Here is a 1,153,433-nt window from a genome sequence, read left to right as displayed (position 1 = left end):
CGTGAATCATTTAGCTTCTGTCTTTGGCTCTCCCCTTCCTACCAGGCTTTATGTCCCTTGTCTGTTAAGACCAAAGCCACTTTAGTTCACAGTATGCTGAGTTTTCTAATACATCAGGGTCTCAAAAGCTTCTGAGACTTGTAACTGAAGTTTTACGTGCGAAGTTACAATAGAAAGCTGTAACCCAGGCATTCAAATAGCGAATTTTAAAAATGTTCCTGGATGTATCCAGGATTGAGGATAAATTCTGAGATGGGAGCCTTTGAAGCATACACCAGGACAGAGGTAAGCAGGCCGAGGTTTGGAAGAAAGCTTGTTAAATTCTGTGGTCGACGTGGTCGCTACTGGCACTATCTCGGGTAGCTGGGTTGGCAGCCTGAACACAATTCCCGCTGGAGGTAGGAAGATGCAACATCCCCCATTTCCCAAAGATGAGGGATGAGGAACGCTTCCCGCTGAAGCCACGCCAAGGGTAAAAATTGGAGGAGAAGAATCACCCCCGGGGAGAGGAGAGGAATCTCTGTTGGTGCTGCTGACTATGATGAGGACAACAGTTGTGCAGAACTGGCTGACAGGGATATGGAAATGTTGGTAAATATAACAGTGATTCTCAACAGCTCATATTGTGTGTGAGTGTTGGAGTTGTCACTTTTGTATGTTGTATAGCTACATTTTCCAAGATTGACTGAAATTATCTAAAGCATGAAAATACATTCTTTTGTAGACTGAATTGGATAAGGAGTTTTTACATCATGCTCTACAACTAACTGGAAGATGCAATGGTCTTAGTCTTAGGAAAAAAAAAAATCTAACTGTGGATGTATTCAAGGAGTTTCTAAGACGGCTGTGTCATAATACTGTTCAAAACAATAGTCTGACTAAGATCTCTGGTGAGAACTGATTTTAACATCAAACTCTTGGAGCTGCAATATTAAGTCACACTCTAGTGAAGCAGTTGCCATGGAGTGGCCAAAACATAATCCACTGACTCTGATGGGCAACAAAATACAGAAAACATCTACTTTGTTTTGCAAATACTCGTGAGTCACTGTTTCATACACAGCAGCCAAATTTCTTTCCTCAGGAGGTAGAATAAATTATTAGTTAATTGTGACAAACGAGCAGACCATCAGACTCACTGGTATAATGAATCAGTCTGCAGAGAAATTCTGCTTTGAGTCACAGAACAGCACGCTGTTATCCTGAATTATAAAAGTCTGTTTAAATAAGTTAACTGGTTACTGCATTCGTGTCTACTCTAAGACCTGCCATTAATATTGTGCAACGCATTCCAGAAAATACCATCTCTCTGCAAAATTTAGTGTTTTGTTGAACCTTTGCTTTCACATGCATACACTGGTTCTTTTCTTCCTGGGGGATTCCTAATAGGTATGCTATCTCATAGCAGATTTTGCTACAAAATGGAGATTAATACATTCAAGCCATGTAAGCAAGACATTTTAGGTCCATCAGCAGCTCCTTAACAAAAAAAAAAAAAATAATTTTACATCATTGTTTGTAGGAATTTGGCATGTTGTACTCCGAAAAGAAACTAAGGGAGTTTATAGATCCTGCACCGATCTTGCCACCAGGGTAAGCCTCTTGAACCACACAGCACACATTATGCGCACAGGTCAGGCTATCAGTTAGTTGTATAAAAAAAGTTTGCTCAAGACTCTTAACATTTCAGAAGGGTATTTGGGGGGGGGGGGGGGGGGCGGGCGGGGAGGGGAAGCTCTTAAATAAATAAAATGCATTCACCTGCACAAACCCATTTTTTTCCAAAAGATACAAGATTTTGCCTTCTTAAGAGGTCATTCCCTTATTTGCTTCTAAGTTCTGTACTGGGGCAAAATACTTCTTTTCCATAACTGCCATACCAAAAAAAATTGCTTTTCCACAGCTTGGGTGGGATTCCTGCTCTCTAGTCTCCTGCTTGTACCTTCACCATTTTCTCCTCCCTTCCTTCATCAGCTCAGTTGTTCGTCCTGGAAAGGATGTCTGTGGTTTCTACCCCGGGCAAGTAGGACGGGTCCACAAGGCACACGCATCCAGAGGAGCTCCAGGGTAAGCTTGTGCGTCAAAGTAAACCCATTAGACCTGTGGAACGAGCCTTGCTCTTTTATGCCTACTGCAGGCCATGTTGCAACCATTTCTAATGATGTTTTATGACTTTGGCCTAAAAGAGGAACAAGACAATCCAGGCAGAGTAAACCAAAACTACATCCAAGAGTTTTTGGCCTTACCAGGAGTGCTGCATGACCTGAAATTATTATGTATATCAAAATCTAGAATGAAAATTGTTTTAAAAATATGCTGGTCTTTTTTCCTCCCTATGAAAATTTACTGTACTGCACATCAACTTCAAAACATGTTTAATTTAAAAAAAAATTAAAATGTCGTAGGCTATTTCTGTTGGAAAGTCAAAGCTTTAAAAATTCTAGTAATATTAAATTAATACAGTTAGTTGCTCAACTGCAAGAGGCACAACCTTTATCGTGCTAATTACAAGTCAGATGGAGCCAATCGAACAATACTGAATTATTAAGGTCTTACTGTACATTCTCAGGCTGTTAATATCTATTAGATTACAGCTGCATTATACTGAGTGCTCATTTCAGCAGGAGATTAGAAAGTACATTTATAATGCTGGCTACCCTTTGGGTGGATCATGGTATTTACATACCATATGTCAGCATGAGATTACAGAATGATTTATGCTTTTTGCCCAGACCTTTCAGTAAACTGCAACTGGCTCCAGTACACTATGGAGCTGAAACTCCATTCCAATCTGACTTCGACAATTCAGCTCTCAGGAAGTACGTGCATTTCCAAAAAATAATGGAAAAGACCACCAGCGACTGGTACATTCAAACTTCATACAAAGCAGCATTTGACTTGTCGTATCTCAACACAAGTAAGTAATCCATGCTAGTTTTCCTGCCGAGATAGGCATAGAAGATGAACTGGGAAGGCTGGCTCTGCTGTCAAACAAACTAGTCCTAAATTGCACTGATAAAAAAGTGAAAAGTCATCTTATTTTTCCCAAAAAAGAGCTGCTACCTGTCCCCCAAAGCCACACAATCTCTCCACTACCAACACTCAGGTATCCCAGCTCCCTCTGTAATATGCAGAAGGCAACCAATGAACAAGAACAAGGCAAACTCTCTGTACTTGTGCAAATTGTTATCTAAAAATAGTTACTCAAACACACTGTGGATGATGCCAGTAGTGTGTATCAAAAGAGCTAAAGAGTAAGCACCTCAATGTATGCACAAATTGATTCATCACTGAAAAAAAAAAAAAAAAAAACAACATAGTGTAAGAAAATACATTGCTTTAATACACTTGATTTAATAGTTCCAAAGTGGCAGTGAGGAACATTAGGATTTAACTCAACATCACCCGTTTGAAGTTAAATTGAAGGTATTTGAATGCCTATTTATTGCAAGGTATTTTAAAGATGACAGGTCAAATGAGTTTTAACACTCAGACCAACAAAAAATGGTGTAAAATTTTAAGTCTCTGCCAATAATGCATCATCTATGTACATACGCACAGCAGTCTGCCTTAAGCAGGTAAAGCTGTCGTACATTACAAGAATTCTGCTTGACTACTATACTACTAGGTTTATTACATTTCACAGAGACTAGGGTCAGTATGGGTGGGAGGAAACTCACCAGATTGAGTTGTCCCTTATCTTCATTCCCAACGACTCTGCCTTTTACTTTTTCTAAACCAGCCAAACCTTTGTTTCATTAAGGGAGCTGGCTGTGGCAGCAAAAGGAAACTATAATGTCCTATTAGAAAGTAGATTTCCAGGATGATGATAGACGAAAGCAGCTGTCATGCATTACATCACCGTTATCTGCCTGCCACTTTATCTGAAGGTTTTGTCCATTAGCTACATGCCAAAACCCAATTACACATGGAATACAAATGGAAAGGCTAAGCAGCTGAAGTATCCCTCACTTCCCCTCCTATTAGTTAGTAAAGGAGACTCACTAAACCGTAGGGCTATTAAATGCTGCAGCACAGCACAAGCCTAGGAGAATCAACCTCATAAATATTTCAGTGGCAGCAAGAATGGCATGAGATCAAAATACCTTGTCTGTCATCAGCCTTGTCAGGTCTAACAGGTAACCGTGCCTCCTGTAAACATCCCATTAGCGGGAAGGGACACTCGGAGAAGAATCAATTTCAATTACTAGCCTATGCTGCCATCCTCTCTTGCATGCTAGCAACAGAGGAGACTTCACAGAAGAAGGGAGTATACAGGAACGGCCTGATAAATACATGCTTGTCATTGAAGTACAAAGGTTTTTCCTTTTATTTACAGCTTACTACTAGTCTGTGACAGACAACCAGAAGCCTTTTGCCAATGAGTGTGGCAATTCCTTTGAGGCCAAAGGGCTCGTCACTAATGAAGGGGGGGAGAAAGCAGAACAGTGAATTTTGGCGAGAGAAAAAACTACAAGTGCCCCTGCTAAACACACTGCTCGTGGTACAGTATTAGGCGGCTGTTCTCTTCTTCCTCCTTGGCTCCATGGTTGTACGTACCATGGTTTCAAGAGCAGAGCATACAGCACTTGAAACAATCTCCATAACTTTTAACATTTGTTTCCACAACATTCAGGTTGGCGATAACACATCCCAGCCTATTTCCCCATATGGACAAATGAGTAGCATTGATGGATGGGAGAATTTGGCAGAATATAACCATCCTATAACCATTCTTTAACACCAGGAAAGTGTTTGTGTACCAGTCCAAGAATTTGCTCTAGCAAAGCCTACACGAAACTGGCACTCAGGGACAACATAATAAGCTTTACAGATGCTAAGTTTAACCACCAGAAATTTAAAGAGAAAAATTCTTTGTTCCAGGTTACGAGAGTAAACATACACCAACAGATCCTGGACCACGTATTATCTGGACGAGTACTGGTAGGAGGATGTTTTCAACTTTCCAGGCCTGCACTTGAGTGGAACAATCAAAGAAACTGAATCAGCTGAACTTAAAAGAAAGCAAAAGAACATAAATCACTCTTGCATCCAAGACAATTCTGGTTTGTTTCTTTAACTGCACAAATACTTTCTATCATTTTAGGCTACAGCTATATTGCTTAGAAATCCCGCTGCATCTGGGAATATGAATTCCTCAACTGAAAAACAAAGGTAGTTTGTACCGTGGAAGAACTGAAACAGGCCTGTTTCCATTGAAACTTGAAGGTCTCTCCTTGGCAGGAGTGAAGCACAACTACATATAAGCCCCCATTTATTCACGCACTGTAGAAGGAAAGCATGCCCTCATTTACTTATTTACTCACTCCTTGACCCAGCGAGGCCCCCAGTCCTTGGCTGCCAGTTTCACTGACAGCACAAATCCCGTTGGTGCCTCCTACAGCTACAAAAAGACAAGAATACATAGTAATTATTACCTATTGTTCACATTGCAAGCAAGGTCAATTCCCTCCATCGCCTAGAAAATAGCAACATTGTTTTTTTCCTTCTAAATGAAGATTGAAATTTATGTTTCACAGAGTTATATCCCTCCTTCTCTTCAGCAGGGAATTAGGAAGAGTTTTATACTTCAAGATGGCCCTTAGCTAGGGAGGGATGGTATGGTTCTCTCCCAGACCATGAAGCTGACAACAAAACTAGACCCTCATCCCCTCAGCAAAAAACCGAGTATTAAGTTTTTTGGTTTTTAATGCTGAGGAGAATGATCTTTACACACAATGCTGATACAAAGGTCTCTCAACGTATTTGCCATTTTTCCAGCATTCTGTGGTATCCTCCTCTTTCCACATGTTGCACAAGAAAAGTACCCACCTCCCTAACTGCTGTCACATGTAAACAATGCAGTAGAAAATGCTCCTTAAATATCAGTAGTTTTATTCTTCAGCCCTCCTGTTCCCTTATGATAAGCAATTTTATGTCAATTGAGAACATAAACATTGTGCTGAACACCTCATCAGCAGCATCAATGCAAGGAATCTATTCCATTTCAGGCAACATCTGGTTACCTAAGACATAATCTCAAAGGCTTCATATCTTTTGTTTTGTATTAAAAGTTTCTTATATTCACCTGTATTGCTGAAATATACTAAACTAAATCTAGAACTACTGCTCCACCCCAGTACAAACTTTTTTTTTTTAGGAAACAAAGTAAGTTTTATTTGAAGTGAGAAGGAAGCACATGAATACCATAGTATAGTGTGTAAAAACAAAGTCATTCTCAAAAAATCTGTAAAGGGAATATGTAATTATTGGGTTGTTGCCAAAAGAAATCAAGATTCTTTGGAATATATAATAATGGTTACAAATTAAAAGAATTCTAGGACACTTCCCAACACTAATAAGCCAAAATATCTTAGATGTCATGAGGTGAACACTTGCTATTTTCCCTACATCTAAAGCAAATACGTTGAATACTTAAATGTTATTTCTAAAGCATCTTCAATTTATAATTACAAAAGTGTCTGTTCTTTGCCAGTTCTCCAGAGAAAGATCTTTTATTGGCTATGTAGAAAGGAATTTAAAAGGGCATCAAAATGTTAGACTTCTTAGCAAATATAACCTCATTTAATTAGAGAAAAGGTTTGAGAACTGTTTCTTGGAAGTAGAGAAGTGCACGGTTTTTAAAATACCAGAAAAAAAATGAGTAACATTATCAAACGTTTAACTCAAAAATCAGAACAGTTCTTTAATAATCGCAAATGAACTTTTTACAATATCAATTTTCTAACTTTCTGGGCACACTTCCTGGTAACACTTGAGTGTCCTCTGTGAGTTACAAAGAGTAAGTTTTCTGTGTTACATGGCTAAAAAACCTGGACATTCTTAACGACTTGGCATCACATCTTTTTTTAAAAAACAGATCACACAATAATTTAGACAGCATTTATAGCATTATAAAATCAGAATCCCCCCTCTTTAATCACTCACAAGAGCAGCCATTAAGAATACAACAGCTTTAGGAATACAAATAATGAGGATGTAAAACTATCTGTGCAAAACTGCATTATTTTTACTGTCTAAAATTTCAGGGAAGTAACACCGCCAAAAGCAGAGAGAGGATAACAAGGACAAACAGTCATGAAAGTAATGCTACCTTAGATTTTCAAACAGGAATTACGTTATGAAGTAAATATTAGGTAAAGAAGAAAAAAAAAAAATCTGATGGCACCTTGAACGACAAATGACAAGTGTCTTGGAAACTGCAGTTGAACAAGAACTGATACAGGTTCATGTTAAGTCTCTTTCAGGAGTAGCAATTGATTCGGGGGTATCAACTCTAGCATTTCTTTCCATGCAAAAATCTATCTTTCCAACATCTTTGCTTTGCGGGCTACTAATGCATTTAAGAATGAGCAGTCTTTTGAGGAGTGTGCTTTCTTCCATGCATCTGAAATCTTTAAAACAGCTGGATCATTGATTCCCTGGATTTCCCTACTCCGATCCATTTAACTGCAGGAGAGAAAAGCAAACTTTTAATAAAATACAAAGCAAGATCAGATTGTATCTCAAGGTAAGATACAAACTTATCTTTTTAAGTGCTTAAGATCTTAAGTACCATAATCTGAAGAAAAACACAGCATATACTACTAGTACATTAAGAAACAATAACTATGTCTATTGTTCTCAAAGTAAGAATGCACTGGTAACTGAGAAAAGCAGGAACAGTCTTGAAGCTGCCATAATAAATAAATTGGTTTTCTAGATCATAGGAAAAAAACATACAAAGAAACTGTCAGAAAAGTAAAGATTTGCATCATCTCTTAAGTCCCAGCTTTAGATGGAACCACAGGATCAGCTTTATCAGGGAGCATAAGAGAAATTTGTTAGTTTAGGACCTCTTAGTGTCACATCTTTAATCACATTAATATACCACTAGTCCCAATGACTTTATAATGGCAGCAGAACTAAAGCCCTATTATAACCAATCTGAAAAACACTTTAGCAAGTTATAAAAATCTCAGTTGAACAAGAACTAAAGTATAAGCCAAAGAAAGAATGCATATTAAAACTTTTGAAAATTTTCAATTCAATAGCTATATAGATAGATAAAAAGAAGTAAACCAATAATTACAAATATCACCAGGTATATGAGAATAAGCACTGCTGCAAACTAGTTTTTAATATTTCAATATTTTGAATGTTCATTAAGGTAAAGAAAAAGAAACAAAACAAACCAAAACAACAACAAGAAAATCTGTTTTACTTACCAGGAACACCCAACTCCATTTCTATAAAGCGAACATAATTTTGTGCATTTACAGGCAGCTCATCAAAAGTCCTTGCATTTGATATGTCCGTATCCCATCCTGGGAGTGTCTCATACTGAACCTCTACTTTATTTAAGACTTCCTGGTTGGCTGAGAAGCAAACAGGAACAAAAACATTATGTCTACCAAGATTATGCATTCTCTATCTCTAAAAGCATAATTGCAAAACTTTTTATTCTTTTCTTATACAAAGAGGTTTACTCATAAGATAATATACCAGCACTGAAGGTGCTGAAGTGTCCTCTTTTGTTAATATAAGAAGAGGAAAAAAAAAAAAAAATCCAGTAACTATCACGACTTACACTTTAGGACTCAGTCACATGCATATATTTTGCTTAAACCACAATCTTTTCAGTTCAGAAAACAGTTGTTCAGGAAAAGTAATTCCCCAAAATGTTGATTTTTTTTTTTTCCTGAACAAATACCAAGATCCAACTCCCCCTTCATAAGGGAATTTGGTGATGTGAAAACAAAATTAGGCATCAGCTTGTAAGTATCAAGCAGTTAAAACATATTTTAAAATGGCACAGGAGTGTACTTTTTATTAAACATAGTTATAAGATGTAGTTTATACATAATATACTTTTGATGCCTGCAGACCCTTTGCCCCAAAACTCTCTAATGAACTTGTCAACCAGTGTGGAGTCCCACATGATGTATGAACAGCAACTGCTCCAATTACTTCTTCAAATAGAAGCGATGAGTATATTCCATTTTGTCCTTCATTTAGTAACTTGGTACAATGTTGTCCATTAACTCTGAACCCTGTGATGATTTCAAGTACTGGAAAAGATGCTAAGCACACTGTTCCAGAATTGAATCATTCCAGTAACTATCTGAACATTAGTCTTCAAATGACACTGGGCAGCAAAACAAAAGCCTTAAGCCTGAAAACGGTGAAAATACATTGACAAAAAAATACACTGGAAGGTGTCAGGCATTCTTGCAGTCCTGAAAAAGAAGGGTTCTGCCAAAGGCACTGTAACTAATGTTACGTAGGCTCCATGTCTCAGATCAAGTCACTCCTGCAAAGATAGCTAGTCAACCTGGGAAAGGGGTTTAGGTACAAGAGGCGCAGTAGAGATGTAAATACAAACCCATAGCTAATCCCCTCCAGCATGTGTGTAGCCAACAAATTCAGGCTCAGCATATTGAATAATTTGTCCTGGTGCAGGTCAATTGTAGCAATGTTGTAAGGACAGCCTTCATGAACCAAGCATTCTGAGTAAGGGTGAAAGAAGACTATGCTCTACTGACTTTAAAGCCTACAACAGTGAGGAAATGGACTATTTTTGGACTGAGGTGTTCACAGGTTAAGGCAAACGATCCTGAATCAATACTTGTTGTAATCAGGACAAACAGACAGGCGCATTAAGGATGTTGGGTTGCAGAGGCCAAGGATAAGCACTTTCTTTAATGTCATCAGCATGACAGTAGATAACTTGGGGTGTTGACTATTGTCCAGGTGATCTGTAAAATAGCATAGCTATGTTCAAAGTGCAAAACCACAAACTAATCTCTGGGCATTGCAGATGGTCTAGAATAAGATGCTAGCCTCCCTCGTTCTGAAGAGAGAAAGTGACTGAACACCTAATCTTGGAAGTCCACAGGCATTTTTACTTTGAAGGCTCTCTGATGAGGCTAGCTGGGAGAAAGCTGAAAGCACTTAGAACTGAATGGTCTAATCCTGTCTACAATCTTCCATTACTCTGTGTTACTTCCCCAAAAGAGAAGAAAAAGAAGGGATACATTTCCTGATGCTTCACATGAGTCTCTCATTTCACTCCAGCAGGTTTAATAAAAGATGATGTGTGACAAAGATACGCCATAAACTGAACTCAGTGTAGTAACAGATGTAGTCACCATCTAGATTTCTCTCAGCTCTTCCCTTAGGGGATTTATCTTTTAGGCTTTCTGGAATATTCCTTATTAACAGCTGAATTAGATAACAGAGAGAGCAGATATAACAATATCTGGTAGTCTGGCACTAAAATTTGGAGAGGGAATGATGTAATGTTACTTCCAACTCAAAAAGAATAGCTGAGATTTGGGATCTTGGCACCATTGTAAGAGAAAGATCCTCCAGCAATTTCCAGAAACTGAACATAAAACAGTCATATAGGTCAGACCAAAGGTGCATCTAGTGCAGTGCACTAGCTCTTTAACCTACAGTAGATGCCCAGGGATAGAACACAAGAGGAAAAAAAAAAAAAGCAAGCATGAAGTAAAGCTTCTCCAATTTCCTAAGGATCTGTGTTTTCAAAGTCTCCTGAGCTAGAGGTTGTGTCAGTCTGTGCTGAGATCAACTGACGCCTGAACTTGGACAGGAGACACTAGCAGGACTAGATCATGGCTTTCACATTCCTTTTAAACTGATCAGCTCACAGCTAGCAGGGACTTCTATCCTTCTTTAATAAACTCCTATGATTGAACAGAAATGGAGATACTGGCCAGCTCCATAGCAAAAGACTACAGCCTCAATGATACCAACTGAAGTCAGCTGTAAATTTGTAAGACATTTTCAGTTCTTTCTTAACAGAAGATTATGAAATGTCCACAGAAATCTAAGCTAAAAAAACCTGAGTGAGACTCGTATGGTTCTCTGATCCAGCTGGAAAAAGCAACAATATATGAAATATGGCATGTTTTTCCTGAGATGGTGGGCACTGTGTGTGCTTCTAATTTAGAGACAGTCATTTCACAAGAAGGGTAAATCACTAACATCTCCAAGAGAGTAGGAGGATGGGGAGGGGAGAGAGAAAGAAATACCCTGCCAGCGAGAGATTCCCAGACTAGATGTCTTCTAAATTAAATTCAAAATGCCAAAGTGGCAAGTTTAAAAAAAAATAAATAAATTATACAAGTGTGCAGCATGCAGAGATGTTGACATCAGGAATAATCTAATTGTCCACAAAACACAAAGTGGGAAGAAAGTTACCTTTTGTTTTTTATACCAGGGGCAGGGCTAATAAGTAACCTGCAGCATATGTGCTGAAAATGCTGCCAAATGTTGAGGAGTATAGCAAAGAGAGGCGTAGAACACAGAGGCACTGTGAGAGACAGCATCTTCCAGCTTACCAGAAGTTCAGCTCAAACTCCTTCCTGACACTTAAGGAAGACAGCATGTCAATAGCAAAGTCAACAGTTTCTACTACGTTTCTACCAGAATTCTTAATTGTTCATACAGTAAATAAAAATAGGCAGGTGAGCCACATTGTGCTGCCACGAACAAAGGTCAGCTACCTGTTATCTGGGCATATACAGGGAACAAAATCCACCCTCAGGAGTTGTAACAAGATTTTGGTCCCATCTGAGACACAATAAATGGGGGAGGGGAAGGGGAAGTAATCACTGAAGTCTTAGTACTGTAAAACATGGCCACCTGTTTATGTCAACTTTAACAATGGACTGCCAGAGAAGGTCCTCCTGGCTTGAGCACAAGACAGTCCAAATAGTCCCCAGGTTAGATCTCAGTAAATGTTTCATCTGTAGCCCTGACTAGCTCTCAATTCTCCATTACGTTCAAAGGCCACCTAAAGTACACACAAATTTCCTTAATATTTTGATAACCGTATCACAGAATCACAGAATCACAGAATTGTCAGAGTTGGAAGGGACGTCTAGAGATCATCTAGTCCAACTCCCCTGCTAAAGCAGGATTGCCTAGAGCACATTACTCAGGACTGCATCCAGGCGGGTCTTGAAAATCTCCAGAGAAGGGGACTCCACAACCTCCCTGGGCAGCCTGTGCCAGTGCTCTGTCACCCTCACCGTAAAGAACTGTTTCCGTGTATTTGAACGGAACTTCCTGTGTTCTAACTTGTGCCTATTGCCCCTCGTCCTGTCACTTGGAACCAATGAAAAGAGCCTGGCTCCATCCTCCTTCAACCCACCCTTTAGATACTTGTATGCCAGGGAATCAGGGAATACTTGAGTCTTAAAAAGGGAAAAGCATTCCCTGGTTTAGTGCAAGATGATTACTAAATTTCCTGAATAGAAGTGCATGCCATGTCATTCAGTATGCACTCAGATTGTAACTGTCACTTTGTTTGAAGACACTGGAGGGCAAATCAATTAGAGGTCCATCAGGTACATGGAGAAACAGAAGATTTTTTTATTAATTCCCTATGAACTTCCCCAACAGATATGTGCTATTTTCAAGGACTACTGGCAGATCATCACTTATTCCTTTATATATAATTACATCATCATACTACATAAATCCAGCTGTGAGTTGTATCTGGTTACTACAGTTGATCTCCTCACCCACCAAAAGTTCTCTGCTGATGATATCATATGAAAAATTGTAACCTGTGACCAGCCTCAAACCCTGAGGTAGCAATTAAAATGGAAACAAGCATCTATGCGCACATTAGAAACTCAGAAAGCCCAGTGTTTAGTACTGGTTAATGTTCTTCCTTTTTCTGGAGTACCTCTACTATGGCAAACTGAAAAACATGCATTATCCATGAAAACAATGTTTTGTGATATCTGAATACGGACATAATTTTCAGGTAAAAATGATCACTAAAGTGACCACTGTCCTCCTCAGGAGCTATAGTTTCTGTCAGGCTAAGCTGATGTATGTTGGTCCTGCATTAGAAAATAGTCTAACTTTCACCTGAATTAATTGCTCATTTCCTCCCTCACTCTTTTCGCGCTTTTCCAATGCGTAGACGTGTCAGATTTTTTGGCTGCTCTGTGAACCATTAAAAGGAACTGAACTGTTAGAAAAATAACACAAGGAGAGAAAAACCTGGCTTTTCAACTAGATCAGTTCTCCCATGTGGTTCACTGCATGCTTAAATGAAGACCTGTCCTGCTAGAAGAGGGGATGAATACAATAGTGGGAATAAGACACTGGGTTTAGAGCGTGAAATGAGCGTCCAATTTAGCTTGAAGATAATGCAGGCTGTATTAAAGGAAAAGGATAAAACAGTAACAACATTTACATTTAAGAAGCTTTGTATAGCACTTTGCTTCTTTCTAGTAGACAAATAACAGTATTTGGTACAGGAGTCCTTAGGGTGCATGTACAGGTGTCGTACAGGGTGTCTCTGGTGCATCTGCGAAGAAATTAATGGCTTGATGCTGAAGTAACACATTCCTGTTATAAATTTTACTTAAATGTGTTTGACTTTTACTTGTACCAGATTACATTTCACCAAAATCTAAAATTGTTAAACAAGCAGACTTACCAGGAAAATGAGGTATGATTTCACCGTCTAGTTTATATGCAACACCAATTTTGATTTCTGGAAATACATCCAAGATATCCAATTTGGTAAGTGCCAATCTGTAAAGAAATATTGCTGTGGTTAAACAAGTTCAACAACTCTCAACACTAATCCCATTGTAAAAATACCAAAAGAAAAACTGATTCCTGCACATTGCAATCAATTGTCTTTCCTTAGAAAAATAGTTCCTACGGCACTAATCTATTTATCTGGTGTGACTTAAAAAAAAAAAAAAAAGACAAAAACTTAAACCGTTTTTTTGTTGTGTCCTTAGATCTAGCACTATAAGAAAATGGCAAAATGCAAAGAACAGGTATTCTCCAACTAAAGTGACTAGTCTATAGCTTTAAGTGTGAGAATTTTAATCGGTGAGGATGCTGCCAAGATACTTTATGACCATTCATTTGAGAGGGCTTCATAGCATGATACCTGTTGCTGTCTGTTCCTGTCCTACAGTGCAGGCAGCAAACTAATCAAACACTGGCTCTGTAAATACCTGGCTGTTTTAAATAAAAAACACAAAGGACAAGAAAAACAGGAAAATTTAAGTAAAGCATGTATTACAGTTTGATCTACTAGAAATTTTATGCCAGTTTTGTTTCAGACACCTATTTTTCATTTTAATTAAAATCCCAAAGTCATATCCAAATTTTCTACATTTACACATACTGCTGAAGATACTGATGGTTTCCCGTCTGTCTTATTTTGAAAACAAACTAACAAAACCCCCCAGAAACTATATCCGGTTTTAAGGCCTTTGTAATGCATTTGATTTGGCTTGGGTTTGGTGGGATGGCAGGAGTTAGGGTAATTTGAAGAATCAAGTACTAAGATACATAAGTGCTTCTTGGATCATTTTAAATGAGAAATAACAATATACTACAAGTAAAGGAAAGAAATTTACAGGTATGAAAATGTCCAACATAAAAACATTTAATGCTAGGAAAAATGAGGGACAGTTCATTTATAAAATATCAAAAAAATCAACAAGTCAATATTTACAGTCCAAATGTTACTAACTAGTATATGTACAATTTGCAGTAACCTGTAGCATTTCATGATTTTATGTCAAGTTGCCAGCAAAGCTGTCAAAGTAACTCACGCTGTAAATCCATTAATCATATAGGCGTATCGGAGTAACACAAGGTCCAGCCAGCCACATCTTCTCTTTCTACCAGTGGTAACACCAAACTCTTTACCTCTTGTTTGTAGCAATTCTCCGATTTCCTAACAAAGAGTAATAGTATTACATGGGCCTTTTTTTTTTTTTTTTTTTTTTTTTTTAAATTTGCAATACTTGATGCAGGTGTATACTTAACAACACTTTACAATAGTGTAAATTACCATAAAAGTTCTTGCCCCAAAGTTGTCCAAAGTTATCCATTGGGATGAAAACAGAAATACAAAATGCTATTTTTAATTCAAGAGAGTGCTATTTCAGCAAATCTCTCAAAATCTGTTCCCGCTCTCGCCTTCTATTCCATAGGAAGGTCTGAGAAACTATCAGATTTGTCAGTTCTGTAAGCTCAGTCAAGAATCTGAAGAATGAGACATCCAAACACACTGTCTCTACTTGCATTCAACCAGTAACACTGTTTTAACATAAGACAGACACACCAAGTTATGTCACCCAGTTACAAGTCACATCTAGGGCTGATAATACTCACATTATCTTGTTCTGTAGGAAAGGCACCAATTCCAACTCTCGTTGTATATGCTTTCACAACTCCGTACACCTCCCCAACATTCTGTGGTGGCATACCCAGACCTGTACACACACCTCCAACTGTGCAGTTTGATGAAGTCACAAAAGGGTATGTGCCTATTAAAAAAAAATTGATTTAAAAAAACTTATTAAAACATTAGTTTTAAACTATTAAAAAAAAATAATAAATGTAACCTGGTGAGGAATAGTACTTGCATTGCACTTACCTAGGTTTTACAACACTAAAAACCAAAACAAAACATACAATAAATGTATTTTGCAATCAAGAACGTATTTAATGAGCTCTTAGCTTTGTATGTACGTTTTCTGATCCTTCTTTAGTGAAAAAGGTAGAAATCTTACCACTTCAACTAGTACAGAGGCAAAAGTTGACTATGTAACAACTCTGAACGATCACACAAGTCAAAAATTAGAATAAGACACTGGAAATCCACGCCTTGCTATCTTATACAAAATATACTCACGAATAGAACAATGGGAAAATTTGAAGGGACACTATTAAGAAAATGGTATTAAAAGGTTATAAAATACAGGTTTACCAGTATTCATTTGGGGAGAAAAAAATAAAATACAAGCTCTAGAAACTGGTCAGCACATTATAATGGTAAGAAATTGCAAAGAAATGTAGAATTCTGGAAAAAACAATTTTGCTTACACAATCAAATGGCAAAAAATATTTTACAATTAAAGAAAACAAAAAAGAGAAAGATTCCTGGAATATAGTCTAGTTCATTAATGCCAAGGTTGTCTCTAGTTAAATATTCAGGCCTCATTTAAAAAGCTGCCTGGACAGCAAAGACAAAAAGAGTTAGAAGTTAAACATCTCAAAATCCTTAGGTTTAAACTTTTTTCTTTTATTTATTTTTTTTAAGTAATGGAACAGGAAACAGAGCATACCAGTCCTTAGTTGATTTGAATTGTGAATAAGTGCTTCAGCCACACAGTAACTATATATAAGCGAGAGACTTCTACCTCATGCTTTATTTTTCTTTTGGTATAAGAGTCAGAGATGGGTAAGAGAGGCATAGCCAAGACAAATGGAACTGAAAGCAATACAGACAACTTTAAAAAGTCTAAATCCCTCAGAGACTGTTCAGTGAGGTTTTGCAGACTGGCTTCTGGTATCTCTGTCTTCTGCTTAACTCAAATCTCTCAAGAGAAAGACAGAGGTTTACAAGTGATATGCAACAGCAGTTTGTGAGCAGTAATTAGTCTTCATCTTTCTTAGGACACAGTAGTTGAGCTTGTCTTTACTGACAGGTAAATATAGCTAGTGGATATCACAAACAGAGTCAATGAGATCATTCTTACTCATTTTCAGCTTCCAGCCTGGTACACCGACATGGGTTTATCCTCACTCAGTGTTGAAAAACACTGAAGACCACATATCTCCACTCCTACACCCCCACCCCCAGACACACACACACACGAGCTTCACTACATGCTCCAGAAAAGTGGGGTGGACAGTAAGGCTGGGGATTTACCATCTCCACTGCCAGTAGACGCACATTTGTAAAACTCACTTTGGTAATCAAGACTTCTGTGCACCAAGGCACAGAAAATAGCCTCATTCCAAATAGTCAATAATCAAATTTGGCATTGTCAAAACTTTTGACTTAGGACTTGTCTATCATTAAGTGTCCAATCCACTAGTGGAATATACCTAAGGAGAGCAGATATTCTCTCTGGGTGTGGGTCTCACAGAACAGGCAGGAAAAAAAATCTAAGTGACCCAAACAACTCTGTACGTATTATAGACATACCTGATGAGTTTTCAGAATATTTGCATTTCCTTATACGAAATCTAAAATCCTCATTACTTACAAAAAACAACCCCCCTAGAGTTTTCCATAAATATCTCAGTTTTGCATCAAATATTTCCCTGTGACAAGCATATATGAAGACTTCTTTCCTCTTTTTTTTTTGACTTGTTAAAAAAAGAAGTTTCTTCCAATATTCAGATTATCATGGAAAAACTTGGTGCTTACACTTATAGTGACTAGTCTTAGACATATCCTTCTCTTAAAGGAAGACTTTCAAACTCTGTATGTTTGAAAATGCCCAGTATCAGAACTCCTATCAGTTGAAAGCAGAGTGCATGCCAATTTTGTATTTGTTTGACAGCAGTTCTTAAAGGCTTCAATTTCAGACTTAAACATCTTTCCAACAACAAAATGATGCAGTTACAAGGCTAGTGAGACTGAAGAAAAACATGACAAAATGCAGGAGCCAATCGTACAGGCTGCTTATGCCTATACAGAGGTATAATAACTTATCTGTCCTTACAATATAATGATAACAAACATAATAAACTTGTGTAAAAAATCTGCTTCTATCAACAAGCTTCTCATTTTATTAGAAAAATTACAGTGTTTTAAGAAAAACTGCACCATTTATAATTTCAAATTGGTTGGGATAATCTTTTCACTCTTGCCTCATTGACAATCCAGAGCCACAACATCTTTCCATACATCATGAAACAGTGGAAAACTAAGTGTTATATAAAGGGTTTAAAAAAAATATGCAAGTTGATTCTTCAAAAGTTAACAAGTATTTTCCATATACACTTAGCCTCTCAAAACTCTAATTTTTTGATTCTGAAGTGTTTTCCATAGATGTATGAAATAATTCAGTTATATATGAAATTTATAGACACTGCAGTAATAGCTACACTCTAAGAAAAGTCACCTGATCTTTACTGTCACTCAAATAATTAATCTAAAGCTTTTTGAAAGAATTTAATTAAAAACTTATATCCCCCTCTAATTATTTGCTAGCAATAGAGAGTACTTTTTTCCAAAATACAAAACACTTATGCCATAAGAACAGCCAGGCACGAAAGAGTTTATATTTAGTGTTCTCCTTTCATAACATAAGTATATAGCAATGTGTGTCTCAAAAAGGTTATACCTACCAAAATCTATGTCCAGCAGTGCTGCATTCGCACCTTCTACTAAGATCTTCTTTGGTGGTCCGTGTAAAGCTTCATACATGAAATAAACACCATCCTTTACCATTGGTTTTATTTTTTCCATGCATCCCTGAATAATACAAAAGACTATTGTATAGCATAATTTCATTATGATAAAGCCAGCCAGAGTACAAGTGCTATTTCTCCCTCGTAAAAATGCTCTTATTCCTTTCGAAAAGGAAAAGCAAACATAAAGAAATGCCAAGTATACCATAATGTGTGAACAGGGGAAGGAAGAACATTACACTCAGATTTACAGATTTACAAAATAAACATGTATGCTCTTCCTATGAGGAAAGAAAGAAAAAAGGAAAAAAAAGGAAAAAAAATGAGAAATGAGAAAAAAAAAATCCAAACTTTTGAAACGCTTTAGAAATATTCAAGCTTGAGTATAATCACAATACTTTACTGTGTTTGGTATTTAATTTCCCACTGTTTAAAGTTTCTCCCCCAAAACCAGCATGTGGGGAGTTCCACTTCTGGCCATCTGAAGCTAACAAATGCACACAATTGTAAAGCAGCATTAATTTGTGATATATATAGGTAAGTTTGTAAGTAAAAATAGAAAGTTATTTAGTGGAATTAAGGGTCAAGTGCCTGAATGCCACTGAGTAGCTAGATGTAAGAAGCCAGTAATGTTCTGATTAACACTTGGTACACAGCATTTTTCCCCATTAGAACACATGGAAGTTCTCATTCTAATTATTCACTTCACATGAAATATAGCACTTTGTATTTCAGAATTTAATCAAGTGCATTAGCTAAAACAAAAATTAAGTGCAAGTAATTTTCCTCAAGCTACAAATACATGTTTCCACCCTAACGATGAGTTTCAGATATTCTGTAACCCTAATGTGTATTGAGTAAATTATAAAGCATTATAAAACACTCAACTGTAGCTGATTTTTAGGTCTACATATTTATAAAAATACTACAACTCAACATGTGTAATAGATATTATTAAAAGTAAGACAAACAGAAGTGCTAAGAACTCCCATATACTCCATTCTAGTGCTGGTGAACTGGATTCAGTGGCAACTGAAGGAGGATGATTTCTTTGGCCTGATTTTCTGAAAAAAATAAACATGTAACTGTGCACCCCCTCCCCTGTTCCACACAAACTTCAATGGTTTTAAACAATTTGCCAAATTTGGTTGAAGTTTTCTAAGGGGTAAAAAAAATAAAATAAATTCATACAGTTAAGTTTCTATAAAATGCATGAACAAAAAGGCTGGGTAAGGGTAAGACACCTGACTTTTTTTTTTTTTTTTTTTTTTTTTTTCAAATAAGAACTTGGGAACTTGGCACACCACAAAAATCGTACTATTAGGCATAAGAGAATTAATACTAGTGAGAAATCTCACAACTGTCCCAATTGCAGGGAAAGCATCAAATCAGAATTCACAATTAACCACAAGACTAGTCTGCCGGCAATCAGGCTTCATTAGTTCTGCTGCTATCAACTTATATTTCTCTATGTTGTTAGACAGTATTTTTGATTTACATATCAGTAACTACACACAGTGATTTTATCATTTAACTGACCGAAGCAGGCTTACCTTGAGCTTTTTCAGTTCCCCTTCAATATCTATCTCTAAGGTAGGATATATCGCTTTGTACTGATTGGCTAACACTTTGAACCTGGAAGGCAAAAATGCTTCACTAAGGTTTTTGTTTGTTTTCCTCCTCACACCCCCACCAACCTTAGGTTTTACTGGCTACATATCTGCATTTATTTGGTGATTAAACAATTTCAAACAATAGTATATTTGAATAATTATAAATAGATAATTTAATAACGTTTCTTCATATTTTAAAGTAAGTTTTAATTTAAAAAGTAACAGCAACCAGATGTAATTGCTTACACAGGGTACTACCCAGAAGCTGAAAACCATGCTTACAACTGTGCATTAAAATACAGGAATTACCTCTCAGAAAATTCATCAAAGTCAGAAACAAGATCGCACATTCTGAGTCCACTTCGAGCTGCTTTTGAAGAATATACTGGACCAATTCCTTTTTTGGTAGTTCCCAAACTTTGAAAAGATAATAACAGGAGTTATTATTGATATAAAACTAAGGTGTTTTTTCTTAGAGCAAATACATCCTTAGCATAAAATTAAATGCTCTTAACCGTGAGCATTTAGAATCTTGTTTTAAGCATTTAAAACACGAGATGCTTTTAGTATGCAACTTAGTTTCAGAATATCACTGTTTATAGAATAAACATTAATCTACATACTTCTGGTTTTAAACCAGTAACTACGCATAGTTTAGTGAACTCATATATTTATTTGTACATAATTCCCAACTTTTATACTTAGGGAACTGAGTGCCAAGATGACATCCTCTACTACTATGAACTGAAACTAACTAACCACCTTCCTAAAAAAGTGTCCTGAAGGCTTGAAGAAAATCCTGCATAAAGCAACAGCACAAACAGTACAGATTTCAAGTTTGTATATAACAAATACTTCATTTAATTCTAAATGCCTCAGTAGGAGCCAGGAAAATAGAAAACACTGCAGAGTATCTAAGAGTGACAACGACGCTCAAAATGCTGTAAGTTAGAAAGGGTTTCAGTGCAGCCAATTCTGAAAACCGGAATTCTTTTTCTTACCCTTACCTGCCTACTCTGCCTGAAAAGCCTTTTCCAGCTTAAGTTGGTGATATCGTAAGATAGAACTTGCTTGCACTGTACTGTCAGAGAAGTACAGCTAGTTCAGGAAGTGTCTTCTGCCAGAGTCTTGCTAAATAGCTATCAAAATGTAGCCAAACTGCACTCATCATAAGCAGATTATCAAACGTCTTCCCCATCGGTCTCAAAAGACTAAGTAACTTTTTAAGAAGTGAACAGGTTGTGCAGCATTTTCAGAAGCGTGCTGTACACTGCTTAGTTTTGCACTTAGCTTTAATTGCTTTGTGTTTGGTTTTTTCCCCCCCCCTGAGCAGACACACTAAGTCTTATCTTCTTCAATTATAAATTCTGTATATGCAGAGTGGCCCAGATTTCTTCAAACAGCCTTGAAGGTGCCGTACCATAACTCAGTTCAAGAGGGACTCCATTTCAAGTAGAAGGTACAGGTCATATCTAAACTTTAGGTTAAAGGCTACAAATTGATATTTGAGTGAACCAAAATACAGTTCATAATCAGTACATATTCATTTTAGTTAGGTCATTAGTAGTTTGGAGTAGAGTCAAAACAATAATCTTGGAAAAACACAAATCCTTCCAATTAGACTCAATACCAAGTAACCTCAGGGAGTGATACGTTTGCCTCCAGTCCAAAAAGAAAGAAATTCCAATCAATTTTGCATCACACAGTTTCATTTAACAAGACCAGGACATTGTGGCTTAAATAACTGACTCTAGCCTCCACTCAAATTCATAATTCTCCACAGACATTTTTTTAAGGAGGAGTTGGTTTCCCATTTATTTTGTTTCATTAAGACATGCCAATTCATAAAGAGTTAAGCTGTCAGAAGAGCATATTTATAGAAGTTAAAACAATTGTATAAGCATGATATACTATATTAGATTACCTTTTCTATAACCTTTCTGCAAGGGAAGCTACATGAGCCTTACTTGTGACTGTTTTTGAGCTACATTTGAACAGATAAAAGCATTCAGTTAAAATAAAAAATAATCTTACTATTTATAATGATCAACTTTGAAATTAGACACAAAAGAATTTTAATACCAAATATGCTATGCAGTCAAACCTACAGTTAGACATGGCAACAGGCTATTTTAATTCCCCACCCTGTCCCCAACAAACAGGAGACAGTATTTTGGCAATCAGTTGATGATAGCCTATTCTTAGCTAGCCTTTAGTAATTCTTCGCCACCACAGTCACTTAGCCTTAAAATTTAGGAGGAAATAGACACATTAGTACTTTCAATCTATCAGCAGTTTTAACAAGCTTGAAAACTGGATGATTGTTGCAGAATTTCAAGAACCCTAAAGAAAGAACAAATACAGTTCTTCACCTTTGAATGTAACTTTTTTTCCCCTGGGTTTCTTTAAAACAAAATAATTGGAGAAAAGTGATTATATCTTCATCGGGCTTCCCCTTACAATCTTCAACACTAACTAATAAAGTGATTCCTTCTCACAAGTAGCTGAGTGACCGACAGTGTTTTTAATTGCAAATATTGTCACATAGCAATTTTAGCTTGCACTCCATAAACATTCAAGAATAGCTGATATACACACTGACTCATTAAAAAATATATGTATATTCTTCCATACATATGTATATGTATGTTCTTCCTGTCTACTTTTTAATTCCTAAAGTAACAGGTAACAAACCAGCTGGTACAGCACAGTGGAGTGTGAAAATGACCTAGTGTAAGAACAATTGTCAAGTTATCACTCAATAGCAAGCTGTGTGAAGCAAGGTATGCCCATATCAGACACTCTTGTAAAGGTTATTGTCATGGATGATAACTTTCACAGATCTTAGTAAGGAAGACTTAATTACTTTTCGCCCACATAGACAAACTGGTATCTCAGAAGAGATTACTTTCCAGCTGTAGGCATGTCACAGTTAATTCTGCCAATTTTTCCCCACCCCCAAGAACCAGCAAGCTGCTTGTTAATCACAAGTTAGAAACATAGCAGCTAGTTTCCAAAAGTTTCAAAAGCTTCAGAAAATCAGTAGCAACATGTAGTAGACAATGTGAACATCTACATGCACTTCTGACAATGAAGCATGGTGAGATACCAAATTAGTCATATCAGAACTTTCAGTTATTTGGAGATGACAGAGGGGTCCTTCAATCTTCATAAACAGAAATATGTTTTTGCAGAAACAAATACCTCCAGTAAACAATTTAAACATTAAGAAGCAGGAACCCTTTTTATAAAGCAAATTAGCAACTAGAAACTTTTTCATAAGGCAAAATATCAAGATACAACCCTTTTATTAAGAATAGAATCTTTTGCTAGCCACTGGAAGACAAAAGTGTAAGAAATGATCCCTGCATATTCCACATTGAAGAGTTACAAGGATAATTAATGCTTTTTTAAACCCGATGACAAACTGTAACAGAAATCCAAAGTATTAAGTCATATGTATGTAGTAAATCATCCTATGTTTGACAAAATAAAACCACCTACTTCTTTCCTGCTTGTTCTTGCCTCTGTTGTTCTTGGATGCCATCAGCAGCTTGGTGGAAATCAAATACTAAGAAAATAAAAATAACTTAAGTAGAAAATTTGTGTGAAACAAATTACCATATCAGTAAGAATTTCTTCAAACTAACTCTTCCCCTGTTTATCAATGTGGAAAACAAAAATATACACACTGAAGAGAAGCAAATAAAATGACAAGAGTTTTTTGACCTTTTTTACAAGTTAATATTTTTCAAAGGGAAGAGTTCTGAGGTTTTTCGGAGACTTTTTTTTTTAAGGGTTTATTTTGTAGAATACTTGCAGACTGTGTATACACCTCCCACAAAATAATTAAGTCATTTCAGCTTTGTAGTGGCCCAAAAGAATGTACGGACAATAAACAAAGAAAACAGGCAGGTGAAAAAATTCCGGAAAACAAGTTCTAGTAAAAAAAAACATCATACTGCTGAAATTCAAGGTGGGAACTTTAAATAAACATTCTCATTCATTCTAAAGTTTTCTTATTTTTTATTTTTATATTTTAGACAACATACATTAAAATACATTGGGAATTACAAAAGCTCCCACCAATGTGTTATGTAAACAGAAGTAATCTTTCACAAGCCCTAATTTTTTTTTAAAGCATTACATATCATTAACGATAAAGATTATGCAAAGTATTCCTTGCACCAATTCTTTGTCTACCAGAAAAAGAAAACAAAACAAAAAAAGTATCTGACAAGATTTATGCCAAATACAGTTTGCAGGTTAACAGAAGCCATCTTATTTTTAAGTACTATCTCCCAAACTTAACTACTAATCTACACATTACACAGGAAAGACTGAAAACTTGCAAGAAACAGATTCATTTAATAAGTACACTAGACTCTCTAGAACGAGCGGTTTTCCTTGTTTGCCTTACCAATTTATTTTTGTGTTTATTTCCACACATCCCCATAATTTAAAGGATTAGATTATCCCCAGCACCTTGAACCTATTTTTGGTTTATCTTTTGTTACAGACTAATAATTCACAGATCATCAATACCCATTTTAGAGAAGGCATGTTTATCATGGCAACAGATCTCCAGACTGTCATCAAAACTTTCTAAACAGAAGCTGTGAATGTTCATTTACCTTAAGAGGTTGAATGATTATGAGTGACAGTCAATAAGTGGTCCTTTTTACTCAGGACCTGCTTAGCTATGAAAACTTCACAGTATTGCCACTGCAGTATAATCATCGCAGAACAGTTTTTCTAATAATCTAGTCATTTCCAAGTAATTCACCTACAGTGATTCTAATCTCAGAACGGATTTTAGTAACTTAGAAACAGTTTCTCAACTATTTCAAACTCAGTAGTTACTCCAAAGTAAAAATGTATTTATTCTTAAATATGTTCACTCACTAAGCTATTCCAGATCAGTTAAAAAAAAAAAAAAACACCACAAAAACAACAACAATTAACCAAACCAAACCAAACAAACCAACCAACCAACCCACCCCCACACCAAGCCAAAAAACAAAACCAAAAGCAAAACCTTTTTTCTGGTGTTATAAGCTTTTATCAGATAAAGACCTAAAAGGTTTGCATCATCAGAAGATGACTACCAGAACAGCAATAAACCTATTTCCTAATACATGCAGTTATGCAATTATTATGTTACAATATCTAAAAATCTACTTTAAAGGATGAATTTGTGTAGTAAAGATGTTCTAGGAGTGATACAGGAAAAGCCTCTGAAGCTCTGTGTTGGTGGTTTCGACTCTATTTTACTCCAGGCTCTGAACTGCAGAGTTGTCTGGAACACAGGCTGGAATCAACACCCGACTGATGAGCTCCCTGCAAGGAGGGCAGCAGCCATTGTCTCCATCCTTATAGAGTCCTTCCCATGAAGTCTCCTTTCCGAAGTACGTGGCAATTTACTTGGTAGGGAGCCCATTAGTTTGGGAGTCATGCCCAGTCACATGATTTCCCAGCAAAAAGGTTGCTACAAGTAACACTCCTTTTACACCAAAGGAGGAAATGAGTCCTTTAGTCAATTAACTTCTGAACTGCTTTTTGACTGCTTTGCACCTCTACTCTTTGGCTTGGAAAGTGAACCTGCTTTCCTGACTAGGTCATGCTTATGGAATAGGATTAAACAGTTGCTAAAATATAAACCTGGGAGGGTCCTGAGTGGTGAATTAGGTTGGGGGTTTTTTTTAGGATCTTTAATAAACAAAAGCAGCATATGGAGACTTAATCCAAAGAAAAGTACATACCTATATAAAGAGATGGCTAAAAATTGTTATGCTTTTACTGCCATGGAAAGGTCAGAGAAAACAAAGACTTAGAAAAAAGAAGAAATAAAAAAAAACCAAAAACAACCAAACCACAAACAGAAACTTACCAATATGAGCCCTGTCAGAAATGATTAGTCTTTTTTCCCAGCCTTCTAGCCCTTAAAAGACAAAATTAAATAGTTCCAATTACATTTTGTATAGAATTTTTGCCTTCTGATATGAAAAGTATTTATCCTTTATACGTTTAGTCAATTTATTTAAAGATTGAGCAATCACGTTGCAGAGAAAAAAAAAAGTAAATTTCAATAATTAGTACTTGGCATCAGCCTATAAAGCTGAGAAAGTCAGGTTTATTCTGATCAAGAACTCTAGCTATTCTACTAGTTAGTCAATTTCAACAATCAATTAGCAGCTTTTTGGTTTTTAATAATCTAGACAATTGATTTACCTCACTTATAGCAGACTGCTGCCAAGCATGGCCATAGACATAACAGAAAGTATCCAAAAACTGAGTTGAATCAAGAAGTGATATCCACAGCATTTGTTTATATTAACACGTATCATAGAATCATAGAATCAGTGAGGTTGGAAGGGACCTTTAAGATCATCAAGTCCAACCATTAACCTACCCTGATAAAAACACCACCACTCCTAAACCATGTCCCTAAGCACCTCATCTACCCTTTTCTTAAACACCTCCAGGGATGGTGAATCCACCACCTCTCTGGGCAGCCTATTCCAATGTTTAATAACCCTTTCAGTGAAAAAATGCTTCCTAATATCCAATCTAAACCTGCCCTGACATAACTTGAACCCATTTCCTCTTGTCCTATCACTTGTTGCCAGGGAGAAGAGGTCAGCTCCCATCTCTCTAAAACCTCCTTTCAGGTAGTTGTAGAGGGTGATAAGGTCTCCCCTCAGCCTCCTCTTCTCCAGGCTAAACAACCCCAGATCCCTCAGTCGTTCCTCATAAGGTTTGTCCTCCAGACCCTTCACCAGCTTTGTAGCCCTTCTCTGGACACGCTCCAACACCTCAATGTCCTTCTTGTAGTGAGGGGCCCAAAACTGAACACAGTACTCGAGGTGAGGCCTCACCAGTGCCGAGTACAGGGGGATGATTACTTCCCTAGTCCGGCTCACCACACTATTCCTGATGCAGGCCAGGATGGTGTTGGCCTTCTTGGCTGCCTGGGCACACTGCTGGCTCATGCTCAGCCGGCTGTCCACCAACACCCCCAGGTCCTTTTCTGTACTGTCATCAAACAGTACACTAAAATTCTAAGAGGTAAACCGACTACAAATAGGTAACACTTTAACAAGCTGTTTCACTTCTTAATTTCACTGCTTTAAGGAAAGAAAAATGTCTATAGACAATTCATATTTAGAATATGTTCTCTTCTAAAACTGTCCAGAGATTCCTTTTGTCTGTTTTCCCATGAGGGCCCTGGTACTTTTAGCGAGACTCCTGTGAGAAACTAGCAGCTAAACAGAGTTTTGGAAAAACACAGTAAACGTAACGTCTACAGAGGCATTCTCTACCTAAATCTTTTGAGGAGGGCCCCGCAAACTATTTTAAGAGTAGTAATTTAAAATTTTCTCACCTTTTCCTTTCTTTAAGTTTTTTTCAGCTTCTTCAAAGAGTCCTGGCAAATGAATTACAACGCCATTTCCTGAAATAAACCATTACACAAAATTAATTGTGTTGAGCATGGAAAAAATATTCCAAGCAATTCAGACACTTCATGTTTTGTAGGCGGAGTATTTTATTTAAGTTTTTAAACTTTCAAAACTTTGCAATTTTTATTCTTAGGAATCTATCCATAAAAGACCGATTTGCACCTAAAGTATGCGTTTCTAACTACATACATTGAATCTTTTAAACAAACTCAACAAACTTTCATTTTACATCAGGACAAACAGTAACAGCATCGTGGGACAGTCTGGAATGCAACTTCCTCTTCCTCATATCTAAAATTAACTTCCCTCTTTGTACTTCAGTTTAATAACCCTATTGTTTTTTAAAAGCTTAGCACATTTCTATCATCATTATAAACACTAGCATCCCCTTCAGGCACTATTCTGCTGTAAACAGAAATAGAATATCCAGTATATAGAGTTGGGGTTGTTGACAAACTAGCAAAAACAGAGGAAAAACCTCTATCAAAAGCAAACTTGCTTTCCTACATCTGTCACATTGATCAGAAAAAGACTACTAGCTCACACAATTAACCAGTATCACTGAGTGCCCAAAAAGGAGCATTTCCATATAGCAAAACTGAACCATCTTAAGGTTGTACCAAACTCAGTAGAGCACTAGATCCAAAGCTATCAGCTAGCTAAAGAATGAAGGGACCTGCCATTTGAAACTATTTGCACAATGCCTAATTTCCCATAGATTACAGCATTCCATAGTCCTTATCAATAGTAATAATCTATTATAATGCTCCAATCATTTTGCCCTTGCCTCTGTTGTTTTTTTTGTTGTTTTTTTTTTTTTTTTTAACCTATAAGCCCTTCCAGTGGAATCCTATGCCAGATTTTTTTTTTTTTTTCCAAAAGAGATTTTAAACACAAGGCAAACTTTCCAGGTCTCAGCTGGGACAGAGTTAATTTGCTTCCTAGTAGCTGCTGTGATTTGGATTTAGTATGAAAATAACGTTGATAACACATTGCTCTAGTTGTTGCTAAGTAGTACTTATATTAAGTCAAGGACTTTTTCAGCTTTCCATAGAAGCTGAGAGGGAGCACAGGCAGGACAAGTTGGCCAAAGGAATATTCCATACCATAGATGTCATGCTCAGTATACAAAAGGGGGTTGGCCCGGGAGGGCAGGAATCCACAATCACTGCTCAGGATGGGCTGGACAATCTATCATCGGGTGATAAGCAATTGTTCTGCATCACTGGTTTTGTATATTCTTTTACCATTATTATTATTATTTTCTCTTCCGTTACTGTTCTATTAAACTGTCTTTATCTCAACCCACGAGGTTTAGGAGTTTTTTTTCCCTTTTTCTCCCTCGTCTCCCCATCCCACTGACAGAGTGGGTGGGTGTGCTGTGTGTGTGAGTGAATAGCTGCACGGTCCTAGTTGCTGGCTGGGATTACACCACAAAAACCATGACATAAACCTAAAAGATGCTAGAAGAACAAACTTCAGATTTCAGACAAGGCCAAAAAATAGCAGATACAGACAAGAGAATTTGTAAAAAGTTCTCTCCTGCCTACTGTACTTTTAAAGGCTGGGGTCTTTCCTACTTCACCCTGATTCTACTAAACAAAACATGGCAAATGAGAATCCCTTTTTTACTGTTTTCAAGCAATAATCTTTTAAAGAAACACAATACAGTAATACATCTGAAGAGAATAAAAGTAGTATAATCTGCCACAGCCCTCAAAACTAGAAGCAGTTAATATCCCAACCTCACCTTCATCAGAGGGAATCTATTTCCATGCCCATTGGCTTGATTTCTGTAAAAGTATTAGGCAGGGCAAGTTGATCCAAAACTATCCCACTATCAAATCACAACATAACAGCTGAAAAGAGGCAATTAACGACCAATTCCTACCAAGTAAAGAGTTAATGCTGACTGCGAGTATATAGTCACTACAAGCTGGATCCGAGAATCCAGCAAGTACTGTTTATGAATCAAGTAACTAGTGACAGAGGCTCTTCAGTTGCTTTGCTGTTTAGCAAACTGTCAATGACTGCTTACTCTTGGCACGTGTACCAAGCTAAGAGGCAAGACTACAGGCTCAAAACAATGAGATGTGCAGGAAGAAGTGACAGGAAGAGCATGGCAATACAGTCCTGATTTGGAGAAGTACACTGTGTAAGGGACAGGAGTTCTGGATATCAAAAAAGCAGGATGGAAGTGTTGATAGGTCAAAAGGTACTGGTAGTTACTTAGCAGGGCTGAAGATGAAAACAGAGAGGAAGAATTCTGAGAATAAAAGAAATAATTGGTAAAGAAAATGAGAGGGAATAGGAGAATGAAGACACGCTGAGCAGCTAGCTGTTTGCATTGATAGGACAGATAAGAACAAAGATAACCATCCAAGACAGTAAAAGAAACCTCCATAAACCAAAATCCACAATTGAGTTAAGACAATATTAACAAGATAGTAGAGCAGTTCAGGCCTATGAGAATTTGAGGAAGAAAAATCCTGATCTGTATGTTCTCAGATATATTTCGTTATTTTAATGTCAGAAGTCTGTAACTACAGTATTGTCTATTTTTTAGAGATGTCCCACTTACCAATGAATGCAGTGACTTTTGGATTGATGATCCCACTTGGTAGAAGATGAAAGTCATACTCCACAGAATCCACAACAACTGTGTGCCCTGCATTATTGCCTCCCTGGGGGAGGGGGGAAAAACAACAGAAAAAAGTGTTAATAGTTTTTGAAACTAAAGACAAAAGAACACACAGTATAGAGATGGAATAAACTGATTCCAGCTCCAATTCTGCAACTTTCACCTGTTACTGACAAAGAATATTTCTGCGACTTCCCAGGAAATCAGCTGAACTTGTTTTGTCAAACTCAACAATTTCAACATCAGTATTATCTGTCATACAGACTTTGGACAGTATTTTGGTTCATCAAAAGTACAAGATCTTGGAATAAGACTAAAATGCTTCTAAAAATTCTTGGACAGAAGCATAAATATTCTAGAACATGCAAACATTTCTAAAAGCCATCATCAGTTTTACTAGGCTCCTGTTACAGTAATGAAGAGTAAGTATTAAAAGTAGAACTGCAACCTTAGCAAAGAAAAAAATATCACCAGTTAAACTGAGTATATAAAACCATATAGTTATTGGGAAAGATAAGTCTCTTTTGAATGTTTTTCTATGAATACTGACCAGCAAAGTTAACTTGTTCTTTCTATACATCCTCAGTGATAAGAGAGGTCTGTAATAGTACAAGTCATTTATATCTGAAACGTGTTGTTAAGGAGCGAGCCTAGAGGCAACTAAGAACACTGTGGTTTCGCAAGTTACAGGAAGCTATTTACATCAAACCAACACCTAACATTTCTAGCTTTTTCCATCACCACAAAGACAGCATTAAGAGATTTGTTAAACTGTGAAATATGTCTAAAATACGAAAAGAAGCCTGTGACCAAGTCTTAAAGAAGGTCAAGATAGGCTTATGAAACTAAAAAGATTACAAAACAGTTACCAAATATCCCCAGTTCTTGTTTGTTGTACTTTTGAAAATAAGCTTACACTCTCTTGTAACTGAGTCATTTGTGCAAGAAAAGGTTACATACAAAATGGTTCTGTTTGTCATAACTACAGGAACATCCTTTAGAGACACCTTGCACCAGAAATAAACAAACTGCTTCATAGAAGGAAAGCCTTAAAGGAAAGACTTTTAATCTAAGCCCTCTTGCAGCTCAAGACAAATTGAAGAAAGGCATTATAGAAAAAGAAGAAAAAAAGAAACTATGAAGTATTAATCTACGGAATTATAAATCTGAAATATTTCAGAATAAGATATCACAGAAGGTCTTTTCTAAGCAATGGACTCAACAGCTACTCACTACTTATACAACATTTACAAAGCATGAATGCAATACATAAAGCCATATATCTGGCATTGCAAATAAAGAATATTCTCAGATATCAAACGTTTGTGCCAGTATATAAACACACATGCCACAGGTAAAAGCCTAATCTCCATGAAGTTAGCAATGAAAATTCTCATAATTTCAGCATTATTTATTTGAGGACTTACAGCCATTCCACCTCCTTTGGAAACAGAGAGAAGACTTACAAACCTTCACCCAACAAATTAAATGTCTGAATTTAAGAAAAGTTTAAATGATTTAGTAATATAATGTAGAGTTTTTCCATGTGGTAAACAGTCCCTTGAAGAAGTTGTAGAGATTTCTGGATGCAGATAGTATTCACTGAGAATGATCTGACTTTATCACAGAAGGCCAAATTTTTGATTCACAACATGTGAAACATTGAATGCATAAATAAAACAAGCTTTTCAAGTTTATTCTTTTAAGAAAATAATAAATGTTCAGTGACAACCTTCCTCCTCCTCCTCCTATCCTTTCTACTTAACAGTAGCTGTTGATACCATCTCTACAGTTGTATCTTGGATTTAAAAAGATGTTAACTAGCTACATTTAAAACTTTTTGAAATGCAATGCTGATACTCTTGAGGTACTGCAAGTTACTCCAAAACTAGATAATATTCTAAGAACTATTAAGTTATATACATACATAAAATATACAAGCTTTTTTTTAGTAAGAAGAGACGTTGGTTTTCTTCTCGGTGTTTGAGAACCTAAGCAAAACTCTCCTTGAGGAAAAAAAGAACAGTTATGTACTAAAGTAGCACTTACATTCAAGTATATCTGCTGAAAGTGGTAGTTATCTTCTTCCTCATCAGATTCCTTCAAATTATTCCTTTCTATTAGATCTACTGGTTAATATCGGTCTAGGCAAATTTAACATGAGCACTGCAGTGATTTAAATGAAAATTCAATAAATAGGTCCACGTACAACACTGAGGTAGTAGTAATTTACAAATGGGAAGATGAGTCCAAACTCTTCCACTGCAGCATAAATAAACTGGACTAACCCATAAGCAATATGAAGATTAGCAAATGACTGTTCACTTGAAATCCCCTACTAACTGGATGATTTTATTTCATGTTTTGCTTCTCAATTTATTTTTTTTAAAAAAGCGCTTTTCTAGCATCATGAATGTCAAATAAAGAGAAAGAAAGATTTGTGATTGTAGAAATTAGATCATGATTAACAATAAATTCTTACTCTCTTAAAGTTTGCCAAGGTAGTGGTGTCATTCAGACGTGATAACTTAAAGTTCAGTGGTCACGTCTGCTTGAGTAAGGCGTACAGCACACAGAATGAAGCTCTGTTAGTCATGGAACATAGCTGTTGGGGTTTGGTGGTGCCAAGATTTCTCCCTTGCACTCTCAAGTGATACCAAGGTGTGCTGGTTCTGCGCTCACTGAAAAATACCCCATGGCCGATAGAATAAAAATGACACGTTACCTTTTAAACCTTGAACTACACATACAGCACAGCTCATACTTCATCTGGAAACAAGCTAGTTATATATACTTCTGTATGTTTACTGTGAGCAGTTATATTTTAAGGGATTTTGCTAGAGACTTGAGTAGAAAACTTGACATTATGTGTATGAATCACCATTTGAACACACTCTTAGGCCATACTGTCTGAAATTAGTGAAAAAGAAATTGGTTCTTTTTTACCTCAAGCCAGGACACATACTAATACCTCAAGGTTTCCAAATGCTTATTCTCAGATTAGACTCAAATCTGAATCTTAGAATTTAGTTGTTTGTAATATTATGATGCCTATGACATGAAAACATTCAATCCCAAAAGTGCTATTGATAGCAGCTGTCTGGTAGAACATTCAGTCAGTCCCCATCCTGCTTTGGATGTCATTCTGTCAAAACGTGTCATCTTGAAAAATATTTTTAATTTCAAACCATATTTTAGGAGAGCATTAAAACAACAGCATTTCATTATTTCAGTTTTCAAAATTCTGCTGTTGATTTACAGGTAAGCTACCCTAACTGCAGAAGTTCAAGTGTATAGTTACACAGTTAGGAATTATAGTATATTAAAAGAATGGTTCACACTGTACACTTACAGTGAACTAACAATAAAGTGTACACATGTTGTGTGCTCAGACATTGCACAACACAGGTTTGGTAAACAATTCTTATTACAAAAACCTGAACTCAGAGTTCCAGTGGTGGTTGGGTGGAGGGGTGGGTTGTTGTCAGGTTATGGGGTTTGGGTTTGGTTTGTTTTTTGTTTTGTGTTTGGTTTTTTTTTTTTTTCCTCCTCCAGAAACTTATGATAATACTAACATCATTGTAATATAGGCAAGTATCGAGTCTGGGCATCATTCGAGCTATAAACTGATGAAGTCACTCCTGGCTTCAGTGCTTTCCATCTGGATTTCTCGCTCCTCCTCCCTCATCACACTAAACCAAATGGGACCAGTTATGCCATTCAAGCTAACACTCCTTTGATTCAAATGTTTAAACATTATTAATGGAGAACTAACTGTGGAATTTATTTTCACTATTAGTTAAACAAAGTTCATGCTCAAATGATCTTCAATACATTGTCTAAAGCTTTGGCCAGAGGGAAATTAAGATATACAAGTCATTTCTTGAGGCTGGCAATATTCCCTAGTTAACTAAATATAGTAATCAGTCTACCATATCTTGAGTAAACTTCTAGGTACCCAAACTACAGGAGTTATCTCCCAGCCATGTGAAAACCGAAATGCCTACCTTGGGCCAACACAGAGAGAGAGGCGAAGTGCGTGGCAAGACCAAAAGATGCTCTTGCTTAGTCTGGAATACACTACGTGCATGTAGAAGTGGCTCCTTTTCCCTTTCTCCCTGCACAATGGCAAGATTTCCTTCAGCTGAGCCAAGAAGCGTGCCATGGCCAGAACATCCACTCTTTAGGGCAAGGCAACTCTGGATTCAGCTACACATAGATGAATTGCACAGAAAGACTGGGAGGAGTGGGGGACAGAACTGGGAGCAGAACTGGGGATATTTGGTAACTATTTTGTAATCTTCTTAGAAATTCCACTTGTTTCTTTAAGTGCTTCCTAAAAACATGTTGTGAATTTTTTTTCTTTTTTCACTGCTTTTTTCACCGGAGATTACAGTATCAGATACAGTACTGTAAATCCTCAGATCATCTGCCACATCAGCAGAAGCTAAACTTTGAATCTAAATAAGATTGTTCTCTTAAAAGTCATTTAAGAACCTTTTCCCGAAGCCTCATGTCTCTGTCAGTTTAAATAGCTATCAAGAAAAATACCATAATTTTAAAAATAATTAAAAATTCATAACACACTAAACATTAATAATTGAAAATTAATTCTGATTTTTATCCTACTAACAACTGTGTATATTTGTTTTCTTAAACATACAATTACTTCAGAGGAGAGAAATTGGGTTTTTTTGCATACTTAAGTGTACCTGCACACATCCTTCAAGTTTGGATACATACAGAAGAAGAATCCTTACACACCATGAGCTTCTCATTTCAACACAAACAATCTAGAATATCCCAACATTATTTTAAGTCTTTTAATTCTGGAAGTCATGCCAAAAAGTATCTGCTAGTTACCTGAAAATTTTTTAAGTATAGCATAATCCCTGAAATGTACTGAGGACACAGTCAGACAACAAACACAACAGAAAAACAAGTGTTTATTGCCCAAAAGGATGTGTCACCTAGCATTCAAATACTGAGAACTGGAAGTACACTGTTGGAAATTATTAGAAAAAAATCAGTTCTTGTTAATATTACCCCAGAGACTAAGCACTTTGTAAGTTTAATATGCATAATGCTTAACTTCTGCTTATTTAACACTGAAATCTCTCTAGATTAGGTTATTACTAGGCTACTTAGGTAAGACTATAAACAGCCTTCTTCCTTAAGTTTTAATAAAGCTCACTTAGAAGAGAGAGTACTATTAAAAAAAAAAAAAAAAGAAAGAGAGAAAAAAAAGCGAAAACGTTTCTTTTTAGGTTTTCATCACATTAGAAAACAGCCTCTGGACTTGGGCTCATTACACCACAGAAAACTGAGTTATAGGAAGAAATAGGCTCATACATTGTGAAAGAACAGCACATAAAACAGATTCTTCATCAAACAACAAAGCAGCCACTCAAAACAAAGACCAATAAGAGCCAGTAACTACACAGGCTTACTACTCCTGAAGTCCCAAGCATACTTTGCTTCGATCTAGCACCGTTTATCTGTCCATCTCTGTCAAGGCACAGCATTGCAGTTTTAGCATACTCTAAGGTTTCCAAAATTGGATTTTCAGAAGTCAGCAATCTTCTAAGAACTGTATTTTGAGGTAGATTTAAAAAGGTTAAAAGCATTCAGTTTGTTTGTCCTTTCTCATTTCCTTGCGCTACTTGTTCTCCTCATATCTTTCAACACAGTATTTGGAACAGTTCTCTCTCCTCGCCCTAAGGATTCTTTGGTGACCGAGGGATCAGACCTTTCAGCAGCCCATAGCTTCACCAAATTACAATGTTAAATTGTGTCTCTAATTGAATTTCCTCAACTTTTCAATTGTCAGGAGCAGGAACTTTGTAATACAAAGTAATACAAATACAATATTGTCCTTCCCTAACTTTTGACTTTTCCTTGTGGTCAATACCTAGGCCCACTGGTTTTACTCAAGACTTTGAAACAACACACCAAAGTTAGGTTGGTTGGTTTCATGGCTGGACCCAGTCTCCGGTTTTCAGATTACCAGTCGCTGCGTACAGTGCTGCCAGCAAAGCTGAAGGAGTAACTGCCACCAGGTGACACTCAACATTTGTGCTGATAACAGGGGAAAACAAGCTTGCTCAAAGTGCAGGGAGAACCAAACACCCGTCTTTTTTTCCCAATAACATCGGTTCAAACAATTCATGGAATTATGAGGTTGGGCATCTCAGAAATAGATGTTTTAATCACAGCCTTGATGCAAAAAGAAACAAACCAAACCAAAACAAAAAAAACCACCACCTCAACCATAAAAGTTTCCTAGTACTCTTTAGAGTTGTTGGTTGGTTTGTGAGGGGTTTGGTTGGTTATTGTTTTGTTGTGTTGGCACTTTTTAAAATTCTGCACATATCCAGCTCAAAAGGGTGCCATTTGGATTGGAGTGAAAAAATGTATTTCCATGTATTTGGAGACACGGTGTGAAAGTCACCGTGAACAACAAGCATGTACCTACGCATTTCAGTATATGCATTTAGTTTAGGGACTTTTTGTAAGATGCTCTGATGGATGAACAATTTCGAATCCTATTAAGACACAGTAGCCCTTTTTCTCCTTTCATGATCCTGACACTATTAAATTATACTATTATTTTAGAGTATTTTAATGTATTAACTGGAAGACAAAGTAAGATCAGGCACAAGAGCATTACTCAATCTGTAATATTTTAAGCAAAATCTGTTGTTGTAACTAAATGCTTAAGCTTTTCAAAAGGGCATTATTCCAATTTCACTGGTGTGGTACGCTTAAATCACTTCCTTGAAAAAGTACACGATCCCTGACCACTAGCTGGTAATCCTGAAATATCCAAGCTATTCAACATCTAGGACAGTTAAGTATATGGGACTCTGACAGAAAGGTGCATACTAATAGACAAATTATCACACAAGTACTGTTAGAACGCCAGCAATCCTGGTAAAAAAAACACCCTTATTTACCCACTTTCTAGAAGCCTCTTTCCAAAAAAACATTCCCTAGGAAATACCACTTTTGAAAGGTTCCTTTCACAGTAGTAAGCTGCTCAGGGATATAATTACTTTTTTTAAAGCAAACAAACAAACAAAAAAATAGGGTTTTCTCTTCAGCTTGCTAAAGAAGATCAAGTAGCTTAAAAATCCTTCTGAGTGTAAGCACCACACCCAAGAATCTGCATCCATATATTCAATTTAGATAGGTTAGTCAGTACTACACACAAAACAAGATACTATTCTAAAACATACCTATCCTGGCAAATGTGAAGAGAATCAGTTACATGGACACAGTGGGGGAATAAGATAGCAAAGGCAACTGCAACTATTGCACATCTGGGGGCCGCTTGATAACATTCTTAGGAAACACCCTTTTTGCAATAGTTTTGAGTGCCTGAAAATACTAATTTGGAAGGAAAAAAGTCATTATCTGCTAGTTTCCACTAAAATGTCAACATGCTTGAAGTTTCAATAAATCAAACAAGTGACTCCTGCTAGCCAAAAAACACTATCAAAGCACTGGAAGGCAATACTTACCCCAAACAATACACTCATGCACACAACACAAACACACCAATTACCACAATACTGTACCACGGTCCAGATAGTATCACTGGAAAAAATATTGAAGATTAATCAATAATATCGAAGAGGGCTACATTTTAAAAATATTGACTGAACAGTATTTCTGATATCTATAGTAATTTTAAGGTAAATCATTTCAGCACTTCCCCTATCTATGTAAAATGGCTCATTTTCAGTTGCATTCCATAGCTTTTAAATATCTTAACTGCCAGCTAAAGTATTTTGGGCAAAGAACTGAATAGAACTAAACAACAATATTAATGCAAGCACCTGACTACAGTTTTATGATTTTTTTTTCCTTTATAGCTCTGAAGACTGAAAACAATTTTTAGAAGCATATCTTATAGAAAGGTGTATTCTGGAGTCAAACCGGTCAACTCAGAATAATGAATAATAAACTCAAAGCAAGACAAATCCCACTTTGAACTTTCCAGTAGCACAAGAGTTCTTTAGCTTGTTACATTTTGTCCATGCAGAACATCTTCCAAATCATGTACAAAGCATGGACAAGGAGCGTTCATAATAAAATTTAACATCAGTGTTTCTTCTGGCATCGAGTTGGTGTAGTAGTCAAAAGCCCCAAGGGAACATTCATGCATTGAGCTGATTCACTGGGCAAACAAGAACCAATCTTTTTTGGACTTACAGCAGAGCCTTGATAATTTAATGAAGTTAATTTGACAAAATAGTAATGACTTAGACCTGCCTTCAGAAAGTCTAATTGATGACTACTTCACCAGCCTTTATGCATCATGACCTTTATTGTCAGGATTAAAGAGAGATGCTCTTTTTAGACAAAAAGATTATTTTCTTGCTGAATTAAAATAATGCAAGAAAGTTTATCAGGTAAGACTTCAGGTTTACAGTGCTCAACCAGCCACTACCAAAACTCAGCTAGCAGAACAATGAAGTTGAAATAACCATCACCTTGGATTTTGTTTTGAGTTTTGCTAAATATGAAGGTACAACTAGAATGTTTCCTAAGAAGTCATTTATTCAAGAATAACTTATTTGACTTTCCATAAATATACTTCAACAATATTGATGTTTACCAAGGGCATAAAAAATTTAAATTAAAAAAAAAAAAAAAAGTCCCAAACATCAAACTGGGAGGTACAAGCTCCACTATGGTTTACATGCAATGCCTGCTAACTTAAGAGCTCATCTGAAGCTAAGGGAAGCCAATGATTGTGGAAGCATGGAACCTCATTTTCCAAAAAGACACTGAAAATGATATAAAGCCCAATACCCAAATGCATATAGACAAAGCCTGAATCAGAATTTTTTTCCTCTGGTGAGTTTGCTCAGAAAAGCTCAATGCTCCTGGGTTTGCAGCCAGGACTTGACCAGTTGTGCTTCCACTTTAAGGGAGAAGGATTTGCAGTTCTTCTATTTTCCTGGCACATGGGACTTTTCCACAAAAAATGTACACACTTGTATCCATCATTCACTGAAAGACCCTCGCTCTTTATCTTAAATTCATTGTAGCTTCAAACTTTGGGGTTTTCCCCTCCTTTTTTTCTTTTTTTTTTTTAAAAAAGTGCAAACAGTCTAATAGGAAACATTAATGTACCAACTTGGAGCAAGCAAAAACAAACAGGAAAGCAGAGTTGCTTGTTCATAAACTGAAAGCAAAAATACTACTTCTCTTTAAAAAAAAAAAAAAAAAAACAAACACCACCAAACACAACAGTAAGACGTTCTCTGCTTTTTAAAATCTTTGTGTAGAGCACAAAGAGCAAGAGTAAATGTGTGCCATGTGTGCTAGCCAAGGAAGTGTATGCTTAAGTATGAGGCATGCGTATATACATAAATAGAACATGCAAGTAAGAAATCACTGCAGGAACACACAAAAAATACAAAGCATTTGAAACTAAGATGGAGGAACAACAGCATATCTTTCTCAATTTTAGATCAATGGAAGTTCAAAATATGCATTTTATTTTCAGATCATATCTTCATTAGTCAAGGACAGACTAGATGTTAGTACAATAACCAGAACAGTTAAATCCATTTTGAGCATAGCAATACCAGTTTAGAACCCTGATGCCTCACCTACAGCAGTACTCATAACTGCTAAGACCAGTCTACATTACTGGAACTTTACCTAACAGTGGAGGTGCATAGGGAAAAAAAAAAAAAAAATCTATTAGAAAAACAGACTGAAATTACTATTAAAAGCACTCTGTCAATGGCGCTCTATACAGACACTAAATAAAAAAGTATTTAAAGCAGCTCTGGAATACTGACATATGCATTTAAGAGAACTATCTACCCAAAAAGTCTACAATGACAATCACTGCCTTTTCTTATGACACGATCATGCCAAGTTGTCTATCTCAAAAATATGATGCCTCAGGGTAGAGCAAAGACGTCTTTCAAGTTACCTCCTCTAGAATAGAAATTAGTTGTCTAGTTTAAAAAGATGTTATCTCATGCTACATTAAGGAAGAAGCCATACTCTCCTTTCAACTCTCCCCATCAGATGTGTGTGTGCATAATTTTTTCTACAGTTTACTTTTATTGCTACCACATTCCAGCATTCTCGTTTAGCTCAGGGCAACCACTGTTGTTTCTGAGCTAGCTATACAAGTGACTGCCAAGTTGGGCAAGAAGCAAGTCAATGTTGCTTTGGCATCATATGGTTGTAAACATTTTCATTTAACTCTTAGATGAAAAGTCAAAAGTATATCAAGAAAGCTGGATACTACCATTATTTACAAGAAATGTAAGAAAGGCTTCTTCTTGCGACAATCAGATTCTGGGAATGCTGAACACACCTTTAAAAAGTTGATCAGTCTAGCAAAGAGACCCCTATGATGCACCCTAACTAGACATAGCTTTGTAATTACTAGGCTATTTGTTCCTCATTTCAATAGATACTGCCAAAAATCTATTTTCAACTTCAGATTGCAAACCATCCCCCTTTAAAAAAAAAAAATAATCAAGGTTTTGATAACTAATTCATTTGCTCACATCCCAGATTTTGTGATTAATTTCTTGCTCTCTGCCCCCTCCGCCCCCAACGAAATAGCAGCTAACAAACACTACTGTGTAACCTACTCCTGCGTTTCAGTATAAACAACATCCAGCCACTAGCCATTTTCCTCCTTGACAATCCATTCATGTTTATAAGATCTAAACCTAGTTCTAGGAGCCATCATGTTAGGCACTCAATAAAAGTTTCTAAAACCTTGGCTAGACTTCTGAAATTTTTGTGTAGTACACAAAAAAAAAAAAAGTGTAGTACAAGAATTGTTGCATCAGAACAAGATCAAGAGTGTGGTTTAAGGCAGAATATGAGAGAATAAGCACATTATGTTTACACATTCACCTGTTTTCTCCTAACAAATAAACCAAAACATTAATTTTACTTAAGTCTATTAATCTCAAAAAACTCCATACGTTTATCTACACTGATCGAACTTGCTCTAAGGAACTGCTATTGAAAGACAGTATTCAGAAAGACTCTTTAGAGCTGGTTTTGGCTTAGTTTCACCTGATCTGCAAAACCTCATCCTGTTGCAATTCCTACATATGTTAGGTAGGGAACAGGATTCATTACCCAAGTCCAGAATAAAGACCAACCTATCCCCAACAGATAAAAGAGATCAAGGGAGGCAGGCAGACAAGGAACAAGCAAAATGTTGAAAGCACAGATTGGTCCAGCACTACACTGTTTCAGTGCATAAAACCCCACCGTTTGCCACATCTCACAAGAATATTTAAGAAAGAATATGAAAAACAAAAAGTGACTTTGGGAATATTTACTGAGAACACCTTCCAAATGTGTGAGGTAGTACAATAAAAATTAAAAATATATTTGAAATCTTAATAAGCTGCTATAGAGTACTGCCTCTTAACCAACCAACCACAGTAAGCTTTTGTAGTAACAGTAAGATTGAAAGAATAAGAAACCAGTAGATCAAGGTGTAATTTGCTCTTTAGTGCTATTAAGATCTCCTTTGTTCATGGTACAAAGTTTATGAACTGGAAAATCAGATTTCAACTGTTCTGTTTGAAATAATTTAGACACTGTGTGATTGTTTACAATAACAAGAGATCACCTGACAGTGATGCTCTAAAGCAGGTCTGTAAAGATTATGACTCATTGATGGGGCAGGCCAAAGAACTCATTTTACTGACCCCTCTTTCCTCACCAGAGCACATGATTGGCATGCTGCCAACCACTACAAGGTCCAAAAGTGCACCCAAAAAAGAAATAAAATAAAATAAAAAAAGACCTCTAGCTAGACATCACATATCAAATGCCTGAGCAGCTAAAAGAGCACCAATAGCTATAGCTACTGATTCTGCTGTTCCTAATTCTGCATGGCCTGCAAAGGCTCTAGACTAAAACACCTCTTCAAATGAGAATATTTACAAAAAGAAAAAAAGTGGGCTTGGTGAATAGAAGATAAGAAAATCCCTGTTTAAAAAAATAAATAAAGTGGCTATATACAGACTAGTGATACGGAGGTGTTAGGCAGCATTGGTCTGAGGCATTCAGTCGGCAGTTATCAGCTGATCAACTGTAGCTGCTTAACCCCAAGAACCTGCACACTGAAAACTTCTCTAGTAATTGTTGCACTGTAATTGTCACATATCAAGTGATGTGCGGTGGCGCCACTATACACACTCTTGTTTGGGGGGAGGAAGAGGAAAAGGGAGTACGAAGAATCCGCACATTGCAATTACCATGCATTAGCAGTTCAGGAGTAGGACTCGTGTAACCCCACAGCAAGCAGAGCAGTAATGGTAAGTCGCGGGCAGACCATACTGAAATCAGTTGAGAAGATCGGGTAAGAAGCTGTGATTCTGTTTTAAAGTAGTAACAAGATGTGCAATAGAACTGAGGGAGCAGGAAAATGGGATTCTTTAGCATAGGGAGCATGGCTTGAATATGATCTGAGGACTTAGAAATCTTATTCACCTGTGTGAATTATATACTCTGAATGAATCAGCTACCTCCAATAGCAAGAACAGGAAGTGACCAAAAATTTCCTGCTGAAATGTGTAAATGAGAACAGAATCATGCAGTGCAGACATTACATTTTTTTGCTGTATGCATACACTGGTAGGTTGGGTGGAGGGGGTGGTGTTCATGTAAGAGACATATTGTATTTCGGTACTATACTTGCTTTGATAAAATGGTTATCTAAAATAATTTGCTTGCATTAATTTGCCATTCCCATATCCACTAACAAATGAAACTCTGGTAATTAAATTCCCTAATTTGGTTTCATTCTACAATTATAGGAAGTCCCTTAATCAGAACAAGAATGTTTTCCTTTTACTTTCCATTACCTGTGAAATTTACAAAAACACAATGTATACTTTTAAATGGCAACAAGGCTAGCTGCTTACCAAGACAAAACTGTGTCAATCAAAAAACACAAAAGCACAGTCTTTCTGGGAACTACTCCTGAATCTCAAACCAGTTCTTGCTTTATTTTACTGTCTGGACTATGATTTATGTGATAGCAGGTAAACAGACTTCGCTCTGTAAGCCACGAAGTGCAGATACAGGTTTAAGTGCAAGTCTCACCAATAAATGTGTTTTATCAAAAGTATCATTTTACCAGATACCTCCTTGAGGTAAATTAAGGTGAATTCAAATTTAACAGTGGAAAAACAAATACATACTTTGCCTGTCATGTAGACATGTTTGTATTAACTGCATCTGAACCCTCTATGCTAGCAGTGCCCTCATGAAACCATCATAGCTACCAGTGCAGCTGCATTAGCAACTACATACATGCAGCTCCTGGATGTATTTTAATCTTAGTTTGGTCTCTTCAAACAGTTGTTTTTGAAACCATAATACTATTTTTGATAAATGTGAATTTGTCTTCTGAAAAGAAAATCCCATACTCTTGCACTGAACACAAGAGTCCTTTCAACAACCTCTAAACCTAAGATAAAATAATTTGGAGGGTGGTATTTAGAAGAAATAGAGCCATAATACATCTTACTTACTGCCACACTTATTTGGCTGATTGTACCTAAGCAAGCGCCTCATTCCAGATGCCATAGTCAGCTGGTTGAACAAGTGACTGAAGTCATTAGCACACCTGCTATGTAGGAGACAAGAAGGTATGGCCATAGATTTCAGAGTACAACTTCTTGGAAAGCCTTTACAGGCATTGTAAAAGTGATAGTCAGTTCTCGGTTCTGGGACAGGACCATTTTTATGCTCTGCATCTGCACAGAACCAGGGACAGTGACATAAAAGCCACACTGGAGCTCCCAGTTTCACTGAAAAATATAACACAAGTTTCCAAGACATCTTAGACCTGCTACAACTTCCCAAGTCCTCCAAGAAAACAGTTGTACTAATAAATTTTTCACAAGAACACGCTAGAAATATTTGATCTCATCCACAGGCACTCTAGCAACTCTGTGGCATGATGAATAGAAAGAACCATCCTACAATGAAGAAGAGTATAATGGCGAAACAAGAATCAGAATCTTCTGTTACAGAAAGCTGATATCAACAAGGGGCAAGACTAAGAGTGTTACAGTCTTTCTTTCTGGACTTGTACTACTATGAAAAGCACAAGAATCATATTCTAATTTATCAGCAGTAACAAAAATATCTAGAATATGCTCACACACATAGCAAGATGATTTAATAGCTCAGTATCACTGAAAGACAATATTCCTATTTTCCCCTCTTGTTCTGAGAAACTGTTCTTTGTGCTTACCCTGTCCTGGGGTCCTCTTTTCATCAAGGTCCCCTGAGCCAATTAAGTTTTATTTACCAAAGCAATAGAAAGTAAATCCAACAAAAAATAGTTTCCTACCATTTCGGTAAGTTAAATCAACTTAAGAGAAGTGTTGAAGTGCCAGAGCCAGTGCATGGGAGGAGACCCAGACAGCACAGCCATGAACAGGAAAGGGAAGGAAGAAAAACCCCTTCCTTCAGCACGAGCAACAAGCTGTTAGAAATGGCAGAACTGACCATGAAATTCAAGCCTCAGACAGTGGCATAATTTTTCCCTTTTTTTGATCCTTTACCCAGATGCTTCAAAAGTAGTAACAAATACATTAAAACACACGCACACAAAAATTCACTGTCTGTCCCTCTCTCTCCACCAAAACTTCTAGCATTAAACATACACGCTCACCTAGACGCCCTTCAAGTTTCAAGAACAAAGTTGTAAAGGACAAAGTGAGTCACTGTGTTCTATAACCCACAAAGCCAGGCAACCATGCCATCATCAGATTTTATGATTTAAAAAAAAAAAAAAAAACAACGAGATACATGGGAAAAAGTAATTCATTTGCAAAAACAGTTATTTAAGAATGCGTTTTACTTCAAAATCAGTCTCTGAAGTTTAGGTTTTTGATTTGTCAGCTTTGCAACTAACTTGGTTTTGAAAGCACCAGTTTTATGTGCGGTTCTCATTAGATAATACAATGCTTCAGTGTTTGCACTCTTTGGGAAATGGTACGCTCTTCCAAAATCTATTTATTTTAGAGCAAATTTAATTTGTGCATTCAACAAAAGCATACAGATAATGACACTTACATGAAGTCTGCGCTTGCTGCAGGCATTTTACACTGCTGTATCTTTCAACTTCAAGAAAAAAAGAGTACATAGCTGTAGTTCACTATGTTGTACTCTACAGAATTACTACAATTGAAATGTTAAGGAAAACATCTCCCCTGTGTTGTTTTAACGTAGACGTGTAAGAGTACTGTGCTTGCAGGCTAGAGCCACTTCTTTTTTCTTTCTTTTGCTGGAATCAGGCCTCCGTACAGAGAATAAAAAATTTTAAAAAAGAAAAAAAAAAAGAGAGAACTCAACAGAGAAAGGTGGGATTTCATTGACACAACAACGATCTTGAAGCAAGGGCAAGCGAGTCCTTTAAAAGCTAGTTTTATCTGAAGACCACCGAGTAGTTGCGGACTCCATGCGCACCCTCACGTGCATCCTGTAAGCAACGGCTGGTTCCGTGCCGGGGCCCAGCATGGCCCCTCCGGGGGGGGGGGGGGTACGGCAAGCACGCTCACCGGCGGTGCGGCTTAGGCCACGCCGCCACCGGGGAGGGCTTCCCGGCCCCGCAGCGCCCGCTCCCACCAGCGATGCTGCGGGAACCGCCGAGCGCGGCCCCTTCCCGGCGCCCCCCAGACAAAGAGTGCGGCGGCGGCGGCGGCGGGCCTGAGGGGGGGAAACGCGACCCCGGGCGCATTCCTCTTCCTCCTCCCGGCGCCGGGACGGGGACAAAGGAGGAGCGGGAGAGCTGCAGAGCCCGGCGGCGGGTCTCTCGCCGGGGCTTCGGCCCCGCCGAGGAAGGCTTCGCTGCCCCGCAGCCCGCCCTGCGCGGCGGGAGCCCCGCCGCCTCACCGGGGCGCCGGCCCCTGCGCTGAGGCGGGCGCCCCGGGGAAGAAGGGGGGCGAGAACAAGTGGCCGCGCGGAGCTGGGCGGCGGCGGGGCCGCCCGCTTCAAGGTGACACCCGCGGCCTCCCCCGCGCCCCGGCCGCCTCCTCACCTGGCACCTGCAGACGATGTCGGCGTCCTGCGCCAGCAGGTCCACCACCTTGCCTTTGCCCTCGTCGCCCCACTGGGCCCCCAGCACGACGGTCACCTTGTTGCCGGGGAGGCGGGCGGCGCACTCGCCGTTGGGGATGGCGGGCGCCGGGGCGCCATGCTCCGCCATGGCTCGCGCTGCCCGCTCCGGCTCCGCTCCAGGCACATGCGGCAGCGCGCGGCAGCTCCGCTCCGCTCCCCCCGCCTCCTCCTCCTCCTCCTCCTCCTCCTCCTCCCGGGCGGGCGGGCGGTAGTGCCGCTGCCGCCTCCAGGTGCCGCCGCCTACCGGCCCCACCAGCGCGGCCTCCCCCGCCGCTCCCCGCCAGGCAGACCCCTGCCCTCAGGCGGACCCGAACCCCGCCCCGCTCCCCCGCCGAAAACCGGAGCCGCTCCCAGCGGACTTTTTTTTTCTTCCTCGCCCTTGCGCCGCTCTCCCGCGCCCCGCAGCGCGGACTACATTACCCAGCGCGCCGCGCGGCCTCCCCCGCGCAGGGCGCCGCGCGGAGCCGGGCGCGGTGCATGCTGGGGCGCGCAGTCCTCGGGGACCGCACCTGTGGCCGGACGGGTTCCGTGTGGGTTGCCCCATGCGCCCTCGCGGCGGCGCGAGGCTGTGTCGGTTGAGGAGGGAGGAAGGGGACGCTGTGAAGGAGTGGCTTCGGCGCCCCGCCGGGTGCTGCCTGCCCTGGGGTGGCTGGACGGCGGTTGCGCCTTGTGGAGGTGGAAAGAGGGGAAGAGGCGCTGAAGGGAGCTGGCGGGGGGAAGGGGTTGCCTTTGTGCGTCGGGTCTGGCCTGGGCTCGGGAAACGCTCAATCTGCGGCCTAGGGTTTGGTGGCCACGGGTCCTGTGTCCCTTCCCCACAGGTGGTTCTGTGGGGCGCAGCAGCCCGCGGCCTGGCGCGCTACAGGTGTCCCCGCACCGCTCCTGAGGCAGAGCGGGTGCCTCTGGTCCCTGCCAGCCCGTGTGGCTGCCCCTTTTCCCCCCATGTTGCATCTGTCACGGATGTCCAACTTGCAGACGTGCGCTTGCAGGGTATCACAGCTTTGCCTGCGTGGTTAGCGTTGCTGGCTTAATGATGGGAATATAAATTCGCCTTTGTAGAACCAGGGGCTAAATGTAAGAGGCCATTTTCTGCAGACACACCGGAACATGGCCCCGAGCTTAATCATGAGGAAAAAAAAATAATGGAAAAAACCCATAGCAGAGTAATGCCTTCATCATGCATACTTGAGGGTTTAGAAGTGGAACTGATGTCTCAGTGGCTGTTTTCATTCTTTCCTGCTTCACAGAATCAACACGCCTGGGGGAAGATTTTTTTTCTGTAAAGTAGCTATTAAAAAGACATAAATCTGAATGATGTAATTATTGCTAAAACAGCTATTTAAAAAACTGAGTCACTGAGCAGTCACAATTTGCAGCTGTCTGGCATGTTGTAGAGTTTGATTTTAGTTGCTTCTTCGCTCCTTCAGGTTTACTCTAACCAAGAATTTGAGGATCTATAAAAGCCACTGGTGGCAAGTTTATCTGTGTCTTGTAAAGCTAGGAAGTTATATAACAGAAAATTAAATACGAAGTTGACAGAGAACATTTTTTAAAGAACAACTGAAAATACCTAAATCCTGAATGTCAGTACAAAGAGATGCTATGACAAAGTAGTCAGTTGAGTACAAAGTTGTTGAGCAATTGCAAATGATACCATGCAATTCTGCATATACACTTCAAAGAGCAAATAGTTCCTTAAACATTCAATATAGTCCATAGCATTAATATTTTTGTTTGCTTCTTCTAAAAAATACATAGTCATGATTTCTGTATCTCAGAAAGCACACAAGCGCAGAGCTTGTGGGAAGTCACTAAAAGCCACAAGGAGCTTCTGAAGTCAATTTCTCCAGTCTTGCTGACAGAATGGCAAACTGCTTTAGTGCACTCACTTCTGAGGCCATAGATCATCTCATGACTTCCCAAACAATGGTCTAGATTAATGTTTCAGAATGCGATTTTCCAGTATAGCTGAATCATATTAACACCTCACCATTGCCAATACAAATATTCCCTTGAATCTCAAAATAAATTTGAGCCTGTCATGGTAGTGTCCTAGCAATGTGATATTAGTGTAATACCACTTTTCAAAGATGTCTCAGGCACACAATTCCATTGTTCTGCTATTTTTACTTGGTATAGAAGAGTTTTGAGATTCATGTTGTGGTATGTTTTCTTGGTAGGTATAGAACCAGTGACGAAAACTATGAACTCTTCACTTCCAGAAAACCTGTAAGTATTTAATGAAGATCAAGCTAATCTATACTGATTGGTACTGCAATGTTTAGAATTTTTATTTAATGTATGGTATTACGGGCCTGTCATTCCTCCATTCCCTTTTCTTTGCAAACTAAATGGAGGCTTTCATTCTAATTCCATAAAAGATATTAAATACTCTTTATTCACATGATTCACTAGCTGTATTTATAGTTCTAAAACATGGTGACTCTTGACCAAAGTACAAACACAACTGGTGTCTAATGCCCCTTGTCAAAAGCCGGCATCCCCCTGTACTCGGCACTGGTGAGGCCTCACCTCGAGTACTGTGTTCAGTTTTGGGCCCCTCACTACAAGAAGGACATTGAGGTGTTGGAGCGTGTCCAGAGAAGGGCTACAAAGCTGGTGAAGGGTCTGGAGGACAAACCTTATGAGGAACGACTGAGGGATCTGGGGTTGTTTAGCCTGGAGAAGAGGAGGCTGAGGGGAGACCTTATCACCCTCTACAACTACCTGAAAGGAGGTTTTAGAGAGATGGGAGCTGACCTCTTCTCCCTGGTGACAAGTGATAGGACAAGAGGAAACGGGTTCAAGTTATGTCAGGGCAGGTTTAGATTGGATATTAGGAAGCATTTTTTCACTGAAAGGGTTATTAAACATTGGAATAGGCTGCCCAGAGAGGTGGTGGATTCACCATCCCTGGAGGTGTTTAAGAAAAGGGTAGATGAGGTGCTTAGGGACATGGTTTAGAAGTGGTGGTGTTTTTATCAGGGTAGGTTAACGGTTGGACTTGATGATCTTAAAGGTCCCTTCCAACCTCACTAATTCTATGATTCTATGATTCTATGATTTGCTGTAGTGTAAGTAAGAGCTTAGAATAAAACTGTGCAGAAACTCCCAATTGCATTTATTTTGGTTCGTTTACTATAAGCAAGAAAACCAGCAAGAGCATGCTGTGTTACAGTATTTGTTTTTTCCTCTAAAATGTAAGGACTATATTAACTTTTTTTGCTATTTGGGCAAGCCAAATCTGCTCTGTGAGAGGTCATGGGCATTTAGAGGTGGCATGAAGTGGCAAGAGTTTATGTTCAAGGAATGAAGGATTGTGACTGCCTTTTCTGGCATTAGCAAGCTGGTATATGGGATTGACTCTAAAACTGACACAGGCCAACTGAGCTATTAGCTGATACTCAGCATGGCCAATGGGTCATAGAGTGCTATTTCTTTCTCCATATTAATACTTCTTAAGTGTGTTGAAGGACTACTGAACGATTATACTTTTCTGACACTGTTTTTCCTTACTGTAAGCAATTTCTGAGTTTCAGGAAAAGTATAGATTGAAGAAATAGCCCTTGACAATGAAAATGTCAGGGCACATGGTCCATGGTACGAGTTTTCTGTTAAAATTGGATCTGCCTGTGACAATGATGTAATATATAGATATTTTACACTGAGGTCTTACCTACAGTAGAACAGTGGTTGCAGAAAAGTGGTCTGTAGGCCATGGTTAGCTAATCTGCAGGTGTCCTACAGAACTGTGTTAAACAACAAAATATTGAAATTTGTCACATTGATGTTATTAAAACATTCGCTAAAAGGTAAGTTAATTTTATTTCCTGATGGTTTACAGCATCTTCAGAGCATTTTCCTGTTTTAATGTGATGTTAAGATGTACAGTGGCTCACAAAAAATTGTGGGTGTTGATAGTGCCATAGTCTAAAAAAGTTAAGAATCACTGTGCCAGACACAGTTGGCATCTGTAACACTTCAAACTCTCCAGAATGCTGTCAGCTTAGCTTAGTAGGAAGAGAAATCATTATACAGTTAGGACATACATAATTTTATTTCAACAGTGTGCTAATGTAATTGATCCCTGGTTGTTGCTTGTTATTACTCATTTTAAATTAGTTTTTCCAGTTAAAATGTCCCTTAATTATTTTTGTTGCATTTATTAATCTTTTTATCATGTTAAAAATGAGATTAAGAACATTAGAAAGTAATATTTGTGTATGTTGTCACAACTGATACATTTGCACACACTAGCAAGTGTTTTCAACTCTTTGGTTAGATGTATCTAGAATACGAAGAATCTTCATTTATTGAGTGGGAATTTCCTGATGTATGTACTGCAGAAGATAAAAGGTAAGAATTTTAAAAATCATAAACATCACCATAATTGGACACTTTTGAATTCAGTGAGAGAATAGTTAAGGTAATATAGGATAGTTTTGTAATTCCATTGGTAGTTTACAAAAGTGCGTTTTTTACATGCAAGTGTAAATAAGGTAGCAGCTGACAAGACTGGAGAGACGCAGGAAAATAAAATACCATCATTAAAGAGTTGTAGAGCTAAATCCTTTGCTTGGAAATGAGATTTGGAAATTATGATTTGCAAAGACAACTATTTTATATAATAATAATTTTTTTTAAAGTAAAAAAAAAAATTAAGAGAGTTCTTCAGATCTGCATATGCCATTGTTCCCTAAAAGAACGTCAATGAATTGCTGTCTTTACAGAGCAGAAATGAAACGGAGTTTTCTGTATGTATGAAATTGTAATTTAAATATTTACCTATAAATTGTTAGATATAAAAATGGACATATATGATGCAAGTTAACTTTTATTACAGTGTTTCCTCCAAAATTTGATTGCTTATTGTGATCTGAGCAGCAGCTTACCCTGCAAGGCAGGTGTAAATAAATTGCCTGTTCCTGAGTGTTATAACATGTTAAACGTTTGTAAAGACACTATGTCTTGGCCTTTGACAGCATCAGCCATTAAAAGTTTAATAGGATGCACGTGTGATAGATAATTTGGGGGATTATTTTTTTGCAGGACTTTATAGATTTATATATTTTGCACAATATGTCTCTCAGTCAGGGAGAATGAAGAACTGTGTAAGGGAAACAAAAAAACACAACGAATGTATGAATCCTTTTTGTTGTTTTTATTAATTAAAACAGGATGCCAAATACTGCACAATATTCAACTAAGAAAGATCTCAGATTGGTTGAAAGCTTTTCCTTTTTCCTAGGTCTGTTTTTTGGTTAGAATAGTTCCCTTATCTGGGTCATTGCAAAAGTATCAGCTCAAGGGAGGAGAGTACAGTAGCACCAAAGTACATCAACTTTATCTGTATGAAAACAGCACCCGTAGTTCACCATCTCTTGAAAGTGCCAAAAGGGCTGTGGGTGAGAGCTAACGCATCAACTAAGATTGTATTTGGTTGTTATAAAGGTTAGAATAAAGATTGTTGGCTGTGTTATATCTGCTAACCTGTAACCCATAATACTTGAGCCCTGATTAAATCCTTCACTTATTTTGCTCTTATCTGATGTTTTGGGACAAGATGGATGAGAATAAACTTGTGAATGGGGTGAAGTGTGACCTCAAAGGCAGGCGATCAGGATGTGCAGGCGTCTAGAATGACCCATACCGCATTCTTGGAGAGCTTGGCGACTGGGAAACGTGCCTGGCCAGTTGGCTGTCATTAGGGGGCTTGTTTATACAGCTGTTGAGAGCCAGTCATCTTGTAGTTCCCCAAAGTGTCACTCTGATACTGTACAGTAGCTAGGTTGTCTCGCATACACGTAAGAAAAACTTGAGCCAAAAGCTTAATGAATATTTTACATGCTTTTAGGCTCAAGTTTCTCTCACATTCTTCTTTCTTTCTTTTTTTTTTTCTCCTTTTAAATTTGGTGCAAGGTGTTTATAAATAATGCTCTAAACCTCTAATCATCCAATCTTAGAGACATAGATTGTCACTGTCGTGCTGAACTGCTAGTGTTCTCTCTTTAATAGAAATGTGGAGGGTTTCTCTTGCACAAATTTTTGAAGAGGACCCTGAAATCCTAAATTTTCAAGATTTAATATAAGTAGATTCTCAGATGCATATGTCTGATGTTAAATAGTGTTAAAAGTTTGTGTTATGTGTGGTGTTTATTTTTTAAACAATTGTAGTTCAACAACAACACTGAACTGTTTGCTGGGACTTACAGAGTAAAACCAAAAGTAAAGACTGTGGTAAGATGTAAAAATAAATTGTGAGAAAATTAATTGTGGTCTGATCATTGTGTACTCAGAGATGGTTTGGATGCAGATGTCTCAAATAGCATCCATAGTCTGTTGTGAAGTGGAACTCCAGAACTGAATATGCTATTTACAAAATAACCTCTCTTTATCTCTAAAGGTTGTGAAGGAAAACTTGCAAGTAAGAACAGAATTTAACTAGTATAGTGATGGTTTGTTTGCTTGCAAGATGAATCAATGAATTCTGAGATTTCTAATAGCCTCTTTTATTTTATTGAAATATTAAATATTTTACACTTATCCCTTTAAAATCTGATTACTCTGCTTGCTCTACAGACCTGCCTGCATCATCTATCTTCGCTGGGGATAAAAATCAGCTGCTTATCACATAGCTGCAAAAACCCTCAGCTTTCTCACAGTAGTTTTTGTAATGACCATTGAGTGTTCTTATACCAAATTCTGTAGTATGATTAAAGCTAAAAAAGTATGGGACAATGTTAGCAGATTTTAATCTTACACTAAATGTGAGATAAGAAACCATTGTGCAGACATTATTCATTTTCCTATTAGGTTCATCAGAACTCTTGATTCTTAAATGGGTTTGTAGTAATTGTATTTCCTGCCTGTTACACTGGAATGGTACAGATTATGTGGCTATTGTCATAGATTTCTGCATATTTACCACAAAAAAAATGAGATTTGACTAATTAGGATTTTTTCAGTATTTTGTAAAGAATGTAATTGGTCTTTTGGGAGGTTGGATCTGAAGACGCTCAAGCTGAATCCTTATGATCAGTGACTAGAAGGAACTATATTATCTTTTAAAGGGATTAAAGAAGTTTGCAATATGATGTTGAATTCCTGTTCATTAGATAAGACTGTTACAAAGAAGTGAATAGTATTGGGTCTGTGTCCCCATGTACACATCTATTTAAGGTGGCACAGAAACAAAGGTAAACTGCATAAATGCAGTTAATTCTATTTGGAAAGGATCTAATATACAGGCATTAAAAAAAAAAGATCATGTAAGAACCTCTCAGTTTTATATTTTCTCTCACTACATGGAACTGCTACAATTTCTTTCATGAACATCAAAACTAATTGTTGCCTATCTGTTCATGTTCTCTCTCTCCTTCCCCTATGACCCGTTCCCAGTGGAAAACCTTATTTCCCTCTCATTTATATTTCACCTCACCCTTTCTATGTAAATAATCCTAAATCCTACCCATGTGTTCAAGCTCTCTTCTTGCCTTTGATATTTCTATGTCCTCTTGAGCCATTCCAGAAGAGCTTCAGTTGTTCAAGTTTTCAACTACTGATTGAACAAGAGGTAACAAGTGCTGTGTTAAGTCCTAACCTACATATGGGATTATTGACCAAAGCTTTAGGACCTCGAGTTTCCAAGCATGCTTGTGTGGTTGTAAATAGTCTCACTGAATTAAATTGGACTATTCATAAATCAAAGGGGCTCTTGCTTGTGTGAATAATAAAGCATTATATAGATGTATATATCTGTAGAAGGTGAAAAGAGGAGCTTTTGTACTTAGTACAGGTCTAAAAATGAAGGATGTTGACATGTGGATTCAGATGTAGCAGGGAATAAAAACATAGTCAGCCGTTGCCCAAGGTAAATCAGTGTTGCAAGACAGAATTGCAGAAGGCAGCTCATGAGCAATAGATTCCAAAGAAAAGAGACGGACTTGGGAGGACATATGTCTAACAGGTCTGAAGGTTATTGAAGAACCTCCTATCTACTGTAGAACACAGGGGAATTTTCACTGCAGGGGCCAGAAAGAAGTATGTGTTTCTTGAGAGGAATCAATTGTAGAAATAAAAATGTCTTGAATGCTGTTGCAGGATTCCAAAGAATGCTCATGAAAAGGGAGAAAAATCAGGCAGAGACTTTGTTCTTTTGTCTATGTATGTGTATTTATCCTGCTTACTAAAGTAATGATTTTTAAACCTTAGAACATAAGCATGTCTTCCTGGACACTCTAACGTCTCTGAAGAAGACTATGTCAGAGTGAACTTGCAGCTAAAAAACATCCGCTCAAACAAATAGGAATTAAAAATAATTGAACAGAATGTGCCACTTGTGTGGAGGGAGATAGCATGCTCTTTATGTTTGCTCGACAAGCCAAGAAAAAATGAGTAGTGGAGTGTAAGAGAATGTATTTTAACGTAGTAAGACCAGACAGAGACCCTGTTGGTTGTCAATCTAGGAAGCCCTACCAGAGTTACGATCACCTTATACTTGGAACCACTAGGAAAAAGCAAAGAAAAAGCCTGATGGTCATGAGACTACTGAAAAAGTTCTGTAGATTTCCTGAATAAAACCAGTAGTTTTACTACTGAAAACAGTAACTTGTATTCTTCTCCTATCATCCATGGAGTTTGCCAGTATTTGTCTCTATTTATTTATTTAGGTGGAAAAAGTCTATGCTAGTCAGGGATATTTTTAATGGCATACTTTTGCTTACAAAATATGTATACAAAGCGCTGTTTCTCTTAGCGTAATAGAAATAAATAGAAGTAGCTTTCTTTTTCACAGTTTTTGAAGCCCTCTGATAACTCTTGTGTAATGCAAAGCATCATGTGCTTGCCCTCAAAGCCATGTAACTGTTCTGTTTATTTGCATAATAGGGTAGTAAACTCCTTACTTGGATTTTTTTCTCTCAACCACAGGATAAACTTTCCTGTATGTTTTCTGTTTTGATTAGTGTTAATATTGCCTGAGAATGTCTTCCGACATTTCCCAGATATTACTGCAGAAATGAGCACTTAATTGCTTTTTTTGTTTTGTTTTGCTGGAAGGAATGCACTGAGTACAGTTACCAAACTTAAGCAAAACATGACTGACAAGAAGCCAAAGACAGCCTTAATAGCAGCAATCTTTCTCATCCTAGAAGAACCATAGATCAGACTTTTTTCTTCTACTTCAGTCACACTAGTTAGAACTACTTGTGTCTTTGCTTGAGAACTGCAAATTTCGTTTTGTAGTCATATTGATTTTTTTCAGGAAATTTGAAGATAATCAGTAGATTTTTAACATTTTACTTGAGTAGTGATTAAAACATGCTTCTGTATTATAAACTCTGATCCTTGTCTACTGCTTCTTTTTTCTGCTTAAACTGATGGATGAATTCTTGACCTCTTTTGAAGGCACTGCATGTTTTCACATTGACTTCATCCAGGATGTTTAATGGGGTTTGATTTAATGCAATCCTAATTCTATTGTATTTCTGACATCCAAGATACAGCAGTTTCCCTGCCTTTCCCTCGCCCTTGGACCTTACCCATTCCAGCTGCAGCAAGAGTACAGAAGACTTGGAGGCCCTAATTTTAATACCAGCAGCACTTTGCTCCCTATCATGTCATTACAGAGAGGGACATGTCTCACTTCTTGGAGAGGGAAGTCTTCTCCTCATACAGGGCACAACACAGGGTCTCCATTGTGTACTCTGATACAGCAGGTATACTTCCTTGCAAACTGATCTTTTTAATCTGATCACTTTAAGTGAGGTGAACTATTCAGAATCATAGAATGGTTTAGGTTGGAAAGGTCCTTGAAGATCATCAAGTTCCAACCCCCCTGCCATAGGCAGGGACACCTCTCACTAGACCAGGTTGCCCAAGGCCACGTCCAGCCTGTCCTTGAACACCTCCAGGGATGCGGCCTCAACAACCTCTCTGGGCAACCTGTTCCAGTGCCTTACCACCCTTAAAGTGAAAAACTTCTTCCTAATGTTTAATCTGAACCTGCCCTCTTCCAGTTTAAAGCCATTCCCCCTCGTCCTATCGCTACATGCCCTAGTAAAAAATCCTTCCCCAGCTCTCCTGTAGGCCCCCTTTAGGTACTGGAAGGCCGCAATAAGATCTCCCCAGACCCTTCTCTTCTCCAGGCTGAACAGCCCCAACTCTTTCAGCCTCTCCTCATAGGAGAGGTGCTCTAGCCCTCAGATCATCCTTGTGGGTCTCCTCTGGACACGCTCCAGCAGGTCTGTGTCCTTCTTATGTTGGGGACTCCAGAGCTGGATGCAGTACTCCAGGTGGGGTCTCACGAGAGTGGAGTAGAGGGGCAGAATCACCTCCTTTGACCTGCTGGCCACACTTCTTTTGATGCAGCCCAGGATATGGTTGGCCTTCTGGGCTGCGATCGCACACTGCTGGTTCATGTTGAGCTTCTCGTCAATCAGCACCCCCAGGTCCTTCTCCTCAGGGCTGCTCTCCAGCCATTCCCCACTGAGCCTGTATTTGTGCTTGGGATTGCCCCGACCCAGATGTAGGCCCTTGCACTTGGCCTTGTTGAACTGCATGAGGTTGTCTTGGGCCCACCTCTCCAGGCTGTCCAGGTCCCTCTGGATGGCATCCCTCCCCTCCAGCGTGTCTACCTCGCCAAACAGCTTGGTATCGTCAGTAAACTTGCTGAGGGTGCACTCGACCCCACTGTCCATGTCGCCGACAAAGTCGTTGAACAGTACAGGCCCCAGTAGATGTGCTTTCTTTGAATAGTACATATTTTTGGTAAGAGAGAAGCTACGTTATAAAAAAGCCTATGAAAGATGCTTACAGTATGTGTTTAAATGAGAAATATCAGCAAATATAGATCTCTTTAAATATTAAAATATATATGTAGTGGAACAACCAAAGCCAATATGTTAAAAACATTATTTTAGACGCTGTATACCCATCTCATACAAGCAAATCAATTTAAATAATGTAAAATAGTTTTATTCAATATCAAGCTTTTTAATGATAATTTCAAGTAATATGTAATTTATTGCTCTCGTAGAACAGATCCACTCTACATAAGTGAAAACCAGGTAAATTTAAGTTTTAATGTGTTCTTTGGCCTTATATCTTAACCTAGCTCTTCTAAATTTTTTTTTCCTCATTTTTATGAAATACAGTTTTCACATAAATTCAAACTGATTGATGGCAGACTTTGGCAGACCAACCTATTATTTGAACCGCCCACCGCAGGTGAGGACCAAATACGAGACCACCTAAGGAACGTGAAGGTGCACAAGGCCATGGGGCCTGATGAGATACATCCGGAGGTCCTGAGGGAACTGGCAGATGAAGTTGCTAAGCCACTATCCATCATATTTGAGAAGTCATGGCAGTCTGATGAGGTTCCTGCTGACTGGGAAAGGGGAAACATAACCCGTACTTTCAAAAAGGAAAAGAAGGAAGACCCAGGGAACTACAGGCTGGTCAGTCTCATCTCTGTGCCTGGCAAGATCACAGAGCAGATCCTCCTGGAAACTTGGCTAAGACACGTGGAAAAAAAGGAGGTGATTGGTAGCAGCCAGAATGGCTTCAGCAAGAGCAAGTAATGCCTGACAAATTTGGTGGCCTTCTACAAGGGGGTTGCAGCGGTAGTGGACAAGGGAAGCCCAACCGATGTCATCTACCTGGACTTGTGCAAAGCGTTTGACCGTCTTGCACGATATCCTGGTCTCTAAATTGGAGAGACATGGATTTGACAAATGGATCACTTGGTGGATAAAGAACTGGCTGGACGGTCACACTCAAAGAGTTGTGGTCAACAGCTCGATGTCCAAGTGAAGACCAGTTACCAGTGGTGTTCCTCAGGACTCGATACTGGGACCCATACTGTTCAGCATCTTTGTTGGTGACATGGACAGTGGGATTGAGTGCACCCTCAGCAAGTTTGCCGATTATACCAAGCTGTGTGGCGTGGTAGACATGCTGGAGGGGAGGGATGCCAGAGGGACCTGGACAGCCTGGAGAGGTGGGCCCATGCCAACCTCATGCAGTTCAACAAGGCCAAGTACAAGGTCCTACATCTGGGTCAGGGCAATCCCAAGCACAAATACAAGCTCGGTGGGGAATGGCTGGAGAACAGCCCTGAGGAGAAGGACCTGGGGATGCTGATTGATGAGAAGCTCAATGTGATCTGGCAATGCACAGTTGCAGCCCAGAAAGCCAACCGTATCCTGGGCTGCATCAAAAGAAGTGTGGCCAGCAGATTCTATGATTCTATGATATGATTCATGTCTTTGAATTTATGTATTTGATTGAGATTTTAACATGTGTTACATCAGTGAATCTCATTAAATAGTCCATTGGTACAGTAAATTAATAAAGTCTTGTTTATAAAATTCCTCATCTAATATCATTTGCCAAGTTTAATATGAAGAGATGGTAACACAAATTATTTCCTACCTCACCCCCTCTTTGACTGTGAGAGAGATTGTGATCATGTGTGGAAATATGAAAACTTTAAATAATTAAAGAAGTGTCCTTGCTAACAAACTGAATTCAGGGAGCTGCTGCATAAGTAGTTTGTAGTCTGCTAAAAATGACTGAACTTCGCAGCTGTGGAAGCAATCTTATATTCTCCCTGAGCATGTTCTTCTACCCAGCTACCTCTGAGCAAGCAGCTGTATGATTACTCAGCTTGCCCTATTCTCAGGACAGATTGCAAGACTTGGCATTTTGATTTGAGTAGACGAACAGGAAACTGCGGGATGCAAACCGTAGGATGTAAACTTGCAGCATGTCAGCTGTTTTATGAGAAGTGCCTCTGTGCACATCCTTGCTCTGCTATGCTTTGTGGTAAAGGTGGTGGGTCTGCCTCACTGAAGGATTGTTCCCCTTGCATGTACCATGAGATGGGAATACCAGGTGTGTGTCTTCTTCCTGACTGAAAGAACAGTGTGTCAGCTATGTGCCAGTCATGGAAGCATACATGATGCATATTTAAGTAACAGCTTTGTAACATTTCCTTGACAAGAAGCAAGTTCTGTTTTGTTTTAACAGTGCAACCCCCCTTCCTTTGCTGCAGCAGAACAGGCTGTATATAGCTTCATAGGGCGCAAGAATGGAGAGAGACTGAGGAAGGGCATCTGAGGGAAGCATGACGGCATCAGAGGACAAAAAATTCTTCTGCAGAAGTTCCTACTCTTTCCCCCTTTATTTCTGAGAAAGGAGGCGTTGCTTCCGTCAGTTGCTGTTGCCTGTTCACATCAAAAAGAAACAAAGAGTACAAGATTAGCTTGCAGCATGTGTGTTGCCTAAGTTAATATTGTTACGTTATCTTACATGTTGTCACAAGAAGAAATTCTATTGCAGTGATAGAATATTAGTGTTTGTTAAAAAACATCAACTTGTGTTTCTTTTTTACTTTTTAGAATTTTGTGAATACATGATCCTTAAAGTGCAGATGCTTCCAAACTGAATCACACCGCAATTATTCCATCACAAGTATGTTGAAATGATGCCACTTAAGAAAAAAGTTAAAATGCATGTCTTGTGAAAATTTGCCAGTTGAAAGTGGAAATGTCTTATTGAAAAATACTGCTTGCATACATCTTTACTTATTTCCTTTTACTGTGTTAGGAAAAATAAATTTGCAAGGTTTTCTCTCCTGTTAATACTGCAGCAGTAACACATGTGTAATGAGTGAGATGAAATCTATTGTCTATTTCATAGCGACAGAATAATTAGCAAGTTTTAGTGATGCAGTCAAATTTTAGTCTTTGTGAAAACTATATTCAGAAATTGTAACTGGCAGTAACGTGTGATAGTTAAACAGAAGTCTTTCTTCAGATTTCGTCATGCACCTCCACAGCAAACTGTTGGGAAAGGGTTTAAGCAAAAGCCATGTGGAAGTAATGATATGTGATAAACAGGGATGTCAATTTACCAGTTTAATTTAGACCTAAAACGTGGCAACCTGTTGTACAAGCTGATCTGTAAAGATAGATCTCTGGACTGACTGGAGATTCATCCCACATGTAGGGATTAATATGTACAATAAATTTTGTTAGGAGTGGGGTTTGTATTTGAACAAATGGCAGAAAGTAATTAGTCTTCGGTACAGTACCTGACACGAGGTATGCAGGCATGGTACCACAATTTATTTTAATTTTTTTAATTGTTATTTTAAGTTGCCATCATTCTATCTTTTAATTTTTTAACATTTGTTACTATCTTCAAGATTAAAATGAAACAGAAGAAAAAGGTAGCAATGTTAATTGTATTGTGAAGGCATTTTTGTTGTTAGATAACTAGATGTTAGGAAAGTTTTTGTTTCTGTAGCTGCTATGGATAGAATGCAGAGAAAACAACTTGAATCTGAGTGTTGTGTGTTCTGAAATGAATGGATTGAGTAAATATGATTTTAATGGTATGTCATTGTTTGAAAATTTATTTCATAATATCAAAGCTTGTTCAAACTTTAGAATTTCAAAAGAGAAATGTAGTCATAAAACAGCCTTACGCTAGCTGGACAAAAATATAATTAATAATAACCTTTATTTTACTTAAACAGAGTTCTCAGATACTCGGCAGGCTGTTTTGGAATTTGAAACAGGAACCTGTTGTTCATACCTGCTTGAAAAAAGAAAAGCACTGTTCTCAGGAGCATCCAAAATTAGGGTATGGTATTTGATTATTTTTTTTTAGTGGAATGCTATTTAAAATTGTTACACTTGCAACTCTACAAACAGCTGTTGATGAGTAGGGCCATGATGAGAGCTGTTGCTGACAGGCTCATGTCTGGGCCTGTTTTTTTCTGCTTTGAGATAATTCTGTGCTTCAGTAATAATTTTGTCATTTTCCGTTTTATTTGAAGAGAGCTTTTAACCTGCAGGTTTAGCTGCCCTTTGTTTCATTCACCATAGTACTTAAACTTATGTAGGCTTTTCTCCCAGTCCTAAAAAACTCACTGCTTGTAATTATTCTACTTCACACGTATAGAAGCTCGTGGAGTAGAAAGCAAGACTGGACTCAAAAACCACTTAACATTTTTACTGTAATGAGTAGTCTTTGTCTTAATTGCCAAGTTGCAGGTATCAGCTTGAAGTTAAACATATCTCCCCATTCTGACATGCCTTTCCTGGAAGTTCAGAACATGCGTGAGGTATTTTATCAAACACCTCATCCTCATTTAGAAAATATCTTGGACAGATACTATTCTTCAGCCTTCTCTAGACTTCTAAGTGGGGATTGCACGTTTTTACTTCATGTGCTGATATTGCAGGCACAACTTCAAAAAAGAAATAAGGTAGCTCAGGAAGGGTATCATTTAGGTACAATTAAACTGCTTCCAGTGTCTCTGCTAGCTTGTTTAGAATAAAGTTCAGGTATTTGTGCAAAACCAGGGGAATTCTTCACTTGTTGCTGAAGAATTCAGCATTTTCTGTGAATCAACAATTAACTATACCCTTGATGAGCAGTAGCAGGGCAATGGCTGTAGTAATATGGTTCTAAACATATGTGATAAAATAATACCCAAAGAATTAATCCTTCTTTTAATGCTTGCTTGCATTACAGTCATAATTTGACTGGGGGTTTGCATATTCCACATAGGAAATAGAATAGCAAGGAGATGGTTGGAAGGTGAGGGAAAAGCAAAAGATATCCCAGAACCTCCTCATACTAGAGCATCCACCACCAGGGGATGTTCATAGGAGCTTTTTACTTAGGAACATCATATAGGATTCCAAAGGATGAATTCGTTTCTTTCTTTTCACAAGTCAGTTTTCTTAGAAATAAATAAAGGGATTGCAGTAAGATTTTGGTGAGTCTGGACAGTCACAAAAAGGCAGTTCATGAATCCAGACAAACCTGACATTTGAAGAGCTTCCTGAGGCAGTGCCATCCCCTTCAATTCCTATTTTTTCTGTGCTGGAGCCCCTGATGAAATTCTTCTGCACTGTTATTTCTAGTATTTTGGACCAATAAATTTTAGAACTAATATGAGGACTCATACTGTCAGTTGATCTTCTTTTATCACTGCTTGCTGCATTTGAGGGCAATTACTTCTTTTCCTTTCCAGAACTATGTAGTATTCACCGTATTTTGCAGTGTGCCGTGAAAACACAACAGGTCAGCAGTGACAAAAATTCAGTTTTTATTTGATTGTGAGTTCATGAGAAAATAAAACCAACCAGTAAAGAACAGTGATGTGAACATACCAGGAGTTATGTGTAACAAAGGTATTTGTCACAAGTTTTGTGATCAGTAAAATTTTATCCTATGTAGGCCTTCAGTGAAGCTAACCCAAATATATCAGAGCTCAATTTTGTCATGGGGTAGTGAGAATGACTCTGAGTTTACATTTTACAAGGGGCTCTCAACTGCTGATGTTTCCTGCAGCGTATTTGCCATCTGTCCTTTACCCATTTTACACACTCTCTTAATGCCAACTATAAGAAGTTCACTACTATTTTGTGACTTTACCTTCTTTTTTAAAGAGTTTACTATCAGCATGTCATTAGTGCTATGTATTACACTGCAAGAAATGAGTATGACTTTTAATGGAGTAGTTGGTATTGTTTATGTAGGTTTGGTTTGCTCTCCGTCATTATCTATTGTACCTTCCTATTTTATCACTAGATGGCAACATAGCAACACTCCATATCAAAAGTTGCTCGAACCAGAGATGGGCTTTTTCTATTGCATTTTTCACAGCAGAGCTTAAATAATTCACCCTACCCCCCGAAATGGGAACATACACATTGTTTCTTAATGGTGTGAGTTCTGGTATTGCTTTTCTTTTGATCTTATTAACTGCTGCTTTTTTAGACAACTGAAGTGCAGAATAATCAAGTAAGAGGAAATAAAATTGCTTTATAAATTAACAGTCTTTTTTCTTCCAAATAAGGAAGAGAGTCTATTGATTCATCTGAATCATCTCATGTATGCTTGGTTATTTTGCAGAAACATCTTTTATTGAAGCCAGGGGCACTTGTGTTCACACCTACAAGAACAGAATTTGCACCATTTTTGCTTTTCCAAATATTTCATTTACTGAGATAAGTCAGGAAGTTAATACATCTGTAGATAGAAAACCACTGAAGTAAGTTTGGGGTGCAACAACTTGTATCCAATAATCATATGCAAGACTCTCTTTAGCATCCCTCTTGAGAGCACTGAGCCCACAGACTAATTCAAATTGTAGTCAGACTGGACAGGATGATTATCAGTAGGCAAGGTATGAAAACTGAAATTTCAAACTCAGTTCCTCCGGAGATATATTTTCCAGTGAAATAAGAGAAATAATTTAAGTACTTTGGCAGCATGGACATCTACTGAGGTTTATCTTGGATATAATGAAACATTTAATAAAATAGGAGATACAGCAAACTTAGTTAAGTTCTTAAATTCTCCAAACACTGATTCTTGATCTATAGAGGCTGTTAGTTATGACACAATCCCATCTGAAATTACACTGTTGCTGATCTGCAGTGGCTGCAGCTCCTTCAGACTTTTATTCTGGCAGTTTATAATGAAGACAGACAATTTTGGGGCTTAAGAAGTTTTTACCTACCTGTTCCTTGTAGTTCTGTTATGAGGATGATATACATAAATGCAGCATTTTCATCTGGGCTGCTGTGGAATGATGTTTACTACACCTACAAAAGCAACACAGATAATGGATATTTTCAAGTATCTGGATCAAAACTTTCTCTATCAGAATTGTCTCATGGAAGTACTATTCACCAAATTATTCTTGGTTAAGTATATTTTAAGTAGTTATTATGTATTTTTTTGTAATTAAGTGATAAAGTAAAAGTAATTTTAAGTAAGAGATCAGTGAAGCTATCTTTTTGTAAATGACAGTAGTAGAATGATATTTATTCATTTCATTGGTCTGTCAGGACTGAAAATTATTATTTTCAGAGGGACAGACATACCAAGAAGAAAGTTAACAAACTGCTGTTCTTCAGGTATTGTTAACCTGCATCCCTATCAGTATGATTCTAACCTGCACTCCCTATTCAGTATGATTCTAATAAGAAAACTCCGGCTTTCAGCCTTAGCATTTGTTACGGGAAGATAACTTGATTTTTTTTTCCAATTCTGTTTGACTAGAAGTTTAATGGCATGATTGCCCTGATTTTTCTCAAGAGCAGGTGACTGAACTAGCATAACAACTTTTTCAGGACATCAAAGAGATTATTTTGCAACTTTCTGACTTTTTAAAGCACTCACTTTCAGATTCTAATCACAGCATCATACTGAAAATGCCTGGAATTCCCAAGTAGAACACAACTGTTACTAAGAAAAGTCCTTTTATTCATTATTCCAACCTCAGAAAACCCGATCAAGCCTTATCCTAAGGTAGTTGCTCATCTTTAGTTGGCTATTAAAGGATAATTCAACTGAGCAGGTGCTATTCACTCTACATACAATGGTATGTCTTTTTGACTACTTGAGTCACCTCGTAACTGTACAAAAGTCCAATCTGAGTTCATCTCTATGAAGTTCAGTGGAGTAGTGCTGGACACCACCACAGCCATGACCTACAAAATTGTTCATGAAACTTGAGAGATCTTATTTTACAGTTTTGAGCTGTCATTCCAATCAAAAACTCTTCTGAGAATGCAGGATCATGTGGAAAAGCCCTCTTGGGCAAAATTCGCCAGCTCCAAAGGCCATGATAACTATTGATTGGGACCAGACTTGCAAGATGAACCTATCAGGCTTATTGGACGCTCTGTCTTACCTACTGATGCATCTTATGTAACACAGAGGATGGATCCTAACAAGGTAGCCTGGTGATGGCTTGAGAGCTGAGCTTATCATTGCAAATACAGCAGCAGCTGAGACACTACTTACAAAGAACAAGAAGTAGCTGGGCAGAGCATGGCAGAACATCCAGCCCAACTATTGCACAGTGCAGCTGGCCAGACCAGGGGTACTGGCAAGAAGATTTCCAAAGAGGACTTTATAATTATTTCTGCCAAAAATAATAACCTCAAGATACCCTAGAAAAGGCATACTGACAGTGCCATGAGAGGAGGCCAAGTGGTAGTACTGAAGCCATTTTCTTGGTGGCCTTTTTTAAAGAGAAGTCAGGCTTGTGAAGGCTCACAGAAGACTATACATTAGTACCATTTACATACCAACTCAGCAAGGAGAAGCATGAGAAGGAAACGTGTTAATCAATCTTCCAGCGCCCTTTGTTGAGAGAGAGTTTCTGCCTTGTAGTCACTGCAACTTCCCTAGCCTAACTAGAGCTGATCCACAAAAGTCTTGTGTTACTACCTCTGGCAAAGGCAAGAGACAGCTCCGTCCAAATGGGAGGACAGGCTGAGCCTCTGGCCTATTTTTCTGGGGGACTCTGGGATGTTTAAGATAGAAGTGCACTTTAATATACTGTAGCTATAAACAGCTCTGCATGACTCAAAATCAGGTCCAGCAACATATCCTACATGAGATGATGATGGAGCTCAAATGCAAAACCAAAGTGTACAGGAGATGGAAGCAGGGACAAGCTACCAAGGCCATGCAGGGAAAGAACTGTGAAAACCTAAGCATGGCTGGAATTAAAACTAGCAAGGGATATGAAGGGTAACAAGAGAGGCTTCTGTAGGTGCATCAACAGCATAAGGAATTAAAAGGAAAAGGTGGGCCCACTGCTGGATCGGGCTGGAGATTTACTGTCTAATGATAAAGAGAAGGCTGAAGTATTCAGTGCATTCCTTCCTCAGTCTTTATTGACAAATTCTGTTTTCAGTCTTACCACACATTTGAGTTAGTCTATATTCACCATCCCTTTCAGATTATACTAGATGAAGAGAGGCACATCTAGCTTTCAGAAGGGAGTAGACCATAGCATGAAAAACACTACCCAATAGAGGGCCTGGAAAATGCATATGCATCTGTGCTAGAAACACAGTTAACGAAAATAAATACACCATTAGTGGATTTGAGTAGTGCTTCAGCAACGTGGTTAGGGATAAGAAGATAAAAGATAAATGAGGCTGTATTCAAGCATGAATTGAAATAATAATAATGGATTGTCACTATTATTTTCTGCTACATTTTCTATTTTGCTCGCTCATTCATTGGCTTCACCAGAGGTGTTCCTAAAGGAAAAGATAATCTGATAGATAGCCTCAGCAGAGTTTTGGAGTACTCAGGGAGAGGCATGGCAAACATCTGATTCTTGTGCAGAATTAATACTAGAAACTGTTGCCTCCAGGGTAAAAAATGGAGCAGTATTGTCTCAGGAGGTTGACTGACAGAAATGCAGTCTTCAATACCTGCGTCAGAGAAGGCTTACTCAACTTCACAGCTCTGATGTTCATTCAAAGTTGGGTTAAGAGCTTCCGTCTGTCATAACAGCCTGTTCTCCAATAGGAGTTACATTTGCTGCTTATGACTTTGGTAAACTGGACATTTGAGCTTATGGTGATATGGTTTGCCCATTCACCACTGTGTAAAGGTGGTCACTTCAACCAGGGTAAAAAAAGTAAAAATCAAGACACTCTTTTTTTGTGTGGAGTGGTCTGGAACTCCTTCAAAATTTTAATCATATGTGAATTTTATTAGAGTGAGGAAATTAATTAATCTGTTCTGTGTCCTAAACCCCCTCTAGTTTCAGAGCTGAGTTGGACAGCAGACAGATCTTATTCAGAATAGGACCAAATTACTTAGACAAACTCCTTTTTCATTCTTTCTGTAGCCAGAGGAATGAAAAGCACAATTTCAAAGCCTGTTCAGCTGATTCAAGACCATCTACAAAATTAAGTGAAAGTGCTTTCAGAGATCGAGGTATACTAATCAGAACTGAAAAATGTCAGACATCCACAAGCAGCTACCTGGAGTTCCGCCTACAATGCTGTCGTGGTTTGGCCTCAGCCAGCAACAGAGAACCACGCAGCCGCTCGCACGACTCCCACAGCCGTGGGAAAAATCAGCAGAAAAGGGCAAAACTCGTGGGTTGAAATATTATAATTTAGCAGAACAGACAAAGGGAAAAAGAAAGAAAAGAAAGAAAGAAAAACAATAACACCGGTAAAGGAATACAAGAACGCGATTACAGTACCGCCGCGAAGCGCACCGACCGGACCCGCACCGCCGCGACCCGCCCCCGAGTGGCGACTGACTCCCCCGCCCCGGCTAGCTCCTTTTATAGCGGGGCATGGGTCACGTGGTATGGAATACGTGCCTCCCCTGCCGGCTCCTTGGAAATTAACCCCATCCTTGCCGGAACCAGGACATTATCCACCCCTTATTCCATACCATCTATGTCATGCCCAGATCTTTCAGTTCCCATAGTCTATGAGCCATCCCTTAAAAAATGTCCATTAAGCTCACGTAGTCCATGACGGTAGGCTCCAGCAGTGAGAACAGTCTCTCAGGGCACATAAGATGATGTGTAGTGCTGAACTGGTGGGTGCTGTATTTGAAGCTTGTGACTGGGGAATGCAATACAGTCCATGCCCACGGTCCACAGGTTGAAGATGTCGATCTCAAGGAAAATTGCTGGGCGCCAGATACTGAGATCAGTTTTTATTACATCATAAAATTATTCATTGGCTATTCTCACCCAAAATCAAATCCCCATAAGGTACACATCGGACCTCCCCATCCTCTCGCATCACCCACCAAGTGCACCCGGGTCCTTGTGCAAAAGCAATCCCACGGATGGGTTTGCCTTTGCCTGAGGCAGGGCTAACCCAGACTGTCTTCCCTAACATATTCTTCATATGCACTACAGGGACTTTATCCCCTTCTACTGTTCGTGGAAGTTTTGATTGGGCAGGGCCAGCTCGATTGGCAGATCCCCTAGTGTTAACTAACCAGGTGGCTTTTGCTAAATGAGTATCCCAATGTTTGAAGGTCCCACCCCCCATGGCTCTCAGGGTAGTCTTTAGCAGTCCATTATATCGTTCTATCTTACCCGAGGCTGGTGCGTGATAAGGAATGTGATATACCCACTCAATGCCATGCTCTTTGGCCCAGGTGTCTATGAGGCTGTTTCGGAAGTGAGTCCCGTTGTCCGACTCAATTCTTTCTGGGGTGCCATGTCGCCATAGGATTTGCTTTTCAAGGCCCAGGATAGTGTTACGGGCGGTGGCATGGGGCACAGGGTATGTTTCCAGCCATCCAGTGGTTGCTTCCACCATTGTGAGCACGTGGCGCTTGCCTTGGCGAGTTTGTGGGAGTGTGATATAATCAATCTGCCAGGCCTCCCCATATTTATATTTTAGCCATCGTCCTCCGTACCAAAGAGGCTTTAACCGCTTGGCTTGCTTAATGGCAGCACACGTTTCACATTCGTGGATAACCTGTGCAATAGTGTCCATGGTCAAGTCCACCCCTCGGTCACGAGCCCATCTATATGTTGCATCTCTTCCTTGATGGCCTGAGGCATCGTGGGCCCACCGAGCTATGAATAGTTCACCCTTACGTTGCCAGTCCAGATCCACCTCAGCCACTTCAATTTTAGCAGCCTGATCTACCTGCTGGTTGTTTTGATGTTCCTCAGTGGCCCGATTCTTGGGGATGTGGGCATCTACATGACGTACTTTCACAACCAGATTCTCAATCCGGGCAGCTATATCTTGCCACAGTTCAGCAGCCCAGATGGGCTTACCTCTGCGCTGCCAGTTGTTCTGCTTCCACTGCTGTAACCACCCCCACAGAGCATTTGCCACCATCCATGAATCAGTATAGAGGTAAAGTACCGGCCATTTCTCTCGCTCAGCAATGTCCAAAGCCAGCTGGATGGCTTTTACCTCTGCAAACTGACTCGACTCACCTTGTCCTTCGGTGGCTTCTGCAACTCGTCGTGTCGGACTCCACACAGCAGCCTTCCACTTTCGATGCTTTCCCACAATTCGGCAGGACCCATCAGTGAACAGGGCATGTTTCTTCTCATTTTCTGGCAGTTCATTATACGGTGGGGCCTCTTCTGCACGCGTCACCTCTTCCTCTGGTGATATTCCGAAATCTTTGCCTTCTGGCCAGTCCATGATCACTTCCAGTATGCCTGGACGACTGGGGTTTCCCATTCGAGTTCGCTGGGTGATCAGTGCAATCCACTTACTCCACGTAGCATCAGTTGCATGATGTGTGGCAGGGACCCTTTCTTTGAACATCCAGCCCAGCACTGGCAGTCGAGGTGCTAAGAGGAGCTGTGCTTCAGTGCCAACCACCTCCGAAGCAGCTCGAACCCCCTCGTATGCTGCCAATATCTCCTTTTCTGTTGGGGTATAGCGGGCTTCGGATCCTCTGTATCCCCGACTCCAGAACCCCAGGGGTCGACCTCGAGTCTCCCCTGGTGCTTTTTGCCAGAGGCTCCAGGTAGGGCCATTCTCCCCGGCTGCAGTGTAGAGCACATTTTTAACGTCTTGTCCTGCCCTGACTGGCCCCAGCGCTACTGCATGAACTATTTCCTGCTTAATTTGTTCGAAAGCTTGTCGTTGCTCAGGACCCCACTTAAAATCATTCTTTTTCCGCGTCACTTGATATAGAGGGCTCACAATCAGACTGTAATTTGGAATACGCATCCTCCAAAAACCCACAACACCTAAGAAAGCTTGTGTTTCCTTTTTACTAGTCGGTGGGGACATAGCTGCTATTTTGTTGATCACATCCATTGGGATCTGACGGCGTCCATCTTGCCACTTTATTCCTAAAAATTGGATCTCCTGTGCAGGTCCCTTAACCTTACTCCGTTTTATGGCAAAGCCAGCTTTCAGAAGGATTTGAACTATTTTATTCCCTTTCTCAAAAACTTCTTCTGCTGTGTCGCCCCATACAATGATGTCATCAATGTACTGCAAATGTTCTGGAGCTTCACCCTGTTCCAGTGTGGTCTGGATTAGTCCATGACAAATGGTGGGGCTGTGTTTCCACCCCTGGGGCAGTCGATTCCAGGTGTACTGGATGCCCTTCCATTCTGTCTGGGGAACTGTCTGCTGGAAACAGGAGCTGCACTTTTTCTGGAGGGATCCCCTTTTGTGTTTGTTCTTCCTTGCAGCTCACGTACCCGTGTCCGTAGTGCTGAGGTAGGTTGTCCATCCCACCTCCTCATGTCCTCTCCGTGGTCACGCAGGTAAAACCACAGGGTGCCTCGTTGTGTGTACCCCCTGTACTCTTCCTCTTGAGTAGGGAAACGCCTGCTCCTAATAGCTGAGATGCTGGCCTGTACAGGTGGGGAGTAGGACATACTCTCTTCAAGTTGCTGGACCTTCTGGGACAGTTTCTCCACAGCTGAAACGAGGGGGGAAGATAGGCTTTCTTCATATTGACGGAGTCGTCCAGCCACCTCATCCACCGTTGGTCCCTCTTCACCTCTCCATTCCATCACTGCCAAGGAGTTGGCATATGATGATGGTGCGCTCCGTACAAACTTCCGCCATATGGGCCTTGTGCACTGGACTTCATCAGGATCTGTGGGTAACTGCGCATTATCTGGGTCAAAGTAAATCATCTCTCGTACAGCTAATTCCCTTAGGTACTGGATACCTTTTTCCATGGTGGTCCACTTGCTTGGACGACATACAACATCTTCACTGAAAGGATACCTTTCCCTTACACCTGCCAGGAGTCGTCTCCAGAGGCTGAGGGCTTGTGTCTTTTTCCCAATTGCCTTGTCAATGCCTGCCTCCCTAGACAAGGATCCCAGCTGCTTAGCTTCCCTGCCCTCTAATTCCAAGCTACTGGCCCCGTTATCCCAGCATCGGAGCAGCCAGGTGACAATGTGCTCACCAGGAAGTCGACTGAAATCTTTTCGCATATCTCGCAGCTCACTCAGGGATAGGGATCGGGTTATTACCTCTGGTTCTGTCTCTTCCTCCTGTTCCTTTGATGGCCCTGGTTCATCATCATCCTTTACTATGCGAACTGATTTCTTGGTGTATTTCTTCTTCTGTATAGGAGCAACTGATACTGGCACAGGTTGGTTGTCCGGTTCAGCTGCAGTGCCTGCCACTGGGGTTTGAGTGGCTGCATTGCCTGTCACCAGGGTTTGAGTAGCCACAGTACCTGCCACTGGAGTTAGAGTAGCCTCATTGTCTGCCACCGGAGTTGGAGTAGGCATAGTGCCTGCCACTGGAGTTGGAGTAGGCTCCTTGTCTGCCACCGGGGTTGGAGTAGCCTCCTTGTCTGCTGGTCTGGCTTTCCCCTGAGGGTCCTGCATAGTACTGAGCAGTGTTTGGTAGATACTGGCCAGGGCCCAACACAGTGCCATAAGTTGTGCCTCTCTGGAATAGCCACAGCATTTTCCTTTGAAATATTCTATTACTTTATCAGGGTCCTGTAGTTGTTCAAGGGTGAAGTCCCAAACCATTGGAGGTGAAAAGTTCTCTAGATATCTGCCCATGTTCTCCCACATCCCATGCCACCCCTGACTATCTGGCCTTGGGACAGATTTCTGAGTGGTAGTCTTAAACAGCTGTTTTACCCTAAAAAAGACTTGAAAAACATTCAGGAGACATAGCAATAGGAACACGCTGGTTTGAGCATCCCAAGGATATTCAAAATTCTCAAGAGGTGTTACACCTGGCCCAAAGGAGAAAAAGGAGGCAAAAGAGCTGGGGAAAGTATCTCCCCCTGTTTCTCCCATAGATTGGGTGTGATTATTGATAACTTCTGAGAGACGGGAACCAAGGTATGGACAGGACAGCAATACTACATAGAAACCCCAACAAAGCCACTTGAATAGTGATGTTACCATATCATAAGCTGATATTGCACAGGACAGCAAAATTATAGTCCTGATCCCTCTCCCTGAGATAACAAACAGCATCACAGGGAGTACATACAGCATATAAGAATTTACATAACACAGCCATGTAAACAAACGAAGCAACATTGTAACCGGCTACTATTTAACTAATAGGAGAAATACATATAAGAAATCCGTTTTAACAAGCTCTGGTCAGATCTGTTGTTATTACAACCCTTCGAGCCCCACGTTGGGCGCCAAAAAAGGACTGTCGTGGTTTGGCCTCAGCCAGCAACAGAGAACCACGCAGCCGCTCGCACGACTCCCACAGCCGTGGGAAAAATCAGCAGAAAAGGGCAAAACTCGTGGGTTGAAATATTATAATTTAGCAGAACAGACAAAGGGAAAAAGAAAGAAAAGAAAGAAAGAAAAACAATAACACCGGTAAAGGAATACAAGAACGCGATTACAGTACCGCCGCGAAGCGCACCGACCGGACCCGCACCGCCGCGACCCGCCCCCGAGTGGCGACTGACTCCCCCGCCCCGGCTAGCTCCTTTTATAGCGGGGCATGGGTCACGTGGTATGGAATACGTGCCTCCCCTGCCGGCTCCTTGGAAATTAACCCCATCCTTGCCGGAACCAGGACAAATGCCATAGTAAAAGCATCTATGAATGTGTTTCTTAGAGCAATCTTTTTCTTAACATACGCTAACTCCATATTAGCTCTGCATGTGAAGGGGATGCCTGTTATCTCCATTAGTATAGTTGTTTGTGTATACTGTCACAGAAAAATTAAAGGGCGACTTACCATTAATCAAAGTTCTTTGAGATGTGTATGCCATATGCCTATTCATCTTCTGTCTTTGGAAGAGGTCCTCGTAGAACTGTTTACATCTAGAATTATGGGGTCAAGGGGACTACAGAATACATTGTGTGGTGTCCTTTATGTCCCTATGTGCAAAAAGATGGGCAGAGAAGAACCTAATGAGGTTCAACAAAAGCAAGTGCAAGGTCCTGCACCAGGGGAGGAAGAATGCTAGGCACCAGTATAGGTTAGGGGCGGACCTGCTGGGAAGTAGCTCAGAGGAGAAGGATCTGGGGGTTGTGGTAGACAGTAAATTATCCATGGCCCAGCAATGCGCCCTTGTTGCCAAAAAGGCCAATGGAATCCTGGGCTGCATAGGGAAGAGTGTGGCCAGTAGGTCGAGGGAGGTCATTCTCCCCCTCTACTCTGCACTGGTGAGGCCACAACTGGAATACTGTGTCCAGTTTGGGGCTCCCCAGTTCAAGAGGGACAGGGAACTGCTGGAGCGAGTCCAGCGAAGGGCAACTAAGATGATTAAGGGCTTGGAGCATCTCCCTTATGAGGAAAGGCTGAGAGAGCTGGGACTCTTTAGCCTGGAGAAGAGAAGGCTGAGGGGAGACCTTATTATGGTGTACAAGTATCTAAAGGGTGGGTTGAAGGAGGAAGGAGCCAGGCTCTTTTCAATGGTTCCAAGTGACAGGACGAGGGGTAATGGGCACAAGTTAGAACATAGGAAGTTCCGTTCAAATACACAGAAAAACTTCTTTACAGTGAGGGTGACAGAGCACTGGCACAGGCTGCCCAGGGAGGTTGTGGAGTCCCCTTCTCTGGAGATTTTCAAGACGCGCCTGGATGCAGTCCTGAGTAATGTGCTCTAGGCAATCCTGCTTTAGCAGGGGAGTTGGACTAGATGATCTCTAGAGGTCCCTTCCAACTCTGAAAATTCTGTGATTCTGTGATTCTGTGAAGAGCATGCTTCATGAATACTGCTCAAACTGTATGGCTTCAAGTACTAACAGCACATGCATCCATATTGGCAGTGTGTCTATGGGGAGTTTATCTTCAAAAACTCCAGCAGTGCTGAGTAACTCCCTTTTTTCTCAGAAACATTCCTGTACCTGAAATGTATATAATAACCACCAGGCATTTCATTATTACATACAACATTGTGCAGTATGGTGAGTATTTTAGAGTAGCTGATCATTTGGCAAACTAGTTTGTTCAGTCATTGTTTTATTAAAGACAATGGTATCCCACTTCCTCATATGAGATCATACATGGTAACGCTACCAGAGTCAGAAGACTGAAATTTATACAGTCAGTAAAAGCAAATTAAGGAGTTTGCCTTCCTTCTTCAAAATGTGCTTCTTGTATCTATACAAAGACCCATATTTGACCCCATGGCATCTGGATTCTGCAGCAAAAGGATTCCAGCTGACAAAGGAACTGTGGGGTTTTCTTTTTTTTTTTTTTTTTTTTAAGTGGGAAGTGAGATTGAGAGGGCAAAAGATATGGTTGTCAGCCAGTAGTCATAGCTTGTCAGAAGATTTCTTTTTAACTTTGGGTTGTATATGAATGAAGTACATGTAGATACCATATGAGAAAGATAACAACTACAAGAAAAATGAATTTGAAATAAATACAGCCATAATCTGTTGTAAATTTAAATTAAGCAAATGTGTGTTCTTTCTGCTTTTCTTCCTACAGACTACTTTGGGAATGTATTGATAAAAATGAAAAATAACATCTTATTTGCTGCAAGAACTGGCTTGAGATAATTAGTAAAGCTTCCTGTGTGGATAAGTGGAAAGAAATCGTGGACCTTTACTTGAATCCATCTGCTAATGTACACGTTACTAATTGATGGTTCTAGAATATACTGCCAGACTTATCCCTTGGAAACTGAAATATTTAGCTCTACATTTAGCTCTGAAGATTCTTGCTCAATTGTAGCTTTTCAACCCAGCATGGATTTGAATGTCTGCAATCTGGACATGGGAGATGAAGTGACATTTTGGTCTCTGAAAGCTTTTGAGGAGGAGGTTGTAAGTACATCTGTGGAAGTCTACAGGCCAGACCTACTAAAACTAGAAAAAAAACAGTGGTTATGAAGTTACTCATGGAATCTGTGTTAGAAATGAAGTAAGGTTGGTGGGTTTTTAAAGTTTCTTTCAAATATATAAGCTTCTTTCCACTATATTTTGCTATATATTTTCATTTTCTGCTGTATTTGGGCAATATTTGGAACAGTCCTTATGTGTACGTAGAAAGAGCAAAGAAAGGCTTCTTGCCACATGCATTCACTGCTATTGAGACTTTGCAGCAGAGTATATGCTCACATAGGTCCATGCAGATTAATTTTCTACTGATGTAGCTATTATTTGTGTTTCCTTAAAACTATAAATTAAAATACCATATTAACTAAGTTCAGCACTGTAAATTTGTATATTAACTGCACAATTCTACAATATTAAGGAGGCAGATTTCTTAATAAACATGAACAATAAGTCACATAAACTGGAAATCGTCTACCTGAATTTAGGCATATGGAGCACACTTAAATATCTCTTAAGTGTTTGTCAGCATTTCATCTTGTTTATCTGCCCCCTTCCATTCTGCTGCTGCAATGTTTCATTTGGATGCTTAAGGATCCATACCTATCTAAAGTGTCTCTCTTGTGCTTGAACAACCTGCTAATTTAGATGCCTACACCATAATCATAGCATGTTGTGAAGCAACTGCTATTTTGTAGAAGTCCTGTCGCTCTCTGCAAGCTGACCCTTTTCTAAATATCTCAGAAACAAGGTTCCATTATCAAGCCCATAAATGAGGCCCAACCAATAGTATAAAAACACTGACCTAAGCATGACTTTTTTGGCAAGGCTTAGGACAGGTCCTGGACTAAAGAGCTAGGAAATGCCAAAAGTAGATAGTGTAGAGGACAGGTCATATGGCACACGCCTTGTCCTCCTCCTAGATGCAGCATTGTAGTTTTCACTGATGAGACACAGTGCGTAGAGTGTTTCCAGCTCTATGTCAATGCCATGAACATCTTTACAACCTTCCTTGAGACAAATTAATTTCCAGTCATGTCACAGACATCACTGTTTTCCTCTAATGTACGTGCGAATGCCTGGTCATGGAGTGCAGAGCGTGTTCTTACTGTGTGTGGGAATGTTGTTGAAGGAAATTTCTTGTGCTGGTCTTAGATAGCTCTCCTTCCCTTCGTTGCGCTTATGAAGATGAGCGAGTTGAGGATTTAGGTAGTTATATAATTCTGCTGTCCACTGACCCTGGCTTCTTGCTCTTCCTTTTCTTTCCTTCATCTTCCACCCTTTCCAGCTCTCACCCTTTGTCAGGGAATTCTAACCCTCCTCTCTGTGTTTCTTCCCCACGAGAGGCTGAGAATGGGGAACTGACCACAGTGACTGAGTGCTAGAGTGTTTGAAATAGTGACTGTTTAGAAAAAAAAAATGATTAATTTTTTCTTCTCAAGCTGACTGTACAATGGGATTGGCATATGGTCAGGTCCCCTTAAAGACACTAACTTGTTTCACTACAGCAGTGTCTGCACTAGAATCTAGTCATTTGTCTTCTGTGACATGGGGATCTTCAAAAGAAAGCAGAATGTGTGATTCCAAAAAGAAATTACGCCAAATCATGGAGGGTATCTGTCTGAAGCAAGGGAAAGACACAAGATAGGAATGAGGATGCTGAATTGTGCAGTCCTTGCAAGCACATTGCAAGCGTGACAGTGCTTTTATTTTCAGATTGTTCAGGAAGGAGCTGCATTGCTTCGGATGAGAGTAGACCTCGAGTGCCTTTTCCAAAGGAATCTGAAGAGTGTAAAAATACTGAGAGCACAGGATGTCTTTTGTGCTAGGGCAATTTGTCTCAACTAAATGAAGGCTCCCAGTTTATGGGATGTATCGACCTATAGTTCAAATATCTAATTTAGGGTAGATAAATCCCAGATACACTGTTTGGGCAACATAGAACCACAAGAGTAGAGAAAAGATTCAGCCTTTCACTTAACATAGGCACTGTGCAGGACCCATACAAAATAAGTTCCAGAAGGAGAATTGGACATTTTTTCAGATTCACCAGATGCCATGAAGATATCCTTTATCTCACTAGAAGCATCACTGTGGTTTAATTTTTTGTATTAATTATTGCTATTCTTTATTCTCTTTTAGACAGTTACATTTTACCATCAAACTGATATACTTTAGAATCCAATTATATAAACACATTGGGGGTATCAGAAAATCTATACAGTAGATGTTAAGTTGATAGTGTAGTTTTGATAAGTAGGAATTAGAAGCTTCATCAGTGCTACACTAACTGCCCTGACAGTTGTTGCATAAATTAAATAATATAGTTAATATTGCTAATGGGAAAATACTGCTTGTTGCTGTAATACTTCAAGAAGGGCCATATGCAGCCCACAAGGGACATGAGTTACATTAGGGAAAGCAAACAAAATATTTATAAAATATAAAATAGATAATCCAGTTACAAGGGGTTCATAAGGGTTCTATTGACCGAAAAGCCATGCACATTTTACCTAATACATAGATTTATTGCAAAATTTCTTTTCCCTCTTTGTGTTCCAGCTGACAGGCTTTTCAGCATTTATATATTCCTGGGTGAAAACACAGCTGTTGAACAAACCTACATCCCAAGATTATATTCACTAATGGGGATCTGGGGTTGGAGATCAATCCTAACTCTCTTATCCTCACTTTTGTTTTATATCTGCACACAGGTTTATTCAAATCTTTTCTCCACCTCTAATAGTGTTATTGATAGTCAGGTGACTCAGGAGACAGTTCTCACCTTCTTTCATACTATTAACCACCTTTTTTCAGAAATGCAAATTTCCCTTTGACAAGCAAGATCTGTTGTCTTTTGTATATGACTGAATTAATAATTAATTGATAGCCAGCTGAAGGCTAAAAAATGTCTTCTCTCACTTGGGAAGCCTTTTTGCAAATATCATTGTAGAGCCTTTCCAGACTCTAAGCCTTACATTCCACATACAAACTAAGAGCTCTTATTCCTAGAAAGATATACAAGAGATTACTGAGTGTGGCACATGACTGAACCACCTCATTCTTTGAAGGAGATGACTTCAGCTACTGTTAAAATAAGCACCTCAAGATGCAGCCTTAGTACAGTGCTCTGGCAAAGAACCGAATGGGATTTTTATATGTATGAGAAAGAGCATATGCATAAGAACTAAGAAGATCAATTTGCTTTGGTGCGTAGTGTTGATAAAGCTGAGACTAATATATTTGTGTCCAGTTCTAATACCTCTGTTCAAAAGGAATGTAAAAGTACTAAGAAGGCTTTAGGATCACAAAAATGATCTTGTAAGCGAATGAAAAGTTTTACAATGTGATGCCTAAGAAATCAATTTGTTTCGTGTTTGATAAAATAAAGTGGCCATTGTCCTCTACATTTTTGTAATGCTTCCAACTCTGCACAAGAAAACGAATGTAATTTAATGTCAGGCTTAAGGGTTCCATCAGGTATGCTGTAGGAATTAGAAAGTTATGATTTTCCCAGTACACAATAGCCAAATTACTCTCTGTGACGTGAAGGTGCACTTGTTTTCACTCTCCTTTGAAGCATCAGAGTTTGAGCACAGATGAATATGGTATCAGATAGACTAAACCACTGCACTAATATAGTTGGGAGAGTGTTATTCCATAGATGCATGGATGGTTGGACCTTATTCTTATGTTTAAAATTAATTACAATTCCTGATATTTCAGAGGCTTCAAACCTTCATATGTCAGAAAGCAGTCACCTAAGAACTGAAATGCTTTAGCTAACTAAATTTACTGTGCTTTATTTAGGAGAATCCGAATGTAATTATAATGTCCTGAGATACTCAGAAAGCAAAAGCAGATGCCTAATAGTCCTGTCTACTGTGATTTGTACACTTACTATCAGCTATCCTTTATTTGTTCTCATAATTACAGTCATTATATTTTAGAAGTTATTTTGCCAGTCTCATGTGTCCCTTTAAATCGGTCTGACAATTGGTAATGCTCTCAGATTCTGTATTGTGTTTTGTTTTTAATAGCTTCTTTTGTTTTCCATCCAAGACAAGATTTTTACATTTTCCGTTAGGTGAAGTATCCCATGAAAGATCTTGCCAAATGATCCATGAAGAAGGCTAAACATGCCAAATGGCCATTCTTCTTTGACTTCATCTTTGAATCAGCAGTACTGCAACCTGTGTTAAAATCACTGGCATTGGAGCTCTTATGCCAGGACTTATTCCTTTTTTTTTTTTTTTTTTCATCCAAATACTCATTCATTTACCAGGAATCATCAGACATTGGTAATGTCTCCTTCGTTTTGTTGAGGAAGCCCACCATTGCTTTAGGATACCAGATGATTTTAAAACCTTCTTCAACAATTAGCACAGACTTTATACTTCAGTGAGATGTCCTGTAGTTTTCTGGATTCTTCTACCAACCATCACCCACGAGGATCTCACTGCCAATGAATGAAACAATCTCAAATCTACCACTGGCAGGGCCCTACATCTTGTACCCCCATCTCCAAAGATACCAAGTCTTGGCAGACAATGCCACATTTCTCTTTACCTACAATGGTAATCACCTATGCCATTGATAGTAACAGTCATGCATAAGACAGCAAACAGGACTGGATGCCCAGGATTGGCACACATATTCCTCTGCCTCCTTCTAACTCAGATTAGCAAATTTATCAAGCCTACTCAATGAACAGCAATTACTTGTGTTTTTTTTAAATAATTCTGCTTGTGTTTTGCTCAAGCACCCCCATGCAGTCAGATCGGGTTGCTTTCAGGAGTCACTTCCCTAGTAGTCACTTTTGTGATGTGAATCCATCTTTGAGTCCTTCATTTAAGGATGTTTGATTATTTCTGACTTCCTCCTCCCTGCTCCCTCCCCCCAGTATGCTGTTCAGTTTCTCTTTCCATATCAGCTCATACCTGTAATGGTGGGAGGATCCTCAAAATGTGTGGATCTGCCATTCCACCCTTTTTTTCCTCCACCCAAGTCAATCAAAATGGATGGCTTCTTGGCAAGTTATAGAATTCATGCCACTGATTTTAGCCCAGGATTCAAGAACAAAGGTCTTTACATTAATATACTGAAGTATAGAGTCATAAAGACCCCTATGAACATCTGATGATATAATCACAGTGCTTTCCATCACAGCACAAAGTAGCCTGATTATTCTTTTGTAAGAAATGGTTGATCTTCAAAAGTTTTGAATCAAGCTCCAATTCCACTCTAATATTCTTCTTCAAGGAGTGCTAAAAATGCTAGTGAACAAACCTTGCCATTTCAGAATCACAGATCACAATCAATACAATCAGCTCTCTTCAGTACTGTTTGCAAGGGCCAATGATTTTCTGAAACAGATTTCTTTATGGAAAACTACAACAGGAGCAACCAGCTAAGTATCCTGTTTTAGGGCTGCATGAGTCAACAGTCTCTGACTGAGAGATTTCAGCTTCAGTGCTACAGTAGGTTGTCTTATGCTTTTCATCTTACCTCAATACAAGTCAGAGTTCTGCAAAAAGTGACTTCAGATAGAATGTCTGTAATTCTGCTTATTTCCGTCTTCCTAATTCCAGATTCTACTGCACCTGTTAATGGGATCAATAATAAGCCCAAATCTCCCTCAAGAGTGATCAGCCTCCCACCCAAACTCGACTTTTCTGCATTTCACAACATGGTTGTCTGCAAACTAAAAAGAAATCTTTCATCTGTTCACATTTTCTAGGCTGTCTTCACGATCTCACCTTAATTGGACTTGTGTTTATCTATAAAGACCTATTTCACAGCAAGCATTAATCCATCCTCCCAAAGCAAAATTTATTCTGTCATTCCAAGAGAACTAGTCCTGAAACTAACATTGAAAAATGTAGTCTGTCCTTGGATAGCTGCTGTGTTATTAAAAAAGTAACCAGGAGGTCTAATAATGTCAAACTTGTTTCTCTGGAGTCAAGAAGATCACCAACTGCCAGGACTAACTCTCATAGGCCCTCAGGCATCCACCTGCAACACCACAACTATACCTGTATTAGTACAGTGGGAATAAAATGGGACACTGACATTGTAGGTGATTTGATAATAAAATAAGAAATAATAAGTAATAATAATAGGTGCTTCTTGTCTCCAAATGAAATTACCTTGATATTGCTGCATTTCCTTTCTTTGGTGTTACTGATTTCAAAATAAATTCTAACACAAATTCTTGTTTTGGGTGGGGGATTCTTTTGTAGATAATTAACCAGTAGTTCACAGTTTCACCCATTGTGCTGTTAATTGAAGAGTGTAAAGAAACTGGGGGCTGTAATTTTTCTGTTATCTAAATTTTTATATGCTAGTTCTGGGTAATGCTGATAGCAACAGTTGGCTAGAAATCTTTAGAAACTAGTGTTGGTTTTAAGTTGATTTTTAATAACATAAAGAAGTTTAAACTATGTAGTAGAAAGAAAGACTTGCTGCTTATGTTTTAAAGTCATGGAGAAGAGAAGCAGGTTGAAATCTTTCTGTCTAAACAACTGACGCTATGTTATATCAAGATAAATAAAAATAAGAGGTTTAATGACTGTTGATTTTTCATTTCATTAGGAAGTTTCATTGGAACCCAACGATGAGGAGCAGGTAAGAGTTATAGGCTTCGTTCTAGTTGAGCTGTGTATGAAAGAGAAACAGAGTGCGACATTCAATATCTGAATAAAATGTCTCCTTTTATAGATAGCCTACTATGGTTGGGACAAATACAGCTGCCTAATGGAACTTCATTATGAAGGGTAATTCCAACCTGTGATTTCCTTGTAAGTAAACTGCTGATAAGTTGTGAGGCATGAGGAAGACTTCTACCAAGGTCGGGTAGGGACGTGAAGCTGCAGAAAGCATCCAAGTGGAATGGCAAGAGTAATGTTATCAAATCTTTATGTTCCTTTTCGCACGTGGTACAGGATGCTTTGGTTCCAGTGGGTATTGCTGCACCACATCAGTACTGTAATTGCAAGATGCCTTAAGACACCTTAGAGTAAAACGTCTTGTCAGCATGCTTCCTACCTGTCTTACCCTCCGCAGCAGCAGCAGCTCTGTGTGCTCACTGATCCATGCACAGTCCTGAATACAAAGGCTGTTTGTGTGCCTGTGCTGTTTCATTGAGATGTCACATTCCACATCTTTTACAGGTATGATGGCGATTCATATGGTAGAAATGTTGAAGCAAATTTGATATTATGGGAGATGAAAGGCAGAACTATGGGTACGCTTCATTCATGAAAGAAGTAAGCCATCTACTGAGAATGTAATTTAAGTGTTACATTTAAATTATGCATAATGTTCTACACACAAAGTATGACTGTTCTTACACATGTTGGTACCTTTTAAGTCTGAATGGATGTATATCACTGGATAACATTTTAACATTTCATATATTAGACTTAACATCATAGACTATTCAGTTACGCATGTGGGAGGTATCGAAACAATACAGTAAACGGAAGAAAAATGTGCCAAATAGGATATGGTTTGGGACATGAAACTTCAAAAATCACTTTGAAATTTCAGGCTGCTTTCTGTCCAAAGAGAAAAAAAAATGATACGCGCTAATCCACATGGTCATCAAAATTAATTCTGCCCGATCTATTTATAACTAAAATTAGTACATTGCTTCCTTTTTCAGTAGGATGACAGGATATTTAAACCAACTCCTCATCCACATATAGTGTCACAGGAACTGTGGTAGCCTCCTCTGACAGCTCAATTTATGAAAGAACTTTTTGACGCACTTCCATGTATACATACATAGCTATGCTGGAGGTTTGGACATGATCCTACTTACTCATTTGCAACCATGACAAACACAATTATCTCTTAAAGATAAGTAAATCAAATGTACTGAAGCATGATGCCACCTTCTCATGTACCACTTTCAAATGATACACATTTTAAATTCACATTTTTAATCTTTTTTTTTTCTTTAATTTGTATTTTTAACAGGCAGGTTGTCTGTACAAAGCACAGCCTTGGCCCATGATGCTTAAACAATGTAAAAACTCTACATTGGATAAAATATGAGGACCACAGGTATGAAAATGTACGTTTAGAAATAGCTGGTGATAGTTTGCATAAGATCTATTGTTATCTTACTTCACATTCTTGCACTATTAATATCCTTAGAAGAGGGGGGCATGGTGAAGCATTGACAGGGTGGAATGCAGCTCATATGACAATATTGCATTGGTCTAACCATAAAATGATCTAAAAGGATAATTTTGTGCTGAAATTACATTATCAGCATTGTTAGTTATTATACTGCAAGAAAGTTAAAGTTATCACTTAATACTCAATAAAGCATTCTTTGTGGTCAACAATAGGAATAATTGCAACTCTTGTGATAGAGAGGAGAGGAACACAAAGAGTGCTAGACAGGAAGCCAGAGGGGGATTACAGAATGGGAAAAAAGTTCCTCAGATGCAAACACACAGCAGGAAGCTGTCAGAAGAGTGGGTTCAAGCCAGTGGACGTAAAATAAGCAACAAAACTTGTGTTCATCCTTCCTAAAAAACAAAGGCAAAGAATAAGTTATTTCTTGTGCACAAGGCTGGAGTATCTGACTTGAAATTTCTGCAAAATCTTGTCTTTGCTGTGATATTCAGAGAGACAGAAACTTCTCTGAAATCCTCTCCACATCAAAGCCTGAGACAGTTTTGTTACCAATGCCAGTTTGGAAAGGATTCCATTTGGATATCCTATTTATTAATAGTTTCCTTGGCATTTAGGTTAACTTCATAGCGTTTATTTCCCATCTAAACAAAATTGTTTCACAGACACCCCCCCCCAAATTTTGGCTTTTGCTCAAAGGGGCAATAATGCCATTACAATTCAGTAAGCATTTTTAGTAGTCTGTCTGTGGTCTTGATACTAGAAACGCAGCCATGGTTAAATTTCATCATCAGAGTTACATCTGTCTGTTTAAAATAATTCTACCATTAGAATATACTTCTAAGAAAAATAATGCTGCTTTTATGCATTGATTAATATTTAAGAAGACTGAAGTATTTGTACCCTTCTCGTTGCTAGAATCTAATCACAAATAAAACTCTGGGTAAATTTAAATATCTTTGTAAAATAGCTTCGAACCATAGACCAGCCCAGTTTGGAAGGAACCTCGAAACATCATCTGGTCCAACCTTTTGTGGGAAAGGGAGCCTAGATGAGATTTATTTAGCACCCTGCCCAGTCACATTTTGAAAACCTCCAGCGATGGGGAGGTTGTTCCAGTGAACGATTGTTTTCACTGTAAAAAAATTCTTCTTTACATCAAGATGAAACCTTTCCTGGTGCAACTCGTAGGCATTGCCCCTTGTCTTCTCCATGTGTCTCCTTGCAAAGAGAGCTCTTTTTGTTCAGTATTGTTCTTTTTGCCTTACTTATCAATAATATTACTCATGTTATGCTATAGGAGAGTCTTGACTTTCAAGTCAGCATGAGATTTGTTCCAAACCATATGGTTAGAAGAGCTGATGCACATGTTTCCCCCAGTTTCCTGCCTTTCATAGGAGATTGTCAAGGTAACGTAGGATGAAGACCAAGGGGTTTTTCTGGCCTTCACCAGTCTAACTTTGCCTCAGCAACTTTGGCTTCAGGATCTTCTGAGACTTTCAGTCCAAAATACCACAACACTTCCATTATTATTATACCAACTATGTTTTTCCACCTAAATCCTTTTCATCTGACTGTTTGGATGTGGATGCTAGCGGGGTTAATATAACCTTGCTCTTACCAGTGAGGTACATTCCTGTAAACAGAAGAAAGGAATCCAGAAGATCTGTTGAGATAGGCAAGTTGAAAAAAAAAAAGGCTTTCAGGTCATTATTCATGAAGATCATATTCTCCATTATGAGCTCTCCCCCAAGCAGAGATTCTTTACTGTCTATTCAAATTGAAGAGTTTTGGTCTCTCTGTTAGCTCTGCTAGAGCTCTGATAGGTCTGACAGCTCATTTCATGCCAGTTTTGTAGCCTTGCACAGTTCGGTTAAAGATTATTCTATGTGAAGATTAATCTGCTTTTCCCACCCTCTTGATAGTAGAATTTTGAAGAAGCAAAGCAGACTCAACTTTCTTGCCAGCAAACCGTTCTATTTATGGCACCTTAATTAAATTTCTGCATCTTTTGATAAAAAAATCCTTTGTGTATGGGACTAGAAGCCTCTTCTAAACCCATCCACTAAAATAACCTCTTCAATCACAATTACCTTGGCCCGTTAGTGCAGGTGAGAGTCGGTTCCTCATGGCTGACCTTTTTTTCTGGTTTTCTATGAAGATAACGTGACTCTTACCCATGCTTGCATGCATCTTTTTTTCCTGAAGTTCACTCTTCCGCAGAAGCAACCCTTCACATCTTATATGTTAGTGTACCTTCTCTAATTACAGTAACAAAACAATTTTCTGCCTAACAAAGTTTATATACATGTACCAATGGCACACATGTAGACATGTACATATAGACAATACATCTTAAGAAACGCTCAGGAAGTAACCTCTTTTTATTTTTGCTGTTTGATCGATCAGATTCCCACTGGCTTTGTCCTATCCTGGACTTTTGTGTCCAGGACTTCAGCCATAATTCTGAAGCATCTTCACGCCCCTTTCAAACTGAGGAAAATATTTTCTATAGATTTTCCGAAATAAATTCTGAGGCATCTTCAAAGTTCTCTGTATATTTTATATTCTGTCTCTTCTGTCTAGTAGTAGCCTTGAGATCTGTGTAATAGAGACTGAATATGATCAACTGAATACAGACTGACTTACAACTAAGATCAGAAAATTCTCTAAGATGATATCTTCAGGAGAAATACAGTAACTGTAAGGATTGCATTTGGTAAATTATTGGCAGTTTCTTAATGGCTCTGTCAAGGGACTGAATTATATAATTTATGTTCATATGGACATTTAATTTATGCTCAATTGAACATTTACATAGCAGAATCTATTAATCATTTTCAGCCACTGCTTGCACATTAAAAAAAAACACCACACCAAATCTGTGTTTGTGTTTAACTAGCTTTTCAAAGCTAGTTCAAAAATAAGTAACCCTTGTATTGTTTGTGTTCAGAATTACAGATCCTGTTTTGTGTTTCATCAGACCAGTACAGATGAAGGACTGCAGGAGCAGTATCAGATTCTAAACAGCACTTCGAACAATTACATTGTTTGGGCTACTAGTCATAGTGCCATTTATGTGTTCAGAGTGAGGATATTAGATCGAAACTACAGGTTACTGTCTTTTTTTTTTAAATGTGATTAAATGTAATAATGTGGGCTGAAAATAGATGAAATGACCACCATTGATATTTTTTAAATATTTTTGCTCAGGATTTCCTTTGGCTTTGGGTGCTACCAATATTTTCACTTCTGCCTAGCTCTAACATAGATATTAGGGTGTCATTTCTTGGAATCCGTGACTTTCCCATTTTTCAGACTAATACACAGCATAAACACTGAGTACGTAATCTGAAAACAAGGAGGCATTTACAAACAAAGACCCATACTATTTGTAAATAAACACAGGTTATCTGAAAATCTTTGAAAATGTCCTATCTTATGTTTTATGAGAACTTACGAGTATTGCTTCTATTCAAGAATATTTGTCTTCCCTTTCCTTCAAATTAACTATTTCATACTTCAACTTTTTTATCCACTCCAATTTTTTTAAAATAAATTTATCTGTATAATATTCAGTGTACTACCCCACACCCCATATATTTTGGGAACATAGATAGACCTGTAAATTCCAATCAGAAGTCAATAAAATAAACTGGTATGTTCACATTTCCTGGTGGCTTACTTCTACTAGCCAGCCCTACACTTGAAACCAGCAAGTTACTCAGCCTGAAAAAAGGTCCTGGCACAGGAGAGAGTTCTGGGTTTTTATCTCCTCTTCCTTCAAATCTGCTTGCTTGAACCACCAGCACCAAGGTCAGATGGAAAACAGCGAGGACTTTAGCCAAGCCTACAACTTATTTGACTAGGTGAAAAGTGTTCAGATACTACTCAGATCCCAAACTGCAGGCCTCAGCCTTGGTACACCAGTGGATACTACCTGCTTCTCATTCCAACTTTTGTGATATTTTATTTTCTGTGTTCCATACGAAAGATACCTGGAGTTGGAAAGCTTTTTAAACCAAATGAACTTATAAGGACCCCAGTACAGTCACCTCTTATTAGGAAAAGGCTTTATTCTTGTTCCCTCATCAAAGGAATTGCCATTAACAGAAAAAGTCAATTGTCATTGAGTGAAAAAGCAAACAATTTAGGTATTCCTATTGGATTCTGAATTGTTACAACCATAAAGATTGAAAGAAATCCCTAATAATTAACAAAATAAATATTGTCATGAGTTACTGTACCAAGTGAATGTACTGAAATCTGAGATATTCTTGACTAATTAAGGCAGGAATCTAAAAAGTAGTTGTATCTTAATCCAATTTCATGTGCATTTCAGGTCAGATACACCTAGAATTACACTCTATTCAGTCATCATGCTTTTCATCTTTCTGGTCATCCTCATCATCAGCTACAAATATACTACTACTAACACACAAACTTTACTCAGCTTTCAACAGAACTTGGGCAAGACTTAAAGACCATTATCTTACTGTCTGTCATACTAACAACAGCCCATAAAACAAATTGTCAAAATATGGTGTCATTTTAGACAGCTGAAATAGTGTTTATTAATGTTTTTATAAGCACTTTTTATCTCTCTATAATATCATTTAATCTATTTAGTTGGAGATATGAAGGACATGCTGTTCCCGCCTTGTCCTGCTGAGAATGGGAGTGATAGAGCGGCTTGCTGGGTGCCTGGCGTTCAGCCAGGGTCAACCCACCACAAACAGACACCTTTCAAGCTGAACTAAGTTAAGCTGCAGTTGTGAGCCTCACACTTGGGTTAGTCTCACCTTCTTAGGGCTTTCGCTGACTTACCTAAGCTATTAGCATATCTTTTCAGTGTGAAATCTGATAGAAAAATGCATGCAAAATTTCCACTCCATCCAAGGGGGTGCAGCCAATTTAGTTCCCACAATGAGCAGCACAGCCCATAGAGGGAATATGTTCCTGAAGACATTTTTTGTACTATATGTTTTACTTCTTGTTTAACAAATGTTAATTCTATCTCTAAAGTACATATTTAGATTATGCGTCCTCTCAAGCATATTCTCCCTTTCAATATATAAATGTAAGGGTTACAATACTTGTTATAATACTTAAGTGTCTCATTTGAATCTATTTTTTAATTCCAGGTGAAGACATTTTTGCACTTCTAGCCAGAATTTTCTTATTGGCAAGTTAAGATACCTTCTAAAGCTTATACTGTTAATGGCAATTGTTCTGTTTGTCCTAAAATAAGTTTAATAAAGCTCCATAGGTAAATAAATGGTTGAACTTCTCAACATCACCTCATTTGATATTTACAGTTTATGAAAATTTTCATAAAGATTACAAAAGCTGGAGAAATCTGGCATTAAGAATACATGGGCATTTTTAATCATTTGTTACTGATTCATTTTGCATGATTCATATCCCATCAATTTCAGTACAGTTTGTACCAAGACAGAAATCAGGAAAAATCAGAAATCAGTTTTGGAATTTCACCTCCAGTGAAAACAGTCTGTTCCTACTGAACATGAAGTTGGTCTTCCCTTAAGAGAGGATGGTCCCATGGGCTGAAGGATTGGTGAGAGCCCACCAGTTCCTTCTGGAGCATTTGCACATCTGTGTTCCACCTCAGCTGCCAATGCAGGAGATGCACAGGAGGTTTGTAGCAACGCCTGTACAGGATGCTCTGCATCTCTCTGCGAATCTAAGGTGCTTTAGTCTTCTCTCAGTTCTCTTCCATGGCTGAAGATCGGTGCTCCTCTAATCTTGACTATTTCTACACCTTTTAAAACTAAACAGACAATGGCATTTTCCATAAAGACAAGAAACCAGACTGCTCTTTAAGCATATTTCTCCCATACAAGGATAGGAAAATGTCATGGTGTAAAGTAAATATGGTATAGATTGGTAGACAATGATTTTGGTTTGTGTTATTCTCTGAGGAGATTTTCTGTGTTCCTATTAAGGGCTTATCGGGAGGCAGAAGTCTCCAGCTTTACAATTTATACTTCTTTTGTGGTAACAGTGCCCACTGCTGATCACTGCCCCTTTACCAAACTGCCAGACTGATCTTAGTGGGTATCGTGGAGTATCCCCATACTGTACTTTCTCACTCTGCAATCTACTCAGATAAACGCAAACTGCTATAAAACTTACCACCTAAGGCATAACTTTCTGCATTATTCACACATGCTTAATATTGCTTCTGAGACCTAGCTAATCAGTCTTTTTACTCAAAAGGAAGATTTTCCTGTCTATCCATGCAGATAACGGCATGAAAAGATAAACTGCATCACTGAGGAAGTCAGAGCTGTAGTATTGTGTTACTATTCTAAGTCTAATATTTAGATACCAAAATTCAATTTTTAAGTCAAATAAATGACACTTTGGGCTTTACTCTTCAGCTTTATTCATATAATTTTATCTCTGTCTCCTGTCGCTACAGGCTAGAAGTTATGTCTTCCTCTCCTTTTTCTTCACAGTGCGTCTTGTAGACAGACTGTGAACAGGAGAGAATTAAGACTCAGTGGTTCACTAGCAGTCATTGCAGCATTTATATTCCCCTCTTCCAGTTAATGCATGCTGATGGCTGGAAATGGAGTCCCTGTCTTTTCAGATAACGTTTTTGACTCCTGCAGCTTTTAAGACAAGATTGTATTTTCCTCAGTATTCCTTGACATAGAAGCAGCTTTTTCCCCCACAAAACTTTGTTTAGTCACTACCAACCTGATTCCTAGCTGCCAAAGGAGCAGTCGAAGAACACGACCCAAAGGAGTAAGACACCCTCTCTACAGGTTTACTCGTTCACCAGCAAAGGCATTACTGCCAACAGCCCTCATACAGGTAAGATGAACGTCAGGTTTACACAACAGCCTCTTAGGCATTTGAATTTCATATTCTGAGAAACAGTAGCCAAACCTCTGGTAAGTTTTCACAGCAGTACTACTTTCCTCTAACCAACCATCACTCCTCAGAGTAGGAAAAAACCTGATGCTTTTTTAACCACCCACACCACTTGTTCTGCAGGCAAAATGGAGCCCGGCAGCCAAGAGGCATTTTACCAGGGAAAGAGGGGCCAAACACCCGCAGCCAGAAATGACAGCAGATGCCAGAATACCCCTGGGGCCTTTCCTGCAGCGCCTTCCTCTCAAGGGCGCATCCACAGCCTGTGGTGAACCATACCACCTTTTTTAACGTGCTATAAAGGGGCAACAGTCGTCTTTATAAAACTGAATCTGCACCTCAGCTTAGCTACTGAGAGAGGGAAAGCATAAAATGGCGGTGCTGCCGGCCCCGGCCCCCAGGCGAGGGGCCGGGGCCTTCGCCTGGGGGGCGGGGCCTGGTCCCCGCAATGAGACCCGACGGGCCTCGGCAGCCCGCACCGGGGCACTCCATCCCACCCACTCACCCACCCAAGACACCTCCCTAGGTCGGAGGTGGAGAAAACACCGCTGGAAGCATCCGGCAGCGGGAGCCACCCCCAAAGGCCGCTGGGCGAGCCGGGAGCCGTAGTCCTCCCCACCGCGCTGCGCGCCGGGAGCTGTAGTCCCCGCCGTCCCGCTCCTCCGCGGAAGATGGGGGGCGGGTTCGAGCGGCTCCATTTTGCGCCCATTGGAGGGGCTGCCAGGCCGTCCCGCGGCCCCGGCGGCGGCGCCAGCGCCAGGCGCTGCCCGCGCCTCTCCCCCGCCCGCGCCCTGCCTCGCCTCCTCCCTTCCCGTCTCTTCCCTTCTTTTCCCTTCTTTTCCCGCCGCCACCGGCACCGCCATCGCCACCGGGGTGGGGCCCGCGCCCGCTCCCCCCCGCCGGCCGCGGGCTGAGCGCGTCGTCCCGGGGGCGAGGCCCCGTCCCTCCGCGGCGGCGGCTCCATGGTGCCCGCCGCCCCCCCCCGCCCCGCAGCAACAGGCAGGACGAGGAGGAAGCGGCCCCCGGGGGTCCCCACCGCCCCGCCGCCGGCCTGAGCAGCGCCGCCGCCGCAGCGGGAGCGACCGAGCGGGCGGGGGGCGCCCGCGGGCCGCCGGCGATGGCGAACCAGCTGGTGATCCTCAACGTCTACGACATGGTGAGCGCCCGGCCCGGCGCCAGGGGCCCGCGGCGGCCCGGCCCGGGGCCGTTGGCGGCAGCGCTGCCCCGCACCCCCACCTGTGGCGGCGGGGGTAGGCGGGGGGTGCCGGCCCCCCTCCGCCGGGAGGGCCGTGGCGGGGGGCGCCCTGGCGGGGGGGTGGAGGGGAACTTTTACTGCCCGGCCCCGCCGGAGTGGGCTCTGTAGGCTCCCGCCTGCGGGTATGGTTGGAACGGGAGAAAGAGCGAACCCGGAGCTTGGGGGGGGGCGGTGGGTGGATGGGGGTGATGGATGATTTGGGGGGTCTGTCAGTTTCTACGGGTCTTTTGTGACCCGCAACCAAAGTTTTGCCATGGCGCCGGGCCGGGCCTGGCAGTGACAGGTCGATCCTGTGGCGGGGGAAACTCTTTCCCCCCCGCTGTGAATGAGCGGCGACATGTGAATTTCCCCGAGCTGCCCCTCCTCATCTTCACCCCCCCTCCTGCTCCTGCTGTTGCCCCCAGGGCTCAGCAGGGGGGAGGCACAGCCTTTACTGCGCCTGGAAACCGTGAAAGAGACCGATTTTCCAGCAGGATAGTAGCCGGGGGTAACCGCTGTCTCTGTGGGGGATACGAGGTTTTTTAGCGCCGTGTCAGTAACGTGGCCTTTTTTCCCCCTCGACCAGGATTTTTGAACAGTTTTGGTATGGCTGCAACTTGGTAGAAATAAAGGAATCGCGCCAGCGTGGTTTGCAGTCCTGTGAGCTCACTCACCTGCCCTCCCTTCTGGGTAATCTTTCCCTGACACCTACAGCAACTGCTGTATTGTCTCATGTTCAGCTGGAAGCTGCTCAAATGCCATGGTAACAAATGAGGTGTAAGTACCTGCATAGAACAGGAGGTGCGGATAAGTAATATTAAGAAAATATTATCCGTTAATGCGTTTCAGTCGCTGGAATTTAGAACAAGTAGTACTAGTTCTCTGACCGTGTTTTGGGTCTATGGACAGAGGGACAGTAAGATTGGCAACTAGCTTCAGGTAACTGTGTTTGCAATACTTGGCTTATTTGGATGGGTTCTCCTACCACCACCATTTTAAAGTGAACTTCTGGTGTTTTAAAAGGGTGAAGCTATACAGCATAGAACCAGTGAATGCTGGCAGACAGACAAGGCAGCTTGTTTGCTTGGGAATACTGAGGCTCAAATGTCAAAATACTTAATAGCAATCAACAGGGAACTGTCTGGCTTGAAATTAAAATTATATATGAGGTTATAGCCTGATTCTTGTCATTATTTTCTTCCACCCTAATATTTCTTACAGAAATCGGTGTCCCCATCAACGGATTAGGTTTGGGTTTTTTTGCCCCTCCCCCCCCCCCCGTCGAAGTTCTGGCTCCAGCAAATATAACCTGTTACTTCTACTTTGATTTTCCTTCATTGTAGAGAATGATGGGAGACTGGAGACAGGAGCAGTTTATTCACTGTGGTTTTTCAGAGAGATGGGGGGAAAAAACATGGGGTCTTGGCTCACCTGGTTGAGCTCATACATAATGCTGATGTGACAAAAAGTCAGTGAGCCTTATTTGTGCTAAACTTAAGGAGGGAGGGATGCTCTGTTGCATGCATATGTATGACTTCTCTGGACTAAGGTTCAAAAATATACATTGGAGAAGTTCTTTTAGCATGAAAAGGGGTGCTTTTACATATATTAACTATGAATATTTGTACAGAGAAAGAAGTAGGACTTCAGTTTCAGGACTCTTACATAAGATAGTATCTTTGAAGTCAAGGCTTGACACACTTCTGACTCACTAAGGTGGAAGACCCAGCATTCTCATGAAGACTTGCTTAGCTGTGCAAAGAGTCGCCTGGGCCCAGTTCACAGGCAGGCTGTGAAAACTGAACAGAATGGACTGTCTCCTGTGTAAGTGCCTGCTTGGAAAGTCATGCCCTGGCCTCTGGGAGAAACTCCATTCTCGCAATGATGATAGCATTGGTGGGGTGTGACTTCAGCATGCCTTTTCTTTTTCTCTTGTGATCATCTGCTCTTTCATTCACATGGTTCTCCTTCATCTCTTACTCCTTAGATTTCTTTGCTGCAACCCACATCCTTCTTTCTTTTTCCTCCAGAGTTGAATTGCTGCAATCAGTTTCACTCCAGCCTAGGAAGGCTCACAGTTGGCAGGAGGGAAGGAGAGAAAAAAAAAAAGCAACAGGAAGGTTGTGCTCATAAAAACTAGTGTCATACTTTTCCTTAGGACATGGTGGGGACTTATGGTTGTCCTGTTGTGATTAGCGGGGCTCTGCCTACATCAAGAAGTAGCATAGCCTTTAAGGCCACCATCTGTGGAAGCAACTTACTCTCCAAAAGAAGGAAGCAAGCATGTTTATTTGCAGATTTTCCATCACACATAGGGGTGACTTTTTGTGCATTGGTCTGCAATTGTGGTATTTGTTGAAGCTGTACATCACCACAAATTATATGTAGTGTAAGCTGAGACCACTAAGCAGGATATTTCTGTATCCTACTTCGGTTCTCTATGTTATTTGACTGTTAGAGAAACAGATCTACTTTAAACTGGAAAGGAAAACTGAGGTTCCTATGGTGTCTGAAAGGCACTGGCAGTGTGCATCCTTCCTCGAACTTTCGCTGAATGATCTCTCAGTCCATTTTAAACTTGGTTGAAGCAGGAGCTTAAACTAATGCCTCGCTTTCATGTTGCATAGCAATTACATTACTGCATGTAGACAGCCTGCTGAAATCAATGATCCTGCCGTGTTTGGGGGCACTAAGAGTGGGGGGGAGAAGGGAAGAGTCTTTCCTAATAGCTGTTCATCAAATTCTGCCAACTGTGTATTGAGGTACTAGCAGGTTTACGTTTTGTGTCACTTGGAGGTGGGTTTGGGGTTGGTTGTTTCTTTTTTTGTTGTTCTTTAAGTCTGGGGTTGGGGTTTTTTGTTTCTCTTTTGGAACAAGATACCACTGTTAGTCACCTGGTTGACAGAATCAACATTGCTATAATTGCAACAGTCGTATGAACAGCTTTATTTTAACCTGAGTGCTAACTGTAGCTTCATTTCCCAGACAGCTGCTTTGGTATGCAGGGGAATACTAGGTGACCTTGCTACTGTTGAAACTCCTTACAGGGCTGAGTCGGTTGGTTTTGGAGCATATACCCTTCCATTGTCCTTAGCGCTTGAAAAAGCGAAAATCTTTGATAAAACCGAAGGGCGAGGAGGGATGCGTGTGTTGCACAAGAAAGTGGACTTTCAAGTACTGGTAACTTTACGGAGGGAGAGAAGCTTAAGGGCATATTTATGTGCTGCAGTTCATGCCTTTGAAAAATCTTTTATGATCATTAAAAGGGTAGGGTGAAGACTTTGATGTATTGTGTTTTGAGAACTGGCGTACTTTATCGTTTCATTTTAACTAACTGCTATTTTTAGGAGTCTTGGTTTTTTGTGCCCAAAGTAGCATCCTATTTTTTCCCATGTCAAGTAAGGCTATAACAATCTAAACTATTAGCATAAATGAAAGCTCTGAAGAAAGTAATGAAGATATTTTTGAAGCACTGGGATTAGTGGTTTTCTTTCATTTCAGTGACATGACTTTATTGTGCATGTAGAAAAATACTTCTCTAATATTTTCAGTCTAACAGTTGCATTAAACACAAATTCTTGTTCTATAAGACTGACTTACTGCAAAAGATTGAGGATATCGGATTGTGCTGCTTCTATACCTTCTACAGTGGCAAAAGTCATATCAAGACTAAATGAAGGGAATCCAGTTTGTGTAATGGAAGCAAGGATGTAGCTTTTGGGATCAGTTGGGGATTTCAGAACTTATGGCATGTTACTGAACCAGTGAGCTATAGAGACATCATTTAATTTACAATCTTTATTTTGTAAGTCGTATGTAATCTTTCCAGTTGTAGCCAAATTCAGCATACTTTAAGTTGCACTTCTCCTGCATTTCTTTCTTCAGTGAGATAAGGCATTTTGTTCAATGAGAAAATGTGACCAACCTTCCAATAGCTGATCCAGACTAAGTAATAATTAGATATAATTACTGTTCCTAGGGGGAAAGTAATTCTGTCGTATTGAAATTCTTTTATCTTCAATTAACCTACCCTGTTCTTACTGGAAATATTAAGTGAAGTGCCAGCTTGCTTTAGGCACTTCTTCCAAAGCTGCTAACGTTTGTTTAATTTGCCACCACTGCTCAGTTTTTGTAGCCTACTGAGCCCCAATGTATTTAGGAGCTACCAGTAAGGAGGAGTGTGTACTTGAATAGCACTGGGCTTGCTGAACACCTTGTTAGAGCATTTTTCCGTCCCATTCAGTTGCTTCTGTACAGATCGATGAGGAGGGTTGGTGACGCGCTTTCCTGTCCTCTCCCTATACCTTCTTACATTAGGTTGTTTCACAGCGTTGTGGGAGGGGAGGAGCATGAATATTTTTTCTACCTAGTAACAAACTAGGCTTTATTACTTCTGCTGCTTATGGGATATCTTGTGTAACTTTTGTTCCATTTTCAGAGCAGTGATAACCTTGCTTGGCATTAGCAGATCCAATGGGTGTGTGATGTGCAGGTTACTTGGAATTCAGAGGCCGGACCCAGAGTTTTCTGGCCAAATGGGTGTCCAGGAGAGGAAAGACCAGAGCACCAGGGACCCTGTCTAGCTCAGTTCTAGATTGGGTTCATTTGGATACACCTTCTTGTTAGGCAAACATACTTTCTTCCTGTGCCGACAAACTGTATGTTATAGTCAGAGCCTTGGGCACATTCAAATATAAACCTAAAACTATTTTGAAGTGGTCAGCTGGTAAAGCATGGGATAGGACTGGTTTCAGAACTGAAACTGGCTTATGTTGAAGTAGCTCTTTCGTTTTCCTGGGGGCTTTGATTTCAATTCAGTGAACAGAATCCATTTTTTTTATGCTTACAGACCCATCAAGTTAGTTGGGTAGCGTGAACATGGTTCTCCTTCCTTCTCCACTTCTTGTGTTCTCCCTGTTCTATGTCTTTCTATACAGAGTAAATCTAACCGGGTATATTTCTGGATGCAGCTTGATCATACAGACTAGCTTTCCTCTCTTCTCAGGGGAGGAAGGAAAGAACTGCTAAGCCCTTTCAATAGACTAAGGTGATGATTTAGCGTAGTCGTCCATACCCCACTAGCTAACATAGCAATGCATTGACAAAGCCAGAAATTAAAGCAAAGTACCCATAAAGTTTAGTCTTAAGCAAAACTTGTGCACAGATCTCGATGAGCCTTAACTGTAAATAAATATAAGGAGCAAAACATGACTGTCTTCAATTCATGTTGACAAAATTTCCCACAACTGGCTTGTCTATAAAACACCAAATCCTCAGCATCTTGTTATCCAGGTGGTCATTTGTATCCTGTGCCTGCTAGCACAATTGTGAATTTTAGGCTGGGAAAATTCTTGTGCTGATCTTTGGTAACTGAATCTGGGGGACCCTTTATTTTAGGTTTGATGATACTTAGAATAAGGATGACTGTAAAAGCCAAATCCATCCATATCTCACGCCTGAAAATTTGTAATTTTTGGCCTGATTTGGCCTTTTTGCCATTTAACTTGTTTAGATTTTCATGAATAGCTTCTCACTTCAAAGTTTAGTGTATAATTTGTATTGTGAGAAAACTACCTTTCAGAAATGCACATTATATGCCATAATGTTTGTGATGGCCCTGTAAATTACGCATTAACTCCATCTAGCACATCTTAACAAAGTGTGACAACTGAAACCTTTTACATTATCATCAGTTGTGCTGTTTTAATAACGACTTCACATCAGAAAGCACTTGCTATGTCAACAGGTTGTGTAAAGAAGATAGCTTCTTTTTCTCCCTGTTTGCTAGATAAATATTAATTTGCTGGGGATACTGCCTCAGTCTGTGTCCTGCCTGCCAGGTCACTTCTTGAAGTCTGCTTTGTAGAAGTTCCCAGCGGTGCCCTTTGGGACCAGATGACCTGGGAGGAAACATTCCACTACTGGAGTAACTGACAAAATGATGTTTTCCTTGTATTTTTGAGAGGTTTTTCTTGCTAGCCAATGTCAGTTTTAAGGACACAACTGAGGCTTTTTATTTTTTTTTTAGCCTTTGTTTGAGGTTCCTTTTTAAATTATGTTTCACTTGAAAATTTTTACTGCTTGGAGACTGATATTTTGAGAGTGGTGATGTAGCCAAGGAAAGACAATAATTTTGAGGTTTTTCCTTTCCAGAACTCTGTGGGTCTTTAAGGTCTTGAAGGTAATAGTTAGCTCCTGATATGCACTCGCTGCTGCTTTTGAAAAAGAGAAAAGAAAGCACTAAGGGAAGATTTTGATCTTTCCTTTTTTCCTCTTTTTTTTTTTTTTTTTTTTTTTTAATCATCGCTTCCTTGTTTCCTTTTGAAATGCAGCTATTGCCCGTTGGCTACAATAGAAGTGATATATCAGAAATAGGTGTTAGACCTATGCAAAAGATTTACACCCGATATATGGAAATACATACATCAGGAGCCTGGAGAGAGCGTAGTCTCTTGTATGGTAACCACCAATTGGGTATTCAAAGACAAAATATACTAAGGTAGCTTCAATCCTTCTTACATATCTCTGAGTGTGTCTCATGCTCATCTGGTCATAAGTAAAAGCGTGGTTATTGCTGTAAATGACAGTTGGTGTGTGTCTATTACAATTGTACATTCTGATGTTATTTTTTAAAAAAAAAAGTGCTCCTGCAAAATTACTGCAGTCAATTACTGCAGTTGATTCTAGAATGTATTCCACTGGAAAACTTTACAACTTGTAACTTGTTGACAAATCGAAAGCTGATCTGGATTTCTCCCAGGTACGGTCTCCTTGGTTGACAAACATTGACATCACTAAAAGACTGGAGTAGAACCTAATGGAATTAATTCACTTTCTTCAGTTGGGGAATTTTAACGGCATGTTCTGTTCCCATAAAATGGGTTGTGCGGTTTCACTTTGTGGTAGGTTTTTATGTTTTTGACGTGGGGTATAAATACATGTCAGTCTGCTATCAGAAGACAGATATGTATTGGAAACTAACTAGACTCTCTTTTGTTTTCTTTTTTCCTTTTAGTATTGGATGAATGAATATACTTCTTCCCTTGGAATTGGAGTGTTCCATTCAGGTATAGAGGTGTATGGCCGAGGTGCGTATGAGAAAAACGTAACTTTGTTCTGGTAATGCTGTTATTTCAAAAACATTTTTCAGGTAGTGAGGGAAGTCTGGCTCCTAAAACCTGTTCATCAGCTTTCTCTTAAAGTTCTCATCTCTTCTGCCTCTGGAAAAAAACGTGGATGTGAATAATCCGGTAGTCCTCTTGCATTCTTGTATAAAGCTATGCAACTATGAAAAAGTGTGCAGTTTCTTCAGCTAGGCATAGAAATCTTCATTTTAGGTTTTGAAATACCTATTGTTAAAACAAATGTATGCTTCATGTAAGCACGGTTGAATCATGTTTCCTGAGTATTCTGCCAGCACTTAATGCGAGGAGTTCATTTTTAACTACAGAAACAATAGCCTGTTGCAAATAGGCACCTAAAAGTGGATGATGCTCAGGAAAAACGGTCTTATTTCTTATTGTTAAAGGGACAGTTTCTTTGAGAGGCATCTCGTGCATACTGTTCACAAAAGGTACACTTGTGATAAATACAGCTACACATTCCAATTTTGCTAAATAGGTTGGACTTTGGGGATGCAGCTTCCTGCTCTGTTCAGGCCACTTTGAATCCCCACTGCTGCCAGAAGGTGTTTCTGAGCACGCCGTAGCGCAGGCTCAGGTCTGAGGTGTTCTTGCCTACAGTATGACGCTCTGAGGTGATGGTGGTGCTAAAAGTAGTCCATTTAAAGAAGAAAAATCTACTTCAGTTCTTTTTTTGGAATGTGTTTGGAGGTGAGGGGAAACGGCGAAAGGTGCGGCGTGCAGTCCAAAGACCAAATTGCGCAGTTACCTTAAACTGTAGATGTTTCAGCTACTATGATGGTCCCATTGTAACTGGGTTTGCAAGTGTTATCAGAGCAACGAATTGACAAAATACAATGCTTATTGTTAAAACTTTTTTTTGATTTCTTTTAATCCAAACCAGAAAGACCTGACTCTGAACAGTGCTGTGCCTGAAACCCACTGCTTGAGCTGTGCCAAATACATGTGCCTCCCTTCCTGTGTGGATTATAACAGCTTTCTCACATAGCAGGTCATACCCCTGCTAGAACAATGACTTGCATTTTTCAAAGTACATCAAACTTTATTTATTAACCTGTTGTAAAAAAGATTATCCACAAAACTGGATGCTAGACTTGGATGATGTGTTAGGAATTTCGAGGAAAGGAAGCATGAAGTCATGCTTAAAGCTTTTTATTGCACTTTGGGTGTGCCACACTGCGTTATCTTACAGACACAGAAGGAAGCTAAAGCACACCGTGATATTTTCATGTACTGTAAGTGCTTGTGCCAGCAGATGCTACGTGCAGACTTCAGATGTGTGCACTGGTTTACTTTCTTGTTATAGTAAAGAACTCGGGACAGTTGAACTCTCGTAAATCAAGAAACTAAAAAAGCCTATTAGGCCACTATGTGCTGCTACACTTGCAGGTGTAGTACGCACTGAATAGAAGCACCATCAGACCTTTGAGGATGCAGTGCTTTGAATCCCTAATCTATAAATATGTAAGTGGACTTTTAAAGACAAGCATGTGTAAAGAGCATTGGTAGGATTTACAATTTAACTTGTAAATCCTCACTTATACAATGAAAACAATATATACTTACTGTGAAGTTATTCAAGTTTAACCTGTACACTGAGGTAGAAAATTTCCTGTCAGCTTTTACTTAGGTTGACTAGTAACTAACAAAACTATTCATTTCCAGCTCCTTGCATTTGTGACACATGTAAATAAGCTGTCTGGTTTCTGGCTTTAGGTCCTTGTGAAGTGATCCTCCAGTCAGTGAGGCCTGTTGTGCTTTTACTGTCATTGTATGCTGTTTCTGTTAAATCTGAGCTTTCTCTTTCAGAATTTGCCTATGGTGGTCATCCATACCCTTTTTCTGGAATATTTGAAATTTCACCAGGAAATGCTTCCGAGTTGGGGGAAACATTTAAATTTAAGTAAGAAAGATACCTATTTTCTTGCTTTTGAGAAGGCATATTAAAAAGACAACTTGTTGCATATCATTTTGAGGGTATATGTGTTCAATGATTCTACAGGATTTCTGACTTTCTGAGAAATTAGTGTGTTTGCTTTACTTAGAAATGAGAGATGGACAGAGGTGATGAGACAGTGAAGTGTCTACAGCAAAGAATTTAGCGTACCATTAAATTCCTTAAATATGTACAAATTATGTGGACTTGTGGCTACCTTTTGCTATTCATACAGTATATACAACGGGGTAGCTTTTTCAAGATAGTGAAATATTTATTCGAAGAAAAAGCTGAAAAATGCTGCCCTTCAAGGTTTCCTCATGTCCCTTTTCCACTTTCTCAGTGTGATTTGCCTTGACCCTTCCCTGCATTACAAGCTCTTATCTCTTCTCAGCTGTCTTTAGAAACAATATCCTTCGGAGAAGAAGGGAAAATAGCATCCAGTGTTTGTCACAGTTAAGTTGCAAATAACAAGTGAGCTATAGGTGGACAATCGGCAAGGAAATAATTTCTCATGATAAAGATGAAAGTGGTGGTGTAAAATGGAACAGGAAGAATCTATGCTATTCTAGGAGGGCAGAAGAATCTCACCACCCGCAGTGGGGTGATTTTTGAGCGTTGTATGAACAGTAATCCACCTATCTCATGGAAGTCTGATCACCTAATTTCTGTTTTTCTTCTAGAGAGGCTGTGGTTCTAGGCAGTACTGACTTTATGGAAGACGACATAGAAAAAATAGTAGAAGAGCTTGGAAAAGAATTCAAAGGAAATGCTTATCACCTAATGCACAAAAACTGCAATCACTTTTCTTCAGCTTTATCTGAGGTAAACAAACATGAAGGTCTATAGAAGGGTGCTTCCCAGGTGGCTACAAAACGTCATCTCCTTCCTGTCCTTTGGAACGTTTGGCCTGATATCCAGCTTCCCATCTCTATTACCTTGGGCAAATGTCAGCATTTTTCAGGTTTTATTTGTGCCGATGTCCAAAGCACAAGGTTTTGCTGCCGAAGATGCTAAATATTGTTGTCATGTATAGTTTGTGTTCAAGCAGGAGTGCGTTCCTAATTGAGAGACCTATTAAATAAAGTATTAACGGGTTTTCAAAAGCATTTCGGATGCTTCAGAGATCACTACTGAAGATAGAACCACGTGTTATTTTTATCAGTATTTCCCCACAGAACCATCCCACTGAAAATAATTTTTAAAGTTATGACCTACTCTTAAAGAATAACAAGGGCGTTGCAGTTTCACAGACAATGTTAATCTTCTGCCTGAGAGGCTTTTGTCAAGTTATTGCTCTGCCAGCACCTGCGCCCTGGTCACGTAGATATCTGCGTGGTTGTGCAAAGTATCTGACTGCAGCGTCAAATGGGCTTCACTTTTTCCCCTCAGCTTTATTTTAACATGATCGGTTTGCCAGTATGATTGAATGCCTGATCGCTCACCTCTGTATCAACACAAAGGAAAGGGTCAGGATGAAGTAAGCCAGGACAGAGAGGAATGGCGTTTGTGATTTTTGTCGGTCATTAGCAATCTGCGCTTGTCAGAATCTACTCTAGTGTTTCATTGAAGCACTCCAGAAAAGGGATGGCTACTTTTTCCATGGTGAACTTCCATAAAATTTAATTTTATTTTTCTTTGAATAGTCAATGGCACACTTATTGTATAGCCTGTGTTTTGTGTAGACTGTTTGATCTTCCAGTGGTACTGGAAAATTTTATTGAGATGATGATTCATGTGCAATGCTGGTACAAGTAAGTAGGGCGAGACACTGACAAAGCTGCAGTTGGTATGAAATCTGGCCTATATGGCCAGGTTTTTGCCGTACTCTTCAGCTGCATGGTCATGTTGTTTCTATTTTATGTCTTGTCCTATTTAGTCTTCAATTCAACTATAAAAACAGGGATATAATTACAAGTTAAATGCTGCTCAGTTACAGCAGAGTAATGCTCCCATTAGCTGGGATTTTCTGCAGATTTGCACTGGAGTAAGTAATACCAGAAGTGAATATGGAGATAGCTAAGTAAAATAGCTCACTCCTTGATAGCGACAATGAAACAATTTAATTACTAATGTACAGTAAAAACAAGCATTTAATGCAGCTTTATATATTTTGAGGAGTTGAAACCAGCTTTGCATTGTATTAGCTTCTCTAATGTTCCAGTGAACCTGAGTGTGCGTGTGCTTGGCCTGGGTGCTGTAAGATAGTGGTGTCTTACGCGAGGTCATCAGAAGCCGTCATGATAAATAGCCTCAGCTATATGCATAACTCCACAGAACTGTAGTATTGACACTGTCGTCTTGACCGCTTGATTTCAGGGTGCTTTTTTTATACTGGTGGGATTTCTCCTGTGATTTCTGTTTCTGAGGATTTAGTGGTGAATAGAAAGCATACCCTTAAGTCATTTCTATGTCTTTTAAAGAAATTATTCAAAAAGAGTGAGGTGGTTAGGCTTTTCAGGACTTACCAAAAAAAAGCATACAACCATGTGTCAAACTTTCACAGTGGGAAAAGTCTCCTTGTGCGACTTGGGGTGCTGCTTTTACTGATGGAGACGGTTGTCTTACTGCAGCTAACTTGACTGCTTTTTGACTGGTGTTTGTGGTATATAAATCATAAGGCTGATGCAGCCTTTGCTTTTGATTTACAGGACTAGTTTTATTACTGCTGAGTCCAGAAGACAATTTAATCCTTTTTTTTTTCCCTTCCCCCCCTAGATTCTGTGTGGAAAAGAGATTCCACGATGGGTGAATCGCCTTGCCTACTTCAGCTCTTGTATACCGTTTCTCCAGAGCTGTCTGCCGAAGGAGTGGCTAACTCCTGCAGCCCTTCAGTCTAGCGTTAGCCAGGAGCTACACGATGAGCTGGAGGAGGCGGAGGATGCAGCAGCATCAGCTTCCTTGGCAAGCTCAGCATCTGGGTCTAGAACTGGTCGCCACACCAAATTATAAGTCCTCCTCCAAAGTAACAAATGGTTTGAAATACTTCAGTTTAATCTCTCCAGCAATTGACTTCCTGACAGAACACGAGAGCTGACCTAGAACGTTGGTTTTATATGCAAAAAAAGCTCTTGCCAACCCCTGTTTCAGCTCAGGATTACTTACGTAGTGAAAAGAATCGCTGGGAGAAAAGGGAAGGATTTTGTGTGAAGCCACCCTTTTCATTTTCACCTGTTTGGTAGACCTGGGTTAACTTAACATCTTGTATAAAGCAGAACTTAAATTATTTGTTTACAGTATTGTGTACTGCTGTTTACAAGTCCTGTAAGGACTCCTGCCACCATGGAAGAAGAGAGAATTTGAGTTTGATTTAACTGTTGGTATAACTCGGAAGCAGTGGTATGATGCCCTGGATGAACTCTCCCCTTTGTTTTCAAGATTTAAGGCAGGCGAATGTTAGATTTCTGAGAAATGCCAGAAACTGCTGAATACTATATGTGTGAACAGGGTACTGTGCACTTAAAGTGGTTGATGTAAACAGGTAGATTCCAGATGTAGGGAGACTGGTTTTAGACATCTAAGATCTGTTACTAGAATTATGACCTCTACATTAATGAAACTGTGGATTTTTGCACATATGAAGGGAAATTTCTATCCCATTACAATGCACATTGATCCCTTTCTTTTTTTTAACTCAGCCATGTAGTTTGCATCTTATCTTCTGTCTGTATTTACAGTCTACTTCAACCATGATTTAGACAGTGAATATCATCTGTTAGAAGCATCAACAAATTTTTCCGCTCTTTGCTTTACTAGATTTCAAACTTTTATATACAAGTTAGTACTTGTATTCTTTTTTTTGTGTGTGTGTCATATAGTTTGGAATAGTGTAATACAAGCCATTTATGGTTGGGGAATGGCCTTGCTTTCTGCTGCTGATTTTGCTTCATTTCGGTTTGTAAACATTCATGTCCTCTTTTTTTTTTTTTTTTTTTAGCTATAAATTACTGCCCAGTTGTGCATATCTGCACAAATTATAGAGAAATCCTAATTTATTTTTCCCACAGTCTCTATCTGTGGCATTAACTTTCTTGTCAGATGTAATGAAGAAAAACCTGAAAATTGCTTATGCACCTGCGTGTTTACACAGCAGAACCCACTAATCTGCACACATAATTATATCTGAAGGTAAGAGATATTATTTTCTAAAACACAGAAGTATGTTTGCTGGTAGATTATAATTAGAGCGAAATTATAATTAGTGATCAGAATATATAATGGAATGCCTTATTCTTGTTCACTTACCAAGAGAATTAATGGTTCTTCCAGTCATTAGTGTAAATTAGTGAGGTTCTATTGTGCACATAAGGATACAGTAGCACAAACATGAGGGAGGTGAGCTCGTGTATTTTATAAGACTTGCTGCCTTAAACTAACAAAAAACATACCATCCGTAAACTGATCAGCTCACAAAGAAGTGTGCATTACTAGAAGTATAAATGATTCTTACAAGCTTTATTTTCAGTCTGTTGCTGCATTTAGTTTTTCCATTAAGTGAAATATTGACTCTACAGTTTCTGCTGTTTAAAAGGAAAAAAAGTCCTCTTGGGAGGAGGCAAGAATGCTTGATGTTATGGATGCTCCTAGCCATGGGTAGTCGGAGCCATTGAACCCTACAGGAAGGTGCAGCAGGCTGTGTCGTAGTAAGAATTCTTATGACGGCCGGCTCCGACTCACGCTGGAAATGAGCGGAAGTTTCTCTGCTACCAGTTGGGTTGAATCCTTTGCCAGACAGTCTTTAAGTTTTCACTCGTCTTCTGTGATGCAGTGTAGGTACAGAGAGAGAGAGAGAGACAGTCGGTTCTGGGGGTAAAAATCAAGTCTGAGACTCTTTCTGGAAAGAGTGGGATAATAGTAGAAGTCTCTTTAACTGTAGTTTGGTACGTGTTTTAATGATCTCTTCTACCAAGCGGGAAACACTTAAGACTGACAAGTCTACCACTAATTACGTTCTCTGGTCTCCAGAAGCTGGACATACTGACTCTTCCTGTTGAGTGCTTTTTCACTTGAATCTCTGAATTTGAGTTCTCCTTTCTTTTGTTCCTGTAGTGAAAATGAACATGGTGGTCTCCAGTCAACTCTCAAGCATTACAGAACTGAATCTCACACTACTTAACAGCTAAGACAACAGACCGCAGACAGGTTATTTTGTCTCTGCTATGCAGCTGGGGTAGTAACGTGACTAAGTCTCTTGGCCAAGGCAGGTCCTTTATTTCAGCTCAGGGTTGAGGCCACTGATCTAGCAATGTACTGTAGCTTTTCCTAGGTTTTAGGAAAAATAAATAGAATGAATTTTCATTGCTACCTAACTTTTATGTACCAAAATCAGCTTTTTAGGCTTCTGATATATCCAGAGCGCTAGGTCACAAATCTCTACACCGTCATTAACACACACAACTACAGCATGTACAATGCAAGAACATGACAGATCACAGCACAGTTTTTATTTAGAAGTAAAACTAAGACTATTTTTTATAAAGCAGACTGGAAAGTTTGTTACAAAAACATTCATTTTATTGGTAGCTGTACAGGTGAAAATACTGTCTTATGCTCCTGGGTTTCTTTTGTTGTTGAGTGAGTTTGTTTGTTTGTTTGTTTTAAAACCATCCATGTGTAAATCTTGTGAGGAAACTGACACCTGAACCCTGAAGGCTGTTGGGTATTGTATCAAAGCAAGCAGTACTGTAACTTCAGTCGCATGCTGTCAACTCAACCTCCACTGGATGCCTCCAAGAAGTCACCCTGCCAGTGGTTACTCTGATTTGTTAGCAATAGAGCAAGTTACCTTTCACCAGCATTACTGCCAAGCAGGGATTACTTTAGTCTACTAATGACCACACTGTGCTAGGATTAGAACACTCCAAAATGCTGTGAGAAAGCTGGACACCTGTGGAGTCTTTTCCATCAAAACGGGTAGAAAAATATCACTACTTCAGGGTTCTGCTCTGTTTACTTTCTCATTCTTGTTTAAGTTTCTGTAAGATAGTACTTTTGATACGTATTATATTCTTTAACTCAAAGTCATTTTATTTAAATGCCATTTTCTGTTCAGCAAGCCAAAAAAATCCAATGTACTGTCAGTGTGCACCAGTAACTTCAGAGTGGCTTGGTAAAAACATAGTTGCATTACTTCTAAAATTTGCAATGCAATTCTGATCACTATTGATACATGATAATTTTCACTGTTGGAAGTTGGTTACAAGCGGAATATTCACTGATGCATTTTTTGTAAACTTGTATTCAAGTTTACTGTACTACATAGTATTTGTATAAAATTCAAAGAATTTTGACTTTTGTTACCTGTACATGGCAACAAGTTGTCTAGCATCTGAAACTTAAATCCATCAGTTTATTAAAAATACTTTTATAAAAAAAAAAAAAAGACAGTTGGCTCTGTGTGTTATTCCTGGGGTACCTACAGCTTGTTTTGTCAGTGCCACCCAAGCTGATCTTTGGTTTTGAAAGAGGTTTTCACAGGACAGTGAAACTATCCAAGAGTTTCCTAGTTAAGCTATAGTCGATATTCTGATGTGGGCGTCAGGAGCTGCAGTTTGGTTTGTCTGAGGCATTATCAAGAGCCACTAGTTTTTAATAGACTACATTCAAAATGTTTTCAGACTTGATGTGCGAACTACAGCTAATGGGGTACTCGAACACCCGGCTGTACTTGGGACATATTTGTAGAATAGGGCACATAGTATCTACAATTTGCTTGAAAGCCCAGAGCTGCAGTCCGCACGTGCACCAGACTAAGCAGCCTCAAGGCGTGTGGGGTCTGCAGTGCCTGCGCCTCGCTGGTTCCTTTGAGCAGAGCAGAAGGACCTGGACTACGGTAAAGTCCCAATGGCAGCACCGGCCGAAGCCACTGCCCCCTGGGCTGTGCCCCCTCCTGCAGCAGCAGTGATGCTGGTGGCATGGCCCAGCGCTGACCCGGACTGGAGAAATTCCCCTGTAGTGGCACCTCTGCTGGAGCTGCCCAGAGCAACCACAGCTTCCTTGTAGCTGGCAAAGCGAGTTCCCCAAATGTCCCCAGCTCAGGCCCACAGCTGGCAGCAGCCCCTGAGGATGGGCTCTGGCGGCGCCCAGCGCTGTTGGCTCTGGGCTTTGCAAAACGCAGATAACCACATGTGTTTTAACAGGAGAGGTTCTTCTCTGCACCTTCAGGGAACTGATAAATTGGAGCACTCACCTGTGGCTGTCAGAGCTGGTGATGCCCTGCCCCTCTCGCCCCACAGCTGGGAAGGGGATGTGTTTTGCCATGCTGCGTGTGCTGAGCCTGGCATCTCTGTGTGCACTGCTAATGAAGATGGGCTAGGACGTGACTTGCTGGAGAAGCTGCCAAGATAGAGATGTGTTCCCTTTTCCAACTGCTGCTGGACCCTAATCACTAGCAAAGATGCAAGAGAGTTTGAGGAACTCGTATCCTATTGAAAGGAAACTTGACAACTTTTACAGAGTTCATCAGTTAAAACTGTGAATTCCAGATAAATCCACTTGTGGCACTTAATGGCCAAGAGTACCTGTCTTCTTGTAGGAAGGTGACCAATAACACAAAAAATATATATTGCATTGTTTGTTAATGGGTGAGCGGCCAAGTTTAACAGAACTGTTAATTGAAGAACATAGAAATGTTTCAAATGAAATTTCTAGAAGTTTATTCAGGCATTCAGGGTTTATGGTGCAAATTTGCCATCAAAACAGCTGCTCATAGGTAAAGCTTTTTTATGGCTAAAGGCACCTTAGTCCTATCACTCCCCCCAAATAAATGTTTTCTTTCACAGTGCTCCGTATAATGCAATGAAAGTGACTATTGGACAGTTCCTGACTTTCTCTGATACCCTTTGGTTTGATTTAAAGCAGATCATAAAAAAACTTGAACAAACTTTGCAGTGTAACAACTTGTCAGGGAAGCCTACGGCACTCCTTTGAGAAAGCAGCTCTACTCCACCAGTAACTCTGATTCCTGCTGGTCTAGAGTAGGAATCCTGTATGTCTCACGTGATCTGGTTCACTAAAATTAGCATCTCTCAAACTAAACCAGGATCTAGCCATAAAGAAATGCAAGATTCCTGCACTGGCACAGTTTTAGCTTGCTTGCGGGATGATAGAGGGCTACATGTATCTCCGGGTCTCCTTAGAGAGGGATGTTACTCACACCAGACCAGTTCTCCATCCCTGTCCATCGCTCAGCAGCAGCCCAGGACAAGCAGAGCTGAGGTAACACCAGTAACACCTCTCCTTCCGTAGGCGGAAGATGGGTGGCCAGCTGTCATACTTTGCTTTGCAAAGCGGTGTGTCAATCCCGCAATCCTCAAAGCAGAAGGTGTGCTGCGCTTGCTGATGACCTCCGGTGCTGTTTCTGGCCTGTGCGGTTGTGTGAAAGGAGAGGGATCACTGGTAGCATCTTCTGAATGAAGCCAGCAAAGCTGAAAGAGAGGGGCTTCGTGTGTGCCCCATGGGCTGTTCAAACTAAGCTCATGGGATTCAACTCCTAAGATTTCCTTTCAGGGAACCTTTTTCTAAAACCTCTTTATCCCCTTTCACCTTTACACAGCCCAAATACTGGACTTCAAGAAGCCACAACTGTGTTTCTGAACCGTTCCTGCTGGGATTCGCCATAGCTTGGGAGGTGGGTTAGGAAGGGGTTCAAGACATCTCACATGAGAAAAGCTTTTCCCGCAGCCATGATGCCGGCCTCATCTTCTGCCCCAGGCGACTGCAGGGCAGCGGGGGGGGGGGGTACACACACCCCTTTTTTGGGATTCAGGTCTGGTCCCAGCATGGCCGATGGTGGCCTATACGGGTCTCCCTTTAGAGTGAGATAAATGATGTGAATCAGATCCCCCATGCCAAACAGGCAATTTTTTATGGCAAAACGTGGCCAGCCTCCACTGCCAGCGTGGGACGGCAGGGAGGAGAAGGTCCTCTGTTCCCAGCGAGTGCCTGCGTGACATGGCAAATGCGGTTTCGGCTGGCTCCCTCACGTTTCCCAGGTCTGAACAGTCATTACTGTTAGCTCAAGCAAAGCCGGGCTTTCCTCCCAGAATAAGAATAATGCCCCATTAAGCCCACCTAATGACAGCACAAATCATGTCGAACAGAAAATGGGCTTGTGTTCCCTACTCGGGCTTCTGAGGCTTGCGGGTTTTGTTCTGCTTTTCCCGTTCCTAATTTGCCTGTGGGAAACGCTGCCTCCCCCCAGCCCTCCCAGCGCAGGCACACAATAGCTGCTTGTTTTTCGCCTGGAAGGAACTGCTGAACCTTTAAATAGCTGGAATTGAGTTTATTTTTCTTCTTGTACTTCAGCTCAGAGCATCCTAAAAGTGAAGATTTCCAAGAGCACTGGAATTTTCCTCCTTTTTTTTTTTTTTTTCTCTTTCCAAAAGATGCTCTGCGTCTTAAATTTCATGCACCAGCCCCACGGTAGAGTCACTAACTAATCCTGTGGTGAAGTGTCAGCTTCCAAAAAATTAATTGACATGCCATTAAGCAAATATGTTCTGAGTAGTGAGGAGTAGCAAGAGCTGATGGCAATGTAGCCGGCTCAAACGCAACTGTAAAGGTCAATTATTTTTTATGTCAGACTTGCAAAGTTTAGTAAAAAACACTGAACGAGAACCAACAGTAGTCGGGGTGACCGGCTGAGCGAAGGCCACTCAGGATGGCTTTTACCCCCACCACTCTGGAGCTGAGGGCAGAGAAATGCCTCAGGAAATTCCCCAGTTTTTGAGGATGCTCTCCCCCCTGCAATTGCTTTCTTTAAGCTGCTTTGCCCTTCCAGGAGCCTTATGGCTTCTGTGCACATTAAGAGGTTTAAAGGAAGGACGGTCTCTGTGGCCCAGACTGCTGCCCCTGCCCCACGGCTCCCCGCACAAAGGCCACACCAGGGCACACACGCAGGGATGCCACCCTCGCCCCGGGCTTCCAGAGAGTATGGGTGAGCGTAGCGTGGGAACCTGCAATGCATCCCTCAGAGAGACAGGCGGCCTCCAGCACCTCTCCAGCTTGCACCGAGCTTCAAAGGTGTAACGGTTGCTGCTAATATTGCTGAGATTGTCTTCAAGTGAGAAAAAAAAAAAGGCTTTTATACTACTGACATAATTATTTATTAATAATATACTAATACTGCAGTATTAAACCAAGTACAAACAGGAATCTGCTCAGAGCTAGACTACGCTCCTTCCCAGTCTGAGCCTGTGCCATAACCTATATGTGGCACATCCAGAGCAATCAGCTCCTCAGAGTCATCTTTTTCTCCCTCATTCTGTCCTCCACAGATGTTCAACTTCCGAAATGGTCTCTGAGGACCTGCCTTTTACCTGCAGACCAGGTAACCCTGTAGGTCACGACGCTCCTCCCTGACTGTGTCATGAGCTAATCTATACTGCCTCTTCCTTATCTTCTGGGGACGCTGACTGAGAAATGTCTTGAAGTAGCAGCAACCCTTCAGAAACTGGCTCTTGTTTCATGTCGACCAGTGGTGGCCTTTGCAGCATATACCTGGTAGCCTGGAAAAGCTCAGTTCTGTCCCTCCTTGCAGACCCCAAGGTGACTTTCTGCCATCTTTCCGAGTCAGCTGTTGCCTTTAAGCCCTGTCTGCAAGTGGTAAAAAAGTGCTGAAGTAGGTTACTTTTCAGCTGATCACCTTCATAAATTTTAATCTTTCAGTTTTATTGGAAAAAAAAAACACCCTAAAAGCATACTTCTAGTGACTGTCAGCTTGATTTTAAGAAGCTAGCCTTTGAGAAACATTAGAAACCCCATGTCCATAGGCAGCTGGAGGGGCCAAAGTACTCCATTAACAGCTTTCCAGTTTTCCAGCTGTGGAAGCCTGTGCTGATGACCTCATCCTTCCATGATGACCTCAGAATAAGGAAACCTTTGCCCTCCCATCTGAGCAGCCCACAGAAGCTCTCTTGGTGTTCCTTTCCCAACAGCAACTTGCTTTTGAACAAGAGCCACAGGGGACAGACTGTCAGCAAGGTTAAATCTCTGCCATTGGGGTGCTGCAGCAGATGCAGAGCGTGTCCTGCGAGGGGACCTGAGCCAGTGCCACACAGCACCAGGCCACTCAGACGAGCAGGACGGGCTGTGGGAGACCCAGCAAGGGATTTCAAGAGCTCCACCTCGGTCCCCCTCTCCCCATAACATCACTTTACTCTCGCTTCAGAAGAAGCCCCTGACGCGATTGTTCTAGTGTTAAATTCAGACCATGAGCTAAAGCTGCTTTTAAATTCAAAACCACATTTTTAAGTAACACACTCCTCCCTGGTGCCTGCAGTGTTTGAAGAAATACAACCAAAAGCTGCAGCTGAGCCTGGGTCAGGGAAGTCTCCCCTCTCTACCCAAATGCACAGACAAAACCTCTAGTTATGGAAAAGCATGATGGGGTTTGTGGCTCCTTAAGAAACACCACCTGCCTTGAGAGGGAGATGGACGTGGGGAGGCTTGAGAAAGCCCCGCCATCGCTCCCCTGGTGCCAGCATCCCACCCACAGGGCCATGTCATGACAGAAACACTGGGCACAAGTGCTCCTGGAGTCTTCTCTTGGAGTTGTTCAGCCTGGAGAAGAGAAGGCTCTGGAGAGGCCTTATAGCAGCCTTCCAGTACCTAAAGGGGGCTACAGGAAAGATGGGGAGGGACTCTATCAGGGAATATAGTGATAGGACAAGGGGCAACAGTTTTAAACTGGAAGAGAGTAGATTTAGATTAGGTATTAGGAAGAAATTTTTCACTCTGGGGGTGGTGAGACACTGGAACAGGTTGCCCAGGGAAGTTGTGGATGCCCCACCCATGGAGATGTTCAAGGCCAGGCTGGAAGGGGCTTTGAGCAACCTGGTCTAGTGGAAGGTGTCCTTGTTCATGGTAGGGAGGTTGGAACTAGATGATCTTTAAGGTCCCTTCCAACCTAAACCATTCTATGAATCTATGATCTCTGTCCTGCCCCACGGAGGTAAGGCCACAGGAGGGAAGGGTCTGTCCTGGCACTGCCCTTATTGCCCAGGCAGCAGGCGGGGGGGAGTGTGTGTGAACACCCCACTCTCTCCCACCTCCCCAGCAGCAGGCATAGGAACTGCCAGCCTTCAGGGGGGCTCTCCTCCATCCCCGCCCTGCGAGAGACTAATAAGCAAGCCTGAAAAATAACCAAGCTGGGCTCTAAAACTCAACCGGGCATGAAATACTGTCCCACCAAATTGCACAGGAAGCCTGGCTCCTGCAACAGTCCCACACAGGGGATGGGGTGGGGTGGGGTGGGGTGGGGTGGGATGGGATGGGATGGGATGGGATGGGATGGGATGGGATGGGATGGGATGGGGTTTGGTGGGATGGGGTGGGGTGGGATGGGGTTCTGTGAGATGGGTAAGGCTCTACTGCAGGTTTTAGTGCCGGGACATGATTAAGGCATTCTGTCAATAACCTGGTTCTCTTGGACAAGCAACAAACACAGCAGTAAGTGGCCTGGCTTGTATTCTTTGTGAGGAAAGTAAGGGCTTTTCTAATGTTTGCATAACGCAACATTCCCCTTCAAACAAGAAGCCAGGGTTCTGCTTGTCTCACCACGATTACACGAGGTTTGGAACAAGAGTAAAGGTGGAAACTGCTTTTTCTGTGGTCAACTGGCTGTGGGGTTGGGACAGCTCAGCCACCATGGGGCTAAAGGACAGACTCGAGTCACTCCTCCCTCCTGTGAGCACAGGGATCGGGCTCAGGAGAGTGCAGGCATGATAAGGCACATTTAGCTCCAGTGGCCAAGCAAAGGAGTCCCCATGGGCAGACAGGCTGAGCCGGTGGGGGTGCCTCAGAGAGGGCCCAGGCACAGAGGCCATCCAAAGTTGTGGCTGCTCATTGCTGGCTGGAAGAGCTAACCTTCAAGGCTAGCGAAGCCAAACAAAACACCCAGAGAAAGAGCATCTCATCAACACCTGGTTGCCAAAAGCTCAAGGAAGTCCATGATCCAATTAAAAAAATATAGCCTGGTGCCAGGCGCTAATTCTCCTGATACAAATCATAGTCTTGATTATGGAAATGCTACAAGTCACCCCGTGGCTGGTCCCAAGCGAGCATCTGCCCGGTGCTGACACATTTTGCGCCGGAGTGCCAGGACACCTCAGGCATCAGCCCCACAAGACAGCAGCCCTCTGCTCCCTCTGCTTGCCGATCTCTTCATGGTCTGTGGCTGGAGAAGAGCACTTTCCAGGCAGGACAATTCAGTAAGTACACAGCACAGGCACACACTGATGCTAACGCTGCTTGTACAGCTTCACTCTTCAAAGCTGACCTCAAAATGCACAACGCTATGTTTGCACCTTGTGCCCTTTAGCCATTTAAAGAGAAGTAGGTAACATAACCTTAAGCACAAATCCTCCCATCTCTGCTGGGGCCTGGGGCTGCCACAGCGGTGGGAACAGGGGTGAAGACACCTCGAGGCCCTTCCTCACTCTGCCCTCCTCACTCAGCTCCCTCTGTAACTGGTCAAAACACATCCATAACCACCATATTTTCTTCCCGATCCCTGATAAAATTGAATTATTTTGATGGGTTTGTGGTACAGTAGATGGTGTTCTTAATTATTTAATAAGTATTTACTGGGGATGAGTAGTTTTATTTAGTGGCACATTACACTTTTATTTACAACATCCTTTTGCCAGCTCTTTTTTGTAAAAATAAAAGACATTGTATCTGTCATTTTGTGCATTTTTACAAGCTAGAGTTTAAATAGTTTAGCTAAACAAACTGGCAACAGAGGCCTGGGTGCCCTGAAATCATGTTTTTTCCTTTTATGTCCTGTCAATGCAACAGCATTTTCCTGAGCATCTTGAGACTCAAACCCAAATTTATGTACGTAATTCCTTATGTCATACATCTTCCCCCATTTACAATGACTAGCGGGACCTGCCCCATGGAGCAGAATCATACTAGCTGACTGCCTTTGACACTGCTTTAACTTCGTGAGGCTTTTCCAAGATTACTCATTCTCAACTGCTCCACAAGCTGTCACCATATCTTGGACAAGGTGCCCAGAGCGGTGGGATGAGGTGGGATGAGGAGGATGGGCGGTAGCCGGGAGAGGTATGGCACTCAGGCTGCTGCCGGTGGAATGAGCTGAAGCCTTTGGGCCTGGGCTTGCCCAACTCATGGCAACCAGCAACAATTTATTGTCATTTAGGCAATTATTCTATCACCCGATGACCCCTCGCCACCCGAGAAGGGGAATCGGGAAAAAACATGGAAACCCTGGAGTTGAAATATTAACAGATTTAATAGAATAAGACTAGATAATTAACATTAATAACACTATAAAACCAATATTGATCCCCATACCAATATAAAATACCCAAGGGTTATAGTCAGCCAATTCTATGAGTAGGAAGCTGTGCACTCCCAGCGATGGACAGCAAATGTCGGACACTGTGAGTGCTATGGCTTCGGGAGGAAGGGAAGGCCTCAGGGGTCCAGCACTGGGGCAAGAAGTTCTCTGGGTCACAGCCATCAAGGAAGAGAGAGAACTCCTCAGCAAACTTTCTAATTTATACTGAATGTGACGTTCAAGGTACGAAACAATCCTGTTGGCCATCTTGGGTCAAGTGCTTGGGTCTCGCTCCTCCTCACCCCTCCACCTGGTGGTGAAAAACACTGAGTCCTTGAAACCCACACACCATAGCTGGCTATACAGGAAATATTTTCACAAATTCGGACACTAGAGTCTTCTAAAAGTGCAGTTTTCCCAAGCATTAGAAGACACTTCAATGAAAAGTAAAAATTAGTCCTGCATTGCTCAAACCAGGACAGGTGCGCATGGGCAAATGGAAGGAAGCCCAGCAGCATGGACCGGGGAAGGACACGCAGGTCAGTGGTCATCTTTCCTGTTCACACTGTGAGCCGTTTCTTGGTTTCCATGGAAACCAGCTGCTGCAGAAATGATGTTATGAAAATGCCTTCCAAGACGAAAGCTAACGGATTTGCTTTGCTCTCACGAGAGCGGAGGGACTCGTCACTGAATTGCCCTGCGTGTGGCGTTAAAAACGGTTCCAGAGAAGTCGCAGGTACCCTCGAGACAACCTGCCGGCAGCAAGCGCTGCGTCCCCTGCCCCATGTCGCTGAGACCCAGCACAGCCACAAACCCCAGGCAGGAGAGAGAAGAAGGAGGAGGAGGAAGGAGCAGGGACTTCCGGGTCCCGTTAGCTCCTTGCAGGTGGGTACAGCGCACGCTGGGACAAAAGGCAGCGCTGTTGCCATCTCCAAGGGCTGAAATCTGTTGTTTGCCCTGCAAAAGCCAAGCCAGGAGAAGCAGCAGCAATGTATGATGGCATGGCGAGATCTCCAAGCGGCTGCAAGGAGAGCAGGCTGCAGCACCTTGCGTGGAAAATGAAAGGCAGCAATGGCGGGTTAGAGACAAGCGTGGTTACTGCGAGGCTGCCTGTCCCTCTTACCCCAATACTGAATGGGGGACACTTTATTTAGTGTCTGCTTTCATACTTGACACGGCCACCGAGTGGTCAAAAATCAGTCCTGTATGAAGACAGAGTTTGGATAGGCCAACTCTTAAGTAAGTTGCTCTCAGAAATACATGTATTATCAAACAAACGAAAGTCGTGCCTCGCAGAGAGGCTCCGTAGCAACAAAGCCAGCCAGTCTTTGATGGAATAACTGGCAGGAAAACATGCAAAACTTAAAAAGCTTAACTCTCCCTACGTATTATTAATTACTCGATCAAGTTTCATTTGGCAAGAGTCCGTGAGAGTATAAAGAGGCATTTAGCCTAACAAGAGAAATGCCAGAGCCCAGGCGGAGGCCTGTGGTTAATGCTCAGAAGCAGTGTGAAGACAAGCTGTGCCCACCACGACAGCAGCAGCTCCCATCTCCTCTGAAAGGTGGCAGAACGGACATGTGGACTGCACCCTGCCCACGTTCAACTCAACGCACTGCTAGCACCTGCAGGTCATCACTTCAGTGGAAGAACAGCCTTCCTCGTGGATAACAATCAGGCAAATCAGAGAAAACATCTGGAAACAGATGTCAGCAGGGTGGAATTAATTTTTAGCATGAGTTCTGATATGCTTCTAGACGTTGCTCCAACATTTTACGAAAATGTAGTCCAGAACACAGAAATGCTGAAGGCAGCCAAATCAAACATCAACTATTTTTGTTCAAGTCCTGCAAATGACAGCTGATCACAGCACTAACAAACAAGTGTTCATTATTGAAAAGTCCCTGTGTTCCTCGGTGCAGTGAAAGCTACGCGATCTTGGAAGCTTCCCATGAATATTTTTCTGCATCTCTGCTGTGAAAACCACTCAAAACGACTATACCGGATTACCCGTGACCCCATTTCTGGAGAGACTCCCACAGCAAGGCTCTACAAAACTTGAGGATGTAAAATTAGAAATCCTGGGAGCAATTTGTGCTCTGCTGCGGAGTGTTTCATCTCATCATGCAGTGTTAAAGCGCTGCTACGCAGGCCTCGGGAATATAAACACTAATTACTGTAGCCATGTAACTCAAGTCATAAAGAACTTTACAGTACAGCTAATAAGCAATTAGACACTAAATTAAGAAGCAGAACGTGAGGGTCTATAGTCCACCAAAGGAGGAACAAAGCCCCTCAGAAGACAGATATGGTATTTTATGGGAGAAACGTGTAGCTCAGAAGTCTAACTGACATTTGAAGATACACAATGTGAACAGACACGTGGTATTGCCAATGACTTGATTTTACATGTATGTTTAGCCTATCAGTAAAGTGATTAACTAGCTGAAAAGAACGTGATGGTCATTCCATACATGAGGACAGCAAAAGAAGAATACATTATACAACATATAAGGCGGTGATTAAATGTGCAGAGAGGGCAGCTGTGGCTTGGGTTCTTCAAACTCAAGCTGACGGACAGTCAGGTCATGACTCAGTTGCCTACACACTGGCACTGGGTCCCTCTCGGTCTGACCACCCAAACATAAGGTACTTTTCCAGCCGATTTAGTACTGTCATGGGAGTAACAAAACTCACACAGACTTGAAAGGAACTTGTTTAGCATGGACAGGATTTGCAGGATTGAGTAAGCTCTCCATCATGTAGCCTTTCCCAGATTTCCTTCTGAATCTTCCTCCCAGGTCACGTCAGAAGAGGCTCAGATGCTCTGTGGAGCCTTGCCAGGGAAGGGAGAGGCTGATGTGAGGGAATCAGCTTTCCAGCCTACTACCTTTCTTCCCGGATGAGCAATTGTCTCAAAGTACTCCACCTCCTCTGAAACCCTCTCACCTACATGGGTGGCGTTCCCTGAGAAAACAGCTCAGTCACTCTCCTGGTGAGCTTGCAAAGCACATGGCTTCATGCTCCAGCTGGTCCAGCCGTGGCTTACCACTTAGGAGCTGCCAGGAAAAACAGCAGCAGGGTGTCGTGTAAATAGTTAGGGCCAGAACAGAGCCAGGACATGGGTCCCATAGTAAATAAAGGTCTTGGACATCAATCAGAGAAGCCAGGTTTTGCATCAAACCGAGGATTAAGGGAGGAAGCTTGGTCAGAAGTTAAGCTGATGTTGAGAAGACGAGGCAGGAGCCTGGACAGAAGAAGAGAGGGACTCAAGGAAACCCCAGAAGAAATGCTCTCTGCCTTGTAAGGACCCACTGAGTAGAGGATAGATTAGTTTTCAAAATCTTTATTCTGTCTTACAATGTAGTTTACAGAGTTGTGTTGTCAGACTTAATTGCTTTTCTATTCTAATAAAACAGCCTTGGACAGCCATGTGAGAAAAAGTGGAGAACAGCAGCGCAAGGTCAGCTCAGCGCGCTGGCTGACTCATCCCAGCACAGACAACACCACCGGCTGCTCGGGGATGCAAGTCCTTACATTCTTCTTTGCTGCCAAAGCCTCTGGTTGCCCCTGAGACAGTCAGTCAAACCCTCAGATCAGGATACGAACGCTCGTGTCTGACTCCCAGATTTTCAGCTGGTCTTTCTCACCTCTGTTCAGCCAAACACATCGACTTTCAAACCAATTTTCAGTCTAGAATTTGCTTGACCCACAGTTGCTATGGGAGGGGAGAAATGCTATGGGAGGTTTCAGAAATGGTTCCCAGTGTTCCTTTCCCATAGCAGCACACAAACCACAGTAAAATCACCCATCAGCCTTGTAAAGACCGTCTTGTGCAACTTGTTAACTGAAAATTGTCTGACACATCGACAAATCTAATTTGATCACACAGCAATAACTGAACTCTACCCCCAATCACAATAGCAGGGCCTTCTGATAGTGGCACTGACCATTTTCTCTGTAGCTTTCTCTGGCAACACCGAGGTGTTCTTTCAGTTCACCGATGCTGCTCTAGCAGTAAGACTTGAGCAGCTTCAGCAAAGTGAGAAGAAACTGGGGCTGGCAGATATGCACCCAGAATTGCTGCAGGCGAGCTGAGCAAACGACACGTATGAAATAGGTGTACCCTGATGAGTGATACAACAATAAAGGCTTTTCTTTTTTAATCTGACTCATGCATTCAATTCCTCTGTCTGAGGGCAACAAGTAAGTGAGAACAACTTCATTTCCAGTAACTGGAAGAATTTTCCCCCAGATGGAACTTCCTTGGTCAGTAACTGCTGGCAAGCAGTTTTGGGGAACTTTTAATACGGTTTTAAAATAGTTTCTGAAGCAGGAAGGGACTTTCAAAAAGGCAGTGAAACGGAGTTTTTCTGAACTGATCAACTAAGCCTGGACTAAGTGTGTTACCCTAACCATGGAAGATCAACGAGATCTGTAGGAGGGCCTCAGCACTACTGGGGTGGAGTGAGAATGGTACGGTGGTACCAAGAACTCTTTGTGGTGTTTGGACACTTTCGCTGACCCACTTCTGTAACTACATGTCTGATCTTTGCCTAGAGCTGCACACTTTCCTAGCATTTGTATTCGTTGGGGGACCTGGAAGGGGGCAGAGAACACGGCCCAAGGGTTGCTGATGGCCTCTCCTGACCCTGGATGAATAGCTGTTTAGAACATTCCCGTGGAAGACAGAGGTGAAGATATCCGCATGCTTCAGTGCTGTTTCCTGCAGGAGGCAAAGTTTCTGCAACTAAAGAGCTCTGCCCGTCAGGACCCTACTGGGGAAGGAGCATGGGGCATGTGTGGTCGTGAAGCTGTCAGTGGAAGGACAGGTGATCTCTCCTGAGAGCTGAAATGAGGCAAAGACAGGGAAAGCTTTTTGATGATGGAGGGGGAGGAGGAAGTTTCTTTACTAAGAAGGTTCCTTCAAGCCCTTCAGGGCAGGAGTCACCAGCTCCACCTCTGACCTCTCTAACCTTTATCAATGTTCCCATCTGCGGCTGTTGCTTGCAGAGCCTTTATCAAGTTTCCCTCCAACCATCCCGTTTCCCACCAACTCCCTTTAAAGGGGCATTTAAACAAACCACACATCAGCTCCTTTCCCTTTCCTGTCAGCTCTTCACAAAGTAGCATAAAACCGGTCTTCCACCACTGCCTTCAAGGCAGAATACACGAGCCATAGCGTATTCCTCCATAGCCCCCTTCTCTCTAACAGGCTAACACGCTCAAGGCTAGTGATGGCAGGTTATCCAGAGCTCTGGAGAAATGTGGGGTGGTTCCTCAGGGCTCTCAAGATGGTTGTCAAATCCCCCAGCCAGGAGGTGAGAAAAGGAAAGTCAAAAAGGACACAGCCAGCCAGTGAGAATGGGATGGTGGGTCACAAGCCAACCGGGGAAGCGTCTTGCTTCCTTGCCAAGGTTGCGCAGGGCACAGCAATCATGGGCAACTCAGAGGCGATCGGGAAGACTGGCACTCTACTTGTTGTCCAGGGTCCACCTTTATAGACATAGCTATATAGACATAGCTCCACTAGCACAAAGATCCCCAGGGATAACCAAAGCTGGAGCAAATACCGGGCTTTGAAGGCGGAGGGGAGACCAACAAAGCAGCCAGCAGCAGCTCCCTGTGAGAGAAGGGAACACAGTTAAAGCTGCTCTTCTGTGGGTTTGAAAACGAAAAGACACCTCACTTCACCTCACTTCTTGGGGCTCCTCCAGCTATGCTGCTCGGACAGCTCAGGTTCCCACCCCACGCAGGCAGCCCCGAGCAGCCTGACTCACAACAGAGGACATCCAAGGGATAGTACCTGTCCTCCAAACCACAGCCTTCCCAGATGTTTGACTTGCTCTGATCAGAAATGTGAGCTGGATGTGAAAGCAGGCTGCACCGACAGGATAATATCTTGGTACTAAAAATTAAATACATGAAATTTAATGTTCCCTTCACACCACTATTTTGCAGAACCATTCATTTGTAATGACAACCTGCAGGTGTACATACGCAAGGAGGATGCTAGAGGCAAAAAGGATTTGTGTGCAGTTTCCATCTAGTCCATACTTCCTACACAGTTTTGGACAAAATGACATCTTGGGATCCTTCCCAGCCCTGATTCCTCCTGAATTTACAGTGCCATTAAATATGGTAACTTCGTTGTTAGTGGAACAGAGGCCCAATAACAATTTCTTATCTTTCTGGACAAGAAAACAGGTTTTATTGTTTTATTTAATGATCCTATTCTTCGCTGATAACATGCTGGTTTAGCACTTGTCAAATGCAGTGTCTGTACTCTGACCTCTTTTTTCCCCCAAAATCATACTAATAACCTCAATACATCTGAGGTTATCAGTAAGCTTTACTGATTTGGGTAGCTTTGTGCTTTGGTGAAATTTCAGCGTGTGTGCTAAAATGGATTCTAGAAACTTTTCAGAAACTGAGCTGTATTAATTAAGAACAAATTAGGTTTAACCAGCATTTATATAAATTCACAGATTCTGGACGGTTTATAGCCAATACACCTATACAAATGAGCTAAAATCAGTCCATACGTCACTCTTCACAACTATAAATTGAAATTGTATATAAGATTAACTGAAAAAGCAGAACTTTTGTGGATAAAAGTAATATAAAAAAATTAGCACTTTTCTCAACTGAAGTCTGCACGATTTTGTTAATTACCTGTCTTAGCTCTGGATCTGAAAAGCCCCATGACAGGTGACAGATTGTTCTCAGCAGACACACCCCTAGTAACTAAGGAGCTGGTTACTGAGGTTTAAATAAAATCAAAATGCCTAAATTCTACCCCTCTGAGCACACAGCAACTCTGCATTTTTTTGGAGAAAGACTTAATAAATGAAATGGTGAGGGTTTGGGGACTGTTCCATGATTTGACTTAAAGTAACAGCGTAATGCCTGAAGTTCTTCTTAGGGATTAGTCTTTTGCCACAACTTGTCTGAGCAGGTAATTATGCCAGTTATAGATAAGATTTTAAAGAGACCTCTACTACATTCCAAATAAATCTGAGGCTTGCCTGTAGTTAGGTTGGGGAGAAAAAAAAAAAAAAAAAAACACAACCAAACCCCAGAACTTTGAACAATAATTTTTTTTTAATATTTATTACATGCATTCGAAAAAAGATGGGGGATTTAAGACAAATGCTGTATTGCAATGATCATCTTGATCAACGAGTTTAAAGTATCCTCGCAGGAGATAAACAAATGTAAAAAGGAAGCCATAAAATACAGGAAGGTATGTATCACTCCCAAGCGCGAGGATGAGGTGGGAATCAGATGGAACCAACACTATTATTCAGAAATTATACTATCATAAGCCCAAGTTAGCACTCTGAATGACCATTCATCAAAATAAGCACTTCTTTCCCTTCCTCACCTTAGAAATGGCCCCTCTCTGGAGCACCAGGTCTGGTGAAGTTTGTTGTTGAAGATTTCCTGCCAACACAGACTTCCCCAGGATGGGAAGAATAACTCACCAGCTACCTCTGGCTGGTTGTAGGCTATTTTAGCTTTAGCAGACCAGAAAAAACTAATCTATTAGACATCAATTATATCCAGCTCTCTAGGAATTTTAAACAGTTTATAAGTAAGGTAATTAAGCACATGTTTAGCTTCTGCTCTTGTTCTGCAGACGTACTGAGAAGGCACAAGCCTGACATGCTGGGAAAAAATAAAACTATCAGCATGGGAAAATGTATGGGAAAATAAAACTACCAGCATAAATAAAGAAACCTTTTCCCCAGGTCAGTAGCCACTGAACAGATGCCCACGCTCAGGAGGTCTGAAATTGAATTTAGGGAGCAGCTAGCTATCCCACTGGTGAGGATGATGGCACTGGGCCCTACACGAAGGGAGACCCCTGAAGGCTTCCCCAGCAGCACCACTGCGCACATTGAAGGGGACAACAAACAGTTCCGTGCAGAGCTGGCACATGAATCTCCCTGGTCCACCCGGGAACAACTCCCCCATCAACCCAGAGAGCTCCAGTTGCCCTACTATTTTCCAAAACCTCGGAGCACAGCTTCTGCCCCCCGTCCAATCCTGCTGGTGCTCTGTAGAGTTAATTCATGGATGTAAGTGACTTCAGCCCAGCACCCGATGCTTTAGGCAGGAAACTAGGATCCTCCAAAATAAAAATACGACAGAAGGTTGCAGCCCTCGGTAGCCAGTCACCAACAGACTGACTCAGCCTTCAGGCCAGGTCACAGTGTGCCATCAGGAAAAGGGAAAAAAATACTGGATCCGTAAACACTAGTAACAAGATATGAAGTATTTTTCATCTCTGATCCTTCTCAGAAAGCAGCAGAAACCACACCAGGTACAGAAATATTTATATGCTAAATTAACACTCTCAGTGTGCAAGACATGAAGTCATTCCTGTCACGAATGAGAAAAACCTTGAATTCTTGCCAGGGAAATCTGGACACCACAGCGGGACACCTAAGGTGCCTGCAAATCTGGAACAACTGTTTGGAAATAACACGTTGACTATGATATTTCAAATCTCAGCCTTGCAGACTAGCTGTTTCTTATGAGATCCTTCTAAAGCCATAAGCTTTCTTTCCTTTGCCCCTTGCCAAAGGTGCGCTATTTTGTACAGGAGACCCTGCCCTAGCATGCTGAAACCAACCCTTGTAGCATGAAGAAAAAATATACCCTGACTTCTCCAAATCTTTCCATGTATTTTGGATGGCGGCTGTCTTAGGAGTATTCTGTCCCTTCCAGCGGAACAAAACACCTTGCATCTGGCAGGGTGTTAGCGGACAGTCGTGTCACCAGACAAGGTGGGGTGGGGATAAATCAGTGAAATACTCTAAGTGGTACTTGATTACAAAATTAAAATCAAAACCCCAAATCCCCTACCCCCCCCCCCAAAAAAAAAAAGAAAAAAAAGAAAAAAAAGAAAAAAGAAAAAAATATAACGAGATCTACCTGATGTACCTTTTTTTTTTTTTCTATTTGATACATGGCATAATTTCTGAACATCCTCTCCAGTTGTCTGATTTGAGTGTCTACTTTGGTATACGCTGCTCCTTGAATGTGACTCCTCTTTCCCTGTATGATGCTAATTATACATCTACTTTAACGGCACACTGCGTGCAAAACACATCGTCAAAGTGGCTCCTGGCACAGCACTCCTCTCCTCCCTTACCCTTCAGTTCAGTGATATCATTACATTACATCACTGTCTGTGTTAAGAATGAACCAGTTGTCCAGACCACAGCGCACTAAAGCTGTGAGAAGGTTCCTTCCTTTCTCTGGGCTTTAGCCTAATCTTGGCAAAAATGCAAGAGCCACAGTGAGTAATGCAAAAAGTTAAATTAGCTAGTGTTGGATACATAGGGAAAGGTGTAGGGCCAGGAGGAGCACACCGTGATACTGCCTCAGAACACCCTTGCAGCCTCCAGCGACTTGTGCTGAGGGAATTCTTACATCTGAGAGGGTGTCTGAGCATTTAATAGCCTTCAACAGATTCTCCCCCCCCCCCCGAATTTTCTAGTTGTATTGTGCTGTTTAAACAGCTTATTTCTAAATACATTTCTTACTGGCGCAAACCTCTTCAGTTTGTTATGAATTCTCAGAAACCACATCCCAAAAGAAACAATTACCATACAAATACCTTATTAGTTCTACTCTCCAGTTTTCCCTCGAGAATTAATAAAGATTAAGCCCGACACATTCATATGACAGACACGGAACACGAGGCTCAGAGTTCATAACAACACCCCTCCACACTGTTTGTGATAGAAACCTCAGGACAGCTACTGTATTTTGAAAAACGAAGATGTGAAATGGAAGGGGAAGTTTTAAAATAAAGTTAGATAAACATGTTAGGAATGAAACAGGCCTAAGTAAAGTAGTTCTGAGGCAAGAGAAGAGCTCCCTTCCACACTCCTGATTCCATAACCCTATGATTACTAGGTCATTATTATTCAGATTTGTTTCAGAAATGGCATGTCTCCTAATGTCTTCAGTTTCAGAAAACAAGTTCTACATCTTACAGACTTGCAACTTAAAAAAAATGGACCAAAAAATGGCAGAAATAAATACCACCATTATCTGCTTGAAGTGGATTACAGTGCCATACAAGAAAGCTTAGTGTCTGTCAGTATTTGCCACTAATACACTTAAGACGTGCTTTATAGACAAAATAGAAGTAATTTACATTATATGAAAAGTGTTGGTTAATTAAGAAAACCTCTGTTCTATTTTTAGTCGGAAGCATCCTTAAGTCCAATTGCCACTAATGAGTCAGGAAATTCTAAATGTAGCTCCATCTCTAACAGTATAGCTGCAATTATAACTGTTATGTTTTATATAAGTCTTCTTTTTTATATAAACCCCTCTTTCTTTTTGAATCAAGTGCCTGAATAAGATAAACAGATTAAAAGATCTGGCAGAAGAAATAAAGCCATTAGAAGCCTGCCCTTATTTCCCTGGCTTTTAGAGGAGTACGTTGAATTAACGTGTTGCAGCTGAAAGGACCATTTGTACCAGCAGTTAGGAATAAGCTAGGCAAAGTCAACCTACAGAAATGATCAGCGAAGCCAACCCAGAATAAAACTGTCTTGCAGTTGAAATTTCATTTGCATTAGCACTAATTCCTGAGGAAGCAAAAAAAAGTATTTTTTTTTTATTCAATTGCACGAGCGTGGCTGCTGACTGCCTTGGCAACAGCAGCCTGCACACACTTGCTGCCTGCCCCATCCCCACAAGGGTGGTTACTCTGACATAACCCACTGTACAGTGTATCTACAGCCATCACCATAACTATTTACCGCCACAAAACTACCAAAATACACCACTCCTACACACTTGCATGCAGTAACATAATGCCCTTCTCCTGAAGGACAAACACCCTCATGGCAACTGAAGACACGAGTGGAATAACCATCCTCTTCCTGACTTCTGGCAATTCCAAGCATCCCTCGCTTTCATGGCTTACAAAATGGCTAGTGGTCACCACAAGCAATTGCTTGACTGCTATTTAAGTAGCTTCAGGGTGACCATGAAGACAGATAAAAAGTCCTGCTGGACATCTTCAAAATTGGTCTCGGGGCGTGCCCCAACTATAAGACCAGGAACCTGATGGCCTGCTACCTACCAAACAACATCTGCAACAGAGCAGCTTCTTGAGGCACTTGATCTAAATCTGCACTGTTCTCAAAGGATCAGCATGCTCCTCCCCTCACAATGGCCAGGAAACAGCTTTTTGCGTAGTGTTAATCTTTCCACTGCATCAGGTGGCAGAACTGGTAGTACAAAGAAAAAGGCAGGATTGCACAGCAAAGAAGAGGAATGCCTGGACCACCTCTGGTGTCAGCAGCACACCTGGGAACACCTTAAGCTACGTGTGGAACTGAAAGGCAAAGCCAAGAGTGGTTTGGTACCAACTGCCAGAGCAGCTCCCACCAGTAACAACTGCTATGGACAGACTGGGAGGAGAGCCTTCACAAACTACCCGGGCAGAGCATGCAACCCTTTGCAAGATGCTGAATTCATCTCACTGAAGGTTTGTTATCTGAAAGGTCTATGGTAGCCATCAACCTAAAGGGGTTATCATCCTTACCGCCTATTAAACATATTTCTTAGGACAGGCTGCCACAGCTTTTTCAGGTGCTTGCTTCTCCACAGGGCTACATAAACATCTTATGGTATAGGAATAACTTACATGACCCAAGAGGTGCTAAAGGTAGGGAATTCCACGTTTGTGTGATGGCTTCCTCCTTCTACGGTATACAGCCCAAATTGTTTCACAAGTGATGAGATCCTTGTATGTAGGTTCAGACCCATCAAGAAGATGCTTTGTGTGATGGAGGAAATAAGCACTACAGAAGTCAGTGAGCCACATTCTTGTCTGCACTGTTGTGACACGAGGGTCTCTTGTCTGCTGCCCCATGTCCTGTACATGGTGGCCTCTTTCCCGCTGCAGGACTGTCAAGTTTTGCCTGGCCTAACCTTTAAACACAAAGGTGAAGGCTGATGGGACAGAACAAAGATTGCTGACAAAGATCAATCCAAACCATTTCCAAGCTGTTAACTTCAGGATGGAGTGGGCAGGCATGCAGCTTCACAGCAAAGGATGCTACACTTTATTGATCAACACTAATAAAAATGACTGCATTAACATAGGAAAAGTTCAAACTGCTGAGAGTGAGTGTCCCTCAGCACACTATGATGGATAAAATTGAGCATGCATAGGCAGCTTCCACCAAAGGTCTCCAGCTCCAGATAACGTCATTAAGGAAAGAAGTATCTTTCTCTATCAGTGACGCCCTCTAAGGTCAGAAAACCAAGGCAGCAATCCCAAACGTATATACAAGGTGCCTGGCTTCCAGAAACAGCGCAGTGTCCCTGTCAATGGAGGAAGGCAGGCGTGTAGGCCAGGGCTCTTGCTCAGCTGCCTTCCCTGTAGGACACACAGGCAGGATACAAGGGAGGATACTCTGGGATGCGCTTCTGCTGGGCCAGCTGTACCAAGGGTTTAACCAATAGTCGGTCCAGCCCTTGTAGCAAATCATGTTGGCAAGGCAGCGGGCATATTTCAGCAGCTCTCACGTTCCCTGTACTATCACCCACATAAACATACCAGTACCACATGCCCGTACAGCCTCATCCTGCTTTATCAACTAACAGGCTAAAACCTGCATTTTAGATACCTAGAACAAGCCATCCGCATTTTTATTTGAATCCAAGATGTGAAAAAAGACATCCTACTTTCAGAGCCTTCAAAACACATCTAGAGAAAAGCAGCAGAAGTATGAGGCCTGCACTTCAAGAGCCCTGCCCTCCTCAAGAGCCAGAGGACATCACCCCGTGTCCCTGAATGCCCTGACGTCTCAGGTCCCTGCGGGCAGGCAGCAGGCTATCCCAAAGCGTTGTGTCAGCGGCATCGCCGCTTTTAAGCAAAGGAGGCTCCAGCTCAAGTGTCTTCACTGATCCCAAGCACTGTCCCGCAGCCCTCTGTGTACTTCCAGCTCCACAAAGGGCACCAATTGTAGAGCAATTTCTAAAACAGATGAAGCACAACTATGAGATGCAGCAGTAAAGCAGATTAATGAGCGAGTGCCAAAGAGCAGGGGAAAAAAAAAAAAACTTGAACATTACATTTATTGCTAATTGATATTTCAGGGTAATTTGTGTGATTTGGATATTTGGAAAAGGAATAAGCGGTATGTAGGGAAAACCACGTGCTTTTCCTTAGCCTATTCTTGACTATCAGACAGAAGATGCCCTATTTGTGTACTCCACTCTCCAGCACCTTAATTCTAAAACCAATTTCCTGTTTCAAAGCAAAAAAAAAAAAAAAAAAAAAAAAAAAATCTTTCCATTCTTCTTCAAAATACGAACTTCTGCAGGCCGGGCCACCTCATCAGCAGTAAAAGTAGTGTCTATTTTTCACCATTTGTGGCCTTGTTAATTTCTTGTCATTTCTTACTAAATTCCTCAACCTTTATCATTGCTTAATAAAATGCAACTACATTTTTTAAACCAACCAAGATAAAAACCTACTAACTTTTTCAAGGACAGATTATGTGAGTAATTTTGATTTTCACCTACTATAGTAAATGTCCTGTTTGCAGCACTACATACATAATATACAATAGCTTTCAATAGCCTAAACTACTCACAATTCAAGCAATGTTTACTGATTTTTTTTAAAAGGATAGTAAATGTATCAAATCAGTGTGTTCCATGAATTTGGAGCATTGCCTGCAAAGTCTACAAAGATGGTAACAGTGATAGATTCGGACTGTTGAGAAGGATTGAGTCTTGTTTCTAACCCATCAGATATTTAAACAGCTTATCCAAATGTACAATAGCACTTTTCAAGTACTGATACATCAAAATTGATTCTGTGTAAACGTGCATCATTTTCAAAATCCTGAAAACATGTAAGTAATGACATAAAACTCAACTTGGCTTAAATTTCAGTATGCGAGAAAGACCATTTTATTTAGCATAGGATTAAAAAGAAAAACAACCACCAAAAATATTTAACAAGGTCTGAAGATCTCATTTCTCCTGGGAAAATAGCATTTCAAGACACACTGTTTTTTTTAAAGGGAAGTGCAATACTACACATCTCTCACCCTTGTTATACTTCATTGCTAAGATGCAAACAGTCCTAAATGGAACCTACCCTGTAATTCACTACTTATCAGGTAGAGACTTGTTTTCTTGCTGCAAAATACACTTTTACAGCATCTTGCAGAACTGTAAAACTCTGTCCTATGTCACTTAGCACTATTTACCTCTTCAGATATTACTACGGGTACAATTATATATCTAAGGCGTCATTTCCAGTCCGTCTACCTGATTTATCACAGGACTTGCACCTACGGAACCCACTAGCGTTTTGCCTAATTTAGCTGTGAATGTCCCACACGAGACCATTTTCAGGGGCACTACTTTTGAAACAATTCTTCCCCCGCCTCCTTCCCCCCTGCCGCCAGGGTACTTATCTCCCAGTTGCACGTCACCTTTTCCTCACCCCATTCCAGCACTCTGGCTCGCTTCCTGCCCACACCGAAAATAACCTCTCCTCAAACCCGCCATGTCACAGACTCGCCTAGGTTGGGAGGGACCTTTAAGATCATCGAGTCCAACCACCACGTCGATGTCGTTCAGGCGACCGGCACCCCGTGAAAGATCCCATAACCTCCTTCCTTCTCCTGCTAGGTGCTACTCACTGAGCGTTAATTACGTCTCCTCCTCCTGCTATTACCCTTTCAGCTTTTAACAGCTCGCCTCAGGCGGGCCGGGGCCTAGGCCGCCAGGCGGCTACACTGCGCCTGGGCCTCTCCCCGAGGACTGACGGCACAGCCACACGGCGGACCCGCGCCACCCTCCCCACGTACAAAGGGCCCGAGGAGGACACGGCCCCCGCCCGTGAGGGCGCCGGAGCCGCCTCTCTCACAACACACAACTGCAAACCCCGGCAGGAGCGAGGAAAGACCGGCCCGCTCTGCCCCGCAGCCGCCGCAGCACCGGGCCCACGCTCGCCACCCCCGCCCCACACCCAGCGGAGGCGCGCGCCTGGAGAAATGGGGGGGCGGAGGTGGGGCCGGGGCGGGCGGAGCGCGAGCGCCGGCGCCGCACTCCCCCTTACGCTCCCCTCCCCCTCCCCCCCGCTGCGTGCGTGCGTGCGTGCGTGCGTGCGCGCGCGCGCGCGCCCCGCTCCGTGACCCATTTCACCGAACAAAGGATTTTGCTGGAATCTCAGCGCTAGACCTAAAATGGCGCCGGCGCGCTCGGCCGCCCCCGCCTCCCCCCCCGTCCCCGCAGGCACCATAGAGACGGGGCGGGGCGCGGCGGGTAGAGCGGCCTCTCCGCCTGCCTTCTCTAGGCGGCCGTAGTCCGGCCTCGCTGGTGTGCGGCGGGGGAGGGGGCGCGGGCCGGGGAAGGCGCTGTCGCATCATGGCGGGCGAGGGCGACTCTGAGCCGAGGAAGGTAATGGAGGACGGAGGGGGTGGCTCTTCCCGCCTCGTAGCTTCCCTCCCACCGGCCCGGCTTGAGGCGGGCGGCTGAGGGAGCCGTGGTCCCGCCTCGCCTCGGCCGGGTGGCGGGGAAGCCCCCGGAGCGGCCGGGTCGGGTCCGTAATCTCCACAGACGCAGGAGGCCGGCGGTGCGCGGAGCCTTTCACGCGTTGTAAGGTTTCACGCCCGTCCCGCTGAGGCGCGGCCGGGTGCCGGGAGGAGGAGGAGGAAGAAGAAGAAGAAAATGAGGATGAAGAGCTGGAGCTGTGCGGCCGCCCCACGCCCACGGAAGCCGAGGGGGAGCCCTGCGCTGGGGCGCGGGAGGGTGTCGCCGAGCAGTGCTGGTTTCGCTCCAGAGGAAATAATGAGGGAACAATCCACGGAAACCGATGGCAGAGCCCAGGCCCTGCGAGGCCCGGGGGGGTGGGGTGGGGGGTTTCGGGTTGTTTTTCCACGGGCCCTTCTACGGGGCTTTGTGGGTGAAACACTGTCGTGACACTTGAGCCTTCGTAACGCCAGTATTTAGCAATGGTTAGAGTCACAACAAGCGATTTCAAGTATAGCAACAGGTGAAATACTATTTTAAAAGGGTGCATCACGCTGCACAGACGTAGCAGGGATACCTTCTCAGCCAACAACAACAACAACAACGTATCGAGTGTCTTCTTCCATACGAGAGTACTTGAAATTACTCATTAGGAGCCTAGACCCAACATAGACCAAATCCTTTTTGTCTTATTTGTACACAGGGATTATGTGGAAACAGCTGATGGCCATCCATAGGGAAGGTAGATAAAATTATTGATGGGGATTTCCATACTTGCATACAAATCCAGCTGTTGTCCTATTGCCGCAGCCAGACGTGTTTCACAATGACTTGTCTCACAGAGTTGTTAGCCCTCCACAGATAGTTGACTGTAGTACTCCACCTTCAAAATCTACTTTGGCCAAGTACAAAAAAAAATTAAACCATTTAAAAATCATCTTTCAAGGTTTTAGGTGGTACAGTTGCGCATGTGGTATTTAATGGTCTAAGGATGTAAACACAGTAGCATGAAGATGAATTCTTACACCATCCCTAACAAAAGAGTTAGTAGCAGAAAGCTGTGCAGATGTTACTGCACGGTGCAGCCACCTTGATGCTGACCCATATCATCTTGAGGCCTTTTTGTATGTAGTTTCCCGCTACTGCTGGAGGTGCCAATGTGCGTTTGCAGGGATGTTTGTCAGGTGGGAAATACAAGATGTATTCAAGTTAGAAGACTTGGGTCATGCAGAAGCCAGCATAGGCATCTCTGAAATGAAAAACGTATTTGTCAGTTCACAGTTGGGTTTATGAATGCCACATGTAATTACCATTTGAAAATTAAATAGAAAACTGGTAGGTTATAGATGTGAGACAGAGTATGAAAAAGTTTGAATAATTTTTACCAGTAGGTTCATTTAAAAACTTGGTTTGCATATAGAAGAATATCTGTGCACAGCACCTGCCTATACATAGGATTAGATTAAAAATTACTGGTTTATAAATGTCTTTATTCAATGCTCAGCATAAGGTTCTCTGTTACATGCATATTCTCTGGTAATTTCACTTTTTTTTTAAGCACATTTGCCTTTTCAGATCTTAAAATTACGTGACATAACTAACTGCATAATTGATTGTAACCTTAGCCATTTGTTCTGGTGTATGTTGGTTTTGAACAGAGGTCCTGGATTCTTGGGGGTTTTCTCCCTTCCTTTTATGGGGAATATAAAGGGAAAAAATAAAATAGTTCTTTTATAAGATTCAATAGGAAGGATGGATCAGAAGTTTTGTACAAAATGGCATTGCCCAAGTCAATAGTTAACTCTTCCAAAACCACTCCTGATACAGTTGCGCATGTTCATTTCTGCTCAGATACAGAGTGTGCATGTTCGCTTTTTGCTCAGTTGGAATCATAGACTTCTACAAAAGTAATTTTTTGAATTTATGGTGTGCGTTTTTTTCTTCCAGTCCTTTAAACTCCTTGGATTTCTTGATGTTCAAAGTGTCCCATGTTCACGAGAATCCGTGCTCTATGGCTCCGTGGGGTCTTTAGTTGTGGGTCTTGGACATTTTTTAGCAACTAGTAAGTACTTATTCCTTCTGGGGTTTATATATTTATTTGCAAGGAAAAATTAATTCCTATTTGCTTTTAGGTTTTATTAATAATGGGAAGTCATCCAAGTTTTTTTCTCTGATTTTTTTGAGGATTTTTGTTTTTCTTCCAGGTAGAGTTAGAAGATCTTGTGACTTTGCAGTCGGTGGCTTTATTTGCACAATGTTAGGATACTGGTATGTAGAACGCTTCTTGAATTTTGACAGACCTATGTTGGCTGCTTTGTACAACATGATCCCCATGTGACCTTTCACACTGTTTTTGAAACTCCATAAAAAACTTGCCTAGCAGAGAGTCCTCTTCCTTCTCCCCCAAATATTTACTTTTTTAAAGGAAAAGTGTTCAATGCCTTTGAATTTGTATGTTAATATTTTTTTAAAAAACTTGCTATTGTTTTCTCGAATCCTGAGAGATCAAACCACCCAGTTACTTCCGTCTTTCCTAATTCTTTCTTTTTTTCCTTCACATATGCCATCCTTTTGTCCTAATTATAAAGGCAGCATGCCAAATGGTCATGAAATTAAGATTCAAATTACAGAAATTAGTGTTTTCCAATGGACTTGTATGTCCAGCTCCTCGGTGGCTGCATAATATTTGCCTTAAAGAAATGACTGTTACCCTAGTATTTTTATTATGCATCATTTCATATTGAATTTTACCAGCATTATTATATGTGGTTTCAACTTTTGAACTGGCTGAATAACTCTGATTTGATACTGTCACTCATATAAAGTAGAGAATTGTGTTTTCTTTTCATCCCCTCCTCTAGGTTTTACTGCAGGTACAATTTGGCGCAACACAGGATCCGGCAAAGAATGCTTAAAGAAGGAATGAGGAACAAAATTTTATTTGAAGGCAGTTCTCTTGATCCAGAAAGAAAACAAACTGGCAATGAAAGAAGCGATTCATAGTCTGCTGCAGAGGAATCCATGGTGTAATACAACTTTGGGAGAAGGTGGTCCAAAAATGGCAGTCTTCCCTGTAAATGTGTGAGGTGCCTAAAAATCATGCTGGTTTTCGTAGCAAATCCAAGTGAATCTGTTAAGTCAGTATACAAGCCCTTCTTTGTTTCGTGTATGCATGTATATGACTGTGTACACAGTTAAGAATGACCTCCTATTAAACATCTGGGAACTGATGTCTTCTATTACAGGGTCGCCGAGTATTAACGACAGGGTTTCAGGACTACTTTAACTTGCATTATAAACAGAATGATATGTTTTAGCAAAGTTGTAATTACATCTCATTTACATACAGGAAAATATTTTTATCAGCTGTTCTCTGAGCAAATGTGTCCTTCAGTGCTACTGTTAATTATGCTGTTTGTAAAACAGGAATATTTAAACAGTAGGTGAAGGCTTTGCTTGTGCAAGGTGGGTGATACCAGTCGCCTTTGTAGGATTTCAGCTGCGGAATAACTTTGCATAATTTATATACATTGTGAAGTTGAAGGATTTCCATTTTTGTTCTGTGTGAAACTAAGAATAAAATCACACTTCAGAAGCAGTCTAATCTATGTAAGTAACTAATCTTTTTACTTGATTAAAAATCTTGCTCTTCTGTTTAAGACATTTCCTTACAATTGGTGGAATAATAATTTACATTATTTGTAAGTAGCAATGGTCAGTAGTTTGTTGGTTTTTGTTTTCTTTTTTAAAGAAAGGCATGTTCGACTTGTATATTTCACTGTACATTTTCAGTTAAATGAAATAACGCTAGATAATTTCAAGGAAACCATCTTATTTGGAAATACAGTGTTAGATCTAATTGCATATTGGTAAAAAGATGAGCGATGGCATAATATTCCCTGCTTGCTTCTGCCTACACCAGTGACACCATGCATTTACTTTTTTCACAAAATGATTTATAGTATATTACACTGTAAGCGCTTTTTGGTCTCAAGGCATTCATTGAGCAAAAATAGTCCTTTCCCCCACCCTACACTTAGTCTGAGAGAGTTTGCAATCTGTTGTTAACTCAAGTAGGTATAGGGAGGTTTGGGAATCCAGATGTAAACAGCAGCATCGCTCTACTTAAATTGGAGATATACATGAGAGCACTAAACAAACATGCTATTCACACTAAGATAATTAAACTTTTACCCTCCCTGGATTAGACTTTTACCTGTACAGTCTGTTTCCTTTTTTCCCTCTGTTCCTCCTCCTTCTTCTGGAGGAAACAAGATAAATTTTATGGAGGACATTCAGTTCAATAATTTTATATAAAAAGTCTCCAGAAAACTTGAGTTAGCACAATGAAACGCTTTCTGTCCTCGCTGCAAAATCTAAACTCAGAAGTTAACTGGTAGCGAACTCTAATTCAGAAGAGAAAGATGTTTCCCCTGGTTCCGTGGTAGGGTGGGAGGGAGGCTCCTTCCCTGTGGATGGGGTGGGAGGTGTTGCCTCATAAAGCCCTTGGAGCAGCAGTGGGAAACTGAGCGAGCCGTGAGCAAGGACTTAGCAAGCTCCTATTTTAATACATGGTTGAGTTCTTTCCTATCTGGCCTAAGAAAGGGAACTGCAACCTAAGTAGGGGGTCTTTTGGCTGCGAGGTCACAGTTCAGCTGGAGAGTGAGGAAACAAAAGCGTGCAGATGAAAATTCACTCTGGCAAAGAGCAGCTGGAGAGAAAGAAGAGTGCTGGTTTGTACTGATAGGAAAGAAGTTAGCAGTGCACAAGTACTGTGACCATGTCGAGAAAAAAAGCAGAAGCATCGTGATACTGTGTAAGTTAAAAAGTCTGGGGAAAACTGCAGCATTAGATCCTCTTCCCTGTTAATTGGTGTTGGTTTAAGCTACTGCATTTAAGGGTATTAGCTCAATAGCAGCTTAACTACAGTATTAGCAATTCCGGCCAATAACTGTGAAATCCAAGATGCGTCTGCATTGCGTAGAGAGCCGATCTAATACTTCTGCCTCACTGTGCAAAATGTAAAAGGAGTGTGCCAGATGTTAACAGAAAAGTGGGGAAAGAGGCAATATGCAGGCAGTCTGGCCGGCACCTCGAGCTTCATTGTCCAGTAAAAGTTGAGGCGGAATTGAGCTAACCAAAAGTCAGAGCTTGTGCTGAATTGGGGGGGGTGGGGGGGGGAAGATAAGGCAAGGAGGCTGTGAGCAGGACTTGGTTGGCATGAAAGGAGAGAGCCTGCAGTAGCAGAGGGAGGAACGCTCATGGTTAAACATGCAGGGGAAAAAAAAGAAAAGTCTGAGGTAATTCCTTGAAGCGCAGCTACAGCTGCTCCCGCGCCAGCTGTGCAGAGTGGATTGAAAGTGACTGATGGGTTACAAACCCCTGTCTGAAGGGCAAGGGACAGGACAAAACCCCAAAATCTCAAAGCTGTTAGTCGTCATAAATTAGGATCCGTTCAGAAGAAAATAAAAATTGTAGTAACTCAATAGAAGCAATTGTAACATTTGAAAGCAATTTCCTACCTGTTTTTTGAATTAGTGAGCCATATCCCTATTAGTGCTGATTTTTTTAATGTGAGTCACTGGTGGGCACACATAGCATGCATCGCTGCTTTATAGTTGGACTTGGTATCTTTATTGCTGCTAACAGCAGGTGTGATGGTTCTTGCTTTATTGAGGTTCAAAACATTCCTCAAAACATACTAGAAAGAAAGAGAAATAGTAATTCTGAAGGTGTTTGGGTTTCTGCCCTCTGACTGAGCCTTAAAAAGGAAAGAATGAAGTATAGCAACTTTAAGCTATAAAGTTGCTCAAATCTTGTTTATTTTACTGACAGTTACATTACTTGGTCACCAAACTGCCAAGCACACTTAGTTTTTATCCCTGAAGTTAGTAAAATCCTCCCTCGAAGCATTCCAAACCACCACCAAAATAAATAGGTGGGTTTATGGCCCCGTTCGCTCCCAGCAGGACTGATACCTCTGGGGAAAAGGCGTTTGCCAGCGCTGGCTCAGGGCTCCGGATGGATGGCGAGCAGGGCGCACATCCTCTGAGCCTTTCCGGAGGGAAAGTCGCTGTCACAGCACCAAGCTGAAACGTGGCAGTCTGAGGTTCGTTGCCAGCTCCGGGTGAGCAGGTCGCCTCTGTTCTGCAGCGTAAACATAATGCTTCGGCCATTGACAACTGCAACAGGCTCAAAACCCAAGAACTTTTTTGAAGTTGACAACAGGGGCCCCATCCCAAACTTGTCATTTACCTCTTTACCCAGCCAGAGGTTTTGGGGAGACGTTGGCTCTGGCTACATTTTGCAGGCTTCCAGGCTACTGCGTGTGTGTCACCGTCCACCCCAAGTCCTCGAGCGCTGCAAAGGAAGGGTCACCTCCTGTCATTAACAAATGAGTCTGGCTTTCGGTAGGGGGGTGGTTAAGGGGAGTTGGGGGGGGGGGGGGGGAAGTACTTCTGTTATTCTGGTGTGAGCAACCCAGGTAACAATGAAGTACTGTGTGAACTCAGCTGTAATGAGCTCCCAAGGGAAAGGTTTTTCCCAGCTTAGCAGGTTGATGCCCACACTGCTCTCATTCCCACATCCAGGCATTTAGCTCAGGGGCTCGGTGGTCACCAGTGGAAGTTGTTTGGTTTGCTCCATTTAAAGTTTGAAACCAATGTGTTGTTATTGCCTTGGAAAACTGATCAAAACAAAGGTTTTGCAGTATGTTCAGACCATCAAGAAGATGATCCTTTGATTTTTATTTTTTTTTTTTTTAAATTGCAGAACCAAGAATTAATTAGATGTCAGAAGCGGAGCTGAGTTTTAGTTAACGGGACTCAAGGCCTTGGAACATATATCCTTCTTACGCTTACAATGAAGATATTACACTGGGCAGCTATGGCTGCTGAACCTTCAAACGGGCGTGGGGGAGCGGGCTGATGAGGAGAAGGTAGAGCCTTGGATGAGACGATTTGAGGAAAACGCAGACTTTTATTCCTGGCCAGCAGCACCCTGACTAAAAGTGTTGGTAGGCCCCCACGTTCCCACACGCTCTCTGTTTTTTCTGAATGGGCTCATAGTTTGCCTGAGAGCCCCCCAGCAGTGGGTCTGCCCTTTCCTGTGGGAACAGGGCACAGCATCCCTCTGTTGGCTTGTTTTAAAGATGAAGAGTAGTTCGTTCTGAGGAGGATGTTTTAACCCTGCCAGCTTCTGTCATCCATCATGAGCAAGACTCTGCGTCAGAGCCCTCAACTTCCCTGACCGTGCCAGGAGCCCACGGGCAGTGCCTGGAACGTACCGTGGGAGCAGACAATGACCACTGCAGGGCTCCTTCTCTTCAGACTGGCCACAGCTCCAAAAATACCCAGCCTGTACATTGTGGGGATGTATTTAACAGAACCGAAGATTCCCCCTGTCTGTCTTCATGCTCTGGAGAGAAGGAAACCCGTGCTTTGCTTATTTGTTAAACTCCATGTTTATTTTGTCAAGTGCTGTTACAGAGAGCAGCAGGTGCTCCCTCTGCCAACGTGGCTTCTCTCCCCACGTTGAGACCACCCAGCCCATTTGTCCATGGCTCCTTCTGAGCAAATTCACAGTTAGGGTGTCCACAGTCCCCACCAACAGAACATTTAGGATATGTTACTTAAGCAGTTAAAGGGAAGCTAACAACCCCTTTCCCTGTCGGGAAACATTCAGGCTCTGGCTGGATAGTAGCAACATCACTGAAGATGAAAAGCCAGCAACTTAATTATCATGGGGCAGATACATTATCACAAACGGCTGTTGCAGGAGTCCTTCATAGAGCGAATACAGAGAAAAAAAAAATCCAAAGGCCTGTTCCTCAAAATAGAGGGGATAATGCTCTGTTCAGCCCCCCCCAAAGAAATCTGGAACTACCAGTGATTATCACGTGCTGTACTTATAACACTTTCATCCAACATTTAAAGCCCTCGAGGGTCACCCTGAGGCAGCATTGGGAGGCCCTGACAGAACTCGTTTGACTTGGTCTTGGTCTCATAGCTCTGATAGTATCCAAGTGGCACGTTCTTCAGTAACTGCCTACTCAAGACTCCCAGATGGATCAAAAATGCTCAGCCCTTTCTTCCTAAACCTCACAAAGTCCCCTTGCACCACCACTGCAGAGGGTTTCTTACCACCACTAACAAGAACAACGGTCCTCTCCATCCCAAAAGCCGGTCACCATTCATTTCTACTCACCATTTTCTTTATCACCATTCACCCTTCTGCTGGGGACACCACACCTCAGTTTGTATGCCTCTGTCACCCACATGTGCACTCTCGGGATCATCTAAGAGAGGCATCTTGAGAGCATCTAAGTGGGTCACAGAGTGACAACCTACCACATGGCCAGCGAGCTGCTCCCTCAGACCTTCAGTCCAAGCAGAGCGAAGGATGCCCCCAGGCACATGCATAGGTGGGCACACACAGCCACTCTGAGAACCACAAGGCTGTGAGACACCACGAACCACAGAGCTGTATGAAATTGCGTACTCCTGGTATGGCACCAAACCTGACAAAATAAAAGCTGAGGAGCTCAGCTACTGGTACATCAGCAACGCCGTCCGTCTACTAGCGACCTACACTGGGATCCACCCTAACTGGAAGGCTTAAGATACAGCCACCATTCAAGGAGGAAGCTGTGCACTCCCTCCCTTCCCCCACCAGCCTTTTGGTTGCTTTCAGCAGTGTAATTTTCACTGGTTTGTTCTGGAGAAGGATACCTATACTTGATACTTGCTGGATAACACACCTTTCAAGTCAGTAAGTAGCTATAAAAGCAAGATCACTCCTGAAAACTTTCCTCTTCTTTTTCTGCACTAGGATCCGCCAAAAGAAACCGTTGGAGTCTCTCATTTCCCTTCTGTGGGTGTTTCCTTAAAGGAAAAAAATAAAAAAGGACTGGCCGGCCGCCAGGCTGTGGAGGCACATAAATATCCCAGGGCTGTGCCAAGGCGGCTGCCGAAGCGGTAGCAGCAGCCCCCTCCCGAGAACAGGGGCAGCCGCTGAGGAGATGTTGGGTTTTTTGGAAGCCTCTCCCGGCCTCCACCTTCTTCTCCACCGCCGAGCAGACTGCAGAGTCTCCTCAGCGCCGAGGAGGGCTGAGCTCAGTGTGCTGCCCTGCAGACCGCAGCACTGGATTGCAGCCGTTCCTGCCACCTCCTCCTTTCCTTCAGAGAGAGAACAACGCTCCCACCGCCGCCACATCCAGGAGCCATCCCATCGGCTTGAGCGCCGGCAGCCGGCGTGGCCCTCGGTGGCCCCCGCGCCATGCTGGAGATACTTCCCTTCTCTTTGTAAAATAAAGGGGGCAGGCAAGTTCGTACAAAAGGCGCGACTGACGGCGTGTCCGAGGTCTGGAAACCAAATGCATTTCGTGACATTTAAGCGTTGCGCTCTCTGATACGTAAGTACTGCAGTAGTTCTGGCTGCGCTACCACAACTGCTTTCTCCCAGGTCTCTCAAACAGGAAGAATACACGTGACATTTAATTTGCACAAGTAATTTGTACCTAATGTTTCTTTTTTGAGGTGCTTGGCTTACTATTGAACAATTTAATAAATTATATTTTAAAATAATTATTATTATTTTCATTATTAGAGTGTAGCTGCTTGCATAACAGAGGCTGGGGAGCAGCTGGCTTAAGAGCCACCCTGCTGAAGAGGACGGGACTTAGAGTGGACGCCAAGTTGAACATGGGCCAAGAGAGTGTTCTCACTGCAAATAAGGAAAACCACAGTCTGGGCTCCATCAGGACGTATGTGGCCAACGGATCAAGGGATGTGCTTATCCCCCCATACGTGACATTGCTGAGACAGCGTGTCTAATACTGCTGTCCAGATTTGGGCCTCTCGGTCAACAAGGATGTCAAGAAAATGTGGAGGGTCCAGTGAAGGGCTCCTAAGGTGTTCAGAGTTCTCAAGCGCACGCCCTCTGGAAAAATGGTGGAAGGAGTTAGACTTAGTCTGAGGAGGAGCAGGCTGTGGGGTTGACATAATACCTGCCTGATTTTATATGGACAGTCACAAAGATGAATCCAAATGCCTCTTGGTAGCTGCAGATGATGGGGCAGGGGCAGTGGCCACAAACCCTAGCTTAGGAGCTTCAGGCCAAGCAGCAGGACAACCTGTTTTACAAGGAGGGCAGCGCAGCACTGGAGTAGGTTGCCCAGAGAGGTCACCCTTGCAGGTTTCCGAGCTTCAGCCAGACAAAGCCCCACCTGACCCAAGTTCTAGTGCCAGCCCTGCTGCAAGCGGGAGGATGGACTGACTCCATCTCCAGGGGGCCTCGCAAACAACATTTCTGCCATTCTGTGACCTGCTGAGACGGAGAATCTGCAAAACCCAAGGCAGGAAAAAAGCCCAGTGAGGTGGCAGTGGACCACCCACACAGTAACCTCCCGTTTTGCTTTCAGGAACTCACTGGTTCCCTGCCATGCCGTGCTCCCAGGCTGGGCTGGAGGCCCCACAGCACCCCAGGGGCTGCGACAGCAGCGGGGAGCACGGAGCAGAGAAGACAAATGGTGCATGATGCAGAGGTGCCGGGCTTCGGGTACGCAGCTCCGCTGCTCGCAACCTGCATGCGACGACGATGCTGTATGTGGACTTGCCTCTGCTACCTCAACTATTTCCGAATCTTGCTTCCCTGCACGGTGTGAGCAAGCCCCAAGTGTCATTTCTTTCAGAAAAAAATTATTACAGTAAATCCCTCCAACGAGGCTTACTCATTTCCTCTCCCCCATCTCTTCCTACCTCCTTACCACAAAGACAAAAGTCCTTTTATAATACAAGGGCTTATCTTATCTCCTTGCTCAACAGCTCCACAGAGCTGAAAGTTCAGCAGAGACTAAAGAAGAGAACCAAGCCTTTCCTGCATTTTCCCACCTTGTAAACAATCACCGGTATTTTAAGCATGCATTTACGTCCAGGGAGATCTTCAATACTATTCTGGGCTCTTATTTTACAACTCTCCTGGGCGTCTGCACCGCTTCACAACTCCATCAGTGCTCCTCACCAGCACAGACCCAAGGGAAACCAGTTTTTGTTGGAACTTGGTGGAAAACCTCCAGAGCAGAGTGGCAAAAGAATTAACACGGGCTGATGCAACACAATCGAGGGCCACACTCAGACCAGAAAACACTTGTATTTTTATGCCCCATTAGTTATCAGAGGTGTCCTTGTAAGCACCCATCTGACCCTAGCTAAGGCAGAATTGATACCAAGAAAAACCAGTACCCTTTCAATCCTTGTGTGCTAAGCAGGAAGCAGATCCCCGCATCCTAATTTAGTGTAAGTTGCATCTGCCCCTGACTACCAAGTGGTAAATTTTTTTCTGAGCATGAAAAAGTTTGAGGGAAAAATCAGCTGAGCTGTCTCACCTATAGTTTCGATTTCAGAAACTGTTTGGACCAAAATTACTCTGCAGATTGGAGATCATCTACTAAACCAGAAAAAAAGAACATAAAACTTGCTCTAAAGTAACACTTGTGTATCAAGTCACCCACAAGTAATTTTTTTTTTTTTCACATTTACCTTTGTTTTTTTCCTCTTTTGATGTTGACAATGCGTTCAGCATTTAGCATCTTTTTTTAAGCTACAGCTGAGTTTACGCAGCAACTGATTCACTGCTGAATCTTCCTGCCACTCCCAGTCCTGGCAGAAAGACAAACTAAGGCAAGAGTCACATCCAGATTAATTACTGGCCAAGCCCCAGGTTCAGCCGATTCCCTGCAAGGTCTGGCTCTAGCGGGTCCTGCTGCACTGGGGGGGGGGGGGGGGGGGGGGGGGGGGGGGGGGGCAGCTCGTGCCTCGGTCACCCAGCAAAGAAGAAAAGCTGCACAATACTAATTGCTATTCTGCTATTAAAATAGAATCCTCCTCGCCACCTGTGACTACACGAGGTGGCTTTGTCTAGGAAGAGGTGACCTGTGCAGGGCAGAGAGAGGGGCTGCTCCGACTGCAGCACGGCCGGTTTGATGACACGCGAGTCACAAAGCTGCTCTTCTCCATTTCCACGTTCCTCTCGGCAGCTTTTTCTGACCTCCTGGAGCTCTCCCCATCCTCCGCAGCGCTTCAGGCGGGGACGGCTCCAGCCATACTTACTCCCACCTTACCAGTGCACAACTAGTGAGCATACGCATGGTATATGCACGATGCTTCGCTAGGGAGAGTCCCGCCTCTGGCGGTTAAACATCCGCAGAAATACTGAAGTACCTGACACCTCTCTGTAACTCAGTTTGGTTTCTTGTGGCTTAGCCTGAGGTTGCACTTTTGGAAAGCACTGGCCTAGTTTTCCAAAAGGTCATGAGCAAGGAAACCTCCTAATCTTAAAAGATGACTTAATCACCTATTTCTATTAAAAACATTGGTCAAGAGCGTAATAAGAGATTAAAAAAAAACAAAAAAACAAAAAAACAAAAAAACCCACAACAAACACCTAGTGGCTTACACCAGGAAGAAATTTTTTATGCAAGTGACACAGACTGCACATGGCATTGCCACAACACTGGTTTAATTCATTCCACTATCAGAAAAATTGAGAATTTCTAAAAATGTCTTAGCCGATCAAGAATTATTCTGCAATAGGCACCGAAAGGAACTTGTGCACAGGTGCCACTGAAGCTGAGCTCCTGCAGGTGAGTACGCCCCCGGGCAGCACAGGAGCAGGGCAGCACACTAGAAGGTCCAGCTCACGACAGCAGAGCTGGGCTTTGGGGATCCCATAAGGTACCCCACAACAAAAGCCAGGCCCCGCTGCCCCACAGGAGTCTGTTTACCAGGGAAGCACCTCCATTCCACCGCATGTACCCTAGCAACTGTTACTAGCAAAGGCAGAGATACAACTGGAGTTATTTTTTGGGTCGTTTTTAAACAGGAACTTCCTCCCGAGGTACCCAGCACAGACCTGCCTTCAGGCTGCAGCTAAGCACAGGCATGGCCCTGTCATGTGGCGCAGGGTGGCTGCAGCCTGCGGTGAGCAGGGATGTAAGCAGCTCCAGCAGACAGCGCTGCAAGGAGAGTACCACCAGCAGCAGCGTTACTGCTACTGCTGCCAAGAGCTGCACACACATCACATGCCACCTTCCTACTGCTACCGAACCCACTCCAAGGCTCTCCAGGGTCACGCTCCATTAGAAAAAAAGCACTCAATTAGAAAAAAGCAAACCCAGTTAGTACTCCGTTAGGGAAAAAAAAAAAAAAACAAAAAACAAAAAACAAAAGACCACCAAACACAAACCCCACACCCATGTTGTATGTCACTAGCATCTGCATCACCGCTGCCAGCAGCGCAGCTGCTGCAATACGGGTACTTTTCCTCATGTAAACAAGTCCTTGTGAGCTGCAAGAAGTTACTCAACATGACAGATGGCTCAGCCCTCTCGCTGTGGTAATGTACAGCTGCACTTTCCTTACTTTTCTGTAGCCATCAGCAAAGTTTTCTACTGCCTTCTTTAAACAAACTGCAAATCTGTTTCAGTATTAGTGATTTTTCCTAGATAACGGTTTTCCTATATGAGCCATTTTCACATGGCAAAATAAATACCTTCTCTAACAAGAACCAGAGCGAAGACAAACTGGGGGAGTGTCTCTCCTTAGTGGGGGTACCCGGGCTGCCTGAACACAGCCCCCGTGCAGGCTGGGCTGTGCGGTGAAAGCAGGGCAGTATTTAGAGGGCTCTATCACATGCCTCAGTGGTGCTTGGGTTGAAGCTTTTTTGAATTCCGTACCTCAGAATATGTTTCGAGGCAGCACATACATAGCCGACCTTATCAAAACAGCTTTTTTCACAGAGGAGTACTTTTAGTTGAAGCACTTCCTCTCATGTGTAGCTTTTTTTTTTTTAAACCACCACATATTGAAGAATTGAAAACAAAACATCCCAGACTTCTGAATTAAAATACAAGCTTTACAACCACATAGTAAGTGTAAGCTCTTATATTTCAGTTGAAGACTATATAATTATATTTATAGAGTACCAAAATAAGCAAAGGATCAGCACTCCATACAAAGTGTTAGTTCTTGTGAGGAGGGTAGAAGGGAGATGGACTTTAATTACACTAAACTTTTTTGCAAGTCTAAAGAAAATTCCATTTCAGCAAAACAGATTTGGGTTTAGATTCCCCATACTTCTAGTTCATTAAATAGTGTTTCTTCAAAGACAATTTTACATTTTTCTCATTCAAAATAAAGGGATGACTTAAAGCAATATTAACAAGGAGGTGGTGCTGTTAATGTTTAATGTCAATATGCAATGTCATCTGCTATAAAGGCTAGAAGAGCAACACAACTTTTATCTTTACTTCTGAAGACTACTAGAAATTGACTAACATTTGAGAAAAGTTTCAAACACGCTACACAGCCTCTAGGCCTAGGCTGCTGCTGGTAAGCCTCTGTGCACTGCCACGAGGAACTCGGCAGGCAAATCCCAACGCCCAGATGCAGGCAGTGACATGTGTTTTCACATGTACACCGCAAGTCCCACTTGCGACGGTTACATCTCTCCCCTGTCCTACGGCATTAAAACGTGAGGAAAGTATTAGCTAACATTGCCACTACAATTTTACAAAAGCATAAATCTGAACAAAATAGCGGCTAAAACAAATTGAAGCTCTCTGTTCAACTCCAGGATTCATTCTCCATGACAACCCTCCTCCTGTCCTGCTCCCTGTCCAGTTTCTTCCCCTGCTCCTTCCCTAACGTCTATTTTACAATAAATAGGTTAAGTGGATATACATGATGCAAACTCAAAAGACTTTTGCCCTATACATATAACCATGTTAAACTGTGAGATTATACACATGATATATCTCTAACAGAGCAACCACCAATTTAGATTTTTAAAGAAACACAAGTATTTCAGCATGTACACAATAATGAGTTTAAAACTGTCCAACATCATCGCTTTCATACATTCTCTTCCTCTTTATAGCCTTAAAGGGATTTTAGACCTTGATGGCAACAATCCCAAAACAAGAGTAAAATGAATTTATTTTATTGCAAACAAACGTCTAGATTTAAATTTCTCCACCCACTTTCTTTAAAGAGAAAAGGAATCAGCAGGCTGAGGAGATACACCCATTTGAGAATTGACATGATTAAAAATTAGATATAAAATGGGTGACTCACAGTTTCATTAGCTTACAAAATGGTGGAGTAACTACTACAAGCACACTAGGTATACAGTATTTTGTGGGGAAAAAGTTATACAGACACACAGCTAACTTCATATAGATCCCATTAGACAACTGGATTTACAACAAGTTTTGTTTAATAAGAAATGGGCAAAGCCAGCTTCTTTTCAGAATCAAAATGCAGAACAAATGGAAAAGAAATTATGGTGTTGTACCTTCACAAGTTTGAGCCTCCACAAATAATGCAACCAAGTTTTACAACTTAAAGAGCTTCTACATACACTCCACCTTCACTATTTAGCCCCAGGTTTCCTCTTTGCCCCCAACATCTCATTGAGTTCCAAATGTTACAAAAAAGTCCTAGTTATTGCCAGAAACTTTCACCTCCCCCTCCTCCCCTCCCCACCCAGAAGCTTCATAGAGAGGATGGAGTGTAATATGGAGCTTTACATGATCTCATGGTATTCATGAGGGCTACTAAGGAGCCTCTGTACGAATCTGGTTGCTAACATTTCGATCGTATTGTGACATGACTCACGACTGTTTCTTAGAAATTGGGGGATGGGGAAAAAGGAGAAAATTCTTTAATAAAAAGACACCAGGTACAAAGCAACGTTTTACTTTTGTTGTGGTAAAAAAAAAGTCACATTTTACAGATAAAATGTAGAACCCTGAAATACTGACACATTCTCTTATCGTGCACAATGCTGAGGTTCTCTTACGAATCACTTTAAAACTGCAATTAAAAATGTACAAAAAAAGAAAAGAAAAAAATCAACCCACAAAGCTTCTAAAAAAGGAACCCGCAGGCACTTCCTCTTGTGGAATGTTTAAAAAGTTAGCCTACTAAAGAAAACAGTCGACTTCTTGTGAAGGTTTTGGAGAAATATGTATCAGTTCATTTATTTGGGTATTCAATAATATCCTTGGTGATAATGCTGACTCCATGGCTTCTGACCCCAGAATTGCTGCAATAAATGGATAAATAGTTAATTTTAACCTGTGATCACACAATGGTTACATTTCTTACAGAAGTGCTTTACCAACATCTAGTTCCCATGGAACTTGAGAAGATTTAACTCCTCTCAAATAGCAGCAAGTTCCTAAACAACTGAAGACAGTTAAGTTCACTTCACAGTAGCTATATGAAGCCAAATACTACATGCCATCGAGACTGATAAGCCATAGCTGATATCTGATACACCAAGACCATCAAAAGCCAGATTAAGTTTTGCACAGAAAACTATTTATAGTGCTATTACCTACCATTAAGAGATTTTGCTATCCAGTTTTGATTACACATTAGATTATTTCAGACAGCATTTTGAAACATTCAAGTTGACAATCAGTGAAAAGGTAAAGTTATTACTACTTACACCCTGCTGCCACTGGTTGTAGCCCTGAGATTGGTTTTTGTAGCCACGATTATTTCCCCTTCCTCTGAAGTTCTGCAAGATGACAACAGTTTTTAACTACTTCATCTATGTGAATTTTTCAGAAGTGTACTAATACTGGTCTTTCTATTACCACCAAAACATCACATACCATATAGAGTATTTCAAATACAAGGTATCAGGACTATGTTAAAAAACAAAACAAAACAAACACCCTGGCTGAAAAACACTAGAATACCAAAAGCCTCCCTCCTCCAGGCAAGAACATCAGAATTAATAAGCCAGCTCAGACTGTTGTTGCCAGTGGTCTGGAAAGCTGGCTAATCCAGTTTTGACTCACCCTACTTCCAGCTGCTAAACTGCACCAGGACAACTAAAAATACAAGAGCTTGCCTATTTTTAGTTAGGAAAGGCTGTAGTTGCTGCAAGGATGTGTTATCTGATCAGACAAAAGGATATGGGTCATACAACTGAAAATAGAAGAGCTACTCCACAAAACTTCAAATAAAAGTTTTGGTACAAAAAAAGAGACATAGATACTACTAGAGAAAATATTGCATTTCCCCTCTTTGTCAGTATTAGACAAACCTGAGCAACGTATACTAGCTTGGGCTCCATCTGCTGGCTCTTCAGTAATCCAAATTATGTTTCCAAATACTTCCACTGATATTCCATCAGTTAAGACCTAGGCTAGCATGTCTTTACTAGTTGTGTTTGATACCAGACACCAAAACGAAGACTCTCCCCAGAGCTATTTCCAGAAAGTTCCCTAAATGCTTGATAAAGATACACCTTAACTGAAAGGCCAAACAACTGTTAGTACTATTTGAAGAAAAAAATATAATCAAACAAAAAGAAAAAAAAAATCAAACACAAATCTTCACACACATGCCCTCGAAACCATCTTTAATGGAACAGAGGCACAGTCTTAGCATGGCACCCCCACATCAGCATCAAAACTTTTCACGCAACATTCAGAGCCCTGGGCACATACACTGAACTAAAAAGCTAGGCCTTTTAGTGTGGGAGTAGTGTAGTACCACAATCAAGTCTGTGGCTATTACTGAGAGCCACCCAACCTTTCAAACATCATCCAAAGTACTGTTGTTCAACTAATAAATCCCCCCCCAAGCATCACCTGGTTGTAGTTTCCCCTGTTGGGCATTCCACCTCTGTTATAGTTTCCTCTGTTTGAGTAGCCACCTCTGCTTGGAAAGACAGGGCCACGAGGATATGGGTAGCCAATTGCACCGCTGCTGCCACCGCCACCTCCGCCACCTCCACCACCTCGCTGAGGCATGTTGCCTCCTCTCCTGTTGTATCCACCACGATTGCCAGGGACTGCAGGGAGAGAGTTACTTCATCAAGTACTTGTTTGGTCTAAAGTTTTTCTTACTTGAAGATTATTGTTCAAAATAATGATGGTACAGAAATAAGATTTCCAAATTCGGTGCAAAGATTAAGTCATCTGGTCATAGTCAAAAATGGTAATACAGTCCCTCAATACAGTCAGGTATACAAGTGAACAACAAACCTAACATAAGAACCTCAAAGTTGTGCCTCAAACCACATGAAGAGTGTAGTCCAGGATTTTGGCAATCTTCACTTTTAAAGTTGGACAATTAATTTTGCACTAATACATTAAACTTACACAAGCTGAATCAAGATTCCCACTACAAAGTAATTGCAATGCAAGTATACAAGCTTGCGCCCCCAGCAGAAAACTCCAAAATTTACAAGCTAACTTCTAGGCTCACCTCCTCCTCTGAAATTGCCCCGCATATTGAATCCTCCACGACCTCTCTGACCCCTATTAAATTGATTTTTATTGCTCTTCTTGTTCTTCTTTGAGCCAGTGTTCTGCTTCTTTTCTGGTGGAAGAGATTTCTTACTTTCTTCTTTATATTGTTCCAAAAGCTTCTGAGCTTCTTCTTTTTGCAACTCTACATAGATTATTTCATCAAAACATTCTGCTACCTCTGGCAGTGTGAAGTTCCCTATAATTGCAAAAACACTGAGTATTCAGCATCTACATTCAGCTACAATCAAAGCCGTAATTTAACCACCTTTCTCCCATTCTTCCTCCCACCCCCTGCATTCCCTCAGCATAGGGACAAAATTACATAATTTGAGCATTTAAGAGATATAACAGTGACAAGGGAAATAAACAGGTCTTCATGGAGTTGCCAGTACTGTTCGAAACCTTGAAAACATTCTGCCTAAATCTTTTCTTTTATAAGCCTCCACTCAGAATACCAGTTTCTGCCAAATACATCACTTATATAGGGCACTTTATGCCAAGACAGCTTTGTGCATCTGCATGAAGCATATCAGCATAACTGAGTAGTGTTAAGGACTGCAGCAGAGGGAACACAATATAGTGTTGTCCTATAAGTTACAATAGTCTTCCAGTTTTGTTTAAGTACAACTGTTTAAGATAAAGTGATTTTTAGACTTCACGTTTACTTAATCCTTTAAACAGATAATCAGCATCCTAAAACACAGTATAGGATTATGTTCCATGCCTTTCATTTTGAGAACTGCATGCTCTGGAAGATCTTTTCCCTCCACCTCTGCCTTCTTTTGTGTTCTTTGCTTGTAGTCTTCATCTTTTGGGCAAACAACAACTGCTTTGCGCTGGAAGCCTGCAAACAGGCACATTTTTCTCCTCTGCGCAGCTGCAGACACATTTGTCTGAAAAAAATGCAGTAACTTACTACACGTAGCTGTCATTGTAAGAGTTAAGGAAGTCAACTTATGGTGTATAGACTTCACCTCTACAAGAGCTTGCAATGAAGTTTACAAATAACTGGACATAAAGATGCTGCATAATGCAAAGTTACGAGCTCATATCCACGTGTTAAAACACTACTCCTCCCACATCCCATAAATTTAGAGAAGTTCAGACAAGCATTTGTAGTAATATCTCAACTTTGTGTCCCCTGAATGAGTAGTAAGCCAGTATGTGAAAACAACTGCTATTACAATGTAACTTTAATCCCATTTAATTACTGTGCTACAGCCTAAAACAAATTTCCTTAACAGTTTTTCACTGTAACTTCTACCTGATCCAAAATGAAATTCCGCTTCTTACGAGCTGCAATCTCAATGAACTTTCCAAGACACTGTGGAGCTCTCTGCAACAGTGTGTTAAGTTTTCCAGTGTCTGCCATCTGCCGCTTAAAACCTGCAACCTACGGAGAGATTTCCCAGAGTTAAAGTAGCCCTGATACACGTGGCTGACATTTTTCTTTGCAAAATACTTTTCATCTCACTTCAACGATTGTTTAATTCAAGGCCACAGCTACAAACTCATAACCAACATTCCCAAAGCCTCCTAAGACATAGAGCTTTATAAAGAAAGAATCTAGGTGAATCAATACAGTCGAATCTAAGGTATACTCATCACATTACTAATTCAAAACTAAATGTTCTATTCCGAGGACAGTGACATAAAGAGAAATAGAAATAATTAAATAGTCAACTGTTGTGGTACTATATATGAAATAGTCAACAAGAAGCTTCAGAATCCTGCTGTGCCACGTTTGAGTAGCAGCTCAGCAAGATAAAAATCTGTAACGGTCACTAACCAGGAGTTGGTTTCTGAGATTTCTTTGATACAAAGGAACCCCATGGTAGGCAAAGACCTTAGATCTACAGCAAGTCTTTAACATAGCAGCAAATAAAAATGTAGTATTATCACTTACCATCATTTTGTCCATAATAGTATTTGTCCCAAGAATGTTGTATTTCCCAGGATTTGCTGCTGCATGTTTGGTAACCCATGTAGTCTTGCCAGCTCCAGGCAAGCCAATCATCATCACCACCTAAGACAACAGGTTCTATACTTGAGATACTAGTTGAAAGATTTTCTTTAACATGCAACTTAGACCACCAAGCCTAATGGAAACTCAGTGGGGGGGGCGTGGAGATGTGAGGGGGGTTAACAGTCACAGGATACCAAGTATTAAAGCTCCTGAACTAAAACATCAGAGTTGTATAACGGTCTGCTTAAACTCCACCACTTCTGTTCACCTATCTCAACAACTTTGATATTATCAGCAAGAAACTTACCTCACAATCTTTCTTTTGCTCGGGTCCCTTTGGTCCTCGGACCCTATCCTCCAGAGGGACCTTCTGGATGAAAGTATACTCTTCAGGTACAGGAAAGTAAGGTTCCTCCTTCTGACCAAAGTTGAACTCAACTGCACAATTATGGCAGAGAACATGTGGGAAGAGTGGCCGCCCATCAAGAACTTCCTTACTTATTTTGAATGCAACACCAAGCTCTTGTCCGTTCTTTGAGTATGAGAGTTCCACTTCATCACCATCAAAATTCTGTTTTTCAAACAAAGCATTAGTTTGGATAAAATTACTCACCTTGTTTTATTAAGTTGCATCAGTCATTTCACTATATTGACTATATTCACTCAACTTCTGTAACACTGTTCTATCATAGAGGAACCACTTAAAAGTTTTCCCTTAAAGTAAGTTACTTGCAATGATCATCTTGTTTAAGATCTGAGTATTTTTTTAAAAGGCCTTAAAAACATTTATCTGTGAATATGAAATCTTAACATCCTGACAGCAGTCACTGTTGATAATACCTGCTATTTCTACCTCCTCCCTATGTTAAACTTGCCTTGCTCCAAGTTTTTCTGTATTTGGTTTACTACTTCTCACGTCAAAGCAGTCTAAAAACTCAAGGACCTTTTTCCTCAAAAGAGAATATATGTGAAAACTTACAGCAAAACATCCAATCACATCATTTTCATCAAACTTCTCACCAAAGTCTTCAGTCTCACAATTGCATGTCTTTATTCCTTTTAGAGAATACCCATAAGAAAATTCTTCTTCACCTGAAGAAATAATTTAATCTTATTGAAAGTAGGCATTTTCATCTGACTTTTTAGAAATACAATCGCTTTACAGGTACTTAAGCTGTTGTTCAGAATGTTTTTATTAATGCCAAAACAAACTATGACCCCCAAATAGCTACAGTGTATTCTCAAGTGAGAGTATTCTTGAATACAAGATGGAACAGCAGTGCTCCCTCTATCCCAGTTCTAAAAGCTTTATGCTGCTGGTTCCAGATTCATGTTGACATAAAGCTGAACTGCCAGATAAAGTATTTTTAAACTCTGAAGACCTGATTATGCACCAGTGTACCTGTAACATAGTCGGAAAGGCTTTCTGAGTTTAGTCTCCAGTAGCACTTACCCCTCCCCATTTTAAAGGGAGTTTAGCAGACATTCAGCCTATGTGATAGCTGAGGATGAAGCTGCAACACACTAACAGGAAGTGTTGAACACAAGGACTCAGGTGGAACTTAACTAGAAAGCTGCTGCTGATGTCAGATCATATCAATTCATATACATTTCCCACAAAGACTGTATCAGCAGCAAGTATTAGTTACATGGGAACTGTATTAGTTACATGGGAACTGATCATAATGGTATTTATATCTCATGAAGCTGAACTTCTTTCTTCCTAGCTACTTTGAAAAATGAGGATTTCCCCCAAGCAAAAAAAAAAAAGAAAAAAGATAATGTAGTTATCCAGTTATCCAGGAAATTTTCGTCCCTGGTTCAACATTATAACACGCCCCACCCTTAAAAAAAAAAGGGGGGGGGGGGGGGCGCAAAAAAAGGGAAAAAACAACCCTCTTCCCATTTATGACACTACATGAAAAGGAGAAATCTTTCATCTTATCAGGCCTTCAAGAATGTTCTCCACAACACATGCCTGACCATTGAAAGAATTAACTCTCAAATCATGTAATCCTTACAGGCCTGAATACGTAACAACTTTATTTAGTCCCAGTAATAAACTTTCTCACACCATGTCCAGTGACCAATTCAAGTTAGGACCACTTTTCAGAACACATAGACTACAATCAGTAAGCTTTTCCCATCTCCTTAAGAAAAAATGACTTAAAACTGCAACCATGTACACAATAAAGAATACAAAAGTAATCAAATGTTTAAGTCTTACCAAGCAACATTCCACTTGTGTTCAGTGACCAGCCAACTCGCACTTCATGTATGTCAATGTCTTTTGTATACAGGTGTTTAACAGGAATCTTTTCTGTAACCTATTTTTAAATTATTCATTAAAAGGTATGTAGTATTTATTAGAAACCAACAAGATGGAAACATAGAGGTAGCACGTTTACTAAGTCTGAGTAATCACCTTCTGCAAAAATAAAACATGCTTAAGTATGTGAAATCACAGGCCAATCACTAAATAGATCACTTTAAATAAATCACTCCTGACTAAGCAATGAAGATGCAGATACCATATACCTTCAAAACACTTAGTCATAGCAGTCCCTCTCAGTAGCCAAAAAGCCTTAATCCTTTTGATATTGTATTAGAATCACAAACAAGATGTATATGTATTTTTAAGAAAAATAATCGCCTTAAAGTTGAGATTAACAGGAAAATACTTTCCCAATAAAATGTGGTAATGGATAAAAATTGCTTTACATAGGCTGGAGAAAATATTACACTCGTTTCTTTCCACAGTAAGCAGACTTCCTTGGCAAGCTGCCAGCTTTCAAACATAACCAGATCCAAAAAAACCCACCTAAATGCACTGGAATTTGTAGGCAACCAGCTATTTTCTAACTGCCTTTACCAACTTCACCAAACTGAAGCGAAAAACTGATCAGTATCCTACCAGTTTCCACAATTATTTGAGTCAGGTGACTGAGGTGAAACTGACTTGAAAGTGAACAGGGCAATAAATACTGACATCAATTTCACTCCATTGGCCTTCCAAAGTTATAGGTACCAACAGAAATCACTCAATGCAAGAGCATGGAGAATGGGATCACTACCCACTCCTCATGATAGTGGTTAGATTTGAAAGTACTAGAGGAAGAGAACAGAGTAAGCATTTATACACACAGGCACATCATATAGAAAGAAGCCTTTAAGATCATAAAGTAAAAAAAAAAAAAAATCAAAAAAAAATCAAAAAATCAAGCTTTGTGCCTCCTCTTATTCTTTTGTTAACAAGTTGGAAAAATCTGCTTATTACAAGGCTGATTGCTCTTTGCCATTCTTACCTTTTAGGAGAACTCTTGCTCAATTCAAGTACCTGCCAAATACATTCACTGCACATGCAAGTCAGAATTATTCAGGTTGGAAGGGACCTCTGGAGGTCATCTAGCCCAAATCCCTGCTTAAGAGCAGGTCAAACTCAAAGACTAAGTAGGAACAGAAAAAAAGGGCTGCTAGGATAATTTATATCCCTTTAAAAAAAAAAAAAACCAACAAGCTTTCTGTAATCTTCAGAAAGTACAAGCAAACTTCTGACTAGCGAGTATCAAAATTTCTCCAGTGTTGATGCATGAGATGCCAAATAAAATTCTTGGTTCAAAACTGAGACCAGAAGTTACATATTCTGGCTTAATACAAGCTGCCTTTTTGTTGCTGTTGTTAAATGGCAGTTCTTATAAAAGAGGAAGCAGTTTTGTAAATTGAGTCATCTTTTATCAAAAAACATTTCACAGGCTCTTAAGAGAAGGCCTTCTGAAAGCTCTCTTCACCTGAATTAGTTTCAATTAAGTACAAAAAAAAACTGGCAAGTATCAACAATATTGTATTTAAGCATGCAGAACAGTCTCCCACAAAACATCAGTTTAACTCACCTTCATCTCAAAGCAGACTTTGCCTTTAGAAACACCATAGGAGGCTCTCCCTCCAGCCCAAAGGAAAGCAAAGCTTTCCATGGTCAGAGAGGAAGCACTAAACCGGTCTCTTGAGATTTTAAAATGCAGGTCACAGTTATCTGTTAACATAAAAATCATTCTGTTTACTCTTATTAAAAAATAAAGTACAGCTGTCCAATTTTATGCATTAAAGGCAATTTCAGCCTTCCAAGGTGATTTTCAAGACAAACTGCCAGCAACTGCTCAGCATCTTTCAAGAAAGCAACCGAACACATGCATAGGTAGAGCTGCAGGCTGAAGCTTAGCCAAAAATCTCAGGAAAAACTAGATAACAATAATAATTTTCAAGGTGCCATCTTCACTTCTGTCACCAAATTCCCTCCATTTTTAACATCTGCTTAAAAACCTGAATTTAACCTCATCTATTTGAACCTTTTTTGTTGGTTAACCAAGATATTTCCATCAATATAGAGCAAAGGAATTTGCATCATGTTATTTGCTATATTTTTTTCTTTGAAGTCTTCTTACCCCTCATGCCCAAACCTAAGGGTAGCCAAGAAGTAAGAAGGAACACAAGTATTTTTAAGTACTGAAAGTAGTACTGTCTTTGGTTAATATAGTCATTTAGCCAGTCCAATTAGATTAAGCCAATTAAAATAAAGTCAGTTAAGTCAAATGCAGATAGGTTAAGCATGCCGAAATATGGCGAGAGTGTACTTCACCCAAGAAACACAATCTCCATTACGAATTCACCTATCACTCTAAGAACTTAAGTGGAACCTTTACTTTACAGACATCTTCAGAGAGCAGCACCATGAAGTTTCAAATTAATTTTCTAGTAGCTTTCAAAAAGACAATGCAAAATGGTAACATGAAGTGCAGGATATAGTGCTTGAATTCCCCAGAGCAAGGAATCCATAGAAGAAGCTCCAAACCTCCTTGACAGTTACAAGAAGGGAGCAAAGTGAGCAAGCAGTGAGTTCTCCTGCACTGGTATAAAATCTACATGCTCCCAAGTACACTAAAATGCAGTCTTCCCTGTATTACTGGTAACTCTCATGCAAGAGATCTTGTTTTGGTTGCATAAAGCCATCCCCAGTTTTAACTACAATATCTGTGATCCAAGTGTTTTCTCATTAGCACTTCTAAGTTTCATTTGTTGTATGAAAACCACACAAAACTACATAGAAGAAACCCACCTGTATAGGTTACTTTTAGAACAACAAATGAGAACAGAATTTGAAATAACAGCTTCCTTGTAAGAAGACACAGGTAATAAAAAGCACTTAAGAGTGCTAAACCTCTTACATGTCTGGATCATTAGGGTCCAGAAAAGACAGTGCCAAGTTGTTACACAATTCAGTCCTAAAGCTGTGTTTCATTCTGATCTCCAAGCAGCCTGCCAACACTTTAAATCACAAAGTTTGTCAAGTAACACAACTTTCTACTGGAAATAATAGCTCCCACTCAGTTATTGGGAAAATCAGCAGCTCTCACAAAGGTGGCTACTCACCAGGTTATCAGACAGAAACTTGAGATTTAGTTACCAAAATGTCAAGGATGGCATATTCAGCAATTTATGTGGCTGTAAACTAATATCTCCTTCAATTTCAAAACATTTATTGGGGAAAAAAAACACCTGGAACTACTAGCAAATATGCCAGATAATGCCAAAATTTAAGCTTTCCTTCCATGGCACTTTAAGAATTCAACAAGTTCGAGCATCATTTAAGTTTTTTAATACTGCACTAAGTCCTTATACTTACCACAAGAATACAAATGTCAAGTTTGCCGCAGTCACAGTACATCGCAATAATAGTAATGTTTATAGTGTGCTTCAAGAAAACCCACTGTTTGAAGGTACATGTCAATTTCTACACCCTTCCAACTAATTCTCTGCCATCCCATTTGCACAAATCATCCCTCCACCCCACAAACTCCCAGGCTGTATGCATGGGTCATTTTTCAGGAGGCTTGACCTGATTTTTTTTGTTAAATTTATCACAAAACATGAAGAAATACTCCACCGGTTGGTATATAAAATAGGGCCTCAGCAAGTTATGCAGAAAGCTCACTTAAACTGTAATACTGTGACCCCTACACTATTGACTCTCAGAAGTGCAAGGCTCATGTGCTACATAATTAGTTCCTCAAGCTGTTTCTAGGGTGTTCTATGCTCACACTACACTTGGCCAGCTTCGTTTCCATACTACGTTAATGTTTTGGTTAAGATTTCTTCAGAAAACTGCATGATATCACTGACTTCACGGGGAAAACCAAGCTTATTCTTGCTAATATAAAGACCCATATATCCTTCTGTTCTTTTGTATACAGAAAATGGATAGAAATATCCTTTCTATTTTTTTTTTGTAAGTTACTTGGTAATGAAAGTCAACAAATGCATTCACTTCACATTTCAGTAAGTGTGGTTTTAAAATTAGAAGCATAACACCACATCTTTCCAGAGTAAAGGAAAGCATGTTTACTCACAAGTATCAAGACAAACCACGGTGTCATCAAAATGTTCATCTTCTTCTTCAACAGGTGGTTGAGGTGACTTGGCCCTGAACAAAAGAAAACCAAATGATAATAAAGCTACGTGTATTTTCACACCTTTAAAATTAGCATTTCTGTATTTTACTTCTCATTCATAAAATGCTGCCCAGCATTTAGTTTATTTACCTGCTGTACTTATTTTCCTCAATGTACTCAAAATATCCACGGCCATGGTCTTCACGTGGTCTCTTCACTCCCCTCTTTTTCTCACCAGGTTTTTGTTCCGTTTTAGCATCTCCTGTAACAGAATTGATGATTTATTTTAATTACACGAAGTAACTCTTTCATCGGGACTAAACTCCTATACGACGGTTCCAACCTTGGAAACTGTAAGAACCAACAGCACAAGAAAAGCAATAATACCCCGAAGAACTTTGTTTTGTACTAAGATAAAAACCCTTTATCTCGAATTTTCTCTGCAGAGTCAAAACTTGTCTGCTAAATCATCCCCCATCCGCGACAGAAGCATCCAGCACGCGACGCAGCAGCTGGTATGAACCTCGATGTTCAAATTCCCCACAGAAGAGCCAGACCGCTGTCAAGCGGTGGGCAGGAAAAAAAAAAAACAAAACAAAACAAAAAAAAAACCCAGAGACAAAAAACCCCTCCCGTGACGCCAGACCCGCACACTCTCCCCCCCCTCTCCCCCGCAAGCAGGACATTCCCGGCCGTTCGCAAGGACACCGAGCGATCCGCACGACTGCGCCTCCTCTCGGCAGGCCGGGCGAGGCGGCCCGGGCGGCAACCCCGCGCGGGGCCGCCCGGCTGCCTGCAGGGAAGGGATTCCGCCTCCTCCCGCCTCCATTCTACCAGGCCTTCCCAACGCCATCCCGTGCGGCGCCCAGGCCGGAAGTGACGTCACGCCGCCGAGCGCTCCTCAGCACAATACAGCGCGCCCCAGCGGCCCCTCCGCCGCCGCCCTCCCCCTTCCCCCTCCCCCCCACCCCCCCCGCCAGCGGCCCATTCCCCGCACCTCCCCCCCCCCCCCGCCCCCCCCTCCCTCCGCCGCCGGCCCCGCGCAACGGCCCCTCACCGGACCTGAGCGCCCCCCCACCCACGCGGTGCGGGGCCCGGCGGGCAGCACGCGGTGGGGGGGGGGGTGGGGGGGTGGACACCCCCCCCCCCCTTCTCCTTCTCCCTCCTCCGCGGAGTAGGCGCCGCCGTCGCGCCCGCTCCCGCGCGCGCCCCGGAAACCGCCCTCCTGGCCGTTGTTCTCCCCCCCTCCCCGCAATGGGGGTTCCCGGAGGGGGTGGCGGTGCTGGAAATTAACGCCTCCTCCCCCCCCTTCCCGCCGCGCACACTCACCCCCAGCGGCCTGAGCCCCGGGGCGGCCGCCGCCGCCGCCACCTTCCGCTTTCTTCTGCTGCTGCTTGGCGGGGCCCGCCGGGCCGGAGGAGGCCGCCGCCGGGGGCCCCCCAGCGCCGCCAGCGCTTTTGCCGGGGGCTTCCTTGGCAGCGCCGCGCGGCTGGAGGAGCGGCGGGGGCTGCTGCTGCTGCTGCTGGGGCTGGGGCTGCGGCGGCTGCTGCTCTCCGTGCCCGTTGGCGTCCCCGGCCGCAGCCTCCTCCTCGTCGGCGAGCTCGTCCTCCCCCTCTTGGAAACCCTGGTCGTCTCCGTTCTCATCCTCCTCCTCCTCCTCTTCCTCCTCCTCGCCGCCCGCCTCCTCTTCCATGGGGCCGCCCCCGGCCCCCGCCCGCTCGCCGTTCTCCTCGCCGAGCTCCATGGCGTCGCCATCGGCGGCCTCCAGCCCTTCCTCGTCGTCGTCCTCCGCGGTGGAGGCCGCGGCCTGGTCGGGGCCTCCCCCTTGGTGGAGCTGCGAGGCGCCCCCGCCGCTCTCGGCCGCCTCCCCCTCCATGCTGCCGTTGCCAGGCTCAACTGCGCTGCTGGCGGGGCCTCCCCCGCCGGCCTCCTCCTGGTCTAGCGCGGCCTGGAGCCGCTCCATGAGCTCGGCCTTGAGGCCCTTGTCGGAGAGGCGCCGCTTTTTCAGCTCCTCCTTCAGCTCCGACACCTTCAGCTTCTTCACGTTCACGGGCGAGCAGCTCATGGCGGCGGCGGCGGCTCGGTCCCTGGGCGGGCGTGCGTGCGGCTCCGAGCTGAGGCGGGCGGGCGTGCGTGCGGCGGCGGCTCTGGGTCGAGGCCCCGGCGGGCGGCGGTGGGCGGGTGGCGCGGCTGGTGCGTGCGGCTGCGGCAGCTGCAGAGCGGACCCGCCTGGCGCCAAATCCTTTCACCGAGCTCGCGAGGGAGACGCGCCTCGCGGGGCCGAGCACGCAGCACTGCCCGCCCCGCCCCCGCGCACGTAGTCCCTCCTCTCTCCCCCCCTCCCCCCACGCCGCTACCGTAACGGCCGCCCGCGCGCGCCCGTACCGTAAATCCCCGCCCGAGCGCAGCGGACCCCGCGCGGACCCGGCCGGCCTCACGCGTGGGGGTACCGGCCGCTCCGCCGGGCCGGCTGTGAGGGGGAGCGCGGCTCGGGCCTGCCGGAACGCCCCGCTCCCCGCCGACAGCTGTGCCCGCGCCATGTTGGGCAGGCGGCAGTAGGAAGCGGCGGCCGCGGGCACCGCCGTTGTCGCCTCACCGAGGCTCCCCTTCGGCAAAATAACCCACTCGGGACCGGGCATCAGTCACCGTGCCACCCGGGCAGGCCTCTCTCCGGCCTTCTGCCGTGGATTGATCCCGAAAAAGGTCCCAGCCCAACTAAACAGCCTCACCCCTCGCCCTGTGTCGAGGCCGCGGCCTGTCAGGCAGGGCAGCTCCTTCCCTCACTGCCGGCTGCGCGTCTGGGGCCTGGTCCCGGTTTATTGCACAAAGGGTTCGAAATGAACATCGCTAGTCAAAATAGTTAGCCTGATACAACCTCGTTAACACAGTTACATAAGGACAAAAGTAGAGTTATATGCCCTTTTTCCTCCCCCCCCCCCCCCCCCCCCCTCCCCCCCCCCCCCTCACGGGCTGCAGCAGTAAGAGGCATGCACGGACCTGATCTTTAACTAGACCAGGCTGGAGCTAACAAAGCCACAAGGCTAACAAAGGTTTTTCAAGTGCATTAACTCTTCACCGGACAAGGAGCGCTAGTCTGGAGCTCAGCACAGAGCCGATCAGCTAACCAAAGCTGCTGAGTTTTCCCTCTTTCTTTCCCCTCTGCACAGCATTACTTTGGGGCTCTCCTCAGACTGTAGTTCAATTTTTCCAATTTGGTCACAAGTTACTTGAAAACAAACAGCAGAGAGGGGTTCATGTTCACACAAAGGCAGCACTAATCTACAAGTCTGCTTCCTTAGGGAGCCTGGATAAAAATTTTCAGTTGCAGAAATAAAAAAAAAAAAAGGCAAGTCAAACAACTAGAAGATCAGGATGAAATTCTACTGAAGAGGTGTGTTTGACATGAAGTTGCTTTGTATTGGCACAGGTCACATGGCCTTGTAACCAGAACAAATTGCATTTACCTGCACCGAGAGGAAGGGAGGAGAGATGAGGAAGTCACTCTGTTTTAACTGCACAAGGAAAGGGCTCTTTTAAGCACATACACACTAGATCTGTCCTCAGTCAGGCTGGATCCATTTGGAGGAAACATGACTCAGTCGGCAAGGTTAGCTCAACCCATCACTACACAACAGCTTGTTGGAACAGAGACAGGCAGAGCTCCCTCATGCAATATGTACAGATGAGAAAAAGGTTGTCAGAACCTTTCCCTTACTAGAAATGCAAGTTAGTAGATTTTATCTCAGTCTAGTAGGTCAGAGTCATCTCAATGGGGGAAGAAAAGGACAAGAGTGCATCAGTGCGAGGGAGAGGTCAGTGTGTGATCAAGCTGCACCAATACAAATCATTACCTTTGTCTATTTCTTCATGAGAGAGCAATCTTAGCTAGTCTGCCAAGGTATTATTGATATATACACTGTTCTGCCAAGGTGGGAACAAAAGTAAAAGTGTTCACCTAGTTAATATTGCAAGATGACTTAGTGAAGCTTACAGACAGCTCTGCATTAATTTAGATGTCATCTGCCTGTCCAACTTCCATGTTTGGTTTTTTTTTTTTTTTTGCGTTTTGAATGTAAAAATTTTAACGAGAAAATACATCATTAAGTCTTCATATCTGAACCTCAGACAGACCCCTATGTTTAGACCTTGATCTGGCACAGGCCTCATCACATGTTGAGCCATGTTTTTGGAAGAGCTTCATCAACTTAATCATCTGATAATCCGTCTCACCACTGTGAACTTTATAAATTGGTAGATTCTTTTAGGCCAGTTTTGGATCCCTAAGCTTTACCTTAAATCAGCACATCTGCACACATTCACAGCACCTCTGTGTTAGAAAATGCCCTCGTTCAGAATCACCCTAAAGCTGCAGTCCTCACATGTAATCCCATTCCTAAACAATGTCATGTCTGCCTACTTCAGTAACATGCTCATACTGCTTTATACTCCTGTTACCATGGAGAAGCAATACAGCTAACAGCATTGAGGCACATCAAGAGATTACTTACTTACCCTAAAGCATTCCAGCCTGTGTATAAAGGCACAAGTACATTGAAGTAAGAATCTCTGCCCCTCACCTCCCCCCCATTGGAAATTTAACACCACAACCTGAGAAGTATTTTTTTTTTTAAGTTGCTAAGGCTATCTCTTTATTAAACCACTTAGAAGGCTGAACTTTTTTTTTATTATTATTTTTAAAAGGAGATTAATTCATACCATAGTAGTAAGGGTACTATCTAAGCATTCAATTACACTACCAAACAAATATTTGCACAGTAGGACTGTGCTTTCAAACTGCAGTATGCTGTTACCCATTATTATAAAAGTGAGAAATTCCAGTTATTTTCAGTTGTTGGGTAATTTAATTGTGGTAAGAACAGCATTTCTTATAAAGCTAAGTACATAAAATACACACATAACTGATATAGACATACTGATATAGACATGTAACCTTAACAACAGCCTCTCAGTTTAAAAAAAAATAAATACATTTTGTGCTGTTTAAGTTAGATACATATTTCTTACACCTTTGCCTCTGAGAAAAACTCTCTAAGACAGCTTCCCTGTTCTCCAAGTCCTACATTTCAGGAGTTTGCCTCTTCCTATTCATACTTTGAAGGGGAAAAAATAAGTTAAAAGGGATATGCTCTCCTCATTGCTGTACACTCTCTTAATTCAGGCAGTAGATCCTTCACCGCAGCTTTTCCTAGATCATGCAGATAGACACCAGCCCTATCATAAAAATGAGTGTTTGGTAATGTGAACTTCTGAAACAAGAAAGTGCTAGAGGAAAGCACTTCAGCTTTAATTTGCAAAGCTGCTACTTGTATGATAATGATGGCCATATGAAAACCAAAACATCATTGCTGATAACCACAAGTAATCCTCCATTAAAATTGCCCTTTCTTTGGTCTCAAAAATACATTAAAAAAATAAAAATCCTCCTTTTCATTTAAATGGAAAGTGACATCTACCCATACATAGCAGATGGAATTCTATGCACTTTATTTATCCATCATATAACGTTTTCCTCCTAACTATTTTACTTTCTAACATAAGAGAATGTTTTTCTCTCCAAACCAGTTTCCCCTCTCAAAAGTAATTTGGGATCCTCCCTTTGGGACTTGGCCCTTCAACAGATCATTTACTCTGGTTTCTCTCACTTTGTTTATGCTCCTTTAGACTTTTAATTAGTTGCTCTCCACACCCCTAATGGTTTTTTTCCATTATTCACCCTTAGTCTTTCCAAATCCCTGTCCTCCTCCTGTTTGCAGAGAGCAGTGACAAAGGGGTGACAAAGGCTTTCAGGAGGGGACTGGATAGTCTCAGGAGTCCCATCCCACCTGGGCTTTGAACCTTTCTGTATGCCTTCGGTGTTGCAGGAGGACCCTGGCATTTATCTTTTCCTAGTTCTGCTCTCTTACAGCCTTGTTTGTCCTGTTCTGGCTGTTCTTCTCAGAACCCTACATCTGACCATCACAATACGCTCCTGGTCCCTTCTGTATGTCCTTAACCCATCTACCCTCAATTAATATTGCCTTCAGAGCTCCACATTCAATACACCATTCCTTTAAAAGAGAATATCATTCTTGAAATACTCTTGAAATGCCTTTTATGATAGCAAGGAGCATGTGGAGCGAGTCTTTTGCTGTTTCCCTTTTCATCTCTCCTCATGAAATCCTCATTAATCATTATTAGAGCCAGTCAGAAATTTTCAGACATTTTTAAACTGCTAATTTGTAACAAGTGAGGTTGCACAAGAAAGGGTCTATTCTGATCATTTCTTAGCCCAAAGAACCCCCTATCTATATATCTCTATAGATAGGCTCTAAGGAGACTCTGCAAGGAACCTGGGAGTTTGAGACATACGCTACACTTGCCCTGTGCTCCTCTCTTTCCCTGACATACACCACTGCTCACTATCAGAGTCAGGATGCTGAGCTAGATTGACCTTGCCTTGTACTATCTCTAATCTCTCCATGATATTTTAATATCAAATGAGGTCTAATTCATCTCAGAAATGAGGCGGTCATTTGCCATAATAAGGCCTATTATTTGCACAGGAACTAGATCCGTTAGGTCCTAAGGATGGTTTCGGACCTAAGGATAGTTACTGCCTGATTACAAGTAGAGCTAACACTGTTCAAGGAACTGAAATTCAGGTTTCTGGCACCAGTTTGTTTAGCCAGTTCCTCCTCAGTAGCATCTTTCTTTTATTACACTTCTGCATAGCATTCCCCTTTCTGACATAGCACTCTTTGGGTCTCCAGTTAGGTTGTCAGTCAAGGGTCAGTACACAAGTCCTTTTTAAGATCCTAATGCTATTTTGCTTTTCCTGTGCCGGATGAAGATGAAGTACTTCAGCAATCTCACCAAGCAGAAGGAAGAGCTGCAAAGCTACACTGGGACACCACAAATCAGCCACAAACCATGTTTGCCACCCTTTAAAGGGTGAGCACCCACTGACCCCATAGTGACAAGAATCCCCCTTTCCCCATTTTCAAGAAGTAGCTTTTCTTGCTTAAAAAAAGCCCAAACCTAGAGTTTCTCAGAAATGGTTACTCAGAGCATGCAAAGACTCACACAGCTTTGAAGCCTGGCTTTGGAAAAAAGGCTGCATCCTCCACCATTAAAACCAGGATTCATTTTGGCTTTATTCAGAGTCATTCAGAAGTTTACTGACCATGCACTTAACAAGCATTACATATGAACTAGTTCATAAGAACATATTCAGTTCTGGGAATTGGACATCTGCCATTTCTTGAGATTTTTCTTGTAACCGGTCACATATACACATTTACTAGATTGGAGCTGTGAACTCAGGAAAATTAAATAGACTAAACCCCTCTAAATAGTGGTCAGTCTGTACAAGAGGAGGTAGCATTCTAAGTCAACTTCCAAAAAATGCCATTTTCCTGCGAGAAGACAATATGAAACAACCATTTCAAGAGAATGTCAATTAATGTCTCTAAGGGACTATTAAGACAATCATGTAGACTTTAAAGTTGAGAGTCAGCTCCAGTGTACCCTCCTGCTCACATACCTGGGGAAACCTATGGTCAATGTATGTAACTAAAACCAACTGATCTTGGAAGATAGATGCAAGAAGTGTGAGTGGCAGGATGATTCACAACTGGCAGCCAACAGACCAGCTACTGCCTAATGCAACTTTTCTGTTCAACCCGACTTTAAAAAAAGACCCAACCCAAAGAAATCCAAACGAAAACCCCAGAGAAACCCAAACAATACCACCCCTCCCCCCCAATGCCCAAATGACCATCTTGGGTTGTCTTTCCCTCCTGTTCTGAGGGCTCTGAACCCTCTATAATACACATAGTACCCTCCTGTCATCATTTTACTCTTCAAGTCTCTTCAATACTCCTTCCTCCTTCCCCTCTTGAGATGCTTTGGTCAAAAGAGGGAAGCAGCCACACACCTTTCGTGGCACCGGAGTGCTGCCAGCTCTTAGGCCATCTCCTTTGTCCCCTCTCCTTAGTTCACACAGAATGGCTTCTATAGATTGGGAAGGCCTTGCTAAACAAACCCACATAAAACCCCTAAAACTTAAAATAATATTGTATGCTAACAAAAGGTACTGCCATGGTCCAACCACGTACTTTAAATCTGTGATGAGCAAAGCTGAGTTAGCAAACTGTTTTTGTATATTCATTAATCCATGTTAACATGCTTTCAAGATGGCCATTTTTGTAATGAGGGCATGCCACACGGCTGAAGCCCAGAGCATTCACAAATATATTTATTCCAGCAATAGGATGCTTATTTTTTTTTCCTTCCTGAAGCTGTTGGCTTATTTAGTTTTAAGTTCTACAGCCTCAGGAGAGCTACATGCAGACAGAGGTAGTACCTCAAATTTCTCTCCAACACTACTTTCTATATAGGAAACATGGCCAGTACATTAACAAGAAAGAAGGAAAAAAAAAATAGCTAGATGCCAGGGAGCTTTCCCTGTCTAGGCACTGCTCTGACAGTCCTACAAAGCTGTTGCTACAAAATCCTGAGGTCTACTAAGGTGGCTCCAGGGGACACCAAAGCATCAGAAAGCAACTTGGAAAGTGCAAAACTGCCTTTCCCCAGAGTCTTGGTCTCAGATCTCATCACTCTTAGCTTTGGAAGCAGCATCCTAAAGTCTAGCTACTTTTCGGTTAGGCCACACAATAAGCACAGGAAAGGAAAGGAAAAGCCCTCCACACAGCTGGTGAGAGGAAGAAAAAGCCTCTTCCTTTCTGCTTTCTCACCTCCCATGACACTGCATAGGCTCAGGAGCTACACAAAACCTAACTGTGCACTGGCAAACCACAGCACAAGCAGTAGTAATGCTTAACTTTAAGACTGTACACAATACCATCTTTAAATCAAGAAAAACAGAAAAGCAGGATAAAGAAATGAGGTCAGAGGTTTGGTTAGCTGTTTGGGTTTTTTTTGTTGTTGTTTTAGGTTTTTTTTTAGAAAACTGCATTTTATCCAGTTAAGTTTAGCTTATTGTAGAATGCTCTCTAGAAAGAAAGCCATTTTGACACAGGCTGCTCTTTCACCCACTCTGCTGGAACAAATCTGCTCAGCTTTTCTTTATTTTCAGGATGAGGAAAACCAGCATCACTTCATATAACAGACTTAGCAGCAACAGAAACTCTTCTGGCAAGACAATAATGTAACTGCTAGCAAATGGCTACAGGCAATTTCCTAGGAAAGCATCCAAAACCTCAAGTAAGCCCCCTGCTAACTCTCTGAGAACAATTACTTGCCAATAAGCATCAGAAGAAAAGCACTGTCACTTAACCTTGCTGTTCCACATCCATGGTCTAAGGAGACTCCCAGGAGCGCACTCTTGCCAGAGGGCAAGCAGCCCTTCCACTAGGTATTTTAAACCACAACCAGGTATCCCATCAGGTCACGCTGTTTTAAAGGAACAGTGCCAGCAAAACCAGGGGTAGGAGGAGGGTTAAAAGTTTTTTAGGGGCTTTTTGCTGTAAGGTAGCTAATCCAAAGGTTAACATGTTCCTAAACTATCCAGCTAAAATTTTCTGATAGCAAAGAAAGCAAACCATCATTTTAAATAACATCCTGCCAACCTGTTTTGTGCAGCACCCTGAATTATCAGTAATGCAATCTAAGGCTCTCTATCCTATAGCTTTTGCTATATCTCAGGACCCCTGTGACTCTACTGAGTTCATTACAGGGTCAGGGCCTCAATGAGATTCTGGATTTTACGACTTCTTTTTCATACAAAAGAATACAGAACTGCCAGGCAGTTTCCCTGTGAGATGAGGCATCTGCACTTGTTCTCCTGCTCCCTCCCACTCCACTTGCCCGCAAAAGAAGAGATTCCCCACCAGCAAAACTTAAAACAAGTAAGAAGTAAGGTGAGCACAGCATGCCCATCATAACAAGGAACTGTTTTAACACTCCTATTATCGTATACAGGACAGTGTTTCTGAAATAAAATAAAAGCTGGTCACTAAGTGATGATAGGGTCCTTGTCTATCATTTACAAACTCAAGAACTTAAAACCAAAAGCATTGTTAAAAAGGAATGAAAAATACGTGCACCCCAAGAACAAATCTCACACATTCAAAACAGAGAAGAATCAGATTGTCCACAATATCTAGAAAGTTATTTTTTTTTATCCCCAGTATATTCCACATGGAAAAGGCCCAGATACTCTAGTTATGGATAGCACTGTGAAATTCTAATATACTGACACACAAAGGGCAATTAAAAGTAAAAAAAACCACAAAACACTTGAAAAAGATGCAATTACGTGAGAAAATAATGTTATAACTGATCAGCTTTAAAGGAAATGAATGCAGACCATTCAGATGGCAAGCCTTTAAATGAATGCTTAAAACCAGCTTTTTTCCTTTATCCTCTATTTCTTCTCTGGAGCTGGTCTCATCACAAAAGCCAACAGTTGGGGTTTTTTTTAACTCCATAGTAACTAACTCTAGCAATCCCTGTCCAAGTTCTTAGGCTTGACAATATGAGAGTTTGTACCTAATGCCATGCTTTAGAAACCAGCAATAAATCAGAAGCAAGCTCTAGGTCCACTGTTTATTTGAAGCACCCTTATTATGAGGAAATATTTCTGCTAATATTTCCTTTTGTTCCTTTGTACTTCTCATTTACTGGTTTATAACTTCCCCTATATTCTCTCCCCCATTTGTATGTATTTCAAATGCTTGAAATCTTTCATCATAATGATGCAGAACTTCACTTTGCTGGAACATTGCAATGTCTGGCTTGAACCTGACCTGTGCTGGCAGCGGATCACAGCTTGCGACAGCCCGCATGAAATGAGTTGAAGATCTCTGACTGCTTCCAAGTGAACAAGGGCTGCTTTGGAGAACGCTACCCCAGATAACCCCCAAACTGACAGCCTGGGAGGGAAGTGAATGAACGTGGGTGCTGAGTCACTTTTCACTTTCATTGCTGTGAACAGGTAATGAATCCACAGGAGCCAATTTGGATACTCAGCAGTGAAAGTTGTATAAGGGTGAAAATACTCCTCCATCGCTCGTGCCTTCCTCCTCCTCCCCGCCTCCTGTGCGAACTGGTACTGGTGTGATGAGGACCGCATTGGAAACTTGCACTTGTGGAGCCAGGGACAGAGCGCTTCCCTTTGCACAACAGCTAACCGAAACCCTTCAGGAGCCAAGGGCTGGTCACTCGTCGCCCACAGCTGGCAGCGCCTTGGGCCCAATCTGCCAGGGAACAAGCACCTGGAGACCACAGATACCTCTGAGCCAAGGTTGGAAAAAGTCTGCAGCTTGATGCAAGGAAGGGAAGAGTTTGGTTGGGACGAGTGTTATGGCCTTACAGGGAGGCTGTGGCTTGCAGGCAGAGGGGAGGCAGGAAGAGCATGAAGCGCAAGAGATGGAGCAGCCCACCCTGCGTGGGCTGAAGCAGAAGGGCTGGTGGAGCGGCAAGGAGCCTGCCTGCCTGCCTGCCTGAACAAGGGTGGGCTGTCAGCAGCCTCATGCTGGGATGCTACAGGGTGCTTTCTTGGGTGGTATCCAGAATGGGTTTGAATAAAGCGAATTTTAAAAAAACATTGAATAAATACCAGCGGTAAACGCTGTGCTCTTCCAGAGTGTGTTCTGGATTCTAAGCAGTTTTGTTGAAATTTGGAGTTTACTTTGCTTCTTTGGTCAAGTTTATTAAACTAATTTATTACTGCTTCTCCTGGAATTGCATCAGAGATTTTATTAATTCTAGAGAATAACAAAAAAGAGAAAACTCCTTAGAGTTAAGAAAAGGAAATTTATGAAACACAGTATTTTAATTAGCAATAAAGTTGCTTGTTACAGGGGACCAAGATCTCTTCAAAACCTAACAGCCTATATTTGAAAATAAAAGCATTTAAAACTGGGTAACTGTATGTTAATTTTCACCTTTCTGCCCTTCAGGTATATTTGGAACCACATTTGTAAGGATAAAGGAGAAGGATTTTATTTCAGTACTTTTAACAGTCTGATGTTTTATCTGAATTGGAAATTGCATCTGATTGCTGTCTTTTTTTTTCTTTTAGTCTTTACTGTGGCTGCATCTGCTGAAACTGGGGGTGTAAGAGAGGGAGAAGTGTGATTTACACTGGCGGAGCTTACTGCTGAACTCAGTGGTGTTACTTGTGTGAGGTAAAGCTAAGCATATATAGATATACCTCATGATTGGGATTGACTATGAGTATATTCCTCAAGACTGGGATTTCTCCTTTAGCCATTTAGATCTGCTGATATTTTGGATCACTAGATCCTCCTCTTTTCATTTTTTTTCAAAACTTAAGGATCCTTTATATAACATTCTGACAAGTACAACTTTTCTATCTGATTATCTGGTTTTTCTTCCATCCTTTTGTTTTCTGATGCTTCTGTTTCAAGCGTTTGACTGTTTTCTCACTTCTGTTCTTCATTTTTATTCTATTTTGAAATCCTCTCATTTAGGTTTCATTCTAATTTTTCTTCTCACAGATCTTTTCTCTTCCCAGTGCATATTATCTGTCTTTCTCAGTAGATAACACATATGCGCTCTCTCTCCAGCTTCCAGATATTAGCACTTTTATTCTTGATTTCCAAGTGACAATATAAGTGATTAATTCCATGCAATTATTTGTGATCACAAAGTTGAGGAAAAAAGAGCTATTACAAGCTAAGTTTTTCTGTGAAACCTTATGCTTAGTATAAAATCAACTCTTACCTGCTGCAATCCATCAGGCTATTGAAGGATGTTGGGAGGATCAACAAAAGAATTTGGTGATGCCTCTCTTAAAAGCAGAAGACATCTTCCCAACATCAACCATTGAGTTGCTACTAATGGCACTGGCTCCTTCATAACCAGCCACACCTTACGCAGATCCAAATGCCAGACCTGGGGCTTTGAATGATCTGCAAATTTATGGAGCTCCCCTCCCACCCCTGCTTTGTAACTCTGATATTACTGAATGTTGTCCCTACTGAGAAAAAGAGATGGGTATTTACTTCTTTCAAAGTCTCAAATCGGAGATTCTCCTCTGTATTTCTCATTTCTCAAATCTAGAGGGAAACCAATAGCTCTAGGCTTTATGCATTCATATTTTATGGCAATGAATATAGGTTGGAAGTGATAAAAACAGAGCTTTGAAAATCAGCTTCTTCCTTCTACTATTGAATCAAAGTAATCCCACAAAGACAGAAGACCTCTTTTAGTCCTTTCTGGGACTGTGTCCTATTTACTGAGGAGGTCTTCAGTCAGTCTGGAAACTGGACTTCTGAAAATATGCTGAAAATTTTGGCTACTAGAGTTGTTTAGGAGAAGAAGAGATTCTCAGACTTCTGAAATTTTAGATCAGAAGAATCGTGTGTATCTCCATGGCTACCAGATCAGTTTGTGAGCATCCTGGCAGATTTCTGGTAGCCATTTTGGAGGGTTTCATAGATAAGCTGCTTAGTGAAAAGACTCTGTAGCCACGCAGGCTTGCTGGTGAGACCAAGGCTGTATATATTTGACCATCAGTCAGAAGGGAGGACATGTATCACCTTGCTATCTGACCTTGTTAAACTTGCCGGTGTCAGGAATAGAGCAGCAAAATGGCCTGTTTAGTGTCTGGGGATCTGGCAACAATGGGCCTATTTACATCTCTCTGAAATCTGGAATCTTAGCATGCAAATGTTTCACTATGGGAAGAGGAGAAGCGGTGGTGCCACTGAAGGGAAGGCTTCAAGGATGTGTCTGCTTCCAGGAGCATCTTTGGGTGTTTACAGAAGCATACAGGACACAAATGAAGAACCTTTTCAAAAGGCTCAGCACTTGGGTATGCTAGCTGCCCTAGGTCCCACATTCTTCCTACATGCCTCCCTTTTTGCTACATGCTCTACATTTTCTGATTCTACATTTTCTTATTTCTACAAATTAACCCCAGTTCACCTCTTTAATACTAAATTTTAGTTCTCTCTTCAATCATGTACCTTCAACGTGTCTTGGATGCTCCACACTGCACCTAAGAGACAGACTACTTGCAAAGGGGATGGGGAAAGAGGTACAAATACTATCTTAAAGATATTCTATACTGACTTAAAGATATCCTAAAATACACAACACTAACACTTAGCCCACATGCAATACATACCTGATACAATACCACTTTTAAGGTAAGGCATTCTGAGCTTTCGGAGGTTTGTTCTTAATCCTGTAAATAACTACAGATGGAAAATCACTTACATGTGTTAGTGTTTGAAAAATGGGGGTTAAAAGACTTATCCAGGGTCACAGCTGAGGTCTGGTAACAGAGAAACAACACTTAATAATTTCACTGGCAGATTCTGTCTGGTTTAGCTACAGTGGTTTAAGATCTTACTGTTCCAGCAGTTGCACTGCTTGAGAAGTGACGAAATGGGATGTATGATCACTCCCTGGGTCACAGCTTTGTTTATCAATTTAAGGTACTAAATATGCTGTGCTGTGTTGAACAGCCAGGGTGAGGTGAAAGGAGGTGGAAGGAGACGTACCGGGGCATCCACACCCATTGCTATCCGATTTTTCTGTTACAGAGGGGGAGATGCCAGCTGGAAGGTAAAGTCACCAAGAGACAACAGTATTGCCTCAAATCACTGCAGCAAGGTTTGGTCTTCAGGCTTCCAGATTTTGCAGTTTAGTTAAAAACTACCCTTCCTCTCGGGCTCTGTGTTTGGTTGAGTTAATCTAAACTGACAGTAACTATAGCTCTCCAGCAATGCTAATAAATACTGCTGCATCATGAAAGTATATATAAAACAGATAAAAGATGTGTTCTGGTTTAATTATATACTTCAATAAGCAATTATAAGACAATAACTCTCTCACACTGTAAGTGATACCACTTTTAGGTTTATTTACATAGCTATCCAATTCCTGATGGTACGTCATAGTGCCAATGACATAGAACTGGGAAGAGGTTACCCATCTAGGATTTACGCATCCTCAGTTTCAGAGGATCTTGTATTTCCACGTCATAAAGTTCAGTTAGCAGCTTAAAATTTAGGCATATATTAGGTTGTCCATTTTCACTGTCCTGCATAATCTTGGCCATAACTTCCTTAAGTGAGCAGGTAATTGATCACAGATTTCCTAGTGCTGAAAATCTCTGCATGTTGCAGTAATGTTACACACTGATCTGTGTATGATTGCTGTGTCTGATAAGCGACTGTCTGATGAGCAACCGTGGCTTAAGCAGTTGTCACTCCATACATTATGCTGTGTAAGTACTTATGTCGCTATTCAGCAAATGAGAACTCATCTCATGGAGAAATAATCCATTAGTACTTTGCTGCCTATTTGTTTTTCCTGGGTCATTTTCCAGGTGGTTTGTAATTTCCCTGGTGTGGTTCATTGCACAACTTCATAAATGCTTAAGCGATACAGCTCTGAATGTCCAACCCTTAGACAATTTAAATGGCTTTATCAGGATATTTAAGTGCCTCTTCCTGTTAAGTCTCCTTTATCTGCATCTGTCTACAGTATGTATTAGAATCAGTTTAGCATGTTGCACTTTTCCCCACTCCTTAGGGCTCTGCATGCGATAACTGCTTGTCGTTCTGTCCCACAAGGCTAATGTCCTTATCATGTCTTCCTTTGCAAACACTCACCTCTACCTTGCAGGTACCAACTAGCCATTTCACTCAAATAGTCCAAATGATGTAACATAATAGAGTTAAATTTGTTTGAAAATGGTGTCCACCGTGCTCTGTTGAAGGGATGCAACTTCTATTTCAGAGTTCAAAAAGGGATCATAAGTCTAAAACCAGTCTTTTTTTAATTATTTTTTCCCAGCTCTGTCAGCTAGCCTAATAAACGATGCTGCTTCTCTATTCAAGCTCTGCTTTTGCTTCCTCGGTGGGCCTCCACGTGAATGGAGCATGACTGAAAGCTAGTTGAGGATGGCGGGCATCTGAGTTGGGAGAAGGCAAACCAGCGACAGACCAAAAGCCCCTTCCACCCATTGGTGGAGGACTGTGCCAAAAGTCTCAGGCTGCTGCTTGGTGGCAGGTCTGTGTTTCCTTAGCCCCAGTCAGTTGTTCTTACGTTGTCCTTTCTGCTGCACTAGCCCAGCTCACAACCTGGCAACCGCAACAACAAAAAAAGAGTATTTTTTAGCTGAATCAGTTTCCTTCACAGATCCTTTCCTTCATGGCCATGCCCTGGGGCATGGCAGAGGTGGTGAGACAAAAGCAGGTGATGGCTCTGCTTGCCCTGGCACAGTGCCACTGAAAACTCAGCCAATCCAAAGTATTTGGTACCTCTCTTAGTTTGAGTTACTGTGTCTAAATGGCTCAGTAGACAAACACTTTCTATTTCTAGGTTTATGACATATCTAAATAGTTACATTGGTAAAATTTACACGTGGAGGAACCGTTTTTCATGGCTTATTTTTCCTGTTCCCTAGAATGAAGAATATAGCAAAATGTCAACTCTTCCTGGTAAAATTGGCTGAACTCCATCTTTGACAGTGTAACAGTCTATTGTGGTATGAATATTTGACATTCATATCCAACATGCAGAGCCTCTGAGCACAGATTAGATTTTCATTAATACATTTATCTATCTTATGGCCACACTGCATCAAAGTCCCCTATCCCTCACAAGGGAATCAAACAGGAATTCAATTTCTTTCTTATTCTAAAGGTAGAGAAAATATTCCTGGGACATGTCTTAGTTCTGTTCCTCTTTTCCCCCCTCTTAAAGTAACAAAGTATATTTTTATTTCAAAGCAACTTTCATTTTACAATACTAAGTCTATATAGGGAAGTTTACAAACCATACTCTGTACAATATCTCTAGTTAGAACACAGTTAACATTATTTAAATATGGAAATTAATTTAATCTCTGCAAAGTTAAAGCTTATATTTAAGTAATAAGAAAATGTCATGAACCTGGAAAAACAAGCTAGCTATGCAATTAGTCCTTTGAATAAAAAAACAGAGATGAATAAGAACTGAGGTGATGCTTATGCAATAACACTAGTCTTAATCCTGTGCCATTTGTGTCAGTGGAGATGAATAAATTGTGAATCAAATTAAGATCAGTCCTACAGACCTTAACCTTATTCCCAGTGAAATTCTGAAGCAGATAGTGGAGTCAGACTTGTAAAGTGAAATCCTGAACATATTAAGTTAATGGGACTTGCTATAGAATATGATTTTCTCCCTTACTTTACTGTCCTACTGTAGATTCAAAAGGATAACGATACATAAATTCTCCAAACATTATCTTCACAAACAGATGGTCTAGAATTTATTTTAATAAATGAAAACTTGCATTCTGAAGAAAACAGAAAAATCTTAAGTGCTTAAATTGATGGGGCTTCTTATACCTAGGTTCATTGTGGTTTTGATTCTAACTAACCTAGTGAGTACAGCAATGTCTTCATGCCCAAACAATCTTGACGGATGATCTAAGAGAAAGTAGTTCTGCTACTCATGTGCTAGGAGGATTTTCCTGAGTTTTAAAAAGTACTATAACATGCCTCATGTAAACTGATTGATATAATAAACCAGATGTGCAACCTTAGTTCTTCCTCTCATCCCAAAGCTAACTACTCCTGTGTTGTGGCTCTGTAAAATGTACTTTTGGCCAATTTACCCACTCTGTGGCCTTTATACCCTTAAATTGCATGTTAAGGTATAACAAACAATGAAATAAGAGCTTTTTTAAAGGCTAGCTTCACAGTATTGGTAACATAAGCATAATTCCAGTGTTCAGCATTCCCATTCAATTGTGATTGTCCAAACGTCACTCTGAAACCTATGATTTTGTGTTTTTCTCATATATCTCTATTTTTACACATCTGCTAGATAACGACATTATTAGAGGGCCTCCCTTAAATATTAAATAACGATCAAAGAGTCTTTCGCTTTTTTGAGAACACCAAAATGAGCCTTCTGGGTCAAATCAAAGGTCCATCTCTTTGAGTATACTTTCATCTAGTGAAGCCTAAAACAGGTGCTCAGTGGAGAACCAGGCAAATGGGTATCTTGAATACTCTCTCTCACAACCTCCTACAAATGGTTTGTGATTCAAGGACTTCCTGAGCCAGGGGCGTTAAAAGAGTATCTCCATGTATTCAGTACCACTCATGGGTTTTTCTTCTTTCCTTCCTAAGCATGTAAATTCATTGGTTTGATAGGATGTTATTTGGGGATTTTTTGGCATGGTATTGAAACATGTGCAAAGAACTTTTTCAAAAGAAACAGAGAAGGGAAGAATGGAGTTTTCATTCATGTTGCCAATGTCACTGCTTTTGTCTCTTGCAAGAACAGTTCCACTGTCGATGTCTTGCCGCTCCAGAAGTCCCTCATTCCTGAATTTCAGGCTGCGGGCTGACACCTTCTAGGGTCCAGAGGAACACAGGTGCCCTGGATAGGGAAACCAAGGTCTTCATTGAAGTAAGCAGGCTTCCTTTAACAGTATGGGGCCTTTGAACTTGGCTCGGTGTTCAGTGGCAAGCCCCTGCTGCCTGTGGAGCACGGGGAGAAGTACTCATGGCAACCTGTGTTGCTAGGCAGATGGATGATTGTGTTTTGTTCCTGCCACCGTGTTCTCAGGGATCCTGGCTTCATTTCTAGATATAATTAATGGTAATAAAGTCTGAGGGTTAAAATATGTGGACCTCTAGGGCCATTTCTGTGCCTGGGTGGGATGGGGAACAACATCCTGGCACTTACATATAAAAGTGAGAGCTTTTTTCTGCTGCAGCTCTTTAGCTGAGCAGCTCTTCTGCTGCAGCTCTTTAGCTGAGTCCCAGAGGCCGAGCACTGTCTGTGACATTGAGGAATATTGCTGAGGGAAAGAAATGCTTCCTTTTTCCTAGTCACTTCCTCAAATGCAGCTCTGTTGAAGCTGGACAGGAACAGCTAAAGATCCATAGGATTGTAGCTGTATATGAGAAGCAAGAGACACTTGCCAGGACAGTTTCAAAGCCATCCCATGGACCAAGAAGGATTTGAGATGCTGCTATTGTAAGCAGCCTTCAAACCTCTTTTTCCTTCTTCCTTCCTTCTGAGTTTTACTTACAGATTCAGCCAACCACTGAGCCTTCTTCCTCTAAAAGAACTTCTCACCCTTCCTCCCTTCCTCCCTATTTCTCCCTCACTTCTAATTGCATCGTCCGACGTCCTGGCTGTGCTGATTCAGATGCCTGTCAGACCCTTTACCGAATTTCTTAATGTGGCAGAAAACTATTCACTTTTTGATGGATTGGTTTTTTACTACTTCAGTGACTCATACCTGTTCTCAATGAATGGCAGAGCCAGCACAAGGTAGAATGAGCATGTGTAGCCAGCGGTAGAGAAGGAAGGGCAAGACTGAAGAAAGAGCTGGATCATCCCCTTTCAGTGTCACTGAACTCCACCTATCTCAAGGAATCATACCCTGACATTTTATTTAAGATATCAGATTTTGGGCTTCTAGATTTATGGATGAAAAATAAAGGAACTCCCTTGTCAATTTATGTGCTTTTTGCTGTTCTGTAGGTTGGAGCAGGAAGACTTTTATTTTTCAAAAAGAAAACAAATTGATGACAGATAAGGTTAATGCGAAAATACCAGCAGCCTGGAAGAGGTCAATGGTAGAGCAAGTAATGGTGGGCATGCCTATTTGTCTGTCTCTACCCATTCTGTTAGGCTTCCCTTCATCTGGTCCAAGTGCAGGATCAAAGCCTGCAGTAACAAAGAGAACAAGCCAGAAGAGAAGCTGTCTTCCCTCCCACACATCAAGGAATGAGGTAGCTGCTCTCAGTTCAATTTACCCAAAATCTGAAGGGAAAGATACAGCATAGGCAAGCAATGATGGGGTCTTTTTCTCATTTTTATCTGGTTGCTGTGTGTTATTTGGGTGAACATATAATGTTTAGATAATACTCTGTTTTGAAGAAACTGTTCCTGAGTCACTCAGATCAGCTGCTGATCCCAGAGGAAGAGTGGAATGAAGATGCCAAATGCACTTGGGTCCTTTGTGTTATACGGGTGAAAAAGGGTACTGTGACACGGAAACACCTCCCAAGTGGTAGGGCTGTACCCATTTAACTACAGAGGAGTTATAGGTAGACTCCTGTCACAGAATTGTAGCTATTCATTTACTTTCTCTGTGAAGGGCAAATTAATTTGCTCCTTTGTGCCTTCAGTTATATGGTCCCCCAGGACCCAGAGGGAATTCTACAGTGAAGGTCTTCAGCAAGTGTTTGGAGTAAAGATGTATCCAAATGCTGCAACCCCAAAGCCATGGGGGGACGCTGCTTTGTAGGATGTTATTATACCTCGTTGAACTGTGTTATCTTTTACATCACTTCTCCCATTTTAGAGCTGTTTTTTATTGCTGAACAAAATTTCTGAACATATGCATGGAAAATATACAAAATGTGTGATAGGACCCTGATAGCTGAGAAGAATGTATGTGATGAAATTAGGTGCAGAGGCAAGGGTACCTTACGTCTATTAGACTTCAGTGGATTCAGGCTTTATATCAACAGTGCTGGTTTCTTCCATATTTTCCCTGAGATATTTTCTGACATTTTTTAAATGAAAAATTGCAAGTTTAAAAGGGTATGTTCTCTTCAGAGGAGCTCTTTAAAGATCTTGCATGCAGCAGCTGATATTTCAAGCTGTTGAATTAGTAGTTCTGGGTTTCCTTTTGTACTTGTCTGTGCCAAAATGCGATTAGTTGTTTCAGCCCACTCATACCCTTGGTTTGAGATGTCTGTGCATTAAGTTAGAAGGGAAACAGTCATGTGGTTCAGGTCCAATATTTGATCTGCATTATAATTGTTCACATTTTTTTTCCAACATAGATTTTTCAAGATATGTTGCCAGGGGATTTTAAAGCAGTGAGTTCTCATTTTGAAGTGCTTTCTCATTCCATATTTTGTTCTGCTCCTGGAGGCAGGCAAGACACCAAAGCCCCGTGTGTCAGGAACTGGGGGAAGAAGGGGTGCTGGCACATGGCTGCAAGCTCTTGAAAGCAAAAGGAAGCTCCAGGCTAGAGCAGATGATGCAAACGAAGCACTTTGATTTACGGTAATTGTCCTGAGTGGAATCTCAACAACATGGGAAGGACAGTGTGAAATACTGTTCGCTGAAATTAACATCCAGGATTTGACCAATACTTTTATATACTCAGAATAATGCTCCCTCTGAGGAGCTCTTTTAGCAGCTCATGAGGGCTGGAGTCAGCTGCTACAACAGGACTTAGACATTGTGGCATACACGTCATAGCTCTTGCGTACTTCACGATTTCCCCCTTCTTGATCTGCTTTTATATGCTGCTTTCATTACCATCCCTCTTGGAGGAAACAAAGACAAGCATGTGTCAAATAGGAAAGGGTGGTGAGGAAAGGTAAGCACAAGCCCTGGTGAAATTGCTGAGAAGATGTCAAAGGCAGTGGCCTCAGCGGAGTTACTGTCTCATCACGTCACATTTGCAGCGACTCACTTCAACTCAAAGGCAACTCAAAACCACAAGAATGTCAACAAATTTGCACAGTAGGCAATATTTGTATCTATTTTAAAGCTGAATGTTGTTCATATTTTGGGTATGGATTTGGCATGAAAATCTGACTAGAACAGGATTTTTTAAAGCTTTTATTAGGCAACTGTGGTAAACACTTTGAATTAGCGTAGCATTTGTAGAAGAGCTGTAAATGTCCTATGATGAATCAGGTGATCTGGAAAACGATGTAAGAAATCTAATGCTGGGCACAATATTCAAGAACATCAAATTCCACATTTGGGGTAGGAGAGGGAAGAGATAAGAAAGCTCTGTCCTTGCCAAAACAATGTATTTTGCACTTTTCTTCAGTTTCAAACACATGACTGATCCACCACCATAGATTTACAGCCAGGAAAGACAACGGTTTTGTGTGTGGAGGGGTTGAGGGAATAAGAAATGGGACCCCTGTAAGACTGAAAGATAAGGGCCTTTCCTTCTGCTGCTGCTGCATCCTCTAACTTTGGTTGCCATGCTCTTCTCATCAAAACTTCTGTTATCGATTTGAGAGGAAACAAATCTGTGCTACTCCTTTATTCAAACATGCAATTTGAAATATTTAGTTACTTTAATAAACTGTTCAAGTCTGTAGGTACCCTTTCAGAGGGATCAGCTTTGTTAGAGAGCATAATCAGCTGTTTTCCCAACAGGGTGAAGATGTATTCTCTTGGGTATCTAGTTTACCCTCTTTACTCTGAGTCACACTCAATAAGAACACTGAAATAAGTGGCCGAAAGGCAAAAAGCAAATGTTAAAATGTTATAAAAAATTAAGTGATTCTTTTAAAGCAAAGAGGCTGTACTTGGGTTCAATGTGTTTTTTGAAATTTCGGGCTTCCATGAATACTGAGCCCATCATAACTGTTTGCTTGAGAGGTGGGGATGAGCCTGTGAGGAGGAGCCATCCACAGGGGCTTTGCAAAAATTTAAGGTCTGACAAGCAAGCACCTGCTGTGGTGAAGACAAGGTTTTAGTTCTAGGAATTTCATAAATATTTATTTTCTATGAATATACGGTTGCATCTTGCCGGAATATTAATATTTATATTTTCTCTACTTTCACAGTTGTTTTAGAGTCAGAAGAACCAGGCTTTGCAAGCGTGTCTGCTAAAACACACAGCTAAATTTAAACCGCACAATTTTATTTAATATCGCTAAGACAGAATATTTTAGCTGTTTCGGCGTGATGGTATTTAGAATAAAATGTTCTTTCACTTTCCAAAGCTCAGCTACACGGAAATCTCTGCAATTGCTGGCAAAAGGCGATTTTTAAGGGAGAGGGAGTAGCGTGAAGCGGCAGGTTTAAGGGGCTCATTGGGGGCCTGGTGGTGGGGTGCAGTGCTCTGCAGCAGCGGTGCCCCCTCGCAGGCCAGACCTGGGGGTCGGTCCCGTTGTCCATCTCTTTAGCACCAATGGGAACAACATCCTTAACCCCAGCGTGGGGTGCTGCGGGGGCCCCAGGGCCTGGGGAGCAGGCCGGAGCAGGGCCTCCGTGTTGGGACCCGCATTTTGGGTCTGATCAGCGTTTTATTTTTGGGGGGTTGTGCTGCGGCCGTGCCCCCCTGTGCGGTGCAGTACTCGAGGCCGGCTGAGCTGTGCCCCCACCAAACCACTTCCCTCATCTTTCACTCGCTCTGTACGTCAGCAGGCCGCCAAGGCCGCAAGCGACGAGCCTTCCAGGGCGGAGGGAAGGTGGCTGTGTCCGTCAGCTCGGCCCGGCCCGCCGGCCAGGCCGTCGGCTGCCGGCCTCGCCGCTCCCGGTGGCGGGGAGCCGCGGCGGGAGAAGAGGGCCCGACCGGGCCCGGCCAGGCCCGCGTCGCCATGGCGACGGGGCGAGGCTGCCGCCATGGCGGAGAAGGAGGGGAGCAGTGAGGGTAAGGCCGGGCCGGGGCCGGGGCCGGGGCCTACCTCCCCGCGCGCTGTGCGGGAGGGCTGGCGGGGCGGAGGGAGAGGAGGGCCGAGCCGGGCCGGGCCGCCGCCGGGCGCCGGGCGAGCGGGGCCCGCCCCGCCGCAGCGTCCGGCGGCGGGAGAGACGGCGGCCGGTGGGGCCTGCCCTTCCTGGGGCTGGTGCCAGGATGGCACGCGGGCACGCACTGAGGAACACAGACGTACGTGTGTGTGTGTGCATGTATGCGTATGTATATGAATGCATGCAGACGCACGTATTTATATACGTATTTGTATAACTACACCCCCTGCCCCGTCCCCATCCCGTTGATGGTGGCCACAGCACTGCCCCTGCCTCAGGCCTGCCCTGCCTCAGGGCTAGGGGCTTCTCCTCAGCACTCCCTGTCATACGGGATGCCACCAGATGCCTGATGCCATGCCACCCGTGGCCAGTGGCACCCGTAGGTGATGGCCACGGGCACTGGCAGCCGTATGGTTGTGTTACCACCATGCAGGATGCAGCTGGAGCTGATGGTGGCGGGGCTGACTGCCTGGTCACGGCGTGGGGTGGCTTCCAGGGCACCCGGGACAGCTGAACTGGCTGCTGGAGCCAGTTGGCCATCACCCCTTGCAGTCATTTCTGGATGCATCAGGCTCTCTCTGCCAGGAAAAAGTAATCTCTGCTGCTGATAGCACCATGGCTTATTTTTAGAGGCAAGTGTGTTCTACTTTAGGGAGTGTTGCCAGAAATCATATTTTACAGGCTAAAGGTAATTCCTCCTGCAAGGATATTCCAGTATCGTTTCAAGGAAAATGTACTTTCTGTAAAACTCAGTGTTGTGACTTCTAAAATCCATCCTTTCCATAAGTAAACTTGTGTGTGTTGTAATAGTTTGAAAATTCTGAACATTGTATTTGAAATAATCTAAATAATGGATTACTTAGTATTATTTAGGAAAAAGCTAATATAGTCGGTAGAAAAGTTCTGTATAAATACTTGCTGTGGATGGTGCTGAATAAGTAATTTGATGTTGGTAGAAGTATTTCTAGCATGCGCTTTGCAGTATAGATATCTTGCAGAAATTAAGAAATAAGACTGATGTAGCTTCAATGACGACTGTTCTAAAAGTATTATTTCTTTTATACTGTTTTTCATTTTTGTTTAGTCTTGTGAAAGCATATTTTTTGCATCTTTCCAGTATGCAAATGAAGCTGAGGCACAGTGCTGGCAGAGGTGGGTAGAGATGATAGGATAACAGCCTAGAAGTCTGCTGAACCATCTGAGAAGAGGGAATCTGGTGTTCTGGCAGGATAACAGTAATATTGGGAAGTTCTGGTTCCATGTATTTTGGGCACCCATATGTACAATACTAAGATTTTGCAACATTTTGTCAAGCCATAGGCAGAAACTCTTGGAGAAGGAAAGTCATGGATTTTTGATTGCTTAGTTAATGGCTTTTAATGCTGTTGTTGTAGGTTCAACGTGAAAATACTTTGTAAGAAGTTTAATTATTGTATTACTGAACACAGATGCCATTGTGTTTTTTTTTTTTTTTTACACTCATGTTTTTTAACATCGTGTAAAACACTATTCCCAATGGAGTATCAGATGTCATTTTCTAGAGGAAAATTGTGCTGTCATCCTAAACAGCCTTGACCCATAAACTCCATTCCTGGCCCTACCAGTCTTCCTGATGGATCATGGAAAGTGACATACTTTGCTTTGGTTTCCAGTCGGTAGAATGAAGACAAACCTGGATCACACAGACAAGACATCAGACTTACCTTCCGTCACTCATGAGATTCATAGCCTGTTATTAGGCAAACCAGGTGCTTATTGCCCTATAAAGGTGTCTCATTATTATAAACACGTTTGAGGTATGCTAACAGTCAGTGTCTCATTAAACTGCAGAAGCAATCCCATAAGAATAAGTCACTTACACCCATTTCAGAGTTGCTGTTAGACTTCTTGCAGATAGCAATTAGAGGGTTAGTTAGGATTCTTCGATTCCGGATTCACACATCAATCATGCCTTCTTCCGACAAGCATTCCACATCTATGCAAACTGCAACTTTTACTTTATTATGTTTCAAACAGAACAATAACATTAGTTGTGTTGTCAAATAATTAGTCTTCGGGGTATTCCTCTCGGTTCTTTGTAGAACTGCAGTTCTACCAGCTTTCATGGTAAAGGTTTCCCTTAGGTCCTATTATTTTCAAGTTTTGTCTTCTTCAAATTTGAAATGCTTGCTTAAATGTTTTACAGGTGTATACAATGTACACAAGGAAAAATGGTGAAGGGCCAAATCCTGCAACCTCTTGTACATCATGTTACTCACATGAGTATTACCCTCTAACTTATGCAATTCTTGTGAATAAAATCTTGTATGTGCATAAGTGTTAATGGGATTCTGCCCATACTATCTGTAGCTACGTGTGTTCTGTATGAATTTGTATCCCTACATTTCTGCTTTCAACATTGTTTAATGTTTTTTCTTCATACCCATCTGATTACACAAGACTGTTTTCTTAATCTCAATTCTCTTCTGTATATTTGCACGTATCTTCCCTCCTATCATTCTGTTTCTTTCCCTTTTTCTGCTACTTAATTCAGTCTGTCTGTTCTTCCATTTGCTCTCAGATACTTTCTTTGTAATTTGGCATAACATGTCAGATTTTTTAAGTTTTAATGTCTCTGATCTCAATACTGATGTTACTAGAACCTGAAAGCAAAATGTCAGACCGGTAGCGCCTGAAGTAGAACTAGACAGAAGACAAGACATATTTTTCTCCAGCTGGGATTTAAGAAATCACATGAAAGTACATAAAGGAGAGAACGCTCAGTGTTCCTATATCATTATGGTAATGTTATGTAATTGATCAGTATTAGAGTTTTTCTAAGACCATATTCTTTGTGCCAGTTAGCGCATATTTAAAATGCAATTAATAAGTCATGAATTTTAATTCAAAAGGAAGTACATTAAATAGTCTGAGCTCCTGTTTCACCCAGTTACACCCATATGAAACTGAATAACTAGTTCTGGATAACAGATGTCCTCCAGAAAGATACCCAATTCTGTTGTGAAGACCTACAGAGATGGAGAATAACCGTTCTGCGATGATGGTTTTCTCTGGTAAATGATTAGTAGTTGTTCTGGGTAGTTTGGGTTACAGCTGCAGTATGTAATCAGGCCTCACAGATCCTCTTCCCCACTTACGAAACAGTCATGTGGAGGTTGTTAGTGGAGATGTGAAAGAGTTTACACCCCGATTTTAGTGCCTTACGTAAATACAGTAACAGTGTGTTCAGTCGTATGTATATACTTGCTCTTTAACTGCCCGGGTTTGCCACCTGGCACATTGGTGAAATCAGAGATTTACTGGAGTTTATATCTGGTAAGAACTAACTACATACCCATTCAGCTACTACCTTCTTGCAAAGAAGCAGAGTTGCTCTTACTTCACTTGCCCTGCAGAATCCTTCTGTGTCTGGAAGTAGGATCTGAACCTTCCCTCTCCATGTCACCTGGCTCTGCCTGGATTCTGTATCGCTAGAGATATTGAAAATGTGCTGTCACTGCTCATTCTGTTTTAATACAGTTGTGAGTCCAAGCTTAGAGAGCCTAGTAGCTGTCACAAGCACCGTGGGCAGTTGTAACCGTTAATTCTGCTTGGAGCATGCTTAATTAACATGAGAGTTTCAAACCTGACACAGAAAAGCACTTAAGCTGTGTACGGCTTTGGGGAATCCCGCGGAATGGGATAATAAGATGCACATGATGCTTAAGCACATGAGTACGTTTAAGGGTCTTGCTATATTGAGGAGTTTAAAATGTATTTTTGAGGGTTTCACAAAAAAGCATTAGCGTTTGAAAGGTACAAAAGCTATGGATTAAACACTCACAATGAAAACTTCAGGCTAATGTAGTTCATCAGACAAATTATCTCTAATTTTAAAAGTGGCAGTGTTATTTATGGAAAAAAATACTAAATTAGTATAAGTTATTAAAAATAAGTAGCTTTCATAGGGCTCAAGCAAGCAATATTTCAGCTCTAGAAGAAAATCTGAATATATGAGATCACTTAGGAACTCAGTGTGCAGTTTTATCACAGTGGAATTTACAGATGAACACTGAATATTTTTATGTCCTCTTGTTGACATTGCTGTGAGAAATTACATGAGGAGAAGGGTTTATAGCTTTTATTAGACTGTAATGCAGTTTAACAAGCACCTTGACATCAATCTGAGTTATGTTTTAATATTTGTACTTATTTGAGAGTGAAACAAAAAATAAATTTTGTCCATCTCCTGTGGACAAACACAAGCTGTAGATCCGATTCTCTTGGCTATGCTCCGGCAGTAAAAGTTGATCTCAAATGGATGTGGAATAGGTAATTGCAGATTGACAGGTTTCTTGTTTCCATGGTGCATAAAATGGCAGAAGTTTTTCAGTTTGGCTCTACTTCTAGCTGACTTATTGAATAAAAAATTGGCTGGTGTGCAGAAAGGCTTTAAACTTATTTGTCTTTTAAACAATGCCAACCAGCAGATACGCAGTGCTGACAGGGAGCTCAAGAACTCCCACAAATTATCTTTCCAACAATAGTTAACATGCTATTAAGAATTTCCATGTCTACATACTAATTATTCTGAGGTCTGTGGTGTTTTTTTTTTTTTTTTTCAATTTAGGGGTACCTTTATTTTGTGTGAACAGATACCGCTTTGTTGCTATTGGCAAGAAAATCTGGCAGGCTAAAGGTTGTGGAAGGGACATGGTCTTTCGGGTAACAGAGGTCTGACAGGAACCTGTTGTGGAACGTGCTCAGCATTTAGCCCCCAGGTGGGAGGTGGCCGTGCAGGCAGGGGTGCTGGTCACACCGCTGCTCTGCCCTGGCCAAATCCTGCCATGGGGTCCAGTTGCCGCTGCTGTGGTTTCTGCCACGGGGGTATGGTGGAGGTGGGGGTCAGAAGTTGAAAACAGCTCCTACACATCCTGCGGGTTATCCTGAGGGGAGAAGTAGCTGTGGCAGCGATGTCCCAGCCCAGCCTGTGTGGAGGTGGGCCTCATGCCTGGCATGGCAGTGACATCGGGAAGGACATGGGGCAGTTGGAGATAGAGCTAGGGGTACTGCAGAAGGTGGCCAGAGCTCCCTGCGCGCAGCTCGCAGGTACCCAGTGCGGGGATAAAAGCCACTGGCATGGTAAGGTGCAGGAGGTTCCAAACCCTACCTCTGGCCCACACGGCTTTTGGGGTTGGATTGTGTGCTACCTGACAGGTCTCAGGAGATATTTTTACAAATGATCTTTAAATGTAAATGTCCATCTTTCAGAAAATACAGACTTCCAGCTTTTTGGAAATATGAAATCCTTACTGTTCAGTGTTACATAGGCACGGGTAGTATGTGAAAGCCCCATGAACATCAGATTGGAAAGGATTTCCTTGAGTCCAGCCTGAGGCTGTATATAACCATAACTTTCAAAAGCTTATCAAGCTCCATCTTAAAAAGATGTTGCTGGTGTAAGGTCAAAGGAGGTTCTTGACCACTACTGCTGATAGCCAGGTTGAAAATTAGACATGAATTCTGAAATTGATCCGTGAACAGCTTGTATTCTTTTTTTTCCTGTTTGCCAACTTTCTCGTTTAGCTTAACATGTCTCAAATGGTTATAGAAATGTCTTATTCCCCATTGATGATAAATGTAAATATCTTAAATTTGTCAGCTGAAATGCTGTTCAAATTCAGAATATTACTCTTAGCAAACGAAAAGAAAATTGGAGCTCGTATTCATTCACGATATGTAAAGAAAGCGATTTAGCACTGTAACTGATACTTTCAAGGCAGCTCCTTAAAAAACAAGCAGCTGCAGCAAACCTCTGTAATCCCTTGCCATTTTGTTTCACTGTAACAGTCTTCCTTTGCTTGGTCAGAGCCCTCATGCCAGAGTAGTGCAGATAGAATTGCAACCAGTCTAGAAACTGTATATTTTTTAACCCATTTGAGACCCTGTCAGGCAAATCGAAGGGCTTGTAATACATTACATAATAACAGCATGTATTAAAAGTCATACTTAACACCCCTCATTCTCCCATTATATTGTAGGCAATTACGGTTCTTTCAGAAGAAGAAAGTTTACAAACTGTTGTGTTCTAGCAGCGCTACTGTGGTGCTGTAGTTAAACTTTATAATGGCTTATGTTTAAAATAAATTAATTCTCAGAGCGCTAATATCCACTTGATTCTGGTCCCTGATGGCTTGAGCACACAGTGCGCAGGGGCAGTTCAGTAGGCATATTCAAGTTATGAGAGGTTTGTTGCTGCCACACATGCACTTAGGTGTACATGCCTGCCCTTGGTGACAGGTTATACAGTGCCTTGTTGGGGCCATCCCACGCCATTGGCAGAGTGAGCGTGTGCATTGCTGCATATTGGTGCAGCCTGGTGTGGTGTGTGTGTGTTGTAGGCTGCGGGTGTCGGAGTTGCCCTTTGTGGCTCTGCCATCTGCTTCTGGGGCCAGCACTGTGAAAAGTCCAGGAAAAAAGGAGGCAAATGCCTTCTGCAACCACACAGCGTAGCAGCATGGGTTGTGTTCTGCCAGTGTCGCCGCCTATGTAAGCTCTTGCTTTTCAGCAGCAGCTGGAGGTATAGCAAGACTCTCAGCATCACCAGGAGAGCTATATATCCTCGCAGGGCAGTTTGCTGTTGGCGATGAAAGAGAATATAAGTATGGGCTAGATATAACTCTTTCATTATATCCCAGGTGTGGCTGAGATGAAAGATAGGGAACAAATTGCAACAGTGGAGATTACTGTTTTTGCCAGCTCTGAGCTGCAACAGGAGTGCTGACTGGTACACCTGCCAAAGTTTGGATTTCAGGGATGTGCAGGACATCCGTAATGGTGATTTATGCTGAGCTTATCTCTGTCTTATGAAAAGGGAGACTGCATGCACCCAGTATTGACATTAAAAAAATGTGTCACAGTTATTTTTTGCAGGCTAACAAGCGCCAAGCACCGGCATGTCTTTCACTTCACTGTAGGAAGGATAACATCATGACTTTCCTCGAGAGAAGTATAAGGTATTAATTGTATTTTTGTAAATCACAGGCATACAGGAGACAGTCCAGATCTATGCGTAGATGGGACTTCCTTGCTTTCTTTGGATGACTGGAGGCATATCTCCATATCCTCTGCCCAGAAGAGAAGAACTTTATATCAAAAGGAAGGGATTTTCCCCCTTTATTCTGCAAGTTAGTGTGACAAAGCATGTTGTTTCACTGCCCTCAGTGTTGGTTGCATGCAATGGCAAGTATTTGGCAGCTTGTCTGTGGACAGCAGCTAGCAGAAGGTGAGCTTTGCTGTCAGAACTGGACCTGTGGAAATGATTAGGGTGAGTGATATTACTCAGAGCTTGCTGCTTTGGCTCATGAAGCTCCGGGCTTCGTGAAGTCAGACTCAGCCACCACTTAGGTAGCTGCAAAACGATGATGTGCTTGGCTGGCTGAAATCTAGGTCATAATAGAAACCTGTTAGGTCCAATTTGGATATGTGTTTCTTCCTGAGAGTCCTTATTGCATGCTGCTTGCAAAGCAATAACCTGCAACAGTTATGAGGCCTGTAGAACTAAAGCAGCATGGCTACAGCCAACTGCTTGGGAAGACAGGCAGGGCCATACCCTGAAAGCGGTAGTTGAACATTTCATGCTGTGTCCTGATTGTTGCTCTAAAAATGTTACAGCTACTCCTGACATAAAATGTTTGTCAACTTGTCGAATGAAAATGCGTGTCGTTATGAACCAGGACTCAATAGCTTTTTCTGTCTTGTAAGGCCACTGTTACTGTCCCATCCCGTTGTCTTGAGGCCCGTCTCATCCAACCCTTCCCTCCAAGAAGTGCAAAAAAGCAAAACAGGTTTGAGGAAAAAAAAAAATGTTTCAACACATGACCAAATATTAGGGGGAGAAAAAGAAACTGGCTTTTCTGTAAGGACTCTGCAACAACAAATGCACAAAAGTGTGGGCAAACAGACTTGTGTGAGAGGTGGGAAGAGAGAAAGCACTATGGTCAGGGTAGGTGCTGTTGTATTTTGAAAGATGCTCAGGAGGACTGCCAAGCATTTCTGCTGTAAGTAACAATGACTCCAGATTCTTTCAAGCTCTAAGAGATTATCCCTACTTTTTTTCTGAGGTTTGGGCATACACAGGGCATACCCTACATGCATTCCTTCTGTTTCCCTGTGCTATATATTCTCTAGAGGATATAGGCAATAAGCTGTATGTTACTGTTCACTGCATGACCCTGCACTATTTAATACGGGGGTGACGGTGGGTTAGGATACAAGGAGTAAAGCACTTTAGAAGGTCAGGTCAGGGCATTAGCTCTCACTATTGAATGTTTCAGAGCTCAAAGGGACTTTGTACTCGGGATGATAAAAATCTCTAAGCTGTAGCTATACGGAAAGGTGAGAGACAGAGCTATGAACTCGCACAGCAAGGTGCTTGTCACTGGACGGTAACTGCAGTACCTCCAACAGCCAGGGGGACAGTGGGAGATGGCAGGAGGAGCTCAGGGCTGTGGCTAGGTGGAGCTGCACGCAATCCTTAGAGCATCAGCAGAACAACAGTAAGTTAGAGCTGGAGGAGGGCTGGGTGCCAAGTATTTGCTTGTGCACTTCCCTGCTACTTACAGGTAGTAATCCTCCTGCACAATATCATCCTGCCTGGTCAAAACAGAGAGCAGAAAACTTGCCTGTGTTGCTGTATATATGGGAATCCAACTTGCATTGCCATTTCCTGGTGGAAGGGCTTCTGCCTACTACCACCAGCGAGGCAGGGGATGATGGCCTCCACTGGACTGTTTTCCTTGACTTTGTAAAAGGAATGCTGTAGCATGGCTTACCAGTTACTCACTAGAAAATGTCAGAATGTCTTGCAATTTTAACCTGAATTACGCCAACTTGTGGTTTTCTTTTCTGACTTTTTTTTTTTTTTTTTTTCCCCTGGGCGTGCTGCTAGGTCCAGAACACTTCATCAGTCAGAGAATCTAGTTCTGTAGCCAAGTCCTGGCCTCAGCCCGCACACCTGCATTTCTAAGGCCTGGACCAGCCCGTCTTGGCTAGGTGCTGTTGTGGGCCACTGCCTGGGCTTGCAGCAGCTTAGGAATCCTTTCCAGAGTCTGTCTTGTCGTAATTGCTTTGACCTGGAACGTGATGCATGCTACAGCCCAGCTGGCCGTTGCACCTCCATTTCTCCTCTTTGGCAGATGCAGACCAAATCACAAATTCATTTTGTGCAGTGAAAGTAGGAAGGACTCCTTCCATACCATCCCACCAAAAAAAATTGAAAAATTGATCACTCATCAAACCTCAGCTAGTGCAGAGGTTTGAGAAAATTGAACTCTAGCTGAGTATAGCTAGGTAGTATTCCTTGATCATTTCCCAGGATTGCAGGCTTCTCTGCTGATGCTTATGGGGACTGGTGCTTCAGTATATATAGATATATATGTAGATATAGCATAACCGCACAGATTGTGTAGAGTAAAAACATCAGGGCATATTTTGTTGAGCCTTTCCGGAGATGCATGAAGTGCTGTCACTGACATGGATTGATATGTACCTGTGTTACATCACCCAGGCTAACTGCCTACAAGGGAATGGAGTTTTCCCTAGCAAACTGTACAATTGTAGCATCCTTCCCCCTTATGTCCCAGGATTGTGTACACTTAGCTTGCCCTCACCAACAAGCTGCTCAGGAATTCTTTGAACAGCAAGGAGGAAGGATTTTCTTGCCTGGAGGGCAGGGAAGAGACTAATCACTCCCTTCCTTCTTCCTGAAAAATAAGTCTTATCTCCTGAAGCTGGGTTTAGACTGCCAAGGACACAGTCACATGTGGCACCTGAAGAGATGCCAAGATTATGATGACAAAAGCACAAAGGTGGGAAAGGAGGCTCAGCAGAGCAAAGGGGTGCTGTCCCGGTGGGAACAGTGCTCCAGGGCAAAGTGAGCAGACTTGGCTGGTGGTGTCAGCCACCTCTGCCCGCGTGCATTTCTGTGTAAGGAGCTCAGCCAGGTAGTAGGAAGGGCAGAGTCATATCCCTTACCACATCCTCAGCATGTGCTTCTGCTTTTTGCTCAATGGCACCAAACTTGCAGTCCAGCTTCCATATGCCTTCCCCACCAGCAAACTCACCCCATGTCCAGCCCTGAAGAACACTTAGTGGAGTTTTACAGACTGTAAGAAGCAGTGTATGACATTAGCAGGATTCCTGTTGGGACCTAGAACCACTCAGCCACTCCTAACATTTAACATTCCCTGTCCCTCTTCCCTTCACTTGCATGTTCTGCTTTCTTATAGATAGTTTCAGTATGTTTAGAGCAAGTTTGGTTTGCATTTTGTATGTAGGAAGTCCTTACACCTTTTATTTCTTTGACAAACAAATTGCAATCCCCCATTCTGGGGACCTCCAGGAAGAATTGAGTGGAACCAGGGAAATTAATGTCTCTGTTCTGGAAGCCTGGGCCCAGGGAGGCTGTCAGGGTCATAGTATGGGAACTGATGCAGCAAATAGTGTTTTATTGGTCCCCTCCAACATATGGACAATTTTGTGTTACAGCAAGCATCTGTCAAGGAATTTTTAGAGGTAGCAAGGGTGTCCCTCATAATTTTCCCTTCTCCATTCCCATAGGCAAATGCATTATCTGCAGCAAGCCCAGGCAGTAGTTGTAGTTCCACTGGGGCTTCCTGCTGACATACTTTGCCATCTGCATCCCTTGGCTTTATGAAATACAGGGCAAGCTCTGGACAGAGCAAGCAAACAGGATCCCAGTAGGGATCTGGGAGTCCGGTTTAATGCAGCAGCTGTTCAGGCTGTTATATCATTATGAATCCGGGCAGATAGGTATGAGTTATCAAGTACTGAGGATGCAGAGTGACCGCTGTGGACTGGTGTGGGGGCTGTTTGCCCAGCACAGACCAGGCAAAATAATGACATCTTGCAAGAGCAATCAGAAGTGACAGCATTAAAATGGGTTTGATGACCTACAAGGATATTTACCACGAGGGAAACAAATATGTTTTCCATCGATGAAGAACCTTATTTGGTCCAGTAGGGAAAGCAGTAGACAATATTGACCATGACTCCAGCACCTCTGGGGAGAGATAACTGTGACAAGAACTTTGTGAATGGTCCCTTTCAAATCAATGACGCTTTAATAGGAACTGTGTTTTGGAGGCTATGTGAACTATGGATTTAAACACCTTTGGATATACTGGGTGATGAAAGGCGTTGACTAATTATGGCTTCTTTTTCAGCTTGACATGGCATTCTCCATGGCCTGTTTTGTTCTATGTTATAGTCAGATTAAGAATTTTGTGAGCAACTAGAAGCTTGACTGCTTATCGAGGCAGCAATAGTTTCTATACTTACTTTGTTTCTCAACAGTTGGATTGGTTTGTTAATTGCCCCATTAGTTTTCTTAGTTTTGGTTCCCACATGTGTTGAAATATCTGAGTCTATGGTAGATTAGAATGCCGTGGCATTTAAAATACCATCTACTGAACAATCAAGCCCTAGGATAATATTCAGGATATCTTGTTTCATCAGGTAAAGTTACTGGCAACTTGTAGCTCCATTAGTTGCCGCCAACTGACTATCACGAACTGGGTATATTTTGCATATTGGTATATTGTTGCATTTTTCAACTTTGAGGTTGAAATGCATAGTTGTTGTATCATTTTTTTAAGGTCTTTAATGAATTTTTCAACTTCTAACTGAAATAACCAAAATATTTTCATTGTGGTTGATCTGAACTCTTTTTTTTTTTTTTTTAATTACTAGCGTAATTCTATAAAATAATTTCATTTCTATAGCCAAAGCTGGAGTCAAGATAGTGCTTAATTTTTCACATCACTTTATTATATATTTTGCCCATGTTACAATTGTCTTATGTAAAGAAGACAAAAAGGAAAAATTGTTTAATATTTTTTTGTCAGAATTTGAAGTAGCTTTTGCAGTTAACTTTGCCACAGCCTTCATCAAACTGACAGCCTGTATTTTATTATCAGACATCAAATTAATTACCTGATTTTTCTAAAACTCTATTTTCTGCCGGTGGTTTTGTTCTCATGGTTATTCATACCACATGCCATGGGGCTGTGCAAAGATTGTTCTGATTGCTCCACTCTAAGAGCTCCATTCTGTGTATCTATTTTTAAATATAGTCCCTTTATTTTTATTTTCTATTAGTTTTCCATAAGGCAGTTACTGTGATGGAAACAACCAGGTAATTTTTCAGCTCTCACATGTACTATCATTAGGAAAAGAGGTATGGCAATTAGACTGAGGTTATGCTCTTAGTCCAAGGTTGCTCACATGCATGATGATGAGTGTAGGGTTTTAGTTTTGTTGATTCACACTGATTATGATGGGTTTTACTTGTTTATCTAGATACCACATGGTTTATGCTATGACAAACATAAACAATAGGGAGCAATGATATAGCTAGTTCTCAACAATTCTGAAAAACATGAAAGAAAAAGCTTTTGCTGTTCTTGAGACTTCATTTTTGCTTCTTTGAGAATGCTTGAAAAGGACCTTTGCAGAAACCAGTTAAGCTTTTCTATACTTGTACAGGAAACAGACTAAAATTCTGATTGCCTAAGTATCATCTGTGATAACATGGGCTGCTTCTCATCCAGGAGAGAAAGCATTATCCCTTTTCTGAGTCTGCAGGTCACAGCTTGGAGTAGGTACCACTGTCAGTGACAAGCTCAGTCTGTTCATTTCTTGAAAACTATCATGTACCAAATTTCATGAAGCTGCATCTTTTACCTTTCATTCAATCTGAATGGCTAAACTCAGGTGACACATTTCCCATTGGTGCCATCAATACTTTGTGTCAACCTGTTTTCTTCAGATTGCAGTTCAGGAATGGGTTTATCCCTTCTCTGGAGGAATCAAGCTGCTTTATAAACCTCTTGTTTTTCTTCAAAATCTGCTTGATTTGTCTTTCCAGAATGAAGACTCTAAAATGACCAGGTATCTTACATAGTTTCATTGTGTATCACAAAACACAAAGAAACAACATTGCATATTCCACAAGCTTACAGCTTAATCATATTGTTCCTTTCTTTTCTGATATCTAATATATTAGTATCATACATGCTATAGCAGGTACATTTCTCTTGCCTCAGTATTTTTAGAGCACGGCATACAATTACTGTTCCAGTATATTAGGCTGACTGTACATTAAGCTTGCTCTGGAATGAAGAAGGTCACTAGACAAAATCTAATGTATGCCTTTTCTTCTGAAGAGCAGAAAGGTCTTGCCAATAAGTCAGATTCAAATGGCCTCAAGATTGTTTTCTCCCTGTGTTTCTTTTCCTGAGTAATTTCCTGAAAATAGAATTAGTTAAATGCTCTAAGGTTTTCTTCTTCGGGGTGGAGCAAGAGTTCTGAATTATTTTTAAGTCAGTTAAACTCCCCACACTTAACATGAAGGCAACACAAACATTTGTGGCAGAATAATTTAGGGAGTTGTGTACTTTGCTTTGGAGTTAGGAAAGAGAAGCAGTAGCATGGGAACACCTTACGCTGGTACCATCACCAAGAATTCATTTTATGACACCACACTGGCTTTCACTTTTTTCTTTTTTCTGGAAACACAATGTCTTGATAAAACTGGTGAGCTTATTTGAGAGTGTTTGAGATTTCACCTCTGCTGGTGATGCTGAGTATTGTGACTGCTTATTAATATCTTGACCTAGGTGATGGTGCAGTTAACACTTGCTTAAAAGCCTGGTTAGATCTCATAAGAGCTAATTGATAAAGAGTTGCGGTCAACAGCTCGATGTCCAAGTGGCGACCAGTGACGAGTGGCATTCCTCAGGGGTTAGTACTGGGACTGGTGCTGTTTAACATCTTTGTTGGCAACATGGACAGTGGGATTGAGTGCACCCTCAGCAAGTTTGCTGACGACACCAAGCTGCATGGAGCGGTCAACACACTGGAGGGAAGGATGCCATCCAGAGGGACCTGGACAGGCTTGAGAGGTGGGCCCATGCGAACCTTATGAAGTTCAACAAGGCTAAGTACACCTGGGTCAGAGCAATCCCAAGCACAAATACAGGCTGGCTGGAGAATGTATTGAGAGCAGCCCTGAGGAGAAGGACTTGGGGGTGTTGATGGATGAGAAGCTCAACATGACCCAGCAATGTGCACTCGCATCCCAGAAAGCCAACCGTCTCCTGGGCTGCATCAGAAGAAGAAGGTCGAACGAGGTGATTCTGCCCCTCTATTCCACTCTCATGAAACCCTACCTGGAGTACTGCATCCAGCTCTGGAGCCCCCAACATAAGAAGGACATGGACCTGTCAGAGCAAGTCCAGAGGAGGGCCACAAACATGATCAGAGGGCTGGAGCACCTCTCCTATGAAAACAGGCTGAGAGAGTTGGGGTTGTTCAGTCTGGGGAAGAGAAGGCTCTGGGGAGACTTGACTATATTTATTAAAATACACCTAGATTAATGTTTATGAAGATTAATGTTCCAGGTGTGTTGAGCAGCAACACTAAGTAATAAAATCAAGTCCATTGGTGCTTCTACAAATCAGCCCTTAATTTTACTCTTTACAGAGCATGAAAAGAGTTTCAGAGCATTGCATTCTGTAAATAGGTTCATCAGGCTGCATTGGGACTTATTTAAATCTTTTCCTGTGAGAAGTAGACAAACGCTGTTCCCCAGCATTTTTGGTGGTTGTTTAATGTCGGCCTACCTGTTCTTTTGATACCTCTTTTTTCTGCACATAGTTTCTCTTCAGTGAAAGGAAGGGTTGGCTTTTTGAACCATCAGAGCAACTGGCCCCAAGGAAGAAAAGAAAGCAAGCTCATACAGTTAAACGAATGGTAGAATCTAGGAAATTGTATCAACTAAAAATCACTTTTTAAAATACTCATTACTCAAGAGTCTGGCAGAGCCACATCTATTTAATTGCTTCTGTTCCCTACAAAGACTGAAGCTGTGGTCTTTGAAGAAGAAATGTCACAACTGAGGCAGGTGTGCTGCTTAAGGGCTGGCTTCAAATGAGCCTCAGAGTGCTGGGGAACAGTCTGGACAATCTGAAGAGGAACAATTCAGTCTGAAAGAACCAGCAGAATTAGTTTGGGACTCCCAGCTCCCTGCCAGTCTTACTTAACTGGCAGTGTCTAGAGCTTTATCTAGTGCATGCTAAACAAACTGGGAAAATAGCGAAGGATAGTACAGGAAAGGAAACTGATAGTGAATACACTTTTCAGTTAATGTATCTGAGGAAAGGATTTTAAGACATTTTGTCTTCTTATTGCTTATGTGGTAGGAAAATAAATGAGAACGAGAAAATGAGAAAAAAAATGACAAGTATCTGAAGCATTTTAGCTGCATAAAAATGGAAATAGTGTATCATCCATATAGGATGCATTTGAAGGGATAAGTAGTTGTAGGTATTGGAATCTTTTTTTGGCACGGTATGTTTCAATACATATTTCTTTAAGCCATTAGAAGTAATAATTTTATCTTTGATATTATGAATTGTTTTTCTAGTTAGTAGAATAAGTGAGTGAAATCTTTTATTTAATCAGAGCATAGGTATTTTGGTCCTAAAAAATGCTAAAAAATTGCTCCACAGGGCAACATGAAATTTTCATTGATCTACTCATGGAGCAGAGTCTCTTTGTACAGAAAGATTTCAGTACGTTAGAGCATCCCATCTGCTGAGTTAACTGTGTGTCTGATCTCTTGATGCCTTCTTGAAGGGATCATTTTAAACCCTTATCTATTACTTAGCCTAGAGCTGGAATTTTTCTCCCTCCCAAAGAGAGATTTAGAGTGAATCATAGAAGTCTTCAGATAACTAGCTGTCATAGTTTCAGCTGGGATAAAGTTGACTGTCTTACTGGCAGCTGGTATAGTGCTGTTTTTTTGGATTTGGGATGAGAATAGTGTTGGTAAAACACTGATGTTTTTGGTTGTTGCTAGGCAGTCAAGACCTTTTCTGCTCCTCATACTGCCCCACCAGGAAGTAGACTGGGAGTGTGCAAGAAGTTGGGAGGGGACACAGCTGGGACAGCTGACCCCAGCTGACCAAAGAGATATTCCATACCATATGACGTCATGCTCTGTATATAAAGGTGGGGGAAGAAGAAGGAAGGGGGGATGTTCAGAGTGATGGCGTTTGTCTTCCCAAGTAACTGTTAGATGTGATGGAGCCCTGCTTTCCTGCAGGTGGCTGAACACCTACCTGCCGATGGGAAGCGGTGAACGAATTCCTTGTTTTGCTTTGCTTGCAGGCTTTTGCTTTACTTATTAAACTGTCTTTATCCCAACCCTTGAGTTTTCTCACTTTTACCCTTTTGATTCTCTCCCCCATTGGCCATGGGGGGAGTGAGCGAGTGACTGTGTGATGCTTAGTTGCGGGCTGGGGTTAAACCACAACACTAGCTCTGCCATCATGAACTATGTTGAACATCTTTGGCTGTGATCCTTAGAGGGACAAGAAGAGATTCAGGCAATAACTTATTAGGTGTTCACTCTTCTTACACAGAGTCTTTGAAAGAACTGCAGTGTATTATATTTTCTTCCATGGATATGGCTCTTAATCACAACTTCCTCTCAGTTCTTGGAAGAAATAGTACCTAATCATCAAGTTCATGTCATTTCAGGATCTTTCTTTGCCAGGCCTCTTGAAACAAGTAAGATTAATGTATACTATTTTCGTGGAAGGCAAAGCTTGAAAAGGCTGGATGGCTACATAGTTCCAGTACTGGAAATGTTTCCTTGCCTTCCCCTGGTTAATTTTTATTTCTACAGAAGGCTCACTTGTCAAGCCAAGAATATACAGCTATAAATATTCCTTCACCATTTCTCTATTGCAAGATGTAGTGTGCAGTGGTGCCTGATCTCAAGAACTAAACTCCAACAGTCTACACTGGAGACTGGATCCAGGACTTTTTGAAGTCACTGAAAAAACTCCCATCAAATTTAGCAGTTTGAGAGTAAGTCTTTAGGGCCTTTTCTGTGAGGAATCAGATCCACTTAGATTTAACAATGCTTTTTGGAAAGAAATTAAATGTGGTTTGTAGTGCTTAAGCACATAAAAGGGAGGGGTGATTGTCAAGCTATGAAAACTCACAGCTTGTCCTTTATTAGGGGACTGAACAGGGCTCTTCTTCCTCAGTGAGCTCCAGTCTCCAATCCATCATACATGTACCTGCCCATGCTGCTATCAGGGGAATAAAGTCAGAGAGAGGCTATATTCCTACCTCTTTTCTCTTTACGTGTCCTCTGGGGGAGTTCATTACCAAACACAGAAAGAAAGCAGTAGGCACCTGTACCTTTATAAGGGGATGCACCCCTCTTCTATATGAGAAAGAACTTCTTTATACTTGGGTCAATACACTACTATATTGAAATGCTTGTAGCCTGTGCTACAGGGTTGACCTTGGGCAGCTGCCAGGCACCCACCCAGCCACTCTCTGCCTTACTCAGCAGCACAAGGGGAGGAAATACGATGAAAAAGCTCATGGATCAAGATAAAAACAGGGAGATCACAAAGCCAATGTGTCTTTTAGTTAGGTTCAGTTCTGATACCCTTTGCCAGAAAACAGACATTTCTGTCATGAGGGCAAGACAGCAAATGACAAAAATGGTTGTAAACTGCAGCCCCAGGGATTCTTGAACTATTGGCATTGTAGGAAACTAGGTATGGATTTGTTATGTCAGTGGAAAAAATGTCCAGTGCTGTAGTGCTGGTCAGAGCTGCTCAAAAACACTTTTAACACCAGATGAACTTAAAGAAGAAAATAAATCTGTTCTGATAAAGAATATTTCTATCATTATGTTGAGAATACAGAAGAGACAGCCATGTTCTGGCTGTCACTCAAATTTTCCCTGTGATGTCTCTGTGGAGGCTGTGGGGCTAGCTCACAAAATGCTGGTTTGCCAGCTGGAGTTTGGGGCTGTACTTAGCCACAGGAACCAAAAGGTCAACCCTATAGCACTTTGCTTCCTATATTCTGTCTTTTGGAGTCAAACTATGACATTAATAAATGGGCTAGCCAGTTCACTCTTTTTTTACCCTGGTTTCCTTGACAGGGAGCTTTTTTTTTTTGAGATGGACCTCTTCCTCTCTTTACGTTTTTCTCTTCAGAATTTATTACCTGGCACTTCCCTTACCCCAAGAATGATATTTCTGGCTTTAGACAAGATATAACTGTGATAACTCGTGGTTCTTCTTTCCCCATTCTTTGAGATTGAGATATAAAAAGCAAATGCAACAAATTGCTCCTTCCCCTTCCCTGAGATCATCTTATTTTCCAAACTGTTACAATAAATTATTTACCATGAGACATATTCACTGTGCACGTACCTCAGCCGTCTCTTTATTCCTGGTTCTCAGCTTTTCATACATTATGGCTAACTTGGTGGACATGAGAGCACTTAGGTTTCCTTGGATGCAGGAACCTGGATGAAGCGACTCAACCTCATCTCACGGCAAGCCTGGGCCAAGCTTCGCCTTGCTCCTTCCACTGGCACCATGATATCCAGGAAGGGCTCAGGGTCATGGTCCAGAAGGAGCTGTGGCACACCCTGAGCGGGGTCCTCACCTGGACAGCTACGTGATCATGCAGCTGAGACACTCCATTACCACCAGACTTGATGTAGCTACAGAGCCATAGCAAGGCCATATTACTAATACAGATGACAGATTCTGCATTTGGAGTCAGTTTTTTTTTTTTCAGAATAACTTCTGCTTTTTCAAAGCACCTTTCCTGTATGCCCGTTTATCAGTTTTAGTGCTTCTGCTGTTGCAATTCTCAAATTGGAAATAAATCAGTTGCAACAGCTCAGTGAATCTTTTCGTTTTCTTTTCTTATGTTTCTTTTTGCAGATGGCGCGGTAGCTGAAATTGAGAAAAAGATTATAGAAGCTTTTGAGGTGTTTGACCATGAATGCAATAAAACTGTGGATGTCAGGTTTGTAAATATCTTCACACAGAAATATTACAGGATCTAGTATAGAGATAAATAACTCCCTAAACCTGCCTCTGCTTTATCAGAAAATGTAGTTGAAACAGTCCTTTTGGCCCTTACTGGACAATTATGTCTTTGCTTGTTTAATAGACATTTTGCATTGTTCGATGTTTGAAGACTGAAACTGGCTTGAGAGGGATGCTGGGACCGGTGGAGTAAAGAGGCAAGAGGAAACTGCAGCTAGACAAGAAGTCTAAGGCTACAATTATCACTAGCAAATCTCTGGTCTGATAGCTCATTTGGCACTACAGGTCCTGGAACCCGTATGGATCCTCTTGCTTTCAGGATAGTCCCAGCACATCAAGGGGTGTCCGGGCCAGTGTGTGTCACAGTTGCCTGCTCTCAGTAGGTGTCTCCAACTGCAATGCATCCTGCACTTCCCTCTTGCTCTGGGGTAATGTGGTAGTTCTCCCAATCCCTAGACTGGGAGAATTTCAGGGTATGTCTCCACACTGGGTACAATTGCTGTTCCCAAAGTGAGCTCTTTGGGAAGAGTGCTCACTTAAATATCTTGGCCCATTCCCGGGGAGGTGCCCGATGCCCGGGGCTGGGGCTGCCCCAGTGCCCCCCAGCTGCTCCTGGCTGGGCAGCAGGACGGGCCCTGGCTGCTGAGTCCTGCCCTGCCACCTACCATGGGGAGCCCCTGCCGCTGCCACCCCCCCAGCTCTTGGGATCCTTTAGCCCTCACTGCACCATGACATACTAGTTGCTTATTTGTTTGTCATTTACACCTGCAGTCCTGGCTACATAGCTGTAAAATTTTCTACACTCCTCGCTCTCTTATATAATGGATATAGAGCTTGAGAAAATGTTACAACAATGAAATGATACAAATAGACTTTTTTTTTAATTTATTCATTCAGACAGTAAGTCATAACATGTGAAAGGGGGCACTCAAAAGTCTATTTAGCATAGTAAATGCACATTTTCACATTAATTTTTATCATGATAAGGTTACTGACAATGAACAACAATTTATTGTCTAATTAATCCTACATTCATATTGCAGGGCTGTATCACAATAATGGTATTATTGATGGCTGATTATCTTGTATCAGAAGGTGGCAGTACAGCACAATTCTTAACCACAATTGTAGATGTATGAATGTTATTGCCTGAAATATCAGATTCCTGTGAAGAATATGGAAAATTACCCTGGCTTGAGAGGCCAGCATCGGTATTGCGTGACTCCTAATGCAAATAAAAATTAGTAAGAAATTGAACATAAGGAAGACGGTATTGTTTCATGCTGCTTACAACACACCCTGAGTCAAGGGGCTTTCATGATTTTGCAAATCTTGTCACTGAAAGTGTTATATGTAGGGTGAAAACTGTGGCCCAAAATTTTATTGTATCTGTGTTACAAAACCTGTATGAACATAAACTCATTTTAACCATCATTTTTGTATGCTAGAAACTACACAGCAGAAACTGCAGCTGCTGAACTAAGTGAGAGGAAGTGGCTGGGAGGAAAATACAATTTCCTATCTGGGTCCTTTAAACTCCATGTTATTACCAAATGTGGCATGACTTTTTTGACCACAGACACTTCAAGGAACATCCTCGTGCTGGCACACACATAGACTGTCAGAAACAGCAGCCAGCAATGCCAGATTTTGCAAGCTCTTTCAGGACCTGGCTTACCTTAGTCACATTGCAGTTTTGCTGAGTGTGAGGTGAGGCAGGAGATGATGGCAACCTTCCCATCTCTGTCAGTCTGTAAGAGCAGAAATAGTGTGGGACAGCAGGGAGGCGTGATTTGGGTTGGGTGTTTCTCTGGGGGAGGCAGAGAATATTTACAAGCATCTTTTAGCTGGAAAAGATGAGGGAGCGCAGGAGTGAGAGCATCAAATACAGTATATCCATACGAGAAATATGGTGCATGGACAAGGATTATGAAAATAGGACTAAATGTCTGACCTCATTGAGGCCGATGGCCAAACTTCCATTCACGTCACAGGGGGCAAGGTTTCACCGAGTCATTTGAGCAGATGGCTTTGTTTCATAACAACTGTATGTGTGGGATTGGGTTTCATTTTGTAACTATTTTTGTGCAGCCAGCCTTATCCTCTCTTTTGTCCATTGTAGTGCTTCTCACATGTTTTCAATCAGAATGGGAGCTCCTTGGGACCTATCCGAGGAGGCCAAAGACTGACCCATCTAATTTTATGTATGCTTGGTGTGCCACATTTGGGGCCTTGCTGTTGTAAGATAATTTTACAAAGGTCATTGCTTCTTCTATCTACCATTTTTATTAGGCAATCTAATTTTTCCACCAAATGTACTGGTGAAGATGAAGAAACCACAGAGGTTTGATTCATGGGAACCACAGCTCTGTGGGTGCTTATTCACATTTGAATTTCTGTGTTGTAGAATTGGACTGAAAATCACAAGCAATATTGATGCTTCTGTTATTTTGTTTTCAATCATACCGTAAGTCTCACTAGTACTCTTTTTTACAGCTTTACGGTACTTTTGTTTCTAGTCTGTGATGTTGTTCATCTTAAACTTTTTTGAGGCATTGCAAGTTCGGTCGGAATTTTATTTAGAGCCTCAGAGAACAACTGCACCAAGTTCAGCAGTAAATGCAAACTATGAGTATAATTTGCAGCAGAAACAGGGTGGTGCTAAGTCCCTGTGTTGGTCTGTTTGACTCTTTCAGAGCTGCCTCCTTCCTGACCTTTTGTAATTGTTCTTTAATGCGGTTAGAGTTTGTATCTTTATAGCATTTAGTGTAAACATATATTTTATTTGTTACCCTTCATCTCAGTAGGTTTTCAAGTGTTGTATTAACTATATAAATGTAGACTTTACTGAAACTAAGCTGAACAATTAGAGGACAGCAGTTTAAAAGTAACCTGCACACAGTACACTGCAACACGGCGGTAAAGAAGAATTTTTGGGGAAAGTCATAAGAACAATTACACTCTTCCAAAAGTCTCCAGGATATTTATTGTATGTGAAAACAGACATTGCTTACCAAGATGTCATTTTAAAAGCCCATGTACATATGCTTGTGCATGCTTGTGTGCTTGTAGGTGCACACTCCTATACACAAGCTCTGAACTGGTATCTGGATTCTCCACAGATGCTTTTCTATTGCAGATTTACTGACAGAGATTTTCTTTCTTCCTTTCAGAGAGATTGGTTCAATTGTCAGGTCACTGGGTTGCTTCCCAACCGAGGCAGAACTACATGAACTGCTTGCAAAGGTAAATGTTTAGATCTTTTGGGTTTTTTTCAGCCTTAAACTTGCATCAGTTTGGCCCTTCTGCCTTGCTGTGTGGGAGACCTAAGCTCTTTTCCCACACGTTGGAAGTGTCACGGAAGTGATTCAGGCAGGCGGGCAGTCTCTCAGGTTGCCCTGAAGCAAGCTGATGAGGTAACAACATCAATCGGTTAAAATGAGGAGTCTTTGACTCTTTTTTACCCCAGAAGGTCACTGTGACACTGTGCCAAGGTGGAGGGACATTTATAGAAAATGGAGTAAAAATTGGTTTTGGCTGATGAAAAAGGATGTCCTAAACCTCAGTTGGATTAGGATATCCAAATCCTAACCATCTCACTCCTCTGGACATGCCATGGGCACACACAGTGGATGATTAAGTACTAAAAATTAGTTCTTAAGCAGGTGTTAAAATTCTGCATCAAATTCCAAAAATACACAGAGGAAAGACCTGCTATTTTTTTCACTGGATCCTGTTATTACTATCTCATAGCCAGACTTTTCAACTTTTTGTCCTTCATGAGGTCTCTCCCAGTTTTGAGACTTCTCAGTGTTGTGGTTAGGCCAAATCCACTACTGGGGACCTGAGGGGCCCCAGATGGGACCAACAGATGCTCCCTTCTACCCCTCTTCAGAGAGAGGCAGAGGAGGAAAAAGAGACATGAGTTTAGAAGAAACAAAACTACTTTAATGAAATATTAATAATAAAATAAATAGAATAATAAAATAAAAAGAAATAATGAAAAATATATACAAAACCGTATCAAGCTCCCGAGATGACAATCTCGGGATTGTCCTCCTCAGACTTTGGCCATTGAAGGAAGAGCCCGTGACCCTTTGATCCCTCAGCTTTTATACTGAGCATGAGGCAGATGGGATTGAATACCCCGTTGGTCACTTTTGGGTCACCTGTCCTGTCCGCTCCTCCCCTCAGGTGGGACCCCACTATGCTTTTCCGCTTCCAACCCTCTAACGGGGCAAATAACAAAATTGGTTCTGTTTTACCTCAAACCAGGACGCTCAGTTATGGGTAAGTAATATTTTCCTGCTTAAGCCTGTAAGTCAGAATTCAGACACAAAACTTCGCAAGACCTAGCGGTCCTCCCATTCTCCCAAGTGATATGCAGGGGTGAGGAACTTCAATCACATTTCTCCACATTTTTTTCCTACACTAATTTTTGTCTCCTTACCTCATGCTTGTAATAGAAAGGATGGTGTGCTGGTGCCTTGGCAGGGTATGGTTTATAAATGGGGCAAAAAGTGGGAAAAAGACTTCACAATTTTTTTTGCAAACTGATACGCTGCCTTAAGGAATGGAAAATGCTGGGGCTGAGTCATGGGGGAAGGATTTTTCTCTTTTTCATGTATAGGTCAGGATACTGGGAATTGATCTTTCTTACTCTCTTCTTTCTGTGCCAAATAAAAATTTGGGCCATTGCAGTAGTAGTATCTCCTCAGTAGGCTTGTCTGGTCTCTTGTAGATCAGAATTGAGTGTGAGAAATTTTGTGCTAAGTCTTGTGAAAATGATGCAGCTGCTTCAGATGAGGAAGTGCAAAGAACCACCAAAGGAGAAAGATCTTTTAACATGATACTGCAATCTGTCTGCTCTGGTTCTGTACTTTTAGTACCAGATTGTCCCAGCTCCCACTGACAAACAAGACAAAATGGAAAGAGAAATTATGGTGCTTAATATAGATGATATTTTTAGTGGCACACAGAGATTTTTGTTTGCAGCAAATGAACAGTGCAACTGACTCAAGATACAGAATTGAGAAAAGGAAAAGGATGCTTTGACCACCCCTCTGCCCCAGTCCGGGGCAACCAGGAGAGTTTAAGGCCTGCCTGCCCCTCCCAAAGAGACTGGACCTTTTTTCTTTTTTTTTCTTCTTTCTTTTTTTTTTTTCAATTTTCAGCATTACTGAAAATTTGAGATAAGTAGTACATAACAAAGTATAATGCAATGCAGCTATGAGGCAAAAGATTCTTACAACAGTGTAACACATGCTATTGTTGATTACAAGGACATTAAGTTAAGGTACAAATACTGCAAGAAGAAAGAATATATTCAAGAGTAATAGTTAACATTAAAGAACACTGAACTGGAAGTTAAATCTCAAAGAAGGTTTCATGGTGCCTGTAAATGAAACCTTGGCATAAATTTAGTACCAGAAGAACACTGTTGTCTTGTAGAACCCTTAATATATTATGTTAATCACAAATATATCTTAATTTCTATAAGACACCATTATCAATGACTATGGTAATACCATTTTATCTTAATCTAGATAAAATAAAAATTGTCTCTGTGGGCCAGTTTGTAACCAAGCTATTTCTTCTGTATTTTTTCCCATTGTAAGCTGTGATTCATTTCTGTTTCTCACGACTTGTGTGTCTCAGTCATGTCATCTTCCTGTTAGCCTTATTGTAGCTAAACTAGCATATGTTGCCCTCAAATTATTCATATCTGCCAAATCAGCATTCATATTATTATTTTATCTCTAAAAATTATCATATACTGTTTCCTGTATTGGCTTATTCTAAATGCTGTCGTTAATATGATATCTTTAGGCCTACTTACAAAGTTAAGATTAAATTATTGTCCTAGAGATGGTGAAAGCTAATCTGAGGGTTACTACAATACCTGGAGTTTGAAATCCCAGGTTCAGTGCACTGCACTGCCACAGATCTCCTGGATAACTTTGGAAGATGGTTTTGTTTCTTTGTGACTCAATTCCCCAAATGTCATGTGGACAATAATAGTATGGCTGTGAGAGTAGAGATACGAAACATAATGTGTGCTACAGTACAGTTGTTATGGGAGCTGTGGATGTACCCAAAGGAAAGAGACAGAGCAAAACTCAGAGTTTGAACAAGCAAATACTGTTATTGTCACAGTCACTGTGAAAAGAGGAGGAATTACAGAAGAAGGAAAATATCAATGGGAAATGAGGTGTAGAACAGGAGTGAGTATGAGGAAGAGTAAGAGGGTACGTATACCTGCAAATCTGAATACTTACTGACTTAGGTGGCGTTAATATATTCAATTTATTCACATATCTATCCAATGTTAGAAATAGGATTAATTTTAACAGTTCAAGATATTGCTGGGCCTGTAGACCACTGAAATGGAAGCTGTTCTTTCCAGGTCGGAGAAAGCTGAGGTTGCTCATCACCTTCCAGGTCTTGGTCCATTGTCAGGAAGAACACTTTTCTTCTGCAGACTGCCCTCTGAAGGCAAAATACAAATAGCACACCAACAAAAAGAGACAAATCTGGATGATATTTGTCAGTAAGGGCTTACACTTTCACAGGTATTTGTTACCTTGAGCTCTGAAGTGGTCATTGCAAGTGAGTTCTTCTGGAATGAAAATTAGGATGACCCTCAACTGTTTGGAAGAGCAGATCATATGTTTTTGGGATCTTAAATGTGGTTTATATAACTTATCGTCTTCATGGATGTTTTGAGTCCTTGCTTTTGGTTGTTCTGCTGAATATGAGACACATCTATCTTTTCCCAATAAATAGCTACCATATTTCTTTTTCTGTCTCTATGGTCTTCTGACCTGTTGAAGCACAGAAGTTCCCTAAAACATTCTGTGTACTTTTACATCTCAATATTTGTGATGCGTGGAACAGTTCAGTATATCGACTAACTGTTATGTCACAGGAAGGAAGTTAAGTTTTGCCAGGTGTTTTGTTATATCTTTTCAATCAATCAATCAGTAAAACAAATGATTCTGTAACGGTAAAAGGTACCATTTGATTTAGCATGAAGCATGCAACAGCTTCATTTCCTTGCTAAAGATCCCTTCCACTAGGCTCACCAAACAGAAAGGAAAAAGTGCTTTTTCAAGCCAATTTCCACTCTAAGTCAGCAAGAGGTGGTGGCTGCCTGCTTTTAGCAACCAAAACCCTACAAGAGCACTGGAAAACAGCATGCAGCAGCAGTTGCAGCTCTCCATTTAAGCAGCTGGATATATCGGGCATCACCCCCAGCTCTTACCCAGCTCCCAAGAGGAAGATTGCTTACTTCATCTTTTCCTGGCTCAGCTAGGAGATTTCAAATCAGTGCGTATTTGAGTCTTCTTTCAATCTCAGCTGTGTCTGTGGAGAGCTTAGCAAAGTGTCGCTGCTGCCATGTGAGACCACAAGGCAGGCATCCAGTTTCAACACAGACAGGAACAGGCTAGCTCCATTAAGAGGGCTCCTTTTGGGAGTAAAACTTGAAATTTTTAGGGAAGGGATGCTAGGGATGATAGGAAGCAGTTGCTCATCTCCTGTGGAACTATACAAATGCAGTGAGAATGCTGCTAGAAGGCCCCAGTGTTTTGGGACTAATCTGTTAATTTATTTGGGAGGCAAAAGGAAGCTTTTCTTTGTGTGGCATTTTATGGGCTGCCTTATGACTGTTTCAGAACTGCCCTGACTCAGTCTGCCTGCCTCTCTGGTCCTTCCCCTGACAGCTCTCTCTGGCTGTGAAACATGTGGAGGCAACAAATTCCATCCTTGAGGTGTACTAGACTGGGGCTATGTCCAAACTAGCACATTAAATATGCCCCGAAACATCCTTGGGTGTTGAAGCCAGCTGGCACAGAGCAGCTCATGTCTGCCCTAGTAAATGTTTTATGCCGAGTGGCTGCACAAAGCAGCCCGCTGGAGAGCAGCCCCTGAGGTCCTAGGCAGGCCTGGTGACTGCTGGCGGGAGCGTTAGGTGGCACAGGCCAAAATCATGCCAGGGAACGTGCTAATGGTTTGCTGTTATGGGTGGTCACATTACACTGCTTGGGAATGTTCCAGGTCCTGCTGGACTTTACTAGTATGAATGTAGTCTGAATGTTTAAACCTCTGCTGAATTATTGTAGGAGATAAGATCAGTTACTAGGCATCCAGTTCATTTGCGTGAATGGGTTTGAAGCACAAGAGGGCAATATTGAGTTGTTGAAAGTGTCTGGAATAGCAGGGCTGCATTTTGCCTGGGATATTATTTCTTCCTCGAATTTCCTTCTGTTTGATCATAAGCATTTCGCTCAGATGTTATGGTGCCATGTGATATTAAAACCCTGATATAAATATTCAAAGTCTAACTGTAATTATAATGCAGGAACCACCCCAATTTTCTGGTTTTCATATTATTTTGCTAATGAGTCATATAACCTGCCATACTTAAGTTTTATTTTTAGGTAGAAGAAGAAGAACCGACCGGATACATTAATCTGGAAAAATTTCTTCCAGTGATGACGAAAGTACTACTCAACAGAAGGTAATGGAAAGTAGATTTTACTGTGTCTGTATTTTATTCCAGATTGACAGGGTTGATTCTGAATAAATATATCTACAGTAATTTTATGTAACTGGAAGGAGTGCAGATTTTTTTTGTTAAACTCAGTTTACATTCGCTTGATAGCTTTTGTTTCAAAATTACTTTATCTACATAAAATTATGTTGTACAGATGATATAAATAATACCAGCTTATAATAATGAATTGTGATAATGTGTAGCTTTTGTATTTTTAATGTGAATCAGAATTCACTTGCTATTCAACATGTTTTGTGCATCTCTGGAATATTTTATATGCAAATTAAGGTCATAACCATTACTTTCTCTGAACATATGAGTTACAGTTAGAGAAGCACAGTCTGTTACAGTGTATTTTTAATAAGTTGTATAAATCAGCTTCATATTCATGTCTCAAAGTGACTGCCAGGTACAGTTGAATGTACACAACTAGCACTTTAAAAGTCTGCCGATCTAAGAGTCTAGAACAAAACTGCATTTCATTATTCAGAGTTACATAGAACTCTTTGTATGTATACAGGAACTTGTGCTATTTTGTTATTTTGCACTAAAAGTGAGATTACTTAAAGGGAATTTATCTTTCTTTTGAAAGATGGTAGCCAAGGGTTTTGGGAGACTCAGCCTTGTCCGATACTGAGAAGTTATTTTGCACACAGAGGGCCTTTGGTAGGAGGGTGTTCTACACAAGAAATAGCTGTAGGGTTTCCCAAAACTGTATCGCAGCATCCAGAGGCAGCGGGGTCCACCTTGGGGCTGTGTTTGAGAGTATTTGTGCCTGTGCCTGGACACAGACCAGCCAGCAGTGTTTGGGTCCCGGTGTGCTGGCGCAGCTGCATTGCCTTCCCAAGTTCCTGCACCTTTGTCTTCTCTGGCCTTCATGGCACATTTCTGGCTTCACAATGATGTTCATTCACCCTTTCACAAAATTATACCTTGCTGCTCTGGCCTCTCTTCTCCTCCCCACCCCTTCTATGCAAACATACACACACACAAAAAAAAAACCCAACCAAACGCACACATTTTCCCCAGGCTAGTGCAGGCTTGTCAAGACCCACTTTATCTTTTGGGGCACTATGTCCATAGTTCACTTATCCAAGGGCATATGAGATTTGGATCACAAAAAACAAGGTCTCTTCTTAGCACATTTGATTTTTAGATAGTAAGAGAGCGAGACGGGTCTGGACGAAACAGTCAAGCAGTTAGAACCTCCCTGGCTTCAACATCTTCTCTTTAGTATTCTTGGAGGTTGGTGGGAGTCTGCTGGTGGTCTCCATTGCTGCACAGGGTTTCCTTTCCAGCTCTTTGGACATGGTTTAGTGGTGAACTTTGCAGTTAAAGGTCTTTTCCAACCTAAGCGATTCTATGATTCTGAAATTAGGCACATGCATGCACATACACATGTGCCCAGTTCTCCTGTCTCTCTGAAACTTAGTGATGGACCTTTTCTTTTATAGCTACCAGCCCCCTTTCTCATCATCAGCTCATTAGACTGTCAAAGTCCCACTAGGTGATCTGTTGCCTAGCTACCAGCATACCTGGACAAAACTTTGTTTTCCTGGTTTGGCCATCTTCTGTTCAGTGCATTGGCTACGTGGAATGATTCAGCTATTATTGATTCCTACTAACCCATTCAGCTAGTCCAGACACGCAGAAGCCATTCATCTGGCTCCTTAGCACAAGGAAAATTAAGCAGGAGTACAATAAAAGGCATAAGAGCTAAAGATATGGAGATTTCCAAAAAGTCAAGCCGGAATTAAATGTTTGGCAGACAAACTTAGTATATACTCACAGAAAATAAGTTTTTCTCTTTCCTTTAGTACTTATATTTTATTCTTTCAGAATAGTAAAGCAGCCTGGCAAACAGTGACTTAACTTTTCTGATTCAATGGTTTCAGCTACCGGCCTATTCCAGAAGATGTTCTTCTACATGCATTTGAGGTCTGTAACTAAATATTCAAGTACCTAATTGCTGGAAAGAAGTTGCTGATTCTTGATTCAATATGGTTACAACCGCAAGCTTTATTCTTTTTCTTTAAAGGCTTTGGATGAGAATAAATGTGGATATATTACTAAAGAGGAGCTGGTCAAATATTTGACTGAAGAAGGTAACATGACTTTTGTAATATCAGTATTTAAGTAAATAAACATTACATGTATATGGCACCTTGAGGTCCTCATTCTGCATGCCAAAACTTGCAGGCGTGGATACATTGTCTCCAAACAATACTGTTGCCATGATGAGTGGCTGCAGACTAGAACGCTTCACTGGTGAATAATGCAGGGAAAGAACATTTATGTGCCTGCTTGCAGACATTATAAGACCGATATTATTATTATTATTATTAAGAGTCATAATTCAATCTTGTGTGGATATTTTATGATTCTGTGCACATCTCTGTGCTTCCTAAGGATGTGATTCTTTTTCTGTCCTCCTGTAAAATCAGTTTAGATTTCCAGATGTTTCAGGTGGTTCCAGTGCTCATTCATTCCTACATTATCTTGATCTTAATTCTAGTGCCGTACGCAAACAAAGAGATTCAAAGACTAGATTTAAGTTGTATATCATGTAATCCTCAATATCCCTTGAAGAGCCTGCTTTTCTTGCATGGCTGACTCATGCCTGCCTCAAATACAAAACGATGTGCAGGCTTTGTGCAAGACCCATCCTCAGATGGGGACCTTGTTGTCAAGGAGCAACGTGGTAGTCCATCAGCAGCTTTGAAGCTCCAAAAGGAGAAAAAATAGAAGCCTTTCATGATGTAAGTACAAGTGAAAGGATAGCCAAATGAGACATAATAATTCTAATGACACATTAGAAGAATTCACTCTGACAAAACCAGTTGTTTTGAAATCCTGGTGGCAGAGAGGAACAGGCTGTTTTGGAGTCTGTGAACGAGAAGGAGATCAGAAGATCCAGGCCCTCTCCTTTCCCATAGACCAGCTCGCTTGGTGTGCAGGACTTACGTTGGCAAAAGTGAAGGAATTGGATCCTTAGTATTGCTCCTTTTCTCCTCTGTGTAAGGACCAAAAGGAGATCCTTGCAAGGGAAAAGGGGTGCAATTTGCCAGCCCTGAAAAGAATATGTATCAAGACAAAGTGTTGTTCTCTGCTGTTTTTCAGGTGAGCCCTTTACTCAGGAAGAAATGGAGGACATGCTCTCCACTGCTCTGGATCCAGAAACAAATGCTGTTCACTACAGAGACTACATTTCGATGATGATAGTAGATGAAAGTTGAGATCTTCCCCTTTAGTGTTTGAGATGCCTTTTGGTAACAGCAGTGTAGCTTGGCAGTTAGTTGAAATATGTATTTTAAAGTATAGCAAAGGTCAGCTTGTGACCTTGTGCTTATAATTAAAATAAAATCTGTGTAGCTATATTTCCTTGAGTTCTGTATACATATTGAAATATATTCACACCTGGAAAAAGAGCTCTTGACAGAAATACTGTGTAAGGTCTGGAAAAGAAATCATGGAATTTGGTTTGAAAAATAACAGGAAAAATAATGTGAACGGAGTCAAGAAATGACTTTACAATTGCTTCTGAAAAACTAACGGAAAACAAGACCTGTGAAAGCGGGTAATAAGTAGGTAAGTGAGTACCTTAAGATGCCTAAAATTGTGAAGGCATGCTACTAAGATAAAGCTTTTATATTTAAATGTAATCCCTGTTTGTGTTTAACTAGTAAGGCACCAGGTAGGTTGCTACTTTTGAAATAATATAGTAGATCAAATAAACTTTCTACGATTTCTAGTTTTTGTCAAATATTTGTGCTTTGCTTACCATAGGCAATTAAACTGGACCAGTTAGTTCTATTTTATGTTACTCGTCCGTCAGCACATGATATTTTGCTTCCATTTTAAACATGCAGGCAACACTCAAACCTTTGCCATAGTCAAATTTACAAACAAAGTAATCCTTGAGAACATTTCTGTTACTATAAGCAATAAACAGTTCCCCTTTCATAACCAGTTTGAAAGTCAGGAGCTAAAACTGTTCAGAACTTAGGATCATAGGACTGGAATTTGATTTTCATAAACTAATGAAGCACCATTTTTGAAAGCTGTTAGTGTAGAATACGTGTCTCAGCTGCCCTTGCTAGAAGACCACCACAGACCTCACTGGTCTTCTCATTTCTAACAATAATTTTCTTGATTGTTGCTGTACTGTTGTCCTTTAACTTGAGTTCGAGCTCTGTCCCCTGGAGTTCTTGCCTTGTACATCATCTTCTAACAAGTGACCAGCAGTTGCCCTCAGCTGAGGTCTCAGCTTGTAGGAGAAGATTCTGTGGTCTGGTCCCCAAGGACATCATCTTGCACTTTGTGCTCCACACCTTCGACCCCATTTCTGTTTTTCTACTCTCTATCAAGTCTGGTTTCCTCCTGTACAGTGTCCCACCACTCCTCTGTTTTAACTGCATATCCTAGCTCTGTGTCATCAACAGACTTCATCAGCTGATGAAATCTGGGGAAGACTGACACACAGAGGCACTGAACACCTTACCCTCTGCCGTGCCATTCTGGTGGCAGAGCTGAAAACAGAGCACAGGGCTCCTCACATCAGGTCTTTTGCTCTACCCATTTCTTTCACTTGAGCTGGAAGCTCAGAGGAGCTGTTTTCTTACACAGCTGCAAGGGAGTCGCTATGCTTCACAAAGAAGAGATTAGCATGATCTAAATGTGGTGATGGAAGCAACCTGAAAGGGACCATTTTTTAATTCTCTTTTAACTTCTCTAACACAAGTTGTCTTTCACTGATATTTTCCTTAACAGTAAGGCAACAAAGAGTTAATGCACATAAACATTTGCCTAGGTCTAAGCTGGGTTTCCATCTGGAAACCACTGTCGCACTGGTCCTAAGACTGCAGTGCACTCTTGTTAATACATTTACTGTGTATTTCATTTCTTGTCAGCAAGAATGAAAAACAAAGGTAATCATTAGTGTTATAATGTGTGAAGATACAGGTTGCTGATGATTAAAGCAAGAACAACAAAGGCCCATTAAGGAAATATATTTTTTATTAGTCTTCTTTAGTCTCTCTTTGGAAGCTGGAATTATTTTCCCTGGCTGAATCCTTCTGCTGTTTGATATACAGTGTGTTGTACTGGATCTCTAACACAGCTGGCATGAATACAAGTTTCATTCATATTCTGCAGTCAGGGAGCCACTGTGAGATTCATCTTGGATGTCAGCAGGAAGATGCCTATTTCAGGAAATCATTTCATAGCTCACAGTGCTCCAGAGAGAGCACAATTTTCTTCTAGTGGTGGTACCCCAGAGGCTGCCTCAGCTACTGCTGTATCAAATCAGGATGCCTGTCTACAACACAGTTACAATTCATAGTGCAGATAGGATCTTAACAGATATATAATTTTTCATCCTACAGTCCTCAAATGCAAGGGAAGAAGGTATTTTGGCAAGTAAAAAGTGGGATTGTGTCTGAATTTATCACACAGCACCTCCTCCAGCGCCATCTTCTTGTACGCGTCCCCAAGAAAGATACGTGCAAATAGGACGGATAAAAGCAAGTTGCAGTCTTCACTTTGGGCATAAGCAACCAAATTCCCTTGTCTAGGAGTTTTCAAATTGGGGGTGAAGGAAGTGTCAAGAACCAATCTCAGACTGTTTAGGATCCTAAAAGCTGAGTGCTCCCTGCCAGCTAGGGCCAGGGAGCAGTGATCTGACCAGCTTGTACAGGAGCTGCCCCGTGGGTCCTCCAGGAAGCGGCCAAGAAGTGCCGCATGCAACTCTTCCATTGCTCTTGTCTTTCATGACTTGCCAGCCCATGCCATACGCATCCAGCTCCCCATGGTGATGGTGGGCTGCATAAAGGGACTTTTCAAAGCTCCCCAGGATGGTCTTTCTGAGCATCTTGCATATCTGTGCTCCCTGGGGAGCTACATGCCTCTCCTTGCTGGCTGTTTTGCCTCTTCCCTCAAGATCAGGAACCAAGATAAGGGAGTGGATCACACTGGGAAGCCTCTGGGGAGGAACCAGCCTAGCACCTGGACTAAATCCACACAGGGCAGCAGAGCCAAGGCTTTGAAGAAGTCAGAGGGTTTTTGACCTAGTTGAAGGAGGGAGAAAGAAGGGAACTCATTACCCAGGCATAAAAAAGAAAACAAAAAGAAAAGCAAAAGAAGAAATCAAAGAAGCAAACCCTGGAAACCATCTACAAGTACAACTGAATCAGCAGGCTGTTTACATCACTGCTGCAAGTTGTAGGCTGGGCAAGACTTCACTTGTTTAAAACTTTAAGTAGGTTCAGCTGCGTCAGGGCAGATCTGGTGTATTGTTGGAGACCTTCTCCTCAGTCTTATTGATACTATGGAGAAATTCTTCCAGCTGCTGAACTTGCATTTGGGAGTCCTGTTGCTCATATTCCAGGTAATACATTGCTTTTCATGTTTCCCTCATCACCTTCGGAGCTGCTTCTTGAAAACGCTTTTCTGTCTGCTAGTGACAGTCCCATACATATTCACACCTGAAGGCTTCAACATTTTCCCATTGCAATGCATACCAGCCTGGTATTTACAGTTCTTTCAGACTCTCCACAGACTGTGGGCAGAAGCAGAAGTTGCAGTGCAAGAGACCTGGACAAGCTGGAGGGAGCTCAGTGGGGACCACCAGGATGGCCAGGGCTGAAGCACTCGCCCTGCAAGGAAAGGCTGGGGAGATGAGCTCAATCAGCCTGGAGAAGGGGAGGCTTTGGGGTGCCTAACAGCAGTCCCCTAGTCACTGTGAGGAGGGTACAGTCAGTAAAGTAGACAACAGGTTTTGAAGAATTCCATTTATTCTATTTTTATTTCTCTTTTCCATCCTATTGCTAGGGAAAAATCATTACTTTTCCTGACAGAATGATTCCTATAACTTTTCCTTCACAAAAATGCCTGACTAACACCTTCTACAAACTTTTGTTCCTATCCCACAAGACATTGATGCCACTACCAGGACAGTTTCCATTAATCACAGCATCCCAGGACCAGAGATCCTCCCCACCTGTTGCCCATTTCACCATCCTATGAATGGGGAATTTATTCTGCCTGCATGGCTGGACTGAAAACGCACTATTGGCTCACTCAACCTACCTGTATCACACAGGAAAGCAAAGGAGCCTAAAACTGTTCAGGACCCTTCTCAGGCAACAAGAAATTGAAATAGTTTTACTACTTTCTCTTGTTGCAGTCTATGTTTTCTCTTGGTTCTCTTATAGCTTGTTTCATTAATCCACTTGCATGACAACCTGCGAGGGTTGAAAACACCAGACAGTTTTGCTCTGCCCCACGCTGCTGATGCCACGCTGCTTACTCTGCCAGCAATTACTAAGACAGTATCGGCTGGTCATACCAGGGTGTCATTTATCACCAAATCTAGACTTGCTGCCACTGAAATCAGCACTGGCAAAACTCTCATTACAGGTAACGGGAAGGACGCAGGCCTTTGCTTTCAGGGGAGGAGGTGGCTGGGGATGCTGGAGTCCAGCCAAGGCTGGGACTGGAACAGGAAACTATGATTTTTTAAGTCCTGTAATATACTGTTATCGTTGTGTAGAAGGGGGAGCGTAGTCTCGACAGTAAGGCACCAGGTTGGCAGTCAGGTTTCGTTCTAGACTTAGTGAGAGGTATTGAGTAAGTCATATGACCTCTCCCTAGATGAACTTTCCATCTATAAAGTCAGGGTAGTTATAAGGAATAGGAGACAGGCAGTATCTGTCTTGCCTACCCAGACTGTCGACTTTTTGTATTACTAACTGTGGTGCTTGCACAGTGTCTGATACTGCAATGTTCTGATCAAAATCAATGCCTACAGACCTCCTTGTCACATAATTAGTAAAGTTCTCAGCCTTCAAGTCTTTTGTTTCAGACTGTATGTTCAGGTCGCAACTTCTAAACAGGTCCGTCTGCAGCAGGTATGTTTGTTTTTCATTGAACACAACTCTGTTTCATAGTGTCTCATGCCATGATAGGTTTGATTGTGAAACTAACTATTGAAACATCTGGTCTTATTATTGGAGGATTTTTTCGGGCACGTCAGTACGAGGCATGGGGACTATGCTGATTTAAAAGCTAAATAAAGATGTAGGTTGAAACAAAGCAGATTCTCCTTTTTAAGCCATTTTGAATCCCTGGGGCTACTAGTTGGCTTAGTATCGTTCTGAAAGCCAAGAAAATGTTATTCATTATGCTCAAAAGATTGATCACGGCATTTATATCCTGAGGCCCAAATCCCGAAGTCCTTATTCAGACAGAACTCCCATTGACTTCAAAGAGAGTTCAGTCTGCAGAAGAGCTTCAGAAATAGTGATGTACTGGCTCACAAGGCCCTGTAAAAACCTTTTAGCCTCTTTAAATGAAGTCTGTGGAAGATCTAACAGAGATGTACAATCAGCATGCAGGTTGTGTCATTGAAATGACCAAAACCATAAAACCATGGGAGCAGGTAGTTAATTCTCATCTACACTAATGCATGGAAGCAAGATTCAACAAGAGTCAGCAGACCGAACTTTTCCATATTGTTCAGAGTACAAAAAGTAAAATCTAGGGATGCTGCTGCATGGAGGCTTAAAATTAACTCTTCCTGCTGTTATCCTGGAAACACTGCAGCCTTAAAAACACACGTGTTGCTTCTGTACTAAAACAATTCCTTTTATCCTGGACTCTAACTACTCCTTTTAGAAGCCCTTTTAGAACAGGCTTTCCTGTTCCAAATACCTGCCTAAATGATAGCATAAAAGGAAACAATAAGATGTTTCATGTAGAGGAAAGCCTTTGAATATTTCCTGCCAAAAGTAGTCTCTTTACTGCCAAGATAACAGCATCTTTCAGTGCAGAATGGGTCCTAAACTTTGTGTTGTGGTATGCTGCCATGTCCTCCCCTAGACACCAGCCCAGTGATCGAAGTAAATAGAGTGGAATTCTCAGGTTTTCTAGAGGTGTGATTTTTGAGCTGGTAATGCAAGAATTTGAAGCTATCTGAGGTCTTCCACATATGCAAGTTGTTTAAGTTTTATGCATTACAGTAGTTTAGGTTTTACAGTGATGGAATACTGAGGATGTAGTACAGTCCAGATGGAAACTAGTTGCGAAGGCTGAAATTTAGCTTCATTTTAACTTACAGTAGCACAGCCAAGAAAAACTCAATAGTTCAACTTTAATGACATCTTTGGTGAAATATCTGTTTATATGGTGAAGTTGCACTCAATGTTTCGGAGACAAAACTAAAAAGACCACCAGTAGCCAGTTTTTATATGATGGTGTTGTTGCCTTGAGAAGCAATGACATTCTTCAGAGCTCCCCCAAACACAGCGGTGCATTTGAATTCAACTCAAATTTGATGGAAAACTGAGAACCTGTCTCTAGTTCTTTGAGCTTCATCAAAGTTGCAGAGGTAGTTTGTTAACCTAAATATGATGTTTTACCATCAGCTGTTGAGATCAGTAGGGGAGAACTTTCTGAAGAAATTGTATGACTAGGAGTGGGATGAAGACCACTCTAAATACAGGGCACTTAACTCAACCCGTTCCTAGAAAGAAAGAAAGAGAAAAAAAGAAGAGCTCTGTTGCACCAGCAGAGCCAGAGTTCGTTGACCTTCAGGATATATTATAAGACATGTCTCTTTGCTCAAGATAGCTATTATTGAGTTTACAGAGACAGGCTTGACTCGGAGGTTCATCTGTTTGAATGTAGTTTCTTTTCATTGGTAGTTTCCTCTGGTGCCTCCTCATCTGGAGGCACAACGCGGTGCTGCTGACATTCACCTTTTTATTACAGTAGCCCTATGAAGCTCAAATCAGGAATAGTGTGTGCTTTAAAAAAACCCAACTATCTAATCTAAGAACATCTATGAAGAAAAGCAGGGGACACACACAAAACCAGCTACATACTCTTTTTATAGTTATTTTATTTAATTACAGTGTTTTACAATTTATATAAACAAGCTATGAGTTTCCTCTGTTGCTCCTTTGCCAAGACAGGTTCTTTTTGATGTCACACCAAAGTACATATGCTGAAAGCATCTGTAAAAATGCACTGGAAACAGAGGTAAATGGAACTGTTGAAAGCACACAAGCACTGGTTTTACACCAATGTGAAGAAAGAGGTTCTTCCTCTTCATTTCCTGTTGGCAATGTGCTGTTGGGCTTTCAAGAAGATGTTCTCACAGAAATCTTCTGGCTCCACGGGGTAGCAATGAGTGGCCATGAAGAAAGGGGGCCTGTGGAAATGTGTCCTTTGGGTTTTCTCGTATACATGACTGAAACTTCTTTTTTTCCATCTTCCAAGCCACAAAGAGATGCAATGTCTTTTGGCAAAGTAGTATAATACAAGATGCACTTGTTGGTCACATCTCTGCTTTCCTCTTCAAGAAAGTACCACCTCTCCAGCATAAAATAGTGAGTTAGTTGGGATAGGGGATCTTTCCAAGGAACTTACTCTTTGAAATAGGTAAATGAACACCAGGGACAGTAGCAGACACTGCAGAACTTAAAAAAAAAAAAAAAAAAAAAAAAAAAAAAGAGTAAGAGATATATCTCTTCATATGGACTTTTATAATTGCCAGGGGCACGTTCTGCCTGGCAGAGATGATTTAGCAATACCCTCTGAGAGGATGAGCTTCAGCAGGCAGACAATAATAATGTTAACTCTTCTTTTGGATGGGATGGCAGAATTTTAACAAGGGATTCCCACAAGCCTCATAAGCTCGCTCTGTAGCGTCCTTATTTCAGAACCTGACCACTTGGTGTTGAGAGGAAAGGACCATTTAAATGTTCTGAGAATGGTCTATACTCACAGACATTAGTCCCTAATTGTGCAATAACATAGCCACTTTGTAAGATGTGCTAGCTAGCCTTTGGTAGCCAAGAACCACTGTTCCCATAGGAGGCAATGTCAGCTGGAAGCATACAGCTATAAAATGCAGAGAAAGACTGTTCTTCTGTTTTCTCAGGATAACACAGAAGCTGAACATCATTGCTCACTCCCTGCCCATTCTCACTAGCAAAGCAAAGGCTTTAGTGATACAGTCACTAGGGGAAATGATGAATGATAAACTGTGGACATTTGGGACAAACATAGAAAAAATGATCTACAAGTAGATGTGTTGAACCCATACCCCTTTTACCTGTGAAGTTCACACCCAAGGTAGCTGATGTCAATCATGCTTTGTACTATTATATGCTTACAAAAAGATGAGCTCAGGGAAAACATTTAAATGCAGAGAACAAATTCTTCATACACAAATCAAGATGGGAAGTAAAGTCCAATTTGGTGACAAGGACTTGCCGAATAGGGTCCCTACAAAATAAGAAGAACCAACACCTGCATTCAAAGACTGAGACACACAGAGAAACAGTGTTTCCCTGGGATAATGAGTCAACTTCAAGAGATCAATAACCATGGAAACCTCAGTAAAAGGAATGCATCCTCAAGGAAATTCAGAAGAGGGAGGAAGAAATGATAACTGGAGAACCCTTCAGAAGCAAAAATACATGTATTCCCCTCTCCAGAGATGCTTGTGGTACAAACAGTTTTTATTTTTAAACAAAATATATTCTCACTGGCATCTATGAGAAACTGGTGCAAAGGTTTTGCAATATCTCTTTTATAGAGTTGTCAAATTTCTGAATTTGTGAAGGCCCTGGTTTTAGAGGCTTATGGTCAAACTCACGCTCAGTTTTCATTTAAACAAGAAATAGGAAATAATCTGCCTTCCTTACTTCTAGCAATAGCTTCAAAAATAATAAAAATAATCTGAAAGCAAGTAGCTCTGGGAGACTATAGCAGGCTTTTCTAACTTGTATTTAGTGTGTTGTACTGTCCTTTGTTGGAAGCCAAATTCTGATTATTGCTATTCAAATATGATTCTTATTTCTATAATCAGTGAGGTCTTTGAGGAGCACCATCAGAAACTACAGGTAAATAATGGTGGGAAAAAGACAAGAGCGTTCTCACACACATAGAAAGCTTGCCTGACCTTTCAAACAGCTGGCTGAGAACCAGATCTGTGCATCAGCTAAGACTGTATCTCAAGGAGCAAGAGAAGAAACAATGCATTCATCACTGCTAAAATTTAACTTTGTAACTTACCTTTTGGCAATGAAAATTCGTAGCAAGGATAATAAAAAAGGCAACAGAGGAACATTCTTCCTCTTTCTCTATTGAAATTACCTGCTGTTTGTCCAGCACTCATGTGCACCCAGCCAAGACCAGCAAATTCGCTTTCCTTTTGTTATGCTATGAACCAGATATAAACCGTAAGGTAAAACTCTTGCACTAAACTGCTGCTCTGCTGATGAAATCTTTAAGCCTTACAATATTTGTTTAAGAGCAACAGATAAAATTCTGTTTGCAGGGCATTTTTTAGATTGTAGGTGGATTAAATACATTTGTTCAGAAGTGGCCGCCTTCAGTCCCTGCTGATCAGGGAGTGTTTCTCTGAATAGCAGCATTTACAGAGCATTGCGGTTCCCCACCTGGGGAGAAGGCCTTGCTCTGACCCCCTTACAGCCCCACTACAGCTGCCACAGCAGACTCCCATTGGTGAAAGCAGTCTCCTGCTTTCATACTGGCCCTGCTGCTCCGCTGACAATAGAAACATCAACTATAGCAAAGACATTACATTAATGACAGGCCAGGTCACACTCCTGTCACTCAGGATTGTAAAAATAAGATACACTCTCCACAGTCATTACTACCTTCACGTTACCAATAACATCATTAATCTACCACAACACTCCATAAGGGGCCAGCTTTACTGTCCATGAAGGGTCCGTCTCACTGAAACGGTACCGTGTTTTTCACCATCCTTCACCCTCATACTGAGGGTATGTACCTCATACAGATGAACAGAGGTACCTCTGGAGATGCCAGGAAGGGGTCTTTAAATTCCCATCTCCCAGGTGTTTGTCAGAGGGTCTCACAATTAACACAATTATATTCAGCAAGCTTCTGCATTCCCACCACAGACACTATTTTCATATAAATCTGAAGTCAGCTGGTTATGTCCCCATATAGTGGCCTACTCAACAATCATGTTGAGAAGAAATTGGCCTCTCTGAAAACTGTGTATAGCTGAGTACATGTAGAGTGTGATTTGTACAAGTAAGTACTTTCTGGCCCATTAATATTTGTGCTGTGGAAGGCAGAATTAGTCTGTTGATGAAGGGACCTGTATATTATGGAATAGAGGAAGAGTACCTAGACCACTTTGGTTGTTGTATCTCTAACAAACATCAGCGTGCCCAAGTGCAAATTACGGGAACCACAAGGTGTTTAGCTTGGAGCCTCATGGGATGTTGTAAAGTCTGTGCCTTGCTAGAGCAGTTTACTGGAGACAAGAGCTGTACCAGAGGCAAACTAGGCGATCATGGTTAACCAGCCCAATTTCATGGTATTGCGTAGATATCTCTCATTCTCTCTCACACCTCTAAAAACTGCAACCCTTAGTACTTCCTTTGAGTTGTCTTTGCCTGTCTTGATTCCTGGAATGTGCCAGACACCTGCTGTTAGGGAACAGTGTTAAACTGCTCTCTCGTCTTCTCCTACCTGTGCTCACACTGGTGCTTCCGAAGGACATCATTATTTCCTGCACTGAACATTCAGGGTGCGAGCTGTGCCTTCTTCAGTGGTACTTGGATGGGTCAAAAGTTCATATGCAAGAGCATACTTTGACTGCCATCTTCCTCCTCCTGGAGAGAATGCCTCATTCTCCAGGGGTTCTGGTGGCGTCAACAGCTTATTTTGGATGCCTGCTAATTACAGAAATCTGTAGATCTGCCACGCACTGCTACATTCACAGATTAGAAATGGATTCCATTTTTGTAGAACAGTCCTCCAATTACTCATTAATTGGGGCTCCACGTTCTACTTTCCTGCATGGTCTGTGCTTGCCAATCTAGTCAATGGGTCAAAGGAAGTTACTTCTTTGTAAGCGGAGCTCATCAAGACAGATTCTTCATATTTATTACCCTTACTGACATCTTCAAGCCCCTAAAAAGAAGTTGAGCCTGAGAAGGAAGAGAGGTAGCCTGGGCCCTTTCTTGCAACAGGTGTGATGTCAAAGTGCACCAGCAAACAAATCTCATTAAGATGCCACATCCTGGCACCAACCACTTGCAGGTATTGTGAATAAGAAAATGCAGACCCTATTTAAAAGCAAGGAACTTCTTACCTGCTTGAAGAAGGCATGCAGAAGAATTTCAGGATTAGTCTTGTACTCCGTGAAAAAAAAAAAAAAAGAGCCTTTGCAGGTGTGATGTATGCAAGTTATCCTCATTTATGAAGACAAGAGCTGTAAGGTTCTTGAGTTTTAAGGATTGCTGTTACCAGTATTCCATGTGGCTAAAGCCTGGAGAGCAATCTTGAATATACAGGATGTTGGGTTTAGTTAGCAAATGAACCTCATTTATGTAATCCATTAAAAACAACTCCTTGGCCTGTATGCTCAAAGGAATGTGAATTGACCATTATTCAAAATTGGATTACAGAACCATTACTAGTAATGCTTGTAATTAAGAGACATGTAAAATAACTACTGTAAGTATCTGTAACGATTTCTTGTTTCACTTGAAGTTTTACTATCTCCTTAGTAAGTCTGAATGCAACTCTACTGCCTAATTAACCCCAGTTTCATTTCATTAGTATGTATAATCAAAAAGAGCAACAGGTGTCTAGGCAGGTAGGTAGGCTTTATAGTAAACAGTTCATTCTTAGGAGGAGACATAGGTGTTTTTCTTTCAACACAGAAAATGGTAAACATAGAGATGCGCAAAGAAACACGCACACCCACCCTTTGCCAGACTCCTGAATGTCCTCAGGACCTTCCCCTGGAGAAGCTTACAAACTTGTAGCCTTCATTTTATTGTGATTATTTGTACATTGTTATTTGCATGGCAATTAGTAATTCTGAACTTGCCATGTGGCCCTAGCTGCCCATTCTTTTCCAGATTGACTTTAGTTATATGTAGCAATTCTTTCTTCCTCCTTTGTCAGTCTCATTCAATAAAGCCTCTTAGACTCACGTGGACCCCCCAGTGATTAGTTAGCATCTGAGCAGCTTCCCAAAACACTTCCTGAAAAGGTTACAACCTTCCTTTTGAAGTCTAATAAAATTTGTTCCAGTCAAGCATGTGAAAGAATGTGAACAACTGAACAAACCTGACATACACGGAAAAAAAGGTAAGTCAGTCGTCTATATTTGTCAGTCAAAGATGTTTGCTTTCCAGGTAATTCTGAGAATCAGCTTCCTGAGGCATCAACCTTTTCAAGTGGGAACGGGGTGGGTGTCTGACAGAACAGGCTGTATCTCCATACAGATTTTCTGACTGCAACTTCGCAGCTGTGTGGCATGTAATGGGAGTTTCAACTTCAGAAATTTTGGCAATACTCTTTCTGATCCCTCTGGGGCTTTCTCCCTACTTTTTAGCCATGAAAATGTCTTCTCTGTGATAAATACATCAACTTGAAGCCCAAATAAGATGAAGATTCTCTGACTGATACAACCTTACACACATTCCTCTCTAGAGGGTGATCCTTACATCAACTCTCATCACCACCCTGAGGCAGAGTGCACCTTTTCCTAGAAAAAAAAAGTCAGAATCACTACGTTCTTCTTTTTCTGTTTTAAAAGGCCTAGCATGCTACAGAAACACTCCATTTCTCTTGAGACCTTCCACTCACCGGTGCTGGTTTGTTTATTTATTTGTATGTAAACAACCTTAAAAGAACATGCCTCCCAGGTTTGCAGTGTCTCCTCCACCTAGCAAAGACACCATCGTCATACAGACGAAAGTGTACATAACACGGGAGTGAACACCAGCCTCCCACTGCCAACAAGAAAGCAGATCTATACAAAATCACCCAAGCCTTCGGGATCCAAAAGGCATCCTCTCTTCAGGCTGCCTCCCCAGCCCCACTCTGTGCCTGTTAGTGACTGATGAAGCCCCGGCTGCTCCCAGCAGTGCGGGATGGTGTCCCATACATGCTTGCAAACAGAGATTTGCCAGCTCCGCGGTGCAGATTCCGGCTCTTTTGGACCAAAGGCCTGTTTCAGTTTGCAGTCTCATTAGAGAAATAACTCATGGCTTCTCAGTAAACATTAAGATTACTAACAAGGCCCCTCACCGAGCAATGTTCATCCCAGAATATTGGCCCATAGTTTCAGACAGGACCAGCCTCAGCTGTCACTGCAGCACATTGCATTTCCAGACTGAATACCTGACTTCTGTCCAAAACTCCAGAATGGCAGTGTGACTCTCCTACCATCAGCTGCTTTCCAGACTCTCACCCTGCCTGTGCTAGGAGATTTGGGCAAAATTAATAACTGTAAATTGATACTATTGAATCATTGCAGATCAGACATCACACAATGAATACAATGGTGAGGCTAGCACTGGTTAAAATGCTCAGTGAGGCTAATTGCATGGGTGAACGTTTCTTTAATATGCACAAGGCTAAACAACCAAATTAAAATGTAGGCAATTATAAATACTCTGAAGCCTTGTCTATGCATAAAGAGATATCCTGATGGCTCTGAAGAGAGGGAAACCTCTGGAAAAGAGTCAGTGAGGATCATTTGGGGCAGACTAAGAGTGCTAACCTCCTCCTCCACCAGCACAGTTGTTTGCACCGTATTCATCTTTCTACGGTGCAGTTATGGCTGTTACATTAAATTGGCTTTGTCAAACTGATGCGGCTTTATGTCTGAACATTGCTACCAGCTTAAAGCTGGCTCTCTCCAGTTCAACTTGTACCTGCTTACATGGGTAAAAGCTAAATGGGTGTAACCAGTAAAAGGAGCTTTAAATCCAAGCGAATAATCATCCAAGAAGGTCACGCTGATTTCATTAAGGCGATTTAAACTTCCATTTATGTTAAATTGGTAAAACTTTCACAAGCAGACAAGCCCTCTCTAAAGAATAGAAGAACCCAGTTCTGCTGAACTTGGTAACACAGAGTAATGCATCCCACTCTGCCAAAGCTTTCCAGCAGTAGGAAGAAGTGCCCATCAATTGCTGCTGGCCCACCTCTGAAACTGTTTGCGTTGTTAGCTGCTAAGGTATGGGATTGTTTTGCCTCTGTCATGGCATTTGACAGGAGAGTTATGGTTCAGAAAAGAGCCACATCATTAAGGCAGCAAGTGGGGACGTGCTGCTGAGCACAGCTGCCCCTTGCTTGTGTTGCTTGCAGGGACAGAGCACAGCTTGAGGGGACAGGGGGAGACTCTCCTCTCCTAAATCTGTGAGTATGCCTGCCCTGAAACCGTGCAGCAATTCTTTACCCAGGCCTGCCTGGGCACACAGACAGGCTGTTGGAGTCATCTCCCCCACGCTGGCTTCTGTGCTCAGTGACAACACTGCTCATTTGTTTAAAGCTGAAGAAGTTCCCGTGCACAGCAAACCATGCTCTGGAGCACCGGCCTTAGTGTCCCTCTGAGGAACAAGTATGCCTTACTTATCCCCTGCTCCGAGCGCTCCAGAGCTGTGCTGCCAAGTCTGAATATCCCTTGACGGACAGACACAAAAACTGCAGTCATCTGGGCCCAGTCATGAATCCTCCTGGACTCCCCTGGTGGGTGATTCGGGTAGTCAGAGCAGGAGAGCATGAATAAACTGGAGGAAAACTCATTTCGGTAGACAGGGAAGGGCAAAGAGAGCGGCTCTATACCTTTCTTGGCCACTGACCTGCATCCACGGGAGGTGCCAGGTCTAGCCATGGTGCTGCCTCCCCAGCTGCCAGCGAGCTGCTGAAGAAAGGGATACAGGGACCAAACTGTGACTTTCAAGGCAATGACAAACTAGAGGCAGGTAACGAAGAGGTATGAGGGAAATGGCAGGCAGATAAGTCAGTCATCAGCCCTCTGCAGTTTCTTTATAAAGAATACAATCAGCATGGAATGATGTACAGCAAAGAGAAAAAGAGACCATTAAAATTTTTGAAAATCTGCATGCTGTAAGGTTCACTTTTAACCCTAAACTTGATGATGAAAGAAATGTATCACACATTTGAAAAGGAGTTGAAAAAGGGTTTCAGATGAAACATGCTCACAGATCTGGAGTGCGTCCCATTACAAAAATCTCAGGAACATGCTGGGATAAGAACTCTGATGCAGCTTATCATGAATGTAATTCTCTGTTGTTTGAGGACTGAGTTGAATTAGTTCACCTCAGGTGAGCTGAGGGGCAGAAAAGAAATGCCCACTGCGTTTTATATAGTGTTTCATTTAAGGCATTTACACTTTCAGGACTGTGACAGACTAGTGCCTGGGATGCCAGCTCTGTTGTTGATCTGTACTGCTATAAATTACTCCTGCAACAAGAAAGCATGCAGCATAAAAATGTGATTATATAATTGCTTCACTATTTGTTTCTCCGCGCTGCCTGTTCACTTTGCCATGTTATCTCCGCTTGCCCCCTTCCACGCCCTCTGCACCGCTTGCCCGTGTCCCCAGCTCCGAGGGTGAGGCAGGCACGCACGCTGGCTTTGCGTTCGCTACCCTCCAGCAGCCACTTCGCCTGTTTTCTGCCACATGCTGGCCTATATTCCTCCTGTTAATGCCGTTATTTGTTAATACCATCTTCGTCCCTCTTCTCTCCAAGGAAGATTACTGAGAATAATTCTTCCAGAAGACACATTTTTCCTCGGCCCCTGAGGTAGTTAGGAGAGTCTTTGAAGAATTTTTGAAACTTTGCCCTCTATTATCTCCAGCTGGTGTCCCTGCGCATGGGTAGGATCACTAGCAGTGTGCCAGAGCCAGGTCCTAGCAGTTCAGAATGCCACGGCCCCCCCAGCATGGCTCCGCTGGCCGAGGCAGCCCGCAGAGACTTTCCTGGGGGGCTTCTGTCGCAACCCCACAGATGCCAGGTGCTGCTGTGGCATTACACTGGATGTGGCTCCACCAAGCCCAGCACAGCAAGCAGTCAATGGCTTTTCCATGTGCCTTCAGAGGCAACCAGTGTTTCTAGACAAGAAGCATCTCGCATCTTTCTCCTTCCGAGCCCGTGACTCTGGCTGTTGTTACTCCAATATTTTCTTGCTCTGTTGCTGTTCTGTGTAAAACCTGCATTGCTTGGACTTGGCGCTCTCGGATTCACAGGTACTCTCACTTTGTTCCATTTTTGAGGCTTGTCTTTAGTTCTGGAGTTGCAATGAATGCTCATTGTGCCTGAGTAACAGAAAATGGGATTCTGTCAAATTTCAGTATTTGAATGTATGAACTTAACTGCAATTGGCTGCAGACTTGTCATTGCAATGCATCCCACTGCATAAAATGACCGTAAACTTCTCTGTGCAACCCTGCTCTGTGAGTATATGTATGTGGATGACACTGCATCCTTTATTACTTATGAAACACATATCAATATTGTACTAATAAGTAGGCATTGATTTTTACTGAGAACATAAACATTTATGAAAGTGGGCAGTGCTGTGTGGCAGAACTATGAAAGCAGTTTCTAGAAAATCTATGAAATATTTTACATTTGAGATACAGAAAAAATTTCCTTTCAAAATAAATCCAAATAGACAGCCCTTCATGGAAAATAGTTTGCTTTTGGTATTGGACAAGCGTGGGATTTAAAGGCAATTGGTTTGCAACAGAATGACACTGTCTGAATTTGAACACAAATGGCTTCCTTTTATATTAGGGAGAGATTCAAAGAGTCTCTCAGTGAAGCAAGGGAAGTACAGGTGAAACACCTGCGCAACAGCCCTGAGACAAAAGGGCTAAGCTAAGCAAATGGGGAGACATACCCCTGTCAGGCTGACAATAAAACGCTGCTGTTGCATGGAGTAGGGAAAATTGTATTTAAAGTGTACTGATGCAGACCTGCTGGTAACAAGAAGAAGCAGAAGCTGCAATGAGGACCACTTAGAGAGTCCCCTGTCCATGTTACACCACCCAGAACTAGGGACTGTAGCAATGCATGAGAAGTATATATTTTCAAGTGTCAGTGGTTTTTTTGTGTGCTAACACACAAGGTAAATCTTGGGACTGATTTAGAAATTGTGCTACAGCAAATACCTCAGAAGCTGGCTTATAGAGCAGAAATGCCCAGTCTTAACTCTCCATGATATCATACTCAACGATTGTCAAGAGCAAGTAGAAAACCACACTCCAGAAGCATAGTATATCCCAGATACTATAGAAGGAGCATTACCTACAACATCAGAAGTACAAATGCAGTCTATACAGCTGATTTCTTCCTGTACTGCATGAACTCCTGAATCCTGCAGAATACTCGGGCTGTGGATGTGTGTGTTTGGGCTGATGTGTGTGCTATACAAAAGGATAATGTGCTCTTAACAAAGCTTTTTGCTGAAACGAGCCTTTGGCAAGGGGATGAGAACAAGAACTGGAAAGGTTTTAGAGAAGAAATATATCAACCTGGAAAAGTTCTGGTGATTTTATTTGTGGTTCTTAATAATTAGCTGTTTCTATCTTTACAATTAATTCTTTGTCACTATTACTACAAATGCCTTCAATTTCTTCCTTGTCCCCCAACAGACTCCAGCTCATTAATATGCAGCTTTAAGCAAGTATCGGAGCTGTCATGCATTTCAAATCTCCCCAAGGAAGCTTTTTAAAATTGTAAGTAAGACCCGATACTGAGACTTATTAGCACCAAACTTGGAAACAAAGCTTCTGTGCAGGCAGTGATGACTCTTCAAGTTACAGTTGCTGTCACCTTTTTTATCCTGAGATTTATTATAAATGTGAATACCTCAAAGGATTTCTTTGATGCAACCAACATTTCCAGCTCTCATAAACTGCTGTTTATTGATAGAACTGGGCTTGTGCCAGCATTTCAGGTTTGAGTGATGAAGCTGAACTTCTAGGTCAGATTTAATTGCACCCATGCTGAGATATACTCAGAAGAAATCCACTGAAAGCAGTAGAATGATAGTACACCACTGCAAACACACTGTAGTATGGTAGAGAAACTGGACGTTTGTATACCAGCTAAAAGACAGGTCACAACAGTCTGTAGAGGTGCAATATGTAGATTGAGATCAAAGTCCATCCTCAGTGCTTTGAGACCAGCTTTTGCTCGAGCCTCTGCCTGATATTTATGCCTGAGTCCAAGGCTTTGGCTCCTGTCCACTTACTTATAAATGCCTGAACAGCCCCATTTTTTCAGCTCTGTCTGGAATTAAGAACAACAATTGGTCTAACTTCTGAACTGCAAGTATAAATGATTTGCCAGGCATAGAGTTAGGGCAGATTCCCATGACTACCAGTTACAATAACAGAAGAAACGTGTGAACTTGAAATCGAGAGGTAGCTGTGGAGCTGCCTGTCACTGGCATGTTGGTGATTCTTCTGACTAATTGTCTTTCCTTAGTGACACGTGGAGCAGGAGGGGTTCTAAGGGTTAAGGTTGTAAGACCTTAGCAACTTTCACACAAGGGAGCCCAAAGAGAGGGAGAAAGGTATACCTTAATGCTTCTCTGAAAAGAACTTGTTAACCCAGAGAAAGGGTTCCTAGTGAAGCCTCTTGTTGGACTGATAGCATAGTGTCCTATACTTGGGCCAGCTCAAAATAACAAGAATTGGAAAGATTTTAGCAGCAAAATACCTCCAACTGGTGAATTTGGAGTATCTCGGTTTCCAAAAATTCTCACAATTCAATAAAGCCTTTCTTGAATGACTCAAAATAGTGACACCTGTTAGGAGGGAGAGCTGATCCAACAGCAACAGAGCCATGACCCAGGCTTGGCCAATAAAGTCATTAAAGACTGCAAATTGCAAGAGGAGTTCTCTCAATGCTACCTTCTTTACAGTTCCCTCAAACCTGAGAGGTGAGAAAATGGAAATTTGCTACCGAGACTCTTCAGGCTCAATTCACCATGTCCTGAGGTCCTAATTTCCTGACTGGAGATACTCTTCCTCCTCACCACTCATTACCCAACTTCTCCACATCAAACCAACCTTAGCCATCAGCTAAAAACTGAGAAAGCCATGGACATCCTCTTCAGGATCCTGCTATGTGGATGGGATGCAGGTTTTTTTCCCCTGGGCTGCTCAATCTGCTCCACTGCTTCTTTGCCAGACATCACCTCAGCCGCCCTGTGGGCAGGCACCTGGCCTGCCAGTGCCTCCCAAAGCCCTGCGTACCAACCCAGTTCGTTTGGGCTACTGCCAGAGCTTTCACCCAGCCGGGCAACAGGCAGGAATGAGAGGAAGAGATGTCAGGCAGGCAGGAGCTGGCCGAGAGCAAGCACCCCACCACAGGCTCAGCTCTCTGGGGGAACACAGCGCAGACTGGCACACAGGTAGGACCTGACACCCCCCCGGGGAGCAGTGGGGCAGAGGAACCGTGCTACCATGCCCTGCTTGGGAGGCAACATCTCCTACCCTAAGAACTCTAGGGGGACTCCAACCCTGGAAAAAGGCACGCTTTGACAGCCCTTTGCATCCGTGCCCGTTGGAGCCCGATCCCCCCGCCCCGGGGACAGCAGGCATTTCTCTGAAGGAGGGACAGCGCTTGTCGCCGCCGGGCCCCGGCACCCAGTTACGGATCCCCTACCCCGGCGGAGCTGACTGCTCTCCCGCTGCACCCGAGCGGGGCCGGGGGAGCGGCGGCCGCCTCTTTCCCCGCACCTCCTCACACCGCCCGGCCGCGCCCGCCCAACCGCCCGGCACCAACGGCCGACGACGACGCGCCGCCGGCAGAGGGTGCCCGTCGCCCGCTCAACGCCGCGAGGCCGCGCGCCCCAGCCCTGCCCGGCCGCGCCCACCACCGCCCCGCAGCGCCGCTCGCCTGCGGGTCACGCGGCCTTACGCTTCCCCCCCCTCCCCAACCCCTCCCGCCCAGGTGGGCTGGTAAACCGGCGGTTTAACGGCCGGCTGCGTCGCTCGCGCCGCGGCCCTGTTGGAAGTTGTCAGCGCGCTGGCCGAGCTGCCGCCCCTCGCCCACAGGATAGCCGCCGTCTCCCCAGAGGTCGGCGCGCCGCTGCGCCCGGGACGGCGCTCACCGACAGCAGATGCGGTTGGGCAGGCGTAACTAGCAGCTTGGTAATTAAAGGTCTGCTTGAAAAAAAAAAACAACAAAACCCCAAAATCCCCAAAGCAAATGTGCCGGTTCGCCAGCAGAATCGCCGAGCCCAGAAAAGGAGAAGTTACACGCCGTGGTGTAAACGGCATGCGGCTGCCTGCAGCCAGCGCCCGGGGGCCGGCGGGGTATTGCCCGCTCTGGGCTGCCGCAGGCTTACATGGCATTTTCCTGCTTTACCTCGTCACCCCCGTCGCGTCTCTCTTAACAGAACAAAACAGGGGATCTCTGCGTGTGGATTTACGTGACACCCACTCCCATGCGGTAGGAGCTCGGGTGCAATCTCCTTTGTTTGCCCGTTTGGTCAGCTTTTTGGAGGCATCTCTGCACACGCACAAGGCACTACTGGTGCAGCCTGGCTACCTTTGGGCAGCATCACTCGTGTCAGCTTTAGATTGAAGCTTTCTTAACCGGATCAGGAATGGCTGCTCCGCTCTAAGGGTGATAACCCAGTCAAGTTAAAAGACAGCAGAGCATCTTATACACCTTTACTACTGGCAGAGTATCTCTGGAAGCAGAAAGACACTGGGAGATTCCTTGCTCGGTGATGCAGTGGGCTGGTTTTGTTTCCTCACGGCTGTTACAGCCCAGGTACGTTAGGGATGCTGGAAGGATGCATTTATATGGAAGTAACAATAGGAGGGTGGAAAGGTGGATGCAAGTCCCCTGTGTGTTCTGCCTTCTCAATTGCATCAACCCACCTGTGTTACGACCCTATCGGGGGAATTGGCATTTAGCTCTCTATCACATCCATTTCTGAGAAAATCAGCAACTTGTTTTGAGGAGGAAGATTTATTAGAAATGATTGTGCTATCTGCAGGATTTGAAATAATAATAATAAAAAAAGGATCTGTAAGCAGATACACATAACCTGCAAAAAAAAAATCGTAATTAGAAGGGAAAGATTAATAGGGACACAAGTCTGTAGAATTTCATTGTTAAAGAGATCAATTTATTATGCCCTTGACTGCAAGTAAAATTAATACACATAAAATTACAAGACGGAAAAGAGATGCCAGTGACTGTCATAAACACAGCTTGCTTTTCTTTCCTAGTTATTTAGGGAGGATTGGGAACAGTTGTGAAATCACGTTCATTAAAGCCCTGAATAGAGGCAACTAACCAATAACTGCGGTGGAAGCAACAAGGTCCCCTCCGTCCGTCCCTCCCCCCTCCCGCCGCCCTTTTCAAGAAGAGAGGGGAAATCACAGACGTCAATCACGAAATACTGCAAAATAAAATGGACCCTCCTGGCAGCCGAGGCACGGCGCAGACACGCGGCGGGGTTCTACCAGCCTGCTCACAGCCACCGGCCCTGCAGCTCCGCCGCTGACCGGGGAGCGCCCAGGGCTCTGCAGCCCGGGTCTTCCTTCGCTTCCCCTCGCGAAACTGTCAGGCACAAATGGGCAGGAGGATATTGGCTGCAAGGGACGCGGAGGCTCCTCCCAGAGCCCGGATCCCGATATTTTTGGAGGATTTCTTTTAACTCAGTTACAAACCTTGGTGGGGAAACAAGTTGCCGCTGTGGCGGAGGCAGAAAGCGCCTCTGCTCGAGCGAGCGCGGCTCCCGCTCCCTTTTTCACCTTCCTAAAGCAACCTTGGATGCTTCGCCTCGCTTGTGGAGGAGAGCTGTGGACGGGGGGAATGCTCCGACTCTGGATGTTGCTGTTTCTGTGAAAAAAAAAAAAACAACAAACCAACAAAAAACCAAACCAACCCAAGGATTGTAAGGGAATGAGAGGGAAGACAATGAGGAAAAACCGACCGGGAGAAAACCCCATCCCCAAGCGTTTTCCTGAGAATTGACGGTGTTTCGGGGCTGAGCGATCCCGTCGGAGGCTTCGCCCGTCGGAGGCAGCAGCCTGTCCGCTGCGCGGGGGGACCGCCCGGCACTGGTTGTTCCCTTCGGATGCGGACTGGGAAACCTGTAGGAAATTCTCCCGCCGCGCTGCGAAGCCACCATGAATTCAGTGGCTGGAAATAAGGAGAGGATTGCCGTCACGGCGCGGAGCAGAAAATATGGGGTAAGTTGTCGGCGGAGGGGCGGCTCGGAGCGGTGACCGCCGCCGCGCCGGGGCTCCCGTGCCCCTGGCCCGCCGGTTACCGGCGCCGCCGGCTATCGCCCCCCCGACCCCGTTCAACTTCCCCTGGGAGGGGCGGGGCGGCGCGGCGCGGCGGCTCTGGGCGCCCCGCGGGGGCGGGCGAGGCGCGGGGGCCGCCGCGGGCGCGGAGCGTCCGAGCGAAACTTGCAGGCGCCGCCGGGCATCCCTGCCTGACCCGCTGCTCCTTCTCCGCTCCAGGTGACCGACCCCTGCTCCCCCACCAAGCCTGCCGCCCCCTTCTCCCCCGAGAGCTGGTACCGGAAGGCGTACGAGGAGTCCCGGGCGGGGAGTCGCCCGGCCCCGGAGGGAGCCGGTTCTGCCCTGGGCTCCTCCGGCACCCCGTCCCCCGGCTCCGGCACCTCTTCGCCGGGCTCCTTCACTGGCTCGCCGGGACCTGCCTCGCCCGGCATCGGCACCAGCTCCCCCGGCTCGCTGGGCGGCTCGCCGGGCTTCGGCACCGGCTCGCCGGGCTCCGGCAGCGGCGGCGGCTCCTCGCCGGGCTCCGACCGCGGTATCTGGTGCGAGCACTGCAACGCCCGCCTGGCGGAGCTGAAGAGGCAGGCGCTGAAGCTCCTCATCCCCGGGCCCGTCAGCAGCAAGGTGAGCGGGGGGCCGGGGCGGAGCGGGGCCATCCGTGTGCTGCCCGGCGCTGTCCGCGCTGCGGGGCCGCAGCCGCCTGGGAGCGGCCCCCCACGGCCGGTGGGGCTGCGGGCCGGCTCCCCGTTGGGACTGCCAGCCACCCGGGCTCCCCTCTGCCGCTGTCACCGCTGAGGGTTTGGGGGTTTATTTGAGTTCGCCCCTTCCTGGTCGTGTTCCCTTTTTCCACCCTCTCCTCCTGCTTCCTGTGGAGCTGCCAGGCTTCGGGGGAGCCTCTGTGACAGTCCTTCAAGCTTGCTCCTTGCCTCCCTCTTTCATTGCATTGGTGGTGGTTTTACGTTGTTATTTCCCATCTACTTGCTCTTGTTCCCAGTGAGGGGCAAGCAAAGGTGGGAATGCCACATGAGAGTCATTGGTCCTTTCTCCTTTTGTTGTCTTTGATCCTTACAGGATGAATTTACAAAATATTCTGAGACTTGGCAGCCAACTTAGTGGTAAGGTGTGTATGGTCTGATGCGCATGGCTTGTACTTCCCTTGCAGGGCCAGGTGTGGCAGAGACCCTCCTGTAGCTCCAGGTTCAGATGAGACATTGAAATGCTGGGTGAGCCCAAAGGTCACCTAGGGAGGCTGTGGCAGACCATGGTATTGAACCTAGCTCCCCATGGTTTCATTAATACAAGGACAACTTGGTGATGTGTTTTTCTTACAGAGAGGCACTAGATTTTTTTTAACTTTTTTTTTTTTTTTTAAATTAGAAATACTTGAAGCTGCTGGACCATGAGTATTAGGTTGAATAATCCTGTGCCTAAAGAGCATGCAAGCATTTCTGAAATCTGGCTGCAGGTTTTAAGGAGCTGCCTGATCATGGATAGAGTTGGATGTCTGCTTTCTGCCTCTGTTGGGGAATCTGGTACCTCTGAAGGCATACTCTGAAATTCCTTGGTTTTGTTTGGCATTGTTTTTTGTTTCCCCTGTTTGTTGTGCGTATAAAGATTAAGGCTAACAGCCCTAAAAGAGTGACCCAGCAGCCTTTGGCTGACCCTGTGCTACCAAAATAGTAAGTGTTGGGCTCTTCCATAGCAACCCTGTGAGCATTGCATTGTGAACGTGTCTACAGCTCCCAGAATGTAATACAATGCAATTTTGTTTGCCCTATTGGGTCCAGGTACTATCAAATGATAATATTTACTCTTCCACTTCAAAGAGTTTTCATTAGTGGTTACAATAAAGAGGTATGGAAAAGAGCCGACTGAGAAGGGGTCCCTGGTATTGCTGTTGTGTTGTACCCTATTATTTATGTAGGTACTGTTTGAGAGGGAGTTGGTGCTCTCGAACGAAAGACTCAAGGGCTGCTTGTTACCTTGTCTCAAGAGCTGACTTAACTGAATTATTCATGAAAAGGGAAAGATGGAACCACCAAGACTAAGAGTCAATTAATACATGGTTGGTTCCCTGGAAAGTGGCCCTGTACCAAATTCTTCACAAATTTCAGGCTGTGTGATTTGACAGTGATTGCCAGCTGTAGGTATAGATGAGAAATTACCGATACATATATGGAAACCATCAGAATAATGGAGATTGGGGGTGGAGGCGAGATAAAATGTAAGCATCAAGGCTTTGTATCCCTCACACAATGTTAAATAAATATTGACAGAATTTGCAGTCATGTAAAGATTTGTACAGGCTTCTCTTATTGTAATAGTGGTAGTTGTTGCCTATCCTAGCCTTCCTTGTGTTACTATTGTTATTTGTTCTGTTCTGTTGTTCATGTAGTTTAGCTGATAGTCTTGTACAGGCTAATCTTTATTCATACCAGTAATAAGCTTTACTTCTCTCTTTTTAGCCCCCTTACCTATGTTCTTTTTTTCTTCTTACATCTCCTTTCTAAACCTTCCAGTTCTGTAGGAGCAATGGTTTTGTAAAAGGCACTATCTAATATGTGCACTTAGGGGGAAGGAAGGAGGCACAAGTAAGGTGGGTCTCTGTGGTCTAAGGTGACCCTCTACCCTATTTGCAGGCTCAATCCTGTTGAGGTACTCCAGCTTTTGGCATACAGTTCCCTTCTGCAGATGGGTGCTAACTGGCAGTGGCTATTAGCAGAAGCAACCCTTTCTCTCATACTTCCTGGCTTATTTACAACTATTAAGAACTTCTGGGCTTGTGACTTCTGCCTTCAGCAGATGCTGCCCAGGACAGTGAGGCTTTGGTCTAGCTGATATAGGATACAAATATCATAGTGCCATTGACTTCTTTGGATCAGGACTGCTGTGCCGGTCTTGCAAGTTCATTGGTGCTGGCTTCCACTGGGTAGCCTGATCAGTGTCTGTTTAGGGGAAAGCAGAACCTCTGAGGGTGAGATGTACAAGGTCTTGCTCTTGTAAGGACGTGGAAACCTGTCACGTGTCTGGGGAGAACTTCAGTTTGGATTGAGACTGGGGTCTACCATGCTGTGTTAATTTAGCTGGCACTTTTCAGGGTCCTGTGAAGTCTGCTCTTGATTGCTGCTATGGGAATAGGTTTTGGGAGGGGCTAGAATTGATTCTGCCACTGACTTCAGTGGGAGAAGGAGCAGATCACATTCCTGATTCTGGGTAATCCCTCAGAACTTGCAAAGCATCGTACAATTCAAGATTGTAGGACACAGCTAATTGGCAGTACGCCTTTATTAGAATAATTAAATGGAGCATATAAAGTGTATCAGTCTTCTAGTCAGCTAGATCTAGCTGATTTGCATGAGGATTTTTGTTGGTGCTGTTGAAGACAGCCTAGAAATTTCATTAGCATTATAAATATAGTCTGTGGCACCTGTTTCACATTTATACTGTATTTAGAAATGCATATAACCCTAGGTATTGTGTATTGCAGAATATAAGGCTATCTGTGTTTTGACACATATCTAGTAGCAGAAACTGGAATCCCCAATAACTTATCTGAATGTCAGCCTACACTGATGTTTTCTACAGTGTGTAATCATGTAAAGGTTTGTGTATATCTGCAAATTGTAATAGTATACTTAATTGCTGCATAAACAGACCAGGCTTTATATGTGAAGCTATGTACTGAAGCCTTTAATTTGATACAGAAAAAGCCAGACTTAACCTAGAGCAAACTGCTTCTGACTAGCTCATTGTTAGTGTTGAGCTTTCAGTTTTAAATAGAAGCATTCTCTCCTAATAATACATCAATAAGACGAAAACTTGAGATTTGGGTGTGGGTTTTCTTTTTTGGTGAGGCACAAAGGTGAGGAATATATAATTATAGTTGTGGTACTTTAATTTACCCACTTAAAATGACAGGTTCCCTGCCAATTACAAAAAGAAATGCTAGAAGCTTGTTGTTTCTTTCCCCTCTTGTGATACAGATGTGACTTAATGATGTACAGCAGTTATCTGCATACAAAAGGTTATGTTTTATGGGAATGAAATCTTATTGTAACTCCCATGCAAAGCACGCCCGTGGGAAATGACTAGCACAAGTGGTTGTTAAAGTTACACGTTGCAGTTTGTAACTGAAAGGATCTTAGAGCCATTGGCCATTGTTTTTTTTTGTTGTTTTTTTTTTTTTTGTTACAGTGTGAAACGTTTGCATGATGATAAGCATTGTCTCAAAAATTATCAATATTAATTTTTTTAGAAAGGTTAAGCTTTTTCTTAGGCTATGTTTTCAGAAGTTTATGACATCACACTCCCTATTTATCAGAATTTGTGTGAAATCTAGTTGCCATGAGTTCAAACCTGTGATATCCTCTGGCTTCAGTGGAACACTAACCTTGCAGGCATCCAACAACAAAAAAAGATCAGTAAGTTTAATTTAAGGGTTGCTATATTTATGTGTATCAAATTACATTATGTGTAAATAATCAATTAAATGCTAATAAAAATAGTCTTAAGCTGGCAATTATAGATTTGTTAGTATGAGATTCCAAAAATCCTGAAAACAGCCTTTATACCAAGAGGTAATTTGGATGTGTAGGCATGAATATTTGCTTGGGCACGTTGTGATTGGGTCAGGAAGTAAGGATGCTATTTTAAATGCTAGAGATGGATAGCACTGATGTTATTAGGTGATTTATATTCTGGACTATCCTCTAGCTAAAAAGTCTGTACTTCAGAGTATAAGAATTGGGTAAATTCTGGTTTAGCACAGTGTGTCTGTGAAGGGGGAAGGAAAGGACTTATATTCAGGGTACCGTTTTGGTTCCATTTTTCACAAATATAGTGACACTTTATCTCATCTTTTGCTTGCATATGGTTGAATTCGCCCTTTTCTATTTCAAAGGTGTTCAGTAGTCACAGACTTGACTAATAATTATTAATAATGAAGAAAGCCCTGAAGCTGATCTAATGAAAAATAGGCTCCCGTTAGCTTGTAGCTACTTTAGAAACATTCCCAGTAGAGACAGGACAGTAATGAACCCTTCCTCAAAGCTTAGCAAGTGACACAATAATGGAATTTCATTTTGGTCCAGACCTTTAATTTGTGAACAAGCACGGCCAGTCTGTATGGTGACTTAATTCACTGTGCAAAAATCTCAGGCACCTAATCATTTCATCCTAACTCATTGTAATGCAGATAGGATTATTGCATTAGAAATGTGATTTTAAATGGCCTGAGGCAGTAATTTGTCAGCATTTGGAAGGATTAACTCCATTAAAGTTTAGGCAACAACAACCATTCTTTTGTGTTGCATCACAGGTCACGATACTAAACATTTAGCATAACTCATCTGTGAATCTTCTTACAATTTTATGTTTCCTGGCAAGTTGGGAAACCACAAGCTACTTCATTTGCCCTGGAATTACAGCTGCTTATGGAGGTCCAGAGGAGACAAATGGATATGCCTTCACCTCTGATGAATTAATGTAAACCCTTTTCTCAGAGCAGCTGGAAGTCTTGCTGCTGCAATCCACAGCGTCAATATGTGAAATAATATAAATATTTCTTTCAAGCCTGAAAATGTTTTCGAAGTAAGGGTGAAGATACTGTATATTAAAGACTGCTTTTTGGGAAGCTGTCAATCTGTTAGCTCTGCAGCTTTCTGCATGGGATCAAAAAGGCTCACCATTATTGAGTGCCCTGGAAATTAGGAACAGGCCTATGATTATATGTAGTGAATTGAGACTATGGTGTTTTTCCTATCAGAAAAGAAAGTACTTTAGGACACCATAGACAGAGCTAGCTGTTGGGGGTGGCGGGGGAAGTATTGACGTTTTATCCAAAGTAAACCTCTAGGGAGGAGCAAAACTTTGATTTTTATTTTTTTTTATTATTTTTTTTTTACCCCAGAGACTTAGCTGTGCATCTGAAAACATTGTGTTCAGGAATACACAGTCAATGCTTAGTCTGTAGCTGGCCTTTTCATGCTGGGCTATTATTAAGTGACAAAGTTCCTTCACGGTGCTTTATACGTGCCATGGACACTGCACTGCTCTCTATCTAAAGACACAAGATGATTTTAGTCTTAGTATTTTCCTAGAAATAAATGTTGCAACATCCTTAGCAACCTTGTATAACAAGCATAGGATTTTGGCTTATAATTTTGGAAGGGGAGGAGGAGGAAGAAAGGTAGTCTGTGCTGAATTCCCCAGAGAGTGTTAGAAAAAATGTCATGCGTTACTAGCATGGGCCATCAGCATGTAATGAGATTCACGCCTGCATCAGCAGATTATTAGAACGTTGTAGTGCTGTGTATGTAGGGTTGAAAGATATTTGCAGTTTTGCCACATCAGCAGCACATAGCCTTTGACATCATATAATTGGGGTGCTTCCAAGCACTGAACTTGCAGCGTCCCACTGCAATAAACTTGGCTGTCATGCTCTACATGATGATGTAGTAGGAACTGCAGCGTTTTGTGACATGTGGTCTGCATGTCAAAAGTGAGAGATGTTCTAAGTTAAATTGCTAACTTAGATCTTAGCAATGCGTCATGCTGTAGCTTGAGAGGCATGTATGTTAATGTGAGGAATACAAGCATGTGGACTTCCCCCTGCCATTGGATAAATAATTCCTAGTCCATATTATTTGTTGCTGAAGCTGCAATTCAAGAGCTATCCCTGATTGATTGCAGAAAAGCAGATCGCGCATTTACTTTGAATTAGGCAAGCTGTACTGTGTAACAGCACCCTGATAAACAAAGTAACATCCCAAGACTGGAAAGTTCTAGAGGCATCTTCCACAGTCTCCCCAATTACTGGACCAAATTTTGGTTGCACTGTGACACTGATGGAAGTCTCAACAACTAAGGTATTGCTCTTCTAGAAAGCAGTGGTAAGTAATAACTGCAAGCGGTCTGCTGCACTCATGCACTGAAACGTTGCTTTTCTTTGGAACCTTCAGCTTGCATGTTTGAAAGATGTGGCAGTATTCATTTAACAGTTTCTGTTAAGATGGGGTGGTCATTGGAGCAAGGTTGTTTTAGATGAATGTACCATGGCTGTATCCTTATTCAGAGGTTAATTGAAATCAAATCCCCAGTGACTACTCTTGCCCAGTTTTATTTTCAATTGCCTTCTGTGCAACCTTCCTACATTAAACCAGGGTTTTAAAAAAAAAAAAAAAAAAAACAAAAACAAAAAAAAAACCAAAACCAAAAAAAAACCCCAAACCATACGTATGAGCATAATTAAGCTGCTAACAACTGCTTAGATCTCTGGTTTTGAAACTTAAGAAGATGTCTGATTATATATTTTGGTACAGTTGTAATATCTTGTAGCATCTACAAGCAGAATATACATTTGTTCATGCTTTTCCCTCCATTCCTCTCTTTAGATGATGTTGCACTATAGCTTAGTAATGCTGTGATGAGAGTGCTTTGAGCTTTCTCCAAGTAAAAGCACAGACCAACAGAAGACACTTAATAGGGCAGGGGAATGTTGACTGGACTGTTCTGAGCTTGGGATGGAGGCTATTCAAAACATCCTGCAAGAAATGTCAATTATTGAAAACTCTTTTCCTTGTATGACATGAAGAGAGAAGAGGCCTGAATCTGAACTTTGTCAGTCTATTGACTTACATGAAATTTGTCCTAGTGACAGGATTCTGACTTAAGTGAGATGAGCAGGATTTCTGCTAGGCCACAGCTGTACCTATCCTATACTTCTAACCAGGGAATACTTGCACGCATTTAGAGCAGCAGTTAGACATACTGCTTGGGCTGAGCAGGGCTAAGACATCCTGGCCCCTTACAGGCTTCCCAAAGTGCCTTTTCTTTCTCCTTTCCATGCAAAGGTCATAAGTTAGCATCTCTGCAGGTCTCCTGTGTGAATATATGGTGGTTGCTCCCTGCCTTAGTTCTTATCAAAATGATAGATAGTTCAAACTCTTTCAATAGCGCTGCTTTCTAAACTCAGATCCTTTTGATTGAAAGGTCAGAGACTGACTAGATGTGCTATTACAACAGCAGAAGCCAGTGATGAGAAAGGTACTGATGAGAGCAGCACAATGCATCCAACCGTAACCTCAGCTGTAACTAGTACAGAATATAGGGATTACTTTTTAATTACTTTACGAATGAGAAAGTAAAGGAAAATATGATACTAGCTGTACAAATGAGTCCATTTTAAGAAATTGGTATGTTCAATTGCAGCTTGGATTTATTGTTGTTGTATCAGAATTAAATTTATTTTATTTGAAATAATACGGTGTAGAAAAGCTACTTACCATTCCAGCATTATTGTGCTGTTTAAAATTTATTTTCATTTTCTACTGTGTTTACTCTTAGTTGTCACCAAGACCTGCTGTTTTGTTCAATCTGTACTATTAAATCATATAGTCTATGGTTTATCTGACACTTCTTGTATATTGATTGCCAAGGAAGTTCTGTTTGAGAGACCTGAGGGAACTGATGGGGTATTAAATTGGACTTGGTTTACAATCCATGATGGAAAGAAAAGACTTCTGCCTCCTCAGAAGGAACTGGATGCTTCTAGAGTCACATAACTAAATCCTGTGTTGGTGTAAGAGTTTCATATTGCATATTTAAACTTGTCATGCCTTCCTTTTGAACAAAGTAGGGCTGTGCCTGCTCACTTTGCACTACAAGTAGGAGAACTTACCACAGGGCCTGCCAGTTATCTGCTTTGTTAGTGGTTGGTCAATGATCTTATTCAATGCATTTGGTGATTCAGGAAAAGTGTCAAATAAAAATTATTTTATTCTATTAAAAAAAGAATACTCCAAGCCACAGTGAGTGTGGCTCTGGAAAACACTTTAAACTTCTTGCTGGTGGTGTGTGTCAGAGGAACTGTTATGCTGGAGATAAGATATCTATATCCTGTGCAATATGGCTGATGTAAAGCATCCATCCACCTCTAGTGTTTGTAGGAAAATCTTAAACTGGGAATACACAATTCTCTTCTCTTTCAAATTACCTTCAAGTGGCACTTGCTTCATATGTATTTGTTTTTTACAATGTGTTTCGACTTGCAGATTTTCTCTGATCTATTAATAATAAGCCTCTAACTTATATTTCACCATGCTCCCTAAATCATAAATACTCTGATGTGATCATTTACTTGCACCTGAGTATTCACAACGGCTTCTCTATTCCATGAGCTTGCATGGGAACAAAATTCTACTTGCATAAATGTTCGGGGCCGGGGGGGGGGAGCAAATGAAAGGAGACTTTGACATCCACCACAGTAAATATTTTCTTTTTATGAAGAAAAAGTGAAAATTCAGTGGTTGGGGGGTTTTCAACTTTATTCAGAACTGTCTGAGCAGACCCGCCTCAGCTGTGGAATTAATTTTTCCCAAGTTGTGTTTCATTCCCTCTTTCTTTCCCACCCTCATAATTAACTGAAGACAAATGAGGATTCAGGAATACAACCCCTCAATTTCTGTGGGCTGCTGTGTGCTTCTGTTGGGAACTGCCCATTCCTTTTATCACAGGCATACTTGAAGATATGAAAAAGGTTCATGCAGTGCTGAAGATGGTCACTCTGGAGTCCTTTGCTAAAAGTGGGGCAGAATCTGGCCTTTGCATGTTTCTGTCCTGGCTCCTGTAAGAGTCACTTTGGCTTTGGTTAGACATAAATTTGTCCAACTCCGACTTGATTATGCTGAAGTTATTCAGGAGAGTGGGCTTCTGCCTTCTAAATGATAGCCTGAATGATTGTGTGCTACTATTTCCATTGGACAGTTTGTTTTCTGTGCCTCTTAGCTAAAAGAACCTCTGACCTGCTAAGTGCCAAATGCTGAAAGAATTAACTGTTTACTCCATTCACCTGATGGACTCCAGCAGAAAGTCTAGTGTGCAATAAGGCGGTCTTGGCTTTAAGCAGGCACTGAACAGCAAGAATAGAAGTCATTACTCTTCATTTCTCTATTAGTTTCACTGCTCATTTAATAGTGCCGGGCAAAGAAAAACATTAATATCCTATTCAGCAGCCAAATGCACCAAACTGGGAGTTGTGACTCGTGTGTTTTCCTCTTTTCTAATGATATCATTAAAATTTAACAAGTCCTCTAAATCATGTTAGTATTCCCTAGGTTAATATTGCTGAAATTGCTGGCAGCATTCCCACAGGAAGAGTTAACAGTGGCTGAGGCTGTGCATTTGTTGCTCCAAGGGAGGTGTTAGGACTGCAGAAGCCCTGGCACCAGAAAGGCACAATGGAGGCTTTGGTGACAGGGGGCATTTGCAATACACATACGTATTCTTTCCTATTCACCTCTCCCTTTTCACTCCCTCCCCCCTTTTCTCTCCCCACTAGTCCTAAAGCTGTCATTTCAGCTCATACTTGTTAGATTTCTAATGGAAATTCTTGACAATAAGCCTGCATACATGTGAACCTAGCAGGAAGGCATACAAGTGTGCTAGTCGGTGCGAGTGTCAGATTTAAGAGATTGTTAGACCGTAGATGGCTTTTACTGGAGGTCGTGAAGGCTAACAAAGTGGGAGATGCAATTAAAATGGTATTTGTTAGAAAGGAATAGCTAGCTGTCTGGGCAGACTGAACATGGGGAAATGATGGGTAGCTGGAAGGCGGTTAATGATGGCTTTGTAAGCAGTTCTGCAGCATGGGTGGTAAACCTAAATGCAGAGCTGCTCTTTTAGCATGCCTAATAAGACTTCCTTTTTTTATTTTTTTCCTGTGTGTCAAATCCATTTTTGAATAATGGATTTGACAAACATTCTGTAGATTTTTGGTTTAGATTTAGAGGTGGGAGAAAGAGGTGGGGTGGGTAAGAGAAGAAACTGGCTTAAGGAGCTTTTCAGTACACTCTCCCATTACCATGAAAACAAGGCTTTGCAAGATTTTGCAGAGTTGTTTTTTGCGAAGTCATTCATTCAGTGTTCCTGCAAAGACGCTGTTTGGTGAGGAATATGAGATGGGACAGGCAGCTCATAGAAATGTCTTCTCATTTTAAATGAATAGTTGGGATCTGGTTCTTGATGAGAGCTCTGATATTAAAAAAGAAATCTTTTCAGAATTGCTTTTGCCATTGCAATCATCTTTAATTGTTAGAGGTATTTGATCATGTCTCTGTTTTATCCTTTTCTTGACTGGTGAACTGTTGGGTATTTGGCTTCAACATCATTGTCAACCAGAGAGAAATGGGTGATGGAAAACCAAATCCTTTACAAGGCTGAGCTCACTGTTGGTGTCCTTTAAGGTTTACAGAAACAGTTAATATGATGGTTGTGTTTTGTTTGGGGGTGTGTGTGTGTGTGTTTTGTGTTTTTTTTTTTTTTTGTTTGTTTGTTTTTTAAAAAGTGCCATCCCTATAACTTTTAATCTCTCTCTCAAAACAGAAACCAGCAAGCAGCCAGAAGAGTAGAAGGCAGTTAAACCAAAGGCAGTATTTTTCATTCTGAAACTCAGTTTTCCGAAGACCAAGGTGCATCCTGGAATCTAAGGATGTGACTAGATTTTTTTTTTTTTTTTTTTCTTGTATCCAACTCATTTGTTTCTTGTTTACTGGTCACAAAGACCTATATGTTCCATGCTGTCAATTTGAGACTTGGTATAAAATAGGGACTCAACCCATTGTGCTAACAGTTTCACCCAAAATAGCAAATGACATACAACATATGGCACCAGCAATAGTTGTGAATTCAGCCTGGCTTTTCCTTTTCCTGAGTCTGTCTCTGAAGGGAAAAAAAAGTTTGATTTCCAGATCAACTTGAATTCTTATAGTATTAAGCTTACTAATTCTGTAGAATCATAGGATGCTGAGGTTGGAAGGGACCTTTAAGATCATCAAGTCCAACCATCAACCTACCCTGACAAAAACCACTTCTAAACCATGTCCCTAAGTACCACATCTACCCTTTTTTAAACACCTCCAGGGATGGTGAATCCACCACCTCCCTGGGCAGCCTATTCCAATGTTTAATAACCCTTTCGGTGAAAAAGTGTTTCCTAATATTCAATCTAAACCTCCCCTGACATAACTTAAACCCATTTCCTCTTGTCCTATCACTTGTCACCAGAGAGAAGAGGTCAGCCCCCACCTCTCTACAACCTCCTTTCAGGTAGTTGTAGAGGGTGATATGGTCTACCCTCAGCCTCCTCTTCTCCAGGCTAAACAACCCCAGTTCCCTCAGTTGTTCCTCATAAGACTTGTCCTCCAGACCTCTCACCAAGGCTTTGTAGCCCTTCTCTGGACATGCTCCAACACCTCAATGTCCTTCTTGTAGTGAGGGGCCAAAACTGAATGCAGTACTCGAGGTTGGGCCTCGCCAGTGCCAAGTACAGGGGGATGATCACTTCCCTAGTCCTGCTCACCACACCATTCCTGGTACAGGCCAGGATGCTGTTGGCTGCCTTGGCCACCGGGGCACACTGCTGGCTCATATTCAGCCAGTTGTCCACCAACACCCCCAGGTCATTTTCTGCTGGGCAGCTTTCAAGCCACTCTGCCCCAATCCTGTAGTGCTGCATGGGGTTGTTGTGACCCAAGTGTAGGACCTGGCACTTGGCCTTGTTGAACCTCATAGCATTGGCCTTGGCCCATCGGTCCAGTCTGTCCAGATCTCTCTGCAGAGCCAACCTACCCTCAAGCAGATCAACACGTCTGCTTAGTTTAGTGTCATCTGCAAACTTACTGAGGGTGTATTCGATCCCTTCATCCAGGTAATTGATAAAGATATTAAAAAGAACCGTCCCCAGCACCGAGCCCTGGGGGCCTGTAGTATTACTATACTGGACACTCTAAGGGTGTGCTATTAAGTAGTAGTACTTGTCCCAAATAATTTAAGAGCAGAATAGAAAAGACTTAAGGTGTGAGAGGAGAGCTAAAGGTGTGTGGGGGTATGCATGAGGACTGAATGCACTGGTACCAATGTCTCCAAATGAAGCACTCTACAGACTGAAGTGCTTTAAACTGCCAGCCTTCTTTGTCAGTCCTAGTTACTTAGTTCTTACTAACTTGGTCTGCCACTGTCTTGCCTGTTTAATATTCCACTTAAGTATAACAAGAGTTGAAACATCAAAGATGCCTGTATCTCCAGGAGTCAGCTCTGCTGATGTGAATGCTTGTGCTAGCTGTTTATAAGCAATGAGTAAACAGGGGTAAAACGAGGAGGGGGAGAAGGGGAAGGAAAACTGTTGTGACTTGTCTTAATTTGCTGTTCTTTTTATCAGCAAAGGAAATAAATTCTGTCCCTTTCCTACTCTAAACACATGCACTTTGGATAATAGGAATCGTTTCAATAAGCGCACACTGCTAAGGCCCAGATAAGAGCTATTTCTGTGCCTGAAATATCAAGGACCAGAATGTGCTATGTGGGAAGCTGGGGTGGAATCATGCTGCTGAGGAAGCAGTGTGTAGTAATGTGCATGGGTGACACTGATAAATGGCTCCTCTAAGCAAGCATCTGCGGCAAATTGTCAGGCTGAGACTTCCCGGCACACCCTAGACCTCTTCATGAATGAAATCTCTGTTGTGCCACCTCCATATGAAATGAGAGGATAGAATTAATTGCTTCAGTGCAGCTTTTATGAGTTTGCTCTCTTTATGTACTTATATGTTTGTGTGTATATATTTCTTTTTCTGCACTGCTTTTTCCAGCAATTGTGGCAGAACTCCCAGTGTCTTCTCATTGATTAGCCATAGAGCTTTTTGAAATAGGGCAAAATGGCTTTCAGGGTAAAGGCCAGGTTTACTTCTGGAACTCTAAAATGAAATGTGTTCCATGTCTTCTGTTTCTTGGGCAGACATATATAATTAAGTTATAAACACGGCTTGGTTTTTGTTGTTTTGTTATGGTTGTTTTAGTAGAGGTTGTGGTGGCTGGGAAAGAAAGGGAAAAGGTGTTGGATTCTTTATTTTAGTTTTTGAAGAATCATGATTACTGTTTTCAAAAGGCAGTGAGACAGTCTACAAATCTATATTGCACTGAAGTAAAGCCTCTCATCTTTTCCACGTTACCACTGGACATCACCTATGCATGAAAAGAGTTGGACTTGCTCTTTGCTTTTCTTCAACATGTTGTTTGTTTGGTGTGTTTTTGTTTGTGGTTGTTTTTTTTGTTTTTTTTTTTTTTTTTTTTACTTCTTTGAGGCAATTTTCTAGAATAACTTGTCACTGAAATTGAAACTCCAGTAACTTAAGCTTTGATGGAAAGATCTCTTGAGATCAGGGTAGAATTTCTGGCCTACCTAGAAAAAGCCCAATGGTAGTCAATGTGTACTCCCAGTACATAAAGATCCAGATAAATTCCCTGCTCTTCTTAATTCCAGCCAACACATCAAACTGCAAGGCTCTGAGGAATGAACTTCTTGGGGTTGAGCTGCAAGGATATAAAATGGTCTGCTGACAGAGCAGCAGATAGGTAACCCTTTGTGTCGTGACAGAAGGATTTACCATGCACACATAACTTAGCTACCAGATTATAACTGGCAACATAAATAAATCTGACAGGGAGTTTGGGTGCAGCTGAGGTGAAGATATGTGTGCTGTCCCACCACCCTGCAGTGGTGTTGATGGCTGTCTGCAACTGCTCCACACTGCTGTTACAGCTCTCTTAAATTGTTGCTTGACTATTGGAACCCTCAGCTTCTTGCTATCTTAGTCTTTGCCCTTAGGCTATTTCTGTCTGCCTTGCTGGATTTTGTAAAAAGCTTTAATATTTGCTTGAGATGTGGGATGGGACCTTCCCCACAGAAGTTTCCATAGGAAAAGACCTTTTTAATTGCTCAGTGGAAGAGGACTGATACTCCTAGGGGTAGAGTCCAGTGGTTTGTAACACTTAGATGCTCATGGAAGTCACAGGACTTCACGCAGTTGCAAATATTCACATCAATGTGCCCATTACTGGACTACATGAGTAGATCTCATCTCAGTAAAATGCCTGCTTCTTCTGTTTTCACAGCTGAGGAGAAGAGACACAGAGCAACTTGGTGAAATAATTAGTTGCATAAAATGGAGTCCAGGTTTCTTATGTGCTTGTGCTCTTGACTAATGGGTTTTTTCCTTTCTTGCTGATGTTGACTATCTCATTCTGCAACAGTTCTTGTGTGCTGGCTTAGCATTGGCCCTCCTGACTCTGTACAGAGAGGAAGGAGGGAGCTGTGGTTTGCATTTCAAAGCTGTTGGCCTTAAAGGGATTGGAATATGGCAGTTGAATATATGGTAACTAATTACCCAGTTATGACAAAAAGTCTTTTAGAAAGACCTTGACTTCTGATTCTTTCATTGGTACCAGAAGTTGGCTGTTAGTTTAACAACAACAACAACAAAAAATTGCTGATGGGGTTGGGTGTCTTTCTGTGATTTTTTTTTTTTTTTTTGAGACACTGTTTATTAATTCTTTCTCTTTTCTCCTACCTTGGACAGTTCATATCTATGAATAATTTAATTGTCCTTGGCTGTCTGCTGATGTGAATGGTACGCTGTTAGGCATTCTGTATTCATGTGGTATTTGCTAATGTTTGTTTTGTATTCTGTCTGCCTCTCTGCCTTTCCAGGGATCAAATGGATGATGCAAGGATTGACAACATATAAATGCTATTAAACTGTATCTGAAAGAACAGAAGGGGGCCTTTGTCACTTCATTAGTGAGAACATTAATTGGAATAGATTGTTCAGTGTTTTTCTTGCAAGTGGAGAAGTAAATGTTTATGTGAAAGCATTTTTCTACTTTTTGAAAAGTTTGTCTTGAGAATGTTTAGATTTTATAAGTAGCAATTTGTATTGGCTTACACGATATCTTAGATGTGTTCCCTCTCTGTTTCCTAACCCTAGATGTTCTTTGTTACTGTCATTATTCACAAGGTTTAAACTGCAGAATTATGTTTTCAGTTAATTCTCTTCCTCTTCCTTGAGGATTACATTGCTTTAACTGTTCTTGTCATGACCCTTGTCAAGCAAAAAAAAAAAAGGGCATCTAAGTCTTTTTCTGTTTCCATCCTTTCTGAGCCAAGCATAAGCACCACTGTTAGTATTCCAAACACTTATTTAAATCCTATCTGTAATCCTCATGAGCCTCAGGTTGAGACCCTGAGAGCAGTAGGCAGAAAGCACACCCGAAGCTGGTATGTCTGCAGTTTTGCCAGGTGAATGGGAAACCAGGCTAATGCTTTACTGCAATTCTATAGAGTGATCTTGGGGATGTTTCCCTTCTGAGAAAGCTTCATCTTTCAGGAAAAAAAACATGCTAAGAACAGGAAATAATATTTTCTATCATGGGTAAATCACTTAATGCCTGCTTTCCTGCAGGCTGTTACAGTAATAGTAACGTTTTAAGGTAACATTGACATTTTTCATCATCCACAATTAAAAAGTGTTTGAGTATATGCTGCTGCTCTAACAGCCTCCACTTTTGTAGATATTTTGACCAAGTTCCTCAAAGCTGTTTATCTTGTGTTTCTTGTGGTGCTTACCAGAGTTCACTACACGTTGCTAGGCTTCATAAATCTGTTGCATAGCCCTGTAGGCAGCAGAGAGGGTCTTTTGAGGTGCTTCTGATGCTGGGTGCACCTAATGCAGGGCAATAAATTTCTATAAAGCTGACCCCATTGTTGCTGGATGGCTGGATTGCAGATACATGCTTGCTTTGCTTGGCCAATGCCTTGTGAGTCCAAGTCCTGTAGCTCTTGTTCCTGGATTTCGGCCAAGTGGCTGTGGGTTCTAAGACTGGGCATCAGGGCTACAATTTCTCTGGAGGCAGGCATGTTTGGAAACACTGTTCTTACTGTGGGCAGTGCTGGATGTGCTACCTCTTTGCCTGTGGAATGGCTTGTTAGGCTGCCTTTAATTTGAACCATCTGTGGCAACCTGCATGCTCTGTTATAATAGTGTTTTTATGTCAGGCCTCCAGCAGCATGCTGTGAGTGAGCTGGAGACCAGCATGGGAATTAATGTAGAAAATCCACTGGAAACATATTGCAGTGCATGTACAATTAACTGGAAAATAATTATGTTCTTCGTAAACTGTACATCCTGCGCTACACTCCATCTTTATTTTTATTCTGGCAACTGTAGTGACTCTGGTGAAATTACAGGGTGTAAAACAAGGGTGAAACGTAATTGTAAGTGCTGTAAGTGTTCCAGTGTGTTAGAGGCCTCCCTTGTGTTGGGTGAAGCGGTCCTGGAGTTTTTGCTTCCTTTCATCGTTGTCTGTTGAAGGATCCTGTCAGACAGTCTGAGGCTTGTTAGAGCACCCTGAACATGGAGTTCTTAATCGGCTACAGCCTTGTGCTTTCTTTATATACTGCTGTTTCTCGTCCTGGAATCAGCAAATGCACTGTACACCTCCTTCCTTTAGAAAACTTATATGCTGTTTTAACCTCTCTACCCCATTTTCTGCTCTCTTTTGATAATTTTCTTTTTCCTAACTAATGACTCACCTGGATAGCATTGCTGCTGGCTCTGTGATTATAGCAATTAACTCTAACCCTAAGGAAATGGCTTGCTGTGTTGCCTGGCAGCCAGGGTCTACAGGAGCTGGTAAAACAGAATGGATCAGACTTTACTTTTCCTTCATTTTAATCTTGTTATTGATTAGCAAAGAAAGCAACTTACTGTGAAGGATCTTCAGGTTGGCTAAGTTATTCCAAAATCTGTTGCCTTGATTTTTCAGAATTGCTGTGAATTCCTTAAAACTTCTAACAAACTACAAAGGCTTTGGTGGGTCTGTAAACAGGGCTTCTTAAGCCTGGCTTAAAGGTATTGAGAACTACAACTGGAATCACTGTCATAACAATTTTTTCTTCTGTGTGTTAGACTTGATTTTTTATAGTGGTGTTTAGCCAAGCTTTAGTATTGTCTTTCATTTGGTGGTAGAGAATCATGAAAATGCAGTTTGAAGTTAGGGCCTTGAGAATACATTGTCTTTAGCAAGCTTACTCACACATTAATACCTAAAAGCAGATGTGTAAGCAAGAATTTTGAACATTGAACAAAATGGGAGCAAGCAGTATGTACATAAGTATCTCAAAGCAGGCCTCACTCTGAGTACCAGGTGTTATCAAAGAGCACCTCTCAACTAACATCAGAGGTGATAATGTGAACAAGCTGTCTGAATTGGAGTGACATGGCACAATTAAATCTTTATAGGACTAACCACAGCCTGCTGAATTGGCTCCGTGAGAGGAAAGGTAGATTTGCCTACAAACAAACACAGGGCTAATAAAGCTACAATTTGTTTTTGTTACCCCCATTGCTCCTTTTAATCGTTCTTTTACCAAATGTCAGCACAGATGGAAAATTCAAACCAAGCTCACTGATCCAATTCTGTAGAATTGGAAAGGTGCATAGTACATCAGTGCAGTTCCCTTTGGCTGGAGTGCTGCCAGGCTTGATGGTAGATGTTTTAGATTGGAAGGGACTCCTGGAAGTTATCTAGTCCAGCCTCCTTTCAAAGCAGGGTGGACTTCAGTGTTAGATCAGCTTGTTCTGGGGCTTGTGCAGTGAAATTATGAGCATCTCCAAGGCCAGAGATTGTACAGCATCTCCGGGCCCCTGTTGCCTTGCTTCTGCAGCCCTATCCTCTCAAGTGCACATTCTTGCCCTCTCTTGTACCAGCACTTAATTTTTTGACCCTGTGGTGAGTCTTTCAGGGAGCTAACCTGACAACAACAACCCCTTTCCCAAACCCTTGGTTCTAGCAAAAAGGGGAGTCAATGCATGAAATGTTACTCAGTAAATCAGATGTTGTTTTACCTATGTTCTCCTTCAGTCTGGAGGGATTTGTGTTTTCTAGAGCCAAATATCTACATGCAGCTGAGTAATTAAGACATTAACTGCTCATCTGACATCAGAATATTTGTAAACACAATGACTACATATAGCCACAGGCAAATTATTTTTTTTTTTTTTCCCCCCACACAGTTTGACTGCATGATGAAAAAAAAAATGTAACTAGAGGGGGGAAAGCCAGCCTTTTCATATAGTGCATTTTAGTTATTACACTTCTGTCAGCATTTCTCATTTTTTGGTAGGTGATAGAAAAATGGGCAGAAGTGTCAATTTAATTAGGAGAATGCCTACTGTTAGAACTGTTCTGAAGGCAGTGAATTTAGTATGGCTATGCAAGTAGATGGATAAGTACAGTATTGACGGTAGTAGCAGTCTAAATAGTGTTTCATGCTCTGCTTATGTGTGGCCATGAGTCACCACTTGCAGTGGCAAATAATGTATTAAATGCCATCTAATTGAAGAAGGTCTATAAGAAGGGGAAGGGTGCTTGAAAATGCATCTTACAGACACATCTGTGTTCCACCTGCACAGACTGAAAAGATGTGATTTAACCCTGCTGAGACTGAGGTGTTTGTGTTGGGCTGTCCTGGTGGCTGTCTCCTTAACAGTTAGTCCAGTGCAGGAGGCTTCTTTTCTGCAGCTCTGCAACATGGAGACCTCCTACCTTGAGCTGCTTTTCCTAAGTGGCAAAGCGCTCTGTCTTTGGGAAGGAGTATGACAACAAGTGCATGGGGCTTTTCTTGGTTCTGTATTTCTGGTGAGCTCAGGTAGTGAGCTGTTATGATCCTCTGAGACATGTGCCTAAAGTGTTCAGTATTCTCCTTTGCTCCTGCCATGCTGTGCCTACGAGCAAAGAGGAATATATACTTAATGAATCAAACATTGTATCTACATTGCAACAGAATGAATTAGTATTTGACTGAGTGCTTGCAATAATAACAGAAATTCAGCACCACTTCTTAATCTGTAGTCACTGAAAGATTCCGCCTTATTCCTTTGGTGTTCAGCAAGGCTGAAACCTAGGAGGGCTGGATTGCTAACTAGAAAGTATCAATGGCTCAGCAATTTACATTCAAAATATGAATGGATATGTATTGTGAAGGACAAGGGCTTTTGGTAAAGCACCATAAGATTTATTTAACTTGTCTGCATTTTACTTATAAGGGGGTTACTGAAAAAACTACTTACTAGCCACAAAATAACACATCATGTTATTACCAGTTTCTCCCTGGGTTATACGTGAGTTTATTGTGGGATACCACTACACTTCTCAAAATTATATCCTGGGCACTTTACTGTGCTTCAAAACTTAATTTTGTTATAGGTCTCCAGTAGCCACGGACCTTAAAGCTGATCTTGTGGTCCTGTAGGCTCTAGATTGTTCTACTGAAGCTCATGGTGTTCCACTGATGCAGGGAGTAGATAAGAAAAGAAATTGGATTTCTGTCTTTTTGTGGCTATTGTGCTGTTAATTCACTTTCTCTTCATTCAGCTGTGGTGGAAAAAAGAATTAATTGCAAGTCCCCTGGCTGTGACTGCTGATCGTACTTTGGGGTATAAAACAAATATAGGGCTGCTTCTGCCTGTTAGAGGTATTTCAACAAGTTCAAGGAATCCAAGGAGTAGAGTAAACAGTGCTCTATTTCTGTTGCATCATCCACTGCCCTTCTGTTAACACTTCTGCACCATATACCCAGTAACTCTCAGTCCCTTTTGGAATTGTACCTGTGTGTGTGCTTTTTAATTCACGTAATTTTGAGCTTGTTCTACCCCTGTCTGTTCCAAGGAGCAAATCCAAAAGCTGATTTATTGCAACTGTCTCTTGGGCTGAAATAGTAACTATGGACTGGCAAGGTAGAAATGAGCCCCAACAACAGCTTTTCCTCTCTGAGTGGAGGTAGATGTGCCTGCAGTGGTGGGAGCACTGATGTAGAGGAATATGGGTGCTAGATACCTGTTTTCTACCTGGACAAATCCTCTAGAGGCTGGTCACCTGGGTTTGCTGGCAGAATTGATTAGAGTCTGAGTTGGCTGCTGTCCTGCACTGTGGGAGCTTGCCAAGCATGAGTGATGGGAAAAGAAAAGGTCAGGCAAGGGGGGGGAACGACCCCAATTCTTTTTTTTTTTTCATTGCCATCAGTTTCTAATATCCTCTGAGATGCCTACTTGTACCACTGAGAATCATACTTAACAGGAACCTTCCCATGTTCAGACAATTTAATTATGCAAAATGCATTAAGACTTTTCTTAATATCTGGACTTAGTTCTAGTAATAAATACACTAGCTCAGTTTTGAAAATGCACTCAAATAATTCATAAGCATTAATGAATTATCCTCCAGCCTTTTGTGTGCTCTGGGGGGTATATGACTAGAGATCAAAGGTATGGAGGAGTGAAATGGTTTATCACAGTCACAGGGACCTGTGTTTTAATGACAAAAAGCAATGTGGCACAGTGAATAGTTGCCAACCTTCTATGTGGAAGCTGGAATTCTTTTTCTTGCAGTAGCATAGAGGAGTTGTATGGCCTTGAACAAACTGTACTACCTACAAGTAATTTTTGCCTTTGTTTCTTTGCCCTGACTCCTTTCTCTTCTCTACCAAGACTGTAGATTCTCACTGGGGAAAAAAGCTGTCTTTGTACACTGCATGGATCGAGGGATCTTGATTTTTTTCTTTTTTTTTTTTTTTTTTTTAGCAGTTGCCTCTAAGGGCTACAAAAATATGAAACATAAAACAATAAATGTAGAAACAGATGTTCTGTGTTAAATTCTTTCAGGTTTTACTTTCTTTAATGTATTTTTGCATTGCTACTTTAGCTCTGTGGATGTCCATAGTGCTCTAGATTGATATAAAGCTTTATATTCTACATATCTGCATACAAAATTACTTTCTCCAGCTTATTGCTGCTATTTTACAAATTAAATGCTCAAACAGCAGTCTTTTCTACTCTCTCTCGCTTACCTTCCTCTTATTTTGGATTACAGAAGAACAAAGCAGATTCTGTTTTACTAGTCCTGCTCTGTTTTTTTCTTTTTTTTTTTTTTTTAAAACACACTGGCAAATTTAAATCAACCTTGACTGTAACTTACTGTTTGACCAGGACTGACTCCATCCTACTGTATCCTTTAAAGAAAGAAGTGTGTGTTAATGTAACAAACACATCTCTCCAAAGGCTCTGTAGTTTTAAGCAGCCTGGTTGCCTGTGTAACACTTGCTGACACTCAGAACTTAGTCTTCTAATTGTAGCAGGGGAAAATACAACCCCTGTCAGAATCGGTGGTGGGTCAATAGAGAACAAAGGCAGTAATCAATCCAAGGCCTAATTAAAGGCAATGGTGCCAGGAAATGATAGGGAATTCAACGGTCTGACACTCAAACTTCCCTAATTGGACTAGTGTTCTTTATAACGGCCCTGTGCCCCACTCCATATTGCCCCAGCTATGATAGCTGTATCTCACTGTGTTTAGTGTTTTGCTTTGCTCTCAAGTTCAAGGCAGAGATGGATAGAGAGGGATCCATTAGCAGTGGTTGCTGTAGCTTTATACTCCTTTGCTTAACTTTTAGTAATTGAGCTTTTAAAAAAAAAAAAATAGTTATAAGCAAGTTGATACTCTCGTAACAAGAGATTGTATGGCTAAAAGGAACACACTGAGGCTGCTGCTGCTGTTCTTGCATTCTTCAACTGAGAGAGCAAATAAGAGAAATAGTACTTTCAGATAGAGAGGATGACTTTGGTTCATTAACAATTTCATTTGAAGTGTTGTGGTTTCTGCTTATTCATGAGATTAAAAGGAATTCCCTCTGAAGAACTTCAGGCCAGAAGCAAGTATTTGTGACCAAGGAAAAAAAAAATTGCTTTCTCCATTTTATAAGTGTGTGATAAAGTATAGCAGTTGCTGCAGGAGTCTGAGAAAAAAATCCTACAAACCAGTTAGGACTTCTCTACAAGTGTAAGTACAATAAATATCTGTTAGCTTGAGCTGTGTAATATGTTCTAGTTAAATGTTATTTAACTAAAGTTCTGTCCTTTCTGCAGGAAAGGATCCTGCAGAGCGTCTTAAGTGCAGACCAGAAATCCTGATGGAGTCTTCAGTAGCTTTGCAGTGAAATGTGTTTTCAGCATCAGACTAATTTGTACTTCTGTGGAAAATTCCACTCCCACGTTTGATATTTTCATATCTATTGGAGGTTTCTGTATGATAGTGAGAATTCTTTCTGAATTTCATGTTGAGAAAAAGCTGTTTGGGAATGAAGTGGAACAAGTGTCTGGAAAAAGAATGGCAAGATCTAGCCCTTTTTATGGACATGAAAATCTACAGCTGGGGACAGGGAGAGGATAAGACTGGGGGTGGTAAATCACACCATGACAAAGAGTTAATGTATAGCTGATAGCACCATGTAGGATTTGATTCTGGACTTTTGTAACGGTATCACTTGTCATTCTCTCCTCAGCTATATAATAAGATGTCATAGTACAAGCTAATCAACCATAAGTAATTTCATGTACTTCAATGGAATGCTGCCCATGTAACATATACCAACATATTTTTAAAGGGCTGGGCCGTAGGCTAGGCTGTAGCATTAGCGTGTACCTGGTAGCAGGGTGGTGAGACAGAAGTCTCCCCATGTGCCAGCTGCCCATCAGTATCAGTGAAACATATGCCCATTCATTTTGCTTAGTAATGTGAATGCCATGTACAGTGGAGACAGAAATGTTTCCCTGTAAACATAACAAGTTGAGATACTTTTGTTTTCAGACCAATTGCAGGAATATAACCACATCTATCTAGTTACTCACTGGCATAGTTAAGTGAGCTACCCCTATGACTCTTATTCCCAGGTATTTTTTAATTGAGAGTTTGTCACTCAGTAAAGGGATTCTTCACTGTGAAGTGGAAAGACCATTATAAAAGAGTATTTAAAATACAGAGAAATTAAAGTTACACTATTAATGTTAATAGCACTTTTTTCATCCTAGAGCCATATAAATGTGTCAAGAAGAATTTAATTTTGTATATAAGTGAAACAGATCTGAGGGAACTAGATAGTCTCTGGACACAAATGAAGCCAGTTTGCTAGTCTTTTTGCCATGTCCGCCACACTTGACTGCAGAATGAGCTCTGTAGATGAAAGGTTATTGAGGGAAGCACTGAATAACTTCTTTTCTTTTTTTTTTTTATTTTTTTTTAATTCTGGTAACAACTGGTGTTGACACTTCTAAACAATTTTATTCTGTTGCTTTAAGATCTACATAGTTTAATTCTTATGTGTACCAACAAATTTGAGCAGAGTTGTTCACTGGTACCTGATGACAATAATGAAAGTTAATCCAAGCTTGAACTTCAAACCATTTGAAGAATAACTAAGAAACACAACTAATGAGTGGGCTTTCTGTATATATTAGAAACAGTGTTTCTTAAACTTTGAAATGTCTCTGCTGCCTATTATAAGAGGTGTGGAAAACTCTCCACAGACTTGCATGTCTCCTAAACCGCCCAGCCTTCCACAAATTATGTACCTTGCAGAGAAGCATTATTAATTCCAGTGGAGTGGCCTGTGGCATAGTCCAAATCTGTTTATAATCTTTCAGCACTCTGACATTGCCTGGACCCCTAACAAGAAGGATCAGAGGCATGCACAGGGGGAGAGATGGACCCACGTTTCAGTGTGATAAGTACTCTGAAAAAAGAACAGCTACTGCTTCCTGATGATTCTCTGCTGGTTTACTCAGTGTAGTGGTAAATGAGTTATATCATTTTTCACAAGTAAAAAAATTTGAATAAACAGGTCTATCCAAGCAGCCAGCACTTAAGAAATGGCATGCGGTCTTTTTTTTGATCTACAGGGTATTCTGGTCAGATCCTTTTCACTGAAGAGTAAAGAATTTGGGAGTGGAGGGTGGGAACCAACCCCAAAATGTAATGAAATCTTAATGTTTTATCTCAGGCTGTCAAAGGCTGGTGCCTCATTGTTTATCTTCTTAGACTGAGTTTATTAGTATCTTTTTGTGTGCTCTAATAGGTTGCCATGTACTGGCACTTAAAAGCATATTCTTGCTGCTAGCAAGATATTTAGGTACAGATCATAGAATGGTTAGAATTGGAGCGACCTTAAAGATCATCTAGTTCCAACCCCCCTGCCATGAGCAGGGACACCTTCCACTAGACCAGGTTGCTCAAAACCCCATCCAACCTGGCCTTGAACACCTCCAGGGATGGGGCATCCCCAACTTTCCTCGGTAACCTGTTCCAGTACATCACCATTCTGAATAAAGAATTTCTGCCTACTGTCTAATCTAAATTTACTCTCTTTCAGTTTAAAACTGTTGCCCCTCATCCTATGTTACACTCCCTGATAAAGAGTCCCTCTCCACCTTTTCTGTAGGCCCCCTTTAGGTACTGGAAGGCTGCTATAAAGTCTCCTCAGAGCAAAAAAGTCATTGAATACCTCAGCCTTGTTCATGTCCTGAGTGACCAAGTCTCTTGTTTCTTTCTAGAGAGGACCCACATTTTCCCTAGTCTTCCTTTTGTCACTGACATACCTATAGCAGCTTTTCTTGTTTCCCTTGATGTCTCTGGCCAGATCTAGCTCTGTCTGGGCTTTAGCTTGCCTAACCTGATCCCTGGCTGCTTGGACTTCTCTATATTCCTCCCAGGCTACCTGTCCTGATTCCACCCTCTGTAGGCTTCCTTGTTCTGTCTGAGATTGCCCAGGAGCTCTGTGTTCATCCATGTAGGCCTCCTGGCATTTTTGCCTGATTTCCTCTTTGTTGGGCTGCATCACTCCTGAGCTTGGAGGAGGTGGTCCTTGAATATTAGCCAGCTTTCTTGGTCCCCTCTGCCCTTCAGGGCTTTATCACAAGGAGATCCCTGAAGAGGGCAAAGTCTGCTCTCCTGAAGTCCAGGCTAGGGAGCTTATTGTGTGCCCTCCTTGCTGCCCTATCTAGGTAGCAGCAAGTTTCTTTGAGCAGAAGGACCAGGTAAATTCAGGGCTCTTCCTAGCTGGCAGGTCAGTAAATACAGCTCTGCTTCTATATGGCAAGATGAGTTTTCTGAGCCTCATTCTGTTTTTCTTTAGTGTACTGCAGATGGATTTGAATCTAGTTGGCTGATGTACTGTATAGAATGCAGCACAAGATACGTGTCTGTTTTAAATGCTCCTAAACTTGGTACAGAGAATAATGCCGACTGGAGGAAAACAGGAGTAGTTTTTTTGTATAGACTGTAGAGGGTTTGTCAGCTGCAAAGGGAGAATTTTCTCTGGCTTTTGAGTGGATAGAGTACTTCTTCAATTGCAACTGAGTTTCTTCAATGCAGTGGTTCGAAGGCATCCATGCTATGGTTAATGCTTGTTATTACTTATAATCTTTACCTGTGAACTAAATCAGAAAGCCTTCTGATGGAGTGATGATTTGTCATCAGCAGTCTGCATCTGAGAGTCATGCACAATATTTGTTTGATAGCTGCTATTGTTTTGTGGTGTTAGGAAGATCTGCTGTTGCAAAGAGACCATATTGCTTTCTGCTGTTGCAAAGAGCTACCAGTTACACTTCGATGTATGTGAAAGGTTTGGGTTATAAATGAATTTTCCATGAGCTAGTGGCTGTTTACTCCCTTTCTGGCACTGAGTGAAAGTCAGCAAGTGAGAAGTTTTTGGTGGCAGAATGTGTCAGGTGAAATAAAACACAGGACCGAGGCCTTTGCATGCTGGGGCTTGACTTCATGTTGGACTTGCATGTTGGAATGAGATTCATACAGGGCTATTAACTTATGCATACCTTATTCTGAAATCTTCTTTTTGAACTGGCATAACTGACAAAATTGATATCTTTTCTTGTGTGTATTCAGATTTCCACTACATGCCTGCTAACCTGTAGCCATTGCTGAGCTTTCAAGCTCATCTGATTCCAATAATATGTTTCTCCTTTCATTTGTGTTTGCCATTAAAAATCAGTATTTGCTGACACCTACCCAACATTCAAAGCTAAAGTTCACTGGTGTGAGCTATGAACACTTGCTGACTGTTAGACACAGTAGGGCATTAATTAAAGGGAAATGACAGACTCCTGAACAATGTTGTTAACATTAAGCTTGGCCTTGAAAAATATATCTAGCGTGTTATGTGAGATTATATCATATTCATAATAGGGCAGGTTAGAGTAGAAAAAATACAGCTCACTGAAATTGTTTGTGAAAGTTTGAACACAATGTCATGTTCTTTCTTACTTCATTAGTACTGGTTGAGTTGTCTCCTACTTTGTTTTACCTTTTCATGCCTCTCGGACTCCATGTTGTCTGTTGTATTTCATTATTTGCATCTCGCGTTAAATGCTAAGTATCTGTGGAAAGCAGGGTTCTGTTATGGTGTGCACTGTGTACACAAAAGAAAGGACAGCTCTCTGGTCTTAAACAACAACAACAACATTTAAACTAAGCAGAAGGTCTGATGGTGTCATTCTGAGTATTTATGCTCTTGCTTGTGACGTGGGAATACTGATTGATCATGTTATGTCAGTAGTTACATCAGTAGTCATCCACCTAGACAGCTTTCTGTTCTGAAAGGTAGGGATTATATTTCTAACACTTCCAAAGGCTGGGTAGCCCCAGAAAAGGGGTTACCAAATGCAGAATACAGTGTCTCCCTATGTTTTTAGAGCATACAAGGCTGGTGGAAGGATTTTTAGGACTGGGGTTATGAGATGAAGATGCAAGTTTCACAGATGTGCCATGTAACTCTATGCATTCTGATGCCTGAGTTTCACTGTCTGAAGTACTACAAGCAAAGGACCCATTGTACAAGGGCCTCAGGAAACTTTAGTGGTTTTATGTTTTCTATAGAAATCTTCAGGTGAAGGGTGTTGTAAAACTTCAATGTGCTGTGGTTAAACAGTATTATCACTCTAACATATCAACACAATTGTGATAGCGTAAATGGATTTGATGATTAAGTCAGCATGAATAATTTGACATGGTAATAAAAAAATAAATTCTAAATTGCAAACTGTAAACACAGCTGCTTATTCTGCTTTTATTGTAGAAGCAAATGAGAGAGAAAATGCCATTATATTAATATAAACTTCCCCTAAGTCCCTGAACTTTCAACAGATAACATTTTCTTTCCCTGCAATATCTTTCCTCAAACATCTCCACTTCTTTTTCTCTTCTTCTAGGCAGCTGTTTTTATGACTGTAGGGAAACTTTATCCTGCAAGGATTGCTCACCACCTGAGTCATTATAACACTGTAGCTTTTAGGATGTTTCTACCCAAAGGCAAAAGGAGGTAACTTTGGTAAATGGCCTATAATTCTAGGTCTTGCATCTTTAACCCTGCCCTGTATTTAGTGCTCTCCTCTGTACACACAGGTGTGGAGAAGCTGTTGGACTGAGAAATCAAAAGTGATGAAACGCGCTCACAGGTTGTTACCCTGCTTTCAGATTTGCTAAAAGTGGCAACACAATCAAACCCTTGTGTTTATATTGTGACAGCCTTTTTCTAGGGATTATTCTTCAGTAAATAGTCAGTGTATATGGCTATAGCTCTGATCCTGCAAGCGATTTAACTGGTAGACTGATTCTATGACATGTTTGCAAAGGTCAGTAATGGTTACTGGGTGAAGGTAAGTGGTTCTCATGCTGTAAGTGTGATTGCCAGCTTAACATGCCAGCAAGTACTTTATCTGGCCTTCCTCTTCCTTGCTGTGATGCCTGGAGCTTACACGATTAGTGCAGTGTGCTTCTCGTAGCAGTTCCACCATTCTTGCTTGCTCTGGGCTAACTGTAATGTATAGGCTTCCCCACGAAGCACTGGGGGGCTGGCCTGTATCCACATATGTATGCCAACTTGATGCCTCATGTTCAGAGGCAGCATAGTGTTTTGGCATTGGTTTTGTTGTTTGGTATGTCAGTAAGGTACATGGTGTATGTGATATTCATATGATGCTAATGCACAAGCCCCCTCTCCAGCTTCTCAGTTTTGTGTGAACCAGTGCATGGCATTTCGGCTAAATTCTGTGGTCATAGGAGCATGACTCTCTTCAGTCTTTTAAAATCCATGGTAGGATGACTTTGTGAGGAAGCCCTTGATTTGTGAATCAGAACAGTTTGTCTAGACTCAGGCACAGCTTGGTTCTTAATTCTCTGTGGTCACTTGGGCAAGAGCAAAATGAGTGCAAAAGGGTGGAAATCATTATTCCATGTTTGGTTTGACACAGCCTGGTCCTCATGAAAATGTGTAATGTGCAACACAGTAGGGACCACCGGATGCTCTCAACTTGAGCTGATTCTGTCATCAATGGTGTCATGTAATTATGTCCGATTTTAACATTCAGACCTACTGGATTTTCTCTGTTTATTTTCTTTCAAATACCTACAAAATAGAACCTTTTTTGTCTGAATTCAGTACTGTGCTGAGTTTAACACCTAGTCTGCTCTTCAAATAATGTCTGGAGAAATTCTTAGGGCTTCAGAATGCTTGGATGAGGACATCAGCATTTAGTCTGGTTGATATAGCTATAAAAGAAGTACTTTGGAGGAGAGCTCACGTGAGCAGGGGATGAATTGCCTTTGTGCTGTTTAAAAGACTATTTCAGACGCAATACGTTATCTGTGTTGAAAACAGCATTAGCACTTTATTGCTGTTATGGTGTGGGCAGTAGCAGAAAGGAATTACGTAGACTGGTAGCAGTGAGCTTTGACTTGACTTGCTGTGAATCACTAAACAGGTGTTGAGTGTGGGACTAGATATTAACACCTTTCAGGACACTAAGCACTTGTAAACTCTGCCTTAAATCCCTATAAAGGTACTTGGCATGGAGAAGGCAGAAGCAATCTGTTATCAGGGTAGGTATGCATTTGAAAAGTGTTCGTTGATTTGAGATGCAATTCCTAATCAGGCCCAACAGTGAGCTAAATTTCCAGTTCAAATGCAACTGTATGTCAGTAATACTGAACAAATGCTGTTTTCTGGATGCTTGCAAGGAGTAGGTGATCAAATTGTACATGCACCTCACTTTCAGTCTTCCACAACCAGTAGAATTGCCACCCAGGAATCCCCTCAGGGGTGGGCTGACCCCAGCTGGAAGGTAATCCCCCAACCACTTGCTCGACTCCTTCCAGTGGGGTAGAATTGAATGGCAAAAGCAAGGGGAAAACCATTGTGGGTTGAGATAAAGACAGTTTATAGAATCATAGAATGGTTTAGGTTGTAAAGAATCTCAAATATCATAGAGTTCCAACCCACCTGCCATAGGCAGGGACACCTCTCACTAGACCAAGTTGCCCAAGGCCACATCCAGCCTGACCTTGAACACCCCCAGGGATGGGGCCTCAACAACCTCTCTGGGCAACCTGTTCCAGTGCCTTACCACCCTCAAAGTGAAAAATTCTTCCTAATGTTTAATCTGAACCTGCCCTCTTCCAGTTTAAAGCCATTCCCCCTCGTCCTATTGCTACATGCCCTAGTAAAAAGTCCTTCCCCAGCTCTCCTGTAGGCCCCCTTTAGGTACTGGAAGGCTGCAATAAGATCTCCCCAGACCCTTCTCTTCTCCAGGCTGAACAGCCCCAATTCTTTCAGCCTCTCCTCATAGGAGAGGCGCTCCAGCCTGCGGATCACCCTTGTGGCTCTCCTCTGGACACGCTCCAGCAGGTCCATGTCCTTATGTTGGGCACTCCAGAGCTGAATGCAGTACTCCAGGTGGGGTCTCACGAGAGTGGAGTAGAGGAGCAGAATCACCTCCTTTGACCTGCTGGCCACACTTCTTTTGATGCAGCCCAGGATATGGTTGGCCTTCTGGGCTGCAGTTGCACACTGCTGGTTCATGTTGAGCTTCTCGTCAATCAGCACCCCCAGGTCCTTCTCCTCAGGACTGCTCTCCTGCTGAGCTTGTATTTGTGCTTGGAATTGCCCCGACCCAGATGTAGTACCTTGCACTTGGCCTTGTTGAACTGCATGAGGTTGTCTTGGGCCCACCTCTCCAGGCTGTCCAGGTCCCTCTGGATGGCATCCCTCCCCTCCAGCATGTCTACCTCACCAAAGAGCTTGGTAACATCGGCAAACTTGCTGAGGGTGTACTTGACCCCACTGTCCATGTTGCCGACAAAGACGTTGAACAGTACAGGTCCCAGTACCGACGCCTGCGGAACGCCACTTGTCACTGGCCTCCACTTGGACATCAAGCCGTTGACCACAACTCTTTGAGTGTGACCGTCCAGCCAGATCTTTATCCACTGAGTGGTCCATTTGTTGAATCCATGCCTCTTCAATTTAGAGACCAGGATATCATGTGGGACAGTGTCAAACGCTTTGCACAAGTCCAAGTAGATGACATCAGTTGGTCTTCCCTTGTCCACTGCTGCTGTAACCCCTTTGTAGAAAGCCATCAAATTTCTCAGGCATGACTTGCCCTTGGTGAAGCCATGTTGGCTGTCACCAATCACCTCCTTGTTTTCTATGTGCCTCAGCAGAGTTTCCAGGAGGATCTTCTCCATGATCTTGCCAGACACAGAGGTGAGACTGACTGGTCTGTAGTTCCCTGGGTCTTCCTTGTTTCCCATTTTGAAAATAGGAGTTATGTTTCCCCTTTTCCAGTTGGCAGGAACCTCGCCAGACTGCCATGACTTCTCAAATATGATGGCTAGTGGCTTAGTGACTTGATCTGCCAGTTCCCTCAGGACCCGCAGATGTATCTCATCAGGTCCCATGGACTTGTGCACCTTCAGATTCCTCAGGTGGTCTCACACTTGATCTTCACCTACATTGGGTGGTTCTCCATTTTCCTAATCCTCGCCTTTGCATTCTGTGTCATGGGCAGTGTGGCTGCAGTCCTTGCCAGTGAAGACTGAGGCAAAAAAGTAATTGAGTACCTCAGCTCTGTCTCTGTCCCGGGTAACCGGTTCTTGCGTTTCCTTCCAGAGAGGGCCCACATTTTCCCTAGTCTTTCTTTTCTTGCTGACATACTTAAAGAAGGATTTTTTGTTTGTCCTAATGTCCCTGGCCAGATTTAGTTCTATGTGGGCTTTAGCTTGTCTAACCCGATCCCTGGCTCTTTGAATGATTCCCCTGTATTCCTCCCAGGTTACCTGCCCCTGTTTCCATTCCCTATAGGCCTCCTTTTTGCTTTTAGTCATGTCCAGGTGCTCCTTGTTCATCCATGCAGGCGTCCTGGCTTTCCTGCCTGCCTTCCTCTTTGTAGGCATGCATCGCTCCTGAGCTTGGAGGAGGTGGTCCTTGAATATTAACCAACTTTCTTTGACCCCTCTTCCCTCCAGTGCTTCATCCCATGGCACCATACCAAGCACATTCTTCAAGAGGCCGAAGTCAGCTCTCCCAAAGTCAAGGGTGGTCAGCCTGCTGCGCACCTTCCTTGCTGCCTTGAGGATCTTGAACTTGACCATTTCATGGTCACTACAGCCCAGGCAACCCTTGAGTTTGACACTGTCTACCAGCCCCTCCTTGTTGGTAAGAACAAGGTCCAGCATAGCTCCTCAACCACTTGGAGAAGGAAGTTGTCCTCAATGCAGTCCAAGAACGTCCTGGATTGCCTATGCCTGGCTGTGTTACCCTTCCAACAGATGTCGGGGTGGTTGAAGTCACCCATGAGAACCAGGGTCTGTGAATGTGATGCTGCCTCTATCTGTCTATAGAGGGTTACATCTACTCGGTCTTCTTGGTCGGGTGACCTGTAGCAGACCCCCACTGTAATGTCCCCTGCTCCTGATTGTCCTTTAATCCTGACCCATAGGCTCTCAGTTGGCTCTTTATCCACCCCTAGACTGAGCTCCATACATTCCAGCTGCTCGTTAACATATAAGGCAACACCATCTCCTCGTTTCCCTTGCCTGTCTCTCCTGAAGAGCCTGTAGCCTTCCATGGCAACACTCCAGTCATAGGAGTCATCCCACCAAGTTTCTGTGATGCCAATGAGATTGTAGCCTTGGAGGCCTGCACACATCTCTAGCTCCTCCTGATTGTTCCCCGTGCTCTGTGCATTTGCATAGAGGCACTTCAGCCATGTCTTCATTAAGGCTGGCTTGGAGCAGTTGTAATTACTTTGCACTGCTCTCCAGGCAGCATTCCTTTGCCATGTATTAACGGTGCCTCCCCATTGGCTCCTATTGGTCCAGGAGCTCCTGGCTTGTCTACATAAGACTTTGAGCATGCTGCAGCGTAGCAAGCACATTTTGGAGCTAATGGCTGCAGGCCCTCATCAGCACCCCATTCCTCTATCCTTGGTACAACATCCCTTGGCTGGTCACAGGCAGACCCAATAATACCCCCTTTACCCTGTCGAATCTAGTTTAAAGACCTGTTAATGAGTCCTGCTAATTTTTGGGTGAAAACCCTTTTCCCTCTTTGAGTGAGCCAACCCCTGTCTGCTGCCAGCAGGCCAGGTGCTGCATAGACCATTCCATTGTTGAAAAACCCAAATTGTGGTGGGTGACACCAGCCATGGAGCCACATATTAACAGGCTGACCCGTCTGTTTAAGTGAAGGGAAAAAAAAAAAAAAGGACTGCCCTCTCACCTCCATCCCTCCAAAAAACGATGCAAAAACCAATCACCAGCAGATGCAGACCAATGCCCAGCCAGTCTCTAAGCAACTTTAGAAAACCTCTCTCCCCAGTTTTACTGCTGGGGATGATGTTATGTGGTCTGGAACATCCCTTTGGTCAGTTGGGGTCAACTGCTTGGGACTGTGTGCCTTCCCTACCTCTTGTCCACCTCCAGCCTGCTCACTGGGACAGCAGAGTGAAAAACAGAGAAAGCCTTGGGGCTGCACAACAGCATCTAAAACATTGGTATGTTATCAACACTATTTTGGTCAGCCATCTAAAAACACATACAGGCTGCTGTGAACAAAACTATATCCATTGCAGCTAAATCCAGTATGGCCTCCCAGTTAAGAGGTTGAAAACTGGATTTCAGAGTGCAGTAACCTAATGATTTAGCTGAAACCTATCTCAGGAAGAAGGAAAAAACTTTAGTAGTTGAGATTGCCAGCCTGTTCAAAGCTGTTAAGAACCTAGTTCTCCCTTTTCTTTTTGTATGACTGTTTGTTTTTGTTTTTTTTTTTTGTTTTTTTTTTTTTTTTTAAGTTAGTAAAACAGGAAATTATGTACCAAATGCCTAAGCAGATGTAGGAGATGGAGAAGAAAGGATGCAAGGCTCTATATGTTGTGGAGTTTGAGGTTTTTTGTGTGTTTTATTTGAAGTTGCTTGTGGGTACAGATTGTAGATACCTGGTGTGCACAGAAAGTAAAGGCAGAAAGCAGATTTCCCATCTCTTTCTCAGCTCCCCTTTCAAATATTAGTTTGTGACATACCCTTTACTACTTCCTTATTTTAAGTCTTGTCATTCAAGTAGCTCCCATCACATTTCTAATCCCCACTGTTGAATGGCAACTGAAGAACTTGGTACAGAATAGGTATCTTGATCTGTCCATCTGCTCAGGTACCACTACTTGTGGAAAAAAATAAAGCATATGAACACCTATATTTGGAAGCACAATTTTATTTTTATCACCAAAACTACGTGAACAGGTAGAAGTAAAAAAAAAAAAAAATAAATTGGTCAAAGTCCCCACTCGGTTAACCTACGTATCCCAAGCTGCTTAAAGCATCTGTTTTGCGTGAAGTTCCAGACCTGCTCTCACTTTAGTCCTAAGTTTGAAAAATGTCTGAAAACCAAAACTGTTACTACCATTCTTCCTGATAAGAGAACTAGCTGGAGTTGCACAGAAAATACCGAGTGTGCCCGTGGGCTTTCTCAACATGCAAATAATCCTAAACTACAGCCTGCCTTTAAAAACATCAAATGCTATTACTGGAGAGCCTATATTCTTTAGAACAAGCAAGAGGGCGTAGGAAAGGAAGAAAAGGGTCAAATTGCCTACAGCAAGTCTTGTGCTTTAGGTAGTGATGGACTGGCAGGTTGTCAAAACACAGACAGATGCGTCTGTAATGTATGAACAACATGGCATCAGAATGAATGAACAGTGTTCTGCTTTTCCAGCCTCCTTCCACCCCCGTCGCGTTATTAGCTGCATTGCATAATTTGTGTGTGTGAAACATTTTATAAAGTCAGTATGGTGCTTGTCAAACTACCTGTCATTATCCCCCTTGTAAAGCAGTTATTCTGTCTGCTCCTGCTTTGGTCTGCTCTCTTCCCCCAGGGAAATACAGCACAGCTGACTTGGATTTCAGTTTCAACTGCTGCCTAAAATTGCCCCTTCCAAAAAGCATTGATTGATTTTTGGTGGGAGTATCATTTGTAGAGCTGAAGATGGATCTATTGATAAGCCAAGACTTAGGTGCTTTTGGACTAGTGAGAGAATGCTGGATGTGTTTTCCTCTTCACTTGAATGAGTCTATTAACTTAATTTAGCACCGACAGGAGAGATGAATCTCTCCCTTGATTTTGTATGTCCCTTTTCATTTTGCTGTTTATTTTTATATATTTAATTTTTTCAATTATCTTACAAAAGTACTGTACATTTTTGTTTAAAAGCATGTATATTTTATGCTTTTGGTCTTCTTATTAGGAAATCCTGTTGAATGTGTTTGGCTTTTTTTTTTTAAAGTATTTAAGCTCATACTTGCAAAGACAAATTTTAATCACTGTTAAAATTCATAAGACCAGATTTCTATCTTGCAAAATTAGCAAGTGACAACTGAGGAAAACTCCCCACACTCTTTCACGTGTCAGGTTCCCTATGTGGATGGAATGGATGGCAAAGGCTGGGAACTTTTACTGCTAATGAAAAAGTTAGATGCAGAAGGTGAGTTTCCAGGTAATGTTACTGAGTGTTCTAGGACCTCACTTGAGGGTGTTCAATTGCAAATATATTTAATGCATCTATTCTCATATAAATTATGCCTACTGTCTAAAAAGTAAAATACTTTTACTTTCTCCTGAAAGTAAAATGCAGCTGTTGAATTCAGGGTGACCAGAACTGCACAGAGATGGGCAGATTGTGTTGTAAAGAATGAAAGATATAGCAAGATACACACACACAAATGTAGGCAAAACTAGGTCCCAATTAAATGTTCATCAAATTTGCCAGGCCTAGTTTACCTTCATCTTTCCACTCGGACAGTTTTCGATGGCCTGCAATGTCTCAGGCACTCGAGAATAGGTCCTGTCAGTGGTGTAGGCAAACCTGTGTGTGTGTCCTCATGTATGTGCAGGAGGTGAAGAAGCAGCCAGCTGCTCTCATTTGAGTTTATGGTTATTTCTGCTGTTGCTATTTCTGCCTAGGTGAGCATAATTCTGTGCAAAAAAAGGGTTGGAAGTATGTTTCAACTGAGGAGATTCTGACATTGCCGTGTATTATAATCACAGAAATGATTGGGCTGTTACTAGCTCTGTGCCTGTAAGATGGATGTATGCCAGCAACAGGCAAGGAGGAGGTAGGATGTGAGGGTGTGCGTAAGGTCAAGGGGAAGGATAGGCTATGGGAATCTTTGGAAAGACGAAGGGACTGATGGGTTTATACTGCAGGTTGCCAGGAAGCGTGAAGTATAGAGCTAGGATATGTGTGGAAAAAACATGGGATGCAGGGTATGGGGGGAGGAGATGGGATGTCCAGGCTCTATAGGGGATTTTCAGCTGCAGGTTTGATCTGCTGGCATCTGCCCAGAGTGCTGTGTGCCAGACTTAGCTCTGGCTCTGTTTGCTATAAGTAAAAATAGGCAAGCACTGGTTGTGGCACAGTCTCCATCAATGAAACAGTTTGATCTTGTTGGGTAACTAGGTGTACCAAGTTGCAGGAGAGCTGATTGTTGCTTATGAGCTGAAGCACTGTCCCTCCAAACATGCTGCTACAGGGACTGAGCAGCTGGGGCTGGTTATTCCTTTGTGCTGCTGCAGAACTAGTGTTTTACTTACCTGTTGCAGAGCAGCTTGTCAAGGTAATTCACAAATGGGTGTGTAGTGTTCAATATCATGAACCAAACCAGAAAATTAAGGTTTAGGTACAGGTGTTCTTGAGAGTAAAACCTGGCTACAATAAACCTCTCAAGTGAAAACAAGGCCTGGAAGATGCTTTTCTAGACCTGCTAAAATCAGTTTATGAAAGTGGCTCATCACTTTGTAAGTGCTGTCCTTCGTCTTTCAAGAATATTTACTGGTCTTCTCTAGCAGCAAGTTTATCTCTGAACTAACATTTCCTTTTGCTAGTGTGAGACATTTCTGTTAGCGTGGTACAGTTCCAATTCTCTCCTATAGACAGGATGATTTTCTTGGCAATCTGTGATACAATTATATGTTGAAGCATGCAGTGAGGGACTATTTTTGGCCAGTGATAAAATGACAACGATTGCACATAATTGCTGAAAACAATTTTGAATTTTATTAATGAGATACTCCAAACAACATCTTGTAGACTATTGTCTCAGTTAACAGCCAATTCTTAAGAGTTAAGTGTTGTGTAATTTGCATTTATTTCCCCTATTTATATTGAAATGACACTTGCTGTCCATAATTACCCATCCTCCAGACATAAGTTGTTGCTTTTTAGTTGCTGTTTCCCTTAAAAGAAGTGGAAATAAACACACAATTTAGAGTTGTATTGATTAGTCTCATCCAGGGTGTAAGTAGAGTTTTTACTATGCAGCTGTTTCCCTATATTTTGGAAGAGTAGCTGCAGGCACCAAAAATAATTCTAATAAAGATAAAAAAAGTGCTAAGGCTGATCACAGGGAAATATTTTTTTTAAATAGCATGAAACAGTGGTGGGGATCTCTCTGGTCCTGATCCAACAAAGAGTTAAATATTGAACTTTCTATATTGTGCTATCATTGGGACTGTTGAGAGTAAAGAAAAATGAGTAAAGAATGTGCAGTAAAGAAAATGAAGGGAACAAATCTTAGCAGAGAGGAATATTCTAAATGGTCATGTTGACTTAGGGTGTGTTTTGCCTCTACTCATGGGAGGGACAAGCAAGTGACAGTGACAACGAGGTAGTTGTGGGAGTTCTTAATCTGGTTGTTTGCATATAAGGTAAAGTCAAGAACATCTAACTGTTACAATCTATCAAGGAATAAAAAATTTAGTTGCATGTCCGGCAATTTTTCCCCAAACTTGTAATGACCTTACTGTTTACTTTCAGGGTGGGGCAGAGGGCTGATTGCTGCTGATGCTTCACGTATCCCAATTTTAGGTGTTAGGGTTCATCAGTACCCCTTATCCCACTTTTATTTATTCTCTTCTATCTTCCATGCAGTGAAGGTATGGATGTACTGTCCTCAGAGTGTCTTGATCCAAAATGATATAAAAAATGCTCCACAGTGATAATGAAATTGGCTCAGCTGAGTGTTCTCCTATCAGCTGGCCCTGCTTTGGGAAGGAGGTTGGATCCAATGATTCCTGAGGTGCCTTTCAATCTGAGGGGTTCTGTGATCCTGTTCTATGATTAATGCATGCTTTACCCTCATGTTCTAGTGATGCTGTATCCATTCTGAGAAACAGGAATTACTCTGCGAGATTATTTGTAATGCTTCCTGTTTCTTGTAGCATTGCTTTAGGGAGTTTATTATAAATTGAAGTCCTAGTAGTCATCTGGGATCAAAACACTAGGAAAAGCAGCTGTCCTCCAGCAGACCAATAGAGGAGGCTTTTATGTGCATCATTTCTTCCCATAAGTATTTCAAAATATTATAGGTGTGAGGAAATACAGTCTATCGCAGAAAAATGGAAGGAAGACAAATATTTCCACTTTGTTTTGGCTTTGTTCACCAATACGCTTTGTTTCAGGATAGAGGAAACACTGAGGTAAACTTACTGTTTTGGGCTAACCCTTGCCCAGTTGTTACAGATTTAACAGAAATGCATTTGGTTAACTTTTATTTCTAGTTTGGTTTTGTGCCCCTTCCCATCAAATTGCTTATCTACTTGTGGAAGTATTACTGCCAGTTTCCTGTAGGTGGTGTTAAGTGTTGTATAATGATGATTTATCTGACTGCAAGGGAGGATGAAAAGAAATTTCATTAAGCAATTAATTTTTCTGTTGTGAAATCCAAATGCTAACAAAACCTATCCAGTGCTAGAGGAACTCCATCCACAGCCTTGATATTACCCTCTACAGGGAAAGAGCATGCAATTAACTTCTGAGTCAGATCTGTCTCAATTACTAAGCCTTCTTCAGATTTCTGTGTCTATTGGTAACTGAAGTTATGTATACTTCTACAAATCATATGTGTCTAAATAGTACCATAAGGAGTAGTTTATGGAATAATCCAACTATTTACATAATCAAATAAGCAATGATATTCAAAGATATTTTTTTTTTTCAGAGGAAATGCTGTAATCTTCTGATTCCCTGACCTCTGCAGGAGGAGGCGATACCTTAGTTGCTGTGGAATTCATAAGCTGGGTAGTATAGGCTGAGGAAAAAGAAATAGAGTGTCTCTCTTGCTTTCTTCAATGAGGTGCAAATAGGATGTGTCACTGTGCAGTTCTGGTGAACAGCTATGTAGACAGTTGAATTTCTTGCTTATATGATGAATTACAAGAATGTTTCCACAGATGCTACCAAGTGCAATTAAATATGGAAGGTATATCTCTCTCCCCCCCTTTCATTCCACTCCATTTGCTGCTGCTAGCTTTGCCTTTGTGCTGACTTACTCAAGAGGAGCACAAATATGGGATTTGTAAATGCATTGCTCAAAATAAAAGCATTCCACATAGTTGTTACATCTTTGAAGCTGATGATAAAAGATTTGTTGTGACTCTTTTTTTGCTAGTGAATGTATGAATAAACTTGTTCATTAATTTATTCTTTGTGATGTCTCCCAACAGTGAGTTTAACAGCTCTTGGCCCTTCTCATCTCCTTTAAACAGGACCTCAAGAGCAAGTAGACCTTGAATGAACAAAAATGTAGCTCTTGCAGGGGGCTGAACTGGTGGAAAGAATAGACTGGAGCACAAAAAGCTTGCAAGTCTGACAATAGGGATCAGTTGATCAAACTTTGAACTCATTAATGTAATCATAGTTACCTTCAGCTTCTCCAGAAGGCTGCAGTAATCATAAAAATAAAGGATTTCTTTCAACTTTACAGGTAGCAACACTGGAAACACCTTAGTTCGTTGGGTCAGCTTTGAAGAAACAATGCTATTAAACAGGCCTGTAATCAAACAGGCCTGCAAATAGTAACCACTGAGTAAGAAATTACAGTCTCTTTCAGGCATAGGGAATATCTAATTAATCTCTGAAGCTATGGGTGGGCTAGAACACACCTGCTCTGATGTCTAGAAGATGACACCTTAGGTGTAAAGGGGCAGGAGAGCAGGGGGATCAATCCTCTATTAAAAAAAAAAAAAACAAAACCAAACCACCCCAAAATCGAAACAAACAAAACCCCAAAACCATAGTATTTCTTCAAGTTTATTGTAGAATTCTCATTCATTTTTCTTTTGTAAAGGTTTGTCTTTGTCAGTTTTTTTAGCAGAGGATTGGATGCAGGTGTTAACATTCACAGCATCTTTCTATCAACCAAGCCTTAGATTATTTTTATTAATAGACATTAAAGGCTATACATAGTCAGCATGCAGTTATAGGTACTTGCAGGGGAAAATGGTCGTCTTGTGTACAAGGGACCTCTTCGATGCACTTACCTTAGTGTGAGGTGTGGGTTGGAGCCTTTCAATCTGTGGACTAGTTTTCACTCGTAAACACACATGTGTATGCTTGCATTTTTTTTTCTTTTCTTTTTTTCCCTCCAGTTCTTTATTGTGAGTATTCTCAGGAGGTCTGCAGGTGCCAAAATGGCTTGTGCCAAACAGGAGTTAAGTAATGTGTAAAACATGAGTCTATGCCTTCTCGTAGAAAACCTTATTTTTCTGTTTCCGAGAATAATACCCTTGGTCATCCACTGTAATGTTTTCTTGTCAAAGCTGAAAGGTATTTTGATATTAAAGATAGAAACATCTTATTTGCAAGACAATTTCAGCTGTATTTGTGGTGGGACGTGAATGTGAGACAAATCAGAAATACGGAGGAATTTAACTCCTTTTGGGCAGGTATGCACTATTTGTTCTGTGGCACACGCCTTACCTTGTTGTGTGTGTAGTGTTTAAAACAGTTCCTTGGGTGTTTGGATTTGTAAGTTAAGCCATTACCAGTGATGGTGTGAATTTGGAGTGAAGTAGGAAAGTGAATAGGGGAATTGGGATTCAGGGCAATATGTTCTCCTTAGTCTTTGTACTGCTTCTCACACACACTTCTGAAAAGCAAGATTTTTTCCTAGATAATCTCATTGTACTGTTTCATTTGGGAGAACAATAGTAAACAAGTATTAGTGTGCTGATATTTCTTTTAATTTTGCAATAGTTACAAGCTCTATAAAGTTTAACAAGGTTGGCACTGCGTAGGAGGTACAGCATCTGAAAACAAAGGAGCAGCCCTGGATAGAAGCCCTGTCAAAATCTGCTATTCCAAAAATGGACTGGTCCCAAGAACTGAAGAAGTTGTAGGATGAGTGATAAGACATCTACTGTGCCATCTGTGGCCTGCTGCTGCAGGTCACTGTATCTGAGCAGTATAAAATAATAGAGTTTAATTTCAAAAGCTTTAATCACATTTTTTTTTGCTGTATAGTCTGTCTTTTTTTCCTTGTTTTATAAATTAAACTATTGACACTTTGTGTGTGGTTTTCCTCAAACTGCAGGTTCTGTGAACACTTGGGATGACTATCATGAAGTAACGTGTCCCTTCCCTAGAACCTTGAATCAGAAGTCTTCAAGAGCCTAAATCTGTAGTGGAATTAACAGTTTGTAAATTGCTTCTCCTCTTACTTATTGAAATAGTGTTACCTATTTGTCTTATGGCCATGAGGTTGCATACAGAGTACACTTTCCTCCTTTCTTCTGCTTTGCTTGCTTCCCCAAGGGATACATGGGACCTTGAAAAAGAGGATTTGATTACATGAGCAAAGGATAATCTGACTGTCAAATGTTGCACCCTCCATAACTGGGAGAGGGGAGATAATGGTTTAAACATACACTTGATTGAAGAGATGTGCAAATCTTGCTTAGGGAGGCAAAACTCTTGTGCTCAGCTACCATTTTACCTGAAAGAAGGTTGATGGGTTTGTCCCTGCTGTTTCACTTCAGGAACAGTAACTGATGTGGTGGATGGAGTAATAGGAGAGAAATCCTTACAAAAGCTGTACAGAAGCTGACATTTAATTCTGGGCTTTTTTGTCTGGTAGCAGTTGGTTTGACAGCTTGCAATCTTGAGCTCCTGGTGTTGCAGCAACCTTCTTTCCAAAACCCATCCTTGTATTCTACCTTGTCTCCTCTAGCCGGTGTTGTGTTTCTTGAGGTACAGGAGTGCTTAGAGTTGCTGCTAATGGCTGAGAAGTGAGATATATCCAGGGTGCTAGCTGTTATCTTGAAATGAAGCTTTGTGGCATCAACTCCGAGTGGTCATTAATCTCTGTGAGGTAAACAATGGTGACCTGGGGCAAAGAGGATTATGTGAATATGAGCTTATGAAGAATGGTTTTGCAAGCGTACTTTTATGTGCCCTTCAGAGCCGTTTTGATGCCAGTTTCAACCACTTCATGACACTTAATGTCTAGATGTCTCTGGAGACTTGAAACCCTTGTGGTTTCAAAAGTATGATGGAACTATTTATGTCTGAGTATTTCTGTTCAGCCTGATAGCAGTTCTCTTAACATGTCTGGGCCTAGACAGTTAATCTGTTTATCAATATGACGATCAATTATTATCAACTTTCTGAAACTTACATACTCAAGCTTTTTATAATAAACTATGATTCGGTACTTAAGTCAGGTTGCTGTTACCGTTGCCTGACAGAATGATCTCTAGACTTGCGTCTATCAAACATTGTGCTTCTCTGAGATAGCAGCTTGAAAAGCAGCATCAAACAAGCAGGATGAGAGTGCTAGAAAGTGTTAGACTTTCTTTTCTAAATACTGCAAGGCTACTGTTCAAGCACTTGTACCCCTTCTTGAATCTGAGGGCTTTCTTTTTCCATTTCCTAGATCAATCACTTTTAGTTGATGAAATGTCTTTATTTGGAAATTGAGAAATGGTGTTGTGTGTTAGCCCTGCCATTTAAGGTTCCTGTAATGCTTCTTGTCCTGGTTCCGGCAGGGATGGGGTTAATTTCCCCAAGGAGCCGGCAGGGGAGGCAGTCATTCCATCCCACGTGCCCCATGCCCAGCTGTAAGAGGCGCTAGCCGGGGAGGGGGGGGCAGTCGCCACTCGGGGGCGGGCTGCGGTGGTGCCGGTCCGGTCGGTGCGCTACGCGGCGGTACTGTAATCGCGTTCTTATACTCCTTTGTCAGTGTTATTGTTTTTCTTTCTTCTTCCCTTTGTCTGTTCTGTTAAATTACACTATTTCAACCCACGAGTTTTGCCTTTTTTTTTTTTTTTTTTTTTGGCCGATTTTTCCCACGGCTATGGGAATCGAGCGAGCGGCTGCGTGGTTCTTTGTTGCTGGCTGAGGCCAAACCACGACACTTCTCCTGGACTGATAAATTCCACAAAATCTGCAAGTGCCCTCAGTCTTTCAGCAGGTCACTGTTAAAAATATTGTGTAATACTGGACCCTGAGCAAACCCTTGTAGTACCATGCTTCATGTTTTCCTAGCTTAATAGTGAATTACCAAGAACAAATGATCAAGGATGCATTTTCAGCCAGCTGTGTGCTTCTTTAGCTGTAGTTTGATATAAAACATACTTCCTCAGTCTACTAATGAAATATCATGTGGTATAGCTCAATTATATTCAGGCAGTGAAGTTGTACGTTCACTGCTTTTTGGCTGTCTTTTAAGTCCTATATTAACTTGACATTATTTGCTCTCTGACTGTTACTCCCTATGTGAGTCTAAGTTAAGTTTTCTTCTTTCATTTCAGCATTTTTATGGATATCAAAGCTATACTGACCATACCTTCTCATTGATTCCTTTCTACAGCTAGTAATTCGGTTTGTCTTCTTCGGATTCCACCTACCCTGTATGAATTCTTAAATACTTTATTCTTTAAGTGTTCTTGGTACATCTTATTAAGTTTTTCTAGCCTAAATATATTCTGTGTGCCTACCTATATTTTATTTTTTTTCTATTTTTTTTGTTATTTTAAAATTCCTAGTTCTTAATTCAGATTAAAAGTGATGTGAAGCCTAAGGTAAAAGTAATTTTGTCTGTGCTGTTCCATCAGGTATTTCTCCACATTCTCTGTTGGTTAACATAGAGTCACGGATCTGTCTATTCTGCATCTTTTCACTTACTTCTAATTATTAATCTAACTTCCTTATTGTCATTTTTTTATTTCCCTTGATAGTTGTGACTCATAGTGTGCCTGTGCCTTAGCCTTTCTGACTTTTGTCTCTCTCTGCTTGTACTAGTCTCTTTATACTCACCCTTATCAATGTATCTTTGTTTGCATTTTTGTACCACTCTTTTTTTTTTTTTTTAACTTTTTAGATCCTGAAAGAGCTCTTGATGAAGCCTTATTGAGCTCCTGTTATATATCTTGACTTTCATCCCCAGAAGAACATTCTGCTGTTGGGCCTTTTAATGGGCCTTACCCTCTTATTGAAAAGAACAGCTTTTCATTTTTTCCCTTCTGAGTTGCTTCCTATGGGATCACAAACTCCCTCGCTTTTTTCTTTTTTTTCCTCTCCCCTTTTCATACTCATTGTTGCAGGATCACTTCAATCTAAAATGCCTTTTATGCTTAGAGTCTGGCAACTAGAGGCATTAGTTGCAAAGGGGGTTATAAATGTGATCACTAATTTTGATATAATTGACAAACAAGGGTGACTAGAGGCTGAGGGAAACTTGAGCCCGGAAGGGCTCATGTTACCCAAAATCAGATTAAATATCTAGAAGGGGAGAAATTCTCATGCATCAGATCACAAACGAACCCCTAAATGAATTGGTATAGAAGAGATGGATGGACCATTACTGTGATCAGATACAGCTATTTCTGTACTTTTCTGATAACCTGAGGGGTGGCAGATTGGTGTATGGTCTGTCAGAAAAAGAGGAGAAAGCAATTGCTTCTTCCACTGTCTGTCAATATGTGTGTATTTTGGGGATGAGGATTAAATAATCATAACCAACAACAGTGTTGCTACTGGCCATGATGGGGCATTATTTTGTTTGGGTATGCAAGATGCATATAGGATCAGATGTCAGTATCTAAATTGTGGTGTCTGTAGAGAGGAATTTCTTTCAAGGCTTGTGGAGTAATTTTAAATCTACCCTTGTAACAATTAATTTGGCTTATAAATTAAATATATACAGCTGTATCTAGAAAATAGGTATGTGTGAGGACAGATAACTAAAGATGCAGTAATTTTTATGTTGCAGCTGGTCTGTGTTTGCCAGCAGGATTGGCTTTGTGCTTATTGTCCATTCTATGATATTCATATCACAGATACCTGTAGGCGCATGACTACTTGGACCACAGAGCAGCTGAGCTTCCTCAACTGATAAAATGTTTGTGTTTGTCAGGAGTATGGCAAATAGGGATGGCAGCTTCAGCCATTGTACCGCCCTGAAATTCTTTACTTTGTCAAATTCTTCTCTGCTTAAAAAAGTACCAACACTCCTTCAGCTGCTTGGTGGTTTGTGTGGGTTTTTTTTTTTTTTTTTTTTTTTTTTAACTTAAAATCATGTTCCCATAGTACCTAAAGTTTTTTTTCTCTATTTTAAATCTGTCACTTTGTATATAATATGTCACAAAATTTGGAAGCTAGGAAATTGCTTTCCACAGGAGCACTTTTTTTGTTTTGGAATTTGATTTCCTTACCAATTAACAAAATGGTTTTCCTATGTTTTTAAGGGCATTGGTGTGGATGAAGGGGCGTTATGCTTTGTAAGCATAGTCTACTGTGAGGCAGACAGACCACCCATTTTCAAAATGTTCCAGAGAACAAAAGATGTTCATACTGACAGATCATATGTTCTATCATTGTAACACCAAACTATTAAGTAAAACTGTCCCTCAAGGCAAAGCGTTTCATTTATTTTCCTTTGAATGAGTAACTTGTTTATTAAGATGAACTAACTGGCTAAATCCAGATTGTACTGCAGGCAAGGAAAATTGATTTATCACAGCTCTTTGGTATTGTATGTTTTATATTCAGAGGAATTACCTTTAGTTTTAAATTAAGGAGAATATTTTGATAGTAGCAGTTGGATGAAGTACCAAGACCTGCTCTAGAATATGCAACATGTTGTTTTTAAACTCTTTCACTTAAGAAGTTGTGGTGGTGACTGAGAGATTTTGATAATGGATGCTTGCAGGAGTGAGGCCATATGAGCAGCATGTGTATACCTGTCTTCATCAAAGCACTTACATTAAGTAAGGACAAAACTTGACATTCTTACACAGACACTGGATCTTCTTTTGGGGAATGAAGAGAGATATGGTTATGCTGAACTTTGCTTATGTACTCTCAGTAGGGGTCATCTGGTCAACATGGACTGCCATTAGAAGACATGATATTACTTTTCTTGGACTGATATTACTTCTTTCACTAAGAGGTCAGAAGAGGTACAGGGGGAACAAGGTGAACTGAAAGAAGGCAAAGAAAGGAATTCTGTGTAAGGCATGGAAGTGTTTGAGAAATTATGTGCTTGTAAGTGATTGTGGAGGTGGGAGGCAAAAAAGTTCTCTGTGTCTGCATTTACATCTATACATGGGATCTCGATCTGGCAGAAGGGACTGAAGCTCAGGGAGGCAGTGGGCACACAAGAACTACTGGTAACAGTTAAAAATCAAAAGAAAGTAAAAACCAAACACCATATGGTCTAACCTTGTGCAGTGCTACTCAGTCATCTCGTGGGGGGACACATGGTGCTGATTAAGCTTAAAACTGCAAATAACGTTATAAATTAGCTGGCTAGTGGTAGGCTGTTTATGATACCTAGCTTTGCAAGATTTTGTTACCTCATCTGAAAAACATCAACTGAGACAATCATGTCTAAAGCTTTCAGGACAGGGTTTAAGGAAAGCAAGTGATAACACTGCTAATGATTTCTCCTCCCCACCCCCAAACCTCCCCAATATTTCCCTTTCTCTCTTTAATTATCCTCCGTTACTCACTTTTACACATACTGTAGCTCTTGGCACACTGGAACTGTTCATGGGTTTTCATTCCATCTGTGGTCTTGGGCTCTGTTCTCTGGAGTCTTCAAGCTTGTTTTGGGCATGGCTTTGACTGAACTATGCCACTGAGATTCGGCAGTAAAACCTTCTCTGACAGGCCATGAAGCTGAGAAAGCCACGGTGATGCTCAGCCTCATTCCCTCCATCTGTGAAAAGCTGAAAAAAGGGTCGAATGAAGTATTACCTGTCTTGTTTTACAGGGATTGCAAGCTACCCAAGGAAGGGGGTAGTCTTTAGCTGAGCACTTGACACGTGTCTCTGACTTTAGGTGATTTCTCTAAAACATAATACAACTGATGATGATAGTTTCTATTCCTTGGTTCTAGTATAGCAACAAGGAATTATCTAGGGAGGGATGAGATTTACAAGTTCCTGTTGCAGACAGCTAATATAGACACCTTAGCTGTGCTGTGTGCTATATGTTGGAGCCTGTTAATTCTGACCTCTATGTGCTCGGTGTCTTGCTATGTAATCCCCTCCGACACCTGAGCAAACAGAGATAAAGCCCAAATCATCTGTCTGACCAGGAATATGTCCACAGCAATTGTGCAGAAATCAGGAACACACTCGTTAGTGAATATTAGTAGGCTACAGCTTAGCTTCCCATTCAAGACATTCCTCTGTAGCCCACATGTATTTTATCTTTCTCATTTGTTCCTTTGAGGGTGGGGACAATAATAATCTACAGAATCTTCTGAATCTATTTTTTTCCCTCTGCCCCTTTTAAAGTCCTATTTCCCCAGTAGATGCAAACACAACTGTGTGGTTTAACTACAAAATAGATTGTAGTCAATTCTGCCATCTGCTGCTGATCTCTTCTGGCTGTTTGCCACCATACTTATGATATGTGGCTGAATCCAAGTCAGTCGAGGACATTAGTAGCATTTGGCCTGTGCTGTAGGTAAAGAAAGGCAAAATGTGGCCTGGCTTTTGATAAAACAATTGTTTTTGTGCTGCTAGAATTACTATTCACGTTCTAAATCAGGATACACAGGCAGGAATTGTATATGTTCCTGTTGTGGCTTTATTAACTATGTCATATAAATCTCTTAATTACTGCTGATTGCAAAAAATGGAAACTGGCCAGTGTTTTGAATCGGAATGTCCTCAATTGCTGGGGAATATAGGCAATAAGAGGGGATTAATTTGTAAGAGAGTTAAACCTTGCCTGTATCCATCTCAGCTCGTATTAAACTTGCTTCTATTACAGTTTGAATACAGCTAAAATTTCAGCAGTGTATTATTTGTGTGCTGATGATTTGGTGAGGGGGCCTTCCAGAAACAGGGGCTCTCAGAGTATTTGTGTGTTTGTAGGAAAAAGTAAAGAACAGAGTGGAACTGTATCCAGCTCTTCATTTGTGTCTGCATTCCTAGTCCTTGCCTTGCCTTGCCTTGGGTCCCCAGTGCTGTTCTGAATGTGTCCCAGCACCAAAACCTACCTCTTGGCCAATCTCTCCCAAACCATTGAACCACGAAAGTGACAAAAATGAGAGGAAACCTACAACGCGCCTGCAGTAGATGACTTGCAGCACATGCTATAAAGTTACAATACTGAAACAATCTCTGAAGATACACCTCCTTCATGTTGTTGTTTTTTTAAGTTTTTATATTGATTTTTCTAATAAAAGGAACTGTTACTGTGGCTGCAGTAGTCAGGATGGAAATGGTCTCAAATAAGCTACGTGATGTCAGTCCTCATTTTTTTAGGACAGACTGATCACTAGAGCAGGGGAAATAGTAACCTGATATATTGCACATCAGGCTGCATTTTAAGGGTTTTGCATCTTCCTCAAGAAGAGTCAGTTGGTTAGAGCAGAAGTTCTAGCTAGGCCATGTTTCTAATGTAGCATTTCTTACATGGTATTTCTAATGCTATATTTTATTCTTTTTCAGCGCCTGAATGCGTATGGAACATAGAGGAGGCAAAGGAATGACCACTGGAGTATTTAATATATATGTATGCTGGCCTGTAGGGTGTGAGAAGGATTTCAAAGAAATGGGGAGTACAGTGATATTTTAATAACAGACTATACCTAATGAACACACTTATTGAGGAATCCATCCATGAGATCTGCTTAGAAAGTCGTATCTTGTAGTCTTGAATTCCCATATCTTGTCTTTCTTGCTGCCATGTGATTCTTTAAAGCATTACTAATAACTGCAGGTAACTCCTGCCGTTGGAGAGTTGAAGCTAAGACTGGAGATGCTCCTTGATGCTTTTTCTGTCTTTTTTTTACACACTGCAGTTTCCCAGCAGAGGCACCTGGAAACTCTATGACAGGCCTGGCCTGGCAGATTTTCTTTCCCTTGGATTCCTCTAAAAGTTGTACTGTGACTTGGCCTCAATTTCTACCAGGCATGCCTTAGGTAAAGCTACCAAAGATTGGGGTAGAAGCATAAGGAAGGCTAGAGAAAGATCTGAGTAGGCATCAGATAATGAAAAAATAATTAGAAATTTTAGCCTCTGGTCATGGAAGTACTTAAGCATGTACTTTATTTTATACACCATGACTAATTGTAAGAAAAGCAGTTGGAACTACAGAGACCCTGATGCAGTGCAAGGGAGAGACATTACACAGCTTCCATCTGTAGTATGATTTTGATTTGTTAAATGGCATCTACTTTGCAAAAAGGTTCTCCACCTTCTTGCATCACACCATGCTGATCCCTTTGTGTTTTAACTGAAATTCAAAGAGGACCTCGAAGTTGAGGTACAAAGAGTGTGGAGCGTTTCTCCCTAACTGTGGCTTTCCAAATACACTTTGTGCTTATTGCTTTCCAGCTCTAGATGCTCTCCCTCTTGCGCCTTCTTGACTGGAGAAGCAGAGTGTTACCTGTTTATTAACAACAGTTCACATTTCCAGTAAAACAACCAGGTATAAGTTGGAAGTTGGGGTGAGGGAAGTGAGGGGAGAGAGTTGAGTGGGTGTGAACTGAAGAGGTTCTAGGGCTTTGCAGTAATTCAAGCTCTGGCTTGGATTACTGCCAGCCCTGGGGGTTACAATGCTTTGGGAGGAGAAGAGGGGTAGGTATACAGATTTATTTACCAGTTAATTCAAGTGGTTTGTAAGCTTTTGAATGGTGAGCAATCAGCCCAGTAGGGGAGCTCTTCCACTGTGTCTTGTGATGCGCACTTGCTATTAAGTGTTTATAACAAAATGAAAGCATGTTGTGTTAAAACACTGTGTACTTAACAAGCAGCATGCCTCTTAGCTAATCCAGCAGACTTTCTGTGTTTGGTTGGAGAAGTATAAGAGGTCAGCATGGCTTTTTTATTTTTTATAATGTTGTTCAAATTCTTGTTGACCTCCATCCTCTTATGAAGTAACCGATAAGTTAAACCCACAAATTCAGCAGCTTTTCTTAAAACCTTAAGTGGTTCATTGGCACAGGCATTGAGAAAGAGGGCATCAGTATCTCCTTATCATGCCTGAATGCCAGCCAGTATGCATAGCTCTTTATTTGAACAAGCTTCTAAACACCGAATAGATTTTTAAAGTGGCTTTTAATTGGAACCTGTGCCTTCTTGTTATTATTTATTTATTTGTGTTTTCAGGTACAAACTTTTACATTTGCCCTATGTTCTTCTGTGTCTATACTCTTGGGTTGTATCAGGACAATTGAGCTTATGAGCTGTCTTATCAAAACCAAGCTTGGGAAAGTATGATCTGGGATGGCAACAGGACACATTAAATGAAGGTATTAAATCTTAGCCAAAGGTGCTTTATCTAAAATTTTAGTTGTACAGTCATGTTAAATGAATGTAAATAAAAGATAATGTTTTTTTTTAAAGTAGTCTGACATGAAACATCTTCCTTTCTTGACAGATGTCTATGACTGTCAGGATAGATGGTGGCAAGATGCGTATTTGGGATACAGGAGAGATGTAGTAGGCTTTATGAAATATTTGAGTGGTGAAGTGAGTAGGTGAGGTGGTATATAATCATACATCCCCAAAGATGGTTGATATATAAAGTTCAGAGACACAGGGTAACAGGAAGAGTTCTTTAACTAAGAACTTAAAAGGTACAGAACTAGATATGATTAAAAAGGTGGAAAATAGTAATTGAATTTTTGCTGGTTTGTTTTGTCCTGCTACAATCTTGTGGGCTCCTTCCTGCTATAAGCAAGCTGTACAAAGGAAAGAATAGTGGTCAGCCCACCACACATCTGTGCTCAGATGGGAAGTTTCAAACTAATTTCCTAGCCTTTCCTTCAGTCGGCTATGGGCAAAAAGCAGTTCTTTAGCTATAAGACTGGTGTTTAAGGACCGGGGAGGGGGAAGGGGTTGAGTTTCTGGGAAAAGGAGAGACCTATTTCTGCAGAGGAGTCTCCCCAGGGCAATCTGGTATTCCAGCTGTGAAGCTGACAGGACTTGCCTGTGTTGTGAGTGAGAAAAGAGGCTGACAGCTCCTGACTTGAGATGGCAGGTTTCTGTTTTGCTGTGGGAACTGGCCAGCAGGTCCTGAAAAAGTCCAAGTCCCTGCCTGGAGGGGTGCCCTCATTTCTGGGACCACGGCTGCAGCAGTATCTGTCACCTGGTGCAGGTAGGAATGGCATTTGACCAAAATCTTTGGAAAGCACTACTCCTGCTTCAGGGAATACTATGTGAAATCTGTTTTGGTTTAGATCAGATATATAAATGGCTTTCTCTTGCAGTCCTTCATTTTGTTCCCTATGCAGCAAATGTTATGTTCCTACTCAATGCTAACAGCTGTTGATAATAGGCAGGTATCAAGCCTTCCACTCGTTCCTATACAATGTGAAGGTATGTTCAAGGCTGTCGCACCAAAGCACCAACCATATGGTAAAATATTTACTTCCTTACAGCTGTGTGTGTTTTTTTTTTTTTTTTTAAGAAGTATCACTTTTACCTTCAGAATCTGTGTTTCCATCATAGTGAATTGAATGTTTCATAGAATTAAAAAAAAAAAAAGCTGTTTCAATACAGCTTTCCAAACAGTAGGCACCAAGCCCATTCCTCCTTCTTTTATCTCTAATACTGAATTACATTCTACAAGTCATTGGTGCCAGTCATGTCTTTGCACTCTTTAGCCTCTGGAGACGTTATTATTAAAAGTCTATTCAGTAGACATGGCAGCAGCTGTTAAAGTATGTTTTTCTTACAGGTAAATGAATGTTTACCTGCAAGAAAGTCAGTCCAGCATTTCTGAGCCAGAAGAGTCTTGGGTGTTAATAGCAAGAGTTGGGAAATATGCACCCAATCTTTGAAATAATTCCAGATCAAGGCTGAACATATTGAATACTGTATGTAAACAACAGTATTTGTGTTGGACCTGGTTCAAAGCTCTCTTTTCTTCTGTTTTAAATGGCTAAAGAATGAACAGGTTAGTGACTAGAGATTAACATTCATTTTACTCATTTCAGGTCTGTCTCACTAGCAGCGGGCCTCTTTCCAGCCTTCACCTGTTTCATGTGGGGCTACCAAACTGCAGGGTCTGCATATGGAGTTTTCAGGGTAGCAAAAGGCAGCGTTCAGCAAATATGATTCTAGGGATTCACTTACAGGAAAATATACTTTAAAATAAACTAAAATACTTTTTCAAAACTTACAGCTGATTTTTTTGCTGTACTGAAGAACTGGCTGCTTAGTTTTTGGCTCTTTTTGTCTCTTGGCTCATTGCTGATTCAAGATATTTTACTACTTACTCAAAGATTTAGTTTCTTTAACAACCTTTGCTAGGGAACTTTGCTGAAAATGTTTTTAAAAATAGAGATAATTGAGAAATTGCTTGCAATTCATTCACCATTTACATGCTGAGGAGTTGAATAGATGGCAGTAGTAGGCCTTGCATGGTCTATATTGACTAGCATGTTATGCTGTGTGCCTTTTCTTGTAGTCTTTCTCCTGCTATGGAATAAATGGTAATGGCATACACTTGGATCCAGTAAACCAGTGAGAAGTGTTATGACCCCAACTTGGGTCATACCAACCCCATGGAGTGTTACAGGCCTGGAGAAGAGTGGCTGGAAAGCTGCCCAGTGGAGAAGGACCTAGGGGTGCTGGTTGATAGCTGGCTGAATATGAGCCAGCAGTATGCCCAGGTGGCCAAGAACGCCAACAGCATCCTGGCCTGTATCAGGAATAGTGTGGTGAGCAGGACTAGGGAAGTGATTGCCCCCTGTGCTCAGTACTGATGAGGCCCCACTTCAAGTACTGTGTTCAGTTTTGGGCCCCTCACTACAGAAAAGACATAGAGGTGCTGGAGTGTGTCCAGAGAAGGGCAACAAAGCTGGCGAAGGGTCTAGATCACAAGTCTTCTGAGGAGTGGCTGAGGGAACTGGGGTTGTTTAGCCTGGAGAAAAGGAGGCTCAGGGGAGACCTTATCACTCTCTACAACTACCTAAAAGGAGGTTGTAGAGAGGTGGGGGTTGACCTCTTCTCACTAGTAACAAGCGATAGGACCAGAGGAAATGGCTCAAGGTACACCAGGGTAGGTTTAGGTTGGATATTAGGAAAAAGTTCTTCACAGAAAGGGTTGTTCAGCATTGGAACAGGCTGCCCAGGGAAGTGGTGGAGTTGCCATCCCTGGAGGTATTTAAAAGACAGGTAGACATGGTGCTCTAGGAACATGGTTTAGTGGTGGTTTGGGCAGTGCTAGGTTGATGGTTGGACTTGATGATCTTAAAGGTCTTTTCCAACTCAGATAATTCTATGATTCAGTGATTCTAAATGTTTTCGTATGTGAGGGGAGACTTCCACATCTGAAGCTGCTAGCAGAACGTGTTCCCATGTTTATCTGCCTTGATCTGAGGTATTTGTGCAGGGCAGATGTGCGACGCAGCCTCCCATTGCTGAGGCTCAGGACCAGCCTGTCCGTAGAATGGAAGCTGTGAAAGTCATGTAGCACTTATGACACACCTATGGATAATGCCATGCAGAGTCAGCATCAAAACTGGGACTAGAACCTGGGGTAATGTGTGAAACCTGCAGTGGTCCCTGAGGTAAAGCTTTTTGCACTGACTTTTGTTTTCCTGTAAATAAAGAATGGAAATAGGACATGGGGTAGGTTACAATGGAATTACTGTGTGCAGTTTAGAGTTCCTTCTCGACTAAACATTGGCTTTACCTGGCCTTTCTACTTCCTAAATCATTCTGGTATTGGCTCCCCCTTCAGAGAAAGATTGCTCTCCTTCAGTCAAACCCCAGAATTACCATAGCACCAGTTCACAGATCTGTTTTAACATTTTTTTTTCCTAAGCTTTTCCTTTCTTGAAGTGAAAAGAAAGAGAAAAACGAACTATGCCAAACAACAAGAGGAAAAAAAAAAAAGCAAACTGCAGTTGTGTTTGGCCCTTTTTCTGAAGCAAACTTGGTGTGCCTTCTGCCTTTAAGAAATCTACATGTCCCGCAGAAGTCTAGGTTATAGATCTTTTTTTTTTTTTTTTTTTTTATCAGCATGATTTACTGTGGTATTGTAACCTGATGGTGCTAAATATAGATCCTAATGATCAGCTGGTTGTTGATTATACAGAACAAGATTTAGTCCCTCCTATGATAGGAACATAATAATTCTGCTTAGCAGTCAATACTTATTTTGATGTGATTTTTTTTTTTTTTAAAAAAACCCCAAAACCAAATAAATAAACAAAACAACAAAAAAAAACAGAACCAAACCAGTCTCTGTCCTTAAGCCATCGTCTATTAGTAGATATATCGCTGAGGAGCATCAGGAGCTAGCTAGTATCCCAAAGACTTGCCTGCTGGCATTTTGAAAAAGCAAACCGCTCTGCAACAGTTATCATACGTCTAGATCCCCTGTTTCTAAAGTGAATAAGATGGTTTGACTTTCATTAGCAGATATAGGGAAAGGTCATAATGGAAGTGATAAAGGGATGGTTTTTAATGGATTTTCTTTTACTGATACAGTTCTATATAGGTTTTTAGAAAGGAGAGAAGAGGAATGCTCTAAGTCAAGTGTAACTACCAGGTTGTAATTTGGTGGGAAATGCCACTGATGGATCTATTTCCTTACACCCGTACTCGATGCTTGGAACAAATCCTAAAGATAAATTTGGCTTCCTGAAGGGAAGTCTAAAGATCTGAGGGCCGATTTACTACAGAGCAGCCATAAAATACTTGAGCTTGTGGGGTTTTAAGTGTACTTGCAGTTGTTCAGAGATATCTACCAGGTGGTGGCAATGTCTTACATGGAAAAGAACTAGCCAATTAAAAATGCCACTTGTGGCAATCCGTAAGATATTCATATTTGTTTAGAAGAGTTAGTGTTCATAACCTTTCAAAGAAGAAATCATGAGAAGAAAGTAAAAGAAAGTATGTTGGAGGTCTGATGTTCCATTTAAGTTGTGTCTGTAAGATTTATGTATGTTTTTTAAAATCAGAGAGCCCAGTGAAGGGTATTATGTTGTTTGCAGAAACACAAATGCCCACTTCCATGGAGCTTTGTTAGATCTGTTTGATAACTAAGTACTGAAAAGTACAAAACTGTACCAACTCTTCTCAACATAACTGCTGGGATGTGAGAAACAGGATAATGAAAAATTGTTTTCAAGTCAGTTATTTGAAACTACATTCTGTTTCTTTCCATAAGGTTCAAGAGTTCAGAGCATTCTTGAGATAAGTGTAATACAAGTAAGATACGTTGTACATAAATGTGCTGTTATGATGCTGTACCAATTATTGTAAGTAACAAGCTGCAGCAGAGAAGAGATAGCATGTAGCATGGGAAACATCATTTAAATATTCAAAGGAAATTTATGAGAAGTTCTGGTCACAAAGTATAAAAGGATGTGTTTCTTCTGTGTGTTTCTTTGAAAATGCTATTAATTTATAGCACTTACTTTTACCTCTTTGGAAGAAGCGGCATCCTATTCCTCATAGAAAGAGAGGAATTTTGATGAAGCATGTTTATACCAAGGGATAAGGAAGGGTCTGCTCTAGGTGAAATGCTAAGTCTGCTCAAGCTTGTTATAATGGATTCAGGAAGGTATTTAGGCATATAAATCTCTGAAAACTGGTGGATCTTGGGTGTCTGTATGCTGGTAGTTTTAATGGGGAATATGTATTAGAGGACCGAGCAGATTAAGTTTTAAACTTACCCTTGTGGCTTGTCCTGTTTTCATTGGAGGTAACCAGCAAGGAGCTGCCAGCACCAGCATGGTGAGATGGGGAGGCATAGGTCCTCTAAAGATAATTTACAAGAAACTGCATTTTGTAGTGGTTTCTTATCACAACGGAAACTATTCTGGATCTTTGCTTTAAACTCTGAGTACCTTCTTTCACTATAGTAAAACCTTTGAGGAGAGGAAATGGAAACCTCCAAACTAGTAATATATTTTCTGCTGAGAAATAAGTTTTCTTATAAGTTGTGATTTAATTGATTTAGCTCCTGGTCCACACAATAGATCATTTGAATACCTTGTGCAGAAGAAAACCGTCCCCTAGGTGAAAGCTCAAGTGGATGAGTTAAGATTCCTTGCTTTTTCTTGTAGAAAGCCTTCTGTTCTTTCAGTTCCATATCTTAATATTAATGGCCCCAGTTGATCCCAAAGTCTTTGGCACGTTAAGTTACTATGTTTTATCTGCTCTGCAGTGATCTTGCACATGTTCTTACCCATCTGTCTTGAGAAGTGCAGATAGGGGATGAGTTAAGCCCAGCAGTGTGAGGTACTCCCATGAAGACAGTACGGGAGAGATGATTTGTGGTCACTTTCAGCCTACCCTTTAGCAGCTTCCCCCCTTCTCCAGTAATTTGTGATAATACAATGTCTTGCGTCTGGGTAAAAATCTGGATACAACAAAATATTAAACCTGGAAAAAAAATTACTTAACTGTTGGTTTCAGGGTCTCTTTTGGAGTTTTCTGATCATATCTGGTAATGTTTGGCAAGATTGGATTAGTGTCATTCCTGCTTTAGTGGTTCAAAGTCTTTGAACTATTTATTGATGTTTTCTTGTCCCAAACAGGAGGTCCACAAGTGGCTGTTTATTGCAGGCAGCCACAGTGTCCCCTGGCTTGTGCTTTCACAGGTTGCTGTGACTTCTACTTCCAAGCTCTGAATCCCTGTTTTGCGTGTACCAGGTCATTTCCATTCTGAGCTTTCATTTGAATCTTAGCATTTCACTCAACATTCGTATGGGCAGGTTGACTTGGCTTCCATTCTGATTTTTGGGAGCGGAGTTCCATAGGAAATAGATTGGGCTGACTAGGATGTGTCTGAAGTCCCCTGATTGGGATAGCAAACCTGAGGGAAGGGACCCTACCGTGAGAATCCAGTCAAAATCATTCTTGGTGCCTGTAGACATGCTCTGTGTACCTGGTTGAAAAAATATTACTAAAACCTCAGCAAAGGATTCTACTGAGTTGTTATTATAATGGCTTTGGTAGATTTAACCTTGACATTTTGTGTCTGAGAATGTAAGGCTAATTTGTAGCATTGAGAGAGACTTCAGTGACCCCTATCTTAACTCAGCTGTCAAAAAGACAAATGTATCCCTTTCCAAAATCTTTCTTATCATTCATCACTTCTGGTTTAGTCTGAGAGCTCAACAACTCACTTTCAGTTGCCTACAAACACACTGCCTGTGTATGATAAGGAGGCATTTGCTAAATCATTTTGGGAAATGAAAGCTGGAGATATAAGTTAATTTTGGTAGCCTTTTGGTTAGTTTTACAATCAAGCGTCTGTTGTTTCCCCCCCCCCTCCCCACCCCCCAAATTACAAGTCACTTAGAATACACTGACTTACTTAAAAAGTTACAATAGTTCTTAACCTGAATGAAATCTATGTCAAACTGAATTAAATTTACTCTTTGGAAATTGCAAGCCCATACCTATTCCTTCAGAGCCGAAGGTCTAGTTATAGATCTAGGAGTAGAAATAATCTGTAAAGTTCCATAGCTGATTGAGTGTCCAGCATTGGTCGTTACAGGCTCTTGTTGGTTAGTTGTTTGTGTCTGAAGTGGGGAAAAATTATTCCATTGTATGTAGCTTTTCCCGCTTCCTGTGTTTCTCCCTTATTGGGAATGAACTGCATTCAAGAATAGTTCTTATTTAGGGGCTGTGTACTGCTTAGGTTTCTCATGGAGCAGAAGCTGGTAAAGGTGGGTTTTTAGTTTTGTTTTGATTTTTTTTGTTTGTTTTTAACAATGAGACATTTTTTAGCACTACGTAGATTTACACTTTTAGATTAATTTCTATGAGAGTATTAGATGTTAGTTTAGATCTCCCTGTGTCTCTGGGCTGCTTCTTAGTCTTCTCACTTTTTAATAGTGTTATATGAAGGTATAGCTCACCTTCCTTGCTTCTCTAGTAAGGAGGCAATCTGGCAGTTGCTTTGTTCTTTGCTGTAGTCTTTGGCTACTTCTGAGCTAACAGGCAGGGAAGTTGGAAGCCACAAAGTTTAAGTATGTGGAGAGTTTTACCACATTAAAACCAGCGCGAGAAGAAAATAAAGTCTTGGAAACTTCGCATGTGAGTATATTTGCTTCTAACTTGAGTGGTGAGAGTGTGGTTTGGGCAAATTACTTGCTATACTCGTGTATTGCTCTTTTGATGCATCGGAACAGAAGCTCAAAAAGACAGTTTAGAAGAAAAGTGAGATTATTCAAGTTTGAAAAGAAAAGTAGTGTCAGGAAAAATGATTCTAAGAGGAAAAAAGTATATCAAAGAATGAAATATTACTGAATTATAGTGCTGTAGTTTTTTATCTACTGCCACAGACTGAATTTCAGTCTTTGTACATATATTTTAGTGCAGCAGTCTTCATATCAATTATGCAGACAGCTTTTCAGTCACCCAAATTGATTTCATTATCATGGGATAACATTTTCAGTTCGTTACACTTGCTCCCAAATATTCCTTTTTAAAGTTCCACTTAGCCTTACAGGTAAACAGCAAACTGTGTGTTTCATGATATGTCTTGCATGCTTCATGCTCTACTGACATCATTGAATCTGCTTGCACAGATAAGTACTTGTCTGTTTAGGAGCTGCTGTAGGTAAGCCCAGAGCATTTGGCATTTCAGACTTCCTCTGATGTACTTATTTGGATGCAAGTATGAAGATTTTAAGTCAATAAACATTCCGGATGTGGTTTAGGGAAAAAAAAAAGTGAGGACTCCTGTACTTAAGTTTGAGAACATTTTAGAAAAAAACATGAACTGCTCTATTTTAGAGGGCATGATGTGTTCTAAGGGACTGTTGGCACAGTGAAGATGCAAAGCTCAAACTCCTGTGTCAGAAGATAGATAGGAGACAATGTCAAAAAAAATGGACAATCAACACAGCTTGCATGGGACAAAACTTCTTCCCTAACTTATCAACTTATTGAACTAATTGATTGTTGTTTAACCAGTTTTGCAGTGTCCTACATTGTAACACGAATGAGAGAACAAATAACGTCAAAAGCTGCTACACTGGTGACATTTCCTTCTCCACAGTTCCAAGCATTGCCTTTGGGTTTGTTTTTATTTTTCATTGTTTTCCTTCATTAGTATTTGTATACATGGACTTGTTCTGTTTATAAACTCTTGAATTTGGAAAATATCCTATGTCATAGTTCAGAGGCCCTTACTTGTAGCTGACAGAAATTTAAGAATAAAGGAGAAATAATTCCTTTAGTTTTGCAATAAGAGCAATATTCTGGGCTATTATTGATGGAGCCTTATCTCAGGAAATTGTTACTGGAAGAAGTTTTAAAGTAGACAAAATCTTTCCACAGCTTGATGTCATGATGACAAGTACAAAAGTCGCCAAGTTTTCAAAAATGAAAAGGCTGACACCATGAATACCTACATCCATAATATGACACTTTAATATTAAAAAATCTCTTTAAAATTTAGCTGTTTATCAGTGTCTCTGTGTGTGAGGAGGAGGGAAGGGGATAGTGTTTAGCTCTTCTGGAAGTTTGATACAGTGCCTCTGAAATGGCTCTTACCACCTTCTGATAGTGTCACCATGTGAGCCTCACACAAGCTCTAACAGATGTTGTTCTCCCCTGCAGCCTCCCTGCTGCTCTTCCAGAGCTTGAGATCTCAGGAAGGGTGAGCAGCCACTGATGGTTCCTCCTTTGGCAAATGTCAGGGCTGAAGGGAATAATTTCCAGGCAATCTTCTTTGTACTGCTTCCCCTGGCCCGCTCTGCTGGGCGGAGAAGAGGAGAGCATGTTCGCCCATCTTGCAAGAAGGGAAAAATGTGCTTCCCAAAACCTTGACAAATAGTCAAGTTCTGCTGGATCAGAGTGACTCTACTGACTTAGTGTGTTTAGGGGACTGTTTCTTCCCCACCCCCCCCTTTTTTTTTCTGTGGGGGTGGGGAGTTAACAATGTGAGTGATTGAATGAATAAAATAGCTTTAAAAATCACAGGACGACTTTGCCAAAGAAGTCTGACAGCAGCTAGAAACACTGATGTACTTTGCTTTACAGTTACATCAGAGGCTGTTCCTTGTTGGTGGCTTGCTCTAGTTTCGTGATTAGGAGGCTATTAACTGCTTGTATAGTGGCTTTTAAGGATTATCTGCTCTCTGGTCAAACTGACATTTAAAATCCAAACCAAACTACACCTCCCCCCCCCCCCCCCCCCCCCCAAACAAAAAAAACCAAACCCACGAACAACACTCTTTCTGTTTCACAAAGAAATGAGTCTGTTACTTTTTAAAATAACGTTTCTGCTTTTTTATTTCTCTTCACTTTCCTAAGTTAAAAGCAATGTAATGATTGTAACCAGGCTTCCTTGAGCAGTGAGGTGATTCATCAATAAGTAGGTGGGCTAAAGAGTCAGAAAGCTACTAGGGGAATGGGCGAGGATCTCAAGAATACCAAGACAAATCTTTGCTTATTAACATGAGGTGAGAGAAAGAGAAATCAGTTTCTGAAGAAGCCGTTCCTTCTTAGGCCCTAAGTTTGGTTTTGCCTCTTACTCCCTGGAGAGGATAATTAACCCGGTCTTAAAAGGACAGAAGTGCCATTAGTGGGTGTTTTCAAGAAAATACTATGTTCTAGTGAAAACCTAGTGGTGGGTTTTTCATATGCATACACATAATCCATTCAAGCTATTCCCTATTCACCTCATCCGATTCTGTTCCCTTCTTCCATTTAGGAAATTCAGTGTTCTCTAAAGCCCAGATAGGGGTTATCAATCATGTTCAATATTAGGTTACTTGCAGAAGAGAGTCATTACCTTTAATGTGTAATAACTGTGCCATGAAGATAATACAATAAAATCCAAGAAATGTAATTTAGAAAGGCTTCCTGCTCAAGCTTAAAAAAAAATATGTTATAATCCCATCCTTAGGGTCACAGAAAATCTTGTTTATTTTATTCCTTCTACTTTGTTTGTGCCTTTTGGGGCTTCTTGCAGAGCAATGCATCATCTGCCTGGGCTGGTTCTCAGTGTGGGTCTGCTGCATTCAGCTATTTCTATAGAAACACCCAAGAATACTTTCTATTGTAGTGTAGCTGCTGTGCTAAGGGCCGCTGCAGCACAGAGAGCAACTACTGTTTTGGGTTGTGATTTTTACCGGTCCTGCTAAAAATCTTATGATTTGATGAATTACAGGGAATAGGACTACACTGTACTTCTGACATGGGCGTGAATGATGCCCAGATGGAGATAGTGGAAACTTGGAAAAATAGGAAAGCTTTTTTTGTTCAAACGTGTCCCCAGGGAAGTGAATGGCTGTATTTTGGAGTGACTTCAGTGGGAGGGTGTCGGAGTGGGATTGTGTCCCGGAGTAACGATGTAGCCTCAATGTGAGTATGGTCGTTCTCCTTTATTAGGTGTTTTAGCAGAGTATATTTAGGCTTGCTAGTAGCAGAGTATATACAGGCTTACAAAAATAGCACACATAAACAACATAGTGAGTATATATCGGCTTACAGAAATAGCATGCATAAACAACATGGTGATTGGTTTAGGCCTCTTGGTTACACGTAGCGCCCTCCAACCTGATTGGTGATGTGCTATGACCATGGACATAGCACACGCTGATTGTTCTCCCATCTGCGGTTTCGCTCCCGGACCAAGTTCCTCTCCCACATTGTTCAAAGGAGACTTCAAGGAAAGCACACGTAGGCCCCTCTGCCTGGCTGAAATCCTGGGTTGCTCATTGGAATCAGATCATGACCTCTCTCCCTCAGGAATTCTTCCGCAATTCCCCCTTCTTCCTTTTGAGCAATCCAGGCTTGATTTACTACCTTTTTCTAATCCTCGTTTAATACAATTTAATGCTAAACAAAGACAGATGCCTGTTATCACAATAACAATTAGAATATGCAAGCCTTCAGTTAATAATCCTAACAACCATTGTGGAAGGGACCCCAAAATACTTGCCAACCACCCATCTAACCAGCCATGCCATTGCTGAATCTTATTTGCGTGATCTTTTAGCCATGCTAACTGCTTGTGAATTGATTCACTGTGGTCAGACGGATTCATGCAACACATCCCTTCAAAATCTTCACATCCGTGTCCTTGTGCTAATAGCAAAAAATCAACGGCAGATCTATTTTGCAAAATCGCATGTTTCAAGCCATTTTCGTCCTCTAATAAGCGTTCTAATATTTTCGTCGTGACATCAGCTTGCTTTTCTGCCCAACAAGCTAATTTCCCTAGCTGATTGAGTGCATTGGCTGCTGCTGCACCTGGTACAGTGACAAAAACACTCTCTCGGTGGCACTTTACAGTGTAACTTTGTTGTCACAATCAGGGGTGAGGCCCCCCACAGCCCGTTTTTTCCTGCTCTGCTGCTTAGTAACATTTTTCCACCAATTTTGACCTGGGGCTAATAGCGTCAATTTTCCAAGGTAACATGGACTGCCAAATACATTCTTCGGGATTCCCTGCCACGCCCAGTCGCCACATATTAGAAACACATTTGGTGTGGCAGTGCCTAGGCAGTGCTGTTATTCCAAATTGGTATAGGGCACGGTGTCTCGGCACCGAGGGCTCCCAGCCCCTGCCTGCTTGTATCATTAGTTCTGCCATAGCTACCCTGATTCTGATAGTCATACGTATTTGAGTGCGGGGTAACATTTGTCCATCCGGACCAGTTTAACTCTTTACCTAAGAGCCTTGAGCCCACAAAGAACATGCAGGTTTGAGTCCAATTTTTGCTTAAGTTGCCAATTCGCATTGATCCTAGCAGATCTAACTCTTGTAGGTCCCATGGTAAGGTCTTATTTAAGCCTTCTATCAGCCTTTTTGTGCACTGACTAGTGGCTGTGGCATTTGTACAGGAGCCTGTACTATAGCTCGCAAACTCTTCCTTGCGGTAACCAGGTACTCCCACCAGGCATGTGTGGAAAGGTTCTGTCGCTGACGTTAGTGACAGACAAAAGGATGTTTGCCCCATCATATTGGCCCATGTGACCCACATGTTTTGTCTGGGATTAATTCTGTGCAGCGCTGTTACTACTGGAACTGTCCCCAGTATGAGAACCATCCCCCACATTCTGGTTTGAGCGCGCATGTTGTCTCTCTAGAGCAGGTTTCATGGCTCGACTTGGCACCCTCACTGGACCAGCACCTATGGAAACACACATATACCCTAAGCCTAAATTGTCGCTTCAGGCCTTTAGGATTTTGATGGAAATTTTCATGGCTCTGTCTGGCATGTTGGAATTTGTTGACTGGAGGTAGGCGCTGTACCGAACTTACTAGACTATCGGCAATTTGATTTCCTGGCCCTAGGCCTAGATTCAGCTGATGACTACATATATGTATAACACAGCAAGGTGCGGTTTGCTGGCTAAGGGTGGATTTTAGCTATATAAACAACTTTCCCAATCTCGGATTTGCTACCTCTCTTATCAGGGCATCTTCTAGTTGTGGAACTACTCTGGCTACATACAGGGAATCTGTCATTACATTTAAAGGTACCGTTAACCATTTAGTTAAGGCCCACACTACTGCAGTGAGCTCCGATGTCTGAAGGGAGTCTTGCGGCTCTCCCTCTAGTATGTGCTGGCACCACTGTCCTTGATCTCGCCAGACACATACTGCATGGCAAAGCCATTTTCCAGCATCTGTGTATGCAGTGAGACCGTTAACTAAGGGTTCACGCTTAACCTTTGTCTGCATCATCCATTGGTTCCGTTTTAGCATTTGCCACATTTTCCCTTTTGACTGCTGCGAGTGCACGTCCTGCATAACCTAATAATGCTTCCTGAATGGGGGTTGAATTCCGCAACCACCATTCTAGGTCTGTATCGTTTACCGGTATACTGATGTCGTTGGGTTCCCGTCTGCTAATCTCTACTATTCTTGTCTTCCTTTTCTGATCAGTTCTCCTACTGCCTCTGGTCTTGTTTGAATGCTATATTTGGGTTGCACTCTTAAGAACACCCATTCTAGGATTTTAAACATGTCTCCTGAAGCTGGTGTTTTGGCAGTGGCACAGGCTTGAATGCTACTAACTCCCGCGGCAGAGGGAGAGATAACTTCCCCCTTCTCCTTTTGCTGCTGACAAATCACTGCAAATGGAGACTCAGCAGTATTACAAATTAATAGCGAGATGTAGTATATATGTAACCTATAATCCATATCTTGATAAAATCAAGATATAATGAATACTATTGTTAAACAAATATTAATCCACGAACAACACACACTATATTATCCAGTGCATGTATGTATAATATACCTCACATTATATAATGTGTATCACATTATATACATTATATCATACATAGATTATAGACCATAGGTTATATGTTATGCTTATTATATGTGCATATCCATGTACGTTTAGCACCTACAACATACACTATATCTGTTATACGTAATACAAAACACTAGACACATAATGTCCATATAATTATATAATATAGATCACACTAACAGATATAGCAAGAAGACAACACCCACAAAAATGCCAGGCATTCCTATGTATAACTTATTATTTTATTTTGTTTCGTTTTGTTCCATCTTCTTAATGCATGCCTCTCTGTGGATGTTCTGCGCCCGCTGCAGTGGCTGGTCAGGCTGGTGGTGCTGCGGATGCTCGCCGGACGCTGCCTGCGCCCCCCGCGCAGATGAGTCCGTGGATGATGGCAGGGGAGGGCACAAAGGAGGAGCCGAAGGTGCAGGTCGGCATTCTTCCCCTCCCTGCTGTGACGGTGGTGGAGGCCACTCCTCTGGGGTCTCCTTGAGGCACTCCTCCTGCATTTTGTTCAGTTGCTGGTCTCAGCTCGGGCGCGACAACTTCCGCTTTTTGTGCGTACTCCACGGCAGGTTCAACTGGACTTCTGTTTTTTGTGGTGGGGGTGGCCGGGTCTGCAAGTTCCCGAACTTCAGCGACGGTTCTAAGTGGTGTTCCTGAGACCCCTCTCACGGCTGGCAGCCCCCAAAAACGTGCCCACATGCCGAGTCTTATTTCGGCGCTCTTTTTCCTACCCTTGGACTGGTCTGGGGCTAGCATCTGTGCTGTGGCACAAGCAACTTCTCTCTCTGCTTTCATGGCTTTCAAAGTTTCCAAGATCATGTGCCACAACTCTCAAACGGCTTTTATCTCTTTCTCTTCTTCCCCGTTTATCATCTTTTCCCACATTGTATCACCCAGGGATTGCCAGCGACCCTGTCTCTGTCCCAGTTTAATCAATAAGATTAGCTGTTTCTGCGACGCTTCCATCCCCTCTTAGAGAGGATACTCGTCAGCAGTGCTGCCACTGCTTCAAGCTCCATGATAGCAGGTGCAGTCTTTCTTTTGTCTGGAAGGCAAGGAGCGACCTTGACTCGTGTCTGCCCTAGACTATGCTACCAGGCAGCACGCTCTTCCAGCCTGCTTCTGCCGCACTTCTATCCCTCTCTTAGAGATTATACTTGTCAGCAGAGCCGCCGCTGCGGTCTTTCTTCTGGAAGGCAAGGAGCGACCTTGATTGGTGTCTGCCTTAGACTATGCTACCAGGCAGCACGCTCTTCCAGCACATTTCCCACTCCCCTCCTCTTGCTGCTTACCGCAGTCTTAGAGAATTCAGTAGCGCTGAAGGGCATCCTTTGCTACCAGATGTCGGAGTGGGATTGCGTCCCGGAGTAACGATGTAGCCTCATTGTGAGTATGGTCGTTCTCCTTTATTAGGTGTTTTAGCAGAATATATATAGGCTTGCTAGTAGCAGAGTATATATCGGCTTACAGAAATAGCATGCATAAACAACATGGTGATTGGTTTAGGCCTCTTGCTTACACGTAGCGCCCTCCAACCTGATTGGTGATGTGCTGTGACCATGGACATAGCACACGCTGATTGTTCTGCCATCTGCGGTTTCACTCCCGGACCAAGTTCCGCTCCCATGTTGTTCAAAGGAGACTTCAAGGACAGCACGTGTAGGCCCCTCCGCCTAGCTAAAATCCTGGGTTGCTCATTGGAATCAGATCATGACCTCTCTCCCTCAGGAATTCCTCCACAGGAGGGAGGGTCAGGGTGTGGAGCTGCTGTCACTGCTTTTGTACCTTTGCCTTTGGCTTTGTTCTCCAGCACTTATACACTAGTGTGCCTGGCTGTCCCCCCAGAAGGGAGCAAGATATTGTCAACTTCAGAAGGTGGAAGAGTAATGAGGAGATAAGTAGCAAAGGAGACTTCTTATAAACCTCTCTATCTTGGGATGGGAAGGGCAGGGTAGCCCAGTCATTTCAATCAGACTTTCGAGAGAGATTCCCAGCTCTGCTCTGTCTGGATTTCTGAGGAATAGTTTATTGCAGTAGTTAAAAAAAAAAAAAAAAAGTGGTGTGTGTGTTTGTGTGTTTTGTTGTGTGTTTTGTTTTGTGTTTATTTCTTTTTTGTTTTTAAAGCAACAGTGGCAATGGGAGTTTCTAGCTCTGTGGCTTTAGACTTTACCAGTGTTTCTGCACTCCTACCGATATGGCTGGTAGGTGTCCCTGAATGACAGGATTATTCCTCTTTTTTTCTCAGCACATTGGAGTAATATTTTGACTCAGCTGCCAGAATTCTCCCTTCGTTTACTTTATTGACAAATGTTTACCTTTTCAAAATGTTTGGTAAACTGTTAATTTTCATTTTATTTCACTATTTCTCCCCCTTCTGGGTACCTCCCCCTAGGCTGTATGCCACTTACTTCCTATAATCCAAATCTGAGCAACAGCAGTTTCTGCTGATTTGATAAATTCAGTTTTCTGTGGGGAAGTTTTCAATAGGATTAGGGCTTCCAGGAGCTATTCTCTCTGGAATTAAAGACAGTAGCCTCAAGTTAACAGGTGTGTCTTTGCTGTGATATGTTTTGATGTTAAGCTTTTAATGGGGATCCAACTCTTTTCTGTTGGAGTATGTTTCCTCTTGCCGTTGTCTCCAATTGTACATACTTTGCAGAGCAAAGCAGCCTTGTTAACTAAAGATGATCTTCTTTGGGCTTATTTCTTTATTCCTTTTAGGTGCATACTTATAAGAAGTGAGCAGCCATGCAAAGTAATAAAATCAGTCAACTGAACTCAAGTCCCTTTAGTTCTAAAGTTATAATTAAGCAGTTAATGGAGTTGATAGTACTGGTCCTCTGTATTATTAGCAGAGGTAATGATCAAAGTCTGAGAGGGAAATCTAAACAAGAACTGGAGCACTACTGGGAAAACTTGGCTGAGGATTTTACTCCAGAGGAGGGCAACAGAAAGCATGACAGCTAACCCACCTTCTGACCCATTCCTACATGAAGGCTTTGGTCAGGTTATGTGGTACCAAGGGGCCTAGGGTTAGGTCCCACTTGGAAGGAGTGGACTGTGGTGGTAAAGTTTCTAACAGTGTTTTGCCGCTTCAGCTCACTTGATATTTGACCCTGAAACTTGATGTTTCAGCAGGCAATATTAGGAATTCTGCTTCTTTAACAGTCTTACATAAGTACAGTGGTACAAGTTTGCAGTTTCACTGAGTATTTCTTTATGTAAATAGTTTGAAAGAAAAAGGGAAGAATTTGGATTCTCTCTATGGGAAATGTCTCTTACCTATTTTTTCAGAGTTTTAGGGGAATCTGTTAAAAATAGAGGCTGGTGAATGTACAGAAATCTCTCCTTTTTCTTGGTTGTATTTTTTCCCACGTGTGCAGCCAAAACTTGGAATGAACTTGCTCTTAATTATTCTCATTATATTGATGTTACATTGTCTACGGACATTGAAACAATTCAGTAAATGTAGTCTCTGCTTAAGTGCAACTTTAATTTGAAAATCACATCCATAGCAGTTCTCAGAAGTCCTATTTGAAATTACTAAGCATGATTGCTCATGCTGGAAATGCTTTGAAAATCAGGCCAGTCAGGTACCAGAAGCTATTTCAAGTGACTCTTCTAGCCAATCTTTGTTACCCAGCATGGGTCAGAATTAGAGTCTCTGCACATCAAATATAGTCAACACACTGATTATTGTGTGGAGTAGGAGTCTTGACAAAGTACTACAGAATAAGTTATAAAAGAAAATCATAGTTGATATACTCTAGAAAAACGAGAGGTAGATTTGTCAAATTATATCTGTTATGAATTAGTGTCTTGGTTTGAATAAATAAGAGAATTTTCTAGAGACTATTATCTGGATGAAACTTGTTGATGCAATGTCATATTTGATCTTTGAAATATCTTTTTCCTAATACTGCACCTATTGCTAGTCAGTGCCAGTTAGATGTTTCTTATTTTTTCTAGCCTTAAAAAAAATTTTCTCTGAAACTCCAAGGGCCAAACTTTGCTTCTCACTGTAATAAAGTAAATGTTGCATAGAAGAGAGTAAATCTGCTGCCTATGTATAGTCCTGTGTTTGGTTATCAGATTTTGCCTAACTGGAAACTGCATCTGAGTAAGAGCACTAATGTTTGGAAAGATGTCACTGTATGGTCAATCCTGACCCAGTACCGGGGAGGGGAGTGTATGTGTGTGTGGATGGACAAATCAAGATAGCTCTATTTTGCAGCAAATTAAACAGGGCAGTGACAAAGTCTGTATTTCCTTTAAAGATGTTCTGAAATTTGTCTTAACTGCTTGTTTACATTCGCTGCTCTTACTTGTCACGAAACTAAGGCACTGTACCCTTAGACACAGATTATTTCAGTTTGCCTGTGTGCAAGTCAGAGAAGAAGATGCAATCCAGTGTATCCTGCAGCTGTTTGGACTGGCATTGATTTAACTGCTGTTTCCATGCCCCATCTTTAAGAGATCTTCTCTTTCATATTAAGTTGTCAGCCAGCTGAGATAGCTCATCTTTTTCAGAATAAGTCTCTGCTGAACTGGTTGGAGATCCCAGTGTTTAGATCAGTGGCTGCTACTCAGGCCCCAAACCAGACAGTTTGAATGGGAAGCAAAAAGCCTTCAATCAAGCCACCGGTTGGTGGGAGGTGGTATGAAAAAGTTTAATCTAAGAGTAAATAATGCAGCCAAGCATGCACTTTTCTGCATCCTGATTTCTAGCTCAGAGCATCTTTCTGTGGAAGTATTCTATGAGCTGTGAGTTCCCAAAGGGGACTGAATGTAATCACAGACAGCAAATGATTATTAGCACTGCAATTTGGGAGTAAATTCTCTCAATTCAGTACTCTTCTTTTGAGAGAATGGTGTTCTAAAGTGAGATACACTGTCAGAATACCCTTGAATTTTAGTGGTAACTGGAGATCTTTGCTCTACTGGCATCCATTTTAGCTCTGACTTTAATTAGGCCTAGGAAAAAAGAAGGATGTTACCAGTTTACATCTTAAATCATTAATAAGAAGAATGAGATTAACTGTGCTTTGTTAAAGAACACCACTGGATGTTTGCCATTTTATGTGTTGTTGGAGAATTTGCTTGCTCTAGTTTGAAAATTAGTTTTCTGTGGTTTTAGTTTTTAAAATTAAAGTAGCTTGTTGCAAAAATTATTTTTAAGAAAAATCTTGTAATAACTTTCCTTATAGGGATATATCTCTTGTTTTCTTCAGGCTGCTGCCTTTCAGCTTAAAATTGCATAGTAATGGATAGTGTGTCTTTTCTTAAGCTTATTTTTTGTGGGATTTTACTTACTGTGTATAAACCCACAGAACAAAACCAAGACTTGTGTAAAACTGGATAGCCCTTGTGTTCATGTATGCGTTTCTGTGAGGTTTTGTGGTTTCCTCTGAAATGGAAACTGGACATAGAAGTGTATGCTCTACTTCTGTAACTTGGCAGCAGGGTGTCAGGCAAGAGAGCTTGTGAAACTGGGAAATAAGATTTTTCTCTGAAGGGAGAGTAGATCTAGGGCTTCCACTCTTTCGTTGTTTTAATAGCATTCTGCTTTTGTTTTGCTTTAAGAAAATGATTCCGTGGTCTGCTTTTACTGTAGCCAGAACTTCAAGCAAGGAGAGATGGAAAACTGGTAAAACGCCCACCTGTCGGGTGCTTAGAAACACAGTTTGTTTGGGTTTGTGATAAAACTAAAATGACACTAAAATCCTAAAAGTACATTTACTCAGACAATGGCTTTTACTTTGGACTCTTAATGGACCTGGAATGGCTTGAGCCAAACTAGTTTAGTTCCATAGTTTAACCTTCTCTCTGCACTTTATGGTTTCTTTTAGCTTTGGGTTTTGTTGTGATAGTTTTGCACAATGCTAGTTAAGATCTGCACTGGGGGTAATGGTAATGGAGGCATCAGTACTGTCAGGCGATGGGGACACAACATAATTTAAGGTGGCCAAGAAATACTAAGTTGAGCTTGTTGCCTGATTTTTATGTTGTTAGATAACTGTGGCTGGAATTCTGTCAAAAATACATACACACACGTAAAGTGGTTCTGCTAAGCTGAGTTTATTATTTTTATGTGGATCTATGTAATGTATTACTTCATTGTCTTAACATCACAGGAGATCTTAAACATATGGAGCATGCTTAGTATGACAGGGTAGCGTTAACGAATTCTTCTTTCCTTTTGGTTTTATTAGATTTAAATTTGCTAGTGGTTCCTGAGCTGTGGCTCATAGCGTACTTGTTAGTGGTTAGAGGGTAGTGGTATAGTTCTGTGGCACTGACTTTCTCCAGTTGCCATTCACAGTAAGAGAAAGCCACACACGTGATGTGCTTGCCTCACATCAATCTGGGGTTCCCATAATCTCTGGTTTGTTAGAAAATTATGGCTTGGAGAGATACACTTTGTGCAATAGGAACTGGTAGGGACTGTGTCTTCAAGATCCTTCCAGTACGCCATCCAGTGAAAGCCTTTTGCAAGCCTTGAATTGCTACGTTTTATGTTTCTTATGATACGAAGTTTAAAAAAAATATTCTTGTGAGTTTTACCACAAGATTTATTTGAGCCGTTAAATGCTGTGATGAAGGTGATCCCTGAAGACTTCAGCACAAGCTTGGTAACAGATGACTTTGTCAGGACAGTATATTAGATCTGTTACAAGCAGATGATATATGACTTGAACAGATCAGGTTTGTCTAGGATTTTTGTTCGCTTGTAGCGGAAATTTTGTTGCACAGTCCTTCACCTGATTATTTAGTAAGGACAGATCCACTGGAAGTATGTGCAACACATCTACTAGTGTGCAACAAACATTAAAGGCTTAGATTTTTCTAATTTAAACCTAGATTTTCATTTAAGCCTGTTGACAGAGGAATTCTTGACTGGGAGACAGAGAAAGGACTTGTCATGCAGCTGATACTGCTTTTTTAGTAAAGCCCTGCTGCTGTCCCATTGGGCTGATTGATCCATTTCTTCCAAAGAATAGGACATGGAATGGGCGTGGGCTTCTTGCTGTTTCTCAGTGGTGGCTGTCTTGTATTTCTCATTGAAGGGAGCTGGGGTATTGGAGTGGTCACTGCTTTGGCTCTTTGTTATATGTAAAAAATATGACAAAAAAGAAAGACATACCAATTTTGTATTCCTCTTAGAAAAGTGTTGTTTTCTTTGTTCGTGTGGCTGGTCCAAGGGAAAACAGCAGGACAGTGTGTTTGAGCCAGGCAAATGGGATTTGTTCTTTGAATTTGTAACAGAAATACTTATAGCTTGAGCAAAACCAATTAAAGTATTTGATTTGCTTATGGATTCATTGGATTTTTTTTCTTACTTGATGAAGCAAAGCTTGGAGCAAACAGATGGAAAGTATCATGGGAACTGGAATGAATACAGCTTTTGGTAGGAACCAAAATGTGATTTGATCTAGCAGCCTTTCTTTTCTATTATTTTCATTTGCAGTATTGCATTCAGGGAACAAAATGAGTCTTCCTGTGGGTTATTCATCACCTGTAATTTTCCATAAGAGTTTCTCAAAGTCTCCTGGAGTAACTGTTTTTGTTTCACATATCAAAGGAAGTGAGATCAAATCCTGTTATGGTGTTCTTTTCCATCAGGTTAGCTGACTTTTCTTGGTTTAGAAAAAACTTATGGGGGGATGGGCAAAAAACAAAAAGAGGTAAGATCCAATCAGCAATTCTTTGCATCTTAAATAGTCAAAATAAAATTGCATCTTACTAAGCTGAAATAAGAAGAGAAAACTTACAGAAGATTAGATATGAAAGACATCCCACAAATATGCCTGTGTAAATGTGTTCCATGTGGACATTGCCATTAGAGGGATCAAGCAAAGAACCTCGCCAGTGCAATAGTGTGTAGGTCCTCACTCTGGCCCTTATATTGTCCATTATAGAAGAAACTCTGTTATTTCTGCAGCCACGTGAGGGAAAACTGCTCATGCACAACCCATCTGGCCCCTGGTTATGTGGGGACTGCTGATTTCCTTCCATGTACAGTCAGAAGTGTCAAGTGATTTTTTTTTTTTTTTTTTTTTTTTAAGCAAAATTTTTGTGGGATACTGCCATTCAGGGTATTTGGGTAAGTATGTTCATAACAAGCTTAGGTTCGAGTCACCTAGCCTGAGTGAGGCAGAGTACCTACCGCCAGACTTTGGAGAAAGTTTGCCCTCTTAGAGCCATTTTCTATAAGGAGATAAAACTTTTCATCTCCTTGAGCAAGTGAGCAACAGAGAGTATTGCTTGGTGGTTCAGACTGTGATATTCTGCATCAAAGTATGATGGTAGGAAACAGCGTCTCTGTTACCTATGCCTTATACGAACACCCAGACTATTGGGGAGTGGCCACAGAAGATGGAGAAGCAAAATACTGTCTTTCATATGCATATTATAAAAAAAAATTAAAACATCTGACTTCAAATTCTGCAGAGAGATTCTCATTTAATTTGATTAGCGGTGGCACAAAGACATTCTCTAGACTAGCAGGCCAGATTTTGGTGTCTGAAATTTTGCAGTGCTGGCAATGGCATTCACTGTGGAACCTGCTGCTCTGTAACTGGAGTTGCAAGTTTTGCTTTTCTGCATTTGTCCTCCAAGTTCATGTCTTGCATGGAAAAGTGTTGGGTAGGCTTTTTGCTGGGTGCCTTACAGATATCAATGATAGAAGCTCACTATCAGGTGGAAGAAGAGATGTCAAAAAAAGGTGTGTATTGTATCAGAAGAAGAATAAGGTGAGAATTTCACTGTTGACTGAACTCTTTGGTCATTGGCATCAGTGTGAATTTTATCACTGTCTTGAATTTGCTGTGTCCTCTTGAAAGTTCCATTCTTGAGAGAAGCACAGCAGCCTAGATTTGGCTCTAGATCTGATCACTTTTGTACTGTTCTTGTGACACATAGCAATGAGCCCAGTGTTAACTGACTAGTAAAACTGAGTTTACAGCTGTGTTGTCAAGTGGGTGATGTGCTAGCAAGAATGCCTAAAATATAGTCAGACTCGTTCCTTTTCTACAGCCTGCTCAGAGACTCAGTATATGACAAATATTCAGTGAAGAACTGGAGGGCACATGACAAAGTAGTGCTGTACCAGTTTCCTTCAAAGCTCCTCCTTTTTCCCCCTTGCCTCTGATCTGTCCTAGTATTTTGTGCAACAAAAGGCAGGCATTTATTTGTGAATTAGAATTGTGCTTCTTATTACTGAGACTCTTTAATTTTTAACCTGGTGAATGCATCCTAAGAAGAGCCAGTGTGATACTCAGTTGAGTCCTGGCCTGTACATCATAAGCTGCCTATTACAGTTGTGCATTGTAACAACTGTGATTCCCAGATATTCATGGTTTTGAGAGAATTCAAAGTGCAGGAAAGTAGAAAGAAAATTTTAAAGGAGCCATGGCTGAATACTGAGATGCATGTCGTGGTGGTGGTGGGGATAAAATTGCAATGTAATGAACTGTGGGAATCTTGTTGACTTTTCCCAATGATTTGACAACTGCCTGTTGTCCCAGAGCTGGGGCAAGACCCCCTGCTTTGTGAGGCCAAGGCATATCCACAGGTGGCCGGGCTGTGTTCTGCATGTGGTAGAAAACAGATCTGTGAACTCTTGGTGGTGCTTGCAAAGTACCTACTTACCTCAAAGTTAATGGTAATTCACCGCTGTTTCTTAAAGTGGAAGTCTTTTGCCAGCTACGTTTACAAGAAGAAACCTCAGAGGCTGGCTGTCAGTGAAATCCCCCACAAAACCCCATGCCTTTACAGCTAATATTTCTGTTTCAGAGGCATGTTTCTGTACCTGTTCTTTCTCCCACTTGAAAGCCATCAGTAGCTGCCAGATGCTAATAAAATTGTACGGGATGGAGATGCTGAAATGGCATCCCTTTGGTACAACTGGTGCATTCCAGGGGCAGCAATAAATGCTATCTGTTGGAGGCAGGGAGCCATTTCACTCTAGCACAGATGGTTTAGTGTAGCTAGAGGAGAGGGGGGAGGATAAACCCCACCTGAGGACTGACAGGGGAATTGTGGCCATTGCAGCCTTGCAGTTGGGATGTAGGATAGGGCAACATCGGAGAGATGTGACCTGCCACAAATAATGCCCCTACGCTTTAGGTGAGATTTACAGCTCTCTATTTGTCTGCCTGGGTATATGATATTCAATGTCAATAGCAGCCTACTGAAATGCAGGAGACAATGTGTTGCTTGGCTGTGCTCCTTGCTCAATAGTTTTCATAGGGAAAAAGAGTGGTCCAAAACCAAACACTAAAACCAACCCAAAAAAACACCACCAAGAAACTCCTCTTTTTGGCCATGTACCAGACATAACAACCAGGCATGAAAGTAGCTTGCCACCAAGGACTGAGGGTTTTGAGTCTCCCCGCAACCCCTGCGTTTTGAGGATTCTTTATTATAATGTCTTTTGTGCTCTGTAAGGTAATTACTATGCTAACTTTGTTAAAAAATAAACAAAACAAAAAAGGAAAATTGACGCAGTGACTCCTTTTAACAGGATTACAAGAAACATGAACACTTCCTTTTTGTGCCTGAAAGCATTCTTTTTAGCCTGCTTCTCTACCCACTCAGGGAGGACAAATTAAAGAACATCTACCAGATCTAATTCCTGAGACCTCCTGTGAAGGGGCTCCCTACTGAGAGCCGGCCTGATTGCTCTGCAGAAATTGTTTCATACTTCCAAAGTCAGGTGCTAAGTCTCCACCACTGTGGGAGAAGACAACTTAGAAACAAATGAGTTTTTAGTGTTGAATGATAGAGACCAGGCTGATGGATTTCCATGTTTATCTCCACTTCCCTCCCACCCTTTCCCCAAATTTTTGCTGTTGTTATCGCCACATCCAGCTGGGATTTGTGAACAATTTGGCTGACTCTCAGCCCAATGTAGTACGTATTGCTGAAGCCAAGAGGAATGAGTTGAAGAGGTGCAATAAGAGGAGAGGCTGGTGTGTGTAGAGATATTTTTCCAGTGACAACTACTTCTCCTCTGCTTCTTTCTTGTGCCCTCTTCTATACTTCTCTGGGTTTTTTGGCACTTAGCGACCTATGTCTTTAATGCCACATAGAAACATGGACTCCAGTCTGGTAGCAATTCATCAAAGCCCTCTTCATCATGCTTTTTACAATTCTGTAAATAAACCTCCTCGATTAATTTTTCATTTCAGAATTTCAGTTGAGCTGCAGTTGGTTATAGAGGTAGTGGCCTACTTAGCAACACTTTTCCTTTGTCCTCGAGACACTATATTCATTTAACTTTGCCACATTTTATTTAGGCTGCATCTAACCCTGCAAGTCCCATAAAACAGGCCTGTCTTACTATCCTTGTGTACTACTGGACACTGCCTTTTAGCTAGAGATAACTATGTGAACTGCTAGGAAAGTTGGGCAAGGAAGCAACTAGATGAGAGTATGTGTAAGTTCACAGACAGGGTGGACACGCAGGCTGGTTGAAAGAGTATATTTTTATGTATTTAATTTTAACTTCTTGGTTTTAAGTGTGTGAAGCTGTGTATCAAGTACTCAACTAGCAGAGCTACCATTATGGCTAAACAAACTCAACTAATTTTTCAAGCTCAGAGTTGGAGGGTTCATTGTATTCAGCTGTAGAAGTGGTGCACCTTCTGACCTCCTTCCACTGTTTTTTGAGGTAATTGACCTCTTCTGGGGAAGGGCCCAGGGTTGCAGGCATCATGCTGCTCAATAATAGAAGGGAGCTCTGCCTGTAAGCACAGGGGACGTGAGACCTTGGGCTGCTGAGCTGGCAGTAAAACTCACTTAGGAAAGTGGTGCAGGTTGCTTCTTTCTGACTTGTAGTACTTCTTCCTTACCCTTCCTGGCACCATTCAGGTTGCCCTGGTGCCCCATTTGAAGAAACGTGGAGGACAGTAATTTTAACTTCCTGCCTTTTCTAACCATGTTATCTGTTCATAAAGACCTGAAGACCAGTAGAATCTTGATTCTTAATATTTCTGTGGGTCACCCTTCTGCTCCTTAATGCTGCTTTTCCAGCTCTGGTGTGGCAAAGATGATAGACTTAGGTTATAACATGTCTGAGAGTGCAGTGCTCATCTCCCTGTAGCTAAATATGCCATTGCACACAGACAATTTCAGTTTTTATTCCTATTCAGCGTGTGTTTAGCGGTGGCCTGATATTCAGTAGCATGTGTGGGTATTTTTGGTGTGGTGTCCGCCCTCCCCCCCCAGTACCTTGGTTTCCCAGGTTATTTCCCATCTGAGTATTAGCTAGGCCAGCTCTGTTTCAAAAATCAGGTAAGCTGGTTTAATTTGCTGAGCTGCAGGCAGCACTGGCTTGTAGGCTCCGTATAAAGATGCTTATTAAATGCCATTTTTTCCCATTTCCAAATGTATTCCATTGTGAAGCTGAATTATTGAAGAGCTGCATATAGTCTGAGAAATGACACCCAAATTGTAGAAACAAAATCTGAGATGTAGGTCATACTTCAGTAGTACAGTATTTTTTAATACGAGGACATTGTGTGTCACTGTAAAAAAACTGAGTGGCTATTCCTTTCAGTTAATATCAGCCTCATATTGGGGGACTGCTACCAGTATCATGCTGTCTGTTCTTCAGAAGGTATCTTGTCAGAAATGTATTAGTTGGGACCTCTGTGCAGGTTGGAAGAGTCTGACTTAGTTCTGTAGAATGCATGTGCATGTTTTTGTAACAGACGACTGAGTGGGTCCTCAGAATTGCTTTGGGATATGGGAAGGCTGCTTTGCTTTACATCTGTGGGGCAGGTCAATTAAAACTGAGTTTTAATTGAAGCTGTACCAGTTTATCCAGGCAGGACCTACCCTGCTGGCCCATACTTAAAATAAAAATGGGGCTTGACTGTTTTACAGTGCAATAACCAATATCTATATCAGATTTGCACCAAAGGGTGACAGTGTTTCTAAATCAGAGTGGGAATGTGGAAAATCTGCCTTGTCAGTCAATACAAAGGTTCAGACAGAGTAAAAATGTTGCCTAAAAAGTGTTTTGTGTATTCAGAAGATGATAAAGAAGATGCCATAAATGGTCAGCTACTGAGCAGAAACTGGGAAATGCCAGTATCAGTCAGAAATGTGGTGCTAGATAGGAGCATGGATGAGCTTTTAGAGCTAGTTATTTACCTCTCTACTCTCATTCCCTTGATGTTAAATGAAGGTTTGGTCTTAGTCTGATCTCTCCTGTCATGTGGATTCCTACTTTGGCATCCTGCCTTTTGAGGGTGGTCTAATCCTCCCATGACCTAAACCTCCATCTAATCTGTATCAGCACTGTAGCTGTTAGGAAGGTGTGGATGCCCATATTTTAGAAAGCTTTTGAGATTAGGATCCAAGCCTTTGGCCTGAAGGACACTTAGTGGTATCCCTGCTGCACAGGATTGCTGGCATCCGCTTGTGTGATTCACGGGCCACGTGGCTCCCAGCCACACTTGCAGGTTCAGCAGCCACCCTGAGAGCAGGGAGTGATGTGCAGTAACATGGAGAGGGGTAGGACAGCTGCACCTTTAGCTTTTTTTCTCTGCCTGGGTACTACTTAAACAACAACAAGGGTCCAAATGTATTAGGCCAAGCTAAGTCTATGGCTGTACAGTGAAATAAAGGGTTAGCTGTATCAGAAATGGTGTACCTGCATTGGCTTTGAGCCAACTAGTCTGGAAAATGATAACCAAGAAGAAATAATAGTTTGGACTTTGGAGATAACTGCCCAAGGAGAGGGGGGATCCTGGTATGTGCTTGGCCTTATTACCCCGATTAAACACTGTAGATCCATTAATCATACTAATTTGAGGTACAAAGCTGAATTCTGTGCTGGCATTAATACAGTCTTTTTACTGGCTTTCTACAGTCAGTAGGGAAGAGCATGTCTGTTGGATAACTGAGTTTAAGGCACCTCCTGCAAATGATTCAGAAGACCTCACATCTCTGTGGGCAGTTTGGGGAGCCTGGAATAATGATGTTCATTACTTCAGTGCTCACATCCAAATTTGACAGGATGAACTTTAACTGAAGTTTGTGCTGCTGCATCTTTGTAACAGTGGAGGCCTATGCTGTTAGCACCAGGGCAACATAAATACCTCATCTTCATTGCTGTAAGCCGTTGTGAATTGCAAGTAGGGTATATATGCTATGAAACAGAGTCGCCTACATTTTTATCAAGTGTTTTGTGAACGACTTCACTTTTTACAGCTGGGACAGGAAATTAAGGGTGGCTGCTAAATTTGTGTTTGCAAGTTTGGTGAGGACAAGCAGGTGATTAGTGAATTTCAGATCAAAACACTAGTCTTCCTCTTTTCTTTCTGTAAGTAGATGCTGAAGTTCCAACATTTGTAAGGGCCCATACTGTGAATGATGCTAAAGCTGAAGCAGTTTCATTGTGCTGAAGAGCCATGATAAATTGCTAATCCACTGCTCTTAAGGACAGGAGTGAGAGAGATGCCCGTGCAGGAAGATACATTGCTTTCAAGGATAAGCCTGAAGAAAATCAATCCACAGCCAGCAGAAAAGGCCATGTTGGCTGGGACTGCATTTATCCCAGAAATTTTAGCTACATTGGTCTGTAAATTGCTGTAAATGTTCAATTTGACAGTGATGCTTTTTATACAATGGTGCTGTTTACTGTTTTTGATTATTGGAAGGGGTTTTATTCTATGGGAATGTGTGTGAGAGGGGTGTGTGTGGTTTTTTGGTGTGTCTTCCCCTCTCCCCCCGCTCCTGTATTACTTGGTGTTGTGCTTCCACATCCCAGGGAACCATCAACATTTCATACATCAGATTTTCTGTAAGAAAATTGTTCATTTTAGAATTCAGAAATCTATACTTAAGGTATTTACTGGTTTTGCAGTAATTATTTCCTTTTAATAAACTAAAAGGCTTTAATGTTAATGAACAGTAAATTATGAGAGGCCAAAGAACAGAAACACTCAATGTTCTGGTTGTTCAGTATTAACAGAATAATGTTCCTAGCTTAGCTGAAGACAGTTGATGACCTTGTATAGGAATTGGAATATATGGATTTGGTTCCTGACTCTGCTCAGGCTCTTAGTTTAATCTGGCTGTGATGTCTAGGTGTTTCTTGGATATAAATAAAGCTGCCACAGCAGTGATGAGTTCATCCTCTCATGACAGAGACTGTGTTCCTTCTCCTGTACCTGTTGTGACTTACCTGGACTAGAGGAGCAGGCATGCCTGACTGTGCTTTATTTTCTAATCTTTTACCAGTGGGAAGTCCAGACTTGATGACCTGTGGGCTAATGGAAAAACACAATTACAGGTGTGGTGTTATTCTGTCATCTCAGCGGTGCTGCACCACTTCCGTTATTTATGTTGGTTATTCTGAACCCTTTAAGGGGTATAGTTTTTTGGACTAGCCTTCTGGTCATTTAGGAACTAGCTAAGTGAGTGTAGCCATAAACCATCCTGTTAGCCTTTGTTTTACTGAGTAGTAGTTGGAGTTGTACTTTAATGCCTAAGCTGGTTCAAAGGATGAGAGCTAACAGATAGAAATCACTCTTAGCTTATGTACAAAAGAAATCTAAGTTGCCTCTTTGTGATTTGTATTTCACAGTGCATTTCTGTATCTCTGATTCTTCAAAACATAAACGTGGGTTTAGTGTAGTGATCTCAAGAACCTCTTTATCTTGGTGATGTCTTTCAAAGTGAAAAAATGGTCTGAGAATTGTAAGGTAAGAGTCTGAACTGAAGTAAATAGGCATAGTATATGGACTTTATCTTGCGCTAGGCTGATTCATAAATTTTTATCTGTGCTCCTTTTAAAAACACCTGTGGAAGAAAAAAGTATGTTATTTCTTTTATGCTGTATTGTTTTGTGAAGTTTTCTCCTTTGAAATAAAGTAAGTACACTTTTTTTTCTCTATCCTTGTATTACCTCAGACCTTGCCTCAGCATAGATGCCATTGGAAGTCATATGCAGTGCCCCTACTTTTGGGAGACCATAAGCAGAGCTGCTCAAGGAAAGGTCTTTGTGCTTTCCTCTCCTTGTGCTTAAGGAATTCCAGGCTGGTGGTTTGCATTAGGAATTCGTGCAAATAAACCACCAGCAAAAATTTTACTTTTTCTGTGGAAAAAATTACTTGGAATATATTTCAGTATTTTAGCCATATTATGCAAAAATTATTTGCAGTATTATGTTCATTCAAACCTTTTGATGGATTTAGGGTATTTTTATACACAGTGGAGAAAGGCAAAGTCCTCCAAAGGTGCCTTTACAAACTCAGACAGTCTTAACCTGTCTTCCTCCTCTACCTGTAATGTGGGCTTAGGCTTGGTGATGTTAGAGTATCCCATCTTTGTATATCCTCTCTTTTTATGGCTCTATGATGCTGTCCAAATGCTGTTCAGATATGAACTGAGTTGAAAGCTTTTGAGTCATATTGACTCTTTTAATGCCTGATGTTACCTGTGCAAATTCTTGGTTGTGCTGCTGTGTCACTGAGGAACTTCTAATACTATTAGTTGTGTCTTTTTGAGGATATATGTAGTTGTCAGCCTTTTAGGAGAGGTGAAAACTCTGGTAAAGGGACTGTGAAACTCACAAAATCATTCAACTTTACTTGTGACTGTGCCCCAAAGCCCGCTAAGTGTGTGGACTGCTCTGATTTAAAGATATGGTTCTCAGGCTCAGTGTCGAGTCCTTAGATGAAAAGTGTGCTTGCACCAGTAAAAACCAGTCCCAGGTCTTTTAGTAGCACTAATGAAACCATATCTCCAAAGTAGTTGGACTTGTGCCTGAGGGATCTGTAAATGAAGGAAGATTCTAGGTCAGTAAGGCTAATGCTTTCTATGTTGAACTTTACAGTAATTGTCCTGTTTCCAGCAAGGTTGGGGTTAATTTTTTTGTTTTGTTTTGCCGATTTCTCCCACAGCTGTGGGAGTCCAGCGAGCGGCTGGGTGGTTCTTTGTTGCTGGCTGAGGCCAAACCATGACACTAATGAATGAGCCTTTCCTTGGTCAATAAAATTTCACCTTGCTGACTGTTTTGATTTTCTTTTCCATTTACTTCAACTTCCTGCATCAATTCCATTCACGCTCACTTATTGTTTTCCCCTCGCCATGTTGATTTTCTGGTCTTTTATTAACAGCCTGCTTCTTAAGACACTATAAATCTTTCTCTGGATGGAGAAAAATGGATATCTCATCAGTTCATTGAGGGAGTCTTGGCAGGGGAAAAAAAAAATGTACTCACTCCACACACAAGTGCTAGTTGATTTGCCAGCTGGGCAAGATCTGGCTTTCAAGTGAAGTCTAATTGCTTCTAGCTTCTAGTTCTGTGTTTAGTACGGTCTCCCTCTGTTTCCTAATGTCTGGGATTTGGTCAGTTGTCACAGTGATGGTCTGTATGGTAAAATGAGAACGAAGAACTTGCAGCGTACCCTGGCTAGTCTGTGGGTTTGAAACACTTAACTTTATGCAAGATCAAAGCAGAGAACTAAAACTTTTTTTTTTTTTTTTAAGTATGATTGCTGATCCAGTAGAGGAAATAGCAGAATTTGAGGGGTATCATAGAATGGTTTAGGTTGGAAGGGACCTTGAAGATCATCGAGTTCCAACCCCCCTGCCATAGGCAGGGACGCTTCCCACTAGAGCAGGTTGCTCAAAGCCCCATGCAGCCTGGCCTTGAACACCTCCAGGGATGGGGCCTCAACAACTTCTCTGGCAACCTGTTCCAGTGCCTTACCACCCTTAAAGTGAAAAATTTCTTCCTAATATTTAATCTAAACCTCCTTCTTCCAATTTAAAGCCATTCCCTCTTGTCCTATCACTACATGCCCTAGTAAAAGGGCCCTTCCCCTGTTAGCTAGTCTGTACTCAGAGAACATGGCTTGAGAGGCATAAATCTGTATCTTTCAGCATTTATATATACCTTAAAGATTTAAGTTAGGCTTAACTTCATTCAGATTGAAAGGTGAAATGGATATGCATAGAGAAGTGCATAATGCACACAGCCTTTGGTCTGACGTATTTCTACTATTGCAGAGGCATTTCTGCTACTGCCAAAGCATAGCTCCTTGGCCATGCAACCCATCCTTCCTTCTTTGCAACATTTTCTGATGAAATACAGTGTTGAACCTGGAGTGCTTCATACATGGGCTCTGTATAACCAAAACATTAATTAAAACTCTGGAATAAAAACTGAAGATCCAAGACTACTCTTCAAAGTGGAACTACAAAAAGTGTGTATTTTTGATGGAGACATAGCCCTCATGCACCCAACTTGAGAATGAGTCTCAGTAAAATTCATTGCAAGTCTCCCTGCAGCCTGTTCCACATATGAAGTCATTTATTTGACTTGGTTTTTTTCTAACGAGTATATTGTGATTTTTGTGGTTGACTTCTGTTAGTACAAATACCTGATATGTCAAAAGAAGTGTTCATACTTTCATGTGCTTCTCCATCTGGGGAGAAGAGGAAAACTAACAGTTTACAGCTGAAAGATGCTTGCATACAGCTGGGCTGATGTAGTGGAACTTAAGCAGAACAAAACGTCCAAATAGTCACTTTCGTAAGGTCTGCTCACTAGTGTTTGTGTTTCACTTGGATCAACACCCTTCCTCTACTAATGGTGCTGTTTCTGTGCCATACCTAAAAAAATAAATTGTCTGTTAAAGTCTTCATTATGTGCACAGCTGAACTGGCAGGGTGTTGGTTAGAAGCTCTGTTAGTAAAAATTAAAATCTTGAGCAGCAGCACTTCCAAAGTTATGGAGCTTTTCAAACTATGGCCCAATTGAGAGATTGATATTCATGAGCTGTTTTGAAGGAGCAGACACTGAGGAAACAAATAACTAACTGGATGGTATTAATTTGCTCAGATATTTGATCAAAGGTTGCTTATGTAAGGAGAACCCAGTAAAAGAGAGGGCCCCAGGAGTTTGCTTTTCTGTTTGTTCCTTTTGGAAAGCGAAACCAAAATGCTTGAAGAACCTCATTTTTCCTAATTTAAACTTCTCTAATTTTAAATGAGAACATGATTTTCTCCATTTTGTCGAGAAGGTGGAAAAGGGAGTTAATTCTCAGCATGCAGTGATCTTCTGGCATTTCCTTAGTGTTAACTGTTGTGTATTACATTCATTGATAATAGTTTGAAGTGCTGTATACAAAGCAATCCTATGCTTTATGGGAGGGCTTTTTTTTTTTTTTAATTCATGTATTGCTGGAAAAAAGTAAAGCTGTTGCATATTTGTGTGGTACTTATAGAAGAGTGGAGGAGTAAAGAAAAACTTGGGGACTATGCAAGTGGAAAAATGGAAAGACACACAATGCTGGAATTTGGTCCTAATGGAATTACTGTGAGCAAGACCAGCCCCTGAGCATTTAAAAGGATATAGAGCACTTTAAAGACCTAAAGACGTGCTCTTGTCTGACTGCAATGCAAGTTGTTTATAGGTAGAGGCAAAAAATTGGATTCTTTCTTGCTCTTGCAAGATTTAGTTTCTTTTGGTTAGCATTTTACATTTAAAAAGCCTAATGTGTTTCAAATTAGGGTAATTTGAGGATTTGGATAGGAGCTCTCTAATAAACTTAATCAAGAAAAGATCTTCCATGGAGTAAGTTGCATAATATCTGGATTTGTTACTGTGCTTTTCTTCCCTGTTTCCCCCACCCGACCAATACAAGAATAGTCTACAGTTATTTTTAGCTTTAATAGGGTTTCTATTTAATTTTAATTTTTTTAGCCACTTGGTATCTTGACTTCTGAAAAGTTTCTGGTAGCTGGAAACCCTGGGGAGCTCAGCGGGTCAGGAAAGTGTGTGTGTGGGGGGGCAGTAAAGGGGTGGAGGGGGCTCAGCACCCACAGCTGTCCGCATGGTGCCTCAGTGCTCTCTGAGAGCACGATTAAGAGAATGGTATAGCAAATATCTTCTGAAAACTGAATTTTGTACTGGTGTTGAGGCTCAGTGGTCCAAGTCAGGGAGCTCCACACCTGTGAACAGGGTGCTGTGGGTCTGCAGTGTGGGTATTTGGGCACCATGTTTGTTGGCCAAGCCTTTCTACAGCTCAGTGGTAGGTATAACACCCATTTCCCTCCCATGGGATTTTCTGCACGTAGGACTGCTGTGACACCACTTAATTATCATCTTGGCAGTTTGTTACACTATTTACTTCTGTTTTCACAGACTTGTTTTAATATGAATTGAATAGGCCTTTGCAGAAGACAAAAGGACAAAATTTCGGTAAGTTACTGCATATTATGAGCTATTAAAGCTAAAATACATCCCTCCCTGGGGAAGTGCTTTACAGCCCTATATAGCTATGTGAGGAATCACCAGATTAGAGACTACTTGCTTTACCCTAAAAAATCCTTTCTCTTTTAGATGTTGCATAGTCAACCTATTTCTTGGATTTATCTCATGAGTGATGTGCCAAAAGCTGCAAATGAAACATGACATAGGAATTACTTTCTGGGGATGAGACCTGAGAGGCATTTTAATGCCTTGAATCAAGAATAGGCTTAAGACTTAAGGCAGTGTCCTAAGTCTAGTGGGATCTGTCAGCAGGACGATGGCTACTTCCCACCCAGTCAGAGTATTTACCAAAAGGCTGCACTGCACCAGTTTGCACATTTGCTGCTGTTTTGGAGTGTGCCACAATGTGTTTGACAGTAGATATGGTCATATGTATTCTGAGCCCAGTTTGTACATGTACAGTATATGATCTCTGCTCTGTCACTGTAAATGAAGCCTGAGAATTTCCTCTTCTGAGGAGGTAAGAGAGAATGACTTTTAGTCGTGGTGGTTGTTGTGATGAGTCTTCATAGGTGCCAGCATAGTGAGTATGCCTAAAGACTGGGAATCTTTAGGAATCATGTACCAAATTGTGGTTTGAACTCTGGTCTTGCACCTTGCTCAGTTTGCTGCATCTGTTCTGCAAAGTACCATAGCCAGGTGGACTGTCCAATTTCATAAGTAGTTCTGAAAAAAAAAAATCCACTTGGTAGACTGTTTTTGCCCAGCTTATGTATCAATAAAGAGAAAAATAAAAAAGGCCCGTCCAAATATTGAACTAGAAGGCTTTCTTCTTCTTTTTCCCGCCTGTCACCTTATTCCTGACACTAGTAGCTTCTTCTGTGTCATCATCATTGCTCCAAAGATTGCTCCAAAAGAAACGAGAAAAAATGTTAGGAGCTTCCATCTGAACATCAGGAAACGCTTTCACTGTGCAGGTGACTTAGCACTGGAACAAGTTGCTCAGAGAGGTTGTGGAGTCTCCCACCTTGGAGATACTCAGAAGCCATCTGGACACGGTCCTGGGCAGCCTGCTGTAGGTGGCCCTGCCTTGAGCAGGGGGGTTGGATGAGATGACCTCCAGAGGTCCCCTCTAACCTCAACCATTCTGTGATTCTATTGCTTTGCTTCCCACACTCAGATTCTACCAAGCACTCTTGGCTCAGCCACAACTGGGGATTGGGGCAATGAGAGTATAAGTGTGTGTTTTTGCGTTTTCTGTTTGAGGTTGATGTTGTCAGAAAGGAGTCAGAATTATTTATTCATTGAACTCCAAATTCCCTTCTTGAAGTTCAAAACACTTCTAAATGTGATTAAGGAGTAACTTATCCTGTCTTCAAAGCTTTGAGATTTAATTTTGTATTGTCCTCTGAAAGCTGTCCTTATATCTTATTAAGCAGCAAAGGAGATGTTCTGAATCATTTTTTTTAAATGCTAATATGAACATGAGGAAACTACCATAACAGAGTTCAGAACAGAGACATTTCAGTGCTTATTTGTGTGTAAGAGTGCTGGGAACACCTTATGCATCTGACATGGCTGCCAAGAATAAATATGAAGACAATTGTATACAAAGCCTGGCTGGGAACAGGGGCAGGAGGTGTGGTGGGGAATCAGAGGTTCACATCTGTTACGGAAGATGGTGCAAAATGTTCTAGCTGTGCAGGTATAACTCTCCCTAGAAATAAAATGACCTTAATATGCAGTAGTATATAGAATGTTTAATTTAAAAAAAAAAAAAGCCATAAACACTCTGAATGTATATACATACATCAAAATTCGTTACAGTTATATTTGCACTGGATATACCAAGTGATGTCTCCGTAATCCTCTTTCCGTGTCCCTTAACTTTTGCATAATAAATTCACAAAATGCGATAGAAGTGGATGCCAAAAAAGGTCTCTGGTGGAATTTTGTGAGCATGCCAGAAAACATTCTATGGATGGTAACATGGGAGAGTGAGTTAAATTACAATACTAAATACAGGGTTTAGTTGAGAACACCAACAGCATTTAAAACTGTAGAAGGGGAGGGAGGGGGAGTTGGACTTCCCAGTAACTCCAGACTGTCAGTCCCTATGGTAATCAGTGGAGTCCTCAATGCAGGCTCTGTAAAAATTAATAAAACAAAAAGATCCCAGTGTTCCAGTATCATTTCAGGAAAAGCCTTGAAGATCTGACATGTAGCTTGTGTAGTGTTGATAAAAATACGTGAAATAATTTCAGAGGCTGTGAGCTGGAGCCACAGTTCTGGTTATCAATATCAAACTGTACAAATGGTTGTAAAAATAGCTAAAATGCTTGTAATTAAAAATATATCAAGCAATTTGTGCAATGCAACTATATTTCCACCTGTAAATTTGAAGTATGGGTAACAAAAAAAAAAAACAACCCTCACTTTACACATACCAATTAGAGCCACTGTATGCTTCCAAAAAGGTCTGGTGGCATATAGGAATTGGGTCCTTACATACAGCTCCCAGCTTGCAAGTGCAGTTTGTTTTTCCTGGGCCCTTGTGTTACTCTGCTTGTAAGAAAAAGCAAATACAAAGCAATGAGTGGTTTATTGTAGGGCAGTCTCTATCCTTTGCCCGGGTCCTTGGAAGAAGGGCTAACAATGGAGACTCTGTTCCATTTTTTTAGTGTTTTGATTACTTGGTGCCTTCTCCTTTCCCCCCAGTGTAACAAAGCCTGTGTGATCTTTGAGGAGAATTTATCTTCTAACTTAATATATGGAATATCTAAAGCTAAGCCTCGAGTTTAGAGGTAGTGGCAGTGAATTTCAAGAAGTCATACAACGTGGCAATCTCTGATTTTTGAAGTCTGGTCTTAGATGTATTAAATTAGGTCAGTTGAACTGGGAGACTTGTCTTTGGTTGTGTTGATGCCCCATGACGATTGATCATTCCCATGTAAGATTAGTCATATTAAGAGGTGTGTGGTAAGAGCAAAGTAAATGACGTCCTGTGCCAAAATGGGGATGACTTCTGATGGGTGGTGCTGTTGCACTGAGCAGCCTTGGCATAAAACAGCCTATACATGATGGTGTCCTGCAAGGCCTGGAGAAACTCAGGTTCCCTGCTCAGGCCACTGCCCTCAACAATTAAGATGGGTTTCTACCAGATGAGTAGATTAAGACCACAACATCAAGGCATGCAGGGGATGATTTCTTTCACTAGCTCCTCGCACTACAGTCTTTCCCCACCTTTCCTGTTGCAGCCTTCGTACTTGCCTTGCTCCTTGGGAGCTGCCTAACCTCAGCTGCGTGGAGAAGGAGAGGTGACGGGAGCACTGACTTCACCTGACTCAACACTCCTCCATGCCCACATCTGCTTGTGGTGGGCTGGACTTTGGGCCTAAGAGTAGCAGAGTGATGGCTGCTCAGCAGCACGCCTTCTGCAAGAAGAATCTTGCCATGCCTCAAGGTAGACAGTGCACCTTCTGAGGGAGATGGAGGTTTTAAACCCCAGAAGGCTGTCTTGCCAAGTGCTCTTGGCCTAAAAAGGAATTCAGCCTTACTGCTGTGTGGAGAGAATGGTGCAGCTGCCTTAGCAGCTGGGGAGGATCTAATGGGTGAATCTTAGTAGAACACAGCTCTGGGGGTTTATAACCACAAGATACAACCTCATGTTTGGCAGCTCTTGTTTGCAAGGTTATGTGGTTCCCCTGCCAGGTGTCACTGCTTAAGTGCCGACGTTGCTCCTTACGGCTTATCTAAGATCCACGGGCACCAAAGTCCAGGTTCCAGATACTGCTATGGGAGCTGGCTGCAAAGGACATGCACAAAGCTTCGTATTGCTACGCTTTGTGAATCTAGCCTAAAGCCACAGCGGCACCTTTCATCACTGCTGATCTGCTCAGACTCGTTCTGCTCTCCTGCTCTTACTCTGTCTCTATCTCAGTGTGGCTCTTCTGCTACAGCATTGGAAATAATGAGGTTTGGTGCTAATTCCAAGACACTGTGCCTCCTTAGCCCGTGCCCCATTTGCTTCAGAGAAAAACAAAGCAATCTCTGAAGGAACTGTCCAGGTCTGTGAAAATTGGAAGGAGTAGATATATCCATGAGATAAACAGAGACTAATATTAAATTTAAATTAATGAGACCGAGACTTTTGAAATGAAACTAAGGAAGGTAAGGTAATGTAGTGGTAGGAGATCTTTCTATCTCATAATTGAAGTTGGATTTCTTTACTCTTTTCTTTCTGGATATGTAGCTTTCAGCTATTCAGACAAAAATAAATGTAAGCCAGTACAATAACAACTCCTTGTTTCCTTCTTCCCTGTACTGTTTTCTTTGAAGCATCTTTCCAGGATGATGTTCACGCTATTGTTTGGTTTATTATTTTTTTTTTTTAAATCTAAATCCAGATGTCAGTTTGTCTGTCAATAAATAACAAAAGGTAGATTTTTTTTCTACAGGTGTGGTTTTTTTTTTTTCTCCAGGTTGCATGAATTATGTAGGTATGTAGATTTTGTAACGTGTTTACATAATCAGTGGTTGCTGAAATTCTTATGAGGTGTTTTAAGAGGCCACTGGGTTACTCTACGGATTGTAAATCGTTTTTGTTTAAGGAGGTATATCTAAGTTTTCTTAAATTTGGTTTGAGAGCTGAATCAGTAGTGGAGAAACCTGGACCCTGAGGTTACAGAGGGTTAATCTGTAGATTAATTGCAGGAGGTGCCCTTGAGTATGGAGAGAGGGTGGGTAGTCTTACTCAGTGCTGTAGTGGCAGTGGCTACCTCTAGAACTAGTAGCTTCATCCTTTCAGATGCCATTCCTGTTTCCCTATTGATTATGCTGTGACTGGGTACACAAGGAGCCCTCTATTAGTCTGAAGTCGTGATCAGTGTCTTTAATCTTTACAAGGGTTGGAAATCCATTCTCCTTCCCACTGGTTAGAGAGCTTTTCAGCTGACAGTGTAACCTGAGGAACATTGTATTTTGGTTTGAGGCTAGCTAATGTTACCAGGCTCTACTGGAAGCTTTTTCTTCCCCCTTCTCCCTTGTGTGGTGCGGTTATTTTTTCCTCTTCTTTTTTTTTTTTTTTTTTTTTTTCTCCTTTTTTTTTGCATGGCTCGCTTGGGGACTATTTGGAAAAAGATTTGTAATCTTAGCCTTCATCAGACCACACAAGTCAAGAGGCTGATCCCCTCTTGGGCTTGTCAGCAGTCAGCTTATTCAGGGCAGAATGTGAGCTGTGGTGAGAGTGGGGGAGGCATGTTTTTAGCCCACACTTGTAGATCGATGTCATGGGGGGCCAGCAACACCATGCTGTTTGGCAGTGAGGGCTCATTATTTGCCTGTCCCCTGTGGTCCCACAGCAAGGGCTTGAGGCTTCTGTTCGCAGTGAATGGATGTTGAGGAGGGGAGTGCTTTCCCTCCTTCAGCTCTGAGTGCTTTCATTGAAACCTTGGTGTGAACACTTTCCAACTGAGCCCTGTCGCATTCTCCACCGTTTGAATTGCTTGGGGTTTTGTGAGGGTGCAGAGGATGAGATACAGGCTGTGGAGGCTGTGACAGCCTGGGATTGCACAGCGTGAATACTTTTGAACAAACCCAATAATCCTGAACTGAAACGGTGCCTACTTTTTGAGTTTGGGATGTTCTTTTTTAATAGGTGACAACAACAAAAGAGGTTATTAGCTGTACTCCAAAGCTCCCCTAATATCACAAACCTGACTGTAAAGTTATGTGTTGAAACAGAGCATTTACCAGCCTGGAGAATTGCAGTGACAAGCGTTAGACCATATTGCCTGCTCTTGGCTGTAAGTGCTCAGAAGCAGCAGTGTTCCCAGGGGGCTGACCAAGGCCCACAAAATTGTATTGTCCTCCATACCAACTTCAGCTGGCTTCAGATCCGTGATGGTTTCTGCTATGCTCATGTCACCAGATGCCTGGCAGCCAAGTGACCCATCAGCCTCTGGACCCAAGCCAGTACCTTCCCTCAGAGCAGCATGCAGCTGTGTCAGCTTGAGTCAGTGCTGTTGTGGTAGGTGCCTTCTGGATCACTTTGTGAGGGAGCAGCCAATAGCAGGTCCTTTGGCATCTGCAAAAGCCATGGTCAGTGGGGTTGGAGCTCTCTTCTTCTCACATAAAGCCACACTCAGCAGCCTGACAGCTTCCATCCCTACCACAGCTTCTTATCTTTCCCATGCATCTTCCCGCACTCACCAACCCCTCAGACCCAGACTCTGTCACCTACCCTTGGCACAAAATACCAAATCCTGTGCAAACCCTGCCTCAGCAGATGCAGACAGAGTCTGCTGAATTGGAGCTGAAGCATATGCCAAAGTATACAGATTAGTTTATATTTTGCGTAGAAAGTCACAGACAGACACAGTTTAATGAAATTTAGCAGGTATGTTTGCAGCAGACTTTAAGAGAAAAAGGCTGCATTACAGGCTTGTCATAACACACATTCTACTGCTTGAGCTGTATTGGCATAGTTAAACAGTGCAACTGCCCCAAGGCTGGAGAACAGAGCTTTGCCCAGCGAAAAGGTGTCCCACGCACTGCAGTTTATCCTCATACTGTATGTGAGACAGTTATGACAGTGGAATTCTGTGCCCCCTGAGCATTGGTGGATTCTTGTTAATTTGATTAGTTTTTTCGGGATCTTGTTTTTTCTTCTTTGTCCCCTTTGCATACCCCAAATATTTATACTGTGCTAACCAAACATAAGCTGATCTTGCAACTGGAGCGGAAACCTGCAAACAACTTCGCCCCTGAAATTATTCCCAGCTGAAAAGCTGAGGTGTGCTCCTGCTTCCTGCCCTGTATACGGGGTAGAATAAATGTCCTTTCATGGCTGCTCTAATGCTCTTAAATTTCTTTGACTGCATGGATGTTGGGGGCACTCAACATTCTCTAAGTTAGAGATTTTAACTTTTGTCGTGCATTTTTGTTTGTTTTCATGTGTCTGTAATATTTTTTGTACAAGCATTAAAATGGTATTAATATATCTAAACCACTGTACATGAGAAATGTGTAGAATATGGGGACATCAGAAGTAATAAAATTCTAGAGACAGAAGTATGGTTACGTACATATAGAAATTTCACTTCCAAAGAAAAGTCTTTAATATGTTACATCTCATTTTAGGGATTCCAGGGATCATGGGCAATAATTACAAGTGATTCCATGCGCACAAAAGAAATTGAGCAAGACCTTAATTAGACAATTTGATAATAAGATCATTAACAAGCTCTTAATATAACTGTGTTAGTAGAAACAGCTATAAATACAAAACTATGTCTGGTGTTACATCAAAGCTGAGGAGTTTTCACAAGCAAACGTAATCCACCCTGATATAATCTAAAACTGTTAGAATAAAATTTCAGTGGATTGCAATGGGATTTTTCTTTTCTCAGTTCACATTATTAATAAAAACAAAATCAAGAGGTAATAAAAATAATGAATGATGTCATGCACATCCAAAGTGATAAGTATGGGATCAGTTAACCTGAAGCTGGGATTAGTGCACAGGATGAGGGGCAGGAGAAGGGTCAAAGGGTATCTGCTGGGTTTGGGAGCTGTGGACCTGATAAGCCTGGTGAGCCTGAGGCTGGGCTGCAAAAGGCTGCACAAACCAGGGGAGGGAGCATGGGCATTGTATCGCTGGCAGGAAAGGAACAGGGTGGTGGTGCTTTTCCCTCTCTGAGGGGAAAAAAGGGGATTTCCAAGAGACGAAGTCACTGAAATATAGTTTGATCCCAAATGTGAGGGAGTTTGAAGAATCCTGAGGCAGGAACAAGCAGGGCAGCCCTTTTGTGGATGAATCGCTTGAGGTGAGAAGGAGGTGGTAAATGATAAAAGGCCAAATGTTACTGAGGGGGAAAGATTTAGCAAATCAAAGTGAGACTGTGAGAGGCTGTATGGCTAGAGAGCAGGGGACATCAGCTGTCTGTGGAGTGAGTGGCTGTCAGCACCTGGTATGTGGCTAATGTTTAAAGCAGCAGCCGGCTGCAGGCCTGGTATGTGTCAAGGAGGATGTTTCAGACAGGTGCTGTCAAACCTCAGAGCTGCTTAAAGGATGCTCTTATGCAACTTGTATCTGTGAGAAACACGCTCACTGTATTGAATTTTAGTCCGGGGCAAATTCAGTGGAGCAAAGAATATTTATTACAGCGCTGGGAGTTACACAGGGGATTTCTCCTCCTGTGGCTCACTTCTTCCTTTACAAACACTTGTTTTTATTTTGTATTCCTGATACTTATTCATGTTGCTTGGAACATAGTTTGCATAATCAATGAGTTTTCGGAACGCGACCCACCCCCAAATACATAATCAATGAGTTCTTGGAATGCAACCCATCCCCAAGCATTCCCCCTCCCTTCTAGCGGCGCAGGTGATATGCTTCCTCAGGGGTCTTCCTGATAGTCGTCGGAGGGAGGGTCAAAGTCTTTATCACCATGTCCTTCTTGTGGCTCCTTCATTCTTTACACTTCTGTGGTTATCTTAGCTAACTACACCACCCTTTGTTTTGCAACGGTTCGGTACTTTCAACTGTTGCTCTCGTCTGATATCCTATCTAACACTATCCCTTTTCCAACCGCATAGCAAGTGCATACCTATCTTTAGCTGAAGCCATAGCAAGCACATATCTATCACATGCATAGCAAGCATACACCCATCTTAGCTGAAGCCATAACGAGCACACATCTATTTCAGCTGAAGCAAAATTATTTTGCTAAATTACTTATTACATATCCACCCAAAACACAGCATAAATTCTTTTGGGAAAGCAGGGTGGCATACAACATGTTAACAGAGATGTTGTGATCTTCTAGGACAGCAATTCTATATCTTTGCTGACCCCATCAGTAAACCTTCAGATTATTTGTATCAGAAATTAGTTGGAAAAACATTAATCCTTCCATAGATCATTGCCTTGATTTCTTCTCTCCCCCTTAATCGTCCCCCCCAGTTCACGCCATCAACTTCAAGTAGGTATCTCATCTTCTGCCCCTGCAACCTCAAGGATTGCAGTGATCTGGGACTGTTCTCCATGGTCTTCACTAACCCTCCAGCTTTCGTGATGCCCACTTTCTTGATCCTGGGTGCATTCATATGAAGGAAATGACTCCCAAAGAAGGCATGTACCAGCTCTGCAGATGTTGAGGTGCATGTTCAGTCAGGATAAAAATCTGGTAGAAATCCTCAGTCAATACTAGTGTGAGATGTGACTGCCGCTTAGTGATAAGAGCATGTTTGTATGCAGCTTGGAATGCTCTGCATGTACAAAGATTTGAGAGTCAATGCAGAGAGGAGACTCGCTCCTATCTCCAAATTATATGTCTTTAACTATGTTATCTATCTAATGCAAAATAGAAACATAGAGAAGAGGCAAATACATTTTTATTTTTCGTGTGCCTCTGATTTTGAATGTACATGGGAGAGACTTCGTTATTACTGTGAACTCACTGTTGTCTTTGTGATATACTTCCCAGTGGTTAGGAACAAAACTCATTCTCTGTTTCCTAGATGGCACAAATATATACTACATCTGATTTGAATGAAGTGGGCAGAATTTTACTTTTACTTGCAGTTTTATTAAGATTAAGATTATTTGGGTTTTCTGGTATTTTCATATTCAAGGACATGAAAGAAAGTCAACTTAAAGTGTAAATTTCAAATGGCTTTGTTAAACTGCAGTAAAACTCTTCAGGTTTTAACTGACCATAGATAGTGCTGTACTAAGGCTTGTAGTGCTCTAACTCTAGGCAATCCATATCTTTGACCTTCCCAACTCCTCTGTAGTCAAGTTGAGAAAGGTGGAAATCTGACAGTGGCACAAAAGAAACTGGAGAAGAGACCCTTACTGAGTGTTGCTTGCGGAGAGCATATCCGAGATGAATGAAAGGCAGCTCTGCTGAACCAGGCTGGAACCTCAGCGTGAAGTGGAGAAACTGGTAAAATGTTTCTGAAAGCTGAGTGAATAAAAAACCTCCCAAACCCAAAAAACAAAAGGAACTTCAGACATGCAAAGGCAAAACCCATTATAAAAGCTACCAGTAACCTGTATCAATCTATTGATTTTTTTTTTTTTTTTCTTTACACTAAAAGAGTGATCTTGCATGCAGTTTAAAGATACTAATGTTACTTAGAGTGGAGAGAAAAGTGTGAGCTCACAGAAATTATTTAAAAAACCCAGGATACAAAAGTAAGCTGAATGGGACAGAAAAATTTTGATTATCTGATGCATGTCAATTGTAGATGTGCTGAAACTGAACAGATTTGATAAAAAAAATGTTACATACTGAATACCTCTTTTGAGAATGCTAAGTTACGAAATAAAAACACAATAATTTTTCTAATGACTGTTTGCCTAAAATAGAGGGGATATGATTCTCATGTTTAAAAAGCAGTTACAAGAGGTTTCAGCTTGCTACAAACCCTTTTATAAATCAGGAGAACAGTAAGTATATAGGTGTCACAAATACTGTCCTGACCTTAACGCTTGTGGTGTTTAGTTACCAGTCTTCAGGTATGACAGCTGTTTGAGAAATCAGTGGTTACAGTGTCAATATAACTCAGTGCTGCCATTCATCAAAGAACTGTAATGCTCTCCTCGCAGGAAAATCAAGCTAAACTTTGAAAATGTGGAGGTGTGTCAGAACAGTAATTGCTACTGTAGTGTGCTTACTCAAAGAGGTTCAAGTGATCTGTTGATTTGATGTTTATCAAAGCTTGGAATAATGGGGAAGTTTGAAAGGATCAAAGAAAAACTAATGTTATTTCAGTATTTTAACAGAGCAGGCCCATGTAATCATAGGTCAGTCATGCTTCATGCTTATCCCAGATGGGTTTGAAAGGGTGAGTAACAGGATATCAACAATAAAGAACAGTTTCTTTGTGAATGGCAATCAGAAGGATTTTTATGAAAAAAAGGTATCATCACATTTGCCACATTGGTGAGGAGTGAGGTTAAACATTTGGTTGATAAAGCTACCTGTTTGTAAGCTCTTGAAAGCATTTCATTCTAACAACAGTTAGGTCGAATTTGTAGCCAGCCTCTAGTTGAGTGAAGAGGCAGCAATAGTAACTGAGTTCTGTGGGGTTACTGGAAGCCTGAGCCAAAACGCATCTGTGATACATCTGGGTTGCATGCATGACACGAGACTGCTTATAGCAATGATGCAGAAAAGTACTAGGGGGTCAAGGTGAATAATCAGTTGAACACAAGACCATAGTGTGCTCTGGTGGATAAGACAGCAAATGCAATCCTTCAACATTCAGGCAGGAAAATACAAAGCAAGGAAGAGAGAACAGAGCTGCTGCTTTTTCCAGCATAAGTGACAAGGCTTCTGCAATTTTGTATTTGTTTCTATTCTTTGTGCTATAAAAAGGGTGCTGACAAATTCTGCCTCTTTGGCAACAGCTGAGTTTGTCTACCACATAGCTGTAGAAGCAGCTTCCCTCCAGGATACCCTATGCATGCTGTGGCCGCAGAGTCAGTCTGGGTTGCAGAGCTCTAGACAACTAGCAGAGCTCAATGGGCAAGGCTTGGATTTGCACCACTGAAATTTGTATTTAGATTTTCCTGCTGCTATTTCATCTCTTCTTCCCAATTAAAATTCTGGCTGCTGTCTAGTTGTCAAATGCTAATACAAACACCTGTGTCCCAGATGTGTACAGCTGCAAGTCCATCAGTGCTGATCCATCATCAGAGCTATAAGCCAATCCATGGAGCAATTAGAAAACACTTTGTTTTTCCCCTTCTTCTGTCCCTCCTCCCAATTATTAATCCTCCTGTTTTTCCAGGGTGTCCTCTCTTCTGCTTCCTGCTGCTGCAAGTTTGTGAGGTGAGCCTTGCTCAAATTTTCAGTCTCTTTCAGATAAGAAAACAGAGAACCTAAATCAAAAGGATTTTAAAATTAAAGTATAAAAATCCGACTGTCAGTAGTATGTGCCAGCTCAAGAAAAACACCTTGAAAATATTAATGTTGTGAGGGCTACACCAGACAGGATTAAGATTATATTCCCCCCCACCCCGAAAACAACTGGTCCCACTGGTTGGTCCCCTAGATGTGTTCTGGAGACACTGACTGTAGGACAGGGAGCATACTCATGGCCTTTTTGAAAGTGAAGGCTCAAGTCAGCAGCAGAAATCAGTCCTTCAAGTTTAAGGGACAAAAATGGTAATACTTATAGAGTTAAATAGTTAAAGAGGTGGGATATAACACTGCAGAAGTTTTTACCGCAGTTGGTAAGACAGTCTCCTTACAAGGGCTTGCTGGAAACAGGTTAATGTAAAAAGCCTCTTTCTTATTCCACTGTGCCTCCCTCATGACCTCTGTCTCTCCTTTTGCCCAAGTTCCCTACTTACAACTCTCCAGTTCAGGATTGCCTCCTCTCTCCTCTCCCCAACATGTAGTAACAGTGCTTATGGGTGGATGTTCCTGCTGGGGAAAGGAGAGAGTTTCAGAAGGACAAGAGGGAAATATGTTCTCCTTTTCTAGCAAAGAAGATGAGATGATTTCATTTGCTCAGCTGCGAGTGGTAATGGATGGCTTATGTAGAGAAGACATGTTGGACGTGAGGAAGTTGTCTGTGATAGAGAAGGTAAGGCAGTGTGGCCTTGCCCTGAGAAGGCATCAGTTGCCATGTACAAAGCAATAAAAAAAATGGAGGCCACCTCGCTGCCCACTTGGTCTTGCTCATGTGCAGCTTTGGCTTTTACTTACCAAAACATTGCTTGTACTAGCAGAGATCCTGCGATTTTAGATAATTTGAATGATTCAGTCTTTACTTAGCAAAACTAACTGATTTTTATCCAAGGGTTCCCTGCTCAATTTGATGGTACAGTGCTACTAATTTATAGTCATAGTGTGTATCTCTGTCGTGCTTATTTGAGGAAAAACTCCCATTGACTCAGTTTATTTGAACATACTTTTGCTTTAACAGAAGTGGTGCCATTGTAACAGTGAGGAGTTGCTTTTCAACTGTTGGGGCTCTGGAATGCTGAAAACAGCAACTCTCTAAAATGTAGCCGAAATGACGATAGGATATGTTTAAGTTAGGGTGCACAGTCACTTGGAAAATAACCCAAGTGCCTCTGGAAGGTAAATTTATAAGTATAGTCTCTTTATTGGGCTGGAAAGTACACCCTCAAGAGAGAAAGGAGAATAGAGGAGACTTTCCCCTCTCCCCTAAATAGAGACTAACCATGGACTAACAGGATTGTGTTTAGAGCAAGATGTTTGCACACTCTTGGAAAAACATGTGGTTTTTGTCAGTGTTAAGGCTTCCCTCCTACTAATGTTGCTTAATTAGTTCTTTTACTCCCTGCCTGTGGAGAGTGAGAGTCTGGAAAACACACTTCTTCCTGGCCAGAACTTTGATCATTGCTTTCCCCTACTTCTCCCCTCACCTTGTGTGATGGATTACATATCAGCGGTTATTGATGCCTGGACCTTTTCAGAAACAAAAGAACTCCATGAGTCTTCCGTGAGCATCTTCATGTGGAAGCTGGCCTCTGTGATTTAGTTAATATTGACTGCTTTGTTTTTTTTCCTGAAGAATGATGAATAATATTGGTGGTGAAGAACACAATTTGATAAGAAGGTCTTGCATTGTATAGTTGAGTTTTCTCTGAGGTAGAGTAATGACATAGGGTTACAATGTCTAACTTGCGTAGGCTATAGTTGGCCAAACCAAATAGTTGTGCACAAAATCTTTGAGAGTATGTCCCGTATTAGTGTTTGTCTGCTATATGTTTACAGAAAAGTAATATGTGTATGAGGGATTTGCATATGAATCTCTGATCAGCTAGTTTCCTGTAACATGTAAGAGTGCAAATTGCTCATCCTGTTTCTTGCCCACCTCTCTATCTACCAGTTGACCTCTGCCTGCTCTCATCATGTCTTCTTGTGAGCTTTGTGTAAATGCGTGTGTGAAACAGGCTGTGCTTATGCTGAAAGGGGTTGTTTGCTTTGTCTATTGAGGAAGATGGGCACCAAGCTGGGTAGCAGAAAGGAAAGGATCATTCTCTTTGTAGTCTGCTTTCTTAGTGATGGAGTTAAAATGTCATGAAAACTTTATAGCAAGGTACAGATCTACAAAGGGAGGTGAAAGAGAGGAGGATGCTTCTGCTTTTACCTTACATGATCATACAGTAGTGCTGTTCTTCCTCTTCCATGAGGTTAGGACTGCATTTACCCTGGTATAGCTGTCTGTGTACTTCAGGTTTCTTAACTAGTGCCTGTTCGCTGGATATATTTTCACTGGGTAAAGCCAAGAATTCCTCAGCGTACCTGCCTACGATGGGACTCTAAAAAGCAAAACTTCCTTCTCTCTTCTGTCTTTCCCTTGTGGGTTTTTAGTTCAGGACCAAAGATGAGGGATTAATTTCTAGCTGGTTACAGTGGAGAAGATGAACAACTAAACATAGCTGGAATTGGTGTTTACTTGAGCTTGAAAACTCAAAGGTAATGTCAAAAGGCTCCTTGCAACAAAGTTCAGGGTGCACTCTGTTTAGTTCACTGCTTGCCTTGTGCATTTATCCTATGGTCTGTGTGTTGTAACTGATCTCCTGAAGCTTTCAGACCTCTTACACGCCTTCATTTGTTTATTATAGGAATAGGAGTTTATAGTAATGCTGTTTATTCTAAAGATGGGTGAACCGTTACATCAATAAGAGAAACCATCATGAACCCTTGCCCTGAACTCAAACCAAACTATTCTGTGACTTTTAAAGTTCTGTTTCAGTTTTCAGTGTCACTGCACTTTGTTCTGTCACGACTGGAAATGAGTGCCAAAGTATAAATGGTATTTCCAGTGTCAACCTCAGATTTCACAAGCAGATCTGCTCTCATGCCAGTAAGTGTGGAGTTTCTTAGACCTCACAAGTTCCAGTAGTGAGGATAACCTTTCCAACTCCTGCTTAGTGCAGCTAGCTCAAAGCCCTTGTCCCGTGAGGCTTGCCCATTGCTGTTTCATATGGGACAAGATACTGTCATGTGCCTACAGGACAAGATACTGTTTATTGAACTAATAAGCATTCCTAAGGGAATGTGTGCAGATGATTGCTTGCAGATCAAATACTGAAACAGAAAGTGTCGTGTAGCTGCGTTTCCCTGCTATTCAAGCAAGGGTGTAGTGACTGTCCAGCTTTGGCCTCCTTCCTGCTAAATGTGTTGCAAGGCTGTCAGCCGATTCTTATGTGAAATTACAGTGGAGCTGCCCAGTATAGAATAAGAAAGTAAACTCTTTTAAGCTCCATCAGATTTATTTTGAGAACAAAATGTGACTAAAGTTTTTCTGGAACCTGAGTTTCTCCAAATTTGTAGGCTTTTCTGTTTCATATTCCAGACTTGGACCCAGTGTTGAGCTATCCATCTAGTAGAGTCTGATAGATTAGTAGGGCCAATCTTGGGAGTAATCAGTTCAGGTTGTGCCTGTTCTCCTCCTTTCTGCTCCTGAGGGGGAACAGTCTTCCTTCTTCCCTCCCTCCCTCCCTCCCTCTCTCTCTCTCTCTCTGTTTATTGTTGTATCAGAGAACGATCTGATGTTTGTTTTAACACTGAGATGAAGCTGAATTCACTGCTGTCCAGCACTCTTTAAAGCTGGTGTGCTACTTGAATATTTATATCATGCTGACATTTGCTTACTTTAGAGAAGGCTTTATTTCCTTGGAATATTTATCATAGTATCCAGGAATTTCCATCTTGAACTGCTGCTGGATCTGAATGTTGTATATAATTACCTGGGTTCAAGCCCAGTTGCCTAAGGGAAGTTAACTTTCAAAGAACAACAACTAGCTCTGTGGCACTAGCTAGCTGAGGGAAGAGCTGGCAAGGATTTTTTCTGGACTGACGTGGAGCAGCCTGGAAAGAAGGCTCACACCTCACTTCAGCTATATGGGTAGCTTTGTCTAGCTCATTATAGTAAAAATAGAGAGTCCTTTCTCTGCGTACCTGGCATCATGGGTGGGGTGCCTATATCTGATGTGATCTCTTGACCTAGTTATGGTCTGGGATGGAAAATAAGATTTGACATCTTTTGCATCCTGTTTTTTCCCCCTGATTTCCACCAGTCCCTTTTCCAAAGGTTAAGGGGGGAGGGTTGGTGCAGAATCCAGTTCCTGCCTTCCTGACACACTTTGATGCTGTGACCCCCTTTGTGCATAGAATAGAAATGACCAGCTTGAGGCTTGATCAGATCTCAGCCTCCTGTTGTTTCCCATCAGCTTATATGACTCTCTTGGGCTTCTGGGGCTAGAACTGCTCTTTTGCTGCTGTGCATAAAGAGGCACCATGATTTATGAATCAATTAATCACTGCATGCTGAGGAGCTGTTCACGGTAGTTAAACAGTGAAAATAAAATACTTGAGTGTATAATAAAGATGGATCATAATGAATATGACCCTCTACCAATGAATTCTCTCCCTTCCTATATTATACCCCCTACCCATTCTTTCCCAGCACAGCCAAACTATCAAGACATGAAATTTGTTCATCTTGGATGGCATGGGGTTCAACAAATTACTTCATAAGGGTGGTGTCTATTTGTGTGATCTCTCCCCCTGCTGCCCTGCTCCCCCCCCCTATGCACTCATTTGGTCTGATTTCAGTTTGCTGCTAATGCCACAAAGATGGAAAGGAAAAAAAAAAAAGATTCTGATACTACTGATTGTAAATCTTTTTCAGTAGTCATAAGAAAATCTACCAATAATTCTCCAAAACTTGAGGGAGGGAAAGGTGAAGTCTGCTCTGCCTGGTCTGTAAAACCACAAAAATGTGTTGTGAAATTTCCAAGAAAACGTTCCATTGCATAACTGCGATTGTTTGTTCTGCATAACAAACATATCATTGCTGTGTATTTCCAAACTGTATGATACTGTAAGAACTAGGTAAGTTTGGTGATAAGCTCATGCTAAGAGTGCAGTTTGACTTCACAACTTAATGAAACACTTTGCAATTTAGGTCAGCATTGAATGACTATAGTCAGATCAGGGTGGCGTATTGCTCTGTGAATAGTACCACTGACATTCAAAGATCTACCCATGAGGTAAGGACATGAGGTTTTAAACCTGATCAGTGGTTTTGCACCAGAACTATGCTTTCCAAGAAGAAAATGAATTTTTACAAATTATTGACCCCATATATGTTCCAATTTCTAAATAAAATTATTGTTTTATTTTACATTATCAGCAGATAACCAAAATCACGGTAAAACATTTGATTAACAGAAAAGTGTGGTGTTTCTTTTTTTTTTCTGTCTGAAAAGTGTATTTTTGGTAAATGAAATGCTGAAAAGCTCTTAAACTTTATCGAATATCCATCTGTTTTGAATTCTGAAAAGGATTTTGGGAGAGTGATGGTACTTTTTTTTTCGTTTGTTTCATTTTTTCTTTACAAGCAGGCTTTGAAACATTTTTGTTGCAGAGTATTTCCTAGATTTTCTGAGTACCAAAAACTGGCATTGATGAGTAGATGGGTTTGTGAACCTTGCTACAAGCCCACTGGTTTTAGTGGAGTTGCTCTTGATCTCACCTGTGTAACTAAGAGTAGATTTCATTCAAGCCAGAAATTAGGTGCAGCGGTGTGAAGCGGTTAATTCATTCTCTCTGCCATGCATTGAACCTTGCAGTGGAATTATCATATTTGCCACTTATCAGTAAAAGTTAAAGAATTTTTTCTTTCCAGCATAATCTAGTTTCTCATTTTTGTTCAGCTCTGCTGCTGGCATATGTTGACTGTATCTAATGGCCTTTGTTTGCATTCTGAGCTTATCTCATAAATTGGCTTTTGAAATGCACAATCAGCAGTCATAATGTTTCACTGTGGTGACCATGGTTAAACATTTCTCTTCTGTTGCCCCCTCTCCCTTCTCTGTTTGTTTTTCAGGATCCAGGTTTCTCTTCGGTGATTCATGACAAGCTCCAAGTTCCCAATACCATTCGTAAGGCATGGAACGAGAAAGACAACAGATGTGACGTTTGTGCCACACACCTGAACCAGTTGAAGCAAGAGGCCATTCAGATGGTGCTGACCTTGGAGCAAGCTGCCAACTCAGAACATTATGATGCCTCTCCAGGCTCCCCCCCACCTCTCTCCAATATCCCCACATTAGTGAGTCCCCGGCACATGGGCAGCCTGCAGCCCAGGGACTGGGCATACATGCCTGCTCCTTATGCTACATCTAATTATACAGGCTTTGTTGCCAACAAACACATTGGCAAACCCAACAGTCTAGGAATTGTCAATGGGGTGGAGAAGAAAAATGGCTCTCCTGGACACCAAGCCAAGGTCAGCTTTCAGATGGCCACCAGCCCCAGCAATGGTAATGTTCTCAACTCTGTGGCAATCCAGGCTCATCAGTACCTTGACGGCACCTGGTCTTTGTCAAGAACGAATGGCGTCACTCTATATCCCTACCAAGTAAGTACTTTAAAATAACAAATTATGTTAGTTTTCTTCCCATCAAAGCTTGCGCGGGCGTGGTAACACTGCTTGTGCCTGTTGGGTAGAAGAGTGAGTAGAGCTCATATAGGGAGCACCAGAACAAGGAGTGCTATAACATTCCTGTTTCCCTGATAGGGGATTGAGTTGGGGGAGACACAGATCACAACCAGTATTAATTAGAGCACACTTTATTAATTCAGCTGTTATTAATAATAGAACCAAGCTGTTGTTTTTAATAGCAGATAACTATTCATACACTATATGCAATTGTTCCTTCACACAGTTCTCACTCACTCTTGGTCATAGTGTTTGGTTGGAGCAACAGCTGGGACCCAACCACATTAGTGCACCAGTGACTTCTGGGATGATATTCAGGCCTTCATGACCCAGACCTTCTGTCTTCTGGTTCATCATGTGTACATATGATCCTATAGTCTTTGACTACCTATATCAGGAACTACTTTTGTGTTCTAAGTTACACACGTTCTTATTGATGCTAGTGTGTACTGGTGGCCTTCTGCAGATTCAGGTGATTTCTTGGTGTTTTGATTTTTCAGTCCTCATGGAATCAACAGGTCCACCAGTCTCCAGAGCTTAGCATTTCTGGGGACATTTTTGTGTACTTCTCACATGTTCTTTTTCTCCTTTTTGGCCTGCTGTTTTCTGGTGCACCACACCCATAAGTACCTGTAGACCCCATCCACACCAGCTGGCACAGGAGGTGCTTTTATGACAGGTGTTAGGCTTTCCTATGCATTTAGCTGCAGGTGGTGGGATTTTTAGAGCGCCCAAGCACTTGCAGATTGCAACACAAGCCTATTCTTTCTGAATTCTTCCAGTCACCTCCGTTGGCTTCCTTACATACATAAAGATCTTTGGAAATTGGTCTTTCTACTAAGTTATGAACAGATTGCAAGATAGATCCCTAAATTAATATTTAACATTTACCAGTATGAGTAACTGATATTACAGCCAGAAAAAAGTGATGTTAGTCATAAGCATTAAGATATCGTCAAGCACCGAAAAAGACTTGGTAAAACCAGAAGTGAACTACAGTTATTTTATCTGGTAAATATGTGACTTTATAGTTTTCTGGATTTATGCTCTAGTGAACCTGAATCACATTTGGGCAGGTCAGTATGTGATCATAATTTGATCTAAAAAAAAAAAAAATCTGATCTGAGTTTGATCTAAGAAAAAAAACCTGAACAAAGAACGTGCGTTAAAAAAACTGAGTGATTATTATTTGTATTAGGCAAATCAGTTCAATTTTACTGCAGTCACAATCTTTTAGGTTAATCTTCTATGAAAATGTGTTCCTTGTTTACTTTTGAATAATGTCCATGGTTCTTAGATGGTTCATTTTGTCTTGAAGAGATTCACTAAGGAGAATCTAATATTCAAAGCTTTCCAGACTCACCCTGTAGTTTGGCTCCGGTTAGATTAAGGACTGTTGCCTACCATTTCCCTCTCCTTTCAATAACCTTGAAATAGAAGACTGCTCCCCACCCCTCCCCAAAAAACCCCAACCAAACAACCTAAACCCCCCCAAAAAACAAAGCAAGCTCCCCAAAAAACCCAGGCAAACTGAAAAAAAAGCAAACAAACCTAGTAATGTTGGTCTATGATGGACTGTGTTGATAGTAAGTTTTATATTCTCTTTAAGATTATGCCTTCAAATGTTAAAATTCTCACTTTACTCAAGTGTCACATCTAATTGTTGAGTCGAGGAATAACAACGATAGCTTTTTTTTCTTTAAACACGTTGAAAAGATTTTAGCATTTGGTTGTGTAGTATCTGTATCACACTGGGAATTAGTCAAGTAAGAAGAAAAACTTTGAAAAGGAATTTATTTGTAACTTGAAGTAGTAGGAAGATGCAAGCTTTGCTCTTTCTGCTTTTGTGTACAGAAACCAATCTCCAATCTTATTTGCTACACATTTTCAGAACGTTTTAGATCTCTCTCCCATATAAATATAACTTTTTATTATGCAATTACAGTTACAAAACTCTGCTGGGGAAGAGCACTAGGAAGATGAATCTGTTACCTCATCTTAATTAGAATCCTTCTTGATTTGAACGTGAATTAAAAAAAGAGGCACTAGCTACTTAGTTGCGAATGTCTATATATTAATGAAATTTTCTTTCCTTCCCTTAAGAACAGTGATTAGCAAAACCTCACTGTGCATTAGCTAAGAGGAATAGAAAATAATTTCTTGGGATAAAAAGCCTTGCACTTCAGAGAGGTACAGTACCCTTCTACATCATAATCTTGTTAAATTGATGTCCAGGGAGAAGTCAGTCTCATGGCTCTAGACTTAATGGCGCCTGTTGTAGACACCTCCTGTTGTAAATTAGCTTTTGTTAGACAGTCTAGATAACTTGACAGAAATGGTTGAGTACCTTGAAAACTGACCATGTTTTCTTCCTTGAAGTATCACCAAAAAGAGGAAACATTAGTTTGGAAGTGACATTCTGTGGCTCAGAATTGACTCATGGCAATTTTAGGCACCAAAAAGTATTCCTACTATTTTAAGTTCTAGGATGGTACTCCCTTCCTAGGATCTTCCCCTCCGCACTGCCTGAAATTAGAACCTTGTTATGGGGAATGAATTACAACTTTTGTTTCAGTTCTGGTAGAAAAAACCCCACATAAAACAACACAGTGCGTGTTGCGATATTGTAGGGCTTAGCTGCTGCAGTAGTGTAGGGCAAGTCTTAAATGACATGCCTCTATTCACCTACTTTTGCAGGAAGAGTAACTGCTATCAGGAGTAAGTAAAACAAACGTCAATTTATACACTACCAGATTTAGTAATGTATTATATGTTTAAAGTCTGAAAAATAGAAGTAGTAATACTGTCTTTAACTGGAGATGCATGTCAGAAGTAAAAGAAACTTTCTAATAATTTCATGGAGGCATTAGAGGAACTCATCAATGGAATCTTCTAAGAATAAGTCAGAAATAGCTGCTAAGAATTGTTTAGGCAAAACTGGTCCCACCTGGAGATTAGGAGATGGCATAGATGACCCCATCAGTCCCTACCAGCCCCGATTTATGTGATACCATGTTTAGCCACCCCTTGATTAGACAGAAACAAAGGTCTGGTTCCAAAAACCTCTGATGACCCCTAGGCCTGGCTCACAAATGAACAGCTGACGCTGTTTTCTGTAAGGGGCTGAATCACATTTTGCTGGTAAGTGGTCCTCTTACAAAACAGGGAATCAGAGGCAAGGGGAATTGATTATCTCAAACAAAAAGCATGGCCGTTTAAGCCCTCCTATGAACACTGGAATGCTGAAATGGTTACCTGGTGAGGGTAAAAGTGACCCCTTTCTGTTGAATACATGTAGGAAAATACCAACCAAGATTCGGTAGAATTTGATCCAGAGTCTGAAAATCGTGCTCTTTCAGTCATTAGCAGGTAGCATTTGTATGCCCTGGGGATCAGACTGTGTTTAACACTTGTAAAGGCTTCTGTTGATCTCCCTATCACTCAAAGGGATTTCAATCCTTCCCTGCTCAGAGAAAACTCATTTAAATTGCTGAGGTTTTACCTGAGAAGGGCTGTAATTATTTGTGCAGCTGCTCGTGTGAATTACAGGATACCACAGTGTTAAGTACATTTCTGTTGCTTACTGGTTATTACGTAACACTTCTACAGAGACCTTCGGGCCTGGGGTACTCATGTGGGAGCCAAAAGTCCAAACACCTTGATGAAATGATTGCTTCTTGTAATTTTTATAGAGAATGTGGTACTAAATTTGATGCATAACATTTTTATTAGTTTATTATCTGAAGCTGGTAAAGTAGCTGAAACAAAACCACCACATTAAAGGATGAGATAGATTTCCATCCTTAGTAGTTCAGATTGATTTAGGGTTTGCTTTCAAAGGGAAAGGAGTTGGAAATAGTGTCTAGATCAAGCTAGTTACACTAAAACACTTCTAAATAATGGAGTGCTTTTACTCCAGAAGTAGTTGTTCCTCTTTAGAATGGGCATTCCCTTTTAACTTAAATTAACTGCATGGTTCTCGCTTGTTGGTGTGCTTCTAAAGCAAAAGCATGGCATTAACTGCATTGAGGTGTGAGCTGCAGAACATAAAACTGTGGCCATTTCCTCAGCCATCTAGTTACTGTCCTGGATCTGCGTAAGGATCTTTCCATGTCTTTCAGTAGAACATTTAAAAAAGCATCACAACAAAAAAAACCTCATAGTGTGTTTGGTAGATCTGAGTGACTGGAAGGTAAAAAAGAACCAGAGAACTGGAAAAGGGCAGCTGTTCCAGGATCAGTGTGGGCCATGAAAGGGAAGGATGGGTAACAGAAAAGGTGGCTGTTGATGTGGGTAGGGTGAGCACCTCCTGCTTCATACCTTGGGGTTGTAAAGTTTGAATTTGGTAAGGAAAATGGTAGTGCATGTAAGGATTTGAGTAGGGGTATTGTGAATGTAACGATATTAAAGGAAAAAGTGTTCCTTTCTCCCTTGCACTTAAAAAGACCCTTTTGACCAAAAGTTTGGAAAATGAGATCTTAAAGTACTGAGAGCCCCTTGGCCCCAGGCATAATGATCTCAAGCTTATTCAGAGAGTTATCAAAGGCTTTGTTTGTGTACAATTGATGAAAGCCTACAGTATGTGCTTTCTGTTTCCTCTTTATGTATAATGTGTGTTTAGAAGAACACTGTTCTCTGAGAAAGTACCAGCTTGTTCTGGAGTTTTGCAGTGATGAATGATTTGTTTGGAGTTTACTTAGGTCACAGCTGTCTCATAACACATCAGTTCTTTCAGGCGTAGGCTTTTAAAAAGAAACTGGTAATCATTAGAGTTGGGCACAAGATGGAGAGTTCAGATACAGAGCCAACGACTGTGTGTGGGGTATTTCCATCCAGGATTTTGATTCCAAGCTTTTTTTCCAAGTCTCTGCTGTCTAATTTATTTCTCTTCCACTTGCTGCTGCTTCTGCCGCTTCTTACAGTGTTCAGCAGGATAAAGCTAAAATGTTAATGATTGCTACAGCAGTGCCAGGGTAATTTAGGTAGTTTCTAAAGCATATGATGCAAGGTACAGAAATCAAGTTACTTGCTCCATCTGTAGACTAACAGGTGTCTTCTATAATTATTCCATGCTTCCTAGAGCCAGGCCTATTTTGCCAAAGCATCTTAGCAACAAAAGAAAAAGGAGTTTGTATACTGTCTCTTCTAGTACCATGTCCTTATGCAACCACACACAATTCAGTATTAGATACCTAACACAGGTGGCATTTTGCCTTTGTGCAGTTAGGTTTTGGTCCAAAGTTTTTTGGATGGCTTATGTTTCAATAGCAGTTCAGTCACTGAATGTATGAGATCCACATTTGAATGCAATGGGTCCCTGAACATAGTAGAAAACTTTTTTTCTATTACTGCGAGCTCATGAATGATGGTGCTGAACAATTGTGTGCAGACTTTTGCACTGATGGTTTGTGCTTTTTTTTTTTCATTCTGTAACCTGGACTGTAACAACAAAGTAACTCTAGTGAAACTGCAGGAATTTTATTTCCAAAGTTTATTTGACTGGGCCAAGCAACAGATTGTCAAACAAATTCATTGGCACTGAAATTATATCCCTGCTTAATTGTCTCTGTTGCCCTCATCCCCCATGCATTAGTTGTTATCTCTGAAGTAGCTTTCCTCTGACTAAAAGCCTTTTTAAACCACATCACAAAAATTAGATATGACCCTACTAAAGTCAGCGTATATCATCAGCTGACATTTTGCTGTGATTGTTTGATCATTCAATTTGTATATTACAGGAGCTGGCTATTCGTATTTCATTCCTCCTGTCCACCCCCTCAACTAACAGCCCAGTTGTATACTAATTCTCTAATATCTTCAAGAGGGGAAACTGAAGTCTATGTGGACTGTAAGAGGGGTTTCTTTTTTTTACATTACTCTGGTGTGATCTGATCTCTTACAGCATTTTTATGCATGGCTTAATGACCTTAAAATCATTACTTTTCCCCTTCATGATACTGGGGTGACCAAGGGAAGAAAGAGGTAAAGGGTATCCCATGGACTGAAAAGAACTAAGTAGGCTTATCCTATGAGTATGAAAACCCCATGACTCAGCTGTGATGTGAGGAAGAAATCTGTGGATTATTGGAGGAGTGAGTTAATCCTATAAATTAGCGAAAGCCAGCAGATCACAATTAGTGAGGATTTGGAGTCTTGGTTTCCTCCCCTGCTCTGTAGCTTAAGGATTTTGTCCATGTGTGAGACTAGTTTGTTTTCTGAAATAATAGCTGTGATGATTGCTTGCATCATTGAACAAAAGTATAAACTGAGAGGAGGGGAGACGTTTTAACAGTGGGAAAAACGATGTAGAGATGGGATGGAGAGAGAGAGAAGATAAACTGATACAATGATCCCAAATTATCCCTGTGTTTCCCACGCTGCAAATAAGGTAGCACAGAATCAGAGAGAAAAATGGTCAGCTTCTGCTTTATTTCATAGTTCAAGAACATAAAGAGTTAAGACAGCCAATTTTGAAGTGAGAAGACGAAATATACTTTTCATGCGATGTACAGTTCTGTGGAACTTATTGCTGTGGAACTAGTATTGAGGCCAAGAGCTTAGGAAAAATTCATAAAAGGATTATGTGTTTGTGGGCAATGAAAAATCCCTTCTTTCTGATATTAGGATAAAAAAAAGAGATAAAATTCCATATAGCATAAGGCAATTGGTATCTTATATTCTACGGAGAAGGCTTCCTTTAAATACATCCAATATATGGCTAAGGACTAGGGTTCCTGAAACTACCACTGAAGCTTTCCAGCACAGGTGTAACTGGGCTGACTGGGAGAAGGATACTAATGTACTTTGTACTTAGACTCTTTGTCCCTCTATTCTGAAAGTGGCCTTGAGTGGCAGTGGGAGGGAGAGCCGAGATTAGAGCCTGAACCTGGTGAAGGATAAACACCAGATGACTGGTGCTGTGTTTTGGATGGTGGCCTGTGATAAACAGATTAGTGAAGAGTGCTTTTCCAACCATTTCAACAACGTTGCCAGAGTTCAACGTAAGTGTTTTACATTTCAGAATTCTTTTTTTTTTTTTTTTAATTTCTTACTCAAGTGAGTGAAGATTCATGAGAGAGTTGAATCATTCATAGGTTGAATCATTCATATAAGGAACATGTTGGTCTTTAAAGCTGCATAAAGATTCAGTCCTGTGGCTGATATTCCTCCTGTATCTTGCTATTGTTCAACATCTGTTGCAAGAAGAGAGAAAATACACACATAGAAAACCAAGGGAAGGAGGGGATGACAAAAGAATCAGAAGGCAAATTTTTAGTTTCCCTTTAGATTCCCAAGGTTTACCTCTCAAAGAAGACACAAAGCAATGTATTGTCTCCTTGACTGAGATGTTTTTCTCACGTTGTTTTACAGAAGTGGGACATAGAAATAAGATTAGATTTAGGAACATAGTAATATATTTTTTTGTTTGCTTTTTGTAAAATCTTGTTCTAACCTTTGATTTTTCTTAGAAAAAGATTTTAGCTCTTAAATATGAAGAATTGTATTACTGTGCAAAAACTAAATTGACAAAGCCTTTTTATTTGATGCTATGCTGTGCCTCTGGGAAGTAAGGAATGAATAGCTAGAGGCTGATGTAACTGAAATGTGATTTCACACAGCTATCATGTAAAACCATTGTTTTCTTTTCTCTAAAGTGTTTCTGAAATGGCATCAGAAACAGCATCAAGCTCTCTGTTGGGACAGCTCTGTTTAATTCAGTGGATTTGAGTTAAAGTGCTTGGTGGTTCCCTTGTATTCCAGAGCATTGCCCACTTGAGAAGTGGGTCTTGTCAGATAAAATACATTTGAGGCCAGACTCTTCTGTCTCACTCCAGGATAATTGCTTTGCAGTTGACATGGCTACATTGGTGTAATACAGATAAGAATGAGGTGTAAATGCTAAATAAATGATCAAGTTATTTTCATGTAAATAAGTGCTTTGAAGGGAAAAATCTAGTTCTTACATTACCAGCTTTTCATTATTCTCTGCCCTAGTCAGTCATCACAAGGGTCTTCGCCTCTGTAATCCTAAATGCCTGGAAGTGCCATTTGCAGCCAGGATGTAGTAGTGACCCTGATTATCTCCTGAGTGTTGTCTTGTACTTCAGAGCCTTTGTAAAGATCCTTTTAAACATTGCCAGAGACCAGATTACCAAGATTTATTCCTACTTTTATATAAGTAGGTGAAATGCAGACACCTGGCCTGATGATTGCTAGAGCTAGGTCAAGATTTCTGGAAAGGGGCTTGAGACAGGGGTTATGTATGTGCAGGTTATGTAGGTTATGAGATTTTTCCAAGCTTAGTGATGTGAGTTTCTCTGCTTCCTTTTTTCACTCACTGCTCGATGACTTTAGTAATGTATTGTGAGTATTTGCCTCTTCTCCCTGCCCCCTCAATGCTTTGTCTCTGCAGCAGGGACAGTTGGCACTGGTGCAAAGGGCTGTTAGTTCTGGGCCCTCTAGGTGTTTTGTGATATAATGAATGTGAATAATATAGTGCCTTATTCCTCTTATGTTCTCCCGTAAAGGTGGTTTCAACTGTGGCAGTAGAGACATATTATGGCTTGGTTTCCATTTTGAATGTAAGAGAGCAGGAGGGCACCTATTAGTTACAAATGCTTAACAGACATAGTGGAAGACAACTGAGTGTTCCTCAGTATCCCATTTTATGTGCTGGACGATTTTAAATCATTTGTGAGAGAAAAAATGATTTTTGTTAATGCTATTGCTGCTAGTATTCTTGTGCCCAATTTGAATACAGTGAGTACCAATGCCTCTTTGTAATTTCTTGGAGAATCCAGAGGTGGTACCACAGAAAGCCAAAGGACCTGTCAGTAGCCAGACCTCTACTAGAGTAAGAGAATGGTTTGTGCTTACATGATTAGAGAATTTGCTCACAAGACTTTTTAAATGTTGCACAGACATGGAGTGGGGAAAAAGTGAAATTCTACCAGGAAACATATACCATAAACTCAGCTGAAAGAGAGCTGGAGCAGTAACTGTATAATATATTGCAGACTTTAAGGTTCATTCCTGTAAAAGGACCCAAAATACTTTGAGCATCAAAACCAAACCTTGGCAATACATTTGAAGGAAACAAACTTTATTGTCCCATGCTTTACGTGTTAAGAAGAGGTACAGGGAAGTGGAAGGATATAGCTGAGATGGGTGCTATGCAGTTTGCAAAGAGTTGAGCAAATAACCTTTTATTCTGTTACAGTCAGGACACAAAGGGCCATCTTGTCATTTCATATGTGGAAGTTAAATTTTCCGTGCCTGCCTGGAAGAATCAATCTCGGAGAGGATTATGAAACAGCGAAATTATAAGGGTTCACAACAATTTGGAAAAACTCTGGAAACAGAAGAGACTGGCTAAAGATATCTTTCTGGTTGATTGTATTTTATCTTCAGATAAGGGTTGAACTGGAATTTTTATCAACTGCACAGAGTTCATATGCTTTACCATTTACAACAAGCTGCTACTGTGCTTTCTGAAAAGAAAAAAACTTGAAAACAAGGGCTTTGCTTTAGAGGAATGCACTTGAAAGCATGCCCTTGGGAAAGAACAAGACTATAGAAGTTTTAAATTGACCTCTGAAGTTTTTTAGGTTTTAGCATCGTTGAATCTTAGTCTTTCAAAAAGATTCTGAGTCCAGAATGTATCTCCCATGTTGTTTAACATGCCTTAATTCCTAATCAAAGTAGTTCCAGCAAATACTTAAATCCTATCATCCTTGTATAATGGTCTGCTTCCTCCCAGGGAACCTTTCATAATGCTTTTCTACTGGAAAATCAAGCTTTGAGACTAAACTTTTTTCCTTGAACTTTCATAATAATCTATTTCTGTTGGTTAGGACTGAACCCTGTGTGCATGAAACTCGCTGTCTGTAGGGGATGCTACGCAGGAATGGGCATTTCAGAATTTGGGTTCTCTGTGTTGGTCACAGGGTGAAATGCACCCGTTTTACTTGACTTCTGTCGTTGTGGCCATTGTGAGCAGGGCAACTTAGTGGGGGAAGTATCTGCAGTATTATCCCTGAATTTTTGCTTTAATGCATAAATATATTCATTTCACTTCTGATTTTTTGGGCATGCTATGTCTGGTTTCTTTATTTGCGTGTGCATGTATTTATGTATATACACACAAATATATCTTTTTCTTCCACTTTGTTTCCTTTAGGCAAGACTCCTATTCTGCTTTTCCAAAGTGAATTGCTGATAAACTTCAGGATAGATTCTGATCTGAAATCAGGTTCATCATCATGCTTTTTGCATTTAGTAACTGGATGCCATTCTGCTGATATTAAGAAAATCAAGGAATCAGAGTGCACTGAGTTCTGAAAGCAAATGTAGAAGGTGGAGTGTTTCAGCCCCTCTTAGGAATGCACACTAAGCAGCACTTCTAGAAGTGTTTCAGGCTTGGTTCTTTATTATCCTACATATGGAATAGTGCTCTACTTTTTGGAGCTAGTTCATGCCTTCTTGTATTCCCTTTGTCCTAGTGTAAATGGCTGTGCAAGATGACTTAGTAAGTGCCTACAGTATACCTTGTGAAGAGACACATGAGACCTTTTTCTTCAGTTATACAGATTACAACACTGCACTTCCACTGACCTGTAGTCAGTGATCCTTCTTTTGGCATGTCACTCCGGAGCAGAAAATCACTCCATGATGCTCTATTAAAACAGAATAAAGATTTCCTTTCAAAATTGATTTAAAAGTAACTTCTGAAACTTTTACATTACAAACCCAGTAAACAAGTTGAAGGGGGAAAATCCAAAACATTTCATGTTCAAATAAAAATTCTATCGAGTGCTGAAAGCCAAAATGAAAGCTGAAGATAACCATGAGGCATTTATTATGGTTCAGAATGGTTTACTAGAATTTAGGCACCATTTCAGATGATGAGCCTGTTTGTTGTTCTTATATTTGGATTTCATTAAATGTATTTAATTAAATCTATTGTAAATCTGTTTTATTCCCAAGGGGCCAGTTAATGTAATCTTGCTGTTTGCTCATAAAAAATATCAACCAACAGTTCCTGCACTAATTTTAATCACTGTTTATTTTTAGACCCTAGTGAAGCGTGTTTTGTCAGTTTAGTTTATTGTGCAAACTCCTTGGGGCAATGACTTTTTGTCTTTGTTTGTGTACTATGTAGTAGAAAGTGTATATTTATTGTTGCTGTGCTTAAACAAAAAAAAAAAGGAAAGAAAAAAGAGGAAAAATTAAGTAAAGAAGTGCCATTTGAAGGTTATTTATGCTGACTTTTATGAGGAAGAAATAAACGTAACGACAAGACTTGACTAAACTTTCAGACTATTTTCTTAAGCTGGTATTTTCTCTTAACCTTCTCACTTTTGACTGTTCTTTTAAGTTTTCCTAGTAGATTGTTTTGTTCTCTTCTGTCTCTTAGGCTACCAACAGAAGAAGTGATCAGGGTATGTAAAGGAACAAGAATAAAGATTAGCAAATGTTATTGGTAAAAATTAGGAAATAATAAGCCTACAAGGAGGCAGAAATTAAGGAAATTACAGGGGTCTTGGATGATTCATAAAGTACAGGTCCACCTGAGGTTAATGTACTATAGAGACAGGCAATAATTTATAACAAAATCTGGAAGAACATGCCATGTACGTACTGTGAACAAATTTTGATTTGAAAATATACACTGAATGTACCTATGAGGAAAGAGTAAATAATTGGCAGCATTTGCTGTGCACACTGCATTCCAAAGTTAAACACATTAGGTAGTAAGATGCATAAGACTTTGCATAAGAATGTCATTTATTTGTCTTTTACAGCCCTTCTCCTAGACAGGAAATGGCTGATACAAGATCATTAAAGCTGTATGTAGTTTCCCCTTTGTTTGATCTAAGTTCTGTTTTACTGGAAAACAATCCTTGATGAATCGAGTGGTTATTTATTTGTCCACCCAAAATTCTCGTGTAGGTTATACTGATGGAATTTAAAAGTAAATCCTTTTTTGAGGAATGGTTGCCATTTGTTAGTGATGTAGGTTATGGATGTTCAATTGTGCCCTCTTCTGCCTTTTCAGAGAGGGCTGTAGAACACAGCCAGATGAGAGCCAGTGCCTCTTCTGCTCTATTGTTCACTTTTCAGAACCATGCAATTTTGAAAATATGCATGTCTGTAGTTCATATCTCCCAAACTGATCACTGATTATTTTTTTTTTTAATGCTATTTGAGAAAAGTAAAGGAGTTATGTGTTCCAGTATTGTCCAAAAAGTAGTATCATCTAAAATTAGTGGTGAGGAGAAAATGTTCTTCATCTGACCTTATTTAACTTGAGAGATGAGGGTTGGTATTAATTACTCAGTCTGCAAGTGAAGGTGCACTAAATTCCAGCTGAGAATGGACAGTCAGTATGCTTAAAGTTCTCAGTGTACAAGGGCCCTGATGTAAAAAGTGGGAGAGTGATCTTCATACTGTAAAACTGTCATAGTGAAGATGGATTATGATGGTTCTTGCAGACCAAAATGCAGATTACATATACTGGGGAAAGATCATTGTGTGCACTGGAATTAAATGCTTGGTCAGCTTCAGCGAATGTGATGTTCATCTAGCTCCGGGAAAACCATGCTCAGCTTGGATCCCTTCAAGACTTGCAGATTGAATAATAGCCAGCTGAAACAATTTGGATTGAAAACATGGTAGAAGTTGCAGCAAATGAGATGATGTAAAACCACATTTAGCTTGGAAAACAGAAGTAGACTAGGAGTATATGTAAAAAGCTGAGAATATGTTTAGTGCTGTGCAAGAAATATCCATCCCAGTCAGTAGAGTACCATAGCCTGATGCTCACAAGCTGACCTCTTGGCTGTGCCATTGAAAGGTGACCAGAACAGAGAGGCCCAGTTCCTAATGGTCTACAGTATGCACCAACAGAGTTTAATTTGGTGTTCAGTTGAGGAGCTGCTCCTCCTCTTTTTGCCTTCATTAGCTGAGAGAGTGGTAAATCTACAGCAAACGGAAGACAACATAGCATAACCTAGCAGTTTGTCAGCCTATAGGCTGCAGGAAGTAGCTTCCAAGTCAAACACTTATAGTTGAGGGATTTTTATGACTGCTAATAACAGCTGTAGCTATGCAAACTAAGATAATAAGGCAATCAAACCTGTGTCTTAAGGCATTCACCTTCAGGGCAAGGAGGGAACTGTTTCTGTCCAGCTGGCTGTCTCATTTGAAGGCTCTTCTGACACCTTTTGAATGCTTTTCATGTATTCCTGTTAAAAATGGTGGTGGTTGCTGTCATAAAATAATTTTAAAACCTCAGCAGGACATTTTTATTATTAACATGAAAGTAAGACAGGTGTTCATGTATTGTGGCAGAGATTAGAAAAACCAGCCTTGTTAAATTCACAGAGAGGTCACTCCTGCTGATGCATAGCTTCTGCAGAACTGCCTGGTTTTTGGTTGGGATTTTTTTTCTTTTTTCTTTAGCAACCGCATACCGACTTCTCTGGAAATGAGACAATTTCATGGCAGCTCCCATTAGCACTGATGACTGTGAAATGAGCTATTGCTACATCTTCATGTTGGTACCATGGAAGAAGGAACACCTGCAGGGGACTATTAATAGCAGGGACAGAAAAGGGGAAGGCAGCTACACAAAGCCGAAGGGCAATGCAATTCAGCATGACTGTTACATTGTGAGATGGTGGCTTAGGCCATGGTTTGTGCAATTCACTGCAAAGGTGGAAGTTTGCATCGTGGAAGTTGAGGCTAAATGCTGTTTCCTTGTGGGAAAAGAGGAACACGATATTGTTATGTTTTTTGACTTGAGAAGTTGGCTGGTGTTGAGGTCTTCCAAGGTATTTGTATTGAAAGCATATACTGTTGACTTCTGAAGAATGTATCAATATCTCTGCTTGTGGGAATGAAATAAGACCGTTTCCTAGGCAAGTGCAAGACTCTCAGTTCTGAGCCTTTTCCAGATGGAATTCAGCCCCCTAAAAGCACCTTTCTTGCAACAACACTCAGTTGGTACTTCTCTTGTTTTCACTTCTGCACATATTCAGTGCATTTTTGGACCAAGTAATAGCCAATACCCCGCATTTACATTTAGCCCCACTGAACCCTTCTGAACATATGGTGTAACTTTTGAGCAGATCTGTATTCAGCCTTCCATAATGGCTCCTATTTTGGCTCTCCTAGCCTAATCTAAGTCTTAGGACTCAGTCATGTGGTCGGCTTGATGACTTTTTAGCAAGTTTACTAATACATGGTAACTGTGAATGTATGTTCACAGTTCTCAACAAATCAAGATAATTTGACTTGGTTTCTTTGACTTAGCTCTAGAAAAGGGATTGTAAGAGAAATCATTATTACCTTGCCTTTGCCACAGGCTAAGTGTGTGCATGTGGACAGCTGTTACGACTCAGCATAGCAACTTATTTCTGTGCCTGAGCCCTTGTAACCTCTTACAAGTCAGTCAGTCAGCATTCGGAAAGCAAACTGGCTCCTGGACAGCATTACAAATGATGAGTTGAATGGTTCACCTGAATATGTGGGAATTCAGTGATATGAATGTCATTGTGAGCATTTAAGCTGTTATCAACATTTTAAGAACTAGATTTCTTGCAGAAGACTGGGTACTTTGCAGTTCTAAACACTTCCTGTGGAATTGAGTCTAAGCAGAGGAAGCAGAACATATACTTTCTTCAGGAATGAGACAAATTTCTCATTTTATGATATTCATAATTTATTTCTGATGGGAAAGCCACTGGAATGGTACTAGTTTCTAAATAAATTCAAGGCATTTGCTAGATCCTTGGGGGTCAAACCCATGCGACTTTCCATGATCAGCTGGGTAAGAGACTTAGTGCTGATCTTACCACCCAAAAATATCAGATCTTAAGGTGATTATGTGTGTGGGCTGAATTTGCGTTATGCCCCGTTCTTATGCAATAATCATTGCAGGAATCTCTAAGCCTGTCAGATTTTTTTCATACTGGAAATGAAGTAGCTCTCTCTCCTCGTGTTTTTGTGGTAGAACTTGATCATATGTCTTTTAAATAAAGACTAACGATCCGGTTCATACACCTATGTGTAGAAAAACTAATGGTGTTTTTTATTGCTTGCTCTCTTGCTAGCTATAGAAAGAGGTTGCTTTCTGGGTCAATAATGCCATTTAAGTTAAGCCCACATGCTGACACACTCTGGTAGCTTCTAGAGCTGTTCTTGTCAACTGACAAGAGAAAGGTCAATGGCTTATAGATTGCTGTTTGTGATAGGGAAACAGCTACAGTAAGATTTGAACTTCTTATGATGTCTTGATGTTGTTGGCAGGTTAGTAACTGATCACAAAATGAAACTTTGTTTTTGTAACAAATGTATTACTCCTGTACACAGTGAACTAGAGAGACTTGTGCCTCAGCTTCAAAAGTGCAGTCACTTCATTTAGCTGCTGCCCCATGTGTACAGACAGGAAGAAGTCAGACGTGCTTATCTTTCATGGTCTGCACACACTCTTCATTGCTGCGCTAGTTATTTTAGCACAATTAGCCTGGCCGCTGAGGTCTTAAAAGGTAGCTGATGCAACAAGGGGTTACAGTATGGTCACTGAATCTGGATGTATGAGATCAACTTCAAGTGAGCAACACAAAAGAAAAGCCTTTCCTCTTGTAAAATGTTACTTATCTCACAGCAAATAAAAGTCATAGTAGAAAAAGAGCAAATTAATTTCCAGCTGCACAGCTTTATAATGCAGCAGCAGGATATACAAGTAATTAAGAGAATTAATAACTTTAATAAAGTACATTAAAGAAAACTGAAAACTAGAGGCAGCCTCGGCTTTCCCACAGATTGCCATGTTAGTGTTGTCATTTTGATGAGAAAGAAGCAGCTTTATTGTGTTGCTGCACTGTATCTTTTTGCATTGCTGAAATGCCTGGAGACACAAAATTGAGACCAGAACCTCTCTTTGCTAACTCCTGTTCCTATTTTTCATTTGCAAAGAAAGCATGGGAATATGCCAGCTGGGAAACCTTGCATTGCTCTACTGTCTGCAGAGACTTGGCTGGTGGAGTTTCATGAATGAGAGGCGTATTTGGGTCTAGCTGATGGTGCTTTACTGCTTTACTCGCAAGGAGTAGCTCACAGCGTTGCAGGGGTCTGCCCGTGGGGAGTCTGCTTCACTGGGGGAGCTCTGGGGTATGGAGGGTGAGAGGATTTACATCCCAGGATGGCTATCCTACCTGTAGCTTCCTTGGGGAGGAATGGGAGAGGCTGGCATGATCCTGAATGGACATCAGAAAACACTGAGGGTATTGAGGAAGGTGAGTTATGATGGTAGTTGTGTTTTTGTAACAGGGTAGAGGCCTCGCCTTTCAGAAAATAGTTTGATAATGAAGTGATAGCCAATAAATAAAATTTGCAGGCTATGTCACTCGGACTAAAGGAGCGCTACAGACTAGAATCTGCAACTTCTGTGCAAGGATTAAGTTCACTCAAGGTAGATATTTGCTGTCCTGAATGCTTCAGACCATGTAATTTCCCCTTCTCTAATATTTTTTTTCCTCAGTTTGCTTTTCTGCTTAATAAATATATCAGTATAAAGTGAACGAGCAAGAAGCAGGCTTGGTCAATGCTATTTCAGATTCAAACTGTTTCCGTTTGGTGTAGATAGACTACTAACTATTCCTTCCATTACTTAGTTCAGGCGGGCACTGTCAAACGAAGAAAAGTGAATTCATTGCTAAGCTAGGTCAAAATGAGCCTATATCCCTCACGTCTCAGTGGTGGAGGTTGCTTGGGAATGTGCATCAGTTCATTTTTATCAAGTGATGGTCTGTATGGGAATTTGCTGATCAAGCGAATGAACCATTGTTATAGGCTTAATAGACCAGATTTCCTGTTTTATAATAAAGCTTTCACTGTTGTCAATGCAATGCTTATTTGATATTGTTTTTGAGGAGAGTGTGCTCAACAAGTAACTCACAGATTTTCAGGCAGTACTGTCATGCTGTATTGTTTTGGTTTTGTTTGCTTGTTTTGCTTTGCTTTTCACTTCAAAAGATAGAGCAAGAATGTGCACTGAGTGAATGAGTGAAAATAAGAGGGAGAATACCGGATGGCTGAGAAAATAGTGTCACTATTTACAATGGAAAATACAGCATAAATAAAATTTCAAAAATACTCTTTTGTAAGGCAGAACTCTTAGGAGGAAGAATCGGAGGAAAATGTCTTACGGTCTTTTGATCATGGGCTCACCTACAGGAAACCAGGCATGCTGGCAACAGGTGGGGGAAGCCTAACCCGAAGGGGAAAAAAGATCCTGGGACAAGAGCTAGCAGGGCTCATCTATAGGGCTTTAAACTAGGTTTGAAGGGGGATGGGGATGAAACCAGGATTACAAAAGTGGTGCCTGGGAGAAGCGTACCAGTGCTTCTGGGTAAAAGTGTTAGCAAGGTCTTGCAGCCTGTCCCAGTGATGGTGGGGGATGGTGAATTGTGTGACAGCAAAGACATGAGGGGTAGTGATAATTTGGTAGCTACAGTAGTGTCTGAGTATGATCAGGTGCGAATTAGGGCTTGTCCCCCCAAGAAAGTGGCAGGACAATTAGCCCAGCTGAAGTGCATCTGTATGAATGCATGCAGCATGGGAAATAAACAGGAGGAGCTGGAGGCCATTGTACAGCAAGGAAACTATGATATAGTTGCCATCACAGAAACGTGGTGGGAGAACATACACAAGTGGAGTGCTGTAATTGATGGCTACCAACTCTTCAAAAAGGATATGCAAGGAAGGAGAGGTGGTGGGGTGGCCCTCTATGTTAGGGGCAGTTTTGAATGTCTGGAACTTTACAGTGTGGATGACAACACTGAGTGTGTATGGATAAGAATTAAGGGGAAGGCCAATAAGGCAGACATCATGATGGGAGTTTGTTATAGACCTCCCAATCAGGATGTAGAAGCCGATGAAGTATTCTGTAAACAGCTGGCAGAGGTCTCGCGATCATCTGCCCTTGTTCTTGTGGGGGACTTCAACTTCCCAGACGTCTGCTGGAAATACTACGCAGCAGAGAGGGAACAGTCATGGAGGTTCCTGGAGTGTGTGGAAGACAACTTCCTTACACAGCTGGTGAAGGAACCAACTAGGGGAAGTGCCCTACTGGACCTACTGTTTGTTAACAGAGAAGGTCTTGTGGAGGATGTAAAGGTTGGAGGTCGCCTTGGGCAGAGTGATCATGAATTGATAGAATTTTCAATTCTTGATCAAGTAAGGTGGGGAGCCAGCAGAACTGCCACCTTGGATTTCCGAAGGGCAGACTTTAGCCTGTTTAGGAGCATGGTTGAGAGTGTCCCTTGGGAGGCAGTTTTGAAGAACAAAGGTGCCCAGGAAGGCTGGGCGTACTTCAAACAGGTGCTCTTAAAAGCGCAGGAGAAGGCCATCCCCTTGTCTTGAAAAACGAGCAGACGGGGAAGACGACCAGCCTGGCTAAATAGAGAACTTTGGCTGGACCTTAGGAAAAAAAGGAAAGTTTACATTCTCTGGAAAAGGGGGTTGGCAACTTATGAGGACTATCAAGATATAACAAAGCTATGTAGGGGGAAAATGAGAAGGGCCAAAGCTCAATCAGAACTCAGCTTGGCCGCTGCAGTTAAAGACAATAAGAAGAGATTCTTTCAGTATATCAATAGAAAAAGGAAGACTAGGGAAAATGTAGGCCCACTGGTGAATGAGACAGGTGCCCTAGTGGTGGAAGACACAGAGAAGGCAGAGTTACTGAATGCCTTCTTTTGTTCGGTCTTCACTGCTAAAGCTGTCCCTCATGAATCCCATACTCTGAAGGCAAAGGGGAAGGTCTGGAGAGAGGAAGATTTTCCTTCAGTTGAGGAGGACCGTGTCAGAGACCACTTGGCCAAGCTGGACATTCACAAGTCCATGGGCCCTGATGGCATGCACCCGCGAGTGCTGAGAGAGCTGGCGGATGTTATTGCTAGACCACTCTCCATCGTCTTTGAACGGTCATGGAGAACAGGAGAGGTGCCCGAGGATTGGAGGAAGGCTGACATCACTTTGATCTTCAAAAAAGGCAAGAAGGAGGACCCAGGGAACTACAGACCAGTTAGTCTTCCCTCTGTCCCTGGGAAGGTAATGGAGCGACTCATTCTGGATGTCATCTCCAAACACGTTGAGGAACAGGAAGTTATTGGAAGTGGTCAACATGGATTTACCAGCAGTAAATCATGCTTGACCAATCTGATAGCTTTCTAGGATGTTATAACTGGTTGGCTGGATGAGGAGAGAGTCGTGGATGTCATCTACCTTGACTTTAGCAAGGCTTTTGACACTGTCTCCCATGACATCCTCATTAGGAAGCTGAGGAAGTATGGGCTAGATGAGGTGACAGCGAGGTGGATTGAGAGTTGGCTGCGGGACAGAACTCAGAGGGTTGTGATCAGTGGCACAGAGTCTAGTTGGAGGCCTGTAACCAGTGGTGTCCCCTAGGGGTCAATACTCGGTCCAATTTTGTTTAATATATTCATTAATGACCTGGATGAGGGGACAGAGTGTATCCTCAGCAAGTTTGCTGATGATACCAAACTGGGTGGGGTGGCTGACACCCCAGAGGGCCGTGCTGCCATCCAGCATGACCTGGACAGGCTGGAGAGCTGGGCAGAGAAGAACCTAATGAGGTTCAACAAAAGCAAGTGCAAGGTCCTGCACCGGGGGAGGAAGAATGCTAGGCACCAGTATAGGTTAGGGGTGGACCTGCTGGGAAGTAGCTCTGAGGAGAAGGATCTGGGGGTTGTGGTAGACAGTAAATTATCCATGGCCCAGCAATGTGCCCTTGTCGCCAAAAAGGCCAATGGAATCCTGGGCTGCATAGGGAAGAGTGTGGCCAGTAGGTCGAGGGAGGTCATTCTCCCCCTCTACTCTGCACTGGTGAGGCCACAACTGGAATACTGTGTCCAGTTTTGGGCTCCCCAGTTCAAGAGGGACAGGGAACTGCTGGACCGAGTCCAGCAAAGGGCAACTAAGATGATTAGGGGCTTGGAGCATCTCCCTTATGAGGAAAGGCTGCGAGAGCTGGGACTCTTTAGCCTGGAGAAGAGAAGGCTGAGGGGAGACCTTATTATGGTGTACAAGTATCTAAAGGGTGGGTTGAAGGAGGATGGAGCCAGGCTCTTTTCAATGGCTCCAAGTAACAGGACGAGGGGTAATGGGCACAAGTTAGAACACAGGAAGTTCCGTTCAAATACACGGAAAAACTTCTTTACGGTGAGGGTGACAGAGCACTGGAACAGGCTGCCCAGGGAGGTTGTGGAGTCCCCTTCTCTGGAGATTTTCAAGACCCACCTGGATGCAGTCCTGAGTAATGTGCTCTAGGCAATCCTGCTTTAGCAGGGGAGTTGGACTAGATGATCCCTAGAGGTCCCTTCCAACTCTGAAAATTCTGTGATTCTGTAGAGCCGTACATCGTTATTTGGATGTCTGATCAGTCTCTAAGTAGCTGATCTTAAGACATTTGGTGATTTGTTGTAAAATATTTCATTTAATGGTATGGGTTCTTGAGTGTGAGATGGAACTAACTGTATCATAGGAGTTTTAATGGGAGGATGTGCCTATGTCTGCCCAAATTGGGATTTCTTCTGTGCTAAGAAGTGCACTGGATCTATGTTAAATTGCTATCTTTTATATAGAGGAACACGGGAGATGACTGCAACAAAGGTCATCTTTCTTTTGGACAGCAGGAAGCTGGAGGTTGCAATTAAGCTCTAGGTGCTGTCATGGTAACTAAGTAATGTTTAAGTAAAAGGAGTTTATGCTAAACACACTTTGACTCTTCCCTGTTAAATGCAAAGCATATTCAGCATTCTTGCCATCCAAGTGATTTCCCCCTTTGAAAAACCTCACTCTTTCTAAGGTGCACTGTTTCACCTTCAGATGCAAAATCTGTGCTGTTACTGTAGCCCCTTCTGCTAGATCAATATTTCAGATTTTGTCTGTAAATTTGAATAAAGCAGGAGCAAAGCATGCCCAAGTACCCTCCCTAAAGTTTCATTATTCACAATGAATAGTGAGTTGCCTTTGCTAAGCAGTACTCTGTATGTCTACATTCAAGAAAGAGTCTAAATGCAGCAGATGTTATGCATGTCCTTTTTCAGCCTGTTCCTCATAGAACACATTCTTTTGACAGGAAAGGACTATCAGGAATTGCTGTCTTGCTCTTGCTCTCACAGTGTCTGTATCAGCGGTTGCAGTGATCTCGAGCTATAGCAGCTTAGTATTCTGCTGTGAGAAAGGTCATAATCAAATAGCAAGAGGCTGTAAGAGTATGCCAGTGCCCTTAGCTACAGGCACTTGCTACTGTTTCAAAATTATTTTTTCTAAAGGTGGATTTTGTCCTGAATAATTCCTTAAATGTCACCTTTGTTGTAGTGAGTGACTTGTGACAGACGCGGAGTATGTCCTTGGTACTCCATGGTATATTAAAGATGACTGACGTAGCAAATCTTCACCACTTCCAAGTTACTCTGATTGAATGGTGTAATTGTTCCTTTTTGCCCTGTGTAGGATGTGCTAAAATTAATTTGATAGTTGTGTAGGCAGCACAAGATTCCTCTTTTCCCCTACCCTTCCACCCCGGAAACCCCTCTTCAGTTGACTGGTAGTTCAGTAAACCCTCTACCAGATTTACCTCAAAGCTGTATTTGACAATGATATTTGAAACTGACTCTTAAGTATTTCCCTTTCCTATTTTCGCATGCTAACTTCTCCCAACAACACTCTAAAATTATGAAAATGAAATGTAGTAAATGCCAAATTATCCACATTTCTCTTTTTTTCTTTTTGGCACTGAGCAGTGGATCCCAGCTGTGATACTGTCCTTTGAATGCTACCATACATAAATTTATACTGTACTTTTTTGTTACTGCACAGAACTTCATGCAGAACTTCCATGTTAGGCAAAAGGGATGAAGTTAGATAAAACAGCCAAACTGTAGGAGGAGGGCCTATTGACACAGCCCCTTGTTGAAAGATGCCTTCTCTAGATGAAGTAGAACTCTAATATTTCCTCCATTAACCTCCCTTCTGTGAGCTCCTGCTCTGTTTGTTTTCTGATGCTGCTTCCTCTAAGCAAGTTACTGTAATTACACTGACATTTGTAGTGTAGTGTAGAAACTGGTGGCTCTCTGAAGACTTAAGATTTTTTATCTTGTTCTGCAATCGACTATGCTGTCACATCAGACAGTGAACTCTTATACACTAAAGTAAGTGGAAGAATTCTTTGAGTTTTCAAAATGAATTTGTAAATTAGAGTTCTTGCCTCAACCTGTAAGAATTAGTAGGAGTAGGCCAAGCCTGAGAAAAAAAGGGTTGCTTAGTTCTTGGGAAAGATTTAGTATTCTATACATGTGTCAGAAGAAAGACACGTGTGAAAGTTGTAGTGTGAGACACCTCTCCCAGTGCTTGTTTCATCACTCCCATAGACCAGAAGTGAGACTCCTTGAGCCAAACAGGAAGAATAACTATCTTGTTATGACAGAGAGTAAACTGTGACGAGCCAAAGGAGTTGGACAGAAGGTACAAGATTAATATTTTAGAAGAACCAGGACACCTGATTATGCGTAATGGAAAACTTGAAATTAAGCTGCTAAGCTTGTGTTTTAAGAAGGTTTATAAGAATTTATGATGTTTTTGGTGTGCTAAAGATTTGAGAGGGGTATCCTTTAGAGCTTCCCTCAACTCATCTGTTAAAGATTCTTTAAGAAGAACCTTTATCTTGGTTAATGTAGACATTTGTTGTCTAAAATAAGTCAGGAAGCAATTTTGTCAGTATTTATGGGGCGGAAAACTCAGTGCTGCTCTGAATCAAGAGTAGATTGCCAAAGAAGTCATTCATGAGTGTGTGTATTTATGAAAGAGAGCTTTCTACCTACAGTTTCTTCTTGCTAGTGAGATTCTCTCCTGAGATTAGGAGCTCTGGAAACTGAGGATTGCTTTATAGTAAATTTGGACATAGATTCGTATCTTGAATTTGACTTCAGACATGGATACATTTCTGTGCATCCAGTTCATTTGTCAGTCATTGACATTAACTAGATTTTGGGGATGTTCCCTAATGCTTCACTGCCTCCAGAGCAAAGGATGTTTCAACATCTTTCATAAATGCTAACTTCAATTTGTACAGTAATTTCAGTTGGGAGTCCTCAGTTAGGAGCTTTAGAAACATTAATGAACTTGGCTGTAAAAACACCCTTATGTAAATATGATTAACCTCATACTGCACGATGGCAAGTCTTATGCACAGAGTGACTCTTTAGTTGGAATAGGAAGACAACCTAGCCTGGGTAACACCTGTGATTTAACTGCAGAGCTATGTTTTTCCTATGAAGTAGAGAATTTAAATCATGACTTATCTCCAGCTCTTGCTGTATACTGTCAGAAAGCAGTGGAAGAGGAGGTTAATGGATGCCTTGCTTTTATGAGACAGGAGGAAAAAATGGAGCCTTAGGAGGGACATCTGTCTTGTTCCATGTGTACTTTAAAAGGTTTTTATTGAGGCATGAAAGGTTGCATTGTTCCATGCTTTGTCTTTTTGTTGCTTATCCAGGCAGTGATGTGCTGCCAACAATTCAATAAAGGAATTTCTCAAAATATATACTATTAACTGATCTGAAACCTCACATATATGCTACGTGGGTACTCACAGAAGAGAAGGGAAAGAGAATCGAGGGATCTATTGTTCTTTTCCCCATTAAATCCAGAAACAGTATCTAATGAGAGAGACAGTGACACTGAAGAGGCAGATTTACATGAACTGTACTTGCCAGCCAGACATTAATTGGGGGACGGGGGATGACACAACACAAAAACAACGAAGAAAATCACCCCACCCCCCCCCCCCCCCCAAAAAAAAAAGCCCGAGTTTCTTAGTGTGATTTTCAACTATGTCTTTTGAACTAGGATGGGGGAAAAAAGAAATTCTCTAAGAGCTTTGGAAATGTCTGTTCTATGACTATTTTTTCCTTAAATGCTTGATATATCCTGGGTGCATTTACTCAAGTTTGTGTGTGTGTGTGAACTTCAGTGAGCTATGTCAGAGGAGAAAGGGATAATTTGATACTGTGACTGAAGGACAAAGTAACTCAGATGGTAGGATTACCTTCAAAGCCCACTCTTCAGTTTGGTTTAATAGTTTAAATGATTTCTACACTCTCCAATCTATGAGGCAAAAGAAAGAAATGCAATAGAACTAACTCGAGCGAGTACTTGATTATTTTGGAGTGCTTGTATTTAAGAACTAGTTATTCAAAAGCTCATGAACCAAGCACCTAATCAGCTTTTGAGGAAGCTTGAGAGCAATAATTTTCAGGAAATGTCCACAATCTGTTTGAGGCTTTTTTAGTGCTTTTTTTGCTCTGTGCAGTTCACATTAGTAGGACTTGTGGATATGGGTATGGATGACCTGAAAGTCTCTATAATCACAGAAACCATTTAGTTACTGGTTTTGTGCCCGCATCATGATGGATGTTTTCTGGTTGTCCCAAACATCGATATGCACAAATCCTTTCCTGTTTTGCAGTTGGCTGAAATGCCTCTTTCAGGCCTCACCACCTTGCAACTTCAGGGGATCTGACACCAATAGAAATGTGCTGCACTGGCTGTGGAAATTCATATTTGGAGCTGCAAATCTTTATTTGGCAGAAAATGTGGAGGTTATGGTCACAATTGAGATTGCAGTTGAGATGAGTTAACTCATTAACTTAACTGCTGTCAGGTTGCCATGGAAGTGAGTAGCGCTTCCTGGTGACACTGTCAGCAATGGCAATTGATTAATGATGGCCCATCCCTGATTTCAGGTATATGAATTGGATAGACTAAGATGAGGTTAGGTTTATAAGTGTTCTCTGCTCTGAAGGGAGAGCTTTTTAAATCTGTCTGCTTAGCAGTTCCGAACATGGTCGGATGATGAAATTGGTTTCAGGATAATTTGAGGGAATAGGGCAGAATCTTGTGCTAGTTCACTGCAAATATAAATAGCTGAGTTAGCAAAAATTATGGAAGATTTGAGGAAATTATTGTTTGGTGAATTTAAGTGTATTGGATGCCCCAACTGGACATACATAAGTTAGCAGAACCTATGTTAGAAGAACAAATGTCTGTTTGCCTGCTCGCTGGAAATGCAGGGAGGTATCCTGGCAGCGAGCCTAAATTCTTGTGTTTTAACAGTAGTATGAGTCCAGAATTTCAGCTATAGCTTTCTGAGAGCACTGTTCATTCAATATAGTGAATCAGTAAATTAGAAGGACTCAGTGTGTGACTAACACGGCAGGGGCACTTTCAGCAAGTTTACTGGTTCCTCGTAAAATAGCATTCCTGTTCTTGAAGTATTACAGCTGATTGGCTTAAAAAATATGTAAGATAAACTGTTATATTATCTTCTTAGCCGTAGTGAAATGGGTAACAATTCTCTATAAAAGAAACAGAGGTGGCTTGATAGTTGGTCTAAAAAATGTTGCCGTATCACGTCTTTTGCCCTCCTAAATACGAATCACAGTTCTTGAACTTTGTCTTTAATAACTGAAAAGTTTAACAACTGAAATAAAGCAAGCCTATGCAGAAAAAGAACTACAGGATGATCTCAAGTACTTTTCTTGATATGCCTCACAAAGTTGTTCTGTTTCTGTGGTGAGAACTGAGCCATGAGAGCTGCAATTGAGCAGGTGAAAGGCTGGTTCTTGCAAATTTTTTACAGGGGGACAATCGCTAGCAATAATTTGGGAGGGCTCTTTTTAGGCATATGTGGCAATTTTGACACACATTGGTCAACAACAGCTATTTGTGGTTGAAATAAGGGAAGGAGGAAAGGGAAGTTGTTAGGAATTGCATGAAGTACAATAGATGACATCACAGCATTGTAAATTCACGCAGAAGTAATAATCAAGAAACTGAAATCTAAGTTTTGAGGAGGTGCTTCAATATGGCTAACCCATCTTTCTCTGAAGTCGATAAGGATCTTTCAGTCAATTTGAGGAGAGCTGGGTCAAGTCTGGTTGAACTCCATTTCTTTTCACAGGCAATGAAAGGCTGAGATGAGGCTTCCTAACAGGGAAAAAAATATTAAATGGGCCATCAGAAGAATGAAATCATTGGATGTTTAAAACCTTTTAAGAAAGCCAGTGAAAGTGAGTGGCAATGATCCCAGTTTTCCAGAGAGATGATATAAATAGTCTAGGATCCCAAAGGACTCCTTCCTATGCTGTGTGCTGGCTTTTCTGGAGAAAGGTCAACAAAAGTACTTAAAACATTAGTGCTTTGTTATTTTACAAAGGGAAACAAATGTATTTTTTCCCCCAAAGCAAAATATAAATATCTTGCGCGTATCTAAGCTGTCTGTCTTCTACCCTGAGGTAAAACCAAGCAAGGATTGTGGTTTACTCTTTCTTTTCCATAGACATAGACATTATTGACATTTCTAGTGATGGGATGAATTTATCCCATTAGTTTTAATGCAGACAAGGTTAGAGCTGAGCCAAAGTATTGTAGATTAGCATGACAGAACCAATAAACTTGTCCACAGAGCGGGAAAGGTGTAGTGAATGAAATGCCTCTTTTACTCCATCTGCAACCCAGAGGCTCTTCTGGATGAGGAGGGTTCAGCTAGTGAGCTTTAGCTGATGATGCTTTTGTTTTTTTTGTCTTCAGATATCTCAGCTTATGACAGAGACTAGTCGAGAGGGCCTGACTGAAGCAGCATTGAACCGCTACAATGCAGATAAACCCTCCTTGTACAGCTTCCCTGCTTCCCAGAGCACATACGTTGCCAGTGAAGTATCCACAGGCACCTCGGTGGCAGCATCGTTTTTTGCCAGGTAAGAGAGATTTCTCAGATTTTCCTTCTCTGGAAACATAATTTCTTTCAAAGGAGGTGATTCTGTAGTGAAGAAGTGGGGTTGACAGATAACAGCACACATGTTGAAACATGGCTATAGATACAAATCTGTCACAAACTTGCTGAATTACCATGAAAATATTGTTTAATCCACCTGTATGCATTTGTCTGTAAGATGGGGATGATACTTCTACCCTCTTTTGTAAACTCTTTCTTTAACTCTTGGTTTGGGTTAAAATGTGATTGCACTCCCAGAGTAACACCTGATTCAGTGACATTTTTAAAGGTATGTATCCCTGAATGTGAAGAGCTCATCCAAGTACTCTTGAGGTAGGCAATTAATTGCAGGGCTAACTGGAGGTGGATAGTTCTGTTTCATGGGCAATTTTCAGGCTTCTTTATAATTTCCCTAGATGGAAGTAAAATTCAATAAAGACTTCCACTTTCAGATTGAAAAGTTAAAGTTACTGATTTCAGTTTCTGTCCCTGTCCTGCTGTTGAATTGTCCTGAGGGTCTAAACTCAGCCTCAGAATGCCCTTTCTGTTGAATATTCAGCCAATGTTTCAAAAAATCTCGAGGAGATAAAGTTTCATTTAAAAAATCTTATGGCTATCTTTATTAATTTGTTAGTAAAAATATTTTTTTGAATGGGTGTAGCAGCTAATACGTGAAATATATATTATCAACAACAGAAATGTTTTTTCCATGCAGAAATATGCTCTGTGCAGAACATAATCTTTTTAACCCACTTGAATCCTTATGTAACTGAAGAATTTTAAAAAATCCTTGTCTTTTAATGCTTTTCAATAATTAGAAGATTGGCTTGGGAAGAATTGTGGAAGTAATGAAATAACAAGAGAATAAGCTGTTTTTATAGCACTTCCAATCCAATCTAGTGAGAGATCAGAATTTCAAAATATGGAGTGAACTTTTGAGTGAAAGCCTCAGGCGTATTCAGATTAACTTCCTACCCTTTAGAGACCCAACTATTAGTAATTCCACATGATTCTATTTTATTTTAAAGGTAAATGGAAAGTTTATAAAGTTGTTGGACTGTACATCTGGAAAGAAGATTTTCCTCTCCTATTTTTCCTTACAAACATGAGGGCTGCATGTGTTCAATCAGTGTCACAATAAGTGAATCACGTAAGAGGATTAAAAGTAGCATTTTAGAAGACCCAGTGAATGTTGTTTGGGGCACCTCTGCCATTTTTTCTTTATGGATGTGATGCTGCAATCGCAAATGTGAATGATGGCAGTGGTCTTGATTTGCTGCCCTTTTCTGTTCAGCTGCGGGCAGTTTGAATTAAAATTGTACTCATATGGTAATATCTAACTGGAGTGCAGATTGGGATTAGCACATATCTTAACATGAATTGATTTACAAAGATGGCTTAGCTCATTTGTTCTTCATTGTTTCACTGTTTTATGCTGAGATAATTCATTTGCTCTTAATATACTCTGCTGAAATGTAGGAAACTCATCAAATTTGCTCAAAATCCCTAGTGTAAATCACAGCATTTTAAGTGGAACTCTTGTCAGTTTCTAGCTGATAATGTGAATTCTTGGGTGTGCTTGGCCCAGCAGAGATCTCATGTTTAGGCTGTTTATTTTTAAACTGTACTTAGCAAAACAAAAATGCCTGGGTTAGTTTGGGTTATTGCATAATTAGATTAATATCACTTATATAAATCAGTTTTGTTCTGGACTTCAAGTTATATCATCTGCTGACGTTTCAAGCAGAAAACCCAAGTCAGTTGTTAAGTGCTTGACCTTTTAATACGAAAATCCACAACTTGTTTTCAAAACATGGACCTCATTAATTTTTGTTTTGCATCTTATGTGTCTATTTTGCAATTTTTTAAAGTTGGGGTAGGAAGTGTGTGTATTATAAAATATAAAGTAGAAGGCAATAGTTGTCAAACTCATTAACACAGTGTGCTGTTTACAGTATGAAACAGTCATTTGTACCAGGCATATGAATTCTAAATTTTTGTTTTTTCTGATTGTAAGTGGCACATGGAGTAGTGACTACCAGCTTTGTCTGTGTTTTTTTTGGGTTTTTTTTTTGTTTTTTAATTTGTGTCACATACAATGTTTTCATGGTTGGTGAGTAAGAAATTATGACACTGCCAGAGAAATTTGCTAAAGTGAAGCTTAAGTTGGAAGTAGAAGAGTAGAAAATATTCTTTTGAAATTTGAATAATGTCTCACAGTATTTCAATCTAAATTCCCTAACAAGCAAAGGAAACCTCTGATGAGGCTCAGATATAAATGTCATCCATCAGGAAAAAAAAATCAATTAACTAAAATGCTATATTCTGGAGGAAATGTCAAGGCATCCATGGGATCTTTTGGTTGTAATTACTTGAGGAACATCAGCAGTGGAATACTGGGAGCTCATAATTTTTTTGTTCTCAGGCACTACTAGTCCAACAGTGATACTCACTTGAGTGGCCTACAGCTGGCATTGAGCCATGCAGAAGTGTCTGAAGGCCACAGTGCCTTTCAATCTTTTGAAAAGCCAGGAGACTTATCAGTTGTTTCAATACTTGACTGTTATGTTTCATGATCTATAGCTGACAGGTTTCCAAGCCAGCTAACAGGGCAGCAACTTCTGTGAATTGTCATTTGTTGGGATTTCGTTGCAAGAGAACTTGTGATATCTCAGGATTCCCATGGGACAGTATGTGAATGTTTTAAAGGAACAAACATTGGAAACTGTCCAAAGTGCTCTGCTGGTGGGCTTATGAATATTACATGATACAGGTATGGATAATGAATTTCCAACGGTGATTCTGGCACAGAAACTGGAGTCAATCTATTGCACTTTTAATGGGAAGTACCGAATTTGCCTTTCTGTTCAGGGCTATCGCTCATTTTTGTCTCAGATATTCTCCAATCCATGCTAATTTAGCATCATCTTCCTTCTCAGTAAGTATTTGTGATGAAAATAATTCATTTAGTGAATGTGAAGTAATAATAAGATTCTTTACACAAAAAGAATCATCCACAGAGAATTTTAGGGTTTTTACATGAGTTAGCTTTTGCCTCCAGTTTGGATGTTTGTTGTAAGAAACACTGCATTTTTGGGCCGTTGTCTCTTGCCTTGTGTCCTCCAAGGACAATGTTGGAGTGTGCCACCTCCAGCTAAGAGTAAAGTATATGCTGGTACTGATGCTGCCAAGAACTGAGGGAAGGACCTTCTGTTGCTTGTCTCCCTCATGTCTCTGCGAAGCTCTAGCAGGTCAAGGGGCATTGTACTGAATCTTGTTCCTATCTATGCTGGTTTCTGCATGGAGAAGGTTTCAGGGACTCTGACTTCAGCTTTGGCCTGACTACTCCATGAATAAACCTGCCCTTCTGAATAAAACTTCTCTGTTGTGACGTGGCTGTAGAGTTTCAACAGTCTCTCAAAGGGTGATAGCACAGTGCAGGAACTAGAAGTCAAAACTGGACCAAAGCCTTTCAACTGTCCTTACAATACCTAAAGCTTTTTGGGATCTTGGTAGTATTCCTTGTTTCCCCTGTCACAGTAAGCTTGCTTTCTTGGAGAGGAAAAACTTCTATTGCATCAGGACAAAGGAGAAACATAAAAGCTCATTTCACTTTGGACCTCAAAAAAGGTAAAATTTTTTGAGAAGGAGATATTTTTAAATGGTAGTCTTGAAAGTTGTTTCCTGTTGCTGGTCAGGAAGTGTAACAGTGTATCTTGAACAAAAGCCCACCTCAGGCTGAAATCAGATATAGTCATATTTGGATTAATTAAACCAACCTAATGGGAATATAGATAATCTTGAAAGTAGCCTGAAAAATCTGTTCTAGGGATCATTTTCCATCTCTTTATAGAGCTTAAGCACTGAGCAAGACCACACAATGCTACTGTTGTAGATGTAGCAAGGCATGCTTTTCAAATGAAATGCAGAAATGTCCAGATTTTTTGAAAACTTCTTGTTTTGAGACAAAATAAGACTAGAAAACCTTAGCTTCGTGTATAACTGACACGTAGCCACTCAGCATGGGATAGTTACAAGCTCTGGTTACAGTTACCTCCATTCTTGGAAAAACCGCTGGCGAACCTTTCCACACTCATTCCGCATCCCTGTGTGGTTTGGCAGCTAGCAGAGGAGGAGGTGAGGCAGTGCCTTATTGCCAAGGGATATTGTGAATATTGTGCTCAAAACACTGCTGAATGCTTCACAGATTTCCCTTCCACTCCTGAGAATCCTTTTTGAATCTTTTTAAAACTTCTGGTACCTACTGTATGAACTACAAAGCTTAGATGAGGACATCATTTGTGGCACCCTCTTGTTAAAGCCGCTGTGCTGTTTCGATGACTTACCACTCTAGAGACACCAGTATCTTATGCCTTGCTTTTTTTGCACGCACATGGTAAACTATCATCTTATCACACAACTTCTGATGTTTGCTGTTTTTCCTTATAGGTGAAATATTATGTGACTTAATTATATGTTGAAACTTAAAGTTAGGAGCTGGTCTGCACAATCTTTCTGCTTATGGGGAAAATTTTTAAAACCCAAAGGCTTAGAATCAAGGAACACCAGCGCTTTCCCTTAATGGCTGTGTATTGTTTTGTTTTAAATTCATCATACTGTTTTAAGGTCCTGGCTTGAATATTTTTGAGGTTTGGGGGAAGTTCACAAAAATGAGCTTATCCTTGCAACAGAGGTGTTGTCGGGACATGCACAGCAAAACCGGGAAAGAAACAACCAGTAGAGAAGGAAACGGGTTGAAGTGGGTATCACAGAGCCCAGCTTCGACTTGGAAGCTCCACAGGAGAAACATTTGATTTGTGTTAGTAGTATGGTTGTAGCTGGTGTAGCTGAAGTGTTACACTAGCAGATGTGGAGCCAGGTCAGGAATCTCCTCTTGATCGTCCTATAACTGGTGCAGGTGCGCAGCAGGCTGTGCAGGGACACTCAGGGCGTTGGTGCTGCTGAGGCCTGAGAGACCTCTCAGGAAAGCGCCTGTGAACATTGTCAGAGAGTGAAAGCTGCTTGTCCAAAGCTCTGTGCCTTTCTGAAGAAATTTCTGTTGAAGCTTGGAATGTTTTTAAATGGTCTGATCTGCAGATGGCTTAAAGAAGAGTATTTCTTCATGCTGAAGAGTGGTGGACCCAACTGCTCTTTCAAGCCATGCAGTGGTTCCCTGGTTTAGGCACTGCTTGAGAAGTCCTCAGTGTCAAATAGCGGTGACCTCAACATCCCTAAGAAAAAATTATTTTCTGAGACTTAGGCGAAAACATATTTTGGTTTCTTGCTGTCTAAACTATGCAGAACCTAACAGGATTTTCTTTCATTAGCTGAACAAACTACATTTAATGGTTAAATTGTGGTCAGTCTCTCAGACATTTTGAAGAACTATATATTAACAACTCTGATCAGAATTTCTACTCTTTTCCCTCATCTGCATCATATACTGCATAAGAAATACATAAAAAGAATGTTAAGATAAAAGATCCATAGCCAGTCTTTCAGTAGGAATGCTGGCAGCAAGTTTTAAGACATCTGTAAATCATTTTCACGAATATTTCTACCTTCAAAGCCTGTCTTGGGGCTGACTTGTGGAGGAAATTTCAATCACAATGATTTCAGTAAACCCGGAAGACAGTGAAACAAATATTTAAAATTGGCACTTGGGTTTGAGTGCACAACTTCAGGGACTGATTTGTCATACTTGTTCAACATTCATCAAAAATGTAGGAGTTCTATGTTTACGGTCACTGCTTTTCTGTGCTCCCCATTGCTGTGAGAGCCCTCGCTAACAGGACATTTCTATGTCCTGTTACTGATGTTATTTCATGTGCATAAAGTAAATGCCAAACGAAAGGGAATCTTGACTCTCCTGAAGCCAAAGGAGGCTGGCAGTTGGGGCATAAAGAATACCCTTTTTCTATGGTTCAATGTTAAAATAAAATAAATGTCCTGGCATTGTCCTGTGCGAGCTATGTGTAAGAATAGCCAGTGCCTAGTAGTGGAGGCAATGATCTGATACGCAATTAAAAAATCAGGACTTACGTGGCACATCTGGATGAGGGAACGCAAAGGTACTTGAATAGTCTCCAGTTTTGCATGGTAGTTCTACCTTGGGTCCCAAACAATTTCCAGGGATGTTTTTTTCAAAGCTGACACATTCCCCATGGCACTTCTGTTTGAATCAGTTCATATCTTTTGTTTACAAAAAAGTTTAGCAACAGGATTCCAGGCTAGGTGAATTTCTAACAGGAAGTGTGTAGGATACATGCCTGAAGCCAAGGTGTCTGGATCTTTGGATAGTTTCACACTGCCGTTACTTAAACAAAAACTTAAGAAAGCGTATGCATTTTTAGACTTGGGTTGGAAATCTAGTTGTGATATGTTTAATTTGGCATTGGGCTGTAAACAGAAATAATTTGAACCTTCATGCCAATTAGATCCACAGGATTTTGGGAGTGATCCATGGAGCTATGAAAAGAAATAAGCTAAAATTACCCTTAGATTGTCGTAGAATACTATAGTTACAGGGGTATGCCATCTGCTTAGCCTTAAAGCGTGTAACTGATAAAAAGGTTGTAAATCTTCCTCATGTTCCTAGTATCAAAGTAATCAACTTCAGATGTACAGGAGCATTTACCTTAAGCTAACCAATATAGTTTTCAGGACTAAGCATGTTTTAAAATGAATTATTTAGAATAATTGAAAGTAAAAGATTACTATCCAGGAACAATTTATTGACCATTGAACAGAGAAATTAAAATTCCAATCCACAAAAGGTATGTTTCTTTGATGTTATGTCTGTATTGAAATATGCTACACCTGCTTCTGTGAAGTGCACAAGGCGAGTGTTTTCTGATCTGCACTTGCCCCACACATGGTATGTTTTGTATTGATGGTAATGTCAATCACTGAATAATGTCATTATTGAAATGTTCATCAAGATTTGGAGTTCCTTGTGTAACTAGCCTTTCACAGTCTTGAGAAATCTTGATAATTTTCTAAGTAAGGCTCCCCTTTCTGCCCTTTTTCTTTGGAAAGTTTTGAGATAATATGTTGTTTCTCTGTGATACGGTCCCCAGTTCCATCTTACGAATGTCTGGTTCTGTAAAGCAAAGGACACGTACCATGGAAGTTTTTCTGTTTAAGAGATTATTTTAAAATTGATATCTTTTCTCGTAAGTATAATTCATTATATTAATTGTTTCTAATATATACTGCCTGAAAACCAGAATCTTAGTTTTTCTGATTCCTTTAAGAATCTGCGGTGTTTAGGTGAAACATTTTGTTTCTGTAAATGTGTGAGTGCTTTGCATCATTTTAATTTTTACTTTTTTACATACACAAGCTTGCGAACTTGCATCTAGAATTCATTTGCCCTATTAATTTTTATATGATCACTTATGTTCAATTTTTAAATTTAAAAAAATCATCTGGGAATATGATACACTTACGTGCTTTTGCCTCCTTTTTTTTGACTGCTTATTTTCTCAAGTACCACTCCATGAAAATGTATGGTAACTAGGGACTCCGTTAGCTAGTAAGCAAACACTGTCCATCTCTCTCAGATGCTGGAGTCAATAACTGATTATATTACAATGAAAAGTGCCAGTAATGCAAACATCTACTTAATCTATGTCATGCAATGTGCATGCTTTGTAGAAGCTCGAAGTGTTATGTAGCCTCTGTCGAGACAGAAGGAGGTAACGAAACCTCTTCCTGTCCTCAGTAATTATCAATGGCCTTTGTCCGATGTTTCTGAGATGTTACCTTAGCTAAAGTTTGCTTTCTCTATTTGTACCTCACTGATTGCTGCTATTACAGATAAGAAGCTTTAGGCCCGTAAATGACTGTGCTGGCCCCATTCTTGCTGTGACTCTCAAGTCTTAGATGTTGTGTACCAATAAATGCTTTGCATTGCAGGGAAGAATGTTGGATGCTGGTGATATGACACTGAGGCACTGATTATTTTAGTGGTTCATGAAGGAAGGAGGCAATTTTTAATGGATTTGTATTCCTAATTCTCCTACGTGATTCGGAGCATTTAGTACAAAAGTTTCTAGGTGTATGGAAGCTGAACTCCTCCTGCTCTCCATATACTATGCTAAAACAGAGGTAATTTCTTTTCTACTTCTCTCCACATCTTTTGATGTCCTGCTGATTTCAGTAGGTCGCAAAGCTTAACTGAGGATAGGTTTGGCCTTCTAATTTCTAAGAGGGCTTTTAGGGTGCCAGAGTACTTGCTACATCTGCTCCCCACTGATGTAGGAAAACTTAAAAGGAACTGGGGCTATTTCCTTCCCCCAGCGCTGCCTTTCCCTCCACCTGACACGTACATTGAGGAAAAATTGCTAGCAGCATATGCAGTAATCCCTCAGCACCTGTTACCAAAGACTCCTGGTGTTTAATCTTGCGTTTTACTCTTAGGGCAGTGGAAATAAAAATGGACAGCATTAATCTTCTGGCTTCTAGTATAGTTGTGACTGCCAACTATAGTATAGGCAACCTCATGTTGATTTACTGTTTTGCATATTTCTTGCTTCCCTTAAACCTTGACATAAGAGTTCTGATTTATAGTGTCTCTATCTTGGCTTGTGGAGAGTGAAAGATGAATTGATGTAGTTGCACTGTCTATAGCAGAAAATTATATGCATCACCAGTTGTTTTTTCCCCTCTGTTTTTAACACCGTCAGAGTAACTTTCACTCAGAGATCATAAATCCACAGTAACAAGACTTTTCCCTAAACACCTGGAAGTTCAGTGTGGCAAACTTTTTATTCTGATTACTGCTTTCCTGTAACAAGGCATATTGTTACAGTGCTGTCCCAGCAGCCTTGAAATTCCAGCTGTGATTTACCCTGTCTGTAGAGTTCTGCACCACCTGCTGAAAGAGTCACTGTTTTCTTAACCTTGAGAGCAATCCATTCAACCGCTGAATAGCTTTCCCTTATGATTACCAATGAATACAGACCATTTTATTTTCCTTGCTCGTAGAATAAAAACTCCAACAAGAAGGTGGGATAAAATGTTGAAGTATTTGTTTATTGCCAAAGAATTTAACGTTAGGTGGACAACTGCCAGCTGGGCTTGTATATATGTGTCCCTGTGATGTGATTATAAAATATGATAAGACCACAGTACACCTGTATACATGACTAGGTGGGTTGTAGCAAATAGAGATATAGAACCTCACCTCTTTGGTCAGGTGTAGGTGGAACATGACACCCATCTTACAGCTGCTGTCCATTGGCATATTTCAGTCAAAGTATTGGTTTGGTCTTTTCTGAGTAAGTCAAGCTCAGGATTAGATGCACGCATTGCATGCAGGACAGGGGCTCCAGAGCTTTCTACCATGCATCTTTATTTGACACTACAAGTTGCCTTTCAGGAGACAGATTTGTTAAAGCAGAAACCAAAAAATGATTGTATGCATTTAGGAAACATGTAATTACAGGAACATTGCAGCTAACAGAGACAATTTGTCCTGTGAATCCATTTCTTGAGATTTCATGGTTTTGAGGTGTAGCTTTAGATGTTTTCTTATGATTGAAGAATTCTAGAGGCTCTTTCCTCAAGTGTATTTTCTGTTGTTTAATAAAGAATTGGCAATGATTTCTTCAAAGTGTTCCTGGAGCCTGCTTGTTCCACTCAGCTGTTTGTTTTCAGGAAATCAATAGAGACTCAATTTCCTTAAGATCTCTGTTCTTTTGGTTAAAATTGGTCAATGGATTCAAGTGTCCTTTTAGGGTATAGTCAGAGAGATTCACTTAGACTGTGTATTAGTTATCCTCATTTCTTTGAATAAGCAGGCTAAAACTACTGCTCCTAACAAATGAGGCAGTCTTTGGTTTTATTATTCCAACAGTCATGAGAGAAAGGAACCAAGTTAGTTATTTTGCGTGAGAATTACGACAGTAATCTCTTTGAATCTAAGAAAGAATGCTGAATAAGTGAAAACTGTGGAAATCTAGGCAAAGACAGAAAAGACAATATTAGCAGAAATTATTTCTGTTCCTTTTCTCAATACCTCTTTGTATGCAAATACAGGGAGAAATCAGTCAGCCTTTCATTAGAAAGGAAAAAGCAAATAGACACTGAACAGCTTTATGTCTCTTGTTCAAGACATCTGTAAGCAAGCTGAGTTACTAACCTGTCCAGGAAGGAGCATATCTACCCTATATGAAAGTTCAAAGTTGCCTGTTTCTGCTTTTGCTTTTTATTACTGAAAGACAAACAAATTAATGTGAATCTAAGCTTTCTCACTGCAATAGCTATTCCTTTTCCATGTTTGTCCCTTCCCACAGCAGCACCAACCTTTTATTAAGACAGAACTACTTTAATTCGGCTATGTGATTTTGTGGGAATATCTGACTAGTTGTGCAAAGTGAAAGATGTCTCAGTTATGTCCAACTATGTATTTCCAAAATGTGCAGGATAACACTGTTCAGAGATTCCCAAGGGCCTCATGACCTTTATTTCAGGTCAGTTAATTAGCCTTGGACTTCCTGTTTGAACCTTGCTTATGCTGATTTATTTTGAGTTTCTCCATAGGACACTACACAGCAGGGTATGCACTCCAAACCTGGCATTTCTGTAGATCTCAACTATTACCTGTCAGGAGTGAGATACAAATCATCATGAGATAAAACAAAAGATAATTTCTTGGATCTTTGAGTTGTAAGAGTCTTTGTTTCCTGCACTCAGATTTTTGGTGTTTGTTTTTTTAATTCTCTCTGCATGCATGGAAGCCAGAAGTGGACTTGTGTAATGAAAGTTGAGAAAAATAATCCTGTGATTCCACGAGTTGAAGAGAAACGTTCTGTATTACGGAACTCATGAAATAACGTTGAATGGAATAGGAATGAGGCATACATCTATCTTCTGAATCAACCTATGCATGGGAATGAGACTAGAAGGAAGGAAAGCAAACTAGAACTCTGAAAAGGGAACAGGAGTATTTAATTAAATTGTGGAATTCTAGGAGCACCAGAGAGAAAATACATCACTATTTAAGGAGATATATATATATATATAAAAGGAGATATATAGATATATATTTAAGGATATACATATATATTTAAGGAGGGTTTAGTGGAACAATCCAGGTCTCCAGGAACAATACTGGACATGACATTGATCCAGGGCAAACAGGAAAATACCTGTGGTGGGATACAATTAAAAAAACATAAAATATTGCCAATGAGTTTAGGGTTATGGAAAACAGGTTTTGGTCATACTGGCTTGAAATGTTTTTCCTGACGTGATTGCGTTTTTAGTTCATAAAGTACAACTGATACAATACAATCTATGTGGATTTCACTGAGCTATTTGGGTTAACAGTCTGTGAATTCTTGATTAATACATTACAGCAACGTGAAACAAATTGGGATTGCATTAAGTAGACTAAACTACATGAAATTACTATGTTAAATGACTCTGCTCCTGTTGGGAGTCTGTAGAAATAGAGAATGCCATAGGGCACTAACTGGAAAAATATTGTTAAACTTTTCAGGTGGTGTTGGGAAGGTTGTTAGTAACAGATTGGTTAGTTATCTGGGGCAACAATAGGCGTTACATCGGTGTGAAATGTAATATCATAAATCCAATAGTAAAGAATGTAGACCATGCTTACAGAATAGGGGCCTGTGTACTGAGAAGCACTTACTGGAAAGGAACTGTGTGTCTTGGTTGATTAGTTGTATACTAGCACAAAGTGGAACACTGTAGCCAGGAGGGCTAATGCAACTCAAGTATCTGTAAGAACAAGTACATATGAAGAGAGACTGGGAAGCTACTTTAACCCTGCATTAGGAATAGATATGACCCCTGCTAGAATACTCTGTCTAGTTCTGATGTCCGCAGTCAAGAAAGGTGCTGAAAAAAGCCTCAGAGAAGAGACACTAAGATGATTAAAAGTTTGGAAAACATGCCTTCCAACAGCTTGACTTTAGTTTATCAAACAGATTTAGAGAGAGATGTGTTGACAGTGTGCATGGAACCTCTGCAGGGAACAGAAATGTGATACTAGAGGACTCTTCAGTCTAGCAGACAAAAGCATGTCAAGATGTAACGGCAGGAAGTTGAATCTAGACAAACTCAGAATCATAATGAAATGTGCATGTTTAGGAAGCATGCTTAGGAAAGGGCAGTGACCTGCTGAGACGAAGAAGAGTAGCAGAGGCTTCTCTCAGTGTATGCTTTTTGAATTAAAATTGATATTTGAACAAAAAAGGCTGTAGTTAACCACAGTTTGGGGGGCTTTAAGAGATTTAATGTAGAGAAGATGCATTGCTTTTGCAGTGCAGAAGCCATGTTAGAGAGTCATAGTAGTCTCACAATCTGGGAAGGCATACTCAGTTGTGTGTGAAGGTACAGCAACAAGGAACAATATTTCTGTTCCTTTTTCAGACAGCAATGCTGTAGCAAAGCACAAGAAAAAATTGCCAAGAAAAAAGGAGTAAACTATTAATTTCCCTAATTTATCTAGGAGTGATTAACAAGTAAGCCTTTTAATTGGTGTGTTTCTTTGTAGATGAACTTCAGAGGTTTTGGGTGTGGTGTGGCTTTTTTTTTTTTAAACTGCTGGTATCTGGAATTTTCATTTTTGCCTTTTTATGCAACAAAATGTGGGAATTTTTGGTTTATTTTGTAGTTTCTCTGGGCACATATCTGCTTTAGTGGTGCATTGTTTTCCTTTTCTTTTGAGATTCCATCTGTTTCTTGTCTGTTTCAGAAAGTACACCCGTACATATCACTAAAAAAGCAACCCACCCCGACCCCTCCAAAAAAAAAAAAGTAAACCAAAAATCCTTCCTAAATCTATAAATGATTTACTTCTTCCTTTGTCTCTTGGATTGAGGATGTCAGTCAGCAAAGGTGATGGGTGTTCATTGCTGACACAAGTAGATCAGTAAAAATCATAAAGTGGGGAAAAAAGCATCCTAATATTTTTGACATATAAATTAAGAGGAGAAGTTAGCAGCTGAAGCTGAAATAAAAAACATATTGTATCTGAAGGCAAAGGCTTTGGGGCAAATGTCTGTGCTTTAAAATTACTGGGATGAAACCAATGCAAAAAAACCCCAACAAACCAACAAAAAAAAACCAAAACCAAACCCCCCAAAAAACCAAACCAAAAAACCCAAACCCCAGCAACAAAAAAATACCAGCTGTTCCACTTGATGGCTCATAAAATCTGAATAAAGTCCTTCAAGGGCTTTTTTTATTAGAGAGATACTATTTTTTGTATGTGTAGTTATGGTAGCATCTGGTTCCCATCTCTGGGAATTCAGAGAATCCACAGGCACCGACATTCTGTCTGCTGCAGAGAATCTCTACAACACAGATAAACGCTTCAGACAAGTGCTCAGTACGTAATGTAATTGTCTGCAAGCTGGAAAGATGTTGGGGTTTGCTGGGAGGAGCTGAAATCTGAATCAGTAAAGTTTGATTAACATAGGAGCAGCTCTTGCATAAAATTTCCTTTGTTCACCTGTGAAGAGCGGACTGATAAGCTGGCAACACCTGAGTCAATAGGATTAATCAGTCAGAGAAGGTAAGCAAGGCATACCTAAACCAAGAGGAGTCAGTGGGTTTTCACGGAGGCTATATCCTTCACAGAGGGTTCAAACAATGGGACTGGTAAACTAATTAACAAATTTGAACAGGAAATATAAAGGGACTTTTATGAATCGTCACATTGGATTTACTAACTGTTGATTGTCAAAGAAAAGGAGAATTTGCCTCAGTTATTTCTGTTTCATCACATTTGTCTCTCTAATGCCTTATCCTTTCTACAAACAGGATTTGTGTGTAAGTAGTCACATTATTGTCTTATGTGAAATTATATTACACCATGGTAAGAGTTTGTTTCACATTATTGACACCTGGCATCACAGAAAGCAGAAACTTCAGGATGCCTTGAACATGGGCACAGATCAGCAGCGCTGATTTTCTCACTTATATAGTGCTCAGCACGTTGTGTTTGCTTAAGAAGTAGTATGACAGAGCAAACAGAGAGGATGTCAAAATTTTCTGTCCCTTATGGCTGGATATGGAGTCAACCTCAATAACAGTCAAATACAAAATGGATTTAAGTGCAATTTGAATGAAGCTTACCTTCATCCCTGGACACCTGCTTATGGACGTATTTATGCAGAAGAGGTGATAGCAGATATTCTCAGGGAACCACCATTATACTATGTGAACATGCCTGACTTTTGTATAGTAACCTGGAGGTTAGTGTGTTTCTCTGGGAAACTGGAGAACTGGATTCTAGGCATCCTTGAACCTGAAAAGAGTAAAAAATGACAGCTCATGCAACCCAAAGGAACGTCTTTAATACGCAAGGATGGAATAGGTCCTTGCTTGAATAATGTCAGCTGAGGATGCTCCACTGTATATGGAGGCCTGTGGGATCACTGGCAGTGAGTGAGCGGGAGCAAGCCCTTTCCTAGATGTGGAGAGTAGGGCCGGGCAGGTGCTTTCTCTCCAGCAGCCACATCTAAAAGAAAGGAGAGTTGCCAGCCATTATGTGTGACTACACCCAGAAAGAAATTTGGTCTGTGACTCCCTTTTTCTCATGGGTGCCTAGTTCTGCGCTACAAAAGGGCTGTGGTCTAGGAAAGAGATATTATTCCAGAAATGTCTGTCTTCGGCACTTCCTATGGGTTAGTTTATATATTTGCAGCATGCCAAGCTCGGATGACGTTGAACCAAGTGCCTCAATCTTCCTGTACTGTGTGTGTATAGAAATTAGGTACCTAACCTGAGGTTTTGACTTTCCCATGAGTAGAGTTGCAAAGAAATTGGCATGCCATAAGATGGCATGGATCTAGGCTGAAGTTTACATCTGAGTCTGAAGAGTGTGTTCAGACTAAAAGTTTCAGGTTTAATTTGCATTAAAAATAACAAGTACATTTTGAATACAAGAACTTTGTATTCCTAGAATAAAAATTTCAAAATTGCTGAAGAGACCAGGTTTCCAAGAGCACTGAGATGGGAATGATTTAGGAGCCTAGGTCCCATTTAAAAAAAATTGTTGAAGTGCTTATGAGCTTAAGTAACCATGACTACCACAGCAATCTAGATTCCTGCACATCTAGGTAACTTCTGAAATTGTACCTGTGAAGTGATTACAACTTTTTCAGTACTTCCAGCAAGCAGATTTTATAGCTGTGTTCTGATTCAGATATATCTCGGATTCTGTCATAAAGCACTATTCTTGTATTTTGAAAATTATGTTTATTTTTAATTCCTAACAAATAACTACACTTAAACCCCAAACACATTATATAATATGTTAGCTCCAAGGGACAATATCCTAAACTAAACCAGATCCTTTTCTTTTTCTTCGTGCCAGCTCTTTGTTTAGCAGTATGGTAATTGCACACACATATCCCAGATGTTCTTGGAAACAAAATTCCTCTTTAATTTACAGCAGAATCTAGTTTTATCCTTTGCTGGCTTTGTATTTGTCAAACACACAAATGTTTAAAGCCTTATACTCAAATATGCTATAGCAATATTTTTGCATGCTTCTTAAAAGCTTATGTTCGTAAAATCCCAGAGTAATTCAGATTGCAAGGAACACCTGGAGGCCATATAGTCTCTCTGCTCAGAACAGGTCCGGTTACATCAGGTTGCTCAGGGTCATGTCTCATGGAGCTTTCAATACCTCTGGATGGTGTTTCTACAACTTCTGAGTCCCTATTCCAGTGGTTGGCCATGCTCATTGTGTGTGTGTGTGGAAATAATTTTTATTTATAATTTGAATTTCCCGTGTTGCAATTTGTCTTTTGCATCTCCTTCTGCCCCTGTGCATCTCCAAGAATGAATCTGGCCCTATCTTCTCTAAACCCTTCCATTAGCTGTAGACAGCATTAAGCTCCCCTTCATCTACTCAAGTCTAATTAAATCCAGCTGTCTCACCATCTCCTAATATATTGCATGCTCCAGCCCCTCACCATCCTGGGTGTTCATCTCAGTGGACAAAGAGATCATTGTCTCATTGGAGAGAAGATCATGGAGATATGCCTTCAGTGAGATATTGTTCTAGAAATATAAACTGCTTAAATAGGTAATCTAACTATTGTGTGATTTGGCTTTTGCTTGGGATTGGTCTCAGATCACAGTCAAAATCTGGACTTTAAAACTCAGGTTTTAATCTCTGAAGTTGAATATATTTTTCGTTGCTTTCACCTGAGCAATACATAGTTAGGAGAGACTGAACTGGTTATATATTTGGTAAGATGATGCATGATTTCAGATTTTAGGTGTAGTAATTTCTACAGCTAATGTTTTCTCTGTTGTTCTTGTAGTGAATATGGGTAATACTGTGTTAACACCCACAGCGGTTCATTTGTATTTGCTTTGCAAAGTCTTTGACTGGGAGTCAAACAGCACTGACAGCTTGAGCCTCTGTTTCATATACTCAGGAACCATTAAATATTGATGTATGATGAAAAAGCCATCATTGCAGACTGCTGATTTGGGCACCAAATGATTGTGTAGGACTGCCAAAGGATTTTTCCCTGGAGAGCTTTTTCATGCGGGTTGCTGCTGTGAGCTAAGGTGGATGAAGGTTCAGCCGATCCCAAGGTCTTGTCAGGTGCTGCAGGGCTGGGGGGCTGTCCATGGGGGGTGGCAGGGCAGGGCCAGGCAGTCAGGGCCTGTCCTACCACCCAGCCAGGAGTAGCTGGGAGGCACCAGACCAGTCCCAGGCATTGAGCATCTCTCTGGGGGTGGGATGGGGATGTGGGCCTGGCTCAGTGGGGCCCATGGCTGGACAGGGTAGGGCTGTGGGGAGCTGGCATCCATACCTGCTGTGGCATTGCTGGTGCAGGGGCTGATGGCCCTGGGGGCTGGCATGGAGTCCTGGGCTGTGAGCAGGTGGGGGGATCCCTGGGGGGCTGACATGGGGTCCTGGGCAGGTGGGGTTGCACAGGACCTGTGAGACCCATGGGTGCCCTCAAGGCCTTGACAGACCTAGAGTTGGGGCTGGGGTTAGGAGATGGGCAAACCCCAGACCTGCAGTGGGTGAGAGGCTGGAAAGGAGTGCAAAACAACAGTGCAGGCTCTGAAAAGCTTTCTCACCGGTGAACTTGTTCATGCGGGCCATAGCGCTGGGGGAGCTGAAGCTTAGCCACGGCCTGAGATTAGAGTTAGAAAGCAAAAGCCCAGAGCTGAATCTGGTATGAGGCTGAAAAGGGGCTGCAAAATCACAAAGCAGGCTGCAAAAAAGTTTCTCCCTCAGTGATTTGCAGAGGGATTTGGCTGGGGACCCAATTAATACAGGGGAAGGGAGGAATTGCTGCATTGCCTGCAAAAATTACCAGACTGTAAGCATCTGTCAGATTCTCAGAGCACATCCCAATCCTGTGTCTGCAGCATGTGAGAAACAGACCAGTAATTAGACCTGTCTGAACTGTAATTTTTGTTGGACTGCTCAGTTTGTTTAACACTCTTTATTTTTACTCTGGAACTAGTATAATTTCAAACTTCTTTGACTCCCACTATGGAGGGTAAGCAGAGATGGAGGAGTGACGTTCATCTCCATGAGCCTCATTGCATTGGTAACTAACTAGTACCACTCTAGTTTCCTTATTGCTTCAGTTCTAGTGAAAGGGGGAAGAGAAGAGTCAGGAAATTCAGCCCAGGCACAATTAATTTTGCACACAAGCCACAGAAAAACAGCAGCAAGTGCTAATTATGGTTAAGTTAAGCATTTCCTCTTTATGTGTTTGTTTGCAAACAGCAAATTCCCTCCACACCCACATAGTTGGAGATACAAAGATGATAGTGGAGCATGCAAATACTTACTTGTCTATAAATTGATGTCAGGCTTTCCTCCTTAGTATGGGTATCAGAATAGGAGATTGTTTGACTTGCTCAGTATCTCTTGACCAGCTGGATCTGCCTAGTTTTACCCAACACCTTCTGGCCTGGCAAGCACACGAAAATAAAGACAAAAAGTTAAAGCACTCAGAGCATCTCTATTCACTCTTGATTCTCTTCTCCCCTACTTTGGGGAGGCTACTGTCTTCTGGCACTTGCTTTTACATCTGTCGTGGTTTAGGCCAAATCCACCACTGGGGACCTGAGGGACCCCAGATGGGACCGACAGATGCTCCCCTCTACCCCTCTTCAAAGAGAGAGGCAGAGGAGGAAAAAGAGACTTATGAGTTTAGAAGAAACTAAACTACTTTAATGAAATATTAATAATAAAATAAAAAGAAATAATGAAATATATACAAAACCATATCAAGCTCCCGAGGTGACAATCATGTCACCGGCCGGCTCAGGGGCAGTCCCAGGCTGGACTCAGTGACAGACAGGAACTGGATTCCGGATCTGGATTCAGGATCGGGATCACAGGCAGACAAACAGAGTCCTCAGACGTCAGCCATTGAAGGAAGAGCCCGTGACCCTTTGATCCCTCAGCTTTTATACTGAGCATGAGGCAGATGGGATGGAATACCCTGTTGGTCAGTTTTGGGTCACCTGTCCTGTCCGCTCCTCCCTGCAGGTGGGACCCCACTATGCTTTTCCGCTTCCGACCCTCCAATGTGGCAAATAACAAAGTTGGTTGGCCTTGGGTGTTATAGCAATAAGTATAAGCCAGAGCCTCTCTGCATCCCATGCCTGGGCATCAGCTATAAACATTGGTCTTATCGCTCTGAGAGAGTGAACGCTGTCTGCACAATATGCAGTTAATTTCAGTAGTTAGAAGAGGCCCAGCTAAGAAGCGGTTACTGAACAAAATTGGTTCTGTTTTACCTCAAACCAGGACATCTTTGTCCAAACCACAACACTCTTTATGAGCTCGCAAGTCTTTAGACAGTGTCCCACTTTGAGCTGGAATTTCATTCTGGACAATAGTGGGGATAATGTTATTATTTAGAATTTCTCCATAAAGGGGAAAAAATCTTCACTTTCTTCAGTCTGCTGCTTCAAAGTTGATGTTGCAGCACTTGGTAAGTTGTAATTGTGCCCAGAAGACTTGACTGGCACCATCTCCTCCATATGCCCTGGTTTCTCAGGAAGTAGTGAAGGAGCACAGAGTGCTCCCACCAGGCCCCTTCTCTGGATGCCATCAGAAAGGGCTGAGGCAGCTGGAGAGATGAAATGCTGGGTTAGGGAGAGCTACCTGGCTTGGTGGTCAGGTGAATCAGCAGAAGAGCTGTGCAGACTAGAGTCAGTTATCCTGTAATGCATTTATTCTCTCTAAATGTGCAGGGGATGCTCTGATTCTTCCTCCCTTCCTACTAGGGAAGACATAGCTGCTGAGAAATTGTAGTCTTCTGGCCATGATATTCCCTGTATTTTACCAAAAAGTCTGATAGAAGCTCAAAGCATGGTGAAGTAAAGGAGAGCTTTAAAAGTCCTTAGGCGCAAACAGAGGATGTGGTATTTTGTTTTCCCCTACATAATCTAGGTCTTGGGGATTGAAGGGCAAAAGAGCTCTGTAGTCTCCAACTCCTTCCTCTGTGCTTTGGTAGGCAGAGAATGATTTTTATTTTTTATTCATTGGTGCTCTTGCATCACTTTCAATACATTGACTTGAAGTTTGTAATGCTTGTAGTGATATGGCCAACAGCATTTTATTAGAGTGCAATACAGATGTCTACCAGTCTGATCTTTTCTGATTCATACAATACTCCCATTATATAAATCTTCCCCTTATGAAAGGATTTCCCACCTCTGAAGGTTTTCTATGGCCTGTGGGGATTCTTCAGCCTTTTGTGGTTCCCCAGTCATCTCTCCCAATTCATCTTACTATTTGCTCCTGCTCTCCTGTTAGCATTCCTTGGCTTCTTCTCTGTTGGTATTTGCTTCCATATGGGTCTTAGTTCACTAGCCTTAAGATGCTGAAAAGCAATTTTTGCTGTCTAATCTTAAATTCCTATCCCCCAGCTTCCCCACATGCTTACTCTTGCCCTGGTTTGGCTTTACACCTTCCCTTTGACGGTGCTAATGAAACTGTGGGCCTGCCCAGCATGCTGCACCATTGAAAATCAACATTAAGAATAGCCCTCCAGTAATGTTAAGGGTTTTTTTGGTTTGGTTGGGTTTGGTTTGGTTTTTTTTTTTTTTTTCCCCCCCCCCAGTCATCCAGTGATTTGGTTTACAGCATTGTACTACAAACGGTTGTTTCAGCACAGCTGAAAAGGGGCAAGAGACCGTGGTGGGGGCTATAATGAGAATCTTGTAGGAGAAAAGAGGGGGTGTTATCTCTAACTGCATTCTGAGTTATACTATTGTACCTTCTAAGGCACAAAGATGGAGAGGTACCACATGCCAAAATATATATTATTTCATAAAAGCAACATGAACACTTGAGTGGATATTAGTATGTCTCAAAATATAAATGCTACTTGTTTAAGTACTGAAGTGTAATAAAAAAACCCCACTTGATTGTTAAATTGTTGACACAAGCTGCACCAGAAACTGTTAGCCAATTGCCAACCTCCAGTTTAAGATTTGGGTTTGTCTAGATCATGAAGTAACTGAGACTTGAGTCCCACAATATCTGATAATTTGTAGATCTGTACAGAAAGGCTGCCTTGGCTCTGTTTATTTGAAAGAATTTGTAAACCACTGTAAACAATAAAAACTTGACAACTGGTGCTTTCAGTCATATGTAAATTCTCATGGGCTTGTTAAAATTTATGGTTTCTAAATATATGCAAATAATGATTAGCAAACAAGTCCCTAAATGATGGCCGGTGAGAGAGAAGGGTGAGCTCGTACCTTTATATAAACGTTCGTGGAGCTTATTGAATTAGTCATTATAAATTGTATACATGTCAAATATTGAGTTTTTTAATTTATCAGTCAAGACAGTGCTGTCCTGATTGTTGCTAAAAAAGCAGTATTTAAAATGATTCCTATAATATGCCTAAGTAGCCACAGGAGGTGTTGAGTGGCACCAAGTGCTTTGTGGGATTTATTTTCCTATCATTTAGCATCAGAAATTAGTCTTTTTCTTCTCTCTGATTTTTGTTTTTCTTTTTCCCTTCTTCCCCAAAGTCTGTAGGGTTCTACCCATCAATAGCAAAGCCTGCTAAAAAGGTGGACGTGAGCATGTATATGGCAATGGGGTCCTTCAGGTCAAATTGTGCATTTGCTCAGTATTCTGGTGGGTTTTCTCCACAGGGATGTGGCTGGGGAACAGCAATGCAGCTTGTGTCCCCAAGTCCTCAGGGACATCCGTACACTTCAGGCATTCTGCAGGCTGGCAGGGGTTCACCCCACTTACCTGTTCCTCACGTGCTGTGAGGCTTCTTACTCCTGGTTTGCATCCCTCCCCCCCAGCTCTGTCCACCCAGCAGCCATTTCAGCAAGAAGCTCTCTGTTTTGCCAGGTGGGTTCAAGTTGCTTTGTCAGGACTGAACAGTGAGCTTAGAGGTAGATGATGTTTGGTTTTGACTTGCAGCTTCTACAATGCAGTTCGTTGCTGTTTTTTCAAACTTCTCTACCATTTTGAAAGCACACTGTTGCTTGTGGAGATCCAGTTATACACTCTGTAAAACTGAGCAGCATATTGAAATTAATAAAGGTTAATTAATAAAGAATTAAAAGAAGGCAATATAATTGATGCCAATCAACATGAACTTACGGAAAATAGCTCTTGTCAAAATGACTTGTAATCTCATCAAAAAGAAATATCAAGTAGAGTTAATTAAATATAATTGCATTGATGTGAAATTTGGTAGTTGAGGACTCTTAAGTCTACTGGGTGTGTAAAGAGAAGCAGTGGCTAGGAAATAAAGAAAGACTTGGAGTTGAAATCAAGACTTTACTATGAAGACAGTTAACTATTGCAGATTGAAGACTGGTAAAAACTTATTAATGGGGACTTTATAAATGCGCAATGCAGATCTGTGCTCTGTTATATGAGGGCAACCGTGGTGACCATGATGATCTTTTCTGGGTATATAAACCATCAGATCTCAAAATGGGAAGGCATTGAATGTAGTCTGGGGGAGGGAGAGAGTCTGCTGGGCTCATCTTGCAGAAGCAGCAAGGAAGTTGTAACTGAGTCAGGGATGGGGCCAGGAGAAAGAGCTAAACTGAGAAGCTGTGCACTCTGAGGGACAGTGGAACAGTGTATGTGCTTTTCAGTGAATAGGCATTAATATTAAAATTTATTAAATACTCAGTTTGCAAAAATGTTTTTCCAAATACCTCTTAATTGCACAAATTCCCAGTTGTAAAACTATGGATCTGTCTTTTCCACCTATTGTCATGATGTACAGTGCTTGATATTTGACCATTTGACTCCTTTTTTTCTTTTTGTTTTGAGTAATGCTATTTATATAGAAAGTTTCTGCTGAACATGAACAAGGGACATACCAGTTGCATTAAAAAATAGGAAAAAAATCTAAATATTAGGTAACTGCCATTTTTTATTTACATGAAATAGTACCTTCTACTACTAAAGAGCCATTTAAGTCTGCGGAAAGATGTTGGTCTGAGTAAGACATGATATTCAAGCTTCATCACTTTGAGAACAGTCTCAGGAAGTGTTTTGCCTTAGGATAAACTCCAGTGAAATTGAGCTTGGGAGAGCTGTGGAGATTCCTTTAGGGCACAATTCCTTCCTTTCTATGCCCTTATTCTAGGTCAGTTTTAGAAGCTTGTAGTTTACTTCTGGCTAACTCCCAACATCATGTTTTAATATTCCTTAAGCATTTCAGTTGCACCGACTAACACAAAAGGGATAAGAAGTCATGGAAATAATCCCTTTCTTCCACCTTCCTATCTATTCCTTGCCTACCTGGTCTGGTGCAAAAGGGTCACTTCTGATGAAAAGAAATTTTTTTTTTTTTTTTTTTTTTTAAAGCTCTCCCAACTGATGCAGTCTACTGTACTGAAACCTGACTTTGCATCAGTGTGAAGCTAGTTAGATGATCTGCCAAGAGCAAACCCAGCATAATTGGTCTGCCCTGACTGGGAACTATACAGATTGCAGACTTAGTGTTGCAAAAGGAATCTGAAACACCAACTGTAATGTTTAAAAATGAAACCGATATGCTTCCTGTGTTGTTTTGCTCAGTGTGATTGCCTTTTAGTAAAAGTTTCTGAGCGAGGGGAGTCAGCCAGGTGTATGCTCTGCTATGCACTTCTAGCAAGCTCAGCACCTCAGTGCCACACCACTCAGGATGGTGGGGGGACATTTTTTGTTTGTGCTTTTTTTCCCTGCTGTGATAATAAATATGGCTTCTACTCATCTGTAATATGAGCAACCTCATTCAGAGGTTCAGAGAGAAAAAATATATTTCCCTGTCAAACAGTTTAAGTCAGTTTTGAACCTAGAAATGGTGCAAAGCCTTTCTTCGTTTCTGTTTTCAATAAATCTAACAGACTGAAGTACCTCAGAAGTATCAAGCCTGTCTTTAGCAAGGCTCTCGTGCTCCTCTCGTGTTTCCAAATGTCCCCCACTTCACCTCCCTCTGGTCACTGCCTGCATTACCCAGTTGGCAGAGTGCCTTCAACAAGGACCTCAGCAGAACCTGTTTGCCTGTTGTTTCTTAATCCATGAACAGCAATACTGCTTGTTATAAAAGGGTACAATGGTCAAACAAGGTGACTAATGACACTGGCTTCTCACAGTGGAAAAGTGATGTAAAATGCAGTTTGTCATTATGGCTCATTCACCACGCGGTGGGCTCTGCTGCTGGAATCAATGAGGAGTCAATAGAATGATTAAGTGCTTCCTTGGTATTATCTCAGTTGACATGCCAAATTGCACGTGTCTCTCCTGCTGCTGAACTTTATACTGGTCTTACATTATTGCCATCATTGCCCTCCTATTAGTAGTTCATGATTCAGAAGACCTCCTGTAAAGACAGGTTTTCTGAACTTAAAAGGATGTGAAATGTGCAAGTTAGTCAAATCAGTTCTGACATGGTTTTGATTACTTTGACAGCTCCCAGTTGCCTATACAATATCTGTCCCTTCTTTTTCAACTGAATTAATTAAAATAATCAGTAATCAGCTCTAAATTGTAGATGGGTTCAATTTTAATCTTCTTTAATCATCATAAGTCTTCATTCTTGGTGTTTCCTAAGTAAAATCAAGAAAATTAATACTTGTGGTAAAAGGTTCTTTTCTTTCAAAGGTAGCTGTGGACAGAATCGTACCTCTGGAATAAATGTGCAGTCTGTCCGATGGTATTCTGTACTTGTCTCCAAAAGAAAGGAGCAGAAATGTTCCATCTGGGCTCTGCACTTCGAGAGTTGCAATAAAAATTTATATTACTCTAACCTCAACCTGACAAAGTAAATATGCCGTGTAGCCCTTCGAAAGCTATTTCTTTTAATCTCTTGGTAGCATAGGCATATAGAGATATTCCTGACAGCTGTATCAGCTGCATTCTTTTAAAAAATATGAAAATGCTGAAGTTTTTTTAAAAATGCACATTGTAGTTCAGTTTCCTAAATAACTTTAGTATGGGAATGCATTTTCTTTATAGAAAAAAAAAAAAAGGTATTACTGGGTTTAGTATTTCTGTTTGATTAGTTTGGTTTTTATTTGAAGGTTTTCGAATCATTTCAAGAACGTGGCTCTAGACATCTGGTATCAGGATTATTGAAAACTAGGACAAAATTTGAACCAAATTTCATTTCTCTCTGCATAGTATACTGGTGCAAGCACAGACGTGATGAATTATCATCCTGGAGTTTTGATCATCAGGATGAAGAGGCCGATTCAATCATCTTTGAATCTCATGGTTTGTAAATGGCAGAATATCCTTTAATGTGGCAGCCTACCCAGTGTGTTCAGGCATTACTTCTGGTTTTTGACCTGGATGAGCATCACCTCAGAAGCACCTTTTTTACATGAAACTTTAAGCAATAAAGTATGCTCTGGCTTTCATACTGGTATATGCGCTTATGCTAGGGGTGTGAACAAATGCATTTTGCTTCTGTGGGAAGTGAGTAAGCGTTGGTTTACTTTTTAGAGTAAATTCAGAATTTTTAATTGAACACAGATTATTTTTGCAGTACATGGGACGGGTACTGGAGAGTGATCCAGTTCCCACTGAAACCAACGAAAGTCTTTAATATGAGGGAAGCTGGGTCAAGTTCTTTGTAAGGAGTCTGATAGCTGTTAGGTGATATTTATCATGTTTAAAGTAACATCAACAGATAGTGCACTGCTTTGGATAAGGTAACCTCTTAGCTCAGGGCTTTGTCTTCTTTCTGTTTTAATCTACATGGAATAAGTCTGTCTTTACTTGCAGAGAAAGAAGGCTTTAACTTTACAGAAACTTTGTAAAAGAACACTCTCTGTTGAGGCTATAGCTGATAATTAACTGGATGCCAGACAAGGTAGTTTAGATAATAACATAAGAATTCATACTCATTAACTCCATATTCCTATTAAAATAAAATTTATTTTCTCTCTCTTTTTCTTTTTGTCACTTGGATTATAAATTGTACACAATGTCATGGGCCACTGGACAGTCATCTGAGTGCAGCTTGCTCTGAATAAATGATGCTGAACAGCATTAGGCAAGCCCCGTTCCTTTACAGAGATAATTTTAATTAAATTTCAATTGACCTAAAAAAAGAAAAGAAACTAATTAAAATTATTAAGAGGTATTTCAGTTGACGTAATCTGTCAGTAGAAAGAGAGAAAATCAATCTGCCGCAGAGTTTTCTGGCACCGTTTGTAGTCAAAGACTCTGCATTATGATTTTTATTGACAGCTGGAGGGGAAGGAGTTACCTAATCAGTATTATCAAATCAATACCTTTATGCACAAAGCAGTTCTGAATAGCATCAGTGGAGCACCTTTCTCCATTAAATAAATGTTAGCTCAGTGTTTCTTAATGCATGATTTTCATTGCGTATATTTAATCCTGTTGACACAATTCTCTTTACTCTCCTTATGCTCCTCCTAAATGTCCCTGAACCAGTGGCCATGGTAACCCTCACTCACTGTAGGTCAGGTTACCTCCAACACTGTCTTACTAGGGCTGGTTGTTAATGAGCATCATTTGCTGGTTCACCTGTACAAGGTCATTCTTAATTTCCTTCTGGTTTTAGTATCAGCTCGGCATTGAAGAATCTCAGCCTTAACATCTCTAGGGTGTTTTTTTTTGTCTGGGGAAAAAAAAGGAATATATATGTATTTAAATAGTGTTTTGTTTAGCATTTTGCGGATATGTCGTCTTATCAGTTTGCTATTTAGTTATTCATCTTTTTATTGTTGAAATATGAAATTGTACCAATTCATCGCTCTACACTATGTGTCTGGGGCCTCTCTGTATACATTCTAGTTCTGCAGCTAAGATCTGAAAAATGCTAGGGATTTATTGCCGTCTGTCTGCCTGTGGGCTAGTGTATGGTAAATGGAGTGCTGTTTGCATATGATTATATAGTTCTACCCTGGTTGTTAATGCATTAATTGTGCATTATTGCTCTACTAACTGACATACCCCATCTGACTTCTACAACTCTTCCTGCAGGCCAATCTAGGCAGCGCTGCCTGTGTCAGCGTGGCTTTCAGCAGAGCCTCCTTTGCAGCCGGGAGGTGACTTATTGAGCAGCAAGAAACCATGGTCAGAACTGCTGAACAGTTGGACATTGTTTGCTTTCAAAAAATGCAGTTTCTTTGAATTAAGACTAAAACTATTAGCAGTCTTCTGCATTGGGAACTCAGTTCCAGTTTTGTCCAGGCCTTGCTGTTTAGTTAGCTGAAATGGAAAGTAATGCAAAGCATGAGAATTTGGGCAAACGTTTTGGTTTTTTAAGGGTCATTTTTCATCCTAGAATCAAAAGATTTGCAAGTGGCCAAATGGGAGATCACTGCAGAAAAGGGCTATTTGGCCTTTTTCTATCATTTTACAAATATACAATAATTTCTCGTAATTGTGGAGCCTGAAGGTTTTGATGGTCTTAAAAGATTGTAACCTACACCAAATGAAAAATCTGCAGAGCAATTGTTTGCCGTATGCAATAGTCACTTATTTTTGACGTCATGGTGAACATATTTATCATGCTAAGTAACAAGAGGCTGATTCTCTGTCCCACATGAATAAAGTAGATTGTGCTTTATATCAACAAACTTTATTCTTGCTGTACTTCACCTTTCTCTTTATCAGTATTTGCTCTTTGTGTTTATTCCCAATTAGAGCCATTAGCTGTAAAGAAAAAAATATGTTTTTACAACTTTTAAGTCCCGTTAGCATTACAGAACCTATGAAGCCATAGGGGAGAGTTTCTTTGGCCCACACATTCCTGTTTTCTTCCAGGAAGCATAGAGCTGTGTGTGCATCTTTTGCATGAAGGCAGGAGGCACGAGGCAGTTCACCTACACCAGAGCTCCCCTTGGCGCTGAACAAGTGAGCCAGAAAGGGCAGTTTTCTTTCAGCTTGAGCATTCTGGGCTGGCATTAGGAGAAGTATCTTGTGAATTTGAAAGCAGAGTTAATTCGCTCAGGATAATTGAAAGAGTGAAAAAGGAACTTCATGCTGCCTCTTTTAGCAACATTTCAGAGTGGAAACAGCTGGAGGGTTCAGAGCTTACCAGTCTGAATAATATGTAAAGAAAATTAAATGGTGTTCGAAACGCGTTAGATAACTTCCAAACAAATATCCTGTGCAGCAAAAGGACAAGCTATTTACTGGACTGCCTTCTCCAGCCATTTTAGTCCCAACTCAAAAATTAGTTACATAACCATTTCTTAAAGGGAATAAGAAATCACTTTTGGAAATTAAATTCCTAAACAGTGTTGCAAATGGTTGGGTGAAACTTACTGAATCATGCTTCTTTGCATGTCCCACACTGGTGTGTATGCCATATGCAGTCATCATAGTTTTTAGTCAGTGAACTTAATAATTTTGTTTTTAAATATCAAAGTACAAGTTAGTGAAACCTGACTGGTTTGCGAATTCACTTTGATGAAAAGTGGCTAATTCTCTTGACAAAGAAAGGGGCATGCTTCAGTGTATATATAATGTCTGCTCAAAAAAAAAGACTGTGAAAAAGATGTCATATTTGTAAGGATGAACCGTGTCTGCAATGGAATGTGTGAAGTAGTGATCCAAGTTATTTAAAAAAAAGGCATCAAATGGGGAAAAAAATACAACATGCTGCTACTTTGCGGTGTTTTTCCATCCATAGATGGTGATGGAATACTTCCACAATGTGCAAGTTTTGACACAGCAGCACATACCAGCCCATTTCAACCACCATCAAAATAACCGAAATAAGCATTTGATTCAGCGTCAAGCGATGGTTTGGAAAGAATCTTCTCTATGTCCAGGGGTTGTCCAGAGACTAGTTTTAGATGCCTACTGAAAACCCACAAATCTATGAAGGGCCAAGCCACAAAAAAATAAAAACTGTATTTGTTTCAGGGTAATGAGTCTTTTAATGACAGAAAGAAATTACAGAATAGTTGGTTGGAACTATGAAGTACTGTGTTCTTTTCTCTTTGTAATGGCTGCTGTCTTAACATTGAGCAGCTCAAAACTTTTGGGTTTAGTTAGGTCTGCTGGTGAGTGTGAGTTGAACAAGCACCAAAATGCTAGAGCTAGAGAAGAGGAGGGACTGCAGAGCTGGAGTCAGAGGAAGGAAGAAAATAATACTTAAAATCTGCAGTGAGAGGTGCTGAGGGCAGTTGTCGGTCATGAAATGCCTGGTGTCAGGTGATTTGTAAGCATGGTGACAAACCTGTGTCCAGATGGGATCCCATGGTTCAGCCCTGCCTTGGGGTTCTCCTTGGCTGAGGCCTAGCTGCTGCTGTCTGTGATAGAGGGCCACCTTGGTTGTATTAGGCACCAGAGAAGCATCTTCCTTCTGAGAGCACAGGTTGACTGTGACCCAAAAGTATCCATTAAGGACGAGTATAATGTTTGTTCATTCAAAAACAAATAGCAAGAAATGAGGTAAAACAGCAAAAGGTCTCTGTGTTCTTACTAAGATCTTCTCCTTTCCTTGCAAATCTTTTAAACTTAGCAGCTTATCCTCCTACTCATAAGACACAGTCCAAGCTGCTGCACTGTTCACGTGATGATATTAGGATCTTGCTCAGGCAGCTGCTGCGTTTGTCTCTAGCTCGAGGACTTTCATGCATTGGCCTCCTCTGCATCCTACATTCTGGGTTTGCCGAGGAAAAGAACCGCATCTGAGGACACTGGCATTTCTTCAGTAAGTAGCTCCTCTTTTCTCTTGTTTTACTAAAGAACCAAATGTTCTTTCTGATAGCACCTTATTTCTGTTTTGTTTCCTGCTTCCTTGAACCTTACAGCTTCCCCTGATTTAATTCTATAGGGTCAGATAAGTTGCTCTCTCGATCTGCCTTCTGTGTGAAACCAATATACATAAAATTAATAGTGATCTGATCACCCCTGTTCTTTGCAGGACAGGTGTGGAGAGAAATGTTTCCTATAGTAATGCACTCTGTACTAAACAGAATGTGGTTTAAAAGACTGCTCTGAGAATTATGAACACAGGGGTCTTTATAGCTAAAATTTGAACTCTCGCATTGCCCTACTTTTGGGTGCTTTAACCATATAACCCAACTAAAAAATGAAATATGCTGTACTATATATTTGGTAGGTCTCTCAATGACAGCTGTCAGGTTCCCATGACAATTCAACAGAGACAATAAATCATTCTATGAGCCTGCTGCAAGCTGGTGCCTTCAGATCTGTATGTTGCCGAAACTGTATGTGAGCTAAAGTACTCAAACTTCTGTCTACGTGAGCTTGCTTTTTTAGTTTCCACTGAACAGATGAAACCAGAGACGTGTATACACTGCCTCTGCAGTTGTCTTATCTTGTGGCTCTTTAACAGTTTCACACTGGAGTATCTGTGTTCCTGGTGTTCCCATTCTCTACTTAGCATACGCATGTATGAGAGGTAAAGGAATAAAAGCCAGTTGCTTTTATGGTATTTTTGTAGTGAAGCAGACTCTGCATGACTCAGTAAGGCACGACTTATTTTTTTATACCTCAGGCTAGTAAGGCATGGGCTTACATGAAGCACTTGTTGGAGTTTGTAGTTGGACTTTAAAACGTTGAGCATGTACCTCAGTGATTTCTGAACTGGGATCTTTCAATATCAAAAGTGTTTCTTTCAAGTGGGAGAACCAAGTAAAAAATAACATCAGGCAATGGTTTCACAAATTGGTAAATTTGTTTTGAAGCCATCCAGAACCAGATAAAAACCACTGGGTAAATGGTGCAAATCAGTGAAATGACATCAAGCCACTCTGCCAGTTCATGTTTGTTTAAGGTACGTGAAACAGTAATTTGCCCGTCTAGGCTTTTCCAACTGAATTGAGTATAGTCTGTCCTCCCAGCATTTGCAGAAATGCCGGCATGAACACTCCATCTAGTGATTTTAGCTAGGTCAAGAGAAATACAATTATATGCTTTTCTCCCAGTTAGAGCAAATTGTACTGCCAAGTAAACTGGAAATATGCAGCCGTGGTATTAATGGCTGTAGAACCATTATTGTTATATTTGAGGATTAGAGTAAGAAAATATGGAGGCTCAATTATGATGTACGTTGTAGAAAAAAAATAACTTGATGAGCTCACTCAAACTTTGTGTTGTTTACCCATTCCCAGTCGGAACTGTCTGCCGTCCTGGTGGTACACAGCCACACAAGAAGCTAGATATGTAACATAGCCCAGGCTAATATATCTGCTGGGCTTATTAGCCGGGGCCCTACAGTGGCACCACAGGAGGCAGCAGGAGGGTTGCAGGAGTAAAAGGATGCTGATGAATCAGCAACATGACTCTTGTGGCATGAGGAAACATCTGTGAAGATTTTCTGGAAAAAGAGGAGAGAAAACCAATACTGTCATGGATATTTGCTGACATTATGAACTTTCACACATCATTTTGTTTCTTCTTTGGTGTGGGTCATGGTCTGTTGCTATCACAGTAGGGGTGTTTAACGAGTCCTAGTAAAAGAGAACTGTGTTTGTGGAAGCTGCTGTGCAGATTTGGTAGGATGATAGGATGGAGAGGCAGAACAATCAATATACTGAGACATAGTGTTAGGCAAAAATTAATTGAAGATAAATACATTTTTTCTCTTTGATACAGAGTGAATCTTTGTAGTGGGGTGCTCAGCCCTTAAATGACTTGCATTTTACTTCCAGGATAATGTCTACTTTTGACCATGATTGTTTCAGAACGACCTCTTTAATACACTGTAACACACAAAGGCAAAGGCAGCCTGCTAAGGAAACAGTAATCCTCTCTGAATTGCAACCCTACTGTGTTAGTGGTTAGCACAACACTCTTGCTTTACATTTTTTTTCCTTTGTAATATATGCTTCACTGGTTTTTGAAAAATGCAGCAAAAGCTTTGAAGATGGATAACAATTCCTTTTTCACAACACCACAAGCCTGCATTGTGGATGCAAGAGGCAATGAAGTATTCAAGCAGGAAATACGTTTAGTGGATAAATGGGCAAGAGGTCTGTTCAAATGTATTTCTAAAAATTGTCCAGAAGAAGGAGGATGAGAATGCCGTAGTACTGAGACTTTTATTGCTGTCGTACCCCGTCCTACAGGGTCCTTTGCTTCTGGTTGTTCACAGAGGTGGTTTGACACAGCAGCCTCATAGCTGGCCAGATTAGTTCTGAGTAAGACTATGAGAAAGTGCCTGTACTGCCACATAGGTTTTCTGGTACTCAGCTTTGCAAGTTCAGCATAGACAGCTTGTGTGGGCTAGGCCAGAACCTCACAGAAAGGTTGCTGAAGGTTGGGCTAGCAGTTTCAAACACCAGAACCAAAACTGTCAGATGCAATTTTTTCTATTACAAGGCTATAGTAATTTTATTCACAGTTTATTTAAAACATGACTTAAAGACTGCAGTTTGATTTCCAAAGTCACAGACTAAAATGAGAATGCTTGATCATTTTGTCAATTTACATGAACACGTCAATTATTAATATACATGGAACAGAGATGTAGACACAGAAAAATATACTTGTACACTAACTGAGTTATTCCCTTCTGAGTTCTTTTTTGGTGGGAAATTATACAAGATGTAATGAAGTCTTGGAGTGGAAATCAAAGAAATGTCACCCTGTATGATTGGGTGTAATGGCACCAAGGGAGCCTGAAAGTATTGTCTCAATTTATCATTTCCAAGACAAGCGCCTTGCATTTTAAATGAAGCAAGAAAGCCTTCAGAAATGTTCTTTCAAACAGCTCCACTTCTGAATGTTGTTTTCGTACTGTATTTGAGTTCTTGGCTTTTAAAATATCCTTTTGGTTGCATTGACTCACTGCTGGTCAATCGTATTTTTCCAGCTAAAAAAGGAAACTAAAAATTCCCTTCCCCATTCCCTTCCACTCTCCCCCAAATAAAAACTGCTGATCAAAACTGTTGATTCATTCCTTAAGAGTTTTGTCTGATTGAGTCCCATAAAATAATGGTCAGCATGAACGCCCCTGGTTTTTTGCCAGCTCAATATTTTCTTATGCTAATATACCTCCTATCTCATTGTGTCCTCCTTTTCACTGGTAGGGTTCCATCCTATGGTCCCTTATAATAAGAATATTTTAAATTATTCACTCATTTGCTTTGTACTTCAACATTTCCTATCAGCTACTAAGGTGTAAAAAGTGAACTTTCATGATTATCTTTTCCCCTGCTTCCCTCCTGCCTACGCTTGCACTGCTCTTCCTAAAAACCTACTAAACTGAATTATATACAGTCCTGTAGAATTTGGTGGAGGGTTATCTCCTATTCGTAGACTTCTTAAAGAAGCTCATGGGATTTAAAAGGGTAATGCTTCTCTGCTATAGAATTCAGTTAGTTACACAAATATTTTTTTGAACTCTCCTATGACCCATATGTTGTTTAGAGTAATTTTATAGAGTTTGTTTAATTTCTTTCCAACTTTTATTGGTTTCATCCTCATTATATTTGATGGAATTTCCCATGAGAAGAGGATAAAAAACCCAATGAAGTATGACTTAAAAAAAATACCCTCTAGTTGTATACATTCTTCGTAGAAGAAATGTAGAACTGTGTCTTTAATTGGTAACATAATAAATTGATGTATCTGCCTGCATTCTCTTAGGCTTATACTCTATTTGGGGAAAAAAATGCAAAATTAAAATGCTTTTCAAATTATAAAAAGCTTACTAAAAGATTGAGTAAAAACTTTTCTTAAAAAAAAAAAAAATCCATAATATAACGCTGAGGAGCCTGCACTATTTTCCTCTGTTTCCTGAACTTCAAATTTACATCATGATATTAAAAATGCCACAGCATAAACAATATATACTTTGTAAGATAAAACATTATCTCAGAATAAGTGAATGGCAGGATAACAATACAGACTGCAGCACTGTATCCTTAGTGTCACTTATTGTTTCCTATACATTTCAGTGTAAATATAGAAAGTACCTTTTCTAAAAGTGATGAATGCTGTTTTCCTTTGCACTTCCCTCTCCTATCCCGATTGAAACTATTACTGACTTCATAAATTTAGTGAGACCTGTGGATTGTGTATGGGAGCACAACGGAAAGCTTTATCATATGACCATTCCATCCCTTGATACAAATACGCTCTGTCTCCTGTACTGGTATCTTATATTGTGCCTTTGTTGTGCATTCAAGTAACACATGACCAAGATACATCTCTGGAGCTGGAAGTACAGGGTTTTCTGTTAAAATACTTCACCTATATTCATGTGTTCCAACCAGTGATACCTGTGACACAACAATTACCACTTTTCATTGATCTGTGACACGATAATCACATTTTAGATACTGTTAACATAGCAAAGCCAAATAAGTATGGTTTTGGTTTTTTTTTTTCTTTTAAAGAGAACTAGTCTATGGTTGCTATAACTTTCTTTGCATCTTGGACATTGTGCAATGCTAGCTCTTTGACAATGCATGTGAGCTGAAGTAGAGGTCAGTATGCACATATTGACTGTTTGAACTCTAAGTACGGCTTTTCCATATCAGGTTTAGAATTTCCAAAGCAAACTTGAGCAAAGGCCCAATGACTCAAGACTCCTTAGAGTCGTCAGGGAGTTCAACAGTTTTTGACACTTTTTATAGAAACATATCTTGTAGAGGAAAACACATAGGCTTTATACCTCTGCCCTGTTTTCTGTTTATGTCAAGGCTCCAAACCCTGTGCTTCTCAACACACTTTTTGTACAACATGTTGGTGGTGTTTTCACATAATTTACAGTCCCTTCAAGTAATAAGGTTGTGCTTCATGGCCAATTAATCTGGGAGGGAAATGAAGAAATTTACAGAACATTTAACACGATAAAACTTTATAAAATCTACAGGCGTAGGAGAGTGTTAAGATTTTTGAAGATATAAGATACTAATTCAGTAAAAATGTAGAAGATGGTTTTGTATAGATCCTATATGGAAGAACCAAGCACAGAAGAATCAGCAGTTCGATATATGCACCTCTTCTGATGGAAAACAAGGTCTTTGAACAAAGAGAAATGCAGTGATTGCAAGCCTGCTGGGTCAAATGGGAGATTAAAATGAAAACACGCCTGCGTCTCTGCTGGTTGAAGTTCCTTTGTCTCAGGCTTTCTCATTTGACGCGATTTTGTTTCTGCCACCTACGGCTTACCCTCAGTACTGCAGTACAGCTGAGGATGTGTGCCATATTGCACTACTTGCATTTTCAACCTAATTATTCTTATGTGATCAGAGAAGCTAGAAATTGAATTGGAAACCTCAAGGGCCTCTAAAGTGAAAAGTCAGGCAGAGATGCTAAGGTTATCACTATCAGCTCTGTACGCTTAATTAGAAGTTGAGAAGCAGATTATCATTTACTTTACCAGTGTCAAAACCTTCATTAGAAATGAAACTGTGATGAAGAGGAGCATGTGGCAAACAGTCTATGAACCATAACTAAGGCTTGTTTATCTGGGGCAACCATTGGAGAGAATGAGAGAAATGCTGGGGCTGGCATTATGCATACGAATGAAATAATGAATTTAAGTTGGTACTTCTGGGGAGTTGTCGAAACCAGCTTTTTAAGGAGTAAGGGGAAGCAGTGTTTTTTAATACATTATGCTTTTCAGTTGCTGCCACTTCCTTTTTCCTTAAAACGAAGAACTTAAAGACTGGACAGAAACAATACGAGTCTGATGGAGAGCCAGTGCCCTGATAGAAAACTTCACTTTGATCCCACTGTTTGTATCTGTGGACCATGGACAGGATTGGGTGACTTTCCTCACTACAGGGATGCTATGCCACTTTGGAGCCCTTGTTTTAAAACCTAGCTCCCCAGAACCCCCAGTACCATATCTGTAGCTGGCAGCCAGTGAGCTCCATCCTACCTATTCAGATATGTTCATATCACCTTAAATCCCCCCCCCTCCCCCCCTCCTGAGCTTTAATTGTGAAAATGAAGGAGCACATCGTGTTGGGGCCTGATGTGACAGAGCTTTCCCAAGCCTCGGTGAGCAAGTGATCCCAATGTGCATGCAGAGGCTTGCAGACAGGCTGCTTCTGTTAGCTCTGATAACCACAGCATTTGCATTTTCACCCTCAACTGCTGACTTACTCCAGTGCTTTTACATCAGATAACTTATTTAAATAATGCTAACTGGCAGGTGAGGAGCAGTCTCTAAGAAAGCTGTAATGGCTTAGGTGGGCAGAGGGAGATTTGTGGGTAAAGATAGGAAAGGAAAAGAGATTTTTAGTTAAAATCATTAACTGCTGGATGCAAAAAAGGTGTACTGCCAGACAGTTTTCATTGTGTTTTTTAGTGTCTCTTCTATCTATGGTAGATCTCTGGTGTATGTTAGCAACAGCAGGAGATTCCCATTTTCCCTTAGCACAGACTGTTGTATAGCAAAGCAATTCTGAACAACGGGAAATACCTTTTCAAAATAGTGAGTGGCAAGAGTTGGGTGTGTGATTCGGATTTCAATTCTGCTCCTAATGCTAACGCTGCTACTGGCATTAACAGGAGCATTTTAATATAGACCAAAATAGAAAAGAAAAGATGCTGCTGCTTCTGAATGGAGCAGAGGTAGACGAAAGTCTTGTGGCGGTGTTCTGTGAGTGGATGTTGCATAATTGCATTAGGCAGTGTGAAAAGTAATGGCCTTACTCATTCTCGCTGCTGCTTGTTCTCAAAAATCAGCCTTTCACCTGAGTACTACTGAGGTTACCATTAAGAAATGTTGTCCCAAATAAGCAAATATGTGTTATCCAGCCCTATTTGGGGATGGCCTTTAGTCATCCCCGAACTGAAGGGAATTATCCTTGGAGCTGTGGAGATCTAAACTAACTATTTTTTTCCCCACTAATTGAATTAATTAAGCAAGTAAACTTACTAGATGCATGAAGTCCTTCTCTGTATGCTTTTGTTCCCAGAGAAGGCTTTACCTACAGATGTATTGAGAATATTAGAGAGGTAATATTACAAGAGGTAACATTACAAGAGGTAACAGGCACAAACTTGAGTATAGGAAGTTCCACTTAAACATGAGGAGGAACTTCTTTACCTTGAGGGTGGCAGAGCACTGGCCCAGGCTGCCCAGGGAGGTGGTGGAGTCTCCATCTCCGGAGACATTCAAAACCCGCCTGGATGCGTTCCTGTGCAACCTGCTCTAAGGTGGCCCTGCTCTGGCAGGGGGGTTGGACTAGATGATCTCCAGAGGTCCCTTCCAACCCTATGATTCTATGATTCTATATTAGCTGAAGCCTGTTGACTTGCAGAGAGATTTGCTTGTACCAGCATGAGGAAGTCTGAGAACAGCATACAATGACATACCAAGCAGGGAAAAGCCTGTATCCAAAAGCTGTCTCATGTCTGGCTGGTGCCTGGATAGCAGCAATGCCCATTCTTTTTTGCAGGTACCTATGGCCTGGTGTTGCATCTCCTCTCACATGACTAAACAGGTTTCCATTGCAAGGTCAGCCTGTAGATTGCACTCATCATTTCACAATGCCATCCTGTGTCCTGTTCGTGTAATGGATGTGCGTCAGGCCACGTGACAGGGAGAGGCAGCAGAGCCCTTGGGGAAGAGAGCAGCCGGGAGTTGCCTGATGATGCTGGAACAATTCATCTTCCCACAGCCCACTCTCTGCCCCTGGCTGAAGGCCCTGCAGGAAAACAAGGGTGGTAGGAAATCATCTGTAGGTGGATGAATTGTCTTGACAGCTTGGCCCTTGCTTGCGGTCTGTAGGTGTGTTGTATGCTGATACCCTGGGGATCATTCCTTTCTTAGGCTTTTTGAACTTTCTGGATTGGTGGCAGTGGTGTGATGATGATAGTGCTGATGATGCCAGCGAGGGGAAGAGTATTTTTTGCTGAACTCCTAGTAGTATCAAAGATAAGGTCAAAGGAAGTAATGTGAATAGCATCTGGTCTACTACCTGTTGACATATTGAATGCCTTGAGCATGTTGGCAGTGCTTTTGGTATTATTGCCAGCAGCTTCTCAAAACTGACTTGATTTTCTTTAGAACCCTCAGAAAAATCTCCAGGAGTGCCTTCTGGCTTATGTCGTCCTCAAACTCCATCACAGCAGAGATAGGCTCCTGTCCAGCTCTGAGATAAAGCTGAATTAGGAAAGCTAAGTTGTTACATTCTCAAGCATCTGAGAGCTCATGAAGGTGCCTAAAGATGCTCTAGACCCAAGTGGAAGAGTAGGTAATTGCTTTATGCTTTATAAACATGTCAAGTCAATGCCAAGGATGTCGGCTTGGCTGGCATTCCCCTTCCTTTGTTTATTTATTTATTAATTCTTTTTTGTTACTGCATGCTGCATAATGTGTACACAGCTGGAACTACTATCCATTTTCCTTAGTCTTAGCTATAAAAGCAAGCTCTTTATTGAAACTTTAAATTCTTCCCTTTCCATTGGCAAGTTTTTCAATTTTTCCATTTAATGAAAAAAGATCCCATATGTGGAGAGGAAAACATTCTCCATGCAAATGTGTTCAGTATGTTTTGTTATGGACCATATATAGGTGGCTCAAAGTTGTTTTGGACATAGATACTTTGTTGTGAAAATTATGAATTTTTATCATATAAAATATTGTAGGCTAATATTTGAGTCTTTAAATGCATGTATAGAACATTTTATGGTTTATGCCCAGTAAAATTGGGTTTTACAGTCATCTTCTGTATTGCAGTAGATACTACCTGTGCTTGTTGGGAGTGTCATATTGTGACTGATTTGTTTTTCATGCATATTAATTAGTTACCTAGTAACATATGTATCCCATCGATGTTCTGATTAGCTGTCCAGGATTTAAAAATGAGGCTTAGAGCTGTTATCCTTAGAAGACTGGAAGAGATTTCTGCAGTGAATGAATACTTATTCTCTAATATATTTAAACAATACATGATATCTCAACAGAAGGTGTGGGCTCATAGCAGTACTGGCTGAGTGAGTTTCTGTGGCCTGTGTTACGCAGGAGGTCAGACAGAATTGCAGGATGATGCTTTTGACTTTATTATCACAAAGTCTCGTCTATAATATAGCTTCTTCAGAAGCTTACTCAACTATTTCCTTCTCTTTTGCAGAATTTCACAAATTAGGCTTGTATTATTGCATCCCACTGTTTTCATACAAGCTTTAAAAAGGCAGATTCAAGCACAGACTGTGCTTTGAAAGGAGTGTTTGTATGCTTTTTATACATTTGGCAGTTGCCATGGTTAGTTATTGTCAGTATAACTCAGTTTACAATATAATGAGCTATTTTTGAGAAAATTCAGTTGCTGCAGAGCATGAGTAGGTGCATATGAGCTTGTGTGTGCACGTGCACGCCAACATATGCCGGCATGTAGGCATTTACACCTGCACATGCTCCTGTCCCAAACATCCAGTTTTAATGATAAGTGTAGTGAACCAGCCTGTTAGTTTATGCATGCATGTTTTGAAAGGAATAAAATTGCTTGCTGTCTTTGGACACAGTCCCTATCATACAGCAAAAGGTATTATGGGGCTCAGAAATGCTTCTATTAGCATTTAATATAATTCTGTGTTATAGCTGATTCTCAATTACACAAGAAAGAGGGGAGCCGAAACACCCGGAAAAACACAGATAATGCAGTATTAAGGGGAGACAGCTGAGTGACCATTACGCATAGCCAGCTCATCCACAGTTTGGATAGCTTTGTGCTGGAGCTACTAATCCAATGCTGACTTCTGCAGAGCAGATAGGACGCCAGGGTTATTTGCTCAGCCAGAGCATCCATCTGTGCTGCTCTTCATTACAGCTAAGATGATTTCCAAGAATCTACAGATCTAGGAAGCGTTGCCTGAGCGGCTCATGTGGAGGCATGTCAACCTGGGTCTGGCTTGTCTTGTTAGCTCCAGGTGTCCTTCTGCACGAGGGTCCAGCAGGAGCTAATGTCTTGCACTGTGTTTCAAGGGCACTCATGGTTGATATCATGTCTTCAGTGAGCACCAGGGTGCATAGTTCAGGTGGGCCTGGGTTGGCAGGGCAGAAGGCCACTTCGGGAGTCTCTGCATCTGTGCTACTGTTGATCTGAGATGGTTGAATTGTTCTGAAATACTGAGAGATTGACTGAACTTACAGAGTGGTGACTAAGCACTAGCAACTTTGGACTTAGAAAACCCATTTTGTTACTTGAGCTAAAGGAATGAGTCCATTAACAGTGTATAAGTAGTAAGTTTTAATACTTTTTAAATTGAGCCCCTGGAAGGAAAGATGTGATCTTTTGCATTAAAGCAAATATAGTACATAAACCATTGCGCTTTGGGCATGTTGTAGCATGCCTTTATTTCCAGAGCAGCTGTGAACAGGCGTATCTGAAAAACAATGGGTGTAGATGTTTTTGATGAAAATTTATAACATTTTAATGCTGTCTAAATTTTATATTAGATTTTATACTTTATATTAAGTTTCTTTAAAGAAGAGGTAACCCTTCCTCTCTCTTCCTTTAAAAAAAAATACATAAAAAGAAAGATTTAGGTCCAAAAATTGATGCTGGAAACAAACTGGAACTTTGGTTGCCTCAACAGAATTGTGATTTCTTCCTTAATCTTTTATGTGGGCTATGTTTTCTACCTGGACTAGGTAGGTATTGCTGATGGTACAATGCTGTGTGTCCCTTCTGTGAAGGAAAGATGTCCCGTAAAAGACCCCAACCATTTACACTTCCTTAAAATAAAATTTTGTGTTGGATCTCTTCCACAAAACTGTTTTTGACCAGCCATACTTACAAAAGACATGGAAAAAAATTAGGTCCTCCCAGGAAGAATTCCTCAGGCATTCCCTGACTGCAAGGAAAGCTGAAATCATTGTACCAAATAGTGCACAATTGCAGGAAAGGGGTAAAGAGCCCTATTTTTAGGATCTCTCGAGTACTTCAGAGGCTAGTAGATGTTATGTCCTTGACAGTCCTTGACACTTGAGATATTCTCGGCACACACAGGCTGTTTTGGAGAGCATCCACTCAGTGATAACTGCTCAGGATCCTAGCATTATTGTTTGGCGGAACAAGGCTACAATTTGATCTGAAATTTAATTTCAGATCATTTCTCCATATGCATGTTATGGATCATTCCACTGTATTGGTTAATTGTGGTCTAGCGATGTAATTGGAATTCTGGAAACATAAATTAGTGTCATCCTCAAAAATAACCAGAGCAAAGTGACATGTTTTATTGGTTATTCCATTTAGATGTAATGTAATTTCAGATACTTGTAGGATTATAACATTGAGGCCTAATACGATAGATTCTGTAAGTGGCTAGATTGGGTGCTTGATAAAAATTAATATTGAGGCAGGCCTTACTTATTATTATTTTGGTCTGAGGCAGGAAATATCCTCTCAGACTTATGTCTGAAGATTCCCTGAAATACTAGTATTACTACTTCACCAATCATTTAAACACAAATCAAATAGTATTTTAAAATTAGAAAAATTAAAAGAGTAATACAAACCGCTTAAATAAATGTTGTCCTTTTTTCCCACTCTTCCTTTTCTTATCATGGCATGTAGTCTGTGAGCTCTCAGTCTCCACTGGAATAGGCCCCCATGTAGTTAACAAAAGAAAAAGAAGTTGTCAATCCTGCTTCAGATTCCAACTCGAGTTAGTGAAACAGATAATTATTTAAAGAAAAATATAGAAGAGAAGTGAACAAGGAGATAATGATGTGCATTCCTTCGATTAGTTTCCTTAGTTCCCTTTCTACAGTAGATTTGATTGTGCTGTCCATCAAGCACAATATGAGAAGAGGAATAATTGGAAATGAGAGAAGAGGGGACCTGGGAGCACTGCATGTGAAGGTGACTGGGAGAGCCAAGGGCAGGGAAGTGAGTTCAGTATTTTCTTTGTGTGGTTTCTGTCAAGCAGAGTTCTGCTTAGCACGTTCTGTGCTCCTGACAGCTCTGAGGATTCTGCTCGTTCTCATCTTAAATTGGTTTCTGCAGTTACAAATCCAAGAGGAAAAGTACAGCTCCTAATTGAATGTAAAGGCTTTTTGACTTGGCTCACAGCGTAGTCCAGGGCTGCTGAGTGTCTACTTGCAGGCCATAAGCAGGAATGAGCTTTCTGTTTACAAACAGTGCATTTGGCTTGGCTGAGACTGCCCATTTAAAAAAAAAAAAAAAAAAAAAAGTTGAAAATGTAGTGTCATGACTTATTTGAAATGTTAAATGGTATGTAATCCATGGAGGTAACACTGAGCGTTTACTACAGTAGGTTATGCTGCAGTCTAAACTCACTGTGCTTGCTTCATAGGCACGTTATCAGGGGAAAAGATGCACAGTTTTTTTAATCTTAAGAGCAGCAACTGTTTTCTGCTTTTAAGATTTACTGTCTTGAAGCCCTGAACAGTGCAGGTAGTATATCCAGAGTTAAAACAGCTGGCTTGAAAGAATAAGATAACACTCCAAAAGTGGGAGTAAGAAGGAAAACAAAGAAAAAAAAAATTAGCTGTGAAAAAAAAAAAAAGACATAATTTTGTTTAGTTTCTCATGAAGCATATGGTCTGATTATAGGTTTTAAGACTTCCTCTTCCCTTCATTGAAGCTCCGCTGGCAATCAGTGCCTACTGCTGGCCTTGTGTCCTGCTGTGGGGACAGGGAACTGGTGGGTGCTTGTAGTGAGTGACTGCAGGGCAGCTCTCCTGTCCCTTTCCTCCCTATCCTTTCCTACCCCTTCTAGCAGAAGCTGCTTTCTGCCTAGTTTTGGGGCAAAAAGAGGCAATGTTCAGTGCTGAGGCAGGCGTTCCTTATCCACCAGGCTGAATTCTCTCTCTGGGTGACCAACTGTAGTCATGCCGAATTGATTTGAATGGAAAAAAGTGATATTTTCACATGCTCACAAACTTTGTCCTTCTTTCTATTTTCAAGTGTACATTCCTAACTCATTAAAACCTCGTGTCACCTCCCATCTCCCTCAGCCTTCTGTTTCCTTATGGACCTCCTGACTGCAGCGTGGGTAGCCACGGGCTGGAGTCATGGCAGGCAATTGCCTGTGCTGTTCAAGGGTTAGCATGGGTGTTTGGCACTCTTTCAGAGAAGGCATTGGCATAGTTCACAGTTCAGCATAGACCAGAGGTCATCCCCAGGGGCTGTGTTTGAATACAGGCATCCTGTTTAAGGGCTGAGAGCGTTTAGCTGAAAGCCATACCAGCTGGTCTTGAGGGCAAAATACAATTCCTTGCCCATTTTATGTACAATTATAGGCACAGCCGTGGGCTTCAGTTATCTAAGTGGCAGGTGACACTGTAAGACTGGTCCTGACACACCTTCTGCATGTGCTGCAGGAGAGGACTTTTGCTCTGGTCCTGGCCTGATTTGGCTCTGGCTGAAGTCTCTAGTGAAATTCCCTTTATCTTTGTCATGGAAGTAAAGCTGTACCACAACCGAAATAGCACCCTTGTCTGCCACATTTGTTACTAGAAGATTTTTTTTTTTTTTTTTTTTTTAATACCAAAGGATTGTCAGGGTGTTCTTCAAGTGTGGGATAAGCACACCAAGCAGTGGTGAATGCTGATGTTCAGCAAAACGTCTGAAACTGTCTTTTGGCTGAAAGAATGCTTCATGTAAAAGATTAGGACTGGGTTTCTAAAGGTTTGGGTTTAAGTACTTGAAGTAGCAGACCAAAGGTGCATACAAGTGTGTCTTAAGCATGTTCAAAACAACCTCACCACTTCCATATTTGGTGCCAGCCACTTTTTACCTCTTGTGAATTTGAAGATGAGGGTTTTGCTTTCTTTCTGTGTTTTTACGGTGCAGTGGGGTGCAGAATAGGGCAACCGGGAAAAAAAAAAAAATCGTAGTTATAACCAAACCTTTGGCTATGGTAAGAGTGGTCTTGTGTCTGGGCTCTTTGCTTCCAGCAAGAGGTGGACAAACTAGGAAGAGAACAGGTGAATGGTGGGAACGATTGTATCTAGAAAACATAATCTCCAAGGATACACTGAGAGAAACAGGGCTGTTTAGAGAGGAGGCTGAGGAGGGATTCAATGATAGTCTAAAAAAGTGAAAGAGAACGTTTCCGCCGTGTTTGTGATGAATGGGACAAATTATAGCAAGAATGTTTCAGACTGGACATTTGGAAAACTTCCTATACAGTAAGGATAACAGAGCACTGGGGAAGACAGCCTAGGAAGGTTATGGAGTTGCTGTCATTGGACGTCTTTAAGAGTAGAGTGGGCAAACATCTGTCAGAAACGGCATAGCTACAGTCAACTGTGGTTGGAAAACTTGGATCTCTCAGTACAGGGAAGATTAAAAGTTTTTGAGCCAGGTTTTCACCATACAAAAGAAATAAATAGGTTCTATCCACAGAAACTGTTATTCATGTACAGAAGTGACTAGAATATGAAGATATAACTGAGAGAAACTTGTGCTTAAGAAGAACTTTACTACAGTTTTTATTTGGCTTTGAGTGGTTTTACACTGTGGCTGTCTACAAAGAATGATTTAGATGATGCAGATAATTGTAAATGGAATTTTCAGCAAACTTGGCAAATCAGTTCATTCACCGTGAGTGGATTTTGCTGCTGAAAGTTTTTTCCATGTGTAAAGGGAGTTTATGATGAAAGATGTCTGTGTGAATGAGTTTCTGCAGAAGGGATGCTCTGTTTTTCTGTTTTGGGAAAGCTCTGCACAGAAAGTGTCTTCTGACAGTGAATTGACTGGGTGCAATATGCATTAGAATTTCAGCACATAAATCATTCTGGATCAGGCAGGTAATGTCAGCTCCAGCGGACAGCAGGATGCTCAATGTTGAATTGCATTTTGAAACACTTTCAGTGCTCCTTAGTGATTTCTTTTTCAGTCAGTTTCCTCTATTTGCATCTACTATGATTTATAATTCACATCACTACACTTCTTACCCTTGTTCTCTTCATATATTGTCTGTTTGCCTTTTTTCCTTTTCCATGTCCCTAGTATAGTAGGCTCTGTGTCACTGGTGTACCCGATGCTGTGATGTCCCCCTCTCCCTACATTTCCTCTGAATACTGCTTCATTCTGGCACTTGCAGTCCAAACCTCAACTGGACTGGACCGGGCTGTGGAAAAGCGTATACTAGGTGAAGAAGAACTCTATAGTTATGTCTGATGCTTTGAAGTTATAGATAACTCACTTGAAAGTTCATTTGTTAATTGTCACTAGCTCAGGAATGGAAGTACTAACTAGGGTAAAAATCAGTGAATATGTATGTTCCCGTTCCTGGTGGGTGCACTTATGGATAAATATTTGGTTGTCTAATCATGAAAAACTAAATATTTTGCTGCTTGTGATGTGGGCATACATTTGATTAAGGAGCCAATATGAAAGAAAAATTCATTTTTGTTGAGGGGAAAAAAAAAACCCAGATTTCTTGGAAGACAGATTTTTGGAAAAACAATTTTAAAGAGCAGCAGATACTTAGAGGCGCTTCTGAAGTTGAAGATGTGGAGTAAATCTGCATGTGCAACTAAGAACAGAAGTGACAGCCTTGTGATTTTCTGCAAGTCTCTGGAGGAGGTCATACCAGTTGTATGATTTAGTATTAATTTAGTATATATAATGGAGGATGTTCTTACTAAACCAGCTGCTGAAATTCTCAATCTGTGGAGAAGCTGAACTCCTACAGGTGTCAGCTTAGAGTAGGAACCCAATATAGATGCTCTCAATGTCTTTTAGAGGAGTTTATCTCTCTCCACAGACTCTATAGAAGCTAGAGATACTCCTTTTTTGGACAGCCGAATCAGGTTCACGAGGTTCAGCATTATGTATACATCCAATTGTTTTCTATGCACTTTTCCTCACTGGAGGTGACATAAATGGGAATTTATGTGAATATCTGGAAAGAGAAAAGAAAGTTACTGATTCAGCATTTGGCACCCTAATTATTATTTTTGCTGCTGTCAGAACTACCCTTCTAAAAGGAGCCTAACTGTGACTTTTGCTCTTGGACTTTTTCTGTGTTAGAGCATGTCTGTGTAGCCTGAGGGATGCTCCAGGGCCCTCCTCCGGTTATATACAAAGCCTTTGCCCAAACAGCACTTTTCGCTTTTTAAACTCAGATAGTATAATGAGTTGTGTGCGTTTGGTGTATTCACCAATAGCCCAGCCAACATACAAGCTAGATGCAGTCTAGTCATACAGTCTACTGTTGTTTTAAACCTAAGACATTCCCAAAAGAAAATGTTATCCATTTTAATGAAAAGTCTTAAATAATGTTCTCCACAGATTGTAGTTAGAATAGTTGCCTCTAAACAGTGTCTCCACTGCTTGCTGCTACATTACTCATTGTAAGACTGCTTTCTTTTCCTACATTCTTTTCGGAATATAAATTAATTTAGATTATAATAATAATTTGCCTCAGATCCTGCCAATTAAAAAAAGAAGAAAGATGGAATAGAAATGCTGTTTTGCAAGTGACAACTAGATATCTTGCACTGCCTTAGGTCGCATTTCTAGTTTTTTTTTTTCCTAATTTCCTTTCAATACAGTTTCACGTTTCTTTCTTTTCACCTCTTTTATCTTTCAGGGGGATTGTCAGCAGAAAATTGTAATCTAATTATTTGTGGATCATGTTCTTGCCGTGGAAGGCATTTCTTGCCACAAAGGCCTTTGATAGGCTCCCTGTGGTATTTCTGGCTGACGTCTTCCTAGCCCTGGAGTTTTCCTATCTACATCCTGGTCATGTATTGAGGAGAAAGTGTTAAACAACTCCTTTCACTAAAAGACCTTCAAGATTTATACGTGTTAGCTTTAATGTGGCCTAGTCAGGCCATTCCATGTTCATGTGAACGTGAAATGCTGCCTGTGCCTCCACGCAATACAAAATGTCATAGGTCCGCTATGGACTATGGCTTAGAACAGCATCTCTGAGTAGCCAGGTGGTGGTCACACTGTCACAGCACTTTCATGACTTACTAGGTATCGCTGTGCTCATGCCTGCCAAACTAGAGCTACACTCTTATGAAGCAAAAATGGCATCAGCTAACGAAGCAAAGGCCACATTGTTGAGGGAGGCAGAGCCAAAGTAGTATCAAATAGCAAGGGCTCCTGCAGAACACAAGGTATGCTAGCACGCCACCAAATGCTGGTGAGTTGGTGTGTTAAGCAGCAGTTTTTGCAGAACAAAAATAACTTCTGAATCAAGTTCATGCTTGTTTAGTTCACTGTCCTCTTTATAATGAGCAGCTTGCAGCTTCTGAGGAAATACAAGCAATTCCGTGGAGGCCAGGCGTGAGCACATCTTAAAGGTCTTTTCCAGCCATAACGATTCTATGATTCTGTGATATTCTGACCACTAGCACAGCACTGTGTGCTTTGTTTGATCTAGGACTCTTGAGTAAGTACCAATCTGTGCATTATCAGCTTGGCCAGTCAAGTGGTGCACAGTTCTTCCTGGCTGAGACCAGTGGCTGCACACTGTGACTGTTCCCTAACAGTCCAGGGCAAGGAAAGAAATACCCTGTGGAAATGAAGGAAATATTGTATGTGCAAGTACTCAACTAGGTTGGAATGGCATTTCTTCAACGATCTGGATTTAGTACCAAGATTTGCCATTTTAGTAACTGAGCTGTAGAGAACATGTTACACTGTGAACAGCACTTAACTGCCCTTCTTCTTTTTGTTTCTTATGGTTTAACCTCCTACTTTTAGACAACTCCAGTCAAATTGGAGAAAAATTTTGTAGACCTGGAAGGTAGGATTGGAAAAAAACCTTGGGATATTTTTTTACAGAAACAGAGACTAGCACAGAGGCAGCCCATGAAAGACAAAATGTGGCATGTATCTGAAGGTAAGTCACAGGAGAGTGACAGGAAGCACAGGCACAGGATATGTGGCTAACATTTGGATTTCATAATATAAATGGCCAGAACAGTCAGGTTTCTGCTAGATAAATAAATGTTATGCCAGCAGAAGAGAATATTTGGTTGATCTTTTGACCCACTAATAAACAGTGATTAAAACATTAAGAGTGTCTGTGGAAAACAATGTCCTTCACTGAGTCAAGGCTCCTCTGAAGTTTATCATCTTTCGGCCATACTCTGACATCATAGCACCTGGGAAAGGATCTGTTGGCCTGTCGGTTAAATTTGGATCTAGTAAATTTATTCTTAGGTAGGGCTTCATAATTTCATCCTTGTCAGAGACTCTTATTTTAGTAGCTATGGACACCTGTGGACAAGGTACCGCTCCCATACTCTTAGTCAAAGAGCTGCTCTGTAGGAGTGGGGGTTGTTTTGCTGATAAATGTTTTCCATTAACCACCAGGACTGCTCAGCAGATGAGTATTTATGTCACCATTGCTCATCTTGCCAGACTTGTGATTTGCCTTCTCTGGCTACTTACATTGCAGAGGTCTCTGCCTGAGCTTTATTTATATAGGTGTGCACTGAGGCTGTGAGAGGAATGGGACAGGATGCTGCTTTGCCTTCACACACTGGAAGGAGAGAAGTCAATTTACATTCCCTGTTCCCTCTTTACCTCCCCAAGGTACAAAGCACCTCAGTGGGTGGAAAAAGGGATAAGGACATTTTCTTCACTCACTTGACATATATGTTGTAACCAATGAGAAGGATTGATTCTGTGGGAGGTAAAACGTACTCCATAAATATGTGCTGTACCTGCTCCCCAATCCTTGCCTCTGTATCCAGACTGTATCTCCTGAGTCGGTGTAATTTAGAGCCATCCCATAGTGCTTCAGAGATTTTTAAATGGTATAAGCCAAAGCCACTGATACTGGCAGTGAATCCCAATTGTCTCACAGTGAGGCAGTGCCTCCCTGAATACTCAAAATCGGTACTTTTATTAAATAGTAGCTGATTATTAAGAGCATTAGTTGCAGCAGGGCACTGCCGGTTATTTTAAGTCAGTTTATTTTTACAGCCAACATTTACAGAAAGCACCCATGGTGACAGAAGCATTGCATTTCTAAAAATAAAGCAGGGCAGCAGTGAGACATGATTATGCCCACCTTGTTATTGGAACTAAAGTATACAGCACTGAAAATACCATACTTGGAAAGAAAATTGATTCCTAAATATCAGCCTATGAATTGTCCCAAAAGCATTGGCTTGAGCACAATATGCTGTTAATAGTATTTAAACCAGATTTTAGGTATTTAGATGCTTAACATCCAATAGCTTTAGATACTATTGAAACCATGTAGAACCCATTCAAAATTGGGTCAGTTTATTATTGTGAATGTGGACATTGTACTAAACCTTGAAAGAGAGAGCAATTAATTAAAAAAAAAAAAACAAAACAAAAAACCGACTAGGAGAAGCGAGCACAGTTTCAGACGGAGGAGAAAGCCAGCTCTTAATCCTGTTTGTGGGCTTTGGTCCAGTTGGGCTAGCCATGTGGGTAAGGGAAGCAGAATTTGGAAATGGGAAGCAATAACACTGAAGAAGACACAGGGATGGAGAGGTGCAGTATGCAACAGCTAAACTATATTCTCTATTTCTAGAAACACTGGAATGCAGAATGGAGAGTTCATCTTTCCAGTGTTATGATATGGGAACATGGGAAATACTGGCTGTACTGTTGTGAGAGATTGAGAAATTGGGGAGTTCAGAGGAGGGCATTAAGAGTAATTAATGAGTCCTAATAACAAGGACTAAATATGTATAGTTTGGCTAAATGGTAACTAATGTGGCCTGAGGGATAGGATAGCCCACAAATATTTGAGGGATGTAGCTCCCCCAAAGAAAGAAAGAATAATAATTTATTTAACATAAAGGATGAGTTGTAGCTATAAGTAAATGGAGAAAATAAAACAAAGAAAATCTTAATCTGAATATTGGGAACGATTTCCTCAATGAGAGAATTCAGTTATTACCCCCTGGAATAATCATCCTAAAGAAGTGTGGGAGCCTGAGTTTTCCCTGTATTAAATGCTTGGCTGGAAAAATACCACACACACAACTGGAACAATCTTCGTCTTAGCGTGAGGGAAGAGAGGACATCTAGGGGTCTACCACCCCTAGGCTCTCTAAAGGGATAACATGTTCCTGGACCTGTTTTTCTTCTCTAATGTTTGGGTTTGTTTTGTTTTGTGTTTTTTTTTTTTTTTTTTTTTTTTCCCTCTCTGAGAAATCAGATCTAATTTCACAGTATATTGGCAGATATACTTGTACAGATGTAGCTGCCCTGGTAGGATGAAGCCCTTGTGTCAGGGCAGGCCAGGCTCTGGCTGCCTGGGGAGCAGCTCTGCGGAAGAGGGCCTGGGGTCCTGCTGGGCGGCAAGTGGGCACAGCTCGCCGTGTGCCCTGGCAGGGAGGGAGGGCACCAGCGCCCTGGGCTGTGCTGACAGGAGCGGAGCTGCAGGTCGAGGGATCTGATTATTCCTCTCGGCTCAGCACTTGTTAGGCTGTGTCTAGGCACTGCATCCAGCTTGGGGCCTCCCAGTACAAGAGACCTGGACAAGCTGGAGGGAGCTCAGTGGGGACCACCAAGGCCCTGGTCTGAGCAGGGGGTGAACTAGAGACCACCCTTCCAACCTGAATCACCCTATGATCCTACTATGATCCTATGTAGTATCAGTCTGGTTTTGCTAGAGACAGTGATGTGCATCAGACAACCTTTAGAAGTTCTTGTAAGGACAGTTTATTCCTTTTTTTTTTTTTTTTTTTTTTTTTACAAAAAAGTATGAGATGATGTACAAGCTTAGGAAAAAGATGAAGAATATTATTGTGGTTTTTTTTTTTTAAAAAAAAAAAACCAAAAACCAACCAGTGTCACCAGAACTGTGCACACCTAATAATATGTATGGTAATAATATTTTTTTTTCTATTGATTAGGTCTTCACATTTTTACTTGGAACAGAACCTGTGCTATTGGGCTACACTGATACACTTTTTTTCCTGGGAAAGAAGGGATTCTCAGAGAAACTGTAAGCAGGATTGAATCCTTGAGACAGTTCTGCCTGTCTAAGCCACAGTCATGTCTGAGGAGTGTGTGGCTTCCCCACCGTCCTGGTGCTCCCTTAGTGACATATTCCTGACTCTGCTTTCAGTTGTGTCTCCTGGTGATCCCACTGGCAGTGCCTTTCTTCTGAGCAGACTGCGGTGTGCTTGCTGTGCACACTGTATGCGATGTGATCCTACTGGGAGCTTACGTAAATGCCATCACTTGAGGTTCTTGCAGCTGGAGGGAGATGATGTGGTGTTGCTCTGAGTGTCTCTTTGGTGCTAGGAGGGCATGCTTCACTTCCTCTGTCATTCTGCCTCTTGTGCAAACATTTATACCTCGGCCAACTGAGTTTAAAATGCTTTAACACCTGAATATTATGCAGGTGTAAACAATTAATGAATTTGCAAGGTAGTGAAAAATCAGGCCTCAGGTCCTCAGGGCCTGCATGGTCTATCATCGACCCTGAGCAGGCTCCATTGCTATTTGAATAAGGAGGCATGCAACAGTGATTCTAAAATCTCAGGAGACTTCTTGCAAACACACTTAAATCAAACTGTAGTTAGAGAAATGAAAATGAAAGTCACGTTATGGCAACAGCTAGGAGAACATCAATGGGATGGGGGAAGATAAAAGAAAGGACTATGGTGGCACAGGAAGAGAAAGGGGACACAGGGAATCAATCCTCATCACACTTCTGGTTACACCTTGATTTCACGCCACAGTTTACCGACCCCTCTCCCTCTTCCTTCCTCTTCTTGTGCCACCATAACTCTGTCGGTCTGTGTTGTAAACTGGATCACTGGTAGGCTAAAAAGGCAACTCTTCAGGGGTGTGCTTGCTCTCCTGACATGACAAGCCATGACCAGCAGGGCAGCAGAGGTAAATGCGGTTCGTCTTGGCTGTTACATGTGAGCCTTGGCTTTTGTGTTGAAGTAATCGGACTTGTCCTTTCCATCAGCCATTCCAAGAGCCCAGGTTTGCATGTGTACAAGAGAAATATGTGCTACATCTGTTTATGTTTATGTGTACTTTGCTATGTAAATTATATTTAACTCATTTCATTACGGAGGTAAAAATTACATTCTGTGCATGTGTGTACAGAAATTAAGTGTATGTTTCAAAGGCTTAACCTCTTCTGCTCTCTGCAAGGGAATTCTTGAGTTACAGGTTAAATGGAGTCCCAGCAGGTGTTTTCATCTCTCTCTGCCTCTCCCAGTTACACACATGCTGCGCGTCTCGCTCTTTCACAGCTACACTCACACGTTGGGTAGCACAGGAGAGAGAAACAGGTGCAGTTTCTTTCAGAAAGCTGCAGAAAGAAGTTTGCAACATGCTATTCAAAACCTCCTACGAATGAGAAACGTATTGCTAGAGCAGGTACTGTGCGGGGTGGGAAGTTACCATGAAATTCAGTTGAGACGCCTTCTCAGATGAAGTCTGTTCAGCAGTGGTAGCATGTGCCCAGGGAATCATGACTCTTCCATTCCTTCTAGCTTTGCAGCATCCTTGTGGATTTGGGGATCTTTATTGCTAGCTGTCTTCACCTCCATCCTGTTGCATTCCCGTGAGGAAAGCTGCAGCTCTAACCAGGAACATCTGAGCAAAACGTTTTATTATCAGACATGAAGAAAAGTTTCTTGCATTTGATTATCTAGCCATAATGTAGTAATGATAATGATGGAATGGAAAGCAATGTAAGTAATGTGATTATAGTTATTTAGATGGTGAATCAGGGGAGTTTTATTACCTTCTTTGCTTCTTTTATAACTTTCAACATGCCCATTTTAAAAGTATAATCAAAACAATATGTTTCCTTGGTTTATACATTAGTCACTATGAAAAGTTCCTAGCATTGAGATATGCAGATGTTTTTTCATGAAGGGGAGGCTTAGTATGACATGTGAAAGACGTGCCTAAGTGGGTCTTTCTCTTTTTGAATCAGCATACCAATAACTAAATGGATAAAAACCAGTAAAGCATTTTATTAACCTTTAGTAATATTCAGTTATTGTAATTTGCTATATTTGTATTTCTATTAGCTGACCTCACTTTCATCCTTTCATCTTTTTTTCTCCTATTTTAACAGTCGTTTGTGGATTAGGAGGCCTTTAGTTTTGTATCTAATCGGGATAGAGAGTGGGACAAATTTCAAGCTCTCCATGAACCAGCTGCTATGAAATCATACAGAAGTATGTGGAGGGACACTAACTTAGATTTCTTGAAAATTTGCCCCAGATGTGTTGTGCAGTTATATGTTAGTGCCTAAATTATGTTTTCTTCCCTTGAGCTTTGCAAAGTTTCTCTGTGGCATTGCATTTCTGGAGATGTACTACTTCTGATCTATACACCTGAGCAGCCTTGGGAGAAGCAGGCAGCAGTTGGTTGGGGTAAAGCTCCACAAATCTGGGTAGTGGCCACACAATTCCTCCTTTAGTTCTCATCAGGTAAATAACTCAAGCTGTATGAACAATTGTTTTTTGGTTTGGCATCGGAAATGAAAGCAACAAAATTCTGGTTTGAGTTAGACACAACATTCTTTTCAATCTGATACAGATAATTTTATTTCTCTTTCCATCTATGCTAAAGCTTAAAAATATGATGCATATGTGTTTTTAAGGCACTGAAATGTTTCACTGGTCTTTTCAAAATTCTAGTACGTCCCTCCATCCTAAACACCGTTTGTGACCAAAGCTATTAGCCCAATTCTAACCCCTAACCTAGAAACGTAAGCAACTGAGGACCCCATCCATCCTATCCTGTGTTATATGTCTGTGTTAGTAGAGAGAAATGGTAGAGGGGAGCGTGCTAGCTCTCTGCACTGGCAGCTCTGGGCAGCACTGGAGCACTTGCAGGCTAAGCTGGGGCAGTGGCTAATGAGCCAGCTGGTATATCACAACCTTGAGGGACCCTTCTATAGTTCCTGCTAAATTTTCCACAGACAGCTGATGCTTCACTCGTTACCTTTTGGACAGAAAAATGCTCCTTTGCCAAGGAGCAGCCACATGTCCCCTGCCCCCCTGAAAGTGTATATTCCTGCCCTGAAGAATTCAGACCAGTGTTAGTGACTGCGCCTGTAAATACGACACACTGACTGCTACCCTCGTCTCCGAGCTTACCATTTGCAAGGAAAGACCTATCTTCCACTTAGCTTTGGAATGATTTAGATAGTATGTAGGCTTAATTTCCATGGCACTTTCTTCCTCTAATTCAACCTGCAAGGATTTATGTAACCAATGTTATTACAGACTAATTAAAACTAACAGTCTTCAAATGGTCACACATACTTCTTTATACTTCCTTTGCTTGTGGCGATGTGACAGACGGTGTTCAAGCATCCAGAATGACTGTGCTTGCTTCCTGTTATATAAGATGACTCCTTAAAATAGACTACTGAGATTTTTCTTTTTGGTGGTGCTTTTCTTTTTTTCTTCCCCCCAACCAGCTTCACAGTATCACAGCACTGTCCTCGTGTAAGCCAGTGTGACTGCCCTTCTGCTTCTGCTGTAATCTTATTTGATCTTGGTGGAAAAGAACATGAAAATAAGCTTTGTTTTTGTCATTCCACTTCTTCCTGTGGCATCAGATAGAGCGGGGAGGTGGCATAGTCACATGCCCTATATTTATACTCCTTTAATTACCAAATGTGTTGTTCTTGAAGTTCTTGTGATAGTTTATGGGCAGCAATGGCAGCCAGCCTTTCTGTGCTCGCGAGCCATTTTTACTCCCAGCCAGGTGTTCAAAGGCTGATGCGATTCAGTCATGCTTGAAAAAATTCTGCATCTCGCTTGGTAAATAATGATAGTGTGCCCTCCTAACACACATTGTGGTAACCCCAGTTTGGCTGGCTGCCCCACCAGCCAGCTTTCCTGAGCGCCTCCTAACAATTGTATTGGCAAGTTCCATTCGCGAGCTGGTTGTCTTCTGTTCTAACATTAGGGCTTTCTGTAATCTCCTCCTCTGTAATCTCCGCTTCTGCTTCCTCAGCAATAATACAGGGCATACATCATGGCGTGGGTTCAGGTCCATGGACAGGAATCCCTTTAATAACTCAGAAAATGCCTGTTCCTGAAATTTGTCCAACCCCTTAAGGTCCCATTAGTCTCAGTAGGAACTAAAGGCATGAAGCACACGTCACAGGAGGTGCTTAGGTCCTTGCAAAACTGAACTTGCACAGCAAATTTACCATGCATTCAGAAACAAGTGATCTAATATTGGCCTCAGTGAGCTTCAGAGCACGATCTTATCTCCTGAGACTCATTGAAACTGCCCCTAACATTATTGATTTGCATTTAATGTGATCAGAGCGTGTCTCCGTGCAGTGTTAGAGATGTGAAATATACCATGCAAAAAGGCCCCACAGATACACTGTTTCTCCTGGTATGAAATGCAGTCTAATTATGTGTCACATAGTCCATGGTTCTTTCCATATCTTTATTTTCAGAGGTAGATATCTAGAACAGAAAATAAATCCAAAGGGGAGTATAAGTGCGCTCTAGCCTGAGGAACAGAAAGGCGAATTAAAGTGTAACTTAGTGCAGTTGGCAGGAGCTAATAATAGAGTAAGGACTGTAACATCACCCCCGAACAGCCATCAGTGTGTTAGTGATAAGTGGAGTGCATTTCATCTGCCTGCTGTGTTTCCAATATTATTTGATTAAATGAATCGATGGCGCAATAACTAGACAAAGGAAAAAGTAGGTAACATGACAAATATGTAAAATAGCTACAAGAGCACATAATGAAATGAAAGACGAAAGAAGTCAGTGATATTGATGATTGAAGGAGAGAGATCCGTGGGCCAGTAGCTTTGTCTGGTGCGGTGTTCTGATGTCCCAGCTCAAGTGTGAAACAATGTGATGATGTTTGCCCAAGATAACAAGGCCCCGAATTGACTCCCTGTCCTGTGCACCACAATGCATCTGTTCTTTGGTTTGTGCGTGCGGGACGGGTGTAGGTGTTGATCTGTACAGGGGAAAGTGAACTGGCTGTATTGCATGTGTGTGTTCACGTGTATATAAAGCAGTCATTTTTGTTGCAGGGCGTATCTCTTCTTGCCAAAATAATTGTATCAGTACAGCTGTTCTTGTGTAATTGCAATTTTATCATTAGGTGGTACTTTACATTATATTCTCCTATTCCCCTTGCTGTTTGGGAATAAACTGTACCAGCATAAATACCTTCACACCAAGAAGGTTGTTTACTGTGATCGTACTGTTGAAAGTACAGTGGGATAACTGATGTTACACAGGGACAAAAAGTATGTATTTACATGGCATAAGTCCAAGCTTGTCTGTCTGTATCAGCTTTACAGTGCTTTTGCACTGTGTAGACACACAGTGTGAACCTATTGTTTTCCCACCAAAGCACCATATTGGAGAGAAGAATAAAATGTATGTTTAGAAATTTCATGAAATATTTCCTGTGGGCTAAAAAGGTTGTGTTATCAGCTACTTTAAGCTAAAGTGCTTCTCTCCACACCCCCCAATATTTGTCGCTTTCTGAGTTGTAATATTCAGTCCAGAATGACTACTTGAGGGAGGCTACTTCAGTGATGTTCACAGTTTATGGTGATGCTGCAAGTGGACAAAATGGAAGATTTACTAAAAAGATCCTAATTTCTGAGAGCATGGGAGGCCTTGCAATTTTGGGCAAAGCTATGCAGAGGAGTCCCCTGGCTGCTCTATCAGCCTCACCCTTCACTGCAATTTTGATGGGTCCTGTTAAAGCCAAAAGGACTGTTTTTAAACTCTGCGGCTCTGTGAGAGGGTGCAGGGTGGGGTTTTTTGGTTATGAGAAAGGAAAGTGCTATGATATGCGTTTAAAAAGGGCTGATTGCAATCTATGTTTGTTGGGTATTAAGACACAGAAGAATTGGGCTGGGAGGATGAAGGGAGAGTCTGCCTGAGGCTCCACGGAGTACCGCACAGTTTTGTTTTGAACCCAGGAGGCCTAAACTGATAAAGCTAGGCAGCTTAAATAAGCCCCAAATGGATCAATACCTTACATATAGAATCAAGTTTTCATTTTGATCTGAAACTTCAACAGGATAATGTTTTACTCTGGAGGAGCTGGAGAGTTCTTTAATTCAAGGAGGCGGCCTCGGACGTGCCAGATCAGTTGGGCAACTTCATTTTAACTACACTACCCACTCAATAAGGTTTCCATCCTCGCTTGTTTAAATCAGATAAAAGCATTTCAAATGAGAGCAGAGTCTTGTGACATTGGAAACTAAAATTCCAAGTTTTATCTTCTGGCTAGCCATTGTGGTAAGGGGCTTATGGTTCTTTAAAATGACCAATATACTGGACGTGTCGAGATGATCAGATTTTCAGAATGGAAAACAAGGGCTTCTCTCGCTGCAAACACAGGGTTAGGGAGCATTTGGACTGCTTTTGCCTTGCTGCAGGTAGCTTTAGTAAGTCAAAAGAAGCAAATTCTTATCTCTCTGATCTTCTGGCCTGGAAAGCAAGGTATACTCCAATTTTTCTGTACGCAGGATGTGCTTTTCCAGATAACCAACAATCCAGGCTGCAGGGCATCAACATACACAATCGATTTTCTCAAAAAACTGTGGAAAGCTGCACTGCTGTAATTCTAATATCAGCTGATGGGCTTTGAGGTCCTTCCCTAGGGTCAAACTGATTCCTTGTAGTACTCTAGGCAGTGTATACTCTACGCCTTCTTCCATAAAGCCCTTACTCTGAAAAAATGTACCAAAAAGATGAACCAACGTTCTTGAGAGGAACGACAATGAAAGAAGTTTGACTAGAAAGCTCTATCCACGGCAAGATGAGGCAACTTGATCTTGGAAGATGGACAATTCTGGAAGAAGATTGCATCCATCTGCCTCTTGTAAGTAGGAAGAAAGAGAATGCTTCAGTTTTAAAGATCAGCAGTAAAATAATTTGTGCCAAATTGGACTGATTTTTTTTTGAAGTAGCTATAATAAACCATTTAAGATATTTGAATCATAACCTCTTTGCTGGTGGGTTTCTCAGGAATATGTTGCAACATCAACAACCCTGTAATGGGATGCATAAGAATTTTTTGATCAGTAAACACCTTTTTCATTCAATTTCATAAGAAGTTGGATGCAACAAAAATATAAGCCTCTATGTGGTATGAAAGCAGAGTAAATGATAAGGTGACTTTCTTTTGGATGCCATCCACTATCCGTGCAAACTGCTGTGATGCATAAGCTATTTGCTGACCTCCTCTCATATTTCTCTAATCTGAGGTAGTCCATACTGTTCCTGGTATGACCAAGGTTTTGCTCTGAATGTGTTGCAGTAGCACACAAAAACATCTGTGAAATTTGGAGTTGCCTCATTCTGTTACACAGCACTTGAAGACAGTGTCAAGTTAAGCTACAGTATTTAATCAAGGGCCTTTAATGGGGTGCCAAGCCAATGTCCAGCTGTGTGTTCACCACAGCACATGACTGATTTTTCAGAAATTCAGCTTAAGCGTTTTTATTTTTGACACTACAGAGATACTGTTTTCTGCACTTTTATAGGTGATATCTCTCCCTCTCTCTGCTTTTCCTACCTGTTCATTTTCATCTTCAATTTCAGGGGCTGACTTCTACAAAATGCATCATTGTACTCTCTTCATTGCAGAGGGCTTGATTCGCCACCATTGAATTCCATGCTTCTGTTGATGTTTTCCTTTCAGAGCAGAAGAGATTTATCAGTCAAAATGGGAGTATCACAGTTCTGAATTTGTCCCAGGTGTTATCTTTCTCCAGTTCTTCTTTTTCCTGTCCTCTATCTCATATAAAAGAAATATAGTAAGAAATACAATTTTTGTCTTATTCTTAGGGCGCTATGTGACAGGGGCCAAATTGCAACTGTTTGTTACAGAGAAGAGAGATGGTAGGATGTGACTATAGGCTGTCCTGCATCTTACCTCCAGTGTGCATAAGCTTTTCCTATATAACAAATGAGAAGAACCATTTAGCTGTATTTTAGCAACTAAAGGAATTTCTGAGGTAGGTGTGCAGAGAACGAATTACTAGAAATATTTTCCAAGTCCAACAGAAAACACTGTCCAGAAGATTCCTAGCTTAACATCCTGGTTTCCTGACTATGGGATATTTATTATGAAGGAGGTAGATGAACCAATTTTCCAGACCTTCTCATCAAAGAAAGAACTTCACAGAGAAGTGATTCTGCTGTGATGAAGGCAATGCAGTGGCCTGATCTTTTGTGTCAGGGAGCTGCATTACTAAGAGGTCTCTTGGAAGAGTGATTTTGTTCCTGCTTTTTCAAGTATTCCCTAAGTTGTTGGTAGAGGTAATTTTTAGCCTACTGTTCACTTTGGATTTTTAGCAGAATATGCTTTGTACCAAGATGCTGTAACATAGGGGATGTGCCTTTTGGTAAGATTGCACCAAGCAGTTGGTGCTGTGGGTCAAGAACCTAAGGGTCATTGGAGAGTGGGGAACCAAAAGACTTCAGTGCTGAGAGAGGTCACCCGGCTTTCAGTAGGCCAGCTGTCTGTACCTGAAAATTTTCTTCCTGGACATCTCTGGGAAAGCTTCAGATATTTATTGAGCATGATTTGGCTTATGAAAGACCAGGAACAGAAAGTTTATCATGCTCCTAACCCTTAACTAGAGAATGCTGGAGAAAGACAACAATATGGCAAGAGGAGACCTAAGAGTTATGGCTGAACCTCCCCACTTGTGAAATGAGCTTTCATTCTGGCCGCATCAAGTGAAACATTCATGCCTAGCTGTCATTAGAGCAAACAGCAATATTCTGGCCTGCAGATGACAAGAATATATCACATCAAGGTCTGTATCCAAAAAGAAAGAAGAGGATTAGTTTTCTATGCATTTTAAGAGAGAAAAGATTTTTCTGGCTAATATTGCTGCTTATGTTTGTCATACTTATCATGGACCCATGGGACTTGGACATTGCAGTCCCTTTGGTGATCTGAAAAAGCAGACAAGACCCTTGCTAATTACCCCTTGTACCCATCAGTCTCAGCTGTATTTTATCAATATTGAACATGAGTTACTGACACTTTATTCAGATGGAACGGAGGTGTGAGTATGAGTATTATCAACAAATCACAAATGAGGCTGAGGTTCAAGTGAAATCAAACAGCAAATACAAATACAGAGAAATTGTCCGAGCAGCCAGGGATCAGGTTAGGAAAGCTAAAGCCCAGACACAGCTATATCTGGTCAGGGACATCAAGGGAAACAAGAAAAGCTTCTATAGGTACGTCAGTGGCAAAAGGAAGACTAGAGGAAATGTGGGCCCTCTCCAGAAGGAAATGGGAGACCTGGTCACCCTGGACACGGACAAGGCTGAGGTACTCAACGACTTTTGTGTCGGTCTTCACCAGCAAGAGCTCTAGCCACACCACTCAAGTTGCAGAAGGCAAAGTCAGAGACTTGGAAAATGAGGAACTGCCCGCTAGAGAAGACCAGGTTCGAGACCATCTGAAAGTGCACAAGTCCATGGGGCCTGATGAGATTCATCCATGGTCCCTGAAGGAAGTGGCAGATGAAGTTGCCAAGCCACTACCCATCATATTTGAGAAGTCATGGCAGTCTGGTGAAGTTCCCACTGACTGGGTTTTTAAAAAGGGAAAAAAGGAAGACCTGGGGAACTATAGGCTGGTCAGTCTCACCCCTGTGCCTGGCAAGATCATGGAGCAGATCCTCCTGGAAACTCTGCTAAGGCACGTGGAAAAGAAGGAGGTGATTGGTGACAGCCAACATGGCTTCATTAAGGGCAAATTGTGCCTGACAAATTTGATGGCCTTCTACGACGGCATCATATCATTGGTTGACAAGGGAAGACCAACTGACATCATGTACCTGGAATTATACAAGGCATTTGACACTGTCCTGCATGGCATCCTTGTCTCTAAATTGGAGAGATGTGGATTTGGTGGATGGACCACCCGGTGGATATGAAATTGGCTGGATGATCAGACTCAAAGAGTTGCAGTCAATGGCTTGATGTCCAAATGGAGATCAGTGATGAGTGGTGTTCTTCAGGGTTCACTACTGGGACTGGTACTATTTACCATTTTTGTTGGCAACATGGATAGTGGGATTGAGTGCACCCTCAGCAAGTTTGCTGACGATACCAAGCTGTGTGGAGCGGAGCTGGAGGGAAAGGATGCCATCCAGAGGGACCTGGACAGGCTGGAGAGATGGGCGTGTGCAAACCTCATGAAATTCAACAAGGCCAACTGCAAGGTCCTGCATGTGGGTAGGGGCAATCCTAAGCACAAACACAGGCTGGGCAGAGAATGGATTGAGAGCAGCCCTGAGGAGAAGGACTTGGGGGTCATGGTTGATGAGAAGCTCAACATGACCCAGCAATGTGCACTCACAGCCCAGAAAACCAACCGTATCCTGGGCTGCATCAAAAGCAGCATGGCCAGCAGGGCAAGGGAGGTGATTCTGCCCCTCTGTTCCACTCTCATGAGACCCCACCTGGAGTACTGCATCCATCTCTGGGGCCCCCAACATAAGAAGGACATGGACCTGTTGGAGCAGGTCCAGAGGAGGGCCACAAAGATGATCAGAGGACTGGAGCACCTCTCCTCTGAGGACAGGCTGAGAGAGTTGGGGTTGTTCAGCCTGGGGAAGAGAAGGGTCTGGGGAGACCTTACAGCAGCCTTCCAGTACCTAAAGGGGGCTTATAAAAAAGGTGGAGAGATATATTTCTTTGTCTTCTTTACATGTGACAGGAAGCATTTAGAGAAACAATTTTGGCATAAATTTTTGAGCCATTGTAAATAACATTTTTTCATTTTTAGAGGTATTTTTAAAAATTTTCTTTTGCTAAGAAACAAAAATACATGTCAAATACTTGTTCATTTTATCAGTATGCCTGAGTGTCTGAGAAGTGACCTCAGAACTGAAAATTAATTGGCTTTCACTGAAGTTTGTACAGGTAGTAAGCAAAAAGCTGTAGATTAAAGGCTTTACATCTCATAAATTCTGCTTTTTGGTGCCTCTGACACACGGGTACAGTTCACTTCTTTCTGGCAATGTCTCACTACTTTGTGTGGTATATTTAATTTCATGTTGCTTTTTATTTCACTTTACTGGAAATAGAAAAACAAGACCAAAAGGCTTATTTAAAAAATAACAGTAATTGCTACCAGTAATAGTGTTTTCCAGTTTCATAATTTTTTGTAATAATTCATTCTGCAGCATGATTAAAGTAGGTTAAATATTAAGGTCGGCTCCCAAAGGAGGTGGGGTCTGAGCTAGCAGAATGCTGAGCATTCCTGCAAGAGGCTGGGCGCATAGTACTGCAAATGGTAGGATGAGGACATTTAATGCTGTGTTGAATTGTTTCCTGAATCTTCAATATATAGAGATAGAAGGTCTTATAACAAAACATCGACAGTGACTTGGGTGAAAATTTTGTCATTTTTTTCCCCAGCAAGAAATGTGGATTTCATTCAAATTAAATTTATCCATCAGCTTCTGGTGATTTAATTTATGTCGTCCCAGAAGGTAAACAAGAATCAAGAAATTTGTTAATGTGTTGCAGAAAGTAGTTACTAAGTTTTTCCATTTGAAGTTGTAGTTCGACATTTGCTTCAATTATATTTAAATTAATGTTCTAAAAATGAAAACTTTTGTTTTGGATTAAGTAAATTGCTGAGATTGATGCTAAGTTATTTTGTTGAAACTTTTCAGTGAAAAGCTATTTTGAAAGAAAAAATAAAACATAATATTTTTATTTTTCTCAGAATTGCAGTAACATTTCTTTCATAGTATGATTGGATCGCAGAGGCTGGAAGGGACCTCAGGACGGTTCTAGTCCAACCCCCTGCTCAAAGCAGGCTCAGCTCTGGGGTGAGACACGTTGCCAAGCACTTCATCCATTTGGGACTTGACCCTCCCCAAGGACAGAGACTGCATAACCTTTCATTCACAGTATGAAAAAACTTCCTTGTACTGTGTCCAAACCTCCCATGTTTCAACATATGCCCATTAGCTTTTGTCCCTCTTCCATGTCCGGGTTTGAAAAGCTTGACTCTGTCATGTTGATACCTTCCTCGTAGGTATTGGGGAATGCTGTTAGGCACCTCCAAACCCACTGTAGCTATTGGTATGAATCTGCCGAGGTGATCTAGACTAAATTACTATTGTCCACCGTTCATGGATTTCTTTGTGGTTCAGCATATCTCTGTGAAGGTGGGATCGTAAAATTTTTCTTCTGTCTGTTTTGCTTACAAGCTGTCAGGGCTGGACTGATTTTATCACGTGTGCAGTCTGTTAAGAGGAGGACCTTAGTCTTGGACCTTAAAATATTATACATAGTAATGGTGATAGCGTCCAGTAGTTGAAAACAACTTGTCTCAAAGAATTATCACTATCTCGTGGTGGTGACTTAAATAAGTACAAGGCAAGACTTACAGGAACTCTTAGAGGAGATATTTTTGACTATGACAGGAGATTGCTTGTCAGAGCTGGGCTTAAGTGCATTGAATTTCAGTGCATCCGTGTAGCCAGAATAGTTTACCATTTGTATGCTGGTGTTATTTTAAATGTGCTGGCCTCCAAAATATTGATGAGGCAAGAAACCCTGCAAAGCTTACCTGCCTTTTGGCCTTTTTATGTATCTGTTTAATTGTTCTGGCAACTGGAAAGTTAAACAATGTTAAACAATGACAAAACAGACTGTGAATCTGTGTTCTGGCTGCTTTTCCTCCTGGTGTTATGAGAGGTTTTTGCTGAATGGGACAGAAAGCAAAATAGCTTTCCACACAGTGTGTGGTCAGGCTTTAGCATCCAAGGTAATAGAATAACTGTAATCATATAAGCTCCATAAAACTTAAAGAAATTGCTTTTTATGATTTTAAGGACTTTTATTAAATGGCCAGCGGCTTGTGGGCCTCTCATTGCAAAACGTCTGTTAGTTGTGTTTTTGAGTTGTCGTAACTGTCATTATTTCTTGGTCATGAGGAGAGTCAGCTAGGGGCTGGCTAACCAGGAGTCCTGTCCCATGGTTTGAAGTTTGTTAGGTTTTCTCAGACATCAGGAAAACCTGTTTGCCAGCCATCCCTGGTGGTACTTTCAGGAGAAGACAGGGTAACTGTACATCTATGCCCCTAATATTTTCCAGCTAACACTTGAAAACTGACAGATCTGCGTGTGTTTCTTGTTTGACACAATAACAGTACAAATATAACAGTGCGTGTCTCTTTTCTTACTACTTAGTGGCAATGCCAGCATCTTAAAATCTAAATCTTTAGTATATACAGGCAGTACTTCTTAATACCCAAAGCTTGAGCTGGATGGAGCTTGTTTCTGACCTTTCCTTGAAAGATACTAGTGCTCTTGCCCTCAGCTCTGTGCGATTGAAATTAAGGTTACTCTGGTCTGTGGTTTTCAGTCTCCTGCCTATGCAGTTTTCCCGTGGGACTTGAAGATTCATTGCCAAGTAACCATGGCAGTAATTAGTAAGTGCTTACATTTGAATTCATTTGAGTTATAGTAAATGTAGCTGGTTTTCTTCCCATATTAAACTAGTGCTAAACATCTGATTTTATTTTATCCAAGCATAATGGTTCAGCTTGTTTCATGCAGTAAGCACGCAGCGACACATATCTAATTCATCCTCAGAGCTTTCCAAGAATGGGATAATGCTGTAAGCACTGTCATCTGTCTGACTACCATTTTTTATAAAAGCATTTTTCAGAGAGAAAAAGAGGCTAGATTAAGAATAAAAACATCCTCTACCCACTCTTTAAAAAAATTGACTAGTGATTTGTCTTCTGCATTTTAGTGCTGAACATTTTCCTAGAGTTGGGTCCTTCTGCTGATCACCAAAATCACTCTTTTCTCTAAAAATGTAGGTTGATTATGTGTACCTGCAGCCAATATCACAGCAGGAAACGTCAGTCTGGTGATTTTTACAGTGTGTGTAGTGACCTGGATCAGTAATGCCTGAAATTTAGGAATAGTACTAAGAGGAGAAGAATGAGAGAAAAAGATTTGGGAAGAAGGGAAAGAAAGCAGAAATGATCTTTCTCTAGCTAAATGTATCAAGCTATTGAGTCAAGATGTAGTTTTCTTGACAGGTACTGCTGAAGGACGAGGGTATGATTTCTTGTAGGAATTCCAAATGTGATAGTTCATTTGATTTGTTACTTTTTTGGCCAACGTTACCTCTATGCATGGGAACTAATTAATGATCCTGTTGCTAAAGACAAAAGAACATCTGTCACTGAATTAGGATTTTTCAAAAACTTTTAGGTTAGGTAACAAGATCTTTAGCAGAGCACAGTGATACCTAGTGAAGAGAATCTTGTGGATCAATCAGTAATGACATGAGAAGTGTTTTGTTTCTTATCTTGTATACTTGTCTAAAGCTGGGAGTTTCACCCAAATAACAGCTGTGTAGAGTGTGAGCCCCCTGTCCTGAAATATGTACTTCTGTAGGACTTTGAGCTTCTCATTAAGCTTTTGGTCTTCAAGCGTATTCATCTTCATTTTGGTGCAGTCTAGGAGGGGCTCTGTTGCCAGTGACATACAGAAATTTGAGCTTGATATAAGAGCAGGTCTGAGCTGTTAATTTCACTAAGATTGCCTGTGTGCAACAAGCCTCGGGTTTTATAAGACCTGTCCTGAATAAAGTTTGAAGCCCTATTTTGACTCTGTTAGAATGAAATAAGTTAAAAATAATGAGTTTCTGGACAGTTACAATACAGTTCCAGGAGAGAGCACAGTCACTAAGCCACTCTGGCCAAAATGTCTGAATTAACCACCCAAGAAGCAAAAGATTGCAGCCTGGGACAGCTTTATTGTTGCTATGAAATTGAATGCATGCATAAAAATAAAGAGAACAATAAGGGGCAAGTGTTTACTGGGCATTAGAGAGATGTTTATTATACCTTCTACAGCATAAGCAGAAAGCTCAAATTATCTCCAGATTTTAAAGGCATTGTAAAATAATTAAACACAAATACTAAGAATCTTACTGGAACTACAAATCCAGTAAATGTTCCTCTGAGGATTCTTATTTCATTCTTTACATGTCTTACTAGGTTGCAACACCACAGTCCTGGGTTTGGCCACACAGAGAATTCAAGTGGAGTAAAGTTGCCCCGATTCTTGTTGGTAGCTCGTAAGCCCTGTTGGAAGGCAGGGAATGTGGGCTGGGAAGGGACGTGGCAAGCCAACTGCAAGATTTGTCACTCTGTCTTTTTGCTTTCAGTCTGGATGAGAAAAACTGTTCCATGTAGAGGTACGAGACAAAGCCCTTGGAGGTTGTTCTCACCCTGCCATGGAGCATGCTTCTCAGGTGGTACCCCTGGTTTGCCGCAGATGGTGAAGAGGCAAGCTGGCCCCTTGCAGCAGAGCACGGCCGTTAGCTTGTTGGTTAAAGGTCCTGTAAAGCATCTCTCTTCTCTTTGCTTTAGAAGATGCAAAGAAAGGCACGGCACAAAGGAAGCCGTGGCTCCGGGCCAGGTCATTGCCCTCCAAATAGAAAGATGAGATTTTGCGTGAAACCACACTTAGTGTCACATACCTCAGATTTTAAGGTCGGGGAAGTGCTTACTATAGTAATTCAGGCATATTAGCCATGTCAAAAAAGTATGATTTAGACCACCCTTTGACATGAGCCAGTTCAGAAGGTTAAAGCAGTAGCAGCCAAACCAAAATAAATGTGAGGAAAGAAGGAAGGGACGTAAGGGAAGTAGGCAGACAGGGCAGTGACAGGTATGGGGCCTCCCCTTTTGGTGGTAGTGCTCAGATCAACTTGGTTGTAATGTCACCTTAGTGAGCCTTCATCACCTATACAGGTGATTGGGAGAAACAAACACTTTTGGTGATGATTCAGAGAGGCTAGATTAGATCCCTATAATTAGAAAATGTGAATATCCCATTTAGTGCCCTGTGTCCAGTTTGTATAGACAGCATATAACTGTTATAATTCAGTAACTAAAGATCCTGGAGAAGAAGGCACTGTTGTGTAACTCTGTGTAACCAAAAATCAAGATGGCTTTTCTCATAGAAAAATGCCCGCATGGTTGTAATTCTGCTGTATCGCATTGGTTTTTACCTTACAGCTACATGAGGACCTGTATGATATGATGACTCATTTTATGTAAACACATTTACCCAAAACAGAAAATACACCAGGAACCCATATTTGCAAACATTTCATCTGGAAATAATAAAGCTAATGGCAGGCTTCCAGTATATTTTTGTTTGACATTCCATCAGTTAACTAGAATACTATGCATATTACATTTTACTTAGTAGGTGACAGTCAAGAATTTCTACTCTTTCTACCGGAAGAATTATGGCCAGGGTTTAAAAAAAAAAAGATCAGTAGGGCTTCTATGTTGAGAGTGAAACTGGGGAATGGTGTCTTTCACACCATTCAGGTGCCCAACCTGAGACCACAGGATCTGAGTGTTTCATGCTGGGTAACCGACACTGGTGGTCACAAACGTATTTTATAACTAGTGATATATCTGCACAAATATGCTTACGGGGTTACTTCAGGAGACTGATATCCAAACCGAGCTTCCATCTGTTTTCCAACCCAGCCCTAAGATACAGCAGGCAAGGCAGTTTTGGATAAATAAATATAGTGTTTTAATTACTAGGGAAGACCATTAATCTCCTTTGGGCTTGTCAAACCAGCACATCCTCCGGTAAGCCGTCCCTTGCACATACAATGTTCATACCTTACTCTGTGAACGGTGCGCCTAGCAGAGGGTACTTGTCTCATAAAATGAAATTTATTCCTCCAAATAAAGAAGAAAAATAGATTTTTAGTTTTAATGAAAATTGCAAATGTTTCCATTAAAGTTAGCTAGTACATGACTGTTTATCCTCCACAGCTTGAGAGTCATTTTCTCTGTGGAAAATATGACATGAAAGTGAACATATTTTCCATTTTTATTTTGACACAGAAATTGATGTGCCAGTTCACTGGTCCCTAGGATCTGGAATTCTGTGTCCAAGGGTGATAAATACTGGATGCATCATAGTGTAATATGAAACTCCAGTAATGAATAATTATACAGAGATATGCACCTAAGGAAATTTCTTCAGATGTCAGTGGTGAAGGGGAGCGTCAGGTACTGATGCGTGAGAGTCAGTGTTACTTATCAATGATGATCTTTGCTGACACAAGTGTGAATAACGTTTTAATTATTCGCTTAAATGTCTCATCTTCTGAATCTAATGAACCTGATGGCCTTACTGACCTCTACTTTGACAGTGAGTCCTAAAGTTTTAATTTTGCCTTAGATGATATGTTGGGTAAAAAATAATCTTTATTGTCAAGCTAAATAGGTCTCCCTTGAATTTTATTAGTAGTGTCTGTTTTCTTAGTTAAATGAAAGAAAGCAAATATGCCATGAGTTGGCATAGCTAGGCTCACTGAAGATCATGATCTTATATGAATTTATGCCAAATGAGGTCCCAGCCCACTGTATTCCAGCTGGAGGCATGTGAACATTATGTATTACAGGGAGGCTTTATGTATTGTTCTTTAAGGGCTATATCACACTGTTTGTGGTTTGTTGTGTTTTTTTTTCTTCCCCTGACTATTGCTTAGCAACAAGTGGATGTATGGATTTGCCCTCAGTTTCTGAAGTTGTTTCTTGTGAGCAGCTAAAGTTAATTTAGAAACCATGAATTTTCAAACTGTTCTTTCCACAGTGTTTCCTTATGTATGTTGTACTGTAACCGTTACCCAGTGACTTCTCTAAGCAAGGTATTTACAGAGCTTTCCATAATGCCTTTTATTTTGTCTAAAGTTTCAACTTCATTCTTGTATTGCTTATTAGTAGTATGAATAACTTTCTAGCAGAGATCTTTCCATCACCCCTAGCAGTGCCTTTGTTCTGTGTTAAAAGTGGATGATTTAATCCATTTCTGTTCATTCATCTCTCTAGGTAAGTGTCCAAAACCCATACTTTGCCCCCTCACGTCTCAGAATTACTTCTAAGCTGGTTTACTTCCATTTCTTCAATGAATCACACAGAGGATCTTAAACTTTCAGAAGGTTCTATCAGTCATGAATTGGCTTCCAGTGTAGGGGAGTTAGCTCTACAATGAATGCGTTTGAAAATCCCAGCCTGCCCCTGGAGTTTTAAGGGAAAAAAGTGTATCACCATTTCTGCATAGGCAGAACGTGAAAAGTGTTCTGACTGCCCAAAGATGTACCTTACTAAACTTGTATTTTAAAAAACAAAAATGTGCTTTCAAGAAATTACCTCAGCCTTTGCTATGGATCAGGTGGACATTCAAAGCAGTTCCCCTTTCCTGCCAACAATCCATCAGTTTTATTTGGGTTGAACTTTAATCAGCCTTCTAACACCCCTCCTGCAATCTCAGATCTTGATCTTGTGATTATTTCCTCTGCCACAAATCTTGTAAGCTTTCAAAAAGTCTCCAGCTGCTTGTTTACATAGGAACTCTCAGGAAAAAATAATCCAAAGTAACTGAAGGTGTGAATCCAAAGTATATTAGCTAAACTGGATTAAATCTGGTTTATTTTGGAAGATTATTCAGTAAAATGACATTGAAGTCAGCTCTGTTGTGAATGAGTGTGCCCAGAAAGTGGTCTAATGCAGTTTAAATTACGCACTTCAAAAATTTAATTTGCATCAAGTTCCTTGTGTGTCTCTGTGGACACAATCCCTACCCCAGCCATACCGCACACAGCGGGGAAGTGCTTTGCATTGCCCTGGAGCCCACTGCGCACCCCCTGCAGAGTTCATAGCTGATCTCATTTGGCTCAAGTGGGATGCAGTATAACTTGGAGTATGATCGGCTTATTGTCAATACATAAAGCCATGCTGCCATCATCACCGCTACCATTAGTGCAGTAGTATGCATAGTCTCAAGTGGAAATCAGAGTCCTATTATACTAGATATTCAAAGAAAACAAATTAGCTGGCTCCTGTACAAAGAGCAGAGACTAAAGAGCTGCTGGCTGAGCTGGGCAGGGCAGGCTGTGAGCCACAGCAGCATCGGGTCTCCCATGGTCCAGCCTGGTGCTTTGCCTGCGAAGTCTGGCTGTCCAGAGAGTCTGCCTAGGAGAGCCAGGCCTCTGACTTGAAAAGTAAAATGTGAGAATTTCTAACCTCCTGCGCTAGATCACAGGGCCAAATCAGCATCAGCTGGCACAAGCAGCTGGGTTCAGGGCAACGCTAGCCACCCAAGCTGAACAATTTTACTCACACAAATGTGCTCACAAGAAAGCCATGCTGTACGTGTTTGTGTCATATTGCAGCCTGCATCTGGTTAAAATATCCTTCTCTTCCTAGTTAAACGCTCTGGGAATTACCTGAGGCTTATTGCCTTTTTGATCCCCTTCAAAATTCAGTCAAGTCCGATAGGGCTTGTAAATAATTTTCTAGTCTGCCATGCATTGATTTTTCTCTCCTTGGGGGAAAACAGAAAACCCCATGAAGTTGTGAGCAATAGTTCATTGCTTTTTCATAAATTTTGCCAGTTGCGGGCCAAAAAGATAAAGGAAAATGCAGGTTCTTCCATTTGAATGCGATCTCAAAGGTTATAACTGTCAACCTAGAATATAGTTCCAAGGTTTTGAAAAGGCCAGATACCTCCAACAATGTTTTTTCTTTAAGAAAATGCCAGCTATGGCCTTGGTTGGGTCAAGAAGTGGTTTGTATTACACTATCAGCTTTGTAAAAGGAACAGCACGTGCTGGAGAGCATTTTGTGGCAAGAGGGATAATGGCTCTGTCAATCAACTTAGCAAATGGCTTTTAGGACATGTATTTTCACCCGAGGTGAGTCAATGAGACCAGATACATGACCAGAGTGGGTGGAGCCACTGCCTATAATTTAAGACTGGACTACTGAGCTTGACCACAAAAGTAAATTTTTCAGTGTGTTTGGCCAACATTTGTATTTTCAATTGTTGCACACAGAACAAGATTTTGCTTAGAATAATTTTATAATGAAGCTAAGACATACAGAAAATCTTGATTAAGCACGGATAACTTCATAAAAGCATTAGTGATGGACAGTGTGGAAGCTGTAATAACTGAATTCTCTCAAATGATTGAAATGTTGCTAGGAAAAGGAAAAATCGGTGCTTTGTGCTTTGGTTTTGACCAACACATTTTGATTATGTTTTCTATGCAAAAGAAAGCAGACTTGTAAAAGAGAGGGCCAGGTTATGAACTGCAGTCTTTAGGGCAGAGGGAAGGGAAGGACAAGGAGGTCGTACAGAAACTTCTGAATTGTCATTCTGTTTCGGGTCAATTAAAATCTCCTAGTGTTTTTCTTTTATTAAAAACTAATCTATCTGGAACTGCTTTGCACTTGCCATAGGCTAAAGAATACATACTGGCCGTGCACACAGTGTGCACATGGCCAGCTTGACATATGGCAACTTTATGCCCAGTGGTAATTTGCTTATGAGTCTGAGGCATCTGATACAAACACAAGGTACTTGCGTACTGAAATCAGTATATATTTTTTTTCCCCCAGTTTTTTTCCCTGATGCCTTGGGGTAAAATAATGTCATTACTTTTGTTGGATAATATATACTGATACCAGTGTAATGGATCTAATGCTTCTGAAAACTTAGGAGGATTTAGAATTATTGGGCTTGACTGTCACCCATCAGCAAAGTAAGGAGAGCTACTGTCAGCACAGACTACTTTTATATCCATCTTAATTCATAATTTGTCTGCCAAAGCAAACAACATGAAAGTAGCCTCCTGAATTCTTATATCCATCTCTCCTTTGAGATGGTGCTCCAGTTGACCTGCTCTGTTTGAAGTGCTCCTTTTACAAAAGGGAAACTGTGGGACAACATGTAATCCCTGGGGAGTGCGGAATGCACAAGTGTTGGAACAAACCAGCTGCAATAAAGGCTGAATGTTGAATTGTCTCTCAAAATAAAACATTTTGCAAAACAAAAGTACTGAATGTTTCTGTTCCAGAAAAACTTAGCTTTTTAATCAAAGTCTATACAAATTTCAGCATTTTTATCTAAGAATACTGTAGTATTAAAAACAGTCTTCATTGTTTTCCCTGCTTCGTGGTTAATGCAGCTGTATTGGTATAATTGCCTCCATCTCACTGCAAACAGCAATGTTTTCATTGGTCACTGTTTATTTAGTTTTTAGAATGGCTTATGTTTTAGGAGGTGATAAAAATTTGAAACAGCTACTGCAAGGCTTCGTACACATCGGCAAATTCACCTGAGCATTTAATACTAATTAACTTAGCAGTGGCTGCTTACATCTAAACACTGCACAAGTATTCATTTTCTAATCAGAGGCTTATGAATGAGACACAATTCTGTGTGAGCCATTTGGTGACTGAACTCAATTTTAGAGGAGAAATTGCTCATTGATTTAATTGGAGGGTTTGGAACTTTCTTGCAGGCTGAATTGTTTCAACAGATGAGATAGTGACAGAAGCCTGATTGTGACCCTACTTAATGCAGACTGTGTAAATTTGGAACAACTTTTTGAAGTCAGTCAGCTGGTAATAATGAGTGAAGAACAAGAATTATAAAACTGTTGGGATTACTGACATCAAAACTGAGATCCTACATAAATAGTAACCTGATAAATTCCTTTCTTTATTCTTGACCGCTTGTGTTGATGAGTTTGAGGTTGTTTAACCCTACACTTCTCATTTTTTCCCACAGAGCCGCTCAGAAACTGAACCTGTCTTCCAAAAAGAAGAAACACAGGCCTTCTGCGTCAACTGTTCCTGAATCTCCTCTCTTCTCCACCAGCTTCAGCAGTATTCTTCAGACTTCCCCACCCCCTGCACCACCATGTTTGTTGAGGGCAGTCAGCAAAGTGAAAGACACCCCTGGTTTGGGCAAGGTAGGCCTTGCAAGTGTCACTAAAACACTTGTTTTCTTTGGGAGAAGATTTTATCCTTGCGCAAAACATTAAGCGAATTGGAAGACGAGGTCCTTTCTCCATTGGCTTTACTGCAATTGGTCCCTGAACATGTATACAAAGGCCTAACAATGTAAGTTACTTAATGCAAGTGAACTTCTAATAAAACTGAAGTTGATTTGAACACAGCCAGAGCTAATTTTGCGGCAGTAATACATTTCAAGGCCCAGCTATGCTAAACACATCCGCATTGGGACCACAGTGCTACAAGGTGGTGGTAATGTCCATTCTGCTAGGGTTTGCAGAGCAGTTGGTCTCTGTGGCTGTGTCTAAACTGCGTAGCAGTTGCTCGTTGTGGTATATTCTGGGTTCCGGATCCCCTTGCTGTCCAGACTGGTGTCTTGGCTGGACACACTGTAATTTGCTTCTGGCTCACATTTCCTGGCTTTCTTCCAGTACAGTCAGGACAAGGCTGGGCCACGTACCTGAACAAAGCATGTGCTGATAATGATGAATTGCTCCTTTTGCCTTCTGTCATGTTATTTCCTCCCATTCTCCGTAATCGTACCCTCTTAAAATGCTGTTTAGGTGCATACTTACAATGGAAAATGGTTGAGGTGATGGAGGAGGTGGCTATATAGTTTGCTGTTGCTATGTTGTTTGTCCGAGTCGCCCTTCCTTTTTCCCCTCTCACAAATGGAGAACCTGGCATATTACATCTGGGAATACAGGCGTACAGTTGCTGAGGACAGCAGTTTGCTTTAATCAAGGTAGTTTCTTATGCCAGCGTCTGTGTGCATGGCTTTTCCATATTCATTGAATACTAAGCAGTGACAATGAATTTGGTGAAAATCTTTGTGTTTAGAAAAGAAATTGTAATTTATGATCTAGGAGTGCTGAGCATAGAATGGGCTTCATAATTTTAATTGTTGATTTTGGATACTCACTTTCCTATGTTGTGCAGTTCCTTTTTTTTTTTTTTCCTCCTCCAAGAACAATGGTATTACTTTCATGGATGGTTTAACGCCTGTTTGAAAAGGGATTCCCTCTACATAGGAATCCCTTCCTTTCCTCTGGCCTTGTAGGTGGGAAGAAATATACAAACCTGTCACGATCTTATAAAAGTTAGTAGTGATGCATACTTTGAATTTAGTGGGAGGGGAGGAGTAAGCTTGAACCTGTTCATTGCTGTAAGAAGCTGCTATGGAAAAATATTTACAATACAACACATCCTCTCAGGATTCTTACTTTTCTATGCTTGGGACAGGTTATATCTGAATAAAAATAAGAACTTCATTGAGGAATAATAAAGGGGGTGTTCATAAAAACAAGGGACTAATTTCCCTTGTTGAACTGTGTGAGCACTTTTTCTGACTATCGGTTTTCACCCTTCCCCAGAAAAGGGTCTACACACAGAGAGGCACAAACATAGCTCTGTCAAACACTGCAAGCTTGATCTGAAGCTTTTTTGCTCCTCTAATCATTGGTTTCCAGCAGATAGGGCTTGGGAAACAGTTTTGCAGTACACCCAAACAGACCTGTGATTTGCTGCTTCATCAACACCATGTACCAGAACAGGCTCCAGACTTTCAAGGTGTGTAAGTAAAATGAAGTATTGCAGTCCAGTCTACGAAGGAGGATATTTATTTTCAGTTTAGACTTACCATCCTGTAGCTATCAGAGTATATAGAAAAAGCTAAAAGGTTTTAAAAAATGTTGTAACACATACTTCTCCCAAGTAGTAAACAAAATTAGGTTTATTTATATAGTCAAAATAGAGAAAATTCTTCTTCTTCCCCCTCCCCCCCCCCCTTTCTATTAGCAAAGATATGTCTAACCTGCAGTTTCTGGAATTCAGTTTCATTTTTCACCTTTTTGGCTTCTTCTAGGGGTCACCTTATAATTATGACCTGAAGCTTGTATACTTTCATCAAAGTTTCCTGTCAATCTACCTCTGTAGCACAATTTTCATTTTAATATGTCAGAAATAGGTGCAAGGCATAATAAGTAAATAACTGCAGGAAAACAATTTAATTTATCTGTCAGACTGGGAAAACTTCAGATGATATTTGCTTTTAATTTTTACTGGTTTTTGTACATGTTCTGTTCAGTTTGGTTGGCATATGCTTTTCTCAGCATTTTCTCTCATATAGTGTTTTCTGTAAGGGTATAAATTTATAAAATGTGGACTTGTGTAGAGGAAGTGGGTTCAGGGAAGCTAAATGTTATTTTTGGTTTGTGTTTAAATAGCATTTTACAAGCAACCCCAGTGTGATAAAACTGTTTCACTTTAGGTTTGAGTGAGCTGGGCAATTTCTAACATGAGTTTGTTACTGGCAAGTCTGGTTCACCAGAACTGGAAGGCTGGCTGGTGCCAAGGATTCTGGATTTCTGAGTCTGCCGGGGACAACTGTGCACAGACTGCCCTGGGACGGGCTTCACTGCAGTCAGGCTCTTTGCTATAGGGCTGGGAGCCCCAGCACAGACGCTGGGTGTTGCTGGCGTGATGTCAGCTTGAGAGTATCCAAGGCGCTGCAGGATAGGAAGTCAGGTGCTTCAAAGCTTAGACTTTGAGGTTAAATTTCAGTTCACAGTTTTCTAAAATGAACTTGCCACCAAACCGTTGCCACTTCTACTAGAAATGTCAAAGATTCTACTTCTCATTGCAAAACTGATGAAAGTGATTTATTTAAAATTGTAGAGCTTCTCAGTTGTCATGTGCAGGCATATAATTTTTGTGAGCTAAACTAGGAAGGCTTGCCTATCACCAACACATTTAAAAGTTAATTAGCAGCTTGGTTAGTATGGATATGTGTACAACTGAAGAATCTAAACTGACAAAGAGAAGACAATTAGAGAGTATATATTCAGGTTGCATGCTTCGCGCCTTTTCTTACAAAAGGCCTTGCAAATCAAACTGTACCAGCCTGGAATTTGGAAGAAGCATTACTGGAAATCTAAAGTTCAGCTTCACAGAAGGAGGAAGATGATATTAATAATGAAATGTTGGGACTGCATAATCACCATTTTACTTTGATGTTAGGTACACTATTGACCGTAGCAGAAATACAGCAGTGTCAAAGGGAAATAAAGTAGTAAAGGATCAGATTTTTTGTTGCACTCGTTTCCAAAACGCTCTCTCTGAAGTAAAATAAAAGGTGTGTGACCATGTTTCAAATATGTTAACAGTGGTGCTTGTATGGGTCATAACATACACATATACTTTGGATTTGCATTTGCTGGCAGAGGAAGCTGATCCTGGGTGGTAGTGTGGTATCATAGAATGGTTTAGGTTAGAAAGGACCTTAAAGATCATCTAGTTCCAACCCCCCTGCCATGGGCAGAGACACCTCCCACTAGACCAGGTTGCTCAAAGTCCCATCCAGCCTGGCCTTGAACACTCCCAGAGATGAGGCATCCACAACTTCCGTGGGCAACCTGTTCCAGTGCCTCACCACCTTCATAGTGATTTTTTTTCCTAATATCTATTCTAAATCTACCCTCTTCCAGTTAGAAGCCATTACTGCTTGTCCTATCACTACATGCCCTTGTAAAAAGTCCCTCTCCAACCTTCTTGTAGGCCCCCTTCAGATACTGGAAAGCTGCTATGAGATCTGCCTGGAGCCTTCTCTTCCCCAGGCTGAACAACCCCAACTCAGCCTGTCTTTATAGGAGAGGTGCTCCAGCCCTCTGATCATCTTTGTGGCCCTCGTCTGGACCTGCTCCAACAGGTCCATGTCCTTCTTATGTTGGGGGCCCCAGAGCTGGATGCAGTACTCCAGGTGGGGTCTCATGAAAGTGGAAGAGAGGGGCAGAATCACCTCCCTTGCCCTGCTGGCCATGCTGCTTTTGATGCAGCCCAGGATACGGTTGGTTTTCTGGGCTGTGAGTGCACATTGCTGGGTCATGTTGAGTTTCTCATCAACCATGACCCCCAAGTCCTTCTCCTCAGGGCTGCTCTCAATCCATCCAGTCTGTGTCTGTGCTTGGGATTGCCCCGACCCACATGCAGGACCTTGCAGTTGGCCTTGTTGAACTTCATGAGATTTGCACAGGCCCACCTCTCCAGCCGGTCCAGGTCCCTCTGGATGGCATCCCTCCCCTCCAGCATGTATCCCCATAGCTGTTTCTTGAGAGCAGAGTTTTCTTTTGGGCTGAGTGGCAGTCCTGGTCCATAAAGTGCCACAGCTTGAGCATCGCTTTTGCTTTGCTCTCTGCTGTCTTTGAATCATCATATTCTGAGAGTGGCAGATTCCTTTCGCTGGGTTTACACAGAGAGAGTGTGCTACTGTCCTAGATGACTGTATGTGCAGTTTTGCCAAGTCCCATCATTTCCTGGCACATAGTCCTTATGTCTGTTTTGTCCTTTCTGATAAGGAGCCAAGAAACAGAGCAAAAATGCTTTCCATGCAGAAATAATGAATTATTCCATGCCTGCACTCATATTAACTACTGTAAGGGTGTTCTAGTAAGGTTTGCTTAGATTTGCTCCCCAATTTGCTTCCTTCTTTCTCCCTCCTGTCCCTGTCCTTCCATTTTCTAAACCAAAGCTAAACCAATACTTTTGATGAAAATCTGAAAATGTTCTTTCTGTGAAAGGTGTTGTTCTGCTGAATCCCACATTATGCATGAAAAACAGCTTCAGTGAAAAATTTTCTGCCAGCTTTAATAAATAGGCTGTTTTCAGTGTCACGTGGTTTAGAATGAATGGATGTGGTCTCTGTGCTTTCTTTCATTTATTATTTTTCTGTGTGTAGTCTTATAAAACTCTGTCACTGAGAGGTATTTGTTATGTTTGGGCAGAGATTAGTTTACTTTTCCCTATATATTATTTTTGGTTTGAATTGTTGTTTGTTGGTACTTGCTAATCTCAAAATGAAATGGCAATGTTTGTGCATTAAAATCAGCCCTATGCAAAAGGTTTCTACCAGGGAGAAACAAGACATCATTGAACCTTCTTTGGGTAGTCATTTCAACATATTAGCAAAATGGACTGTAATTTGTGATAACTGTGTTTACTTTTTATTTTTTCTGTAGCACCAAGCCTCCTGTTTGCAGAGCCTAGCCCCGTTTTGCTAAAAAAATGTATAAATTCAGGTAAAAAAATCCCTGTGCCTGTCCCAGAGCAGTTATGATCTCAGCGTAGAGAGGAAGATCAGACAGACAGAGAGACAGGAAGAAAGAAGAAACAATGAGGTATTATCAGTCATCTTGATAGCAGTGTCCTTAACCCATCAGCAGTCTAATATTAGATACTTCTTGTCATGCTTTGGTAGGTGTTGTAGAAGAGGAGATTATTAAAATCTTTGAAGGGGGATTAATAGGTTACACTGCAGATGCTTCTGAGGAGCCCTTTCCAAGTAGGTAGGGCAGGGTAGGAAGCAGCACAGAGAGGAGTTTTTGAGAATCTAGTAAGTGAGTGAGAGAAGTGGGAGCCAGTCTCCTGGCAGGGGCTGACTGGAGCCTGGCTGAGAAGGGCCATGAATGGGAGCCGAGCCATGGCCAAATGCCAGGAATGCCCGCAAAATGCTGATAGGGGACTGACGGTGTGATACAGACTCCTGAGTCATACACCTTTCTCCAAAGGATCTGTGTCACACAGTAAAGAAGGTTCAGTTAAAAAAAAAATTTCAGCACAATATTTGACTGAAATAAGCCTTAAATCTACTATTCACTTTACATTAGTCTTCAGCTTACCTTTTCCTTGCATTGATTTTCATAAAACTTTGTCTGGAAGCACCAGAAAGTCTGACCTGAAAGTGCCTCCACCAAAACAGTGGAGGATTTTCAGAGGCACTCAGCTGTGTTGTTCCTTTGACTTTTTGTGAATGTTACTGGGAGCTGGTACCCACTTCCCTGAGCCTCTCTGAAGATTCCCACCATAAAGCCTAGCTGGTGAGTATATTGTTCAGTGAAGGAGAACACATTTGTCTTCGGAGGTGGTAGGTCCAAAAAGGCAGAATACCACTGATGATTAATGGGCAGAGTTTTATGTCTTTGGCTTAAAAAAGGCAGTAGTAGTACCATTGCTAAAAATCAAAAGATTGTCTTATGTCATACTATCCCATTTTGTATATTGATCATACAACATGCTATCTTTTGGATCCAAGTGGCTAGTCAAGATCCAGTGCTTTGCAAATTTTTTCCAGATAGGGAAAAAGATTATGAGGGGAATGGATCAGGTATTGTTAGTGCAATTCAGTTCCTTTACAAGGAAATAGAAAATCTTGAATGATGACAGAGAGAAGCCATGAAAGGCAATTTTCCTTCTTACTCTATCAGGTCCTTTCAGCTAGGACTTCAATGTCTTATTCCTTTGTCTGTTTAAGGGCATTTCTTTGTCCTACAGTACCAATGTTTGTTCAAGTTTTTCTTCTCCTTGTTGTTCTTTCTGTCCCTGCTTCTCCACTTCTGCTGTTTCTTGTTTATGTGTACACCTGCCAAAAGTAACAGTGAAGAAATCCCTACTGCCCAAGCAGTTCAGGTTTCTGAGTAGATTCAGAACTGTCTTTTGCGGTGGACGGAAGTGTATGTCAATGCTTTGGGTTCGCAAACTCCTAGTATTTTAGCTATCCACTGCCTTAAAATAGTTTATTGGGCTTTTCACTAAGTATGGCAACAGTTATTGCACTGGCCTTGACATGGTGTAATCCAAGCTATAAAAGCCCAATAAATGGGTTAATAACGAGTAAGTATTCTATTGGCTATAGCCCGTATGAATCATGATTTAAATAGTCTTTGTCAAAATATGTTTTCAGTAGCTGTGTCAACTCTTTGAATCAGTGCAGTGGAAAGTAAAGGGACATTCTTAGATTTATGTGATTTGCAAAGTTGGTTTGAAGGGAACAAAATTGATGCACATCTTGATTAAGTCCAAAATGTATAGGAAACCTCTTTTTCTACTACCAGAGTTTGCATTTTTACTAGCTGATTGGTGGATGCGAGGATTTTTTTGGCAACATTATGGTATACATCAAGCAGGTGTTCATGAAAACCTGTGTTAAGGTCAGCAAAAAACCAAGAACAACTTGCAAAATATGTTCTGTATTTCATTTCACTGCCATCCATCTTGAAGGTTTTTCAAAGAGAGTCAGAAGAGGTTCTCTTTCCTTTGTAAAGCAGAGGTTCTCTCTCCTTCATCACTCAGGTGTATGGGGGGAAAAAGTTTTAACAGTTAGATGACAAATGCTATTTTAAACCCTTTATCACAGAAAACAATTTCTGAGGTGAAAGCTGGTTTTGCCCCAAGTTACCATGGTTACTGAAATGGGGAAAAAACCCCGACAATCCCTTGAGGCATTTAAAGGAGACATATGTGTTCATCTTTGTTGTCAACATGATTGTTGTACAAATTAAATAGTTCCACTTGGAATGAAATCCAGGTGGCCTTTTGCCCTCCAGACAGAGTTGCTCTGAACTGAGATTTTCCTCACCAAATTTACTGTTTGGACCTGGTGGAGGCTTTCATTCTCTTTGGCTAGATGGGCTTTTCTTGGAGGAGTTTTAATACCTCAAGCTGCTTTAAGAAAAAGGTGAAATTAATAGAGGTTGGAAGAATTGCTATAAACAATAATCTCTTACCTCCTTCAATTATATTTTCTATGCACACTTAGTTTGTTTTTCTCTTTACTTTTCTAAAGTAAAGCTTATCCTGGATGTGGAAGTACAAACCCAGGCATGCCAGGAGTCTGTCACATTGCATTTTTGTTGGCTGTGAGGTTTAAAGAAAGCCATATTTTAAATAAATTTCTATGCAGTTTTGTTTCCACAATTTACAGAATGGCCATAATTACTGTTCCTTCTCTTTGTGAAGTGCAGAAGCTGCTACTTCATGGGAGCTAGCAGCACATATCGACCAAGCCTGCTAAGGGAAAACCTGGACCATTCTTTAAACTTGACACCATGCAAGAGAATTCCTGCATGGAGAAGCAAAGCTGCATTTCTGCTGTATAATCTAGCCAGTCCCTGTAGGAGGGGGAGATTATGTCTCACCCCTACCTATTAATGAGCCAGTTTAAGGGCAGCGGGTCCATTTTGGCCCACCTGCAAGCTGTTAAAAGCTTACAACATGGCTCCACAGTTCCTGGCCTGCAATTCCTGGTGATGGGATTCCTAAGGTCAGTTGGCAAGGAGCAGGCACCAGAGAGAGGAGCTTGTGGCAAGAGAATGCTGGTGTAATGGTTTCCTTGAGTAATATAGATGCAGACAAGTGAATGGAGGTGGACACCAAGGAATAGGCCTACATCTGAAAGGGGAAAATTGAAGGCAAAATAGCATTGCTGTCCTTACATCTGACTCCACAAAATGGAGCAGTTCTGTTGTGTGGCATTCAGAGTGCTGCACCAATCTGGGCACTGTGTGGTCAAGCGTGATACTAAGGTATCTCTCTCTTCTGTTAATTCCTTCACCACTGCTGATTTTCCATAAAATAAAGCCATCTTTCAAACTAGTAGACATCTCCCTTTTCACTGGGGGGCATTGAAAACATGAACACAGAGTGACGTTTTTCTAGAGAGTAGCCTGCAGTCCTTAAATGAAACTCTTGGCTTTGGAAAAAAGGCATCCCTTTCCATATGTCATAGAGGAAGACTTATACCCTAATCTGAGCACCAACTACTGGTGATAGCAAATGTGGATAAGATACTGTTGCTCAGTAAATTCCTTTTTTTTTTTTTTTTTTTGCCTCAAAGAATACAAAAAAATGGTGTTCGTCCCCTTAGTGACACCTCCCTCTGTGTATTCAGAAATTGTATTGATGAGTGAGCTTGTGAGCACATGAGGTGGATGGAGGAGATTTCCAGGTGGAATAGAACTGCACAGACAAAATATGAAAAAAGCTGTACAGCACTTTGATAACATTTCTTATTTCTGTGTTAGAAGAATCAATCCTTTCTGTGATTCTTTTATAGTACGTTTCACCCAGGGAAACAGCTGTAAAGCCTAGTTTTGTATTGTTTACCTTGGTCTGTTTTGATGAATTTTCCTGTAAACCGTGAGGATCAAAAGAAAATTAGCTGCTCAAATCATTTCAGGCTGGTGCTACTAGGGTTTTGTACATTCCTAAGGGACTTTATTTGTACAGTGCCCTCTGCATTGTCATAGATGCATGATTTTATGCCCAGCAATCTATAACTTTTAGTTTAGTTGACTGTTTTCTTGATTGAAGTCGCTTAGTGGTGTGAATGACCATCGTTTGTAGACATCTAGTTGGCTATGAGCCTTATACACAAGGTCCACGTGGGTCAATTAATTTGTCTGTTTCAGTGTTGTCAATGTAATGAAGCCACAGAAATCTTTAGTATTTGTCACCTATTAAGTATGCTTTAAACATATTCTCATGCTGTTGAAATAACATGACAGTACAGTGGCTACATTGTAAAATCTCTTAAACGTTGAAGGTTATGCAATTTAAATGAAAATTGCTAGATTTTTCTGAAATATAAAAACTTTGTTTTTAACACTTTGATTTCCTCAAAGTTTTTCTGAGCTACTGTATTTTTATTTCCTTTGCTTTTCAATTTAGGTTGTATTGCTGGTTGATATTTTGGGGCATTATGATAGTTCTAGTTAATCACTTCCACTTCATTTCTAAGACTTTCAGTAGTACTTTTTGAAGTGTCCCCTTCTTCCCTGCCCTCTCCCCCACACCTCTCACCCCATTAAATTCATTTTTAAATCCATGAAGAAGAGGTTAATATAAATCAGGAAAGTCGAGATGAAAGAAATTTAAAATTACACGGGTGTTTCTCAGACAGTGCTGAGGAAGGAATTTAAATGCTGAATGGTTTGCTAAACCTGGGATCATGGTAAGTTTTCTGAGATCTTATGGAAATTGCAGGCACTGTACTTTGAGCACGCAGCTGTAGGCCTTATTACTTTTTTTTTTTTTTCTTTAAAAATTCCTAAAGGTCTTCTCCTCCCAGCCTTTTCCTTTTGTGTTTGACTTCTCTCAGCATGTGTCTGAGAGCGGTGCTCAGTGGTGCAGGCGGCACAGTGACACTGCAGGAGGCTCTCCACTGTAGCACTGCTGTAACATCATGGGCTAATGATTCGGCTGAGCCTCTTGATTCAGCTGCAAGGTCATTCTGCTTTCCGTTATCCTAAAGGTCTAGGCTTTACCTCATTTCTCTGGTACAACATTGACTTTAATAGATAACCAGCTCAGCTGAGGAAGAGCCTAGTGTGAACTATATTTTAATACTGAGAATACCATTAGATATATATCTCTTCTCATTCACTGTCTCCCTCTTTTTTGCCTTTTCCTTTAGGAATCAAACCCATTTTGGGGAATCTGTCTCTGGAGACAATTATCCATTTTTTTGTGCTTTTATGAGAAGCCTCTATCCCCATGCTCCAAGTCATTATCTCCCTATCTTTTTCCTCACTGTTTGCTGCCACCATTATTGCACTCCTTTAGGCTGCAAGTCATGTTGCTAGCTAAAGTGAACTTTATTATTACATTATCCTTCTGGTCATATGAATTTCTAGGCTGGTCATATGAATTTCTCCTATGGAGGAACGGAGAGAAGTGCTACCTATATTAGGATGGGCTGACTTGTCTACCAAATGTTCCTTTCTTTTTCAGTTGATTACAGAGGCAACCTAGACATCTGGCTTAGAATGAGACATCTGTGTTGTGGCTGGCTCAAGTAAGGTGAAATGAACCTCTCCCTGAGTAGGAACGCAGTCTCTTCTTGTGTTCTGCTCTGAGCCTTTATCTTTAATAGAAACCCAGGTACTAGAGGATACAGTAACAAGATGCCTGCAGGAAGTTCTACATACTTGCATTCTCTCCTTCAGATGGAAGTCTGCATTCTCTGCTTTCCGGTCTAAGAAACATTGAAGGGTCGCTATACGGCACCCAAGGCTGGTCGAGTAGACCTGCATGCAAGTGAGCAGGTTGCATAAAGCAACCAGACCTTCAAGGAAAAAGACCAAACAGGCTTTTGCACGCTTGGCCTTATGCAAACCAGAGGAAAGTTGAACTGATCTTTATTGCTATAAAGACCAGAGATGTTCAGCTGTACTTATCCCAGGATGGATCTCTAAAGCTGGTCACAATGTGCACACCCATTAAATTAGAGCCTGCGGCCCTCAGATGCCCAGATTCTCATTGCTCTGTAAAGTGACTTGCGAATCGCTTCCAGTGAAGACTCCTTCCCAGAAAGGTAGGCAGTGTGGCTTGGGGTTTGGAAACATTTCACTAGTGGATCTGGATTCTTGATACTCAAAAGCCATTTCATTTTCCAAATGTAAATAGATTTTTTCTTCTATATTGTTGCTAACTAAAGTGATTCACAGTTAAAAGATCTTTCATTGGATATTGAGATATGAAATGCCAGATATTGAAAAGCGATACTTTGATGTTCCCATTTTTCTTTATGAAAGAATCTTTCTATATAGTAAAGGTAAAAACAAAGTTTGAAATCATTGACTTGTTTGATCTTAAAAAATTAGAAGGTAGGTTAATAAATTTTTCAGGCCTGTGACCATCAATACTTCTCCTGTAGCAATGAGAAATTGAGCGGTTGCACCTGTGATGGGTGGATGGCTAGGTATATGTGTAATACACGCCATACATACAGTGTGTACATTTCTATGTACAAACATATATAGGTGTGCATATATATGTGTATAAACATATTCATCTCTTCTTCCTCAACACTACAGTGGGAATATATTGCAAAAAGTTATACATGGGATTTCTGAGCAAGTTATCTGGAAAAAATGACAGGCTAACTAGCTATAGACTTGCTTTTATTTATAAATGAGCAGATTTTTTATTTTGAGGGAGAACTCAACATTCCCTTAAGATGCTCCCAGTAACCTCTTATGGATTTTAATCAAGAATAATAATCCTTCTTCTTCCTTAGCTCAGTCCTTGTATACATTGCGTGATCTTTTTTCTCCTTTGAGGTGATTGAAAATGCTCGTACAAATAGCAGCATTTTGCATTAAATTCTCCAGGTATCTCTGAGGCTCTATTGCATTTCTGTAGATCCCAGTTGATCTTATCCATATTATTTGTTGCTGGATTTTTCCACAGATCTGCTCAATTGACAATGTTTGTACTGAAGGGGAGACGCTTAGTTAGAAAAAGATGTGGTGTCAAAATGTGGTGTGTATTAAAATGCCAGGAGGAAAGCTGTACAGTAACCTTTACAGCAGCACATACTCCATTACAGAAACATAGATGTGGGAAAACTTAAAAACTGTCAATCCTTTCTTCCCTGCCCCCTTTTCCCACAGAAAATATGACACACATATTTCAAACTGTATAGTGTGAGCATAATTATCTTTGCGTCAATGTCTTGCCCCCTTCTTTCCACCATTCTGTATTGCTGGAAGTTTATCCAAATATAGATCTTGATGTGTAATAGAAATCTGCTCTTGACTAGCTTGGCCGCAGTGCCTGAGCCCACATTCTGGAAGCAGCGTGGCTAGAAAAGCTGCCTTACCTTACCGCCCCCTCCGCTCCCCTCATGTCATGTCCCTCCCTGCCCCCCCCCCCTCCCAACCCCCCCCAAAATACCTTAAACTTTGCATTTTTGACAGCTAGGCGGGGCAGTGCTAAGGTATGTACTGGCGTGAGATCTGACAGAGGCACCAGGGGTGCGTATCGCCTGGCCACACAGAAGGAGAAGGCATGTACCCTGATTGATAACAGCGTGTGCAGATGTGATAAACACAAGGAGGCCCAGGCCGCTTTTGGGAAATGGAATAGCAACGCAGAGGAGGAAACGGGATTCCCCCAGGGCCTCATACTCCATGAGTGGTGGGAATCATGAATCTTCTCAGATGGGAAGGGAGTTATTCATCATAAAGGCTATTATGCCATGTGAGACATTGCTGAAACAGAACATCACCAAGCTATTTCCTATCTTATCAGGGTGTATTAATAATGCAGCAGTAATAATAGAAGTACAAATTAAAAATAACTGGATGGGCAGATAAGCAGAGTTCTTGAGATTAAGGGGATCGGGAATTGCTTCAAACAGTTAATTGCAGAGCAGCTCATAGAGGGAAATTTGCCTTTGCTTTTTTGCCTTTATTATTTTCTTATTCTTCACCTTATCTCTGTGAGCGTTATTTCTAGGGCTTTTACATAGACACTAACGGGCACAGTATTTCCTCAAGATTTCAGACTGTTCTTTTTTATCTCCGAAGAAATGGCGTTTCTTTTGCTGATCCATCTAATTCAGTAGCAACTATTAATGCTGAATAAGAAGAGTATTCTGATTATTAGCCTTCCTCTACATAAACCTCTTATCATTTTCTCCTCCCACTCCCAGCCCACAATATAAAGGAAGACAAGGCATTACAAGTGTCAAATATTCAGGTTTCGGGATGAATGGATGCAGACTGTTCCCTGGAGGTTTGTAAGCTCCTTCTGGATTGCAGTGGCATGAAATCCCCAGTGTCCACAAGTCTCTTGAGGTGTAATAGCTGGACTGGGCAAAGAGAAACGTGAGTATCTGGTTCTCTGGCACTGGATGATTGTGCTCCTCCCAGTCCTCTCTTGCACAGCCTATGTCTGTCAGTCACTGACCCGGTAGGGCTTTACCTGATTTGGGACCTCTGCATGGCTCCTTTCAATAGAATTAAAATAATGACTCAGAACTACTCTTTGGTCCCCTGCTGGGTACCAAAATGTGCCTTACTTAGGGCATGAGACTGCTGTCACTTTCATTTCAAGTCCTATTTGCGAAGCAATTTTCAGGACACTCAAATTCTGCTCTCATTGAAATAGGTATTGGAGCTAGTGCAATGTGCAGCCATTTCACACAGCTCAATCCAAGCAACACTGGCTCACTGAGAGATAAGGCTATCAAGGGAAGGCCATTTGATTGAATGCCCGATACACTGAAGGAGCAGAAACTTAGCAAAGAACTGCAGCACAACTATTACTCCACCGTTTTTCTGGAAAGCAACATAATTTGTGAAACTAGCAATATGGGAGCTCAGTGTCAAAGACTGTAAATCAGATGTCATCCTGCTTTTAACATGGTTTTAGTTGTCCACAAAGCTTCAAGCTTTCAAGCAAACAAATGTAATGTTGTTATTACTGAAGAATTCCATCTACCATAAAGAATAGTTCATCACAGTTGGTTGCCACAGGAATATCCTCCATGATTTGTCAGATTAAAAAGGTGGAGAAAGCTGTTGCTTAAATATTTGTTTCTTTGGTAAGAGGAGGTAGAAGAAAGTAAGTCCTTTGGAGGGGAGGGGATGAGAAGGAACCTGAAGAGGGGGAGGCAGTGGGGCAAGGATGAAAGGATGAACATAGCAGTAGGTGCATTCACCAGCTTCATGGTCAAGGTGAAGCAATCAAAGTAGGTAAACTATATTGGCCAAATGAGAAGTGGGCAGACTCCATTTACCTGCGCTTACTCCAGAGAAAAGCAGCGTGTGCAACATTTTCATCTTGTGAACTAGATGACTGAAGCACTCTGAGCGCATGAATTCATGTGGATGGTGAAACTTTCAGGGTTCATAGGCATTTTAACAGAAAATGCCAACAAACTGAGTAGCCATGATACTCATAGCCATGATACTCATTAGCCATGATAATAGCTGCTGTCTTGCTATGAAAGCCTATCAATCCAAATCCAGATTCTCTTCCTTTTGTTTCCTTCTCAGAAATGATTCACAAAAGTTTTCCATGTACCTGTCTATGTCTCTGATGTGCATCTTATTGTCCCTAACTGCCACAAATGTGTCTTGTTTATCTCAGTTTTGCTGCTGAACCTCCATTAGCTGGGATGCTCTTCTCACCATCACCTGCACCCTCAGGTGGCCTCTCTCCTGAACCTGTGATCCTTCTACCTGTGCCTGTTCTGGTCTGAGCACTGCATCTTAAATGTCAACATCTCTTCTCATTCAGGAAGCCTTTATTTTTTTTCTTGATGTGATTTACATATGCATGAGTAAATGGTTTGCTTTTTTGTTGCATCTAAAGGGAGGAAAAGGGAAAAAAAAAAGACAAGACATGCAATCAGTTACTGAAAACTCGAGTTAAAGTATAAAAATTGAAGCTGCTCTTCTCATTTGTCTGAGTCTCCCTTCACTAGATTCTCAGGCAGTAATCACAAAACAACAATTAATGAGACAATTGTTGTTTTAAGGCATTGTTGGCATCCACTATCTCTCAAGGTTACACTGTGGAGATTTGGTCAGGGAACTAAACAGATCTGCAAAGAGTACCACAGAGGCTATTATTATTTCCTTACAGATTTCCCAGTTACTGTCTAGGCAGAAAATACACAAGGTAGGTTCCTGCCCTGCATTTATTTTTTTTCCCCTCACTTTTTCAAGGAAAGTTTGTAAGAGCTGAAAACACCTTCTAGGCTCTAAGAGTCTTAATAGGAAGCCTTTGCATCTCAGTGGGTTTTTTGTGATTTTCTGTGGTTTTTTGTGTGTGTTACACAATGATTTATATCCATCTCCTCCTACAGGGTAGTCCTAGACCATATGGAAACACAAAAAGGATATGTTCAAGCTAGCAAGTGAGTCTAAAATATCAGACTGTGGACAAAGCTCAACTTTCCTTTCTCTGCAAGTTACACTTATCTTTGTCTCTCTCAACCACCCTTCCACTGCTGTTTAACTTGCTCCCTCATATTCCAATTCTTTTTTTCCTTTATTTTTAGGTTCTTTTACTACTGTGAGATAGAAGAGTATTCACCAAATTCTCTGACCCCCTTGGAAATCTTTTAAAAATACACTGCTAAGTAAACATGTCCATTACTTAGTCCAGGATCAAATGACCTGACAAGACAGATAAAGTGGTGGTAACACGCTTTCTCCCTCCCTTGTTCCTGACACCTTAATCCTATAGCACTGCCACCCACCCATACCCCGCGTTCATCTCCTTGGAGGAGTGTTATCATCTTCCTCGTAACTGGCAGAGGCAAAATGCACACAGCCTTACATTGCAACATGCAAGTAAATGATTCAAGTCCGAATTTGTAATGGCTGTTCAAAGTCCAGCCGATATGAAATTCAAACTGAATAGTTAAAAGCTGGTAGTTGATTTTGATACTTTGTGGCGACCGGCCTTTCATACCTCATAATGAACTGTGTTGTAGCAAATTTTGGAAATACAACAAATAAATAAGATCTGAATCAGAAGCTGAATAGAGCATTTGTCATGTAAATGTTACCATCTGAAGTGAATTTCTTTAGGACTAGATATCAAAACAGGCTTCTGAATGAAAGGCAAAAAGGATGTAAGGCTCTATAAGAATGACCGCTTTCTGAAACTATATGAACCAAATTCTGTTACGACTCTCACAAGCAGAAGGCAAATGCTGAATTAAAATGGTTGTTTCATGAACACTGTGTGTTCCTGCTGCTTAAGAATGGAAAGATAAATTGTACCGTGCTTTTGACTGGCTGTGCAAGCCTAGGGAGATGTTGACAGATCTGCTGCCTTTGTACCCACCCAGCAACACCACACATAACAGCGACACGTGGTAACTGGAGTCCAAGGATTATTTAGGACAGCAGTCACCCCGCGGTGGGCAGGGGGCCCTCCGGCAACTGCCTTTTCCTGTGTGGGGATGTGCAGGAATTCTGTTCTTTGGATCCCTGGAGAGATGTTATGCTGGAGAGATCAATTTTTCAGAGAGACCATGGGAGCCTGTTTCATTTTAATAGTATGTATTCTGTCCCAAAATGGAAGCAGAATGGAAAGCTACTTTCTTAAAAGGAGAATTTTAGGACCTGATATTTTCAAAATCCAGACAGCTAGAGATTCAGACCAGTGGAGGAAAGGCTGTTGGTGGTCTCTCGGTGAATAGACAAATAGATCAGGAAAACCAGTGTGTGAATTAGCAGTCTTGACTGAGAGCCCAAGATTAAACAGGCACAGACACTAAACAATCCTCTTGCCCCTTGAAAAGGCCCTAGTCAAATAGACCTGAGGTATGTTAATAGGTAAATTGATCTGGATACAGTTTATGCGGTACCTGCTCTGTTTAGAGAAAGATTTTGGCCTCCAAAATTGTCAACGTGGCATCTTCCGTAGTTTTTAATTCACTTCATTAAAAAGAAAAAATTACAAAAATAAATCTTGATGTGCGTACGTTGGGCAGGCTGTCCCAGCAGTCATACCTTTAGTTCACATCCCAGCCTATGCATGCAGAAGTCAAACAAAAACACCTCTGTCATGCAGTGGTGCCTTTTAATTTACACAAACCAAATAGCTGCCAGAGACCACATCAAGTTTCAAGAGTACAGGGAAAGAGGAGGAGGAAAGACGAGGAGGATTATAGACTGGCAAGAAGAGCTTCATATTAAGTGAGACGTTAATTTGCATTTGGTGATATTTAGTTGAGCTTGAAAGTAAAGGCTGTTGCAACCCCATAATATAGAAATGCTTTTGCCTGTGCTTTTTTCCCCCATTAAGAAGGCAATTTGTCTGTGTTTTACTGATCTTAGAGATAAGACAGATGGGGAAAGAAGTGAACCTTCCTTTCAATTCAGACTGAAAAAAAACAACCCAGTGTTACTCCGAGCTCCATCTAGACATGCCTTTGTCATCGTAGTTCAGATCTGGTCCCTTTGAAGAATTTCTTTTGAGTAGATGTTAAAAATGTCACAAAAGAATGAAGGAAGGAAAGTAAGAATGAACTGGAAATCCTTAGACCTTGCCTGGCTCAGAACTTTTCCTTCACAGAAAGTACACAAGGCGGCAGATAAACCATTATCGCAGAGTAAGCAATATTTTTTATGTTATTGTGCAAGTTGCTTTATTTTATCAGTTATGTTCATCAGACCCTTATATTTGTGGATCTGTAAGGATGTCACCTGTAATTCATGGGTTTTCTTTCCTTTGAATCACCAGGGAGCACAAGCAGATAAGACAATACGAAAAAACTTAACTGATAATAGAAGGTGCTGCAATTTATTATAAATCAGATACAGAATACAGTTCAGAGATTAAAGCAGTGTATTGTGATTATGAAGAGTTCCTTGGAAATCATTCTTCCTTTTCTTTTGACCGTGTGGGTTTTTTCCTCTTAAAAATAACTGCAGTTAATACAGCTGACGAGGTGCAGAGGGAATACAGGCTAAGTGATGGAGAATGACAGGAGCAGTATCGAAAGTGTAAATGGAGGTGCACGAGGACTAGTGTGCTGCGCTCATCTTCTTTCTTTTGTTTTTAGCTATTCCATATCACAAATAACCAATATTTTTTTTGCTTTGGTCATAGAGAGGTTGCCAGGATGCTTCTGATGTATTTGCATTGATTCTACTTTAAGCCGCTGAATATTGTTCTCAGAGGACATTCATTGCTATGTGCTTCTAACAGATGAAGAGAAATAATTTCCAACTGAGAAATTAGGTGCTTCTGAGGACTAGCCTTTTAGGATAGTGTCTGCAGTCAGAAAGGCTAATCGTCCAAATGATAGACATGCATGGTTGACTTTCCTCTTTATGCAGCCTTGATTGAGACACGATGAGCATTCTGCTGGCCTTTGCGGTGGATAATTTTGTTAGAACAGTGTCCTCCGGGAAAGGCTTTTATACAGCAAGGATGACAAGTGTGGCAAATTGCTTACAAACCCCAGACCTAGAGGCTTCTCTTTCTGAAAGCTGCCAGCCCACGGTACAGCAGTGCTACAGAACTGGAATTCAATAGCTGTAGAAGGTGTCACTTTTTCCCTGAACTCTTTGCCTGTTTTCCCAGAAGACTTGTTTTCACAGGACCAACAGGTTTGGGAGGCCCAGAGAACAAGAAAACAGAACAGAACCAAATGTTCACAGTGAGGACTGCTTGTTTTTATACCAACAACAAGAGAAGCGATCATCTCCTGATGAAGTGAAACAGGGCACTATCTTCTTTCCATTCCGTTTCTGATACAGAAATTTGTCAGTGGCAACTGCAGCCTTGCACCCTCTAGTTTTCTTGTTTTTTGTCTTTCCTATTTCTGTTAACTGGCAGCAGCCACCGAAAACATAACCCGTTGCGTTTCTTATATACTTTATAGCAGCTGCACCACAAGTATATAGTTTGTGATGTGCTGGTCTTCTGATCTGTGTATCTTCTGATATATTTTGTGATGATGAGAACTCTCGTTCTAATTGCTTGCAGTCTCATAAGCAGAAATGGTCTCTGCAGTGAAATGAAGAAGCAAGGCATCATTACCACAATGGGTGATGGATCCGAAAGGATTTATAATCTAATTTCAGTTCATTAATGACTGTGGTATTTAACTCTTCCAGCCTGCCCTTTTACTAGCTGTATCTAGTTTCCTGGACTGCAGTACCACTCTTACTCTGCAGAATACAGCCCCTGACTACAGCTTGCCCCTCATTGCCTTATGTCTTTGCTTCCAGGATTATGGTCCTTCCACGTTATCTTCCTTAGTGCCACTTTTTCACCCTCCCATGTTCATCTCGGCTGCCTTCCGTATTCACTCCCTATTTTGGAATCTGTCTTTATCTCTTACACCAGTCTGTGTCTTCACGCCCATCCAGCTTCCCCCAGCTGTTCTGCTGACCTTACTCTGTTATAAAAGCAGATGAAGATGCCTGCACTGCAGCAGAAGCCAATGATCAAGTAGATCAGGGCAGAGCTCTGTGAGAGCACCTCTGCTGATTGGTGCTTATTTACATCCGCTAAAGATCTGGTGCCTAAAATCTTAGGAACCTGCACATAATTCATCATGCCTTATTTTCTTTATAGATAGGAGAGGTAGATGAGTACTTGGTTTCACTCTGGTCATGTGGAAAGAGGCATACAAAAGAACTGTAATTGGTCCAGATGCCATTACTGCAATATAAAATGTCTGCATTAGGTGATATTTGAGATATTGCTTGCTAGAAACAGCATTTTAACAGGCTTATCAGAGACAGAAGCTTCACATTCTCTTCCCTCCTGCTCAGCTAATGCTGCTGTTCACTCTGTGTGGGCCAGAGTGGGGCTACCAGCTCCCCCTTACCCTCCCTTCCTGACCTCTCTCTGCTGCCTTCTAATGTGAGGATCTGCTACTATTTCTCCCATAATGCTTTTTATTTCTGCTGATGCCATGATCTTTATTGTACCTTTAGGAAGTATTTATATGTTATGAATTATATTTTACTCCCACACTGGTTTTTCTTTTCATAAACAAGCCTTACAAAAGTCTCTGCATTGGGCAGTTACATATAAATTTGATCCTTTTGTTTTGTTCACAGAGAGGATAAGGTAAATGATGGATTGCATTAATAAAGAAAAAGTGTATTGCTGTATGTAAACTGGTCCCTTACGGTATAATATACCTCTCTTCAGCCCTGTATCAACAATGTATTGAACAAGGCATTCATTTAGAAAAGGGGAAAAATATCACCTAGCCTGAAAGCTCAAGCCTGGAGTTAGTACAACATGAGGGTTAGTGAAGCATACAGACGCTTCTTTGTCTAAACAGTGTGCCAAGGAGAAAAAGGCCAGAAACGACCCACCTGGAATGTGGAAACTTTGGGACCATAAATGAAGAACCCCATTTTCACTTTAACAAAGAGCGTGTTTAGAGGTATGCTTATTATTTATTAGTATGTTCCCCCAGAAAGCAGCGCAAAAGCTGAATAGGCTGTTCTGGCTTATGCACACCGTGGAGAAACAACAGAGTTCTCATGCTTTTCTGTTGAACATAACTGTAGATGTTGTGTCAGGATGCACACTAGTAATCCTAGAGAATAATCCAGGCAAATCCCGGCCTCTCCCAGCCCACCCTCCATCAAGAGAACTGTTGTCATGTGGAATTAAAGTACTCCTGAAATGACTTACCATGGCTGTTACATCATGTTCCTATTTGCAACTCTCTGGAGGTTATCAGCACAGTTAATTCATATGACATGGATATTGTTGAAGTTAACAACACAAATTGAAGTCTATTTATAATATTGGTTTAGAAGTGAGATAGTTAGAAATGTGTCTATATTAAAAAAAGAAAACTCATCATTCAGCCAAAAAAGTAACGCTGGATTTTCTGCCATTAAACTGACAGGATGTTATAACTGCTGTAAATAATACTTGACTGCTAAAATTGTTTGGCCTCCCCAGTGTGCAAATCAACCAAACATGGATTAACTAGTTTCCTCTGATGTGGTATGCACTAATCCAATATCCTCTGATAACAGGACAAGGCATTTAATTAGAACATTTTGGTTTCTCTTCTGTGTGTGCTATGACTTCTCAGAAAACACTGTTTAGGTTTATGGAGTTCAAAGTCAAGTAAACTTTAAAAATCTATTACCTGAACGATACCTGGGGATGTCTGTTTAGGGCTTTTACTGGGACACTGGGGCTGGATGCACGTGCCTTGTGGCTTGGATGAGAAGTAGTTTGAACACTACCAGAAACAAGATGGAGAGATAGTTCCTTCCCATTCCTTTGGTGCGTGGTACTGTGCCACGTTCTCAGTCCCACGTGCTTCACTTCATACAGGAATGATGTGAGGAATAACAGGGGCTCTGGGTGGCTCCTGGCCTTCCTTGTGTCTTTGCACTATCATTTGTTCTCAGTTGCAAGAGCTGAAGAGCTGCAGTGCTCCTCTAATGTGCTTTAAGTAATGTGCTTTTAAGTAAAAGCAGCCATTGCTTTTGCCTGAGAGTTTTTGGAGTGGTGCCTGCTCCTGCAGCATTTCCTTTGCTCATGGCATGCCTTTGACACAGTGATCCCATCTGGGGCTGTCCAGTCAGAATACAGGTTTCCCAGATATGGTGCTCTACCTTGGGAGCCCCTTACACTGTGTGTATTACATGAATATTGGCTCAATTACTTTGCTCTGCTGCTGCAGAGAAATACAGAAACCAAATTGCTATCAGAGGCTGACAGGCAAACAGACAGGCAGCAGCCATCTGAGTTGAATGGTTTCATTTTCATGTTTTAACAAAAAACAAGACGAAAGTTATTAAAGGTGACAGTAGTGGGAGACAGGTTCTTTGGCAGTTTCTGCCCTAGATGTCATTATGTTCTTCAACCAATAACCACTTTACTTTCTGGTAATGCCACCTTTGCTCTCTTCTGCCCCTTTTGGTCATCAAATTTATAGCAAAATAATTAGGGGTTGGAGGGAAAAAGATGGGGAGAGAGGGGAGAGGCTGAACAGGAGAAGCAGTAGTAAGTTACTTTACTAGAATACAGGCAGGCTGGTGGCTGAATACCTTCACTGAAATTTTCTTATAACAAAGCAGAAAACTGCCCATGAACATGGATGCCTGAAATACCTTTGAGTTCTTGCTGAGGATGGGGAAAAGTTTAGTGTCTAACAGCTAATGGATACTCAAGAACCTCAGAAGATGACTCTTAAGTAGCTTGTGTTTGGGTTTGTTAGGATTTTCAGTGTGTGTGATTAGCTGAACCCTTCAAAGGCTGGTGTTTCCCAGAAAACCAGGCTTGCTTCTATTTAACAATTCTGTAGACTTTCCCCACTTTGGGGGAATCAACAGGTGGTCAGGGAGCACCTTAACGTGGTTGCAGTGCCAGAGATGCGCCAAACAATTTTAATGGGGTTTAAGATTTAAGCAAGGTTGTCAAGTCTCACGTGATGCATATGAGACTGACTGCAGCTGAACCTCATCTCAGGCTCCCCTATGGCCAGGACTGCATCTCCTAGTTTTGAAGCCTGGTGAAACCTCCTTCCTGCTTTCTGACTTGCTGACTGATGTGCTAACTAGCTGTGCCTGGTGTGTCGGGCCAAGGAGAAGGAGAGGTGTGGCTGGAGCAGTACATGGTTCATGGACTAGCTCTGGGGCTCTTGCACCACGCGAGTGGACGTGCAGCTGTCCCACGCGCACAACGTGCTGGTATGTGACTCGGCACATGGAGTTTCATGCATGGGAACAAGAGAATGATGAATCTAACCAGACATCTGTTTTTGACTCCCTTAACAGATATTTGACACCCTCAAGAGGTACATTATACCCATGTGGGTTTTCTCTTGACTACCTAAGCATGCACTTACAGTCCTTCACTGCATAAACCAGTCTTCCACATCAGTTGTGAATTTGGCTCTGTTGCAGAACAGTAATGATTTGAGCAGCTGAAAATCAGAAAGGAGGAAGAGTGAGGAGAGGAAAGGAAGTTACATCTCTGTCTTAATGAACACAGTCATTTTTAAAGACTTTACTGGGGAGAAAAATATTTATTTGGTACACAGTAATTTTGCAGCGTAAATGATCTAAGATGAACTCATGCTAAAGAATGACCGTGTCTTCCTTTTTTTTCCTCCTTTTTTTTTAAAATACATTTGGAACCTCTTGAGAAGGCTGTGTATAAAAGTATTAAAATTCACAGCTTGGGGGAGAGAACATTGATTTTATCATTTTGTGTAGACACTTACATGCACAGACAGAAGCCAAGTCACTGAAATAGTCTGTAACAAATGGATCTGATCCAGAAAAGTCTATGTAATTAGATTAGCCTTTGGCCTGGCAAACACTTCATAAAGTTCCGTTAATACAATGTGAGAGAGCTAGTAAAATAAAGAAGAATTTATCATGGGCTGAAACTGGAAAAAAACCCCAAACCTTTTCTAATTTCATGGCAATGAATTCACTGGATAAATATATTTACCGATTGGTCACAATAAGGGTGTTAAACTAGGAATGCTCAACCAATAGTCTCCATATTTTTTAGAGCAGTATTTAAAAAAATCTTTACAGCTCTCAGTTGAGACAGATTTCCCTTCCATCAGGCACTGAAAAATTGATCTTTAGTGGCAGTTATTGTTGGTCTTTTTATCTTTGCCATCAGTTTGTTCAGTATTGTTTCTATGACCTTCTCTTCTAAATCAGACTGGAAAAACAGATGACATATAGGACCAGGTTATGGATCGAGTCCAAATGATTGGAGGAAAACAAGAGTCAGAGCTGTGGCATAACACATGGATAAGAGAGCAGAAGCTTTGGCAGAGCACAGCAAGGGCCCACCTCTGCTGCTATTCCTCTAAAGGCAATAGGAATTTTATCACTGGCTTCAGTGGCAGCCTAATTAGGTCTCTGAAGGCTTTTGAAAAACCCCTCTTGACATCTGATGACTGTTCCCTGCGGTGTCAGTGGAAAAGGATGCATCTTCTGTCAGTGCAAAAGATGGCTCCACATGGAACTATTTTTACTACAAATGAATATTATAGCACTTCTTTTGTCACTTGTGTGGCTGAAGAGAAGTGCAGCTTTGTCCATGAAATACAGTGTGTTTGTTACAAACGCAGACAAATGCCACAGTAGGTTAATGCAATAGTCTATCTCTACACATCTGGGTTCACACCCTTGCTCAGACCTTGTGCAAAAATGAGCTTGTAGTCCCAGAGGACTCTTTAGCACACCTCATTCACAGTATTCCTGCATGTTTTGGCAGGTTTCCACCTCTGGCCAGGAGAGGCTTAGGACTGGAATAGCAGTAGAGCTTTTCCAGGTGAGAAATGAAGAGTGCTGATAGAGAACTGCAAGAAAATCATTCAGACTGTGTCTGCAGCAGCTGGATAGAAATACCATCAATCCAATGCAGCATTTTTGGTGCTTGTTTGGACACTTCCACAGTGCCATTTGTTCCAGGCAGTTACACTTGTGCACCTTTATGCTTTCTCTGTGTACCTGAATGATACTGTAAGGAAGGTGAAATCCTGCAAGTTCTGGGACTACTCACTCTCTCAGTAATTTAGGGAGTAACTTCGAAATTTGAGGCTATGTTGAGCAACGTCTTACTTTAAAAAACTTCATTCCATAGAACTCATCAGGAGAGAGCAGTATTTAGCCTAATTAAGTGTTGGATTCATGTATTGTCAGATGCTGAGAGCAAAGAAATGATCTTTTCTCCTCAAGATACTGGAGTAATTTGCAAAGTAATTAATAGCATACACCTAATGAATAACAACAGTAAGGCCCAGAGAATTGAGCCGTATAGGAATGTATAATGGAACGGAGGGAAGGAGGAGAAATCCTGCTCTTGAAGGCATTAGGCACAGGTGGAGATGCAAGGGCATGAAATAGATCTATACAAACTCATGAACATGCCTACATGAATTTGTCAAAGATTATGTCAATGGTCTATACAGTCCAGTCTCCTGCTGCCTCTATCAAAGGCCGTTGGCTGGTGATTCAAAGGACATCTTAAACTAAGTTGCAAACTGTGCAGCAGCACTGGCTAGGGAAAAGGAGAGGGAAGGATTCTTTCCTAATACCTGTGGACAATTAGGTGACACGGTGTAGTAGGAGGTTGATTAGTCATAGCATTCCCTTGGGATCATAACTGCAGAAAAAATCCTGTTAAGGTCACACCATCATCCAGATACTAAAAAAAAAAAAATAAATAATAGTCTGGTTACAGTGTTCTCCTTAATAGCCTTATGTAGTAGTGAGTATTGCATATTGAAGGGAAATGCTTGGTATTATCATTCCTAGAGTTACTTTCCCCACTTGAGAATTCAAAGTGATTTTTTTATTTAAGCATGGGATGTTAGAACTAGAAAAACCAGCTTCATCTTCCCGTCATTTCTAAACCTTTCCCTTACTACAGTCCCCAATATTTCAACAGCAAAGTTCCCATTGTACGGAGGGTAGCTGAACTTCAGCATAGGGTCGATGTCCCATTTGCGGGAATTATATAACTGGCCATACCAAGGCAGAAAGTGTTTCAAGTGTTTGGCCATGCATAGGCTTTCTTCCTTCTCTTCACCAAGGGCACCAGCAGAGTTAAAGTAATTGGCTGTATTCAAGCCCCGGGGGAGATATTGAACCCTTGGGGCAATGGTGGTCTCCAGCCAGCCCTTCTCTTCTGAGGAAAAAGGTGGTGGACGAGGCAGAGGAGACTTGAAGGCTAAGTCCAGCCCCTGATCCTCAGCCCCAGATATGCTCCTTTTTCCAAAAAGTTTGACTGTTGTTCTTAATAGTTTCCCTTCTTGCGAGGGATGCACTTTTAGGGGTTACTGTGACCATGATCTTTCTTACTTTTGTTCATTCCTTCTAGGGAAATCTTTTCTGTCCTGCCTGAAAAGACCCTGTTAATCTTGAAGAGTTGAATTGACTTAAACAGGTCGACATCCTATGATTACCTGATCTGTCTGAAAGATAGTTTGTGGACAAAGTCAGTGGGACAGGATTTCATCTTGTATATTTTGGCTTCTCTGTGGACAAATATTGACAATTATTTTTAAAACACTTTAAATATCTACCTTTCATTTTTCTTTAGAGCATTTCTGTATACTTCTCCTCTACACTTTTATTCTGATGCAGGAACTATTAGCAAAGGGTTTATGATACAGATTTCTACATGCTTTTCTAGGTTTACACGTGAAAAGCATTCCTGCTTTTCCTTTGCAGACTCTTTGGAAAATACTATCTTTGGATAGTATGCCATGTATGCCTACGGAAACTTCAAAGTTTTCTGCACAAAAATGTGTTGGCTTCTAGGCTGGATTTTGGGGGTATCTTTTGTTTCTTAACTCATCTTGTTTCATGTTAAGATAATGAACTGTCTTTATTAATGGGGAAATATGGTGAATGTGTGTAGACTTTGGTCTGAGTGTGCATCTCTAGAAAGAGTAACGAAGTGTAGATTAGCTCTACAAAATACATGTTACGCTACTTCAAAAAGATAATATAATTGCATGATTAGAACTCTTTCTAGATATCCGTTTGCTCAGTCTTATTTTCCTCAGTTTTGTGGACTCTAATGTAAAGGTCTTAAAGGTAATTATTTCTTTCTACTTGGATTTTCTTAACTCTTTCATTACTTGTGTTTCATACATGCCCAGTTAAGAGGTCTAGTTCTACTAAAGCAACAACTTAATTATCTAATGTCATTTTTTTTATTAGTAGCTGTATTTCAGGATAGCCACTCCCTGTCAGGTCATTCTAGTTCACAATATTAATCTAATCAGATTATTTAAAAACTGATGGAATTGATTGAAAGTTGAACTAGCAATTGAGCCAAAAATAGCTGAAAAATTTTCAGTCAGTTTTTGTTTGGTTTGGTTTTTGTTTGGTTTGGTTTTTGTTTGGTTTGGTTTTTGTTTGTTTGTGGGTTTTTCTCCCCTGAAAAAAATTTGTTTGGCAGTACTCCGTAGGTATGGAGTATTTTCATTTCAGATTTTTTTTTTTATATATAGTGCATCATATAAACTACATTTTCAAAGTATTTTTAAAGTCAGTAAGAGGAAAATGCTTTGTTTTATCAACACGGACTTTTTAAATTAATCCAAAAGAATTTCAGCATTTCTCAGAAAATTTCAGTCTTGTGGGTTTTTATTTCTATTCAAAACAAAATCGTATTTTGAAATATCAAGGTTTCTGTCCTGATAAACTAGAAATTCTGAGTGTTGCATATTTAAAGATGTAATTGAAAGTTTTCAAGTTAAAATTTACTTGTGATTTCTTGTAATCAAAAGATCTTCAGCTGTATATGTTGCAACAAGATACAAATTTTCAATTTAGATATGGGCGAGAGTCCTCTTACCAAGGGAAAAATAAGGCATTTTGCAAAATACACGAGCTGATCCAAGTTTGGAATTTTAACTTCAGGAAAATAAATGCCACGTTGCAGAGGTTCAGCAAGACAGACTTTAAGTTCATCCCTGCCCTTTGGGGAAGAGGGGACTATGTTTTATGACTTTTGCAGATATTTGCAAGTGAGTGTTAGTTGCCAGAACTGAGTGGTTTGATCGGTCGCATCCCTATGGTCTGTAGGGGCTGAGCTCCATAGGATCCAGAATGCCTTCTTTGCTTGCTGTGTCTAAGATTTGCTATCTGATGAGCTGAGGTTTGCTCCAGTCTTCAGAGGTAATTAAACATGATTAAAATATATCCAGATAAGAAGTTTGGGGTTCAAGTGGTTCTTTGAGGGTCACGTTAACATAGCTGTCTAGAAGTAATCTGCTAGGTATTAGAAGTATCTCTCCTTTGTTAGGGCTATAGAAAATAATGGCACCCTGAAACAGCAAATAAACCACCTTTTTCTAATTAAAATCACTGGAGAGCCAAGGCAGCTGATGCATAAAGCAGATTCCATGTAACATATTCAGTCATCGGTGTATCTTATTAATGGTAGAAACTTTCCTGCCAGGTGAACTGGTAGGAGGAATTCTGAGTTACGCTTATCTGAAAGTCATTATAGATTAATGACATTTTCTTTCTCATGCCTGTGTCCATCTGGTCACTTGCAATATTTCAGAATACATTTCAGAGGATGTTGTGGTCTGTGGATGTTCATGCAGTAAGAGACATAGTAAATTAGACTTACTGTGCATGTCAGTGAGCTATACAGAAAAGATTTGAACCATAGACCGGAATAGTTTGGAAAGAGTTATTATGATCTGTCAAGTCAATAATTCACATTTTAGAAAAGCCCTCGGTATAAATTTACAGTTTGGATTCATTTTACAACCTATCAGGCTATTAATCAGGGTTTTGTAAGGTCCCCTAATGCAGTTTTATATAATCTGTATTTTTATGTTTTGACATGATGGACTGTAACAGCTTAATTAAAATAATATTAAGAGGTTTACTGAATCCCATACTGTCCAAGGACATCCAGAGATAATCACTCCATTGAAAATGTACCCCGTTCTGTCTTGTTACTACACAGTGAATGGGTTATGTCCTGAAGCGTCCTGACAGACCACATTTCTTGCAACATCTATGCAAATTGGTAGAAATTAATGACAGAATGCATTTCCTTTGCTTTGGCAAGTTCATATGCAGTATTCACCTTCACCAAAACTTGTATTGAATATTAGCGAATGTGCATACACACTCAGTCATGTAAGATGCGCAACATTTAACAGAAATACAGTAAGAACAGTGGTATAGACAAAGCTGTGTGTGAGCCATAACCTTTTATTAGGCTTTATGTTATTGAATAATCTGAATCAAAAGCCAATCAATATACCCAAAGATGAGACACACACTGTCCAAAGTAAGATTTATATCCCATTTTTTTCCTTGTGCAGCAAAAATACTATGTAAGAATGAAAGATACTTGAGTATTAAAGAAGAAGCACAGAGCTGCATGGTTTGCAGCACTCACAGATGAATGTTGCTGTGAGGACAGTCATTAAAAAAATGAAGGGCTAATGTACAGCCATAGCACTGGACAACAAGTGATAAAGGCAGCTTTAGAAGTGCAATTAAAACCCCGCATTGTTAATTTTTCACCATAATAGTTGTCATAATGCCTGTGACTGTACCTGAGGCTTCTCAGCCAGACAGATTTGTGGTCCTTTCTGTCTAAATGTGGTACTGTGAATTCCAGGAACTGTTTGGACAGATTTTATGTACTGAAAGAAGTGAGGAAAAACCAAGTTGATCCAAGTTAAGGCTTTGGCTCCACCAGTGAAAATCTGAATATTGTTGTGGTTGGCATGACTCTCATTTGGATCCTGGCCCAACCCTGGCCACACTCACTTTCTGCGCTTCTCGTGTTTCATACTGATGTGTATGATCAGTCTGTACCCAGGCAGTCCCACTTCAAGACATACCTTTTTCAGGTTTTGCGGTACTAAACCATCCTTCGCCAGACAGGCAAGCAGTAGAGCTGTCTCGTTCCCTGCCACACAGTGCTGATTTAGGATCGTGTTTAGATTTGAAGTTTGAATATTTCATCAAGCTTCATTCTATGCTGCACATTAAAAATCACTCTGTAAGTGCTATTTGTTGTGGTGTCTCCTGCCTTTTATCTTTCTGATATATTTTATCTTGCTTATTTGTTCTGCCTATGCTCTAATCTACTGTGGGAAGATGCTTCTTGAAACACCCCCCTCAGCCCCCACCCCTTTTTTTCTTCCTTCATCACTCTATGTTGTGATGAGTAACAAAATGTTACAAGGCATCAAAGATCATTTCTTCCCTGATACTAAGCTACAGTAGTGACAAGCATGGAGGATGAATTATCTTAAAGTGAAAGATCCCTTTATTGCTCAGGAGAAGGCTAGTTGCTTCAATCGTTTGTGAAACCTGGGCACTAACTGCTACTTCCATAGCCATTGTCTGGCATGCAGTGCCACCCATGACAAATAGCAGTGTTACTGTAGAAATTTTCATAGTAGGTGGAAAAGGACTGTTTAAGGAGATGGACTTCTAAAAAAATTCATTGGTGTAATAGCTAGGATACCTCCAGTAGTGCCAACAGAGATTCAGTGTCTCTGCAGGAGTTGTTACCTATCAAAGGCACCAAGGCCTTTTCAGTGTGATCTCAGTTTTGAGAACACTGGATCGCATTGTTGACTCATGGCGACATCATTGTGACCATACTGGAAATCATAAGGTTTTAGAGGAGATGAAGCAGCCACCTCTGTCACCCACCTGTGAGAGGGAGTGGACGGAGTCACAGAGTTGTTGCCTGCCCAACCTCACCAAGACCATCCACCTGTTCTTATCCACCATCAGCTCACTCTGCCTGCATCAGAAAAGCCAGAAATCAAATTGTCAGTGTAGTTCAGGCTAGCTAAAAAAGGTGAAGTCTTCTCGAGCAGCTCCTACGTGATCATGAGCTTGATCTTTATTAAGTAAGCTTACATGGCTGATGCAGTCCCCATCCTGGTGATAGGTAATGGAAAGGGCCTTGCTTGTATATGTAGAGTCCAGAATGAGATTATTCTTAGTTATTCAAATAGCATGCCTAGAAAACTGATCACACTAGGCTTAGGATTTGACAAGGAGGGATCACTTTGCCACTCTCAATGAAGTTTTTTAAGCCATGCAGGACTAAAGCAAACTTCATTAAACCTCTGCTTTCATCATCTTGCTCATATTTGTCAAGTGATTATAGCCCTCAACTATTGCTACTCCACTCACCACTGTATGCAAATTATCAGCGAAGGAGCTGGAGTTACCCTGTGCTTCTCTGTCAGATCATTTATTAAGAAAAATAAAAGCTTTCCATAACAGTCAAAACTGCTTGCTCCTTTGATAGATGCTTCACCCAGATACCAGGAAGAGGTAACATGCTTACCATTGTCTTGGTTTGTAATGTTTGTCCAATTACCTTGTTAATCTGCATTTTTGAAACCCAAATATAAATGCCTTTTTGCATTTGTACTGAGCACCTCAGCCTGTCTAGAGTTACAATGAGGATCGTTTTAAAGGTGCACCTGGAAAACAAGATAAAATAATCCTAGTAGCTTAGGGACAAAGTACTATTATGGCAAAGTTTTGCTTTAAAAAGGCTCTCGTAATGACCATTGCATTCATAGTCAATAAGCCCTTATTTTGTGTTTTGGTCACGGAAAAAGCTAATTACACTCAAGACAGAAAAACGTATTTGCAGAACTCAACGAAGTTCGTTTTTATAGTTCTTGCGGACAGCAGCTGCAGGCTATCAGCCTGGACCCTTGATAAATGGTTTTGACATTTCCTACAGACACCCCTCACGAAAAAGGCTTTTTATTTATTCTCAAATGTTGAATTCTGCATTATTGATCAGGTGCCATTCATTAAAGGCTGCTACTTGCTAGAAAGAATTACACAGTCCCTAAGATACAACATAATGAATTATTCCATTGACGAACAGCAACGTTAAAGGAATGTTAAGGTTGCATGGTTAAGCACTCAAAAGTCAGGAAATGGCAGTTGAGGTTGAAGATAATGGGAATTTTGCCTGAATTAAGATTGCAGAATTACAGCTGAGGGCATGTACGAAGGCTACTAACAAGCACTGGATATTCGTTCTAGGGCAAGTGGTTAGTTACCTGGTCTGTTCACAAACACTACCATTATTTATTACAGCATTTAACGAGGCAGCAAGCAGTGGATGAAATCGTTAGTGGTAGGGGGTCACTCGGCAGATGGGCACTTTGTTGCATGTTTCTCATTGCTATAGAGTTGCATTCCTCAAGGAAGAGGGTCAGTAGCAATGTTATGCTGTATACTACAGCTGAGGGTAAAAGAAGTTAGTGGCTCCCTATGATGCAAGGCAAGTTTCACTTGTCAAAGTACTGTTTCCATTTAGTTCTTACCTGGGGGCTTTTGTTTAGTTTTCTTTCTGTCTTTTTTGTTGGTCTGCATCTCTGATTTGGTATAATTTTGCTTCTGTTATTTAGGTAGTTATGTTCAGCACAAAAACCACAGGAAAGCATTACAGTCCTGATATCTTGGTTCTGCGATCAGACAGACCAGCATCAGTGCTAAGCACACTGTACTACCCTCCGTGCCTGCATACCTGGATTTCTTCCCGTGGGAACACAGGAGGCAGTGGAGATGAGCTGCACTGTACCTGTAGTCAGATGCAAGCCCAGGAACCAATATCACAGGCACAACACATAGATCGTTTGCACCAGCAGCGTAGACTTAGCTAATATGTCTTTGGATTTTTCCAAGTAATTAAGTAAGAGCCACCACTTCTACACCAGAGGCTGTGTTTGCCGATCCCCAGCTTTTTAGGAACAAATTTGCTCAGACATATGACTTCTTTGGATTTACTTTCCTTCAGGAGTAAGAGTCAGGTTGTAGTGCCTTCTAGAGGCTACTGAAAATCACAACACAATGTTCACTAGTGCTGAGAAAGCAATTGAATGTTAGGACTAAGGAAAGCATTAAAAAAAAAAAAAATCTGAGGAAGGACAAGCAACCAGAGCCTCAGCAACAGGTTCTGAGGGAGCTGGGAGAGGCAGCTTCATGCACTGTATGAACCCAGGGGAGACTTTCCTGGGGCACTCCTCTCCCCACCCCCAGAAGCAGTGACAACATCCCACAAATGACACTATGAACATGTCCAAGCCCAATAATATCCCCAACAGGTTGTAGATTTGGTTGAGACTACAAGTTGGCTCATCGGAGCCTGTGGTTCTCTCCTTATAGTATAAGTTCCCCCCAGTTTGTGTCTTGGTAGGATGCAAGTGGCACGTGAGCCATGCAGGTACTGGCAAAGCACAGCTCGGAGCGGAGCAATGAGACCTCCATGCAGCCCACTGCAGTGGGAGGCTCACGGGGCAGACTGTTGGGTCAGTGTTGGAGATGGGATATTATAAAGTAATGTGAACCTTTAGATGCATCTTGTATGATCTTGTCTTCTATTCTCTTGTCCCAGGCACAATAAATAATCCTGTTTGTTTCAGAGGCATGCAGAATCAAGCCCACTATAAAAATCTGTTCCTCGGATTTCTGTTAAAGCTCAACAAATGTATTTTTAGTTAGAGAAGATATATAACATTACAAATGGATCTCAATAATTCTAAGTGACTGGTTGCTTGGGCTCTGTAGTTATTATGCCTCCCTGTATCACTGGCAAAGATAGAAGCATGCAGGCAGTATTAAATAGGATACAACATGAAAGAAAAAGTAAATTTAATATCAGGTTTATGCCCTTGTAAACACTATAGCCTACAGTTATGGCATAAGAAAGGGAAGAAGAAGAGTTCAGGTAGTCTGTTTAGGTAAAGCAAGCTTTTCCTGGGATCTTAGATGATTCATTTGTTTTATGCCTTATTTCTGCAGTTGAAAAATGAGCATAATTGTAAATATATGTCTTAATCCTGTCAGAAGCCTTTGCAACGCTCTGTAGGATCTTCAGGTGAAAGGTTCACTAAAAATATAAATCATATCATTGCTTGGATCCAGGTTTTATTATTTCCTTCTTTTTCAAGTTTCCTTTTGTTGGTGGTTGTTCCTAACTCAGGTCAAATTCTCATCTCATATACTTGCATGTAAATAAGGAATCATTGCTGAATTCAATGATGTTATAATGTATTAAATTTCTCACTGAAGCATCTAGCTGTAATCCTTAAAGTCTCTGCTGATTGTTTCATGCAACATACAGCACTAGAGGCTGGTTATACTCCCCTTCTGGAGACTGGCTTTCTCCTCTGAAAACCCAAGCACATATTAGATATCTCACCTATACTGCCTAATATGATAATTGTACCTCCTTCCATTTACATAGACTCTCTTTAGCAATGTGGTCCCTTGCTTTCTTTGTAATTCTTTTCCTCCCTGTGAATTCTCAAATCTTTTTCCTAGTCAGTACCATGAACTGTCTCTTTTATTTACTGACTGTCATTACCAACTGCCACTCCAAAGCTTTACACATCTTTTTGCACACTTATCTGCATTAAACTGCAATTTGTCACTTCTTCCGGCTTGGCTTAAATAATGTAAATCCTTCTTATCTGATTGCGTCGCTACTCATTATTTATGGTGCTATGCCATACACTGTTATGTGCAGACTAGGGAATCTTCTTTTGTATGCAGTCATGGAGATCAGCTTTATAAATAATGGAAAAGCTTACAATTGTGATTATACATCTTCTGTGCAATACCTGTATATCCTTTGTTTCTCTAGCACTGGAAAGGCATCTCAACGACATGCACACAGGAAACTTTGTCTTTTTATCTGCAGTCTTTCCATAGAAATTCTTGTTTCCTTAGACAGAAAAACAGAGAGCCTTGTTCATCTGGGAGTTCTGTTCTCCTGAGAACATACAATGCAAAGCCCTCGAAGCCACCCTTTCTCTCATTAGGGATAAGATGACCTGTCTGCTTAAACTTACCAAGCCACATCCTGTACATCTTTCTCGTAGCTTCACAAACAAGGAAACTGGGGCTCTTAGAAGTAATGTAGCAGACCTAATTATCAATGAGCATGCTTGGGATATTGCTGCCGTTGATATTGCTAATGCTTTCTATCACCACCAGTCCTTGTGGCAGTCGAGGTAGTACAGTCATGTTTTGCTGGAAGGGCAGGCTTCTAGCAGGAAACTTTGAACGAGTGAAGCAAAGTTCTCTTCAGTCTTTCTGCACTGCAGCAGGATATGAACATGGCCTGTGAGAAACAGCCAAGTGACTTGACTTGACGCTGCTGGATCCTTCTCCCACAGGGGCTGATGGCAACCTTCTTGTGAAGCAAGAACGACGGCAGCCTTGTCTATCACGAGAGCAGAGAAGTTCCTTTAGGGAGGTTTGCCTCGGTGGTGCCACAAATGTGTTTGCTGGGTTTTGTGGATCTGTCTGTAGGATCTGTAGAAACCAAGCCAGGCTGGAATATGAACAGAGCAACATATGGCTCATCACATGCTTAGGAGGCCACTACTGCACCACCTGCGTTTCTTGTGTTTAACTTAAAGAATGGAAAACACGGCCAATCTGTGCAATGTTCTGTGGCTGGGACTATGTCGTGGTTTAACCCCAGTAGGCAGCTCAGCCCCACACAGCTGCTCGCTCGCTCCCTCGCCGGGGAATGTGCGAGAAAATCAGAAGGGTAAAAGTGAAAACTCGTGGGTTGAGATAAAGACAGGTTAATAGAAAGAGCAAAAGTTGCGTGCACGAGCAAAGTAAAACAAGAAATTCATTCACTGCTTCCCATCAGCAGGCAGGTGTTCGGCCATCTCCAGGAAAGCAGGGCTCCATCACGTGGAACGGTTACTTGGGAAGACAAGTGCCATAACTCCAAACGTCCCCCCTTCCTGTTTCTTTCCTCAGCTTTTATTGCTGAGCATGAAGTCATATGGTATGGGCTATCCCTTTGGTCAGTTGGGGTCAGCTGTCCCGGCTGTGGCCCTTCTCAACGTTTTGTGCACCCCCAGCTTACTCGCTGGTGGGGCAGTATGAGGAGCAGAAAAGGCCTTGACTCTGTGTAAGCACTGCTCAGCAATAACTAAAACATCCCTGTGTCGTCATCATCAACACTGTTTTCATCCAAAATGTAGCACCATAGAAACTACTAGGAAGAAAATTAACTAACCCAGCTAAACCCAGTACAGATTATAAAGTAAATTAAGCAGGACCACGAAATCTCATTCAATCATTCATACACCTGTGTTGTTAACAAGGTCCCCGGCATGGTGTTGGGCTGCTATACTGCTCTCCCAAAAAATTCCAGGTATGTTTTTTAAATTAGCATGGGCAAAAGACCATCTTGACAGACTGTTGGATATGGCCACACCATAGCAGAGGATGACAATTACTTGGAAGGATGCTGGCTATTTTGTGCCAGGGAATAGTTTTTGCCATGTTTAATTTACTAGATAGATCCTTTCTATCTAAAGATCCTTTTGAAAAGTTTGTATTAAGTAGAAAAAAGGAAGGGGGAAAACCTCTACTCTAAAAGGTCACTGAAGTGAAGCAAAATGAGGAGCTCTTGAAATTCACGGCAGCCAACTGTACTTGCTACTCAGTGCAGAACAATAAATTCTTATTGGAGTGAGAGAAGCAGAGCAAATTTTAGTGTGTTAGAGCCCTAAGTAAGGCATCTGCTGACTTCACCAGTAGGTGCATGCTTACGTATCTGCAGATCCGCTGCAGGGAAGACAAGATTTGCCAGCTGATCCCATGTTGTTCATGCTGGGATTGTTGAAGGCTGTTTTGATTTGTTCAGTTCTTATGAAAATGCCACTAACAGTGATGTTTAAAGATATTCTCAAAAAAAAAAAAAAAAGCTGAAATTTCATCTCCACACGTGAGCAGAGTTAGGCTGCTGTTGGCCCCATCACAGATGCAGGTACGCTTCTGTGGATGCGTGTGCAGGTATGTGGAGAGTGTCAGAAGCCGGGGAAAACACTCCTCCTGCTTGAGGCAACACGTGGACTGCCCCAGCTATGCAAGTCTGAAATTCCTCAAAGAGATCAGAAGGGAGCAAACAGAAAACAAGGAACATGCAGTCTGTTTGTTGCATGTGAGGGAACTTAGTAAGAGCTTGTTTCCATGACAGGATCATCCTCATGTCTTTTTAATATTTTTTTTTTTTCCAAGAACAGAAGAAAGTTGTAGTGCTCTATGTTAATCTAGTAAATGCTGAAGTAGCAATGTGACAGCTGAGTGACTGGGCTGATGTACGTGCTGGTTTCAGACAGCGTTGGTGCTCAGCACTGTCTTTTGACTGCACCAAATTACAGTGACAAAACTCAAAGCTACTGCTGACTCAAACAAGACAAGAGGTCACTGAGCCATGGCCCGTGACCTGAGCATATTTCACACCAGATTTTACTGAATTTACTAATACAGTTACATCATCCAGTTGAAAAAAGCATACAATCCCCATAAGGGCAAGTTCTTTGAATAATATGATTGGTGTTTGGGTACAGTACGCTTACACTACTTCCCATTATTGCTACAAGAGCAAATTAGTTTAACTGCTATACAGGATGGGGTTGATGAGCTAGTAGAGTTTTAGCACTGCACAAGAAAGAAAAGAGGACACCTGTGAGCCCTAATGGTATTTCTTTTTCAATTATTTTCACTGCTTTTCCAAAGCAGCAGTAACAGCCATTTCCACACAGAACATGAGTGATCAGGCGTGAGCGTTTTCTTGTTTGTGCTAAAGTGAAGCACTGAAGCCTACACGAGTTACCTTTGTGAAAGCAGAAAGAGAGGAGAATGAGGCCTATTTACACATGCTTCCTGACCAGCTTACACAGGCATAATTTACCCAAGGTTTGGTTTTGTGTTGTTTTCAAATGTGACCAGGAGACCTACATTAAAACAGCGTCCACTCATAGTTCTGTATTTGTGTCATTCTGGCTCAGTCTGTTTATCTTGACCTCCTAGAATTCATTTTAGCATGATCAGTTAGTTGTCTCATAATCTGTCAGAAAGATCCTTTAAAATGCTTAACAGACTGTTTCCATATTCTCTGGGCACTCCAGAAAGGCTTGTAGCTTTACATCCACCGTGCCAAAGCACGTATGTGCATACATGTTTGGGATGTCATAGATTTTGTTGTGCTGTAGTATTTTGTGGCTGGCTACAGCAAAAATGCACGTCTGCCACCATTATTTACAACTGGAACAGTGAGAAATTACAAACCCCACTCTTCATTAACCTCCAATAAGGCTGTTCCTGCAGCCAGTGATTGCTGTTACGTTGATGGAGTGCTAATACAGCTCAATAGCCCCGGCTGGGCTGTCTCACCCCTGACTGCACCGCAGCTCCTGCCTCCCACCACTACCCAGCACACGTCCGGCAGAAGCTGCTCAAATGATTGATGAGAAAAGCAGCTCATAAAGGCAAGCACAGTGCCCAAAGCAACAGCTGTCTAGCCCTGTCCCTGCAGTAATTAGATAAATTACCCCAAACGAAATCTTACAGGCAAGAGTAGAAGGAAGTGATAATATCCCCAGTGTCAATCCCCGATTGCTTGTGTTGCCGCGTTCCAGCCTCTGTTTGTAGTTATTTGTGTTTGATACAGATTTGACACAGCTTACCTCTCCCACCTTCCGTGCTCTTTTCACTGCTGGTCCTCCAGACAGACCCCTGCGGGCACAGGAGCCGTGGGAGTGTCAGTGGCTGGGGCTGGACTCTTGTTTTCTTTTTTTTTTTTTCTATGGCACCAGTTCTACTTTGCAGAGCCTGCTGAACCTTTGTCCGTCTCCACTGAGTAAGAACATAACAAAAGGTCCACGGTAGGTCACAAGTTGAGTTCAGCCGGGGAAAAATCCTGCAATTAGCAAATTCTCTCTTCAAGAAGTAGTCGATGTGTATATAGGGATGCACGAGATAAAAAAGAAGGAAAAGGAACGCGTTTCAGGCAGCCAAAACTGTAATAGAGCTGATTAAAAGCTCTGTGCTTATTTTTACAGTACAGAGGGAGGTACCTGTGAGGGTACTCTTCAGTGCCAATAATTACCATTTAGAGATAAATTTATGAAAAATTTATATATATTAAATTTTTATATATATTCACAAAATTTATATAATTTTTTAAAAAAATAGTGTGCATAATTTAAACACACACATATGTATGCATAAAATAAATACATAGACAAAAATACAAAGAAACCCTGTTGAGGAAACCTAGACAGTGCAGCTCTGATTCTGCTTTCATTTGTGGGATTGCACATCGGGAGTAATATTGCGGAATTCAATGACTGTAGAATGCATTCAAGAACAGAAGAAATCTTTGTAGGCAGAAACTGAAATGCAGAGAAGTAAATGGTGGTCCTGTTGGATTGAATAGTTGTCAAATGAAATCCTGTGAACTCACAGGAGAAAACACATTAAAAAAATGCTTCCCGCGCTAGCAGAATTAAGAGGTAAAGTTATATCCTGGAAGAGGCACAGTAATGATGCAGAGCATGTGGCCTTTTCTTTTATTCTCTCTCTTCACTCTTAAGCTAGGGTAATTCTTGCTGAGTTCAGCTAAATTTGCACGAGTGTAAAATTAGATCAAAATTAGGCCCAGGTTGTTTGTTTTACCAACAGGGCATGTCTCAAGAGATTGCTTTCATGTTTCCCCATAGAAACAGTCAGAGGTGCGTCTAAGGCTGCTGGGTGCTGCCAAGACCTGGTCCCTGGGATTCAAATAAGAATTTCTGGCAGACTGAGTGGTCCCATTAATCGCAAGTGGTATCTCTTAAACCCTTCAATTACAAGAGATTAGTGGGAAACTGTAGCATTGGACTAAAGGAGTAATGACACGTAGGAAGTGAAGCAGAAAACCTGCTTTCTTCTTTTTAAGGAGAAGTTCAATTTACAGTTTATTTAAATATAAATTGCAAGTATAAAGTATTAGAGTTCTTAAACTTCACTGTTCAGTTAGTTTCAAATTAACCGTACTGTATTTCTGCCTTCCCCAGAGCAGCACTGTGATCTTCAGCCTGTCTGTTCTTTAAATCGAACTGGTCTTTTAAGTCCATTAAGTTCCTGTGCTATCCCCATAGCTGGCTGAGTTACGTTCGCCTGTCCTCGCGCTGCCTCCCCTGTGGCGTGGATTGCAGGGGCCAGCACAGACTTGAGCCTCCCCCCACTACCCCCAGCTATAAATTGCATGAAGGACTGTGAAACGGCGGGGCGGGAGGCCGTGCTCTCCCATCGTTTCTACTGCTGTAGCTTAGTTGATTTACTCTTGTCATAACCACTGTTGGGAAATGCTTTGCATGAATCCTTGGGTTTAGGTTACACGCGTAATAATGTTTAATAACGGAGTGCCTACCTAATGGCAACTGCCAGTCCTTTGAGCCCAGTAATGACTGAATGTATCTGTATGCTTGCAGTGAAGTAAGCTTCGACTCCGCCCATTTTACAGGTGGGGAGTGTAAAACAGAGATTTTATCGCTCTAGTTCACAATCGTACTGCAACTGAGGCACAGCTGTTAGGACGGGTCCTAGCTCCCCAATCTCAGCCTGGTTCCCAGGCCACGAGCCTGCCTCTCTCCTCAGAAGATTCCTCTAGCTCAGGTATTTTAAAACCTGTTTTGGTCTGCCTAGCTTATTGGGCCACAGTAACGTACGCAGTTCTGAATCCCAGTATGTGTGTCTCAGGGGTAAAGTTTGCCCGTATGTTGGCTGCTTGTTGGGTTTTTGCTACCGTCACAGCTCCCATGGTGTATAGTGGACGTGTATTTCGCACAGCCGGGAGGTAATTATCTTCTCAATTAATGTAATGTAAATCAGGAGTAATTTGAAAGAGTTACACTGGTGTGAAACTGGCCTGGAAGAATACTCTAGGGTTTACAAATTATCCCATGAGTTCAAATAATCTATTGCTGCTACTTGTGTTCAGTGTCTGTCACACTGATGTGCCCATCTTTGTTTTTGATAGCATGTGATTTTTGCTGAAGACTGTCACAATGATTCGTGTCTGCTGCTGAATTTGGGCCAGCAACCATGCTGCCCAGGAAAAGCATTTTTATTATTCCTACAGCAGAAAGAACAACTTTAGACAGCCTACAATGTAGGCACCTATGTCTCTAGTAGTCATTTAAGATGCCTGTGGTGGTATAGAGAAAACAAGAAGCATTTTTGGAGCGCAACTCATGTTATCTGGAAGGCAGCTCTATAAAACAGACCACGTGAATTAAGTGCTGGAAGTGCCAATTTCTCTCTATGGTCTACAAAGGAGTCAGTCAACTGGCTTGGGTGGAGACAGCTCCTGCAGGCTGGTCTAAATGGAGGTGAGAGGAATTATCCATGATAAGCCATGCCAAGGTGCACAGACACCTTCACGCCAGCTGCAACCAAACTGGCTTCAGAGTAAGAAGTGGTCCAGCTGTCACGATATACCCACATGTAATCAATATGATATTCCTCTGCCCTAACACATAGGAACATGATCTTTTCCAACTTAAATGATTCTATGATTCTACATAGACGTGGCACTTAGGGACACGGTTTAGTGGTGGTCTTGGTAGTGCTAGGTTAATGGTTGGACTCTATGATCTTATGGGACTTTTCCAACCTAAGTCATTCTATGAACCATTAAGTCTCAAAACAAAAATCCCCAATGCACAGGAAATACAAAGGTTCGTGGCAATAGCAGTATTTTTCTTGAGAAATGTCTGTATTTGCCAGAGTTGAGGAGCCAATTGGTCAGAAAATATATGCTGTTACACAACTCCTGGGACTTCTGAGTTGAGCTCTTTTTTTATAGTCGTTCATTCAGTTTATCTGATGCTAGTAAATTTTTAGGATTTCGGTTAAATTGGTCCTTTACTCCAGGGAAAGAGAAACCTGATGCTTTCTCATGTATCACTATAGTTGTTGGAAGTTAGGAGGATTCACAGTATTACTTCAGTAAGAAGTGACAGGTATTAATCTGATTTTGTGTGAATGGGTTTAAATCAGGACCCAAGCCAGTGATACTATACTTTAACAAAACCGGTGTAGCTGAAGTTAAAACTGAATGCCCATACCGTTCGAGGCCAGAAAGAACTCTTAGACTGCCTATATAAGAAGGGTGGTTTAATTTCATGTACTATCCATTCTCCAAAACCCAAAGAAACTTAGCCCCAGGGTATTCAGTTGACTGTCCTTTGCAGCCAAGGATCAAGGATCTGGAGGACATGGATTCATAGCAGCCAAAAATACGCATAAACTTATAGGGAAATGTTTTTCTAAAGGACACCAAGTATTTTATTTAAAGTAGTTGAAGAATAGCATTTATTTGCAGATGTCTCTAATGCTCTTGATGTTGGCATCTGTTTACAAATGTGGGACACACAGTAGAAAAAGGCATAGGCATCCAAAGTTGAAAACAGAAAAACAGATCAAGACTGATACTGCTCTTTGTTTTCTTGCTCCTCTGGGATTCACAGTGTTGAACTCCCTCTCTTCCCTTTTAACTTGACTGGTGCCTCCCTTCTGAGCTGCCTGGAGACCTAGGGCTGGAATAAACATTCAAACCTTGCCCAGTTCATGCGGACTGACTGGGGGTGTTGGCTGCCTTTGGCCTCAGTAGAAATCAGCTTGCTTAGGGTTGGGTTTAGAAGAATGCCTTTGGCAAAGTATTGTTAGCGGCTTTTTTCAGTTAGAGGTTAGGTTTCATAAGCAGCTCATATGAGTAGCTGAGAAGAGAACCCGTTCACACCCAAGCAGTACTTTTTCTCTCGGCCTCAACTAATTGTGTAAAACTGAATCATGTGCACAGGTTTGTGACCATTTCACCATCTAATAGCAACTTGTTTTCCCGGGTTAAAATACGTGGAGTCAAATTACCACTTTGATTCACAGATGTACAGAGAAAACACCACAAAAATACTGAATAATCCCAATTAATCTCTGATCTCATTCTGTTGTCTTCAAAGGACTTGTGTCAAAAATGAATTTGCCCAGATTTTACTTCTCAAAGCAGCTGATTTATTTCCACATGGGATGAGCTTAGGCCAGCATGAAATGAGATCTGCATACAGAGAGCACCAGTCTCAGTGGGGCCATCAGGAACTGCAGCCTTGTCTAACCTTTAGAGCTACAACCTCTTCCCGGGGTGCCTCTGCCATTCCAATAGCAGATGTGCTCCCACCCTGTGCTAAGGTGACCCTTTGTGGTCACTTGAATGCCAACCGTGGGTGGGTTTGATATAAGTGACGTACACTTCAGGAGCATTAAGATAAAAGTTCTGTCTGGTTGATGTGAAAGTCGGTTGCTCCAGGACAAAGTGCATGCAGGTGTGGCTAGAGGCAAGTGCTGGCAGAGAATTTTTGCCCTGTAAAGTTCAGGAACTCATGTGTCTGCAGTTGGTGAATTTATGGGGAGAACCAAAGCCAGACCAATTGTCATGAGTTTTACTTCCATCAAAATTGCTTACCGACTGGCTAAGTTTGCAGTATAACCTCATTAAATCCATGAAGATGTATTTTTGTCATAGGAATAGTGTCTTATTATGTAGCCATTTAATGAGCTGTGAGCTAACGTGTTTTAACAAATATTTTATCGCTTATGACATTCCACTCCCTTGACGATAATTTCAAAATCTGACCATTAAAACAGGGCTCTTTTCACTTCTCTTTGATGGTGACACTTAGAACTGAGCAGCTCATCTTTTTGCATTTGGATTAGAATTGGAAAGGTGTAAATTGCAGATCTGGCTTTTATGTGCTTTTATTGATCAGACTGCTTCATAGAAACCGCAGCAGTTCTGATAATTTAGCAGTCTAGATTACCTTCTAGCTTTCTTAATTGGGCCACTGGGGTACAGTTAATTTTCAATTTATATTGAGAGTAAGACAAGGTGAGGTAATATCTCATCATTGTACTTGAGTAACATCAACACTAAAAGACCACGATGTACCTTGTAATTCTAAATACACAAGTTGCTTGTTGAAGTAGAGATGTGTTCTGTCTTTATTCACTGTGTATTTTAGGCCAAAATCTGCCTTTAATAATTCCTGTGTTTTTGCTTCCTTCCACTGAGACACTAGTTTCTGCAAGCAAGTATGATTTGGTCGAGTGTAATTGGAAAGTTCATTCAGCCTACCAGTCTAGAGAATCCAACAAACTAATCAAATGCGGGCGTCTTTTTCTGTGTTTGCTGACAGGTCAAAGTCATGGTGCGCATTTCTTCCACCCTTGCCAGAGACACGTCTGAGTCCAGCTCTTTCTTAAAAGTTGACCCCCGTAAGAAGCAAATCACGCTGTATGACCCGTTGGCCTGTGGAGGTCAGAATGCTTTCCAGAAAAGGGGCAACCAGGTTCCACCCAAGATGTTTGCTTTTGATGCGGTTTTCCCCCAAGATGCATCACAGGTAGGCAACGTATGATCAGAATAGTTATCTAAACAATAGCATGCACCAGGGCCAAATTCGTTTCTGCTGCAACAGTAGTACTTCCAGTGGAGTTACACCAGGGATGAGTTTGATCCACCAATGTCATTGATAATGAAATAATTTTATTAAATTGTATCTTGATGATTGTGTGCTTTCTTTATTCTTTACTGTGAATAATTGCTCCTAAAATTATACATGCAATAAATGTGCTAAATGGTGCCTAGTAGGCAAATCCTCAATACCGGCAAGTTATTGTATATTATAAAATCTTATTATTAGGTGTTTACAGCAATCTGATTAGAACTGCAGTGTTCTCTAATGCAGTCCTCTATTCATTAAGAAGTCAAGAATTTTTTATACAGTGTTCTATTGTACAGTTTACAATAGGAGGATGGGGAATTTAGTCCACAAATCTTTATTCATATGTATATATTCAGATTTCTTATTTTTATTAGTGGTCTTGGGTTTGATAAACTATGTTACCCAAATGTCACAAGGAGGACAGTAGAAGAAGAAAGTAACATTGCAAAGTATAATTAGAAAACAGTACTGTAAGGCTATTTCTGTACTTATAAACTAATCAGAGCTAGGACACAGGGCCAGCTAAAGCACTGTCGTATGATCATATCATTAGGTCAATCCCTGACCTAGTTCTGGTCCAGGCAGCCCGCACCCCCAGACTAATGCCTGGATGCAGTTCAAGGGCCAGCCTGTGAACAGTCTCTTTCTTGGCCCATTTTATTTACTATTACAGGGATAATCTGGAAATGCCCATGAACTAGGTGAATTGACATGATTTATTATCAAATGTAGTGTGCTTCACATAAAAGCCTAAACTGCGAATTCTGATTTAGTTTCACCAACTATTGATAGGCGGTTGCTGCAGAAGCACTGTAGACCATTCAGTCTGCTTGAACCTTAAATCCAAGAATGCCCAGGGTAAATTTTTATGTGGTACTTCTTAAAATACTGCTACGGTCTTCAGGATGGAGCCTACTGCTGCTAAAAGCTAAGGCGTCTCATAATAATGTAGCGAAAAAATAAGAAATGTCACCTAGCTAATACCAAAGAGGCTGTTTGTTCCCTGTACGTTCCTTACCCACCTGCTAGTGGAATTGAACTCACCCCGTAACTGGACAAATAATAGAGCCTGTAAAAATTCCTCAGTATTTGATTGGTTTTTAATTAAAAGTGTATTTTAAAGTCCACTAAATAGGCAGTTCTAACAAACCAACCCCATCCCCTTACAGTATGTGTATTTTGTTTAACCCTACAAAGGATGTTGATGCTTCAGCAAATGAAACTTGCTTGACACAGGGAAAAGTCCTGCTTCATGTGCTTACACAAGTAGGTCAAATGAATGAGAGAAGCAGGATTAGACTTTTTGATACTTCAACATGCTATCTGGAGCACTGATGATGTCATCAGTGACATATGACCATTTTCCAGTGAAAATACTCAATTGATTTTCCTTATTGTTGTTAATGGTTTTCTTTTCTATCTTTTTTTTTTTTTTTTTTAATACCTGTGACAGGCTGAAGTATGTGCAGGGACAGTGGCCGAGGTGATCCAGTCTGTTGTCAATGGGGCAGATGGCTGCGTGTTCTGCTTTGGCCATGCCAAGCTTGGTCGGTATTGTTAAATTTCCCTACTCAAGTAGTAAAGTGAATATTTCTAACCTAAGATTGCTAGTACATTGCAGTAGGGAAGACAAGATTTCATTTGTCTGTGCATAGTAATTGTATTTAAAAACGGTATACTGTGCATGACCTTGTACTACGCCTGCACCTCTCACATCTGTTTACTTTGCATATTGTCTAAATGTTGGACAGCATATTCTTTGATAGAGAAGTTATCTTTAAGTTGTTGATTCATTCTGTCCCCTGAGTACTGTAGCAATTTTTAGCACTGTCTTTCATTGTTAATGAATGAACCAACAGTGAATTGTTAATGAATGATGCAACAGTGACCTCCGGTTTTACAAATGTGCCTGGTATTGGAGACTGCCAAAATACCACTTTTATCAAGCTGCGTAAAGGCTCTGAGTATCCTCTCAAGTACTTGATGTTTGTGATGGCACTATTCAAGTGCTGTGACTGGGCACTCGAATAGTTTGGTTTGTATTCTGTTCCCTGATTAGACAATTCACTCATTATTCACTTCCTAGTCTAGTCTAGTGCAACCTGATCTAGTGGGAGGTGTCCCTGCCCACGGCAGGGGGGTTGGAACCAGATGATCTTTAAGGTCCCTTCCAGCTCTAACCATTCTATGTTTCTATGATTGTGTCTCCAACAAATCCTATTCTAATGGTTAACTGAATGTTACCAATGGATCAAAACTTGCTCTTTGCAAACATATCAGCAGCGTTTCAAGTATTCATGGAAAGAGAATAAAAAGGAGAATCATCATCATTAACACATTATTCTTTTTAAATAACTAAATTTCAAGAGTAATCAGATACTTTGTTCATGCTTATCTAAAAGTACTTTGAAAATATTGTCTCTTTAATGAAGAGAATTGTATACAGACGTACACACACGACTTCAGTTTTTTGAGAGATAAAGAAAAGCAAGCTGTATCAGGCCAAGACTATCCCAAATTGTAGGCAGCAAAAACTGGAGAGTATCGAATGCTGCAATGCCACTAGCTGTGGTACAACAAATGGAGCAGGGCCACTGGTCCAGCCAACCACAAGGCCTCTCTGGGCCAGGTGGGAGTAACACTAGGATGAGCATTTGGATATTTAATCCCCTGTGATCTGCCAAACACTAGATGGTAAATGAGATGGGAAAGAAAGCCACCAGATAATGGTGTCTCACAAGTGCTACACGTCCTTCAGACAAACAGCCTAGCTAGGGCTTTGCTGGAGCATGAGTTGAGTCTCTGCAGTTGCTTTGTTAACTGCACCACCACCATTCCACCAACCCTGGACGCACCCAGAGCTTGCCAGAGACGCTTGCATAGCAATGTTTTCTTTGCTGAACTTTTTCCATATAGATTCAACGTAAGAAATGAAACAAGGTAAAGAAGCTGCAAGTACTTGCCTGAAAGGATGTCTACCTTTATCATTTGGCTTATAGATTTAGGAGCTTTAGAAAACTTGTCTGAGAGCATTATATGTAGTGACACCTAAAGCAGTACGGGTTATACTCTGTGTCTGTTCTTAATCAGCAAACTTTTACAGCAGAGACAAGCCAGACTTATAACTGTAGAGTCAAATAATAGCAAACCAGAGGAAGATTTTGACCCAGATAAAATATATTTCTTGTTGTGCACCCACTTATGCACCAAATGATGACATGTACCTGTTTTTGTTTTTTTCTCTATGAAGTTCCATCTTTATGATCCTGGGACCAGGTTTGTGTCAATCCCAACCCCTGCGTATGAAGCATAATATAGTGCTTTGAAGTAAAATCATATTCAAAGAATACCACGCTCACAGTATTTAAAGCAGGGATTTTTAGAGACCATGGCACTCCTGCTCTGCTCAATTCCCCCTACTATTTAGCCCCATCAGAGGCTGCAGTGTAGGGACCTGCAGCACCCTCCCTGGGCAATGAAGGATGTCAGGGGAATGCATGAGGTAATGATTTTTGAAAGCAGCTCAAGATTTCATCTGTTGGTTTTAAATGCTCTCCATTTTCCATGTACTATTTGTCCGCCTGCCTATCTTTCTCCCTTGCTTACTGTCCTTATTGCTGCAACGAAGTTGTTTTCATGAGGCTGTGCAGGGTAATCTCTCTTGGCAGAAGGCTGTGAAGGTCCTGGGAGTGATGTTATCTTTTCTCCATTCCCCCATTTCTGACAGGGAAGTCATACACCATGATCGGGAAGGATGATTCCATGCAAAACCTTGGCATAATCCCTTGTGCCATATCTTGGCTCTTCAAGTTGATTAATGAACGCAAAGAGAAGACAGGAGCCCGCTTCTCGGTTCGAATTTCTGCAGTCGAAGTGTGGGGGAAAGAAGAAAATCTGAGAGACCTGTTGTCAGAAGTGGCTACAGGCAGCCTGCAAGATGGCCAGTCTCCAGGTGTCTACCTTTGCGAGGACCCCATTTGTGGCATGCAGGTGAATCCAAGGTTCATTTTACACTGAAACAAGCAATGGGACTTTCTTTTCTTTAAGCTATTGAGATGGTTCAAACTCAAGAACTACCCAGAGCGTAAAGTTTATAGACTTGAATGTGTTTACTTTAAAACATGCAAGAACTTTATGACCTGCAGCTGCAGGGCCATCTGCTCTCCTGGCCTAAATATTTGTACCTCTGGTATAACTGATGTTGAGCAGGGGCTTGTGTTTGCAATAAAATGTGAAAACATTCAGTGCAAACAAAAATTCACCTCCTTCTTAAAAAAAAAAAAAAAGAAAGTGTGATCTCTCTTTTGTAAAACAACAAACTAAAATATTTACAGTACTGCACAAATAGCTGGAGGCCATTAATACAGCTGTTTATCTGTTCATAAACTACGTTATTTATAGCACTTGCATTACCAATGTTGTAGGAAGCATTAATTGCTACTTATTAATTGCTGCCAAGAAATAAATTCCTGAGCTGGGCAAGCCAAGAATAACTCGAACTCTTCTCAGGTTTGGAGGTTTAGCAGGAATAAGTAACTGGCTCATGTATTTCCTGGGTAACCACTAGAAAGTCTCAGCAGCCCTTTTTTTTTTTTTCCCCTCTTGGTTTGAGGGGAAAAAAGGCCTATTCTTTCATTTTGCTGTCTGTGAGGGAGTATATCTGATTTTTGTATGAGTAGATGAAGAGGGAGCAAACCAGTATGATGGAGATTGAATACCTTCTTTCAACCTTAAAGGCAAAGGCTGCTTCCATCCAGAACCTGCAGAGTACTGCCTACCCAGGGATGGGGAATGGAGGGAGGAGGTAACGGACCTACAGGGTCACGTACCCTATTTCCAGCTCCGAGCATCTAGAAATCATGCTTCACATCCACAAAAGTCATGAATCGTGAGATTATAAACAGCAAGTAGTGAATTTTGTGGTTTATCTCTTTGTGGTTTAAGCCTTTTGGACATGCTTAGATCATATTTTCCGTTCTTTCCCATTCTACCTGAAGACTACAAAGCTGCTTCTTGGTTATAAATAACAATTGGGCTTTGCATTCTCACTTGACTCCTGGCTTTGGTGCTTTATGAAATATTTGCAGTATCATGAGAACTCACCCCCTGGTATCCAGTAATGGGTGCAGTCCAGCGACTATAAGATGGGAGACTTGAGTCTTCACAGTTCCCATTGGGGTGATAGATGGGCCAGTTAAAATCTGAATTAGCATACGTATGCATGTTATAAATGTTACATAACTGTAACAACTAGCTTCTCCTTATAGCTTAACTCTTTACTATGGTATTTAAGCACAATAGCAATAATAATAAATATTCCATTATTGTTGCTTATTTTCATATAGATACAGACAGAACAGCCTTTTACAAAATGAATTCTTTTAGATCAGTGGAAAAAAGGTATCTCCATGAGACGTCTATGTATCTCTGCAGTGTAAAATAATGAAATTGTGAGGAGAAAAAAAGCCTTTTTGCCTGTGTTTACAAGACATAGTGACATTCTGGAGTCGTGTCCTACACCTGAATTCTCAAAATCCTCAGATGAAGGGAGGATATTATATTATAGCCATACAGAAAAGCAAAATCAGCAGTGTGTATAGCAAATGAATAATCACCATATGTCACACTGTCTGTCATTGGGCCTTTCCAAGTATGCACATTTTCTTGTTGCTTACATTAGAGAGATCAGCCCACAGACTGGCCTGCCTTCTGCTTGCCTTGTTAACTCCTTCCTGCCCTCCTCCCTCTTTCTAGAGAGAGCTTAGCCTCCAGCTGTGTCGCCCGGCCCCACGCAGAGCCTCGGCTTTACCCCTCCTCAGGCTGATTAATGGTCGTGAAGAGAAGACAGGAGCGCTGTCTTTTTTAGGAGAAGTTAACTTTTAGTTGTATTACATAGCAGGGGAACAAACCCTGAGAACGGGAGTTCCTCACTGTTTTTGCACAAGACAAAACAAGTCTATCCTATGGGCTGTGGGCCAGCTCAGCGTACTGCCAAAACTAATGCCATCAGATTACACTGTCAGTTGTCCCTTCCACAGACTAATCTTAGGTGACATGAAACACGCATGCATTCCTAACGTTATGGGGGGTTAATAATATCTGCCCTCCTATGCTGTCTATCACTTTGGAGAGATAAGAGCAGGCTGGTGACTGGGACTGAGGTCCAGCAAATGTGGATGTATGTATATTGCCTGCCTTGTTCCATTTAATGGGTTGCCCTGGCTCGTGAGCAGGTGCGTAAGCTTGTGGTATGAAGGGGCAAGAAAAAGGCTTCTCTTCTGTGCTGCTCCCCACATGCTATGGGGCTGGACACAAGCTTCACTCCTGCTATTTCCCAGATTTGTCTGTAGGCTGCTCCCTTCTAAAACTTTCAGAGGGTAACCCATAGTCCTGCCCCTGCCAGTCTCCACCAACTGTTGAGTTTGGGATTGATGTGTCTCCCACAATTATTTTTTTTTCACTTCTACCCATCAGAAGGACACAGTGATTGCCAGAGCCAGCAATGCAGGGGAAAAAAAAAAAAGCAGTAAAAATAATGAAAATAGTGAATAATCAATAAGCATAAATATCTTAAAATTCTGGGAAATTGAAGGAATAAATTTATGCATCTGACCAGCCCATAGGACAGTTTTCAGTTGCTGAGGTTTATTTGTAACAACTGCCACCAGAGGTACCCCAAGTAAGAATCCTCAAAAGTCTGGATTCAATCATGGGGCTCCTGGAGGAAGTGGTATTGTCACTGCCAATGTCGGGAGGGTCTCATTCCATTGGGCACCTTCTCCTTTTCGGTCCTGTCGGAAGCCAATGTATCTACAGTATGTATTGACTGAGGGAAGTTGTCTGGTAGTGTTGACTTGTATGGGCGTTTCTAGATCATTTCTCCCTTGTCTTAACCTGCAGCTTCAGAATCAGAGTGAGCTCCGTGCCCCTACGGCAGAGAAGGCTGCCTTCTTCCTCGACGCCGCCATCGCCTCACGTCGCAGCAGCCAGCGGGACTGTGACGAGGAGGATCACCGCAACTCCCACATGCTCTTCACTCTGCACATCTACCAGTACCGCATGGAGAAGAGTGGCAAAGGCGGAAGTAAGCTGTCCCCTCACTCCCGTTGGTTTTCTCCATGACTGCCTGAAGACTGGCTTTAAACAGGCCTTTAAATAATATTCTTTAGTGGTGAAATTTAGCAAAGTTCTCCATTCAGAATGGGGTGGAGCCATTCATACCAGCAGACTGTCCACCTGCCTGGTGAAGACCCACTAAAGGACATTAAAGGCCACTGAGGATTATTCCCATTAATTGTCAATTTAGTTGCTGTTGTGGAGATGCTAACAGATAGTCCTCGGCAGCGTGTGGGCCTCTGTGTCTAGCAAAAAAGTGCTTTTCAGATTAACTTTTAGTATTGTCTATATTGATAGTGTTGAGGTCATGGATTAAAATATTGTAGCGATGAGAATTCCCTGCCACCCTTAGACTAGCTGTTCCCCTCAGCACCTAAATATGGCAGTGTGTGTGTAAGCTGATTTTGGCAATGCATAAACTGTAGCTTTTCTTGGAGGTACATGATATTTTAGTTGCTGGCCCAACTACATGTGCACAAAGTGCTCTCGTGGTTCTTTGTAAAGTCTCCTGGCTTTTCAGATGGGCTTGCTCCCTCTCTTCGCCATGGGTGCTTTCACTGGCTTGTGTCTTTACTTCCATCTTCCACTTGTAAATGAGGAAAAGATGCTTCCCTATCTACTTATGTGTTTCTACAATTTCAAGGGTTTCATTTCACTTACACCATTTATATTTTTTAATTATATTTATCTTCTGTTTCAAGTCTCCCAAATTGTTTATATCTGGAGATATACATAAGGGTATTTTTTAGTAAGTTCCAGTGTTAAAAGATTTGTATAGTATAAGAAGCCCCCCCCCCCAAAAAAAAAATAAAACTTTCCCATTAAAATTCTTTTATTTAAATCATTTTTACAGGGAGAAATGTTTGTTTGAAAAACACCGGAGACCTCTGCTTCTTTAAATTTATGGGCTTAAGCAATTCTGCAGAAATAGCATATGTTTCAGCTCCTGGCTCTGCATAGGTTATTTGTAATAAGGAATAGATTGCAAGCTATGATGCGTAGTGGGTGAACACCACTGCAGTATGAATGTCTGATGTTTGAATGCAGAAAATTTACATTGACTGTACTTATAAGAGACAAAACCAGAAATTTCCTCTAAATGGAAGTGCAGTTTGCATGTGTTTAAGTAATAACCCTTGTGGAATTGGCAGGCAGAAATCTCAATTAACCAAAGGTTTATTAATTAACCACCCTGCGGTGGAAAGGAAGAGTGTGAATGCTCAGACTGGTTTGTAGGAATAAAGATGGCTGATTTTGAGGGAATTATTATTACAATTATTTAATGCTCCGTCCTTTTTACTGCACGCAAGCACACATACGCACAGTCCTTTTCTACTATTTTCAAATGCAATTAATAAAAGGTAAAAAAATTCTTTTCCTGTGGCTGTAATGACTCATTTTCAAAAATGAAGATGTGATCCTGTTGGATTATTATATGGCATGCTTTGCCCACTGCCTTTAGTTATATCTTTGTCTCATGGCCATACCACCTCCTGTCTTCAACTTCCCATATCTGAGTGGCCTCGCAAGCCAGGCAGGGTCAGATCTCACTGATAATTGAATGAGGGGGGAATTCCAGCTGCTCAGAAAGGGCGCCTAGTGATTATCACTGTCTCCTGCTGTAATGAAGGACTTTTCAGAAAAAAACCCCATGAAGATAGTAGAGATATATAGATTCCAGTAACAGGATTAAAAAAGGATAGAAAAAAGAAAAAAAAAAACCAAAACACACACAGCTTCTAAAGGATAAGAGATTAAAGGGCTGGCTAACGTATGAGTTGGGTAAAAAATGACTGTTAGAATAATGCATTGGTACTGTACTTACCTCCTTGTTAGATTCATTACCAGGAATGTCATGAAGCAGGTTTAGCACCGTTGAAATAAATGGCATTGTGGCAGAACTGGCACAGTCATTTTTCAGCTGTCAGCTCTGCAAAGTCTCTGTGACCGTAGACAAAAACAAGTGTTCCGATGTTCCACTTCTCTTCTTTTCTCTATAGTTGCCAAGCACATTAGTGGAGAACTTGCCTAACAAATAACTTCATCTTCAGATCAAGCAAGTGGATCTGCCATCCTAAAAATGTCTTACTTTGACTTGTAAATTAAATAAGAAGGGAAGATAGGGTAATTTCTCTTGTTCTGGATTTCCTCAGCCTGTGTAATAGGAGTACGTGTGGAAACAATATGACTGAAATTTTGAAGGGTAGTGATTTCTTTCATTTTCTTTTTTTTTTTTTTTTCCCCAATGCCCGGTGATCTTAGCAACAGAAATATTTATTTTATATGTATGTTCAGAGGGCTGGAGCATCTCTCCTATGAAGACAGGCTGAGACAGTTGGGGTTGTTCAGCCTGGAGAAGAGATAGCTCTGGGGAGACCTTTTAGCAGCCTTCCAGTAGTTGAAGGGGGCCTACGGAAAAGATGGGGAGGGACTCTTTATTAGGGAGTGTAGCAATAGGATGAGGGGTAATGGTTTTAAACTGGAAGAAGGTAGATTTTGATTAGATATTAGGAAGAAATTCTTTACTGCCAGGGTGGTGAGACACTGGAACAGGCTGCCTAGAGAAGCTGTGGATGCCCCATCCCTGGAGGTGTTCAAGGCCAGGTTGGATGGGGCTTTGAGTAACCTGGTCTAGTGGAAGGTGTTCCCGCCCACTGCAGGAGATTGGAACTAGATGATCTTTAAGGCCCCTTCCAACTCTAACCATTCTACGATTCTATGATTGATAAGACATTTCCAAAGCAATGAAATGTATCTGGAAACTTCTTTTATAAGGTCCCCATCATGTAGTTGTTCCCATTGCCATCTCTGCTCGTGAACTAGCCTCCCCCCACTGCTACTACATTTTTTTACTAGATGCATAAGTTGAGGTACTGTGTCAAAATGGCTGTGAATTTATTTGCATAGAGGTAAACTCAGATGTGAAAGTATTTCTGGTCCTGTCTAAGTTATGCTTCTGTCCTCAAATGATGCTCTTAACTTTTGAGTTAAGATCCTAGAAATAAAAGTGCCTTTTCCTACAGATTGCTTCTAAACGAACTCTTGAGAATAGGGAGGAGTGGTCAAAGATAAGATGCAAAAAAAAGCCCATCTAGGAAATTGTCTTGAGATAGTAGAGAATTAGAAGCACTTCTGTGAAGTCTACATTGTCCCCATCCTGAGTTCATAAGGAACCATGGGCTTTTAAAGAGAGCAAGCATCTATTAATCTTGGTGTTTCAATAGTAGCATCTTTTCACTTCAAATGTAGTGTGTTGATACAGACTAAATAAGAAAAAAACATGGAGGCACTGCCAGTTTTACAGAAACTATTTTCAGAACAGAGCAGCTTGTCCACAGTGCATTACCGATGGCATGGCAAACCTTTTCTTTGCCCCAATGATAGCATAAAGTATGTAGACTTAAAGCAAAGTTGAACATCCCACAGACGCCACAGGTGTTTCTGAAGATCCAGTATTAATGATGGAAAAGATAAGCTACCACAGGATCACTGCTCACCAAGCAGCAACTGTAGGTTTCTGGACAGAGGAACAGTAATGACAGACAGAAACAGAGCCAACTCAGGTACAGGCTAATAGAGACATATTTAAAAAAAAAAAAAAAAAAAAAAAAAGCAGAGTGGTGACTCCCACAGAGTTGAACCTGCAGGAGCAGGTGAGTACTGAAAGCCTCGGCAATTTTTAAGCAAGTCCATAGTGGACAGCAATGCACAGCAATAAAGGCTGACACTGAGTTAACAGGACCCCTACAGTTTGTTGCTGCTAACATGAATTAGGAAAGGTTTCTGGATTGTTTCCTCTTCACAAGTCATGCTGAGTCTTCTGCTTTCCTGGGAAGCTGCTTTTGGAGGCGTGCATTAACTGTTTGCTTTCTTTGTTTATGGCAGTGTCTGGAGGTCGCAGTCGCTTGCACCTTATTGACCTGGGTAGTTGTGTGAAAGTGCTCAGCAAAAACCGGGAGGGAAGTTCTGGCCTCTGTCTCTCATTGTCGGCTCTGGGGAACGTCATCCTCGCCCTTGTCAATGGAAGCAAACACATCCCATACAAGTAAGTGGTATTCTATGTTGCACGTAATGAGAAGATGCTTGCAAGCAGCGTGCTTGTCGGGGCCTGAAGCAGACTTCAGGGCTAATGGGGAGATAGTCCGCTGGGGTCAGTGCAGCCCTCCTGAGGTATGGCAAAACCTGGCTAGGGTCCCGTGACACTTTATCTAACCTTACATTTTGTAGCTACGCTGTGTTTGACATTCAGGTTTCAAAGGAAGAAGCCTGCTGAAATAGGACTCGTGTCTTTAAAGATCTTAAGGCTTGAAGTTCAGCACATTATGATTTTGGGTTTTGGGACTGTTCAAAGATTTTTCTAATGTTTCAAAGCATCTGAGAGCCAGTTTCATATTTGCTCCACAACGACAAACGTTGCTGCCATAATGCAGCACTATAGAGAAAATAATTTTGCTGTCCATTGTGTGGAATTTAGTTTCTTGAAATTCTATGTCACAGTCGTAGAATCATAGAATCATAGCATGGTTTGAGTTAGAAGAGACCTTAAAGACCATCTAGTTCCAACCCCCCTGCCAGCATGAGCATGCATGAGCATGCATGCTTGTCATGAGATTCTTTCTGTGATGCAAGGTTACTTTGCATTTTATTTTTGTGTGATTTGAATCTCAGTGTCAGCCCTTCACTTGCAAAAAAGAAGTAGGCCCTATTTGTCACCCTAGACAAGTGGCCTTTCCTACTGCAGGTAGCTTCTAGGAAATTAGAGGAATCGCTCACCTAGTGGGTATGTTTTGTACACATTTGTCTTCATCGTTGTCTCACCCCATTTGTCATGTGTGCAGGTCTGAAAGTAAGTTTGGATTCATTACCCAATCCAGGCAGTTTTACAAACTTCCTGTTAAAAACTTTCTGATTTTGTGGATGATATCACTTTTCTCTAGCCTAAAGCCTAGGGAGTAGCATCACAGGAATGGCTCACAGTAGCATCTTGTAATCAAACTGCTAATGAATGTCACCATTTGTGAAGGACACGTATATGAGAATCTGGAGTTAGGAACAACAGGATGACATGAAAAATGAACCAAGTTGTTCTTTAGAGCATTTCGGTCCCCACATTTTACCCTTTTTATCATTTTAAAGTCTGCGAAGATGATTATTTTCTCATGTTCATTCACGATTGTAAGGTATTGACAAGTTTTACTCCTTTGGTTTTGTCTTCGTTTTGGAAAATAAAGATGAATTGAGTTTGGTTATAATTTAATTTTTCTTCTGACATTTATTTTCCAAAATTATTTGGCAGTCTGGGCTTAAAACATGCTCTCTGGAAATATTCCTGTTCCTGGATCTCAGTCAGACTGGAGTTTAGTTAAGGGCCAACCAAATTTGTACTCATAAACGTTCATGAAATGTTTTGTGGATCATGCACCTACTCATAGGGTGAAAATAGCTTGAACTCTGCACTTCACAAAGTGTAGCTCAAACTATGCTTACCAAAAACCTGTCTTCCTTCCTGTTTGATTTTATGGATTGAAGGGAAGGCCAACTGTAGGAATAGAAAAAATGATGTTAATGATGCTCCCTAGGCTCGAACGAAGCATACAAGGAATAGTTACCAAATACAACAGCTGTCTTTCCTGGCGATGCCTGACTGGGAGAAAACCATTACCAAACATGTCTTCTACTTGCTGCACTACCAATCTCTTTCTGTTGTAATTCCCAGCTGTTTCACTTCTGAACTTACAGAGCCAGAGGTGCCAGCACGCTCGCTCATTGACGTTTCTGTACCGCTGAAAGAAGTTAAAAGCTCTCTTCAGGCCAGCATCTCCTCTTGGATTCGCTCCTATAAGAGCAGATAGTGTAGAGTATAAGTATAGAGAAGTAGTGTGTCATCTGTAAATCAGAGGCAATATCTCTGTTTCTGTGGAGGACTTTTAAAATGTAATTTGAAAAGCATATTGGCATATTTTGGAGCAAATTTTGTCCACTTCTGGCTGAGAAGAGTGCAGAAAGCTTTTTTTCCCTGGATGTGATCTATTTGTGAACAATGGAAATTGGTGGCTGGGTGAGTGCAAACACTATTGGCTTAGTGATCTGGCAGTGCAGGTGTGTGCTGCTCCTTGGTGGAGAAAAGAGGAAGGAGGGGGAGTGGGTGTGCTGCATTGTAGAAGAGGCTGAGCATCCCATAGATTGATATGATATGTGTTCAGTAACACCTCTTGTTTAATGCAGGAGCTGGCCTGTCTAGCGAAGAGCAGTTCCCATTCTTTAGGGGTGTTCTCTTTCATTGTTCAGGATAAAATTAAAATTTTGTTAACTACCTTTTTTGAGGGGAACCAAAGGAAATCAATGGAAGTGTTTTCTTATGTGACAGCAGTACGCATTGTGCGTGCGGTCTCAGCAAGTTTCCATAGAGCAGCAGACAAAATGGAGCATCTTTTCTTTATCTGAGCTATTAAACAACCATTAAGTATTTTATGGCAGCCTGTCAGTAGGCACTGCATGGCTTCCTGGGAGCCCGGAAACTCACAATTTCATAAACATCAGGTTTTCTCTTACTGCAGAAATTTAGTTCTCTAAACTCTGAGAGGCTGCAGGCTCTTAAACTCCCTTCAGTGCTGTATCCAGCTTTATCTCCACAGGTAGTAGTCGTAGGGAAAAGCTTGTTCAGATTCATAGCTGGTATAAGCAGATGCTCCCACATTGCGTTCAGTGGGCTGTGTGTTTATGCCAGGCATGAATTTGCCTCTCTGCCTGCAGTCTCTATGAAAAACACACACTGGTGTTCAGCACGTTTTACTTTTTTTTCTTTTTTTTTTTTTTAATCTGTAAGGCCAAGCCTTGGAAGCCATTAAGTTAGAATCTTTCTCCATCGGGAACGTGCCCGTTCTCCCCCCCGAATTTTGGGAATAGTAACACAGAATGACACTAGCTTTAGCAGGAGCTTGTCTACTAAAGTTGTAAGAAAGTAATGTAGAAACTCTCTGACATCAAACAATACAGGTTAATATACTTTGGGATCTTGTCCTGCATTCAAGTTAAATTCCACGTGGGTCTGAAGAATGGGCAAGAACTCCTATAACGCGCAACCACATGCAGCTAATGAGTGACCAGGCCGTGCTTTCTGGGAGTTTGTATCTTTCATATATGTATTTATAATCTCTCTCTAATATCTCAGTGGGTTATCTCTTTGTCACTATTCATGTCCAGAGCTATTTTGAACCTTACTAAGCACATCATTCTGCCATGGTATGGACCAGTGAGTTCTTCCAGCTCAGTATGTTGTATAAAACCAGAATTTTTAATTTGACTTAAATACATTGCCATTTAACGTCACCTGTTTCTTTTGCTCTTGACCAAATTCCTCAAAAGATTGGGCAAGAATTATTTTCTCTGCAGGAATGTCAAATATCTTCATAAAAATTGGAAAGGAGCACTTGCAAGCCCAAGGAAGAGCAAGGGAGTCAACTCCAGCCCTGACCAAGTTTGACAGGGCTCAGATCTGCTACAGGAGGAGGGTTTTGCCAAGCTGCAGTAATTGTTAGTGCCGTTTGATTTTTTTAAGAGCATTTCAGCTTTACATTAGTGCTGCATTATCTGCCTCTGATTTCCAAGATGAATGTGTTTTAAACCCTCAGATGAATACCCATTTGCACAAACTCCAGATCCTGGTTTATATAGCTCACTATTCAAAAAATTACTCCGGTTGCTAGGCAACAGGGGTGGTGATAATTCATGGTAATGCTGTTTTGGAAATAATCATTTTTATACATTTTAATGACTATGAGAATGTAAAAAAACTGTTTAGAAAAGTGCAAGGCTGTATGAATTTCTCTTTCAGAAATTGTTGCTTGTTTTATTTAATAGGCTTCTCTCCTAATGTGCTATCGCAATGTACTAGTGTTTCTGGAGGCTTCCTGTATTTTGAACTACATGCTTATACTTATCCAAGGAGGGAGTCTTGTCCGTAAAATAGATGGGCGTGAGTCAAAAGCATGGATTTTATTCTTGGCAATTCTGCTTCTCTGTCATATGTTTGCAGTTCCTCCCACATCTTACATGCTGGTATTGTTTTTTTTAATCCCCTCTGTAGAAAATAAAATGATATTAAGTGTCTGGTGCAAGGTTGCATAAGAGGCTTAGTGGCAGAGCCACCATGTTTTAAGATCTAATCTGGTGCTTAAACCATGGGCTAATCCACTCTTTCTGCATGACCTTTGGAAAATTATTTATTGCTGTATTTATTTATTTATTCCCATTTATAAATCTGAGCAAGAAAAAAATCAAGTAGGATTTGTAAAGGGCATTCAGATTTGGCAAAAAGCACTACTTACATTTTAACTGTTGCTAGGACTCTGTTACCTTATTTGTTCACTGTTTTTAGCATTAAAGACTCTATATATGGTCCTAATGGGATGCAAAATGGGTTTTTTTAGTCAAGGGTAGAGTATTATTGCTTTTAAGCGAAGAGGAGAAAAGGCAAAGTGGTGGATTATAGTATTGTGGTATTAAAGATGAGCCTAAATAATATGCTGTGTATCAGATATTTTCTTTACATTGTTAGTTAATTATTGGAGTAAAAATGAAAGTGTGGTTTGGATGGATCCAGTAATTAAGATTCTTTTCTTGGTTAAATGGGTGTATCTATCTGCAGTTGTTTCGCCTGTGTAAAAAAACTGTGTGTGAAGAGAACTGGGATCCCAGGTATCTTTTGTTTATACGTCTTGCCTTTGCATTTATAGCATGAGTTAGATTATTTTACTCAGAAGAAATGTCAGTGAAAACTTTTCAGGAAGTGATAAGGAAAGCTAAAAACCAGTTCACAATGCAATTCTTGTATAATAACTTGTATTAGTTCTGGAAATTTTATCCTTATTTATGAGCTCATACTAAGTCTTATTTTTCTGGGATTCATACAACCATGTCTTACTAGGCTTAAGAATTCAATGCCAAAATTGAACCAATAAGCAATCGGTTTAATGGTTACTTCATCAGTGCCTAAACCTAAAATAATTTTTTTAACTGAGAGATTTCAATCACTTTTGCTTTCCACTGCTGCATCTACAAGTCTCCTGGTCTTTGCTTTTGCTACTCCTCAGTGAGAACATGGTACAAAGACCACAGAAAGCCTCAGAAAAAATCTGGTGCTGCCTTTGGAATCTCCAATCTTCCTGTATTAATTTAGTGATGAATATATTAGAAGTGGATGAAGTTTTGCTGTTTTACTTGTGGAAATGTGAGCGCAGAAGAAGGGGGAAAAAAAAGACGGAAAATGAAGACATGGGTGACAGCTGAAACAGAATCAGAGCACTGGGTAATGTCCCAAATTGAATGAGAGAGCTCCAAGAGACACTGAGATAACATGTAGAGGAGACAACAGTCCTCTACAGAGGAGAACTGGGGAGCAAAAGAAAAAAAAAAAAAAGAGCCCATTCAAAAAGAGAAATAAACCTAAGAAATACCCCTGAATGATCTGATTGTAGGAGAGCGGTCAATAGAGATTTTGTTGAATGTGAGATAGTTCCTAATTAGCTATCGAAAACATGAGCTGCTCGGGAAGAAAAGAATTATTCCATGATGTTGGCAGCCAGGTCATATGGACCAGAGCCTTGGCTAATAGACACTAGAGCCACTGGAGCAGTGCCATATTATACCAGCTGAGGGCCTGGCCTTAGGTGCATGCTCTTTGACACTAGCCAGAGCGCTTTGGCAACACGGAAGAGCAATGCAGTTGCCAGCAAGAGCACTGAAACACTGTCAGTGCAGTTATAATGAGGACTTGGAGCATCTGGCAATTATTTTCACCTGTAACTGACAGTTTTACTAGGCTGAATTTCTGACAATTTTCTTCTTTATTCCAGGGAACTACATAAAATAGATGGAATCAGGCATGCACAGTCTGTGAATGTAGGAACACTTCTTGTGTTTTATTAGAATAATTTAATCTGCAGCTCAGGAGCATGAGGATAAAGGATTTTGCGTGCTCCAGCAATCGCTGTTGCAGTGTTCATCAACAATGCACTTTATTGTAGGACAGTTTGTACAGCTGATAGTGCAGATTTGAGCTTTATCTGCACACATCTTAGAGCACTGTGTTTCATCATCAAGTTAATGAGAGATAGTAGACAAAATCCTCAAGGAAAGCTTCAGCGGAGCCACCATTCCTCAGCTTTGGGTTTTCAACTCAGTCCTGATGGACTGGCAACGTGATAATTATTGGAGCAGAGGTGTCTGCGTGCATGTGTAGTAGATGTAAGCGAGTGTGTTGCATTCACTGAGCCCGATCCCCTGTTACACCAGTTTTACAACAGACCGCAGTTGATGTGGCTCCATTCTGCGCAAGTGTTCAAGTGGGAAGAATCCCGCCTCACGAGCCAGCTCTTTTAATGCTTTTTGAACCGCTCAACAAATTAATGCTTTACAGATACTGTAACAAGCAAATAATGATGGACTGCAAAATGAAATAAGAAGGGAAGTGCTTGAGGTTTATAGTCAGATTTAATAGCAATTCCTAATTGCGTTTAAATAGCCATTCCTAGCAGCAGCAGTTAGCTACATCATGGAAGGACACTACTTTGGTCCTGGGCCGGCACAGACATGACTTGTAATGACCGAGCAATCCAGTAGCGTGCAGTTATTGCTGAAATGTAACTTGAGTGGGACCCAAATAGGCCATTGTGGTGATTTCATATACAAATGAATCTGTACTTAATTCATTAAAATGCCATTTTGAACCTTCAGTCAGGGTATCCAGCAGTTTATTCTCGCCTGTTCACCACTGGTTCAGGCTCAATTGAACATTAATACGTTTTCTCGCATGGAAATGTGGTGATAATTCATTTCATGTATAATTGAACAATTTTTAAATAGCCCTGTTCTTGGAATAACTAGCTCTTGTGCAACGCAGCAAATTATAAAAAAGCATGTAGTAATACTTATTAGCCTTACTTCACTTTTTCGGTTATCCCCAGTTTCTTGAATAGTCACATATGGATGTGATCTGTGAAATTAACTTTCGTTTCCCGACTTTCCCTGCACAAAACCAGTGTGACGCAGGGCAAGAGAGCAGAGACACCCCACTGCAGACGACCAAAGAAAATAGCTTTTCTTTGTATAGTGCCAGTATGTAGCCCCATGTTCGGAGTTGGATATCTCATTGCTAAGAAGAGGTTATAGTCTGAAGAAAATGGAAAAGAGAAGCAAGAAGAACTATGAATGGTCTGAGATGAAAGGGCTACTCACCTGGAAGAACACCGTAACAGAAGTAAAGCTTCATAGCTTGCAGGGAAAAGGAGACCTCTGAGAGGGACGATGACCACTGCTTTGTAGTATTTGAAGGGTCTGAATACACACAGGAGGAGAGGATTGTTTCTGGTGAGACAAAGTAGCAGAATGATTTCTTATCATTAAGTAATGAGACAGAGGAATATAAACTTGAAAGCGTGCTAACACTGATTCCTGTTAGTCAGTGGAATAACTTCCCAAGAGCCGAAGTGAACACTTCATTGGTAGAATGATTTAAAAGTAAAGTAAACATGCAACTAACAAATATTAATTAACACTTATATAATAAACAATTCCAGATTGGTTAGGGACTAGGCTTCTGCATTTCAGTGCAGAGCTCTGGAGCCAAATCTAACAATTTTCAATAGCTGTACTTCCATTTTGATAATTTATCTTCATCCTTGTTTGGAAAGTGTTTGCACATGGCAGGCAGTTATACAAATAAACAATAAAACATGTTCTGGTGTATCTACTAGAATCTCCTCTGCTTTTAGGAGTCTGAAAACTAGCAGTCAGCTGGATTGTTACACTTGCATGGCATCAAAGAAATCCAGAAAGTCTCAGTGTTTTCTTTCTCAGGACTATCCTAGCAGGGATATGGGATGTCCAGTCCATTTCTGTGCCCGATGATTTAAGTCAGTTAACCACTTTTCTTCCTTCATCATTTAGTTATACTTTTTTTTTTTAAAGATCTCTTTCTCTTTGAATTGCAAAATCAAGTTCTCCCAGTGCTTGATCCAAAACTCAGTGTAAGTCAATGGAAATCTTTTTATTGGGCTTTGGCTTAAGCCCACAGATTAGAAAACATGCTTATATCTAATTAGATGAGATAATCCTCAAATCCTTGCTAAGGGATATTGTATACCGTAGTTCATGTTCAGTGTTAGATGATTAACAGCTTATTTGTTGAAAGAGGCAGTATGTGGTTAAGTGTGGCTTAGTGATGGGTTTGTTTGGGATTGGAAGGGAAGTGACTGATGAAACTGCTGAATGTGAAAACTGGAAATGTACAATCATCTATTGACTGGTTGCAAATGGGTCTGTGACCATGAATTTGGAGCTGAAGAAGGTTATACAGAAGCTTGCCATATAAATAGGAATTTGAGACTACTGAAGTGGTACAAGCAGGGCTATTTGATTTTCCTCTTCAATGTATATAAATAGTATTTCTGACCTTAACTTAAAAATAAACAAAAGCTTGGTTTACATTTTCTGGGCAAATAGTTGAACAATTTTTCTTCATACTCTTTCTTCTTTTTGACTCTATTTAACACCACCCCCTCAATGGAGTGACAGGCCCTAGAAGCTTTGGAGAGAATCGCGCGGTTATAAATATAGAATATTCCAGCCAGTTTGTCCTATTGCTTCAAGAGCATTTGAATGGCATTGCAACTGCAAGATGTTTTTTTTCCATACAAAATTTTATTGCAGTTCTTATTTTCATAACATGTTTTGAGAGGAAAGTGATGAAGACAATCCTCTTGTGCTCTTCAGATACCAACTAGCTTCTGCTGGATGATCAAAGTTTTCTGTCTGGTGGTTGCCTCCAGGCCTGTACACAATGAACAGATGTGAAGTGAATTTTTTAAAATATGTGTTGACTTTTCAGAGTTAAGCAGGCTGGTTAGAACTATCTTCTGAAATATTAAAATTATCTCTCTCTCCTGCTGCAGAATGAACTTTTTAGATTATTTTAATTTTTAAATTTTTTTTTGTTTATAAATGCCATCAGGTGACATGCTTTCTAGCAATATGTGACAAGACTCGGTAAAATTAATTTAATTCACCAGGTTTAACTGTTTTAGCTGTATTTGTCTCATTACCCCATTGGCAAAACTGTTCTACCAGCCATATTTAAAATTATTTTCCAGTGGATTATTTTTGAGGGGTGGGGGGAGTTAATTTTTTTTTCCTTATTCCTTCGTTTTGCTTTTGGGCAGAAATAAAGCTTTACTCATTTTGAAAATGAATGGCAAAATGTACGTCCGTACTGTCAGAAATATCAGTCCTTCTGGCTCCCTTTGGTACAGCTGGTTCCGAAGGGCAGAGAGTTGGGTAGCGGAATGGTGGCGGCAGCTGTTTTGGGTGCTGTTACAAACCTGGGAGCTATGGAGATTCAGTCTTCAGGTCTCCATAATTAAAACAAAAGGAGAAAGTTGGAAGCTGTCATAGACGTGAAGAGATTTTGGGGCTCGGGAAAGGACGCACAACCTATTACACTCTTTGCAGGAGTGGATGTTCTCACTGATTGAAGTCTCTCTCCTGCTGCCCTCACTGTAGGCAGCTTGCACTGCCTGCAGCTTTCCTGGGTGTCCTGCCTGCCTTCAGCAGGAGCCCCAGAGGGAAGGACTCTCACATCGCTCCTGTGTCGCGTGTGCCAGTCCCTTCGGGCAGCTCAGACTGCACAAGGCGCCTGTGCTACTCGACTCAGAGACAGCCAGAGAGCAAACGAGGGGAGCCACTTACAAGGTGAGCTCTTAGAAGGACCTCATCCTCTCTGTGGAAGTGGGACCTGAATCTCCTTGGAGCAGTCTTTTAAGGATTGAACACAATTTTCATGTCTGCCTCCAGCTATAAAGAGAGTAGCAGAATCTTTTGTGCTCCTGGAGTGTGTTTCCTCTCTCTTGCAAACAACGGTTTTCACAGGCTCCATGTGATGTGTTTTGAAGTTACACGCCTGTGCAAGACGACAGGAATTAGATGCAGTTTCCAGATTTGCTACCCAGTTGGCATGTACTGCATAACATAAAAATGTTTCTAAAGGTACGGCGTTAGAGAAATGACTGCACTTTTTCAGAGAGGGAGAGAGAGTATCTTAGGAGCTCTGTGTACTCAGTCAGACCCTGCTGACACGCACGTCCTGAATCCTGCCCATCTCTCATATGTGCTGACATTGCTGGAGTGATGGAGGATAGTTCTTCTCATGTCAAATGGAACTGAGGGTTACTGCAATAGTTTACACTGCTGTGAAAGAGGGGCTGATGGAGGACCAAAGCTGAATAAGATTTCACTCTGAAAATATATATCTGTGAAAGAGAACCAGGTGGCACCCTACTATATTGTGCTCCAGTGAGATTGGTGAAACTCCTGTTTCTTTCAGCCAAGGGTTGAGGCTGCTTACTGTGAAGTGTGTTTCACAGAAAAAGTGAGGGTGTGCTTTGGTAACCTTTAGGATCTTTTCATCATGTAGAATATAAAATAACCCTGTTAAGCTGGTAGCAGATTTTCTTTTCTCTAGTCAGGTGATTACTGCCGTTTTGGATGGCTATGTGCTGTGTAATGGCATTATAATCAAGTGCCTTTCATTGGTTTTGAGCTATTCTTGATTGCAGTCCTCTGTGAGTTCCTTCACCTGGAATCATTTATGTGTGTCAGACATAAACTTCAAGAAGGTTACACAACTGGCAAAGTCCTTTGTGTCCCTTTGCAGGTGCTGTGTCAGCTCCCCCATGCTCATCTCAGCCCAACGAGCCCTATGGCGATGAGGGTGTCGCCTGGGGGAAGGCTCTGGTTGCTGTGAATCTGAATGTGATGCTTTGGGTCTCCCTACTGTACATGCTACCAGGGGCTGTCACCTGTCTACGCAGAAGGGTCAGGGCTTGTCCAGGGACATGATGCTTCTGTGGTGCTGTAGCAAAACTTCTCTGCTCTCTACTGGTATCACAAACACATCCGTTAGGTGTACTCTGAAAATTGAAATGGATTTTGTCATCCTCCCCAGAAAATTCATAGCTTTGCTTAAACTTTTCTACCAAACGTCTTTTTTCACAGAGACATAAGACAATGAAAGCAAAGAATTACAAGCAAGACAATAAGCTGGCTATTGGAAACAAATTCCACAATAAGGTTTTCTTTAAAAATTCGGTCATTTGATTAGTGAATTATTTACATTGTTTAATATGTAAGATTGAATTTTCTTTGATAACACTATTATATCACACCCATGTAAAAGATAGCATAACCCTTAAAAATACATTTTTAATTCTGTTGGCCAGGTTCCATCCATCAATGGTGCTTTTCTGTGGAGCAATACCTGAATCTCAGCTTCATAATAATAACTGTTCAGATGCCTAATCAGAGGGCAAACTCTGCTGTTGCTAAAGGCATCCCTCTCACTGAAGACCAGAGAACAATAGATAACTGAAGAGAATAAGAACAAAACACGGCATCTTTTCAACAGGGAACATTTAGTTGCGGGCTATTAATAAAGAATGTTGCAGGCTGTGTATGAAATTAGACTAAGGTAATGTTCAATTCTAGCAGTAATAGTTTGGGTATGAGAGAGTCACTTTGACTAGCAATTGCGCATGTATTTTATGCATTAAGCAGCTATGTTATCTTTCTATTGAAAATAACCTTAAGTTCAGAACACAGATAACTTTATTAATAATTTTATGTTCCTATCCATATAGATAGAAAGTCAATAACTGTATGCTTCATGATAAGTATTACCAGGGTGTTGCTTCACCTTAATTCATCTCCCAGAAATATAAAAAACCAAATGTTTCCTACTAATATCTAATCTATAATCCATATTAAACCTAATGAATTCTATATTCTTCTCTGTGTATCATCCATGAATTGTACCAGTAGCTGGAGCTTCATATAAGTTCCTTTTCAAGACTGCAAAATTTGGAATTACAATTCTATTGTGCCAGAAGCCAACTAATAAAATTTACCGATGACTATTGTCTTAAACACAAAGGGACAGAGTTATGTATTCTGTGCTGGCATTATAAATTATATGCTGCCCGTGTGACCTTTAACTGCATTTTGCAATACCTGAATGTGAGAGTAAGTCCTCGTTGGTTAATCTCATAATATGCAATAGGAATATGTACAGTGTTTTTTTCCTTCTGGCTCCTTTCTCGTAGTAAATGAACATCTCGCAGCGCTGTGGTCTGATTATGTTCATATTGAAACATTTCTGGCAGTTCAATCTGCAAACTTGTGCATATTTAAGTAGAGAACATTCTTTTGGGAGATCTAGAAAGATGGGCAGAGAGCGGCAAATCTTCACTTCTCTTTCTGTGCATGTTCCAATAAGGGGAATTTTGAGGGATTCTCGCTCCTTTTGCCCATAGTAGGAAGAAAAATTCTCTACCACCGTATTTTGGGAAAAGGTCCACTTTCTTGCAGATCAAAGGCTATACACTTTTTGTCTTAAGGTCAGGGGTAGACGAGCATTGAAAACTCGCTCAGCATACTGTCCTCTGCTATTAGCCAAGTTTTGAAATGCATAAGTATAGCCCAGCAATGGATGTGTTTGGGTGGTTGATTTAGAGACATAATTTGGTTTTCAAGGCATTAATGTGCATTTTGACCATCTCTATTTTTGACTCGGAGTAGGAACCGGTAAATACAGGTATTGGCGTTGCTGGGTGAAGAAACTCCAGCACAGTTGGATTGCAGGAAATGAGATAGCTACTAAATGAGATCTTGTGCTGCTTCTCAGATATTTCTGTCGTGGCTCTCAACCTGTTTATATTAATTATTAAATATAGAACTTTTATATCCCATGATGAACTTAATTTATACAAGCTTTACAGAATGTGGATCAGATATGTTTTCCTACCTGTTCCTACCTACATCTTGCCATCTTTAATCCTTTGCACTCATTAACAAGCGGTAGCATTACGAAACATCCTATTCTTTTCCATCTTTATCACCAGTATTTTTCAGAAATAATTTTTATTTATCATATAGTTTTGGCAAATAACTGTGAAGCACTCATTGTCACTGTTGCAGTATTTTTAGTCCATGGTTATTCAGAATCTGAATTCTGGCTGCAGTTTCTCAAATACTTTCATAATCTCAGGTAGGTTGGGGAGAAGGAGGAGAACATAACTGGAAGCCACACTTCCAATTCTGGGACATTCCAGGGGCACAGTACTCCATGCTAAACCTTCTGGAGGCTCAAATGGCAGCAGGCACCCCAGCATGCTGGTTGGGCCACCCTGCTGCCTGACATCTCCACAGGCGACAGTGCAGTGACCATGTCTCTGACATGTCCCCTATACTAGCACCAGTCACATCCGTGGCATTTCCTGTGGTAGACTTGTAGGAGACCCAAAGGAAAGTGTCTTGACTGCTCTCTCAGTGACCGTGCTCCTAAACATTCCCTGATACTATATACGATGCTCTTTTACATGGTGGAAAAGGTCTGATGTGTGAAGGAGATGTGTGAAGCTCTCACCCTTTTCTGTTTTCTTTTATATTTGCCAGGTCTGAAATGGGATGGTATGTTCTGCTGTGCTAATTGATTAAATGGCATCTATCATAACATAAAGAGATCAAATGGGATTATTTTTTCTCCTCTGTTACCGTTTAAAGCTCACTATTCTGCTTAGATCATTAGCGTGTAACTTTCAGATGAGCTAGCCAGAAGGTCCCTAAATAAAAATTAGCTAGACTGGTAATGAGCTGTTGCACTATGGTAATGTGCTAGGTTTATAGTTCATATCTAGCCCTAATCAGTGATAAGTGCAAGTTGTCAGCATTTGATACCTAATTGGTGTTTCTTGGAATTACACTGCAACAAAAACATTGAAATGAAAATAAAGCTTTTCTTTATACATGACAAGCTAAGAGTTAATTATAAATGCTTGGGTCAAATACAGCTACACTGTATGCAAATCTGCTGCACTGAGGGGAGTATGAACTTCTTTGATGCCTTTTGGGTCATTATTACTTTTTTTTGAAACTGGTACAGTCGTGGCTTTGAAAATAACAGGACCCTTAAACCATTTGCTATGTATTTAATATGTCATAAGTCACACAAAAAATAACTAAAGCCAAAATGCTGGAAAATATTAACAATGCAATAATGACTTGAACTCTCATAACAGCCCATTTGGTATTGATTGTATTTACTCCATGTTCATTTGAGAACTGCTGTCCTCCCGCAGAATTAATTGGACATAAAATCATAACATGGATCTGAAAAATTAGAAAGCAGGAATAAGCTAAGCCACAGGACGTGAAAGACTTAAAAGCCTGGCTAACTTGACATCTGTGAGCTGAGATTTTTGTCACTGCACAGCTATAATTAGGTGGCTCTAATCACTCTCATAATGCTAATATGGGAAATGTCCTGTCTGTCCTCAGTATCTGGTGGTGGGAATGACTGCTGTGCCCAATGTTATGCTTCAAAACTTTAAAGCCTGATGAGCTCCATGAGCAGGACTGGCTCTGACATGTGTGCTCCAAGAGATATTTAGCTACATCCTGAGAGGCTGAAGCATACATGATCACACCATCTCAGTGCTAGCCATCCAAATACGTTTTTTAATTGGCCAATTAATTGACCATTTCCAATCAGATTTAACACAGGGACAGGCCTTCAGATCTCTGAGGTCTGTGGAAGACTCCTGGGACTGGGAGAGGAACAGAGCAGAAGCAGGCTGGGCCGCGAAGGTGTGAAGCCAACAGTCGCCTGCTCCATTGCGTGCTGGCTCGCCACCCAGCTGAGCCCAGTGCCGGCCAGCCAGCGCGCACAAGCCAACAGGGAGAGAGGAAGGAGCTGCAGCTGGAGGAGATGAGTTAGGTGGGATGTGGCAAGGTGAGGTCATAGGGACTGTAGAAGAGGGTACAGCAGAAGTGGAGGAAATGGAGGAACACAGGACACAAACCCACAGGAAACTAGTCTTCATTAATTCCTCTATTCATAGAACAACTTGTTCGTTTATTCAGATCCTCACCATTTGAAATGCAATTAGATTAATGTATTTTCCTGCTGAGTAAAATTCATACAGTCAGCAGACAAACCCCTCTCTAAATGATTTGCTCATCAGTGCGTACGAAGGAGGAGGAGGGATAGAGAGAAGAGAGGAGCTTAAATGAGTTCACTGCTAGATTGTCTGAATTAAGCGATCAATTTTTGTTACTGCAGTAGCTGCAAAAGTTAACACTGGGATGTTAAAAAAGTCCCGCTACAACAAAAAGTCAGTAATTAGCATTCAGATGTGAGAGGTTCAAATACCGAAGGCCTGAGTTAAAACTCACTTCAGAGGGTGAGCCTTGAAAGATCTGGACTGTTCCCAAGACAGGGAAATCTGGAACAGCTGTCTGTGCATTTAAATTCAATGCTCCTCCCAAAATGAGGATACATTTGGATACAACCCTCACCCTCTGTTTTACGCAGATGTGATACCTAATGTCTGAATTTCTAGGTGAAAGAACAGTGGTAAATGTAATCTGTCTAGACCTGAGTAAATAACGGAATTGGTGTCCCCTGAGAAATTATTAGTTAAACTGAAAAAGACAAGGAGCTGTAAGATGCATCAGATAGTGAGGACTGATGAGACAACAGTAGCTAGCGTTGAAGTGGGAGCTATCAAAGTAGAGGGAATGCCACCAGGGAAGTTCTTCAAGGACCAGTTTGGGGAGAGATTTTATTTAGTGTTGTCAGCAGCCTTGGCACACAAAGCAGGACCATGCTAATCATAGTGGCTGGTTACACCAAGCTGAGAGCCATCATCTGTGCAAAAGAAGATCAGAACATCAGATGGGAGCAGATGTGGGACCTCAAGGGCTACTGTACTAGAAGCAGCACTAATGCAAGGGCTTGCCCTGACGGACTGCTAACTATTTCTACTGAAATCTGGGAGCTCATCAGCTAGAGAAGGGGTGGTATGTGTGTGCTGATTTAGGCATATTGTTTAATGAACACAGGTGTCCACAGCTGATGTAACAGTGAAAAAAGAATGAGGTCTGAGCAGGCATTAGGAATGAAAACAGAAAAATAGTCATGCCTTTACGCAAGGGGCTAGCAATTCCTCTCCTGGATGCAGCTCTGGTCACCCATATAGATGAAGGATGAAACAAGTACAAGAAAGGCTGGCAAGGGGAGCAGGATAGCTTTTCATCTGAGAGAAGATGAAATTAATTTGACTTGCATACCCAAAGAGAGTTAGGGAATAGAGAGAGCATGAGAAGGAGTGTAAGTGGCATCTGTACATGCAGCAGGAGCATTCTCGTCCTCAGGGAGTGACAGCAATGGAAACCAAAGGGCTGGTTGCAACATGGGCAAATAGAGAAGTAGATGCTTCCAGCCTGCCACTCTGAAGTGGAAGTGGTGTGGGCAGTGCTAGGAAGCCCTAATGTTTTTAAGGATGGGTTTTCTAAATGCTTAAGGATTCTCTGTACTGGGCAGGGCCAGAAGTTTCTTCTTACCCCAGACATCACCTTCACTTTGATGACATCCCACAGGGATCAGGCTCACAGGACCAAAAAGTGCATTTCTTTTTCCTCGTTCTCATTCTGTGGTTGTTGTCCATGCGCTGTCATTAACAGAGTGACTGCCTTTCCTCTTGGCCTCTCTTGTGTCTCCAGACACATTGACAAGGGCTGGGTTGATTGGATGCTGAGGAACACTTTTCCCCACCCTTAGGAGAGCACAGCAGGCATGCAGAGGGGATGCAGCAAGGAGGCTGCAGAGCCTCCCTGTAAACCACTATAACCTAACACCAAGAACGTAAAAATGGCCATACTGATTCAGGCCAAATGTCCTTCTAGTATCCTGTCTCTGTCTAAATTCAACAGCAGATGCCAAGGAGAGAGTGTAAGACTAGAATGAGTACTTTGTCAAAATATTCTTGCAGCCGCAAGTATTTTCAGCTGCAGGAATTCCTGAGCTTCAGCAGCGGATTTGTAAACACAAGGGGAACCTTCCAGGCATATTGTAAATGAGTCCAGTTTGAAGCTTTTTGAAGACGATTGGAGGTTGAAAGGGGCTTTTTATGACAGACTGGCTCAGCTTGTCTTTGAAATTTTATTTTAGTGTTTCTGGGATTCTGAACAGCTAACTTGTTAACAGATATATTTTTATCATTTAAAAGTAAATACATACAAACATTAGTAGTTGTATATTACTTTCTGGCACTCGCAAGTCTGTTCTGTCTACCAAGCTTGTGGACAGGCAGCTATTAACATGGAAATACTTGAATTTACGGTTGATTTTCTGGGCATAATAGATACCTATCAAACTCTAAAGCGTGCTCTGGTTACCTCAGGTAAAACTGCAAGCTATGTAACAATTACTAAATGGCAAGTTTAAAAGAGTTCCTTTCCTTTGCTGTCACAGGCTATTAAAAGATCTCTGAAGTGCCAGAGATATAAGAGCCTATTGAGGAGCTTGTCTAATTAATGGTATTGTAGTGGGCAAAATAAATAGAAGAATGCATTTAAAGGGGCAGCGAAACTTCAGATAACATGAAAAATGCATGCGCATCATTAATATTTTAAATTGCTGCATAGATGAAGATAAATGTATTTGATACAGCCTATCTCCAAATGGTTTAAATAGCAAATATATATACATTAAAAACCATTATATATTGATTTGGCCACTTTTACTTATAATACGTAGTACTTACATGGAGACTGGGATATCTCAGGTTTTACTTGGAGTCCTCTGTGAATACAGTATGATGGAGTATGAGAAGGGTAAAAAACCCAAACATTTAGTTTGCTTGTGCCTGTGTTTACAGATGACAAAATTCCCACTGCCCTGCAGCAGCTGCTAGATTTGGGCCTATGCTGCCAAAAATATCATCATAAAACTGCCTGTCGTTCCACGATTTAACTTCATCATCATAAAACTGCCTGTCGTTCCACGATTTAACTTCAATTTGACTTCAGAAGGGACTATTTTATTCATTATCTCATGTACCCTGTCACTAAATCTTTACAAACCCGATTCAGACGCTGATGAAGTTTATGGGAGCCTTTCTGTAGATTTCAGTGACAACTGGGTTTGGACCGTAGTGCCACGGGTTTCAGTTCATAAAATCTCAATTTTGGGGCTTGTTTTCGGACATCACCGAAACCAGACACTGGTAGAGAATTTTTCATCTATGATCTTTAATTGCTATGCAAGATCAACATTAGCACTGTTGTCACTCAGTTGGTCTCATCACATCTCTAAATCGGCCCATTGTGTGAGTAGCTCAGACCATCTATGGATAAAAGTTGTTGCTGTCTGATGCCCATTCATTTATTTGTGAAAGGAGTTTTTGGTCTCTGTCCAGTTCCTAACAAGCTCAGCCCACCCCTATTGACTGTCGGCAGTACAAATGTAGAGGCCAAGGACTTGCAGGCCAGAGAACGCTGTGTTCATCAGATTCTGCAAACATCCTTGCAGGTGTCTAAGGCACTTATTTTGACCCTGAAAGTATATATTGAATAGTAAAGCAAATGGAGTCTGTGAAGTGAAACCAGCTTTCTAGTCCATTTTGCTTTTTAAAGAAGGTAAGTGTAAAGGAGAAGCCCAGCTTGCTTACTCTTCTCAAATGAGAAAGCACCTGTAAATTTAGACAGCTAGGTCCATACTTAGCCACCTTATTACTTACCCAGATTTTTGGAAGGAGACAGGCATGCACGTTGTCTAGGATCTGTACATATTACCTGTACATGCCAATATAGTATTCCTAAATAACAGTCATGGTTTTTTGACCCCTAGGTGGTTTGGAGCAGAGCAACCGAGGCCAGTGTGTCCCCAGTTGATAAATGGGAGATGACACACAAAAAATTCCCCTGTTTGGGAACGTGCTTCACCTGTTTGATTCTCATCCTAGGTCAGCACATCACTTGGCTGCTGCAAAGTCCATCTTCCTTGCCAATGGATAGGGACTGCTTCTTTTAGCAGCTTCTAGCTGTTTCATACTTCTCTGTGAAGCAGAGTTTGGAGCTGTACGTGAAGAACTTTAAATGGTAATAAATTGATTACCAAAGATGGAAGCATGACTTGAGGCTTCTGACTCTTTATTTTGCTTTAATGCTCTTAGTTTAATATTGTCACAGCTTTCCTTTGTGTTTTGACAGCTTATAGTCAGGACCCACTTTCATATTAGTGCATATTTTTTGGTCTGTTGATCTAAATGAACAGTTCTGACAATACCAGCGTCAAGAAAACAATTTTTCTAACAATTTGTCTCAATTTTGACATCCAAAAGGGTATAAATACTGGCCGAAAGTTCCTCTGTGGTTGGAAATTTCTCTCATCTGCGTGCTTTCTCTGGTGTGTTCAAGAGTGGAGTTTAAGGAGTTTCGGTCTTGTTTCTGTGGAACCACAAATAAGATTTCTCTCCATCCACCCAGCCATCAATTCTCACAGCATTTACGGAGACTTACTATCTTTGAGGCTTTTATATTATTATTATTTATTTTATGTTATTCTCAAAATTTCTTCAAATTGGCCAACAGGCTAGAAGTTTATTGCTGGAGGTGATGAGGCAAGCTTGTGCGCAGCTGCATAGGCAGTGTGAACTCTTAAGCCTGACTTTCTTTGGGAATGCGTCTAGTGAGTGGCATAGATGGATTGTATAATTTTCATAATATTAATGACAGCCAAAGTCCGACTTTTTATTTTTTTTTTTTCTTTCTGCACAGGAGCGTGTGCACTTTCACAGCCCTCTGCTATAATGCTGTGGGCTGAAGGCTCTAGGAGGTCAGCGTATAAAAATCTTACTTATCAAAATGCAAAGTATTTTGCTGAGTGACCTTCCCAGTTTCCTGGAGATGTCATCTATGTACGCTAGTAGCAGTGCCAAGAGGAGTGGTTTCTAAAACTGAACAGCAGTCAATTTATTTTCAGGTACCACTCCATTTGGGATTGCAATTAGGATAACTAGAGCTGCTCTCCAGCTCAGGAAACTGGGAAGGTCATGCTGCCAAATTGTTGGCATCTTGATGAAGGAGTGTAAACTACTGCTGTCGCTACCGCAGATCAAATGAGCCTAACCAGAATGAAGTAATTATGAAACCCTCCCAAAAGATCATGAATATTCATGGATCAATTACAAACATTTGAAGTTAATTTTCGTTTGAGGAAATAACCCTGGTATTCCACTCTTGGTAAATATGAATTATAATACTCCTTGCAAGCAAAGGGCAAAGTGCTGTTACTTGCGGCTCGGGCTCACGGGTGCCGCGGTGTGCGCAGCAGTGGGCTGCCTCCGGCCGGGCAGCTCGGGGCGCTCGGGGCGGCAGCGAGCGGCCTTTCTGTCCCCCCCTCCAAATCGCCAGGCTGTATTCACTGGTGAAGCAGCCAAAATGGTCACCTAGCTGCCTGGGGTGTGGGTCACGCAAGAGTTGTGTCAGTCTGGTAGGCAGGTCCTCGTTTGTGCTGAAAGGGGAGTTGAGGTGGCCGCTGCCCTGTCCTGTCTGCAGGGGCTGTCACTGATGGCGGCTCTTCAGCACACGTGACCCCAGCTGATGATACGGGCAGTAGATGAGCTGCAGGGAACTGAGGCCTTCTGAAAAAGAACCTCCTCTTTGCTTAGCCTTTTGAATACAGAGTGGAGAGCCTTGCTTTAATCGACCCACTGCTTGGCCCTGTGAAGGCAACTGGACCTGGGGGCAGCAGTGCCGCAAGCAAAGACGCTTAGCAATGGGAGCGGATCCTGCTCTTCGTGCTGATGGAGGAGTGTTGCAAATGCCCTCGCTGGGCATCTCTTTGCTGGGCTCCTGCCAGTGTTAGCCATCAGAGGGACTGGTGTGGTTTCCAGAACGTGTCCTCAGCGGATTGTCAGGGGATGTTTCCTTGTGTTTGTTTCTTTCTTTGTGTTTTCCCCTATCGCTGCCCTGTAGGCAGAGGCACTGGCCAGCCACTCTCCACCCTTCCTGGTGTTCCCGCTGTGCTGCCAGGGGGAGAGGCAGGCAGGCTCCTAAGCTGCTCCAGTTGCTATTCAGCAGCAGGTACGACTGTTGCCTTTTCATATAAGGCAACCAAATGGCTTTATAGAGATAAACTGAGCCAAACTCCTGGTTGCTGTAATGCTTCCAAGTAAGGGGGCCAAACAAGGAGGGGTATGGAGGGAGGGAAAGCTTTTTCCTTCCCTTTGTGATTGTACCTTGGTAGAAGTTAGCACAGAGCCTGGCCGCATGCAGAGTCCTTAAATTATTTAAAATCTGGATCATTATTGGTTTTAACTGTGGGGATTTTTTTCTCCTGTAAATCACAGTCTATTTACTGTGCAGGTTTTCTTAACCAGTGGTGTTGCTGGTTTTGCCGAATCTGGCTTTAATTCCAACATATAGTTGCTGAGCCTAATTAGCTCCCTGGATTAATTGAGCTTCCATTTTTCAGCTAGAATTTATTAGGAGCTGGCACTGTAATGAACCAGACCACTAGGATCCTTTTCCTTTTTGATTATCTTTCAGCTTTGTTTGTGTGCTTTTAATGGCTGCTTATGAGTGTGCTGCAAGTTGGAGTACAGAGGGGAGAGGGATCATTTTGTCCATTTTCAGTGCAGTCCTCTCTCTGAAACCATCACTGGTCTCCAGCAGAGCTGTCCTCCCACCCACCTCCTCCCTCCCACCCCAACACTTGCTCTTGCTGTGGCTTTAAAGTAGATCTCGATCTCTGAGTTCGAGTAACATGTTGACCTGTAAATAAGGGTTTATATTTTCAGTTTGATATTGCCAAAGTGCACCTGAACCAAACCACATAAATTCACATCGCTGGGGCAAAGACTGCAAGGAACTTTTTTCTCTCACTGGTTGAATTATTTAAATGAAGCCCATGCTGCTTTAGCTCCACTGGTGGCACAAGGCAGAAATGAGAAGATGGAGAGGCCATCTTTCTCTGTGCTTCCCCAAGGCTAGCGTAGCGGTGTGCAGCTCAGACCTGGGCTGGCAACGTCAGAAACCATGCGCTCTCTAATACCTAGGTAAAAGTGGAGCTGGGGTGTGATAGCAACTGCTTTATTGTGAGATAGTTCTACTATGGATAAGCTTGAATTGGTAAGATCAGTCAGCAGGACCTCCAAACAATGGGGCACTTTATGTCATTTTTGGATGACATACTCCTTGGCTGTTTTGTAGACTATTGAAGTTTCATCAGCTTTGGGACCAACTTTTATACAAAAGCTACAGGTCTTGAATGTGTCCCTTTTATGGTGAGAGGGACAGTGCCCCAAGGAGTCAGAGTAGCTGGAGCTATTGAGACTCTGTCCTTCTGTCATTAATTTTATTTTCTGTCTTTAGTGCAAAGAAACAAAAGATGCTATTTTGTATATCTGCCACATGCTCATGTGTTGTCACAGGCACAAGGATTGTTCTGCAACATGAAATTTGCATAGTTAGACTCTTAAAAGACAAGAATTGTAGCGGGCAACCCTCTACAATTTATATACGTTTGTAATACTAGAATTCAAGTATAAGTCCCTGTTATCCCATACTTGGATGCAACACCACCTTTCTCCTGCTTTTGACTGCTGCAGTGTCACATCCCTTCCAGATGTGATTGTGATTTTCCCAGTACATGAACCCCAGCACAGTATCCCCTCAGTGTAGCCCTTTCAGCTGGCTCCTCCTTCCCTTGTGCAGTGAGCACAGCTTTCTGGGTTGTGCTAGTGTACCTCATGCAAGATAACTAACTGCAGTGGCAGTGGAGTTTTCCACTTTGCTTGATTTTCCCTTTAAGGCTGGTCAGCTTCCACCTGGAACAAGTTCATTATTTCCCCAATGCCTCATTTTACCAGGTGAAGGATTCCCCAGGTTAAAGGTCCAACACGTTAGCCATCTTTCTTCAACTGCCTCGCCTTGTTCTGCTACCAAAGCCAGGCTTACGTGGCTGAAGCACCAAGGGCTTTGTCACTCCACCTGGCCTCATTTTGCCTGTGCCTACACACATTGCTTCCATTTCCTCTCTCCCTCTATCAAAATTATTAACAGAAAGGAAAGACGCAGCTAAGCAAACTGTACTGGTTCATCATGAACTCAGCTGTTGCACACCTGTAACATCGCTATTGGGTTTGTGCCTTTTAAGCTATAAACTCTCCTCTGTAGAGATTATTTCCGTGCAATAGGAGCCAAAACCAAATGGAGTATTTATGTGATTCCCTCGTTACACAATCATTCATTACTATGAATAAAGTAGTGCATCAGCACCAGGGAGCAGAGTTAAGTCTTCATGATAAAAAAACCCCTGCCATAGTTACTGAGATTTTTCCTTTGACATACCTCTATAAATAATTAGATTACAAGACACCTGAGGGCATACATAATCTGATCCTGTAACAATAACACCTTGAGGGAGTTGACAACTTTCTCCTTTTGGCCAAGTGCCTAGGAAGACACTAAGGTATATGATTAATAGAGAGCACAAACACACACCCTTCCTTGCACGTCCTAAATCTTAGTTATAATGTTGTATTGTATCCCTTGTGGAATGTTATTATTTCTATTCCTGATGGTGCTGCTGTTGTCACTGAATAGCCGAAATCCTCATAGCAGTGGGGTGAGAGGAAGGGGAAGACAAAGCAAATATTTGTTATTAAGGCGGGGGAAAACAAAACAAAATGAAACAAAGCATATAATAGGATTGGTTAAATAGTTCCACAGAAAAATCATTATTCCAAGACTTTAGCTGGGTCTTCCTCCCCAGTATTGCCTTGTTTTGTGGAACAATCTTGTGCTTGCCTCTCCCATACAGAGAATGAGATGCTGGGCAGCAAAGACTCCTGCGAATTTCCTGAACGTAATATTTATTCTTATTGCTTCATTTTCTATTCATGAATTCTATTTTGCAGCCCTAAACAAAAGCAATTACCATTTCCCTCTTTTCTGTGTAGCTCATTTCAAACACATTGCTCACATAGTCTCTCATAAAGCTGAAGGCCCTAACAGAGGGAGCTCCAGGAAGGCGCTGCCCATGCTGTGCCCCTCACTCTGGCCTGCACCTCACCTGTGCAGCGTGATGCAGTCAGCCATGCCAAATTATGCTGGAGTTATGGGTTTCCTCTGCTGGGTATCACTGAGCAGTTGGGGGGAATTTGAGTGGGGAGAGGGGTTTTGGAGGTCAGGCAGTGGCAGTGGAGGATGGTAATGAGAGCAAGACGTGAGGAAAGAGGAGGTTAGTACTGGGAGAGGGTCTAGCAATGGTGCTGGAGACTGGCATAGTCTGGTGTAGCTGGTTAGACCACAGCAGGATGAAATGGAGCTGTGCTGGGCTATTTAGGTGAGGAGCTGGGGGTGAGGATCATGGTATGGGAATGAGAATGAGTAAGAAGGTCACATGAGAAACGCGCAGGATAGACACTGACAGAAGAGAAAGAGCATGGCAAAAAGCATGTGAACACACAAGAGCACAGCTCTTCTACAGTGCAACAATGCTCCTGAGTCTCACTGTTTCTCTACAGGCAGCTAATACTAGCACAACCTCATGGTAAATTGTGAGTCATGTCCCCCTTCTCTATTGCTTGTCCCTACAAAAGGTGGCAGCTGCCAGCTGGCCAGCTAGTTCAGCAGCTGAGTCTTTTTAATGCATAGGAAGGTTCCAGGCTTGCTGATGTCTCACTGAAGTGTAAACACACACCCACATGAAATTACATAAAAATATATAATGAAAGCATTCAGATTGTGAAACCAATCACTACAGGGGCAGGAAATGCCAAAATTAAGGTTGTCCTGGCAAATTTACTCTGGCCCCATGAGCTATATATTGTGTTGTCTTTGCAGGATTTCCGCCGCGCCCCTACAATTATCTTTTTCAAGACAGATATAGGACCTGCTTTGGACATGAATCAGGACTGTACAGCAATCTGGTCGTCGTCAATAAATTCCTTCCCTAATTTGTAGCAGAAGTTGGAAGGCATATGGAAAATGGGACCAAGGGCTGGGGAAGAGAAAGGAAGTATTCTGAAGGGAGCTGGTACCACTTTCAGAACTGGATCTGCTAATGCATTCCTAAAAATTTTAGGTGATCTATTAATTGTATGTTCCTGGTTTTCTGGGTACTTAATTTGAAAATCAGCTGCCCCATTTTTTCTGCAACAGAAGTCAAAGTTAGCTGTACTTTGAATATAAAAGACTGTATAATGCTCAGTACTCTGAAAGATCAGTGCTTCACACCAAACACCTATACTTTGTGAAGTCTTCAGTTCTGCAGGTAGTATCAGGGGATTTATATACCTCACCTCAGAGGCATTCATCAGATATTGCATTGATGAGATCCACTGAAAAAAAGGGCTTTTGAAGAAACCAGTCATTCTGGATTCGGAGCTGAGTTTGTGTAGTCCTAACAGTAGATAAGGCACATTTCCACGCATTAAAAGGCAAGGATTAAATGAAAGACTGAATAACTTCTCGTTCAGTGGGCACTGTTTATCCTGTGCGGTGATTGAGGCAGGGGTCTAGTGGAAAAATAGTATGCAGTCATGAAATTAAAGACTTTGACTTAATGCACATAGGCAAGTGGGATTTAGGCAGTGTCCAAGGAAAAGTATCATGATCTTCATTCTCCTAATGAAGGATTCTGTATTGTTTGAATTTGAATATAATTAATCATTCATGAGGAAGGAAAATACAGATATGTATAAGAGAAGCATAAAGATGTCTATTTTTTCTTCTTGCTGAGCAAGTTAAAGGACTAAATTACACTGATCTCAGTTTGCATGGTGAAGTCTCAGAAGAGATAGAGAACACTGTGCTCACTGCAGCATTGCCAAATCTCTCGTTTGGGGAGTTTTAATATCTGCTAGGGTTCCTTAGTGGTAGCTATTGAGAGTCTCAGAAAACACCACTATAAGTCCTCCAGTAGCTGCTGTAATGTGAGAGGGTGGAAATATGGAGGAGATAAGGGAGGAGCATGGAGAAGAGAGAGCTCCTGTCCACATGAAGGGCTGCTACTTCATGGAACGAACTGGAGATTTCTGCCTGGCAATCTGCACAGTTCGTCCTTTCTGGATCCTCTGCACCATACTCGAAGACACACTTCCTAGAGACATCTGAGTTTAGTTTCTTTCCCCCAGGGCTCCAGCCTCTGGACTTTTCCAGAAATAGAGCTTTGCATACTTATTTGGGGGTTTTACCTCTGTGGGATATATGAATAGTATTTAGTAGTATTTTGCTGTAGCCACGATGATCTAAGGAGCTAGGCGAGAAAAGGTTTACAAGTAATGGCAATGTATTTTATTAGACCAAGTGATAAAGTTTGAAAAATGAGGTAACTTTTAAATACTGAAAAGGCTGCAGAATGGATTTACTGTTATGAAGGCTTTGGAGTCTAAAGTGCAGTATCCTTCTGACCCCACCTTCATTGTTCTTTGTGTATTATATCCCCATATTCTTGATGAGCTATGGTAAATTTCCTAAACTATAAAAACATTAGTGGATGGGGTAGAAGTACATTTAAAATGAAGACAGGTCTATAAAAGGGGGTCATTGTACGGCTCTGGCATATCATTTTATTGCTTGTGGAGCGGCACAGAAGTGGACCATTAGCATTCCTGAGGATCTCCCCTTTGCTACAAAGACATGGGTGCAATTCACTGTGCTACTGTGAGAAATCTGGGACCTTCTACAAACCAGCTTCTGTTTAATACAGGGAGGAACATGCACCCAGGAGCAGCAGGCCTTCTGTAAGCTTGTTCAGAATTTCCTGTGTCTCAGTTTAGTTTCCACAGCCAGAAGATCAACAAAGGTCTTCCTTCTCAAAGCTCTTCCAGTGCAGAAGTGCAGACCTTCTCTTTGTAACAAACTTCTGCTTTCACAGGAAATTTTGCTTTTGCAAATGCCAGCTCATGAATCACGTAATGAAACAATGCAGAGCCTTTCTTTTTTTCAGGCAGAAATGCTATGTCAGCATTCAGAAGAACAAAGCATCTACTTTGTCTCACACTGTCTGTCAAGCAAATTTCAGTGAGACATCCAAATATTTTACCAATATTTTACTTGATGAGGATAGAGTGAGTTAAAAATTAAGCTGCACATTTTTGTGTTAGTATGTTCTCTTTGATTTCCTTTCTTTCCTTTAGAAGTTAGGTGCTATTGTGAAAGATCAGTGAACCATGAACAGGTGAACATGTCTTATGACACTGTCCAGAACTGACAAAATCTGTGTTTTACAAATTTCTTCCTCTTTATTTTATTTTTCAATGCACAGTAGTGACATGAGGCTAGTTAATTTGTCTGAGTGCAAAGTGAAGTTCATAGTCAAGATGCAGACAGTGCTGAATGAGCGAACTCTGAAATTATAAATCAATGTTGGCTTGCCTTTTTTGCTGCTAGGTATCAGGCTTTAATCCTAAACAAATCTGCCCTTTAGTTCCTATCTGATATATGTCAGAGGATCATTTGAATTATAGAATAGGAATTTCCTCTGTATCTTCATTCTTCTTGCAAATGTGTATTTCAGTACAAGGCAGATGGCACAGATTATTTTATATTCATAATGCATATACCTCTAGGAGAGCTACACCGCAGTGTGCTGATGCTGGCTGCATGGGTTATGTGTTCTCAGGAGACTAACATGTTCAGAATGTATTCTTTTGCCCTTTCCCCTGTCGTCTCATGTTTTGCTATGATAGAAGCACTAGCAAGTGAAAGGCTCGTTATTGATTTCTGTGCAGATGTTAATAATTTCCGTGTAACTCTGCATTGGAGTGGCAGTAACTGATGTACAAAATTTGACATCTTAATTATTCCTTGATGGAAAGGAGGGCCGCTAACCTGAGACACAGCAGCCTATTAACTCTGGATCTGTGGATTCAAAGCAGCCTTAGGTCACAAGTGAAATGAGTGAGGCCGTCTCAGTGTAGTCTTTATAGGCGTTTGCTTGCTTCTCAAAGACGCCAGACTCTCTTCAATGTGTTTGGAGCAGATGGAAGCAGAAATCCTGAAACAAAAAAAATGTTTTACTTCCAATATTGCTAGCCTAGCTGAAATCTCAAGTACTGGAAATCTCAATAAAGCACAATTTATGAGCTTCCCAGCCTTATTGCTAGATGCATCAAAATATGCACCCAAAATGCTGTTGTTTACTCAGTCAAAAAGACAGGTTCAAGAATTTTGGTGTTTGTCTGTCAGTCCCATCCAGTAGGCATAGCTTCAGTTCCCAGCAGTTGCAGATCTATGGAGAATTCCCGTGAGCTGGGAATATTAAGTGGACAACCAAGGCACACGTGCACCACAGCTCACTAGCAGATATTAAACGGTGAGCCCCCAAAATCTGATCCCCAGCCACTGAAGGTATTGCTGTCATTAAAGCAGTGAAAGAAATTTCTTTAGCAACAGGTACATATCAGGCTGATGCTGTCTTTGCTTTCAGCCTTATGTAACTATTATCCTCAACTTTTAGCGTAGGAGAGGCTCTCTTCAAGAGGATGCCACTTCCCAACTAACCAGCCAGTCGACCTGTACACCTTGTAGCTAAAGCTCTCTTTATAAATTATATCGTGCACATCTGACTACAGGATTAGATGACCGCCACAGAAGCATTATATATGCATCATTATGCTGTTAAAATTGTCGTGGTTGACAATTCCTATTCCTAGTCCAATCACAGACAACCCCACAATAAGGCATCAGCATTTCAAAAGCTGTACTATGCTGAACAATAGAGTAAATGGCAAGAACAGAAAATTTGATTCTCGCCTCAGTGGAAGAAAAGATCTAATATGAAAGAACAATTGTGCAAAGTCTTAAGACTTGATTGTTTTGTATTTCACCAGCATCATCCAAAATTAATTTCAGTGGTTTAACTGGTATTATTATTGAGTTATGCAGTGCTTTAGCAGGCAAGAAAAAATTTAGGTCCTCTAATCTAATCCACTCACTACCTTCTTGTCCTCCAGAGCTGGGCCAGAGTTTGCTTGCACACTGTGCACTGCAATAGGGCAGCAGTTTGACGTTTGCTGCAGCAACTCCTTAAGAGTCAGCCTCCAACGCTGGTCTGCATCTCTGTATTGGCAGTGGTAACAGTGCAGAAGGACCGAGGCTACAGGAAGACAGAAAGGGGGAACTGGGAAGAGGAAAGAAGTTTAAATTGTAGTCCAGGGTCTTTCAGCATACCCAGCTGCAGACACAAGATAGCACAAACCTGAGGAAGGAAACTAATTAGGATTCCATTAAAAAGAGGAGAAAAAATCTTGCTTCACAATGGTCAAAGTGAAACCTTGCTCGCTAATGTAGCCTTAATTCATTTTATTTTGCAGAGACAGCAAGCTCACCATGTTGCTTCGGGAGTCCTTGGGGAATATGAACTGCCGCACCACAATGATAGCTCACATTTCAGCCGCTGCGGGGAACTACGCTGAGACGCTGTCCACCATCCAGATTGCATCAAGGGTCCTCAGGATGAAGAAAAAGAAAACTAAGGTAAGACTAATGTATAACTCCCTTCTTGTAATGATGGAGGAGGGAGGAAGAAGGTCCCTAAAGGATGCTTGTTGGGGTGGAGCAGCATATAACAAAATCAGCAGTCAATTCCAAAGTGTGTGGGTTGTATGTACCCTGTCCTAGGCAAGTGGCTTAGAGCTCATAGCAGAGACTAGGGCGGTAAACGCTTCAGCTTCAGATATAGAGGAGTGAGTTCAGACATATCTGCTATAGCAGGTTTGTAAGCTGGCCTCATTTAATGATATAGCTGTCAGAGAGCATTTATTTTCAGTTATGCTCTTAGTGCTAATGAAATAATAAGGAATGAAACCACTGTAGAGTTAAAGGAAATTGGGATTAATGAAGAATTAGATTCTCTATGCTTCTTAGAGAGAGCAGGAGCAAAATAAATGCAAAGCAATGTGTCCATTGCCAGCACTGATGCCCCTTTTATTCCCACTGCTTCTGAATATGGGTGATAGATTTTCCAAGGAGTGAGGATGGGCTGTATTCACATTCATGTTTTAGAGTCCCAGTTCCTTCTGTGCAGTTTTTGGTGTGAATTGGGCACAACAAATGAATTTTATGAGTTTCATTTAAATTGACAGCCTATGGGTTGACAAAACCTTTTTTGTCAATGGATTGAGAGAGACAAGTGAAGGGATTCAGTCCACACACCATCACAAGCAGTGTGTCTCCAGAGACATCTGAGTGCACGTTATGCAATTCCACACACTGGTAGTATGACCAAATGGGGATTGTCTTTATTTTCTGTGCCTTATTTGTGTAATGAGTGTTCTTGTTCCTCTTCATGCACACGCACACACACGATCAGCAAAGTCTTTGACAAATATCTGATTTCTTTGGCCAGGCTCAATTAAGGGAGAGAAGGGAGAGATCCTAATCCATTTGTTTACTTTTTTTTTTTTTTTTTTTGAAGTCTTATGATTCCGAGTGGGACACAGAGTTGGGGCATTGAGTTCTTCATTAAACACTGTTGGGTGTTTGCTGTAGGACTATGGATAAGAAGCTTCAGAGCTCTGTGCATCAGTTTGGAGATTTACCACTTTAGATGTGGCTCTGACCTTTTTCTGTATGCGCTTTGTGCAAGGGGCTGTTTGCAATGCTGAAATGTCGTGGTCTCTCTCTCTCTCATATTGCAGTACACATCGAGTTCTTCTGGAGGAGAGAGCTCTTGTGAGGAGGGCAGGATGCGGAGACCAACCCAGCTGAGGCCTTTCCATTCTAGAAACAACGTTGACCCAGACTTCCCTATTTTGCATTTATCAAGTGATCCTGATTATTCATCCAGCAGTGAGCAGTCGTGTGACACAGTGATTTACGTTGGCCCCAATGGCACTGCCCTTTCTGATAAGGAACTGACAGATAATGAGGGTCCTCCTGACTTTGTTCCCATAGTTCCTGCTCTGCAAAAGACCAAAAACGAGGGCAGGTTGGAGGAAGTTAACGAATCGGGGCCCAGCACATCTGAAAGAGACTGCCTGAAGTGCAACACCTTTGCAGAGCTCCAGGAGAGGCTGGATTGCATAGATGGCAGTGAAGAGACAGACAAATTTCCCTTTGAAGAGATGCCTGCTCAATTTAGCTCAGACCAGATGTCTAAGTGCTCTGTCTCAAGCCAGCTGGCAGAGCTTAGCCACTTACCAGAGTCAGATAAGGAAGATACGATGCCAGAATGTCAGCATCCTGAAAGAGAAGCCAAGGAAAATATAAATGCAACGCCCAGCAAAACTAAGAGAAATCACTCCCCTGTTCCTTCTGGAGCTCTTACTAATGTTTCAACTCCTTCTTCTCCCAGGAGTGTAACAGGCAGCTCTAGTAAAGAGCTTAGCTCTTGTCAGTTAGCACACAGCACCAGCTTGCAGAGCAGCAGAGAAAGTCTCAACACCTGTGGATTTGTGGAAGGCAAACCTCGACCAATGGGTTCACCCCGGCTTGGCATTGCGAGCCTCTCGAAGACATCTGAGTACAAGCCACCAACTTCTCCTTCCCAGAGGTGCAAGGTCTATACACAGAAAGGAGTCCTGCCCAGCTCCACTCCCCCACCAGCTCCCCTGAGTAAGGATACTGGGATGACGTCTAGTGAATCTTTATTGCAGCCAGAAATCCGGACCCCACCTGTAGGCATGAGCCCTCAGATCATGAAGAAGTCAGTGTCCTCCAGCAATGGGGATTTTGAAGAGACTGTTCTTGATGAAGATCGGCAGCAAAGCATTTCACCAGAATCCAAGAAGGAGATTCTGAGCACCACCATGGTGACTGTGCAGCAGCCATTAGAGCTGAATGGAGAGGATGAGCTGGTGTTCACCCTTGTAGAAGAGCTAACCATTAGCGGGGTCCTTGACAATGGGCGCCCAACCAGTATCATCAGTTTTAACAGTGACTGCTCTGTCCAGGCTTTGGCCTCTGGGTCTAGGCCAGTCAGTATCATCAGCAGCATATCTGAGGACCTTGAATGTTACTCCAGTGCAGCTCCTGTGTCTGAAGTCAGCATCACACAGTTTCTTCCACTTCCAAAGTTGGGCCTGGATGACAAATCCCAGGACGATGGCAGCAGGCGCTCATCTATCAGCTCATGGTTGAGTGAAATGAGCACAGGGAGTGATGGCGAACAGTCGTGCCACAGCTTCATAGCCCAGGCATGCTATGGGCATGGGGAAGCAATGGCAGAACCCCCTGTCTCCGAGTTTGCGAGCACCATACAAAGTGCCAGCATGATTTGTGTAAGTGACAAACAGAAGCCAGTGACTGACAACATGCTTATACTATCGGAAATGGGGGAGGAAGCTTTCGGCAAAGTGTCACCCATCAAAGGCTGTAAAATATCAGCTCTAGGGAAAACTACTGTCACAATCAAAAACACTGCAAGCCTCAGCAGCTGTGAAGGCTACATCCCAATGAAGACAAACATTACTGTGTATCCATGTATTGCTGTTAATCCCTTCAAAGCACAAGACACTGATGACGCTGTACCAGCAGTAACTGTAGACCCAAAGGTTGCTCATCCCCATGACGGCAAAGAATCCAGTGCTAAGAAGGATATCAAATTTGAAGACCCTTGGCTGAAGAGAGAAGAAGATGTAAAAAAAGACAGCTCTGGCAGCAGTGATGGGCCAAGGCCTGACACAGCTGCTGTTTCAGCCAAGCCTGAGCCCAGCACAAAGCACTACTCAGCAGACAGGTTTAGCAGCAGTAGTGGGGACACCTCTATCTCCCCAGGATCTGACAGCCTAAAGAGGATTGTGGATGGGTGTGAGGTGGCAGCGTCTGGCTCTGCAACCCAAAGCCCTGTTCACTCCAGTGATGGCTTGAAGAATGGCAGCCTCTCTCGAGGGCTCCCAAAGGCAAGCAAGCCAGAGGAGCCTGACAGTCACCTCCACCCTACTGCCACGGACACCGGTGGAGTCGGCTCTCCTGCCCTCCTGCAGTTTTCTAAGGCTAGCCTTGACAAGAAAATGGCCTCTCCCAAACACTGTGTCCTCACTCGTCCCAAAGGGACCCCTCCTCTGCCACCAGTGAGAAAGTCGAGCTTGGATCAGAAGAACAGAGCCAGCCCCCAGCACAGTGCAGCCAGCAGTACCACAAGCAGTCCCTCCAGCCAGCCTGGGTCCTTCCTGGCCAGCTTCCCTGAGGAGCTGAATGCCAAACAGAAGGGCCCTGGCATCGACAGCAGTAGCAACAACAGCAGCAGCAAGCTCTTCAGTGCCAAACTGGAGCAGCTTGCCAGCAGGACCAACTCCCTTGGGAGGTCCACAGGAAGCCACTATGAGTGTTTGTCGCTGGAAAGAGCGGAAAGCTTGTCCTCTGTGAGCTCCAAACTGAGTCCTGGCAAAGACACCACCATGCCTAGGGCTGGAAGGAGCCTCAGCCGCAGTGTCATGTCCTCACCCACCAACTCGGGCCTCTCTCAGTCTGCAGGTGCCTCCCCGAAAGCCAGCCAGTCGAAGATCTCTGCAGTCAGCAAGCTCCTGCTGGCGAGTCCCAAGGCCCGCAGCCTGTCTGCCTCTGCCACCAAAACGCTCAGCTTCTCAACCAAGTCTCTGCCTCAGTCTGTAGGGCAGAGCTCCAGTTTGCCTCCGAGTGGGAAGAACATGTCCTGGTCAACGCAGTCCCTCAGCAGAAATCGGGGCTCCAGCCTTGCTTCCAAATTGCCCCTTCGGGCCGTCAACGGGCGGATTTCGGAGCTGCTCCAAGGGAGTGCCAGTGCCAGAGGCTTACAGCCGCGGGGAAGCTCAGAGGCAGATGAGCGCGGGGGCCTTCCTGGAGACGAGAAGCCAACTGTTCACATGCTGCCTTCACCTTACAGCAAGATCACCCCTCCTCGGAAACCTCACCGCTGCAGCAGTGGTCACGGGAGTGACAACAGCAGTGTCCTGAGTGGGGAGCTGCCCCCCGCCATGGGGAAAACAGCCCTGTTCTACCACAGTGGGGGGAGCAGTGGCTACGAGAGCATGATGAGGGACAGCGAGGCGACGGGGAGCGCCTCTTCAGCACAAGACTCCATGAGCGAGAACAGCAGCTCTGCAAGTGGCAGGTGCCGAAGTCTCAAAAACCCAAAGAAACGATCAAATACAGGTAAGCTTGCGGTGGTGTGAAAGAGGAGTGCAGACCAAAGCAGATAACTAGTACCTGGTGGGGAGGCTAACCCTAAAGGTGAACTAATTCACTACAATCTATAACTCGTAACAGAGAAGTGAGGCCAGGGAAAGTGTCCTAGGTTCTGAGTTTCTTCATTTTGCAACATGCACAAATCCTGTGTGGTTGCATTGCCTTTGTGGTGGAGTCTCCCCCTCACCATTTCACTTAGGTTTACTTCACGTGAACAGAAGAACATTTATCCTTAAAACTGGTTAGTTTTGTCAATGGCAGCCATATTCAAGTATTTATTTATACAAATATTCTTCTGATTTAATTCCAGACAGATGCCTTTGTGCAGCGGTGAAATGTAACTGTTATTCTTCAGAACTTTGGGCACAGATTCCCCTCTTGGTATGCACAGGTTTCACCAGCACAAGACCAGAGTCTTGCTGAATAGCAGTGACTGTTCTGAGCCCACAAAGGTGCAAGATGCCCCACAGCTGAAACCAGTGCTGAGTTCCTTCTTCCTACTTAGAAGATGGAACAAAGTTGTGCCCATGACCCTTGAAAGATGTCATACTGCCTCCGAGACCCTTGTTTTTTAACTTTTGAGTTATGAGTCCCTCTTTTCCCAGTAATTTATTGATAACAAATAATAATATATTAATAATAACATATGGGAATTACTGCACTGAAGCACTTGCAAATCTGAAACCTCTTTAGTGGTCATAGAAAGGATCAGAAAGACTTCAACTTTTTCAGATATAATCCCCCGTAGCTTTCTCACTACATCAGGACTTTTTAATTAGATGGCAAAAGCCTTCTGGGTCATACCCAGTCTGTGCAGTTGCAACTGGTACATATTTCCACGAGAATGAGTATCTGAAAATTGCAGGACAGGGATGAGAAGCATCCATCAGCTGGTCACCTCACCTTTTTCCTGGGTATTGTTTTCCCAACCTGAAGTGTGGGTTCTGCCTAACCTACTTTCGAAAAAAATGCACATTGTCATTGGAACTGGTGTGCAGATGTATGTGAAATATCAGTGGCTACTTATCCTACAGTAGGGCTGGCTGTCCAAAATGTGTTATTCTCATAGAGTTCCTAATTCACCAGGTATTCCCATTTGCTGGGATACTCACCTCTGGGATTCATTTTCAGTGAACTGAGTAATGCATAATTCTCCCTTTCTTTATGCTCTTGACTGTGGTAGCAGGAAGAACATGTGAAGAACAGATGTGACTACAATAGATACCACTATTAAAACCATATCCGTAAGTGCATGACTGATTGTACCTGTTCAGAGGGTGCACCTACCCAGCGCAAGCACAAAGTGATGAAATAATCTTTCTGAAGTTAACTTTGCATCCTATGAGAAACCCTCTTTCCTATCCCTTCAGTTTACATGGCAATAAATTGATTTTCCTCTTTTGTTCCTTTGATAGCTACTTTTAAATATAAACTTTTTGATGGTAACTTGCAAGAAAAAGGATGATTTGTATGTTGTGGGAAAAGGAAAACAAAGCTGTCCACAGAGACTGTGTTTCTGGGTGCATACTATCAACTGGATTGTATCTTGTAGAGAAGCTGCCCATATGATATGGAAGTTTTCCATAGGACATTTAGGAAAAAAAAAAATCAAGTTCTGTGAAAACAGGCAGCTGTGCAGGTGAAGGAGCAGAGAGAAAATTGCAATGTAGATTTATCCTTATTAGATACTACAGAACACACACCTCCTTCCCTGGGGGAGATAAATAAAAAAAAAAATACTTTGAGAAGACCTTCAGGCAGAGCCTGTGGATTCTCCGGAGTTCATCCCAAACTTAAATCAGTAGGAGACCAGGATCTATTTACTCTGCTCATAAAACTGGTTGTTTCATTTCACTTCTCTCTCTCTGCTTAGATAGCACATTGGAGGCTGGACAAGGCTGGACATACAAGCAAGGAAAACATTGTCTTTGTGTTGTAATTACAGAAGAGCTTCAGATCTGTGTGTTGTACTTTATATCAGGGTTATATTTTGGCTTACAACTTTGGCTTTTGAAAACCCCTGTGTAGGACAAAACATTGTGTCAGTGGCAGTGAAAAGGGTCTTAAGAGAGGACTGTCTGAGACTTGGGTATCAGGTTGTTTTTGTAGCGGTCTGGAAGACACAGCTGGAGAGAAGAGGCTTTTCCATGATCTAGCCAGCCTTGTCCTACCTGGCAGAGCAGTGATGCTGGTTTGTCATGCTGTGCCGATACGCAAAGTGAGGGGTTGAGCAGGTACCTTTCCCTAGTGGGATACATGGAGAATCTAAGCTTTGCTGCTTTTTTACTGCCGTGTAACATCCGACCTGTGTTTTTCACCACATACAGCTTTTTCGTTGGCTGACAGGTTAATCTTGTTATTCTAATTTCTTGTTAGGTTTAGTTCTTCTCTCCCCGGTCAGCAATATTGCAGATACCTACCCATTGTTGGACCTGAATCTCTGGGATGGAGGGTTTTCAGCGGAGGGTCTGTGTCCCTGGAATTTGCCTGCCATGGTGGGCTTAGCATAGCTTGACACGTCGACCTCCCTCAAAGTACTTTGCAAAGCTTCTGTCTTAATTCAGCCTGTTACCTGACGTGGAGAGATTCTAAATGTATTATTTCTGATACTTTTGAGAGTGATCCTCTATATTTGCAAGTAATTCCTGTATCGTTTTGAATTACTTGTATTTGTGTGTAAGTAAAACGAAGGGGTTTATACAAATAAAAAAAAGTCTTTACTACCTTCCATAACTCTAGCAGCAAACCACTGCCCAGAAATTAATAAGGCTTCACTTTCTTATAACCCAGCTCCTGTTTGCATTTGGTCCTGCAGCAGTGAAATCATAATTCTGTTTTGATGTGTTTGATAATAGTATAATTTTTCACATGTCAGCAGATTTATGATGGCATAAACCCAGGATTATGACTTCAATGCAGGAGAACATGAAGGAGGAGCTGATATATAAGGGAGAATAGAGCTGTTCACAAATATATTTTTATTGCATAACAAACAAAAAAAAATGCAAAGGTTTGCAATCTTTCACCCTCTGTAATATCTGCCTTCTATAGGTCTGTTCTAGTGTGAATGTTCTCTCTTAAGGAACACTTTTTAATGAAAAAGATAGCAGACAAAGGTTCTGCGCTCTTAAAAGACGGATATTATTTTAATACATAGTGTCAAGAGCATTGGACCTTCCCTGATTTGCGGTCACAGATCCACTGTGCTGTAATGGATATGGCACTATAGATATGCTCATTTCAGGTCAGGCAACCTTGTCCACTTTATTTATGATTATTATTAACAGAAATGCTAGCTGTCAGACACGATCAACATGAATCAGCCCAAGGCCCCTGTAAGAGGAGCTATAAAGAGTCTTTAAGAGAATCACCAGCAGCCCTGTCAGATCTCACAATTACTTTTGAAGTTCTGACACATTGGAGAGACATAATTTTTTTTTTTTTTTGAGATTAAGATCTTGTCTTTCAGTGCTTTTAAGTGCGTTATTTGTATGTGTAGGTGCTTCTGCCCTGAATGTCATACATGAAGCCTCAGACCTGCATTGACAGCTTTTGAAAGATAAAGCTAGTTGATATCCTTCAGTGTTAGCCTTAGGTTGAATTTTAGGCTCTGCCTGGGTACCTGTACATTTCACAGACAGCCCAGTATTGTGTGTACAAAATTAAAAGAAAATGAAAAAAAAATATTTGCCTCTTGCATTCTAGTGCCTATTGAAAAATCATGTGTTTACATCACGAAGCACATAAGCCTTTCGCCTGAAGCTAACCTATCCACTTAATAAACATTTCCATCTTTCTAGCATTTAACATTGGTCCTATAACATCATGTCAGCATATATTGCCCCAAAGTGACTGCTTATGGCAGAAACAGGGCTATTTAGCCCTGATCTACGGCTGTACATTTCAAAGCTTTGTACAGCTGCTCTTTAATCCACCCTGTGGTGTAAGTATTATTCCAGACCCCATTTTACAGAAGGACAAGAGAAGCAGAAAACTTTACTGACTTGCTCAATGCCTACAACTAAGTGAGAGCCAGATCCAGGCTTAAATTACAGGCACCCTTGACTCCTAATCTCAACCTCAGCTGACTTGGCTGCACATCCTCCCCTGCCCTTGCTGAGCAGTGGAGAGGAGGGTTTCATTTGTTATTTTCTTTTTGCGGCAGTCCCTTCCTCCCTCTCCACCCGCAAGCATCTGTGCAGCTGTTTTCTCTGATTTCTTCGCTCACTCCATTAGCCTTTTCCCTGTAAGAAACAATTGGCCTCTCAGCCGTATTTCAGGCTTTGCCTCTGTAGTCTCCCCTCTCTCAGGTAGGCAGTGCTGTCATGAGCAGGGCACTGAAGTGTTAGGGCATAGTTTGTACGGTCATCACTAGCACCAATTTTATATTATTTTTAATTTCTCAGAAATTTCAAGTGCAAGGGCCCAATGCTGCTTCATGGAAAGGCAATGACAAGAGTGCTTTTATAATACGTACTAATCTGCGTGGTCAGGATATGCATTCTGCATTCTCCATTTTAGGAAAGCCATATTTGTATCCCAGGGACATGACAGGTACGAAAGGGAGGCAGGCGGGGGGGCAGATTAGGACTTGCAAGATCTATGTTGTATTCTCTGTTGTGCTGCTGGTTTGCTGTATCACTTTGGGCAACTCATGTAAGTTCCGTGCTCCCTTGTTACCAGCTCACAAAACAAGATAATGGTGTTGTGAAAAAAAGTAACAGCAGGGTCCTTAGATCAGAAATGTTACCTACCTGCTTTTTTGCTCTTCTGCTTTGGTTTTTAGTATCTTTACCCCAATTTAGTTTGGATGCACGTGGACATTACTTTAAAATAATTCTCAATACAGAACATGACTGGATGATTTCAGACACGCAGCTTTGGTGCTAGCTCCCGGTCCTGCCCGCCGGGGGCTAACAGCAAAGCAAGAGCCCAGGCTCCATTGAGTTTACCCACTCAAGCCAGGTCCGGTTTGCATTCCCATGTGAAGCGCACAAATGCCTTGTGTCTGCCTTTTACCCCCCTCTGCTACAGATATTACTTACCAGCTCCTGCCCCTAATGACGTTTCAGAGCTGCCTGTAAAGAGACCTTCCCCTGGAACAGCAGAACAGGAGGGGCTCTGAGATGGTTCATCACAGACCGAGGCTTTTTGTGGAGACCACAGAGATCTTCCTGAGGCGGTTTTCTTTCCTGTTCCCTTTCGGAATAGGGTTGGGTGCCTAAGAGGGTCCCCATCCCATGTAACATCAAGTTAGACCTAAGAGCTGCAGTGTATCACTGCTTGCAATGCTCTGCTGAATTGGGACGGACCTCTGCGAAGGAGTGTGTCTCCTTTGATTTCTTTAGTCGCAGTTTTGTGGAGCTGCATCTAAGCCTGGAGCTTTACTGGTGCTGGGGCTGGTGAGGCAGGGTGAAATGCTCAGGGCAGTGGTCTGTGGCCCAAGCAGGCTTGGGGGAGCGGCGAGTGGGCAGCAGGCAGCATAATGCACCAGTGGGGACCGCTGCCTGTCAGCTGCTATGCACAGCCCCATGCCCGCGGGGCAAAGGCCCAGGACTCGGGCATGAGAGGAAGAGGTGACTCATGTGAAGGATGGAGACAGTCAAAGAGGTGAGGCTTAGGGGAGGAAGTCCTTACCCGTAAAGCGCTTTCAAGTTGGGTCAGTCTGGGCCAGTCCAGACTTCATGAACGTTGAGCATCAGTTAGCATCAGAAAACAAAAATCTAAGGGATGCTATTGATAGTAAGGCAAAGCAGAAATGAGACTGGGAGAAAATCAAGGTTGTCAAATTCTGTCTTCCTGAACTTTGGACCTGTGCCCTGAGTTGGAGTGTGTATCTGAGCATTTGCAGGACCCTGCTATTGCCAGTCCAGGATAGGATTGGCACGCGTGTGTGTTTGTGCACATGCTTTAATCTTTGCACAAGGAACCTGTCTGACTATAGATAATTAAAGATTCCTATTGCAGCATTTTATGGCTTTTGCAGTAAAGTTTCATGACTCCTTGCGGCTCTTTCTCAGTACTAAGTTTCACCACCAAAGCAGAGCAAATTGCTACATGATTTTAAACACTTTAATAAAAAGACAGACTGTTAAGACATGACAATAATTATCTACAATTAGAGTTCCTTTTTCTCTCTTACTTGTGCGCTCTGGGTTTCACTGATGAATGGTTTTAAAGATGGAGATTTAGAGGTTCCTGGAAAGCTCTGAAAATTCTATATTCAAACCCATTCAGTCTCTGGAAGCACTTAGCCCTGCCTACGAAAGCAGCAGAAAAAGCCAGAGACTGACTCTGCGGGCTGTAAATTATGAAAGTCCGTCTCCAACCAATATTGCAAAGCATCCCATTTTGAAACGTGGCCAAAATGATAATGATGAAACAAAACACCAACAAAAAGGGTCTGAGCTTTTCTTGTTGAATCCAAGTGAAAAGGAATTTGGATCATGTTTAGACTGCCTAAGGCACAGTGCGGGGAGCTGAAAATTGCCCTTTGTATCACAAAGCCGCAGGGCATCTCCAGCATTTCTACTTTAACTTGCTTACAAGTGATGGTATCTAATTGATATCCTGCATTATACCGTAAACCATACATGGTAAACTGTGACAAAGGGTGTTTAGAATTATACAGGAAAAAGCTGTTTACATGCAGGTGACCAGTTTACGCATGTGACTGCTGGCTGGACAGCCCTGAGGGGAGCAGAGGGAGGGGAAGTACAGGCTTCAGCTCCAATTTTTTTTTGTTCATTAAAACAACAGCATTGATTTTCCCAGGTCAAAGCCAGGCCATTTCATGCAGCAAATCTGTGTTGAAAGGGATCAGAGTAATCATTTTTTACACGCTTGACTACTGCATGCCAGCCCTGAGCTTTCAGCCACATGAACATAGGAATGATTTAATAGAGGAAATGGCAGCAGGCTATTGTGCACAGTGAAGGCTCCATGTAACATGCATGACTGAGTCGCACACCATTAGGCTGGGTGTAAATAAAACCTGCTCCTGACACTGCCACAGAATTAGCTCACTGGAATGCCTCCACCACTGTCCTGTCGGGAGCTAATGCTCTGGCTGCAGAGCCACTTCCCCCTCCAGCCTCTGCCTTTGCTGCCCCAGTGACAGGCGCAGCTATTTAGTGCAGTGACAATAACCAGCTCCTGAAATAATACCACAATGCTGACAAATACCTGTTAAACCAAAATCCAGCCTGAAGCGAGATAAATATTTAGAAGAGACTCTGGTCGGTTTTTGCTAGGGATCGTGGGTGCTGAAAATTCACCCCCCGTGATGTGCATCTTCCCTGGAGCGTCTCCCAGATTGCTTGTCAACCTGCCACGCTGCAGGAGGGCTGCTGCCTGATCTGGTTTCAGCAGTGCTCATTAACCAGCTCTAAACTGCCCTAAAAAACTCCTTTTAAAGTGAGACAGTAATTCAGGAAGCGAGGTTCAGAAATGAACTGGGTGGGTAGAAAAATATTAGTAGTCTGTACCTCAGCATGTTCCTTATACCAGTACAGAAGCAACGTGTCTAGTATAGGTATGGATGGAAGGTTATAAACAAAGGCTTGCTTTATTCCTGTGTACAGCAAGCAGTGATTTCTAGCCTCAAGTGTCCTTGTACTTCTTATTGATTCACAGCAGCAGGATTGCATATAAGTCAACACAGAATACAGCCTGAATTATTTTACAGTGAGGTGGACATAGAAGATTTTCTTCTGAATTATGGATCCTTCCAGGTGTTCAGGTGCAATATGGTTCTTCCCATGGAATCTGAGTTGCCAGGATGAGTGAATGCTGTTTAGGTTTTCTGGCAATAAATGCCTAGTTTCTTTGGTGTTTGGAGTACTGACCTCAAGATGGGCACCCTAAATACTTCTGGTGATGTCTCCACACCATCAGATGGGCCCTCCGCTTGAAAACATTGGCAGTGTCTTTAGTAATCGGGAAGGGAACTGTGCAGACTGTATGAAAATCTGAGGAGTGAATAGCTATGTGCTCTGCACTGGGGAAAGTGCACTATAAAATAAACTAGGAGAGAGGAGGTCAAAGGAATGGGGAGGAGTTGGTTCAGTCATGGACAATTGCCCGTCAGGGCAGATCCCATTAGGAAATGGGAATGAGAGAAGAAGTCAGCACTGTGTTTTCAACTCAAACAAAGCAGGAACCCTGTTGTCGGACAGTGAGGAGCAGCAGGGGGAGCAGGACAGATAATCTTTGCTAGTAAGCAAACAGTTTGATGCTACATTTGAGGTTGATGCTATTGCTACTGGAAGCACAATATTTCTTGGAAATGAAGCCATAGAAGAAACGGTGGGAGCTTAGGGGTACTGCTCGACTTAGCCAGGGTTGGTTTTTGTAATCGCCTTGAGTTTGGATGGATTGTCTAGTGAGAAAAAACAAAATGTTGAACAACAGGTTCTGTACAGAAAGGCAATTTTACCTCCCATAACATTAAGTGCATCAGGGAATAGCTTTGGCTCCACATCCTGCCTTTAAGCACACACTATAAACTTCCAAAATTATGATATATCAAGTTACAGTTTCATTTTCTGTTTGGAATACCTTGAAATTTCTAGGACAGCAGTTGTTTTGCATCCCATTCAGATGTATCCTGCTTTGAAGAGATATGCATCAGGCTTCTTCTCGTGAAGATTTTGCATTTGTACTTTTTGTCTTTACCTTTTTCACAGGAAAGATGCTCAGGCTGGAATGTGTGCTTGGAAAGCAATCTAAAGGAGATCACTCCAAAATATTAAGTACTTAAGCAAAACCAGACCTCTTAGAGTTTCTGCCCTGGTCAACACAAACTTTTATAAGCACACATCCTTATGCAGTTGGGCAATTTTGCTGAGGTCAGTGAATCTCCTTATCCTTAAAGTTGCGCTTACATACCTAGCTGGCTTGGTCTGTGTTTCTAATACCTTAAGGCTTTTCTGGGCTTATCTTTGCTGAAGTATGTTGTAGCTTCAGTGCCACTCTTCAGTCAGATCTGCTTTCACGCTGCACGCCTCCACGGCTGTGTTACTCCCTTTATCATAATTTTAACCTGGCCAAACCTTAACCTACAGCTCAAGGTAGAGTAACAGATCTGTTGTGAAAGCAAATCTTGTATTCCGTGCATTTTCAGGGCTATGTCATAGTCTGATTATTCATACCCAAGCTAGGCTCAAGAGGGGTTATTCTGAGTCTGGATAAATTCAGACTAAGTGAAAAATGTATCCTCCAAGACATTTAGCAAATGGTGTATTGCTTTACATGGCGTATGGTCATAAGTGAAAGTGTCGTTATTCTGTCCTGGGTTCAGCTTACAGGATTTCTTTCAGTTCGATTTTTGGTATAAATTTCTTTTTTTAGTGGAGGAATGAATCCCATTTACCTGGTGGGAGGGTCAGCCGGTTTGCCGAGGTGCGGGACAGGGTGCGTGCTCCCCCAGTCCCAACCCGGGGGGGCAGAGACAGGAGGGACCTGCTGAGAGCTGCTCCTGCTGAGCTCCCAGGCTGATCACTGCCTTCATAAGATGCGTGCAGGGAAGTAGAGGAGTGATGTCCTGTAATTCCTACAAAGCATTTTATTTATTACACAGTCAAAATTTATGAGATCCTAACCCCATCAAGTGCTCCCAATAAATTTTGGACTTCAAATGGGTATTTTTTTATGTAAATGGAAAACCGAATTAATTTTAACAATTTTATTGTTGTGTCTGTGTGTTGATAGGGATGAGGAAGCTGTCAGCTGCTTTGTGATGCTCACCCTGAAGCTCTGATTTGGCTGTGTCTCCTTACTGATCCCTTTAAGGTGAAATCAGAAAAAATAGAGGCTAAATGGAGAGGTCAGTGGCAGGAATCTCCAGTCAAAAGACATCATTATTTTCTGTACCTGGGCTAATAAGCAGTCTATTAATCAGTGCATGTTTAGAATAAACTAGATTCAGTTTTGCCTCACTGCAAAGGTGCAGGAGATCTTTCATTTAATTTCTCTCCAAAGTGCTCTAGACCTCCGATAAATTATCCTGACTCAGCATTCAAGACTTAGATAAAAAGACATCCCTCTTTCTCTTTCTTCTCTGCCTCACACGCAGACATACCCACTGCGATGGGGCAGGGAGACCTGTGTGGGCAGCCCCTGCGTCCCGAAGGAGCCCTTGGGCGGATGGCGGCGAGTCTGCGCGCCTCAGGCAGCTCTGCCCTGCTGCATTGCCCCAGTGCGCCAAGAGCTTTGTTGTGATAACCCATGGGCTATCCAGGCACACGCTCTGGCTAGAAAAACATAATGAGCTCATGTTAGCACGTCTCCTGCCGCTACTATAGTCTCCGCTGCCTCTTATTCGAGGAGTAAGTGCTATTAGCCGGAGCCTCAGGTTGGAGCTCTCCTTCTAGACTACAGGCTTCTGTTTCTTGTTGAGCCAAATGGATGTGAATGGGAACTAAATGCAAAAACATTTACCATCGTTCCTGTAATACATACGTTGGTGACATCTGTTTTGCTTTGCTCCAAATAAAAGCCTGATGCCGTTCTCATGGCAAGGTGAATCGAAAGCATCCAGCTGCATTCCCAGAGTGTTTCAGACCTGGGCTTTGGCTGTGGTCAGAGGCACAGTTTTTCCAGTGGGGATGGTTTAAAAGTGCCCCATTGTGCAAGTAGGTGGTGTTAACAGGGAAGAAAGAGGAAAGAAAAAAGGAAGAAAATCAAACATCACAGAAAAAGGCACTGCCTTAGTCACAGTTCAGCCATGCGTGGGAGAGCTGGACAGAAGGAATTTCCAGTCTGCTCAGCTGCTTCCTTGAAATGCTAGAGCTAGTCCGTAGGCATGGTATGAAAGGAGACGTGACCATCAATGCGGGCACAAAGTAAAAAAGAATTAGCAGCACTCAGCTGTATTACCCAGGAGGTGAGATCTGATGCTTGCAAGTGTTGCTGGTTCTAAAAGCTGACAAAGCAGCAAAGATAGGAAAGAGATTGCTTTTATACTCAGACAAAATTTGAAAGACTGCTCCTGTGAGGCACTATGGCCAAAAGCCTAAAAAGTATTTTAAAAAGTATCTAATGCCTAAATCCTTTTTGGTCTTGAGTGACACTAGGGATGTACTCAGTTCCCTCCACATCTAGGCAAGTGGAGGGCTCGTTTCCCAGGAAGGGCTGAGCCTATTGCAGGATCTCTCCCTGCCTGTAACAAAATTTAATAGTCCGCTACCCTGTCTCACCTCCCTTCCAGTATGCAGCTGCCTTCACCATTTGGTTGCCTTTCTCTAGCATCGCTGACAAGAGTCACCCTTAGCATTGCAGTTTGTTGGGGTCTGTGTCTCTCTTGTTGTCACTTCTTAGCTATAGTAATGGGTCAGGTCTTGCTTTTCCTTTTATCAAGATCTAGTTCTTCTCTTCATCAGGCAGTTTGTGTAATCTAGAGATTAATCAAAATGCATTCAAGGTAAGTGAATGCTATGCTGACGTTGACTTCCAGCGACTGGTACCATAGGTCTAAAATAACACCTACTTGCTGGTATTTGTAAGGTTTCGTTTGTTCTGGCATGGACTTTTTTGCTGGGCTGCAGTTTGAGTAGTAAATGCAACTATGATATGTGTCACAGGATGGGCAGTCCAGATCTCAGGCCGTTTAGTATAAAGGGGCCTTGTAGAGCTCCCTGGCTATCCGCATTGGCTGTGCTCTCCTTTTCTTGCATAGAGTTATCTCAGGTGCATTCAAATAAAATAGACTAGCCTGTAGACTGGGCTTTCCAGACAGGCAGTAAAATAGACCGTTCTCATTCATTTTAGAGCTTTAAGAGGTTAATTACTGGTTACTAACTGCTGGTTTCTAGCACAGACTGCTGCACTCAGAAATCAATGGGGTAAGACGTGATAGTTTGCAAAGTCAGCAGAGAAACAGACTACCGTGAATGAAACTAGACAATGCTTTGTTACTTGCAAATCCAAAAACTAGACAATCAATAGATATTTTTGGTTTGGGTTTGGGGTTTTTTTTGGCTTTTATTGAAGCACCGAGTTGGCAGACATGTTGAAGCTATTTACATTCAAGTTTCAATAAATGTAGTGCTGGAGATTCCTCTAAATTATTTTATCTTGTTTTTAAAATAAAATCTGCATGATCATTCTGCATCCTTTCCCTGCTGGCATCGGTTTTGTTCTTGCAGCCAAGAGAGTCAGTTAATAGTTTCTTTCAAACTCGCTGGCTGCAGCTTTTGTTTTTGGTTTCTCCCATCCCTTCTATTCCTGCTGTCTCCTAAGGGAGACCCTGCTGGAGTTGCCAGCTATAAAACTTTTTTTTTTTTTTTTAAAACCCAGATATTGCTCTGATTGTACTAAACCAAGCAAGGAAATGTAACCAGTTGTTTTTCTTTTTTGTGTGTCTGTTCTTTCTCCCAACAAACCATATGCTTCACTTCCTTACCACTGCCATCAGGCCAGTGCCGTACTTTTTCTCCTTTGCTTTACCTTAGGCCCTGACTTGGCAACTCACATAGCAGATGCTTTCCATATGGCATAGGCTTTATCAACCACGGTACATTTTCAGCTTTTGCAGTGCTTCCATCCGCTGTGCTGGTATTGTAAAGCAGGGTGGGTGTGCATGGGTACTGGTATCGAAGCAGACACAGTGACTAACTCTTCTGCCAGCCCGTAGTTCTTGCTGCTTTCGTGCCCATCACCAGTGCTGCAGTAAGTGCATAAGGGGGAAATGTTTTAGAAGAATATTCTACTGAACAGAACAAGGCTAATGCAACTCTGGTGGCGAGGTTGGTGGTTGCAGGTGTTTTGTCCTCTCTAGTGTTTTTATTTCTAGCCAGCCTACAGTGGTGTTATGCAAAGGACTAGGTGGTGGTATACTGACACTCAACTTCAGCATAGTAAAAGAACCTGGGTATCAAAGTCTTTTTGTGTTGTGATTAAAAAAAAAACAAACAAATCACACTTCCCCTGGAGATGGTCTATGCAGCGGCTGGCTAATGCTTGTCCTTAGGCTGTAAGAGTCAGTACCAGTAAAGAGTAGGAAAGCAAAGTTTGAACAGTTCCAACCTGCTGCTCTGGCCCTTCATTGGCCTACCTGTATACACTGAGACCTGAGCAAAGGGAAGCAGGCACAAGCTCTGGAAACTTTAGGGTACGTATGCCTTCTGGGGATCAAATCCTGAAGTCAGGTATCAATCAATATGTGAGGATCTGAGTCATGGTGAGGGGGTACAGCACATCGCAGCTACAGCTCACCCCAGCTTCCATGGCCTCACTGAGTTTTCGCTCCATTTTCTTCTGAGCATAAAAAGGCTGAATATGTCGTTTGTAGACATCTCTGCAGATTGAGCAGAAAGGAGAGGCAGTAATTGTGCTAACATGAAATGGCAATTTCTGCATTTGCAGGTTCACAGAGACGGCGGCTTATTCCAGCTTTATCACTTGATACCGCTTCCCCAGCAAGGAAGCCTGCCAACAGCCCCGGGGTCCGCTGGGTGGATGGGCCCCTGCGAAGCGGGCAGAGGGGGCTGGGGGAGCCCTTTGAGATCAAAGTCTATGAGATAGATGATGTGGAGAGGCTCCAGCGGCGACGAGGTGGGGACAGCAAGGTGAGTGCGACCCATGTAATCTGTTTGACTCCTGGAAGGTGAGAGAGGGGCAATTCAGATTATGCAGTCAAAAATACATAGTATTGTATAGGGTTAATTCAACAGGCAGCAAAACCTATTATCTCATTTAAAAGCAGTTATGACTCAAATTATGCCTTCTTCTGTAGCAGCTAACAGACATTTGTACCTTGCATTTTTGCCCCTTGGTTATAGTCTTGGTGATTCCCGTGCTCCAGCATCTTGTCACATCTGTCTTTCAAGGCTGCAGTGATGCCTCAAGTGCTTTGATAATATTGTTTTCAGGATAGCTAATGTATTCTCTCTGACAAAGTTGTTCCTGCCAACCTCAGGCCTCCAAATTTACAAAAAGATCAGGGAATTGAAAAGGTCAGCTCTTGAGAGGTATGGTTGGGAAGAGTATCTAAAGTCGGTGAAATAGCACCAATTTTAGAGTAACTGTGGATATAGACTTTATTACTATTTTAAGGCACTTTTGCTTCCTAGCCCCTCTCACTTGGCTGGGCTGTTTGTGATGTTGTTCTCTGATATGATTTTGTACGGAGAAAAAAACATCACTTGTTGTGATGGGGTTTCCACTGTATTTCACCCACACAGCAGATTTGTCTACAGAGCAGAAGGCAGAATAGTGTTGAGACATTCACACAGGCTTGGAGGAGGATAGCTGTGGTATTGGGAATGCTCCCACGCTAGTGAGGGTGGGCTCACTTATTGCCTGTCTTGATGGCTGCCACCCCTCAGAAGTCATGCGAGGCCAAGCTGGGTGTCTCCAGACAGCACTGCACCTTGTGCTGTTCCTGTGCCCCATATCTTTACAGAAAATATGTCTTCTTTATTGATTGTGACTTGCTAGAGCTTTTCATAGCATACTCCCTTTGTTTAAGGATGTTTTAAATTTGATATTGCTACCGGTTCTCTTATTTTATAATATGACTACTGCATTTCTTATGCGCCAACCACAGAGAGGAATTTAGGATTTTAATACAGCAAGCAATGGATTTCCTTCTCCCAAGAGCTTAGATTTTCTTAGCCAAACTTCTGGTGACAAAAACCAGAAATGTTTTGCTGCAGTTAATCTGATTTCAAGATGCTGCCTGTTATTAATTATTATGGTTTATTAACTACCATTGTAAAGTCTCCAAAGCTCACTGATGGAAAACATCAAAACCAAACAAAAGCAATAAAAATAAAACAGATGATAGATTATTTCATGCAGCGATTCATATGCTTCCAGAGTAAATGGCTTGTTGTCAGTATTATTGATTGGAAGATCATTTAACTGAATGGATCTGAGTATTTCTTCTCCTCTTCATCTATTCCTTCCCTGCTCCTTTTTCCTGGCTGGCAGGAGGTGATATGTTTCAATGCCAAGCTGAAAATCCTGGAGCATCGTCAGCAGAGAATTGCTGAGGTCAAGGCCAAATACGAGTGGTTGATGAGAGAACTGGAGGTGACCAAACAGTACCTGATGCTGGATCCTAATAAATGGCTCAGTGAATGTAAGGGCGTTGTTTTATTGCCTGGACTCATAGGTGTCCTTTGGTTTATTTCATAGCAGGGGAGGGAAGGGAGCAGAAATGTTTGCTAAGAGTGAGATGTGAACTACTGTGTTTGTAAACTAAAATGAACCGACATATAACCTAAGGGCAAGTTTTAGATTGACTGTATTTCTAGAACTAGTCCCTATAATTCTTATTAAATGTTGACAGTAGAACTGCACAATCCTTTTTGCCTGAGAGCTGAATGTTGAAATGGTACAGCATTGTAGTGGTGAATATTGCCATTGGTAGATTAACGTTCACGAGTTTCAGTCCACAGCTCCTGAAAATTAGATATTTTTTTTTTGGCCTCAGATCACTCAGACATATGAGCAATGTTATAAATCTGCTCTTCTACCACAAAATAACACTGTGGAGCAAACTTGTCCCTTGGCACCAGTGGGCTTACATGAAAAATGAATTTGGTCCATTTTTTATAACTACAGATGTGTAAAGTTCAGAGAGCTTAAAGGGCATTCACATTCAAACGAAGAAGGGCCTCAACAACTCAAAGGAAAAAAGATAGAGAGCACTGCAGTAATTGTACAACAATTTTTAGTGTTAGCAAGCAAATGAGTTCATATCAAAGAGTTCTAGGGAAAAAAAACAATTTTCAGTTTACTTAGGATAGTTACAGGTGGCAAAAGGAGGTCGGCTGGTGTGTTCTCTTAATGCATCCTAACTCTTCCTTTGACAACTGCCATAAGTTAACACTGGATTGGTAAATACTGCAAAACAACCACAGTATATGTTTCAGGGACGCTATTAAGGAAGAGAGGTAAAATGGACAAGTTTAAAGGGAGCAGAGAATTTGCCATACATTGCCATCCGCTTACTGTGTGATGCCTTTGCTTCTGATTCCAGTGTGATAAATGCAGAAAGCCTCAAGGACGGCACAGACCTCAGGGACCAGATAAGATGGGAAGCACTGGCTCAGACAACGTGCCTCACGTTCGGCTTCCATGGAAGCCACTGCCAGCTGGTCTCTGGCAGCACACGGGCCCCTGTGTTGGAGTGATTGATGTGCACACCTTCCCCTGCCACTCTTGAGTGGTCTAGTGAAATTCACATGGAATAGGGAGTGGTGTGAGGAGCAAGGAGTTTGGAGGTTGGTTTCTAACTCTGAGTTCTAAATTCAGCAAGGGACTTGGCCTCCCAGGGCAGACCAGCTATTTAAATCTCTTTGTGGTCAGCAGAATGTGTGAGAGAGCCAGAACACACTTAGCATTCAACATTTGCATAAGGGTGTTGGAGTGCAGCAAAAGGCATCTGCAGTTCTGGAGAGGATGGTGGAGCATATTGCTCAAGAAAGCTTCCAATGCAATCTTAACAGTGTTCTTCAGCAAGCTGATGTGCCGTTTTAATGGCCAATAAACAGAAAAGGCAACTTTTAAGGACGATGGCAAGCCAGAGATAAAGTTGTCTAAAGCGCTGATGGGTTTGAAGACTTGAATTAACTCTGTCTCTCCCACCAGCCGGAACTGGGTTTTGTCTGCTTTTCCTATCTGTGTGTTTTCTTTCTCACAGTTGATCTGGAGCAGGTATTTGAGCTGGATTCTCTGGAATACCTGGAGGCCCTGGAATGTGTGACCGAGCGTTTGGAAAACCGTGTCAACTTCTGCAAGGCCCATCTCATGATGATCACCTGTTTCGACATCACCTCTAGACGCCGATAAAGTATGAACCTCAAGAGAATTTCAATGCGCATCTCTGCCATCCTCCTTTTCCCTTCTGAATAGCATCCCAAAGACAACAGAATGAGGATGAAGGTTGGAGTCAAGTCTCAACTGTGTGTATGAGAGATTTGCTATACTATACAGAAGAGTAGTATTAAAAAAACAGGACGAGCATGAAAAATGGAGATATAAGGCTGTTGATTCTCTTATCCTAAAAGAGCACTTTGAGGAACCTTTAAGGACATGTCTGTAAATAAGAACTGCTGGCAGAAGACACTTCTTTCCCTGCATTAGCTGAGGGAGGAGGAAAGGTGGTTGTAGGACTTCCATTGAGAGGTTCATTAAAAGAAAACCTATCCAGAAAAACTGTTCAAGTGCCTTGCAAATCTTTATTATCCAAACATTTATGTTCATACTTTATTGTGTACAGATGGTGCTAGTCAAGAAAACAAAAAGGAAAAAAACAAACACACTTTTGAAATGTATTTACAGCTTGTTTTTCTCTTGGTGTTTTCTCCTATTTCAGACTTGCTGTTTCTAAGTAACTTGTGTTTGTAGAGATATTTCCTAATCAGTACAACATATGAATAAATGTTAACTGTCTTTTCTTGTTACCAGAGTAAGGGCACTCAAAGAAAAAATCAGCTTTCCCAGATGACACAAAAAAATATTTCTAGCAGTGAGTAAGGTTTGCTTATATGTTCTTCTGTACTATCTTATATGCTGGAGGACACGGTAATTTTCCCAGCCTGTAGATTCTGCAATGTATGAGAGAAGAGAGGTGACATTACCGTGAAGTAAATATCTTTTCCATTTGATCCAACCCCCATAACTTGTTTTCTTTTTTATTTTTTAGCTTTGTACTGGCTAGAGTTCTGGATGAGGAGGCACTTTTATCCTAACCCCTTTTTCTGGTGCTAATAACTTTCTGGACAATTACTCTTCAGGCTAAGAGCTCCCATGCTTATCAGTCCAAAAATGAGTGATTTATTCTGTCTTTCTTTCTTAAGACTATGATCGATAAAATTTACCTTCACCTCTTTTTGACATATGCCACTCCAAAACATGTTTTGGCAGCTTTTGGTCCCTGGCCCAGTCTGTCCATGGTCACAGACATACCTGAGAAGTGCAGGCTTTGCTCAGCTCAGCATGTCTGGAAATAAATGGGAGTTGTGAGTGAGTGGATATAGCGCTTCAGGCATGTTGGCTATGGCATTTTCCTTATCAACCCTCCAGTATTGAAGCCATGGCAAAATTCACATTGACATCAAAAGGACAAGGGTCTGTGCCTCAGTGCACATCCAAATGTTCTACTTGCTTGCCTTTATCTACAAAGCGGTATGTGGGAAGGAACATCCTTTGTGTTTCTTAAAGAAATGTATGAAATCTGCATTTTAATTGCATATGAGCATGAAGAATTATTTTGTTGAATTAGGTTTCTTCTTCTCTATTGAAATAAGCCCATTCACAAAAATTCCTCTCTCACATACATTCATGCTACTCTCCTGTTGCGTGTGAGAAAATAAGAACATCATTTACCATATACTCAATGTGCATCAATTTACTGCTGTACTTAAATGCAATTCTTCTTTTACCTGCACCATCATATTAATGCCAACTTACAATAACCCAAGGAGCAAGTCCCAATGGAAAACTAACCCTAAAAACTAACCCTACATAAATACTGATAGGTTTTCTAGTGATTAGCTGAAGAAAAGGTGGGGGGTTTTTGTTCGTTGTTTTTTTTTTTTTTTAAAGGTAGAAATAGCATTTGTATAGTTTTATTTTCTTTTAATACTCTACAACTTGTAATAACAAATCTTTTTCATTTTATTAGCCTTGCCACTGGATTTTGTAGAAGGTCCTTCTTACGTTCCATAGGATTATTTGGAGGGAAAAAAGGTCTGATATGAATGTGACTTTCTAGTCTGTTCCACAGCATTTTCCTATCATGAAACTCATATTCCAAGTAAGTATTAAAGACATAGGTCAGATCTCTGTCCTCTTCTCTCTTGACAAAAAAAAAAAACAAAACTCTGAAAGAGAATCCCAACAATGTGATTTCTCTAGCTTTGTTTCTCTTTGTAATGATTTCAGTAGCGCTTGTTACATATTGGTTCTTTTGAGGGCATCTCTTCTCCACAAAGCCCCATGAATTCAGTACAGCTCCACAGAGCCGTGGGAATTGCCCTTATAGTTTTGTGTTGGATGAAGATCCTAGTGCCTTTGGGATGTGGAGTGCAGCTCTCTGGGCTTAGGCCTGCAGAGCCCCAGATACACGCTGCCAGGTCACACACACAGAGGAGTGAGATTTTCACAGCCAGCTCCCATCTGTCACTCGCCTGTGTCCCCAGGTAGGCCTGTACCGCTCTCACCTGTGACACTGCGCTAAGCCTGTCTCCCGGGCCATACCCCCACATTCAAGGAAGAATCACCCCCCACCCAAGTTGTGCACATGAAATTAAGCATTGCCTTCTTTAAGCTGGAGCATTTTTGAAAATGCGTTTGCTGGAAGGTGATCATTGGATAACTGGGATGCTTCGTCCTTCCTGTGCTGAAGAGAAGCAGCCCAAAACGGGCACCTTGGGCTCCCTGGGAGCCTGCAGTGAGGTTGTAAATGGGAAGTGGTATAGTAAAAGTAAACATACACTTGACAGAAAGAAAGTGAAGTCCTAGCAAATGGTGCATGGCCAGAATGCATTATTATCAAGAGATGCCCTCTCACATAGTCTGGGACTTCTACAGAAGTGATGATGTTTCTATTAATCAGGTGGACACATTTCAGAGCTGTTGTAAAATACTACATATAATGTTCCTCAGCATCATTAACTCAATTAGTCATTGCCTCTAGATTTGGTACTTCTGTAGATTAGGAAGCATAGCAAAAAGTGTGTCTGTCTAGCCATTATTTTAAAAAGTGAGAGCATATGTTTGCTCTCGTTATCACGATGGACCAAAATTGATTCCTGAAACCAAATGGATTATGGCAAGGGTGAATTTGGCATACTGAAAATACTAACTGAGCAGAATCACAGTCCTTAGGAACATTTTATTTCTGAGGACTTAATTAGAGTGGCCATTAACACTCCCATCATATACTCGTATTCATATCCTAAAATCCATACTCATCTTCTCTTTTTTGACATTCTGTCAGTGCATTTCAGAATTTGCCACTATTTTGGGGAACTGTGGTGGCTTAGTGCATAAAAGAGGATGAAAATTTGTGGAGATTTGACATCTGCAAAGTGTTTTCTCATTGAAAATAGCTTTTTACTTCAGAATTTATATTTTTGTACTTCAAATATCTGCAAAACAGATAACTAAAAACATCAGGGCCTTATTATGAAATTGATCTTCGTCTATGGTAGCCAGCACTTTAGAGAAGACCCGTACACTTCTGCAAATCATCCAGGAAGTCCCATTCTTTAAGCAATTGCCAGCAGAATGCTGGTTTTATCCCGATTTTTTAAAAAGCATCAAGTTGCCTAAAATACTCCAGAGCAACATGAGTGGACTACTTAATTGTTTGCACATTCAGAAATCAATCTTATTTCCCTGGGACAGCTTTAGTAGGAAACAGCAATGTTAATGTAATTAGATTTGAAGGTTAATTCTTTGTTCGCATGTGTAACAGGAGATCCCAGTTCTTCATTGTCAGGTTGTGCGATGGCTGCAGAATACCGCCACTGCTCCGCACCCCCACCACTGTGCTCAGGCATGGGCAGCTGGGGCAGTTTGGGCCTCATTCTGAGAACTGCTCATCTTGGCAGACGTGAACCTTATTTATACAAGTGACAAAACTTGTTTTATAGCCACAAATTCAAGTGAAACCTTAGACTGGAGAGTTTGGCTGCGATCTGGATTCAGCCATCCCACTGGTCTGTGTGAAGTCTCGCAGTGGGCAGAAAGCCACGGGTTGCACGCTTGCCGACTCCAGATGCTGGGTCACTTCGTGTCCTAGAAGGGTGTGGGAGAGCCTTAATTCCCAGTGCATTTCTCATAACGACACACATCTTTTCTCCTGCCATGCATCCCTTGTGTTTGCCTCAAAACAATTTCTTGTCAATTCATTCAGATCTGAGCAATCAGCAGTAGTATTTCACAGAAAGGCAAGGAAGCAAACCGATACCCAGGCTCTCCTTTCTTAGCTCTTTACTGGGCATGTTCTCAGCTTGCCTGCCCTGGTATAAATGAAGCACAATTGCATTAAGAGTCATGAGAGTTATAGCACAGTAAAGCCAGTTGCACGAAAAAGGACAATTCACCCCGCCATTTCTGGGTATTTACTGTGCTGCTAGTTATACAGTCGAAGAATATGTTCCTCTTACTTATTTGATACCCCCTCATTTTGCCTAAGGGCCATGCACAGGGCTGTCACTGAATATCTGCTGGCTTCAATCCAGTCTTGGAAGACTCCCACTGCTGTACAACGTAACTTCTGAAACTTGCAGCTACATAAAATAGTAACTGGTAAAGAGCAATGGCATGATCTTCTGACACAAAGCAAGCTAAGTGAGAGCTGCAGAAAATGTACAAAAAAGGATGAAAGGTACACACTGATATTTTTTTCTTTCATCTCTGAACATGGCAATTACAGAGGCAGAAATCTGGGAGAGATGCTGGGACTAATGTACATCAAGTCCTGAGCTTGCTCACAGGATAGAGTCAGTACATCTTAAAGCATTTTTTTTTTTTTTTTTTTTTCTAGTTATCATCTCGATAATATGGTTTGTCTTTAAATAGCCACTATTACATGTGGCATGGAATTCAAATTTTGTGACAGCTGAAGTATCTGAACTCTTTTAGAAACATTGCGTTTTACAAATGTTTGTGATTTTGTTACACCTTTTTTCTGAGCTAAAAATAATCATTATAGTAAATGGTTGTATATACATACAGACAAATGTAAATGTACACAGCCTAAGAGACACGCTCCCCCCTCCCCCTGCCATTATTGTGGGGAGGTGCAATAGCTGTTCACAAATGGAAACAACATAGAATCATAGAATAGTTTGGGTTGGAAGGGACCTTTAAAGTCACCTAGTCCAACACCCCTGCAATGAGCAGGGACATCTTCAACTACATCAGGTTGTTCAGAGCTCCATCCAACCTGACCTTGAATGTTTCCAGGGATGGGGCATCTACCACCTCTTTAGGTAACCTGTTCCAGTGTTTCACCACTCTCATTGTAAAAAATTTCTTCCTCATATCTAGTCTAAGACTTCTCTCTTTTAGTTTAAAACTGCTATCCCTTGTTCTATTGCAACAGGCCCTACTAAAAGGTTTGTCCCCATCTTTTTTATAAGCCCCCTTTAAGTACTGAAAGGCTGCAATAAGGTCTCCCCAGAGTCTTCTCTTCTCCAGGCTGAACAACCCCAACTCTCTCAGCCTGTCCTCATAGAAGAGGTGCTCCAGCCCTCTGATCATTTTTGTGGCCCTCCTCTGGACCTGCTCCAACAGGTCCACGTCCTTCTTATGTTGGGGGCCCCAGAGCTGGATGCAGTAGTCAGGGTGGAGTCTCAATAGAACAGAATAGAGGGGCAGAATCACCTCACTCGACCTGCTGGCCACACTTCTTTTAATGCAGCCCAGGATACAGTTGGCTTTCTGGGCTGTGAGCTCACATTGCTGGCTCATGTCCAGCTTTTCATCCACCATTACCCCCAAGTCCTCCTTAGCAGCACTGCTCTCAATCCTTTCGCCCCCCAGCCTGTATTGTTACTGGAGGTTGCCCCAACCCAGGTGCAGGACCCTGCACTTGGCCTTGTTGAATATCGTGAGGTTCACATGGGCCCACTTTTTGAGCTTCTTCAGGTCCCTCTGGCTGGCATCCCTTCCCTCCAGTGTGTCAACTGCACCACACAGCTTGGTGTCATCTGCAAACTTGCTGAGGGTGCACTCAACCCCACTATCTATGTCATCGATGAAAATATTAAACAGTACTGGTCTAAATCTGGACCCCTGAGGGACAATACTTGTCACCATTCTCTGTCTGAATATTGAGCCGTTGACAACTACTCCGGGGATGTGACCATCCAGCCAGTTCCTCATCCACCAAATAGTCCACCCATCAAATCCGTATCTCTCCAATTTAGAGAGAAGGATGTTATGAGGGACAGCACTCGCCTTCCTCCTCCAAGGATTACCTATAAAACCTTTCTCCTTGCATTCACCAAGTGAAGCTGACATGCCACACTCTAGGGAAAACTTATGCTTGAAACACTTTTGAATGTTTCTTTTAAAGGTCCTTCCTTCCCTGTGTTCCTCAGCCTACAAAGCCAAGTTGCTGCAGTTCCCTTGTAGAGGCTGTCATTGAAACGTTAAAGCCTGTAAAAGTAATCCAAATTAAGTATTCTATATTTCAGGGTGTCATGAATTTAAGGCAAAATATTTTACAATCATGGCTGTTAAATGCAACAATTTCTGCATACGCATACAGCATAGTTACATCAGTTGAAAGCCTGGTCTCTTAGCTCCCCATGAGATAAAGCTTTCTGCCTTGTCCTAAGAGTTTTAAAATTATAACTTTAAGCTACTGCATTGCAAAGTACTGCCTAAAATAAATACGATTCTCATAAACCAGAGGTTGAGTGACCCTCTGATGCCGGTTTGTATGGGAGGGATGGTTGCACAGCATCAGGGATGCACCAGCTCACTGCAGAGATCAAAGCATTTGTATCACTAAATAGTGATAGGAGGAGATGATGACCATACAGACAGGTGTGATTTCTCAAATCCACTGACGAGTGACATACCTTGCTTAATCCTGATGTCCTCACGGCTTTGTTTTGTTACTCCATAGGCTTTTGCATTGGCGACACCCAGCAGTTTTGGAGACACAAGGCTGGCCATTGCTAGCTATTGCAAGATCTGAAACAGGTTTCCAAATAACTATGGCAAACAAAACTGTGAATGATTTGTCAATGCAAAGTTAATAATCTCTCTCTCTTGCATTTATTGTGTGCTCATCCCAGGGTTATCTGAGCTTCCATACCTGCTCTTTGAAATAATAAACCATTTTATTATTGTCTTTATCTTTTCTTCTTTCTCCTTCTCAAGCAAGCTTTCAAAAAAAAAATAAAAAAGAAAAAGAAAAAAAGAAAGAAAAAGAAAAATCAGTTTTCCTTGAAAATGTACCTTTTCCTAATTCCATTGAAGTCAATATGGATTTTGCCACCAGCTTCACTGACAGCAGACTTGTGCTCACTTGTGCAACATTTTGAAGCTCACAAAGGGTGTAATGATTCTGCAAATAATGGAGGGGCTGAAAATGAAATAGTAGCATTCATCTGTAAGATTTCAAATGACCTTCAAAACCCTCCTGGACAGGAAATAAAACACAAACCAAACCATCTTACTTTGAGTGGTCCTACTTAAGTATTGAGCAGACTTTATAATAATGGTAATAAAATGGTGCTTGAGGCAGTTTCAGCTATATTACATATTCTCTGTGTACTATAATATGGATGTATTCACCCTCTATATTGTATATGTATGTGTGTGAGTATTTACATATAGCACACATACATATATGTTTTATGTATGCATAGATACTAACGTTCCTAAGTTTTACTTCTTTCCTTCTCATAGCTGAAACTGCTGGTTACTAACATCCACATCATATTCTATGTATGAAGGATATAATTTATTTGTAAACTCAGGATGTTCTTGTTTTATAGAGTTGCTTGTATTTTATAATTTATTTACACATCATGGTTGGAAATGCTTATCTAAGTGCTATGCATTGAAGTGTATGTTTGCTAAATCCATTTCACTCTGTCCGTGGCTATGTTCTTTCTCATTATAACAGTGGTATAAAATAGGGCTAAGGAGGAGACAAAACTGATGGATACAGAACTTGCCCTGGTCCCACCAGTGGGTAATTCCAGAAGAGGATGTATCAGTAGCGGATATATATATATTATCAATCAACTAAATTTTATGGGGGAAAAAAAAAAAAGAAAAAGAAAGAACATGAGGACCAGTTCAAAATGTGGAAAGTCACAGCCATTTCCAAGTTGGTCAACAAATGCATTGAGCCTTTTGCCATTAAAATTGTACAGTTTATTGTTTGCTGGCTAAAAAATATCCCTTTTGTGGTATCTGAGGTGTGAAACATTGTCAATAATATGATGTCTGGAAAAAAAAATCAAACTATAGTGGCATTAAATGTTTACTTTTATCTTACCAATATATCTGCCTCTCCCTCCTGACTATTTCACTTTGGATGAGAGTATTTATGAAATGGCAAAGAAGAAGGTGCTTTTGACCCCCAAGAGGGTATGCTATTATAATAATGAGAATGAGCAAGATCAATCCTGAAAATAAAACAACTGAAGGGGTTCTAGCAAGCAAGTGTTGCTGAGAGGCAAATTCACCAGAAGGCAACAGTAAGGAATTTCAGGGTTTGATAGGAATGACAGAAACGTTACAACCAAGCGTAGCACGGTTAACTGCTCCCCTGCTGCTGTCCAGAAACAGATAGTCACGGGGCCTGAACTGGTCAGGCTTTCACATACGCTGGTTATGCACACGTCCCTCCCCGTATCAGCAGGGTTGGCTCCACCTGCATCTGTTAGCAAGGGAAAAATGTGAGACCAAACAAATGCTAAAAATGTATTTATAAGTGTAATTTTTTGTCACCTCTGGCAACTGTGTCAGATTTTCCTTGGCCCTCGTGCAGGTATATAACACAATGTAAGAGTAATAAAAAGAGTCTGTGTCCATTACTCAAGACATGCTTCTCCCTCAGAGATCCTGGTGGCAGGTTCAGCTGACCCCTGAACTTCGGCTAAAGTGTGTGTAATATCTGCTTGCCTTTTGCTCACATTTGTGGTGTTCCCTGTTGATAATTAAGAAAGTGCCTCACTTGTAGGGCAAGGCGTGAATTAGCTCTGGGCAAATCTCTGATGCCCCATGACACTTGGGTAAGCCCCAATAAGGATACTGTGCTCTTCCCATTGGAATAAAACAACAACTCTTATTTCTTGTGGGGGAGAGAAAAAAGGAAATGATTTTAAAATCTCCCTGAAGACATGTCGTATGCTGGCAGATGAGTCCTTCATATGTCCTACTTTAGGAGGCACTTGTTAGCCTGCTAGGCATCTAAATATTTGGTTGACAGTTTGGTGAGCATTTAAAATAGTCCTTTCTTCTATCTTGTTATTATATCAGCTCAGTGGCAGAGCTAACAGTCACAGCGGCAGGGGATGCAGTCATTTAATGTGACCAGCTCTTCCAAACGAAAAATAACGAGGTGGCTACAGAGGCGAAGGCTGGCACGTAATGAGCCGGTGTGGCAGAGGAGAGGAGGGAGTTTCTCTTCCTTTCTCCTCTCCCAGCAGCAAACCCTATGACTCCAGTACTACCTTAGCTGTTGCCCCTGGGCCAGTGAATTTGCATGCTGGTGCCTCTCCACAGTAGCTGTAAATGAAGATAAACGGCCATTTCTTTCGTCTGTGGGCTGTTCAGAATCGCTCTGATTTGCTCTAAAGAGCTAAAAGGCTTATTGCCTATTTTTGAGGTAATTTATCTTCATTGCTGTTATCACGCAACCACATCAGTATTAAAGACCCTGAAGTCTCTTGCAGTGACAAAAACAGAGAAAAATGGGTTAGCGCAAGTCCTAGACTTTGTCTAAGGCAGAACTGATGGTGAGGAGCTCTATTTGAGCTGAAAACCAAATCAATTCACTCTTGGTCAGTTCTAAAGCCTTACAGACCTCAGTGCTACACACCTCCAGTTCAGGGCAAGACTGCCAGGAAAGGTTTCAGGCAGGGAGTGAGAGCAGGGGATCACACCTGGCAAAAGGCTGGTGTCCTTATGAGGCCTGCTTGAAATTGCTGACATCTCATGTAAACTAATGCCCTAGCCATGACCAACTCTTAACTTGTTTTTAAAACCAGTAACTTGCCAGGCTAGAAATCAGGAGAGGGTTTAGAGTGGGAACCTGACAGGTCCCTCATCTCCTTATGAGGTCCTGAACAAGCTCCCCAACTACTGGAAAACCAGGAGAAGGGGAAGTAATTGGTTCCTCTCCCACATCTGCCTGCAAACCACTGGAGTTCCCTGGACGTCACCCTCATTTTGGTTGGCAGCACTAGCTGCCTGGAATCTGCTGAGGAGGGAGGGGAGCAAGAAAATTCAGCTCCCAGTCTCTCAGGTGGACACAAAATTAATGTTTAGTTCCTCCAGAAAAAGGCCATCTGTGAGTGGATTTTATGTTTTCTGATATCTGTTAGTATTCCTGACAGTTGCCAATCTGGCAATTTTGGAGGCTGACATCTGCTATTTAACCACTGAGCAACGCTATATGGGCTGTGACCACAGCAGTGCTCTACATTGCACAAAGACCACTTTCCACTCCAAAAGCAAGTAGGTACTCTCGCTTGAACAAAACCCCTGGCAAGTGCTGACCTGGGAAAAGCTCTAAGATGGCCAAAAATGGTCCATCGCCAATGGACGCTTGTCTAGGGAAAAGATCTGCATTCATTTTCATATGTGTTTACGTGCATCTCTTCTGCGGACACTTATTGCACAGGTTTGGCACCCACGCTTTGTGTCAGATTGCGGGTTTCATGCCAACCCTCTGGCAGCCAAACATATGCAGCTGTGTGAGTTTGGCACAGACCCAGATTTCCATTTCTATCTCCTAGATACCCAAGTGTGGCCAGACGCGTGGGTGCCGTGTGCGGGATTCAGGGCTTGCTGCGTGGAGGAAGTCTTACACCCCCAGAGATGGAGGACCTTCGTCACTCACTTTAAAAGGAGTAGGGACCGTCCTTGTCCCTGTCTCATCCCTGTTCAGCTTCATTCTCTGAATGATGGGAAACCAGGGAGATGGGAGAAAAACTGTCATTTTTTCCTATATTTTTCTTGTCAAAAGATGAATTGCTCATTGTAGTTACAATAAAGCAGAGAGAGGGGGGAGCATCCAAGCCATCCTGCTCATGGGGCTGTGCTCTGCAGACTCCTCCACACCGGTGCGACTGGATGCTCTGTGCCGCTCAGCATGGCTCCTTGCAAAATGTCCCTTGGAGCTTGCTTGAAACAAGAGCGCCCAGTGGTGCTGAAGGAGTAGCAGTGCTTTCACTCACCTTGTTTTCGGTGCCCATCCATGCACAGTGGCCCAGCTCACTCCCATCTCTGTGCTGCAGCTGGATGCTCAGGGACACAACTGTGAAGAGAGTCATTGCAGCTGCAGGAAGATTCACAACCCTGTTTTTGTTAAAGAGCACACTGCCAGCTCCTAAACCATATTTTATTGAAACCTCACAATATCCAGCAAGCAGCACCAGGGGAGCCAAGCAAGACACTGTAAACATCATTTTCCCCTAATTTCCAAGGACAATGGAAGGCATTGCAATTACGCGAATAATGAGAAAGATACCAGTTCGGCTCCTCGCCCGGCGGCTGGTGACTTGTGCTGCCCCCGGGGTCCGGCATAGCTGGGACTCATGCCTGCCCTGAGTTTCCAGTGGCTCAAAGAACATTTCTGAAGGTTATGTGTAAAGCCATTAAGATGCTGTGAAATCCGCAGAAAAGCTTCTGGACAGCCTCTAAGCCTTGGCATTGCAGACTTTACGTCCATCGGACTCTATTTTTTCTGCTGGCAAGGCCGAAACAATGGGAGCACCAATCCTGGTCTGCCTGACAATTAGCGTTGCATTGGCATGAAGTGGTCTGTGGAGTGGGGCAGTCACAGGAACAAACACTATGTGTGTGCTGAATAAACCCCTAATCTAACAAGAGGGCTTCGCACCTGAAATCTTCCATGGGACCGCATTTAGTGTGAGAGTACTGGGGCACTGAAATACTTTCACAGTGAAAAAATTGTTCTGGGCCTGATTTCTCCACCCGGTAACATCACCTAGGCACTCGTGACTCATTCGATGAAATATTTATTTATTGCCTCTCTGAACAATTCCTGGCTTGCCTTTATGTCCTGTTAACAGTTTACCTCCCAGATTTTTCCATATGTTTGCAAAATACTCTGTTCCAAGAGGCACGTTTCCCAGCTCTCTGTGGCAGGTTAGTGTAGACATCAAAGTCAAAGCTTGTGAGCCTCCCGAGGAGGTCATTGCAAAGCTGTGCTTAGTTTCTTATTAAGGTGCTTTTGAGCTGGCTGATTATACCACTGTGTATCACCTAGACACGAGGACAATGATGCTGCCTGTGTCCAGCCCTCACGACATGTCCCAGTGCAATGTGGTTACAGACATGTTCTCCAGTCTGTAACTGAGAACAGTGCTACTGGAGCAGGGACAAGGCAGTGCTGTGGCACAGAAAGGTAGGACCAGGGGGAGACAAAGGGGATGGCAGAACCAGTCCAGGTCCATGGAGGCAGGTGGACATTCATAGACATGTCAGCAGTTGAAGAACAACACAATACCAGGCAAGTTGCAGAGAGGATGAAGGTGAGGGTGCCTCTCTCTCCCCTGCAGAGACACAGGACAGGCAGTGGGACCACCCGGCAGGAGGACTGCGGCAGAGAGAGACTGTCTCATTTTGGAAGTCATTTCGTTGTCACACTGGACGCAGAAAATCCACTGGGGCTAGGGGGGGAAACCCAAATCCCTATAATCTAATAATTATGTCAAAGCCAGCTATGAAGATTTTGGGTGTTTTCTCCCTTCCTCCAACAGGAACTTTTTGTAAAATTGACCCTCATGCTAAGCCATTTTGACCTCTTCATAAGCTAGCACCATAAAGTGTGGAGGCTGTTATACTGCCTTATCTTGCTGGGATTGTAAACCTTTGAGCTTTAAATTCCCTCTGCGACCCTAAAAATTCTTCCCCAGGCAAGACAGAGTATATCTTTCCTTCTTTTTTTTTTTTAAAGCACACAGTGAGGTAACTTGTAATTAACCCCAAAATAATCATAGCGTTTCAGATGGGAAAGCTGTAAACTCATTTCTCTGAGAAATCATACACCTGACCACATCCTAGGAGCCTCTCTTGGCGGCAAGGCCTTGGCCGGCCGCCCAGGAGCTGGCCCACTCGCTGCCGTCCGCTTCATGCAGTGAGATTTTGCTGCGAGACTGTTCATAACATGGCCGGAGGTGTAATGGCCAGGCCGGGCGAAGGCTGGCACAGGGCCACTTGTGCCAAGCCTGGGCTTCTCTGCCTGGGACCATCTGCCGGCCTGAGGCCATTCAGGGTTTCCACCATTTTCAGCTGGCAGACTGCGTAAGCTTTTTCACGGGAGTTGCAGATGGTAGAGGGAATTCAAGCCTAATGGCAACAAGGTTCGCTTTCCTCAGGTGCCATTTGCAAACCCCCCCTTCCTCTGCAGGTTTCCCCAGGCTGCAGAGTCCTCCTCCACACAACAGCGCTTGCAGCTGAGCCTGACTCACCACAAGCCCCGTGCAGGGCTTCGGGGGAAGGCAGATGGCGCCGGGACTGGCCTGGCTCAGCCGGCACCGGGGAGCGACAGGCACAAAGAAGCTGCTGTGGTCCAAAGCCAACGTAGTAGTTGAAGACTTGTCCTGCTTAACGGCTGTTTTCTCTGACACTTGCCGAGAGTGGAGCAGCAAGCTAAACATTTCTGCACCACTTCAGAAATTATTATTTTCTATTTTTTTTTATAGAGCATTTTGCTCTCTGTTCCTTCCCTCCTCCCCCAGGCCCCAACAGAAGCTGGACAGTTGACATCTTTTTACAAGGGTAAAACCTCGATGGCTCCAAGGGTGATAGCCCCTGACAAGAAGCTGCATCACTGGCAGAGCAGGACACAAAGCGAGTGGTGAGGAAGGCATCGGTTTCCCTGCGGTGCAGAGGTCGGAAGTGCCCTGCAGCTCATGAAATGCTCACTGTTGCAGCAGGTAGAGGAGGGCCTCAAAAAGTGCCCCCAGGCACCTTTCTCCTGTGAAAAATGCAATACGCTGTAGAGTTGGCTTTGGCACATTGCTGCATTCCCCACATGTAGAGGAAAGGTGTTCGCTGAAGGCATCACATCAGGCAGAAGGAACAAAATCCTGGCCTTTGCCTCCCCCGGCTCCTCATTTGGCTCTGGTCTGAACTGAGATACTTGCCTGGCTAAGTGACAGGGCTCAGTCAAGAGGAAAGAGGCCCAGGCTAAAGCCCATCTGGGCCACGGGCTAGATTTGAGCAAGTCCATAGGTCTGCAGAGCTCTAAACCTGCGTTGTTTCTGCAGCTCTGCAAACACCAGCCAGGGGCTTGTTGGCAAACTGGCCTTTTTCCAGCTCACAAGCAGGACAAGCTCCTCAGTCCCACCATCCAACAACCATCATTTCTTCTGACTTAGCAGCAGCTTTCAAAGGGCTGTTCCACAGCAGAGAAGACGTTGGTCTCTTGATGACCTTCTCCACCACCTTGGAAGGAAAACCTTTGCCAAGACTTTAGATTTGAATGGTAAAATGAGCAGCTTTGTGGCCTGGGTGTATAACAGTGACACTACATGGATTGCATGAAGAGCTTTGTTATTCTGATGAAATGAACTTGGACAATGCCCATCTAAAAGATTTTAATCCATCTTCCCACCTACCAGCCATAAAGCAAGATGGCATTCCTGGCTGGTGGCTGGTGGGCTGCCCCATCCCAGTATTGCTCAGGTCTTTCTGGTTTTCAGAGGCTTTCTGTTGGCAGCTCAAGGCATCTTTGCCAATTCCCTTGCTTTCATGTTGAGTTGCAGTTTGACTTGAGTAAAATAAACTCCAAACAAAAAAAAAGAAAAGCCCAGCAATCAGCACAGAATTATTTACACAAAATTAAAAAAATCAGATCTTTGTCTGATTTTCACAAATCATGTAACAGTCTGCAGGGAAAACACTTGGTAAGTGGAAAAAAGATTCTTTGTATACCTTCATTATGCTGACCTTTTAAAATACCATTATTTACTGGTGCCTTCAGCCACAGATGTTTAGAAATTAACATTTCCAACTTGTGATAGAGAATTTCCCTCATCCAGCATTCCTGTTAGCGTGATAGGGAACATCACTCCCCAGTAATGGTATCATGGTCCCTGTACAGAGTATAAGCTGGGTACAAGATGTTAATGACATTAAAAAGAATACAAAAACAGATATTGCTATTACCTCACTGAGGAATTCCTCCTCAGAGCTTGATGTGACTTTGAAAAGGAGACTGAAGTACAACAAGGGCCCTTGCATCCAAACGGGAGGAAGGAGATTGACCAGGAGAAGCAGAAGCAAACTCCCCACTGCAGTCAGTGACTGCTCCTTTTCAGGCAGTCCCCATCACCTCTGCTACTCTAGTTCCCAGCCCACTGGCTGTCCCTCAGCTGTGTGGCTACTGCTATATGTATGGAGACCAATTCCTCTCTGCAGCTGTGTGATACCCGTGACTCTCTCCAAAGACCGCAACAGCTTTTCCATCTTTCACTGTGGGCTCCTACGGTGTGTTGCTGCTGGTGGGAGGGATGGCAGCTCCGTGACTTCGCAACACGTCATTTGGGTGTCCCCAGCTCTGCAAGGGATAGCACAGGGAGGGTCAGGCCAGACCTCTCCTCTACCTGTGCAATCACGGGATGCTTAGCACCTGGCATCTATTACAACAGGAAGGCAACACTAAAAAGGCTTCATCAAACTGAGCTTCATTAAAAGTAAACAGGGAAGTACAGTACAGAGCAGAGCACAAGGCCTGGGGGAGGGGAAGAGTGGAGCTCTGCTAATTTTCTCATCAGACGCCCTTCTCTATTACTGTCTCCTGGCTCCTGCTCTGAAAGTCAAGTGGAATCGTCAAGAGGAATCACCTGTGATTTAAAGCGCAGTTTTGCTCTGAGAGGTATGTAAAATTGCCACCTTCCTATTCGGAGCCTCTGGGGACTGGGAATCAGAGCTGCTGAATTGGAGGGGTGGAGGAAGCAAACACTGCTCTTCCCTCTACTCTCCTCAGCCCCACTAGACCAGCCCTTAGCGGAAACAGAGGCCAGGGAGCAGGATCCTTAGCTCCAGGTAAGGAGACCAGCAAGAGCTGCTTGCCGAAGCCCAGGAGGTGGAGGGGAACTTAAAGCAAAGAAGAGGCTGTGTGATTATCCCCTTCCTCCTGTCCTGGGGCCAGTCAGAAGAAGAGATGGTGCTCTGTCCTCATTTAGGCATCTTTGGAGTTAAAAAGGACTCAGGGAGGATGCTTCAGCCCAGCTTGCTTGCTGTGAGCCCCATCAGGATTTGGTTAACAAGGAGCTGGAGCATCTGAGACTACTGAAAAGCTTGTGTCTATGTGCCTTTCTGTGCGTGCCTGCCTCTGTAGCTATATAGAGATATATTTAAAAGAAGGTTAATTGGTCTTCTGGGAACTATAAAGAACTTGTTAGGTTCCTCTGTGTGAGCAGTGACTGTATGAAACTTAATTACTAAGCCTGAGTTATTCATTTTTTTGGGGGGGAAGGAATCTCTAAGGTCCTTATTAAAACCTACAAAAAGTCTAAAGAATGATGGAATTAGAATTGATTTGTCCATGTTGATCACAAGTGCAAAGCAAATAAAAACGTTGAACTTTCCCCATGAAATACTAATGGGGGTCATATAGGCATGGCTTACACATCACTAGTGGGGGGATAAACAGAAACCGCTCTGCTGAATGGCAAGAATAGCAGACTGCAGACTTTCAGGTACGGCGCACTCTTTATGCTGAGGGCAGGAAAAATACACACTTAGATGTTCTTGTAGGGAGCATTTTACAATACAGCCATCTCGGATGTATTTTCAGGCTGATTAACTTCGTAAAATCACAACTGAAAAAGAAAAGGACTTTTGTATAGGAAAATGTACATTGATAGGAAAGAGAAAATAGCCATTTAAAAGAAGAAGAAAAAAAAAAAAAAGACGCTGTAATGTGGCTTTAGCCTGAAATGCCCAAAAGCATTTGCTTTGAATTTTTTCACTGTGGTTTAGAGTTTGCTGAAGTGCTGTGGGTGGAGACCAAAGCTTTCTCTATGTGGTGGAGGCACGGCTTAAGCAGGGGCAGCTCCCAGCACTCTGTCTGCGTGTGGCCACTCAGTTTTGGAGGAACTCTCTGGCAATGCCTGTAATTACAGGAAAACACAATGATGCCATTCCATCCCGCACATCCCGCCATGACAAAGCCCAACTATGGACGTCGGTCTGACCCTGGCTGATTTGCCCAAGGTCAGACACAATTTCTGGTGCAGCGGGGAAGCCAAGCCAGAACTCAACATCCATAACTGTAAGACCTTCCTTCTTCTGCTTGTCTTATGGGAGATTTAATTCTGAATCAGGGAAAAAAAAAAAATTCCTCATAATTAGCACAACTTCTGTCGAAAGCAGAACTCTGTTCATTAAGAGTCTTGCAGTGGCCAGGGACTATTTGGAATATGCTGTGCGGGGAAATAGCCTCTGTGTTTCATAAATAAGCTGTGTTAAAAAATAACAAGTCTAAGAAAAGCTAGCTTTAAAAACATAGCCAGCAGGGAACAGGGTTACAGCAAGAAGCAGAGAAAGGGCTGAGTAGGGGGAGCTTTGCTGGCATACACCCAGGCACGACTCCACACGCAAGTTGATAAACTCAAGGAAGTCACAGCTCTAAAAAATTGGTTCACTGCATTTTCTCACAAGTGTCTTTACTTTGTGCTACCTCCGCTATGCGCTGCAAGTTCTGTTTGCTAACGGCCCAGAAAGTTTTTACTTCCAACATCATGTCAGCACACCTTGAGGGTATGGACATGGAGAATTACACCACGCTTAAAGAAACAGCACAGTTTATGGAACTAATTTTTTTTTTTTTTTTTAAGATAGATGTTTTGTTCAACTGGTATAAATTATTCTCAGCAAAACTGTATAATCCCCTATGTTTTTTTTCTGTATGTTGGTACTGTTTTCTTCCAAACACATACTACAATGCAATGCTTGCTCTAAGTGCGGTCTAGCATTGTTGCTCCTAACTAATTTAAGGGATATTGACAAATGAAAAGTAATGCAAAACATATTTCTAAACCTTGTGGTGAACCCAAATTACCATTACTTTACAAAAGGTACTGGAAAAGTCTCTGACCTGCTGGCTGAAAGCAGCAAGCCTGCCTGCATTACAGATAACGTTGCAGTCTGCCTCTCTCTGACTTTAGCATCTTTATCTTAGCAAGCTGATACCACCTGAAAAATTTGACAGACGATAGTATTCTTGAAGGCCAAAAACGATGTCTGTGTAAAGACAACTCAAGCTACTTTGAGTCTGAGCTGAAAAAATAAGATTACTTGATTTGAAATGAGTGCTTATCTAATGTTCCTTCCTCACTGGCGCGCTTGCTTGCTACCGCACTTTCAAATGATGCATTTAGCTAAATCTCTCTGCAGTCACTGGCCAGCCACCTTTGCAGAAAATAGGCTGGAGTGGGAACATTGGGAGAGAAAAATCTGCCCACAACAACCTCCCCTGCAGCATCAGCAGCCTGCTGGTGGTGGGAGTACCTGTGAACCTCCAAGGGAAACCGCTCAGTAAACGACTGAAACCAACCAGAAAAATTGACTCTTCCCTTGACAGGGCTGAAAGGAATGCAAGTTTTGCATCAATAGTAATGAATACAAAGCATGAATTATGCCCCCGTACTAAGGAATCTCCTCAGACCAGCCCAGAGAAGACGGCCAGGCAGGGCAAGCAATGCCGCAGTGCCCTCAGGACACTGATCCGGAAACCTGAGCCACTGAGACCAACATGGGGCCAGTTTGGTTTCTTGCATTGCTCGGTGAGCAATTTCCTACAGGCCTACGCACGTGGCAGCACACTTGCCATGGTGATGCTCTGCAGGCAACACAGCGCGCTCTTTCTCCATTTCCCAACAGGCAGTTGTTGAACTGTCTTGCTTGTACGTTTTCTCTAAACATCTGCTATAGACCACTGCTGGAGAGAAAATACCAGTGTAGGCAGATCCTTCAGCCTGACGTAGTGTGGCCTTTCTCATCTGACATCAGGTGACTCTGAATCTCCCCTAATGACCATGCTTCCTTGCTATTGCGCTTGGAGAGCTGTGGTGTCCTTGTGGCAGAAGCCCCAGAAGCCAGTACTGCAGGCCATACACACAGATGTGCCTCCATACACGAGAGCTGGCGGGATGTCTCCCAGTGTATGCGGCATAAACTAATGCAGCCTCTTACCTTATGTTCTGAAGTTCCTTCCACTTGCAAAACTCAGTATTAGATATCTAATCATGAGATAACATAAGCATCATCTTTATGCAAAAGCACGGAATTTCTAACATGCATGTGCCCCTTTAAAACCAGAAAATAGCTCCTGAAGACTGGGTGCCCCTCACATTTTCTGATTGTCCATCAGTGCTGCCATTACTTTGTCAGAAATCCCAATAAATGCAAAGGTCTGACCTTTTCCCCCAGATAATTTCCTTTTCATAATAGCAAGAAGATCCAACCAAGCAGTGAATTTCTGCGAGGATTATTGCACTTCTTGGGTGGCTGATATGACTTGGCCTCTGGCATCAAGCCACGCTATGTACTCCAGCAATGCACTGCATTTCATAGGTTATTGCTTGCCTATTACTGCCGGGCAAGTGAACGCTCCATACGCTGGAACAAATTCAAACGCCTTGAAAGGAGATATCTTCCTCAGTGTTGGCGTTCGTGTGCTTTGGCTGTAAATTACGCCCAGAGTGTTCATTTTCTTATAAAATGTGTTCTCATCTCATAATAATTAATGGTGTCGAGTTACCGGTGTGAAAAAAGCCCGACTTCACAACAACGATGGATTAATGAAATAACAGTCATGGCTGGAGTAGCAGCAATAAATTGTTGGAGAGGAGTGACACACCTGAAGCGATACTTTCAAAGGCCTTAAATTATTTAGGTTTCAATATTCCTAATAAATATTTGGCTTTTGTTAACATTTGTTTCTGTGTTAAAAATGGAAGTCAGCAGCTCTGGCAAGAACAACTCTTTCACTGATGAGCGTGGGGAAATGGGGTGCCCGTGCTTTCCAAGACGTCCTTCTCTCCCCCAGGGATGACCTCCTAATTCCGTGGTTGTCTCTAGGTCTCAGAGCTTCACTATTTGCGGAAGTGAAATCCAAACCCCACGGGCTCAGAAAGGTCTAGAAACCACACTGCCAAGCTCACAGGTCCAAATCTCTCTCTTTTTAAAACCGGTATAAAGTGAGAAACTCTTGAAGCAGTCAAAAAAGAAACAGAGTAAGAAACAGAGAAAAAGAGAAAACAGAGCAAGCAATTTCCACATAGATACCCTTTTGATTAAATTTTTTATTCACTCCATTTTAATGTTCAATATTATAACATATGAAATACAAGAAGTGGGACAGAGCCCTGCGGATATACTGGGAGGGAGGAAAATCTCATTTAGAACATTGGGAAACATTTGATGTCAGAGCACTGCATCAGGCTTTTGGGAGCCACACCTAAGGGTAAGGCAAAGGGAAAGAAAATACTATCTCTACTTAAAATATGTCTGACATGAGATCCTTAATTGCTGGCATAAACTGGTATAAAAAATTGACAGCTGATAGCAATGGAATTATATCACTTTGTAACTGATGAAGCCTCTCTATGCATTTCCCGATACTTATTATCAATTAAATTAGGTGTTGTAAATTGATAATTAGGTATTGTCAATTAGATTGTCTGGTAGGAAAAAAGAATCCTCTGAAAATTGCATATTCCTCCAAACATCAACTCGATTCAGATCATACAGCAAGACTTATAAATGCTAAACATTTTTTTGTAAAGCAAGTCGGAGCTAATGAAAAGACATCAAAATCATCAAAAAGCTTCCCAACGCAATAAAAAGCATTTGATTTCCTTTCTCCTTGAATGCTTTGTTTTCCCGACTGGAGGTTTTCTTCAGTGTGTTCTCATGATGGCCTCACACTGTTCCTTTATCTCCATCAAGGCTTGCATCAGGCTGTGATCTGTCCCGTGGGTCACCTTCATAATGTCATAGGCCTTGAGGACAGAACAGAAAGGGGCACGTTAGTCACTGCGCAGACCATACGAAGGGGTTGGTCCCTGCCGTGGGGCAGGGATGTCAGTACTGTTCCTCAAGCGGTTGGCAGCTGGGGACTTGAACGCATGGCGTAATAGAAATAGGAGTGAAGTATTCCAAAGCGTATAGTGATTTGTCCCAGGTGAAGGAGGAGGCACCGACACATTATTGTTAGGTGTTAAAGCCCACTAATATGTTGCACAGATGGATGTTTGGACTAGTAGAGAAAGATACTTTTGCACTGAGGCATGAAGGCCATTTTAAGATCGGTCAAATACAACACCCAAGGTTTTGCTACACTATTTAAAAGATGACTGCGACGTTCATGTTCGTAGCCTCAAAGTCTGGTAAATAGAAATGGATTAATGCTTAACCAATGGAATAAAGCGCCTTAACTGTATCAGGAGAAACTATGTATAGCGTCAAACAAATAAATACATTAATAGTTTCACTTTAAGAAGGCCTGCACAGGAATGGTTCTTTGCTGTTCTTCCCAGGGATTATTTTCTCTCTCTGTTGGTCATCTTATATTGCTAGGCCAATTTATGCTTGCTGATGTTGCCTGTGGTGTTGCTGATTCTCTGCCACAGATATGTCTGAAATGCTCTTTGCCCAGCTCATGTGTAGATCATCACTTTTCATATGACATTTCTGCTTCTTCCATCTATTAAATTCCTCCTGCAAGAAGAGAAGTACCAGATGGAAATGGATTCAGCACTTCTGAAGAAAGAAGAAGGGAGCTATACGTGTACTGGTAGGAAAAAAGACATCAGAGATTTTTCTTCATCCCAAATTGAGGAATTGTCAAAAACTAAACGCAGCCTGTGTTTCAATGGGCTCCTGGTCCAATCGGCTGATAAAATTCAGCTAAATCAGCTTCGGATTGCAGAAAAAGAATCTTTTTGGAAACAAGTGTTGAGTAAGGGGCCTCATTTAAATTGAAAAGACAAAACCAAAAATAAATATATTCTCTGGTAGAATGAATGAAAGCCTGCTTCCAAATTTTAGAGACTGGCAAGCACATGGGAATTCTAGCACAGTTTATTTTTGCTTCAAATTAGCTAATTTTTAAAAGAAGAGGGAAGTAGCAAAAGATGAAAAGAACAAGTTGAAATAGCAGTCAAAACAAATCAGTGTGTAAGGAGCTCTAAAAAGAGCCAAATATGTTCTGAGCTACCACAATGCCCTACTACTAAATAATAAAATAGTTAAACAGAACAATGGCAGTGCTTTCATCAGCATTAGAAATGCCTGAGAAATGTGAAATAAAACAGAAATCCTCAATTTTTGAATATTTCCATTTTAGCAGAAATACAAAGCTGCTCGTGTTTTTGCAAAATGTTTGCAAGTAATACATAATTATATTCCCTTGAAAAGACTACCGAAATTGGTCTTAGTGTTCTGCTTTTCCTAATTTAGCATATTGGGGAAATGTTGTAAAGAACAGATCATAAAAATATTTCAACACAGAGTGTGAGGTATTAAGCTATGCAAGAGCTCCTTTTCTTTTTTTTTTTTAATAAATAACTGAAAAAGTAGTGTAAAAAGCAAGAGTAAGAGCCAGTCCTTATCTGGCAGAGACAGCGGGATGGAAACAGATGAACACTGGCATAGTACAGGAATCCCGGGACGGTGCAGAGCAGGAGAGCTGCAGGTGGGATCCCCTGTGTGTTGCAGTGCAGCAATGCGTAGCTGCGTCCAAGCTAACTCGGAAGGGACAGGATCACCCTAGAGCAAAGTGGCCGGGCAAACTGGCCGTGGATCCAGACACAGTCGGTGCAGAGTGTTTGCATGCTGTGGCCAAGAAAGCTGACGGATTTATTGTGAATGACGTACAGTAAGAGCTGTGCATCTGGATACATCTGAGTCGCAGTCCTGTGGCAGCTGACCTCGATCTCCAGCCCACCTACAGGACAGAGGTCAGGCTAGTACTGACCCTGATGCACAGCCAGAGATGTCCATATGGATATATGCCTCTGTTAAAAGGCAAAAATTCTGAATATCAAACGCAATCTTGAGACTATGCTACCATTGCTGACTTCTCTCTCATCTCCAACATTTCCTTTCCGTTTCATCGGTATGGCAGATAAATGCACCCAGTCTTTAGCCTTCTGTTTCCTTCAGGGAGAAAATCATTCTCATGCAATGCACTGTCTCACACGCTGCCGTGCAAGTCAGAGCCAGCTGTACCCAAGTTGGATTACAGTGACTTCAGTAATCCCCAAACTAAACTGGCATTAAGCTAGGTAGCTCTTTTTGCAAAAGTCGGTGCAAAATCGGGGATAATTTCACCTCCAATGCAAGGAATTGTTTTACTGGGCAGAAGCAGCAATACGCAGGCTCTCTGAACACTCCCCTGCTCTCCTAAATCACACAGCCAACCAGCAGATTCGGGGCCAAGCAGAGTCTTGTGGTCAGTGTGGTCTTCCTCTCAGCTAAAAGAACAAATCTAATTATGAAAAACTATAGTAATCGCAAGACGGCAACACAGGCCACAGTGTCATCAACCACACAGTGTCTCCCTGAAGAATATAAAAGCCATTAGATTAGTGGTATGGCTGTTGCTCCATGAATGCAAATGAAATGCAGTGCAGTCGTTTGCGCCTGATTTGCATGGGGATGGGACAGGATGCCCGTCACCACAGCTGCGGGGAACTGTGTGCAGATGCAGGACAGCACGGCTCCATCACAGGGAAAGCAGACGGCAAATGGCCACGTGCCAAAATGGCACGAAGCGAAATGACATTTCAGAGGGAGGATCTGTGTTTTTCCATCTCTTGACTGAAGGGGACACTTGTTACAGCAGGCATAGGAAAACCAAAATCACAGTTACTATCAACAGCAGCTGGTAAACAATTCACACCTAGAGAAAGGAGATTTCTTAGTGTTGCTGTGAAACCTGGGAGCAATTTTACCCCAATTCCTGTGCCTTTTGCCTTCGCACCAGGGATTACAGTAAGAAAGAAAGTGATATTGTATTCATTGCAGGCCTTCAAGAGACAAGACAGCCATGCCCATCAGCTCACGGGAGGACAAAGGTGCTCCTGCGACCGTGCCAGCCAAGTGCAGGGTCTGCAGGGGAAACTGGCCCATCACTCTCGGACATGTGTGCATCCTCCTGCCTGCCTGCCACTGTCCCCACCAGCCATCGCTCAGCAACTGGGCACCGCTGTCCTGGTCAGGAAACTGCGTGGACACAGGCAGCCACCACCACCACCACTGCAGCCCAGAGGACGGAGCAGCAGCTGAGACACCACGCTGCAGCACGCATGGGCTCGCTTCGAGGAGACGACACTCAGAAACGAAGTCATGTCCTGGAATCCAAGCCTTCCTACCTGCACCCTGCCTGTCCATTTCCACTCAGGTTATGGGCAACTAAAGAGGTGAGCTTACAGTGCTGCGAAGGTAACGAATGACACCTAACAAATATTTATGCTAATGAGTGCACCTCAGTACAAATCTATACACTTGCTAGGGGCTCCCGCGAGCACCAGAGATGCAGCCCCATCCTGGGCTCCTGCAGGAGTGCTGCTTCCCGGTCGAGAAGCTTTTCTCTTCGCAAGGCAGCTTGTTGCACCTTTTGTTATTGCCGCTTTTTACAGTCATTGCAGGCTCTTTAAATTAGGTTTGTCAGACTGGGCTCCAGCTCTGGTCTTTTGCTGACGAAGGTTTTCCTGATCTATAATTCCATTTGTCCTCCCACCATTGCATCTTTCATATATATATGTATATCAATTTAAAAATAATATGGTGGTTGTACAGTAAACCCAGGGCTACCTTCAGGTTTTATTTCAGAAGTGGAGTATTGGTTCTCTGTGACACTTCTATTTCCAAAAGCTGGCAAATTAGATTCTGCAGGGCCTAATATACTTTTAGGGGATGATTTCATTTTAATGGGTAACAGGAAGTCCTCCACATTATTTAAGCCTTCTTTGGGGGTGCAGGGCAGACAGCTAAACCCCAAAGGCATTAAGAGTAATGTGGCTATGATAGTAATTCATTTTCGGGCGGCACAGAGAGCAGCAGTAAGGGCTGGGCTGCAGAGCTGTGTATGAAGATCTACTGGTCTTAACTGGCTGCGCATCTGATGTGGAGAGGCTGTCAATCCCCAGCAGCTCTGAGGCTGTGCCTGATTGAACAGGATTTATACGAGTGAGGTGAATTTCACTCAGATCTCAATTCCTCTGCACCTTCCACATCCTCCTCCTTAATGCTGCACTGAAATTAGTCTGACGAGGGCTCCAACAGGGTGCTTTTCAGTGTCAGAGTGTATTAAGAAGAGTAATGAAGCAGGGAAGGTAATCGAGTTTCTGCTCTGAGCATGTGGCATGCTCTGTTGACACATCTAATGACAAAGGGCCAAACTGTGTTCTCATATAACTCTAGGACATTGTATGAGTTATATTAGGAATCACATCCTTTACTCCCAACAAACTGGGAATTATATCTTGCTTTAATTTGTTCCAGCGTAGACAGCGATGATTGCAATCAGTTTCAGATCTTATCCAAAGAAGCGTTGTGTCCTATGCTTACAAGTTGCATGGAGAAACAGGACGACAAGAAGCTTTTCCTCCTCTCAGCTGTGCTCCCAGAGAGCGGGAGTTCAGTCTCTCCCTGTCTCACACTTGTGGGTGAAAAGGGGGAGGCTGAACAGGGAATAGGCAAAACCACAACAGGATTAGTTTGCAAATGGTTCTGCATCTCAGTTGTAGAACCCTTAGTGTGTCCTTGTGGACCACTCATGGCTTGGAGACCACAGTTAGAGATGCACTGAGGTATGGCATAGAATGGTAAGCGGCACCTTATTCTCCCTTTTCAGGGAAAGAGGAGATCACAGCTTGAAAAAAGGTTCCCATGTTAGGAATTGCTCAGTATTCAAAGGATATTACAGTAGCAATCTGGCTTGCAATGGGCAACTTCTTCACTAAAACATAAAAAACCCCATCACAACTTCCACCTTCACCGCTGAGCATCATTCAGATTTCTCTGGGGAAATTCACTCCAGTTTAATTTAATGCAGTATCATATTAGAAATGCAATTAGAAGAATGCCTGTTGATATATTGCGGCAGTATCAATGAAAATACAAGCTCCTCTGACTGGGGTCTCACTCTAACTTCTAAAGGAAAGTCTGAATGTTTGGAAATTATAAATATTATGGGGGAAACAGCAGAGCAGATTACCTGGCACATGACAGATATATGACTGACTTCAGAATAATGTGTGGAAAATAGAATTGATTACTCTTCCATCTGCTTTTTAACGATCAGAATTGGCCATAATTTAAGTTAAATGTATCAAGTGAAGATTTAAGTTACCAGGACTTAGTAAGACTGTCATCATATTGAATACTATTTTATTATTTCAACATGTGGAAATTATCAGTTATTCAGCTTGCATAATTAATCAGATGTTAAAACCAAATAGATACGGGGGTTGAAAAAAGTAAGTACAAAATACTAAGTTATCTAGAGAGTCTTGACTGATCTTAACTTTATAAGGGATCCAGGCAGGAGTAAAAACCACTTCTCCCCACACGCCCAGTGCAGACACCCGTCCCCTTCTATCCCAGGCAGCTGCCCTAACTCTTTGCCACAAGACTACCCCTTCACATAGTACGGATGTTAAACAAAGGGGACATAGAGCCAACTTCTGCACTTCTTTCCAACGCTGGCGCCAGCACTGAGGCCCGCTCCTGCCCAGCAGCAAGAGGCAAGCAGCTGGGCCGGGTGGCTTTCTGCAGCACCCAGCGCAGGCAACGAGGAGGCTGCGTCAGGCACTGGAGGTGGGCCGAGAGACAAGAGGGGGAACCACATGGAGCATGTGCTGTCTTCAGGCCAAGTTGATGCCGGGACAATCAATAATACAAGGGAATTAGCGTAAGACCTCTTTGAGGGGAACTGGAGGCAGCACATCTTCCAGGGGGAGAAAAACACCCTAGCAGTGATTGAGGGTTGAGATGGGAAGCAAGTGAGAGCTTATGTCCTGAGGACATGTTGCACATAGAAACGGATTCTTCAATATATTTAAGATGATCCTAACAGTAATATAACGGCAGGACAAATAAGAGCCCGAGGTGGGAGGAAATTAATATAAAAGTCAGCTCAGGTACAAGAGGGATGGCTTAAAGCTGAAATGTAACTAGCAAAGCACCAGCTGCAACACCAGGTCAAAGAAGAGAAAGATGATGAATGATATAGGAAAGGGAGGGATCAAGAAGCATGCCTTTTGATTTGAGTGTGCCTCACAATAAAATACAAGCGTTAAAGGCAAAGTTCTCCAATCTGAAACCACAGATCCCCGATAGGGAATAAGGAAGGTAGAAACTGCAGCTCTGCTCCTGTTCTTGTACTTTCATTGCTTCTAGATTCACTTTGCTACAGAGAGAAGGAGAGTATGAGGCACTGAGATATTTTTATCTCTTCAGATCTAATAGTGATTTTTCATCCAGGCACCTCTGAGCAATCGAACTGTAATTAGCAGTGACTAATACTGGAAGAATACTGGGGAATAAACAGGAGGAGTTAGAGATCTGTGTGCGGTCACAGGACCATGATCTCATTGCAATTACTGAGACGTGGTGGGATGGCTCACACGACTGGAACACTGTCATGGAGGGCTATGTTCTCTTTAGGAAAGATAGTCTGGCGAGGCGAGGTGGTGGAGTTGCTCTTTATGTGAGAGAGCAACTGGAATGTATTGAGCTCTCCCTGGGAGCAGATGAAGAGCAAATTGAGAGCTTGTGGGTAAGGATCAAGGGGCAGGGTAATATGAGAGACACTGTTGTGGGTGTTTATTACAGGCCACCTGATCAGGATGGGGTAGTTGATGAGGCCTTCTACAGACAGGTGAAAATCACCTCACAATCACAGGCCTTGATTCTCATGGGGGACTTCAATTACCCTGATATCTGCTGGGAAGGCCACACAGCTGGACATGTACAGTCCAGGAGGTTCCTCCAGTGCATTGATGACAACTTTTTGACCCAGGTGGTGGAGGAGCCTACAAGGAAAGGTGCTCTACTGGACCTGGTACTGACAAACAAAGAGGGACTGGATGCAAAGGTTGGGGGCAGACTGGGCTGCAGTGATCATGAGAAGATAGAATTCAGGATTAAGTGTAGTATAGACAAAATGACAAGTAGAGTTGAAACCTTAAACTTCAGGAGGGCTAACTTTGATCGTTTCAAGGAGTTGCTTGGAGAAATCCCATGGGAGAGGGCTCTAGAGGGCAAGGGGGCTCAAGAGAGCTGGCTGCTATTTAAGCGTCACTTCCTCCAAGCTCAGGATCAGCGCATCCCAAAGAGAAAGAAATCAGGCAAGGGAAGAAGGAGACCTGCATGGCTGAGCAGGGACCTTCTGAAAAAGCTCAGGTGGAAGAAGGGAGTTTACAATAGGTGGAAGAAGGGGCTGACTGCTTGGGAGGAATACAAGAATGCTGTCAGGGTATGCAGGGAGGAAACAAGGAAAGCCAAGGCAGCCTTGGAATTGAACCTGGTGAGGGATGTCAAGGCCAACAGGAAGGGTTTCTTTAAGTATATAGGAGACAAAAGGAAAACTAGGGAAAATGTGGGCCTGCTGTTGGACGAGACAGATGCCATGGCGACAGATGATGCAGAGAAGGCGGAGTTGCTAAATGCATTCTTCACTTCTGTCTTCACTGTTCGGGCCAGTCCTTGGGAAACCCAGACTTTGCAGGTAACAGAGAAAGTCTGGAGGGAGCAAGACTTTCCTTTGGTTGACGAGGAGCAAGTTAGAGATCAGTTAGATAAACAGGATATCCACAAAACCATGGGGCCTGATGGGATGCACCCTCGAGTGCTGAGGGAGCTGGGGGAAGTCATTGCTGGGCCGCTCTCCATCATCTTTGAAAGGTCCTGGAGGACAGGTGAGGTGCCTGAGGACTGGAGGATAGCTAATGTCACTCCAGTCTTCAAAAAGGGCAAGAAGGATGACCCGGGAAACTACAGGCCGGTCAGCCTCACCTCCATCCCTGGAAAGATGATAGAACAGCTTGTGCTGGGTATCATCTCAAAGCACCTGGATGAAAAGAAGGTTATCAGAAGTAGTCAACATGGATTCACTAAGGGGAAGTCATGTCTGACTAATCTGATAGCATTGTATGATGAAGTGACTAGATGGGTGGATGAGGGGAGGGCAGTGGATGTTGTCTACCTTGACTTTGGCAAGGATTTTGACACTGTCTCCCACATCATCCTCACATGCAAACTTAGGAAGTGCGGGCTAGATGAATGGACAGTGGGGTGGATTGAGAACTGGCTGACAGATAGAGCTCAGAGGGTTGTGGTTAGTGGTGCAGAGTCTAGTTGGAGGTCAGTAACAAGTGGTGTCCCTCAAGGGTCAGTACTGGGTCCAGTCCTGTTCAATATATTCATCGATGATCTGGATGAAGGGATAGAGTGTACCATCAGCAAGTTTGCTGATGACACTAAACTGGGAGGAGTGGCTGACATGCCAGAAGGCTGTGCTGCTTTACAGCATGACCTGGACAGGCTGGAGAGTTGGGCAGGGAGGAACCTAATGAAATTCAACAAGGGTAAATGCAGGGTACTGCATCTGAGGAGGAATAACCCCACGCATCAGTACAGGTTGGGGGCTGACCTCCTGGAGAGCAGCTCTGTGGAAAGGGACCTGGGAGTCCTGGTGGACAACAGGATGACCATGAGCCAGCAATGTGCCCTGGTGGCCAAGAGGGCCAATGGCATCCTGGGGTGCATCAAAAAGAGTGTGGCCAGCAGGTCGAGGGAGGTCATCCTCCCCCTCTACTTTGCCCTGGTGAGGCCGCATCTGGAGTACTGCGTCCAGTTCTGGGCTCCCCAGTTCAAGAAAGACAGGGATCTGTTGGAGAGGGTCCAGCAAAGGGCTACAAAGATGATTAGGGGATTAGAACATCTTTCATATGAGGAAAGGCTGAGGAACTTGGGTCTTTTTAGTCTAGAGAAAAGAAGACTGAGGGGGGATCTTATTAATGCTTTCAAATACTTAAAGGGAGGATGCCAGAGGGATGGGAGGAGTCTTTTTTCAGTGGTGCCCATTGATAGGACGAGGGGTAATGGGCACAAGCTTGAACATAGGAAGTTCCATCTTAACATGAGGAGGAACTTCTTCACTTTGAGGGTAGTGGAGCACTGGAACAGGCTGCCCAGAGAGGTTGTGGAGTCTCCCACTCTGGAGACATTCAAAACCTGCCTGGACGCTGTTCTGTGCGACCTGTTGTAGGTGACCCTGCTCTGGCAGGGGGGTTGGACTAGGTGATCTCAAGAGGTCCCTTCCAACCCTGACTATTCTGCGATTCTGTGATTCTGTGAAATCAGTGCCTGAAATGCTGAGTGACACTACGCTGCATCTTGGGGAGACACCACTGATGGAAAAAGCGGTGAGGAGTATCCAAAGGCATGAGGTGCAGTCAGAGCAGAAGTGGGGAACACACGGCAGGTGTGGGGGAAGCGAGGGAGGGGGACACAGAAGAAGCAGTTCACAATACTGACCTGTTTCAAAGTCTCCAGCGCTTGAGGAAACATATCTTGACTGTACTGCAGTTTGCCCACTCGCATCAGCTGGACAGCCCTCAGCGGATGGAAACCGGGATAATACAGTCTGCAGAGAAAAGGGAGGAAAATGTGTCACTGTCAGCTCTCACCTTCACAGTCACTGCCTCTGCGGAGAGCTATTAGGGTGGGACTGCAAAGTCATTGTGAATGTTAATAAGGTACTCAGAGAAAATTAGCTGCGCTACTGAGAAGCATGAAATACTGAGGGGAATTAGCAAATTATTAGTCTCCATCTCAGAGGAAAGCCTTTAACATTATCCTGTTAGAAAGTGACGGGAGTGGGATTATTTAATTCGCTACTGTTGGATAATACAATAGCATTTACTGTACTTAGTGTTGCAAACAGAGGTCACTCACAATCCCAGGTCTCTGGAGAGGTATAATTTTAAGAGGAAGCTACAGCAAGGAACCCAGTCCCAGATCCTCCAAGATGAAGGAAAGGGACTGCAGGGAAAGCAGGTATGTAACATCGAGGCCACCATTTCTAAGGGTTTGCTTGCTTGCTCCCTGTTGGAGAAAGAACTGGTGCTGAACGTTCAGGTAAACATCTCAGACTTGGCTTGTGCATCTAGGCAAGGTATCTGCTAGTGCGAGGATACACTCCCATTCTTACTCAATTAATTTTATAGAAGCAGAGGTTTTCCATCAATCTCACTGGAGTTAATAAAAACAGAACTATGCTCTCTTTTTTTCTAGGAAGTAGATGGAGATCAATGTCACCATCAATTACTCCATGTATGTTACTCCACAAATGTCCATGCTTTCACGGTGGCCAGTCTCCATTTCCAAATCCTGCTGGCCCTTGGCTCACAACACCTGGATTTCACCCCAGCCCTGTGACCTGGATGTGGAGAGCACAGCATCTCGGAAGAGCAACCTGGGGGCTGCAGAAAGCCGTGGACATGACTTGCCTGGAACTGGTCAGCAGGAAACATGAAGTGAAGGGACACACCTGGAAGTTAAGTCACCTGCAAAAGTTCTTAGGTTTTTTTGACTAACTACAAAAATGAAAAAGTACAAGTCTTAAGCGTGACTCACTGAAGACGAATGTCCCATTTGATCAAACAGCATTTTATTTCCTCAAGTACACCAGCAGCGTGCTTGAGGAGTGTCTAAAAGAATACAAAATTTGTTACAACCCCAGGAAGAAGAGCCGATAAGCTTCCCCAAATCTACTCTTTGAAGAATTTTTTTGTGTGTTTACACCAAACCTATGATCACTGGACTTCAGGGAAACTGCTAATGGATGATACCACTGCAGTCAGAAAGACACTTAAGTCTGCGTAAGTATGATTAAATGCATGCTAAGACATTAAACAATGTAAATTTGTACGATGCATAGGAATCTTCTGATAAGTCTGTGTGCAAATGAATGAGTTCTCTTTCTCCATTATTTTTCACCAATGAAAATGCAAACATGATTAAATACAATTGTTTAAATGGCAGTGTATCTGGCTGTCCTTACAAATCTCAAATGAAGATGCGTAAACATGATGGAAAATATTTTCACACCCCAAACCCCCTTTTCTGCTGATCCTACACAATTTCAATGAAGACATAGAGAAACACATGGGAAGCACGCCTGGCAGGATCTCAGGAGCAACAGCTCTTGATCTGCCAAAGCCTCTCACAAAGCAGCAGAAACCAAGTCCACAATGAGAATAGTCCACCCTGAATTGCCACAAGCACCACCTGTTCAGACCCCTTGGGGGTTGCAGTTCAAAAAGGGCTGGAGAGCCAACAGACAAGAGAGAAGAAAAATGACAGCACTTATCTCAGTCCAAACTGACCACTCAGGAACTTCAAGGATCCAGTTAAACAAACACTGGAAAATTATCAGCGGGTTTATTTTTAGATTTTGGTTCTGATTGTTACATCAATTAACATGGTGCTATCTGCTACCAGTTAAACAGGGAGAAAATGCAACTAAGTCAGAGATTTTGGTGTGAATTAGTGAAGAGTAATAGAAATTGCAGCACTAACATGGCACAAATGGGAGTAGAGAGCGCGTGTACAACTTTGTAAAAATTGCAAAAAAATGATGCCCATATGATTGCATACTTCTGCCCTCATCTATGACAGCTGCAAAAGGCAGGAGTAAAAAGTTTATTCCCTCTCCTCTGGGCCACTGAAAAGCCAGGATGCCCGGGGTAAGGATCACAGCCACAGGAGAAGGAGCCAGGGAGGCAAAGATTTTTCCATGAGATGATAACTCATTTTTGCAGTCCCCACTAGACTGCCTCTGCTGTATCCTGACAGCTCTGATTCTTTTCCCACTGCTCCTTCCCGGCCTCTTCACATCTCCTTCATTCCACACCTTTATCTTTCATGCTTTCAACTATCTTTTTAACGTCTCTCCTTTTCCTCTCCCTCCTGAATAACCAGCCCCATCCAAAATATCCACACAAACAGGGTATTTGGGTCCTGCCTCGCCTGCAGCCACTGCAGGGACATCAACTCACGTAGACAAACCCAGGCTATGCTTCAGTTCAGCAATGGGCCACCTCCTAAACTTCACACGGGTCCATCAGAATTCAGAATCTGCCCCTCCATGCAAATGGGTTTCTTTCTTTAGATCATACCCTCACCTGTAAAGATTAAGGATTGTGGTATATGCAATACCAGAGAAAACAGATGGCAATTTAGCAATGTCAGGTACTCGGCTCAGACAACCAGCCATAAACTAAAGCACGTAAAAATTTAAGATGAGGACAAAGAAGGAGTAAGTGTGAAACAAAGAACCCTCGCGCTCATAAATATTTACAAAGCTGTTTTACTGAGCTGATTTATGCTCTGATGTTATGCATGTACATAGTTATATTTTGCAAGCCTTAAAATTGACATTTGAAACAACTGTTTATTATCATATTCTCGAATAAATCTATTAAACTATAGGTACACCTTTTGCAGAAGCACATCCATTGAGTGAGTTTACTAGAGAAATCCAGGCAGCTTGCAGCTCTTCTGGGAGACATGTAAGTGGGAAAAATGCTGCTGGCTTCTTCGAGGCATCCCTAGAATTCAGTATTACGAAAAACTGGCATGGTAGAAAGAACTAAGGAGCAGTGTCAGGTACTCCTGAGCCAATTTATTATCCCCACGCATTGCTCTGAACAAAAACAAAGTGGATACATTTAAGAAAAAGGAAGACATTTACCAGCCAAGGAACTGATACCTAAAGACTATCAACATGAGACTAAGACAACTATAGAGAAATACATGCTGTAAAACACATTGCAGCTTGAGAAGCGCAGGGTTTCAATCTGAAAAGGATTTTATGAGATTTACCGAGGCCTGAGGGATGGGAAGGGGAACAGTTACATACTGAAAGCTGAAATAAAGATAGTTCTGTGGAGTGATGTTTCCTGGCCCTTGGCACTGGTCAATGCCCAGTAGTCCACTTGTAAAGAAAGATTAAACAGAATACTACTAACAAGTAAGGCTGCACTGTAAACAAGAGAACTGGAGGAGGCTGAGCAATATCTGTGCATTTTGTATCACATCCTCTGTTTATATAAGACAGCACAGCTCTGTTCCCATCTATGACCAACAGCATCCATGCTAGCCCGCCTCTCCAGCCTGCCTTCCTGCCTATCGACTGTCCGTCCCCGTCCCCCCCCCAGTTTGGTGTCATCTGCAACCTCACAGAAGTGCCTTCTTTTGCCTCCTCCAGGTCATTGATAAAGATATTAAACAGGATGAGTCCAAGGACAGACCCCTGCAATACCCCACTGTTACTTCATCCAAACAGGGTATGACCCAACAGCCATGACCCATACTCTGTAAAGCAATAGCTGCTCATAATACACCATGAGATTGACAGCTCCTATTTCTAATTCAGTCACACGGTTTGCCTTGATTAACCCCCAGAGCAGACACTGATCATATACTTTATAAAAAAAAATTTTTTTCTTAATTCTATATATTAGCTCTGAATATCTCCACGCAATCCCTTGTGTTCTCATGTAAAGGACAATGTAAAAAAGACAACCATTGACAAATTTTAGCCAGTTCTGCCTATTTTTAATACTGTAGTTCCATTAATTCCATTCAACTTATCTCCCATTACTGGGTAAATAATCAGAGCTTTTGTCTTCTTTTGTGAATTAAAGCCTAGTATTAAAAAAAAAGAGACTACGCAAAACCACTGCCTCTTTCAATGCCGCATATTTTAAAATAAATAGGCACCTACATTTCCCTGTAAATCAGTCTGGGGGGTTAACGTTTACACTGTTGTCTTCAGCCTGATGTAATTAGAAGCAGGCAGGACTTATAAAACCTGAAATAAAGGTTTAAAGTGGAAATGTTACAAGGTTGTTTAATAAGGTGACACGTAAAAAGTGATGCTATACATTAAATTGGTTTGCAGTACCTTTCAGTGCAAGTAAATATGACAGCATAAAAGACAGAAAGTAGTTTTAGGAGCCCCAGCAACAGAGAAGGAATTAAGAAGAGGCTCCTGGGCTTCAGGAAAGGTGGTGAGCAGAATGCAAAGGGGACAGCATCAGCCTCATCACGCAAATGTGCTAGCTACAGCTGGTGGAAATGTTTACCTCAAATATAGCACCCAATAAGTTCAACCTTCTCTTTTTGTGACTCATTCTTGATTTCTGAACTGCTCGGTATTTGAATATATTCATTGAAGCTCTGCACTGAACTGCAGCTTAGGAATTATTTTTATGTTGTTCAGTTATTTGTGTTTTCATTATTTATTGATGTGAGATGGTCATCTAATTCACACGACATTACTTCCGTTCCTTGGCTGGGATGATCAATGGGTTCTAAATATAGAAATTATGAGAAGCATTTTTAGGACAAATTTAAGGAAAAATTATTATTTGTGGTAAAAAGTATGAAACATTTGGTATCTATCAACATTTCCAGGGAGGAACTAGTTACTTTATGAATAGTCAAAGAAATCTTATACCTCAGGAGCATAAGACAGGTAAACTAACTGTGCTCATTTAGGAGCTCACAGATCTTAATGCCAAAGGTGCTGCAGCTGTTCAGTCTGATCTGCACGGAATTTCACCTAGCAATTCCTGCTCCAAAACCAGCAATTTGAGGCTGAAATAGTGCTTAACAAGCAATGTTCTATTCATAGAAAATAATCTTAAGCAGCTTTATACATAATTTGCTCAATATTAGTATTTCTTAATAAGCATGAGCCCCGTGCAAGAGTTTTGCCTGGGATGGAACAAGGTTAAAGGGTTATTTTTGGAGGAAGTGAGAATGTGTTATCGATACTGGACAAAGTGACTCTGTTTTGTATGATAAGTATTAGAAGTCTAGTTGGAACCATAAAATTTCTAAGAACAATACATCTGTCTTAACCTGTGTATAATCCTGAGAGGTCCCTGTGAAAGTTTTCCAAAAGAATACTGGCCTGTCTCTCATGTTAATAATGAGGTTTTTTCTTGGAATAATAATGGTGTTAACCTGTTATTCTTTCTGGCTTCTCTTTCTCCCTCTCTTTCTTTTCTTCTTTTAACAACTTCCTATTTATCATGGATGACGAGATAACTTTAAATCAGTTCAGTACCTTATAACTCCCCTTATACCTTCTGCAGCAGCCATCTCATTTTTGGAGTAGCAGACTAAATCCTTCACCTGTGGCAGAGCTGGTATACTCCAGCTGCCCTGAAATGTTTATTGTCCGTTTTATCTCCCCACAGTGTCTCACGGAGACAATCAAGGCAGCAGTGAACAGTTTAATGCTGGCATCACTCTTTTCTATTTTTTCCCAGATTTGACCCCTCTCACGTGGATTTTGGGATCGGCTCCTCAGCACTACAAGGGAGGTCTTCTTAGAGGTAACCGCTAGTGCACATCCCTAAAGCATAAGAAAAATCTTTGCCAGCGGTAAGAAGACATTATTAGTAGTAGAAGCTTTATGCTGGAAAATCTCTTACAAATTAAAGCAGGAAAAGTTACCTTCTTTTACTATTACATAAACCTATTCATTACCTTAAGAGACTTATCCTTCTTCTGGTTTAATCACATAACAGCAGAAAGTCGGCATAATTTTCTGAGCCAGCTGGGGTCTGACCAGAGTTCACTTGGAAGTCTCCATACTCTTAGAATATACCCTGGCCGTACATTTGCAGTCTAATTTACACGTGCTCTCTATCTGCATTGGTATATATTGGTATATATCTTGGTATCCCCAGTACTGAAATTTTCACCAATGATCACAACTCACGTACGAGCCTCATCATACTAAGCATGAAAGAGCATGGCACGACGGCCTTTGTTCTGCACAGATAAGACACAGAGGCCCGGGCAAATGAAGTGGTTTGTCCAGTGTTACAAGAGAAAGCGTCAGTGAAAGCCAAGAGTTGAACCTAGACCTCATTGTGACTTTAGGATGTTTTTTGGTTCGTGCAGAGTCCGGTTCTTGTGTCTCTGCTGTCTTGTCTGTCTGGCTCTGCCAATCCAAATGAAAGTAAATGCAGTTTCATGGGCTTAACAGGCTTGCTGTACTTTGTAAATGAAACGTTGAAAGAGTAACCTTAGTTTAGAAACTTTTGTGTCAGACTGCCAATTTATTTTTCTGGTTTTTGTTTGGGTTTTTTTTTGTTTTTTTTTTGTTTTAATTATTCTGTCCTCACTCAAGAAATGTCTTGTTATTTCAGTGAAATAACTGGCTCTGGAAACAGTTCAGGATTTAGATCTGGCTCAGAATACTTTTCATCACATCTGCATCTCATACTGTTCCATTACTATTTGTTTCGGTAATTTAACTGATGTGATCAAATAAGCAATCACAATTCTTAATCAATTGAATTCTCAAGAAATGTTAGCTATCCATCTCAGAAATCATGGCTCTCTGGCTGCTGATCATTCTGCTGTATTCCTTATGGTGATAATTTATGTCACGTTAAAATGGATATTGTTCCAGATGTTGGCTCTGCCAAGATTTGAATGATAACTTTAATAAAATGACCAAGTGGTATACACTACGATTTTCATCTTGGCTCTTGATCTGTCTCAGTCATCCACTTAAAATGCTGACACTGTCTGTTTGGACTGTCTGCTTCAAATTTTCTGTCATCTTCTGCTGTTAAGAGATGTTAAGGAAAGAAAGAGTGCTCAATCTGGAATGGAAGTAGGAAAAGATTTCATATAGATCGTCCCTGTGTCCTGGCTGATCTTCAAAATATCTTGTAGCTCTTGTGTTTTTTTGTCACGAGTTCACCATCTTTACAGCTAAAGATGGTAGGATGGACTGTTACTGCAGATAGGAACATATCATCTCAGTCCTTGCATAACCAGAAGAACAAGAGATTAAGGTCAACAGTTCACTTCAAATGATTTATAAAAAGATTTTAAAAGCCACATAGAGTACATTGGAAGAATGCCAGAAAACACAAGAAGTGTAGGAAAGACAGCAAAGGAAGAATGGGAAAGCTACTTAAAGAGAACATGCATGGGAAGAGAAGTAAAATATGAAAGGAAAACATACACTAGAGACACTAATTTGTGACAAAGACCTTGGTGTCACCTTCACATCCAGCAGTGAACCTATGACTATCTGCTGATGTCAAGAAAAACATCCCACCCTCAGTATCTCGTACAGCTGAGGATGCAACTTCAAGACTGGTGGCAGACACAAGCAATGCAAGTTTTCTTAGAGCATATCACGCATCTACAGGTTTCCATGATCTCTCTTCTTCAGCCACAGAACCAGAGAGTGACAAGAAAATGAAAAGCACTGCTGGATCCCTTACGTGAGTTGCAGATAACTTTCCTCTAATTGAGTCCCTCTGCTATGATTTGAGTTCCCCCAGTATCAGAGCTACAGACATTTAATTGCTACTGGTGGCAGTAAACTTCGGAGAGGTCACACGAGTGTGTGTGCCTGCGTGTGAGCACAAACTGCATAAGGAAGGACACAGCTGGTAGTATTGACATCTTCAATGCAAAATGTCTTCTCTCCACTCACTCACCAGTACATCAGATCCCCTCAGAAGTCTCTTGTAATACAAAAGACTGATAACATGCGAGTTAGATCACTTGTTTAAGCAATAGTATCAAACTTGTTTCCTTTTCTATCATATCTCCAGATAATTCTCCAGAGAAACTGTCAGGTGCAGTACAATAACTCTCTCTCTTTAGAGAGATGATGACAAATACCAATTTCAGATAGGATGGCTGAAATCTGGAGAGACATAGTCATTTTTCTCATGACAGCTGTGGGTCGGGAAAGAATCAAAGCAGCGTGTTCTTTGGCTGGATTTCTGTCACTTTTCACTTCTGGGGACTAGAAAGTTATTGTTATTTTTATTATTATTTTTTTTTTTACACATAGATCAGTGCTTTAGTAGGCATTTATGTGGCATTCGGTACAGTGATGGGTTCCGAAGTAAGCTGTATAATTTGCAAAATAGGTCTTGGAGTTATAAGGGAGAGTTCTGTGAAAACATTAGCTCTGTGAACGTTACGGTGAAAAAAGCAAAACAAATATTAAGATATTTTTAGGAAAAGCAAACAGAGAAGTACTGTAAAAATCCATCATGCCCCTGCAACATTTCTGATTCTGTCTTCTCAGAAGAGTTCAGCAGAAAGGTATAGACAGGGGTGATGAGGACAGTTAGAGACAGTGCAATGAAGGAGTAAATAAACAGACCAGGACAAGCCTGCAAAAGAAATGATTGTGGATCTACAAAATCATAGGTAGTGTGGAAAAGGCAAATGAGGAATCATCGCTGTCTCTCATAATACCCAGAAGATATCAGACGAAACCAACAACTGGCACGCTCAGAACAAATAAAAAGGTGTTCTGTCTCACGCAGTTGCTAGTTGAACAATCAGCCCAGTACCTCAAGGTGCAGTCGATTTTTGATCAAAAAGCAAATGGATAACCAAGTCCAGGTTCATTTTTTCTTCTTCCATGACTACATCACTTGGCATGTTACAGTCACTCTGTGACCACCAAATCTTCTTCCCTGTCTGCTGTTTCCAAACCATGAACTTCCAGTTTAGAACAGTTGGAAGACTGTGAAAGGACTCATACGAATCTCCCTCTTTTTTTTGATATCTCCCCAAACCTGCCTCTTTCTTACCCAGTTTCTTATCTACCTTAGCATTTTTGTGTAAGTGGCTGACCAGAATGACAGTAACTCTGTAATTGTCCATTACCTTCTTCACTGAGGCTAAGCTCTGTGGTATTTTCCTTCATTTAGATTATATTGTCTTATAAAAAATACAGTCTTGCAGGATCCATTTTTAGCAAATCTACACTGTTTCTTACAGCATTTTCCATTCATTTCACTTTTTTCTCCCTTCACAATTTGGCCTAAATCTTTGAGGTGATGGTCCTCTGGTTCCCCCTTCTAAAGTACTATGGTCTTATTCTTCAATTGCTTAGTGTCACCTCTGATGCGAGGATGCTCTTTTAGCACCACTTTTACTTTTTTCTTGCTTCTTGGACACTTACTGTCAATAATAATAGCAACAATAACAGCTGACTTGGCATTTATAAAATTTGGTGAGATTCTTATGCATAAGTTGTTACCACAGGTCTGAACAGGAACTCCGTTGCCTGATGTCAGATATCTCACTTAGACATCTAGCCTTACTCCTCCTGTCTCAGCTTTTCCATCTTTAAGATGAGAACACTGATCTATTCAGTGGAGCCAATTTGAGGGTTAAATTCAATTGTGTTTGTAAAGAGCTTTGAGAGTTCAATAGGAAGATTCTGTAGAAGTTCAAAATATTAGCACTAGTTCTGAAGAGAACTACAAATCCTTGGTAAGCTACACGGTTAAAATGTGACAGTTAAACAAGACCATCTGTCTGAACTGGAAAACACTTAACTTCCATCCAGTTGCTCAGCTGACTAGAAAATTCCTTGCATGTAAATTGCTCCAGAGTTTCCTAGGAAAGAAAACAATCTGAAAGAAAGGGGAGGGGAGAAATAGCATTCTTCACAGAAAAAAGGAGACCTGCTATGAACTTTATGAACAGCAATCATGAGCAATAATCTCTCCCAGGTGCTAAAGTGCTGCCTGAAATGCTGGCTGAATATAAAGGAGAGATTTTTTTCAGGTAACACCACTATGCCTCTTCATGGCACGGAAAATGGTGTGCAATACTTCAAAAGACCAAGGCATGCTTGAACTCTCTGTTTGTAATTGAAAGTAGCATGTTCACTGAGCAAGCATTTTTCAAGCAAAGCCAGGTTTGCTGTACACCTTGATTAATGAGTACATTTGTACTTTGGCAGAACAGGCAAGGGGTAAAAAAATTTTAAGAGAAGATTGCTCGAGGAGGAAATAGATCCATGAAATGAATATTTCAGTTCGTATAAAGTAAAGCAATTCTCAAGATTTCATGCTTTACACGGTATCTCGTATCAGTAGCCAGCTTAGTCTGTGAGCTACTGTCTCCAATGGTTAAATCCAACATGTATGTTACAGATAACAGAACATCTCAAGGCACTTTCCACTGATGTAAACCAGTACAATCCCACTGATTTCAGTGCTTGATGCACAGACTGCCATGGTTGTATCACCTTTTGCTAGCACAGGGAACACATGCTTTTAAGAGCTATAAAAGAATGTTAATGTCAGCATCTCAGAATCAAAACCAACTTTCCAGAACATTGCTCAGAATGCATAGTCCTTTGGATTAAAAGATATTTTTTTTTTTGGTCTCACTTTCTGTTCAAACGTCGCTTTCTTCCTACAGTGCTCTCTGGGACAGAGCGCAAAGTTTGATGCCCAGGTTTATTTATAGTATTTACTTGTAATCTCAAGCCACCATTTTGGAATCGTATGTTGGTGTCCTAAAAGATTCTGAGGTTTCGCAATAGCATACCTAGCTATAGTTATGTGGCCCAGCCACTTGGAGCTCATTTAGAGATGTGTGAGACAGGAGGAGGAGAAAATATACTCTCCAATAGGTGTTTTCCATCGAATTTCCTCAGCATGAGGTTTTGGATTGCGTTTCTAGATTAGGTCATTAGAGGTTTGTGTCTTGACGTGACAAGGATATATTTCTATAGGCAAGATAAGGGATGAACAATTCATTTAAGCTAAAGTGCAATGTATTCAGAGACCTACTGAATAAATCTCTTGACTAAAAATAGAAACAGTGTTCCCAGACTGAAAATACAGGGCACGATACACAAGAACCCAGCTCCCAAAGAATTAGCTGTTTTTTCTCCCACTTAGTGGCTACTACATAAAAACACATGAGGGTCTGTTGGAAGGCTAACGTTTTCTCCAGTCATGGGAACTCCAGCCCTCGTGAGGACAGCCATGGAAGGGCAGCTGCCTCTCCGGGCCAGACCACAAGTGCAGTGGCTGAACAAGACACTGAAGAATATGGCCATGAGCCCACCAGAAGAAAACAAACAAACAAACAAACAAGAACAACCCCCTGGAAACTGCACAGGAAATCCTGTGGAGCTACTTGACAGGGACCTGATCAGTCCAGCCCTTACACTGGTACTTGCTCAGGCACCAGTGGAGCCACAGACATTTCATGTCCAACCTCCTTTCTGTAGAGGCCATGGGTAGACATCACATGTGCAGCACACTTCTGACAGGAATCCCCTGAAACGATCTGATACGTGTTTCCCTTGCACGCCGCTCACTGAGGGCAGCAGGCGCAAAGGAAGAGCTACAATTGCACTACCATGCCTCAAGCACGTGAATAAATGGCTTGTAGCAGTCTAAAGTTACGAAACAGCGAGCAACCACATTTCTCTCTCAGCCAATTGTGCGGAGGCAATTAGCACATTGATTTATGGATGAGTGGAGGAGGGGAAATGAGCAAAAGAAACACATGTGGACTCTATTAAGTACTATTTTTTCTAGCAAATGTTGGTTGTGTCCCACTGAGCTAAAGAAAGACTCTGTAATACTTGGCCCACAGTTCCCAGTAGACAATTTCTGCGCAGTGAGACAAGGTTCACAGTTCTAGCTCAGAAATAAAAGCCAGCACATTGGGAAGAGCTCCAGCAAGCTATTGTGCAAGTGCAGCAGAGCTGCCAGGGTAACCGATCTACAAGTCCCGGTCTACTATATCATCCTGTGTCCCAGGTTATACCCTTTTATTGGCTAAAACCCTTTGGCATAATATTTACTATTGATTTCTCATTACACGTACCAGACCAGAGGCAGAACCTCTGGTCTGTCTCACAAGTCATTATTTCAAACAGTAAGAAGAAATTCCCTTTTCTCCCTCTTCCTAAATACTTGTGTTTTCTTCTCCATTTTCCTCTTCTAGTTTTTCTGTCTTTCTTTTGTAGTCTCTCTGTCCTTACCTTCTTTCACTATTCTCTATCCCACCAAGTTGCCTTTTTCTGCTCTAACCTCATCTCACCATCTTTTTATTCATCATTTTATATTTTTTCCACTCCTTGGGTCCTGTCTACCTACACATAACCAACGTGGTATGTCCTGTGGAGGGTGATTGCTCGTTTGGATGGGCTACATGCAAGATACACATCTTTGAAGCAACTGTTAGACCACTAACAGCTGTTTCAAAGTAAAGTCCCTATACACACTGAAAATTACATGTTAAGACATGCAATGGTGTACTGTGCGTAAAGCCTCAGGAAACTAACCATTGATCTAGGATAGGTCCATTAATCTCTGCAGCCTAAAGGGCATTTTTCTAAATTGGTACAGGAGGCAGCCATGGAAAGACATCTGTAAACACTCTTTTGTGGGGCACAGGAAAACCACATACTGAGTCTTTGCTATTAAATATGAATCCATGGCATCAGGCAGGCATGAAAATCTAAAATGGCATTTATTTGCCTCAAGGAAAAACAAAATGTCATGGCTCCATCTGATTTTGCAAAGTAGCACAATGGAATCTCACCATTTGATTGTCAATTTGTGATTTCTCTGAAATATGGCTTAGATATCTCTTGGCTTTCATGGCATCTGTTCTGAGAATTTTTGTATCACTTCCAGTTTGTATTTCATGCTGGACCAGATGTATCTCAATAGAGTGCAGAAAAAAGCCTCTGCTAGGTGACAGATTCTCTCCCAGAATAAAGAAGATTTTTCCTGGAGTCACCTTGCAGATGCATATCATGGCAATGCAAGCTTTTGTAATAAAAAGGACTTCATGCTCTTCCTTGGAGCTATATCTTCTTTCTCTGCTCACGGTGGTACATCAAGTACTGTTCTTGGTCCACTTCCTCCCCTTTCTCATAAAACTCTCAAAGGACCAGCAACTTCAACTCACGTGAAAGACCAGTTCTTTAGAAAGGGCTCTGCTAATTGCCTACTGGCTTTCTGCAGATTTTTGGGGGCAAAAACTATGACATACCTTATCACAGTCTTTGATATTTAGGACAGTTCTTTACATTGTCCCCTATCAGCCGAGCACCTGATGAGAGTTGTACCTTCATATAAGAAGGTATATGGTTTAGTTCTAGCCCCTGCTTGGCTGGTGCTAGTATCAACTGCCATCCTTAGCCTTGAATCATCAGATCTGCCCTTATCCAGATCTGCTATGGATAGGCAACAGGGTGGACGTGTTGATGGCTGAGCTCCTGCTTTGACTTTTCCAAGCAGTTTTGCCACGTGTTCATTTTACCTGTCCCAGGCACGTTCTAGATCCCATCCTAAAGCTGAATGACCACTGCTTTGGTGTTTAGGCCGTGGTTTTGAGATCTAACATCCCTCCCCCTCAGAAAGCACCTGGGTTAATGTTGCAATTTTTTGGTATAAATTTTACTTGAAGTTAAAAGACAATAATTCCACGAAGAGGAAACCCAAAGTTACGCATTTCTAGAAGCCCACTTCTGAACACAGAGTTATTTAGCTACAAAACAGCAGAAGGCCTGGATAGTTTACCCATGTAAATGGTGATTTTTATATGTTGCTATAAAGTTCAAATTACGCCAACCATGCCAGTAAGTTTTGCAAAAGACATACCTTTTTTCATTGCTGGTTTGAGGCATGATGCAGTAGATCCTTCAAAACTGCAGAGTACCAACTTCTCCATGACATTTGTTTATGAATAGAGATGAGCCAAGAGGGAAATTCTGCTGCGCAGGGAAGTACACTGACAGCGTCAACACTACTGTGTAGTAGAAGTATTTCCACAACGACATAAGGGGATATAAAATGAATGTGTGCAGATATGCCTATTTCCTTAGCATTTAAAAACATGAGCACAGACAGATTAAATATAATCATACCACAATTTTTTGGATTCCTACATGATAGAACGTAGATCAAGTCATTTCATACAATACTATACAACACATAAAACATAACATTTTAAGCCAGTTTCATGTGGAGAAAGGTTCATATCAGCAAACAACCATTGAAATAGGCTATCTTCCCCTCAAGAGAGAAGCAATAAATGGAGACGTTACTGGGTTACAAAGTACAGGAATGCCCTGTTTTGTCTCCACTCCAGATCACATACACTCATCTCTTCTTTTTCTCTCTTTTCTTTTGGCAGCTTTGTCTTCCTGTTTCAGGAACAGCCAAGCCTCTTCTGAACCCTCCACCAACCAAGTCTCCTTTAGCTTTTAACATGGCTTGCCCATGTCCACGGCTCCTTCACTGAACATGTTTCCTGTGTCTTTGTCCACAAAGGGCTCCTGACAAGATCACTAACGTCCACAGTCATCAGACTTGTTAACTGCATCACAAGCCTCACGTATAGAGTAGGGTATCAAACCTGGGACATAAGCTTGGTACCCCGTACTGAACTACTTCCATCACCCACTCTCATTGGCAGTGCTTTTGTAGCACAACTCTACAAGCAAAATCTTTAAAAGCGGTGAATGACCATTTACATGAAGAATAGACTCCATAAATGAGAGTACTAAAAAAATAAGCGATGGCAATTTGGGCATTTAATACCTGTAGAGCAGGTCTGTCTTTGTCACCCCATAACCAACCCACAACATGGCTATTGATACCGTATGTATCAATAATACATAATACTGTGATACACTGTATGTGTATTACTGTATCAGATTTAATTTTAACACTTTATTTAAAAATCCATGAACTCCAAATCTCTCTACCTTACAGATAAGGTCCACAACTCAAAATAAAGACAATTAACATGTACATTAAAGAAAAGGTCTCCTGTCAAACGTCAGTTCTACACTTGCCAGTATATGCCAGTATATGTGGGACTATCCCCATGAACCCTGAGTTGACTTGATTAGAAATTCTGACTGCAATATGAAACACTTTTCAGATCACAATTTCAAATTTTCAGCATTTATAATATGTGGGCAAGCACACTGATTTTCAGGAGGAGTTTGGAAAGAACTGCAATTCTTGGGTAGACATAATTCTTCTGCATAATACCAGAGTTAGACAGCTTGTCTACCTATATTCTTTCAAGGTTAATTTGAAGTCATTAATGGTATGAATTTAAAGTAATTGCTTCAGCCATGTTGTAGATACTATCATTAAAAACTAACGCAGAGTTATTTCATATTTAGCTTGATTCATTCCAAAGTAAACTGGGCCATACTGCATTAAATTGAGAAAAACACAGGTAGTTGAAAAAATCTATTAAAATCTGCTTTAAAATCTATTTGGGTTATTTACCTTTGAGGCAGAAGCATTGGTCAAACAAAAATGGTATGCTTAAAAAAACCAGAAGCCCATGTTTCTTCAGAACATTAGACCAAAATGGATATAAAGATAAAATCCTCTGATGAAGATCATGTAACTATCCTCTCTTCAGAATAACATTTGATGTTTTCTGTATGACTTGCTCTAAGTGGACAGGGGGTAGCTAGAAAATTGGTAAATGTGGAGAAAAAAAGAAAGATTTGTCCTTTCAGATATTAGACAAAATGGGGCAAGGTGCAAACTGAATACAAGGATATATTTTGCATTATTAGGTTAATAAGCTGGTTGTGCTGCATTTTGATCCAACGTAGATGGTACAATAAATAAAATTATGATGTATTAATCAGAAATGGCATATTGTGCTTAACGTACTATCAAATACCAAACTACCAACCAACACATAATCAGTTGCTATAGTAATTCTACTCTCCACCTGTGTCTTAAGAATTGTTAAAGGCTATGATGAATTTTGTCCTTCACAAAATGTGTGCTTTCCCATAATCGTGTTTAGTGGATTTTCTGCGCAATCCCCATGTGCATACCGCACAGATCACACAGCGTCTAATCAGATCCAAATATCTGATTTGAATTTTTATTCAATGCTGACCTTTCCAACATACATTTCATTTGTGTTTATATCTAATATACAGATCACGGTCTCAAATATTCCACTCTGCTTGTGTTTAAACAGAAGGCAGCATGAAAGCAGTTCACTAGGAAAAATGGAAGCAGATCAAAAAGAATAAAAGATTTTTAAAGCAAAGTAAAATAGCTAATTATTGCAAGCCTGAAAACTAGGAGCAATTCTCCCATGTGTATAAGGGCCAGTACAGGTCCTGTACATCAATTAGGCCCACTTAAAGCACATTTTAAAGGCTTAGACAGGATTTATGCAGTGCATAAGCCTGGGGCTGTCTGGCTGCATGTGAATTTCATCCTCTATGAATATACCTGTCAAGATAGTTGAAATCTGAATATTAAGGAGGTTGTTAGCAAATCAAAATCGAAATTCTCAGACATTGTCACCTCAATTGCATTTGGCACTCTTCCTTTTCTCATAGCAAAACAAAGTGGTTACATGCACAAAGCAAGTGCAAGCAACTGCGGCCAGAGTACTAAATTTTCTCATTTAAGCTGCCCTAAAGAGGAAGATGGATGGTACTCTCTGAAGAAAAAGATTGTTTCTCTCTCCTGCTCTCTCTAAAGGAAGAGGTTTTAGTGCTACTCAATAAAATTCATTTCTCTGTCAGGAAGCGCAGGGGAGGACAAATACTGTACTAAGCTCCCAAGATACACATGCCTTCGATTACCTGTTTTGTTCACATAAATATAAGACTTCAAATGCATGATTAAATTGCATTATATAAGGAGCTGGAATTTGATCCATGATGAGCAATTATTTAGGATTCATAGACTCTTAGTAATTACAGGTTTTCTCCATTCCTTTACATTTCTGCATTAGTCATCGTTTCTAAGGAAGGTAGAACCCTGAAATCTGTAACCTCTACTTATCTCCAGAATTCAACAGAAAACATTTTTGTTTCTTATTTGAGACATGAAACATTTCGACATTCAATTACTTGATTGATGAAATAAAGGAAAATCTACTGGAATCATTTTCCTCATAATTCCTGGAGAAAAGCCACGAACAGTTCAGGTGGGGAATTTGCACTGAAAGCACTACAGAATTCAGGCTTTACATTGTACTGGACTTTCTCCCATCAGATCCTATCTGATCTATTAATGATACCAGATTTGAGAAAAACTGTGTTTGTTTGTTTGGTTTTTTTTTTCAATTTCTTTTCTGGGTGTTTTTCTCTGTATCTCCTTATGCTTCCTCTCAGGCCAAATTGCCAAAATATCACTATTGCCTCATTTAAATCCCTCTTAGGAAATTACATATTCTGCAGTGCCTGAAGAAAGCAGATTTTGAACCTTTTCCCAGCCTAGGAATCCTCTAGTCACCCCTGCCACTGGATTTTTGGGGGAAACATTGTATTCTGTCCATCTATCTTTCAGTCTGTGCTCTGAGGTCATTTCATGCCTTTGCACTGTACATCGCACTACACCTTCTCAGCATTTGAGCACTAATTCCACCTCTATTCAGGAAAGCATTTAAAGAAAGTGCTTAAGCATCCGCTTAGTTGACTTCTGTGGGCCCTATGCACGTGTCTAAATCCTTTCCAGACCTACCCACAGTTGGTTCCAAATAGTTAACAAATAATCAGTTCTGCTACTATACTTGAACGTGACTTTAGAAAACTCTTACGTGACAGTAAGAGTAGGATTTATCCCAACAGTACATTCACGCTGTCAGCTCACAGGCATCTAACTTTAGATGCCTGGATGGGAAGCTTAATCTTCCCAGGTTCCCAGTATAGGCAGTGCAGAGTCAAGGGCTCCTTGAGAAGGAAATTCAGAATACCTCACTCACTCTGCTGAATATCCCCCACCATTAATAATTCAAGATCACCTTATGAGCTCAGTTTTCTGTCATGTTGACTCAGACTTCTAACTGTGGAGCAATTTGTGCCACGCTTTGATTCTCCAAATTGAAACGGGGATACACAATGATGGATTTTACTTGTAATTTACTAATCTTTCACACCTATGGGGAGCTTCAGGACAGTGCATTTCTATAGTAACAACACACTTCCAAAAAGAGAAGCCACCTAACTGCAAACCTCCTCCTATAAGTATGTTGGATGTGCAAACTTCATCAATGATCGCATTTAATAAATGCTGTGGCAGTGAACGTCTATGGACTAAAAGCACAATTCTCAAAGGGCCACAGTTTCTAATTTCTTTGGAAAACAGACACAATCTACACCATGAAAAATTTAATTGCACTTTAATTACCAGTCAGCTGAATAGCATGAGATATGTATGCCTTCATTTTTTAATAGCTTCTGCCACTTCCAGCAAATTGTGGAAAGAAATAATGGATGCCTTGAGTATTCTTTCTGTCTGCTTCTACAGAAATTAAAAGAAAAAAAAAACAGTAAAAAATTCAAAATGAAGACTCAAATTCTTCTGGATCAGTCATAATCCAGGAGGAACACTAGCAATAATGAATATGGATACACAAACACAGCTGCAGTGTTCACATCACTGGCAAGGTAATGCAAAAATTTGCCCCTTTGGTCGAGTTCTGCTACATTAAACTGATAAAAAGCTCTTGGCTGGCTGACTCAAGGTTGCTTCTTTGTTTTATAAGGTCAGAGCTTTAGCATTTGAAAAATACTTTGTATATTGCAATATTTACCTCATTTCATTCTACAGAGATGTCGTAATCATTCAGGAATAGCACAGAATATTGCATATATAGAGAGACCCTTATGAATAAAAACATACCAGCATTTTGAAGGATTTTATTAAATGGGTGTATAGCCAATGAAAAATGTTAGGCTGGATACAGCGCAGTCTAGCCTGGCTTTTATATCACACCCCACATACCGTGGCAGCTGAACAGCATACAAAATGACAATACGTTGACAAAGTCTCTCCAGTGCTTAAATATCGCCATAACTGAAAACAAAAATTAAAAAAGGGCTTCTGTGTAGAGTTACAGGGAAACAGGCAAACCAGCATGTCTTTGTTTTGGCCTCAATGTCTTTTCCTCACACTGACCTCAAGCACAGGAGAGCTTCCTAAGAATGGCTGAATTATTTAATTCAATACATACTACTGTGTTCAGAACATACCATTGGGGAATTGGCACGAACAGGAAGCGTGTGATAGGGAGAAATAGTCTATCCATGCTCACGGAAAGAGGATGGAAGGAAAATGTATGTGGGAAGCTTTGTGCTACTTACCATAATAGATTTCTTTGACCACAGGACACATGCATTAGCTACAAATGAACATTAGTTACAAATGTAAATACCCCCCTGGGACTGAGGAAATTTTCTCTTTGGTAAATCTGTATCAGGCACAGTGATGTGGACTGGTTTTATTATTATTATTATTATTATTATTACTACTACTACTACTACTATTATGTTTTCTATTTTTTAAGGGAGCAATTAAATAGTGAAATAGTCACACAGTGCCTGATACGGATTATTTGGAGAACCAGTGCTGCTCACTGTGATAAATCCTCACTGCTGCTTTGCTGAAGAGATACATCACACAAGAAAACATTTGGCCTCTAAAGATACAGTACTGTCAAAACTAAAATATCAAAATGCCCCTATTTTTTTATCACATCAAGAATCAATATTACACTGAAAGTGTAAATGAGGCAGAACCAGGTATTATCATTAGCAAATTGCAGAGGAGAGTAAAGATCTTGAAAGGAACACCGTATTTTCTCCATATTCCTAATGCCATATTACCCTATGTAGCTTTTTAAATGTCCTGTTGCGATGAAGAGTAATAATGAAAATCAGGAAAAAAACACATACTTAACTATGGATAAAGCACCTATTAAAGCATAGTGATCCCACTTGACAATTCAGTAGATAAGGAACATTCACTGGAAGCAAGTAATTTTGAGCTGCATCTTGCATGCTTATATGTTTAAAGCCCTCAAGTTTCTCCTGCAATTATGATCATGAAGACAGAGTACAAAATAAAAGAAATCTGCTGATTTTTTTTTTTTCTGACAGGTATGAAATGCAGGCTTTTTAATATCAGAATATTATTTTTTAAAATAGGAACCTGGAAAGCCTTGGTGTTTCAGTGACATTTTAAAGCCTGAGAAGAGGTTACAGGGAGGTTAATATTAGTCATCACTTTTTTACTGTTGTGTTCCTTTATCCCCGCAAGTTTTCATAAACAGCATGAATTTGCATAGGCAATACAGCATTGAAGGAAGAGATTAGAGCATGGATAGCTGAAGAACTGGTACATGAAAAGTCAGAAACTTGTGGTGTATCACAAGTGTTTCTTAGAGGATTTGCATTGAAGAATAATATTCTTCCTGAGCGCTTGCTCCGTTTCCCCTGTCCGGGATGACTAATCACAAAAGCACTGGTATTAAATCAGTTAGCAGAGCTGAAAACCAGCAAAATGTGTCAAAAGTAGATGAATTTAACCTTGCAGTATTCAAGGAATGGAAACTATACCCTGGGGCACATTAGAGAAGTACATGGATAGTAATTATCTAAAAGGAGATAACCAACATGGATTTAGAAAGGCAAGAGCCTCCCTAACTAATCTACTTGACCTTTATCATGAGGCTAAAGACAAGGCTGATAATGGGCTCTGCAAATAAAAGACTCTGTTTGTATTTTCAGGAGGTCATGTAGGCCTACACAACAAATAGATGAAAGGGGTGAAAAGAAAATAGCTTTATAAAAACTCTGAAAACTCATAAGAAAGCACGTACTGCAAGGGAACGCATTTAACCCTCCATCGTCCACTGAAGCACGCGCACACACAATTTCTGTGACCCAACAGCAACACTGTGGGAGCATTTGTTGCATCATCCACATGGTAAGTTTACACAGTAATGCAAACGGTAACCAGGGAGCGTAGTTCCATGGGAGCCAATGGTCCACTTACATATAAGTAAACGGGAAAATTATATATAATCTACAGTGATCTCAGTATAGGTCAAACTTTGATTTAACAGGGCAAGCAGCTATAGCACATGAAATCCCTTTCTACACTCAGCTTTTCTTTTTTCTTTTTTTTTTTTTCTTTTTTTTTTTTTTTTTTTTGTCAAGACAGCAGATGAACCTGCAGAAGGCAATGCTGCAGAAGGGTAACAAAGGTAAAGCTCCTCTCCAAAAACGTCTTTCTTGAAACTGCTCTTCTACCTTATGACAGTCTGCAGATGCTTTGGGTGGGGAATGCTTGGGCCATAGTGAAGATCTACCTTCTGACAACCACATCCAGAGCCCACAGAAATTTATGAGGTTTGGATGATGTCCTTGCAGTTTCACTTCCCTCTAACCCGGTGCCAAGGTGCTCATCTGTCCATTTGGAAGGGAGCAGCCGAGCTCTAATGAACCGATTATTTTCCTCACCCTTGCACTGCCTGAGCAGGGGAGGTGGCTCCCCTTGATCTTCTTGGGAGGTGGAAAAGATCCTCTGCTACCTTGGTTGGAGAAATGCCAGTTTATGAAACGAGAACTTCGTGTGACAGGAACAACCTCTGTCTTGGAGAAAAGAGAAGTCAAGTTATAGGGTCTTCATTTTCCTTTTCCACAGGAGCTCCTAGAAGGAGGACTGGTTTTCTGTCTCCTGTAGTAAATGAGAGGCCACCAGTGATGATACAGATTTGTACTCCCAAGTTGCTGAGGTAATGGGGGATAAAGGAGAAGAAATTACAGAAATACACATACACAGACACACCCTCCCAACTCGTTCTTCACCAAGGAACAGAGAGAGGAGTCAAAGAAATGAAGATAAACAGGTCAGAGTCAAAGAAGCGGTAGGGAGTGTAAGAAGAATTTGGGAGAGGAAGGAACCTGATCCAAAACACGTCCCTGAGGAGATGCTACTGAGACAAAGAGAAAAAGAAGAACCTGAACCAAGGGATACTAGAAGATCCATACTGCCTCTAACACCAAAAGCTCACGGACCTTTAAACCCCCGAATGAAAATGCATCATGCTTCTTCCTGGAACATTTTCTACACCTCCCTGCCTTCTTCACTGAGCAGACAGCGGCCATAAACTCTCCTCCACAGGGTCACGAATACCCTTGCATGTTGCCAGTTCCCTCTTCTTCGGCAAACAGGCTAACAATATGTACCCAAGGCAGCAATCTCACATGATAGTGAGTGCAACTGGTGAATCAACACAGCTCTCTCAGGTCTAATACCAGGTTTCGCAGCCTCGAGAGGAGGCTCGTTTACTGCCTCAACCTCACCCACAAGTTACCTCAGAAATTTTGAACAGCTGGATTTTGACTTTAATCACTGCTGCTAGTGGTACTACTGGATCCAGCACAAACGCATCACATTACTGTCTTCTTGTCTTTGTTTCAGAATGAATTGCTTAGACGGAGTATTTTAGGTGGCTCAGGGAAGTCAGGAACCACTCAGAAAGCGTGAAGTACCAGGGCTGGGAACACACAGGAGAGGTAAACTAGATCTGTCAACTAGACCATACAGAAAGCTAGACCATATGGGTAAAAGAAAAAATAAAAATCTTCCACAGACAGCATTCGTTGGTTGCCGCAAAAAAAAATTTTAAAAATATCATTTTGCAATCATTTAAAGTATTTGACCATCTAAACAGCATCTGAAAATGTACACATTGCTTCTTTTTTCTCCTCATTTCAGAAGTGTGCTAGAAGCAGCACAAAATATTCTGTTCTTTGCTATGAAGTGGGACATGCTTGCCTGCATTTTAACAGAATTTATCAGGTCCCCGATTTTGTTTCACAGTCCACGACAACTTGAATTCTACTGAAATAAATATTCATAGCATGCATATTCCAGTCATATGTGTGAATTGTAAAGTTAAAGCTCGGCTCCCATAATTAAAGCCATCAGTAAGGATTCCAAGATGCCTTTGTGCTTGTGCAGAAATTTGCAGAAGAATTATCTCCCGTTCTTTAGCGCCAGCGCTTGGCTGGATGTGCCTTAATGCTCAGCTAGTACGGAAGCAAGCATTTTTACCTGAGGGATAAAAACTGAGCTCTGGGTTTTAAAGGTTCACAATACAGTCACAAAGTAAAATATTCTAAAATATTCTAAAATACATTCATTTAAATAACTCCACTAAAACTAAATCTGAGAAAACTGCAAATATGCTCGTGGCTGTTCTGAGGGCAAAGGAGAAATGAATTTTGGGAAACAAATTAGTTGTTATTCATTGCTTTCTCAGCTCTAGTCATAATTTGCTCTGTTCAGGCCCAATTCTAATATGAGTGACGGAGGTCTGTAACCTCCTGCTGAGCTGAGTCATGTTGTGTGGGATTGGCACACGTTCAGCTGCAGAAAAATCGTTACGGGAACTACAAAATGCAAGACGGTGATATATCCTAATGTAGCAATTCCCAGGATGTGGTCCCTTGAGGATTGCTTTGGGTTATGCAAGAGTCTCCCCTTGAATCAAATATCTCACTTTTAAATGTTGGGAAAGTATCCAAAGGTGAATATTGTCTGCAGCAGGGGCAACATCTAGGCAGTGGAAGCGGAGGGAGTATTTGTGGGTAAACAGAGAGGCCGGAAGGAAAATCCTGTGCTGCTGCTTGTCATTTGTAGCTTGTCTTCTAAGAGAAAAAGGTTGGCATTTGGAAAAGAAAATACATGCCTGTAGCTGAGTGGGCAGGGGTGGGAAGGTGTCCTGAGATGGGTCGGAACGTGGGGAAATAGGAAGATAGTGTTCGGTGTTACGTGAGAGAGCGAAATGAAAGTCCGATGCCAGGTGGGAAAGAGAGTAACTCCTGGAGATTTAGCAGCTGCCAAAACTGTCTTTGCAAAAAGAAGCTGATGCTCCCACTGCAATCAGTAAACTGATTAGCTAACAATATCTAATCAGTGCTAGGGTACCTAACAAACTGAGATGTTCAATTGTCTTTGCTTAGTTACACTAATAGGAGAAACATCCCCCCCCAAGTTTAAACCTTCCATTTTTCCCCGCTATGCTTTCTCTCAAGCTTGCCTTCACACCTGGATGAAGCTTCCTATAAGCATCCACAAAACTACTTCATTAGCTTTCAGCAAATCCCTCATTAAAACTCCTCCTTGTCACAGTTCCTGGATAATGTCTAGATTACATGGGAAGTGGTAACATGTCACTCATGCCCACCAGTAGTCAGACCCATCTAATGCTGGAAAGGACTGATGTCCTGGTCATACCCTATGTTATTGTTAGCTTGTCCTTCCCTGACCTGCTGGCTTTACTGTCTTCTCTGACAGCTTGGGAAAAGAATACCTTTTTTAGCCTGATAACAAGATTTATGAAGCCGTCATCTGTCTGCTAGTTCTACTCTAGTAACTTCTAAGCCCATTGGCCAATTTTAGCTAATTTTGGCAGTGAAGTAGAAATCTCAAAGATGTTTCAGTGCCCTAAAGATACCAAGATAACAGAAGATAAAGATACCAATACTACATTCCCCAAGGTAAAGAACATAGTGCGAGCTTGCCTTGAGATAGATATCATAGAATCATAGAATGGTTTGGGTTGGAAGGGAACCTTATAGATAACTAGTTCCAACCCCTCTGCCGGGGTCAGGGACACCTTCCACTAGACCAGGTTACTCAAAGCCCCATGCAACCTGGCCTTGAACACCTCCAGGGATGGGGCATCCACAGCTTCTCTGAGCAGCTTGTTCCAGTGTCTCACCGCCCTGACAGTAAAGAATTTCTTCCTAATATCTCATCTAAATCTACCCTGTTTCAGTTTAAAACCATTCCCCCTCATCCTATCACTACACTCCTTTACCACCTTCTCTGTAGCCTTCCTTTAGGTACTGGAAGGCCACCATAAGGTCTACCCAGAGCCTTCTCTTCTCCAGGCTGAACAAACCCAACTCTTTCAGTCTGTCTTCATAGGAGAGGTGGTCCAGCCCTCTGATCATCTTTGTGACCCTCCTCTGCACTCGATACAACAGGTCCATGTCCTTCTTATGTTGAGGGTCCCAGAACTGGACACAGTACTCCAGGTGGGGTGCCACCACAGCAGGGTAGAAGGGCAGAATCACCTCCCACTGTCCACATTACCAACAAAGATGTTACAGCACCAGTCCCAGTACCGACCCCTGAGGAACTCCACTCATCACTGGTCTCCACTTGGACTGCAACTCTTTGAGTGTGACCATGCAGCCAATTCCTTATCCACCAAGTGGTCCATCCATCAAATCCACGTCTCTCCAATTTAGAGACACAGATGTCACAGAATCATAGAATCATAGACTTGTCTAGGTTGGGAGAGACCCTTGGGATCATCGAGTCCAACCATCTACCCTACTCTACAAAGTTCTCCCCTACACCATATCCCCCAACACCACATCTAAACGTCTCTTAAACACATCCAGGGATGGTGACTCAACCACCTCCCTGGGCAGTCTATTCCAATGCCCGACCACTCTTTCTGTGAAAAATTCTTTCCTAATATTCAGTCTAAACCTACCCTGTTGGAGCTTGAAGCCATTACCTCTTGTTCTGTCATTAATTACCTGTGAGAAGAGACCAGCACCAACCTCTCTACAGTGTCCTTTCAAATAGTTGTAGAGAGTGATGAGGTCTCCTCTCAGCCTCCTCCTCCTCAAACTAAACAGTCCCAGCTCCTTCAACCGCTCTTCATATGATTTGTCTGCTAGGCCCTTCACCAGCTTCATTGCCCTCCTCTGCACTCGCTCCAGCACCTCGATATCTCTCTTGTATTGAGGTGCCCCAAACTGGACACAATACTCGAGGTGTGGCCTCACCAGTGCTGAGTACAGGGGCACAATCACCTCCCTACTTCTGCTGGCCACGCTATTTCTAATACAAGCCAGGATGCCATTGGCTTTCTTGGCCAACTGGGCACACTGCCGGCTCATATTCAGCCGCTTGTCAATTAGAACCCCCAGGTCTCTTTCTGCCAGGCAGCTTTCCAGCCACACCTCCCCAAGCCTGTAGCACTGCATGGGGTTATTGTGGCCCAAGTGCAGGACCTGGCACTTGCCCTTGTTGAAACTCATACCATTGATGTTGGCCCAATGATCCGATCTATCTAAGTCTCTCTGTAGAGCTTCCCTGTCCTCCTGGGAATCAACACTCCTGCTTAAATTGGTGTCATCTGCAAACTTGCTGATGATACACCCTATGTCCTTATCAAGATCATCAATAAAGACATTAAACAGAAATGGTCCCAACACTGAGCCCTGAGGCACACCACTTGTGACCGGCCGCCAGCTGGATTTAAATCCATTGAGCACCACTCTTTGGGATCTCTTCCTCTTTAATCGTGATGCTCTCATTCTGCTTCCCCTCCCTGTCCCCTAGCTCTTGAGGCTGGGTGTCCAGGGAACAGCTAGTTCCACTGCTAAAGACTGACGCAAAGTAGGCATTGAGCACCTCAGCCTTTTCCTCATCCTTTGTAACTGTTTCCCTCTGCATCCAATAAAGGAGGGAGATTTTCCCTAATCCTCTTTTTGTTATTAACGAATTTATAGTAACATTTTTTATTATCCTTAACAGCTGCAGCCAGGTTGAGCTCTAGTTGCGTCTAGTTGTGTCATGTGAGACAGTGTCAAATGCTCTGCATTTGATGATGTCACTTGCTCTTTCCTTATCCACCAACGCTGTAGAAGGCCACCAAATTTGTCAGACATGATTTGCCCTTGATGAAGCCATGTTGGCTGTCACCAGTCACGTCCTTATTTTATATGATGGAATGCATGCAGGAAAAATGTTATAAATTGCCCACTTATGGGAAACTGGTTTGTGCGCTATAAAACCATTATGCTGTCTCTCTAGTGAATTCTCTGATGTGTTATAAGTAGTGCATGAACACTGCAGCATACTTATCATCCACTCAATCAGCATAATAAGTCAGTCAATCAGAGACAAAAATCTAATGGAAAAATAGCTCCCTTAGGTCTGGAGACCAGTGAACGACTCACTTGTTGACCATTGGCATGGTGGTATTTTTCCTTTAGAGCTGACACACTTACAGACAGAAGTTCTCCTGGTGTTGCTCACAGCTATCATGAAGGACTTGTGTGTTAACAAGCAGTGAAAGGCTACAAGGAGCATACTGAGCTAGGCTCTGAAATCCTGTGTTTTGAGGAGCTCACAGACTGCAAGTTTCCAATATGCTCATTGCACATGTCTGCAGCCAACTTTTCCGTATGCTTGTACATTTATGGATAGCACTTCAGGGAAATCTGTGGCTTACAAAAGGCAAACATTTAAATGTAAAGAAGAAAAACAGATCTCCTGAGTGACTGTTGTTAGCAAGCTGTCTTCAGGAGAATAAACCAGACAACATTCTATAAAGTATGTCTATTTAATATTTTTTTTTTTTCTGAAATAACATAGTCTTCTTATTGAAAACAGAGGGCTGGATATATCTTACATAAATATCATGACTCTGGTCACTGGTATGATTTGTATCAGCAGAAAGTTAATGGTCAGTGATGGCTTGGTCAAAGGGCAAGCATAGGTTGGTGTCAGGGATGAAAAAGGGCAACATGCAGTGACACAGAAGGCAGACCATGTACAAAATTTGGGATATTTTCAGACTAGAGAAGGAACAAAGGTGGCAGCTATTAAAAACAAGGCAGTACATAAATCAGGGGTTGCTCCTTCGGACTGTGACAATCCACCCCAACACTCCCACTACCAAATATATTGCCAGCATCAGCCAGAGGCTGGTTTTATTCTCACTAACTATTTAGACTTGCACTTACACTACACACTGACTTAATTTCTCTATCACTTCAAGTTAGATAGTAACATTATGTCTGGTCCCTCTGATCCACCAAACTCTCTTTGGCTTCTTTTTAAAAAATATTTTGAAATCAAGTCACCATACTGAAGTCACTGAAACCCAAAAGCTGTGAAAGAGTAAAGAGGGCAACAGTCATGCAAGTATCAATTTTCACAAAATTGGATGCACAATCTTATGATGGCTTTGGCCCCACATAATTTCCATGTAAAAAAACTCTCTGAGAAATTTTAAGTACACAAATATCAGCTTATTAAAGACTGGCGTTCAAAAAGGACCATAATTTATGACAAACTCCTACACTGCACAGTGGGCTTTTCAAGAAGAGGAAAGTAACATACTCGGGCAGTTTCAAAATTATTAATTATAAGTTCCCTTTTCATTTCCCTGAACTCTTACTCAGTGGTTTTCTTCACTGATGTTAAGTTAAAGAGTGAGACTTAAAAAAAGGCTTGATAATGTTTTTGGTTTTTTTTTTGCATTACCCAACCCCCTTCTGCTTAGCAGAAGAGGGTGCATTATACAGTGAAGAGCATTCTACTAATGCCTCATGAAACCTTCTTTGCTTTCAAAATCACTGCTTTGTCTGGGTTACATGATAAAATAATCTGTAATCTCCATCAGAGTGTGAAAAGTAGGTATATTCAACTACTGAGAATAAAGTAAAATTGCAAAATGTGGCTACAGTAAAATTAAAGAGCAGACAATGCTTCATTGAACTGAGGGAGAATTAGAAACATCTGTCAACATATTGTAACAAAAACTCCTACAGTGAGCAAAAGTAGTAAGTGCAGCTCTCTTCCAGAGAAGTTTGCTAATTTAAAAATTATGTACGTGAAAGAGAATCAGGTCTTGAATTTATGAAAGTGTCTTTACCCATAAAGAACCGAGAAAGAGGAACATGCTACAGGATCCACACACACAAGATTCAAGAGTTGGATGATGAGTGTATGAGAGTGTGACTGTCTGCACTTCCAGGGACGTGAGAGAAGAGGACCTGTCACTGCATTGCTCCTGGATAATGAATCATTTAGCAATAAATTATTCCATCTGACTTTTCCCAGGGATCCTCATTGTCAGATGTGACAGACACGGAGATGGAGACAAGCAACAGACACTGCACTGGGGTTGGGGAGCATGAAGGAGAGGTCAGCAGACCAAGTTTCTTACCCAGTGTGTGAGACTTGACAGCTCTGGAGATACTGGGGACACTTCCATATGACTCATCCACCAGCCATGTATAGCTGACTGATTTACAGCCAGCACAACAGATGAAACTCTAGCCCTAATGAAGCCAAGAGAATTTTGCCAACAACTACAACAGTGCCAAGTATTCCACCTGATGGCTTTGAATTTTTTCCAAACACATTAACCAAAGATTGTGTTTACTTTGATATATAAAAGATTGCAGACTTGACAAAACCTCTCAACTCCATCCAGGCAGTGTAGTAAGAACTGCTGTGTATGCTATGACTTTTTTTTTTTTTTCACATAATGTTCAAGTAACATTGAAGTTGCAGACAGGATTCAAGATCTGCCTGGTTTTTAAAATTTTCACCCCAGTTTTACCATGGTAATTTTTTTGCTCCCTACATTAAATATAAAACAAAATAATTACAACAAACCAAATCAACCATTCCGTAGCACAAAAAGCAGGCAGGAAAGCAAATGTTTCCACTGATAGTGTGCAAATTCTGTTAATCTAAAGCATTCATCGAGATGTAATATCACGGAGTACTATGCCTGCAAAATGCAGATGTTGAGCTCTGATGACATCACTTCTAAGAGAAATATGGGCCTCAGAATAAACAAACATACTGGCTGCTATTTATGGCTCTGTTTCACCTCCTTTGTACCTTCTCCCTTTCCCCAATGGGGGTGAGAAAGGGCTTAGCTTCTGCCCATAGCTGTGTCACTGAGGTGAGCAGCAGAATGACAGAGTTCAGCTAGTTGTCGGAACACCAAAATTTACCAAACTCCTTGTGGCTCATGGTTGTTTTATGCTACCATAGTAAGGTAGGTCTGAAGCTTTTTCCCCACCACTGGGACACTACAACTTGCTTTTTGCTATGTGGACATTTCCGTGCCTGTTAATATATTTGAACACGAGCTTAAACTTCTTTTCTCTTTATAGGCACTCTACATGTGGCCTCTTGCTTTCTACAAACTTGTAGGAACTTCATACGCTTGACAGCTCTGTCTTTATGCAAGTTTTTAGGTAGCACTAACAAACAAAGGCACAGACAACACAAACATAGAAGCCTCATTGACACCAAAATGTCTAATTTCTTAGTGACTGATGCAAGACGAAGCACTTACTGGGACAACGTATGGCATTCCTTCAGCACGTCCCTGACCCTTGCCGGTCTGCTCTCCTGTGCTTTGGGCAGAAAGAATATGCATGATACACTATTGCTGGAAAAAATGGAGGGGTTTGGTCTGGGTTGGTTTTTGGGTTTTTTTGCGGCTATAGAGGTTTTGCCATACTTTGCGTAGTCAATATTCACTTAGGTTTGAAGAGGTACAACCTTTATCGAGCCTTTCAAAAGCATGCTACGGATATATCCTCCTACCAACAGCACATGCAAAATAGCTCAATAGACTATTATATACTATACTCTGAAGAACATATAAAATGTAGTTTTAAAGTTAACTGGAGACTGCAGCACACATAATTCATAAGAGTAGAATTATATTTCCAGAGACGCATTTTTAATATTATTTCTTACTCCACTCACCCCAGGCAAATTTCTAGAAATCAGCTGAAACAAGGTCTCTGCTACAGGTACAGAAATTCTGCACCACACAGAAAGCAAGATGTTAGAAATCCACATTCTCTTTTTTATTTTGGGAGACACAATGATTTGATTGCTTTCAGAAAATGAAAAAAAAAAAACAAACCCCAAGCTTCTGAAAATCTAGCCTTTCTTTTGATGCAGTTATTAGGCTGATTTACTTCAGTATAAAACAATAGGATAAATGTCAATATAGGCTGTCTGCAAATTCCATCCCAAGGTTGAAATTGGTGCAAATTTTGGAACACAAAAACTAAATTGTCACCGTCAAAAAGGCATGCAACTCAAAAACCATAAAGTAGTGCCTGTGGTTAAGACTTGCATAAATATAAGGGTCTTCTGGATTTTGATATGGGGTTTATTATTTCTTCAGATTCGCAAGTGGTGGAGCTCAGAAAGTCACTACTAAGGATGCAAATGTAATGTCTCCCTTACACACATACCCTAGTGGAATTCAACTTGCCACTATATCCATTGCCTGCAGAGTTTTACGGTATGCTTTAACGGATCTGTAGGTTGCTCAACATTTTTCTATTTAATGTTACAGATTTGTATGTCATTTCCATACAACCTTACCTCATTTCTATAGATGCTATTGATTTATACTAGAATTTTAAGACATGCCTGCTACGGATTTAATTTTCCATTGAATTGTAATGAGACTCCAGCATCTTATTCTTTACATTGTTGTAGAATCCTTAAACTTTTTTTCACATCCTTAGGATATATCCACAGTGATGCTATACTTTTTATCCATCTCATTATTTTAGGAGAGAAGCATGCCTTTTAAGTAAAAGTCCAATCCTGACGAATTTCTGTGCACCTATTAATGTTGGGTTCCCTACCTACAGCTACTGGCACCTTACTGAAAATTCAAGCATATGTTTATTTAGGTGTTTATTTAGGTTAAAACATGGAAGCATCCAACAAATCTGATAGAAGCTGCACACTTTCACGAATCAGTCTGTTTTACAGGTTCCATCTGCTCTTAAGTGCTTCCCAGAGAACAAACAGTGTGTCACTATACCGCATATTTCCATTGCACTATCCCAAACACACTTAAGCTGCTGACAGATTAATGCTTAGTTCACTTGTGGCATACATTCTTGGGTTCTTACACATGTTCTTATAAGGAAATGGAACTCACTAAGCACTTAATCACAAGTTGGGGTAGTGTTATTGTATTGAATATAACACACTAACTTTGTTTCAGGAACAGACTAAGGTATCTCTATATAAGCCATTGCTGTCACTCGCACTGCCAAAGACCCTGGAAATCAAATCACTTTGGTCAACCCCATTTAAACAAAAGCAAGCAGAAATTTGCCAAAGGGTAGCCCTGGGGGCTAGGGATGAGGCACCTGAGGAGTGTGCAGAAATGGCCCAAGGATTGCGCTGTTTACTGGAATGCAACTTGTATGGCTTAAGCATGCATATATTTGCTTGAAGCCATTACAGATAGATCTCGATAAAATGACTGCAAAGACAGGGAATAATAGGCAGATATAAAAACATTAGCAACAAAACTGAAGTAAAATACAACCTGACTTGCTAAAGATACCAGCAATCCAGTTAATTATGAATTTACCTAGCTAGGAAGCAGTAACAGCAAGAGAAACTGGTATAAGTATATGCAAAACGTGAATATACACCATGAATATCTGTATTTGTGCCTGGGAGAAAGGCAGAGTTTCATGAAGAATCTTCTACATCCTTACCTGATGTAAAAAAAGTTAAATTAGTTCGGAGCAGCCAAGAACCTCACCCTGTCTTACATTTAAATATAAGGCGTAAAAAGGAAGAAATAGGGTTTTAGGGTGAATATCAGAGAAATTGTAAGTAAATTTTCTTCCACATTCAACCTGGCAAATATTTTTCTAGTTTTGACCTTTGAAATAAATTTCACAGAAGAAAACTTGACTCCCTAAGCAGATTGAACTCCCCCAATTATATACACCACATCATTATCACCAATAGTGAAGGCCTTTTGCCACTGAATCGCATGTTCCTGAGACCTTCAGTGAAATCAGGATTCACAAACCACCACTGATTTCTATGGAGCTCCATCTTTTCCACTTATCAGCAAATTTATTGTCACTCTTCCCTTGCTTAACTTAGCGGTTCTGAGTACAATTTGCTGTGGGTTTTTATTAGTGTCACTGGATGCAGTAAATGCTCTATCCCTGGTGTTTTTCAAATCCAAAGATCAGACACAGGGACAACCCTCACTACTGCAAACGGGAGGGGAAAAGCTGTGTCCCACTGCAATATCTGGAGTTGATTGTTCATCCGTGTACACAGTTTAACTCGTTAGAGGTGTATAAGCACTGTATTTTCTTGTTCTCCTCACGGTATCAGAAGACAGCAGTACTTCCCTGGGACAGTGCTGCTCTCAGAGCAAGGCAGGAGGTTGAAAGCATGCAGCACTTAATAAAATTAACATTTTTAGTGAAAGCCAATATCATTTTATTTGTGTCACAGCTTAATGTTTGGGGACAAACTTTTTAGCAGGGCCTGTTGCGATAGGACAAGGGATAACAGTTTCAAACTAGAATCCTAGAATCCTAGAATGGTTTAGGTTGGAAAGGACCTTGAAGATCATCGAGTTCCAACCCCCTGCCATAGGCAGGGACACCTCCCACCAGACCAGGTTGCCCAAGGCCACGTCCAGCCTGGCCTTGAACACCTCCGGGGATGGGGCCTCAACAACCTCTCTGGGCAACCTGTTCACAGAATCACAGAATAGTCAGGGTTGGAAGGGACCTCTGGAGATCATCTAGTCCAACCCCCCTGCCAGAGCAGGGTCACCTACAACAGGTTGCACAGGACAGCGTCCAGGCAGGTTTTGAATGTCTCCAGAGTGGGAGACTCCACAACCTCTCTGGGCAGCCTGTTCCAGCGCTCCACTACCCTCAAAGTGAAGAAGTTCCTCCTTATGTTAAGATGGAACTTCCTATGTTCAAGCTTGTGCCCATTACCCCTCGTCCTATCAATGGGCACCACTGAAAAAAGACTCCTCCCATCCCTCTGGCATCCTCCCTTTAAGTATTTGAAAGCATTAATAAGATCCCCCCTCAGTCTTCTTTTCTCTAGACTAAAGAGACCCAAGTCCCTCAGCCTTTCCTCATATGAAAGATGTTCTAATCCCCTAATCATCTTTGTAGCCCTTTGCTGGACCCTCTCCAGCAGGTCCCTGTCTTTCTTGAACTGGGGAGCCCAGAACTGGACACAGTACTCCAGATGCGGCCTCACCAGGGCAGAGTAGAGGGGGAGGATGACCTCCCTCGACCTGCTGGCCACACTCTTTTTGATGCACCCCAGGATGCCATTGGCCTTCTTGGCTGCCAGGGCACGTTGCTGGCTCATGGTCATCCTGTTGTCCACCAGGACTCCCAGGTCCCTTTCCACAGAGCTGCTCTCCAGGAGGTCAGCCCCCAACCTGTACTGATGCGTGGGGTTATTCCTCCTCAGATGCAGTACCCTACATTTACCCTTGTTGAATTTCATTAGGTTCCTCCCTGCCCAACTCTCCAGCCTGTCCAGGTCATGCTGTAAAGCAGCACAGCCTTCTGGCATGTCAGCCACTCCTCCCAGTTTAGTGTCATCAGCAAACTTGCTGATGGTACACTCTATCCCTTCATCAGTGCCTCACCACCCTCACAGGGAAAAACTTCTTCCTAATGTTCAATTTCAACTAAAAGAGGGTAGATTCAGACTAGATATAAGGATTTTTTTTTTTTACAATGAGAGTGGTGAAACACTGGCGCAGGTTGCCCAGTGAGGTGGTAGATGCCCCATCCCTGAAGACATTTCAAGGTCAGGTTGGACGGCGCTCTGAGCAACCCAATCTAGTTGAAGATGTCCCTGCTCATTGCAGGGGGGTTGGACTAGATGACCTTTAAAGGTCCCTTCCAACCCAAACTATTCTATGATTCTATGAATGTTGATGAAAAAGACCTTTTTTGCCCCTCCCTCTCTTACTTTCTCTCTAGTGGCACAAGCAACCTTGCACAATTTGATAATGTCTTTTGATAAATATTCAGCATTGGTAGAGCTCACCTGCACTGCAAACATGCCAGCAAGACAATACACAGATGAACTGAATCCAGACGGGTAGCAACAGGTAAAGCTTGAGTATGCATTCAGGATGTTATCTTACCGCAAGCATGTAAACCTGCTTTTCATCTCAAAATTCTAAGATGGTGAATTGGTAGAGGTAATATTGCCCAACTTGGTTACACGTTTTGAAATCCCTTGAAAAATAAAAGGCCTTATGCTGGTGCAGTACTGAGATAAATATCTAAGATAACTTATCTCTAGCTATTGTCATGAGACCAAGCAACTAACTAGCAGGACATTCCCCTGGTCATAAGTTACTTTGTGTGATTTTTTGTAAGATTTGAGAAGTTACATTATGTTCCATAGGACACAATGTCTGTGTTTCGGAACACCTCAAAGAGTACAGCATGCAACCACTTCCCATTTTTCCCAAGCAAGATCTCCAGTTGTATTTACATAAACGTTTTTAAAATGTGTATTTTGTGTCACTGTCTAAAGTGAAGTTCTCCACAAAATGCTGTGGTAAATCTTGCAAATTCCCTCTATGACAAGAAAATTAATCTCCTAAATGTTTTTCCTTTTTATGACTGCATATACTGAGGCTTTTGTTTTGTAGCAATGTAGGATCTAATTCCATTTTTCAAAGTCTGCCAAGCACACTATTGCATGAAAAGATTTTCTTTTCTTCTTCTCTTTTCTATTTCATCAACAATGAATCAAGTTGAAAGACCTGGTTTAGGATGCTTCTACTTGTTGGCTGTCACTTTTGCCAGTTTTCAGAAGACTTCTGAAATGCTGGCCAGCCTTAAAAATACATTAAATCCTTGGTGTGCAACATTCAACGTACCTGAATTAATATGGAAATGTATTCATGATGTGGCTGTAATGAACACACTTTGATTCCAGAACTTTATCTTCACTTCTGGCAGCCCATCAACCATATCTTCCAAGAGTGCACAGCACTGCTAGAGAAAGCTGTTTTTCCTCTTAGGAAAGTGTTTGCAACTGTGGCAGTATCTGTTTTCTTTGCCTTCTCTCTCTTTTATCTTCTGTGACGACGGGGAGAAGTTGAAAGAAAGGCTTTTCCTCCCTAATTTTGATATTTCTGGGCTTCTTGTAATTGTTCTTTGGTTGCCTGTACTCTTCCCTCTCTCCCTTTACTAGTCACGTGTAACCAAGATGACTTTATTTTGTTTGTAAAATACCTATTTTTTTTATTATTTATTACTGGACCCGCATCATTTTCTGAAGGCAATTTTTTTTCTCTCCAATGTATTTATCTTGCTCTCACTTTTGTCAGCTTTCATGGCCCTTTGGGCAGACTACTTTCTGTTTCTCAGAGCCTTTTTCCTTCGCAGTGCTATAGCCCAGCCTGTCTTTTGTTAGCCTTCCAACACTTGTAATCAGTCACTGTCTGTGTTCAGCTCTCTACCTACTCATTTGCTTTTTGCTTCTTCCTTCTTACTTTCATCTTCAAAGTCACATTACTAAAGGTGATTCAGGCTTCTGTGTCTTGCCTGATGATGAAACGACAAACTGAACCTGAGAAAAGCGGTTCCACTATACTCAATGGAGGAGAAGAGCATCTGGGAGAGGTAAGGGGGTGGGAGAGGAGAAGCGCTGAATCGCCTGCTTAGCCATGAAATTGGATTATCTGGGGCTCAGCAGACATCTCAGGGTTAGATACCATCAGACAGCGCGTGGGGTTCTGGCCTAGTAGAAAACTAGAGTGGAAGGGAAGGAAGAAGCACCTTTTGTGGCAGCCCAGGGAATACATGCAGGAGGGTTTTGCAGGTGAGGATAAGGTCACATCACACCATCAACCCTTTCAATCTAAATTGCATAATCCAACGTTTTGATGTTGTACAGGGAAGTAAGGAGAAGAATAGCCATTACCTAAATTTCTGAAGGCCAGGAGCTGTTGTATTTATGAGGTACTACAACTACCGTTTGTGTAGCAGTCAATATTCTCAGCATTTCCTTGAGTAGTCACCTATGGCACAATTCTACTGCTAATTACATGAGGCAGAGTACTATCCTAACGTGGCTGTGTCATTTCTTATACCGGGATTAGATAATTTAAAACTAGTTCTGATACCTCCGAATGTTCCCTGTATAGGACTGGATTTTCTAGTTTTATGGGGTTAAGGAAAACTAACAGATCTTGAGTGGGTGAACTTGTGGCCTACCATCACACCAATAACTCTGTGGTCTCTAGGATTTGCTCACTGCAGTAGTTTACCTTTTCCGCTCACTGCACTAGTTTACCTTACCCTCTCACCTGCACGTTCATTTTTTTTCTCTGCCTTTGCTATCAACATCAGTCTGGGAAATTTCAGCTTTAGTCAGCATCACCTATTTTGCTGCAGAACCTCTCTGACCTTCATTCTCTGGTTTCCGTGCTGGATGGATCATCTCACTAGGAATTTGGTCATTCATTGACACAGTTCTTGTTTGACAATACTTCCTTCAATTTTCTGGTTCTGCACAACCCTCTTCAAAGCAGTGTTTCCATCACTCCCTCTCCCTGGTCAAGCTCATTGATTCACCCTTTAAACAGACTCTACATTCTTCAGTTTCTTTGCTCTCCTTATCTGCTGCTCCTTTCCTCTTCCCTCCCTCAAAACTGTGTTTTTCCTTTTTGGTAACTTTTCCACTTTTTCAATAGAAAAAATTATTGCGTTTTCATCTTTTTCAGCTTTTATCTCTAAGGTTGACTTAGACTGTTTTCTTGCTTAAATACCACAATTTTCCTTTTTCACCACTGTTCACATCTCCACCACTAGGAACTCTTGATTTCCTCCTTAGAAGCACTGCCAAGTCTCCACTCTCTGCCTCCTCAACTCAAACTGACAATTTATTCAAACAAAGAAATAGATATTTTCTGAATAAAATCAGAGTCTTTCTAATTCTCACCCCAGAGAATGCGTTGTTCCTTACAACTCTTCTGCTGCTATTTTCTGCAGGCCCTCTCTCTTTTTTTGTCTCTTTCATCAGAGATAGTATTGTAAGTTTTCTTTCTTTTCTTAATGATTCTCCTCCCCTTTGTCTCCCTTTTCACCATGACTTCTGCCTCCAAAATAGCTTTTTCAAAGCAATGCTCAGTTACTGTCAAAGGAATCCAAAACTCCACATATGCTTCATATGTATCTATTTTTAACTGTTAATTGTTCCCTTGATATCACTTCCCAATCCCATTTTAGCTCAGGTTCTAACCAAACCTTTGTTTAGAATCTGTATGCCATCAACTCCCCCCTTTTCTTCTTAGCAAAATTCACACAGACACTGTGAATTCTTAAAAATTGTTCTCAAAATCGTTCCAGCTGAATAACTGTGCTGCATTTTTCCCACAGCACACAGGTCTCTCTAATATCTACTCAGGCACTTGTAGGTTAGTATATGAGAGCTTTGTATTTGTTTAGTACATGTTTAATAGTCACTTTTATTTTATTCATGCATGCACTTTAATTGGTGTGTAATAGCAAGTAGTACACTAATGAAAAATAATAAAAGGATTCCCTGGTTACAAGACAAAGACACCAACTATTACTGCTTAAGTTAAAAAAAAACAAACCCAAACTGGATCTTTCAGTTCTTGTAGGCAGGTAGACTAGGACCGAAATCCTTATTCCAGACAAAGCCTGAAGCCCTAAATGGTCTAATATCTTAATCTGAAAGAGATGCTATCGTGCAAACCAAAACAACAAAAAAACACCCTTTACAGATGAAGTTATCATTGACAGAGAACACAGCTCTCACGAAGTGCCTTAAAACACCTTGGAAATGCTATGTGAGAGATGGGGAAATCAACACCTGTAGTTATGTCAGAGAAAAATGAAACTCTGGGAAACCTGGTGATTGAGTTCACTAACATTTCTAGGCGATCACTATCTGTAAAATTCGGATTCAAATAGCTCTTGGCATAAGTGAAAGGTGAAACTAGAAACTAAAACTGAAACTAGATGCTAAAACTGCAGCTAGTAAGCACCAGCATATAAATATAGAGCTACTGGATGAACATGGTCAGAAAACTCTTGCAGCAATAAAGCGATTTAAGAAAGTCACACGATCACAGTATCACAGTATGCTAGGGATTGGAAGGGACCTCAAAAGATCATCTAGTCCAATCCCCCTGTCGGAGCAGGAACACCTAGATGAGGTTGCACAGGAAGGCGTCCAGGCGAGTTTTGAATGTCTCCAGAGAAGGAGACTCCACAACCTCCTTGGGCAGCCTGTTCCAGTGCTCTGTCACCCTCACTGAGAAGAAGTTTCTTCTCAGATTTAAGTGGAACCTCTTGTGTTCCAGCTTGAATCCATTACCCCTTGTCCTATCATTGGTTGCTACTGAGAAGAGCCTGGCTTCATCCTCATGACATTCCCCCTTTATATATTTATAAACGCTAATAAGATCACCCCTCAGTCTCCTCTTCTCCAAACTAAAGAGACCCAGCTCCCTCAGTCTTTCCTCATAAGGGAGATGCTCCACTCCCTTAATCATCTTAGTTGCCCTACGCTGGACTCTCTCCAGCAGCTCTCTGTCCCTCTTGAACTGAGGGGCCCAGAACTGGACACAATATTCCAGATGCGGTCTCACCAGGGCAGAGTAGAGGGGAAGGAGGACCTCTCTCAATCTGCTAACCACCCCCCTTCTAATACAGCCCAGGATGCCATTGGCCTTCTTGGCCACAAGGGCACAGTGCTGGCTCATGGTCATCCTGCTGTCCACCAGGACCCCCAGGTCCCTCTCCTCTACACTGCTCTCTAACAGGTAGCTCCCCATCCTATACTGGAACCTGGGGTTGTTTCTGCCCAGATGTAGGACCCTACACTTTCCCTTGTTGTATTTCATTAAGTTATTCCCTGCCCAAATCTCCAGCCTGTCCAAGTCTCTCTGGATGGCAGCACAGCCCTCTGGCGTGTCAGCCACTCCTCCTAGCTTAGTGTCATCAGCAAACTTGCTGATAGTACACTCAATTCCCTCATCCAAATCATTGATGAATATATTGAATAATATGGGCCCCAGTACCGACCCTTGAGGCACTCCACTGGTTACCGGCCTCCAACTGGACTCTGCCCCATTGACTACGACTCTCTGGCTTCTCTCCTTCAGCCAGTTCGCAGTCCACCTAATTATCCGGTCATCCAGTCCACACTTCCTCAGTTTAGCCATGAGGATGCTGTCTTGGGCTACATAAGAAATGTGGTATATACTGAATAAGGTACTGCAAATTAACACTGATGTTGCTGAACTTCTATTCATGTGTGACAGAGTATATTGGACAATGTAAAGACATCAAAATTATGTCTGAAAAACAGCTGGCACGACTGGAAAAAACAGTAAGAAATTTTACCCATATGCACAATATGTGAAAATGAGGAAAGGTAGATGGTGGAGCAATTATGGGAGTGGGAGCTTACAGAAGGCACTGAGGGTTACGCAGCTCAATATTGCTTTTGGGGACAACACATGGTTGTAATGGAAGGATACAAGAAAAACAACTAGAAAAGTATCAAAGAATTGAAGGCACTGGTGCTATGCAGATGTACGTAGCAAGTAAGCAGCAAACCAGAAAATCCATTTCCTATGTGGGAAACAGATTGATCAGGACACAGATAACTTAGGCACCAGACTTCAGACATAAAACATTTCTTTTTCTTTTTTTTTTGGAAAAGGCTGTTGTCATTGGAAGGGTCTGGAGGGGAGGAAGAAGGGAGGAATGGAAGATAGGAGTGGGCTCCTTGAAGTGCTTTATGGGATTCCTAAAGATATTGGGCCAGGGACAAGCATGAGCCCCGTTTATCTATAAAGCAGGTACATTGAAGCCAGAAATTGTGCAATATTGCCATTAACATCTGCCTTTTGGAAGAATTACCTAAAATTAACGAGAGATAATACCCTCTCCAATTTCTACCGGGTTTTCCTACCGAGAGGGCCAAGAAAAAAGCACCAACTAGAGTTTACAGTTTTCATGGTTTTGTGGTGTATATTTTTGCCCTTTCAGATCTGCATATGAGATATCCAAACTTCTCCAGAACACAATCTTGAAGTTTCTGATTAAAATAACAAATACGTGGCAAAAAAAATTTACTGAGGCCTGTGTTATCTCACATAAAGGATATATGAGATAAAGTGGGGATACAGTAGGAAGAAAGACAATTATCATACAAACGATACAAATGTTCATATATAACCTATTTTTTGGAAAGGCTGTATAATGTGACAATATGCAGAGTACAGTGCATGAGAAGGTCTGCACTAGAAGGCGCGTACAGTGCATGAGAAGGTCTTACACTAGGAGACACGTAAGTGCAGAATGGTTTTGTTAGACTACAAATATAGGATCAACAGTCTCTCGTGAGGATTTCTAACTGCTTCATGAGCTGCGGTGGTTTGTAAAGATGGTCTGGCCTCCACTAATTTATGCTAATACTGTCAGCTAATCTCACATCACTCACTAAACATAAACAGTGAAGAGTGATCCCTGGGAGGAAAGCGGAGAGGTGATCTTGGTGCTGCCCACTGTTTCTACCTGCTTTAGCAGCTGATCACTATCATGCTCTAGACCTTCTGTTGATTTCCTTACGTTGAAGGTGCACCAAGGCTGCTTGGTGCTCTTCACTCGCTTTATAGCAACAGGTCCCTGGGGTTCCAATGAGCTGTGATGCTCCCAGACTTGTACATTTGCACAGACACAACCTACTTCTTTAGGAAATGTACCTCATTCTTCTCTTCACAAACCTCTGATGTTTACTTGGGACTACTATCTTACCATCTCTAGATGACAAATCAATGGAACCATTCATGAACCAAAAATCAATTCCTAAATCTTAATTCACATGTTTTTGTTTAGACAACGGAACAAAAGGATATCCCAGCTATTCAGATCTTCCCGTAAGCTGTATTTTTTCAATCTCTTACAGTCTGTTGGTAAGATTTTTTTTCTCTTCTTTCCCCACATTTTGATCTAAACATTAGAGATAAATGCCGGTGGCCGTTTTCTAAAACCCCAGCAAAGTGAGCAAAGTAGATTTTATTCTTTCTGTTCTTTGTTTCATTCTTTTTTTGAATTGCTTTCTCCACGTTCACATTTTTGTCTCCCTCTCAGGTGATCCCAGAGGTAAGATTAATGTTTACTACTGATGTTTTATGATTAAGACACTGAACTTTGGTCACTGAATTACTACTATCTGTAGGTTCAGAAATCTGCCAGCCAGGCAAAAGTCCCCATGGGACCTCCCACAACCAGGGTGCCGACTGGAGCTGAAGACAGACTTTAACCCTTAAGCACTAGCATCCTCCAGTGGTCCAATTTATCACTGCAGTTCACTTTTTTTTTTTTTTTTTTTTTTTAGTTTCCTAGGTACTCTAACTTTCAATGTAAATGTAAATTCAAGTCAAATGCCTCAGAAGTAGCCAGTACTCAGGAGTCTGCTGAACTCAGTAAAGAACCATATATATTTGATCGTAGGTAAAGATGAAAAAAATTAATTTATTTCCAGTCATTGCATATATCATGAGTGTATTACAAAACACGTATGTGTGAGAAGAGGATTTTTTTTTTTTTTGTAAAACACACTTGAAAAGGGGGGAAAATCAGACCAAAAGAAAATTAGACTCTTTATTGAAGAGCGTTTTTGAAGAAGAGAAAATAGGTTCAGAGTCTTTTCCAAGATTAGGTTCTACAGCTATTTTTGGCTTTTTTGCAAGATCATGACTCATGGAAAAGATACTATGGCAACCATCAATTTTTAATCTGCCTTTTGATTGAAGTTCACATACTTAGAAACTACAGTCCATCATATCTATTGATTTAGAATTCTAAATAAGAAACTCCTGGCTGACATTTCATTCACACGATGAAAATTCAAGCATGTTCTCAGAAAATACTCAACAAGAAGAACATCCCAGCCACTGTTCTTAACCAGCCATTTGCAAAACAATCAAAAATTGTGTTGACTGGGATTGTTTTCTCTGTTCCCTAAAAGACCTCAGTCACTGAGGAAAGGCAAAGTAACGGGATACTACAAAACGTCACTGGGAAGGATAGGAGGAGTGAGAAGAGCAGACAAATGATGCACGTCTAACACAAATATGGGATGCTCGCACCTACCCATCTTTCTCCCACTCAGAAGCAGAACAGCCACATCAGCAGAAGCCCTGTATCGGTGCTGACTCAGCAGAGGGAGGATGGAGGGGGAAGGATGTGCAAGGCTGCCAGGGGAAGAAACAGAACAGCATTTCTGCACAACACTTCTATATGGGACGAAAAGAAGGAATTTCCTCTTGTTAACATTGGAGCCCTCCAGTAACTCCTAATGCTGCAGCACTGGAGACAAAGGATTTTTAATTAACTCGGTCTATCTGAAAATCGGTGAGATTTATACATTATCTTTAAGTTCAGCAGGATATTACAAGCAGCGCAGAACAGAAACAGATGAACATGTTTGTCCTCTCAGTATCAGAATCTGACCAGACCTGATGCCACAGGAGCCCAGAGAGGCGACACAGCTTGACTCAGTCCCTTCTGCTTCCTAAATCCAGTAGGCCCATGGTGTCACTTAGCTACTTCTTTTTCTTATTATTACTCTTGTCACAATAGCTGAGGACATCTAGCAGAGTTTTATAACAGACGCATATTTCCACTCTTCGTCTGCGTTGTAGGCACTGAATACTTGAGACAAGGAAAAAGAAAACCCCAACCCAATCCCCAGAACGTATGTGCCTTCTCTGCAATTTAAGGGCTAAACACTGGGGTCCTTCCTCAGAGGTAACCTAAGGGAAGTCTGCCTCACTCAGTATCTCTGAATTTGATTCTTCACGAACAGCAGTCAGCCCAGAGTGTGAATGTGCTAACTGAGACATGACAAACCCATGTAACACCTCTTGGCGATATTCTGTTATTCTGTGGTTAAGGCTCATGAGGATTTTTGAAAGGAAGTTTATTTTTGCAAGCTGCTGAGTGCTGACTATGATGCGGGGCAGCTTTCACTTAGGCAAATGTCTTAACTTTTGTTAAGGCTCTTGGACAGACAGACTCTTACTGTGACATTTACAAGAAAAGCTGTGTAGATACATTTGGCTTGGGCTACTCAGAGAAAGTACATGTTGTAGGCATTAACAAATAAAGGCCAGTTATAGTTCAGCACAAAAGGAGAAGGCAGCTTTTCATCTCGACAGCCACCATCTCTCCCCTTCTTTTGGAAGTTCTAAAAATATTTGAGAGGTCCTAACCAATGTTCCTCATAGGTTATTATCACTACCTAATACACAGAGGTCAGTATTCAGTATGACAAATCAGTTTTATGTAGTTTAACCACCTGTCTCCACCAGTTACATGAAGTGGATGATTCTGAAAACGTCAGCAACCGTCACAATGAAAACATATATAACCATACAATGTGTCACAGAGCACTGAAAACTATTCCTGCTGCTAAAGAAATGGAAAATGCACAATAAACACATTACCTGAAATTAAAATTGTTTTTGACCAAATCTCCAGAGCCTTTAAAAGTTGTAACAACGATTTCCTATTTATATGGACTGCATGAATTCTCAGGTGATTCCCTGTGGAGAGCTGTATGAATACTTTTTCCAGAGCTGAGGAAAGGAAAATAGATAGCTATAATGGAACTGCAGGAGCAGCCAAGCAGTAGATTGATTCAACAGGAGAAATTCAATGCATCCCAAAAGATTTCCTAGGATTTGCTCTCCTGCTGCTTAGGGCACAATTTGTTGTAATGAGAAACTGAGGATTTTGTTTCAGGTGTGTCAAAGCTTGTAGTGATGACTTAAAGGTATAAAGAAAGAACAACAACTGGAAGTCTCTTTTAAATAACGCTTTTGGATGAGAAGAGAACAAGGAAAAGCCCTTCAAGGTGCTAAAAAAGTCAAATATCTTATGTAAATAGCATTCCTTAAGAGATACTAATTGAATGCACAGTCAAACCCTTTCCTTCATCTCCAAACTCCTGCATTAAACAGCTTAAAAACTACAGTACAATTCAGTCAGCAAAACAGAGAAAGCTTTATTAAATTATCTGGTAAAATTGCACTCAGTCTCACTGTAATCTCTGCTCTTGGAAATGTCTGTAGAAATATCCTCCGTTGTCAGTTGTGAAGAACTGAGTTAACAAGTTTTAAAATAAAACAAACCCCAACAAGTGAGGGTTTTTTAAAATTTATTTAATAAGGGAACATTAAAACAGGCAGACCACTTTGCTCATCTGGAACGTGCCGCACGGTAGAAGGCTGGTAGGAGGCATGTACTGCCGCAGTACTACAGAAGCCCTGTTTGAAAGGTTAAGTGGGACACACACGATGTGAATTTCACCCTCAAAAATGTGAGAATTTCTAGGTACTCATGCCCTCCTCATTAGAAGCAATAGTCATATGAACACCAAGCTTCTCTACGGCTCTAGTGAACCACAGCCTATGCAGATTTCTTGCTAATTCTAGTGAAAGCTCTGAAACGCCGTGTTGTTTCTCAAGTAAAGCCCAGAGTTTTACTCAGAAATAGGCTGCCACATGAAATTTCCTCAGGCAAAATACTGAATCCTGGTGGCATTGCGGTTTGATTAGGGAAGACGTGCAAAATCTGAGATGTTCATATTCACAGCAGCACATATTGTTCAGCAGTAACATGCCCCCCACACTTCTCAACATCTACTATGTACTGGAACGTCATAGGATGTAGAAGAACCAACAGAGAAGAAATGGATGCTCTAAAAAATACCTTCCCAAGAATGAACATTCATGCACGAATAACATGGTATCTGGATATTCAGCACAGGTTTACAAACAACGCAAATATTCAGAATCCAAAGATTTGAGTCATAGAGCTTTTAGAGCACACCAAAGTAGGCAGCACCTGCTCTTTCTCCACTAGATGACCACAGTTGCATTACAGCTACAGGCTCCAATAAGTTCCAAGACCTACCACACCACATAGGATCTCCTGGAGGATCATTCCTTATCGATAAAAGGTCATCAGACTGAGAGCAAGTACTGATGGAGAGAACAGCAAGTGCTTCACCACCTCGGCCCCTTCCCTTTTTCATTTCCAGTTGAAACTGCATTTTGAAAGATTTTTTTTTTTTATTCTTTCTGTAAACTCTATGTGTAGATTATACAAAGAATATACATTATTTCAGCCAACTACCTGTCACTCAAGCTTGACCTAGCTCAGCATAAAACACCGATAACCTCATGGCAGTGGAGTCTGAACCAGAAAGTCAGCTTCTGATCAGGGACAGGGCAGCATCTGAACACATGAAATAGCGAGGAGCTAATAATCAGTTATTATTATAGTTCCTATTATGATTTTATTTGCTCTCAGCCTGACCGTGGAAGCGGAGTGGGAGTGCTGCCTCATCCATTAACCTGAAAAGCAGGGCAAGATGTACAGCAAGAAATAAAACCAGCAAGAAGCACCCAGACGAAACACAATACTCGCTTTTAATGAGACAGTCCCCTCTCCCTCCACCTTTGGAAACAGCTGAACCAATTACATCTCTTACCTGTATGGTCCCAGAGTCCTGCTGCCATAATCCAAAGCTTCTTCCCAGGATTCAAGGTTAATACAGGCATCCATGGCACAGTCAAGCATTTTCAGGTGATAGATATTTGTGTCCGGAAGACGACCCACGTTGCTGCTCAAGAGATTCTGGCATCTTGCCAGAACCTGCTCCCACTCTGTTATTAGGCTTAGTTAAAGAACTGTCTTCGATCAAACAAAAATGCACGTTCTAAATGTTGTTAGCAAGGAGTAAGAGCTACAGGGCATGCAGATCAAAAAGCTGCCATCATTCCAGACTCTGCTTCAATTCTTGAAAACATACTTGAACTCAGAAGTGGTAGCTTAGGTAACTATGCTTTGTTTACATTTAGCAAAACAATTTCTAAATAAGGCAGTATCTCAGCCATAAAGGGTAAAAGAAAAATGACAAAATGAAAGGATATTTTAATACATAACAAACTAAAATTCAAGTACTTTTTATTTAGCTGCTGAAACATTATTATTGACTTAAGATACTTCTCCAAACCTTACACCCAAGGGCAATAACCAATGGAAACATGTCTTAACAAAATGTCTCAGCAGCTTAAAAAAAATATTATTTTTTATATTTTAAAATAATGACACATACTTTTAAGCTGCCCAAGATTTGTTTTAGAATTCTCGTGAAATTAGAACCTTTTCTTGCAATTAGTTAATTTTCTTTCTCCTTGAAACAGTTGTAAAGAGCATTGTTTTTTTTCATGTACAGCTGCATGTTTCATGCATGAGAAAGAAAAGCATCACAGTTTTGATGTCTGACTGTAATTCAGGATTATGGATCTTGTCAGTAAAGATGATTTTTCCTCCAATGCTACAAGAAGATTTTTTGTGTGTTTGGAAGAGAAGTAAGCTGGGGCTTGCATTCACTTTAGTTAGATATTCCTTACCACAAATCACTTATTTCATTACATTCTACATTGGCTTGACTTCTCTGTGGACCAAATTCTTCTCTCTCTGACCACACCTACGCTGAATACCAATACACACAGACTTTAAATGAGTACTGCCATCTGGGACTTTATGGGAGTCCCATAATTCAAGCAGTCTAAACACCAAAAAGATACTATACACACCAGTAAGAACAAATGAAATAATAATAAAAAAAATAGACTTAGAGTAAGAGAAGTAATAACATTGTTTGTATCAAAGTCCTTTCCATACAATCAACTCAGGGAAGTTCAGCAGTTATCTTCCTGACATTACTGAAAATACTATTCACCCCAATTCAGCAATGGCTTTAAGTGCACAATGGTAACCCTGTGATGAAGTAATTAGTCCTTCCTGAACATAGGAATATTTACATACTTAAACTTTAAGAATGTGACTACTATGTAGCTGGGCCAGGATTTATAGTATGGTTGCTACAAGGCTAAACTAATTATTTGTGAATTGCTCTCATGCTCTTGGATTGAAAGAACCATATAAGGGAAGGAATGTGTTATTATAAAATTGCACCTTAACCTTTATATCTCTGGCAAACATCCATGTATTCTTTACAACTGATTAAGGACAGACAAACAGAAGAATGAGGGATATTATTTCCACTTGATACAATTTTTGTAGAAAGTACAAAGCACTGACATTCTTGAAAGATTACCGTTTTAGCTGATGCATAGTATTAGTCTGTCTGCTTTTACTTCTCGTTATACTGCTTTGTTCACTGACTACCATCTAATAGCAGATGTGCTGTATCGCAGAACCTGTTGAGGCCAAATTTTCAGGTACATAAACTGCAAACTGGAAAACCCACTATCAGCTGCCACAGGGCAAAAGGGAAGCTGACTGTCCTGTATCTGCCCAAGAGCAGAGAAGCAGCCCTCAAGCAGCTCTGCTACTGCTGTGTGGCCCAAGGTGCCCAGGAGTCCTTTTCCTCCACAACCATCCCCTTGCATTTGGCTTTAGCATCTCACTTTGCATGTTTAAACTAGAATTTGGGCCCCAGACAGTTCACTCACCCGTATTGTTTCACGTTCTCTAACTGCAGATTTAGCATTACAACACTGTATCCGTTATAATCAGGTTTTGGAAGTCACTAACTTTCTCAACTGTAGAAATTGTTGGTTTAGTTTGCTAAAAAATTACACTTGAAGAAACTAATGACTACGTGCCTCAGTCAGCAAGCAAAGCTTTCTATTCACGCTTGGCAAGCAGACAAACATCGAGCCCTCTCTTCAGGTACCGCGCTTGCCACTGCCTGCCAGTTAGCACTGCTGTTGTGGTGCAATGGAAGGAAAGATGACACATTTCAAATAGCCCAGGTCTGAGAACGGGAGCTGAATGGACAGCACAGGCATATTTTTTGAACCAGTCCTGATACCTGTTACTACAATGTGTTTGATTCGGTTTTAAATATCAGTTAAATCAGTAACCTTAATTAAAGACCCCACCAAAATCGAGTAGGTGCATTTTCTCCTTCAGTTAAATATAGGAACATTAAATAGGACTGGCTCCATATTTTCAGTATAAAAATGATTGCAACCGCATGTTGCGCAACTTTAATTTAACTTTCACGTTAAAACACGGGCCCTGAAGTATAACTGAATGCCTGAAGATCTATTTCATTATTGTCTCTTGCAACCCAGTGACTACAGAGGAACTTCAGACAGACTAGAAACTATATGAAGATTAAAGTCAGATGAGCGTTTCCCTTTTGCTAAAAAATGAATCTCTCTGGATTAGAAAGAAACTCAGCTGTGGTGGCTTTTTTGTTGTCGTTACAATAAAAATTGTGATTACCTGTTTCAAGCCTGGAATACCACTATGAAACTTGTTTTTTATGCTGATGAAAAGGAGTACTGGAAGATTTAATTCCTTCTAGCTCCAGAGAAAGCCCATGTTCCTGAAAATGGTAAGGCACCTTGCTACAATAAGCCAAATTCACAGTGAAATTCCACTGACTAGACTAAGATGACAGAGGGGTGAATCATAGCCTTCTAGTAAAAATCTCCACCTCTCTTCTGCTCATCTTTTTTTGGGTTTTCCTGTTCACTAGGTTTTTTAATGGGATTGAATATCTACATGATAGCCATTAGGGTGCAGTTTTGCTTATTAGTGCAAGATCATCTCATTCAATTTGCTTAATTATCTATTATTATTACAACTTATTATAATGATTCTATAGTGTTTGCAGCGAACCTGACTGTGATTATGTCCTTCTTATTGTCCTCGGTATGCAAAGGATAAGAACCTGGAAATTTTCACAATGGGAGTAATGGGACAAAGAATTTAACAATGTTCAGATTAAGCTTTATTTCATTTAGAAGCTAATTTATATGACGTGGTAGGCTGGGATGGCAGAAGTCTACACCTGAGCCAAAATATCCCTTCGCACCCTAGGTACCTACCATCCCTGCCATGAAGCAGTTCCAGTCCAAGTAATCAGAGACTCTATTATTATTAATACAATTAAGAATACGACATGGTTTAAACATCAAATCTATTAAAAATAAATTTTAAACCAACATAAAAATGTAAACCTTTAGGAAATAAATCTAAAAAGATTAAGTGCTTACTAAGGGGCTCTCTGGATAGTTTTCACAACTGAATGACAGACTGTAGCCTGTGACGGAAAGGATACCTTCTTTTGATTTTGGATATCTCACTTCATTTACAGCATCTTTGACTTCTTTCCAAGCATGCTCTTCACCAGCCAATTTCTCAGCATCCTGGTTAATGGAAACAAAAGCATTTGACGAGAAAAACAGTAAACTGAGAATACGCAGTAATGATGAAAAACAGGATAAAAAGATTACACTGACGAAAGCTGCTTGTGGGGATTGTATCACTATTTTTTAAAAATATAAAAAAAATAATTTACCTGGCATTCATACTCACCCTGTGTTTTTAAGTAAATGAGCTGACATCAAGAAAATTAATGCAAACTTGGAAACATTACATACTCAAACCAGATATTAGGATTGCAACAAGAACTATGATCAAGCAGAAAAGAGAAATAATAGCATGTGATTTTTACTATCAAAATGCATTGAGCAGATCAAATTCTCTCAATGACCTGCTACCTAATATTTCACAGATTCTCAACCACGCTGTAGAAAGGATTTAGCAAATAATTTTGATTAACCATGTGATGATTAGAGAGACTTTACAAACAGTGGGAGGCTACCTTCATCTGTTACAGTTATGAGCATGAGCTTAGAGGAGAAGTCTACTACTCAGAAAAAGCTGAACTTCAGTTTTCTTTTATAACTCATTGCTATTTCTTCCCTATTCCATCGGATTCTATAAACAGTTATATTTTTCCATCACTCTGTCATAAAGAAGGTAAAAATGCTTAATGGCTACAGCAGTAAGAGAAAGTTTCCCTTTTCAACTTTCTAGCAGTGACTAACTGCACCTTAGGCAAACCACTTGGAACAAATTTATTAAAGCATCTACAGACACAGTTAAGCATCTTGAGGGATTTCCAAAAGCATCTAGATATTAAATTTCCATTGCTATAAGCACTTAAATACCTTTAAAAATCTGGCCTTTAAGACGTTGCAGTTCATTATCTCTCTCTCTCTCCTTATAAAAGGCCCTGCTACTCGCAAAAGGGTTTTGTAAGTGCAAATTCTTTCAGGAATATTTTAAACACAGTTCTAAAAAAATCAGCCTTCAGCAGGGGTGGAGGCCTGGAGATGAACAGAGAAGGTACGTGAAAATCTAACCAAGCACTTTGTAACCAACCGGTGCTCACTGGGCATCACAGGAGTACCTCTATTAAAAAGCCTGTAATCTGTATCTGTCTAGAACCGCATAATTTTCTCATTCCACTGCTCCTTATTTACCATAAATTCAGAAGAGAAAATATTTACAGTGAGAATCAGCACTCACTTTCACATTTGATTTGCAGTTTTGTTTTTCCATCTGCTCCATGAAACAGCAGACCTGTGTGTATCCCTGGGATGATTAAATCAAGATCAAATTAAGATTGGTCTCAGCTGCCCCACCATTCTGTGGGGCCTTACAAGGAGGGCAGCCTGACCCCACTGCATTTTGCACATGTACTTCCCCTACAATCAGTTCTCTGATCAAAAAGATCACCTGGAAATAATTTTGTTCATAGCTGAATTTGCCACCAGAAGGCATAAGGTGAATGTTAGGACAAAGAAGCTCATACTGTAGAAATTTTATCAGCACAGTTGATGTCCATACTCAGCCCTCTTACAGCTTTGTGATAGACTTACACTGAACCTGTTAGCTTTAAGGTAACCTCTACCACTTTTTAGGGGACTACATCAATTTCTGAATTCAGCCAGTTAACCTGTAATAATCTGCCTCTAAAACACCTTTGTAGATCAAGCGCTGCTCACTGATTGTCTAAAAGATAAATCTGGCCTGTAAGACACTAATAACGACGTCTGTGAAATTTTAGGTTTAAGGAGATACCTGAAAAAGAAAAATTTGTTTAAGCTATCTTTTCCCACTGGCCCAACTATTATTCTCAGTATTTATGCAACATGCTGTAAGCCTTAGAACTAAAACCTCAGAAACATGAGAATTGGGATAGATTTATAAGTGAAGAAGAAAACCAACTATACAGTTGTTACAGGCCAACGACTGATGCATCATTAGGGCTCACTTTCCACACAGTGGTACTAATGGATGAATCAGGTTAAAGCGTTCATTGACACAGAATTAATCTTTCTCTTTCTTGTGCAGTCTTTTGAGTTGTTTTTAATTGTCTTCAAGTGTTTCATTAAAGCAGTGCAAGGTTGGGGTTTCCTCTAACCTTTACACCAGTGCGTAGGGTTAAGTCATTACTGGCTTCATATCCAGGTAGAGAACAGGGAGTGTCTGTTAGACCAGTAATCTCCCAGCCCTCTCTGGATTCATGGTCTTTATCCCTTTTGTAAGATACTTTAGGATGGAGGGAGCTGGGCAGGATGCCCAGTTCTGGGAAGGATTTAAGTCACAGGTTTCAATGAGATGTTTTCTGTGTTCTCAAGATGAGGCATTTTGGGGATTGGCTTACGTAAGAACAACCAAAGGCCTGGCTAGCTGGGCCTTTTACACCTCTACTGTTCTTCATCAGATTTTCATATACCAAAGGAGTCCTGTCCTTTCCTAAACACTCTAGTTGAAGGCACAGAGGCTGCTACCAAACAGGCAGCCAAGCAGGGGCTGCAAAACGACCAGGAGGGCTTGTCACTGGGAACACTCCTGCCCTCCGGCCTAGTAAGCTTTTTCCAAGTTGTTTCTCTCCCTTGGACAATGCCTTGAAAGTCATGACCATGTGATATGACTAAGCCAGCTAAACATACAAAGCTGCCTTGGAGTTGGAATTATGGAAATAATTGAAGTGATTAATAGTTACGCCAAACTGTTTAATTTAATCTAAGAGCATGGCAGTAACAGCTATGGGAGATTTAGCTTTCCACAGAGTAACACCCATTCAAAGCATCTCTTCAGAACCTGTTCCCAGTCAAACCTCCAGGTGTGCAGAGCTGCCAGCAAGAAGGGAAGACAAGCGTTTTTTGTCTGTAGAAAAGGAGAACCCTAGCTGAAGACAAGGAAGAGGCTTTTGAAAAAGAAGGGTTAGTGACTTGCGCCTAATTATTTTCCTTATTTCTAAAAATTGACACTAAACATAAGAATTTGTTCTTGAGAACAACAAAATATTTGTGTCTTGGCCTAAAAAATAATTAGACTAGATAATCTAGTCACAAAAACGTATGACAACCTTATGATGGCTGAAAATGGCATTCTTTACAATTCAGCTTTCACACATGGAGGCGTGCTGGAGAAAACTGAGAGAAGTGTTGAAGTCTCGTGGGGAGAGCAGAAAAGACAGCTGCAACACACGCTTTTCCATGGCAAGAACGCAACCTTGCAATTCTCTTAATAACACAGGTACAATCCATTAGAGGCGGAAGTGTCACTGGATGTGCTAGCTGAACCCACAATCTAGCACGCAAGGAAAGACAAAATTGATCCTGTGACTTATTCTGAGGAATTATTCCCGATGGAAGATGGTTCCAGCACCTGCTTTCCACTTCAGGCATGTGTGGGGGAAACTTGTTCGTTAACATGCAACAGCAACATTTCAATTACATCTCTCTATTCTTCCAATACCATTGCAGGCGCTACTACATCTTTCTTGGTAAAACACACCTGGGGATTTGTCATCTTAACGCTGAAGCTTTCTGGAAAACTCCATGGACCACCTATCCCTTGGACTACCTATCCCTGACTGCTTAGACCTGTGCTTCTAAACCTTTAGATGGAACAATTTCCAGTCATATTCAGTTCTTCTAGTAAAACAAGCTATAAGCTAAACTCTTCACGCCTGACACCGCTCAAAAGAAGGACACTGTAGCTTCACATCTCCTTGAATTTAGTTAGGGTACATAAAACACAAAGGGTCAGCTACATAATTCAACCAGACAAAATTCTACCCTTGAAATCTATTTGGCTCTTCAAAAGGGGCAAATGCAAAATATTCTGCAAAGCAAAATTTTCCTGCCATAAAGAATAATTTTTCCTCCCCTATATTTCAAAATAATTTTGCTGTATAAAGGATGCAAGAACAAGATTCATTTTTTTTAATATTTGCTTGAACATCATAATTTCTACAGCTTGTAGATTAAAACAACATCAGTTTTTGTTTGCCTTTCAGAATACTTCCAGGTTTATATCCAATTATTCTCCAGATTTTTAAATTTGTAGATACTCATTGCAATCTATGTTTCAGGAGCCTGAGAACGGACATGATCATCTCTTCCCAGAGCATCCTGTAAACGTTCATATAAATAGTCTGTGGTACACCAAACACCACTAAATGTCAGTATTTGCTTTAAATATTACCCAGTTTTCCACAGTTTAGGTTCCACTAGTGACACTTGTAAAAATGAAGCTATAATCACTTATAGCAAAGCTACTACAAAAGAGAGAGAAATAAGAAAACCAGAGGGTATCTGATGAGGATTATAATCTGTTTGCACAGTGATCAAATGTAAAACGTTCTGTGGTTCTGGCTTTCAGTGACAGGAAGATTTATTACAAAAGCACCATCTCCTGAGACAATTAGAGACATCAACCACCACAGAAATAAGCATTTGAAAATGTTCACCTGTCTCATTCCCTCCTTTTCCTTTGCGCCCACGTTGCTTGTAAGAATTAGTTCTCTCCCCTTCTCTTATGCTATTTTAGTGTCCTGAACACATCCCATCCTTAACTGAACTCTCCTTAGAAAGGATAATAATCTTCAAAATACAGATATACGTTTCTCTTTCCTTATTACTTTACAGCACCCCTCTTCCCCTGACTACTCTTCTGTTTCTTACACTTCCTAAAAGTGCTCCCTACCTATTCATTTCAAGCGCCACTGCTTTTACAAGCAATGTTAGCGGTCACTGTTCTTTGCTATCCCAACATTTAAAATCCTGAATCCTAAAAGATTCCCACGTGGACAGCATTTTCTCTGAGAGAAGGTATCTCTGCTACCAAAACAAGCATATGCCAACCAGTCAGTGTCATTGCCCCCTCTGCCCAAATGCACTCCCACAGCCCCGACACGGCTCAGCTGTAATGCACTGCACCTCCGAAGATCTCCTGAACATTGAAAAGGTTGATTAAGGGCTAGTCCTCCTTTCACACTTAGGCTACAGGATAGAAACAGGACATGGATTTTCTGGCCTCTCTACATAGTTCATCTTTCTCCTTCTCACAGATGGCGGTAGAGAAATAAGCCAGAGATTTGCCACAGAGAGGAACCCTGAAGCACCCCCCGCCTCCCTCCACAGAAGGGAGAAGTGGGGACAGGAAAATCCAAACAGTAAGTAACTCCTACACCTCTTTTTCTTCTCCCCAGCCTTCCCCCTACAAGAAGTAGGTCCAAGGGCATCTTCATTACGTGCCTGTTTCCAGTGATCAAGTATTCAGACCCACATAGGCAGAAATGAGAAAAGCTTTGTGGGGGGTATTGGAGTGCCAGGCTGCCCTGAGAGGAGTAAAGAACAAGGTCTACAGTTTTCCGTGATCAGTATCTTCTCTTCTAAATACACAAATGGTAATACAAGAGTGTAACGTAAGCGCCAGCAAATGTTAGTTTTACAGTGGCAAAAGCCTATAAACTATGGTTCAAACCGAAATCAGGGGTTTAGTATGAAATACTATTGGGTATGATATTTTTGCAAGATGGAAAAATCACACTAAATAATCATAACAGTTACTTCTGGACACAAAATCTATGACTATATAACGATAATCCTGTGAGATAGCAGCATATAAATCTGTTCGCGTTCTCTTTTTGTGGAAGCTTGAAAAATGTCTTTAAAAAGGAAGTTTTCTGGACTGTAATATTTTAACACTTTAAAAGCTACAGATACCTCAAATATCTGAACATTTCACATAAATTGCTGACCACGGCTTTCTATTTGCTTCATTTCTAAAAATGTAAGTGGCAACTAGAGATGTGCATCTGACAGAACAAGTCTGATCAACTTGATGGGTTCAAATCAAAAGAGGTTTTCTTAGGTTTTGTTTGAAGAAGGTGTCAGAAGAGCTCAGACATTTAAATTAGGGCATGACGTTTTAAAACAGATCTCATACATTAAGGTCTGAAAGCATAAACAACAGTTTTTCTATTTCTGATTCTACTTAAAAATGCAGCAACTACTGAACGTATGTTTCTAGTAAACTCAGTAACTCATTATTTTATACTTGGCGGCAAAAGGAAAGCATTAAACGAGCAGAAGATATTGCAGATCTTCTGAAGCTCCACTTTTGGTACGATGAAGAAAAATGTCGGTGAGAAAATGTGATATGTAAGTTGCTATACTGCAGCTAAACTGAATTTGTGACTTGGGTGCTTCAGAGCAAACAGGGTACGAGGACCCGCCGGGCACTCACAGGTGCAGGCAGCTACAGGCACAGCAAGAGAAAGCACACTTGTGTGGTTTACCAAAATATCTGAGGTCATCTCTTACAAAACATTTTCAGTCTTTCTCATTTCCATAGGTAATTTGTGCTCAACTCTGAAGCTTTTTGTGACAGGACAGCAGTTTGCGATAGAGGGCTGTATAGCTGAAGAAAAATGTATACTCACAGGGCAGCACAGGCTACGGTGAAGCAAACTGTGGTACTAGAGTCTGACTCCACACTGGAATCTGGACTGGATTTATATCTGTATACTGGATGAAGTTTAAATTCAGAATTAAAGATCCCTCATGTCTTATTACGAGCGCTGTGGTTTATAGAAGCCTGCAGCTTCAGTTGAGGATTTCACTCATCTTCACTCTTGTGGATGTACTTTGTTAAGAACTATGAGCGTCTGAAAGGATCAGCACACAAAGCCCTGTCACGATTCAAGATTTACATGCGATTTCTGAAGTTTCAAAAGCTCCCCTGCCCTGCTCCATCAAAAATAATGCCAGCTCCATAAATGCCAGTTCAACAATACTTTTCAACCCACATAAGGCTGTCGTGACCAGAAGCCGAGCTGTCAGAAGAGAAGACCTTGTGTCTTCTGTCATACGGGTCTGAAGATGGTGAATGGGACACATGGCAACTCCAAAGCTACTCTGTCTGCAGACAAAACCAATGTTGCATTCCCTGTGACGCTATTGGGAGGTGGTGGACCTGACTTCTGAATTTGTACTTTTTATTTTTGAATTCTGACAGTAAAGTAAGACACATTGCAGCTGGATGCCATATTGCAGCTGTGCAGTATATTGCTCAGTATTAGGCAGGCTACATTACCTCACATAATCAATATCAGCTTGTCATGGATTACTGACTCTGGCATCTGAAAGTGTATAGGAACTGCACAGACTAGTAAGACTCTATATAGGTATTGAAAAATTTAACAGTCCTTCACACCATTCATGTTTAAGTGCTCTATTTAGGCATTCAAATCAAGATGAAGATTTCCTCAGACCCTGCATACAATTAGTGCAAAAAACCTTCACATGGTAGTATGAATAACCTTCCCTTAACTTTATCCAACATAGTTACAACGTTACAATATTTACTCAGAAATTTAAAAAGAGGCATCAAAAACAACTGTGGGAAATTTATTAAAATGAGATGCTTTTAATAAAGAGAAAATTAAGATCAGCAAGTTCATTTTAAGAAGTCAGTTCAATTTAATAAAATTAAATAGGACTAAGTTAAGTTTATCCCAATAACATCTTATATTTAATTAAGCCTTAAAGAATAAGGTAAGAGAGGAGCAAACAGACCAACAGTTCTCAACCTCTCCAGTTGCAAGTCCAATATCTGTCAGGCTCACAGTTCTGCACACCAAAAATAATAATTGCATTTCTGTCAGACTCATACTCCACTCTTATCCACTGCAATCCCACTTCAGCTATTTCTATGTTTTTTCTCAGACACACACATTTTAAACAGCCTTTTCAAAGATCAATGCATCTGTATATTGCATGTTAGAGAGAGAATCTCATAAATGTTTTATACTGAAGTGAAATGACATCCCTCTTCCTACTGACTCCCCTGCTTACAGTTTCAAGGGTCACATTAGCCTTCTTTGCCAGAGGAGAACACAATGTTTTCAATTTCTATTCAGATACCCATGCTGAGATTCATCTGACCAAATGTAGACATTGACAGACAAAAAGAGGCACTCTCAGGGTGTAATTTGTATTATCCTAAAGCAGGCTCCTAAAGAACATCAGATGAATGAGTCAAAGTGTGTCCATTTTCCTCCATTTTATCCATAAAGGAAGTCTACAGTAACTAGCTCAGATGCCGACATTTACACTGTAGCTGTCTGAGATTTGGTGAAACAAATCATAGCTGTAGATCCCCATTTCAGATGTGGAACATGTGTTCTACCTTTGCAGTGGTGGCATATTATATTTCAATAGGTCTAATTTACCAAGCAATTCCAGTTACTCTGTATTATTTACCTGTCCTCATAAATATTTATTATTCTCTCAGTCTTTGTCATCCATGAATTCTACTGGCAATGATTTTGCAATTACTTCCAATTCATTCATGAAAATGCTGGGTACTGTAGAAACGGTGTTATTATGGACACACTCTGAAACTATTTGGTAAGCATTATATATAACTGATGATTACAGTCATTTAATGTTTAAGTGTGTTGTCAGACCAATCTTCACAGTGTTGTATTGGGTTTGCATGGCAAGGTTTTGGTAGCGGGGGGGGGGGGGGGCTACAAGGGTGGCTTCTGCGAGGAGCTGCTAGAAGCTTTCCCTGTGTCCAATAGAGCCAACGTCAGCCGGCTCCAAGACAGACCCACCGCTGGCCAAGGCTGAGCCCGTCAGTGGTGGTGGTAACACCTCTGGGATAACGTATTTAAGAAGGAAAAAAACAGTTGCTGTGCACAGAGGTTAATGGTGGAGCAGATATCCACCTGCAGCCCATGGAGGACCCCACACCAGAGCAGGTGGATATCTGCCCCAGCAGCCAGCCAAAGGAGGCTGCGGCCCCATGGGAAGCCCATGCTGGAGCAGGCTCCTGGCAGGACCTGTGAATCCGTAGGGAAAGGAGGCCACGCTGCAGCAGGTTTGCTGGCAGGACTCGTGACCCTGGGGGGGAACCACGCTGGAGCAGCTCATAAAGAATTGCAGCCCGTGGGAAGGACTCATGTTGGAGAAGTTTGTGGAGGACTGTCTCCCAGGGGATGGACCCCATGCTGGAGCAGGGGAAGAGTGTGAGGAGTCCTGCCCCTGAAGAGGGAGTGGCAGAAGCAACGTGTGATGAACTGACCACTGTCCCCATACCCCATTCCCCATCCCCCTGCGGCACTGTGGGGGGTGGAAGTAGAGAAATCAGGAGTGAAGTTAAGCCCAGAAAGAAGGGAGGGGTGGGGGGGAGGTGTTTTAAGATTTAGCTTTTATTTTCTCATTATCCTACTCTGATTGTGATTGGTAATAAATTAATTTCCCCAAGTCAATTCTGTTTTGCCCATGAAGGTAATTGGTGAGTGATCTCCCTGTCCTAATCTTGACCCACGAGCCTTTCATTATATTTTCTCTCCCCTGTCCAGCTGAGAAAGAGAGTGATAGAGTGGCTTTGGTGGGCATCTGGCGCCCAGCCAGGGTCAACCCACCACAAGCGTATATATATTTAGAGTGTATATGTATAAATTCCTGTAGTAAGAGAAAAGACACAAAAAAAGCTCAAAGCTTTCATTAGTATCGAACATCACAGCCCAACTGAATTTTGAAAAGACCAATAACGCTCAGAGATCAACTGTTACTATTAAAGCTTTTCTGGTTTATCTCTTTGTGATAAAAACCTAAATAAATAATATTACAGACAGTATTTCCTCTCACAAAAAGCAGCATACAAGGATGCTAGGCTATTTAGCAAGAAAGCAAGATACTATCTAAAGAGATCTGTCAAAATAGAAACAAAGTACAGGGCTAGCAGCTCAGTTTCACCATAGCATCTCGCCTGGACCCGGAGACTCTTCAAATGAAAGGCACGTGTATTTAACACATTCTGATGTCATTTCAGTTAAGCGTTGGTCATTCTTGCTGCTGACCAAAGCATTTCCCATATTGATATTTAAACTAGGTCCCTTAAATACTACTACTCCTTTTGGTGAAAAAGGAGTCATAATTACACTAGGGCTATCCTAGTTCTTTTTATTGCCCTTTCTCCATACTGTTTTACAAAATCCTTGTGCCACACGCAGCTCATGCCCCTGGGGATGATTGGAACTTTGCAGGCCCAAGACCCCAATGCCTACTCCCAGTCAAGACGATGGAAGTTGCAGTGTATTCCATGAGCAACAGGACTGAGTTTTATGTCTGTAACAGCACTGCCTTTATAAAGCTCCTAATTTTAGGACTTTGGAGATGACTGCAAAATTCCCATCCAAGCTGCATAGGCTACAACCTGAAATAAAAACGGATTGAACCATGGGAAGAGCAATAAGGAGAAGTTCTCTATTTATCAACTCATAAAAGCCAGAGGATGGGAGGAAGGGAAGAAAAGCAAAGGAAAGTATTTACAGCTTAGCATCAGAGAAATAGGGCCTTATGCCAGACCACCCAAAATTCTTGGCACGTTTGTAATTCCATTGCCATTTCCAGCATCAGTCCAAAAAAACCCCTGTGGATAATTTGGTTACCTGAGGAAGGATACCGTTCAGCCTAATCCCTAGCAACTGTGAGGCTGGTATTGCAGATTGTCTTAGACATTACACATTTGCTAAGGCAATCTCTAGGTCTATCTTACCAAACAAACTGACAGCTATAAGGCAAATCTGCTTTATTGCTTCATTCTGCGACCTCTGGAGACACAGAGTGCCACTGAGGACATTCAGTGGCTCAAAGGAGATATGTAGGTCTGAAATCCTCAGAATATTTAGGTATTCACAATGCATAATCCAATCCACATTCATCAGTGCATTGAAATATGTACTTAAGTTTAAAGGCATGCATAAATCCCATCAAAGTTAATATTTATGCGAATGACTAAACACTTCACTAAGTAGAGGTGTAGCTATTTGTGTATCAAAGTTCAACTTATGCTTCAGTGATTTAAAGAATCTGTGCACATTGAATGATTGGTTCTAACTGAAGGTACACTGACATGAAGTTAGATATTTATTTTGAACACTAATATCAAAACAATTTAATATCTTAATGCATGATAGATCACATGATAAAATGGTATCTATAGTAATTATGTATTTTTAATGTATATTGCAAGGTAAAATAACAATATTTACTGCAGCATACATTTTCTAAATGAATGGGTATGAAATACAGGGAGTTTAGGGTTTAAAAAAGCACATGCAACATGGTTAAGATCATACACAGTTGATCAATCTTCTCTATACCTTAAAATATTTGACTCTAGGCAATTCCTAGAGTGCCGATAAAAATTGACTGCCTAACTCACTAGCATATTGCTTGAATATTGCTTCAGTGTCAATGCTCAAATCCACACTGACCAGTCTCCATGATTTTTAAAGTCACGAATAAAAAAAGGTTGAATTAATTTTGTACAAATGCAGCTCTTAAGAGAGCACAGTATCTTGGAGTTTCCTCCTCTAGAATTTTGCCAACAAATCTGACCGTCCCCTAACTGAATATTAGTTTCACATAATCAAAGGAGAAGCATGCAAATACCTTTAGACGATTTTGTACAGTGTTTTAGTCATTTCAAGAACTTCTGCTTTGGAGAATTATTATTGATGTCCTCTAACTAACACCAATTTAAACCAGTAAAGGTTCTACCAGTCTTTAAGGGAAGCAGCTAGAAACACTCCATAGGGCAAATGAGTGCTTGAAACAAACTGTTTCCAGTACCTTTCTAGTACTCTATTAGTCTGATTCAACAATACAGACATTTTAATCATTGTCATGGAAAACAGGAAAATGGCCACATACCGGACAAAGAAAAGGACATCCTCTAAAATGGCATAATGTCGTCATAATGTCATGGAAACTATTATAAGACCCTTGAATATTTCTGGGGGCCTTCATCTACTGTTTGAATAGCTACCATGCAGCTGGTTCCTGTTGACTGCCGTTGTTACAAGTTTTTATGTGACTCAGCCATCAATGGTGATCGGCCAAGTTGACTTGAAGCAAGGAGAGGTAGCCTAGATCACAAGACGTGTACTGAAGGTTAGACTTCTTGACTCACACATAAGTAACTGATTACGGGACCTGCTGGAACAACATAATTTGGTGATACATGATCTATATTGGATTTCCAATTTTCCAAAACAGTTCACAGTACTAGTACTGTATCTCTCTGTCCCATGATAAGTACTGTCCACTAAGTACTTCAGTCATCAATTAAAAAACACTGTTCTAAAATATTTTTCCCAATCAGATGGATGAATGTCCCCCCTCTAAAAAGCATGCTACCTCAACCCCTCCTTTCTTAAATTTCTTTTGCAGGTCGGGGTTTGGGGTAGGGGAGAAGAAGCTTACTTTGCATGGATCCCCATCCTCATTAACCACATACAATGTACCACTAAAAACTTCACAGTGTCTTTCCCCCCTGTAGCAAATGTCTCTAGATTCAAACTATTGTATTATTAGGCAGTAGCTGGAATCATATCAAAAGCTTTCAAAGCTCAGAAGGACTCTTTTTTTTTTTGCACAGGAATGATGCAAACTTAACATAAAGTTGTACACCAGAAATATTTTGAGAGTAAAATTTAGTTGTCTATATATTGTCAAAGGAAGTGCAGAAACTTTAGTTTATATCCATCGCTTGTCAGCACTGACTAAGACAGATTCATGCCTTATCTTTTCGAAAGCAATATGATAGAGCAACGTGTTTTTCTTAATGACTGGTCAGGTAAATCTTGGGCAAAGTTGTGATACATTGTTTTACCACGCTCTCCAATTCAAGTCACTGTTTGCAGTGTAATCAATGGCTTTCGTACAATTCTCTGAGCAATTTTGTGGAAAATAGCAGGACATCTTGCAATGGGTCAACAAATTACACAGTCCTCTGCCTTAACTCACATGGCTACAGTAAATTCAGCCTTTTCAAGCCTTCTGCCCTATACACAACAGAAAGTTCCTTTTCATGCCTAAAAATAAAGCTCACTAATGCAAAATTTATAACTACAGCTTTAATTACTGCATTGTTGTGATATTAATTAAATTATCGGCTCACTGCTTACCGTGGCAATTTTTCAATCCAAAGCATTCATTCTGCTGTTTTACAGGCTCAAAAGTTATAGACTTCCTTGCTATTCAGATGAGCTCATTCTTGCTTTAATAGACCTCAGAGGATATTAGTTAAGGACTGGAATTGATTTAGGCACTGAAGAGCCTAATTTTGTCTTTCTTAAGCTATGGTGCTTCCTACGAATTCAGCCAAACCCCCAAACTTTAAAGAATTACACTGAAAAAAGAAATTAGAATGAAGTCATGATACCCGATGACCTTGGCAGAGGGTCCTAAATCAATCTTTGAAAAATAAAATTAAAAATAACATATGGCTTGCAAAGAGTGTCTAAAACTTTAGAGGCAGATGACAGGAAAGCCATCTTTCTTCATTTAAATAAGAAGAGTAGAGTGAAAGATGCACTTCCACAATGTGGCATGGGAAATAACAACATGAGTCTTTGAAGTAAGTTTCATACCGAGATATTCTAAAAAATAATAAATCTTTTTAATGTTACTTGTATAATGGGTATTTCTATATCTATTTTATGGAGGGACACATGAAACAGGGTTGTACATTACTTACACAAATTACTTGATCCCAAATCAAATAGCAGCAAAAGACAACAACCCCAAAATGTACACCATGTGTAATATATTGCTCACTAAAAAGATACAATATCTTTAAAATTGTTTACAATTGTCTGTGTCTGTTCCATACATGTACCCATGTATATTCATATATGCATACAATATAGCTTTTCCCTTTAAGATCTCTTTTTGTCCAGTGTAGATACCTGTACACTTCACCACAAAAAGTAATTGCAGTGAGATGGATCACAGAATACAGCTGCAAGTAGACAGGTTAAGGAGATTGTTTAGGTTCACAGATTTAATAATGGCACAGATTACCAGATTAAAATCTGGACTTCTTTTGACCCGTTCTTGACACATGTAAAGTAAAACAGTGATCTTACTTCAGGGCCCGCTATGCACAAGTCTGCTTTACAAACACACTCAATGTCTCTCTCATTGGAATTATAAGAAAATTAGGACAACAGACAAAGCAATGAAGCTAATCTTTTGTTTTCTCAAGCATTTACACCCACTGTATATGTAGTACTTAATTCTAGTGATTTCCTGGCATTGAATGCACAGTAATTGATCTCATAAAAAACACACTGTAAGAAAGGTAAGATTTATTAGCACAATTTTTCAGCTAAGGAAAATAAATCAGAAATATTAAAAACTGCCCAACATCATAAAGAAATTATACATTATATAGTCAGGATGGCATTAGAGACCAGGAGTTTGGAGTATGAAGAAAGTATATTCAGAATCTGAAGAGAAAGACACAGGATGCACTGATACGAAGGAGCATCATAGGAACCACAGTTGAAAAAAGTCATTTTTCCAGAACAAAAGAAGTTCCTCTGCACTAGTTTTGGGTGATGTCTTCAACAGGGAATGAGTTTGGAGACATCAAAAGCTTTTGCTGAAATTACTTGAAGTTGGCCTATTGCAAAAAATTTCAGTGAGACAATAAAATTGTGTGTGATTTCAAGTTACTCACAAATTTGCTGATAAAGAGTAGAGAGTCCTTTTCCGTCTTGTTTTCTTCCTCCATGTTTTGTGACTCAGAACGTATGTAGACTTTACCATTGCCATTATTGATAAATCTGGCAGTATCAGAATCACAACTACACTCTTTTGCAGGTTTTTAGACCGTACAGAGTAAAAAGAACACTCACTCCAAAGAGCTAAGAGTCTAGCAGGAGAGAAAACAGTGAAACGGAGGGAGCAAAATATACAGCATGCCAGCAAAGGCTGAAGTTATAATCAGCCCATATATTGTTCATGTCCTGGTTTAAGCCTTTAAAGGTAAATGGCAAAATTCATTCCTTGTCAGAAAGGGATTTAGCTTACATCCACAGAACTGATGAGAAAAAGGTATTATCACTCAATTTCTTTTCCTTTTCTTTAAAATTCATAGCCCATTAGCTACAATGTACACTTGGGAAGACAAAGATCCAAGCTCCTATTTCTACTTGATTTGGAGCAGGAATCTAGAAAAGACACGGTGAACTGTCTGTATCCTGGGCTCACCTCAACCTCACCCACTGCCTGCAGCACTGTCCGAATCATGGCGTCCCCTTACCCCATAGGGAGTGCTCTGACATCTAGGATAAAATGTCCTTCTTGCTCTGATGCAAATATTATTTTGTCCAAAGTGGAAGACCTTCAACAGAAGAGATTTTTGAACCCAGAAAATTGAATCCCAGTCAGTCCAGAAAACTCTACAGTTTAAAGTTGCAACATCTTTTTTTTTTTTTTTTTTTTTTTCTGATTGAAATGGGACCTGAATTAAAATCCGTCATATTTCAAGCAAATTACCTAATTTATGGGATTTAAAAAGACCGACACACTGCAGAGTAGAAGGAAGTGACTGATAAACAGATAAAGAAAAGGCATTCAAAATCAAGATTATTTCCTTAGGTACTACTGATATTAGAAACCACCTTGACAGGCTGAAACACACAAGACCTTTACTTTGAGGGTGACAGAGCACTGGAAGAGGCCGCCCAGAGATGCTATGGAGTCTCCCTCTCTGGAGACGTTCAAAACCCGCCTGGACGCCGTCCTGTGCAACCTGCTGTAGGTGACCCTGCTCGGGCAGCGGGGTTGGACTAGATGATCTCCAGATGTCCCTTCCAACCCTGAGCGTTCTGTGATTCTATATGTTCATTTTGGAGTGCTAACACAGAGCAAGACTTTTCTTATTTCTGTTTATTATTTAGCAGAGACCAAATAGTAACTGCAATAGGAATGACTCCATCTGAAAAAAAAGAAATCATAACAGTAATAACTCATTCTAACGACCATCCCAAGGAAGCTGGATGTCTGGAAAGAGGGAACACTGCTAGCTGGGCACTTCAATGTAGCCACTATAGCCTGAAACAGTAATGAGAGCAGATTCCCTTCCCTTGGCAACAAAGTGTTTCTGCTTAAAATATCTGCCAGCTTTACATTTCCTCTTAGATGGCTGGGTCTGAAAGGAATGAGATTCTGCTCCTCTCAGACGAGCAGAAAGCCGGGCTCCCGGGAGAGTGCCACACGCCAACTCCTACGTCAGCTTGAAATACAAAATTGTTGGACCAAATTGATGTAGGTTTTCCTACTGAGGATCCCCTGAACAAGAAAGGAGTCTGCATACAACTCTGAACTCCCGTCTATTTATAAGAACAGCAGTATCTTTACCGTGACCTTTGACAACCCAAGTGAGTTCCAGCTGACTGCTGCCAAGTCATGACCAGGGCAGACTGAGGCAGGCCTGAAGCAACTGGGAGAGGTAAGTTGTCATGGAAAAATGATCACAGTCCATTTGTCCCTGTCTGACACTGTCTGTGGGACTGCCCTTTGATGGAAAAATATTACAATGTTGAAAGACAGAAGAAGCCTTGGAAGTCATGTAAGAAATACTAAGAAGCTGAGGAGATGATGCCTTTGTTAATGAACAAGAGAGCCCAGAATTGAGAAGCGGTTGCCTTGGTTTTTAGTGTCATTTTTGGCAGTAGAAAAAAAAAGCCCTCTGTCCTTGGCTGTTTGGAAATACATCCCAAGAGGGTAAGATCCTCTGAAAGGGAACAGAAGAGTGTTAGATTGACTGTTGGATTTCAGGAACCAATCCAGGGTTTATGTCAATACCAAATGTCTTGCCAGAAGGAAGGAGCTGTTAATCAGCCAACCACCTATGGAAAGAATCAGCATTGTGTCCCAGTGGGCTGCTCATTACTGCCACTGGCTTTTGTAGGCACTGGTTATACTAATGTTGAGCTGAAAGGGGGTAGGTGGGTGAAACATGACTGAGCTCTGGCTTGACTGCCTTCCGTGGTTTGCTTCAAAGGCAGTTCTAGCGGCAAAACCGTAAAAAAAAGATGAGGAATGAACAGATGATTTCTAAAATAAACTATTGTAAACCCTATCTTTTGATAGGAAACAGATTAAGTCAGCATTTTGTTGGAACAAAGACCTGATTATTTTTTTTTTTTAGCACACACCTAGTACCTTAGTAATTAGCAAGTACCTTAGAATCATGACTAGAGATACAGATGCTCCTACTTTACTCTTTGCTTTGATCAAGGGATTTTATGTATGAACAGACTTGTGTTCAACAATACTATTTAAACCTTGCCTCTCAGTCTTCATCATTGTCGTGGTTTGGGCCGGACTGGCCACTGAAACGAACAACAGATGCTCTCCTCCACCTCTCCCTGAAGCGAGAGGAGGAAGACAGAGACTTATGAGTTTAAAAGAAACTAAACTACTTTAATGAAAATATTAATGAAATAATAAAAAGAAAACAATGAAATACATACAACATATACAAAATCCGTATCGAGCTCCCAGAATGACGATCAAGTCACCGGCAGTCACTGGGAAAGTCCCAGACTGGACTTAGCGACAGATGGGAACTGGGTTCCAGATTTGGATTCAGGAATGCACAGATTGGGATCAAAGCCAGACAAACAGAAAGAGTCCTCCTCAGACACCAACCATTGAAGAAAGAGGGCTGACCCTTTGATCCCTCGGCTTTTATACTGAGCATGATGCGGATAGAATCTTAGAATCTTCTAGATTGGAAGGAACCTTTAAGATCATCAAGCTAACACTGCCAAAAACCACCATAAACCATGACCCTAAGCACCATGCCTACTCGTCTTTTAAATACCTCCAGGGATGGCGACTCCACCACTTCCCTGGGCAGCCTGTTCCAATATTTGATAACCCTTTTGGTGAAGAAATTTTTCCTAATATCCAATCTAAACCTGCCCCGATGTAATTTGAGGGCATTTCTTCTTGTTCTATCCCTTGTTACTTGGGAGAAGAGAATACCCCATTGGTCAGTTTTGGGTCACCGGTCCTGTCCACTCCTCCCTGCAGGTGGGACGCCTCTACACTTTTCTGCTTCCGACCCTTCAATGGGGAAATAAAAAAGTTAGCTGATCCTGGGTGTTATAGTAATAAGTATTGGCAAGAGCCTCTCCGCATACCATTCCTTAGCATAAATTATAAACAATCGGGTCTTATCACTCTGGGAGTGGACTACTGTCTTAAAAATATGCCATAAATTTCAGAGAATTCAGTTGGTTAGAAGAGGCTTAACTGAAAAGTAAAATTACTGAACAGAAAATTGGTCCTGTTTTACCTCTAACCAGGACAATCGTCTGAATTAATTTGGAGAGCTCATCTTTTGTATTGTACGTGGAAAACTTAGTGAGAATGTAAATGCCTGAAAATAAATAAATATTGGGGAAAGTGGGACACAAACTTCTGGAACTTGACAATTCAGCAATTTAAAAAGGCACTTTTTAACATATAATTTTGTATTTCCTGTGTCCAAATATATGCTCCCTGAGGAAGGGGTCATATTTTTGTACTAACACCAGTACAGTGATCTTAAATGAAGACTTTACATGCTGATTCAAAACAACAGTCCGTAATAATATTTTTAATGTAACAATGCCTCTGTGATTTAAGCACATGTTCTTCAATGGGATCCAACCTCAGTGAGGGAAATCAACCACGGACATATGCTCTACCAACAAATTTGATCAACTTACATAGAAGACCATTTACATTTGATGAAAGTCCTAGACTACAGCTGTGTTGTTTCCTAGGATAGAAAAGAACATCAAAACTTGTAGCAGCTTCAGGAACTTATTCAGCGGGGTTTTTTTTACAAAAGAGCTGGTGGATATATGTAAGTGCAATATCAGCTAAAGAATTGCAGGTGACATTTTTATGTAGATGGCTTGTGATGTTCTCTAGCAAAACTCAGGTTGCAATATATGAAAGTAGTAAGCAAAGCAATAAACTGATTAAAGGAATAACATACTTGCTGGCATTATGTTATTATGAGCTTTGGCAACTATCAAATACCGGCCAAATATAAAAATTATTCAGAGTCAAACCCATTGCTTTTGACCTTGTAATAAATAAAAGCCTTCCAAAACCGAAGCTAGACTAAAATATTAAATCCTGGCTCCAAAGGAGAAAGACAACTCATAACAAAGTGATTCTATAAGCACAAATCTCCCTGAAATCCTTGGCTGAAAATGTAGAATATGAACAATACGCTGGCTCATGACTGTGGAAAAAAACTGTTCTCCATTTAAAATGTTTGTCATCAATGTAATCCCATCTTTAATTATAATTAATCTAAGGGGCTTTTATGTGCTGGAATGGTAAAATGTTGCCAAGAGTTCAGCTTTAGGAAGGCACACATTTCCGAATTACAGTGAAGATTGATCTTGAAACAGAGCAAATAATAATGTATAAAGCTGCCAGAGATACAATGAACTAAAGACATTACAGCAGCAATAACTTAAAGTACTGACAGTCAGGAAATATTCTATGAGTGACTTCTAGAAAGACATGTTTTTTTTCCTCTTTTAGTTACTGATTTTTTTTTTTCAACTTAGGCCAAAATAAATTAAAGCTATTGGTTCGATTTGCAGCTAGTGCCATTTAATTTGGCAGTAAGTGTACTGCCAAAAGCTGCACCTTAATCTTATCTTAACTAGTCTACACCGATGTGTCAGCACTTGCTACTCTTCCCTTGTCAAATCAGCAGCCAAGCTGCTTGACCAGTTGCTAAAAGAGACTGGCTAGCATTATGGTATGACCTCTTAGAATGAAAATACAGCTGACATTGAGGCCCAGGCACCAAAAATGATTTGAGTTCCACAAGTTCAGCTAGTTGCCACTGTCTGTCTCCATATTTTCTCATCCTTGATGACAGCTATGCACCTGGATTATTCCATGGCTGTGCATACAGTTGGAGAGGCAGATAAAAAACTACTACTGAATAGCAGGCAGATATTCACTTTGAAGTCCTTTCATCAGCAATGTCCAGCGAGGAACGTTTGCTCCCCTGACATGCAATGCGCAGCCATGGATCTCTCCATTTGGTCTAGGGCTGTGTCTGCTCACACTGAGCATGTCAGTTTGCATCAGCTGAAGTTGATGCTCAACTTCAACTTCAACTTCAACTTCAACTTCAACTTCAACTTCAACTTCAACTTCAACTTCAACTTCAACTTCAACTTCAACTTCAACTTCAACAGGATCCCTGTGGTTGGGCTGCAGCATAAGTATACCTGAAAATTGTGTCCAGTTTTGGGCTCCCCGGTTCAAGAGGGACAGGGAACTGCTGGAGCGAGTCCAGCGAAGGGCAACTAAAATGATTAAGGGACTGGAGCATCTCCCTTATGAGGAAAGGCTGAGAGAGCTGGGACTCTTTAGCCTGGAGAAGAGAAGGCTGAGGAGAGACCTTATTATGGCGTACAAGTATCTAAAGGGTGGGTTGAAGGAGGATGGAGCCAGGCTCTTTTCAACGGCTCCCAGTGACAGGACGAGGGGCAACGGGCACAAGTTAGAACATAGGAAGTTCCGTTCAAATACACGGAAAAACTTCTTTACGGTGAGGGTGACAGAGCACTGGCACAGGCTGCCCAGGGAGGTTGTAGAGTCCCCTTCTCTGGAGATTTTCAAGACCTACCTGGACGCAGTCCTGAGTAATGTGCTCTAAGGCAATCCTGCTTTAGCAGGGGAGTTGGACTAGATGATCTCTAGAGGTCCCTTCCAACTCTGAAAACTCCGTGATTCCGTGAAATCCAGACTTTGCCATATTACAGTCTCACATCTAGACAAGTGCAAGTGAACTGTGTATACTTAGGCAGTTATTAGGGAAGATTCTTATGCAGTATGAAGTTGCCATATCTAGCTAAAAAGACCAAGTGACTGTAAATTTTAAAGTCATTGCTGATGCTGGAGCGAATTATGCTGTTTTATAAAGATGTGACATGAAATATTACAGTAAATGAGAAATAAAGACTATTTCCTCATAGATAACTTGCTCCTTAAATCATAGTTCATCAGAGACCTGAAATAATAGAAAAAACTCACACAGAATCATGTAACCCAGAATGGCAAAAGAGCACTTTTACACACTATTCTTGTTTGTGTGCATAGCTAAACTGTGTGATTGTAGTATGATGTAACCGCATCTGAGTTTAATCAATTTTAGCACAAATAACAGAGAAGAAGCAGTGACGCTGGCTGTAAGATATATTTGTCTACAGCAGCAGTCAGTGACAAATGCTTGAAGTGATCAGCATGAACAGCTTTTACTGACAATCTGGATATTAGTGTGCTAATACCTACATCGTTGCAAGTGCACTCTGCTATCCGTGTCAGCTAGCACAGAAACATAATCATGTGATTCTTGATTTTGTGTTTATACATACTTCATGGAGCAGCATAGTTTATCTCACCTAACTTATCCGCCTAAAGTGTGGGTATTTACTCGAAAGAATTCCTTTAACCTCTCCTATATCGATTCCAGTTTTCATAGATTTCTTCTGCAAGACAGTATGAATGAGCTGCTTGTCTTTTCTTTGGGTATAGAGGGAGGCTAAAAACTGGCTTAGATTAGATGCCTAATTAAAGTTAGGAGAAATCAGTAGAATTTTGTAGGCAAAGTCTGTTATTTGCTCATGTAGATGTCTCTGAGCTTACATATGACACCACATGGGGAACTGCTTAAAGCACACAACTAAACCTCAACTAAACCTCAAACCATTCCACTTCAAGGAATTACTCTCATTAAAACAAAACCAGCAGTTAAAAGACCTTAGAAAATGCAGCATCTTTCTTTATTATCCTTTGGACATCGGAATACTCAGCAGAAGCGCGAATTGCCATCTTCATGCTGCATTTGGGGAAACTGAGCAAAACAGAGCTTCACAGAACATTCATAAAAATGGTCTCCGATTTAGACAGACTGGTCTGGTTTCTAGTGAAAAAATCTGTTTAGCTCCAATTGAAACAGTAGCGTCTCACTAATTATGAAAAAAAAGGGCAGGATCTTAGAAAATACAAAGGTTGCTTTTGAATAAAATGAATTACCAAAGGTCACTTATGAAGTCAGTATCTGACTTGAGAACAGAAACTTGATACCATCTTCCTTCTTCACTTGAGCACATAAGACTAAATGAACAAGCCTTTAGAAAACACAGCGGGAGACATTAATTTCATTGATAAGAAACTTGCAAAGTATTTTTATGAATATGAATAAATAAGCACACATGCAACTCAGTACTAATACACATAAGGTTTATACGCCCTTCCTATAACCTTTAATGTATACTTCCCACAGAATTCTCAGGATCACTTTTAAAACATTACAAAAGACGTAGAATAAAAGCTACAATGGAAATGGCTTGACTTACAGTTTTACTGTAAATTGATGTGTGCATCTCAGGAGTGATTCCTCTGCTTCCCCTGGTCCCTAGTGTGTGCTCAGCAGCCGGCGTGCACACTCAGCAAGACTGGAACTTGGGAATAACAAGTAGCTACGATCCCCCTAAGTGTTTCTTAGAAAAAGGATTCTAGCTTTTTTGATGAGATGACTACAACTGAAAAGAATCCCCAACACCCAAGAACTTACTTGAAGGCATAAAGCCAAAATGGAATTTGCAATTTTACCTATAACAATGATTTATGAGACGGATTGCTGTTGACTGAGCCATGGCACTTGCAAAGCAGTGTTTTAATATGGGAACTTATTGTTAGCTGATTATATTTCTTGAATCACAATATTCAAAAGACTGCCGTTTAAAAATTTTCCAAGATGCCTTGGAAATTTGTCTCAGTATCAGGGGTATTTCAGCAGAGATATTATTCAATAATTTTGCAAACTGATGACTTTTAAGCATCTAAATGCATCCATTCTGTAATTTTTAAAAAGCAAAATTTCTGAAAATATTATTTCCCACAGTAGCTGTGGTGTTACATGCCTCTCAGCTTACCAACAGTGACTGAGATCAATGAAAAAAAAAACGCCTGTATTTCCAAGTTAGCCATGTAAACAGTTGTATTTATAAAATCTCTGTCACAAAGAAATGAAATGCAGTACTATGAGGACTTCTGCAGATTACTTCTAATCATCTTAGATGGAAGTTAAGGATAAAGATGTCTTCACAAACATCAACAGACAAAGTTGACATGAGGTTCCTAACCCTTCACAGACCTCTTTCTATGCTAACAATGAGGAAACTACAGAATTTCAGAATGCAGTCACAAAGAGCTTTCCAAACATTTTGCAATATCATCCCCACAGGGAATTCTGCCAATGAGCAAAAAAGATCTATAGAAGATCAACTCAACCCACAGTTAAAAATTTCAAAGAGAAAAAATCATTAATTATTTTTAACCTATGTATGAGAGTATTGTTTTCATCAATATATGTACATATAATTTCACTACAATATTTTTTGATGTTGTATGTTGACTCTTACGGTGAAGTGTACTCCAGCCTGTCGATCTTGTTTCTTAAAACATTCCACACGCAGAAGGGTCTTTACACCACTTGTCTACCCTTTCACAAACTGTTAAGCGACCCTTAAAGACTCTTTAGCCTGCTTATTTTTCCTTAAACATCTCTGCATCTGTGGGAATGCCAGTCCCCAAAACTAATCTAAGATTTCATGGCACTTGAGTTAGAGTCTTTAAAAGAAAGACAAAAAGAGGTCTTCACTTCCCTTCAGTGCCTCTGAGAAGCACTGCAGCAATCCTCATGAGGCACAGAATGCCAACTACTTTTGCACATGGACAGGAAGTAATTTAGCATTGTGTCATAAGCCTGAAACTTTTCCATGATGTTCTCTTTTTTGAACTGTTTACTGATGAATCAAAGGATACATTATATAATCAATGGGTGTACTTTGGCTTGAACAAGACTACACACACATAACTGTCCTACCCAACACAGAGTTTAAACTTTGGTGTTTTTTTTTTTTCTTTTTTGCTGTACAGCAATTATTTCATGATTCATATCATGCTCTGTGGAAACACATTTTCATCATACCTTTCTTACCATTTCTAATATACTTGGAATGCATTTATAGCTGTGGCACGTGACTCACCCAAAACAGGCATTTGTGAAAATAAGAACAAGCGTACATATAACTAGAGAGACAAAATGTGGAACCTGCTATGATGCTAGCCTCATTTTGCATAGTCCATTTGATCTCTCATCAGGCTTGGAGCCAAAATTATTCTGGCCAGGCTGTAACAAATATGAAGCAACCCAGCACATCATTAAACCAGGCTAGGCTGAACCCTAGTAAAAGGACACGCTGAAAAAAAATTTATATACTACAACTACTGAACTGTTACTCCAAGAACTTGTGAAAGAGAGCATAAAAACTACAAATAGTCACCCAAGGAGGTTGACCACTCTCTAACAACTGCTGAATATATCTGGTAGTTCTTAAAAAATTATCAATGCAGGTGTCTGTTAGAATTAATTTAACATTATTATGAGAATAGGCATAGCCTTCCTGTAGCACCAGACAAGGGGCTTCAGTTAAAGTTCCAAGATTACTCTTTTGAATAGAAAAAAAGAAATCCTTTCCTTTCAGCTTAAAGTCACGTTAACTCTCATGTTCAGAGGTCCTTGAATCTCAGAATGATCCAAACCACATCTTGGAACTGAAAGTAGTTCCTAGATTTATGAACAATGCATGTTTTAGCAAGAAATTCTTCTTATCACGTTGTCAACGTTTCCTGCTTTTCTTTCCTTCACGGTTGTCTTTCATAGCAACATAAACAGCACTGAGGGCAGAGGTCATTTTCTTCTCTATTCTGGCCATTCAATTAGTAGCAAAAGATAAGTATTACGTAAAGGAAGGAAAGCTGCTGACAGGCCTTGGAAAATTCTGTTTCATTGGCAAGGAATTTCTTCACTCAACCTACCTTTTCTTGATTCTGGCAGAGAGGACAGTCACATTCAAAGCAATACTGGCGCATCAGTTGCTTTTGGCGTTCGCTCGTGGGCATCAGTGATTCAATATAGCTGATTGTGAGCTGTGTGCAGTACATAAAAAACCAGAGTTGGTATATTTTAAAAAAAAAAACATATTTGGTGTATGTACAGCTAAGGTAACATTTTTGGATACGACATTTTTCCAGCATAAAATAAACTTTTATTTTAGCAGATTATTTCCTAGAAGAAATTGACAACTTTTTCAAAGGGAAAAAAAAAGGCCAAAAATAATTTCCATGGAGGAACACTTTTTCACATTTCCAGATCAATAGTGTTTGAAATTATTAATCCCCCCAAAATTATCACTATTTCAACTTTTCATCCTAATTTGGAAGAAAAAGAGAGAGAAGAGAGAGGGAGGAAGAAGCTCAGTGTCTGAACTCCCTGTGCATGAAATCTCATTTTCTGTCTAGCTCCGAAGCTTAAGTGTGTATTTAGCCCTAGAATTATACAACATTCAACTATCTCTCAAAATTTTGTCTCAAGGAAGCCCCTACTTTCTTGCAAATATATCTTTGAGCCTGAGGAAAGCTTCTCTTAAGTCACACCCATCTCCAGTATGTCTGTCGCATTTCCTTTGTGACCAAGGAAGCACGAAAGCATTGCAAAGTTGTTGAAATTATAGACAAGAAAATCTATTAAAATGATACATTTGTGCCATTTTCAGCTCCTCTTGCTGTACAGAGTGAATTCCAACGAACTACAGAGAAGTCTGTAGTTTGTTCACTTTGACACCTACTAGAAAGAATTTTACAGGGCTAACCATTTGTAGAGTTCTTCAAATGTTTAAAGTGTACAGGCACACACTGTTGATAAGGGAAATAATATAACAAAATAACAGTCCAGCTCAGACCAGCATTGAGTCATACATGCTATTGAGTGATTATACTAGACGCCTGCCACACTTTGAAACACTCCAGAGAGGTCAGAGCTAAAAAAATCAGGTCACGTTATTTCATCCTGAGCCTAGACACTTCACCTAATTGGGAGAATTTTCACATGATTCTCAGTTAAATCATGAGAGTCCACTCAAAGAAATTACAGGAAAACCTGACCAATTTGCAGTAATGACTATGAAATCCATTGTCAGAACCTGCATTTTGCAAATTAGTAAGCATTCTAATTAAACGAGCAATTAACAAGCAACTAAACCAATGCCTGCATTTTTTTCATTTATTATGACAGTGTAATTTGATTACTTATTGAAGGAGGACTGTATTAAAAGAAGATTACTGAGATGGCAAAGTCAAGCATTTAAAATGATCATAAGCAGAAAGCCTGTGGAAAAAAAAATGAAGATTAATAGTATAATTAATGAAAGAGACAAATTAAAGTTCCACAGATAATAAAAAGTTAGAAAGTGTGAGAACCTTGTTAGGTTCCGCATTCTATATCATGTTGTTCTGTCCCAGCTTGCGCGTGTCTGAGCCAAGAGGGGATTAGTTTCACCACTGTTGGTTTGGAGCAGAACAGTCTGTACTACATTTACACTGGAGCTATAGGCTTCCTTCTGAGCTTTCTGCGGTGAATGGATGGAAGTTATTTTGCCTATTTCTTTTCCACTCGTTTCTCCCAAGCTTGGTCTTTTCTGCTCCATTCTCTCCAACACGTCCCTCTTCTCATTCTCTCTCTTCTCTGCCCAAGGACATGAGTATCATTTTCCAGTCTTATTCTCCACACCTGGTTATCTAAAGCTGGTTTCCAGCCCTCAGTTCTAGTTCCTTACATAGCCATTCTTGGTACAATGGGCTGATTCCATCACCCTGCCTGCCCCAGATCTGCCCTTCTGCCTCCCCTGCATGCCTCATCTTACACATTTTCCCCATATTTTATCACCAACACTCTTATTCTCCCCAGTTAACAGCCCTCGTTGCCCTACTCTGGTTTCTCAATCATCTTCAGTGACCTCAGCAACTTTGTCCTCATTTCTTTCCCCAGCTGGTCCTACTCTGCATCCTCCCTGGTGTGGTGAGAAAGATCTGTCTCCCTTCCTTCCCACAAACCAGTTTCCAGTTAAACTGTAGTCCTAACCTCATTCTTCAGCCATTCCAAGCCCAATTTTCCTCTCCCATCCCAAGCCTCTGACATTCTTGTCTCCTTGCAACTTGCAAGTGTTTTCTGTCAAAATCATTCCACACACCAGCTTGTTCCCCTTCTCTTATCCTCTGCATAAACATCTCTGGTTCTGGCCCATGTCCTGCTGGGCTTTAGGTTAAGGTGGCATCCAGCAGTAGAAGGGCTTTAATGAAGTTCAGGCGCAGTGCAAGACTAGGAATCTTCTGGGAAAAATAACTCATGTGAGATTAGTCTATTGTTTGCCAAAATACTTAAGACCCTATCATTACTGTTGAACCCATCATTGGGCAGGGTTCAGTTCTAATACTGCAAAAGAAACCCATAGCCAACATGGAACATGCTTTATCTGTCTTCGGCCTACAGGCTTCATCCCTTTCTTTGTTTTCTCTTTTGGCTTTGTTTTTTTTTTTTTTTTTTCTTTTTTCATTCATGTTGCAGAGACCTTGGAAGTAGGAACAAGTTTGAAACCAGTAATTTCTTTTTCAGAGGTTACTGAACAGTTGTGGGTATTAACAGTCACATAACAACCTGCTCTGGATTAGAGCGTATGACTGGGCAGAAGGAGGAGGGCAAGAGGCTTCGTCACATTGATACCTCCTTTTAATGCTTTAACAACTTAGGGTTTCACTTGCTGTCAGAGGCCCAAGTCCAAATTCCCAGTCCTGCCAGCAGAAATCCGTAAGTGAAAAAATGTTTGTAGTTGGCAGACTGAGTGGGAAAATGTAATTAGAATATTTAGAAACATGACCAACCTAACAGTGACTAAGTCTATACTAATAATTTAATCGTTTAAACATAAAAATTCTGTATTCGAGTCTCTCTCCTACACTTGTTTTAATTTTGGATCCTTTCATTAGATGCAAGGCTCATTTAACTTGTACATATTTAGGAAATATGCCCATTTATCAACAGTTTTCTTAATGGTATTTGCATGTGGGATGTATGGTATTAATTAAAACATTATTCCAGCTGACCAAAGCTTGCCTCTTTATTGCATCGCTTATAAAGAATGCAGTAAATCTTCTCCCCCAACTGGAGAATATACATTAAATTACATTTATGAAGGCAGGGAATTATTTAACAGCTGTGAGACTTATTGACTCTCAAGACTTTCTCCTTAAAAATGCAGCACTGTCTGCTTCTTGCTTTGACACAAAAATTCTTTAACCATGGGTTTGATGCTCAGATTCTCATGTTCCTCATCTGCCAAATGAGGTGGACACAATTTTCCAGTACTGCCATGCTGCAGTGGACTTAATTTATGCTTTTTGTAACAGGCTATAAGCTACAAAATTTCTAGACAGAGGATTCTGCAGAAATTTAAAATCAATTATTTTAATTAAACAGCAGGGAAAAAAAGTTGAGCCCTCTTGTTTTTGCTATCATTGGTCTCAAGGTCTTAGGGAGGGTTGTGTACAAAAATCTGTTCCTGAGACGGAGTTATATAAATGGCGAACAGTCTGTGCTCTTTCTGTTTTAGCATATATGATCAAAATGCCTTCTAACTCAAGGAAAAATTTTGTTGTAACAAATGTAATATGACAAAATGTATTGTGTTAAACACACAGACACAAAAATTCTCCTCACAGAATTATAACAGAAATATTACATATCTTGGTTGAAATCCATCATGAAAGTTGCTGGTCATCTGAAACTATGATTTGTATTTAGTATAAATTAGTTGCTCTGTAAGAGTATGGTTTGTAATGCAACTTTCTGCAGAAAGATACAAATTTGCTCTAACTGAACTCTGAAGCTGATGAGAAGCCATTCACCCTTTTTTGGAGCAGAACTGGACCTCAGCTAATACATCCTGTCTCTCAGCACGACTAATTGATTTGAGCTATGCGCTGAACGAACCACAGCTATACAACTTTTGATTGGAGAACAGGCAAAATGAGCTCATGTCTGGCTGAAAAACACCAGGTAATTAACAAAAAGCCAATTGAAATTATAGCACATATCTTGATGCTGTTTAAAGTGGTTACAAAGGGTAGGGAAATGATGAAGACCTCTTCAGAGCAGGCTGCTTGTCTTTTTGAGAAAGCAAATTAGCTGATAGGCTACCTTATCACTGAACAAGCCCTGGTGATCTCTAGGTGAATTGGTTTTGCTTTCTTATAATCCTTCCCCATATCTTACCTTTATTTTCAATACTTAAATTTCATTTTTTGCAAAGAATAAGGTGTAAGAAAAGGAAATCTTTGTATACTGTCAAAGTAACATCACCTAAAGGTACAAAAGCTGTGATGGTCGGCACTACAACTAACAATATCTTGAGGAGCAAAACAATGTTATAATTAGTTTTGAGCTGTTGGAAGCAAGTTTCAGAAAGTCCTATAGTCTTTTAAGTAGAGACATACAGAATAAAATCCCCGCAAAAACCTGTTCTTTCTTTCTTCCTGCTATTAGATTCAATTATGCTCAAAAACCTGGCAGAGAGCAGAGTCTAGAGAGTGTTAGGAGACCCTTTCTAGCCACCTCAACCCCCAGTCTATGCATGGAGATCAATAGTTGCTCCCAAACCTTGTCTTCCTTTCACTTCTTCTGTCCTCTCCTCCACCCCCTATCTGTTCTGTTCATTCCCTTTATACCACTTGCAGGACAGAAAACACTTAAATTTAGTGGTGATGATTACAGCTGGTTAAGAACTAGAATTTGGGGTATTAGGATAGACCCATACATCCTTATATGAATTACACAAGTAGTAAACAACTCCTTTACATGGGTAAATTGCTGTAGTGTCCTCTGACAGAAAGTACTACAAATATGCAAAAATTTTTTTACTTCTCACTGGCCTAGTGAACACATTATACTGCAGTGGTTGATATTCCAGGAGCCCTATCAAGTTTCTTCCTGTATGGACAGTAAAGCCACAGTCATCTTCTACTAATCTGAGCTTGACTTGCTACTTGGCTTCTAATTTCTAATAAATCTCAGTGCTTATTTGCTTTCTATTAATTCTTACATAGGGGATCTCATTCTGACTACATCTAGTGTACGTTTGAACAGGATAAGGCAAGTTTTCTGCTGCTTATCATTATTTAAGTTTTCTTGTTGCCTCATGACTTGAAACAATGTTCACCTTACCACTGCACTCGATTTATTCAGGAAACCCAGTCAGATTCCTCCCTAACATGTATTTTCTCTCCCAGTAGCTCAGATCATGACCTCAGTAATGTAAGTAGAAACTCAGCTCATAACCGGTGACGTAGTTTCATGATGTACATAGGTGTGTAAATTCAATACATAGCTATTAAGAAAACTGAGCTCACTCTGCGGCAGGCAAGCAGTAAGGCAGCGTGGAAAGAAGTTCTACTAAAGCTACCACGCAGAACACAAAATGAAAAGTGGTAGCAGTTGTGTAAGAGGAAAAGTAATTGGGTGTTGAAAATAATATTAAACTGCTGACTTGTACACACCCTCTTAATAATTTTCTTTTCCTTCCTCTTCCCATAACAGATCTAAGCTAATACTCACTTTGTGTCTTGACTTTCTCACTTATACTTCTTTTCTTCTTTAGACAAATCCTTATTTAAAGAAGCACATACCTCAGACAGACTTTTATTTCAAGGTAAGTCAAGAGGGTACCTGCTTTAATACAGTGTCTATATATGCATATATATAAAACCTTACATGTTCCTTAAGACAAGTTTTCCTTTCAGTACCAAACCCAGAGGCAATAGTTCCAACAAAGAAACCAACACTTGAGCTCTTTGGAAAATTCTGACTTTATTTTACTGCCTCATTGAAGGAAAAGTTTTTTAGAAAATATAACATGCCCGCACAAGGTGCAGTCATTTTAAAACCCATATTCACACAACTGCCAAAGTTATTGCAGACAAACTGGTCCTAGCTGCCCTGCTTTATAATTTATATTTATTTCCTGATTGCTTTACAAACTACTTTTAACTTACACCGTCTCTGTTTCACCACTGATCTTGACCTAGAGATATCTGTGGGTTACAGACCCCTAACACTAAGTCTAAAATTTGGGTCGCAGCTTCACAGTTGTAGCACAGTCTGCACGGTGCTCATGCCTGCAAGGGAATTTTACTTCACTTGTCACTCCAGAACCATCCAGGGCCACCCAAGGGCCTCTCCCACTCTGTAAAAGCTGCGTGTTACAAAGAATTGCTTTATGAAATTTACCTGGAAAAATGTATTCATGTACATAAAAATAAGACAGAATTTAGAACTCTGATAATTAACCCAAATGCATCCTGGGAAGACATTAAAATCTGCTGCATTTTTAAACAAATAACTCATCCTGGTGAATTGGGAAGCCAAGAGGAAGGTTATGGTATATGGACGAAATGCAAGAAAAGTGTGTATACTTTAGCTTGAACAAGAACGCCAGACAGAATGATGTCTATACTTGGTATCTCCACAAAAAGTAGATTGCATCCTACAAGATTTCTCTTGTCAAAAAGGTAAGTATGCAAAAGCATTTCTGTTGGTTCTCCACAATATTTTGCCTAAAAAAATATTTTACCTTTTACATATTTTGATAGACTATTATCTTAGAAAAAGGCTACATTAAAAGAGAAAACTTCTCATAGGGAGGAAAAGAGATACTACTTCTAAATTAGGATATATATGTTGCACCCTTGATCTTCCCAGAGTTTGAAGCGCATGTGTGAACCGTATTTACATTAACTCATGATTTTGAAATGACCAACAGCTAGCACTGCATAAGTCATTGGTGCATGTAAAGTTACATATATACACACATCTTTGCAGCCTTACAAAGCAAATTCCATATTGTGTTGCTGCAAAAACCATTTAATTTGAAATGCTTTCCTAGCCACAAATGATTATTTTCAAAGTAATACAAATGCTGTCATAAAAACAAAGCTGAGAATACCTTAGTTCAAATCAGAAATCTCTCGAAAGGGATATTTTGAAGTCTTTTCTAGTGAAATGAACAAGAAAACAAACCTCGTCTTGCTACTTTCACTGTCAATTGAAAGGTTTACTACAACAGTCTGGTTGCAGCCTGACAAATGCTTATTGTTGCAATGACTTAGCGAACACTGCATTCCACCCAGAAATATTGTAAGTGTTTCCATCAGGGTAAAGACGTTCAAATACAAACAAAATGAAGTGCCTAGAGGAGGAAAGAAAGAACAAGAATTTATCAAGACCGTTAGTGATTTATGAGAAGTAATGATTATGGGGCCCAGGCAGTGTGAAGAGATGATTCTATTTATCATTTTCCCCCTGATAGCTATGTGCTAGAAAGTGGCATCAATATATCATCAAAATACTAAGCTGGTGGCCCTGCAGTCTGGAATTTATTTAGGGAGATGTCATTGTTGCAGGTGTCTGTGATGGAAGGGAGGACAAGTTAATTACCTCTTCACCAATCTGGATCTCTCGGACAGAGCGAAGTAAAAGCTGGTATCCTTCAAAAACGATCACGCAGTTTGGGTCACAGCTGTGGTTCAGTAAAGACATGCTGTAAGGGGTGGTAGAGGGGGAGAAAGAGAGAGAGAAAGAACTTTACAGAGGAGCCTCCACTGCCATTCCCCTTTAATCATTTAAAAGTAGCTAACATGATCACATCTGAAGTATCAAGCAATTACGATACGAAACAAATAAAATCCCTGGTAAATCAGCTGCTCTTGGTTAAGGGAGGAAAATTAATGCTTAGAAGATTTATATTCATTGCTAATAGGAGCCATGCCTGTATCTCTTCACATGTTTCTGCCTTCTGTGCACTCTGGGCCGGGGAGAGCTGATGGCCTCCCAGTGACTCTCCAAGCGTCCTGACTCGGGGCAGAGGGCAAAGCAGGCAAGTGGGGAACAAGGCAAACTGGACAGTTCAGAGCAAAAGGTTAGTAGCTTGGGACTGGGCTTTCTTTCTGCTGCTTCTGCTCAGCTTCAGGGCGCTAACTTTATGGGTTACCCTGACCATCAGTGGAACCGCAGCTCCAAGGGGCCAGCAATCAACCTGTGTTTCAGATCAGGTAGAAAATGGAGTATACTATGTCCCAAAACCAAAGTACTTGGTGTATAGAGTTGAAAAAAGAGATACAGCCACTGCCTCTGCATGTTCTGGTTCAGCCTCTGCTCTTGTGGCGGGTGACAGCTAAATCAGTACAGGTCACTGGGGAGCTGCTGCCACCCCCAAGAGACACACACAGGCGGATCTCCTGACACAGACATGCCCTTCCCTCTTCTTTGAAGGAGACTGTTAAGAATAACATCAACTATATCCACTATATACTTTTGAGTCCCACATTTCATTAGCTGAGAAACAACTGACTTCGCCTGGCCAACATCAGTCCCATAGCAGACATGAGGCTGACAGCTCCTCCCCTATGGGAACGACCCATTGAAAGAGCAATTCTGGCATCATTAGGCTGGAATAACAATTTTTGGTTTATCCAGCTCCTGGCTGCCTTTTTTGCTTTCCTTGTCTGCCTGATTCAGCAACTCAAAACCCCAACTGTTGGAGGCAAAATAGATGATGTTGCTGAGGGTCAGAGTCCTGCACCAAACTCTTAATGGAGCCATCGACAGGACCCTGATACTTTTGATATCCCTTCTGGACTAATAAAATATCTGTGGTTTATCTCCACATGACCCCAGTAATGTACACTGGGAGAGAGTATTCATTTCACTTGTGAGATCACTGGGCATACTCCCAAAGCTACTGGCAAGGTGGTGCAGGGAAGGACCACAGGATTTTATCTATTTTAAAATATATTGGGATGCTGAAGCTATCAAGCCATGTGGCAATATACAATCTCTTAATAAGACTAAACAAAGAACTTTTAATCAAATTTCATCTCATGGAAACACTTGTGGGTTTGATGACAATTTCATCTGGAAGAATATGAATTCATCTGGAAGGGCATTTGCCTAGGATTTGGGAACCACAGACTTAAGGTTACAATTTTCCCAGCTCAGTGTGATTCGCTACAGCAAAACTCAAACTGCTCTGAACTGACTTGGGAAAAAGTCTCATGCATCCCTTGGCAGTGCATTATCACAGAACATCGATAGCCACTTTATTTGCAGTCAGGGGCTTTTTTCAACCAAAAGAAAATATTTCCCTAATAATAATGCTCCAAATTAATGTTCCATTTTTCCCAAGTATGCGAAAGGATTTGTTTCCATTCCACTACAAAATTAAATGACTCTTCTGTACTTTTCATAATACTAATTCCCATGTCCTCCTAACAGCCTTTCCCCTATCTTTACCACAAGGCAAGCCTCAAGATATTAAGTGTCCTTAGTCAAATCTTACACGTGACATTAATAGAAAAAGAAACACCAGTGACAGGCCCACTGTGGTACTGACAACATAGTTCAACTGGGCATTAACAAAACATTGAGATAGTAAAATATAATTTTAAACCATACATACTAATTTTCTACATTAATAATTACAGGTAACTAATTCTATAAAGGCAAAATCTTCCCCGGTACGTATGTACTTACGTAATACAAATAAGAAATAGGAGTAAGAAATTAAAATATTAACATCCACCTCTCAGGGGGATCTTTTCACCTTACTGGTTTCTTAGTAATTTACTAATAAAGGTGTTCAATCTTTTTCTTTTAATTGCCAGTTCAGAAGGCTCTCAGCTGCAAAATATCTGTATTCTAAAGCAAAGCTGAACTGGTTTCCTTTTAATAGTCCCAGTGACACACATTTTTGATGTCAGCATTTATTCTTACTTAAAAAAGACTACCACATCCATAAAAATAAAATATAAAGACGTATCTTATTTAAACTGAACTCTGTAATCAAGACTATTAAGTACGTTTTCAACTCGATCATATTTTTTCATCCTCCTTTAATTTATTTCCATTTCCCAGTTTCTTGTTTAGACATGTTACCTGTTGCTTTGATGGCCCTTGCAGCTACCCAGGAAAAAAGGAAAAAAAAAAACTGACATAGATTTTGCCTGTGAATGAAACAGTGTCCACAGTACCTGGGATACAGGCCAACACCAACATCCTGCATCTCTCCATTACTGATGGTGAAACAGTTACAGGTCACCTGTAAAAACAAGGGAAAAAATCCAGGATTACCAGAATCATTTGGAAACCCCATACTCAAGTGAAAAAAAAAAACCAAAAACTTTCAAAATAAAATGAAGGGGCAATTGGTAATTGGATGGGAAACATTCAAGCCCAACACTGGTGCTTTTTCATTTTAGAGCAATCACATCTGGGACACACTCTCCTGTAAAACTGCAGTCAATTAAAAGCAGAAATATTAGTACCCTGCAAAAATGTGGGGTTAAACACACGCAGAAGCCCTGCTTTCCTGTCCAGAGGGGGAAAAAAAAAGCCACCCTACACAGAACCTGAGAGGATCAGCCCAGAGACAACATAGTAGATGACAGTGACTGCTGATGAAAAGAGTGACTGTTTCCATGCAGGGACTCTGCTGATGCCAGGCTGTCACGGCACCTTTTAATGAGTAAAAGTAGAGCCCAAAGGATATATATGGGACAGTTTTGAATTAAATAGCAGCCTTGACTTTGGCAACCTGATACAGGCATAAAGAAATAGAAAGACTGTGCAATAGCGTATCTTTCATGTTATGTGTATTTTGGTTTGCATGTAAAAGATCCCCCCAAAAAAGCATGTTCAAATTGCCATTCAAGAGAAATATAACCTTTCATTTAATCTCAAATATTCAGCTTGATAGTGTATTCTTACCTCATACAACCATGCAAAGCTAAAATAGTTTAAGAAAAGAGTGGAAAAGAATGGAAGTTGCTTGCAGGTAGATATAGCCCTACCCCAAACTATCAGACTGACATTCCTTGGTGTTCAACTCCAAGATAGATCAGCATTTTGTAAATGATTAGCAAGTATCTTTTTTATGATCTTAAACAATAACCAAACCCCAACTCCTAGTCTATTCTTTAAATATCTGAAATTTTTTCTGGAACAGTTGCTTTTGCATGTTTTTTTATTTTTTAGATAATCTGTTGGCCAGTTATCAGTAACATACTAATAACATATTTTACATAGAAAAACACTGCATGATACTGCACCTACAAGAAGAGTTTCAGGTCTCTTCTGCATAACATTAGATTACTAATATCATTAATTCTCGTTAGAACAGAAAATGAGTTAGAGTAGGATTTGGCAGACATGAAAATGAGATTTGAAAGTTGTGGTTTTATCCATAGAGTAATTGCCCAGAACAGTAAATGCACACCTCTATTTTGAAGAGGTACACTGCACAATTTAATAATATATCTTATCCTATAAATTGACAAATTATTATTTATGAGAGCATTAACCATAAGGTGAAAATGAAATCCTCTTTCAAAATTTCTCATAAATTCTGACAGCAACGTTAATTTAAATAAATGTACATGCAGTAGGCATGTGTTTTTTTAAATGGTTAGACAATACTTTTATTAGTCTATTATTTATGTAACCCATTCAAATGTTCCCGATCAATTACCAAAAGCATACATCTTAATTATTTCTTTCCTGCTGGCATTGGATATAGAGTGTCAGACAACTTCTGAGCAAAGATTAGTCCATTTAAAGTGGCAATTATCCTGGTTCTAAAAATATTGTCTTGATTTTGGTATTTATTGAAAAAATAATGCCTTTCAGGTAACGGAGAAAGAAAGCCAGCTTATGTGGACCTTAGCTCTCTCTAACGGATTATGAAGTAGCAGAGGTCAAACATCTCTTAGAACTAAACGAGTCCCTCTTCCTTGCAAATCTCCTTTTATTACCGTAAAACTGTTTATATTAACAATATTGAATTTTAATCACTGTAGAGTTATAGAGACTTTCACCATTTTCTATTAAAGGTGTGTATTCTATTATGTGAGAAGTTTTACACACAGAAGTCGCAACAGTTTTACTTTGTCCTTTTCATAAGCATGCATTAGCTTTTTATACCAGGATAGATGTGAAGAAAAACGTGAGATGAATGGATGCTCTGAGATTCAGACATCAAGAGTAGTTTGCTGTGAGGCACTTTTTAACCTCTCTATTTGAGGTATTTTCACAATATGCTGTTGCATCTCAATATCCCAGTGAGGCAGTGAAATACCATCTAATTTCTAATTATTTGTAATTTCAAATATGAGACTGGCAATCTAAAGTATACACGGCCAGATCTAAAAAGCTATTTAAGTACACAAACACAGGCAGAAGTCTGTGAACTGGTTCCATGAATTTTGAACTACATGATTGTGCTCACAATGCTACCAGAGGCATAAGAAGTTTCAGGTGCTCTGAGGTTTTACTAACTCCCTAGGAGACAATCTTTCCCCCCTTTTAAACTCGGGTATGAAAGTAAACAGTGATAGATATATAAAGCATACTACAGATAGCATCCTTTGTTATGGCTGCTTTCTGTCCTCAGCAAGTGGAGAAAGAGGAATTGAGATGGTGGGGGGGGGAGGAAGATCTCATCATTTACAGTGTGAGAAATTCTGATATAATGGCAATCCTCCAACGACAGTTAGCAGCTGGTAACAGGTATCAAATACAAACTCTCCATAGTCTGTCAACTGAGGATGGGGTTGGTTGGTTGTTTTCTTTATAGGTTTGTTACAAAGTCTCTAAAAATCTACTGAATCTCCTCTATATTTCTATTTACGTAAACTTTTAAGAGGTTTTAAATCTCAAAGTTAAAGATCAGTCCTACCAAGGGGAGTTCTGAGATTTCAATCCAAAAGTCCACCACAAGAGTTGTTGTAGACAACACATCCCAAGAAAGAAAAGGAAGGTGGCACTTCTTTTACAGAATGCCTGGAGAAAAATCCATTTTCCTAGCTTCCCAGGATTCACAGATGTTTATATGTAGCTCAAATAACAGCTAAATCTGGAGTATCTAACACTGCTGCAGGAGAGCACGGGTAAGCTGCTTGTTCCTGAGGAAGTTGTTTATGGATCAAAACCTACTGGTACTGGAAGTTAACTAACTCCATTTCTAGGGGAAAAAAAAAAAAACAAGGCAAAACAAACACCTTTATCAATTATCATAGTATTTCTTTCAGGTTTCACGGTCACCTTGCATTATCTTTTTTCTGTCTTAACTTACTGACCTCATACTACAATCAGGTTCTGATTCTGTGTGATCCCAGATTTTAAAATAAGAAAGCGTAAACAATTCTTGGCAACCTGGCACTTCGAGAAATGCATTCTTCCTTACAAAGGCACGGCCCTTGTCATCTTAACTCCTGCAGAATCATTTATCTCAGTTATTTAATTTGGGCTGTTGTTCAGCTTGTCCCTTCTGATTCCTCTAAAAATTCCTCTCTATGCAGCTACACAGCACTAAAACTGCATATCCGCATATGGAGAAAGAACAGAGTACTCAAAGAGTTTGCTGTACCCGCAAACAAGGAAAAATGCCCACCTATTTCAGAACTTCAAAGCTGCAAAGTTGAATTCCTTGCCATTTCTAGGATTTCTGAAATAATACATCTCCCAGCATGAGAACCGAGGGAAAATTCTCAGGGGAGTCACAGACTTTTCAAACCTCCGCAGTGCAAAACCTACTTAGAGGTATCCCAGAGCTCTCAGGGCTTATCATCATAGCCTGATTGGCCATAACAGTTCACTAACAATTTAAAGAATCAATTCTCTGTGTTTGAGTTGGCTCCATGGCAATAAATCCTGCAAGTTTATTTAAAAGGAACTGCTATTTCAAACAACAAACAATATTATATAAACTGACCAAATTAAATAAAAAGGTATGTTCTTTTGAGAGGCTGCACATGTTTTAGAGAGGTATCCTGTACTCAGAAAGGTAACCCAAGTAGAAGACATAATCTTTCCCAGACTGGTAAGCACACAGAGAGTAAACCAACTTTAGTTACTGACCATTATTCTCAGGCATAGTTTATCAGCAAAAACAAATTACTGCAATCGGTTAAATTTTATTTCCTTTCCGAGTGACACATGAAGACTCGGTAAATTTACCCTGTAAGGAGGTCTCTGTTCTCAAGACATTTGGAGCTACTGTCTGAGCAATCTCTGTCTGTGCCAGACCCACAGTCTAGTGGACAGCCGTGAAGATTTATTTTGGTGTTTGCACTTGACAGGGTCTGGAGGCTTCAGTTTGGCAACGTACTGAGTTGAATTCGCTTTCAGTTCAGACCTCGTTCATACTGCTTTATGCTATAGATTTGCATTTGGGTTAAATAAAGCAGACTCAGACTTGATAGCAGGAAATTCCAGATTTGGAATTTCAGACACTAAGACAATGAAAAATATCAATAAGGGAGTAAGGGAAAGAAAACAAATCATTATCGGCTAATGCTGCACAGATCAAATTACAAACACCAGGACTAATAATCAATCATTTTGTCTCCACGTGTTCCTGTATGTTAATGCAACACAGTGAGGCAGCTCTTATAACACGTGTAAGAAACCCTCACCAGAAGGACTACCAAAGGGTATATTGCACTGATAGGGTAAGTATCGTTTTCAGCTCTGATATACAATGACTCCAGCTATCTCTGTAAACGGTGTGTCACAGCTGGTGTATTCTAACCCACCACCAGGAAGAAAGCCATAACTAGCACTTTTTCCCCTAATTTATGAATCCAATGCAATGTAAATTAAAGATATAAAGAAAACCTTCATGGATTATTAACTTTCTCATTCACACCAAAGCTGGCTGGGTATTCCCGGTCATTGGCAAATACTTAACACAAGATGCTGTAACCAGTTCTCACGTTAACAGGCTTTTCAAGACACTCAACCATTATGCAGGAGGAAGGGACAGGCAGTAAATGGTCTGCGAGGGGCACGCTAATTCAAATGACCAAGACATACCCCAGAGACCTTCTAGCATCACTACATCCCACTGCAGCTCTGCACCGATAGCTCTTTCCCATTCAAGGATGAGCAGACACCAGGCACAGATGGTTGATAGATCTCAGATCTGCTAATGACTTCATTTGGCACATGGAGGGCTAGAGCAACAGTGCTCAACACAGCAACAGTGCTAAACTGTAAATGCACAATATGCCGCGGCAGTGATGGACCTGTCAAACCCCTGTTTTGAGTGTATTTCACTCAGCAGGTCATGACCACAGCCCATGACACCCAAGCTTCCCATGCGGGCAAAGCTTCTCACTCTGAAACCTCAGCTCCGTCCACTGGACAGGGGGTGAGAGAGGGAGAGAGGAGATGGGACAAGGTGGGAAGGTGTCTGCTACCAGAATGCTGTGCTGTAAGAAGCCCAGTTACAAGGCATATTTGCAAACTAGACCTTTGCAGCTTATATATATACACTTGCATGTTTTACTACATCAGGAACTTTGAATCCAATTCTATGTTGCATTGTACTCGGGACCTACATACAGGTTTCCATAGGGGCCACAGAACAAAATTAGATGAAAGAGACATTAGAAGGATCAAAATAAATGGAGAAAAAAAAAAAAATTATTGCATGTTTTGTTCCAGACAGAAATCAAAACATATTAGAATGGCCTCGGGAAAGCTTTATCTCATTTAGATTTTCAGATTAAGGAAAGGGGACAAGTAGTTAAATGCCTGTGATACTTGCTCAGAAGCTAAATTTTGTTGCATTACCATGAAATCTGGAGAAGTTACGTTTCTTTCACACCATGACTGAATTCACAATTATTTCATTTTACTTCAAGAACAATTCATCCTATTAATCTCTTTTGCCAAAACATCAATGTTTGGGTTGAATTAGAGACTATCATTACTTCAGAGCTAGTTCCAGCAAAGATGTGTATTTCCAACTGTTTTCTTAGTTCTTCATCTTATGTCTTTGGAGATGTTTCTTCACATCAACTGTCGATCTTTCAGGCCTTTTTTCCTATCCTAGCGCATAAAAGATTCTGATGAGTGTGCAGAACACAGGTATCCCTTGCAGAGGGCTGTCACCACCTACCAGCCAGCAGACCAGATAAATTTGGCCTGACATTAACAGATGATTTAATGCAAGTGTGCTTCAGGCATCCCTTTTTAGTACTCAGCTAAGTGGTGCAATTTTGATTGGAATGGAATGAAAATAGGTCATGGCAAATTACCTCCTCTCTTCTTAACCCCACACATACTTCTCCAATCTTTCAAATAAAAATATCTAGCTATGCAGCTAAACATATTTGATTACTAAGAATTTCAAAGCCATCATTACTAGGACAAATGTTATGTTTGCTATGGGCACTTTTTTGGTTTTGGGGTTTTTTTGAGTGTGTGCAAGATGTAGTTACAAATCTGAGACCTGAAAAGCTAAAGCCTGAAACACGCAAAAATATTGCACTCTTTGGCTAAAATAAAATATCTTGAAGTTTTGTAGAACTTCCATTAAAAATTTTGGGTGACTTGTCTTAACCTTTTCCCAAATTTCTCCTCTGACAACAGTCAGCAAGCCTCATATTCCCTTTGGTGATATTCTAGCTTTTACTCAGCTCTGCAAATATTACTATTATTCCTGTTTTTTGGAACAGAACTGAAATGCATCTATTTCTGGAGCAGAACTGGAGAGAGGGAACTGCAAGGCCACTAATGGATCGTATTACAGTATGCTTGCAGCATTTGGCATTATTAATTGCAGTGGGGCAGAGGCATGACATCCTTCTCTTCAGGCTCATTTTCCTACTGGTAACTCCACTCCTGTGAAATGGGGCAGAGTTATTAACTTGATTTCAACAGCCACTGCATGCCCACCTATTGAAAATAAACTGCTGGTTTATTGAATGAGATCAAACTTTATGGGCATCCAAGAGTGGTTAACTGACTTTGTATTTGTCCTGCCTATTTTGCTACAGATAGCTGTTTATCTGCTTTGTAATGGTATATTCAAAAAATAAATGTTGGACTTAATATGAAAAATTAGGTTGAGATACAGCTATGATTGCTGGTATGAAAACTACACACGTAAACCCAAAACATTAATGGATTAATCTTGTATAACTTCAGCTAACAATACAGGTGGAGTAAATGACTATGTCATCTCCTTCCATTACCCAGATGATTTCCTCATACCAGGCTCATAACTGCTAGGCTGCCTAAGTTAGTTGAGATGAAACCTAGCCTAAATGTTTCAAGGTTTGCTGACTTTATTCTCAGAGTTGCAATATAATTGTTATTCCTTCTGGAGGTGCTTGTTGAGCTAGACCTTCAAGGATATTTACCTCTTGAAGTTCATCAAGCATAAGTCTTTGGATTTGCTCTGTTTGGCTTTGTGGATTTTTGCCTCTTTTTCCTCTTATCCTTTTCACTTTTTAGCTATTGCCCAACAATATCATTTCTGCCGGGGGTGAGGGAAAAAAGAGAGGGAAAGATAAAAATCTGGGAAAACCTTTTTTCCTAGCATTTCTTTAAAATTGTTTCCACCAGGAAATTTCTGAAGGGACAAAAGCTGAGGAAATTTGAAGAAGAGGAAATGTCAAAAAGAGTACACAAAAAATGAAACTTCTCTTTCAAAATGTGATGGCATAAAATGAGTATTTTTAAAATCTTAAAAACTTTAAAAAACATAAATAATAGGTCTGATTTTGAAAATTCTTCTGAAAGGCAACACAAACTAATCTTGACTAATTTAGAAACATGGAAAGCCTTTTTTTGAGAAAAAAACACATATTTTTCTATTTTTCAGTTGGATAAGTAGCATGTGGTTTTTGAACCAGTTCTAGTCTCACTTTGCTACTTGTTACAACCTAACCTGGAGATGACTGGGGAGTTTTAAAACTGAACCTGAGACCTATTTTTTCTCAGTATGGTGAAAAAAATACACAGAAACCACTCATGCTGTATCTGACACTGTAAACCTGTATGTGTCCACAATCATTGCAAAGCAAGGCTAACTACAACCTGCTCTGTTGTGTATTAACCAGACAAAATTGCAGGCTCTTGTAATGTTTGCACATTGAGACCCAAAAGAATACTGATATCACTGCCAGTTCCTTCCATTTTTCTTATGCCCTTTCCCTATAGATAAAATACTACTACTTTTATTTTGACCTACAGTTTTATAAAAAGGAATCAGTACTTTTCATCAAATCATTATTGAAAAGGCTTTAAGTTATTTAGATTTTTTAAAAAAAAATTATTAATATAATTCAAACTGGGTGACATTATTACTTCTAAAAATCAGTGGGCCAGACATACCCTTTTGTAAATCCATCACTGTCAGTGGTCTATACCCTTTTCTCCCCATTAAAGGCCTTTGGAAATCAGTAAGTAAGGCAATAGGAAACATGCACTCTGTTCTGACGAGGCTTTCTACAGACAGCTAAAGATAGCCTCCTAATCTCAGGCCTTGGTTCTTATGCGGGACTTCAATCACCCAGATATCTGCTGGGTACACCACACGGCCTGTCACGCACAGTCCAGGAGGCTCCTCCAGTGTATTGATGATAACTTTTTAACACAGGTGGTGCAGGAGCCAACAAGGAGAGGAGCACTCCTGGACCTAGTATTAACCAACACAGAGGGACTGGTGGAGGACATTAAGGTTGAGGGCACCCTAGGCTGTAGCGATCATGAAAAGATAGAGTTCGGGATCATGGGCACTACACACAAAACAACAAGAAGCAAAATCACAACCTTAGACTTCAGGAGGGCTAACTTTGATCTCTTCAAGAAACTTCTTGGGGAGATCACGTGGACTAGAGCTCTGGAAGGCAAAGGGGCTCAAGAAAGCTGGTTGGTATTCAAAGACCACTTCCTCCAAGCTCAGGATCGGTGCATCCTGAAGAGAAAGAAAGGGACGCAGGAGGCCTGCCTGGTTGAGCAGGGAGCTTCTGAACAAGCTCAAGTGGAAGAAGGAAGTTTACACTCAGTGGAAGAATGGCCTAACCCCTTGGGAAGATTACAAGAATGCTGCCAGAGTGTGCAGGGATGAAACAAGGAAAGCCAAGGCCGCCTTGGAACTAAACCTGGCAAGGGATGTCAAGCTCAACAGGAAGGGCTTCTTCAGGTATATTGGAGTCAAAAGGATGACCAGAGAAGCTGTGGGCCCACTGTTGAATGAGACAGGAGCCATGGTGACAGAGGATGTGGAGAAGGCGGAGTTATTGAATGCCTTCTTTGCGTCAGTCTTTACTACCCGGCCGAGTCCCAGGAGTCCCAGGCCTTGGAGAAAGTAACGGGGAAAGAGGAAGACTTCCCCTGGGTTGAGGAGGATCAAGTGAGGGACCAATTAGGTTGATTAGATATTCACAAGTCCATGGGCCCTGATGGGATGCACCCGAGAGTGCTGAGGGAGCTGGCAGAGGTCATTGCTGGGCCACTCTCCACCATCTTTGAAAGGTCCTGGAGAACAGGTGAGGTGCCTGAGGACTGGAGGAAAGCCAATATCACTCCGGTCTTCAAAATGGGCAAGAAGGAGGACCTGGGGAACTACAGGCTGGTCAGCCTCACCTCCATCCCTGGAAAGATGATGGAACAGCTTGTTCTGGGCGTCATCTCAAGGCACGTGGAGGAAGAGAAGGCTATCAGAAGTACTCAGCATGGATTCACCAAGGGGAAATCATGCTTGACTAACCTGATAGCCTTCTATGATGGTGTGACTGGATGGATAGAGGAGGGAAGAGCGGTAGGTGTGGTCTACCTTGACTTCAGCAAGGCATTCGACACAGTCTCCCACAGCATCCTCATAGGGAAGCTTAGGAAGAGTGGGTTAGATGAATGGACAGTAAGGTGGATAGAAAACTGGTTGCAAGACAGCTCAGAGGGTTGTGGTTAGGGGTGCAGTCTAGTTGGAGGTCAGTGACGAGGGGTGTTCCCCAGGGGTCAGTACTGGGTCCAGTCCTGTTCAATATATTCATCAACTACTTGGATGAAGGGATAGAGTGCACCCTCAGCAAGTTTGCTGATGATACAAAGCTGGGAGGGGTGGCTGACACACCAGAAGGCTGTGCTGCCATACAGAGAGACCTGGACAGGCTGGAGAGTTGGGCGGAGAGGAATCTTATGAAATTCAATAAGGGCAAGTGTAGGGTACTTCACCTGGGGAGGAATAACCCCATGCAGCAGTACAGGTTGGGGGCTGACCTGCTGGAGAGCAGCTCTGTAGAAAGAGACCTGGGAGTCCTGGTGGACAACAGGATGACCATGAGCCAGCAATGTGCCCTTGTGGCCAAGAAGGCCAATGGCATCCTGGGGTGCATCAAGAAGAGTGTGGCCAGCAGGTCAAGGGAGGTCATCCTCCCCCTCTACTCTGCCCTGGTGAGGCCGCACCTGGAGTATTGTGCCCAGTTCTGGGCTCCCCAGCTCAAGAAGGACAGGGAACTGCATAGGGCTACCAAGATGATTAGGGGACTGGAACACCTCTCTTATGAAGAAAGACTGAGGGAATTGGGTCTCTTTAGTCTGGAAAAAAGACGGTTGAGGGGGGGACCTGATCCATTCTTATAAATACTTAAAGGTTGGGTGCCAGGAGGATTGGGCCAGGCTCTTTTTGGTGGTGCCCAGTGACAGGACAAGAGGTAACGGGCACAAACGAGTATAGGAAGTTCCACCTAAACATGAGGAGGAACTTCTTTACCTTGAGAGTGGTAAAGCACTGGAACAGGCTGCCCAGGGAGGTGGTGGAGTCTCCGTCTCTGGAGACATTCAAGACCCGCCTGGACATGTTCCTGTGCAACCTGCTCTAAGGTGTCCCTGCTCTGGCAGTGGGGTTGGACTAGATGATCTCCAGAGGTCCCTTCCAACCCTATGATTCTATGATTCTTCCAGACAGTTGGCAGATCAAACACCTGCTGAGAGCAGGTCATTTAAATTACATGCAAAAGTATAATTTGAAAATTATCTGAGTTGTTCACAAAACGCCAGTGTAGAATTTCATAAATAAAATACTGTCCTTTTAAAGTTTTTTAGAATTTGATTAGCATATGCCTGCAAAATGCTTTTGAACTCACCCTTACTCCTTCCTTCCACAGACAGCATACGAACAGTGTTGTCAGGTACGATGACTGATGCTACTGTACCATAGGAAGTGTTCTGCAGGAGACACTCTAGAGCTCCCTGTGGCCAGTGAAAAGGAGTGGAGTACCAGCTGATATTTATCACATATAAGTCCACGTAGCATTTAGAAGTTTAACAGGACAAAGAAAAACTGTGAAACAAAATTTAATCCTAAAACACTGAAATCCTCAGTTGATTGCCTTAATGAGAAGTCCTTGGGGAAAAAAAAAAAAAGGGTAACTGCCTATTAAAGGCACTGAAAAGATGGTTAAATCCAGACCACCGTTCTGGACCCCCCTCTGACTGAAAGGGCAAACTGACTGCACGTGAGCATGAGCGCTGGCACACAAGGGTGCATATCAGAAAACAAAAGGATACGGTAAGGCAGCAAATATAAGTCAAACTCCATTTCCTTCTCAGGACAAAATAGAACAGTATTACATTTCAGGTAAAGATGTGATGTGATGCATAAACAAACTAAAGCTAAAGCAGTAATCTTAAGGCCTGTATAACATAAGCGCTCATGAGTTCTTGGATTTCCATAGCAGGCATGCATCCTTAGTATCTCCGAAAAATCAACTCCCCATGGGTTTCCAGCCAGCATTTTTTCTTTTCTACATTTCTCTTTTTTGGGCTATTTCAAACACTGCTCTGATCAGGAAACAGTTGAAATAATTTAATTTTCAGAATTCCATAACACTGGACATGTTTAGTCTCAACACAGAACATACGCTTCTAGTTACTGTGAGGCATAGCTTTCATGCTGATGCCACTCTTTTTCTCATTCCCATAATGCTAGTCCCACATTCTTGGATAATCTGATTTGATGATAAACCACAGACAGTCAATGACATCTAACAATACCAAAGACAGTTTGTTAGCATTGTGTGCTGTATTTGACCATACTGGGAAGTGACAGGGAGTTAAGTCAAGAAAAAAATTATAATCCTGCTCTTCTCCTTTGGATCCACAGGGTGCATTTGACACCTGGAATCTAAATCAGAGCTCCTCAGAGCTGCATTGCCCATCAGTAGGCCAGGGTGGGACATTTTGCTTGAAGAGGCTCTGGATGCTACAACCTGCTCCATTCAGAAATGCCTGGATAGTTGGTACAGAGTAAGAGAAACCTCCCTGTCACATTTTGTTTGGATTCCTTTGTGACTTTTGAAAGTACTAGTAGAAAATAACTGTTTTGTTTCCCCAAGAGAAGGAACCATGGACGTATTTTGGGTGGTTATAAGGGAACAAGGCTTATGGCACCTATAATGCCTTTACCCCAGAAACTGGTAGAGGGAAGGTCACCATCTCATCCATCAGAGTTCCTTAGTAGAAGTGCCATTACTTCAACAGAACAGATAATAACTCCCAGTGTATTGTTCTACTTTTAACTGAATAGAATAGATTTTCCTTTGACACAGCGTTTTTCTTTATTGTACTAGATTAGTAGCATCCAACTAGTGTGACATCCAACGAGCTGACAAAGGAACTGTAAAATAACTACATAGAATCATAGAATCATAGAATGGTTTAGGTTGGAAAGGACCTTGAAGATCATCGAGTTCCAACCCCCCTGCCATAGGACTACTCCCACTGGACCAGGTTGCCCAAGGCCCCTGGCCTTGAACACCTCCAGGTATGGGGCTGAGCCTGTATTTCTGCTTGGGATTGCCCCGACCTAGATGTAAGACCTTGCACTTGGCCTTGTTGAACTGCATGAGGCTGGCTTGGGCCCACCTCTCCAGGCTGTCCAGGTCCCTCTGGATGGCATCCCTCCCCTCCAGTGTGTCTACCTCGCCAAACAGTTTGGTATCATCGGCAAACTTGCTGAGGGTGCACTCGACCCCACTGTCCATGTCACCGACAGATGTTGAACAGTACAAGTCCCAGTACTGACCCCTGAGGAACGCCACTCATCACTGGTCTCCACTTGGACATTGAGTCGGGCCTCAACAACCTCTCTGGGCAACATGTTCCAGTGCCCTACCATCCTCAAAGTAAAAAACTTCTTCCTAATGTTTAATCTGAACCTGCCCTCTTCCAGTTTAAAGCCATTCCCCCTCGTCCTGTCGCTACATGCCCTAGTAAAAAGTCCTTCCCCAGCTCTCTTGTAGGCCCCCTTTAGGTACTCGAATGCCGCAATAAGATCTCCTCAGAGCCTTCTCTTCTCCAGGCTGAACAGCCCCAACTCTTTCAGCCTCTCCTCATAGGAGAGGTGCTCCAGCCCTCGGATCATCCTCGTGGCTCTCCTCTGGACACGCTCCAGCAGGTCTGTGTCCTTCTTATGTTGAGGACTCCAGAGCTGGATGTAGTACTCCAGGTGGGGTCTCAGGAGAGTGGAGTAGAGGAGCAGAATCACCTCCTTTGACCTGCTGGCCACACTTCTTTTGATGCAGCCCAGGATACAGTTGGCCTTCTGGGCTGTGATTGCACATTGCTGGCTCATGTTGAGCTTCTTGTCAATCAGCACACCCAGGTCCTTCTCCTCAGGGCTGCTCTCCAGACATATAGAGTAGCTTTTAGTAGCACAGCTAGAATCATAGCTTACAGAAAAATTCAGGTAAAAGCCAAACTCCTATGTATGCCTCCTACTTAATGAACTCTCTTATGATACACAGACTGTAAATTGGTGAGAAAACAGTCAAATAATTGCATTATTTAATCTTTCACTGATAAAGAAAAAGAAAAGTATTTAATTTTGAAAAGTCTCTACCAGATATCTTGGAAATACAGAACTAAGGGAAGGTTAAACAAACACTACATTGAGCTCACAGTTCGAATGCTTGTGGGTAGCTAACTAAAGTTCACAGACCTGTATGTAATTGCTGTCTACAGGAAATACTTGTGTTAGCAGAAGAATTTTCTCCTCACTCCTTCACCTTTGCCTTTCCACAAACTCACCAGCAAAGAAACCTCCTAAGAGCGTTTCTGTGATGAACAGGACTTTCCCCACCAATATGAGATGAACTAAATCTAACAGCCAGGAACAGAATCTGTCAACTTCTCAAAAACATGATTTTAGCAAGTATTAATCGATAGAGCATATACTTTTATACAAATAAGCTTGAAACAAAATGATCCACTCCCTGTTCATTCATCCTTGTTTAGACTCCACGTGGGTGTTTTTTTGAAGCTTTTAACACAAATAAGAGCACAAAATTTGCACTTATATTAATGTAAATTGGCAGTGATTTCAGTGGCATCAGATGAGTTACACAAAACAAGAATTGGGTAGGAAAAAGTTTATAAGTTGAACTAGAATTAAAATTTCTATGGGTATTGAAATTGGGTGATCTAACACCGTGTGTTTAAAATTCTGTACATTTCAGATATAACAAATCCTTGCCATTAAATATATGCAAACTTTTGATTGCATCTTTCTTAACCCAAGCTCTTCATCACAAATGCCTCAAGTTCACATCAACACTAAAATAAAAAGACAGAAATTTTTAAAAAATAGACAGTAGATGTGGTATCATTAAATAGCCTGACTAGTCAAACTTGAAAGCTGAGCAAACATTTTAAAAAATAACATGCAATTTTGTTTCACTCTTTTTTTCCCCCTAGCTTGAGATAGCTTGAAAGGCACTGACGCTTTGCGTTTATCAAAAATGTCTGTGTTTTCCCAGCATTCAAATGATATATTGCCATTTACAGAGTGACTGCTATAACCATATATTCTTTCATGTGAAAGTGACGCTTTTGCCTATCAGCAAGTATCAAATTTCTTTATAGGAAAAGTTGTATCATCTTCCCTCGGATATGCAGACCAGGAAAATAAATACCAGTAGTATACCCTAGAAAGCTGATGAATAGCAATATGCTTTCATTTCATTTTCTTTATCTTACAATTTTAAGCTCATTCAATTGTTTTCATAACTGAGATTCATGATTTCAGAAACTTTAAGAGCAGACATGATCTCTACATCCCAACTTTCACTGCAGTCTGAGAAAATTACAATGGGATGGCTCTGCTGGCCTTACAAAACTAGCTACAGGTTTACAAAATACTCCTTTGATTCACAACGCTTTCCTAGTGCTTCATGCTATTTTTTTGTCTGATATGCCGATTCAATGTGAGCAAATCTTTATCTATAGTTTTCATACTCCTTACTTTGAGGGTTCTTTTTTGTTTTGTGCAAACCAGATCTTTACGGATACCCAAGACAAGCAAAACAGCTAGACAAAGGGATTTCAGCAAGCAACAAGGAGCAGCTGGCATTGCTATTACACCTGACAAAACCTAGGGTGACAGGAAAGAACATACTAATTTTGGTCACAACAATACTAGTGGATCCTAGAAAATTCCTCATCTCCACCTCCAATTAAAACACTAAGCTCTCTTAAAAACATCACAGAACTAAAGAACGTGCAAAACTGGATCAGAAATACGAGCCGCAAGGCACAAGGTTATTCAAATCTACTGTTGCATTTCTCCTCACAGTTTGCATTTCGACGCTGACTCTCCTCCTTACGTTCATACTGTTTTTACCCCAGCATAATGCCAAAAACTATATGCCAAAATGCATTCTTCCTTTAAAATTCAATATTCTGGCTATGATTATTTAAGCACTTATTATTTTCCTTTCATCTAGGACTTGTTTCTCATCTGGTTTGACTGCCTATGAAAATTTTATCTTTAAATTGTTACATTTTCATGAACAGAATGAGGTAAAATTACAAAGTATTTCCTAAACCCAAGACGTTTCCCTCTAAGGATCCATTCATGATAGATTATGAATTTAAAACAAAAATTACAGAATCACACTATGTAAGGTTTCATTGACTGTTAGCTCTTGTGATGAGAGCTATATGAGAACAAAATAAATGAATCCTTTTTTTCACCAATAAATGTGGAAATAATTCACTTTTTTACCTGTTATGAAAGAAAAGAGTAATTTGTTACCTTAATTCCTGTTTAAGTTACAATTAAAATGTTTTTTTTTAAGTGGTTTACGTGCTGTGCTACTCTTGGCCATTCATCTCAAATATAAATCAGCTGTGTGAAGTTATAAAATTGTAACCTTTAGGTCATCTAACAAGAATTTCAAATAGCAAGCTTTTAAATACCAAATACCTCCTCTTTTTTCTTTCTTTTCTTTTTTTTTTTTAAATATTGAGCTCATCCTAATGAATATTTAAAACATTTTGAAAGTTTGAATCATGATCTAGCCTTTGTGAGCAGCCTTTCCAGAGAGTCCGAGTGTTTTCCCATAGACAGTCAGTAATATCACCTCCTCAGTGAAGCTGAAACAGGTGCCCCTTTTCATTGGTGAGGCTCTTCCTAGCCACGAAGCTCTCACTTCTCTTAAATTTCATTGTTATTTCCACATTTTGTACTCACTGTGATAGCATCACATCAGTCTATTGAGCTATCAGCATGATGGGTCATATAAATCAACCATTCAGGTTGCGTAAGATATTAATGACAAAAATGTGAAACTTATCCTTTAGGAGAAAATATAGACTTCTAAATCTGATTCTCCAAACTACATTGCCAACCCTCCAGTTACATACCCACGGTTCTTAACCAAAAAGATAAGAAGCAGGAAAAAAAGTCACAAAAACTATAAAATGCCTGAATTAAGTAGGAGAAATAAAATAGAAACCCAAACTAGGGAAGATAATGCATTCAAAGAAACAAGATCAAATAGATTACTTGCTTCTTAATGAGCATTTATTAAAAGTTTTGTTGTGGAAGGAGTATGGAGGAGAGGACCTGACAAAATACCAGTCACTGTCAGTGGTGCTTAGTTGCCACCACCTACTGCTGAAAGGTGTTACAATACGCAGGCCCCAATAGAATATAGGAAAAGATGATGTTCTGTTTTTAAAATTATTACGCATCTTAATTCACTCAGCCGTTCTAAGCAGCAATCCAGCTCTGACACATATTTGCCCGTACGCGCCTGCCGTTGTGCTCTCAAAGGTGCCAGTGCAGCAAATGACAGCCAGCAGCACTTTTTCCCTCTGCATGTGAATGCAGGGCTTAATTCAGCCCTGTGAAGCTGAAGCTTCACCCACCTGCGGATCCCAAGGTCCTCGATTCTGAGCCATGCCCACCAATTCTCTTATAATGGCATTAAGCCATGCCTCCTATTAACTAAGGAGGCCTTTATCTGCAGGACAACTGATGCTACATAAATCATATGCCTTGCCTTGTAAAGGGGGCTGCATAAATACTGGGACCCATCTACTGACACCTTCTCACCCAGTTAGCACATACACATGGATATTGCACTTCCAGCTCGCATATTGTAGGAATAATTGAATTAATGAGTACTGATACCTTGCATGAATAATGATTCTCTTCTGCTGCTCTACAAGTAAAAAGTTTAAGATTGTCACCTAACTGTGACAATTGTACAAACCAGTCAGACATTTGAAAACAAAAAAATAAATCTTCTCTCTTTGCTCTTGTTTGAGAAAGAGGCCCTGCTTATGCAAGCACTTACAGAGAAGTTTTGTTTTCATTTAAACTTTCTCACTAATCTCAAAGGAGCGGCTCGCAGGTTTTTGCTGCCATTTCTTACCTGCTTCAGTAAGCCACCCTGCAACGCACATCCCGCAAATGGTTCATCCATTTGCTTGAGTACTGTTATTCTTAGTTATAACTAGTTGTGTCTTACTGCGTCTAAAGACCCTGCAATGTGACTACTGTTAGAAAGGTAATTTTAACCTTAAACTTATTTTCTACTGAATAGGCATGTGATTTTCATGCAGAATCTGGCCACTGGGAGGGTTCCCAAAGCAGAATAGTCAGTGACAGCCCCAGGACCTGTGCATGAGATGGGAACATGACAGTAACAACTTTGTGGAAAGGCTTTTTTTCACGTTGCTTATTGGTAAACGTGTTGCTGAGTCATACTTGACAATATTTAATGAAACAAATGCAGAAGTCTTTTACCAGAGGAAACATGTTAAAGTGAGAAACCAAGTGAAGCACATTCAGTCTTGAAAACTAAAGGACGGTCTATTTGTACCACAGTACTTCCATGGGACTGGGCAACAACAGCAAAGGGCAGGAAAGAAGAGAGGGCTTTAGGAGAACTGCATTAGTGCTGGTGTGTGAGGAGACAGAAGCAGGGATGTTTTTGTCAAAATAAAAATAATGATCGAATGTCTACATAAAAATCATTATTAAAAAAGCCCTATTTATACAAATCTGACAAATCTGCTCCAAGACATACAAAGAGATGATTGCAAAATAAAGCTCACTGATATTTACTCAGGCCAGTCTGCCAGATCTATGTGCATGACTATGAACATACTCTCGTGCCACTTCATGTGTTTGTCTAAAAAAAGACATGTTATTTAACAATATGGTCTTTGGCAGAAATTTAGCCATAAAGCCACACATTTTGCAAACAAAGTATCCATAGTAACTAGCCGTACAATAATTGAACTTGGGTATTATCAGCTTCAAAATTATTCACAAGCAAAAATGCTACATATTTGCATTAATAAACGTCTGAGCCCGTACATTCCTTTCATTTCCGTGAGATAAAATGTTTAACCTAATTGGAGTTGAGCAAATAATTTTCAACAAATCATTTACCTTCCAAAAGCAGTTTCTGTCTTTACTTTTGGAATCCCTGAAAGCAATTATAAATCTGTCAAAAAATCATTCAAAATCAGCTCAAATCTTTCTTTCTTGTTGCTATTTTTTGAACTCAATGAACAAACCATGAACTAGGTAGTAAAAATTCACACTCAAATACTACAATTGTGACAGTTGCTGAGTCTGCAAACACACTGGCTGACTTAAAAACTGCAAATACTGTAGCTTATTATTGTGATTGCATTGCAGCAGAGACGCTGAATGTAAATACCAAAGACAAACTGAAAAAAGCCCTGCCTTAGAATAGTTGCAATTAATGGAACAATGAATCTTGCAAAATATTAGTTCTTTATTTTTTTAGCCCATACAGAAATTGTCACCCAGACCATCCTGAGAACTATGGTTTGGGGAGAAATTTTTCTTTTCTTCTTGCTATTGGAATAATAACTCCTTATATGCTTTCTGAAAAGAACTGGGATCAAAACATAATAATGCTTCAAGCTCAGGAAGTAAAATAATGGAGCATTTCATCTGTAGGGAGGAAAAAAACATAATGCTTTTGGAGATCCTCTCCTCATTGCTGCTTCTTAGTTTCACAATTCAGTTTTGTGACTAAAAGTTGGAAGCAGACTTCAGCAGGACGGTATATCGGCAGGTTTATATTTCCATTTGGTCAAGGACATCAAACAATGTTCAGACATTAATTAGTTAAGTGTTATATCAGCCCTGTGAAGAATGGAAATGCAGAACTGAATCATAAAGAGGTTGAACGTAATACCAAGGCCATGGAGCACAGCAGCAGCACTTTGGTATACAAAAGAATTTTGTTAAGAGTCTTTGACTGTATCCAAAAGGTTTACAGTTAAAAAGAAAAATAAACTCAATGTTCTTTGGAAAATAACAGAAGCATAAAATCCTCAATTGAAATGGGATTCCTGGCTTTACACTTCCCCGTGGCAGACGTCGATGATGCCATGCTGCAGTACAGCTGCAGGCACAGCGTTGGTCATGTTATGCCAGTTAAGGGGCCATGTATTATTTCATGTCTTCTGTCTTGGCTGCATGATGCTGTGAAATCAGCTGGTAGCTCCAACACACTTCTCTGGCACATTTTCAGTCTGCATTTGCCTTTCTCCATTTATGCAGATTACTGCATGCCTGTTAACTGCCATTACAGAGAGAACTCATTGTATAGGAAACAAGACAGTGAGCAACACAAAGAGAAGGGAAAGAAATCTCAGCAGCCAAAACCTATAAAGCATTAGAGCACTTTTAAAAGCTCAACCATGAACCAGGAAGGGAAATTCCTGAAGAACTGGGGACAAGAGCAACCAAACTGGCAGAGAGAGGCTGCGCAGCCCGCCTCGTCCACTTGCTGTAGGGCATCCACCATCCTGATGCTGCAACCTGCCTTGGCAGGGGTGATTTTGGCTCTCAGCACCTGCAGCACTGACAGTGAAGGGGTGCCTGCTGTGGGGAACAGCTCGCCTGGGCCTCACTAGGTGAGGGGGAAGAGCGGCGGTGGTAGGGGGGCTCTCTACACCCTCAAACACAGGTGACTGTGCCAGGTCAGGAAAGCACCTGGGAAGGTACCCAGCACTAAACTTGTCAGGCCCCAAATTTAATACTAACACAGCTGGTGTGCTTTTTGCGAGCCCTATTAGAGCTCATGTTCTCACAATACTTGTACTGGGAGCTGAAAAGCTCTGAGTCAGCTCCTGCCTGCAGCGAGCTGTGAAAGGCATCTGTGTCCTGGAGTGGAGGCCATGTGGGAAGGACCCTCGCCATGACAGTCACCAGGAAGCCCTGAGGCTGTCACCCATCTCCCTGGAGCAGTCAGGGTATAAACATGGTAGAGCCTCCTGTCAGGGCCCTGAGGGCACCAGCGGGCCTCCCTGTGGGCCTCCCTGCACCTGCCCATGGCCCAGGACCTCCCCTCATCCCCCCGGGGCAGTCCATCCATCCACCCACCCACCCCTGCTGCAGCAACCTGGCAGCAGGGCCGCTGGCCAGCTCCCCATAGCCCTGCCCAGCCATGAGCCCACCAAGCTGGGCCCACCCACAGGCCCACATCCCAGCATGGCCTCAGACTGCCTCCATCCCCAGGGAGCTGCCGGATGGAGCTGCCCGGAGCTGGGGCTGCCTCGGTGCCCCTGGCTGCCCTGCTCCTGGCGGGGACAGTGGGACGGGCCCTGGATGCCAGGTCCTGCCCTGAGGTCCCGGGGGAGTCCCCACTGCCCCCAGCACCCGGCCCACGCAGTCCCAGTTGACATTACTTGCTTTCTTCAGTGAATCAGGTCATGGCAAAAGACTGCTATGAAAAGATTATGGTACTTAAGACATAATCACAACAGAAAATTCACTTATAAATAGGAAATTTTCTTATAAATAGGAAATTCCTGGGAAAAAAGTCAGAAAACTCCCCAAACCTCATACAGATTATTGCTCAAGTTAAATGTGCTCTCCAGTATCACAGTAACAGTTGTATGAGACTGGCATTTCTGTGAACTACTTGGATTCTGCAACATGGAATTTTCTGACAAACCCATCAGTTAAACCTAATTTACAGATTATCCTTAAAGTGTTTAATGTCAAACCCATTTTCTCCTTCCCGTGGAGGATATTCTCTGATTTGTCTAAGCCACAGCTGCTTTCAGTTATCATCTCCAGAAGAGATATTGTTTGGGTAAAACATACAGTCAGGTACCCTGTGCCATCTAATGCAAACGACTAAACTTCTGTTAAAATCTTACTTGCTTGAGAATGAAGTTTCCGGTCTGCTAATGTAAATGCCTTTGCACTCTTTTAAATTCATGGCATCTACAGAGTTGTTTTCAACTATGTCTTGCATGAAGACTGAGGGAGAGTTCCTGAAAGCAGCATGAATCATGCAAAAATTTGTGGTTTTCTCTTACTTGGTGGTGTTATTGAGGCTTTTGGACTATACCTAGAAAGGAAAACCTGTATTTCCAGTGAGGCTATGATTTGTGTGAAGCATAATGCAACATGACTATACAAGAATTGCCTTATTTTCCTGAAAAAGCCCTGTATTTTGGCATTATTCACAGGAGGCTATATAGCATGCTTTGACGGGACTATGCATACCTGTAAAGCATACATGAAGGTTTCAGAGCACCAGAAATTTGTTGAAATTATTTTTGAGATATGATGTAAAATTGAGCAAATTGGTGTATCATCTGAAACCAAACCAGACCATGCATTTTTCTCATGGTTTTTAAGAATTTGCATATAGATTTGAATTAAGAATCTCTAGTTGGGGCCTACTGTGAAAACAACCCATGGAAATAAGTTGCCATTCATCCCAACCTGCTCTTCCTGAAGTGGCAAATAACATAGATTTCATTGTGCACTTTCAATGACTCCAAGAAAAACAGCTTATGTTATTTGTGCACTGAAAATGAATAGCAGTGAATGTTTTCCTACATACATTATTTTCCCACATGCAGTGTTTTCCTATATACATTTATATATGCCCTACATTATTAGTTTTCTCACTTTACAGACTAAAAAATACTTTCTTTTTTCTAAAAGTCATTATAGACAACTTGTATAGGAGCCAGAAACTGCACATGCTTTCAATATACAGAGAAGAGCATAATTTTGGAAAATACAAAGTTGATGATGAGTTGTTTTTCTTCTGTCACAGCAAAAGTTTGACTACTGAGGGCTATTTCCTCATGGAAGAAGGGGAAGGGAGAAGACAACCTTTTAGATCTCGTCACTTTTTCTTCTTTCCGTGGAAAAAAAAAAAATTAAGTTCTTCCAGAATTGTCATGGTTTTCTTGTGATACCTGTTTTGGACACATCAGTTTACAGACTAGTTTTCTACTAAACCTTCTTTCTACAGTACTTTGTTGAGGGTATTCCTCCATCATGAGAGGGTGGGGAGGAGGAACTGAAAGTATTTGCTGTCAACCTGGCATAATTAATCATTCTAAATTGACATGAGTCAGGCACTTGGAACTCAACCAGCTACATCACTACAAAGCACATCCAGCATCATGAACAAAGCTATTGTCATAAAACTAAAATAAATGTTTCTAGCAGTGTTGCTAAACAGACCGCATATCATGCTAATGGGCTAATTTGATTTCTCAATTGCACTAATAAGTGGAAGACCCTTGCACTAATGTAGCCATACTTGTAATGATCAGGCCCATCCAGTTCCTCAACTATGTTTATCAGCACAGTTCAAGCAGATTTCACACAGTACTGTTAGAATTTATAACAGTGAAGGATCCATCAAAGAGTGATGAAAATGTAACGTAATTAGGGAGGAAGTCGGTTGCTTTCTTTGTAATGTTAAATATTCTACCTAGGCCCAACTCATTTGATGAATTCTTTTGTCTGAGATTCACTCTCATTTCTTTTTGACAGGAACCTCTGTTAAGGTTAGAATGAATTAAACATTATCACAAGAAAGAAAATGGCAATAAGAACATTAATTGGTAATGACAGCAGATTCATGATAGCATCCTTTTTTAATGTACAGCAGTACATTTGTCAAAATGTGAATTCTCTGCTCTGAGAACATTAAAACATAAAACCAACCAACTCTTATATGAACTTTAAGAAACATCATCACACGGACCAAATAAAAATGTAGAAGATTTATCACAGAAGCCCTTGACCTCCAAGACAGCTTTTCAAACCAGTTAACTTTCCATCTTGAAGTAGAAGAGCAATTTTCTTATGCTTATCTCAGACTGTGTGGGTGGATGAATGAAATCAAGTGTCTGTGAATCTCTCATAAAGATACGATGTCTCTGTTCTCAGGCTCTAACAGCATCTCTTGGTTTTTTTAAACCAACATGCCTGATGAATGATACAGTTTTCACCATCATTTTAAATATTCAAAAGAATGTGCATAATTATTTTCTAAAAATAAGCCAGATACAATCTCTGTCTAGGTTTTTAAACTGTCTAGCTGGAGCCCTACTTTGGCAGCACTCACTGTAGGATCTAAGCACTTCCCGACTATCAGCCTGCACTCTGTATTCTGGAAGCCCGTCTTGTCCTAAAAGCTCCCCCAACCTGTTTATGGTCCCATTATGAAAATCTGTTTCTTCCAAGGGGAACTCTATGGCTATGCATAGATCTGTGTCACAGATCTCCAAGAAAACACAGTGCCTGTGTTAATCTATGTGTCTCACATTGGATAAAGGAATCTTAAATGAGCATTCTGGCTCATGCCTTGCCCTTCCTTGTAAAATGTGCCAAAATTATATGTATATAGAGCCATTTAGCAGGGAATAGCGACACTTTCTAAGAAAATAAAATTTATTTTATCATGTTAGTTACTGAATATAAAGATGTCAGCATCTACCACTGTTTGCTTCAGCAAGCACAGAAAACTCAAAGGCAGTAGAGAGGGTACAGAGGCCACACCATCCCCAAGGACAGAGTGTTCAATGCCCATGCCAGAGCAACCAGGCTGGCTGGTGTGCTGCCATGCATCTGCACTGGAAACAGAATCTAAAACCAGCAGCAGTCTCCAGTGCCATAAACACATCCCTGAACAAAATTCATTTTCTGAAACATCAGAGCCAAGTGTGTGACCTTGTATTGACACTCTTAATGAATCTGAGTTTTAGACAGCTTGTAAGCAACTTCAGACTTCATTGTGAAAAACTAAAATTACCAAGGTATTTAAAAGAACAGATTGTAAGGTATGGTCGGACAGTCATGCACTGCACAGAGACTTAAATTAGCATTAAATTAGCCAGAGTTTACCTGTCATGAAATAAAGGCATGCAATAATCAGTTACTGCATCTCAGCTCAAGGGTGGTAACTTCTTAAGACATGCTAACTTAATCATTTACAATCATCTACTCACAATTCTAATTTACATGACATTGCTTCAGCAAATAGATTACGCAGGCTGCAAATGACCTGCAGGGATATTATTGTATTAGTTAAAATTTTAACAATGCAAATTAGGACAAGCCCTTGGCTATACACTCAGTCACAAATCATTATTCTAGTGCTGCAGAATGTAGAATACATAACATAACAAACAGGGCTTCCAGAAACTGTGGTACATTGGTAAAAATATACCAGCTACTGCTTTCCTGCATTTTTTTTTTTTTGCAATGTCACATAAGAAAATAAAATAAAAAGGTAGCAAATATAGGAAGAGAGCGATAAAGATAGTGAGTGAGAGAAAAGACATGGTGTTGTTTGGCTGCAATGTTCACTAATTCTTGCAGTAAAGGAAGAGTAAGAGAATCTGAGCACCAATTTTCAAACCCTTGACTTGGAACATACTTCCTCTGTGGCTTTGGGCAAATCACTTACCCTCTCTGTGACCCAGAGTTCTGCATTAAATAGAAATAGTCTAATCCAACTCTACAGCTCTGTATCCCAGTTTTCTTTCTTTTCTCCTTGTCCTGTGAGGATTACAATACCATTTCATAAGAATGTGATGCAACAACAACAAAAAGCTCAGACCCTTTGTTCTTGTTTCCTACAACTTGCCCTAATGTCACACCCTGTTTTCTGCAGTAAATAATCCCAGAGTGAAGCTACAGCCAAACCTCTTGGAATGTAAAAACTGTTTATCTGACATAAACCCAAAGAAGCTAAATATCAGTGTTTCAAACGTATCTGAACTGTTACCCAGAAATCATTGACTTGGATTAGACTGTCTCATATGGTTGACAGACAGATGCCAAATTCTCAAACACTGTTTTGTAAAAACGTACTTCTACGTGAAAAAGATATCCAGAGGTCTTTCTTCAACTATTTTGGATAATTTTATCTTCTATTGTTTATTTGTAAGAACAACGACCTTCTGTAATGCTGCTTAACCAACTGTGATTTCCAATTAGTCTAGGGAAGAAAACAGCAGGTTTTCTTAAATCTAGCTTTACAAGGTAGCAGCATCTTGAGTGACAGATAAAATTACTACAGTTATGCTTACTGTAAATGAAGTATTCATCAGTGAAAGATTGTTTTAACTCAATTATACTTCCATCCAAGAGCAAAAAAAACAGTATAAACATCAAACATTAAGTGCTTAAAGAAAAAAATCCGTGGTTTATGGGAAGAATGGTGCAAGAGAAAGTTCTCTCGAAAGAGGCTCTGAATACATGCTGCAATTTTACTTGCTTGGAACAAACTGAAATGAGAGGTTCCCTTGCCCTTAAATGATCACAGATATCTAATCACAAAAAAAAAAACAAAAACGTGTGTAAGAAGTGTCAGGTATGCACTCCAAGAAATTGGTTACTAATTTCTACTCTGTGTGTCTACTCTGCTCTGGTGAGACCCCACCTGGAGTACTGCATCCAGCTCTGGAGCCCTCAGTACAGGAAAGACATGGATCTGTTGGAGCAGGTCCAGAGGAGGGCCACAAAAATGATCAAGAGGGATAGAGCATCTCTCCTCTAAGGACAGGCTGAGAGAGCTGGGATTGTCCAGCCCAGAGTAGAGAAGGCTCCAGGGAGAGCTTATTGAGGCTTTTCAATGCTTAAAGGGGGCCTACAGGGATGATGGGGACAAACTTTTTAGCAACCTGTTGCAATAGGACAAGGGGTAGATTTAGACTAGATATAAGGAAGAAATTTTATACTGTGAGGGTGGTGAAAACACTGGAACAGGTTGCCCAGAGAGGTGGTAGATGCCTCATCCCTAGAAACATTTAAGGTCAGGAAGGACGGGGATCTGAGCAACCTGATCTAACTGAAGATGTCCCTGCTTATTGCCCAGGGATTGGACCAGATGACCTTTAAAGGTCCCTTCCAACACAAACTATTCTATGATTCTATGAAATGTGCCCCAACAAAAGCAGTTCAGGTATTTGGAAGTAAATTCTGTCTTTAAGGATAATTTTGTCCTTGGTCTTTAATGCCACCAGAAGAAGTAGGGGAGAGTATAGTAATATCTACTATCATAGGCAGATGCCCTGTAGTGCAATGTCTAAGGTCATTCTGTCTTTAGCATCTGGGCTGTAATATAACCTTCACGTGCAATATTCAAAACCATCATGTGCTGGCATTAGAAGAACACACATTATGCTTGGTCTCTGCACAGGCTGAAAGAAGTCACAAAAAACCTGTTAGTTTGCTCATCATCACAGAACTAGTTAAAACCTATCGGCTGTCCTGCATCCTATGATGCAGAAGAACAACACTACTTCTCCATTTTCAGCATTAGAATAGTGGAGAAACACATTCCCCATGTCCAGCAAGTTAGCACAAGTTATAAGCCACAAGTATCTGACACAAAGCTCATGGCACTCAATGGAAAAAACCCCACTGACTTCAAAGTGTTTTGATCCAGTGCTTTCATATACAAGCCTGAGAGCTGATGATTTGCAGAAAATGAAGAAAGAGAATACATTTTCTTAATATTATTTAGTTAGTTCTTTTGCAGAATAACATCTGCTGTCTAAAAAAGTAATTTTCTCCTTCCCATTCCTAAGGACTTTTCCTCTCTTTTTTTTTTATAATCACTATATTTTAATAGTAATCACCTTTGTAAAAAACGGATTATAATCCATGAAATATTTGCTATGTTATTAAACAGCATTACTGCTGGTAAAAGACTTTTTTCTTAACAAATGATTATACATACACAAAAAAATCACTGAAAAAAAATTGAAATTTTCTGTGTTAAAATCATCCTCAGCAGTACTCCAGGGCAGTATTAAAATTACCTAAGCAAAAAAAATATTCAGTTACCAGCATATTCATCATTACCACCCTTATTGTTGACCCTTTTAGTCTAGTCCAGAAAGTCATTCAAAGGCATTTATCCCTACAAAAAAAGCAGCACTAGATGATCAGTGTTTCCAAGACAACTGTCAACATATTGATAGGAGAGTTATAAGGCCCATCTCTGCCATCACTTTGTACTCACTACAGTATCAACTACTGAGACTAGCACAACCATACATCATACATTTGCTCTCCATAAAAGTTGCAAGCAGAGTGGTGCCAGGTGGTGCTCCCTGTTCAGCATCACAGGAACATGCTAGTTTTAGAAACGTTCATGACTGATGAAGTTCAATCCTACCTTTCTTCATGACAGTGTTATTTCAAGTTTCAGACTCTTTTCAATTGACTGCGTGTGGCAAGATAGTCACCAAGGAAAGATAAGAAAACTCAGTCACTTCAGGAAAGTTTACAAATTGCGAACTGGAGATGAAATCACGCTGATCTTCTGAATGATGCTGCAACATTTTCTCAGTCTTGCTCTGTTTGCCTTCCATCTGATTTTTAACTGATTGCCTATTGCACTAGGACTCCCCAGCCTCATCCCTACACTAGGAATAATCCTTCCAGTTTGCAGGCTGTCCTTTGCCAGCCACCTCATCTTACTGGCTGTGGCACAAAATGCCCTTGCTCTTCCTGCTCTACCTCAGGGCACACATTTATGACCATTTCCTCCCAGGAAGAATAGTTTCTCAAAGACTAAATTGCACTTTATGGTAGCTTGGGTATATTGAGAGAAATAATACGAGGGACGTGTGTTCAGTTGTGGCATCACCTCAATGGGAAATTCTAAGTCCTGCAGGCAGTTAAAATGGAAGGATGTACTTATTTATTGAATGGTTATGAACTCTGTCCATCTGATACAAGCACCTGTTCTGGAAGAACTTCTGTCTGTGTTTCATTCAACTCCATAGGGAGAATACAGAGTGTTAACTGGATGAATCACCCATGCAAATGTATGATCTGAAGCATTAGGCATGACATTTAACTGCATGGTGCTTTTCCTGGTGTTCTAGTTGACTAAAAATGGCCATCAGCAGCTCAGAGTTTAAGGATACATAACTGCCAAATGGCTATATATTTGTTAAGGAAATCAGATCACAGGCATCTGAGAGCGCAGAACTGTATAGTCTGTTAACTTGTGCAGTAAAGGCCATGAAGTGGGTTGAGCCCGGCCAGCAATAAAGCACCCACCCAGCACCCACTCCTCACCACCACCTCAGTGGGATGAGGAAGAGAACAGGAAGAGCAAAAGCAAGAAAACTTGTGGGTTGAGACAAAGACAGTTTAATAACTGAAGGGAAGAGAAAAAAACCCAAGTGATGCAGAGGCAACCCCTCACCACCTCACACAAGCAAACCGATGCCTAGACAGGTTCCAAGCGACCTTGGGAGGCACACCACCACCCCCCACCCCAGGACTTTTTTTATTGCTGAGAAAGATGTTACAGGGTGTGGAATATCCCTTTGGCTATTCAGGTCAGTTGTCCCAGCTGTGTCCCCTTCCCAGTCTACTCAGGAGAGGGCAGAGTGTGAAAAAGAGAAAGCCTTGGGGCTTGGGGCAAGAACTGTTATCAACACTGCTTTAGTCACAAATCCAAAACACAGCACCATATGGGCTGCTACGAAGAAAGTTAACTCCACCTCAGCCAAAGCCAGTACGGTCCAGTAAATCTGTAACTGTGCTGACAAACTAAGAACAATTTCTGTCCTCTGCTCCCTTGTGCTCACTGCTCTTCCCCATTACTTTTACTCGAGCTAAAACAGATCACAGCTAAGCTCTACAAAGCTGACACCTCCCATGCCATTCCTGACTGCTCAGTAAAGCAAGCATATACCATCGCCATCATTATTTTCCCTTCCCATATGAGCTGCAGCTCACACCTACAGTGCTACAAATGATCCTCCACATCCATGGGAGCCAAGATACACTAAGGGTGTTTGATTGAAGCAAATGAAGCTTCTTCATTTTTGCACCACTGCTAAAGTAACAACAATAATATGTATAAACAGCTTATTCCTTGGAGCTCGATAGTTTCTTTAAATATAATAACTTCAACAGACTCATACTGGAGTCATTAAATGATTTTTTTCTAACTGGTTATATCCAACTACGCACATTTATTAAATATCTGGTTTTGCACATACGAATACTTAAAACCAAAATAATTTTATTTAATTTTTGCTTTTCTAAAGTAAGTTTTAGCAGAGGAATATATTAACAAAATCAATCCTGGATATAATTCCACTGAAATCAGAAGAGCTACAGAAGGCAAATTTGGCCCAGTATATTATATTAAGGGTTAAAATCAAGACAATGGATGATTACTATTTTCTTCTGTATTCTCTGCATAGCATTAGCTATTTTCTTCTGTTATTGCCTGTCTCTTGTAGAATATGAAAGACACTTTTTTCCCCTCACTGTGTCTGCCTTCTGCCCCACACAAAACCTTTGCTGTTTCCTATCTTTCCTTCTGGCAGGATCGAAAACATATCTTCAACTTTCAAAATCCAGAGCAAATCTTCTTTGCAGATTTTTCTGGTTTTGTTACATTTTTTCTGTCACTCTTCCCAACTGTCAAGGATCACATGACCATTTCCTACTTCAGTTGTCTCATTAACACATTTCTTCCTCAAAGCTTTCAACGATGATCTGCTTATTCTTATTTCTTAGAACTTTTAATCTGCTTGCTATGGTTAAGTTTAAGGTCTCAAATGAATTTTGTTAGGAAATAGGAGGTGAATCTGTCTGACTCTCACTCAGCAAGCATGACATTCAGCTGAGCTGTGAAAGCTTCAGATTTCAGAACCTTCTTTCTGTCCATAAAAGGCCAAAAACTCATATGACAACATTTTTCAGTTAACATTTCATGCATTAGAAAGCACCAAAATTAATAGGAGTCAAGCCAGCGATCCCTGTCAAGCTACAGTATGCACAGCATGCTTGAAATCCAACATCTTCAGACATTTCTGTCTTCCATTTAGTTGGCACTGCATGAAGAACTGGGCTGCCCAAGGCATGTGTAGCACAAGAAGGCTAACATCTGGAGTACACAAGTATATCGGAGTTTAGAGCTGGAATTGCAAGTGCAGGTTGAAGCTATTAAGAATCATTGTGCTAAAAACACTAGCCACATGAAGAACAGAAAGTTTAAAGCAAATGATCACAATCTATTTTATCAAAAACCTTTTGGTTTTAGGCACCTCTCAACTGTCGGGGAAAAGATGTAGAAAAATCTACTGATTGGATGATCAGGTTAGCAGAGTCACTTTTGGAAAAGTTTTGAGAGACACGGATAAATTCTGCTGCATTTGCACTCTTAGATCCAGAGCATATACCTTTCTAAAAGATAATGTTTTAATTCAGCCTTAAATCATTAGTCTTAATGAAAGAATTTCGATTGAAATGTTGCTGTCTGTGTTTCACAAAAAGAAAGACTGGAGTTTCACACTGAGCATTCTGCTTTTCAGAACGAGAAAAAGAAAAACTTAACCTCTTCTCCAGCTTTGGCAGTTGCCTCAAAATTAAATGTGTAAACTTCAGTTTAAACCTTTTAGTAAGTAGCTTCATGCCACTGTATAGTACAGTTCTAGCCACTTCACTGCAGTCTCTGCACATCAGAGATCTGTGCTTTATAAGAAACAGCCTGGGAAGTCTGGTCAGGTTAAACTCTGCTATACATTCATCAAAGCTCCTTTCTTTATTTCCTTTACCTTTGTCACATACAATGTCTCAAGTAATCAATATTAAAAAGTGCACATTTGACATAAGAATGTATGTCCTCTATACTTAGAAAGATAAGTATAACAGCAAAGGTTTATAGGAAAAAAGTAGTATCTTTCATAAGAGTGATTGATATTAGAGAAAAAAACAGATAAGCTTTTGATCATTTTTCCAATTATATCAGAAGGTCTAATAAAAGACTACCTCAGCCTACAAGCCTCAATTTTTTCTTTTGACATTCATGGCTACAACACAGTCCCTAAACCCAGTATCTCTCATAGCACTGTATGGTAATCTCAGCTCAACACTGCAGTGAGGGTCTCGTATTCTCCCACTGATATTGAGAGAGAGAGAGAGAGATACAACCCATATTGAGTTGCAGAAGTAACATGATCCAAATTCTGCTCTTGCTTAGGACACACACAGAGCTTTTAATCACTTTGCTATGATTTGTGTGATACTATTATAGAGTAGAAAGGCACCTCATATTTTCAATGTATTTCTAGACATTTTATGTAAACAATGTATTTATCGCCTTGCATAATCACAGATCAAATTTACGTAATTTAGTTTTCTGATTTGCTAGCTCATACATAAAGACTTCAGAGACTTTATTAGGACCTCTCCATAATCTTGAAATATCATTTAAGAAGTATAAAACCATCTACCATTTGTACATAATCTTCCATCCAAAAGTATTTTAAAATTCGCTCCACAAGGTATTTCACATGTCCATTGCTTGATGGTGAAATCTGTTAAATGAGAACTTACTGGAGCAGCACATCAACTAATGTTGCATGGGCTCCTTTATTGCAAAGAACTGTCACACTGCACATCTGGCCTGGCCAAGTGGACACACTGCCCTCGAGGGGAAAGCACTATCCTATTCCCGTTCCTTCCTTCCATCTCTCTGTTATACTATTATTTTCAGACTTTTAATGGGAGTTACATCATAACCCTTCTCCTCTCCTCTTCCTCGTGAGATGTAACATGAGCCAAATTCTGCCTTTAAGAAGCGGTGTCCTCACACTCTGCCACTTACTTCTCTTTACAAAATGATCAGTTTAATTTTCAATATAGTTAATTTGTACATCTTTTCACATGATATATTTGGGCATTACTCTCTTTCTTGGAAATACTTGCTCAGGTATGACAACACCCCCAAACACAGTAAAAAGGAAGGCCGTTTAGGAAGTCACATTCTGTACTAAGTTACTATTTGCATTATTCATACGTAACACAAAATTTGTACTCAAAGCTCCCAGTGAACTAGAATTGATGAGTCTGGTAACACACGTATTTACAATGAGTACTTCTCATGAAGTGTATGATTTATAGATTTGAGTAGTAATTGTGGAGATGCTGTAAACAGGAAAAAGCCAGCCAAGCTAGAAGGAATGTGCTAATTAAAGACTACAAATGAAATGCAAGTTAAAAGCAGCCAGAGAAGGAGAAGGGAAAATCCTGGCCCCAAACAGGAAGGAAGGAGGGAGCGTACCCCTTGCTAGATTTGCATATCATGTCCCAGGGCCCAGCCACAGCTAGCAGGGGAGGGAAACACTGATCCTTCGCATCTCTATTTAGTGCAGGTCCCCAGGCAGCCTTCCTATTGAAAAAGATCTAGGAAGGAAGTTGAAAAGAAGGACGGCAAAAGGAACAAAAGAGAAAGTGAGGGAGCGGAGCTCAGAGCAGAAGCTGCTCCGAGCGAAGGGCACTTTCTCAGCAGCTCACTCCACAGATACAGTCCAAGGACAGTCAAAGTCATTCCAACCAAAGCTAAAACAGTGGACACACTGCCCTGTCACATGGTGACTGAGGAAGAGGGTAAGTTCAGAGGCTGAGTAGTGGCATCACTGTATTCCCGATGGGTTCAGTCTTAAAGGAAGGCAAAGTTTGTAAGTAAAGCTAACGCCTTTCATCAGAACAACTGATACAGCGTGGAGGGGAAAAAAGAAGACAAGCTGTTGGCTATACAAGCCCTTCTTCAGGTGAGGTGCCAAGGTGTGATGCTTTGGGGCAGTGTGTAAGGAGGGACAGTGCCCTCAGCTCTGGCACCTGAGTGAGATGTCACAAAAAAGACACAATTTAATCACAGATATACCTGACCACTTGCTTTCTTTTCCTCTCCTTTGTGTAATGTTCTTGCTCATTCTATAATTCAATACCCAACCTAAACTTGACTCATTATTTTCTTTGACTTTTTCTAGCAATATGAGTAACTTCCAAAACAACTTTACAGATGGGGAACTCTCCATTCCTGAGAAAACAACCATCCTGCTTACCCTATTTGCAAGTATACTCTTATTTCCAACACCAATTTTATGGTTGTGAGGATGTGAACTGTGTCCTTCCCTCAAGCTGTAAATGGCACCACAGGAAATGGCATGTGGGTATGGAAGAAGTGCCTTCCACAAGCAACAGATTCTGGGAAGATGGTCCGTGCCCATACTAATATCCATAGATGCGAGAACAGGTCTGGAGTTTGGTGGCGTAGTCCAAAGTCCCTCCGAGTCTGTAATGAACCTGCTGACTTTGGGAACTTTGAGTCAGGTCCTTAAATCACATCCTCGTGGGAAGCTGCAGACAAATCCATGAAGCAAACCAGACTGACTTTGCTTGCAGTTTAGATCTAAAATAACTCTGCTGATTTCCATGGTTTTAAGTTGCAAGTGTTCCTTGGTATTCAGATCACTGGCTTTTCTCAAACTCAGTCTGCCAATAGTGGAAATGAAGCATAAAGAGGAAGCACTTAAAATAATTAATAATCGTTATGGGCTGGGTTTAATTTAACATGGTCTTAAGCATTATCTGTGGTCTTGGAATATTTCTCTGAGGTTTACTGGAAATTTATGAACCATGGGAAAAGACACATTGACAATGGAAGGACCAGACAAAAGCAAGTGTGTTTTAAAACTGCAGAATCAATGACGTTTTTGGTTTTGTTTTATTTTAAAAAACCTAAATCAGAGTTTTTTTGTTATTTTGTCCAAACTCTGAAGCCTAAACAGAATAACAGACAGGAAAAATATAAATAAAAAATGCTTTTGGCTTCTTATAGCTCTGTGCAGACGTAAATTAGTGAAGGTCTTAAAAGCCAGTTCTTCAGCAAAGGGAGTAAACAAATTAAATAACCATTCTGCTATTCCCTTATGATATCTGTATTGTTAAATGGTCTCCAAATGACATAAAAGGGAAAATTTTCAACTGCTGAGGATCAGAAGACTTTTTCAGTTTCACTTTAATTAGTTTAAAGCTAAGAATGTGTCCCATAAACTAATACCAAGTTCTTATTCAATCTTTTCACATTTTTGCCATTAATTATTTCTGTTATGCCAGTGGAAAAACAAAGATACAGGCCCTAATCAGTGCTCCCAAGTGTTTGTTAATGAACTCTGAGGGGACCAAACAGCCATAATTGTCTTTCATAACTGGAAACCTTCCTTCTAAAGTGGTTCTTTGTCTGCATATCACATCTTTGTACAGCTTAATGTTGCTTTTATCACTTTATTGCTTTTGTTACTTTTTCATGTGGGAAATGTTTTGATTAGATAGAATATACCTTCAGAGAATCTTCCTTATCTTTGACAATAGCTATTTCTGCATTTACAGCAATAATGCAATCCCCATAATCCTGAATTTGTAGAATTTGCTCATTATTTTATCATAGTACCCTCACTAACCGTTATCATCCTCCAAATACACGGCCATCTCAGCAGTTACAATGACTGTATTATTACTGTCTAACAGTGAGTTGTAAAGTTTGTGCCTAAACCAGAAAACTTGACCAAAATCCCAATTTCAGTAACAGAATGCATCGTTGGGCCAAGACTAAGGACGCTCTTTAGTGACCTTCAGTATTTCGTCTGGATCTGTGACTACTACAGTGTTTCTGGACCAAGATTTTGATTTAAAAGTTCCCCAAGAACGGTCCAAGCAAGCAAGGAGGCAGGCTCTTTGTAACAGCTGCTTAACATAGCCCACTTCAGGTTCTTTCACAGTGTATCTACAAAGCAATTGGATTGCATCTCACACAGGCGCATCTAAGCAAGGGAGATTAATTTCAACAATTAATATTCAGTTCAATCCCAACAGCAGCCAAAGCAGCTGAACTGCAATACTGGCCAGCTGGCTGTGCGCAGGTGAGCTCGTACAGCCTATACTGGGGTATACGCTATGACAGTTATGCTGCTTGAGCCCACTTGATCAAGTCTACGAGTGCAACACACACGTCTCAAATAAATGTAAATACATTATAAAGACAACTTTATGTTATACCTGCACAGGGTGGGTCAAGGATGCATACTCAACAACCTCAGATGACAGGAAGGGGCATGCAGGATTCTCTCAAGGCAGGAGGATTCCCAGACAGAATATAAATGTGATCCAGTAAAAGGCTTATGTTTCTCTTTCCTGAAAAGAAGTACCTGTCCAGCATATATTGTAGCTGTCAGCTGGATCTAAACACCTGTGCAGATCTGTCCATCACATAAAAAGCTTCTTTTGCTTGCATACTAGTTCCCAAATGACATATTATGCTTGCTCTTTGGCAGACTGGTATGAATGAATTACATTCCTTTGACTTTCGACCAACACAGCCCTCTGCTAAGAATGCTACAAAACCCAGCCACCACGCTGAATTCGGTCCCACTTGTATCTTATGTGGCATTTTTACAAATACAAACATTACCTGTAAGTTTACTGAGAAATTACTTAGAATAGACATAGGTCAAAATCTGAAGTAGATGTAACTGAACTCAAGTAGAGGAAATGAATCAAGCAAGTGATCCAAAGTATTCCAGGAAAGGGCTAAACATCTTAGTTTCTTCCTGTTAAAGTACAAGCCAAATTGTAATCGCTAATCTGCTCCTCAGCACAATCTAGAAAATTTATAGCACATCAGGCAGTTTTTAAGCTTTCAATTTAAGTTAAAACAGAAAGCAAATGAGCGCATACATAAAGATCTGTTTTGATATCTTGAGATGAAATTGTGGCTGCATTTAATTCAGTGGAAGATTTGTCATTGACTTACGTACTCAATAATGTCAGCAGGCATGTCTTTCACATGAAAGACTAAACTTTCAGAACAAGGGTGAAGAAACTGGCTTTGAAATCAAATTCAGGATTTCTCATTACTTTCGTTCCTCTCCCTCCAAAAAAAAAAGAGAAATCAATATTGGTTAATACAATGTTTATATCTCTGTCATCCTGTTTTAAATCTAAAGTGAAAGGGGTTGTTTTAACATGGCAAATGCTTCTTCCTCCATAGAACTGTAGATCTAGGTTGGACATAAGAAAAGCACAACTCTATAGGGAAACTGAAAAATATTTAAAGTATTTTTTCATCATTTTGAACACATGGAGTTCATTGCATAGATTTATTACTATTAATTCACGATGTATGCACTCACACAATTTTTATTTGTGTGTCCTGTTCCTTATTATTGCATCTGTGCCAACCTCCTCCTTTTCCTAGTGAACCCCATCTCACATCAGCTCTCTAGTTAATCAACATGTGCATCAGTCCAAAAGGTAGGGCAATGATGAGGACAGCAGGAAACACTGTTAGCTAGGTGTAACTGGCTTTCCTGCAGATAATGATATCTTTCTCTGCTAGATAACATCCATTGTTGAAATAATTCACTGAGTCAGCTGCCAAGAGATGTTTCTGGGGAGTGGTCTGAGGAATGAGCCGTTGGAAAGGAGGCCGGCATGACCTTGTTTTGCCTGCGCACAATATTTTCCCTGAATAAACCCTCAAAACTCCCCAGCTGTTCTTGGGAAGAATGAAGACAAATAAATTGAGACTAATCCTAAAGAGCACGTTGAAAAACAAGTGGAAGTGACAACAATTCCTTTTCCCCTTCTTTTGGTTTTAATGCTTTCTCTGAGTCTTTTTGTGCAAATACAGGAGCATCAAGTACTGAATCTATGCACTGCAGAAATAATACCAGGTAATATGACAGAAACTAGGCAATGTGACCAGAGAAGATTTGTGATCACATAAAGCAGCAGTATGAGTCAATCAAAAAAGAGGTACAATTTACGCTTAAATAAATTAAGCCCAAAACTAATGTACACCAAAGTTTGAATTAAATTACCGAATGAGTCATACATAGAATAAAATACCAGGTTTGCACTTCCAGTGGCAGCTGTGCACAACTATGGCCTTCCCTTTTAATTTTAATCCTCTTTTTGCTTTCAAATTTATTTTACGTTTTAAATTAATTCTATTTTAAAATTTATTAATGTATTCCCTGGAGCCACTAGGATTATATTACTGATAATTACCACTAACACACATAGTAAGTAATACCTGCATGCACGTAAGCTTCTTTTTTCTAATGTGCACTTTCACCCAGCTTGCCTGCTGGTGTCAAACAAGTGCATAGCTCTACTGATTCAGTAAAACCAGGCTGATTTATACCAGCTGGGGATTTAGCCTTTCTTGTTTCCACAAAGTCAAACAGTATCTCATAGAGCTGTACAGATCTCTTATACAGGTGTGTAACAGAAAATGTAGAAAGCTCTAAGATGGCTGAACATTTCCTCGGAGTGCTGACACTTCCTTCCTGCTCATTTCACATGTAAGACAGAAATAACTCTCTGATGATTTGACCTCTTCAATACAAAAAGACTTCTGTACTGAGATCTGCTAATCAGGTCAAATTGCAGAGGCAAATTTATTGTTATGATCCTCTGAAAACTGAAAATGATGAGTAATTCCTTACCCAAAGGCCTGAGGATAAATTCTGAAACAAACACTCCCTGTTTTACATCAGAAAATCACTTTATCCGTTTGATTTAAAGTAGCCGGACACTCATCACTGTCTAGTGAAGAACTAGTAAGGGGTTCCTTATGCTACATCTACAAATTGTACCCCCATTTGTTAGGATATAAATCATCAGTCTTTACAGTGTTTCTGCCAATGGTATGTCTAGGCTCCAGGTCATCTGTATGACCTCAAAGATAAGTATGTAACAGTCAGTATTTAGCAAACTTATATAAAATCAATTTCCTGCTAAATAAGATTAGACGTTGCATGGATATGCAGGTGTACAGCGTCCTGATGAGACAATGTCAATACTTCGGGCATGTTGCCAATGATTATTCAAACATCATGCCTGAAATGGATTTTCTTCTTGCAAAAGAATAATACTGTTTCCAGAAATGAAGCAAAGTGCACAGTGCTGTCTTGGTTGGGCAGCGGGACGAAAGTACTAAATTGTCTTATTTAGTCCATTAAAAAATGAAACACAAAAAGGTACTTTACAAGATGGAGCAAATCATGTCATCATCAAACTGACTCTTGCAGAGGCCTCAGCTATGATAGGTGGGTAGTTGTGCCCCTTGAAATGCAATTTATAAGACATGCTGGGTTTGGCGCGCTGTTATAACTTGTCATGGTGCTACTAAGCGCAAGTCAGTAGTTCTGTATAATTCATTAGCATTCTTCCTTGATTGGAAACTGTGCAACTACCTGTCCTTGCTGTGATTCAAAAAGAGAAGACAAGGTAGTGATTCAAAAAGTACCGGACTGACAATCATTTGGTGGGGATGAATACCAGTGTATCAAAAGAAAATACAGGACAAGAGCAGTGAAACTGCAGATGGTTTTGTGGTCAAACTACTGATGTGAACTGCTGGGACTTACGCAAACCTCGTTTCTGCATCACTTGTTTCTGGAACACTGAGTTGTGTAGCAATAGTGCAGAAGCAAAATCGTTGCTGCACCAGTTGTTACAACTCTGACACAAATTACGTAAGTACAAGAGCTGCCAGAGAAAAATCTTTAGCATTAAAAGGAAATCACTACCTAGAGTAACATATAATTGGCATATTTCACAATTCACACCATTGGATGCAGCATTAGCTTGCAAGGATTCTACACTTCTCAGTATTAATTCTATCAAAAAACACAGGCAGTCTGACTTTACTAATCGTGCATCCTACTGGCACCAAACATCCATTGCTAACACCGAGAAACAAACAACCAAACCTGTTCTTTTATACAGACACCTGCATAAAGTTGGTGAAGATATAATCACTTACTTCTTTCCTGTCTCGGTTCATGCTGTAGACAGGCTGGATGTGAGCGTTTCCCCCTTTTTCATTTCTTTACTTTTTAAACTATATATCTAAACATTGTAATGTGGCTTCTATACAAAGTGTTACAATACTGACATTTGTTTAAGACTGGACGTTTTTCATAGACAGCAAACTGCCAAGGATTATCATTACGATCGCTGCCATTTCACATACCTATCCAGTCCAAGGACAGGTTGTGATAATCAGATTAGACCATTTGCTATGCTGTGCTCTTTAGACATATAAAAACCATATGTAGCCCTAAAAGTGTTGCTAGCTTAGCTGTAATACAGTTTTCCTTCAAGTAATGTAAAACTTTAAAGAGATACAGAACCACTATTTACTTCCAGTACATTCAGTTACTAGCCCATAAAGAGACCTGTTTTCACTGACCTACTTATATGCTTAAAATGTGAAGCTTTTAAAAGGTGGGTTTGTTGACAGAAAGCCAGTCAGTAACAGCGAGCAAAGTGAAGTATTGCAAAGCTGTTTTCTAATGTATATTATGCCACGTGCGTCGCAGGCCAGTTTTCTAAGCAGAATTTGTACAAGCAGCCAAAAAAACGTGAGCAAGAACCACGCTCTGCAGTTCTTCCATTTTGAAAACCAATAACTAAGTTTTCAAAATCCATACACACCCTTTTAAGCCTTAAAATGATTATACACCCAAGTTCACAGCAGTAGCTTCTTCTTTCCTGAAAAAAGAGCACACGAAGAATAAAACTTCTAGTGGACTCTTAGCTGAAATCTGAACTATGGATCACGTCTAAAATATCTATAAAGAGATTACCTGAAATTCATTCCCCCTATCACTTGCATACCACTCTTATACTGTGCTTACTGCATACAGGTGATATATGAACATATACCTTTAATAGATTAATTTATTAGTTACAATTTCAAAATACGCAGTTCTCGGTTTTCAATCTCTTTTTAGAGGATTGGTAAAAAAGAGACTGCAAAGAATCCTATATGAGGAAAGCAAAAAGGAAATACCAGTGAGTGGGGCCTCCTGTTGTTACAGAAGAGACCAGATAAGCTGGAGCATAGCTAGGATTGCGATCTTCAAAAAGCCCGGCATCATCACTATGTACACAACTCTCTCAGTCTTCAAGGAACAATTTAATGGCCTTCATCGGGAGGTTTAGACTGGCTATTAGGAAGCATTTCTTTACCAAGAGGATGGTCAAACACTGGAACAGGCTTCCCAGAGAGGTGGTCGATGCCCCAAGCCCATCAGTGTTTAAAAGGCATTTGGACAATGCCCTTGATAACATGCTTTAACTTGCTCAGGCAGTTGAAATAGAGGATCATTGTAGGTCCCTTCCAACTGAAATTCTATTCTGTTCTGTTCTGTTCTATTCTATTCCGTCGCATCTCCCCTCTAACAAGCAGTAAGACAGCAGCACGGGATCTAGCTCAGGTTCTAGCTCTTTTTTTTTATTTCCTTGTGCTTAAATCTTTTGAGGGGGTCACAGCTGAGGAACTTCTGCCAATAGCACACTACAAACTTCAGGCTTCACAGTATGAAGCCTGCTGCAGTGGAAATCCTCTGAAGATAAGTATTTACAAATAACAGTGAGTGTTGAATGAAAGTTTCAGTGTTCTCTCTTTCATCAGCAGTTATGCAGATCACCTTCTGCTCTACCACAAATATTGATTTATATTAATCATGGAAACTTCATGGCTTGCAGGCATGAAAGAAAATCAATGCAGTAATGTTCTTGTTGGTTTTCTGCTAGCCAGCACATTTGCGTGACGGAATAGGGCACACAATGAAGCCCTTTGGTGAGTCTGTAGGTAAACAGATGAGAAATGGGAGCGCAAAAATGCTGGTAGTGAACGGAAAGTAAATCTTTTAACAGACCTAACACAAATATGCTTTGAATGCTGATTTTATTCTTCCATCTCAGAAGACTATATTTAGCATTCAGTATAAGAAAACAGCTCCAGGAACCACATTTCTACTAGGCATTTGGTACGTTTCAGAATTATTATTCAGATGTTACAGAAAGACAGATCTCCTTTCTTACTCCCCATACGTAAAAATTGCCATAGTGAAGCTTATTTATTCAATACTAACAGTGCATTTCATTCACACATACTTCCCCGCAAAATAATAGACACACTACTGTTGTGTGACTTCATGACTAACGTAAAAATGTGCTCTTTAAAACAAACCCCTCCACGACCACATCCATACCTGCGTCAGAGAAGTCAGGATACTGGATGAACTGGTACTTGTGTGTCCCTGGAACTGATACAAAGGGCATCTGTAGCATGAAAACCTAAGCACAGATGCGAGCTGAATCATATATCTAATATAATGAGACTTAAAGGGAAGTATACCTTCATTTGTGCTGTGTGAGGAACTGACTCCGTAGACTGCTCTGTCTCCTGAAATGCACAAGGCCAGTGGAATCAATGGAGATATTCTTATTTATGTTTGCAGCAAATTTTCATGCAGAACTTTTTCTACTGCACTGTGGTTCACTGCTCTACAAGCTTAACCTACTTCTGCCTAAAAAAAAAAAAGTCTTATTTTTTTATTTTTCTGTGTAATTCTGTAATGTAGCGTGTAATACAGAAGCCACTGAATTCACTCTCTTAGAGTATCCCAAAATTCCTTTTGCATATAAGAACTTTTTGGGGAAATCAGATTTCTTTTTATATTGCACCAGGAAGGCAAAACCAGATGCCGCAACTCAACTACAGTTTTACATGCTAGGTAATGAACTACACGGTCAGTAGTTTGCATTTGTAATAAACGAAAGCAGAATCTAATTCTTACTACCAGAAGAGAACATAACAAAAGTAATAGTATACACTAGGTGCATTTCAAGACATCGTAATATGGCTGAAGATTTCAAAATTAACTTCCAATATTAATGAATGCACATGAATTTCAGCTGTAACAGTTCATATTTAGTTTTCAAGGTTGTCAGATTGTCTTTAAACACAACAACCCAATAGAGGAACCAAAATTAACATCACATAATGAATACCTGTTTAAATCTTTCTCTGCTGTAGAACCTACTCCACAAACGAACTGTTTTCAGTAGTGCGTTCCTATTTGATTTGCAAGGAAAGGAACAGATACAATTTTCTAGTTCAATCCTAGAAACCCAGGAAAGAACTGTGACATTGTGTTTGCCCTGTTTTAACAAAGCTGGAGTAACTCTCCAGAACATAAAAGCCTTATAAAAAACGTGAATTTGGAGAAACGTTGTCCTTGACAGGTTAGCTGATGTTCTTTTTCTTGAGGTCTGGTTTTCTCCTGTGAAGCTACTGACTGCATTGCCAGGTGAATAACAATCAACCAGAAACAGATAATGAAAGTGTAACTGATTACTGTATCAGTGATTTCCGTGATTTCACTTCAAATCATACTTTTCTGTTGATTTCTGCTATCTATTTAAAAAAACTTTTAAAAACTTTTAAAACTTTTTAAAACTTTTACTGGAATTTAAACAATTGATAAAAGTCCTAAAGTAGTAATGCTAAGACAGGCTTTAGAGGGGAAAAAAGCAACGAGAAGGAGGATTAACAAAATATTTGGAAATTTTAAAAAGAATTTTAAGCTACACTGCAATTTCAAAGACGGTGGGTTTGCATTTCGTGGAATTCAATAAGAGGCAAAACTTATCTGCTAACATTATGTCTCCTTCTGTGTATATAGAGGCCCTGTATCATGCGGGAAATCACTGAAAAATATTTTGCCATGTAAAAATAAGACCAATATAACATCATGAACCCTACAGAAAAACTGGGGGTTTTTCAAATCAAAATGCTTTACAGAATGGAATGTTCTGATTATTTTTTCTATTTAAAAATGTATGTGTTTTTTTCTGGTACTTTCAATTCAAACAAAAGCATTTTGACAGTAAAGCCTCAAAACATTTAATGTCGGTACTGGAATATCTTTCCCTGAGTCGCTATGTAATGCCCCTTTTCAAGAAGAATAACAGAAATTAAGTGTAAAAGCTGCCATCCTCAAGCATTGGAGCCTGACGGGAGCTGTAGTTCCAGTGACTGTCACTTAACCTTCTCCCGTCACCTGCAAAGTCTGCAGTCAGACTCTCGCTGGCTCGACAAATTCAGGGAGATCTCTGTGCGGCAGGAGGACTGGGGAGCAGGCAGCACAGGAGTGACGGACGAGGGAACAAAACACCCCCACAGAGCTCCCACGGGGCACCAGGGCGGCACACACCAGCCACGCAGACCTCAAACTCACCTGAAAGGAGACTGCAACTCAGCCAACTGAAACGTTTTCATTGTGTTTGACCGAATGTTTCCTTTCAATTTCCCTGGCAGAATACTTGCATCTGAAGGCACTGAGAGGCAGCTGAGGTGACTGCACTTGATGACGAGAGGATACGTGAAACCCGGCTTTCCAGCGTACTGCATCTCATGGAATTCATCAGTCATGTGTTTCCTATCATGCAGGGCCAATCCGGCGAGAACCTCAGCTCCACACAGCAGCAATAAATCCTTCTTCACAACTAAATTCTATGCCTCTGTAATTCGATCCAGTTCTACTGAAGTTAATAAAGCTGCAGAAATTTACAGCGACAGATAATTCAGCCCAGGAAGAATGAACTGCTAATTAGTAAGAGCAAGGGGTGGCGTGACAATCTCAGCCAACTTCAACCTTTGTATTAAGTACAGAATATCTCCACTTATCTCATTTGTTCCTGTCATAAACGTATTTAGGAGAGTTCTACCTGATGCATAAGAATATCTTTCCTCAAATTACTACATCGTGCATCAGAATAATTTCAACACATATTTCCTTTCAACAGTTCAGATAATTATGTTTAAGAACTTAGAACAAGCTTACATAAAGTCGCCTTACTCTATTTATTACGTGACAGATACTGTATTACTCACGAGTAACCAGAGCCTGTCACATTGGAAAATGTCATGAATAATATGTCATATATTATGCATGCATGTATAGTTCATCATAGTCAAATATAACCAAACAATTAATAAAACAAACGAAGAATGCATAATTGAAGTGCTAAATCGGAGAACTCAAAACTGAATTGACTAGCAGAGAATTATTCATCTGCCAGAAATATATCCAAAGTAATGTGAGTGCACTCAACCGTCCTACAGCCTTTTTAAAAAATTAAGTATTGCTATTAGAAATTGATTATACTTTTTAATAGCAATAAATCCCCATGAAATTAGTTATTGCTTACCATAGCTATAACCTTTTGAAGGAAACTTAGAAAATTGTTAGCTAATGCTAATGACCAATTTTGAAAGGGATTACTCCTTAATTAAATTATATCATATACAGTAGTAGTCATAAGATAAGACCATTTTGATGCCAACTGCATCTTAACATGAATAGTCTGTATTGGAATGAATCACATTAATCCAAAATCAGTAGTTAGCGTAATTAGGAGGAGCATGAGGACTACTTAGATGTGTTATTTTTGAATGGCCAGGAAAAAAACCTTTGGTTTACATTAAGAAGATTATGCTGTCTTAAAAAAAAATGTTAAGCCATGAATGATTCCTCCCAAGTGCCCATCTGTTGTCAGACTTCTGCAGTGTGTTTGCTCAATTGTCTACTTGATGTGATCTAACCACCAGGACATGAGGGAGCATGGGACAGTCTTATTTTCAAGACGGATATTTGCCATTTAAGAGTCTCCCCGAGTTACTTACTGGGTTTTTACAAAGGGCCTGAAGCTTCTTTTGCTACAAAAACAACAAAACCAAAGCAAATCACATCTTCAAAATCTGTCCATTCTACATAATATGTCATGAATCACTGTAGCTATAAATGCAAATTTCAGAGTCTGATCAACACATGCAAGATTGTTTCAATAGATCAGTGCTGGTTTTATCCATAGTTCAAGTGGAATGAAATGAAATGAAAAGTGACTGACACAGTTCCAGTCTCTCTTATTCCAAAGTTGCTGCTGGACATGTTTTGGACCCCAAATTAGGCAGAACTCCAGCGTGCAGAGGAAATGCCTTTTAGGATTTCAGGTAGCGAAGCTCTAGCAAAAGTGGGTCTCTTACAAGAAGCAGGGTCTCTCTACCACCTTCAAGAATTAAGCAGCTCCTGCCACAACAGAAGTGCAGGAGAAAAGGGAGAAGGTTATAGGCAGCTGCCACACCAACTCCAGCAACCAAAGCCATGCTCTCAAGTTCAAATAAGCCATCTCCACCACCTTCTGCATACTCTACCTCATGCAACCAGGTCAGGAAGATGAGCACAGGATGCCTATGTTTATGCTTGTAGCAGCAGAGAGCCCAGAAATGAGGTAGAAATCAGATCTCCCAGGCAGAAGGGAGGGCTGGTGAGCAAAAGGCAGCAGCGCCCTACAATGTGCCGCATCTCAGTGCAGCCATTTCAGCCCACAGCAGGACCCATGGTTTGGTGACACTGGCCAGTGGCTGCCACACCACTGCCAGCACAGTAGCTCCCAGACAGCCTTTTCTTCCTTAGTAGGGTTGAAGAGCTGGTTTTAGAGTAGGACAGGAGCTCAGTCTCTCCTGCAGATAACCAGGTGCTCCCGAAAGCACAAGATCTAATGCAGAGGCACAAGCGGTGTTTACTCCAAACTCGATTCAGGCTCATTTGAGACCGAAATGCAATGCAAATGACAAAGTATTTGTCATATATTAAGTAAATTTGTTGAAACAAAATAAAATCAAATAAAACCCACCACAAAATCTTGTGTTATCCCCTGGTTAATCAAAACTGCTAAGGGGCTTGTAGTATTACAGCTGCAACTTGAAAATCATCTTTGTTCGAGTTTCTTGCTTGTTTTTGTGCACATTTAAGATGAGTAAAATCTCCAACCAGAGGGCTAACTATTCCCAAACAAGCAGAAGTTTGGATCCAGATCTGAACTTTGTGGTTGGCCTTGCCTCCCTACTGGCTGGAGCCCAAGCCTCCATTACCAAGAACCCCAAACTGCGATACAGATGAGAACACGTGTGGGAAACTTTGCTCTTATGCACATATAACTCCGCAGTTGTCATCACTTCCCTCTTCACAGTCTTGGCTACAAATCTGAATGACACCCAGTGGTGCCGCAATCCTTTCCTCCCCCTTCTTTATATTTGTCTTTTTCTCGCCACTTTGAAATATTTTCGCATACAATGCCAACTGAAAGTCCTCAAAGCTGGAATGCACACTGTCACTTCGACTATGCAAGGGAGACAGACTTTTATTGGAAACATTCCTTCCCTTCCTTTTCATTTTTGCTGCTCCCACGCTGTTGTTGGCAGCTTTAGATCCATATCAGAAGGAAAGCATGTAAAATGCATGCAGTTAGGCAGTGGTCCTGTAAGGCACTTCATGCGCTCAAATCTCTGCAGCTGTGCACTGCTTCTGATCTATAGCAGACTACATATGGGCACTGAGATCAGAACACATCAAATCCCTGTTATTAAATGCATGTGTCTTTAAAGCAATGAGTCTTAATTCCTGTTAAGAGACTCCAATAATTAGAAGAAAAGTAAATTATATTCACCCCCAACAGAAGGGAAATTATGATTTCGTTCTCTCTGTTCAGGTCATACCAGCACAGAAATGCAACATAAAAGACTTAGTAAGACTATAGCAAGATGTCTTAGAAATACTAAAGCACAATTAGCATTCAAATCATATTTACAGTGTTTTCATCTCTATAGCCAAAGTTCTTGTATGGCTTACCACTCTTGGTGGCAGCGAGAACTGGCAGCTAGAAGCCAAAACCAGGTGCATTCAGATTCCTAGATGATGTACATTTTTAACAGTAAAGAGGAGGAGCTGGGAACAAATTAACAGGCAGGTTTTTCATCTCCAAGCACATTCATATTGAGTTTAGCTGTCTTACTGAAAGCAATCCCTACAAACTAAGGAGCACAGTAAAGGAGAAGCTAAGTGATAATTAAGGAATTGCTATATACAAGTGAGATTAGCTGATGCAAAAGTCCACTTTGGCTTCATGCCCTGAAATCTTTTGCTGTAAATGAAGTAAAAATAAGAAGTAGGTATATGGAAAGGCCGATGGAAAGCCACGTTTTCTTGCGATTTTTTTTCTTTCTTATATATGCACTGAGACAGAACTCCATGCTGACCTTTGAAATAGATGCCTAAAAAGTACAGCATTTTTGCCATGAATTTAGAAAATGTATGACAAGACTTAGGAAGGCTTACACTAATAATTCACAGGAAATACTGCATTTCAGTCAAGAAATTTTACAACCAACGTAAATTCTTAAGGGTACATACTTCAGCCGGCTTATGGAGAGCTACCATTGGTATAAATCCCCACAGAATGAAGCAGTGATACACCTCAAAAAGCATAGACATTAGTAAACCATATCTTGCAGTCCTTGCTCATGCAGAAATCCCTACCGACATCTGGAGAAATTTTACTGGTGCAAGTATTTTAGGACATACCAGAGAAGCTAGCAATATGCTGAACAACAGCCACTTTCTTTTTTGGACTCCACTTACCAGGATACCAATACAACCAAATCTTTATACATGGTCGTGTTTTTGCCCTGCTTTGATTTTCCGATTTGCATTATATGTGAAATTTAGTACCTTAGGTTGTTTATCCACTGTTACGCATAAGGTGTTTCAGAACATCTCTCCAGCCTGAGCACCACCCCTAGAGAAGGCAGTTGTGCTTATGGCCGTTGTGACTCACAAAAGAGTCCCCTGGAAGAGGCAGGCCTTGGCCTTTTGACTGACATTTCGAGAAGAAGCAGACTGTATCTGATAAAGTTTCATCATACTCTGACCTGAGGCAAGTCACCCGTGACTGCCCCTCTTCCTTGCTCCTCCTGGGCTGTTTATGTACAAGCACCCGTGACCACAGCGTCCACCTCAATCTGGGCAAAGGGCAGATTCACCTCTAATTAAATCGTTCTGGTCTTTTGAGAGCAGCAGACCTTTGACCAATACTTTTCTGGGATATTGAATCCGATCCAAACTACTGACATATGTACTCAGGGATTCCTTTTATAAAGCCTAGACATGTTTTTGTCTCCTTCTGCTGTGCGGTAACCAAAAGCACCAGGGAGGTAACAAGAGACGTACAGAAGTTTTTCCTGCCTTCCATCCACTGAAAGAAATCAGCTATTTCTTTGAACCAGCCGTTCAACCACATCAACTTTTTCAATAAGTTCAAAAACTTACTCTACTAGATTTCATTAAAAAGGATAATCACAAGGATGGTTTATTTCGGCCAACAGATAGCCTGCTTCATTTTATAATTAGTGTTGGTATTGCAGAGTATGAAAGGGAACAGACACCGAGACATTGCCCTCAATTTTAATATTATAGTTAGCTGTGTATAATTATCTGCTAGGAGTTTTTTTCCTTTAGCAGCTGAATGGCTCCATCAGTTGGTGAAACTCATAAGAATCTTTTACATCATGTCAATGATCACGTCGATAAAGTGATGCAAGGTATAAGGTTTTCAATGGAATTACTCAAGTCAATAATGTCAGTCAGACAGCTATCATCTACTAATAATATTTAATGATAGGCATGTAATAGGTCGGTGATCGCTACCCTAGCTGATCTCTGTGCTTCCAACAGGACACAAATCCTGGCGCAAGTTTATATATTTGTAATTTTACTTACAGAAGGAAGAAATCTTGACTATAACATTCTGCAGGGAAATAAAAGAATAGCTGCTTTTTAATTATTTTTTAAATATTCAATCCTACATATATAATATGCAATTGATTTAAGTTAGGCAACAGTTAGTCTGAAAAGGCTGAAGATTTTTCTGGGGTCTTTTCGTTTTATTTCCCAATGTAGTGTGATCTTAAATTAGAGATATGGGTATCTGGCATAACATTATGCTAGGCCCAACACTTCCCAGTTTCATTTACATTTTTCAGTCACCAGATGGCCACTGGGTGCAAACTCAAGCTTCTGCACCGGGGTGTATAAAAGCTGACCTTAAGACCTTTACCTTTGGAGCGAGGTGGGCTTGACACCCTTTAGTTACTTTCCTGCAATATGAGTCTACCACTGAGATTTCCATTCTCTTGTCCATGCTAAGAAATGCTGAGTCTTGGTGAGTCTGTATCAATAGTGCAATTCTCCTATGAGTCTGATGAGAATTTCAGCTGATGATATATCAAAGGTTCGCCACACAAATAAGTCTCCAACCAATTCACAGGTGGCATAATACAAGTGCCTTTCCTAACGCTATTTTGTCACCTGAAGTGAGGTGGAGACAGGTTTCAAAATCACATTGATCACCTCCCCCTCCAAACCAGTGACATTTTAATTCCTGTATCCCTCTGGTGTGCAACTGATAGGCCTGGGCAATTCATCTGTGCCTTGCTGCATTCCCAATCTGCTGTTACCAGCTGTTCTTACACTGAAAACCAACACTTGTTTGCAACCAGTCACGTCAAATATGACTCAAAACCCCGTATCAGTAACGACGGTAGTATGAAAGTGTTAAATGCCAGACTGTTGTTGGTTTTGGTATTTCGTGTTTGATGAACAATCCGGAATTCCCACACTGAGGAAGCTGTAATTAGCACACTGGCTACCTCAAATACACATCCATCCCTGTTAACAGGTTGGTCTTGCTATTCGTTAAGCGATAGTAATAGACTGCATTCTTAATCCATATAACATGTAAAGCCATATTGTGAAGACAAAACATGCAATTTGTGACAAATCTGCAAACCTCAAAGTTCTCTTTGTGGGAAGCACCCCATTCACATCAAATGGATATTTATTTTTCTTAAACTCGGAAATCAGATGATAACTCACCAAGTATTAACTATCTGCAGGCAATAAGAGAGTGCTGAATGGAACAGAGACTTGGGGGATTTTCTGAAAATGCCACAATGAACAACGTGGAACCAATTTTATTTGGCATATATGTCTATATTTTCTAATACAATGTGAGATGGTAATGCCATATCCCCTCAGCAGCTCTATCAAGGAATAAAAATATTAAATAATATTTAAAAATCTCTTGTGTTGCTCCTCTACTTTCTCATAAAGCATGAATACTCTGCTTTTACCTCCTTGTTTAACAATCAGTGATATTACAGTAATATTTACTACATTTTTATCTTATAGCATCAAAAATAACTTCACTGAGGAATTACGAAGTGAACTTTAATGGCCAAACTGAGGATTTGGTTTCAGTTTCAAACAATCTTTTCTTGGGACCTGTTTATTCAGTCATTACATTTACAAAAAAAAAAAAAAAATCAAACCAAGCCCCTCTTAATCTTACTGGACCTTTATAGTTCCTCCCAACCTTTACTAAAACACTGTTTAAATCAGTAGAGTCAGTAGACTGAAAGAATTCTGCATTTGCATGTCGTGATGATTTTGCTTGGGCAGTAAAGATCAGACTGTGCTCACATACATCTCTTAATATGAATTTCCAAATCTTTAAAGAAGGACTAGGGAAAAGGGAAATAAAATTTATACAAGAAAGAAAAGTAGGAAAATGATTAAACAAAGGGTTTATGTATGTCTCACAGGTCTTATTTAAGTCTTATTTCTGATAGTTTTCCGATGCACCTTTGTATACAAGATCCATCACCATACACTCCTTTTCCCTCTTTTTGCTGAAACAATTGAAAAAAAAATGTGCCTGCCTTGTGTGAGAAGGCTGTTGCACATTAAAAGAAAACGTATGGGTCACTGAAAATGGAGTTTTATAATAGAACACATTAGTATACAAAGCACATTAAAATAAGAGGAAGAAAAACTTGCTAAAAGCAAATTTCATACTGCGGCGCATCCGTATAAAACAGAAGCTGGAATAACTTTGCAGGCTTTGTAACCTTCCTCTTAGTGGTTCTCAACATGCTGACTTACTGGCGATACGCGTGCACAAACAGAAACTGCCACACCATTATCAGACAGGCAAGTGAATGCATTATCTTCTCACTTTTCTCCTATCCCTAGCTAATGTCTCAGCATAACAACCTCCTCAGCTATCACTGATGATGCGCCCTACTTCTTGCCTTCATCTCAAACGCAATCTCACAAATTACTATAAGGAAATAACCATGGCCAGCCTGGCTGTGAGCTGAAGGCAGACAAGAAAACTGGCAAAAGCGGTATGGGCAAATGGCTGACCTTCAAAACAGCAGTTTGCAAACATACGTGCTGCCACAAAATAATATTAAGCTTAATATTAATATTAACCTTTCCAGTGCTGCCACTCTTAGATTCACACTGGGGCTAATCAATATTGCCCTGCAGCCCTGGAGAGACATTCCCACATCCTCATGAAGGTTCACGGTTTAATTTAATTCAGCATAATAACATCACTAGCTTCAAAATTGTACCCCAAAAAAGCAAAAGCCAAAGCCACCCAGACACCCCAGTGTGTCCCCCAGGAAGTGACCCCACCGGCTGCCTGGGACAGAGAGCACGCTCCCCTCCGGCAGGAACCTTGGAAGGCAGAAGCACTTTCTGGGCCGAGGAACCAGTCTGTAGGAAGTAGACAGGGTCAGCGAATTTGCTACTTCCGCGATATACGTGAGCCTTCCCTCGACCCAGCCTGTCTACATCTTTGTAGCGAAAAGGTTTTATCTTATTTATAAGGTTTCGCCTATGCCCATGAGGCATTGCGGGGCTCTCGGTAACCGCCCTGGTGCTGCGGGATTCTTTTCCTAACATATAGCTGGAAATTAGATGGCAGCATCCTGCGCTCCCTCAGTTGGCAGAAAAACTTCTGCAGTATTACCCAGACCAAAGAGGCTTCGGGAACCAGTACGGTTTCAGCCGCAGCCTTATTCCCTTCATCCCCAATAGACTAATGACTGCAGCCCCGAGCGTAAAGCATACACAATAAAGAAAGAGCTCGAAGACAACTTCTTCCTCCCACGCCGCTCCTTAGCTCTCTCTGGTGGTGCTCAGGCCTTGCAGCTCCCCGGCTCCCAGCAGGAACTTCAGCTCTCGCCAGTCCAGTGTGTTACGACAGAAACACTCCAGTTGCTAAGGCAGTCCCTCTAATGGACCAGCAGTCTCATTCTTAAACTCCTTCCAGCATCATAAAAACTAAGAACTCAGCTGATTTGGCATGCATCTGATATAATTCTTCTATACAAGAGCCCAGCTGCAAATATATATATATTTTTAAATGTTCCTTTTCCCACTAAATCCCTCCATAATTTGTGCTTATACTTTGTGAAGCACAGAAAGATCTATTGTTCTTTTAAGAGCTTAAAACCCGTACCAGTTTTTCGTATCTCAAACACACTGCTGTACTCAAGCGAGATCTACTGCACAAAACACAATTACCCTATCAATTGATGACACATCAATAGGACAGCACATGATTAGACAACAGTGGGGAATCCTAATGATCCCCTGTGAGAATTGGGGTAGTGCAAGTCTCTCATTTTCTGCTCCATGATGTGTAGATGAAAAGTACACCGGAAAGAATACAAAATGAATGGCAGTATTTCTGTGCACGTCCTAACTTCATTTTCATGGGAATGCGGAAATCTAACGAAAGATCAAGACCATGATTATCAGGCGGAAGCCAAAAAAACCCACTGATTATACTGTCTTACTTAAGAACACAATGACCTGTCCACTTCTTTAGCCCTGATATTTTCAAAAGACTGATATTTTCAAGGCAGCTGTTAGACACACACACTCACGCCCCCCCCAAGAATTTGGGGTCTCACCAGCATCCACAGGCAGGCGGCAGATAGACTGTGCCACAGCGGGAGGCACGCTGCACCCGACTGCACACAGAGGCTTCCTCTGCAGCAGCGCTCTTCCTCTCACACAGCACTACAGTCAAATTAACACGGCCCTCCCAGGACGAGACATTGTGCCACAGCGTGCTGCAAGGATGCTGACCAATTTTTATTTATGCCTATTCCATTCCCCATCACCTGGGTAGTGGAGAGTTCAAACGGTGCATAGGGGTTTTTTAATCTTCTGAAGAAGAAAATTATTTTAAAATGAGCTATAAACCGTGCTTACACATTCTATTCATCTCAGCCCAGGACATATTAGCAACCCAAGAGAGATCTGCATGTTACCGGAGGCTGTCAAATTAACAGAAATACATTGACAAAGAGAGCTTTTTCAGGGAATGTTGGTGCAGCAGTAACAGTGCTAAGTGATGGCAAAGCATCATTTTGCTTACGGCAAAATCTCATTTTTGCCTGTTCACAAAAATAAATGTGGTTTCTGCCACCTGATTTGTGTCCTTGCTTGATTTGTTTGGCATATTTTAAAGGGATTCCATGGCTTTCTCTTTCATGTTCTTTTCTGGCAGTTTCTAAGAATCAGTACTTTACAATCTGTGACTCTTAGAAACTCCCCAACAGAACTCATCAGATTGCTTTGCAGTTTTAGGAAACTCAGTGTTGCATACACCATGGTACAAATCCAGCCATTATACAGGGAAAGTAGGGAAGTCCTTTGTCAAGCACATGCTAGTTTAGTGAATACCTGCTATCTGGTTGCGTACAACATTTCAGTAATTGGATTTTTTGGCTGCTCCAGGTCTCGTGTCACACAGTAAAGTAAACAGCGCTGTGATTCCCTTGTTCCCTGGGCAGCCGATTTTGTGGGGCACACACCAACATTATCAATGGGATTTTCCATACCAGATTAACCTCATAGTTCACTTTGTCCAATACCAACTGGCTAAGGTTATCTGTATGGTATTTTCAAATATTGCTTATTTTGCCAGACTTAACCTCATTTTGTTTCCTTTCTTGGCAACAGATGTGCATTGAACAGGACTATCTCAATTTAGTGAGCGAGCGCTCTCTAAAATGTACTTGAGTTTTCTTTTGTTAACTACTTCTTCTCCCAAAGCTTTGCTATCTCACTGCTCAATTGCTATACAATTAGTAACCTCCCTTCTTTCCTTAGTTTTTTCTATCAATACAATTCAGCAGAAATTAGTATGTTTTGCATACTCTTTGAAGGAATTAAATGGCTGATTTAGCCTGAAACTTATCTAATGCCATGTCTGGTGATGACTTACATTGAAGGAGTTACAGTAAGGCACTTTTTACCCTGCTCTAAGCCATAGTCAGTGATAGTCAGAGAGAAAAGACCGGGGCGTTTCTATATTCCTAGCACACGTGAACATCTACTGTTGTCACAAACACTGAGACGTGCACGTCTGGCTCAAAGCCATCTTGCCTTCCATTGCTCCGATTTTGTTGTGAAAAAGCTCAGGTAACCAGAAGGATCTGACAGCATATCTATCTTTCTAGTGTTTGCACTCACCAATGTAGTACTTGACCAGTTAATGATAACACGCAGCGTACCAAAAACAATGTGCTTCGGCAAACATCACTTAGGACACTTCTGTTGCAAGCTTTATAAACGTAAAGCGAATATTTCACTTTTACCTTGGGGAAGTAATAAAGCCTTTGGATCACAGATGTTAAAACTACTCATATATTGAGATATTTATAAGCTGAAATACAAAGGCCGCTATCCCATATTTTGGATGACCTTCTCAACCCTGAAGTGCCCATGACTATGTGATGTTCTTTGCTCCCTGTCCCAAGTCATTCCCCTATAAATTCAATTAGCAAAAATAATTGCTTCACCACCAACTGACTAAAAATGCCAAGACCTCTTTAGAGACAGCAGCGATCATTAAATAAAACCCATTCGCAGGAGAGCTGAAGGCATTTCCAATACTCATATGAGAGTTAAAAATAGAAGACACTTCAGAGTGCTTAAACTGCAGCCAAACCCCTGTTTAATTTCAAAGGTGACAGGGTTACTAATGTATCAGCTACTTCAAAAAGAGCAAAATAAATTGCTTTTTTAAAACATTGCAGCTCCATCCAACACGATGGGAAATACACAAGGTTTACCAAACGTGAAATGTAATGTGCCCAGGTTGTTCAAAACTTGCCTTAATTTGCATGAGTGAGCATAGCAAAAGGCATAACTAACCATCTCAGCTAGGCTCAGCTTTGGAAATTACTGTTCAGTCATGAACCTCAAATAACCAACCCCCAAGGCCAGCGCTCCCTGTTTTATTCCATAATGCTGGAAAAATAAAGTGTTGTTTATATAGCTGGAAGGCTTTGCTTTATTACAAAACACAACAGGGGAATAATTTATTTAATATCATTATTTAGCATGTGCATGACCATAGATAAATAGCAATCCACTCAAGAATTTAAGGCCTCCCCTGAAATATTTTTACAATCCTCTCAAAACCAATGAACTTTTGACTCAAGACTGGCTTCTCTTTTCCATAATTATTTTTCCTAAATCTATTAGGAAGCTCTGATTACCTTTACACCAAATGCAATTAAAAACCCAATACCATGCACACAGGAAGGGCACGCCTGGTTACTGGGACCCTCATTCTCATGCTGAGCTGACAAGAGCTGTTCCTCCACATTGAGTTTTACTGGCTCCATATAGCAATTCAGTGAAGTCCCCAAATAAAAACTCCAATGTTTGGTGTACAATTGCAAAAGCTTCCCTGAAAATATTTCCTTCCCTTTATGTTTGAAGAGTTTCCCTTGCATTTAGCAGTTCATATAAACACAGCACTGCATGGTTAACACTCACTGAGTCCCGAGAGATCTAAGGTATGCTGTGCTGAGTCCTTTGGAAAGATATCTTGATGAGAAAACGGTCACCTGGAGAGGCTGAAGCCCACCCACTTTTATGTAACTATAGCTTACTCATTTCAGCAAAATGAGAAATGGATCAAGTGAGACTATAAGATGTTTTCAGAAGAGAAGCATAAGGAAATATATCATGAAAACATTCAAGTTTACCAGCAAAAACCTGAAGCTTGGGTTAAAAGAAAAAATAAATGAAAAAATGAAAAATCACTACCAGGAGAGAAGAAACTGGAGGCTAACTGCACAGTTCTTTGCAAATAGCAGCCGTGTAAATAAATTCAGGCACAAGAGTAGGTACACACGTTGCGACAAGGGGAGTAGTTTCCTGCCGAGTCTGAATTTTCATCAGGGTATGTAGATCTATATCTGATGCAGCGAGCCAAAACAAAAGCTCAAGCTCCACAACCAGTCTGAAATTGGGATGAACTGCTGCCAGGATGTGGAGCAATAGGGCAAACCTTGTAAAAGAATGGTTCTTAATGCTTCATGTTCTGTATATGATGGCTATTGATCCAGTTACTGAATGTGTTTTACACGGAATTGAATATTCCTGAAAAAAAGACTGATAATACTCTTACAGCCTTTTAATGCCACTTTCACCTATGTTTGTGTGTGGGGTGTATAAGGTATAATACTTAGACCAGTGTCGCCAGATTTGTCAAAGAAAAGAAATGTCGAAGTAGTAATATCATTTTTTTCCTATTAATAAAACAAAAGGATGCTATTAACTTTCAGGAGAGTGAAGGCCTCATCACGTTCCCCCTTCCTCTCCAAACTCACCGAACAGTAAATATTTCAAAGGGTTCAAGTTTGCTCATTCACTCTCTTTTCCCAGCTTTGCATAGTTGCTTTGAAGCAGCTGTCCTCAAAAGATCAGATACTGAGATTTTTAATCCTGTTTCAACTTCTCAGCAAGACTTCTGAGTTCTGTTAAAGATTAGGCAACATTTTTTTTTCTGTGCTGAGGCCTTCTAGGCATCCAAACAAGGAACGAGCCTCCAAATATACTAAATGAAGGTGACGTTGCTGCTGGCCATGAAACCCCTTAAAGGAGATAATTTCCTTTAACAAGAAAACTACGAAAAAATACATGATTTAAACCAGCCCTTATTATTTCATCTGAATCAAAAAACATATGTACATAACAAACTTCTACAACAGAGTAAAGAGGAAACAACTGGGATTTTAGGAACTGTGCTATATATGAAAAATGTTCTGAAAAAGGGTCAAAGTGTATCTTGTGATGGAAAGCCCGATGTCCTGCACATTCCTTCCCTAAAATGCTGTTATGTTTAGCACAGGTTGCAGACAGCCCATTCTCAGGTAGGAAGTTTGGGGAGTGAATACTACTGTAGTAGTCCTGCAGGCAGACATTTGCTGCGTGTGTGTACCATGCCAGGCAATTTAAAGTGTGTGTGCGTGTGCACATGCAGGTGTGGACACAATTAGGAGAGCGACAAGACAACATTATGAAACACCGCATCTCACAGGTTCAGCGTTTCAAATTTCAGCTGGGCTGGCAGTGCTTCTTACTTAAATTATTCTTTACCGGTTCCTGTGGAACATTTGGTGACATGCAAGATGGAGATTTTAGTTTTTGAAATTAAGCGGAGTGAATCCCAGGTAGCTGTTTGGATTACTAATATAATCTATAGCTGGCCGATTTCTTCTCTAAACACACTTCTACTGTAGTTAGGGGATTTTACAGGGGAATGGACAACTCGGGCTGCCGAGTTCATACCCACACAAAGGCTCCTGCCCAGAAGGGATCAGGATGGGGCTGTGAAAGTAAAGGGAAGTGCCAAGATAAAAAGACACGCTGCTAAACTTTAACAACTCTTTTGAGATGTGATGCCATATGTAACTCACACAAGGGGTGTGGGCAGTGGTGGTACCTGGAGAATTTCTATCCTAGCAGTAGAGGCAGAGCGCACGCTGTGAGCGCCCTCTCTTCACGGGGTGAGACAAGGGGCAGAGAGGGGTCTTTCCTTGAAGCCAGAGAATTCAGAGAGGAGATCAAACTCTTCAACAGAGAAACTGTAACAGGAGAAAAGGTTGCAAATGTACATACTAATGGCACATTTCAAAGTAGAAGAGATACAAGCAAGTATCCCACCCTTCTCCTTTGAGTGCCCGTAGTACAGCCGTTCTGTGAACGGCTCCAGCCAGGACCATGTCACTTCAGCCAGGGGGGCCAACGATGTGAAGAAAAACCAAAGCACAGCCCCTGCTAAGTGCAGCATTGCTCCTAAAACACCGAGAGTGACACACATGGCAAAACTGTGACTCCAGGCAGCTGCCCTGCCAACTACATGGACATTGTGCAATGAAGAAACCACGAGTCTTGCTTGCTGGCCTTCAGGGAAGCGGGGAATCCCGACCTGTGATCTGAGAATGTTCCTTTACACAGTAAGAAATTCACTGTGGTGGGTTTTTTTGAGGAGAATAAGGACCTGCTTGACATTTCCGTTGCAGATACACAAAGGTGAGTGGTCCTCTGAAGGGCTGGGCTCTATTAGTATAGAAACACACACCAGCAGTTCTGATGATGACAAGTTTCTCCTGAAGACCCATTTTGTCTGGTTGTGAAGCCCAGCTGACAAAAGCACAACTTTCTGCATCCCAAGGAACCTGCACCAGGGAGCAGCCCTGGAAATAAGGGTGCTTTTAATTATTTTTCTTTATAGCTGATTCTAGGAGTGCTGAAAAAGGAAAATGTAGTATAATTCTTTGTAGGCGAATCTATCAGGCAGCCGGGGACACCCCTCTTCATTTCTTCTTAGCTCTTGGTTTAAATGCCATACAGGACATTTAATTGTGGTATTTTCTTCATCCAGACAGGAAAGCCAACTGGGTAAGCCCACTAGAGACCAAAAATTCTCTACCACAGCCCTTGATGCTCAGGGAGATCATAACCACATATTTTCTGGGCCAAAGACAGAAGCTACAGTATGAGATTAAAGAATGAGATCGGCAAGCCCAGGACAAAAGTTATAAGGTAAAAGAATAAAACAGTACAAGTCCTCAAAAAAATTAAAAGAGAACCTAAAGCAAATTATAATTAAAAAATTAAAGAGTTGTGATACATTTAAACAGTGGGGAAAAACCAGAAAGTGTAAAACAGACAAGAAATAGGATGAAACTGAAGCAGGAATGAGCTCCAATGCTATTACTACCATATGAACTACAAAGAGTGGAGAGTCCAGATTATGTGCTTACAGGTACTACAGAGGTTAAAAAAAAAATTGTCTGAACAGCAATGATTGAATGTGTATGTCTAAGGTGTGAACCCAAGCACATACATGAAATCTCTGGATCAGTGATTTAACCACTGGAAGGAAAACCAGGATTTCTGAACGCTTGGTAATGATAATACTGTTTTGTTTCTTACTTCTCATTGCCTGTTTGCAAGCTACAGACCATGGAACTGCCAAAAAATGTAACATCAGAAGCTTCGTAGATGATGAGATGGTTTTATAGTATTTACAGTCCAGCTGCAAGACCCGAGGAGATCAAAACTAGAGTTACAGACCAAAGACACAAGAAAACCTCTAACCAGGGTTTTTTTCATCAGAAAGTCACACACTCACACAGAATTAGCATGAGTAACTAATAATCCAGGCTAAGATTAGCCAATAAAATTCTAGACACACATCCCAGAGAGCTGTCCAACCCCTCTTTAGAATCACTAGAGAAAAACAGCCTTTTCTAGATCATGAGTCATCTGATTTGAAAGTTGCTGTCTGGTCTGGTTTAGATTTGATGAATTGCATCCCATCTTACTTTTTTACTTCTTACTGCAAAGAGAGTCCAAACAACCTGCTTTGAAATATATATTTATCTTTTAAACATCCAAAATGACACAGGATAGATTCCACCCCTAAGGCAACACACATTATGGTGAGCAGGAGTTTATTCTAAATGTTGTGCAGTGCCATCAGCACATTTGACAGCTTTTACTATTTGCCTACAATTGTTTACTAACAGCAGTGGTGCCTCATGAAAGCTCGTAGCTCATCCAAGTCTCTGGTAGACTTTAATGAAAACTTTTAACCTAGACTATTTTAATTTCAATTTTTAATCTGGAGCAGCTTAGTTCTAGAAACAAGATCTGTAATTATTATTCAACTGTACCTCTGAATTTATCCCTTGAAAAATAAGCCATGTGAAAGTCATAAACACATGATGCTCTTCTCTTTTTTCTATAATACGGTTTGGGCATTCTGGAACAGCTTACCCTTAATACAGGCAGATCCACCATAACTTACAAGAAATCCATCATATACATCCAATGATTTGATGTGGAGAATATATGATATGCATTGCGGGTAAATATTTTCCCCTCTAATTTCTGGTTACTTATTGTCTTTTAGCAGAGATGAGTAGCCTAGTATGTCCTCATTTTGGAAGTTCATATTTTTAAAAACTGCAGTCGTACACTTATCATCGATAATAGTCAGAAATATCTGACTGTAACATGTGAAATGTTCCCTCCTGTGAAAGAAACATTTGACTACATATCTAAAAAACATATTTGGACCCTAAGGTTTATTAATGGTTCTAAACTGAAGAGTTTTGAAGTAGCATGTTTGTACTATGCCTACAGATATAATTTGAAATGCCAATAATAAGGAAGCTTACCTTCAAAATGTGCAGGTAAGTCCCATCCAAATTTTACACCAAATTCTTCCCTTGTCCTTCCTGCAAAAGTCACATTTAGTGCGGCGGAGTGAATACTTGCTACATATGTGATACTCTGAGCATCCTCAAAATCTCTCTCTAATCCTATAACTTAGAGCTTTTCAGGTGAATAAATGGGGTTAACTTCCAACTGACATGAGATTAGATCTTCTGTGACTTCAGTGTGAACATGTGACTGTAATTCTGCAGTCTCAGACCACATACCATAATTAAGATGAGGTTTCAGAAAGGAAAAACTGGAGAAAGATATGCCATGAAGCACCACTCAGAGAGCACTGATTACATACTTCATCTTGTGTGTAACAAGGGTTTACTGTCCCTGGAAGAGGACAACCTTTTCACCAGATGTTGTTCGAGACTACGTCTAGCTCTTTGGAAGAGCCCAAGGAGGAGCTCGGTTCTGAAATTCCTAATTCCTGACCTATTCAGCAAGCTCCTTTTTCACAGTTGAAGCTGAGAGAAGAGAAGATTGATCTGGAGCAAATCCAACTGATCCATTTTAAAGAACAATAAATGATATGCCAAAATACCACAATACTATGAGAAACAAAACCCAGATCCCAGGTGAAAGCACAAGCGTTATTACAAATAGCACAACATACTGGAAACAAAAGACTTTTTCCAAACCCTAAGTTGCCAGAGAAGAGCACAGGATTCCAAATTCAGAGAGATTAGACAAGTATTTCAAATAAATACGAATAACATCTCAAGTGAGCTTGAGTAAATACAGTGCCAGATACCTGAAGACGCTCTGGCACTTGATCCTTTATATGCCCCTCTTTTCCAGTACTAAAGGTCAGGATTTAGGAGCCTTTATCTAACTTAAGTAGTGCAAGCTATTGCATTATTTTGGGAGGTGGAAGGAGAGATGAGGAACAAGGGAGCGACCGCCAGGGGAATTCCACACCTGTACTTTATTGTGAAAAAATACCGTAAGAGAAGGGCCTACACAACTTTGCTCTCCAAATAACATAAATAAAAAGTTTCACTAATGTTGCATCTGATCTAGAATTTAAAGAGGCTAAAGATTTTCCAGTACTATGCTTTTGTTCTGCTGAATGTTTTGATAAGCAAAATGAAAAGCTACTTCAAAGAATTTATTCACTGTCCACTCAATTTTTTAGAAAGGGAAAATCTAAAAGCATATCTGGCTGCCTGTTTCTGCACAGGAACACTCAAGTACTTGTCATCTGGCATCAGCAAGCAAAATAATGCTGAATCCCTTCTATTTTTCATTCCTTCAAAGGATTAAATTCAGAGATTAACCATAATGTCTTTCAACTACAGGCTCACATATTCTGGAATAACAAAAGAAAATTTAAATCAGTAGTTACCATGTAATTTTATGCTGCATTTTCAAGAGCAGCATGCAGGCAACTACAATAGTACAGAGACAGGAATCATTCTATAAGCTGATTCTGAAATACTGCATGCACAGTACCAGCACGATAGTTTTGGGGTGTTTATGAGAGTTCTATTATTTAGGTTTGGGAAAATAAGGTCAGGCAGGGTTGTAGGTCATTATGCAAAAGATAATTAAGAATGCAGGCAATTTCAATCTTTTTCATAGTAAGCCCTATACTACAAAGAGAAGACAAATATTTCAAATATTTTTAATATCAAGAAGTAACACAAGATAATTTTAAAATAAGGAAATAAGGTATTAAACAAAAATTATTCAGGTATATTGGTATCACAGGTGCGTGCAGGAACCCTACCTGCACTCATCCAAACCTGAGGAAGACTTGTGAGCACCCAGCTCTGACTAGATGACGGAGCACAGCAGAAGAGAAAATGCAGTTTGCTACGGTCCTACCTTTTCAGTGCAGAGTTCAGAAGCCAGACCCACTCGTGCGTGTTCACCACCCTGTCAGACCCAATTCCTTCCCGCTGTGTCCTGGGAATCCTTTGCAATGTACAAGTCACCTTGTAGCCCAGAGAGGCTCACACTGACTGCAACAAGATGTTCTGTGATATAGAGTGTATGTCTTGGTTTGGCAAAGTGGGCACAGATCATCGTTCAGGTCACGATTCATTTTTTAACTTTTTCTTGCACATATGTTTCATGGAATGGACAGAAACAGCTCGTGAGCCTTGTGATTGTCAGTAGCCACCCTGTAATCTGACTTCTAAGAGTGACAACAGGGGCTACAATGCTGGGTCTTCAGTGACCTCTAATAATAACCACAACTCCCTCTAAATGTCTAAGAAACTCAGATTTAAGGGGTTACTTTAGCTGGTATTAAGTAAGCCAAATACCAGAAGTACCAAACTCTAAGGAAAATAGCCTAATGATTCGCATTCTGGCCTCCTTTAACTGAACTTTATTGAAAAAAATCTGTTAAAGATGAAAAATCTTTCTTTCCCCAAATTGAGAAAAGTGCTAAATAAGCAGTTAAATTTGTAAGCTTTATTCGCATATCCTAAGTGCAAATATTTTATATATATCTGCAAATATTCTAGGAAATGCAACATGCATTTGAATTTTTAAGCTGTTGTTCACTGTAGACAAATTCTGAATTCATCACTGCAAGCACTGGCATGCAAAACCAGAGCTATTCTAAACACTTATAAAATAATCTGAAATATTTCCTTTTCAATCTTTCCTTTTTGTTCTTTCTTAAGCAATTAAGACAGATTGGAGATCTAAACATTATTATTCATAGATTCATTTTTAATAATATCAACCTTTTAATTTGAACTTTTTATTTCATCTATCTATTATGCTATGAAGACAATAATTATTTTTACATTAGAATCATAGAATTGTCTAGGTGGCAAAGGACCTTTAAGATCATCAGGTCCAACCATTAACCTAACGCTGCCAAAACCACCACTAAATCTTGTCCCTAAGCACCACATCCACCCATCTTTTAAATACCTCCATGGATGGCAACTCCACCACTTCCCTGGGCAGCCTGTTCCAATGCTTAACAACCCTTTCTGTGAAGAACTTTCTCCTAATATCCAATCTAAACCTCCCCTGGTACAACTTGAGGCCATTTCCTCTTGTCCTATCGCTTGTTACTTGGGAGAAGAGGTCGACCCCCACCTCACTACGACCTCTTTTCAGGTAGTTGAAGAGAGCGAGAAGCTCTCCCCTCAGCCTTCTCTTCTCCAGACTAAACAACCCCAGTTCCCTCAGCCGCTCCTCAGAAGACTTGTTCTCCAGACCCCTCACCAGCTTCATTGACCTTCTCTGGACACTCTCCAGCACCTCAATGTCCTTCTTGTAGTGAGGGTCCCAAAACTGAACACAGTATTTGAGGTGCGACCTCACCAGTGTCGAGTACACTGGGGCAATCCCTTCCCCAGTCCTGCTCACCACACTATTCCTGATACAAGCCAGGGCGCCATTGGCCTTCTTGGCCACCCGGGCACACTGCTGGCTCATATTCAGCCAGCTGTCAACAGAAATTACAATACAAAAGTAAAAAATGTTTCCAATAGCAGAAAAAATGAAATGCACACATTCCTATTAACATTCTGATTTTGAAGAATCCTCATATCTCAATTTAATGGGAGCTGACTGGAAAGAAAAGCAGACCTGGTTTTGAATGAGAACTACTAGAAGTAGGGCACGGGCGATATAAATTCTTTCAAATCATTCATCCAATTATATCAAACCAGAGTGAGATAAATGAAAACTAGAAACTTTGCAGGAAAAAAAAAAAAAAGGAACAAATGCACTGATTCCTTTTATGATGCATTGGACACGGTTGGAAAAAATTCGATAGTCTGATTGGTAAGAACTTATATATACACACCAAAAAGACATAAACTGTATATACTAGCTTCAAACACTTACATAGTTGTAGAATTTATGGAAATTCGACCAAATTTTGTTCCACTGACTGTGATGATGCCTTTTATATGCAGCAGATCCTAACATCAATTGAGGTAATACATATTTGAGCAAATTATGATGGGTTGAACTGAAGTGTTAGCACCTCAGCTGAACTGCTGTGCCTGTCTGAAGTTTTGAATTGCCCACAGCGAAGCCGTCAAGTTATTTTAAAGCTTTTCTACACTTAGACCCTAAGTTCTTCATTTTAGTTGAAGCTAACATAAAAATTCTTATAATAAACACTGAACCCCTAGAAGAAGTAGCAGGAATGAGAGTGGATGCAGTATGGTAACGGACTGAGTGTTGAACCACAGTTATAAAACCTGGATTCACTTCCCAGCATTACCTCTGTTCTTGGATAACCTTCAGCAAGTTTCGTCACCTTCCTGCACCTCTCTTTTTTTGTTTGTTTGGGTTTTTTTTCCATTATTTGCCTTGACTGTTTCCATTGTATCTTCCAGGCAGAGATCATCTCACATAATGTCTTTGAGCAGTTCTAGGACAGGGTGGCACTACTCCAAATTCAAGGCATTTAGATGCTCTTGCAGAATTAATTAGAATATAAAAATAAAAGCTTAAGAAGTTTTCCGAGTGTCACTGTTTCCATTCTGTCATGTCCAGTACTTCGACTACTACTATGCAATACATCACTGTTGCAGACGAAATACTGTTAATCCCTTAATCAAATTATTTTTTCAATTTATTAACATGAAATTTACACTGAAAGCAATTTTAATATCTCTAAATATTTGCTTGATTACTTTCTATGATTTATGAACTACTATAAGAAATGAATGGTGTGGGTTGAACTGATTTTAAAATTTATTAAAGACATTTCTGCTTTCTTTAAATCTTTTTCAAAAAATATCTTCATCAGCACCAGTAACTTTTTGTGAGGGAAGGGGGAGAGAATTGCATTTGCTTAGGTAAAACTGCTCATGTAGTTATCCCTTCTGAATCACTTGGCATAATATTTTAAACAAGAAAGCAGCCCTTTCTTAAACAAGAAACATTCTCCTTGAAGTGAGAGCTGAGATCTGTGTCTCTCATCTCATTTCCTGTCTTTCTGGTTTTTAATCAAAACATATGAAGTCATTGCTTAAAAACGGTATTCAGTCATGTGAATATTGTGGAACTGGGAGAATATAGATGTTTAGGGGTAGAAGAGAGGCATGTCAGAGGTTAAGCACTACTGATCTCATTCCTTATCAGAGCCAATGGATCAGATTCACATGATCTTCATGGGATGTCACATGAAGACCATGAACCACGTGAACCCTATACCATTCCCAACAGTATGTACTGGCTATCCTATTATATAAAAATTTAGCTTTGTATAATACTCCTAGACATCTAAAAAAAAATAATAATCTTTATTCTGCAAAGTATTGAGTACTCTTGCCATAATCTCAGTAAAAACTCAAGCACATAGTTTAGGGCTCATCTGAAACAATATTAGAGTGCTCTGCACCCGCCTGTTCAAGTGTAAAGGCCACTGAATTGCAAACATCCTCCTATACATACACACGCACACAGGAAGAGCAGGAGAGATATTTCCCTCTTTTGATTAAAAATATTTCTGATATTTTTGTAGCTTACAATCTCCAAAGCACTTTTAAATGACAAGTAACAAGTGCTTAATATGAGCACTCCTAATTAAAACCAAGTAATTGCAACTCCCAAAGTGATGACAGTTAATATTTACTTCTTTAACTAATTTGAAATACTTTCTCTCAAGTCAGTTTTAACGTTGGACAGGAAAGAAATATGATGCTCATGAGGCAGACACGCTTTTACCTGTTGTAGGAGACAACCTGGCACAACAGCGCTCTCAGGGAAGCCCAGCCGTGCTCTTTCAACCTGTCTTCCTTTCAAAACCTCTAATGTTTACTCGTTTATATATTACGTTAAAGTTACAAGAGTTGACACAATTTTCGCATTTGCTACTACCTGGGAAACCTGCTCTTTCCTGTTGTGATGCACCAGCTCTACGACAGTGACAGCCTGAGAACACGGCATTCTTACTTTTCCAAAAGAGCCGGGATTCCCAGCAAAACTACACATTTTCTACTTTAGAGGGCCTCCAGGGAACCCCTTAGGCATGTGGGCCCCATAACACCCTGGGAAAGGTATGCTGCACCGCATTATAAAAGTTGTCCTCTACCAGAGAGAATGTAATAACACCATAAGAAATGAAAGAACACAACTTCAGTTTTTTAAAACTGATATGAAACAGATTATTTTGCGTCAGTCGCATTCTCATTTTCCTACAATATTTCACGTAACAGACAAATCTTCACATAAAGAAAATATTTATATTTCTTCTGCACGGGACCACCCATTCAAATGATAAGAGAAAGCATGCCTTTCTTTAGCAATATAACACAGACACATAAAAATCGCCAGCAGTACTCAATGATGTAATTAACGTATAATACATATATTATGAATGAGCTTGTATTGCATTTTCCAATTTGTTTTTCTACTTGCAATCATAACATTGCATGAGTTTAACTTTTCGTATTTAACATTCCCTTAACACCTAGTACTCAAGCTCTGGTTTCCTACAAATTCTTGTAATCCACAAAGCCAAGCAAAGCCAGTATATTCAGATATTGGGCAGCTGCCACCTGAAGATTTTCCAACTGTGAGGGCTATATAGTTTCCCTACCACGAACATCTCATTCAGTTATCACATTGCTCTTGCTACCTTTCCATTTTCACTTAGTAAATGAAAATTATATGCACATCTATTTTAATGAGAAAAAAAATGCAAATTGAAGATCTCGTGTCAGAAACCCAGTGGTTCAAGAAAGACTGTTCTCTTTTCCTTCCATTTTCCTACTGTTTTAATATTTCTCTTTTTCCCTGTGCTCACTAAACTGTCCTGTCTATGGTAATATGGATCAAAGTCCACTCTGAAATACACAACCCTAATGCAAAATGATTTACAAAGAACTTCATAACGCTGCTTAATTTGCCCATCTTTAGGGTAAGTTGCCCAAGATACAGAGATACCTTTTGTGTATCAGCTTTCCTAATGACTGAAATTCAGTTCTTAGATTTGCCCATCAGAAAGAATACTCATCAGGGCTAATTTAATCACGTGTGGCTAACGTGTCTAAACAGCCTCCAGTCAATGGAGAGAAAAACATTCATAACTGAAGCCTGATTTAACTGTTCTGAGCCCCTCGCTGGAGGAGAAATGCCCTCTCCTCGACTGAATATAGATGGAGCTGATGGAGAATCACCCTAATGTAAGCATTCACAAAGACCTCCTTCAAGTTTATCTGCCCATCTCTGGTTTCCTTTGTTCAGGCCAGTCTGTCAGGGGACAAAACTGCTGCCAAAACTCAGACTCCAGAGGTCTTAAGAAATCTTTAAATAGTCTCCAAACCTCCAAAATGTATACATTTGGCCAGTTTATCTGAAATTGAGAAGCATGAAGAGATGTCATATTCCAGATATCAAAATCTCACTGCAGTGGAGCAGCTCAGGAGATCAAAATAAAACTATAACAAAAAGCTCAGATATAAACACAGAATTTACAAAGTAAACTAAAATCTGAGTTTCTGGAAAAAAATCTTTATATGCACATTTCTCATTCTGCAGGTGACAAGCACAGAACTTTATGGGATAAAAACAGAGGTCAGCACTGTTGGACATTTCTGTGTACATATGCCAGTAAAAATTAAGACATGAGTGTATGTATTGACACACATTCACACAGGCAAGTGAGCTCAGAAACACATTCGATGACATGACAACGGTGTCAGTGTATGTTTATTTACAAGTATAAGATGGATTCCTGCATTTTATAAATTTCCTAAGTGACCAAAGAGCCAAGAAAGGAAGCCAATGCTCTGATGTGGATCATATAGCACCACTCTGGATGTCTGCACTGTGCGGGAAGAGGCAGCGCCACGGTAAGAAGCAGTGATGTTGTTACAAGCACACAGTCTTCGGGAGCAGGCATAGGGAACGCATCAAGAAGACAGGCAAGACATGTACAGAGAAAAAAAATAAAATACATGTAGGGAATCATGAGGAATGGCCACCAACATTCATATAATAAAAGATTTCTGATTACTCTTTGTTACTTCCTAGGTCCGTGTTGCTCTGATATCTGAGGGCACCACAGTCTTGCAAAGCATTGACCTTCACAGCAACCCCCCGTGGGGGAGAAGCACTCCAGTTCTTACGTAGAGGGAATATGAGGTATAAGTGGAAAATGATAAAGGAGGAGGGGGTCTGATGCAGTCTGGGAGATGGCACTGAAAAGCGTGGCCAGTTGACCAACCTGCGTCACAGCATGTCTCTCCATTCAGAGAGAACAGAGAATAGAGGTTCTCTGAATAGAGAACCAGGGATTCACTCAGGTAAGACAAGAAGCAAGGCCCAAACCTTCATTTGCCTTGTGAAGACAAAACACAAAGTACAGGAAATACAGGACAATTTTAATCCCACTTAGATCTTCAGAATAGGTTGAAAGCACTGCCTGCACCTGGCTGACCCTCCACAAGCAGGCAACGGCTTCGTTATCCCACAGGCATTGGGGTTGGACTCTGCTTTTCCACAGACAAAGGTACAAGAGAGGTCCTGGGTTAAAAACACAGATATCCAAAAGTGTTTTGGATACTTTACCCTGCATTGCTTCTATATCCACTGAGGTGATACAGTGCCATGGAGACGGTGAAGAGAGGTGACCTGCCTGCTCTAAACGTGATAATATCCTTTAAGTGGAAGGAGGTTGAGGCCTGGGAGCACAGAGGGAAAGGATTGCACATCACTTTGAATCCTCAGTGAATCACAACCTGATTTTATGAATATTTACTTTCACAGAGATAACAATCAACTGAACTAGATTTTCCTCTGGCACACGGAGAGGGAATTCACAATTAGGAAGAATAAATAAAATTTAGTTTCCTTATTTGAAAGTATATAACATCTAGTTTCCTTATTGCAATATATCATACAACTATGTTAGAAACACCAAAATAGGAAAACATACTGGCCATAAACTGTTCTTTTCAAAACATATCACCAGCCAAAGCACTGGTATTAAAGTTAACTTTAACGTAATGTGAAATAGGATCAGAATAAGGATCACATTTACCATGTTGCGTCTATTTTCAGCTTTAAAATTTTCAAAACTACAATGTTTACTTTTTCCTAAATTTAAAAGCTGCATGCATGGAAAATTACATTCTGGCCAACACTGCTCATCAATCAAATATTTCAGGGTTTTCCTGGATATACAGAGCTCTCACTGCAATGACTCAGAGAGATCTGAATATAAATTTTTACCCTGAATCAAACACAGGACTTAATACTAACTAGTCACGGAGTAGTTTCAAATTCTTCTTTTAACTCATTCCTCATTTTCAGTCACATTTTCTCTGAGCTTTAAGAATGAATGTAGGCTATTCAGTTTGAGTGAGAGTAGCTGGATAAATCAACTGCATCACACACTTTGCATCAGACAAAATATTGATCGATGAAGAGCTATTTTTGAAGGTTATTAGAAATGGCAAACTGCCATGTGTTCTTTTTTGTAGCTCATTCACCTATTCCTATACAAACTGAAGTTACATTGATGATTTTTACAATTTGGTCTATAGCTAATCTGGAAAACTATTCCGAAGAAGTACACAAAAAATACCATGCATTTAGGAATTTTAAAATATAAATCTGCATTTTTAAACTACAAATACATACTTCAATATTTACAGATAAAACTGTGTACTATTTTATGAATTATATTTAACTTGGTTTTCAGAGAAACCAAAGTAAAAAATTCATAAATTTGGGAATGACAATCCCACCACAAATTTAAGGATCTGATGTTTTAAGAAGATCCAGACTCAGCTGTAAACGTGATCCTTAATGTCCATTCCTGATTTCAAGCAGAATTAAAAGCATACCAAACTTCTTACAGGATTCCTCATCACATTGTGTACTCTACAGTGCTTTGTGAGAATGCAGTAAAATTAACAATTTGCAGCTTAGAAAGACATGACATTATGTACCTGAACTGGAAGCCACCTTCTTTGTATATCATCTCAACACATTCAAAAGGATATAACCCAGAGTTTAGATTCTGGCCTGGCAGCATCGCTCAACTGGTTTATATGAAGTTTTCTCCTAATAATTTGACAGAATGCAAAGCACTAGGGCACATCAAAAGATGGTTCTAGGATAAAAATGGTTATATTAAAATCCTGTGGGCTCCTCATAGCTTTCAGCAACTACTTCTTGTTTTCTTCCTCTGAGAAAAAAGGGCCCATCAGCAATATGTGTTCATTTTCATTAATCTGGGTAGAAGAGCTGTTTGTTTTGTTGTTTGTTTGTTTTTTTAAATGAAGAACTGATTCTGCAAAGATCCTTTACCCCTCTCCTCACCCCAGAATAAACAAAACAATTCAATTAGGCTTGGGAAACACCATGGTCTTGAATAGAGACTCCAGGCTTATTCACTGCCAACACAAGAACAGAGAGTTTGTGCAAATCTAAGACAGAGTTTGGTTTTTGTTTAAGAACTGATGCTTTGTCAATGCTTTTAAACACGAGTGGTTTCCATAATCCATTCTGTATATTAAATTACCAGTTTAGCTTTCAAGCGAAGTCTACTGTCACAAGACTGTTCTTCCTCCCATATGTTCTAAACTTCAAAGATTTTTCAAATCTCTGTTTTGGTCCTGATGCTATTCTATTGAGAACAGGCACAAACAGAATTTGTGGAACACAAAGGTAATGAAATTACAGAATCTGTCACTTTGATCTGTTTTCTTCAGTGTGCCACACAAACCAGACACAGAAATGCAAATGTGAAGATAAACAGCTCATACATCATTGAAGCACTGTGCATTTCCAGCATTTCCTTTGCTGAGACTCAGTCTTGAGTGGGCTACATAGAGAAATGAACACCATGAAGAGCACACATAGATCTGCCTTCAAGGTACTTACGCTGCCTGTGGGATAAACATTCGTACAAATCAAGACTCCACTAGGTACCTATAAATTAAACATATCATTTGGAAATACAATAAGCAAATATGTTTCATGAACTTACAAGTGATCTGAGCAAGCGCAGACCAAGCAGAGTACGATCTACTTAAGTTACAGACTTTACTGACACTGCAGAATTATCAGCAGACACCTGATTTCACCAGACATGCCCCGGCTTCCATGACACATACATTATTCTACATGTTGTACAGGAAAATCGGGATACCACTCAGTGAACTTAACTGGATGAAAACATAGATGAAGGCATAGGTTGATGCTGACTTTTGCGGAAGCGGTTTGCAATGACACTCTGCCTGGATGAACTAACACTGATGAGCCACTTCTTCCCTTCCACGTGACATGCAGCAGGGAAGTGAGACGGCCCAAAAGCACAGGTACACAAACCCATCCAAAGAAAGGGCGCTTGGGGCACTACAAGCACCTGCAAGAAAAAGGGACAGCTACTTGTCCTCCCTTAAGCTAACTGGTTAGAGAGAGGGAACATCGTTCATCCCCAACATTTGTACCCTTCAGATCAGCTTCAGCAGATTGTTTTCTCTTCTTCCTCATACCAGTAGAGACTAAACAAATTTACGAGTGATTCCATGATACACATGAAAGATGATTCAGATCGAATCACGGCGACCGCCAAATCAGTCACACCCTGAAAGTTCAAAAGCGGGATATTCTTTCCCAGATGCAAAAATCTGATTGTGACCTATTGCTCTTTCAATATGAACAGTAGTATTTACTGGCAAATTGGCAGCATTATTTCAAACAACAAATGGAAATTTAAAAATCTCTTTCCTTATATCAAGACCAAGGCCAAACCAAACTGCCTGGACCGCTTCTCAGTCACAGATCAAACCTAGTGTCCCTAAAGGTGATGTCAAGAGCCATCCCTCAAAGTTAGCTATATTAGATAACGGCTATAAACAAGCAGATAACTGTTGCTAAATAGCCATTTCCTTTTTGCAGCACGTTCTCACTGACATCAGTAGATCTGCTTATGGGAGCAGGTGTAGAACATGAGCTAGGACTGCAGAAGGTGCATCATCCACCTTGCAGCAGAAGTATACAGCAGCGAAGAAAAAGATTCACCTTGCATAAGGGAAAATCAGAGCTGCTGCAGAAACAGCACAGCTGTTGTCAGCTCTGACCTGGAGAAAGCCTATGAGGCAACTTCTTCAATTTATTCCTGGGACAATATGGATATGAGGACTAAGCATACGTATGGTAAAAATTCATGGTTTTACCTTTTCTGCTTAGCTGCACTGTCACCACACAGACTATGAGCACAGTCGATTAGGTCTGGATGAGCACTGCAAAAGGAACTACCTCAGCTAGGAAACTGAAAAATAAGCAGATTACGCAGGAGGTCCACAGAGAGCAATATCGACTTTGGTCAACATCCAGGGAGAAAATTTTCACACTTTCAGTCTCACAATTTCACAGTGGCAAAAGACTGAGTCCCACAATACGATCAACCCTACTTTGCTGAAAACAGCTACTGATAGCTCCAGCATCAGAAAACCTATAAGAAAATTGTTTTGGGAAGCTCCTTCCCTCTCTACAGGTCTTGGGCACCATTAATTCACACTTGCAACTTTGAGGCCAATGGCATCCTGGGGCGCATCAAGAAGAGTGTGGCCAGCAGGTCAAGGGAGGTCATCCTCCCCCTCTACTCTGCCTTGGTGAGGCCGCACCTGGAGTACTGTGTCCAGTTCTGGGCTCTCCAGCTCAAGAAGGACAGGGAACTGCTAGAGAGGGTGCAGCATAGGGCTACCAAGATGATTAGGGGACTGGAACACCTCTCTTATGAAGAAAGACTGAGGGAATTGGGTCTCTTTAGTCTGGAAAAAAGATGGTTGAGAGGGGACCTGATCCATGCTTATAAATACTTAAAGGGTGGGTGCCAGGAGGATGGGGCCAGGCTCTTTTTGGTGGTGCCCAGTGACAGGACAAGAGGTAACGGGCACAAACTTGAGTACAGGAAGTTTCATCTTAACATGAGGAGGAACTTCTTTACCTTGAGGGTGGCAGAGGAACAGGCTGCCCAGGGAGGTGGTGGAGTCTCCATCTCTGGAGACATTCAAAACCCGCCTGGACGCGTTCCTGTGCAACCTGCTCTAAGGTGTCCCTGCTCTGGCAGTGGGGTTGGACTAGATGATCTCCAGAGGTCCCTTCCAACCCTATGATTCTATGAAATGTCTAACTAAACAGGATTCAAGTTATACCTATTTTCCAGTCACCATCAGGCAAGCAGCGCCTTACACACCAGCACGGTGCAGATCTTTTGCCCACAGCAAGCTTCAGTGATCTTAATCTGACTACTCATGTTGGAAGCATCTACTTCAAACAGTCTAGTTTATTTAAGATATGACAAGGAGGCAATTAGTGCATAGTCTCAGCGTGGAAGAGATTCTTCGCTTTTTCCTCTGACAAACTCATAACAATTCACATCAGTGGGAGATGAAGCTAACCAAATTAAGCCTAGAAGTTTAATCGCAGGAACACCACACTGAAATGGAGAGACTTTACCATTGCCTGATGCCATTAAATCAAAGCTAGTTATCTTTTCGAAGATGTGTTATAACTCAGGCACACATCCATGGGCCTGACATAGCAATTACTGTAGTTTGTTGTCCAATATTATAAAGGATATCACTGAAGATCTTGGCTCTACCTCTGGCCATAGAGCATTTTAATCTACGGTGCAATTCATTTTACCTTCACTGTGTCAGAAGAAAACATAAAATGAATCAGTCTGGATGTCAGCTTAAGTCACCAGCCTAAACATATAACAAAAACTAAAAAGATACAAACTCTCTTCATTTTAAGAGATTTTTGCTAGGGTAGTTATACATCTATTTTTACAATGTGAGTGGTTGGGGTTTTTTTTGAGGAGAAAGACTCACTTGTGATAATCTAATTGTATTATTAATAAGCAAACGATTCAAAGAAAACAAGTGACTGGAGTGACAATCATTACTAGAAAGTGGTTGTCTTGCCTGTTTACCACAAGCTGGGGAAAACCTGGCTTGTTGGGAAGGACGGGTGGGAAGTAACTGTCAAAAGGCCTTTAAAATTATTCCAGCTAAGTCATAGATGGTGTGTCCTTTTGGATAGCTCAGTCCACAAGATGTGAATAGAAAGCAAAGAGATCTTTCTCCTCAAAAACATTTAATATAAACTAATAAGCATAAGTGATATTAATGGAAATTATTGATAATTTAGATAAAATATCATTACAACAAACTCCCCACAGAACTGAGGAATGTGAAATTAATAATTAGCTGGCTAGAGGTGGTAACAATTTCTGTTTTTTTTCTGCAACTATTTCTGACATAATATTATTATAGTATTGATTGAAATTAAGGCCTAATTTTAAGTGATAAGGCACGGCCAAAATATCTTTGAAAATACTTAGAATATTTCAAAAATGCTTTCTAATTTGATTAGCATTTGAAAATTCTCACTGTTTGGTTTTATGTTGAGGGTAAGATTGTGGCAAGTGTAAAAGCAAGAACGGCATAAGAGCATTTGTGGAAGGAAAGGAGTGTCAAGAGCCCTTGACCCTCTCTGCCGCAGCTTTCCTCTTCCAATCAGCACCTGAAAAAAAAAAGGTGCTTTCATGTTCTCCCAATATCGCTTTTCTCCTCTATGACATTTGCTGACAGCAGGTCTCCCAAATTCTTTAGTTTCTGCAACAGTTTATTGAGAAATGAATTCTGAAATTATCCTACTTAAAACAAATAAAAACCAGTCATCTGCTCAGGGCTAGAAACCATTGGATACACAGACACACAACACTACAAGCAAATAGCTAAAGTTTGTGAGCAATCCAGGAGGCAAGGCGTTCAACAAAACCACAAGAATAGAGCCACGCGGAATGTGGCTAAGCGAAAGCCTCGGGAACGAGCATATGAAGAGGACAAACTATACTTCATCCAAATGCTCTCCTATTCTCAAAACATTTACAGCCAGAGCTTTTCTTAAGCCAAGCGTGCTTTCATGCATTTATTGATTCTCAAGAGAATACTCTCAAGAATTTTTGTAACCTTTTAATACCCACAATGTCCTGTGGCAAGGGTTTCCACTGATTAACAACACACCACGCAGAGAACTGGCTCCTTTGTTTTGCTTTGAATTTACCACCTGCAAATTTCATCATGTATCCTTTACCAATGCTCAATAGCTATAACACTTTTAAGAAGGATAAATACTACTGAAGTCTAACTTGCTCCTCTTTCTTCAACTAGTTTTGGCTGAATCAGACAACTAATATCAAAACAATCCAAATCAACCACTCATCACAAGTTTGCTTCCTGCAGGATCCCTGAGGCACCATCCTCTCACCCAGGGTTTCCCACCTTTCCCCAGAACAAGTATCATGAGCTCTACCAGCCATGGGGAGTCAGCAGAATTCAGACAGCTCTTTCAGGGACACTTCTGGCACTTCTGGCACCTATAAAGGCAGTGGCAGCCTTTCTGTCACAATCACAATCTTTTGCTGAGAACCAAATTCAGAGAATGAGTGTTAGGAATAGCTCGTCTTGCTCAAATATGACAGCTGTACCACAAGTACATAAAGGGTGGTGGCCGCCTTTACTCCATTCTCACATTGAACAGGAAGGCAAAAATCTGCTCCCACTGACAGACCCTGCTTTGGCTTTTGCCGAGTTTGAATGGTGTGCTGTTACTTATTTAACTTTGGTACTTGCGATGTACACAGGTAGACAGTTGTGGTTACATATATCATTTAGTAGGTTAGAGAAAAGTAGAAGCAGATGGTAGCAATACTAAGTGTACCTGTAAAAAAAAAAAAAAAAAAAGCGCCCTCTGTTCTACGGTTCTGGCTCAGAGCTATCTGAAATCAAGAGAGGAGCTTTCACCAGTCTGAATGACCATGCTGTGAGTTCTCGGTGGCAGAGTTCAAAGCAGCAGGCCATGGATGAATGGCCTGGTCCTCATCTTAGCACACACAGCAAGCATGCTCCTGGGTGATGTACCCTGTGCACTTGCACTAATGGGAGGCAAGGAGAGGGGACACATCCATACTTGCGCCTCTCTGGCATCTAAGGTGGTTTCGTCCCTCAGGAGGGACCTTGCTGATGAGTTGGGCAAATGCAAACTATAGACAGGACACTTCACACTTCACAGAAATCAGCGTCACCTCAGGTTTGGAGCTGGCTGACAATTTTGCAAATACAGTGGGAAGAAAGCACAGAGCTGGCTCCCCACCTTTGAGTGCTACTGGCAAACTTCCACATCTATACAGCCCAAAATAAACAGACTTCAGTAACTATCCTGGTAACACTTCAGTGGGAGCCTCCATTAGGTTTGTAACGATCCCACTAACAAAAATCACTTTGGCAGCCTTCCTCCGTTCCCCCGTTACACCCCACTACTCCCTTTCCATCAGCAAAGAAGTGAGACAGACCTTTACAAAATAGGGATATTCACAAAGTGCTACATTTGTATGCATCAGAAAGTAAAAGACAAAAGAACAGAAAAAAGGTATGAGTCCCGCTAAATCAAAACCTACAACTGAAGAAACTGTTGTCTGCACTCCATAGTCAAATTGTGTTTATACAGCAATTTTATCTAGCGTGTCATCTCATCAGCTTTCAGATCTTCATATATTTCAGAGAATTCATTAAGTAGCTACATTATGCTGTCTCCTCAATTATTTCCATTAGATATTATTAATAGGTCATATAATAAAGATCTAATTGTTTTAGAATTGTTTTAGAATTGTTTTTTTCTAGCTAATGACTAAATAAAAATTCTTTATCTAAGTCAACATTTAAAGGTTTAAAAACATTTTAATTGCACCTAGAAAAATTCCAGAAATTAATTTGGAAACACTTGTCTGAGTTGCATGCTGCCTTTATGGTTTTGATATTTTACAATCAATTTGAATTAGCATTTACACTTAAAATAAAATGTTTCATAATCCAGTGTTATTCTCTTAAAAAACATTAAAATTACTGAGAGAAGACAAGCTTTCTTTTTTTTTTAACTTAATCTAGGAGGGGTTTTTTTCTGTTCAGTAATAGTATAGATACATATACTGCCCATTCAAAGATGGGAAAATTGATGGAAAGTAATTAACCACACAAATTAAGCTTTGCTATCACCCTGAAACCAAATGACTATCACAAGATGCTAATTAGCTGGCAAAATATCAGGAAAGAGTGTCTGGCAAGGGCATTCAGAAAAAAAAGAAAAGTACCAAGTTTTATTTATTACAATAATCCAATTTTCCTGTGCTGCATGCCTCCGGCTCCCCTATTCAAGATCTCTGTTTAAGGATGGAGTGGCTGTTTCTTTCCTCCTCAGCAGATGATAAAGAAGGGCCAAAGAGTACATGCAATGCCAATCATATTCCTAAGTCAAATTCAGCCAGCTGTGAGCATAATTTACAATATAAAGCAGTGATGATGCAAACCATCGAGTCTGGGCTTTGGTTTTTTTCCTCCCACAGATGTGACCTATGTCAGGCTGAATTCTGGGTATCTCCTCCACATGCTAAATTATATAAACCACTGCATTTTCTTTGAGCTTCCTGACACACCTCTACGGAAAAAATGTTGCCTCCCCACCCCCCACCCCCACCCCCCAAAAAAAGTCAAGCTGTCAGTCAAGCAGCAGTTCTCATTGTTTCTATGCATGAGCTATGGCACAGCACCTGATGTGGCAGGTGAGTGTCCTCTGCTCCTTCTACGAGGAAGGGCACCAAAGCAAGGCACCACCAGTTTGATGGTCTTTGGGATCTTTCTAATTCTTACAGGATCCTACAGAATTCAGCCCTAAGAAAGCAGCCAGGTCTACGGGAAGGGGTAATAACTGATGTGCTCTGCCTTTTGTTTGAATTTGCCACAGTTGCTTTCCAGTGCATGCGGGTGGTCTGGGCAAGTCTATATGTACATACTTTCTTCAGTAATTTACTTAAATAAAATAGATAATGGGTATAAATGGTAAAAGAAAAACATTTGCTATACTTCTGGGCCACTTCACTCCTCCTATAATTTCCCATATTCCCAAAATTCTGAGGAGACAAATGCAACCAGTACAGCTGCCAGAACACAACTGAGGGGTAACGGTATCTGCTGGATTTCCAGAGCAAAAAGCAAGAGCAAACACAGGCAAGGCACTCTCAAAATCTCCTACTGACAGGAGGGAAAAGCCCCATTTTCTACAGGGCCCTTCCTTGTTTATATCTACAGTTTGTTTAAGACTAAAAACTACTACCCTCCCTATCACTTTTCAAATGTACCTGTATCTCTCTCTTCTCCCACCCATGTATTTTTTCAATAAATTACATATGTTGGTAATAGAAAACACAAGCTACACAATGTGGATTCCAAATTCTTAGAGTTAATTAGGACTTCACTGAAGGGCCATTTAAGAAAAATGGACTATTATTACTATGACTAATCAGAGCAATGCTGTTTACAGTAAGGGTAAACTGTGGATGCCTCTAGACTGCTTTTGCAACACAGAAGAGAAATTGGCAGCAAATGGCATATATTGGCATGCATCCATGCTGTTCCAGGTTGGTTATATTTACACTGCTCTGTAGAAAGCAGGCCCCAGTGGATATGAGGAAACTATGTCAATATATCTGAGTTCAGCAGCCAGGGTTTCCTCGAAGAGAGAAGGAGTTGGTTTTGTGCCAAGGGGAGGCCAGAAGACAACTGACACCAGACAATCAGAGAGCCGGGGCCACGGCACAAAGCAGAGAGTGAGCCGAAACGACAGCTTAAACATATCCGCGAGATGTGTGCCACACACTCACACATGTAAATCACTTCAAAAGATCTTTGGAAGGACACCAATAACTTCAAAAATCCTTTGTAATCTAATCACTGTGTGGGCATTTACCGCTACAGCACACCGTACCCAGGGTCACGGTAAGGGAAGTAGGGAGATATGAAGCTTTTCCTCCTGCTTTCATTTTGCTTACTTTCTATGCCAACAATATTTTGTGCACGCTGAGTTTTGGCTGTCCTCTCTCCACACGTGCTCCTGCAGTTCTGTGGGTCTTTCATCCAGAGATAGATAAGAAAAACAACAGAAATCACTGACACAACGATATACAGTGGGAATACGAAGGGCATCACATTAGGCAAAGCTATTACTTCTTGTTTGGTTGGTTTTAAATCAGCAGCATTTCACCGTGACTCTTTCTAAACTAATTTTTTCCCAGACAGGCTTTATTTGTTGTGATTTAAATAATTTACTCCTTCACAATATTTAAGGTATTTTATACCAACACAAACGTAATTATAATCATTTTCCTTTCTTTTTTCTCTCTAAGTCCCTGCACTCTGTTTAAGTTCGACTAAAGAGTCGGTCTAGCAGTCAACATGACTGCACTTACCAAGTAAACCAGCAAGAACCTGTTCTCACTGGACCAGTATTCAAACTGATGTTTACTTTGGCACCAGCAGTTATGGTATGTCTCTGCTAACGTAAACTACTAACTGCGATCAATAAACGGACAACAAAGTTCTCTCACAGAAGCCATCCATCTGTTACTGGCTGTTGCCGTATTGATTTGTATTCCGCACGTGTAGCCACATTATCACACAATATACATAATACAGCGATGCAATTACTGAAACTAAGAGCTAAATCTTCATTTGTCTCATAGGTTGATCAAATGAAAATAATAGACTCGTGACATTCATACCCAAGCAATATTATCACTTCTATTTCCCCATTCTCAGGCCAAGGAAAACACATCCACATAAAACATACCTAGTAGTATCTGGAGAACAACAAAAGGTTTCAAAAATTGTGGTATTGTAATAACTCTTCTTTCAGAAAGCTGATTAGACAACCTTAATGGGAGGTTCAGAATTTCAACAACAACAAAAAATCCTCTGCCTTATTTAATGAGATCGTTTAATGAAGAGCGCTCAATTACAGTTTTATGGAGACTTCCTCACGTCCCTTTAATTGCTCTTTCCCATTCTAATTAACCTCTTGAATGCCAATCTAGCTTTCTTTCTGGCATGCCCGTTACTATGCCTTTTAAGTGTGATCCAGTAACCCAGAGTAATCGCACGACGTACAGCTCGCATCCTCCACATCACGCCTGATGCCTCTGAGGAACATCTTGCAAGCAGCACGTCGCAGGCACCTTCAGGTACAGCCTGGTGTCTGATGAGCTATCACACGCACACGCTGCTATGTGAAGAACTATATGCTTTACTCTCTGGTCTTAGCAGGTGGGTTTTTTTCTTTAATCAAATTATTAAATGGAAAGGGGTCCAGTTCATCATCCTAATTAATATATTGCACAGATAGGCTAGTAATAGGAAGATCCACCAAAGACTGTGCACTTTCCTCTCTCCCACAACGAACCGAAAGCCCTCTTTGACTGACAGAATGCAGATAAATTCTGCAGCATCTTGTCACTATTGCACTACAAAGATGACCTTTATTCCAAGCTGCCTTTCAGGGACAAGCTTTTGGCTAATATTTCTGAGGAAGTAGCCTATGTGATTCCATAGCGGGGAGACAAGATGGATTTTGAAAACGAGCCAAAGATTTTATTCTAGTTAGGATGCACCAAGTAATGTTGAGATAGATGCCAGCAAATCTAGATCACGTAGAGAAAAATGTTAAGAATAAACCTTTTGTTATCTTTGCTTTCCTCTTTCCAAGACAAACTACTACATGATTAAGCTGCTACTCCAAGACACTGAGTTTCTTTGCAATGTGACAAAAAAATATTGCAGGCAGACATGAAAAGTATATATAGTGTATCTGTTCCCTTAGTTCCCACCTGGGGCAGGGCACAGAGGTAAGAACATAATTCAGTAGGGGAAACCTGTCTCATAGCAAACAGAGACTAAAACATTTGCACTATAAAGAGACAGGAAATCGCCATAAGCAATCCTGGATTAAGCTACATAAAATCAAGGAGAAGAATAAAGACTGAAAATTCGGAGATTTCTGCATAGGCAGAGAGAAGTAGTCATGGAGATATAAACAATCTTGCTGTATGTTTGGTCCATCACGTGCCTTCTCTGGTTCTTGTCAAGTTCCCCTGTAGGAGGAAGATCTCTGTACTCATAAACACATCCCTGGCCATGTCTTATCTTGTTTTCATTCAGACTTCCTTGAACTCAGAGTTAAATTTCTCTAGAAGAAAGTTTGCAGGCAACTATATCTCTCTCACATTATCTACCATCTGTGGACAGTTATTTTTCCTAAGAGCATATTAGTAGATTACAAAAACAAAGTGCAAAGGATGGCTGCAAAACACAGTAACTTCCTGAAATCTCATAAAAACTCAATATGCTTTAAACAGAAGCTACAAAATAGGGTGAAATCTTAGCTGTAAGTCAACCAGGTAAAAGCATCACACCTCAACTCCATGTGTCAGTCATCCCTGGGAAGAACAGCTTTCTCAAATATTGCTTTTGGCCCAGCACAGTTCTACTGCGTTTAGAGTATTATTTGCCATTATTAATCAATAAACCCGTTTCCTGAAACAACTTCAGCCTGGCTGCTTATTTTGTTATATTCTTGTTATCCCCTGAGATGGACATTCCTTGAATGGGAAGCCTGACTGAGCACCTCCTCATTAAGCCAGTATATTTTGAAAGTCAGCCTCCTTCAAATGATGGTCTTGCAGCTCTTACGCCTAAATGAAGATGTCAGCAGTGTCTGTGTCCAATGTCCACCTCCACTATCTTCTTATCAACAACCCATTTTCAGACCACGCCTCTGAGAGACACTAACGCTTCCAAGCACGGCTGTCAGTGAAAGTGGCACTGGCCAGCATTGACAGCAACGCACCAAGGAGACAAATGGTGGGCTGGAACGAATGGTATCTTTTTGATATCCCCCAGGTATCTGCGTGGTTTGAGGGTCGAAGCCAGGCAAAAAGCAGCCCTAAGAGCAGGACAGAGGCTACAGAGAACTACAGCACCTGTACAACAAAAGGATAAAGGCAGAGCAAATGCAACCACACAAAGACAGTACCTGTTTGAACATATCTGCACTGCTTAGACTTTAAATTTTTAAGGGAAAGTATGTCTAAAACTACTGCTGCCCCTAAGACTGAGAGAAAGTGCATATCAGAGAGCTTGGGAGCCCTGAGCAATATGATCAGTCTCTTCCAATTGAATTAAAGTTCACCAGGACACAGAGTTCAAGATAAATTTTGAGGAACGGTACTCCCTCTCCTCCCAGCTTTTATTTTTCAAGCCACACAGAATGCCATAGACAAATACTATCAAATTAAAAGTCCAGAAATACCTCCCAGGTCTCTAGGTTAGACTTTACAGAAGCAGGTTTTAGTCTTCTTCCTCCAAAATAGAAACTAAGAGTGTATGGGCATTTTGTGATACAAGGAATAGTGTGACAGACTTAAAAATGAACTAACCGCATAGACCACACACACAAAAAATTATAACTGTTATCAGAAAGCAGGTGTGTTGTATAACTAAGAAAATTTTTCACCTCCTAATATTTTCAGTACAATAACTGGAATATTCCAGTCCTTCTGTTATGAATTGATCTCATTAAAGTCCTGACCAAATCACTGTTTATAAGAAGTCCCTCTTTCCCATGACTCCTGCTATTTCAAACAGTTCATGATTTGGTTCTTTAAATATCTTTATTTTTAACGTTTTATTAATTTCATAGAATCACTGTTTATCGTATAATATCAAATAACCAGCTTCTGTGGCATATATTTACTCCCAGGAGATGAATCAAGGCTTTCTCCCCCTTAAAGAAGAGAGGTCAATCATAGATGTATTGTAAGAGCTTATTATTCTAACGCTTTTAATACTCTGAGATTCTTAATACTAGATATATGTTACAGCAGAGCTTTTGCTTTATTTTTTCTACCACCATTAAAGAATTCTTTATGGAAACAGAATTATTTCTGACATGGAAATAAACAGGCTGACCACAGTACATTGAAAAAACATCTGCAACTAGTGCTGTGACTAAAGAGTCAATATGTCACGACCACTTTTTAAAAACACTTACTATCACTTGCGTAAGACACAAACCATAATCATGCTGAACACCCAAAAGAAATATGGCTTTTGGAGTCTGTTTTTAAAGTGCAGAAGCAATCTATTCATTCACACATACATCCACAAATAACAAACCAAATATTTTCAGAGAGTTCAGAGCAAGTTTCTACTTCATTTTTTCATGCAAAGTTTGGATAGAAAAATCTGAATCTTGTCCAAAATTTGATACTGTATATGTTTATCTTCAGTTCAGGTACAGCGCCACATAAATACAGCACTTGATTTTAAGTATGCAATCTTGTAGCACTGCAAGATTATTTGGCTCCTAGCGGTGACAGGGGAGAGAAATGGATAAGCTGTCACACTGTACCAAAACTTGCAGTTTTTTGAAGAAGGAAATAAGGAAAGCCAGAATTAAAACGGGCAAATAGCACATAAAACCAAAAATGGTCATGCCAAACCATTAAGATAACCAACTTCTGCTGTCTCTTCTGTACTGCAGAGATAGACCGTAATCAGAAAACATTGCCAACTTCTGTTGAGAGTGCGTTTCTAAAAACGAAGCCAAACCCCGTCTATGGTGAAAATCATAAACTACGTAAGTATTTCCTTTTGGGGGAATTATTGCAATTATACAAGAAAAAAAAAAAAAACAAAACAAAGCATCAGAAGCAGTCTTCTAGTAACAAAGTATCTTTCTGTACTTTTTAAATTTTAAGAACTTCTTACAAACCCTGAAATCTAAATAAATTATGCAGTTGAATGCAAATGTATGTTCGTTCATATACTTTGTTTCACAATCATGAACTTAGGTACAGGACATGGGAAAAATTAAGGAAGTTTCAGTAGAACCTCAAAAAATGTCCTTCGAGACTTTCCCTTCGAGACTTTGTATAAACCCTTCCAGTATAAAACCAGATGCCTGTCACCAGCTGTCCCAGCGTAAAAGGCTCACTGGAAGGCATGCAGACCTCATCAGAAAATCTGGGCACTTAGTCCCAGTATCCTTCTAAGATCAGAAGGAAGTCTCACTGAAAGCTGTTTTTCTCCATTTTTTCCTCCAATCCTAAAACTGTCAGCAGTGTTTCTGAAGGAAACATTACTTAATAAAGGAAGACTTGCTTCTTTTCAAATACTTATGGAAATGAGATTGCAAAACATATTTAACATCCAACTACGAACAATCAGTTCAAAGTCAAATAACAATAGCGCATGGCACGATTTACACTTGCAAAGCCTTCAAGTTCTTCCAGACCAACAGCATTGCAGGGGAGATCCTAATCTGACACAGTTACTGTAATTTCAGAAACTAACCCAAGTTCTGAAAGCAATTCACTGGCGGTTGGATATGACCCGAGTTACTTTGATGTAAACTTCTACTAGCCCAGTGAACCCCTGGCGAAAGGACTGACGGTGGGACAGCAGTTCCCCCAGGACACACGGGTAGCTGTGCCCTCGGCAGAAAGGGTACTAGCGAACACCACTGCCACCACCCTCAGTAACCGCCTGTTGCCCTTTGGTCTTTCTCAACATCGTAGGACTTCAAAGACATACGCAGCAGAGATTTGAACAAGGATGATGCTGCATTTCCCCCCTCGAGACTGCTCTGTTCCCAGTTTACACTTTGCCCAGATGCGGGCCGAGTTTCTGACTGAGTTAAAGCTCCTGTTTCCAGACAGATCGGCATTGTCTAAGGGCATCTGCCACAACTTTGACGTGACTGGGATGCATCAAACCTATACCACTCACCCCCTTTAAAAGATGCTGTTAACAAACCCAGATACTTGCTGTTGAAGTGACCTGACTGAAAGGGAAGTATTTTGTTTAGATTTTCCCAAAGTAAATCAAAATAATTCAGCAAAAGTGGATAGGTTCCCGTGTGAAAATTCCATTTTAATGGAATTTCCCTTTTCATTGTAGATACACTGGCAGAAGGTTCCCAATAAAATATAAACTCCATAATGTCTGGAAGTGAAAAAGCTGTCTGGATAATCCACTTTGCTAATCTTATTTTAAGAAACAATACCGACAAATTGGAACTCAAGACTAAAAATTAACATTGCATGTAAAAAACAACAAAAATACTGTTCTTTTGACTAACACAAACATGAAATAATGAATACACGCGACTAGAAGGAATAGAAACGGCTACCTCAGTAACCCATGTTGCATATGGGAGGGAGGGCTCAGCTTAAGCTTGGTTCCAAAAGTCTGGTCTATCCTGGCCCCACATGAGGAACAAAAGCAATATAACAAAGGGCAACACCACTTCTCGTAACTAACTCACAAAAGCAGAGGTGGGGCAGCAGCCCCAACACTGATCTTCCCAAGACATATCCAAAGGGTGCTCAGGGAAGTTGAGTGTTTCCCTGATTCTCCCAAGGGAAAAAAAAAAATAAAATGAATAATCGGTGGCATGGCTAGCATCAGGAGTTAGTCATATTCAAGCCTGCAACAGAGGCACTGATATTTTGCGTAAAGCTGGTATTTTAGTACCCTGGCTGTCCTCTGGCACATCCTCTTTTTCACTGTTGTTTATTGTCTGCAGTAAACCCCATTTAATCTTGTCATAGAAAAAAACTGTACTTTTAAACACAAGGTTTACTTGTTAAGTATTTTTGGTAGTACTAACTTCCAGAGGCTTTCCTTTGGGACGTGACTTTTCTTTGAGGCACCTGTTTGGCAGCAGGGAAAGCAAATGGCACGCTCGCCTGCAGGCACTTCACGCGTGGTGCTAGCAGACATTCTGCTACGCGTCCAGTCGACCACAGTAACTCCTAAGACTAGATGCATCTTCTTCTGCAACACTTGCTTGAAATTTTGTTCCCCTGCCAACTTGTTTAAAAACATCCAGAGCTAATCAAACTTTGTTTGTTTGTTTTTGGCTGCTTCCTTATCAAAACTTTACAAAACTTTAATTTCAGCCTCGTGAGCCCTGCAGCTGTAAATTAATTGAATAAAATTTACAAACATTATGCACTGATAAAGCACTTTCAAGGCTTTTCCCTATTCAGTTGACTTAGCTGTTTGGCATGACAGTTTTGCTTGACATGAGTTCAGAGCCTCTGGAAACCTTCCTAATCCCACTCTCCAGGCCTCGTGCCTATTCATGGAAGCATGTTAACCCAAATCCAGAAAATTAATAAATCTCAAATGGTTTTTAAGCCCTCAGAAACATCCCTTGGTATACATTCCACCTTCTTTATATTGCAGGCACCTTGTTGCACAGAGTAACTCTTACTTGAAAGATCTGAGTAGAAACCACTGTAGTCCCCAAAGTTATTGATATTTAATAAAATATCTCATTTAAGATTGTTGTGGGTTGAAGCATAATTGCATTTAATGCAGTCATTCCGAAGTCATCTGTTTAAGTTTCGGTGCAGTATCTCTGTGTCCGTGTACAAACTAAACCTTTTCAGCAGTATCACTGGATGACTTCTTTTATACTAAAGAGCAAAATATCCCTTCTGCCCATATACTAATCCATAAAACCCTTGATCCTCACCATTTCTGTTAATATTTCTGATTGGACCTGGAAGCACTACTTCTCTGAGACACATCACGCTAGTGCTGGTAGCAATCTACAGTTTCTTACGTTCTGTGCTGAAGTAGGAGGAGTATGCACCATGTGTATTTCATTAAATATTTGACTGCATATAAGAAAACCCCTATACCTTTTATCTGGTTAGTGTTTTGAAAACAACTGCAAAACAATAATCTTTAGGGAGTATTCCTACAAAAGTCTTTAGGGACTACTCATAAAATGAAACCCAAGGAACTTTGAGTCATTGCTATTAGAGCTCAGAGGAGAAGCACATGGAAGTAAAGAAATGATTCATTACATGTAGGAATGAAGAAAAATGGAGGGCTATATTGACCTATAATATACATGTATGTAGGTCAATGAAGTTACAACAGGGCTGAATTCATCCCAATGTCTTTATCTCATCCAAAGCTTCCTTTCATTTCTGTTTGTATGGGCAATAAACAAATGACACAGCACTAAAATGAGGTCAAGCAACAGAAATACCACTATTTCAAACGAACAAAAAAGTTTTCCAAAAGTATCAGGTGCTTAGTGGAGGGAGGACCAGATGTTCCTAACAGAGATATACCAGAAGAAAGTTTCATAAAATCTTCATGCACGCAGCAAAAGAACATAATTTAAACCAAAGTCCATAACATAAGTAAAATACTGGAATGCATTAGGCATATAGCAGATGGGGACAGTACAAAATGTTGTTAACCTTTTGGCAGTCTAATAATTTTAACAGAATCAAATCATCATTTGCATCAGACCACTAAATCTACAGATGCGATGACGTCATGAAACTCCAAGAAAAATTTGTAAATATATTGCAAAAAATCAGATCAGAGCTATTGAATGACCCAAAGAAACACAAAAGAACAATGCTTTTTTAGCTCATCTTATTCATAATTCAACCAAGGGCTATAACTGTTGAATATTTCATGGGCAATATTTACGCAATCAAAATCGAAATAAATTGTGAACCTAAAGGAAAAGCATTTTCAAAGGCACAGAGTTCTTTCAGACCCCTTTTCCCACAGAAGGAAAACAGAATTTGGGCACATTACTACTATTTTTCTTTGAAAAGCTCTCACATGAATCAACTGTGCCCTTGAGACCAAGTATTTGAAATGCCTTACGTTAATTTTAGGAAGAAAAAAAAGTCTATACAAACTTAGAGCAACTAGTACAATAACATGCTTGGTGGGACCGACCACATGGGACACACAATGTCACTGAACAATGGACACCAGTGCTGGAGCTTCTGTGGGGAATACTGTGCCGACGTTACCCAGCTGATCCCTGGTAAAATAAAGCAAGTCTCACCAAACAAGGAGAAGAGAACAACAAAAAGATGATTGAATGTGGGGCAAGTTTCAAAACCCAGTCTTATTTCAGTCAATTTGATATATAAGCCCCATCTTTTTAGCTGTTCCTTCTAGTTCATATAAACTGTCTTACTGATTCCTGGAAAAACACTAATCATGTGCCTAGTATTTAATTTATACAGTTCTAATCTTTATCTATCATGGCACAGGCAAGTAGCTAAATCCACCTTAGCCAGCACCTATTGCTCTAAGGAAGCTGAAATACAAGTTTCTTCCTCTTGATAGTCATAGGGAAAAAATGTTGGGAAATGCCAGAAATTTTTACCTTTAATATTATCTATTTAATACTATTACCACTTCTAGAAGTATAACTTTGAGTGGCTCTAGGCATCTCATACAAATACCGTCTGTATTGTAGGCAGAGCACTGATGGGGGCCAGGGTAGCCACAGTAACAATAATTCCTCTAACCCTGATATGAATTACATCTGAAGCACACTGAGGAATCACAAGGTTAAAATAAAAAACCCTCATGCAAGCAGCAAAACATGTTTTTAAAAGCTAATGGTTTTGAGCTTGTTTTTAGCTTTAACCCAAACCTGTAACAAGGATTGAAATGCATTGCATACCATCTCAGCATCATTCGAAGAGCAATCCTTTTCACTCTCTCAGGCAGGTGGTCAGAAACCACTCTTTCAGCTTGTGATCTCTCTTTCCAGCCTCGGCAAAGCACCTTCCTACACCACTTGCTCTACCTTCGCGAGACCCTGTGTCAAAGACATGTCCCAGCAGGGACGAACATTAACTCGAAACACAGCAGTCATTTTCCTTTTTCCCTATTCCAGTTTAGCTCCCTAGTTCTGAGGGCAGAATGCATAATATAGTGCTCAAGTGGCATATTTTTAAACTATTTCAGAAGATAATGATGCAGATGCAAAGCTGTGACCTTGCTCTCCAAATACAGCCTTAAAAGTGGTAACCCAAATGAGTTAGAAAAATAATCACCCTGTGTTGCTCTGAGAGAAGACTAAGAGAGGAGCTGGTAAGCCAAGAGCAGACGGCACATGTAGACCTGGGGATGTTGCTAGAAATTGAGTACCGATGACTGCATAACTCACCAGTGAGACTCTGAAGGCTTTTCAGATGATCAGAAAGCGAGCCACTGCACTGAGAAGCATGCACAAATTTCATCTAATGATGGATAGTTTTGCTCTAAATTATGCAGAGAGCAACGCACTGAAATTGTTCTATTTAAATGAATGCCATTGGAGTCACTTCCCACATGAAATACAGACATAAAGCATTTAACTCACATGGGTATTAAAGAAGAAGTAGAATTACGCTAAAACTGAAGGCCAGGTAAAAAAAGATGAAAGAAAATATATGAGGATGGCTTAGTTTTCTATCTGTCTGAAGGAAAGAACACATAAAAGAGAAAACAGGTAAATGTACTTAAAGCAGCACTGTAAGCCCTGAGCACTTCCAGTCATGCAACTCCACCTGTGCTCTGACCTTCAGAGGGTGAGCATCAATTGCCCGGCTTCACCTCTGCAACTTTAGAAATTACGCTGCAGGTACCTGATACGTGTTTTATTCACCGTCTTTTGCCCACCCAAGCATCGCAAAGAGAACTGGCCTTCAAGCAGCAAAACATATCATTCATTTCAGATTTTAAAACAACTTATTAGGGAAATAAAAGCACTGAGTGTTTCAAATAACTAAAACAGAAACGAGACCTGTCTTTGGAATGACCAGGGAGCAAGAGGACAGACTGCCTGTATCTTCCCCAAAGTGCCTTCATCCATTCCATGGTACACCATTTGTGAAGATAATATGAGCAACAGCATCTAATATTCAGTTAAAAATCAAGTAAGAAAGGCAACATACTATTTTATAACTGTAAATACTGCCAGAGGGATTGCATATTTAAGGATCAAGGTCTTTTGCAATTCTGCTGACAGATTATCACCTATTTAATTATTGAGGTCTGTACAAATTATGGAAAGACATGCAAATGTAATTAGGAAGGCGAGCCTTTTAATGAACTAACAAGAAGTGCTACAGGTAGTTAGACACTTACTCATTGCTACCAGCAACACTAGAAGCTTTCTCATTAAAAAGTTAGTTTGCGAAGACAATTTTTTTCAGGTGATGAAAAATGCATGTAGAAACCTAATACAAGTTCAGTTCAGATTTCTGCTCATTTTAAGCCCTCCCTTTATGCAGAAAAATAGTAAGCAGTGCTCTGCTTTGTTAGTACCTTGAATGGGAAGGCAGCGTAAAGTCATGGCTCTGCACCTACATCCCAGCAACAGGGAGAGTGGAGTACTACGTGTTAACTCAAAAGGGCCAGGCAAAACATGGCACTGAGGTCCACCGAAAAATAAAAAAGAAAAGCCCAAACGTGACCAGCCCACATGTCCAGCTCCCAAAGTTCAGGCTGTAGCCAAACAGATGGGAATGTTACTTTCCACATAGCCCAGTCATGAACTGGAATAAACCTATCTCGAGCAGGTAAAATTAAATGAATTGGACTGTAGAGGAGCCGTCCCAATTCTTTGGGACTTTATGCACTCAATGCTGCACACACATGCTCACGTCAATCTTAGAATGGATGCCCCAATTCCTTTCCTGGGTTTCTGCATAACAAAGAAGTCGGGGGAAAAGTTTCTTGAGAGTAAGGGTTTAATGGCAGCTGTGTGGCAGAAACTAATCTGCTTCCATCAGATCACAGCATAAGTTAACAAGAATGAAGAAACCATGCCAGAAGTGACCGAATTATTTTCTTCCTCCTCTCAACCAGGGCAAAAGCCGAAGGGAAAGCATTTCTTCCCTTCACAGGGAAAGAGTGTGTTATAGGCTGTATAATTATGCTAGTTTCATGCAACTCTTCGAGCAAGCATTCTGGAACATTGCCGTTGTTTGGTTGGGGTTTTTCTTAAACAAAAGTGTTGGAATCATCAAACCATTCTGCAACAATATTATTGAAGGAAACCTGACTTTGTCTCAGCACGTTAATGGGTTCAAATAAACAAAGCTGAATGATATTTCTGAAACACAATTAACACAAACGTAGAATCTCCATCATTGAAGATATCTCACCTGGGCAAGTCCGTGGGAAACCTGATCTCCCTGGCCCTGCTTTGAGAGGGGATAGGACCAGATGACCTCTTATCCACAGGTCCCCTTCAACCCTGAAGTACTCTACGACTCTCTGATTGATTTTGTCAAATGTATGTATAAATTCAATGCTTTTCACAACAGCACAACACACTCTGGCATATATAATATTCCTCTACATAAAATGAAACACACAATACAGCTTGTATTATGGTAACAGAGGAACTAAATAGAAAAACGTTCAATGGAATAATTTTTGTTACGAGGTTTAACATGGTACAGCCCTTGTGTGAATGACATTTTCATAAAGGTTCTTGAGTTTATAAATTTTAGAATGTCTTTTTCCACAACATTTTAACTTCAATGTGGATAAAGAATACCAAGGTCGAATTTTGCAAGAAGAGGATGTTTCATTCTCCAATTAGACCCAGTTAAGAGTTACAAGCAATATCAATAACTTTTGTTTTTCAGTACCATCAGTGGCTGCTAATACCAGCATCTTTTCACAGCAGGATCAATTCTAATTCTGTTAAGTGTCAAATTAAAAAACAAACTGATGCACGGAAATGAAAAAAAAAAAATACTCTGCTATCTGAATTTGAATTAATTGTAAGGGGCAAATAAGCTATGATCGATTCAGTTCCGTAATACTAAGAACTTGCCAGAGCTACTAGTGACCCAGAGATATAAGCATAAACGCTCATAATAGAAGCAAATCAATAATCAGCCTCCTGGTTTCCTAGCAAACCTTGGCTTTTATTTTGATGTTGCAAATTTTATGCTGTGAAGGTAGCTATATGCATTTGCACAATATATTACGTGTAATTTAGCTCAGCACCTTTAAAATCCATTCCACTCCCCACATAGCCTGTTTTTTAATTATTACTTTTAGCAGCCAATTAGTATTCACTGTACAAGTCCTGGACCTGACAAACCAGGGAAGGCAGGTAACCTTTTGCTACTGCTCTAATGTAAAGGATGTCTCAGTACACAGATGCAAACACTGCCGGATGAGTAAAGTTTTGCTACCTCAAGAGCTCGAACAGCAACACTCAAAACATGCAGAATGAGCATCCGAATAGGAGAAACGCATTAAATCTGGAATCTCTATTAATCTCTTGGCCCGCACTGAGCCAATGTAAGACATGACTTTGAACAGGGTAAAGCTGGAGAACTACAGTTATCATCACACTCCCAACCTTTCAGCTACACCACATAGTCATCAGGAATGGCAAACACCCTGAGCTCATATACAAAGTCTTCTAACAAATACGGAATAACCCTGTGACTCTCACCCGACTGAAGTTGATGAGGACTCTTCTATTGGTGCAGATTACTCATAGAAGTAAGGGTTGCAAGTTTGTTTCAGCTACTGGCAATTTCCAATCTTTTCTCTTAAAATGTATTGGGTCAAATCTTAAAACTCACAAGTTTTCATCTCAAAGAGATACCTGGAAATACAAACCCAGTATTTCTTGTGAGTCTTCAACTTGGCTAAATCTATAGAACCAGCACTGACAGACCGTTTCTGTGATGAATGGGATTTAGATGGAGGCAGACAAAACAATTCACAGAAGACATATACGTTGACATTTGCTGATAACACATCATTCCCTTCTTCCTCTGTGTCCTAAAATTTTCTTCTTGTAAATGATTCACAAAAAGCAGCAACAAAACACTGCTTTACGTCAAGCAGGATGAACCATCAAGAAGCAGAAATGGTGAAATTCCTCTGCTCCTGCTCTCACCAGCATGTGCGATATTGTCCCCAGATATAAATAATCAAGCAAGTGGGAATCAGTTCAGCAATTTAAAAACATCATCACTTAAGTCCCTGCAAACTCTTTCTGATTAATCTAATGTTTGCTAATTGTTTGGAGTCACTCAGTTAGGATAATCTCAATAGTAGGAATTAAATAGTAAGTGTTTTGGGGATTTGATCATTTAATTGCCATTTATAGCTCAGTGTATTGATTTGTTATTTGTACAGTTTGCTAGGTCACGGATGAACGAAAGGCCACTGTGAACTCTGACGATGTAAGATCTAGCGTACTGCAGAACAAAAGGTTTGAATTTAGACATCTTACAGCCTTCTAGAGGAACTTAGTTTCATCTTCGAACTTCTGAAATTAAAAAAAAAAAAAACCACTATATAATTTGCTTAATAATTTATGGAGTTCTCAGTAAAATCATAATTGAACTAAAATTTGATCCTCAGATGAAACAAAAGAGAGAAAAGACAGCTCTTAAAATAGTTAACAAAAACCCTGAAGTATCTTTTTTCTACTAATGTTGTATATGCATTACATCAACTACTTGTAGGAGATGACAGGTATTAGAAAAACATTTTAAAACTACATCGTGTCTAACAGAATTTGAAATTCCTAAGTTGTTAAATCAAGTCATTTTATTTGACAGTAACCATAAATTAATTATGGCTAGAAAAAGTCTGCTTTGAGTAATCACAAGTAGGTACTAATGAAAATCCCTAAACATAACATAATTTTCAATAAAACCCCTGCATTATCATGACCATATTAACCTAAGCAAAGAGAAATGTGTAAATCCTAGCACTATTAAAGTCAAAGGCAAAATGTCCATCAATTTAACAGCATCAAATTTGAGCCGGTATTTTTCTAGATCTAGAAATGCTGAACATAATATAAATTCGGAGACTTTGGAGGACTTTAAAACCAACTTGAAAACAGTATAAGACAGTTTTCATTGACAAATTCAAATGAGACTATCTTAGGAAGACTAAAGAGAAAGAAGAAAAGAGCATATCTTTGTCATTTTTTAATATAATTAAAACCTACAAAATACACTGAATTGAAAATGAGAGCAGAAAATAAAGGCAATGATTAAATATTCACTGCATGCAGACAGCAGCCCTTTTAATAAAGCTTTCATAGTCCAGCTGAGCTGATCTCCTCCACTAAATTATGTTGTTTTTATTTGGAAATGGTTCTGGCAAGAGCCAAATAGATGCAAGAAAATAAAGTAACATCATCAAATTTAAAAATAATAATAAATAATAAATAAATAATAATAAATTTAATTTGGTAATTAATACAGCTCCACGGGAAACAAAAAGCTAATAATAGTTGAAAAAAAAAAATCCTAGTGTAGCTGGGAAGAAGTTTGAAGCCACAATATACTGAACTTTCCATACTGACGCACAGATCCAATTACTATACCTAAGTAGTACATTACTCTTAAGTATTCCACATAGCAGCAGCCACCAGCGCACACCTCTGGCAAAGTAAGACAACTGTAGCATGAGCAAAGAGATTCTCAGTTTGAGCCTGGGCCAATGTAATCACCCACAGAGAACCCAAAGAGCGACTATACCTTGGAAGTTGTGTAAATTACACCAAACACATGGGTAAACCTAAACCAGAAGGCAAGCTACCTTTCCAGCAGGGACCCTTCACACCGCAGTGAGGACACAGGAACTTTGCCCACCTGCCTCTAAGAAAAACGCCACGTTTCTAACTTCTTGGTCAACTGCAATACTTTTCTTTTGCGGACTCAGGAAGTATTCCCTTGAACTATTTCCATTACTGAGCAGTAACTGATGTCCAGCAAATACATTAGATGGCTCTAATCAACTGATGCAGTCGTTATCTCTATTCTACTAAGGGAGCCTCAGATCAAACTCTCATAGCGCCTCAGAAAGACAAGGAAGGAAAAGGGAAGTTGTTGCCAGGGAACACAGGATTAATTCAGACATACACTCACACAGCAGTACTGGCTGCATTACACCTCACACAAGGAAAAAGAGGAGATCCAAACTGAAAATATCCTTTGGAAGAGGAATCAGAACAATTCCCCTATAAAGAAGACTTCAACATACACAGGGGAAAAAATCTGGAACCACTTCCCTATAATAATTACAGTAATATACATATACCCCTTGCTAGTATTGTATATAATTTTTAAAAAAAACTACCTCCATTTCCAAGGGGGAAATTGAAGTACTTTGAATCTCTCTTGATAAAGAGATACAGAAATACTACCTCAGAATCAAACAGAAAGATCTTTTCCAGTTGTATAAAGAAGCAACTTGAGCAACTGTTATCACGAAGATTGCTTTTTATTGTTCTTTTGCAAGCAGTGAAATCTGTGGCGTTATAATGCGGCTGCTACGCGACAGCTGCTAATGCCCGAGAGACACTTCTTGCTATTCCGATTTGTGGCGCTGCATCGCAATCCTGAGGGAAGCAAGGATAAAAGCAGGACACCACCAGGCAAACACACTTACCTGCGAAACCCCTACGAACTATCCAGTACAGGCAGGCGTGCGTTAAGGACATTTACTTTTGAGGTTAACAAAACTTGTCTTACAGGACAGTACAGTCGGTAAAGCAAACGACTACCAGTGACATTAGAAATGGACTGCCTTCTGTACCGAGTAATACTTTTTACAGCTTTGTCTAGGAACAGTGATGCATGACATAAAGTCATAAGATTTTAATATACCTTGAAGTGCCTTTTAATAGTCTTTATCATCAGCCCCGTGGCAGCAGGAAAGATGCAAATTGTAAAGGGCACACCCTGTTGGGCATGTGCCATCGTAAATGTGTTTTACCACATTTTGTCTTCTTCAGAAAAACTCAAGAGCTGTATTCAGAATCAAAATCCGTAAACCTGAGTAACATTAGGAAGTTTAACAGCTGTCCCTTAACATCTCTTTACCTTGCTAGAGCCACAAGGAGGTTGGGAAGGTAAGAAGCAAAAGAAGTTGTGGAAGAAGTATGATGAAGCGGCACAGAGGTGCTCCGGTAATGCCGCAGGTAGGTTAAGGCAAGCTTCAGATTTAAAAGTGGCTTATGCATGCGGTGGCAGAAGAGCATGGCAAATTTTTTCCATGCTTCAAATCCATTATGCTGCTATCATGCCCCCTAAGCCACCACTGAAACAAGCTCTGCATCTTTAGGTCTTTAAACCTTTCCCCACAGTGCCTATGGAGACAGAGCTGCTCTGAGAAAAGCCTTTTCTCTCCCGCCAAGGGGTCTCGGTGCCCGGTGGTTTGTTCAAACCAACGGGGTGATGTAGCAGGTGACAACTGTCAGCTCTAATGCGTTCTGGTGAGCACACTCTCTTTGGGGCTGCGATGATGACTTTAGACCGCACGCTACTGCTGGGTCACCAGCAGGATGCAGAGCTCGTGCCCCCTGTCTGCACGCAGGTCTGGCCCAGACGGAGCTGGCAGAGGCTGCGGCCGCCACGGTTATTTCGCAGCGCTGTGACAGCAGCGCTGGCTGTGCCAAGGATCACTACTGCAGCTGCGACAAGGATCCCTGTGGCTGTGACAAGGATCACTGCGGTGTCCGGCAGCTGGGCTGATGACAGAATCCACAGTGGAGCTCAGCAACACTTGCTCTGTAATCCCTAAGACAGACACGTTTCCCAGAAGGAGTTCTTCTGGCAAATCTGGAAATCTCAGAGGATCAGGTATGTCCCCTTGAAGTCTTATAGCTGACATCCCCAAGCTGGGTTACAGCCCCATCATGCTTGGACTGCCAAGGTAAATGCACAGCAGCACATCAACAAAAATATTAATGAGGTCTAAATTATACAGATGGAAGAAAAGAAGGGCAGTGGGATTTATTTTTTAATTTCAGGAGGACTTGTTGCCATGAGCTCAAGATGGCTCTAGGACTATTGCCATTGATCGAGCTGACCAACAGACAAATTTTCCAGGGTTGGTTCTAGCACTTCAACCTTAAACAATTTCAATGTCCTAAAAAAGCAGTCAATACAGAGGTAGGTGCTTCTCAGTCATGGTGAGAACTGTATAATACACACAGATAGGGGCTGGTAAAACGGACGTCATCCTGAGAGAAGGAATCACTCCCCAAGGGAAATGGATGACTGGGGCCCCACCAGCATTGGGAAGGATGGAGTCACCTGCTGCCAGTCACCCCACTGACCCAAGGAGAGTGAAGCAGCCCCTGGACACTCAAGTTTCGTTGCTTCTCTGGATCAACGTCAGGTAAATCTGTACATGTTTCTACAACACAGTGAATATCGGCTCCTGCTCAGCACTACATCTGCAGCCTTTATACATAACCAGAGACAACAGAAAGGAGTAAGTGTCCTGGTTTGAGGTAAAACAGAACCAATTTTCTGTTCAGTAATTTTACTTTGCACCTTAGCAAAGTACAACCTCCAGGCTAAAGGTGTTAACTTGAAAGTACCAAATTAGGCAATTTACATATTATGCTATTTAAACTTATGTTCTTCCCCACATACACTTGAGAACAACGTTGGCAGCCCATCACCAAATAAAAGATTTTTTTGAGAGAGTAAAGGAAGACTTTTTCATTTTGGAGGGGAATGCCCAGAACTGCCCAATGACAAAAAGCGCTCCCCACCCCCAACACAACGCTATACATTTTTCTAGTGTTGCCTGTGAGACTATACAGGCATAACTGAAAATAAAACTAAACTCTCTGATGCTATGGATTGTTATGAAAGGACACTTTAAAGGAAAGCTTCATCCTGCTATGTTTAGAAACAATATTGTCAATATTGTTTTGGGTTCAGTGGGATTGAAAAATCTAAGGATAGGATTTGACCTTATGATGGACATGTATGTATTTATCCAAAAGAAATTGCTCATTCTAAGCAATCTCGGTATTTTTCATGAGGTATCAAGCTGGTCTTTTGAAAGGCTAATGTCTTGGCCCACTTATACCAGTATAAAGCTAAACTAGTCACCGATCTTTTGTGGAGAGTCTGTAACAGAGATGACAGATATCCTTTTTACTTAAAAATGTGGCTTCTGTTATAAACATCTATTTTCAGAGGCTTATGATTGGTGGCTAGTGTTTGAAAATACTGGCATTTGGAACACAAGAGATGAATATGCCAAAGAAGCTGGTTTGCGTTGCATTTTTGGTTTGTAGGGAATCAGTAAACTTTGAGCTGAATGCGGTTTGCCTGTGTTGAATTAGAAACGCATAAAAGAAAATAGAAGTTACCAAACTCAAACATTATTTTAACATCATGTAACTATCCATGGTTTCAATTGAAGAATATCCATCTAACTAGCAAATCCACAAAGCCAGTCTTTTCAGCATACTAAAATAAAAAGAAAATGCCGTGACACTGCCAGCAGTGTCACAGGGCTGCGAGCACAAAACCAGCCCATGACAGACTGGCCGCAAGCAGCCCACACGCTGCCCCCATGGGCAGGAGTACCTTTCAGCTGCCCGCGCAAGCAAAGGGAAGCCACCTGTGCTTTTGCCTTAGCACTCAATGCAGCAGCTGTGACAGCAAAGGCTTTCAGGTGACGGAACGCTGAGGTCCAGCCATCTATCTGTCACCCATGCAGGGTTAACAGAGCCAATCTTTTCCTGCTCTTACGGCTTTTCCTCCTTGCTCCCCTTCTCTTCGTTTGAAGCTTTGCCGTCAAAAATCTGTTCCCATCAGTGCCTGCTTGCTGTTATTTTCTCAATGATTTTGTGTAGCTCTAAGAAGCCGTAGGCAAAGGGATCACTGCGAGAAATTGTCTAAACCAAGTGCTGTTTTTCTGATCAAATACCGACCCGTTCTACTTCCTTCTCTAAAGCAAGGGTGAGAGGTTACATTTTCTAGGAAAAAAAGCAATGTACAATCCAAGCCAACACAATAATAGTTGTTTCTGTTGATTTCAGTAGCCAGGCAAGACATAGTATGTTCTTTGAGTGGTTTGGGTTTTTACAACTTTGCTGTGTACAATGAAACCAGACTTTCTCGAGGATAATTAGTGCCATCTGGTTCAATCTGCAGTCCTCCTCCATAATAAAATTTTCACATTAGGTTTTTCTTTAAGAAAACACACAAACAAAATGCATAAAGTACGGGAGGGCAACCACATCGAGTATTTAAATCATGTAGGTATAAATTATAATCCAGTTTCCTGTAGGAGCAGTCATGAACTTTTAGTTCCAGGAGGTAACCTGGGTTGTAACGTTCTTCATTTTCTTTAACATTATTGTAGAGCCTTATACACTGTCTCCATTACTGTGGCTTGATGTACTGGCAGCAAACAATTGCTTACACATATGCTATATTTCTTGGAGTCTTTGACAAACACGTTCCTTGCTTAGCCTTGGCTATTTGCGTTTTGAATATATGAGGAAATCTGGATGAATTTAAGGGTGAAGTGAACCAGATCTGTTCATTCTTATGATGAGGTTAAGGGAAGACCGTGATCTTTAACTGAAATAAAACTAGACTCACATCACAAAATCCACCCCTGCACAGAAGCTTTTCTTCAGCCACGTTTACCAGACTCCGTGAGCTCCCACAGAAAGCCTTGAAGGGCCTCCTCTCAGTTTCTGTAGACCCTCTTCTTCCCTCCAGCTCCGTTAGCACATTCAGGATGTATAACAACCATTTTGCAGTTACAAAGCACCAGTTCTTAATTTTTAAAAAATAACACTTTATTTCAGAATAATGGCTATAATACTGCAGCATCCATCATCTAGCTCATAAACTGAGAGCTGGAACCACTTGGCCATTTAGTTAATGGGTTCAAATAATGAGAGTTAAACAACAAAAACCACACCATAACAACAAATACATTAGATTAAAGCAGCTTTTCATGTTCTGCCAGGGTTTTCTTCCCTGAATTAAATTAAAATTTGCAAATACAAAGAGTTTAATAAATGCATGTCTGGCTTGGGGCTAGCATGCAAGATAAGCAGTATCTCAAAAACCAAAACCAAAACAAACCCCAAAGATGCATTCCTTTGCCCCAGTACAAAGTCCTACTATACCACGTTTTTAACATGGTACAGAAATTCAGCCAGTGTCCCTTACTCGGACTAAAATTGTCAAATAGTACGTGAGATAATACAAACTCACACAAATATATGGGAACTAGTTAAAATGTCTGATAAAGATTTCAGAAGGCCAAATATGATGCTGGCATTTCTCCCCTAGAAGACGTCTTAAGAGTCTAACCTGAAAATACTTTCTTAACATACATTGCTTTGTCACAAAACAAACATTTATTGTTCAAAACAACAATAAATCATATCTAAATCTAGAGACATTACAGTGTTCATATTAGCCAGTGAAATAAAGACAACAGAAAATGTGCTTGGGAAAAAAAAAAAGGGATTATTAAATTTCATACATTAACCTAAATATATCTACACCATCTCTGCATAAGTAATGAAATACCGAATTCTGCTTTACTACTAATTCAGTCCTTCCCTCTCTTTAGAGAAGTAGGAGTATAACGTTACATATAATGGAGGTTTTTCCTCCTAAAAGCATTGCTGAGAATCTTAAGAGGCTATCAAAATAAAAATAACGGGATGGGCTTTATCAGTAGGCTTTTATAGAATGACCTCCTCTCAGATCGGAGGCTATAGACTCAGCAAACGGCTCTGAGCTGGGGCAAGTAGCTGACGTGGTGAACGCCAGAGCCTCGGTCCAGAAGGACTGTAATAAATTTGAGGATTGACCAACAGAACTGTCATGACCTTCAACAGAGAAAAATGCAGAAATCAGCAACCAGAGTGGAATAACCCCATGCATTGATACAGGCTGGGAAATACCGTACCAAGCAGCAGCCCTTAAGAAAACGCCCGTGACGTTACAGGACCCCAGGTTGCAACGCAGAGCCCTCACTACGAACAAAACAAATTGCACACTGAACTGCGTTAGGAGGACCGTGGCAGCAGAACAAGGGAAGCAAGTGGTGAGGCAGCCCCAGGAGACCCTCAGTTCTAGAGGGACGCAGAGAAAGTGGGAAAGGTCCAACAAAGGGGCACCAAGGTAAGGTACCTACTGCACATACCCTATGCAGAGAGGCTGAAGGAGCTGGGCACGGTAAGTTTGGTGAAGAAGAGACCAGAGGGTGATTTAATAACTGCCTACCACTATTTGAAGGGCAATTACTGCCACTGCCAAATTCCTCTTGGTAGCACCAGAGAGCACAACAGGGACAACCATCACACGTTGCAGTTTCAGAGGTTCAAGTGGGACAGTTGGAAAAATATTTTCCCCAGCAGCTCTACAATGAGTTCTCAAGCAGGTTGAGAGTTTCTGTCCTTAGAAAGGCTCGTCCAGACAACGCAATGGGTAATCTGGTCCTGTGTTGCAACAGCCCTCTTCTAAGCAAAAGTTTGGACTAGGTGACCAAAGGCCTTCAAAACAGCATTTTTACAATTCCTTGAAATAGTAGAATTCAAAACTATCGCTCCATTCATTCTTAATGTACTATTTTACTGATCAGATATTGTAAACGTTGATTTCTTTATTTCTACTAAGTATTTCAATGCAATACATGTATTCACAGAACCCAACTTCAGTACTTTGAGCAAAAGGTGTTCCTGAACACGATCATGGGTCTATCTGCCTAATCTGGAAATCATTTACCAGACCTATGGCACAATGTTAATTCTTTTCTGTCTTGCTTAATTGTTGTTTCTATCCCTTCATAAAGATTTTGATTTTTCTAGAAGAGCTCCGTTGCTAAACAGTCACTGGTATCACAAATGGAGCGTTAAGCACAACTGAGTGAAATATGCGAGAGCACTGAAAATGCTGTTGCCAGGCAGCCTCACCTCCTAACATAATGTCATAATTCTCATTGTAACCTCCGTATTTGTTCAGAATGCACTGGTGAATTGGCACCAATGCGTTACATACAAAAAAGTGGGCATATCATCTGGGAAATATAGGACACTAAACACTACTTTGTTCAATGAAATTTAAATGTTCTCATCACTGACAAGGCTTCTTTCTTAAGAGTTAGCTTCTTCCTTAAATCTCTAACCAGGTAACATTGTTTGTGAGTATTCGAGAGACGCAAATGGCAACCCTCATATCTAAAACAGAGCATTTGTGCCAGTTAGACTATTTTTTCTATGGGCTTTGTAAAGATGAAAGGGAGAAGCTTGCGGAAAAGCAGCAGAAAGCCTGTCCCCAAGTAACCTTAACACATAACAACTTACTGCAGTCCTCACTGACTCAGAGCTGGGAGAAGGCTGGGGAATGAGCGCTCACTCCGGCACTGACCTCGCTGCTGGTGCCCCCTGCCCAGCCCCAAGGGTGCCCACTCCCCTGCCTTGCCCTTTCCTCCCCACACACTTCCGTATGCGTTTCTCTGGAGGTGGGAGTCACCACTGCCTCTTTAGCCACCTTCTGGTTAACACCTTGGTATGGTTTGCAGATAAGCATAAGGTATTCTTTAAAGATGCAACCCTCGGTTCCTCGGACATCGTGCACCACACGGTCTATCAGGGTTCTTCTTGAGGGCCACCCGCTGTGGCCAGCAAACCTGCTGCCAGGTACTACAGTTCAGTAAAGGGAGGAGATCCTAACTGAAGATGTGCAGGAAAAAAAGTTTATACCTGTTCAGTGGATGAGCAAACCGAAGTGGGAAACAACAAACGAAGAAGTCAAGCAGCACTTATTTAGAAATCGCTGCAGTACAGGAAATGAAGAAAACGAACAACAGCAACAATAACAACAACAAAAACCCACCCCGCAGAGGAAAGCTGAAAGGCTGAGGATGCCCTGGATTCTTTCCAACAGGCAGGCACACTGCATACTGCTGTAAGTGGGTAAAGGTCCTTGCTTGCGAATTCAGCAAATGTGTTGCCATCAATAAGCCAAAGTTTGAATAATAAGCTTTGAGGTAAATGCTTTGCTCTGATCCTTAATTAGTGAAAGGAAAAAGTGTCTTATAGCGGCAAAGAAAATCTCTCTGCAGCAGATCACAGGTATGCCTCTCATGCAATACACAAACGTTTATCCTTTACCCACTTTCTATACTGCTTTGCCATTTTGAAGTCTTAGCACTTGATCTAACCCAAACAAACATTAGTAGGCACAAAACCACTCCTGTCTGGTGATCAAAATAAACATCTGACTTGACATGCTATGCTAAGCACATCATCAAATCTTTTTTTTTTTTGGTAGAACTTAAGCATAGCTGTTAATTCAAATTAAATGGCTAAATTAAATTAAATGTATAGCTAAAATTATTAACGGAAAACTATCCAAAATGGTTTCACATTTGAGTATCTAAATACTTGAAATATTGCTCAGACATAGCCTTTGGCTTTTTGGAGACAACAAGGAGCAATGAAAGGAAATATTCTTTTGACGGTAGAGAAGTTTCAAGGTGTATGACTTTTGAATATGTTACAATAGAAGCTGATTGAGTTCTAAAACTAATTTTAAAAGTTCAGGCCAAATCCAGTCCCTGTGGTAACAATCAGAGTTTCTGGAAACAAACAAACAAACAAAAAATTAAAAAACATAAACCGCTGATTCACTGGGTTTAAAAGCTCTGGGAACATTAAAGGCAGATAACAATGTGAATGAAGGAAAAACAAAACAGGGGGAAAGAAGTTTTTTGCTCTTTAGCCCCTTGAAAGAATTTCCTTTGAAATCACTGAGCCTCACAGCAACGATCCCAATTGATGGCTGTCTTTCAAAAATGGTCCATTTCCAGGATTAATAAAAATGGGTCTATATAAGTAATTGAGCACATCAAAAATCGAGGCTTCATGGGCAGCAGGTGCTCGGCATGAATCACACTACTTTACAATACCCAGAAAGGTGCTCAGTATTTTCAAGGGCTCCAAGCCTTGTGTTCAGATGCATCGCAGAGAAAGCGCTGGCTCCTCCGTACTTGTGCCAACGGGGACCCCCTCAGGGAGAGAAATTTAACTATTCTGGGGAAAAATGTTGCCAGGGCAGAGCAGAAGAAAATGGGGACTCTCCTCTGCAGGCCCTCAGAGAGCCCCCATGGCCTGGGCAAGGGGCAGAAACACGTTAAGACATAAGTTTCCCAAAATATCAATTTCTTTGCTCGTCAAACTGGAGATGGAAGATTTGTTAGGAGCGCAGAGGGAGCAGATTAGACTGAGGCTTGATTCATTCCCTAGCTGATGCAGGTGTGCTCATAACTCATCCTGCAGGGATGGAGTTGTTTCTACCGAATAGGTAGCCAGATGAGACTGAAATCTTATAAATTCTACCCCAAATTGTCAGCTCCGAAATGGAGAATGAAAACAGATGCACGAAACAAGTCTTTCCAAAAGATCAAATCCGTAACAGCAGCTTGTGAAGAACATGACACATTTGGTTCTCAAGCGCAGGACTATAAAATTGTTGTACACGGTACCGCAGCAGTTTCTCCCACTATCTTACGATCACCGCAGGAATCAAAATCTATTTGGAGGGTTACGGGGAAATGTCGAGGCTCATGCAAAGAAGCAAGCCCGAGCATTATCAGAAATGCCTGCAGTACATAAACACAATTACAGTTTGGAAGTTAAAGAACTGAATTAAGAGTGCTATCTGGCCAGCGAAACCTGATTAAAGACAATGCAGACAGAAAGTGACATTAGATCTAGTTAGTTCACCGAAAAAGAAGCAACTCCTCCAATTCTAAGGCTGAATCATCATTAAAATTAGAAAAAAAATGTTTGCTATTTAAACTTAAATAACTATATTTCAATTAAGTGTAGCTCACCGAATTTAACAGTCATCTCTGAGTAAGGATCATAGATTGTTAGGTACAGAAAAACACCTTATATAGCTTGTGACACAGGTCTTTGTATTTCTTTTCTCCACCACATATATCCTGCATATTTAGTCACAAAGTAATAGTCTGGCTTCTCATGGGGTTCATTTCATAAAGGCTCTATATTTTTGAAAGAATGAGAAAATGTCCTAGCACCTCTAAGATAGGCCTCAGACAAAAGAACTTTATGAAAAAATTAAAAAAAAATAAGATAAAAGAAAAAAGAAAACTTTTAGAAAAGAAGTTTAAAAATCATTTGCCTTCAAAAATCAAATCTTTCCTTTTTCAAAAGAAACATGAGCAATGGAGGAAGTTAAAATGGGGATTAGTTTAAAAAAATCTCACACTGGAGTTATCTGAAGTATGTAATATCTCAGACATGTTAAAATCTGAAGCACTATGGCAAACTACAGAATCTTGAGGGGATAGTTTTACATAGGAAGCAAACAACAATACACACACGTTTTACAGGGACCCTGGGGTACTTCAAAGAGATCAGACAAACAAATCAGGGTCATCAGGACAGAGTCCCGAACCAGCATCTCCCGAGCTCCAAGTCAGAGCTGGGTTCCCAAGCCAAGTTATGCACATTTATGCATATTTGGAAATTCAGGCAAATTTACTGCTCAAGTATGCTGAGTTCATGTCTCTGAAAACCCAAGACTTTTTTTAACCACAGAATCAGTTTGGGCAAAGAATAGCTCAAAAATCCCCTGGAATTAATTATTGAATTAAGCTACTTTACAGAGTCTACTGGCAACTGTAGGTAATGCTTCAGAATTAAAAAGTAGCAATTGTAAATAAAATCATTCAGAAAAGTTAGTATATGAGACTTGTAGACCCTGATCCCACAAACACAGTATCGAATATAACCATTGGAAATAAAATTAGAAAAGTCTATGGGACTATTTATTTTGTTAAATATAACAGTCGGTAGAAATATTTGGGAAGCTCCAGATTGTTCTTGATGTAGACTTATAAAGAATATCTCCATGCTATCATGGAAAGACCACTCAATGCCATTTTCCTCAGGTCAGAATAGCAACTTCAGTGGGGTTAGAAAAAACCATTAATTAAAGAAGCCTTTCCATTTTCAAAAGCAGAATTGCTACACTCATACCTTTTCATTTTCTCAAAAGTTCCATGTTTCTCCTTAATGTTTTACTGAAGATTCTCATTCAACATTAAGCATGATTTCTTACTAAGAAGTATATTTTTGGCCAATATGCACATCTAAGACATTATTTCAAAGACATTTCTGGGAAAAACATCATGGGAAGTGTAATACAAAAAGAAAACAAGTCTACTTTGAATCCAATGAAACAAGAACTTCCAAATTTTTAAAAAATTCACAAAATCTGTTCCTTGTTTTTTAATCAGCCTAAAGAACATCATTTATAAGGAGACCTTTCAGTGACAGCCAATTTAACAAAAGCTGCACCTAACCCAAAAATTAATGGCATCACACAAACCTTCACTTAATATCTCCATTGTCTTTCACTGGGTTTCTCTGGCCAGAGGGCACTCTTACCAGCTTCAGGTCGCTGTCGCCGTGGCTGTAGTTGTGTTTGCAGTGAAGCACACAGAGACCTCACCATTGAAGCTTTAACAGGTCCCAGCTCTGCAAGCTGGGCATTGGGGTTTTTTTCAAACTTCTCATTTGAAAACAAAAATGATCTTCACCCCTTTATATTCTTGACGATTAGATGTTGTATAAATAACACAAGAACTGTGAATATTCACTCACAATTTAAAGAGTCATTCAGACCCACATTCTTAAACATAGACTAGAAGGTCAGATATAGTTATACATACATATGCATATTTATATATACATACCACACATATATCCCTGGGTATGTAGCAATCATCTGCACACATACACAATGGAGATGCAATGCAAATGTGAAACTGCAAATGCACATATTGTTTCTTAATACTCATCCTTCCATCAATTAACTCAAACAGAAATTAATACGGAGTACGTAAGATATTTGATACACACACTGACAGTCTCCTGGATTAACCCCAAATTTGAATGGAAGATAATGGTCACCACAACTCTTACCAGCAATAGCCTCTTTCTGTCATTTTTAACAGCCGAACTGTAAGAAAAACCTAACCTGAGCCTGGTTTTCTTTCTGTATTCTACAGATAGTCATCTCCGGCATCAGCAGACTGAGTCTAGGCTTCACATTGATCTTCTTTTTTCCTGATGTATACAGTGAAATTGAAGTCCTATGCATTTCTGCTAAATAAGGTTCTGCCTTAGCTAACAGCAAACTATGACAATGGTCTGCAAAGAATTGGGGAAAGGGAAGCAGCCTTTTAAAAAAAATCGCCAGCAGCAGCTGTGAATTTATAACTGTCAATAAAATTGCTGAGGTTTTTATATGCACATTAACAGCATGCTTCAGTGTAAAATGGGATTCTTAATTCTTTTCACAGAGCATTAAATCATATTTAAGATTCTAAAAAAAATCCTTGATCAGCTACTGACATGTCCCCTCCCTATCAAAACCACTCTGCTTCCTGTGTTTGCACTTTGTAGAATTCAACAACAAGCTAATTGCAGAAGATTCTCCTCAAAGTAAAATATAAAATGATAGGGTACAGCTACACAACGTATGTTGTTCTTCATTTACTCCAAGCACCACTCCAGCAGACTAATGTGTTTTCTCATAACGCCAGTGAGATGTGTTTCAAAGGGAAGGTAAGTCACAAGTCTAGGACGGTGCAGGACAAGGCTTCAGGTTCCTTCAGCTGCATGGGAAAATGTCTTTCATTTACTGCATACTTCATGAGAGGCCACCTTACACCCCATGAGGATGCAATGACTGACTTGTGAAGGGTTCCCAGCCTTCTGTTAGGACTCGCTCAGGAAGCCAGCAACACCCAGGCCTCCCGAGAACTGTGCGTTGATGAAATGTTTCTCAGTTCCCAAATCCCAACAGGCACCAAGGGCATCTTCTTACCCTTGCTTACATTTCATCCTATCCCTCAGAAGTAACACTGAACGTATTAGCTGAAATCTGGCCCCCTGAGGTTATCTCGTTCCTTGAGAGATTAAAAAAACCTAAGCAACGATCAGAGCACCTCCAATAATCTTATCTACCTATCTTTCTCTTAACGTCGCTGCCGGTGCAAACTAGCTAGGGCACTAGGGCAGCACAGGAGCCATGGGTATCTAACCCATGACTGCTGCTAAAAAAAAAGAACTTGTTACAGCCAAACCCCTGTCATTAGGGCAATATATTACTTGCAGTTGTTTTATATTATTAATGAAATATTTCTGCATAACCGTGGGACTTCCTTTTGGCAGGAATTTGACTATGACCTGCAGTCAAGAAGCCCATGAAAGGCAAGATTAAGACAATTTTGTGGCACAGCCAATGCTAGCAGCATGTAAATTCAGTGGCCTAACAGTGTTCTGGCCAAAAGACTTAATCTAATTTGGCATCTAGTTACACAGTAAGATCAAATAAACATCCCTAAACAGCTCCAGCAGTGGCACTTCCACCGCCACATGACCACAGGGTGCATCCACTACCAGATGAAAAACAGGACAAGATCACGCACTGTGACACATGAGGATTGGACTGGTGTGGGTGTGCATGTGGACAGTCCCACACCGGCCACGAGCAGATGCTCCAGCAGCAGCGACACCCTCCGGGGACACTGTCCCCTGCGCTGCCCAAGGGGAAGGTCGGCATTCCAGCAGGAGGGTGAGGAAGTCTCGGCCAGCCTGGCCAAAGGGCTGGCTGGCACCCTGTCCATCCGCCACTGTGTTACGTTTGCCAGCACGCTGCCCTTCATCCATCCCTCCGCTCCTGGGTCTCACCCAGACTGAGGAGGGGTTCCGAAATGTGACCCCCCGTGCTCGGCTTGCACCACTCCTGCCTGCCCGGCTCAGCGTGCGGGCACAGCAGAGGAGAGATGATGAAGCAGCACGCGTTCAGCTTCCCACCCTTCTCCAGAGAACACGACAGTTTGAGTGACCCACTATTATTGAACCGTTTTTTAATGAAATGCTACTACTCTACACCACTACACAAAGAACATATGTGGCTGCAAGTGATTAATTGCGCTCCCAAATAACCTAATAAGAGACTCTCATATTTAAAATACTTTATGGCAACTATTAATTTTTTCTCTCTAATTATCAGAGTGCTGATGGAGTAATGCGCCCTTCACCTTGAATTTGCTTATTTTTCTTTTTCCTTCCCTGCATCCTATTGCTTTCTTAATGTTAATTGTTGGTTCTGTACAACAACCAGCCTTATTTCCATTTTTAATTTATAAGAGATAAAATACATCAAGGCTGAAATCAAACAAAACCCCTTCAATTTTGACAAAAAGAAATATTTCTCTCTAGTTCTTTTTCAGAAATGGCTACTTTAGGAAATTCGAATTATTTTATTTTTGCCACATTTCCCAAGAGAATGAATTTTAGTATTGTGACTATCTGAGGGGTCCCTTTTCAGATGCTGAAAATGCTAAGCAGAAATACATCACCTTTGAGAAGTGCTGAGCATCTACCACTGGGTACTGAAGATCAGCAGTAGTGTACATATACAAAAGCACTGAAAATTCAGACCTATGTAGACCAACTTCAGGAAACTACATTCTGATACCACCCAACACAGAAATATGATTTTTCACCCTGTTCAGATGTTTGACAAGTACAGACAGCCCTATGTTTTAAATGGGGCTCTACACAGAAATCAACTGAATCAGTATTTGAGAAATGGCTTTGCTTTTCTGTGCTGGACCATGAACAAGTCTGAAATCAGAGTTACTGACCTTTATGTGCTACCCTAACCCAAAAACACTGTCCAGCAGCAGAATTTCAGTAGCAGCTCCTAACTGCTGAAGACTTATTGTTCACACTGATGTAAAGTTTCATAATGATTAAATGTAACAAAAACCCATTTCATCTTTCACTAATTTTAACACACTGCAAAAGGCTTCAAGGACCATTGCAACTTGCCATTACTGTAGAACAGACGAAGAAGGGACCCATACACAGGGCTGACCTTTCTGAATACTCCTTTATGGTTGGTCCTACCTAACGCTATTTTCCAAAGCCAAACTATTCTCAAACCTTTATTTTATACAGACGAAAACTGTATAGGAACAGAAAGCAGGCACAGAAAAAAGAAACTTTGAGGATACTAATCTGTATGCCCCTAGCTGCATTTATACCTTTCCCGAATGAGAAAAAAACAACCACGCTTGATGAGCACATATGATTAATATCCTTACTATAAAATGTAACCAATTTCAGGAAAAGGCAATTATTTCAGGCGTTCTGAAAATTATTTTGAGTTTTACAGCAGGTCCATAGATCTCTGCTTTGCGCTGCTGAAGCTCAGTCATGACATCTGTCTTAGCAGACGGTTGTGTAGGCATTGCGGAGCTATAGGCACCAGCTTGTCCTGTTAATTCGCACGCGAGGGTGCTCTGCTGGTCAGAAGAGGACAGTCTGCCCAAGACCAATTACTTTGTCTTTTACCACTCCTGTTGTTGGTAGCTGCAGCCAAAGCACTTAAAATGCCATCTATTTGCTGTCATCTACAACTATATGTCAGGATAAAGCTAGATAAGCCCCGACACCTATGGTAGAAACGCTTGCCTTTGCAAGCCTGATGGGAGGATGCAAGCCTTATTTTGGGGGAAAACGAACACGGCGAGTTCTGCTGTTTCGTCTCTCGACACACGATTCACACACGGAATAGTGTGTCCTCAAGAATGAGGAGTGTAATGATGCTTTATTGCTTGACAAAGCCACACGCCCCCAGAGAATTTGTGTCATCATAAGCCACGAGTAAGGCTGGTGGAGAGGGCTTTAGGCTCTAATAAAAGAGGTGGAAAAGAGGAGCTGAAAAAACACTGCGACAAAAGATGCTTTTGTTACACGTTGAGATGAATCTGAATCAAAATGCGTTCACAGTTATAATTTTTTCTAGAACTGGGAAAAATGCCAGTAGGAATAGCATGATTTTACTTTCCAGTGCCACTATAATTCTTATTCCTATCAAAGGAGACTGGAAAAAAAAATGGCAACTTATTTCATTAGGAAATGCAGCTAATTTACAGGCACTGTAATTTTCCCCCTACAAAACTGTATAATGAGCTTTAAACTCACTAAATAAAGGGTCTCTTCTCCAAGTGATTATGCTTAATTTACACAGGAATTAATGGTGACTGGACCTCCTTTCAGAATAGCTTTATAAGAGCCTGCATTACAAAAACAAATTCAACAGCTTTGAAAAAAATTCTAACAGGCAATGGAGTAAAAAACACTTATCTTTATAACAGTGCATACATATAGGTGTCTTCATAAATATCTTTTACAGGATAAGCAGGTAAGCGTTGAGTCAGGTATCAGAATCCAGTGAACCTGTAATGCTGATTTTATATTAAATTACTTGCTTAGGCATTATGCTGACAGAATGTACAGAAAAGCCTAAATAAACAGAAACACCAGGGAGCAATACTTTCATCTTTAAAAATTGCTCTCACTGTATTCAATGCTAACCGTTTATTTACTAGGTCTATTTTTATTGTGGTTTTTCACGAGTTAGTCTGCCTAAAGAATGGAAACTTTGGTTCATAGACAAGCCTTATCAAATGTAGCCCCATTTTCACATAGTTAAGTAGTAGTACCTAGCAGACCCCAGAATTTCCAAAATTCCGGTCTTTTTGGATACTTACCCAGAAACTAGATATTAGAAGCCATTCCCAATAGCAGATTGTTTATGGTCTCACTAAGGCAGTAGATGTGCTACATAACAAGATAGCATTTGTCCCTAGCAAGTTATTAAACTAAATTAAAATGCTTATTCCAGATACCAAAGCAGTTGACCCCGAGGTTGTGGAAGCAGGAGAAATGCATTTGGAAGTTTTAGTTCAAAAAAAAAAAACAAACCCCACCCTTTCTTCCTTTGTAGTGTAGGAAGTCCTAATTACCTTTTCAATATACCATAGAAGGGAGATTCATAAAACTTCAGGTCTGGAAGGGGCCATTAAATCATGTAGCCTGTCCTCCTTTATCATAGTATTTCATAAGAGTTCTACAGATAATACAGAATCAGTGACATCTGTGAAAGTGATTAACAAAACCTAAGCCAAAATATTATGACTGAGCAATACAGACCAAGATCTTGCTATCACAGCAGCTTGATTAAGTTACAAGAAAGGCAAAGAAAATAATAAAAAAAAAAAAACAAAAAAAAACCAAGTAGTAGTAAAAATGAATCAGTGGTATATAATCCTTGGGAACCTAACACATCGTGATTGCGGATCCAGTATTTCCTCCGATCAAAATAGGGATGAAGCAGCGTTTTTAACACATCATTACCATCTACTGGCCACGAAGGAGAATGCAGCGCAGAAACGAGACCAAGAAAATGGACACGCGGACAGCAAAAGGGGCTGCCAGGTCTATCAGGAAACCTTGCAAAGCCTTCTTCCCTACATCCTGGCTTCACCTTCAACCCCCACACGCCCGTCCTAACACAGTCTGACCTCCCTCCGAAGTTTAGAACATCACCAGTCTGAAGGCGTGAAAGTGGATTTGGTAACTAATGTATAACCCAGCACCAAGCCAGGAACACAGTCTGAATCTGAAGCGTACCAGGAGTGCAGTGAACTAGAGCCTGAGGCTTCTTTGGCAAGCGACACACACGCTACCTATCTAGTTTCCAGCAGCTTTGACAGAAGGAAACTCTTGGATCGTGTTCCTGATGCAAAGTTAGAAAGGCTTTCTGGAGATGTTTTATCACCTCTCCCCCTGCCTGGAAGTCATTTGCACACTTTGGAACCATATTTAACGCTTAGGGAAGATGCAGGAGAGTGACAAGACCAAAGAATTTGACAGTGACAATGGTTTTCTCTGATAGAGAAGTGTCTACTTCATCTTATAGAAATCTGTCCATACGTGGGTGGAAACATCTGCTTCTGAAAGTAACTGCACATCCGTATGATGTATGCGTGTGATTAGATCCAATGGATTCAAAAGGAGCATATGCCTCTTGAATACAGATGTAGTAAAGCACCTGTGAAAATGCTTTTTAAATCAGAACCAGTATTTACTGAATGACACAAACCATTTAAAATAAATTAGATAATAAGCACGATCAAAGAACACAAAACGAACTTACTAATACCTACAAAATGATGAGGGACAACTTACTGACAATATTGCCACTCAACAAAATTTGGACATTACAGTAGCTCATATAAACAGTTTAAAGGAGGGAGTTAGATTACATGTGAAATTTGCATAATTGCACATAACTTTTGGTAGCAACCGTATGATACTGGCCACCTCTGGCAGAAGGAGGGGGAGGAATCCACCTCCGGTCTCCCTCATCCCCATCCCAGATCAGGTACTATGCAGACTGAGGAGGCCACCAGAGTGGCGACGCTCCCAGCAGCTGGGTGAGCACTCCCATGCAGACCCCATCCTATGCCACAGAGCCGCAAACTGGTATTTGTCGGTTTTTAGATACTGAGCACTGGCCTGAGACTCCGGGGAGATCCGGGAACTGTTGCCCAATTTGTTTGGATTGGCTGAGTGACTTCAAACAAGCCATTTCACTGCTTCATCATCTCATTTCCACACACACAGAAATGAAGTAATGACAGCAACCTCCTTTGTGGAGCACTTTGAGATTGTTATTTATAAGAGGAAATTATTACGGCTGCCATTAAATTCTTATGAACTTCATTGCGTATGTGAACAACAATAGCCCAGGACCAATTTTTTAACCCATCTTTAGCACTAGGAATTGAAAAAACTTTGTTAAGGACTATGAATGTTTTTTACAGTGCGTTTACCACCTCTGCTTCTTTTATCCTTGTGGTTTTCCAGTCCGATTTTCTCCCTCGCTCACCAGCAGCCTCCCTAACACTGCCACGTTGGCTTATACTTGTCACTAGCACCTTCATGGCATCTTCCCTCAGCCTTCAGCGACACCGAACTTCATTCAGCAATTTCATGAGCTGAATCATTAAGTTGTTACTCAGACACGCACAGCTACTATACAGAAAGGTGCTGAAGCTTTGCACAGGGCCTAGAGCAGCGTATCGTCAAAACACGCAGCAGCCTTATTTCATTCTTCAAAGTGTCCAGAAGACTAAGACACAGCAACAGTGACCCAAGGCAACTAGCCACACCAAGGTTCATGCACCTTTAACGCCAAAGCAAAGATTCTAACTCATCTTTTCAGGCACAATCAAGAATTGGCTTTTTCAAAGGAAGAAATGCATGAATGCATTTAAAAACTGGGCAGAAGCACGCCTTTCATAATTCTCAGTTGTGCCACTCCTCACTTGCTAACACTCGTCTTCCCAATCGGCAGAGTGACGCACATTTCTGTGGTATTTTATCAGTACCAAGCACTACGAAAAGTGTAAGATTTTATGCAGGAACTGTGTTAGTATAAATTGTGAAAGTGGACACGGTATCTTTGACAAAAACGGAGATGTTTTAACTCCACAAGGCAGTAAGCACCCAAAAGACATACGATAGCACTGGCTGGATATGTGTTAGCAGCTATTACACACAAATAGGAATCGATCTACAGAGCAGAATTTAGTGCTGTTGATCTGTCATCCGTACTCTACATATTTCAGATTTTTCTGTTTCTCTATTTAAACTTCAGACTAGCTCTGCTTCGGTGCCTTGTCCTGAAGCTCATTTGCACCTGGTGTGCGTTGAGGACTCCCTGAGCATATCCTCCAGTTTAGCAAAAGCAAAAAAAAAAGCATCGACTTTGTGCACTCCAGGACTGCTGCTCAACCAAAACCAACCGAAGGGGATTGATTGGAAAATTCACTTTAGAAGAGCACTCCTGGTCTGAACTAAAACCACATGGAAGCTCATCACAGGAACAGGTGTTGTATTTTCATTGTAGCTACAAAAGCCAGTGACTAAAACCCCCAGGACTTTAAGCATATATACACTGAACTGTTTCATTCCACAAAAAGCTAGATGATTTTCAGCCTTAGCCTAATCCCAGTTTACTGTCTCAGCGGGTGCACCTCCACTGCAACGGGCTTATTCCCTCTTTCCGAGACCCTGTGATTTTTACTGTCCAGCTGCACATGTTAGTTACTCACAGACCTGGAATACAGGGCATGGGATCCCGGGCACAGCCAGAATACCAGGGATGCCAGCATCCCCACTCACAACCAGCCTGCGCTGCTCGGCTGAGGGACGGAGTCCTACTCTCCCACATGTCACAGGACACTCTGGATGCGGCAGAGAGGACCCGAGCAGCAGCAGCGCCAGGGCCCAGGCAGCCCCCTTGCTCCAAGTGTGGCGTAGACGTCATGTAAACTGGTTCTAGCTTGTCACTTGACATTTTCAGCTTTAAAGTCAAATTAGCAGAGTGACTGTCGTGTTGAAAGCAATACAAAAGCACACAGGAAAAAACAGAAACGTCCAAAAAAATTGTAACAGGGAACAGAAATTCCTTCATAAGCTACTAGTATGAATTTGGCCCAACAAACCATTTTGATCACCACTACAATTTAGCAGCACTTGACTGCTCGGTGGCATTATCTTGGCAGTATAAAACCAGCCTGTAGACAAGTACCCAAAATCAAAGTCACCACTGTAGTTAGCATTAATTTGCAACACCGTGGAAAGGGCCTGCAGGGAGGGAAAATGGATGAAAGTCATAAAAAGAGGGACAACCTCTCCTACACCCGGATGTGGTCCCTCAGATTTTCCTCCTGAGACACGTTGACAAAACAGTGCAGAGAAACTCCCACTTGTGCTGTTCTGCAAATGGTGTACGGTCCTCCAGCCTGGCAATTGGGAACTTTAAATATTATCAGATTGAGACCCTGCCACTCTCAGGAAACCAATTGACGTATCTCTGCTTAACACAAGTCGTAAGATTTAAACAAGTTAAAACGGGGGTTTGTTTCAAAGGATGCTAAGGGAAGTAGTAGGAAACAACCCAATGTTAGCTACCCGTTACATTTCAACAACTACTGAACTGCAAACTCTTCAATCAATCCCTTCAATTTTTTACAAGAACAAACTCTCAAATAGTTATCCTCTGATATGAAGGTGGGATTTAAAATTTTTCGATCGAAGCAATTAGTGCCTTGTCCTCTTGCTATATACAATATCCCTTTTGCTCTCATCCCTTTCCCAAGCTTTTCAGAAAGCCTACTGAAAGTGAGAGCACACCTTTCACCCTTCCAAGATAGCACCTGAATTTTCACCTTGCATATTCCAACAAGGCAGCTAGCAAAACATTTTGAGAAGAACCACAAGACATAAATGTATCAGGGTAACTCACTGAGAACAGAAAGTCACAGATACATCTCAGACAGCCACTGTTTTTATTCTTTTCTTCACTAATGAACCTACAGTAATGAAAGAGTTATAGTGAATGTGACAGTTGCATGTTAAAATGGAGTCACACAGAGAGGAACTGGTATTTTATTATTATTTTAATAAATACATAATCTAGCTGCTTTACTTAGATAAGACATGAAATGGGATGTGCTAGATCCTGTGTAATTACTTCTATTGACACAACCTGCTTTTGCTTTTTGGTGCGATATGAGAGTAAATCCCTGCCATCTAAAGCCAACAGGAGATCTAATCTTTACTGCCTATAAAAGGGAGGTGCTATACAACTACTGAGACAGAGGAAACAGGACCATTACTGCTATTGATGTTCAGAATTTTACACATCTTGTTATAAAGCTGACGATACTCTTGGGAGAGTGTAAAACCAAATTTCTGACCAGAATTTATATTGTTTCAGAATAAAGAGTACAACAGCAAAACAGGTCCCAAAGGGAAAAGAGCAAAGCTAAACAGCGTATGAAAAGTTACAGTGAAAGGACAGGTGGTCATGGCTGCTTCTTGCTGCCAGTGGGAACAAGGACGGACTGGTCTTCCTTTCCCACACTGTCACGGAGTTGGAAGGCTGCCCAGGGAAGGCATGTAGCAGTGCCCATCCCAAACCACAGTCAGCAGATCAATAGAGGGTGATATTTCTGTTAAGGCTATCTTTAATTAATAGGCTGATCTGGAATAGGAGGTAAAAAGCACTTTTTGAGAGGTCAAATTTTCATTAGTTTCTTTGAAGAATTAATTTATTTTCAACTGTGTCAGCATAGAAACTCCCAGGTAAAAGCAAAAAAAAAGTATTTTCATAAACTACATAGGTGTACTCACTAGGAACTTTTCTAGGAACTTTCATGCATGTCAGGCATTGCCTGGGCTGAGATCATTTGCAACAATAACAACAAACACAGTTCAAGATAAAAGAAATTTTTACGTACAAGAAAAATTTAAAACATTAATTATATCTCAGTGTAAATGACCAGTCTGTTGGAAAAAATGCATAAAAGGAATTCAGCACTTCAAGAATAAGGGATATTGTTTTCACAGAATCACAGAATCTCCTAGATTATAAGATCATCGAGTCCAACCATTAACCTAACACTGACAAGCCCACCACTAAGCCATGTCCCTGAGCACTATATCTACATGACCTTTAAATACCTCTAGGAATGGGGACTCCACCACTACCCTGGGTTTTGAAGAGATACATCATATTTTTCATACAGAATCTTGTGATACATTTCAGTCTTTATTTTAACTATAAAACTCATTGTAATTATAGAGGCACAATGGGTATCCTTTTAATAAGGATGATTCATTAATCCTTTTTTTTTCTGCTTATTTCACTCAAAAAATTTACCCATGCTACTATTTCCAATGCATTCATGGAACAGAATTTGAATTAAGCTGTTGTTAAGTCTCCATATTTCTACAACCTTTTTGAAAACATTGCCTCAGAAACAATACACAGAACTGCGTGCTACAAATTTCTGAGGCCATAATATCGTAAGATTTGTTTCTGCAGTATGCCTTGCATGTATGATATATTCTGTTTCTGCTGGAATGCGGAAAAATATGCTAGGAAGTATGTTCAATGTTAGGAGAACATACTGAAAATAAGTTATGTGAAAAGTATACAAAAAAACCCCAAAATAAAATATGTCCAAGTCAGTTAGCACAAGGGTTATTATTTTATTTTTTTTTTTTACTTCTGCTGCTCAGAGGTAACCTTTTCAGCCAAAAAGACTGCTAGTGCCTTGAATTGGGATAGCCACAGCACTGTCAACAGTTCCAGCTAGATTTTCTTAATTCCATGCCTAACATGAGGTACTAGAACTAGGAAAGCACTTCTAGAAACCCCTTCCATGAAAAGCTGTAAGTCCAAGACCCACGTCGCCACCCCTGACTAGACAGAACAAAGTAAAAAAATGAATAAAAAGCAATTCATTCTTATTTGACCATACCAGCCCTGTAACCTGCTCTCAAAAAAAAATTAAATTATGGAAACACAGGAATGTAACCAACTTAGCGCATTACAGATAAAATGGGGATGCAAGGTGATAATTGTGTCTCAAAAGCAGAAGGAATTCAGAGCTGACCTCTCCAGAGAATATGTAACTCTGTGTCTAAATTTGGGTCTAGACAGGTTTAGCAGACACATCTTATCTCTCTGTCAGCCTGTGTTTAAATACAACTTCATATATACCTCACTTTTGCATGCGCATGCACAAATATGTATTAGGAAAATCTTTGGGAAGAAAATGATAGTTGACGTAGAGCAATAATCCTCTGCCAAAACATTTTACAAAAGATGACAGAAAGCAGGCAGCACAAGTAATGGGAACCTCTGGAGAAGATACCATGGGAAAATGAGAAAATACAGTCAAAGAAAATTAGCTAATTAAGGCACTGGTATAACAAATACATTTGAATGACTGGAGTTTAAAATAAACATAGACTAGATCATAAACTTACAGGTGTTGTCAAGGTAGAGTAAGGATGAAAGAAAATCCTCTGTGACTAAGGATGACTAAGTTGTATGATTAGCTGAAGAGAACAATATGAATTCAAAATAAAAATGCTCCAGGACAAAACACAGGACCTACGAAGAGAAGAATGAAGAAAATGTTTGTGGTTTTTGTTGTTTGTTTTTTTTTTTTTAAAAAGGTAAGAATTGCATGTAGTCTATCAATAACAATAAAACTTCTACAAAGTTAAGACTATGAGAAAGAAAAACACAGTGAGTTTCTAAGAGGATCAAACGCTCAAACAGCATTTATGTCAAGTGTTGAGAGTCTATCAGTCTTACCACAAGAAAAAATGTACCGTGTACACTTATTAAATTCCAAACACTGCACTGCAAAGCTGTAACACCTTTCACGGTATATTAGCTGCCTCTGGAGAGGCTGGGAAGTAAAAAAACCAAAAGCTAAAAATGGACAATCAAATTTTAAAATTTGCTTGGGCAGCAACTAAGTAACATATTAAGACTTTAAACTAATGGGACAAGGGATGTATGCTATCAAAACTGGTATTATGTTAGAACGCCTGTGCTCCCACAGAGGATGCTGAGCCTTGTAAGACCCTGCTAGTGACCCAGGACACATCTCTTCGCCATAGTCTGTGAGTATGGTCTCTTCACCATATTCTCCCCAGCTGAACAATAAGGATGATGACATTGGCATCTTTTAGGAAGCACATTGAGATCTTAGTGTAGATAGATAAGAACTAAGCGCTAATAGTATTTTCATCAAGCCAAAGACAGGATAAGCAGAAGAACCTAAGAAATATCCTTTAGCAAAAAAAAGTTAAAAGTATACCAAGGTTTACATAATGCATTTGTGAATGAGATTTTCATTTAGTTACAACTTCCAAGATCACTATAGCTGAGAGGAGTTGAGAGTAAAAAAGAAACCCTCGTTTGTTTATTTTGTTTAAAGTAAACATTGTTTGCTCAACTTCCTTGAAATACTGCCTTGAGTATTTATATTTATTTCTTCCTGCAACAGATGAATAATGCTTTGAGGAGAAAAAACTTCGTAAACCCATAACATCTGCAAAGATTCTGGGCGCAGACTAGCATCTGAAACAAATTTTGTTGTATGACTAACTTTCTAGTTCATATATTCCCTTTAAAGAACAAAACACGACTTTAACTTACTTTGTTGCTAAGTACAAAGTATACTTACCTTCAATTGTTGACTAACAGATGCTAAGTGCTACTTACCTGCAAGATAAATCAAACAAACAGAGGTTACTTAACAGCACAATAAACTGTATAGGAGAGTGGATATAATTTAAGTGGCTTGCTGGTTAATCATTCCTATTTTTAATACCAGAGTTGGTTGGAAGAATGGAGTGACAAAAGACTTAGTGAAAAAGACACATAAATTACAAACTCCATGTTGAATTCTGCGACGGGCTGTGTAAAACCCAGTCTCAGCAAAAATGCCTTATGACTTGAACGTCACTGTCCCCAAGGTGATGGTGAGACTGCTGAGACAAAGGACTCACGCAAAAACCTGTTTGCTCTGACTCTCAGAATTGCTTCTGTCTCATCTAAGATGAGCCTCTGTAACAGAGAATACAAGCACCCTACGAGGTACTGTCTCCAGCATGTTCATTTTCTGGACTAACTTCACAGGAACCATGAACTAACGCTGTTTATATTATACAGCATTTCACAACGTAAATAATTAAATTCATTAGCAAGGTCCACTAAGGCGCTGTACACGCTCACTGAGAGTTGGGTAAGAGAATACTTCCATTACTGGATCTCACATTTCCACATGTTGGCCTCATTTTTCTTTCAAAACTTTTTTCCTTCTGAAAACTACAAATGCAGCATCTGTTACTATCCTCGTTTCTATCAAAGGTGACAAATTTGCAAGGTTGTAAGTCATTAACACCAGTGTCTTTAATCAAACAATGATAGAAACGTTGGTCAGAAGGAGCCTCTCAGTGTCATCTTGTCCAACTTCCTCTATCGGGAGGGCATGTTCATAAAAATATATAAATTCTTGAGTTCAGTGTTCTTCGAAACAAAAATATCAAACAAGGAGTTAAATCAAGGGACAACCCATGTTTCATTGGTGCAATCTTGTAATTAAACAGTTCTAAATACGTACTACAGTCAGACACTACATCTTTTTACAGCAGACACCGTATTATTATTGTACTTAGAGATACAAAGGATTGAGGTTAACAGAGTTAACAGGTTGTTCATCTAAACTCAAAGTTCACAGAAAATTGTCCGAATACTCTTCAGCACTGCTATACCAAGTATTGTGTTATTAATCCCTTAAATCACAAAACATATATAAAGATGCCACAAATCTTTGGAATATTTCTACAGTCCACAAATGTAGCAAATTCACATTCTTACAACATATGCACAATGTCCAAATCCTAAATTCATAAACCCACTCTGCATTCATATTGAGGTCCTGGCAGCTTCCATGACAGAGAAGACTGGCAAGTGGAGCAGAACTTTGTTTCGAAACATCAACTATTACAATCCACCATGGCAATGGTGTCTTTTGCTTTCAAGATTTAAAATAGAATAAAAATTTGAACAAAAACCAAACTTTTCAAAAATAAAAGGAATGTTTGGGGAAGAAAAATAAATAAATAAAACACACAGGGATGAAGACAGAATCAGCATTGCAGCCTTAAAAAAGGCAGGACATTCCCCCTGGTAGCTTTGCCATTGATTATGCCAGAAATCTTGTTAAACGCATTTCATCTCAGCTCAAAACTTGAAAGAGGTCTCATGCGCGCAGCCTAAATAAATCCAGAAAAAGCTCATAGGTACATTCTTTTAAGCCAAGCTTGTTAATCAGTCATGATAAAAGGTATAGAAGAATGTCAATCTTTAGATTTCTGAGTATAAGCCCAACAGTTATTTTTCATATCTAGAATTCCCCTGGTGATGTAAGGAGATTAATGCAATACACTATTCACAACATTATGACACACTATAATTATCTCCATGGATGCCAGAAACAATTTTGCCCACTGTGATAGACTGGGTACTATCCAAAAGAAACAAAACCAGTATAGATTTTAAAATATATGGGTACAAGTGCACTATACTTTGATCGCACCGACAAGAACTTGAAGCAAGCCAAGAACAGCTGGGGCTGGGGAAAGGATGATGCCAATTTAATCTTTAAGACTGACAGCTCTGTTTGGGACAAGGAAAGCTGAGCGGATGTTATTCAGCAAGGGAAAATCACTGTGGAGGAAGAGAAGCTGTAGGAGTAATATATTAAAAATAAATATGGAACTTGAGGGCAAGTTCAATGTAAAGCAAGCCAAATGCTTTGCTAAAAAATGCAGCCTTTGTACTCTTTTGAAACTATTACATGCTAAAAATGTGGCCTTTGTACTCTTGAAATTATTACCATCTTTTTTTTTTTTTTGCTCCCCTCGAGCTAAGGCCCTCAGCATACATTAAAATAGTTGTAAACGGTAATTAGTATTCAGATACAGATTTTACCATGCGAAATAGAAATGTGCCCTGAGGAGCTCAGCCTTGCTGCTCTGGGACAGACTCTGTCCCGAACACCAACCCAGGGTAAACAGCTTCCCGAGCCCTTCCTTGCGGCTCCAGGAGCACAATGTGCCGCTGGTGCCCACTCCTGCATGAGTGTGTCCCTGGGGAAGCCCAAGAAAGGTGACAGTGAAGGCTCAGGGTGGCAGAGACGCACAGGTCTGCAGTCCTTGTCACAGGGAATGATGAGCACTGCTGAGTTTTCAGGAAACTGGAAAAAATTGAACTCATAAACCAGTTAGAAGGAAGGAAAAGCTGCTAGGAAAAGCTTCTCCAATTAAAGTGAACTGGAAACAACTGGAATTTCCCAGGAGATCAGCTCTGGCATTTGCCCAGGGCGGTTACTTACGTGCTATTTGTAAATAATTCTGCCCCAAGGTGCACCACTTTAAGGAAGAACCAAGAGTCTCCAAAGACTCTTTCGTGTCTTCTCCAACAGAAAGCTGACTGGCGGTTCTGCATTTGCTCCTACTCAACACAAGCAATCAAGCAGACTTGATTTGGCTTCTCAGTCTTCCCAGATCTGCCTTTTCATAGCACCTCATGTCCTGTTCTTCCCTCCTGCACACTGGACAAGTTCTGCTTCAAGCAGGCCACAGAAACACAGCGAGGATTTGTCCTCAATAATCTCTTTATCCAAAAATTCCGTTTACGCAACAGTTGCTGCCTTCACACGATGACAATAAAAAGGCACCAACAGTGCAGTCTGATGCCATGCTCCTGAGGTCACTTAAATGACCAGCTTAAATCCTACCATGCACACTTCCCTCCAGGAAGCAGAAAAATAATACCCTCGGCGATTTATAGAGAGCTATTGAAAAGCCTTTGCCAACCTCAGGAAATCAGCAAAAGTTATATTTTTTCCAGGTCTAGAAAGAGGGGAAAACAACATAGAGGCTGTAGGTGTTCTCTTGGTTTGCTCTTTGAAGCCATTAATTTATTGAATAGCTAGTTCGTCATATAAACATCTGACATAGCTGAATGAGGCTACAAGATGCAAGGATGCTTTTAGTCAACAGGCTATAATTCATTTGCCACCTGCAAGAAATGGGAGTGTTTCCCTATGTTTTGAACAAGCACCACAAACCCCCACTGCTACAGATTTCTAAACTCACAAAGGAGGGCCTCCAGCTTCCAGGTTTTGCATATACATGTTAAGCACATTAACAATGTCGACATCCAGTGAGGTAAAAAGAGACGTTTCTGTTTGCGCAATAGCATATATCTGCTGAAAAGTCTTCTCTGTCAAAGACAAGGAGCATCCCCCTACCTCTACTTCAAAATTCCTGCTGTCTTCTACTCCAATCCCAATAGAAATCCGCAACATTTGGGTTTTACCAAAAATCTCTAATTAAAACTAACACCCTCCTTTGAGCCCAGAGGAGATCCTATCAACTAGTTTCTCCCACCTATGCCCAGAGAGAAGGATGTAGTCCTTTGGACCACAAATATAGATACTTTAAGGTTAAATTATGTTCTGGTATATATTTATGTAATGTGTTTATGTTATTTCTGTGATAGGATATTGTATTTCTGTTTCACAAACATCCCCCGCATATACTGTTACTAATGTATGTGGCCACAACTAAGTTTCATACAAAATAATAAGAGTTACTGCTTAAAAAGTTTGGGTTTGTTCACTTCTTAAACATTGTGTTCCCACTTTCAAAGGTATTTAAGATGCACCTAACTTCAAACATGTTACACTGTGGCCTAATCAAAATTGAAATCAAACTTTCACTGATTTTTAAATGGTATTTGGATCAAGTTTTTGTGTTCAAAGAAAGCATTTTTTTCAGTATATTTCATTGCACTCAAAAATATTTAATTTAGTTCTGGCACTCTCTCTTAAACGTAATTTTCCACAAATAATAATAAAAAATTCAGGATTGAAGTGGTCCCTAAAGAAATAAACTTCAGTGAACTTGCATCCACTGAGTTAGTCTTTCTGCACGAGTCAGAACTTTATTTATTATCAAAGAACAACAATCATCTCGCTCTCTCCATTCATAAACTGCAAACAACAACTGTTATCCAGATACCAGTAACAGGTAAAAAGGCTTATATAAAACCTAATGACTTTCATGATCAATAGTATTAAAAATCAAAAATTGTTTGTAAATTAAATGTAGATCTCTGTGTACTCTCATCACACCTGAACATTTACCATAACAATGCACTACAGTTCTTTTCTAAAATTCCTTACAACTCTTTAAGTGATGGGGCAAAATTCTATAATTCTTACTCAAACAGATCATGAACGAAGTTTTGCTGGACCAAGGACTGAGATTTTGGCCTCAAATTCAGAAGGGAACCTGGACAGGGAAATTCCTTCTGCCAACAGATCTTTAAGTAATACCACAGTTTCTGTTACAGGTCTGACTTAATCTGCGTAAGTTCTCATGTTTATTCCAACAATTATTTCTGATGATACAAACTCAGCTGATTAGCTTTAGAAAATCTGCATCTCTTCCCTGTAAACAAGTTTCCCTCCCTCACGTTGAAAGTCATCAGTGTCGAGATGAAAGCAGGTACATGAAAGCTGCAGCATGGTCGATCCCCTTGCTTTCAGCTTTTCCCAGTATGGCAATGCAACAGCTCCAGATTTAATTTTTGAAAAACACTCCTTTTTCCAAACATCAAACACTTGTTCATGTAAGCAGCAAAAAACTACTTAGAAACAGTTACAGTAATAGCTCTGATCATATGCACAATTATACTACAAGAAATTGGTGGAAGGTTTGTTCTGGAAGCTGGCAAATTTGTATGGATTTATCCAATCTATGCTTTGGACAAAGTCATTCATCCCAACAAACAATTTCAGAAGCTCAGTGGTCGGTGGGGTTGAAAGTCTGTGCTTGTGCTAAAAGGTGACATTTGAAATGCAGCAGATATGTCATTATTTTTAGCTTTGCACATTAATAAAAACTCCCAGTGACACAAAATACAATAATGCTGAGCTTTGCTAGGCAAAAACTGATCTAAACCGAAACAACAGGGGCTCATACAACCCAGTCTGCAGTTCCATTAATTCAGTGTAAATACTCCTATAGATCAATCTAGTTGAAAGATTTTTTTTATCTAAAAACTTAGAGACATTGGAGTCACTGTCAGTGACTGACCTTGATGCAAACATCAGTTGATTACCTGTCAGACATCCCCTTTTTGAGCAGGCAGCTTCTGTTTCTTTTTTAGCAGCGTATGCTTTTCCCAACCATTGTTCATTCCATCTCTCACAAACACTCTTATTTTTACACTAACCTGTTCTTTTACACTAAAATACCTTTCTGTTTCATCAATCCCCTCACATTGCTCTTTCCAATTTATGGTCACAAAATACATAATAGTTTTAAAATTAAATATAAAATACAGAAATGCTGTAACAACTGAGAACAAATCCTGACTTTGGAAATGTAAATACTAGAACCAGCTCTCAGCTGGAATTCACTTCAAGTCAGTTTGCTTCAGAACCAGGCTGTCCAAAACGAAACTCTTAACAGGATTAACAAGCACTAACTCAACTTTCAGTTTCATGATTTAGCTTAAATTGCTTGTAAGGGCACATAATGCTGCCAAATTAAACATATAATTGGAAAAAAAATTAGTCAACGTTCTAAGAAAATGGTTATTTTTGTTTAGTCATGGAAAAATACTCTGACCGCTGAAGGACAAGACAGACCTGGGTTTGAGAGCACAGGGACCCAGGGTACACACTGGGTACAAGTTATACAATCTCTTTCACAAATGTTTCTTCCTATGGGCTGCTGTATTTTTATCTTGGATTTCCTGAGCAGAAATGCACATGCGAAGCTCACGCCCAGCTGGCTGACACATTGGCAAAGCCCCTCACCTAACGCAGTCCCCCGGCACTGAGGGTTCACACACACACACGCGCGCGCGCACACACACACACACAGAGTAAATCTGACCTTTCCACGCTATGTCAAGCCTTACCACGCATACACGTGCCAAGGCTGGAACCACATGTGCAGGCACCAGGGAGCTCCTGGGATTTGCCAATCCAACTGCGCACAACGCTGCTTATCCTGTCCGTGTGCTCGGGAAATACCAGGGCACGACAGGAGCAGTCAAAATGTAAGCTTGCCTGCGCTACCATCTGTACTCAAATGCCAGGCAAATTCCTCCTGAACACAATGTCGACCCTGAAGAAACAAATGGCATATTCAGCAAAAGGCTACCCCTGCAGACGGCCCTGTCAGAGTCGGTTTGCTTTTGTTTCTGTTTCACGTATTTTTACAAACAGTCTCTCTCAAGACTGCTCTCAAGCCTCGCTGCCTTCATGTTTAAAACCTTTTTCTCATTAACAGTCTTCATCTATCCCTTCCCGTTTATACCTACCAGTGCTAATGCTGTCACAGAGAGCAGCAAGATGCCTTTCAAAGTCTTCATTCGACCTGTCTGAACAAATCAAACTCTCTCACTCCTCCCTATGCCTCCTAATCAACCATTTGCATAGCCCTGCTTTGTACCTCCTCCATTTTGATTTCAGCCATCTCTAACACAACTCGAACTACATTTAAAAACCATCCCTAAAAATTCCTGAGCCGATACATTTCAGGAGTGCATTTGCCTTTTTGTGGCAGCTTCACTAGCGGTTGGCGTTGGTGGTTCACGGTATGGATGAGCAGTATACACCGGTCAGTACCTACTTGCCAGTCATTTCCAGGCCGGTGGAAATCACTAGAGCTGGTGACTCCCAATCTATAAACAGTTCTTGTTCTCTGTCTCTAACCACTGCGACTCCAGTTGACCTGGTTTCCCTTCCTGAGATACCTGACTGGAGAATACAGAGACGCTGATTGGCGTTGCACAGCAGTAGAACAAGAGGCGACAGACACATGTTGGAAATTCTGATTAAATATAAGGATTTATTTTTTCTTTACCACAAGGTGGTCAAATACTAAAGGTTGTCCAGAGCAGTGGTAGATCTCCCTCCTTGGAGGCATTATTGACTTGACTGGACACAGCCTGGAGCAACCTGATGTAATGAGACTTGTTTTGAAAAGGTTGCACTAGATGACCCTCTGTAGATCCCTTTCCACCTAAATTATTCTAGGGTTCTTTCATTCCAGTTTCTTTTGACTGATGAACAATGTGACCTTATTTTTCATTTCTGTTGCCGATGACTTCCAATTTTGCCACCAACACATCAGCATTATTCTACCTCTTGCTGAATCACTGCTAACAAACAATTAAGAACATACAAACAAATCAGTATTTTATGAAACATATTTGCTACCAATAATCGTGCTAATTTGTTCAGAATGAAGGGATGGATATCATCTACTTTTCTATTAATTCAATTTCTTTACATGCTTCCACCTCTGATGTTACTGCAGTCATTCCCACTCCAGGAGGTGTCCTATCTATATTCCCGTGTTGATCATCACAATCCTTACCTGGAGTTCAATATTAATCTTCATTATCTTGATTATTAGCCTAAACTAATCTTTACCAACTTCTTGTCAGAGTAGCTCCGTGTCTTCTTTAGTTGTTCATTCCCTGTTGTTAGTTATACATAAGGTACTCTTTACATTTCTTTTGCCAGATTTAAACCAGTTTGGTGATTTCATTTTATCCTCGTATTTCCTGACTGTGACAACAAAGCTGTGTTTTCCATTTGCTGCAGGATTTTTGTCAACTTCGTAACGTCTGTTTTGGAGGTGGTTATTCATCCATGTAGATTTGGGGTCTTTCACCTTTCTTTCCAAGCAGGACAAAAATAATTAAGGTTTTTTTACAGGTTTTGCACCTCTGACCCGTGGAATTCTAGTCCGTCTCCATATTCAGCTCTTGAGCACATCACTGTAGCTATCAGCATGAATAAGACTCCTTAAAGTTTATGCTTTCAAAGATAGATGATAAAACAAATTGCAGACCTACTTTTGTTGATCCGACCATTCAACTTAAGTAGCATTACAGTGAGGCTCTTCTCAGACATTCTGGCGTGCCTAAGTCTAGTTTAAAAGAGCACAATCCCTGCTAGGACATGCGCTATTAGGTAAAGAAATCTCTTACATATATAGGAATAGTTGTGTTCAACCATCATTCTCCAATATATATTTAATAAGTAATACGGCATGGCTGTTTGTACATCATTGTACACGTCATTGTGTGGCTGTGAATCAGAGTCATATTCAAGGAATATAAAATTACATATTCATTTTGCAATATTTATCATGCAATGTAGGAACACAGGTGCTTGCTGATGAATGATGAGACTAAAAGCCAGACATCTGCACTGAATAACGTAAATAATTCAACTCCTGTTTGCTCTTCGGAAGCACTGAGGATCTATACACTTTTTAGCTGCAAATGCTTAACTGTATCAGCTGTCAGGTGCAATTGTCCCCTCAACAAACTGCAGGATAGAGGCTTGACTTTTTTCTGCTCAATTCATCACATTTTAGCCAGCGTGGAAGTCTGTAGCCCACCAACAGCATAATAAAATTAACACCCACACACAGCTTTCACCTTTATCTTTCAGACCAAGAAGCTAACCATCCCTGAAGTCAAAGGAGCCTGGTCTTGCTACGGAGTCAATAAACCCTCTGCTTTCACAGGATGCAGCCAGTTTGGCTACAAAGGCCATTCCCTGAGCACGGGTGGGTATCATACAGAGATACTCCCAATAAGGATCACTTCAGCTTGCAATAGGTGCTGTGGGAGTCCCAACTAGCACCGGCTGTTCGGAGGCAAAGTATCTGCCGGTATCTTCTCCTCTCAGCTCTCTCCAAGTACGCTTTCAACAACCGGGAGAGCTGGCCCTCATATTATGCTGTCTGCTGTAATCCTAAACTGACTCGAGCCCTTCAGTACTTCACTGGACTTCATTCTCGTCTGCTAATTTCACTTGCTCCTGGCTCTTGCAAGTCCTGAGAGCGCATGCTTCTTAATATCTGAAATACAGCTATTTGAAATCATGCTGCCAAGAGAGATGTACGTACTTCGAACTTGAAGCAAGAGGATAACTAGCATTTTAAAAGTACAACGAGAATAAGATAGGCGGTGTTTTCCTGCTGACAACTGTGTAAGACAATGTAGCAGACAGGCACTTTTGAAACGCAGGTAGGCTTTTATCCCTGCCAGTGCAATGCCAGTGGTAGTTCCAGATGCCGGGAAATCAACACCCACGAATAAATAAAAAAATAGGGATTTGCAATGATATAGCACAGAGGAAGCCCGGAGCAAACTGGGACCATCTAGGAAGTTGGAAGAGAGCCAGACAAATTATGGCTCGATCTCTTTAGAGCCCTGTCTGAAATGAAAGCTGCTCCCCCCGTTGGTGGGAACTGCACAGGAAAAGGATGAATGGGAGAGGGTAGATGACGGGTATAGCCTTCATTGCACATGCAAAAGGGTACAAATTACAATCCCTTGAGCATACAGAGGCGAAGCAAGGTTCACAATGCCCCATTATATTAAGCCACATTATGAAAATGACTGTTTACATTAGTTCATTAATGTTTGTACAAGGCTGTGAACATGCAAAGTGGTAAGTATCAGCACAGGCATCAGCATGGTCTCTCAACTTTGACATGTTCATGAGTATTGTAACAAAAGAAAATACACTTTAATCATAACAATTATTGCCCACGAAAGGTGGTGTTTAGCATATCGTCTCTCTACATCATTTCTGACCATTGAAACTAAGTCGGAAATTGATATCATCAGTGAATACTGTTATCCTGAGCAATTTACTTCTTCCAAAAGACAAAATGTATGTGACCATCAATAAATTAACAAATTCAAAGTTTGTAAAAGTAGCACATTTGGCACTGTCAGGCTATGTAGGTGCTGTGTTGGTTAAAATACCTTTAGTCAGATTTGGTACAGTGCCTTACGTGGTACTGTCCGGCGAAAGGGAGGTTATTTCTCAGCTTTCTACTTTTAATTTTTTAATTCTTTCATAACTGTAGCAGACCTCAAATCATCACAAGGTTTTAGGAGGAACTGCCAAGATCTATTGCCTAAAGTGAGTACCCTAACATCTCAGAAAGTTGGTTTTGTTTGAGCACCAGCTAGAGCAGTTAATGCTATAAACGGAAGAAATACATATCCTCAGCTCTGCTGGACGAAAAAGTGAAAGCAGGGGCGACTGCAAATGAGTCTCTCCCCCACCCTCCGTGCCCTTGCAGGGCAGGTCCTTTCCTCCAGACAGGCTCTTGGCTGAGCAATACCTGCTCTTTTCCTGGATCAAAGCAAGTTCTACAAAGCCCCTCTCGATGCACTTTCATATATCCCTGTCTGCCATCCCAAAAGGTTGGCTATGTCTCTCCGCCTCCCCCGGCAGCGGTCCGGCTGCAGAGGCAGTGCTTACCGTGTGCGCTTGCCAGCTCTGCTCCACCAGCCCCTCCTCGACGGGCTTCCCCTGTGGTGCTCGGGGAAAGGGCAGCCTGCCCTGCACCCCAAAGGCATCCACCGAAAGGAGGGTGCAGGGGCCGGGACAGGCTTCCCCTCTGCTTCTCAGCTATAGCCTTTAAAAGCAGCACATGGCCTGCAGCAGGAGGGAAACTGTTAAACCTCAGGCAGGTTAATAATGAAAACCATCGAAGACTGCTGTTGGGACTAATCTTACTTAATACTAGTATTAATGACAACGGCGCAAAAATATAAAAGCAAACAAATAAATTTCCTGAGACTTAAATGTCTGGAGGCTTTGTCAAATAGAAGGAGGACAGGGGGCTCACACAGCAAGAGCTGGATTATCTGGAGGGGTAATAGAAATGGGATGGAATTTAATAGCGGTGTGCAAGGTCAGAAGCTTTGGAACTAATAACAAGACTTTCTACTATAAACTATTAGCTTGTCAGCTGGAGGAGCTATGTAGGGAGAAGTATATTTGTAGAATATGGGATGTCTGCAAATCATCAGCCACAAAAAGAGTAAACCCATCAGGTAATGTATCCTCAGAAGAGCAAAGGACGATTAATTCCAATGGTAAAGGCCCCTGTGAGAGCTCCTCATTTGAAATACTATGTACAATGCCAATTATTTTCCAGAAAGAGTCCTTCCAACCAGAACAGTCCCAGAAATAGGCTTCAAAATTATCAAGATAATGTTCTGATGCAGCAGGACTAAACAACCTCACCTTTTAACCCAGCAAGACCAGGATGAGAAGAATAGCATTCCTGTCTGGCCATTTACTAGGCAAATTAAACAGTCCAAAGGCTGCTTTAAGCTAAAAGACACACAGGTATAAATTTTAGAGGAAAATAAGAAAAAACATGCCTAGCAGCAAAGTGCTGGAAGTACGTTCCCATCAGAGTCCATCATCTTAGGTGGGGTTTGAAAAGTTCATAGTAAGGTGAAGGTCAGGGGGGTAAACTTGATGAAACGGGACCAGATTTACAGTAGGAAAACTACTACTTATATGCTACATATTAGCACCAGATTGTTATCCAGCACTTTTCTCTGTGTTTCTCTGCAGCAAACGTCCTCAAAACTTGATTATTTTTCTAGCATTTTTGAATAGCACTGTTAAGTTTTTTTCCCCTTCATTTCCTGTGGAAGCGCCAATGGCTTTTTTTGCTTTTCACACTAACACTGTAATGGCGCATCTCTCAAACACCTGAAGGTACGCCTGACACCTTGTCTCCTACTGTGCCCCACACAACCTCTCTGCAACACAGAAAAGTAGGATGTGCCCATTCTGTCGCGCTCCAGCTGCCTCCTCTCAGCTGACTGTTATTACTTCTGTAATTTCTAAAACAGTATGGTGTATTCCTTCAAATCTGTGCTGTCACACTTCCCCAGCCTACAAATACCGCAATGTGCCACCCGGAAGAAATACATCGTTTGCACTGCTCTCTCCACGTAGATGCGGTTGCAGACGCATTCCTTCCCATTAAACAAGATGACTTGTTGTAGAGCAAGCCTGTCCTTAGCCCTGCACTGCAATAATTGCTGAAGGATTATGCCTCACCGTCAGAGAGAAAAAGCATGCAAAATACAAATCAGGCTGTTAAAAAACCCTCAACCTCATGAAAGACAAAATCAGCAACAAGAAAAGGAGGCTTGACAAATTGTATAAATAAGGCAGCAGCAAGTTTTTGGAGGAAAGAGTTAGAGCAAGTAAAGAAAAAGTAGAGTAGAAGAGAAGAACATTCCGGTTCTCAAGTTCTAAAAGCACCAGAGACACACCCGGCTCCTCAGAACTCCATTCGTGCCTGAAAGTGATTTCAGGAAGCTAGAAACATCCCATCAATGGTGCTAAGTGGAAATTCATTCCATGTTTTCCTTGACAAGACCCACGCACTACAGAAACAGCTGCTGGAAAAGGACAGCCAATGGCTCAGAGCTCCAGCTGGGATGGTTAGTAGAAAGAACAGAAAAATAGTTAAATTAAATGGGCAGAAAATTAAGGCCTTCCCTCAGAGGGACGTGTCCTCAGTCCCCACATAATCAAATAGCAAAGGCATTTCTCGAGAGAGCTGTTTGCTGTTGAAAATTTTAATTTAATCAGATTAGGTTCAGTAAACATTTAAATAGAAAAAAAAAAAAGAGCTTCTCAATTTCTTTGGACAATACTAAACCTGAAATGTTTCTATGCTCCTAAACCAGGATATCATAGAATGCTAATTTTGCCAGACTTTGCCTCCAACTAGAATGACAGAAAATTTCTACACGTCCAGCTCTCCTGGGGAATAGACATTCCAGTCTCCAGTCAGCTCTCTCAGGTGTCACTGACAAAATTAGACTGGATTGTCCTCACACCCAAGTTTTCTTTAAGTGTGCTCACATCGCTTCTGTCTTTCACCGAGAAAATGTATGCATTTATTATATAACTAATAGCAGCCACTGACCTCCTCTGTTACACCTTACCAGGACAGTTTTATTTTGCAGGCTGGAAACAAATGGTCCCTTCTTAAATGTTAGGTGCCATCTGCTAAGCCTTGAATGTAAATGAACAAAAAGACATTTGCAGAACACAACCCACAAGCAGGATCAAGTCCGCCTGACACTCTATTACCTAGATTTCTCTTCACTTTTCTCACAGCATCAGACTCAAGCTCAATGCTCAAAGCTGCATCTAGTTTGTTATTAAAACAAGCAAAGGTTTGATTTCTCTTGTTCCCTCTGATAAAGCAGCAGAGGCCTTTTTCACCTGCTCCTGGAGAACCACTTAAAAATTCCAAAGGCCTTAAAAATTTCGATATAAATGAGCTCCAAAAAAAGTTCAAGAGAAACAATTTCCCCACTTCTTTAAGGTTTCCATGTTAAAATCAGTCTTTCATAATGACTGCACATTAGAAAACTGAAATTGTTGCCAACATGAACACTACACTTAGATCACAATATGAATTAATGAGCTTGCTTTTCACCTTCATCTCCCCCTTCTTCAACGCTTTCCTCCCCCTCCCAAATAAATGAGCTGTGTTCCTAATAAAGTGCTTGAAAGGAAGGCTGGGAAATTTAATAATAAAAAGCTGTCTGAAATTAAGTTTCTGGCAGTGCTTTAAAAAAGAAAATGTTATTACTTGGTCCTTTTCTTTTCCCCAAAGCAAATTTCAGTCCTTTGAGGACAGCACAAATATAAAGCAGATAATTTACAAACCTTTTATTCGGCAATTTGCCTGGTCCAAATAAGCAACTATAATAGGAATTGCCAACTGAGTATTTTAAAGATTGTAGTATAGGAAGAGAAACTGCATATTGCAGAAGAAGAAAGTCTCTGTCTAAACTATCAAATACTAGACTTTCAATAGGGAGCAAATTGTTGAACATGTTAATTTTCATAGGAAATAGAAGGGAGCATTAAGAACTGAAAACCCAATGATTATTGTTGGAGTTCTTATCACATAATAAGTTTCCTAATCTCAGTTCTTTTGTATTTGCTGTACTGAAGACGACAAAGGGGGAAATACCAAGAGTTTGACTTAGACTGTTCAAGTCCAGAACCACAAATGAGCAGGTATTTGGCAAAGCGAATCCACACTTTTGCCTCTGCTCATGTCTTATCCAAAAGAGTTATCAAAATAGTCTTGACAATTTAGAAAAATAAAAAGTGTCAATTAAATTTTGAAAACTTAATCAGGAAAACAAAAGCAAGGTTAATTGCTACAGCATCTTAGACTGTTTCTCACATAGCCCTCAAAGAACGGTGTATGAAATTTAGGCTCCATTTAATGCCGTAGGAATTTTCCTGTTGCATCCATCGTGTCAGGATTGTGTTATAATGCAATACATAATTCTGTATAATTATCTATCAAAGGACCTACAGGCTAGATTTTTCATGTCTTCTCTCATAGTTAATAGTCGTACCATTTTGCATCACCATAAATGTGTATCATTTTGCAAGATTCACATTTTATTCCTTAATCACTTCCAATTACTATTTTGGACTACTTACCACTCACTACCAAAAAGAAAAAATATTTTGTTCTCTGTCCCTCTACTTTTCACATACCTCAGACAGATGATTGGTTCTACCAGTCAAGTCAAAAGAAATAAAAGGCTGAAGTGTGTGGGAAAGCATCTTCTTGTGTAAGAATACTAGGATTTTTAAGCTGGTTTGTTTTGAGTACAACCATAAAATATCTTTGCAGAAGAAAGATTTTTATTTTGGATTACTTTGTTACTCAAGGGTCATTGGCCACCTGAGGTGTGCCTACTTGTCTTTCCAGGAACACTGCCATTTTTAGCCATGTGCATACATTGATTTCAGTATTTGCATTATATCCCACCCTCCTCCCCTCCCTTCATTATAACTATCTTCCTTCTTCTAAAATACACTATGATACTTCAGAAAAATATACCAGAAAAGATGTATTCACAAAGCTTAAAAACAAACCCAAAACCAAAAGCCCACATGGAGACAGGACCTCCAATTCAGAGATATTCAGAACTGGAGGTTTAGCTCATGACAGCCTACATCGCATGGACCTAGAAAAAATTGAAATATTTGGACATTGGTCTTTCATAGACTCATAGAACAGTTTGTATTGGAAGGGACCTTTAAAGGTCATATAGTCCAACCCCTCTGCAATGAGCAGGGACATCTTCAACTAGATTGGGTTGCTCAGAGCCCCGTCCAACCTGACCTTGAATGTTTCCAGGGATGGGGCAACTACTACCTCCCTGGGCAACCTGTTCCAGTGTTTCACCACCCACCCTCATTGTAAAAAATTTCTTTCTTATATCTAGTCTAAATCTACCCTCTTTTAGCTTAAAACCGTTACTTCTTGTTCTATCACAACTGGTCCTGCTAAAAGGATTGTGTCCCCCCCCTTTAAGTAAATCCTAGTCTTTGACTAGGATAAAAATCGTGTAAACACATGCTCCAGTTTGATGAGTCAAAAGAGTACCTTGCACACACCTGTAGCAATCTCTCTGTTTCAGGTTCAAGGTCCACAAGCTTTGTTGAACTTTACTGTTCCTACCCTTCACTCTAAAAAGACTCCCCAGTCATCAGCCCAACGCCTTCAACAAGCAATGAGCTTCTTCCCAACCAGAAGATGAGAAACAGGACGTCAGCTCAACCATGCAGAAGTATGTGCAATCCAGTCAGATAACATGTTGAAACTACAAAGCCTCACGTGGACCAGGCATAAATGGATGCCAGCAGGTGACTGTGTGAGTTGAACATCAAATACAGGATTATCGTTCTGCATAAAAAATTAATTCCACCAAACCAATCAATTCTATATCAAAAAGGCAGTAGGTGATTCCTTTAAGTTTTAAAACCTCTTGTTTGTTTCTGTCAGTAGCAGCTTTCCATTAGACTGAAGGATGGTTGTGGGACGTATAAAAAGTTAGTGACTGCCTAGCTGCTCAAGCTTTTTAATCATACTATAATTTCTAGCGGGAACATGCAAAAAACATGTAGTACAGCATTTACTAAAAGTAAAAATTCAACCCCTTTCCAGCAGAGTCAACAAGTCACTTCTAGCCTGCAAAACCTCTGTGTGTGGCTCCCAACAGCAATCATCGACCACAGCGGTTGTCAGCAGGACTGGCTGATTGCCTGGGCAGCAGCCCATACAGAGATGGCTTCAGCTGTTGACACAGCAGTAATAAGCATCCAGGACCTAAGGACACAAGACATCCAGAACTGCCTGCCCCAGCACTTCCCATCGTTCCGCCCAGCAGCAGGAGGCCACTGCAAGATCTGACAGCCTGGGGCCTAAACAGAAGAATGATCCAGCTGTGTGCACACCAGCGGGTATAAATTCAGAAACAGGAGAAGCTAAATCTCCTTTCGTGTCCGGCCAATTCGGCCCAAACCACAACAATGTCTTGGTAAAACCTGTTTCCCCCTTGTGACCAGGGGACTTTGGGACTTAAGAGACCCTCTGCTCCACGTCAGCCTGCGGTGGCATGATGCACAGCTCTGCCACCCTCCCATGTAGATCAGAGTTGTGTAATCACACCGAAAGCAGGATGTCGGTCCACTGTATTACTGCAAGACTCATTTCATAATACTTCTACTATTAATTCAACAGTTTACGTATACAGTGAATTTAATCCAACAGTCACGTAGCAGACATTTCTATAACCCAATTAAGCCACATCCATAAGGTCATACAGATATGTCCAGAGATTATGTCCACCACAGCACAAAACTGGTTCAGGAAACTACTTTCGACAGTGAATATATAGGGCGACATCCTCAGCTGGGGTAAGTTAGTGTTCCTCGCCTAATGCCAGTTGTAAATCCTTCAGTGCACAGTAACTGAGCATTTGGGCCTCTGGATTTTGCACACAGTTATCATAGTAACGTACATATCATGGTTAGCTTCCTTGTAAATAAATATGGGCTGAGAAATTTCAGGATTGGATTTGGAGTTTCAGGTTGAAAACCCATTAGGTCTTGTACAAGTTTACATTCGGACAGATCAAAATTTTGAAATCTATGCTAAGGGCACCTTGATGTTTACAGGCAGGGAGCTTGGTAAGACTATTAATTTTTGACTGAGAAAAGCTGGGAGGAGGTATACATGTATCAGAACCAGAAAGCTGGCTCTGGCATCTATTTTGCAATTTGTACGTTGCCTATCCAACAGCAGCAAAACATTCAGATGGATCAAAGGTACAAATACTGACCCATTTTTCACATGCTGAGAAAATTCTATTGAAAGTTGTGGGTTTTAAGTGGCCAGGATTTTCAATAGTCTATGAATAATTTCTAAACAGCTTCTTCCAAATTTAGTAGAAGAAATGATAGATTAGGAGTTATTCTTCAACCACTACTTTAAATAAAATTCAAGGTTGAGACTACGCAAGTGAAACTTCAAAATACAGATTTTAAAAAGTAATATATACCTGAATGTAGGATTTAAATTCAAGCATCACTTCAACCCTAACTAGATCACTTATTTGATGTAATGATTAACACAAAACAATACTCGTTTTATTGTTTTACTTTAACTGTAAATATTTTAATCACATCTGTTAGCAATGAAATGTGTATAACTAATGTCACTGAAATATTCCATATAACCTTGATTCTATTTTGATTTATCTCTCACGTACTGACTTGTGAAAAATACACAGAAAAGATTTTATTTGTGTAGCCATCTCCAACAGTAATGTTAAATGAAGAAATCTATGAAGGCTTATAGAAAACTCCTTTCTTCCCCCAGGAAACATCAGAAATCTGCCGGATAACCCCAAAGAATAAGATTTTTTGCATGTAGATTTCTGATTCAGCTGCAAATAAATTGCTACAACATGTTGCCAGAGAACTCCCTATCCTCTGAGAACTAGCAGAGGCTTAGAAACAAGCCCTCATCTCCACGCTAAGCATGTAAGTGTAGAATGGTTAGAAAGCAGCATCTTCTCCCTCAAAACAGCAACAAGGAAAGGTCCTTCCATGCCAGCGCTGCTGGCATGTTTAAGGCTGCGGTGGGGCTGGAGGTATCCAGGTCTCACTCCTACAAACACCTCTTTCAGCAAGATCCGTTAGCACAAGCTGTTAGTTGCCTCCTATCCCACAAGCAACGTGAGGCATTTTCAAAATCTTGTGCCTCTTACACAGAATGGAAGACACCCACTTTTCTGCTTTAGCTTAACTAAAGCAGCTCCCTCTGATAAAAGGACGAGTTAAGCCTTTAAAGGGTTAAATTATGCCACATAATAAAATTACGTTTTGCCCTGGATAGACACACCTAAAGCTGTTGTTTTGTGGTTTGGTTGGTTTTTTTTTTTCTCTTGAATGGGATCTGTACTTTTATACCAAGAGCAAAAAGAGCTCAGTGAAAACTGACAAAGTGTGTATAATCCTTGGATGAATTAGAAAAGCCAGAATCCATAAGCAACTCTGTGTAAGAAGGATTCCCAAGTGGAGAATCTCATCCTGAATGATGCTACTTTTCAGAGATGAAAGGGGCGTAGAGAGAGATTATCCCTCTACATCTTATTCACGCCTGGTGTAAAATAAAGTGGGCTTTTAAAAAAAACCAAACCAAAACAGGTAGCTTATGGATCCACTACTGAGCTGAGCAGACCGTGCTGGGAGGAGAGCTTCTCTGCTCCCGAGAAGGAATCAGTCACAGCTTTTAGCACCAAGGGGAAATAAACAGGTTTTATGCCACCTTCCTGCAAGGTAATAAACAGGGACCTTCAGCTTTACGCAGCTGATTAAATGTCAGAAAATGGACTTCTCCAGATTCAGAGTGAATCCTGAAGTTAATAACCAAATACAAATTGAGACATCATACAGCAGACTCCCCTGCTCCTGGCGTGCTTCACAGGAATTTCGGGAAGGCTTTGGCTGAAGAGGAAGAGCTGGATCTGGCCTTTCATGAACAGGCTGCGTTCCACCAGAGAAGACATGGTGCTCTGTCATACATCACCTGCTTTGACAACGGCAAAGAAGCCTGGGAGAAGTGGTCCTTGCTCTTATAGCATCATTTGAAGAATCGTCAACAGAAGGCAAGCAAGGCAATGCACTGAGGGCATGGAAAGAGCCACCAGGATACAGCTTTGATGCTGATGCCTCTGAAGCAGGAGACACACCACACAGTGGGCTCTACGTCCGAGTGCCGGGGAGGACAGATGCTTCCTGGGTCTTCGTGTGTATCAGTGCCACTGTGCGGGGCAGCTCTCTACAGCTCTGCGCCCCTCCAACCACTGCCCCCTCCCTTTCAGTATCATTGTCCTACAGGATTACGTTTAAATTACAGACCTCAAACTAACCTGGAAACTTAAATCCTCTGGAGAGTGAGTGTAAATAGGATTACCTGTAACTCCCAGTTCTTGCCCACCGGCACCACCACGGCTCCTCTGACCTCTGCAGAGGAACGGAAATCACACAGGCAGAACAACAAAGGGCTTGAGGGTATTATTTTGTTTTTTCCTCCCAGGAGAAAGGAAGATAGAGGTAACAGACACTACTTGTTAACATTTTTATTCTGCCTGTTTCCTCCTCTCTCTTCTGCCCTGTGGCATTTCACTGCTGCTGCTGACTGAGGTCTCCCACGTTTCCCCACAAAGGGCACAGCACATGCAAGCCACTCCGGCAAAGACCACCCTCCCCTTGGACACTCACACCCCTCACTCAGCTCAGTAGCGCTCGCCTTCCCAGCACCAGTTTTTGTCCTCGTCCCCACCCCGCAGCAGGAGCAGTCCAGCCCAAGCCCTTCATCTGTGGTGCAATAAAAATCAGCGCTGCTCATGCTGCTGCTAAGGCACCAGGCAGCTCCAGCTGGGATCCTGCATACCATACCGAATGGAGTTTTCATTGCCTTCCTGGCCCCTCAGACACCAGCATCTCGGAGGATTATACTTCTGCTAGTTCAAGCAATAATGGCGAATTTCTGGATAAGCAGAACTGTAATACTTTAGGGTGAAAGAGCAAATTTTTAAACAAAGTGACTTCATCTGCCTGCTTTGAGATGGATGGTATAACCTTATGTTGTCAATTCCTGTACTGATATTTATGGGGAAAAACACCTCTTACAGTCCTTTGAGAGACCTGCAGTGATCACCAGAGAATGGCTGAAGTTAAACGCTCCTCATCCGTCTTTTGTTCTGCATTTCGGACTTCAGAAATGTTTGGGCTGGCCAGTTCAAGAGATGAACCTTAATCCAAAGTCTGGACCAAGTCCAAGCCTCTGGGGTCCTTGGAGTTTAATGTTCAAAACATCCTACAACATCCTAGTTGTGGTATCGGCACTGACAGACACATAATCCTCAGGAACCGCGATCTCTTCATTAGATGCAATCCTACAGCAACTGAAGCTTTTCTCATATGGATGTCAGTCAATATTTCTTTAAAATCTTTATACCCACAGATAAAGCGGGGTTACTGTTTCAGAACTGCATCTATCTTGTACGCTGACCAGCGCTAAAGACTTCTGCCTGTAGAGTTTGCTTATTATTACCCTGAATGTCTTGACAATTCCCATATTACACTATATGGACATATACTTGCCTTTATATATCTCTTGGCTCCTATTACAAATGCAGGAACTTTCCTGTACTTTCCTATAAATAATCGTGGTAGATAAAGCAAAACCAAAAAACCAAAGAGATAAAAGTAGCAGTACAAATATTTTCTGTCAATACAAACAGCTTAGATAACGGGCTAGGTTCATTTCTCCCAGATGATGGGAGATGCCCCTCCGATTAGATTTCACTGTAGTAGGAAGTAGACAATTAGATGATGAGACAGCATCTTCCACGCTGGGCAGACTGTTTGAAATGTTTTAACTGGTTTTTAAACATAGTTTAATGATAAAGAACTCCGTTTTCCATTTTTAAAACAATCTACTTAACTTTAAAGTGCAACTGAATTCCCCATTCATTCCAGCAGCAATTAGAAAACATTTCTTTGTCTTAATACATACCATCACATAGTGATGAGCACAATTTCCCATTAATTACTGTTCATTTATATTTAATGCATATTTACCTTAAACTCCTCCCTCTCTTCCAATGAATAAATTTTCTTCACAATTATGTGAACACCTTCTATATTATGGAGCATCCACACAGAAATTATTTTGTTCTCAAAACATAAATAAGAATAATAACCTTGTTTTTGTAAAGATCACTACAAAGATCTTGAAACTGTTGAATGGTGAAGCATAAGCCATAGTGCATATCCCTGTTAAATTCTATATAAATTGCCAAAACTCTGATTCTTTAGCTCAGTTGGCTTAAAACAAACAAAGAAAAATACCCACTTTTCACTTTTTTTTTTTTTTTTAATTCATTCTCTTCTGTACATATAACCCAAGATGGCATTCTGTCAGACACAGACAGCTGGCAGCAAGGTTGCCTGTCTCTGTTTCACAGATATTTGTAGTTGCCAGCTATTTGGAACAGTCCCCAATCTTGTCTCACAGCAAGTCAGGTTGTGTACCCGGCTGGCATCAAGCCACAGCCATCATGGCAAACTGCAAAAGACTTTGAAGAAGCAACAGATTTTCACAGAAAGGAAAAAAAAAAAAAAAAGAAACTGGACTGTCAAGTGTAAAAAAAAAAAAAGTTTAAGGTACTCATAATGAAAATCTCTTCAAGAAGTTCTTTACCTTTGGATTTCAGAATATCATCTGGTTTGGGATCATCTGTCCTTTCAGTGCAAGAGTTACCAGCCTGCAGCTGGGAAAGCCATCTAATCCCATCCTCCTCGTTACATTAAGAGAATTTATAGCAGCTCCTTGGGCTCTTACCTGATTCTAGACAGATGACTTTTAAATAATAACTTCTTTAGGACACTCAAAACTACACAGCACTCTGAATGAGTGAAAATAATTTTGAAGTAATGCACTTTCGAGTGAACAATTTCAACTCATCTTATACTCTGCTGACCTCCTAATTAGCTTTCGCTGTGTTAACGCACAGTAAGGACATGCAGAAATTACTATAGGCATATTGATTAATCAGCCTATTTGGCAAGAGTTGGGATGATGACAATGTAAGCTGATGAAAATGTTAAGTTCTGCACCCCGGAGAGCACGGCCAGCAGCGAGCTCACAGGCAGCCCTGGCAGCGCCGTGCCACCAAGAGAGGGACGCGGGCGTACGGGCAGCACCTGCCTTACCACCACCAAGCCAAAGCGCAGAGACTCTTCGCAGGGACTGCGGAGGAATTTATAGCGGGCCTTCGGCACCAGCTGCACCGATGTGTGTGCACAGAAATATTCACTAGGAACGGGGAAAGAAACCCTGTACTGGAGCATCATGGATTTAATAACCACTTTATGCGTTAGTGACAAAGCCACAAATAATTTGAGCAGGCCTTCACCAAAATGATGTTATCGAAACAAATGCAGGAATTACGCAGCCATCGAAGGGACAGGAGTCGTTCAGAAATGACAGGAGACAGAGGGCAGAGAGCCATGAGAACTGCAGTGCTGACAGACAATGAAGAGGCAACTCAAAGTGAAAACAAAATTCAAATTCCAGTCCTCGTATTTGGCCATGTTTTGCGCAGCAGCTGCTGACATTCACTTGCAACACAGGGGAAGGTTATTTTTAAACAAAAAACTTCCAAGAATATGAAACTGTTGCTAGGAACTTTCACTATTTCACAACATATAAATCAGAATTACAAATCAGATTTGCTATTGGTACCCTGGATTGTTGTTTTCATGGGCTGTCAAACTGTCTGCATCTGTACCTTTACTTACTGACTCACTTGTCACCTGTCTGAAAAGAAAACAGCTTAAAAACTTGGATTTAACAGAGAAAGTAAAAGGAAAAATAAAACAACACATTATGAAAATGCCCTATAAAGCATCTGTTATGAACCCCTTCTTTTGTTTATGCTTAAGGGATGGCAGCAGGTGTCACATGCTCTGAAGCTGGTGACAAATCACTTCTGTACTGCAAAGCTCATCAGCAATGTCAGGCTCCAAACATAAGCATGGTTCATTAGTTATTTAGTTAGTCTAAAGTCCCCAAACTTGGACTTAGTCTAAGCATGAAGGTACAGGGCAGAGACATGACTAATACATTATCACTCATTTGGGAAAACACTTTGAACAGGGGGCAGAATCTCAAAACTACATCATGACTTTGGTACCTAATGACTGCTCTATTGTTAAAATGTTAGTTGTTGTGGTTTGTTATCCGGTTTTGGTTGGGCTCCACTTATATCTTTACTGACCTCTTCTCTTCTGCCAAAAGATTAGGGTGAGACAGAGACACAATTTGTATGGGACATTGCTCTGTCTCCACTTTGGAGATGCTGCAGAATGAGTCTTTCTGGATTCTGAAAGCATCAGCTGTAACTCAGAGTGGAAGAATTAGTGTGGACGTCCACCTCAGTTAGCTTTTGTAGGTATTTCACTACTGCACTATCAGCAGATATTAGCTCCTTTACTATGGGTAGTAATAGTAAATTTCAACTCTCCTCACCCATCTGTTCAGCCAGCACGTTTTCAACATAATTCTTGAAATCCTCCCCATGTTGATGGCCGTTTTTGGAGACCATGGGGCAGGGAGCCTTTCTTCTAACCAGGGAGACCTATTCCATAACTCTCCCTTTGCCCACCGGTCTCAAACGGCGCTGCACACCCACCTGGCCTTTCCCTTCTTCCCCATCTCCTCCTTTTTCACCCAACAAAAAGTCCAAACTGCACTATGAGAACTAACTTTGGTAACTGAACTTTTAAGCCATTTGTAGCACTAAAGACAGACTATCCAGTGTGCCCCACAAAACTTTTTGGGAATAATTTCTTCCACTCGCTCATCCATGCTATACACAGAAGTCTAAGAAGGATTGTAGGTATTTTCTTTTTTTACATGAATGACTATCAATGTTTAAATTGCACATCATGCTCTCTCTACCATAGGCAATGTTTAAGCTGCTCTAGTTGTCTCCTGGTCATGCTTTTTCAGAACATAACACCCCTGTGGTACTTCACAAGTGGCTCTGCAGTTTCAGCTGAATTTTGCACCTGCATCCTGCAAAGGCAATGGCAGGCAGCGAGTGCAGGATGCCCAAAACAAAACCGCATCGCAACACGCTGGCGTAGCAAGAGAAAAGGGCCAGATGCATCTCTAACTTCCAATATGCAACTGAAGTATCCTGTTTAATTTTGAGCTTCTACATCATTTTCGCTACGCTGGGCATCTTTAAACTTTGTGGGATCCGAACACCACTACTGGCTCCAGAAATTTTAAAGGATTACTAAATGCTGCTGTGGTACCCCCTTGGCTAAATTGAAGAGAGCACCGTTTTTCGAGTTTGCTAACTGATCACAGTCAGGAAAGATAGAATCATAGTTACCATAAGATATAAAATGACACAAAATGAGTCATTCCTTAGTCCCAGACTGCTTGACATTTACAAAATTGGCCTGATATAAAAGGAAAAAAAAAATGACCTTGAAGGTAATTAAGCTCACAGAGTTATTAGCCCGAGGCTCACTGAAGAATGGTAATACATTCATTAATTCCTAGCATGGCAAAACAGTCAAGGTGCAGAATACAGTCCCAAAATCCTCTGCATCCCATTTCTATTTAAACTGCTTAATATTTATTAGCTGCCTTACTGCCAGGCCTTCAACACACTGCTTATTTCAAAACCCAAAAGGGGACTGGGGCGTTACACAGCTTCACCTTAACCTGGCCTGGCTGGAAGCTGTACCGGGAGCAGTCTTGCCACTGGAATTTTTTGACAAATTCCCAAAAAGGGCTCCAGGAAACATCCTGGATGCATTTCAAATAGCAGACAGCATATAGTAGGACTGTCCCAGCGTAGGTCTTCTCAGCTGTTGTATGTCTGTGTCTGCACTTTTGATGCCAGATCAGGATCTAATTTGCCCGCTTCCCAAAAGGTTGTGGAGAAACAGCAGTTGCAGTAACACCATGCTTAAGCAATCAAAAAAATCACAGATTGTTGCCATTTTCCTTGAAAAGGAAACAAATGAAGAAAGCTATTAAAAATTGCAAGGATTTTTCTATGAGTAACAAAGCTCGAGATTCCTGTTATTTGGCTGTTGATTCATAACGGTTCGCTTGGACAACATTTTCAAGCTGTCCTCTGAATCATAAAGGCCAAAAATTTGCATCAAGCAAGAAACGTAAATAAAGTTAGCTGAACTTGCCTGTCAGTGAGCAGGAGACTATCCTTAGCTCTATATTTTATTACTACGGTGCAGGGATCAGCTACACACGTTTCTTGCAGCTCTTGAGCGCGTGTCCCACATGGCTCACCCAAGACACAGGTCCAAGAAACTGGGCCCTAAATATCTGAGATATCTCAATAAACACAGAATTGGCAAAAATGACACTTTACTGCAGCTGACTGACACTTGTAACCCCAGAGACGGAGCACAAAGAGCTGAAAACACCAGAGTGGTGAGCAGGGCACAAAAAACCCCTTTTATCTGACTAGCCTCTGTGGAAGGGCGAAAACCCCAATAAATGGAAAGACCTCCACTTGATGACAAGTTACCTTCTGGTCCTGAACCAGTCTACGTGCTAATCTGGCTTTACTGCATAATCACAGAAAACGTAGCAGATGGGTTGACAAAAGTTTGCTTGCTGTTTTGGTACAGTGCTTAACACGGTATCAGATCATGTTTTCTTCCCAATATCCATTAATGCTCTGCCTGTCTTAAAAATTGAATAGGCAAACATGGTAACGAACCCTAGAGAGATTTCACAGAATCGAAGCGCTGGTGCCCTCTCCCTCATCAAAAGAGAAGATTTCAGCTGCTGTAACAAAACATTCACTACGACAGCATGATGCTTCCCATGCTAAAAATATAGCTTTCCCTGGTTTATGCTCATTCCTTGTGCACTAAAAACAACGCCCTAAACCTTATTTAAATATAGTACCAGAGTAAAAACCGGTTGTGAAAATTTTAAAATAAAATGTAATAAAGTAATGAAAGAAAATCTTGCAGCAAATCTGCTCCCTGTCTGTACAGTCAGATCTGCAGATCGAGGAGCAAACCAACACCTTCACTTCCATCAGTGAAGCTGACCCAGCTCCCTTAACCCATGACTGTAGTTTTTCTGCCACTTTTCGTAACAACAACTTTTTAACTAAGTGCTGGCTGAGGCCACTTGCTGCAATCATGCCAGAAGAGCCATTCTGCTTGCCGTGTCTTGGCAGTGTGGAAGGGACACAGCACAGGGATGTCCACCCAACACCTCCCCTCTCCTGTTGGACACACACCTGGCTGGGCTCGCCGTGCGTATTGCTGGAGCGACGTGCTTTAAGCCCGGCAGGATTTCAGCAGTAACGAGCAACCCCATTCACACACCCAATTTTGTTCTGGATAAGTCACAAATTAACTCTCTGGCAAGCATGGATATCGAGACTTTGCATTGAAAGTTTGGCTGGCCCTCAAACCAACAAACAGGTTAGAATGCCACGAGTTCCTATTTGTGACTTGACACATTTTAAAGCACTTCTACATTTCAAAAATTTGCTGCAGAAACCTTTTGTTCTAAAGTATTTCAAATATTAGCTTAATAGATAATCTAAAAAGGCAGAAGACTATCTGCTGGTTAAAATAATTCCTAATAATTACAAGACTGTATTAGGTGTGTCTCTTACAAAACTAATGGATCTGTAGTAGTACTTATACTGTAATTTAAAAATTCCTTAGTTACCCACAGATTTTCAGTACGTTCAACATTATGTGCTAAAAAATAAACTGAGTTCAAACTAAACTTGCTATTATAGCCTTTGTTTAATAAAGAATAAAAAAGCAATTAAGTTAAGAGATTGACAATGAAATATAATATATTGCAACTGTTCATCTTATGATCAGATATTGCCTGTTAGGAACACACTCATTTAAGAGGGCAGCACTTTTTCAGCTGCCCAGAATATGTGTGCAGAAAAGGGAGCGCTGAATTTAATGATTCATCTCTGCTCTCAGATAGTGACAATCTCCACGGGCATCCACACCAGTTGTTGCCACGCTGTAAGAGAGGAGTCCGACCTGAACTCTTAATCCAAATTTTCTTCATTTGGATGTGGGAGCAAGTTCCCGGTTACAGCTTTGCTTGTTTTCCATGAGAATTAAAATTTCAACACTAAAAGCCATAGTTTCTCTAGTGCAGAACAGCTTGGAAGCCGTTTCCACACTCAGACCCAGGTGTTTTGGCAGAGACCCTTACCTACCTGCCATTCAGAGCTACCACGCAACTTCCACTGAAATGCCAAATCAGAATGATTCATAATTAGTTTAATGCCATCTTTTCCTAGACTAAGACTATGTCCTCCAAAAGAGTATGTGATCTCATTAGAGGAGTCCCATGCCTACAAGATGTTCTGAATGAATTATCACCGATTAAGGAGTGATTTAGCATGCAAAGTTTCAGAGGCATCCGAAAAGCCCTGTTGTCACATGATGCAAATTTCCTTCGATATTGAAAATAAAATTAAACTTAAATTCAGGTGAGTAGCCAAGGTGCTTTCTTCAAATGCAGAAATGTTTCATTACATCTTTTCTCTCTGCTGTATTACTGCTTCCTAGAGTAGTTCATAATTCTTTTTTCACAAAGCTGCCTGTAGTTTGAAAGTCTAAGTACACCCAAAGGTTTCCCCACCCTCCTCCTACCCCTTTCATTTTCCTCTTCCTGCATTTCCTGAGCATTCATCTTTCAGACGGGGACTATCACACGACCTATCACACCACCTCGCCTCTACTCTCTTTTCAGCTAAAAATCACTAACGGTTACACGATTTCCCAGAAATCGGTGCCAGCACTCTGTCTCACATTCCTGACCTGTCTGCACTGTACACGCAGCCCAAAACCACAGGACGCTGATGCCGCACAGCTGCAAGGCTGAGTGGTGCGTGTGTGTGTCTGTTCGTACGTGTGTGGAGGGGGAGGGAGAGGAATTAAGGTAGTTTATTGCCTTTTTCAGACACTTTGAAAATGAATGACAATATTCTAAAAGCTGATGTGATAATGTGAGCAAACAACTATCACATATAACGCGCCCACAGAAAAGAGACTGGATTTTCTACTAACCATTTGAAATGTTCTCCAGTGGTAGCAAAAGAGAAGACCTCTGCTAGGGAGAAAATAATGTAAGCTGCAACTCTATGTCGAACAAATGTTATTGTTACATATTCCTCCATAAATACATAGGTTAAGATATGACAGTCCAAAGTAGCGAGTAGCGCACGTTGCAGTGCCGCACAAGCAATGTCTCCCAAAGTGCATTTTTAGGACCGTGCTGGTGCCGTGACTGCAAATCTGGGGACTGGGGCTGCTGTTCTCAGGCACTAAAGAAGGAAAGCAGTGAGCAATGTTTCCTCTGAAGAGACCATGCTGGCTTGTCACCCAAGCTAGGGGTTAGCATGGCATTCAAAAGCACAGATTCAGTTTTTGTATTGGTAAAAAAAAAAAAAAAAAATATTAATTGTAAATTGGGATTACTGTATATACTGTGCAGGCAAAGACAAAATACACTAAAGCAGCTCAGCAAATAATCTGCCAAATTAGATTACAGAGATAAATTGTCTATCAATTACCTTCATCCAGATAAATGACATCTGTAAAATCTTTTTGTAGCAGTAATTCAGGTTACTAAATCCTCAAAAAAAAAACAAAACAAAAAAACAAACAAACAAACAAACAAAAAACCCAAACCCAAATGCCTATCACTGCTGGCTGTGTATCATATTAGGCTAGATTTTGCCTATGGCAGACTTGAAACACGGTACAGAGCTTTCATTTCTAAGAATCCCATTGTTATAGTAACCTCTTTTCAAATGTATCAGCATATCATACTATGCAATAATTCCACCTAATTACTTACAGAGCCGTGGGCACAGGTTCTGAGAGGGCAGCTGCAGCAACCTCAGATCCTGATGCCCAGAGGTGATGCAAGACACACCGAACAGAGTACACCCACCTGCGCCTTCACCAGATTCATCATTCAAACTATGGCACAGACACACAGAGTATGAGAACCAAAGCAGAACTGTAGGGACCCAATAAAGCTCGTTATCAAAAGGATCATTCCTCTAAAAGATAGATCTCAGTTGAGCGATACGGGCTACAAAATGGACAACAGACTCCCAAAGCTCAGAGAATCTACAGATACGATAACATATTTTCCCAAGAATGAATATCCCCGAGTTCTTCATGCATGGAAATGGCAGCCACTTCCAAATGTTTTCAGTACTGAAATTTCAAGTCAGTATTTCAGGCAATCTTTAATCAGTTTGGGTATATTTAAAACATGGCATTAGTGTCCCTGTCTGTTTTGTTACAAGAAATAGGGTATAAAGCGTACCAGGATGCAACAGGTCCTTCAACCGATAAAAAACTATGTTCTTTAATCAGTATATGCATTTTGCTTAGGCTTTTATGTTTAAACATGGTTTTGTTCCTAGTATGAATCACACTAAAACAAAGCACTTTGTCTGACCTGAGATTAATGACCAGCAAATTCCAGTAATTCTTACTAAGTAAGAATTATTAAAGAAACACCCTTTCTCCAATCCGTCTTCTCCTTTAGCACAAGGAATTCAACCTTCCCCTACTTATGCAGATGTTCTCCGCCTGAATTTCCATCCTAGCATGGCAGCAGCTGGTCTCCTGTCTGGAGTATGTTGCTTTGAATGCAGCCGCTGGTGAATTACACACCCTAAATCTGACGTAAATAGAGTCTTGAGATATAAGGAGTCATAAAGGAGATTTGATGGGCTCTAACTGCAGCCGAATACTACATGAGGAACATACTCCGCAATAACATGTACATCGTATGGATCCTATTTGCTGCCTCATGATAAAGTGGCAACTTAAGCTGTGAAAATTACTATCATCCATCTCACCCCATGCGTACACATGCTTGGGAAGTGTACACGAGTATGCAGCTACGTGTTTCGCAAACAAAATATTTCTCCTAAGTTAAAAAAGAGCAGGCTTTAATGCATTTCACAAGAAATGATCAGGCCGCGAGCGCGTGGAGGCCTGGCATGAGTCCAGCCCATCAAAACCCATCAAATCTGCTTCACAGACACTGAACCCTTCTGCCCCACAGGCCACAATCAGATCCACGGTACAAAGGTCCAACACCTCTGAGGTCCAAAGGACAGAACTTATTCCTTAATTCAAAATTTTCTTTATTATAATGCCACAAAGTCACCTCCTTCCTGCTATTTTTATGTGCACTGACAGTATTTGTTCTCAGTCCTCCCACCAGATCTCACTGATCTCACAGTGTGTTTATACAAAGGTTGATGTGTGAGGAGCACACAAGCATATGTTCTGTAATGCAGATTTATAAATATATATACACTTAGTTTATTTGAACTTAAATAAAATCCACTTCCCCAGAAGCCGTGCATACCATGAGAACGTTGGGCGTTCTGCAAAACAGCGCTCACGACTTTTAAAGACTGTTCTGTTAAAATTTTCTTTTGATTTCAAGGAATATTTCTTGAAATATTTCCTTGAAGTATAAGATGTATTTGCATCACACATCTCTTCCTTACTCTACGTTGCCAGTTCTTTATACACTTTGATCACATTTCTATTTACATGATACCTCTTTAAACCTACTAGTTCCTTCACCCATTTGTTGTTTTATCTTTAATGGGATAATCAAATTTTCATTTTCTCCCTCTGGATCCTTTCTTTGTCTACCTTGCCACAGAGAGATCCCACATTATTAACTATCTCCCAATGATAGTGACGAATTTATTGCTGCTGATGTAATAGAGAAAAACCTAATTGATTTTAATAAAGTTACATTTGAATCCATCAGCTGAAAATTTGATCTGATTTTTGTCAGACATTAACTCAGCAAAACTCTTACAATGCCTGTCTCTATGCCCAATTATAATGCAGCAGTGCAACCTGCTCCTGTAAATCTACAAGCAGGAGAAAATTCAAAAATTTTACCATAATAGCCAAACACTACAGTCTCTGCATATTGCTTTGTAAAACAGAATTGGGTTATTGAGACATTATATAACTTCAGAGGTCAGGGCAGAGGCAATGATGTTTTCATTTGTCGCATGGGATAGAAATGTAAAGATGGCTTTGTCTAGAACAAGTGGCAAGACATTTGCAAAATCAAAGAAATAAAAGAAGGCTTCAAGTAAGAGACAACTTCTCATTCTAATGGCTTGCCTGTACTAGCTTTGCTTACAAAATGAAAAGTATGCAGCACCATACCTACTTTTAATTTAGTCTCCATTGATTTCATGTATTACATGAACAATTCCTATAGAAGTTTTCACCCAAGTTTCTCAAAGACTAACCATAGGAGGAAGGGGTTTATTCCCATTTAACAGACGAGAAGACTGAGTAACTAAGATTACATGTGATCCCACGGCTCACGAAGACTTTGACAAATTTTCCTGTTGTGCAGGCGCTGCCCAGAGCCCCCAGTGCGCACCCACGGCTGCCCCTGGCTCCGGGCTCTGCCTGTGCCTGGCCGGTTCAGGGACCATGGGACCACAGCAGCCCTGCCCAAACAGGAAGAGGAAGGCTGGCTCATATGAATCCTGCAACCACACACAGACCTATGAATATTTAGAGAAGTTAAAAGAAAGAAGCATCTGTTTCATCAATAGAGAAACTGCACAAGAAAGTAGCAAAAGGGAATGAATCCATTTCACATCTAAATACTCTTCTGCTGGAACACCCAGAAGGGGGAGAAACCACGAGGAAACAGTGGAGAAATGTTTTGGAGCCCAAAGTGTCAGCGTAAGACCTGAAGCGGTGCATGCAACAACTTTTAAAAGGTTCAGGGCCGGGCCATGGTACCACAAATTAGAAAATCAAATAAAAGCAGTGAAGGAGAAATTGTTTACTGATTTGGTTTTTTATTTTTTTCTCCCTCTGTGGATGCAGACACATGAAGCAAAGAAACGTACATTAAAAATAAGGCTAAGTGATCCGTGAGAGGAGAGGAAAAGAAAAAAAAAAAAAGAATCAGACTTCAGTAGCCTACCAGGTTATACATCGATATACACAGAAGAAACTTGGCACAGAGCTACCATGGTTTCCTCAGGACCGCTGAGGGACCTTGCAAACCAGCAGGAATATCAGCAGGACAGGTTGTCCCTGCCAGATAGCAGATGTAGTGATTCAGCACAGGCTGTCAATTAAAATCTTTATATCACATTTTCTATCATCTATCAGCAGGCCAGAATTGATATCCAGCAGTTAAGACACCCCACCCCCCCCCAAAAAAAAAAAAAAAAGGAAAAAGTTTTCAATTATTCTGGATTAACTGAGATGTTATTTATAAAAGATTTATTAAAAGCCTTTAAATAGAAAATTGGGGGAGGAGAAGGGAGGGAAAAGGAGCTGTTCAACTTTAACATGCCTTGGGTTTGGAAATATACACCATATAATACAATTATATGAAAACATGTCAGTGAGCTGCTCCTCTAAGCAGATACTACATGTAAGACATTTTTGGGAACTAGCATAGAATCATAGAATGGTTTAGATTGGAAAGGACCTTGAAGATCATCGAGTTCCAACCCCCCTGCCATGGGCAGGGACACCTCCCACTAGACCAGGTTGCCCAAGGCCACGTCCAGTGGCATAGTGACAACTATTTAGTGTCAATAATTATTAATAATATTTCGCTTGAGGATACCAGAAAATGTCTTCAGATACTGGAGGGGCCAGGAGACTCTGAACTCTATACTCATCATCCCCCTCAGACCTCAAAACTTGCTGCCCACTTCCCTGGGTACAAGAGCACAAGGGATGTCCCCAGGGCCTGGTGCTTGGGAAAAGAAAATGTAGTTCCTAAAAAGCAAGACTACCCTGAAGAGAATGTCTCCCAAAGGTGGCAAGATCAACAAGATCGGGCTCACCAAGTACAGACAAGCCTCCCAAGGCCAAAGTGACAAGGAGCCTCCACTCCTGGTCCCTGAATATTTGGGCAGGACTGACCCTGAACAAGCAAAGGCAACAGAAAAAGGCATTTTCCCTCCAGGGAGGACAGGAACTTTCAAAAGCAGCTTTAGATAATTAAGGGTGGGCTGAACATCACATTTTGCCCTCTTAGGACACAACAAAGTTACGAACACTGGTATGATCCTTGAAAGGAAGGAAAGAGAGGAGGATGCAAAAGATAAAATCATTGCCAAAACACCTCTCCTGGCACCTTACCCCCCCACGGGTATACATAGCAGTATTGAAAGGTCAGGGAAGTTATAAGCTTTCTGAAGCTAGAAAACGAACATTTTTGAACATTTCCACTTAATAACTGGAGGAAAGAAACGACAGAGCGTCTGCCAGCACTCACTGGGTAAGACCACCAAGCTGTTTTAAATTGCTTTTCAGCAGCTATCGGTTGAACAGACCTGCACCAAGACACCAGGACAAGCTATTAATATAATAACATGTTTACGCACATCGGAGCATTAACGGAAGGTATTGCAAGACAGCTTGACATTAACACAAAGAAACTTGAAAGAAAGGAAGGAAAAAGCCATGAGGCATGTGGTTGGATTCAGAAGACTGAGTGGAAAGGTGGAGTTCAGGAAGAAAGAGTTTTACAGTAGACAACTGCACAGATTAGCAAGTTAGATCGTACCCAAACAAAATATCCAGCATTGAGACTAATCACCAATGAAAACATCCAAACAGAAAAACACAGACTCATTGAAACATAACACATATTGTAAATAGTTAGTAGCAAAGTTGTTCTTTGAGGATACCAAAAAAGTATCTTTAGACAGTGGAGGGGCCAAGAGACTTTGAAGTCTTTCCAATTTTTATCTTACAATTCACATCTTTCAGACTGTCATGCAACTGCAAAGTTTTCAGGAAGCATCAGTGATAATCTTGAAAGCCACAATAGGATGAACAGAAATTATACGGTAAAAAGGAAGCAACATTCTTCATTAATTTTTTTAACCTAATCTGCTTTTGACTGACATCACTCAAGCGTGTACTAAGAATCAGTATTCATATATTGAAGAAAACCTAAAATGAAATATCTCAAATTTCAGAGAGCTTGGAGTCTAAACCTAACAGTATTTTAACAAACTAGTAGTGTTCAATTGCTACACTCCGCCTCTTTTGGGAAGCGCAATTCCGTTGAAAAAGCATTATATATGTTTTTGTTATTCAAATGACTTCCACCGAAACAAGAAAACACCAGAAAGACCTGTAGAATGAATCTGTTCAGAAATTAGTAAAGCGATATGTGAATAAAGTTTGTGGAGTTCCAGGACCTGCTCTAACTAGTCCTGAAAAAGAGAACCCCAAAAGCAGCCATTCTTCAATAAAAAATTGATAATTTCTCCAAAATTTACCTCCTTGTTGCTTTCTCTATTAATAAAGGAAACAACACCATGAAAGTAAGTTGGGACTTCCCACGCACACCAGATTGAGTTCAGAAGGTAAACTGAATTAAAGCTGTAACAAAAATCCAGACCAAATGAGATGAACTATTAAAAATTTCAGTTTTGCAACACTGACACCTCTCTAGTGCTAAGTTTAATGCTTTAGAGAGAAAACAGAATCCAACCTTACAAAAGCCACCCAACTTATTGCACTAAACATCAAATAGAATATTTAATAGAAATGTTAAATAGAAGCAGGATGAAGTATGAGTAGAGCGTGTTAGACAATAACCAGCTTAACCCATAGTGAAATAATGTACTACAACAAGTTACCGGTAATCAGTTACAGAAGTGTAATAAATCTAGTTCATTTCTACTGACACCTCATTACAGAATTACTTTCTAGAAAACTGATGGTACACAATACAGCCTAGAAAAACGTAAATAAAGTCCCAACTGACACAGAAAAAAGGATGCAGAAAGACATAATACCTCAAGTTCCTCAAGCCCTTAAAAGATATTTCTGAATATTTCCAGTCTATTTAGAATTTTATTCAGCTTTTCTGCAGACCTTTAACATTCAGGTCTATGTTAGCACGTATGTTTTTTAGTATGTGTCAGCACCTTTGGTATGTAAAAATCACTCTGCATTATGTTTTACCACATATTTCACAGGTTTTTGTTTCTTGCACCACAAATAGAGCTGTGTTTTTGCAAACTCTCTAGACACGCTGTACTTTTTGCAATCTATTTTCTGCAAAGCATTGTTCTCAAACTAGGCAGCACTCTCTCTTGACTACATAATAAATATGAGAATGATATAGGACACACTCAGAAGTTATTTATGCCCAATGCCTTTTTTTTGTCTGGTAAGTAAATTATTCTTCACCTGAAAGTACATAAAGGCAATTATATTGGCTTGTGCTGGAAGCAGAAAAACAGCACATAAAACAATAAATAGCAGAAAGAAGGCATTTAAATAGGCATGCAAAGTATGCCATACACATTAAAGAACACAATAAGAGAAATATGATCGCATGTTAGCGGAACCTACAAGGCGGTAGAACTGCAGTAGTATCATCTGCCCAGAGACCTAGAAGCTTATATTTGCCAAACAGCAAAACAAAATAATCAAATTTTGCCAGAAATAACAAATTTTCGACAATACAGCGAAACAAAGAGACGGCAGTCAAGATAATACCAGAAACTGCATCTCAACAGCCCCTACAGTTCTTTAAAGAAGAAAAGGAAGACGGTTAAAGACTAAACACAGAGCTGTGACCAAATAGTGTCCTCCTTCATTAAGCTGGCATCATTTCAGATAAACTCTACTGACCCGAATACATTACTCAATAGGGATATTCCAGTTTTAGTACATCATAAATGATTGCTGAACTGGTATTTTAACCATGTAATTTACAGCTTGCCTCTGCAATCAATGGGAAAATCAGACTTGCACAATGAGTCTATAATATTTTCTACTTCTTCCTGATCCCCAGACTGCCCCTAAATACTTCTTGGGCTGCCCATCTCCCAGATGTCAGAGAAATACAAAAAGCAAAACCAATTTTATCACAATTTCACCTTTGTGAAACAGTTCTCCTGCTGGGAAAGAGACCTGAATGAGGTCCGCAGTCTGTGCCGCTGGATCACAGCCTCACTTCAGAAACTGAGGAGCTGCCGCTGCTTGGACTTCATACCATGCAAACGCTTTACATGACTTTTGCCTACAACTGACACTTTGTCTGGCCATGGATTGCTCTGGAGTCTTTTCACCAATGCAGCACTTACATGTCAGCCCTTCTTTCACTGTTTTTAACCAGGATTTCCTGGAAATAATTTTCTCTTTTTCTACCTATACTGTTTTGCTCCTGGAATGACTATCAGGAAGCAAGCACGGAATAACATTTGATAGACAGTCTGTCAGGCCGACCTACATCGCTTCTTTCAACAACACATAGAAACTCAGGTTTGTAATGGGAGTGCAAAGACAATTATAACTACAGCAGCTCAGACTATGATGCTGTAGTGAAAAGGTAACTGTGCCATTACTGTAATTTGAAAGATAGCAAGAGAGGAAAGAAGGGGGGGGGGGGGGAGGAGGAGGAGAGAAGCTTTCAGGATTTATTAGATGTTGGCACTGTAATGCCTTTTCTTTAAAAAAATAGCACGCAGTACCATTCCCTGCTGACTCTAAAGTACAGTGACTGTGAGCACAGCTCACAATTACGGCAAACTCTGAAACCTGTCAGTCAAGGAATGGAGCTGCTAATGCCAAAGAAAACAGCAGATTTACACCTGGGAAAAGAAGCTATAATGTAAGAAATACATTTTCTTTGCTCTCATTTATAACCGTAGTGGGGGAACTAACTACAGGGGGTGCTTAGCATATTTACAAGACACTACAGGAGGTTTTTAGCATATTTACAAGCAATAATGGCATAATTTTACATGCAGAAGTTTAAATATTGTAAGATCTGCTCTGTCTTTAGCTTCTGTGATTTAAGGCATCTGTATCTACACCTCAAGTTGAAACTTTCAAATCAAATAATTTCTGTAACGAAAACTCCATGCTCTACTAACTCGTCACGCTCACAGAGATGAATTCTCTAGTAGTAATAGGGAATTTTGGTTTGGAGTTTCTTTTTGTTTTATTTTATGCTTTATTTTAAAAGGGGAAAGGAAAAAGCTTTGTTAATGCTTCAAAATAATGTGGTGTTTTATTTTTAGACTTTGGTTTCGTTTGCAATGATAAAATATGCCAACACTAAACCTGTGTGCAGTATCTTCAGACAGTTACGTTCTGCTAAGCACCACTAAACACTGGTGTGCTGGGCCTTACTTTGTGTACAGGGTAAGAATACGAAATCAGTGTATTTTCTATTCTGCTCTTTGGTCTTGGGAAAGGATACCTGGAGGTGGATAGAAGGAACGGGGTATGTGCCAGGAATGGTCTATGTCTGGTACAAACCAGGCTGGGTGCAAAAACCAGACTGAGCTTGGCCCTAATGGGAATCTATTTTATTTCCATTCTCCAGCACTGGGGGAGCCCAGTTCACTGGAAACCACAACGCTCTGCGCCATTTGCTTTGCAGCCGAACAGCGGTGGGGCCGAGGGGTGCTCAGCTGGTGAGACTGGCCAAAGCTGCCTCTTCAGCCACATTCATCTTATATTTTACTATTTGAAAAATAAAACCTAGATTACATAAATACAGATCACACCACTCCTGATCTTGTGCTCAGGAAATCTAAGGATCTAAGTAAGGATCACGTGCTTCATCTAAAGAAGGGGCATTGTCTGAGCGCAGTGACATACAGAAGACATCTTTTAGACAGACTGAAGGAGCAAGCCTGGTCGTTTCCCTCACAGGAACAGCACCTCCAGGAGCCATGGCAGTCAGCAACATATGCTCACTCCCATATTGCAGGCTACAATCTTTTGTAACCTTGATCTATGACATGTGACTATAGCCTGTGGATAAACATCAGTTTCATTCCTCCTCTCTCAATGTATTTTAACACATTTACTAGCAGCAAGACTTGCACAAGTGTAAAAGGAAAGACAGAGGACAGATTCATCTCCAGCTGGATTTAGGAATGCAACCGAGGCAGTTAATATAGCAATGTCACACAAAGAGGTAATGGGCACAATCTTGAGTATAGGAAGTTCCACCTAAACATGAGGAGGAACTTCTTTACCTTGAGGGTGGCAGAGCACTGGCACAGGCTGCCCAGGGAGGTGGTGGAGTCTCCATCTCCGGAGACATTCAAAACCCGCCTGGATGCGTTCCTGTGCAACCTGCTCTAAGGTGGCCCTGCTCTGGCAGGGGGGTTGGACTAGATGATCTCCAGAGGTCCCTTCCAACCCTATGATTCTATGATTCTATGAAAGCTCTCCCTGGACAGATACTCATGTTCCAAGAGTAATTCAGCCCACCCAAAATCAGCTTCAATAAGAAAAAACAAACCCAGAATTACCAATTGTTTGAAGTTGACACTAATTAACACTGACAAAAACATAATATTGTAATAGATTTTTTGTAGACATTATTGGCTTTTACTACTTTATAATGCATTTAAATTTTTTATAAAATTCTGGATCCCAATCTATACATAAAATTTCCCTCAATTTTTCCATTAAGTCTAATTCACTATATATTTATGCAACTCGGGGAAATTTCCCATTTATGTATGGTTGGACATAGATTGCAATTTACAATACTCACAAAATATGTTCATCGGGGTCTTCAGTAAATATAATGTCAAAAGAAACCCCAAATTTTCCATATTTGGGTTTCTTTCATAAAAGTGATGACTTAACGTCTTACACAGGATGACACCGCAGAAGGTAAAACCAGAAGTAGCTTTGTTATTTTTAGCTTAAATATGGCTCCCCTCTGAAGGAAGGCAATGAAAAAGAAAGGAGAGGTGTGGAGGTTAGAAACAGTGGAACTTAACGTAGACACATTTTCTGGTTGTCTTTGAAAACCTATTTGAAAAAGACACTGCTTGTGACAAAACCAAGGGGCAAGGCACAGCAGATGACCCCCTCACATGAGCTGGAAGCAGCCCGTGTGCCCACTCACAGCCCTCCAGCTGCCTCCTGCCACACTCCCAGCATCTTTCACGTGAAACCAAACACTTCCACGAAAGAACAGGCTTTTGTTAATTCCCACCTTACGTTACTCGTAACAACACTCTACAAATGATGGGCCAAAGTCTGCCATCACTTAATTCTGATTACACCCATTTCATTAAATTAAGGCAGAATCAAGTCATGGCACCGTATGTGTAGATTATCTAGCTGTTTGGGGTTTTAGCTATATGTAGGAAGGAGGGGTTTGGTATCTAATGTTAAGGCACCAAATTAGAGGGTTGGATTACCTGATACCATAAAGTCAATAAAAAGATGCAAGTATCTCATGCGGATGCTCCAATTTCTCTGTAGAAGTCCCATTTAAAGAAGTAAAGAGAACTTTGAGACCTGAGATTTCACAGCGTGTGGCACCGCTGGACCAGATGCATGCACACTCCCACTGAAAGTAATTGTGCTTGGAAAATAGCAGTTTGCCTCTAAAAATCAAGATGTTGATATTTTGTTGTGTCTGATGCAATTGCTGCTGCAGTCGCATCATGGTGGGAGCTGCACTTCTTTGTGCAGCTATTTCTTTGTCACTGCTCTGCTTCCCTTTCTTCTTACATACATGACTGAGCGTGTGCTGATCCACAAACCGGAATAACTTGGAGCTTGTGAAAACTGACCACTTCCAATGCCTGAACTACCATCATAAATAACTTGGATTTAGACCCTGCTGCAAAGTAACAAGACTGCCAAGTACTAAGCCAATAATTAATTAGCTGAGTTTAAAAGTAGTCACTCTTCGACGTAATAAATTGTAACTGGTGGAAACTGAGTCAAAGTCCACCTCTAATAAGAGATATATTATAGTGCCATAACCGTAACTATTTGATACAACTCAAAGTGTGACAGTTAAGTATCCCTGAGTAGATAAATTCAACTATCTGGATTATTTACTACTGCAGTATGTATCACTTTGGTACTGTCCACATTAGTTGCCTCTACTGTGCATACATTTCATATTCAGTGAAAACCCATATTTATGAAATGATTAAGTGATACAGAACGTTTAAGGCCCCTTACACAGTATAATACTTCGATAGTATATGGTCTGACATATAATTATTTTACTCTATGATTTATTTACATGCTGTAAACTAAAAAAAATTAGAAAGCTGTCTTCTGAATCATGAATAATAGACTGTAAGAATCTGGCATTATTGTTGTTTTATTCAGGAAAATACTGTTATACACAGCCTTGTCTCAGTTGTGTTGCTCCACTTCTATGGATTTACCATTTCATATTACAACATCTGCGGCAGTTTAGAGTCCAATGAAAACTGATTTGTTGTGTTCTATTTCACTTTTTTTTTTTTTTTTGGTGTATAAACCAGCTTGACTCAACTTCAATTCTTATTGCCGTTTTTATAGTGCAAAGTTAGATGCCTACTCTATCAATCCTCATGCACATCGGCAATTCTTACTCAGAATCTTGTGTTGCCTGTATTTGAAAAGGTTGCACAAGATTTACTTGGGCAAACAGGGTATGCCAGCCTGAGTCTCAGGGGAGGATTTCCTTACTTCAACAATTTTACAGTTTCAAGAAAAATGCCTGTAGAACACCATAGACAGCAGTGGGATGCACAGTGACCCTCAGTTCATCCCTTTGGAAAACAGAGAAGCTGGCAGAGGTAATGTGTTTTCAGACCCAGCAGTACATTGGAAAACAGCCCAAACTGAAGCTGCCTCCTTGCAGTCCCCAGGAAATCATTTCTCAGTGTATGCTGTAGCACTGGAGACAGTGCATTTACTTGCAAAATGGTATCAAGAATCATACTTGCAACAAGTAAAACTTTAGTTATACTAATATTCTAATACATTGTAAAATGACTTCTGAAGGTCATTTTTTGAGTTTTCTTTATGACTGTTGAAAGATAACAGCAAACTACTAGGGCATACAAAATACTTTCTTAACTTGTTGCAAAATGCCTATTAATACATTTCTGCAAAGAATGCTACCTTTTAAGATTAATTTTAATGCATTCAAATTATATTCAAATTTCTGTAGGAGAGAGGATTGAATTCTACTAACAGTTTTCCTGTCCTGGGGGAATATGTCCAAAATCTTCTTCATTTTACAGTAAGAAGACCATATAAATAAGAAAGATAATAGAAAACAATAGACTGAATACTGAATAGGGGCATAGCACATATGCATTATTTACAAGGCAGAAGGTTTAAGTATTACAAAAGTTGAAACCAGCTCCCATATTAAAGAAAGGGATATTTGAGATAAGATATTACATTACTCCAATACTAATCTTTTAGGATGTTTTGAATTCAAATTCTATTCAGTAAGAAACACTGTAGATTGCGGTACATTTATGAACAGTAGTCAAAAACATCTCTTCAATTTTATCTTTAATATAGTTGGAATAGGGGGGAAATCCACTTAAATTAACAGGACTGAAGAAAAGAGTAACGGCTTGCAGAATCAAATCCTTTTGTTCCTAAAACCTTATTATCAGAATAGGTAACAAAAAATTACCATAAAATGAAAAATATCTTGTGAAAAAGACCGTCACTGGTTTAAAACATTTGGACCTATCACATTGGTTTCTGAGGCGGGACTCTCAAACCCACGTGAAATTTCCAGTGGGAAGGAGAGAATTACAGTTTCCACACACAAAGTCTGATTCACCATGTTGTTGCAGCACAAGAGCATTGCTTCTGTCCATCAAAATGTTCGACTAACTCTGTCTCTTACAGAAGTCACAGAGTAAGAGGGATCCTTGGCACCTCAGGGGATGAGGCAAAACCTTCCCTTTATTAAGCTGCTAAAACCGAGGCAATGAAATATTACTGAAGGAGGAGAGGGGTGCTTGGTTTCTATTATGAAGACTGCAAAGTGCTTTCTCGCCTCTTCCTAACAGCACACAAGGAAAAACAGAGAAACAAGCCAAGAATTCTTGGTTTGCAAATACCAAAGGTCAGGTTAACACCTCTCCCCTCCGGCGTTGTGAGGACACCCAGGTGCCCTCTTCCCTCTGCTGATGGATGCTCCCTTCGAAGCATTCAGCCCACCGCACGTCCTCCTCCAGATTTCGCCAAATGAAGCTTTTTCAAAGGAGACCAACACAATTCAATAGTATTTGAATAGGTAACACTGAAACATTTACTCTCTTTTCTGTTGCACAAGCATATTGTCCTTTGAGATGCTTGTTTCAAGCAAGGAATACTTTTCTCTAGGTAGTGGAATAGACAACTCTCTATTTTCCAACACAGCTATTCCTAAATGCTTATGGTATAAAAGACCCAGCATGCAATCTATCTCGGGAAAGTGTCAAACAACAGCCTTCAATATGCTAAAATTTGGTTCGTTATTGCATAAACCACCAAATACCAGGTACCTCTGTTGAAAGAAAATAAATAAAATAAAAATCCATCCCAGCTTCCTCGTCCTCCAAAAGCGTGCTTAAAAGAACCACAATATGCCTCTACAAGAAGCTACAAATGGCTACGTGCTACAGAGCTTGCTCACACCCTTATCATCTACTACTACAAAATCATTGTGTCTTTTACTGCCCCTCTGTGAAATGTCCCAATCTCATGAAAGTTAGGTTACAGAGACCAACAAAAGCTACAACAGTGCTGCTGGCGATACTATATGTTATTTACTAATTAAAAAAAAAAAAAAAAAAAAAAAACAAATACAACAAATCTGACACCAAATAACACACTGCTGACCATCTTCACCAGTAAGTAGAACCTCTGAGGTACCTGGGTCAGTACTGGGCAGCAGAGCCCTGGAAAGAGCACGCAGAGTACACGGGAGCAGCGCCAAGACAGCGGCCTCCCTCTCTTCCTCCGCCAGCCCACAGGCAACAACGCGGATTGAAGGATTTTCCATGTGCCCCGAAAAGCAACCAGCAGACTCCGAAGAGCTTTTGTTAGCGAAGCAGCCCTTCAGCTAAATGCATCCAAAAGCAGGAGCCCCGCTTCCACGTGGGAGCTGGGCAGCCCCTGGGAGAGCTCGGGCTGAGCCACGCAGCGCTAACAGCCTTCGCTCTGCAGAGGTTCACGTACCACGACGTTTTCTCTAACACACAGACCAACTTCAAAAGAAGTTCTGTCTTAGGGAGTAGGCTTTTTGTTCTGCAATGAATAAAAATAAGTTATACCGCTGTCTTGACACAGTAGAAACTAGAAAATAAATTGTTACTTTTGGCTGCTGTGATATTGTATTTACAAATATCATTTTACATCTTCTTACCAGTTCTCCTAAAACACCAATTCATAACGTATTCCTAGTAGTGTGAGAATGCCTCCCATCAAATGAATTTTCAGATTTTGGTTTTTTACTGTTCAAAAAGGGGAAAAATTCCTGCTTGCTCAAAATGAATTTAAAAAACACCAAATAAAATTTTAAAAATCAGTTTTCCATATTTAAACAAGCAAACAAACAGAATTGACATAGTATTACCTTTTTTTTTTTTTTTAAAGAAGAGACGATGAAACAGCTCTAGTAAAAAGATGTCTATACTTCATGGACAAGTAAAGTTCAAAAAATATATGTCATTCTTTTCTGCATGCATATACAGTAACATACCAGTAGGTGAGAACACTTATATTTGTGTATGAAATCCATAAATGACTAGGGAGAAATAAAGGCTATTTATATTGTATAAAACATATGGAAAAAGGTAAGGATAGATTTCACTCAAAAGGTGCTAAGAAGCATTCAGAGTCAAAAAGAAAAATAAATGACTACCACAAAACCTGTGGCAGAAAATAAAGGAGCAAAATTCAAACCTAAACTAAATCAAGGACAAATAAAGGGTATAGAATCTGCTATACCATAAATAATATGATGGCAAGGAAACAAAGATGAATCAGATCAAGTTTCATAACAACTACCTACTTTGATGACAAACGTTCTGGTCTCTTTTCAGTCCACAGGATTAAAAAGATTTTCCTAATTAGTAAGTAGAATTATAACACTGGAGGAAATTTCTGCTGTACTAATATGAAAATCTTTCATTCCCTAAAGAGGAAAAATTTAAATAGTAAATAAATGTATAACTTTTATTCATATTAACGTACTAAGTGAAAATGCCTAAGATGCAAGCAGACGTGCTAGTGTGCACATTAGCCATTGGTTTGAAGGCTGTAAAGCATTTCACGTTTCCCTCCCCTTTTAATGTATACTGCTAAATGTAAATATTGCTCCATATCAAAGGGCTAGTAGTTTTGCGTTGTTGTTTTGGTTTTGGTGATTTTTTAAAATCCAACTCTTCTGGAAGCTTCTTTTCCTTTCTTTTCTTAAATTCCTGCTCCATTTTGCAGCAGCAGCATGATACGATACAAAAATCTTCCGTTTTCTCTGTATTGTTTCTCTTTCTCTTCTGTCAATTGTCTGTCTTTCTCATCATTGTCTCCTACCACCACCTCATTTCACTCAACAGAGACAAATAGCCTTTCCCTCTTAAAAAAACATGGCACTGTTAACACGTGCTCTAATGGACGATTTAGAGACACTGTGTGAACAATGATTACTGACCTTCCTTTTCTCATGCCACTTGTTAATGGAAACAAGCTGCATGGAGAAACCTCTTCTGGAGTATCAAGACCATTTATGATGATGTATGTACAACGCATGATATTTAATCGACACTCCTAGATTTTAAGTTTGCTGCAGAATGGCTGTTTTTTCAAAGCATTCATTATTCATACAGAACACCGTACGCTGCATCGCAGAACCTGAAAATCTAGATTAATTGCCGTATTAGAAATCCTGCTTGGTATGAAGCACGGGTTGCTGTTCTGGAGGAACAAAAAGCTATTCCTCAGGCTTTTGGCATACATGGTTTTGGTATTAGGGCATCTCCCTCTTTTCCTAGGCTTCTTTTCCTAGGCTTGCCCTGAAAATCCTGTCTTTTTCAGCCAGGGTAGGAACAACGTCAGAAATAATTAAATTTGCTTCCTCAGCATCATGACACTTCAACAGAAACTCCAAGATCACCATCTGATGTCAGCAGTACAAGCTTTAATGATACCCGAGTACACTGTCTCCAGCTTTGAGAGACAGAAAAAAAGATTGTAGGTGAATGCTCCTCAGTCAGACCTACCTCATCTGGCTGCGTTGCACACCAAACATAAAAAAAAAAAAAAAAACGTACAAAAACCTTGTTACCATTTTGGCTAATCAAATTCTGTGGCTTGCTGGGGTCTATATTCGCACACTGACCTCTACAATGTCATGACTTTCAGGTTACTCATTGATTTCCGGGAATCAAAAATGCGATGCAAATAAGGAATTGCTAGTCAATTAGTTCTTATCATGAGCTCGCAGTCTGTGGTAATGGTATGACACACGGGTCTGCATAACAATTGGAAATAAGCCTTTTCTAGCCAGGTAACTGTCCTCAAAGGCAAGACGTGTTCCCTTTCCCAAGAACAGATGTAGTCAGCAACATGATTAATGCCTTTGCGCATGGTACAAGACTGACTCTAACAGCTGTCAGCAATTTCAGAAGGTATGGGCAGTCCCTTCCCACTTATCCTATACACGTGATACCCATGTAATCACGGTTTCAGCCCGCACGCAGAAGGAAAGCTCTTCTTTTCCTCATTATTATTATATAATTCCATGACTGCCAGCTAACTGTAATGAAACTATTTGGAGCTTCTTTAAAATGTCTATCGTTTACCATGCGTTCATTTAATTTTTAAGAGACAGCTATATCATGCAAGTTGCAATTCTTTGCCTACCAATGTATGTCATTAAAATGAATATTCATGTGGCACTTCCAGTGGCTTTGCTTAATATCAAACCTACTGGAGTCATTAAAAGGCTTGTCAAGTGCCTCTGGCACTTGTAAATTATGAACTTTAACTCTCTGTCTGCAAGTGCTAATCTCAGCATAAAATAGAAAAATAAATTACTGGCATCGATCATCAAAGTTTATCATTTTCATGAGTAAATTGGGATTTTGATAGTACCTCCAGTATGCACTTAGCTTTATTAGAAGTCACTGATAGGTAACTCTTGACCAGTCCAAACAAACAGAAAACCACTTTAAATACATTATCATTTCCGTTTCTAGATTTCATGAAATCGCCATCATCAGCAAGCAGATATTCTCCCTAATTCCAGAAATACTACCACTTATTATCTTAAATCAGGCAAGGCGCTGCAGAAGAACTTGTATGAAAAAAGGCTCAGTTGCCTCCCCTTCTGTGGAAATCCCCTAGCGCAAATGCCAAGCAAACATCAGCTTGAAGGTGGAAAAAGTGAGAATCAATGGCTAAAGGTTTCTTGATCCAGAGCGGTCATCCCCAGGGAGTCCTTACATGATCAGCGTACAGGGTAGTGCACCTTAAGGTCCTGTGGATCTTAATTTGGGGTGTTGGGGTGGCTGCGGAGGGTGACACGGGGAGGGAGAGATGCTGTTTCGCCTGCCTGATGTGAGCAGCCATAAAGGTGGCCTGGTTAAAAGGGGAAAATTACTGAACAAAAGAAAATGCCTGCTGAAAAATAGCAACAGAGAAAACGCCTGCCAGCCTGCGAGCTGTGAGCCTTGAAAACATCCTTGAGAAGTGCAGCTGGTCTCCTTGGAGTACATCTGGGTACCTAGAAACCGGAGACATCCTCAGATAACATCGATAGGTGAAAAAACAAGGAACTGCAACAGCAATTTAAGGTCTGAAAAGGTGAAAAATCGTCTGGCAAAGTTCTCTCCAAGAACTTCTCATACCTTTCCTTTTCCTAAACAGGCTGAATTTTGCTCAAGCTTTCTACAAGCTCTTGGAATCTCACCTGGGATGCCTGGCTAACTGCTGACCTTGTGACACAGATCATCTTTCACAGAATTATACTTCAAGACAATCTCTTCATTTGTCTAAACAATACAAAGAATATGTATTATTTGCCACATCCTTAAAAACATGGGGTTCGCACTCGGGGTTTTGGCTTTTTGTCCCCATACATGCCAGATTCCTTCACTCTGTGTGTAAGATTTTGCTTTAGGAGATCATTGCTCCTGAAAAGACTTAGGCTCTGAGTGCCCACGCTGTAAATGAGCAACCAAGAGAAATGCAGCTATCTGTCACTACCTACCCTGGCCAGAATTCTCCTATGCTCTGCAGACACTAGTGCACGCCAGTGCCAGATATACATGTTTGCCGAATGTTCAGCACCTACAAACCTGGGCATGCAGTCTTCCAAACCAGGACAGTCATTTATCAGAATAAACGAGGGATCTAATTCAAAGTAGGCGGCTAGGAAGTGCTCTGGATTTCCAGCAATTTATTTTACAGAGTGCAAATGTCTTTGCTTTTCATTTTGGTCATTGTATCATTGAACAACTAAACAGATGGTACACGAACAGTATGCAAAACATTTAATCATGCCAGGCAAGGTACAGTAACACCAGCTCTTCTGGCCTGCTGACTTTGGTGGAGTTTAGATAATATTGAAAATAACATGCATGCCACTTTACTCTCTTTCTTCCCTCCTGAGTCCTCCTTTGGTCTCACGTCTACGAAACAGAAGCTAAAACGAGGAAATTAGACTAATATGCTGTAAGTGCAAGAAGCATTCCACACATTTTGCCTCGCTCGCATATGAATTTAGTACTTAAAGACAGCAAAATAATGCAACCTGTAGAGGTGCTGCCTCCACAGCCTTATTATCTTTCCCAGGTCTACGGCCTCTGTATAGCGCATTAATTCTGACCAGAATTTGGCTACAGATAATTATATAACCTGAAGCTACCAATAAACTAGAACAAGTGCTCTTCCTCAGTTGAACTATGGGTGATGGACTGGTAGGAGAACAGGGATACCCACCTTGCCTTCCTCATGTGCCACCTGTAAAGCCAAGCAAAGAATTGTAGCCCCTGAATAAAGATTGACAAAATACATGCTTTGCCACCTGTAAGCATCCCTCACTGGACAAAAAAAAGAGAGGCCAGGAGCAGACAGAGCCCTTGGGCCAGGTTTTCCAGCCAAAAGCACATGGCAGACGATGATAGACAAATAAAGGGAAGTTAGAAATACTCTACCTCCTGCACCAACATTTTGTCTTTATCCCTAAGACATGCATTTTTCCTAATATCTTAACTCCTATAAAGTAAAACAAATTAAAGGTCTGAAACGACAAAAAGCTCATAAGCATTAACAGCTGATAAGAACAGTACAAAATTACAAAATAAGCCAAAGCTGAAAATTAAATTAACCCAAAATACGGGGAAAGTTGTTTCAATCTACATTTCTTCAGTGAGCTTCACGACTTTTTCACACTTCAGGTTGACTTTAGCATTCACAGCTCACTCCTGCTTCTCTGTATGAGCTGAAGTTGAACTACTTGCATTTTAGATTGCCAGCTAGCTGCACAGACTCTAGTTTTATGGTTTGCAAAGTCTTGCAGAAACAACGATCTTAAAAAATATTTGAGAATTTCGAGTTAGTCTGGAGCTCTTTGCAACGAGCACACACTGCACCGCAAAGCTGGATTTAGCAAAATGTTCTCAGTAAATACAGGAAAAAATCCTGCAAGGCCACATGGCCGTTACCCAGACAACGTTTCCCCCATACTACAAGAAAGCTGTGATTCCTGGGTTTGGGTTTTTTTACAAGAACCAACAAAAGGTGCTTCTAACATCCCCCTTAGCTTAGCTCTCCTTCACAAAGCCAATAAGCCTTCATTAAGCTATCTGAATTACTTTTTAAATTAAGAAAGCGGCACACGTTCCTGCATATGAAAACAATAAGAGGCTTTTGGTAATGATCCTGCTCGAGTAATTACAGTATTTTACATTTTTACACTGCCTTTCATCTCCCTGGGTCCCGGAGTGCTTCACTAAACAGAGGGTCATGTCCACAACTGCTGCCTCCCGGTCACGTCACACTTGCTCGCAGGACATGTTAAGTCCGACCAACTTTGCAGGTGTTTGCCTCACACACACAAGCAAAAATGCCACCGTTGACAGTATATTGAATCAATTTCATTAACATAGAAAGCATAGGAGTAGTAAATTCCGGTCAAGGAAACTGGTCTGATCAAATGAAAACTGGTTGAAAGCAGGAAAATGTTTCCACCAGGCAAACATACGGAACCTTAAAAGCAATACCAGCAGCAGACATACATCTCCTAATATCCTCTTGAAAGCAGGAAAGGGTGACAATAAACACAGTGCCACGCTAATGTTTAAATTGATGGGGTAGCTCCGAAACAGCTTTTACAAAAGTGTCCAAAAGTTACTTAAGCTGGTGTATAACTAAAAAAGCTTCAAAAGAGGAACTGCTTTTTAGCAGTCACGTTCCCTGCGTTTATAGTTACAGAACTAAAAATCCTGCTACAAGTGAAGGTACATTGCATAGTTTATTACGACTATGAAGGTGTTACTCAAAACCAAAGACCACATCCAAGTTCTCCTGATGGTTGTAGGGTCTCCTCTCTCCACCAGCTGATCACAGCGAGAAGTGTACTGTTATCACCATGCTGTCTTCCACGCGTCTCCCAACCTGGAAAACCATGGATAGTCTACGACTGGGTACCACCTGTTGACAACAGCAGTAACAAGTGGGTTCAACTACATCAACTGAAGCAAAAACACTCCCAACAAAAACATCTCCAGCTGAGAAAGACTCCGTGGCATAACCATGCAGACCTCACACAATCCCCTGCAGGTCTTCATTTCTGACCGACAAAAGCCGCAAAGACGGAGCGACTCTCACAGTTGGAGTCTTGGCAGAAAATCAGTGTCTGCCCCCCCACGCTCCCCTGGCATCCCAACGGCACACAAATCACAGCTGGGCTCAGTGTGGGGCCATTTTCTCCCAGGCTTTTTGCGATTAAACAGAAGAGATTGTTATTTTGGTTTGTGCTAACAATTGCAAAGTGCTTTTCCTCCCTCCCCTGCAAAGCACGGCCATGCCTTCACCCTTGAGCCTTTCTGTGAGTGCGGAGCAGTATGATCCATCAGCAAAACCTGTGATTTTGTCCATTGTGCTGCTCGGGTTGTGAGCAGGGCTATAATGGGAGCCCTGATGGTGGTAATTCGTAACAAGCTGCTCCACTGAAGTCACTGTGTTGTTTTGCCCATTTCAAATACAAGGAAAGGAAAAATGTCAGCAGTGCTTTAGTGGCTGCTTCAGCTTCTTTTAGACATTTGGTAAGTGAATGTGTACATAAATACATGCCAAAAAGGAAAAGGCACTTCAGTGGCAAGGGAGACGCAGCAATCCACGGGATGTGGCTCTGGCACTGGCCACGGCTGCTCGGGCCACAGATCCACCAGCACGCGCATGTGCTCCTCACACAGGGCTTATAGAAAGAACAGGAGTTCAAGTCTCATCAGAGTTGCACTGGTTTTAACCCCATCCAAACTTCAAAGTTTTTCTTGATTTACACCCATAGGAGATCAAAATAACCCCCACCATCTTCAGCTCATTGTAAACAAAAGAACTCTTGAAAGCCTGGCGCAAAATCAAAGTCCCCGAGCCTTTGGGGGGAGGCAATAAATCTAAACCCTTTTCTTCAAATAATTACCAGTTGGGTTTGCATTTCTCATTTAGAAGCTTTCCTCCCAAATAACTACAAGATTTAAAGAAACATGGTAAAAGGTGTGACGAGACAGAGTAAATTTAATTTCTGGAAGTGAAGAGCATGAAACAATTACAGAAAGAGGACTCTGCTGAGAGACACCTCGTATCCAGTGCTCAATGAGCTAACTGGGAAAGAATACGATTTGCACAGTGTTAAATTAGCAGCATAAATGTATGTTAATCATAGCCAGCTGCAAGTATCTATCTTCTTCTCATGTTTAGTACAACAAAGTGGTGCTGTAAAATATTGAAGATAAACTTGTGTTGTGAAATTTAATGGCAAATCCAAACTTCCTCGAACTTGAAGCTTGTTCTCAGTTTGGAATCTTTATTCGGAGGGTTTCAGGCAGAGCAGTCCCTGGAGTCTCGTTCTCTTTAGCTTTCCCCACACTGACCCACTACCAGTCTACCTCTGCAAAGACCTGCTTGCTCACTGTTCTCAATACACTGGTTTAATCTTGCAGACCTTCCACCAGCTTTCATTAAGCTCCAGATCAAACACAAGTGGCTTTAAAATTGTTTGAACCCTAAATTGCCCCCAACAGCCCCTGACTGCAGTTCCGCACAGCAGAGCACTTAACCTGACTGCAGCTGATCAGTCCCATCATAATAAAAAAATTAAAATAAGAAAAATGGAAAAATGAATTTCCCCAAAAGGCAGGGTTACTCATGACGACAGTTTGGGTTATAGCAAGTCTATATATTATGGGAATATAGAAATATATTAACTGCTGACCAAAACAGATGATTTCTGTTTAGTTGCTCCACAGGTATTTAGGAAATACTTTAAAGTGCAGGTAAAACAGCCATTTTATATTAACTTCTGCTATTCTGTTGAGGGAGAATAAGAGGCCCATAAATCTCTGCATTAGCAAATCCAGATCATTTGCAGAGGCATATACCACTCCAGACTCAGCATGAAGAAGGCAAGTCAAACATAAATAAAAGCAGAAGTTGAGATTCAGTCTTTAAGCCAAAAGAATTTTACTTAAGTAACAGACTCAGCAAAACCTAAGATGTGATTTTAGAGTCTGGTGAAAGTAACAAAAAATATAATGACTTCAAGGGAATGCTTTAGTGTTTTCTATGTCAAATTAAATGAGGATTTAATGCAAAATATTTGAAAGTGAGAGAAGTGAGATCTTCATATATTTTGTGCGTATATGTATAAATATGTAAGAAAGTTTATAAGGAAAATAAACTTTTTTGGTATGGATATTGCATGTGTATGCATTGTCTGTTGATACAAACACAAAACAGATTAGGTAAATCAATACTCAATTCTTTTTCTAGATGTTTATCCACTGTAGTATACAAAAGCAATTTAGGTTCTGGCTGCACTGAATCCTTACTTCAGCATTTCTCAGACGAGTATATTTGTCATTCCCTCTGACAAACAATAGATAACCGGTGGCAAATCAAGATTGTTTTATATTTAGTACATTTTAAAAATGTAAGCAAAGCACGAAGCTAACAGATAACTTTTCTTGACAAAAATACATTTAGTCTCTGATGCTAACAAGAACAAGAGTCAGAAAGAGCATCAGCCATTATCAACCATGACCAAACCACCTGTACTCCAGGAGTCCACAGGTTTTCTAAAACCTCGTGGCTTGAAAATGAGAAAGCAAGGTTAACAACACAATTCACTGCCTGTTTCACAACCTTGAATAACCACTGCACGGTCTAGGTCACTCTGTATGGAGAACATCATTGTTCCTCTGCCAGTGACGTTGACTAGTTTGTAGACTAAAGCTATAGAAACAAGATACTGAATTTTATGCCAGTCTACAGAGGAGAAATTAAAATCAGTTTTAAGCACAAAGTTCATCAAAGGATTCTGGTCACCTCACAGGGCGAGACAGTTTGGTACTGAATTTTGGCTGCGGTCAAGCATGTCATGTAAATTTAAAGAAAATTTCAAATTTATACTTTCAGGAGCTAATATGCAGACTTTACAGTGCTAATGCTGAGGGTATCTGCATCTACTATGTCACTTCACCCATATTTGTACTTACATGTTTAAACATGACATAATGCTTTTTAACTCCCAAAATCATAAAAGCAAGCCTTAGTTTCCAGCTCTCCCTACTTCTGCACTTTCAGGTGGTCTCTTAAAGCAGTTAGGAGCAAGACCCAAGTGCAGAGCAATCTGCTGGAAGATCATGGCAATAGCCAGCTTAGACGTGAAACGTTCAGCTTTCCCCCTTTGGCTGTGGCCAGCAAATACACTCTGCTGACAGCAGATCCAGGTTAGGATGCAACTGTCTCTGGTTGCTCTTTCCTATAATTTTCACTTTTCTTCTCCAGTAACAGCACCTGCTTAGTGTGGGAATGGCAGCTTCTCTCATGCGGGTCTGTCACTGCAAGGAAGATTATCTGACCAGGCCTTAGGCCAACTAAGAGAGAATTTTTTCCTAAAATAGATTTTTTTAAATTGTGTTCCCTTTAAACTGAATTTCCGTTCTATCTTTTGAATGGTGTCAACCACAGCAACTATGCATGTTATATTCAAAGAACCAAGCACTTGAATTTTGCCTGTATTTCAGACTCTGCTTTTTCATCCTTGTCCTGCATGAATGTCCTCCTCTGCTCTCTGCTTCCAGTAATCAGTGGGATGTGTATAAAATTATTGTGCTACTGTCCGGTTTTCAGAAGCAGTGAAATTGCAGCACAACATAAAAAAAAAAAAAAAAAAAAAAGTCACAGCTCCAGGAGAAGGAATCCCCATTGAACAGCAAGGGCAAGCACACAAATTGGCTGGTACTGAAAATAAATAGCAAGTTGAAACAAGAAACTAGAATGTCAGGGGGATCATTTTTTGCCTTGAATAGGAAGAAAAAAAAAAAACCCAACAAAACAAACAAACAAACAAAAAACAGGTGTCAAAAGGGAGGACTATGCATCAGAATCAATGAAAGGCAAAACCAGAGGGACATATAGGAGATGCTTTATAGTCACGAATTCAGGACCCAGGAAAACAAAGATGACAAGGCGGTTAGTATAGCATTCAGGAGACAGACAGATACCTCTAAAACAATGTTGTCATGTCCTTTGTCTTAAAGCACTCTGAATGCAGAAAACGGTATTTGGAATTCAGGATCTGAAGCCACATAAAATAAGGATGGTTCACACTGCTGAGGACTGACATCCACCTCTAGCTGGATGCATTACTCCTATCCTTTATCATCTTTGGGATATTTGATTTATTTGTAGTTGGAGGCAACTTTAGGTCTGCCTTGCTCCCCAGTTCCCGTTGCAATGGGAATGAACCTACAGGCAAGGATCTGGCCAGTATTTCTGAAGTTTAAACAAAACTTATGAAAACTACAGCAACTAGTGTATGGGGAATTGAATAAAAGCAATCTGGAGATGACTACAGATTATTTCAACTTAAAATATCACAGACAGGTGAGAATATTTTACATTAAGAATAAGGCTAATGAAAGAAAGCTAAGTGACAAGAGTTATGATTTGAACAATGTTCATTCAGCCAAGCAAAAAGTGAGCAATTTCAGGGACAGAAATATATGCACCCACTCTTGTCACTTAAAATAGCACATTAGCACAGCAGCTAATGTCCAAAACTTAAGTACAACCTTCTTCTATTATTATTCCTAAGCCATAGTCCCCTCTCCCTGTGCTATGTTTTGAACTGGATGATTTCAATTGCTGCCTAAACACTTTTGCCCTTCTCCTTCAAATCCTAGGATATCACATATGTTGCTTATTACACAAAAGACATGCCTGCTTTAGTAATATTATTCAACTTCCCTCTCCATACCCATAACCAAGTAGATCTTCTGCTCCAACACCATTATTTTCATGATGCTTGTGGTGTTTTAAAGACATTCTTGCACTAGAAAGCGAACTGAGACGTCTAACACATTTCATACAAGCCCTCCAACAGCTGTCAAATAGTAATGACTTCTACGGACTGGAAAAGATTAGCTTTTGTCTTTTTAATGTATTATCACATTCCCAACTGAAATATGGTACTGAAAACAGCTAATTTCTCCCCAATTCCTTTCACTGTCTCATGTTTAAAGTCATCTGTACCTTTCAATACACTTGAAATGAGCACACGCTAAATAAGAATTCATCTTAGAACTTACTGAATGTCTTTTCAATATATCCTGACCATAATCCACATGTGTAATTCTCATTATTAATAATATAAATTACATGTATGAAGGAAGGGAGACTATACACCTTGACACCACGTATTGCACTGCTCCATGAAACTGAAAAGGAAGCTATTGCCATTCATACCAAGCGACCAAAGTATGAACATTTCTTTTATATCATACCAACACTACATTAAAGCATGCTTCACAGCTCCTGGTTTTCTTGAGAGGGCTATGCCTGTTCATTTCATGAGGTTTTCATATTTAGGATGATGAAAACCGAGCTCTGAAAGGTCCTCTTAGACATAATGGAGTTATTCCCTTAAGCTTCATGACTGAAATACATTCAATGCCAATTTAAAGAAAAGATAGTTCATAAATATAAATGTGAATTTTTAATTTTATTTTTTTAAATACACAGTAACTCCTCTGTCCTACCTCAGAGGCGGTTCTTCTGGGGACGAAAGAGAACAAAATGTACAAGATATAAAAGTAATGTAAGTCATCTGCATTATAGAGAACATTAACTAATTCTTATTGCTGATTAGTACAACACTTAAACCCCACCTGATGAACTGCTTAACTAGAAACAAAGACAAGACAGATATTATGCTGCACAACAGAAACTAAAACAACTCCTGTAAGTGATAAACAATGAGGTCAAGATTGTTATTAACAGAAATACATTGCAAGGCCAACTCAATAAATATTTGTATATTTATGTTTATAAAACATCTGCATCATTAGTCCTCATGAAAGCATAATAATGATTTGATGGGCAAGTTAACAATAAGTGTGCATTGGCCCTTATGTGGGTCCTTAGAAAACCACATTTCCTATTTGCAAAGCTGCAGCTGTACTGAAACCTCATTCCTCCTCACCACGTGCATTTCTTTTCTGAGTATATAGATGGTATTCTTGTGTAAACTTATTTAAGAGGTCAAATGCAGTCCTCTGGAGCTGTATAAGCTTTAAAAATACCTATCACCAGACAGAATTTCCACTTTGAAATATCTGAATTCCCAGGCAAAGCCCTTTTGTTTACAGCTTGCATTATTACTAACTTAAAAAAAAAAAAAAAGTATAAATGCATCAGAATAAACATCATTAAATTCTAAGCCAGCCATTTCATACAATAAATCTGTGCATGTGCATTTTCTCTCCCTACTGGACTACATTCCTGAAAACTCTTCACTGCTTTCCTCAGTGCAGCAGCTCAGACCTGTTTATGGGGCTGTCCACGTGCTATTGAGAACACCAATCACCCAACGGACCCTCAGCTATACTACAGAGAATTCCTCAAATGATAGCAAAGTTGGGAGGGAAGTTTACCGTACACTGATTAATTAGGCAAACAAAACCATAATATCTGTGGCTAAAACTATCTGGGGACTTCTCCTGCCCCCAGCTCGTAGTCCTCCCATTCCCTTCCTGGCTGCGGAAATAGGCACTTCTCAGAGTAACTAAGGATGCTCTGGTGATGTCACTCCTGGGACACCCCAGCTGCATACATGCTGTGGTGCAGACTATAAACCCAAACCAGCAGATCCAGATTAATTTCTTCTGAAGACATCATTATTCCTTTTAAGCTGGGGGGGAAAACAGCAGAGGGAAAACTCTGGTCTCCAAACTCCTCCTTTCCCCAGAGGAAAAGGCAGATCCTCCCTCCTCTATCCAGAGGTTTGTTGGTTTTGTGTTTTGGGGTTTTTTTTTGGTTTAAAAAAAAAAAAAAAAAGCGCTTGCTCACACCTGTGAAACAAAATAAAGACAAATCGAAAACTATCACAGATCTTATTACCTTGTACTCAGCATCAAGTACAGCTATTTTACTGCATGTTCTCTAAATTACATATTTAATTATTTGTAGTTTAAAAATTGGGTGGGAAGATGAACCCCTTTCATCTTTTATTTCATTCACATCCTCATGCCAGAAACTATCACAACATACGCTACACCACAAAGTAGCGAAAAATGTTGTGTTATTTTCACCACTACTAACGGCAAAGTTCTTCTGAAACAAGTGCATAGATCTTTGCATAGATTTGGCCTTCTAAGTCTGAGGTCTTCTGGAAGGAAACCACCACACTTCAACACACTGAATATGAATTTTCAATGGACTTATCCAAACAGACTGCTCTCTCGGTCTTTGTCTGGAATAAAATATACTTAATTTTTAATTGCAAAAGTAAATAAAATAAGTAAGAATATTCTGGGAGTTAAGCTTAAGTGACAAAAACATATGTTTCGCCAGTGTTTATACAGAAGCATAGATCACATTTCTCTAAACACTCTGGTTATTTTCTTTCTAAGCACTGATACAGTCCTGTGAATAGGAACGATGTTTCCTGTAAAAGAAATGCCACAAAATCATCCTACGTAGCCGGCTGGACCGTAGCACTCTGAGGACCAATAAGTCTTGCAAATGCTACACAGCTCACTGAGCACGGGACCGAGAAGACCTGGACTCTGCGTTCTGCCCTGTCCCTGCCTAACGAGCAGCTGCAGCAGCTTTTCACAGGAAAGCCTAACCTTTTTGTGCCCCGTTTCCACATCTGCAGAATGGGAATAACGGCATTTTTCTACACAGAGCACTTTATGATCAACAGGTGAAAACATGCACACCGCTAATACAAACTTATTTTCTGCAACGTGTCAAGCTTCCTCCACGCAACCTCCTTTGTATTACTCATGCCTGAAGGATGCGAGAGAAAGACACTTTAGCACCGTGATGCTAAAATTGTTCTTCTTTGCTATTCCCTGCTGCTGCTGTAGCATATTTTGTTGATAGACTCCAGTACGGCTGGTGTTAAACAAACAGGAATGGTACCTACATCTGCTCAGAGAAGGGTTGCCTAGCAACTGCAATCAAAGGGTGTTTTACCCTCACCGATCTACTGTAAATTAATAGGAACCCCTCTACAATATTCTAACACCTTATGTCTCAGTGGCTATATAAACGCTTTATTATTATTATTTCGTAGCTAATGTGTTTCATTTCGTGATCTGCTTCAGTCAAAAAATGGAGCAGCCAGAAAAGGTCAGATTACGAAGCACAAAAAGGTTCAGAGACTTGTTTGATGTAGAAATATTCTTTGACAGCTCATTGCTTTTATTTACTATACCCTTTTCTTCTGCCATTTCAGAATCTATTTCAGCTGCCCCATGGGAGCCTGAAGCCATTAGCCTGAATTATCATTCTGAATGCAAATTTCACAAGGTAATACCAAACTGTGAAGGTTTCAATTCCTGTAGTTACTGAGATGCGTTTCCTTTGGAGAGGTTACAGGTCTGTTATTTGTTTCCATATTAACAGCAATGATTTTCAGTATGCCTGACATTACAGTGTTCATTTATCATATGTGTAATAGCTGAATGCCAGAAGACGTACTGCAGAGTACATGTCAACACACAAAAAAGAAATTAGTATCTGAGATATTAAACAAGCTATGCAAGCGAGGGAACAAATCAATCAAACATGGAGTAAAGGAAGCTGGTAGAGCCTATTCATTAAGTTTTAGTAAGTTCCATTTTACTCTTTACTACAGTTCCTACCCAATTCCTCTGAAATAATGGTTTTTGATTTACCTTGGAACTATTTTTTTTAACTAGCACACCATTAGCCTCTTGAAGTGGCAAGGTAACAAAGTGGTTTTAAACAAGTGGTTGCACACTAAACGGTTTGGCTATTTCTTCACGCTCCTAGTAATGAGGTCCTACTAATTTTACCTATTGGATCCACACCTTCGTCTACCAGATGTTCAAATTGAAACAGGTCTTTCCTGTAAATGAGAATGAGTTGGAGCTAATGCCTTCTAGCATGTTTTTCAGAACACTAAAGAGAATTTTGCACAGAAATTTTGCCCCACAGCAGCTACTACACTTATGTTATGTGGTTCTTTTACAAGGACATATGCATAAACATGAGAGTCATAAAAGCTCAGAACTGGTGGAGAGTTTTTTTTATGGAGATAAAAACTAATAAGAAATCAATTATCACAAAGAAGGTAGCACTAATGTCTTGGAAAGATGCTTTTTGTTCCTTGATCTAACGTGAAAGACTAGCAGAAACATTTCCACGGCACACAAACCAGCTGAAACAGAATTCTACAAGTTATTCAATCCCCCCAAAAGTCAGCAAGTATTTACTCATCTCTGTCGCCAGCCCCACCAGGCTCTATCTCCTCCCCTGAGGCAGGACTGTGACTTGGAGTGAGTCCCTCAGGGGCACAAAGAAGGAGCAAGCAGGCGGGTAAGGACAGACAGATGCTGGGTTCTACTCCTCCAAAACAGTCAGCCATCATCACAGATGGGATAGTAGGAGAGAGATCATACTGTGAGACTGATATAGGCCAAGGGCAAACTACTTCATATGCCCACAGCAAGAGAAAATGGGACAAAGTCATACCTCAGAGGGTGCCTCTGTGGCAACACGGCTTCCGACGGCTTTTACTGGTCTAGTAACACTTAGTCGCTGTACTGACTCAGAGCTGCACTCAGATACAAAATCTAGCCCTTCCCTTTGCAAGAAACACTTTCAGAGACCTAAGTTTGTTTAATGAGTACTAATTTGTTCATGAAGCTGACAGCTGAATTTCCTCTTCAATCTACATTATATTGCATGCCACTTTTGCTGGTTTCTGGGGACAACAGGAAAAAGGAGCAAGCCTTATTTAAAAATAAAAAAACAATTCCTGATGAGATTGACATGAAAGAAAGTTGTTTCTCATCAGTAATTGCTTCCCCCTGGGCTTGACAATGTTTACAAATGAAAGCTTTTTCTTCATATATGACTTGACCTATCATGAATTATAGCTGCTGCTACCAATTCCACTTCTCCCTGCACACAGAAAAAAGAGGCTTGCTATCTCAATTTTGTACCGTAATTAAATATTTTCTGATGGCATATTATTTATTCTTCCTCACCTGCAGCTCTCCTGGCATTTATGTATCTCCAAATATTAGCAGGCAATTAAAAAACTGTTATTAACAATATTAATATCCTAAGAGCTTGCTTGATGCGAGTGAGACATGGGAGTGAACTGCTTGACTGCAAAGAACAGATTTTTTTTATTAGTATTATTTTTAATTTATGCATTATCTAGCACCTTACATACAGTCTTTGTCCATAATCAAGGCTCTTAAGTAGTCCAGGAGGAAATATGAAAAAATTAATGATGAGCCAGATTTATCACTAAACTGATTCTGACCATAAAACTACCACAGAGTAAAGCAAAGTATTAAAAAGAGAAGAATAGGTATGATTTTGTTATTTTACTTTTTTATTAATGTTTTGCTCAAAAAAAAAAAAAATGAATAAGCTACAGTTTTCCACCCAAACCAACTTGAAAGATAAGTAGGACCTGTTGCACTAGAAGGAAAGCCAAGATCAAACAAGACAGGAATTCCATATTTCAGACATTCAAATTGTCTGTACAATTCTTTCAAAACCTCAAGGTTTTTTTCTTACTTTTTTTTTCTTCTATAAATCATGTATCCTGATTCTCTGACAGCATACTTCAGTGCAGCCTCTAGAAATCACTGTCTGTTCGTGCCAACCGCGAATTTCAGCAAGGAGATAAAAAGGTTTTCACTCACAAACTCAACTCAGCGTGCTCCAGAGCTGAGTAGCAGAAACCCCTCAACCACAATCCTAACTTTCCACGCTCATACACTTGACAACTTTATTTTAGTCAGCTTGCCATTTTCCATCTCGGGCTGCATTTCACGTGATCTCCTGCATGAGATGGGCCACCGGTAGCACCCTGTGCTGTGTGGGCGCTCACGGCCCTGGGGCAGTGCGGGAGGGCAGCAGGAGCGCCCAGTCCCTGGTACGTCTCAGCAGGGACAGACGAAGCCACACACACACAAAGCTTTGTGACAGCTTCAAGTATGCACAGGGGGACAAGTCAGCGGCTGTTCTCCCCAGTAAACGTTTACTGATGTAACAAACCAAGTTAAAAAGATATTAATATATAGACCAACAACAAACCCTTTAGAGGCTCCACAAGCAAAGCTTCTGTAACCATCAATAAGCATTTTGCTTTATTACAGACAATACAATTTGACCTTTTGTGCCCAGTGTACTAATGGAAAGTAAGTTGTATACTGCCTAACGATTAGTGCCCACTAAGATACTTACATTTGGTTGCTAAAATTAATCCAGCAAGTTGGAGGCTTTCCCGTTTTGTTAATTCATGAGAAAAAGGAGTTGCCTTGGTAAAGGTAACTAATTTGGGGTTGAAATGCATCTAAAAGCCAGGATCTGCAAAACACCTTATTTCTCACTTAATGTTAGTTTAAACCTAATCTATTTATTTTTAAGGATTTGATCCAGGACCTCTGATATACACTGGATATATTGCCAACAACAGATTTTGCAAAGGGCATTTTACAGGCATACCATAGCAGAACAAATTTAATCAACATCAGTTAAAATATATAAATGAAAATATGCATTTTGTATCCAACATTTAAACTGATGTAGTTCATGTAGCGTAATGTAGTTAAGACAGTTTAATTAGTGTTCATGACAAATGGGGAATTATCAGCAATTTAAGGTACTGAAAATATTTTAATTTATTTTCTAACCTTACTAGTCTTTTTTTTTCCAAAAAAAATAAAGCTACATACATATATGTCTATTTTTTTCCCCTCAACAGAAGAAATAAATTAACAGCATCAGGAAAATGGGATTTTACAATGAGTTAGCATTTATCACACTAAACCACTAAGACTTCTTGCTCAGCTGGAACTGTGCACATTCCCAGATGGTGCATTGGATTATAATTTCACAAAATGAGTTTACTCTCTCAACAGTTTCTCTTGCAATTTCCTCTGAAAAGTTATCTAAATACTTCCACAGTCTCTGTTCCTACTCCCTGTGGAGTATCCCCTATCTTTTCTATAGAGCATTGTTTTATTTTGCTATCGTGCAATAATTACACCTAGGAGCTTCTTCTACAGGATTTTTTTATATTTTTATTGTTTCAATATTAAGCTCTTTACAAGTATTTATTTTTTTTTAATCCAACACCTTCCACATGGTTCATATTCCCTGTATGGTATCTTTAATAACCAAACTATGACCTGTCATATTTTCTCATGGTCCTTTCTGAAGGACGATTAAAAGTAAAACAACTTCTATCTTGACACCCAGGTGATCCAAGATTTAATCAATATACACAAAATATTATATCTCAGGTTATTAAACACCTATAAATACACCAGCTGTGAAGGAGACACTGACGTCCCCTACAGGAGAGCTGCACAAAGCCTTGGAAGGCAATGTAAGCAGAGAACAACCGTAAGCAGAGAACAACCCAGCAGGGGGTCAGGTGCCGACCCCGGACCTGCTGGATTTTGGCGCTGAGTGCCAGCCCCAAGCTGTTAGCCTCTCCTGCTGCAGAGATGGGGGAGGGTGGCAGACCCCCTTTGCTTTCACTGCTGTACATGCTGCCCACTGCCATTTGGTGTGCCGGGGACTGAGGAGGAGGGTTGGCCAAGCATCTGTCTCTGGAGCAGATGTTCTCACCTTAGACTGACTTGTACAGAGAGAAATAGGGCATCGAAGAAGTCTGTCATTCAGTGGCCCGCTCACCGGTCTGGCTCCTGTGACCTCCACCTTACTGGCATTACTTGGCTTTAGGGCTTGTCAGTGCCGTTACACAATCCAACATCCAAGGACTTACGTTATCCTCCCTGTGTTCTAAAACAGAGGCTTCTCGCTGATCTATTGACTTTGTACAAGTGGAAGGAAGCTCGCGGGTACTCTTTGGTGGTGGGACGTTACAGCTCTAATTAGGTCATCATCTCCTGGTAAATTGGAATGTGGCTTGTTTAGTTAAAACCTGATGCTTTTTGCACATTTAAGAAGTTCAAAAATGGCATTGTTTACTGCATACATATGTTCAGCATATCTCCCATAACAACTGATCCAGTTAACACAATTAGCAGAGCAGTTACAGTGTTGCAGTGACACCTTTGCTACTGTAGACCTCTTAAAATAACCCATTTTTGTAATTTGCATAGACAGTGAAATGAATCAGTTTCTGAGATGCATCACTCTCGTTCCCACGAGATAAGTAATGAAGGAAACAGAGCCATATACTCTCAAAATAATTCTGCTCAGTGAATGCAAGCAAATTTGAGATCAAGCTAAGCCTCTCATGTGGTTACAATCACTGTGAGGATGCCTACTGCTCCGAGCCACATAGGGAATGTGTAAGTTTCTCAGTGCAACATCATCACTGGTTAATGAAAGAACGACTCATACTTACAAGTTTGCTTGGCTTTTACTGCCAAACTTGTGCAACACCTCAGATTGTTTTGTATGCAATACATATTTGAAAAAAAGGGAAAAAAAATGGAGGAAAAACTACCAAAAGTTAAATGGTTGTGTTGCCCCCTCTAGTCCCGCAGATTCAGTGGACAATAAAAACACATCACCTGTGCACAGGACTTTTCAAACAACTTTTTCAGAATCTACAATCTTAACAGAAGTGAAGCAGTAACCGATAATTACTGTTCCGCTGTAATCTCTGTTGTCCACAACTTACCTTCCTGGACATGGAAATGAAAAAATAAGGTAGCAATATTTAAATTAATACACTATATACATATTCACAACCTGGTGCTCTTGTGAAATTCTGAAAGCAGCTGCGCTGTTTAAGCTGCCCTTGGAATAGACACACTGATCAAAGCACCCGGAATGCAACAATGTTTTGAAGAGGAGCTGTGCTGTCTCTTTCTTTCTGCCTGACCACAGCTCTGGTGACTCATCTGTGAGACGTATTCACGCGTTTCTCCATCATTTACTCTTTACAACATTTTTCTCTGTTTACTTAATGCAACAGGTTAACCTTCATAAAAATCTAATGAAGAAAAAAATTAAAAGCTGTTTGAAATTCAGAGATTTCGTGTTTAGTAAAAGCATGTAAATTTACAAATCAGTAAACAAATAAAGCTACTTTTTAGTTAATACACAAATGGAGTTCTTTGGGATTTTTGTTTTTCCTCATGCATTTCAAATGTCCTAGATGACGTGTTTTACTAGCAATGGTTCAACATGTGAAGGCTGCATATTGGAATTAGTATGCATCTATACATTTATACACCTATATATATGCATATACGAGATATATATGCCTACACACACACATAGATGCACACATTTCCTATATATTCACAAATATATGTATATTTACATATAGACACATACCCCTTCAGAGACCCAAAGGTACCAGAGCATTTAATCAAAGCCCAAGAGGAGACAGGATACATATGGATTTGTAGATCTGAAGAACAGTCACTGACCTGGCAAGTAACTTCTTTTTCTTTGGCAGTTTGTGAACATATGCTCTCCTTGGATGTGAGTCATGTATCACAAACGCACACGCACAAAGTAATGCATTATTCACAAATTACAGAGGTTTCATATCTAAGCATTTCTGAAACAGGAGTGAATCTAAAATATTAATATTACAGGAAAGTTCATTGGAAAGGCAATTTAACAGACTAGTAGATATCTTTCCTAAGATACTTTCCCAAATTATCCTGTCTTATCTGCTAATTGGACAAAATAATATCGCTCGTGCTCCCAGCGAGCTTCCTGTTAGAAGGCAGAGGAGAGAAGGGTGAACATTCAGGCTGTGGTTAAATAGACATCTCAGACCCAGACATGGTTTTACCCCCGCAGCTCAAGCCCCACCCTTTCATTTTAGAGATGCATAGCAGAGCTGAGTGGGAAAACATGTATTTCAAACTCAGTGGAAATAAGAGTAACTAATTTTGACATAGCTGGAATTTCTGGTGCAGCCAAAGGTCTTTCAACCGCCTCAAAGTACTCCATAACCTGGAGCTGGGAAACACAGCCAGGACTTCAAAGACCAAAATATAGCTGCCTGCTCTGCTTGATTCAGTTCTGGGACTTCAGGTCATGTCTTCCAAATAATGACATTTCTGCCATAACAAGTTAGTTATTAGCTATTCTGTAATAGGAAGAGGTCCGTCTCTCTCCTCGCATCTTTCTCACTGTATCTGGCTTTTCCTTCCAAAAGCCATCCAAGATTTATGGGTTGAGAAAACCGCGTGGCTGCACATTTATTACCAACAAAGCCACAGACAGAGCAGTCAGAAGGGCTAACATGAGTGTCTTGCCAAAAACACAGCTCACGCAAGCACTTTGTCATCCACTTCTGCGCAAAGTCAACCAGGACTGCTCCCATGACTGCCGTGAGGTGTTTGGGCAAAGCCACCCAGGCACCGTGAAGCAAATGCGGAGAACCCGCACCCTGGACCAGGCCGTCGGTGGTGTGGTGAGAGCTGCAGACCGGCAGGCAGGGACACGCAGCCGGTGTCTGCAGAGGTCAGCCCACCAGAGGCAAGCTATTTTCAGTTCACCCCAAATGGAATATAACAAACAGGTAACATTCAGTTATGCAGCTGCAAAAAAAAAAAAGGTGTATCAGCATATTGATGCTTCTCAAAGTAATGAGTTAAGAGAAAGAGCATTTTCTGGTATTATCTTTCCTTGATCACTGATCGGAAACAATAGATGTTTATCAGAAGCTGACTCTCACACAACTTTGGCTGCCCACAGAAAGCAAGCACGCTTTTTCTCTCACTATTCCTCTCAACTACTACTTTTTCTTACCCCTCCAGCCCCACCCCCACCCCCGATTTTGCATTTCTCCCTATGCAGTTCTTTCTCCATTTGATTACATCTTCCTTTGATGTTCAGAGTTTTCTTTAAATTCTTCCTAGATTTTTTTGGCTCTTGATTCTTGAATTTGCCATTTCCATGAATCCTGAATTCAGAGATGCATGAGCAACCTTACTTGATAGACTGTGTATTATGTTACCTCTCACTTTCCTCTGTTATCTTACATGTTGTCAAATCAGACTTCACATTATGTCACATGTGCTCTTTCTGAATGGTTAATTTTTCGCTGCAAGTTACGCAGATGGACAATTATTTTAAGGCTTGAATACCTGCCAACAATTGTAGTGGCATAAAGCTGATCCCCAAAGCCCACACAACCACAGAGCACACCAAAAACAGAAGACAACACTGAATGTAAATCATACCAATTTTTATGGATGGTAGAGTTAAAATGAAAATCTTTCACGCCATTAAAAAAGCCTTCGATCACTACAAGTATATACTTATATATATAGGAACATGAAAAATTTAACATTTTAAATCCCAAAAGAATAACTAGAGAGAACCAAATCAACTTGAAGAATAAAGGGGGGTTATTTATTTATGTATTTTAAGATAAGCATACTACTCATGGGAGGAGTAGAGTAACCATCCTTTAAAGTCCTACATGTATTTATCTCTAAAAATGAATAAAATATAAGCACTACTTTTGAAAAAGAAATGTCACCTAAACAAGTGGGAAGTGGTTCACTTTCCATGTCCTCTAGGTTGACAGCAGAACGGCTGGTGACTAATGATGCCTCTGTTAACTATCTGTTGCCCGTACACTGAAACTGGGACAAGAAATATGGAGCATCTCACATAAGCTACCAGAAAACTGTCCATGCACTGTGGCCGCCTCCTGTTGCTAGCACACATTGAATCTGTATCCTGCCACAGTTACTGCTGCCGTAAGGGTGCAACGGGGTCCCACCTACAGAATAGCCCAAGGCAGAACCAAGATCAAAAGAAATCATGAAGTTTACATCTACCTGCACCACAGACAACTATAACAACACACATACAAGAGCTTACCTAAGTATACAAAGTCGTACCGCACCCAGCCAACCCCAGCACCGCTAAAATCACCTGCTGCCTTCCCCTCTCTGCCCCTTAAAGCCCCACAAAGTTTTTATCAATTTTCCAAAATTCTTAAGTAAAACACCAGAAGCCCTGAAAAATGTACATCAAGAATTATGACTTATTGGTTTGCACGGGATGAAACAAAATAGTGATAATAAGGATAAAACAAGACAGCAATCTAAATCAGGCTTTCTATAAAAAGCATTGCCATAAAATGGTCCATGCTTCAAGGTCCTCAGGCAAGTCTTTGATTTCCTGAAGAACCATTTACAGAGACATGAACATTTGCTTCCAAATCCATAAATAATTAAAGAAGTTAATAGTTAAATACATGAGCCAGTCTTGACTGAAAAGAAAATTTAGAAACTGTTGCAAGCACTTTTTCAATGACACTGACTTTCCTAAGCATAGTACAGTCTTCCCTCCTCTTTTTGTATTTCTACTCCAACTGGAGCGATGCTAAAGAGTGAAGAACGAAGCATGTGATGTTCCACAGCAGACCCAGAAAAGGCCGCATGCTGAGCCACAAAATTCTTAACACTGTTCATGTTACCTGGACTTTCATGCATACTCTGGTAGTCAACACCAAGTGCCATCTCCATAAAACACATACCAGTAGAATAAAAGGGAAAGAAAGTCCAGGCAAACTGTAAGTATTTCTGAGCAGAACAAGCCCTGCTACTATTTGAATCACGTGAAATAATTTTCCTGACTTTAAAATCATCTTATTTTATTTTTTCTATGTATGATTCTCTTTCCTTTTCTCCACTTCTTCTCTACAAATTTAGAGAATGTATGGCCTTACCTAAAGTCTCCCTCTGTTACATGTTTCCCTACAAAGCCCAAATTCAGTCACAGACTTCTCAGTAGTATGTAAGTGTTCAAAACGGGCTGCTCAGAATGAAGAGAAAAATTCTATGAAAAACTTAATTTTCATTCATTTACAAGCTGCTTCTGCCATTCAGGTTAAAACAAACAAACAAACAAACAAAAAGACCATAAGCAGTCATCTAATGTTTTAGTTCATTGTCAAGCAGGTCAAGTTTGCAGAATACCGACTACAGAATTTTGAGGAAATCCTGACACTGATTTTAGGCACATGAAATTGTGCGTTCATACATGGACACATGACCAGCCTGGAGATCTGTAGAGGTCCTTCTTGGTTTGAGCATCCTACTAACCAGTTATGGTCCATCAGTAAAGAGGAAAGGAATGAGAAAGTGAAGGGACACACTGGAACATGTCAGTTAGCCATTTATGATGAATAAGGGCAACCATAACAACACGCTCCAGTGCTAAGTTTTAAAATTTCATTTCAATAAACTAATTAAAATAGATGATGCTGCAGAACAGCTGACTTCATAAACCACACATGGTTCTGATTTCAGATGATATTAAAGATATGTTTGGTGGCTGCTGCGGAGATTTCTTATTTCCAACAGGAGTGGAGTTAATTAACCTCTGGCTTTCCAAAAACATTAAGAAACAGCCTTATAGACTCTGGCAATTTGGCTACATGCTAAAACTGGTTTATTAAAGCAGCTTATCTATTTACCATCACATGAAGTTAACAAAAGCACATTTGACACTTCACAGAGGAAGGACAGACTGTTCCTCTTGCTCCCAGCTTCACCCAAATATAGTCCCCAGTCTTGAGTGGAGGTATTAATGGTGGTGTCAGTCAGCCCGCAAAGGGAGGGAAAACTATACATCTCGCAGAACCACAAGCTCTGTGAATGAATTTACGCTCCAGATAGGAAAATTAACAGTAGCCAGTGTAGAGATAGGTGGCATGAGAAAAAGCAGTGTACTACGGGGGAAATCAGGCATGTGACGAAGAACTACAAAAATTTCATCAGGAATTAATAGGAACTCTTCTTCTACTGGAAGCCTGCTCCCATTCAAATCAATGCAGAAGGGCTCCCTGAGCAGACTGCTAACAGGAGTCAGCCTTAGACCTAGATGACTGCTAATTGCTACCTGGACTGAGAAAGATTCTCCGTGATTTTAGTACTTGAAAGAGGACTGGGTTAGCAACCTCCATATAATTAGTTTATAATTAGAGAAAGGAATTCAGACGTAGGATGCCTGAGGAGGAGGGAGAGAGGAGGGCTCACTTTTTTTTTTTTTCTTTATTCATTTGTTTGTTCTCTTTTCTCTCTGGTGACTTCCCCCTTATTTTCCTATGCTGTAAGGGAGAAATGATCATTAACAGAACAATGCATGTAATTATTCATTAGCATTGCTTTTCTTATGTTAACCTATCCTATCTTCTTGACTTCCACAATTCTGTCAAATAGACTCGCTATATATAAATATATAAATAGCCATGACAGCTTTCCTGCAAAAGAAAACTGTTACTACAGCTGACCAAACTATTTCCATTAAAACCATTTTTCTACTACAGTATATCTTTGAAGGTACTGTGCTTTTGCTAAATATTATTGACTAATTAAAATAACACTCAAAGTGTTTTTTCTGAAATCAAAATATTTTATTTCACAGCAATGTCTGTTGTAAAATATATTTTTCTTTGCTCACTCATGAATGTTCCCAGTATTCATTCATACCATCACTGATAGAATTGCACTGATAGCCCAGAATGACAAGATACCACAATCACTTGATTGAGAATTTCAATTGAATATTTAGACTGTACGACAGCATCAAGCACATAATGAACTGCCACTACTTTCATGACACTAAATAATATAAAAATTAAACAACTATCCAAATTAATGTGGTTTTGAAGCAAAAATTAAATTTTCTCAAGTTGAGTCCTACATACTATTTTCTCTCCAATTTGCAGTGGGTTTTTTTTAAAAAAATAATTCAGTTTTGCAAACACAAAATCCATGCAAAGTGCCTTCTCCCTCTCCTCTCGTTATGCTGCTTCAGCTTCTCTCATTCACCAGAGCAGAACCCTCCATGGCTCCACCGGCAGCTTATCCCATCTCACAGACACCTGTCTACCCCTGCAGAAAAACCAAAGCACCGGCCCCACAGCAACTGTTCTCTCTCTCAAGACCAGGGCCTACATAAGACAATTCTCCTCTGCACCTATGACACACAACGCAAGTGTGGAAGTAACTTGAGTCCTCACTTCTCAGGCTTCTCTAACAGAACAGCAAAAATATTTTACCACATAGCCTAAATGACTAATGCCACTCAGCCATGAAAGCCCTCTTGGAGAATGCTGGTGAGGTAAGAATAAGAAAAAGGTTTGGAATAAACAGCTACTATCATATTTTATAGCTAATTGTTTATAAGTCTCTCTGGTCTACTGGACATCTCAGTATTTTTCAAGCCTCAGAAATCTTCAAAATTTCATTTCATAAACCCTAAACTAGATTCCAGGAGTTGCTACACTTACTAACAATGAAGAAAAAAAGAAAAAAACAGAAGGAGGGGAAAAAAAGACAGAAGAAAATAAAGGATTCATAGAAAAAGCAAAAAGGAAGAAAAAACCTCCTAATTTCATTCAGATAAAATGCCAGTATTACATTGCCAAGCAGCCTGAAATCTGTGAAAGAATTGCAGGACAATGAAACCTGAATGCCAAGGGGAAAAAGTGTTGCCCTACCAACATTTTGCTGTCCCTTATTTCACCTCCCTGGATGGCAAGAAGCCTTTAGGTACTATGCTGAGATTTGAATGGAAACAAAATTTGCTGCCAAATCTCAGCGTCCGTAAAACCAAAAACAAAATTGCAGAACAGAGGTCTAATTCTGTACTGATTATCAATGGTCTTAGACACAGATAGCGTATACTTCTAAGCTCTGTGGTCTGAGAAAGTTACTATTGTAGCACTTCTCCATATGGAGAGTTTATGAGAGTTTCCGGTAAGCTTTGGCAAGTTTTTCCTGTGTAACATATGTGCGCTCATCTATCACAAAATTTCAAATTAACAACACACAAAAACATTTTATAAAGGAGACGAAATCCATTTCATCTTCCATCTTTCCTGGCAAAAGTTGTCTTTTCTAATTTAAGTCCTTCATTCAGTGATCAGGAACTACACTGCCATTAGTTAAGTTTCATATAAGTGCAGACAGATCAGTGATGCAGATAGAATCATAGAATTCTACGATTACAGTCTGAAGTTCCCACCAATGCATACTCCTTCTCCAGAACAGCTAACAAAAAATAAACCAAAAAACAAAAAAAGCACCCAGATTTTTTCTTTCCTTTTTTTTCTTCTCATAAGAAGAGAAACTTTCTATAAATCATACTCTCCTGCAACAAATGAAATGGTGAATGTAGAAAGACATCGCAAAGCTAAAGTGCGCATGTGAAAGAATCAGAAATTCTTTTCCTTTCTAGGAGCATAACACATATGTCTACATACTGTCTAAAAGCGCGGCTTTTAGGCTTCTTGCATTTTTCATAAGAAAAATATTCTGTGAAAACGTGATCCTGTAAGCAGCAACTCAAATTTATACAGCAGAAAGCTTTGAATGCCTGTCTACATTTAAAGCTGTGTTTGTTTAATGGCCAGTCAGCTCACTCCTGCTTTGGCTATCTCTAGAGGGGAAAATGGATTCTCATTAACAATTCTCAGGCTGGGAGAAACCTCTGACCTATGCAGAGGGTTTAGCAAGGTCTGCTTTCTCTGCAACAGCTACAGATGGGGGCAATCCTCAAGAGACTCGTTCCTGCTGTTCTCTTCTGATGAAGGAACCCTTTGCATCTCCTCTGCTTTTTATCACCCGAAATACAGCTCTCATCAATAACCACAGGAAAGAAACATCTCACTGTTTTAATGTTTGGGTTTTCTCTCCCAAAACAAGGCCAGAATACAAGGATTGAATCCAGTAAGGTTTAACGGTGAAGAACGCAACAGCACGTAATCCCTCTTGGTAAAAGGTTAGTGAGGTACTAGGAAATAAAGAACCAAGAAAATTCTTGGGGGGGGAGGGAGGGAATGGGGGCTTTATACAGAGACACTCTATGATCTTTAAAATATAAACTGAACCACGAAGAGAAACAGAGCCCTTCAATAATATACATATTCCACATCATCACCACTTACTCACATGAAGGTTAAGGTTTTGTGTACTGTTCTAGTATCAGCCCAGCATAACGTTGATGTTAGTGGTGCTCCTCCAGTTACACTTGTGTTATGGAAATGAAGGGTGCAAATTATGCCTTAAAAAAGTATGAGATACGATAACGGTTCCGTAACACACGTGTTTTTTTGGGGGACATGTCTTTTTTCCCCTTTTTATCTCCTTAAAAGAAAAAGACTCTTTCCTTCTCATGGTGTATGAGCTGGAAAGGCTTCCTTTTAATAGAAGAGGTTGAATTGCCTCCTATAAATATTGTTTCTACTACATCTACATGATCTAAGGTAATGGCTATAATAGAAAAGACAATGAAAAATAATGGATAAGCTTATTTTAAAGAAAGGAGGCTTTGTCTTACTGGTTACAGCCAGAGGGTGCCATAAAATAAAATAATCCCTTAAAAATGCCAGTCCACAAAAGTAGTCAATAGACATCACGATAAGCGCTTGCTAATCAATAGTGATAAGTCAGCACAATTCAGCTAACAGATATTTCTTCAACAACTGTTTTTGTAATACCTAACTCACTAGCATAAACATATCAGACCACTGCTGTAAATAAGAAAGCTGCTTAGTGGATTACAGGGCAGCAGGATGAAGGAATGAGACAGCACCATACCACCCCTTACTGCTCATGATGAGATCTGTTCTGTGTCTTGCAGAAGAAAGAGCTGCTGTAATGCTGGAGCATACAATTATTTTAAAAAGGTAAAAAAATTACAATATTTAGAAAAATCCACTTATTTTGGAGGAATTGTACCTGCTCACTAAAAGCAAACCTTCCCTAACTGGAAAACAAGTGGTAGGAAAAAAAGATTATAAAATTGAAAATTATGGTTAGTAAGGACAAAACATTCTGTACAAAAAAATATTAATTACAGGCATAATTAGGAGTACCCAGAAAACTAACAGTATATCCTATGTGTTTTTCATTGCTCACATTTAACCATTACATGAAGTCTTCAATCTTTATTCAACTTACGCTGCAGATAATGAGCACTTTACCTGGACAAGACCTCCCTACGGACAATCCTGACTACCAAAGACATTTTTACATGAGGGGGGGGGACGACACGATGACACACGACACGCATGTGGAACATGTGGAGAACCGACACTCCTTGTCAAAAGCAGCTGAACACTGCAGCACGCTGATGAGCTTTCAGAGAATGCAGAACATCATCAGCTCCTGGAAAAAGGGGAGATCTGAGTAACCACAGCTTTGATTTCTTTAACAAAGATGAAAAGAAAAAATAAGAAAGAAGTTATTTACCAGACATTTGCTTCAAATAAATTGAACTGAAATGGAAACACATTCAGGTTGATCGTTTTTTAAAGCATATCCAAATACTTCCACAGCAGAAACCTTATCTGAGTGTGCAGACTTCAGCAATAAGAAACTTCTTTGTGAGGTATAAACTCAGGCTGCAACAACAAGCCTTTTTCTTTGACAAATGCAGTTGTTCCTTACTCCTATCCATTCCCACATGGTAGAGGATCCTAGCCCCATCACTGTGACCGTGCCACTTGTCTCTCTGGGCTCACCTTGGTTTCCCCTTTCCTCTCAGACACAGGCTTCTCGACTGCCAAGGCTCTCTGCCCTATTCTGGTTTCTCTCTAAATTCCTGATGTTTTGTTTTCCAGTTTGCCAATGAGATGAGGCAATTTGCCTATTTGTTAAATTTTCAAATCTGCACCTTCCTGTATACTTCAAGGAGAAGCAGTTTGCTTTCTAGGGCTTTGCGATCACCGTATAACCTGCTGACCACTGCTGTGTCTCGCTGCACTCCCCAAGGGACAGAATGGGCCACAAGCATCTTCAGCTGTTCCCCTTCTCCCAGGTCCACTTCAATTAATACTTTTATTTCTTGTTTTTCATCTAAGTTTTTTCATTCTAAGCTTCTAATACAAGAAATCTGTTTTTGAAGCCTGCTCCTTTTAGAGCATCAAATGAAATTCAAGGTCTTGGCACCAATTGCAGGCAGGGATTTCAGCTTGTTGCTGCTGATTGAAGATACTTAGTCCTGTCAGAAAACCAGTATAACTTCACTGCCAAAACAGAATACTTGTAATTTCTCAGACACCTAGTAAATTAGGAAAGGGTTTGCTGGAAAGTGCGTTAAAAAAAAAAGTTAATTAGTCACCTGTTTTCAATCTGGACATTTGAGACAACCAAGGGCACAGGTTCTAGGCATGGAAGATATCACCCAACCTCCAAAATTAAGGCTATGGTCAACCCTCCTGACACGGCCAAGCCTTCAGCACTAATGGAGAAGCCTGTCTGTGCACTACAGCTATGAGGGAAACGGTTCCTTGCCAAGTTTAAGAGCAACATCAGCCTCTTTGCCTTCAGTGGGCAAGAAACACCCAATTTGCATTCTCCCCTAAAGCCACAGCACAAAATTAAATACACGAAGCCCCTTCAAATAAAATAAGGCCCCTCAAAGTACACCTGCCTCTCTGGAAAAGTTGAAAGCGCAAATTGCATTAGTGAGGGTATTAGTTGCCTGAAGCAAGATTAGTTAGCTAAACTGAGAGCCACATGAGATGCTCTGTGCATCCAAAACAACCTCGGAGGCTGGCAGACATGACACAGACATGGGACCTGACAGAAACCAGCAACTGGAGGCCAGGTGGGACACTCAAGACCATCTCAAGTGGCAGTGGATGCTTCGGCTCACACTGCAGCATCCGACCCCTAACACGTTACTCAAAGCTTTCAAGTCCTGCCACAGGAGAAAATTAAGAACATCTGAAGTAAAAGAAGGGCTTTGTAATAAGGCTGTCAGCCCTCACCTCCCATGCAGCAGTAGGACAATATTAGAAAGAGATCATAACATGGATGGGCCTCTGCGGTTTGCGTCTAGCTGCTCCGGTCACAAGAATTCAAGTTTGTTGGATTTTTTATTGCCTTTTTTTAGCAGCATAGCAAAGCTTCAGACACTGACTCTAAAGTATACCTTTAACAGAACTCCTGAACCATGCAAATATGAACACTAACACAACCAAAAATTATTTTTCCTTTTATTTCATTGCCACGCCCCCCTAGATGTCTCCCTCAAATTAGATGCTGAAAAGCAGAGACCAGGACATGTGATGTTTCCTGGTCTCACACTCCCTGCAAGTATGTGTATGTTGGGTGAAGCGGAGAGGGAGACAGGGCAATTCCTCAGATGCATTCTAAATTAGTCAGGAGTAACAAAGCAAAAGCAGGAAAGGATGAAAGTAAATTCCTCCAAAACTTAAACAGATGTGTAAAGATACCATTTATTATCTAGCGATATCTTCTGCATTTTAATACTCACCCAGTTAACTGAGATGACTCTCTTATCATGCAGTTGATAACTGAAGGTGCTTCATGAATGAGAATTTTTAGAAAAAACGAGTTATATCTGAAACATAGTATATCCCTAATCCCAAAAATATTCACTGGCTTTTCACTGCTTGCTTTTATATATGTTTTCAAAAGAGTTCCAAAATCAGTTCCTGTAATTCCCTGTTATAGGAGGGAAAACAAAATCTATTGAGAAGTGTTTATCCTTCTGGTTTGTTTGGTTGTGGGAGGGGGGACGGGTTACACAGTGGTGTTGACTGGCTTTTAGTCAATTCAATATAACTTTACTATGGCAACAGTTACATTGCTTCACATCACGCAGTCTGTGATGAAAAAAAAACAAACAACCCAGCACCTCCTCCTTCTATCCCTGCACTTTGATCTTCTTGAAGGTGGACCGAAAAGTCCCTGATTCCCAGATTTCCATGCCAGTGAGCATATGCATATAAGATTACTGTGTGATTGAGAAGATTTTTTCCCATTTACAATTAATCCAGTAAAAGCATTTTACTTTGACAGCTCCTTTATGCCACATGGTATATTCAGTAGTTAGGGGGTTAATGCATGAAATGGATCACTGGGCTGAAAATAAAAATCACAGTTAAAAAAATGTGATACCAGGAGAATTAGGCCCAACATAATATTGTAACCACTGAGAATTCTCAACAGTAAAATAAAGCCTTGTACTCCCAGCATTTTCATTAGTTTTCCAGTAGTGCTGGATGCAGTGTGAATTACAATGAGCTAGAAAGCAGTGGTTGCTCTCTTTAAAGAACATGCACTGTATAGGGGGAAGTAATTTCTTCAAATCATACTGTGCTGGTTATTGGTTTGTATATGCTGGTATGCATTTTAGCACTTTGAAATTATATTTCTCTCCATTACTGAATGCTGCATATAGCCTGCAAAACAATATATGTTTAGCAGCTCTCAAAATGAACCTCACTGTAAGGTAAATATTTGTTTAGAAGAAAGCACAGTGATATAAAACTGTAGAAAGAGCATTCTGCACAAAATCTTTCACTGGGAGGATGTTTTTAAGTCTGGACAGGAGGTATTGTGTTTTCATTATAACAACTGCAGAAGATAACATTAAGATGACTAAAAGCCAAAACAGGACAAAAATTCAGGTTGGTGGAAGCTTCTAATACAGAACATTGTTCTGCTGGTAGTTAAGTATTCATCAGAAGAAAACAAACAAACAAACTGATTTCAGCAAGTAGACCATGTATCTGTTATGGTTTAATCCCATCCCGGCTAAAACCAGTGCAGTATCATAATACACCAATAATCTTGGAAAAGAGACAAAGAAGCTTATATGTACAGAACTACTGATTTCTCTGAAACCACTACTTATATAACTCTTTAAGAATTAAGAGCATCATCTGCATTTAAAGGAAGATTTAAGTTGATCCAGGTCTCAGCCTGAACTTCCCAAAGACTCATTTGAGGAATCTATAGGTATTCATCAAAAAGCCCCAAAGGAGATGTGCTCTCTGACCATTTGCTGTGCACAGATGTTTATTTTCAGCTATCTGACATTATCTAGAAGATCAAGCTCAGACCAACCTGCACAGCCTCTCATTCTTAAGAAACCCAATCAGCCTAGACAGAATTGACAGAATGCCACTGGGAAGACTGTGGTATGCACTCAGCAAGGTGCATCACATGCAGAACAGTTTGTAGCAAGTATCCTTTCTCAGAGTCTGACTTGATTCAAGCCCCTAGGTCTCAGAAAGCCTGAAAGAGTGCTGAAAACCAACTGCTTACCTCCTAAACAATGACCTATACAATGCCATATGGACATTTCGACGACTTCTACATATGGTGAATTTCAGTGTGATTCACAGAAACACTGAGGTTGGAAAGGACCACTAGAGATCATCTACTTCATCTCTGCCCTGCTCAGCCAGGGTCGCCTACAGCAAGTTGCCCAGAATCATGCCCCATCAGGTTTTAAATATCTCCACAAATGGAGATTTTACATCTACAGGCAATCTCTTCCAGTTTTTCATCACCCTCACAGTGAAAAAGTTTTTTCTTGTGTTCAGATGGAATGTCATGGTTTTTCATTTGTCCCATAGCCTCTTGTACATCAGCACACCCTGCCGAGAAGAATATGGCTTACTTCTTCACTCCCTTCCATCAGGTATTTATACACACAGATAAGATACCCTTGAGCCTTCTCTTCCCCAGGCTCAACAATACCAGCGCTGTCAGCCGCTCCTCCTCTGACTGATGCTCAAGTCCCTTAATTATCTTTGTGGCCCTACATTGGATCCACTCTGGTAAGTCCACATCTTTCATTGACTAGGCAGCCCAGACCTGGACAAAGCGCTGCAGATGTGGCCTCACCAGCGCTGCAGAGGGAGGAAGGATTACCTCCCATAAACTGCCAGCAACACTCTTCTTAATGAAGCCTGGGATGCTGTTGGCCTCCTTTGCCATGAGGGTGCATTGGTGGTTCACGGTCAGTTTGTTGTCCACCAGGATCTCAAGGTCTATTTCTGCAGGACTGCTTTCCAGTCAATCAGTCCCCAGCATATACTGGTGCTTAAGGTTGTTCATCCCCAAGGGCAGGACCGTGCATTTGTTGAACTTCATGCAATTCCTGTTGGCCCATTTCTCCAGCCCTCTGAATGGCATCACAACCATCTGATAGATCAGTCACTCCTCTCAGTTCTGTATGATCTGCAAACTCCACCTTTTCCTTCAATGACTTACACTAAAGCAAGTAATAGAGATTTATACATGAACAGTGCCAGCCTGGCTCTGGATGTGGATGCAGCGCCGTGTCTGAGCAGCTCAGCTCCAGCGCATGGCCTCCCTCCTCAGACACGGGGACACACCACCCGGCTCTCCAGCTACTGGGCCCTGAGCTAGTGCCCCTGCATGAAACCACACTTCTTCACTGTGCTCCAGGCATGCATGTGCAGCGTCTTGACCTGCAACATGGGATATAAGCTACTGACATTTTATTAACGTTTTGCTTCACTGTTCATACACTGTCTAGTCAGCTGCAGTCTAGGGTAAGTAGAGGCATAATAGTTTTTTGATTGTTATTTTCAAATTTTGACATTACCTCCAACACTGTCTCATTGTCCACCTTCTTTGATATGGCACTGCCTTGTTCTCAGTTAGAGTGAGGGGGTTTTTTGTTTGTTTTGATTTGGTTTTTAAGAAAAGGAAATAAAAGCATATGATATTTTTCCTGCAATGTTTAAAGGGAAAGACTTGTCTCTAACCAGCTATGCTAATAACAGAAGCCTCTAAAGCATCCAATTAACAAGCATTAAAGCTTTTTTCCCCTCCAACAAACGATCTAATACTGTTCTCCTGAGGATTCCTTCTTCTTTTTTTCCCCCAAATGTGAACAGCAAGCCGTTTACAAAGTCATTAAGATGAAATATTTACTGAAGCAAAATAGATAAATTTCAACAAGTAATAATCAGATTTGGCACTGTTTTCTATTTTAGAGCACTTAACTTTAGATATGAAAACTTTGTTGGACTTCAGTGGCAATGAAAGGACAGGAATGCAAGGTGTAGAACATGCTCACATTTGCTGTTTTCACAGGGATCACCAAAGTCACGCAGCCCCTCTGAGCAAGGAACAAGCTGGGAAGGGTGAGGCAGGGAACAGACACCATGCGATCTTGCCTAGACCTACTACGGTTTACTCCCATTTCAGGATAGCAGAGGACAAGAACACCAGTTAAACCACTGGTGGTTTCACATTATTAAATAAAGATCATCACATCATGAAATAAAGATCTGCTGCAGTTAAACCACTGGGCTTACTGCAGCAGATCTTTATTTCATGAGGGAAACTCATGTGAACGAAGCTATTGCTCATATGCAGACTGGCTGGACTGAAAAAGCAGGAGATGACCCATCCGTATGGTTTGTCCCACCTCTCGAGGCTGGAAAGCCCAAGGCAGTCCCTGGTCTGCTGACAGTACAAAGCCCTCGCTCACATGGAATCATCGGCATCTCTGGTGTTACAGGCAGTCCACACCACAGCCTTTTCCTTCACTGAGCACTCCCCAACCAAGCTACCACTGCTGAGGAAACTCATGCAAATTAGGTAACTGTGAGACCTCCATCCTCCTGTCAAAGTCATCCACAACTCACTGATGAGTTTAAAACACTCGTGGAGAGGGAGGCAGCAACATGGAGAGATTAAATAAAAAAACTTTGTCTTCCTAACAAATCTGGCTAAAATCAGCCAAACGACTGTGGCAAAATAAGGACTGAGGAGGCAGCTGTAGCTGACATGCTAATAACAGATTCTCTTTGAGATTACAGAAATCCGGCATACATAGAAAAGCAATCTTCATGAACTAACGATCCACTATATTTTACTTCAGTTGCTTTCCACACCTCAGAGAAACAATTTTAAGACCTTACCCTACGACTCTTTTCTTGGAAGTAAGGCAGTGTCACAGTACCACTGAACACCGCACTGCAGGCCAGGCGAGAATCACTTTTTCCTTGAAACAGCCAAGGACCGCAGGGCAGAAGTACAACAGTGTCACAACTGCTATGTTTCTAACGCATGTTTAAAAGTTCGGCTACCCTGGAGTGAGGCACGATGGGAGGGCAGAGCTACACTGAATTTTTCAGGACAGGCAGCCAATCACATTGCATTCCCATAGAGAATCACAGCAGGAATTTGTAACACGGGTACCAGTTGGGCAGTATGTCCCCAACAGCCACAGGGCAACACCTCCAAGACTGCAAGGCAGTCCACAACATTGCTGGTGATCACTAACAATCAGGAGCTAGGATCTCCATCTTTGTCCCACCTGAAACAGAACTTCAGAACACAGGAAGTTCCGTTCAAATACACGGAAAAACTTCTTTACGGTGAGGGTGACAGAGCACTGGCACAGGCTGCCCAGGGAGGTTGTGGAGTCCCCTTCTCTGGAGATTTTCAAGACCCGCCTGGATGCAGTCCTGAGTAATGTGCTCTAGGCAATCCTGCTTTAGCAGGGGAGTTGGACTAGATGATCTCTGGAGGTCCCTTCCAACTCTGAAAATTCTGTGATTCTGTGATTCTGTGAAAGTCAAAACAGTTCACCACCTGTAAATCAAACTCAAGCCCAGTCTTAAGTAGCAAAAAACCTGTGGATTGACTGTTTTTTGTGTTACCATTGCCTATTAGGGGGAAAAAGTAATAAGCAATAGATTAATATGTTGCATTTAGTGAACCACCGAAAAGGCTGGTTCTGTCAATTACAAAAGATGCAACATTCATTAACTGCTTGATACACAGAAAACTTCTAATTTCCAATTAAAAGCATTGCCTAGGACTTCATGAGCTTTTTCAACAAATGTTAGGAATAAAAAAAAGTGCATATTAAGGTAATCTGTTAAGAGTACTTATGTTTTTCCAGGTGTTTAGGGTGATTGGAGTACTACACATTTGCATAACTTTTGGATTTTTCTAGACATTAAGAGAGAAGCAAACATAAAGAGAAGCCTGTGATTTATCAAGTGGTTTTTCAGGAAGGAAGAGTAATTTTCCTTTACAAGCCATCTGTACAGTTCACCATGTAAATAATTCTCTGTTCCAGACAACAGAATCATATTTTACTTGTGGGTTTAACATACACAGCACATTCCCACCTCAATTCTTTTCCACCACCAGAGGAATCATTAAGAACTATCAATTAACACAAAAGCTACACTAGCAGACAGAATAATGAAAGGACATTTACACCTACAAAGTTTTTTTTTCCCTCCTTTAATTTTTATTTAATTTCAGGGGGGAGTGGACAACATGTTAGTGTACAGTTTATGGATGTTTCTACCATAAGGCTTCTAGTAAAGACAAATTGCAATCACCTTCCTATGGCACCTTACTAAATCTCCTGAGTCTTTATTTATTTATACAGAATCCATCACTGCAAAGTCTAGGAGCACAAACAGATTAAATACACTCCCTGCACGCACCCAGGCTGCTGTCATTGACATTGCCCAGGAAAGCAACTGTAGATTCTATTTTCTCTTTTATCCCTTCAAACCTGAGTACAACAGGGAAACTGTGAACGGAATTTTCCTTCCTGAGACTAAATCATGCTATTTACTGAGCATCAATCACAAACCAACTGATGGATGCTTGAGCTGTGGAGAATACACCTAACCTTCAAATCTTTCGTTTTCTTAACACCTTGATACACAGAGATGGAAATACAGAAAACCCCCAAAAAGCTGCTTGGAAAATAAAATTTTAGCTAAAAACAGTTTACTGTTTCTAAAATGCAAATATATCCTTTATTTTCCAAATACAAGCATCTGCTTTCTCCTGTAATTTCCTTGGCGTGGGTGCCCTCTACGAAAGTGCTCATAATCGATGCGTTTCGTCTTAATACCTTTCAACTTGGAGCAGTGCAGTTTCAACTCTGCCAACCCAGCATTACTGTGACACAAACAGAGCAGCCCAGGAGATCATGAATCCATGGAAGAAAAGAGAAGAAAAGATGACTTTCCATGGAATTCTTCTGCCTATGGTATGAATTAGTATATTGATAAAGCAGTGAGGTCAGAGACTCCATCATATTTTTCTGTTACAGGGAAATTCAGTGCTATGTCGTTCCACGTATGATAAATTGTCTTCTGTGTGCATTTATTTTTCACAGATAAACACTAAAAACCTCATCCCTTTCAATAAGCAGGCAAGAAATTGCCTAATAATTAGGTAGTGCAATTTATAGTTTAATAGCCTGTGGGATTTAGGGCTTCCGCCTTCTCTGAAACTGTCACACCTGTGCCCTTTTAGCATTACATAGTAGCTCAGTGTTCTCATTAGAGTCCAGAGATTAATATTAATGAGACATATTCTCAGTTGTGGCACGATAACTTACATTACTTTAATTTAAATTTTTTAGTGCAACTTATAATGAGAATTTACCCTTATTGCTATTATTTTTAAGAGCTTTCAGTTTCTTTCTGATATCAAATGATATCAGAAATAATTCAACCTTGATTAAAGCCAAGAAAATAGTAATCGGTTCCATACAACAACAGAATTGATATTAAAAGGAGATTTCAGAGACTGTAATCCCTTCCTCTTTGAGGACAGATGAGTTGGTTGTGACTCAGGTAGGCAAGCCTTGAATAAGTAAATCATTTGTAAATACAGGGGTTGAGGAAGCATACTGCTTAAGATTATCAGAATTGCTAATTCAGGCAGCCTTGTAAGAGGATTGCGATTACATAGTAAAAAAAAAAATAAAATTCCTGTTATCTACAGAAAGGAGATAGAATCTAGCTTTGCAGAATGAGTTTTCTGTCTGTCTCACGTGGAAGGAATTACGATGCAATTCCAGATTTAGAATTTCAGTCACCTTTCAGGGATTCTCCAGGAACTCAATATAATACAGCAAAATTTGCTCTGCTGAGAGGAAAAATCCATTGCAGAGTACCAGCATATTAATGATGTAGATACTGCTATGTGCAGTAATACCTGTAATATTGTAATATAAAGTAATATAGTAATACAATAATACAGATTGCTCAATCCAAGCACACAGATCAAACACATAGGGACAGTTGAATACCAGCTCTGTAGCAAAATTAAGGGGTTCTTTTTCTCAGGGGCTGGGGTGTCTTTTTAGTCACAGGGTATGCAAAAGCAGGCTTGTACAATGAATCACGAAGCCTACCAGATCTCCTCCAAGTAACTCCCAAATTTTCTGGCCAGTTTTAACTTAATTTGACAACAGAACAGCACTCTGGAAGACATCATGTTTCAGCAAGTTAGAGGAAAATTAGAGGCTCTGTAAAACAAGAGAAATATAAAAAACTGCCCCTCTGAGGGAATGTCAGCACAATGACCATATCAGTTCTCTGGCTGGACACAGGGCATGCTGCCTCTTACTTAGGTGACCTGGAAGAGATCCAAAACGCAATAGATGAAACACAGAGTAGTTTAGGACCTAATTCTCAAAAACAATTTTATTTTTTTTTAACTTTTAAGCTTTTTTGCAGCTGAAAGCTGAGCTTCCAGACAACAGAACAAAATTCATGGGGCAGCTTAATTTTGCAGCTGTGCACCGACACTTCTGAAATACAGCAGCTCACTGTCCTACTGAAAGTTGTTCTAACCTGCATTCTTCTCAAAGCCAACACATCACAGGGTGCTGCCAGCCTAAGAGAGCTGGCATTTCCCAGCTCCTTCACATGCGCTACAATTAAAAAAAAAAAAAAAAAAAAAAAAATCAGAAAATTGCCTAAGCTGGCTCTGGAAACATTTCTCTTTCTATCTGGTTCACCAAATTAGCTCCTTACTGTAATTAAGGCTCCTAGATTTGGGGAAGACATCAGCTAACTGTCATTTGCATTTTATTTATTTTTTTATAATGGCCCAAGCTGAATTTTTTCCTCCTGCATAGGCTTTTATACTTTGCAAAAAGTAGAATATGTCAAATATATTTAAAAGCCTAGAGTAATTTTGCAAATAGCTTCATTATTGGCCAAAGGTGACAGGATACAGCAACTGACATGGTACCTGCTCTGAATGCAGGTTATTGCACTACCGCTGTAGCAATACTGGATTGTTTTGCATCATGCCCCAGTGGAACCACAATGAAAAATTAGCTGTTCCACATTACAAATTACCTCGTTCTCAGCTTCAGCAGGTAATGGCATTTCAAGGTGCACTCACAGCACAGGAGGGGAGGGGGTGGGGAAAAATAGGTGCTTAGCCTGTATGCCTCACAAACTCGCTCTTTCTCTAGATTCCACGATAGCATTTGTAAATAACTCGTATTTGCTCTCTTACTTTGCAAAATAATAAAAGTACTTAAGATATAATGAGCAGTTTAATTTTAAAATCCCGTTTCCCACGTATTTCACCGCACACATCAGAGAGGCCCGCAGACAGCACAGCAAGCTTCCCTGGGGGGAGGCATGGGAGCGAAAGGGGAACCCAGGCAGGCCGACGGTGAGCTGCCTGCAGTGAGGGGTTCTGAAGCAGAGCCCTCGAAAGAACTACCACAGCCACGCGAGAGTCTATGCCTTCCAGGGACAGAACCAGGTCCAAGGGCGCAGGCGCCGTGCTCCCTTCTGCAGTCTGCCTCCGTCCGTGGGGCAGCAGCCTGGGAACAACCTGTAGCTGTCACCGAAGGCTAAATAAGCTTAATCCTCTTAACTCTTCTCTTGCAACCAACTATTACTTGTTGTATGTCATTTTTATTGACTGCTATTAACTGGATTTTCCCCTCTGCTTTGCTTCAGACCATTTGAGTTTGAAATCCCCTTCAAGGGAAGAGACAAATAGGGAGGCGCAACTCCGGGCGCGTCCCTACCCACGCACTCACCACACTCCTCCGCTTTCCAAGGCACATCAACGCAAAATCCTCCCAAAACCAAACTGGTGTGCTCTTATCCCACGTTCATTGTGCTGAACATTCACATTCCAGCGGTGCTCCTTCATTACTTCCACCCCTTTTCTTCATAAATATTCTTAGACAGGATTTATACCTACGCTAGTAAGTACTTATTCCTGCTTACATAGAGAAGTGCAAAATTAACATTAATCCTCATAGCATTATCTATGCTTTTGTTTATTAATATGACTTCAGGCAGTTTAACATTCAGTCCTCACCTGTCTCACAATACACAGCAGCCTGGAAGTATTTTTTGTTTGAAACACTATAAAATCAGGCACTGTAAAACATATTTGCAAAATATTTCCCTATTAGAAATTCTTCCCAGCTATTTCTATTTCATTTCGATTCTGTCACAGGAAAAGCATTTGGCCACTTGAACATATGACAATTACTTATTCTTCACTCTCATTTACAATTTGATTGTGATGGCTCTAAGGAAACTTGAGAGATGAAATAAAAATACAAAGCTTGTATGCAAGCCTAAGTTAAGGGTTTAGTCTTCCCATTATCAAGAGACAAGCATTTGCATAGTCAGGGAGATTAATCCTAAATTCACTTCTTGTTTTGTCTAACCAACTCCCAGTTATAAAGTGCTTAAAAAGTAAAAAATAAAATAAAAATAAAAATAATAATAATAAAAAAAAAAACAAACGAAAAAACACCCCCCAACCCCAAAACCCAGTATGATTTTGAGCAAGGAGGGAGGGAAAGGAACGGTCGGGGTAAAAAGGACAGCCAGCGTTATGGAATGAGCTTCGACAGGATGTGAATGATGCAAAAGAGGAGAGAAACAGAACTGTACAAGCAGAAAAAAAGCAATAATATCCCAAACACAAAATTAGGGGATCAAAAAATTAGCAGAAGCCTGAAAACAGAGAATGAGAAGGGAAAGAAGGCATAGCCTTCAATATTTTAATATTGCATTTACATGTGAAAAGGGAAATGGGAGAGCACAAAAGATAAGAGATATGAAGATGCAGAGGGAGGGGCAAAGGAGGAGATGAAAAGCACTGCAGCAGCGAGGAAAAAAACAGCTTCTAATGGTCCCAGGTAGCAAGGTTTAGAAATGTCCTCATTTAAAGAAAATAGACAGACATCAAAACCTCTTTGCTTTGTATACGGACAGTAGTTTGGCACCAACACAGTTTAAAACTACCAACTATCCAAAATATTCTGCAGTATCACACAGGAAGTTTTCTGGACTTGAGCTTGATTTCTAAAAACACATGCGTTAATAGGAACAGGCTTGGATAAGCCTCACATATGTTTGTGGCATGCCTGGTAGCATGAAAAATGCAGAAGCAGATTCAGCAGTTTCCTTCCTGAAGCCAGTGGAAAAAAAGCATTTTCTGTCCCAGGTTTCTAAAACACTGCAGCAGTTCCCTGGTCCCACAGAGCTCCAGCTGGCACCTGGAAGCCAGGAAATACAAGTTTCTGTGAGCACAGACCTAGCACCTCCACAACCAACAAGTCTATTAGAAAAACTAGAGAAACCACCAGGAGCTGACTTCTACGAGCTGAAGAACTGGCAGGGAGGGCAATGTGGCAAACATGTTGTGGCATCAGCAAGCAGCAGCAGCCGATGTTTGTCCTCCAACACCTTGGGCACTATACACTTGTGATGAGCAGAATGTTGTCACTAGTAAATAAAAATAAAATATATGTATTTCACCCTAAAGCCTTGATAGTGGGAATATTCATGTTCAGAGTTGTAGAAAAGCAGTTCTCTAACTACCTTGGAATAAACCTTTTTGGTTTTTCCTCCACTCTTCTTTTTCTCACAAAAAGCAGTATTTGGTTAATATAGAAAATATAAATCAATCTTTTTATTTCAAGATTCTGGCAGTTAGGTAGGAATGAAGGCACTCAGTGTTTGAAACAGGAAAAAAGGAGTCTGTAGTGCTGGACAAGTATAAATCAGGGAAGGGGAAGTTTTGCTCAGGCATCTCACACTTGGCAGAGAGCTTGCTAATGTGCGAAGAGTGAACTTTCCTAATGCCGCTAGGCAGATCCATCCTACCTCTGGCTCTGCTGTGGACGGGTTCAGGAGGTTAGTACTGCACTAGGACAGTGCAGTGCTAAGCATGATTTCTGCCAGTCCAAGACCAATACTTTTAGAATAACTCCTAGTCATTAGCAGACCATAGAGCAGCATGCTTTAAAGTTTCCCACTTAGTGTTACTGTGTGCATTTCAATAATAAACCATACTATACGTAAAAGCAAAACTTACCAAGGAAATCTTAGTGGTAGTAATAAATACAAGAACTTATAATTATTAAAAGGCCAGGGAATTGTAACTGCTGGAAATTCAGACTTCTGCTTAAATTATTATATTTTAAATATATACATACTATTTAAGAAATACAGACCTAACTCTACTAGAAGTGAGGCTATAAGGACACAAGTAGAATTAAAAAAAAAAAAAAATCTATAGCATCATTAAAAAAAAGTCATTGTAATCTAGCCTACATTCAACAAGCACTAAAATTTACTTTACCACTGTCATTTTTTTAATTGCATAAAATCCACTGGAAATTAAATTGAAGGTATTCAGACTCCTTATACCTACCTAGTTTTTCTAATTTAGTAATTTCTGTAACTGACTCCAAAATTCCTAACTTCCAATTATAATTCTCACAGAACAATTGCGGTAGTACCATTTTTGTGTTCTTGGTTTTTACCCTCAGCTTCAATGAAATTTTGAAGTATTTTTTTCTAGGGGACTTCAAAGACTTTGTTATTCTTTAAACAAACAATCCACATAAATAAAACATCTTCTTAAATTTACAAATGAAGACATGCTAAGAGCTTCTTACAGGCAAGTAAGTACTCAGGTCCCTCTTTTTGATCCACCCATATCTTTAAGTCAAAATCATATTAAAAATTAAATGTAGTTATATTACTTAGCACTTATGTTTATCTGAAACCATCAATTAACATTAATCTTGTTCAGCTACTCCACAGCAGATCAATCCTTAAATTTCTTTTCAATTTAACTTGGTAAAAGCTTAGAGTTCAGCTCACAACACAACTGCACAAGACAGTATCTCTTCACCATAAATATAGTAAGGGCTAGAAGTACAACCTGTAACTTACAAAGGCTGATATATGTCTTTTGGCATCATTGAAAATGTTAAGCTTGCTTTACTTCTGATTTGTATTGCCCACCCATAATTAAAAATGATGTTAATAGAGCTTCATTAAAACATATAGGAGCTCACAAATGCACAGCAGCTGCTGCAGCGTTAACACTAGCTAAATTTAAATAAGCAGTCCTGTAATAAGAGAGGAAATAAAAGAGTTGCTGAAACATTTGCAATGGCAGCTTCACTTAGGATTATAGATTACAGAACAGGCTGCCCAGCAAGGCTGCACAGTCTTGCTGTCCTTAGGGGGGATGACTGGGTAAAGCCCTGAGCATCCTGGTCTGGCCTCAGAGCAGATCCTGTTTTCATCACCGGGTTGGGGATAAGTTATCCTATAGTGCTATTTTATCTTTTCTAATTTATCTAGGATGACAGTTCAACTGATTCTGATGTTTCTCTTCTACTGGTGATGGTCTCAAAAAGACCCCACCAAACAAAACCAACAAAAAAAACCAAGAAAAACCCCAAACCCTACCAACAGCACGGCACTACAAAAACTTTCAAAGCTTTAGAAGACTTCTCAGCTTTTCTGTATGACATTAGTTGTTAATGAACAAATGAGATTATCTATTATACAAGCAAAATATTTCTTTAAGCAAACTCTTCAACTACAAAACCAACAGAAGTCTATATAAAGACTTGTATTTGTTTCTTCAGAACGTTCCCTGAACCTGAGTAATTGCACAGCAGCCCAGAAGGAAAAAACTTTCCCCAAAACAAATCAATGAAAGTGAGTAAGAAATAAAAATAAAATAACCTACATAGAATGGTTGGAGTATACCAGTATGGATACATTTTCTTTTCCAAGCAAACAGGGTCCCCACCAATCAACTTAAGATGACACTCCTCTATCATGATGCTTACGCCCAAGTCACTACAGAGTGAAAGACAAAGCTTTCCACATGTTATATAGACACTATCTTAAGACCTTGCCATTTTTAGTAGGATCCATAGCATACTGAGCTAGCAATCAAATCTCAGTAATAAAAAATGCTATCAAGCAGGAGTAGATGACAAAAAATCTCAAACATCATCCTTATGCATTAGCAATGCCACTTTGTCACCAGCCTTGAACAAATAGTCAGTGATGGAGATCTTGTTGCAACACAGCAAAGAATAAAAGGACTCTAACAATATACCAATACAAAGGATTAGCGAGTATACACTGGCAGAAAACATGAAAACTCTCTTTTTGATTGTGTATCTCTCACATACTGTTCTGGCACTTGTTCTAAAGAAACCAGGAGTCTCATGAGAACAGTTCACCTCCTCCAAACTCTATAGTCTAAGCCCAAATTTCCAGGTGCGTGATACAAGATCTTGACAGTGTGGTACAAGTGCACACAAAGTTGGACATTGAAGGGAAAGAAGGAAATGGAATACTGTTTCTAACTTAACTGCTAGTATTTTATGCAGAGACATGATACCATCGACAAGCTGATCAATGGGTTTCTGCTTCTGTTGCAGAATGAGAAACCCACTGAGCTGGAGTCCTGGGAGCCTCTGCTTCTCAATGAGCAAAATTTCTTGTCAAGTCTAAGACAGCTTCTGCTGTCTCCTAGCACCTTCTGAAGCTAAACCTGGCCCCCATGTCTCTTCCACCTGTTTTCTATTCTGAACACACACCCAAAAGTGGAGGAATTCCATGTACAAGAGCTCTTGAAAACAGTGAGCACAGCAAGCCAGAAGCCAGCATCCCACCAGGGAAAGCAGCTGCATTCAAAGCTTGGATGGAGCCTTTGCTCCTCTGTAAATCATAGGCCTTCCCACCTCCACCTCCTGAAAACAGGTGCAATTTCCCACCTCCAAGGTGGCTGTGAGCCCCCAGCCCTGGCCCTCCAGGCCACCCAGCCCCACAGTGCTCAGAAGAGCTCTGTAGCAGCCACAGTTCCCAAAGCCATTCTCAGTGGGACCTCTTTCCCCCATGAGCAACACAGGACAGTAACATTAATAATGAAGAAATTAATTAAATGAGAGAGCGATGCGACACATTACGCTTCACTTTGAGTGCCCCTTTCATACCTGAAAGCAAATCATTCCCTTCATTTCGAAGCCAAACTGTAATTTGACCTGGAGCTAAACCCCAAACCTATGTTCCTTCAATTCATTCTACCCTGGATAAGTAGCAGAAGCCAGAAAGGGTACCACACACAAGAAAAGACACTTGTAGTTTAAAACCCCATGTACACTGACTGTTTTAAGGAGATTTATTAAGAAGTACTACAACCACTGCAAATGTACTAAAGCAACGCTCACCTCTGCATGCAGAACAGACCTCGTGGTTTTGGAAGTGCGCTGCTCACCACCAAACCTGCAGAGTTTTTAGTCAGCTAATGTGGTTTCTTCTAACAACTGTTTTCTTGTAAATCCAGTCAATTACCATCATAGGGGGAGATGATGTATCCGGGGACTATTTACCTTTTAATTGTCAATCACATTTGGTAACTCTCCTAAAAATTGCTCCATGTTTTATAGCCGGCTGCATGTTGCACGGGTGGTTGGTATGCAGCCTGAACTTTAGGCCCCAAACAGTACAATAACAACTAGCTTTACACAAATACTACACTGTAGCTATGGGAAATCTATCACCACCCAGGGAATCTGAAAGCAAACAATATTGATCCTTAGCCAACTTAGTGGTCAGCTTCTGAATGAACAACATCCATCAGGAAGGTTTTATTGACATCAAGGCAGACATTCACCATACCCATAAGCATCTCAGAATTTGACCTAGAGATCTTATAGTAACATGATTTTTGCGGTTTGCCATATACTAGAGCTAGAGGATTATTTTATGGCATTCTTAGAGACTCATAACTTTTTATAACCCTGACACTGAATATTCAGGCTGCTGTTACAACAAAACAGACAGTAAATGATAAACTATATAATTTACTGCTAACTATCACTTACTAGTCACTATAGCAGCTTTCAATAGTGTATTTTGGTTAGGTGTAAAAAGCACTGTTTATCACTACGTTCTATCATAAACCAGCTCCTTTTCCATCCAGCATTCCTTGTAACTGCAGCTCATACAAGCTGTCATTTGACAATACAAGGATTTTGATGGCAATAGCATTTTATGGACTCTTTACCCTTCCCCCTGTTCCCAGCCATAATCTTTGGTCATATGGCACAGGATGTTAATCATTATGAACCAGAAAAGAGAGAGACTCTGGTTAAAAATAATTTAAGGGAGGAGGAATTTTGAACCAGAATACTTTCGTGAACAATTTATAGCACAGTTGATGTAAGCAGCGTGGCAAAGTCTGCCCCAATACAGCAGGTAGACAGATAGGGACAAAGGAGCAGAAAGCTTTGTGTTGGCAAAACCATTGTATCACTGAGGTACAAGCACCACAGCATCCTGGGAGAAGAGTGGTCTGTGGCCAACGTGTTCCTCATGGGAACCGATGCTGCTCAGGAAACAAATAGCAAGTTACTTCTGCTTACTGAAACAATACACACACACAGAATAGCAAGTGCATCAAAGTGACAAATCCAATTTTTGTTTTAACATCAGAAAACTGACAAATGAAATGAATGGTGAAAAACATGAAACTGGTTTTTAAAAACAGTTTCGGAGAGCACCCATGAAATGGACATCTCAAAGTCCAACTTCTACACTGTGCAAAATGGGAGCAATAACCAAAAAAGAGAACAGAATTAATAGTCATAGAGATTAATATAATGAATCAATATAGCTCTCTTGGGAAAAAACTACACCTCACCTCACAACATCTTCAAAGAAATTTTCTAGTTCATGGAGTGAATGACTGTGATTTAGCTGACAGCCTACTTGAATTTCCAAGAAAGGTTTTTACAAAATTCTTCACCAAAATCTCCCCCTCCTAGAAGCTGAGACTTCATCAAGTCACAAATTATTAATTACTGTAGAAATGGTCAGTTTTCATTATGGGGAAAGGGTCTGTGGAGTCTCACAGGCATCTGTGCCAGAACTTACACGGTGCAAAACGAGGTGAGCTGGTAAAGTCTGCTGACAATACAAAACTATTCAGGATAATCAAGCCCCAAACTGACCATGAAGACCTGTGGAATATCTATAATGAGCAACTGAAAAATAAACTAGCAGATGACATTCAACTTTGATAAACACAAAGTAACATGTTTAGAAAAAGTAACCATGACAAGGCACACACCACAGTGGTCTTTAGAGTCCAAATCCTGACACCAAGCAGAAAAGAGATTTTTGTGTCTTTGTTTAAAGTTCTCTGAAAGTATCAGTTGAAAGCCAAGTAGCAGTGAAAACGGCAAATTAAATGGTAGGTGCTATTAGGAATGGAACAGGGAACAAAACAGAAAAAGGTCAATGCGACAATGAATAACTCCATAAAGCATCCAGTTCTCTGGCACGGCATGTGGCTGTGGTCACCCTATTTCAAAGGGAATGTAACAGAACTGGAAACATTACAGAGAAGAGCAATGACACAGATAGAAGTTATGGAGTGGTGTCTGTATCAAGAGAGGCCTCAGAGAAAAATATCTTACATATGAGGCAAAATTACTCATGGAAGGGAGAAGATGAACAAGTACTTATTTTCTCACATATGAGAAATACGAGGCCAAACAGGAATCATGCAGAATATTCATAACAAATTAAACTCCATATGAAGTATAACTACATTACAGACTGCATTGCTGTAGGATGCTGTAGAAAACAAAGATAGAAACAAAAAGCAATTAAATTAACGGGGAGAAAAAGTCACTTTAGGCGTATTAAACAAAGCAATCATGATTAAGCTTTGCTTGGAAAGACTCAGACTACAGCATACTGCATTGTGGAAAGCTACATTGGAGGGAAGATGATTTTGTATTTATCTTGAAGTATTTCTTTTGGGTCACTATCAGACAAACGAGTGGGCTAGGTGGATTTTGGCTTGACCTAGCACAGCCATTCTTATGTTCTGATTGCCCCATCCTCACCCCAGTGAATCCCACCCTGCTGACATCCTTCTTCAAGGCACAGAAAGAGAAAACTCATCAGCTTACTTGTCCTGACCTCTATTCCTTCATGTTGCCAACAGTTTCCAAAAGGGCACAGGGAAATCCCTCTGTAAATTACAGAGGTGAAGCCTACGGAAGAAGAGTAAATCCCCACACTATCCTCTGACATGTTTCATATATCAGTAAGCTGCTGCTCTCAGTTCCCTTTGCAATACAACTGCTATCACTACTGGCATTAACTACCACCTTTGCTGACACTTGTAGACAGGCCCCACAATTCATGACCACAAATGGTAATATCCATGAACAAGCTCAGAAAATTGTGCTCATCTCTCTCCATACATCAAGAGCCACAACAGAGATGCATGTCGGCAGATTAAAATGTCGGAGGATTGATTCTCCCTATGAAAGCAGCACTCCTCTCGTCTCATTTTCATGATTCAGTGTGGTGTAAATAATTTCAAACAGTCAAATAACTGGACACCAATTCCTCTTTGAAAAAAGGTAAAGTAGCTATAAAATGATAGACCATTTAAGAATTATGCCAGCACTGCCGTTATCAATGGCATACACAGATAGCATTTCCATTGCAGAACTGGTACACAATCACAAAGTAAAAAATCTAAAAAGCTACAAAATACAAACAAGGAGAAATACCACTCATATTTGCTTGCATTTTCTAGAGCTTGTTATGATATGTGAGGAAAGTAGGTGCTTCACAGTAACATCTACTAAAGTACAAGCAACAGGCAAAGGGACAGAAGCAGATGAGAGTAGAAAAGCTCCTTTTGATGTCTTACGGCATGCTCAGTCTAGCACGCGCAATCAAGCTCTTTGCCTTTTGTTTCTTACCAAGTTTCCCTCTATGCCACTCTGGACAATGCTGTCGTTCTCCTGATTGCTCAAATTTGTAATCCAAGCATAAACTCCTGTTAAAACATCCTTCAGCTTACATATCCAAATTGTCATGTATACTGACATAACATTTCAAAGACTTAAGTTTCGTATAATGAACAGAAATGAAAAAAATTTAAGGTGTTTTGTAGTTTCATAGTATCCATGCAAGATTTACATACTAACTTATAAAAACTATACAGGGCATGGTGGTATCAAGGGAAGCCATGCTTCATACTCTAGAAGGTGGCTGGCATTCCATACCACAGCATGATTCATTGCAGTCACTAGGATAGCAGACAAAATACAGGACCATATCAAGGGCATCAGGGAAAGCAGTAGGACAAACAGAAAGTTTAAGATAAAGATGAAGTTCCCTTAACATCATCAGTAAAAATTCCAGTAGAAACTGTGAATATAACTGGAGTTGGAGAACTTCTGTACTTGAAGATCTTTAGAAAAAGGGTCTTAAGTGATTTACCAATGAAGCTTAAATCAGCCACGTGAATAAATGTCCCGGTTTGAGGTAAAACAGGACCAATTTTGTTAGTCATTTTCTCAATATTAAAAAAAGCAATTATTTGATAACTACCCTGAAATAGCTAGCATACAGTCAACAATATCACATTAAAAATATTCTACATTCATAACTGATATAATATCAAAATACTACATCAGTTTGACAGAGGCAGTATTGCATAAATTATTTTTTTAATATTGAATATCATCGCAATCTTTGGAGAAAATCTGTAATATTTTCATCTTCTGTGTATCATAGCATTAATGTTTTAATTTATAACTGATACTAAAATGCATGGACTAGAGCAGTAGGCCTAATATAATAAATGTTTTAAACCACATTCTGTTAGTAATCCATAATTTGATCTTGATATGGCCAATAAAGCTACTTACAGAAATAGAGTTTCTATTTTCTCCCATCAAAGCTATATAATCTTCAAAGACAGAAATTCACTAAATTGAGGAAGGTCATCAATCTGCAAGTTTTAATAAATGTGTATCAAACAGTCTAGGAAGTGATGAAAATTAGAAAAAAAATCAGGAAAAACTAATAATGCTGAAAGAAGAGATAGTAAAAGAAATGAGTTAGCAACATACAAGTTGATCTTAGAAGAAATAAGTAAGTGATCCCTCTTCCTATTCACAGGTTATCTACCAGTTTTCTTCTCTGGAAACTGCAGCAGAGATAAAATCTATAAAATAATTTAATTAATGATACAAACAGCAGCAATATTTTTCGCAACTGTCACTTAAAAGGAACTTATTGGATGTGGATACCCACCTCCAATCTAGAAAGTTAACAGGGCAATGCACATGTATAGCATAGAGTTGTGCTTTGAATCACTGCAAATATACCCGTGCATTTATGCATAGCTGCTTTTTCCTCGCATGCAAACCAATCTATCATTTGCAAACAATATTTTCTGGGGGCACCAAATAATAGAAAAAGGAGGTGAAACTTGAAAACAAAACTATAAAACAGTTACTGATGCCACACAGAAAATTCAGAAAAACATCCCACTTTTGGACAGCTGAGATCTTTTTCTTATTCTTTCTTTTTTTTAACTACCAGAAATATCAACAGCAAAACATGATCTTAACTGCTACTTCACAGTTCTTCTGTCCCTGCAGCTTATTCTTCATCTAAATTCAGAAATGTAGTTTGGGATATCACTGTTAATTGCTTCAGAGACTGTGAAACATCAAAAAGTAGGTGGTTTTGAACTGATGCAGGAAATTAAGCATGGGAAACAGAGCAGTTCCTTAAGTCCAAATTCATTAACTAACATTGTTTAAAGCAATTTTCTCTCTCCTGTTTTCTGAGCTTTAAAAAATTATTATGCAATACAGTAATTATATATGGGGAATTATAATCTTTAGGCTAAAATTTTTAATTTTAGTTACTTACTTCATGCTTTGGAAGCAGAAAGGAGGAAGCTGGCAGCTTTTTTTTTTTTTTTTTTTTTTTTTTGTTAGCCATCCCATGTATTTCACCACTGAAACAAACCAACAGATTTGGTGCACACTGAGTTCTGTTGGTTTTTAAATTTTGACTTGGCATAGATAATACTATGCCAACATGAAAGAAAGAAACACTGGCTGTAGGAAGAAGCACAGGAGTAAGCAGTACTTTTTCAGCTCAGATAACATACACTTTAGACCGCACATCATTAGCATACTTATCAGCGACCTCAAGCAGTTAAAAAAGTGCAAATGGATAAAGTAAAAATGGCAGTAATAGTTGCAGATGAGAAAGTTATTACAGCATGTAGGAGTAGAGAATACAATGGGGACTTCAGAGCACACTAAATTAACTAGTTCAGCAACAGCAAAATATACTCCATGTTGATGAATGCAAAATAGGGGGCGGAAATGACCATCCAAATTATCAGCTTGAGAAATCTGGCACCACAGAGAGCAACAGCAGAGAAAAAAAAAAAAAAAAAAAAAAAAGATAAATCTCTGCTCATCAGCAGTTGCGGATAAAATCCAGCAACGATGTGCACAGAATACTATGGCAAAGCGTATGGATTAAATTTGAAGGATATGACTGCATTAGTGAATGAAAGGGAAGAGTGAAGAAAATCACTGTGAGTCATACATATGAAAAACAAATCATGACTGTTACTTTCAGAAGGAAAACCTAAAGGCACATGACATTGTGAATGGCTAGAAACCAGTCATGAGCTTCACATAATGTAAGAACAAAGGAATCCTCAATTGAAGAGAACACTCAAAAGAGTAAATTCAAAACGGATAAAACACATAGTCTCCCCAAATTATGTGATTAAAACTCACTTCCACCAAAAAGTAAGTGAAAAGAAGAACTTCTGCTGATTTCAAGGAAGGAATGGGATGTTCAGGCATTTGTCAGTAATATCCATAGGACTGCAAATTAATTTACAGGAAAGATGTTAACCTTCCTTAAAACAATTGCTTGTGAAAATAAGCCCAAATATCTGTCTATTAAAATCTTATCCATTCTTCTAACAATGTAGCTAGAGTTGATTACTTTTGCAATTTGGTGACTGCTGTAGATGGCCACCAGATCTAAATTAATTGGCTCTTGCTGTGATTCAAATAGATATCCATTTCTGTGCTCCCTGCAGGATCTCCAACAGCTCAGAGGTAGAAAGGGAAGGATGAGATACCAAAAATCCAAACTCTTAACTTCAGAAGAAGTAACAGAAAAGATTTCTTCAAACCACCTTCATAAATTTCAGAACAGCTAGTTATTTTAATTGTTTCATGCTTTCAAAGCACAAATACTTTTAAAAAAATGTTTATTAGAGTTGGCATTATGGAGACAAGTAATCATAGATGAAGTTGAAAGGGCATCAGTTCGTACTAGAGAAACCAGTCTGCACACCCTCACTATATAGTTTAGGAAGAGGAGCTCATTAACAATGTTTTATCTTGAAGCGCCAGAGTGTATGCTTACGGACAGCTACCGTGGAGCAGTTAACAACATGTACTTTGTTCATGTGTCTAAATCCTTACACTCTCACAGCTTGAAATGGCTCAGTGAGGTTTGAGGTTTTTTGTTGGTTGTTTTTTCTTTTCCTTTCTTCTTGAGATGAAGCTCAATTTGATATTTCAACTTCAAAAACATTATGAGAAAATGAAGATAGTTTCATTACTTGACATACCTCTTTACTGAGTTGAACTGCAAAAGAAGGGTTGAGTCTAGGCTACTGTAAATCATCAGCATCCAAACACACTAGTTGGAAATTAGTTTTTAAAGTATTCGTTAAGCTGAAGAAAAATAATTTGGTGTGAATAACAGCAGTACAATGTAGTTCATACTGATTTAGCTCACGTCAACCGTGAATAAATCTAGATGCATTCAAGTAAGATTTTTCACTAGTTTACCTAAACCAATTTTTAGCTAAATTGAACAACTTCTGTGCTGTTCTTTTTCTTACAAAATGACTAGATGGGGAGAAGTTGGCACCTTCAGATTTGTCAGAATGACAACGACCATCTTAATGTAATAGTTCATTCCTGCTCTGAAAGAATTCAAAAGGAAAAAAACCTCAAAATTTTCCAGTGCTTACACTTGGAAAACCGGGGAACAGGCGCAAAGCAGAGAGAGATAAGAAAGAATAAAAAGCCTTCAGTTTACTGGATCAATAACGCTTCAGTGCGTTCTCTTACTAACCAGCATACAGGCCATTCTTTCTAGCAATCCCTTTGATTTGTCTCTGGCCTGCAAAGGCTGCTGCATAGAGAATACCAGATTATGTTTATATCCGTTATTAGTTTGTATCTCTTCTCTCCTTTGTTTGCATAGCTGGGCAAACTATGGACCGAACCTGTGGATTTCTCCTATGAATTTAATCCAACACTGGAAATAACTAACTTATATAATCAATGTAGTGACACTGCCCTAAGACAAATCTGGCTTCACTTTGTTTGGTTTGATAGGAAATATGGAAAATGCTGAAAAACACAAGGTGATCCAATTAACTGCTAGTAACAAAGCAGTGTCCTATTGATAAAGGTCCCCAGCCATTGGACAATCTTCCTGAGTAACAATTTTTGCCCACCATTGGCTTGACCTTCACGAAAGTATGAGCTTCAACTCTAATCACAGCCAAAAATCCCAGGACCTCACTTAATTCCTGGCTCCTCTGGAGACCATACCTGCTCTGAAATGAAGTGAACTGCTCACCGGAAGCTATGTCGAGCACCAATACAGTTAACCAAGATTATTTCTGATTGCTGAAGGTGAATATATATTGCTTTGCTTTAGAGAAGATGAAATCAAAAGTCAGGTTGCTTTCTTAACAAACCCTGCCAGTCACAGAGCAGTACAACTGCTGAAAATCCTGTCTGAAACCCACTGTTTGCCAGCACCCATCTTCATTGTTTCTAGATGCTTTCCTACCCAGTGTGTCTCCTTATTCTCCTTCTGTTATGCTAAGCTTGAGCAGGTATCTTTGAAGTCTATTTGATGGGAGGGGCTATGAACGTTACTGAATGCTTATATCTAACACCATTGCTCTCTCCCCCCACGCACAGGGGGTCATTTCTCAGGTATATGATCCTATTTGAGTCTGAAGGACCATTTGGCAATATCGAGTGATGAAATGGCAAATACCTTCAGCATTCTGGTCTGCTAGTTTCCCTTTAGCCCATTTCACTTCATATTTTCACCAGCATATACCTTCCTCGTGTTTCTGAGGGAAGCTCACATTGCATAAGTTCAGCATAAAAGTAAGACAAGCATTCTCTATGTACTGAAAATCTTCTTACCCACTTCAGATCTTGCTTACTTGCTTTCTGGCTCCCTATTAAGATGAATTCCCCAGCTATTAGCCCAGATATAACTGATGAAGATTGAGAAATTAAGTTTTAATAACCATGTAAGTTTGCTGATTTACACAAGCACAGACCACCTCCTGCCTCACTCATTGGAAGATACTGGCATCACTCACGGGAAATAAACCATCTTTTAGTTGCAAAGGAGAAAGGGTGTGTACTGGTTGTTGGAGACATTGGGCTTCTGAGGTTTTAATGCGCGTAGTATTATCTTCTGTTTTCTTGTGCAACAATTCTTTTACCCAGCAGTATAAATGTGGGGACATTATCACTATCCTAGGTACTTTCATATAGAAATACTTTCTTTTGAAGGTTTGCACTGAAACACCAAACTCTTGAAAATCTTTTGACCTTCAGGGTCCTTTGCAAATTGTTTCTCAGACCACCTACCTTATTAGACCTGATTTCAAAACAAGTAGAAAAAGAAATTCCCACATACCACCTCCCATCCTGTGGGACATTTTATGCACTGTGGGCTTATATATATTTTAAAGCAACATTTCCACTTACAGACGTAGTGGTTTCCTGCTCTTTCTTACTGTATGTTATTAGCCTCAAAATATGCAATTATCAAGTGATTGCATCAGAAAACCTGCTGATTATAGAAAATTACTTCCATATCATTGAGAGTTTTGCCCATTTTGCAATGTATTTTCCTCTTGAACCATTTCCCACATCTTGCAAGCACCACACTATGCGCCTGACATATGTTCTGAAAAAGCAAAAACCTCTGCAACACAGCACTGTTGGGGCACCTTAGGTTATGGACCACTTGATGAGACACTGAAATTAATAGCAGGGGTTGGAACAGGAATTCAAGAGTCTTAAAAGTTTTGGTTCTCCTTCCCACTTCCCCTCTGCAGAAAATATAGGAGTCCTCCTCCAACTCCCTAGTACACAACACATAATGGAGGAAGGAACTGATGAAATATTGGGGGAGAGAGGAAGACGGCTCTAATTTTTCGTTCAAGGGTATTACTAACTAGAAAGAATAACAATTTAGGACCTGTGTCCAAGACTTGTAGATCCATCCCAGGGGAACTAGGTTGGCAGGAAAAGTATTCTTTTGTTGTCTGTCCAGGAAAAAAAGACCACAGGTGCCAATGCAGATACATAAACACATGGAAAGACATGAAGAGGCAAAGAGCTTTGAATTGTGGCAGCTCAGAAGGGACATGTGAGAGAGGCAGCAGCTCCCGGCTGCTTTTTGAACTAAGATTTATCAACACACCTACTCTTTAAATTCAGGAAGGAAAATGGGAATCAACACTTGTAACATACTGCAAGCATTAACGATACTTCGACCAGCAATTTTTCATAAGCTTGCCAAAACTAACTTTATAATGGAAAGTCAGTCAAGAGGCACAGAATCAACAATGTAGCTTTTAAAAAGCAATACATTTTATCTCAAAATGGTCAGAATTAATTCATTCCACTTTGTATCAAACAAAACTTAACACAAGATAATTTTAAGGAATATTATATTCTCATGGGAAAATGTTTCCCTTCAAAGTATTTAAAAGGCAGCAGTGAATAAAGCTGTATTCTAATTCATGACCTCTTTCCAGAGAAATATGGTCAAGGCCCTAAATCCTGCTATATCTTTTAGAAATGTACGCATGGACACTTGTACCTGAAGTCCCAAAGTTTGGGAAATTTTGAGCTAGCTTTAGATACCCGACAAGGTCAAAATCATCACATAAAATCTCTGAAAAATGCTGAAAAACAAAACCAGAAGTTAGGTCCTCATCCTGAATTTCTGTGTAATCTAATTAGATATATTTTAGTAATGAATCAAGTCATATCCACTCCAGTTACATAATCTGCAGAGTGCAATAGAGTGGAATAGAAGTACAGAGAAAAACAGGAGGAGGACTCAGCTTCCAAAGAAAATGAGATTTTAAAAAAAGAAAAAAATATATCAAAATCAAGGCAAATTCAAATCTACTATATTTGCTGCTGCTGCAAACACAAGTTGTAAAACTTTCCAATAACATTGTGTTATTCCAATCTTTCAATCTTGAAATATATGATGTTATTTCAGTTTTGAATCAAAGCCCAATCTTTCAATGTTCATAATATTATGTTTCCTCTTATACTTTCATTAAAACACAGCTCATTGTAACCCCGGCCTCAGTTACATCATTACATTGCATCAATGATACTATTAAAAATAGTATTGGACCTAATTTGGACTGTGGTGACCAGGCATCAGAACAGAACAAAACAGCAGAGAAAAAATTAAAGGAGATTACTCCCTTTCAAAATACTTCCGTAAATATCATAATTTTAACATTCTTATTGTTAATTTTAGTTAAAATATCAACCAATATAAACCAAGTTAAGTTTCGTAACTGCTGAGCAATGTCTCACATGGCTCTTAATGTCCACTCAAGGTTTTTAAAATTCACAGAATTACAGAATGGTCGGGGTTGGAAAGGACCTTCGGAGATCATCTAGTCCAACCCCCCTGCCAAAGCAGGTTCGCCTACAGCACATTGGACAGGAATGCATCCAGGGGTTTTGAATATCTCCAGAGAAGAAGACTCCACAACGTCTCTGTGGGCAGTCTCTGCAGTGGGTAAAGAGCCATCTATGTATGTCTTGTGAAAAAGTGATCAAACGCAAACTAAGAATCTCTACAGACATCACTACTGAAATAACAAGAAAGTTAAACCTTTCTAGAATATATATGCTGTCATTTACTTTCCCCTGGAATGTAAGGATGTAAAAATGGTCATTATTCCATACACGCAGCATGTATCCAAGTGGCAAGAAGTGCAAACAGAATACAAAGCAGAAATACCGGCAGAAAAAGCAACTGCATGGAAGACAAAGCTAACAGGGACTCTCCTTATCTTATCAGACACCTATTTACTGCTTTTCCCTATTTCATCCTCCTCTTGCCTTCTGATTTTGTATGTTAGACATGTTTACCTTAATGAATGACTATGGCCACTTGTGATGTCAGGCAAACACTAGAAATTCAAAAGCCCGCCAGTGGTTCTTATGAAGTAAATGCAGATTTCTTTATGGAAGGAAGGAAAGCGGGAGGGATATGAAACTTCAATTGGTGGGTAGCCTCTATACATATACCAGTGCTTCTACCTTTGAAGAACTTGACCTGAAGACTTTCATGCACCTACATCACGTTCAAGTTTTTCAGTTTAAATGTCAGTCATCACATTAATTCATCTTTTTACTATTCTGTTGTTCCCACATTTTTTGGAATGAATATGCACTTTTCTGCAAAATGTCATACACATCTTTCAAATACTCTTCAAGGACAAAATACTGGAAATATTGTGGGAATTCAGAAAGCTCCAGAAAAGGTTATTTGTTCGTTTATTTTCACGAAAAGGACTCAAGCCCCAAATCCAGTGGGAATAGCAGAAATGGTTTCAGTGGCTATCAAGTTATATACAGTTTATTAGTGGTCTGATTACAAAAGTTTCACATTCGTTCTAGCTCCTCAAGTGTACAGTCCCGCAGGTTCAGTTTGCATTGGTACTAAACTGACCCCTGCTGGTATGATTTGTAGTTGTTGAAAACATCTGGATTTTTAAAAAGGTTTATAAGGATGGAAACAATTTTTTTAATGACACCCAAAAGTGTGATAATCCACCTCCTTGTACAAATCTTTGTAACCTAAGAAACTCACAAAATTAGTTTCTGACATGACCCACAAAGGAGCAGAGTATAAGGAGGAAAAATGAAGGCAGACATATAAGATTATGTGGCTATTCAGCAAGTCTGTGCATAAGAGATAACACTTTCTCCCCAACCTTAAAACCAGATAAACTCTTCATAATAAAACTATGTTACTTAAAATAAAAAAAAAAAGTCACACATTTTTGAAGTTGCATTATTTGAGGGTTAAGATACTCGACTTTTGGGGGTTTTAGTATGATGTTAACAGCAAGTGTTGAAACTGACGTTTTTTCTTGGATATTTTTCCTCTTTTAGGTTAGGGGTTTTTTTCAGAGAATGCTCACATAAGGATGCTGTAGAGTAATAAAAATCCCCCACATGGATCCCATCACAAAATTTTCTCAGAAATCTTAACTCAAAGGGAAAGCTGATTTTGTGGGCCTGGCCTGAGCTTCAGCATCTCGTGCAAATAAAACTATTCGTCAGGAGAAAGGTCACGCGAAAGTTGAGAAAGCGCTGTCATATTTTCCTACAGGTCTTGCAAGTGTTTCTTAATAGGTCTGATTGCACTTCTCCCCATTTCTTTTTCTGCCAAATTTCCTTTGTCGCTATTTCCTGTCTGCTAAATAGCAGTCTCTGGGATGCACTGAAAAGGCAATCTGAGCTAACACAAGGTCTCTTCTCAAGCATACATGTACACATGTAAATAGGTTGGTCCATGCATCTTTTTTTAAAAACAAATCAAAATAAATCGTGCCTAATTCTTTCCATAGGTCTATTGAACACGGTGACTGTGATGAAACAAACTTGGAGATACATGTGTGCTTTGTACGTGTTTTGACACAGAAAACTGTTAAGACAAAGAAGCTGAATCCACAAACAGCAGAAGTCACACAACCTAGTCTCCTTGGCTTCCATTCACATCATCTCTCTCTGCTTCAGTTATCTTGTGTCTATTACTATATTGTGGTGAAAACACTAAGGAGACTCATTCCTTCACACCTACACAAGTGTTCTAAGAGCTATTGGGGAAAGAAGAAATGATCGTCAGACAGACAATACAGACCGTGATCAACTAAGTCACTTAGGAAACCAAGCCAAAAATGGATGTGAATTGAAAATAAAGACTGTGAAAGAAGGAAAAAGGAAGTAAGTTACAGAAGAGAAGAGCAAGAAAGTAATGTTGGGTTGGGTTTTTTCTTAGGACAGAATAATTAAAGAAAGTGGTATGACAGCACAAAGCAGCTGAAAACAGTGAAATAACAGCATTGGGAAAATAGGGTCAAAAATCACCCCACTATTCAGAGTACCTGTTTTTCCTGCATCCTCTCAAGAACTCATTTAGTCATTTTACTCATACAATAATTTAGTCCTTTCAAACAATTGCAATTGTAGCATGCGAAGCTATATATGCTTGGAAAGAAAATACTGAGAACAGCAAGATGGGGGATGAAGTTTAATTTAATAGACAATACAGACTAACAGCCTCCAAATACACTTTGGGGAAAACTAGAAAAACAAGCAGCAACTTTGTAAAGTAGGCTTTTATTCTGTTCTGATTTATTCCACCAGGCTCAGCATAGATTATTATAGACATACGCGCCCACAACTCCCCAATAACCAATAGGCAAGCTGTTGTATACACATTTGAGTGTCACATTCACATGTGTGCAAAGTATAATTATAAAATGATTCAAGAATACATCTGAAATATTTGGATAGCTGGGACTGGTGAAGTGTCATTTGTGGACATGCACATATTTTAGATAATGCAAAGCAGGTATTAAGTCCTGATAACCAACAATTGCTGAGGCATTTATAACACTCCCTGATACAGGTTTCAAGATATGACCACAACCCCGTAAATGAGTTTTAAAAACACTCTTTAGCCAGGTCTTGTATTTGTTACTATTGTTATTTTTAGGTTATCACATGTCTGTTTGGAAATTCTGAAATACTACCTGCTTTTATTCAGCATTTAAGAATATTAAGATTGACAAAAAAGAATTAATACACACTCACACAAGGAAATATTATGATGAAATTATTAGGATGATTGAAAATCTTTTTTTTTTTTTAAATGGATACATATGTTATCAAGGCTGTGCATTAGTGCATACAGAAGAAAAACAATCTATGCTTTTTAGTCAGAAGAAAAACATCATAAAAAGTGAGAAAAATATTACTTCAGGTATGAAATTGAGGTGCTCCCTATGCCCATGGGACAATTGTCCCCCCACAGTTTGCCCCAGTTATGTACATCCATTCCCTCCCTTCCTACAGTACTGAAATCAAAACAAAGCTTCAAACGTGACTATTTAACGAAACAAAAAAGAAAAAAAAAAAGAAAGAAAAACTTGTTTTCTGACTAAGTCACTATTCCCATCCACCATGTTGCAAGCTGCCCCACCACACAAACTTCAACATAGTTATTTAATTATTTCTTGGCTTCTCCAATTGGTAACAAATTTTTGCTGGTTCTTCAAGACTGAAAATCACTTCTACCAATCAAAAATGTGCTAATAGAAAAAAAGAACAGTTTATTAATTTATTATATTATACTTCTTTGGGAAAGCATGATTTCAAGCATTTGTTTAAAGATACAGTATTCAGTTTTACATCCACTGTTCAATAATTAACAGATTACCTCAGTTTTATTCACTGAGGTTATCAACCAGCCAATAATAAATTATACATGCTTCTTCATTCAAGAGACACATTTTCTACTCCATATCTTGAAATTAGTACTACTGGACACAGGTATATCCAGTCTTATTAGAACAAACATATACTGCAGCAAATCAGAATGTCCTGCAAGATTCTGATTTTCCTGGGCAAATACTGAAGTAATTCAGCACATAAAACTTGTCATTTTTTTTGCAAAGTGTGCAGAAGTACTGAAAAGATCAGAGACATTCAGATTTCCATTCTGTTTTCATGAAGTGATACTACCTGCAAACTGCCCCTTTCCTAGTCCGGGCTGCCTAAAAAAAATTCTTCCAGGGATTAAACAAAGAAGCAAATGCCTTTTGTGCAATACCACAATCCAAACTAATGGAGGATAGTGACAAAACCTATGAACCTCCTTAAATTGTATAATACAAGCTTGCTGCTGTCACTTACCAGCTGTAAATTTCTTCCAGCCATGTGTCAACCTCATTTCTACAAGGCAAATATTTTATATTTCTAAGCATTCAAGTGGAACTGTATGTAGTGGGCTAGAAGGAAATGAGTTGAGAACACTCTGAAGTGAACTACTGTAGAGCTCAAGGAAAAAGCCAAAGCAGAGGGAAAGCATAGTGCAAAAGAAACTATTTTAAAAACAAAACAAAACAAAACCAAACCAACTTAATTCCACGATAAAATCGTGAACAAGCAAAGAATTAAAGACAGAGTGACCCAACAAGTAAGAGATGGGTCAGCAAGAATTCTAGCTTGCATTATTGATTTTTCAATATATTCAGCAAATACTTTTCTGCCTCAGTTTCTTCATCTGAACAACATGAGTAAAATACTGAAGAAGACAATAATAACAACAAATTAAACAGGAATATTCTAAAGACACAAATAACATTTCAAATGATTCCACAGTAAAACAGAAGCTTAATATCTTTTGTCCTCGCTTTGTCAACTTGCATCTTCTATTAATCACACACTAATTCAACAAAGTTAAACACTAAATACATCCATAAGAACACAGACTCATAGAATAGGATGCTGACCTTCTGAATTATAGAAACAGAATAATTCTGCTTATGACATGAAATACTATTTCAGCTAGTTAGCTGAGAAATCAAGTCCTCTTGCCTATTCACTCAGTTGCATTTGAGCAACTTGCTGGAATAGATAAACCTTCTCCCTTAAAAGGATAAACCATGTTCTGAAAGCAAACGCAAGCTTAGGTTGCCCATACTCCAACTCAGAAGCCAGGACTGCCTTGGCACTGGGTCCCAGCTAACCAACCCTACTCAGGGAATGGCTCGGGTTCACTTCCATGCTAATAGTGCTGGCCACAGAGCTTGCTATTTGGCCGAGAGCTTTACAGGAGTACGTTCAAAGCTGCCTGCAAAACACTGTACCATAATGCTCAAAGTCATCCGTTTAGAAAGGCTAATTTTGCTTAGGGGACCAAGAAAACTCGAGTCAATTAAGGTTATTAAAAAAAAAAAAAAAATCAAGTACCTGGTCGAATAATTTTGAAAAGCTTAAGAATGAGACACGTTTAGTTGGAGACATTTAAAGACTGGGTCAGATACTTCTCAGAAAAAAAAAAAAATTAGAAGTAAAACATATTTCCAGTGCTTTCTAGAATTTTTGTGCTCTAAGCAAGTAGAGCAGTCTTCGCTGTACCTTTGGAATAGGACTAGTTGCAAACTGCATAGCTTAAACACAGTTTCTTAATAAAATACATCTCTTTGTCTCTACTTTGGAATATGTATAAAATACAGTTATCATACAGAACTGGTAACTGAAATTCAATGTTTTGTTCTGTAAATTGTATTTCCATGTTCAGAGTAGTGGTATATAATGGCAGAACTTGTAGTGAAAGCCTAATTTGTGACTTGCATTTAGCCAGATGTACTAGACCACATGTTTGGAGGCCATTAGGAGTGTAAGAGGCCCACTGTGTCTGGTTCTCTTTATGATCTAGGTCTTGCTGCTTATTTATACGTGAATTTCAGCTCAGTTTCAGATAAGGCAATTTCCTAAATTAAGATGAATAAATAATGATTCTTCAAAAAATGCAGCAATTTTCTTTACAGCTGCTAAGAAAGGTAGGTGAATGCTGAGAAACTTGGAATACTACCACATTAAAAATATGTAAACTTTTTGCTGACAGAGTTGATAAAGACTTGATAAGATAGCTTAGTCAACACAAATGCCCATATGTCTAGACCAGTGAGTACAACCACAATTTGCACATACAGCATGAGTAATCTATCTTATTCCAAACTGAGCAGACACAAAAACATTTCTGACCAGAAATAATTTGTCTTACCCACATAAATATGCCACACTTTAAAAGTCAACACAACTACTCAACTGAATAAGGCAGTAGGATTTAAATTTTTTCATGGATGCTTACAGATTCTGCTTTAAAAGGTCTTTTCCAGCTTTCTGAGAATTATAGTTTCCAGCATTGATCTGGCATGATGACTGCCACATCTCCTTTCAATACCAAAGACTCCTTTCAATATCAACAGACCAAATCCAATAAGGGGATCAGGTTTTAGTGGGATTCCTTTTGTTTTCTTTCTAGTGGAAAAGGCTGATCTGTGAATTCACAATTGCTGCCTGTGGAGGTTTGTTTAGCTCCCGCAAGCACATCAGTTTGTTATTCACAAGATTAACAGTAGAAAGAATGCAAAAGAGACATTAGTATACGCAAATTTGAGGACAACCTTTCAAAATATTCAGTCAACTGACACACGTAAATGGCTAATGTAGATTTTTAAACTGCATGTAATGGATAAATAACTGCTTTCTTGCAGTTTAAACAGCATATGAACAAGACTATCCAAACAATTTTAAGAACTCTGTAGATTTGCTTTTCTTTTGCTTAGTAGCAAACGAATGGATAAAGGCAAAACTTCTCAGCAACTACAGATTTGAGGCCACCGAAGTTATGAACTATTCTCAGAGGCTCATAATTCTTCCATATCAGTCATCTGGTTTGGCTGAAATTTTCTAAGCAGACTGTCTGATTCAGGCATTCTTCTTTGGAGAAAGAATGAGGAGATCAGGGAAGGGGGGGGGAGGGGGAGAAGTGAAAAATTTAGGCAATAATATCTCAAACATTTTTGAGGTTGATAGAAATACTTTATTCTGCCCATAAGAAAAAAAAAATCTTGTAATTATTTTGTTGGGTTACTGTAATGCTTGTACACCTTAAAGTAATGATAAAAATCTGTTAGAGGTGTCTAAAAATAATTCACAAGAAAGCAAATTGGTAAGACTTGAAAAAATGCTAGCATAAAAAATTTCACTACTAACTTGGTAGAACTGAAATACCTTCTAGTTTTGCTCCAAATATGCACTAGCCTCTCAACTCCTAGGTGCGACTAAAGATGTATTTGCCACTTTTGGAGCAACTGGCTTTTCATGTGACCTTTCTTAATTTACTTACCTTATAGTTTTTGAGAACATATCAGTATGTTGACCAAATTAGTACAAAAGAGCTATTGCATTTGTTTCAGTGAATTTGTACTGATCGTTGTTGTTAACATTCAAACAATGCTGAAAACGCACAAGCGATGGCGTGCTTCAGTTTATATTCCTACTACACCTCATTGCTCAAAGATGAGCAAATCCAATCCCAAAGTCTTAGGCTCTGTACTGGTAAAACTCAACTAAAGGAAAACTCAGTCTCTTGTTAAAATCCCAAACCCTGTAGATGCAAAAGGTATTTCAAATTCTCACCTTTTGCCATGACTTTTCCAAGAATGGAAAAGTATAAATAACGTTTCCAAAGTTGATTAAAGATATAATGCAGAAACAGTAGAAAAGCAAATTAATCTCTATTACTTTGCCTAAACTGTTGTTTTTACCATCTGTAAATACACTCTATAAATATATTCTATATATACTTATATTCTATAAGAATGTTGTTAAGCTCTTTTTAGTTATCTGAAAGTTTTAATGCCACTGGCTTTTAGTATTAACAAGAAAATACTGTTAGATTTTTGCCAAGAGAAATTAGACAAAAATATCACCAAAGAACTCAAAGCAGCTAACAGACATAAACCTGAGACATTGTCATTCTGAGAACACTGCAAGGATTTAAATATACAGCGGCAGACCCTGGGGTCACCATACCCACTCTACCTGCAAAATTAAAAGATTTCGACCTTGACACCAAGGCAGGATGAAGCCACTAGCCCCAGACGTTTGGATTCCCTGGGCAGCAGTGATAAATTGTGAAACAATCGAGAGGCATGCCAAAGCGGGGGAGGAGGAAAGGACACGAGGGATCTGAATTCATAAAGGCAGAACAAAGACGAGGCTCAAAGGAAGCACAGAGATTTTAAAAATGGCTCTCCCCACCAATTTTACAAGCAAAGTTCCTTTTTGCACTCAAAGATGTGTTTTTTAGTTTTAAGCTTTTCCTAGCTTTCAGACAGATTTTTTTGTTAAACGTTCGTAATGTCATTTCTAAATGCCTCAAGGCATTTGAGTTTTTATAACTCAAACCACATTTGCAGAATACACACTATACAGCATGTAAATTGAGTACGTGGTTTGGAAAAGGATAGCCTAACACAGAAATCTGCTAAGTAATCCGTACCACTTTCACGTGAAACCAGCAAGGAGCATCCCTCCTATTTTTACCACCTCTATTGTTAGAGCTACATCGTATTTCTCCTCAGCTCTTACCACCTTCTCAGTTTCGTCACTTCATCTAATATATTTTCTTGTTTTCTGCCTTTTTTTGTATTGCCCTCAACCATAACCTGCAACCTATTTATCAGCTCTTCTTGTCATCCATTTCTTGCACCCCATGCTCTGCTTTTTCTTTTCTCTCCTTAGCTCACTTGATACTTTATGTTTCCCCTGCAGCAGCCACCTATATTTCAAATGGCCTCTTTCTTTCCTGGGAAGCAACCCCTTCAAATGCTTGCTCAAATCCCTCTCTTTGGCTGGTTCTCTGTTACTGGCCTCCACTTCACTGTGATCTCCTCTTTCTTTGCTGCCTGACCTTCAAAAAAAATTCTTGCAGCTAAACACAAAATATACTACAAATACTGTACCTCATATAATCTGTTCAAAGACCAATCTGGACTGCAGCACCTTGGTAAATGTGAGACCTGTGATCTTCCTTTGTACTGAAATTGTTTTGCTGTGCAAAATTCCAGTTTCCATCTATAACAAAGTAGCCATGCCTTATTTTTTTCCAAATCCTCTCCTGCCACAGAAGCGTGGACACAAGCCTTGTGGCATGTCGAGTACACGGACTCATTTTCAAGCCCCAAGACATGGGGTGGGAAGGAAAAAAGGGAAGAGGTGGGAAGAGGGACTGAGGAAGATCAGCTAAATCCCACTGTGAGAATATTCCTAAAAGAAACCACCTGAAAAGCAAAAGACAAGTTACATAAAAATGGAGTTTGGTGTATTTATTTCCCAAATTTAAATTAGTTCACTTCTAAGCCTATGCTGTAATATTTTATACTTGGTTTTGCAAAATATGCCGTGGAGCATCTAGTTCTGTGCCACTGTGGACTCCTTTGAATGAGAAGTTACAGTTATGCTGATGTAACTAATCTGCATTCCTTTTGCATAATGATAGCTGTGAAACCAACAGTTAGCAAAAGAGGCCACACTCCTCCTTTCCTTAGAAGCGGAGCTCCTGATACCTTTCTCTTTCTTACACTTGAGGAAGTGGAATATCACAACAGGGCATGCAGGAGTTAACTGCACCTACGGTGACAGAGGAAACAGAAGCAGCACTGGCATCACCAACCCTGAAGCTTTCAAATGTGTCTAAACAAATGAGTCAGGAATGAAGGATATGCATGGAAGTGTGCTCCATTCCTCAAAACTTGGGCACATAAAAGCATTCCCATTTGTAGATTCACACACAGCCTGCACACCAGTGCATGCACAAACATACACAGCCCTTCATTGGTACTTGGAAGGAAATCATTAGGCTAAATACTTGTTCCACTGCGTTCTGTCTATCTTTTCTTCACAACACGTTTAATATACAAGATTATGCAAAGGTACCAACATACCAATTTTGATGAGATCCAATTATGGTTGACTTTAACTATCCAGGCTTTGCAACCTCTTACATACACTTTCAGCATTGCCCAAAACCCAAGAACCACTACTACTGACTTAACCAGACTATAGTTTAATTTCTTGTCAACAGCTGTATGCTGTAAATAGCAAGTGAGGAGTCTGCAATAGTTTGAGCTAACATAATCCACAGAGAGCGTCCATGACTTTCAATACAAAATTATGCTTGGGAACAGAATAAAAGATTTAAATACAAAACCGGAACAACCACTCGAAAAATCCTGAACAGGGGTGATGCTGAAAAGAAATGCAATTGTTGTTGACCTAAGAAGCTTAGAATAATTCCTTTGAGCTGGAAAAGCATATAGCACAACATGGGGGAAGCGAAGGGACTATTCAGTTCTACCAGTTCATGGCCCACAAGAAACTTCTCCTGTTACTTAGTCAGTACAAACATTCACGTTCTCAGTGCTGGGAAGTCAGGCTTAATCCTCAGGACCTGACAAGAGCTGATATTACTGTGGTATCATCCTGAAAAATTAAAGATGCTGAGTAAGAAACCACTCAGGAATCTGGCCTTTCATATAGTCCTGGTAACTTATTCAAACCAGTCTTGATAACCATCAATGTTTATTGCTAGTTTCAAGATGCTTTTCTGAGCAATCAGGATGCTACGTTAGAATTTGAAAAAAAAAAAAAAATCCAACTTTTTGGCCTTCACAGCAAAGTATGTAAATGCTATCCCTAAAAAGTTAGACTACAAAACAAATGAGCACAATCCCAATTTTGCTAATCATGATTTGAGTATTCCTGCATCTGAGAAATTCATGACTTAAGATACATTACATCTCAGGATGGCTATATACTGAAAATAAGCCATCAGTGTCTCAGGCTGCTAGTCCAGTGACTTTACAATAGATACATAAATTGATGTCATTCTAGCAAGACAGAGGTGATCAACAGCAGCTTCATAAAGGATGACCCCTTGCTATCAGACCAATTACAAGAAATGCTGTATCAGTAGCATGACAGTAACTAAGGTGTTGAGCCATGTGAAACAACAAAGCCCTTCTCTTTTCTCAGCTGCAGAAGGACAGCCAAGGCTCATTAACAGTTGATAAAATGTAGATTCATCAAGCAAAAGAATTCTCACTTCATCATAAGCAATTGTTTCTATTAAAATAGCTAACTATATTATATTGTTCAGCTGGTTCTCAGGAAATGCAAGGCAGTATCATAACACAAACATTATTTTGTTATATTCTTAATGTAGCATTTTGTTTTAAAATGTACAGTAATGCCTTAGCTTTCAGCATATGTATGCTTAATGCCTTAGCTTTTATGAACACTGGAATGTACTGTCATTTACAAATATTGTAGCATATAACACTCTATTTTAGAAAATCCTTGAGGCAGAACTTATCAGAACAAGTCAGTGTGGACAAAAGCTGTTTTTATCATTATCTTTTCACTGTAAGAGGCAAAGGTTTGCATTGCCTATTTTATATTTGCCAGCAAATTAACATTTAATATTTTGCTAATTCTTTTTCCATCAGATAAGTTTCTTGGAAAAAAAAAGTGATACTTGCTCATCTTTAAATGTCAAAATTTCATTTACTTTTTGGCTTGCTAACAGTGCAGGCCCATAAAATCCAACTGTAGAGGGTTACAGAATCTCTCTAGGATTAATTATGCTTTTAATTAAATTAAAAGATTCCTACTTACGTGACCTCCGTATCAGTCCCATATGCACGTTATCTCTTCTCAGGCTTGTCTCGGAGGACAACAGATTCCCCATTACAGAAATAGACCATTTTCCCTTTTGTTGCATCTGCCAAGAGGCTGTTTGGAATTTAATTGCTGCCCTTATTTATGAATTATAACTGCATGAACAGTTGTTTGTGTGACAAATATTCTATGAATTTGAATTTTTATTGCCATGGTTATTGTAGGAAAAGAAAAGAAACACAGTAGGTTTTTGTTTTGTATTCTGTTTTAAAGGCAAGTACAATCTGCCTTGTAATTAATTTTTACGTGTCCAAAACCAACTATTGCATCTGAATACTAAATACTGTACACATCTACTTCAAAATATACACAGAAATATCTGTGTATGTATTTTATGTATATATAGACACATGCACACACACAAACTTTTTGAGAGGTTAAATATTCCTAGGAGGTATCAGCAAGCCCACATAAATTTATATTGGGGGTTGGGGGGGCGGAAGGAGTTATCCAGTGGATACAAAAAGGAGAGACAAACTGCAGCGGCATGCAGCACTGCATACACAGCAGGTAAAAAAAAAAAAACAACAAAAAAACGAAAAAAAAAAAACCCACAGTTCATTAATCTTCTTCTCCAGTAGAGGCTGAATAAAATAAACAAATCTCCAAAACTGAATTAGACATGGTTTGATTAAAACACAAAGCACATGGTGAAAGATAAAAGCTGTAAACAACATAATGGGGTCCTTACATGAAAGCACGTTTGCAATACAATTTTAGATAACATCCCTTTCCCTTTTTCTTTCTGAGCAGTCATAGCAGCAGCATTAGTTTCTTACGAGCCTGTCACAAAACATGAGGGATGGGAAATCAAACAACTACATGTCGATGAAACAGAAGATAGATTCCTGACAAGCAGCAATCTTTCAGACCCTAGCACTGTTTCTTAAAAGAAAACAAATGGGAATAGGTCAACTTTCTCCCAAACACCTCACCTTTTCTAAACACAGCTTGATTCACATTTAGTTTTGGCTTGGCACACTTAGTGTTATCACAGGTGATTGAACAGGAAGGCGGGAAGTGGCATCCATCTCTCACTAAAAACCACAGAGTACATTGTATTACCTCTATGTAGAGGTCAGCGAGGCACTGACTTATTAGAAATTATCTGCTGGGAAGTGTTTTGACAGTATCAAGGATGAGGAGTGCTCCTCTGGGCTAGCCATCGCCTCTCTTTCCCTAGGAGGGCACCCACACCCATGGGAAATCTGCAGGTCCAGCACCACCAGCAGCACCGATGCAGGCTTCCATGTGAGGTGAACAAGAGTTGGATGGTGCAGCTTCTTCCACAGATAACAATGAAGAGGAATGTGATATGATCCTCAAATTTAATTTTCAAGACTGGGTGCATAATGGTCAAAAATAAGGCTGGTACAAGACACAGATATGGATGAAATCCCTCATCAGGCAATTTCTGTAACAGGAGTGTCAGAGTAGCAGTAAGGTCAAGCAAGGTATTAGTAATGAAGCCTCATCGTAGAACAACTGGTCTGAATATCTCTTAAAATACTTCTCAGCTGAAAAGTCTGTAGAGCAACATCTAATCAGAAACGAAAGGAAAAAAAAAAAGGGGCCAGAAAACCCTGACACATGAAATATAACCCTCTCCAGACAAGCCCCAGCATTCAGGTAACCACAGGTACTGTCTTGGGCCCTGACAAGCTAGTGTCCACCTCAAGATCAACTAACAGATGGTATAAACAGAACAGATGGTTATCACAAAATTATGCTCTACAGAAAAAGGAATAATGTATGTAAAACTAATGAGTTTAAGATGATTCATTCTGAAAAGCAAAAGATAAACTTGATTTATTGTACATAAAATTTCTTCGTTTTAAAATTAATTTTAAGATGGGATGTAAAGTACCTCTTCCTGGAAAGAAGATTTTTGGCAATATATTCAATATTCCTTATTTCAAATTCTTACTCAGGACTTTTAACAACGTTCCTCATCCAAACTGTCAAAGCCCAACAGCTTCCTCTGCAATGGCTATCCCTGTCCTACCAAGTGACTTATCTTTTAACCTAATGTGCCAAAGAGTTGTCTAATGGAGTGGCATTTGCTCCTTATGACATTAATTACCTCTGTGTTTTGACTGAAACGGGGAAAAATTCCATTCGTGTTTCTTCTACTATGTCTATCACTCCAGCATGCACATGCTACCTGCATTATCGAAAATCAACTTGACTGAGCACCAAAAGGCCAAACGTCTCCTCCCTCCTCCTAATTGATTTGTTCTACTCTGCAGGAGCGAGCGTTTAATCAGGTGTCTTCCAGGAGGATGACACTAACTATTCTGCAATTCTTTTACTGCAAAACCTTATCAGGCAGAAATGAGACTGTGGTGTGTCCTAGAAACACTGGGACTTCAGTCACTCTTGAGCTCAATGTCCAAGGACTCCTCTAGCTATCCTTCTCACACTGGGAGGTGTTCATGCTAGATCTTGTCCATATTTACCATAGGTACCACAAGGATAGGCAGAAAGGAAAATAAGACTTCAGGAAATGTGATTTCACCCTGCAACACATTTTCAGCTCAGGATTACTGCTTTAAATCAGGCCTTTTCATGGACCAGTAGCCAGTGCAAACTCTGGTGTAACAGACTCTCTTATTAGGCCCATTTTCAAAGCGAAGAGGCAGTGAGAAAGTTCTTGTATAAAAATTTCTTTTTCAATTCAAAGGTCATTTCAATACTGAAGTGCCATCTGTTCATGCTGCAATTAAACTTTTTTATCATTGCATATTTTAAAATTAAACAACAAATACATGAAAAACAGTTGAAACTAAGTATAAAATTAAGAGATAAATTTTCAAAAATAATTTTAAAGAGCTGTTTCATAGAAAATTGTCAACTATTTTTAAATTTGATTGAAAACTGTTTTTATTTCAGTTTCTGAAAATTCAGAAATTTGACCATTTCTAAACTTGACAGACAAAGTTCAGCTTCCTGTTGTGCATGACAAATTAATCTCAGATTGCAGTAGCACACTGTGGAAAGGACAGACATGGATTACAGCAGAACTTTAAATAAATATATATATGGAGGGATGGAAGGACGTATATTTTTTTTTAGCCCAGGAAAAAAAAAGGGAAAAAAACCCTCTGTGACTTCTCACAGCCATCTGGATATCTGATAACAGTAACTGAAACCCACAGAGTACAAGATATAGCTTGGCAACCAGAGAAAGATGCTTTCAATATAGGAGGAAAAAACCTCATACCTCCTACTATTCATCCAAGTGATTTCCCATCCCAATGGCACTTCCTGACAATTTTCAAACATATACCTAGTCTTTGGACAGACCTCTGATTTCTGAAAGCAATGGCATAATTTGGAAAGCAATATAAACACTATGAAATAGTTAAACGTTGTTTGTGTAGTAACAATAGTCAATCCTCCTCCTCCATAAGGCTTTCAGAGGCTCCCTGCTGGACTGTCATCACCACATAAACGTCACTTGATTCTCATCTATTTTGGTACAACAATAAAAATACTTCCTTGGAAGTCATTCTAACCTTATCAGAATGTAGTGGTCATGTACTATTACATTAGGAGAATTTGTTAAAGCAAAGGAAAGGTCTAAAACTATTGTCAAAAAGACAACTTTCCAGCCCAAATCTGAGGTTTTTTCCTTTGCTATTGAGAGATCAGTCCTTTTTTTATTTTGCAATATATCAGGCTATAATAAAGTTTCACACTACAGCTACAAGAAGAGCAAATAAACACGTCACTTTTTAACATAAGGGAGGCATAAAGAGAGCAGCACCAGAAAAAGCAAACATATTAAGCAGTTGTTTTTCTTTCTTTCTTCTTTTTTAGCATCTCCCACAGTGTGAATTATTCCAAAAATCTGCAATATAAACCTCACCAGTTTCTCATAATTTGCCTGTGCATACTTTTCTTAACCTCTTCATTTACAGATTCTCCTTCAAATCTGTCTGATAAGGCAACAGAAATTCAAAACCACTACAGAAAAGAGGGAAACAAATGGCTGAAGTGTAATGCATACATTTATTCTCATATACCGCCACAGTTTGCTGTTCACCCAAGTTTTATTTCTAGGGCAAGTATTACTATTTTTGAAATTCCCTCTGTGTGCTAAGACAGAAGAGGCTGAAGAGGCCTGGTCTCTCTTTTAACATACTCATGGAATTTCACTCAGAAGCAGCATTCAACCATAGCAGAGCCAAATTACTGAAGTTCTCATTACATTCAAGCTGGTGCAGAGTCATGGTTGATATATGAGTCCATCACTCTCAGCATTGATTTGCAGAGCTCTCTGAATGTCTCTCAGCAGTACAGTTCCCTCAGAGCATTTTTCCCTTCTCTCTGCCATACATCATAACTCAAATTGTCAAGTTTTATTTAAATTTCTTTGTTACATTAAATATTCATTATATATATATGTATATATAATATACATTAAAAATATTCATCAGGTAAATCATTACGTTTTAGTTATGCATCTTCTTTCCCCTTGAAAAAAAAATTAAAACACAGCAACTAAAAGAAGAATAAAAACCAGCTGATGCAGCAATATAAAGCTCTCACGACTGTCATAATGAGGAATGTTAAAGAAAAGTATTACAGATACATTCTGCTGAACTGTATCAGTTAAGAGAAGGCTTTCTTGTGTCCCATTGCAGACATTGCTCATGTAAGCAGTACGGGGATCAAGGTCAATGAATCTTTTACTAAGCTCTTCATGGTCTCTAGCTCTCTTCTCTGTGTAGACTTACACAGAGTAATTGCATCATCTGCAGGTAACACACACACAAAATGTATAATCCTCCTATTACTTTGAAGATCCAGCATCTTAAAAAAAACACAAACAAACCTGCTTTGTTGTACATATTCATAAACAAAACATATTGAACCACAAAATCATTTTTCAGCGAAAGTACTGCACGTAAATTCACATGAATAATTAATGACTTGGTAAAAGTTCCTCACTGAGAGAAACTGCATCAGTTTAATTCGACATAAAACAATTTGTTAAGAAGCTTACTCTTCATGGGAGGTACAGAAAATGCCCACTCAGCATGTTTACCAAACTTGTATGCGCCTGCACTACATCTTCAGTAAGTAATCAAATATAAGTATGTCTTGTCAAAGGCCAGATGTATTCAGCTGACAAACTGTCTACTCAAGAAGGAAGGCATAGCTAGTGTTTTCATTTTCTTTTGCCTCTATAATACTGAAATAAAATTAAAAAAAGAAAAAAGAATCAGAATGAACTATCAGTACAAATTTTTGCCAGCACTGATTACTATAGCTGACATATGATGGTGCTCTAGCAACAAAGGCCCTAGGCAAACACACAAATTAAACAATACCTCTCCACATGTATTATTGTTTATAATCATTCCCATACATGTCTTTGCTTTTTTCGGTTACTGTCAAATAGGGAGGATGGGAAACAGAAAGAGAAATTTACCTGTAATTGTTGCCACTCCATGAGAAGAACTGGCCCAATGGTAATGTGAAAGTATCTCATCTAAAGAATATTTACTACTCATTTTAGTATGACTAAATCTAAATTTAATTTCTTTTTATAAGTGGAATTATCTGCAGTTCAAATTCTCTCTAAAGCACGTTCAGGATAGGTCTTGCTCAACCAACCTTCTACTTCATAGATCCCCTCAAAAAAGCACCATAAAGCTTAACATTTTTCCCTTTCTTTCAAAAATTCCCTTGGCTTTCTCCAGCCAAAAATCATCTCAAATCCTAGTTCCCCTATAACAAGTATCAGTTTTTTTCCCAACACTTCACAACTGCTGATTAGTACGCTTTATTTAAAGGAATCAGATTTAACAAGAACGAATTCTCAACACCTGGGTCACTATACTTCACTCAGAAATATCAGTATGGTCAATGAGACTTTTACCAAGAGACGTTTAGAATCAGATCTTTGTTTTACATAATGCAGGATTCCTGATGAACAATTTTAAAAACAGGAAGATTGCTCTATCAGATGAACCTAAGGCAAACATATGAGCTTAGTTAACTTACTGAAAGATCACCCACAAATTAATTATAGCAGAAAGTACTGAAAAACAAATGCCCTAAAAACAAATGCAACCGGAATTCTGAGCCATCTAGATACAGTCATGCCTGAACTCATAATTATGATGCCACCTTCATGCCTACTTTTTTATTTATTACTTTCACAGACATTGAAACTGCTAAATTCTATGACCTGCTTTTCCACCTCGTACAGATGAGGCTTTCTTTCTCTGGATTAGTTTTTGTGGGTTCAGACCCTGAACCATCCTTCTCTTCTTGGTCATTTGAGTGCCAATGCTGTGGCAAAGAAGGTGCAATTACATGGTTAAGGATGGCGAGAAAGGGAAACCATAAGTATTCATACTTCAGTTGGACTTACATAGTCATGGAGTCATGTTCTCAGGTATAGTTTGCCTCTACAGATAAGCTTTACCAGCAGAAGAGGTGGACCCCTCCAGCTCAGTCCTCCAGCCCAGTCTTGGCTGTGTTTCTGCTCCCGCTTTACTCTCTAGGATCTCACAGTCCCATAAGTCGAGGATGACACATTTCCACTGGCTGATAATAGCAACACCACCACCACCACTCCCCACAGAGCCCTTTGGAGAATTAATTTTCCCTATCAGCAACGCTTCACAGGTAGATCAGTTTAGCATTAATGTTAATAGCACCACCACACTTCTGCTCGTTTCCATTCCTGACTTAGGTACCTGGGATCCAGTCACATAAAATTCACCAAGTAACACCTGGCCCTACTAAAACTATGACTCAAAAATTCATAGAATAATAAGAGTTCAGATACAATGATACTGCACAGATAATTTAGGGTCAGCCATGCAACCTCAACAGCCAGGCCAGATGCTTTGTTTACATAGCACAAACTCAGTGCAAAGCAACAGTCTAATACATGTGGAGGTCCTCAAGAGTCAAGGTTACCAGCAGAATAAAGATTAAGTAGTTTTTCCATGACAGACTTCATCAATCTTTCAGCTTTTGATGATTTTACAGTCACTTATGAAAAAAAAAAAAAAAAAACAGACTTAAAACCAAAGTCTTGAAGTGACACCACAATGGTGATTTGAGTACAGGCTCATCTGGAAACATACACTGATAATTAATCCCTTGTGAGCAAAAGTTGTTTTAGTCCTATAACAAGATAATTGAAAACTGTCAATTCCACTTTGATATAATTAAACAACATTAGATCAGTATCCAAAAATAATATTCATTTGGTAGCTGACTGGCACTTTTTATAATATCTGCCTTCACCTGAAACCTCTTGAGATTCTTCCATTATAGTGAATGCATTAGAAATCTAATTGAAAAATGTGCTTTTCAACAGAGCTTCACTTCGTCTTTTGAGATTCAGAAATAAGATTATGAGTGCAGACTATAATTTGCTGTTTCTGCTATATCAAAATTATTGATTACGTTTGCTAGAAACACACAAATCAATACAGCATTTATAGATTGCAATAGACTAAATATCAAAGTATACTTTTCATCCATAACAGGAAATAAAGCTAATTCAGGTGGCTCAATAATTTTTTTTATTTTTTTTTTAATAGAAAGAATGTTAATGGCAGGGGATCACACACTTTCAATTGTCTACCAAGGACTGATTTCAATAGTCTATTTTTCTCCTATAAATTTCACTTTTTCTGGTGTTTTTTTTTAAGACTGGCTGCATTGCATGCTTCAGAATATCAAAGTTTGGGAATAACACATTTTATGAAGCACCAACAAGAAAAGGAATGAGAATATGGGAAGATAAATAATTGGAAATAAAATAATAAGATCTACAAAGAAGTTGGCATGGGTTCATTCTGGAGCCTCTTATGGAGATTGAAATGAAAATGCTAGAGGATAAGGTGATAATAAGAGGAAGACTAAAGCAACAGCTGGGGGAAAGAGTCTTATTTTACCTCTTCATCTCTTCAAGGAGTCAAATGCAGATGAACAAGGTCTGTGTCCAAAGGGATGAGGTGGTAAAGATAAGGAAGTTATTTCAGCTCTTTGAGTAAGTTTCGAATAGTTTGGAAGATGCACAAAACCTCCAGTTTCTCCTTTTTTAACGAAAAATGCTCACCCACCCTGATCAGAAATATAGTTTACTGTAAGAAACCAGTAAGGAATTCAAATATGGTGCCACAGTGGCTTCTACTTCACTTTCAAATTTCTTTTTCGTTCTCCAACTGTTTAATTTAAATACACCACCCAATGAACTCAGAAAGTTACAGAACCAACTTACATTGTTGAGGACTCAGACCACTAGGTAAACACTATGTAAAATTCAAGCTATTATATCATTCTAATTCTGCTCGCTTTACAGAAATTGTATACCGCTTCTCAACTTCATCACATTTTTCCTACATGCCTTCTCATAAAATGCATTTACATTGAACCACACATTTTAAAAAAATCATTTAAATGGTACTACGCGATGTTGACTGGTAGCACACAGTACCACTAAAAGACAGTCCTGCATTTTTATTTATGACTAAAAACTATGATAAAACTATTTGATAGAATATGTGATCTGTGGTTAAATACATATTGCCTTCCTTCATAAACAAATGTACACAGAAGATTAAAGGAATGAAGTTGAAGGTATTTAATCAGGCAATGTTTAATGAGAAATACAAACATTATTGGGGGAGAGGTATCTGATTTTTTTTATCTTTGGGTGTGCTTTTTTCATGGTCACATTTATACCATTTGCAGTTTTGCAGGCTGGCAGGAAGGGAATTGTTTATACTGTGGTAAAAGTTCTCAAAGGTAAATAATCTTTTTTAGAAAAGTTAAGAAATGTCATTTTAGCATTGTGTTTACACCGATTACTTCATTTTGCCTTTCATTTCCCCTGTTTGTGAGTGTTTGGGGAGGGAGGGATGTATATCATGTATACATACATTAATAGGAGAAAAACTCTGCCTCCTTTACAGGCAGTACCTTTAGAGATGTAAAGGGGTCAGGGTAAGGTTATGAAGCTATTACCTCATATGCTTTACAATAGAGCTCAAAATTTAAATTAAACATAATACAAAAAGACATTAAATATTAGCATTCCTGTATGGCAAGATAAACTAGGCAGAAATGTCAAGGTTTAGACAAGTTGTAAATCCATAGCTGTAAGGACTATACTTCCAACAGCTATAATATTATAATTTGGCTAGAATTTTTTTAAAATGAAATATCTTCATATTTCATTACAGAAGTTCACAAGTTTGCTTTATGTGACTGTAAATAGCAAATTGTTTACTTCCTCACTTGCTACAAAATTAGTGTTGAACCTGGTAATACAGGTAGGAAATAGCTGGAATTACTGTTTCATAAAATGTATGAGATACCTGAGACTACACCTGATGTCTGCCAGTGCTTTACTCTGCATTGGCCTAAAGAAATAGTACCACTGAGGAGTAAGGCTAATTCAGGATTTTCCACTTTCAGGCATCAAGTTTCATCTCTATAATCTATAATCAAGCAGTGCATGAAAAACCATTAGTAAGCATGTCCTCAGCACAGTAGAACCCTGTCATAACTCAGAACTTGAAATACTTGGCCAAATCCCACAGCAAGTATAAGGTGGCATGTTAAGCCTTTTTGTCCTCCCTACTCTTTCAGATTTTCTGTGACTTCTGACCACAGTTTAAGTATCTACTGTTCTTCACACCCTGTCTCCTAAAACATAATTTATTAGAGCATTTTTCACCAAAAAGGAGAAAAACACATCTGAGGTGGGAGGGTTTCCCCTGTGTAGTTTAAGAAATACAAAGCAAAACTGTGTAATATGTCACCATACAAATGCAGGAAACACACATTCATAATACTCACTGAGCTAAGTTGCATCTTATAGGGATCTCACAAACTTGAGACATAGTATCTGTACTGCAGTATTTGCAATCACTTGCTTAGAATTAATCTGCATCCATACAATACAGCGACACTTTAAAAGAAACATTAAGTAGTGGCAACCATAAAAGAATAAATTGTTGACATATAAACAGTTCCCAGAAGAGGGTGAACATATTTGCTCTTAGAAATTCCCATGAGGTAGCTACAGAAAATTGCAGTCCCCTCTCCCCCCTCCCTTGCACAGAACAGTGCAAAGACTTATGCCACTCTCCATTTCAATAAAAAGATGTAACTGGTATGTTTGTAAGGAATTGGGGTCAGACACAGTTTCACTACACTGATATCATATAATCCTTTCTTCTGTCAGACTGCCTTATGGAAGAACAGAGGGTTGCAATAATTTCTTCAGGCTTGAAGCACATGAATCAGACCTACGTCTTTCACTGGAGCTCCTGACCTCATGCATGAACATGGTTAGAAGTTGGACCAGATGCAGCTGGCTAAGGCTGCTGAGGCAAAACTGCAATACCACCAGAAAATTGTGGAAATCAATCAGAACAATGGGAGATTATTTTGGTGCTTTTGTTTTCTGGTCAGTCCACAATTTCTCATACAGTACTAACAAAAATGTAGTAAAAGTACAGAGCCATGCTCTGAGGTAGAGTAATTGAGACCCAGTGCCATGGCTTCTACCGAGGCAAACTTAATGGGAGCAGCGGTCAGCTGAAAATGTTGCAGAGAATATTGTTCCTGTTATTGAGTTGGTGTAATCTATTCCCAACAGGATAGAAGGAAACTTTCCCCTACCTGGAGTACGTATATGATTGATCTTTTACATCAACTCGTAAATGGATAACAAAAAGAGAAATCCCAGAAAAAGCCTACGTTTCAAGCGATACATGTGCACATGACTGTTCTGGGGAAGAACTAAACTCCATTTCTTTTCACACAGGATCACACCTAAGGGTTTAATTAATTCTTGAGACACTCCTATTCAAATGGATGGCCGTAAGTTGTAAGAACTATTTTTTGCCTCTTCTATTCCTACAAAAAAAATCTGTAAGTAAAGACAGTTTCAGTTATGTTCATTGCTACGTTTATCTGAGACTGTCGCATGAGGAACAAATTACTGTAACGTAATCCAAGCAGACCACAGGAGGCCAGCTAAAAGCTGAAGCCAGTGCAGAAAACAGCTGTTTGTTTAATTTTTGCTATATGCTGGCAATGCAAAAATATCTTCTCTGTAGATTTGCCTCTAGCTATACATTGCTTTTCAGATGGCATTTACTGTTTAAAGCTCTACACAGGTTACCATTTGTTTAGCAGCAAATATCCAGCTAACAGTCTAGCTAATATCACCCCTTTTTAAAGAAAAAGCATTCACGGTCAGGTGTTTTCCATGAGATATCTTCTACTCCAGAGCTCACTTTTCAGCAGACTGCCAACCTTACTAGCACCAAATCTGCATTCTTCTCCTTACACAGGAGGGAGTGGTGGACACAGGGCTTATGGAAATTGGGTAAGCATCCTTGAGTGAGACTGTCAAGATTTTCCTTGGGATGCAATGTGAAGATGTAGTGTATTTTTCAAAAAGTATCTGGAATCTTTGCCTGTTAGATTTTGAAAAGGAGTAATCTCAAACATATATTCCTCACCGATGCTCCCTTCTTGCTTCTAAAAACCATTACCATTTCTATCAGGACAAAAAGCTACTTTTTTAAATTGCCTGCATAAAATGACCATACAGACATGGATTTCTGGTAACAAAGAGAATTTTCCCAGACAATTTGATTGTCAGGAAGAACATTAAAAGATTACCTATCTCCAAATATGACCTCAGCATAAATTTAGTCAGTTAACCACAAAAAAATGAGGATACTGTATTTTTTTAACTTGGTCTATTCTCCCTCTGGCAGTCTTGAGTCTACCAAGAAATTGTGCAACTTCTTCATATTTAATCCTTTCTACACTGCCAAGATTTGCAAGTTTAGGATAAGATTTCCCATAATTATTAAATATCCCTTTATTAAGCAGTTTCATGACTTCCTAATATAAAAAGCTTACATTTGCACAACTCCATGATTTGCTACCACAACGACTGGAAAAGAAGTTACTTAAATATTTTGGAGAGTCTTACCTCTCTTCATTTACTGGAAGTGAAGTTTTGACTTCATTCCATATAAAACATTGCAGACAAAGTCTTCATCTAGTTATGCAAGTAAATAGCGGCTAGTCTTATCTGAAGAGTTACAAAGAAACCACTTATGGGGAAAAATGTTATTATTAAAATGTAAATGTAATTTTAAAAAACAATGTCTAGATCAAGATAATTCATAGTATTTCTAGGACTATAATCCCCATAGAAATGTTAGTTTGCAGTTCTCCACTGTAAGACTCTACCATCTCCATCCTCTGCCTCCAGCTGTACATAACATGATGTGAAAAAAGCTGAACACAAGGATACACATGCAAAAACACACAATACCTCCCACCCTTGGTACTCTCACCAGTACCCAAAATGAAATCTTTATATCCTAGAGAACACCTTTGGAAAGAAAGTGTCCCAGCTACTTCTGCTTTGGCACACATGACATTTTGGTCTTCCTAAAATGGCTCTCAAACACTTCTGCAGCTTCATGAGAGAGCAACAACAATGTTTTCATTTTGCCTATAACAACACTTCTTACAGTGATCAAATCAAGTCTGCCCAAGTTTGCTCGGACTGCTCATGAAAAATCCATCATATCATAATCCGTCATATCAGTACCTGCTGGTACTGACTACTGAAACTCAGTAAGTTCAGTTATTTGTCTGCCTTAGAGGGAAAAAAGAAAGTAATCCAAAATGTTTTCAAGGGAATTTGGAATGTACACTGAATATTAGAACACCTCAGACCAGCCATGGGAATACAGCCAACTTTAACTCTGTAGTCTTCAATTTACCTTGAAATTAGCTGTCACTCTGTCATTACCTCAGTTTCTCAAAGAGAGTTTTAATGCTGAGTCTAAACTGTCTCCCATGGTAATCTACCGGCAATTCTGAATTGTCAAAATAAATAAATAAACAAATAAAAAAATCAGTACTATCATAACCATGCATTCCAAAGCAATACAAGAAAATCACCTCAAAATACAGAGTACAAGTTTAAACACAGAAATTAAAATTTTTTTGTCCTTAGTCTACGTGGCTTTAGAGTACAGTGAACAGAAACTGAATTTCTGTTGAATAGAGGCTTCAGAAGGATCAGGACTTCCATACACTTATTTAAAAATTAAGTAAGGAATTGTTGAAAAAGAGTAACTTTCCTATTCTTTCTCAAGAAACTATTGAGTTAAAACTTAAGCTTCAGGGTAACATACAGCTTCTGACCTCTGTGTCCTTGTTATAAAGAAAAGTAACAATAACATTGTCAAACTGGAATAAGGACAGTAGCATGAAAGGTCTTCCAAGCGTCATGAAAACATTCAACTGTAACAAGATACAGTGCTGTGGTAATCTGTTAGTTGAGGAAAGGAAATATTCTCTGCCATACTAGCTTTTAAAACAGAAGACAGTTTTCTATGCACTGCCTGGTTTAAATAATTCCTTTTGTTGCAAAAGTCTTTTGCTTTCTTCAACTTTTTATTTACAAGAAACTAAGGAAATGGAAATTTTGAAATAAATGAAAATATATCAGCTTCTGTCCCTCTTTCACCACAGAAACAGAATAATAAAGATTTTAGTCTTTACTCTATAAAACTCCCTGTAAGACTGTCACTTTAAGCCCATAAGCAATTTCTGTTACAGTAAGAATATGTGGTTTTGGTAAACTGAGGATACAATTTCCTGGGTAACAACATGATGCAATAAATATTGGCTGTATCGAAATAAAAAGTTTGGTTCTGTCCACTTTACCAAGCAATACAGGTCATTCCAAAGAGCTGATCGCTCCCTACTCTTTAGTTAGGGTTTGCAGTTGATGAGTACTTTATTCGTTTTTTCCAAGCACTGACAAAAGTATCAAATAGCACAGGGTCAAGAATCTAGCCCTGTGAGTGAAACATCCAAAAAAAGCATGTCTGTACAGTGAATATTCTTTCACTTTAAATGAATGCTGAGATACCTCTAAAATTCTACAAGGCCTTGAGCTGGTATGCAATTTTTTTTCTTAATTTATATGACCAAAAAAAAAAAAGAAAAATTATCTTAATATCAATATTATCTTTCTCCACCAAACATGTAAACTCATCAAAAACATATCATTAGTTTAACAGGAATCTATTTTCCATGAGGTCAGTCAATATTGATTTGATGAGATTTATTTTTATCCATATCTTGTCCTTATTGAGAGTATCTTGTATTTGACAGTGACATTATTATCAGGACAAACTGGAAAACTGCTGCATGCTGAATTTTTTACACACTGATTGAACATCATCTTTTGTCCAGTTTTCAAAAAAAATCACCACTAAAAGACCTGGCAACCAGTATTAATATTGCTGACACTGTTTTGTCCCGTTAAATCCAAGTTGTCAGGTTATGGTGATAAAACAACAGTGGGGCATTGAAATAAAGCAAATATAGAAAATGTGATTTGTTGGGTTTTTTTAAGATCCCATACACTAAAAAATAAAATAAAACCAAACCCAGACTATTTTTATATTCCCTTGTTTATAAATATAACAATAACTGTTATTAACTGTAATTAGCAAACAGCCCTCTATTCTCATCCAGAGACTGTAGCAGACATGGACATGATTCCGGCAAAGCACCAAAAGTAAAGTAATTTATTTGTACACTTTCCCACATAAAAATCAAATGCAGATCTTTTCCCCCCATTGACTATAAAATCCACAAGTTATTAATCAGCTGCCCCCTTTCTAGCAACCGTTATACTTTGTTTCAGGGAAAAAAGTGTACAACTGCAGTTCCTAATGCAAATTATTACAGCTATCAGCAAAGCTATCTGAATTTATTCTGTTAAAGATTTGTCACATGGTATGGAGAGAGCATATTAAAGTACAAAAATGATCAGTGCACGTATAGGGATAAAGATTTCCGGTGATCGCTATAATTTCATCCCTCCATTAAATATCCATCCTGTATCATAATGTGACCTATTTAAAAAGATTTTTAAAGCATTTGAAATGCATAAAATTTAATTTCATTCCGCGAGGGAGTTTTAATTCTTATTCCTATGAATGTGAGTTCCAATACAAGCAGATATATCAAAATTCTCACCTTAAGTTAATTTTCCTCCTAAATCCAGTGCCAGAGGTTAACTATTGGAGTGCTGTTCACCTTTTTCCAGCACAATACTAAAATGCAACTTCAGGATTCTTATACACAAGTGATCTTTTAAAATAAAAAGATTTGTGAAAAACCCTGACATTGAGAATAAGGAGAACCATTGGCTACATTGCTTGCTGGCATTTTTATAATGAGACTCAGTAGGTCTCAAATAATTCTGATTTCAAATCAAGTTAAAAAAATAAATATTAGACAATATTTAACTTTCTGCACCAAGAGACATTGACAGAAGAGGTGTAAAATGGAGAAAGAAGCAAGCAGCCCAAAGTAGGTGTACCTATATAGTCAAAAGATGGTGTTAAGGCTCTGTCTTGTAAGCAAAGCAAAGTTTGGATCAGGAATTGGTGGAACAAAGTTATCGTTTCAAGTCAGATCACATTGCTTTGCTCACTAATATGGAGAAAAATCACTCTTCCCTTCTTTCAAAGTGTCTATGAAAAGACACAAGGAATTCCCAAGGTAGATAGCTCATCAGGCTTCTATTTTGATAGAAAAGAATTAACATATCATCATTTAAGGACAGTTATTCCAGGTCAAACCACAGGTGAATGTGCAGCACAGCATCCCATTTCTGACTGCCCCATGTCAGATTCTTTGAGAAATGGCACAGTAACAGCACAGATATCGAGGGATCTTTCCACTGATATATCCATCTAATTGCCTTAAGAATTTCTTGAGCCAAAGGCTGTATTCATCTTAAAAATGACAGTGACTTCTTTTTCAAATCAGCAGTCACACCAGTCTAAGACATGACAAATCTGATGTTATCTTCTTCCCTCAGGCCTTACCCTTCGATCTCCCAACTTCTTACATGCAACTAACAGTACAACTGCAACACAGCATTAGAAACACAGGACGAAATGGCTCCCACAGCTCCACCCAACTTACAGAAGACTGATGAAGTAGAGAGATCAGATCAGACCAGCCAGATGGTACCTCTAATGAGGGAAAATACTCCAAAGTCCAAGGTAACAGCTGTCAGGGCAGACCTGCCAGCCCGTAACTCATCCGTAGCTACCCAGCACCTTGGATCCTGTGCATATGGACCAAAAATAAATAAATGAAAAAGCACCAAATTAAAACCTTTACTTATCCTCTTATACTCACTTACTTTCCCTTCTTCTGTCTTTTTTTTTTTTCGCCAACAGGAGAGAAAGTGAGGATCAGGGTTTAGACATACGAACGAGTTGCCATACTTCAGCATAGCTCAACCACAGCAGTTCTGTGTAATTTCTCGCCACCGCAAAGGTCAGGTGAAACACAGATGCTTAATGATCTCCAGGAGGTGCTCGTAGTAGCTGCAGAGCACGGCCACCACATGGCTCATGCCTGGAAAGTTTCTTAGGTACCTGCACCCTTACCCCGAACTCACAGCCAGACAGTAGAGCTACCTTTAACCCAAGAGAAGCTGCTCAAAAGCCTGAGAGACCTTCAAAACAACCCACATATCTAACAGTGCAGACTCAAAGTCCAACAAGCCTTTTAGCCTGTCTCCAAAAGTAGCCAGCAGCAGGAGTCAAGGGAAGAATACATTAACAAGACAAGTGCTACTTTGGGTGAAACTTTTTTTATATGCTCTCCAAGGCTTTGCTGATTTGCTTCTCAAGGACATTGCAAGCCAGAGTTGGTATCTTCATATTGCCAATGTGTTTTTTTTTTCTTCCCTAATTTTAACCAATGCAAATTATCACAGATCTACCAATTCCACTGTTAGAGGAACATAGAAACAAGAGGTTCAGTTTGGATTAGATTTACCCTGTACTATGCAATCCAAAACATTTGTAAGTAATAATAATTTAAAATATTTCATAGCATTTCAGAATTTCATAAATCTCTCGGTCTGTTTGGTATAGTGACCAAGCCAGGGAAGATCTCCACATTCAAACCACTAATATGTCTAAGTGCAAAATTTTATCCTTTTTTTAAAGGACTTTGTTAAAACCATTGCCATAAAATCCAAAGCTTGTTTACTGTGAAATGCTAGATAAAATGCAACTGTGATTGGAACTCTGGCCCTTTTCTCATTAATCTGATATCTCTCTACCTGAAGAGAATTGGAGAATAGGAAAAGGCCACCTACCAACTTCTGCCTTTCTTGCTCCTTTTCCCTAAGTGTGTCAAATAGATTCACAGAATCACAGAACAGTTTGCGTCGGAAGGGACCTTTAAAGGTCATCTAGTCCAACACCCCTGAACTACTGAAAGGCCATAATAAGGTCTCTCCAGAGCCTTCTCTTCTCCTGACTGAACAACCCCAACTCTCTCAGCCTGTCCTCATATGAGAGATGTTCCAGCCCTCTGACCATTTTTGTGGCCCTCCAACCATTTTTGTGGCCCTCCACTGGACCTTTTCTAACAAGTCCATGTCTTTCCTGTGCTGAGGGCTCCAGAGCTGGATGCAGTGCTCCAGGTGGGGTCCCACCAGAGTGGAATAGAGTGGCAGAATCACCTCCCTCGACCTGCTGGCCATGCAGCCCAGCCTACAGCACACATTGCCAGCTCGTGTCCAGCTTTTCATCCACCAGTACCCCCAAGTCCTTCTCCACAGGGCTGCTCTCAAGCCCTTCATCCCCCAGTCTGTATTGATACTGGGGGTTGCCCCACCCCAGGTGCAGGACCCTGCACTTGGCCTTGTTGAGCCTCATGAGGTTCACATGAGCCCACTTCTCGAGCTTGTCCAGGTCCCTCTGGATGGCATCCCTTCCCTCCAGTGTGTCAACCGCACCACTCAGCTTGGTGTCATCTGCAAACTTGCCGAGGGTGCACTGAATCCCACAGTCTGTGTAACTGATGAAGACATGAAACAGTACTGGTCCCGATATGAACCCTCGAGGGACACCACTTGCCATCGATCTCCATCTGGACATGTTTTCTTGGTTTTCTACTCTCACCTTAAGAACAGTTAGCATTTTCCTAATTGAAATAGAAAAAAAAAAAAAAAAAAAGGGTTGGGGGCAAACATACAAGAGTTTACGTTTTCAAGTTCAAGATTCAGGAAACACCAATCTTTTCAATGATAACAGTATTGAAATAAATAAAATTTTAAAAAAGTAAATCATTGCATTAACATGATTACTGATCCAGTTCAGCTTAATTTATATGATGTTAACAGGCCATTAGAGGCAACAGGGCTTTGATGTGAACCCCCTTTGTGATGCCTTAACCCTTTCAAAATTGTTTAGTAACAAATAGAGCCTCCCTTAAGAAAGCAGTTTCTGGAGGCAGCATTTAAACACCAGTCATGTTATTCGAAACAATCCAACTGGCCTGCAAGAAGTTGTCATAGTCTCTTTTTAATAATGACAAATGAGCTTGAAAACTAATCTATCAAAATGGATTGTGTTTAATCAAAAAAAAAGGAAAAGTTGCTATCAAAACAACTTCCCTTTAAAGAAAGCCAAAAAGTCCGCCAGCTTTTAAGTCATGCACAGCAACTACTGCATCCAGATTTCCAAGGGCAGTCCCAAACCTATCATTACCCAGTAGTCAAAACTAGTTTTCCTGACAAAGCCAAGCCTACACAGAAATACCAATTATAACAACTTTCTATTGAGATTATTCTTCACTGTGTTTTCTAATGCTAAACCAAGCAAATTTCAGAGAAATACTGAATGCCAAAAGGGATAAAAACATGAATGATTCAATCCTAGACCATGTCACACATGATCAACATTTCCTGTTCTCTAGCTCAGCGTCCACTGAAAGTCAATGGTACATTTTAAATGATAAAAAAAGAAGAGACCCATTAAGTCTTATGTCACTTCCGTGACAACATATTTTTTAAAGGGAAGAAATAACTCCACTGCAGCCATAAAATTCATGATGGATTTTGCTGAAAATTTCTACATCATGTCCTGTCTGGATTTAGCTACTAACACTGTCTTCAAAAAAGCAGTTAGTTGATACCAAACCACAGTAAAAATAAATTGATCATTTTTTATCTCTAGTTTTATCTCCATGTACTGGTTTCTTGATACACACAGGGTAGCATTTACCCAAAGAGTAGAAAGCAGTTGCAAATAATGCTAATAATATTTATATGATGGATTTTCTGGTAATCCCATAACACTGCAAGAAGGGAAAATAAATGCTGTAGTGAAATGTCTTCTTTATTTTATTTTGAACCATATAAAAAGTCCCCTTTTTTAACCTCACTCAAATAACCTTTGGATATCTGCTTCTGCTCTTTTCAATCCTTTCTAGCCTATAGGAGATAATCCTGTCTATAGATGAGTTCTGCTTGTGACAATGCTTTCCTGCAGCCAGCAACTGCCACAGGATGCATTTCTCTAAGTGTGGTATTACGAGGCTGCAGTCAGGCAGACCCAAGAGATCGTTATTTAGGTCCAAGGAGAGAGGCAGGGCTTTTCGATAAAAGCAGCAATACTAAAGCTGTTTATGAAGTATCACAATGGCCCTCTTTCTGTTCTGTGAAGGAGATGGTGTGTTTCAGCTGGAACACACATCCATTTAAAATCCTTTGGAATTTTTCTGCAATAAACCCACCACTCAAAGAATATCAGTATCATCATTCTAGCCTTGACTCTATATGTGTATAAGACAGAACCGCTGGAAAATTATAGAAATTAATTATGCTTTTTGAAGTACTTATTTCACTCCCATTGACCTATCAAAATTTCAGCTCCCCATTTGCCAGGAAATAAGTAAAAAACAAATACTTTTTCTATTTAATGCAAACAATCTTTTCAGCTTAGGCAAGTGCCAGATCCTTATATTCAAGTGAGTTCCAGAAATCCCCAAAAGTGCTCATTTATTCAAAGAATTTCATTCAAAGTATTTTGGTATGATCCAAAAGCTATTTAGCTTAGACAGGTAGCCTGTTGGCAACAATTGTTGAAGCCTAAAGTATGAGCTATCAGGAAAGAAGTTTGGCTCACATTAGAAGACATAAAAGGTAATCGTTTCTTTTAACCTACCAACTACTAGAAATAAATCTGAAATAATTTTTCATGGGTAAAGTCTATTAATATAAATAACTGCATAACCAAATTCTGTTTACAGCGTGTCTTTTATACCACATGATAGCTATACATGGGTGAACCCTAGCTCAACTTTCTTAAACACTGTGTTTTCTATCCTTTATGCTTTTGCATAAAAGTCTTCAAACTTATTTGCCAATTATCCAGAACCACAAAGTACTCAAAAATGAAACGTGTAAGAGTTAATTTGGGCAGTGTTTCACAACCTCAGAATGAAGCAGTAAATGAGCACATTTTCTTCTGCTGGTTTTTCTTTCTCAAAAGAAGCTTCCTCAGTGATGGCTTCCTTGGCAACAAGACACAAACACATAACATCACTGATTCAAACAGCTAATCAAGGACAGATGTCTCAAGAGAGTATCAGAGCAGCCTTCTGCATTTCCAAGCACATCTTACTTTTCTACAAATAAAAATATCCTCTTAGCTAGGAAATCCAGTGGTGTTCTGAATGTAAAGACATAATTCGTTTTCCAGTGCATCTTTCCATATTTTAATTACAGGTTCCCTCGCCGTTTGGAAAAAAAAAAAAAAAAAGAGCAGAAACATTTGTCACAGCCATATGGAAGCATCAGAGAGTAGTTTTCATCCTAACTTCCAAAGTACACTAGCACTTCTGTAAGATGCATTTCTGTAAGATGCTGAGTGCCCTAACTTACAATGAACACGTCAGTATTATTTTCAAAGTGATTTCAGAGTACTCTGGCATAAGATCAAGCTTCATGACAGCTTTAAAGGTTTTCTCTTAGGGATTCAAAATTCACAGGTTCACATATACTCTTGTGTATAAATCACACATACAGAAGTCCTGTGTGATCTGTAAGATTCCAGTTTCATTTTACCTAGAAAATCCATCCTACATCATTTTAAGGCTAAAGGTGAAAACCCTGATTCACTTACCTTTCTTTTGCACAATAACACATTTCAGTTACACATGTGAAACAGTGATTATTGAAAGCTTTTTATAGCATAAGACCACAGTGTAAGACTAATTAGTAACACTGTAATAATAGCAGTGCTAATTAATTCATCCTAACCTATAGCAAAACAGTATGCATAACACTGCTAGCATTAGCAATTATTCCATGGTGTAAATCTCACACTGAACATACTCACATTGTGCTGAATATAATTCAAATATAACACCTCCCAGAACACAGAAAAGCTAAGGTAGATATGGGGAGGCAGACTGACTTACCAAGACAGAATAACACGGGAGACAGGCGGCAGGCAGCTTCTGGCAACAAATCAGGGTTGGAAAAATTCAAGTTTAGCTCCCCATTTGCACCTAAGCAGCAATGAGTACATTCAGATCTTGGCCCCGATCCCATGAAATCAATGATGGGACTCCTGATGACTGAATCTCAAGGTACTGGGATGTCAACACATAAGGTTTAATGTAAGGCCACATGGTGGGAATGGATACCCAAGTCAAATGGCACACACATGCCTGGGCACACAGTCCAGGGGCAGGTTCGTGCCTTGCACAGGAGAACACACAGCACACCCTGGGGCCCAGATGCAGCTGGAGGTCATGCCTTCCAACAGGACAGCCCTCCAGCTGCAGAGTAGCACCTCCTGAAGGACCCCACACAGGAGGCATCGATGGACTCCCTGTGTCTGTATCTAGCACGAGGGGTACAAGAACATGCCTATTACACCGTAAATGCAGGAAATTAATGAGCCTCAGTGGTGAAGCATGGAGCCAACAGTAGAACAGCATGCCCTGGCACATGACGCTTGAGGGTCCACCTCAGGGAGGTCGGATTCTGAACCCTATTTTTTGGTGTTTGGAGACCTTCTGAAGATGCACATAGTGCATTACCATTGGCAGCAACTCCTGTTGCTTGCCTTTTGTCAAGAAAAGGCTATGCTCAATCCTCAGAAGGAGAAAGCCGTACAGGTATAACCCAGTCTGCCAAAGTCAATCTTCCTCAGTAAAATTTTTGAATGCATGGGCAAAAGCAGAAGTTGCAGAAACCACCCCTACCTCTCAAAATTCAGAGAAAGTAAATCAACTGTAATTGAAAGCTAATCTGCAATCTGGGCCAGAATGGTAGATAAACACCACTATGCAAAATTATCTTTGACCTTTCAAAATCTTTCAGACATTTTGGATGTAAAAATATATTAGTTTTCTTTCCATTTAGACTTAGTTATAAAATCAGTGTTAATGGGAGAAGAGCAAAGTTGACTATTTAAACAAAGCTAGTTATGCTTTTTAAAAGACTTTGTAGGATTCCATACTCAGATTTTTTTTTACTGTATCTTTTTTTCCGAGAACTCAGCTTTACTTGGAACAGTAAATCAAAGCCACTGTGCCTCATTGTTCTAAATTCCACGATTTATCATCCCTTAAATTTAATTGTCATTTGCTTGCATGAGCTAGAACGGCCACCTGCCCTCCCTCTTGAACATCCTCCAAACACTTTGTGCAATTTTGATTCTAAAGAGCAGCAATAGTATTCATATGCCCAGGGCTTCTCATTTACTGAGCAATGAGTACTTTTGTTAGTAGCATTATAATGACAGGTTAAGGTGAATGGAGAAAACATTAGTGGTCTAAAAGAATTGTTCCTTTTTCTGCCATAAAGAACTAAGACAATTAACATCTCCCCGCTGAAACAGTGGGAGATGTACAAAATACCCAATGAAAAGATTAGACACCAGGAGAAAACTTGCCAAACTGCAGCTACCCACATTATTTCATATTACTACATGAAAATAAATCATTACATGAGATCCAAGGAGATTCCTAATCACTAGTGGTACTAATTACGGAACTATCATCAGACAATTGAGCACTCCCCACTTAATCCTAGGTGAACCAAATATCAATTGCTACAGAAAGACAGCGTGTGACACACTCCTACCTTCACAGCTTGGCAAGCTAACTGTGAGAGCTCTAGAGTTAAACAATCCTGGAGAAGGCACTAGATAAATACAAATTACTATTATACGCTTGCTTGATTCAACAAGCTTGGTGCAACAAGCTTCATCTTATTTCTGCCTATGCACCATCTCTCCCCTCCACCCCAGCAATGCAAAAATGTAGTTCAGGGTGTCCTGGTTTGAGGTAAAACAGAACCAATTTTGTTCAGTAACTTCGCTTCTTAGCTGGGCCTCTTCTAACAACTGAAATTAACTGCATATTGTGCAGACAGTGTTCACTCTCTGAGAGTGATAAGACCAATTGTTTATAGCTGATGTCCAGGCATGGTAAGCAGAGAGGCTCCTGCTTACACTTATTGCCATAACAGCCAAGGCCAACCAACTTTGTTATTTGCCACGTTGGAGGGTCGGAAGCGGAAAAGCATAGTGGGGTCCCACCTGCAGGGAGGAGCGGACAGGACAGGTGACCCAAAACTGACCAACAGGGTATTCCATCCCATCTGCCTCATGCTCAGTATAAAAGCTGAGGGATCAAAGGGTCACGGGCTCTTCCTTCAATGGCCGACGTCTGAGGAGGACTCTCTCTGCCTGTGATCCCAATCCTGACTCCAGATCCGGAATCCAGTTCCCGTCCGCCACTGAGTCCAGCCTGGGACTGCCCCAGTGCCAGCCGGTGACGTGATTGTCATCTCGGGAGCTTGATACGGTTTTGTATATATTTTTCATTATTTCTTTTTATTTTATTATTAATATTTCATTAAAGTAGTTTAGTTTCTTCTAAACTCTTAAGTCTCTTTTTCCTCCTCTGCCTCTCTCTTTGTAGAGGGGTAGAGGGGAGCATCTGTCGGTCCCGTCTGGGGTCCCTCGGGTCCCCAGTGGTGGATTTGGCCTAAACCACGACACAGGGAAATCCTTCTCCAACTGTATACAGACAATAAAACTCCAATCAAATGTGTAACAGCAAGACAGAGTTAAAAGCATACTGTGACATATATTCACAGCTTCCCACATCCCATTTATACATACAGATTAACACTACTAAAATAACTAATACAAAATATGATGAACTACAGAAATGACTAGGAAGCCCACCAGCCCACTCTCCCTTATCAGCTCCATTTCTCACACTTAGACAGATTAATTTAAGTTTCTACAAATATCTGTATTCTCATCCCAAACAATCAATAGATGCTCTGGCAGTAAACAGTGGTGCTCAAATATTGTCTCAAAATTAACTGGAAAACACCATGTTCTCCCCTAATAACCAGCTGTCCTGGCTGCAGCTGGGAAAGAGTTAATTTTCTTTCTACTGATTGCCCTGAAAGGAATTTCAACAGTAGGTATTGTTTTAGTTGTTGCTAGGCAATGTTTATGCTTTTCAAGGCCTCTTTTCAGCTTCCCATAGAAGCTGAGAAGTAATATACACAGAACAAGGAAATGGGGAATAGAATATTCCATACCATAGACGTCATGCTCAGTATATAAATGAGGGTGGCAGGGGTGGCCTCTCACAATCACTGCTCCAGACAGTGCCAATTCACCAGGCGGTGAGATTGACTTGTGTCATTTTTATTACTGTTGTTATTATTGTTATTGCCGATTTCCTTTTCTGATACTGTTCTATTAAACTGTCCTTATCTCAACCCATGAGGTTGGTGATTATTTTTTTTTCCTTTCCCCTCCTTTTCTCCCTACCCTTCTGGGGGTTGGGGTGGAGGGAAAGGGTGATGAGCAAGCAGCTGTATGGTCCTAGTTGCCAGACGGAGTTAAACCACAACAATAATTTTTGGCACCCAATGTGGGGCTTGACGGGTTGAAATAACGACAAACCTGATCGGAGCACGTTATAACAAATTTGTCATAAGCATTCATTGTATTGGGTTAATAGTCACAATGTTGCTCTCCGGGTTGCATCTTGTAATACATAACCTGCTGTATGTGCTCCCTGTTGTGTTTATCATCACTGAGAAATGGCTCAAGATTACCATTTTGCTGTGGCTTGTAGTGCCAGCTTATGATACAATGAAATGATGAAATCGGATGTGCTATGGCTGTACTTGTTAATGATTAAGAGTGATGAACAAAGCAAAACAGTAGCAGCGGTTTTGTCTTCGTACTTTGGAAACCTAGTGGAAACTTTTAGTAATTACATTTTTTATATTTTCTTAGAGAATTACAACAGCATTTGAGAATTTTGAACACCCTTGGGATGCTTGAACTAGCACGCTCCTACTGCTAGGTGTTCCGAATGTGTTTCAGGTCTTGCTTAGGGTTAAATATTTGTGCATATGCAGGCACACTACTCCAACCACTGCAATGAGCACTGCGGCTACTCCAACCCTCTCTACGAGCCTTGAGGCTACTGCAATGCCTGCAATGAGCATTGTGGCTGAAACCAGGACACCAGGGCTGTTTTTATCTTTCTGTGTCTTTCTCATGAGACCCCACATTTCCCTTACCCCTCTCATCTAGAAATGGAGTGACCAGAAAATTGAATATGCAAATTAATTTCTTGTGAATCTACAACATTTAGATAGTAGTAAATAGAGTTACTAGAAATCATAAAGCTGTGGACCTTCTAAACTGGATTGGTTCGTTTATTATCATGGGCAGGTTTGCCAGCATAATTTTGTTGTTTGCAGTACAATTCCTTGATTAGCAGATACAGACTTTCAAAGAAAAATACCTGGCAGTAACATGCTTGGAAAGCAGATGTGCAAATGGTTACTCTTCTCCCAAATAGTAAGCTGCTTCATGGTCAAAAACCCCTTGCTGAAAACATACTGTTCAGAGCTCTGGACACTCCCAGCTCTTTCAATTCACTCTCCCAGCAGAGTTGTACCAATGGAACACAGTTTCTTCCAGAACAGCCAAGCTACCAGACACATCTCTATTTATTTGGCAGAGTTTATATATATTTACACAATTTATGTGGTTATGGAGATATGTTATCTCTTGGATCTCATATTCACATACAGATTTGCTTTTGTCTTTCTGACACAAGAACATGCCCTATGATTCATTATCTACTGATACCACCTGCAGCAGCAGGGGCCATTGTGAGACAGCAAATCTACCTAAATTCACATGCTTCCAAGAAGATCCAAGCATTGCAAATAAGAGCCACTGATATTGTCCAAGATCCTGCTGTTACAGAGTACTTTGTTTCCAGGTTCTTATATGCTCTAATTTCACGCCGTGACAAGATGTTACAAGGACAGTGAAATAAATAAAAGATAGGAAGCATATCCATTACTGTCTTCATTAAATTAAGAAGTCTTTTAGAGAATGAGTAAAGTTAGTTAACCAGGAAAAAAAACTTTTCAAAATAAGAGTTAACACAATTACCTAAATTGCTTCTATTTTTATACCTTGTGTTTCATGCATGCTGAAGTTGTTGGTACAATACTTGCTGTAATTCTAAACAGCCACTGCTAATTCATCTCAAGTATAATCTTTCTACAGGAGATGATTAAATCCCCTTATTCCTGTTTTAACTAACAGGTACAAGGATATTACAACAACAAACTGAATTCTTCTCTTGGTCATTCCTGCCATCAGTCAGGAGTTGCTCCTGTGGACTCAGCCTAGTTACATCACCCAGTTAACCGTACAAATTTTGGTCCTGAGTATCATTGCTGACAAAGTGACAGAATGGGGGCAGACAGGTAAAGTGCTGCACTAAGCTTTGCCACTGGAGCTTGTTCTCAGAATCATGTCTTTTCAGTCAAATGAACTGGAACTTACATCAAAAATTACTAGCCGGTTGTCTGATATGTCTCAAAAGTTAGTTTAATGAAAAAAATATTGCTATGAAATGAGAAACAACGAAATTGTAAAACTAAGACAGCAAACACTATTGGACTTACATCTGACAAAAATTCCAACACTATCACTCTATTCTCAAGACAAGCTGCTTCTTCAGCCAAGATACAACTTTTTATAAAAATGTAGACATATTTCAATTTTTAAGACACACAAAAATACAGTCAACACATGCAATATAAAACCTAGGGAAGTGAAATATCTCATTTAGAGAGATGCTCATTTCAGATTCATGTCATTTAAAGTATCACAAATTATCACCATCATTAAAGGATGATGGATATTGTCTCAAGTTAAAAAAAACAAGCACACAGAAACATTAAAAAAAGTTGGAAGCTTAAATGCAAAATAAGTGGTTCTATGCTGTTACAAGAGTTTTTCACTATGGAATTTTACCTCACACTTTGTAAAACATAAAAGCAAACATGACTCTGAAAGATTAGACAGCACAAATGCACACAGTCCAAGCTGCTGTTTTAAATACAGGTTTTTTTTAATTTGAGTATAAGCTTATTCAGTAAGGCTGAAATGACTACAGAATGAGAAACATGTCAGCATTACTTAGTCTATAAAATTTCTGCATAGCAGAGGAAATTGATGCTACAGACAGTAAACAATTTGTGCACCTCCCTCCCTTCTTCACTATCTTCGCAAGTTAGAGGCCCAAATAAGTAAAGATTTTTCACCCACAACGCTGAATGAGCGTTGACAAACCAGTAGGCTGACACTTCACCATTTCTACCTATACTAGTAGCAACACATAACCACATCCCGTCTCTTTACATGATAAGTGTAGGCAACTCTGACTTCAGTGATCTTGTGATGCACAGAAATATCCATCAATGAGTGGGTGTCCAATCCGGTTTTCTCTGAAGGTTGAGAGAAACCTTGGCCTTGATGGTAATGGAAGCAGAAAGAAGACGAATTTTACATTTGTGAGTACAGGCAAAGCACAAGGTTCACTGGCAGATTGAAAAATGTTCTTGTGGAATGGGAGATGGAAGGGAGCTTTAATCCTGCAGTTCTTCTATTTTAAACTAGAAAAATACCACCAAATTTCCAAAAGTGATGATAAAAGCCTTAATAACAGCCCACAACTACTTTAAATTCAGAAGGGACATATGTTCAAATCTATCATTTGCAGTATCTATGACATTAGGGACACATCTGAGTGTACACATTTAAAATTTCAAAAAGCCCACAAACCACACAGAAAGTTTCAAAGGACCTGTAAAAATAAATTTAATTAATTGATGGTTATAGGTATGAAAAATCTAGTCAATATTTACACAATCAAGAGGAAAGGAGTGGGTATGGAGACAAAAAACTAAATTAATCACTAAGGCATATTAGATGAGCTCCTAAAGGAAAAATTCCTGGACCTAACTCTGCCAGTCAATCAACATCTCACTACCTAAGGACTGCATGGGAACTTCCAGGGCAGGTGTGTAGGGAGATGCAGGCAAGAAAGCTAAGACATCCTGCCCGTCGATCGCAGAGTTCTTGCACCTTGCTCTCCAGTATCTGCTGCCAGCTGCTATTACAAAATAGGTATACCCACAGCCATGCCAAGAAACTGTCTAGACTTCATCAGCTTCAGGTTGCTATGGTGCAAGCTAAGTGATCTCAAGGCAGCTCGCAGTGCATCAGCACTACAACCACTTTGTGACTGCTGCTCACCCATACTAAAATACAGGATAGTGGATCAATTAAGACTGCGATCCTGACCCAGTATGACTATTGCTTCTTTCCCCATCTTATTTCCACAACAATCCTAGGAGTAGTTTTAATGAAACAGGACATGCAAAAAAATTGAAACATCAGAACTACAGTGTTAACAAATATATATACTCATATACTGGGGAATAGGGAGAAAACACACTTTTAAGGACTAAATTTCCTGTAGGTAGATATTATTTAATTGACACCCACTGAAATGCCTACATGTGACAGCAGTTCTCACCTTCTGTTGATACTTAAACTGTAACAGCTACTTAGCTCTATAAGATACCTTAGACAAAGTTATCCTCATTTTCAGAGAGGCTGCTATCTCGGCTGATTCAGAGCAAGTCAACAGTAACACCACAAACACATGGTTCCCCATCCTATATTCAAAGAGCATGGTATTTTTCAACAGACTATCAATCTACTCCAACGCCATTCTGGAAGGAAAACAATTTTTAGCCTTTTCATCTATTAAACATGTTAAACAAGTCTCAGAGCTGATTAATAATCCTGCCACACAGAATTCTAGCTCTGCTCACAGCCAAAACAAACAAGCAAAAATGCTTTGAGCAACCCCACTGCAGGTCATCCTAAAGACAAGGATAGAAGAGTTTGCTGCCAACAGCATTACAAGCAGTTATCAGGCTTATCGTCCTCAATTAGAGGCTTTTAAAATTGCTGATAGAGGATGTAAGTGTTTTTCATTTACTACTCAGATCTTTACTAAACGTCTCCATGACCTTGTTTCATGCTGGCTTTTTCTAAACATAGAAGGTGCCTCACCCCACATATTTTTGTGCATGTACTCCAATTGACACAACCACCAAAGCTTTTTATCATTACTGTTTCCAGTTCACTTTCATAAGGGTGCCAGAAAAGAGACTGATGTATATCACATGTCAGAGACCATTAGCTTTTTAAGCACTGTGTTTTCTGGATATGCTTTGAGCAGCAGTAGGCAAAGTAATGGTAATTAAGTCCCTGGCCACCTGGATCCTTTTCAGTTATGCACAGCACTATCACAGCTCTAGACCTAAACCAGGGGGAGGAAAAAAAAACAACTAAAAAAAAAGTGAGAGCTGCAAAATAGTCTACACTACTCTGTCATTTATTTCTCCAGACTCTTTTCTGTCTTCTTATTATTTCCAACATCACATGGCAAAAAAGGTTGACTGAACAAAAAGTATACACACTTTCCTCCCTCCACCCTCCCACCCCCCCTTTCCCAGGAGCCACTCAAGGCAGTAACTTTTCTAGAAGCTTACACTTTTTCAATCAGGGCTGAATTAACCTCCTTAAAAAACAGTCTTTTCTCTTCCCTATGCCCTGCCCTCTAAGAACACAGCTTTCCTTCCTACCACACGCAAACAAGTTGTCACAATTTCTACCCAACTATTCCTTGGTTTAGAACTCTTCCACCCTGTTTTCTACACCTGGTGTTTGTTATACTAGAGGCAGTTTGTAAAAGAGATGGCACACAAAACAACTAAATGAGGAGACCTGAATTACACCACAAGCTCAGTTTGAAGTATTGCAGTCTTACGGTTTTACTTCCACTGCACTGAGCTTTGTTAGCGAAAGCTTATATTTTAATTGTAACCATGTTGCTGTAATTTCAAATCAGATAGGATGGTTAAAGCCTTGTTTTATGGTCTGGTACAATATCCTATTGCTCTTGAAGGTAACTATTGTGGCTAAAGATTAAGATAATTGCTATGGAACATTATCTCCCCAAATTATAACTCAATGGGGAAGTAACAGGAAATAACTAAATCTGAAAAATTACATTAGACAAAAATCACTTCCTGTAAAGATGCAACTTTCATTTGGTGAAGCAGAGTCTTCTCAGACTGTTTATCACCTTTATTCTAGCGTATTGCTGCAACATTTCTTCCCATTTTATTAAAATTTTTACTTTTTTCTTTAATTTCTATTTACACCACTGCTTCCAAAGCTGATCCACAGTAGTTGCCACTTCCTCTGCAATCTTGACTTAAAGAAAAAACATCTAGTTAACCAAACATAGTGAGAATCTTTCCAGCAGTATAGAACTATTTCTGCAAAATTAAAAAGATACAACATAAAATGTAGCCTTTTATTCACAATTGTTCCTATTCCAATTGTCCTAACACTTCCCCATTGCTACATTGTGGAAACGAGCAGCAGCAGCACCACTGCTACACTGTGCACTAGGAGGGGTGATTTAGTCCTCATTACCCTTACAGACCTATTATGAAAAGACAGATATATGACTGTTCTCTATTAGTCTTAATTTTCTTCCTAAGGAATAATCTTAGTCTGCTACACAAGAAAACTGTAAAGATTCATTGCTAAATATTCCTCAAGTTTTTCTTGAGCCTTAGCAGAAGTGCTATGCAAGTGAAAAGCATTATTGCCTTTTAATAAACATGCCAAAATCACAGGCAGAGACAAATGAAAAACAAGAAGGTCAACTTCAGATTTTCTGCTTACTCCTACTCTTTCAAGAGTAACAGAATTAACGGGAGAACAAGAAATACCAGGCAGAAAACACTGTGATCCCAAACCTAGTAAATGAATTGTTAAATAGCCCCAAGACCTTCCCCTTACCTTTACTCACCACAAAACAACCTCCCGACTTTTTTCTCCCTCCCTGTATTTATGAAATATCACGCTTCCTCAAAAGAGCTGAGATGCAGAATTAAAGTTATGCTAGATGTTAGTCTGCATAGTGGACTTTTTCTAGCGCTGTACTCAACTCCAGGGGTCAGAGAGCTCTGCCCGTCAGCTGACTCTGGCTCATCCAGGCTTCTGCAAGGCTCTCCTAACAAACCAAAGGCAGCTGTTTTGGCAGGAAGCACTCGCGCGGGCATCTCAATCTTTCTAATGTCTCAGTTACTGGATCATCACAAAAAAGTGAGTTTAAAATGCTGAAGTCAAAGTATACAAACAATAAAATCCAGTATTCAAATAAATATTGGCTGTTTGCTATGCTGCACGAATGAGTGCTTAGTTGTCTCCTAATACATTTAGCTTTTCTCATTTCCTTTGGATTTAGTACTGCAAAAGCAGAAGCTGACCTTATCTTATTCCCCTCTCGCTAGATAAGACAGCTCCTCAGAATCAACAATACATGTTAGGAGAGTGATCATTCATGTCCTCTGAAAACAAATATGAAGGTATACCAGAATGAGTTTTGTTACGCCCCTGTGGAATACACTGAAAAGAGAGTACAGAAAAATTCTGAAATTATTTAGACAGTAACTGAGCACAATATTTGATGATCACAAGTCAATTCTTAACAGCTGGAAGCGTGAAGCTTTCAATGGCTTAAAACTACACACAGAGAGAACAGGAGAGAAGACACACCATGTAGATCTTCCCACCAAAAGAAAATTTATCAACAGAAATGCTAAATCAATAGCACTTTAGATAAATAGAAAATCACAAATCTCATGTAAAAGATGGCAATAGTAAGAGAAAAACGTTCTGATATAGTTGGATGAACAGGAACATATCCTAATTCTAAAATAAAAATAAAAGAGTCAAGAAGATTGACATAAGCACAATTTTATGTTGAGCACCTAGGCTTAACCACTGTTGTTTCAGGTATAATAATTTCTGGAAATTACAAGACTTTGGAAATGATAAGAAAAAAGAACTATCAAAATGAAAAGTTTTTTGCAAAATAGTTTCCTGGACCATGACTAAAAGTAAATTTGATAGTACTGGCCTGGTCTTCAATTTACCATAAACACATAAATTTGCATAAGACAGGGTAGCAACATACATTAGGTTTGAGTTATCCAAAGAGCAATGATGGATAAACACGCACTTGCTTTTGTCCTCTCCAGAAAAAGGAGCCCCATGGCCTCCTAATCATAGGGAAACTGAGCAAGTGCATGCAGAGTTAATTAGATTAGCAAATCTGGCATCAGAATGCAACCTTCACCTGTATTCCTTTAACAACTCTTACCTTTATCCTAATATTTCTTCTGACTTTCTTGATACAAATCACTTTCATTTCCCTGCTCACATGTATTAAGTGAACTAGTGAATCCTAAGTGAGTAACCTACTGAAAGTGCTGCTAAAGAATATCTTGACCAGGCAGACATATCTTGTCTTCAAAGGTCTTCTCAGAAAACATATGCTACCTGATCAAGGGAGCAACTTGAAGATCAAACATACTTTTTCCAGTCATGTCATATCATTAAGTTAGACTATTTCCTTCAACTTGCACTTAAAAAGATACGCAAAGAGATTACCATAATTTAGTATTCAGACTTTACAAATGCCAATGACACTGCTCAACTCCGAGTTCTCTTCTGCGTATGCAGACACATACCAAAACCCCTTTAACAAGAAGATCTTTTTAATTGGTACTAATACCCTTTATGTTGAAAAGAAACTTGCAAAGCATTGAGTGGAATAAAAAGTAAGTACTGAAAACTTAGAAGAACAAATAGAATATATTTAAACTTTGACGTGAGGAATAAACAAATTATTTTAAAGAAACCAATGCACTTTGCCTCTTGAGGGATGTACCTCTGCATTTTACAGTAACCCCCTTACTTCTGAAGTTAAAAATAAAATGAATTATACCAACAGCCTAAATGGACAACCGGTCTTTTGGTTAAAACTGTCTATGGGTACACAGAGACTAGCATACAGCATCAAACTTGTATCTCTTCCTCACTTTGATTTCAACTTCACAAACCTCAAAGAGAAAAAAAAAATTAGTCTGACATATAAAAGATGCACATATATTTCCAATGTATATGCACACTGGCTTTCTTTTTCATCCTACCCTAGACTTACAGCTCTATGCTTACTTAGACCCGTTTTTACTCTGTCGTTGATCTGTGTGAATTCTACGCTGACCTGTAAAGGAAAGAGTAGGACAGCACCTGAGAAGAGGGTGGTGGGCAGCACACCACCTGCGCCAAGAGGCATACTCAGCTCACACATACACAGGTGTGTGACCTCTCCAGTGAACTGAATGAAAGCAGCACATCTACTTTCAAAGTAGAATTTGCTTGTAAGAAAAAAGTGGCAAAATTGGAACTGTAGGAAAGATTAAAACTTTAAGATTGCTAAAAATTCTCTCTCTAATCCCTATCACCCCACATGCAGTTAAGACACTGTCCAGGAAGTGAAATTTTGCAAAACAGAAAAATTAGGGAGTTTGCTATTTCAGCACTGAAGTATCATCTCTGCTCTATGGGGTTCCCAAGAATCTTCAATCCAGCATCCTTTTCCCAAAAGTTTGTTATCAACTGTTTCAACAAAACATCCTTTAGAAACCCTTTCTTTTCCAATAAAATTCTGTTTTAAGACTAATAAGCTGCTATAGAAGTCTGTCACAGTACAGTTCCTTAGCCGTCACTGGATTTTACCTTACTATTCTTTAGTGACAGAGGTTGCATATGTCTTACTATTTCTATAAATATGAAGATCTGAAATTAGGAGAACTTTAAAATGGCTACCATTTTACCCAACATCAGAATCTCTTCTTTTTCTTATTAATTGGGAAAACAAAAACAAAAAAAAAAAACCAACCAACCAAAAAAGAAAAAAAAAAAACACACCAGTTTTCAGGCAATTTCAAAATGCTCAAAAAGTCAATTCTGACATAGTATGAGTAGTTGCAATTCTATGCAAGAAACCAAGTCTGTATTCAGTCTTAAAAAAAAAATTGTCTTGGGCCTGATTCCAGTCAGATGACTCACTCACAGTTTTACAGTCAACATGGTAGGTAGAGGTTTCATTCAATGCCTTAAATAGTTTATTTGGTTTTGTGTACTATTATGAAAAGAACCATCAATGTATATAAAAAATTTTAATTCTTTATCCCACATCCAGGATGTGTCTCACAGGATTCCAGGCCACCTCCTCACACATGTAAGTAAAAGCTGAAGAATAAAAAGCAAGGACTGATTTTATCTCAAGGTTATGGAAACATCATTAAACCACAAAACGATGGTGTCAAAAATTTATCTTGACATTAGAAAACGTCTCAGTGGAGTTAAAGCCTTATCACGTAATTAACTGCAGATAATTCTGTTTAATACTGAGGATCAGAATTTAAAAACAGTCACAACCTTGATAAATGGCATGTTAAATAAACTAGAGCTTCCAAAGAGTGATCAGATAGCAAGAATGAAAAAATCCAACTCCAGCTCAAAGGACAGTCTATACAAAAGTAAATTGTCTGGTAAGGACAGGGCAACATTGTCAAAAAGGAAGTTAAGTTACACTTCTGAAACACCTCCCCACCCAGTACAGCTGATATTTTCCACGGGTCTTATGCAAACTAAAAATACATTGGGGTGAAATTTTCTTCCCATGGAAAGAAATGGCAAAACTTTCTTTGATTTACAATGGGAAGTTTCCACAAGTTTGCACTCAAGGGGACTCTCTGCCCGTTAAAGCATCACAAGCAAGTGAATAAAACTATAATTAATTTTTACAAAGACAAGAGCAGTGGCCATCAGAGAAGGAGGATTGTTTAAAAGAGCTTCCGAGAAGCTCTTTCGACCTAAATCAGATTGGAAACTTTCCAAGAACTATCTGGAATTTAGTCATCTCGCTGCAGGACCGATTTTCTCTTTTGTCTGGCTGTCTGCTTATTTTCCTTCTTGAGGATCCAGCATCAAACAGAATAAAAAATGACCTTTGACTGCATCTTTTTGTGGCATGCAATGAAAGAACTGATCCAAAAAAGTTCAATGTTAGAATAAGCACCTACTGAACTTGAAAGGAATGTTGGAAGAGGTTGGGAAAACAAGATTACATCTTGAAGTCGTGTATCTGTAGTATTTCTTTATTCTGTGACCACACAGAGAAGTCATCACAGCTGGTCTTTTTTAGAGTTACACCACAGAGAAGAGATCGCATAAGTCTTTTATCAGAGACTTTGGAGTTCCAAAGCCTTAAATTTTACCTGCTGGGAATAAGCATCCCTGTTCGGCTTAAGGGAAAAAAAAAAAAAAAATCCAGTATTTTTTCTATTGACATTCAGCTTATCTTCCAAAAAACATTCTACGGGAGTGGCGGAGTGGCAGAAAATGCCTGCTGCTGCCTCACTAGGGATAGAGGCATATTAAAATCATATTTTAATATAACACCATACTTCATAACACACTCATTTGACAACCAAATTGGGAAGGCTATAAAATACCACATGGAAAATTAGGGAGTGACAATAGAGCTTTCCAAAAAGCATTGTACTTGACAGAACTCCGAACGAGATACTAATTTTATGTAAAGCGTATGATTATATTTAGTTGACAGCTGCTTTCCCCCAGCCAACTCACCCGTTCAGTCAGGTTCTTCTGTCCCTTCTGACAATTCTTTTTATTATTAATGATATGAAGTACCTCCACCTATGATAGGTCTGTGTCATTTGCTCTCCCATTTCCCTCAGGCAGACTATTACACAGACTGAGTGAAATGAGCAAAAGAAGGATGTGAGACCTACTTTAATGGTTTGAGAATGGTTTGTTGAATTTCCAGGGGGAAGGTGGGAAGCAACAACTCCAAAACTCGGTACTTTGCAGTACATTCAATAGGGCAGGGACAAATTCAACATAAGGAATAGTTGAGTTAAAAGTGTCTTTGTTATAGCAAAGCTATTGTGGGACAAACGCTGTCATTAACAGGAGCATTCCTAGTTCTCCAGTTAACGGGATATGGAGCTGGGAAGTCTTGACTTTCACTCTGCCTTTGATGCCCACTTTCATCACCTTGGTAAAATACATGGGAGGGAAGAGGAAATGCCCAGATGTGCTGATGCTTCTGCACGTGTGTACATAAAAAATTTACAGAGCTTCCTCACTTTCATCACCACTGCTCCAATATATTGGGCAACCATCACACTGCTCCTGTAAAGCCACCACAGCCAGCCTCCATCTTAAGCTTATTATCACATAGAAGGCAACCATATTTGTAAAGAATTTCTTACAAGCTGCAGTTCAACCAGTTAGACAAGGATCGTCTTCTGATACTCAGCCTTATCTTCAACTGTACAAATTCTCTAACCCAGATAACGCAGTGGGCGCATTTCACATGAAATGCATCTGGCAAAGTTCAAGCCAAACCAGCGTGCCAAGACAAGACAGTAAAAGTCTGAGTGGAGACTAGGTAGTGCATAAGGTTTTTATGTACGAGTCCTTTTGGCTGGGTGTAGTTCAGCCTGTGTGTTTTTTCAGGGAAAATTGCATCTTTACATCACAGCAGTCTATTCACCAATAAAAAAAATCCAGAAAAACAATACAGTTGATTATATTACTCCTATTCCTTCTGTCTATAGCAAAAAAGATTCCACACTTGTGCAAACAGACTTAAAAAAAGTAAAAAATTATATATAGCATTTTTATTTAATTTCTTTAAGAAAGGCTCTTCCTTTTGTTTATATCAGAAGAAAAACATCTAAGGATTTTATTTACTTCATTAAAAAACGCTTATTAAAACAACTAAAACATGTGGAAGTTAATCTTATGGTAGAATTTATCAATCAATTAGAAATCAAAAAATTAAATAAAGTACATGAAGTACTTCTGCTAGCATTGTGCAAATGAAGCTTTCTGAATTGAAAGCAATAAAATACATACAGCAAAAGCCAACAATATTTAGTTAGTAACATAACAAACATTTTACATATTGTGGAAATTAATTTCAAATACTTTACATGTTGCCTTTTAGAATGGATGATCCACATGGCCCCTGAGAAAGCAGTTTGTGGCAAACAGTACTGTCAGGAACAGCCATTAGTAAATACTACTAAATGACAAAATGGAATGGGAGTATATCTGCAAATACAAGATATTGCACCTTGCAGAAAAAGTTTAGGCTGAAGAGTGATGATATATCCTCTTTATCACTGTGGAAAAATTACTTAGGTTGATCAACTCAACTGGTTTTGGCCTTGTTTGGTTTTTAATGCAACTTTTTTTTTCCTAGAGCTTTTACATGATCATTTATAAAGGGAAAAGAAAAACATACTCTTGCTGCTGCTTGAATTTTGAAGTGTTACAATTATATAAAAGCTATACTGCTTAAATACTGACTGAATAGAAAAAATAAATAGTTTGATTTCACTTTGTCATATATCACATTCTGTACGTATCTACTGAACTCCCACTCAAAAATAAATCAAGAACACAAGGAAAAGATAATTTATGAGTTGTCAAGCCATCACATTCTAACACTTACTTTTGTGAAGATCTGAAAAAAGTCAATTGCAGGTGGCAAGCGAGATGCATCCTGGATCTCCTTTTTCAAATACAGTTGCAATGTCTGTGCAAGGTGCCTGAGGCCGTCTTTCATTTCTTCAGTCAACTGTTCAATATCTTAAGGGGAAGGGAAAAAAAAGTATGTTATGTCATAAACAAAACCTTTCACCAACATTTTGAAAATGTCCAATGGCAGCCAAACAGTTTAGACATTTCCAGTCCCAGAATTAATCTTGGCAGAGGGCAATTTTGACAGAGGGTGGACATTTGTCATTTTTTGTGACAGCTACCTATCAACACTTTGAAGAGGTTTTCAAGTCGCAACTGCCAAATTACATGAATACAATGGTAAGTTAAAGATCAAAAGCCAATAGATAAAGTAGATGTATAAGCAGATGTAAGACATTACCTATGAAAATTAGGTATGTGGGTTTTAAACATTAAAAATGTGCTTGAAAGTTTATGCAGCAGTACCTTCCTCCTTGCAGCAGTGTACATTTTTATACTGTATTCTCCACAGATATGCCAAAAACACTATGCTGGCAGATCAAAAGGGAAAGTATTTTAGAAAGAAAGGTTTGGGTTTTTTTACACAGCAGCTCGTAAATGGAATTGATACAGAAGAATATTAGCAAATATCACTTTATTAAACACTATTTTTTCATGCTTTATGGATAGGAATCCCAAAGCAGAAAGAAACACTGTGCCTTATTTTCTAATGCATAACCTGATCATGCATGCATCAGGTCACTGATAACATGCAAAGTGAAACTCAGCTGCCCTAGGAAGTTCAGTGCCTGATTACCTGCTTCACATTTTCTTTTTCCTGCCAGTTAGCACAAAAAGAATAAGGCCTAAATGGAGAATGTGAAGATGAACAGATCCAAGCATCAGCTATAACAAATGGCAAAGAGGATTATTATTCACTATGAATCAATTTCATCTCTGCATAATGGTGAAACGTTATTTTATTTTAAACATCCATTCTTAATGGGAATGGAATTAACCTTTTACCCAAGAAGGCTTCTTCCCCATACTTTAGATCCAAGCTTACTGACCTCCTGGAAGGACAATTCAAGATGTGTGTTCCTCTTTAAAGCTATCTCCTAGTCTCACACTTAAAAAGAGGATGCAATTAAAGCAGATATCACTGGATTTGGTTAAACAGCTGTCTAGTGTCTACGATACTTGGGCTTCTGTGCTCTACCTCACACACCATCCCTCTGCTTAAAGGTACTGCCTATTTTGTAGGTTGTAAACTGTCTATCACAGAGTTTCTATTTCACACACACACTGCACAAGTGAGCTGCTTTAATAATCTCCTATGAACTACTTCTAGCAGAGCACTAAGTGCTGTCTTACTAAGATGGCCAATACCCATGGTTAGCTACCAGCCAGGAGTCTTCCACTGGAACCAGCTTCAATTTACTTCTAGCCTGGTATAGGTTTCCCTATTTTTGTATGTTTACGTATTTTTTATTTCTACTTAACTACTCGAACAGATCAAGCTAGTTTATAGCAAAAGCTCTGAATAACACTAAGAAAAATGTTGAGGTAATCAAAATATTCACATTACTCTCCAGAAAATCCCTTTAAGCAAGATGCAAGAATGAACTAAGTATGTATTTCTTCCCTTACGAGTCTTTAACCTTTAAGCTACCACAAAATCTGGGAAAAAAAAGTTTTCTATTTCAACATCAGCTCTGGTAAGAGATTATGAGTATCCTTTCTTCCCCAAGCAGTTGAAACTTGTGAAATCACAAAAATAATATCGGCGCAATTTTATCTTTTGTTCTCCATTGAAAAGTCATGTAGAAGACAAACACACATATATCCCTTGTAAATTTTAGTTTTCTTTCCTTTTTCTAGAAGTTGTTTTGAAGCTTTATGCAATAGCACATAAATATTTTAAAAGTAAAACCTCAATGTAAAAAAATATGTATTTTTGTATATGTATATAAAAATATTTGTGCTGTATGTAATAAGGCAGACATCAGGTAAATTAAAAACTGAAGAGGCAAGATAGACACTGTAAAATGAGAAAAATTATTAAAGCCAAAAAAATCAGGTGGAAGTTTTGCTTGAACAAGACACACATGTTTTTTTCCTTGATCTCTGAAAAAGATGTTCTTCCCCACAGAGATTTTAGCAGGTTTTGTCTTTGATGCTGTTATTCTACAGAGCAGACAATCAGAAGGCAAGCTACAAGAAAATCAGATGGTCATTCTGTAAAGCAGAACTTGGAAACATTTCCTGCAAAATGGTTGGCAATTACTTACTTGACTGAAGATCGGAAAAAGAGTAGAGTCTCTCAGAAAGGCATACTGATTGTCTAAGCTGTAGAGAAAAACAGATAATTAACACTTACATAGCACGCTTTATCTTGAAAACACTCTACAAGACTGATTATTCAATGTGATATGCCTGTAAAATAATTAGGTAAGGCTAACAGTATCAACATAAATCTGATCATTCCATACTTGCTGTAAACTATCATAAAAATACTGAATTTTTCTTGGTGTTTTATCACTTTCTACTCTTTTTTTTTTTTTTTTTTTTTTTACTTCAGCAGGTTACATTTAGTAATTTACTTTGGCCCGTCACGCTATAATTGATGAGGTTAGCAGTCTCAGATTTCATGTGACCATAATTAATGCACAGTACAGCTAGGTACATATTTGCCCTTTAAAAACAATCATGCACCCACTCTTCCCAACAATGTATAAATTAAGATATTAAATCATATTTTATCACCTCAGACCACAACAAATGCACGTTTTTATCCAAGACAGACAGCATCATGGCAGAGTCAGCAACAAAATTGGGCAAATCCTTTTTGATTTACAATCCCACACAGTCATAAGCTGCTTAACCTAACAGAAAATTTAGTCCACATAAATTAATCAAACCATGGGAATGTCAAACACCCAGGACTTCCAAGAGAGTTTAGAAAAAGAAAAAAGAAAGTAATTGAGATTAAGAGAACCCAACATTGAAAGCATGGCATTGTGCCCTCTAAAGGAAGGGCTAGCTAACAGTGTTTCTGTCCTTACCACTCATCCAAATAAGGCTGAATGAGGTTCCCAGTGAAGTTAATGGAAAAGCACCGATAACTTCAGTAGTATCGAAGAAAAAACAGTGTCCCTCTGCACATTCCTTCTAAGCAGAAATAAGTTTAGAATGCTACCACATAGTCATAGGAAGAGAAAGCCGATAAACAGGTCCCTTGAGTTTAATTATGTCCATTTTAGTACCTCTTGATCCTTTCAGCATTTCTGCAAATTAATCAGTAATCTTGTAATGCAATATGCAGTCCAATTTTGTTCAGCAATCTCACTCACTTCAGCTTTCTAGCTCTTAATTACATTAAAAATGTAGAGTGAAAAAGTATTTATCTGAATCTGCTACACTGAATAAATCTAAAAGAATGTCACTTACTAGTTTAAAAACAATCCTGCCAGCAAGTCTGACAGAGTCTGGAGGAAAATTAGGCTCGATGCTCTTAAGACACCTGCATTCCTGCTTGTGGTCCAGCCAAGCTTCTTTCTATTAGAATTTTTTAAAAAGGAAGAGAAAAGAAAAAACCTGCATGTTATTTTACATAACATATACTTTTTTATATATATACACACATATATTTTATATATATACATAGAATTATTTATATTTATATATGCACACAGACATACATGCTCAGCCTTGCCATGGGCTGGACCTGGGGATGCAGAACCACAACAGCATCACAACCATTGAGCCAGGCTGGGAGGAATGGCTGCAGAGCTGAAAGTCAGCTCCAAAGGAATAGGAAGGGGACCTTCCTTGGGTACTGACGTCCACTGACTCTGGCAACCTCCAACACAGGCAACCTCAGATGCCGACTGTCAAAGCAACAGCAGCACACACACTTTACCAGCATAGTCTAAGACTGCAGCTATAACATGAGAGTTGTGGAAAGGGACAAGCTGGGTTATCAACTCAAACCAACCCCATCATGCCATTCCCTCCTCTAATGTAATTAATTGTGTAACCGATACTGCGGACACTGGAGCTACAGCAATGCAACCCCAGAATTTAACTTTACCTTTAAGAAAACCCAAGAGAAACAAAACCAAAAAACTGTACGGTCAAGTTCCCAGTCCAGTCCCTTGCCAATGCAAAGACTACTTCTCTCTGCTTCATGCTGCTTTCTGACAACACAGTTCGTACCATACTTTTTCGAACATTGTATCCAATGCCTTTAATGCACATGTAAAGATGGAATGAAAACTCCACATAAACCTAGAAGAAATACCTTGATTTTTTTGTCCCATCTTACAGGTATACAAATGATTTTCTTTACCTTTATGCAACACGCTATAAATAACATCATCAGCTTCGTTCAAAATGGTATCACCATTCCAGCTAGGTAAAATTTTTATTAGATAAATACATGGGCTCTGATTCTCATTTCTTTGTGGCAAGAAGAGATGGAGCTGCATACTTCACAAGATTGGAGAGAACTAGAAGGGATGCTAAAACTTCCTCTACTATCTTAATTCTGCTGACACACACAACACTAGGCAAGCATCTACTTGGCAATCAAGACCACAGAGGCCTACAGAGTCTATCCACTTCACCAAAATCTGGCTTCTCTAAAGCAATGGACAAGTTTTCAACACTCCAAAAACTGCCCCCAAAGACCCCCGAGCTCATGAGGCATTAATGCCCATGGCTGGAAGGACCGGTGATATTTTCACAGTTCAAACCAGGAATGGTCACTGTAACTAAAATTTACCAAAACAGAAGACAGAACCAAAAATATTTTAGTTGCATGTACTACCTGAACCTGCAATTTTTGTTTCACAGGCCACTTTTATTAGAGTAGCAGACAAAGACTAACACTTCCATAGCAGAGAAGAGACGGGATAACAAGGTAAGGGAAAGCTGCTATATATTGAAATGTCTTTTCTTCCCCCCCCCATCTTTTCACCCCCCAAATCAGTGTGAAAGAGTAACAAGAATGAGTCTTCAGCTGAAGAAACATGTTGGAAGAGACAGTCAATTTCTGACCACCTTTTTTATTTTTCTTTGCCTACTGTCTTTACAAGCTGAAAATTCTCTTAATAATTTACAAAAACTCCGAGCCCATCTCATTAACATAGTACATATTTCCACATTTTATTTATATATTCACAGTATATGTCTGAAGCCACCCAGCTGTTTCAAATACTTTTAAAAAGCAAATTGAAAAAACAGGGCAAAACAAAAAATTTCTACAATGACAAGAACTCAGAATAATGAAGGGTTTCTGAAGGTGACATTTTCTCATAGATAGGCAGTATGGAGAAAAAAACAAAAAGAAAAAAGTCCAAACCAAACTTGGAAGAACAGCTTCTGTTAGGTAACTGCCACACAAAAATGATTAAATGTCTAATATAAAGAAATCACATGTTCAGCAATAAAAAAAAAAAAATGGAATAGCAGTGATATGTGCAAGTGCACATCACACCTGTAGATGTTGACATGCTAGTTATAAAGATTACTAAGGCTATCACACAATGTTTTCTTAAGCTGCCTTTAAGTGGGGGAATTGTTTCAGGTAACTAGGTTTCAGCACCAGTAGCATTTATGCCATTTCATGCAGGGTTTTCACCCACCCCACCCCCCGCTTTGGCTTACACATAATAAATAAATTGGACTTTTTATTTCTTTCAGATACATGGGAGATTTGTGATTTCATTTCTTTTTCCCATAACTCTATAAGGGGAAAAAATGACACCAATAAGGCATTAATCCAAATACAGTTAGTGTCACATGCTGCCTGACAAATAAAAGTTAAGTATCTACTGCTGAATAGAATTATTCTTGTCTAGAAAAACCAAGGTCATGCTTGTAAATGTCCAGACATCATTCTGTGTAATATAATTATATTGGCATTTTTATCCCACTTAAATGAAAATTGTTCTTTGGAGTAAGCCTTTATCTGTCAAATTCTTTCCCTACATAAATGTTGCACAGAATTTTAAACATGCTAGAGGTGACATGAAAATGATTAATAGCTTATCCAACCAATAAAGACCTAATGAGATGAAATACGCAGTACCACATAGCATCATATGCCACATTTCTTTGAGATGTGTTCCCATGTGAGAAGAACAGTTCAGACACGCCTTCTGCAAAACAGCGCTTCATCCAAAACCAATGCCAAAAAGGAATTAGTCTGAGTCCTCTGCAGAAGGAGCACTGGAATGGGGACTGCCATTCAGTTCCTCCCAACTGACCAGGGAGAGGGGGAAAAGCTCCAAATGCATTAAGTATAATGAAATTCAACAATATGTCTTCTCACTACTAATACAACAAGGATACAAATTACAGAACAGTATGAAACCATGAAGATTTGTGACCCTGGAGAGACCTACCTTTAAAGTCACTCTCTAACAATACTTGTTAGTGGGCTTATATTAGTCCCACAGTTCTCTGTGTGAGGTTTTCTTAACTCATAATCCTGGCTTTCAGTCAAGGTTTTTATATCCCTTATTCAGTGTGAGCATAAATACTAAAGTGCAGAGGTATGGCCACTGCTACAACTCTTCTACCTCCCCACCAGGGAAGGTCTTCCAATTTTGCAACAGATTTTTTTTCCCCCTGTCAGAAATGAACGCTATCAGAAGGAGGCAAAGAAAGACGAGTAAACAGTGAAGCACAGCACCCAGCCTCCTTCTTTGGGCTTCACTACGCTTAGTAACTCAGAAATAATACCCCTCCTTTTATCTCCTCCCAAATCACTGTCTCTCGTTCAAGCTCGATGTATCCCAAGTGCAATTCCTCATGCTTTGCTCAAGTGAAAAGGGTGAGCACCTACATGGCTTAGGAGACAGCAGTATATAGCTGTTTACTGGTGGCAGATTGAGAGTCTGTCCCCCCCGAACCAGCGCCACGCAAAAACCAATGCATAATTGGGTTTCACTGGACAACTGGCTCAGGGCACAGCAAAAACCTATCACATCTGCCTGCAGTGTCTTTCATATTTTCAGCTATGCTGTTTTGCCAACGTACATCCATTCTTGCATAGACATATGCTATCCCTGTCTCCCAATGGTCCCTAAGCCTATGAAAGATCCTAAACCAATGTTTATGAAACGAATGCTTCCCTTGTCTCCTATGCAGATTCAAAAAAAATGAATGCTTCCTGCATATTAACGTGCTAATGAAAAGCAGTTAAAGACCACAGTTCATAAAAAAAAAACCAAAACTTCAAAGTGGGATATTTTTCCGTTGGAGGGGTTTGATTTGTTAAAAAGACATAATTTGTAATTTCTAAAGGATTATTCAAATTTTTAAAGAATGGGGTTTTTTTCTTTTTAATTAAGCCCTTTCAATAATGTTTGACAATGGCACATTTTATGTGGAAACTTTGGCATGCTCTGTATGGAAACTATGCTAAGACACATGGAAAAGAAGGAGGCGATTGATGATAAGGCCAAATCACACCTGACAAATTTGGTGGCCTTCTATGACAGTATTACAGCATTTGTGGATAAAGGAAGAGCAAGTGACATCATCTACCTGGATTTGTGCAAGGCATTTGACACTGTCCCACACAACATCCTTGTCTCTAAATTGGAGAGACATGGATTTGATGGATGGATCACTGGGTGGATAAGGAACTGGCTGGATGGCCGCACTCAAGAGTTGCGGTCAACAGCTCGATGTCCAAGTGGAAACCAGTGATGAGGGGTCAGTACTGGGACCAGCGCTGTTCAACATCTCTGCCGGAGACATGGACAGTAGGATGGAGTGCACCCTCAGCAAGTTTGCAGATGATACCAACCTGCATGGAGTGGTCAGCACGCTGGAGGGAATGCATACCATCCAGAGGGACCTGGACAGGCTGGAGAGGTGGGCCTGTGTGAACCTCAAAGTTCAACATGGCCAAGTGCAAAGTCCTGCACCTGGGTTGGGGCAAACCCAAGCACAAGTACAGGCTGGTCAGAGAATGGATTGAGAGCAGCCCTGAGGAGAAGGACCTGGGTGTGCTGATTGACAAGAAGCTCAACACGAGCCAGCAATGCATGATCGCAGCCCAGAAGGCCAACTGTACCCTGGGCTGCATCAGAAGAAGTGTGGCCAGCAGGTCAAGGGAGGTGATTTTGACCCTCTACTGTGCTCTCGTGAAACCCCACCTGGAGTACTGCATCCAGCTCTGGAGCCCCCAACATAAGAACATGGATCTGTCATACTGACTGCAGGGGAGGGCCACAAAGATGATCAGAGGGCTGGAGCACCTCTCCTATGAAGACAGTGTGAGAGAGTTGGGGTTGCTCAGGCTGGAGAAGACGAGAATCTGTGGAGACCCTATAGCAGCCTTCCAGCACTTAAAGGGGGCCTACAGAAAAGGTGGAGAGGGACTCTTTATCAGGGAGTATAGCAATAGGGCGAGGGGTAACGGTTTTAAACTGGAAGAGGGTAGATGTAGAATAGATATTAGGAAAAAATTTGATACTCTGAGGGTGATGAGACACTGGAACAGGTTGCCCAGAGAAGCTGTGGAGGCCCCATCCCTGGAAGTGTTCAAGGCCAGGTTGGATGGGGCTTTGAGCAACCTGATCTAGTAGGAGGTGGCCCTGCCCATGGCAGGGGGGTTGGAACTATATGATCTTTAAAGTCCCTTTCAACTCTAACAATTCTATGATTCTGAGTTCTGCCTGAAATGACTCTCCCATTTGTCAGGGATTACCGCCTATATCACTGGTCCCCAATCTATGGGATGCACCAAATTAATAAACATTGCCAGGAGAGATCACAGCAGTGATTACGAGAAGCAGCAGATGTGGTAACTCTACGTTTGAAGGGACACCCAGCCAACGTAGCACTGCTAGAAGGTAGCTCTAGGATAGTAGGCATAAACAAGTGGGAAAGGGGCTACAATAGAGAATTGTTGAAGAGGAGCAAAAGTCAATGAGGTCCAACTGAAAAAAAAAAAAGTTCAAAAGCCAAAGGTCTACATATACTTGATCCTGAAATCAGAATTCAGTTGAAAAAGGTCAGCCCAAAGGATCTCTTGTGATAACTTCCAGTCCCACGTTTCTAATATTTTTGAAGTAAATTCAAGCAGTAAAATTGAAAGTAAACTGCTTCAAATGGCCTGAAAAAAATAATAGGAGCTTTTGAAATTTGGCACAACTCACTTGTAATTTTCAATATTGACATTATGGAGACTTCTACAAACTGGACATTCTAATTACTGTATAGTTTTGTTCAGGTTTCCTGGCTCTGCCCACTGTTTAAAGGATAATAATTTCCAAAAAGGGAATCGTCTTTCAAAAGACTATTTCTTCTCCTGTAGGTTAGCCCAAAGACAGTTTTTCTTAACCACCTGACACTTTAAATCAAATTAAGATTTTTACAAGATATTTGTAGATTTAAAAATGGTTTATTTTGGTACAGCCTAACATAGAAATCCCCCACTGCATTTACTTTGAAGTTTCCTTCACAAAGTCCACCTTTATCCTAAACCCAGTTCAGCTACTCAGATTAATCCCCTTTTTTTAGTCAGATTTTTACATTAATTCTCATTTCATTTAATGGATTAACCAGAAAACTGACACTTTTAAAACCTAAGTGTTTCAAGTTGTAGGACTTATTTAACACACATCAACAAAATAATCAAATCATTCTGCAACTAAGTGTAAATTGTAAATCCAACAGCACAATTTGCATTTCAAAGTTATCTGTATTTATAAAACTAAAATAGTTCAGTTCTGCCAATATTCACTTTTTTAAACGTGCAAACTGCAATTTCATTCAATACCCTGCTGTTTATTTTGTTCAGCAATTAGTTCAATTAGAAGTGCACATACTAATGAATTGCACTAAAGCTACAGAGGCTAAGTAGAGCACAAAGCCTTTGGCTTCGCCAAGGAAAGCTTTGCTAACAGCTGCCATAAAAGCAGAGCTACACAGCAGTTTAGCTAGCTTACCAAAAGAAATATGAATTAGAGAACAGTCCTCAAATGCAAACAGATCTGGCTGGTCTCAGTTTTATCTGGATCATCTGCCCCGAGTCATCAATTCCAACAAATTCACTGTTTTGACTGGAAAATAACATTTTTTTAGTTATGCTGGATTGCTACCTAATATCATGGGATATTATATAATATTAATTCAATATTAATTTATTAATAGTTCAAAATATTATGTAACAGTAAATACACAACATTTTAAGTGCAAACTACCTTTAGCAGCAGCAGCCTGTCTCACTGGAATCATTACGTACAACTGTGGATGGCTTCAAGCACACGAACCCTAGAGCGGGAAGCACAAAGCAAAGATAGCCAAGATGGCTAAGGGCCATCCAGCATGAATCCTTGAAGCATGTTCACATAGTTGTTTCCTCCAAGGAGGAAGTCCCATTTCCCAACTTCATTGCTACTACACCTAAGTTGAAACAGGGTATTGCATTACACCTTGTAGATTTGCTTGTGCAGGTCAGTGTCAGCACAGTCTCATCTCCCATCAGAGACTTGCCAATAGAAGCTTTACCAATGACTCCCCTGGCAGATATTTGTTTTAAACTTACCTTGCAAATACTCTGGTCTTTTATATTCTTCACAGTCATATTTTCCTTATGATCTCCCATAATAAATCTACCTGTGGCATTATTATTGATGCTACACTAAGCACCTAATGTGCATTGCATACATTAGCCATACAATGAATCAAAATGACATATCTTCCTCCTTTCCCTCTCCACATGTTTTAATCCCAAAAAGGAGGGGGTTCTGGCATGCTGAGAACATGGCATATTATACTAAGGCAGAATTGTTTATAGAAGCACGTGATATGTGGAAAGATCATTTGAATGTCAAGGAAAACTTAAAAAGTTAAATTCATATATATTTAATAGAGTATCACTACTAGTCTGTTTTGGCCATTAGTTGGTTTTCTTCATTTTTCTCTATTTAGAAAACAAAACAAAACAAAACAACCAGAAATCACAATGCAAAGCTAAGAGGAATCATTTAAAAATTCAAGGGCTTTGTAAGGCGACCCTCATGGTTCAAATCTCAGGAGCCTGGTTCTCTGCTGTGTTAGACCTTACACAGTCTTTTATGCTTGCATGTCCACTCAGTAGCAAGTCCTGCCAACTTCTGTGCACATGCTCAAGTGACAATACAAGCCAAATATAGAAACTAAGGTTTTAGGTTTGAACACCTTTAAGAACTGTTTCATAGGACAGAATCACAGGATAATTCAGGCTGGAAGGGATCTACAGACATGTCTAGTTGCAAAGCAGGGTCAGCTCTGGGGTCAGACCCAGCTCAGAGCTTTATCCAGTGGGGTCCTGAAACCCTCAAAGCATGCAGATGACACAAACACCCTGGCAAACCTTTTTCACCTCTTGGCCAGCCTCAAGGTGAAACAGCTTTTCCCTATATCCCATGTGAACCTCTCTTCTTTCAACTCAAGCCTGTAGTCCCTTGTTCTCCTGCCACGCACCACTGTGAAGAGCCTGGCTCCATCTTCTTTGAAAACCTCCTCAGGGATGCAGTTTTGCCCAAGGCCTTCTCTGCACATTCTTGACCCTTATGTCCTCTTTAAAAAACTGAATATATATTTTGCTGTGATAAAAATTACTCTTGAAATACAAATTGTTTCACTGCAAAATTGACTTACAGCCTTCAGTCTACAGCCAGCAAAGCTGAAGAATTATTCCTCCCCCTCTAACCAAGCACCGCCAAGCATCACGCTTTTCAGCTTAGTTTTGTCTATTGCACAGATTATAATCTTATACTTGTAACTATAAAAGTACTCAAGTAAAATAAGGCAGCATGTTTACACACTCTGTCCATAACTACAAATAAGAAATTTCAGTGTGGAGGTATGACAATGCACAAAATGCATGGAGACCCTGTAAATAAAGTAATCAAATGCCTGTTTTCTTCAACCCTTTATAGCTGTTATTATTCATCTTACCTGACAAGATTTACCACAGTATTTAGCAACCTTGCACTGAGAGCATCTGTGCAGATGTTCATTCCTGTTTAGAAAAAAAAAAGAAAATCAGTTATAAGTACAAATAGAGCTTCTTATTTATCCTTCTTACATAACTAGCAATTTTCAGATATTCCAAGGCAAGAAAAATATCTGAAAAACAAGAGTAGCCTAAAATGCGCTGTTACAGAAGAATAAATTGTCCATAGCTACGTTCAAAGCTTTATTTGCAATCCTTTACTCATGTGACTCAACACCTCTGAGGCCAATTTGGATCAACAGTTAAGATATCAAATGTGCTTTTTTTTATTTGCCATATAGCTATAACCCTGAGGAGTTTGATTTGGTAGATAACATCATCATTAGAGCTGTGCAACACAGCTAGTTAATCTATTTATTATCTGTCTTGAGTCTTGTCTTAAGGAAGCATCATTATCTGTCTTAAGCAAGACCTTGCTGTGAACCTGCAGTTGTGACAAATTAGAACTTTATACCAGAGTCTGAAGCTGACATGTCAGCAGAAATTTCAGTTCTAAGAAAATACTTCTGACTGGCAAACAGTGAGACCAAAATAAAAATTCATTGGGGAAGAGGGGGGGAAATAAGAAAACAGTGAAAGCTAGAAAGATAACTACCAGAGCTATACATCCCAATCTAAAGTTTAAAGTACCTGAGACTAGTACTATTTTCTGATGCTGTCTTAGTTCACAGTTATATGAGTTAATATGACTGAAGTTTTGTAATTTTTTAGGCACTAAAGAAATATTAAATGTGAAAGCACACGCACAGCAAATCTTACATCTCAAAACATACATTCAAGAGATTTACTTCAGATGAGTAGAAAAAAGACAGATTTTGAGGCTTCCTCCCTCTCTTATTTTCCTGTAGAAAATCTTGAACATGTTACATTACTCTGGTAACACTGGTAAGGTTTCACTTCGATTTCTTAATGTGCAAAGTTACTTACATGCTTTATGGGCATTCATTAGGCTGGGAATACAGTATGTACTTTTGTTGTTGTTGTTAAAACTGAAGGCAGTACAGTTAAGTTACAGACACAAGAACTAACTAGATTGTATGGATGGCACGACCCTTATGAATTCCCCTCAGACTTCCTCCTGAACCAAGCACAGTGCCTGACTGGGCGTCACTGTTGCCCTGTGAGCTGCGCGCGGCCCAATGCAGTTCACATACACCCATGTCACCATGAGCTACTCCTCAGTACCCCCTTCTCCAGCAAGGAAGGAGGCATGTGTCAGTCACTCCACTCTCCCTCTCACAAGGCAATTTTAGTAGTATAATCTTTGCATTGCTAGTGCTTTACATTTAGATGCCTCAAATCTTATTATACAGATTAATTCTGCCTTCCAATTTAATTGGGAGATAACTAAGCATCTAACACAGCCCATTTTGAACCGAAAGGGCAACTTTAAATGACCAGATGAAGGACCTTTCTCTGCAAGATTCCAAGTACAAGGTGTGCCCTTGTCACTTCCACTCCCAGCTGATGCGACTAAAACAAGGTGTAATTCTTTGTCTCTGCTGACACCAAAAGAAAACTGCTCCGCTGTCATCAGTAATCTAGACACTGCATACTATATACTCAGATTCCCTGCTCAACTGCTTTATGACATGAACTTTCTTTCTTCATTTACTTACGTCACTCAGTTGTCCCCAAATTTTAATTTCTAAGGGTGACTTCAAAACGGTAGAACACTCTCCACAGGCCATATCCAAAAAAAGAGAGCACCAACGTGCTCACCAACTTCAACCTAGCAGTTCTGGATGATGAATTTAGCCCAATGATTGCAGCCACAACATGAAAACTACCAGGAGTAGGGGCAGAACACCAGAAATACCATGGAGCATTCTCTAGCACAAACCATCCTCTTCATTCCCTCAAGTCCCACAAGTGGACAAGGTATTTCGCTGCTTTATCAAAGCATTGCTATGTTTGAATTATTAAAAATAACAGCTTATCCACTATCTTGCACTTTTATAATCATTCAGGCAGTTTAGACAGATGCATTAGTCAAAGATTAAGAGGAGAATTATGTACAGATCATTACAATCAAGTAACAATCTTTTCATTTCTACTGAATAAAAATCACTATTTTGTAGCACAATATTTCATAGGCACTCCTACTAACCACCAGGAGAAAAAATAAATTAGAAATATTTCAGATAAAAGCATATGTTTTGCTAGTGCTTTCTTTACCTTCCTACCTGCAAAGCCAGCCCTGGAGACTGAAAAAAAAAAATAGCAACTGTTAGATTCCTATAAACAGAAACTAAAGTCTTGTATATGCACAATAGGTTTTTGATTTTAAGGTGCGATGCCAGCGGATGATTTAGAGTTAGAAACAAGTGTGAAATCTTCATTTTGCCAGCTGGGGAAAGCTGCTTCATTTCCAAGGTTGAGCAATGACACAACTTTAACCAGCATATCATAGAGGAGCACATATTTCTCATTCTAGATTGGAAACTTGTGTCAGAATAATTTTGGGAAGAAATACACTTCAGTGGAATACCTACTGTACACAAAAAAAAAAAAAAAAAAAAAAAAAAAAAAGCCAAAACAGAAATGCTATTTGGACATGCCCATTGATTTGGATATCAAAAGCAGACCAGGTATAAATATAGGCTCATAAACTATACGTACAAATTCTTTCCCACTGAGGCAAGTTTTGACACACCTTTTAATACTAAGCAGCATGTTGTATCAAGGACATAAAAGAAGAATTTAGAAGAAACCCACACCATCTTTCTAGATATTTCAAATTAACAGGGTAGATTAAAACTTGTCTGAAGTTAGACCTTTCAAATTACTGAAAGAAGACAATACAAGAACTTAAACTTGTTTAGCTATTGTTTTATTACCTTTCAAGTCTGCCAGTAAACAATTCACATCATTGCAGGCAACACTACTGCTAAAAAATTGTCTACATACCTAGAACAAAAAAAGAAAGCCAAGCACCTAGAACTTTGGTTTGCTGTTCAGCTCCCCACACGCACCGCTCCAGCCCTCGAAATGATCACTCTGCAGTGTGTCCCTTTTGCTCTTTACAGGTCTGTCGTACATGGCTGTACAGAATCACAGAGAGGTTATGAAGGAGCTTTTGGCCTCTCTGTTTCTAGATACCTCCTTTGTATTCAATATTCTACACTCATGCTAGCAGCCTCTATCAAACTTCTCTTTGTTGTTATATAGTATTATTTGAATGACTAAGTATTCACCCTACTGCAGAATGACTGAGCAAAACCATTTTGAAGGACAGCTTTTTTTGTTCTAAACGCTATTCATCAAAACACAGTAATGAGTCAGGACTTCAATAACAGAGCATTTGCAACTTTAGTCCCATACACATTAAAGTACCAAAAAGTCTCAGCAGCAACAAGTAAAACACAGATTCCCAGAGCAGAGTAATTATAACTTTCTGGAGCCAGAAAGTAAATGAATGAATGCCCATAACTACCTGAGAAGTCTCTCCCTACAGATTTCACATTCTTCCATCAGAAGGCTAGATCCGACAGTCTTAACATACTGCAAACATACCTTGCCTTGGTATACCTCTTGGTATTTTTCCAAGAGATGCCGGGATTTACTGGAACCATTGGTGTTAAATCACCAACACATATTCATTCTTTCTTTTGTAAAACAATTAGTGGACCCGTTGCCACAAAGCACCAAACTCCTTCAGTACCCACCAAAGTTTCAATACTTTACAGGATTATTTACTGTGTATCCTTTGTCCCTAAGGGTTAATGATGCTGCAGTAAAAACCGCATACACACAAAAATCTAAGGAGCATCACTCAAAACTTGGATTTTTGCCAAACTGACACTACCAGTCAGATTATTTGAATAAGGTGACTCCCTGCTGACACCATATAATGAATGAACTATCCATTCATCTTTTGGGATTTCTTTGAATGACAAGCAGATGCAGAACGCCTGTTACAGAGCTGAATAGTAAAGCTACTGATGAAATCGTTGCTTTTTCTTCCAATTCTCTCCTCCCACTTGGACTAAAAAAACTCCTGGAGATTTATAGCATCTACTTATCTTGCTACATGACATTTTAAATATAAACCAGCATGATCTAAAACACTTAATCTGAATATATTCAAGGATAAGATTCAGGTATTCATATATACAGGACTCATGTATGTTAGAACATTTTAAAAAGTGAGAAAATTTGCCTAGTTTATTCCTGTCCTTTTCAATATTTTATTAATGTTATAGGCTTTATTGAAACAAATTTAAAGTCACTGTCAAATACTCCCATGCATTTCTCATTACCTGTAAACATCATCTGGAGATAGTACTAAGTTACTCACAATGTATCTACTGCATCTCACCTAATGTAACTAATTTCATGGATGAGAAAATGCATAGAATTTGATCTAATGCATTCAGTAATATTTTCATTTCTGAAAAAGTTTCTGCTGCAATAGAAAAGGAATGAAAGATGCAGCAATTGAAACTAAATTATTAGTTTTCCAATACAGCTTCAACAAGATTTTCCAAACAAGCTCTTACGAAACAGCAAGCGCAAGTGAGGATCTTAGCCTGTATTAAAAAAAAATCCCCAAGAATAAAGTAAGCAGAGGTTGCCAGTTGTCCTCTAGAGTGGCGTTATGGTCAGGTGAAGAATCTTTACCCTGAGGAATCTGGATATTACTAAATTTTTTAATCATTATTGTCTACAAACACCATTCATAGAATAAGCTCTCCCAATGTGTACTGAGCAGGCAAAAAAAATAAACACAAATATATAGGTGGGTGAGGGAAGTCCCAAGGGATTGATATGGACAGGAGATTAAAACATATGAGATAGGGAAAAAAACAGTAAGACAGTTCAACTGGACATGGCACACACCTCCCCAGCAAAATAACTTTTTCTTCCTTTGGCTTTTTTAAAATTTCTTTTTGTTAAAGCTAGGAGAAGACCAGAGCACTGTAAGGAAGGGCTGACGATGAGCAGTGAGGCAGCTGGGTCTATGGGAAGCTGCTCCCGAGTACGAGTGTCAGCACAGGAGGCAGCCTGAAAACTCATGGCTAAAATCCTAAGCAGAACATGCCAAGTCTGAATCACAGAGTGAAGAGGTTCAGAAGGGTTTGCCTGGACTGTCAGGTCCTATCAGAGCCACAACCACACTCTCACAGCATGCAAAACACGTGCCCGTTTAAAAACATCACAAAATATTTCTATTTGCCAGGAAAGAGCCTAATATAATTTAAAAAACCACAACAAAACCCAACCAAACACAATTAGACTACTTAATTTATAATGAAAATGCATCTACACTTCTCTGCTGATTGCAGGCACTTGACTTTCAGCCCTACTCACAAGTGTCAGATATAACAGAACATTTGATTAACAGACTGCACTCAACACTCCTTCCTATGCAGTTTATTCCCATTCTGCTTCTGCCACAGCTTGCAGGACAAAAGGGCAATCTCACACAAATCCCCTACTGCATTGTTGTTGTTGATATTTTTTTTTCAGTTAATAATCCGGCCTTATAATACATGTAACAAAAGAGCGGCTCTTTCAGAAGCATGTCACGTTGAACTAATTTCCTGAACAAATTCTTAGACCTTTGCAATTCAGTCAAACATGTCAAGTGCATAAAGTCTACTCGGATTTTCTCATGTGTGTGCCTTTCAGACCTGTCAGAGTGAAAGCAATCAATACCCACAATAAGCAAACATGTCATTCATCATTTTACTAATATGTTTCTGCCTTCTAATAGTAAAGATAAAGATACAAATAACAAACAGCCATTTTAAATTTGGTAGATCTGAGAGCAGAGGGGTTGTGTTAAATGCAACTACAGCTTGCTTTCCTCACCTCTCTCCCAGCTGAAGAATACGACAGTGTAGCAGCACAGTTCGTCCCCAGCTGTTACCCCAATGCTGACCCATGGGGGCACCAGGCACTGCGGGGGAGGAGGGGGGCACTTCTCCAGCATACCAAAAGCCAGAGCCCAACTCTGGGGACAAGGACGGAGGGTGCTGGGGGTCAGGCGGCACCAACCCCTGGGTATACACCTCTGCAACATCCCAAATCCAAGCCCCTGGCAAGCAACAACCCACCACAGCCAGTGAGCTGTGCCCACAGGAGGGGTTCGCAGCCCCTCGGGTGCCCTGGGTGCTGACTTGGGGCAGCTTGGCAGGCTCAGGGCTTCCCCCTCCTCCCCTGCCAGGGCCCTGGACCTGCTCTGCAACTGCGGATTAGCTGTCGGAGGAGAAGCAATCCTCCATGATCCCCACGGGACACAGCCTCTGAAATACAGCTGCTGGGTTTTTCTGCCCTAAGGTTATTCTGTACGCTGTTCTTGGGTTTCGTGTAACCCGTTGAGTCTGGGCGAACAAGAGTACAACAGGTAAGGAGCCTTTGAAATCTAGGTCCCTAAAAAGCTATGCAAATGCCTCCCATGTTCTCCACTTGCACACTTCATTGTGTTGGCTACGTATATGAATTAACCTTTTTTATCCTAACAGCGGCACTGGGGAGAAGCAGCTTTCTGAAAGGTAGCAAAAATAAAAAAATATTTAGGGCTAAAAGACAGTAACTACAGCTAACCATCAATGATCAGAGTCACTTATTCAAGTGAGAAGACCGTTTATATAAGAAAAATACACCTACTTTATTTCCAAATACAATGATCATCTACTTTATACCTCAACGTACTACAGAAGTAGTATTGCATTGTCCCGGGGCTGGGGGGGGGGAAGGGAGGAAACATGAATAATCAAAACACCTGGCCTGTGACAAAAGTTTAATTAAGGCATTTGCACTCACAAGCACACCACCTACTAACACAAACAAAAATACAGGTTATTCAGGATGACTTCCCATAACTTAAGTCTTTGCTGCTGAAGTCTCACATGCCATGCTGAATGCCCACACTTGATACTGTTTTCTGTAATTCTTATGATACCCAGCCATAAATTTAAGACCCTAAAACATTTCTGGATATGTTCTATAAGGAAAAAACAGAATTCAAATAGATGAGGGGAGAGGAAGGATCCTTCTGCTTAGAATGGGTTCTGTTCAGATTTTATAAATATTGGTGGGTTTTATTTTTTTTTTATATATATATATATATATAATATCTTTATTTGGTTTTAAAATATACACCGAATAGGTAATGAACATGCTCGGTCATACAACTTCAGCTGACAGGAGGTTCTGGATGGTATTTTTTGTCTGGTTTTGTGTGTTAGGTATTATCTCCCATAATTATTTTTTTTCCTGCATCTTGATTTTTCTTCTGAAGAATACTTGGTCTGAAAATTATGAAAAAAAAGTTCTAAATAAAACCTTGTTATGGTCTACAGTCATTGCTTCATTCCAGTGTCATGCTTTCTGACTATTTATATTGGATTTTTAGCTTTTTCTTTTTTTGGAGGTCACAGGAGCCAAAATCAAGGTTGGGAAAACAATAGAAAGACATGCAAAGGGTAGATTTTCACTCACTCCTATGTAGAAGCTAATGCTTGTGTTCATGGAGTGATAGCAGCATTGCTAAATTCTGATACAAAAGTGTTTATTTTGCAGAACTTCTTTGCATTATATCCAACACCCACAGAATGGTGCAAGATTCTTCGCTGAAACTGAGAACTTATCTAGAGGCATTCTAGATGATTCTCCTTCAGTTAAAGTGAAAAAAGACCCAGGTTAATTTTCTGAAAATAGAGCTACTAGAAGTGCAGTATTTATTCTGAAACCAAGAACAAAATTATACACTTCTCCATAAAGCTGGTAACTGATAAAAAGCTTCACATACAGTGCTTTCCAATAAAATTCGTGAAGGAACTTATAAGAAGAAATATCTAAAAATATGGCACTCAAACAGGCAAGAAATTTACTCTTACCTTTGAATGCTACTTCTTCGTTCAATATTTACCTCTGATCCTAACCGATGCAAGGATATACAAGAAAATCTCTCTACTGAAAACCAAGAAAAGACTTCAGAAGTAATTTCAGTAGTATATGGCCCTTTAATTGAAAATTTTGTTCAAGAGCACTCAGCGTCTCCCAAAACAGTACCTTTTTGTTCTAGACAACAGACTAGCTTTAGAATAAAATATCTTTTAAGTTTATATATGCGTATATAGTGTATATATATACACACACCCCTTATCAACATGCACAATGAATAAAACAAATGCCATCACAACAGAAATCAATAGTTGTGTGAAAATACTGTAATTATGCTCCCAGCGAAAGTCACAGCTATCACCCACGGAGAGCACTGAAGCAAAAACACAGCAAAATTTGGCTCTGAGAGCACAAGGTAACTACTACAAATTGTCTCCTAGACTTAAATGCCTTGCAAAGCTACTTTCACACAGTATCCCTCAAATCAAGACCATCTCCAGTGTTTGCCTGCAGTCAGCATACCAACATGCCTCCAGCAATTTCAGGCTTAAACAGATTAATTTCAGTCACACAATTTGTTCATTCCAGCTTGGGATTTTAATCACAGAAAAAGCTAAATACTGAGGAAGACTAAGATTATATTTCACAGTAGGAAAAAGTCATATCTATAACTTAGAAACATGTAAAAAAGCTACATGCAATATTTTTAAACGCTCGCTTCTGGAACATGTGGTTATAATCCAATGAAGCCAAGTATAACAAAACATCCCATCTTTCACTTTTCCCTATAAAAATGATAAATGCATTGTTCAGTAATCTGCTGTATGTCCAAGTAATTTTTTCTTTGACCTGCAAGTCAATGTTCCACAGAAAGAAAGTTGTTACTCTAAAATATCATACTGCTGTAAATATTTACATCCTGCTAGTATTACCTCCTGGATCATATGGATCTATGATTTTCAGTGAAATATAAACCCCTCTGACCCTCTCAGAGAGGAATATCTTCATCAGCTTTTTTCTTTCCTAGCTCCTTTCTCTTCTTGACCTTATGTTTTTAGGATACACATTTTTTAGAGGTCCTGCAATGCTTATTTACTTGCTTTTCAGCTTCCAAATATGAACGATTACACCCCAAAGTCCATTCGTTACATAGGGAACACATTTGGAAAGTGCTGAACAAAAAATAAAGTATTTCAGGCAACAAACTTGGACATACATAGCGATACAGCTGGACTCAAAATAACTCGTGGTGCATTTTGTCTTGTAGATTTAGAATTGGGTAAGGATGATGTACATCAAGTTAACCGCTTACTTTCACCTGCTTAGCCCTTATGTTCAGATCACACCAAAGTTAAGACACAAATGCAGATGACCAGACCAGGATAGTCTGTTCAGCTTACTTATAAGCAGAAGAACCCAGAAAGCTAGAAAATAGGAATGAAATGCAGGAAAAAGAAATTATTTCTATCAGATAGCAGAGAGAGGGCTGATGACACAAAGAAACAGATTCACACACACACTAGCACAGAGTCCAGAGAAACACCTTGTTTCCCCCTTTGCTCAGGCGTAACCCGACATTGTGAGGTCTTGCAAGACATCTGAAATGTTCTTGTCATGAAATGGATACTCATAAAATCCTGCTGAAGACTTTTGCATTAGAAGAATGTGAAAACGTTCTTAACATCGGTAACTCTGCTTCCCGCCTCCAGCGCAGGATAGCTTTCTGCTGTATTTGTTCTTTTGGGGATACACTTTAAATGCATATAAGTTTCCTTCAGACAAAAGCATTTCTGACACCGAATTTAATCTTCGCCTCTTAGAAATACAGACTATTCCTGACAGGACCACTGTTTACTCTCCTAAACCACTCTACACAATTGTGAGGCATTGGAGAAACCTGAAGAAAGACCACTTTTAGCAGATCTACAAACACCTGCAATAAATTTAAAAATAGATGCCTAACAAGTTCTCTCTCAGTCTAGCTGGACAGTCTTTTAAATTACTATTAACACACCCCTTCTAACTTTTCTTTTAAACATATATTTTTCTTCAAATGTTACATATTTCATCATCTCTTTTCCTGGCATTTAATTATCTCCAGCCTTGCAGGCATTTTGGTTTTCTTGCCACTGTTGATATTTTTTCCCTATTTTTCTCTGTGTTTCAACAACTTTTCTGTCCAAGACCAAAACAAAACATGGTTTGGAAATCCATGAGAAGAGTGGACTTTTATTTATAAAGCACAGTGCCAAATACCCTAACTGAATGACAATTTTTCATTTTACACTTCTTAGAGCAATTTTCATTTCACATCAGGGTGATCACACTCACTTGACCTGAGGACATTTTACAAAGTTTCTTCCTATCAAGTGATTAAATAAAATCTGTTATGTCACATCTCTCACTTCTCTCTTCAACAGATTTTTGGATGCTGATACAGAAGGGATGTCTTCCCTTCTTGTCCCTCCTTTATGCATCACCAAAAGGTGGATTTTGTGGGTCCCACTCTAAAGCTTAATTTTGGAGATGTTCACCAATAAGAACGAAGGTATTTTATATTAGCAGTAGGACAACCATGCCACATAGAAATTATTCAGAAAATGAAGACTATATATATTTTTAATATTTACTATTGACTTCTATAAGGCAGTTAAAGCCAAATAGTTATTTTCATTACAGCTGCTTCGCACCATTAGTGATGGAAAGCAAGATTGGCAAGCAGGAGTAAGCACGTACTAGCTAAAAGTTGAAGTTAAACTATAACACTGCCCTTAAGTCCATCTATAATGCCAGACTGACTGAAAGAAATCTTACTATAAAAAAAGTAGTCACTAAACTTTTCAAATCTGAAACCATAAAGTCCTAAAGCTGAAAGATTCATTGGAGCTTCCATGTTCTTCTCCAAGATTTTTGTAAGGTTCCTCCTTGCTTCAGTTAACTTGTTTGTACCGAAACTCCTGCAAACGTCCCCAAACTCCGCCTCAACCACTGTAGGCAGAGTGCCTACGGGAAACCATGGGCAGTGCACAGTACTGCCCAAGAAAGCAGTAAGCACCCTGCATCTAACAGAGCAAAGGTCCACGCTGCAGCATGGCTAACAGAACACCATCCAAATGGCAGAAAGCAAGTAAGGGTACACGAGCTCATAAGCACTCCCATAGCTACATGTGCAGAGAAGACACAAGTTGCTTTCAAAGCCTCTGCTAAGTGTTCCTACTGTAACAAGCACAGAAATACTAAGGCTGAACTGTATGGTGATATTCGTTCACCTCTTGCTTGTTTCTGCCCCCCACTTCATTTGGTGTCAATGCCGCTATAGAAGCAAGACGAGGTCCTGAATCCATTCCTTGCTCAACACTCTAAATCTAAGAGAGTCACAGCCATTGTGGAGCTGGGCAAGATGCTGCAACTACTGATCTGAGAAAGCCTCTGCAGGACTGGAGTCTTCCCACTCCAAAATAAACAGCCAAGGAAAGCCATAAATCAGTTCCCCATCACCTGATACTCTCTGTACTCTGGTGACATCCAATGGCTAAAAGCGTAATAGATGTTTCTTCAATTGCAAAGATTAGTCATCCAAGTTTCCCTTTTCTACTCAGTAGAGAAGCAAAAAAAGTCAAGAGAAACATCTCTATAACTATAGTAACACCTGTATATTTTCAGAAAAAAAAGGTAATTCTAATTTAACAGCCAACACTACTAGTGTTAATTTACCTCAGTCCGCTTCCCACCCATTCTACATATCAATTAGTAAGTAAGCAAAACCTATACACCCTTCACGGTTTCCAAATTTGTCCATTTCCCACAGAAAGATCTTAAAAAAAAAAAAAAAAAGGCCCAATTCAGAATTGTATTTTAGAACCCTATGTCATCACTAACTTTAGAACAAGCTTTCCTGCTGAAGAATTAACAGTTTGACCTGGAAGGCAGCTAGCCCTGGGAGGAACCCTGAAAATTTCTGTAGTACTGACATGCTTGAAGAAATGCTCATGCTTAGACATGCCTGCAAATGGCAGCCTTCTCTCATAAACTAGTTCTCTTATTAGTACTGCTATGTTTCTAACTGTAGTCAATACCTTCATAAAAGATACTTATTCCAACTAAGGAAGTGTCTGAATAATTTCGTGTTTCCCAGAAACCGCTCCTTATTTTAGAGAGGGAGCACAGATAATACTTCCAAATTATTTTTTTTTTAATAAATTCTACTGGAAATGTAAAAATGGAGATAAAATCTGGGAAGCTTTCAGAATTCAAATAACTCTTGAACTAATTTTGTTCAATCTTAATTTTTTAAGAAAAGATCCCATGTATTTTTAAATGAAGCTTTCTCCATTTCTAGCTCATTTTATCACACAATATAATAATGATGTGCCATTAACATGAGAAATAAGCAAGTGCTTTTTAAAAATCCAAAGTTATCATTTTTATTAATAGAAGCAGTCTCTTAATTAAGTCATGGGAATTTCAGGATGCAATGTGCTTCCTCACACTTAGCTACCAGTTCTCATTTTTTTTCTGAGAACAACATTCCATAGGGAATGTTGAAAGAAGGAGGAGCTGCCAAGTCATAATATCTGCCATAAGATGAGAGATTGTCATCTACCTTCTTGCTGACTTGTCCCAACCACAGTGCATCAGTGCATGCATTTTCATTTCAAAAATTGCCACTGGTATTGAAGAAGCTTCAAACAGGCATAGACATTGCAAGGAGGTTTGAACTAATATGGAGAATCACAAATTGATATGGATTGGCCGTGGATTTTGCACAATTATCAGTTAAAATTGTTTTTTATGTTCCATAAAATACTACTTTTACATCACTATAAGTCTTCAGTTAAATCTCATTCTCTTCATAGCCAAGAAACATGGGCCTTCAATCATCATACTGTAGCTTCAGCAATGGGTCATGAGTGAAATCAGATTATTTGTTTCAGTTCAACAACCATGGAATGAGACTTTGCAGAGCACAGTACAAGAAAATGAGAAATATGTTATTCCCTATTTGCGAAGGAAGAAAGCAAAGGTTTATTGTGATGGGCAAACGCTAGGAGAGAGATAGAGTTTTTGTTAATGTATGTCAGTGCTGATATGGCTTATAGATATCAGTAGAAGTTAAATAATCAACAGCAATGCTCCGCTTTGCAGAATAAAAGAAATGCCAGCAGTACCTGTTTGAAAAACATGAGCCTCTGGTAATTTCTAAAGTCAACCATGCTCCAAATCAATGAACTGAAAGAGCGTGCGGGAAGCGATGATCCATCACAATCACACTGTTTTGTAAAAACTTCACTTTCATTAAGATTGCAAAATAAAAAGATTTTTTCAAGTGTGTGCATATAAATGTATATATTTTTATACATATATACAACCTCTCTTGGCTTTCGTACTCCTATACTGAATTTTTCATCTCATATCTGCTGCTTCCTCCTATGTCTCATGAAAACATTACACTAATTCATCACCTTTTCTGAATATCCACCACCTGCAGTAATGCAATGAAACTCAGAGGTCCCTCACCAGCTCGGGCACCTGCCCCCTTCGACAGCTCTGCTGCCACACACAAGTGGCTTGTGCGTATTAGAAAGGCTAGTACAGTGTAAGAATGATATACATAAACCCTCCATTTAGCTTATTTTACTGCTTGAATGCTGGTTTCCAGTCAATCTTTACATCCAAATCAGAGACTTTGCCATTATAAAATGGAGGGAGGGACAAGTGTTCTTCTACTGTGCACACTTCACTCAAAAACATTCCAGCATGCCAACAACTTCAAGTAGCTCATGTTAAGTCCCCACCGTTGTTACATGACTGCAATGGGTACTTAAGTTAAAGCTGATTTGAGCATTTCTTATGAAAGCATCAACATGCATTAGCTGTAAATGAGAGGTGCAGAGAAAGGTGCAGGCCAGCTGCAAGAATAAGCAGACCAGGAGGCAAACACCTCACCTCTGTCATTCTGGTTGCTTAGGCTGTGCAGGGAATACTCGATGAAGTAGGTTGTTGGGTTTTTTAAGGTCTGAACAGAAAAAACAAAGTTGAATTGTCAAGTATAAACAGTAGGAGATACAGGTTTAGTTTTGGGTTTGGGGATTTTTGTTGTTTCATTTTAATCACAAGGCTGGCTCCTCTGTTAGCTTAAATTGGGGTTATTCTCAGCTAGTAAGTGGATTGAAGCCTCTGTTTAATTTCACATAGATCATTAAGACAGCTAAAAGAACCCAAATCACACCTACAATTCAAGCTGAATGTAAGAACTCAACATGAAAAGACTCTACATCTCCTTTTGGTGGACTCTTCAAAACCTGAATACACCATCTGAAAAAGAGATCTGCTACTTCTGAGTGAACACAGCTAAGGGAACACAGCTTTGTCATCTACAAAAACTAGTTCTACTACTAAAATACTTCTCTGAAGAAAAAAAACCTCTTTTGCACTTGTAAGTGCTGCTTGTAGAAATTACCTCTGCTAATACAAAACAAAAATAATAAAAACATTCCAACACAGGAAGGCCAAAAATAATAACAAAAAGGTGAAGAATACATTTAACCCACCACAATGCAGCTACCTATTACCATGGCAAAATTCAGCTTTAGAGAAGACAAGATTTCTAAACAGCTGGCAGCTCCAGACCATGGAACAAAATTTCCATTAGTCAAGGAACAACGCAGATTTCAAATCCAAAATCTTACCTCTAGATGATCCATACTGTTTGGGGTGATTTACTTAATTTAAAAGTAAATTATATTTCCAAAGTGATATGTAGCACATTTTCTACTGGTATGATGGCTACCACACTGAACAGGTTATGTTTAAAGAACATATGTTTGTTCAGGGCTGTCAATTAGAAAAATTATGTATTTCAAGTAAGTTGTGTTCTTGCTTAGAAATAATTCTTGTTTTCTTCTTAAAAGAAGATTGAATTTACAATCTGCTATTACGTAGGTGTGTCAGTTGTTCTAAAACAACCTTGCTTGGGGGGCTGAGTAGTGGCATCCCCTCGGCTGTACACTAGTGTTACCAAAGTCAGGCTGAATACATGCTGGTTATGCGACAATTAACCAAAATTTGGTTTACTTCACATCAGTAACCCCCAGATTTTGTAGAAATTCTTCACAAAAGAGAGAAACTTTGACAAAACCTGAAAAGCTTGCATTTATGCTGTATTTTGTGCTGTGATCCTGCCAGATGTTTCCAAACTAAGACACTTTAAATTGGGAGAGTATAGAGAAGACACCAACACAGAATAATTTGCTGATCAGGACCATGTGTTTGCACTTCATATAAAGGTACTTTTTCATCCAATTTGAGAAAAAGATCCCAGCATGATACTAGGTTGTTGCGCTGCTGAAAGGGAGGCCTTCTGTGGGAGACAGATAGAAAACCAAGGTTCTGACCACTGCACTCATTAATAATAATAATAATACATACAAGTTCCGGTTTTTGTTTGGGTTTTTTTTGCCAAAAAACAAAAACAAACCCCAAACATGATAAGCCAAGGACTGGTGGATCACTCCCCACCCACCCCGCCCCCCCATGTTTATAAATTATTTTTCTGCATTCCTCATTCTAAACTATGGGTTAGGTGAACGGCAGCAGTGTCTCACCCCATAAGAGAGACCAGAAATTCCTTAACCTACCTGACTGGGAAACTGCAAGGTTCCTATTCATACAGACTTCAGACTTTTAAAATCCTTGGGTGGAAATCCAGATTAGAGCATGTTTGGTATTAATCGTTCTTGTAAAACTCATGAACCTTGAAAATGTCTGCGAACATTTTAAGCTAAAATATGGACTGAGCTTGCAAGACTTATTTCTGTTGGCAATGTTCAAGGCAGTATTACAAACAGATGTTCTAGGTCTGTCTGAAAAACTAAGGGCTTTGGGGATAAAAGTCTTCTGAGCGATTAATGATATTGCCAAAATAAATAAATATGCAGTCATCTGCTAAAACTAAATATATATAAACACATAACTCCAAACCAAAGTATATATCCTATGAAAATACCGAACAGATTAACATAAACTAGGCAGTGCCAAGACAGCATGTTCTTTTACTCTCCTAAAACAACTACAACTCTCTTTTAGAGTGAAAATATGATATACTTAATATTACCACAACATATTAAGAAATACACGGGGGTTAAAAAAGAACCACTGAGACTTGGACTCTAAAATAATTAGGAATGAATGACTCAAAATCAGAGCCTCAGCTAAGGATAAAAACAGATAACAGATTACCAATTTAGTAACATTTTTACATGTCTTTAGAAGGTGCTTTTATTTGCCCAGGGACACTGGCCCTGAAATGAAAATTAGATTTAAAAAAAATAAAATAAGAGGAAGTGCAAATATTTTAGAATGCTGGCAAGAAAAAATAAATCCTAAATGCAGTAATTTAATACATTTAATTTGTGAAGTATTAAAATAACATATTAAGTGTACCCTAAACTAATTGCAAACAGACAAATTGGCAGGATAAACTGTCCTACCATCCTATAATGCTTATAATGTTTAACTGGAATTCTTATAAAGACATAAACAAAAAGCAGCTTAAGTCAATTTTGTAGTGGAATTGTGTATTTTTAAAGAGGAGTTACTCATTCTTGGATCTCTTCTACTCTTACAATTTGCTCACTCTGCATAATTACTAAGAAATACCACAACTCACATAGTTATGACTTGAAGAAACCATTTACGTTCCCAAATACTTATTTGCTTCAGAGTTAAAACTGTTCAAGCACAAAAAAATCTGTTTATGAAAGCATACTTAGGATGTATACATCGAAAACATTTACACGTTAGCATTTTCTAGTGGAAAACATTTTTGTTGGTTGAGTGGGCAGCCGCAGGTGATAATACTGAAAAAAGGCAACTATGTAAATAAAAGGAGGAAAACCACAGATTTCTGGGAACAAGAACTGCTGTTTTCTCCAGTGCTGAATTCTGAGTCCAGAAGAAAAAAATTACATAGTAGAGTACCTTGCTCAGTGATGGACACCTCTTGTACCACTGAAGCCTTTGACAAAGTTTTCACCAACTACATTAGTGCAGGATGTAGGCAGTAGTAGAAAAATAAGTTACACAACTGAGTCAGTTCCTGCCAGCAAGGATTGCTCTCCTCTGACCAGTGAAAAAGTAAATTAGTATTGACACCAAAATCACCATCTCTAGGTTTCAGATCACACCAGAGTAGATAAACTGTGCGCTAATGCACTGCAAAAAACACTGTCTGATGACATTAGTTGGTGCAAATGGGGGGCATTTATGAGTTGCAGCCCCTTGTGCTATGACCCAACTGAAACCAGCAATGAACCCAGCAAGTCTAAAGCTTCAGACAGCTACAGTACTCTCCAGTCAGTTATTCTGCAGCACAGACACCATTCAGGTCTACATTTTGTAACAAAAACAACTCAAAGCCTTAATTGGGAACAAAAAAAAAAAAAACCTCTTCTACAAAAACTGCAGCACTAATTGAAAGCTGGTTTAGTGATCACTATTCATAAATAAGCCATCTACACAATGTAAATGGTAGTAGCCAGGAAGTAGTCCGTCCTCCAAATTTAAGACTCACTGACATGTTTGTCAATAACTACTAGCCTTCTGAAGATTTTCAATTCAAATTATCAGACAAGTTTTGTGGGGGCCATTCTCAGGACCCCTCATAACTCCAAGGAGAAAGCTAAGTGCAGCTGTGGGAAGATGCTTATGCCACAACTCAGCATAGGAGATCCCAGAACCATAAAACCAGTTAGGTTGTGTGAAACCTTGGGAAGTCACCTCGTCCTACCTCCTGCCCAAAGCAGTGCTGACTTCAGAGGCTGATCAGGTGTAACGCAATCAAATGTTCTGCTTAACTGTAAGTGCCACTGAAAAATCCCACAGTCATCAACTCCACCGGTCTTGCTGTACATCTATATATCCATCCTTCTGTAATGAATCCAAACCATTTATTTATACAGGTGAGCAGCTACCAACATGAGTTGGGTCACCAATTCCTTTCAGTAACCGGCAGGAGCCACTGACACTCAAATTGCCATCGCTGGGATCCAGCAGCGAGTATTCTATACTCAATCAAGGGTGAGTATAGAGGAAGAGTGCAGGTCACACTTGTGACAGCTACTGGAATAGGTCATTATTTAGCATCAATAAGCATAGGACAGATACATCACCTGAAAATCCAGTTCTTTCAAACTGTCTGAAGATTCAATAGAGGAACACTATCAACTATACACCACACATTTTTATGGTCTCTTTCCACACAACAAAAGAAACAAATCTTTTGCTAAAAAAAAAAAACAAACCCACAACCAAAAAAAACCCCACAACCAAAACACAAAGCCCCCAAAACAACAACAAAAAAATTAACAAAGCAGCAGCAGAAGAAAAAAAAAGCCCTTGATATATCCACACATTCAAGAATTGTATTGTCAAGGAGGAACAGATAGAAAAAATGGTAACTAACAGCATATATAGCCCTCATTATTTAAAAAAATAAAAAATCATTGAACATATTTAAAAAAATAATAATTCAGTATAATCCTCTATATAGAGGAGAGATTATGTAATTTTTTGTTATATAGTCAGGAAGCTTACTACATTTAGAACACAAACGCAAAATGTTTGCAATAACCCACTGGATATAAAACTTAATAAACGTTAACAACAGATCTGTTACGTAGTATTCAATAACTGCACAAATACTGTTAAAAAATAAAGTAGGTCGTTATCTGCTGAAACGATTTAACAAGTCTATCTGAAAGAGGATGGGACATCCATATACGATAACCTTTTCAGTTTGTGGCAGAGATTCCTCCATCCATCATACCAAAAGGAAAAGAAAGGTTATACAGGTTAATAGATGCAGAATATCCATGATTGACTTCTGTATTTCACTACACACACAATATCCAATGATCACTGAGCTGTTGGAAAGTTTGTATGAATCAATGCTTTCATCATGTTCAAGATATCAAACTATGAAGACAAATTATAATTATACAAATCCTCACTACAGTACATAATGCTAAGACAGTAACTATTTACAATAACAAGCAGAGGGCAAGCGTATCCTTAACTACTGAGGCTCAAATATCAGTGACAGCTCAAACACAAGATGCAACCTCAAAACCTACATTCTCACATTAAAAGTTATATTTTCCAATACAATATTTGCAATTATGCAAGATAGCTTTCTGCCCAAATCCTCTCCCTCCCCTCATTTTGAGAGAGGGGAAAGTTATTCATTTTCTCCCCTGCAGCTGATCGCTTGCAGGTTTGATTCTTCTAGAGGTCTGGGTTTCCACACACTGAGCAAATGAACTCCTGAACAAACAGGTATAAATGAATTTCACTCATTTCATTGTTTTGAGTTCTGTGCAACTGGTTATTTTCCACAAACCTGGAAAAGGCATTTGATCAGTGTCATGATTTCTTCAAAATTTTTAAGTATTGTAGCATTGGTGTCAATTCTGAACTCATTTTAACAGTAGGAGTTTAACTTTTATTTGTCTGGACAGCAACAAAACAGAGAATGAAATAAGAAACATGGTAAAAATGCCAAGCAGACTGCAAGGAATGAGGCAAAGCTGACAGGAAAACCATGCAACCTTTGAAAATCCAAGCTCAAAAGAGCCCGAGGGCAGTGATTTAGGGGAAGAGCCACAGCAGCTGGACACACACCCTGGCAGCAGACCAGCATTCGCATAGAAAGGAGACCTGACTGGTCTTGGAGCAATAGCACCGGTAGCCCTCTGCCTTTCCACCACTGTTTAGTGTGCAAATACCAGAAGAAATGCACTTGGCAGCACATGTGGACGCACACACCCTGCTCGCAGAGGCCATGCTGCATCTCCCATTTCCACTGGAGCAATTCAGTGCCCCCAAAATTTTCTCTTGCAACCACTGCTGCCACAAAATCCTTTTACGGACCTGAGGCTTCAATGAGCTCAAACACCAACAGTATCACCAAGTCATGCCAGTGGCACTGGCAATAGATAGGAGGCAGCTAGATTAAGCTTAGTGCTACACAGGGAACTGCTTTAAAGGAAGACAAATATAGCTAACCTGTGAAGATCTGAAACCTAATGGAAGATGAACTCTAGAATAAACACTCGCAAGTCACTCACAGATAATCTTTTTAGGCATTTTATCTCATCTCATTTGTACGTTATCCCATGATGCACTTTAATAAAATTTGGCAAGAAAATCTTCCAGCAAAATAACAGTTGAGCTGTATTTGCATGCCCCTCAGGAGTCACACAAAGACTAATGTATATAAATGACTGCCTGAAGGTTGCACAGATGCTCCACTGTGCATCTGCACTGATGATGTGGTCATTTTGAAAAGCCCTTTCCCAATCTGTTACAGAATACCTTTTTCTAGTTTCCTGACTTGGGGAATAAGCTTCACCATCAAATGGCTTACTGATAATTGCCTCATGTTCAATCTGTTATGAATAAAATGCATGATAATCCTGCCTCACTTTGAGGAACAGTTGCACATAAAGCAGTTGGAGAACTGACAGTAGCATTTAGGTAGATGATAAACACAGCAATTTAATACACTTTAAAGCTTGCACTTCGGTTCTTCTACACAAGTCATATGGCTTTTAACAGCTGATAAATTTTCTCCTCCAACATGGCTCCAACCATACTGCCTGTGAGCAATAATTATGGAGTAATCAATGTTTGCCCATACTCCTTGCTAAATGGTTTACAAAGAATGAATAATAAAAGCCTACTGCAAATGGAAAGAGATTACTGTATTATTGTAGATTCTGGGTCTGTGTTCAACCATTTGCTATCAAAGATAGGAAGAATTAATCCACAGTAAAATTTCTTTGCTCTCTCTAATTAGAAGCAAGAACTGGGCATTTACTGTTTATGCAAACAGGGTTGAATGCGAGAACTGTCAAAGATAAACTTGATCTAGTGGCTGGATGACTAATAAACACAAACAATATAGAGACAATTTAAAATTTAAGATCACACGGACTGAGAATTGTTGCACATATCACTTCTATTTCCACATTATTCCATTTGCGTACAATGATTCCCCATAACCCAGGAGCCAAAAATGTCCCCTATAACACACAAAAATGCAACAATACAGAAGAATGTTACAGCAAACCATAGTATTGACCATGCCCAGGCAAGTGTTCAATATTTCAGTTTTGAAAGCATCATTTTGCTTCCTCTCAAAATCATAAAAGCTGTTAAAAATATAGCAGATGCTATAAGCAGCAGAAAAAAACTTGATACATTTTTATTGGAAGAAAAAGGAAAATTATAATTTAAAAAACTTTTAAAATACAGTTCTTGTGGAAAACACTAGAGGTGGTGTTCTATGGTATATTCTGAAGATGGGAAATAGTATTTATGGTGGCAGAACTCAGTCTTATGACTGCACTCATATTATTAAATAATCTTTCCTGGTTTGCTTCTCTGCTTTTCTAAAATCTTCATTATAACTCCCCCAGCTGCATACACTCAGGAGTTTCTGAAAACAAGAATCCATCCACAATCAACCTTTTTCAGAATATTTCATTATTTATTTTATGATGAATAAGTAAAACAAAAAAAGTTGTGGACGCTTTAATAATTATTGGTTCACTCAGCTTGAAAAAAGTCATAATTTTTGTGAGTATAATCATTGCAAAAGGAGGAAATGGTACAAAGGACAAAACGACATTACAGTTGCTTCTGATCATTTTGAAACGGCCCCTGCTGTACCCCCACTAAATTGTAACGTTGATTGCAAGTGCCAAATGCAGATCCCACATTACAGCAGCTGGGCAACTCACGATATGAGCAGGGCTACTGAAAGTCAAAAAAAGTGCCTAATCGCATATGCTGAATACTGCAGGGAAGCAGAAATACCAGCACATGCTTTAACAGGATTTGATGGAGTGACAGGAGGAGCATTACTGTGACAGCCAGCACCATAGCCCAGGCTGATGTGCGTTGTGGGCACCTTGGCTGCCACAGGGACATTGACTTGTCAGAAGAGCCCCAGCACTAGCAATCCCAGGGCTTTGCTCAGCGGGGGCAGTGGCTCAGAGAGGTCCCTTCTGTTGCCCCGCATCCCCTGTCACCGTGCTTCAAAGGTAACAATTCTTGGGGGTTACTGGTAGCAGTAAACCTGTATGCTGTGCCCTCAGGTCTTAGAAGCCTGGACCTCACCTGTCTTTATGCTTCAAGAGCCACAAACCCAAGGCCAGGAACAGATTTTTCAGCCTCTTTAAGCTATACAAACTTGTTTCAGAGAACAAGAAAGATTATGCCATAGATTTCACACACTGTTACACTATACCTCGTCATTTCATTTTTCAAATGGTCTGCCACTCTTACCTTAAAACTGGTAGGGGAAAAAAAGGAAATAAAGGGTCTCTTCAAACAACCCTGGTAGATACAAATGAGACTTTTACTGTTTCGTATGCTGCTCGTTTCAATGCTGTGTTCATTACCAAGCCTGGCAATACCATCCAAGTAGCATCCGGTATCAAAAAGCTTTAAGGGAGGTGCCATGAAACAGGCAGGCTCAGCAATGTCCCACAGCCCATGGCACGTCAACGCAAAGGAGACAGATGTGAAGGGGTGCCAGCTTGCACAGAGGTCGCAGCTCAGAGCAACGGGCATCTCTATAACAAAGGGGGCTGGCACGAAGAAAGGAAAGAGAAAGGGAGGTCAGCAGTATCGTCCTGGAGCAGCAAAATATTGCCAGTCCTGCTGCGACCACTCAATGAACAAGCAGAAACTGGCCTCAGGCGGAAGCACTGAACTTCACCAGTGCGGTTTGGAACAGGTGGCTGGCTTTTTATTGTGCTCACCATGCTGACAACTTTACCATCTGTCTATGTACTCTCACACACCTCCGTGTTTGCAGGGAAGGTCCTCCTCAGGGGCAGGACTCAGAAGAGCTGCTCTCAGGTGGGAGAGGGGTGGTTTAGCTGCCTTCACTATGAAACAGGTTGTCCTGACAGTGTATTTCTATTCTGCAGAGGTTTGGTTTCGCTTTGGTCATCTTAGATTTATATTTTTTCCCCTGTACAGTTTCCTTCAAATGTATGTGTAGATTTGGATTTCACAGAAAATTATGATGAATCAACAACTGCAGGTGATAAACGCCAAACTTCTGCCAGAAAAAAAAAATGTTGAAAACACGACTATCTTGTAGAGGACAGGAATAATTTGCAACTAAACTGAGCTTTAAATGCAACTAAATTAAGTACCCAGCTGTTATATAAAAACTGTCTCAGAATAGTTACATTCCTACTCCAAAAAGAAGAGAAATTGATTATTTGAACATATATCCAGATCACAGAATCATAGAATCAGTGAGGTTGGAAGGGACCTTTAAGATCATCAAGTCCAACCATTAACCTACCCTGATAAAAACACCACTACTTCTAAACCATGTCCCTAAGCACCTCATCTACCCTTTTCTTAAACACCTCCAAGGATGGTGAATCCACCACCTCTCTGGGCAGCTTATTCCAATGTTTAATAACCCTTTCAGTGAAAAAATGCTTCCTAATATCCAATCTAAACCTCCTCTGACATAACTTGAACCCGTTTCCTCTTGTCCTATCACTTGTCGCCAGGGAGAAGAGGTCAGCTCCCATCTCTCTAAAACCTCCTTTCAGGTAGTTGTAGAGGGTGATAAGGTCTCCCCTCAGCCTCCTCTTCTCCAGGCTAAACAACCCCAGATCCCTCAGTCGTTCCTCATAAGGTTTGTCCTCCAGACCCTTCACCAGCTTTGTAGCCCTTCTCTGGACACGCTCCAACACCTCAATGTCCTTCTTGTAGTGAGGGGCCCAAAACTGAACACAGCACTCGAGGTGAGGCCTCATCAGTGCCGAGTACAGGGGGATGATTACTTCCCTAGTCCGGCTCACCACACTATTCCTGATGCAGGCCAGGATGGTGTTGGCCTTCTTGGCTGCCTGGGCACACTGCTGGCTCATGCTCAGCCGGCTGTCCACCAACACCCCCAGGTCCTTTTCTGCCAGGCAGCTTTCGAGCCACTCTGCCCCCAGTCTGTAGCGCTGCATGGGGTTGTTGTGACCCAAGTGCAGGACCCGACACTTGGCCTTGTTGAACCTCATACCATTGGCCTCAGCCCATCTGTCCAGCCTGTCCAGATCCCTCTGCAGAGCCAATCTACCCTCAAGCAGATCAACACGCCCCCCTAGTTTAGTGTCGTCTGCGAACTTACTGAGGGTGCATTCGATCCCCTCATCCAGATCATTGATAAAGATATTAAAGAGAACGGGCCCCAGCACCGATCCCTGGGGGACACCACTCGTGACTGGACACCAACTGGATTTAACTCCATTTACCACCACTCTCTGGACACGGCCATCCAGCCAGTTTTTTACCCAGCGAAGAGTATACCTGTCCAGGCCATGAGCAGCCAGTTTCTCCAGGATAATGCTATGGGAAACGGTGTCAAAAGCCTTGCAAAAATCCAGGTAGATAACATCCACAGCTTTTCCCTCGTCCACCAAGTGGGTCACCTTGTCATAGAAGGAGATCAGGTTTGACAGGCATGACCTGCCTTTCACAAACCCATGCTGACTGGGCCTGATCACCCTGTTCTCTTGCATGTGCCGTGTGATGGCACTGAGGATGATCTGCTCCATGACCTTCCCAGGCACCGATGTCAGACTGACTGGCCTGTAGTTCCCTGGATCCTCCTTCCGGCCCTTCTTATGGATGGGTGTCACATTTGCCAACCTCCAGTCAGCTGGGACCTCCCCGGTTATCCAGGACTGTTCATAAATGATGCACAGTGGGCCGGTGAGCACTTCCGCCAGCTCCTTCAGTACCCTTGGATGGATCCCATCCGGCCCCATAGATTTGTGCACCTCCAGGTGCTGAAGCAGGCCCCTCACCATTTCCCTTTGGATTACAGGGGCTTCATTCTGCTCCCCATCCCTGTATTCTAGCTCAGGGGTCGGGGAATTCAAGGAACAACTAGTCCTACTGCTGAAGACTGAGGCAAAAATAGCATTAAGTACCTGAGCCTTTTCCTCATCCTTGGTTACTACGTTACCAGCCCCATCTACTAGAGGACAGATATTATCCTTGGTCCTCTTTTTATCGCTAATATATTTATAGAAACTTTTTTTGTTGTCCTTGACAACAGAAGCCAGGTTTAGCTCTAGCTGAGCTTTGGCCCTTCTGATTTTTTCCCTACATCGCTTTACTACCTCTTTGTAATCCTCCTGGGTGGCCTGCCCTTCCTTCCAAAGGCCGTATATCCTCTTTTTTCCCCTAAGCTGCAACACTAGCTCCCTGCTTAGCCAGGCCGGTCTTTTTCCCCGATGGCTTGTCTTACGGCACACGGGGACAGCCTGCTCCTGCGCCTTTAGGACTTCCGTCTTGAAAGACATCCAGGCTTCCTGGGCTCCTTTGCCCTGGAGGACTGCCTCCCAGGGGACTTTGTCAACCAGGCTCCTGAAGAGCCCAAAGCCCGCTTTCCGGAAGTCCAAGGTGGCAGTTCTGCTGACCCCCTTCCTTGCTTCTCCCAGAATTGAGAACTCTATCATTTCGTGGTCACTGTTGCCAAGACGGCCTCCGACCATCACATCCCGCACAAGACCTTCCCTGTTTACAAACAACAGATCCAGCAGGGCACCTTCCCTAGTTGGCTCTTTCACTAGTTGTGTTAAGAAGTTATCCCCAGTACCTTCCAGGAACTTTCTAGACTGTTCCCTCCCTGCTGTATTGTATTCCCAGCAGATGTCCGGCAAATTGAAGTCTCCCACGAGGACTAGAGCTCGCGATCTTGAGACTTCTCCCAGCCGTTTATAGAATATTTCATCTGCCTCCTCATCCTGGTTGGGCGGTCTATAACAGACTCCTACTACAATATCTGCCTTGTTAGCCCTCCCTCTGATCCTTACCCATAAACACTCAATCTCATTATCACCATCATTTAGTTCAAGACATTCATAACACTCCCTGACATACAGGGCCACCCCCCCGCCTCTCCTCGCTTGCCTATCCTTTCTGAAGAGCCTATAGCCATCCATGGCAGCACTATAGCTATGCGAGTCATCCCACCATGTTTCTGTGATGGCAACTACATCGTAATTACCCTGGTGTACAGATGTGGAGGTTACTGAAGTTACTTTGTGTCACTGACTATATTTTTTAATATTCAATATTTTAACATATACGCATACAAGAATCTCTCAAATATTTACCATCTAACAATTTTTGGCCAGAAATATTTTATATATGTAAAAGCTATAAAAACAATTTAAGTGGCAATCTGTTAAAGTTTCGATTTAAAATGGTGCACAGTTTCTAGTTTTCCTGCCTATTTACACATCTAAACATGAGACAGACAAGACAACTTGGCTTAAAACGCAAACACTGAATGACATACACATTATCATCACACTTGTAACTTTAGAGTAAATGGGTTATACATGACTTATTCTATATAGAATAAAGCTATGTTATATCCCCTTTTTGCTATAAGGATTGTTACTACCACAATGGTCTAGTCAGAAAAGTATTATCACTTGTAACTATTAATTGCAGGCATAAATAGCTAAGGCAAGTAGCCCCCAAATAAATTGGCAATTACTTTTAACCCTGAAAAAATTTTCAAGGGATATTACTTAATGCAGTGCTTGCTGATTAGAATCTGATAGTTCATTTTTTTTGCTTTGTTTACCAAAAATAGGTCAGTCATAAGGTAATTTTTGTTCAAAAATAAACACACCCACCTAGCCATTAATATGCACGTTCTATTTCTTCTCAGATGTTTTTCCTCCTTTTTCTAGGGGCCATGCGACAGCACCCCAGCCAACCAATTAAAACGAATATTTAAAACAGGATTTGGTAAACACATAACTTCTGGTTTTTATAAAACAGTGATAATATTAAGAACAAACACATTGACTATGAACTACACCCTAGAAAGCAAAAGTAAAGCTTCTGATAATTGATACTTAACTAGCTTTTTGGAAGAATTACCTGTGAACTTAAAATCACCTTGAAGCTTATAAATGCCTTGTAAGATTGTTTATACTATCAAACCTATCTAATAAGGGCAAAGTGCATGGTGACCACTGTCAAATTAATCGTTCAATCAAGAATCAGTAAGTAAAAGGCATTAACTCTGTTATGGTCCATTGCATACAGTTAGATCTTTGATAACTGCCCCATGGGAGTTTATGGATCCTACATGACCCCTGTTGAAACTCAATTGACTTCTTCCCTGCAAATTCTATTAGAACTGGTCCCTGCATCACTGCCCACAATAATCAAGAGCAGAGCGCCTGATTTATGTATAAGCATTTTGTTTTAGTCTAACTCAACAGAATATAAAATAGATGAGGTTATGAGATGGCTGTTAAAAAAAAAAAAAAGTCAACTGCATCCCATTCTATACCACAAATTAGAAAAGAAGTTTTAAATCTCTAATTTAAAAAACTGGAAATGCTTCAGGAACAAGGAGGAGGGGAAAGGAAGAAGAGTTTTGTCTAAATATTGCCCTTTTGAAAAGTATCAGGATCAAAAAAAACCAACTAATATAGTATGGAAACGTAATTGTCCAAATGTTCTTAAGTTTACCTATAGCAGAAACCATTACTTTTACAGAATTTAGAAGTTGCTAATAGAGGAAAAATTGACTGATTTATTGAGAAAGCATATGCTACTTACTAGCAAGTTTAAAGACCTGGGTTAACCCTTTATTCAGAGACTTGGAAACCTCCAAAAAAGAGCTAATAATGCTTCCTTCATTTTCTTAAAGTTACTGACATTTCTCAGCTATAAATATTCAGCACTATTCAGCTCTGCTCACTATTTTAAGATATTAAAACTGACCAACAACTTAATCTTCACAACATAAGACATTTCACAACATAGGAAACTGGTACAACAAAGGTACTAATTGAACTTCAGGTATTTCTTTTCCATTATTATCATTTTACTCCTGAATTTCTGCAGTTTAGGTCTTCCTACAAAGGAGGATCCAAATAGCTTTATGTACAGAAGCTACTTTCATAATTTTGAAAATTTGAATAAAATCTGCTGGAAATAATTATCAAATTATGAGCAGTACTTGCTTACAGAAAAGAAGCAGATAAGTTCAATTAGCAAAATATACTTGTAATACATGGGACAATGAAAGCAAGAAACACATCACCTATCATTTTTTTCATGGAAATAAGAGAACAACTGAAAATAGCTTATTACCATACTAGAAGTTCAGGAGGTTACAATGAAGATTGTAGAAGTCAGGATGGGGCCATTCTCAGGAATATTTATGCTTATGGAAAACAGAAGGGCAATATAATACAAAGCACAAGAGATAAGCAGACTACATCAAAAACATAAAAACATTTAACATTTGCTAGTTAAAATGCACTTTGGAAATTATTTGAAGCCATGCAAAGATACTCAGATTTTAAAGAGTAAGATCACACATCACAGAACGGTAAGGGTTGGAAGGGATCTCTAGACATCATCTAGTCCAACCCCCCTGCCAAAGCAGGTTCACCTACAGCAGTTTGGACAGGAATGCATCTAGGTCCATTTTGAGTATCTCCAGAGAAAGAGACTTCACAACCTCTCTGGGCAGCCTGTTCCTATGCTCCGTCACCCTCAAAGTAAAGAAGTTTTTACTCATGTTCAGATGGAATTTGCTGTGTTCCAGTTTGTGCTCATTGCCCCTTGTCCTGTTGCTGGGCACCACTGAGGAGAGTACGGCCCCATCCTCTTGACACCTGCCCTTTAGGTTTTTATAAGCATTGATGAGATCCCCTCTCAGTCTTCTCCAGGCTAAACAGACACAGGTTTCTCAGCCTTTCCTCATAAGAGAATTGCTCCAGTCTTCTGATCATCTTCGCAGCCCTCCACTGGTCTCTCTCCAGTAGTTCCTTGTCTTTCTTGAACTGGAGAGCCCAGAACTGGACACAGTACTCCAGATGTGGCCTCACCAGGGCAGAGTAGAGGGGAAGGATAACCTCCATTGACCTGCTGGCCACACTCTTTAATGCACCCCAGGATACCTGCTTTCCAGCAGGTCAACCCCTAACCTATACTGATGCATGGGTTTATTCCTCCCTAGGTGCAGGACCCTATACTTGCCTTTGTTGAATTTCATAAGGTTTCTCTCCGCCCAGCTCTCCAGCCTGTCTGGGTCTCACTGTATGGCGGCATAGCCTTCTGGCATGTCAGCCACCCCTCCCAGTTTTGTGTCATCAGCAAACTTGCTATGGGTACACTCTGTCCCCTTGTCCAGGTCATTGATGAATATATTGAACTAGACTGGACCCAGTACTGACACCTGGGGAACACTGCTAGTTACAGGCCTCCAACTGGACTCTGCGCAACTGATCACAACCCTCTGAGCTCTGCCATTCAGCCAGTTCTCAATCCACCCCACTGTTCACTCATCTAACCTATACTTCCTCAGTTTACCTATAAGGATGTTATTGGAGACAGTGTCAAAAGCCTTGCTAAAGTTAAGGGAGACAACATCCACTTCCCTCCCCTCATCTACCCAGTCAGTCATGACATCGTAGAAGGCTATCAGATTGGTCAAACATTTTTTCCCCTTGGTGAATCCATGTTGACCACTCCCGATAACCTTCTTTTCCTCCACATGCTTAGAGATGACATCCAGAATGAGCGGTTCCATCATCTTTCCAGGGATGGAGGTGAGGCTGACTGGCCTGTAGTTTCCTGGGTCCTCCTTCCTGCCCATTTTGAAGACTGCTGTGACATCGGCTTTCCTCCAGTCCTCAGGCACCTCTCCTGTTCTCCATGACTTTTCAAAGGTGATGGGAACTGGCTTAGCAATAACATCTGTCAGCTCCCTCAGCATTCATAGCTGCATCCCATTGGGGCCCATGGATTTGTGGATGTCGAGACACCCTACGCATTCTCTAACGCAATTGTCCACAACCAAGGGAAAGTCTTCCTTTCTCCAGACATTTTCTCTCACCTCCAGGGTCTGGAATTCCTGGGGGCTGGCCTTTGCAGTTGTCGTGGTTTGGCCTCAGCCAGCAACAGAGAACCACGCAGCCGCTCGCTCGACTCCCACAGCCGTGGGAAAAATCAGCAGAAAAGGGCAAAACTCGTGGGTTGAAATATTATAATTTAACAGAACAGACAAAGGGAAGAAGAAAGAAAAACAATAACACCGGTAAAGGAATATAAGAACGCGATTACAGTACCGCCGCGAAGCGCACCGACCCGACGCGCACCGCCGCAGCCCGCCCCCGAGTGGCGACTGACTCCCCCTCCCCGGCTAGCTCCTTTTAGAGCGGGGCATGGGTCACGTGGTATGGAATACTTGCCTCCCCTGCCGGCTCCTTGGGGAAATTAACCCCATCCTTGGCGGAATCAGGACAGCAGTAAAGACTGAAGGAAAGAAGGCATTCAGTAACTCCACCTTCTCTGTATCCTCACTCACCAGGGCACCTACCTCATTCAGCAGCAGGCCCACATTTTCCCTAGTCTTCCTTTTGCTACTGATGTACTTGAAGAAGCCCTTTTTGTTGTCCTTGACATCCCTTGCCAGATTTAAAGATACTTTAAAGACACCAACATAGAAACTCTGGAGGAGTTAAGCAGCCAGTGTAGAGCCTGAAGGGAACACTTTGAAAAGTCCCAATCACAGGAACAATGTACCTGCAATGCACAGGTTAGAAAACTTGCAAATACAACTGAACTGACATCGAGAGCAGAGCCTTACATAGGCCAACTTCACTATCCTGACAGCAGAACCCCTCTGCTGGTTTGTTTTAAATTGACAAATCCTTCTGGTAAATGCATTAGCTACATCATAATTGTAACCAGAGAGCAACCAATCTCCCTGAGATTACAGAAAAATCCACACAGTTCATTAACCATGTAATTATCTTTACTGCCATCACCCCGACCACTAAAAGTCAATATGCATCCCTCAACCAGGCTTGCTTCATTGTGGCTTTATGAATCCAAAACTCATCTCTCCAAATATATCTAAAACTTGGATTAAAGACAGCAAAAGTCAGATTCTGATAAACACGTGCTGGTTGTCAGAAAGCCACATATTCACAGCAAGTTTTTCTTTAAGAAGAAATCTTACGGGTTTGTAGCCAAAATTTGCAGTACCTATATAAACGTAAGCATACCTGTCCAAAGAATTCAGTATTTAGCCTTCTCTCAGTAGTACACAGGTGCTTAACTGCAAAAAAGATCTCGAAAGATCTGACCAGATCAGCTAGTTACCATCTTTTGGCTAGCTATACATAAAGTGCTCTTCTTGAAATACTTTCTTGAACAACAAACTTCTCTTCACTTGCTCTCTCTCACAATAACCAATCTGGCATTCGTATCTCACCCATCCAAGCTACATGCGCCATCCATCACAGCAAAGCTGCAGCGCACATGGTCAATCCGACCGTTGGCTAGCATGCCTTGCCACTCCATTCAAAGTAAAGCACACTTATGCCTCCAGGCACATTTCTCCACCTAATGCTTCATCTCAGCAATTTCAAATTGCGCATCCTAACAGCTCTGTGGGACACAGAGGGGCTTAGCACACCCTGAGCCTCACCGAATACACCTTCACATGATACCACTGTATTTCCTTCTGTAAACTTAATTAACAAAGCAGATGCTTGTGTTCCAAAATGCAAGCCATATTCTAAGAAGAAAAATACCTAGGAAAAAAAAGAGTATCTTTCAAAATCTAAATAAAAGCATAAGGGCCCTAAAGTAAGGGAGGATTTATGAAAGCCCCTACGCTAGCATGAATTTCAATCCATGTAAGGTACAATTACTGAGACCAATTGGGAGTAAGATTAGAACAGGAAAACAAGAAAAAACTTGCATGTTTGGACATCTTCAAATTGCTTTAAGTATCATGGGTAGACCATTCTTACAAAAAACCTGCAACAGACATCTGCCGTACATGGAAAATAAACAACAACAAAAAAAACCCTTGGATTTTTATTTTAAATCTGCCTTGCAGAGAGTATTTATGTGGGCTTATTAATTGCACTTATAAAATACACTTCTGCCAAGCCTGTGGCACACAAAATTTTTAATATATATGCAAAACTTACTACTTTAATCAAAAAAAACCTATCTCCTAAAAATAAGCTAAGACCACATCATAGAAAAACTACCCAATGTCTACATATGATCATCATTAAAATCTTTAAAAGAATAAATAAATATTTAGACTGCCTGTGAATCTTGGGATTATATCCATTTACTTGGAACAGCTTATACGATGGTAGGGGTTACAAGATGGCTAGATAGAGTCTGACAAAATTTCTCACTTATAGTCACTACTCTATTTTAAATACTCTAAAGAGTGATTACAAGTTTAAACCTGCCTTTTAAGGAAAAAAATCCTGCTTCAGTGGAATAACTCTAGATATTTCACATAAATTAGAAAGTCAATCATGTTCTCACAAAGAAAGTTTTCTTAATTAAAGAAATTAAAGGAATACTCAATCTGAATAAATTTATTGCCCAGGACTAAATACATTATACAGGATTAATGCACTTAACTTGAAACAGAATATTTTTTTTTCCTACTATTATAAGTACACCCTTGAAAATGTCTCCGTTTGTAATAACAGACGGCTTTTCATCAGACACCACAGACAAAGTGTTTCAAGTCTGTTTTTTAACACAGAACTATATTTGAAATAACAGTTGCATAGAAAAAGAAATTCTAATCTTTGAATAGTGAAGTTTGCTTTTGCAAACTAAAGCCATCCTTTCTAAACCAAAAAATACTCATGGGACTCCAAACCTCATCAGCCATCACTCAGTGGTATCAGGGCCACAGATACCCAACCCAGCGATTAGCACCATGTGCTAATACCATAGAGGCTGCCTCATTATATGAATACCTGACAAACAGCTTAGCAGCTGAGTGATGAAAACCCCACAATTTAACAATTAGAAGTGAATCTACTAACAGCACCAAAAGATTAATTGCGACTTTAAAAGAAATGTTATTCTTAGCATAGTACACAATTTTGGTCAGTCTACACTACTGGAAAATTGAGCTTTATTCTACCAAAACTACTTTACTCTTTGTCTTTTGCTCCTCCTGGAACCAAACCGATACAGTTTTTGAGTTCTAGATGCATACCTTTGGCAGTAATGTAATACTAATAGGCCTTAAGTTTATTTCTACCAATTACTCTTCTCTTCACTTTCCAAAACATCCTGAATTTTGAGCAAACTTGAAAATGCACACCTATATTTGTATGCACTTAGAGGGTATTGCTTATGCTCAGAACCAGACTTCTAACATAAATACCTAACTCAAATTTATAAGCTAACAGAGTTGGAAACCTAATTTTTGTCTTTTATTGTTTGTTACATAAACACAATACAAAAGAGTAATTGGAAACCATAGTCCAGCTATTTGTCACTATTCTGCACCCTGCAGAAGCACACAAGAGCCCCGTTAAGTGCTGTACTGCAGGCATCCGGTGAACAGTGTAGCCCCATCGCTGAACCCTTACCAAAACCATACCCTGCTGGTTTCTCGTGAGGAAGCCCACCTATTCATAATAGGAACACAAGAAAGAAAGAACTCACTGCTTACATGGTTTTGAAGAAATCAAAATTGTCTTCTCCAGTGGGCCAGTGCCAGTAAGATCACCACATGTGACAGACTATGAATACAGATGACTTGCAGCTATAAACATGTCTGGGAGGGCTCCCTGTAATCTTTGAATAAATTTGCATATATACTCATTGATTTGGGTTGTTCTACAGGAGAGGACAAACATAACATCATCTTGGATAATAATTCTACTAGGTTTAAGATAACAGGCATATGAACTACCACAAAAAATCGTATTAAAAAATACCATAAAAATTCATAACTGACTCTTGGGGAAAAAAAGGATCCATGCAACATCAGATGCAGCTAAGGAAGTTGTAAAATAAACACAAATTAACAAACAGACCCAGGAAAATTTGCATATCATGAAGCCCAGATCCAACGTCTAACAGAAGTAAACTCCAAGGTTTATACCCTAATTAAGAAGAAACAAAGCAGAGTTCGCTCTGTCTCTTGTTTAGTATTAGCTACACTTACAGTTTCTGGATAAAAGAGGAAAGCTTTGGGCTTTTAACCACACCACGCCTGATGGGAACAAGCAGTAGGACGAGCAGAACAAAGCCATCAATCTCACCCTGCCTTTGGGCCACCAGCTGTTGCATATCCTGGTTCTTTAGCTCTAGTTAGTTACACTCCAGTCAACAAAAAAGGTCTCCTTAGACCTCCCTGCAACCATTTCCTTTTTGTCATTTCTGCATTAAACTACTGCAATGCATTTTTTCCCAGTGTTATTCTTGAAGGCCAGCCAAAACTTCCTGTTATTTCAGGATACTGCAGCCGGGCTGCAGAGGGGAACAGGTTGGGATGCACAGTCTACCTTCACTTCATCAACTGCCCTGGTTTCTAAACATTTCTGAATGCAACTCCAGGCAACTGGAAATCAGTGCAGTGAGCCAAGACAGACGCAACGTTCACGCTGTTCTTAAAGACAAGTGGCAGAATTAGCCTTCCACTGTCAGTCGCCCAGTCCTGAAAAAACACAGCACAGCAGAACAGCACACAGCTGAAGTGTACCCTGCAGTCCTGCAACTTTTAATTAAGATATTGATGGAGTGGCAAAGGAATGTTTATGCATCTTTAAAGGCACACCTTTAAAGGACACAGGACACAGAAAGACACATAGTATAGCAGGAGGTCAGTAATGTATTCTGCCTTTTTGTTTGGTTTTTTTTTTTGTTTGTTTGCTTTGGGTTTTTTTAAACAGAATATGATCTGGGGTGCTGCTAGGCAGCATGTCAGAGGGGACCTTCTGACAGCTCCACTTGGGTTATCATTCCATTGCTTACTAAAATTGGTCCATTCTCTTGGTAATCAGAAAACAAGCTCACCTACCCTCTGCAGAGGCAAACAGTGACAGCAATACCCATCACATGGTGCCCTTCGCTTTCAGTTCTTGAGGTCACCCTTCTGCAGACTCCTGCCCCACAAAACAAATGTTACCTTAAGAAGCCAGGCACATTCCTTTTAAAAACATGTTTCATTTTGTTCACAAACAAGATTGCTTTTGCATTGTTTTAACCTAGTTTCTCCTACACTTACAGGATGTAACTAATAACAGCTGAGCAATACTCTCCCACTTATAACTTACTAGTTAGCGACACACATCCCTCACCAGAATTGTTACTGGTTTTTTTGTCATTTGCTTTTTTCAGCAGAATGGGATCTTTCTTGTTACCACAGAAGAGCTGAAGAATACACGATATCGTTTCTTGTTTCATGACACAAACTAGTCTGAGGAAAATGTCACTGCAGGATTAAAAATAGTGCTGAATTGCAAAACTAAAGCTAAATAAAATCCTCTGTCCTTTCCTATGGCATACTAGAATATTTTTTTTCACGTGGTATGTATGACAACCCTGAAAAAATAACATCTTTTAACTAGAAGTTGACTGAAGTTAAGATGGAACTTTTGTAAAGTTCAATTCCCTTAAAATCCATATACATATAAAAGATACCTGCCAGTAGAAAGAAAAACACCTGGCAAAGCTTTTTTTTATCAAATAAATCTTTCCCCCTGTAAGTGTGTGTCACATGGTCAGACAACTGTTCTACTGTACTCTATATGCTTTAAATTAATTCTGAGCCACGAAAACCATTTCACAGAAAAATCTATGATTGCAGAAATGATCACAGAGACAAATGGTGTAAAACATACTCAGTTATTCATAGCAACTGCAGCTGATACATAGAGATCCTGTGCATAGCCTGTTACAATTGAATGTGGAAGACTGTGATAGCACCTAATATTTTCTTAATAAAATCCACAATTTAGATTTTTTTTTCGGGTGACAGTTACACTTGTTATATAGTAACAGCATATGTAAATTTTATATTCTGTATCATATATTCCAAATTCAGGGGTTTTTTTTTTTGAAGCAGAATCTGCACAGCCTTTTCAGAGCTTGACTGAACCTTCATGTTTTCAGTTCTTCATAGTCATTTTGTTTCTCATTAGCAATTTCATTTCTTGGCTGGCAGAGTAATCATCAAATGCATCAAGCATCAGTACCCCACCAAGCAAGTAATTATTTCTTAGACACGTACAGAGCTTTAGATTATAGTTAGTGCCTACAAAAGTAGTTTTAAACACGTCAGCACTATAAATACAAGACTGGTTCCCGATTTAAGACGTCTAAAATTGAGCATCTTCTAGCCACATAGTGGCCCATATTCATTGTTCACATTCTGCTAGTTAATTCCCAATAAAACAGATCTATCATTTGAAGATAACTTTGCATTTCAATGTGGAATACGCTTCCTTGTCTGCCAGAAAGATAACCATGAGCACTGAGAGTATGCTTATATCTGGGGGAGAACCTGCAGATTAAATCCAGTGAGTGTCTGAACACAAGGAACCAACCCCAGCTTACACTATCAGTGTGACTGGATTCCCTACTCATCTTTCCCTTTTGAAATGTCTGTTCCTTCCCCAGTTGGGTTGGGATTTTTAAGTTATCCTGAAGAGCTAGCCTCAAGAAAAATGTCAGCCATCCAGTGTCATAGGATGGGATCAATCATGAGGGAGGAACAAAGAGATTTAAATACAACTGCAAAAACAGTAATAAAGATAACTTATCAAAATCTTCATTTGCTATTATAGAAAAAAAAAAGAGGGGGGGACGGCATCTGAAAATATAAATAGTCTCTTCCATTACTGAAAACCTCTCAGAAGTCAGCTATTTAATATACAAACATTCAGAGAAACAGTCTAATGTCTTTTGGTACCAAGAGCAATCTGCATCTTGCACCACGAAATGTTACACAGAACAGCTCACAAGAGCAGGAAAAAAAAAAAAACACCAAACCCCCCCAAAAAACAAGTAGACCTTCTTTGTACATACACTGTACATAAATCAACCTTTAAAATTAGAACTTGATTTTCTAAGCATCAAAATCCAAATCCAGAGTCCAAGTTTTAACCAGAACTAACTGTAGCAAATGAAAAATGTTTCAGGTCTTCTGCAAATAACAGAGGAAGAATTTACAAAGAAAAAGCAAAAAGTTAAAGGGGTTAAATAAAAACACAATACCAAAATATATGGAGACCTAAAGGATTTATTTTACTTGTGCCAGGCATGTGAAATGCACATTTCACCAGTCCTGTAACAGATGTTCTGAGTTCTCATGTACTCTTGAAGTATAATTTTCTAATTCACTGCAGCATCTTATGGAAATGAAATAGCAAGAGTAAGTATTCATTTCCTGAAACTTGAGTTCAAATCCTGATTAGGTCACAAACGAAGTGAAACAGCTCAATCTACAAGACGAGGGATCTCCTGCACCTCATGTTCAATGTCTATTCACTTCAAAAAGAGTGGACACATCTACACGCCTCCTAAGGTCAGACTTTGCGTTTACAGGGGAAAAAAAAAAAAAAAAAAAGAGAGCAACAAACTTAACACTCGCTGAAAAACCTGTTTGCAACTGCAAAAACATGTCCAAAATAGAGTATAAATTCAAGTTTCAGATTAGCAGAGGCACATAGAAGGCATCAATCAAAATTGCTGTTGTAGAGCACCAACTCCTATTCTCTTGGAAAGAGATACGCAACTGAACTCTGGCTACCTAAAAAACAAAACCTAAGTATCATCAAGCTGTAGTTAATTTCATTTTAGTGGTTTTCACTTGCTTTTCTTGCTGCTGGCCATTTTGCAAGTGGGTAGACAGATTTCATTTGTTATTTTGCCTTTTTTTTTTTTTTTTTTAACTTATCTGTCTATATACACATACAAAGAAATTCAACACCCATCAAGAAAGATGGAGTTGTCTGTCTTAGGTCCTACAGCTCTAAGTAACAGATCAGTCACCAGCAGAACTGAAGAAAAAAAAAATCCCACAGAATTATTGAAATAAATACTCCTACTTCCTATCTAGAGAAACCATAATTGACTTAAGAGATTAATACATTTGTTATTAGGAAAACATTAGGCTTTACATCAAGAGCAGCACTACCGTAACAGTAACAGCTTTTCCTTAAACCCTCATAGCGCCTAAAGTTCTGTCGGCTAATGGGACAGGTTGCTTTATTACACACACAATATACTAAGCATATCCAATATGTAGTAACAACATACTGACACTTGTGGAATGCTTCTCTCTTCCCAAACGCAGTCCATTTGCAGTCTACATTTCTGATGTGATTAAAAACACTCAAATAGTTCAAAACCTCAAATGCGAGTACCATATGTAAATATTCAAAATATTTCCCCAAAGGGAAAAAGGCAAGTTCCATATCACTAATTCCTATGGATTAGACTGACACACACTTCTAAACCACAAGTTAGGCAAAATTAAACCTGGTGGCTTCCATGTGAGTTCAACAGAAAAGTGAGAACTACGCAAGAGAGTGGTTTTGATCAATTTGCCATTCATGTCCTTGAGAGTTAGTTTCTGATTCATTATTCATGTTTACAACATGTTGTTACATCCGACCTAAATACCGTTTCTGTGTCTGGCATCGATCTTTTCAATGAGTATCTTTTCAGTGAAACTGAGCATGCAATTAAAAAACCGGAGCACACTACTAAGCCTTTTTAGACCCATTAACTTTTTCAATGTTGCATATTTAAAGCAAGTTTAGGGGAAAAGACAAAAGCAACTAAAAATTGTTGTTGATAAAAAAAAAAAAAAAACAAACAGAATAACGCTTTTGCCTGATACAGAATTTTTTTTTTTCCTGGATAATTCTTGTGTTAAGCTAATTCTACAAATCAACCAAAGTTGTAGTAAGTCAGGCTTTCTCCAGACATATTTACTTTTATTATAAAAACAAACAAAAATTCACACTAACTAGGCATTTTCTTGCTTATATGAGCAATGATGCCATTTATTAAAGCTTTTTTTTAACACTCCAACTTCATTTCCAGTTACAAAACCAAAATTCTCCCATTCTTTGCATTTTTCTTATTTTAGTGATATTAAGTTTTTGTTAACTATATTCCCAGGTTAAAAAACAAACAAACAAACAAAAACACAAACCTCTCCTACATAGAAAAAACCACCATTAAAGTGTTGGAAAACAATCATACAAAAAAGGTCAATCTTGAAATAAAAGCATGATTCCTCCTACCCTCACACCAGCATATGAATCAGTAGACACCACCCTATTTCATGTGGTGAAATTTCTGTTTTCCTTCCAGTAATCTAATGTAGTTTCAAATGAGCGTATTGTAAAGCAGTATACAAGAGAAAGTTTTTTATTGTGTCTATCACAATCCTGTCCATTTACTTCCTCTTCAAACTGCACTGATCTCTGATGTTCATTCCCTGGGCTGCTGCTACCCATGTTCACTAGGAACAGCTTCTCCTCACTAGAGCAACATGTCCTGGAAAAATTCTTCATCTTATTGGGAATGACAAACCAGGACACATCAGGCCCTTCCCTAAGGAAACTCTTTGGCCCTGGAGCACCCCGAAAAGCCAAGCCCCAGAGGGTCTTTGTCACAGGTGAAGCCCTGGCAGCTATTGGAGGGTATAAGCGACGAAAAGCAACAAGAGTTCCTGAAGATGCTCAGGGCCAGGCTCTGCTCATAGCATATAATCCAGAAACAAAGCATTGAGCACCTGACCTCCACGCAGTGCACCCAGAAATACCTACCTTAATACCACCTAAATACCATTCTTTGGGTGCTTAAAGCAAAGCAGAAGAGCAGCTGCACTGACATCCCCCTACCCTGCAGCATAATTAAGAAGTTTACAATCTTTCAGCATGAGGAGGAGGGATATTTGTTTTCAAGTAAGTCTACTGCTGAAATAGGCTAGGGGATTAAACTGTGGAACCGGAAAACATCGCTCCTCATGGACAGTGCTGTAGGAACTACAATCACATCAACATACAAAGTTTATGCTTACTGTAGATGAGAAATGAGACTCAACTTTCTGTCAATGAGGCTTTGTCAACACACAGTTACGCCAAATAGATGAAAAGCCTAATGTGAAGCAAGAAAAAATAGTCTAAATGTTGCAAATATTTTTCCAGTAACTGCTATGACATTTGTTAAATAGAATAAAATAGAATTTTTATATTAAGGATTCCTCCAAAAGCCTGATATTGAAGCCATTACCATAAAAAGCTTTGCAGTAAATCTCATTAAATAACAAATTGATTTGATGGCCTACCGCCACCACATTACCTTGTAGTACACAGTGCCAGCAGTAACCTTATTGCTGTAATAAAACTTGTTTCCCCAAATGCATACCCTATTTATTTTTTAAATATATCCTCAGTAACTGTAAAATAATTATCAAACAGAATGAATTAATGGATTTCTTTTTAATTAATTTAATCTAAAGTTGGTTGGGAAATGACTTCTCAAAAATAAGAACTAAACTATTTAGACACTGTTAAAACATAATTTTTATTTATTTCAGCTACAAGATAAGTTTAAGAGGACATACTGTTCTTCCAGTTAAAATTAAGCCTGCTGTTTTTATTGCATAAGAAGCCTACATACGCATAAAAACAAAACACACGAACAAAAAAACAGCACTTCTGGAAAACATGAATTCTAGGAGACATACGTTCAAAAAAATTTAAACCTTTTCCTCTCTTTATTAGAAATTCTGATAGGAGATAATTGCAGGAGTGAGTCCACAGAGATTTTATTCCCAGTTGTGAACTTGCACCCCCAGCAGCAGTAAACAAGATGATACACACATGTCAAGGACAGACTTTACTACATAGGTACAAGCCTGGCAAAAACTAGAGGTCATTTATTTCCACCAGTCATAATGAATACTAAAAACTCATCACAAGATAAAGACAAAACACCTGCTCTACTAGAAGTTTGTGGCACAACTGGAAGCATTTCAAAGCTGAGAAAAGTTTCTAATCTTATCTGCTCTTAGAATGGGGTAGGACGGCAGGGAAGGAGGAGGTTTCTGTTGCAGAGACCTGGGGGAAAGCACAGCCTGGGATGACATTACTAAACCTACAACCACCGATTAAACATTGTCTTAAGGCAAAAATTCTACACAATGAGCGTATGCATGCATTATGGTTTGTTGTTAAGTTGTTATCAGTTTATTGCAGATAATCATTCATTAACTTCTGAGCATAAGACACAACTGGCAAGCTATTTCATGCCTCAAAGAATTTACAGCAAAAGGGAGAGAGGTAAACACACAATGCAGGTGACTTTGTATCTGGGAAATAAAATGAATATTTAAAAATGCTGTTACCTTCAGGCTGTAAAATGGATCGACATTGAGATGTCCCAACCAATGCAGTTTTTAAAACTGATACTGAGTCCTTATGTGCTATTGAGCAGAAAAGCAAGCATAATCTTTCAATTAATAACAAACAGCTATTAGTAAAGTACTGTTTAGTATAAATTATTTTTATAATCAAAGCCTATATGAATGTATAAGAATGAGTACCAAATACGTGCTTCACAAGCAGCCCTAACTACAAGGATCATAAAATAGTATGTGTACAAACAGTTACAGCTTATAAGAAGACTCCATGGGGGAAGGTTAAAAAGAAGATATGAAAATTAAAAATTAATAAGTCTACAGTACAGTTGTTCTGAACAGATATATTCCCAAAGTTACAACTCCCAAGGCAATCTCTAAGGACAAGGAACTTGGCTCCATAATTATTTCTGAAGCACTTGGTAGTCCTGTAAATTATTTCATCTGCCTCAAAGCAGATTGTTAAGGGGAGGAATGCTGCAGGAGAAGTGACCAGAGCCCTACACCAGCTCCCCCCAACAGAAAGCCAAACATCACTGTGTTCTGTGCACACGGAACACTGACATTGCTGAGAGCTACCTGTTCAAAGGCAGAATGTGTCCTTTAATAATTCAGTTCCTCCTGAGACTCAGTGACAAAAAAAGAAGCTAAAAACAGCTTTGAAACAGGATATTCAGAATTGCAGGTAGCATCCATGTTCATTGGTATAGACCGTGAAAACCACACGTTCTTCCACCACCAGGCAGAGTAAGCATCCTGATGCCACCATGCAAACAGCTCCAGGCTCTCTGGCTACCTGTCTAGCATTGGTGCTTCCAGCCCACAGCTCTTCTGGCCAAATACAAAGACATAAATTTCTACTGCCCAGCCCAAAATCCAGTTTCCCTCCAGACCGGTTTGCAAACGAGCTCTTAGAGATCTTCTCCATTAAGAAATTCCATTCATTTAAAATACTTTTATCCTCCCCTTAAGATGCTTCTCAACTTCAAGAAATTGAAATCTTGAACAAAAATTAAGAATCTCCTCCCAGACCTGTATTTTCCACTTCCCCTTCATTCCTTTAAATGTTCCCATGAGTCACACAGAGGGGCCACAGCCTTGTAACTTTCCAGGGAAAACAAGGACTGTAGGTCTCACCTTTCAAAATCTGAGATTTTTACATTTACATGCAAAAATCAGAAAGCATGTTTCATAAACCTTCATATCATAGATACATTGTTACTTTAGCTTCCATCTGCTAAATTGTCTCTTTGATTTGGTAAGTGATTTATATCACAGTATCATCCACAGCAGACCAGTACTTTAAAAACCTGACGTGTTCTTCCTTTATGATCAGTTTTTCCCAGAAATATTTAATATCCTTTCTGCTTAGAGCAGGCCTCTTGGCTATGTCTCCTGAGCCCATCTCAGGTAAACAATTTTTCACACTGACGTTTTCTTTAGTCTGTTGTACTTCAGATTCCACTGGCCCCTGTGCTCTTCTTCTATGGTATCAGTTAAGCTGCTTTTTTTTTCCCCACACATACACTTCTTTCCTGGCCTAAGGAGAAGCAAATTTCACAGCTTTTGAAGTTGGAAGGAACCATGATATGATCTAGCACCATAATATTCTGATCTGGAAAACTGCACAGTGGCAAAGCTTTCAGCTCTGGCAGAATTAGGACCTATTTTAGCAATTTTAAAAAGCCATGTGAATTCTAAATATATATATATATATATATATATATATATATAAAAAACTGTTGGTGTTGGACTTTTCCTTAGTGGCACTGTTAGATTTATAGCAGATATGCCTTCTGCTGCCCATAAGCACTTTTAAAGATGTTCAAGTGGGATAAGGTCAAATATTTCCCTTAAGGTGACATACAAACATATAATCAAAATATTTTGTAGTTTACATGCTATCAACAACTTCTAACTATATGGATGAATGCAATAAACTTCAAATCTTCCTCAAGTAGGTAAGCAATGAAAGACCTTACTCAGTTTCACAGATGAAGCCCATGACAAAACAAGGGCTCTAATCCTCTGATTATGTATCTGAACTACAAGGTCACCTTTCATCTGTTGTGTTCCTCATACATGCATCCGCTGAGAATATTTTCAGCTTTATACATGAGCAGGACAAGTCAAAAAGGAGATAAGAGCTGCCTGCCTTTGTTTTGATTGGCCCCCTGTCCCAAGTTGTGTTCTGAAGATTGTCTATGAATGCTTCATCTGGTGGTAGAAAGGGAGGAAAATGACAACCAACTCTTACAAGTGAGAAATCTTGCAATAGCCTCTTCAGATAAAAACATAAGAAAATATTGCAAAGGGAATTTTTATAAAGGCAGTGAACAGGTAAAGAAGAGTAGACCTTTCCTGAAACACTGAATAAAACAAACACCATAAAAATAAAACTATTTAAGTCTTAATAAATCCAGTAACTTGCTAATCAATGAGTTGAATATGTATCTCAGCACAGACACACATCCACCCACCTCCCACACATTTATTTATTTTTAATCCTAAATGATACAAAAGGCATTAACTCAGCACAAGTGAATCCAGCCTGTGTTATATTTTCTATATATGCAACAGGATTCTCCAGTCAGCACACTTTTCATTTGAAAGGCGACTCCAGTAAAACAACCCCACCCCAAATTTCCAGTCTTTAGAAGGGTCTAATTGTTTTGTATACAATGCTCAGCATGCCCACACTCCTTATGGAGTTTCATTAAAAATCTAATTTAAGTAGTTTTGACTTATCAGAACACACAATAAGGCACTAACCACATAAAATTCAATCAAAATGACTGCCAAAGCAGCAAAGGCTATTAAGTGGCAGCAAAATCCACATATGAGCAATATCCAGACTGACTGCATGTCTAATAAAATATTAGGTATCTATTAGAAGTGGCAAAATTAACTTGTTTCAGTAATAGGTTGCTAATTAAAAGCCTTTATAACTTTCTTGCTATCATTATGCCTGACCTGTCACTCTTCTTAGTTCTCATCAGCACAATCCATCTACTGTCTCAGCCACAGAAAGGGACATTTTTAGAGTAAGAAATACTATTCTGTGCTTATGGTAAAGAATACAAACAAAACTATGGTCTTTTTTAAAAAAATAACATAATTCTGTGATAGATTTTATTAAAGATAAAATACATTTCATTGCTATATCGGTTTTACACCTGATGTAATACATATCTTGCGTGGATTACTGCATAGCCTCTTTTTTTCCTGGGGAAAAAACTTCAGATAAATCTATCATCACATGTTGAGTTTCATACAGTATTTCAAGAAATTGTTTTCACAGCTATGCCATCTGTTGTATAGCAATATCAACTAACTAATGAGATGGTTTTAATATGACAAGTGGATAAAATTTGTAAATAACTTAGTAGCCTGTCTCATTGCTAAAACAACATAGACACTTACGAACCTAAATCTCTGAAATGGTTTTCTGTGCCACTTCAATTTTTCTTTTTAATGTTTCAGTCTGGTTTTGTTCCTTCAGAAATCTGGACTAAGATACTTTCAACCGCTAGAGGACTTGGAGTCAATGCATCACAGAAATCAAAGTGAGCTACAAAAAGTACAGACCCACATCAATACTCAGACAATGCTTAGAATATCAGGATCCAGAGTTTGATCAAAAAATCTCAATTTTTTCCAGGGGAAATTAAACTGCAGTGCCGTAGCTTGGCACAAACCTTTCTCATCCCATACAATATTCAATAAAGACTCCTAGCACAATAGTCTGCAAAGTGGTACTTGAATTCTTCCATCACACATGGACAAGTTGCTTAAAAATGGAGGAGGTAAAATCCATGAGATATACTTTTCTATACAGCAAGTGTTCCTCAGTACACCACTTACCTCAGAAGGAGCTGCAAGGTCTACTTCTGTGATGGAAAATAGCAGCCAGCCCACAGCAAGAAAAGATGCTATAGTATGTCTTATCAGGGAGAAGTACTTTAAAAAAAACCAAAACAAACAAACAAACAAAAAAACCACACCAAACAAGATGGCACTCCAGTTTGAACCTTTATGTTAAAGCAAGCTGCTTTCAAGCTTTTCTTGATAAATAAATAAAAACAAGTTTCTGGCCTTTAAGAAGCATGAAATACACTGAACAAAGACTTTACATAGGAAATACACATAGTTTATTTCATGCTCAGCATTTCCCGAGACAAATCTTTCCTCTGAGGGCACTGCTTCACCAAACATCTTGTCTCAGTTTCGATCCCCCTATTCTACCATGATCCTTCCCACAATCAAGAATGCCACCACCACAGAAATCATCTTTTCAGGTCACTAGCACACACTCCTACCAGTTGAATGAGCTATCTGAATTAAATTGTATGAATGAGCCATATTCATTTGAATTGTAACAAAGGGCTTATAGTTGGTGAGTGTTTTTACTCCCTTCTTCTTTCTCAGTGATGATCTTTTGTTCCTTTTCTGCACTTCAACATCACAACCACTCCTAATCACACCCTCCTAAGAAGTCCTTCTCAAAACACTTGCTGGCTTTTTTCCTTTGAATGCTGAAACTTGATTACGCAGGCAGCACAGAAACCTTATATGAATGCCCAGGCAAGCCCTCCTCAGTGAAGCCCAAAGTTGCATTTCCAGCCTATTGACTGCGGGATCTGGTGCTCTGATACTCAGAGGACAAGAAGATTGTTTAGCTAAAATATTCAGTCTTTAATTTCACTTAAGCTTGAGCAGTCAAGCTAATAGCAGAACAAGCCCTGAGCTGAAGGAAGCTACTACTTAAGATGATAAACAGGAAAGGTAAATATTGCATGAACAGGGGATTACAGCTTGAGTTAGCGTAGGAATTACTCGCTGGTGTTCAACCAATTCTGCCACTTGGTACTGCCCATACAGTCATCGGGACACCATTGGGAATCATTCAAAACTCTACCTTGGCCTCTAAATACAATCTCCCATTCAGCCGCAGAGGTGCACTATGAGAATTACAATTGCAGGAATTAAGCACAGGTCCCAAAATAAGTATAATCAGTGACAAAAATTTACTCTGAAAAGTCAAGACACTTCTTTGTAACCAAGACATCAGCCAAAAAGAAAATATTGTCTTTCTCATAAGAAACAACTGAAAACATCTGCAGTACTTCTTCCACTAAACAGAAGCTAATGGTTGGAAATGCTTCTGGGGAAGTACATTATGGCAGAAACACGACTGGGTAAAGGATGAAGGTGAGCCCTGATCGTCCAGGACTGATTTGGGCTACAAGGCGGAAAGAGTCCTCCTCCACACTAGCAAGCCAGTCGGCCCTGCACTCCTGAAGACACCCATAAGAGTCTGGAAATTCCCCTAACTGCCCTTTTTAAGGTTTCATGTTTAGCTACAGCAGACCAAAGGCTAGCTAATACTAGAAGGCATAGCCCTGACTGACTGACCTTGACCCATCCCTTCAACAGCCACTTCAGCTCCTCTCTCTCCCCAGCAACGGTTTGATTCAAGGGCACTAAAAGATTGTTATGTTTTGCTAAAGTATGTTTTCTGACAGTATATCATAGGTCAAATAAGCAGCAAAGCTGCCAAATGGGAAGCAGAAGGAGCATGCAGGAAGGAGAGCAAGGACTCAGGGCAGCGATAAGAATACCTACCTTGTCAGCAGCTCCCAGCCAGAACATTGGGTAGGTTGTCATGTGGATCCATACCCTGCTTCAAAACATGAATAGGTGGAGTGGAGAGACATGCCAAAAATTCTATAAGCCTCACCCATATCATTTTGAATAATTCAAAACAGATGTTGTGACTGGTTCTGAAGAAGACTGTAGATCTTCACAGGAAAACAGCATCATCCATAGACCATTACACCCAAAAGCACAGAGTGGCTTTTGAGTATAGACACAATGGAAGAAACCACTAACAATTAATGAATTCCAGTGCCTATGGACAAGATATCATTAATAGTTCTTAAAGAATTTAAACAATAAATTCCCTAATGCAATGTAAAACTTCCAGCAACTTATGCAAAATTAAAAACTTTCTTGGGAGATATCTGAAACTAATTGTGTCATTACATATTACATTAGCTAGAAGTTACCCATATTTTAATCACTTATGTTTTCCCTCATAGTGCTAATTTGAATTTTGTACTTCCACAATTACAATTAAACCTAAAAAAAATGAATACTAAAGATAATCCAATGCACAAACTTATTTTCATGTCTTTATCATTTACCACAAGAAAAGAATATTCATGCAGAACATATTAATATTTTAAAGCATTAATATTATGGTCTGCACTATGCAGAAAAGAAATATAGTATCAGGTGTGGATTGCAGATACACAGTAAAGCCTAAATTCAGAACAATGTACAGGATGACTACAACTTAAATTGTCAGTCACAGCTTGACAAGACAACAATTTTTATATAATATCTTTCAGATTACAGAGCAGTATAAGCATGGAAATTGTAAACCCAAAATCACAATACAGTAAGACCTTTAGGGACTTTTAAAGCATGGCTAAACTTAATTTTTTTTTCCATAAATGGCAGATACAGCAATAAACAATTGACCTGGGAGAATTTATTTCTATCAATGCCTCTTCTTTTTCTATTTCTTCTATTATTACCAGGGGCAAAGCCAGGTTGGAAGCAGAAGGCATTAACAGTAGCCTCAAGATCGCAAGGCAGGGGAGGAAGGGAAGAAGGAGATGGGTGGGGGCTCACACCTTGCCTTAAACAAGCCCAGAGCATCCAAAGCAGTAAGGAGGCATGGAGCGAGGCCCGAATTATTGCACAATGGAAAGGAGAGGGTTTACAGCAAACAGAACCTGAATTACATTCCCAAAACAAATATCCAAGAGAAAGAAACAGTCGGTCAAGGAAAACACCTACCAAGGGGTATTCCTAACAGGAACACAGGAAACTCCTCACCACCCTAAAGGGTGCTGTGAGGGAGGCACACCAAATCAAGGGGCAGGCCAGGACAACTTAGTATGAATGCTATCCTGAATGCCAGAGATTCCTCCTTCCCCACCTTCAACCTGACTCTGAGCAGAAGGAAAAGGAGATGGGAATCTGTAAGTGTAATTTCTGCTGCAGGCTTTATTCCTCTAGACAAGAAAGTTCAGGGCCTTCTCTGGTGAAAATACTGGAGGAAAGCACAGACAATAGTCTATTCTCTTCACTTTCTCTTGCAGAAGATTTTCCTGGCAGTGCAGGACAGCAGACTGGAAACCACTTCTCCTATGGCTCCAACTGGCATGAGGAGAGAAAAAAGCATTTCTATGCTGCTCTTTGTTAAGGTTGCTTCAACCTTCACTATCGTGGTAAGATGACATGGGGGAGGGAGAGTGTCTTCTTAGGAAAATGCTACTTTTTTTAGGCTATTAGTCATTCAGCTACTGATAGAAACATTTCTGGTGGTGGTGGTATGCAATTTCTGGGATCTTGGGAAACACAGATGAGAGCCCTAAAATTGCACCCCTAATTGATTAGTCAAAAATGCTACATCAAGTTATTGCATGTAATTCCCAGGAACTTTGGAAGCACAAAAACATACCTGCTCCTAATAGTCATACTGTTTCCACACTTTGCCATGTTCCTCTCTCTACGTATATATTCCACTACTTCATATGAGGTTATGCATCTTGAAACTACTGGAAATCTCTTTGGAACTTTGACTGTCACTGAAGGGACACAAAACACACTCTACTTCTCACATCTTAAAAATGTTATTGCCAACAAGCTCATGGCACCAAGTCATGCTGACCAACTTTAATTTATGTGGTAAGTCCAATAATTATTTTTTTATATATAAGTTTAAGGACTTTTATTCCGGTCCATTAACAATCATGGAAATACAATAGTCTACAAAAGAAAAAAAAAAAAAGCTTTTTATATAAGCGAGCTATAAAATGGGATTTTTTTTATATCTAAAAATATAACTATGATACCTAACAATCTTCATTTGATGAGAATTGATGGAAAGTTAACAATCAAAGAATGTATCATCAAATATTAGTTTTCAACATTTAAATATTCCTGTACAGCAAAATACAAGTATACCAAGAACACCTAGAGCAACAAAACAGTATGTTTTCAAGAAGCTAGCACAGTTTTAAAGCTATCTCTATATTAACCAGCAACAGAAGTATTTTTCAGAGATAAATGAGGAGACAGTGTACATTCTATAGCCTCATGCATTACTGGAAGTCTCATATATCCCTTAGCTCACTGCTCCTAATCACCCAGCACAGCTGGAAGCAGCATCTCAGGTGCTGAGCTTACGGAGACACTCGCTTTGGTGCTTAAGGAAGCGTCTTAGGTTTGTTGTTAAATAACAGCACGTTCATGGAGAAATCCCCATTGCTACAGAGCCAAACCAAAGAGCCCCTCTCCTCTCTCTATCTCCCAATTGCCAGGTGAAAGAGGTGCACTTGGAGGGTTAAAGGCTAGCTATCCTTGGGCAGAGCTGTGCTAGTCCAAGCCAGGGTCACAGTGGTATGAAGGATCACACAATCACAACCATCCTCATAGTCACTCTCTCTCTGAATCAAACCCTGCTTCTCTCTACTTAAAGTATTCCACACCATGGTTATAACTAAATGGTATTTTTATACCTTCAGCATGCCGTTAACCTAGGCACTCCATACTTTAACAATAGTATGCCAACATTCATGATGATGATAATAATAATATAATGTAATATTATTGATTATGATAATAATAATAATAATAATAATAATAATAATAATAATAAACCAGCAGCTAATTTAAAGGTGTGTCTATGCTGAAGACACAGTACTGAATGCACAGCCCTGAATGTAAAGGTGCATCTATTTGGCTATTTTTAATCCAGATGAAGTAGAGCAAAGAGCATACACTTGCTGGCCTGTGTTTAGTACTTCGTAATTGCCCAACTGCTAACCAAATTCTTGGTTTTATTTGCCATACTGCAGCAGTGTCTGCTGCCACGGCTAGCTTACCAACAGTCCTAACTTAAATGTTTTTCCTCTCTCTAGATATGTTTACAAAAGTTGCAGTCATACAAAAACACATTCATACTTGTTCTTAACCCATTACCAGACTCTGAACCTCTGACCTTACCCAAACATGAAACACTTACATATAGACTATGAAATGAAAGAGATAATGTTGTGCATTACCTATTCTCAAATATTTCTTATGCGTCTCTTTCCTTTAAAGGCATAAGTGGTACAGTATTTGGAAATAGACTAGTGCTACCTCTTTGTCCTACTTTCTCTGAAACACAGATTCTAGAAAGTTTATTTGCTCTTTCCCATCAACCAGGACTTAAGTTTTCTTGCAGTGAATTCTTGTTAATACAACCCATCACAGAAATGTTCTGTAAAAAGCAACCAAACACCAAAGGTGTAATTGACGCCCACCCTCATTTTGACTCCCATTCTATAACAGACTGGGCATATTTTCAATTCAAAAAATCCAAAAGTCAGACCAAGCAGTGCCATCACTACCACATACCTTGCAGGAAACTCAATCAGCAGGGATTAATAGACCATCAAATACACAGAGGAAGAGAACTGCTAAGCACCAAAATGCCACTTCTGCATTCACTTAGCAGACAAAGAACATCTTTAAAAGCCACATAAAGATTTAACAAGCTGAGCAAACTGAGTAACACCACCAGATAAAATGGACAGCCTGATAAATCAGCATGCACAAGCAAACTTTGCAATGTTAAATTGTCCTACATTAAAAGTCAGTACTGATTTAGGGTTATTTTGTTAAACCAAGAAGTAACTGGCTATATCCAGATTTTAATGGAACTTCTAATCTGATCAACTACATAAAAGCAAATTCTAATAAGCCATACATTTTTAAAAAGTAATATTAAAAATAGCAGCAATTAATGGCAGAAAAAAAAGAGGTAAAATAATTCTTTTCCTCTAAACTTAAAATTTTGCGTAGAAAGTTGAGAATATCAGTATTTTCTGATCTATTCTGATATCATCTATAATCTCATGTAACATTAACAGCAGAACTCTAAAACATATAAGCAACTCAAATATTCCAGTGTTTGCAGTACTTTACTTTTTTAAGGAAATAAAAAAGTTCAATGGCCACACCCACTTGACTGTACAACTGGAGGCCTGGCTTCTGACCCTGGCAAGACAATAGAGACTATAATCAAGAGTAAGATCATTAATCGCCTGGAGGAATAAAATCTACAAGGAAAGACTGAAAGAAAAATCTACAAGGCACAGCATCTTTTTCTAATTTGCCCAAGATCTGTCAGGGTCTCAACACACGTATGAATAAAGGGGACCCACTAAACATAACATAACTGTTGAAAGGCTAAATTAAGCTAAATTGCCAAGGACTGGAAGAAAGGTCATTTTATAGACTGGTAGCCAGGTAAAGGATAGAGAAGAAGGTGTAATAGTCACTTTCCAGAACAGAGAAAGGTGATGAAAGCCTCTGGGGATCACTGGCAATTAGCTTCATTCGCCATCTTTATCAACGTCCAGCAGAATCGAAAATACAGAGAAACCCTCTAAGTTTGTAAATGAAACAGCTTGCTTTACCCCCTCAATCCTGCTACATTAACATGGGCTGTACAGCTGTACAGCTAAGTACAGGTTTAAGAAGCATTAAAGCATGGAAGCAGCCATACAGAAAATCTTGAGTTAATAAGAGAGGAAGAATCTTTTCTGTTGCTCTCCCCAGTAAGTTGTTGGAAGATGATGCTGGCCACCCAAATCTTGTGAGACCTCCATAAGAGCACAAACAGTATGTTTGCAGCAAGGCACTGACCCTAACACTACACTTACTCTTTCAAAAAGAAGGTACCATCATGCATTGTCGTGCATTCTCTCAAGACACTGCTTCCGTAGAACTACACACTGCTAACAAACACTTTTCTTCTTTATCAAAATTTATATTTCCGAGCAAATCTTTACTATGTATCCTACTACAGGACAATATTTTTTTAATTGCTAATGGAATATAATTCAAAACACCTATCATATTAAATTAGCTACAGCAGAATATGTTACCCCAGCCTTCTATAAAAGACAACATAGAATCATTTAAGTTGGAAAATACCTTTAAAACATGAACCTATCCAGTAGAAAATACAGGATTATCTCTGAAGTAAGAAGAAATCACAAAAGGGGAGACAGTTAGCAAAATCTGACATCTGGTCTATGTACAACATAGACCCAATAACACTGACCAAAAATTTTAACTTCACTATACAAATAGTACCAACAGCCCAATAAGGCAAAGAAGGGATGTTAGTTTTTCTACTGGTAGATGCGCTAACTATATATAGATAGATAGATAAAAACACTTCAGTATTTTACATCCACAATAATATTCACTTTAATTGAGATAACACTAAGCAGAACTAATGCACTAGCCAAACTTTCCTCTCTGAATCAGAGCAGCAAACTCTGCCCCCAACAGCCATCCTTACCCTGCTTGGGTATGGCAGACCCTCACTGTAAGGACTCAGCCAAGGTCACAGAGTAAGTCAGTACTATAACAAGCCTGTGACCCCAAATCCTGGTGAAACCATGCTGCCTCAGCAGGCAGCCCAGAAATAAAATATTCTGCACATCATTACCCATCTTCTGGCTCACCCAGCACTTCTCATACAGCCAAAAGCTGCATCCAACATTTACTAGTAGAAGCTGGGAGACAAAAGTAAGTATAGAATTGGACTTCACAGTATAAAGCCTCAAACGTTAATTTTATATATAACAAGAATGCTAAAATGCTAAATCAATTTCAAACACAAGACTTTTTTTTTTTTTTCCTCTCGCTCTCTCTGTGTGTCTGTGTGTTCCTGTACCGCCACCTAAAGATCAGAGTGAAAAATAGGCAAAGTAGTAGACAGTGCAACTTTATCTGTAGTCCTGGAAATGAGTGGTATTGTTTTTCTCATACCTGGCTTTGAACAAAGATCACACTCCACGTTAAATGAAAACCAGATTCATGCAACAGTTTGAATCCACATCCCACTTCACCATTTTTCTGATTTCCATACATTAAAAAAACCCAAACAACTATGTATGGATTATATGTATCACTCACTAATTTAACAAAGTCTGTTGAATAAGGAGCTACGGCCTTTAATTAGATGAATAAGAAAAAAGTCAGCTTGCACAGTTCTGATCTATAAACTCTGTCTAGCCACAGTACATTTTGCACTGCAAGCTAGATTGGTGGAAATTATTTTTATCCGCCTTATTTAACTTTTTTAATTGAATGGCTATCACTATTGAGAAAAAAAAACGCAAACCTTCACAGATACATAACCTTTTATGATATATCACTGTGTCTCCTAACAAACATTGCCCTGGTTACACTACTGTATCCAAACACTTCAGATGTATTTCATTCCACCTGTTGCTGCTCTCAGCCTGTCTTCTGAAGTCCACAGCCTCTTACAACTTGAAAAGGTACAGGCAGTCACCACCACAAAGGACTCTGATGTCACAAGTCAGATTTCACAGGTATGTTAGCTAAAAATCTTTTTTGGGGGGGTTGCGTTGTTTTTTTGGTGTTTTGTTTTGTTTTGGGTTTTTTAATACGCTGAGGTTAGATGCAAGCGTGACCTGGAACATTATCATTTATTTAAACAGAAGCCAAGATACCCTGTAAGAATACGAAGCAAAGCACTGGGAATGGGAGCATGGGAGCTTGATATGGTTTTGTATATATTTTATTATTTCCTTTTTTATTTTATTGTTAATATTTCATTAAAGTAGTTTAGATCCTTCTAAATTCATACCTGTCTCTCTTTCCTGCCTCTCTTTGGAGGCATAGGGGAGTACATCTTTCCTTCCTTCCACCTGAGTGGCCAATCCAGCCCAAACCACAACGTTTCAATAAATAAAACATCAAAGACTTTCAAAAAAAAAAAAAAAAAAAAGGCAAAGGCTAGCAGTATTGAATTCTCTCTCTTCTTCAAGTCTTGGTAATTACACATGGTTTTGGATTACCTACCAATATGTTTCAGGTATTAATATACAAATAATATACAAACAGGTCTATCACAATCTGCCTTGCTGGAAAATTGCTAAAGAATAGGAAACAGTTAATATTTGGTGTGGTGTTGTTTGTTTGTTTGTTTAAACAAACACAGGAAGCTACTGTGGGTTTGTCAGCTTTCACTCGTTAAGGACCTGAAGGAAGTTTACCCAACACACGCCTCAAGACGCCGCGCTCCGTACACGGGATCAACTCGCGCAGGCGGCAGCAAACTCAAACCACCACGGACGGTCCCCTGGAGGGGCCGCCGCGGGGCAGAATCTGACCCCCACCACCCCAAGCAGTTTTAGGCGGTCACACAGGGGCAGTCACACCGTGCCCACCGCGGCCCGGTAACCCCACCGCCGCGGCGCAGCTCAGGCCTTCGCCCCCAGAAGCCACCGACCACCCGGCGGCGCTCGGCCGCTCCCGCCCGCTTGAGGGGAGGCCTTCCACGAAGGCAGCCTGACGCCTCCCGCCGCCGCCGAGCACCGGCACACCACCGCGCCACCTCCGACTCCCGCTCGCCCGCAGCGGGCAGCGAGCCCAGGAAACCTTCGCCCCGCGCCCAGCAAGAGAGAACGCCATGTCAGAAAAAGTTTTAATTAAAAAAAAAAAAAAAAAGCGTGAGGCAGCGGCGAGTCGCGCGCCTCACCCCCACCGCAGCGGGCCCCTCGGCAGAGGGAGACCACCTCCCCCCCCCCCCATCACCCGAGGCCGGCACCGCCCCGCCTCAGCGGAAGGGGCGGCGCTGGCCGGGCGGGGACGACGGCGGGAGAGGCGGCTGCGGCGTGCGTCCTGCCTGCCTCCCGCCCGGCTGTACCTGCGCAGGCAGCACTCGCACACGCCGCCCAGCTGCTCCTTGGTGACGACGTAGGCGAAGGGGTGGGCGCGGTAGAGCAGCTCGCCGGGCCGCAGCCGCCGGCGGGAGCGGAGGCCGCTGCCCTTGCCCGGGCTGGGGAATCGTTCCAGCGCCGCCGGCTCCATCCTCCCGCCCGCCCGGCCCGCGCGGCCCGCGCCGCCACAGAGAGAGAGCGCGCGGGGGCCGCCCCGCCCGCCACGTGACGCGGCGCTGCTGCCGCCATCTTACCTGAGGGCCGGGGCCGCCCCCGCGGCGGGAAGAAGCTGAGCTCCCCCCTTCTTCGGGGGCGGCGGGGATGCTTCCAACGCACGTTTTTCTCGACTGACACCAGATGTCTCGCCTGTACTGAGCGGGCGCGGGGCAGAGAATAGCCCTTTCCCTGAAGAGGGACTTAATAATACATTTGCATTAACGCATCCCCCTGTGAGGCTGAACGAAGTGGTTATCGATGTTTCCATGGCCGGTTACAAACGGGCTGCAGGTTGGGAGGTTGTTTTTTTTCCAGTTACTCTGTAACTTTGTGGGTTGGTTGTTTTGTTTTGGAAGGGAACGAGGCAGTGAAGAAATGGCTAATCATAGATCCCTGTTAAGGATGAAAACGGGGACCCTTCTGACAGTCCAGTCCTCAGAAGAAGCCTGAAGCCATAGAAATTCCATGTTAGCCCTGTCCGGCACCATTACTGCCCCGTTTCTGTACTGACTGTCCTGGTTTGAGGAGGACACTGACATGGAAGTGGAAAAAAAATATGGGCAAAAGTGAAAGTGTCATGGAGGCACGTGGAGGTTGTACACCCACAGCTGTGTATGTCATGAAGTGAAGGCGTCCAGGGCCTCCGCTACGCTGAGGTGGGCGGCTCTCCTCAGCCCCAGCCCGGGGCTGTGTCCTCCAAGAAGCCACTGGAAACCAGAAAGCCCTTCCAGCAGGGCACCTGATGCGGACGAACGCAGCCAGTCTGCTGCATCCTTCAATGTACCGCAGAGACAAAATCGTACTCATTTTGTACTGACACCCAAGGGTTTGTCAGCAGCTTTTCTTCACTGATGCAACATTGAAACCAGCGTAGATCTCTGATGCAGAGCGTCAGATCTCAGGCAGAGGCTTCATCGTATGTAAAGCCATTCGTTGCAGAAGATGATACACCTTTCATTGCATTATCTTGATCAAAATATTAAACAGTTTGGTTCACAAAGGAAGAGGTGCAATAATGATTCTGTCAAAAAACATCTTCAAACAGGAAATTTTACTTGTGAGCTAGCATCCGGACATATTTCTAGATCTCATTGTGATCTGAATACAAAGAAGGGACCTGGAGCTGCTCAGCACCCAAGCTCTGGCAGCGTACATCGCTTTGAATGCACCCCATACACCAGCTGCTTTTTGCCAGGGCCATCAGTTAGAGGCACCAGATAGATGGCAGGAGAAAAGCAAAACACTTACACAATTAACTAAGAGCACCACTCTGAAATGGTGATGCTCAAAACCCATGAGATAATAAGTGCTTTCCATATGGGTTTATGTAGCTTTCATTCATTTATGAGATTACACACATGCCGCAGGCTAAATATGCTGAACTGCAGATAGACTTGGTATGTTTTTCCTTTTTACGCCTATAGAGGGAGTTAGGGCTTGTGTTTTGGAAAGGAGTGTTGAGTTGTCCTGTCAAAGAACAGAGACAGACCTAGCAGTTGTGCAAAACAGCTTTTCGTTTCTAGAACATACTCAGGTTTGTTCTTAGTAATGGTTGTTTCCGTCTGCAATTGTTTTCATCCACGTTGCAACAGGGTAATCGAAAATGGCAATATGCACGTCTAAAATTTTGGGAAGAACCAAGGTACATCAAGCCACAGGATTCCCACGGAAAAATATATTTTGACATTCACTTACATGCTGCAGTGACATAATTCATTACCAAAAGAACTGACAGCAATCTGGCTGTCAGTTCTTTTGGTAATGAATTATGCACAATACTATGCTTATCTGTAATTCTCCTTGCAATTTTTTTAAAAGCATTCAATTACAGTGATAGTGTGAGATACTCAAGAATTATCCTTAACAGTTATTAAAATATTAAACGACCACCTCTGTATTTGGGTTTTATGCGTTACTCCTTCACCTATTTAGTCTTCTGCATTTCCCTGTCTACTGCTGTTTTATTGATTTTCTAAGCAGGCGTTGATAAAAGCCTTTAACATAAGCAAACCCAGTAATAACAGCAGTTAATGTCTGTATCTTGGGTGGATAAACTTAACAGATGAACAGTCAGAAAACCGTAAAAAGAGAATGAACTTAAAGTCCTACCCATGAACGGCAAAACGTGCACTCAGGGAAGAGCTAATATGAATATACAATACTGGATGTAGCTTTCATCATTTTCCAAGTCAGGTTTTCTCATTCACATGTCCCAGAACGTAACAAGGTCTCACAAAGTACAAAAATGTGTCTGAGGGAACGACAGTCATCTTTCCCACGCACACACAAAATAATTACAACCTTAGAGAGCCCAGCTACTCTAGCAAAACCCCAAGTATGAATGCCTGAAGAAAGGGGCTTTTGTCAGCCTGGCATAAGTTGTAGTGAAATAAGCCACAGAAGCCCAAGAACAACTTTTGGCTGACATTGCATTTCAATTGATATGACAACATAATTGTAGTGATAGAGGCTTTTCTAGTACAGATAAGTTTTTAAACACAGCATAAACATTTTCATTGATGCAGTGTTGGATATTCGACATCTGTGAGAAGAGCCTGGAAAGCTGATTCTGGATATCGACATCTACACTTTATAGACTGGTCTGTCTGGGAAGGCCATTCAACACAGTCTTTGAGCAATGGCAATCAACTGAACACCCCCGACTCAGACGTTTTTGGAAACAGCCTGAATTTTCTGAAAAGCATAATGATGTTATGGTTATATACTCCAGTAAGTGGTCATTTAGCCCTCGACTATACTTAGCTTAATTACCCCCTGTTATTAGTATGGGGTTTTTATATGACCAAGTCATGCACTGACCTAGACAGGTCAGAATTCCAAACTGCTATTTGAAATGCATGACACATTCTGGATGGAAGCAGCTGTCAAGGCATGTAATGGAGGCATTTTTGTGGCAAATATCACTTAATTGTGGCTGATGCTGCTGAATTAGTCCTACTTCCTTACTGCCAGTAGATGAGACACCATAGTGGAAGTTTAGCTCTTCAAAATATGGCTCAAAACACAAAATGTTAAATTTTGAATTAGTACAAAATCTGTGTCACTAACAGCATAGAATTGCTATCAAATACTTAGTTGAAAGCTTGTAAGCACAGACAGATCTTTTATGAACACATAGGAATCTCTTGTTGAGGTCTCTTCACTTTTAATGTTGGTGTGCTAGTTAAGAATTTATTCTAGAAGGTAAAATTAAAAAAAATCACAACAGAAGCATTTTAAGCACAAATTCATAATAAATTTCACTCACAGTTACATAGATTTTACCTGTTGATTTTTTACTACAAACTTTACAAAAACTTTCTATTTTTGAGTCTTTCCTGCCTCAAGCACATTAATTTCCTTCAGATGGCAGAAATAAGCTTCTGAAGTTCGTCAGCATAATTTCCTAGCTGAAAGACAAGAGCTGTGAATGTACTTTATATAGAAAAAAAATCCCAAGGCATTAATTACACACACAAAAAATTATAATCTCACATTTTTACAGTGGCATGAATCAAAGAGTTCTTAAAATTGTTTTCTCCTGCAGACAATTTCTGGCAGGAAGCATTGAATTTTATTAGCAAAGGCTTCCAAAAAACCTACACACACAGTGCAATATGCCTTTGTTTCCTGCTTTTTTTTAAATCTGATTTTTCTAATTTAAGCAGTAATGCTGCACATGGCCAACTACTCCCATGTCAATTTGTAGACTGGGTGCAGATCTGCATAAAATCAAACAAAATCATTGCCAAGCCAAACTGGCTGAAGGCCTCTCATACCTTCAGAATGTGATTCTGTGGCAAAGAAATAAAAGTCTTTGCATGTGTCTACTACACTTTGCAGCTGAAAGCAGGGGAAGAGCTATTGGTGATATCAGATGTTTGCCATCGCTATAGAAATTGACCACATAAGCAAAGAGACCAAGACAAAAAGAATCCTGTAGAAGAACATTAAGAGCAGCCATGCTGGGATGTAAACAAAACAAAACAAAACAAAACAAAACAAAACAAAACAAAACAAAACAAACAAAAAAAACCCCAAAACAAAACAAACAAAACCAAAACAAAACAAAACCAAAACAAACCCCAACCCCTTAAGACACATTCCAATTTATGAATCATACCAAACTGCACAAATAAAGTTCTACGTAAACAGGCAATGTTGTAGGCCTATTTGGGTGTCTTATCAATAGGAACAACTACATCAAGTGTTAAAGTCCCACTTATGTTATGAGTAATTGAGTGTTCCATTTGCTGTACCTTAACTACCCCTAATTTCCCTTGGGCTTCATATGCTCGCTGCGTGTTGTGTTATATCAGCCGGGGACAGCCAGCGTGTCTATTTTTAGCCATGACATGTTAAACAGCATATGCAAGGAAAGACGCAATAGCTATTGAGCAAGGATACAATGAGTAAATAAACATCTCCCACTGACTTGTTGCCTGTTCTGGAAAAGTTACTTGTTATTTCCATTTTCTCAATGTTTACAGAAGAAAGGTACAGCTTTGCTAATTAAAGACTTACAAAGCTTAGATTGGAGTTTTCAATCTACAGCCCCATAGATTGCGTTTAGCCTGCCAGAAGAATTAATTCAACATGTTTCTCAGGAAGCCTCAGGTTTTTCCTATGACACTTACACATCTTGAACTACACCACACAATCTGTTTCTCAAGTTTTATGTTGGTATTTCTATCAACATTATAATTATTACCTGCAAGGCTAAGCTGTAATTACTAAAATGTCCAATGCTGAACAATCCTAGTAGCCAGTATATACATATTCCACCTTAACAACCCCTTACCACATCATCTACTGTGTTAATTAGTACAAGGTCACAAATTCTTCTTCTGGATAAAAAGCGAACTACTAACTTTAGAATCCAACACGACTGATCTCCTAATTCCAAGTGGCAAAATTTCTCATTAACTGGGCATCATAAGGACCAAGTTTCTTTCTGTTTGTATTTGTGTTTGCTATAATTTTAGTACATTAAGTAGTAAAATTTAGGCAATTACCATCATGATCATGTAATTTTCTTTTACATGCAAATGGATGGCACAAATGATGAGGGCCATTAGAAAAGACTTAGCACCTCTGAAGTTCCAGTCAATATACAAACTACGATATATTGGTGCTGTAATATAGTATGCCAAAAGCCATTTTCTTGGCATCTCCTCTAAGAAACGGAAGTAATACTTAAGAATTCTACTTGAGAGATGTATCATGTGTCGTTCAGGTTTTGGAGGTTCATGAATTACACCGGTCATGGGGGAAGAAAAAGAAGAAAAAAAGACAGAGTCTGGAAATAATTGAAAGGAATGTGCTATACCGTGGACTTTCAATTAAGTATACTGTATGTATGTTGTCACCTTCAACTCATCCAAGATCACAAATTCAAAGAAAGGAAAACACAGCAAGAAATAGATCTGTGCAAAAGCTTGCAGCTAATTAATGTAATGTAAAAATTCTGTTACTTTATATCTTATATATAAAAAGTGTCATAACACAAAACTATGTAAAAAACAACTGAATTGTGCAACATTTTCAAAGTGATGGTGCTAATTTCAAAATACTGTGCCAGATAAAATAAATATTAAAAAGTAACTTGCAAATTAATGCACTTTTAGAAATGGGAAACTGCTATCCCACTATGATAGAAAAGTAGTTCCTGTAAACTTTTTTGGTCTCAAAGTTAGCATGAAGATCTTCTCTTCTGAAAAGGTCTAACCTTTTAAATTTTAAGTGAATTTGCAGTTTTGTTTTCTCTGAATAGTATTTTGGAGGGTTATTAAAATGTAAATACTAACCTGTATTTATAAACTGTTCTCTTAGTTGCAAGTTCTGTCTTTGCATTTACATGAATCAAAAATAACTGAAGAGGTGTAAAGGTTGGAGGATGTAAAGGTTGGAGGTCGCCTTGGGCACAGTGATCACGAAATGATAGAATTTTCAATTCTTGATCACGTAAGGCGGGGAGCCAGCAGAACTGCCACCTTGGATTTCCGAAGGGCAGACTTTAGCCTGTTTAGGAGCATGGTCGAGAGTGTCCCTTGGGAGGCAGTTTTGAAGAGCAAAGGTGCCCAGGAAGGCTGGGCATACTTCAAGCAGGTGCTCTTAAAAGCTCAGGAGAAGGCCATCCCCTTGTCTCGAAAAACGAGCAGACGGGGAAGACGACCAGCCTGGCTAAATAGAGAACTTTGGCTGGACCTCAGGAAAAAAAGAAAAGTTTACATTCTCTGGAAAAGGGGGTTGGCAACTTATGAGGATTATCAAGATATAACAAAGCTATGTAGGGGGAAAATGAGAAGGGCCAAAGCTCAATCAGAACTCAGCTTGGCCACTGCAGTCAAAGACAATAAGAAAAGGTTCTTTGAATATATCAATAGAAAAAGGAAGACTAGGGAAAATGTAGGCCCGCTGGTGAACGAGACAGGTGCCCTAGTGGTGGAGGACGCAGAGAAGGCAGAGTTACTGAATGCCTTCTTTTCTTCGGTCTTCACTGCTAAAGCTGTCCCTCATGAATCCCACCCTCTGAAGGCAAAAGGGGAGGTCTGGAGAGTGGAAGATTTTCCCTCAGTTGAGGAGGACCGGGTCAGAGACCACTTGGCCAAGCTGGACATTCATAAGTCCATGGGCCCTGATGGCATGCATCCGCGAGTGCTGAGAGAGCTGGCGGATGTTATTGCTAGACCACTCTCCATCGTCTTTGAACGGTCATGGAGAACAGGAGAGGTGCCTGAGGACTGGAGGAAGGCCGACATCACTCCAATCTTCAAAAAAGGCAAGAAGGAGGACCCAGGGAACTACAGACCGGTTAGTCTCACCTCTGTCCCTGGGAAGGTATTGGAGCGACTCATTCTGGATGTCATCTCCAATCACGTTGAGGAACAGGAAGTTATTGGAAGTGGTCAACATGGATTTACCAAGGGTAAATCGTGCTTGACCAATCTGATAGCTTTCTATGATGTTATAACTGGTTGGCTGGATGAGGGGAAAGTCGTGGATGTCATCTACCTTGACTTTAGCAAGGCTTTTGACACTGTCTCCCATGACATCCTTATTAGGAAGCTGAGGAAGTATGGGCTAGATGAGGTGACAGTGAGGTGGATTGAGAGTTGGCTGCGGGACAGGACTCAGAGGGTTGTGATCAGCGGCACAGAGTCTAGTTGGAGGCCTGTAACCAGTGGTGTCCCCCAGGGGTCAATACTCGGTCCTATTTTGTTTAATATATTCATTAATGACCTGGATGAGGGGACAGAGTGTATCCTCAGCAAGTTTGCTGATGATACCAAACTGGGTGGGGTGGCTGACACCCCAGAGGGCTGTGCTGCCATCCAGCGTGACCTGGACAGGCTGGAGAGCTGGGCAGAGAAGAACCTAATGAGGTTCAACAAAACCAAGTGCAAGGTCCTGCACCTGGGGAGGAAGAATGCTAGGCACCAGTACAGGTTAGGGGCTTACCTGCTGGGAGATAGCTTGGAGGAGAAGGATCTGGGGGTTGTGGTAGACAGTAAATTATCCATGGCCCAGCAATGTGCCCTTGTCGCCAAAAAGGCCAATGGAATCCTGGGCTGCATAGGGAAGAGTGTGGCCAGTAGGTCGAGGGAGGTCATTCTCCCCCTCTACTCGGCACTGGTGAGGCCACAACTGGAATACTGTGTCCAGTTTTGGGCTCCCCAGTTCAAGAGGGACAGGGAACTGCTGGAGCGAGTCCAGCGAAGGGCAACTAAGATGATTAAGGGCTTGGAGCACCTCCCTTATGAGGAAAGGCTGAGAGAGCTGGGACTCTTTAGCCTGGAGAAGAGAAGGCTGAGGGGAGACCTGATTATGGCATACAAGTATCTAAAGGGTGGGTTGAAGAAGGATGGAGCCAGGCTCTTTTCATTGGTTCCAAGTGACAGGACGAGGGGCAATGGGCACAAGTTAGAACACAGGAAGTTCCGTTCAAATACACGGAAACAGTTCTTTACGGTTCGGGTGACAGAGCACTGGAACAGGCTGCCCAGGGAGGTTGTGGAGTCCCCTTCCCTGGAGATTTTCAAGACCCGCCTGGATGCAGTCCTGAGAAATGTGCTCTAGGCAATCCTGCTTTAGCAGGGGAGTTGGACTAGATGATCTCTAGAGGTCCCTTCCAACTCTGATAATTCTGTGATTCTGTGATTCTGTGTTGGCTCAATTTTCCATCAATACATCAAGGAATATGGCAAAGGCAGATACGCAAAGGAAAGGAACACAGTAAGTACAGGTTTGGTTAAGAAATTGTAACAAAAGCACACAAAAAGTCTTTATATACAATTTAAAATTTCAGTGAAAGTTTGTATTCAGCATTATCCTACAGAAGCTGTAAACCTGCAACAGTAGGAAGTACTAAGTGGGTAGCATCAATGAATCTGTGGACCTACTTCAATTTCACTCCCTTGTATTCATTCACGTACGTCAGTAATTTTCACTTTGTTCCATCTCTTCCATCAATACCAAAACCACTTTTATAATGACAGCCATTGCTTTCTTCATTTCACATTTGTGATCAGCGTGAAACATATTGGTTACACTTAATGGCAGAGTTCTGTTTAGCACTAAGTCTCCTCATTTAAAGTTCCCAGTTAAACAATATTCCTTCCACTTAAAACTCCTGCCCCTGTTATCTTGGGAGTCTCTGTATTGGATAAGTAAACGCTGTTTTCCAGTAACATTAAAAAAATCAGAGCAACTAATTTTCCTTTTTTCAGTTCATGTTTGAAATGTTATCAGCAACACAGTTAAAGAAGTTTATAGACAGTGGTGGTCTTACATTTTATGCATTGAATACTTCTGGTATGTTGATATAAGACATCTTGTTGCACCAAGAGCACGGTATTTGATTCAAGGGGAAAAAAAAAAAGGAAAAAAAAAATCAGGCCAGGAGACACTGCATTCTTTTAGACCAGTAGATAAGACAGTTACCATCTATTGGGACTGAAAATGGGTGGATGTGCTTCTGTTAATGCAAGTTGGCCACTCATGGTCAATTTGTGATGCAAGTTATCTGAAACAGTAAGAGATGTAAACAGAAGGAAAGCCTCAAATCTCCAAGGCCTACACCAGAACACCAGCAATACTCTGAGACAGACTGCAAATTAAAGCTCAGCCTTCCCAGTAGTTTCATCACAACATTACAAAGGCTTATTGGCAGCTTAAATGGAGAGCTCCAGCCTAGCTAGCAGAGTGAACTGAGGCTGCTTGCAGTCAATTTTCCTTCTGCAGCAGGAAGGCAGAGATGAATGCTTGTCACATCTATACCTCACACCATGCTTAAGAAATACAATCCTGTGTTTGCATTTTTGGTTGTTGCTGTTTTCCAAAGCCAGAAAATAGTTCAGCCTTTACCAAAAAGGCATTTTATTAACTCATACTCTGCTAAAAAAGCATCTTTTTGGCCACAGCTCTTCCCAGAGCAGACAGTATAAAACACAGACCCAGTACAGCCTGGAAGCACTACAGACAACAACAGAACAGTTACATGGTAAGACAGGAAAAGAAATTAGGAACAGGTTGCATTATGAAGGACTATGGCTAAAAAGATAGTTTTAATAGCATATGGGTTTAAAGTAAGGTTTTATGTACAAGCAATACACATTAAACAAATACATATTGACAAAGGTTGCAGGTAAGATCATCTTTTTTTTCCAAACTGTTGATACAGAATGTTCTGGTGACTTTTTTTAAAGACCTAAAATAAAATAAAGCCTATACGCATATAGGCATTTGCATATTGCAAACTAGAAGAGGCTGCCCAGTGTTCTTTTCAAAATTTCAAAAGAAAGAATTGTTACAAGTTTTCACTCTAATCAGAGATATAACAATCTTTAGTTAATAAAATCCAAACTCTTAGTTGATGTTTTATCATGCTGTCTTGTCTTCTATTAACCCACCACTATTGATTTCTTATTATGTTGACTTTAGACTGCAAGGTTCTTAGACCAGGAGACAATATAACAGGTTCAGAGGTTGTAAATACCTATGTATTTTGGGAATCTGTGAAAAGGCATTCAAATCACTGGGCACTAAAATACAAACCACACAAATAACAATATTTGGTCTGATATTTTTTTTTCAAATGTTGTAAATATACAGCCGTGTAACAAAAAGTTCCATTTAAGTGGTACATCCAAAAGCAGCAGGTTACTAATATGCTCCTGGAAAAGATGCAAAGTTTGTCCATTCTAGATAGAATTGTGATCAAATAACTGTGAATCTGTCACTTTCATCCCATGTAGAATGGCTCTTGTTACTTGATGAATTTGTTTTCCTGTTTGGACAGGAAATCATCTAGCTAACAATATCTCTGATTTTTATTTAAATCATTTCTTATCAAAGTAATCTTCCAGAAGCAAAGGTGATCTTCCAAAAGACAGCAGCGTTAGATTTATAAGTTTATGTTTCTTATACTTTCCAAGACTTCATCATGGAACCAGGTTTCAGTAAACATACTAGAGTTTTGCAAAGCCTCAAAAAGACGCCTATAATCTTCTGGGTATAAGTCACGTGCTTCAGCATTTTTGGGAATTTCTAGCTCTCTCAGTAATTTGCCACCACTGTCCAAGCTCCACGAACTGAAACAAACAAACAAATAAAATCAAAATGGAGCATTTCTTTCTGTGAAAAATTAAAGCGCAAGAAACAGTATCTGGAGGTCCATTTCACTCTTTCTCAGCTTCTGGAAGTTAACATCTTCCTACAACACAAGTTATTTTCAGTCCATACTGCAAACAGGAAGAAACCTCTGCTAATAAGACATGTAAATACCAAATAAAGCCCCCAGCAGATATAGACAATACCAAACCACAAACCCTATTAGAGTGCAGCTGCCCTCCATCCCCCTTCCTCCCCAAATGCATAAGGTCAGTAACAGGCATTACAGCATAAAAAGGGGTTATTCTTCAATGCCTGGGAAATTAAAGCCAAGATAATCTTCAAGAAGATGATTCAGTATAGCATGAGATAGTTACTTATACCTCCCAGTTATTTTGTTCTATATATGAACAGATGTATCCACTGTCTCCCCATCTACATCATTGCTATGAAAACTAGACTTTTTATACATGTGCATATACATTAATTACTTCCCAGAGAAGAAAAAGGTGTACAAATACACAGAAGATGCACATTAGCAGCCTTCAAGGTTGGGTCCACTTCCTGGCCAAAGGACTGAGTGGAGATTAGGCACACTACTGAGTTTTAAGAAAGAAAACCATTAATGCTCTTTGTACTTGTCTTTGCTAAGTGAGTTACTGGAATTTATTATCTTTTTTTTCCTCCTCCCCTTTCTGGAAATTAACTTCCATAAACTACTACCAGCAAATGAGAAATACATTAATTATTTTCATTAACAAGTTGAAGTCAATGCTTTCCAGACTGCAAACACTTCCCATTTATGGGAAACGGAAATCTACTGATCATAAAGCAAAATTAATAGCTCCAATGTAATACCAAAAAGAATAATTAAAGGGAGTTGCATAATTGGTAAGTAAGTATAAAGCCTATGTTTTTAATTAGGTAACAGAAAGCCATTTGAGGACATCTCCACTCCACCTTCAGTAACCTTCAGCTATTTTCATTAGTGTTACTTTGACATCTGTTATAAACAGAAACTCTTTTTCAGCTTTTAATTTCTATACCTGAAAAACTCTTGGTGACTTTATTATTAAAAATTGTTATTATTAAAGTGAGTGAAAACTTCATGCAGATACATGACCTCACCTCCATTGGAGATGCAGACAATTACTGCACAACTACATTCTAAATACTTGTCTAGCTTCCTGTTAAACCTCAAGTTTTTATCATCTGTAAATACAGGCCACGAAGATGCTCCAAAATATTGTATTGTGGATTGCAATAATGAAATCTATTCTATACGCAGATAATTAATTTTTTAAAAAATTTCAGCTGCAAATAAATACCACTTTGAGAACATATTTTAATATTTTCCTATATTTCTCATAAGAAAAACTATAAAACCTGTAATTCTTTCTTACTTACTTTAATCTATCAGTAAGTCTAGACTTGGGTTTAGCAAGACACTGTTTCACCATGAAAATAAAGGTAGATGAATTTGTGGGCTTCAAGCCCCCTGTAAATAGATTTTGATGAGGAGTCAGTCGTACCAAACATAAATGGTCATTTGGCAGCCACTGCAAGAAAAACAAAACAAGTCACTGAAAAGTCCTTTTTAAGACAGTGTCTGTCTTTAGCTAAGAGTAAGCATTTCATCTGTGCCACCAGTAACATTTTTTAAAGAGTTTTAGAAGTCTGAACAAGACAATTTCATTGGAAGCCAAGGCTTTAAAATTTTGTTCCTAGAACAAAGATGCTTTACCTCCCCCACCCTCCCAAACAGGAAAGGAAATAGGAAATAAACCAGACATACTATCACTTCAGTTTTATTTTCATCTTTTAAGACTTAACTTTCTTACTTGTAATAGACAATACAGGCTTGATGTGAGTTTTCGAGATTATATGACCTATAATATTCCTATACTGTACAAGGGATCAGATCAGATCACTTCAACTACCTGCCTTTTGTATATAAAGACAGAATTATTTAAGTGTAACACTAAGACAATGTTGCAACTTGAGGATTTTATGAAATTGGGAGGGAGTGGAGTCTGTAACTGAAATAAATGTACTTCTGTATTGGCAACAATGAGTATATCATCCAACAGATCTCACATTTGTACTTCTAAGGCTGTCACACTACATCTTACATAATCTACCTGATATGCCTCTCTACATGGCTTTACAGCAACACGCCTAAGTGTGTAAGGCACACCCAGTCACTTACATTCACTCACAGTCACTTATATTGTACAGTAACGTTCCAAACAACACTCAGTTATATTAAAGTAGCAGCTTTCTGGGGAGGGTAAAATCAAATACTAAGAAAATAAGCTTTTTTATTATTGGCATTAAATAGAAATATTCTTATATTATACAAAGGAACATCACTACTTCTCTAAAAGAGAAAAGTAAAGAACTTAACACGGGGTATTTTTCCACTTCTCACACTTCTCAGCAATTAACTAGCACACGGAATCTACACTGGACATGTGAATAACCATTGTAATCAAAACCAGCAGTACTGATTGTGCTATTAATTGTGGTAATGCTTGTTTTGTTCAAGCAGGTAGATGTGACCCTGTCAAGCAACTTCTTTTGAAAAAGACTTTACCTGTCCACATCCCTTTATGCTGTTTATTCACTATATTTTTTCCAGCATAGACAATAATGATACTACTTTATTTCAGTTTCTAAGCTAATAGCAATTCTTCACCCCACTTCTGATGCATCTACATGCTGCCTGCAAGTTTTAATTAGAAGAACACGTCTTAAAAAATGCATGTGTAAATGCTGTTATAAAGATATTTTAACCTTTAGTTAAAGTGGTTTAGCTGCATCTCCAAAAGAAGAAAAGTGCACATAACAATCTTACCATGCTTTTTGGTACTGCCAGTCCCCCATTTTTCAAATTAGTTACAAATGATGACCAAGGTTCCTACAGGAAGGAGAAAATATATTGAAGAATTAACCTGCGTAGAATAGAACAGAACAGAACAGAACAGACCAGACCAGATCAGACCACTTCAGTTGGAAGGGACCTACAACGATCATCTGGTCCAACTGCCTGACCACTTCAGAGCTGACCAAGTTAAAGCATGTTATTAAGGGCATTGTCCAAATACCCCTTAAACACCGACAGGCATGGGGCATCAACCATCTCTCTAGGAAGCCTGTTCCAGTGTTTGACCACCCTCTCAGTAAAGAAATGCTTCCTCATGTCCAGTCTAAACCTTCCCTGGTGCAGCTTTGAACCATTCTCATGCACCCTATCACTGGATACCAGGGAGAAGAGCTCAGGACCTCCCTCTCTGCTTCCCCTCTTCAGGAAGCTATAGGAGGTTGCCCCTCAGCCACCTTTTCTCCGAACTAGACAAACCCAAAGTCCTCAGCCGCTCCTCATAGGACATTCCTTCTAGCCCTTTCACTGGCTGTGTTGCCCTCCTCTGGACACATTCAAGGACCTTAACACCCTTCTTAAATTGCGACCCCAGAACTGCACACAGTATTCAAGGTGAGGCCTCACCAATGCTGAATACAGCGGGATAATCACCTCTTTAACTGGCTGGTTATACTGTGTTTGACACACCCCAGGATGTGGTTTGCCCTCTTGGCTGCCAGGGCACACTGCTGACTCATATTGAGCCTGCTGTGAACAAGCACCTCCAGATCCCTTTCTGCAGGGCTGCTCTCCAGCCACTCCTCTCCCAATTCGTACTTGTGCCCAGCATTACTCAGTCCCAGGTGCAGAATCCAGTATTTCGACTTGTTTAATTTCATCCCATTAATCACTGGCCAATGCTCCAATCTATCTAGATCCCTCTGCAAGACATCTTGTCCTTCAAAAGACTCAACAGCACCTCCCAGCTTGCTACCATCAGGAAACTTGTTATCGGTACATTCCACTCCTGCATCCCGATCATTGACAAATATATTGAACAGAACTGGCCCTGGAGTTGAACCCTGAAGAATGCCGCTGGCGACCGGTTGCCAGGCAAATGTAGCCCCATTTACTATAACCCTTTGAGCTCTGCCCTTCAGCCAGTTCTTTGCCCAGTGCACCATGAACTGGCTCATCCCACAGTTGGACAACTTGTCCAGAAGGATGTTGTGAGGTACAGTATCAAAAGTCTTACTAAAATCCAGAAAAATTACATGCACCGCCTTCTCTGCATGCACTAGGCAGGTAACATCAAATTAATACAACTCTCACTTTGTGAACCCATGTTGACTCTGCCTGATGACAGCGTTATTCTTTAAATGCCTTTCAATAGTACCCAGTATAATCTTCTCAATAATTTTTCCAGGAACTGAGGTTAGACAGGTCTGTAGTTTCCTGGGCCTTCCCTCACAACCTTTTTGTAGATTGGAATAACATTGGTTAGCTTCCAGTCAGCAGGGACCTCCCCAGACTCCCAAGACCTTTGGTAGATGATCAAGAGAGGTCCTGCCACAACATCCGCTAGTTCCTTCAGTACTCCGGGATGAATCCCAACAGGCCCCATGGACTTGTGAACATTCAGCTGATACAGCTGGTCCCTTACAATTTCAGTGTCCACAAACAGAAAGTCACTGTTTCCACACTAGTGGTTATCCAACTCAGGGGACTAGGCAGCCCAAGGTCTATCAGTATTATTAAAAACAAGCAAAAAAGCATATTGAATATCCCTGCTTTTTCTTCATCCCTATTAGTCAGATGACCATCCTCAACAGGAATCATCTTATTCTTCAACTCCTTAATATATACCTTGTGGTATAAGGTATTTGGAAGGCAATAGTTAGTGAAACTTTTAATTTTAGATTAGCAAAACATTTAAACTATGAAGGTAGGTTCCTAGAAAAACAGAGGACAAAGATAAATCTAAAAAGCAGAAAGTAAGTGAAAGTTGATGACCATGTTCTCATGTGGAGGTGGGGAACAACATAAAAAACTTTTTTAAACTAAAACATAGCATGTTTGACAAGTTAAGATAGTTATTGACTAGCAGGAGAAGTAGGCCTGCTTGGAACATAAAGGCACCAAGGCTCAAAAAAAGATTTCTATTGAACACTGCTCAGGAAGGTGAAAACATACGTGATGGCAAAATGCAGACGATATAACAAAGAGCAGACTATGACAGACTGGAAGGGCAGTCTTCTAGTCTCACACAGCCCCTAGCAAGATGGAAAAGACTTATCTGTTGCGCAAACATCTCTTTCTTATCTACCAGCTTCTGAGAATAAATGTTTTTGAGTACAGTGGCTTGTAATGAAAATACTGACATCAAAGTTAATAATGGTGCTGCTTAATTGAAAGAGTTTTTACACAAAACATGATTGCTTCAGGTTTTTACATCCAAAAGTTTTCAATAGTTCTCCAACTAATTTAAACGTCAAATTAGCTTCCAATTAGTTTACGACAGTAAAACACTTTTCTAAAACACCCTTTTATAAAAACATGTCCATAGCATTAGACGATGTCAGCTGGTACAGAAAACTTACCATGTGCAGTAGCTGAATTTCACATCCTACTTGCCAAAGTACAGTAAGTGCTTGGTAAGCCCTTGCTTCCCCAGGCTTTGCTGTTAATACCTAACAAAATGGCAAAAAAAGAGCATTTTTGTTGCAAAAACTAAGATTGCTTATTTATCTAAGCAAAATCCTTATACATATATAAAGTGGTAAGAAATTCATAGTTAAGTCTAAAATTCCAAGGTAAAATTACATTAGGCCTCAAATACATACTTTGTACTATTTTAGTACATCTTGTCAGAACACATGATTAGAAGACATTATGGTAATCTAAGTATTTCTTTGCAGCAGTTATTTGGATAACAGAACTGTGTAGGAATTTCCGGTTTATACCTTCTGGTCCCTTTTAAGGCAGAGAAGCTTCACACAGAGAGAAATAGAGATCATATTTTGTATTCAAAGCCTAACATGGGCAGAGTTATCAGCTCGCACTGATAAGATAATATTTCCAAGAAGACACACAAGCAGAGTAAGCCAAACATCAGGTGACCTCGCTGAACATTAAGCAGTTCGCACAGTCATCATCCTGATCAATATTACAGCTCTTAGGGCAAGAAAAAAACAAAAACTTGTGGTTATTTTTAAACAGGGCAAAGAAAGAAGTAAATTGTAGCAGGGAGATTCAACTTTTCATAATAGATTTAGAGAGTCTCATCCTATGACTGACAAAAAAAAAAAGATTCCAATTGCTTATATACAACTCTCATCTAACAGGGTTCACAATAAAACCAGAAAACTTAATAAAAAACAGTGACTGCATTAAATGAATAGGCTGCCCCCTATTTGCTCAAAAATCTGGCCATTAAAAATATACCATTTAAGTGGATATTTCAGTGGTATCCAACCTGTCATTTTGCAAAATAATATAATTAAGACTTTTTTTTTTCAGTAGGGCGTGAGACACAACACAGGTTGTGTAAGCACAACTGTAAGACTTTGGTTACTCCAAGTAATTAAAGGTTTGTGGTTCTGTAATAAACCTCACAGTTTCACAGAAAGAAAAGGTACCCTTGAACTATAAGTACAGTTCTAGAGGTTTGGGACAGCATAAATTAGGAACATATAACCCAGAAAGCTGCTCTGCACCTTAGTGTACAGAACCTTAGTAAAAAGGTGTGTAAATCACTCATATTTTGCCTCAGTTTTTTTTCAGTACTGCATACAAAAGTGGCTCAAGAGGACAAGTGCATCTCACTGAGCATGGTATTTAGTAACTCTGAATCCTCTTCATGAGGCATTTTGAATTCAGTCTTCATTGACTATTATCTGCAACTAGTAAACAATTTACAGAATTTAAGCACCTCACGAGTTACAATGGAAACCAGCTAGTCTGCTGCTGCATATCCTTCTCAAGGACCAGCCTTCACATTTTTAAGATTTGTAGTTATATGACAACAGTGTGTATCTTGACAGTGCTATTACTGCATAAAGAGAACAAGTAGGAAACAGACAAGACTTAAAATTTCTGGCAGAAAAAGAAATTCACTAGCAAAAACATTAACTATACCATATAAATGTTTTTGTGTTCTATGAAGCACTATTTATTCTTTACTACCTGTAAAATCTCTTACACGTACCTTGTACTCTTTTTCACTTATAAAGATGTTGAGTTCTACTCTTCCATATTTGTATATGGAACTGCATTCATACAGGGCAAAAAGAAGCCTCCAAAGCGTGTTCCTTTCCTTTTTCTGTGGTAAGATTCCAAAAATTTTCACAGGTACATCTGTTTCAATAGTGTGTAAAAGTATATTTAAGATTTTGCATTATGTACCAGGCAATTTATTGCTAATGTCTCAACTACAAACAATTAAGAAAAGAAAGTCTGTCAGCTCATATTCTTCATGAACAAACACAACACAACCTTCAGTCAAAGCTAAGCCCAGTTTGCATTAGACTAAATTTTTAATAAAGACAAGCAAATAGCTGAGATTGCATGTTGCCACAAGGGCTTTCTGAAGCTATCAAGAACGTAAATAAAACTGAAATGTAGGAAATAATATCCATGAATCCAGCATATATATATTAAATAGAACGTAGACCCCAAGCAAATCCCAAAGATTTTGCCAAACTGCCTATGCAGCCTTCAAATGTATTTGTAACATGTGTGATCATATACATATACCTGCCCTCCAAGGAACTGCTGCTACACCCATGGTTTCAAAAAGTTTGTCAGAACACATAGCAGGTGGTTTCACCATTCCAGTCACCAAAGGATCCAGTCTGAAGAAGTCACCGTAAATTACCTTTAATTGTCCATCCAGGCTATTCTCTAGGGACTGAATAAAATTAGTTTTAGTTGAAGAAATCTGGACGCGGTAGTGCATCTTGCAAAACACTCAACCCAAACAATAAAAAAAAGTTCAAGCACTACTTAAAATTGTTATCCAGTCAACAAAAGTCAAATCTCCAAGCTGCTTCTTACAGCTAATAAGAAGAACTTTTTCCTTCATTGTGCAGGGCATTTTGATATTTTTGTGCTGCTCAACTGGAGCTTTAAAACACATTCTTAAATTAGTAAGATGTTCTGCAATGTTCTGCAAAAATGTTATACTCAACTAAGAAAACTACTGCATTTAATGATTCACAACTGGAATTCTTCATATATGCCTTTTATACACTTTTTAAGCCAGGTGAGAATCTTTGGTTCCAAACCTCTGCTTTACAGAACTGTAGCACAACCTTTCCAGTGCAACTTCTGCAGCTCTGTGTCTGACCACCTTTGAATCCACACAAAGCCAAGGTGAACAGGAGAGGACAACACATGCAAGTGTCTTAATATTACCAGTCAATTGTAGGACAATAGATCAAATGATACCATGAGATAATCAGAATAACCAAGACTCTTTTTACAGATTTCTGAAAACGACATACAGACATCTTGCTTAAACATACACAACTACAATGAAACTACTCATAGGAAGACTATGAACTTGAATTCCTGCACACATAAAATGTCAAATCAATTGATTATAAAAGTCTTGTTGCTGAATGTGCAATGTAAAACCATGTCCTGGTTCCGGCGAGCGGCTGCGTGGTTCTTTGTTGCTGGCTGAGGCCAAACCACAACAAACCAGACAATACTTTCTATTATTAAGTGTTATTTCAGATTTTACATGTAACGACCACTGGCTAATTCCTTTTTGATCCAACAGTTATTACATAATCATAAGTTTATTTCTTATTTTCCCTTTAATTAAGCTTTAGAAATGTTCTACAAATCAAAAGTGTACCTGTAAGTTTGGAAGAAAAGCTGAGTTACTTTCTAGAGCTACCACTCTAACACCTGCATTGAGCAGAGTTCGGGTCAAGATTCCAGGACCTAAAGGGGAAAAATAATAAAAAATCAAATTTAAAAAGTGCATTTTTTCTAAGTGATTTCCTTTAGTGATTCTCCCAACACACCACTTGGGACATACCACCTTCAACAAAAGATAACTTGTGTTTGTTTAAACACACTTCAAAGCAAGAGTTGGAAAAAAGATTTACATGCAGCCTGCCTGAGATTGCTCAATGAATTACACTAAGCATAGCACTACACTTAAGTACTGAAGAACGTTAGATATAATGTTTCAAACTATTTCTACTACTTTTTCTTCTGCCAACCGAAATATACTTTGAAACCTTACCCGTGTTATCTCTACAGGCAAAATATCCTCTACAGAAATGTACAAAAATCAACCCATTAAGTAACTGCAGAGGGCTAGCTATGTAATAGCCCTCAGCCTCAGGCATGCTTTTACTGAGAAAGTTTGCCTACAAAACCAAAAACGTTACCTGGACAGAAATTTGCATCTCTACTTACTCTATAGCAAAGTTTTAACACCACAGACGACACAAGTCTCCAGACTGAGCACTCACTCATTCCTCTCAAAGCTCTATATAAATGGACCCCCCGCCGCCCGCCACAGACACACTACAGTGTCGCGACGCTCAGACGGCCCTCCCGGTCGCCAACGCCCGCCCCGGGAGAACACCAGGGCGGCAGCCGGCGGGCCGGGGCAGCCCCCAGCACGGATCCCGCCCCGGCGGGCCCGGCCAGCACCGTCACGCAACGCAGTCGCCACACCCACCCGAAAACCGTGAGAGACAGGGCCCCGTCCCCTTTCCTCTGCACCACCACCTCTCCGCGGCCCCGGGAGAGTCCGTTCCCGCCGGTGGCGAGGGCAGCAGCTCACGCTGACCCCGCAAGGTCACTGGGGCACGCCGTGCAGCGCCGCGTCCCGGCGGCCCCGGGGACGGCGAAGACCCGGAGGGGCCCACCGCCGCAGGGCAGCGGGAAGGCGGGTGGAAGACGGCAGGATCCTCGAAGGCGGCTTACCGGGCGCGCACTCCAGCAGGAGGGGCTGGAGGCCAGGGCGGGCTCCGTCCTGAAGGCAGCGCTGCACAGTGCGCGCCAGCTGCGGGCAGGCGATGAAGCGGCGAAGCAGCACTCCGGTCCGCTGCACCTGCTGCACTTGCTGCACCAGCCGCTCCGCCTCCGCCGCCTCCGGTACCCGCAGGCCCGGGCTCGGCCACTGCCCCGCCGCCCGCCTCGCCGTCGCCCAGCACGACGGTAGCCCGCATAGCAGCGGCCGCAGCCTCGCCGCCACAGCCGCCGCCAGAAAGCGACGGCAGCAATCCGCCGCGCCCGGCGGTGCCCGGCCTGCAAGCATCACCGCGCCGCCGCCACCACCGGCCCCACGCTAGGCAGCACCTGGTGCGCGATCGCCGCGGCAACGGGAGCGTCACTTCCGCCTCTCCCCGGCCTCTCTAGGCGCTCTTCCGCTCTATCGTCGAAGGTCTCTCGTCCTGCCGTCCTCTCTATGGTGCTAGCCCTGCACAGCCGTGAGCCTGCGGCAGCGCGGCGGGACCATTACCTTCACCTCCACGCTATGCCGGGTGGCGGGTCCCGGCCGCCCGAGCTGCAGCGGAGCTGAGGTGAGCTGACACAGGGGCTTATCCACAGGAGGAGGAGGGGCAGGGGAGATGTTTTCCCCGGTGCCGCGCACCGCCGCTGCCTTCCGCTCGTCCCGGCCGCGACCGGGGGGGCTGTGGGACGGCGAGGGGGTCGATTAGGGCCGCCGGGCGAGGGCGGCGGGGACGGCACCTCGCCTTAGGGCGAGGCGGCGGGGACGGCACCTTCCCGCCGCCGTGAGGCGGGCGAGCGAGCGCGCGCGGGCGGCGGTTAAACGGCCGCGGCGCGCGGCGGCGGGGGAGGCTAGTACCGGGCGCGCTGAGCTCGCTGCCCGCCTCAGCCGGGACGGCAGGTGCCGGGGCTGCGGCTCGTTCCCCCGGAGCGATGCCCCTGGAGCACAGCGGAGGGATGAGACGGGTGGAGGAGGAGAAGGGCGGGGGTGGACGAGGAGGCTTCGGGCGGCAAGAATCGCTTATGCCGGGCGCCGGTGGAGCGATGCCTGCTCGGTTTTGTCGGTGGAAGTCCCAGGAGCTACGTATTTAGTTTGAGGTTTGCCTGGGTGTTTGACGGGAGTCTTTGATCTCCGCGTCTGCGGCTAAATAGTCACTTCGGGACTCGGTTCTTTGTATCGCCCTGCTGCCCTCGGCAGGTGCAGGATCCTGCTCCGGCAGATCTGTGACATCAGCCCCTGTGTCGGCTTCTTTCTGCCCAATACCGTCTTGCAATTACGTTTTAGGTAAAACCAGTAATTCAGAGGCAGCGACGTTGTCCTTTCAACAATTTCTCTAATGCCTTAACGAGAAATAACTTTAGGACCATCTTCAAAACGTATTCAAGTTCTGTGAAACGAGTTCATCCTTCAGGAATCCTCTGCTAAAACCTGTTGGTTGGCAGGTGAGTGGCCGTGGTGTGATGGAGTTCTGGGGAAGGGGATAGAATCCTCCCAAACACGTTTCCCTGCTCCCTGCCTAGTTTGTGCAGAAGGCAAGAGTGATCTGGCAATCACAGAGTAGACTGATCTGCAAATTAATGGTTCAAACATAGACTACGTGATTTTGTGCAAATTGCTTCATTTCTTATGTCTCGTTTCTCTGCTTGTAAAGTGAGAAATTAACATGTGCCTATTTACCAAAGTCATTTTGTTTGACATATCTTTATTAAACAGAACCTAGGACAGAAAGTTGTGGCTTTGCTCTGTTTGGTGCATCTGTATGTGACATGAAGAAGAGCTGGGCTGAATTTAGGAAAGATTGCAGATTCCGTGTTGAATGCAGCAGTTCTACATATCTGCAATTTATTTTTAAATGCTCTGCTCTTTTATGCCGAGTGCTGTAATAGTCTTCCCTGTGCCTTAAGGGAAATGGACAGACTGTTCAGCTGGATGATGGGATAGACCTCAATCCATTTTTAAACCGGACTTTATGTTTTTAATAGCTTTTTTCCTTTCTTACTAATTAGTCTGGTACTTCAGTAATCCATGGGACATTTAGAACGTCAAGCAGAACTTAGTTTTCTTAGAGCAAGTGTTTAGTCATGTCCTAATTCAGTATTCCTTATCAAAGTTTATTGATAGCTATGTCCACAGAAAGGCTAGGTATAGTTACTATATTACCATGTTGTATTCAACATATTTTTCAGGTTAATTAAACAATTTTTGAATTTTTTGTTGCCAGTCAGAGCACTCAAGAGTGTGAGGGTCATATTTGAATGGGTTGTTCAGAGTAATCAAGATTATACAGAGAAGTGTTTGTTAAGTAAAGCCAAAATGCCTTGACATTCTTCATACAGTAGAAATGATACGCTTTTTCCTCATGTTTTTGTTTACTTTACCTTAGCACTTGCCTGCATTGAACCATTGGATAAATTTATGATTCCCGCCCCCTCACTTAGAACTGCCAGATATTTACTGAAACTTGCATGCATAAACAACTACCTTTATCTGACCTGGTTATTATCCTTGAGGAACTCCTAAAACCTTAGGAAAATTCTAAGTTTTGTACATTTTTTGTTAAGAACTTACAATGCAGAAAGTTGTTTAATACATTAAAGTGTATCTCAAAGACATTTGAACAGTATTTTTAGTTAATGGCTAATTGTAGTGTATATTTTCTAGTTGAATTCAGCTGTTGCCTGCCACATGCAAACATTTGAATTTACAGTCTTACCGCATAGAGCCTTATGTCTTTATAATTGAAGTGCATTGTTGGGTGCTCTGAAATTATTGTTTCCTCCTAATTATTGTTTTTTGAAATAATTTGGAGAAGGAATGAAAAGGGTTACCTGTTTGATTGGATTCCAGCCTATGCTTGAACCAAAAGAGCTCGTTAGTTGTATGGGTCAAAAAGATCAGTAAAGAAATATTATTCTTCTCAGTGGTTCTAAATGTCTTTTGCATTTACTTTTATTTGGCCTCATTTAAAGTTTATTTTTAAGTTAATGTTAAAGCATTAGTCTTTTAGTATTATTTTGTATTATTTATTTTTTTGTATTAATCACTTAGCCATAGTAAATATTGACAAGTGTTTCTAAGTAAGGGGGAAAATTGCAGTAGTATATACATCTTGATATCAGTTTTTCAAACTCTTAGGCCCATACTTCATTGTGAGTACAAGTTTAGTAGAATTCCCATCTTGCACAAAAACCCACAAGAGATATGTGAGTGGAAATTTGCAGGATCTTAATTTTTCTTGCCCTGGTAGTGATACTTATCATTAGAGTCTCCTGTTAGGTTCAGAATACAGATTAAGTTTGTTAGCATATAATTGTTCCAGAAACTCTTTATTTTTCTATTTTATTCAACACATCCCATTGTAAAATTTATTCTCAAGATATATTCTTAATATTGATTTTTTTTTTAATTATGCATAGATTGAAAGGCTTACCTGTTATGCAATTATCATTTTCACTTATGTTATTCAGCGTACTTCAATAATCTTCTTGTAATACTTTGGATGGTGACCAAGGAAAATAGTAGGAGTGGTAAGAGGTTTCTTGAAAAGTGCTGTAAGCACTGTGCACTCAGGAAAATAGTGTCTAGGAAGAATTGTTTTTAAAAAGTCAATCAGAGAGTGGCCTCATTCTTTTGTCCTATTCCCTTGTCATCACTGTCCACCACTCCAAGCCCATGCTCCAATGCACAAAGTAAACATCCCAAGGACTGAAGTAGTATTTAATCCTGTGCCACATTCTGGTTTGAGATCCAGTAAGTTTGCAGCCTGTGGATTGTATTGGACATCTCCCTTCTAAGTGAAAATCTGTCTTTATAATGAGGTCAGCAATTTTGTATTTAGGGCCACTATGTTATGTAAACCTTAATTTACTGCTTTTCTATGTGAAATCTGTTGACAATGAAAAATGGCTCGACACTTAGATTGGAGGGGTGGGGTGGAGTTCTTTTGCCGCTTGGCCAAGCTAGTAGTAGTAAGGGAAATAAGAATCCACAATTCTTTGGAAGCCTGCCTGCTCCATGTGACAGCATAGCTTCCAGCCTAGCGCTGAAAACCTGATTGATAGGGAATTACTGTCTATTAAAAGTGGGCTAGATCAATTGTGCAGATCACTGGAGAGAATGCTCAGGTACCATTTAAGTGAATCTATCAAGTCAGTTCTCCATTGAGATTGTTTTGAAGCACTAGGTGTATGGTCATGTATGTTAATATGAGCTTATTTGCAAAGGAAATGTGTTAAACCACTCCTCTTTTGCTATTTTTCTGTTGTAATAACATGCTGTTTAATAGGAAGGCATTTTTACACCAGGTGCAGATTGACTTTGCAGCCTTACAAACACTGCAGCAAAGTTCACAGCTGAACAAAGAGCCATTCAGCACAAAAATAAACATTTTAAAATGAGCTGATGCCTTGAATTCTGTCCCTACTGATGCTAACAACAGTGTCCACATCTTATTTTCCCTTATTAATACTAAGCAAAATACTTTCAACGTTTTCAGTGGAGAGGCAAAGGGTTCTGTAGCATGAAGACTGTTGCATAAGCTGTGTATTGTAAGGCATTTTGGCAGGGGTACAAACTTTCTCACTCTGTGCTATATCTGTTCTGTGTATACAGAGAAACTCAGTCCCTAGGGCTATCAATCTGGCATCTTTCATCATCACTAAATTTACTGCAAACATTTTTTTGTGCGTACAAAAAAAAAAAAAAGTGCTATTAAGCCTTTGTGGACAGGAGTAAAAACATTCAAGTAGGTGCATCTTCTGTTTACTTCTCTCAGAATTCCTCCTCATTGAATTCTGATGAGCAGATTCTGCTGACTCTGAAATTCACTCAGCCTGTGTTTTTGTGTATGTCTTGTATTTTGAATGCTTTGGCAATGTTATCCTGCTTAAGAGCTTGTCATGTGAAGGACTTTTTTTTACTCTTTTTTTAGTTATTTATCTACTTACTGTATAACTGCAATGTCTTTGAAAATGTGTTGCTAACTTATAAGGAAGAGGATAAATGATGTTAGTGTCAAATATTTCTGTAAAGAAATTTTGGTGTGTTGCACTCTTGATTTTTAGGAACAGAGTTGCTTAGGAGAGTGAAGTTTTTTCTACTGTTGTTCCAATACGCTACTCCATCTGTCCAAACTGAATTACTAACATGTGGCCTTATAATGTGAGCTTTAACACTCCTTTTCTCTGTCCATGGGATTAATTTAATTTTCTTCTTTTATTTGGTTTGGAAAAACAATATTACACTGCAGGGCAAATTGAGATTAATTGAAAATAACTCTGGGATTTAAAAAAAAAGGCAACCCAAACTAATCCTGGTATTTGTTTTATCTTTGCACTATGAGCATGATAGGAAGATTTTTAGGTTCACTTGAGGAATGTGTCATTGAATTAATATGGACATTTGTAGTGTACTATTTGTAGTGAAACTCTTTCCTAATGGTTGAAACTTGGAATTTTGTGTGCTTTTAGCCTCCAAGTGAGGGCACGATGATCTTTAGACCAACATTTCAGCTGGATCTGCATTACAGTTCAGGTGTTGTTCATTCTGTTGTTACAGTTGACTAATGGCAAAATAAACAATAAACAATTTGGGGCACATCTGTCCTGAAACTTAAGATGTTTTTAAGTTGTTCAGTAATATTTTGGCATCTCCCTTTATTCATGTATTTATAAAATAAAGTGATGCTCACAATGCAGAGCTTACACATCTGATCCCAGGAAGATTTTATGACAACTGGCATATAAAATTATTACCCTTTATGCAATGTTGTTTTGGTAGCTGCTTAGTTTCTTATCCGATTTTCCCTTTTTCTCATGGAAAATTATTAAAGTCTACTATCTTAGCACTGAAATATGACATCTTTAGTACCAGGAGAAATAGCAAGCATTCAATGTCTCTATAGGCTGTAAATCTCCTCCTGTCTTGTTATCATTTGAATTATCGTAGTTTGGGTTTTAAATGAAATTCATTTTTACCCTCTTACAGTGCTAATGCTAGGTTTTATTAATGTTTGTGATATTTGGGACTTTCTAATGGAAAGATGCTTTTTTTTTTTAATGGAAGCTACTACTTAAAGTGACCTTGATAATAAAGAGTTTTCTGAAAAACTGATCTAAAACGATTTGGATCTGGGCCAATTGGCCCAGGTATTACAAACATACATTCAAATTCTAATAGAAAAACTTATAACTATGTGCTTCATAAAACCTCTCTAAAATCTATTAATCAAAAGTATGTGTAAATTATTAGAGACGGCTCATATAACCAGCATCTATTTACACAATTAGAGCCGAAATGAATTACCTTAATAACTTGCTGTTGGAAAGGGGAGAGTTGAAACAGCACTCAAGGCTAAATTCAACACTGGGTTTAAGTTGTTGCAGCTTTGTTAACTTCAATCAAGTTACAACAGTGATTAAATTTGGGGGATTGCTATTCATTTAACATAGGCCTTTTCTGGTTTATATGTGATTGAGTTTTCACTCATGCATTTAAGGGCAAAACACCTTGACCAAATGTAATTGTCTGGTTTGTACCCCTTTACAGTCCTTGTATGGTCCCCTTTACCAAAATATCTATTTCACAGTCTTTTTAATGTATTCATCTTTGTTACATCCCTGTGAAACAGAGCAGTATTTTGTCATTAAGAAATGCATTAAAGATGATGAAACAGTTTGACTGACTTCATGGAGGAGGTTCAGAGCAAAGAAAGGATTTGATGTCAATCATTTGTGTCTGACACTGAATAATGTATACACTAGACCATCCTTCCCTTCTGAAATGTAAAACCAACCAAGGCAACATTTTGGCGGAGCTGGTGGATATTCTAGTTGTCTAACGATGACAGTTATTGAAACTGTAACAATTAGCTTTGTTTTTAATTCGCCTTCTGGTTGGAACTGCAGGTTTGATAACAAAGGGACAGCAAGTACGTAATAATTGTGGACAAGAATTGTTTCATAAATTTTATGGACAAATTTCCATTGTCTTTGTGGTTGCTTATGGCCTTGATATGATTTAGGACTGATATGATATGATTTATGATATAGGAATATTTTGACCATGCTAATTTTCTTTGTATTGATGAGGGCCATAAAACTTTCTCATCCCTCAGGTGTAAATTATGGAATTCAATCTCACTATGAAATTCAACTGTCAGAAAGTCTTGAACACTCTTGTTTCTTCAGATGAGCAATTTTTAGATAATTACCTCATTCTTCTTGCATATCCATTTTGAAGGACTGTGTTCTCTCAGTTCTGCCTTTTCGTATATGTTTAAAGTTGTTACCTGAGATCATGAGGTATTTTAGATCATTCTGAGTTTTTTAGCTACCTCTTATGAGATCGTAGGATGTATCAGGTGAAGTAAAGATTTGAATAACAGTGAGCTGAGCTGATTAGTTCTCATAAAAATAGTCTTTATTGATTTGCAGGACTCTGTTTTGGTTTGTGTTTTTCTTTTTTTCCATAAAAAGTACCCATCATAGAAAAGATGCATGAATTTGTCTAGTAGGAAGGTATTGAATTTTTGTTATACTTTGTAATCAAACTTATGTTCATATTCTGAAGTGTAACAAACACTCTCTGGGAGTTGTTCAATTAGGAGGAAAGTATAAAAATCGAAAAAGGCACATTACTTCTTGTAAGATTTAAAAGGAGATTCATGCATCCCAAGGCAGGACCACTTACTCGTAGGTTACTCCTGACTAATGTTTGTGTAGACTGTTTATAAAAGTGCTGAAGTGATGGGAGTTCTCCGTCCTCCTAAAACAGTCCATTCTACTGGCTTTCCGTCTCTACCTGAGATATGTTCTGGTGTTTTGCTGCAGGCAAGAACAAAAAATGAACACATCAAATGGTTAGGTCCCGTTTTATTCTTAGCCTGTTCAGTGAAATTTGTCCTAGTGGAGCTTGAAACCCAAAACTTTTCAGACATTTGAGTATTTTGAGTGCTGAAAAAGAGCTTGTTTGTGTGAAATTTTTGTCTGAACTCTTTCGTATGTTCTAATAAAAGATACTATTTGTTCACAGACAAACGTCTTGTATTTGGCTGCTGACTGAAACATATTTTTATAGTAATGTTAAATGTGGAAGAGTAGATTATGCCTGGCAGTGTATGTTTATCATTGTTTATTAAAGCTGTGAATAAGCAGTATGACTAGGAAGCTTAGAAGTTGAAAATAGCATGTGGAACTTCCTCTCAAAACCTCACTATTCCTGCTGTTTATAGATGTAAAGATCATCTGCTACTTGAGAAATGTCACTTCAATGTCAGAAAGTGCCAAACCACCAAAGTGTTCATTCTCAGACACTTTTGTAAATTTAGTGAAATTAGATAAATTGCACCTGGGTCTGAATACTTCTTGGAGGACAGCAGACGACACATTTGAAGAGATAGACCTCCTAAACCACCTATCTGACACAGAAGCGGGAAACACACATAACGTTTTTTTTATCCCTAGTTTATTATTTCAAAGCTGAACATAGGGCAAGCTGAACAGCCAGGAGGATGTTAATGGGATTCTGTCATAGCGAGGCTATTCAGTAATGGGATTGTACGTAAGACTATCTTGTGAAATGATAAAGTAGTAATGAGTCTGTGCTATAAGACAGCACAAAAGCATGGTAATTTTTTTCTGCAGGGGTGTCAGGTTGCATAATGGGAGTATACACATAAATATTTTTGTTTCCCTTACTTTAGAAATGGCAGCATTCTAACCGTTGAATGTTGCACATAAAACACAATGCCAAGCAGAAGTCTGCTAGCTGGGAGTGGTCTGGCTTTGTGAGATGATTATAGCTAAATGAATTGCCTGCCTTCTTTATCTGCCATCTCTTTCCTTCTGGAGCAAATTATATTATGGTCAAATAAGTCTTCAGCAACTAGTACTTTCCTCTGTTTTGTTTTGTTTTTTTTTTTTTTTTCTTGGCTGTGGTGATGCAAGGGCACTCTGAAGCAATCTGGTGATAGTATTCCAGGTTTCTTTAGGCTTCTACATCAGCAGAAGCAGCAAACACTTGTAGATAAATTGCACTTGCACTTTCTCAAAATAACATATGGGCTTCTTGTTTATTAGCTCCTGTAACAGCATAATAGGCATTGTCCTTTTTCTTGCAAGTTAATGAACTCATAATGGTATGTTATATGTAGTTTTTAGATAGTGCCATGTAGCTACTCCATCACCTAGAGTTTTCTCTCCATTGCTGCATCTTCATTTTGGTAGTAAATGTAATTATTAATAAAATGAGATCAACATTCTTCCTTGTGTGTGGAAATTAGTGTGCAATAATAAGAATTTGCAGTACATGTTTTGATTTTATATGGCCATGATAGTTTTTACAATGGTTTGTGTTAATTTGTCGAAGATTATTTATCAATATGAAATGAGATACTAACATTTAAATGTGGTCTTGTAATGTATCTTTACACCATCTTTTTTTGTTCTCACAGTAGAAGTACCAACTAGGTAAAGATAATGCTTTTTTAAAAATCCAGTTTCCTTTTCACAGAATCAGTGTGATTTATTTTTTTTTTTTTTTTTCCCTCTAGGGCTTGTGAAGCTTTAAGGGACTTGTGAAAATTTAAAAGAAAAAAAGAGGCAAAAATAAAGAAAATTAAGTTCCCTTAATCCTATGTACTGTTTTTTACCTGTCCTTAAACCTGAGACTTGCTCAAATTCTTCTTTAAAAGGATGGAAATTCCACAACATCTCTAGACAGCCTGTTTTGTTGTTTATATGGCAACCTTTTCTAGGCTGAATAACTGTTACTGCATGTAGAGAGGAAGAGACAGCACTAAAACTCTTACCTCACTGTAATCTAGGTTCTCTTGTTTGTGTACATCTTGTTTTGTGTATATTGTGCACAAAACAAAAGTACTCAGCTGTAATTGATTAGTGTCTGGTAGGACATAATGAATTCTCTTGTGCCTGTAACACTTGCTGTATTATATCTCAGGAGAAAAAAAACACTTGGACTCGCGGTCAGTTTTCTGTTTGTTATCTCTTTATGAGATGCTTTTCATCAGAACAGCATGACTGGTTAATCCCTATTTCATATAGATGTGCTTCATTTATTCTAAAAGATACAATGTGTTTTGTTTGTCTTGGTGATTTCATGTTATTCCTTTTGGAGCACTTATTACTACAATTAATTTTGAATTAAATCCTAAAAAAATACTTATGACTGCTTCTAACTGCAGATTTTTATATAGCTAGTGTGTGTTATCATCAAAGTTAATGAAAAGATTGAATAGAAGCAACACGGAACCAAGCTGAAATGCCCATTCAATCTAAATAGAACAATATAGGTGATATAATGGGGAAACTGACTTTTAAAGAATTAAGACTTAAATCTCCCTAATTAACATAGAATAATTAAGTGGCATGAGGATGAGAGAGGGAAAATAATGTCTTTGGCAGAGGAGCTGTATGAAGGCAGTCAAATGGAGTAAATAAATGATTTGCCATGAGCTTTTTGAATGTTAGAACCTTTTTGGCTTTTTGCAGGCAGATATCGTGTTATGATCTTGATCTGTTCTGTAAAATACTTCTAAGATCAGTAAATGAAATACTATACTATACTATATATTCAGCAAACATTCACAAAACCCACAAGCTTTCTAGGATAGAGGAGCTATGTTAGTAAGAGGGTTTGGGGGAGGGGCTGTTCTTTGCTTGTGGGTTTGGTTTGGTGGTTTTTTTAATGCCCTCTTCAAATTTCGGCTGTGCAAAGTCAGGAAAGATCCCAGTTCTTCCCTCTTTTTCACAATACAATCCGAACAACTGTATTTAAGGTTATGTTTCATTAGCAAGGATAGATGGAAGAAAGTCTTGGTACACACGCAAAAATTGTTGAAATTATATGAAGTACGTGAAAGAGAACACTGACGAGCATGGGCTTTTTAAAATTGAAATTGATTTAAAATAGAAGTGAGTACCATGATATTTCTGTAATGTACATAGTTTGTCCTAAAGCAAACAAACATACAACTAATTTCTTCAATACAGACTTTGTCTTTTAGCCACGTGGCATGTATTTGCCATCTTATTTTTGATTTATGCTATAATCACCATGATTATATATGCCAATTGCATGAATCTATGTGGCAACTGGAACTGAAGCACTTCCGTTCATTGGTACCTTTTTACAGAGGTCAGCACCATGCTACTCAGTGTTAGCTTTTATTTCAATTTTGGGCAACCAGTGAAGGGAGGAAATGTTTGCTGCTTCCTAAGGCACATATTTTCTCTTAATATGTTGTTTGTTCGTACAATTCATTTCAATAGCAAAACAGTAAATCCTGTAACTGCATGTTAATGGTCTGTTAAATATAGTTCAAATCACTAGTGATTTTAATTGCATTTTTGTTTATAAATAAATGTTTCTACTTGTGTTTTTAGGCAGAGCTAAAGTTCATTCTCACAGAATTTAGCTTCACTTTGGTACCTGTCTGGTGCCTTGGTAAAGCCAAAAAGAATATAGCAATATAGCTACATTGAAAACCAGGAAGGAAAAAAAGTTTCATCTGGGGGGGAAAAAAACCCACCCTTTTAAAAGATCAAGGCCAAGACTGTTGTAAACTTTTTGAACTAGCTCTTTCTGGATTTTCATTCTCTAAGGAGTCATAAGGGTTGTAGAAAGAAATAGATTTTCAGGGCTACTTTTGTTTGAAGGAATATTGAGTTTCAGGCAATAAGCCAAGAAATGTTGATCTGTGCTAGCTGCAGAAGCTCTCCAGCTTCTCCGCTAGAATGGGACTATCATTTTAGCCACATGTTAAAAGGAAATGAGTTAATATTTTCTATCAAAATGTTAGCTTCCTCTATAGAAAATGTCACTTGTCAAAAGTGTCTTTTCCTCATTTTGCACAATCTAATAGGAAACACCTTGTTCAAATGCATTCAATTTCTGTTTCCCTGTGATAGCTGTTGAAAGGACAAACTGTTGTCTACTGATAGAAGCAAGAGAGTGGTGGTAGGACATCTTGATTTTTCATTATTGCTGTTCAAACTAATTCCTCATTGGCTTTCAGCAATTTACTTCCAACCTCTTTTGTTTGATATATCATTTAATCTATAAGCTGGGGAGGGCAGCGGTAGTTATTATTTCATATACTAGGAAGAGTAGGAAGTGAACCTTTCCAGTTTAACATGGTATTTGGGATTATTTTTTTAATGATTTAGAACACTTACCATCAGTAAATCAACGTAACTATAGTGTGGGTGTCTGTAAATAGTTATCTTCTAGTTCTGATTCTTGTTGGTCTGATTAAGATCTGTCCTTTTAATATTTCATTTCATGTTTAACTCTCTGTGAGAGAAAAGGGTGTGATTAAGGAGAGTCCTTCTGATGAACAGATGCATTCTCCAGATACGCATCTCCTCTAGAGTTCCCTTCTTTGTCTTTCTGGTGCTCAAGGAAAGCCAATTCTCATATTTGGTTGGCAAAGAAAAGTACAACTTACATCTCTAATTATTATTATTATTCTAGAATAGAATAGAATATTTCAGTTGGAAGGGACCTATAATGATCATCTAGTCCAACTGCTGAGGACCTGGTCCAAATGCCCCTTAAACGCTGACAGGCTTGGGGCATTCGCCGCCTCTCTGGGAAGCCTGTTTCAGTGTTTAACCACCCTGTCAGTAAAGAAATGCTTCCTAATGTCCAGTCTAAACCTCCCCTGGTGCCACTAATATGTTACAGGATAGGCATTGTTTTTTGTTAGACTAGTATGGCTGGGAATGGTTAACAAGTTCTTCAGGTTGGAAGCAGAGATGGAGTTGTCTAGTTGGTACTGACTTTTGCTTTTGTGTTGCCCAGCTCGTGGAGGCTTGTCAACCTCTGCATACTTCCCTGGAACTCCTAGAACATTCTTCCTGACAATACTGGCATGCAATCCTGTAACTTTGCCTGGCATATGCCTGTCCGATTCCTAATCTTCACAGAGCATGTGCCAATTGAAGTGTTATCTAAGGGCAGGTGTAGCTGCCCAGGTCTTGCTGCTCCTGTAAAACCAGTAGAACAGTATTTGATGGAGGAGGCCAGGAATACCCAAGTGGAGAACAAGTAAACTTTTGCTAAGAAGATAGACTACTAAAGGTGACATTAGTATGCTTCCTGGCAGCTGTTAGCTCAGCAAAATTTATGTTGTTTTAAGAGTAAACTCTTTAGAAATAAGCTTTTCAGGAATGCCAACAAAAAATATTTTGAGACGGGTGTAGAGGGCAATCACAGAGGACCAGAATAATTGAAAGTAGTGAAGAAAAAGGAGTGGACAATTAAAAAGAGTTAATGCTGTAAAGTCTACTGGCTCTGCACCCTAACAGCATAGATGGTCAGCAGCAATTGCAGTAGCTGGTATGCATATTAGCACAGTTTCTGTGCAGTACTCTTCACCTCTGCAGTCGTGCATCCTTATGTTCCCTCTTAATCCCACAAATGGAAAAAGGAATAATAATAATAAAAAAAAATAGCATTTCCTTAGATCAACTCTGCATATACATTTGACTTCAGAACATAATGTCTGAGTGAGTCCTTGGTAAAAGGAACATACTATTTACACCTGTTTTGCCCCTTTAGAACAAGCAAATTTTATTTTTAATATGAACATTTTAATAAAGAATATTTTAAACCTTGTATGAAAAGCAGATACAGGAGGAATTTTCTCTTCGTGATGTGGCCTGTGTCTAATTAATGATCCCACCATTCACAGTCGTAGAATCATAGGATGATTAATGTTGGAAGGAACCTGTGGAGATTGTCTAGTCCAGCTTCACCCCATCCCCTCTACCCCTCCACTCCACTCAAAGCAAGGTTGACTAGAGGGTGTTGCTCAGGTCCATGACCAGTTGGGTTTTGAATACCTCCAAAGATGGCACCTTCACAACCTGTTCTGGGCAGCCCTGTTCCAGTGTTCAATCATCCTTACAAGTAAAACTTCTTTTTATGTTTCAACAGAGGTTCTTGTATTCAGTTTGTATCCATAGTCTCTTATCCTTTCACTGGATACCACTGAGAAGAGTCTGACTCCATCATCTTTATTTGCTCGTATCACATTTATATATGTTGATTTGACACCCCCCCGCGCCTTCCGCATGCTAAACAATCACAGGTCTCTCAGCCTTACCTCCTCAGTCATCTTTGTGGCTCTGCGCTGGACCTGCTCCGATAAGTCTCTATGTTTCTTGGACTGGAGAACCCAGAACTAGATCCAGGTCTATCTCACCAGTGCTGAGTAGAGAGGAAGGATCACTTCCCTTGATCTGCTCTTCGTAATGCAGCCCAAGATGCCACCTAGGGCATGTTACGGGTCAGTTGTTGTCCACCAGGACCCCCAAGTCCGATTCTGCAGGGCTGCTTTCCAACTGGGTGGTCCCCAGTGTATATCAGTCCATGGGGTCATTCCTTCCAAGGTGCAAGACTTTACATTTTTCCTTGTTGAACTGTGTGAAGTTCTTGTCAGCCCATTTCTGCAACCTGTTGGGGTCCCTGTGAATGGCGGGACAGTCATCTGGTGTATCATCTGCAAAGTTGCTGAGGGTTGTTTCTGTCCATCCCCTGTATCATTGATGAAGAGGTTAAACAGTACTGGCCTTGCTGTCAACCTCTGGATGCACACCACTAGTGACTGGCCTCCAGCTGATCGCAACACTGGGCCCAGCTGTTCCATCAGTTTTCAGTCTACCTCAGTGTCTATTTATCTAGCCTGTACTTTGTATGCTTGTCTGTGAGGATATTATTGGAGACAATGTCAAAAGCCTTACCAAATTCAAGGTAAACAGCATCTGTTGTTTTCCCCTCCTCTGCTCAGCCAGTCACCTCTTTGTAGAAGCCTGTCAAGTTGGTTAAGCGCTATTTACCCTTCATAAATCCACGCTGACTACTCTTGATGACCTTCTTCTCCTTCATATCTTTGAAAATGGTTTCTAGGATTACTGGCTATTATCACCTTCCAGGGATTGAGGTGAGGCTGAGCAGCCCGTAGCTCCCTGAATCCTCCTTGTCGTTCTCTATGATAGCAGTGACATTTTCTTTTTTCCAGTCCTTTTAGCAACTACAAAGATTGTGAAGGAATAATTTTGGGAAAGTCTTTTTAGTAATCTTGAACAGAACACAGTTTCTGTGTATGAAGGAAAACCTACTTATTCTCTAAGGCATTTTTTTCCATTTTTCTGCAATTTGAATATTATCCTGCATATTTAGCAAGTGTGTATTTCAGTTATTTCAGTTGTATATACCAGGACATAAGACTGAAGAAAGCCTGGTGAAGACAGGTTTCCTAAAATGCCTTTTCATTTTAAAGGAAAGGATCGGAAGCTGCTGTAAGAGGCTTGTCTAAGCTCTTCTATAATACGAGAGTGCTTGCTGATTTTTGGCTTTGCTATTTAAAATATGTGAGCTAAATCTAATGAGATGTAGCTAATGGAGCTATATTTCATCTGTATAGTTGCTACGTTAAACCAGTAGTATTGCCGTGTTTCTAAAAGCTGAAGATAGGAACTGATACAATAACAGTCCTGTATAAGTACAATGTAACTCTGCTGATAAGCAGTACCTTTTTTTTTTTTCTGTGAATATGCATCTAATTGCAGCAGTGATTAGAGTTGCATGTTCACAAAAAGGGAAAATTGACCCCTGCTGAGAGTTGGTGGGGGATTAGTTTTTTTTTATTAACAAACCATCTGCTTCTGTGTATACTGAAGACATGTTGACTGTTTTCTTGAAAATAAAGTGACAATCTGAGTCAATAAACAGGTTCTACTTTATCTAATTCCTGTAACAGAGTTAATCTGCCTGCATATTTGATGTGATACCATCACTGACAGAATTAGAAGTTGTTCTGCTTTTATTCCTCCCTGGTTTAATTTTGGTTCAGGCAAACTATGATCTTATGTGTCAAGAATGCTTTTGTTTTAGCCGTGGATTTAAAGGGGGCTGGGGGGTTCAGTTTATCTTTTTGTTTTTTCTCATTCCCTCAGCTGTAACACTGTGAGCACTGCTGTAAAGATCAGCTATGCTATTGGTCAGGTAACTGGAACCAATTATAATTGGATAAAAATACAAGTTCATAGATTTATTTTTTGGGGGTGTAGATATGCTTTGCTCTAAGACTTACAATAGGGCAGTGGATTACTGTTTGAAAGAAATCCCCCATACTTTTAAACTGTATCACTAGGCTAATGAGATTCTTTAGTGGCTGGCATTAAGTACAAAGTTATTTATTCATTATAATGTACATATTATAAATGCTGCTTCTGGTTTTACTTTTAGGTCTAAAAATATTTGGAGGGACAATAAGTGGTTCAACAAGTAACGCTCTAATGGATGACAGAGAATTTCCAACAAATGATCTACAAATAGACTCAAAGGACAGTCTTCCTGCTGAATACAGGGTGGAGAGTTTGGCATCTCATTTGGTTTCTTCAGCTGATGAAAATGAAAATCAACTTGACAGTGATGGGAATGAGGTTCTGACAAGTAGTAGCATTGCTATGGGACGACAGGATAAAGGTGAGCAGGACACCATCAATAACAATGAGAATATGGACAGTGGAGACTGTACCCCAAGCTGTAAGGAAGGTGAGACCGAGAGATCTGTAAATGTCCGTATGGACCCCCAGCTGGAGGAAAAGCCTATTACAGAAAAACATCCAGGTGGAAAAAGAAGTCCAAGAAGCAAAAGAAGCTCCACTAAAAAATCTAAAGGTACTTTATAAAAAAATATTGTTGTTCTGTTTACTTAAAATAGTGACACTGTAGTTCTAATCTGTGAATTAATAAGAAAGATATATTTTAGTTGTCATACTAATTGTTTTTAAAACTTCAGTAAATTTTTTTTTTTTGGGGGGGGGGGGGCAATCCCAACTGTTAATAGTCCTAAATCAGATTCAATTCTAGATGTTTTCACCTTCTGTATTTCAATGTTGGCTATGTAGCAAATGGAACATATCAAAGAAGCATGAGTAGAGGGAGGTGCAGCGTTTCAATATGGAAATTGGACTGACTTCCAAATCAGAATCGCCAGAAGTTCAGTCAATATGGTTTTGTCCATTTGAACATTGTGCTCGAGTGCAGGATTTTGGTGTCTTGATCCAGTGTCAAGATTTGTAATCTTGATATGAGTACCAAATAGCTTGATCTTGGCCTGCTGTTGTCAAAATATGCTTACATTTTTCAGTGCTTAATAGATAGTCCTAGGATATGCATTTTGGGTAATAAGCTATTCAACAAATGTGTTTCTACCAATTTTCAATGTTACTTCTCCTTTAGATCTTTTGGATATGAATTGGGTAAGGAAAATGTAAATGTTTATTATGTGTTGTTATTTGAGATTCTTCCCTTTTTAAATGAGTAGGATTTGTCTGTATCAACAGACAATGTGTTATTATATAATATATTGGCAAAAAAACTAATAAAACTTGTGTCGTAGTGCTGCAAATATATTAATTAAAATCAGTGTGTTTCAGGTATCTTTGACAGTTGCATGGAACAACTGAATCATGCCTGCTTTTTTTTTTTTCCCTCATGTATTTTTTCTTTCATCTAAAGACTGAGAAGATTGGGAATTTGGCTACTTAAAATAGATAGTTTTAAAATACAGTTTTCATGCTACTTGGCAAGTCTTTTATGGCCTGATCTGAAAACTGATGATCTTAAAAGATTAAAAAATAGGTAAAGAAAGGAAAGGAAGGAAGCCTTGTGTTCCATATCTTGTACTTACAGGCAAAATCTAGGAGAGAAAAATTATATTTTCTAGTAGAATTAAGAGGATCCTGAAACCTTTCATGGTAGGGAGAACGAGTTCTTATTAAATGATGCAGAAAGCCATTAAAGTATGTATTTCAACCGTAGATTTAATGTCTAAAACAAGAAGAAAATACTTAATTAAAACAAGAGATTGGCAGAAGTAATTGAGAACCAGTCATCTGTATGATGGGAATAAAAAAAACCAAGCTGATGAAATATGATACAGATGTGTGGACAGAAGTATCTGAAGCATGATGAAAGGAAGAAAAGGAGAAATTCTCCCAAACACCGAAAGTTAAACTTCACCTGTATTCTCTCTCCATTAGTTTGTATTCTTATTGATAAATGCAATCAACTGATGCAAGGGTACCTCAAAACAAGCTGTGAACAGTAGATAGCAATTTTAAGGCAAAAAGCAGAAAGCTGAAATACAGAAAATTTCATGGAAAAATCTAGAGACATAAAAAAACATAACAGAGAACCTCCTGCCTGCAAAACTCATTTAAGGGTTTTGTTGAATTCCTATGGACAAGCTCTTGCTACTTATTAATAAAGAAACTTGACTGTTACAGAAAGAAGATCAACATATAAAATTACATTGTATCTCCTATTGCTTATGGGCTAATTTACATTTAGCTTTTTGGATGTTCTAACTTGATGATTCTCCTGTTTTCATACAATCCAGTGACTGTGTCACAATTTCTTGACGTTGCAAATGTCTTTATTTTAGTGAGAATCTTCCTTTTAATTTTTAACACCAGCTATTTTAAACCGTTCCTGAGTATCCCTCTACGTAAATGAACCAAACTAGCTTTATTGTCTTGATACCAACTCAAAGAGAAAGGACAGAATAATCAAACAAGAGTGGAAGATCCCTGAGTGGGTGACAGCAGAGTGTCACAAAAGCAAGCTGGAATCACAAACTAAATGCTTGCATGGCATGTATTATGGTGATATTTTTTTAATCTTTATTTCTAATTATTGAGGAATTATGGATAAGTTGCTTTGACTCAGCTAAAGAAGGGATAAGGGATTTATGAGTCGTCTTCTCTTTCTCTTTAAGCAAAGCTGTTAGGGTCACTGTTAAATGTTGCCATTCTGGAAAAGATGATATTTGACTTGAAAAGCATGTTCATTTTCCTTCTCTTGCTAGTGACTAAAGCAAGACTAAAGCAATGAACCTGGAGTACGGAAAACTACGTCTTACGTATTTTCATTTATTCAGAATTTGCTCATCAGAAGATTGGTCATCATTAGAGAAGCCCATCTTCCACTCTGGACATACGTTTTTACTTTAGAAGAAAGAGCAAGTACTCACACTTGCAATGTGTTTGAAACCCTCTAGATACTTGCTTATAAAGCATAAATGGTTATAAGTATTTGATTATTATGTTTCTGTATATGCTTGCAATGCGTTGGAGCTAGAATTATCCTCGCTCCTACGATTAGTTGACTGAGATACAGTGATTTTTAATCTTGCATCTGGTTGAAGATTCTCCTAGTCCAACATCCTTCCCTTGACAGCGGCCAATAGAGGATGGGTAGGTAAGAGTATAAGGGCAAGGCAAAGAGGTAGTGATTTGTTTGTGTGTTTTCCTTGCCATTACCAATTTCCCATTCAGGACTTTGCCAAGTGGAAGCTGGCAGTAATAGCTTACACTGTAATAGCTTACAGTGAATTTGTCACCTGACTTGCAGTTGTTTTTTGAGTCCATTTCGGTGTCCTGGAGTAAGTAGTTCCAAGATTTCATCTATGCGTTGTTTGAAGAAACACCTCCTTTTAGCTGTCTTGATGTTGCAGTAGATGTATTACAGTAAATTGACAAGTCTATAGCTTCCAGATCCCAAATGTCTCTCACATTCTTTTTGTACACTAATAATAGTTTTGAATAGACTATTATTATATCTCTTTAAAGAGAAGCCTGGTGATCAAAGAAGTAACATAAATTTAAATTGACAAATTTAAACTTTGGTGATTATTCATACTTGGATTCCTTGTAATGAATCTTACTAACTTTAGTGCAGTAGAGATAGTGATTCATAAAGTGTCATCTGCTTCAATGTATTTTTGTAAATACGGACTTCAAATTACCCCTGTTCTCTGAAAATAATTTCATCTTTTTCTAAAAGATCAGTTCTGGCATAACTAGTGACTTAATATTGTAAAATCACACTGTGTCATTCCTGAACACAGTATAGCACGATAACTTGTGCTTAATCATTTCTCCCCAAGTTAAATTCTGCAACATACACTTTTCCTGTAAATTATTCAAATTATTTCTTGAAACAGCTTGAAGGTGGGGGAAGGAAGTGGAGTGGTTGGGATGGATTTGGTGTTGCAGCAAATGAAATATATTAATATAAACTGGTCAAATGATATGAAAAGTCAAACAGTGTTATTTTATTTAGGGTTCTGTGTGGCACTAAACAAGATTTTGAGCTTGCTCAGTTAAAGTTATATCTTTACTGCCAGTACTCCTGTCTTAAAATCTTTTCTCTTAAAAATGAATTTTTTTTTTAAAATACTTGCTGATCTCTTTTTTTTCTTTTTTCTTTTTTGCTAGTTCTTGAATGAATCAATCTGAACCAGCTTTCTGGTATTGAGTATGAAAGAAAGTTTAAAGAAAGAGATTACCATATGTTTTCTGTACTAGAAACTTCTGTTACTGGTGACTTAAGCTAATGCTAATAAATGTGAAAATTAAAATTTGACTAAAAAACAGAGGACAATATCCATAATTTTATTTTGATAGTTTGATTTGATAGCAAATGCTTCATACTTGCACCTCTGACTCATTTTCAGGCAGGTGGCAAGAGCATCTTAATTTCATATGACAAAACAAGAAAAGGTGAGACGTATTGAAAAATGTGTTTGTAATTTTTATTCACAAGGTCTGTCAAAATTGGAACCTTTTGCAAACTTGGAGCTGCCTCTGTGAACTCTTAGGGAAATTTTGAGAAAGGTTGCTTCTCCCTATGTCTTAGGAAACATTGGCATACCCAGCTAGGAATAGAAGATGTCAGTTGAAACCTCCGTGAGTCTGGCAGAGCAGAAATGTGGACCCAGCTCTCTGCCATGTTCCTAGTGAGTGCTCTGGCCATTGGAGAGTTGATATCTTCTGTATTTTTTCACATTTATTTTCATAAAGACTTTGGTGCCATTCTGGTATAGAACAAGATGTTTTTTAAATATCAATGCTTTGCAAAGTGAAAAAACTTAATCCTTGCTTCTTAAAATATCAGAAATATATGAAGATATCAGTCTTTATTAAAAAAAATAAAATCTGCTTTGGACAGTAATGTTGATTGATTCCAGGAAAAAGCAGTGTTGTGTGCCCTTTTCAAGAACATGGAGGGAAAAAAAAATAGGGATCTTATTTCATCATAAAGATGTTATGGGCGAGCATTACTAAGTGTTGCTACCTCAAGAAAAGTTCTTGGTTGTAGTGCCACTAAGCCACAAATGCTGTCTTGTTTTTGAAGGAGAATAATGTAGAATTAATTTGAATGGATGTAAGGCATTGCTTCAGAATCAGGGGAGTAATTTGAGGGCAGAATTCGATTCCAAGTGAGTGACAGCTTAACTATATGTAGGAATAATATGCAGGTTATAAACTTTGTGTTAGCAACAGTACCAGAATAACATTAAAACGAAGGTTTTTCATGATAGTTGCTATTGAGCATGTTTCAGTCAACATTCATGTTTTGATATGACAGGTGATCATTAACTACTTAATAAAATGCAGTTTGAAGTGACTTTTTTCTGAGAGAAGAGGTTTGCCAGAACATGTGGACCCTCTTCTCTGGTTTCATGTTCATGTGCTGAACATTAAGCTATATTTTTAAAGACAACCTTAATTCCATCTCTAAAAGTACTTCCTGGTTTGAGTCTTGCATCAAGTTATGCCTTTTGTTGCTCTTAGCCCACAGCAAGCCCAAATAAATACTGGGAAGGCGGAGACATGCATTAATATTGAAAAAATATTAAGTTACACCTGTAAATTGTCTGGCAATAAGCCCTGTGAAAATAGCCACCCACAGAGATTATTAGTACTCCTGACCTGGATAGTTTACTTAATAAAGAGTTTAAAATAACCAAAAATAGAACAGTGGAGCCTTCAGTGGGCAAGCTAATGCCTTTCCTAAGCCCTAAATCTTAAACCTGAATCATCACTTTAAGCTTTCAGTTGCAATGAACACAAGGGGGTCTTAAATATGCTAAGTGCCCAAGCTGTAGAAACAGAGTCAAAGTGTGATGGTTACTTGAAACAGAGCCCCCACCTGTCCCACTTTTAAATGATAACATGGTTTTCAGAACATGGGTATAGTTGGGGAAGAATAACACATTCAGCATAACTTGAGTTTATAAAAGTTTTATTATGCACATTTCAGTGGCCAAATTCTCTCATTTATTTTTTTTTAATTATGGGAGGTTTTTTTAAAGTTCAATCTTATGTACATGTATCAAATTCAATGTTGTTTTATGGAAAAAAAGAAGTTCATGAATTGGTGGAATAAAGTGTAATTTTCTGGTTACTCCTAAGACTGTGTGTTATAGGAAGCCATCATTTATTGCATTTATTCTCTGATCTTTGTGAGAAACTGGTCCAGATTTCTCCCACTACTTCTGCCTACTCTACACTTCTTCCCTAATCTCATTTAACATTTCCTGATAACTATCATATTCATGATCAGCAATATATAATAAATATAGCAATATTTTTACAATAAAATGTGGGGTTTGCACCCAGAAAATTTTTCCTGTAATATTTTTATACTGTTATGCTTTACATTATCCTTCATATATGTTGCCAGTCCTCCACCTGCATGTCTGACTCTTTTCACTTCTGTAAAATTGGAGACAGGCAACAGTGGCCTGCCAGGGAATGTACCATGGAGAACTTGTCTTCTGCATAGCAAGAAGTTCTGGAGGCTAAATTCAGCTTACGCATCCTTGTGTCGTTGTTACCAATGTACTGGTTCTGTCACCACTACTTGCTCATTCCATGGACTTTCAAATAAACTATCCAACTATTTAGAGGGGTCTTCCTTTTCACTCAGCAGGATGGTCCCCCTAGACATCTGTCCCCCACAGTAGAATACCCCGCTCTCATCATCTGCTTCTTTCTGTCCTTTAAGATCCTGTTGACACTGTGAGGAGCCTCTGCGTTCTCATCTGAAGAACAAGCCAAATTACCCATCCTTCCTTCCTTCCCGGGACTTCTCCCTGTACAAGCTCCTTGGCAGGAGTGAAGAGACCGAGAACCTCATTCACACTCTCCTTGCATACCTTCTTTTTGCCCTTTTTGAGCAAACCGTGTTGTAAATAACCCTACTTTCTGCCTCTGCTGTATTACAATTCAGTCTTAACGTAGAATTTTGTCTGCATGGATCCAAGTACTGATTTTTTAGCTGAAACTGTAATATCACTCTCAACACTTTTTTATTTTAGGTTATCTTGGTCTCTTATTAATAACTCTGTAGAATAGTTTAGACTAGGCATTTTTTTTTTTCCCCCAAGTAAAAGCCAGGTCTCAGAAGTGTACAAAAATACCTGATGTATGTTACTCTGTTTTTTCAGGTTGGTGAGCTGACACTGAGACAGACCTATCACATCTAATTTTGACAAGACCAGTATTTTATTTACTTGCAGGGATGTTATTTAAGATACTAAGTTTTTATTCATAGCTTTTGTATTGAAATTGCCTAAAAAAGCAACTTGACATATTTTTTGAATCCTAACCTAAGTACTTGTTCTTTTTAAAGGAGTTCCTGCAGTGGGAACCACAGCAATCAAGGAGGAAAATACTCTTATTGCAGATACAGATATTATGCATGCTGAAGGTGCTGTTGAAGCAAATGAAAACTTTCAGCAAAAAGAACAAAAACAAACGTTGCAGTCCCTTTTCTCTTTGCTCCGTGAAGAGGTTGAGCAGATGGATTCAAAGTTATTACCCCTGTGTCTCCATCAGGTACTTCCTGTGATTCTGGGTTGTTGCACACAATTTTGTTTTTATTTGAGATCTTTATTCATTAGGAAAAAATGCATTAATTCAACATATGCCAATATTCATATCTGGACAGGGTATTTTGATGTATAACTGGTGGTCAAGGCAAATATCTCCTCTAAGGTTTTCTAACATACGTCAAATTATAAATTGCCTTCAAAGTATATTCTGCAGTTAAAGGAAACTATTAAGGACAGGTTTTCTAATTTTCCAAATGATAAAATTCTAGTTTGGCAAGAAGATTTAGGAAAATCACTCTTCAACATACCTTCAATAAGATTTGTAAGACACTGGTATAGATACAAGACAGCTGATGTCTAAATAACATTTTAAATCTGGAATTATTTTTACTGTTGCAGACTTCTTTCAAGCATGAATTTAACGCATGAATGCTAAGATTCAAGGTTTCTTTGTGTATACTTTTTTTATACCACACCTGCAAGACCAAAGAAAATACTGTGTGATTTGAAAAGCAGTCTTTTTTTTTTTTTTTTTTTTTACTAACTGGATAGTATGTGTTTCTTTCTGGAGATTACGATGCAAGTTGAATATGTTGATAGGACTTGACGCAGTGCTAATTTATAGTTTAGTTGTGTCAGACTAACAGTGGACTAGAAGACTTTTTGTTTGGCTATAGTGTGTAATACAGGCTATATATAGATACTGTACAGTGTCTGATTTGACTTAGTTGTATTATCTTTATTGTGGAAAATTGGGTGATTGTGATATTTTAAACTTCTAAACTGTGATAACACTCCTGCATTCTTACTCTTTCAAATATAGTTGCTGAATTATATCAAAGAAAGGGGTTTCTCTTTAGTATTGCAAATTATAAATCACAGAATTTTCAGAGTTGGAAGGGACCTCTAGAGATCATCTAGTCCAACTCCCCTGCTAAAGCAGGATTGCCTAGAGCACATTACTCAGGACTGCATCCAGGCAGGTCTTGAAAATCTCCAGAGAAGGGGACTCCACAACCTCCCTGGGCAGCCTGTGCCAGTGCTCTGTCACCCTCACCGTAAAGAAGTTTTTCCGGGTATTTGAATGGAACTTCCTGTGTACTAACTTGTGCCCGTTACCCCTCGTCTTGTTACTTGGAACCATTGAAAAGAGCCTGGCTCCATCCTCCTTCAACCCACCCTTTAATAATTTACATTTGTCATAAAATTTTAATTATTTTTTTAGTCTGTGTTTGAATGAAGATATTTCATATCATTCCTTAACTTATTTGAAACTTGGCATTAGGGTTAACAATTTGTACTTTTAGCTATACCAGATTTGGTGGTTGTTCATGAGTCAGTACAAAGGTCTGTTTTGGAAAACAACACGGTTAGGGCAAAAACTTCAAAACACTTTACAAACATTAAGGAGTGTCATTGAACACGATGGAAGTGAAAACTGTTTGCTGCTTTTTAGATGAGGAAGCCAAACCCTAAGCGTAACAACCTTTTGAAAGTCATGAAGGAACTGTGACAGAGCTGAAAACAGAGTCTGCATTTCCAGATTCAAACATGTAGTCAAACACCATCTCTTTTTTCCTAAGAAATATCAAGAGATTTGTAATGCAGCGTTTGAAAGAAACATAAGAGAACTTACAAGGATAATAGCAACACACTTTTTAAACTGGGGAGGGGCAGGGAATAAAGGATTTTAAAGATAGCATTCATGTTTTCATGTAAAGTGAGTCTATTAAGATTTTTTTTCATTTTCTAGCGAATTAAACTGTCATCTTCAGTCTTTTTTTCAGATTGCTAATACAGCCTGCCAGTAACTTTCTTTTATGCTGAGTCTAGCAAATACTCTTCTATCACATTCTCTTTTTACTCTGTATGATAAAAGTCAATGTAAAAAAAAGCTGTGTGAGATGTTCTGGGGTATTAACAATCTGCATTGTTAGTGGAAAGCCTGTATTAAATATTTAAAGGCTGTTCTAAGGGTTAACTTTTAATTAAAATACGATGTAAATTTTTTCCTATCTTGAATGAGATTCATGTGATTTGTTTAGCACTTGTTACAGAGCCTAAGAAGTATTTATGTATAAAACAAAGATACAGAGTTTTGGCAGCTCCAGAAATCCTTAGGAGACTACTGTGGATGGCAGACAAAATGTGCAAATAGACAACCTTAGAAGTCACTTGCCAATTCTCTTTTGGAGGTACTGGGCTCAGAATGACCTAGTGGTTAGTAATAAGGCTGAGAGCCAGGAATACGCAACGTGTAATATAGACTCTTCTATCAAGTTTCTCTCTCTTTTGAGCAATCGTCTATAGACTTGTAAAAGTGACCACTTGTTAAGCCTTTCAAATTATGAGTGCCTAAGTTATATGCCCCAAAGATTTTGAGACTGAATGTTTGTGTGCTCCCACAGAAGGCACTGGAGTATCAGATATGAGGTGTCTCGACCTGAATGCTCAGGCATCAGGGCACCTGCAGTTCATAGAATCCAGAATGGTTGGGGTTGGAAGGGACGTCTAGAAATCATTTAGTCCAACCCCCCTGCCAAAGCAGCTTCACCGACAGCAGGTTGCACAGGATTGCATCCAGGTGGGTTTTGAATGTCTCCAGAGAAGGAAACTCCACAGCCTCTCTGGGCAGCCTCTTCCAGTGCTCTGCCAGCCTCAAAGTAAAGAAGTTTTTCCTCATGTTGAGACAGAACTTCCTGTGTTCCAGTGCCCATTACCTCTTGTCCTATCACTGGACAGCACTGAAAAAAGACTGTTCCCAGCCCCCTGGCACCCACCCTTTAAGTATTTATAAGCATTAATAAGATCCTGCCTCAGTCTTCTTTTCTCTAGACTAAAAAGACCCAAGTCCCTCAGCCTTTCCTCATAAGAGAGATGTTCCAATCCCCTAATCATCTTTGTAGCCCTTTGCTGGACCCTTTCCAGCAGTTCCCTGTCTTCTTGAACTGGGGAGCCCAGAACTGGACACGATACTCCAGATGCAGCCTCACCAGGGCAGAATAGAATGGGAAGATGACCTTGGCCACCAGGGCCCATTGCTGGCTCATGGTCAACTCGTTGGCCAGCAGGGCTCCCAGGTCCCTCTCTGCAGAGCTGCTTTCCAGCTGGTCAGCCCCTAACCTGTACCGGTGCATGGGGTTATTCCTCCCCAGGTGCAGGACCCTACCCTTGCCCTTGTTGAACTTCATTAGGTTCCTCTCCGCCCAACACTCTAGCCTGTCCAGGTCATGCTGTATAGCAGCACAGCCTTCTGGTGCGTCAGCCACCCGTCCCAGTTTTGTGTCAACAATTTTTTCCAATTACTGGACACATTTTGCAAGCGTGGACCTTGCCATACCATACATGGCAAATAGGAAGACTGCCAACGTTCACTGTCCCTGAAGATTGGTTAGTTAGTGCTAGTAGAGGTCACTGGTACTGTAGAGTTCTGTGGAACAAAATATTATTACTTCTGAGGTTTATTTTTTTTTGTATTTTATTCCATTTACAAACAAAGCCATCGGTATTCCTCAGCTTTCTAGGAAAGCCTGCCCAGTTTTCTAGCAAGCACAAATAAGTTTTTGTTGTTGCAAATCTCAAAGATTATTTCTCAACAGGGAGGAATTAGAAGAAAAATGTTTTGGTTACTAAGTTAGCTTTTCTATACAGCGTTACACCTTTTCCTTTCCAGGTATTGCCTCAATTTTTCCTATAATACCCACACCCCACCAATTCAGATTCAAAGTGAAATTCTGATTAGAAACATGCTCATTTTCTGACTGTTTGGATACTTGCTTTCTCTGAGCTGGTTGCGTGGACTCTAGCACAATGCTGTCTTTGCCCTTTTAGTCCAAGAAATAATCCTTTGTGCCAGTTCTGTTGAGGGGAGAAAAATAAACACCCCAAAACTGATATCTTTACTCGATTAACAGAAAAAGTGTTTTTGTAACTGGCATCTTGACTTTTTTCTGGAAGTTCTGCCACTTCCATGTTTGCAATTTTAGCTTTGAAATAGCTGGTTGAAAGTAAAAGCATCACTGGGAAGAGGATAGCAAATCTGTTTCAGTAGTCTGTAATTAAAATATGTAGCTTTGAGAGAGAGACCTTATAGCAGCCTTCCAGTACCTAAAAGGAGCTACAGGAAAGATGGGGAGGGACTCTTTTATCAGGAAGTGTAGTGGTAGGACGAGGGGTAACAGTTTTAAACTGAAAGAGGGTAGATTTAGATTAGGTATTAGGAAGAAATTCTTCACTATGAGGGTGGTGAGACACTGGAACACATTGCCCAGAGAAGTGGCTGACCCACCCCTGGAGGTGTTCAAGGCCAGGCTGGATGGGGCTTTGAGCATCCTGATCGAGTGGAAGGTGTCCCTGCCCATGGCAGGGGGGTTGGAACTAGATGATCTTTAAGGTCCCTTCCAAGTCTATATGGGAACATAATTTTCTCTTATGTTTGCGTGCCAGTGTTCTTGGTTTATACACAACTTCTCAGTGTGTAAACTTTGGTGAGCATATATTTACTGTTCCTTTTTGCAGTGATCTGTTAAAGATAGGCATTATAAAATTACCCACCCAGGGTGAAGTTATTTCTTAAGATGTTGCAGCTAGACATCTTTAATGCCTAGGCATAGAGATCCCTTGTTCAATTTCTAGCCATTGGCTGAAATGGCAGCTGTGACAGCAGCGTTTAATGTCAGCTTACATGTTTTGTTAAGCTATTAAGTGCTGGAGACTGACTTAGGTATTTTATATGTAGTCTGTCTTATGTTTGATTTTTCCTGGACCTCAGTAACTGCTTTGGAATTTTTTGTTCTCTATATTAAACCTCCTTAGGACTTTGAGCTCTAAATACAACAGGGAAAGTTTGCTTATTTCTTGTATCAACTCCCTGGTATTTCTTTGTTTTGACATATCTGTATTAACATCCATCTAAGAGAATGCGTCTTGAAGAATTGTGATTTTTTTAGAAGTTTTTTCAATGGTTGTCTTTGGCAGAGCTGTATTGTTACAAATCCAATTTTAATTGTTCTGTTATAGAAATATCAACCTAAGGAGGAAAAGCTGCAGATTTGTTCCATGTCATAACAACTACATTGCAAATCAAAGAACAGCCATCTGGCTTAACTCCATGACTTGTTCTATTGTTAAAGAGCTTCAGATATCAAGATGTTAGGCTTAGTGAACTGATACATGAGGTAGAGGATCTTTAAATCTTTTTAACACAAAAGAGCAGTTGCAGGAAAGGAAGTGGCAGAAGGCTGCTGTAATGGTATTGTCTTGCTTTTGCGAGTGGACTAGAAGTAATACAGAAAAAAAAATTGAGAACTTGAGTCCTTTTATGTTTATTGCATGAATTTCAAATATTCATATTACATAGAATTTGAAATATTTACATTCGAAAAATGTATCATAAATATTTATTGTAAATAGGATATAAACAGCAAGGTTGTTGGCATGTCTCTGATGCTGCGATAGGTGATACTTTTAGTGTCTCCCAAGTTTGTTCTTTTCTCATCAGTCAGGAAACCTCTGTTTCTCCATTTTACCACATTACACTGTAATACTCAGGAGAGCTCAGCAATGATCTTAATTTTGTCCAATATAAGGAAGTAATCATCTAACAGAATTCAAACTCTTCAGCTCATATCAGTAAACATAGTATTTCTGTTCTAGGTAATTTTAAAACTTGCTAATATGATCATTAAAGAAGGTTCTGAAATAAATGTTTGTTATAAAGGTAAAACCCAACTAACGTTTTGGCAAATCCATTTGCGTGAGAGGACTTCATATTTCTTTGTTGCTTGATACTGTTTTTAACCATCTTTCCTAGACTAAGAATATATGTATTTAGTCTGAATGCTCATATTTTACCCAAAGCAAACATCAACCTGCAGAACAGATGTTTAAAACTATGATTAAAAGCTCATGTTATATCCTTAACATTCTCACGAAAACTATAGAATCCTAATTTTTCTTTTTTTTACTTTTGCAGATAGCCGAGACCTATTTTCAAGAGGAGGAATGTATCCTTTTACTTGGAGAAATTGTTACACAGTATTAAAATAATCTGGCATGATAAAACATAAAAGACAAATGCTTTGCTGTTGACTCACAGGTTGTGGGTCAGAGTTAGAAAGAAGTTGAACAGCCTTAATTTATCCATGAGTGAATATACAGTATGTTAGCAAGCCCTTCTTAATCAGACAGCTGGAATATGAGTTAACTAATAAATCCACTTCCAAAAGCTGTACTGATATGATCATTAGTAGTTGTGCACAAGAAAGGAAGTAAGAAAATATTTTCAAAGAACTTCTGTTTTTATAGGATAAGTTCTGTTCTAAGCATTAGTAACTGGGAATACGTCCAATCTAGATAGGGTATGTATTCTATTATATCAAATAGGGCACTGTTATACTAAGAACAAAATTATTACAATAGTTGATTAGAATATGTAGTACAAATGTCTAGATTAGAATAAAAATACCAAACACCCTGAGCTAAGGGAGATCAGCAACCTGCAAACAATAACAACATGTTCTTTGGCAAATGCTAGTTAGTCAAAACTGCATCAAGATAGTTTGAGAAACTCTCGTAGGAAACTATGGGTAATTGCTTCTGGGAACAGCTAGTTCAATGGTCCAGGTTATTTTGATGTGTTCCTAGATAATTCAAATAAGTTTGGTCAAAAAGTTATAATAGTTGAACTGCTGTTTATTATTCTGATAAATTTCAGTAATTGTGGCATGGAATAATCATATTAAACCTTAAAGTTAAATTATATTTCTAGAAAAGGTGGACTGGGTTTTCCTCTGTTTACTTTTAAAGGAAAATGATCAGACTATAAAAAGAAGAGGCAAGAGTGGTAAGCCCTTAAGGTATATGTGATTCACAAAGGTGTGTCATAAATTACAAAACCTGTGCATACAGATTATTTCTTTATTATGTAATTTGTTACAAACAAAATACAGCAAATAGGCGATTATAATGGTTAAATAACAAAGCATAAGAAACCTGGAAACCTAGCCAAATTTATTAGTCTGTAGTACAAAACCAGAGAAATAACTGTTGCAATATTATAAAAGCAATATATAAAATAAAATATCCTTCACTGTTTTAGAAGACTGTACTTCTGTATTGGTCATCATAACTCAAAAGCTTCCATCAGAAGATCCAAAATATGCAGCACAAATTAAAGGCGTGGAAAAAATCTGTAGTAAATTATATGGCTCTGCAGGGGAAATACAGCAAATTTAAAGTGCATTCAACAGTATGATAGAAAGACAGTTTCTCTTTCATAGGAGTTGCTTTAATCAAAGGGCACTGTATTTAAAGCTCATCAAAGGAAATATTTTTAATGCAATGTACACCTGATGTGTGGAATTCAACACCACTATATAATACATATTTATGAAGGATATCTCCTCTGTACTTGCAACCATCAGTTTTCTGAGGTTAATAAAGAACTTACTTGATCGTGTTGCACTGTATTAATTATCCATGACAGACATTTTAATTCGTCCAGTAACTTCGTCCAATAACTTCATATTAACAATAATGCGGGGTTTGTTGCTCTGATCCTCTAAGGCTATCTCTCTGATCTGTAATTCTGTTTCTAGTAACAGATTTCTTGAAGGCAGGGAATATTCTTTCCATTAGTATTGTTGTTCATAAGCCATGCTATGTATATGTTGCATGAGGCTGACAAGAACAGCAAGTACTGGTTGTGTTTTTGTAATAATTACTCCAGTATTTTAATTAGCATGAATAATGAAATATTTTTTTTCTGTGTTACTAAGAACCATATTCATTGTACTTCTATCCTCATTATACTGTAGAATTAAATTTCAAATAGTTGGCAAAACATGGCTTTAAACAGACCAAGTAACGACTCGAGCTTGATGGAACTAGAATTTTTCTGAGTATTACAAGATATATAACTGTCAGCATACCTTTGTGAATATAGTATAACTCCAAGGTGAAAAAGCTTTTCATATAGAAGAAAAGTAAGCAGAATCTTCAGAAAGGAGACAAAAAGGTGAACTGAGCTGTCCAACAGTGTTGTATACCATGGTTGAAAAGGGGGAGGGTACTTTTTTAACATTTGAGTTGAAGAATTTTTTTAAATATGCTGTCTCCAGCCGGGCACTAGAAAGGAGCTGTGTTTTCAGTTAGTTATTGTATAATTGTATTTCTTGGGAGATACATGCTGATATTTATATAACTGATTTGCTTTTCATTTCCCAGAGATTTCATTTTCTGATAAGAGTTGTCAGCATAGTAAGGTTTTGCTCATTTCTTTTCTAGAAGAACTTCTCTTGGACTTAAGGCACGTGGGAAGAGATGACTGCAGAAGAGAATAGGGTTTTAATTTTTGGAACTTTTCTCAACTTATTTTACTTCTTACTTGCTCTTTTCATATCTGTTATTATTTTCTTCCTTGCACAGAAATCTGGATTCTAGACATTATTAATTTTGATTCAGTAATTTCAAATTTCAGGTACATAATGATAGCCCTTTCAAATATGGTACCAAATATAAATAAATCATAACATGTCTATATATGTGTGCATTTTTCTTTAACCTTCCATTCAGTTGAGAAGGCAATGAAGTTCATTAAGCTTGAACGACTGTATCATGAACAGCTGCTTGCAAATCTTTCTTCCATACAGGAGCAGTGGGGTGAGTACAGATTAAACTAGTATGGTAGAAGAAAGAGTTAATTTGTTTTGTGTTTCTAAGTAATAGAGTATACGGCTTAAAAATTTTACATTGCAAAAGCAGCATTTATATCAGGATTTCTCTGCGCTTGTTACAAGAAAAGTGTTCCTGCTTTAGATTTCTTCTTACATGTTTCATGAAACAGGTGCAAGTAGTTTTGTAATTCTTTATTAATTGAGACTTCATTTGATCTACAGTTGTTTTGAGCTTATCTTTTGTTTAGGGTTGGTGAATCTGATGTGATGAAAATACTGTGTTGTGAAAAAATACAGTGCTTTTTTGCATAGTCTGAAACAAGGTCGTAGAGCATACACAGAAAAGTTGTCAATATTTCTCCATTAATTAGTTTCACATACATGTTTTACGTTAAGCAAATACTACTTTTCTAATACTTTGGATAAAAATGATTTTGATTTAATTCAGAAAGAAAATGGAAAACAGCAGTTCCTAGTCCAGTTACAACACTGAGGAATTCAGCCAAAGAACTGAGTGGTGAAGAGTTGGAAAAACTTACTAGAGTTTGCTCTTCACATCAACAGTAAGTATAAGAATATATTACTTTGCCAGTACTAATATGTTAGCACAGCACTTGCCTACTTGCCAGTATAGGTGCCTTAAGATGGTCGGTCTAAAAATAAAAGTTGCATCCTGTTGACTTCAGCGAATTTGGTTATAAAGTGGTGGTTTTTCGATATGTAACTAAAATGTTTCCGTGTTTTAATGTGGTTTGAGGAATGTATATGGACTAGATCTGAACTGTTTTCAGCAAATCATTAGTTTTGAGTTAATTTGTAAGTATTTTCAGTGAAAGTAAAAACTGAGTAGTGTTAGTTTAGGAAGAGAGAGACTGTATAACTGATGATGGTGATTGTGTCTATACCTACTGTTTTAATAATTGTTTTTAAATGCAATTGCCCAACATCTCAGACTCCTGCACTCACATCTACCCTGTAGGATTTTATTTGCAAATTTTCCACATTTTGGGATAATTCCCTAATGCTTTAAGTCATTCGTGTTATCTTCTGTTGGTTTCATATGGGTTGCATAAACATTATGAAGCAGCGATTCTGTAGTTCCCTAGTGTGACAGTATTCTGAAAAGTTGTGAAATCTTAGTTTGTACCTGCTTTGCCTGATTCAGCAGCCTCCTGAATCAGTATATCACAGTATCACAGACTTTTGGATGGTGCCTAGGGTACTCTTCCAGGCAGTAGCACACAAGGGACTGTAACCATTAGGAAGGAGAATATCTGTTATTTCATGGGTGAATGTCCTACCTACTAGACATTTAGTTTAAGGAACAGATGGAAAAAATTCTACCAGCTGCCACTGAAAAATGATGAGCCAACGATGATAAGGAAATTAACCACATGCAAAGGCTGTGAAAAGACCAACCTGTGACGGGGGGGAGATGCTGTCAATCAGATGGGGAGAGAGAACTTTTTCAAATACATTTGCATTGGCTTAGCCAGTCTGGATGTAACAAAAGCCAAAATGCTCCTGTTATTCATAGAGAATATGATTTGGCTTTCACATTTTTTTCTTCTGGGTGACCATAGAGAAGTTTGAAAACGCCCAAGCTGACTGCCAGAACCCAGGCAGGGATTGCTTATTTGTAATCTGACTGCCTTTGGGAGGGAGCCCCTGGAAAGCATACTCCTGCATTTCCACAGGAGGAGGAAGCAGCTCTAGCACTGTAGCTGCATGTTACACCCACAGCCTGGAGCCAGGCTCTTTTCATAGAATCATAGAATCATAGAATCATAGAATCAGTGAGGTTGGAAGGGACCTTTAAGATCATCAAGTCCAACCATTAACCTACCCTGATAAAATCACCACCACTCCTAAACCATGTCCCTAAGCACCTCATCTACCCTTTTCTTAAACACCTCCAGGGATGGTGAATCCACCACCTCTCTGGGCAGCTTATTCCAATGTTTAATAACCCTTTCAGTGAAAAAATGCTTCCTAACATCTAATCTAAACCTGCCCTGACATAACTTGAACCCATTTCCTCTTGTCCTATCACTTGTCGCCAGGGAGAAGAGGTCAGCTCCCATCTCTCTAAAACCTCCTTTCAGGTAGTTGTAGAGGGTGATAAGGTCTCCCCTCAGCCTCCTCTTCTCCAGGCTAAACAACCCCAGATCCCTCAGTCGTTCCTCATAAGGTTTGTCCTCCAGACCCTTCACCAGCTTTGTAGCCCTTCTCTGGACACGCTCCAACACCTCAATGTCCTTCTTGTAGTGAGGGGCCCAAAACTGAACACAGTACTCGAGGTGAGGCCTCACCAGTGCCGAGTACAGGGGGATGATTACTTCCCTAGTCCGGCTCACCACACTATTCCTGATGCAGGCCAGGATGGTGTTGGCCTTCTTGGCTGCCTGGGCACACTGCTGGCTCATGCTCAGCCGGTTGTCCACCAACACCCCCAGGTCCTTTTCTGCCAGGCAGCTTTCGAGCCACTCCGCCCCCAGTCTGTAGCGCTGCATGGGGTTGTTGTGACCCAAGTGCAGGACCCGACACTTGGCCTTGTTGAACCTCATACCATTGGCCTCAGCCCATCTGTCCAGCCTGTCCAGATCCCTCTGCAGAGCCAATCTACCCTCAAGCAGATCAACACGCCCCCCCAGTTTAATGTCGTCTGCGAACTTACTGAGGGAGCACTCGATCCCCTCATCCAGATCATTGATAAAGATATTAAAGAGAACGGGCCCCAGCACCGATCCCTGGGGGACACCACTCGTCACTGGACACCAACTGGATTTAACTCCATTTACCACCACTCTCTGGACACGGCCATCCAGCCAGTTTTTTACCCAACGAAGAGTATACCTGTCCAGGCCATGAGCAGCCAGTTTCTCCAGGAGAATGCTATGGGAAACGGTGTCAAAAGCCTTGCAAAAATCCAGGTAGACAACATCCACAGCTTTTCCCTTGTCCAGCAAGTGGGTCACCTTGTCATAGAAGGAGATCAGGTTTGACAGGCACGACCTGCCTTTCACAAAGCCATGCTGACTGGGCCTGATCACCCTGTTCTCTTGCATGTGCCATGTGATGGCACTGAGGATGATCTGCTCCATGACCTTCCCAGGCACCGATGTCAGACTGACTGGCCTGTAGTTCCCTGGATCCTCCTTCCGGCCCTTCTTATGGATGGGCGTCACATTTGCCAACCTCCAGTCAGCTGGGACCTCCCCAGTTATCCAGGACTGTTCATAAATGATGCACAGTGGGCCGGTCAATGGTTCCCAGTGACAGGACGAGGGGTAATGGGCACAAGTTAGAACATAGGAAGTTCTATTCAAATACACGGAAAAACTTCTTTTCGGTGAGGGTGACAGAGCACTGGCACAGGCTGCCCAGGGAGGTTGTGGAGTCCCCTTCTCTGGAGATTTTCAAGACGCGCCTGGATGCAGTCCTGAGTAATGTGCTCTGGGCAATCCTGCTTTAGCAGGGGAGTTGGACTAGATGATCTCTAGAGGTCCCTTCCAACTCTGAAAACTGCATGATTCCGTAATAAGAGGCTTCACGATCAAAAAGAGTAGACTGAATAATGAGTTTAAAAAACCTCCTGCTACTGAGAGATTACACTCTGAGTGCCTGCAGGGTTCCTCAGCCTACATTTCCTTGCACATGACCTTGCAAGTTCACAGAAAGATTAAGATTCAAGTCTATTGAAATTTATATGCTGCAACTAGCAGCACTTCCAGATTGTCACCTTGATTGTCATCTTGTTGAGAATAGCTCTGCTTTCTTCTTCTAATTCTTCATGCAGCCTCACTTGAGAAACCTGTAATTTGATGAAAATTAAGGCCTGTGTTCATTTGCCCTGATTAGTTCTCCGTATTTAATATTATTACTCTTCCACACTCTCTAGGCAAAAGCCTATTTGCTTTAATTGTTTCTTTTTTTCCCCCAAGCTTTAATCTTAATTTATTTTGTAATTGAATTTATAGCTCAATTTTTAATTAATAACATGCAGGCCTCGTAAAATGTGGGCATTTTGTTTTTGTAGTTGAAAGTAATGTAACTTTTTCTGATACTAAAGGTCTACAGCTACATACTGCACGTATTTGTTCTTTAAAGATAGTTTTAAGTGTCCCTTATTTGAAGCTTAAAAGGTAAAATTTAGAAATCAATCTACGTTTTAAAAGTTCTTGTTAGAGAGTATGAACATCAATACTTTTCCCTCTTGTCTCTCCTACTTTTATTTCTTTTTCAGTAGCTTTAAACAAAATGCTTAACATTCTGTCTTCGCTGCTGTATGAAAGGCAGCAAGAGAGATTGTGCATGATAAAATATATTGTGCATGAATCTCTACACAGTTTGCTAAGTCCATGCTGACTGTTAGCAGTGCTGACTCACATGTAAATCCCAGTGGAATCAGTGGGAGCTGCTGTATCTTACAGTACCCAGAAAACATGTCCCAGTGTAAACAGTCTGTGGAGAGGGAAATACCTTTTGCGGGTTTTCTTCCATTCCTCAATCTGTGTTATAGTGATCAGTATTTTTAGTACTCTTAGATACTGAGTCCTTACATGATTTTTCAAGTTGGTAGAGTTCCTTCTGAGCATAAAGTTTTATAGGAAATTAGATTGCGTGATACATTACAGTAAATGTTCTCATGACTGCTTTCTCAATTAGGTGGAGCAATGTTTGGGCTAATTGGTCGTCTGATGATATTCACATATGGTACAGATCTGTGCTTGAAAGTATGCTTAATGTGCTGATGCTGTTTCAATGTAAGAAAAGTTCTGTGCTAATATTAAAGCAAAGCAAAGGCTTATAATATTTCTATGACATTTGTTATGAAGAATGTTGCTACTAAGTTGTTTAATTTATTTATTTTTCTTTATTGCGGCAGGCCACGAGCATCCAAAAATAAGGTAAGTAGCTGTTTAATTGAATTCTGCTTTGTCAAAGATTGCTAATAAATATATTTTTAATATTATTAGATATAATCTTTCCAGTTTACTATAGAAACTGTTTGAAATTTGGATATCTTAAAAAATCACAGTTTTCCTGTTTAATTCCAAAAATTACAGGATATACTATCATATTTTTCAGCTAGTAGCTGCAGAAAATACATGGGAAAGCAGTTGTTTGCTTCAGTTAATGGAATCAAAACATATAAAGGAAAGAGAAACTGCTGCTTTTAAATCAGGTATGTGTGTGTGTATGTACATGTGCATACATTTGTTTTAAGTATTATCCTGTAGCGACATATTCCTATAAATACTATGAAGCTATTTCATTTGAAGCTACAGCATTTGCTGGATTCCCACAGATTCATCCATTTGTGCAAACTTTAGTTTTCTCACAACTGCACAATGGACATACTATGCAATTTTAATTAGTCATTGATATTCAGAATTGTAATTAAAGTAATTCTAGCGTCCATCAAAAAAAGTCTTTTAAATGTGCATGCATTTATAGCAGCCTACATAAGCTACAAAATAATGTAAAGCTAGAGATAAGATACATTATTTGTATGTATAAAATATAAGGTAAACAATCTGATGACAAATATTCTGAGTTGTGGCAATTCAGTATAGTTAACAGTATTAGTAACTTTTAAATTGGATGCAATGTACTGATTTTGAGATACATTTTTCTGTAACAGCACAGAAAATTAGGAAGTTTTGGGGGGGGTCTTGAAAAGAAAAACATACTTCAGTTAATTTTTTTGAGTACACACTTTTATGTCAGCTTCATTTTCTTCCTCCTGCCTTGGGGCAGTAGTTGTTTTGTTGAGTAATTTGTTAGAATCACTGGGTTCTTATGAAACATTTGCAAATTAATGAATTGTTAAAATGGAGACAGAGGGGGAAGGAGCATTGGTAGACTACCAGGCTGTGCTGCTTTATCTCTCCTCTTTTTGTGTAAATTGCTTTTTTTGCCACGTTCCAGTTGCCAAAATTGGACTAAACTGAGTACCTTTCCTCAAAAACAGCTAGAATTTCTCACAAGATGAGGGTTGGCCTAAGTGACCTCAGGAGGTTCCTTTCAACTTAAACTATCCTACAAGTGTGTATCAACCAGGATGTTCAGGAGAATCAGGAATTAACAAAGATATAGAGTCACAGTTCTCCACATATATAGATCCTCCTCATCTTCATCCTCGTTTACCATGACCTCTATACCGCCTTTTCCCTGTCTTTGTTCTTGTAACCTAACTAAACACAAAACATTGAAAACACGAAACAAACTTGTTCTACAGCTCAGAAAGCACATCAAAAGAACCCAATGCTTTTTATTTTTGGATGGTTGGTAATTCCCATGGAAAAAAATTAGGTAGTTACAATTTTTCCATTGTTTTTATTTCCAGTGTGAACAAAAGCTTTCTGGAGAGCAGGATTTCTGAACATTTGAAACTTCTGAATTAAGGAACATTTTTTGTCAATGTTAAAATACTGTAGTACAACATCTAGACATATTAAATTTAATGTGGAAGTAATTAATGGTGTAAATGGATGTTCTTTTATGCCTTTCTCTTAGTGTAACTTGTCAAAATGTCATCAAAATCTTTGGATTCCTGTGAAACGTTTGTAAATTAATTAAACTACATCATCCAATAGAAAGTGTTTCTGCTGAGAATTTTCCAACATAGTTTTTCAGTAAAATATATGAATATTTTAAGCCTAACTGAAGTTTAAATGCTTAAGATTTGCAAAAGATGCTTTTCACAAGACTAGTGCATTCTTGAGGAAGCACCTTGACAGGTCTCTTGATCTGTTAAGGCAGCTGTGATCAATTAGGTGCTGCTCCCCCTCACTGAGTCAGTGCATCAGCAGCATGGGGCTGAATGTTTTTGTTGCAGTTAGAAGGTTTTGGGTGGGGAAGGCATTGGTATGAGCTAAAAAAAATTGGACAAAGTTGATCCATAACTCTGAATTTTTACACACCACTCAGTGCTGCGCCAAAACCATTCAAGCCATGGCAGAGTGATCCAGCTCAGGACTAGAAGCAATATGGCCACTTGGGGCTGGTTCTTGATTTTTGCCTGAACCCCAGCAGAATCCTATACTAAATAACCACACAGTTCCTAATTTTTAAATTAACCTGTTCAGCATTAACCTAAATGAATGGGCCTTCTCATTGAAAACTTAGAATGCTTGTCTTCTGCTTTTTGGCTGGGATTCTTTTCTCTACATCATGAAAAATGAGAAGTAAATGTGTGAACTTTTTCTTCTTTTAGAAATTTATCTGCTAATCTGTAGGGAGAACTACTTAACTCAGCTGCTGGTAACAGAAGTCTGACTTACAGTAAGACAGGAAAAGGAAATTCTCAAGTGGTTTGATGACTGTCCTTCACGTGAATTCATATGCCCAAAATAAGAATTTATCTAGCAATTATCGATAAGAAGTAGTATTGACTTATCTGTAGAGAGATACATTACATTGTAGAGAGTGTTGTTCTGTCTATGGTAGCATTTTTGAAGTAAAATCGCACTTCCTTACTAATCTAAAGCAAAAATTATTCCATTGACTTAATGCAGGCATTTGGGAATATAGTCTGACCCTCTGCAGACAGCTGATCCTAAGAGTTCATGAGTCCTCTCTCCTGAGGATACAGTGACCAAGAAAGAGCTTTATAAGAAGCTGGGTAGTCAAGATTCCTGGGAGAGTCGCTGAATTAGTTTTCTGCCAAGGGTGTGAATGGTCTGTTCTGTTGCATTTCCTTTTCTGGCAGATTTTCTCTTTGAGTCTACAAACAGAGAGAACTGGGCCCTTAAAGCCATGTGTGTGTATTAAAAGATGAGATTTGATACATCCTGTGTCCATTAATTTCTTCAGTTTCTGACTGAAAGCCTTAATAGCCTTAGTGTTAACTAAAGGTAATCAAATTCACGTGTTTCATGAAACCTTTTCTAATGAAATGGTGAATTTAATAAAACCTTTAGCATACGTTTGCAGTGTGTACACATAGACGTGTTTCCAAGGTGGGGAGAAACTGCTTATACACTGTTTTCTTTTAGATCATATGGGATTTGTTTTTAAATAGGGAGAGGGACAAAAATGGAGAAGTGTGAATTGTCCACTGGTAGAATGCCGTAGGTCAGTACTCTTTGCTAGGCTGTCTTGGATTAACAGGATAAAAAAGTGGTGGCTATAGGTTTCTGTGATGAACAAAGCAAGTGTCAATTTTAAAGTAACTGCTTGGGGAAAAAAAACATTTCTTAAATTACCATAAGTGCTTTTGTTGCTAGAAAATTTTCAGTAGACACTTTGTTATATATCTGACACTCAGATAAAAATTACTGCAACATTGGTGGGTATGTCTTCATTTAACTTAGTAGGTAAAAGCATCTTTTCTAATTAAATGTTCAAGTATCTGACTTACCTTGAGTCTATACTGGGCACGGGTTTTCTAAAGCAGTTGTTTTGAAGTAGGTGTAAAGAAAATACTGAAAGCTGCTAAAAATTTGATGTGGAATGTAACAACGATCATTACATCTCAGTTCCTGTACATCTCTAGTTAGATAACAATGCTGCCATCATTTATTACTTTCTCAGGAACAGAGCCCTGAGCTCAAGGTGCTTGTTGTAATGTGGATGTATCCGCTAGGAAAAATTGACAGATGGTAACAAAATCTTGTACCAATAATCCAGGCTGTGTTTGAACTCATGACCTATATGTGAAGGGCTCAGTATCCTATTACAAATCCCTTGAGCTATCTACTCATCTGTGTCTAATTTTCAAAAAGTCCCTGTCTCATACTTATTTCTTCTTTCAGTGTTTCATAGAAGTTAGATTCCCTGTACCCTTTCCATTTTTTTTCTGCATTTTTTTTTCTGCATTTTGATATGGTTAGGTATTCTCTTTTTCAATTTCCAAGCCTGTCTTTTCTATGCTACCTTGTATTTCATTATCCTTTCAAATGGGAAAAGTTTAGAATTTAATAAAATTATGCAAGCACTTCTTTAAAGACTAACGATTGGGACCCCGTTTCATGTAACAAGTTCAGGAAATTGCTCAGGTTTTAAGTGAGGTTTTAACAGGTAAGGAAGGATAAGATTAGCGTAGAGATCTTCAGTCATTCTTATGAGGACGTATACAGTTAATAAGGGCATTGTTTGATCTCTTCGTTAATCTGTTCATAAGACCTTTCTGCTCTTCACTATGAAAAATGCAAACGAGTGTTTTCTAGAGGTGTTCATTTGATTGAGGTTATTACTATTACTGTAACAGTAGTCCTAATATAACATAGTCTTAACGTAGTTTTTATTAAAGTATGGAATAAAAGACAGTTTCTGTCATAGCTAGCTTGCTTTGGTATTCTAATGCTAAACTGCCCTTTTCCCTCTTCATAAGCCTAAAAGGGGAGATTTTGCTTTAAGCTTCTCATAATAGCTGACGTCTAATAATTTTATTGACAACTTGGGCTAACCATATACTCCTTCATCAGCAGATCATGCCAATAGTAGGTGAATTTACAAGCTGTGTAGCATTCTCCTTGTTTCTCTTTGAAATTTCAGATAAGAAACATCTGTTTTCATTCGTATTGTAAATATGAATACTGAAATAAGCTGCATTCAATTGCGATTTTAATATATAGACTAACTTATGTATCCAAAAAGCAACATCTTTTTATGCATTCTGTTATGAAAATATTGTAATTGGATATTTAATTTAGCATTAACCAAGGGAGTTACCTAAGAATTTCAAAGAATTGAATTTAAAATTTATTAAATTAGTATGTTTTCAGTTTCTTTAAAGAAAATGCAGGTAGTTTCCTGTGTGATCGATACACTGGCATCAAAATGCAGTCTTCTGCAATTAAGTCCATTTGTCTGAACTCCAGTCCTCCATGAGATGCACTCACATAAAATATGCTTTAAAAGAAATGTGACTGTTCAAAAAGATACTCACATACATATTGTGCTTGAAGTATGGGAGTAACTCTTTTCAGGGGAGCACTAAAGTATGTGCTTTGCCTGCAAGAATGTGTGCAAGTACTTTGCTGAATCAGGAGTCAGCTTTTCAGACTAACAAAACTTTTATTCTGACTGGAGCATAAAATACCTGCCCTTTATTGGAGTGCATTTTAAAGCATTAGGTTACAACGTTATCAAATCACAGTATACTCTTTCCCCCCAGGCTGATGCTTTGAATCATTTAAAAACACTGGAACTGTTTTTCCTGTTGCACTCAGGTACTGAAACTTGTCCTGGCGTTGGACCAAGGAAAGAAGATAAACAGCTGAGCACTAGTTCTCCAGGTGAAAACAAAACTGAGACGCAGACAGAGGCAGCAAGCCTTTGGGTAGCTGCAGGAAAGGACCACATGGAGGAGCAGCACTGCAGTGCTGAATCAACATTGGAGCCACACACCCAGTCCACAGGGACAGTGGGCAGGCCTTCTTTGGGCTGTTTATCATCTGGGGATGCCGGTGAAGATAACAGTTTGCAGCGGAGCGAAAGACAGCTCTCTAAGGATGCAGAAAAAATAGAAGGCACGGCTGGGGAGCCTGGAGTGAAACGCCCTCTTGAGCCAATGGTAGATGCTTTGGTTTTAACAGATGCTGATTATATGCCTACTGATTTGGTTCCTACTGATAAAGATGTGCAAGCTGATAGAAATCAACTCAGATCAAAACATGCTGCTGGCTCTTCAGAAATTGCTAGTGGCCAGCTTGGAAATACTGATTTAAAGCAGCTACAGAAACAGCCAGATGATGATGAAAAATCTTCACGGGACAGAATTGCATCAAATGTATGTTCTGGGTGTAATAAAGTGTCTGAGCATGAGAGTACTGCCCATTCACGAGTATGCAAGGAAATACAGAGAACAGCGGGACACGAGGAGAAGGTAAATAACGAAGAGCAAGAAGATTTATTTCTCAGATTTTTAAATGGTAACATAATAGACACTGAAGAATCATTTGCAAACTTAGCAAACCAAGAGGAGTTTGACACTCTTCCAGATATTTTACCTGAACGAGCATCTTACAACTCACTGGAAGCTTTATCACTAGATGACAGCTTTTCTTCTCTTGATGACCTTGCAAGAAGGATAGAGATTGCTGAGGTAAATACTGTCAATCCTATAAAATCTTTTATGTTTATCTCAAAATATTTTAGATAGTGCCAACTTCAAAATGTGTTAAATATTACTTCATATTTCACTTTTAAAATATATCTATACTTATTTAATTGTCCTGAGTTAATTCAGAAAAAAGTTTCATCCTGAGTTAATTCAGGAAAAAGTTTCTTTTTGCCTGTTTGCTGCCTCCTTGACCAGCAGTGCTCTGTGTTTCTAAAAATTAGATTGATTTTTACGTATGAGAGTGAACACCTTTTTTTTTCTTATTCTGACAGAGACTGTTAGGAGATTGGCTGACAATTCCTGTTAAATCACTGTTTCACATCAGAGGTCTCCATAATGGTGTAATATGTGGTTTGTTTCTATTCATAGAATAAAATTTACTTTCCTTTTCTTATTCCGTATAGGTGAGAACTACCTGTGTAATAAACTCTGTATATGAATGTACAGGCTTCTAATTTTGCCGAGTTTAGGCAGTTTTGTTGTTCAACCATATCTAAGAAAGAACTTCTAAGCCTGAACCCACCTTTCTGAAGCACTGCTGATAGGCCATAACAAGGATGAGTGCTTTATAAGCTAAATTGCTCTTCTGAAAATATAGAAGATTTATTGCTTTGGGACTTTTTTGGAGAATGTATGATGACATCTTTGCTTTATTTGTCTTCTGGTTTTGGTGCATTTGCAACCATGGGACCTTAAAAGCTTTTTCTTTAAATGAAAAAGTGAGATTATTGTGAAATGATGGGATTCCATATGCTGGAGGGGGAAATACTTGTAAAAAGTTTCCTCTTAGTTCTTCTCTATTTTTAATGCATTTAACAATACAACATCCCTTGGCAATAAAGCAACAGTAGTTCTCTATAGATCAGAGCTAATGCACAGAGACCAAGAACCCATGATCACTCAGGGACAGCAGCCAAGCAAGGAACTAAATACCAGGGATCCATGCTGATGTTATTACATGTTTAGCAAAATCTCCAGAGCTGGAAACAGAGCATTTTGTTTTTTCTCCCCACCTAAACAACTGCTTATCTCCTTTCCAAGATCATTTATCCTGACCTGTCCCTAAAACATCTTGTTCTGTGGGATGTCAGGAAGCGTACCACATACCAGGACTAAGGGCCCTACGTACAAAGCTATACACAAGCTCTTGACAACACACAGAGGTGGAAACCCACATACATGCAATCAACCTTTGCACTAAATGCATTGTCTTGTGTTCACTTAGAGGATGGTTTTGAAGAAGAGCATTTTGTTGGCAGTCTGTGCTAATTCCATATACATGTATAGTAAAAGAGTAAGTTAAATATCATCCCTCAGGGTTTGATTTCTTTTGAGCCCAGTGAAAGTTCAGCATTTAAAGCTACAGGAGAGAACTGTTCTGTTTCACGTAGAAAAATACTAAATTAATCCTATAGCAACTACTTTTAAATTGCTATCTTTGTGCCATTTACATTTTAGAGGATGGGATAGGAAGCAGCATATTGATACTGTTAGAAAAATTATGCTTGTATCAATTGGCCTAGTGACTGACAATGAAGATGCTTTACAGGGAATATAGTTTCATTTCTAGTTTGCTAGGACTGCCAGTACTCTGGTGGCAGAGTTGAGTCTCTGGAGAGGAAAAAGTACCTTAAGTCTTTCCATAGTACTTTTTCTGGCCATATAAGGCATAATGTTGGCTGGCAGTGGTGGGAGTCTTTTTGAATCGTTCTTAGCAAGAGACCTGAGTTGTGTGTGATGCAGGGGGTGTAAATCAGGAAGAAGAGAAGAAGGATTAATCTCAATACTGATTAAAATTTGTAATATGCAGTATCTGGAGCTGGTTTGCAATGCCTGAAACTTATAGGTGCAGCAGGATCAGTTAAGGACAGCACAGCAGCTTGTATTGTTTCATTGTACATTTACAGTTTGTTTTTCCAGTTAATCTTACCACCTATCATTACCCTTGGGGTTGCTTTTCAGAAGTGATGAGCACCTATACCTTCCCTGGAAGACAGTAGGAATTGAGAGAGTTTGGCACCCCTGATAAAGCAGCACTGTTTACTTGCTTTCACTGATTTTGTTTTAGTGCTAAAATAAGATTCCACTGATGTTTTGACAAGCCGACTGATCTTTGTGCCCAGCCATAACATTTCTTCCTTTCTTGTCCTCCTGAAGCCTTAGAAGTTGCATTCTTCAGCCTGTGGTCATCTTATAACGTGACAATGTTTTCATACAGTAGTTGTGAAAGGAATACCTAGAAAATGCATTGGTAGCCGCGTGAATGAAATGAAATTAATTACGTGAAATGTACCAGTGTGACAGTAAAAAAAAATCAAAAACATAAATCAATTTGACTGTGATAAAACTTGTGGCAATTTTGTAAATACTCATAAATAAGTTAGAATGGAAGGTAGAAGTAAAGATTATTTCGAAATAACCGATGTACAAAAATCATATGGTAGGACAAAATTTCATTAATGTTCTTCAATGGAGGTTTAATATTAGTCTATTGAAAATGGGGAAGGGTAAGTACTTGTGTATGTATTTACAGTTAGGAAGTTTTATTTGACCCCTTATTGACATCAAAGAATCCTCTCATGTAGTTCTCTAATTTAGATCTTTTCTGTCACTTGCTTTTAGTCTACCATTTACAATAACTAATTACAAGACTGAAAATCAACTAAATTCTGACTCTGGCTTTAAATAATTGCAAAACTAAAATAGTACTTTACATATTTTACTGTCCCTTATACTGCGTATTTCTTTACTCATACAAACTGTGCATGACAACATGCAAATGGTGGAAAATCATTGTCATTTTATAGAAACTAGATTCGTGCAGCTAACAAAGAGCTTTGAAGCACAGTCAGCAGTTGGCAGAAACAGATACAGAAGTGTATAACCTCTTCTTAGATCTCTTTGCTATCATTTCTGTGAGAATGAAATGACACACCAGCAGTTAAACAAACTGTAACCTCAGTAATGTAAGTTGCATTTGCCATATGAAATAAAAGTTTATAACAGTAGCTTTTTATCTGAGTGATGATGAGGGAAATGAATTAAATCTTAATGTTTTTCCTTATTCAAAAATTATCATTTGAAATTTCTTTCAGAAAGCAAAGACAGTGATAGCTTTTGGTTGGCACTGTTTGTACACCGAGACTTTAAAAGTAATGAGTATGTACTGACTGGCAGCTGATTTGATTGCAGAAATGAAGTCTCCATCTATCTGTACCAGGTCTGGAGACAATGCCTTGTTGAGATCCCCTGTTCTTTTGTATGGCTTGGCTCCTGTAGTTTTGAGTTTGCAAGAATTATCCTTCTGTATGAAACGCTTACACGGTATTGGAGCTATTTATTGCTGTATAAAGGAGCTCCGGTACTTGCATGGCAAGCATATCAGCAGCAAAATGGGTAGAGTCTGATGCTGTGGTATGAATAGCAAATCTGCAAAGTTAGCTTCTTTTCAAAGTCAAATTATTCATGTATCTAATGTCTTTTATTAGCAAAGGGGTTTGTCTGGTGCTTATAGCTTAACTCAGAGCAGTCTTGCTTTTTGTCAGTTTGTCATGCAGTTATGGATTACCGCTTTAAAAAAATTTGGTATTGCTAGAGACAAAACTGTAGGCCTTTGCCAAGTAACTGAATATGGAATACAGCCCACAGAAGAATACACAAACAAAACTCCTCCTTGAGTAGTTCTCTGCATTCAGACCAAAATACTTAATTCAATGAACTCTTCTTCCTAGATCCCAGTTTGCAGTGACCCCGGTTTGGGGTTTTTTATTTACTTCTGTATGCCACGAATGATTCCAATAGTCACGTTAAATCTGTTTTCTCTAAGAGCTTTTAGTACAGGGCCTTATTTTCATAGTTTTGTCTAATATCTTTATAAATATATATACATCATATTTGGCAAAAATATGCATAATGTTAGAAGTTTTTTTTAATATTTTACTAGCAAATGCTGTTTTAAACAGAGAAGAGAGAGGTAGTTTAACTAGAACTTATTTTTTTCTTATTTTGCAGCCAGGATATTAAACTTCATCCAAAAAAGTTTAAAGCTTTTCTGTGAAGCAGAATAATTTTGTATTAATAGTGGTAAAAAGAGAAAATCTAAACTATTTTAACAGTTTCAGTTAACCAGCAGTCATTGCTGCTTTCCTTTTTGACTACAGGTCACCGTGCCACCACAGACCTGTATGCTGTTTTCAGTTCCTGTATGGTAACTATAGATGCTCTGGTCAAAAGATTTTTATGAAGGCCATCAGAGCTAAGTGAGTAAGCTTAGTTACATAGATGGTCCAAGAGCATCTTTTGTGTAATTATCTAACTTAGAATTAAGAAAATGTTCTGTGTTTCAATAGGGTCCTTATGTCATTTTTTTATGTAACACAGAGCTGTTTGCAGTGCAGCGTGGATGCAAGCCTACATTTTTCCTCCTGTGGTTCAAGTCAAGCAGAGGCTTGACTTGTGGTCAACTGTATTAACCACAGTTCCCTCGTTAACTTCCAATTTAAATAATGTATTCTGCTTTTTTAAATTCCTCCTGCCTCCTAAAGACAGGGATGGAAAACTTCAAGTCTTGCATGGCAGCTAAGTCCCTCTCCTTGGATGTTTGATTAATGGGAGATGGATCTAATACAATCAGTTTGTATATTGCTTTGAAATCTTTCTAAATTAAAGGTATGGTAGAAAAATAGATTTACAGTTTTCTTAATTGAATGAGATTTTATTTGTAGCAAGATGAACCCTATTCTTATATGACAGACTTACAGTAATGACATTTTTATGACTGAGAATAAGAAAAATAAAATGTGGTGGTGTTTGCATTAAATATTTTTGAGCTACAGTTGAGAATATGGTAGAAAAGAAGGTGTAAATAATGCTTTATGCAGAATTCCATATGTCTGTATTTGCATTTTAACAATAAACTGTATCTTGATTAGGAGGCATAGCTTTGTAGGTCCTTTGCAGAACAAAACAAAAAACTTTATTATGTGACTCATGAAATTCAAAGGCAGATGAAATATCCTAGGTATGAATTCCATATCATGTAAAGGAGACATTCTTCAAAATATGGTGGTCTATGACTTTTGTCAGGACAGGAGAGTAGCGCTAGCCACACTGATTTTATTGCAAAATCAAAAGCCCTTGCTCCCCCATTTTAAGCAAAAGATGTTCAGAGTAGAAAAACCTGTGCTGTGTCAATTAATTCTTTATACATTTGGAAGTAAATCCTGAAACATAGCCATATAGGTTGACAGGGACAGTAAATGAACCTCATTGTAGCAAGACTTTCCTTCACAAGCCTCTTACGTAACTGTAATCACTGAAACACACATTTCCACATAATCCTGTCAGAGATAGCCTTCTGGTTTTAAGCTTGGAGAAGACAGAGCTTGTGACACAGTCACTTAAAAACTACCAAGAGCCAATAGACAAAATGAAGTGTCTCAGTTTGAAATCACTACTTGCAGAATGGACCACCACATACTAATCTTAGGGCAGACTGGTACAAGCACCCTGCTGTCCCTGGGTGACATTCCCGCCAAGTGCGAACACGAGTGCCAGGCAACAGCTAGCCTGCTGCGTGGGTGGTGCGGGAGGAACCATTGATCCTCTTTATGAAAGCAATGCCGTACACAGAAGCTTAAAATAATCTAATCTTTTAAAGGACATAATTTATTTGGGAGGGCGGAGATGAAATAAGTCAAATTAATGCACTCCTACACAATCCCCTTTCCTTGTCACAACAAGGAAGCGTAAGTGTTGATTTTTCTGGCTGGCCTGACAAATTTTCATGTCAGTTCTGCAAGGCTAATTTAACGTTACCAGTAGAAGCTTCACCCCGGTGCACTTGTCTGTAGTGATGAGACACTTGGTGGGCTATTATTTCTGGTTCATTTGTGCCAAATAGTGGTCCTCCATATGTTGACTTAAACAATTTCTTTCCACCACCTCCACACTTCCACTACTTTCTAAGTACTTCATTGCATTGTTTCATTAAATAATCCATTCAAGCGCTTGAGCAGATAATCAAAAGGGAAAGTGAATACCAAAAGGGGAACTGTGGCAGGGATCAATTTTCACAGAATCATGGGAAGGTTAGACTTGAAAGGGACCTTAAAGATCATCTAGTTCCAACCCCCCTGCCATGGGCAGGGACACCTTCCACTAGACCAGGTTGCTCAAAGACCCATCCAGCCTGGCCTTGAACACCTCCAGGGATGGAGCAACCACAACTTCTCTGGGCAATGTGTTCCAGTGTCTCACCACCCTCATAGTGAAGAATTTCTTCCTAATATCTCATCTAAATCTACCCTCTTTCAGTTTAGAACTGTTGCCCCCCCATCATATTGCTACACTCCCTGATAGAGAGTCCCTCCTCATCTTTCCTGTAGGCCCTCTTTAAATACTGCAAGGCTGCTATAAGGTCTCCCTGGAGCCTTCTCTTCTGCGGGCTGAACAACCCCGACCAACTCTTTCAGCCTGTCTTCATAGGAGAGGTGCTCTAGTCCTCTCTCAGATCATCTTTGTGGCCCTTCTCTGGGCTTGGTCCAACAGCTCCGTGTCTTTCTTACGTTGGGGACCCCAGAGCTGGACGCAGTACTCCAGGCGAGGTCTCGCCAGAGTAGAGTAGAGGGGCAGAATCGCCTCCCTCGACCTGCTGGCCATGCTGCTTTTGTTGCAGCCCAGGATGCAGTTGGCTTTCTGGACTGCGAGTGCATGTTGCCAGCTCATGTTGAGCTTCTCATCCACCAACAGCCCCAAGTGCTTCTCCTCAGGGCTGCTCTCAATCCATTCACTCCCCCCAGAGAGTAACTCTGGGGGGAGTTACGCATTCAGTTGCCTGGAAAGCTGCTTTTTTTCCACCTTGAGGTTTTTGTTAAAATTATAGGCGTTTGGGATCATCTCCTACCTAGATGAGTTGCAAATGTGGTATGTCTTCTTATATGTGGTGCAAATGTATACAGGTTACTTTTCAATTTAACAAATTTTATTGTTGATCTTCAGAATAAGTTTTTAAAAGTGCTACTCAGATTTATGAAGAGATGACAGATTTTTTTTCAGGTAAAGATAATCTCAAGATAAAAAACGTCATGTCTAAATATGCTTCCTATTTTAATTTCTGTTTATCTCTAGCACACCGGGAACTGCTTGCTTAGGAAAGCATTTTTCTCCTGATATTTCCCCTACTTTCATTTCTCTAATAACTAGGAAATTACAGCCTGCTCAGGCTGGCGTAACATCATAGTACGGCTTAGCATATACTCTTTCAGCCAAGCTAAATGATGTAGCAAAGGAAAGAGAAGTTACAGTTTATTGACTTCTTGACTGTATCGCTGTTTGTGCAAGCTGTTTGGGTGACCAGCCTGTACGGAAGGATTTTTGAACTGCTGCTGTGTCCAGAAAGCTTATTACAATGTGGAGCTGGAATCTATCCAGAGCATTGAAGCTTTCTTTTTCCCTGGTGTTGTCTCTCTTTGGTTTTATGGCCCCACTGTAGCTTGTTGTCCATGCTGGGGAACCAATTGCAATGCTGGGAAATTAATCTCACAATAAGTATTTGATAGTCTCTGCAGGATTACATCTTTGGAGAGGCAACAGCGGTGTGTCATTGACTTCTTATTGCCCTCTGATGATGGGGTTTTTGACACGAATGCTCCTCACCACTGCCTCAACCCATGTGATATAATAACATGAGCTTACAAAGGAACTGTTGCAGTGAATACAAAATATGATCGAAGCAGTAAATGTATGTGTATTTAACTTTGATAGCAATTAAGGGCAAGTAGTGTCAGCAGACAACAGAATGATACTGCAGCCGTTCTGCACGTTAAGGAATTGATGTATTCAAGAAGGAGGTTCACAAGTGCTGCAATGTTTAAGAAAAGTAGAGTGGAAACCATTTTTTAACTGTTTAGCTCATTTCCTCCTTAAAGTTATTGTTAAATAGATCTCATGCTGGATTTCTCATATCTCTTGTGCCACTCACTGTCTTTCCTGATAGATTGCCCCAGCAGAAGGATTGGTGTCTATACTAAAGAAGAGAGATGACAGGGAAGGAAAAACAATTGCTCAAGTCCAGCAAAGGCAAACAAAGAGAAGAGTGCGATTCCAAGAAATGGAAGACACATTGGATCAAGGTAATTTAAAGCTATTAATTCATCGGTTGCACTCTTGGGGTGCAAATGATGTTGGTCTTTTTGTTCACAAGAGCAAAGTGGGCGTTCATTGTACATACTGTCTTGGCTTTTTAAAACTTAAGTAATAAGTGAAGGTGACTGACTGAAGATTAGTTTACACCATGTTTAGGTAACAAGGATACAGATATTTTTTTTCCAGGGATTTAGTGATTCAAAAGGAAAGTTTATGTTTATGTTTATTATTAATCTGATTTCAAACACCAAAGAAAAGTGTTTGAATGTTTCTTCTTTTTTCTTCTTTACCCCTATTTCTTCTCCCTGGTGTAGACTGAAGGGAGTTCAGAGATTTTTCTTAGAGTCTCTTCAATCTAACAGAAGATACAGATGTTGTTCATGCGTACAAGTTACCAAGGACAAGTGAGGATGTAGCAGCTCCTCTGCAACCTCTTTATTGCTCTTACTCTGGAATAAACAATCATGCAAAGAGTTACCACAAAGTAACTGAGATGGAAAATAACTGTTCGCATTAGCCTACCCTGAAGGTTTTGTCTCTATCCTTACAGTCAAAATGTGAGAGTAAACACAAACAGTTCGTGGTAGCACAGTCAGTGTCAGTACAAATGAAGCAAGAGTGTTTCTATTTCGTTTAGTTTCATGCTTTAGTTTCGTTTCAGCTGTTTCCATGAAGAAAGCCTTTGGTTGCGTGACATTTTCATAGTTAAGTGTATTTTGCTTCAGTGTGGAATGAGTCCACAAGTGATACCAGCAAGGACAAGTACACAGGTTGCAGAAATGAAGCTATATAATTATTTAGGTTTCTGAAAAGACTGGGTAGAGAAACATACAGTTCCTGGTATGTGTTATGGTCGATTTGACACAGTGAGCATTATTAAGTGTGTTTATCTCCTGACCCATTCATTCATGGTAAAATCCTATCTTAGATTTTCTCACGCGCATTCATATTGCTTTGTATATAGTCCTTTTTCACCTTTTCTGCTCTTATATTTACAGATGAAGTAGCTGGTGGCTCCTGTATTTTGCTGATCCTGCTGTGCCTAGCAACTGTTTTCCTTAGTATTGGAGGAACTGCATTGTACTGCACCTTCGGTGACAAGGAATCCCCTGTGTGTACTGATTTTGCAGCCAATATGGATTTCTATTATACCCAGATATTGCAGCGTATGGAAGAACTTAAACACTGGATAGCCTTCTCATAGTTGAAATAAACAGAGACAGCACATGGAGAGCTCACCAATGGTTACTGGAGCGGCTATAAAAAATTGTGATTTCAAGTTCTCTAACACTTGCCACCTGCAGGTGATGTGTATTTGATGATGTACTTACACTTTTACTTAGAAATCAAGAAAATTCTAGTTTAGCAATCAGGTGGCAAAATGTTCACATCTTAAGCTGTAGCAGTGTGGTATGGGAGAATAAAAAGTTATTCTCTTCACCCTTTTGAGAGTAGGCAAGCAGCTTTTTGACAACTTGAGCAAGTGATGAAGAAAGAAGAAAATGAACTGTCTTCTATATGCTCTCCCTTGCCACACATTGTGTAAGCAATCTCTGGAAGCTTAGTAAAAGGACAGCTTTAATTTACAGCTGTTTGTGCAAAAGTGTTGCCTCCAGCTATCATGCAATAAGTCTGTGTTTTATGGAAACATTATTTTTCTTCTAAGTCTTACTATTTTCTCCATTTTAATTCTCCCGGTGAGCTGTGTAATTATTTGGGTGGAGTGAGAAGAGTGCAGCGAGTGCAGCTGCATTCAAGGAGCTCTCATTTGGTGATTAACAGGCTGACCCTTTATCTTGTAGCTTACGGTGAATATCATGAGTGGGATAAATCTGCTGGCAGATTTCACTAAATTTCCTGAACTTTATTCCCGGTGTTATGTGGGCTGTTTTAGAAGTGGAAGGTTAAAAAAAGAAATCACTGGTCTCGCTAGGCACAGAAACAAAAGTAAGATGTTTAGTAAATTATCCGTGTTAAATAGCAAAGTGGCTTTGGCCAGTTTTAAAGCACCTGGTAGCAGGTGTGGGGCTAACTGGGTTTTCTGTCCAGCTATGTCACTGACTTGCAGTAATCACTTTGTGCCTCAGTTTCTCCTCCATAAATGAGGAATAATGATCCTTGCCTTTGTCTGTGAATATTTATTACAAGTAGGGCTCATGTCTGATTCATCCCAGATGAGTGCACAGGATCACTGAACTGTGTGGCTGCAGCCTCTCTCAGTGAGTGAATGCTTACGTAAAGCGGGACTGATCCCGCAGGAGAGATTCAGGGGCTCACTGCAGACCCGCGGCGTGTTAGTAGTCCAGGGCGCTCGTTCCAGCAGATAAAGCACATTTGCATCTGTTTGCCCTGCGGTTCTGAGACCTGCATTGTAAAATCTGTTCTTTTTCTATCAGCTATACAAATTTAAATCGGTACAAAGAGTCATTTTAAATGGGTATTTCTATCACTTGGTGCTCAGCCCTCCCTGTGTGGTATGTGAGAGAAACACTGACATGACTGTGAAGGTGAGAATTAGCTACGCAGGCACTTTGGCCCACACTCTGGTCAAAATGTGGCAACCGTGCTTGCACAGAGCATAATGGCCCTGCTGAAGGTGTTAGTGTGAAACGATTCCATTACACCTCAGGAAACAGCATTTTTGAGGGGGCCACTTCACTCCACTCCATGATTTCCTGCTTACTAATGTTGTATGATGCGGTGTGTTCAGGTTTAGAATATTATTTTGTAAAATACTACAAAATGAAATCTTCAAGATATTGCTCAGAATTATAACGTTAAATGATCACGCTTTCTGGCATTTGCAAGCAAATTGTCTTTCTAGTGAGCTTGGTTGTTCCTAACGCACTGTTATATTTAACGGGTTTTTAAAGTAAAAGTTAAAATCACATTTTTTTCTAGAATAAATTGCATGTATGATTTCTCTTTTTGTTTTCACTGTGGAGGCTTAGTTTATTTATACTTTAGGGAGCCTCATGTGTAGCTTTATATTCAATTAGCAAATTTAAAATGCCCAAATTAATGAAAACTTTTGGTTTCAGGATGAAACTTGAGAACAATAGTTTGGTATATTTTTTTGTTTGTTGTCCTCAGAGTATTATAATGCTGAGCTAATCTAAAGGAGAAAGGAAAAGACACTTTTGTATTTTAAAGTGTTACTGGCTGGTTCAGTTTATTATTTGAAGTCTGGGTTTGTTTATTTATTTAGTTTTTCTTTTAAAGAGAATCTTACTTTTCTTTTTTGGTAATTTACTCACAGAGTAATTAAAAAGCATGCATTCAGTTAAAATATGTATTTATAGTGACTATGTAGTTAGAATATGTTTTGGGTTTCTGTAACTTTGCATTGAGCATTTCAGGATATTAAGTTTATTCCTAAAGAGACAACTGTTGATTTCAGCTTCAAAAAATCTTTTTAATTTTTTTGTGCACTTCATCACCAAAAAGATCAAGAGGTATATATAGAACTATTTATTCAAAAGTATATCAGATATGGAGGTCAAAGATCCTCTACTTATAGGTTCCTTTAATTAAAACTATTTTAAAATAATTATTTTATTTAAAAATGTAAAGCTATTTAAAGTCAAAGCAATTTTTAATAAGCAGTTCAGTTTAAAATCAGTGGTCCAAATCCTGGTGTGTCCACTTTGTGGACATATATTCCCAGTGCAAAGACTCACTGGAATCAGCAGAACTGCTTACGAGACGATCACGAAGAGGTTGGGCACCACTCTACCAACACGTACCCGATGAAAACTGAGCGACCAGGTGTTCTCTGTAACTCAGCTACCTTACACTTGTGTTGTACCTTGGAGCATCTCTCCAACCTTCCCAACCTATGCCAAGGTACCACACCTGCAAAGTCTCTCAGGATTTGAGGGAGCGGAAGGGGCATATACACACAGGCTGCCCAGCTCCTGATCTGAGCTGTTCACTCCTCAGTTACAATCAAGTGGTCGAATCTGGATGTAATTTCTGTTGGCATTTCTTTTTACAAAGATGACGGTACTAATTCTTGCTTCGCGTGACAATTCTGTTAGTGCAAATAGTTTGCATGGTCTGTAGTACACTATCAAACTTGCAGCTACCAATATAACAAAATTTGCTTTGCATTGAACTCCAAAGAGTGCAAGCAGGCCTGATGTTGGCCTTCCTATACTCTGTTCTCTTTAGATTGGTGGTGATCTTGCCTCCGCCTGGGTGACCTGAGGGGTTAGGATCTTAGAGTCAGGTAAATCCAAACTAAAAGAAGTAGTTGAACAGTTATTCCTCTTATCTGAGGTAAAATAATCCTGAGCAACAGCTAAGATTGTTATAAGTAGGAAGAAAACAGAGGAAAAAGGCTCCCCCCACCTTTCTGCGTTTTAAAGCCCTTTGTGTACAAGTTTTATTTATTCTGTTTCCTTCCCTGCCACTGTTTTCATGGCTGTTCTGCTTGGCAGTAGGGGAAAATGGCATAAAACCATTTGTCTTTGGTAGGAAAATTCAGGGAATAGTTCAGTACTTGACAGCAGCTAAAAGTAATTTTTTTTAAAATACGACTGGATTTCAGGCTGATAGTGTACCTTCAAAGAAGTTGTGGCCACTTAATCATCTGCAGCACTCTACTAGAAACCCCCACCTTCCAGTTTAGTCTTTGAGCATAATTATTTTGAAGAGATTCTCGCGATAGAGCAAAACCAACAAGACTTTTGATGTGGATTCAGCATACGCTGCCAAAAAGAGCTTTCTGATGACATAATTAACACCCTCACACCAAATAGCATAGACTACACCAAGAAAAGCACTGTGCTTTTTGTAGCACTGTAGTGTAGCCACACTATACTGCAGGCTTGTTTTCAAAACAGTGTCAGTAAGGAAGCAGATATTCCACAGCCCAGATATGCCAGCAGAAGTTTGTAATCTAGACACAGCCCATGTTTTAAAATTTTTCCAATATCTTTGCTTTTGTACTTGGAAAAAAGCATAGCCCTGGTGACAAGCAGTAGGAAGTAGTCTAAAAAAGGGAAACTCTTGTTTAGGGTTTTCAGGAGTAAAGGGCATGCTTGAACTATCAAATAAGCAAAGTAGGTTGGAAGTCCAGATTCTTGTGTGACTGGGTACTGTTCCACTCAATAGCCTAAAGGGATGTTACACTCCTAAGAAAACATGTTTGCCTACATTGTACTGTAATGTAAAACCAAGACCATCTGAAAGGACTAATAACTATTTGTAACAAATTTAACTTAAGCTTCCTTTAGCAAAAGGAGTAAATAATTGTGTTTGAAACCATCACCCAAGCTTGTAATTTAAATACTGTAGCAAAAAAAAATAAAAGCTGTCCCAAAGAAAATATACGAACCTTTTTGGGTACTGTGATTTCTAAATGTATAAAAAGACCGAGAAGATTTTCTGTGAAATTCAAGTAAATGAGCAGTACCTCCAATAAGAATCTCATGGTCAAATCCAAACCAGAATGGAAAATGAGGTAAAATGTATAAGGTTTGGTTTGAGTTTTGTTGTAATGTAGTCTTCCTGGGTGGGTTGGTTTGTCTTTGCTTTAATAGCTAAACAAAAACCCAACTTCCTCACAGAGCCTGGTTCCTCTAGACAGGTGGGTTTAAAGTATTAAAATGTTGCCTTACTGCAGCGTTCTGAAAACAAATTGACAGGTGGTAAGTTTCAGAATTCCTAGTAACTGGGTGGGTGACCTGGATAGAGGTCACAGTCCAATCTGCTCTTTGAGTTCAATTAAATAAATAAAAAAAAAACCAAACAATTCCAACTCAACCCAAGTCAGCAGCCCCTGATTTGAACAGAAGCACGCCAACACTACATTTTGCAACATCCCCTGCTGCCTCCTTGGCAATTCCCCCAAAAGCCATGGAATGAAGCCAACCAGAATTTTAGAATGCTAAAGAAGTAGTGAAATCCTGAGAAAATTAGGCAGTTTTATACATTCTGTTTTGGTTTTATTATATTTGTGTTGTTTTCAAGTTGTTCATCACAGTCAGAAAAAGTGAGAACTACAATGAAAAAGGAGAAAAAAAAAAAAAAGAGATTTTCGTATAACTTCATTGAAACTTGTGAGATAACATCTCACAGCACCAAACTAAATCATAATATCTGGCAGCCTGGAGGCGTGGCCTAAGAGTGGTCTTTATGTGTAGAAGTAAATTGCTGTTGCAAACAGTTCTTCTGTAAAGATTGACATCTGGTTTCAGGAAGACAAGCAGCTGGTCTTCCACTTCTGAGTCTTCATCTGACTCCTGACCAGAAGCATTGGTAATCTTGAGGAACCTGGACGGGCTTCCAGAACTGGCCAGTAAACACTTTTGCCAAAAGACAGGCTTTGCCTTAGGCTTCGGCTTTGTAGACACAGCTGTGCTGATTCAGTGCTACTGCAGACTGAGTTCACTGAATATGCCAGTCACTGCTTTCATTCCTTGGTTCTCCTCAGCTTTCTTGTGAACAGTCTTCTATCCCTGCCTTTATGAAGAGCTGCTGCAATCTCTCTCCATGTCTTCATCCCAATGAGTTCCCTTTTATTCCTTCTGTCTCCCTCATTCATAGGATTGTAAGGTAATTGAGTTAGGAAGGGACCTCAGAAAGTCTCTCTAGGCAGGGTCAACTGAGATCAGACCCAATTGCTCAGCCCTTTATCTAGTCAGGTCTTGAAACCCTCCAAAGATGGAGACTGCACAACCTCCCTGGGTATATTCCACTGCTTGGCTGTCCTCAGGGTGAAAAAGTTCTTCTTTATACCCAAGACTGAACCTCTGTTTCAGGTTGTTGTCTCTCATCCTCCTGATGTGTGCTGCTGTGAAAAGCTTCTTAGTAACCTACTCATAGTTACTGGAAGGCTGTTACTAGGTCCCCCAGAGCCATCTCTTCTCCAGGCTAAGCACTGTGTTTTCTAGCAGTGTCCTTATGATTCTTCTTCTCACTTTCTTGTCCACAGCAGTTTCCTTCCTGATAGGGATCCAAAATTCTCCTAGTAGAGTAGGGATCCTTTGTGCTTCTGCCTTCCTCTTCCACCTTACAGTCTCAAATTCAACATCAAAATTTTAAAATCAGTAATGAGGCCGCAGGCAAAACTGAAATAGCAATGACAACTACTATTACATTAAAAACTATCAATGACTCTCACTGATTCATTAATGTGTAGCAGTGATTTCAAAACTTATGCTGATTCTTGTACTACTCTTAAACAGCTGGTGATTGAAGGTTCACATGCTGGCTTCTGTGTGCCATAATGAAATACTCTAAATATTTTTCTCTAAAATAGCTACCTTAAGAAGCCTGAAATATTTAACTATAGAGTCTTTCTTTGAAAAAATGAATTTTTTAGACATTGCTTATTTGACACTCCTTTATGTCATTTATGATTTGTATTACTTTGAATTAAATGTCATGGTAATTCTTCTTTGGCATAACATAAGCCTAAAGTTTACTCCATTCAGTAATGGCAAAAAATTGTGGTGATGTCTTGAATAAAATCATGATGGGGAGTAGATGCATGCTGTTCTACAGAGTTGCTCTGTGACAGCTAAGATGTTACAGAATTGATATCAGTCTATTTCAACCAAAGGTCTGCTTCTGCAGTTTGGTTCATCCTGAGCTTGATTTTAAGGGCAGATAGTGCTGTCTCTAAATTTTTTATTTTAGCCTGAAGCACAACCAAAATTTCAAAGGCATGCCTAATACCAGACCAAAGTCCTCCCCTAATCTAAAATTGCTGAGCTACCCTTTCTTGAAAACAAGTTTGAATCCAGCTTCCACAACAATAGATCAATCAGCTCTCTCCTTGTGCATTTTGCCAAGAAACTGTCTGGCAAGGTGTCATCTTTTCACCAAGATGGGCCCCTGATGTAGGACTCATTTGTTAGGCTGTTGGGGAAGTTTCCAGTAACACTTCTGTCAAATGACAGTTAATGATTGTGTCCCATTTCATTGCCTGGCATTGAAAATTAGTTTAAGGCCCACTATTGTGCTTTCATAGAGTGATCAACTTTAAAGCTGTTACCAAAAACAACTTTCGGAAAGAGAGAGCTATAGGTTGGTTTTGGTTTGTTGGTTTGGTTTTTTTTTTTTTTTTTTCAGAAAGTGCCATGTGCTGAGTACTTCAATGAGAAAATTTTACTGGTTTTCACAGTTTTGCTAAAACATGACCAGATTCCACAATTGCTGTTTGTAACACATGGCAGTGGTGCCAATGTCTATAGCACACCCCTTCAGCCGGTTGGTATTTATTCTGTTCTCCTGAACTGGCAGCCTTGTACGAGAAGGTAACGTTGCATCAGAAATGGCGGTGAAAGCATATATGTGCCAGAAGTTGAGCAACATGAGAATACTGTTACTTCCACATAAACCTTACACCTAAAAACATACATATTTTTAACTTTCATTTAGGAACCATTCATCAGTTTTCCTTAACATCTTTTTATTAGAGAGAGACAACATTAAGCCGATTTCTCCGCTCCTTCTCCAGGAACTGGAATTGATGCTTTTTTGCCAGAGATAACATGAATCTTGCCACTTGTATGTGATGCAGAGAATCCTCATGCTTGTACAGCTTAATACTTCTGGATTGTCCTCCAGAATTTCTAATGGAATTGGTAGACAGTCTCTGAGGCTATAAGAGTAGCAAGAACATCTTCACACTACTTTTCCTGAGCTAGCTGAATTCAGTGCACTATTGAAAGGACTCGCAGAAGAGTGAAAGATTTGAATCACTAAGGATCTAGACACTCAATTTCAGCAAGACAAAACGTCAGCATCTAACATCATAGAAACTAGCAATGTTGCTCCAAAAATGTCCGCCATAATTAATAGACAATAGTATGTTTGTAAAGAGTTACAAAGAAAAAAATTATATACTGAGGTTTCTCGGTGACTGTTCGAAGACCTGAGGCTTTATGTGCAAGTTAGTAAATGAAATAAAGGGAAACAACTTCCCAAGGTTGTACAAAGGGAAAGACTGAGTATATTATGGGCTGCGGAAAAAATGTAATAAAGACCTTTGGTCAAAGGTGATAATAAATTTTTATTGGTAGGGGATGAAAACGATTTCTGATAATGATATCTATCAGTGATGAGGTTATTTTTTTGAAACAGATTTTACAGAAACAGAAAAAAATTGCACAATAGTTTCACGACATCAGGGAGGAGAGGGACTAATGGTTAAAATACTGCTGAATTCTTTGTAGGACTCCTTAGGAGGAATTTAAGTGGTTTGTACAAGGTCATGTAGCAGGAAGAAGCAAACAGGACCAGAGCTTATAAATCTTATCTTCTGATCTTCTGTCTGGTCCCAGTTCCCACTAAGACAATGCATATTAGGGAAGATAAATGAGTACCCTGTTCACATTATCTTTTTCTTCACACAGCTTTGAAGACTTTCTTTAAAGATATTTTTATATTCTCATAAATTTTGTGGTGATCTTAAGGAATAAAATTGATTCAAAAGATGAATTTCCTTTCTAGTATGCAGCACTAAGCCCAAATGCTATTTTAGAATATTTTTAGTACTTGATATCATCATACCCATGGTAGCTGGTTGCTATTTACATGTATTAAAGCAAATTGTATCAACAGACCACAAGGGAACGCACAGTAGAATGGCAACTCCTATCATCAGAAAATGAGGCTCAGTCTGTCTGTAGTTACTTTGTGTTTCGCCATCTAACCCTCACTACTTATGCTCTGTTAACTACCAGGAAAGTAACAATGCTCAGCAGAGCAGGCCCTATTGAGACTCCTATTAAAAAAATCAAGGCACAGTCTCGCAGCTCTGTTGGGCTTCACACAATACCTATCACTGTGCCAAGAGTGAGGAAACAAAGTGATGTGGAAAGAAGTAACAGTCACCAGATTCTGCCTCCCAGCAGAAATTAAGTTCTTGCGAGGCACAGAAAGGTTTTGACCATAAAGTGGATGTTGTTGTTACTGTCTGCAATGTGAAGGATGAAAATAATTTCAAATGTTCTTGGCATCCCTCAAAATGCCTTTAATAAACTTTTTTTTTTCCTTTCAATTTTTGTATTATTGAAAGCTTTCCCTTAGTTGAAGGCAAAGAAGAAAATTAAGCAATGGTAATTTTTTTTTTTTTTTAATTTGGCATGTACTGTCTCTTATATTTTTCTATAAATAGGGCATTGCTTTTCTGAGCCAATTCACTGCTGGGTAATAGCCCGTGGTTTACCTACAAAGGCAAAATAGATGGCCATTAGCAATAAGTGACTCATATTATAAAACAACCCCATTAAAAAGAACCATCTCTATCGATTCATGCAGTAGAATGATGAAACAATATGTTCAGTGAACTGGCTGAATTTTGTGATGCAGAGCAAGCCTTGCACAGCCCACCCACACTGCCAGCTCAGTCTGGCACTTTTTTCGTCTTTGTACTGGGACCTATAAAGACATCTAGCATCTCAGTCATGAAACTCCAAAACAGCCTGTGTTTTCATACACTCCCTGCAGCTAGAGATGAGGTAGGCGGTAGGCACCTGTAAGGAGTCCATATCAGTGCAAGCCTGGAGGAGATGCTCTTTGCCACATAATCCCCTCTGTAGGAGAGCAGCAGCCATGACTACGAGTCAAATGTTCTGCTAGCAGAAGATCGAGCAGTGTCCTTCAGGACTGAGCCTGAGATTGTATTGCCTACAGTCCAGCATAGAAGAAACTGCACAGTATGTCCTATGGTCCTTTCAGAGGCATTTCAAAGTAATTGCTATCCTGAGCACTCCCAAAAATGTTTTAAGAATCTAAACCTGGTGGTCCTCCTTAAGTAGAAATATGTAGTATGAGGGACTGAGGGCTTTAGGATCCCACCAGAAAGGCATCACAGAAACCACAAAAATACTTGCAGAAAGTTTTGAATGGAAGCTGAGACTGCCTCAGGATTTCAAGATCATTCAAATATGAACAAGAAGGGCAGACTCCAAATAGTTTCTTAAGGAAAAAAGGCTAAGTTCTGGGACGCCTACCATCACAGAGCACTGAGCATCACAATCATGAATTCAAATATGGTTTAACAGGTTACACTAGGACAGAGAAAAGGCAACTTTAAAATTAGCTCTTTTCTGGCTATTGTTCTGAACTGCACTGTTTAATAGCAGACCACTTGCTTTTCAGTTTTGTCCTTATACTCTTTTCTATCTTATTTTCCTCAAACCTTCATTCCTGCCTCTGAATGACTTCCCTTTTAACCAATTGGCTCAGTATTTTTTTTATATGGCCAGAAAAAAAAAAAAAAAAAGGCTGTGGCTGAAAAAGGCTGTGCTGTGTCATGGTTTGAAGTAGTTGTGAGAGAGAGTTGATTAAATAATAAGAACACAAAACTGGAACTTGGGAGGGTTTGATTTAATTGCCTGCTCTCCCACAAATTTCCTATGTGGTCTTAAGCACATCACTTAATTCTCCTGTGTTTCAGTACCCCACCTTTGTAAAGGGGACAATTCTCCTTTGATGCTCCCTGTGGTGATATAGCAATACACATTCTAATGTTCCTTACAGTGGGGTCACAGTGATCTCAGAAGTAAAACATTTTAAGCAGTATCACAATGTGCTAGCCATACTTTGTCTGAAATGGTTACTCTGCATTGTCACAAGTAATTGCATTGAACCCTACATGTGAAAAAGGAAGGGAAGAAAACCTTTCTTGTTTTTCACTTTCTTTTTTTGAGTTTTCTATGAATACAGCTGTTTCAGAGGGGCTGTAGGAAAGAAATATTGAAAAATACAAAGATACACTTTAGTGTTCCTGCCAGTTTTTGTGCTGTGCCATTAGGTGAAGAAATTATATCTGGTTTTATTTTTTGTGATTTTTTTTTAGCATCATAATGACTACACTGTGAGATTTTACAGCTATTTTAAGCTACCTGTAGAACTATAAACTGCTTTTGCATCTTAGCATTTCCCTATGGGAATGAGGGGTAAAACCAGTCGCTTGATGGATTTCAGCATCTGGTATCTGCAGTATACAGGTTTGCTCGTCCTTCCCACTTTATACTGTCTGCAACGGAGTAGGGTTTTTAATGGTCTTAATATTAGCAGTGGTTACCTGGGGCGGGGGTAGGAACAGACTGTGGAAAATATGACCAGGTTGTTTTTTAAAGTGCTAGAAGCTTTGAGAGAGAATCTGAAAGTCTGTCCACCATACTATTAGCGTTTATAGCAATTAAGCTTTTTGCTACTGTGTCACTCAGTGTAGTGACAGGATTAGTGGGGATTTAGTGATTTAGATATATTTAGTGATTTAGATTCTCAGGTTCACTGAGAAATTGCCCATCATAAGCTATTCACTGGAAATCTTGCAAACAATGTGGGTAGGCTGACATAAAGGAAAAAATGAGCCAAATTAAGGTACGGCTTCTGGGCCAAACAACCTAGAAATCCCCTAGTGCAGCCACTTCCAGAAGCACCTTTCTGTCATAGACACTAGCTGTGGAAACTGCCTTTAAGTGCAGAAAGATTCAGGCATCTTGCCTGCTGGTTCTGTGGCTTTTCCCTTTTTATAAGTGAATTCTTTGAGGGGTTTTGTGCAGAATGTAGCGGTTATAGCTTTTGCCCATTTTCTTCCAAATATGTACTCCGGTGGTGGCAGAGAAGAGTGATGCCACCATAATCTCGTACTGAAATAGAAAGAGAATATGGTCACAGCAGTTAGCGCCCATTTTTCGGTGCTATCGTTACATCGGTGTGCATCCATTTTTCAGACCCATGCACGTCCTATTCTTTTCAGTTGATGCTGGGGGTACTAAATACAGAGAAGCCACCATTTCATGCCGCCTATCCTTATGTCACATAGGAAAACCAGAAACAGACATTAGAGGAATACTCCTATCAGGTCCTATTAAAATTCATTGCCAGATCTTCATGAGCTGAGGTACTTAGCACATCTCACTGAGGTACTGCTTTTCAGCATATGTCATGATTTACAAGGCACGCGTGAGTAAATGGTAAAAAACCCTTTAGCAGGGGGAGGGGAAGGGTAGGTCATGTAATTAGATGAAAATAGGTCATATGACTGGGACTTTCCGTGTGATGAAATACTCATTGCTGCCAATTTATTCAAACTGGGGAGGGAGAGAGAAGGAAGGGATGTAACTGTATTGTCGTTTCTTCAGGCTATTTCTTGTTTCTCATTGTCTCTTGACCTCAAATATCTCATTCTACAAAGTCACCGACTCCTGCTGCTGCTTCTGTTCTTGTGAGAAGCATTGCTTTTTTAAAATAAATTACTGATAGACTAGGCTTGAAATGTCACCAGGACTGCATCTTATCATTAAGAGAAGTTATTTGCTTCGTTCTGAGTTTTCCTCCTTAGGAAGAAGAATTTTATTTAGGTGTACTGCAAATTTCCAGTGTAACCACATTTGAATTTCAAAATCGTCTTCAAACCAGCAAATGGCCCATGCATGATATCTGTACTTGGCCCAACTTGCACTAGTTTAATGCGCATTGTAGCGCTGCAGCCTTCTCTCAAATTATGCAAACTGGTTGGCAGACATCAAGTTTTCTAACTTTTAAATGCAATACCTCAATATTTATAAGAAAGCCTTCAAACACTGTAGTTAAATTAGTGCTAATCTGTCACTTCAAATGAATAGTTTCATAAGCAGAACCTGAAGTGGAGGAGGCATTTTGACTAAGACCTGAATCCACTCATTCAGTAAGGAAAGCAAAAAGAATACTGAATATCTTCCCAGTGACTGTATGAACTGGAGTCCTTGGAGACAACAGGATATGTTAATGTAATTAAAGACAACATCGTAATACATAGGTACCAAAAGCCCAAATCACAAAGTGCAAGCAGCCTTATTTCTGGGATTTGAGGCATTGCCTTTACAATCTTAATAAATAGTAATCTTCAGAGAAGCAGCAACAGAGCTACATTACTTTAAAATGTGCAGCTCCATCAAAATCCGAACACTTTGAGTATTACACTATTTTCTCCCAAAACAAAAGCATAGCAAAATGGGAAAAAGCCTTTTGATAGTCTTACACTATAATCTCTAGCTAGAGCTAAGCCAGATTTTTATATTCTCACAACTGTTCTTGCACAGAAATTCTTGTACAGGTTTGTTATTGATCTTCTAATCTTGGAGGTATGCATTTTATTACTATTATAATTAGCGTTTAAAGCACATGAGGTATCATACTACTTGGGGGTGCACAGGTCCTAATATTATGAGGCTTCTGTATACGCTTCACTTCTGGTATACATCTACATCATTGTAAACTGGAGCCACTGAGTACACAGACAGACCTTGCTCCCCCTTCTTCCACCTCCCAGGTTCATTGTACTTACCTACAGGGAATACCAGTGTAAGAGCAGCCCTGCTCCCCAAGCACTGCACTTCTGACCCACTTCTGACATAGCTGGGGCGTAAGGGTGCTTAATGTCCCTCCCACCATTGCAATGCAGCCCTGTAGAGGAATTTAATTTCCAGTAGATTTGACACCCACCAAAAACTAGTAAAATGCTTTGAGACACTCTTGACTTAAAAAAAAAAGTACTACAAAAGAGAAAAAGATCTTACTGCTACGATTTGATACCGACATGCACTAATGTCAAGCTATCTCATATTTTTTCAATAAAAGATCTACTGAAAGAATTCCATAACTGCTATAACTTTCCTGTTGTTTCTATATCTTACAATCCTGGTGTAAATTTTATCTCTTTGATTCTTATAACACTGCAGTTCAGAAACTGGAAAGCAGCACGACACCGCCTATTTTTTATGACACTGACATCCTGATATTACTGGTTTTTCCCTTCCAGGTGGGTTAGCAAGAGAGGCTGGAAGTCTATTTTAATAGCAGTTTCTAGTTTTCCTGCAATTCATATTTTTTGTGCTGGCTGGGTAATTTAATTTGTTGTTGACCTAGTTCCAGTTATAAAAGATTAGACTATTCATTATCACTGAAGTTTTATCCTTTGGCCCTTAAAATAGTTAGACTTTTTTTTAAAATATATGCTATAGAGTATTAATAATGTTACAATATTTTGCTTATTGAGTTCCTTGTTTCATATGAAAACATTTTGTTTCTACACAGCTTTGATGATGATTCTTTTTTACTTGTAAGGTGTAATTACCACCAGGAAGGTTGATGCTAAAATTTAGCCGTGAACTAGTATTTGATCAGCATGGCACATGATGTTGTTGTCACAGATACCACAGCTTCATTGCATGAATGTTTCCCTCCAGCAATATCGAGGCAGAAGCATCCACTGTAATTAGAGGTTTGAAACCTATGTTGTGTAATTGGTTCTGCTACACTGCACAGAATGAGCGTCCCTTTTAAAAAGTGGAAGAAGACAGAAAAACGGGTTATCTGAGTGATGCTTGCTAGCTCCCTGCCTGTCCTGCCATCCCCTCTAGGTGACTGGTTCTTCCTTGCTTGCCTGCTCTCACTTTGGCAGTCCTGGGAGGAGCAATCAATTCTCTCAAAGCTTTTTGGCAATTTGTCTGACTTCTAACAGGTTTTGGGGAGGAGCAGGATCCAACTGACCTTGGACAAGAGGCTGCAGCTATGAGGGTGATGGCTATGACTTTTTCGTTTCCACCTATAATGGGAATTTGCCCTGGTTCCATCAATGCTTGACTAATTTCCTGGACAGCTGAGCCAGCATAAACCTCTGGTGTAGGTAAGGAAAACAAAATTGTTACTAGTTATAAATTCCAGTGGACTTGAGGTAAGTTCAGCTTTTTTTGACTATGCTTGAGATTCAGATGCAGGTCCAAGGTATTGCTGCTTGGCCCGAAGTTTGGTGGAATCTTGGACAAAATCCCAAAATGCCTCCAGGAGGTTTTTAGGGTGTCAATATCCACAGAGCAACATTCCTGGAGCTGCTTGGTGATTAATGATGAAGTCCGTAATAACGAGTTCACTCTAAATGTTTCTGCTGTTTTCCCTTCTGAGCATGTATTTAGAAAAAGTCCATGGAGACCTTTGTGCCATCCATACCCATCAGAGTCCTTGGCCATTCTGTTAGGCTGCCGCAGGGAAGTATGTGAATGTGGGAGAAAGGCAGCTGTATTTAATAGTGAAGCTAGCTCAGCCTGGGAGAAAGCGAAAGGGCCCGGGGGAATGGGAGGGAAAAAAACCAAAAACATTGCAGCTATGGCTTTTGGATTTGAATAAGAAACTCCTTGTGAGCCTTATTTGTGAGGGTCGTTTAGGGATATCCTTTTTGCAGTCCAGAATCCTTATCTGCTGCTAAGTGATTACACAATGTTAGTTGAGATTTCAGACATTTTATGCAATCAGTTGCTTCTAGGAGTCTGATAATCAGAGCTGAAGGCCTCCTGTGTGTGTTGTATTTCCAGCTCTTCATGTTTTATCCCAGGTCCAACAGTATAAAAATACTGTAGTCTCGACTAACGGGTGTATAAACTTAGTAGAGGAGGAATTTTTAATATAAAAATTTCTGTCCCTTGTGGCTATGGAGAACCAAGTATTTTACGAAGCTGGAGACTCAGAAACTACAAGTTAAATATAAAAAGCCTCATTTTCACTAAATTTGTTTGATTGTTTTTACTACCTATTCATTGTATTTGAATATTTCAGGGTCAGTGTTTATTGTCCATTACAGTGTACACAGATATTACTTGTTTATGTCCACAAAATAGTGTTAAATCAATCAGTCAGCAAACCAGATATTGCAAAGATTAAGAGGTTATTAAGATGTCTTGCATCAAAACCTAATCCCAAAGTCCTTGGGAGATTCTCCAAGTGTTATCTGAGGAAGACAAATGCCATGCACACAGGAGGACTTTCTAGTTATTTGCAAGCAAAAATTTGTGCTGCAGATTTTTGAGATGCTTGTGCTGAATCAAAATGAATTCGTGGTAATATGTTGCCACATCAAACTGAGGAGATGTCCTCTCCCTCCTTGTCCATCAGGAAAATGCGGGTAACTGTGTGAGGTCGTGTGGTCCATGTCCTGCCCACAAATATGGCACTTTCAGGTGCACCAGAGAGAATGCAAGGAGGAAGCAAATTAGAAGAGGACACAAGTGGAGGATGGAAACAGAGGGAGTGGGCTCTGGGCAAAGCTCCATGGCTTCCAAGAACCAGAAGCAGACAGAGCAAAAAGCTAGACACAATCTTGTTGAAGTAAGAGGCCAGATACAACAGTGCCTTCTTATTGTGTTTAGTCTAGTTGTGTGTACAACTTCAGTCTTATTTTTGGCAGAAATTATTATTTTCACTTTCATTCCTTCCCTCTTCTCCGCTGTCCCTTCGAGAGAGAAAATGGGGCATGTGTGTGGGCTGATGATTTGAAAGCAGAGAATATTGAGAACTCCTACAAAAAGAAAGTTAACCATAGTCTCTGAGAACGCTGATAAGGAGTAAGACACTAACTTCTGGTTTTAAGCAGACACCTCAAAACCAAACAAGCATCCAGATTTTTATTTCCAAACAAATGTTGACCTCTGTGCAGCAAGTACTTTCCAGACTGCTGCTTCAAAAATAGAACTTTTTACAGACTTTGCCCTTCTTTCATTTTTTCCTATTTCCTCCCTACTTATATCAAAAGAAATAACAACAGCTCTGTAGTCCTGACCCTAACGAGGAAAGCTATTCTAAACAGGACAGAGCACATACGTGCAGTCCACACACCAACATCAGCATAATAAAGGGTAAATCGTCGAAAACCAGCAGCAGCACAAGCGAGCGGTGCCGCCTGCCGGCTTTGCGGCAGCTGGGCTCTGTGCTCGGCACAGGAGACCGTGTCCCCCGGGATCATTACACGGGGGGGCCGTGGGAGTGAGAAGAGGTGTCTCATATTCAGTGATGCAGTCTGATGGCTGCAGCTGAAACAAAACTGCTTGAAGTAATGATAGTCTTTGTTTCTGTCTGCATACGTTACAAACCGGTCACATAAAAATATAGGAAAGGATTGAAGTGTTAATAAGAGGAAAAGAAGTCCACATCGCGTGGCTGTAATAGCTGATAACAGCACAAGTCGTTTCCTCAGATCTAAGCAATGCTGAGTGATTTCTCTGCTTCAGCTTCAGAATTTCAGGGCACAACCATGTGATCGTCATTTTATCTCATTAATGCTTGGGAGTAAATTTCAGGTTATTTGTAATGTTTTCTGAACCAGACATGCAGGTTTAGCATCTGTTTTTAACTGGTAATTCTGATGAGCATCTATGGCCTGTTTTCAGGTGACTTACATGCTCAAATCCTAATGAGTTATTTTTAAGCTCAAATGTCCTAGTTTCAGTTTCAGCTTCACCTGCTGGATCTTGTTACTTATTCCTATAAAGAAGATTGGTAATTTTTCATAAAAAGTCAAATTCCAGTGTGTTGTATAAAAAAATTAAAGGGCAAGAAGGACAACCAGAGCTCTGAATATTTACCACGGGTATCACTGTTATCATTATAAGACATAAGAGAAATTAGAAATGACCTTTCTTCTGCAGGAACAGGTACTGCTGTTACGTATATAATGAAATGTGAGGGCACTCCACATAATGTGTCCAGGCCCATTAAAGAGGCTTTGGTTGTGCTACACCAGCACTTACTTTGTTTTAGTGATGTGTCATTTTTTAACAAGGCCCTGGCATGCTGCAATTAACCTGGTTTTATACCTCTCTTGTGTTTTCCTAGCTGCGGGCCAGATGGTTTCAGCATTATATGCTTGGTGCTCCAAATTACTTGTAAGTTACCTTTCATTTCACATGCTATACTTCTTGTTAGGTATTGCAGTGCGTTCAGTGTTGGTCATTTCACCTAAAAAACAAACCTAGAAACTTTTGCACGTTGTAAGCAGCATGTAGAGCTGGTGACGGAGCACAGATGTCAGTGAGACTATTATTCTCCTGAGAAGCCTCAATTACTGATGGATTTGTAGGACAGGATAGAGCAACTGCTTGAAAAATTCCATTCAAACGCTTAGTGCGTGATCAAACGGTGAACTAGCCTGGGACATGGAGAGAGATGGCAGTGGTATCTACTGCCAGAGCTTTTGGGTGCTTCCTCTCCTTCTGAGATCTTTTGTAAAAACAAGTGAACAAACCTCCTGTTGGTGACCCCATGATGAGCCTGATGTGGTGGGCAGGGAAATATTGCTGCTCACTATTGTCAAATGCAAGAGCTCCAGTTCTTCATTCTCTTCCTCATTTAGGTAAATTAACCTCCTCTACAGCTTTCACTCATCCTTGGCTGATGGGATAACAACCTCTCACCCTGCTCTGATTAACTTTACGGCTGCTGTCATGCCCACTCCTAAATGTGTACCTGGATTTGTGAACTCTGGAAATGAAGTCCAGGCAGGGCAGTGTGAGGACAGAAACAGTGAGGAAAATACTTCTCTGCTGTACCCAGAAGGGGGTAGGACTGTAAAAGGTTGTTAGTGGTGTATATCTAGGAGACAGGGATATTTTTGGTGGCACAGGAATATTGAAAAAGGATGAAAATATGAACAGAAGTTAATTTGTGGCTGTGGCTGAACAATGCAATAAAATGCAGTCCCATTAGCATAGCAGAAATGATAACAAGCCAGAGAACAGCAGTAGCAGGAAACAGTAATTCTGATGTCCACAGCTTGCTGTAGCAGTAGTGCCTAGATGAGAGGTTACAACCAAGACAACAGGTCCCATATGCTACAGAGACAGATAAAGTAAACTCAAAGCAAATCATCAGTAGAGCTGGAGGACACAGTTATGCTGGCCACAAGACAGCTGAGTGTTGTTCTAATAAAAGTATTCCTTTTTTCCTCCCATTGTGGTGAAAAACATAGGTAGGTGTACGTGCTTGGATGAAGGAGCCTCTGTAGCTTAAGCTCATTGCATACAAAAAGATCCCTTCCATTCCTCATTCCAGGAGGAAATAATTAAACTGGCAGGCAGAAAAATGCCATCAGGATGAACATCCATGTCTCAAGCTGCATGCTTAATGAGATTTTTTAATGTCTATTTTAGTCTTTAAAATTTTTACTTTTAAAATTGATCAATTTTAAACTTTTTTTAAAGTTTGCAAAGGGGATGTTATTGGGGAGAACCCCAAATCCTTACACTTAAATGAATTGTACAGTCTTCTTTTTCTACAGGCTTAGAGTGGCCACGGTTTAGAGTTTATATGTCATGTAGAAAATTGAACAGTCTGAATTTTTTAAAAAGTTAGTGATTTGCCCATTTGCTTATTCCATAAGATAGCAAGTGAACTGATTTATATGCCAGCTTAAGAACTTATCTTTGTGAAGCAGAATTGATGTGAGCTGTTACAGGACAGGTACAAAGATCCTTTGCCTGTTTATTTGTTTTAAAAGTATTTGGGCTTGAATTTAGCTATTCAATCAATAGGTATACGGTAGCTGGTAGTGATCTTTGAGCGTAGAAACCCAACACAACTCGCTAGAGGGAGCTCAGACACAGTTTCCGAGCCTAGCAAGGCGCTACTACATGTCACCCTGTTACTTGACCTGTGTTTTGCCGGTAAATCTCTCTCGTTGATTAACTCGCAGTTTCCGTGTGGGCAACCACATAGCATGCATTATGAAAAGTACACCGAGCTTTCAACTGCAGGTAATTTGCAAATCAATTCTGAACTGGGGCAGAGAAGTCTCAAACTTTAATTTGTTTGTCAGCATTGGTAGATATTACCGGAATACTTTTTTCCAGATCTTAAAAATGGGTCACAAGACGTTTGTTTCCCCTCCTCCGTACCTCTTCCCTCCTGGTGCATTCCTTCCCTTTCATTAGATCCTCAGAGCCACATATCGATGTCCTTCTGCTGCATGTCCTGCTCCTACAAACCAGTATATCTACCTCAAATGCTCTACTTTCCTGCCTGAGTAACACACCTCACTCCGACGCACCTTTTGCCTCTGTCTGTCTGTCTACTGCGTACCCCTGACTGTGTGGGAGCACCCAGCCAAGCCGGTTTCAGAGCACAATAGGTGAGATGCAGGGAGCTGTCATCCGACTCGGCTTCATCTCCGCCTTGCCTTGTCTATGCAGAGATAACTTGGGGGGAGCTGCAAAAACAGCTCAGCCCGGGGTTATCTCAAGATTGCATATAAGAACCGAAACCAAATGGCCCTTAACAAACAAAATGCCCCGAGTCCCATCCCACCACTATTCCTGTGACTTTGAGCGCTAGACATCACAAATTGGCAACAGAGACTTAGCTATCACACCACCAGAGGTAAATATCCCAGATAGTGTAATCCATTTAGGAATAATCCTGCACCCTCACAGAATCAGGAAATATAAACCACAAGGTTTGGGGAGAAAAATGGGGAATCTTCCAATGATACAGCTGGCCTGTTGGAGATCCGTCTCCCCCTGTCCAGGACGCTGTACAGCGTAACCTCCCAGGGATTGAGTGACCTTACCTGAGAGAGAGAGGGTAAGTGACTAAGAAATGGTATATGGCATGCTATTAAGTTAGTGATTGGTGCACTCTTTTAAGGTATTAATATCTAGCGTGCTTGTGGTTTGTGTTGTTACTTGTCAGGATCATTTGTAGCTTGCAACAGTGTATCCCGCTAATTTCTTTTAAACTGCAATAGTGTAATCGTCATTGTACACATAGAGCTTGCAATAGTGACGTATTGGACCTGTGAGTGAAGTCCAAATAAATTGTCGATTTGAACCTCTCAGTGAAGTCCTTTTTCCCGTTTTGTCACACTGACCTAACCCACTAGCCTACCCAAAGCACATTAGGTTTCACCAATACCCTGTGCTTTATCTCATTCTTTCCTCTTATATTTTCTTGCTCCACCATCCTGAGCTGCAAGTGCAGGTTCAGGCACCACCTGGGTGGCTGCTGGAGGCTTTTTGAGAGGAGCAGTTGAATGTACTATGTACAGCAGTGAGATTCTGTTCACTGGATATAATTGCTGTTGTGAAAGTGTTTATCTAATACTCAGGAAGTGATTAATGAGTAAAGACCTTTATAAATGTGCTTCCCATCAGGCAGTCCTCCCCTCATCACACACTCACTGTTCACGTGGAGGTATTTGTTCTTGTTCAGACAAGAGCCAGAACACAGCAGACTTGGAATCCACTGCTGCTGCCATGTAAGCTGATTTTTCCTTCAAAAAACACTCATAAAAATGTTTCTGTGCCACATCTTGGGAGCCTTTTTGCTGGAGAACAGTAAAATAGGAGTATGAGTTACAAAAATAATCCAAACCACCTAGGACAACCTTAAGCACTTTGCTAAAGAGGAGGTGCTACAGGAGGAGGTCAGAGAAGAACAGATTGGGGCTGTTCACCCTTATCACCCTACACATGTTCAGCGACACAGTGAAAATGGTTAATTCGGTCAACTTATTATTTCACGTGAGTCAAGCAAGCTTTGGTAGGTGACAAATAAGATGGTGTTACTAAAGTAAAGCCTTAAATAACTGAGTCTCAGTCCAAGTTAGACACCTTGATGCTATCCCAGAATTTCAGAAAAGTGGGAGAGAATTGTCTCTGTGTTGGTAAAAGAGGCTCTGTCCTGACACAAACCGATGCAGGGCTCTCTAGACAGGCCTTGCAAAGAGCCACCTGGGGTGTTGGAGGTATGTCAAAGAATATGGCAAAATGTGCTGCTCTGCAGGTATTCCCCATGTTGTAGGACTATTTGGTTCTTTAGTATTTCTCAAAGTTCAGTTACTGGCCCTGCATGCTGCTGAGCAGATCAGCTCTATAAAATGAGGGGAATTTGCTGGCTCTGCATTACATTCTGTGTTTTTGTTCTTTCCATCCTCACGGTAAATGCTACATGTGCTGACTGCTCAGCTCTGAACTCAGTCCTGAGGCAAGACAGTGGTCTGAAAGCTAAACTTCTCCTTTCTACAGAATGAACAAAAGGATATAGTTGATCATTCTTTTGGCAATTCTCAGAAAACCTTCTTGACGAGATGTATTTATGAGCAGCAGATTTTGGAAAATGTGTCCCATTCCAACAATACAGACACTAGAGATCTGTTAGGATCTTTCCTAAGGATCTTCCATGAGGAAGATGGAAGACATCTTGCCTTTGTCCATATTACAGATAGATCTAAATTCAATTGCAGATATCCTGTGAGAAGCTCAGTTAGGGGCTATTGAATAGTAGCTACATGGGAGACACAGAAGAAGCAGCTTTGAAGTGTTGCTTCTCACCTGTATTTCAGCATAGAAATACCTCTGCAGGGTATGATGGCTGAGAGCACAGGACATTTGGCAACCTGTTCTCACCCCCAAAACTCTGCAGCAATTCTCCTGCACGAACATCCACACAGAGCAAGAGTAGCTGCACGAAACTCAGTGGTGTGTTCTCTTCTCCCACTTTCTTTCACAGGAGAAAGAGGGGAAAAAAGCTCCACCACTGCAGCATTTCTTCTCCCCTTATCAGGAATTCCCTTCCCTTCAGTCTCTGACAGTTCATGCAGATGTAGCATTAGTGAGAGAGGGTGGCTTCAAAGGAAGTTATGATGGCATGCAGGTTTTAAAACTGCTATAGGGTTAGAAGGAATAGCTATATGCTCTGCTTGCAGAATGAGGGGGGGAGGTGTTGCACAGAGATACTATAGTTTCTGGGATGAAGATTAGAGTTCTGTGAAGGACCATCCTTCCTAACCCTTACTGCAAAGGAAACGTGCAGTGGACAGATGGCCTCACACAGGTGCTGTTCAAGATAGTACTGGGGAAAAAAAAAAGTCTTTGGAGGTCAAAAGATGGAATATATTATCAGTTCCAAGATAGCCACATGGGTTTTGAAAACATTAATACCTGTGTAGTTCAGCTGTGATTTATAAATGTGACAAAAATGACTGTTCATGGTTTTGCCAATGTGTAAAATTGGACAATCTGAGAGTCCTTCTTTGCTTGTGAACAGACAGCATGCAACCTGAAAGAAGAAAAGTACTTGTGGATACTTTGCATGAAAACTGACAGAACATTCAAATGCACTGAACAGAGGTATCTGGGTGTGGGGCTAGGCCTTGGCTGGCCCCCAAGAAGTCCTGTAGGCAACGAAAGTCGGTAAAGTACAGAGAATAACATCAAGGAACTGTATGTTTTTGCCTGCAAGCAGTTTTAGCTAATTAGAGCATATCGGTATTTTCCCTTTATAATCACCTTGCTTAAATAAGATACAAAGAATATTTTAAGAACTATTAGACTCTGTTGTTATATTCACAATGTAATTGAGGGAAAGGTGGCTAGAGAATTTTACAATTCAGTCTAATACTGAAGACTGCAGACAACAAAGAACAGGCGCCATCTAGCCATCCACTTGCTCTTCCTGCATCGTATGGCTTCCTCACAGTTAACATTCTGGTGCTTTGTCCCACCTACTTAAAGGCTCAGTTTCACGTTGGCACTCATCAAATCACTGGTCTCATTCTCCTATTGACACCTCCCTTGCTGCGAGGAATGGGTTGTGCTGGTCAAGTCACTCTGTCAGGCACATTTGCTCAGGTGCGCACGTCTTTTTGTACTCCAAGTCCTTCACCCTTCTTCCCTAGAAGTTACATCCTCAGATATTTGCAGTGTTACCATGCCTCTGTAGCTATTTTTATCTTAATAATATATACCTTGAACTTTGGATTTTTCCTGGAAGGTGTCTCCATTCCTACTCCTGGATAATTCATTATTTCCTGGATGATTTTCTTGGAACCATCTGCAATTTGTCAGTCTATTCACCGTAGTGAAGTGGCTGAACCAGGATGCAATGTTTCAAATGAGACTTTCTTATAGAGACAGATTTTTATTTCCTTCTATGCAATCTGAAGCTTTTACATTGCTAATATCTCCCACATTTGCCATCCACTAGGCAAAACATTTATCTCTGTTTCTTTTAGCATAGTTGTATTCCAGGTTTTAAATTCTCCAGTATAGACTGTTTGCATTTTCTGAATCCTTTCACTTTTAATTTCTTTGCTGCCTTTAAATTATTTCTCTGCAACCATGGGAGAAAAATTCAAATCTTTAATTGTTGTCATCAAAATGACTACTGAGCTGTGAGGTAGAGCAGAGCCCTGCAGTACCCAGCAAGAGCACTCTGGTGTTTAACTCTTTATGTCTTCATTTACTGTGCGGCCACTTTTATTATAGAGCATTCTAATGCAATGTCGGTTACTATTTAGTGTCATGAGAAAAATGTGCTCTTCCTCTATACTTTTTGTTTGGTCTCCATCTACTGAAAAGAAATGTACATTTATCAGTGTTTTCATACCTGTAAGTGTTTCAAGTTCAGTGTGAGAAATACAACTGCAGTAAACATTGAATGAAGAGCCTGAACTCCAGTGGCAATCAAAAGCTTTGGCCTCTGCCATACTTCTATGGGTCAATGGTGCCTTCATTTCCCGTTTTAAGAAATTGTTTAGAGCTGTGTATGAATGGGAATGTTCATACAGCTTATTAAAAAATAAAAGGGTGGGATCTGCAGGTGTCATAGGCTGCCATCCATTGTTTTGTAATCTGTCGATTTCGCAATAAGCAAAATAGGTGGAAATAACTTTCTTCGTTTATTATTTTTATTTGGCTGAATATATGTTTGGTTGAAAATATATATATGTATGCATACATTATATAAATTACATATATGTATGTACAGAATCATAGAATCATACAATTGTCTAGGTTGGAAGATATACATATAAAGATGGTCCTGCACTTGGGTCACAACAACCCCACGCAACACCACAGGCTTAGGGAAAAGAGGCTGAAAAACTGTCTGGTGGAAAAGGACCTGGGGATGTTGGTTGACAGCCAGCTAAATATAAGCCAACAGTGTGCCCAGGTGGCCAAGAAGGCCGCTAGCATCCTGGCTTGTATTAGAAATAGTGTGGCCAGCAGGATTAGGGAAGTGATTGTCCCCCTGTACTCAGCACTGGCGAGGCCCCACCTCGAACACTGTGTTCAGTTTTGGGCCGCTCACTACAGGAGGGATATTGAGATGCTGTCCAGAGAAGAGCAACAAAGCTGGTGAGGGGTCTAGAGCACAAGTCTTATGAGGAGAAGCTGAGGGAACTGGGATTGTTTAGCCTGGAGAAAAGAAGGCTGAGGAGAGATCTTCTCGCTCTCTACGACTACCTGAGTGGAGGTTGTAGTTAGGAGGGGGTCAGTCTCTTCTCCCAAGTACAAGAGGAATCAGCCTCAAGTTGCACAGGGCAGGTTTAGACTGGATATTAGGGAAAATTTCTTCACCAAAAGGGTTATGAAGCAAATGAACAGACTGTCCAGGGAAGTGGTTGAGTCGCCATCCTTGGAGGTATTTAAAAGACGTGTAGGACGTAGAACTTCAGGACACAGTTTAGTGGTGGACTTGGTTGTGTTAGGTTTAGCATTGGACTCAATGATCTTAAGGGTCTTTTCCAAACTAAATGATTCTATGATTTTAATTTTTTTTTTTCCAAAAAGTTTAGGTGATATTTTAACTTCAAAATAAAATAAAAATAAAATAAATAAAGCATTACTGAACTGCCACATGTGGCAAGCAACTCTGCAGTTTGTAATTTCAAGTTCCTCTTTTTTTGTCCCAGTGTAAATGGTTTCGTTTATTACAAATTCTTAAGTTCTGTATGGGATGGCCTTTTTGATTATAAATTAATATTCTGTGATAATAAATTAAGATTCTACATAAATTAAGGATAAGATACACCATGGCACTAAGAATTGTGAGCTTTGTTCCAGAAACATTTGTTCTCACGGTCTTACAGTACTCAGTAACTGCAGCAGGTACATAGATGCCTTTTTTTTTAATCACTTACATACTCACCCACACAATTCTTCATACCCTGCAGTGAATTATCCATGCATTGTTAATCAACCTTATTTCCCAACACCTATGCCTACTCTTATGCTCTATTTTTCTTGTGTTCTGTAGTAACTTTTGCAATGATGCAAGCCAGTGATCTTATTCCATCCTTTGGAGTACAAGACAATTACCACGCTGTGTTTAAAAAAAAAAAAAGCCTTCATACAGCATTGTGCAATTGACACCATATTTCACTTTTTCTGCTACCTTATTATTATTTTAATTAAAAGTAGTCACGGAACAACGTCTGCATTTCCACTCTAATAAACAAAAAGTACCCTAAAGTTATAAATGAGTATAAAAAACTTTACCACAAAGATTGGTGTCCAAGAAATACATATTGATAGGGAGGATTTTATCAGAACACCTACTGTATGATATGAAGAGACATACAAGTGCTCTTATAAATGGTTATACAGATTCCTCAGATCCTGCCAGAGGCTCCAGATGCAACAGAAGAAGCTAGCACAGGGAGGCATGCCCCTTTTTATCTAAGTAATTTGAAAAGATATGGGGAGGGGGGGTGTGCCCGCACATGCGCTTGTGTGCTTCTCTGTCCCAAAGAAATGGGCAGGGACCTCTTGTAACTGAAGTTATTTTAGACTGAGGCAGTCCAGCTAAATGAGGCTTTAAATTAAGTACTGAGATCTTTAAAAATCTGTATACAGATTTACATGGAAAAAAATAAGCACCTTCAAATCTGAAAAACAAGATTTTAAAAGAAACAGCAATATCTTTTTTGTGAGCTTCTAAGGCTGATTCAGGTGGGAACCTCCTTTGCAAAACTGCACTTGGCAGCAGATCTGGCATTTTCCTCTCTTCCTATTGGACAAGGAAAGACTGTAAATCATCCTACTGCTTTCCCACAGAATAATTTTTGCAATCCTGCATTGGCGACACTAACTAGGGAGACAGGTTAACCTTTGCTCAAGAGTGCTGTAAGCCTTCCATTTAAAATCAGAGCCTTGACATTGTCTTGATTGCTATTTTGAAACCTACCTGTCTACTTGTTAGTTTCACAGGCAGGAATGTAAACTGGCTTAGAGACTTTGCTTTTTGTTCTTTTTTAAGGAGTGAGCTGCAGTGAAACTGGAGATGTCTGCAAAAAGAACTCTTTTGCTTGCCAACCACAGGTCTCTCTCTCGAAGAAATGAGTTGGAGCTACCATAATGATAGTTTATGTAAGCAAAAAAAACCCACATTTGCCTTGTGTTTTGATGCCCCTCTCATTGGTTTTCAGGTGTCCCTCTATAGCTATTAAAGCTTGATTTCTTGCTTGTGTAACCTGCATTTTATATGAATTATCTTGCTCCAGCAGGTGTGTGAAATCTTGAGCATTGTGGAGTGATAAAGAGGGTCGGTCTGCCCAATTTGGTGTAAAGTTTCAGTCACTGAGAGCAGACAGGGTTCTTGGCACTGCAAACAAGCTAGTGCTTGCCAAGCCACTGCCTAACAACACAATGCAGGTCTCATCAAATACATACAGCCCAAGGAAGCTTGTGCAGTCCCGATGCTCTACAAATGGTTGAGTCAGAGTCATATGTTTATAAATTGCCTTGTTTTCTGGGAGTGACAGGGGATTTGATGCAAAAAGGGGATAATATGGAAGTGGGAGAGAAGACAAGAGAGGCAAGCTTCTGGAGCACAAGGATGAAGAAAGCAGGCTGAGGATCCCAGCCAGCCCTGAAAGCTGTGTCACAATCCCTCTGCAATTTGCAGGTTCCTTACAGTCTCCTGTCACTGAACAATTTTAAATGTTAATGCAAAGTGTGAAGAAATAACAATTTTTATTAACTTCAAATTGGGGGAAAAAATATCTATTGCTTGTTGTTGAAATGCTTTTTCAAAGCTTTGGCAAAGGAGAAAGGAGAGTGGAAGACTAAAGACAGCGGCCTCAAAAAAAGACCAGACTTTACTTTGGGAATTGATGGCAGTAGAGAAAAATTGAGTGTAAGAGGAAAGTAGCTTAGAGGAGTTCAACAGCATTATGAGCAGTGCTGGGAATTATCCCAGTGTGTAGGAAGGACAGGAAGGTAGTAAGAGACCGGCTTGACTAATGAGACGTTCAGTGACCTCAAACACAAGAAACTGGTTTTGCAGGGTTGCTCTATAAATCAGATCAACAAAATGATCTGGATTAAAAAAGAGCACAAAAAACATCTTTGTCCTTCCCTCCCCCACTCTTTGTTTTTTGTTAGACTGTTTCACTGATACAGCAGATAGTGCAGGCCTGCAAACCACTGCATCAGCACTACTCAAGGAGTTGATGTTGATGCTTAGAGGTGAGGATCTCCTGCTGCCTCAGAGATGAGATGTTTAGAATGTATTCAGAAAGGACATTGATCTTCAGTACAAATCTGAGATGGGAAAAGACTGGCTAGGCAGCAGCAATTCGAAAAAGCGCCTGAGGTGGAACAGATCATGAGCTGCAGGCGCATCAACAATGCGACACTTGCCAAAAAAAAAAAAAGGGCAAATGTTTGGGGCATGTAGAAACAGGGGTAAATTCTGGCACATCACATAAATTTCTCAATTGATTTAGCACTGACAGTGCGAATGTAGGGCCTAGTAGTGGACACCAGACTTCAAGAAAAATGTAAACCAGCTGGAGAGAGTTCAAGAGGAGAACAAGCAAAATGTGTGTATGAAGTGGCCTGTGAGGAAAGATCAAAAGAATTAGGGCTTTTAAATCTAGGGGAAACTGAGGAGATGCATGGAAGTTTCCAGCTTTGCAGCATCTTTTTTATACTCTCCTCAGGGATTAAATCTTTTACCAATGTCCTCTAGAAACAGGAGAAATAGTATTGGGGCTGAAACTACAGGACGTGGACATCTAGCTTCTTGTCTGCAGCCATATGTATAATAAAGTGCAGGAGGAGATTGCCTGGGGAAGACTGAGAAAGCACTAGAGGTTTGAAAACAGGTTAGACAGGCATCTGTCAGGAATGGTTTAGATATGGCAGGTGCTCCCTGGGAGAAAAGGCCAGCGAGCAGGACTCATGAGGTTGCTTCCAGTCTGACTTACTGTGAACCTCTGGAATCCTTGTGAGCAGCCTGGCCATGAAGAGCGCAGAAAACATGACCATAGCTCACCGCACTATGCAGTCGCAAATGCTCCTTACCATCTGGCTTTCCAGAGTCTTCTCCCCACTGTCAGAGTCTTCTCCCCACTGCAACGGGAACTTCCGATTTTCATTGTTCTGCTTTTGATGTTGAGCAAAACACAATCGTTTGCTGTAGTTGTGGGGGAAACAGAGTACTTCATTTTACTTATAGGTAATTAAGGTTTTCTTTTTGATAAGTAACAGCCCTCAGTTCATCTGTATTACCTGTGCTGAAGTGCTTATGGCAATAACTCGTAGTCACAAGCTGTGCTCATCAGGAGAGATGTCTGCTGCAGGACCAATAAAGGTGGCCTCTCTCTACAAACACTGTTGCCTAAACTTCTGGGCTCTAAAACCTCCTGGCCGTACCTTGGTATACGTTTACTTGTTCGCAGTATGTTAAAAATCCCCTGAGCCTCTGACAGCCAGCACCTCTCTCTCCCTCCTTCCTGGCTCTTGGAACGAGAGCAAAGGCTATTTCTCCCCGGCCGGGGCCGAGGGCTGCGCCGCGCAGTCACTGAAGGGCCGCGGAAGCGGCTGAGGGCCCGCGCGGGAGCGGAGCAGTGATGTGCCCCCGACAGGGCCCAGCAGGCCCCTCACCCCTCGCGCTGCTCAGCACCACGAGTCCCCAACCTCCGCAACGGCCGTAACGACCGCCCCGTGAGCGGGCCTGGCGCACCGCCCTCCGCCGGCGAAGGGCGGGGCTTGGGCGGGGCCGCTTGGTACCGGCCGCTGCCTGGCGCTGACCGGCAGTGCAGCGGTTCCTCTCGCCATGGCAGCCGGCGGCGGGGAGGCCGGGCGGCCCTACGACCTGGTGGTGTTCGGGGCCTCGGGCTTCACCGGCCAGTTCGTGGTGGAGGAGGTGGCGCGGGCGGCGGCCGGCGGGGAGCTGCGCGGCGCCCTGCGCTGGGCTGTGGCCGGGCGGAGCCGGGAGAAGCTGCGGGCGGTGCTGAAGCGGGCGGCCGAGAGGCTGGGTACGGGCCGCGGCGGGGGGCCGTGTGGCGCAGCGCCCTTGTGCGGGGCCGGCGGGGCCCGTGCGGCCCCCGTGTCCCGGCCGCGACCGTTGGGAGCCGCCTCCGGGCGGGCGTGAGGGGACGGGCTGAGGGGCGAAGCGGGGAGGCGGCGGCTCGGCCCGCGGAGGGGAGCGAGGCGCCCGTCGGCACGGCGGGCGGCGTCGGTGACGGTGGTCTCCGGTGTGCAGGGAAGGCGGCGCTCGGGGCGGAGGTCGGCCTGCTGCTGTGCGATGTGGGCGACGCGGCCTCGCTGGCCGCCATGGCGAGGCAGACCCGGCTGGTGCTCAACTGCGTGGGCCCGGTGAGTGCGGGCGTGCGGGCGGTGCTCCCGCGGCGTCCGGCGGGCGCGGCTCCCGGCAGAGCCCGGGGCGGTGCCTGCCCCTCAGCCGCCACCGCCGGGCTGAGTGCGGCTGGGCTCCTGGCTCCGCGGGCGGGGAGAGCTGCGGCGGCCCCCGGGAAACCTGCCGCCGGGCTCCGGAGCGCGGGGAGCCGCCCGGGTGCAATGCGGGTTTGTGGAAGAGAACCAGAAGTGCAGCCGTGTGCTGGAATCGCCGGAAGGTTTCCCACCACCAATTCTGCTGGTGGGGTTCACTGGCAGTTCTCGCTGAAATACAGCAGAATTTAAACTTTAAGTCTTTCCAAGCAGCCCAGGAGCTGACTGTAAAGTGGGAAGGAGTTTTGGGTTGGGCCATAGTGCTGGAAGGGTGCTAGGGCGGGGAATGGAGCCGGAGGAGAAGCCCCCAGGCTTGCTGGTTTAGGTTCTTGGCCCCTGTAAAACTTTCATCAGCAGCAATATTTCCATCGCATTCACTGGGGATCAAAGTACGAGAGCTGGAAGCTGGGTCATGGCAAGGTCTTTGAAATTCTGAGTGTTTAGGTGGGGAGTATGCTGATAAAAGGAGTGCAAAAAGCATAACCTGAGATTGAATCTATGAAACTGACCTTGGTGATCTCTTAAGAGAGAATACGGTGGAGTAACCTCTACAGCAAACTCTGTTATCAGTGGTGAAGTTTGTTATGCTGTTCCTTCTCCCCACACATTCCTCCCCACCCCACCCCTCCAAGAAAATACAAGTGCTGTTACATTTTTTGCCCCTCTTGGCAAAATCGATAGGCACCAAGTGTTTACTCATTTTGCAGATGCATCTGTTAGATAAAGCACGTTGGGTGAATTGTGGTGTGGGGGTTTTATTCTGTTACGTGTGGTGTTCTTTCCTCTGATAGTATAGATTCTTTGGCGAGCCTGTGGTAGAAGCTTGTGTTGAAAATGGTGCAAGCTGCATTGACATCAGTGGAGAACCCCAGGTATGTGACAGCAGATGAGTGCTACCTTATATCAAGGATCTGTTAAGGAGTATCCGTTTAGTGTGTTTCGTGTTTCTACTAATGGTTTTGAACGTGAAGGCAAACTCTGCCTCCTGATCTGCAATTTCAAGATGGGTTAACTTTTTTAAAGTACGCTAATGTGCGTTAGTTGTGTAGTTTTCTTACTTTTAGACAAGAGCCTCTCGGGTTCTCTCTGGAAATGCCAAACTTGAATTCTGCTTCAAGTCTCAGTTGTGATTCTACATAGGAATTCCGTGTAGATCACATCTCTTTGCACTGCTGTGATGCTTTCATACCATCAGACAGGGTTAATAATATCTATCTGTCTTGAAGATGCTTGTCAGAAGCTTGAAGTATGTCGGGTGCTATGATATGACAAGAAAGTGCTGATGGCTGATCTTGGGTATGGCCAAAGTTGGCGTTCTGCTGAGAATATTTGTTCTGACTGTGGTTTAGTTTTTGGAAGGAATGTACCTGAAATATAACGAAAAAGCCGCAGAAAAGGGAGTCTATATCATTGGAAGCTGTGGTTTTGACTCAATACCAGCGGATATGGGAGTACTGTACACCAGAGACAAGTTGAAAGGTGAGTGAAATAAGCGTGACCTTGTGCTGAAAAAGAAATGCAGATGATGCTTTCATCTAGTTTCCTAAAGCAGCAGTCTTTCTGTGGAGACTCGCTTTCGGTGTCTCATTTTTCCTGCCTTTAGCAGCTGACCAGTTTCAATCAACTCTGGTTGATGAAAATTTAAACGTAAACCATATTCCCATTGGATTGGAGAAAATTTATCATTAAGTAGAGGAGGGATTCAAGGAAGCATTGCTCACTGAGAGAACAGAAGCTTCAGTTGTTAGGAGGGGGCTGTTCATGCAGGGTGTGGATGTCCCGACGCAAGCCTCAGCACACTGCCTGCCTCCTGCCTGCCTGTACAGTGGGAATGCCTGTAGGGAAGAGGCAGTGGGGACAGGAAGGCTGCAGGAAAGGGGTGGCAAATTAGTGGGTCCTCAGGATTTGCAAGTTTTCTTTTTCTACCACAAGCACTGGGAAGCTGTTGTATGAGTGTAAGGAGATAGGGCTATACAGTGCCTTTTTCATTAAGAGATATTGGTGGTCACTGAAAGAGGATAAATACATTTGAGAAAGGATGTGAGATGATTTAATTATACGCAAATAGTACTTGGTCCTAATCTCAAATGAGGATACTTTGTTCATCAGGCTTGACTTTCAGTTGGAAGGGCCGGGAAGAGTAACCAAATGTTTTGCTTTTATGGACTCTTAAATCTGTTGTTAAGTGGGATTGCTTTACATTGGAGTTCAAGAAAACTCAATCTGGATCTGACTGGAGAGCGAGGAAAGGCATGGAAATGAGTATCTGGTTGTTCCTGGGGTTATAATTTCATGTCTGATAATTGTTTTGGAGAAAGATTTGTCTCTTCCTATTTTGACTTTATGGTATTATCACTTGTCTATCCAGCTGCTTGCCCAAAAAGTGCAAAAGTGCAGTTTTACAATCCCAGAAGGAACTGAGCAAAGCAAAACAAAGCAGTGTTTGGAGGAGTTGTTTTCTTTTGCTGTTCATCACAACTAAGCATTCTTTGCAAAACATGAGCTATGCTAAAATTAGAAGTTTTAGTATATCTTGTGGGTTGTGGTTGTTTTTTTTTTCTTTCTTAAGATCTACCAAACTCTACAAGTTCATCTCAGTTTTTGCAGCTTATGTCATCTTTTCTGTTGAAACTGGGAGGAAAACTAAATACAGCTCTGAATATTCTTTTCTTTTTGTTTTCATTGATTATTTACATTATCTCATGAACTAGATAAGACAAATGAAAAATTTAATGAGTAAAGATAATATTAGGTAGCCTTATTGAAGTACTTTACATAAGAAATTTGATACTTGCAAACTAAAATAGCTGTGGAACTTTATCTCAAAGTAAACTAAGCGAAGATTAAGATGTGACTCTGCCTTTTCAAATAATTATGCCAGTGGCCTGCTATTGGAGTCTACCAGTGTGTGTACTCTGGCTTTGTGAACTAATGATTGCATATGCCAAGTAATGTTTTCTTCTCCGTTAAAGGTACCTTAACTGCTGTTGAAAGTTTCCTGAAGGTGAAATCTGGGCCTGAGGTTAGTTGGTTTATACCTTCTTGGAAACTCAGAGGTATTTGTGATAACATTGCCGTAGCCCATTAGAATAACTGTCGTTACCTTAATTCAGACCAAGGAACAAGCTGGCAGTTTGTTGATGATGAGCCTAAGAACTTTAGGAGCTAATAGTAGTATCCCAGCCAAACAGCCTTTTTAAGGTTCATTTGCATAGGGTGTCTACCTTAAGTTTGTTGTGTTAAGGTGTTTCAATGACTACTTGGTTTTTGCAGAGATGCGGGAAGGATTCGTAGACAAATAAGCTATAATGGATACACAGTGTGTTGCCAGGAATCTTAGTGTTTAACTGTTTGGGTTGGTCTTTTTGTTGTCAATATACTTCAATGCATGTAACCATAATACAAATATGTAACAATTATAGTAATGTGCAATATATGTAATAATTCTGAGGTCATTATTAACATAATGCAACGATGACCCAAGGCAAACCAGTGTTGGTGCCCCACAATTGAACATACTGCTTCTCCTGTCATGAGCACCCATCTTGACAGATGTGGCGCAAGTCACCATGGGTGCTTATGAACATCTGGAGGAGTGGAGGAAGCCCGTGGAATAGGAGTAATATCTCCCTGTTAAAGGACAGGGGATAGTAGTGAATGAGAATGTATAAATCTGTATGTTGAGTATAAAGATGGTTTAAGTTTATGGTATATATTGGAAATCTTGGTAAGAAGGGATTTCAGTAATGAGAATTAAATTGGGAGTCCTGGTGGACAACAGGATGACCATGAGCCAGCAATGTGCCCTGGCGGCCAAGAGGGCCAGTGGCATCCTGGGGTGCATCAAAAAGAGTGTGGCCAGCAGGTCGAGGGAGGTCATCCTCCCCCTCTACTCTGCCCTGGTGAGGCTGCATCTGGAGTACTGCATCCAGTTCTGGGCTCCCCAGTTCAAGAAAGACAGGGACCTGCTGGAGAGGGTCCAGCAAAGGGCTACGAAGATGATTAGGGGATTAGAACATCTTTCATATGAGGAAAGGCTGAGGAACTTGAGTCTCTTTAGTCTAGAGAAAAGAAGACTGAGGGGGGATCTTATTAATGCTTTCAAATACTTAAAGGGAGGATGCCAGAGGGATGGGAGGAGTCTTTTTTCAGTGGTGCCCATTGATAGGATGAGGGGTGATGGGCACAAGCTTTAACATAGGAAGTTCCATCTTAACATGAGGAGGAACTTCTTCACTTTGAGGGTAGTGGAGTACTGGAACAGGCTGCCCAGAGAGGTTGTGGAGTCTCCCACTCTGGAGACGTTCAAAACCTGCCTGGACGCTGTTCTATGTGACCTGTTGTAGGTGACCCTGCTCTGGCAGGGGGGTTGGACTAGATGATCTCCAGAGGTCCCTTCCAACCCTGACTATTCTGTGATTCTATGAAATGCAATGGGATGGTTAGAAGATAGATATATGTATGTATTAAATTATGTGGGACCCGAGCATGACACAAATTGTGTGGAATAAGGGGTAGAGATTGTATTGGGTCTGGCTGAGATGGATTTAATTGTCCCCATAGCAGCCCTCCTAGTGCTGTGCTCGGTATTGGTAGCTAGAAAGGTGTTGATAACGCACCAGTGTTTTGGCTCCTGCTGAGCAGTGCTCACACAGCACCCAGGCTGTCTCTCCAACAATCCCCCCCCCTTCACCAGGAGGCTGGGAGTGGGCAAGATCCTGGGAGGGGACATAGCCAGGACAGCTGACCCAAACTGACCAAAGGGATATTCGGTACCCTGTGATGTCTTCTGTGCAATAAAAGCTGAGAAAGGAAGAGGGGTGCAGAGCATTTGTTATTTATGACATTTGTCTTGAGCAACTGCTATGTGTAGTGAAGCTCCGCTTCCTGGGAAGTGGCTTGACATAGCCTGGTGATGGGAAGTAGAGAATAAAGTCTTTTGTTTTGCTTTGCCTACACGTGTGGCTTTTGCTTTATTAAACTGCCTTTATCTTGACCCCATGAGGCTTTTTTTCCCTCTTACTTTCTCCCCTCCCTGTCCTGCTGAGGAGGGGGATGATAGAGCAGCTTGGTGGGGGCACCTGGCATTTAGCCAAGGTCAACCCATCACATTTCAATGTATTTTAATGCGTGTAATCATAATACATACATGTAATAATGTTTAATAGATATAATAATTCTAAGGTGATTACTAAAATAATACATGAAACCTTGAGATACGGAATTAATTACTGTTTCATGTTATGTTGCTAGGGTTCTTGTGTACATGATGGGACCTGGAAGTCCGCTGTTTATGGCCTTGCAGATCAAGACAACCTGAGGAAGCTTCGAAAAAAGATAGGATATGCCCCTGTTCCAGTAGTTGGTGCAAAACTTAAAAGAAGGTATAAGAAGTGTAAGATGTGAAATATGCTGTCTTCTAACGGTTCCAGTATTTATTGTATAGGTTGCTAAATTATTCTGAAGTACTAAAAAGATGCATTTAGGACTGCAGTATAATATGAAGATGTAGATGCTGGTCTAGTAGAATTGAAGATAAGTTCAGTTTGACTGACTTGTTCCTGCTTTACTGAAAAAAAAAAAACCATGTCCCAGCATTTAGTGGGTCTCAAAGCTAACTTGCTCTAGGAGACTTTTTAGCGACATGGCAAACCTTTTAGTTTGATTTCAGAAGTGATCAGTAGAAGGGAAAAAAGAAAGGTCAGGAGAGTATTATTTTGATTATCGAATTCATCCTTGCTCTAGTGCATGGAATTTTGAGTTGTGTCAGGAATAAATTTGGAACGGATTGCTTTCAGTGAAAGGAGATAATGTCATAAGAATGCTTGAGAAAAAGCCAGTATTGGTAGGGCTGTTACGATCAGTTTCTTTCAGTCTTTGTGAATGTTTGAATGTTTTTTCCACCTCTTCCCTCCCTCCACCCCCCCACCCCCCCATTTGCAGAGGACTTGTGTTTTACAATCAGGAATTCAAAGAGTACTCCATTCCATTCATGGGATCTGATGCTTCTGTTGTGAAACGGTCTCAGCGTTATTTGCACACAGAGTTGCAGGAAACACCTGTAAGTTACTGTTATTGGTGTACTGTGTCTTTATTACCATTTTCAACAAATCTTTCCTCTATGTAATAACTGTTCTTAGTGTAGACCTGTATAGTATGGTTGAACTGCAATGTGGTTTTGCTTCTGTAAAGGGGGCTTGTTCTGTTGATCACCTTTGGAAGCTGCTTGACCTGATGCGGTCCAGGTCCTTCTGGGTTTCATACTACTTGATGCTGTCTGTGCCTGATGAGCTTGCTTATTGCTGCTAGCATGATAGTTATAAGAGTCTCTCATAGGGTTCTCATGCTGTCTGGTTTCTGGGTATGTAGTTGTGGGGAATGGAAGCCTTGAGTCACAGAAATATTTGAAAGGTAGGCTTCATGACTTTTGGGAATAATAAATACATTAAATTCTATTCCTATGCAGATGGTTGGGGTTTTTTTTCTCTTGTATCAGCAGAGCTTCTAAAAGCATCTTAATTGTAGTCTGTGTAACTATAGTCGGGTCAGTATCGTGTAGTAAGTGTTGGTATGCTGCTCATTTGTATCTGGAGACTTTGGCGCTTGGGGTCTGGTGTGCAGAGTAAAGTCAATGTGAAGTGGTGGTGTTGGAAAAGATGTTAAGTTTTTGTTTCCCATGATTTTTCTGAGAGGACACCAGCACCAACGATCTGTAAGAGCTGTGCAGAATCACAGGTGTCTGTTAAGGGATGAAGGCAAGATAGCGCTCCAAAAATATACTTGGAAACTACTAATGAGAAAGGCTTGCCATTGCTATTCCAGAATTGTAAAGTAAGGCCTCGGTTTCTCTTAAACTTAAAGCACAAAGAGGAAGAAAGAAGTTCTCGGGAGAGAAGCCTGAAATTAGATACAAAAACGCATCTTTCTTTAAAGTTTTCCGCTCTTGTTTACCGTGCTCGCTCCCTCACCATTCCATAGTTATATTGTCTTCTCATAATGAATTATAAAGCAAAGCATTATTCAAAGAGTTGTTTAGAACTAAGACAACTGTTTAAGGCTCTATTTAAACAGCTGTCTATTGTATCAAACAATTGCATCCTATTTTGGGGGTAGATTGAAATTTTTGCATCAATACATTTGTAAAAATCAATGTAAATTCTATCACTGAAAATACGTTTTTGCCTCAGGTGCAGTATGGTGCTTATGTGAATGTAGGTGGTCTTGGCTCTGTTATCAAGCTGATGTTTGCTGGCATTTTATTTCTTCTTCTTGTGAAGTTTAGCTTCGGAAGAAAACTTCTGACAAAAGTAAGTGTTCAAAACACAAAAGACTTAAGTGTTTGGAGATTATTTATTTTCCCTCTAGTTTACTGTTGGTCTCTTTTTGTCTTTTTTTTTTTTTTTTTTTTTCCCCTCTTACTACTTAGTACCCAGAATTTTTCTCTGCTGGACGCTTCACAAAGGAAGGACCAACCCAGAAACAGGTAACTGACTGTTTTCCATCACAATTATGGAATAAATTTGTTATGGTAATGTTGGAATAGTAATCTAGAATCAACTGCTTAGTGAGAAAGAAATAATTTCTAAATGCACATTGTGTGTGTGCCTGTTCAGATAGCTTTGAATATTTGCATAATCATGCCTTCTGTTATTAGGCATGGAAGTCTGTGGAACTCGCCTGAGAAAAAATGGATCATGTTGCTGGGTCTGATGTATTTATTTACATGGATTGCTCATGGCACTGTCTGTCAAAGGTGATGACAGAGGGAGACTGAGTAGCAAAAACCCAGGACTGAAAGCACCGAGAGAGTAAATGGACTTTAGAACAGTAGCAGTTCCAACAAAGTGGAAGTAATCAAAAATTTAGATGAGATTGTACCTTTTAAGCAATAACTAAAAATAACTACTCTCATGTTTAGCTGGATCGTAATATTTGGCATAATAGATACTTATATTTACTCCTTGTGCTTACCTAATATAAGTGCTTTACTTTTTTGGTGACCAAACTTGCCTTGTCCACTACAGATGGATGGGACCTCTTTTACAATGACTTTTTTTGGCGAGGGTTACAGTGAGGGGCAAGATCCCCAGAATGGAAAACCAAATGTCAAGATCTGCACTGAAGTGAAAGGACCAGGTGTGTACATTAGTAGCAGCTCACTGCTTTTGCCTCACATTCCCTACTCTAAAAGAGTTTATGGTTCCACTGCTATTCTTTTCACCCTCAAGGAGCACTTGCAACATGGACAAAGTCAACAGCCTTTACAGAGTATTACCTTTGATCCTAGCGTTCACTGTGACCTGTTTTTTCAAATAGCAAATTCGTTTGCATTCTCATCATTCTCTTTCCTTCTGACTTTGTGTTCCAATTTTCATTTCTGCAGGATAGAGCAGTTAAGGGGCAGGTGCTTTAAGGATAGTTTTCAGTTGTTACAGCCTGGACTTACTTTTTTTATTTCTAGTCCCCTGTGAGTGAACTTAACCAGATCTGGCAGAGTATCCTTTCTAGCTGAAACATACTTGTGTTCAGATCATTCCTTTGAAGGGGAGATGACACCTGAAGTCAAGTTTGCAGACAGCAAAGAATGAATATTCAGAAAGCATGAAGCATAGCTTCTTTAAATAACTAGAGTTGTGGCTGAATGCAGCTCAGTCTCAGTCTCACTGCAAAAGTCAATTTAAGCACAGGATGGGGAAAGCTCTTGCTTTAATGGAGAACACTCTGTCACCGTGAGGTGATCACTCGTGGTGGTTGTCTGGTTTATAGGCCTGTATTTGAAGCAGCGTTTGTCCAGATTAGATCTTAAGGACTTCAGCAGCTACTTGGGATGATTACCAGGTGAAAAAACTGTTCTTAAATGGGGAAGGCTGTTTCATTGCCAAAGAGATTATTCTTCAACATGCTGTAGGTAAGAAAGAGCAAGATTACATTCTACATTTCAACATGCTGTACATTGTTTGTTTTTTTTTGGTCAGAGCCTGGCTATGTTGCTACACCAATTGCAATGGTTCAAGCTGCTGTATCTCTTCTGGAAGATTCAGCTTGTCTGCCTAAAGGGTAAGTACTTTCCTATGCCGAAGACCTTGATCTCCCTTAAAGCTATTGTGTGCATATGTTTCTCTCTGAAAATACAGATCTCATAACCCCGTGGATTTCTGTGTTGCTTCACCTGAATGGCTGTGCAAGGGAGATGGAACAGGTTTTGTTGAGTTTGCCAGATGCAGAAATGATCCTATGACTGTAACCAGCTTGCCAAATTCCTCACACGCTCTCCTGTGGGACAAAGTGGCTTGTTCTTTTTTAGGCAGGGAAACACATCTTTGAAATCAAAAAGAGGTGTCGCCCAATCAATGTACTGCTAATGTTTTTCTCTTTTGATTTTCATTAACAGGGGTGGTGTATATTCTCCGGGAGCTGCCTTCTCCAAAACAAAACTGATTGAGCGCCTCAACAAACGTGGTGTTGAGTTCTCTGTTATTAGCAAGCCTGAAGTCTGAAGTCAAAACCTAACTGTACAAACTAACACCTTTCCTGGGTCTAACTCCAATAAAACTCATTTGGCTGTAAAAAGTCTAATCATAGAGTAGTTTCACTGTGCTATTGTTTACAGCAGAAACAGGAGAAAAATGGAGTTAAAAGCTGTAATATTATTTGCTATAGTGAGCAAACCCATGAAGGGTATTCAGTTTTCATTCACAAGCATATTAAATCAGTGACTTACTGGGTACTAGTTCTAGAATTTTGTTTAATCTGTTTCATCCAAGTTTTAAGTTACTGCTTAATGGAACCGCTATAGCATCTGCTTCACAATTAACCACAGCCTTCTTGCTTCACCCCATTCCCCAAGTATTAAAAGCAGGCAGGCCCTGGATAACAAGTGCCTTGGCAGACGAAACTACTAGTTACTCCTCGTGCCTGTTTGGGGTAGGCGCTATTGTTTTGTGATATTCTTGCTTTCAAAGCCTTAGGGCACACAGTGAAATAAAAGAGTGGTTGTTGTTTCTCAGAGTTTAAGGAATAGTTTTGTCTTTTTTTCCTGCATTATTATAAAGATCAGCTGATTCCATACTGTTGTCTTAAGGTATGTTGACTTCCATCCTTAGCTTGCCTGTAGTTAGCTGTGCTCACAAAGGAGAGAAGGCTGAGAAACCCGGGCCTGTTTATCCTGGAGAAGACTTTGTGGGGATCTCATCAATGCTTGTAAATACCTAAAGGGTGGGTGTCAAGAGGATGGGGCCAGACTCTCCTCAGTGGAGCTCAGTGACAGCACAAGGGGCAACGGGCACAAACTGGAACACAGGAAATTACATCTGAGGAAAAACTTCTTTACTTGAGGGTGACGGAGCACAGGAACAGGCTGCCCAGAGAGGGTGTGGGGGTCTCCTTCTCCGGAGATAGCCAAAACATGCCTGGATGCATTCCTGTCCAACCTGCTGTAGGTGAACTTGCTCTAGCAGGGTTGTTGGATGGCTTCCATGTTGTGGTTTTCCACATGACATTCTGGTCTCTAAATTGGAGAGACACAGATTTGATGGATGCACCACTCGGTGGATAACAAACTCGCTGGGTGGCCACACTCAAATGGTTATGGTCAACAGCTCCAGGTCCCAAGTAGACGCCAGTGATGAGTGGCGTTCCTCAGAGGAACAGCGCTGGGACGAGCGCTGTTTAACATCTTTGCTGGAGACATGGACAGTAGGATGGAGTGCGCCCTCAGCAAGTCTGCCACCGTCACCAAGCTGTGTGGCACAGTTCAACACATTGGAGGGAAGGGATGCCATCCAGAGGGACCTGGACAGGCTGGAGAGGTAGGCCATACCAACCTCATAAAGTTCAACTAGGCAAAATGGAAGGCCCAGCATGTGGGTTGGGGCAATCCCAAGCACAAATACAGAGAACGGATTGAGAGCAGCCCTGAGGAGAACGACCTGGGAGTGTTGGTGGATGAAAAGCTCAACATGAGCCAGCAACGCACGCTTGCAGCCCTGAAGGCCAACCATACCCTGGGCTGCATCAAAAGCACTGTGGCTAGCAGGTCGAGAGAGGTGATTCTGACCCTCTACACCACTCTCATGAAACCCCACCTGGAGTACTGCATCTAGCACAAGAAGGACATGGATGTGCTGGTGTGACCAGAGGAGGGCCACAAAGATGATCGCAGGGGTGGAGCACCTCTCTTATGAAGGCAGCCTGGGAGAGCTGGTGTTGTTCAGCCTGGAGAAGAGAAGGCTCCAGGGAGACCTTATAGCAGCCTTCCAGTATCTGTAGGGGGCCTACAGAAAAGGTGGAGAGGGACTCTTTAGCAGGAAGTGTAGCAATAGGGTGAGGCGTAACTGTTTTAAACTGGAAGAGGGTAGATTTAGATAAGACATTAGGAAGAAATTCTTTACTATGAGGGTGATGAGACACTGGAACAGGTTGTCCAGGAATGTGATCCCGTTTGTAGGCGCCCCATCATTGGAAGTGTTCAAGGCCAGGTTGGATGGGGCTTTGAGCAACCTGGTCTAGCAGAAAGTGTCCCTGCCCATGGCAGAGGGGTTGGAACTGGATGATCTTTAAGGTCCCTTCCAACCTAAACCATTCTATGATTCTATAATCTCTAGATTTAAGATGTTTGCAAAACTCAGGATAAAGGTGTTGTTTCCTTCTGCTTCTGTTAATGTCATTAGGTGAGTAGTTTAAACAGGCTTATTCCATGAGCTGCTAAAATTAATGAAGTTTGTTCTCCTGAGTATTCTTTTTTTTTTAATGTAGGCACTTTGTTGTGCCTAGGCTATATCAATGGTTGTGTGCAGCCATTTTAACAGCATATGCATCACTTGCCAAATTAGTGTCATCCCTCAGAATCTGGTGTACAGTGGAAGAAGGTTTTAATTTGGTGCGGCAGATGGGGATGGCTCATGTGTTGGCTATAGGACCCAATCCAGACACTGTAGCACTAGCAAGAAGTATCAAAATGCATTTTCTGAGAGGAGGACCTGCCTCACTAAAACCCTTGATTATACAGCAGTGACAAAAGCTATGGGTAATGTAGGCACCCTAGCAAATAGTTTGAGGGAAATTGGAGCTGTAATTTTGGGATCAGCTGTTCAGGTGGTGAATAAAGGAGAGCCCACAAAACTCAAAGGACTTACAGCACAGGTGATGAGGAAACAAATGTACAACCGGTATCCCATGATCAGAAATAGAGGGGATCACATCAGAAATGTTTTGCCAATGGCAAAAGCGTTTATGCAAAAAAGCTGACCGTGGCCCCCACCATCAACTCCATGCCCATCCTCTGCCACACCTGCCACCTCAACGCAAGGCATTACCCAGGACCAAAAGCAATACAATTTCCACATCTTGCCTCGGGGATAAAAACACAGTCCCTCCATTTGCCACCTAATGATAGCAGCTGATGTCACGCTATGGTTGTGTACCATTACTGTTTCCCATTACATTGATGATCTATTGATTATGGCAGAGTCACAACAAGAAATTAAGGCAGATGCAGCTTATCAAACCCAGAGTAATATTAGCTGAAGAAGCTGGAGCAATGCATATGTGGTACTAGAAGGAGCTGACAGATCGTGTGAGGGTCCTAGTGCCAGCAACTGGTGGGACCACAGGTTGTAGGGTGAGTGATTTAAGCGTCAGCAACCAAAGTCAAGGCACAGGTGACAGATGCCTGTGTGTCTGTGGTGTCAGCAAGTGAGGCAGTGAGGGTCGCAGTGCCAGCAGCTGGACTGGGGACCACACTGATGGGGTGCACGTGTCCAAGGTGGCAGCAAGGGGAGAGAGAAGGTGGTTGTATTTTCCCGTAGCCCTATGTGCACGTGTAAATTGCTAGCAGACCTCAGGGTGGGCTAGCCCGTGAGTAGGAGGAAAAGCCCTTTCTGGAAAGATGTGGTGTCTCAGCTAGGGCTGAGGGAGGGAGCCCAGGGTGGGGACATAGACAACAGCTGAGCTTGAGGCTATGCTGATCTTCTGGGGCTCTGCAAACATGGGTGTGCATGGGAACCTGCAGAGTGACAGAGTGCTCTAGTGTCACTCGTGAGCTTAAATTGCAACAAGCCAGAGAGGCGGCTTTCTGTGAGTTGTCATAATGTTAGATGGGAGGTGTTAAAGGCATGGCCCGTCTCTGGCAGCCTGCGTAGCCAGCTGTGTTGTTGTCATGCATGTGTATGGTACACACTCAGCCTCACTACTGGCCTGACCTGCAAACGGGAAAGCAGCAGCCATATCCATGGGTCTGGGATAGAGACACCCCCAGGCCTGGGGTGCACCAGGCTGCGCTCCTGCGGCCAGAAAGGAAGCATCCGTGGGTTAGCAGCTTCGTAACATCCCTTCATTTGTTGGCAGGCACTGGCATCAAATGTTAAGCTTTGCAGTAATAAATTCACTAACTCCAAAAAAAACCCTGTTCTCTAACAGCAGGATTATGGATAAGAATTAAAAGTCAACAACTCACGAGAAACTATGGATTGGCTTCTAGCTGTGGCTTGTTCCCCCCCACCGCCCTCTAAAATCAACTACAAAGCGATTTAGGGGTAGTTACATGAGAACTGAAGAAATGGCAGGAAATACATTTATTGCATTGACAACCCTGAGAGTAGTCTTCTATGAGAGGAAGTTCTGAAGGGGAATTAAACTACCTGGTTGTCTGCGGACAAATGCACACTGGGCATATTCTTGCAAAATGCCCTATTGCTCTAGCTAGCGGACTTCCAAAACGAGAGATTAATCTTATTTCCATATTTACATATTATATAAATGTATGAAGTCTTATTATAAAATAGAAAACTGCATTGACAGAGGAAATCACACTCCATATGGAGTTACTTATCGAAGACCATTTATTTATGAAATTTTACAATAATTTATATAAATTATCTCTTCCAAATTAGATGATTTTTTTCCTTTTTACTAATCCACACCATTTGGATGACTTCACAAACAGTGGTGTGCATTATAAACTTATAAAACAGTTACAGCATCTTCCGGCGTACAACTGGCTGAGGAAAATTAGTCTTTTTTTGTTCTTTCGTAGAGTCTTCTCCACCACATCTGCGGTTTCTTTCTGTTTGCTCTTTGTTCCATCCACTGGACTTCCAAAAGGAGAGATGAATTTGATTTCCACTGGTGGAGGTGACCAAGAACCTTCTTTTCTCGTGGTTCTGAAAAGACAGAGAAGTATCAAATTGATTCTTTTATTACCAACAGTATTTAGTAGAGGAAAAGAAACCCCACGGAGTCACAAAATCAATGCCAAAGAATTATTTATGGCCGCCTTTGTAGACAGGATCAAGGCAGAAAAGGTACATAAAGAAGCTTCCTTTTGCTCTCATTCCTTGCCAGACTGTCCCAAGCATTCTCAGTCACTATTCGCATGAGCTTTTAGAGCCCGCCCCCCCTCTCCCCCCACCAGCTTTTAAGAGGCAACTGTCCTCAAACGCTTTTCCAGAGGGAACTGGAAAACATGGCCAGAAACAAGAAGGTCTCTTTACTCATTGTCTGATCTTCTCCTGCCTTCTATAGGGAACTAAAGACTATAAGAGTTGGGTTTCATAAGGTGGAATAAGACCTTAGATAGACAGACAGGTAGAAGAGTGCGCAATCATTGCAAAGAACAGTACCCACTTGCTCTTTTCTCTCTTCTGTTTCCATTAGAAAACTGAACCACTAAGTGGGGAAAACGGTGCCCATCAGACCAGCAAGCTGCACAGGCTCAGAAAGTCAGAGCAGAACTGTAGAGCCAAGTGAGGAAGAGGAAGTTTGGTGGCAAAAAGCTGAATCGCTAGCACGACAAAGGAATGCAAATAAGCGCTCAAAACGAATTTCATACTTGCTTGCTTGCTTCATTTTTGATTTTGCAGCTCTACCTCTCTTGACTTTTTCCTTTCCCACAGACTCTGGGGATTTGGTATCCTCCTCCTCCTCTTTAGCTGGAAGCTCCTATGTCAAGGCAACAGAAACATTACTCGTGCGCAAGTTCTTACACTTCTACAGAACACAAGTGAATGCTTCTTTCATGAAGAAGTCATGACAAAGTGATTTCCAAAAGCATTACAGTTTCTCTCCACATAAACAAACCTTCCGTCTCAAATTCTCCTACCATCCTACAAGTTGAAAGTCTGCCATTAAGAAATAACCCACCAAGTAAGTTTAAAGAAAGATACTCTGCCTTTTGTTAAAGGCAAAGCAGCACTTCCCAATTCTTGATTTACACCGATTCAACATTGATTTTTGTCGCTAGTTTCCATGAAGGAAAAAAATAATCAATCATTTAGCTGATTAATTTCAAGCTCTCTTTAGATATACTTTCAAGGAAAAAGGCAAGGCCTTGCTAAGTAGGATTGGAAAAAGCGGTACAGAGCAAAAATCAAGAACGTGAGACAACTAGAGGTTTGACTCACCGGTTCTTTCACAATTCGGGAAATGCCAGATACATTTTTTTTCCTCGACCTCAAAAGAGGGGGCGAAAAGACAAACTGAGAAGACAAGTCCGGGTCTAAATCCTTAAGCTGCACAGGATGGTCTGCTTCCCCAGCTAAAATGACAATGCACTGTTAGCAGGCACGTACATTAGACATAAAGCACAGTGAGCTTAGATTGCAGCCGATAATCAAGAGCACAATAGCTTCCTGAAATAAAAGGTCCAACCAGGTTCATAAACACTCAATGTGGAGGTATTTTTCCCCTAGTAACTGCCTCTTGGCGTCCACTCTTTGACAATAAATTGTGAAACAAAAATAAGCCGGTGTAGTGATTTCACCTGCACTTACGTAATTATTATTATGATGATGCTCAAGATGCATCAACAGCCCTTACACAGCTCAAAAAAATTTGTCATCACGTACTATAACACAAAGACCCCAACGCGCAGTAACTTCACTAACAAAGTATATCTCCATGAAAAAGAATCACATAATTTAACAGCTGTATAATTTGTTGCAAGATGCAGCTCATTCTAAGTGAAAAGCTGAACAGAATTTGGAAGTGCATCTCCTTCCTTTCTCCATTCGGGGAAGGGATGGCAATCATGTATTGCCAGATACACTCCAGTTTTCAAAACAGGTAGAAATTAAGCTCATGACAAAAATTCAGATTAAATTTCATTTCACCCTACTCAGATCAGCCTCCTCACCTTTCCACCACAACTACCCAGCCAGTCACGTCCAGTTCAGAAAAAGGATGAATTGCCTCTTCCCAAGTTTTTTATTTTGTACGGTTACATTCTTTACAACGCCGAAAGCCATCCTCACAGTCCGTTTTCTCTGGCTTACAGAACAGCAATATGCCCTATTTTGCGTACAAGCATAGCGCACCTACCTTTACATTTTTTTGCCAGCTTTGTGAGAGGAGGAGAGAAAAGGAAGGACTCTTTTTCATCAACGGGCAGTTTCTGGTGCGTGGCAGTTCTGCGGGATCTGGTTCTTGTAATACGATCTGTTAAAGTTCTGGATGGTTCCGCAGATCCCAAAGCGTTTATGTCTTCACGCGGCAAAGGACTGCCATCGGGTCCTTGGGGAAAGGCCTCCTGCCCGGTGCAGTCCTCCAGTGTTGATCGTCTCTTTCTGCCCCGACGCCCTGTCCTTACTGTAGGCCTGGGTGTGCTTAATTCCTCATTTGGCTGTACAGCTGTTTGCTCAGGAGTATCTGTTTTTTCTGGTTTAGTGTTCTGTGGAACTCTTCTTGTACTTCTCCTAGGAGTATCAAGGATTTCCACTTTCCCACCTGAATGGATGCCTTCCTGAGTAGAGAGAGATTCTGCTTCTGCCAAGAGATTTTTTGCCCCCCTCCTAGCACTTCTTCTAGGAGTGACGGGAAGTTTCAATTCTGTTTGAGGAAGCGACGATTTAGGCAGATCAAGGTCAGAATTTTCTGAAACGTCTGATGAACTCATCTTTCGTCTTCTCCCTCTTTCAGTTGGCACAGGTAAAAGAGGCTGGGCACTAGGCTGCACCTCTTCACCCTTGACTGTATTTTCAGCAAATTGTACTTTAATGCTTTTCGGTTTCCTTGCACTTCTTCGGGGACTGACTGCCGTTTTTATCTCATGATCAGTGTCAATCCGGCCAGTTCCTTGATCGCCTGCTGAACACTTTCCTCCTCGAGTCCTTTTGGAAGCAGCAGAAGCAGTAATGCTACCTTCAGCAAGAGACGTTTCCTCATTAGCTTCTTCCGAGGCTTCAGATGCAATTTCCTTTGCTCTCCTTAATCCTCTTCGTGGAGTAACGGCTATGGACTGTGTACTGACAGACAATGTATGTCCATCAGAATGGCTGCTTCCCATTTTCTCCAAGTTAGTCCTTTTAGGCTTCCTACCTCTCCTAGGAGTAACAGGCACCCCAGGTATTTGTTCATCTGGAGCATTTTCTTCTGCTTGAAGACCAGAAGTCTCAGACGCTTCTTTTGTTCGCCTGGTACTTCTCCTAGGAGACAGTCCAAACAGAAATGGTTTGTCTGCCTTCAGAAGTTGCTGAGCGCCCGCAGATGGAATACTTAGACTCCTACTCAGTTGTCCCCTTGTGCGTGTTCTAGGAGTGCTGACATACTCTACTTGATGTACGCTGGTTTCATCTTCCACCCCTTCTGGCACAGCTGTTAAGGGGGATCTGGCCTTCTGGAATCTAGTTACCTTTTTACCTATGGTTTCATGAATAGACTGTTCTACAACTTCAGATGTAAATTCTTTACTTCTTGTGTCTTTGATTACATCCAGTAAGTTCTCGGCAATAGCTACCTTAATGGGTTCAGGCACATATGCGAGCGACTCTGAAATATTTTGAGATTCCTGATCGCTAGTAACAGTGGACACTGAGTTTGTAATGTGTTCTTGGTTTTCAGTATTTCCTAAAGTATTCACAGGTGTTTCTTCTGTTGTTGTGCCAGCCGGTTTAGAAGCATCTGCTAACGTAGGCTCTCCCATCTCCCCTTCACCTTCTTCTCCTTCCAAGACTAAAGTAAAATTACTCTGAGGTACAAAAAGCTCTCCATCTCCCTCAGCTGCATCACATTCACCATCTTTATCATCAGGCAAATCACATGCAAACTGTTGCTCTATAGTATCACAGCAGTATCGAAGATTGCCTGATGGATGTAGTTCACTATACGGTGATGTTTCCGGTGCTTCTTCTGAGGTTTGTGCCTTAACTGCACTATCGTCAATCACCTAAAGTTAAAAAAAAAATGTCTGTTAAGGCAATATTCATTATCAAACAGACTAACTTCAAGCTGAGCTAGGTGAAACCGGGGACAGTGAAATGCTGCTTTTCCTTTCAGATCACCGCTGGGTGTAAAAAGTTAGACACGTACAAGGTACTCTCTGCTACAGATCACGGTTCACGTGTTCAAGGGATAGAAGAGAGCATTCAGTGCTCCATTTCTGGTATTTCTCTTCGTGAGTAACAATTTGCCACCACTCGTGGACAAAGTCAGCGGCTTTACAATACAAGCTGCATACACAACTGCCAGTAATCATCACATTGCAGTACTTTCTGGACTGACTGCAGAAGCTTTGTGACCGTCTCATGTACCTGCTGCCTTCTTCCCACCACAAATTTCCCATATACACTCATAAGGGATTTACGTATTCCCAAGTCTGTAACCATCTTCTCTACAGTGCCATCCTAAATCCCAAAGCCGAGACGAGCTAAATAAGTGACTGCCTATTTAACTTCATCTCAAATCTGGGACACTGAAAAGCATTTTCTCTTACTTAAGACCAATCTGTTTGTGGTACGCCTTCCTTCAGTTTGCATTTCACTCCTAACTGTTACTAATGATTCATTGTGGGTGTCTTCTAAAGAACTCATCAGCCCCAGCAGAAGTGAGAACAATGGGGAAAAACCTGGGACAACCGGAGAAACACTAGATCTAATTTTCAGTCCACGTGAACAACCTCTGAAAATTCATATATTACAAAGTTTAGACGTTAAAACAAGTAGTTTAAAAAAAACAAAAAACAAAACAGACTTTTAAGTAGCTTGAAGTATCTTGATGCTAAAATTAACTCATTACGGGGAATTCTGTTTATGTTAATAAGGAACAGAGAGTAAACGATCTTAGCACCTAAATCATTCTGACAATGAGTTTGGTTCCCACAGCGTTTTGTCATTTGGTAAATGGCCCCCAGTATCAAAAAGCTGCACTCCCCAACTTTTTGTATTGTCTTTAACAATCAAACGATTTCTTTTTTTTTTTTTTAAATCAAATAAGAAACAGTTAAGTTCTAACAAACCAAATGAATGTATGGTTATTTTTTAAAATAGTTTAGGCATTTTTTTTTTTTAATACTACAGCTCTCAAAGGCCCCAGTCTTGTCGGGTTCTATTCGGTGCTAGAGGTCCACAAAACGCATAGGAGAAAAACATAACCGCCCGCCCTTACGTAATGAGGCTTTAACTTGTGTTCGCCAGCTAAAGAAACTGAGACCTCTTTGGGTGCCTTCTAATTGTCAGTAAGACAGGACTGTCCTCCATTTGCAAAGTGTTTTTCTATTTTGTAGAAAATGGGAATAGCGTTGACTTACATTCATTTCCTCAGTTTTAGGAAAATTGTTAGGAACAGTTATTTCTTCCTGCGGAAAATGAACATTTCCTTCAACTTCAGCTGCTTCCTGGTTACATTCTTTGGGTAAATACATACACTTCTCCTCCAGGCGATTTTCTGAATGAGTACTGACCACATCCTCACTGTCAAGAATCCTTTTCACAGCTGGAAGAGATTTATATCATTTTAACTTAACTGCGCTATAAATGACACAGGTTTAAGCAACAGCAAGTAACCGAGGCAGCAGGAGCCAACAATACCATTCTCCATCCTGCGACATATATATTGGGCTTTCTCCAGAAATTAGAAGCCAGAACTGTCTATCTGATAAAGGAGGCAGCCCCACAATAAAATAAAATAAAAGAAAAAGAAAAAGAGAAAGGAGGAAGGAATCAGCTGGCAAGTCCATTGAGAAAAAGAACAAGGGAGGAAAGGGCGGCTGGAAAGGCACACTGATAACTAGTTATTCTTCACAGCCTGAATACCGAGGATGCATCATCTTTTAACACAGGAACTCGAGCAGCAGATCCCTGTCCCGATTTCAGTTAGGATAGAATTAGTTTTCTTTCTAGTAGCTGCTGTGTTTGGGATTTGGTATAAGAAGAATGTTGATAACGTATATTGTTTTAGTTGTTGCAGGGTAATGTTTATATTAGTCAAGGACTTTTTCAGCTTCCAAGAGAAGCTGAGAGGGAGCGTAGGCAGGACAAGCAGATCAGGGCATATTCCATACCACACACATCATGCTCGGTAGACAAATGGAGGTTGGCCCCCGGGCAGGGATCCACGATCGCAGCTCAGGACAGGCTGGGCAACCAATCATCGGGTATTGTATCATTTTATTTTGTATATCCTTTTACCGTGACTATTATTATTACAATTATTATCATGATTATTATTATTACTACTACTTTCCTCTTCTGTTACTGTTGCACTAAACTGACTTTTTCTCAACCCATGAGGCTTTTTTTCTGTCCCCTCTTCTCCCTACCCCATTCAGTAGCAAGCAGCTACATGGTCCTAGTTGCTGGCTGGGGTTAAACCACAACATAGTGCCCATAGTGCACAAATTAGTAGTGGTGTATAGCATTAAGGTAAATACTGATCTCTCCTTCTAGTATTTTAAATTCTACCAGTTTTCTCAATATCTTTATCAGGAACAGGAACATTCGCTATGCATTTTCTACAGGGACTTTCTTTAAGGAGGGTATTCTCTCTATGGTTTAACAAAAGTTGGTGGTAACATGCTGGTACTACTTCAGTCAGAGACACCTGTAGTGGTATGGCAAACTACACATTTTACCTCAGGAGTTCAGCTACCTTAACTCACATAAGAGCTCCAACACACTGTACGTACATTCACTGTCTGTACATTCACTGTCTGCCTCCAGGGATGCAGAAAGCTGTGGGTTTGCTGCAACTGGTACAGCTTTTTCTTCTGACGAAGAGGACGTTTGGGATTCCTGGTGGTTTGTTTCACTTCATGAACAGAAAGAGAGAAATTCATCGTCAAGCTTCAAAACAAACCTCGAAGAGCTTTACAAATCACTTTCTCGCTGTAAAATCTTCTAGTTCCAAAACAGAACAAATTAAGAAAAAAGAGAAATTCCTCTACCAAAATACCTACATTCGATCTGTGGCTCATTTTGGGCAATGAGTCAAGGACTTCACATTCTTCCCAGCTATCTAACACTAGACAATAACGTAACAACAGAGTTGTATTAGAATAAAATATTCTTTGTATTCTGTAGAAAGAGTGCAACTGCTGTGTTGGAGGTTCAGAACAAACCGAAGAGAAGTTTGCACCAGTATCACTTGCAATCAAGGGCTATTTCATTACCAATATTCTCTCTTTGTCACTAGGCAGTCGCAGCTTTCAAAGTATCTGGTGAGAAAACCGCTTCCCATTCCATAAACATAGAGATGCCAATTGAGCACATGCATAAAATAGAAATTAAGTGTATAAAATACTGCCAGAAAGTATTCAGCCCCAAAAATAAACCCGCTAACATTACAGGAACCTTAGGTGTAATTTTTAGCTACGCAGTTTTCAGACAAAAGTGGGTCTCAGGTATGTTCACAGGATCTGCTTAGTAACCCTGAAACTGTAAAAACGTTTATATAGCCTCCTGAATGAAGTCTTTATCACCATACTTAGGGGTCTGCAATGATTTGAGAACAAAGGCTCAAACTGACAGCTAGTCAATTTGACTGATGTGCATGCCAAATTAGTTCTGTTCACAGACAGAAAGGAATAGAAAAGCCGTTATATAGAAGAACACAGGAAAGAACCAAGACCAGGTCAAAATCATAGTTTTCAAACACAGCAAAGCCAGCAGTTACATCTTGTGTGAAACAAAAGATTTATCTCTTTTATAAACTTACCCTTCACTTGCAGTCCCCAAAATAGCAGCCTCAGCGGCTTTGAACACTAATTTACCATCCTCAGGAAGGGTAGGACATTCAGCATTTGATTCTTCCACAAATCCTACAAAAACAGACAGATGCATGTCTTCCCTGTTGCACTTCACATCATTTCTTTTCAAATGCTCGTATGATTTTAAAGTGAGCTTTCATGCATTTCATCTAGGAAAGTGATCTAACAAAATAACGCTACCCAGACTTCAAATGCACAGAAGGTCTGAATTCTTCTTCTTTCCAGTAAAACAAGAACTCTGACACGTAATTTCAGTCAAGAAAACAAAATGACCACTGATACTCTGTTTACAAACTAAACTTGGTATGTTACTGACCCAATACATAAAAACTTCAGAAAACATCCCTCCTTCTTAAAATTGGGTAGTAAGTTTTCTGATTTCTCTTTGGACATTCATCTCATTCCAGCAATGCTTCTTTCCATTCTGGACTCCTTTCCCCCCCTTCCACAGGAACGCACCAAAGGTGAGTTGAACAGACTGAGCTCTGTTTGTCAAATGCTGACTGTAGCTGCGTTTGCACATCATCTCCCCATTCCTGCACTACTTTCATTCCCACCTCTTCATCACCGCTCACCAGCTAGTGAGCTACATCACAAGAAATGCCAGCCAACAGCAGTACACATTCGTAACACCTAGGACACCTGAAAAAGAGCCCAAAACACAGTGGCCAATTTAAAAGCCTAGGACAAGGAAGTGCCTAGGACATTTGCAAACACTCATCATTAACCGTTGCACCCATCAGTAATTTAACCTTTTGAACACATCCGAAAAATTCAGAAACTTAGGTTATCATAGGATGAAAACACACCAGTTTCTTTTCTTAGTCCTGATGATTCTGGTTGTTCCATCTGGACAGGTTTATCTTCAATCAGTTCACTGTCTTCTTCCTTCTCCGAGTCATGAACATCGGCAGTTTCTTCAGTGGAAGAATTAGCTGGTTTGGCAGCTATAAAGATGACATCATCTTCAAAATCGCTGGGTGATTCTGCGTCATGATACTCCAAAGTAGTTTGGTCTGACCTAGCAGAGAAGTCACTGTTTTCCTTGCTGGCATCCATTTTCTCCAAACCATCTCCAGCTACGCTTTCTGAAGACTCCTCCGTTTCATCACAATCCTCCTCAGGATTGCTCAGAGTAAACTGGGTTGTTTTATCTCTACTTTCATACTAAGCATCCTCCACTACTCCATGATGACGCTCAGATGAAGGTCCAGACAGGGCTTTATCATCTTCTGTAACCTTTTTAAAAACAAGCAAAGAAACAAACACACACAAAAATTTCACTATCAATACAAGGCATATGTTTTTTGTCAAAACAAGAAAAAAAAAAAAAACAGACATATAGCATATATATTTACATCATCTCAAACAACTGGCTCAATCTATATTACCTTCCTGCCATACTACCACTTGGTAAGGTATAGTGGGAAGCCTGACTAGAAATTTGGAACACTCACAGCTCCTAACAGCACTTGAGTAAAAACCACCATGTTCCAGCAGGCACGTGAAGTTACAGAAGGTCTAACGTAACCTTTGACGAGCAAATTCAAGTTGGCCATTCTCATTTGCAATTCCAGCTCTCAACATAAGGAGTTTTCACAAACTTTATGAAAAGCCAAGCCTAGTCACAGTCGGTAAAGCCTTTAACTGGAAAAATCACGAACTACAGCCCAGCTTACCCCAACAGTCCATTTTGCATTCAAGTTCTCTTCCCTAAAAGATATTCTAGGTCCCTTTGCTCGTAGGGGAGGAGTAACTGATTGTCCTGGAGATGCAGAGGGAGTTGCTAGGTGTGTGGTGCGAAGGCTGGATCTGAGAATAGACTGAGGAGTAAACCCAGGAAAACTAGAAGCAGTTGTGGCCAAAACTTTAGCTCTCTATGAAAAGAAAAAAAAAACATTTAATTTAAAAGCAGTTAAATCTCAAAAACAGAAGGCTTCCCCTGTCAAAAAGATTAGTTTAAATTACACACCAGCAGAGAGGACGAAGTTTCGCCTCTGCACTGCTCTTTTACCAAAGGTACGAAAACCATGAAACGCAAAAATCAAAGTTTATAATGGGTTTTGGGGCTTTTTTTTCTTTTTAGTAATGCCAACAAAAAAATGTTCTTCTTCAAATTAATTTCCCAAAGAAACAAGGATATGGCATCTTGTCGTATACAATGTTATCTCCCGTCCCAGTACTTTGAGCAATTTCCACATTACTCTTCTAAAATGCATACAACTTCAAATCTTATCCTGGATACAGTGACTGAAAACACTGCCATGCAAAATGACAATCAGCAAAAGCGATAGCTTATGTTTTCACTAATTAACCAATCCGTGCACTAGACCAAATTAAATGGCACTGCAGTAAAAATACCTACACATCTTCATCTAGAAGCGTTCAGGTCTTCTTACCTCAGCTCAAAAAAGACTTTACAGTATTGATATGATTTAAAGGGAGGATAATGAAATATATAACAATATGGACACTATTTACTAAGAAGAAAAAGGTTATAACACAGAGAGAACACAACTCTTTTGTTCAGGCAGGCAAAGGCATAAAGATCAGCTGCAAGAAGACAGGTCAAGTGTTATTTCCTCGCATGAGAAGAGTTTGACGGCAGCCAATGGAAATACAGGTTGAAACAAAATATTAGTAACTAAAATTACTGAAAAAACCCCATAACTGAATTTCCCAGAGCCTGACATCACTTGGCTGACATTCACCTCACCGGATTAAGGAACTGAACCATATACATCCTTGCTTGTAGGTATGCAAGTCAAACTATACAGAGCTACTGAGCACTTAAATAATGAGATGGTTAAGCTACAAAGTGCATCTTGAAGTATCTCAGTACATCAAAAAGTCCAATGTTAACTTCCTTTCTTTCATGCAATATAAAGAAGTGTATTTCACAAAGCTATGGGACAATGTGCACACTGCAATTTAATTAGAACTAAGCTTCCCCTCTTCAAGACTGCTCCTAACGCACTGCTTCCAAAAGGACTGTATACGCAATAATCACGCGCACACTGAAAATATTCCACAAGGTGAATGCAACAGTGTTTGTGTTAAATACTTTGGTGGTTTCATTTTACACTAAGTTTTACAGCTTCTGCTGTGGTTCATTGTTGTTGTTGTTGATTTTTTTAAAATACAAACCTTAACCACAAGAGGAGTCTGAAGTAAATTCAGCTCTGATGCTCCTGAAAATTTCTTTTGTGAGACGGGACCATGCATATTTAATCCAAATGGGCTGGATGCCATGAATGAAGTAGAAGGTCTGCATGGGGACTGCCAGATACCAGCCTGCGCTGGAGAACACGAAGGAACAGGACGGACCACCAGGTCCAGCAATCTGGCAAGATTCACAAGTTAAAAGATTAAAAGTAATAAATAAATGGGAAAAAACAAATCATTCTGCATTAAGGCAATCTGACACGACACATAAAAATATTCAAGGAACAAGAAATACAGGTGAACCCCCCCTGTTCAGGTAATGTATCAGGACTAAGAACAAGTTACAGGCATCTTCTAGCTTCTTAAGTATTTTGTTACATCTCATACTTAAATTCCCAAACCACTGCCACTCAGGCAAGAGGAATCCCTTGCAAATTGTGCAAGTCATGCAAGTCTCACGCCAGAAGAAAATTCATCTGCATTGCAACACTGGGACCACTTCAAATTCTCCCCACACTTGTGCCCTTAATTTGAGCTTTTCTTTCACAGACACAAAGCAGAATGCAAGCACTTTGAAAACACGGAAAGTCTACACACACATCCATCCATACACATACAAGAAGCAACACCTTTTGGAAAAATTCATGCTAGATCTACTATACCTGGAATATTTTCGTGAAGATTTTGTAATTGGTGTCCCAACAAATGCATCGTGCAACTCTGCATCACGGAGAGGATGTGTTGTGGCTGGCGGTTCTGTAGCTCTATGTCTAGAATTACAAGGAAAATGTAACTGACTTCCATTCCCCTAAAGTCCACACATACCAGAATTCAAGTGTATTTGACCATGCCATCGATAGGAAAATGATCGGACAACCACAAGCCTCTCTCCTGCTCTTTAGAATTCTGCTTAATTTGATGTAAAAAAGGCAGAAATTAAGCAGCAACCGGGCAGGAAGCGGTAAAAGATTACTATTTGATCCCACGAACAAGTCTATCAAAATCTGTACAACAGTACCTTAGTGGTAATCAAAGTTTTTGTGTCAGCCACCTTAAAATCTGTAAACACATTCACCATCATGGAAATGTGGTATGTATGTGTGTGTATATATATTCATTCATATACATGTATTTGCAGAAGTGAGATTGCCATAGCAGAAAAACTCTCTCTCCAAATATTCCTTATGAAGTATAGATTCTTAAATGTTCTATATCGTACATGCAAAAAAGCCAAACAAAGCTTTATTCAGGTGCACTTTCCCTCCAAAACACTCACATAATGTAGCTCAAGACTAAACTTTGTTAAAAGGCTGCTTACCTATCACTTTGTGACAAATTGGTTTTCCGCTCGTTTCCTGCCCAGACTTCTCCAATTTTGGACAGTACATTGCTGAAGAAAGTTGCTCTTGTATGCACATTTCCTGCATGAGCTTGTTTTGTTATTGATGATAATGGCTTTGGTCTTGAAACTGTAAAGCCACAAGGGAAAAATATCGGCCTTGTGTAATCAAAAGGGATGGTGAGCTGTCCACTATATTCCCCCTCCTACAAGTTACCTTCTCTTAAGACCGATGAAGGCAAATGGTAAGGCTTGGCTCTCTCAACAGCCATCTTCCTTTGAACTCGGGGAAGGATCTTGCCGTATTGGTCTAATATAGAATTTCTAACAACTGATCTCTCTCTCAAGTGAGGATCACGATCATTCTGATGAAGGAAAAGCATAAAGCAAAACGTTAACTAAATCAGAAGTTAATTGCATAGACCTAACTGCTATTTCTAATTAGTGGCTAGGTTTCCTCTACAGCTATGGTAAAATGCATCCACTGCACAGAAGAGCAGCAAGTTCTACCCATCAGCACGCACCGGTTTCACTTGGTATTTTTAGCAAAGTGGAAGGAAGACTGGAAGAGCAACAGAACAACATCTATAACATTTAATTTATAACTTCACAGAGTAGCTTTGGAGTAGTGAAATCTTTTGTTCAACTTTTAGGTTCAGCTGTAACTTAACATACAGAAACTGATTCCCAGTGTTTCAAAGAATGGTATAAAAAACAAAGCAGGATTTTTATCGAGTACTATCAAAAACGTTTACTAACAACTAACAGAAACTTGCACCCTTGATGGAACTTTAACACCATAAGATTAACCTTCATTGACTGATTCAACCGTAGTGCTGAGGTATAGTTGGCACGTTGCAGATGGTGGACTAACAGAAATTCACGATTCTGAACACTACCACTGGTCCATAAAAACTTCTCCAAACACTTCTATGATAAAGAACAAAAGAACACATTTCAAAATTCTGTTATGATTCTGCCTTTTCCTTGTTCAAAGAGACAATGAGGATTTTTTTCTTGCCCACGCTTACTCGTTCAATGTCTGTGAAAGGCAGCTTCAGTAAGTCTTCCATTAGTCCCATCTCATGACAGGTTTCATACATGTGTTTTAACAGCTCTTCTAAGTTTAACTTCGTGGCATGTTGATGCAACAGACCCCAAGCCTCCACCATGCACCTGTAATTCATTTTGTTTGAGACGTTAAGAGTGCAACAAAAACGATGCCGCAAAATTACTGCTGTCAAAGTTCAAAGGAAACTTCGGGGATCACACTGCATGTTATTTGTTCCCCACTTTTCACAAGATTCGCATGCCAAAAGGGTGGGAACGTATTTCTATACCTATTGGACAGCAACACAGTGAGGAAAAGCTGCACTTCACTAGTGCTTGACATTGATGGCTTCATCATCTGCATGTATCTGAGGGCTTGCCTGCGCTCTCCTTGGCACATGAGGGATTGAATAACTCTCTTATGTTGCCATGAGACGGTTTGGATTGTAGCTGGATGAAGGAGCAGGGCCAGTGAATTCTGTAGAAGTTAGAGATCAGGTTTATTGCCATATAAACATCGGCACATGCAACACAAATACTCACAAGTTTCTAAAGTAAGGGGGAGTGCGTGTTATTAAATAAAATGAGGTGACTAACTAATGAAATGCTTGACACAGGGCAGGGAAAAAAAAGTGCTTACCTATTTGCAGGAAAGCAATAGAGAACAAAGGGAGTGCTATAAAAGGAGTAATTCACACTTTTCTAGGGTAATCAAATCTCTGTATACACACCCCACTTTTTATGAAGACGTTACGAAATACTAAGTTACTCTCCCAGACAAACAGATTATATTAACATCGTGACAGGCAAAGAACAACCTTCAGCGCCAGAAAGAACATGACTTAGTTTGAAAAGTCGCTTCTGCAGTCTTCTGTCTCAAATCTTGCTGCTACAATCATGGTTTTAATATTTCAAGGACCTAAAACACACTTTGTCAGAAAGTGCCCAAGCGGTGTGCTGAAAACAACCCAAACGCATGGCTTTGAAAATTCAAATGCCAAGCACTATTAAAGTTCATTACTTCTTTGTTTTAATCAAGTTCCTGTCAAAGTAAGAAAAACTAACTTTCAAACCCTACTTTATTGCTGAAGATGTAGCAGTATTCCAAAAAGGCCTCTAATGTTTTAGCACCTGTTATTAGCTAAGCGCTGATTTTTTTAAATCGTTTTAGAGATTCTAGCTTTGCACTGCAATGTCTGTCTAAGCAAACTGTAACATACTTACTTCATAATCATTGTGATCTAGAAGCCAAAAACCTTGAACGAGCTTAACAAGACCCCGTGGGATGGCAAAGGCCGTTGTGAAGAATTCGACTGAAGATTCTGTTTTATTCGCAAAGGAATGCATGACATCTAGCAGCAAGTAAATTGTCTGACATCACGTATCTCATTAAGGCTAATCAATTTGGAAGACCAACAGTTTATCACATGACCTTTAGAAAAACAGAATGAAGTCAGAAGAGAAAGGCGGGAGGAAGCAGAAAACACTAGTGTATTAGTCTTCAAACTATTGTAACCTAAAGATAGTCAGGTCCTCACCACAAAATTGCGTTCTGAATAAACAACCAGAAAGAAATCCTCTTTGATTTCTGTAAAGCCTCCAAAAAGCTTAACTTTAGGTATTTAAATACTTCAGTTACAAACTCAGGCTCCCTCTTGAGTCAGTGGAGCTACCAGCTGGACATGCAAAACATTTGAATGGCCAATGCTTAATTATTAAAAGAAACAAATTCTACAGTTGGTTTTTACCCTCATTTCCAGAGTATATAAAGCAATGTAAATCATGCCGTCCTTACAATACAGCTCAGCTCCCAATGATTAAAACTGGATTTAAACCAGGATGTGGATCACTGATTGGTAGCATCACTTTCTCTTTCTCGCATCTGTTTTTAGGGACATATTCTAACAAGGCAGCTCTGGGGTATAATCGTTTTTAAACCCCTTGCTCTCGACGCTCCCCTCTCGCGTTAGCAACAAACTACAAAAGCAATTCTGTATATTTCAGCAGCTTAAAAATTAAGGTTCTGCCCCATGACTTTTCTCCCTGTTTCTTATTCTGTGTGCCTGCACTTTTAACAAAACCAAAGCAAGCCCCGTTAGCTGTGCTGGAAAAATCGATGATCCCAGCAAAAATCAGGTACTGGTAAACCACTGTTAGAAATCCTTTTGCTCTGAAACAGCACGTTTTAGCACATCCTTCTAGGAAGTAGCCATTGGCTACAGCTACGGGTGCTTTAAAAAATTAAAAACTGGGCTGAAATATTGAGGAAAAACTGAGTGAGATTTTTACCTTTAACATTTCTCAGTAAACCTGTTTTCTCATACCGGAGGAGACTTGGCAACAAGACATTTTAAAAAAAAAAATCATAAAAAATCCACAGTACAAAGAAATAAAAGGATGCTTCTGTCTACAACTTCAAGCTAAGCTGCATGTTTTCACTGGCGCTGCATTTGAAGCATAAACTAAAAAATGTTATTAAACAGGCAGGTCACAAACATTTAAGAACACTTATGTGTCTACGCTGAAGGTGTAATAAAAATAACTAGAAAGGATACAATTGCATGTTTGTAATTTTCTTCAACGTTTTCTAGCAAATAGAGATCCAGCAGTGCCTGAAATGAAAAATTAAGAGTTTTTTTAAAAAACTCCCATCTTTCATAAATCATTGGCTTTTGGGTAGGGCTTGGGGGGTGGTTTGTTGTTGTCTTCAGTGAACATAACACTCACGTGTAAACTAGCAGGTGGGTATTTCCCAGTTCCTCCTTCATCTCTGCGCCACAACTTCTCAACTTGGCCTCCTAACTGGGAGACCATTCCATCAATCATCAAGCAGTCAGAATCCCATTTTCCTCTGGAACAAAAGGTAGCGAGGATTGGGACAGAGTAAAACACTAATTCCAGCTTCTCACCGTAACAAAGCTCCTCCACTCAAAACCCAGCTCCCTTGAATCAAAGAAAGTAGAACCCATACCAAGGCATGACTGGGAGTCCAAATCGACTGGAAAGAAATGTCTCAATCAGATGAAACGTCTTCGTTAGTTCATGTTCAATTGCTCAAGGAGTTCCAAATAGAAACCCTAAAAGCTCTCTGGCTAAGGGAAAAGTTGCAATGACCTTTTCGTTTTCAGGTTTTCTTTCTTGTTGTATTCCTCATAATACAAAGGAAGTGTAAAGCAAGTTCTTTAAGGGCCAGAAAGAACCCCTCTCATGCTGTGTAACAGAGGAAACGTAGCAGTATCAAAACACCGGGACTCTTCTTTAACACAAATCTAATGCCTCAAATTGGAGTGTTCCACTACACAGCTCTGAGACAACAGCATGGAAATTTCACATTTTGTTCTCAGCATCTCACTTTTGTTACTGAAAAAAGTCACCTTCAGAAAGCTGAGCATGCGGGTTAATTTCAGCAGCACCTTAAGCAGCATTTACATTTCTATACACAGACCATTACGATCATGGATGGCTCAACTTTTAAAAAGTCCATCACAGTCTTCTGCCCACTGCGATGCTACACTTTAATTTCCCCATGATAAAACGCAGAAAAAAAAAACACTAGAGCGTCTGTGTTTCCAAGGACGACATGAGCCTCTAAGTTACTTGAGAAGTAAGCTAAGAAAGATGAACATTAAAGTCAATACCTCCTAGGCGGCAGCTTCCACCTTAACTCATCTTGCAGCATCTTGGCCACAGAGCCATAGCCTAAGCTTGTTTAGGTCTTTATTCAGTTTTCAGTACAATCTCCCAACAAAAACCTATTGTCAGCTAGTCCAAGGCACAGCGCCTCTATGCTAGGCAGCTAGTCCAGGAAAGAGAGTTTGCATTAGGAAGTGACTTCTGTCCAACAGCCAGGAGAGCCCGAGGCAGGCCAGCGACACGTAACTCTGACCATCTTACTACATTACACAGATGTACTTGCGAGTAGGAGATTTAGGCCATGGCAGTTATTGCTGCCTATTACTCGTCAATGAAAGAGATGACTTTTTCAAAAAACACCCTTTCTTCTGCTTCCAAAACAATTGTTCTGAGAACGCTGCCCTTTGCTGAACTGCAGATGACTCATCCTATCCTAATCCCATGATCTTTTTCAGTAGCCACAATCTACACAGACGAGCCAAGGAATTAAGCACGCGACAAAAAAACAATGATACCGACAAATGGGACGAAGCAGAGGTACATGTTATGAACTTGTTAACACAGGAAAGTAACCTCTGTGTTCAACAGAACACATGTATCACTGAAGTCAAGAGTATTGCTGGCAAATGCATTACGCACAGCCAATACAACTGCTGAGTTAAAGCCATTCACATCCAGTTCTGAATTTGCAGTGGAAGTGGTCGAGAGTTTTCCTGGAAGTCTTACCTTGATAAACGCTCAAGTTTCTGCCGTTGACCAGTATAGTAGCTCTGAATGAGAGGATAATTGTAGAAAGGTCTACGCAAATGCATGCCATCATCTGCAAGCAATAAAGTAAAAGCAAGCTGAAGAAGTAACAGCACGCTCGTAAACTAAAATGTTTGACTAAAAAGACAGAAGATCACACAAGCTAGGCGCCAAGGAGCCTCCAGCTCTGAAAGAAGCCGCTCCTCCGTCTGCCTTTGCTAAAAGAGGTGTAAGACACGAGACTCAATTCCTTCTTGCCTCAAGTCCCATTTCAAGCTTAAAGCAGATGCAGCATTCAGAACACGTAGGGTAAGCTGAAGTTCGCTATAAAAAAAAAAAAAAAAGAACAATCCCCAAAGGGAATGGGTTTTAAACACATCATGCAAGCACTTGTAAGACAATTCAGACTGACACTGGAATTTATAGTCCATCCAAATAAATATTCCCAAGGTGTACTTTTTCCTCAAGTGATGAAGAGAAAGTTCAGAACAGGCAGGTAAATGCTTTTCCTGCAGAAACAACTGTCCCAGTATTTGTTGTTTAACAGGACTTTGTTTAAAATCCCAAGTATTTCAAGCCATGGACACCAGCTGCTCCTTGAAGACAGAGGCTTATTGCCATTTCTAAAAAACATACAGGAAAGAAACTGCTTGCATTATTCTACACTACCTGTTTGAAAAACCAGTAACGTCCCAGTTTCACCAGCAGAACTTCAGCATAGCCTGTCACTGAACCAACACCACTTGTTATTGACAAAACATTTACAAAAACACAGCTAAGCAGGTGCTCATAGGAGTCGCTTACTGGATGGTCTCCTTCTTACAAAGGTATTGCAGTTGATGCTTACCTACACCCTCTGGAAGGAGACCGGATCGACAGAACCAGATGACCACTCGTGTGTACAAAGAAATGAGGCTGGTTACCACCTGTTTATTGGTCAAGTCTGCAAAACATGCAAAGGCATGAAATGATTTATGTTATGTAATTCCTTTCATTTTCACAAGACTCCATCATACTGAAGAGAAGGTCTAAAAATTACATGGCATAAATCCTCGTCTTTGCATTTTTCAGCCTGTACCACTTTCTTATTTGAAGTAAAAAACCCACAATCACCACCAAAACAAAAAGAAACCCCTACAAATTCACTAAAGGTTAAAATAAAAAAAGAAAGCCTGAACTATGACAATACATTCACGAATGACATTTGGTTTTCACGTAGCAGAGATTTTTCAAGACCAAAGGGATATTCTTCTGTTTCCTCAATACGCCAAGAACAATTTCTAATATAAAAAGCTATAGAAACTCAAGTGACTTATTTTACAGGTTACTCGTTTATGCTTCCTTCATATTGTTTACCAATTTGCAACCCAATGTCTGCAAGCAATTATAAACTGCCAGCTAAGAATTCCAAAGAATCGCTTTCAGCATTACCAGGTTCGGCTGCTCTAATTCCAACCCACTTGCCTACAGAGCTGCTTGCTGAATGTAGCCTCCCCTACCCACTTGCAGGAACTCCACAACAAACTATTTCCCTGAACTCGATGCACATTAAGGGGTAGCCCCAACTTCTCAGGTTTAAGCCCCTCCTCCCAGCTAAACGTGACTCCCTTCCAATCCTCAAAACCAACAAAAGCCCACGTTGCCACAATTGCAAGCCAAGCATAATTCCAATCTGGATAAAACATACCAAAGATTTTGTAGCACTACTACAAACCTTTTTCAGTAAGAACTTGTGCTTCTGTTGAAAAACAGTTTAAGACTCTGCTAAGGTTGCTCAAAAGCAACTGGCAGCGATGAAGAGCCTGTAATGTCTGTGGGTCAATGAAGTTGTAAGAGCCATCAAAGAGCGGAACACCTTTTCAAGAATAAATATTAAATCGTTAGTCAACAGAGCAATTTCAGAATTTCAAAGTGCACTTCAAGAATCTGCCTGCAATATCATATACTGGCGGATTCCTGAAGAAGATCAATCAGAAAGAATGATTTGAAGTTTGCAGAATGACTACACTCGTACTCACACATTTGGTCAAGTTCATCTTTTGTAGAGATCACTTTTTTCCATGTCCATTCAAGAACAAACCGTAAATTAGCAGCAGAACTTGGCTGCTCTTTAGAAAAAAAAGAGCACAAAAAAGAAATGAATCAAAAATTTCAAACTCAAAAAATATATCACCTTAACATAAGGCAAGAAGTATTACCTTCAGATGTCCAGCGTTTACTGCATCCTCTCAGAAGTTCTGAAGAACCTGTCTGGACAGAAGCTGACAATACCGCATCCATCTGCTCCTCCTAAACATAACAGACAAAATAAAATGAGAATCTTACCTACTTTCAACACCTCAGTCATCAACGGTGAATGATTGTTTCTAGCTGTATACTCAGTCAGACATCGTAAAGTCAATTAGGAGACATGCAAGTCATTCCACGTTCTTTGTCTTAATTTGAGCCACAGGCTGGACTACTCCTTGGTCTGAGGAACACAGTAACTTTTCCTCTGACATTTCAACTTACTGAAGGCCAATTCCAATCTTGATAGCCATGCCTCTGCATTATAGGCTTCATGTACTGACTTCCAATTAGCTATTTTCTGTAACATCCTCTGCTAATACCCATTACGCATTCTGTGCATGTAAGGTTGCCATCAGGAATGCAGGAAGGGTGAAAGGTTCCTCCATAAACTTTTCCCTTTTTATTTTGGGGGTTTTGTTTAGTTGGGTTTTTTTAAAGACATTCAAAAGTATCTTTCCCTTCTAGGCAAAATTGTTACATTCCAAGGGATTTCTACACAGTGGAATACACATGTGATACTTCCATCTTTTTCTGAAAACTGGTTTCAGGCAAGGAAACACACCAAATGCTATTTACAGTGGCAAACAAAACTGCAAACCAAGCTTCTTGACCCTACTTCTGCAATTTCTCTTACTAACATTCCAAAGAAATCCCTGCTCAAATGCATAACAAGTCTCTGAACGACACAGTCACAATGCAGCAAAGGCTATTAAAAAATTTCCTGAATTCCCAAGTAATTTCCAAAGCGGAGTTGACATCAGAACATCCGCTTTGAATCCAAGAGGCTACATCAGGCTTGCAAAAGGAACAGTCAAAGGGCTCCATCATCTTGCCAAGACACTGTGTTGAGCTACCACACTGTGCAGAAGTGTTAAAGCCCTCACACGCTTCCACAAATCTGGCAAAGAACCCAGTAGACAGGAAGACCAGGGCAGTGGGAAGGCTGCTCTCACCACCCTTCCTACTAATCGCTCCCCTATATGATGACTAGCTAGCTCATCATTTAGCTTAGATCCCACTGTGGGGAATACGGGCTGTTCATCACAAAGACTCCATCTCTCATGAAACTCTTCAGATGAGAGAGAACGGTTGGTGCCAAAGGAAGACCTGTGACAGAGGGGGTGAACTCACTATGGCGGGATAAAGCAGACAGAAGGCAGTAAGTGTCATGAGATAAAGGTGATGACGGTGTTGCAGCAACAAGAAGGCAGTCTAAAAGGAGTACGTTGGGCTACTGTAGCACAAGGCAAAGGCTGCAGAGGTGAAGATCTGCTTTGACCCGACACCAGTAATCCTTTACCACAGCTCTCTTCCTTGGAAGCAAACGACCATGTGTAGTGCAGCAAGCTGACGTTTGCAACAGCTCGCATCCCAGTGAGACACCCCCATCATCAGCTACTGCACTAAACTTAATGCTTAGAAAAACTGACGGGGATGAAGGTTGCTCTGAAGGAAAGATGCTTGATGTTGCGCATGACCAGCACTGACTGCACGCTTCCTTGTAGCTTTACTACCTCTTTGTAGTCCTCTTGAGTGGCCTGCCCTTCCTTCCCGAGGCCATAAATCCTCTTTTTTTCCCTAAGTCGCAACACTAGCTCCCTGTTTAGCCAGGCCAGTCTTTTTCCCCGACGGCTTGTCTTTCGGCACACCAGGACAGCCTGCTCCTTCCCCTTTAAGACTTCCTTCTTGAAAAACATCCAGGCTTCCTGGGCTCCTTTGCCCTAGAGGACTGCCTCCCAGGGGACTTTGTCAACCAGGCTCTTGAAAAGCCCAAAATCCGCCCTCCGGAAGTCCAAGGTAGCAGTTCTGCTGACCCCCCTCCTTGCTTCTCCCAGAATCGAAAACTCTATCATCTCATGATCGCTGTTCCCAAGACAGCCTCCAACCATCAGACCTTCCCTGTTTACAAACAACAGGTCCAGCAGGGCACCTTCCCTAGTTGGCTCTCTCACCAGCTGCGTCAGGAAGTTATCCCCAGTGCATTTCAGGAACCTTCTAGACTGTTCCCTCACTGCTGTATCGTATTCCCAGCAGATGTCCCGCAAATTGAAGTCCCCCACGAGCACAAGAGCTCGCAATCTTGATACTTCTCCCAGCCGTTTATAGAATATTTCATCTGCCTCCTCATCCTGGTTGGGCAGTCTATAACAGACTCCTACTCTGATATCTGCCTTGTTAGCTGTCCCCCCGCTTCTTACCCATAAACACTTAACTCCATTATCTCCATCGTTTAGTTCAAAGCATTCATAACACTCCCTGACATACAGGGCCACACCCCCGCCTCTCCTTACTTGCCTATCCTTTCTGAAGAGCCTATAGCCATCCATGGCAGCACTATAGCTACGCGAGTCATCCCACCATGTTTCTGTGATGGCGACTACATCATAATTATCCTGCTGTACTATGGCTTCCAGCTCCTCCTGTTTGTTGCCTATGCTACATGCATTAGTGTATAAGCACTTCAGCTGGGCCTTTCTCCTTTTTACGGGAGGAAGCCGAAATTCTGCCACCCCCAGACTTATTCTTAAGGGGCCTGGTTACACCCCAGATCTTTTCCAGGTCTAGTGCCAGCATGTCGCTTTCAGGCTTTTTGCTAGCAAGCTCGGATCTATCCCCATCCCCCTTCAAATCTAGTTTAAAGCTCTGTCAATGAGCCCCGCCAACTCCTGCCCTAAAACCCTTTTCCCCCTCTGAGGCAGCCTTTTGCCGTCTGTTGCCAGCAGTCCTGGTGTCCTGAAAAGCAGCCCATGATCAAAGAACCCAAAGTCCTGCCGATGACACCGGTCTCTGAGCCAGGCATTGATCAGCTGGCACTTCCTGTTAATCTCATCAATCTTAGCAACTGTTGGGATAGAAGCAAACACTACTTGTGCTCCTGATCCCCTTAGCAGCCATCCCAGGGCCCTGAAGTCTTTCTTCATTGCCCTTAGACTTCTGGTACCTACCTCATCACCACCTACCTGAAAAATCAGTAGCGGGTAGCAATCGCGTATCTGAACCAGGGAAGGGAGTTTTTTCCCCTATGTCCTTAATTCTGGCCCCAGGGAGGCAGCTGACTTCCCTGTGGCATGGGTCCGGTCTACAAACAGGGCGCTCTGTTCCCCTCAGAAGGGAGTCACCTACTGCAATTACTTTTCTTTCTTTCTTGGTTGAGGAAGTCCTAAGGCATGGGGGTGGGTGACTAACCCTGGCTGACTCACTGGATGGATCATCCTCTCCATCCTCAACCGCCTGGTCCTCGATCTCCAAAGCCCCATACCTATTCTGCAAGGGCAATTGGGATGCTGAGGGGGGCCGTCAGGGGTTTCGGTTGTCTCTCCGAGGAGGGATCTGACTCCACTCCCCCATATCCCTTAAGTCCCCTCTTTCTGCCTGGTGACAGGAGGGAAGGGGATCATCCACTTCTGATAGGGCCTCTTCCTGCTGCCTTTGCCTCAGGGTATGGCTCCACCAAGCTATTTCATTTTCACAGTCTCTAATACTTCTCAACCTTTCCACCTCTTCCCTCAGTTCAACCACCTGCCTGAGCAGATCACGCCGTACACAGGCAGTGTCTCTGGCACCCTGCGAGAGCAGCGCCAGGCTCAGGCATTCGGTGCAGCCCGAGACCTGCACAGCCACATGCTTGCGCGGGAGCTCAGTCTGAGTTCCCACGTTCTTTCTTGCAGCGGTTTTTGACCGTTTTGCAGCCATGTTCTCCTCTTGTGCCGGGAGGGGATGAATCCCTGCTGTCAGCTTCACGCACGCCCTGAGCCTGTGCCCCTGCACGCCGATGTTCCTCTGCTTGCGCTTGCCCAGCTTGTGCTCAGCTCAGGCGCAGGGCTTTCAGTGACCGACCGTGCGAAATGCTGCGCCCTGTTCACCCGCGCCCACTGGCTGCCCGCGTGCTGGGTGCGCAGCGGACGGCTGCTGCGCTCCGGGACCGCGCGCTTAGAACTGCCGCGAGGTGTTGTCTCCGCCTCGGCAGCCCGCCCCCGAGCTGCCGGTTCCGGCACGAGCTAGCCGCTTTTCCCGGCTTCGAAAGCCCCCAAAAAGAGCCCTTTGCCGGCTTTATCCGCCGCGATGCCCTTCCCCAGCGCAGCCTTACCTGCACCGGAGCTGGTCACCTCGGCGACTGACCGTTGCCGTGTTTACAGCCCGTTTAGAACTGCCGCGGGGCATTGTCTCCGTCACTGCCGCCTCAGCAACCCGCCCCGAGCTGCCGGTTCCGGCACGAGCTGGCCGCTTTTCCCGGCTTCGAAAGCCCCCCAAAAGAGCCAAAAGGGTCCAAAATATCCAAAAGGAGCCTGGGAGAAGTCATGCTTATTACGGTCTCCAGCGACCACAAAGCAAAATAGGGGCGATCATGAAGGAATTCCTCTGGCCTTAAAGAAGACAAGTGCGTCAGCGAAACGCCGACATTCAAATGAATTCTTTGCAGGGATATTGAAAACAACTTAATAAAAATATACCTTAGTGACTTTGGCATTTGAGCATGATACCAGCTGTTAATGTCACATACACCCGAATAAGTAGATGGTTTGCCTTGGCCATATGTTTTCACTTGCCAACTGAAGATTGATACACTGGTGTCAGGAGATACTGCTGTAAAAGAGAAGACATTGTTTCTTATTTGTAGAAAATAGGGTAGAGCCGATATTTTTAAAACACCACTTTCTATTTTGGCTTAATTTTGTTCTATCACTCATGAAACAACACTTACTGAGAGGAGTGAAAAAAATTACAGAGTAGCAAACATCTCTGTGACAGGTTTCAGTCATACTGCCCCTTTTGCTTGTTCAAATTGCACCAGTTCTAAGCCAAATCAAATATACAATTATTAGCTAATTAAGTTTTCCATACGTGAAGAGCTGATCCAGATGTTTAGCTAGATGAACAGCTGAGCAAAAAAAAGCATGCTAAGAACACATGCATTGCTACTTTTAGAAAGCATACAAATGATGGCTACCAACTCTTCAAAAAGGATAGGCAAGGAAGGAGAGGTGGTGGGGTGGCCCGCTATGTTAGGGGCAGTTTTGGATGTCTGGAACTTAACAGTGTGGATGACAACACTGAGTGTGTATGGATAAGAATTAAGGGGAAGGACAATAAGGCAGACATCGTGATGGGAGTTTGTTATAGACCTCCCAATCAGGATGTAGAAGCCAATGAAGTATTCTATAAGCAGCTGGCAGAGGTCTCGCGATCATCTGCCCTTATTCTTGTGGGGGACTTCAACTTCCCAGACGTCTGCTGGAAATACTACGCAGCAGAGAGGGAACAGTCATGGAGGTTCCTGGAGTGTGTGGAAGACAACTTCTTAACACAGCTGGTGAAGGAACCAACTAGGGGAAGTGCCCTACTGGACCTACTGTTTGTTAACAGAGAAGGTCTTGTGGGGGATGTAAAGGTTGGAGGTCGCCTTGGGCAGAGTGATCATGAATTGATAGAATTTTCAATTCTTGATCAAGTAAGGCGGGGAGCCAGCAGAACTGCCACCTTGGATTTCCGAAGGGCAGACTTTAGCCTGTTTAGGAGCATGGTTGAGAGTGTCCCTTGGGAGGCAGTTTTGAAGAGCAAAGGTGCCCAGGAAGGCTGGGCGTACTTCAAGCATGTGCTCTTAAAAGCGCAGGAGAAGGCCATCCCCTTGTCTCGAAAAATGAGCAGACGGGGAAGACGACCAGCCTGGCTAAATAGAGAACTTTGGCTGGACCTCAGGAAAAAACGGAAAGTTTACATTCTCTGGAAAAGGGGGTTGGCAACTTATGAGGACTATCAAGATATAACAAAGCTATGTAGGGGGAAAATGAGAAGGGCCAAAGCTCAATCAGAACTCCGCTTGGCCGCTGCAGTTAAAGACAATAAGAAGAGATTCTTTGAGTATATCAATAGAAAAAGGAAGACTAGGGAAAATGTAGGCCCACTGGTGAATGAGACAGGTGCCCTAGTGGTGGAGGACACAGAGAAGGCAGAGTTACTGAATGCCTTCTTTTCTTCGGTCTTCACTAATAAAGCTGTCCCTCATGAATCCCATACTCTGAAGGCAAAGGGGAAGGTCTGGAGAGAGGAAGATTTTCCCTCAGTTGAGGAAGACCGTGTCAGAGACCACTTGGCCAAGCTGGACATTCACAAGTCCATGGGCCCTGATGGCATGCATCCGCGAGTGCTGAGAGAGCTGGCGGATGTTATTGCTAGACCACTCTCCATCGTCTTTGAACGGTCATAGAGAACAGGAGAGGTGCCTGAGGACTGGAGGAAGGCTGACATCACTTTGATCTTCAAAAAAGGCAAGAAGGAGGACCCAGGGAACTACAGACCAGTTAGTCTCACCTCTGTCCCTGGGAAGGTAATGGAGCGACTCATTCTGGATGTCATCTCCAAACACGTTGAGGAACAGGAAGTTATTGGAAGTGGTCAACATGGATTTACCAAGGGTAAATCATGCTTGACCAATCTGATAGCTTTCTATGATGTTATAACTGGTTGGCTGGATGAGGGGAGAGTCGTGGATGTCATCTACCTTGACTTTAGCAAGGCTTTTGACACTGTCTCCCATGACATCCTCATTAGGAAGCTGAGGAAGTATGGGCTAGATGAGGTGACAGTGAGGTGGATTGAGAATTGGCTGCAGGACAGAACTCAGAGGGTTGTGATCAGCGGCACAGAGTCTAGTTGGAGGCCTGTAACCAGTGGTGTCCCCCAGGGGTCAATACTCAGTCCAATTTTGTTTAATATATTCATTAATGACCTGGATGAGGGGACAGAGTGTATCCTCAGCAAGTTTGCTGATGATACCAAACTGGGTGGGGTGGCTGACACCCCAGAGGGCCGTGCTGCCATCCAGCGTGACCTGGACAGGCTGGAGAGCTGGGCAGAGAAGAACCTAATGAGGTTCAACAAGAGCAAGTGCAAGGTCCTGCACCTGGGGAGGAAGAATGCAAAGCACCAGTACAGGTTAGGGGTGGACCTGCTGGGAAGTAGCTCAGAGGAGAAGGATCTGGGGGTTGTGGTAGACAGTAAATTATCCATGGCCCAGCAATGTGCCCTTGTTGCCAAAAAGGCCAATGGAATCCTGGGCTGCATAGGGAAGTGTGTGGCCAGTAGGTCGAGGGAGGTCATTCTCCCCCTCTACTCTGCACTGGTGAGGCCACAACTGGAATACTGTGTCCAGTTTTGGGCTCCCCAGTTCAAGAGGGACAGGGAACTGCTGGAGCGAGTCCAGCGAAGGGCAACTAAGATGATTAGGGGCTTGGAGCATCTGCCTTATGAGGAAAGGCTGAGAGAGCTGGGACTCTTTAGCCTGGAGAAGAGAAGGCTGAGGGGAGACCTTATTATGGCGTACAAGTATCTAAAGGGTGGGTTGAAGGAGGATGGAGCCAGGCTCTTTTCAATGGTTCCAAGGAACAGGACGAGGGGTAACGGGCACAAGTTAGAACACAGGAAGTTCCGTTCAAATACAGGGAAAAACTTCTTTATGGTGAGGGTGACAGAGCACTGGCACAGGCTGCCCAGGGAGGTTGTGGAGTCCCCTTCTCTGGAGATTTTCAAGACCCGCCTGGACACAGTCCTGAGTAATGTGCTCTAGGCAATCCTGCTTTAGCAGGGGAGTTGGACTAGATGATCTCTAGAGGTCCCTTCCAACTCTGAAAATTCTGTGATTCTGTGATTGTCGTATGTGCTTGTGTCACACAGCTGGCATTATTAATTTCCAGCTTTGACTCAATGACAAGTTTTAAGAGTAGCTCCTTTCCACGCATATTCCAAATGAAAGACCACAATTCTCACACCAAACAAAAAAATAAACCCCGACAAACCAGAAACTTGAATACAGATCTTAACATAAACCGTTCACAACATTCACACCTCCACGCTTACACACACAACCCCAGTTCTCTTAATCCAAAGGCATTTCAGATGAAGACCCTTAAGATCATTGAGTCCAACCATTAACCCAACATCCACAGGTCTCTTACATACCTCCAGGGATGGTGACTCAACCATTTCCCTGGGCAGCCTGTTCCAATGCTTTACAACCTTTCCTGTGAAGAATTTGTTTCTAATACCCAGTCTAAACCAGACCTGGCACAACCTGAGCTCATTTCCTCTCATCCTGTTGCCTGTGACTTGGGAGAAGAGACTGACCCCCACCTCACTACAACCTCCTTTCAGGTAGTTGAAGAGAGCAAGAAGGTCTCCCCTCAGCCTTCTTTTCTCCAGGCTAAACAACCCCAGTTCCCTCAGCCGCTCATCATAAGACTTGTGCTCTACACCACTCACCAGCTTCATTGCCCTTCTTTGGACATGCTCCAGCACCTCAAGGTCTTTCTTCCGGGGAGGGGCCCAAAACTGAACACGGTCTTCAAGCTGTCGCCTCACCAGTGCCGAGTACAGGGGGACAATCACTTCCCTAATCCTGCTGGTCACACGATTTCGAATACATGCCAGGATGCTATTGCTCTTCTTGGCCGCCTGGGCACACTGTCGGCTCATATTCAGCTGCCTGTCGACCAGCACCCCCAGCTCCTTTTCCACCAGGCAGCTTTCCAGCCACTTAGAATCATAGAGGAGCGACACCCGAGCCCTTGACCCGAGCTGGCCAACAAGTTTATTTCATACAATGAGCATCACATTCAACATCAATTAGAAACTTTGCTCTGAAGTGCTCTCTTTCCCTCGATGGCTGTGATCCTGAGAACTTCTTCCCCAAGCTTGTACAGTTGCATGGGGTTGTTATGACACAAGTGTAGCATCTGGCACTTGGCCTTGTTGAACCTCATACCATCGGCCTCAGCCCAGCCAGCCAGCCTGTCCACAGCCCTCTGTGGAGCCTTCCTACCCTCAAGCACATCAAGGCTCCCACTCAGCTTGGTGTCCTCTGAAAACTTGTTGAGGGTGCACTCCATTCCCTTGTCCAGATCATTAATAAAGATATTAAAGATATCAGGCCCCAGTACTGAGCCCTGGGGAACACCACCTGTGACGGACTACCACCCGGATGTAGACACGGAAATAGGTTTGAACAGGGGAAAAAAGAGATTCAGATAACATTCCAAAGCAGTGGAGAGAATGATCTTATTGTTCAAAGGTGACAGCTGAAGGAATAAAATGCCTGACCAGCGTTATACAGATGACCCCACCATACATCGCTAGAGCATGTCAGCAGGAATTAAATAAAACCTATTTTTTCCATTGAAGAAGTCCGAAATAACTTAAGCACACAGTTTGTCTTTTTAAATAATCTCAACCATCTAGTCTGTACAGATATATTTAAGACTGTGTGGCCAGAACAGCATCCATTGCTTACATTCCAAAACCACTTATTTTAGAATAACCAAACATGGATATCGGAACAAACCTTCATCAACGCTATCCTCTCTGTCAACATGGCTGCGAAATTTTTCTACGGTCTGACAGCTGAGTAATTTTGTACTGCTGATCTGCCCTCTCAAGGGAAAGACTCCACCCGTGAGATCTAAACTGTACCTTTCGTCACAGTATTCCAAACCCTGGGGAAAAAATAGGAGAGAGACAAGGTCATTTTGAGATTAAAAACATACATTATAGCTAAGTATGCTTATTATATGAGATATAGACTTTCTTTCATATTATACTGTGTATTTCCCATGAGCTTATTTGTGATGATAAATAGAAACTACAAATGACATGCAAGAGAATTCAGTGTCAAATCGTAACAGGTAAGTTTGGTGCTAAAGACCAGGCACATTTTCAAACCCTAGCATTTCCCTAACATTATTCAGATCTAAATGTGTTTTGCAGACTTCCTTGCAATGTCAAGGTTTCTTTATAAACCTAAATATATATCTACAGAGAGATATCTGAAATAATGCAGCACGCATGCACACAAAGCTCTTTACTCCATGTCTTGATCACAGAACTGATGAAGTTAGAGAAGTCACGCCATTACAGCAGCTAAAGCCCTGTTGAGAGGTATGATCTATAGGCACATCGCTAGAGTGAACGCACATCCCTCTCGGGGAACTATAAGAACTTCTTACTGATGCACAATCTTCTTTCAAACCACGTAAGCTCTTGCTACCTCCTCTTCTCATCTTGTCAGAGACTGATTAATGGGGGAAATAGCCCTCAGGTCCTTCACCAAGCACAGCCAACAGCAAAAAGGGAAAACAGAGAGGACATGGGATGCACGTGGCCAAGGCATTTAGGATCACAAATTACTACAGAGTAAGCAAACTACTTTGAGATACACAGAAACCCCGGCAGGATTGTGTTCAACCCCTGATGCCACCAGTTTCTAAGTAAGCATTAACTAAAATACTGTCTTTCCAAACACAACATTGGTTCAAACTGTCTGCTGTATGGTGCAAGACTGGGCGTACTGTGGACACCAAACGAAAAAACAACAAAAATCCGCCACCACCAAACAAAAAACAACCCAGAAACGGATCACACCACATTCTATCCAAGTTTACTAAAACTTTCCTAAACTAGCATGAAACAACACGTTCCCATATGATCTCATAAGATACATCTAATTCACCTGAGAAGAGACAAGCTTTCTCTTAATAGTTCCAGGAAATGTTTCAAATAAATATCAAGGCTGTCTAAAAAAAAAAAATAATAATTACTAAAAACTATGTCTTTCATTCCTAAAAAAAAAAAAGGCTAACATTTGCTCTGAAGCCTGCACAGTCCATTCTGTTTTCTCAAGCACCTTTGGAAATAACAGACATGTGCAGCGGAGATAAGGAAAATGAAAATCATCTCTTTGAAAACTAATATGAAGCATAGGCAAAGAGCCTCATTTTTGGTATAGAATGAACGATCACTACACCCAATTTTAATAAAAGGTGTTGTCCTGAATGAGACATCCAGCATTCCAAAAGGCAGTTTCATCAGGTAAAGTACTAAAACTCCAGAAACCTGTCAGAGACTAATTTTAAGAGCTAGAAATTTAAGCTTTCATTCATATATGAAGAGCCAGTCCCCCACAAAGATGGCGCAGAGGGGAAGGGCAAAATAATACCAAACAATTCCTGCCTAAGACAACTTCTGAAGCAAAGCAGTACATTTGAAACTTCCCACACTGGGGCAAGCAAATCCCACTTAAGGAACTCAATTGTATGGAAGATATTAAGGAGGGACTTTATCGACTGGTAAAATAGGAAGAGAGTTTTCAAATGAGATGCGCTGGTCAGACTCTGATATGAAAGTAGACACTTTTCTGCCAGTGAGGATGGAAAGAAACTTGTCTCAGACAGCCGTGTAGGCAGACAGTCATGTGGTACCAACCAACCTGTGCTTCCAAGGAAGTGTTCTGAGACTAAAAGTGCCCTCTGTAGACCACAGATTCTGGCCTAATGCACCTTTTGGGGTTTTTCCTATTGAGACTATGCAAGACAAAGGATCACAATAGGAGGAAAGACTTGCTCTGAATTAAGATTACTTTCCCCTCAAAAAGGTTTTGGAAGACTTCCGAGCATGCTACCGAATAGAATTCTACATTCTACAGATGTGCCCTGTATCTGTTACATACCAGAGATATAATGATACCTCACCTATATTTTAAACGCACCACCTTTGGAGCCAGATTGTACATTTCTGTATTCTCTTCTGAACAAGTCATACCACTGCTTACTGTATTTACCTATTTTGCTGGCTTTGAGAGTAGATTCAATAGGTAACCCAGCCAAAAAGAGGAACAAGTTATCTTTACAGCTACTAAGTTTCAGGATCATCAACACCTAAGAGACACTGTAGGTACATTTCATTTGAAGTCCAGCTGACAGGGCTCAAAAGAAAACCAAGAAACTGAACCCAGACAGAAACTAAAGAAACTAAACCCAGGGAGACAGACGGAAGCTTATTCAAGTCTGCAGATTGGTTCAACAAAGCTATTCAAGGCCCTCTCTTTTCTTCCTACATGCCCTGAATTTGTTGTTTAAGAATAATTTTATTTGTAAAAGCTGCTTCCTCTTCAGGAATTGAATTTACAGGGGCTCTTTGCAGATGAATCTAGTTGGAACACACAACACTGCAGCACAAAAGTGTATGCCTTGTTTTCAAAAAGCATGCACAAAGGCAAGGCCCAAGAAGACTCAGCAAAAGACTATTTTTTCCCAGTCAGCTCTGAATTTTGATGGTAAATATTGCCCCTGCGAACTCAACTGATGCTCACCCCGAGAAGATAACTCTTCTTTTCACACGCGTGCACGTCTTACCTCATACATGACTTGTCCTGATGCCAAGCGCTTTCTGTCACCAAATGCTAACTGCAACAGATGTAAACTCACCACATCACCTTCACTGAAAAAGATATCAATGAGGAAATTTGACTACAAAGATGCTTTATAATCCTTATAATCATTTCATTAGTTCTAGACTGACGTTTTCTTAATAGCACGCTCTTGCTGAAAAGAAAAACACCGCTTCCCAAAACAAGGTAACTGGCCACATTTAGCCACTAAAACAAAGGAGGACATTTTGACACTAAAAGCTTCAAGGGCAAATGCTAACCATACATTTTGAAAGCTTTAATATGTTGCATGGACTAAAAATTGTTGGATAGACTTCTTCACAGCAAAGAGGTCTCAATCAAAACTGCTTTAAAGTCAAACTTAAAAAGACTGCCGCTCTCGGAACGGCTGAGCTGATGGAATAGCTCCCCTCCCCCCCTTCCCTTACCACCAAAGTTCCAGTCCCTCTCCTGTACCCACTGCACCCTCCCACATTCAGATCTGATGCAGTCGTCCAGCAGGAAACCATAGACTTCTCTGCTGAATCCTTCCCTGCCAGGTGAGCTGAACTGGCTCACGACTGCTGAAGCTGGCACAAGGCAATCGCCAGTACTGTCACCGCCCTCCTTTAGGGGCGGCAGGCTTAGGGGCGGCAGGCTGTTGTATCGGCACCTTTAGTCTTCTAGATCTGCAGCCTCAACTACTTTTAATGGAATTTTAATACCATGGTGGGAACATCAAACAGATCGTGAAGCAGTCCGCAAGAAACAAAAGGAAATCATTTAAGAATGCAAGCACAAAAATACAGCCACAGTTGCTTTGCCTTCTTTCAGAAGGCGGGAACTACCAGGTCCCTCTTCACATCTCTGTGAAGCCCGTAAAAATTGCATTGTAAGCTTAAAACCTTCCGTACCTGACAGAATCTTCTGCATAGCTCACGAAACAAAACAAATATACCTGGATCGACTGTATGCCAACAAACATATTAAAACAAATAAAACCCAGTGGCTCACAGTAAGTGTTTATTCACCTTTCCTGTGTAGACTGAACAGCCCACAAGTAGCAACAATTGCGAGGATCATTCTCAGGCTCTTGAAAAGTGACAGCATAGACAGGAATCCTTCCTCCTTCAAGCTGAGAGTGGTGCCTACAACGTTAAAAAAAAAAAAAAAAAGAAAAGAAAAAGAAAAGGAAAAAGAAAACAAAAAAGGTGAGCCTACTGGCCCTAACTGTTTGTAGAAGGGTAGAAGCATCTTCCATGAAAAGAAGACCTTACGTGCTTATCCTCAAAGTAGAGAAGGTCATACTTCCATCTCAAACAAGTGAGTCAAGGAAGAGACTACTGTTTATGCAACAGTCAAGAGGTGAGGAAACTCCTGTCCAGCAAACGCGATACCCTGGGTTTATGTCCTCCTCTGCCTCAGGAGGAGGAACGTCATAAAGGATTACTTCAGCAGCCAAGCAAAAGATTGTTCCTACTGTTGTAGCCTACTTCAATATTGAATTTCAAATGCAGCGTATCTTCTGAACAAATTTAAAACAGTGCCAAACACAAGTAGTTTCTCATTTTGTGGACTACGCAAAGCATTTTTCCTTCCAGACTTGTGAATCTTATTGGTACCTTCACAGTCCATTCTTGTCGCCTAATTATTCCTCCACTGGCTATGCGTCCAACAGCTTCTGGTGAGTCGCTGCAGACATGCTGAAGTGAATCCCTGTCTGAAGCTGGTCAAATATTTCAAGTGAGATTGCTCTTTGGCAGATCTTAAATCACCTCTTAATTTTTCTTACTTATAAATTTACACGTCCCTTATTCTCACTGCCAAGTGTTGCAAGCAAACTTTCATTCACGTGCAGCGTTGCCTTGGAATGGGTCAATCTCTGATTTCAGCCAAAGCTGACATGTAGGAAAGAATATATTTTCAGGCACAGATCAGCTACTGATTTTTCATCTCTCACTAGTTTCCTCCTGCACATTTTAAAGACTAGCATCACCAAAATCACACCGTTAACATACTTCAGCCTTTCAAAGATGCCCTAGGTGCAGTTACTGGATCTGAAAAATAGTGCCTCAAATCAGTTTCATCAAAATACACACACAGTGAAACAGCGGTTTCACTGAATACTACTGGTAGAACAGACTGTCTGATAGAAATCGGCTCTATCGCATCCCAACTGCTTGACGTAACCCAAAGAAGCATGCTTTCCACAATTCCCCAATCCACAGGCACAATAAGGAAAACAATCCCAGTGCACTGAGGAGAAGGCCATCCACTTAATGCAGGTATGACTTAAAAGGTATTGCAGAAGAGGATTTCTACACATTCCAAGATTGTATTCATACTGGGTTCAGTCCCTGAAAAAGTTCTCTTCGAATTCACATACTTCCTTACGCAAAAAATGGAGACCGCTGCCCCTCCAGCTGTGGCCAAGCGTAAAGGCCTACTTACTCCCTCTTCAAAGTTTTCATGTTCCACAGTGACAGGTAGCCATCTGAAAAACCCACAACGAGCTGATTGCTTCTGCTTATGTAGCACAGGGTTGACACTGCTGTTCCGGAAGGATTTTGGAATTGAAAACAGAGATGTCTCCCTTCTCTGGTCACAGTTTCTCTTCTTTGTGGGACTTCAGCAGGAATTCTGGTGACAACTTCTAGATCTACACACACAAAACCGTGCAATAAATGAATGCGTTATGCCATTTAGCATGCAGTTTATACGCTGACGTGACAAAACCCATAATCTAATTCTACCGTCCCAGGTAAAATACCAATTTATGCAACACAACACTTTTTGCCATTTCCATTTTGTACGTCTTCAAAGAACATAAGAACTCTCTGATCGGACACAGATTCTCACTCATATGTGAAAACAAAGTAAAAGCATAATCTTCATAGACAAATTCCTCTTGGACTCCGTACATCAGGAGTTTGAGCCTCACGATGAAGCTGTTTGAAATGACACCAACTCCTGAAGCCACTGTTGTAATAGCCAAAACTGGATGCAATCTGAATACACCAATCAGGGATTTCATTCATCCAAATGCAGGGGTTTTGATGAGTGGGATTTATTTTAGAAAACAAGCCTACAATTTGCCCCAAGTCAATTAAGACGAGCCAAAGAACGTTCCCAAGAAATAGGGCACCTCCGACACAACTTCCTACCAGGCAGCTGCACCGACTCAGATGGTAAAACTCCCACACCTCACTGGCAAGAATCATAGTGACACAGGGATCTTGGTGGGAGGGGGGCATTTATAACACTAGGAGTAATCAGACATGCCCAGTTTTAATCAGTTCAGGATTATACGATGGCAAACCGTCACCTGCAGTCAGTAGTCACCAATGTCTGCACATTAGTATCTTCAAAGTGGGATGCATACTGTTTCTTTAAAAGAGACACATTTTCTTATATTTAAATTCATATTTAAAAAACACAAACTTACCCGATGCTTCAATTTCATTCTGACTGCAAGACAAATCATCCAAACAAAGGTCAACCAGAAGTAGATGACCAACATCTGTAGCCACTGCTGCCACTCCAAAGAGCCATCGCAGACTCTGATGAAGGTGCTGAGTGCTCACACTGGCTCCTCCGTGACTCGTAATGGGCTCTATAGCAGTTACCTACAGGAAAACTACAAGTTAATATTTCAGCTGTTTGACAACCTAAGTCGAAATCATTCAAAAGGGAAGCCAGAACTAGCACATCACAAACAAGAAAGTAAATACGGGAGCATAAGACTTAAAAAACAAAGCATTGTTTCCAATCCTATCAAGGAACAAGAAAAAGAAAAAAGCCCTGTAAAAAAATCTGTTATTGCCTTCCCTTTGCTAGATTTCCTACAGCTACTTCACTGAATTAACTTCAATTGAAATGCTACATTCTATTATTACAGCTTACCAATTTCCATTTCCTACTTAGAATTAGTTAACGCTAAGAAAATCAGTAACATGCAAGAAACTTTGTCATATTCAAGGGACTTAAGCAAGACAAAACTAGATCTAGTTCTCCCACTGCTTACAGACTGTCAGCGCTGTGATACAATCTACGCTTTCTTTGCCAACAGGTATTAGGATAAATCATGGCTTTAAGTCAGTTGAGGCAGCAGCCATGTTGCATGGGAGACACACCATTTCCATGGGAATGAAACATTTTTAAAAGGTAATGAAGAGAGAGACTAGCTTAGTAACATTTACACTACTCCTCAATTAGAATAAAAACAACAGCCAGATAAAGGAAAAAAAAATTTAAATGAACACCAGCACTTTCATGAACATTAAGCAAAAATTTTAAAATCCAGCCTAAAACAACAGCACAAAGAACAGCAGCTTCTTAGATAAAAAGCAAACTCCAAGTAAGGAAAAAGTGCACACTGCCCTTTAACATGCCAAGCAGTCTGCATGCAACTGTATTACAAGGTGAAGACAGACCTTTCAGCACGTGTTGTAACACGTCCCAGAACAATACTGACTGCCAGAGCAGAGCACAAGCACATGAAGACTCCTGCACTGAAGCTATACAACAAAAGGACATAGGCTATAGTTTAGCCCTCTCACAAAATGCAACGCAATGCAAACAGGAAGCTTTACATCAACAACAAAGTGTTATAGGAAAATAAAACAAAGAAGTGAACTTCACAAGGCAGTCCACTTTTATCTTTTATTTTTACCCCCAGAGGTGGGGAAAAATAACCAAACCCCAAAGGTTTCTCCTCTCCCCTATCAAGCACTTGTTGCCACTGCTCTGCCTGGCAACCTACTCCACAATTTACCTTTCATCTTGCTCACAAGAATTCTAATCTTAGAAGTACCTACAGCAATTCAGACCACTGTCATTTCCCATTTCAGATTCCCTCTAAATCAAAACAAGTTTCCAGTCTTCTCTCCTACTCGAAGGACTATCGCAAGCGTTTTGATTATCCCAATTCTTGCTGCTCCAAGTCTTGATGACTGTTATGAGGGAAGCAGAAATACTCTACATATCTTGCTGCACAATTAGCCAAAGTTCAAGTGTTGCTTCCAACTTCTTTCTCTTCTAAGACTGTTTTTGTCGTTCAACTAGCTCCAAATTAATCTTTTCCATTTGTACATACAGTCTTCCAAAAACGTTTCCCGATTTTAACACTTCCATTTACCACCTAGAAGCTCCTCAAAGTGCCTAGTTTTCCACTGCGCTCTGCACGGGCTTTTCATATGCTCCTAGACTAATGTCGACTCATTCTGGGAATGAACTCAGAAAACTTCTCTCAGCTCACGGAATCCACATGCTACCCCTCCACCTCATACAAACTTGGGAAATTACCATTCCATAGTTCTGAAACATACAACCATTATAAACCCATTTAACAGAATTAATGTTTTTAATTCAGAGTTGCTTTTACTAGAAGCCAATTCCAACAAGACGTTTTCCGTTTTCTGCTGCGTTTCACACGTGTATCATCCAGAGGTTAAAAAGACATGCTCCCACGACAACAACAAAAAAAAAAAAAAAAAAAAAAGCCAAAATTCTTTCTAAGCTTGTAAGCTCTGTTTTTTCAACTCATTCCTTTTCTCTCTGAGTGACTACACACTTACTCTTCCACTAAAAGACAGTCATACAGTCACTAGAAATACCTTGTATTAATACACTCATGGCTTGACACCGCGGTGCAGAGTTACTTGAAGTTGGTGTTAACCTGGACACTTTGTTGTCCACAGAAGTTTTACCTACTTGGTTTTGCTCACTCTTGCTCCCACTCACAACTTACAAGTCAACAGTCCAACCAGCAACACCCGTGTCCTGCCTGTGCTCACCTAACTAATCTCACAGCAAAACGAGAGGAAGCAAAATGAAAGCAACAGACCAGACATGCTTGTAATCAAGAGCATTCAGGCCATAAGAGCAGAAATTCAGGTAAGCTTTGGCTTTATTCCCAAATTCACAACCGTCATCACACAACAGCCAACTTTTCCCCACAAGGCTTTGTCATCTTTTCTCCTGAACCACTTTTTTTTATGGTATGGAAAGACTCCCTGATACAACTGAGACTTATAACTATATTTGGTTTCAAATCACTTCTGTAGACACAGATTCGATACGTGACATGTTCCTTCTTACCCTTTCCTGTTCCTCTTCCCAGCTTGCTTAGATTTAAGAAATACAACTTAATAAAGCTATGATGTCCTTTTTCACAAACATAATTTACTTATTGATTATACGCCTATGTCAGCACACAACTTGTCTTTCCAGCTACAACTCTCAGATTTACCCAGATGGTAGGCAGACTAACACAGTGGAGCACCAACCCAACTCCTGGCTTTAGAAAGTACCACAATACAGATGCTTGAGATGAGTAAGCACACTGTAGCATGACAAACAAACAAAATTCCACCTTATTATAGCAAGTCAAACCAGATCACATTATGGAACCCTGGGCAATAAGTATGTATTTATTTGCTACAGATTCTAAGAGGATAAAAATACAGCAAATCTTGATGTCCTAGTAACTTACGCTGATTCTCGTTTATGTTAAGATAATGAGAGTAGGGGACGTGGCATCATTCGTGTTCATGGGTTATAGAAGACAGAAAAAAATCAGTAACATTACACCAGTGTATCCCGTCTACACAAACACAACAGTCAGAGAGCAGAGATTCAAGGCCTGCAGGATCAAAGTCGATCTTTTAACAATTTGTCAGGTAACTCACTAAAGGCTCTTTTTTCCTCTCCTCAGGCAACAGAAAAATGTGTTCTGCTCTAAAGTCACCTGCTTGCTAGGCTGAGATTCATGGGAAAGCGTCCAAGTCATTTACAGTACAACTATGGAAGACCGAGGTCTTTGAAAGACAGAATTTCTGACAGAAATTTCATTCTGACAGAAAAAAGCATTTCAGAAATGTCTGTTACAGACCTGTTAAAGGGTAGTGATTCTTTTTTTCACTTGTGCCAAAAAAAGGTATTTTTCAATGCCCTTTTGTGGAAGTGGAGAAGCAGGTAACTATGTGCTCTACAATAAAACTAGAAAACTTGGTTTACTCTCTGTAAACTCAAAAGGTAACAGTACCGTTGTGCCCAAGATTTTACCTCAAGGCTCCTTGACTGGATACTCTCAAGTGACAGTATGTTACTGCTCTAGACAGAAAATACCTCCTACAAAGGGATGCTCCAAAGCTTGTCCTGAGACAGGGGCATGCAGCACCTAACAACATCAAAGCTTCGCTTCTCCAACTAAAAAGTACGTACCCTGCCAGGAAGAACAACTGATTTAACCACTCGTGATATTCCTAGGTCGTACAGACAGAGAACGCTTCCCTCTGCATCTTCCAACCCAACCAGTAGTCCAGTTCTCTTCTGCCAGGAAAACTCCTTCACCACACGAACAGTGGGAGGCTGTTCGTTTACGCCACTGAAACGGTACGCAGAGAGCCGCTCTGCTGTCACAGAGTTCACTACCTCAAGCTGAGGACCACGCGCCAACCACGCTAGGCCATTCCTCCCTGGAAGAGAAAAGAAAGTTGGCTAAAGCAAATGTCCAAGAGAAGACTGAAAACAACTGAAAAATCACAGTCACTGCCCCCTTCCTTCAGTAAAAGAACCTAACAGAGGAAGACCAACTTACCTCGTTCTGGTCAATTCCTTAAATCACCCACTGAAATCCTCGAGTGATACCTCTTAAAATTAACAGCCTTGTTCTTTTGCATTTCTACCTGTCATTCCTGCACTGAAGAATCTGGATTGTTTGGGATAAAGATTACAGTATCTTGACCTAGAGTCTTTAGACCACATTCGGCTTGGTTTTGCTAGAAATCATCTAAACGCATATGGGAATGAAAGTCTTAAGACGGGCTTCCCACATAACAAATCTAAGCCAATTCATTTCTAGTTGATTATTTGTCCTTGACACAGGCCTACTTTGGGTGGGGATTTGGACCTCAACAAGACGTTCTCTTAAAACGGGCACCGCATGAGTAAATGTAAACTTTTACACGTGCTGGTCACACGAAGAATTCAACCCATTTTGTTTCACTGAACTACTTCAAGCTCCAAGGAAGTGTCACCTCAATTACTGCATTTACAGTCAGGTACATAGATTCCACCTGGTCTTAACAGAAGCCTAGACATCCAGACAGGCACCCGGCTCTGCTTTCAGATCACCTACTAAGTCCACCACCTAATCTGCTTAGCCGCTTTCAGCAACTCTCCCTGGCTACTCATCTGCATCCTAGTAGATACTTTGGAAATATGGCTGCAGTGCTTAACAGTGTTATCCTCTTCCTTCTGTTTTTATTCAGACTAGAAAAGAAAAAGCGGGCGGGTAACTCTGTAACACCCTAGAAGAACTATTTCTGCACGTGATGTTACAAAGGTCACGGAGCTTGAGCTGATGCAAATAAATACCGCCCAAAACACCACTAATTGCTTTTTGAAAACTGCTTTTTTATTTAATTAAAAATTGAGGAGGGCTCACTGACTCAGCATATTTAAGTAAACTTTTTTAATAGCGCAAGATTGGTGCAGGTTGTTGTAACTTCAAAGTTTAACTATACCGATGTTCTACTCTTAGCATTTTTAATCGGTGAAGCATCCTTTTTGTTCTCGCTAAACCTGATGCACCTTAACAGCACCAACCTGGCACAGTTGATACTATGACCCGGTGCTTCCGGTGACCTCCAGGCAATAAAAACTTTACACCAAGTCCAAATTTAAAGGAAAATGCTCACCTCTAGAAAACTTCCCGCACACCACAGAATTGCGGCTTCTCTCCTCTTCCCCAACTGCCTCAAAAGTCACCTCTGGAAACTGCAGCAGACTGCTCGTTACCTGAGCTGTTAGGTCTCGCATTCTTCACTGTAAACAAAGAAAACATTGCAAAACCAGACTCATGTCAGCCATAAATATTCTTGAGATTGACACAAGTTTCATCAGACACAGTGAAAAATCTCCTAGGCATCACCTGTATCTCTTTTCCTTAAAAAAGGGGCACTCAGGACAGTTTTCACTCCCACAGCAGAGAAAAAGGAGAATCCTTTGCTTTTCTGATGCCTGTGAGATCCCCAACAAAAAGCAACACAGAGGTATTGACAAGACAAATAACAGGAGAAAACCCAGTACACTGAGTTCAAGGCTACTCACACGGGTTAGTAAGATGGGATCTAAGGAAACAGGGCAGAGTGGGAAGAAGCCCAAGAAGAAGAAAAGGAAGGAAAACTAAGTTCTTCTGAGAAAAACAGCATCCACTTTGTTGAACAACAGGTCAAGATCACAGAATCGCAGAATGCTCAGGGTTGGAAGGGACCTCTGGAGATCATCTAGTCCAACGCCCCTGCCTGAGCAGGGTCACCTACAGCATGTTGCACAGGATGGCATCCAGGCGGGTTTTGAATGTCTCCGGTGTGGGAGACTCCACCACCTCTCTGGGCAGCCTCTTCCAGTGCTCTGCCAGCCTCAAAGTAAAGAAGTTCCTCCTCATGTTAAGATGGAGCTTCCTATGTTCCAGTTTGTGCCCATTACCTCTTGTCCTACCACTGGGCACCACTGAAAAAAGACTGTTCCCAGCCCCCTGGCACCCACCCTTTAAGTATTTATAAGCATTAATAAG

The 1,153,433-nt window shown here is 40.6% G+C and overlaps 10 protein-coding genes and 1 pseudogene across 11 annotated transcripts; 6 read left to right on the top strand and 5 right to left on the bottom strand.

The window, feature by feature from the left end:
* Positions 1–6,680: 6,680 nt before the first annotated feature.
* ADSS2 (adenylosuccinate synthase 2) lies at positions 6,681–46,231 on the bottom strand. Its single transcript, XM_082480608.1, has 13 exons — positions 46,012–46,231; positions 29,883–29,985; positions 27,226–27,294; positions 25,732–25,782; positions 23,346–23,412; positions 20,151–20,258; positions 19,782–19,863; positions 18,166–18,292; positions 15,193–15,347; positions 14,628–14,752; positions 13,487–13,584; positions 8,229–8,378; positions 6,681–7,470 (listed from the first exon to the last, which is right to left on the bottom strand). Exons 1-13 carry the CDS (start codon positions 46,177–46,179, stop codon positions 7,418–7,420), a joined length of 1,356 nt encoding a protein of 451 aa, XP_082336734.1. The 5' UTR covers positions 46,180–46,231; the 3' UTR covers positions 6,681–7,417.
* Positions 46,232–90,698: 44,467 nt separating this feature from the next.
* Positions 90,699–106,403, top strand: DESI2 (desumoylating isopeptidase 2). Its single transcript, XM_082480989.1, has 5 exons — positions 90,699–90,844; positions 97,938–98,010; positions 99,874–99,967; positions 100,684–100,825; positions 102,719–106,403. Exons 1-5 carry the CDS (start codon positions 90,806–90,808, stop codon positions 102,950–102,952), a joined length of 582 nt encoding a protein of 193 aa, XP_082337115.1. The 5' UTR covers positions 90,699–90,805; the 3' UTR covers positions 102,953–106,403.
* A 23,249-nt stretch (positions 106,404–129,652) lies between these two features.
* On the top strand, positions 129,653–133,469 carry COX20 (cytochrome c oxidase assembly factor COX20). The gene is made up of 4 exons (XM_082480833.1): positions 129,653–129,773; positions 131,793–131,907; positions 132,050–132,113; positions 132,707–133,469. Exons 1-4 carry the CDS (start codon positions 129,741–129,743, stop codon positions 132,846–132,848), a joined length of 354 nt encoding a protein of 117 aa, XP_082336959.1. The 5' UTR covers positions 129,653–129,740; the 3' UTR covers positions 132,849–133,469.
* An 11,631-nt stretch (positions 133,470–145,100) lies between these two features.
* On the bottom strand, positions 145,101–158,830 carry HNRNPU (heterogeneous nuclear ribonucleoprotein U). Its single transcript, XM_082480188.1, has 14 exons — positions 157,915–158,830; positions 156,736–156,847; positions 156,544–156,617; positions 154,033–154,172; positions 152,370–152,469; positions 151,122–151,234; positions 150,450–150,713; positions 150,083–150,202; positions 149,441–149,569; positions 148,901–149,069; positions 148,133–148,372; positions 147,514–147,716; positions 146,358–146,429; positions 145,101–145,949 (listed from the first exon to the last, which is right to left on the bottom strand). The coding sequence occupies exons 1-14, from the start codon at positions 158,648–158,650 to the stop codon at positions 145,896–145,898; spliced, it is 2,526 nt and encodes an 841-aa protein (XP_082336314.1). The 5' UTR covers positions 158,651–158,830; the 3' UTR covers positions 145,101–145,895.
* A 21,104-nt stretch (positions 158,831–179,934) lies between these two features.
* Positions 179,935–210,970, top strand: DRC8 (dynein regulatory complex subunit 8; the record flags this gene model as incomplete). Its single annotated transcript, XM_082480483.1, has 7 exons — positions 179,935–179,962; positions 198,891–198,975; positions 202,172–202,244; positions 207,440–207,519; positions 209,451–209,493; positions 209,594–209,660; positions 210,676–210,970. 7 exons carry the CDS (start codon positions 179,935–179,937, stop codon positions 210,789–210,791), a joined length of 492 nt encoding a protein of 163 aa, XP_082336609.1. The 3' UTR covers positions 210,792–210,970.
* Positions 210,971–232,561: 21,591 nt separating this feature from the next.
* On the top strand, positions 232,562–540,938 carry KIF26B (kinesin family member 26B; the record flags this gene model as incomplete). The annotated part of the gene is made up of 15 exons (XM_082480432.1): positions 232,562–232,624; positions 232,901–233,302; positions 335,368–335,901; positions 362,665–362,831; positions 434,844–435,027; positions 478,707–478,913; positions 480,469–480,562; positions 482,743–483,005; positions 485,916–486,099; positions 490,017–490,176; positions 519,347–519,509; positions 520,673–524,105; positions 537,504–537,706; positions 539,073–539,223; positions 540,790–540,938. 15 exons carry the CDS (start codon positions 232,562–232,564, stop codon positions 540,936–540,938), a joined length of 6,357 nt encoding a protein of 2,118 aa, XP_082336558.1.
* Positions 540,939–561,672: 20,734 nt separating this feature from the next.
* On the bottom strand, positions 561,673–994,044 carry SMYD3 (SET and MYND domain containing 3; the record flags this gene model as incomplete). The annotated part of the gene is made up of 12 exons (XM_082481422.1): positions 561,673–561,838; positions 571,386–571,494; positions 617,735–617,909; positions 621,350–621,437; positions 646,170–646,280; positions 653,674–653,776; positions 656,265–656,332; positions 926,874–927,010; positions 929,173–929,230; positions 930,332–930,439; positions 938,849–938,912; positions 993,881–994,044. The coding sequence occupies 12 exons, from the start codon at positions 994,042–994,044 to the stop codon at positions 561,737–561,739; spliced, it is 1,287 nt and encodes a 428-aa protein (XP_082337548.1). The 3' UTR covers positions 561,673–561,736.
* Positions 994,045–1,002,361: 8,317 nt separating this feature from the next.
* TFB2M (transcription factor B2, mitochondrial) lies at positions 1,002,362–1,014,868 on the bottom strand (the record flags this gene model as incomplete). The annotated part of the gene is made up of 8 exons (XM_082481433.1): positions 1,002,362–1,004,701; positions 1,006,128–1,006,279; positions 1,007,578–1,007,640; positions 1,010,184–1,010,273; positions 1,011,791–1,011,939; positions 1,012,339–1,012,492; positions 1,013,447–1,013,535; positions 1,014,535–1,014,868. 8 exons carry the CDS (start codon positions 1,014,866–1,014,868, stop codon positions 1,004,515–1,004,517), a joined length of 1,218 nt encoding a protein of 405 aa, XP_082337559.1. The 3' UTR covers positions 1,002,362–1,004,514.
* Positions 1,014,869–1,030,869: 16,001 nt separating this feature from the next.
* Positions 1,030,870–1,067,843, top strand: CNST (consortin, connexin sorting protein). The gene is made up of 10 exons (XM_082480305.1): positions 1,030,870–1,031,269; positions 1,038,077–1,038,282; positions 1,044,253–1,044,283; positions 1,046,853–1,046,939; positions 1,047,402–1,047,516; positions 1,051,842–1,051,863; positions 1,052,045–1,052,141; positions 1,057,135–1,058,009; positions 1,066,024–1,066,159; positions 1,067,171–1,067,843. Exons 1-10 carry the CDS (start codon positions 1,030,885–1,030,887, stop codon positions 1,067,374–1,067,376), a joined length of 2,160 nt encoding a protein of 719 aa, XP_082336431.1. The 5' UTR covers positions 1,030,870–1,030,884; the 3' UTR covers positions 1,067,377–1,067,843.
* Positions 1,067,844–1,096,764: 28,921 nt separating this feature from the next.
* On the top strand, positions 1,096,765–1,107,472 carry SCCPDH (saccharopine dehydrogenase (putative)). The gene is made up of 12 exons (XM_082481168.1): positions 1,096,765–1,096,992; positions 1,097,220–1,097,332; positions 1,098,256–1,098,336; positions 1,098,814–1,098,943; positions 1,100,437–1,100,486; positions 1,102,718–1,102,848; positions 1,103,408–1,103,525; positions 1,104,652–1,104,771; positions 1,104,891–1,104,947; positions 1,105,489–1,105,600; positions 1,106,440–1,106,521; positions 1,106,856–1,107,472. Exons 1-12 carry the CDS (start codon positions 1,096,791–1,096,793, stop codon positions 1,106,959–1,106,961), a joined length of 1,302 nt encoding a protein of 433 aa, XP_082337294.1. The 5' UTR covers positions 1,096,765–1,096,790; the 3' UTR covers positions 1,106,962–1,107,472.
* Positions 1,107,473–1,111,434: 3,962 nt separating this feature from the next.
* LOC309669902 (protein ELYS-like) lies at positions 1,111,435–1,152,676 on the bottom strand (annotated as a pseudogene). Its single transcript has 34 exons — positions 1,152,556–1,152,676; positions 1,151,078–1,151,331; positions 1,147,299–1,147,479; positions 1,146,305–1,146,512; positions 1,144,885–1,145,001; positions 1,143,840–1,143,924; positions 1,140,995–1,141,145; positions 1,136,112–1,136,244; positions 1,135,853–1,136,072; positions 1,134,847–1,134,924; positions 1,131,570–1,131,660; positions 1,131,390–1,131,479; positions 1,131,076–1,131,226; positions 1,130,219–1,130,314; positions 1,129,351–1,129,444; positions 1,127,719–1,127,842; positions 1,127,547–1,127,603; positions 1,126,216–1,126,362; positions 1,125,282–1,125,469; positions 1,124,973–1,125,117; positions 1,124,740–1,124,871; positions 1,124,159–1,124,306; positions 1,123,921–1,124,071; positions 1,123,265–1,123,372; positions 1,122,585–1,122,780; positions 1,121,117–1,121,314; positions 1,120,243–1,120,676; positions 1,119,415–1,119,517; positions 1,118,373–1,118,463; positions 1,116,981–1,117,165; positions 1,113,779–1,115,621; positions 1,112,863–1,112,996; positions 1,112,292–1,112,383; positions 1,111,435–1,111,623 (listed from the first exon to the last, which is right to left on the bottom strand). The product of its transcript is annotated as a protein ELYS-like (transcript).
* Positions 1,152,677–1,153,433: the final 757 nt, after the last annotated feature.

Source organism: Vanellus vanellus, assembly GCF_965231255.1.
Source record: "Vanellus vanellus genome assembly, chromosome: 3".
Taxonomy (NCBI): Eukaryota; Metazoa; Chordata; class Aves; order Charadriiformes; family Charadriidae; genus Vanellus; species Vanellus vanellus.
This window is presented reverse-complemented; position numbering and strand designations above follow the sequence as displayed.

Coding starts and splice junctions, on each gene's coding strand:
- ADSS2 (XM_082480608.1), bottom strand. CDS start 46,179: ATGGCGGAGCATGGCGCCCCGGCGCCCGCCATCCCCAACGGCGAGTGC. Junction 25,783..27,225: donor AAACTTAAAGAAAGGAAAAG/GTGAGAAAATTT, acceptor TTGTCTTTTAAG/GGCTAGAAGGCTGGGAAAAA. Junction 7,471..8,228: donor AATGGAGTTGGGTGTTCCTG/GTAAGTAAAACA, acceptor TCTCTCCTGCAG/TTAAATGGATCGGAGTAGGG.
- DESI2 (XM_082480989.1), top strand. CDS start 90,806: ATGGCGAACCAGCTGGTGATCCTCAACGTCTACGACATG. Junction 90,845..97,937: donor TCCTCAACGTCTACGACATG/GTGAGCGCCCGG, acceptor TTTTCCTTTTAG/TATTGGATGAATGAATATAC. Junction 99,968..100,683: donor GGGGAAACATTTAAATTTAA/GTAAGAAAGATA, acceptor TTTTTCTTCTAG/AGAGGCTGTGGTTCTAGGCA.
- COX20 (XM_082480833.1), top strand. CDS start 129,741: ATGGCGGGCGAGGGCGACTCTGAGCCGAGGAAG. Junction 129,774..131,792: donor GCGACTCTGAGCCGAGGAAG/GTAATGGAGGAC, acceptor TTTTTCTTCCAG/TCCTTTAAACTCCTTGGATT. Junction 131,908..132,049: donor TGGACATTTTTTAGCAACTA/GTAAGTACTTAT, acceptor TTTTTCTTCCAG/GTAGAGTTAGAAGATCTTGT.
- HNRNPU (XM_082480188.1), bottom strand. CDS start 158,650: ATGAGCTGCTCGCCCGTGAACGTGAAGAAGCTGAAGGTGTCGGAGCTG. Junction 149,070..149,440: donor GGAATTTCATTTTGGATCAG/GTAGAAGTTACA, acceptor CATTTTTTTCAG/ACAAATGTGTCTGCAGCTGC. Junction 145,950..146,357: donor ACAACCAGTGGCAGCAGGGT/GTAAGTAGTAAT, acceptor CATTTATTGCAG/CAATTCTGGGGTCAGAAGCC.
- CNST (XM_082480305.1), top strand. CDS start 1,030,885: ATGGATGACAGAGAATTTCCAACAAATGATCTACAAATAGACTCAAAG. Junction 1,038,283..1,044,252: donor TACCCCTGTGTCTCCATCAG/GTACTTCCTGTG, acceptor TTACTTTTGCAG/ATAGCCGAGACCTATTTTCA. Junction 1,044,284..1,046,852: donor CTATTTTCAAGAGGAGGAAT/GTATCCTTTTAC, acceptor CCTTCCATTCAG/TTGAGAAGGCAATGAAGTTC.
- SCCPDH (XM_082481168.1), top strand. CDS start 1,096,791: ATGGCAGCCGGCGGCGGGGAGGCCGGGCGGCCCTACGACCTGGTGGTG. Junction 1,103,526..1,104,651: donor CAGAGTTGCAGGAAACACCT/GTAAGTTACTGT, acceptor TTTTTGCCTCAG/GTGCAGTATGGTGCTTATGT. Junction 1,106,522..1,106,855: donor TCAGCTTGTCTGCCTAAAGG/GTAAGTACTTTC, acceptor TTTCATTAACAG/GGGTGGTGTATATTCTCCGG.